The sequence below is a fragment of the Rhipicephalus microplus genome, chromosome 3 (genome assembly GCF_043290135.1).
Source record: "Rhipicephalus microplus isolate Deutch F79 chromosome 3, USDA_Rmic, whole genome shotgun sequence".
NCBI classification, from domain to species: Eukaryota; Metazoa; Arthropoda; class Arachnida; order Ixodida; family Ixodidae; genus Rhipicephalus; species Rhipicephalus microplus.
Genome location: NC_134702.1, coordinates 257,673,231 through 258,645,730, shown reverse-complemented (window position 1 = coordinate 258,645,730; position 972,500 = coordinate 257,673,231). Strand labels below are relative to the sequence as shown.

General features: G+C 46.4%; 1 protein-coding gene and 1 long non-coding RNA gene across 5 annotated transcripts; one reads left to right on the top strand and one right to left on the bottom strand.

Annotated features, from left to right (window-relative positions):
- The first annotated feature begins 113,560 nt into the window (after positions 1–113,560).
- LOC119168526 (focadhesin) lies at positions 113,561–791,209 on the top strand. Of its 4 annotated transcripts, XM_037419929.2 has the most exons (36): positions 113,561–113,953; positions 127,307–127,384; positions 130,503–130,654; positions 150,347–150,445; positions 188,323–188,418; positions 188,484–188,643; positions 196,770–196,949; positions 210,595–210,703; positions 230,304–230,533; positions 235,697–235,864; positions 262,214–262,318; positions 308,568–308,785; positions 327,409–327,535; positions 340,773–340,831; positions 355,297–355,513; positions 365,355–365,493; positions 416,836–417,024; positions 454,366–454,466; positions 474,184–474,335; positions 479,452–479,493; positions 482,725–482,944; positions 506,903–507,136; positions 525,406–525,479; positions 536,186–536,336; positions 548,699–548,815; positions 576,779–576,901; positions 587,893–587,982; positions 607,751–607,907; positions 618,796–618,876; positions 639,837–639,956; positions 652,276–652,391; positions 683,971–684,102; positions 692,939–693,246; positions 729,223–729,361; positions 769,534–769,719; positions 791,034–791,209. In XM_037419929.2, the coding sequence occupies exons 1-36, from the start codon at positions 113,900–113,902 to the stop codon at positions 791,175–791,177; spliced, it is 5,067 nt and encodes a 1,688-aa protein (XP_037275826.2). In that variant the 5' UTR covers positions 113,561–113,899; the 3' UTR covers positions 791,178–791,209. The 4 variants fall into 4 exon arrangements, with proteins under 4 accessions (XP_037275826.2, XP_075747044.1, XP_075747045.1 ...); XM_075890929.1 differs by lacking the exon at positions 188,323–188,418; XM_075890930.1 differs by lacking the exon at positions 196,770–196,949 and having other exon boundaries at positions 113,562–113,953.
- Positions 791,210–800,493: 9,284 nt separating this feature from the next.
- Positions 800,494–807,970, bottom strand: LOC142804227 (uncharacterized). The gene is made up of 2 exons (XR_012894530.1): positions 807,596–807,970; positions 800,494–807,505 (listed from the first exon to the last, which is right to left on the bottom strand). It is a non-coding gene; the product is annotated as an uncharacterized LOC142804227 (long non-coding RNA).
- Positions 807,971–972,500: the final 164,530 nt, after the last annotated feature.

Below are 972,500 nucleotides of genomic sequence, written 5' to 3'. Positions count from 1 at the left end.
GTGCGTACGCGTGTGTGTGCACGTGCACGTGTGTGTGTGCGCTTGCGCGTGTGTGTGTGTTTGTGTATGTTTGTATGTATGTGTGCGTGGGTGTGTCTTTATGTATGTGTGTGTCTGTATGTATGGATGTATGTTTGTATGGGTGTATGTTTGTATGTGTGCATATATGTGTGTGTGTATGTGTGTGCATGTATGTATGTGTATGTGTGCATGTGTGTGTATGTGTGTATGTATTTGTGTGTGTATGAATGTATGTGTATGTGTGTGTATGGTTCTGTCTGTATGTATGTGCGTGTATGTGCGTGTATGCATGTGTGTGCATATATATGTGTGTGTATGTATGTATGTGCATATGTGTGTGTCTGTGTGTAAGTGTGTGTGTATGTATGTGTGTGTGAGTATGTGTGTGTATGTATGTATGTAAGTATGTATGTATGTTTGTGTGTACGTATGTGTGTATGTATGTATGTGTGTATATATGTACGTATGTATATATGTGTGTATGTATGTATATGTATATGTGTGTATGTGTGAGTGGATGTGTGTGTGTAATTGTATGTGTTTGTGTATGCACGTGTATGTGTGTGTATGTAAGTGTGTATGTGTGTGTGTGTGTTTGTGTTATAATGGGGCGTTTTAGAGTGGCACTCTTTTATAGACAGGAGAGCGCTCACGACACGTCAAGTGCTAATGGTGGAACCAGTCTGAGTACCCAGCCAACCAAACGTCGACTTCTTCACCGACTTAGTCATACCCCCTGCCTTTCTGAGTAGCACTCATCTTCTTCACTACATTTTCCTCCCCTCCGGAAAAGAGCCATCCTGGCAACTCATGGGCAGGAGACAATAGAGGGATCATAATACGGTTTTAGGCGGTCTATGTGGACGGTCTCACGTCCACGGCGTCGTTGATCATGGGGCTGCTCTAGCGGCTCGACGATGTAATTGACGGGTGAAGTTTGCTTAACCGCACGGTAAGGGCCGTCATATTTGTACGCCAGTTTCGTTGAGAGACCAGGGCTGGTTGAAGGGATGCGAAGCCAGACAAGGTCATCTGATGCATAAGAAGCTGGAGGCGTCAGGCTATCGCGGTGGTGTTTCTGGCGCTGCTGTTCAGCACTTGTGAAGGAGCGGGAAAGCTGACGACACTCTTCCGCGTATTTAGCAGCTTGTGACATCGTCGTCGACTCAGCAAGATCCGGGTGGTAAGGAAGGATGGTGTCTAGCGTGCAAGAGGGCTCGCGACCATAAAGGAGGAAGTATGGAGAGAAACCAGTGGTTGTCTGGACAGCAGTATTATGCGTGTATGTTACAAAAGGGAGAATACTGTCCCAGTTGGTGTGATCGGTTGCGACGTACATTGACAGCATATCGCCTAATGTACGGTTGAATCGTTCTGTAATGCCATTAATTTGAGGATGATACGCGGTGGTGGTAGGACGAATGACTTGGTATTCCTTGAGAAAAGATTCGAAGGCGGACAAAAACACACGCCCTCGGTCACTCAGGAGTTCACGTGGTGCACCGTGACGTAAAATGATCTGATGCAATATGAAACGACCGACGTCACTGGCTGACGCAGAAGAGAGTGGCGAAGTTTCTGCGTAGCGCGTAAGGTGATCGATCGCGACGATTACCCAGCGATTTCCAGCCGGTGTAATCGGAAGAGGTCCATACAGATCGATACCAACACGGTCAAACGGTCAGGCAGGACAAGGTAAGGGTTGTAGGGGAGCTGGAGAAGTTGGAGTGGGATTCTTCCGGCGTTGGCAAGCGAGACAGGAACGTACGTATACACGAACGAAGCGATACATTCCACGCCAGTAGTAGCGGTAGGACAGGCGGGTGTAGGTTTTTAACACTCCAGCATGAGCGCATTGCGGGTCGACGTGAAAGGAGGCGCATATGTCTGAGCGGAGACGACTGGGAATGACTAGGAGCCATTGGCGTCCTTTGGAGAGATAATTCCGTCTGTATAGCAAATAATCTCTGATAACGAAGTGCTGTATTTGACGGCGCATACCTCTAGGGATATTTTGCAAGGGAGCTCGACTCAACAAGTTGACAAGTGAAGCGATACAAGGATCTTTTCGTTGCTCCTGTAGCATGTCGCTGACACTAAGTGCAGATACGTCGGGGGCAGGCGAAGACGGCGACTTGTGACTACATCGTAGAAGTGATCGGGACAAAGCATCTGCGTCGGAATGTTTTCGGCCAGATCGGTAAACGACGTGAATGTCGTACTATTGTAGCCGAAGCGCCCAACGGGTGAGCCGGCTGGTGGGATCTTTTAACGAGGAGAGCCAACATAATGCGTGATGATCTGTAACCACGCTGAATGGGCGCCCGTAAAGATAAGGTAGAAACTTGCCTATGGCCCATATGATGGCTAGACACTCTTTTTCGGTGATTGAATAGTTGACTTCTGCTTTTATGAGTGCACGGCTGTCGTGAGAGACGACGTACTCATCAAATCCAGGTTTACGCTGGGCGAGCACCACACCAAAGTCAACTCCGCTAGCGTCCGTGTGTATTTCCGTCGGGGCAAGAGGGTCAAAATGTCGCAGTATTGGAGGTGACGTGAGAAGTTGGCGGAGTGTGGCATATGCGTCATCACAAGCTGACGACCAACTAGAAAGGTCGTTGTTGCCGGCAACAAGGTCAGTCGAGGGCGATATGATGGAGGCGAAGTTGCGAATAAAACGACGAAAATATGAACATAAACCGAGGAAGCTGCGAAGTTCTTTTAAGGTCTTCGGCTTCGGAAATTCGGCAACGGCGCGTAGTTTCGTCGGATTCGGAAGAGTTCCATCTCTAGATACAACATGGCCCAAAATTAGGAGTTTTCGAGCGCCGAAGCAGCACTTCTTCAAGTTGAGCTGTAGACCGGTGGTGGTGAAGCAAGTAAGCACTGTCTCGAGCCGCTGAAGATGCGTTAAAAAGTCGCTTGAAAATATCACGACATCTTCTAAATAACACAGACATGTCTGCCATTTAAGGCCACGGAGTATGTTGTCGATCATGCGCTCGAAAGTGGCAGGCGCATTGCAGAGCCCGAATGGTATGACGTTAAACTCGTATAAGCTATCAGGGGTAACAAAAGCCGTCTTGGGGCGATCAGCCTCTGTCATGGGAACCTGCCAATAACCTGAACGCAGATCTACTGACGAGAAGAACTCCGCGCCTTGTAAGCAGTCAAGGGCATCGTCTATGCGAGGTAGCGGGTAAACATCTTTGCGCGTGATCTTATTCAACTGGCAGTAGTCGACGCAGAATCTTATTGAGCCCTTCCTTTTCTTGACAAGAACAACAGGGGATGCCCACGGGCTGTTAGAGGGCTCAATAACACCTCGCTTCAACATGTCGTCAACTTGTTCCGCGATTATGCGACGCTCAGATGCCGATACTCGATACGGACGCTGACGTAAAGGAGCGTAAAGGCCAGTGTCGATTTCATGAGATACTGTGGAAGCACGGCCCAAAGTTAGTTGCTGGTGGTCGAAGCTGGCGCGAAAGCGCTCGAGGAGGGTGATGATGTCGGTGCGCTGCTGGGCCGTAAGGTTTGTGTCGATGGAGCGCGAAATTGCGTCGGTGAATGATGGGGAAGAGAATGACGCGCAGCAATCAACAGCGTCAATAGGTAGCGTAGTCGAGTGGTCAGGAACTACACGTGCACTCGAGGGATCAATGTCATCGGCAAAGCCCAAGCGCTCTCCGCACAGTAACTTGGAAGGCGAGGGAAACGGATTTGAAACATCGATTGCACTTGATGCGTCGTGAACATTCAGAACGGCGAAAAGAATCAGGAAGCACTTGCGGCGAACAGCGCTTTCAGAAGGCGTAAAAAGAACAGTTGAGCCACTAGAGACGTCACAGGAAAGCGGAACTAGGGCGGATGAAAACGGGGGTATCAAAGTGTCGGCGGCAACGAACTTTTGCAGGGGAAAGGGACGAGTCTAGTGAAGCAGTGTCGCATAACGGCGCGAACTCTACTTCGGCGCGAGCACAGTCTAAGGCGGCATGATGAGTGCAAAGAAAGTCCCAGCCTAATATAATGTCATGGGAACACTGCGGGAGCACTACAAACTCGACGACATAAATATTGTCAGCAATAGCGACACGTGCTGTGCATGCAGAAAAAGGGCGAATTCGTTGCACGCTCTCAGTGCTCAAAACGAAGTCGTGAAGAGGCACTGTGACTTTTCTTAGTCGACGGCAAAGTTTTTCAGTCATTACAGACACTGCGGCGCCAGTATCGACCAATGCAAAAACAGGTATGCTTTCAACGGAGGCAGCAACGACGTTGGACAGCGAAAAACAAGGTCTTGTGGAGTTCGAAAGATCCGCAGTTCTTGCCCCCGGAACTGCGGCTCCTAGTTTTCCTCAGAGACAGGGCGAGGTCGACGTAGCATAGGGGAAAGGGAACGACGGTGAGGTGAAGGCGACCGGTGTCTGTTAATGTTCCGGCGAGGTGAAAATGTGTCCATGGTTGCAGTCTCGCCAGATACAGTAGGCTCTGGTTGTTGTGGGAAATCATAATTGTTGGGCCTGACGTCGTCACGCAGCAAAACCTCACGCCGTCGACAAAATCGTGCCACGTCATCCGCAATTCCACAGGCGAAGCATGTGGGGCGGTTGTCTTGAGTGCGCCAAGGGTTCTGAAAGCGCGGAGGTGGTGGTCGGGAGAAAGGACGGGCAGCCTGGTACATAGGCTCAGTCGGTACGACAAAGGGGCGCGTGGACGTAGGCGTTCGCGACAAAGAAACGTGGCTGTTCACGACAGGCGGACGTCGGGTTCCGTTCAGTGCTTCGGCATATGTCAATGGAGCAGCAACAGATGGTGCGTGAGCTGTTGGTAGCCCCTCGGACACTTGCTCCTGGACTACTCGCTGTATTGATGGCGCTAAAGTAGATGGGGCACCTTCGGAGGTATATGGCACGAGGGACAACTGGCGTGCGACCTCCTCTCGTACAAATTGCTTGATCTCGAGAAGCAAAGTGGTAAGGTCTATAGCAGTGCCAGCCGACGTTAAAGCGGAGACTGTTGCACATGGCGCGCTGGCACGACGAGTGGTGTCACGCTGTTTCCAGAGCTCATCATAGCTCTGACAAAGTTGGATCACTTCGGCTACCGTTTGAGGGCTTTTAGCGACAAGCATATGAAATGCGTCGTCAGTCACGCCTTTCAAGATGTGCTTGATCTTCTCGGCTTCTGTCATGGCCGAGTTGACACGCCGGCAAAGGTCGACCACATCTTCGATATAATTGGTGTAATTCTCACCATTCTGCTGAGCCCTAGTACGCAAGCGCTGTTCGGCCCGTAGTTTACGAAGCGCTGGACGGCCAAACAAGTCCGCGAACGCCGTTCGGAAGGCCGACCAGGTGGGGAGGTCTCTCTATCATGATTACGGCACCACAGACTGGTGACGTCGGTCAAATAAAATTGGACGACAGTAAGCTTGTGTGCATCGTCCCACTTGTTGTGTTTGCTCAGCCAGTCGTATTCGTCGAGCCAGTCTTCCACGTCTTTGTCATCGGTTCCACTGAAGGTAGGCGGATCGCGCTGCCGAAAGGAGCCGAGACAGACAGGAGATGCAGTAGTTGGAGCCGAGGCGGCCGCCTGCTGATCGTCGTCCGTGGACATTGTAGCAACTGGAGGCAACGTACGGTTTCGCAATTCCAGGATTAGACGTTACCCCGCACCTCCACCAATTATAATGGGGCGTTTTAGAGTGGCACTCTTTTATAGACAGGAGAGCGGTAACCACACGTCGAGTGGTAATGGCGGAACCAGTCTGAGTACCCAGCCAACTAAACGTCGTCTTCTTCACCGACTGAGTCATACCCCCTGGCTTTCTGAGTAGCACTCATCTTCGTCACTACAGTGTATGTATTTGTGTACGTATATGTGTGTATGCATGTGTGTGTATGTATGTATGTATGTATGTGTGTATGTATGTGATATGTGTGCGTAAGTGTATGTATGTGTATGTATTTGCGTGTATGTATGTGTGTGCATGTGTGTGTGTATATGTGCGGGTGTATGTATGTGTGTGTGTATATGTGTATGTGTGTGTGTATGCGTGTGCGTGCGCGTGCATGTGCGTGTGTGTGGGTGTATGTATGTGTGTATGTATGTTTGTATGTATATATATGTGTGTGTATGTGTGTATATGTATATGTATGTGTGTATGTGTGTTTGTGTATGTGTGTATGAATGTGTGTGTATGTGCGTGAGCGTGCGCGTGCATGTGCGTGTGTGCGTGCGTGTTCATGCACGTGCGTTTGCGTGTGTGTGCGTACGCGTTCGTGCGCGTGTGTGCGAGCGCGTGTGTTAGCGTGCACGTGTGCGTGTGCGTGTATGTGTGTGTATTTGTGTATGTTTGTATGTATGTGTGCATGTGAATGCGTCTGTATGTATAGTGTGTGTGTCTGTATGTATGTGTGCGTGTGTGTGTATGTATGTGTGCATATATGTTATTGTGTGCGTGTGTGCGTAAGTGTGCGTGCGCGTGTGCGTGTGTGCGTGCGTGTGCGTGCGTGCGTGTATGTGCGTGTGTGTGCGTGCGTGTGTGTGAGCATGCGTGTGCGTGTGTGTGCGTCCGTATGTGATCGTGTGTGTGCGTCTGTATGTATGCGTGTGTGTGTCTGTATGTAATTGTGCACGTGTGTATGTGCGTGTGTGTGTGAGTGTGTGTATGTATGTGTGTATAAGCATATATGTATGTATATGTGCGTTTGTATGTGTGTAAGTGTGTGTATGTATGTAAGTGTATGTAGTGTGTGTATATCTGTGTGCATTTATATGTATGTATGTATGTGTATGTGTGTGTATGTGTGTATATGTATAAGTGTGTGTATGTGTGTGTATGTATGTATGTATGTGTGTATGTGTGTGTATGTATGTATGTATGTGTGTCTGCATATGTGTGTGTCTGTGTGTGGGTGTGTGTTCGTGTGTGTGTGTGTTCGTGTGTGTGCGTGTGTGCGTGCGTGTGTGTGTGCGTAAGCGTGCATGCGTGTGTACGTGGGCGTGTGTGTGCGTGCGTGTGCGTGCACGTGTGTGTGCATGCGCCTGTGTGCGCGTGGTGTGCGTGTGTGTGCGTGTGTGTGTCTGTGTGTATGTGTTCGTGTGTGTGTCTGTGTGTATGTGTGCGTGTGTGTGTGTCTGTATGTATGTGTGCGTGTGTGTGTGTCTGTATGCATATGTGCATGTATGTGTCTGTATATATGTGTGCATGTATGTATGTTTGTATGTATGTATGTATGTATGTATGTATGTATGTATGTGTGCATGTATGTATGTGTGTGTATGTGTGTGCATGTATGTGTGTATATGTGTGAATGTATTTGTGTGTGTTTGTATGTGTGTGTATGTATGTGTGTATCTGTGTGTACGCATTTGTGTATGTATGTATGTATGTATGTATGTATGTATTTATGTGTGTCTGTATATGTGTATGTGTGTGTGTATGTGTGTATGTATGTGTGTGTCTGTGAGTGTGTGTCGCGTGTGTGTGTCCGCGTGTGTGTGTTTATCTGTGCGCGTGCGTGTGTGTGTGCATGCGCGTGCGTGTGTGTGCTCATGTGTGTCTGTATGTATGTGTGCGTGTATGTATGTATGTATGTATGTATGTATGTATGTATGTATGTATGTATGTATGTATGTATGTATGTATGTATGTATGTATGTATATATGCGTGTGTACGTATGTATGTGTGTATATGTGTGTGTGTATGTGTGTGTATATATGTGTGTATGCATGTATATGTGTATGTGAGTATGTATGCATGTATGTATGTATGTAAGTATGTATGTATGTATGTATGTATGTATGTATGTATGTGTGAATGTATGTGCGTGTGTGTATGTATGTGTGTATGTATGTATGTGTGTGTGTGCATTTGTGTGTAAGTGTGTATGTATGTAAGTGTGTGTATGTGCGTGCATGTATGTGTGTGTGTCTGTATTTGTGTATGTGTGTGTACGTGTGCGTGCATGTGTGTGTGTGTGCGCGTGCGTGCGCATTCGTGTGCGCACGCGTGCGTGTGCGTGCACGTGTTCGTGTATGCGCGTGTGTGCGCGCGCACGTGTGTGTGTGCATACGCGTGTGTGTGCACAGGCGCGTGTGTGTGCGTACGCGTGTATGTGTGTGTACGCGTGTGTGTGTGCACGTGCACGTGTGTGTGTGCGCTTGCGTGTGTGTGAGTGTGTTTGTGTATGTCTGTATGTGTGCATGTGTGTGTCTTTATGTATGTTTGTGTCTGTATGTATGTGTGCATGTGTTAGTGTCTGTATGTATGGGGGTTTATTTGTATGTGTGCACGTATGTATGTGTGTATGTGTGTGCACGTATGTATGTGTATGTGTGCATGTGTGTGTATGTGTATATGTATTTGTGTGTGTATATATATGTGTGTGTATGCATTTGGGTGTATGTGTATATGAATGTGTGTGCATTTGTGTATGTGTGTGTATGTATGTATGTGCGTGTATGGATGTGTGTGTATGTATGTGCGTATATATGTGTGCATGTGTGTATGTATGTATATATGTATGTGTTGTATGTGTGTGTATGTATGTATGTATGTATGTATGTATGTATGTATGTGTGTGTGTGTGTATGCATATGTGTGTATGTAAGTGAGTGTATGTATGTGTGTATGTATGTGTATGCATGGATGTGTGAGTATGTGTGTGTATGAATGCATGTATGTTTGTATATATGTCTGTGTGTGTATGTAGGTGTGTATGTATATGTATGTATGTGCATGTGTGTGTATGTGTGTAAGTGTGTGTGTATGTATGTGTATGTATGTGTGTGTGTATGTATGTGTGAGTGTATGTGTGTATGTATGTGTTTATTTATGTATGTATGTATATGTGTGTATGTGTGAGTTTATGTGTGTATGTTTTTGTATGCGTTTGTATGCACGTGTAGTGTTTGTATGTAAGTGTGTAAGTGTGTGTATGTTTGTTTGCGTATGTATGTGTGTACATATGTGTGTATGTATGTGTTTGTATGTATATATGTGTGTATGTATTTGATATGTGTGCGTATGTGTATGTGTATGTATTTGCGTGTATGTGTATGTGTGCGGGTGTATGTATGTATGTGGGTGTGTATGTTTGTATGTATGTGTGTGTATGTGTGTTTGTGTATGTGTGTATGTATGTGCGTGTGTGTATGTGTGTGTGCGTGCGCGTGTATGTGCGTGTGTGCGTGCGTGTTCATGCACGTGCGTTTGCGTGTGTGTGCGTACGCGTTTGTGCGCGTGTTTTTGCGTAAGCGTGTGTGTGTGCGTGCGCGTGTGCGTATATATATATATATATATATATATATATATATATTGTAGAGAAGCCGACGAACACTGAAGTGGGTCAAACTCTCAAGTGTTCTCTAGTGGGTCTACCCAAAAAAGGACGCCGCTCGCGCTGGGGGTCCGTGCTTGGCCGTTACTGTCGCCATTGTGTATACTCGCTGTCTGCCCGCTAATAAACGCCATAACAAATTGGTGGAGAGTGCTTCGATCCCCTTTGATGCCCTGGGAACTGCGTTCACGTACCCTGCAATCTACAATGTCCCACGACGCCTCTCAGCAAACGCCTCCTCCCATGCCACCCCCTTGTCCCGGTGTCCCCAGGATCCGAGATCCACCCATCTTCACGGGCGCCGACGGCACTGACGTGGAGGACTGGCTCGCCATTTACGAGCGCGTGAGCGTCCCCAACAAATGGGACGAAGACGGCAAGTTGACAAATTTGGTGTTCTACCTTGCGGGCGTTGCAAGCTTGTGGTACAACAACCACGTGTCCGATTTCGCAACCTGGTCCGATTTCAAGACCGCTATTACCAACGTTTTTGGCCGCCCTGCCGTCCGTAAGCTGCAAGCCGAGCAGCGCTTACGCGAACGCGCTCAGCAGGCCGGTGAATCATTCACCAGTTACATAGAAGATGTGCTGGACCTTTGCAAGAAATCCAACGACAGCATGTCCGAATCAGACAAGATCCGGAACGTCATGAAGGGCATTGACGATGATGCCTTCACGATGCTGCTTGCCAAAAACCCAGGCACAGTAGCTGAGGTCATCACGCTGTGCCAGAGCTACGAGGAGCTCCGCCGGCAGCGTTCGATGACCCGTCGCTCTACACCGCGAGATGCAGGGCTTGCAGGCTTGGAGGCGAGCTGTGATCAGGTGGCACTGCTGGCAGACCTCAAGTCTTTCATACGTGAGGAAATCGCGCGGCAGTTTTCTCTCCTGCCCTTTGCCCACCCACCGGCTGCTCAACAATCGGCCACTACCATTCTTTCACCCATCCGCCGAGCAATTGAGCAGGAAATAGCGGAGGTCATGCCGGCGTACCAACCACAACAGCTTCCGGCCCCTGCGCCCCCAAGTTACGCCCAAGTCGTCACCAGGCCGCCTCCAGTCGTTCAACCGCCCGCCCCACTGACTTACGCCGAAGCTGCCGCACGACCTCCATCCTTTACAGCGGCTATGCCGGCTACGTATGTTGACGTGACCTCTCAGACTCAGCTCCAGCCCCCTCTTCAGCCTTTCCAACCACAGTTCCGTCCATCGGCTCTTACGTCATGGACAAGACCTACCCCAGCGAACCGATGGCGCACACCCGACAACCGGCCCATCTGCTTTGCCTGCGGTTACGCCGGTCACGTAGCCCGTTATTGTCATCGTGTACAGCCGGCTCCAATTTCTTCGCCTATTGCTGACCACCTCAGCCGTCCCTATCACGATGAACCACCGTCTATGCCACCGCCGTCCCGCCCAGGTCCATCTCCTCGAAGGTCGCCGTCTCCACGACGTCGTTCCCTGTCCCCCATGAGGCCAAGTTCGGCTACTCATGAGCGGGAAAACTAGTCGTCGCAGTCCCCGAGGCAAGGACTGCGATGCTATTGCGATGTGAAAGCCCTCAGAGCCACCCATCTAATGTCATCGACGTGCTTGTGGACGGTGTTCATGCGTCTGCTCTTATTGACACTGGAGCTGCAGTATCCGTTATGGACGAAAACGTTTGCCGCTTGCTTCGAAAAGTGACGATGCCGATTTCTGGGTTGTCCCTTCGTACTGCCGGTTCACATCGTATCCATCCTTCAGCAGAGTGCACAGCTCGCGTTGTCGTTCAGGACGTTATGTACGTCGGCCAATTCATCATCATTCCTGCATGCTCTCATGACGTCATCCTGGGGTGGGATTTTCTTTCCCGCAATGACGCCGTCATTCATTGTGCCAATGCCGAAATTGAACTCTCACCCTTCTCGCATTTGACGCCGGAAGACAGTCCCTCGAACTTGAGTAAGATTCTCGTGAAAGACGACACATTAGTGCCTCCAAGCTCGGCGATGGGTGTACCTGTCTACTGCGCTGGACTCTCCGACACAATTGCGCTCGTTTCGCCATCCGACCGTGCTTGCCGAAGGAAAGGGTTGCTAGTACCTTTCGCGACCGTGCAAATCACCCAGAGCAAAGCCGCTATTTTTGTGACCAACCCATCCCCGTACACTGTTACCTTGGTTCGAGGGGAATGTCTCGGCAGAGTGGAACCAGTGGATAACGCACAAGTCCTGGACGTACCTGATGACTCGCGTTGTCCCAGTTCGTGTACCGTCAGCGCTATTTCCACTTATGATTCATCATCTCCTGATGTATTTGGCCCCTACATTGATGACAATCTTACGTCGGTACAGCGTTCCCAGCTTCTGGACCTGCTGCGAGAATATCATTCTTCTTTCGATGTCGGGCGAAGTTCTCTCGGTCGCACGTCCGCTGTTACACATCGTATCGACACTGGTGCCCATCCACCATTACGGCAACGTCCCTACCGCGTGTCGCCTGCTGAACGTCGGGAAATTAACGAGCAGGTTGATGATATGCTCAGACGTGACGTTATTCGGCCCTCGGACAGTCCCTGGGCGTCTCCTGTTGTTCTTGTCGCGAAGAAAGATGGTTCTGTGCGGTTCTGTGTGGACTACAGACGGCTCAATAAGATCACGCGCAAGGATGTTTACCCACTGCCACGCATCGATGACGCAATTGACAGCCTTCACGGAGCCGAATTTTTTCTTCTCTCGATCTGCGCTCGGGGTACTGGCAAGTACCCATGGCTGATGACGCTCGACCGAAGACTGCGTTCATCACACCCGACGGCTTGTACGAATTCAACGTCATGCCGTTTGGTCTATGTAATGCTCCTGCGACCTTTGAGCGCATGATGGACACCGTGCTGCGCAACTTGAAATGGCACACGTGCTTGTGTTACCTCGATGACGTTGTTGTGTTCACCCCAGATTTCTCCACGCATCTCCAACGTCTGAAAGAAGTTTTCGCACGTGTGAGCAATGCCGGCTTGCAACTAAATCTGCAGAAGTGCCGCTTTGCAGCACGGCAACTCACCATCCTAGGGTACGTCGTGTCTAAGGATGGCATTCTTCCTGACCCAGCCAAGCTTCGGGCCGTGGCTGAATTCCCCAAACCTGCGTCCGTCAAAGAACTGCGTAGTTTCGTTGGCCTGTGCTCATACTTCCGACGCTTCATACGAAACTTTGCTACGATTATATCACTTCTGACGAAGCTCCTTGGAAGTAACGGGCCCCTCAATTCGTGGTCGTCTGAGTGCGACGACGCGTTCGCGAAGCTCCGCCATTTGCTGACGTCTCCTCCCATTCTACGCCACTACGACCCTACGGCCCCGACGGAGGTGCACACAGACGCCAGTGGTGTAGGCCTCGGCGCTGTCCTGGCGCAGCGCAAACCCGGATTCCCTGAATATGTCGTAGCATATGCAAGCCGTACGCTCACGAGAGCCGAGACAAACTACACCGTCACGGAGAAAGAGTGCCTGGCGATCGTCTGGGCCCTTACAAAGTTTCGACCTTATTTGTATGGTCGCCCATTCGATGTCGTCACCGACCATCATGCACTATGCTGGCTTTCATCATTGAAGGCCGTCTCGCCCGTTGGGCTCTTCGTTTACAAGACTACGACATCCGCGTGCTTTACCGCAACGGACGCCAGCATGCTGACGCCGACGCCCTCTCGCGCTCCCCTATGCCTGAAGGTGATGTGCTCTGCTCAGTATCCTCGACTGCAGTTTCTGCCATTGATGTTGACATCATCGCTACCGAACAGCGAAAGGATAATTCGATCGGCCCGCTCATCGACTTGCTCGCTGATCCATCCGCAACGCCATCCACGCGTGCCTTGCGTCGTCAAGCTCGCCATTTCGCCATCCGTGACGGCCTTCTACACCGACGCAATTACGACGCCGATGGCCGGCAGTGGTTACTCGTGATACCCCGCAGTCTGCGGTCAGAGATCTGTGAATCCTTCCACTCTGATCCGCAATGCGCGCACTCTGGGGTATTCAAAACCTACCGTCGCATTCGACAACGCTACTTCTGGCGCGGGATGTACCGCTACGTGCAGCAGTTCGTTCGCTCCTGCCTCGCTTGCCAACGCCGCAAACCGTCAGCACACATGTCGCCAGCCAGTCTTCAACCATTACCTTGCCCTGAGCGTCCGTTTGGGCGCATAGGTATCGATTTGTATGGCCCGCTTCCTCTGACGTCGGCTGGTAACCGCTGGGCCATCGTCGCCGTAGATCATTTAACGCGATACGCCGAAACCGCCGCTATCCCTGCGGCTACAGCGCGTGATGTTGCGTCCTTCCTGCTGCACCGATTTATACTGCGCCATGGTCCACCTCAGGAGCTTCTCAGCGATCGAGGCCGTGTCTTCCTGTCAGAAGTCGTCGAAGCCATTCTCATGGAGTGCCATTCTGTCCACCGCAAAACAACTGCTTACCACCCGCAGACGAATGGCCTAACCGAACGCTTTAACCGCACCCTCGGCGACATGCTTTCGATGTACGTCGCCGCCAACCATACGAATTGGGATACTATACTGCCCTTTGTCACCTATGCCTACAACACCGCCCCTCAGAGCACGACCGGTTTTTCACCTTTCTTCTTGCTGTACGGAAGGCACCCGTCACACACCATCGACACTATACTCCCGTACACGCCGGATCCATCTGAGTGTGCACCTATTTCCGAGACAGCCAGGCTTGCTGAAGAGTGTCGCGAGCTGGCCAAGACATTTACGACGCATGAGCAAGAGCAGCAGAAGAGTATTCGTGATGGCTCCGCCGCTTCTGAACCCACGTTCCTTCCTGGTTCCCTTGTATGGCTCTCAATCCCGACCTCTGTAGCTGGCCTTTCTTCCAAACTACTCCCGAAATATGAAGGTCCCTATCGTGTTATCGAGCGCACATCTCCGGTCAACTATCTTATCGAGCCAATTGAACAATCTTCGGACATGCGCCGCCGCGGGCGCGACATAGTCAACGTGGAGCGCCTGAAGGCTTACTATGACCCACTCGTAGTGACAAGCTGCTAGGTCGCAAGGCGGCTCCCTCTTCGACCCCGGGGTGATTGTAGAGAAGCCGACGAACACTGAAGTGGGTCAAACTCTCAAGTGTTCTCTAGTGGGTCTACCCAAAAAAGGACGCCGCTCGCGCTGGGGGTCCGTGCTTGGCCGTTACTGTCGCCATTGTGTATACTCGCTGTCTGCCCGCTAATAAACGCCATAACAATATATATATATATATATATATGTGTGTGTGTGTGTGTGTGTGTATGTATGTGTCTGTATGTATGTATGTGAGTGCGTGTGCGTGCATATGCGTGTGTGCGCGCGTGTGCGTGTGCATGCACGTGTATGTGCGCGTGTGTGTGGGTGAGCGTGTGTGCGTGTGTGTGTCTGTATGTATGAGTGCGTGTGATTGAGTGTCAATATGTGCGTGTGTGTGTCTGTATGTATGTGTGCACGTATGTATGTGTGTATGTTTGTGTGTGTGCATGTATGTATGTGTGTGTATGTATGTGTGTGTATGTGAGTAAGTGTATGTGTGTATGTGTGTGTATGTATGTGTTTATGTGTGTTTGTGTGTGTATGTGTTTGTATGTGTGTAAGTGTGCATGTATGTGTGTAGGTGTGTATGTGTGTGTATGTATGTGTATATGCATGTGTGTGTATGTGTGTTTGTGTATGTGTGTATGGTTGTGTGTGTGTTTGTGAGTGTGCGTGCGCGTACATGTGCGTGTGTGCATATGTGTTCGTGCACGTGTGTGTGCGTGCGTGTGTGTGTGTGTGTGCGTGCGTGCGCGTGTGCGTGAGTGTGTGTGCATGTGTGTGTCTGTATGTTCTGTATGTATCTGTGCGTCTATGTGTTTCATGCATGTGTGTGTACGTGTGTATATATGTGTGTATGTGTGTGTGTATGTATGTGTGTATGTATGTGTGTATGTATGTGTGTATGTATGTATATATGTGTATGTATGTATGTGTGTATGTATGTGTATGTGTGCGTGTATGTGTGTATATATATATGTGTGTATTTGTGTATATGTGTGCATGTGTGTATGTATATGTGTGTGTTTATGTGTGTGTTGTGTGTGTGTGCGTGCGTGTGCATGCGTGTGTGTGTGTGCGTGCGCTTGAGAGAGCGTGCATGCGCGTGTGCTTCTGTGTCTGTATATGTGCGTGTGTGTGTATTTATGTGTGCACGTATGTATGTTTGTATGTATGTGTGCAAGTATGTATGTGTGTGTGCATGTATGTGTGTGTAGGCATGTATGTGTGGGTACATATGTATGTATATGTGTATATATGTATGTATATATGTGTTTTTATGTGTGTGTATCTATGTGTGTATATGTGTATATGCATGTGTGTGTATGTATGTGTGTATGTATGTGTGTGTATGTATGTATATATGTATGTGTGTGTATGTATTATGTGTGTGTATGTGTGTATATGTGTGTATGTATGTGTATGTGTGTGTGTATGTATGTATGTATGTATGTATGTATGTGTGTGTGTCTGTATGTGTGTGTGTGTATGTGCGAGTGTGTGCACTCGTGTGTGTGCATGTGTGTTTGTGTATGTGTGCTTGTGTGTGTTCATGTGCATGTAAGCGTGCGCGTGCGCGTGCTTGCGTGCGCGTGCGTGTTCGTGCGCGTGTGTGTGAGTGTGTTTGTATGTGTGTGCGTGTGTGTGTCTGTATGTATGTGTGCGTGTATGTGTGTGTATGTATGTGTGTGTATGTGTGTATGTATTTGTAGGCGTGTGTATGTATATGTGTATGTGTGAGTATGTACGTTGGTGTGCGTGTATGTATGTGTGTTTATGTGTGTGCGTGCGCTTGCGTGTGCGTGCACATGTGTATGTGTGCGTGTGTCTGTGCGTGTGCGTGTGTGCGCGTGTGCGTGAGTGTGTGAGCGTGTGTGTGTCTGTATGTACCTGTGCGTTTATGTGTTTTTTTGCGTGTGAGTGTGTATGTGTGTATATGTGTTTATGTGTGTGTGTATGTATGTATGTACGTTTGTTTGTTTGTATGTATGTATGTATGTATGTATGTATGTATGTATGTATGTATGTATGTATGTATGTATGTATGTATGTATGTATGTATGTATGTATGTATGTATGTATGTATGTATGTATGTATGTATGTGCGCATATGTGTGCTTGTATGTGTGTGTATATGTGTGTGTATGTATGTGTGTATGTGTGTGTATGTATGTGTGTATGTGTGCGTGTGTGTATGTATGTATGCGTGTATGTGTGTGTGTATCTGTGTATGTATGTGTGTGTGTTTGTGTGTGTGTGTGCGTGTGTGTGCGTGTATGTGCGTGCGTGTGCGTGTGTGTGTATGTGTGCATGTGGGTGTATGCATGTATGTCGGCGGGTGTGTATTTGTATGTATGTGTATGAATTGAAATATTTAATATTATATTATATGAATTGAATGTTATTGCAGTTTTCTGTTAGTTTTTTGTGCTCATCGGTACACCTTGAATATCTTATTTTTCTATCCTTACAGTAATAATGCTTGATATTGTACAGAGTGAATGTTACTGCAGTTTCGTGTTAGTTTTTGCATGCTTAGCTGTACATTTTTATAACTAACGTTTTCTATTTCGTGCTTATCTGTACATTTTGTATACCTTAAATTTTCTTTCCTTACCACTCTTTACTACTGCGTTGTATCTCTCATGTATGATTTTATAGGTTTGACACACAGTCTCGCGACTTTGAGACCTCCTTATGTATTTGTACATAACACATGCACTTGTATCACTTGTATTACAATTTTGAATAAACTGATAAACAGTATGTGTGCGTGTGTCTGTATATGTGCGTGTGTGTGTCTGTATGTATGTGTGCACGTATGTAGGTCTGTATATATGTCTGCATGTATGTATGTGTGTGTGTGCATGTATGTATGTATGTATGTATGTATGTATGTATGTATGTATGTTGGTATGTATGTATGTATGTATGTATGTTTATATATGTATGTATGTGTGTATATGCATGTGTGTGTATGTTTGTATGTGTATGTATGTGTTTGTATGTATGTGTGTATGTATGTATGTGTGCATATGTGTATATATATGTGTATGTATGTATGTATGTATGTATGTATGTATGTATGTATGCATGTATGTATGTGTGTGTATGTGTGTATGTATGTATGTGTGTGTATATGTGTGTATGTGTGTGTATGGATGTATATGTGTGTTTGTATGTGTGTGTATTTGTGTATGTATGTATGTATGTATGTGTATGTGTGTATGTATGTGTGTATGTATGTGTGTGTGCATGTATGTGTGTTTGTGTCTGTATGTGTGTGTGCATGTGCGTGTGTGTGTGCGCGTGTGTGTGTATGCGTGCGCGTGTGTGTGCGAGTGCGTTTGGGTGCGTGCGCGTGTGTGCGCGTGTGTGTGAGTGTGTGTGCGTGTGTGTGTCTGTATGTATGTGTGCGTGTGTGTGTGTATGTATGTATGTATGTATGTATGTATGTATGTATGTATGCATGTATGTATGTATGTATGTATGTATGTATGTATGTATGTGTGTATGTGTGTATGTGTGTGCGTATGTATATGTGTATGTATGCGTGTCTGTATTTGTTTGTGCGTGTGTGTGTTTGCCTGTGTGTGTGAGCGTGTGTGTGTGTGTGCATGCACGTGGGTGCGTGTGTGCGTGTGCGTTGTGTGTGCGCGCGTACTGGTGTGTGTGCATGTGCTTGTGTATTCGTGCGTGTGTGTGTGTGTGTGCGTGTGTGCGTGTGGGTGCGTGCGCGTGTGTGTGCCCTTGCGTGTGCGTGTATGTATGAGTGTTTGTGTATGTAAGTAAGTATTAGTGTGTGTGTGTGTGTGTGTGTGTCTGTATGTATGTGTGCGTGTATGTGTTTCTGTATGTATGTGTGCATGTATGTATGTGTGCATTTATGTAGGTCTCTATGTATGTTTGCATGTATGTATGTGTGTGTATTTGTGTGCGTGTATGTATGTGTATGTGTGTATGTGTGTGTCTGTGTGTATGTATTTGTGTGTGTATGTATTTGTGTGTGTGTGTGTATGTGTGTATGTATGTATGTATGTATGTATGTATGTATGTATGTATGTATGTATGCATGTATGTATGTATGTATTTATGTATGTATTTGTGTATGTGTGTATATATGTATGTGTGTATGTGTGTGTGGGTGCATGTATATGCGTGTGTGTGTGTATGTATGTGTATATGTGTGCGTATGTTTGTGTATGTATGTGTGTGTCTTTGTATGTGTGTATAGGTATGTCTGTATGTATGTATGCGTGTGTATGTATGTATGTATGTATTTATGTATGTATGTGTGTATGTATGTATGTATGTATGTATGTATGTATGTGTATGCGTGTGTTTGTATGTGTGTGCATGTGTGTGAATATATGTTTATGTGTATGTATGCGTGCCTGTATTTGTCTGTGCGTGCGTGTGTTTGCATGTGTGTGTGAGCGTGTGCGTGTGTGTGCCTAATACTTCTTAATGTCACAGATATCGTTCATACGACTGCCACTGAACCCTGTTTTGAAGGCTTTTGATTATGTGTGTATTATAAATATCCTCTAATACAAGAAAGCACACCTGGATCCGAATTATGCAAGATATAAAGGTCATAATATAGGAACCAAGCACTGTGTAGAATGCTTTTGGTCATAGACTGTAGTCGAAACATGCTCTAACGTAACTAACTACATGCGCCTGACACTTCCTCTTGTGACAGATATTACTCAAAAGTCTGCAACTGAATGTTGTATGAAAGACTTCTGGACGTTCTTTGTAGTCAAAATATTCTCTAAAAACATATATCGCACAAAACACTTCATGAAGTCACAGATATCCATTATAAGATTGCGACTGAACCCTCTATGGAATGCTCTTGGTTGTCAGTAGTCGAAATATTCTCTAAAGCGACAAACCGCACCCAATACTTCTTGATGTCATCGTTCATGCGACTGCAACTGAACCCTGTATGGAAGGCTTTTGATTGTGTGTTTATTAGAAATAACGTCTAATCTAAGAAAGCACACCTGGCTCCCAATGATTCAACAAATATTAACATAAGATAGGAACCAAGCACTGCGTAGAATGCGTTTGGGCCTTGTCTGTAGTAAAAATATGCTCTAATGCAACTAACTAACCCTGAAATTTCATGATGTGAGAGATATTGCTTAAAATACTGCCACTGAGTCTTGTGTGGAAGACTTCTCGTCGTTGTCTGTAGTCAAAATATTCTCTAAAAATACAAATCACACACAAAACTTCATGAGGTCACAGATATTGGTCATAAGATTGCAACTGAACCCTGTGCGGAAGGCTTTTGAACGTTGGCTGCAGCCAAAATGTTCTCCAATGCAATAAACCACACCCTACACTTCGTGATGAAACATATATCAGCCAGGAAATTGGAACCGAGCACTACGTGGTACCCTTTTGGATGATATATTTATTTATTTTCAAATACTGCAGCCCAATGCATAGCTACAGCAGGAGTGATGCACATAAATACAAAGCGAAAACATTGAAACAGTAGTATCACAATAAATGTGCCAACGTAAACAAATATCACTACAATCTAAGAGGATCCCGGTAAAAAACAAGAGAAATAGAAAAATGAGAGAAATAGAACAAGTGCCTACAAAAAGTCAGACACACTGGTATCACGAACCAAACCAAGTAGATCATTCCAGTGTTTGATAACTTTATTTCAATGTGTTAGAGAGCACTTCAAATGTATGTGCGTGAGCGTGCGCGTGCATGTGCGTGTGTGCGTGCGTGTTCATGCACGTGCGTTTGCGTGTGTGTGCGTACGCGTTCGTGCGCGTGTGTGCGAGCGCGTGTGTTAGCGTGCACGTGTGCGTGTGCGTGTATGTGTGTGTATTTGTGTATGTTTGTATGTATGTGTGCATGTGAATGCGTCTGTATGTATAGTGTGTGTGTCTGTATGTATGTGTGCGTGTGTGTGTATGTATGTGTGCATATATGTTATTGTGTGCGTGTGTGCGTAAGTGTGCGTGCGCGTGTGCGTGTGTGCGTGCGTGTGCGTGCGTGCGTGTATGTGCGTGTGTGTGCGTGCGTGTGTGTGAGCATGCGTGTGCGTGTGTGTGCGTCCGTATGTGATCGTGTGTGTGCGTCTGTATGTATGCGTGTGTGTGTCTGTATGTAATTGTGCACGTGTGTATGTGCGTGTGTGTGTGAGTGTGTGTATGTATGTGTGTATAAGCATATATGTATGTATATGTGCGTTTGTATGTGTGTAAGTGTGTGTATGTATGTAAGTGTATGTAGTGTGTGTATATCTGTGTGCATTTATATGTATGTATGTATGTGTATGTGTGTGTATGTGTGTATATGTATAAGTGTGTGTATGTGTGTGTATGTATGTATGTATGTGTGTATGTGTGTGTATGTATGTATGTATGTGTGTCTGCATATGTGTGTGTCTGTGTGTGGGTGTGTGTTCGTGTGTGTGTGTGTTCGTGTGTGTGCGTGTGTGCGTGCGTGTGTGTGTGCGTAAGCGTGCATGCGTGTGTACGTGGGCGTGTGTGTGCGTGCGTGTGCGTGCACGTGTGTGTGCATGCGCCTGTGTGCGCGTGGTGTGCGTGTGTGTGCGTGTGTGTGTCTGTGTGTATGTGTTCGTGTGTGTGTCTGTGTGTATGTGTGCGTGTGTGTGTGTCTGTATGTATGTGTGCGTGTGTGTGTGTCTGTATGCATATGTGCATGTATGTGTCTGTATATATGTGTGCATGTATGTATGTTTGTATGTATGTATGTATGTATGTATGTATGTATGTATGTGTGCATGTATGTATGTGTGTGTATGTGTGTGCATGTATGTGTGTATATGTGTGAATGTATTTGTGTGTGTTTGTATGTGTGTGTATGTATGTGTGTATCTGTGTGTACGCATTTGTGTATGTATGTATGTATGTATGTATGTATGTATTTATGTGTGTCTGTATATGTGTATGTGTGTGTGTATGTGTGTATGTATGTGTGTGTCTGTGAGTGTGTGTCGCGTGTGTGTGTCCGCGTGTGTGTGTTTATCTGTGCGCGTGCGTGTGTGTGTGCATGCGCGTGCGTGTGTGTGCTCATGTGTGTCTGTATGTATGTGTGCGTGTATGTATGTATGTATGTATGTATGTATGTATGTATGTATGTATGTATGTATGTATGTATGTATGTATGTATGTATGTATGTATATATGCGTGTGTACGTATGTATGTGTGTATATGTGTGTGTGTATGTGTGTGTATATATGTGTGTATGCATGTATATGTGTATGTGAGTATGTATGCATGTATGTATGTATGTAAGTATGTATGTATGTATGTATGTATGTATGTATGTATGTGTGAATGTATGTGCGTGTGTGTATGTATGTGTGTATGTATGTATGTGTGTGTGTGCATTTGTGTGTAAGTGTGTATGTATGTAAGTGTGTGTATGTGCGTGCATGTATGTGTGTGTGTCTGTATTTGTGTATGTGTGTGTACGTGTGCGTGCATGTGTGTGTGTGTGCGCGTGCGTGCGCATTCGTGTGCGCACGCGTGCGTGTGCGTGCACGTGTTCGTGTATGCGCGTGTGTGCGCGCGCACGTGTGTGTGTGCATACGCGTGTGTGTGCACAGGCGCGTGTGTGTGCGTACGCGTGTATGTGTGTGTACGCGTGTGTGTGTGCACGTGCACGTGTGTGTGTGCGCTTGCGTGTGTGTGAGTGTGTTTGTGTATGTCTGTATGTGTGCATGTGTGTGTCTTTATGTATGTTTGTGTCTGTATGTATGTGTGCATGTGTTAGTGTCTGTATGTATGGGGGTTTATTTGTATGTGTGCACGTATGTATGTGTGTATGTGTGTGCACGTATGTATGTGTATGTGTGCATGTGTGTGTATGTGTATATGTATTTGTGTGTGTATATATATGTGTGTGTATGCATTTGGGTGTATGTGTATATGAATGTGTGTGCATTTGTGTATGTGTGTGTATGTATGTATGTGCGTGTATGGATGTGTGTGTATGTATGTGCGTATATATGTGTGCATGTGTGTATGTATGTATATATGTATGTGTTGTATGTGTGTGTATGTATGTATGTATGTATGTATGTATGTATGTATGTGTGTGTGTGTGTATGCATATGTGTGTATGTAAGTGAGTGTATGTATGTGTGTATGTATGTGTATGCATGGATGTGTGAGTATGTGTGTGTATGAATGCATGTATGTTTGTATATATGTCTGTGTGTGTATGTAGGTGTGTATGTATATGTATGTATGTGCATGTGTGTGTATGTGTGTAAGTGTGTGTGTATGTATGTGTATGTATGTGTGTGTGTATGTATGTGTGAGTGTATGTGTGTATGTATGTGTTTATTTATGTATGTATGTATATGTGTGTATGTGTGAGTTTATGTGTGTATGTTTTTGTATGCGTTTGTATGCACGTGTAGTGTTTGTATGTAAGTGTGTAAGTGTGTGTATGTTTGTTTGCGTATGTATGTGTGTACATATGTGTGTATGTATGTGTTTGTATGTATATATGTGTGTATGTATTTGATATGTGTGCGTATGTGTATGTGTATGTATTTGCGTGTATGTGTATGTGTGCGGGTGTATGTATGTATGTGGGTGTGTATGTTTGTATGTATGTGTGTGTATGTGTGTTTGTGTATGTGTGTATGTATGTGCGTGTGTGTATGTGTGTGTGCGTGCGCGTGTATGTGCGTGTGTGCGTGCGTGTTCATGCACGTGCGTTTGCGTGTGTGTGCGTACGCGTTTGTGCGCGTGTTTTTGCGTAAGCGTGTGTGTGTGCGTGCGCGTGTGCGTATATATATATATATATATATATATATATATATATTGTAGAGAAGCCGACGAACACTGAAGTGGGTCAAACTCTCAAGTGTTCTCTAGTGGGTCTACCCAAAAAAGGACGCCGCTCGCGCTGGGGGTCCGTGCTTGGCCGTTACTGTCGCCATTGTGTATACTCGCTGTCTGCCCGCTAATAAACGCCATAACAAATTGGTGGAGAGTGCTTCGATCCCCTTTGATGCCCTGGGAACTGCGTTCACGTACCCTGCAATCTACAATGTCCCACGACGCCTCTCAGCAAACGCCTCCTCCCATGCCACCCCCTTGTCCCGGTGTCCCCAGGATCCGAGATCCACCCATCTTCACGGGCGCCGACGGCACTGACGTGGAGGACTGGCTCGCCATTTACGAGCGCGTGAGCGTCCCCAACAAATGGGACGAAGACGGCAAGTTGACAAATTTGGTGTTCTACCTTGCGGGCGTTGCAAGCTTGTGGTACAACAACCACGTGTCCGATTTCGCAACCTGGTCCGATTTCAAGACCGCTATTACCAACGTTTTTGGCCGCCCTGCCGTCCGTAAGCTGCAAGCCGAGCAGCGCTTACGCGAACGCGCTCAGCAGGCCGGTGAATCATTCACCAGTTACATAGAAGATGTGCTGGACCTTTGCAAGAAATCCAACGACAGCATGTCCGAATCAGACAAGATCCGGAACGTCATGAAGGGCATTGACGATGATGCCTTCACGATGCTGCTTGCCAAAAACCCAGGCACAGTAGCTGAGGTCATCACGCTGTGCCAGAGCTACGAGGAGCTCCGCCGGCAGCGTTCGATGACCCGTCGCTCTACACCGCGAGATGCAGGGCTTGCAGGCTTGGAGGCGAGCTGTGATCAGGTGGCACTGCTGGCAGACCTCAAGTCTTTCATACGTGAGGAAATCGCGCGGCAGTTTTCTCTCCTGCCCTTTGCCCACCCACCGGCTGCTCAACAATCGGCCACTACCATTCTTTCACCCATCCGCCGAGCAATTGAGCAGGAAATAGCGGAGGTCATGCCGGCGTACCAACCACAACAGCTTCCGGCCCCTGCGCCCCCAAGTTACGCCCAAGTCGTCACCAGGCCGCCTCCAGTCGTTCAACCGCCCGCCCCACTGACTTACGCCGAAGCTGCCGCACGACCTCCATCCTTTACAGCGGCTATGCCGGCTACGTATGTTGACGTGACCTCTCAGACTCAGCTCCAGCCCCCTCTTCAGCCTTTCCAACCACAGTTCCGTCCATCGGCTCTTACGTCATGGACAAGACCTACCCCAGCGAACCGATGGCGCACACCCGACAACCGGCCCATCTGCTTTGCCTGCGGTTACGCCGGTCACGTAGCCCGTTATTGTCATCGTGTACAGCCGGCTCCAATTTCTTCGCCTATTGCTGACCACCTCAGCCGTCCCTATCACGATGAACCACCGTCTATGCCACCGCCGTCCCGCCCAGGTCCATCTCCTCGAAGGTCGCCGTCTCCACGACGTCGTTCCCTGTCCCCCATGAGGCCAAGTTCGGCTACTCATGAGCGGGAAAACTAGTCGTCGCAGTCCCCGAGGCAAGGACTGCGATGCTATTGCGATGTGAAAGCCCTCAGAGCCACCCATCTAATGTCATCGACGTGCTTGTGGACGGTGTTCATGCGTCTGCTCTTATTGACACTGGAGCTGCAGTATCCGTTATGGACGAAAACGTTTGCCGCTTGCTTCGAAAAGTGACGATGCCGATTTCTGGGTTGTCCCTTCGTACTGCCGGTTCACATCGTATCCATCCTTCAGCAGAGTGCACAGCTCGCGTTGTCGTTCAGGACGTTATGTACGTCGGCCAATTCATCATCATTCCTGCATGCTCTCATGACGTCATCCTGGGGTGGGATTTTCTTTCCCGCAATGACGCCGTCATTCATTGTGCCAATGCCGAAATTGAACTCTCACCCTTCTCGCATTTGACGCCGGAAGACAGTCCCTCGAACTTGAGTAAGATTCTCGTGAAAGACGACACATTAGTGCCTCCAAGCTCGGCGATGGGTGTACCTGTCTACTGCGCTGGACTCTCCGACACAATTGCGCTCGTTTCGCCATCCGACCGTGCTTGCCGAAGGAAAGGGTTGCTAGTACCTTTCGCGACCGTGCAAATCACCCAGAGCAAAGCCGCTATTTTTGTGACCAACCCATCCCCGTACACTGTTACCTTGGTTCGAGGGGAATGTCTCGGCAGAGTGGAACCAGTGGATAACGCACAAGTCCTGGACGTACCTGATGACTCGCGTTGTCCCAGTTCGTGTACCGTCAGCGCTATTTCCACTTATGATTCATCATCTCCTGATGTATTTGGCCCCTACATTGATGACAATCTTACGTCGGTACAGCGTTCCCAGCTTCTGGACCTGCTGCGAGAATATCATTCTTCTTTCGATGTCGGGCGAAGTTCTCTCGGTCGCACGTCCGCTGTTACACATCGTATCGACACTGGTGCCCATCCACCATTACGGCAACGTCCCTACCGCGTGTCGCCTGCTGAACGTCGGGAAATTAACGAGCAGGTTGATGATATGCTCAGACGTGACGTTATTCGGCCCTCGGACAGTCCCTGGGCGTCTCCTGTTGTTCTTGTCGCGAAGAAAGATGGTTCTGTGCGGTTCTGTGTGGACTACAGACGGCTCAATAAGATCACGCGCAAGGATGTTTACCCACTGCCACGCATCGATGACGCAATTGACAGCCTTCACGGAGCCGAATTTTTTCTTCTCTCGATCTGCGCTCGGGGTACTGGCAAGTACCCATGGCTGATGACGCTCGACCGAAGACTGCGTTCATCACACCCGACGGCTTGTACGAATTCAACGTCATGCCGTTTGGTCTATGTAATGCTCCTGCGACCTTTGAGCGCATGATGGACACCGTGCTGCGCAACTTGAAATGGCACACGTGCTTGTGTTACCTCGATGACGTTGTTGTGTTCACCCCAGATTTCTCCACGCATCTCCAACGTCTGAAAGAAGTTTTCGCACGTGTGAGCAATGCCGGCTTGCAACTAAATCTGCAGAAGTGCCGCTTTGCAGCACGGCAACTCACCATCCTAGGGTACGTCGTGTCTAAGGATGGCATTCTTCCTGACCCAGCCAAGCTTCGGGCCGTGGCTGAATTCCCCAAACCTGCGTCCGTCAAAGAACTGCGTAGTTTCGTTGGCCTGTGCTCATACTTCCGACGCTTCATACGAAACTTTGCTACGATTATATCACTTCTGACGAAGCTCCTTGGAAGTAACGGGCCCCTCAATTCGTGGTCGTCTGAGTGCGACGACGCGTTCGCGAAGCTCCGCCATTTGCTGACGTCTCCTCCCATTCTACGCCACTACGACCCTACGGCCCCGACGGAGGTGCACACAGACGCCAGTGGTGTAGGCCTCGGCGCTGTCCTGGCGCAGCGCAAACCCGGATTCCCTGAATATGTCGTAGCATATGCAAGCCGTACGCTCACGAGAGCCGAGACAAACTACACCGTCACGGAGAAAGAGTGCCTGGCGATCGTCTGGGCCCTTACAAAGTTTCGACCTTATTTGTATGGTCGCCCATTCGATGTCGTCACCGACCATCATGCACTATGCTGGCTTTCATCATTGAAGGCCGTCTCGCCCGTTGGGCTCTTCGTTTACAAGACTACGACATCCGCGTGCTTTACCGCAACGGACGCCAGCATGCTGACGCCGACGCCCTCTCGCGCTCCCCTATGCCTGAAGGTGATGTGCTCTGCTCAGTATCCTCGACTGCAGTTTCTGCCATTGATGTTGACATCATCGCTACCGAACAGCGAAAGGATAATTCGATCGGCCCGCTCATCGACTTGCTCGCTGATCCATCCGCAACGCCATCCACGCGTGCCTTGCGTCGTCAAGCTCGCCATTTCGCCATCCGTGACGGCCTTCTACACCGACGCAATTACGACGCCGATGGCCGGCAGTGGTTACTCGTGATACCCCGCAGTCTGCGGTCAGAGATCTGTGAATCCTTCCACTCTGATCCGCAATGCGCGCACTCTGGGGTATTCAAAACCTACCGTCGCATTCGACAACGCTACTTCTGGCGCGGGATGTACCGCTACGTGCAGCAGTTCGTTCGCTCCTGCCTCGCTTGCCAACGCCGCAAACCGTCAGCACACATGTCGCCAGCCAGTCTTCAACCATTACCTTGCCCTGAGCGTCCGTTTGGGCGCATAGGTATCGATTTGTATGGCCCGCTTCCTCTGACGTCGGCTGGTAACCGCTGGGCCATCGTCGCCGTAGATCATTTAACGCGATACGCCGAAACCGCCGCTATCCCTGCGGCTACAGCGCGTGATGTTGCGTCCTTCCTGCTGCACCGATTTATACTGCGCCATGGTCCACCTCAGGAGCTTCTCAGCGATCGAGGCCGTGTCTTCCTGTCAGAAGTCGTCGAAGCCATTCTCATGGAGTGCCATTCTGTCCACCGCAAAACAACTGCTTACCACCCGCAGACGAATGGCCTAACCGAACGCTTTAACCGCACCCTCGGCGACATGCTTTCGATGTACGTCGCCGCCAACCATACGAATTGGGATACTATACTGCCCTTTGTCACCTATGCCTACAACACCGCCCCTCAGAGCACGACCGGTTTTTCACCTTTCTTCTTGCTGTACGGAAGGCACCCGTCACACACCATCGACACTATACTCCCGTACACGCCGGATCCATCTGAGTGTGCACCTATTTCCGAGACAGCCAGGCTTGCTGAAGAGTGTCGCGAGCTGGCCAAGACATTTACGACGCATGAGCAAGAGCAGCAGAAGAGTATTCGTGATGGCTCCGCCGCTTCTGAACCCACGTTCCTTCCTGGTTCCCTTGTATGGCTCTCAATCCCGACCTCTGTAGCTGGCCTTTCTTCCAAACTACTCCCGAAATATGAAGGTCCCTATCGTGTTATCGAGCGCACATCTCCGGTCAACTATCTTATCGAGCCAATTGAACAATCTTCGGACATGCGCCGCCGCGGGCGCGACATAGTCAACGTGGAGCGCCTGAAGGCTTACTATGACCCACTCGTAGTGACAAGCTGCTAGGTCGCAAGGCGGCTCCCTCTTCGACCCCGGGGTGATTGTAGAGAAGCCGACGAACACTGAAGTGGGTCAAACTCTCAAGTGTTCTCTAGTGGGTCTACCCAAAAAAGGACGCCGCTCGCGCTGGGGGTCCGTGCTTGGCCGTTACTGTCGCCATTGTGTATACTCGCTGTCTGCCCGCTAATAAACGCCATAACAATATATATATATATATATATATGTGTGTGTGTGTGTGTGTGTGTATGTATGTGTCTGTATGTATGTATGTGAGTGCGTGTGCGTGCATATGCGTGTGTGCGCGCGTGTGCGTGTGCATGCACGTGTATGTGCGCGTGTGTGTGGGTGAGCGTGTGTGCGTGTGTGTGTCTGTATGTATGAGTGCGTGTGATTGAGTGTCAATATGTGCGTGTGTGTGTCTGTATGTATGTGTGCACGTATGTATGTGTGTATGTTTGTGTGTGTGCATGTATGTATGTGTGTGTATGTATGTGTGTGTATGTGAGTAAGTGTATGTGTGTATGTGTGTGTATGTATGTGTTTATGTGTGTTTGTGTGTGTATGTGTTTGTATGTGTGTAAGTGTGCATGTATGTGTGTAGGTGTGTATGTGTGTGTATGTATGTGTATATGCATGTGTGTGTATGTGTGTTTGTGTATGTGTGTATGGTTGTGTGTGTGTTTGTGAGTGTGCGTGCGCGTACATGTGCGTGTGTGCATATGTGTTCGTGCACGTGTGTGTGCGTGCGTGTGTGTGTGTGTGTGCGTGCGTGCGCGTGTGCGTGAGTGTGTGTGCATGTGTGTGTCTGTATGTTCTGTATGTATCTGTGCGTCTATGTGTTTCATGCATGTGTGTGTACGTGTGTATATATGTGTGTATGTGTGTGTGTATGTATGTGTGTATGTATGTGTGTATGTATGTGTGTATGTATGTATATATGTGTATGTATGTATGTGTGTATGTATGTGTATGTGTGCGTGTATGTGTGTATATATATATGTGTGTATTTGTGTATATGTGTGCATGTGTGTATGTATATGTGTGTGTTTATGTGTGTGTTGTGTGTGTGTGCGTGCGTGTGCATGCGTGTGTGTGTGTGCGTGCGCTTGAGAGAGCGTGCATGCGCGTGTGCTTCTGTGTCTGTATATGTGCGTGTGTGTGTATTTATGTGTGCACGTATGTATGTTTGTATGTATGTGTGCAAGTATGTATGTGTGTGTGCATGTATGTGTGTGTAGGCATGTATGTGTGGGTACATATGTATGTATATGTGTATATATGTATGTATATATGTGTTTTTATGTGTGTGTATCTATGTGTGTATATGTGTATATGCATGTGTGTGTATGTATGTGTGTATGTATGTGTGTGTATGTATGTATATATGTATGTGTGTGTATGTATTATGTGTGTGTATGTGTGTATATGTGTGTATGTATGTGTATGTGTGTGTGTATGTATGTATGTATGTATGTATGTATGTGTGTGTGTCTGTATGTGTGTGTGTGTATGTGCGAGTGTGTGCACTCGTGTGTGTGCATGTGTGTTTGTGTATGTGTGCTTGTGTGTGTTCATGTGCATGTAAGCGTGCGCGTGCGCGTGCTTGCGTGCGCGTGCGTGTTCGTGCGCGTGTGTGTGAGTGTGTTTGTATGTGTGTGCGTGTGTGTGTCTGTATGTATGTGTGCGTGTATGTGTGTGTATGTATGTGTGTGTATGTGTGTATGTATTTGTAGGCGTGTGTATGTATATGTGTATGTGTGAGTATGTACGTTGGTGTGCGTGTATGTATGTGTGTTTATGTGTGTGCGTGCGCTTGCGTGTGCGTGCACATGTGTATGTGTGCGTGTGTCTGTGCGTGTGCGTGTGTGCGCGTGTGCGTGAGTGTGTGAGCGTGTGTGTGTCTGTATGTACCTGTGCGTTTATGTGTTTTTTTGCGTGTGAGTGTGTATGTGTGTATATGTGTTTATGTGTGTGTGTATGTATGTATGTACGTTTGTTTGTTTGTATGTATGTATGTATGTATGTATGTATGTATGTATGTATGTATGTATGTATGTATGTATGTATGTATGTATGTATGTATGTATGTATGTATGTATGTATGTATGTATGTATGTATGTATGTGCGCATATGTGTGCTTGTATGTGTGTGTATATGTGTGTGTATGTATGTGTGTATGTGTGTGTATGTATGTGTGTATGTGTGCGTGTGTGTATGTATGTATGCGTGTATGTGTGTGTGTATCTGTGTATGTATGTGTGTGTGTTTGTGTGTGTGTGTGCGTGTGTGTGCGTGTATGTGCGTGCGTGTGCGTGTGTGTGTATGTGTGCATGTGGGTGTATGCATGTATGTCGGCGGGTGTGTATTTGTATGTATGTGTATGAATTGAAATATTTAATATTATATTATATGAATTGAATGTTATTGCAGTTTTCTGTTAGTTTTTTGTGCTCATCGGTACACCTTGAATATCTTATTTTTCTATCCTTACAGTAATAATGCTTGATATTGTACAGAGTGAATGTTACTGCAGTTTCGTGTTAGTTTTTGCATGCTTAGCTGTACATTTTTATAACTAACGTTTTCTATTTCGTGCTTATCTGTACATTTTGTATACCTTAAATTTTCTTTCCTTACCACTCTTTACTACTGCGTTGTATCTCTCATGTATGATTTTATAGGTTTGACACACAGTCTCGCGACTTTGAGACCTCCTTATGTATTTGTACATAACACATGCACTTGTATCACTTGTATTACAATTTTGAATAAACTGATAAACAGTATGTGTGCGTGTGTCTGTATATGTGCGTGTGTGTGTCTGTATGTATGTGTGCACGTATGTAGGTCTGTATATATGTCTGCATGTATGTATGTGTGTGTGTGCATGTATGTATGTATGTATGTATGTATGTATGTATGTATGTATGTTGGTATGTATGTATGTATGTATGTATGTTTATATATGTATGTATGTGTGTATATGCATGTGTGTGTATGTTTGTATGTGTATGTATGTGTTTGTATGTATGTGTGTATGTATGTATGTGTGCATATGTGTATATATATGTGTATGTATGTATGTATGTATGTATGTATGTATGTATGTATGCATGTATGTATGTGTGTGTATGTGTGTATGTATGTATGTGTGTGTATATGTGTGTATGTGTGTGTATGGATGTATATGTGTGTTTGTATGTGTGTGTATTTGTGTATGTATGTATGTATGTATGTGTATGTGTGTATGTATGTGTGTATGTATGTGTGTGTGCATGTATGTGTGTTTGTGTCTGTATGTGTGTGTGCATGTGCGTGTGTGTGTGCGCGTGTGTGTGTATGCGTGCGCGTGTGTGTGCGAGTGCGTTTGGGTGCGTGCGCGTGTGTGCGCGTGTGTGTGAGTGTGTGTGCGTGTGTGTGTCTGTATGTATGTGTGCGTGTGTGTGTGTATGTATGTATGTATGTATGTATGTATGTATGTATGTATGCATGTATGTATGTATGTATGTATGTATGTATGTATGTATGTGTGTATGTGTGTATGTGTGTGCGTATGTATATGTGTATGTATGCGTGTCTGTATTTGTTTGTGCGTGTGTGTGTTTGCCTGTGTGTGTGAGCGTGTGTGTGTGTGTGCATGCACGTGGGTGCGTGTGTGCGTGTGCGTTGTGTGTGCGCGCGTACTGGTGTGTGTGCATGTGCTTGTGTATTCGTGCGTGTGTGTGTGTGTGTGCGTGTGTGCGTGTGGGTGCGTGCGCGTGTGTGTGCCCTTGCGTGTGCGTGTATGTATGAGTGTTTGTGTATGTAAGTAAGTATTAGTGTGTGTGTGTGTGTGTGTGTGTCTGTATGTATGTGTGCGTGTATGTGTTTCTGTATGTATGTGTGCATGTATGTATGTGTGCATTTATGTAGGTCTCTATGTATGTTTGCATGTATGTATGTGTGTGTATTTGTGTGCGTGTATGTATGTGTATGTGTGTATGTGTGTGTCTGTGTGTATGTATTTGTGTGTGTATGTATTTGTGTGTGTGTGTGTATGTGTGTATGTATGTATGTATGTATGTATGTATGTATGTATGTATGTATGTATGCATGTATGTATGTATGTATTTATGTATGTATTTGTGTATGTGTGTATATATGTATGTGTGTATGTGTGTGTGGGTGCATGTATATGCGTGTGTGTGTGTATGTATGTGTATATGTGTGCGTATGTTTGTGTATGTATGTGTGTGTCTTTGTATGTGTGTATAGGTATGTCTGTATGTATGTATGCGTGTGTATGTATGTATGTATGTATTTATGTATGTATGTGTGTATGTATGTATGTATGTATGTATGTATGTATGTGTATGCGTGTGTTTGTATGTGTGTGCATGTGTGTGAATATATGTTTATGTGTATGTATGCGTGCCTGTATTTGTCTGTGCGTGCGTGTGTTTGCATGTGTGTGTGAGCGTGTGCGTGTGTGTGCCTAATACTTCTTAATGTCACAGATATCGTTCATACGACTGCCACTGAACCCTGTTTTGAAGGCTTTTGATTATGTGTGTATTATAAATATCCTCTAATACAAGAAAGCACACCTGGATCCGAATTATGCAAGATATAAAGGTCATAATATAGGAACCAAGCACTGTGTAGAATGCTTTTGGTCATAGACTGTAGTCGAAACATGCTCTAACGTAACTAACTACATGCGCCTGACACTTCCTCTTGTGACAGATATTACTCAAAAGTCTGCAACTGAATGTTGTATGAAAGACTTCTGGACGTTCTTTGTAGTCAAAATATTCTCTAAAAACATATATCGCACAAAACACTTCATGAAGTCACAGATATCCATTATAAGATTGCGACTGAACCCTCTATGGAATGCTCTTGGTTGTCAGTAGTCGAAATATTCTCTAAAGCGACAAACCGCACCCAATACTTCTTGATGTCATCGTTCATGCGACTGCAACTGAACCCTGTATGGAAGGCTTTTGATTGTGTGTTTATTAGAAATAACGTCTAATCTAAGAAAGCACACCTGGCTCCCAATGATTCAACAAATATTAACATAAGATAGGAACCAAGCACTGCGTAGAATGCGTTTGGGCCTTGTCTGTAGTAAAAATATGCTCTAATGCAACTAACTAACCCTGAAATTTCATGATGTGAGAGATATTGCTTAAAATACTGCCACTGAGTCTTGTGTGGAAGACTTCTCGTCGTTGTCTGTAGTCAAAATATTCTCTAAAAATACAAATCACACACAAAACTTCATGAGGTCACAGATATTGGTCATAAGATTGCAACTGAACCCTGTGCGGAAGGCTTTTGAACGTTGGCTGCAGCCAAAATGTTCTCCAATGCAATAAACCACACCCTACACTTCGTGATGAAACATATATCAGCCAGGAAATTGGAACCGAGCACTACGTGGTACCCTTTTGGATGATATATTTATTTATTTTCAAATACTGCAGCCCAATGCATAGCTACAGCAGGAGTGATGCACATAAATACAAAGCGAAAACATTGAAACAGTAGTATCACAATAAATGTGCCAACGTAAACAAATATCACTACAATCTAAGAGGATCCCGGTAAAAAACAAGAGAAATAGAAAAATGAGAGAAATAGAACAAGTGCCTACAAAAAGTCAGACACACTGGTATCACGAACCAAACCAAGTAGATCATTCCAGTGTTTGATAACTTTATTTCAATGTGTTAGAGAGCACTTCAAATGACTTCTAAGCTGGATGGTGATTGTAGATAAGTGCTGTGTTGAAGTCTTTAGCATTTCGCTGGTAGTTTAAATATCCTTTAGCATTACAAAGTGCACCTGACACTTCTTGATGAGACAGATATTGGTTCTGAGATTGCAGCCAAGCACGGCGTAGAAGGCTTTCACATGTTATCAGTGGTCGAAATACCCTATAATGCAATAAAGTGTACGCAAAATCTTCGATGCGACAGATTGCGGCCATAGCATTGCACCAGGCCCCGGAAACTTCCAAGTTCCCACGATGGCCGTAGAGGGCGAAAAAATCGACCGCGGCGAGTTTCGTCAATTGCGCGTATAGTGGAACTACTAACTCCTCCTTTAGCGGTCGGATAAGTTGGTGTGCATTTTCTCTGCTAGGGGCCCTCAACGAGGCTGAAATTTGTATTTCAGAATGTATCAAAACACCATTAAAAAGTAGTTATACTACGTTGTTTTTTATAAAAAATCGAATAAAATATTTTTGTTTTGCTTTTACTAATAATACAAGAGCGGTGTTTGTTTTAGTTCAAGTACTGAGATCATCCTGAAGCTCGAAAAGCAGCAGCCATTGCGTTTTTGTCAGTTATTTTGTTCAAATTGTCCGCGGTTAGCCGGCACTTTTTGCCGATCGGCGTGGCGAAGCTCCGTTTTAATTCAGCTTTAATATATCAATGCGAGCTTGTGTGTCAGACTTTACGGGCCGCTACCACAAAGCGAACGTGTCTAGAGGTTGTGAACGATGTAAGCTGCTGTGTTTCACCGACTTCCGGCTGCGCAGCCTCCAGCGTGAAAATTCAACGCCGGCAAATCACTCGGAGACTGCCTACGAAGACGGAATAATCTTGCACGGTGTGGGCGTGTTCGCCGGTGAGTGAAAATGCACTGCTTTGCATCTGAATATGGCCCTTTTATTTTGCATGCGCTACAGTTTTTGTCCTTTCATAATGTTTTTCGACTTGTACTGCTAATGAGATGCACACCTTGTGAATGTTTGCGATTGTTTACTTCGTTGTCACATTCGCTGGAAATATTTTTACTGCTAAAATTTGTAGCATCTGCTCAAAATGAGTCTGCTGCAATATATGCCCATAAATTCAATACATAGTAGAGCCAAGTGAACCTTTAGTACACATACGCATTTGTACATTTTTCGTAAATGTAATATGAAGCATATTACATTTGCATGAACCATATAGTCCATCCAGTGGGGGAATTACCTAGCTTTGTCCTCTGAAGAGCGTCACTAAAACAAATTTATTATAATGCCATCCACAAGACAAATTTACAAAAACAGCAATGTCATGTCCACACTACCTTTCTTATATGCAATGTTCCCATATACATTTTTCTCAGTCATGCATCACCACTCTGTCCACGCTTCTACCAGAGTAACCAGGACTGTTTTTTTTTTCTGACAACCCAACCGCAGCCTCCAAGAAACTGCTCATATCAGTGTACGCTTGGATGCCTCATCATTCTGAACCTACATCAAATCAGCGGAGATTGTGTCATCACTGAAAGCAGGCTCATGGGCCTAAGCCCTCCAAGGTATGGTTAAAGTCACTTTATTTATTGAATTTAATTTTTTCAACTATTTCTGTCTTACCCTGCTCATGAGTCTGTTTTTTTATTCTCAGAAAACTGCACTAAAGAGCGACCATTGATTTCATAGCTACCCACATGAAGTCGTAAGAAACTGTACCGTTGCCATAGTGACAACCCCGTGCGCCATTAATACGCCAGGCGGATAAATGGAAGCCTTATACCGAAAAGCCGTGATAGCGTACGGTATGTTCAAGCTGTAGAAAACTGGGTGCACAGATTGTTGTTTCTTGCTTTATAACTTACTCAGTTTAGCGGAAATGTGCAGGCTTCAAAATCCTTGGACAGTGCATGTCATGGGGTGTACATACTGTACTTCAGGCTACATGTCAAATTTTGCATAGAGTATTACATATAACCAGGTAAAAAATGGGCTTGTAGTAGGTCATATTTAGCAGCACTTCTTTTTCACATTGTATATAGATTGCTGTGAATGTAAGGACTGTTGCAAGGCAGTAGTAGGTACAGCTATTGCAATGTTGAAATAGTTGCTGATACCGCGTGCATGTTGGGAGTCACACTATCAAAGTACTAAAAAACTGCGCAAGAACTCGTGCCTTCATTAAGCAAGACATGTCCTGCGGAGGTAGCAATCGTGGAGCCGAACCATGACAGTAAAATACCTAGAAGAATAAGAAAAATAATAATGGGTGGATCGCCTTCGGCAAGCATTCTCAAATTATGAATGATAATCTGTCACTAACTCTCAAGAGTAACATATGTAACAGCTGCGTCTTGCCCGTACTTACGTACAGAGGCTTACAAAGAGGGTTCAGCTTACATTGAGGACGACACAGCGAGCGATGAAAAGGACAATGATAGGTGTAACGTTAAGACACAAGAAGTGAGCAGAGTTGGTCAGGGAACAAATCGGTGTTAAGGATATCGTAGTTTAAATCAAGAAGAAGAAATGAACATAGGCTGGGTACGTAGTACGCAGGCAGAATAACCGCTGGTCATTAAGGGTAACTGACTAGATTCACAGAGAATGAAAACGCATGAAATGAAGACAGAAGGTTAGGTGGGCGAATGATATTAAAAACTTTGTACGTATTACGTGGCAGTAGCAAGCACAGGACCAAGTCGATTGGCCGATCATGAGAGAGGCCTTTGTCCTACAATGGGTGTAATCAGGCTGATTATAAGCCAAAAACAAGCACAGATTGCAGCAAAAAGTGAGCCCTAATGTTGAAACGTATGCCAGCACTTATGCTTCAAAAACATGTTTGCTTACATGACAGAGTTAACGCAATCAAAATGAAACAAAATAATCAGTAATTTGTATTCGCTTGTATTTATTCCACTGTGACTCCATGACTGTCATTTCTAGCTTCTCCAAGGGCTCCATTTATGCATCCGAAATCTCATCTGCTCAGAAATGCTGCTTCTCAGTTTGTCCTTCCTCTAGTTAATTTAGTTTGGTTCCTGTTTGCAAAATGTTGTGATCACTCTGGACAGACTTCTGCGGGCAGCAACGATAACAATGGGTTCCCAGTTTTCATTAGCTGTTGTCGATAAAAATGTGTTCGAATTGTCGAAAGATTTTCCCCAATAGAAATACATAGGGCTGTGCGCTTTTACTTAACCGAGTGTTCAAATAACGACCTTTTACTGTAATATTATTTGTTTTATACAAAATACCCGAGGCATGACAAGGCATTTTAAAGGTATGTCAATTTTTAACGGAACAATGACTGAGTGCACTCAGTAGGTATAATCAAAGTTGACCAGTGTTTGTACATGTTGATAATTCGAACGTCTACTAACAGCAATTTCCTTGATATTGCTGTGAAATATGTAGCCAAAAGCGCTAGTTTGGTATGATACCCGTGTTAAAAGTGAGGCAGACAGTTAGAAAATAGTGAAGAATAAAAATGTGATATCAGCTTCTGCCGTTGTTCATTGTTTGAGCAGTATCTTTGATGACTATGCACCATTGGCACAAAAAAATAAAAAACTAACTTATTCATCTGCCAATGCAAAGCATAAAAACTTTGAAGGTCATTTAAAAAGTAAGGGTCATTTGGTTCCAAGCAAGTAAATATTCATTAGCAAAAATTTCTATTGGTGGGCTTAGTTTAACAAAAACCTACTTCACTTTTCTACAAAATCACATCTAACTTCTTAGTGCTTCTCGTACCATTGCAGTAGTTACTTTAGTCAATCTAAATAAAAGATCACCGCTTGGTGATTGAACCTCTTGTGAACGGTGATCTTAAATTTCTCACTCTCTTCAAATCGTACCCCGAGCCACTGTTTCGAGTGAAAGAACAGGAAACAATTGCACGGTGCTGGCACAAGGCAGCAGGGCGAGTAATTATTGTTCCCTACCAGAACATTCGATCTTCCCATCGGTTCTGATTGTAGTGTAAGGATGCATGTTGTCATGTAGGAGGCCGATTCTGGATGAGAATTAGTGACGTAATCAATGTTCATTGTTCTTATTACTGTGGTTAGGGTTTCACAGTATATGTCAGCTGTACGTGTGGCCCACATTTTTAAGAAATTAAACACTAAAAATTCTCTTTTTGACTTGAAAATTGGTAGCCGTCATTTTCTAACAGGAGTAAGCAAACTGCTTGAATTGTTTTCGGTTTTTGTGAAAAGAAGTGGTAACACCACTGTGTGTTTTCTGCAATTGCGTACACTATGAAGCGTCGTCACCTGTGCAACAGTGTGCGAAAACAAATCATCCCCGTTTTATCAACAGCAGTCCAAAAACGCTCATCCACTTGATGTCCTTTAGTGTTTGAGTTGGTCGGTAAGCATTTTTAGAACCTAGTTTTGTGATATAAGGGCATATCGGCTACCCTTGTGCAAATTGTAGTGAGGCCAACAAGGAAAACTTTGCCTTACAGACCAGTAAGTGTTAGTCCTAAATCTATTGCAATATCCTGTCCACTTGAACAGTTTGGTTGGTCTGGATGCTTGGCGTGGTGCTCCACTCTTTTTCGTACGCATTTATGTCTCAACAATGTGTTTCGACACTTGGTTCACTCCTCACATTTGGTCCATGAACTGTGCACAACTCCTCGTAAGATGGAAAAGCTAGTGATTATTTTGCATGCAAAAATGTAAATACCGTGTGCACCCCACGATAGGCGGGAGCAACATTATTCGCCAACATTGGTGTCTGCGTTCCCCGTCGAGCAAATTATTTCTGAGCCAGAACAATCACCTTAGTACTTTCGCATAGAAGTGACAGATTGTGCTGTGCACATAACTGTTTAGTCTGATGTGCAAATACTTAAAGATTAAGAAATGGTCCTTGCTTTGTGAATAAACATCATAGAAAATTTCATTATGCAGATTTGACTGCAACGTTTATTCACTGCCTATTTTCCTAACATTGCTACCATGACACTCAGAACTTCTCAGCTGTCTAGTGGTACTAGCGTTCCAGATGTCTCTATTGTATGTGTATATGTCATGGGCAGTGTATTCCGAGTGCTATTCACTGGTGTGTAATTTCTTTTTTACGAATGAGTGTTTTTGGGAGCACCAACAGGCATCCTCCATCTCGTGTGTCAGCTGATCTACAGTAGGCGAGCAAGGGCAAGGGTAGCTAATTCTCTTGTCTTCCGTGACAACTTTGACAGGAATGTTGACTTGCTGAAATATTTTGACTCAGGTTTTCATTATTCGCCAACTGTTATTCAATTAAAGTGCCTGTCACTGCAACCATTTTACCTCTTTTGAAGCGTAAACCAAGTTTTCTTTTCAACATGAGCCTGTAAATGTTGTTTTTTCAAGATGCACTTGCTTACCACAACTGTAAGTTGATCTAGTTAGTCATAAAAAGATCTCACGCGCAGGTAAAAACAGAAGAATGTTATGTGCACGGATACCTAGAACAACAGCGTGGGGTCATTTCTTTTTATTCAACGCGATGTGCTTCTCACCATTGCGTTGTCAAATATCATATTGGGGCTCAGGCTAATCGTACTGACACTGCTTTTTGAGAGCATGCGTGCTGAGAAAGCCAATGGGCAGCACAGTACCAAGCACCGTGCAATGGGTGTCCAGTGTAAATATCGTTGTCTGACTGAACGAGCCAAGACACAAAGCTGAACAATTTCAGCGAGTAATTTCATTGAACAGATGGCTATCACTGTTTTTTTTTCATGTATTGCTCAACTCTGTGAGAGACAGTGTTCTTTGTTTACATGTATACTGCTGCATTCACGATTGTCAATAAACAATGTAAGTTTACTTCCTTGGCGTGTTTTTCGCCAGTTGAGAACTCTAGGTCACATAGCGGCATAGCAGAAATATTTATAGTTAGGCTATGGTGCCTTGTGCACGAATACCACTCCGCAATAGCAGCGAATAAACGCCCATAAACCTGTGGGCACGCACCGTGACCCCCCGCACCCACTACCAAAGCAGCCGTTATATTGCTTTAGCGCAATGATGATGATAGGCCAATCAGCGCCGTCTCTAAGTCGGATAAGTTAGTACACAACGCCACCGCTATCCATATTTTCGTTGCACTGTCAAAGGTACAGTTTCCCTTCTATAAATGGTAGTGTATATGTGTTCTGTGATTGCACCAGAGCACTGCACAGAAGTTTTGGCAAGTTTTCTAACATAGCTAAACTGAATATCTTGATATTTTGAATATGCCTAAGTGTATGAATATATAGTCCAAATTAATACATATACTAAAATAATGAACAGAAATGAAGCAGTCCTTGGACACACATACAAAGATTCAACGTTTGAAATCATCTCATAATATCTTCAGCTCATTACAGTCTGGAGGAAGAGATAAATGCATGTACAGTTCTGAATGGTCTCATGAGTCACACGAGGCAGTTATTGCAGTTGTTCTAAACAAAGTGCAATACAGTAATAATACAACTTCATTTATTCTGTGGTCATATGGGGACCTTCTCTTCCTACTATCGTGTCATCGTGCAGCTGATTCCAAAAGAGGGGCTTCGCACTTACAAGGTTTTTCAGTTATCTGTCCTGCTGTAAACAAGACGCGTGTTATGTTATAGTAAACTGTAAAACGACGGAAAAACGTCATTGCGTGCCTATAGCTATGAGTATCAGAATGAACTAGAAATTAAGAGAGTGTGTGTGTGAATGCTGTCAAACAACGTATGTGCTACTGAGCATGACAGAGAAGCGGAACAAGCGAGAAAAGAAATAGCAGGCAATACCGGCAGCACTTAACCATGCAACGTTTTTTTTGATCATCATAGCAACACACGTTCGAGTTTCCATCTTGTACATGAATGGAAATGAGACTGCTCACAGCTGAATTTGTCAGCGTAGCTGGTACCCGTCACGCAGTCACACCACACTGCTACCAACCAGCGCACACTTGTTATTACCTTGGCAGCACACGAAAACGATTTTCACCGAAACCAACGAATGTTTGAGCGTCGTACAATACGTGCATACACTCATATAAATACGAATGTTTTCACAAAACCGAAATGTCTTTGGTAGTGCGAGGTTCGCTTTCAGCGATGATGAATACCGATGTTGAAAACACAGTGCAGGTAAAAACTTCGCATGCAATACGCGATGTTTCGGGCGTCGTATATAGTGTCTATGTTGGGAAGTGATTTAGACTCCAACCAAAAATTTTGAAGAAACCCGATGTTTCGGAACCAACTTGGTTCCTTCCTCAGGAGTGACTGCGGAGGCTATGTAGCAGCGGCGTTTTCAAAACACTCGCGGGGTGGCTAATGACCCCCCCCCCCCTTTCTCTCTCGCTTTGCCGTAGAGCGCAGTCCGTGTGAATACACTGGGGGAAGGGTTCCGAGAGAGCGGTTGATATTATGGGCTGTCCTCTGTATGTGCCATGACTCGAGTAACAACCTTCTCCTTTAACTAAGGTTGCAAGGCGGGCTTGTTGGTTATTCATGTTGTTCGAGGTATAGCGCATCCAGGACGGGACAGAGAAGAAAACACAGAACACATGCACGGCGCTACTTTCAACAATGCGGTTTAATCCAAGAAACAGCAATACTTATACCCAAACATGGCGCGCCACAACCACGTGCTAGAACCAGAAAACTGATCTACTGCAACTCATGCGACATTCAAATAATGCAATTCTTTCAATGATAATGATATCGATGAACTGCTTATACACGCGTCTCCAAACTTAGCAATGAATTTCGCTTCTATGATGAGCCTTGTCATTTGGTTAGTGCTTCTTCCGATTATGTTGGTGCGATTAAAGAGGGGTTGGCAACCGCATTCTTTGCAGTGAATTGCAAGAAAACCCTTAGGCTGTGCCTTAGCCACGTTGTTCTTGTGTTCATTCAGCCTATCATTGATGCATCTACCAGTTTGGCCTATATAGCATGCATCAAACGTTAATTGGATCCGGTAGATGACTCCTGTGATCCACGCGACAAACCTAATACGGTGGTTCTTTTCGCACAGACCTTTCTCCGGGCGCTCCGGTTTCGTCTTTCGGAAAAGACTGCTTAGCTTGATAGGTGCCGAGAAAAATACTCGCACGTTGCAATTTTCTGCTAATTTTTTCAGGTTATGTGAAACACCATGAATATATGGGATTACAGCTAATCCTTTCCTTGCAGACGTAGCACGCGTTTCTGCAGCTCTGTCGGAGCGGATTCGCCTCAGAAGGCTTTCCGCGACAGATGTCAGGGCGTGTTGTGGGCACCCCGAGTCAGCTAAACGTTTTGTTTGCTCTCTCATGCTTAAAGGCAAACAATGCTGTCAGGACTTCTTCAAGGTGTTAGTAAGGCACATCTTAACAATCCCTCGCTTGACGAGCTTGGAGTGCGCCGAGTTATATGGCAGTATAGGTTTGTTAGCACGAGGGTGATAATACCAGCGTGTCTGGTCATCATTAAAAACAAATAGGACATCTAAAAACCGAATCACATTGTCACATGGCATTTCAAAGGACACTTCAAGGGGTTCAAGGCTCCTTTGAACAGCGACTTGAGTACTGGAACACACTTCCTCAAACTGTTCGGTTGAGCTGTCAACAAATCAAATGAAATCGTCTACCAAACGAAAAATTTTTAGAACATTTTACCCTTGTAGTACATCGTTGAGGTCTCTGTCTAACTTAGCTAAGTACAAATTGCTTAAAACCAGAGCGAGACAGGAACCAATACACACACCACTATTCTGAAGATATGCTGATCCTTTCCAAGTAATGAAAGTAGACGACAGGTAAAAACTAAGAAGCTCAATGAAGCTCGCTGCTGAAACACCTACTTCATTCTGAAATTCGACAGTTCCAAATTCTTCAACGGATTCGTGAATGCACGTCATTACTTGGGAGTGGGGCAGGGAATAATAAAGGTCCTTTATATCTGCCGAGAAAGCTTGCATTTCTTTATCAGCATGCTGACCAACAAATTCTAATATCTGTTCAGAATTTACAACAAGAAAACGGTCGTTGATAGGAAGAATGTTAAGCTTATCCATTAAAAACGATGCCATGCACTTTTGCCAAGTACCCATTTCTGATATGATAACTCTTAACGGGACGTCAACTTTATGCGTCTTCGCGCTAAAAAACACGTCGAGGCTAAGCTTCTTTGTCTTTTCAACGCTTTTTTGCAAGCCTGTTAAGTTCATCTGCTTGCATAACTTAATATCCTTTGCTCGAACCTTATTGAGCGAAACACGAGAATGTTCACTGAAAACTGATTTGATGGCGTCACTTGCCTTTTTGTCAAATGATTGGTGTGAAAGAACAGTAAAACCACCTTCATTGTCTGCGGGAACAACACATAACGAATTGTCACGTAAAAAACCGACAGCACGATTCACAGGAAGTTTAGAACCAGGGGGTTTACAACGCGTTAACACATCCACGCCCACAGAATTCATTCTAGAAGCTTCGTCCTCAGGTGTTCGTTGAGAAACTTGACGTACAATGGATAGCAGCTCACATTTGTTCCTCCTGGCATCGACGGCGAACTTTGGTCCTAAACCAAGGAGATGCTGTACATCGTCAGGTAGATGAACACCGTCAGGATTGTGGAGGACACAAGAAGTCATCTGATGCGTCATCAGATGACTCTTGTGTTCTCTGATGCGTCACAAGAAGTCACGCATCAGAGAAACTACAGTCTATCAGAGAAACTACAGTCTATCAGCTGTAGTTTTGAGTTTTGCGATCGTTTGTCTCATGACTGATTCCAGCTTGAACACCCCTACTGCAACCCTGTTGTCACTTCTTACTCTCTCTTTGATGGATTCTGTGCATCGATTTGAATTCGTGTCCCCGGCGATTATCACATACTGTGACTTTTCAGCTGGACCGTCCTGCACCTGGGGGTTACTTGCACCTGTGACGCCGGCTGCTTTGTCCCCTCCCAGCCCCACCACTACTTCGCTGAAGCTGGGCCTTGCGACAATTGAACCGGCTGAACCTGTTTTTTTTCAAATTTGCTTGATCTTTCTTCTCGGCCATTCTGGTTGCCTGTTCCCTACTGTTCTTTCCGTAGGCCGCTCCTCTGTTCATCTTGGCTAGTACTTCCTCGGCGGACTTCAGCCTTTCTCCCATAGCCCTCGTTTTCTTTTGCGCTGTCGCTAACGCAGTCTCGAGCTCGGTGATTCTCATCAGCAGGTCACTCTGGGTAACCATCATTTTCTCCATTTTTTCCTCGACCTCACATTGCCTACACTTCGCGTCAGCCTCTTCTCCTTCCGCTTATACACTTGGTTCCATTTTCAAACCAACCACACATCCTGAACACTTTACAGTCTTTTAACCATGTCTTTCCGACACCGATTGTCCCTATGACTTGTCTCGCTCGATAGTTACAAAGCTCGAGCCCTACCTTACGAAAAAGAGAAAGTCTAAGCTCTACTACAAAAATTTGCGTGTCCAATGAACGTGCACCTCCCCACGGGGTGGCAAAAGAAAAAAACAAAAAACCAAACACACACATACGCACAAGCTAATAAATACCTGGTGGCTGACCCCCGAAAAAGCCGTACAATAAAATAAGTGCTACATGGAGTTTAACTGCTGCCTTATAATTATAAAGACAAGCTCAAAACATGCTAAACAACTTATCTGTGCAGTCAATCGGGAGCGCTCAAAAAACACGTCCATCAGCCGTGACAGTCCAAACCGAACCGCCGTTACAGCAGCGCTGCATGCGAGAAACGTCCTTTAGCAGACGACAATTTCCAGCGTACTGTTTGTACTGGTTCAGTGGCTAGAATAGTGCAACGTTTCATTTGCCAAGCTTTGTTATCGTCCCAAAACACTACAAAATTCTCAGCGCTAACCACGCCCACAGTCTTGAGAAGCTTCCGGACTGTAGTAGATCATTTCGATAAGATCACGCCTACACTGCGAACTGTAAAGAATATTCTGGAACCTACGCCACTGCCAGCAATAACGCTAGAACGGCAAGAGTATAAATGCCGACGCGCTTCGCCGCTTGTAAGTAGTTGATCGATGGCCAACGCTCCGTTCACTGATATCTGTGCAAGACTGCTACTGTAATCTAACTTTCCGTTTACCGGGCACAGGTTCGCCCACATAAACAGTTAAATCCCAACATAAAGTCTCCTTTCTTCGGCCACGTCATGATCCCGTGACATCTAGTGGAGGTGCCGCTTCATGCACCGGACGCCCCCGTCAAGCCGTGAACCCAGCCCACGTCGCGGAGAAGACACTGACGCCAACCAAGAGCAGCGAACAAGCCGCCGACAGCAAGGGCTACCACCGGAGTGCGGACTTCTAAGGACAAGGCGCGGAAGACCAAGGCCATGACCGCGACTGCAGCGACAATGACAACCGCAGCGTCCCAGCCAACGATGGTCATGCATCAACCGAGAACCACCAATTTTCCATTGGTCATCGTTCGAAGACCCAGATTCCTGGCTAGAAACATACGACCGTGTGACCGCCCTCAACCACTGGGACCATGACAAAAAGCTCCGTCGTGTGTTCTTCTGTTTGGAAGACACCGCAAAGACCTGGCTCGAAAATCGGGAGTCCACGCTCCGAACGTGGGATGTTTTCTGCGGCGCAGTCCGGCGAACGTTCGCAAGCGTCACTCGCAAAGAGAGAGCCGCTGCTTTATTAGAGACCCGGGTTCAGCTACTAAATGAAAATGTCGCCATTTTCACAAAAGAAATGACCCGCCTATTCCGTCACGCTGACCCAGACATGCCTGAGGAGAAAAAAGTTCGTTTCCTCATGCGAGGGGTCAAACAGGAGCTTTTTGTGGGACTGATGAGAAATCTAGCGAACACCATCCAAGAATTTGTAGCCGAAGCGACCACTATCGAAAAGACCCTGGACATGCAAAACCGACAGTATAACCGTCGCCTGACTGCAGAATGCGCTGCTGCTCAAGCCAGTAACTCCGAAGACCAGCGTGAAACAATTCGAGTGATTTTGCGGGAAGAGCTGCGCAAGCTGTTGCCTTCGGCGCAGCCTCAAGTGGATTCGATAACCGACATTGTGCGAGAAGAAGTTCGGCAATCACTTCGAATTCCCCAAGCACCGCTGCCCGAGCCGGAAGCTATGAGCTACGCCGCTGCAGTGCGCCACAACGCTCCTCCCCGTCAACGCCAAAACGCCGCGCCTTCGCACTTTCGTCGACAGACGCCACCGCCGCCACAACCCCCACAAATGTCATACCGCTCGCCAGCGGCCCAGCGCAGTGCACCGAGGAAGACTGACGTCTGGCGCACCCCTGACCACAGCCCGCTCTGCTACCACTGTGGTGAGGCCGGACACACATACCGCCATTGCCAGCACCGACAGATCGGACTGCGTGGCTTCGCCGTCAATGCACCACGTCCGCAGCCAGGGGAACGGCCACGTGACATTGCCGACTACCTGACACGAACTCAGTGGACACCACGAAGTCCTTCGCGTTCGCCGTCGCCCAACCGCCGCACGTAACCGCACCACTGGAGAACTCTGGACGAACGCGGGGCCGCCCTCTTAGCCCGTATCCGGGAAACTAAGCGCAGCAACCGATGGAGGTGCGGTTGCTGTACGACGAACTACCGAAGATCCTCCGACGACGACGCCGCCGCAACGGAGCTTTCCGAACACAACGCCAACCAGGCAAAGCCCTGACGGCGAAACCTCATTTACCAAAGGTGACCGAAAGACGCAACATGGAAGCAGCGGAACAAGCCGACGCAGCCGTGACCCGACGCCACGCTTTAACTGTGATGCGAGACGGCGAACTAGCGAACTCGACGTTCTTATCGAGGGCCACGGTGTGACCACTCTCGCCGATACTGGAGCTGACTACTCCGTCATCAGTGGGTCGTTCGCCGCGAAGTTAAAGAAAGTTAGGACAGCTTGGGAAGGCCCTGAAATCCGCACAGCTGGAGGTCATCTCGTAACGCCTGCAGGAATCTGCACAGCGAGAGTCACCATTAACGGCCGTATTTATCCTACAGACTTCGCAGGCCTACAGCATTGCTCGAGAGATGTCATCCTTGGCATGGACTTCTTATGCCTCCATGGTGCTGTCATCAACCTAAAAACAAAGTCGATAACGTTATCCACAAAAGAAGCACTACCGCCGGGCACGCCGTCAGGAAACCATGCCTTGAATGTGCTGGAAGAACAAGTCACCATTCCGCCTCGCTCAAGCGTCATTATTTCAGTCGGCGCTCCTAAATCACCTGACTTGGAAGGCGTCGTTGAAGGCAGTCAGCATCTGTTGGTCACCCGAAATATTTGCGTCGCAAAAAGAATTGCAGAGCTTCGGGGAGGCAAAGAAATGGTTATGCTCACGAATTTCAGCAATGAGTACAAACATGTGAACAGAAAAACAACGGTCACCTAAATCGAAGAAATTGACGAAGCCACCAGTGCTTTCGCCCTCGCCGATCCCGCGGAATCTGCTCCGAGGAACCAAGCCCCTCACATAGCTTTTGATGTCAATCCCAGACTTCCAAACCATCAGCAAGAACAGCTCAAGGCCCTGCTCCTGCAATACGAAGACTTCTTTTCGTCGTCATCAAACATTCGGCAGACCCCAATCACAAAAAATCGCATCATAACCGAAGAAAATGCTAGACCACTCCGTGAAAGTCCGTATAGGGTTTCAACGCGAGAACGTGAGACCATGAAAAGACAAGTTGATGAAATGCTGCGGGACGACATTATCCAGCCGTCCAAGAGTCCATGGGCATCCCTCGTGGTGTTAGTGAAGAAAAAGGATGAGACCCTACGTTTCTGCGTCAATTATCGCCGCCTGAACAAAATCACAAGAAAGGACGTGTATCCTCTCCCACGAATAGACAACGCACTTGATCGGCTCCATAACACCAGGTACTTTTCGTCAATAAACCTCAAGACTGGATATTGGCAAATCAAAGTCGACGAAAGAGACCGAGAGAAGACGGCGTTTATAACACCGGACGGCCTCTTCGAGTTTAAGGTGATGCCCTTCGGTCTTTGCTCAGCGCCTGCAACTTTTCAACTCGTTATGGATACAGTACTGGCAGGATTGAAGTGGCAGACTTGCCTTGTGTACTTGGACGACGTTGTCGTGTTTTCGTCGAGTTTCGACGAGCATCTTCGGTGCCTTGAAGCTGTACTTCAAGCCATCAAGACGTCCGGGCTCACACTGAAGCTAGAAAAGTGCAGATTTGCGTACGAGGAGCTCTTGTTTCTGAGGCACGTTATTAGCAAGTCTGGAGTTCGTTCCGATACATGGAAAACAGCCGCCATCGCCGTCTTCCTGCCACCCTCTGACAAGAAGGCGGTGCGCCGATTTCTGGGCCTGTGCGCCTAGTATAGGCGGTTCGTTAAAAACTTCACCCGCACCGCCGATCCTCTCACTAACCTTACCAAGGCCAACGTGGAGTTCAAGTGGGAAACGCCGCAGGAACACGCTTTCCAGGAGCTTAAACATCGCCTACAGACGCCTCCGTTACTTGCCCATTTCGACGAATTCGCCGAGACAGAAATACACACTGACGCAAGCAGCATAGGTCTTCGCGCCGTTCTTGTGCGGAAGGCTGACGGATTTAAAAGGGTTATTAGTTACGCCAGCCGATCCTTATCCAAAGCAGAAGCCAATTATTCCACAACAGAAAAGGAGTGCCTCGCCATCATCTGGGCTACGTCGAAATTTCGCCCCTACCTCTATGGCAGGCCCTTCAAAGTTGTGGGCGACCACCACGCCTTGTCTTGGCTAGCCACCTTGAAGGACCCTTCAAGTCGCCTCGCACGATGGAGCCTGAGACTTCAAGAATGTGACATTACTGTCATTACAAGTCCGGCAAGAAACACTCCGACGCCGACTGTCTCTCTCGTGCGCCTGTCGACCAACCACCACCCGACGACCCGGATGACGACTACTTCTTAGGAAACATAACTACCGTCGACTTCGCTGAACGACAGCGGGCTGACCCGGAACTTAAGGCCTTAATAGAATACCTCGAAGCCAGGACCGCCGAGGTTCCGGAGGTATTCAAGCGCGCACTTGCGTCGTTCTTCCTGCGAAACGGTCTTCTACAAAAGAAAAACTTTTCACCGCTTCGAGCTAAGTACCTCCTTGTGGTGCCTTCAGCTTCGCGACCAGAACTCCTGCAGACCCTGCCCGACGATCCGACGGCAGGGCACCTCGGTGTTTCTCGCATGCTCGAGAGGATACAAGAAAGGTACTACTGGCCACGTCTTACTACCAACGTCACTCGTTATGTGAGGACATGCCGGGACTGTCAGCGCCGCAAGGCACCGCCGACAAGGCCAGCCGGACTTGTGCAGCAAATCGAACCACCTTGCCGACCTTTCCAGCAGGTTGGTATGGACCTACTGGGGCCGTTCCCGACATCTGCTTTCGGAAACAAGTGGATCGTGGTAGCTACCGACTACCTCACCCGCTACGCCGAGAAAAAAGCCCTCCCCAAAGGCAGTGCATCCGAGGTAGCTAAGTTCTTCGTCGAAAATATCGTCCAACGTCACAGCGCCCCGGGGGTCCTTATCACCGACCGAGGAACGGCATTTACTGCCGACCTAACTTAAGCGTTCTACGCAAACAGCCAGACAAACCACCGCCGGACGACGGCGTACCACCCACAGACCAACGGCCTCACCGAGCCGCTTAACAAGACGATCGCCGACATGCTGGCAATGTACATCGATGTCGAACACAAGACGTGGGACGCCATTCTTCCATACGTGACCTTCGCATACAACACGGCGGTGCTGCAGACCACGCAGATATCTCCATACAAATTGGTCTACGGAATGAGCCCAGCAAGGACGCTCGATGCCATGTTACCCAACGTCACCGACGAAGAAAACCTCGATGTGAGTGAGCACCTTCAACGCGCCGAAGAAGCCCGACAACTCGCGCGTCTCCGTATCAAGAATCAACAAACGACCGACAGCCACCGTTACAAACTTCGACGACGCTTCTTGGAATACCAACCCGGTGAACGTGTTTGGGTGTGGACGCCGATACGCCGACGTGGACTAAGTGAAAAGCTTCTGCGACGGTACTTCGTACCTTACAGGGTGGTTCGACGTCTCGGCCCACTTGATTACGAGGTTGTCCCCGACGGCATCACGAACTCTCAACGACGCCGATCGCGACCTGAAGTCGTCCATGTCGCGCGCCTCAAGCCGTTTCATGCGCGTTGACAAACTGAAACAGTGTTTTTTTTGTATGATTATTGTATCGTAATTTATTCATTGTACTTTCTTGCATTATTGTTGTACCTTCATCTTTAGCTAAAACATCAGGACGATGCCTTTTTCAGAGGAGGGCAATGCCACGTTCCATTTCCCAAGTTTTGTTATCGTCCCAAAACACTACACAATTCTCAGCGCAAACCGCGCCTGCAGTTTTCGAGAAGCTTCCGCACTGTAGTAGATCATTTCCATAAGATCACACTTACTCTGTGAACTGTACAGATTATTCTGGAACCTACACCACCACCAGCGATAACGCTAAAACATTCGACGGCAAGAGTATAAATGCCGACGGGCTTCGCCGCTTGTCAGTAGTTGATCGACGGCCGACGCTCCGTTCACGGCTATCTGTGCACGACTGCTACTGTAATCGAACTTTCCGTTTACAGAGCACAGGTTCGCCCAACTAAACAGTTAAATCCTAACATAAAGTCTCCTGTCTTCGGCCACGTCACGATCCCGTGACAATATAGAAGTGTGATGAGCGGCAAACGGCGCTTACGGAGTGCACTGAAGCCTTTGAGGAGCAGCTGCCCAATCTTTTGAAGTAGGGAAAGTCAGCAGTCATAATTTTTAATGATAACGAAGGTAGTGAGCTTAGAATACAGGAGGTCACGCCAGAGATAACAGATAAGTACAAATATCTGGGCGTATTGATAAGCAATGGGACCGAGTACCTAAGGAAACACGAAATATACGTGACGACAAAAGGTAACAGGAATGCAGCAGTGATGAAAATTAGGGCACTGTGGAATTACAATAGGTATGATGTTGTGAGAGGAATATGGAAAGGGGTCATGGTTCCTGGGCTGACGTTCGGCAGTGTGGTATTGTGCATGAGATCAGAAGTTCAAGCAAGATTAGAAATTAAGCAACGTGGAATAAGTAGGCTTGCTTTAGGAGCTCACGGGAATACACCAAATCAGGGAGTACAAGGTGATATGGGATGGACATCATTTGAGGGCAGGGAAGCTAGCAGCAAGATAATATTTGAGAAGCGATAAAGAGAAACGGGGGAGGAACGTTGGGCTAGGAAGGCATTCAACTACTTGTACATGAAAAATGTCGAGGCAAAATGGAGGAAGCGAACCAGTGAACTGACTGGTAAATACTTGAAAAACAGCAGCGGGCCAAACCAAAAAGAAATATTGGTTAATAAGAAAGTGAAGGAAACGGAGACTGACATGTGGAGAATTGGCATGATTAAGAAGTCTGCACTAGAGATCTATCAAACTTTTAAGCAGGAAATTGCCAAGGAAATGATATATGATAATGCTTGGGGTAGTTCTCTACTGTTTGAGGCCAGGATGGGAGTATTGCAAACCAAGACATATCGGGCCAAATACGAAGGGGTAGACACAGTGTGCAGTGCGTGTGGAGAGGAAGAAGAAACTGCCGAACACTTGATAATGTTCTTTAAAGGGCTTCACGCTGTAGTTCAGGATGATGGCGCAGAGTTTTTCAAAGCACTGGGGTTTAGGGACAGGGAGGGCAAAATAGACTTTAAGCGGGTAGAAATAACTAGAAGGAGGTTATCTGACTGGTGGCTAAAGTCAAGGCACGAGTGAAAATTAAACCCTTCACTACAAAGTACGAATCCTCAACCTCACTATTTAATAGAAAAAAAGATAAATCTAATGGTTAGTTCACTAAGTATTACGGCTAGGTGGCGTTAGCCGCCGCCCGATCTAAAGGAAACAGCCACATCCATTCATCCATCCATCCATCCATCCATCTATCCATCCATCCATCCATCCATCCATCCATCCATCCATCCATCCATCCATCCATCCATCACTCCTAACAAGCCGATACCAAGTGAGTGGCTGAAGAGACAGCACCAACGCTGACGCATAGGGGTACCGACTGCGGACGAGAGGTGGCAGCAGTGCCTGCGCCCGCTTATCATGCTAGACAACCGAGACCGCATGGGAAACACACGAAAAGATCGTCACAGCCTAGATGAGATCGGGGACTGTCAAGGTCCGGTGACACCTTAGGGGAGCAGCGCTCGATTTCGCCACACTGACAGCGAGGCATGAGCAGCCAGGGACACCACGACGACCAATCTCGCAGCCCACTGACACAGAGGTGTCAGTGCGACTATCAACTATATGTGGCGCCGGCGATAAGGCAGTGGCTACACAAGTGTGATAGAGGGTTGGTGTGATGTAAACATGACCCCAGCTGCTCACGGCGCCGGGTTGGTGATTAGGACCATGTCTGAACTCCGTGTGTCGGACCTACGGAGCGAACTTGATAAGAGAGGTTTAGACAAAACGGGTTCGAAAGCTCCGCTCATCGATCGACTCTCGCAAGCGATGCGGAATGAAGGCGAGAACACAGAGACTTGCCAATTCGCAGTACAAGTAGAACCAACATCAATAACCCCCGGGACTGCAGAAAAAGCAGCAGTAAACACACGCTGAGGATTGTGGAGAACAGCTGGCGAAGAAAGCGAAAAACACTCGCAAGACTTTACCAGAAGAAGAGCCTATCGCCAGATGGGTGATGTGCAATGAATGCGAAATGTGGATCTAGCTCGAACACACGCCCTTCGACAACTGATGAGGTGGAGGAAGCCGAGACCTATTGGTGGAAGCGCTGTGAAAGTTTCAGGATCCTGAAGTACGAGTTCTTGCTGATCACGGGAGAGATGGACAAGGGATGGTGACTGGCCATGCTGAACATTGCAACACGACTGACAGAACACATCGACAACACAGCGAAAGAGAGGCGTGCAGTAAGAGAAGAGCTTGCTGAGGAGAGAAACTGGAGGACAGCTCATGTGTGCAGAGGTTGAAGTGCTTCGTAAAGCTCCTCTGTATGCACGCTCAGAGGCAGCAGATCAAAACTTAGCCCAGGACAGCGCTGCAGCAGAGGAGAATGCGAAGCGGGTATCTGGATGCACAACAACAGGCGACAACACCGAATGCCAACCTAAGAGTAGCCTGGAGTCAGGCAAGAGAGACAAGATGTCAGAAAGTGATCAGAATGTGGGAACAGAACGTCCGCAAAGAGGACAAGCATAGAAAGTTGCCTTAAGCAAGAAAGGCAAGAAGAAGAAGAAGAAGAAGAAGAAGAAGAAGAAGAAGAAGAAGAAGAAGAAGAAGAAGAAGAAGAAGAAGAAGAAGAAGAAGAAGAAGAAGAAGAAGAAGAAGAAGAAGAAGAAGAAGAAGAAGAAGAAGAAGAAGAAGAAGAAGAAGAAGAAGAAGAAGAAGAAGAAGAAGAAGAAGAAGAAGAAGAAGAAAACCACAACAGATACAAGACTTCACAACACCAGGAGGCTCCCCAGCTGCCACTCCACGCGCGCAAGAACACCTAAAGGACAGCACGGGTGTCAAGAAGAAAGAGCGACATGCATTCATCTATGGAGATGAGAGTCCCGCCAGGATGAAACACACAGTCCTCCGCATGGTAAAATGGAACAAGCTGGTTCACTACCGGGTGAGTGATGGTGCCTCTATCCAAGAAATCAGCGCACAAGTGGATTTTGCAGCAAATATTTGGAATATACCTGAAGCCATGGTTGTCCGACACACGGGTCTCACCAACCTGCCGAAAGATGAGGTGCCAGAGGAGGTGGCCCAAACCTTAAAGGCCAACATGCTGGCCTGGAAAACGAGAGGTAGTGGCCACTTCTTTGTTATGTACGGGATGCCAGAAACTCTACAAGGACAAGCAAGAGATGTGGCACAGCGTAAAGGGTGGAACCAATGTCTCGATCGAATGTTTGCTGAACTGGGAACAAGAATGGAGCTTGTTATTCCATGGGGAAGGAGACCTGAAGGTGATCCACAGCAACCCTATAGACCACAGGAAGCAGGTAGTCTTCTAGGCCGCACACTTTGCTCCTTTTTAGGGCACTGAACAGCAGCCCCGAGTGGGACGCGTCTGACAAGCAACGCTACCACCCCGATAATGGCTACCACAGGGAAGGCACTCCTTCAGATGGCCAGAAAGCAGCAACCTCCCATGCACAAAGTACGCTCACTAGACTCAAGCCAGTGAGAGTGCATGCGGGAGGCAGACACCGACATCGCACGAGAGTTACTTCCACAAAAGTAGGCTTCCTAAACATGCATGGAGCAAGAAAGCTAAGCAGGTGGGAGGAGCTCTACAGGATGTTGGATTCTGAGGCCATAGAGCTTTACGCGGTAGCAGAGACGCATCTTCGTGAGCTAGAGGAGCCACCAGTTAATTCACAGTGGCAGTGGACCGCTAACAACCGTGAAGTAGAAGCGCGCAAGGGTGGCGGAATAGGCTTCTTAAGGCGGAATGAACAAGTGTGGGAAAAATAAAGTGCCAGTGTAGTAAACACATGTGGATCCGTGGAAAAATCTTAGGGATTCCTACAATAGCGTGTATACTGTATCTCACGGTCACGAGTGGACAACACGACGGTAACGTCAGAACTGTGCAGTGCATCAGTAATAACATCCAGCGGTGGGGGATGGGGAGTGAAGTGCTGATTCTGGGAGACTTCATTGGCCACATCCAAGAAACTGATGAATTCCTAGACTTCAATAGTGTCCTCATGCAGCAGTGTACAAGAAGGCACAACCTAGAAGTGGCCAACTTCTGGCCAGATTGCGAAAGAGAATTTACATGGTTTGCCAGAAACAGTCGTACATGTATTGACTATGTATTTGTCTCATCCCAACTGGCACGTCAGGTCAACAACGTCAACATTGATGAGAGGAGGTGGACTTCAGCATCGGGAGTGACCACAACAGGATCAGCCTAACAATCTGCTCCTCCGCGTGGTTTTAAAGAAGCGAGAATGCCGCAAGTCTGCGCAACAATTCCTGCCTGAAGCGGCCTACGAAGACATTGCCCAGGAGTTCTAGAACAGCCTGCAGACCTCTAAACCTCTCAATTATAAAGAGTTTATGGAGGAACTGCGACACTTAATGCGGGAACACGAAGTCCACTCCAGTTTACGAGGAGGGGTGCGACGAAAACGATGATGGGATCAAGAAGTGCGGAAAGCCTTGGACGAGCGCAAAGAGGCAAACCGCCGGCACAGGAAAGCAGTGAAAGCGCTTGCCACCCTTTCTGCAAGTTGCACTCTCCAAGCACGGCAGGAATACCTAAACTGCAAACAGGCTATGCAGACAATAGTCCAAAGCAAAATCGCTGAACACAACAGCCAACAAACAACTCCAATCTTTCACAGCAGACGGACGCAATGGCGCCAGGAAGTTTTGGACCTACGTGTCGTCTCTGAGTGGGAAAGCCAAGGTACCCCAAACTCCGCATGAGGATACAGAACTGCCAGTATCGGACATGCATAAGCACCTAGCAGACCACATGTGTAAACTGTAAGATTTCAGCAATGGCGATCCAGAGATCATAATAACTGATAATAACCCCATCAATGAATACTGCCTGACCAACAAGTCGAAATGAGAAGTGACCCGTCCGGCCCTGAACAGAGCGATTAAACGCATAGGAGCATACACCACCCGAGGGCTGGACGGCATATTTGCGGGGCTGCTCAAATGGTTAGGAGACGAGGCCAGGCAGAAGCTGGCAAATATCTTTTCGGGCATCATGGCAGGAGAACCAATACCAGAAAATTGGCGATGTGACCAAGTGATCCTGGTGCCGAAGAGAGGAGGAGATGCAGGGTTGCTACGTGAGTACAAACCCCTCACAGTAACCAGCGTGCTATAGCGAACTTCCGCACAAATCTTAAAGACGTTGATGGGTGGCTGGACAGAACATGACAACAAATTGACGGAGCTGCAGAATTGTTTCCGTCGCACAAGGTGGCTCGAGGACAATGTATTTGTGCTCACCCAGGCTATCGAGATAGCACGAAAGGAGAACAGAGGACTGTACACTTGTTTTGTCGACATCGCGAAGGCATATGAAAGCGTACCGCATGGACCTTTGTTTCACTGCATCATGCAGATTGGCATACCGAGGACATGGGTTCGTCTGATGCGTCGGCTGTACACGGACAATACGGTGGTGGCGTGTTTTGCCGAAACCCAAGCCAAAACAGTCACGGTAAAGTGGGGTCTCAAACAGGGATGTCTATTGTCGCCGCTGCTGTATATGCTGTATACAGCCAGCCTCGAGAGGGCGCTGCTGACTGATGGAGGTGAATTCTCTCTTGCCCACTCATATGGCTAGGCACCAGTGCCCCGGATGCTTCCGGGCTTGGTATACGCGGATGATATTGTTCTGATGGATGACAGTCTGGGTGACCTGCAGCACCTCGTTTCATTATCGGCAAATCACCTAAACAAATTTAGACTCTGCTCAATGCCAAGAAATCAGCGGTGCTGGTGTTCGCAGACACAAATATAACTGCGGCAGTGTTGCTGCTGGAGGGTGGGCAGATTCCATTTAAGGAAGGGTACAGATACCTCAGTGTCTAACTTAGTACATCAGGGCATGTTCTAGACATTCACGCGGAAAACATCCGCCAAACATCACGCAAAGGGGCGAACGTCATGCGCAAAACGAAGTCTTCGGTGCTGTAACCGATTTCTGCTCGTTCGGGAAATGTGGAAGTGGGTGCATGTCCCATGCTTGTGGTTTGCCAATGCTGTACTAACCTTCGAACCAGGAAGCAGACAGTGGCTGGAACGAGGGCAGCGGGAGGTTGGTCGACTGGCCTTGGGATGCAATGGACGAGTTGCTATAGAGGCCATTCAAGGAGACGTTGGATGGTCTTCGTATGAGGCCCGAAAAGCCAGGAACAAGATAGCCTACGAGGGCCGCCTGTGTCTCATGAATGACAACAGGTGGACAAGAGGCTTGTTCCGATGCACCAGCCTGACTGGAATAACGACACAGTGAACTGTGCGGGTGTATACCCTGCGCCGAAAATTTGGTTTCTTCGCGAAGCCCGTAAATGAAGCATAGAGCGCTGATGGGCCCATGTCGTCCAGGAATAGGTACGGGGGGAAGAGAACGAGTAGTGGTCGAGGGCGATGCGTTCCAAGGCAACCTTGACGGTATATCAAAGTTGCAAAAATGAAATAGAAAAGGAGCGCATGTACGACAACAATAGCGGTAGGGACCTTCTGTTCGAAGCGCGGGCTGGGGCACTACGAAACCTTGAGTACCATCGCCAATTAGACGAGAATACCGATGACACGAGTGCGGTGTGCTGGGTGTGCGGGCAGGAAATAGAAACCATCCCCCATCTAGTGCTAAGCTGTACGTGTTTGGACCCACACCAATGAAATGGCACCACACTGCCCGAGGCTCTGGGGTTTGTTCACAAAAATGACCCGGGGCCACCCGCAGGCGATGGAGCGGCTGGTACAGTGAACTATGCGGCAGTACGCACCACCAAAACAAGGCTGGTGCAGTGGTGGCGCGCGACGCAGCGGTAATGATTTATGGGGACAAAATTGAAGGCGTGCAGATGCGGGTGTGTACGCCTGCGAAGTGTTTTGTTTATTTACTTTTTAAGTGTTTTTTCTGTCTGACTAAAACAGATTGATTTGGCCCGCCCGATACAAAGGGATCAGCCTCAAATCATCATCAACATTATCATCATCATCATCACGTAAATATACTGTATATGCTTCCTAAAGGTAGCATATACAGTGTATTTATTTGTACGTTGGTTTCACGTTTCCGACAGTTTCGTCGGGCGCATACGTCCTCATTTTTTTATTGCGGTGGCACTCTCACACCAATGCTTGTGTATATACTCTCATGGTGCGAAAAAAAGCCATTCCTTCGTCCCGGGGTGCACTACAGGCTACAAGTCAGGTTGTTCGACGTTCCAAAAAACGAAGCTCTGCGCAGTGGCGAATAGCGATCCCGTGCACTAACAAGCTGCTTCAAAAAACTTGGCTGTGTGCGAGCGGTACATCTTCGACGAGAGGTAAATCTCCCGGCACTTCAAGCTCACGGTGAACGGCGAAATTGTCCGCATTGAAAGGGGTAGGCCATAGGCGTGCTTGCGCTCAGGAAGGGGGAGGGTGAAGTATCATTGCAGGGCGCTCCCTCTCTATTAATTCAGTGTATCAGGCAGATTTCGCGCCCCCTTTTAGATGACTAAAAGAGTGCCCCGCCACCTAGTAAATGTTTGAATGGATGGATGGATTGATATGGCTGTTCCCTTTAGATCGGGCGGCGGCTAACGCCACCTAGACGTACTACTTAGTGAACCACCAACTAGATTTACCTTTTTTTTCTATGAATAGTGAAGTATAGGACTGGTACTTGGCAGTGAATGGTTTAATTTTCACTCTTGCCTTGACTTTAGCCACCAATCAGATAACCTCTTTCGGGTTAGTTCTGCCCGCTTAAAGTCTAGTTTGCCCGCCCTGTCTGTAAACCCCAGTGCTTTAAAAACTCTCCGCCATCATCCTGAACTATAGGGTGAAGCCCTTTACAGCACATTATCAAGTGTTCGGCAGTTTCCACTTCCTCTCCACACGCACTGCATACCGTGTCTACCCCTTTGTATTTGGCCCGATATGTCTGGGTTCACAATACTCTCGTCCTGGCCTCAAACAGTAGAGAACTACCCCGAGTGTTATCATAGATCATTTCCTTGGCAATTTTCGGCTTAAAAGTTCGATAGATCTGTAATGCAGACTTCTTAATCATTCCAATTCTCCACATATTAGTCTCAGCTTCCTGTACCTTCTTCTTAACCAATAATTCTTTTTGGTTTGGCCCGCTGCTGTTTTCTAAGTATTTACCAGTCAATTTTCTGGTTCGCTTCCTCCATTTTGTATCGACATTTTTCATGTACAAGTAGCTGAAGACCTTCCTAGCCCAACGCTCCTCCCCCATTCCTCTCAAGTGCTTCTCAAACTTTATCTTGCTGCTAGCTTCCCTAGCCTCAAACAATGTCCATCCCATATCACCTTGTACTCCGTGATTTAATGTATTCCCGTGAGCTCTTAAGGCAGGCCTGCCTATTCCACGTTGCTTAATTTCTTATCTTGCTTGAACTTCTGATCTCCTGCAGAGAAGATCAGATTGTATAGAGCATATTTAGCGCCCCCCTCCCAGGTGACAGAGGGGGGGGGGGGGGAGTGCCCGCTCCTTCTGCCTCCCTCGTGCGGACGCCTATGGGTAGGCCTTTTGGAGAAGCTCTTCGCATTCGTAGACGCCCTTAAAATCTTTTTAGGGTGTTTTAGTTAAAACGAGCGTCACAGTGACAACTTGCAATAGCTTGTTTCCTGACTGAAAAAAGAAATATCATACTGGGCTGCACACAACAAGGTCCAAGCCTCACCAATCAAGTGCACATCTATTTTATGCTCACCCATTTGCGTCTTTACACAAAGGCACTCCACAAGGAGCGAGCATCGTCTCGGAGTAGTTGAAGCTCAGCGCATCACCTAGACTCTCAGCCCAAGAGAAACAATGTTCTGTGGGGCGTTTGTGGACTATACAACTTTTTTGGGGTGGTTGGGGGATAAAAAAAAGATGCTTGACCAATTATTGAGAATGCATTGTTGCAAGTAGATAGTGAGTCACTACTCCGAAATGCGTTGTATAACCAGTGTGCAGAGAATAAAAGGTTTTCTTGCAGACAACGCTTGTGATTCCAGTCTCTGACTTTGGCGTTACGAATGATGGGGCTTTATTTAAGATTAGTGCTTGAAGAAATGATGGTTCGCCATTGAAAAAGTTGGAAGCAAAGGCCCACAACTTAGTTTATTGTTCCACTCGTCTACCACTTCATATCGATAAAGTTTTTCAGTGTCGTCACACGCTCACTTTCGGCACCCGCGTAGGCATCCTGTAATTCTAGAAGCTAATTACCATATTTTATCGGTTGCCATTTAAATCCATGCAGGAGCAACAAAATATATTTTAAATGTTTCACACATCCCGTGTGCGTGGTTGATTCCCGTCTCTGCGCAGCGCATCGCCGGCTTGTGTGACGTGATGGATGTGGGTGGATGTATCCGGCTGTGCACTTTAGATTAAGGGGTGGCTCATGCCACCTAGCTATAAAGTTAAGTACTATCACTGTGTGTTTAAGGATGGAATTTCACTCGCGCCTCAATTGTAGCCACCGATCAGTTTAGCCTCTTCCTAGTTATTTCTACCCATTTTAAGTCTATTTTGCCCTCACTGTCCCTAAACCCCAATGCTTTGAAACATTCGGCGCCATTATCTTCGACTGTAGGATGTAGCCCTTTAAAGAACATTATCAAATGTTCATCTGTGCCTCCTCTTCTCCAAACGCACTACATACCGTGTCTGTGACTTCGTATTTTGCTTAGTACGTCTTGGTCAGCAATACTCCCGTTTTGGCCTCGAAGAGCAGAGAACTACCCTTGAAATTATCGTAGATCTTTTCCTTTGCGATTTCCTGCTTAAAATTTTGGTAGGTCTCCAGTGATGATTTTGTAAACATTCCCATCTTCCACATGTCCATCTCTCTTTCCTTCACCTTCTACTTTAGCGATGTTTCCTTTTGGCTCGGTATTCTGCTGTTGTCTAAATACATGCTTGAAAATTTTCGTGTTCGATTCATCCGTTTAGTATCAACATTCTTCATGTAAAAGTAGCTGAATACCTTCCTAGCCCAACGCTCTTCCCCGATTTCTCTCAATCGCTTCTCAAATTTTATCTTGCTGCTAGCTTCCCTGCCCTCAAATGATGTCCATCCCTTATCACCTTGTGCTCCCTTATTTGATGTATTCCCGCGTGCTCCCAACGCGAGTCTATCTATTCCACGTTGTTTAATTTCCAATTTTGCTTAAGCTTCTGATTTCATGCCCAAGACCGCATTGCCGAACGTCAAACCCAGAACCATGACATCTTTCCAAATCCCTCTCACAACGTCATACCTATTGTTTTTCCACAGTGCCCTGTTTTTCATCACCGCTGCCTTCCTGGTGCCCTTGGTCATTACGTATCTTTCATGCTCCTTTAGATACTCAGCCCCATTATTTATCTATATGCCAAAATATTTGTATTTATCTACTATTTCTGAAGTACTTGACTTTCTGTATCGTATGCTCACTGCCTTTCTTATAATTTATAAATCACGATTGCCGATTTTTCCCTGCTGAACTTCAAATTTAACCTATCTCCCTGATTACCACAGATGTCTATCAATCTCTGCAGACCTTCCTTGTGGTCGGCTATTAATACTATATCATCTGCATACATCAATGCTGGTAATGACGGTTCAATGTGTTTTCTTTGCTGGGAGAAATAGAGGCTGAATCCGAGTCGATGCCCCTCTATTTTTGCTTCTAGTCTTTTGAGACACACCATAAATAACAAAGGTGACGAGGGACATCGCTGCAGAAGCCTTCGTTGTATCTCTATAGGTTCAGATACCTGTTCTTCCCATTTTATAACAACCTGGTTACTTTTATAGATATCCTTTAGAAGATTAGTTATTCCATCTTCCACATATAGTGTGTCCAGTATTCCTCACAAGTCTTCTTGAATCACGCTATCGTAAGCTCCATTGTTATCTGGAAATTCCAGCCACAGGAGCCTGTGTTCTTTTTCCGTTATTTCAATACACTTCATCAATGAAAACAGATTGCCCTCTATCTCCATTTACGAAACCCAATTCGTAGTTCTTCCTGCATGCCCTATTTCTCCACCCATGTTTGTAGTCTTTCTTTTACTATCGGCATCGCCAGCCTGTAAACTACTGATGTCACTGTTATTGGATGGAAGCTGTTTATATCAGCTTTGTCCTCCTTTACTCTATAGATTTTGCTCATCTTGCTTAGTTTCTACCCATCGGGGGCTTTAACATGCATTATTGTTCTGGTCGCTGCCTCTCCTAATGTTTACTTAGGGTTTGTTCCTAGTTTCTTTATTGGCATAGTTGGAATGCCATCAGGGCCTGTTGATGTGCCATTAGGAGCTCTTTTTCTCTGCCCTTTCCCACTCTCGTTGTCCCAGTGGAGCAGCTAATTGGTCCATCCTTATCTGGTAGGGTGCATGCAGCGCTTTCATGGTGTTTAAATTTTTCTGTCATCACTGTTTTTATATATTGTATTGCCTCATTCCCTTCTAGTCTGACCCCTTGAACTATATATAGTTATAAAACTCTGTTTCATGCTTGTCTTATTACTCAGACAATTGAGATGGTTTCATAACTTTGCAGCTGACTTTGTATCCTTCTTGTTTACTTCCGCCATTCATTGGGTCCACTTTCTTATAATCTTGTCATTGATCAAATCGGACGCTTCTTTTCTGAAGCTCAATAAGTTATCCTTTTTTTACATCACCTTCCAGTTGTCCCCTCTGTTTAGCATACCTTTTTCCCTAAGCTTCCTGACGTCTCACTATGACTCTCTGAACTTCCTCATCCCACGAACGCTTGAGTTTGTGTCTGATTTTCCCGGTTGATTTGACTAGTACCTTAGCAATCTCTAACACAAACAATCGAGTTAGATTTGTGTACGTCCACTCTGTTTCAGTATCCTCGGCGATCATTTTCTCAGTTGAAATTTCTACTTTCCTTTCTGAATAAATATTACCATGTGGTTGCTCGTAATGCTGCCTTTGCTATTTTATTTCTCTTCCAAAACTCAGCTTGGTACATTTGTGATCTCTACCTAAGCTTCTGGATCCATATTCATTTATGTTCATCACCCTTAGCCGATAATACATCCTATGTGATATTCTTGCGTAATATATCGTAAACTGCACCCTTCCCACTTCCCATGTTATCTGCCTTTCGCATTTGTTGGTGCTGTTGCAAATGATTAAATCATGCCTTGCACACATATCCATTAGTAGGCTGCCTGTTGGGTCAGTATATCCATCCATATCTTCTATGTGCGCATTCAGATCTCGTAATATAATTACCTCGCACTCTTCTCCTAGTTCGTCGATGTCAATTCCTATGCACTGCACCATTTGTTGATTTTCCTCTCTGGCTTTTGCTCCTCTCCACAAGTATGCAAAACCCAGCAGCGTCATTTGCCCTATCACTTTCCCTTTTAGCCATAAATTTTCCTTGTACTCCTGCTTGCTCCTTTGCCAGTCAGCACTTTTATGTATGAATGCCCCAATACCACACCCTTTTCTGCTGCTTTCTGTTCTATTACAATATTGCCATACGTAGTCCGGATGGTTAGGAGGTTGTTCCATGTCCCTAGGATGTGTTTCTACAAAACCATATACCACCGGCCTCTCTTCCCTTAGTTGTTCTCCTATCTCTTTCCACTTCAGCCTATTCCTGCCACGCTGCATGTTAATATACCCTACATTTGAATTGGCTAGGCCTTCGTGGTTACGTCAATTTCTGCTCAAGACTCTACGTGTCTTAGATATTGGTGCCACTTTGGAAACGTATCTGTCTATACCACCTGTCAAAGAGTCCCCCTGGTCGTTTTCCTCGTTACTGGCTATCCTGCACCCCGAAAGGTCCGCGTGCTCCCAAAAAAGATACTGCACGTCCTGCAAGTCACCAACCCACCTCCCGACCTAGCCTCCCATCGAAGTGAATTCTGTCTCGTTGAAAACCACCGTACCTATGCACCTCCCTGTTTATTTCCACCACCTCAAAATCTTTCTCTCGACTCATCCACCATATATTTTGCTTTGCGTTGACAACCGCTCTTGCAGGTTGCCGTCACCTCCGGCAATTGAAGGCCTGCTGACACATGCACTGCCCAGTCTTTCTATTTCTATGGCCTTTCTATAGGCCTTCGATTGCTCTATCACAAAAAGAAATAGATTTTCTTCAGAACGTTGGCACACGTTTTGTTCATGGTGCGTTATCACGATGATTACTCGGCTGTCAGGTGGATTGTGTTTTCTTTGTTTTGTATTTTTCTTTCTCTTTTTGTCACATACTGCTCAAGTATATATTGTGAAGTTCTCGCAAATAAACCTTGTTGTAAGTCAGTGCCGCTGTCTGTCTCCTTCTTTTCTTGTCCCTCGTTATTGGCGCTGTTTTGTATGTGAATCACGTCGTACCAAATCACCCAAGCAACCACGTTAGCTGATCCACCCAAATACTCCAATTGGATTACCTTTTTATCCCCAGTTCAAACATTGCTTTTTGTTTATTTTTCGCCGGGCCTAATACTTTTTGCGCCTGTTTTTCTGCGCAGTGAGCAATAAATAGCGCAGAAAAGAACACGCGAAAAGTAGTTAGCCACCTATGTGTAACTAATTTCGCAGTCACGGCAACAACGAAAGCCAAAAATGAGACATCGAAATCTTTTATTTTTTACATAGACAAAGTTTCTCCATTCTTTTAAGTGAATTCATGGTGAAGTGTACAAGTCCAGTCTCGTTGTCAAATCTTGTTCACTCCTTGTGGAGCTCCTCTAACGGAAGCGATAGATGACAGGCATTGGACGCCAGTTCACACAGCCTTCTGCCTGTTATGTTCCCACAGCTGCACGTGCAATAATATAGTAAAAATAGTTAGACACACCTGACAGAAGATGAATATGCACTCATGACAAGTACGTGCACGTTAATATAAAAACTTGCGTGTAAAATATGACACACAATTAACCTTACCTTCACATCTCACAAAGTCCTTCTGAAGCTGCTCTGACGAAAGAAATTGACAGGCATCGCAGACACCAGCGCACACAGTCTTCAGCACGTGAGATACGACATGCTAATAATTTCACCAGGATGTCACAGATCGTCAAAACTGATTTCGATCCCCGTAGCACAACAGCTTAGGAGCGGGGGCCGCAGCCACAACTCCGCGAACCACCGTGCCGCTAACAAGTCGGCGAGTCCTAAGCGAGCGACATCGTTCAGCTCGAGCAAGCGAACGCGAGACCAAACACGGCGCTGCACGCGGAGTGTCTGCTGCCAGCGAACTTCGAACAGGAGAGCGAGCGTACGCTTGGCCGCCGCCACGAACGGCGCCGAGCTGGTTTGGAGCTAGCGCCGAAGAAATTGACGGTAATGCGGCCCTTTTTCACAAACTCGAGCGAGTGCAGCGCGCAAACGCGAGTCCGCCGCCGCGGCCAACGGACGGCGCCAAGCTGCTTGTGACCAACTGACGGGAAAACCAACTGTAATGGCGACCAATTTTCACTGAGTTCGGACGCTAGCTAAAGCTCCACCAGCCCGTGTTGGTGCGCTTACAGCACGCGACATACTACAGCCAAGCTCGTTACGAGAAGCCGCCACGTGTTTTCGATGACTCCCAACGCAGCGACGAGGTCTCAGCACAATGTCGTCACCCCGGAGCTCATCGCAGCAGCGAAGACAGGCGAGCACTCGATGAGTGAGCGTACGGGAGGCCGACGGCAATGGCGGCCAATTTCCAGGCGGTCGCAAAGCACAGGTGAACTACAAACGCCCAAGTTGACCTTCGCGGTGCACTTTGAGCGTGCGATATACAACACGACCGAGCCTGTTGCCAGCAAGCGCGATCCGTATCGCACACGCGACGAGTAGAATAAAGAATAATAACCTACTTGCGAAAGAATCCAGCGCCAATTTCTGCCCTGAGTCGGACTGAAGTATATATCCAATAGGACTGCTGTCTTTTCGGCCACCATGTTGGCCTTCCCAACTGTTGCTTTCGTGTGTTGGTCGTGACTACCTTGAAGCCAGAGATATACAGCACAGTGTGGTGACGTGTTGAGACTTGCTCCAGTCTTCATGGGTGCAGCGAAACGTAAAAGCAGCAGTCCATGCTCATCCAAGCGCACACAAGCACCACATCGTAATTCCTAGATCGTCGAATCCAGGCGGCCGTGGTCGAGCACTCTGAGCGCGACGCAACGCGAACCGTCGCCAGCAAAATACCGGGAAAGACTGAGCCAGGAGAGGAGGAGGACGGATGGTGACCTTGGCAACGCTTTGTGCTCTGCCAGCAATCCCCGGGCGGTTTATCCCTTTGGAGCGTGTTTGGAGAGTAAGTGGTTTGCGCGCGGCACGCTTCCCTCTGTGGTTGCTCCTCAACGGTCGATCCGTTCATCGCGCGTGCCTATTGGGCTCCGTTACTCTTTTTTGGGTAATTTTGTCTTAGAGTGTAGAGATAGAAATCCCGCTAGCCCACAACAACGGCAACCCGGGCAAGATGAAGAAAAACAGAATAGTGAAATGGAACGCATTCAGAAAATTCGACCTAGGGAATGTCACCGGCGTCGAAGAATGGTCCAAGAGACTGCGCGCAGCCGCGGACGAAGCAACGGAAGTGATGGAGGCCGCCGAGAACTTTGAAACGATGTACTCAAGGCTCGCTCATCTCCTAGATGCCAGAAGAGCATTACAGCGAAGATGGCGATCACAGCGACATAACAGGAAGCTCCACAAGAAAATTGCCGAGCTCGGCAGAGAGATCGAAAGGCACAGAAAACATCTATGTAACCAGCAATGGCTCGCCCTGTGTAATCATGTCGACGGACAACTTCATCGCAGCGGCCCATGGAAGATCCTCAAACAGCTCATGAATGAAACCAAGAGCAGAGAGTTCCACCACACCCGCATGGCTCAGATCCTTCATACCACGGCGCGACGGCTGGGGGAAGAAGAAATGCACAAACAACTCAACGACCAATAACTCCCGGATACGAAGCGGGAGAGTCATCGAAACTACGAGGGGCAACACAACGCCCATCTAGACAAAGACATTGAGAAATGGGAAGTCCGCCTGGCAACGCGGAACCTTGACGGCCGATCTGCCGCCGGGCCAGACAAGATCTCTAACAAGACGCTCCGCAACCTAAGCGATTCATCAATTGCGGCGCTAACGAGATACTTCATTGAGTGCTGGAGAAGCGTCACCCTACCGAAAGCGTGGAGAACATCCAAGACGATTCTCCTGCCCAAACCCAACAAGCCACCGGGCATAGAGTGCCTGCGTCCTATCTCACTCACGTTGTGCGTGGGCAAGGGCTGGACCACGTCCTCAACGCCCAGTGGAACTACTACATAGAGCGACATGGCATCTACCCAGACTCAATGCTCGGATTCCGGGCACGCCTGGGCACCCAGGACGCCATGTTGCTGATCCAACGAGAGATCCTCGACCCCCCGGGAGGGCTGCCTACGAGAGACAACCGGGCCATTCCGGGCCTGGACCTCCAGGGGGCCTTCGACAACGTGAAACACTTTGTAATCCTGGAGCAGATCTCTCGCCTGAGCATGGGCGAGAGGTCTTACAACTACGTTCGAGTGTTCCTGTCGGACCATACAGCCCGGCTGGAGCTGGGCGACAAGAAGCTTGAGGAGAGGTGGCTGGGTAGCGTCGGGACCTTGCATGGCTTGGTGCTCTCGCCGTTCCTCTTTCCCATAATGTAGTGGGGAATTCGCAAGCGCTAGGCAATGATCAGTGGGACCATCTCTGAATGCGAAGCGCGAGCGTGTGCACGAGCTGTAGACGCTGGACTGCTCCAGCATTTTGTGTCCGTAAGCTGTCTGCCTACTACCTGGCGTCGCTATTAGACTCCCTTGCAAAGTGGTGGAGGTGCTGGGTATGACTAGCAGTCATTTACGCCCCGCCACTGGATAGTTGCGACGGTACAGCAGGCCATCCCGTATGGCGAAATGCGTTGCTTGCCGGCGAAGACCACGCGGGTAACCGGAAGTTGATGTGTTAGAAAGCATATTCAAGAGCGATACAATACAGGGGTCCTTCCGCTGTTCGGATGGCATGTCTGTGACGCTGGCGGCAGAGAGGGGAAAGTCAAGGGCTGATATTTCCGTATCATCAGATTTCACATGTGATCGTGAAAGCGCAACTGCGTCAGAGTGCTTTCACCCCGATCGGTAGACGACACGTATGTCGAATTCCTGGAGGCGTAGTGTACAACGTCCGCGGCAACCAGAAGGATCTTTCAGTGTAGCCAACCAACAGAGCGCGTGATGGTCAGTTACCGCATCAAAAGTTTAGCCGTACAAATAGTGGCGAAACTTGTTTATTGGCCGCACAATCGCGAGGCACTCTTTTTCCGTAACAGAATAGTTGGCTTTTGCCTTAGTGAGGGCGCGGCTGGCATAGGCAACCACATACTCCGTAAAACCTGGTTTGCGTTGCGCGAGTACCGAGTACTGCACCAAGGCCGACGCCACTTGCATCCGTGTGTACTTCGGTCGGCGCAGTAGGGTCGTAATGGCGCAGTACGGGTGGTGAGGTAAGGAGTTGGCACAGTGTTGCAAAGGATTCGTCACAGGCTGCTATCCAATTCGAATGATCTGCAGGGCCAACAAGTAGTTTGGTGAGCGGGGCGATGATGGAAGCAAAGTTCCGGACAAACCGACGAAAATAGGAGCACAGGCTCACAAAGCTTTGTTGTTCCTTAACTGTAGTCGGCTTGAGAAATTCAGCAAGAGCACGAAGTTTGTGAGGGTCGGGAAGGATGCCAGCTTTCGAGACGACATGACCTAGTATGCTGAGTTATTTAGCCCCGAAGTGACATTTCTGCAGGTTAAGCTGAAGCCAGGCGTTTGTAAGGCACAGTAGAATCTTACGCAAACGGGTGATATGCGAAGTGAAATCGGGGGAAAAGACCACAACGTTGTCAAGATAGCACAAGCATATGTTCCATTTAAGACCGCGTAAAATGTTGTCCATCATTTGCTCGAATGTGGCGGGCGCATTGCAGAGTCAGAATGGCATTACGGTAAATTCATAGAGGCCATGTGGTGTGATGAAGGCCGTTTTCGGACGATCAGACTCGGCCATTGGGACATTCCAATAACCTGAGCGAAGGTCAAGCGAGGAAAAACACTCTGCACCTTGGAGAGAATCGAGAGCGTCGTCTATGCGGGGAAAGGGGTAAACATCTTTCCTCGTAATGTTGTTTAGGCGCCTGTAGTCTACGCAGAATCGGATCGACCCTTCTTTTTTTTTTGACGAGCACAACTGTTGAAGACCAAGGACTACAAGAAGGATTGATGACTCCACGCTGTAGCATGTCGTCTACATGTTCTGCAATTACGCGATGCTCCGCAGGAGACACACGATAGGGGCGCTGGCGCAAATGTGTACTCTTCCCTGTGTCAATTGTGTGCACAGCGGTGTTCGTTCTTCCTAGCACTGCTTGTGGAACATCAAACGAACGCCTGGATTCGTGCAATAGCATAACAAGCTGCTCACGTTGAGCCGAGGCGAGATGGCTGTCAATGGAACGGTGAAATGCATCGGAAGACATGCTGTCCGAGGCAAGGTGAGGAACCAACGCGTTCAGCTCCATATTCGGCTTGGTGTCGCAGAAATCGGCATGCACGATAGTACCTCCATCGATAGGCGGAATGTGGTCGATCGTCTCGTTGCGGCGCAAACTGAGGGGGCACGATTTGGGATTGGAAATAAATATTCCGGTAGTGTCTTGACAAAGCGCAAGAACAGCGAATGGCAGCGATGTGTGGTGGTGGCTACCGAAGATGTCAGATGGAGTGAATATGGCGGTAGCGTCAGAAAGTGAAGCACAGCAGGCAGGGACAAACTGGGCGCTGAAAGGAGGAAGGTCAATGTCCTTCGCGATGACAAGGTTAGCCACACTAGATACGGCCGCATCAACAGAAGGCGCATCACGAAACAGTAACAGCTCCATTTCGGCCTGAGCGCAGTCCACGATGGCGTGATGACATGATAAGAAATCCCAACCTAGGATGACATCGTGGAAACATGAAGCCAACACGCAAAATTCAATAGTGAACAACACGTCTCGAATTACCACGTTTGCTGTACATGCCGCAACGGGCTCAATTCGTTGGGCACTCGCAGTGCTAAGAGAAACCACTGGAGAAAGCATCGTCACTTCACGAAGAGAGCGGCAGAGTCTTTGACTTATCACGGATATCGCAGCACCGGTATCGATGAGTGCAAGTGTTCGTACACCTTCGACAATTACATCGATAAGTTTGGCGGGAGACAGGCGAGGACTTATTTAGACGATGACGCTGCTCGCGCCTCCGGAGCTGTGGCAGTTAGTTTTCCGTCTCAATGGATCAGGGTCGTCAGCGCAGAGGCGATAAAGAACGACGATTTCTTGAAGGGGAAGGCGAGCGGGAAGTAGGACGTCGAGAAGTGTATGTTCGGGTGCCGGAAGCAGCTTGGACGTCACGTCCGTGGACTTCAGGTGGCACGTGCAGTGCGGGGTATGAAGACCGAAACGAGTAGTCAGAGTATTTTGGTGCATTAACTGCGAAGCGCCGATCACATAGACGTGCAACGTGGCCTGGAATTCTGCAAAATTAACATATGGGCCGGTTGTCAGCAGTGCGCCAAGAATTTCTGGCGTGCTGCTGTGTAGCTGGAAACGGCGCGGCAGACGGTCACACAGGTTGTGGCGTATACAATGGCAGTCGAGGCGGAGGCATTGCCTTGACGGCCGCATAAGTCAGTGGCGCGGCAGCAGGCAGTCAGTGGCGCGGCAGCAGACAACCAATCTTCCACATCTTGATCCTCGGTGCCTCTGAAGAAGGGGGATATTGTTGGCACAGGGTGGTAGGTACGATGATCAGTTGAGATTGGGCCATGCTTTGCAGGGTGGCGCTTTGCTCGGTCGTCTAATCAGGCATTGCTGATGCAGTGGAAAGCTTCCGGCTTCGAAGTTCCAGATTTGCGTACCCAGCACACTTCCACAACTTTGCAAGTCGCTAGTAAACTCCCTTGCAATAGTAATTATCGAGGCAGTCAAACGCTCGAAGCACTGAGACCGGGGGTCCGGCACTGCCTATACGCTGACGATGTCACCATTGGGTCGCCGGCAGCAGCGACGGGGAGATCGAGTCGAACCTCCATAATGCGGTGTGCGCCGTGGAGGCCGCGCTCTTGGGCACGGGCCTGCGGTGCTCGCCGCAAAAGACTCAGCTCATGATCCTGCTACCACCGGAGCGGTTCCGGAAAGCGGCCAGCCAGGCCGCGGCCGAAAACATCGTGGTCCGGACGGGCGACGCGGTGCCTATCCCGCACGTCTCCGCGCTGAGAATCCTGGGGATGTTCGTGGACGGCATCCAGACGAACATAACGACGATGAAGAACATCGTAACGAAGATCAGAATCGCCACCCGCCTCGGGAAGTGAGTGTCGACGAGGTACCAAGGCATGAACGAGAGCGGGCTCCTGCGGCTATTGCAGGTCTTCGTCATCAGCCAGGCAGCATACGCGGGAGCCTTTCACCGCTGAACCAGAGCAGAGGAGGAGAAGATCGACGCCGCCATCAGGAAGGCCTACAGGAACGCCCTGGATCTACTGCCAGGCACGAGAACGTCAGCCTTTCTGGCTCTGGGGGTGCACAACAAACCCTCAGAAATCGGCGAAGCCCAACGAACGGCACAGCTTGCTCGACTAAACAGCACGAAGACAGACAGAAGCACCCTGGAGAGAGTGGGAATCAACCCGCCCGCTCATGGATGTGCGGAAGACGACGAACTGGAGAGCCAGGTCCCCCTGAGGGACGGAGCGGCAAGGAGCATCATAGTGTTCCCGTTGCCAAAGAACGTGAACCCAGAGGAGGACTGGGAAAGACGCAAGGTGAGAGCAGCGGCCCTGGCCAAGCAGTACAAGAGGGACGAGAATGCCGTGTTCGTCGACGTGACTGAACATTCATTGAGAAGATGCGTGTACGCGATGGCAGTCATCCGGGAGTCAACGGGTGAGCTGAACAAGGCGGGTACGATCAAAGCAAAGACACCGTGAACAGCAGAAAGGCAGCAATCGGCCTGGCGATGGGTGTACTGGGCGTGCGGACGATCCTGAGTGACTCCAAAACAGCGGTCAGGAACTACGCTAGGAGCATGGTCTGGAGCGAGGCGGAGCGGATTGTGGGACTCGCCACAGCCTCGCGAACCTCGGAACGTCACCCGACCGGGTCAAACACCAACATAAAGTGGTTCCCAGCCCACATGGGGGACCTACCGAACGTGGACAACCACAACGAAGATGCAGACGCAGCGGCCTGAGAACTCATCAGGTGCCGGGACGACAGCGAGAGCATCCCCGCAGTTGTCGGCGATGAACAAGACCCCGAACCCCTAATCGACTATGGCGCGATACTCAGGAGGCACAGGAAAGGAAGAAGAGAATACCCGGCCCCGCATCGAGAACTTTCCCGAGCAGAGTCGGTGTTGCTTCGTGACCTACAAGTGAAGTGCGCGTTGACCCCGGCAATGGCGCATCACATATGTACCTAGATGTTCGCAAGCCCGGTGTACAGTATATGCGAACAAGAACTGGTGACACTGAGATATTGAGGTGTGACAGTGCAGCAATACCGGGTGGTGGTTCGTGCGACGGTGCCGACGGTGATGTGTGCAGCAGAGCTGGGGAATTTCATCATCATCATCAGCCTGACTACGTCCACTGCAGGACAAAGGCCTCTCCCATGTTCCGCCAGTTAACCCGGTCCTGTGCTTGCTGCTGCCAATTTATACCCGCAAACTTCTTAATCTCATCTGCCCACCTAACCTTCTGTCTCCCCCTAACCCGCTTCCCTTCTCTGGGAACCCAGTCAGTTACCCTTAATGACCAGCGGTTATCCTGTCTACGCGCTACATGCCCTGCCCATGTCCATTTCTTCTTCTTGATTTCAGCTATGATATCCTTAACCCCCGTTTGTTCCCTAATCCAATCTGCTCTCTTCTTGTCTCTTAAGGTTACGCCTACCATTTTTCTTTCCACTGCTCGCTGCGTCGTCCTCAATTTAAGCTGAACCCTCTTTGTAAGTCTCCAGGTTTCTGCTCCGTAGCTAAGTACCGGCAAGATACAGCTGTTATATACCTTCCTCTTGAGTATCATTACGGAGTGTGCAGTGGAAGTTGGAGGCAGGGTAGTTAGACAGGACACTGGCAAGCTTTCCCAGGAAACGAAGAACCTAATTAGGAAGCGTCAGATCATGAAAGTGTATAGTACAACAGACAAAATAGAACTGGCAGAGCTTTCGAAGTTGATTAATAGACGTAAGGTATGCGATGTAAGAAGGTATAACATGGAGAGAATTGAACACGCTCTGAAGAGCGGAGGAAGTGTCAAAGCATTGAAGAGGAAACTTGGGATAGGCAAAAGTCGGATGTATGCACTAAGGGACAAAGAAGGCAAAATAACTACCAATATGGATAGGATAGTTAAAATAGCGGAGGAGTTTTACAGAGATCTGTACAGTAGCCGAGACAACCACGACCTTAATACTATAAGAACTAGCAGTAACCCAGATTACACCCCACCAGTAATGATAGAAGAAGTCAGAAAAGCTTTGAAGAGCATGCAAAGGGGCAAGGCTGCTGGTGAGGATCAGGTAACATCAGATCTGCTGAAAGATGGAGGACAGATTGTGTTAGAAAAACTAGCCACCCTGTTTACGAGGTGTCTCCTGACGGGAAGGGTACCAGAGTCTTGGAAGAACGCTAACATCATCTTAATACATAAGAAAGGAGATGACAAGGACTTGAAGAATTACAGGCCGATCAGCTTGCTCTCTGTAGTATATAAGCTATTTACAAAGGTAATTGCTAACAGAGTAAAGAAAACATTAGAATTCAATCAACCAAAGGAACAAGCAGGATTTCGAACAGGCTACTCAACAATTGACCACATTCATACTATCAATCAGGTAATAGAGAAATGCTCAGAGTACAACCAACCCCTATACATAGCCTTCATAGATTACGAGAAGGCGTTTGATTCAGTAGAAATATCAGCCGTCATGCAAACACTGCGGAATCAGGGCGTAGATGAAGTATATATAAACATTCTGGAAGAAATCTACAGGGGATCAACTGCTACCATAGTGCTTCATAAAGAAAGCAACAGAATACCAATCAAGAAGGGTGTAAGGCAGGGGGACACAATTTCCCCAATGCTATTTACCGCGTGCTTACAGGAGGTTTTCAGAAGCCTAGAATGGGAACAGTTAGGGATAAGAGTCAATGGAGAATACCTTAGTAACCTGCGCTTCGCCGATGACATTGCATTGGGGAATTTCATGGTGGAGTAATTCTGGTGACTACCCGCCAAGAGCTGCCAGCGCAGATGTAGCGGTGGATCCGCTCGGTGGACTGCCAATCTCAGAAATGGGCAATCCAGGGGCTCGAGGGGGCCCTGGCCAGTAAGAGGAGAACAGGAACTCGTGACCCGCAAGCGTGGGAACCCAAGTATCTTCTGTCGGGTCAGGTTCAACCCTCGAATTCTTGGCCCAGTGTTTCTAGGACTGCATAGACCAGAACATTAGAAGGGTAAACCGCGCCCTGCGAGGCCGGCACCTACCTCGCGCAGTATCCTGTGAGTAAAGTCTTTTCTCTCTCTCTCTCTCTCGAATCCGCTACAGCAGTGCTGTTAGAGTAGCGCCAGTAGCGCTGTATGCGAGGGACGCTATTTAGCAGACGGCAATTTGCAGCGTCCTGTTTGTACTGGTAATAAGACGGCAAAAATCGGAAAATAAAACAATGGCAGAACCTTGATTGACATGTGGGCTTTAACGTCCCAAAACCACCATATGATTATGAGAGACGCCGTAGTGGGGGACTCCGAAAATTTCGACCACCTGGGGTTCTTAACGTGCGCCCAAATCTGAGCACACGGACATTCAATTAGCAGAAGTGGTCTCTTACAATGTGCTTTACTTTTATAGCTGTGTCAGGCGTATAGTCTTCTATGCAGCCCCCTAGAATAGGTTTAATTGAATGACTCATTGAAGAAGAGATACAAGCTGGTTTTCTTTTTGTACGAGCACCAAATAGCACATCGGCACTACTGCCGCGTGCTCCACATAGCACCACTCAGTTAATAGGCAAACGCCATGATGAAAAATAGCAATAGGCAAAGTGCATGGTTTAACCCAACACCTTCAAGACTAGAGGGTTTCGTTACACTGGCCGTACAGACAATAGCCTAAAGACTTTTACTTGCCATCTTCGCGCTCGCGATGATCAAGAGTTGCAATATGCAACATCTGTGCACTGGGCCCAGTGCATAAACCAGGTTTTCAGCAAAAATTTGTCGCTTCTTTTAATCAAAATATGCGAGAGGGAAAATGCCTGGTGATGCTTGGTAGTCTGTAGAAAATTCTGTCACTGCGTTGATATGGCTTATTGTACACCATTCTATAGAAGCGGCAGCGGGGCTTAACACTCATGAACCATGGAAAAGCGCAGACAGAGAACAAGTACTCCCACGTGCGAACTTAGTTTTAAAAAAATGTTGGAGCGATTTCCTTATTCTTGGAGCATCATTTCCAGAAGTCGTGCGCGGCGAATAAATATTTGTAGAACTTTTACTCAAATATATGCGACTAACAACCACCTCATAACTCGGCTATATAATGAAAATATACTAGAATTACAAGATTTTCAAAGAGAAGAAGCTATCGCATATACTGCACGCCTTTTTATAGCAGATGCACGTTACGTACGTCATTGCGACCACAACCAATTTCCTCTCGGAGTGAAACTGTGCGTGCTTGTGTGCATGTGTTTGTAGAAGATGTTAACATCGGCCTCCCTGGCTCGGCGGCGCTTGGACGCGGGGGACGATTGCAGCTAAGCCTACCCTGATTTGTTCCGGGTCAACACTGTCGAGGTGCGCCAAAAGCGGCGACAACACTAAAGTCATACTTCGAATTATTTAGGGCGGTTGGCTCCCTTCGTCAAAAACTCTTTGGACACGCCTGACTGACTGACAGCCTAGGAAGAGCTGTTGGAAATCGAGGCTGCTTGATTTGTTCGACGTGCCACGAGACGCGCTGAACAATTAGCCGAGAGCTTGGGATCCGTCGTCAGGTATGCTTCCCACACTCTGTGGTGCTTTCCAGTCTTCCATTCCCACAGGCCCTAGCCTGCCTAGCGCTACAAAACCTATTCTGCACGTGCGATGCAATGTCATTGCACTGTGCTTTGTCGTGCGTATTATTGCACTGTGACCTACGTTGTGTTTCTCTATCGCCGTGTGACGAACTGAACGTGTATTCTCTCTCTTTCCTGGGTTGAAAAGAAGGCAGTGTTTGACTTTCTCTCTTTCTCCCTCTCTCGTTTTTTTTTATCCTTATTCGCTGCGCCCTGCACTCTCTGCTGGGCTGCAGAAATTAGGCGCCTTCTTCTAACCACTATCCCCCCCCCCTTTGGCGGACGGAGATGAAGACGACAATTTCTTTGGACTGCCCTGAACTGAATGGACATGCAGTCTGTCAGTTTCCAGTGATCTGCAAGGCGGCTTTCCTGTAAGGTTTGTTTTCCAACCAAAAACTCTCGTTCACAGACTGCTTTTCTATCTCATTTTGAGCACGCGAGTGCAACAAAATGTCACCTCTCCAAATTCCAGCGAAGGCACGCGAGCACAACAAGATCTCAAAAAGGGGAATTGCAAAAACGAAATGAGCGAGAAAAGCAGTCTGTGAACAAAAGTTCTTGGTTGAAAAACTAACCTTACAGAAAAGCTGCCTTGCAGATTATCGCAAACTGTCCATTGTTCATCCTGCAGAGAATTTTAGGAAGACCAGGGCTTAAAACGCGAGCCCCGAGACGCTCTGAACCAGCTCTCAGAAGCTCCCGTCAAGCTTCCATGGTGCTACCATCAACATATAGTATTACGCTAAATTTAGTGCGTAAATAGTGTATGTAAACGTTCCTCTTATCAGCCCCGGCTACTCTGCTCGACTTCTACACGAGACTTGGCTAGCTCCTTCGAATACATCACGAGCAAGCAAAAGGGCACGGAGTTGTACAGGCGAATATGTGCGACATCATATCGCTTTTGTTATGTGACATATTCCTTCTCCGCTGCATTCGCCCGCTTGTGTCCACAGATAACGTTCCAGTTTTTATAGCGACGACACACTGTGGATTGCGGTCACGTCATCGAATATCAATTAAACAGAGGTTACATTATTTGTTTGCAAATCACTTCGCCATAAAGTACGGTGAAGTAATTTATTACTTGGCCACCTGAGGAGCTTTCTAACTTGACTAACTTTTTTATCAAGACCTGAATATAATGTTAAGATTTATTTGGTTGATTTTGAGCATTACCTTCGCAATAGAAGTACATCACCACTGTCCGCAACAATTATTATTCATCTCTCCCAGAGCCAGTAGGTCCGTTCAAGTTACGTGATGAAAACCTGTTTGCTGGACTACGTCATATATGACATATGTCGCTCAAGTGTTTGTCTCCGCATTATTGACGAATCCAGCTATCTTTTGTAAACTTTCTGCTGGCAAGTTTTTTTTAATTTTATTTTGTTCTTTTTACGACTGGTGGCCTCAGACAAGATATTACACCCCTGCTCACCACTGGATAGCATTGTTACGCGCGGCGCCTGGGCCGACGGGGGAGAGCGGCGTTCTTTGTTCATCAAACAAGTCACCGAAGGGCTGCCAGCCTGCTATCCGCCGTGTTTTGTCCCTCTTAGCCGGGAAGTGAGGTGTCATTCCGACACCATAAGACGTTCGACGAGACGACCACAATGGTTTCTTGGTGTCACAGGTGCAGTGTGATGGCCACGCCCCAATCAAAGACGTTGACTTGAGCGCGTGTGAGCGGCACCGTCAGAAATGGTGTGTGTGTCCTGTAATTCAACAGCGCATTCTGTACCCATTCCTTGATTTAGTCAAAACGCACACTTTATAATGAGCCATCCAGCTCATTCGCAAGAGATCTCTCGCCCTGTCTGTACAGAATGTAATAAATCCTCTGTTAAGTTTGCCATCCTACTCCTGAGTGCATATGCGTCTTTTCTGTCTCTCTACTCCCCCTTTCTTGCCCCTATTTCTCCACCCCCAGTGCTGGGCAGCAAACTGGATACGAAGATCTGGTTCATCCCCCAGCCCTCCTTTATCTCTCTTTCCATCTTACTGCCTTGGCATCTTCCTCCCGAATATCCAATGCCTGAAAAGGCCGGTACCAACGGAGGTTAAAGAGTAAAACAGATGGTGAATATTTTCTGCAGCATGTTGAGACGCTGCATATAACTGGTTATCCTCGAAAATTATCAACTTTAACACCACAGACAGGTTATTATATACACTGAGTAGGTTCGAGCATGTATTATGCCTCGACGCTTTTAATCTCCATTAAACTTCTCCCTTTCGATTTCATCCTTCGGGGCTTTGTGTAGTTTTTCATCTAACGCGCTGCATTCGTGCTGCACTGCTAGCACTTAATTTCTTCTTATGTACGCCCTGTTTCGGGCCCGATCATAGGCTGCCATCTTGGACTGATAATGATGCCGTTTTGCATCCGCATGAATATTCAAATAGTGCTACGGTGAACTCGCACGCACCAACACGCTGGGCTAGTACATTCAACGTCGTATGACCATAATCATTGCTAATTACGACATAGAAAACCAGCAAAAATTGCTTTTACGTCTAAGATGGCAGCGTCTATGGTTTACTGTAACTGTTACATTTATTTTTTGTCTACTTGGCCAATATGTCATTTCATGCAGCGGCCACCGAACTTGTGCCACTGTTCATAGCGGTACTCTTGGTCTGTGAAGCTGGTTGAAGATAACTAAGAAGCCTGGTTTTTACTGGATGCATAAAATGTGAAACGAAGCTATAAATCAATATGAAAAAGAAAAAAAGATAAATATGTGAAAAGTCAGTACTGGCGCATAAATGGCGCGCCGATTGCGCCGATGAAAAACTATAGTGTACTAGAATATGGGGTAGTGTGTTCAGGCCAACATTTCTAGAACTAGGTAAGTTGCAAAACTGAGCGATGTTGCGCGTCACCGCCGCTGCCAGCGACAAATGTGGCGCTGCTGTCGCATCCGGATTCACTCACTGCATGCTCGCTCGTGTCACTCCCGTAACCTCCATCGCCTGTGCATGTTGCAGTGCGTCGATATCTGTGGAGGCTTCATTCTGCGTAAACGGTTTTGTGCTTCAGCACGCCCTGTTCTGCTTTGTATGTGTTGCGTGTTTTCATCATGCCTAGATGCTGCGTTCCCGGCTTTAGAGTAGCTACAGGAAATGAGAGACACCACGGCATTTCTTTTGTGCCCACGTGTACCTGAGCAGTGAGAGGTATGGGACCACGCTATTCCTCGTGCGGATAAGAAACTGCTTAGCACCTCACGTGTGTATGATATGCACTTTCGTGAGAAGGACATCCTGAAGATTTTCACTCAAATCATTTGGTAAGAAGGTACAAATCGCAAGAGGAAAGTGGGATCTCGTCGAAGGATGCATTGCACGAATATTCCCGAATTTGCCCGCTTACCTTTGTCGCGAGGCTCGCGACAAAGAAGCGAAAGCTGCCCGATTAGGATTGGGTTACTTTGCAGAATATCATCAGCGAAAAAGAATAGACTATCTCCGAACACTGAGCTCGAAGACAGTGAATTAAGTCCCGACATGCCATCAACTAGTGGCGTAATTTCGCTTCAAGACATAGAAAACGTTTGTTTGCTTGCTGGCGGAAAGTTGTTGGGAATGGCGAGACAAGATGTCTTGTGGTGTTTATAGGGCTCAAAAAAAGAGAGCACAATTTGTGGAGAAATGCATTGTAGATCGCAGAAGACATGACAGTCACCATTAGCAGCCGTCACCATCGCTTGGCCAAGTCGCCCGGCAATGCAAATACCATTACCCGATTGGCTGCACTTCTGGAGGACATAGAAAAGCTTAAAGTGTGTTCATGTTGTCCCAGTGCGTCAGCAGGCACACTCGTGAGTAATGACTATGAAGTGTTCACTGATACCACAAAGTGCGCTCTCTGCTCGAAGCTTTAACTGCAGCTGTGTTAACAGGTTTCAATAGAGGAACTCCAGAAGAAGCAGAGGGAAGACATGCTCAAGAAAATGGCCTCACGCGTAGCTTTTCGACGATCTAAGTTGCTAAAGAATGTGACTGACATGAAAAAAACTACATAACCAGACAAAGGCCACGAAATTGCGCCACATAGTTGTAATTTATTTTCAAGCCCGAAATACACAGCCACAAAAGATGATGCAATACATTGTAATTGGTTTTTTCGCGTCTAAAAATCTATTGCGAACGTACACCAACTAGCAACTAACCGACAGACTCGTATGTTATGCTATATATATTAAGTATACATTGTTTCTTGTGGGCAGTTCAGAAAACCATAAATATACTTTATTTGCCTTACACCGCTAAATATTATCAGTTTTAGGTTTCTGTGCCAGCACAACAAATCTCGATAATATACTGTTGGCAAAGCTCTTTCAGAACGGCCGCCACGGTGTCTTGCCCCGACAACTACGCGTTTTCGTCTGCTAGCAGAAGCTTGTTGCGCCGCCAGTGCCACCATACCGGAAGCATTCCCGGCGCCGTGTGACGAGTATTCTGACGCGGGGAGTTTTGCAACTTACCTAGTCTAGAAACGTTGGTTCAGGCTATAGTGAACTAGAACATTTTCTGGTGGTGCGACAGGCGGCGGCTGCGGCCGGCTCGGGTGAAGCAAGATGACACTGACGGCCGGCGAAGGCGCCACTGCGCCTTTTCCTAGCCTCCGGCTGCTCCAGCGCGCTCGTTGGCAGTTGGTGGCACATGGCTGGGAGGGTTGTGGTTTTGCTCGTTGTGTGCGCGCAGTGTTACTCGGATAACTTGACATTATCTTGCGTATCTTGGCGTTAAGTAGTCAATGCAGTGAGCGGGATCTATATTGTACCAGCGACTGGGAATTTTGCGATGACATGGCGAAAAGAAGAACAGATCCCCACTGTTTTGCACCAGGCTGCCGCACCGGCTATCCGGGCGCGCCTAAAGCATCGCTGTTCGCCGCACCAAGAGACGACTCGCTTCGAAGTAAATGGGAGCGAAACCTAAGAAGAGGAGACAAGAGCCTGACGCAATCATCAGCTGTGTGTGAACATCATTTCGAAGCGCATTACATATTGCGCGATTACGTTCATGTGGTCGATGGCGTAGAAGTGCGCATTCCGAGAGGCAAGCCGTCTTTAGCTCCCGATGCCATTCCTACGCAGTTGCCTCAGTGCCCAGCCTACCTCTCCGTTAAAACCCCGCAACAGAGAACGGAAAGGAAGACCTGCACGTTCAGTTCCACTTCGAGGAAAGAAGCTGCGCCAGGATGTCAGAAGCGCTGACTACACTAACAACGAACATAAGGTGCTTGAAGAACCTGAATCTGCAGAATCCTCGCCTTTCAAGTTTCAGACCCTACGTTCACTAGCACCATCGCCGAGGTGGTGCCGCATTGAAGATGATAGCGTCGGCTTGGTTTTCGCGACGTCTTCGTTGAAGAAGCAAAGAAGGCTTGTAGTTTGTCATGAGCGAGCTGTCATTTTCAAGAAGTCCTTAGGAGACGAAGTTTGTGCTGCTATTTATTGTCAAGGCGTTCTGTGCTCAGAAAAAACAATCGCCTCCGTTGGTGACGCTGCAGCTGTACTGGATGATGCCATGGCAATGTGTGTTTGCAAGGGAGCAATGTCGGACAACGAATTCAGGCAAATGTTGCCAGTTTTGACGGTGAAGCAGCAACATACACCAACGGACTCTACGTCTTCAGTGCCAAGTGCTCCGGGAAGGTCTTGTCCGATGGTAAGTGCGTTCAAGTACTTTGATCTACAAGCGCCGCATGTATTTATTGTTCGGGTATTTAAACAATTGTTTTTCTTTCGTGTACAGGGCTTATTTTCCCAGAGTGCAAGTCGCATCGAAAGCTATTATTGACCAGAAAGTCGTGCCAAAAAGCTCATGTGCCTAAGAAAGGAGCCCTTGCTCAGCGCCTGAAGCTTCAGAGACAAAAAACCAGGGGTTTGAAGAATATCGCCACTGCTTTGAAAAATTAACTGAAAGCGATGTCAGCTAAAAACAAAGCCATCAATGAGGAGGAATTTACTTCTAGGATAGAAGCCCTTCCTCTGAAACAGCGTGAAGCAACACTTCACATGTTTAAATCAGCATCACGAAAAAGCGCAAAAGGCATGAGATATTCCAAGGAATGTCTCATGCCTTTGGAATGTTGGAATGTCTTATAATGAAAATGAAGAGCGCCAAGCTTTATGAGCACCTGAGGAAAGAAAATAGTCTGTCACTGCCAAGTAAAACAACATTGCGCAAATATTTGAAGTCGTACAGAACAGGATTTGGCTTCTGCCCAATGATTTTCAATGTGGTGAGTGAAAAGACAGCCACAATGGAGGAATACGCATGCCACGGTGGAATTATTGTAGACCAAATGCACCTTTCTGAGCATCTTTCTGTAACAACAACCGGCCACATAGATGGTTTTGTGGATCTAGGTAGCTTTACGTCTCCTAAATATAAGCACACACCTTGTGACCATGGAATGGTTTTAATTTTTGTACCGTTCATTGGGAAATGGACTCAAATTCTGGCAGCGTTTGCAACAAGAGGAAACGTCAATGGAGGTACCCTGACCAAGATCATGCTTGAAGTCATAATCATGAAGTCATGAAGAAAAGAATGATGCTGATCAGCCTCTTGGTGAACAAGTGGCAAAGGGCATCTTGGAAGACATAATTCAGGTGCCAAATGTCGCCATCGAGCGCATTCATAGGATTGGCAAGCCAGTGGCAAACAAGTGCCGGCCAGTCATTCTTAAGCTAGTTGACGGAAGAGACAAAACTAGGATTCTAAAGAACTGCGGTAATCTAAAAGGCACAGGGTACAGCATTTCGGAGGATTTTTCGCCTCGAGTGCAACAAATACGAAAAAAGCTATTGGCGAGCGCACGAGAAGAACGGAGTAGTGGAGCAAAAGTTGCTTTGATCTTTGACAAGATCAAAGTCAACGGTAAGCTTTATCGGTGGGATGACTCACTGAACTCAAGGGTTCCGGTAGTTGTGCAGTGACACAGCAGCAATCTGGAGCCTCAACGAGCGCTACCGGCTCCACTTTCTCACGCGGTCCCGTCAACATTTTCTGTAATAAACATAAACGTTTGAAGTGTCGTCAACAAATCGGTCGATCTAGAAAGCGTCCTCATTGCTTATGATCCCGACGTCACAATCCTTACTGAAACATGGCTTCAAAATGACATTCCCGACTCGGCAGTAATTCCTAGCTCTCATGAAATCGTTCGTCACGACCGAGGTTCAAAGGGGGGCGGAGTAGCGATAGTACTGAAAAAGGGCATGGATTTTAAGGTTTTGTCGCACGGGACGTGCGTCGAAATGACTTGGATAGTTCTTCGGCATAAAAATTTGAGCATGCTCATTGACGCTGTCTACAGGCCGCCCAATTCCGATATAGCGGTACTCGAAGCTTTGCAAGATTTTTTGCTCGAACAAAGCAAACGTTATACCCACATTCTTGTAGGAGGTGATTTAAATCTGCCAAAAATAAACTGGGATAACTTTTGCGTTACAACACCCTGCCAGCACTCCGAATTGCTACTTGATATAGCGTTTTCCTGTAGCATGACGCAACTTGTAAAGACTCCTACGCGTGTCACTGCAGGCACAAGTTCGATTCTGGACCTTATTTTTGTTTCCGAGTCTATTTGCAAGTTTAACAACACAATTGAAGTTGTACCAGGCATATCGGACCACGAACTAGTATTATTTAAAACCAACATGTTGTGTACTCTCTCGGTCACCCAAGTATCTAGATTCCTCGATTTTAATACTGCCTCGGACGAAAGCATTTTGGACCTCCTAGAGGAGGAGTACGACAAAATTACTAACAAACATTTTCATAATCGCTGTGACGTTAACCAGCTATGGTCGCACTTTAAGACAACCGTTCACAAATGTATAAGTTCGTTCGTTCCGGAGAAAGTGAAAAAAAATACATGGCCGTAGTCCTTGGATTACGCGCGACATACTCCATCTAAAAAGCAAGATAAAACGCCTGTCATGCTCAAAAACACAACCACGTAGTGCTGCTCTGACGAGCCTCCGCGCCGAACTGCGCAACAAGATTAGAAGCTCCAAATTTCATTTCTTCAACGTAAAAATGCACAACTTTCTCACAACCAATCCAAGAAAATTTTGGATGCACCTCTCCGACAAAAAAGTGAAAGTGACAAAAATTAAAATCAAGGACGCGGACGTGACTGATGCCAGCTGCATAGCAACAGCATTTAACGACTACTTCTCTTCTGTTTTTTTGCGAACGGGTGACACCCCTCCTGATTTCCACGCAAACAATCTCGAACTGCCAGACTTGATTATAACAGATGAAGGCATCTTGTCAGCTCTACTTCACCTAGACACAAAAAAATCAGCTGGGCCAGATGAAATACCTAATGCTTTTCTTTATCGGTACGCCGAGTGGTGTTCCAAATACTTAGGCTTAATATTTAGGGAAAGCCTGTTACAAGGCGAAGATCCAGTAGATTGGAAGAAGGGTAAATTGGTACCCATTCATAAATCAGGTGATAAATATGACGTGAAAAACTACCGCCCTATTTCATTGTTATGTACAGCCGGCAAGGTTATGGAACACTTCCTTTTCAAACACTTAAGTTCATTTCTGGAGAGTAACCATTTTTTTTCCCCAAATCAACACGGTTTCCGGCAAGGCTTTTCAACCACCACACAGTTAATTCACACTACTGATGACTTTCTAAAAACACTTGACAAAGGCGGACAAATAGATGCGATTTTTTTAGACTTTGAAAAAGCTTTCGACCGAGTTTCCCATTCCCATTTGATGTTTAAAATTCGCCGAATCATAACCAACGAAAGAATTCTTCGATGGCTTGATTGTTATCTATCCCACCGACACCAATACGTTCGGATAGCAGATAAAAATTCTTCTTCCGCTCCCGTGCATTCTGGGGTACCACAGGGCTCTGTCCTAGGACCACTTTTATTTTTAGTTTATCTAAATGACATGTCATCCGAATCTACTGTGCAGTGTCGTTTTTTCGCGGACGACTGCGTTGCGTACCTGCCCATTCAATCAAGAACAGATCACGCCACCCTAAATGAATACTTATCGGTTGTTACAGCATGGTGTAACTCCTGGAAAATGAGCCTCAACATAGCAAAGTGCGTCAAGATGACCATAACACGTAAAAAAAATCCCTCGGAATTCACTTACATGTTAAACAACACTGCTATAACAACCGTTAACCAGTACAAATACCTTGGTCTGACAATCACTTCTAATTTGATCTGGAAAACTCATATTGAAGGTATAACATCAGCAGCACTGCGGCGATTGTGGTTCTTAAAGCATCGCATGAGGCACTGCACCAGCAAAACAAAACTAGTTGCTTACACTACATTGGTACGCCCATTGTTGGAATATGCTGACGTTGTATGGGATCCACACACACAAACTGAAATATACTTACTAGAACGAGTCCAAAATAAATCCCTTCGGTTTATTTACCACGCGTATAGTAGACACTGTTCAGTCACTGAACTCCGTAATAGATCCGCCCTTCCCACATTGGAGTCGCGTAGAAAGCTACATCGCTTAAAATTCCTTTATAACATAGTCAACGGACACTCAGGACTCGCTTTTAACACTTACATGCAGTACAATACATCGCGGAAAACTCGGAACAAGCATGATCACACCATAGTGGTGCCACTTACAAAAACAAATTCTCGGCGATATTCCTTCTTTCCACGAACAATTTCCGACTGGAATTAACTACCTCATGACGTCACCAGCATCGCAGCGCCCGACGCATTCTTATCAGCTGCCACTGCCTGTCTGTAGTAAAAGCTGTCTGGTCGTATGTGCAGATTTCAATTCTTTTTATGATGTTTTTTCACTTCGTGTTAGGAACAAAATTTGGATTGTATTTTTGATACCGCTCTTGTGTTGCTCCTGTAACCCGAGTATTCATGTTCCACGCAAACCTGTTATGTGGTGATTTTATTTCTGCGCCGTGAAGAATAGTGTTACAAGTGACTGCAAGTATGAAAGTTTGTATCACTCCTGCCTTGGCCACCAAGAGGTGGCTGGCAGTATGCAATAAATAATTTTGGCCAAAAAAGCAGGCCAGAAAGTGGACTTCATTTCATCAGACGGTGCAAGTTGGAACAGGCGCATGTGGACGCTAATGGGTGTCAAGGCCTCCTTGAATGAGATCAAGTGCAGTGCACCACATCCAGTAGACGAGCACCGTCAGCTCTACTTTACATCAGATTTCCCTCATCTCCTCAAGTGCCTTCGAAACCGGCTGGTATGCTTGGATTTTCAAAAACCGAAGGGTCAAGTAAGTACCTTAATCAATCCAAATAACGTGCTATTTAACCTACCACAAGTTTTCTTCCAGTCGCTCTAACTTTCAGTGGATTATCACTGTTTTGGTTGTATGCAGGTGACTATGCGAGCTATTCTCAAGGCTTTGGAACTGGATGGCAGCAAAGTTACCCTGCAGGCTATACATGGCATCACATCCAGCCATACAAACCCTAACAATTTCGAAAAAATGCGAGTTGGCTTGGCAGTCCAGCTGTTCAGTGAAAAAGTAACACATGGGCTTCAGCTGCACAAACCCAGGCTGGAACAACAATTCACTTTTTTGAGTAAGCATTGCAAAATTTTATATTTACCTAATTTTGTGCTACTGTAACTCTTTGCAGCTTTCTTAGCTGCGCATAAAGCTCACTGAAACATTCTTTTGCAGGACCATACAAGGTGTTATAGATGTCATGACATCGCGCTTTCCAGCTCAAGCACTCCGCCCCAACTCTCGATCAGCTGAGAAGCTAAACTCTTTTCTAACCTTTTTGTCAGAGTGGGAACGCCACACAAATGGGCAAAGGGGCTTTCTCAGTCAGTCCACAGCAACTGGACTGCGAGTAACACTATCAAGTGTCTTGTCGCTGTTGAAGTATTTGACTGAAAATGTAGGTTTCAAGTATTTGATGACGAGCAGGTTGAGCCAGGACCCTGTCCAACATCTCTCTGGCATTGTTAGACAGTCGTCGGGGTGAAATACCCACCCGACACCTCAGCAGTTCATTGCTACAGTGAACTGTCTCAACTTCAGCAATCTTGCGCACTCTGTTTCAAGGGGGAACTGTGAGCCTGCTGTTCTCAGTTCACTCTTGAATGCAGATGCTTGTGAGCAGAACACTTGCACTGGGAGGCAGAAGCTGATTGACAGGTTTCTCGATGATGGAAACCTAGATGCAGCCGATGCCTTACTCACTAAGGCTGCGCCAGATCATTCTCCTGTTGTTGTGGCATTAAGCGACTGCAGACTAATCTTTTACATTGCCGGTTATGTCGCAAGAAAGCGCTTTCTCAAAACTGGTTGCGAAGAGTGCTATAACCTTCTTTTGCTCACCAAGGAGGCAGCTGATGATTTGAATATGGCTGAGCTTGTCCGTTTGAAGGACAATGGCGGGTTACTTTATCCTGCAGGCAAGCTGTGCAAATTTGTGGCCGACCTCGAGGAGTCATTCACAACCTGCTTTAGCCTTTTAGACCTGCACTCTGAAAGCGTGCTTGATGTGTTAGACATTGTCAAAAAAAAAGCAGCAAACTACGCTTGGATGCCCAGAACATGCTGAAGCCATAGCTGCATACGTAACTGCATTTTACTTAATGACAAGCCTGCATTTCTTTACGAAAAGTATCAATCGAGCTAACGACAAAAGGCGGCAGGCATCAAAGCATTTGAAGTTGAGCAGGTGCTAAATGAGTGTGTACACGAAAGCTGTTGATCATCACGGTCAAGATGTTTCCTGTTACTAGTTTTGTAGTGAAGTAAGTTGTCAATAAATTCTTGAAGTGTGGTTTCTTATGAACATGGCTGTGGTGTCATTTTTCCTGATTACGCCTACATAAAACCGCCATAATCGTCAAAAACTTTCGTGGCCTTAACCGTGTCGTTTAAACAATGATGGAAAAGGTTCGACTGAGTAAAAGTATGGGGAAAACTTTGCGCCCATTAGATCATTAGCGGCGGCAGGGGGGACTCGTGCGCACGCTTATGGTCATGCGAACAGTTAGCTTTGTACATCATCACAATGGTACGTCCTTGTTTGGTGGCATTTATAACAAAAAAATTGGTCTCGAAGTCAAAGTTTCACTGACAGCACGAACATCGGAATGCGGTATTCTTCGCGCTTAATAGTGACGTGGCCTTCGTGCACGTCTTTTAAATGTTTAACAACGCTAGCCATCAAAACATGTGGGCTTTCACCGGTGAGAAGGATGCATTCTTCGAATGGAGTCGATAAATGAGCTGAAAAACGCGAAATAACAAGCAAAATTCTAAAAAATGCCGCGAGATCTTGTCCTGTGGATGGATGGATGGATGGATGGATGGATGGATGGATGGATGGATGGATGGATGGATGGACGGATGGATGGATGGATGGATGGATGGATGGATGGATGGATGGATGGATGGATGGATGGATGGATGGACGGATGGACGGATGGACGGATGGACGGATGGACGGATGGATGGATGGATGGATGGATGGATGGATGGATGGATGGATGGATGGATGGATGGATGGATATGGCTGTACCCTTTAGATCGGGCGGTGGCTAGCGCCACCAAGCCGTAATACTTAATGAACCAAAAACTGTATTTATTTTTTTCCTTAAAAAGTGAGTTTGAGGATTCGTACTTTCCAGTGAAGAGTTTAATTTTCACTCGTGCCTTGACTTTAGCCACCAATCAGATAACCTCCTTCTAGTTAAGTCTACCCACTTAAAGTCTATTTTGCCCTCCCGGTCCCTAAACCCCAGTGCTTTGAAAAACTCTGCGCCATCATCCTGAACTAAAGGGTGAAGCCCTTTACAGAACATTATCAAGTGTTCGGCAGTTTCTTCTTCCTCTCCACACGCACTGCATACTGTGTCTACCCCTTCGTATTTGGCACGATATGTCTTGGTTGGCAGTACTCCCGTCCTAGCCCCAAACAGAAGAAAACTACCCCGAGTATTATCATAGATCCTTTCCTTGGCAATTTCCTGCTTAAAAGTTCGATAGATCTCTAGTGCGGACTTCTTAATCATGGCCATTCTCCACATGTCAGTCTCCGTTTCCTTCACTTTCTTCTTAACCGATAGTTCTTTTTTGGTTTGGCCACCTGCTGTTTTCTAAGTATTTATCAGTCAACTTCCTGGTTCGATACCTCCATTTTGTATCGACATTCTTCATGTACAAGTAGCTGAAAACCTTCCTAGCCCAACGCTCCTCGCCCATTTCTCTCAATCGCTTCTAAAGTTTTATCTTTTTATCTTGCTGCTAGCTTCCCTGCCCTCAAATGATGTCCATCCCATATCACTTTGTACTCCCTGATTTCGTGTATTCCCGTGAGCTCCTGAAGCAAGCCTACCTATTCCACGTTGCTTAATTTCTACTGTTGCTTTAACTTCTGATCTCATGCACAAGACCGCATTGCCGAACGTCAGCCCAGGAACCATGACCCCTTTTCATATTTCTCTCACAACATCATACCTATTGTAATTCCACAGTGCCCTATTTTTCATGACTGCTGCATTCCTGTTACTTTTAGTCGCCACGTATATTTCGTGTTCCCTCAGATACTCGGTCCCATTGCTTATTCATACGCCCAGATATATGTATTTATCTGTTATTTCTAGTGTGACCTCCTGTATTCTAAGCTCACTACCTTCGTTGTCATTGAAAATCATGACTGCTGATTTTTTCTTACTGAATCTAAAATCTAACCTATCTCCCTCATTACCCCAGATGTCCATCAATCTCTGCAAATCTTCCTTGTTGTTGGCCATTAGCACTATATCATCTGCGTACATTAATGCTGGTAGTGCCTGATCAATAAGTTTTCCTTGTTTGACTAAAGAGAGGTTGAAGCCCAGTCCACTTCCCTCTAATTTTGCCTCTAATCCTTGTAGGTACATCATGAATAATAAGGGTGACAGGGGGCACCCATGCCTAAGCCCCCGTTTTACCTCTGCAGGCTTGGATACTTGTTTTTCCCACTTTATAACTACCTTGTTACCTTTATAGATACCCTTTAAAAGATTAGTGACTACATGTTCCACGCCTAGTGTGTCCAGTATTCCCCACAATTCCTCTTGAACTACGCTATCGTACGCTCCCCTGATATCCGAAAATGCTAGCCACAGGGGCCTGTGTTCCTTTTCTGCTATTTCGATGCACTGCGTCAGTGAGAACAGATTGTCTTCCAACCTCCTGTGTTTCAGAAACCCATTCTGCAGTTCCCCCAGCACCACCTCATCCTCTATCCATGCCTGCAGTCTTTCCTTTATAATCTGCATCGCCAGCCTGTAGACCACTGATGTCACTGTTATAGGACGGTAGTTGTTTATGTCACCTTTGTCCCCCTTTCCTTTATAGATCATGCTCATCCTGCTAAGTTTCCATCTATCAGGAACTTCACCATCGGTTATTATTGTGCTCACTGCCTCTCTCAAAGCCTGCTTAGACTTCGGACCTAATGTTTTTATCAGCTTAATTGGAATGCCATCTGGACCTGTTGATGTACTACTAGGAACCCTTTTCTCACCCCTTTCTCACTCACGTTGTGAAAATGGAGCCATTCCACCACTTGATTCGTCCTTGTCTATTATGGTGCATAAAGTACTTCTTTGTTGAAATTTTTCTGTCACCCTTGTTCTTATATATTCAATAGCTTCGTCCCCTTCTAGCCTAGCACAATGGGCTGTAGTTATAAAACTCTGCTCTAGGCTCGTCTCATTTCTTAGGAAGTTTAGATGGTTCCAAAATTTTGCAGCTGTTTTTCTATCTTTTTTGTGTACTTCTGCCAGCCACTGAGCTCCCTTTCTTCTAATCTTTTCATTGATCAGAAGGGATGCATCCCTTCTACAGCTTAGAAAGGTTTCCCATTTTCTTTCAACATCATCTGTCGGTTCACCCCACTGCTTAGCATGTCTGTGTTCCCTAGAGGCTTCCTGAGGTTTTGCTATGGCTCTCTTAACTTCCTCCTCCCATCAACTTTTGGATTTGTGTCTTCTTTTCCGGGGTGACTTGTCACGCGTCTTAGCAAGCTCTAGCTCAAAGAGTCTAATTAGATTCGTGTATGTCCACACTGTCTTATTATCCTCCCTGATTACTTTCTCAATTTGTTTAGTGGCTATTTCAATTTGCCTTTCTGAATGAAAATTTTCCTGTAGTTGCTCATCTTGTCTCCTCCCCACTTTCACTGCGCTTCCAAAACTTAGCTTGATACGTTTGTGATCACTACCCAGAATTCTGGAGCCACCTTCATCTATGGGCATTCCCCTGAACTTATCATACATCCTATGTGACATCAGTGCATATTCTATCGTCGACTGCAGCCTTCCTACCTCCCATGTGTTTTGCCCTTCACACTTCTCGGTACTGTTGCAAATGATCAAATCAAGCCTTTCACACATATCCATGATCATTTTGCCTGTCGGGTCGGTATACCCAGCTATATCTTCTATATGCGCATTCATGTCTCCTAGTATAATTATCTTGCACTCTCTTCCTAACTCCTGAATGCCCTTTGATATACACTCTACCATTGCCTGGTTTTCCTCTCTGGCCTTTGCTCCCGTCCACAAGTACACGAAACCAAGGAGTGTCATCTGACCTGCCACTTTCCCTTTCAGCCATAAATGTTTCTTGCACTCCTGCTTGACCTTTTGCCAGTCTGTACTTTTATGAATGAATGCCCCAATACCACCCCCCTTTCTGCTGCCTTCTGTTCTATCACAATATTCCCACACGTAGTCCGGATTGTTCGGAGGTTGTTCCATGTCCCTGAGATGTGTTTCTACAAAACCGTATACCATCGGCCTCTCTTCCCTTAGCTGTTTTTATCTCTTCTTACTTCAGCCTGTTCCTACCACCCTGCATGTTAATATACCCTATGTCTGAATTGGCTCGGCGCTCGTGGCTACGTCTATTTATGCCCCGGACTCTACCTATCTTAGATACTGGTGCCACTTTGGAATCGTGTCTGTCCATACCACCTGTCGAAGAGTCTCCCTGGTTGTTTTCCTCGTTACTAGCTATCCTGCACCCCGAAGGGCTTGCTTGCCCCCCAAAATAGCTACAGCGCGTCCTGCAAGTCACCAACCCACCTCATGACCTAGCCGCCCATCGAAGTGAATTCTCTCTCGTTGAAAACCACCCCACCTATGCACCTCTCTGTTTATATCCACCACTTCAAAGCCTTTCTCTCGACTCATCCGCCATACTTCTTGGTTTGCGTTGACAACCGCTCTTTGCAGGTTGCTATCAGGCACCGGTACCTCCGGTATCGTGCATATCACTACCTGTACCTTAGGAGAAGTGGCGCGCATGTCATCGACGCCTTTCGCCAGTGCGGCTGCTAGTCCTGCTGTATCTTCATTTAAGACATCGTTTAAACCACCTGAAATTATCACGAAGTTTCGTCTATCAGCTGTTGTTTTGAATTTTGCGCTCGCTTGCCTCATGACTGCTTCAAGCTTGCGTCCTGGGAACGCCCCTACTGCAACCGTCTTGTCACTGCTTACCCTCTCTTTGACGGCTTCTGTGCATCGATTTAAATTCGAGTCCCCAGCGATTATCACATGCTGTGACTTTTCAGCTGGAGCGTCCTGCACCTGGGGGCTACTTGCACTTGCGCTTTGTTCCCTCCCAGCCCCACCACTACCTCGCTGTAGCTGGGCCTTGCGACAGTTGAACCGGCTAAACCTGTTTTTTTCCAAACTTGCTTGCTCTTCCTTCTCCACCGTTCTGGTTGCCGGTTTCCTACTTTTCTCTCCGGAGGCCGCTTTTTTGTTCAGCTTCGCTAGTGCTTCCTTGGCGGACTTCAGTCTTTCTCCCATTGCCCTCGTTTTCTCTTGCTCTGTCGCCAACGCAGTCTCGAGCTCGGTGATTCTCATCAGCAGTTCACTCTGGGCAACCATCATTTTCTCCATTTTTTCCTCAACCTCACATTGCCTACATTTCGCGTCAGCCTCTTCTCCATCCGCTTCTACACTTCGGTCCACTTTCAAACCCACTCCACATCCTGAACACTTTACAGTCTTTTTAACAATGTCTTTCTGACACCAATTGTCCCTATACTCGATAACTAATAAACTCGAGCCCTGCACTACGAAAAAAAGTCTAAGTTCTACTACAAAAATTTGCGTGTTCAATGTACGCGCACCTCCCCCACGGGATGGCAAAAAGAAAAAAAAACAAAAAAATTCATACAGACACACACCCGCACTAACTAATAAATACCTGGTGACTGGCCCCCGAAAAAGCCGTACCATAAAATAAGTGCTACGATGATTTCAACCGCTGCCTTATAATTATAAACACAAGCTCAAAACAAGCAAAAACACTTATCTGCGCAGTCGATCTGGAGTGCTCAAAAAACACGTCCATCCACCGTGACAGCCCGAACTATGCTAAGGTTGCGTCATCTCGTGGCTGTCGAAACCAAATGCGTCAGCCACGGCTCCTCCCTGAACATACTACCCCATATTCCAGTATAAAAAACGTCAGCGACGGCGGCGGCGCGCCGATCAGTTCGCGTCGGCGGCGCGCTGACCAGTCGGCGCACACCTTTAGTCGAGAACTTGACTTACTCTACTGCTGACCTTTCCAGAGAGCTCTCTACACACGGAGGAAGGAAAAAGAATTTCAGGAAACTCTACTATGCTCTTCAGCGTCCACGTTCTAGTTCATACCTTCTGCCGCTAGGGCTCTAACTAAAAGCGGCGTTCGCTGACTTCATCTTCAGCATTTGTGGTCATATTTTGACCAAAAGAGCACTTATAGTACGTAATTACTATGCACAAATAAAACATTATTCAGGAGTAAGTATACTAAAGGTCATTCAGAATTTTTCAGCATTTAAAAGGGCGCGACACCACATAGGCTATCCCTCATCATGCAAGTCTACGGGTTCCCACGTTTGTCAACAAATGTGCAATAAATAGTTAAGTGCACAAAACAGCTTACTTGACCGGCCATCTAAGTGAAGAAATTGTCACATATATGCCATCAGTTCACCACAAAACGCAGGCATTCTTACACCAGCGCCGAAAAACAACCATAAATAGCAGACGAATAAGCAATAGGTCGCGCCACTAATGGTGTGCGGTTGAACGAGAGCGGGGACATGCGCTTCTATCTGGGCAGATCTGAGTACAGTAGGTCGTGGTCCAGAGGGCCCGGGCCGTCGCCGAAAGACTACCGGTCCTGACCTGGATGGAGCCGCCTAATTGATTGGCGAGTCTTTCGGCACCGCCTTCTTTCTTCTCAGGACCTCAATAAAGTTCATACTCACTCACTCCCTGCTGCACGCGCGGCTGCTCAAAGCCGGCACCGTCAGCGTAAGAGGTGCAGAAAAATCATGAACCAGTGCTGCACCTCTTCTGCACCTTTCAGGTGGCTGGCGAGCTCCAACACCCAGTCCCCACATGGGCGGAGCCACCGGGCTGGCCCCCGTAAGGGGTGCCCTGTCCCCTTCAGGACCTTTATTAACGTTAATTCTCTCTCTCTTTCTTCAGCACCTTTCAAAATGAATCACAGGGTTCAGAAGTCATCAATGCTGCACCGCAATAACGAATGACAAGGTTCTGCACCTTGTCAACTGGTTCACGTGGTGCAGGCGAATCGAACGGATCTGTGGTAGTATTGTGACGTCGCCGTGTGCAACGCCTCCTCTAAACAATGCCAGGGGAATGGCTCACGTTCCCAGCGGAGTTGGCCTGCCTTCAGTTTTGAGCAAGCGCCGCGCGGTGGCGCTCGCGACCAAGACTGGCGCTCGCGACCAAGTCCTTGGTTTCGTGTACTTGTGGACGGGAGCAAAGGCCAGAGAGGAAAACCAGGCAATGGTAGAGTGTATACCAAAGGACATTCAGGAGTTAGGAAGACAGTGCGAGATAATTATACTACGAGACATGAATGCGCACATAGAAGATATAGATGGGTATACCGACCCGACAGGCAAAATGATCATGGATATGTGTGAAAGGCTTGATTTGATCATTTGCAACAGTACCGAGAAGTGTGAAGGGCAAATAACATGGGAGGTAGGAAGGCTTCAGTCGACGATAAATTATGCACTGATGTCACATAGAATGTATAAGCTCAGGGGAATGCACATAGATGAAGGTGGCTCCAGAAGTCTGGGTAGCGATCACAAACTTATCAAGCTAAGTTTTGGAAGAGCAGTGAAAGTGGAGAGGAGACAAGATGAGCAACTACAGGAAAATTTTTATACAGAAAGGCAAATTGAAATAGCCACTAAACAAATTGAGAAAGTAATCACGGAGGTTAATAAGACAGTGTGGACATACACGAATCTAATTAGACTCTGAGCTAGAGCTTGCTAAGACGCGTGACAATTCACCCCGAAAAAGAAGACAGAAACCCAAAAATTGGTGGGATGAGGAAGTTAAGAGAGCCATAGCAAAACGTCAGGAAGCCTCTAGGGAACACAGACATTCTAAGCAGCGGGGTGAACCGACAGATCATGTTGAAAGAAAATGGGCAACCTTTCTAAGCTGTAGAAGGGATGCATACCTTCTCATCAATGAAAAGATTAGAACGAAGGGAGCTCTGTGGCTGGCAGAAGTACATAAAAAAGATAGAAAGGCAGCTGCGAAGTTTTGGAACCATCTAAACTCCCTAAGAAATGAGACGAGCCTAGAGCAGAGTTTTATAACTACAGCCCAATGTGCTAGGCTAGAAGGGGACGAAGCTATTGAATATATAAGAACAAGGGTGACAGAAAAATTTCAACAAAGAAGTACTTTATGCACCATAATAGACAAGGACGAATCAAGTGGTGCAATGGCTCCATTTTCACAACCAGAGTGGGAAAGGGCTGAGAAAAGGGTTCCTAGAGTACATCAACAGGAATAGATGGCATTCCAATTAGGCTGATAAAGACATTAGGTCCGAAGTCTAAGCAGGCTTTGAGAGAGGCAGTGAGCACAATAATGATCGATGGTGAAGTTCCCGATGGATGGAAACTTAGCAGGATGAGCATGATCTATAAAGGAAAGGGGGACAAAGCTGACATAAACAACTACCGTCCTATAACAGTGACATCAGTGGTCTACAGGCTGGCGATCCAGATTATAAACGAAAGACTGCAGGCGTGGATAGAGGATGAGGGGGTGCTGCGGGAACTGCAGAATGGGTTTCGGAAACACAGGAGGTTGGAAGACAATCTGTTCTCACTGACGCAGTGCATCGAAATAGCAGAAAAGGAACACAGGCCCCTGTGGCTAGCATTTTTTGATATCAAGGGAGCGTACGATAGCATGGTTCAAGAGAAATTGTGGGGAATACTGGACACACTAGGCGTGGAACATGTAGTCACTAATCTTTTAAAGGGTATATATAAAGGTAACAAGGTAGTTATAAAGTGGGAAAAACACGTATCCAAGCCTGCAGAGGTAAAACGGGGGCTTAGGCAGGGTTGCCCCCTGTCACCCTTATTATTCATGATGTACCTACATGGATTAGAGGCAAAATTAGAGGGAAGTGGACTGGGCTTCAAACTCTCTTTAGTCAAACAAGGATAACTTATTGATCAGGCACTACCAGCATTAATGTACGCAGATGATATAGTGCTAATGGCCAACAAAAAGGAAGATTTGCAGAGATTAATGGACATCTGCGGTAATGAGGGAGATAGGTTAGATTTTAGATTCAGTAAAGAAAAATCAGCAGTCATTATTTTCAATGACCACGAAGGTAGTGAGCTTAGAATACAGGAGGTCACGCTAGAGATAACAGATAAATACAAATATCTGGGCGTATGGATAAGCAATGGGACCGAGTATCTGAGGGAACACGAAATATACGTAACGACTAAAGGTAACACGAATGCAGCAGTCATGAAAAATAGGGCACTGTGGAATTACAATAGGTATGATGTTGTGAGAGGAATATGGAAAGGGGTCATGGTTCCTGGGCTGACGTTCGGCAATGCGGTCTTGTGCATGACATCAGAAATTCAAGCAAGATTAGAAATTGAGCAACGGGGAATAGGTAGGCTATCTTTAGGAGCTCACGGGAATACACCAAATCAGGGAGTACAAGGTGATATGGGATGGACATCATTTGAGGGCAGGGAAGCTAGCAGCAAGACAAAATTTGAGAAACGATTGATATAAATGGGGGAAGAGCGTTGGGCTAGGAAGGTTTTCAGCTACTTGTGCATGAAGAATGTCGATACAAAATGGAGGAAGCGAACCAGGAAGTTGACTGGTAAATACTTAGAAAACAGCTGGAGGCCAAACCAAAAAGAATTATCGGTTAACAAGAAGGTGAAGGAAACGGAGACCGACATGTAGAGAATCGGCATGATTAAGAAGTCCGCACTAGAGGTCTATCCAACATTTAGGCAGGAAATTGCCAAGGAAAGGATCTATGATAATATTCGGGGTACTTCTCTACTGTTTGAGGCCAGGGCGGGAGTACTGTGAACCAAGACATATCGGGCCAAATACGAAGGGGTAGACACAGTATGCAGTGTGTGTGGAGAGGAAGAAGAAACTGCCGAACACTTGATAATGTTCATTAAAGGGCTTCACCCTGTAGTTCAGGATGATGGCGCAGAGTTTTTCAAAGCACTGGGGTTTAGGGACCGGGAGGGCAAAATAGACTTTAAGCGGGTAGACTTAACTAGAAGGAGGTTATCTGATTGGTGGCTAAAGTCAAGGCACGAGTGAAAATTAAACTCTTCACTGCAAAGTACGAATCCTCAAACTCACTTTTTAAGGGAAAAAAATAAATATAGTTTTTGGTTCATTAGGTATTACGGCTTGGTGGCGCTAGCCACCACCCAATCTAAAGGGTACAGCCATATCCATCCATCCATCCATTATGCGGTCTTGTGCATGAGATCAGAAGTTCAAGCAAGATTAGAAATTGAGCGACGTGGAATAGGTAGGCTTGCTTTAGGAGCTCACGGGAATACACGAAATCAGGGAGTACAAAGTGATATGGGATGGACATCATTTGAGGGCAGGGAAGCTAGCAGCAAGATAAAGCTTTAGAAGCGATTGAGAGAAATTGGCGAGGAGCGTTGGGCTAGGAAGGTTTTCAGTTACTTGTACATGAAGAATGTCGATACAAAATTGAGGTATCGAACCAGGAAGTTGACTGGTAAATACTTAGAAAACAGCAGGTGGCCAAACCAAAAAAGAACTATCGGTTAAGAAGAAAGTGAAGCAAATGGAGACTGACATGTGGAGAATAGGCATGATTAAGAAGTCCACACTAGAGATCTGTCGAACTTTTAAGCAGGAAATTGCCAAGGAAAGGATCTATGATAATACTCGGGGTAGTTCTCTACTGTTTGAGGCCAGGACGGGAGTACTGCGAACCAAGACATATCGGGCCAAATACGAAGGGGTAGACACAGTATGCAGTGCGTGTGGAGAGGAAGAAGAAACTGCCGAACACTTGATAATGTTCTGTAAAGGGCTTCACCCTTTAGTTCAGGATGATGGTGCAGAGTTTTTCAAAGCATTGGGGTTTAGGGACCGGGACGGAAAAATACACTTTAAGCGGGTAGACTTAACTAGAAGGAGGTTATGTGATTGGTGGCTAAAGTCAAGGCACGAGTGAAAATTAAACTCTTCATTGCAAAGTACGAATCCTCAAACTCACTTTTTAAGGAAAAAAAAATATAGTTTTTGGTTCATTAAGTATTACGGCTTGGTGGCGCGAGCCACCGCCCGATCTAAAGGGTACAGCCATATCCATCCATATACTCATCCATTATTATCATGGCAGCGGTCGGTACCACCGTACCAGCCAACGTTTCTAGACTAGGTAAGTTGCAAAACTGAGCGATGTTGCGCGTCACCGCCGCTGCCAGCGACAAATGTGGCGCTGCTGTCGCATCCGGATTCACTCACTGCATGCTCGCTCGTGTCACTCCCGTAACGTCCATCGCTGTGTATGTTGCAGTGCGTCGATATCTGTGGAGGCTTCTTTCTGCGTGAACATTTTTGTGCTTCAGAGCGCCCTGTTCTGCTTTGTATGTGTTGCGTGTTTTCATCATGCCCAGATGTTGCGTTCTTGGCTGTAGAGTAGCTACGGGAAATAACAGACACCACGACATTTCTTTTGTGCCCACGTGTACCTGAGCAGCGAGAGGTATGGGACCACGTTATTCCTCGTGCGGATAAGAAACTACCCAGCACCTCACATGTGTGTGATATGCACTTTCATGAGAAGGGCATCCTGAAGACTTTCACTCACGTCATATGGTAAGAAGGTACAAATCGCAAGAGGAAAGTGGGACCTCGTCGAAGGATGCGTTCCACGAATACTCCCGAATTTGCCCGCTTACCTTGCTCGCTTACCTTTGTCGAGGGGCCCGCGACATAGAAGGGAAAGCTGCCCGATAGGAGAGGGGTATTTTCCAGAATATCATCGGCGAAAAAGAATAGGCTATCTCCGAGCACTGAGCTCGAAGACAGTGAAATAAGTCTCGACATGCCGTCAACTACAGTGTCACCCAAGATAAGCCTTCGGGTAGTCGCAATGGACCCGCCTTTAGTACTCGTAACCGCAAAATGAATGCGAATTCTACTCACTTCAGTCGTCCTCACAAGTAACAATTAGCCGGAGGTAGGAATGATGACGTGACTGCTCTTTTCAATGTCCCTGTTCTTTTTTCCAACATAAGGAGCATTATGAAACACAGGATTCAGCTTAATTCTATTATTTCCTCAATGGAGGCAAAATTAGTAATATTAACCGAGACATGGCTCAACTCAACGGTGGAAAATACAGAAATTTTCCAGACTGACGTCACATATGATGTGTATCGGTGCGATAGAGAAGATAGACAGGGTGGTGGTGTATTGATAGCCGTATCGCATACAATTTCCTCTTTTCAAGTAGAAGTTGTGTCCTCTCTGGAAACAGTCTGGGTTGGTATTTCAAGTAAGCACACAAAGATTATATTAGGCGTATGCTATCGTCCCCCAAACTATACATCGTCATTCGTCGATCAATTGCATGACGTTCTCAGCTATGTCGTCACTCGGTATCCTTCGTCACCAATTTTTCTTTTTGGTGACATGAATTTTCCTAACATTACCTGGCACGCTGGTGTTCCTCTACTCGACCCCTTTTCAACACAATCCCAACAGTTCCTAGATTTTTGTAATTGTTTCAACTTTACCCAGGTTGTAACGAAACCAACAAGGGTAACTAATGAATCGTCTAATACATTAGACCTAGTTTTGTCAACTCATCCAGACTTCATATCCCCAATTATCTATCTTCCTGGTCTGAGCGACCATTTGGTGTTACATTTCGACATCACCATGTCTTTTTCACGTGGAACTGAAAAAGACAAGTACATCCGGGACTACCGCAATGCAGATTTTGACGCCATTAACCAAGATATGTGCGCGTACTTAGACACATTTTGTTGCAATTTTGAAGAGAGAAGTGTACAAGAGAACTGGGACCTTTTCAAAAACTTAGTTACTAATGTCACCAATGCGCACATTCCCCTTCGACGCATACGGAACAACACAAAAAGACCGTGGTATAACACGCATCTAAAACGTTTGTCTAATAGAAAAAAGCGCTATTTCCGCACAGCCAAGTTGCAAAATACTAGTGACTGCTGGGTAGCGTATCAAAATGCTGAGGCAGAATACGTGGAAGCTGTGCGTGCTGCTAAGAATCGTTTCCAAACGCATACGTTGCCTGAATTGTTATCAAGGAACCCCCGGCAATTTTGGAACGTTATCAATTCTAGCCAAAATGCGGATTTATCAATTAACGATGACTCTGGTGAGCCGCTACCACCATCTGAATGTGCCGCGTTATTTAACAATATTTTTTCAGCCAATTTCTCGGGAAATACTGCTGCGCCTGTTGACGCAGTTGTGTGCCGTGACTACCGCTCAATGTTTCCTATCATTTTTGATTCTGCAGGAATTTTGAAGTTAATTGACACCTTAAAAACATCCTCATCATGTGGGACTGACGGTATCAACTCAAAATTTCTCAAACAAACAAGCGCATATTCGTCTCTCTTCTTGTGTAAGATTTTCCAGCAGTCACTTGACCAAGCAACTTTGCCGCTGGACTGGAAGGTCGGTAAGGTTGTGCCGATACACAAGTCTGGTGATAAACACTCCGCTCTTAACTATCGGCCCATTTCACTAACAAGCATTCCGTGTAAACTAATGGAACATGTACTGCATTCACATATTGCGAAACTTTTAGAATCGAATTCATTTTTTACATCGGCCCAACACGGTTTTAGGCGTACGTTTTCCTGTGAAACCCAGTTGCTTCTTTTCACTCATCACCTGCATACCATTCTTGATAAACAATCTCTAATTGACTGCATTTTCCTGGATTTTGCAAAAGCATTTGAAAAAGTCAATCACGCTTTACTAATGCATAAGCTCTCCTCTCTCAACCTTGACTCGAATGTACTGGCATGGCTCAACTACTTTCTAACAAACCGTCTTCAGTACGTCACTGTTAACGGTCATGACTCGCCGGAAATAAGTGTAACATCGGGTGTCCCGCAAGGCTCAGTTCTGGGACCTCTGCTGTTTTTAATATATATTAATGATCTCCCTGACTGCGTTTCTTCATCCGTTCATTTATATGCCGATGACTGTGTGCTTTACAGGGAAATACGTACCGATGATGATAGGAACATCTTGCAGACAGACTTAAATAACATTAGGAATTGGTGCGATAAATGGCTTATGAAATTAAATCCCAAAAAATGCAAGCTAATGACAGTCTCCCGCCAGCCTAATAACTCCTCAACATACAAACTGGGTGATGTTTATCTTGACCAAGTGTCGTCATACCGGTACTTAGGCGTCACCATTTCTTTCAATCTAACATGGAATGCCCATATTAACGTCATCACGAACAATGCTAACCGTACATTGGGATACATACGTCGAAATTTCAGCAACGCCCCACTTTCCTTGAAGATGCTTCTTTATAAAACCCTCGTGCGCTCGAAATTGGAGTACGCTGCTGCAATCTGGAACCCTCACCACGAAAACTTGATTAGGCACCTTGAGCTAATTCAAAATAACGCTGCACGTTTTATTCTATCAGATTATCACCGTACATCAAGCGTAACAGCAATGAAGCACCACTTGTCACTGCCACCTCTATCACTGCGTCGCAAGTACTTCCGCCTTTGCCTTTTCCATAAGACCTACCATCATCCATCACTGCGTAATGAGCTCATTACGCCTCCCACATATCACTCCTCTCGGATCGACCATGAACACAAGGTTAAAGGTACTTTCTGCTACACAAACACATTTTCTTGCTCCTTCATACCGGTCACATCAAACGATTGGAATCGGCTACCAGGTGACATCGTTTCCATCTCTGATCACTCCCTCTTTCGTCATTCTTTATCAGCTCACCTATTTCGCGATAGCTCTCCTTAGTCATCCGATCTATTCCCCTCCTTACGAAGTTCTGTCTCCACGTGTCAAGATGCCAGCGTTTTCCAGTGGATTCTTGATTTTTTGTGTGTGCGTGTCATTTCCCTTACTTTTACACTTTTTTGCTAGTACTGTATAATTTTACTACATTCACTATTTGCTCATTGTGATTTCCTTATTTTTACGTTTCACTTTTGTTGCGCCTCATTGAGTAGAGTTTTTTTTTTTTTTTTTTTTTTAGTTTTGTTCATGTATAAAATAGCACGTATATTTTTCATGTTGTAACCCACTCCCCTCTGTAAAGCTTCGGCGATTGAGGGTAACAAAATAAATAAATAAATAAACTAGTGGCGTCATTTCGCTTCAAGACATAGAAAACGTTTTTTTTTTTGCATGCTGCCGGAACGTTGTTGAGAATGGCGAGACAAGACGTCTTGTGGTGTTTCTAGGGCTCAAAGAAAAAAAAAGAGCGCTATTTGTGGAGAAATGCGTTGTCGTCGCAGAAGACATGACAGTCACCATTAGCAGCCGTCACTATCGCCTGGCAAAGCAGATACCATCATCCAATGGGCAGAACTTCTGGAGGACATAGAAAAGCTGCAAGTGTGTTCGTGTTGTCCCACTGCGTCAGCAGGTAGACTCGTGAGTAATGACTACGAAGTGCTTACCGATACCCTAAGTGCGGTCTCTGCTTGAAGCTTTGGCTGCAGCTGTGTTAACAGGTTTCATTAGAGGAACTTCATAAGAAGCAGAGGGAAGACTTGCTCAAGAAAATGGCCACACGCGTAGCTTTTCGACGGTCTAAGTTGCTAAAGAATGTGACTGACATGAAAAAAAAAAGAAAAGCTGACTACTGAACCAGACAAAAGCCACAAGATTGTGCCACATAGTTGTAATTTATTTTCAAGCCCGAAAAACACAGCCACAAAAGAAGATGCCAGACATTGTAATTGGGTTTTTCGCGTCTAAAAATCTATTGCGAACGTACATCAACTAGCAACTAACCGAAAGGCTCGTGTATGTTATGCTATATATATATCAAGCATTGTTTATTGTGGGCAGTTCAGAAAACCATAATTATACTGTATTTGCCTTACACCACTAAATATTACGCAGTATTAAGTTTCTGCGGCAGCACAACAAATCTCGATAATATACATTTGGCAAAGTTGTTTCAGAACGGCCGCCACCGCGTCTTGCCACGACGATTACGCGTTTTCGTCTGCTAGCAGAAGCTTGTTGCGCCGCCAGTGCCACTAAACCGGAAGCGGTCCCGGCGCCGTGTGTCGAGCAAGGAGGATATAAAAACCTGCTGGAGTGGAAGCCGCCTATGCTTACCCATGGGAGGGGGTGAAGCCGCGCCGAGCCGCCGGCGGCCATCTTGGCAGAGGCAAGAAACAGCCGAGTACAGCTGCGCTCGCGCGTATCTAAGCAGCAGGTGCAGTTTCTCGCGTCTTCAAAGCAATAAAAACAGTTGTGTCAGGTTGTAAGCATTTATTCTTTGCTTTTTGGTGGCGAAATGGCCTACGATAACGCTTTGAGAAACTCGAAAATGGCAGAAAAAACACAATCACGCAAACATTAAAAATATATGCGAACAGTATAGCCGAAACGAGCAGTGCGGGGAGACTCACTGATGTTTGAAAATGATCATTCTTGAAAGAACTGGCCTGACCCTGTCCTTGATGATCTCGCGGTTTCTTTCTTTTGTCATATGGTGGATGCGGATTTTCACATACAGCTCCGCAACTTTTTTGCACAAGCTGTAGATATGATTGTCGAGGGGATCAAGGTCAAGAATGTGCTGCTCTAGCTTCTGAAACCATTTTTTCTCTACAGACAGTCGTAGCACTTCCAAAACGAGATGCTTTGACTGGGAGTTAACTGCTTGAAGTGTTCCACACTCAATCTAGCCGTCGCAGCCCCTTTTCAACGGCTTCACACAAGCCAATGACATCCTTGGACGGGGACACAAGCCCACCTCTGTTTTTCTGCTCAACTAGGGGAACTAGCTCATCTGAGTACAGGGCTGCAATGCACTCTTCGCATGTTGTTGTCTTGCACACTTGGCGTACAACGAAGCCTGCGATATAAGGCACCACCGCAACAACTACGGCAGAAAGGTTTTCAGGGTGCGTGTAGTCGTGGTCATCGTGAGGCTCCAAGATCGAGGACCTGCGCATGTCTGTGAGCGCACTTGTTGCGTCTACCTGGGCGACAACAGTAGTGGCATTCAGGATGGAAACCATGTCTTTGGTGCAGTTTCCCGAGCTAGAAGACGTCACTTCTGTTTGCACCAGCAAACGCTTGTATGCTGCCATGAACTGAGCAGCGGTTGGGTTGTTGTTATACCCACCTCGGCCACAAATAGATCCGAAGAAGTTCTCAGCGTGATCCTGACTCAGTTTGTGCGTCAACAAGTACTTCAGCTTACCCTGGCCAACAAGCTCGTCGAACATTTTTTCAGTGCTCGCCATGCAGATCAAGAAGCCCACAAAACCAGTTTTTTTCAAGCCTTCTAAAACTGGCCGCCCAGCCGGATCTCTCAATCCCTTTATATACGCTTGGGTGTAGGCAAAGAATGGCTTCCAGCAGGCTTCATTCTGCTTCCGCAGAGGAGCCTTGTACGACCTTGCAAAAGGGTTCCTAGAATTAAAAAGGTCGAACAGGTGATCGAAGACCCTCACGAACTTCGATGTTGCACTGGCGCCCCGGAACTGGGGTAGCTTCAGCACATTTTCACAGAAGTTCAAGGCGTCGGCCACAGAGGAACTCAATGCTTGCGCAGCATATCGCACCTTCATCTTTTGTTTTTCCCATTGCACGTGGACTTTCGTGAATTTGTTGCCCAGCCGCAGCCCTTCGGAACGCTGCAATGCCTCCAATGCCACTATGTAGGCCCACTTTATGTGCTTTCCTTCAGCATCAACAATGTAGCTTAAGTTCGCCAAGGAATTGCGGATAAGCTTAATCATGTGGCAGGCGTCTAGGATAATGTAAACATTCTTAGCATCGTCAGCTGGGTTCACAAAGCTTAAAGAAATTTGCTCACAGTCAACACAAAGTTGAGCACCTAAACACCTGGCCATAGTGAAATTCGACGAGGCTCCGTCAAATGTGAGAGAGACTACTTCAGCCTTCACCAACGCAAGCTTCTCAATGCACTGTTTGGCCAGCTCGGCCCTCTCTGCTCCTGTGAGTGAGTCTATTAAGAAGTATCCAACTGGCATCTTAAATCTGACGTTGATTCCAACGATCATGAAGACACACGCATTTGCAGCTTCAGGAAGACCGTCATCGTCAAGCCCAGTTCCAAAGTCAACATACCCTACTACCTTATCTCCAACTAGCTCTACGTGTTTCCTGATGGCCATGTCGTCTACAATTAGAGCGCAGTAGAAGGGTTCATCACGTGCTTCCGCAAACTTCTCAAGGAAAGCAAATGCTTCGGCTGTGAAGCCAGGAGCTCCTTGAATCGACTTGTACCAGCCCCATAGTGTTCGCTGGGATGGGAGGGCTTCGTTGAACTTGGATCGTACATACTCGTACGCGGCTGGACTGTAAAAATGCAAAGTCAGTGCAAATGCTCGCAGCTCAGGTGGGTACTTGCCCTTCTGCGCATTGCCCACCCTGCAAAGTAGTTGCTGAATGTCATCCGAGAAAACAGATGAAAACACATGTGAGCCTTCTTCTGACAAGAGTTTTTGCTCTCTGATTTCTTTGATGATTTCTTGGGCGCTTTCATTTCTCTTGACCAGCCTTCGTTTAGTTTGTTGCAGTGTTTTGACCTTCTTCTTCAACTGGGTTATCTCTTCTTGTGAGGAAAGGACCTTGTCTTTGTAGAACTGTTTGGTTGGCGAGTCTTCAGGAAAATTTTCAGCTCCAGGCAGGTCGCACAACCCAGAACACTCAGGACCAGGCGGGGCCGGGAAATCTCGAGACTTGGGGTCGGGACGCTTCCGTTTGACCTGGGTTTGAAAGCATACGTTTTCTCAGACGAGCTAAAAAGGCAGCAAGCGCAAAAACTAAATGAAACCTCACACGTATAATGTGGGTACAATTAAGCTACACATTTTCTTTGAAGAAATAATAAATGTATTAAGTAACAAGCTTTTTCATAATCGTGCACGAGACATTGTATGCCAGCAAAAAGGACATGCACCCGCTCTGGTAATACTTTCCATTCGCCGGATGTGCCTTTAAGTATTGAATTGTAACCACAGTCAGTATGCTGTGGATGTCAATAATGTTTTTGTAGTAAACATTGCTGCATGCCCATTCCTGCTTAAGACCTGGTAAACAGGTCAGCAGTAATAAATAAATAAATATGTATCTTGATCACCAGTTAGGGCGAAGGTGAAGCAGTTACCATTACCGGTAACTTCACCTTCGCCGGCTGCGTCCGGTAATGCGGTAAACGGTAACGCAAACACGGTAACGATATGCTAAAACTACAGCTACTCTTCCACAGTACCGCCAATTCTCGGCACGCAATAAATGCCACGTATACTCGCAACAACATTTCGTGGAACAAGTATTATGTAGCGGCCGTAACGCCACAAGCGTTATGCACGCTAAACATTACGCTTCTCGTCCAACGATGGCAGTAATACTCACAGGTTTCTGCAGATGAGGCGGAAAAGCTGGAAACGACGTGGGCACACTTCCCACCCGCAGTCGCGTCGTTTGCCCAGTGCGGTCAAAGCACTCAGGACTGAAATGTACAGAGCACAGGCGGTCTCCATCCTTAGCGCGCCACTCTTCACGGCGAACTGCCCGCTCCCAAAGACTCCGAACTTCTGCATTCTTTGGAAACCTGTCAAGAAATATACGACAATCAACTGCGACACACGTACACACAATGCCATTTTGCTGCTCTTTCATGCGCGGGCCTGCAAGCAACTACAATGCGGCTGAAATGACCGCGAGTAGAACACGCTAAATTTCATGTACTTACAGGTGAAATGTGAGGCCAGAACCTTTCTTCAGCCTGTTTGTGCATCCGTAGGCAACGCAGGAGGTAACCATTATCCAAGAGCAAGACTTGCACTCATTGAAACTTTGAAGAGAACAGCGTGCACCAGCAACGAAGCGTGGAGGCGACACACTGGGGCAAGGTTCTATTTGGCGTTGCATAAATGGTTGCCAGATTGGAAGGGTGGTTGTTGCCAGACTGCCGCTAAATATGGCAGAAAAGTTTTTTTGTAGTTGTGGCTTCTTTGCAGGAGTTTGGTGCTATCCGCGGTGCACTTCGGTGCGGAGCCTAGCAGAAGTCGAGCGCGGTGCTGCTGTGCAATTATGAGGCCGTTTCAATTCCGTTTTAATTAACGGAAGGAACCGAGCCTAGCAGAGTCGAGCGCGGCGCTGCTGCGCAATTAAGAGGCCGTTTTAATTAACGAAATAAACCTCCCATTACAGAAGTCGAGGCGCGTTCTCTTGCTGTGTACGCAGCTGTGCGATTAAGATATCGCGTCTCAGTATTAGGGATTACGGGAAAAACTGATTAGAGTCGCAGGAGGGGATGCGCTGCCTCCCTTCGCCTTTACTTTTCTTTTTTTTTCTCTCTCAGCTGATCGTGTCGCGTCGACCGCGCGCTACGACGGGGGACGCTACGCTTCCGCGGATAGCACCAAACTCTTACAAAAAAGCCACAACTACAGGAGAAAAATTTTCTGCCAAATTTAGCGGCAGCCTGGCAACAACCACCCCAAAGTCTGGCAACAAACTTATGCTACGCCAAATGGAACCTTGCCCACACCGGCAGCGCGCTTTCTGCCTCCGGCAAGATGGCTGCCGCTGGCGTCACCTGACGGGCGTCGCTTCCACTCCAGCAAGTTTTTATATCCTCCTTGGTGTCGAGTAGTCAGACGCGGGGAGTTTTGCAACTTACCTAGTCTAGAAACGTTGGTACCAGCTAAGCGTTTTTCATCTGCGGCCCATAGGGGCGCGTCAGTCGAGAGATGTTCGAGACCTGCAATTGTACACTGCTACTTCGGAGGCTATGCAAAGTGTTGCGTGTTTGCACCGTCCGCCACAGATGACGCTAGCGACCGAGAACATTCTCGACTGACTATCCGCGGTGCACTTTGGTGTGGTGTATTTAACGGTGGCTAGTGGACCACATGACGGTAACGACAAAGTCCTACAGTGTATCATTGAAGATGTGAAACGGTGGGGTGCAGACCGCGAGGTGTTGTTGATGGGAGACTTTAACGGACACATCCCGGCCACTGACGGGTACTTGGATTACAATGGGAAGCTGTTGTTGCAATGTGCGGAGCAGCTCTCTTTGGAAATCGTTAACCTTCGCACTGACTGTGAGGGATGCTTCACATGGTGCGCTCGTACCAGCCGCTCTACCATAGACTATGCTCTGGTGACTGCAAAACTGGCCGCTCGCATAGCACAAGTGCATATTGATGAAGAGGGCCAGTTCAGCCTTGGAAGTGACCATAATCGCATACGGCTGTTGTTCTCTAAGGGCGGCTTTCGAACAGGCTGCATGTCACCTCCACCCAGGCGTGGCATGTACTTGCCGAGCAAGTCCGTGGAGAGGGTCGCCAAGGATTTTGAAAGTAGTCCTCAACGGCGGGAATCCCGCTCGTACAGTGAGTTCATGCGCGCACTGGACGCTGTAATGCGTACCCAGATGGTCCAGGAGAGGCCGGGACGCAGGCCACAGAACCCATGGTGGGACAAAGAAGTGGAGGTGGCGTGGAAGGAGCGCCGCCAAGCAAATCGGGAACATCGAAGATTTGTCAAAGGCCTTGACACTGAGGTATGTGCAGAGAAGTGGGCTGTGTATCTGGACCGTAAACACAAGGTACAGACCCTGATTCAGTGCAAGATAGCAGACTACAACCTTAGGCTGATCCAGTCCATCAGACAGGAAGGAAGATCTGCAGCACACAAATTTTGGACATACATTAGGTCCTTGGACAGAGCCGCCCCCCCGCCACCTCCTCTCATAGATGCGGCAACGGGGCAACCAGTCGGAGAGCCCTGTGAATACATTGCACAGCACTTCTCCCGGATTTTCGGGACCTCAGACTTGAATACAGACACCACCCTTAGTAAAGAGGAGGCAATCAGTCCTAATACCGAACGCCCCCCAAGCCAAACAGAACCACCCTGGGCCCTCTCAAGGTTCACAGTTGAACGGGCGTTGAAGCGGATTAGGGCTGGAACGGCCACTGGTCTGGACGGCATGCCAGCGCGCGTACTAAAGTGCTTGGGAGAAGACTCGAGGGAACAGCTCGCAGAGATCCTCACGGCCATCATCGAAGGCGAGCCCATCCCTAAAGAATGGCATGAAGGGAAGGTGATTCTTATCCCCAAAAGGGGCGGAGATGCGAGGAACATAGAGGACTACAGACCAATAACGGTCACCAGTGTTATGTATCGCTTGTTCGCGGGGGTCATCAAAGCATGGATGAGTGGCTGGGCGGAAACCAAGGGACTACTGACCGAGCTTCAGAATGGCTTCAGGCCAGGCAGACGTCTGGATGACAATCTGTTCGTCGTCACACAGTGTGCAGAAATAGCTCGCAGGGAAGGGAGAACGCTGTTGTGCTGCTTCCTCGATGTTGAAAAAGCGTACGATAGCGTGCCGCACGGTCCTCTCTTTGCATGCCTGTCTGACCTTGGACTGCCCCGGCTGCTAATCTCCACTATACAACGGTTGTACAGTGACAATGTAGTGAGTGTGCAGTTGGGTGCCATAACTACTGGCCCAATTCATGTAAATAAGGGTCTGAGGCAGGGCTGCCCACTGTCACCATTGCTGTACATTCTATACGCATCCAGAATAGAGCGGGCCTTGTTGAACTCCAACCTCGGATTCAGCATGCGTTTCAGCACAACTAGTGCTGAAGAGAACTTCCACCTGCCTGGTTTGGCATTTGCAGATGATCTGGTGGTTATGGCAGAGAGTAACCAGGAGTTGCAATCCCTCCTCGACATCTGCCAGACGGAACTCGCGAGTCTTGGACTTCGATTCAACACTAAGAAATCGGCGGTTGTCCGTCTAACTGGAGGGAGTACTGATGCAGCAGCGTTGACTTTAGGAGGAGAACTGCTGGCCACACGCAACGATTACAGATACCTGGGCGTCACCCTGTGTGTGGATGCAGCAAAATATAGTCTACACGAGACTGTGATTCGACAGACTGCGTTGCAGGCTCAACGAATCCTTCGTCGCCGATGCCTATGGGGTTGCAACCGATTTCAGATGATCCGGGACCTGTGGAAGATGGTTCACGTGCCGGGCCTGACGTTTGGAAACGCGGTAGTGTGCATATCGCCAACGACACGGGAGTGGTTGGAGCGTCAGCAGAGAGAGGTCGGCCGTGCAGCGCTCGGTTGCCATTATCGAGTGGCCAACGAGGCGATTCAGGGAGACGTCGGATGGTCCAGCTTTGAAGCTCGGGAAGCCGCCAGCAAGATTGCCTATCGGGGTCGTCTCACGCTCATGCGACGCACTCGATGGGCGCGCCGCGTGTTCGAGTACCTTTCGGCAACATGCATGAGGACTGACTGGACACGACGACTCTACCAGCTGGAGAAGAAGTATGGCTTCTTTGCAGAAGCCAGTCCTATTGAAACAGCAGCCAAGTGGACGGTCGAGGTCCGCATGCGAGTCAGAGAAGCAGAAGAAACCCGATGGCGAGAAGCTATGGAGGCGAAGTCCACTCTCGAGTGCTACAGGAAACACCAGGACAGCATCTGTGGGTCGCGCCTCTATGACAATAGCATTGGCAGCAGCCTCCTGTTCGAGGCGAGAGCTGGGGCTCTTCGCACTCTGGAGTACCGCAGAAAGTTTGATGCCACTGTGGTCAGCAACCTGTGCAGAGTTTGCGGCGTAGCGAGTGAGACACAGGAGCATCTCGTCCTTCACTGCAGGAGTCTCCCAACTTCTCAGGTGGAGGGTGCAACCCTCCCACAGGCGCTCGGGTTTCAAAGGCTTGATGAAGATGGAAGCAGCGACAATGGGGGGGGACGGTACGCGGTCGCAGCCACGAAAAGGCGGCTTACTGAGTGGTGGGCAACTATACGGCGGACTTAGGACCTAGACCACTGTGTGCGCGTCTCTTGCCTGTGTCGTTCAAGAGTGTGGATCCTTTTCTTGGTCCTTTCTTCTTTTTTCTCTGTGCTTTTTGTTTTTCTTTTCCCACTTTTCTTTTTGAGGCCAGGACACTGAGTGTGTTCCCCCGTTGCAAAGGGGCCGGCCGCCATCACATCATCATCATCATCATCATTCTCGGATAGAGGATGAGGGGGTGTTGGGAGAACTGCAGAATGGGTTTCGGAAACACAGGAGGTTGGAAGACAATCTGTTCTCACTGACGCAGTGCATCGAAATAGCAGAAAAGGAACACAGGCCCCTGTGGCTAGCATTTTCGGATATCAGGGGAGCGTACGATAGCGTAGTTCAAGAGGAATTGTGGGGAATACTGGACACACTAGGCGTGGAACATGTAGTCACTAATCTTTTAAAGGGTATCTATAAAGGTAACAAGGTAGTTATAAAGTGGGAAAAACAAGTATCCAAGCCTGCAGAGGTAAAACGGGGGCTTAGGCATGGGTGCCCCCTGTCACCCTTATTATTCATGATGTACCTACAAGGATTAGAGGCAAAATTAGAGGGAAGTGGACTGGGCTTCAACCTCTCTTTAGTCAAACAAGGAAAACTTATTGATCAGGCACTACCAGCATTAATGTACGCAGATGATATAGTGCTAATGGCCAACAACAAGGAAGATTTGCAGAGATTGATGGACATCTGCGGTAATGAGGGAGATAGGTTAGATTTTAGATTCAGTAAGGAAAAATTAGCAGTCATGATTTTCAATGACAACGAACGTAGTGAGCTTAGAGAATACAGGAGGTCACGCTAGAGATAACAGATAAATACAAATATCTGGGCGTATGGATAAGCAATGGGACCGAGTATCTGAGGGAACACGAAATATACGTGACGACTAAAGGTAACAGGAATGCAGCAGTCATGAAAAATAGGGCACTGTGGAATTACAATAGGTATGATGTTGTGAGAGGAATATGGAAAGGGGTCATGGTTCCTGGGGTGACGTTCGGCAATGCGGTCTTGTGCATGAGATCAGAAGTTCAAGCAAGATTAGAAATTAAGCAACGTGGAATAGGTAGGCTTGCTTTAGGAGCTCACGGGAATACACGAAATCAGGGAGTACAAAGTGATATGGGATGGACATCATTTGAGGGCAGGGAAGCTAGCAGCAAGATAAAACTTTAGAAGCGATTGAGAAAAATGGGCGAGGAGCGTTGGGCTAGGAAGGTTTTCAGCTACTTGTACATGAAGAATGTCGATACAAAATGGAGGTATCGAACCAGGAAGTTGACTGGTAAATACTCAGAAAGCAGCAGGAGGCCAAACCAAAAAGAATTATCGGTTAACAAGAAGGTGAAGGAAACGGAGACTGACATGTAGAGAATTGGCATGATTAAGAAGTCCGCACTAGAGGTCTATCCAACATTCAGGCAGGAAATTGCCAAGGAAAGGATCTATGATAATACTCGGGGTAGTTCTCTACTGTTTGAGGCCAGGACGGGAGTACTGCGAACCAAGACATATCGGGCCAAATACGAAGGGGTAGACACAGTATGCAGTGCGTGTGGAGAGGAAGAAGAAACTGCCGAACACTCGATAATGTTCTGTAAAGGGCTTCACCCTTTAGTTCAGGATGATGGCGCAGAGTTTTTCAAAGCACTGGGGTTTAGAGACCGGGAGGGCAAAATAGACTTTAAGCGGGTATACTTAACTAGAAGGAGGTTATCTGATTGGTGGCTAAAGTCAAGGCACGAGTGAAAATTAAACTCTTCACTGCAAAGTACGAATCCTCAGACTCACTTTTTAAGGAAAAAAAAAATAAGTATAGTTTTTAGTTCATTAGGTCGTACGGCTTGGTGGCGCTAGCCACCACCCAATCTAAAGGGTACAGTCTTAGTCATTCATCCATCTATCCATTCTAAAATAAAGAAGAGAAAGGGTGGGGCAGCCGTTTTTCTTCTCATGCGGCAGGCATCTTCTAGAGGAGGCGTTGCCTTGTGGTGCAGTCAAACGTGTGACACCGCGTAGTGCACGCAAAATGACACCGGTGCCGCCACCGAACATGCCATTACTATAACCTATCTGGCGGAAAAGGCATGAAGGGGTTTTAGGCGGCCCATCCGAAAGCAGTAGTGGTTCTAGTACCCTGCAGTAGTGGGGATAGGAGGCGCCGAAAATATCACTTGTCAGCCCGAGCACGTGTGGTGTAGTCTCCCACTTTTCAAGGCACCTAATGAATGAACGCCATCGTACGCCTGCGACTCTAGCCACACATCTGCCTCTCCGTTGTAATTGCTGCTGCCTCGTGGTCTGCGGCAGCTCGCGATGGACGACGTACGGGCCATGCTAAGTTTCGACGCCTCGTGTGTGCAGCGCAAGGTGAGCTCGTCTAATGTCGTCCGCTGGCTGACGCTGTTCAAAACTTCGTCGTTGATTTGGCCGTGATAGAGTAGCAGCCCTTGCAGTCGGCGTTTCTTGGGGTGCCGCGACAGTCAGCCGTGGAGCCCGTTCACGATTCGTCGATGCTGGCGATCAGTAGCGGCAGATTTTGCGTGTTGTGTCGCATTCTTTCTCCCTGTCATGCATGGTATTGTTGACCCTAAGAGGATAGTTATAGCGCGAGAACAAAACGAAGACACAGAGACTAGAAGAACACGAAAGACACGAGCGCTATTTTGTTCTCGCGCTATAACTATCGTCATGCCATACCAACTAGCCCAAGCTGACACACTTCTAAATTCACCCTAAGGTTTTATTTTTGTCCCCTCAATTTTGGGGCTAATATGCTTCATTCGATGGCGTCTCAAAAATAATTACTGATAACTTCAATTTCTGCGGCAGGCACTAAACAACACTTTATTTTACTTGTGTACGCTTTAGCAAGTAACAAGGAAAAGTGGCGTACTATCTGCAACAGTGTGAAAATTAGACTCACCATCCCAGGGGAAAATATTCCAACTGGGACCAGTTCAAGTGGTTGATGGTCAAATTCCCAGTGGGGACCAGTCGCTAGTGGGTTTCAGCTGGGACCCATTGGCCAGTGATCCCCGCTGGGAATTTGACCATAAACCATTTCCAACTGGTCCCTGTTGAAACCACTGGCAACTGGTCCCCACTGGGAATTAGACCATAGACCATTTGAACTGGTCCTGATTGTTTCCAGTTGCCAGTGGACCCCTGCGGTTCATATAGACAAGAAAGCTTGGCGTTAAAATTGGACTTCATTTATTAAAAACTTTGCACATTGAGTGTACAGGGGCTGTGAAGCATCTTAATCGTTTCTTTGAATAAGTTGCAGACGCTCGCTAATTTAGAGATCTCATGCGTACGGACCCATCTGAAAGAAATATATACACTGTTAGTGAAACTGTAATTACTCTTTCCTCATGCAATACTATCAGAAATTAAATTTGATCTTATTAGAAAATTGTAGAGCCGATATTGCTATCAACGAAAACACAAGTATTATAGTCGCGATTACGAACGGCTCCTGTAAGCAGAAACAGTGGCTCTTAATTCACACCTCTTAATATGTGACTCCATCAATGACTATACCATTGCAAGATATTTTCATGAAGCAATCATAAGTGAGGTTCTACTCAATTGTGCCTTTCAACATGTGATTGCAGTTGACTACAAATATTTTCACCATACCGTCAACGTTTATGAATAAATAGGCACACCCTTATTGTACATATCAGTAAAATGTACAGATACACCACAGTATAATTTACTACCTTGCTCAGCAATTAACAACACAATTCACTCGTGATGTATAATTTGAAATTTCGATTCCCTTGAGAATTCTCATAGATGTCACTGTACTGTCGGCATCAAATGAAACGCGAACAGCGGAGCGCATGGCACAAGCCTTATCAATGACATAGTGCGTGCCGTCGACCAGTCATTGGCACAGACAGGCCCGCACATTCGGTGTGGCAGCACTGTGCGATCTCCCTATAACGCAATATTTCTGCTTGTGTTCCAGGTATGGTATTTGAAAGGAATAAAATAAAAAAAAAACAGAGGTTAAACTATTGCAGCCGAAGGCGAGTATTGTAGCACGGATTCTCATCACAGAGTCCATCATGGAATTCCCGGCTAATTCTAGTTATAGTAGACAAAAGTCGGTTCATAATGCTGGCACTTTCATGCTGTTTCACTTTGTTCCGGTAAAGCGAAACAATTTGCGCTCTCTCTTCCGAAGAAACGGCAGATGCCGTTAAAGTGAAGCCTTTTCCGGTCGGTCTCTGAAAGAAGGTTGCAGGTGAAGCAGCGCTGGCGAACGAGATACAACGATCGTTTAAAAATCAACCGGAAACCGATTATATTTCTCTTTTGGTTTTATTGTGCCATGTCACCGATTGCACGTCGACGCTGAAGTAAAAGCAAGGGATTGTGAGTGATACAATCAAAAGTGCTTGACATGCCCTCGATGGCCACCATTACCACCATTCTAAAACTAGAGCAGAAACGGAGATAATGCACTGTAGGAGGATCGCGCAGTGCTGCCGAACCGGATGTGCACGCTTGTCAATAGGGATGACTGGACGGCCAACACTATACTGTTTCTAATGCTTGAAACACGCGCTCCGCTGTTCAGGTTTCATTTGACGCCAATAGTACATTAATTTAACGCTAGCTGTAAAGCTCACGTCTTGGTCTATTCCGATTTTTAAACCGTGAAGCTTATCTCTGTGGCAAAACAAAGAAAGGCATTGGACAGTAAAGCCGAAGCTGACACACAGACAGCAGGTTTGGGGATATTTAATTACCGAGCAAATACGAGCCCTTTTCTAGTACTTTGGATAGAAGTGTGCATGAGTATACTTCATATTTATTTAGCATGCTGTTGAACACAAGTATTGTGCAATCGACACTCATATTTTATCACGTTCCAAAACAAATGGCAGCGAATCTGCAGAGTTTAAAGCATTGTTTGCAAGGCAACATTTTATCGTCTCCACTCTCAGAACATTCTGTATTGGATTATAATATATCTGCACCTTCACTTACTCGAAGAAGAAGAGAATTATTACCTTTAAACAGCTGTATTTCAGACAAGGCAGCCAGCGCAGAATTACAAACATGATGGATCCACATATCCGTCTTGTCACAAGCTAACACACTCAGTTGACGATCGCCTGAAGTCGTAAAGTCTTCCAGAGGTGAAACTGTCGAGCACTAATCAAAGTACCTAAATTGTGCGTGCCATGACTCTTCGTTCCTCATCAAGAACAACACAACTGCGCCGCGCTAGCCTTCGCCACATGTGCTGTATGAAACTGCTCGTCACTATATTAAAAACTTTTCTGCCTGTGCGCGTCTTTCATTGAAAATTGCAAAACCTGTGCTTAATATATATCATTTCAGTTTATTTCATATTTAAGTCAGATTATACTTTACTGTTTTATTCAGTATTTGAGCTTAAGATTAGATATGCAACTACAGTGATGGTTGCCGGTCATTCAGGCAGAATGGGAGAGAGTAGTAGATGTTCGTGGTAAAACACCGTATGTGGTGTTGTACGATGCACGTTAGCGCTGGAGTTTGCAGAATCATAGGATATCGGCAGTCTCAGCCGTGGAAGCTACAGGCTTGTCACTGTTTTTTTTTTGTTGTTGTTTTGGAAGTAATGCTCCTGTGCAGCATACAGTCTTCAAGCAGGCATACTCGCTGTGGAATAATTCGGCAATATTACAGCCTGACGTCAATTGGGACCACTTTGGCTGCATATTGTCACCATGATGGACGTCAAAATATTAGCAACAGCTACAGTTGAAATTCCTGAAGCTGAAACAAGCGTACATTTGAATGCAATTTGTTTGTGCACTTGTGCAACTGAATATTCTGTGATAATATTATTTTAATTGAGTCAGTGAGATGAAAACAATGCGCAGATGACGAGGAAGAAAAATATAATATATTCGCAAATCATGAGGCACTAATTTTCTTATCCTCCTATATGTCCTACTAGGCTGGTGGTCTGGTAAGCTTTCGTGTGCATAAAAAAAAAAAGCTTGGATAAAGAGCATTTGTTGAGGTGCAACAATTCTACGTCATACACAATCGAGTTCAACTTCTTTTCATCTTTCTCTGTGAAGAAGCGTCCAGAATGAAGAGCGTGCGACCAGAACATGTCGCACTTCCAGTTAGAACATAACTGTGACCAACAGCTTCCAATTCAACCGGCGATGGTCCCCGTTGGTGGCCAGTTGAGGTGTAACTGGGACCAGCTACTAGCTGAAACCACTTGCAACTGGGACCAATTGTTCTCATTGATTCCCAGTTGAAAGCGGCTGAGCTGTAACTGGGACCAGCTACTAACGGGAACCACTTCCGATTGGGACCTACTGTTCCCAACGGAAACCAGTTGACCTGCAATTGGGACCAGTTGATCCCAGTTAATGCCCGTTGAAACTATTTAGATTCCCAGTTGGATATTTTCACCTGGGTTTTTAGCTATTTGCTAGCAAAGCAGATGTGCGCGTTGTTAGCCGGGTGTGTGGAAATACGCCTATGCTAAAATGGAACGTTATGCGCGTGTTAATAAAAATCATGAGGTAGTGAAGCCAAGGTTAATTTACTGTTTTAAGTGTATTGTAGTATTTGCTGTATAGATCTGAAGAAAGTAAAGGGAACGAAAAGCCAACTGCAACTGCACCTTTTGGATTACACTACCCACCTTATCCACTTTGTTGGGTATCTCAGTGTCTGCAAACTTGGGGGTGCTTCTGAAGGGTGCTAGTAACCATGACAACAAGTGTGGTACGCTTTTTCTTGCCTGTAGCCATCACGTAGCAAGTGCTCTTTTAATAAGCCGACTGCTGACCAATACGCCCTCACATACTACCTGAAGGCATGAAGTCTGCCAGAACAGGATCCTCGCTGTAAAGAGAATAAATAATTTTTGAAGGAATGAAGGCTTTTCTTCTTCTTTCATGCATGTACTGAATGCTGCTAGTATTTACTTACGGTTTCTGAGCTGCACCTGCAAAAGCTTCAGTCTTGGATTCAGGGTGTTAGGAGGTAGTGGTGTGCACATGTGTGATTTAAATGCGCACTGCAATGATTGCTAGCTAGCACCTCCATTAGGAACAATGAAAAAAGGGAAGGGCAGATGTACGATGAACAGCAGCGCACTCCAGGTTAAGATGCAAACACGAAAAGGACGTCAGAACCGCTTGTGTCGTCCTTTTCATGTTTTGTGTTTGCGTTGCGCCTTAACCCAGTGTATGCTGCTGTTTATCGTGAATATGACCAACCAACTAGCCCACAAGTACATCTGAAGGGCAAATGCTGTTTGTAAAGGAGGCATTTAACCAACACTCATGGGTTCGTATTCACTGAAGAGACATTGGCACAGGCTGATGGAAAGGATGTGAGCTGCTTACACTCTACCAGGATCCTGGCCACTTTGCGAAATTCTGTCAGCATGGAGGAAGGTGTCTGTCAATGATTGTGGATGTTCACCGGCTTAGATTGGGAATCAACATATGATCGTGCTATGACGTCCCCGCAAACACGGACTGAACCCCGGTCCTTTCAAGATGTTTACGCTCGTTTCTTAAACCCACGCAAAAAAAAAAAGGAAAAGAAAACCTACGGTGTAACGAATGGGCATTCCGGAGTGGAGTACCTGGAAGGATTATTTCTACTGTTCTCGCGGGCCCCCCCGCGCAAACACGAGGACCGGGCGGCGCCTTGTTGTCTACAGACAGTGTACGGTGGCAATAATCCGCGCGCAGCCTTCAGATTTGTGGCATGGGGGAGCAGCAGAGCACCTTTTGTTAGTTCGGGGAATGTGACCCTGCCGCAGCGCCTGTGCCGGGTCCGGCCTGTGTTTTCGTCAGCCTCCGTAGCTCCAGGGCTTATTACTGCGTTCTGTGCGGATGGCCTCCGCGGCGTTGAATGATGAAGCGGCAGCTACGGAGAATTTCGCGGGAGACACCGAGGTGCATGGAAACGTAGAGACTTAGTCTGGACATCGGCTCATCAAGTACCAGAAACCGGGGCAATTGGTTCGTCCGAAAACATTTCGGCACAACACTGCAAACTCCGGACGCTGGCCATTACAGACGACGCACTTTGTCGAAAGCATCGGGACCATTATTCGCCCGTAATTAAAGTGTCTTGGGACAGCTCGCCCATCTCTCTCTCTGAGGCTTGAGTTTGTACATTGTTACTTGCTCGGCTTTGTTTGGGAGAGGGTCTTCCACTGGTGTGGGCCGCAGGGGCGGCCGTCGAAGATGATACACTCCGACTAACAAGAAACGTGTCGTGTCAACAGTGGCAATTGGTTAGGTGCCACGGAGGGGCGGAGTCGGGTCCTACAAAAAGGGAGTGTAGCTTCTGTATCACTCCGTGGCGTAACTACAGCGTAACCACGCTACACTAACATGCCGCAACATGCATATGCCACTCTGGCTGAATTGGATTGGGGCTCTGTGCATTTATAGTATGCATAATGCTTAAAAGATGGTGCCAGGCGGTTCTGTGCTATCATCATCAGCGGTTGGAGGGAGCAGACAACATAACTGCATTAATTTTGGGGTGTGTGATTATTATGCGCGAGGAAAAAAAATTATAATTTTGGTGGGCACTGAGAGGGGTGCGAGATTTATGCAAGTAGGAGGATTATGTGAGTAAATATGGTAATCCTTCTGGTTCAGTGAACACTGCGAAATGGTAGCTATGCTCTGCTTGAAGTATGTTTGCCATGTAGCATATGCCGTCTGGTTGGTGTCATGCTTGTAAACTAGTAGCGAAATGGGTGTTGGTTTTGATAGTCCTTTGCACTGAGCATATTAAAACAGGGATGCATGTAACTGCATATTGCTGGAGATGTAAGCTAACATCTTGAGCTTTTGGAAGTGTCAAGTTTTCTTGAAGTTGGCATGCATATTTCTTTTCTTTTCCACATTTAACTATAGTGCCAAGAATGGTAGTAAAATGTTCACAGCTTCTATTTAGAATTTAATGGTGTTTATGGTATACCAATTTCAGTGTGCTTGCACAAGAAAAACGATTTGTAAAATGTAATGCTTCTAATTAAGCTGTTACTAAATATTGCTCTTTACTGTGTGTAACATGGCAGATTAATTTAAAAAGTGTGTTGATAATTGGTGGTTGCTTTGAAACCACCAATGTCTTTGCATATAAAGGAGCATCCTGAACTGGACTGAACTCCGGTCCTTTCAAGATGTTTACGCTCGTTTCTTAAACCCACGCATAAAAAAAAGGAAAAGAAAACCTTCGGTGTAACGAATGGGCATTCCGGAGTGGAGTACCTGGAAGGATTATTTCTACTGTTCTCGCGGGCTGCCCCACGCAAACACGAGGACCGGGCGGCGCCTTGTTGTCTACAGACAGTGTACGGTGGCAACAATTCGCGCGCACCCTTCAGATTTGTGGCATGGGGGAGCAGCAGAGCACCTTTTGTTGGTTCAGGGAATGCGACCCTGCCGCAGCGCCTGTGCCGGGTCCGGCCTGACTTTTCTTTAGCCTCCGTGGCTCCAGGGCTCATTACTACGTTCTGCGCGAATGGCCACCCGCGGCGTTGAATGACGAAGAAGCGGCGGCTAAGGAGAATTTCACGGGAGACACCGAGCTGCATGGAAACGTTGAGACTTGGTCTGGACATCGGCTCATCAAGTACCAGAAACCGGGGCAATTGGTTCGGCCGAAAACATTTCGGCACAACACTGCAAACTCCGGACGCTGGCCATTACAGACGACGTACTTTGTCGGAAGCATCGGGACCATTGTTCGCCCGTAATTAAAGTGTCTTGGGACAGCTCGCCCATCTCTGTCTCTGAGGCTTGAGTTTGTACATTGTTACTTTGTCACGGACTGCCATTTTTGCGACTTGGCGTCACGGCAATTAACGGGCGCCGTACTCCTCCGCTGACCGTGGGAACGGCGGGCGCATGAAAGAGAGCCGGGAAGTGCAGAATGGGGTGCTCTCCTTTGAACGTCGCCGTTGACGTTTGATCCTTTGTACCTGCGGCGGCGTTTGCAGGGTCGTGGAAGGCCGCGATGTACCCCGAACAAGGATTAGGCTACGGGACGCATTGGCTGAGAGCCAAACAGTCTGACCGTTCCCACAGGAAAACCGTGGAAAAACATCTGGTGGCCAAGCCGTATGACAGCACCCCAATAGGTTGTCACTCTCGCTAGTTGAAGGCCCTCTCCTCATTGAAAAAGGGTGGGGTCAATATATTTTTTTGGCGGAGTTTCCATCAATGAAACGTGCATGATTGGACCCATGTAGAGGTTTCTTGTCCCCAAGGAAGAGAGCGAGGGGACACGAGGGGGATTCAAGCGCAGGATTTTGCCCTGCTAGGCAGTCTAGTCGCTGACCAACATGGTTTAGAAACAGATCAAGTATCTCTTCTAGAAGTTTTTAGTGTGGCTATGTATCGGCTGGCCACCTAAACTTAGCCGTTTGTCTAGTTGTGACGCGATATTAACGTCTGCAACGTAGACATCGGGACTTTGCCTCCAGTTAGCTCAACCTGCCCGAGGTCACCTGCAAGCACTAGCCTCCCGGAGCCACCAGCGTTGCAACACTGCCGGTCATCACACGTATGCCTTCACCTGTTTATATCTTCGAACTTTCTCCTCCGTAGTTCTATTGTTGTTAGTTTGTGTAGTTTGTAATAGTTCTCTCTCATAAGCTGATTTATTGTTTTTTATATGTATTTTTTTAGTTGTATCAAGTGTTGATGTATTTTGTTAGTTGTAATGAATTGTTGTACTAGATCCCGTGTGCTGAAATATCACTAGAGTAAAGTTTGTTTTGTTTTCTCACGTCTCTGATCTCTTCACTGTCTCTGCTTGCGTACGGAACGAACTAACCTGCTGTCATTCCTGTCGCCGACCTCGCGCTGGCGACGCTAGAGTGGCAGCTTGTAACATACTTGCTCGACTTTGTTTGGGAGAGGGTTTTCTACTGGTGTGGGCCGCGGGGGCGGTCGTCGAAGATGATACACTCCGACTGACAAGAAATGTGTCGTGTCAACAGTGGCAATTGGTTAGGTGCCACGGAGGGGTGGAGTCGGGTCCTACAAAAAACTACGAGACGATACGAGGGGAGTCAGAGATACGATACGATGAGCTCGAGATGGTAGAGAGACGGGATGGAAAAGGAAGATAACGGTGCGAAGAGATAGCGATGAGAGGTGATGAGATGATGACTGGGGCAAGGTTGGTACGATGAGAAATGAAAGTTAGGGATAAAAGCCGAGTGAATGAAACGTTATGAGAGAAGGCTAAGATGGAAATCACTGAGAGGCATGACGAAGGCGACGATGACGAAGACGATGAAGCCGCTGACGAATTGGACAATGACCCCAGGAAGAAGCCCTGAGCCCCGACTCGAACAGCCAGCTCCGAGGCCCCCGTCAACATGGACTTTTCGTGAGACAGACTTTATGCACCTTATTTAGATTAGCTTTGCGGGAAGGGAGGTGGCGTGTTGAGACATTGCGGGTTTTGGTAACTGATAACTTCGTGTTTGTGTCGTCATGCGTTTACTTTGTATCGTCGCACCAATGTATTGTCAAAGTTATTTCCTTTATGTATCCTACGTCGCGAGTGTGTAAATCATGTGTTATAATTTTGTGTAGTGGTTAATGTACGCGGATATACGATGTTTGCAGTTAGTAATAAATTAAATGAATCAGTAAACAGAAACAGGTCGTAGCGTCTCTTACTTCCCGGCCCCAGCACGAATCCCTGTATGTGAGAAGTGATTGAGACACATAGCCAAGAGGGAACCGGATAGACAAGGGGTTGAGTGGTCTTCCCTCTCTTCGGAAATCGGTGGCGTAGCGGGAGACGTCTCAGTGCTATACTGCAGCTGCTGCCATTATGGTAAATTGTGCCATCGATGTAGCAATAAATCGAGGCGAAAGTCACGGTGAGGACACTAAAAAGATGAAGGTTTATAAAGAAGACAAGTTGTGTAACAATATTCAGTCATTTGCAGCTAAAACAACAGGACAATTGTTAAATAGTGTCTTGCCGAGTGGTTTTGCTGGATTTGTCACTCTCACTTCAATAAAAGTTTTATGTGCACTTTAGGATTGTGGGGAGGCCAACAAATGTTTCCGAGAATAGGGTTGGTGGACTTGATAAGCAAATTGAAAACATGGTTCTTAAAGAAGGAAAAAACAGAAAGGCGCTAGCACAGTGAGGATGGGAATGAATTGAAGAAACAAACTGACAGACATGGTTGCCAACTTCCAGCTGTTTATTAACAGAAACAATGCTTATTTTTATAGGCTGTCAAACAAAGTAATATTATTACAGAAACACACACAAGGCGAAACAAGCTAATCATCATGAGCCACGGAAACACAGTCGGGGCATGTGCCAGAAACTGTATTGAACCGAGCCCTAAAGCCATGCCAGCACAAGTGAACAAGTGTGCACTTGTGGCACTTGTGCAAATGGGCAGCGCACAATGTAAACTTAATTTGTAAACTAAAAAAGATAACTTCTTTCTCACTCAAATCCAATGATGGGGCACTAAAAGTACTGTCAACCTGCCCTTTTTCTTCAGTTGTTTCCCTGTCAGTGTGGCAGTACCAGTTCACTGGGCCCTAAAGTCAGAATGCCAAGGCTTGAGACCTGGATGTCGGAGCACAGTTCTCAATCTTCTATTGCCTGGAGCTCGACTCTAAGACCTCGGGGTCATTCACACCGAAAGATGCGCGCTTTCTAGAGCAGGCCTAGAAAACTAAAAAGCCGAAAACGGGCCCTGACGACAGCGCTGTTACGGGAGTTCCAAGCATCTTCTTACACAACAGCCACTCCCTTTTCGTACACACAGCACTACTTTCCTTCCAATATGGAAACGACTTCAGCAATGGAATGACAGAGGACTGCTTAAAAACCTCAACAACGTTCAAGAGCGTTCACACAGACATTCATCAAAAGTGCTGTGTGTACAGGATATACACTTAAAGGGACACTAAAGGCAGATATTAAGTCATTGCTTGTTCAAATTGCAGGCCAGGAACTTTGTAGTGTTACTTTTCTGCCAAGGAAGTGCTTATTCTGAAATAAAATAGCATTTTAGCGCCCGCATCGCGTTAGCGCACTTCAAATCACCTGCATGAAAGCAGTCTTTCTGATGTCCCCGTTTCCGTGCTCAATATTGTCCGCCTTTACTGCACGGCTGCAGACAGTAGCAGGGCAAAAGTAGCGGGAGCCACAGCAGCAACAATGACTAGTGAACAATTTTCTGCTTGCTTGGTTCGACTGGGCCCTGCTAGATGGCAATCGTCACGTGGTCGTGACGATTGGCACAAAGGCAGCAGTCTGTATGTCAAAGATAAACTGTTTATTTGGCTATACTTGTGGTCGTTAAATGTAAAGGCAGATTACAGCAACACACTGGCACTGATTGCGAGAAACAGAGCATCGGCTGTTGATCTACTGACAAGGGGCAAAACGCATTGGCAATTGGCATTTATACAGAAGTCGTCACGCAATCTCTGGAATAATCTTGAGTGTGCAGGTCTTGTGGGCAATCTGAACAGAACGATCTACAATAATCGCAAACCTTCTTGAACAATGAGGCACAGTTTGCGCTGAGCAGTCCTGATAGGCTTTGTGGGCAAAAACCAAATGAAAGAAAAGTGAAAATAAGAAACGTGCGTGGCAGTATGTACGAGCACCCACACTTGGTCAAGCTGGCAAGCTTGGATGAACTATATATTGAGAGTTGGGTACATAACATTAAACTCGTCGCTTTGATAAAAATTTGGAACATTGAATTTAAGAGGTGATGTGGAGGGGACGGGGACACCTGCTATCCATCTCCCACCGGACCTACGGTATTTATTAGTGTAATCCTCACCCTTTCTTTTGCCCAAAACAAATAAAAAGCAGGGGTGGAGGTCAGAATTACACGAGGAGAGTTTTCTACAAAAACGTATGGAGCGGAAAAAAAATTAAATGAAGTGGCTGCGAATCGGGATTATTCCACTAGCAGCTACCTACAAGCTTTGAGACGTACTAATCAGCATTTACCTTAACAATAAAACCACAGATTATACACAAGGCAATATTTATTTGAGACACAAAAGCCGCAAGCAAATAGTAGAGCTTTAGAATACGATATGCGAAGCTTGCGGGCATAGCGTGAGCATTCCTAACTCAACAGGAGCCCACAAAAGATTATCAGTCGATGCCAACCTTGGGCTGATGGCCATCTAACCCGCAATCGTTCTCAGTTACCTTCTGACGAAATAAAGTTCATGGGAGACCATGGGCGTCGGCAGGGGTGTGCAAAAGGGGCACTTGTCCCCTTCATGCCTCTCTAGCACTTGCCCTCACCCAAGCTACACCATTGCTTTCCCCATCTCCCAGTCTCGGTGATTTGCATCCCTCAAAAAAAAAAAAAAGTCCTGCTGACAACCATGAGGAAGACCCAGTGTGTCTTGCGGTTTTCAGCTGCTTTTGCTGCCGTCACCTGTAGCAAACACAAAACCTGTCAACTCTAAAGTGCCTTTTGGCGGCCCTGTTGCCGTTGTTTAGTGCACGATCAATTACTATCAACTGGAAAGCAGCCGTGTAGCTTCTGTATCACTCCATGGCGTAACTACAGGGTAACCACGCTACACTAACATGCCGCAACCTGCATTGGCCACTCTGGCTGAATTGGATTGGGGCTCTGTGCATAATGCTTAAGAGATGGCGCCAAGCTATTCTGTGCTATCATCATCGGCGGTTGGAGGGAGCAGACAACATTACTGCATTAATTTTTGGGGGTCTGATTATTATGCGCGAGGAAAAAAAATTATAATTTTGGTGGGCACTGAGAGGGGTGCGAGATTTATGCAAGTGGGAGGATTACATGAGTAAATATGGTAATCCTTCTGGTTCAGTGAACACTGCGAAATGGTAGCTATGCTCTGCTTGAAGTATGTTTGCCTTGTAGCATATGCCGTCTGGTTGGTGTCATGCTTGTAAACTAGTAGCGAAATGGGTGTTGGTTTTGATAGTCCTTTGCACTGAGCATATTAAAACAGGGATGCATGTAACTGCATATTGCTGGAGATGTAAGCTAACATCTTGAGCTTTTGGAAGTGTCAAGTTTTCTTGAAGTTGACATGCATATTTTTTTTCTTCTCCACATTTAACTATGGTGCCAAGAATGGTAGTAAAATGTTCACAGCTTCTATTTAGAATGCAATGGTGTTTATAGTACACTGATTTCAGTGCGCTTGCACAAGAAAAAAGATTTGTAATATGTAATGCTTCTAATTAAGCTGTTACGGAATATTGCTCTTTACTGTTTGTAACATGGCAGATTAATTTAAAAGGTGTTTTGATAATTGGTGGTTGCTTTGAAACCACCAATGTCTTTCCATATAAAGGAGCGTCCTGATTGGAGAATCAGTCTTCTGGTAATTAGGTTGGTGTATTTCTTCTTTAAGGCCTAAACCCTTAAAAGCCTGATGGGGGCCACATTGATGCTTTATTTTATGTCAGCATCAGTGTAGATGCATCAATAATAATGTCGAGCCTGTAAGCACAAAGCAAGATTGTGATGACGCTTCAAAGAACTGGAGAAGAATAATAAGAGGTGTAGTTTGCAAATGATAAAACAAAAATGGGCAACGTAAATATTGTGAAACAAAAAAAAATTGTAACTATCACAGTGAATGGCGTGAAGCTGGTTGTCGCATGTGTCTAATAGATGGGAATTGGGTGCAGGCAGTGAACAAGCTGCTGCAGCAGGTTGTCCACCAGCTGAAGCCAGATGACCTTCCCTTGTCAGCTGATGCTGCAAAGGTAAAACAGTGCATGATGAACTTTTCGAAAGCTGCAAAATTTTTCAAATTTAAGGACATTAAGAGAAGCGACATTTTGCAGTGAGTGTATTTGGAAAAACAAAGGCAGCAGTTATAATTACATAATTGCAGTTTTTTTGTTATAAGGCTGTTGCAGTTTTCAAGATCGAACTCACTGTATGTGCTTTGGAGGACTGAAGGTGCTGGGGAGCTTGCATTGCAAACCTTCTCTTTGCAGATGGTCGTTCATCCACTTCGTGATGCAGATTGCTGGCAGGGAACACTAAGCTTTATAAACTTTTAGTAAATCTTTTAGGAAGGAAGTCCCCAGTGGCTTTCTTATCTATTAAAATTCTTGAGTAGTAAATATTGAAGTTGAACCAACCTGGTAGTGGACACCGGCTCACTTCTCAAATCAGTTAACTGAACCACGTTTTGTGCTGTGCAGTGCTGGCAGAGGCTGTTTCAAACTCTATCGAGGTCTGTAGGATGTCTGGACAGGAGTGAGAGTTTGTGTCTCAGCAATACATTGTGCCAAAAGAAGTGGACAGGCTCCCTGGACAGCCTTGCTACTACTCGTAGTTTAAAAGCACTTGTGGAAGTAAAGAATTACACATATTTTATCAAAGCTGCTATTTATGGCTATGTGCTTTGTATTTATGTACTTGGCTCTGTAAACTGCATTGTGCTTTTACCTGATATCTATTCTGTTCATTCTGTTAAGTGAACTATTGATGGAAGTTCACAGAAATTAAACTTCACTGTACGCATTTTTGTGAACAGATAGATTTTTCAAACTGGGGGACAAAACAAAGCTTAGCTTGATTACCATAAAATAATTAATCTTTTTTACTACAAATAAAAAAGCTTTTTCTGGTTACAAAAATCTTTCAATACTTTGTTTTACTCAGAAACAAAACTCTGCAGTTGTATCGGTGGGGATTTGTGGCAATGCTAATGGAACAGCATTTTGCTAGATATGTTGTTTTATTGAAGTGGAATACCACAAAATCTTGGTATGCACACTTGGTGAATGTGAATAACTTATTGGCCAAAACATGTTGCAGTGCGTAGTATACGCACATGGCTTGTCAATGAAAAATACTGAAAGTGGAGCAACGTCTGTAAGCCATTGAATATTGTACTGGGGTCGTGACATCGACGAAGGTTGCAGTCGGCGTGTCCAAGTAGAAACTATTTATTTGTCCCAACTTGTGGCTGGGAAACCAAAAGTCAAACTACAGCAAGCAATGCACACTGCGCACTGATACACTGGTAGCGGTGAACAAAGCATCGGCTGTTCATAAACTGATCTGGGATGAGGCGCATTTGGCGTTTGTACATATAGCAGTGAACTTTCGAGCATTGTCACTGGTAGCCGGTTTTTCTGGAGAATAAACTCTGCTGTTCGCGTTTGCATTCTCAAGCCTACTAGATAATCCTCAAAGAATTTGGAATGCTCTCATCTGGACGGCATCTGGCAGAGTTTGTGTAAGGCAATATCAGCACGTACAAAAGGCTGGCAATGTAAACATGGAAAGAAAAGTCTGTGAGCCATCGTCCCCCCCCCTGAAAAAGCATCGTCCCAATGCTTTAACAAAATATGTGAATTCAATAGTAAAGCAAGAAAGTACAAGCGATTGATACAAGCATGAAAGTATGGAAGTGCAATAATAAAAAAGAAATGACAGTCCTCAGGCTTGTTAACACTAATAAAACGGCTTGAGGCACAAGACTTGGATAGCGTCAGGTCGCGCTTGGTGCTGTTGAGAAGTTGTAATGCTGTCTGGAATAACCTCATAGTTCAGGGTGCGGAAATGTCAAAGAACCTTGTATAGCCTGAAGTGTCGCCGAAAAAGTTTTTCAATCAGTCCATGTTGGCGTATCGGAGTCCACACCCAGACACAGTCGTCGGGTTGCTTTTCCATGAAGTATCATCAAAGATCATAACGGTGGCTGTGGGTTATTTGCTTTGATGCTTAGGCATGTGAGCTGTCAGGCTTCTCCAGTGCACTGTAGGTAGACAGTGACGTTGTTTTTCTCATAAGAGACATTTGGTAACATGGTGTCAAATGTTGCCAGGTTCAATCTGTAGACCAACTTGTGCGGCCTCATCTGCGTCGATTTTTGCACAGCGGTGTTGTATGCAAAGGTCATGGCAGAAGGACGGCATCCCATGTCTTGTGTACGATGTTGATGTACATGGCCAACATGTCGACGATGGTCTTGTTTAGTTGCTTGATGAAGTCAGTGGTCTGTGGGTGGTAGGCAACGATCTGGCGGTGGCTTGTTTGGCTGTGTCCCAAGATAACCTCAGTGCACACCGCTGTAAAGGTTGTGCCTCTGTTGGTAATGAGGACCTTTGGGGCGCCATGACGCAAGACGATGTTCTCAATGAAGAACTTTGCTACCTTCGTGGCACTGCCTTTGAGCAGGGCCTTTGTTTCAGCGTAGTGGGTGATTTCAGAAGCTACTCTACAATGATAGACTTGTTTCTGACTGCCGACATCTGGAACAGCCCCATTAGGTTCATACTGATTTGCTGGAATGGCTGGTGAGGGTAGTTTGATAGGCTACAAAAGTCCCGCTAGCCTTGGTGGTGTTCTGCATCGTCGGCAGTCCCAGCATGTCCTCATGTTTTGAGTGCTGTCAACGGTAAGGCGTGGCCTGTAGTACTCTTGTTGCATCCTCGCGAGCATGCGAAGGTGCAAGAGCATGCGAACTTGCATATTCCATGCAAGTTCTCATTTTTTTCTCTTGTTTTGTGCAGTGATGTGATGGACATCACCAAAATCAGCTGCTTTAGTTACCCCACAAGAATGTTGGCTGCAAAGTTGTCACAGGGAAAGTGTGATAAAATTTGTGGGGAGCCATTATCTTATCGTTTGGTGTTGCGGGTAGCTATTTGTGTTATTTTGGGGTCAAACTTGCTTATGCAGCTTTTTAAGTCGGTGGGGAAAATCTAAAGGAGACTTTGGTCCACCTTAGTATTACCACAGGGCTTTAAGGTTAGAAAAAAAAAAAAAGAAACTTATGGAAGGCTTTGCCATATTGGCAGACGGGGAGTGAAAGCATGCCATAATACTTGTTGGCAATGGAAGCTGCTGTTTTCTCTGCAGAGGATCCCTGAACTGGAGCTTCTGGTGGAACAGTGTGGTGGACAGCCGGAGTGTTGTGAGGCGCTAGTCTCCCTGGTGGTGGGCGGACAGCTGGAGTGGCGCTTTGGCCTTGGCCAGCTACTTGGTGCATGCACTGCTCAGGCTGCTGACCGGTCAGTAGCTCATGCCTGTTGGTTACTTGTCTATAAGCCAACGCAGTACTGCCCGTCATATTGGAGGAGGATCATTCCAAGTGAAACGTCCCAGCCCAGAATGGACCACCAGCGATTCTATTGAAAAAAATTTGAGCTACACGGCGACCGTGTACGACTGATTTTAGCCAAATATTTTCGTTCAAAAAAAATAATTGAATGTTGACGTCGCCACCATTTGAATGTTCTGGTGGAAAAGAGAATTCAGGTTTGAATAAATGCTTGTTCAGCCTTGAAATTCGGTACAATGACACATTGTGTTTTAAAATTGTATTGGGATTGTTCTTTCACATGACGACTCAAGCAAAACTGTAAGCTTAGTGAAGGAGCAGGAAGACATGCTAACTTGGACATTTTTTTAGTGTTGTAAAAACAACAGCAATGTTGGGGACACTAAAATTTCTGGCCTTTCTTTTTTAGCAGTGGACATACTATTTTCTAATAATATTTTCGTCGTTTAAAAGCCGACTTTCATGAAGAAAAAAAAATCCTTTCAACATGACAAAAAAGTTAATCACTCGTAAATTAAGCATTGAGGCCCTCACGATGAAAGTATATACTAGGGCTCATTATATGCCCAAAAATCTTCCCTTTTGTTGTGGAAACTTTCGTTCTTGTAAATTTTGTTTCAAAGAGAAAAATCAAGCTTTAATGTCCACAGCCAATGCTACTGGTTGGCATTAGCAAATAAAGCATTTTTTATGGTTTTAAGTAAAATATTGTGATATATCCTTACTTATTTTTCAAGTTTGTCCTATTGTGGACCTTGTTAGTTTGTTTGCATATGTTTTGAGCATTGTTAGCCTTGTGTTAGACCTGAATTGACGGCTGCATGACCTTATAACATGAGACAATGAATGTATGACAAGCCGGGCTTTTAGAGGGCTGTGCACTTAAAACAAAAAAAGGTTTTTGAAAGTTTACTATTACGCAAAATACCTATCAGTAATGTAGAACTTCTTTTCCACTTCACATGATGAGACACCACAGTATTATTCTGTATGGACAAAAAGTAATGTAAGTAGAGTTAAAATAATTTTGGTGCAGCACTCCAAAATTCAAGGAAAGAGAACCCAGCCCTCTCAGAGATTTGGCATTGCGATCGCCTCAAAGTGTCCAAAGCACTGCACCATTTCACACCATCTACTGTTTAAACACTTCATGTGGGGATTACATTATTCTCGAACACTAAGTTGAATGGAGAGAGCAGGAGTGAATGACCACGTGGCCGGCCATCGTTGTAGCAGACGACGCACTTGTCTCCACCATAGAGTTAATATACAGACTATACACTCTATGCATGGCGACTGGCAAGTCGCCCCGCTGCTGTCAGAACAAACGGCCGTTGAGAGCTCTTAGCCTAGCTGCACAAGCGGTGAGGCCATGATCATGATGAGCGAGGATGATGCCGCGGCAATTTCAAGCAAAACAATTCGCGAGACTCGGTGACAGACCGTGGCACAAGGCCGCAACAAATGAGCATGACTCTCCATAATTTCCATGTTGAAAGGCTGTGGAACCATCGATATTTCTAAATGCTCCAAGTATTTTGCAAGTACGGGGGTAGTGGGCACTCAACAATAATAATAGAAGTGTGAAAAAATGACAGCTTATACTCGCCAGTTATGTACTAATCATCTTGCATTGCACACACCTGGCACATGCATTTGTCGTCAGTACTGACGACGGGCACCAAAGCGGTCACTAACGGGGAAAACGTGGCCACTTTTATGCAGGTTTTCCCATTTATTCATAGTAGCATTGCAGCGGAATGTCTTTGTATGATATTTTAAAGCCCTGCTTGAAGAACCAACGCGCAGGCCACGAGTGCTTTTGACACCATAGCTGTCAAAGCAATGAGAAGCGGTGGTTTGCTATACGATTCGCAACGTTTGCGTGTTCGCTGCACCACAAGTGGCACTGCACGTGGCTTTCAAAGCACCCTCTATAGGTCCCAATCGGAGTGTATAAGCTCCTCAAGTTTATTGGCCATTTACTGCTGATAAGACCTTTTAAAGAAATCGTAAATTGCCAGCTGCTATATTGCTAGAGCTTCATTGCTAGAACTTCATGCCGGAGCTTTGTGCCTTTAGCACAAAGCTCTCTATACCAGTTGCGAAACATCACAGTTTGCCATGCGTGTGCTCCATTTAAAATATTTGTATACTAGCAATACCTTTTTCCTTAAAGGCCTGAGGTGCTTATTTTTTCACTTTTAAACTGTTAGGTATATATGAGCATGCAAATTTTCAAATAGTAGTTGGAAAGCAGCAGATATTTCTTGGTATTAAATCACAAAAAGTATGAATTAGCTGAATGATGGAGTTTGAATTAAGAGGCTTTTTTTAAATAACTTGAAAAAAATAGTGGAACATCCAAAACATTGAGTTTTATTTGAATTAATCAAAAGTACGAATTAAACTATCAAAGTTTGAATTATCGTGCGTCTACTGTACGACATTTTGCCTCTTGCATGAACCCTTCGTACTGCTTTAGTTTTGTGCTCAAACCTTCTTTAAGGAGGAGAAACGAGTCTTAGAAGGCTGTAAGTCGTGAAAAAAATCGACTTTTTGAAACTGGCATTCTGAGAATCTGTACCTATTTTTGCACTTATGCGATAAGTTTCTAGCTTCTCGTACCTATAATTTTGCCGCAAAATGAATTTTAACACACATATGAGACTATTATGAGTGCAAATAGGTGATGAAAGTGCGTGTTTTTTGTGTCAAACTGTTGCCATCACACTTGAGATATCTTGGCCATCTTGGTCTCGTTTGGAAAAGTCATTTCTTCATCTTCAGTTTCCCGCCATTGCTGGCTCACCTTGCTGATAGGTTTTTCAGCAAAAAGGCGTCATTGAGAAGCACCAGCACGCTATTTTATTGACTGCTTGGGGCACATGACAAGATTTAGGCATTTGATAGGTCATGTGGCGTTTTGGGCGTCTGTGGAGCTATTTTCGTGTGTTCACCTTTAGTGGACACAACGATTTCAGCCTTCACTGATTGGCTGGAGCTCGGCAAGCAGCGCACTGCTTCTTTTCAGTCTTTCTTTCGCAACGTTATTTTGATGCCATGCAGCTTTCACTACCCTTGATGCAAACGAGAAAGACCGAATGCATTTCGCTGCAACGAATGGGGCCCCCAGAGATCTGCTACTTGATGCACATCTCGGAGGCCGTGCATGAACCCTAATCACGTTAATCCTTGAATTAGGCTTACCGCAGCCGCCCGCCTGATGCGCCTGTAAGGTAGGTACGCATTTCCTGTATTATTCTTCAAAAATCTCAACACATTCATACGCAAGTGCACAATGTCCACTTTCTTGTGATGCTGGGAGTGTGCTGGTGGGTTTGGTGCGTCGACATGGTCAAGAGCACCGTGACAGCACGACTAACTGCATTTTTGCGTAACTGAACGTGCTCTGACGAAGTGAACATGAGCCAGGGGCATGCTCGGCCGTTCTGCAGGCTCACTCCTTTCCTTACGCATGGGGGGCTGTTGCTACCAGCTTGGCAGGGGCGCTCAGAGCCAACTCAATGCTGGAAGTGGTGAATGCGCGGTTTTGAACTTACCGTGGCCCTTTCTGAAGTAACATCATAGCACCAATGCCATGAAACATGATGGTGGCAAGCATATAGGATAACTGGTGATTGACACAAGGCACACGCTGCTGATCTGCCTGTTTCTGTTGCTTGGAAAAGCATAGCCGTGGTTAATACAAATTTTTTATTATTATATTATCATCATTATCATCATCAGGCTGACTACGTCCACTGCAGGACAAAGGCCTCTCCCATGTTCCGCCAGTTAAACCGGTCCTGTGCTTGCTGCTGCCAATTTATACCCGCAAACTTCTTAATCTCATCTGCCCACCTAACCTTCTGTCTCCCCTTAACCCACTTACCTTCTCTGGGATTCCAGTTAGTTACCCTTAACGACCAGCGGTTATCCTGTCTACGCGCTACATGCCCGGCCCATGTCCATTTCTTCTTCTTGATTTCAGCTATGATATCCTTAACCCCCGTTTGTTCCCTACTCCACTCTGCTCTCTTCTTGTCTCTTAAGATTACACCTACCATTTTTCTTTCCATTGCTCTCTGCATCGTCCTCAAATTAAGCTGAACCCGCTTTGTAAGTCTCCAGGTTTCTGCTCCGTAGCTAAGTACCGGCAAGATACAGCTGTTATATACCTTCTTCTTGAGGGATAGTGGGAATCTACCTGTCATAATTTAAGAGTGCTTGCCAAATGTGCTCCACCCCATTCTTATTCTTCTAGTTACTTCAATCTCGTGGTTCGGCTCCGCGGTTATTACCTGCCCTAAGTAGACATAGTCTTTTATAACTTCTAGTGCACCATTACCTATCTCGAAGCGCTGTTCTCTTCCGAAGTTATTGTACATTACTTCGTTTTTTGTGGAATAATTTTAAGACCTACCTCTCTGCTCTCCTTGTCTAACTTGATAATTATGAGTTGCAATTCGTCCCCTGAGTTACTCAGCAATGCAATGTCATCGGCGAAGCGCAGGTTACTAAGGTACTCTCCATTAACTCTTATCCCTAACTGTTCCCATTTTAGGCTTCTGAAAACCTCCTGTAAGCACGCGGTAAATAGCATTGGGGAGATTGTGTCCCCCTGCCTTACACCCTTCTTGATCGGTATTCTGTTGCTTTCTTTATGAAGCACTATGGTAGCAGTTGATCTCCCGTAGATTTCTTCCAGGATGTTTATATATACTTCATCGACACCCTGATTCTGCAGTGTCTGCATGACTGCTGATATTTCTACTGAATCAAATGCCGTCTCGTAATCTATGAAGGGTATGTATAGTGGTTGGTTATATTCTGAGCATTTCTCTATTACCTGATTGATAGTATGAATGTGGTCGATTGTTGAGTAGCCTGTTCGAAATCCTGCTTGTTCCTTTGGTTGATTGAATTCTAATGTTTTCTCTACTCTATTAGCAATCACCTTTGTAAATAGCTTGTATACTACAGAGAGCAAGCTAAACGGCCTGTAATTCTTCAAGTCCTTGTCATCTCCTTTCTTATGTATTAAGATGATGTTAGCGTTCTTCCAAGACTCTGGTACTTTTCCCGTCAGGAGACACCTCGTAAACAGGGTGGCTAGTTTTTCTAACACAATCTGTCCTCCATCTTTCAGTAGATCTGATGTTACCTGATCCTCACCAGCAGCTTTGCCTCTTTGCATGCTCTCTAAAGCTTTTCTGACTTCTTCTATCATTACTGGTGGGGTGTCATCTGGGATCTGGGTTTCTGCTAGTTCTTATAGTATTAAAGTCGTGGTTGTCCTTGCTACTGTACAGATCTCTCTAAAACTCCTCCGCTATTTTAACTATCCTATCCATATTGGTAGTTATTTTGCCTTCTTTGTCCCTTAGTGCATACATCCGATTTTTGCCTATTCCAAGTTTCCTCTTCACTGCTTTGACGCTTCCTCCATTTTTCAGAGCGTGTTAAGTTCTCTCCATCTTATACCTTCTTATATCGGATACCTTACGCCTATCGAAAGCTCTGCCAGTTCTTTTTTGTCTGCTGTACTTGAGACTTTCATGATTTGATGCTTGTTAATGAGATTCTTCGTTTCCTGGTTAAGCTTGCCAGTGTCCTGTCTAACTACCCTGCCTCCAACTTCTACTGCACACTCCGTAATGATACTCGTCGGATTATCATTCATTGTATCTATGCTAAGGTTGGTTTCCTCACTAAGAGCAGAGTACCTGTTCTGAAGCGAGACTCTGAATTCCTATACTTTCCCTCTCAGTGCTAGCTCATTGATTGGCTTCTTGCGTATCAGTTTCTGTCGTTCCTTTCTCAAGTCTAGGCGAATTCGAGACCGTACCATTCTATGGTCACTGCATCGTACCTTGCCAACCACTTCCACATCCTGCACGATGCCTGGGTGTGCACTCATTATAAAGTCTATTTCGTTCTTATTTTCGCCATTAGGGCTCCTCCATGTCCACTTGCAGTTTCCTCATTTTCGGTAGAAGGTATTCAAAATCCATAAATTATTGCGCTCTGCGAATTCTACTAGTAGCTCATCTCTGGCATTTCTAGTACCGATGCCATAATCTCCTACTGCCTGGTCTCCAGCATGCTTCTTTCCTACCTTTGCATTAATGTCTCCCATTAGTATTGTATACTGTGTTTTTACCTTACTCATTGCAGATTCCACATCTTCATAGAAGCTTTGAACTGAAGCATCATCATGGCTGGATGTAGGCGCGTAAGCCTGTACCACCTTTATCTTGTATCTCTTATTCAGTTTAATTACGATACCTACTACCCTTCCATTAATGCTATAGTATTCCTCTATGTTGCCAGCTATGTTTCTGTGAATTAGGAACCCCACTCTCAGTTCTCTTCTGTCAGCCAAGCCTCGATAGCAAAGGACGTGCCCATTCTATAGCACCGTATAGGCCTCATCTGTCCTCCTAACCTCACTGAGCCCTATTATATCCCATTTAACACCCTCTAGCTCCTCGAATAGTACAGCTAGACTTCCCTCACTAGATAAGGTTTTAGCGTTAAACGTTGCCAAGCTCAGGTTCTAAAGGCGGCCTGTCCGGATCCAGAGATTCTTAGCACCCTCTGCTGCGTTGCAGATCTGACCGCCGCCGTGGTCAGTTGCTTCGCAGCTGCTGGGGACTGAGGGCCGTGAGTTATTTGATGTATGCATGTGGGACGTAGTGGCCAGATGCTGCACCAGGGTGGCCAATCCTTCTCTGGTGAGGGAGTGCGTTCTTGGCGGTAGTTACTGGTGAGGCCCCACCCCAGGCCTCGTAATTTAGTTCCATCACCACGCGGATTTTTTTTTTATCTGGTTGGGAACTGTGCGGCACCGGGATTTGAACCACAGACCTTTTGCATGTGAGGCGGATGCTCTAACCACTACGCCATCGCTGCATTATTATATAGCGTTGAGAAATGAGTAGGAGACTGTTGCGATGCACGCTCTTGTGTGATTGTATCACTCAGAAGGCATGATCACCGATTGGCAGAAAAAAGTTCACATAATTTATTCTTTAGTAGTAAACTGATTTGGGAAAGATCAGTTTCGGCTGGTGCTGCACCTGAAGGTAATACATTTTGTGCTTTATTTGTTGAAGGCTGTGCAATTCGTGCTTTTTTTATAGATATGTACTTCAAGATGTTGAAAGTCCTTGCATCATGAGGATGGCCACACTTTTTCACTCTTAGCTCCAAGTCAGAATCACAGTAGCAGGACTAATAATAATGCAGATAAACTAGCCTATAACGAACCTCCATATAAAAAATTTGTTAATATTACAACGCTTTTCTTGTTCCCCCTGTTGCTCTATAGAAGAACATGTATTTGCGACCTCAATATAACATAGCAACAGCTGAATTCCAAAAAATGTCAGGAAAGAGAAAGATGAAAGCTGACACTCGCCATCATGGCTAATAGTGGTGCTGGCTGACACTTCCTCATTTACAGTAGACTCCTCTTAAATGGAACTCGAAGGGGATCTTGTTAAACTGTTCCATTTATTAGAAGTTTCATTTAGGCAAAGTACACATGTTAAGTGAACCAAGACCTTTATTCAAATTGCACAACCCTCACCTTACTCATGAGGATGAGTAGGGAAAAAAAAAAGGAGTGAAGAGTGGTTTGTTTGGCAAGCTTGAGTTGTTTTTTCACAACGTATGCACCCATGCCTGACAAACCAGCTAGAAATTCTGGACAAGCCTCATGCTCAAAATAGCACTGCAAAAGTTCAACAGCCTCTTTAGCTGATCGGCCTGGTGGCACCACTGCACTGGCAGTATCATGACATTAATCGCTGAAAGGTGCACTTCGGCGAGCATTTCCTCGGCAGTCTCTTAATGACAGGTACGAACATTTTCATCAATTGATTCGTAGTCCTGTAGCGAGAAAGGGGCAGAGGGCACGACCTGACTGAATACTGTCTCAATGTCAGCATCAGCAGGGCTTTCTTCTTCATCAGGTACTGCTTTTTTGCGCTTGAAAGCAAGCATGGTGAAAGCATCTGTGTATTGTTGTTGCCTTCACTTGCTCCCAGGCACAAGCCAAAATGTAGTTGGCTGCCAATAAATCTATGATGTAGAATTTCCTGCTGCCTGCTCTAAGCAGCATTTGATAGAGCAATTGTCTGCGGTAATGAACTTTATTGTTCTGAATAGCCCCTTGATCCATCGGCTGGATCACTGCCGTTGCATTGGCTGGCAAGAACTCCAGAGTGATGGCTTGAAGTCCTTGAACCTGACCGTAGGCTGGGAAATTATCCACAATGAAGACGTCCTTCCTGCCTTGCCTCGTAAATCTTTTGTCTTCCTCCCGAAGCCAGTTTTCGAAAATGGCCGTGGTCATTCATGCTCTTCCGTTCCCATGGTACGCAATGGCAAAGTGTCGAACGCCTTTGAAGCAACGTGGGTGCCTTCATTTTCCTATTACCAACAGCTTCAATTGCTCATCTCCTGCCATGTTTGCACCCACCAGCACAGTGATGCGATCGTTACTGCGTTTTCCTACAGGCTTCGCCTGTCAAGGTGAGAGTTTTTGATAGAAGCAGCTTATAAAAAAGACCCATCTCGTCGACGGTGAAGACGTCTCGTAGCTCAAAGATCATCACAATTTCCTTAAGCCGCCCCTGTTGCCAGTCGGTGCAAATGTCCCTGTTGACTGCACTACTCTCACCTGAGATTGCTTTGAAGACTAGGCCATGGCGTGTTTTGAAGCGGCTGGGCCATTCCTCGCTTAGGACAAAGTTCATTTGCATGGCGATCTCTCGAGCTTTCTGTTCGATAATTGGTCCGCTTATGGGAAAAGTGGAACTCTGGGCACGCCTGAACCACAGAAAAAGAACTTTTTCTAGTTGTTCATAAGGTGCCGTCCGCATCCGCATTCGTTTAGATGTAAAGGTCCCGTTGTTAACAGTGCCTTCAATCATTTCTCTGTCTCTCCAGATCCGCGACAGCGTCGATTTCGGGATGTATTTTTTCACCACCGCCATCTTGGGCAGGCTGCTTTGATCGAGCTCCGGAAGAATTTGCAGTTTTTCTTAATGCGAGAGTGCATGGTGTGGCCACTTCCTTTCCAACGACGGGCTAAAATAACACCGTGATCTACCACACTTAGCCGCACAAGTAGGCCTAACGCACAATTGACTCGCTGACTCTGCTCCCACAGCCACAAGCGAGAATCGCTACTGGATTGGCTCGTCTCGATCGCGAGGTGTTGCCATGGTTGTGAGACTACTTTTGGCATGATCGAGTCTACGCTGTGTTTAGAGTTAGTGCCCTTTAACCGTAGGTGACCAATAAGCAGTGTTTCGATTAACCGATGAATTTTGCTGCGCAACACATAGAAATCCAGCCATATGAGCCCGTTCAGTTACATTAATAAGGCATTTTCGTTTAAGCGAGTTTTGTTTATTGAGAGTCCACTCTATTGCACAAATATGATACCCCATAAAGTGGACGGGGGGACAGCCGCTATGGTAGCTCAGTTGGTATAGCTTTGGACGTGTTATTCGGCGGTCGCAGCTTCGGTCCCTTCCCACAGCAGGTCATCTCTTTGTCCACTTTTATTTCTTCACATTTACATTACATTTACTTCTAATAATATCCCCTATATTTCACTTGACATGATTGTTTGCTAGGTTGCATTAATATTGTGTCTAACATAGAAAATGCACCCTTAAATCTACACTTCTCTCTGAGAACTGCTAGGATTGTTGTGACATATGCATCTCAAAGCTTCTTGATGGTTTTTGCCCTTGTGGTCTGGTGGTGAAAGTCCCATTTATGAAGCTGGAATAGAGTGCTTCATTTTTATTTGTTGGCGCCTGCCTTGAAGTGCGAAGGCGAGCCTTTGTGCTTTACCTTTACACGGTATTGAAGGTTTTCACCCTCTCTTGACATGACAGCACCTGTGGCTACTGTTGTGTTGGCTGCTGCAGTCACATTAATAGGTACATCGTATGTACCCTATAATTTGTGCCCTCGCATAATTTGCACACCACTGTTACATTTAGCCAGCTTTACTAAAAACATTTTTTCTTCCAGTTATGTTTTGTGCTCTCCTGTCCTATGTATCCAAAGCATCTTCGTGCGCCAGCTCGCCGACGCACGCACTAGGAGACTTCATTGGATCTGCGCGCTGGGGGTGCGCCTCACCGAGAAAGCGAGCCCAGTCATACATAAAACAGACTGTAAGTGTGAAGTCCCTTCTGTTTCAGAAGGACGAGAGAGACCGCAGAACCGATACGCCTTCGGTTTATTGTTGACAGAACGAGAATAAAGAATATACAGAGCGTGCGCCTGGCCACTTCTTCTTCCTCGCATCCGAGCTCCATCTTCAATCTGTTTTCTACATCTTCCCGCCGGCCAGATTCAACCGAAGCAACCTTCGAGTGAATACAACAGTTGAATCGGCCTCTTGACTAATTTGCCTTCAGGTGTACGAAGCAAACATGTTTTCACTAGTCCATCCTTGCCTGGGAAAATCTTTTCGATCTTGCAGAGTTTCTACTGTGTTCTTTTTCGCGCTTCTCCAAGCAGAAGTACATCTCATTCTTGTATATTTGCGTGACCATCTATTTCTCTGCTGGAATGCTTAAGCTCCCTCGAATACTCCTTTTTTCATCTGGTCTACCATGTTATTATTGCCTGTTTTCTTGCACTCCACTAATTCAGCAAACTGTATTCTCCGAGTCTGTTTTCTTCCTTCTTGTTCATTGCTTGCCTGCCTCCTATAATGTCCGCCGGTGTAATAGCTTGTGGCTCGTTAGGATCGTCATACACATAAGAGGCCGGTTGTTCATTACTCCTTCTACTTCAACAACCACAGTCCGTAGTTCTTCTTCATCCAAAAGTCGAGCACCTATAGTTTTTGCCATGGACGTCTTAAAGCTTCTGATCAGTCTTTCTTAAAATCATCCACACCATGGAGCTAACTCTACAATAAACTTCCATTTTATTTTCAGGTTACTGGTGTACTGTTGCACCCTTTCAACTTCCATCTTTGATATCTTGTTCTTCTCTTTCTCAGATTTCTTGAATGCTCTTGCATTATCACTGTAGGTAGTTGTACACAATCCTCTTCTAGCTACGAATCTTCGGAATGCTTGTATAAACGCTTCTGATGACATCCTCTTGGCCAACTCCAGCTGCATGGCTATTGTTACTGCACACGTAAATATCACAATGTAAAACTTTGTAATTTTGTCGCCTTTCTCCTCTCGAGCATTTAGCGGTCCAGCAAAGTCTATACCAACTGTGTTGAATGGCCTCGTCTGTGTTATCCTGTCAGCTGGTAGTGGTGAAATTTCTTGTGCCATTGGTCTAGAATTAAATCTCCTACATGTGGTGCATTTCTTTACCACATGTTTCACCATCTGTCGGGCACGCACAATCCAAAACTTGGTTCTTGGATGTGTCAATGTTGCCGCAACGCCACCGTGCATTGTCACTTGATGCGCGTTCAGAACTAGGAGCTCTGAAAAGTGACTTTCTCTTGGTAAAAGAATAGGATGCTTGTCATCAAAGCTCAAATCACTCCACTGAAGCCTCTCTTTTACTCTTGGGACACCTTGATCATCTTCAAAAATGTTCGTGCCGTACAGATTCATGTTGTCATATCTTCGTGTCACTGCATTTTGTAACGTTTTCTGCTCCTGCTTTATCAGCACAAACTCTGCCTTGTACAATTCTTCTCCTGTGAGCGAACCTGTTTTCCTTTCTTTGCGTTGGTTTCCTATATAACACATCACCCACGAGGTAACTCGTAACGCTTTCTTGTATGATCCAAACCTGTTCCCATCAATTATCTTTTCTTGACTCGTGGTGGTAGTTAAGCATGCCAGGGTCTTTTGTTCGTCTTTGGTGTCATCACTGTCCGATTCTCGCGTGATGTCATAATCAGGCCTTTGTTTTTCATTCTTGATCCACGTGCGGCCTTTCCACCATAATTCACTGTTCAGCAAAGGTTTCATATTCATCCCCTTTGTCATCAAATCCGTAGGATTTTCATCACTTTTAGCATAACCCCATTGACTCTCGTTGGACTTGCTCTTGATTTCTGCTGCGCGGTTGTGAACAAACACATCTTTCGTCTTGTTTGACTTTATCCAGCACAATACATTTTGAGAGTCAGTCCAAAATTTCACACTATTTAGTTTCCTGATGAAATTCTCAGTTATATGACTGGCCAATCTGACTGATATTGTGGCAGCCAACAACTCCAGTCTTGCTAGTGTAATCTTTTTGATTGGAGCGACTCTACCTTTTGCAATAATTAAATTGGCTGCATTGCATCCATTGGAGTATTCTGTTACAATGTATGCTGCTGCTGCATACGCCATTGGACATTGGAGAACACGTGTAGAGTCGATACTTTCACATCAGCTTACCTGTTGTCACAGCATCTGTTAACGGTGAAGTCATCTAAGTGCTGTAGCTCCTCCGACCAGTCCTTCCAAGCTGATCGATGCTGGCTTGGTAACGGGTTGTCCCATTTCAGTTTATCCATCCAAATTTTTTGCAGCAATATTTTTGCTCTAACTAAAAATGGTGTCAAAAAACCTAGAGGGTCATATAGCCTTGCCGTGGCTTGCAAAACTTGTCTTTTTGAGAGTTGTCTCATGTCCTTGTCATTTCGCCTGTCGGGAAAAGCTCAACACGTCGTCTACAAAATTCAATTTCAGTCCCAAAATTTTTATATGTCCCTCTTTTCTTATCCCTCGATCCAGATCATCTCCTTCTTCATCAAATAGTTTTCTTAGTTTGGCGTCATTTGAAATCCATTTTCTTAAGTTCATTCCTGCATTACGAAAAATATCTCGTGCTTCTTTGTATGTCTTTGTCGGTGTCGAGTATTCGTAGGCTCCTAGTAAAACGTCATCGACGTAGATTCTTTTCCGGAGTCGCGCCACAACTGCAGGATATTTCTTTTCGTATTTATTCAAATGTCGATGAATTGTGGCCGCTAAAAGGAAGCTACTTGGTGTAGTTCCGAAACTAACCCTCGTCATGCTCCACATTTTTATCTTCGAGGTTGGTATATCTAAGTTGGGTATTATTTCCCACCACATAAATCGCAGTGCGTCGTGGTCATTTTCATGTATCTTGATCTGCAAAATTGCTTTTTCCACGTCGGCTGACATAGCGATCTTGTGATGTCAAAAGTTCATCAGCAAGCTTGTGATGTCAGGGTTTAGGTTTGGAACATTTTCCAAGTTCTCATTCAAGGATTCACCTGGATTCTGGCTTGACGATGCGTCAAAGACGATCCGTACTTTTGTCGTTGTTCGGTCCTTCTCAATAACCGCTTCATGCGGCATATAGTATACAAATTTGTTCTGTATATCTGTTCCAGCATCTTCTTCGATGTTTTCTGCTATTTCTTGCTCGAAGTACTCTAGTATAGCTTTGTCATAGGCTAGGAGCTCATCTTTATCCTTGTATAATTTCTTTGTCACCTGGATAAACCTCTTCTCTGCTATGGTGTTGTTGTCGCCCAGTGTTACGTTTTCCTTCCATGGTAACTGCACTTGGTATCTTCCTGCCTTGAACTCCATTGTTTGTCGGACGTACTCTAGCACATGTTCAGCGCTCATCTTTGTTGCTGGTTTTTCCTTGATGCCCAAGTTTTTCAAGTCCCAGAATCGCTGCAGTTCGTCCAGTCGTGTCCGACTTGGCACTGACCTTGAGTACCTTAACAGTTGATGATTTAATTGGCACACAATGAAGTTCTACAGGACCTTGGACCGTTCATCCGAACATTGTTTCTATTGCCATTACTTTTGAATGGATCTCACGAATGCGACCAGTGACTACGGTCCAGTAATAATCTGCTCCTATTAATATCGAAGTTTACATATTTTTTTCTTTGTCCGTCTTCTCACTGTCATCAGTCAAGCGAATTCCCATCTATCTTGCTCTTTCATGTATTGTCAACAGTGGCGATGGTAGCAGGTCACAGGATATAACTTCTATTTCCAGCGCCTCAATCCTGACTGGCTTTGATGTGGGGTCCTTCCTCATGCTGATTTCGACGACTTTCATGTCTAGTTCTATCTCTCTTCCTCCAAATGATCCTACGGTAATCCTTTCGGATCTTTTTACCTTGCACGCTAGTATTCTTGACAGTCTTTTGAGGATGAATGTCCTCTGGCTCTTATTGTCCAGCAGAATCCGTGTGTAGCATCCGCTGTCTTCTTCCTCCGTCCACGGAAAGGCTGTCTGCAGTAGTATGCACTTGTGTTCACCAGACTGCTGTGCGTGCATGTTGCAGGACTTGCTGGTGTCTAACCGGTCAGGTTGCACGCTTTTACGCACTTGCTCAACATCATCACCGCTTTGCTGCTGTGCTGACTTTCCTGCAGGTGTGCGTGGTCGACACATGGATGTCGCATGCCTTACCTTGCATGTTTTGCAGCGTATGTTAGCGGGGCATATTTGCGACGTGTGGTGTGGTCTGGTGCACCTGAAGCATCTTCGCTCCGCTTGCAAAGCTTCTTTCTTCTGTTGCATAGTAATGCTTCTTTTGCAATCTTTCGTGTAGTGTCCAGTCATCTCACAGAAGATGCATTTTTTCATCGAGGTGCTTTGAAGTGTATATGTTCTAGTCCGCCTCATACTGTGCGGTGACTGGGTCACGTATTTTCCCTCTCTAGTTTCTTTTCTGCTGCATATATATATATATATTTAAAAACTCCATAAGTTCTTTCAAACTGCTCGTGCTGTCTCTTGACGCTGAGTTCGATTCCGTGGTTACTGGTCTGTTGTCACCTTTCTCTATCTCCTTCATATTCATCTCAATCCTCATATCCACCGGTAGCGCAGATTTTATAACAGGAGCTATCACTGTGGCATAACTATCCATTTCCACTCCTAATGACTGGAATGCTCGTGTGTTCACTTGCAACTTTTGGAAGAGTTTCTTCAACCCATCTACATCTTTAGGACTCTTCACTGCTTCCACGTTTACTAGCTCTTTTATGTAGGTCTCTCTTAAATTATCTTGTCGTCCGAATGTTTCTTTCAAAAGAGCGACTGCATGCTCGTAATACTGATAAGAAAACTGCAAACCTTCTATGAGAGACGCAGCCTCACTGCTCAGAGACGCCAGAAGGTAATTAAATTTTTAATTCATGGCATGTTCACTCTGTTATGCACCGATGTCTCGAACTGATGCCAATACCTTGGCCATGCTGTTTTTTTCCATCAAACTTTATCATCTCAAGATGTGACAACTTAACAAGCTCTTGCGTCTCCGAGATTTTGTTAGTACCTTGCACTGAGCTAGCCTGTTCTGTGACTATTCTCGTAGTCAGTTGCGTCGCTTGTTCTAACTCGCGTAATTGCTCCTCTATTTTTGTCGTTGCGGTGATGATCCTCATCTCATACTGCAAAGCTCTTTCGAATTCTGCCTCTGCGTCGTCTTCTTCAATGAACGGTTCAATCTGTTCGTTAACTTGTCTTAGCATCTGTAACACGCTCTTCATCTGGTTTATAAGCGACATAAGTTGCGCCGACGGTTCGTTCTTGAGCAAGACGCCGCTGCTTCGTTCAACCAGCTGTTGTGAATGGGGTGACAACATGACATGTCACAGTCAAGGCACCGATAAATTTCGACATGACGCGATGCGTGTGCTCGCCGGAATTCATTTCATCGCGCCACAGGCACCACTCCTGTCATATACTCGCAGGCGCGCGCCGCGCTGCGTTGCTTTGACGCATGCGCATTTTAGCACGTCCGGTGTCCCTCTGTCATCAAAAGGAGGAGACGCAGTGTTGTCTGGGTAACGCATCGGCACGAAATGCAGCATGTTGCATTTCGCGCCTGTTGCCGTCGAACTGCGGCGACGGACGCTGGTCACGCGTGGCGTCAGACTATAGAGTGCTCGCGTTTTGCTAACGTAGTGCTGCTGTGCCCAGCGTGCGCTCACGTCAACGCTACATTTGAGTATATTGGGCCCTTCATGATGCATTCGTGGCCGTTTTGCTTGCTGCACATATACCAAATTTGGTGTGACGTGACGTCAATGGATGACGAAATATATGGCTGGTAAAAACATAATCCTGACATGCATGTCATGTAAAAACATGACAACATACCATGCTCATAGCGTTCTCGTGGACGTTGCGCTAGCTCCACATATACTAAATTTGGTATCACGTGACGTGAATAGATGACAAAGGTGAACGACACATCCAAACATGATAATCATGACTCGGAAGTAATGCACAGCATAATTTACCTCCACCTCGTAATGTTGTGCTTATTTTAAAGTGAAATATCAACCATTCTTATTCGTGCTTCGCATATCATCTATTCCCACTGTACATGGGATCTGCCAATTGTTTTTTTTTGTAAAAAAGTGCGTGACACTGGGTTTTTTTCTGTCACCTAATGAGTAATTGTAACGTCGTATGTAACAGCACTGCGCCATATTCAGACGGCATCGCTACCGCGTCTGTCACTTTTCGTGTAGCGTTGGATGACCGCGAGAAGGTTATATCATAAAAAAACACCAAAATTACGATCACAATAACAACCGCCACCAGATAATATTTCAATTACACACCTAAAGCTCCCAGGAGAAGCCAGCTTCCCAGATAGTGAAGGGACCTTCCAGTAGCTTAACAAGTGCCCGCATTAGAGAGCAGAGATGCGTCGTCCAGCCTTTTTAATGGAGGCCAGTGTAATCTCCCCATCTTTTCAACCTTGACAGTGCATACTCACATCACAGCACGGACAATTTGCTGGATTGGTGTGTGAGGGCCTCTCGCGCCAACTGTTCCCATCATTCTCTGCGTCTGAGCTTCAATGCACACTTGGCTGATTTCGTAAGTTTAGGTTTCGCCATCCGTCCGTCACGTTTTTACTGTTCTCTTGCTATGGGCTACAATAATCACATGTACAACAATATTCAAGCTTGCTGTGTAAAGTTTTCCAAATAAAAAAAGGGAACCCTGTCATTGCCAAACGTTTTCAGCGTGAAGTTCTTCAACACGTGTACTTTGATATTGGAGAAAGCTGAAGATTGCGCGCTTGCTAATGCACAAGTTTGCTGCTGTTGAAATAGACATTTTCAACTGTATGCGAAAGGTTAGGTCCTTTGGTATCACAGTGTGGTGTGACCTAGTTTCTGTCGAGAAGAGCTTAAAAAATGGGGCATTTCAACTCGCTCAATGGCATTGAGTACGACATGTTTTTAGAGGGCGGTGACAGCGGCTGTGATGACTATTCCCAATGGGACCTCTCGACTAGTAATTCCGACTAGAGTGTGTGTGACTGGATCTGGCTGTTGAATGATGAAGTACACTTTGTTTGTGCTCCAATTTATCTTAATTTTAAAAAGAATTGTACCCTATTTACTCGCATATTGAACGCACTTCTTTTCTCGAAAAGTCAGAGCAAAGTTGGGGGTGCGTTTACTATGCGGGGAAAATTTTATGAAATCTTTTTCGGGATTAGCAAAAATTAAGGTAATGTAAAAAAGAAAAAGCCTTTTGCGATTGACCTACATTTATACTGTTTGGAAATACTAGCTTCTTTGTTGAACTTTACATCTTCTGCAAGCTGTCCCCGCGTTGCCCGCGCACGCCATGAAACTGTTTAGTGGCCATCTTTTCTTGCAATCTTTGAACCGCAACAGTGGTATCTGCCGTGACCTCAAAGGGCGCGCAGAAGCCTGCGCTACGACGCTACAACGCACTTTGCCAACTTCGTGGCAACCTCGCACGACGGCCGCGGCGACACCGTTGTCATTGTTGCAAGTACCCAACATTGCAGCAAGCTACCCCCGAAACATCAAAACAAACCGTCGATAACAAGATTAACGACAAAATACGGCCGCCGCCTCACTTCCACAAGAGAAGTTCCTCTACGCGGGGCGAACAAGAGAAGAGAGAATTGGGGGTGCTACCATTTTGCGGAAATCACGATCATTTCTAGGTGACAAGTGATTTTTTTCTGGTTTTCCAGAAACCTGCAGCCTTTTTGGTTTTCCAGAAATTCGATAGCGACGAATGAACCTTCGCAACAGATACTCCTGTATTTGTCGCTTTAAAGTCGTGTGCACATTGTAGGGCCTTAATGTTTCGTATTTGCAGGAAGCGACTGTCGATTAGCGCGGGCAGTTTCGTGACCTTCGCTCGCTGTGTGCTTATCAGCTGCGACGTCTCTACACTCGCACCGTTCATCAACCCCGTTGTGGGGAACAGATAAAAAAAGACAGGGGACGTGCCGCGTACAGATTGGAAGAAAAACACTACAGCATGCGGTAACGGGCAAAGGGGGAGGGAGGGAGCGAGGCAAGGGAGCCGAGGGGGGTCGGCATAATAATAAAGAACGGAAGAGATCCAACGGGTAAGAAGGCGCCAGGTGTCAGTTAGCGGGACTGCAGCGGATGATTGTAGAAGGTGCGTTTACTGGGCAGGAAAAAAAAAAAAAAAAGAAATTCAAATTTTGAATACTGAAGTTGGGGGTGGGTTTATTATGCAAGTGCGTTCATTACGGGAGTAAATACAGTTTACTGTGTGTATTAGGACTATATACTATTGGACGTTATTTTGAATGCATTCGTGGAATCTGTGCTTAATTGGCGCATTCCCTTTTCAGGTTTCCAAAAAAAGTGCACAAATCATGGTAGTAAACACGGTACATTCAATTGTGTGTTCATGCAATTTGTGGGGTAAGCAATAGTCTTATATTGATTATGTTGTACTTGCAGCAAGAGGAAAGCTGGGCTAATTGGTTTCAGTTATATTGAAACAGTTCAAGAGACGGACACAGAAAGACTTGACAAGGCAAATGCTGACTTATAACTATTCAAACAAAGCAGAAAAAGAAAGGGAAGAAGGAAGAACAGAATGTACACATGCAACCTGTGCACATGACAAGACTAGACTTGTAACATTATTATGTCATATTTAATAAAATAAAGTTGCAATCAAGTAATGCAATGCTAACACACGTGTCGCCATTTTTCATATAGGGAAGGTTTCGGCTATTTCTCTTGTGCGAGAATGGTGTCCGAAAATGGTGGTCGTCCAGGGTGCAATATAAGGCGGCACAGTGGGCAGACAAATGCGAAAATGGCACACCCTTAGAAAAACTATGGTGCTCACGCAGGCACTTATAGAGGCAGCGTCCTGTTTGCCCCAGATAATTTTTACTGTATGACAGTTGAACGAAATAAACAGCATTGGTTTTGCAAGGGACAAAGGGCATGTGGTGCTCTGCTGTACACGTTCTGCTAGACATATTCACATTTATCACTTCATGTGCACAGACTTGATTGAAAGACTTGGAGACTCAGTGCTTGTGTTGTCAAGTCTGTGTCCTCCGTCTTGTGCACTGTTTCAAAATGAACATCATACGTACTAAGTATTTCACAATGAAAACAAAATGGAGGCAGCACTAAAACGAATGCAAAGCACAAAATGAAGACGGGACTAGGGCTGTGCTCCCAACTGAAGTGTTTATTGAAAAATGCCTCTTATGGTATGCAGCCAGCATCGTCACACAAATTTTCACTGAGGGTGCACTTTAACTTTATTCTGAACCCAAACCAATTCACCCACCTGTCTATGATTCTGCTAAGTATTTCTTGTTTGGCCATGTTTCGTGTTGCAGACAGCCGAGTGGTGCTGTTGCAGCTGTGGGTCGTCTGCTGACCTTGCACATGCGTGGAGTGCTCCAAGCTGATGCCTACCGGTGCCCCTTTGCACTCAGGTACGTGTTGTACACCGAAATTTTATAATCAACTTTTGCAACCAGGGGAAAATCGGTTATTTTTGGGTAGTCCAGGAAACTTTTTTTTTGTGATTTGTGATATGAATTGATTTATACTAAAGTGTAAAATATTGAATGATATAGAAAACGTTGGTCTTTCTAACGGTGTTAATTTAAAACATATTTATTTCAAGTATCAGGCAATCTTACAATTAAATCTCAGTATCAAATATCAAGCACTCCTCAAAAAGAAACGAAAAAAAAAAGGGAGGGGGGAACTCCTAAGCTACGTCTTTAAGAGTTGAACGCGATAGCGATATCCTGTCCCTAGTGCATACGAGTTCAAAATGGCTTGTGTAGGTGAAGCTTCAGCATAAAGCTGCATTCTGTGGAATAGGTAGCATGCTTTAAACCACGGGCAATCGTGCACGTGAAATCTTTTCGAGCTTGCTATGCACTCACTTCGTGGCCATAAGGGAAAAGGCCCAGTAACATCTGTGCCTTTTGTAGTGGGTGGCCTGTTTTAAACCATGAAGTCGTGATAATCGCATGTTTTGATGCCCGATCGCAATGTACACTTGTACCATGCATTATTTATGTGATATTACATGTTACAGTGTGAAGCATGTATACAAGATGCGTGCGTTTGCAAAGCATTCAAGTTAGTTTAATTGCATTTCTAAGCAGAAGAAGTTAATTTCACTGTATTTTTAAGCGGGCGCGCGGCTCTGTGGTAGAACACCCGCTTGCCACCCAAACAACCCGGGTTCGACCCCCACTCACACCAAGAATTTGTATTATTCATTTTATTTGGATCATTCTCAATTTTTAAGTCGCGTAGAGATGATGATTTTTCACTCAGAACCACCAACAGTGGCACCGGAATTTTTTCAAAACGAGCTCGCGTTAAAAATGTAAACAAAATACACATTCATAAAAACATCAATGGTGCTAACTTGCAGGTCATGGGATCGAATCCGAGCCGCGTAGGGTGCATTTTCGATGGAGGCGAAAATGCTTGAGGTTTGTGTTTTAGATTTAGGTCCACATTAAAGAACCCAGGTGGTCAAAATTTCTGGAGCCCTCCACAATGGTGTCTCTCATAATCATAAGAGGTTTTGGGACGTTAAACCTCAAAAATTTATTTTTATTTTAAAAACATCAATGGTACTTTGCACAAAGGTGGCAAAAATGAAAAGTAGCCGAAGTGCTATTTGAATACAAGGCACTTATGAACAGTATGAGCTCTGTAAGTGCAGTAGTTATTTACATACACATAAAAATATAGGCACTTGTGCCTATTGTGCCATTGTGCAAAGCAGTTTATTGACATGATGAAGCAAATGTTGGCTGTGCATGTTTTGCCGAAAAAGTTTTTTTTTCTGCTCGACTTACCTCTCTTCGTAGCATAGTTGACAGTTCTTGTACTTTATGATTTTTTGGGGGTTGGTGCTGAGGGCTCTGACGTGCCTTCTCATATATACATTGAACTGAACAATGTACTCCATTTTACAATTTGCTAAAACCCATCATTTGTATTAGTAGGAGGGACAGTCGGGCGAGTTTGTTGTTATTCATTTTTGAAAAAAAGTGCTTAAGAAATAACAACAGCAAAGGGAATGGGACCAAATTTTTTTGTTTTAGACAACCTTCACTCAAAGAGAGAAAGTGCCTCTGATGAAGACCCTTGGTTGTCGTTTGTTGGAAAAAGAGCACCCATGCTTTACTATGGAATGCATGCGTGCACTGAAGAAAACGGCAGCCTCCAGCTGAAAGCAAAAGCATGTAAGAAAATTGGTGAACTATGGTATTAGGAATAACTTGTGGTTTCTTTCCTCAGACAAGGAAAATTGCCTTGTTATTTTACCTGTTTGTTTCAGTTCAGAAAAATTTTGTTCTTGTTAAAGAAAAAAGCTAGGAAAGTTAGGGACAAGGCTGTCGTATTACTGTTGAACCACGATCTTGAACAGCTTGCTTTTGCTATGGAACGCTTGGGAAAACTTGCACCTTGAGCTGTTTTTCGCAGCCAAAACATATAAGCCTGATGCTCCGTTTATGTCTATTGTGTCAAAGAAATTCTTGGCAACTTGAGGTTTCTACATGTCTTAAAGAACAGCTTGTTACCTTGATGGTTTTAACTCTTTCTGTGTACCAAACGCAAACACCAAATGCAGATATCTTGGTTGCCTCTTTGACAACCTCAAGCCCTGGTAATTGCAATATTTTGGCATTGGTGTCCGGTACTTGTATTACAGCATTCCACATAGTTCCTTAATGTCGGTTGTAAAACAGAGCCTTACTGAACATAATGAAATGGGATTTGCCAACAAATGTGGCTTGTCGGTAGGCTTGTTCCTTGAAACACTGTTTTTTTTACACGTGATCCACCTTTATTGAATGGAATGGGGAATCGTACGTACAAAGACCTGGTATATGCATATGTTCAAAGGTGACTCCGATACTAAATTAGCCCAATTTTCTTGGAATATGCGAGCGAGAATATTGAAGCCAAATATTGAAGCCAGCAAATGGCCTTGCAAAAACATCGTTCAATATGCTGACAATCACCGTATCTACTTGGGTAATGGGTGCACTCGCATAATGCGACACACCGCCAACTTCAGTCATCAAAATTAGGATTGTTTTTCTTCCACATTTGAAACGCATCTCTACATCTATATTCTGCCTCTTATCCGCAGCATCCCGCTGCCTGTGGCCGCATGCAATTCTTTGCTTTTCTTTCTACATGTGCGCGGCACGTCCCATTTTTACCAGCCAAGGGATGGTAAATTTAAGTTCTTAGATTTGTTATCACGTACGCCAAACCATGTTTGCTTTTTATACAGACTGCGATCAGAGAAAAGCCCCTGCTTAGCTACTCTTCCGTGCAGGGGTGATGCCAGGACTACTTTTCTAGAGGGGCACTGACGACAATAGACCTCTCCCTGTTTGCAAACATTGTGAAGTCAATCACTGCAACAGGGTTCATGCGGGTCCTTGAAACCCTTGAAAGTCCTTGAATATGAAAAGTTTGCTTTTCAGTCCTTGAAAGTACTGGAATTTTCGAAAGCCCTGGAAAATCCTTGAATTTCTTTTTATTTTCAATTATCATTGTTGCACATTTCGCAGTCTATTACTTGCGATGCTGTAAATGTAGCAGGTGGTGTGTGCAATGTGCCCCTCGTAACAGAATTGGGAACATCAATAGCTTCTTCAAGGAACTAATGCTGCACATTTATAATTATAATAATATTGGGGGTTTTACGTCTGCAAACTGAGAGATTATTATGAGAGACCGTAGTGGAAGGCTCCGGAAATTTTGACCATCTCACATACCCCGACATCGCACACTACATGAGCCTTTACTATTTCGCCTCTATCGAAATGTGTCCCGCAGGGGCGTCTGCGCAAGCAGACGTTTGGTGTGTAGCGACACCACGGACCCAAGCTAATGGGGGGGGTTTCGACCCCCTCCCACGCCTAGCCGTGCGTGGCTTTGCCGTGTCCGGGGAAAAGAGGATCCTGGGGGTTGAGCTGACGCTGGGTGATTGGACCTTTAAGGCCCCCCGGCAGAGGCAACACACCTCTTTGGCCCCGGCTTCATGTAGATGGCACCCCTGGGCTGACCCACCCAGGGGAAATTGGTAGTCGCCTTTTCCTGTCTCTCTGTCTCCCCTGATCTTCGTCTCTTTATCTATTTCAATCTTTCCTGTCATCTCCTCACTCCATCCTCCAGGCGGCAAGGGTTAACCTTGTGTAGTTACCCAACCTTGGGTAGTTATATTCGGTTACAGCGGCGATGCATGGCTGGCGTCTCCAAGCGTTTACTATTCAACCTTGTAGCGTCCTCTTGTTGGGCTCGGTGGTGGGTGGCCACCATTGCCGCCGAACTTTAAACAATCTGTATGGCTAACTTTTTCCCCCCTCTCCCTGATCGTCGCTCGAAAAGGTGGCGCACCGAAGACCCGTTCCTCCTTTCAAAACCAAAGCAGTCTTTCCCCAAGTTTCATGTCATACATAGCCAGAAAGAAAACAAAACAGTCCGAGCAATCTCACCCTTTCTTGTCTCAAAAACACTCACAGAAGCAATCGGGCCAGGATATCGTGTAACCAAGTTGGGAAGTGGCGACCTCCTTTTGGAGGTTCGCGACAAGCTGCAATATGACAATTTACCTAAACTGGTAGCATTTGGGGATGTCCCAGTTTCCGTAGGCCCCCACAGGTCCTTGAACACAGTCCGCGGTGTCATCTCTGATGACGACCTTCTTGGATTATCAGAGAGTGAATTATTGGAAGGCTGGCAAGACCAAAATGTAGTGAAGGTTCGAAGAATAGTAATACGATGAGACAAAAAAGAAACACCAATGAAACATATAATTATCACCTTTGGTACTAGCGATTTACCCGATTCAATCGAAACCGGCTACTGCAAGCTTGGATTCAGGCCCTACATACCAAATCCTCGTAGGTGTTTCAAATGGCAGCGCTTTGGACACGGTTCGCAAAGCTGCAAAGGGCGTGCGACTTGCGCAAACTGTAGCTTCAACGAACACCCATCGGACAATTGTACGGCTGCAGCTCGCTGTGCGAATTATGGAGACCATCCCGCCTACTCACCAACGTGCCCATCCTCGAAAAAGGAAAAACAAATTCTTCAACTCAAAGTTAAATTCAATCTGTCTTTTCAAGAGGCGCGCCAGCGCTTCTCCCTCCATAACAAGCGCTCTCCTTCTTTTGCAGATGTGACGCGCCAGGGTGCTGTGCCACATCTTTCCGTATCTGCGAATGTCACACGAAGTGTGACTACGGTCGCGGCATCTGCGCCCAAGGCTGGAGTAGCCTGTGCTGCTCCGCCTCCTGCCAAACAGGTTCAGCAGACTTCAGAATCTGCCGGACCCCGGACCACTGCACCTGCAGTTGCATCCGAAACTTCTGTGAATGTGCCTGCTCATCAGGCACCATCCGCCATCTCGTAGGAGGTGATGGATACAAGTCCCACTCCTCCGGCGCCTCAGACGCCGAAGGATAGGTGCAACTCTTTGGAGCGAGCCCATAAAGAAAAACGTCGAATTACGGGGCCCCAAAAGGCCCTGTAGCCTGAAGTGACTCTTCTTGTACACACAGCACCACACATCTTTAAAATGACACATATAATACAGTGGCACGTGAGAGGCCTACTGAGGAACCTCGACGATATCCAAGAACTTCTACACAAACATACACCAAAAGTGCTGTGTGTGCAAGAAACACACTTAAAATCAAGACACACTACCTTTCTTCGAAATTACGTTATCTTTCGAAAAGACCGAGATGATGCTGTCGCCTCATCCGGTGGTGTTGTCATAATTGTTGATCAAGGAACAGCCTGTACACGTTTACCCCTTCAGACATCCCTGGAAGCAGTAGCTGTCCGAGCTGTCATCTTCAACAAATTGGTAACAATTTGCAGTATATACATACCGCCACACCATCAACTGACTAAACACGAGTTTCAGTCGCTGATGGCAGAACTTCCAGAACCGTATCTCGTCCTAGGGGACTTTAATGCTCATAGTAGCTTATGGGGTGACCCTCGCTGCGATGTGCGAGGTCGCCTGATTGAACAGTTTCTTTTTTCTTCCGGTGCCTGCCTTCTGAATCGGAAGGAGTCAACATATTACAACATCGCTAACAATACGTACTCAGCCATAGACCTCAGCATAACATCTCCATCTCTCCTGCCTCTACTTAAATGGAAGGTCATTAATAATCCATACGGCAGTGACCATTTTCCTATTGTTATCAGCTCATCAATGACAAATATATGTCCTGCACAGGTTCCCAAATGGCTCACCGACAAAGCCGATTGGGAACAGTATCAAAAAATGACTCTCCTAACTTTGACTGACATGGAGGGGTTAAGCGTAGAGGCTGCTGTGAGCTACCTGACAGCATTTTTGATTGATGCTGCAACGAAATGTATACCACAAATATGTGGACCGTCAGGCAAACGACGAGTCCCATGGTGGAATAATGAGTGCCGTAATGCGCGCAAAGAACAAAATAAGGAATGGAAGTTGCTTAGAGACTCGCCTACAGCCGAGAATCTTATAAGCTTTAAGATATCAAGTCGCAAGGAAGGAGGGTGCACCCACAGGCGAGAAGAGAAAGTTGGCATAAATTCTTATCAGGCAATAATTCATACACAGATGAGGCGAGAGCCTGGAACATGGTTAGTAAGGTAGCAAGAAGACAAGTACACACACTTCCTCTAGTGAACACGCAAAGGGAGAGCTTGGAAGACCAGGCAAACACTCTTGGGGCACACTTCCAGCAGGTCTCCAGCTCATCACATTATAGTAAAGCGTTCCAACGATACAAAACCAGAATAGAAAAACAGATTAGAGCGCAAACCCACAACACATGGGACATACAATGAACATTTCTGTTTGGCTGAACTACAAGCCTCACTTACCTGCTGCAATAAATCTACCCCAGGCCCGGACCGTGTGGCATATGAAATGTTAAAACACTTGCCACTGAAATCCAGAAAGGTCTCCTTTCTCTGTACAATGCGATATGGTCTTCTGGCGAGCTACCCTCAGCCTGGAAGGAAGCTATCGTTATCCCAATTTTAAAGCAAGGCAAGGACCCAGCCTCAGTTTCCAGCTACAGGCCAATAGCATTAACCAGCTGTCTTTGCAAGGTCTTTGAGAAAATGATTAAGAGGCGCCTGATGCACTTCCTTGAAATTAATGACCTACTAGACCCATACCAGTGTGGGTTTCGAGAGGCTCGGTCCACCACTGACCACCTTGTTTGTATCGAGGCACAGATTCGCGACGCTTTTGTTCATAAACAATTTTTTCTTTGTGTGTTCCTCGATATAGAAAAGGCATATGACACTACATGGCGCTTTGGCATATTGCGAGACCTGTCACATTTAGGTGTGCGGGATAGAATGCTGACAATTATCGAAAGCTACCTGTCCAACCGTACATTCCGTGTGCGAGTTGGCACTGTCCTATCTCGAGTATTTGTCCAAGAAACAGGAGTGCCACAAGGAGGCGTATTGAGCTGCACACTTTTCATAGTTAAAATGAATTCCTTGCACCTGTCTCTCCCACATAATATTTTTTACTGCATATATGCCGATGATGTGCAGATTGGTTACAAATCGTGCAACATCTCAATGTGCCAACGTCAAGTTCAACAAGTGTTGAACAAGATATCTCAATGGGCAAATGAGAATGGTTTTATACTCAACGCGCAAAAGAGCACTTGTGTCTTGTTCAGCCGAAAGAGGGGCCTCCATCCTGACCCCGACATTGACCTGCATGGTCAACCTCTGTCAGTGAAGACCGAGCACAAGTTTCTTGGTCTCATATTAGACACTAAGCTAACCTTCATCCCACACATCAAGTATTTAAGGGACAGGTGCTTAAAAACAATGAACATTTTGAAAGTGTTGTCACACACTACATGGGGTAGTGACAGGAAATGTCTAATGAATTTATATAAAAGCCTTATACGCACACGCCTAGATTACGGTGCTATAATCTATCAGTCGGCAACACCATCAGCCTTGAAGATTCTCGACCCCGTCCGCCATCTAGGCATTCGCCTCTCTACGGGTGCTTTCCGAACTAGCCCTGTGGAGAGCTTGTACGTGGATTCGAATGAATGGTCGCTCCACCTACAAAGATGTTTCTTGTCTTTTTTGTACTTTCTGAAGGTGAAGGCAGACAAGAAACACCCTTCCCATTTCACAATTAATGATTTGTCTTGTTCTGGCTTGTTCGAGAACCGTCCTTCGTTTAGGCAGCCCTACGCGCTCCGTGTAAGGGGCCTGGCCGAAAAAACAGGTGTGCCTCTTTTCAAACACAGTTTGATGGCTCCTGCAACATATCTGTCACCATGGCAGTGGCAGCTTATAGACTGTGATGTCTCTTTTGTTAAAGTCACAAAGCACGCACCACTTGCACACATACATACATACTTCCTAGAACTACAACACAAATACACATTTCCTGAGTTCTTTACCGACGCGTCAAAGTCAAACACTTCTGTGTCATATGCTGCGGTAGGCCAATCCTTTTCCGAGGCCAGCGCTCTTAATCCTGATGCAAGCATTTTCACAGGAGAAGCTTATGCAATACTGGCGGTCGTAAAACACATCAAACAGATAAAATACAAAAGGCGGTAATATACACAGATTGCCTAAGCGTGGTCAAAGCCCTGAAAACTCCTAAAAAACACAAGAAACCCGTGCTGGTGTTACTTTACTCACTTCTGTGCACACTGTACACATCAAAACAGCGCGTCATTGTCTGCTTGGATCCAGGGCACCGTGAAATACAAGGGAACGTATTGGTCGACAAGCTGGCTGCTTCCGCCAACGACGCCACTCCCAATGCATCAATACCAATCCCTGCACTTGACCTAAAACCTTTTCTAAAACGAAAGCTCAGGGGGTATTGGCAGAGCACGTGGGATAAGCACACAGACAATAAACTCCATGCTATTAAGGTTATTGGCCACCACTATCAAAATCACGACACACAGAAGTAACACTAACAAGGCTTAGAATAGGACATACATACTCTACACATTCATATCTGTCTACCGGCAATCCACCATATTGTGAGAGATGTGGAGAACCACTTACGGTTCTCCACATTCTCGTCCAGTGCAATGAGCTTGATGCTCTAAGGAAAAAGCATTTTTTACTGCCCTACCGACAGCAGCTCCCACTACACACTGGGATGCTCGTGGCTGCAATGACTACATCTCCTCCATGATATTAATATCATGACATTTCCATTCACTTTCACAGCACATATTTCACACCACTGCCATGCTTTTATTACTTCCATGTTTTAACCCGCGTTAGCGCGAGAAATTTTAAGGCCCCTTTACAGCCACACATCATATCATTGTTCATATCTCTAGACTATTGAAATGACCCTCTTCGGCCATCAATTGGTCCTTGCGCCATTAAAAAGCACTCATCATCATCATCTATCGAAATGTGACCCACGCAGCCAGGATTGAACTCGCAACCTACAGCCGAGCGCTGTAACGACTACCCCACCATGGCGGACAACACTGTGCATGTTTGGAAACTCACACGACACAGTAGCAGTAGGGTGAAATATAGAAATGTTGCATTGATGAGGAGATCGAAATGCTTACAAAAAAAAAGAAACTAGAGGCCGCTGTTAAGAAAGAAAGGACTTAACAGCTACAGTCGAGCCCACATATAACGGCCCCACTTAAAACGAACTTTCGCTTAAAACGAACAATGTCCGCATGACCGTGAAAATATACATTGGTTCAATGGCACAAAATCGCACTTATAAGGAACGTCTCTTATAACAAACGTTCACTGATCGGTTACAGTGAACCTTCGAAGTCAGCGGTCTGCCGACTTCTTGGGAAACCAATTTCGACCACCGATTAGGCATCGGCGAGTTGCCCATATATTCTTATTGTTAGTGCCGGCCCTGCCTCCGCGACCCTCTAGTTGCCACTCTCCCCAACCCATGGAGGAAGGAAAGCTGTTTCCTTCCTCCATGCCCCGACTGCTTGTCGTTACGCACCCCTCCGTCCTTTGTCCCCCGCTACTCTGAGCACCTCGCATTGCCAGACGAGGCCGGTGCTTTCACACTGCCACTGATCTTTCGAAGGCCGGTCGGCCATCTACCCCGTTTTTGATCGCTGGTACTGTCGTTGGCGTCGCCAGCCTGGAGTGACCAGACTATTTGCCAACATCGTCGGCCAGCGGCTGTATCCGATAGTCTCCGTATAGTGCACGCGCGTACGCTACCCCATTGACTCTGATAATTTGCAATTCGTTTCATGTTTAGAACTGGCTCTCACTCACTTCGCACTCAGCTCAGCATCCCTTTCGTGCAGGTGCGGAAGCGCGAAAATGGCTGTTAATTTGCGCGGAACGAATCGTGAAATATCGAAGTTCGTGATGCCAAGCAAACCCGCCAGGGCAACAAAACAATTTTTTGACTACGGCCGCCGATTCTTCGAACACCGCCGCGTGCACTGATCCAGGCGGCCATGCTTTGACTTCCGCGCGCGCAGGCACTCTTTCCAAGTTTTTCTATGTGCCAGTTTCGTGGACTTTTCAAATAAGCTACCCAGCCTTCCTCCTTCCCGTGTGTTTTGGTTTTCAAGGTTCCCCTCCCGCCGCATCCTCTTCTCTCTTTATAGTAACTCTTTGCCCTTCTCTCGCAAGTCTGCTCTCTTCTCTTGATCACAACCCCTTCGCCCGTCTCCTCCGCTCTGCGACGCCCGCCATGCTGGCTCGAATTAGTTTCGTTTTCCTACTGAAAACGGCCCAGAGCTGTTCGACGCGTTCTGGCATGTGTGTTGCGTGCGCGCGTCTTGCTCGCTCTTGGTGTGCGTGTGTGGTCATGACGGCCGACGGGAGGACTAGCATGCTTTTTCCTGCCGCTCAACAAACGTTGAAAGTGTGACCGCTTGGCTTAAGCGTAATCCGCGCGTTACCGTATTTACTCGATTCTACCGCGCCCTCGATTGTAACGCACACCCGGTTTCCACGACGAAAAAAAAAAGTAAGTCATTGATTGTAACGCGCACCCATTTTTCTCGTTGGCCCGCAAGATCACATTACTCGGAAAAACGACTCCTTTCGGGAGTGTCTTCTATTTAAATATGAGGTACGGGGGAAGCTTGTGCCCATCTGACGTGCAACAGAGCATTGCCGTCACTCTAGTTTTTTCGTGGCCCGATGTCAGCACGCGAACTTGCTTCGCCCCCTTTTTCTCAGCGGTTGTGGTGCCAGGCGTGTCGAAGTAAAGAGGCATCTGATTGGCATTCCTGATTTGCCCAAGCAGGTAGCTGTTGTTGTGCCGCAAGTTGAGGACGAACCTCTCAAAACTGTGAAGCTTTTCTTCGTACTCCTCTGGAAACTATTCGCATATGCCCGTTTGCCTTCAAAGGGAAAAGCCTTTCCTTTTCCTGAAGTTAGTTAGCCAGCACCTGCTCGCTTTGAACTGGCTCCGCGTTAGCCCTTTTCCTAAAGCTAATTGCATAGCCCGCACTTGGAGCAGTTCTGTCGTCACGGGCCGCTGTGCCGCTCGCTGTTCAAGCACATACTCGGTGAGCAGCTCTACAATTTGCGGAAACGAACCCTACAGTGGTTCACTGAAGCCTTTTCAAGAAGCTTTGCTGTCGACAATCTTCTGCTTTTGTTTCCGCCAGTCCCGCACACACGTTTCGAGAACTCCGAACGACTGCGATGCGGCCCGATTTCCGTCCGTTTCTGGACACACGATGCCTTTTCTTTTAAAAGTGGCATCGTGGTGCGCTCGTCGAGTTTTTGGAGTCGGCCCTTCCATGCCGTCGATGCTAATGCACTACAAGATGACGAACTCCTCAGCACATGTACGAAGTGCCGCACATGGGAAACACTGGCAGAAATGGCCGACGCGCCATGCTGACGCACGTAGGGGGCAGCCATTTGGGAAATGCCAATGGCAATAGAATGACCGTATTCATTTTTTTTCGAACTCGATTCCAACGCGCATGCGATTTATGAACTGGCTTAACTGGAAAAAAGGTGCACGTAAGATTCGAGTAATTACGGTTGGTGCCCCGTTGCGGAGCGCTTGCTTATACAGTCGAACCTCGATATATCGAACGGCGCGGCAATCGCGAAATAGTTCGATATATCCAGAATTCGATATAAAAAAATCACGAAAAAAATGCGTCAACAGCTTGCTGAAAACAACCAACGAACCGTTCAAGCGTGGTGCAGTAAATACTCACTTGAAGATTCAAACATAGTATTTATTGTGTTGGTTTAAAATATTGAAAAAGAGTAGCCTGCTTTTTGTTGGCCATGGCGTGTTTGATGACTGCGTCCTCAATATAGTCCAGGCGATCCATAAGTGATAGGCCGGTGCCTTCAATCACGCCGCAGTGGCGGCGCACAAGGGCCAAGGCAGCTACGACCTCAGCTGATGTCGGGAGCGGGGCACCATCAGCGCTTGAGGGATCCACCTCGGCAGAGTCTTCATTTGGCTGCTCAGCAGTAGCTTCGGCGACAATCTCCACATCCGTGAGCTCTGCCGTTCGGAGTCAGGCCTGTCGCGCGCTGTGGTGCGCGACAGGCCTAACTCCGAACGCAAGAACACTGCGAGCACAACGACCGATGCCTGCCGATGCTACGGGGGAGCAGCTTGCAACAAGTGGTGGTGGTAGTGGTTGTAAGGAAGAGGAAAAAGGCACCTAATTTCTGTCTGCCTTCAGGCGACACGACGCAGTGCCTTATAGGGGTGGGGTGAAGGAGGGATAAAAAGAATAGAAGGAAATAGATGAAGAAATAGACAGGCAAGCCACGGAAAAAAGAAGGGGATAGGAAAGTGGGGATCCGGTCGAAGCAGTCCAAGGGCGGGGCGCCACAATGCGAGAGCTGCACGGCGTCAGGAGACCGCGGAGGGCGAACCAGTCGGCGGGAGCTACGCTGGCGTCGGAGATCGCGAGGGCACAACCGTCCAGCTTGAAATCCTGCGAGCGAATCCTCCCAACAAGTGCGCAGTGTGCCGTTGACACCATAGAGACTGCAACGACTGCAAGCTGCAAGGCTGCGGTGCGCGTACGGCGCTACCTTAAAAGTGGTGCTCTCGGCGCCATCGATGTGTGCAGCATTCGTAAACGCCCGCCGCTCTACCGCTACTTTCGAGAGTTGCGGGAAAGCTCGCCGCCTGTCAATGGAGCGCGGGCGGTTTGGGGTGGCTGAGTTCGATATATCCATTATATGTCAAACTTTGTTCAAAATAAAAATCAATAATGCATGCGTTTTCCCGCGTGATATAGGAACCGTTCAATATGGGCAATAAATCGATATATCCGTGTTCGATATACATTGAGGTTTGACTGTAGCTGTTGACCACCTCGCAGCCAACTTGCCGCTTCGGGCATCCCGGTATGGAGATGGTGAATATTTCGTGGGCGGCGCTGACGGCTACATGAGCGTGAAACTGTTTTTGAGAGGCCGACTTCATTAACGTCGGGCCCGATCCCGAGCGTGAAGCTTCCGAACAGGACCACTGTGGCAGCGATTTGTGGCAGCGCGTCGTCGACTCCGACCTGAAAGAGCGGGTGGGACATCTGTTATGATGGTTTAATTATGGCCGATGATGATGCCGACACTGCGGAACCGTGCATGGATTGGGGCATTGTGAATGAAGTACGTGGCAAGAGCGATTTTGAGGAATCGGATTGTGAGAACGAATGAAACTTTGGAGCCAGTGCCTCATGCAGCTTACGCCACGGGCCTCCGCGAACGAGCACCCTGCCATTTTAAATGAACTCGAGCCCGCCCTTATCGCTTCTGCTATTCGAAACACGTGCATCACGGACTTTTTGGGGCAAAAAAGTTTGTGTTTTCACTTGCAACTTTTTTTTAAAAGCTGTGTTTCATTTATTATGAACTTTGGGATACAGCGAACAAATGCCGCGTCACGCTCAGGTTTGTTATAAGCGGGCTGGACTGTACAACAGACTCATATGCAGACAAGGCAGAGACAATTAGCGACCTGACATGCATCATCATGTGAAACAGCCTTGGGAATACTGCCAAGACAAAGCAGCAAGAGACAGTGGGTAATGATATGAAAATTCAGAAAAGGCAACTAGGTGTTGTCTAATAACTGGTCCTTAGTTTTTCATATCTGAATAAAAGTTTGCATCTTGTTTCATACTGAAAGCGATTATCTATGCAACTCTAAGAAACTATGATTGAAAGTTGTCTCGAAAGAGAGTGTAATTGGAGCCATGTTATTGATCTGTTCTCTAGCGATGTTATCCTTTTTTAATGTTATTTCAAGCCTCCATTCTCCCCTGAAGATGCCATTCCACTCCATTCTGTAGTAGGAAAGCAAAAAAATAAAGGAGATATGAAGAAGCATTAACTAATGTGGATGCTCTTGTGTTCGTAGGAAAGCCGTCTGTGTTGTTTGACTAGACGAATCAAGACTGTGCACCATCTCTACGATTCGGCTACATCTTCAAGCATGCAGGCGCTGCACGACATGAGCGCGCGATAACAGCGTCGCGAAAAGTGGCGAGCGGCGCCTTGCCGCTCGCCACACAGGCCGATGCATTTTGATGAAGTTAAATGTGGATCGCTCTTGATGACGGTCCGCATGCAGTGACAACCTTCGGTACTCCTCAAAGCACACATACTACATACATTCCTCAATGTTCATACAAAGCAAACACGGACAGTCAAGGGTATGTGTGATCGAAAAATGGGCTGCCGCGCAAGCATCTCACTGCACTCGCATGAGAACTCTGTGCACACATTAGGTAGTCTTTCTCGATTCAGCAGCATTTGGGCATTGTTTTTTGATCTCCTTGCGCTGGCGAGTGGGTCATTTTGATAAACCGGTCATCAAATTTACGGTCGCAAAGCTCCTTTGCAGACAGTCTTGCTGCCCAGCCGCTGGTAAAGAAGTCATGCAATTCATTGACTTGTACATCTTTATTTTGCCTGGGGTAACCAAGTGTAACGAGCTGTATAGAGAGACAAAGCTCTAGACGAGACGCTCGTGTTTCTGTACGGAAACCTGCAATGACTCAATCGTCATCGGGCAGTAACGAGGCCGTTTATGCACTCACACAAAAAAATGTATTTACAAAAGACATGAAAGGTCTAATAATAAATGAAGTAAGGGACAAAATTTAACATGCTTGGAATGCTGGTGTGAGAATCACAAGGGCATAAAAACAGAAAGAGTTCACCGGAGAGGAAGGCGGTGGTCAAGTCCTGGCGGCAAACTCAACGCTGGGAAGGGACGGCTGACGCTTGGGTAGCCTGGTAAGTCCAATGACAGCCGCGGCCAAGAACGCGGCTCACTGCGGAGGTCGTTGACCTGGAGCACGCATGGCGTTTGCCATGCCTATCTCGAACGCTGGCTGGCGCTCGCTGCCGTAGGTGCCGGACTCGCCTGGCGGAAACGTCCTGGCGACGTTTCGCCCACGCCAGGCCCGAACTGCAAGGACGGCTGGTATGGCCCCAGGTGGGAGCCTGCTGAGACCTCGGGTCCGCAACCCGACGGGTCACTGCTCCCACGCCCTGGTTCTTCAACCTTGCTTCTTCCTTCCAGCCACGTCTGCCTCCCTCCTTCTTCTTTGCACCACCACCTGCTCTGATTTTCCTGCGTCGTCTTCTTCGACTGTCTCTGTGGCGCGCACTTCAAACACAATTCTATCTTCACGATCACGCACGGCCACTTCACTCATCACACATGCCCCTCCTTCTGAAAAAGTTTTTTCTTTCTAAAAAAAAAAAAAAAAAAAACTTTCTAGCCACGTTTTAGTCGCAATCACCACGTGTCCGCACAAGACCACTGCACCGCACCAGTGAATAGAGGTGACATATGTCCACAATAAATGTTCACACACTCTCACACATAAAAAAAAAAGGAAAAAAAAACATGTAGTCAGCCATGGCAAGATGACTGTTTTCTTCTGGTGAATAAACCACGTGGTTCAGAAATATACATTGTAGACAAACTGTAAATTAGTTGCAATACACTTCCGTGAAAGCTTAGGTTACAGCCTACTTATGAAATCGGCACCTGAATTATCTGAGCCTCTAATATGTTGAATAACAAAAGAATACTCTTGTAATGCCAGACTCCATCTCAGTACTCTGCTGTTCAGGTGTTTGGCCTTAGCTAGATATTGTAATGGTTGGTGATCAGTTTGCACAACAAACTGCGTTCCGTACACAAAGATGTGAAACTTTTCTATTGCCCCCACTAGTGCCAGACATTCTTGTTCTATGGTGGAGTAATTCTGTTCTCGCGGCAATAGCTGTCGGCTGGCGTATGACACTGGATGTAACACACCATCGTGGTCCTGCATGAGAACTGCCCCGATACAGGTGTCAGACGCATCCGAACGCAGTCCGAATGTGCGTTTCGGATCAGGAGCTCGGATCAGGTCCTGATGAGATGGCTTGCTTCAGTGTCTCAAAAGCCGTTTCTCTTTCTTGGTTCCAGCAGATCTTGTTCTTCTCCCTTTTCTTGGTTAATTCCGTTAAAGGCTGGGCCTTTTCGGCATATCGAGGTATTAAATCGTGGTAGTATCCTGCTAATCCCAGGAACGATCGCAGCTGCCTCTTGGTCTCGGGTCGAGTTGCGTTAGCATTCTTCACCACAGTACTTTCTACTGGTTGAATAGTTCCGCCTCCCAACCGATGACCCAAGAAGATGATGGATTACACGGCGATTTCACATTTCTGAGGCTTGATGGTTAGTCCTGCTTCACGGACTCGCTGCAACAAGTGCTGTAAAGTCTCCAAGTGCTCCTCCCAGGTCGCTGTAGCTACGAGAACGTCGTCAATGTAATGGACTACGTTTTCCACACCCTGAAGAAGAGTCCTCATTAATCTCGTGAACACTGCGGAAGCCGTCTTGATGCCGAAAGGCATATATATGAATTGGTAATATCCTGACTGCGTCGAGAAGGCAGTGACTGGTCTTGAAGCCCGATGGAGTGGGAATTGCCAATAGCCTTTCGTCAGATCGAACTTGGAAAAATATCTCTTGGTGCCGACCTCGGTGATCATTATGTCCGTTCGTGGTATGGGTTCGGCATCGGAGATTAGAATCTCATTGATACGCCGAAAGCCCACACATACGATAAGTGTTATCCGGCTTCTTGACGACAACCAGTGGTGAATTATAAGGAGAATTCGATCTCTCGATGACGCCAAGCTTCAGCATGTCTTGAACTTCCTTCTCGACGACTTCCTTCATTGCTATCAGCAAAGGGCACTGTGGAGTGTTAATAGGTTCAGATGTTGTCAACTGAAGGCGGCACTCCAAAATGTTTGTCTTTCCGGGGATGTCGGAAAAGACATAGTCATAAGCGGCTACAATCTTTTCAAGCGCAACACGCTTCTCTTCTTCCAGTCCCTCGGCTATAGGAATTGCTTCCACGCCAACGCTTCGGGTAGTCTTGCAGACTAGTAATGGCGTGTCTGTCTCGTCCTCTTCCATGACCACGAAAGATGCTGTTTGAGGGGTTGTCCTCGGCTGCCGATTTTCATAGCGCTTCAGCATATTTATGTGGAACAGTTTGTTGCCATGTCCCAGGTCCAATAAATAGTCGTGGTTATCTTTCTTTCCAACGGCTGGAAAAGGTCCTTTCCATTGCATCAATAACTTATTCTCCGTGGTAGGGAGTAAGATCAAAGCAAGATCTCCCATTTCTAACAGACGGTTCTTGCTTCCCCGATCATAGTACTGCTTTTGAGTTTTTCTCGCTTGTGACAAGTTCTCATGGGCTAGTTGCAACGTCTTCTCAAGACGATCTCGAAGATCCAAGACGTAGCCATACGTTGTTTTTACTTAATCACTGATGTGTTCTCCCGTCCATATCTCCTTCAATATACCGAGAGGGCCTCTAACATATCTCCCATAGATAAGTTCAAACGGCAAGAATCCCATGCTGGTTTGGGGTACCTCTCGGTATGCAAAAAGGAGTGGAGCGAGCAGCCGGTCCCATGATTTCGGATCCTCTTGACATAGTTTTCGCAGCATCTGTTTCAGCCTGCCATTAAAGCGTTCAACCATCTTGTTGCACATAGGGTGGTAGGGTGTCGAAATTAGATGTTTGATGGATAACAATGCATTGACTTCTCTCATCAACTCGGACATGAAGCAAGATGCCTGATCGCACAGAATCTCACGGGGAAATCCAGTGCGTGAAAACATTTCCAACAGGCCCTCTGTCACAGTCGCCGAATCAATCGCGGGCAGGGCCACTGCGTCCGGATAACGTGTCGCAAAGTCAACCATTGTCAGAATGTATCGGTTACCCTTGTTAGAGACTGGTTTCAAGGGTCCGATAATGTGAACTGCCACTCGCTCGAATGGTGTCTCAATCAACGGCATTTGGCCAAGTGGTGCTTTGCCTACTTTGCTTTTCGGGTACGTTCTTTGGCACGTATCACAAGATCGAACATATCTTTTAGCTTCTTCCTGTACTCCAGGCCAATAGAACGATCCTAGTACCCGATCAATGGTTCTTTTCGTACCTTGATGTCCTGACATCAGACTTTCGTGCGCCATCTCAAAGACTTGGCTGCGCAATTTGCAGGGAACTACCACCTGTTTTATCATTTTGCCAGAGGATAACCAGTAATGGCGGTAGACTATCCCCCTTTCTATGGTAAACGAATAATGGGTTGATCCCCTTCCATAATATAGTTGTCCGACTTTGTTTCTGCAGTTATCCAAGGTCTTGTCTTCTGCTTGCGCAGTTTCGAGATCCTTTTTGGTCATTTTCAAACTGTCGACCTTGAGTGTGGCTGAATCCGGCTTAGACCTTGTGCTCTTGATGCCGCTCAGCAAGTGGTTCAAGTGATAACTTTCCTCCTTGTATCGTTTACGTGCTACGCTGTCCGTCTCTAATTTCGGTACAGCAAGCTTCTCTTTCCATGTTGTATCAGGGTCGTGAGCCTGACGTGATCCCGGCACATTTCCCACGATAATGTCGTATAACGGGGAAATTATGCATTTTACGATGCATACGCCTGAAAAGTATGGTGAAAAAATTTCCACCTTTGCCTCTGGAACCTTAATTCTACTTCCATCCGCCAAGAACAATGTTGCCGTCGTTCCCGTAAGTGCTCCGCCTGGCACGAGGGAACGCCGCACGACCATCGTATTACTTCCTGTGTCCCGTAATACTGAGGCAGTCTTGCCGAAGATCACGCCCTGCAACACGGGCATCTGATGCTTCGTCACCCTTGGTTCGGTATTCACTGCACTAGCCATACTCTCTTCGCTTTTTTCGTCCTCCACCTGCTCGGCTTCGTTAAGGTTCTTCCTTTGCGACCATATACATGAGGCTTTCCGGGTAGTGCTGGGTATCTTGGTACACGCTTGGGTGTCGTGCCCAGTTTTACGACAATACCCACAGTATGGTTGCCTTGTCCGAGCGCGGCATTCTGCAGCTCTGTGACCAATCTTGTCACACACAAAACATCATGTGGAAGCCTTTGAAGTTGAATTACCGCCTTTTCCTGCAGGAGTGTTCTCCCATTTGTCACGGAAAACAAGCAAGTTTGACTGTCGCTGACCTTCTAAGAAGTTGTCGGCCGCTTCCGCCATCTCTTCAAGCTTACGGCAGTTTCTCTCTCGCAAAAATAACGCCACCTTATCATGACAGTTGTTTATAGATAGCTCCGCTACTATGAGATTCCGAACTGATGAGTATTCCTTTTCCGTTTTCGACATCTCAACCCATCTGTCGAAGAAGCTTGTTAGCCTCGTTGCGTACTGCACGCCCGTTTCACCATCTTGTGGCTTGCTGTGTCGGAATTTTTTACGGTAGTCCTCCGCCGTGAAACGAAATCGTTGCAGTAGCGCCAACTTGGTTTTGTCATAATCGAGAGCCTCTTCTGGCGACAGACGACCAAAGACCTTGAGAGCCTTCCCGCTCAAACACAAACTTAGGGCCGTGGTTCACTTGTCTTTTGGCCATTCTTGATCGGTAGCAACATTCTCAAACCTTTTTAGGTATGCGTCTAAGTCGTCCCGGTTCTCGTTAAACCCTGGCATGAAATTGTGAGGATTAATGGTAGGAGATGCTCGAACTGGTTGGCCTTGGTCAGCCACCACTGACTCTCTAACGCCTTCAGCCTGAGCGAGTTGAAGACGCAACTGTATAGTCATCTGGCATTCCTTCTGAAGTCGCCGTTCTAACTCCATCCGCTCCATCTTCTCTTTCCTTGCTTCACGTTCTGCAGCCCTCTCTTCTCGGGCTCGAGACTCCCGTTCTTCTACCCAAGCCCTTAACTCAGCTCCCTCTAGCCCCATGCGCAACGCCAGTGCCATTAAATTTGAACTCATCTTTGATCTCTCTTTTTTTTTTCTAGCAAAATGTAACCAGGGAACAGTAACTATTAATGCAATAAACGGCTTCGTCCTGTCGCCTTGGACGCCAATGTAACGAGCTGTATAGAGAGACAAAGCTCTAGACGAGACGCTCGTGTTTCTGTACGGAAACCTGCGATGACTCAATCGTCATCGGGCAGTAACGAGGCCGTTTATGCACTCACACAAAAAAATGTATTTACAAAAGACATGAAAAGGCTAATAATAAATGAAGTAAGGGAAAAAAATAGAACATGCTTGGAATGCTGGTGTGAGAGTCACAAGGGCATAAAAACACAAAGAGTTCACCGGAGAGGAAGGCGGTGGTCAAGTCCCGGCGGCAAACTCAACTCTGGGAAGGGATGGCCGATGCTTGGGTAGCCTGGTAAGTCCAATGACAGCCGCGGCCAAGAACGCGGCTCACTGCGGAGGTCGTTGACCTGGAGCACGCATGGCGTTTGCCATGCCTATCTCGAACGCTGGCTGTCGCTCGCTGCCGTAGGTGCCGGACTCGCCTGGCGGAAACGTCCTGGCGACGTTTCGCCCACGCCAGGCCCGAACTGCAAGGACGGCTGGTATGGCCCCAGGTGGGAGCCTGCTGAGACCTCGAGTCCGCAACCCGACGGCTCACAGCTCCCACGCCCTGGTTCTTCAACCTTGCTTCTTCCTTCCAGCCACGTCTGCCTCCCTCCTTCTTCTTTGCACCACCACCTGCTCTGATTTTCCTGCGTCGTCTTCTTCGACTGTCTCTGTGGCGCGCACTTCAAACACAATTCTATCTTCACGATCACGCACGGCCACTTCATTCATCACACGAAGTGAGGGCTGAAAACCAAATAAGTCATGATTTTTTCGTGCGACACTTCATAGAAGGTGGAGATGTTCGAAGTCGTGTCCGCAGTGTTTGTTTTGAGTCGAAGCACATAGGGATTCACTTTATTGCAAAACCGCATCTTTTCTCGCAGTGAGAATATCCTTGCCTTATCAGTTCCGAATAGTATGCTGAATTTAACAGCTGCCTTGTGCTAACCGGAGGCATGATGTGCCTGACACTGCTCATGAAAAAGAAAGTGACTGTGGCGATGCGGCTCTGTCAGCTGTGTCGTACTGAATACTTTTGTAGTACGGCTGTTACGTACGGTCGTTTGAGCACCTCACGGGTGTACCTGTTCACCAATATGGCTACCGCAACAGGACAGCAGCAATGGTGACGTCACATGCAAGCCATGTATTGATGTCGTGAGCAGAGCTAGTTAGGCTTAGCCACGACTCCGAGCAGTGAGCTCAGCTGCAATGCCCGACGATTAAAAAAAACATCGTGCTTGTTCACATGTACAGAGTGTTTCCGCTATGATCTTCGTGAGGAAGTCCGACCTGTTGATAAGCAGAACCTACAAGCGCAATGTACCGAGATGCCTGTCTGCGATTACCTCATAATTGAGCTTCCACTTGCGGTGGCTTAGCCAGTTTAGCTTGCAGTGTTTTTTTATGCAATGATTGCTTACAGAATGAGTGTGCAGGTACCACAAGATGGCGTAGTTCTCGACAGCCGTGATTGTGTGACTATAGAGTTTCCTATAAATACACTAGAGGAAATTCTGGCGCTAGTGTCTATAAGAGTTCCAATGTGTGAGTTAGCATGGGAATGATAGGTAGTACACATATCTGTCTAATCTGCATTCTTTCGGCTCTATTTGGCCTAGCATGGCTTGGAGCTTGCTGGTCACGAAACAAAAATCAGCAAATGTTGAGCAGTTCTACTTCCTCGCCTTAACCTTTTAGGCTCACTAATTCAAATCTTCCCACAAAGTTCACAACGGTCCGTTGTATTGTTAGAAACTAAACCAAAACACGAACATAAACAGTCGCACGTACGTGGGAACTAGGCGAATTTTGTGACCCATTTGGCATGAAAGAGTCAAGGCTTGGAAGGAAAGGAAGACGCTTATCTTGTGACCCATCATTGCCGTAGTTTCTGAACAATCGCAGTGCCATAGTCCCCTCTAGGTAATTCTAAGTACTTGCGACATGCAAAGGCACAAGCAGCAGACTATGCCCTTCCATTTCGGCCAATGGCGAGTCCTGCTAGAGTAGAGTAACATGGTAGACTCAGCCAATTGGAGGCTTCGAAATAACCTTCAAATATTTGCTTTTTGTGCAGTTGTTCATGAGGGGTGAAGCTGGCAGAGGTGAGGAATTTGAACTCCAACGATCTTGAGTCATTGTAGTCAAGTAGTACTCTTTGCTGGGCTAGTTTGTTCGTATTGCTGTACAGACCACAAAGATATGGCTGACTTTGCCCAGCGAGAAATGGAGGGAAGAGGTCAAGGAAAGCACAGACTTTAGACTGTTTATTCATCATATTCTGCATCAGAATTTGTAGGCCCAGACATGAGCAGCAAGCCATTCATCCATTGATTGGGGACCACCCTAATCACAACCTACGAACTAAAAACTTGCTTTCCGCCTGGGAGAGAAGCACTGACGTATTTCTGACAAAAGCATGAGGATGTTGTCAGCCTCTGTCGGCATGTGGATGAGAGTATAACGGGGACTGACAGAATAAAGCATATACTAATGAAGAGCATTGATGATGATACTTTTCATATGCTTGTGCCCAATAACCCTCAGACCATAACTGAAGTGATTCAGCTCCGTCAAAGTTTTGATGAGCTGCTTAACCAGCAAATTTATACACATCGCACTAGCGCGCAAACTTTTTGGCTCTGGGCTCAAGAAGTTGATGCTGACTATACCGCACTGATGGCTCAAACTCAGCATAACTCAGCACGTAGCATGAAAAATATGAGACACAGGACAAGAGAAAGGACGAAAGGGAGTGTTTACTTCTAACAAGATTTATTTCGAAGAGCGTACACATATATTCTCTCAAAATGCGAAAAAACAAGCAAAACAGTCAAGCCTACAACTTCCCTGCGAAAATCTTACAATCTCAAGGAGAACAATTCTTTTTGGCAACGCCCGAAAGAGGGGTTGCTGGCGCAGTTCAGCCAACACCCTCTAAAAATTTTTCAGCCCTCTTTACATCTTTCTTTCCCCCTGTGCTACATCATGCCAACAGTTCGTGCTCCACAACAGTCCGTGCTCCACATTTGTGTTTTGGTTCTGTGTGTTCATGCTCAATTCGGTGCTCTTCGTGTCTGTGGGACGGTTCTTTTTTCGGTGTACACGTGTTAATGCATGATGAAACGTCTGGCGCAAATTGCATAGTCTCACAATGACTGCAAGTTCGTGCAACATGGGCCTGTGTTGTGTTCTTGGCTGCCATGGAAACTATGAGAGTAGACTAAAAGTACACGTATTGATTCTCAAGTTATGACACACAGAAAAAGTGGCGTCAAGCTATCCCTCAGAAGGATTTCACGGCAACAGTGCGTTAGAAGGTTAAGAATTGTATTATTGCTTCATCAAGCGCATGAGTCTTCTTCCTTAGCTGCAACAGCTGTAATTGTCGAAAGGGACTACTCTTTCTGTACATAATTAGAATACTTCAACACAAAGATGAACAATCTTGCATTTCTTGTGAATATTCTTATAGGGAGAAAAGGCGTCGTAGAGTATTTGTACTAGGTTTTACTATTTACTACTTACTAAATAGGTAACGCCACACATACAAGTCAGAGCCAAGTCCACGCGGATATCAGCGAGCGCTGTCTTTCTCTTTGCTGTCATCCTCTTCATCTCCAACAGCGCTTTGTAGCATCACCCCCGGCAGCGAAGGCATCGACCCAGTGCTTGGCTGGTCGGAGTGGAATGGCTTTAGTCGTGTGACGTGAACGATGTCAGATGATCACGCTGTGGTGACCTCCAGAGGTTCGATTTTGTACGTGGCGTCAGTGACTTGGTGCAAGACTCGGTATGGACCAGAGTATAGAGAAGTCAACTTCTCGCAAAGACCAACTCGCCGTGAGGGTGTCCAAAGAAGGACCATGTCACCAGGATTAAAGTGGATATACCGGTGGCAAACGTCATAGATTAGTCGTTGCTGTTCTTGCGAAGTGTTAAGCCGAAAGCAGGCAACTTCGCATGCCTCCTCAGCTCTAGCGATTGCATCACAATCGTATTGCTGATGTATCATGAACGGGCGGAAGGAGCGTGCCGAAAAGCAGCGTGTGTTTTTGTCCGTACAAGAAAAAAAATGGAGGGAAACCTGTAGAGTCATGTCGAGACATATTGTACGCAAATGTTACGAACCTAAAAAATTTGTCCCAGTCACGATGATCCGGCGAAACATACATGGCGAGCATGTCCATAAGCGTTCTGTTGAACTGCTCGCTTCAGCCGTTGGTCTGCGGGTGATACGCAGTGGTGAACTTGTGTTTTGTAGTGCAAGCATGCAGAATGTCTTGGTTTACCTTTGATAGAAAGTATTGACACCAGTCTATAATGAGCTGTCGAGGAGCGCCATGGCGAAGCATGACGTCCTCGAGCAGAAAGTCTGTAACCTTGGTTGCATGACTGGTAAGGATAGTATGTGTGATTGCATACCGAGTCGTGTAGTCGGTGGCAATAGCTATTCACTTGTTTCCTCTCATGGATAGAGGAAAAGGGCCAAGGAGATCAAGACCAACTTTCTAAAATGTTTGAGATGGTATCTTTATGGGTTGAAGGCGTCCTGCTGGAAGGGTGGCCGGTGTTTTGCGTTGCTGACACGATTTGCACGAAGCTACGCAACGATGAACAGAGCAGTAAATACCGGGCCAAAAGAAGCGGCATCGAACATGGTCATATGTCCTTGAGACGCCCAGGTGACCAGCAGTAGGAATGTCATGCAACTGCGCGAGAACAGTCTGACGCATATGTGTAGGTATGACCAGCAGCAAGTCAGGACCGTCAGGATGCATGTTGTAACGGTATAGAACACCATTATGTAGCACAAACATACGAAGAGTTGGAGGCGTAGTGGGGTCACTAAATCGGTTGATGATCTCTCAAGTGAGGATCACGTTGTTGCTCCTCTCCGATATTTGCCAATGTGGAAAGCGCCAGGATGCAAGTGGATTTGCTGCTCACGGGAAGATCTGGTGTATCTACTGGGTGACGAGACAAACAATCAGCGTCCTTGTGTTGTCGGCGCGTTTTATAGACGGTAAATGTGTACTCTTGTAGCTGCAACGCCCACTGTCCCAGCCGTCTGGTAGGGTCTTTGAATGATGACAGCAAGCATAAGGCATGTTGGTCCGGGACAACAGTGAATGGCTGTCCATACAAATATAGGCGAAATTTGCCTACGGCCCAAACGAGCACAAGACATTCGCGTTTGGTGATGGAATAATTGCGCTCCACTGGTGATAAAAGACGGCTAGCGTATGCAATGACGTGGTCACTACCATGCTGTTGCTGTGCCAAAACAGCGCCAATGCCATGGCCGCTGGCGTCGGTTCGCACTTCTGTTGGAGCGAATATATCAAAGTGGCCAAGAATCGGTGGCAACGTTAGGCGTATGGTCAGTTCAGGAAATGCAGTGGCTTGTTCAGGACCCCAGACAAAAACCACATTCTTCTTCAGTAGGTTTGTTAGAGGGCGTGCAATGTCGGCTAAATTGCGTACAAATTTTTGAAAGTAGGAGCAGAGGCCTACAAAGCTTTGAACGTCATTCACACAGGTCGGCACTGGAAAATCCTTGACTGCGTGCACTTTGTCGGGATCAGGACGAACATATGAAGAATCGACAAGATGTCTGAGGACAATAAGCTGCCGACGGCCGAAGCGACACTTCGACAAGTTGAGCTGGAGGCCTGCCTTTCGGAAAACGAAAGAAACTGTTGAGAGGCGCTCGAGGTGTGTCACAAAAGTCGGCGAAAAAACAAGGCAGCATAAGCCTATTGACCACTTGAAACCGTGTAGTAAAGCGTCCATCATTCGTTCGAACGTAGCTGGGGCATTGCATAACCCGAATGGCACTACTTTAAACCAATAAAGGCCGTCAGGTGTAATAAATGCGGTCTTTTCACAGTCCATGTGATCAACTGTAATCTGCCAGTACCTTAACGAAGGTCTATTGAAGAGAAATATTTCACACGATTGAGACACTCAAGGGCGTCATCTATGCGTGGTAGGGGGAACACGTCTTTTTTTTGTTACCTTGTTGAGATTTCGGTAATCGATGCAAAAGTGCCAGCTGATGTCCTTCTTTCTGACGAGCGTGACAGGGGAAGACCAAGGGCTTGAAAAAAGGTCTATGATGTCCTGGGCAAGCATTTTGTCAACTTCTTTTTGTATGATTTGAGGCTCAGTCGAAGAAACACGATAGAGTCGCCGGTGTATCAGGTTGGCATCGCCAATTTTGATCCGATGCTTCACAATGGTTGTCTAGCCAAGTGGTCAGTTGTTGAGGTGACATACGTCTTGGTATGAAGCGAAAAGGACACGAAGAGCGTGCACATGTTCAGCTGAAAGGTCTGATGCGATCATTTTTGTGATCCTTTTGAAAGCAGTTTGACCGAAATCAATGCTTGTGGGTGATGGGTTATCCACTGTTAAAACGGAAATGTGGTAGTCGCAGGCCGGGGCAAGGGACGCAAGGGACATACCATGGGGCGGGATTTGTGAGCATAGTCCTAAATTGAGGAGAGGGAGACATGTGGCATTGTCCTTTATACTGATGACCGTGTGCGGGAACGTGACGTTTTGTGAGCAGAGGACGGCAGGGTTGGGTGACACGACCTAATCACCATCAGGAACGGGTGGATCAGGAGATACCACAATATACATAACGGATAGAGAAGGAGCGTGAACGTAATCGCAGGAATGTAGCGTCCTTGGTTCAGCATCACTAGGCTCAACAGCATATGGTAGAGCAAGTTGGACGACACCCGTAGCACAGTCAATGAGAGATGAATGGGAGGATAGAAAATCAAGTCCTAAGATCAGCTCATGCGGGCATTGCTCCAATACATAAAACAAAGCAGAGGTGTGGCGTCCGGCAACAGTGACCCGAGCAGTACACATCCCACTGATAACTGTAGTCGTACCATCGGCTACACAGAGTACAGTGATCGGAGCTAGAGTGAAAACCTTCCGTAGTTTTGCACGGAAGTTCAAGTTTATAACTGACACGTAAGCGCCGGTGTCAACTAGTGCTATGACAGATGTGCCGTTGACACCTACTTCGATTAGGTTGTTGTGTCCAGGTAGTGTTAGCAGAGGAATTTGGGGTCCGGTTGTCACGGCAGGCTCATCTCTAGGAGCTGCGCCCATTAGTTTTTCGAGGAGCGGCGGTAGGAGGAAGGGGAAGGAGAACGAAGAGTTGAGAACGAGAAAGGCGACTTGACGGTGAAGGAGAGCGGTGCAGTCGGGGAGGCATCGATGGTATTGCAGCATCGTCTTCGTGGTTGGGCAGTCGGGAACTAACAGGAGAACGCCTATTGTTGGAATAGTTGGACCAGGGTTGAGAGTTTCAGGAACTATGGCAGTGGCGGGAAATGTGGCCGACGGGTTCACAACAGAAGCAAATGGGCCTGTCGTCAGGAGTTCGCCATTCCGCTGGGTTCCCCTACAGAGGACGGGTGTACGGGTTTTGGGGCAGATCAGAAGGACAGAGTGGATGGTAGTCAGATCTGTTCACGGGGCAGAGCGTCTGGAGTCCAACGTTAGCGAGCTCCTGTGGTACGATGGTCTGTATTGAAGAAATCGTGTAGGAATCGTCGGGGCCACAACTTTGCATGGGGACTGGAACTGCAGCTTCGATTTCACGGCGGACGAGGTGTACAATGTTCTCACCTGCAGCAGGAGCAGGTGGCGGATGGATATCCTTGCAAGTAGACGTCGCCGCTGTGCTGGGAAGGTGTGAAAAAATTAGGAGCTATGTGATGACTTTTTGCTTCTTCATAGCGCAGACATTCGCTAACAACGTTGTCGACTGTCGACGAGTTGCGGAACACGAGGAGAGTGAAGGCATTATCTGCGATTCCCTTAAAGATGTGCGCGACCTTTTTGGATTCCGGCATCTTTTCATCAATCGTGCGGCAGAGGGCGAGCACATCCTGAATGTAAGTCGCGTATGACTCCGTGCAGGACTGTAGTCAACACGCGAGTTCTTTCTGCGCCGAACGAGGACGCCCAATAGTCTTGCCGAAGAGGTCGATGAGTTTGTGTTTGCATAGGTCCCAACTGGTGATCTTTTCTTCGTGATTGGAAAACCAAACTTTCGCCATGCCATCAAGGTAAAATAGAAAATTGCCCAACATGAGCCTCGGATCCCAGTTGTATAGTGTGCTCACCAGTTCGTATAGCTAAAGTCATTCCTCGACATTTTTGTTGTCAGTGCTGGAAAAGGTGCCCGGGTCGTGTGGTTGGGTCAGGACGATGGGACGGTTAGCGGAAGTTTGTTGCGGCGTGGCAGGCCCGGCTGGCCGAGGCACGGTTGGAGTCGTTTCTGATGCATCTTCGTATTCCTCTTCAGTAGACATAGCAGAGGCAGTCAACTGGCGTCTGCTACGGAGAATAGTCGTGATGGTGAAAGGGAGAACTCGCACTCTTCACCAAAATGTTATGGGGAGAAAAGGCATTGTAGAGTATACTTACAAAGTGTGTTTAACATGTAACGCCAGACATACAAGGCAAAGCCAAGTCCACATGGATGTCAGCGAGCGTTGTCTTTCTCTTTGCTGTCTTCTTCATTTCCGACAGTGCTTCGTAGAAATATTCACTGAGCAGTGGGGTGCATTTTTAAATAAAGAGTGATAAGAAGGATAGCTTTCTCACAGTATAGTTTAAGGAAGTTCTATTTTGCTTGTACTGCCATAAACTACGCCTTGTTTGTTATCGGTGCTTTGTTTTCTGCATGTTGATGTTTGCAACCATCTCCGATGCCAAGCGTGTAATGTAGGAAGTTATTTTGACAATAAAAATGTCATTCTCATGATGGGATGCAAGAAATAAAACATAAGTCGACAAAAACAATAATTTGATTTTCTTTCATTGCAGTTGTAAAAACCAGCTTCCGAAAGTGATTTTCTTTTTTTTTTCCTTTCTTGCTGTCTTTATTTTGTTAATGGAGAATCGTTGGTGCAGTATTTGCCCGGCCCAAAGATCTAAAGAAACTTCATGGTGTCGTGTTAAAAAAAAAGCTACGTTTGATGGCTATGTTATGCATACCACTGTGGCGCTCTTTTTTTCTTTAATTTTTTAATGACTTCGTGTGTATACCACAGCTAAATAATTATGAAGGAACAGCTATTCGCAGGTTATTACTACGTGTAGTGTATTTCATATGTAGCGTGTTTACAACAGCGATCTTTTTTCTTTTTTTTTCATGCGCAGGTGTAATGCTTATGTGTTTTTTTTTCTTACGAGAGTAAAACTACGTGAAGGATGCTTCGCTTGTGCCCGAGAAAGCTTTTCCATGACATGACATGGTACTTTGCACCCAACACAGAGTCTTACAACACCAGTAGAAGTGAGTGGGACACTCCGGAATACCGAAATGTAGCGCCCGCGCGTACTCATCGCGTGACGTCATGCTACCATCGAAAAGGTCTTTGGAATCTAGGGGTTGTTGATTCAGCCCTAATCTACAAATCTTCTCTGCCTCGATACTTTTTCTTGTCGTTTTATGTCTGTTTCTTCCTACAACTATGGTGTCGTGCAGAAGTGTTTGGCAGCCACACATGCTGCAATACAATGCCAAAAAACCATCACGACTATTCCTGATGTTAGAAGCGTGTTGACAAAGCCGGTCAATAAAGGGACACTGAAGAGGTTCTAAATTTGGGTATTGATTGTGAATTCGGTATCCGCAATCTCTTACAACATGCTTATGAACGTTTTTTTCCGCGAGGTTCGACTAGACAACGACGCTTTAAGCGGGCAAACTTTGACCAAGAAAACGCTCGCCCCGGCACGCTCATGCACAGAGGTGGAGCATGGGAAAGAGAGGCACTTGGGGGAGGTGACGTCACTGTTAAGGTTGAGCCGCCGCCCGGCGGGCTATTTTGCGCCGGGCCGCCTGCGTTGCTCAGTCCGCTCAGCTTGTTTACTTCGCGGTTGTGCCTTCTTTCTGCTGTGATCTGCTGCCTGGCGAAACATCAGTTCTGCCAGTTCGTAGGAATTTTTTGCCATTGCACCGTTCTCTTCTTTTGATTAGAGATTTTCGCCATCTGACATTCACTAGTTCTGTTTGTGCAAGGTTTAAGTGGACTTGCAATGCCGAGCCACTGTGCGGCATATGGCTGCTGCAGCACTTGCGGTTGCGATGAGGTCGCTTTTCACAAGTTTCCCAGGATCAGAAGATGGCTGCAAAATGCAGTTAAAAGAAAATACTTTAAACCTACGAGATGAAACGCGCTGTGGTGGTTGGGAATCTGCCGAAATTTTTTAAGTGTGAATACACTTTATAAGCGACCCCAAACCATCCCCCGCCGTCCGAGGCAGCAGCAGCACTCCTCCTCTTTCCCTATTTGCATGCATTGGGTGCATGAGCACGTGTGGCAAAAGTATGTGTACAAAGATATCAGTAGACATAATCGAAATCGGCAATTCTACACAACAGTTGCATGCTTCTAGCGCAGCTAATATACCTTTTGCATTTTAACACATCATCACTGTAGTACTAGACAGAATTTAGAAAAAGCAACAGTGTTATGAAAAAAACAGAAGTGCAATGTATGAGCCAAACCAGTCTTGTACAATTTTCAGCGCAGTTCAGAGCAAATATGACCACTGCCGCAAGAGTGGCACTTGTCTGGCTCTTTTTTTTCGCAGTAGCATACTGATTTATTGCATGTACCTTGGCCGCTGCGAAGTACGATACTGACTGCATTAATAACGCTGCACTCTGAGCTGTGAAATCACCAACAGCTGATGTTTTTGCATGTTGCCCGCACGTAGAGCGGACCGTGCCAATAGGGTAAAAGCGAGTGCCAATGCTGCTGTTTCTTGTCGAATTTGATATCCACTGATAAGCATATAGTTTGTAACAGTTTACTACAGTGAAATTAACCACTGGCATGCATCTTATACGTACCAGTCTGTTTACGACGCGGGTGAAGGTGGCTAGTTAAGACTCTCTTTTCTGCGTCACTTCAGTCGCCACCCTCAAGGTGACGACCGGCTCGAACGTGTACGAATGTAGAGCGAACTCAATCTGACTTTCATAGTTTGCCATGCTAATATCAACTACCTGATTTCAACAGATAAACACTGCATTGACTGCCGGCGAGTGCACTCATCTGTATTCACCTTCCTGACAGTGACGTCACGGAGCTTCGACCAATCACAGCGGCGGCGAGACTCGCGATGGCGGCCGCGGCGTCTGTTGCTTGTTTTTGACAAAATAAAATTATTTGTAATGGTTTATACAAGTTTTCGACTTGATTTACGAGTTTGCCACATAAAATCACATATCATGACATAATCTCGTTCTTTTTTTAAGTGTTTCAGTGTCCCTTTAAGTCGCCAGGTTGACTCCTTTTTAAACGGGGAGTAATTGTGCTTGTGCATGGTGCTGCCAGCACTGTGCCAGCGTGAAAGAAAACTTTGATGCGTTTGTGATTTGTGCTTGCTGGGTAATCACTCTGAACCAGCTTGGTTGACTGACACATTGTAAAGAATAATGACAAGCGTTTGTAGGGCAACACAATTCGTGTAGTATGTATGTATGTTAGTGTAGTGACAATAGAACAGAAAGAAAAAAAGCATTAAGGTCTTCTGAATCAATTTTTGAAAGAGTTTTAAATAGTAAGACTACTTATCTTGAGTTTTCTGTCTACTTGTGAGTTGCGCGCCCCTGTTTCGAGAACTTATCGGTTATATTTATGTGGTCATCGCGTTGAGCATTCATAATTGCTATATAGTAGGCTGGCTGTACTAATCTATTATGGAGAAGTTATAAAAACTTTTCATGCTTAGTTTTTACGAGCCAAAATTCTACTCTCTCAAGATGGATGTTCAACATTCAAACTACGTAAACGTAGCTGATTAAAGTTGACTCTTGTTAATATAGACTTGAAGGAAGCTCGGGATTTAGTTTGAATTATCAAGAAGTTTGAATTATCAAAAGTTTTCAGATATATGACTCTTGGTGAGGTGCGACTACACATTATGATTAGGCATTGATTTTGTCACATTTAAAAAATTTTTCAAGTGTTTTTAAATTTTAACTGCTTGCAATGAGCAGAAAGCAGAAGTGTAATGTCCACAAGTTTATTGACTATTTACTGCTGATCAGACCTTTTAAAGAAATTGTGAATTACCAACTGCTTCATTGCTATATGTGCCATCAGCACAAAGCTCCTTATACCAGTTGAGAAGTATCACAGTTTACCATGCATGTGCTTCGTTTCAAACATTTTACGAGCAAAGCCTTCTTTTTTGAAGGCCTGAGGTGCTTATAGACTGTTGAGATTATATAATCACACAAATTTTTAATTAGCAGGGAAGCAGCAGGTTTTTTCTAGTATGGAACTGCAAAAAGTACGAATTAACGGATTGATGGAGTTTGAATTGAGAGGTTTTTAAACACATTGCAAGAATAGAGGGCCAACCAACAAATTGAATATTGTTTGAATTAACCAAAAGTATAAATTATCAGAGTTAGAATTATCCCGACCCTACTGCAGTTCTCTAAATAACAGCGCATAACTCACAAGTCGCAGACAGGGAACGCCAGATCAGGAGTGCTACCACTCAAATTGGCAAAACCTCGTTCTTGTGTACAATTTGAAGTCAAAATTATCAAAACTGAGAAACTCTGAAGTTATCTGGCGCTGTCTTTGCATTGTGTACGAGTGTTTTTCTGTATTGAAAATATTGTTGTGTGGCGATGTTGAGAGTAACCCTGGTCCAGATATCCAGAAATCTTTAGATAAGATTATAAAATCCCAGGAGTCAATGCAGAACGATATATCCAAAATGAAAGCCTTGCAATGCAAGCTTGATGCTTCGCTTTGCAGTGTAATGGCTAGACTTGAACAGATCGAAAAACATGTGACAGGTTTTCAAACTTCCCTGCAGCCTATAGCACCAATCGAACAACATCTGCAGTCGCTCCATAAGTGGGTTATTTCGCAACAGCAAAAGGTAGTGAATCTCGAAGATTACAGCCGGCGGTCAAATTTGCTTGTTTTTGGTGTACCCGAGGCTAAATCAGAATCTGAAAATGAACTGAAGGAGAAGGTTATTGGCAACATCTTTGATAAACGACTTGGTGTGAAGGTTGCATCCGTTGGGCGTATCCACAGACTGGGAAAACGCATCAAGGAGACCGGTAACAGTGAAAATGATAGCGGTAGAGGCGAGCAAAAAACCCGACCAGTAATCTTGTACTTCCAAGACTTCAGTGAGAAGATGGCTGGCTGTTTTCAGTAACGTTAAGAAGCTGAAAGGCTCGAAAATTTACATTCAGAATGATTATTCCAAAGAAACTCTCCGCAAGCGAAAACTTCTCTGGGAATCGGCACGCAAGGATAAGGATGAAGGGCTGTATCCAAAACTTTATGACGATAAACTTAAAATTAATGACGAAACATATGTTTGGGATGATTTAACAGGTAGACGAGTGAAGCTCATTTTGTCCCCCGCGCAGTCGCAGTCGAAGTGACATGATCCCGGCAGCGATTCTTATCGCAACAGGCTCATTGTATTGAATATGAATGCCCAAAGTGTTGTCAATAAATCCCAATCCCTGGAAATTGCATTACTTGCGCACAACCCCGACGTAGCAGTAATAACTGAGACTTGGTTAACCAGCGATATCACTGACGACTGCGTCTTTCCTTTATTGTTTTCGGTCTTCAGATGCGACCGTGGGTCACGAGGGGGGGGGTGTGGCTGTTCTGTTAAAGAAAAATGTGAAAGCTGTAGTTTTAAATCAAATAGAAGACCACGAAAGCCTGCTTCTCAAGATAACATTTTCTAGTTTCACTTTCGTCCTATGTGCGCTGTACAGACCTCCCAGTTCTGATTCTTCTTATTGCGAAAGCTCCAAGATCATTTGTTTAGTTTCCGCAAAACCAGGCTTATGCTTGTTGGCGATATCAATCTACCAGGTATTGATTGGCCTACTGGATGTGTCGGAGCCGCAGAGCACTCTGATATTCTATCCGACATTATGCTAACTCATAATTTAAACCAGGTTGTTCTTGAGCCCACTAGAATTTGCGGTACAGCTAGGTCCGTACTCGATCTTGTGTTCTTAGATCGCAGTTTTTCTGATTATTCATTACATGTAAGTGACGGGATTTCTGATCACAAGGTTGTAGTTACCAATGTCTTTTTAGAACCTAAAAAACGTTTGGCGGGAGTTAAGCATACATATGTCAAAGACTACTCCAGGGCGAGGGACGAGTCTGTTTTGGATTACCTTGACATAGCTTACGAAAGCTTTCAAGGTAATGATGTGCGGCATTTGTGGGAAATGTTTAAAGAGCATTGCAAATTTTGTTTAAAGTCTTTTATACCTGATAAGAAAAAACGAACCAAAAGGGTCAATCCATGGATTAACCGAGATATTATTCACCTAAAACGGCGAATTAAACGTATCAAGAAGACTCGCAGTCCCGATTGTGATGTCTTAAATAGGTTAGTCTCCAAACTTTCGAGCAGCGTAAAATCCGCAAGGAAACGGTATTTTTGCGAAAGTTTGCCTCAGTTCATTTTAAACGATCCAGGAAAGTTCTGGAATCACATCCGTAGTGCACGTAAATCGGTCGATCAATTATTGGTTGATGGCAAGCTCGTCTCTCCATTGCTAATGCTTTCAATTCCTTTTTTCATTCTGTGTTTTCAAACGATCAAGGTGATGAATTTTAAATGGAGGCTCATTCGGAACAGATCGAGCTTGTTTCTTTTGAAGGAGTTTTTGAAATGCTTTTGCGATTAGATCCTAAGTGCACTACTGGCCCGGATGAAATCCCGAACGCCTTTCTGCGTCGCTATGCAGAATCTTTAGCTCGGTTTTTGACAGTCATTTTTCGTGAATCTTTTCGGACGTCCGTGCTGCCCCATGATTGGCTTATGGCTAGGGTAATTCCAGTTTTTAAAAATGGAGACCGTTTCCATGTTGACAATTATCGACCAATTTCCTTAACGTGCTGTTGTTGCAAGATGATAGAACATATTGTAGCTAACCATATTCTTAATGTACTGGAAAATAATAAAACATTGAGTCCCTTCCAACATGGTTTTAGAAAGGGATTTTCTACCGTTACGCAGTTGGTTACCGCCGTTCATAGTTTTAGTTCAATCTTAGATCACTCCGGGCAAATTGATCTTTTGTTTTTAGACTTAAGCAAGGCATTCGACAGGGTTCCTCACGGTAGCCTTCTTTTAAAACTTAAACAAGCAGGAATTCCTTCTACACTTGTAAATTGGGTTAATTCATATTTGAAAGATCGAACGCAATTTGTAGACATCGATGGTACTTGTTCCTCTTCTCTAACAGTGACATCAGGTGTGCCCCAGGGAAGTGTGCTGGGGCCCCTGCTTTTTTTGTTGTATGTTAATGATTTAGTGTCTGTGGTTGGTGATACTGTGAATATTGGAATGTTCGCGGATGATATCATGATTTATACTGAAGTGCAGTCTGCTTCTGATCAACATCGGCTAGATAGGGCTTTATGTGACATATCATCTTGGTGTGACAAATGGGGCATGAAAATTAGCACTACAAAAACAGTTCTTTTACGTATAACCAGGAAACGAAACCCCATAACTTTCCGGTACAAAATTAAAAACACCTTAATCGAGGAGGTTAGTAAGTTTAAATACCTAGGTATCGTATTGAACTCCAGATTAGATTGGAACGACTACGTTCAGCAGGTAACTTCTTCAGCGCTAAAAAAAACTTGGTCTTTTACGGCATAAACTTCGAGGTACATCTAGTAACGTTAAGCTTTTAGCGTATAATTCCATAATTAGGCCTAAACTGGAGTATGCAGCGGTTGTTTGGGACCCGCACACGAACAAAAACATTAACGAATTGGAGAAGGTTCAGAGGAGGGCTGTTCGTTTTATTTATAATAAATATAAAGGAAGTGATTCTCCGTCAGGTATCATGGCACTCAATAAAATCCAACCACTACACATTAGACACCAAATTTCCCGCTTAGCTTTTATGGAATCCCTAATTAAGTGTAAGACTGGATTATCACCCACTCCATTCATTAGTCCGTCCACCATGAGGAAAACACGACACACACATAGCCACAGTTTATCCCCATTCTTTGCCCGAACAAATACCTTTAAGTTTTCATATTTTCCACGCACGGTAGATGACTGGAATAAATTGCCAGAAAGAATTTTTAGTGGAAATTTTATGACAGCCCTACACGATCATTTTAGAAACTTTTAATTACTGACGTTCGGGTTTTTAGCAATGTTTCTTGAAGTTGTGCGTGATTTTCTAGTTTTATTTGGATTGAAACCCTGCTATGTTTGTGCGAAAAGTCGGTTTCACCGTGGCTTGTTTATTTTGTAGTTCCAAGTGAATTCTGCGTTTTGTTGCTTCATTATTTTTGTTACATTGCATTGCATTGTATGTGCGTGAACATTCTTTTTTTCTGCTCGTCCTGCTTGGACCATTAAATTGGTCTGCAGTATTGTATAAATAAAATAAATAAATATGAATGTCAGAGTAAACACACTAGGAGGATAGTTATTCAAAGCCTTCAGCTAGGCTCTTTTAGTCTATTGCTGACATAGTCACGAGTTGGAATTCACGTTCTTTTTCTAGCACACATACGCATGCACGTATACAGGGTGTTTTCTTTTTTCAAGCAATGCAGATTTTTCCTTGAAAAAACTATAATAGGTAGGCACTTGTTGTCTTCAGAGCCAATTTCTAGGCCGAGGCTGAAAGATTTTGCCACTGATTTGATCGCTTAGAAATAATTAAATAGTAAGAAATGAATTAACTTTTTTATTATCAATTTTAGAGTGGTTTATATGTTGAAGTTGATTTATGTCCCAAATTATGGCAAGCCTAGTTTTAAAAAAAATGAAAATATCACGTGTGCATTTATCGTCGAATTTCAAGACCGCAAAGCTGAAGAAATTGACACTAATGCACCGAGTGTGCCTCAACTAACAGAGTATGTCAAACTAACGCACTCAGGACATTAGTTTCACTTTAAACCTAATACAAGAGGTTGGAGTTCATGATAAGAGTTTTATGTGATTAGAGTTCATGTGTGGCTTCCATTATGTACGTTCAAAATTTTTTGATCGGCATTCGTTGGGGAGAAATGCATTTTGTCTCTTTGGTTTGAGTCAATAGTTGTGAAAACTTTGTGATGTTAAACGATGTTGCGGAAAAAGGAGCGGTAACAGCGTGTACTGCTCGGTGAGCCCCAGCTAATCAGTTCAAGCTGAAATGGTTAGTCTACAATGTGGATGCATCGAGAGTCGTGCCCCTCATCTCGATGCTCAATGCTGCCTGCTGATTGCATTGGACTCTCTTCCTACCACTGGTTGCTCCAGTTGCTAGTGCTGTCTCATTGCACTTAAACACCTGGGGCCATTTTAAAACCAGGCATACTATTGACTGTAAAGACGTGTTCGTTCCATATCTACTCTGCCACCCACTCCAGTCTAGCCATGCCTGACTTGACTCTGCTGTTGGCGTAATATTCGACACAGCGGCTCATCGTCTCGTCGACAGCCTTCAGCTGTCACAGGGCAAAGCTTTACAAATCTTGTGTAGGGCAGTGGAGGACTGCGTAGTGTGTTTAAGCATAAGTGATTCGAGAATGGTGTGTCGTGTGTGTAGTCATGGCAGTTCTTTGTTCCCATTCAGCGCTCCAACTTTCCAGCTTCACCATCATTTTTTGTAGGTTAAAGGCATTGTTATTCCAGTTGTAAATGTCTTCATTAGCCTCGGCAAAAATATTTCAGTTGCCGTGATTACTCTAACCCTTCCTCACATTGGCCATTTTGTCACAGAAATTCACTGTAGGCAACAATCATTATGTCTGTTAGCAAGAGCTGCTGTCTTTTGTGCAGGAGCCACCCGCTGGTGTTAGTGCTTCGGGAGCGGCCAGACTGTTGGGATGCTGTTCAGCAGACTGTCCAGGAAGCGCTTGATGAGTGCAGCATAGGGTATAAGTAAGGATCTGTCGAGCGACAGCACAGTCAGTGGTCTTTTTTTCATTGTGCAACTGCAGTCAAGAGGAGGCCCTGCTGGAGATGCTGCGTCCACTGCTGCTCCACTGCTTGGTTGGACCCATTCAACCGACTGAACACCAACCGCTTCGGTTGTGGCTGTGGCTAGCGCTGGCTCAACACTGGCCCCGTTATCTTGGTGCTCTACTTCCCTGGATGCCCGTGAGTAATGTCTTAAATATGGGTGGCCACGTGGTTGAGGATCTTCGCACTAATTTTCCCATGCTAGTTTCAAGGCAAGCCATCTTTCAAGACCAAATGTTTGCTAAATGTAGGTCATGTGCTTGCTACTCAATACATGTCAAAATACTGGTGTTTAAATACAATGTTAAATGAAAAATTGGAGCATAACTTGAGATGCTTTTTATAGGTTACTCTTTTCGCTACTCTTTCTTGGTTTGTACCATATGGGACTGGAACACCCTGCCATCTGAAACTGTCTGTATTTGTTCAAATGATATTTTTTTTCTATGCTTTATGAATGTGTTATCATCATAATGTGCTTACTTATATGTTATGTACTATCAGCCTCAAATGAAACCCAAACAGCGGCAAGACTTCGCGATGCTATAGTGCACGCCGTCTACTTATCACCACAAACAGGCACGCATATATGCGGAAAGCTGCCGAACAGGATGCGCGCGCCTGTCAATCATGATGATTGGACGGCATGCACTAGACTGTCGCAAAGGCTTGCTGCTGTTCAGGTTTCGTTTGACGCTGATAGTACCTTCCCTGCTGTAATGCCTCTTGGCGAAGCTGGTACCTAATAAAAAATGAATAATGGTGCAAAAACTGCAAAACAGCACAGTTGGTGACCTGCTCCTTCTCGTTTCCCTCACCTTTTCATCACTTGCCCTCACTTCTTTTTCCCACTTTTTTCTATTGTACGAAATGCTTTATCCTCATCCTTCCTTCTATTCACCTCATCCTGTTCTCATTCGCACCCTTTGCTATAACTTCACCCAGTGATCCCACTCTTGTGCCAACTGCGCTAAAGTGCGCGAAATCAGATTTACTGTGCCATCCTGATAATATCAAGGAAAATTGCGCCAAACTGCGCCAAAGTCGAATTTGGTAGCGTCTTTCGGCACGTGAATACACGTGCATCTTGTTCTCGGGGCTACCAATGTCACAATCACGTACCTATTTTATTACACTGAATAAACAGCAGTCACGCGTCCGTTCTAAAATCCACGATGCAATGTTTGGTGCCGACGCAACTTTGTTGTGCAAGTCCGCTTAACGGCGAAACAAGCTCTCCGCAGGGCCTTGTGACGCCTAATCCAATCGGTAGCGTGAAACTGTGGCGGTGATTCTTCGGCGGATGTCGTCCGTTCCAGGAACGCTGCTGATAGTTCCTTTGGAGAGTTGCGTGGCATGTAGTAGAGCAATTTTCACTAATAACTGCATGCGTGCCGCCAGAATATCTGTCACATCTATGTCTAGACATTGCCATATAATTTTTCATGCTTCGCGTCTGGAGTAAACACATAAATGGTGAGAATGGGTTGACGCTTTTTCTCTAATATACTTCATCCATGGATCATCATACAGAAGAGCTGTTTGGTGATTCCTTCCATCAGCACATCCGTGTTTTCAGTCGCTGTGGCGGTAAAAGCCCCTAAAAGACCCTTTCGAACTCGAGCTTGCTAGGGTTCGAATTGAAAATTCTCGCATGCTTTCTTTTTAATGTCATCTCATTATTAAAAGCATGCTCCCTGGTCAGAGCAGCAGTAATTCAGTTTTAATACACGCAGCTTTCAATATCGCTGGCGGCTCTGAGGTAGGAAGGCCCACGGTGAAGCAGCTACGCCTTGTTACACGCCCACCTCTCGCTTTCAAAGGTTAATAGCTGATGGTTAAAAAAAAATTAAACATCACGTCATTGCAATCATTGCTTCGTTTTTTTTTCTCTTTTTGGGGTGAGATGGAGAAGGGGCGTAAGCTGCGTCACTTGAAGGGGGCATTCGCGAGCACGCTATTTCGAAGCCTAATGAACATGGTCATAAACTTTCAGTGCTACTATACATATGCTTCGCGTTTATATAACTGACATTCAGCAATTGGAGTGATCATTGTCTCTTTAACCAGTGTTCATCTGAGTTATGCGACATAGTGTCCAAAAGATACCATTTGTTATTTTCTCTTAGGCTCTTAGCAATGAATGCGATACCAACCTTCTGTTCGCATTGAGAGTACAAGTTTGAAGGGTATAACAGCGGTCTTTAATGCCTGCCGAATCAGCGCGAGTGCCAGTGATAACACCCAAAGTTCATAACCATGCCCCCCCCACCACCATCGTGCGTTCCTAGTTTTTTTCTGCTTTTTGAAGATGGGTGGTGCGTTTCTCTCTGCTTTAGTAACAATCGATGGCAGGCCTGGCACACAGGTTGATGCTATCGCGTTTGCACTCCGTGCAAAGGAGGTAGGTCGGCTCTTTTATTGCGATAGCAATAATATGGACAGTCTCGGCTGATTTTTTTGCTGTCGCTGCCGCCACTGTCTTTCACCGTTTGTGTGTACGTGTCTATATATATATGAAAACTCAAGAAACCCATTCTCGGCGCCCAGCTCGTCACAATGCGCCGACATGTACTTATCTTCCTCGCATACTTAGCCCCGCGAATGGGGGGTTGGAGTAGATGCTTGTGTCCCTCGCTTATTATTCGGTGGGGAAAATCGCGTGCCTTTGGCTTTTGCCGGAACGATCGTGTTAGTTCGTTAGTTGCTGGGTCGAACACAAAGGTCACTTCACTGGCTGGTTTGCGAAAAAGTGTAGTATAACTGGGACAATTGTTAGTTTGCACTCATCTGTATTTGTGCTACATCTCGTGCGTTGTTTTGTTTAAACAGCGCGTTAAGTGTCGAGCGGTAAACATTGTTAGTTCGCTCTCGTCCTGTGCATGTTGTTTTTGTGCGTCATTTGTGTCTATAACCACATCGCTCGAAATTAGAAAAAAAAAAAAAAACGTAGCACTAGCGACACAGCAGGGCTAGAACCCGGGTCTGCTGGGTGCCTGCCCAGTATTTTACCACTGAGCCACGCGGGGGCTTGGGACTTGTCTTAGTCCAGGAAAACTTGCCTTAGGCAGGCTTGATGTGGGGAAAGCAATCGCGTTAATAGGGCTTATGAAGCGTTTTAAAACAGCAAAAAAAGAACCAGTCGTCGCACAATGCGAATAGCGTAGTGAGTAGGTCGTCCAATGCTCAAACTCATTACAAAAGCTTGTTCTTGTTCACCTATTGACTGTGGTGCATGCCCACTTCAGTCATACTTCCTCATTGTCGTCAGCCACTGCACGAACAATTGACACAAAGTTCCTTGCAAATGTTTAGCGGATACCACGCCTCTCAGAAGAATGACGAAAAAGAGCATAGAGAGTGCCGGCCTACTGCCCTAAGAATTTTAATAATAATGCTATAGTGGGTATCAAGCAAGTGTGCTTGCAGTAGTTACCCAATGAGTGTTTCAAAGGACTCTGAAAGGCCGCTCTTCTAGCTTTCACTTGGACTGTGCTGCATCTTCTGCACAAGCCTGGCGTTTTTAAATTTCTGGCGACAACCCTGGGAACGGCAAAAACCAGTCAAGAATGTTCATATAATTGCTATTCTATTAAAGACAAAATGAATTTTGCCTTTGAGTTGTCTTAGGCATAAGCATAAGGTACCCTGTGAGGTTTTTTTTTTTAATGCACGGCTTTCTAGAGGACATGGTAGGGGATGTTCGTAGTATATACAAAATGCCTTAGCAACATAAACTATTGCTGCGAAAGGAAAATGAAGTCAAAGTGTGTAGTTTCAGCACAGAGATGAGTGCCGAAGGTGGTTGGCTTTCTGAGACTAGCTGGAAGACGTCATATTATGCCCAGAAGTTTAATCAGTCGTGAAGAAAAAGAACCCTTTTTATTCTTGAAGTCATCTTAGGGAAGTGCACTTGGGACTGTGGCAGTCTCTAGCATTGTACGTCACAGTGTTTGTCTACCATATCTGCTAATAACCACATTGGTGCATTCAGAATGTTATTTCATGAAGTAATATTTTATTCAACCAGTATTCTGTTTATTTACTGCGAAAATAATCACTGAACAAGTAAGTTTTTCCAGAATGTTCAACAGCATGGCACCATTATTCTTGCATCATCAACTGAAATAGGGAGTGTTCCTAAGATAATTGGCTCAATGAAATTCGATAAGAAATCTAAATATTTCTTGGGTTTTCACAAGAGCCTCAGTATAATTTTTCATGTCCTTGAATGTTAATGAAATTCGCTTTTCCTCCAGGATTTTAATTTAGCTACTCCAGATTGCTTTAAAATGGAAATTTTTGCTGCTCCAAATGGAAAGTTTTGCTGCTCCAAAGTGCTCTAAAATAAAAATTTTCCTTCTCCGAAAATTGCTCCAAATTCGAAGACCTCGGTGACATCACTGCGAAACCCACAAAAAATGTTTAATTAAAATGTAAAGAGATGAAAATCCCCACGCAATCAAACACCTAATAAAAAGATCATTGGACATATTAAGACACTTCTATATTAATGAACAAGAGTTCGTAGCCTTCAACTAAATCTAAAGTTCGAATGGGAGTGAGTGGTAGAGTAGGGTCAGATATCAGGGCAGTGTCACCAACTCGTTGAGGTTCGGTGCCGATGTGCTAATCGGAATGCGGTAGTTCCGGTTTAGGACATGAGTTGACTGGTGATGAGAGAAAGCTGGGTGCTGGTGACACGTCGAAAAACCAGGGTCAACCTGGCCAGGCAGCTGGGAGCACAGCTCGGGCCCGTAGCAGGACGGCTGTTGCTCGTTTGTCGGCACCGAAGTCCACAGGCCCTGTGCTGGAGTTCAGGACTGGATGGCCACGGTTCTTTCAAGCGGGGACACGGCGGCAAGAGGCCCTGGCTAGTTGAAGTCTTCGAGGCTCAGGTCCGACACCCGATGGCCCATCTTCAGCGCCCAGTTTGGTGACAACCATTCGCTCGCCATGTTCTCTTCAACTCCCTTGCTCTTTTCTGTCTCAGGATCTCTCTCGAACTCCGGCCCACTTGTTTCAATTTAATCGGCGATGCTGAAGTTTAGGGGCCATGCGTTCTCGTGTTCGACGCTACTTTGACATCGTTGTTCCCGTTAGAGCAGAAGCTTGTGTGCTCTCCATCAGGTCTTGCTCTTTGTGACGCACACTTTTCAAAGGCACGCACTCCAACTGCGCACTCCACGTATCAGACCCTGTCACCTATGAGATCATCCCCATCTGCCCATCATCATCTCGTACAGTACAGTGATGTTCACGGATTCTGGCTCAACCCCAATGAGAGTGCGTCTGATAACGACCTTTAAAGCTCTGGGAAGGTGCGTTTGCCCTCGGGGGTCATGCTACGTACCAGAGACATCGAATTAAAGAGGACAAAGAAGATAAACTGGTGCGAGCTAATCTAGATCGCTGGTGCTGCTCACCTGATCAGCTGTACAGATGTATCTGTGTCTACCCTTCCGAGTCTCTGCTTCTCGTAACAATATACAGACGAGAGTCTCGAAGCCAGTGACTGCAAAAGGGCCCCTCTAGAGAAAAAAGCGTGCAAACGTAGACATTCCCATGCTTGACTGCATGCCTTTTAGCTTTTTTCTTTAGTGCGAAGCATTTCTGAGTGAACTTCGGCAACTTTGAGCGTATCTATCTATCTAGTCGCTTACGCTTGGGTGCTCTCGTGATCACCCCCTTAACTTGGCGTGAACCAAAATTAGCATGGTAGGGTAAGATTGTTCGACGAATATGACGCGCTGGTCAAGACATGAATAATGTGACAATCCTGTTAAATATGTCGTCAGACACTTCTCTTTAGACAGTGGCACATACCCACGGCCCGGTATGTGCCACTGGTGTGCAGGTATGTGCCACAGCTGATGGACACTTAGTCAATCAACTGCAGGTGATTGACACCCAGGAACGACGAGAACGCACATGGGCAATTTTAATGTGCGAGCGTTAAGAAATGCTCGACATCAGTAGCGTCGACCCAACGATTGCCAAGAATAAATGTCAGTGTCCAAGCCGGAATTGAACCCAAGCATTCTGCGTGGCAATGAAGCATTGTACCACAGAGCTACACCAGGTCTCAAAACTCTTTCTAAAATAGACGGTAATCTTCGTGAAACGTCAATAGCGATTGCAGTGCTGCCTGCCCAATTTTTATAAACATTACATATGTACTACTTTGATGCAGCTGTCACATCGGGTTAAAGTCAATTGTGGTTAGTTGTCATGCGCTGAAGTTGATTGATATAGCAGTGTCCAGGGCCAGCATCCTCGCGAGCATGGCGTTTCATTTCAGCTTCTGGTGTTGCTAATACACATATTCCAGTTGGCATCGTTGTGCAAGTGCAAACATCTGGTTATATAAACACCTGACTCTTCAACATTTGTCTGTGTGTGCAACATTCGTACATATATTTAGCGTTATTTCATGACGTGTCGCTCAGTAAAAAAATTGCAACATGGTCACCTTCCCTTCGCATGCTTCGCATAATGTTAATTCTCCGGTACATGGGATCTGCCGATTTCTCCCTTTTTATTGGTGTCAAAACTGATTTTTCAAAATGTTTGCGCATAACGGAGTTCTTTTTTGATAAAGCAGGCATAGAAGACTTTAGCCATGACTCCTTGTGACCGCCGAGCACCTGGACGCCAGATACAGAACAAAGCCTAGAAGTACATCAATACATAAATATAGTTTCAAGACGAATCCTGAGTACAAATAAACAGAGTCGAAAGCCAAAGAACTTAACTTATGCAGAACACGATGTATTTAAATAATTTTCAACCAGAAAGCACATTGTCATAAAAACCTGTGGACAACGGTGGTAGTTGAGTAATCTGTCCTGTAGCAAAATATAAAAACAAAGCTATTAGACAACTCAGCAACAACACCAACTATTGATTAGCATTGGACCCGACTCAAGAATGTAGCAATAGCGCACATCATAACAGATTTTCTAGCCAGGGAATTGATCATATCCTCCGAGCACTGGTTTCTCATGCCCAAAAACAAGCAAGCAAGTAGTTTTTGCCTCCTTCCAAAGATTCATAAGGTTTCTATAAACGAACTACTTAATGCAGAAATTACAGGCAGACTATAGTGTCCAGCAACAATACACCAACAGAATCACTATCAAAGTTTTTAAATCGTCATCTATCTAACATACCCTGCCACGGCGGTCTAGTGGCAAAGGTACTCGGCTACTGACCCGCAGGTCGTGGGATCGAATCCCATCTGCGGCGGCTGCATTTTTGATGGAGGCGGATATGCTGTGGGCTCGTGTACTCAGATTTGGCTGCACGGTAAAGAACCTTAGGTGGTTGAAATTTCCGGAGCCCTCCACTACGGCGTCTCTCATAATCATGTGGTGGTTTTGGGACGTCAAACCTCAGATATGATCATCTTCATCTATCTAACATGCCATCGACCCTACCATCCTTTGCTGAGGATATACCTCATTTCCTCCGAATAATAGGTAACATAATGAAACACAAAAACTTTTGCATCTGGCCATTTTGGTAACATTAGATGTATGCTCTTTGTATACGAATATATCTATAACCGAAGGCATTGAAGCAGTGTCAGTCACCCATAGAAGGCAAGCAGACACATAATGCTGAAGTTTGTCTCGTTACAATAATTAGCCCTTACACTTAATTATTTTGAATTTGATTCGTTCTATTGTCTACAAATTTATGGCACTAGTATGGGAACCCTTTTTGCACCAACATTTTATGGGACACTAAGAATCGGAACTGTTAAGATCACCTCCAGGTAAAGCCTTCTGCTTATCTCTGCTACATAGACTACATATTTATTATATGGGAACATGGGATGAGTGCACTAAACGCATTCATTGATCACTGTAACAAGTTTCACACTAGTATTAAATAGTATTAAATCGGACCTACGACTATTCTTTGGCTACAGGTCTGACAAGTGTTTGTTATTTTTGTATATAAATGAAAACAATGCTGCTTCTTCTTGTTTGCAATTCAAGCAAAGTGCTGGTTGAAACTGGCACTCCTGCGGTTTGTGTCCTTTACTCCATAATGGGTGCACTAATAGTTCATGGCTGGGCTCTTGGGTGGTATGCCTAGCTAGCCTACCTTTGTATGTAGCCTGTTATCTCTTGAATTTATTCCACCGGTTTGACCCTTTTTCCTGCGTGGGGTGCTTTCCTTTTCACACTGAGAAGTTTACGTTTGAGTGAGATGGACCACCACAATGTGGACCACCACAATGTCCTCTGTTGCAGCTTTGCGTTGTGGGTGTGCGGTGGCAGCTGCAGGTATTTGAGCAGCTCCTTGGGAGGGTGGCGCCACCCAGCGATGGCTACTGTGCTTTGCAATCGCTGGCTGCTTGCCTGCTGGCCTTGGACATAAATCTCAACTGCAGAGTAGTGCTTCAGGCCCTGCTGAAATGTCTGCATTCCCAGGTGGGCTGTTTTGTGAACAGTACTGAGTTTTCTTACTTAGTCACAGTTGTTTGTAGGCAAAGCATCTTCCCATTAAATTGGGCCTAGTCAGTAATTTGTAGGCAGGTGCAAATTGTAAATTTTAAGATGTGAAAAAGTCATTTGGTCAAATAATTTTGTGTTGAATTTGACTAGTATGTATCATGTCGGTGTCACAAATAAAAATGATCATATTTGTCCTGCACAATATTTTTTTTTGATTGAAACAAGGCATTCTTTCTGGTTCAAAGGGAAGTGGAAGCAACTTTGAATAGTAGCTGGACTTGACTTTCGGTACAATGCAAATGATAGTCTGTAAAGCAAGTTATATTTTAAAATTTACTGTATTTGGAGCATCTAAGCCAGTATAACGCATTCACACTTTAAGAAATGATGAATTTATGTAAAGTTGTTTTGTTCATTTAGCCTTGAAATGAGGCGCCACGACAGTGCAGATTGGCCTTGGATAGGTGTATTTTGCAGTGTAGCACTGCCTTACTGCAGCGAAACCACTTTCACAGGGGATTGCATGCAGTTTAATATGTCTATTCCTTCATTTCGAATAATTTTAAATTTGCCATTCATGCAAGCAGCACCCTTTGGCTGACTCACCCTAGGGAAATTGGCTGTAGGCTGTAGCCTTTCCTATCCTTATCTCTATGCAACTTTGTCTTTCACTTTCACTCTATATCTTTCTCGTCTACTTGTATACTACTCTCTTCTGTTTACTTCTGTTTCTGTGCGGCGAGGGTCAACCTTGTGTATATGGTCTTCCTTGGGCATCTTATATTAAGTTATAGTGACCATGTGCAACTGGCATCTGTGCTCTCATAAGATGTCGCAGCGTCTGCATGTTGGGCTAGGTGGTAGGCAGCTGGCATGACCACCGTAAATAGTCATAGATTTATGGCCTTCAATGTCATTCCCAAACTTCCTGAATGCGCTCGCGCAAAAACACAGTTTTATCGCTAAGCCAAAAAAAAGTTTCTCTCATTTTCATGTGATCGACTGCACAGAGACTCAGAAGATCGTCAGAACCTTTTCTCCATTTGTTGTTGCGAAGTGTCTTGCTGACACAATAGGGCTGGTTTACAAGGCCACTAAAATAATCAGTGACTACACGCTGCATGAAGTACGAGATATTGCACAGTACGAGAAGCTCATGCCATTCCGCACTGTTCCAATCACAGTGATTGGTCAATGAACACCATCCAAGGAGTGATCACTGATGACGGTCTTCTAAACTTGAGTGAAGAAGAGCTTCTTAAAGGAAGGAAAGACCAGAATGTGGCGTGATAACTTGAAAAATTTCGAAGAAATATCTTATCGTAACTTTTACTTGACAGTCTTGCCTCTGTCCCTCTAAACTGGTTACACAAAAAGAAGCATCACACCCTACATCCCAAATCCATGCAGGTGTTTCAAGTGCCTACATCTTGGTCATGATTCACAGAGTTGTAGAGGCTGACTGACCTGTGCCAAATCCGGGAATCACAAACACTGCTCTGATACATGTCAGTCTGCTCCACTGTTCAAACTGTGATGGTGAGCACGCATCATACTTGAGAGCCTGTTATACATAGAAAAAGGAAAAAGATTTAATTACACTAAGATAAAAAAATATTTTACTCAAGGAGGTACGAACACTGCGTTCACCGTTTCACGGCACATTCTATGCTGATGTGTTGCACCGGGGAGCAGCGCCGCACTGGTCCTCACCACGAGCCCAGCCCTCGCGAAGCAAGCTGTTGGCTGTGGCTCCTGCCCCTGCGGTGGAAGCATTTAGGTCTGCTCCATCCACCCAGCGAGAAAGTCTCGCTACCTTAGTGTCGCTGGCACTAATACAGTCGAATCTCGATAATTCGAACTCGAAGGGGCCCGAAAATTCGTTCGAATGAACAGAAATTTGTAATAATGAAAGCTAAATGAATGGAGGGCTCACCTTCCAGTGGCCCACGTGCATTGAGCTAACACACCAGGGGAAGTTTTAGAAGACTTTAGAAGACTTACATTTATTCATAAATCACAGGACACTCATCATTAATTGAAGTAATCGAGGAGGCGTGTCTGCACACGTTTGCCTTGCAGGGAGTCAATCAATTTCGCACGTAGTTTGCAAAGCGTTTATACTTCGGCTTTAGCATTCTCCTGGCAAGAAAAGTTGTGCGCGGCCATGTCCAGCACCGACACTCTCTAAAGACGGCAACAATGACTGCGTCTTCGCTGCTACCCTCTGAGCCGGGGGAAGAGGGAAGGGTGATTTCTTGGGGAAAAAAAAAAAGGCGGAAAGATAAGGAAATGGGGTGTGGATTGCACGATAACTGTCTCTCATGTGAGGACACCTCTACCGTTACACTCACGGGGGAACGGGGAATGAAGAGGACAGAGTGCAGAAAAGAAAGTAGGCTGAAAGGAAATGGGGGGGGGGGGGTGAAATCAATGAGGAGAGAAAAAAAAAAAAAAAACTGGCCCTCTGTGCCACAGCCGCAGAATAGCCAGAAGGTGACGAGAAAGGAGGAGCGTCTTTATGCGGAGAGAAGAACCAACACCCCACGGCAGCTTTTTTTTTTCTCTCTTTTCTCCGGGCTTCATTGAAAGGAGAAGGGTCTCTACGTGTGTTGCACTGGCACATCGCAGATTAGCATTTGAAAGAGAGCCAACGCTCTGCCACAGCTTTCCTTTTGCTCTGTTTCTTCGCGCGCATCGTTAAATGGAGAAGGGGCAGGGATGGGAAAGGAAGAAGTGTAGCACGGGCGCATCAGAGAGAGCAAACATTTCACCACAGCCTTTTCTTTTCTTTCCTTCTTCGTGCGCAGCGTTGAGGTGTCGGAGGTGTCGCCGTGGGATCGGGCGTTGTGCTGAGAGCATTTTCGGAGCGTGGTGTGTTTGATTTAACCGCCACAAGTGCTTGCGCGTTCGAATTACAAGGCGTTTTCGCCCATTAGAATACATATAGCTTTGACGGGACCACAGTGTCAGTTCTAATTAACCGGAAATTGGAATTAAGCATGTTTGAATTAATGAGATTCGACTGTACCAGTTGCAAAAGCACCAGCCAAGGCTGCCTCACACTCTTCGGCCTCAGCTGGCGCTGCCTGGATCCAAACACAAAAATCTCATTTTTTGGGGTGAGGTTGTCATGCGAGACTTCTGGCTCGTACGAATGCTTGTCCACTGCCTCGCCGGATGCAGTGGACACTGCTCCTATCGTAACGGCGCATCACATGCCTATGCAGCAGTGAACATCCCTTGACCTCTACAAGAACGATGAGATCTACGTTGAAGGGCCTGGAAAGGGCTCTGTAACTTAAGCGAATACCTTTCGTTTGCACGCACACCACTACTTCACACATAACCGAGACAGAAATTTTACATTTGACAATCAGGGGACTGCTCAGAAACCTCAATGGTTTCCAAGAACTTTGACACGAAAATTTACCAGAAGAGCTGTGTATACAAGGAACACACTGTGGGGGTCTTGGAATGGGAGCCTGCTGTCAGAGCGAACGGACTCGGCAGATGCGGTCAAACGAAACCAAACAAAACATCTATTGAGGATAATGTCTTCAGCCATATCACATACATCATTGTTGATCAACAGGCTAAACACCTTATACAATGTTTTAATACACTCGATGAACATAACAAACACAAGGTAACACTAAAGTGGCATTGCTGATGTTCGACTCGTCACTAGAAAACCACGGGAGACGGCCCGTGGTCCCCGCATCTCGTGGGATTCCGGCAGAAGACAACCTTCCACGCCAACTTTCACACACACCAAAGAGACTAGCGAAAGAGTCTGGCCACCTAGCCTCGCCACCAGGGGTCACTGCAGGCACTACCACGCTAATCCGAGTGGTGATGATTGTGAACCTTGCGCCACCTACTGTTCGATAGTTTTACTTTTTATTTGCAAAATATTCTAGCTTAAAAAGGCTGTAAGCAGTAGTGGGGCTACAAAGATAAAGAAAACGTACATACTATGCAAAAGAAAGCTATAGCAAAAGCAATAATGGTATGCTCCTCTCTAAGTATTCCTCAGCCGCTCTGTTATCATTACTTATATTGATAATCAAAGCAGTGGAGAACTGCATTTATTTATTTATTTATTTGACAATACTGCTAACTCCTGGTGGAGTCGCCGCAGAGTGGGGTTACAATAAAAAATGAAGACAATACATAGCAAAGAACCAACACAATTAGTTAAACAAAACAGGCGCACAATGTGTAATGTGCAGGCGCACAATGTAAACAGGCGCACAATGTATAAAGAAAAAACCAGAAACAAAAACGAAAACGGACACCCATTCAGGCCGAAATATAAGGCGAAAGGCAAGCAATGCATAAGAAAGGAACTGCACACAATCAACCGGCAAGCAATGAATCGAACAATTCCACACTGCTGGCCTCAACGGTGGGTGCATCCAGGGCGTTCCACTCATCGATCGTTCGCGGAAAAAAAGAATACTTAAAAACATTATTAGTCGTTTGATATGGAGTGATTGAAAAACAATGTCGCATTCTGGTATCATAACCTGTTGAAAAATGCACATAATTGGATATACTGCCGTTGAGATGACCTTTAACTATTTTAAACATAAAACGTAATCGTGCGATTTTATTCCTCGCCGAAGTGTGCTTCAGATTAGCCTTAGCAACTAAGCCTGAGACCGAGACCCTATCGTAGCGATTGAAAATAAATCTTACGGCTTTGTTTTGGACTCTTTCTAGCTTATTAATATTAGATTGTGTAAAGGGGTCCCAAACAATATTAGCGTATTCTAGAATAGGTAAGACAAGTGTTTTAAATGCTATAAGCTTAGTATCACAAGAAGAATGACGAAGGGAGCGTTTTAAGTAATGCAGTTTCGACATTCCTTTGTTAGTGATCTCTGTTATATGATCATTCCAGCGCAGGTCGCTACGAATGTGAAGACCAAGGTACTTGTAGTGCTCGACGCGAGATAGGATGGTACCGTCAATTGTGTAGTCAAATGAGTGTATATGTGTTTTATTTGCGATAGACATGACAACACTTTTCTTAAGATTTACTGACATTTGCCATGTATTGCACCATTGAAAAAGCTGATGAAGTTCCCTGTTCAGTTGCAGTTGATCATTAATAGAGTTAATAACGGAGTAAATTACACAGTCGTCCGCGTACAACCTAATTTTTACATTACAATTGTCAGCAATATCATTGATGTAGAGTAAGAATAATAATGGTCCTAACACCGATCCTTGGGGTACTCCCGAAGAAACCGGAAGCATGGTTGAAGTAGCTTGATTAAACGAGACACACTGTTTTCTAGAAGTTAAGTAAGACTCTATCCAGTTACAAATTGTACTATTCTTTAAGATGTGCGAAACTTTAAGTAGTAGTTTTGGGTGCGACAGTTTATCGAACGCCTTGGTGAAATCCAGAAAAATAGCGTCAATTTGAGTGTGATTGTTGATCGCCGAAGCAAAGTCATGAATTACCTCAACTAGTTGTGTGACGGTAGAGAACCCATGCCTGAAACCATGCTGTGCAGGTGATAAAACTGAGTTGGCTTCCAAGAATTTCATAACATGCTTGTAAATTACGTGCTCCAATAGTTTACAGCATGTACAGGTGAGGGCTATTGGTCTGTAATTGGCTATCAGGTGTTTATCGCCTTGCTTATGTAGGGGTTTAACTATCGACGTCTTCCAGTCATCAGGTAAAAGACCAGTGGACAGAGATAAGTTATAAATTAATGTAAGATACTTGGCGCACCATAACGCGTACCGCTTTAAAAACGCATTGGGTATTTTATCTGGACCAGGACTTTTTTTTATATTCAGGTCTAACAATAAATTAAGTACCCCAGATTCTGATACATCTAAATTTTCTATAGGGGGCAGATCACTAAATTTTTTATAAAGAGGGGAGCTTCCATCATCTGTGACAAATACAGATTTGAAGTAATCATTAAATTCACTGGCAATTACAGTAGCATCAGAGGTAGAAGCATTATTTACAATGAAGGTATCACAGTTTGAGATCACCGGTTTTATGAACCTCCAAAAAGAGGCGGGGGACTCTTTTATCATTTTACTCAGCCTAACATTGTAAAAATTATGTTTCTCTTCTCGCATCTTAATTTTAAGTTCTTTAGATACGCTCAAGATTTGATTATGAATATTTGTGTTATGGTGGAGCTTTTTTTTAGCTTTCTTCAAACGCTTAACCTTCCTTTTTAAATGAATAATGTCCCGTGTAATCCAAGGATTGGATACGTTAGTTTTTTTAGTTCTAAGGGGTACAAAAAGTTGTATGCAAGCATGGACCATGTTTCTAAATTTTACCCACAAAGCGTTAACATCACATGTGTGAACACTGCGAAAGAAATCGTCGAAAGATGATTCCAACATTTCCAAAATAGATACATCATCAGCTCTTGCAAAGTCATGAAAACTTATAACCTTAACATGTTTCGTCGCCTTTAAAGAAGGAAACTGTACAAGCACCGCATGATGGTCGGAGATGCCATCAACTACATCACACTCAATAGTTCCCGGAATGTTGCTTCGGACAAAAACGAGATCCAGAATGGATTTAGACTCACCGTGAACACGTGTACAATCCTTAACTATTTGTCTTAGATCAAAGCGAAACGCAATGTCGATAAGTTCTTCACCACACACTATATCATTATTAGTAGCTGAAAATGTATTCCAGTCGATTCCCGGTAAATTAAAATCACCGCAAAAAATGAGCTTTGTGTTTTGCGATATAAGGGAAGCTATAAATGCTTTCAGCTCTTCCAGGACTTTTACATCTTCGCCGGGTGGTCTGTAAACTACTCCAATTACTAGGCATTCGTTTTCAAAAAACAATTTGCAAAACATAGCTTCAGCTCCAGGTGGCTCGGACAAGCGTACTACTTTTAAGCCTTTTCGAAACAGAAGTGCCACTCCCCCACCCCTGAAATTCCTATCTCTCCTATGAGCGCAAAACTGAGGGGGCGTGAATTCGCTATCGAAGACACCGTTGTGAAGCCATGTTTCGGTTAAGGCGATTACGTCAGGATCGTGAATTGAAGTTAAGTGCTCTAAATCGAGGCCCTTGCGCACAATACTTCGACAGTTTGCGTTGAGCAGTTTCAACGAAAAGGGAGGGTGCTGGGGTCATTGTTTTGCGTTTCTAGAAACTGCAACCTTATCGTTAGATGCTTCATCCCAGGTATACAGAGTTCCATTGACAGACACCTTGTCGAAGGAAAGTTTAACCCGATCCCCGCGTTCTCTGTGTACACTGGTACAATCCCACAACCTTTTTCTTATGTTCCGTACTTTTTCTGAGTAATCTTCGGTCACATACATACCAGAATTTTTTAGTTTGCCACAGTTCTTTAGAATTGATTGTTTTTCTCTATAATCAAGTAATTTAATAACGATTGGTCTCGTTTTGTTTGGGCGTTTTGATCCAATCCGGTGACATCTTTCCATACCATTTATAGAAAGCTGAAGCTTTTCTTGAAAAAAATCCCTAGAAACACATTCACACAGAGATGACAATGTTTCATCTGCGGGTTCACGAAAACCGTGAATAATAATGTTATTGCGCCTGCTGCGATTTTCGAGATCGTCAACTTTATCAGCAATAGAGGCAATGCTTTTATCTATGCTCTGCATGTGGGATTTCATAGAAGCAAATTGCTCCTGAGCATTGGCAATCGGTATGACCGATGCCTCCAAGGAATCTAGCCTGTCTTTGAGCTGAACTAAGGTGTCCTGTAAAGAAGTCTGCGCCGTGCTATAATCGTTCATACGGCGAATTATTTCCTTTTGGCCTTCAAGAACGTGAAGTAGTAATTCATGATCACTTTCAGAGTCTACTTTTGAGCTGCGCAGTTGGCGTGATACCTTATCATCATTAGGCCCTGGGTTTTGCTCAACGTCACCGCACAGTAATAGCACATCAAAAAAGAAAGAACTTAACGAACATAGTAGACTACAAAATGCACATTTTCGCTTCTGTGGGCAAGGCAGCAGGACAAGAAAAGGATCATTGCTTCGAAAACATTTAGCACCGCTAAGGTAACTGACCTGCACAAGGAAAAAGACGTGCTTGTTCAGCATAGTTGCAGGCACGCTGCCGCCTCGCCCACTGAAGATGCACAGGGGTGGCGGCAAGTATATAAGTCCTGGGCCGGATGACGTCACGTGAAAGGAGGTGAAGGCATGGCTCGCAAGTGCACACGAGGCGCCTGGTTGTTCGATGAAACTGCAGTAGTTCATAAATGTTGAATTTCCGTGTACTTCGCCAGATAGGGCACGAGAAACGTCGGCTGGGCAGAAATCCTGATCGGGTGCCGGCATAGGGCTGGACGAAATGGCGACCAGCATCTGCACAAGGAAAAAGACGTGCTTGTTCAGCATAGTTGCAGGCACGCTGCCGCCTCGCCCACTGAAGATGCACAGGGGTGGCGGCAAGTATATAAGTCCTGGGCCGGATGACGTCACGTGAAAGGAGGTGAAGGCATGGCTCGCAAGTGCACACGAGGCGCCTGGTTGTTCGATGAAACTGCAGTAGTTCATAAATGTTGAATTTCCGTGTACTTCGCCAGATAGGGCACGAGAAACGTCGGCTGGGCAGAAATCCTGATCGGGTGCCGGCATAGGGCTGGACGAAATGGCGACCAGCATCTGCACAAGGAAAAAGACGTGCTTGTTCAGCATAGTTGCAGGCACGCTGCCGCCTCGCCCACTGAAGATGCACAGGGGTGGCGGCAAGTATATAAGTCCTGGGCCGGATGACGTCACGTGAAAGGAGGTGAAGGCATGGCTCGCAAGTGCACACGAGGCGCCTGGTTGTTCGATGAAACTGCAGTAGTTCATAAATGTTGAATTTCCGTGTACTTCGCCAGATAGGGCACGAGAAACGTCGGCTGGGCAGAAATCCTGATCGGGTGCCGGCATAGGGCTGGACGAAATGGCGACCAGCATCTGCACAAGGAAAAAGACGTGCTTGTTCAGCATAGTTGCAGGCACGCTGCCGCCTCGCCCACTCGCATGGTAACCATTATGGTAACTCGCATGGTAACCATGCCGCCTCGCATGGTAACCATTATATTCTAAATACTAAATATACATACATATAATGAAAGAATATATGCATCTCCCTATATATAAGGTGACCAATACCTAAATTATGTGCCATCAAAAGAAAAAAATAAACAGAAAAAGATATACAGGTATAAATGTACAAGTGAACATAGACAAAATATATTAGTAAACTGGCACATTTATACAGTCTTCAAATGAGCCCGGAGTGTCAAAATTAAATCTGCTTTGGTTGTGCATTCCACGACATCGGCTGGAAGCTCGTTCCATTTTCTTATCATTCAAGGCAAAAATGTATTGTGAAATACAATCATTGGCAGTTATAGTATTTGTAGTTTTTTCGAGTGATGAGAGCGTGTGATTCGTTACTTACAGGTTGAATGAAATGATTCTTTTCTATTTTTATTTTGTTGTGATAAATTTTGTATAGGTACCCTGTATAGTCTTTCTGTCTGACGTCGCAATTCCAGGGGTTCCAGTTCAGCCATTAGCGTGCTTGCGGATGATTGCCAGCTGTGAATATAAAAAATAAAACGTACCGATTTTCTTTAAACACTTTTCAAGTTGACAATGTTCCTTTTCATGCAAGTGTCCCATACTCTTAATGCATATTCGATAAAAACGATGGAGGAAGGTCACTCACATCTGATAGATGAGCTGGAAAAGCGACACTTTTGAGCTGATTATGAGCAAACGTGCTGTCCCATACTCTTAATGCATATTCGATAAAAACGAAAGGTGGGCATGCTCTGGCGGCCCACGCATATGCAACGCAGCAGGCGGTACTGTCACTCACATCTGATAGATGAGCTGGAAAAGCGACACTTTTGAGCTGATTATGAGCAAACGTGCTGTCCCATACTCTTAATGCATATTCGATAAAAACGATGGAGGAAGGAATATACCGAGGAGAGGCCATTACGTCACATTTTGTGAAGCGGGAAGTAGAAAAGAGTAAAAGAATCATCCTCAGAAAGGTGGGCATGCTCTGGCGGCCCACGCATATGCAACGCGGCAGGCGGTACTGTCACTCACATCTGATAGATGAGCTGGAAAAGCGACACTTTTGAGCTGATTATGAGCAAACGTGCTGCAATACTCACTTGTATGGCACCTGTGTGCCATTCGCAGCCTGATTACGTTTCATATTGTGAATCTACAATACACTTGCAGCTTTGAACTTCATGTTTAATCCGCCAAATTCAAGAGAGCAACGGCGCCAATCAGCAGGATAATCGCCATGACAGGCCGTTTTCTTCTGCATATACGGTAATTTCGGGTTATGAGACATGATTTAACAGTAAAATAATATTTAATTTGTTTTGCTATTTAGCCAGATGAAGCATCTTAGAATCATTATTTGCCATGTGTGTCACTATACGTGCGCACAAGTACCGTTCGCAGCAGCGCAGGTTGGCCGACTGCAACCATATTGCAAAAAGCTTGGCCAAAGATGAGGTTGATGCGTGCCAAATGTGAACAGAAAGCGATAAATCAAACAAAATGCAAAAATTTGGGGACGCTTAAGCTTCCCCTTTAAGAGTTGAATGATATAGCGAAATCCGACCCCTAATGCGCCCTTCAACCGCTAAGCGCATACTTATTCATATGTTTTGTTACATACACGAGCACACACACAAACACGCACACAGTAGATAGTACAAGCGCGCGCGAATGGTACATACAGGTTTTTGATCTAAAGCAAGAGTCGCATGGCCTCCAAGATACACGCTGTGCGTTTATCATCTCGGAGGCCATGAAGAGTCTCACAATGGCTCACAGATGGCAGCACATTTTCTAGCGTTTGCTGTTTGCTTGATCAACGCCTCTGAAAAGGCATGATATGTTCTCCACTAGATGGACTTAGTTGTCTATTTTTAGAGCTGTTTGAAAGTATTTGTGTGTTTTTAGCGGTGATGGCTGCACTATCTCGGCCTTTTTCGACGTAGTTTGAGGCCTCTCAAGTGCGCCTACAAATCGCTGAATGGGCTCATTTTCGTCGTAACACCTGTCAAACAAAATGCAATAAAGGGACCCTGAAACACTTTTTCAAGTAAGCCTAGAATGAATTCACTAGAATAGCTTATTGCCTCACGAATTCAACACCGGAATTCAACACTGTGAAAATTCTAAGAATGCGTTCAGTGCGAGCGGAGTTAAGGTTTGTAACATGCTGCAAACGAAAGTGCTGGAAGCTAAGCAGGGAGGGGTGGAAGGAGCAAAGAAACTACGTCACCCGTTCCTCATGACCTTGAGCACTTTTCTTTTTTTCTCTTCGAATGCACAGCTTTTTCAGTGTGATTGCGTGCGCATACGTGGACAAGTAGCGGCCTCCTGCGGCGATCTCTGTAATGAGCTTTTTCGCTCACGGACGATTTTTCACTCACACCAAACGGTGCCAACACGGACAACAGAATTTCTGCGACACGAGCTTTTTAACGCTATCTCGTTAAAAATCACCTTACTGTGTCAGGCAAGTCGAATTCTTGACTTGGCAAGCTCCGGTGGGAACAGTGGGTCACGTACTGCTTTCCAAAAGTTGTGACCACTGTGCACTAGAACGACTCACCGCCGCTTCTCGCATTAAGAACCGTAGGCACTGCGGTTCTCGTCTAGGAATTTCAGGCTGCCTTCGCTGAGGCACGCAACAGCACAGTGCCAAAGAAAAACAACGAAGCTGTGGGGCCAACCATTTTCGGAGAAGTGGCCGCGAGCTTCAAGAACAACTACTTTCGACCTCAAGCGATATAAACTAAACTTGCAACCGTGAAGACCAACGCTCACTGTAGACTTCTAACACATTGTATCATCTTTGAAGTGTAACAGCTGCGTAAAAATGCACATTCAGAACTCTAGCCGGTTATCAAGAACGCGGTAGTACGGGTGGTGATGCAGACGCTACGAGACGCTGGCGTGCCCACCTATTCCTATAACCCCCCTGGAAAAGCACATAACTTGTGCCACACTTTTTGCTTTGCAGCTCGCATTGCGGGAACCTCTGTTTAGCTTTCCTTCCTTCATAATGAAAACTCTAAATGCAGCTAACTCGCAGGATACGTGTGCACCACGTTGTGCAAACGACTTTACAGGGGCTGATAGCACTTCCACATCACCCCAACCTTAATTCAAACTATATTGAAAAAAAAATATAATTAAAGAGGGCAGAAATCAGCTACACATGTGTTAATAAAAGACTACACATGTTGTCAAAGAATGTCAGTGCACCACGACCCCACCGCCGGTCGACACCGCTGCACTGTCTGGCTCGATGACTTCACCTCTGTGCCGGTCGACCCCACTGCACTGTCCGGCTTGGTGACTTTACCTTTGTGCCGGTCGTGCAGCGGCAACGTTGCCATCTGTGTTAGGAAGTGTCACTCGTGCAGACACGTCTTTTGGTTGGGAGCAGCACTCATGAGAGTGCTGTACTGCAGACAGTTGCGCAAGTCCCAGGAATGTTCATTGCCCGATGTCGCGACCGTATTACTGCCCAGTGGCACAGACTATATGCAGAAAACAGCCAGCCGTGGGTTACATCACTCCCACTGCGTAAATGCAAAACGTTCCATAGAACGATACCGTAGGGAAAAGGGAAAGGAGCCTTGGGCGCAATGCTCATGTGGTACGATGGTCAGTACTGCTAGGACATACATTGGCGGTAACCAAGACGCCCTGCTCAATCAAAACAACAATCGCTTTTCTTAACTCGGCCATCGCAAGATGAAATGAAAGAAGCAGAGTCCAACACCTCAATGCCACTATTCACCTAGTTATGTCTCACTTATCACAGCAGGTACCCTCAACTTCAAATTTACCTTGTCATACTGATGCTTGTATTTGCCTTAAATTAATGTTTGATGCTTCGACAAAGGTATATATGAAACTCTATTCGTTTGGTTTTAAGAACCATTCACAAGTTTTCGGCACATTAGGCTTAGCAGGCAGGGCTGAATGAACAGCTGGCTTTGCAAATAAAGACAGTATGTAGCGGATGCTTTGTCCTTACTTTGAGATGGATAGTTTGATTTCACCATTCATTTGTTGCTGCCAGCGCAGTGGCCGAGTAGTACGTGCAAGTTTGGACTAAAGCGGGTGTTCGCATCTGCATGAGCCAGTGCTTCCAGGTTGATTTTTACCCACATTTACTAGTGGTTACTGATACTGCAGATGAAAAAATGCCAAGAAAAATTTACATAGCATGATCAGTGGGACCTAACATGGGTCAAACAAGCACGAATATCTCAACCCTGCCAATCGTAAGATAATTAAATTAAGAATTGTGTTCTGCTGTGCAAGCGTACAGCTTGCTTACACCCCGTAGTATTGGTAGTGCTGAAAGATAGTGGTGAGATGGAGTATAACACCTGTCCTAAGTCATAGTTCTGTGCCTGCATGATCTAGTGACTTGTGGTCGTTGCAGAGCCCTTGGGAAGGGACTGCATTTGAATATGCTTCTCTACCATTCTTAATGTGGCAACACTGCACAACTCGGGGAAAATGTGTGGATGTTTATAGCATCTTGCTCTGTGTTCAGACCAGGAAAGATGTGGATGCACCACTGGTGTGGGACGCCTGCCTGGTACTGGTGGCCATGCTTCTCACTCGAGCTCCCACTTCCTGCCTGGCTGTGCTTCTAGATGTCTGTGAGTGAACCCATCTTCTCATCACAGTGAACTGCCAAACTCGGTTATCACTTAAGTTTGACTTAGCTGCTTGCATTTTAGGCCTGAGTATTTGTATCTTGAGAGACAGTACCCAGCACGAAGAAGAGAATGCTCAGTTGACAGAGAAATCGGCAGGAAAGACCAGGACAGTAAGGGCACACATTCAATAACACCTAGTGCTGACTAGCAAATGACGTTTATTGCGGCAAAAAATGTGAATTAATACATATCAGCCGTCATCATTATTAAAAAGAACTGACAAAACAAGCAAAAACGTATATAAAAGGACACAGATGTAAGAATCATTAAGTGCATGACACACATGATTTGCCTGCAGCTTCACTGCGGCAATGATTTTTGACACTGGCAGCTTGATCACATTGTCTCTGATTGATAAAGTACCCATATCTTTTCAGGAGGAAAGTTGGATGGAGAGCTCTTTTCTTTGTTACATGGGAGCTGTGCACTGATGCTGGCATGTTATTACTGCTCTTGACTCTAGCAGTGTAATGAATTCCAAATATATATTTTCCCAATACTGACAAGTAAAACATGGCCTTCATTCATTTGATTATATTCATTGAGTCATTTGACTTCACAAATGTCACGCCAATAATTGTTAAAACCTGAAATGTCATTGTCAGACTCATTAAAGGCAATGGAAAGTGTGTTCTTTTCACTTGAAGAACAGCAATCCTTTAGCAAAAGTCTCCTAGTTTTTGGATGGGTTGTGGTGACACTCTTGACTGTGCTGCACTCCTTTTTTAAGTCTGTCTTGCCAACATCTGTGAATTCATGTTCAATTGTATGTACTTCCCGGTGTACATGTAAGGACATTTGTCTTACCTTTTATGTTTCTTTTTGCCCTGTGTATAGTGGTGCAGAAGTAGAATACAGAGGAATGAGACAGTCCTTCCGTTAACTCACCTGTCCTGTTTCTTCCAAACTACGTTTTCTAAAGTGAACAACGTTCAGTGGCTAACAGTCCAAATACTCAAATATTTTCATGAAAAGTATACAGCCCTGATGCGTGCCCCGCCGCGGTGGTCTAGTGTCTAAGGTACTCGGCTGCTGACCCGCAGGTCGCGGGATCGAATCCCGGCTGCGGCGGCTGCATTTCCGATGGAGGCGGAAATGTTGTAGGCCCGTGTGCTCAGATTTGGGTGCACGTTAAAGAACCCCAGGTTGTCGAAATTTCCGGAGCCCTCCACTACGGCGTCTCTCATAATCATATAGTGGTTTTGGGACGTTAAACCCTACAAATTAATCATCAGCCCTGAAAAATATTTGTGTTAGCATCCACAAAGGGGTAGAAATTTGAGAGCGTTACAGTTGCAATAGCAGAAACTTACTGTTGACTCGTGGAAAAAGACAATTTCCAGTTACAGAAAGCTCCGTTCACCAAAGACATCCATCATTACGTTTATGTAATCGGTCTGTTAGCATCATTTTATGAGAAGTTGGCTAATGTCTTTGAAGTATCTCTAGGAGAGATAGACACGCTGTCCCATTCCTCCAACTGTCTTAAATCTCGCGACTAGGCTTGTGCGAATTGCGAATTTCAGGCTCGAAGGAAATTTGAAGGGAATATTGATATTGGTCGAATAATTCAAAATGTATTTGATTTGTATATCACATGTTCTAAAAGAAAAAGGGCATACTTGGCATGATATAATTAACCTGCAGAATATCTATATTTTTAAATTGTAACAAGGCTTGTGCAATAGCCATTATTTTTGGTTCAAAAGGAAGTGAAAGCCCTTTTGAATAGTCGCAGAATGTTACTTTTCATAAAAGGCAAAATGATAACCTGCAAAATATGTTACGATTTAACGTTTGCATACTTTGAGCATATAAGCAGGTATAACAAGCTTTTAAATGCAATAAATGATGAAACGGTGTTAGGGTGATACGATCATATAAACTTGAAGTGGGACTTTGCGGCAGTGCAGATTTCCAATAAGTTGGTGTTTTCACAGCTCAGAATCGCTTCACTGCAGTGAAACCACCTTTACAGAAAGTTACATGTAGAGTTGTACGTCGGTACGAAAATCGGTGGCGGCGACGTGCCGGTGTTTCCAACTACGCCGGCAGCTCGTCAACGGCATGGGGCTCATTGAATTGGTGGCAACACGGCACATGGGGGGGGGGGGGGGGGGGTAGATTGCAGAATTATTCACGATAAAAATTTGTGCTTAGAATTAAAAAGAAAATCTGGTTTCCTGAAAGGGTGAAGCAGTTGACATGATAGAGTGATTGCCCCGCCGCCGCCGCGGTGGTCTAGTGGCTAAGGTACTCGGCTGCTGACCCACAGGTCGCGGGTTCGAATCCCGGCTGTGGCGACTGCATTTCCGATGGAGGCCGAAATGTTGTAGGCCCGTGGGCTTAGATTTGGGTGCAAGTTAAAGAACCCCAGGTGGTCGAAACTTCCGGAGCCCGGTGTCTCTCATAATCATATGGTGGTTTTGGTACGTTAAAGCTTGCATATCAATCAATCAATCAATCAATCAATCAATCAATCAATCAATCAATCAATCAATCAATCAATCAATGATAGCAGTATCCCACTCCTGTGCCAACTGCGCCAAATCAGATTTACTGCACCATCCTGATAATATCAATGGAAATAAGGCCAAACTGCGCCGAAGTCGAATTTGGAAGAGTCTATCACCGGCAATAGCCACGCTGGCGCGTCAATATATGTGCAGTGTCAATTTTTATGAAAGGGAACACGGTGACACATGGCCTGCGCGCTCCGGCGGCTGGTGGCAGCACGTTCAAGCAGGAGTTAGAGCAAGCACAGCCTCTGTTCGTGTCATCTCGTGGCGAGCAAAGCAAACATTCATTGGTGATATGGAACCAGCGGCAAGATTGCAGCTCCCTTCCCTTCAAATCTATTACCGGCCTCTTGCCTAATCTTCTGTAAGGGGGAGGGAGTTGTAATCTGGTCGCTGGTTCCATATCACCAGTGATTACTTGCTGCGCTTGCCGTGAGATGACAGGAAAAGAGGCTGTGCTTGCTTTTGCTCCCGCCCGAACAAGCTGGCAGCAGCCATTTTGAAGAGAGATATTTTTCAAGCACTTTTTGCACAGTCTGGTTTTTTTATTTACATCATACTGCAGAACCAGTAAGGGTCCAGGCAGGAACAGAAAAGTACAATGCAAACAGATATAAAAGAAAATGAAAGGAAAGAAACAATAAGCTTAGACAATTAGCACAATCATTTGACAGGATGAAAAAATATATTGCAGAAATGAACAATTTGAAGCAGAAATCACAAAATAATTTGGAAGCACAACAATACTATAAATACGAATATTTTATTAGGAGAATAACAAAGTATGCGCTAAGAGCAAAGACAAATTCTACAACTTATAGCATCAATAGCACCAGTGCTGTATAAAAACTAGCTATGGATAATTTGTTCTAATCAGCTATGCTACTGTTGTGTCGGCTTGTGCTCCATTGATAAGAGCACTCTGCGAAGTGCGCATGCGCCACTAGGTGTTGAAAGCAGAGTGCCACTTGCTAGCGCGCCTCTTCTTGCCCGAGCCACGAACCCACAAGCATGGGTCTATAAACGTCATTCACCCGGAACTTGTCTGGTCATTTCGGCACGTCTGTTGCAAAAAAGTAACACTTGGCGACGAGGATGGGATCATGAAGAGTAGCACAACGTCAAGGAAGGCAAGTGTTCTCGGCATTCAGCCTCTGTTCAGTATCGACGATTGAAGAGTGCTGCAATTTTGTTGTCGCTGACAGATATGAACGAAGAAGCGAGTGCAGGTTCGACGCAGTTTGCTGCTCAGCTTGGCCAGATGGAACCATTCGACGTTTCCACGAATGACTGGGCGTCGTACGAAGAGCGGCTAACGTCGTTTCTAATCGTCAACCGTGTTCCTGAAGGTGACCGAGTACATGCATTCCTGAGTATGATTAGTCCCAGAACCTACAGTCTTCTAAAATCACTGGTCGCCCCGGAGCTGCCTTCAACGAAAAGCTTCGAGGTACTGAAGAAGATCTGGGGGACCATCTGTCGCCAAAACCTTCGGTCATAGGCGAGCGAGCGAAGTTCCACAGCAGACAGCAAGTCGAAGGCGAGTCTATTTCTGATTATGTTGCCGAGCTACGGAAGCTAGCACGAACCTGTGATTTTGGAGGCTCGTTAGACGAATCCCTCTGGGATCGCTTCGTGTGCGGTTTGCTAAGAGAGGATATGCAGCGAGTGTTGTTCACTAAGGACAGCAAGCTCACGTTTCAGAGAGCGGTAGAGCACGCTCTGTCTATGGAGGTGGCAACTAAAAGCACTGCTGAAGCCCGCACGGGTGTGCCTGCCGCCAACTCCATGCATAAAGTAGAGGCGGCTTCGAGTGTCCAGTCGCAGGCATGTTTTCGCTGCAGGTCGCCGAAACATTTCGGCAAAGCGTGTCCCCACTTAAATGACAAATGCTATAAGTGCAGCAAAAGGGGGCACCTTCAACGTGTCTGCCGTAGCGCCTCCGGCACGTCGCGTGGGAAACGCCCCATCAAGAGCGCTGTAAAAACATTAGCGGTGGTATCCTACTCAGAAGTGGTAGCCGTAAAGGGTGTATCTGCTCCCAGTATGGAGCCTATCATGGTACCGATGAAGGTAAATGATGTGGCAGTCTCTATGGAGCTAGACACTGGTGCAGCCGTCAGTCATGCCTTTCAAACAATACCGCCAATTTTTTTCATCAACCAGACTCGAGCTGACAGAAGTCAAGTTGCGCACCTGTGCACCTACACAGGAGCCCTGGTGATCCCAAAAGGTGTCCTACAGGTCAAGGTGCAGCACGGCGGCAGCTTGGCGAGCCTGCCTTTATACGTCCTCGACCAGGAGGGACTGCCATTGCTAGGTCGGGAATGGCTTCAGGCAATCAGGCTGGAGTGGAGCAAAATATGAAACGTCCACCATCTGCCAAGGTCAGAGCTGCACATTTCTTGTTGATGAGAAGGAAGGCTGCACGCTTTGATTACAGAGTACGACTCTCTTTTTAAAGATGAGCTAGGCATGATTACCGAAGAAAAGGCCGAGTTGCATTTCAAGCCTAATCAGGCACCGACGTTTCTCAAAGCAAGAAACAAGGCCGTTCGCGCTGCAAAAGGCGGTTGAGGCTGAGCTTTCCAAGATGGAAATAATGGGCGTCATAACAGCCGTGGCCACATCAGATTATGCCACGCCAGTCATACCCGTTATCAAAAAAGACGGTGGCATATGCATCTGTGGCGATTACAAGGTGACAGTGAATCCGTGCCTTGACGTCGCCCGTTATCTGCTGCCGAAGGTCGATGACTTGTTCGCGGCTCTTTTCGGAGGCACGCATTTTTCAAAAATCGACCTGAACCGCGCTTACCAGCAAGTGGTGATGTCTGATGCCTCAAAGCAATTCCTAACCTTGAATACGCATAAGGGATTGTTCGTTGTCAACAGATTACCTTTTAAAATCGCTTCCGCACCGGGGATTTTCCAAAAGATAATGGACACTATGTTGAAGGGCCTCAGGGGTGTTTGCTGCTACCTAGATGATATTTTGGTAACGGGAAAACAACAGAGGACTACTTAGCCAATCTTGAAGCGCTGCTAGAGCGTCTTCAAAACCGAGGCGTCAGGGTAAAGAAAGAGAAGTGCTCGTTTTTCCAAAGTGAACTTCACTACCTTGGTCACAAAATCAGCGCTGAAGGCATTGCCCCATTGTCAGATAAAGTAGGCTCACTTCTTCGGGCACCAAAGCCGAAGTCAAAGAAGCAGCTTCAATCTTTGTTGGGCGTTATCAACTGTTACAGCAAGTTCGTCCCCCAGTTAGCTACGATAGCTAAACCATTTTACAGGCTTCTGCAGGAAAAGGTAGCTTGGCACTGGGATGAGCATGCTCGAAAAGCGTTCAACCAAGTGAAAACTATACTGGCGCAACCACCTACGCTCGCACACTATGATCCCGAAAGACAACTTAAGCTGTCATGCGACGCGTCACAGTATGGTGTAGGAGCCGTCCTATTTCATGTCTACGATGACGGCAGGGCACGACCCATTTTTACGCTTCCAGAATGCTATCCGAAGCGGAAAAGAAATACAGCCAACTGGAGAAGGAAGTGTTAGCCATCATTTTTGGTGTAAAGAAGTTTCACTTCTATCTGTATGGGCACTCATTCACCTTGGTCACAGACCATAAGCCTCTTAAAACATTATTAGGCCCGACAGCTGGAATTCCCACCATCGCGGCTGCTCGGTTGCAACGCTGGACCGTAACGTTGGCAGCGTACTCGTACAATCTTATCTTGAAGAAATCAAGCGAGAACGCGGAAACCGATTTCTGCTCGCGTCTGCCGCTGCCAGATCTTGAAGCGGAAACCGAAGAAACAGAAGAAGTGTTTTATTCGTTGCGATGGACTCGTTGCCCGTTTCCAGTCGAGATGTCGCAGTTGCCACGAGTAAAGACCAAATTCTTTGTCAAGTTAAGGAATTCACCAATGTTGGATGGCCCACGTCAATCACGGATGAGCTCTTGAAGCCTTTTTTTTCGCAGGTGCAACGAGCTGACGGTGAATCAGGGATACGTCATGCGTCATGCTAGGCACAAGTGTAGTCGTCCCTGCAAAGCTGCAAGGGTTCGTTCTGGACGAACTCCATGACGGCCATCCTGGCATCGTGCACAGCAAAGAGCTAGCGCGCAGCTACAAGTGGTGGCCAACGCTTGAGGTGGACCTCGAACATTGCATCAAAAGCTGCGCTAGTTGTCAAGAGCAACGTAACGCGCCAATCAGCGCACCTCTTCACTCGTGGTCATGGCTGACTTCACCGTGGCAGCGTGTTCACGTAGACTTCGCAGGACCGTTTCAGAATACCATGCTTTTAGTGGTGGTCGACACACATTCCAAATGGCCAGAGCTTTTCGAAATGCGCTTGACAACTGCAGAAAGCCCGATTCGTTGTTTGACCGAGCTCTGCACACGTTTTGGTTTGCCTGAAACAATTGTTTCTGATAATGGACCTCAATTTGTTTCGCAGGAGTTCAAGCACTTCGTGCAGGCAATGGGGGCACGGCACGTCCTCACGGCTCCCTACCACCCCAGCTCCAATGGGCTGGCACAGTGTTTCATTCAGACCTTAAAGAACGCCCTCCGCAAAGACAGCACCGGAGAGGCTTTGCAGGTAAAGCTGCATAAATTCTTGCTGTTATATCGCAACACGCCGCATGCGACGACTCGTGAATCACCAGTGGCATTGCTCCTGGAACGGTGCTTACGAAGTCCACTAGATGCCGTTAAGCCCTTCGGGACGGAAAGAGTAGCCCACAGACAATGCACTCAAGCACTAAGTGGTCCGTATCGCGACCGGTATTTCTTGGTAGGCGACAACGTGTGAGCACGTAATTATTCTGGAAAACCAAAGTGGACTCCCGCTGTGATTGTTGCTCAAACAGGTCCTGTCTCTTTCCAAGTGCGTGCAACCACACAAAGGGGCACCTTCACCTCGCGTCGCCACCAGGATCAGCTGCTGCACAGACCTGCAGAGAACGTTACCCCTATGCATGGAACAGCTGGCGAAGCTACTTTCAGTGAGTTCCTGGTTTTTCCTGAGACTGGCGACACACCAGTTCCTCCCACGCCACAACCATCGAGGGCAACTTCAATTTCGCCACAGGCAACACCCGCCGAAGCAAGACGCTACCCCCTGCGAAATCGTCGCCCACCAGATCGATTCCAAGCGACTCTGACTGACTGTGTGTGTTATTAATAAACAAGGGGAGGTGGTGTTGTGTCGGCTTGCACTACATTGATAAGAGCACTCTGAGAAGTGCGCATGCGCCACTAGGTTAAATAATACCTGGTCGTCTGTGAGCAGCCGAATCTGCATGAGTGATTTAATTACATCAACGATGTCGTTTATATAGATTAGAAATAATAAAGGTCTTAAAACGCTGCCCTGTGGGACTCCTGAGGTTACAGGAAGCTCACCTGAGAAGTTATTGTCAATTTCAATGAACTGTTTACAGTCAGTCAAGTGAGCAGTAATCCCCTTAATAAGGTACGATGGTAGCTGAATCGTTTAAACTTTTTGACTAGTTGAGCGTGGGAAACAAGATCGAAAGACTTTCTGAAATCTAGAAAAACTACATCAATTTGTCCAGACTTATCTAGCACACCTGCATGCGAACTCGCGAATTATTGTAGTTAATTGGGTAACAGCAGACAGGCCTTCAAGAAAGTCGCGCTGCTAGTCAGACAGACTTTTATCAGCGAGAAATTTATTGATTTTTTTTACAATAACATATTCTAGTAGTAGATTTCAACAAAACGACATTAGAGAAATCGGACGATGGTAAGTGCAGCATCGCCCTTTTTAGGTGTAGGTACTACACGTGCCTTAGGCCAGTCACTAAGAAGGACTGCAAAAGATAACGATGCGTAAGGAATAACTACTATAAATTCAGTTAACTTTTCCGCATATCTGTGAAGTAAAGCATTTGGAATACTATCTAGTCCAGGTGTGGATTTAGTTTTCAACTTAAGCAAGAAAGAGACTATACCAGGTTTTGAAATCATATCGCGTGGTGAAACAGCAAGTGAATGGCTCAAACATGGCGGGACAGATTGACAGGAAAAAAAACGCTATGAAAATACTTGTTGAAATGCACTGCAATACTTCTTGACTACTAGGCAGCCCTGGTGTACAATTTGGTCAATAGGTCTTGCTTGTTCTTTCAAGAACCCCCAAAATTTTCCTGGAGCACCTAAGATCAAGTTTGTCTAAAGTACCTTTTTTTTGCATTTGACACCAACTGATTTAGTGTAGGCTGTAATATTTGCATACACTCAAACCTCGTTATAACGAAGTTGAAGGGGAGCCACAATTCTTTTGTTATATGCATTATTTCGTTCTATTGATTATAACAGTTTGGCAATGTATGCTCAGATGGGCGCACACCTATAAGCATGCAGAGAAGGAAACTGCCTCGCGGCCCGGTGTGCCGCTACACGACCACGCGTGCCATGCAAAATAAACTCGGTCGAATCTCATTAATTCCAACTTTTGGGTAATTCGAACTCACGCTGAGCTCCCGTTAAAGCTATGTGTATTCCAGTGGGCGAAAATGCCCTGCAATTCGAACACGCAAGCACTTGCGACGGTTAATTCGAACATACCGCGCTCCGAAAATGCTCTCAGCACCATGCCCGATCCCGCTGCGGCACCTCTCAACGCTGCACGCGAAGAAGAAAAAGAAGACAAAAAAAAAAAAAAAAAGACTGTGGCGGATTGTGGCGGATTGTTTGCTTTCTCTAAAATGCCACTGTGCGACGTGCCTATGCCACGCTTCTCTCTTTTCCGTCTCTGCACGCAGAGACCCTTCTCCTTTCAAGGCCGCACGCGGAGGGAGAGAGAGAGAGAGAGAAAAAAAAAAGAAAGCTGTCGCGGAGAGTCCTTTTTTTTGGTGCAGAAGGTAGCAGCCATGGTAGCAGCGGAGACGCAGTCATTGCCGTCAGGAGAGGGAAATCGCTTTGCACCACAGTGCTGCTTCTCAGTCATGTGAACTTTGAGAACTTTCTCAATCCTATCTGCTGGCTGTGTGAGAAGAACGGCTTTCTTGGCCGCACGGGGCTTGGCTCTAAGGTCGGCGCTGAAGTTTTGAAAACGCCGCGCCGAACGAGCGTCAAACTCCGCAGAAAACGATATACTTAACACACTACGGTCGATTTTTTTTTTGATAGATTATTTGATAGACTAATTTAGTTCGTTATACCCATATACTGGTCAATTTTACGAAGTTTAAAATGCATGGTTTTCAATGGAGTTTTCAAGGGGAACTCTATTTACTTCGTTATATCCAGTTACATTATAACGAGATTTGGGTATTATTACGAGAGGCACCCTGTCGCGTTAAGCGCTTAATTTTTATTTTAAGCTGCAGTGCTTCTTGGGTTATCCAGAGTTTTTTTAGCTGTTTTCTTTGTTTTATTAGGAACGAAATTAATAATACAATGCATGCATATGTTCTTAAACCTCGTAGTTTTCGTGTCATCACTACCACGAAAACTACTTTTACAAAAGTCTAAGTAGTCTTAAACGCTTTCGTCTATGGCGCATGAAAAAGCTTTGACGGTTGCCTTTTTAGATCGATTATTGCTACTTGACTGTAGCTAACAACAAAAGAATGCACGAGGTGATGATCCGAAATTCCTGGTTCAACAGATACAGAAAAGTTGTCAGAGGTTTTGCTAATTAAGACAAGATCAAGCACAGTCGTCAATGTGACTTGAACACGTGTCTGTTGACTGACGATTTGTTGCAAGTTGTGGCACAAAACAATATCACCTAAGCAATCTGCATTTGAATTTGGATCTTGATCAAAGAATTCATGCTCCCGCTGAATCTCTAGAAGATAGAAATCTCTGACAAGAAACATTTTGTCATGAGGAAACGAGGCCATGTGCTCGCGCAGGTCATGAAAAAACTGCGGAGGTGAGTCAGGAGGGCGGTAGATGCCAAACAGCAATAACAACATGTGAGCTTTAAAGTAATACATTCTATATTTTCTGCCTGATGCAAGAATCTGACAGGAATGTGTTCTCTGATCAACATAGCCACACCCCCTTCCATTGTACGTCTCTCACGACAAAAGACACAGTAAGAAGGTGGAAAAATGCTCAATTTGACAATATAGTCATTTAACCAGCTTTCTGTGATCACAACTACGTGAGGGTAGTATCTTATAATAATCGCCCCTAATGTGTCACTTTTGCTAACGATGCTGCGCACATTTATATTGATGATTCTCATTTGTTTGCAACCTTTAGGGCTAAGTCAGTTGCTTTTAGAGGCAGCTTCGTGGTTCCGAACATTAATCCTCATGCTCTGGACGTCATCCCAGATAAACAATTTATCATCTATACGCAGTTTATCATCTTTCAAGCTGACCTTCTTTCCCTGCTGTTTCCCCGTCTTCGCACTATCCCACAGAAGCTTGCGCTTTTTTAGGGTGACACGAGAGTAGTCATTCTGTGCAGATGTTCAAAAACCTTTTAATCTGTAGGGATTCTTTAGAATTTGCTCTTTTTCAATGAAGTCCTGAAAATAAATAATTACTGGTCTAACTTTACTTGGTTTACCAAGACGTTGAATTCTGCCTATTGATTTGCGTGTAATGTCAAGTTTTGTCAAGAACACATCCTATACAACTTTAGATCGCAGATTAGACTCCTATTCATCTGCTTTCTCGGGAATACTGAAAACAACATTTTTGGAACGCTACTTTTGTCCTCGAAATCAGTCAACTTTGTTTCGGAGGACTTAACTGTATGCTCCAGAACATCAATACGAGCGATTAGTTTTCCCATATCCGAAAATCTAGCAACCCAATCCGCCGTCAGTTTTTCCATACCATTTTGTTGCGCTCGAAGTGCCGTCGCGTCATCAGCCAACTTTTGTTGCCTGGAAAAAAGCTCTTTCGGCATTATTTCACTAGTAGACATCATGTACAACATCATGTACATCATGTACAATGCTAGCCAGTGCTACAATGTACAATGCTGAAAACGTCATGTACAATGCTAGCCAACCGTTGGGGTCACTGTAGGGCCAAAAGACCGTGACGATCACTTCGAATTGAGCTGTAGTAGCTACTAACCTGCACTAGACAGAAGAATGGCTTATAAGGCCACATGCTCGTCGTCGCTCCACTGTGCCCACTGAAAGGGTAGCCGCCCCGTCAGTGATGCCTTATAAGTTGGTTCGCAGAGGTCACATGATGAGGACGATGCGTGTGAGCATGGACACCCAGAAACGCATGTATCACCCAGAAACACAGATATCAACTGCCTTGTGCGATGCGGCGCAAGGCAGTTGACGCATGCCAGCGACAGTTTGCTGCAGCTATAGTCCTGCTTCTATAGAGATACGCTTGTGCTGATTTGTTAATCTGGTAAAGCCGAAGACAAGAACCTGTACTAGACAGAAGAATAGCTTACAGAAAAAACGCCGTAAAGTTTTGAAGCTCTGAGGACTGCCAAACAGTGCATGGTGTATACCACTGTGCCACGGAGCATGCTCGACAATGCACACTCGGTGGCATAGTGGTTAGTAGCGCCGTGCACTGGAAATCAAGAGGTTGCTGGGAGGGTTCGATTCCACGCAACAAATGCTTGCCTTCTGGTTTTTTCTTTGCAGTTTCTTAGGATATATTTTTCAACGTCACTGCTGCAATGGAAGTACGTCAGCAGAGCTGTGGTGAACCCTGGCATAAAGCACTTTCATGTTAAAAAAACAAAACAGACAAAATTTACTGAAGGCCCAACAAGATGATTCGTTTCATTGTGAGTGGAGCCATGGTCTTAGGGAGATGAAGCGCCGAGACACTGCTGGTAGTGTGGCGGCTGCAGAGGAATGGGAACCAGCTTGTGTTGCTGGGTCCTGTGCGGATACATATTTTCTGGACCATGACAGGCTCTTGCCGAAATCCATAGGCATCGATAGGGAGTCCGGGGACCCATTTAAGGTGGTTTGCTGGAAAGTCTGAGAGGCGCACTGTTGGGAGTCTATCACGCCGAGCCCATGGCAAGTCACTTGAGTGGCTCCACAGTTCTTGCAAAACTGAGCAAGATTGTGACTTGGCATGAAGCGTGACATTTTTCGCTATGGCCATTTCTGCGTCGTCTGTCAAGTGGTGAAATCGGTGGCTTGATGAAACAGATTGTTAGCGAGCATCCGTGACAAGTGACCACCTGCAATATTGTCACGTTATATTGCAATACAATGCAATACATGATTCCATATTACATTATTTTTCATACAATAGGGACGTTCCCCAGGGGTTAGCAGGGGTTCATACATCTGATGATGGTCGTCGATAATATCTTAAGTGGGTGGAATTGTTTCCGCTGTGGAAGGTAACGGTACGAGCGGTGTTAGAGAGGCTACAGGAAGTGTTTGGTCACTACGGCTTTTCAAAAAGATAGATCGTGGACAAAGCGTCCTATTTCACTACTTGGGTGTTTGGTGATACGTGCCGTTCCTTAGGAATTGATCACTGCACCACTTCGACCTACCATCTCTAGTCCAATTTGACGAAGTGAACTGATTGTACGCTCAAACTGATGTTGGCGGCCTCTGCAGAGAGTCAAAAGGACTGGGCAGACCATTTTAGTGAGCTCGCGTTCGCAATCCGAACGTTCGAGAATCTGTCTACTGGTTTCTCTTCAGCTTTTCTCAACTTCTGAAGGGAGTTGGCAAATCTGGTTACTAGTATCATGCAATGCTAGCTCAGAAACGAGGAAGCACCGGCACTGTTCTGCTTACGCTTCAACACTTCGAGACAGGCTTTGTAAAGCTCTCGGTAGAGCAAGGCAGAATTAGGGTTTGGCCAGGGTCGAGCAGAAGGCCCAGTATGACCGGAAACATCACTACTTTTTATTTAAAGTAGGTGATCGTGTCCTGAAGCACAGCCACGCTCTTACTGATGTGAGCAATGAGTTGTCAGCCTCGCTCGCTCCCAAATGGCTTGGTTCATACTGAGTCCATACTTAAGCTTGCGCTCGAGTACTTGCTGAAAGACTTGCTTTTGCTAAAACTCGGCTGTGCCCATATCGCAGACCTGAACATTGAGGTCTGACTAGCCTGTGCCAGCGTCCTCACGGCAGGGCGGACCACATTCTGACCACGCACCGGTATAATCTGAGAAAGTGTTCACCTTAGTGTTTCTATAATGTACTGCACGAAAAGCGGACGGAAACATAAAGTAGAGAAAAAGGACAGAAAAGTGCAGACCTCGAATGACGGACTTATTACCGCAGCTGAAGGCCTTCACTTTATGTCCACCCTCAGTAAGCTAACGTCTTTATGGTCAGTGCTCACAAAGAAGTCGGCCCCGTCGGCTGGTGTTGATTTCTTATTTGAGTCCATGTTTTCTTGAAGGTCTTTTTCTCTCTTTTTTGGATGTTTATTTTTCTATTTTTTCGCCCGCAAGAGGGGTCGTGATACGTTGCTTTTGCGTGGGAAGAGACAAAGGACAATCTGTGCATTTTTTCGGGTGACACGTTGAAAGAGGCCCCATCTTTGGCAGTGTGTGTGCGTGTGTTTATGGGCGTGGTGGCAACAACAAAATAGGACGCCACTGACCCCTATAGCACCTTGGACTCTGGATGTGTTCAGGGATTCATTGTTGTCAGGCAGCCTGTTTTCGGCCGTCGCTGCAGAGAATCCTTGCTGCCCTTTTCATCACGGCTCCTGCATGAGGCCAGCTGTCGCAAAAACTGTGCCCGATTCTCTACCAATGCCAGGACGCCTCGCAGCCAATTTGGTTCGGCGACATAATTCCAGCAGAAAGGCCAACTGGTCCCAGTGAGCTCTTCCATTCGTACCACCACCGAGGCGGACTTCGTCGGACTTGTGGGTTTATCGTCGATAATGATTAGCCTAAAGGGAGCTCGTTATCCCCTGAGGATCTTGACCAGTCTTCTCGCCTTGCACCGCGGCATCCACCAGTTCGCCCAGCCAAAACCTCATGGGTCGTCTCCCCTCCGCGTAGTTGACGCTTTCTCGGGTGGGCATCACGGATTCGCCTTCATCACATTTACCCCCTTCTGCATATTTCAGGTGTGTAGTTTTTATCGTTTTATTTAAGTTCTTTTCTTTATGCAGCAGTTGCAGGGCTAGGCTGACGCTAGCTGTTGCCCATTGTATGACTTTTTGCATGCATGGACGACGACCGGCTGTCTTTGCAGATTGGTATATAAAGTGAAAGGAGAATGGGAGGATCTGGGGCTCGCCCGCAGCCATTTCGCGAGAATTCTCGCCATATTGCTGGCCCCTTGCTTCCTCTCGTGACCTTGTGACGGCGCGCGGCGATAGATAGCTTTGCACATGGGCTTGGCATGTGTTCTTGGGCTGCAAGAGTCGGCGAGTTCAAATTACTGGTGTGCCGGGGGGACGCTTTTTCTCTCTCTTTTTGAACTGTCATCCGTGTCCCCTTTGGAAATCGCCGTAGTGTAGCCTGCCTGGGTGCTTCAGCATTTTCTGCGGGCGTGCTTACATGCTAGCTTTGATTCCATATGATAAGCTGAACAGCGGTGCCTAGAACTCAAGCATGGTTTTACTATGCAGAGCCGCACTTGCCGGAAGCTTAAGCATACAAGATTCGCCCTAGCTCTCATGACCAGGCCCAGCGGTCGTTGCAGGTGTGCACAAAATAACTGCGAGGGATCTCAAGCGTCGTGTTAAGGCTTGCCATTTCCAGCTGCGACGTGCTCGCGTTTTTCCTGTTCGGTGTACATTCTTGTGCGGGAGCCCTTTGCTCCCTGCAGCCTTGGAGCGGTCGTTGTGCTGTGTTCGGGGTGCTGCCAAAGGCAATAAAGTGAAACTCGCTTCAACAAACTCTGCTACAGTGAAATATCTGCTTCAGCGAATGTTTTTTGATTCCCCGCCCGTATTCCATAGGTTCTAATGTATTAAAACTTCCTCCACAATGAAACACTTTTTTATTAATCTCTTGTTTTATTGTAATTTTCTTGAGACACAAGTTACTCGCCCTGCCTCAAATCGAATCCTGCTAACTAGTAAATTGAAGAAACAACACTTTTTATGCTCAAAAAGGCATGAAAAAGAAGCATGCACGACAGTGGCTGTTCTTGCATTTATTTATTATTTTTCTTGGTGCTGTCTTTTACTGGAAATTCTTATTAGCTGGGCCGCATTCAGAGCATGCATTAAACATTTTCTTGGTTATTTGACAGCTAAAAAGATCATAAACACCCCAAACTTGACTTGAGTCCTCATAACTGGCCAAATGCTGCAAAACCACTATGGGGGATGCCATCGTTTGCTGTTGATGATGATGCTCCACAGCATTCCATGAAGCATAGGGTTATGCCCTGAAAGCTTGCGAGCTTAGCCAGCCAAAGCTGAGCGGAGTCTACATGTTGGGTATTGGATGCTGGCTCGTCTTTTTTTTTAATGACGATAGTCTTTCTTGAAGACCTTCGACGCCAAAATTTTGGTCTGTTTTTGTGTCTGTCTGTACATTTGTCTGTTTGTCCGCGTTAATGATCTTTCTAACGGCACCAAACGATATCTCAAATGGCCAACCTCATCCACAGCGCCCATCAATGTTGCTCAAGTTTCAGCGTTCATACTTGTGCGATTGTCAATTAAAAAGCAATTATTGCCCATATCTGAGGCACCATAACAACACGTCAGTGTTTTGTATGTCTGCCTTTCTACTAGAGAAGGCACATACAAGTAATTCTAAGAAATTACTTTTGTGTACTTGTGAACACAAGTAATTCTAAGGAAGTTTGTGTGAATTGCTTGTACACTGCGCTGACAGCGCAACGTAATGCTCAAAAAGGCAAGTGTCACCAACGCTTCGCTAAGACGACACGGTATTGGCACCTGCCCGTCGTTTTGCGTTCTACACTTTATCGCCTCTAAGACAGGCATGCATCTTTCTCCGCGGGTGCGCACGCTTTCCTTCGTTTTTGAAGATAACTTCCAGATGGCGCTCGTATCTAACGTGCCTCGATGCGCTCGTTTGCCTTCGCTGCACGGATCAAAACTCTATAACGCAGCGCTTCCAAAATACAATTCACCGATGTTCTCGCGCCGAACATGAAATAAACGTTTTGTTCACCCTCTCGACACGCAAGATCATCTTTCGATGACATTGGCAGTGAAACATGCAGATATGGAGCCAATATTTTTTCTTTTTTTTCATGTGTTCTGTGGCGTTAGCAGTGCTAGTCCTGGTTAGTCTCTGCTTCAGGCCTTGTCTCGTCAGGTCAGTAGATCAGTAGTCCAGTGCCTTGTTATCTCCGACTTATGTATTTTTTTTTCCTTGGTTTACGGCAGCAAGGGCTTTTGGCAGTGCCACAGAGTAATAAGCGAAAGTTTTTTTCGCTAGAGAAGAAGGCGGAAATAATTGCCGTAGTAGCAGCAGGATGAGAAAAAGTGATGTATCGCTGAGGAATACGGTATGGCATCGAGCTCGCTGTCGGTGATGCTGAAGTCCGAAGTGAGCATTTTAAATGCACTAGCGTCAGGCACATCTACCTAACGAAAGAAGGCGACCCAGCCAGCCCTTGAAAAACTTGGCAATGCAGTGCATATTTGTGAAACAAGCGCCAAGAAAATTGAAACAATGCTGCTGAAACTTTTCACTTTTACTTTCCATGCACTCCAACCGCCCGCGACGTATGCGCTCAACATAACGGGAAGATACCGATGAGCGGTAGCCTAATTCAGCAGACAGCACTGATCTACGCCTGCATTTTAGGCATCAACAAAGACTTTAATGCAAGGAGCGCCATGATATTTTCAGGAAGGTGCTGTGCAGAGAGTCTGCTTCTGCGGACTGCGACGGTGCACCATTGTGGATAAATGCGAAAGCTGCTGACATCGCCAAGAAGTATGCTGTGTCTGACGTGTACAATGGGGATGAGGCCGGGCTCTTCTGTTAAATGCTACCAGCAAAGACACTTGACTTCAAAGGCAAACAGTTCCACGGAGGCAAACAGAGCAAAAAGCGAGTCACGGTGTTGCTCTGTGCAAATATAGACGGGTCCGACAAACTGCCCCTTTTAGTTATCGGCAAGAGCACCAAACTGCGGTGCTTGAAGGGCATGAAAAACCTGCCAGTGAAGTATGTTGCTAACAGCCATTCATGGATGACGAGGGCCATTCTCACCGACTGGATCGTTGCGTTCGACAATGATATAAAAAAGCAAGACAGCAGTTTTTGCTTGCTGCTGGTATTGCTCTGCACATCGCCTAGGCAGCAACGTCAAGCTGGCGAACGTTGCGGTGAAGTTTTTTCCACCAAACTGCACGTCGCTGGTTCAGCCTTTATATCTAGGTGTCATCAACAGCTTAATGCACACACATCAGGATTGTCTGATACAATCAATAGAAAAGCTTCATGATCAGGCTGCACTATTTGTCTTTAGTCACTACGATCCTTTTCAAGTGTCACTGAATCAAAAACATTACAGTGATGGGAAAGTTTAGCAGCTAGAAGAAAAAACCTTAGGGTCAAATTTTTCCACCATATTTTTTTATAATTAAACAGGCATTGACAGTCGCACCTACCTGTCAGAACCATCCTATGTTTCCTTTAGGCCCAACCACTCCAAGAAAGTACACGCGTTTAGTTGCAACGCAAATACTTTTTCCAGGTCTTTTTTCCCACAAACTGTATGAGATTGGAACGTGCTACCGAAAAACTATGTTTCTGTATATGGTAATCATAATTTTTTTTCACTTTTGTGTTCATTATAATGTATAATTGTACTTTTTTTTTTAGTTTTCAGTTCATTTTCAACATGCTAATTTACTGTTTACCTTGATGGTGGCCTTGTTTCACATCTTTTTGTTGCTTGTCACTGCGAAATATGTAGAATGTGCTACTAAACGTGTCTTTCCTGCGATAATGCCTTTGAGGCATCCCAGGTATACTGTAAATAAATACCAATCAAGTCTTCTTTAATGAATTGTGTTGAGCACGGAGCATGGCCACGACAACAAGGCCGACTTAGTTATGACTGTGCAAATTTTGGCTGCCGCATGAGTGTCAAGAAATGTATTGCGCATGAGGGGTTTCGGCCGGCAGAGATGAACTTGGCCAGCTCAAGTGACGATGTATAAGCTGCCAACGGTGTTGAACCGGGACAAGACAGGAAAACTTCTGCAGCATGGGCAGCTCTCGAGGATGCTGTCATTGTACACAAGAGTGTAACTGAACGATTAGGTTAATGCCAACGCGGATGTGATCGTGTACGAGGAGCTGAGTGATGCTGAAATCCTCAAGAGTGCTTGCACAGCTATCGCCACTGCGGATTCATCGGACGATGACGAAGCCGCGCATGGTGTTCAGGTGGCCTCTAAATCAGGGACCGTGTTGCAGGTCATGGACTCCTTGGACATCCTGCATCATTTTCTTGATGCCTATGACAACGATGTCGTCGTGAAGCTCCTCACAGAATGTGAGCAGCACATTCTGTTGTTGCTCGTGTAAAAGTGCAAGCAGTAAAAAATAAGCGATCTTTGTAAGTTTTAGAAATAAACTGATCCCCTGAGTGTCGTGCATATCAATTTTTTTTATTTACCACTTTTTCTGCTCCCACCAAATTTCTGCTCCAATGAAATTTTTCGCGATCCCCGTGAATTTCGTTGTAGCCTAGTTTGATTGTAAAGTGTTTGTGTGTGTTGTTAGATTGAATACTTGGCCTTTTTAAGGTCTGCAGTATTCCTGAATAAATAATATAACTACATTAAAAGAATTCACATTGACGTTTACCGTTCTATAAGCATGCATAGCTTGAATGGTTCATCATCCTCTTCTTATTTTAAGCTATTTAACGGTCATTTCAAAGAAGAATGATTACCAAGTTGATTTTTCTGGGAGCATAACCTTCTGAAGTCTAACTGGTTGCTATTCATCTTGGAAACCATGCTTTCAAGCTTTAGGGCATTATTTCGTGTTTTCAAAGAATCCAGTAGCTCTTGTGTGAATTTTTAAAAGCCTCGTCTTTCTTGAGTTCATTGTTAAGGGAAAATGAAATGATGATGTGCAGGTGATGCTCTTCTGGGAGCATGTTCGCAAGGTATGGTGCGCTGCTTGGTGCTGCCTCTGTGCCAGCTTCCGCAGGGATTGCAGGGACGGGCAGCTGCCCTGCTGGCTCGCCTGACCACCCCTCTCAGCGAGGAGGGCTCCCCATGCACTGCCCCGTGTGCACTGCCGTCCAGCCACCCCCTAGTGGCCGGGGCCCTGTTTTCTGCGCAATGTCTGCGTGTATCGCCTGCCGTAAGAGGCTTGGAAGCTTTTATTGACACGTTCTGACAAAGACGCCTGCTGTACAGAAGCCCAAATTTTTTAACTCTTTTGCACAATCGGCAGATTTTTTTTGTGCAGTATACAGTTGAGCCCGCCTATAACGAACCTGAGCGTGACGCGGCATCCGTTCGCTGTATCCCGAAGTACGTAGTAAATGAAACACAGCTTTTAAAAAAAGTTGCGAGTGCAAGCTCAAACTTTTTGCCCCAAAAAGTCTATGATGCACGTGTTTCGAAGAGCAGGAGCGATAAGGGCGGTCTCGAGTTCATTTAAAACGGCAGGGTGCTCGTTCGCCGAGGCCCGTAGCATAAGCTGCATGCATCACTGGCTCCAAAGTTTCGTTCGTTCTCGCAATCCAATTCCTCAAAATCGCTCTTGTCACGTACTTCATTCACAATGCCCCAATTCATGCACGGTTCCGCAGTGTCGGCATCATCAATGTTCATAATTAAACCATCACAACAGATGTCCCACCCGCTCTCCCAGGTCGAAGTTGACGACGCGCTGCCACAAATCGCTGCCGCAGTGGTCTTGTTCGGAAGCTTCAGGCTCGGCATGGGGCCCGACGTTGACGAAGTCGGCCTGTCAAAAACAGTTTCGCGCTCATGTAGCCGTCAGCACCGCCCACTAAATATTCACCATCTCCATGCCGGGATGCCCGAAGCGGCAAGTTGGCTGCCAGGTGGTCAACAGCTATAAGCAAGCACTCCGCAACGCGGCATCTCTAACGCGTGGATTACGGTCAAGCCAAGCGGTTACACTTCGGACGTTTTGTTGAGCGGCAGGGGAAAGCGTGCTAGTCCTCTCGTAGGCCATCATGACTACACACGCATACCAAGAGCGAGCAAGACGCGCACATGCGACACACATGCCAGAAAGCATCGAACGGCTCTGGGCTCGTTTTCAGTCGGAAAATGAAACTCATTCGAGCCAGCATGGCGGGCGTCGCAGAGCGGAGGAGACGCGCGAAGGGGTGGTGATTAAGAGGGGAGAGCAGACTTGCGAGAGAAGAGCAAAGAGTTGTGATAAAGAGAGGGAAGGATGCGGCGGGAGGGCGACCTTGAAACTCAAAACACACGGGAAGGAGGCAGGTTGGGTAGCTTGCTTGGAAGGTACGCGAAACTCGCACATAGAAAAACTTGGAAAGAGTGCCTGCGCGCACAAGTCAAAGCATGTCCGCCTGGACCGGTGCGCGCGGCGGTGTTCAAAGAATTGGCTGCCGTGGTCAAGAAATTGCTTTGTTCCCTCGGAGAGCTTGCGTGGCGTCACAAACTTCGATATTTCGGGATTTGTTCCGTGCAAATTAACAGCCGTTTTCGCGCTCCCGCACGCGCGCGGAAGGCATGCTGAGTTGAGTGCGAAGTGAGCGAGAACAAGTCCTAAACACAAAACGAATCGCGAATTATCAGACTCGGTGGGGTAGTGTACGTGCGTGCACTAGACGCAGACTATCGGATACAGACGGTGGCGGACGATGTTGGCAAATGGTCTGGTCACACCAGGCCGGCGACGCCAACCACAGTACTAGCGATCAAAAACAGGGTAGATGGCTGACCGGTCTTCAAAAGATCGGTGGCAGTGTGAAAACACGAGCTTCGTCTGGCGATGAGGGATGCTCAGAGTAGCGGGGGGACAAGGGACGGAGGGGTGCTTAACAGAAAGCAGTCGGGGCATGGAGGAAGGAAACAGCTTTCCTTCCTTCATCGGTTGGGGAGAGCGGAAACTAGAGGGTCGCGGAGGCAGGGCCGGCGTTTAACAATAAGAATGTATGGGCAACTCGCCGATGCCTAATCGGTGGTCGAAATTGGTTTCCCAAGAAGTCAAGAGACCGCTGACTCCATTCACTGTAACCGATCAGTGGCGTTCAGAGATGTTCGTTGTTAGTGCGACTTTGTGCCATTGAACCAATGTATATTTTCACAGTCACACGGATATTGTTCGTTTTAAGCGTAAGTTCGTTTTAAGTGGAGCCATTGTATGTGGGCTCGACTGTAATGGGATTATGTTCCAAAAAGGGTGAGGACAAGTGCATGCCCACGAGGCACTTGCTTGCAAAACGATTTGTTGCAATTTTGTTTTTACATATGCAGGGGTGCATCAGCTGCGCCAATAATGACAATTTGATACAGTTACCAGTTTTTTGCTCCGAGCTGCACCAAAACCACGAAATTGGCTGAAAATATTTCATGCTGCGTCAACATGCCTGACTGGCCTCAAAATTTTCTAAATTACGCTAATTTCAGCGAGAAATGGAGGCCACGTTGGCCACTTGCAATTTGAGTCAACAATGAGTCCAGGTCGGCAGACTCTAACACTGCATTGCGGTGTAAGATATATGCACATTAACTAAGGACACTCGCAAGACGCAATCCACCAGATAAAGTAACAGCGCTACATGCCTCCCCCCCCCCCCCCGGTTTGATTACCACAGCGGATACCTATCGGCCGGATGACCCTACTTCAAGAGAAAAAGGTGTTGCCATAGTCACCAATGCTTCTTTGGAAACATAAATTTCCTATTCAGCAAGTGTGGCAATGGCAGGTTAGCAACTGGAAATGTGTGCCGCGTTTTCTGCACACGAATGAGCTCAACAGGCTGTGAACATTGGTGTTGCCGTTGACTACGTTGAGTGCGATAGCAAAGGGATATAAATAATTTTTCTGTCATAAAGCTGCATCGTCCCAGCGATAGATATATCTATCGCTGAGATGACGCAACCTCAAAACATCCAGTGCCTTTGCCGGACTCAGTGGGTGTGCGGCATCGTTACTTTGTCTGGTTCAACACACCTTGCAATCAAGATGAGAACTTGTGCCCTAAACCCAACCCCTTCATTAAAGGAAAAAATAAAGGGGGTTGAAGGGTGTAGCGGTGTCCAAAAATTCTTTGGCTTTGTTCTAACTCGTGCAGAACACTGTTAAGCGACCTTAGCCGCAGTACACTGGTATGGAAAAGTGTCTTAAGATTTATAAGGGGCTGGGTTACGGGACACAGCACAATTTGTTCAATTATTCATACGTGTATATGCCACATAATTGTGAGTATTAGTATAATGGCTGAAGTAAGTAAAATACTGGCAATCATTTGGAGCATTGTATGATATTTCTGCTGCCCTTAAACTGTGAGCCAGTTTTTTTTTATACCTACACCTCTGTTTTACTAATCCGCCGAATTTCAAGGTCGCCAGCTTGGCAGATCCACATTGGAATTTGAAAGGTCTGTCAAAGGATTTGACAGACGCGGCAAGTGCTAATGCGAACTTAATCATTTTTTTGCTCTGTGGGGTTGTTCAAATAATACCTTTATTAAAATAGCAGTGCTCATGCTCACTCCTCACGATTTAGGTGATGTTGAGTTGTTTGTACATAAAGAGGAACACCAATTATACGACTTTCAGGGGACCACGCCAAACCGTCGTATTATCCGGGCGTCGTATAATCAAAGATCTAAGATCTTGAGCCTTACCCAAAAAATGGTTACAGACTGCCTGAATAAGCCCACGACATGACCTTTTGCCTCCACCAGGAAGATAGATTAAATTATTCTTGCCAGTGGCAGCTAATGGTAGCCTTACTTAGTTGAAAGAGGTGTGAGCGAATCTTTATTCTCGATCTTTAAAAATTTGCACCCAACATGCACTTTTCTATCGAATAATGGAGTCTGAAAATTGCCTGCGCGTGGAAACGAAACCGAAACCATGTAGCCAACCGCCTCCTGTCATAAGAGTTGGACACAGTGTCATTGCTATCACATAATGGCGACAGACCACGAGTGTAGTGCTTAAGTTATACTGGCTAGTGTGCTGAGCGGAGGGGTTCACAATAAGAGGAAATGTCACGACTGGCGATGCCTTCGAACTTTGGCTGTCAGGTGGCGCTGCTTGTCGCTAAAGTGCAGCCAGTGCAGCTCGTGCACTGCCAGTGCGTATACGTGTTGCCAGTGTTGCCTTTGCGGAATTGTCAGTTCTCTGTGTCTTGTGTTGTCAGAAGATGTATTAGAGACGTGTGTGTTGTTTAATTGCGATAGCAATTATATGGACAGTCTCGGCTGCTTTTTGCCACCGCCATCATTAACGTATGTATATATACAGGAAAGGATGTGCTTGCCCCCTCTTTCTGCGGAGCGAACACCGCCTTTCCAATTGGGGTCGTCTGCGGACACGCTTATCTCGTGAGTGAACAAGGAATGGGGAGGGCGCTTATGGTTGCTACGCTATCGCAGCAGCAATCAGCGCGTGGCTTGTGCCTCTATAGCAGGTGGGAGCTTCTACGGTCTGTGCTCTCAACTCGAAAAAACCCTGCCAAAATTGTACCTGGAGGGGCCGTGTTCTCTTACACCAGCGTTTTGTAGAGCTATGCGAGAACGGATCTAAGCGAGTTGACTGCCAGCCTCACTTCGTATGACATTGTAATTTGTCGCTATGGCTGCGCTGCAGGAAGCTTGTTTACTTAGCAAGCGCATGTTTACTACAATTAATATTGCTCCTAAAAATGCTAGTCTTGCTCCGTAAAACATTTGATAAAACTGGTATCACAGTCATTGCATTGCTCTTTAGGCAAAACTGTGACTTTTTAACGTGTTTGCGCTGTTCTTTGTGTCACTGAGGGCCACAAACACGTGATGCAATGAAAGAGGCATCAGGGCAGGCTTAAAACGTGCGCGTAGGTCAAGTTGTCCTTTGCTCAAGGCAGCAATTACATTGTAATTGGGTGGTAATACGAAACTAGATAGGAGCTTGTGTGGGAATATATAAGATCATACTTTATAAATGTCTATGTCATGCTAATTGAGGCTTAAATATCACAAGGAGGACTGAATAGTTGTGAATGTTGATTGATTTAAGTTTTTAACGTAGAAAAGTTGAGTTTTATAGTGTGGGCTGTGTCAGTTTTCATTGAAATTGAATCATGATGTCATCACCTGAGTTTTGTTACCATTGTATTTTATTGCTGGACGGTCTGAGAGTTTTTATTAGTGGGGCATATAATTCTTTTGCATAAAAATAAGAATGATTGCATACTTTAAGAAAATCGCACTAGCTTCTGAAAAAAGCCTACCTGTTTAATATTTCATGAGGAAAATTGATGCTGTCTGTGGAATAAGAGAGTGACATCCAGGTGCATTGTACGCAGGCTTGCCTGGAGCGTTGGCGTTGCCTTCGGTGTGTGCTGCCTGGTCGTGATGGAGCCCTGTTCAGTCTACTTGTGGCATCCTCGACCCTTGTCAGCAGCAGAACACCAAGCGAGGCTCAGCTGTCTCTGGAATTACTTCGACAGGAGGTCGATGCATGTGCCGAGCTGGTGGGTCTGCCACATTTTATGCAAACTGGTGCTTACTGTAGCATGAGTTATTCACCATGCTGTCCAGGGCAAATAATGTTTATGTGTATCAGGGCAAATAATGTTTTGTGGCAGAGCTCTTATGGTACACAGTGGATTGAATAGTCCTGAAAATATTGTTGCGAATCTTCTATCCACTGACTGTTGCAGCTCAGCTATACGTAAGGCTGCTATTGAACAAAACGTGAAGGGACCTGAAAAATGTGCAACAGGAGTTTCATATACTGATAGATGAACAGGGGTGCAGTTTTAAACTACGAAACTACTCATTCAGAGGCAGTGGCAGGGAGGAAAAACTCCGTATGCCTTCCGTAGGATGGGCACTCTCATAGCGATAAGTGGCCGCAGCGCAGCCTTCGCCACTGGCGCCCTGCTGGGTATTCCACTAGAAATAATCCACCGACACTATTCTTTCATGACGTCACTGGTAAGGTCAGCAAAAAGAGGGAAAGGGTGTAAACTGGTGAAAGGAGGGTTGTGTGAAAGCCCTCCTTTCCCACTTCGCACGCAAGCGTAAATGTGTTCGTACTGTCTTGCGACGTCCTCTGGCTGCTCGGGTAACACTGCCATTCGTTAAATTTAGTGAACCAATTTTAAATGTTGTGAAGTGGACAAACAAAAAACAGACCAATTTCGTGGACAAAACTGGATAAACACAAGTTAAATTAGTTCTTTTTTATACACACTTGTCGTACTAAAAACAAACAGACACATAGTGTGAAGAGTTAGTAGCTTTATTTCACAACCTAAATATGTACATAATGAGCTAACACTGATCTAAGAATATCTGAACCCGTTAAAAAATGGTTAAGATTCATAAGCAGGTCTTGTCGTACTTGACTGAATTTCGTTTATTATGGCACCTAACATCAGGGTTCATGAGAGTCCTTGAAACCCCTTCAATGTCAAAAGTTCATTTTCAATGTCCTGAAAGTTCTTGAATTTTCTTTTTCTTTTTATTTTTACTAAATACTTTCTAACCTTTCACCAACCAATATTCGTGATGCTGTAAATGAAGCAGGTGGCATATGTAATGTGCCGATCATAAAAAAAATTGAGAACATAACTAGCTTCTGCAAGGAACCAGCACCAAACATTTTTAATAATCATATTTAGTGTTTCACGTCCCCAAACCAGTAGAATATGAAAGATGCCGTATTAGAAGGCTCCAAAAATTTTGATCGTCTGGGGTTCTTTAATATGCACTGACATCGCACACTGCACGGGCCTCTATCGTTTTTCCTCCATTGAAATGTAACTACCGCGATTGGGATCGAACCTGCGACCGTCGTGTCTGCAGCCGAGCATCGTAATGACTGCTCCACCGCGGCGGATAACACTGTGCTTTAGGAAACTAGCAAGAAACAGGAGCAGGGGGATTAGAAAAAAAAAAAAAAAAAACGTTGCAATGAGGAGGAGGTTGAAACGCTTACAAAATCGAAAAAGAAATTAGAAGTCACTGTTACAGAATTAGCAGCTACAGCAGACTTATATGCAGGAAAGGAAGAGGCACCTAGCTACCTGACGTGCATTATCAAGTCAAATAGCCTCAGGAAGACTGCCAACACCAAGCAGCAGGAGATAGTGGACATTGATATGAAAATTCAGGAGAAGCAGCCAGGAGTAGCATTATAATTGTTCCTGAGCTTTGCTTATCTGAATGAAACTTTGTATCTAGTGTCATACTGAAAGCATTGATCTATGCGCCTCTAAAAAATTTATATCGGAGCCATGCTTTCGGTGTTTGCTCCAATGATATAACCCTTTTTTGTTGAATTCTAGTTATTTCAAGCCTACATCCTCTTCTGAAGATGTGTCACTGGGGTTTCTAACAAAGTAATCCTTGAAAATTCACACATGTAGCCTTGAATTTCTGTCACGTCAACGAGTATGAACCGTATAACATATATTCTTTCAGAGCTTGAGTAACCAAACGAGACAGAAGGTCGGGGGAAGATAGAGGCATAAAGTGATGAAACAGTTAAACATGAAATGCCATAACAGAATGTTTTCACTAGCTGACTTCTTTTCATCAACGCATTTCCTTTAGGAAGACTTGTCAATACGATGGTGCCAGCAACATTCCCTGTTCAACTATTTCTCGAAGCATCAGTGGGCCCATTACACGTATCTCATGGACAGTATTAGAAGCAAAAACCCACAAAGTTTCTAATTGGCTATATGCATTTCCATGAATAGGAAGGAGTCTATAATTGCTTCACATCATTTCAACTACATGCCAAAAGTAAACAATGAATAAATTATGTAGTAGCCGAGTCAACACATATTCAAGCTTTTTAGAAAACATTTATGAGCTGCAGATATGGCAAATCGGTCTGGCGACATTTTGCTTATGTCAGTGCAGTCAGGCCTGCAGAGAGCCGGGTTTACTCATGCAAAACTAATACCTGCTCAAATAACGGAATCAAGTAATTGTGCTCTCCCGTTGTCATTTGGAAACCTCAAATACCTTTGCGGAACTGGAATTTACTAGGTTAAGGGGGGACGTGGCAATGGGAATTGTAAATTTCGTCAAAATCAGTTAATTTTCTTCTGTAATCCTTTGACCATGTTTTACATCATACAGTGAAATCTTGGTATAGCGAACTTCGGGGGGCTGCAGCAATTCGTTCATTATTTTGGGAGGTCGTTATATTGAAAGCCCAAAAATTAATCATAAATACCTATTTTATACTGACCAAAACGACTTACCTTTACAACGGTGGGTCCTTGAACTTGTTTTTCACACACACACACAAAAAAAAAAACGCACAAGTGAACACTAAAGAATGCACGTGTACTTTAAAGAAGTCTGTGATATTTTTTTTTTGACGCGTGCAGCAGAAACTTTGCAATGTGAAGGCCTCCAGCTCATCCACATTCCTGTCGAGCGATTCAATTCTTTGGTCACAACAGCCTGCTTTTTGTCTTCCAGTTGCCGAATAATATCCACTTTCTCGCTTAGCGAAAACTGCTTCCGCTTCTTTGTTGCAAGCAGAGATGAACTTATTTTTAGTAGCACCGTGGCGCGAACGCAGACTTGCTTTGCGGGCGCGATAAGTAATCACCGAAAAGTAGGCTTGTGCAAATAGTGATTTTGATAGAATAATTTCGAATCAAATTCGAATGGTATGTATGACATATAAAAAAAGGAAATATTCATCATTACCCAACTAACCTGCTCAATATTATTTCTTTTGAATAGAAATAGAAAATCTATGCAAATGCCATTTTCTTTTTCATCCAAAGGAAGTCGAAACAACCTTGAGTAGTAGTTTTAATAGGATGCGAGTGATAACCTGTAAGATACCGAATGTTTTAAAATTTATTATACTTGGATCATGTAAGCCATCATAACAAACTTAATAAAATGAAGAATTGATTTGAGGGTAACATGTTCCTTTAAAGGAGCCCGGCAACACTTTTTCGATTAGCCATGGAGCCAGTAAACATGCTTGTTGCCTCACAAATTTACCGCCGCAAAGTTTCTAGAATCGGTCCAGTACGAGCGGAGTTCCAAAAATTTGCCGCACGCTGCAATTGCATTCTCTCTTCTCGTCCGGACAAAGTAGCTGGAAGCTAAGTAGGGTGGAATGGCACGGCGAATGAAAATACGTTCCACGCACCTCGTGACATTGAGCATCTTTTTTTTTTTCTTCGAATACGCAGCTGCTTTTCAGTGCGACCGTTCAAGTACTTACTTGTGGACAAGCGGCGGCCTCCCGTGGTGGCTTCGGTAACGATGAGCGCGCCATACTCAAATCAACCAATGGCTGTGACCAGAGCCGTATATTCCTTCTTGGCTGCGACTAGCGATTTTTTAGCTTGTAGTGTCACTTGCCGAGAAAAGAAAGCAATTTTTAACTTTGAAAATTTATTGTTAATTACAGGCGGTGTGCTGCGCTATAATATTTGCCTCACGGAATCTCGGTAGCCTCGACTATCGATCGGCAGCGTTTTCTGACCATGCTCAGTAAGTGTTGCAGGGCACCTTTAAATTTGAAAAGGGCTTCGCGGCAAAGTGAATTTTTTCTTGATAGGTGCTTTTACGGTTTAGCACTTCTACATTGCAGCGAAACCATCTTTACAGGCTGTTACATGCGGACTAATATACATTCATTCGTTACTTGCGAATACTTTGAAAATATTCAATAATTTAAATTCGAATCGAAGTGAATTCGAATACTCAACTATTTGCTCGAATATTCGAAGCATTTGAATATTCGCACAAGCCTACCGAACAGAGATGAACACGACTGACAAACAAGGCCTTCTAGAGCACATGTAGTAGTGACAAAGAAAGGACAACTTGAAATGTCGCGGCTGTCATCGCCTCTTCTGAAGAAAAAAAAAGTTCTAAAAAACAAAATTCCTCGCGTTTCATCTTCTGCTCTCTTGCTGTCTCAGTTTTTCCACGCCCATGCTTCTTGCTCCGCAACTCCCACTCTGCTCTCGGCCTCGCTGACCTTGCCCTCCCATGTTACCATCACCCCTCACGTCTGAGCTTTTAAACCTGCAGCGGCAGCTTTTCAACAGAAAGAAAGTTGCCCTTTCGTTTTTTTTTTCCTCCACACCGTCACGCGTCTTCCGAAAAGCAAGGCATCCCTTTGCATTGTCGTCTGATTGCAAAACCGCTCCGGTGGTCGCGACGGATTTCAGAACATGCGTTCGTAGTACTGAGGGGTTGTTAATATAACACGGAACTAAATTAACGCTCGTTATTCCAGAAGTTTGGTATTCTGAAGTACGTAGCAGTGAAATAATTTTACATTGAAACTATTGGCAGTCGGCGCGGAACTTCTGAAAAGTTCGTTAATCTGAAAAGTTCGTTAATGTGGGGTTCGTTCTACCGAAATTTCACTGTAGTGTGATTTTAGATCAAAATAAGTAGTAGAAGTTGAGAAACAAGCATTTTAGTGGTGGGCTGTTGTCAAAAGCCATGAGAAAATTTGGTATAGCAAAATGCATATGTGCTGCTTTCCTTTGGCAAAGTGCTACCATATTGGCATCATCATAAAGAGGACAAATTGGAGCTCAAGATAGCCACAAAGATGCATTTCTTCAATGAAAAATAAAGCCAGCTTCCTTCCGAGTTCCATTTTATCAGCTTCTAGCTCCAATTTCTTTGAGGTCCATTTTCTCAGGTTTCATTTTTTGAGCAGTTGCTGTCAGTCATCCCTGTGCCATTTCACAACAAATTAAGCTATAGCCATTTCGTTTCCTGCACTTGGATCCTGCGACATTGCAGAGTGCCGTAAAGCTGTCTATATTTGTGTGCACATCATACAGACTTTTGTAATTGTTTTTTTGTAAAAGTTGTTGGCAAGACAATATGTCAAGGACATTCCAGAAAAAAGTTTTGTGTGCCTACTTAAATATTTAAAGTAAACCAATAGCATTAGGGCACAAAATGGACGCTTGTAAATATCTTTATGCAAAAATTTTGACGAACTTGTGTCTAATTAGCTAATTAAGTTTGAAGTGACAATGAGAGTATATCAAGTGTTGTAACTCAAAAGTTATATTAGATAGCTCAAAGCCGGTTTCAATTTGACATCTGCATGCCAAATTTCATCCCTTTAGCTTCATAAATAACAAAGATAATTTTCATTGCCACGTCCCCCCTTATGTTAGCCAGGACATAGCCAGCCTCACTACTACAGTAGCGGCTCTCGATAGTAGGTTAAATGCTGTAGAGGCAAGGACAGCTGCGGCTGCGGACCTGGTTCCTCGATTGAACGTGCTCGAAAGCACTGTGAGGGACCTAAAAAACACGGTTAAAATTCTTGACCACCGTAACGACGACTTGGAAAATCGCCTTCGCAGGAACAACCTGATCATTTACGGATTGACGGAAATGGAGAAAGAGACTCCGAATCAGCTACTGGAAACTGTGCATGAACTCATAAATGTCAAATTAGGCGTCAAGTGTGAAAACATTGAGCGGTGGCACAGGCTAGGAACGCAAAGAAAGAACGATCTGGTATTATTAAGCTCATTGATTTTCGTACCAAGACACAAATTTTAGGAAACACAAGAAAACTTAAAGGATCAAAAATATACATAAATGAAGACTTCTCGGCACGTGTTCGACAAATACGCAAGTCCTAGTGGCAGCACTCGGTTGACATCAGAAAAAATGTAGATAAAGTCCGACTTCGCCACGATGCTCTTATCGTGGACAGCGTCCGTTACAGCTGGGATGAAGCCAGCGGCACCCTTGTCAAACATTTTCAACACGCGCCTGAGCGGCCGCTCGCGCATGCGCCTTTACATTCAAGTCAACCACGACTTCCAGAGTGACTGCATATTGATCAAAATTTGGTCATTTTGAATATTAATGCACGTAGCTTAGCAAACAAGATTGATAGCTTCAATTGGCTCATTGAGTGTCACCAGCCCTCAATTATTTGCGTCACCGAAAGCTGGTTAAATGATTCGGTTTAGGTGCTGAAATCTTGCCCCCGGGTTATGTACTTTTACGCAAAGACAGACTAAGTGGTCGTGGAGGGGGTGTAGCACTTTATATCAAAAATCACGTTGACTTTTCTTTGCTTCCTGATCTGCCAAACACAGAATCTATCTGGTGCAAGTTAAAAAGTTCTGGCCAGGCTATTGCTGTAGGAGCTATTTATCGCCCTCCAAACGAAACTTCTGACGTTTTTTCTGATATTACCAACTATATTTTACATCGCAAGCTTCACCTAGGCAAATTAATTTTGACTGGCAATTTCAATGCCCCGTGCATTGACTGGAACAATTTTGCATCCTACGGTCGTGACAAAAAGCTTTGTGACTCGCTCGTAAACATGGCACTGTCATTTGACCTCACTCAAATTGTCACTTCCCCTACCCGTGAAAATTCAATACTTGACCTTGTCTTCATAAGCGACGAATTTTGCAAAAAGGGATACCACAGTGAGGTTGTCACAGGTTTGTCTGATCACAATGCTGTAATTGCGTGCCTCAACATAGTGTGCCCACCAAAACGACCTGAATTTAAGCGTGTGCTTGATTTTAGTCGTGCCGATGACAACTCTATTATCGATACGCTGGCATCTAGTTTTAAAGATTTTTTTCCTAGCAGTGAACACAGTGACGTAAGTGTACTCCTTGGTCATTTTCATGGTATTGTGCAGGAGTGCATATCAAAGTTTGTGCCTCAAAAGTGCATTAAACGCAATCCAAAACATCCGTGGTACACACGGGAAATTATTCAACTAACTCGCCGTATAAAGCGACTTCGCAAAGGTCGTCCTCTTTTGTCAGTTGCGCGATCACCACTGCTAAATTCTTTGAAGTGTACTTTGAAGGCGAAAATGCAGGAAGCGAAAAATTTCTATTTCAACAATACATTGTCACGGTTTATGGTAGAAAACCCGACCAAATTCTGGAAGTCTATTAACCCAAAGTCATCTGTTCAGTCTTGCTTCCTTATAAAGGACCAATCATGCTCCGATTCTAACACTATTGCAGAAAGCTTCAACAACTATTTCAAGTCCGTTTTCTCTCGTGATGATGGCACTATCCCAGATTATGCTTGCAACTTTGTTCAGTCTACAATTCCAGACATCACAATCTCTTGTTCAGGTGTTCACAATTTGATACTAAAATTAGACGTGACTAAAAGTTCCGGTCCTGATGGCATTCCTAATACGTTCTTGATGCGGTACTCCGAATGGTGCGCTCGTTACTTGACTGTCATTTTTAATAAATCGTTTGCGTCAGCCACTGTTCCCATACTTTGGAAGACAGCTAATGTTGTCCCGTTATTTAAATCTGGCAATAAGCAGCTCATTCCAAATTATAGGCCAACTTCCCTAATTTCAACAAGCTGTAAACTACTGGAACATATCATTCATAAACATATTGTTGAGTATTTGGACGCAAACAACCTTCTGTCCCGGTGTCAGCATGGCTTCCGAGCTGGATTTTCTACAACAACGCAGCTCCTAGAATTCACCCATTGCATTGCCACATCACTTAATAAAAGGGGTCAGACAGACGCAATTTTCATAGACTACTTGAAAGCTTTCGACAACGTATGCCATAAAAAAACTTCTTCTAAAACTTAGTTCCTTTCTTAAAGATTCTAAATTACTCGGTTGGATTGCGGATTACTTGCGTTCTCGATCTCAGTTCGTTACTTTCAACCAGCTGCAGTCATCCCCTGTTGAAATCACATCCTGTGTGCCGCAAGGCTCTGTGCTAGGGCCTCTCTTGTTTATTATATTTATTAATGATTTTGTTAATGTCATCTCTGGAACCCCTGTAAACATACGTCTGTATGCCGATGATTGTGTACTGTATAACTGCATTACTACCTTTTAAGACCAGTCATTCCTCAACAACGTATTCTTGTTATTCTGTGATTGGAGCTCAACGTGGCAAATGCCCATAAATTACAAGAAAACTGTAGCTCTGACTTTCTCAAATAAAAAACAGCCTCTCAGTCTCAGTTATAACTACAATGGGTCCACCCTTGCACATGTGAGTGAATTCAAATACCTAGGTATCACCTTTACACATGACCTTAAATGGGGCAAACATGTTGATCAGATAACTTGTCAAGCTCTAAGGAAACTTGGTTACTTAAAGCGAAGATTGAAAAACTCGACAAAAGATTGTAAGTCAACTGCCTACAAGACACTAGTGAGACCGATGCTCGAGTACGCCTCTGTGGTTTGGTCGCCTCATCTTGAGCAAGATAAAAACAGGTTAGAATCTGTGCAGAATAAGGCTATACGGTTCGTTTTTAACTGTTATGATCGGGACTTCTCCCCGTATACACATGCTCATTTGTTGTCACTTCATTCACTGGAACACCGCCGTACACGTGAGAGTATTATCTTGTTGCACAAGATTGTACATAAAATGACCCGCGTTCACGCGCCCTTATCTTTCTCTGATATACCAGCGCGTACAACACGTAGTACAGACGCTTTGAACCTTGTACCCTTCAGGTCTCGTTTGGATTGTTTCAAATTCTCTTTTTTTCCGCGTGTGGTGGAAATTTGGAACAAGCTTGATAGTGCATTGCATAGACTGAACACTGTAGAGTTCGGGAAAAATTTTATGTGTTAGTCACATAAATTTGTGCGCACTATTGTTTGTTTCTGTGCTTTCGTTGATTTTTCTGTACCCGCTCCTGCAATGTCCCAGGCATGGGACAGCAGTACTTGTAAATAAATAAATAAAGTAAACACACTGCAGATCCATGCAAAACATGCTTTGCCTCGATTGAGCCTTCTTTACCTAATGCATGGTTAACCTGATTCACCAGGCCTACTGCGGCTTCTGTTCGTGCCACAGCACAATGAACAGCTTATCCTCCGTATTCATACTTGGCACGCTAACTGGGCGAGAGAACCGAGCATGGTGATGTCGCTGAACAAATGGCAAGGGGGACCAGAGCCAAGTGCTAAACTCAGATGTTTCTGCACTGCACTCGATTCAATATTCACAAAATAAGCAATAAAAAAAGACAGAAAACAAAAGATTTGTTCTTTAATGTTCAGTCAAGTTTCTTTAATTGTAAAAGTTGATTAAAGCTGATCGTTGAATGCCCAGTAACCACTACGAGTGCACGTTTCCTGATACTCAAACTAGCGCTGAGTTTCTGCCGCCTGGCAGTTAGTTCCATACAAGCAGCAATTTTGTTTATGGGAGTTTTGTTTACTGAGAGTCTACTGCATTTTCTAAAGGTCACAGAAGTACCAAAATGTTGAATGGATCACCTGTGCTCATTACAAGACTTTGTCATGTGACAATATTATCATGTGGTTGTGACATCGCCGAAGACAACAGTCGGCGTGTCAAAGAAGGAGCTCTTTACTTGGGGCCGGGAAACTGAAGGTATTACGCTGGCTCTGTACCAGTGAACTGCCATCGATAATCTGACAAGGGGTGATGCACATTGGCAATTACACATGTGCCGTCGAATATTCCAGCTTCAGCGGCCACACAAGCTCTACATTAAAATGTACTTGTGAGCTAGTTGGGCATATTTACCATAGCCGGTTGGTCATATTTACGGTATGTCATATTTATGACATAGCACTTGTGTCATTCTTTTCGTGTTTCGTGTTTACATCTTAACCTGGTGTGTGCTGCCGTTTTATCGTAAATACATTATAGAAGAATCTCTAATGATAGTGTTATGCACATAATCTCATCGGAAGGTTCTAAGATTATCATGATGGATCTTGGTCAACCGGCACAGTTTGCTCAAAGCAATTCATTTACATGTGTAATGTGGCGATAAATAAATTTGAGAAAGAGGTGTAGCATTGCCCTCTCTCAAAAAGGCGTCCCAATGCTTTAACAGAATATGAAAATTTAATAATGATGTAGTAATGTACAAGCAATAAATTGCAATAATAGAGCACAACAACAATAAAAAATACAGTCCTTAGGTTCGTCAATGCACATGAAACGACTTGAAGCGAATGGTATGGATGACTTCAGGTCGCGCACTGTGCCATAGAGATTTCAGGAGGCCGTTGGGCACAACCTCCTATATGAGTGGGCCAAGACGTCGACCTACCCTGTACGGTCCGAACTATCGTTGCGAACGTTTTTCATTATGTCCATGTTGGCATATTGGCGTCCACACCCAAACACAATCACCAGGTTGGTATTTCACGAAGCATCGTTGAAGATTGTTGCGGTGTCTGTCAATCATCTGTTGGTTCTTGATGCGGAGGTGAGCAAGTTGTCGGGCTTCTTCGGCGTGCTGATGATAGACAATCATGTCGAGGTTTTCTTCATCGATAATGTTGGGTAACGTAGCGTCAAGCGTCATTGCCGATGTCCTTTTGTAGACCAACCTGTACAGTGTCATCTGTGTCGTTTCTTCTATGGCTATGTTGTAGTCACATACAGAAGGATTGCATTCCACGTCTTGTGCTTGATGTTGACATACATAGCCATCATATCGGTGGTGGTCTTATTCAGACACTCTGTCTGTGGGTGATAAGCAATAGTCCAGCAGTGAATTGAATGGCTGTACCTCAAAATAGCCTCAGTATGGTCAGCAGTTACGACCGTACCTCTGTCGGTAATGAGGACGTGTGGAGCTTGGTGACGCAGGACGATGTTCTCAACAGAGAATTTGGCTACCTTAGTGTAACTGACTTTGAGCAGAGCCCTTTTCTCAGCGTAGCAGGTGAGGTAGTCAGTAGGTTCAATGATGCGTTTGTTTCCTGAATTTGACATTGGGAAGGGCCCTAGGAAGCCCATGCTGGTTTGCTGGAATGGCTGACGACATGGATCGATGGACTGCAGAATAGAGGCGTGCGCGAGCTTCAGGTAGCCCGAAAGTCTGAGCTCAGTCCGGCTAGCGGGCCGGTCTTGGGAAGCGTGACGTCGTATTATTGAGATGCTGTGAGCAGGAACCGAACCTTACCTTTTCATCCACTTTTATTTCTTTACGTTTACAATACAATTACTTCCAATAACTTCCCCTATACTTTCCTTGGAATTATCTTTCCTTGGGATTGTCTGTTGGATGTCATAAGCATAGGTCGGCACTTTGAGGGACTACTCACTCATACTCACTCACCACAATTTTTTCAGCCTTCACCCTCACTCACGTTCATACTCACGTCTACTCCCACTCATAGGCCCTCACTCACGTTCATACTCACGCCTACTCGCACTCACGAGTACTCACTAACGTTCATACTCCCTCCTTGTCACACTCAGAGTACTCACTCACGTTCATACTCCCTCCTTGTCACACTCAGAGTACTCACTCACATTCATACTCACTCCTTCTCACACTCAAAGTACTCACTCACGTTCATACTCACGCCTACTCACACTCACTCCTACTTACTCACATTCATACTCACTCCTTCTCACACTCAAAGTACTCACGTTCATACTCACTCCTACTCTCATGAGTGCTCACTGACGTTCAAACTCCCTACTACTCACACTGAAAGTACTCATTCACGTTCATACTCACTCTTACTCATACTCAAGAGTACTCACGTTCATTCTCACTTACACTCATACTCAGAGTATTCACTCACGTTCATACTCACTCCTACTCACACTCATAAGTACTCACTCACGTTCAAACTTACGCCAACTCACACTCTAGGCCCTCACTCACGCTCATACGACTACTCACATTGATGAGTACTCACTCATTTCATACTCACGACTACTCAAACTTGTGAGTACTCACTCACGTTCACACTCACGCCAGCTAGCACTCATAGGCCCTCACTCACGTCCATACTCACGACTGCTCACACTGATGAGTACTCACTCATGTTTATACTCACGCCTTCTCACAGTCACTCACGCTCATACTCATGCCTACTCAAGTGTTCATGGCTCACGCTCATACTCACGACTACTCACACTCTTAGAGAAACATGGACTGCTGGGCGAGTTGGTAATTCATATTAACTGAGGTGCGCGAAAAATTGAAGTACAAAAGGAAGACACCTCGAGACGGCGCACCGTGTCCTGGTGTCTCCTTTTTGTTCTTCAATTTTTCGTGCACCTCAATTAAGACTCATAGTTACTCACTCACCTTCATACTCACACCTGCTCACGATCATAGACCCTCACTCACCTCCGCACTCACATAAGAATTCACCTTCATACGCCTACCCATACTCAGGCGCACTCACCCACGTACTTTTACATTCACATACTCATCATCACAGCAGGACAAAGGCCTCTCCCCTGTTCTGCCAGTCAACTCGGTCCTTTGCTTGCTGTTGCCACTTCATACCCGCAAAACTTCCTAATCTGATCTGCCCACCAAACTTTGTCTCCCCTTTTCCCGCTTTCCTTCTCTTGGAATCTACAAAATAACCGACAGAAAACGAAAGTAATGAACAACAACCTCGAAAGAAAACAGCGCTTCGAGATAGGTGGCAGTGCACTTGAACTTGGAAAAGGTATATACGTCTACTTAGGACAGGTAGTACCTGCGGAGCCGAGCCACGAGGCTGAAGTAACTAGAAAAATAAGAGTGGGGTGGAGAAGATTCGGCAAGCACTCTCAGCTCATGGCTGGTAGATTGTCAATATCCCCTCAAAACGAAGGTATATAACAGCTGCATCTTGCCGGTACTTACCTACAGAGCAGAAACCTGGAGGCTTACAAAAAGGGTTCAGCTTAAATAGAGGACGAAGCAGAGAGCGATGGAAAGGAAAATAGTAGTTGTAGCCTTAAGAGTCAAGAAGAGAGCAGAGTGGATCAGAACAGACCGGGGTTAAGGGTATCATAGTTGAAATCAAGAAGAAGAAATGGACATGGGCCAAGCATGTAGCGCGTAGGCAGGATAACAGCTGGTCATTAAGCATAACTGACCGGATTTCCAGAGAAAGCAAACGGGTTAGGGGGAGACAGTAAGTTAGGTGGGCAGATGATATTAGGAAGTTTGCGGGTACATAATGGCAGCAGCAAGCACAGGACCGAGTTGAGTGGCGGATCATGGGAGAGGCCTTTGTCCTGCAGTGGAAGTTGTCAGGCCGATAATGAATATTAACAATGAGGTGGCGTTACGTGTACTCAGGTTACTCAAGAAACAGTCAAGCTGAACTGGAGCTGAACGATTGTCGCTTTCTTTTAGGGTCGGTAGGCTCCACAAACAGGCAATGACTCAGCGCAATCACGACGCACCTGTACATTCATTTGTGTGCCATGACGCGTAGGAGACGCTGAGACATCGTTTAGAATCTCAGTAATGTGTTACAAGCACTCAAAACGCGCTTTCGTAGGCTACGAAGCACGCGCGCGAAATAGAGACGCTCTCGACAGCTGCAGTATACCACACGGCTGCCACTATGATTACCCGCCAGAACCCAAGACGTTGCGATGCCATCCGGCTCGGCCGCTTCGTTCGTTCCACTGCCCCTAGCCCCTTCTGACTGCACTAGCGGGACTAACGGGCGCTGGGACCTCGCCGCCACATCGGCGCCGCGGCCATCCCGGCCGCCCCGCCACTGGTAGGTGTTCTGTGGCCCGGCGCGACCGTCGAGACGGTGCGTCCCCTCTCTACCTTGCCTTCAGATGGAATGCGTTGCGTACGGCAGTTTTGCATTCGAGAAATTGTGCGCATATTCGGAGATGTTTTCCTTCCTCTGTAGGTCGCGCTCATGCGGAGACTTTGTTGGCTCCGTGCCCGCACTGACGATTGCAGGGGTTCTTATTTATGGATCTGCAGACGCGGTAAACGTTTATTGGCAGTGTGCGTACACAGGGTTATTGCGCACAGCCGAATGAAACGGTAATTAACGAGTTGCGTTATGTGTGTTTTTGTACTAGCCCGCGTTATGTGAATGATAGAATAAATTATCAAGGGTGATTGGGTGCTTATTGCACATTGTGTCTGCACTATTAAAGTCATAATAAGCCGCCGAAAAGTGAAGCGAGGGTAGAGATTGAAACGGCGATGCGAACAGGGTCCGATTACGCTATCGCATACTATACAATTGACGGCGAAGCTCAACCGTCCTCCAACCTTTCCTTTTTTTTTCTTAATGGGGCATTGAGAAGGCGTAGTTTGCACACAGCTTCACGCTTGAGAGGTCATGAGATCACTTAAGGTTTTCGTTCAAGGCAACCTTCACTTGAGGAATAGCGCAGAGATAGAAACTGCAAAATCGCTGCGCACAGTGTGCGTAGCGCACACAATGTGCTTTCTCTCGCGGGCCATTTCAGCATTTTTTTTTTGTCGCTAGCGCAGTGCATTCCTTTTCTCTGTACCGGCTCGCGCGGCGATTTTCGTTAAAGGGCTTCTCAAAACCTTGTTGTTTTACTTGTATTATCAGCGCGTTGCGTAGACTGAAGGCGCAAGAGGTAAGTGCAGCAAGAACGGTAACTATAGGGACAGGCAGTTCAAAGTTATTCAGCCTAGAAAATTCAAATTACAATAAAATGGACGGCTACCCTCAACTCGAGTGCCCCCCCCCCCCCATTTGATTTAAGATGGCTCCCCCAGTTTCCAAATTAACTGAAGGCTTTTACGTACAGGAAGCTTGCATGCCATAGTGCCCGTTATTTCCAACGTATTGAGGACGCTGTTGCGATGGTTACAAATATTTATCACACTCATAGTACCTCACTCATGTTCCTACTCGTTGCTACTCACACTCACAGCAACTCATTCACCCTCACAGTCAAGTCTACTCACACTCATGAGTACTCACCCACGTTCGTACTTACTCCTACTCACATTCATGAGCTCTCACTCACTCCTAATTGCACTCATGAATACTCACTCACGTTCATACTAACAAATACACTCATTAGTACTCACTAATGTTCAAACTCCTACTCACACTCATGAGTACTCACTAACGTTCATACTCTCTCCTTCTCACACTCAGAGTACTCACTCACATTCATACTCACTCCTACTCACACTCACAAGCTCTCACTCATTCCTACTCACACTGATGAATACTCACTGATGTTCATACGGATACTCACACTGATGAGTACTCGCTCACGTTCAAATTCACATCTACTCTCACTCATGAGTACTCACTCACGTTCATACTCACTCATACTCATGCTCAAAGTACTCACTCACGTTCATACTCACTCTTACTCACACTCACAATACTCACTCACGTTCATACTCAATTCTACTCACGCTCAGAGTACTCACTCACATTCATACTCACTTATACTCACACTCAGAGTAGTCACTCACATTCATACTCACGTTCATACTCACTCCTATTCACACTCAGAATACTCATTCATGTTCATACAACCTTCATACCTTTAGAGATCAAAAATAGATCCCTCGAAATGTTTAAAAAAGGCTTGCATTTGCACCTATTAAATTCTTAATGCATGATATTATATGAACTGAATGTTATCGCATTTTTCTGTTAGTTTTTTGTGCTCATCGGTACACCTTGTATAACTTAGTTCGCTATTTCGTGTTTATCTGTACAATTTGTGTATCTTAATTTTTCTATCCATACCGTAATAATGCTTGATATTATACAGAGTGAATGTTATTGCATTTTCGTGTTAGTTTTTACATGCTTAGCTGTACATTTTTTATAACTTACGTTCGCTATTTTGTGCTTATCTGTACATTTTGTATACCTTCAGTTTTCTTTCCTTACCACTCTTTACTATTACGTTGTATCTTGTCATGATATGCGCGGTAGGTTCATCTGGTGCGCGATGTTTGTGAGTTTGTGCTGTGCCGTACGCCGACGAAGATGACGATGAGACAAGGAAAAGGCGGAATCGTGTCGTCAAAGTCAAGCCAAGCCATGGGGAGAGAGAAGAAGAAGACGACGACGGGGCGTTCGTGAAGAAGGATCGGAACAAAACAGTGGCAGGCTGAAGCGCTCGTCGGGTCGTGGTCCCGAAGCCTACCTGTGCCTGTGGTCCGCACGAGCCTGGCTCCCTTCTACCGTGTGATCCAGCAGCCGGCGCCGGTCCGTTGTACTCGGATCCGGGCGTTTTCCAGACCTGGGCCTACTACTGGCTGTCCGGGACGTGCGTGCCACACATCGACTCTGCCTCACGCTCCGCTCCGACCATGCCTGAGGCATCGCTGATGTCGGCGTAAGACGCAACGCAACGCATCGACTCATCTGCCTTCGACGTCACACGGTGAAGTGTTTCAAACCTTGTGTAGTGCAGTGGGGGACTACGCTAAGCGTCAGACCTTGTCTTTCGAGAACGTTTGTCGTGCTCGTACGTAAGGCAGTTCTTCGCTGTTGCCATGTAACACGCTAAGCTTCTTTATCGTTGTTTTCTTTTTTTTTTCGTGGCATTAAAGCCTTATAACTCAAGTTGCAAATGTCTTCGTCAGTCTCGACAACGATTATTTAAGTTGCCGTGATTGCCCGAACCTTATCCCTCACAATCTTCATGTATGATTTTATAGGAGGTCTCACTCACAGTCTCACGACTTTGAGACCTCCTTCTGTATTTGTACATAACACATGCACTTGTATCACTTGTATTTCAATTCTGAATAAATAAATAAATGAATAATAAATACTCACTCCTACTCACACTCATGAGCACCCACTCACGTCCATACTCACTCTTACTTATACTCATGAGTACTCACTCACGTTCTACTCACTCCTACTCATACTCATCAGTACTCACTCGTACTCATACTCACCATGTTCAAATGAGTATGAATGAGTCTGAGTGAGTGTACTCATGAGTGAGTAAGCCGAACTATGATCATAAGTACTGTGTCAAACAAGAAAAACAAGTCCTTAAGTATACATTTCGTTCCTTCAATCATTAGCGAGGGTCTCGTTCTGGCAGACTTGTTGCTTTTAGGTTGTACGAGGTATTATTGGTCAGATGCCAGCTTGTAATAAGTTCACATGCTACGTGACGCCAAACAGCCTTATTAAGAATGTTCCACACTCACCGTCATGACTACTGGGGGCATTGACTGACTCTTTCACATTCAATTCACATACAGTATAGACCGCTTATAACGTAAGTCGCAGTCGCAGTAGCCGAACACCGTGACCACCGGAGTGCTACTGAACAATCATGAACAGCAGCGAGTATGTGATGCACATGTTGGCTTAAACACACTTGGCACACCTCTAACACAAGCGCGTGTGCAGTGAGACCTAAAAACAAAAAAAAAAACAAATGCCCAGAAAATAAAAACGACCTACTGGCTATTAATAAGGATAATAAGGCTAACTGAAAAAGAAAAGTTCTGCCATTTCGCTAGCTGAAGAAGATCAGACATGGTCTCTTCAACTGCTAAATTGTGCGCGCTTCTGATTTGGAGGCCACACAACTAGCCACTGTGATCCAAACTCGACCAAGCCAACAAAATATCCGACATGGAGCTTTCGAAATCAAGCAGAGATCAAGTGGCATAGCTCAAAACAGACGATTTAGCCCGGCAAATCAAACTTTGGAACATAAATTCGTCTGAAAATTGGTCCCAAAAGTGCGTTAGCGCAGTGGGATTCTTGACGGCACATTTGCGAAGTCTGAAATATTCGACAAGTCCAAATTTTTGAAGTCCGAAAAATATGTCCGCAACTGTATTTGGATGCACTTAGCATGTTAGCATTTCTTTTTCGGAGGCACTTATGATAAGCTGAACTCCTTTTAAGACAAAAAAAAATGACCATAACCTGTTCAAGTTCGTCTTAATGGGAGTATACTGGTTCCTTAACTTGTGAAGAGTGCATTTATCTTTTTGAAAACTTGATATTGCCTTTATAATTGTTATGAACCTAAAGTAAGCAATTCGTATGGGCCGAGGATTTCAAGAATTTTCACACTGAAATTTTTATTGCCTAATAAAATGTCTTTTACACACTTTCATGATAGTTATTTGCAATTTACAGGTAATGTAAACCAATAGAAGCTATTAATAGATCAAAATGATAAAATGTTTAGTCGCAGAAAAAAATTTCTCCAAGACAAACTCTACTTTACACATATTGTCTAAATACATATTTAAAATCACCATAAAAGTATTTATATACAGCAATAATTGTGCTTTCTTAGATTAATGCTATTATTTATTTTTGGAATGGCGTCTCCCCTTATAATGTGCGCATTATGTTTGTCTAAGGACAAAAAAAAAAAAAATAAAACGGCACGTGTGACTTGTGCAAATAATAAACTTCAGGTATGAAGGGAATAAGGATTTGGTTAGATAATTTCAAATGACATTTATATATCACATATTATAAATGGGCATATTTATCAGGGCCCTACTAACGTGTTCAATATTTTTAAAAACTAAGGCCTCTGCAAATGCCTTTCATTTTGGTTCAAAGGAAGTAAAATTAACTTTGAATGGTAGCAGGATTCGACTCGTGATAGAATGCATGTAATAACCTATAATATGTTTGAAGTGATTTAGCACAGATTTTTTTGAAATGGGACAAGATGAAAAGGACACACACTGGCACTTTTGGAAGAATATTGCACTAGACACTTTAATATGTCGTACCAACCAGTTTCAAACACTTTCTGTTCGAAAATATCCGTGCTAAATTACTTTAAATATGTGGGGGGGATGAAAAACAAGGGAGAAGGCAGGGAGGTTAACCAGGCACATGCCCGGTTTGCTACCCTATGCTGGGGAAATGGCAAGGGGGCATAAAGATGAGAGAGGGGAAAGAGAAGAGAAAGAGAGAGAAAAAAAAAAGAGGATTGTCAGTCAATAGGCTGGCGTGTATGCAGCGGTGGCACTACGCAAAGTTAAAGGTTGTCACGTAGGCCTTAGTCCTCAAAAAGCACAAGACAGCTTTGACTACTTTCTGAGCCGACGAAAGGCGAGGACGGTGTTCCAGTAGCATCTGCATAGAGAGTGGCCGATCGTCTAATTGTCGTAATGCGTCCGAAAGCTTCTGCCTTTCGGAGGCTAATCGAGGGCAATGGCATATCAGATGGTCCATGTCTTCTTTGGCGCAGTAGACGCCGCATTCCACATTGTCAGTCAATCCGATGAAGGTTCGATACGCTTTTGTGAAGGCAACCCCCAACCAAAGGCGACAAAGAAGCGAAGCTTCACGTCGACGAAGTCCGGATGGATGTCGAAGTTCCAGTCGAGGGTGTATTTGGTAGAGTCTCGTATGTCTTATGCTTGGGGTGTTCCACTCCTGCAGACACAGACTACGTGCCAGGTGACAAAGTTGCTTTGCAGCGTCAGTCCTTGACAAAGGAATCGGAAGGATGTGCTCTTCTTGGTGCGATGTGCGAGCTGCGTTGTCTGCAGAATCATTGCCACTGATCCAACAATGGCCAGGAAGCCACTGAAACTTGACATCGTGGCCTGCTTCTGTGACGTGGTGAAGAAGCTTGACAACTCAATAAGTTAACTGTTCGTGGCAACCTCGTCGAAGGACTGACTGCATGCTATGTAGGGCCGGTTTCGAGTCGGAAAACACAGCCCATTTACTCGGTCTCTGAGATTTGATGTACTCTAGGGCGCCACGCAAAGCCGCAAGTTCTGCCGCCGTAGACGTAGTGGCGTGTGACAGCTTGATTCACAGAGTGATTCCTCTAGCTGGAATCACCACCGCACCGCCAGAACCATACGCTGTGGTTGAGCCATCGGTGTATATGTGCACGTGGTTATTGTACATTTCGTGCAAAAGGTTCAAGCTTAGTTGATTTAGGGCTGATGAAGGCAAATTTGATTTTTTCTGTATTCCTGAAATTGAAACGCGTACTTGCGGAAGTGTCAGGCATCATGGAGGATACGCCAGTTTCTCAGCAGGCGTAAAACCTGACGTAAACGACGCACGATGTGCACAGACAATTGCACTAAATTTCGTGCAGGGCCTCTCAGTAGCGAGGGTTGCCAAGTGGTGGGAAGGATTCCTAGCATGTTGCCTGAGGTACGTACGCATCGTTTCTGTGGTGATGTGCGTCATGATCAAGTAGTCCTGTGCAATGGCAATTGTTTCAGCTGTCGATGCGCAGCGGGGTAAACCAAGGCATATCCTAAGCGCCTGTGCTCGAATATTTTGGATTGTGCGCAGGCTCGTTTTGCATGTGTTAGATATAACAGGTAGGCTATACCGCAGAAATCCAATAAATAATACCTTGTACAGCTGTAACATAGACACGACCGACATTCCCCAACTTTTCCTGGCAAGAAACCTAAATAAGTGACAATTGGCCGTCAGCCACTTTTTCACGTAGTTTACGTGGGATGTCCAAGACAGGTTTCGGTCGATTACAACTCCTAAGAACCTGTGACTCTGGCTGCATGACACCAACTGCCCGTTAATTGATATGCCGTAAGCAGACATTGGTTTTCCGATAAAAGCCACGACTGCACACTTTCCACTTGCGATTTCGAGCCCTTGTTCGCGTAAGTGGTGCGATGTCACTGATGCTGCCTTCTGAAGTCGAGCACGAAGTTGAAGTCGAGTCACACCTGATGTCCACACACAGATGTCATCAGCATAAATGGAAAGTCGTACACTGCTTGGTTGCTTGCCAACTAGTCCAATGAGTGTTAGGTTGGACAGCGTTGGGCTTAGCACTCTACCTTGCGGGACTCTTCGGCTGCAGTAATACTCGGGTGTCGGGCCATTCTCTGTCTGCACGTGAAATGATCTATTCTGTAGGTAGCTCTGAACCCACATATATATCCTGCCATTGAGTCCCACTCCTTCTAGTGCGCTGAGAATGGCTTCGTGGGTGACATTGTCGTATGCCCCTTTAACGTCAAGAAACAGAGCAGCAGATAATCATTTGCAGGCCTTCTGGTGTTTTACATATGTCACCAAGTCAACTACATTGTCAATTGATGAGCGGCCTCGTCTGAACTTGGACATGGCATCTGGATATATTTCGTAGAACTCTAAGTACCATTCCAGACGCGTTAAAATCATCCTTTCCATAACTTTTCCCACACAGCTCGCGAGGGCAATCGGGCGGTAAGAGGAAATGTCCAAAGGTGACTTGCCGAGTTTGAGAAGTGGAATCAGGCAACTTGACTTCCATTCCTGTAGAACCATGCCAGTTTGCCAGGAGTCGTTGTACAGCAGCAAGAGTGCCTTCCGAGCTTGATCTCCTAGGTGACACAGAGCGCAGTAAATGATGCCGTCAGGTCCTGGCACTGAAGAACTTCTACACAAAGCGAGCGCAGCCTTTAGTTCGTCTATTGAAAACGAAATCTCCATTCGGGAATCACGTGTGGATACAGAAAAGTCAGGCGTCTTCGTCTCAGTTGAATTTGACCCGCAGGCAATCCTTCGACAGAAAGAATCTGCGGAATCAATCTCTTCGCAGCGTAAGTGAAGTGCCAGGGATTTTAATGGGTAGCGCTGAGTAATGGTTGTACGAAGACCCCGGACAGTTCTCCAGATTAGTGACAGAGGCTTTCTGGGATCCAAAAACTCGCAAAAATATACCCATCTGTAATCTCAATAAGGCCAAAGGCCAGCTTTTGTTGTGAATCATGTTGCATTTCAAGATTTACTACAGTCGATGTCCGATTTCCTGGACCCTCAAGAGACCGCGAGTGTCCGGAAAATCAGGCAGTCGGGAAAAACGATTGCAAGCGAAAACACACTTTGTATTAGGTATTTTTCCTTGACGGAGTGGTTCACGGCAGGAGTACAAGGTTCTCATTGCACTTCAGCAAATGTATTGTTTAGGTGGCTCTGAAAAGATCCGGAAAAAAGAAAAGAAAAAAATTCGATCTGGCTGGCGCTATGGGTTTTGTAAACACATAGGCGCAAAAAAAAAAAGGTTTATTTTAGTTTGCATGGCGTTCCACTTGCCCAGGATGACGTCTGCCTCAATTTCAGTTAACGTCATGCTTTCGCTGTACAACGTTGACAGTGTCAGTGCTCGCGTCATTTCTGAGCTTGTTGGCTGTGTAGGCGGTGCCTCTTTGATCTCAGTGTCGGAGTTGTTGGAATCCTCTGTAACTTGACGAATAATTTCTTTATCAGTGAAGTCCGCAGACAGCTAGAGGTCTGTGTCAACATCGACGAAGCCCTCAAGGGTTATCCCGGCTGGAATCGACACACCGGCAATGTGCAGATCGTCGAAGGTAACGTCCGTGGGTGGAAGTTCGTCGCACACGCTGTCCATTCCAGGCAAGACGGCCATCTTGGTGTCTAGTATGAAGCTCATGGGGCAAAAACAGTTCCGGAGAGTCTTTTGCGTAACCGCCCTCCACGAGTCTACAAGAATGCAGGCGAGAGACCATAGGTCAACAGCGTAGCTTTCTCGCTGCCGGTGCAGAAGCTGCACAACACCACGCAGCCTAGCTACAGCTGGCAGCGGATTGGGGCATGCTGGATTACGGTATTTTGGTTTTGAGGTTATGGCAGCCGTGGCGCGGTGGGCTCAAGGGTCTGAAAACCAGAAAAATAGTGGCGTCGATGGTGACTTTAGAGTCTGCGGTTAGCGGTAAAAAGTTCGGAAAAATTTGATGGCTTTTAATACATTGACTCTATGGGGAACTTGACGGTAGCACAGATGAATCCTGAAAAATCAGGCATGTACGGAATTTCAGACATCCGAAAAATAAGACGTCCGCTGTATACTTAAAACACATAAGCCGGTGTTACAAGCCTTCAACACTTTCCTGTCCACGCCTTTTCTCATCGACAGTATGTTGTCGATGGTTTTAGTTAAAATTTTATCACGTTCGCAGCGCTTACAGACAAGTGCATAAAAGGAGAACTCTTTTTCTAGTTTCGCTTTTGTGTGTCTTTTTTCGCTGCAGGGGGATGTTTAAAGCACCTTTTAATCGCGCTTGACGAGCGCTTCTAGTTTCCAACATGGCTTCTGCATTGCGCGCAGCTTTCACTCAGAAACGGCAAACTCCAATGGATTCTGGTGACTCTGCATTAGAATTTTGTGATGGTGGTAGCAGCATAGGCTCAGGAGATGACTTTTATTCATCAGACCTTAGTAGAATGGCAAAAGTTCATCAAGTAGCCCTGCAAAATCGACATGTATCTGCCGGTAAGTTTCATTTTTTATTCCGAACAATTTCATCGTGGCAAAGATCAAATCTAAAGATATCCGCCATGTTCTAAAGGTTGCGGTTCTTATCTGCGGAGTATTTCCGGAGCCCTCCACTACAGCGTCTCTCATAATCATATGGTGGTTTTGGGACGTTAAAGCCCACAAATCAATCAATATCTGCGGAGTGTGTCCATGTTGTTACGACAGGATCACCTGTCGGAGTCGCAAGAAAGCCGGGTGTTGCCTTCGGCATTGCGTTCCGCAGGGCTGCGCGCCGTTTCATAAGAGCTGTGTACTTCTTTTTGTTGTTCTCCACAACAGAAGTAATTGCAGATATATAATTGCATATTTTGGAGAAGCACTCATACGGCGAGAAAGACAGATCGCGGAAGGGAGTGGACGAGGTAAAATTTAACAGTACTATTTTCATTTATACGAGTATTGTGCAAGTGTCACGCTTGCACTGCTATTGAGACGTGCACAACTTTTTTTTCTAATACCACCTTCGGTAATTCCAAGAAATTCATTCAAAGCACTACTTGCATTTCTTAGTCTGTCCGACTATCAGAAGACAACTGTTGCATCCAGTGGCAAGCTGCATTGAGTATCTACACTGCCGAAGCACATCAACGTTTGATCCGCTCAATGTTTCTGACCTGATCGGAGCCTCTCTGTTGACGAGAGAATGGTAAAATTCAAAGGTAGATCTGGAATTCAGCAGTACATGTCGGACAAAGTTGGGGATATAAATTCTATGTTTTGGCGGACTCCAAATTGAGTTGTACTGTTCAGTTCAGTGAATATACAAGGAAGCGCGAAGCGCCAAGCGCACGTGGGCTCACATCCGATGTTGGGACTTGACTGGCAAAGAGATACCTGGATCAGGGCTAAATAACTTATTTCGACAACACTTACACGTCGACATGCTTGTTTGTGCTGGAGCGCAAGATGCTTGCTTGTGACGCAATGCACAAGGACTGCCAGGGCTTTCTAATCAAGCTGAAAGACACTTAGTGGGAGAAAAAAAAAAGAAATCAAAGAGAGGAGTTGTTCGGTGGCTATGGGATCAGGATGTTCTATTTTTACAGAGGAAAGTCAAGCGTGTTGTTCACATGATGACAATAGCCCTTATAGCCAACAAATTCGTGCTTGCGAAGCGCACAACAAAAGTAAACGATAAATGGCAAGAAGTATCCGTGAAAAAAGGTCATACTGATTGACAAGTACTGTGTGGGCATGCTCTGGTTCGACAAATCAGACCAACAAATTGGGACCTACAATGTTTTCTAGAGTATATAAATTGCTGTTATAAACGTTTTATTTTGATGAGCACCGTCCGCAACATTCCTAGAGGCTTAATTATAGAGGGGTTCACGCTTCGATCAGTTCGCGTTTAGGCCAGAAATAATGGAGGAGCTCCTAGGACTTGATGAGCAAGAACATTCTCGTTCCAAGGCTTCTGCGGCTGTTCCTGCTACAAGTGTCTTTAAGGATGAACAGCACAAGCCTTAGAAGCTACTAAGATGCAGGAACTGATGCAACGCTTTCTGGGAGACATGCTTCACAAACTTGTGCTTCACCATATCTTGCAACTGCTTTGTGAGGTGGCATGAAAGCCACTATGGTTAACATTTTTTTTTGTACAAAATTAACTTTTACAGATAGATAGTTCATATTTGCCGTAATGTTGTATGCATTCTTCTTCTTTGAAATTTATATGGGAAATTTTTTTAGGTTGTATTCATGCAAAGCAACATCAATGTTTTACGAACTTTTCTTATGTTCTGTTACAAATTTTTTTATTAGGTATTTTTCTTCAGAACATTTTTAATAAATGTTTGCTTGCAAATAATACCATTTTCTAGCACAATTCTTTTACTGCAAATTCGTACTATTTATTGTAATATAATGCATTTGGTGTAGCAGTAAAAAAAATTGCTTATAAGACCACCCGAAAACTGCCTATTTTCCTGCAGACAAGTGAGTGTTGAATTTTTAAAAAAAATTATGAATTGATGTGAAGGTAATATGTTCATTTACTTCAAGAAAATATGTGTAGCAGTTTTTCTGTCATTTCCATTTCCTGTGTTCATTCTTTTTTTGTCTAGATATATTTTCTTGTTGCAATGCACCAACTAGCCCAAAAACGTGTGCTATTAGAAGTTCATATACCTTGGAGGGGGGTCATGTAGATTTCTCTTGAATAGGTGTTTTCACGGTTTAGCAACCCTTTAATTAAACCATTTTACAGAAGATTACACGCTTAATAGCATACATTTCATTTGTTGCTTTCCCAGCTTAGCACACCTATACTGCAGTGAAACCACTGTTACAAGGGGTTACATGCGGACTGTACACCTGTTCGTTCATTTTGAATACTTCAGAATTTTGAATAATTTAATTCTCTATTGAAGCAAATTCAAATACTGTAATATTTGTTTGTATGTTTGAAGCATTCGAATGTGTGTGCACACTTTCTTTATTTACATTGCTGTTAGCACTACAGGGATGGCTAACCACCATATTAAAGAAAATGACATTGCTCTTTGGTAGCAAGAATATTTGGTGTGTCACCAAATGGAATGCCTGTATTTCTTCATTTGACCGTTGCGACAAGTCTCCAAGATTGCTTTTTACTGCTTCATCACTCTCCAAACATAAAGGGGAACAAGGTAAGAAATGAGTTTCAATTAAGTACTGTCTATAGTCTCCAGTTCTGCCACAATGTCTCCTCACGAGGACCTTGCCCATGTTAGTCACTGTGAGTGCAGAGAGTGGTCGTTTTCACTGTCAGGTCAGCGGCCTCTGGTAGAGTTTCACTGATAATTGTGCATACAATGTGCAATGCAAATGCAGAGTCCCAGTGTGCTGCCACTGCTGCTGTACGTGGTTGGCCGGAGCCACTGTCCAGCCACTCTGACCCTGCTGCTGCACTCACTCGCCGTGACGGCTTGCCACAAGGTGAGGCCACAAATGGACCTTTTTTTTGTCCGTAGTACCAACCTTTTGTCTTACGCTTTAGTAAACATCTGATGCTTATGTCAACCCATTCTGAACACTTATTTGAAGTATTTCTATCCAAAATTTCCTGCACTTGTTGCCACTTGCTATGAATTTTCTATAAACTGGAAAATGTATGTGTGAAACCCGCAAAACAATTTTCAGCATGTCTTTTTCTTTCGCTCCGCTCCGCATTGTGAAGCAGGTCAAACTGGGTAAATTGAAAGGGGGAAAACGAATGAAGGCTGCCACGTAAGAGCAGCAAGTGGCTCAGAATACAATGATCTAACAAGTTCATTTAATATGTTTACACATGAGTGTAAAGACACTCATGGTTAAAACGTAGTTGCGATGAATCTCCAACAGAGTCTCGCAGACTAGTGTATTTGGTTCGTCTTATGCCTACCGGTCTTATGCATATCAGCTGGGCACCGTGATAATTTTTTCTGCCATAGAAGTTCACTGCGCTGCTGAACTTTCGACGCGGCAACGTGCCGCAAATAGTTTTTAATCGTTTTGAGAAGCACAGAGATAGGCCAGTCAGTTATTCCAACTTCTGCGTGATTTGAGTGGTGCTTTCATGGGTAATCATCGGGAAAGAAAGAAGGCTGGGTGGCGACCACCCACAAATGTGCTGGTATGACTTATCGTCGACAGAAAGCCTTATCACTAGAGCTGTGCGAATAGCAAAGCTTTGAATGTGAAGCAAGTCCGCGTACTTTTCTAGTATTTCTCAAATATTTTTCAGTTTCAAAAAAAATTGTTAGGGAAAAAAAGTTAGTGAAAATTTCTAAGCATATTATTGAAGTATAGCAACATAAAAGTGCTTGTTTCCCTAGGTTAATGAAGCACTGGCAGGGTGGTATTGCATAGTTTTCTTATCAAGAATGAGGTAATCCAGAGGCCGAATCATATTATTACATAATATTGCCACGTTCCATTTCCCAAGTTTTTGTTATCGTCCGAAAACACCGCACGATTCTCAGCGCAAACCGCGCCTGCAGTTTTCTAGAAGGTTCCGGACTGTAGTAGATCATTTCGATAAGATCACGCCCACTGTGCGAACGGTACAGATTGTTCTGGAAGCTACGCCACCGCCAGCGATAACGCTAGAACATTCGACGGCAAGAGTATAAATGCCGACGCGCTTCGCCGCTTGTCAGTTGTTGATCGAAGGCCGACGCTCCGTTCGCCGCTATCAGTCCGAGACTGCTATCTGTGCGAGACTGCTGCTGTAATTGGACTTTCAGTTTACCGGGCACAGGTTCGCCCAAATAAACAGTTAAATCCTAACACGAAGTCTCCTGTCTTCGGCCACGTCACGACCCCGTGACATCTGGTGGAGGTGCTGCTTCGTTCATGTACCGGACGCCCCCGTCAAGCCGTGAACCCAGCCCACGTCGCGGAGAAGACACCGACACCAACCAGGAGCAGCGAACAAGCCGCCGACAGCAAGGGCTACCACCGGACTACGGACTTCTACCAGACAAGGCGCGGAAGACGAAGGCCATGACCGCGACTGCAGCGACAGTGACAACCGCAGCGTCCCAGCCCACGATGGTCATGCATCAACCCAGGGAACCACCAATTTTCCTTGGGTCATCGTTCGAAGACCCGGAGTCCTGGCTCGAGACATACGACCATGTGGCCGCCCTCAACCACTGGGACCATGACGAAAAGCTGCGTCGTGTGTTCTTCTATTTGGAAGACACCGCAAGGACTTGGCTTGAAAATCGGGAGTCCACGCTCCGAACGTGGGATGTTTTCTGCGGCGCATTCCTTCAAACGTTCGCGAGCGTCGCTCGCAAAGAGAGGGCCGCTGCTTTATTAGAGACTCGGGTTCAGCTACCAAATGAAAATGTCGCCATTTTCACAGAAGAAATGACTCGACTATTCCGTCACGCTGATCCAGACATGCCTGAGGAGAAAAAAGTTCGTTTCCTCATGCGAGGGGTCAAACAGGAGCTCTTCGCGGGACTGATGAGAAACCCACCGATAACCGTCCAAGAATTTGTAGCAGAAGCGACCACTATCGAAAAGACCCTGGACATGCGCACCAGACAGTATAATCGTCGCCTGACTGCAGACTGCGCTGCTGCTCAAGCCAGTAACTCCGGAGACCTGCGTGAAACGATCCGAGCGATCGTGCGGGAAGAGCTGCGCAAGCTGTTGCCTTCGGCCCAGCCTCAAGTGGATTCAATTGCCGACATTGTGCGAGAAGAAGTTCGGCAATCGCTTCAAATTCCCCACGCACCGCTGCCCGAGCCGGAAGCTATGAGCTACGCCGCTGCACTGCGCCACAACGCTCCTCCCCGTCCACGCCAAAACGCCGCCCCATCGCACTTCCGTCGACAGACGCCACCGCCGCCACCACCCCCACCGACGTCATACCGTTCGCCAGCGGCCCAGCGCAGTGCACCGAGGAAGACTGACGTCTGGCGCACCCCTGACCATCGCCCGCTCTGCTACCACTGCGGCGAGGCCGGACACACATACCGCCGTTGCCAGTACCGACAGATGGGACTGCGTGGCTTCGCCGTCAATGCACCGCGTCTACAGCCAGGAGAACGACCACGTGACATCGCCGACTACCTGACAGGAACTCGGTGGACACCACGAAGCCCTTCGCGTTCGCCGTCGCCCAGCCGCCGCACGTCACCGCACTACCGGCAGTACTCTGGCCCAACGCGGGGCCGGTCTCCTAGCCCGTATCCGGGAAACTAAGGGCAGCAACCGGTGGAGGTGCGGTTGCTGTGCGACGAACTACCGAAGATCCTCCGACGACGACGACGCCGCGACGGAGCTTTCCGAACACAACGCCAGCCAGGCAAAGCCCTGATGGCGAAAGCTCATTTACCGAAGGTGGCCTGACGACGCAGCATGGAAGCAGCGGAACAAGCCGACGCAGCCGTGACCCGACGCCACGCCCTAACTGTAATGCGAGACGGCGAACTAGCGACCTCGACGTTCTTATCGACGGCCACAGTGTGACTGCTCTCGTCGATACTGGAGCCGACTATTCTGTCATCAGTGGGTCGTTCGCCGCGAAGTTAAAGAAAGTTAGGACAGCTTGGAAAGGCCCTGAAATCCGCACAGCCGGAGGTCATCTCATAACGCCTGCAGGAATCTGCACAGCGAGAGTCACCATTAACGGCCGTATTTATCCTACAGACTTCGTAGTCCTACAGCGTTGCTCGAGAGATGTAATCCTTGGCATGGACTTCTTATGCCTCCATGGTGCTGTCATCAACATAAAAACAAAGTCGATAACGTTATCCACAGAAGAAGCACTACCGCCGCGCACGCCGTCAGGACACCATGCCTTGAATGTGCTGGAAGAACAAGTCACCATTCCGCCTCGCTCAAGCGTCATTATTTCAGTCGGCGCTCCTAAATCACCTGACTTGGAAGGCGTCGTTGAAGGCAGTCAGCATCTGCTGGTCACCCGAAATATTTGCGTCGCAAGAGGAATTGCAGAGCTGCGGGGAGGCAAAGCAACGGTTTTGCTCACGAATTTCAGCAATGAGTACAAACATGTGAACAAAGGAACAACGGTCGCATACATCGAAGAAATTGTCGAAGCCACCAGTGCTTTCGCCCTCGCCGATTCTGCGGAACCTGCTCAGAGGAACCAAGCCCCTCCCATAGCTTTCGACGTCAATCCCAGACTTCCGAACGATAAGCAAGAACAGCTCAAGGCCGTGCTCCTGCAATACGAAGATTGCTTTTCGTCGTCATCGAAAATTCGGCAGACCCCAATCACGAAACATCGCATCATAACCGAAGAAAATGCCAGACCACTCCGTCAGAGTCCGTACAGGGTTTCGACGCGGGAACGTGAGGCCATGAAGAGACAAGTTGATGAAATGCTGCGGGATGACATTATCCAGCCGTCCAAGAGTCCATGGGCATCCCCCGTGGTGTTAGTGAAGAAAAAGGATGGGACCCTACGTTTCTGCGTCGATTATCGCCGCCTGAACAAAATCACAAGAAAGGACGTGTATCCCCTCCCACGAATAGACGACGCACTTGATCGGCTCCATAACGCCAAGTACTTTTCGTCAATGGACCTTAAGACTGGCTATTGGCAAATCGAAGTCGACGAAAGAGACCGAGAGAAGACGGCGTTCATAACACCGGACGGCCTCTTCGAGTTTAAGGTGATGCCCTTCGGCCTTTGCTCAGCGCCTGCAACGTTTCAACGCGTTATGGATACAGTACTGGCAGGATTGAAGTGGCAGACTTGCCTTGTGTACTTGGACGACGTCGTCGTGTTTTCCTCGAGTTTCGATGAGCATCTTCGGCGCCTTGAAGCTGTACTTCAAGCCATCAAGACTTCCGGACTCACACTGAAGCCAGAAAAGTGCAGATTTGCGTATGAGGAGCTCTTGTTTCTGGGGCACGTTATCAGCAAGTCTGGAGTTCGTCCCGATCCACGGAAAACAGCCGCCATCGCCGACTTCCCGCCGCCCACTGACAAGAAAGCCGTACGCCGATTTCTGGGCCTGTGCGCCTATTATAGGCGGTTCGTGAAAAACTTCGCCCGCATCGCCGATCCTCTCACTAACCTTACCAAGGCCGACGTGGAGTTTAAGTGGGAAACGCCGCAGGAACACGCTTTCCAGGAGCTTAAACATCGCCTCCAGACGCCTCCGTTACTTGCCCATTTCGACGAATTCGCCGAGACAGAAATACATACTGACGCAAGCAGCGTAGGTCTTGGCGCCGTTCTTGTGCAGAGGGCTGACGGACTTGAAAGGGTTATTAGTTACGCCAGCCGATCGCTATCCAAAGCAGAAGCAAATTATTCCACAACAGAAAAGGAGTGCCTCGCCATCATCTGGGCTACGTCGAAATTTCGCCCCTACCTCTACGGCAGGCCCTTCAAAGTTGTGAGCGACCACCACGCATTGTGTTGGCTAGCCACCTTGAAGGACCCCTCAGGTCGCCTCGCACGATGGAGCCTGAGACTTCAAGAATATGACATTACTGTCATTTACAAGTCCGGCAAAAAACACTCCGACGCCGACTGTCTCTCTCGTGCGCCTGTCGACCAACCGCTACCCGACGACCCGGATGACGACTACTTCTTAGGAACGATAACTACCGACGACTTCGCTGAACGACAGAGGGCCGACCCGGAACTTAAGGCCCTAATAGAATACCTCGAAGGCAGGACCGCCGAAGTCCCGAAGATATTCAAGCGCGCACTTGCGTCGTTCTTTCTACGAAACGGTCTTCTACAAAAGAAAAACTTTTCACCGCTTCGAGCTAAGTACCTTCTTGTGGTGCCATCAGCTCTGCGACCAGAACTCCTGCAGGCCCTTCACGACGATCCGACGGCAGGGCACCTCGGTGTTTCTCGCACGCTTGCGAGGATACAAGAAAGATACTACTGGCCACGTCTTACCACCGACGTCACTCGTTATGTGAGAACATGCCGGGACTGTCAGCGACGCAAGACACCACCGACAAGGCCAGCGGGACTTCTGCAGCCAATTGATCCACCTTGCCGACCTTTCCAGCAGATTGGTATGGACCTACTGGGGCCGTTCCCGACGTCGGCTTTCGGAAACAAGTGGATCGTGGTAGCTACCGACTACCTCACCCGCTACGCCGAGACAAAAGCCCTGCCAAAAGGCAGTGCATCCGAAGTAGCTAAATTCTTCGTCGAAAATATCGTCCTACGTCATGGCGCCCCAGAGGTCCTTATCACCGACAGAGGAACGGCATTCACTGCCGACTTAACTCAAGCAATCTTGGCATACAGCCAAACAAACCACCGCCGGACGACAGCGTACCACCCACAGACCAACGGCCTCACCGAGCGGCTTAACAAGACGATCGCCGACAGGCTGTCAATGTACGTCGATGTCGAACACAAGACGTGGGACGCCATTCTTCCGTATGTGACCTTCGCATACAACACAGCGGTGCAGGAGACGACGCAGATATCGCCATACAAATTGGTCTACGGAAGGAGCCCGGCAACGACGCTCGATGCCATGTTACCCAACGTCACCGACGAAGAAAACCTCGATGTGAGCGAGTACCTTCAACGCGCCGAAGAAGCCCGACAACTTGCGCGTCTCCGTATCAAGAATCAACAGACGACCGACAGCCACCGTTACAACCTTCGACGACGCTTCGTGGAATACCAGCCCGGTGAACGTGTTTGGGTGTGGACGCCGATACGCCGACGTGGACTAAGTGAAAAGCTTCTGTGACGGTACTTCGGACCGTACAGGGTGGTTCGACGGCTCGGCCCACTTGATTACGAGGTTGTCCCCGACGGCATCACGAACTCTCAACGACGCCGATCGCGACCTGAAGTCGTCCATGTCGCGCGCCTCAAGCCGTTTCATGCGCGTTAACAAACTGAACTAGTGTTTTTTTTGTATTATTGTTGTATCGTAATTTATTCATTGTACTTTCTTGCATTATTATTGTACTTTCATCTTTAGTTAAAGCATCGGGACGATGCCTTTTTTTTCAGAGGGGGGCAATGCCACGTTCCATTTCCCAAGTTTTTGTTATCGTCCGAAAACACCGCACGATTCTCAGCGCAAACCGCGCCTGCAGTTTTCTAGAAGGTTCCGGACTGTAGTAGATCATTTCGATAAGATCACGCCCACTGTGCGAACGGTACAGATTGTTCTGGAAGCTACGCCACCGCCAGCGATAACGCTAGAACATTCGACGGCAAGAGTATAAATGCCGACGCGCTTCGCCGCTTGTCAGTTGTTGATCGAAGGCCGACGCTCCGTTCGCCGCTATCAGTCCGAGACTGCTATCTGTGCGAGACTGCTGCTGTAATTGGACTTTCAGTTTACCGGGCACAGGTTCGCCCAAATAAACAGTTAAATCCTAACACGAAGTCTCCTGTCTTCGGCCACGTCACGACCCCGTGACAATATGATGCAATCAAGGAGTTGCAGACAACACTTTACAGGTGAAAGGCAAAGATGCTACTTCCTCAGCCTCCTCTCTTCTTTAAGCCTCTGCGAAAGCCCAAATTGTTTGGCAGACCAGGTTGGTCTTCCATCGATTTAGGAGTTCCAAATCTGCCTGGTATATATCGACATACTAAAATATTTCAAATATTGGATGCTAAAAATTTCTGGAATTCTATTTTTCAGACTTCCTTAAAGTTCAGGTTCAAAATAGGATTAGTTTAGCACTCACCTCTGCAACATCTATTATCTCCATGTAGGAACCAGTGTTCTTATGGACCAATTCGCAACTGGAGAAAATTCTCTGTCTGCTGGCAACACTGGCCGAAAAAACGAAAATGGCTTCGCCTAACAGAATAAACGTGGCACTTCCGCTTGGAGCTTCGCTGAAGTTTCTTAATTGGGGTGTCGGATCGCGATGCTTCGTCAAAGGCTATAGACTGCCTCATTTTTATCTGCATAAATGATTTCACTGGCGAAACAACTGACATAGTTGTGCTGTGCGCACAAACATCAAGCCTTCTTGGTGAACCGCATCAGATTTACTTCAAGTTAAAGAACTTGTCTTGCGAGCCTGAGGTTGAAGAAGGCAACTGCTCATGTGTGAAGAGCCTCTCTGAAAGGTGCTAGCACTTTTGTATGGAGTTGCTACACTGATACAGGCAAGGCTTTAACAGTTTCAAGGTAACTATGCTGCGACTCGTGCTGCCGATCGCATGTATCTCATTGAGCTCTTTTGTCTTGTCAAAAGCAGAATATGCATGCTGTTTACTTGATTACAGAACAGCGCTATGCCTGGGGCAGTCTATCTTGAGATAAGGCATATCGTCGTTTTGATATATTAGAAGTGCTCCTTTCTTTTCTTTCACTGATTCATGTTACAGTGTAGACCACTTATAAAGTAACCGCTTATAGTGCAGAAGCGCTTACAATGCGGTCCAACATAACATAATATCTTCAAGACAAAATATTGTTACTAGGGTTCCACAAGGCTCAGTATTAGGTCCTCTTCTTTTTTTTTTTGTATATAAATCACCGACTACAAATAATCAACTGTGCAGAAATATTGATGTATGCATATGACACATGCATTATGGTAACTGCTGATAATATTACAGAACTTAATCAGAAGGTAAATTTAGAGTTAAAAAGTATATCGGACTGGTTCCAAGGTAACAAATTAACAATCAATAAAAAAACAAAAACAAAATATTTAGTCTTTCAGTCATGTTTTCAAGATAGTAGATACTGCACCTTTAAACATACCGATAAATAACATTTCGTTAGAACAGGCTGACTTTTACAAATACCTTGGAGGGATTTTTGACAAACACTTTCAATGGGAAGAACACATGAACAGCGTATGCTCTAGATTAGCGTGTGGTTGTTATGGTTTAAGATTAGCCCGTGAGTACTTTGAAATACCAGTATTGGGAGTTATGTATTTTGCTTTTATTGAAAGTCATTTGAGATATTGTATCGATTTGTGGGGATGGGCATATAAAACCTTATTGATTTCGGTTGTCAAACTCCAAAAACATGCAATTAGAATTATGTCTCATTCAAGGTATTTCGATCAAGCGGCCCCATTGTTCAACCAATATGGCATATTACCATTTGAGAGCTTGCAACAGCTGAGCATATTAATGTGCATTTATAAGGTCATGAGATTCAATCATCTATTCAGCTCATCCATATTTTTTTCATCGTCGCGCTGTACTAGAAGTGTAACTGCAGGTCATTTTAATCTTGCGCCATGTACCAATGTATACGGAGAACTACAGTTCACAGAAATAAAGACCTGGAACACACTCACAACGGTTGTAATTAATTCGGCAAACTTCCCCAAAGTCCTGAAACAATATTTTCTTTGTTGCAGACAGAGTAAATTATAGAAGCTTTGTTAGTATTGTACAACACTGTAAATTATATACATAAATGGCTACTGGTATTTCTGTGAAATCATTGATATGCAAGTGTTATTTAATTAGATGACATATGATGAGGTTTCTGTAGTTGTTCTCATACAGTACGTATTTTTCAGGTCATCTTCAGTCATTTTTTTTTTTGCTACTAACTCAAATATAATAGATTTTTGTATTTTATAGCTTCTTGATCAATGGCATTGTATCTTTTCATTTTTGCTGTATATAGTACGTATACTTTCTTCTTATAGGTACTCTATTGTATGATGCCTGTTAGTTGATATGATTATTTACAATTGATATAATCAACTGATCTTGATTTTTTTGGTGTATTTGAAATATTATCATATTGAGTTTTACTTTTTTCCTGATGTGTTAGGATATCCCTATAGGTATTCTTTTATCAGACCTTCAACTAGCCTTTCGCTATATGTCTGACAAGTGTTTGTTACCTGTAAATAGATTATGAAATAAACATTCATTCATTCATTCAAAGGTATACCTGTCAACACCAACAACTTGTTTAACGGCGTTGTGCGCAGCATTGACGCGAGCACCGGGGAAGAAGAGCTTGTAGAAAATCTTCGTGTCTGCACGCACGGAGTTCACATCGTGCGGGCCTGCATGCTCGGACAATCACAGACAGCGCTGCTACACTTTTAGGGCCTCAAATTACCTCAATTGGTGTACTTTCATGGAGGGGAGATGCCCTGTCAATACCAGCCAACAAGGCAGTTCTGCCTTATCTGTCAAACTGCCAGACACAGACCAGATGTCTGCCCCAATCCAACAGCTCAAGCATGCAATGTCTGCAACACCTTCGAATTCGAGCAGCCGGTCACACCTGTGTTTCGAAGTGCGCCCTGTGCGGAGGGCCCCATCTCACAGTTGCAACAGAATGTGAAAACAAACTGAAGCGCATTCAAGCTTGGGGAAAACCTACCTCCATCACCACCTGCAAAACACAGCCTCATCTGGTCACCCAGTCGATGAAGACGGCTGCCTCTTACCAGCGATTGTTCAGCTCTGAGCAGCAGGAAAACCTCAACCCCGAAATTACTATAAATCCGCTAAGTGACCACAGATCTCTGCTAGCTTCCAGTTTGAGATCTAAGTCCCACTTACGCGTACAAGACAGGCATCAATCCCAGTCACCCAAATGACTATTAAGGTCAGGGCCCCTGCACCTGGCAGCAACCACCGCAGCACCCAATCACTACGGGTTCCCGCAGCACCAATAGAACAGGAAAGCCTCCCTCACGGAGACCATAACCAACGAAGGCAGGGTAAGCTGGACAGCAGTAGCCTCGCACTAGCATTAAATCAACAGCCTCCACCATCCACAAAATTTGAGCAGAAACTCGTGAGCATATGCACACACATACAAACACTCCCACAAGGAAACAAACAAACAGAAAGGTGAACAGGAAGAGAACTGTCTCATTCAATATGTGCGGCCTTGTTACATTATTTGGCAGAGCCAGCAAAAGGAACCAGCACGTGGGTGAATTTTTTTTGTGCGCAACACTAGCAACTTTGTGGTATTTCAAGAAGTACTAACTGAAGGTTAAAGCCATCATGGCAATTCCTGAGTATGGAACAGATGAGTTTTTGAACCTCATTTTTATTGAAGCCTCCTTGTCTTCAAAAGCACTTTCAAAGCGTAGTTCCCTGACAGTATATCAAGCAGCCTATTTTCAACAAACTGGTGTCGACACTGCTAAACCGCATTTATGTGACACATCAAGCATCATCGGAGCAGTTACCAACAGTGATGTGAGCCACTACATTTCATAGTAGAATATTTCACAGCCAAAACAGGTTAGATACTGACAGAAAAGGGTCACAGCGCTGAAAAGGAAGGAACATAGAAAGGAAACATTGACTCATCAAAACTGTGCGCATGTGCACAAGTACTACAACACAACATGATTCATGTCTTGTCTAAGACAGTTATATTCTTCATCTGAAAGAGTGATACATGGATGACTTATGCACTTGTTATTCAATCTAATGAAAAATGCTATAGCTTTTCACGTGTGCTCTGATCGACATGTCTGTATTAGCTCTTTTCTGTGAGTGGGGCACACACTCACATGATTTACAACGAGCTGTGATTGTAGCACCTGATAGCATCAGCTCATGCTCTTGTAGGCGCTCGTTTATGCAACGCTCCGTTTGGCCTACGTATTCACAGCGGCAAGACAATGGGAATGGCATAAAACACATTTGTTCCCTTTCCCTGACTGCTGGGATAACTCTCTAGCCACCAAAGCACACACACTATGGATTTTGTTACGAGCTAAGAAGAACATGTTTACGCCACAACGAGCACCGATGTTTTTCAAACCATGCACAGTTGTGTAACTGTGGGATATTACCGCGTGCCTCATTTTCTTGCTAACTTCTGGGCCACTATACACATGGCGATGAAACCTCTTGAGCTTTGATATAAGTTTTTCTGACACGGAGCAAAATTACGTCGCTCAGAAAGCCAGAATTTGGTTGGAACAACTTGCGCATCAAATGTGCATCCACTAACTTGCCCGATTTGCAATTCTGCCACTACATCTTAGCAGCAGCAAATTTCGTGATGAAGCATTGTTAGTGAGACTATAGATATTGCATTGATAGTAGCAAATTATTCATCATGAATATACATTCAGACAGATTCGATGACGCCTCCGGCCATCTTGAAAGGTAGCTAAATATTGTAGTTTTGGGACGTGGAAACTCAGATATTACTGGTGGATAGCTTTCATGTATAAGCTGTGAAAAACAATGGATTGCTATCAAATAAAGACTCAGTCATGATTATATCATGACTGAGGAAAAAGAAAAAACACGCGGAAGCTGCCTCAGAAACAGCCCGTGTAACGAGAACGACGAACGTACCCGGCGACCAAACAAAAAAGGGAGCCACTACTCGTCGTGCTGCAAAATAGGCGAACTAACACTTCTCACAGTGAATGCTAGAAGCGTAATTAATAAGCCTGAACCTCTTGAAAATTTGATCATCGATTATGAGCCTCACTTAGCAGCCGTCACAGAAACGTGGCTCACGCCTGATGTTTTAGATCATGAATTTACACCACCCAACTATTCCGTGATCCGAAAAGATCGCCCCACACGTGGTGGTGGGGTGGCAATATTGATAAGAAAAGGCCTCTCTTTCGTGGCCCTTCCAGAGGTACAAAATGCTGAAGTGGTTTTTTGTAAACTACTTTGTGACGGTACCAGCATACTGTTAGGGTGTGTTTATCGAAGCCCAAACTCGGGTGACGATTCTATCAGTGCAATTCATGATTACATGCAACGTCATGCTTACGGTTCACGTGTTGTACTCATGGGTGATTTTAATCTTCCAGACATTAACTGGGATAGTATGTGCTATACGTCATCAGCTTCGGATGTGCTATTTGACCTCATGCTAACCTTCAGTCTTCATCAGGTCGTTTTGCAGCCTACTCGCTTGCAGGGAGTAACTGAGAACATACTTGATCTAATTTTTTTCAGCAACCATTTCGACATAAACCGCATAAGAATTGATGTAAGCCGCGGAATATCTGACCACGACGTACCAGTGTGCGTAGTTCCTCTTGGTGGCACCATGACCACTCATTCTTCTGTATCCGTTGTAACAAACTTCGAAAATGCTGATGATGATAGCATACTAACTCATCTCGCTCATGAATTCCTGTATTTCTCAGAAATGGGGTTGAATACATCAGTAGATGTCGATTCCCTTTGGCTTCACTTCAAATCTGTCGTACGTTTTTGTATCGCTCACCACATATCTACAAAAGTCAAACGGCCGCCAAAAAATAATCCATGGATCACGCGCGAAGTTATTCAGGCGAAGCGACGTTTGAAAAGGTTACGTAGAGCAATAAAAACAAAAGGCGGGGGAGAATCCAGAATTCGAAAGCTACCGGATGCCATCACGGAATTTAAGCACAAAGCTAAACTTGCTAAACAACGCTATTTTGACGAGACACTACCTACGTTCCTTCTAAATAATCCCTGCAGGTTCTGGAATCACTTTCGCGCCACTAAAACAGCAGCATCGCATCTCCTTCCAGAAGAAAAAACTGTTAAGGCCAACGCAAATAACGATTTTTTTCGATCGGTGTTTACCGTTGATGATAACGTTATTCCGCCAATAGAAGAGCAACATTGTACGAAAGTCGACCTATTAGACATCGCTGATGCTGGGATTTTCAACCTGCTACTTAAGCTCGACACCAAAAAAAGTAGTGGACCAGACGATATACCGAACAGTTTCCTGAAAAGATATGCAGAATGGTGTAGCAAATATCTTGGTCTCATTTTTCGAAAATCACTCACGACTTCACAACTACCTAACGATTGGAAGATTGCAAAGGTGATACCGATCCATAAAGGAGGAGACGCAGCACAATTTTCAAATTTCAGACCTATTTCATTGACCAGCACATCATGTAAACTACTCGAACACATAATCTTAAAACACATGACAGTATTTCTAGAGCACATAAATTTCTTCTCCCCTAACCAACATGGTTTTCGAAGTGGTTTAGCGACGGTAACTCAACACACTGAACTAGTTCACGACCTTGCCATTACAGTTAATAAAATAAGGTCAAACTGACTTAATTCTACTTGACCTATCTAAGGCTTTTGACTGTGTATGCCACAGCAAACTAACAGCTAAAGTAGAAAATGTTTTTGGAATAAAAGAACTTTCTGCTTGGATAAAAGCTTTCTTATTTAACAGGTCACAATTTGTAGTCTATGAACAGATGTCTTCTAACACAGTAGCAGTAACATCCGGCGTTCCCCAAGGCTCGGTACTTGGGCCATTGCTTTTCTTGCTCTATATTAATGATATCACTGCTAACATCACTTGCAACATCAAGCTATTTGCGGACGACTGTGTGATCTATAGAGAAATTAATCATTACAACGATCACATTATGCTTAATGATTCTCTAGCTGTCGTGGCTAATTGGTGCTCTAAATGGCAGATGAAAATAAACACACAAAAATCAGGGATAATGACCGTAAGCAGAAAAACAAAACCACCAACTTCCCATACACCATTAATAACACACTTCTTAATAAAGTTGATGAATATAAATATCTAGGAGTTATACTGACTTCTGATCTCAAATAGGACAAACACATCGCTAATATAACTTCGAAGGCGCTACGCAAACTATTCTTCTTAAAACGAACTCTAGCGCTCTCAACAACGCCAACGAAGCTGCTAGCTTACACATCATTCGTAATACCAGTTTTAGAATATGCAAACACTGTCTGGTTTCCGTATTCGCTCACTAATATAACCAAACTAGAAGCAATACAAAGGAAAGCTGTAAAATTTATTTACAACAAATATAGACGCACAGATTCCCCAACACATCTTTTAACTCAGTCAGGTTTACAAACGCTGTGCACAAGAGCGAAACATGCTCCCTTAAAATTACTTTTCCAGCTAGTAAAAAATAACTACAAGATAGATTCATCCAAATACCTTTCATTTTCACAGGCTCGGCAAACTCGCAATAAACATGCGCGCACGATGTCAGAATACGCATGTAGGAACGACACGTTTAGGTACTCATTCTTCCAGTGCGCGATAGCGGAATGGGACCAACTTGATGCCACTATCACAAACTGCCAATCGCTATCAGAATTTATTGCACAGATAGAAAAAACTGGGCGCGCATAACAGTTTATACGCATGCGGGTGCACCGGTAAAGATCTGCTGTTCGTTAGTTAAAGCAACACCTTTTTCAATGTTCCTTTCACAGTAGTATAGCTGTTTTTGAAGTATGCTTTCAGGGCTTGCTATTCCTGTCACAACTGTTCCATTTATGTTTTTCCTCACGATACCAATGTTAACATAAGTTCCTTTTTTCAATCATGTATTTTATTTCTATCGCCTTTTGGCATGGTTTCAGCTCTGTATAATGGCTATAACTTGCTTTGTATCTTGTGATTATTGTATACATTGTGTATTAATAACATAATTAATGTTTAACTTCTGTACTGCTCAATGGTTATATGATCCTCATGTCCTGTTATTATGCTTGCATGTTTTTATGTCTACATCCTTTTTTGTGTGTGTGAAAAATTACTGTATTGCCCAACTGCCACGCTCTCGAAGGAGAGTAGCAGTATTGTAAATAAATAAATAAATAAATAAATAAATAAATAAATAAATAAATAAATAAATAAATATGAAAGATTTTTAGCAGGATACTAAAAAAAAGTGGCAGGAGTGGAAAATTAAGGAACAAAAATATTTATTTATTCATTTTTATTTATAGATACTGCAATCCCTGATAGGGATTTTAGCAGGTGGGTTACAGTACATAAAAAGGATACATGGTTTACAACAACTGTACAATTCAACACAGATGAAATGGCTCTTCTTCTCGGGTACAAAAAGTTGTTACAAATAATACAACAACAACAGAGGATTGGTATACAATGCTAATTAAGGTGGGACTCAAACAAACTTAGAGAAGGCTGTAGAACTTGTGAATTCTGAAGTTTATTTCTATCGGAAATAGTTCTGGGAAAGAAGGAATACTTATAACAGTTAGTACGTGTGCGATGGGGGGTGACTGTTAGTTGGTGTCTTTGTCTGGTCGCGTACCCAGCTGAAAATGAAATCACATCTGAAAAATCTATTTTATAATGCCCCTTGATTATTTGATAGAAACACTTCAGTCGCGTTAAAAGATTCTTGTGTGCTAACGACGGTAAGTCGGCTCGTCGTAGAAGTTCGGTAACTGAAGTGCGCCCAAATTTGTTAAATATGTAGCGCGCAGCCTTCTTTTGTACGTTTTTCAGCCTGCTGATGTTTGTCTTTGTGTATGGATCCCAGATAACGACGCAATATTCTAATGCTGGTAGAACTACTGATTTGTACGCAAGTAAACGAACATCAGGAGTGGAAAGTATCAGCGCTCGTCTAAGAAAGAAAAGCTTTCTATTCGCGGCAGCAATCACAAAATCAATGTGCTTATTCCAATTAAGATTATTAGTTATCCATAAACCAAGGTACTTATATTGAGTTACTTCTCTCAGAGTGATTGCGTTCACAGAGTAGTTAAAAGACAAAAGGATTCTTTTTCTGGGTAATTCTCATGACTACAGTTTTATCGAAGTTTACAGCCATCTGCCATTGGTCACACCACGTGATAACTTTTTGAAGGGCATCGTTTAGAAGAAATTGATCTGACATGCTGCTTATTTCAGAGTAAATTACCCAATCATCTGCAAAAAGTTTCATTTTCACAGGAATATTGTCAACTATATCATTAATATATACCAGAAAGAGGATGGGACCAAGCACCAAACCCTGGGGAACACCAGAGCTAACCGTTAGCCTACAGGAGCTGCTGTTTTTAAAATTAACAAACTGTTCCCGGTCTGATAGGTATGCCAAGATCCATTTAAGTAATTGGTTGTTCCTGAAATTTTTGTCTAGTTTGAAAAGTAATTTTTGGTGTGAAACTGTATCGAAGGCTTTGAAGAAATCCATGAAAATGGCGTCTGTTTGATTGCCGTTATTAATAGAGATAGCAAAGTCATGCACTGTCTGTACCAGCTGGGTGCAGGTAGAGTATCCCTTCTGGAACCCATGTTGAAAGTTGGTTAGTACACTATGTGTTTCCGGAAATTCAGATATGTGATTGTGTATAATGTGTTCTAGTAATTTGCAGCAAGTTGATGTTAAAGAAATTGGACGGTAGTTACTAATCATATGCTTGGGTCTTGTCTTATGTAATGGCTTCACTCTGGCGGTTCTCCAGTCACTCGGCAATTCTCCCTCATGTAAAGATCTCGAAAACAAGACATGTAAATATTTTGAAGTCCATTCTGCGTAAGGCTGTAAGAACATGTTCGGGATATTGTCTGGTCCTGGCGACATTTTTACATCAAGATTTAGAAGCATATTAAGAATACCTTCTTCACTTATTACTACGTCTGACATGGGGGGAAAATTCGCTTCAAATATCGGAAGTGAACCATTGTCTTGTACAAAGACAGATTTAAAGTGCTTGTTAAATGCATTAGAAATAATAGATTCATCGCTTACTCGCACACCGTCAATATCGAACACGTCACAGACTGAAGATGTTGGACTGATTGTCTGCCAAAATTTGTCAGGGGTTGTAGCTATAGACCTTGGGAGAGACTCACTATAATAGCGGTTTTTATCTTCAGTCAGCAGAATTTCGAGCTTGCAACTAATTTCAGATATTTTGTTTTTCTACAAGAAGTGCATTTGCGTGACTGTTGCTTTTGTGCCTTTTTAATTGCCTTTTCAAACGTGATGTATCCCGAGTGATCCAGGGATTTTTCTTTGGCATTCTTTTTGTGATGCGCGGTACAAATCGCTCGACACATTCGTTAACAATATCTTTAAAGAAATTCCAAATACTTTCAACGTCAAGATTACTGTGTGAAAAGGCATCAAAGGTAAAAGACGGCATATCTATGATTGATATGTCGTCTGCGCGAGAGAAATTTGGGAAAGTTTTAGTTTTTAAGTTCTTGTTTAGGGAAACATCTGATAGTTCCAAGAGCACAGCCTTGTGATCCGATATTCCGGGATAAGCACTGCAAGCTGTCTTGGAAGAAATTGACCCGCTAACAAAAAAAAAGATCAAGGATTGCCGAAGAGCTACCTTGTACTCTGGTAAAGTCATCGACAATCTGTAATAAATCAAACGTAAAGGCAATATCTAACATTTCTTCGCCAAATGAATTATTACGGGTTTTAAGCGAGAAGGCTTTCCATTCAACATCAAGCAAATTAAAATCCCCACTCAAAATAATGCGATCACCGATCTGTACATGTTTGTCGAGGTATGTCCGCAGCTCTTCCAATACTGTAATAGTGGAGCTGGGGGGCCTCTAGATACCTCCAATGATGAATTTTGTGCTGCCATGAAAGGCCTTGCAAAAAACACCTTCAACATTAGGTATATCAGGCATTCTTATGACGTTTAAAGAATTTTTATATATCAGAGCAACTCCTCCCCCTTTACTGCCCCGATCTTTCTGATATATGCTGTAGCCAGCTGGTGCAAATTCGCTATCGTATATGTCTTTGTGTAACCAGGTTTCGGTTAGAACAGCGATATGGGGATCATACGTGAGCAACAAGGCCTCTAACTCAGTTATCTTATTTACAACACTTCTACAGTTCACGTTGACAACTTTCTCTAATGCAAATGAAAAGCTCTAATGCAAATGAAAAGAAGGTTTCCAAATGACTTTTTGCAAAAATCTAGTTGAGAGGTGGCATGACTCAGCATTCTACAGCTTGTGGTTCAGGACTCCAATCAAGTGCTTTTTTGAGAAACGGTGCCTTCTTCCCCTCGTTGAAGCTCGATAGTCGGTCTCATCCCCTATTTCGCTTAACCATGCTCCCTGGCTTACATAAAAATTTGCAGCGACATGTTTTAATACACTGTCCACAAATGCTTCACACACTTCTGGAGATAGTGAAGTCGCATCTCTCAGCTGAATGAGGCTTCCAAGCAAGGCAACATGTTTTAGGGATGCCGAGCATCATTCACATAAATAAAAGGCGTTCGGTGGAGTGTGGCAGCGTCAGGTCTGATTTCAGTCACAGCACAACCCTCGCACAGAAACACAAGGCATTCAACAGATGAAAACCACTTATGAAGCTAAGAATAATTGAAAACATGTCAAAATAATGAAAGAGACCAACCAACAATTAACTGGGTGCCACTATGGAAAACACCAAAGCATAGCAAGACTCGTAAAATCTTTTGACATCCATTCAGTGCATGTGTTCCTGGTGCTGGCTGGTCCTTTTAAAGCATTTATATGACCATGCCACGTGATGACTAACAAATAAATATTGGGTCCAGCAGTTCGAGGCATGGATCTGCGCCTAAAGGGCAGCCAGTAGCCCTTACAATATGGCGGGGTTTTTGGCCGGCTGGATGCCCCAGAGTTGCTCTTCTGGATCCGAGCTTAGCAGCATGGCCTCCCACTGCTTATCATTGTCTATTTTGCGACGTGTAGAGACGTCTAGAGCCTAGAGAATGGGCTCAGGTCTGCCCGGTGGCTGCATACCTGACATTCGCCATCCTATTTGTCTGGGTAATGATTGCCATAGGCCACCGGATTCAAATAAGTGTTGGTTTGGAAAAGGCGCCAGGCCACCATCTACAGTTTAATGGGTTCTATGTGGGCAGGAGAAACCGAGACTGGTTTTGTAGCCTATGAATCCTCAAGACCTTAAGGGAAGAAAGAGGAAGATAAAATTTGGTGGGCAAATGGTTGTCGCGGCAGTCGATCAGGCATTTGGAGCTTCACACCTCGTGTGCTAGGCCAGTCGAGCTATGTGGGTGCCACCGGGCCCACAAGGCATCTCGCAGATTTCAAAACACGCAAGGCGCGGGATAACATGCAGCAAATGCATCAAACGGGGACATTTCCAACGTGTATGTCGAAGCAGCATGCCAGAGGAGCGGGCGCTTGCTGTCCGAGAGGTTGATACCTGCAATTCATCCGAATACCCCAACGTGTTCATTTCAATGCCCCAACGTCTCCTCATAGAAACAGGCTCCGCTGTCTCGATTCTGTCAGCTGTCACTTATTCGAGGTTGAAATGCCTCCTTGTGCAGCCGACCTCAGCGGCACTGTACGAGTTTTCTCGCCGCAGAGTAAGCATTAAAGAGGTTTTACGGATGCTATCGAAGCCCTGCGGCTGCGCATCAATGGTATATCACTGCGATAGACTAACAGTATATAAGCGCCACAAGGCCTTGATCCTGAACTTTTCAGCGGATTTTTGAACTTGTTTAGGAAAGTCAGGACTAGCAGGTAATTTCATTCATATGGTCAAACTAAGACAAGGGGTCTCGCCTGTCGCTGCTAAGATATGCCATTTGCCATTTTCAGTGCGACACTTGGTTGGTGAAGAGCTGCAGCGCCTTGAGCAGAGTGATGTGATAGAAAAGGTGGATGCGTCAGAATGGGGATCACCAATTGTAGTAGTAGCAAAGAAAAATAGCAAGATGAGAATTCGCTTTGATCTACGCGAACCAAACAAAGCGGTTGTCATCGACAAGTTTACGTTGCCTCATACAGAACTGCTGCACAAAATTTGCGGTGCAAAGTATTTTTCCAAGATTGATTTGGGAGCTGCGTACCACCGAGTCTTGCCGTGTCCTGAAAGTAGAGAATTGACTACCTTCATAACCTCCCACATGCATGCGTCAATTAACTCACGGCCCTCAGTGCTCAGCGGCTGCGAAGCAACTGACAATGGCGGCGGTCAGATCTGCAATGCAGCAGAGGGTGCTAAGAATCTCTGGAACCAGACAAGCCGCCATTGGAACCTGAACTTGGCAACGTTTAACGCTAGAACGTTATCTAGTGAGGCAAGTCTAGCTGTACTATTTGAGGAGGTAGAGAGCATTAAATGGGATGTATTAGAGCTCAGCGAGGTTAAGAGGACAGGTGAGGCCTATACAGTGCTACAGAACGGGCACGTCCTTTGCTATCGGGGCTTGGCTGACAGAAGAGAACCGGGAGTAGGGTTCCTTATCCACAGAAACATAGCTGGCAACATAGAGGAATACTATAGCATTAATGAAAGGGTGGTAGGTATGGTAATTAAACTCAATAAGAAATATAAGATGAAGGTGGTACTGGCTTATACGCCTTGTCTAGCCGTGATGACGAGTCAGTTGAAAACTTCTATGAAGACATGGAATCGGCGATGAGTAAGGTAAAAACACAGTATACTGTACTGATGGGAGACTTCAATGCCAAGGTAGGGAAGAAGTAGGCTAGAGACCAGGCAGTAGGAAATTACGGCATCGGTACTAGAAATGCCAGAGGGGAGCTATTAGTGGAATTCGCAGAACACAATAATTTACGGATTTTGAATACCTTTTACCGAAAATGAGGAAACCGCAAGTGGACCTGGAGGAGCCGTAATGGCGAAAATAAGAACGAAATAGACTTTATAATGAGCGCACACCCAGGCATCGTGCAGGATGTGGAAGTGGTTGGCAAGGTACGATGCAGTGACCATAGAATGGTACGGTCTCAAATTCGCCTAGAAAGGAACGACAGAAACTGATACGCAAGAAGCAAGTCAATGAGCTAGCACTGAGAGGAAAAGTACAGGAATTCAGAGTCTTGCTTCAGAACAGGTACTCGGCTCTTAGTGAGGAAATCAACCTTAGCATAGATACAATGAATGATGATCCGATGAGAATCATTACGGAGTGTGCAGTGGAAGTTGGCGGTATGGAAGTTAGACAGTACATTGGCAAGCTGTCCCAGGAAGCAAAGAACCTCATTAAGAAGTGTCAAAGCGTGAAAGCCTGAAGTACAACAAAGTAGAGTGGGCAGAGTTTTCGAAGTTGATTAATAGGCTTAAGGTATCTGATGTGACAAGGTACAACATGGAGAGAATCGAACACGCTCTGAAGAACGAAGAAAGCGTGTCAAAGCAGTGGGGAAGAAACTTGGGCTCGGCAAAAACCAGATGTATGCACTGAGGGATAAGGAAGGCAAAGTAACTACCAATACGGATAGGATAGTTAAAATAGCAGACGAGTTTCACAGAGATCTGTACAGTAGCCGGCACAACCACGATCTTGATATAAGAACTAGCAGTAACCCGGATGGCATTCCACCAGCCTTGGAGAGCATGCAAAGAAGCAAAGCTGCTGGTGAGGATCAGGTAACATCATATCTGTTGAAAGATGGAGGAAAGATTGTCTTAGAAAAACTAGCGACCCTGTTTACAAGGTGTCTCCTGATGGGAAGAGTACAGAATCTTGGAAGAATGCTAACATCCTCCTAATACATAAGAAAGGAGATGGCAAGGACTTGAAGTACAGGCCGATCAGCTTGCTCTCCGCAGTATACTAATTATTTACAAAGGTAATTGCTAACAGAATTAAGACATTAGAATTCAATCAACCAGAGGAACAAGCAGAATTTCGAACAGGCTACTCAACAATCAACCACACTCATACTATCAATCAGGTAATAGAGAAGTGCTCAGAATATAGCCAACCACTATACGTAGCCTTCATAGATTTTGAGAAGGCGTTTGATTCAGTAGAAACATCAGCAGTCATGCAGACACTGCGGAATCAGGGCGTCGATGAAATATATATAAACATCCTGGAAGAAATCTACAGAGGATCAACTGCTACCATAGTGCTTCATAAAGAAAGCAACAGAATACCAATCAAGAAGGGTGTAAGACAAGGGGATACAAGCGCCTTAATGTTATTTACTGCTTGCTTACAGGAGATTTTCAGAGGCCTAGAATGGTAACAATTAGGGATAAGAGCCAATGAAGTAACCTGCGCTTCGCCAATGACATTGCATTGCTGAGTAACTCAGGGGATGAATTGCAACTCATGATTACAGAGTTAGACAAAAAGAGCAGAAAAGTAGGTCTTAAAATTAATCTGCAGAAAACTAAAGTAATGTACAACAACCTTGGAAAAGAACAGCGCTTCAAGATAATAATAGTGCACTTGAAGTTGTAAAAGACTATGTCTACTTAAAATAGGTAATAACCGTGGAGCCGAACCACGAGACTGAAGTAACTAGAAGAATAAGAATGGGGTGGAGCACATTTGGCAAGCACTCTCAAATCATGACTGGTAGATTGCCACTATCCCTCAAGAGGAAGGTATACAACAGCTGCATCTTGCCGGTACTTAGCTATGAAGCAGAAACCTTGAGACTTACAAAGAGGGTTCAGCTTAAATTGAGGATGATGCAGCGAGCAATGGAAAGGAAAATGCTAGGTGTCACCTTAAGAGACAAGAGAGCAGAGTGTATTAGGGAACAAACCAGGGTTAAGTGTGTCATAGTTAAAATCAAGAACAGGGAATGGACATGGGCCGGGCATGTAGCACGTAGACAGGATAACCACTGGTCGTTAAGGGTAACTAACTGGATTCCTAGAGAAGGCAAACGGGTCACGGGGAGACAGAAGGTTAGGTGGGCAGATGAGATTAAGAAGCTTGCTGGTATAAACTGTCAGCAGCAAGCACAGGACAGAGTTGACTTGCGGAAAATGGGAGAGGCATTTGTCCTGCAGTGGACGTAGTCAGGCTTAAGATGATGTTGATAAGTGATAGTGAATTCTACTTTAAAAGTGTCTGTTTTGGCTTTGCACCGGCACCGTCTGCTTTACAGGAATTATTGGCCACCATCCTGAAAAATTGCAAAGATAGTTTGTGCTACATAGATGATGCGATTGTGCTTGGTAGCACGTTTGAGGAGCATTTCAACAACCTGAAGCTAGTCTTGCACTAGAATGTGATGTCCATATTGAAGCTGAATGATGAATGTATTTTCAATCTTCAAGAAATAGAATTCTTAGGGCACATAATAAGTCACCAGTGTATACGGCCACTACAAAGCAACATTGACTCCATCAAGGCTGTGCCAACACCGACGAAAATCGGTACTGTGCCCTCGTTCTTAGGCATGGTTGGCTATTACGCAAAGTTCGTACCTGGCTATGCAGTATTTGTTGAGCCTCTTCGTGAGCTCTTACATAAGAATTCGACGTTCACTTGGAATCCTGCAAGACAAGCTTGTTTCTAGCAGCTGAAAAGTACCTTGTCCACAAGATGTTCACAGCTTTTTGACCCTGCGGGGGACATTATTGTTACTATGAATGCCTCATCCATCGGGTAGAAGCAGTGTTGCAACAGACAAGAAATTATGAGCTTGTAATGATTTCATTTGCTTCTCGCAGGCTTACCCCACAGAAACAGAAGTACTCCGTTGGGGAACTGGAAGCCCTTGCATGCTTGTGGGCATGCGAACACTGGAGAGTCTACCTTTGGGGCCGTTCATTCACTCGGCTCATTAACCTCCGGGCTCTGACTACACTCCTAAGTCACGGTCTGTTTTGAATAGCAAGATGGCACGCAAGACTACTGGCATACAACTTGTGGGGATCTGAGGCGCGCCTGCGACCATTTCGCGGGCATTCCGCCACACGGCCACACCCTTTCGCTTTCCTGCTCTGTTAACACCACGTGGCGATAGATGGCGCCACGTGCGGGCACGGCGCGCGCCACTGCGCGCGCCGAGGGAGCGCTCTCTTCTCCGTTGGTCGGCGCCGGGTAAGCACGTGTTTTCCTTCGTCCGCGTCCCCTTTGGGAATCGCCGGACTGCAGCCTGCCTGGGGTGGCCTTGGGCACCTCGGCAGGCGTGTTTACTTGAGTGCTAGCTTCGGTAGCGTACGCTAAGCCCACAGCGGTGCCTAGTGCTTGAAGTGGTCGTACCACAACGAGCCGCACTTGCCGTAGGCCCAGCGCGTACGAGGTTTGCCCTAACACTCGCGACCAGGCCCAGTGGCCATCGTGAGAGTGCGCAGCATAGCCGTGAGGGACCTTTTCCCGACCGGCGTGTCAAAGCTCGCCATTGCCAGCTGCGACGTGCTCGCGGTTTTCCCCTTATTGTGAACGTCCGCGTGCGGGTGCCTTTGCTACCCGCGTCCCGGGAGCGGACGTTGTACTGTTGTTCGGGGTGCCGCCAGAGGCAATAAAGTGTTGTGTACTTTTACATTAGAACACTGTCTGTTTGCCGCGCCGCGCTAAACGCCTTATCAGTTGAGCGCGCGCGGAGCGGTGCGCTACACGCGAGTAAACGGAGTAGCGGCCCTGTGGCTCGCTAAGCGTGAACCCGCGGTGATCGTCCGCTGCAGTTAGAGCGGGGACACCATACTGGCGCCCAACGCGGTATCAAAGGCTCATTAAGCCTTTGATTAGTCTTAGCCGAGTCGGCCGCCTTTGCGAATCAGGCTCGCCGCGTTTACCCGCGTTATGTCTGCTCCGCGTGAGTTCTGTCCGCTGACGCATTTAGCAGATACCGCATTGCTCGAGAACAGGGCCAGTGCCCCCTTGAGCATCACAATCGCGCACCCTCACTTGTCACAAGCCCCAGTCGGGATGACACGAGGCGCTACGTATCAGCTCCCACTGGAGAGGTAGCGTGTTTTGGGTCCGGGGCCATAGCCCAACCCGAACAGTGCACAAGGGCAAATTGGACTACTACTGCTCCCTTTGGAATGCATGGCAGTTCCATGTCACAGCGCTCCGAAACGGCTCTCAGTGGAGCTTCCGGGGCGCAGATCGGCACCGCGGCCTCAGCCGTTGCCGAATTTTGCCCGCTGGCTGCTGTGCAACCTAGCAGCCTGGTACCCAACGCGGTATCAAGGGCTCATTAAGCCTTTGGTTAGCCTTAGCGAGCCAGTTCGCCTGCGCGATTCGGGCTCGTCGCAACATGTCTGCTCCGTGGCATGCCGCGTTGCACAAAGAGGCCACTGCCTCTATCGACGGGCGCCCTTCGGCGCTCGCCTGTGTCGTCACCCCTTTTTGTGGTGAATACACTCCAACGTGGTAGCTGACGCGCTATCTCGTGCCCCTGTTGTCTGCCGAGAACCTGGCTTCCGGTGCGACGGCCGCTCGCGGTGCCTTAGCACTGGCAAGCGTCGGGGGCGAAACAGCGGCGAAAAGGGGGAGTCCCCTTGAGGACGACCTTGGCTGCTATCCAGGAAGCGGCGCACTGCGTAGCGGCCGAGCGGGGGGAACTTTCCGAAGGCCACCGTGCCGAGAGCGAACCCGTGACGCCGTGCACGCGGCGGTTGCTGCGGTCCTGAGGGGGCGCGATACCAGACTCCCCCATTTGGGAGAATGGGAGTTGCTTTCGGCAGCGAAGAGCTACTGAAGGCTCAGCAGAGTGATTCCGTTTCGAGCCTCGGAGGGACGGAGCGCCGTATACGCTGCTTGCTTTGCGGCGGGCGCCGTTAAACCGTCTTAAGAGGCGCGCCGTTATGCTGCTTGTTCTGCGGCGGGCGCGATTAGGGGGCTGAAACAGCGTGTGTCGCTGAGTCCCCGGCGGATTCATTTTGCTGGACCATGACGGGCTCCTGCTGAAGTATATAGTCACTTACGACGAGTCCATAGACCCGTTTAAGGTGGTTGTGCCCAAAAGTCTGAGAGGCGCACTGTTGCGAGCCTCTCACGACGAGCCCATTGCCGGTCACCTGAGTGGCTCTAAAGTTTTGCGAAACTGAGCAAGGTTGTGACTTGGCTTGGCGTGCCCATATCGCAGACCTGAAAGCCTTTGCGTCGAGGTCTGACGAGCCTGCGCCAGCGCCCAGTGGCTCTTCGCGCAAGCAACGGCGCACACCCGGCGCGGCGGACCGCATTCGGACCACGCACCGGTATAATCTGAGGAAGCGGTCACCTTAGTGATTTCGTGCCGGACGGCGGGCTTATTTCCGCAACCGAAGGCCCTCATTTTTACTTTCTAGTCTCAGTTAGCTAACTTCTTTACAGCCAGTGCTTGCAAAGAAGTCTGTTCCGCCCAGTTACTGCTGCTGATTGTCATTTGAGTGTTGTTGTTTACTTGATGTTTTTCAGTGTTTTCTTTTTTTTTCTTCTCGCTGGAGGAGGGGATTTGAATTGGTGCTTTAGCGTGGGGAGAGGGACAAATGACACTCTGCGCTTCCCTTGCGGTGCGCGTTTGGAGAGACCCGACCATCGGAGGTGTGTGTGCGTGTGTGTGTGTGCGTGTGGCGACAACTTAGGAAGTCACCGACCCCTACACCACTTTGGACTCTGGAGGTGTTCGGAGACCTGCACGAGGCCATCTGTCGCAGACGCTCTGCACGACTCGACCGACGCCGAAGCCAGTATATTTGGCGACCATTATTCCAACAGAAGGGCCGGCTGTCGCAGCGAGGTCCATCCGAACCTCCACCAAGGCGGCATTCGTCGGACTCTCAGGGCTGTCGTCAACATCGACGAGACGAAGGTGAGCCCGTTCCTCGCATGAGGGCCTCAACCAGGACCCTCCCCTTGAACTCTCGCATCCACGCAATCACCCAAGTCAGACATTACGTGACGCTGCCCCTCCGAGCCGTGAACGCGCTCTTGCGTGAGCATCATGAACTCCCGTTACCCCTCTTCCGCGGAGCCCTTGTATTTGTCAAGTGTATTCTTGTGTTGTTTATTTTTTTTCTTCAGCAGCAGTTGCAGAGCGAGGCTGAGGCTAGCTGTTGCCCATTGCATGACGCCTTTGCATGCATGGGCGACGACCGGCTGCCTTTGCAGACCGGTATATAGGGTGAATTAAGGAGAGGAGGATGTGGGGATCTGAGGCGCGCCTGCGACCATTTCACGGGCATTCCGCCACACGGCCACACCCTTTCGCTTTCCTGCTCTGTTAACACCACGTGGCGATAGATGGCGCCACGTGCGGGCACGGCGCGCGCCACTGCGCGCGCCGAGGGAGCGCTCTCTTCTCCGTTGGTCGGCGCCGGGTAAGCACGTGTTTTCCTTCGTCCGCGTCCCCTTTGGGAATCGCCGGACTGCAGCCTGCCTGGGGTGGCCTTGGGCACCTCGGCAGGCGTGTTTACTTGAGTGCTAGCTTCGGTAGCGTACGCTAAGCCCACAGCGGTGCCTAGTGCTTGAAGTGGTCGTACCACAACGAGCCGCACTTGCCGTAGGCCCAGCGCGTACGAGGTTTGCCCTAACACTCGCGACCAGGCCCAGTGGCCATCGTGAGAGTGCGCAGCATAGCCGTGAGGGACCTTTTCCCGACCGGCGTGTCAAAGCTCGCCATTGCCAGCTGCGACGTGCTCGCAGTTTTCCCCTTATTGTGAACGTCCGCGTGCGGGTGCCTTTGCTACCCGCGTCCCGGGAGCGGACGTTGTACTGTTGTTCGGGGTGCCGCCAGAGGCAATAAAGTGTTGTGTACTTTTACATTAGAACACTGTCTGTTTGCCGCGCCGCGCTAAACGCCTTATCAGTTGAGCGCGCGCGGAGCGGTGCGCTACACGCGAGTAAACGGAGTAGCGGCCCTGTGGCTCGCTAAGCGTGAACCCGCGGTGATCGTCCGCTGCAGTTAGAGCGGGGTCACCATAAACTTCACAATTGAACTGCAAAAGGGTGACAAGAATGCGGTTGCTGATGCTCTTTCAAGGATGCCTCTCCAAGTTCAGGTGGAGGAGGAAAAGACTGGGGAGACCGTTTGTTTAGCCTCATTATGCGTTACCCATGGGGAGTTTGTCGCTGAAACAATGCAAGATCAGCGGCTGCAGCAAGTCATGAAGTGCGTGGCTTCAACATGGCCTGCGGCTAAGACGTTGCCTACCGATGTAGTTCTATTCCGCAGGGTGCGGACTGAGCTCTCAGTGGTTGGAGACTTCCTACATCGTGGAGACAAGTTCCTTGCACCTTCATCAAGGTGCAACGTGGGCTCGTGGGCTGCGTCAAGTAGGACGACTACTTGACGCAGCCCAAGAGCCTCGCCCAGGAACAGCAAGGACAAAACAGCGAGTACGTGAGCAATACTTGTGGCCTGCTATGTGCAAACAAGTAGAGCAGATGATTGCATCTTGTGGTGTATGCCAATCAGTTGACAAGTCTGTAAAACCAGTGACACCACCATTGCAGCCAGTTACATTTCCGTCGGCACCGTGGCAGAAGCTGAGAACTGATATTGTGGGTTGTTTTGAAAACGTGCCTGCAGATTGTCGCTTTGCGATTACGGCTATTGATTACTTCAGCAAGTGGCCAGAGTGACTGCTACAACAATTATTTCCTTAATACAAAGCATTTTGAGCAGGGAAGGATACCCAGACAAGATTGTGAGTGACCATGGTCCTCAGTTTACAGCCTGCGAGTTTCACAGTTTTCTCCAGGAATGCAGCATCAACCATACGTATTCGGCAGTCTAACATCCGTAAAGGAACAAGCAGATGGAAAGATTCAACAGGGTCCTTTTAAAGAGTATGTTCAGGTGGGCATGCGTCAACGTCGGCCACTCAAGGAAGCCATCACCGACTATCAAGGTGTTTACCGTTATACGCCGCATGCCACTACAGGAGTGAAGCTTTCTGTTCTCCTGCACGTTCGTCATCCTAGAACTAAACTGGATTTAGTAGAAGTGCCAGGTAAACAGTTTTTCAAGACCCACATGCAGTAATAGAGGCCGCCTGCAGCAGGGTAAAGCGAAAGTAAAAAGCAAGTAAGACCTACACCGACCATCGACGAACTACAAAGCTTAACAGTACGTTATGTTGGGCTAGTTGGTACATATTAAGTTGAAATACGTGGTGCAGGGTTGTCAATGAGAAAAACGAGAAGAGACAGAAAGAGCGCCAACTCACAACTAAGTTTATTTTTATGAAGCATTCACAATATATAGGCTCTTGGAGGACATGCGCAGAACATTTCATTCACTGCAAGTGCAGGCATGAACATTCTGATGCGGTAATAAACGATTATTGCAATCATGATATCTGAGAACCAGCAACAAACAGATATGCCTGATGTAAAGATGTCGAAAAAAACCAAATACACCCAAGCCTGCGCAGAAAAATGCGAGGAAAACCAGCAAAAAAGGACCGACAGATGCTTCGTAGCAACCATCTAAAGTACATTTACATCCAACAGTTGGAATTCATAACAGTGCCGTGGGCACTGTTTATGAAATTTCCCTGAGCTGTGGCAAGGTCTATATAGGCCAGACAGGGCGCTGTACAAATGACCATTTAAGGGAGCATTCTTTATCAATTAAGAATAGAACATGGTCTCATTTGCCCTTCCACTGTGCTTCGTGTGGCTGCACGCCGCAGTTCGATCACACGCGACTACTTGGAAGGAGCCGAGATGAGCTGGCGCCGGAGTTACTCGAAGCCTTTCACATAAGGAAGAAAGGTGACTCGTGCATCGGCGTGCCTTCAGTTTTGCTTCATAATAGTGAATTCCAACTGTTGGATCTAGATGTACTTTAGATGGTTGCTACGAAGTGTCTGTCAGTCCTTTTTGCTGTTTTATCCTCACATTTTTTTTTGCGCAGGCTTGGGTGTGTTTGGTATTTTTCGACGTCTTTACATCAGGCATATCTATTTGTTGCTCGTTCTCAGATATCATGATTGCAATAATCGTTTATTACATCATCAAAATGTTCATGCCTGCACGTGCGGTGAATAAAATGTTCTGCGCATGTCCTCCAAGAGCCTATATATTATGAATGCTTTATTAAAATAAACTTAGTTGTGAGTTGGTGCTTTTTCTGTCTCTTCTTGTTCTTCTCATTGGCAACCTTGCCCCACGTATTTCAACTGAACTGCAAAGCATTCTCCATTAACAACAGGTCAAACGGTACGAATTAGGCTGCCAGACCATGTGCCTAAGGCAGGGTGTCTACTTACCTGGAAAACCTGGAGAAGTCGTGGAATTGGTACCTTTCTGGAAAAATCAGGGAACTTCTGAAAAACCTGGTCTGGTCATAAAAACTGATGGCAGCCTGTGTGATCATCACAAAAATGAACATTACCATTGATCAAAGCTTAAAAAGCCACTCTTTCGGCTGTAACTACAGTAAACGACAAGAAGATGCATGAAAAAGAAATAGCAAAATAAAAACCAGTGCGTATTTGTTGATTCTCAGTGTAGACGCAAAAGGATACACCCACCAAAGGAATATAAAAATTACTGATGTTTCAGCACCCGCTACGGGAGACTTGTTCACAATAATAGCCATAAGAAAGACACAGGGTATTCAAGTACACCTAAGTACGTGGCGTAAGCACTGTGACTACATTGTCCGAATCGTCCCATAACTCCTGTTCAGGGTAAGTGCAGTTGCCTGTATGTGCTGGTATTCCAGGTGCAGGCAGATGCAAGGTTTTCTATAGCCTGAACACGTGGCAGTTAGTTTGGTGGCCTGTAGATTTAACGTCAAGGAGGTCACACATTGTTTCCTGGCATCATATTCATGTTGTTTAACTATTTTTTTTTAAATCTGCGGTCTCACCGATGTACTGGTCATCACAATTGTGGTGGCCTAAAGCATAAAAAAAGATCTTGAAAATTTTCGCATGGCAACTTGTCCTTCACACTGTCTAAAGCATTCCTTAGCTTCTATATTGGTACATTCACTATTTTGAAATCTGTTGCTCGCCCCGCCACGGGGGTCTAGTGGCTAAGGTACTAGGCTGCTGATCCGCAGGTTGGGGGATCGAATCCTGGCTGTGGCGGCTGCATTTTCGATAATGGAGGCAAAAATGCTGTAGGCCCATGTGCTCAGACTTGAGTGCACGTTAAAAAATCCTAGGTGGTCAAAATTTCCGGAGCCCTCCACTATGGCGTCTCTCATAATCATATGGTGGTTTTGGGATGTTAAACCCCATATATCAATGAATCAGTCGATGGTCGTTGCTTCTACATATCGCACAGCATATCTTATGATACCCCTGTCTCACAGGCACCTGCGAAAAACAATTAACTCCCTTGCCTTAGGACCAGTCAGATGTGGTACGTGTCACATGGCCGCCCTTCCGCAACTGAAGGTAAATGGGGCATTTTGCAAAGATAGTTCAGTGATGTCCCTTTGCAGTGGAACGAAGTATTCATTCGTCCCCGATAATCTGCACGTCGGGAAAAAATTTTGAGGGCTAAATTCCCGCAGTGAGAACAATAATACCATTTGGCTATATTAAATGTTCTTTTGTTGCAGTACTCATTCACAACGTATGTTTCTTCGCATATCTATATACTCCCGCCAGAGTGCAGCTACTCTCCACACCGATGTTTTCCCCACCGTTCCTCGCGAGCCGGGACAGGATGTATCGTCTGTGCGTGCTGCTGTTGTCGTCGCCGTGTTTGCGTTGGCCCGTGAGAGGGATGATTGACATCGCTGCATCATCGTCACCTGCTGAAGACTCAGCACAGTATACAGAAGACATAATGTGCGCTCACGAGGCTAGGAAACAAAAGAACTTTTGTACACAAACTAGCCGAGCATGGCACAATTGTAAACAAACATAGCATTAGGCACAAGGTGGCCATTGTTGCTGCCAGCATCGCTACATGTAGCATATGGGTTCTCATTTAAAATAATATTTAATGCTTTGTTTGCTTCAGACCTACCTAATAGTGTGTTTATCTAAAAACTGCATAATGAAGATTCACAGAAAAAGCAGCTATAGAGATGAAATAGGGATACTTCTTCGAAAAGCAAACAGTGCCGGCTGAGCCCCTCGCGGCAACTATTACGACCTTGTCGTTGGCGTGTGACACTGCCACATCTCCATCTCCCTCAAAATTCTCTGGGAGTTTTACATGCACGGTGTTTGATGGAGTTTGGTGGTGGTCGTGTGACAGGGGTATGACTTCCCAACCACAACATTACACACGTCGGTAAATTTGTGCATTTTTGTCTTGACCATGATTTCGGCTCGGCTTGCAGGCCTTCCGGTTCGGATAGAACTGCCATTAGCAGAGGTTTGCTGGGCTGTGTGATGTCTTTTATTATTAATACTATCAATATTAATATTCGCGATGCAACAGCAAACGACCTCAGCTATGCGCTTATTGCTGGTAGCTTGCGTTTTAAGGATAGAGTTGGGTAAATTCATCTAAATTTCTCGTTTCAGTTTCTTGAGATGGTATTGTTAAATCTGTGATTAGTTTTAGCATTACATCTATAGAAGAATACACAAACGAAGGTAACCCACCGGCATCTGTAATAAATCTTTGGAATCGAGAGAGCTGCTGCGAGCAGACAGATTCCTTCTCTTCGGCACATATTGAAACGTCATTGCTTTAAATGCTACCCCTAGCTTTTCATTGCAGACATCGGAGGACTTTGTCGAACTCTAAGCGTCAAAGCCCAGAGAAATAAAACAATAAAACATCAACATGCATGTGCTCATTATAGAAAAAAAGAAAAAGGAAAGAAAAGTATGCAGTGCGGCTTCGTTCTTGCGGCGTTGTTGGTCATTGTCAACCCATGGTGCACATAATAAACGAGTAGTATTTAGTTATTATTTTTTTGCTGATAAGTATATATTAGAGGTGTACAATTCAGGTGAGGATGGAAATGAATAGTAAATACAGCAATCCAGGTCCCCACAGATACAACCAAATCAACATTCTAAATAGTATTGTCAGTAAATAGAGATCGATCTAATTCAATCTAATCCACATCCTAAGTGGCCTGGGCTGTAACCATTATAGTGAACTAGAATATACTCCAGTGGCAGAACCGGGCAGGCTTGGGCGTCCTCCTTTTACACCGATGCCACGAGATGGTGCCACTCCTATATTTCCTAGCTGCTTGGACTGCGTTGTTGGACTATCGGGGCCTCCTTCAAACTTTCAGCTGTGGTTAATTTTAACTCGTGTGTTTGCATTCTGCCAAAAAGCCAACTTGCTGATTTTCTGGCTCGGAGGTATCATTTCGGCCAGGTATACGTATTTTTTTATATTTAATGCACACGCTCAAAACATTCTGCGCACTTGCAATACAGTTGTTTACTTATTTTATAAGATTGCCTTTGTTTTTTTACCACTCGTTAGTCTGTTTCCAGTACCCTGAGTTTTTCAAGCGGACATAACAGTCGTAGAATTTGCTTTAAATTATCATGAAAAACCTGGAAAAGTCAGGGAATTTTAAGAAACACCGGGCCTGCACGGAAGGCGCATCACAACCACAGCGTAAGCTGGAAGAGCGGCCTTACATACCTTTTTCTAAACACTCATTGGGTAACTGTTGCAAGCACACTTGCTGGGTACCCACTGTGGCATTAAATATAATAATTTCTGGGTAGTAGACCAGCATTCGCTATGCTATTTTTCGTCATTCTTCTGGGAAGCGCTGTATCCGCAAAACACTTGCAAGGAATTTGTGCCAATTGTTCATGCAGTACCTGACGACGATGAGGAATTTTGCCTGAAGTGGGTATGCGCCACAGTTAATAGGTGATCAAAAACAAGCTTTTGTAATGGGTTGGAGCTTTGGACGGCCCACTCTTCCTTTAGGGGTGAAGCTCCTTATGGCGTGGCTTGTGCATCCCTCATAGTATGTAACCACCAGTGGCACATACCCGAAATAGCGATCCTTACAATTTCTGCTGGATGGGGGCACTTGTATATGATGAATACATGATGAAAAGATGTGAGATGGCTGTGCTTGGAGTTTTCTCTAGACATATGGACGGACGAACGGACTGACACACGCACGGACGGACAGGCAGAGGGGCACACGGACGAATGGACAGACAGAGGGATGGCCGCAAAAAGAGATGGACGGACAGACAGACGAATGTACAAACGGACGGATGCACCAAGGATCACACAGATAGGTGGACGCAAGAACGAATGGACAGACAGACTGACGAACGCTGTGCCCCACCAATCATCATTCACTCCGTGGATATGCTGTGATCTTTTTTTGTTTTAAAATGCTTTATTACTCGTATTAACGCGACAATTCCTTTCCGGACATCAAGCCTGTCTTAGGAAAGTTTGCGAACAAGTCCCAAGCACCGGCGTGGCTCAGTGGTAGAATACTGGGCTGGCACGCAGGAGACCCGGGTTCGAGCCATATCGTGTCCTTGGTACTAGTTTTTTGCTATTAGTTTGCGATAGTGGTTACGGACATCGGCGGTGGCGAACAAATACGGCGCTACACGTGACTCGAGTTTTGATCTCATAATAGCTTTCGCTGTAAAGAGCGAACTGGTAGACACCCTGCTAAGGGTCCTGTGAGCTACCCAAGCCCGTTCACAATCATTGACCAATATGGTCAGGACACTGAACTAAGTGGTGGTCGCACCTGGAATCGGAATTGGCTAGTACCCTGTCTTCGGCCTGCTACACCTGTACAATCTTCATATTGTGACCCGCCAAACAATTCTGATGATGCACCCCAGCCGTCAAATGTTGGGGCCTCAGTTTCAAGGGACCTTCCAGAACTGAGGCGGCTGACTAGACAAAGAAGACAACCGATGTGGCTAAGAGACCATGAACGACATTGAGTGCTATGTAGTGTCTACTTATTGTTATTCTTTCTGGGTGATTGTCCGAGTTTTGAGGGAAGGCAGAATGTTGTATTCAGCATGTGCATTATAATCTATGTAGCGCTATGCATGTACACGTGCCTTATCATGTCAGCTGACATCTGTGTATACTAACCATCACGCACTAAGAATAAACAGAGTTGTTCAATATACTGAGTCGGTGCAGTCACTTTTCGGTCCTGCTGTTCTCCGACGTAGTTCGGAAGGGCATGGCGGCAGATACGAATTAACAGGAAATAGTTTTCAAAGGAATAGAAAATACAAAAAGTAGGATGCAAGGAACTTGAAAATTTTCAAAGAATAGTCGGGGCTGGTTGTTTGGTGTGCTGGCTGGTTTGCGGCTCCGAGGGTTATGTTTTACAGCAATACAAGGTCACAGTTCTGCCGCAAAGAAGGGGGAACGCCTAGCCTCACTGCTGCAATCACAAAAAGAAAAAGAAAAACAAGAAAAATAACACCTCCACTACGACACAGTATTGACACGCGGCCAGCGTGTCACCTGCTCTTTTGTTGCACCAGCACGTTATGATGCGGATATTCGCCCATTCTTTCTAGTAAAATAAAGAATTTCATAGTAGACAGTGTGATGACGAAATCACAATGTTTTGGATGGGAACTAGTATCATAGAAGCTTTCGAACCGAGCTTCCGAAGTAGTAGTAGCAAACAAGATCTCTGCCAGCGCTGTAAGTACGCAAATTACTGAAGCAACCGGCACTTCGAGCTTCTCATACATTGTGAATTCCACCAGACTGGCCTTTATTCAATTTCTTTATATTGCCAAAAAGAATGGGTAAATCATGACTCGTCGACGTTGCGAGAAGCATGCGAGATGCTGCCTGCGCGTCAGCGCTGTGTTGCAGTGAAGCATATCTTGTTTTTCGCAGATGCACATTTCAGTTGATCATTAGATTGTTTTTTCATTACAATTTTATTTTTCGTGCTGAAAGCATAGAGAAAACTAATGTGTGTAGCACATGCATCTGAAGAAGGTTCACAGGCATCGACCACATGCGCATCTTTAATCGGGTAATAGCAAGATATATGCGAGTGAATTAAAAACTACAAGCACATCACATATTAGCAGGGCTTATATGTCCAATGAGACGTACAGAACTGCTGTAACAAGTGGCCTTATTTGTGGCGTGCAAGTCAGCAAGTTTGCTGTGTCTTGCTGTGGTAATGTCTGCATAAAAGAAAATTGGGCTCGTGCCTCGTTTTGGTGTTCCTTGTGTAAAGTCATCCTTTGTAACTTTACATGTTGGTGCTGATATTCACGCAGGCATACTTGAAAAAAAAAAATTGCCCATTCTGTCACTTGGAGACCAGCTCAACGTGTGTGCGACGTGACACGAACATCCTCCTTTCCCGTTTTCCTTCCCTCACTGCGCGTTGCTGGTCAAGCGAGTTTCAGGACAATAGGCACAATGGCACGTTTTCTCTGAACACACCCAGTGATTGATAACTAGTGTCATGTAATAACGAGCCCAAGCCCTATACCAAGCACTCCATATTTATTCCACTACTCATGCCTGAACCTCTTTTTTCTCCTCTTCAATGTCTCCCTCTTGTTGCTGCGCGTCCGCATCCGCAATTATGAGCAACATATTCCCCAGGGGCCAAGGCGATCACTTGGCAGTTGACTCTCGTTGATTTGGTTCCAAAATATATACCTTTTGAACTAGTCAGTTCATTGTTTGTCGAGAAGCTTGTCGCAGGGTACCATCCATGTCGTGGGATACCATCCTTTCCCAGGTGCACTGAAAGAACTTTGCCCAGCTCTCACTGTAGCGAATGTGCGCTTTTGTCGTGCACGAGCACCGTGTCACCTTCACGTAGCCTAGGTAGTTTACTTACAGGCCCGTTGTGCGCGGATCGCAATAAAGGATGGTAGGACGGCTTCCACCCGACCCATAGCTATGCAGCGAGGGATGGAAAGGAAAATGATAGGTGTAACCTTAAGAGACAAGAAGAGAGCAGTGTAGATCAGGGAACAAACCGGGAGAAAGGGTATCATATTTCAAACCGAGAAGAGGAATGGCATGTAGCACGTAGGCGGGATAACCGCTGGTCATTAAAGGCAACTAACTGTATTCCCACAGAAATCATGCGGGTTAGGGGGAGAGAGAAAGTTGGGGGGGGGGGGGGGCAGATGAGATTAAGAAGTTTGCGGGTATAAAGTGGCTGCAGTAAGAAGACGACCGAGTTGACTGGCGGAACATGGGAGAGGCCTTTGTCTTACAATGGACGTAGTCAGGTTGTTGATGACGATAATTTTGAAACTGAAACAGCAGGGCAAACCGAATTGGCCAGCATGAATCCCTACGCCGTTAATCGTTATGTTTTCGTAAGAGCTGCGGATGAAACGATCTCGAGCTGCATGTATTCTGCGATGCAAGCCCCAGAGCTTGTGGTACCCTCATATACGTACATCCGCACTCGCTGACTGGAACTTGCAACTCGCTGCTCCTCATAAGCAGGAACCGGGGCGCTCCACTGAAACGTGTTTCACTGCAGCGTCTAGAGCTGCTAGCATGTGTCGTCGGCGCAAGATTGTGCGCATATATCAAGGCAGTGACATTGCTACGCTATCTTCACTTTAGGACTGACTAACTTGTAGCCTTGCATTGGATTCGGAGCACGCCCACAAAAAGATACCTGTTTGTACATGATAGAGTCTCCGATATTCACAGTCTAACCTTAACGATGCAGTGGCATCATTGTGCCGGAGAAGATAACCCAGCTGACTTGGTCACACGAGAGGTGTCATCACATCATTTTTTTGCATCAACACAGTCTCATTTCATTACAACTAGTACGACGATAACGTTCAAGGATCCTGAGGAACTGCAGGGCACCGCTTGTTGAGAAGTGTCGAGGCTGGTGCATGAAAGTTTGCCTACATGATGACCGCTATGACGCACTCGATCTTTATTTTCGTCTCAATTTACATGTGATAATAATACTAAACATGTTGCTTAAGACATACATTACATATATTGAACCAACCAGATTGCCTTGTTACTCACGGGAGCAAAATTATTGGCATTTGGATCAAGTTTGCATGCCAAAATCAGCATAAATTTCATAGTATCATTTTAATCTAATTTTACATGTCACATGTGCTTTTGCACACCTATATATATTTTTACTACATTCTGGTTTTACAATAAATGATCCACAAATATACATGTACATATCTTTGGTATGTCGCTAAATGGACAGCTAGTGAATGTTCAAAACTGAATGTCGGATCAGACACCCAGTTTGGACATCCAGAAAACAGTCACACGGGACATGGATTTTCCCAGTACATTCATTGGCCATCCGTGTTTGATATCCGAACGGCCGGACATTTGTATTCATAATGGGCAGTCAGTGGTTATCCGTAGTTACTTGGGGTAGGGATACGTCGACAGTTTTCCTCAAATTTACTTTATCCATGGATTTTCACATCTTTTCTTCTAATTCCTTCCACGAGTACATCCTAGTTCGTATTCACTCTTGTAGTTAACGCTCCTAAAAAAACAGCCTTTCGAGCACTCATGTTGCATCGTCTTGGGGAGGGGGGCGGGGAGAAAGCACCTAAAGGGGCATTGTTCATTTAACTCTTTCGTTACCGTGCGAAAATGGTTGTTTTGCATATGTCTTGAGAAGATTGTTTTTGCCTGTTGGAAAAGTACTCCAGCACCCAATGCAGCACTCCAAACTTTGCACAACGAAATGCTTTTTCAAAAAATGTATGTTGTAGAGCAACAAAAATGTCTTAGAATGAATAAAAAAGTGAGAAGTGCAGGATTTTTGGTCACAAGCTGGTAGACAGTGCAATAAAAACACTATATAGGCATAAATATTCAAACTGTAGAGAAGCCGCCGAACACTGGAATGGGTCGAACTCTCAACTGCTTTCTAGTGGGTCTACCCAAAAAGAACGCCGCTCGCGCGGAGAGTCCGTGCTTGGCCGTTACTGTCGTCACTGTGTATACTCGCTGTGTGCCGGCTAATAAACGCCATAACAAGTCGGTGCAGAGTGCTACGATCTCCTTCGATGCCCTTGGAGCTACGCTCACGTACCCTGCAATCTACCATGTCCCACGACGCCTCTCAGCAAACGCCTCCTCCCATGCCACCCCCTTGTCCCGGTGTCCTTAGGATCCGCGATCCACCCATCTTTACTGGCGCTGATGGCACTAACGTGGAGGACTGGCTCGCCATTTACGAGCGCGTGAGCGTCCCCAACAAATGGGACGAGGACGGCAAGCTGACCAACTTGGTATTCTACCTTACGGGTGTTGCCAGTTTGTGGTACAACAACCACGCGTCCGATTTCGCCACCTGATCCGATTTTAAAACCGCAATCATCAACGTCTTCAGCCGCCCTGCTGTTCGCAAGCTGCAAGCCGAGTAGCGCTTACGTGAACGTGCTGAGAAGGCTGGTGAGTCATTCACCAGCTATATTGAAGCCGTCCTGGACCTATGCAACAAATCTAATCACACCATGTCCGAGTCTGACAAGATCCGGAACATCATGAAAGGCATTGACGATCATGCCTTCACGATGCTGCTCGCCGAAAACCCCGGCACAGTGGCTGAGGTCATCACACTGTGCCAGAGCTACAAGGAGCTCCGCCGGCAGCGTTCAATGACCCAACGCTCTCCACAACGAGCTGCAACGCTTGCTGGCTTAGAGGCCAGTTGTGACCAAGTGGCGTTGATGGCAGACATAAAGTCCTTCATTCGTGAGGAAATCGCACGTCAGTTCTCGCTGCTGCCCTTTGCCCACCAACCAGCTGTTCAACAATCGGCTACTACCCTTCTCCCTCCCATCCGTCGAGCGATTGAACAGGAAATAGCGGAGGTAATGCCTGCGTACCACCCCCCACAGCTTCCGGCTCCTGCGCCCCTGAGTTATGCGCAAGATGTCGCCAGGCCGCCCCAAGTCGTTCCAGCACCCGCTCCTCTGACCTACACCGAAGCTGCCGCTCGACCTCCGTCCTTTGCAGCGAGTATGCCTGCTACGTATGTTGACGTAACCCCTCAGCCTCAGCTTCAGTCCACCATGCAGCCACCGTTTCGTCCATCGGCCCTTGCAACATGGGTGAGACCTACCCCAGTGAACAGATGGCGCACACCCGACAACCGGCCCATCTGCTTTGCGTGCGGTTACGCCGGTCACGTGGCCCGTTATTGCCATCACGTACAGCCGGCTCCAATTTCTTCACCTGTTGCTGGCCAACTCAGCCGCCCTTATCGCGAAGAACTGCCATCTATGTTACCTCGGTCTCGCCCAGGTCCATATCGAAGATCGCCGTCTCCACGACGTCATTTCCTGTCCCCCATGCGGCCAAGTTCGGCTGCTCATGAGCGGGAAAACTAGTCGTCGCAGCCCCAGAGGCAAGGACTGCGACGCTATCGCATTGTGAAAGCCCTCAGAGCCACCCACCTAATGTCATTGACGTGCTTGTGGACGGTGTTCATGCATCTGGTTTTATTGAAACTGGAGCTGCGGTATCAGTTATGAACGAAAACCTTTGCCTCTTGCTTAGAAAAGTGGCGACGCCGATTTCTGGGTTGTTCTTTCGTACCACTAGCTCACATCGTATTCATGCTACAGCAGGCTGCAGAGCTTGCGTTGTCGTTCAGGACGTTCTGTGTGTCGCCCAATTCATCATCATTCCTGCATGCTCTCATGACGTCATCCTGGGATGGGATTTTCTCTCCCGCAACGACGGCGTCATTCATTGTGTCGCCGCCGAAATTGAACTCTCGCCTTTCTCGCATTTGACGCCAGAAGACGGTCCCTCGACACTAAGCAAGTTTCTCGTGAAAGACGATACTATAGTGCCTCCAAGCTCGACGATGGGTGTATCGGTCCACTGCACCGGTCTCTCCGATACAATTGCGCTCGTTTCGCCATCCGACCGTGCTTCCAGAAGGGAAGGGTTACTAGTATCTTTCGTGACCGTGCAAATCACCTAGGGCAACGCCGCTATTTTCTTGTCCAACCCATCCCTGTACAGTGTTAACTTGGTTCGAGGGGAATGTCTCGGCAGAGTGGAACCAGTCGACGACGCACAAGTCCTTGACGTACCCGAAGATTCGCGTTGTCCCGATTCGCATACCATCAGTGCTGTTTCTACTTCTGACCCATCATCTCCTGATGTATTTGGCCCATACATTGATAACAACCTTACGTCAGTACAGCGTTCCCAGCTTCTAGACCTGTTGCAAGAATACCGTTCTTCTTTCAATGTCAGGCGAAGTTCTCTTGGTCGCGCGTCCACTGTTACGCATCGTATCGACACTGGTGCCCATCCACCATCACGGCAACGTCCATACCGCGTGTCGCCTGCTGAACGCCGGGAAATTAACGAGCAGGTTGACGATATGCTCCGACGCGACGTCAATCGGCCGTCGGACAGTCCATGGGCGTCTCCCGTTGTCCTTGTTGCGAAGAAAGATGGTTCTGTGCGGTTTTGTGTAGACCACAGACGGCTCAATAAGATCACTCGCAAGGATGTCTATCCACTGCCACACATCGACGACGCAATCGACAGCCTTCACGGAGCCCAATTTTTTTCTTCTCTCGATCTGCGCTCGGGGTACTGGCAAGTACCCCTGGCTGATGACGCTCGACCGAAGACTGCTTTCATCACACCCGACGGCTTGTACGAATTCAACGTCATGCCGTTTGGTCTGTGTAATGCACCTGTGACATTTGAGCGCATGATGGACACCGTTCTACTCAACTTGAAATGGCACACGTGCTTGTGTTACCTCGATGACATTGTTGTCTTCGCTCCAGATCTCCCCGGCACCTCCACCAACTTGTTATGGCGTTTATTAGCCGACACACAGCGAGTATACACAATGGCGACAGTAATGGCCAAGCACGGACTCTCCGCGCAAGCGGCGTTCTTTTTGGGTAGACCCACTAGAAAGCACTTGAGAGCTCGACCCATTTCAGTGTTCGGGGGCTTCTCTACAAAACAAAGAAAATTCAAAATATACATTTTGTATATAAATGACCCAGGAATAGTATAAAAATAATAAATGTTGTACAAAAATGTTTCTCTTCATATAGACAAAGAAAATAAGAATCGGGGTGCTGCTTCGTTGCTCGTTCCATGCGATGAAGCATGGCATGTTTTTTTTTTGTGAGACAAAAGTGTACTTGTACACTTTTTCTCAGTAAATTTTTGTTGTGTTGCGATAAGAGTCTCCTGGTGCTCCAATAGAGGTAGATGGATGCCCGTAATGTGAATAATCCCCCTATAAACGAGATGCCCAATGAACTTCGCTATTTCGTCTAGCGTTACCTCTTTCCATGACCCACCTTACAGCGCATAGGTTGGCGTTCCAATATGTGCATCCAAGCATAATTTTTTATTTTCACGCATATCATAATAAAAAAAAGACAACATCGCCGCAGTTCTGAAACGTTTTTGCACTGCTCCGTGGTCAGGGCCAAGATGTGCTCCCGGGGCCTTCTAGTTTTAGGAGGAGCTCTACAGCCAGCACCAGCGCACTGCGCCCCAGCGAAGTGTAGACCACGCACGTAACCAGAGTAGCTATAAGATTGTGTGCAAAAGTCAGCAACTATACGCACTTGCGGCAGAGGAAACTACTTGAGGATGTAAACAAAACAAACCCATAAATGGCTGTGGATGTATCAGGCTGACGCAGAACATCTGCATCATAAAATTTGAAGCTGAGGTGCTGTCATCCTCGAACGCTAAGCTCGTTGTAACTCAATTCAGGGGTGAGGTTGCAAGACAGTTTCGAGCAGCGCATGTGTTTTTCAGCACTGATGCACACCCATGAGCACATGATGACGACATCATAGGAGTGACTAGTGACACTAGATGTGTCCCTGTGTCTGATATAAAGATGCAAGCAAAACGAAAGCTGCTAGAAACTGTTATAGAAGGTCACCTCAACACTTTGAACACGCGGCGGACCTTCGGAAATATTTTTTGTAGAACAAATTTTTTCTGACTCCTAGGAACAGCTTTCTATGAAATATATGGCATAAATGTCTGGCTATCATTACTGCTCAACATAGTCAAATTGCAAAGCTGACACTTTAATTCAATGTTTGGCTTCCAAAGGTTCTTTTCATTACAGAACTTCGATGTTACTGTACCATAATCACGAGTTGCACACACTTTTGTCAAGTTCACCAGCCTAGTGCACTTTTCCAACAATACACGCATATTGGTTCCCACAAAGGTCTGTCAAAAATCACTGTGTTTCCAAAACGGGCAAATTCAAATAGATTATGAAAGTTCAATGCATGGATTAATTACTAGAAAGTGCTGTGTGCACGAGAAACAAATTTAACGTGCCGAAATCGACGATCCCATAGCGTCAATCACCAGTAATCGATTTGAACAGGTATGGTAGCGAAAGAGTTTAGCTGCGCCCTGTTGTATTGTAAGATATTTAGCGCAACCTTGGCTCTCACAAACGATCACACATCCACCCGAGTAACACACATGACATTCAGCGTGTGTGTGTTACTCGGGTGGATGTGTGAGTGTATGAGAAATAAAATATGAGGAATTACCAACTAGCCCCAAAAACAAGTTTTATTGAGCGTCCTGTTGAGTTACGTGATACCGGGTCCAAAAGAAGCACTTTGACATATGTCAAGAGCACTAGTGGTTGTGCCATTTTGAAGGTGCACGCACTCATTCCATGCGTAGAAGGCTTGCTGCATGCACTGTGTTTGTTATTCGTACAGAGGCTTGGATTAGTAGAAGCCCTGACACCATCTTTTACCTGCCGGTGCATGTACAGTGCGAACAGTGCAAATGAATAGGCTTCTAAAATGGTGCAACATCCTTGCAATCAACACTCAGTGCATACTCCCTATGTGGCTGCTCGAGGAGGCGAAGCACTTTTCGCACAGTCTGCTTGTGTTGAAATTACAATACGTAAAACAGCATTCAAGCCGTCTGTAATACCTGCCGAAATAGTGACACTTCCAGCGATCGTGACTTCGCTTTTAATGTGAAAGATCACAGTTGCTGCTCCAGAGCCACAACGAACACCCTGCCCCCTTGCATTTATTCATGCTCTTTGAAGACGGGTGAGGCGTCCCTCTCAGCTTAAGTAGCAATCGACATCAGGCTTGGCACATGGGGTGATGTTATCACATGTGCCCCCTGTGCAACTGTCATAGGTCGGCTCCTTTTATGTCATAGGACGGCTCCTTTCATGTTAACTAAAAGCCTACTGCGGGTCTCTGTGTCCAATCGGAGTCTTTTGTCTCTCATTGCCCGTTAGCAGCAATTCGCATGTTCCAGTAGGAAACACCGTTCTATCACTGCGTGTTTTGTGCCTCCCCAGGATTCTGCGCAATGCCACGATTAGCGCCAGCATCAATTTCGCGGCCAGTGTAAGTGTTAGCTAGGGCCTGCTGCTTCGGGTCTAAACATGGTTCCCTTTAGTGGGAAATGGTTAGTCTATTTTTCTTTTCATTTTTGCACTGCTTCCTAGAGGATATTGAAGGCCAAACCTCATAAGCGCGAAAATGCACGCGACAGCGACAAGCGACGCGACGTAGATCGGCTTCGCGCGATCAGTCGCTAATGCAGGCAAACCTCATTCACGCGACGGCTTCGGCGAGCGAATTCCACTGTTGCTGGCATGAGGCCGTCTACTCGCACCAAGAAAACCGCGTAGCGAGCGGTATGCAATTTAAAAATAAGATATATTGTTGTGTAATGAAACGGAAAGTGTTTATTATTGCCTTGCAGCACTTTTTTATATGCACATGCGTAATGAACATTGCGTTATTTTTTGTTGCGCATACGTGACTCGGGCAGGGTCACGTGCACCTATGTAGTCTTTGTCTTTTCCGGTATTTCGCTATTGGCTGCTTGAGCCCAGCACTTCCGGGCGATGAGCGATGGTTTCCAAATCTGGAGAACCGAGCGATCGCGCGAAAACGAGCATGCGACACGTCGCGCGAACGCCCTGTTTCGTCGCTCGTCGCTGTCGCGTGCATTTTCGCGCTTATGAGGTTTGGCCGTGAAGGTTTTTGGTGTGCAAACAGAAGGCCCTAGCTATATAAAACTTGTTGCAAAAGGGAAAACGAAGTTAAATCATGTAGTCCCAGCACAGAGAAACCTGAAGAGATGGAAGTGTTGGGAGAGGTTGACTTTATGGGGCTAGCTAAGTGATGTCATGTTACACCGAGCAATACGATCGAGAGTGTTTAAAAAGAACCCCTATTTTTCTTTGGAATCTTCTTAGGAGAATACATTTGAGACAGTGTGAGTCTCTAGTGTTGTACACCACACCTTTTGTCTACCACGTCTGCTAATAACCACATAGGTGTACATAGAATGTTATTTCATGAAATACAATCTTAATGAATCAGTATTCTGTTCATTTGCTACGAAAGTAATGGCTGATAAAGTTGGATGCTGTGTGCACGAGGGGGAAAGGGGGCAGCTGCCCCTTCTAGTTACCTAAGCTGGGGTAAGGGGGTGCGTGAAACCTGCCCGATGCATTAAAAAAATGGGGTCACGGGCACTGCAGAGAACTCTGGCCTGCCCTGCGCATGCCTGTGCTCAACAGTAATCTGCATCAAGTGAAATAGGGAGTTCTCTTAAGATTACTGGCTCCATGAGATTTGCAAAGAATCGAAATATTTTCAGCTCTTCATAAGAGCCCCAAAATAATTCTGTTTGGCTTTGAATATAAATGCAACTCAATTTTGCAGTGTAATCTGGGATGTGAAGTTAGCTGTTCTGGGGTGCTCCCAGATTTAAAACTATGTGCTTTAAAGTGCTCCAGAATGAAAAACTTTCCTACTCCAAAGTGCTCCGAAATAAAAATATTTCTGCTTCAAAAATCGCTCCGAAGCAGAAGACCTTGTTAGCATCACTGAGTTGGAGCTTAGCTGGACGATGCCTCATAGTTCACGTTATAAAAGAAATTTGAAATTGTGGCATGCAAAGAGGACAAAACTTCTCCTGAAAAGTTTAGATGTAGTGACACTTCATCTCTTCAATGCTTCCCCTGAACCTTACTTGCTATGTGTGTTTTATATATGTGTGACCTGGTGCAGTGCTGCACATGTATGAGATTTGTCATCATCTGCGCTCAAAAAAGTTACTGAAATGGGGCAGACATAAATTCTGGGAAGGTGTTTACCTCAATGAGAATGTCATGAGAATGAGTGAGTTTACATGCAAGTTCCCTATATTGGGATGATAACAGTAATGTACTAAACATTCAGTCCTCGGGTTGACAAGGATCCTTAACGGTTTTTGAATCGCTTGTTGTTGTTCTTTTTGATTGCACAGTATACTTGTTTTACAGTGAAGTAGCAGCAATATTCTGCTCTACCCTCAGTGCTTGAAATCGTGGTGCTTGCTGTCTTCTGTGCGCAAATGCAGTATGCCCTGGGCCCGTTGTGGAGTAGCATTCGTGCCCTCTCGGCCCACCACCCAGTCATGGCATCTATGCTGTTGCCCAGTCTGGCGACCCTGTGTGTGAGGCAACCGCAGGCTCTTCCTCTGCTGCTGCAAATGCTGGAGGATTCACCTGCAGATACGGCTGACTACAGCCTGGCTCTAGCCAAGGCACAAGCCATCGATGTTCTCCTTCAGCACAGGTGCTCTCGTGGTTATTATTATCAGTGAACTGTCGTTAGTCTGATTTCATTAGATTAAGTTAGTGTCAAATAATTGACGGTACAATGGAGTTTCTTTAAAATAAAGCTGCACAGTGGTGGATCTGCTTCATGATGACAAATTCGGGGTCACTAACCGATGAAGATAGCAATTGGAACTGCGTCGCATTGTTCCGGTTGTCTGCGAATGCAGTCTACGGTTTCTTGCATTGTACGTTTGTGATGCTTTGCACTTGGTGCTATCCAGGAATCATCCAAATTAACTGGGTTGTGGTCAATTTAGCGAGAGCCTCATGCTATCAACCAATATATAATAAATTACTCAAAGAACCACGTTTTTCTATTCCCCACTTTTGCTCCATAGAAGCACATGTATTTGCGACCTCTATGTAACAAAGTAATAGGAGGAGACAACCTTGACATAATGAACTTTCTGCACAAGCAATCTGGCATTTTTGAATTTTGGTACGAGCATGCATCTTTCGCATGTACCCCGCCACCGACGAAGCGCGAAGCGGTGGCGGTGCGCATGAGGGTTTGTTATTGCACATGGGTGAGCGCTAGGTGGCAGGCGGGCCTGCGCCCCAGGAGCCGGAGTTGCCGCCATTCTTGCTGCCACGGAAGCATGCTCAGGTGTGCCTGCCCTCCTCCAAACAAAAAGAAAATACTTTTGCGTTGGCAGTGCAGCGCTTTTATTGGCATCACATATGTGAGGCGGCGCTGCATATGGAGGGCTCTTTACTGAATAGTTTTCCGTGGTATCCGTGTCTGTGTCTAAATCGATTGCTCTTTGTTTTCGACGCCGTGCACACGTGCGTGGTTTCACTGTGCGCGCATGTTGTGGCTCTGAATGAAGGCTACCGTCCTCGGATAAACACATAAGCTAAATAGCAGCACTTTATTCTGACAGAAAACTCCAGAAGGATTCTGCAGTCCCACATTTCCTCTAGCTATTTAGTGAAGGAAAACCTTGACTCAGGCAATCGGCGTCACTGTTCTTTTTGCCTTTGTGGTATTTCAGATCAAAGTTGTACTCCTGCAAGTCTGAACTCCAACGCAGGAGCCTCCCATTTTTGGATGGCACACTACGCAGCCTTGTTAAAGGACAATGATCTGTCTGGACCACGAAATAGGATTCAGCCAGATAGTTGTGTAGTTTCTGGATTGACCATACGAGGCATGCGCAGTCTTATTCTGACACACTGTACATCTGCTCACGAATCGTAAGTTTTCTGCTGACAAATACCATAGGGTGTTCGCTCCCATCAGCGTCGTTTTGACTGAGCACGGCCCCCATTTATCGATCACTAGCATCACACTGCAGCACAAACGGGCGCTCAAAATCGGGTGCCTTCAGCACATGCCGACTGGATAAAGCAGATTTCAGGGCCAGAAATGCACGTGCTTTCTTTTCGCTTCACTGCACTTTCATGGGTTTGTTTTTTTTCTAGCCATCTCAGAGTGGGCTAGCAATCTCCAAAAAGTTGTCTATGTACTGCTGGTGCTACCCATTCAATCCAAGAAAAGAACGAACGTCAGTTTTACTTGTAGGTCTGGCGTAATAAGCTGTTGCTGCAATTTTAACCTCTAGTGGCCGCTGGCAACCTTGACCAACCTTATGGCCAAGGTAGCTGACCTCGCCCCTTGCTAACCGTCATTTCTCTACCTAAATGGTCAGTCCCGCTATATTCAAGCGCGTTAATACTTGGTGCAAATGCAAGATGGGCTCCTCCCAGCTACTAGAAAAAATCGTATTATCATCAAAATATGACAAGGCGTATTCCTGCATTTCTTCGAGAATGAGATCCATCAGTCTAGAGAAACAAAATGGTGCATTCTTCAGCCTAAAGTCAAAGACTAAGGGACGGAAAGTTCCAAAAGGAGAAATAAACGCAGCATAGTGACTTGCCCGTTCACTGTGCAGAACCTGCCAGTTGTCTCTGGTCAGGACGAGTGTCGATATATGCCTTGCATGGCTTATGGATTCTGTTCTTTCCCTTAAGTTAGGGATCGGGTAGGTTTGGTCCTGAGTTACTGCAATTAACTGGCTATAATCAATGTCAGTCTAGGCTTTTTACCTGGAGCTTCCACGAAAAATATTGGTGAGGTGTACTCGCTATCCGCTGAAACAACCCAACCGAGCTCCTGCATGCGTTTAATTTCGCTTTCCAAGATTTATTCACAAATCACAAGACATCTGTCATTGTAGTAATCAGGGATGCGCGTCTACATATATTTGCCTATCAACAAGTCAATTTCATACGGAGCTTGCAAAGCATTTCTACTTCGGCTTCAGCGTTCTCCTGGCAAGAAAAGTTGTGCGAGGCAATGTTCAGCGCCGACACTCTCTAAAGACGTCGACAACAACGACTGCGCCTCCGCTTCACAGCCGCAGCGTGGCCAGCACGTGACGAGAAAGGAGGAGCGTCTCCAAGCGAAGAAAAGCAGATCGGCATTTGAGGGAGAACCAACTCTCCATGGCAGCTTTTTTTTTTTTTGCTCTCTTTGCACTCGTCGTTGTGAGGAGAACGGTCTACGTGGCAGGGACGGAAAAGGGGGAAGTGTGGCACCAACACTTGAGAGAGAGTCAACACTCCGTGAGAGCTCCCTTTTTTTCCCTCTCTCTCTTCGTGCACGGCGTTGAAAGGAGAAGCGCCTTTATGTGGCAGGGGGGAAAAGGGAAAAGCGTGGCACAGGCGATTGAGATCAGCATTGGAGAGAGAGCAAACATTCCACCGCAGTCTTTTTTTTCGCCTTCACTCTTCACGTGCAGCGTTGAGGTGTCGGAGGTGCCGCTACGGGATTGGCCATGGTGCTGAGAGAATTGTCAGAGCGCGGTATGTTCAAATTAACCGTTGCAAGTGCTTGCGCGTTCGAATTACAGGGCATTTTCGCCCGTTGGAATACACATAGCTTCGACAAGACGTTAGCTTGAGTTCGAATTAACCGGAAGTTCGAATTAAATTTGACTGTAGTATTGTGAGTTGGCTGGTTAATTACTTGGAAAAAATTGAAGTCTAATGAGAGGTTTATGAGCTTTGTTGCATTGTGCCAAGAAGACGACAATTGAGACCAATCTATTTGCGGAAAGTTAAAGCCACCGACCTGGTAAATGATGTCAGCAGGGTATTTGCGGACGGCCAAAATAGTGGAACTCCAGAGTTCGTCAACGAAAGAACTATTGGCATCTGGGGGGACAGTAGGAGACACCAACCAGTTTCTTCGCTGTTGATGTAGTAGAGGCGGCCCGCACTATTTCAATGCAAGAGTGTATTCACCAGAAACAAAGCTAATTATATTTTTATAGCTATAAGAACACCACCACCATTTTTAGTGGTGCGGTCATGTCTAAATAAGCTATATTTATTTGGATTGGCAAAGATTTCTTTGTCCATTACATCAGAATGCAGTCATGTTTCCCTGAGTGCAATGGTATCGCTAACAGCATCTTCCAAGAAGGAATACAGATCATGACGCTTAGGAAGAAGGCTTCAAATATCAGTAAAGAGTAATGATTGAGAACTATTGCGGCTAAGTCTATGTAATGCCCAAGCTTTATTTTTCTGGTCTAGCTATCTAGAGATGCTATAACAGAGTCCGTTGTTCTATCAAACTCATACACTTGTTTATCTATCTGGAGTTTATCAAAAGCCAGCTTGCTTCTTTTATCCAGCATCCTGTCAAATTCAAGCGGCTTTTGCCTTCCTAATCTGGTTGCAGCAGAAAAGTCTTCTCTAATATAAGTCAAGCCTTTGAGCTCATGTGTAGATGCAAGAATTCGCTGCTTATCTTTGAAGAATTTAAGTGTGGGGACAATTGGTCTGTTTTATTCGCGGCAAATTTTTCTAGTTGAACTCCCTTAAGCTGGCTCTCAGTGATAATAACGCTCATCTGTTGGGAGCAGAAGGTAATAATTTTCTGCTCGGAATCATCCCATGTTTCTTTCTCATCATCCTTGAGCTCAAAGAAAAGCAACTTCGACCGGCACAACTTGTTCTCAGTGTTGTCACATATTTCTGTAACTTTATTTAGTTTTGCATCTAGGTACACAAGGAAGGATCAAAGGCACTGAAATTAAGTATACTATACTACTAAGCGACACTTTGGTTTCTTCCAGCGCCGAGACACGACCAGCCAGCTGCATAATTGCCATATCTGTAGCATGTTACTTTTCTTTGATGCTCTTCAGCTCATTATGTGTTACTGTTTGACTGGACTTGAGCCTACGTATTGTGTCTAGTACCAATGAAAGCACACCCTCCCGTGTTGTTTGCCCAGGGTAAGACCAGGATCTGTATCTATGTCTCTCACCATTATTAGTAGCTAGGACAAAGCAGTGGAACAACATCGCAACACTGAACAAATCAAGCGCTTCATCGCAGTACCGTGCTTTGGTGGTCATGACACCGCAAACAAAAAACAGTAGTCTGTACCTTTAAGACCAACAGCACCATCTAGGTAACTAACAAACCTGCACAATTGGGACAAGTAAAGAATGCATGTATGATGTGCTGTTATGACCAAATCAGCCGGTTGCTCGGTAGCTTTTATGTCCTGGGCCAGCTGTGATGTGGATCATTAATGAAAAGCTTTGTAGCCAGAGAGAAGCACTGATGTCTCCCTGTATTAGTGTAGCTGGTGATCAAGGTCATGACCATGCTCCTGCTGGGCCAGCACACTGCACCGCAAAAGAGAGCACCCTGCACAATAAGCACGGGCAGATGATTCATGTCTGATGCGATGAAAAAGCATTCCAGTGGAATGAAATACAGTAAAATCTCGTTATTTTGAAGCCACTAAAATCGTAACAAATCCTCCAATCAAGTGGGTTTTCTAATTAACAGAACATACAAAAAGTGGGATGCAAGGAACTTGAAAATATTCAAATTAATTGGGGCTGATAGTTTGCTGTGCTGACTAGTTTGTTGCTCCAAGGGTTATGTTTTTCAGCAATACCTGGTCACACTTCTGCCGCAAACAAGGAAGAATTCCGGGCTTAATTGCTGTCACCGCAAGAAAAAAAAAACGTGATCAACTAAAATGAGCGCCTGTGAAAAACAAGACATCTTCACCGTAGCACAGTAGTGACACGCGAGCAGCATCTCACCTCCTTCTTGCTGCGTCAGCACGTCATGATTCGCCCATTCGCCCATTCTTTCTTGTAAAATAAAGAATTTAATAATGGACAGTGTGACGAGACTCGCGATGTGTATTTGCTGGAAAACATCACCATTGAAGCTTTCGATCCGAGTTTTCGAAGTAGGCGTTGCAGGCGAGAACTTTGCCAGCTGTGCAAGTGCTCGAATTGCTGGAGCAAGTGGCATTCAGGGCTTTGCATACATCGCGTATTTCTCCAGACTGTCTATTTTTAATTTCTTGAAATTTCCAGAAAGAATAGATGAATCATAATGGGCTGACGTTGCGAGAAGCATGTAACATGCTGCCCACACATCACTGCTGTATTGCAGTTGATCACGAGACCGTTTTTTTTATTGCGATAGCAATTATATGGACACTCTCGGCTGGAGTTTGCCGCCGGCGTTGACGTCGCCTTCACTCACCGTATATGCATTTGTATCTATATATATGAAAGAGCAAAAAAGAAAAATAATCCAAAAAAAGATTGGCACGCGGAATTGTAGGTAGGACTTCTGAATTGTGAGTGTTAGGTGTGAGCCACTGAGCCACTAAGGAGCACCTTTTTCAACGATCAAATGGCAAGCTATTTATATCTACCACTTACTTCTGTTGACTGGCATCTCGGGCAAAATTATCGTGTTTGCAGCATTACTAGAAAGATGGCTCAATGAGCGCACGTCACCACATCGTCAGGACGCCGTGGCACGTGCTCTCATTTCTCATGCGTACTTTGTCCTGTGGAGAGGGGGCAGGGTAGACATGCGCTTATCTTGCGATGAGGACAATTGTACCTCTTCACTTGACTTGGGCTTTCGCCGGAACGATTCTGTTGTATCGTATAAACCGGAATATAAGTCGAGATATTTTCAATAAAACAACGAACTAATGTCGCCCCTTGTCTTACATAGCGGTGTCTAGCCGACAGTGCACCGCTGTCTGGCAACATGTGGCGTGCATGTGCATGAGATGCTGGACACGGCCATATTCATATTCAAATCCAATAGCAGATTCTTTTTTTTTTCTCTCTTGTCTGTTTTTTTTGCGTTCGTGATTCGCCTCCGATCTTTTCTAAGTTCTCGCTCCGCTTGACATTGTGTTTCATTTTTAGTGGTCTTTTTTTGGTTCACTGAATATGAGTAGCGGTACGAGAAGGCAGTACTTTGCTGCGTTTAAACTAGAGGTTGTTGAGTTCGCAGAACCGAATGGGAATATGGCTGCTCAGCGCCACTTTGGTGTATCAGAAAAAAGCGTGTGCTATTGGAGGGTGCAGAAAGGGAAGCTGCAGATGTGCACTCTTCGGAAAATGACATTTCGTGGGCGAAGTGCGGTTCATCCGCAGCTGGAGAATACGCTAGGGAACTTTGTGTGAGAAGTTCATGCGTGCTCGCTGCCAGTGACTATGGATGCCATTCGCAAGAAAGCTGTGGAAATCGCTCGAGAAGCTGGGCTCACGGGAGAAGAGTTTCGTGCACCAAACTCTTGGGTGCGTCGATTCATAAGACGGAAAGGATTTTCTTTCCGGTGGCGCACATTCATCTGTCAGAAGTTTCCAGACGAGTTCGAGGACAAGCTTATAAACTTTCAGGGCTTCGTGAACCGGCTTCGGGAGCAGGACTACATGATGGGGAGATTGACGATGCCGTTGAGGGGAGATTGACGATGCCGTTGAGACCCCCGTGTGGTTTAACATGCCTTCATTGACCATGATCATGCAGCGTGGCGCCAAGGATATGAAGCTGTTGTCTTGGTAACGAGCACTCGCGCTTCACCATCATGCTGGCATGCATGGCAGATAGTAGAAAGCTTCCGCCCTTCATCATTTCCAAACGTAAGACAATGCCGAAGGGTGTGTTCCCGCCTGGTGTTGTCATTCTCGTCAACAAAGAGGGATACATGGACGAGGCCATGATGCTAAAATGGATACGAGTAGTCTGGAACCGTCAGCCAGGTGCACTACTGCGTCTTTGCTGCATGCTGGTGTTAGATGCGTTTTGTGGTCACTTAACCAACGCTGTGAAGTGCGCACTGGGTGATGGAAAAACGGACCTCGCCTTGATACCAGGTGGTATGACGTCCACCCTCCAACCGATCGACGTTGTGCTAAACAAGCCGTTCAAGGACCGAGTGCAGCTGGAGTATCAAAAGTGGATGTCCAGCGACGACCCAAAGACACCGACGGGCCGCCTACACAGGCCTCTGCTTGCGACTATTTGTGGCTGGGTGCTTTCCGCCTGGCATTCATTGCCAGATTCCATGATAGAAAGTGCTTTTAAAAAATGTTCCATCAGCAACTTGCTGTATGGCACGGAAGACAACGCACTGTGGGAGGCGGCCAGCTACAAACTCTCGTCTTCAGAAGACAGTGGTGCTTCGTCTGACGAATAGGAACAGTTGCGATGGTGGTTGAGGGGAGCCCCGATGATCGGGGTGTGGTGTGCCCAATTCGCAAATAAATGTCGTTCGGCAATTTTGGGTTGTTTTCCTTTTTTTATCTTTTTCGGTAATCTGAACTTGGGGGGTCGACCTATAATATCACTCGACCTATAACGGTTTATATGGTAGTTTCCAGGTGCACTAAGGTCACTGTGATCGTTGCACAATCTCCGTTTGCGAAAACAGCGTGCTTTTCAGACTCGGCAAAATAACCATTGAGACGCTTATTCGCGTTCATCTGTACCCGTGAGTACGTTTTGTGCGTCATTTGTGCGTGAGAAATGCGGAGCAGGTTTCGATCTGCTTGCCATTCTGCGCGTGACTTTGCAATTTGTTGCTATCGCGTTCATTGCTTCCTTTTTGTGGCAAAGCTGTGACGTTTATATATGTAACGTAAGAAGGCAGGGATGGTTAGGAGAAATAGATAAGGAAGAAGTGCTTAATGGAATAAACATGCCGTATGAGCCAGGCCATGTCTCCCACATCTAGTGTCACACAAGTCGACAGTATGAAGACCTCGTAACCACTTCATCAACCGGCCATCATCATCGAAGACTTCAGCGAGACGCAGTGACAGAACGCGGACCACAAAAAGTGCATTGCCAATGGACACCATTGCAACCATCATGACGGAACCATCGACTGACCTTCCCATCCCCAAGTACACCGGAGCAGCGGACGATGGACCCGTGCAGGACTGGTTCTACCTGTACGAGCTTCACGCTACCGCTGCATTATGGTCGGAATGTGAGATGATCACCAACTTTACTGACTACATCTCCGGTGAGGCATTTAAGTTTTACCTCACTTACATCTTTGAGAACGACGAGTTATGGCAAAAGATCAAAAAAAAAAATGATCACCCGTTTTAATGACTATGACCAAGACCTACTTATTGTCAACCATCAGGAGACAGCCGCACTACATCGTCAATTTCCTAAGCAGTCTTCAAGCATTCAAAAGGCCCAGTGCGAGTCGACAACTGCCAACAGACGAAGTGGCACATGAGTTCACTGACAGGCGATCATGCGCATTTCGGGAAAAACTCAACCATCGAGCGCTCCTCTCTTCTGCACAAAAGTCGGCATTTCCAAAGCCGTCGCATCAACATGTGACACGAGACGTCGCTTACCCTACTGATGCTTTTCATGCTTCGGCTCGCATACATGGTCCACCACCTGTTTTTCTACGTCGCAGTTTTTCAAAGGCTCCTATTGGTCTCTATTCGTGTCATAAGGATGCCTTGTTCATGGTAGACCAGCTGACGCATAGGGAAAATACCGAGCAACGCCATGACGACTCGGAGAGTGAAAATACTGGTTTTCCATTGCTTGGCTCTTTCGGCGCTCACAACGCTCACCTCTCGCCTCACACGCCCACTACAGTCGGGATAGAGCTGCAGAACTTGGGAAATACTCAACCATGCCCTGCGGCTTCTACCCAGATTTATTCGTCAGAACAGCTCAGCTCGTTAGTTGCACGGAAAGACAGGCATTCACAACTCAAATCTGACTAAACCACGCCTTTTGTGGTGTTGCAGTCCAGTGCACAGCCACCTAAAACTCCAAACACAGAAGGCTCAGGCGCATCGAACGTCGCATATATAAATTTATTTTTCATGCTAGAAGTAACGAGGCAGAAGTGCTTCATGTACCACTCATTAGTATTATTTAAGTACACTGCCTAGTGGCTGTTAAGGGCTTTTGTTTCCGCAGATCGGGATTGCGAATCGGCACACCTAATCTGAAGTTTTCAAATTAACCGGACTTGTCCTGATCGCCGCTTCAAATTATGTTCTCAAAACCTACATTGCAAAATACGGGACCACGGAACTATTTTGAATTCAGTGTGATTTCGAAATAACCGAGTTTGAATTAACGAGGTTTCACTGTATAACAATGCATTGCTTGAAGCATTTTGTTTTGTTTCACAAACTCCCTTGCTACAGTGTTAGAGGTATCGTATTAAATTTGATCCGCAGTTACTTATCTGACAGGGTACAATTCACTAGTCTAAATGGCTACTCTTCTCAATCTCAGCCAATAAAATATGGCATTCCGCAAGGTTCCATTCTGGGACCTTTATTCTTTCTCCTTTACATAAATGATATTGTGAACATACCGCGAACTCCTGACATAATTCTCTATGCAGACGACACGAGTACTTTTTTTTCAGGTAAACATCTACTTGAACTTCAAAATGTAGCTAATAGATGGCTAACTGAACTTTCACACTGGTTGCATCTAAACCAACTTCAACTTAATGTAAACAAAACTAAATATATTATTTTCAAGAGCCGTAATAAGCCTGACGATCATAATGCCTGTATAATATTTCAAAACTGCGCTATCGAACAGATTCCTAGTTATAAATTTCTAGGTGTTGTTTTTGAAGAGAATATGAGCTGGACACCTCACGTAAACAAGATTCATGCAAATATGTGCAGGTCAATTTCAATACTGTACAAAGTTAGCTCCTTGGTGCCTAAATGGTTGAAACTGCAGTTATATTACGCCCTCGTTCACTCTCATTTGCAATACTGTCTCCTAATCTGGGGTACCACTACTCAAACAAATTTTGATAGATTAATAATTTTACAAAAAAGAGCTGTCCGTTGCATTGAAAATCTTAAGCGAAATGACCACACAGCGCCATCCTTTTCAAAGCTTAATATACTCAGAATAGATCAGCTATTCCAACTAAGACTTGCAATGCATACACACAGGCAAATTTTGCATGACCGCCAAATCCTGTCCTCATCATCGTTATCTGTACATTCGCAATATCACCTAAGGCAAAATAGACTCAGAACACCTATGTTCCGAACTAAATATGGTACTCAGACACTAGCCTATTTAATGCCACAGTTTCTGAATAATAATCGAGAAATCGCCGATATTATCCAAGACAACTGTTCGACATACAGCCTACAGAAAAAAGTTAAAGATTACCTCTTGTTTAGCTCCTAATCTTCTCTTTATATTGTGCATTTTCTGTCTTTTGATTTTTTCCTATTTTGTTCTATACTGTTTTGTAACTTTGATCATCATCAAGGCTTCTATAAACATTCTCATGTCACGCATCATTAGTGTGTATCGAAGGGCACTATTCTACCGATTGTGTTTTGATCGCCTGTGCGCATGTTCTTTTTTGTTTTGTTTTTTTTTTTTGCCTTATGTTGTTACCTGTATTTGCGCATGTACCGCGGCTTTTCACCCCTGAGAAATGTATGGGTAGGGGGGCCTTTGTCAGGCAGTTGCATCTGCCTTTAGCCCCTTCATCCCAGACCATGACTGTCTGAATAAACTTCTTATCTATCTATCTATTATTGCAATCACCTCATCACAACCAAATTTTTGCAAGGTTGGCTCGGTAGTCTTGCTAGGTACTATTGTCACTGTTTGCTCCTGCACAATTCTCTGCTCTCTTTGCTCTGGTGCTAGCCAAAAAGAGTCTGCGTAAGCACTTAACCTCAAATGACGTTGGCAGTTTTGGGATAGTACATTTGCTAGCATCCAAAAAAGGTCATGTGACTTTCGTATCATGCTGCTTGACCAGCAAAAGCTCACATTCAAGCAGAGATGAGGTCTAATGTGCTTGACCAAGACAAGAGCTGCCGTCACAACAATTAATTTGCGTAGTTTTGGCCTTTGACAACCACTGCGTATCTTACTTTCGATATATTCATTAATTTGTAGTTGCCATCCGCTCCATCAGCAATGTTTGCAGTCATGGCCAAGTATGATTATGAAGAACGACCCCGGTGTGTGACATGGGCGCATATTAGGCTAGTGAAGCAAAGGAAGAGAAATACTAGATAAGAACAGCTGGCCCAGGATCGGGTGCTGTCTCTTGTTGGTGTTCTCTACAATACACTCAAACCTCATTATAACAGTTTCACCCTACATGGAGGTAAGTTCGTAATATCTGAAAATTCGTTATAAAAGTATTATGCCTTACAATATATCTGTTGCAAGACTATTTTTCATTGAATTTGTTATAATCAATATTTCATTAGATCCTGTTTCGTTTATTGAGATTTGAGTGTAGATACAAAATTTTAACGACCCTAGTGTTTTTGTGCTGCACTGAAAATGGGATGCTATGCTCAAAAAGCCCTCTAATGACGATATGTTCCTGCCTCCTGGTGGGATGGAAATGGTACGAGAACAGCATTACAGGTGGCTGCAGGTAAAATCAGGACTCGTATAGTATGGCCAGCACAAGAATATTATCTTTGGACGATTTTTGCAGGGAAGTATGCAGATGCACAGCCAATTTTTAAAATTTAAAAGTTTCTTATGCCAGCTAATGCCCCTGACACACGGGGGCACCCTGAAGTCCTTTAGACAAGGGGACATCTTTCGGAAAGGCGTTCGGGCACAGTGACACACGACAAAGGAGTAACTGCTTTCCGGCAAAGATCCTTTTCGCAAAAGCAGATCCCGCATCTACTTTTCTGGCAGGAAGGGAGTACTCTCGCATACAGTGTGCATAATTTATCAATAGACGAAAACGTGTCGCAACACTGCGGTGCCCTGTCAGTATTTTTTTGCGCTGAGAAAATGCTTTAATTTTCGGCAGCAGTGCGATTTGTTCAAAAGTGAAGGCTATAGCCTGTCCATACTCCCAAACGCCTGCATTACGTCACTAGCGGGATCATGTTAGGGTTGGCAGCGGCAGTTGGTGTGTCGGGCTCACTCGAAAACACTGCTTAAAGTGGCCGTCGCCTAATAACGGCAATGTGTCTTCGAACCAGCGTTCGTTGCGCACATAGGCCCAACTTTCGCGGTTGATGGCTCGGGGGGACAGTGCGGAAGCAGTCAGAATGAAGCTGTTCATGACGAGTCTTTGTTTGAGGCTCATCACTCTTGCCTTCGCAGCGTTTAGCTCATCTTCGATGGAGCCAAGGGCGACAAGAGTCAGGCCCACCTCAACTGTTGCTTTATCTCTGTCTCTGCGCTGAGACATCGCAGGACCACGATGAAACGCGGCCCGCCGTCACTGACCTGGCTGGACGCAGCCATGTAAAAAGCACGACAAAAAACAAAAACAGCAAAACACTGACTCTTCATAGTTGCCAGACGAACTTAAGTTGCTGCTAAAAACGCAAAAAAGCAAAAGAAAATTACAGGTATGCGCATTATAAGCCACCAGACAATAAAAAAAAAACGGTTTTACGCTTCGGCGTCGCTGAATGTGATGTACATGCGCAGATTCTTTTTAATATTTCCAATCTTGCTGTTTCCACAAACAGCGCCATTTTTTCTGCAGCGTTTTTCTGAGGCTCCGCCTAAAGCAGTAGTCCAGTGCCGTGTGTCATCAGCGCCACTCCTTTCAGCAAATGGTCCCCTTAGGCGACAAAAGGGGTTTACTTCAAAGTACTTTACTTTTGCCCGTGTGTCACGGGTATTATAGGCTCTAAGTATGGGCTTTAGGTCGGCGTTGCTGAACCGCCATGAAGTGCTTGCTGGTTCACTCACAAGAACGGCGGTGAAAACAAGAGCAGATGCAACAGCTCCGCGGCCTATGAAGAAAGACCTTGGTCGCACTACTGTTGCGTAGTGCATTTCATAGACGTACAGGACGTCAAATTTACTGATTGCCGTAGGTGTCGCGAAGTAGAGCGGCGAGAGCACTCGATACGGGCCGTTGCGAACATGTTGGGTAAACGAATTACTCGCATTTTCCACAATCGGTCACATGAGAAAGTGTGATAATGTAAGCCTCCTGTTATTGTTTTGAGCAACTTTGATGAAGAACCATAGTAACTTTGATTATGAAGCTTAACAGAGCCTCTGATCGCGGTGCGCGCCGTGTTAAATGCAGACTGGTGACATGATTTAAAACATCGCAAAAGCCACGACCACTGATAATCTGATCTGGTCGCCACCACACAGCATGGAGCACATATGTGCTTTGAATGCTGTAAGTTCGGGCTTTGACAAATGCTAATATTTACATTATACAGGTAAATCGTAAAGTGTTGGTCGTGACCACAATAAGTTTTTTTTTTTGCCATTAGTTTCAGCGATTGTCAGAGTTATCTTGGAGGCCTCAGTTTTGCCTTTGATTGTACACCGAGAAAGTGGAGAAGCATGCCTCTCCATTTGCAGTAAAAGGAAGGCAATCATCAACATAACTATCTAGGATGCGTAATAAAATAGTTCAATGCACAGAAAGCGAGAGATGGGTGGAGAATGCAACTGCAAAGGCGAAAATGGCCGGGGCCATCTGATGAAGCGACTTCACTGATCGTAAGATGCATTGCTCGCATATGTACTTTATCACTTGAGCATTATGCGTGTGCCTGAATTTAACGCACTTAGGCATTACAGGACGCATGTCGGAGTGAGTGCTTGCCTTAAACTCGATGTCACGCAACACTCGCTTGCACCTAAGTTGCCAGTTGCAGCACGCACAAATAAACTGAAACATTTTTGGCTTTGTACCTGCAGTTCACTTAATGAGCTTCCTGCATTTATGAAGCGATGTTGGATTGACGTTAGAAGCTTGTGAGGTCCTTCATTATCAGGAAATCGTGCCTCAACACCAACAAAAGAGGGGGGGGCCTATGCACGTTCGCTTGCAGGCGACTCTCTTTGCACTACTCAATTATGGCTAGTGCGGCAATGGGGGCGCTGGTGGAGGCCTTTTTTGCAGCGCCGCTTAAGCAGAGTTTCACGTCTATTCACAGCACGTACTTCAAGGGTTACCGCAAGCGTATAGATGAAATGGTCGCCAAAATTGCCATTGTTGTTTGCATGAAGAACTTCCCTGGCACATTTGTTAAATGGAAAGATTTACCGTAACGATTTGTAACAACCTATTTTTAATACATGCATTTGTGTACCTTACCTAAGTGCCTCTAAAGTCGCTGAACTGGGTTGGTTGATTTAGCGTGCCACCTACAGGTGTGATCTAGACTGCCGCAGCGATCATGACATTTCCCAAATTAGTCGCATTCACACCCGGAAGATACCTAAGGTTTGACAAGGTTCTCAGAGCTAGAGCTCCATGTCAGCATGGCTGATACAGTCGTATCACGATAATTCGAACACGAAGGGGCCCAAAAGTTTGTTTGAAATAAAAGAAGTTCGAAGTGATCAAAGCTTAGTAAACGGAGGGCTCCCTATGCAGTGGCGCATGTATATTGAGCTAACACATGAAGGGGAAGTTTCAGAAGACTTACATTTATTCCAAATCACAGGACATCTGTCATTAATTGAAGTTATCGGTGATGCACGTCTGCACACGTTTGTCTTGCAGCGTGTCAATCGATTTCGTAGTCTCTTTGCGCGCAGTGTTGGAATGAAAAGGGTCTTTACGTGGCAGGGGCGGAAAAGGGAGAAGCGTGGCACAGGCGCGTCACAGATCGGCATTTGAGCGAGCGGAAACATTCCAACGCAGCCTTTTCTTTCCTTTTCCTTTCCTTTGCGCGCAGCGTAGAGGTGTCGGAGGTGCTGCCGCGGGATTGGGCGGGGTGCTGAGAGCAGTTTTGGAGTGCGGTATGTTCGAATGAACCGTTGCAAGTGCTCGTGCGTTTGTATTACTGGGCATTTTTGCCCATTGGAATACACATAGCTTTGACGGGACCTCATTGTGAGTTCAAGTTAACTGGAAGTTCAAGTTAAGCTTGTTTGAATTAATGAGATTTGACTGTATGTTCTTTTTAGAGTCCTTCTTACAGCCACTCAACTTCCTTTGTTGCAGCTGCTGCTTGTAAACAAGCGGGAAGCGCCCCGACACGTGGTGCTCGAAGGCAGCTTTAGCACCTGCTGCACCAGTTGTCACGTGATCATAGAGCCCGGCAGCGAGCTTTGGCTGGCAGGGCTGGGTGGAGCCAACGCACGTCAACATTGTTGTATGTCGACAGCGCCTATCGCTGTCTACAAACATGAAATAGGTCTATACGGTTGAATCTCAGTGATATGATTGCTGTTGATGCGAATTTTGCGATGATTTGAATTTATAGTTGCATCGAATGGACTACATTATATAAAATATGCCCTGATTCGGTGTTACGGTGAATGAAGGGTTTCTCCAGCAACCACGAATGATAAGAAAACACGATTGACTACAGCACACGAGTAGCGCAACGCGGCTTGTCTGTGGGAGGAAGGCCCGTTCACTTTTGGCCTTGAAGCGAGGGAATGCGGCAAAACTCACCGAAATTTTCTTCTCTTGGCTGCCGGAAAAGTGGCTGGAAAGTCTTGCTGAGAGGTTGACGCCAAAAAAATTGGTGCGAGGCCGATTTTACCGCCACGCGATAGCGTGTCGCCTTTCTGTTACAACTTTGGCTACACCGGCTGAGAACTCAAGCCAAGAATGGTTAACAACCAGCCGTACATTGAACATGGTGGCGAAGGCCTCGACGGGAGTCGCGTTGGCATAATCACGAACTACCTGTGCAGCACAACAAAACTCAAGGCTTTAATAAGGACATGTTCATAGAGAGCCTGGTTTCAATAACGATCGTGGAGAACACTGGAAGTAGAAGACAACGCAGCAGCAGTGAGCCGACATGCCCTAACGTGTCTTGCTTTTGCACTGCTTGGTGAATCTGTCGTCTCTGCTGCCGATGTGTTCACTCGTGTCGTTTGTTTTGGCTTATCTCTAGAAACAACTTTTGTAAATGTGCAAACTCTTTTTTTTTAGTGCTTTGCATGCATCACTAGAATTCAGTATCGGTGTTATTGCCCAGAAACGAATCGCCAGGCCGCGATGGCGGCATTTACACTAGGGGCAAAACAAATGAGGAAAGAACGTGAACATTCCCGAGGGGCGTGGACGTGTTTTTGAAGCCACTTTGGCATTTTTGCTTGAATTCTCCAGGACTGAGTCTTTTCCTGTCGACTTCGCGGCGCATCTTTTCGGCGGGTAAACGGACAAGGGATTAAATTTCCAATAAGTATTGCCACTTTCGCTGCCATTGACGCCAAGTGGGAATGTGCTTTATAGCGCCAGCAGCACGAGTGAAGAAACCGTGGCACTTTATTGAAAGGTGGTGAAAGAAAGAAAGTTCTTGTTCCCAATAAAGTTCTTGTTCATCTTCATGATCAGCTTTAACTTGTTTTTTGTTCATACAAATTCGAGATGATATGAAAATTTTGCATGCTCCCTTCAAATTCATATCATTGAGATTCTAGTGTAGTAAATTTTAAAACAAAACGTATTTTACAGGTTGTCACTTGCATTTTACTGCTAGTCAAATCCTGCTACTATTTGATGTTGTTTCCACTCCCTTTGAATTAAAAATATTGACAGTCGCACATGCTTTGTTTCATATTGAAAAAAATATATACCGTATTTATTTGCGTAATGAACGCACTGGCATAATAAACGCACTCTCAACTGCAGTTGTCAAAATTTAGGCTTCTTTTTCAAGCATAATAAACGCGCCCCCTGTATTCATCCGCTATAGTCTCGCTAACCGACACCTTACCTGTTGGATTTCTTTTGTTTTATTACCCACCTTGGCTCGCTCCCTTTCCTCCTTCGCCGGGTGCCGCGCGCCATATTGTTCTTCTTTATATCTGCGCACAGCAGATTCGCTGTCCTTTTTTTATTATTCGTTTGCCACAGTGGGGTTCACGAATAGTCCGAGTGTAGAGACATCGCAGCTGATAAGCACACAGTGGGCGAAGATCATGAAACTGCCTGCGCCAACCGATGGACTCTTCCTGCAAATACGAAACTTTAAGGCACAAGGACGTGAACGCAATGTTCGAGCGACAACGACAGGATTTGCTGTCGCAAAGCGTCATTCGTTGCTGTTTCGTCGCAGGTTTCTGGAAAAGCAGAAAAAATCGCTTGTCGCCCAGAAAAGATTTTGATGAATTCCGCAACATGGTAGCACCCTCGATCACCGTTTCGCTTGTTCTTTGCGCATATAGGAACTTCACCAGTGGAAGCGAGGGGGCGGCCATATTTTGCCGTTAATCTTGTTATCGACAGTTTGTTTTGATGCTTCGGGAGTAGCTAGCTGCAATGTTGGTTACTTGCTACAATGTGAACGGTGTCACTGCGGTCGTCGTGCAAGGTTGCCACAAAGTTAGCAAAGTGCGTTGTACCGTCGTAGCGCACCCTTCTGGGTGCCCCTCGAGATCACAGCAGATACCACTGTTGCGGTTAAAAGATTGCAAGAAAAGATAGCCACAAAAGGCTTTTATGACATACGCGGGGACAGCTGGCAGAAGATGAGTAAAGTGCAACAAAGAAGCTGTTTCCAAACAGTGTAAACGTATGTTAATTGCGAAAGGCTAAGTGACCTAACTTTTTTTCTGCATTACCGTATTTTTTGCTCACGCGGAAAAAGTTTTCATAAAATTTGGCCAGCATAATAAGCGCACCCCAACTTTGCTTCGATTCTTTTAGAAAAAAGTACGTTCATTATGCAAGTAAATGTGATATATATTGTGCAGGTTAGTTAGGTCATGACAAACATGCTAATTTTTCTTTATATGTGATAATAGCATTTGAATTAGATTTAAAATATTTAAGCCAAATCTCAATTTGCTTTGAAACTTAAGTTGATTATTTGTGCAAGGCTATTGGAGCTGTCTTTTTTTCCCGGGCTTCTCCACTTGGTGCATGGGTGGGGCTCAAGTGTAGAACAGTTATGTGTAAAATTTGTCTGGAGCATCTTGAGGGTCATAGACAAATCTCAATCCTAACCTCTATTTCATGCACTGCCTGTTCCGAAGGGACTTTAGCTCACAGGGTCCTTGCTGGAGTGCAACCTCATAGAACAAAATTTGAGCTTGGCCCTCAAGAACTCCAAGTATTAACATCAAATTCGGGCTGGCCACAAAGCCTGTGATGAGGCAGCTAGCCTAGGTCTGACTGTCCCCACGTGGGAGCGCCCCGCATTGTCACCCTGAGGGTTGGCTCTTTTCAGAATTCTCTAAAAAAGTTCTTCAGATGTATGCGTAAAATTTAGAAAATATCTGGATGAGAGTTTCGTGAAGCTTGACAATTTAGTCCTTATCTTGAACATTATGAGCACACATTATCGGGGTGTATTTGTGCAGTGCTTCTCAACATGGGGCCAACCTGCTGAATCCCCTGGTTTCCCTGGTGGCCACTTGTCGTACTGAACGACAGGGCGCGGCAGTGGTGCTGGCACTACGATGCCTCCAGCAACTCTGCACAGCCGAGGTATTTAGTGCAATTTCTTGTGAGTTTATTTTTTCTTCCCTATAGCTGCATCATTAAACAAATTTCAGAAAGGTACATATTCGGGCTAGTTAGTTTATGATTTCCATAAAAAAAAAAACTATAGAAGGCAAAAAAAAGAGAGGACATAAACCATGGCACTAACTACCAAATGTGTTTCATTCTGAGATATGTGTCTGTCGCATATACCGTATTTACTCACGTAATGAACGCACTCGCATAATAAACGCAACCCCAACTTCAGTCTGCAAAATTTGGATTTTTTTCCCCTGCATAATAAACCCTCCCCCTACATTCATACGCTGCAGTCACGCTTACCGACACCTGGTGCCTCCTAGCTCATCGAATCTCTTTCATTTTTTATTGTTATGTTAACGCACCTCGCCCACCTTGATTCGCTTCCTCTCCTCTTCACCCGCTGCCGCACGTCGTATTGTTTTTCTATTTGTGCGTCGCACGTCGCCAGTCTATCCGTGCTCCACGACAAGGTTCCCGAACAGTGAGAGGGCAGAGGCATCGCAGCTGAGCACGCAGCAAGCGAAGTTTGCGAATGTGCCCGTGCCAACTAACGGTCGCTTCCTGCTAATACAAAACTCAACCACAAGCATGCAATTTTTGAGTGGTGACAACAGGATTTGCTGTCGCCATGACTGTCGCGAAGGGCCATTCGTCGCCATCGCGTCACTGGTTTCTGAAAAAGGAGAAAAAAAAAAAAATTGCATGTCACCCCGAAAAGATCGTGACTATTTCCACGACAGAGTAGCACCCCTGATTCTCGCTTCGGTCGCGACTTGCTCTTCGTGCATGTTATCCACGCGTACTTCAAGAAATGCAAGATATCGGCTACCTTTTCTACTTCTAGTAACTTCTTATGTGGACAGCAAGGCGGGGGCCTTATTTTGTCATTAATTGCCATATTTTGTCGTTAATCTTGTTATCGACCGTTTGTTTCGATGCTTTGGTGGTGGCTTGCTGCAATGTTGGTTATTTGCTACAATGCCAAGGTGTCATAGTGGTTGTCAAATGAGGTTGTCGCAAAGTTGGCAAAGTGAGTTGTAGTGCACGCCTCTGGGCACCCCTTGAGATCACAGCAAATACCACTTTTGCGGTTAGCTGATAGTGAGAAAAAATAACCGCAAAATTTTTTACGGTTTCGCGGGTGGAGTGGAGACAGCTTGCGGAAGACAGCCCCGCCAAACACCGAAGGTGAGTGAGGTTCAGCAGAGAAACTGTTTCCAAACAGTCTAGGCATATGTCATTTGTGAAATGCTAAACTTGTTGTGCATTACCATATATTTTGCTCATCACAAAAAGTTCTCATGAAATTTGCTCTGTACAATAAATGCAGCCCCAATTTCGCTACAATTTTTTGAGAAAAAAAGGTGCGTTCATTACACGAGTAAATGCGATATATCCACCACAACAATTTCAAGGAAACAGTAAAGCAAAAAGTCAGCCTGTGCAGGGGCAATGGACATGCTTAATAGCACACAAATGTAAGCTCCTTCAGAAGCGGAGAAATCGAGGAGAGGCTTACATATGGTCTGCTGCTAATATACAAATGAGACACACGCGTTCGTCATGGTACAGTTAAACCTGCACATAACTAACCTTCATATAACAAATTCTTTGATATAAGGAAGTTTTTCAATTCTCTGCTGTTGCTTCATAGAGGCACGTGTATTTTCGACCTCTATTTAACAAAGTAACAATGGGCGAAAACCTTGACATAACGAATTTTCCCCACGGAAAATCTAGAAATATTGCTCCGCGTTTTGGCATTTTGGTATGAGAATGCATGTTTCGCGGCTGCCCAGCCACTCACAAAGTGCAAAGCGGGGGCGGCGGGCACGGCGCACAAAGCGAAAGCAAACGCTCGTTATTACGTGCGGGTGAGCGCGAGGTGGGCAGGCGAGCCTGCACCCCATGAGCCGGCGTTGCCGCCGTTCTCACTGCTGCAGGTGAATGCGCGGGTGTGTCTCCCCTCTCCAAACCTAAATAAAAAGAAAAAAAGAAAACTACTTTTGCGCGTTGGCAGTGTCACATATTTAGTTAGCGTCGCACATTGTGGGGCCGTGCTGCATATGGAAAGTGCTTTACCGAATAGTTTTCTGCGGTATCCGTGTTTGTGTCGTTCGCTCTTCGGTTTCGACGCCATGCGAGCGGGCATAGTTTCACTGTGCGCGCATAGTGTGGCCCCCTACGACTGTCAGCTTTGCTTCTTTTTATTGCGCAATTATATGGACAGTCTCGACTGGTTTTTTGCCGTCGCAGCCACCTCCATCATTCACCGTATATGTATATATATATATATATATGAAAACTCAAGAAAGAAAAAAAAAAGTTGTCTGCGTTTCGCGCCCAGCTCGTCACGCGTACTTTGCCCCTCCTGAATGCGGGGAGGGGGGTTAGATGCTTGTGCGCACACTTCCTTCGGTGGAGAGAATCACGCGCCTTCGACTTTGACCGGAACAATTGCGTTTAGTTGCCGGGTGCAGAAAGATCACTTCGCTTGCTGGACAGGCATCGTTTACGAAAAGAGTGCGCTTTTCAAACACAGCGAAGTAACAACTGGGGCACTTCTTAGTTCGCACTCATATCTGTAGCTGTAGTGATATTTCGTGCCTCGTTGTTGTTTAAACAACAAACAACAGCGTTGAGTGTTGAGGTGCAAACGTTGTTAGTTCACTCTTGTCCTGCGTATGTTGCTTTCGTGTGTGTTATTTATGTGTGAGGAGCGCGCTTCATGTTTCGATCTGGTTGCCATTCTCTGTGTTACATTCCAAGTTGTTATTATTGCATTAATTGCTTCACCCTGGCGGCAAAACTGTGATTTTTTTTTTTAATTTCGGACTACCGTGTTGTCATCACAGAGGGGATGGCAGATTAGGCGCTGATGGAAACTCTTCGAGACCACGGTGACAATGGATATTCGGAGGTTGACTCTTCACGCGTTTCTGTTTTGCGCCACGCCGCGAGTTCGCAGGCTGGTAGCTTTCGCGATTAGCCGATAAGTTTTGGCAACACGACAGCGCATTGAATGCAATGCAATGAATGTGTGTGGGATCCCCCTGGGGAGAGTGCCACGCTCTTGGAGTGAACAGACACAGCAGACCCGGTTCGAAGGAACCAACCAAACACACATTTATTCAACTGCTTTTAGATCGACAATATCATCAGCTGAATATTATACTCATCAATTGTGATCAACATGCTATAAGATCATTACACCATCTTCTACAACACTCAAACGCAAAACAAAATCAAGGCCGGATCGCCAACGCCTGACTCACCAGGAGGGCTCCCGGCAAACGACTCGCGGTGCCATGCACAGGGAACCCACCACAAGAAACAACTGTTCGCGCCAACCGCCACGCACAAAAAAGAGCCGCTGCTCTCTCCTGTGCCGCCATCAAGGCTTGCCGCCAGGCGTCACTGCTAGTGCCACCGTTCTAACCATGATGGTGATGGTGGTGATACACGCTTGCGAACACAACACCACCTACCACTCGATAGCTGTGATCCCTGGATACGGCCTCTGCGCGAGACACATGCGCCCCGAAGCGCGAACAACTTTAGGGGTGTTGGCAACCCCACACACGATAGCCAAAAATTGTAATGTTATAAGTAAGGCTGGCAGCCAACTCTTTTGGATTCAATTTTTCGGAACTCGTACAAAACGCTGATGTGAGCAAAGACGGCCGCTCCAGGGAGAAGTGCTTTTTTCGCAGAGTCCCCTCGCTTTGAAACCGCACTAATACTTACCAAGATGGCAAGTGCGCCAGTGATCCCGACCGCCCTTAAAATCGAAGTTTATGATTCCTACTCGAGTGATTCCCTCCTTCCTCTCCTTGTAGATTCATGCTCCTTCAAGACTGTTTGAGCATTTGACGGCTGTTATAAAACGAGGCAGATGTTCTCTTATGCACTTTCGAGGCAGTATGGATGAGCCGACTCATTTGATCCCTAATTTAGCAGCGCTCGCGCTCTTTTACCATCTCGTAGAAGTTATGCGTGGGGCATGTTATCAATTTGGACCTGTTACGAAACATGGCGGTGACAGCAAAAGCCCGCCGAGAGTATCCATATAATTGCTATCGCAATAATAATGCAGCTTGTTAATGTAAAATAAGTGTTTTGGGTTATGTCTGCCTTCAGTCCCTCTTTTGTTTAATTTCTGCATTTATTTTTCGAATTTTCGTACTGGACCTGCATATAACTAAATTCTTTTTATGAAGAACTTTTCCTGGAATTTGTCAATGTCATTATATCCAGATTTACCTGTATTATGGCATGAAAGTCAAATCTTTAAATGATGGCTGGCAGTTGCAATCATTACAATTGTGGGGATCTGAGGCATGCCCGTGACCATTTCGCGGGCATTCCGCCGCACGGCCACACCCTTTTGCTTTTTCTGCTCTGATAACGACGCGTGGCGATAGATGGCGCCACGTGCGGGCGCGGCACGCGGTATGCGCACGCCGAGGGAGCGCTCTCTCCTCCGCGGTCGGCACCGGGTAAGCACATGTTTTTCTTCGTCCGCGTCCCCTTTGGGAATTGCCGGACTGTAGCCTGCCTGGGGTGGCCTTTGGCACCTCGGCAGGCGTGTTTACTTGAGTGCTAGCATCGGTAGCGTACGCTAAGCCCACAGCAGTGCCTAGTGCTTGAAGTGGTCGTACCACACCGAGCCGCACTTGCCGTAGGCCTACGCGTACGAGGTTTGCCTTAACACTCGCGACCAGGCCCAGTGGCCATCGTGAGAGTGCGCAGCATAGCCGCTTGGGACCTTTTCCCTACCGGCGTGTCAAAGTTCGCTATTGCCAGCTGCGACGTGCTCGCGGCTCCCCCTTATTGTGTACGTCCGCGTGCGGGTGCCTTTGCTCCCTGCGTCGTGGGAGCGGACGTTGTACTGTTGTTCGGGGTGCCGCCAAAGGCAATAAAGTGTTGTATGTTTTGTATTAGAACACTGTCTGTTTTGCCGCGCCTTGCTAAACGCCTTATTAGTTGAGCGCGCGCGGAGTGGTGCGCTACACGCGAGTAGGTGACGGAGGCGCGACCCTGTGGCTTGCCAAGCGTAAACCCGCGGTGATTATTCGCTACGGTGAGTAGCAGGGACATCATACTGGCGCCCAACGCGGTATCAAAGGCTCATTAAGCCTTTGATTAGTCTTAGCCGAGTCAGCCCGCCTTTGCGAATCAGGCTCGCCGCGTTTACCCGCGTTATGTCTGCTCCGCGTGAGTTCTGTCCGCTGACGCTTTTAGCAGATACCAGATTGCTTGAGAACAGGGCCAGTGCCCCCTTTGAGCATCACAATCGCGCACCCTCAGTTGCCACAAGCCTCAAGCGGGATGACACGAGGCGCTACGTAACAGCTCCCACTGGAGAGGTAGCGTGTTTTGGGTCCGGGGCCATAGCCCAACCCGAACAGTGCACGCGTGTGAATTGGATTGCTACTGCTCCTTTGGAATGCATGGCAGTTCCATGTCACAGCGCTCCGAAACGGCTCTCAGTGGAGCTTCCCGGGCGCAGATCGACACCGCGGCCTCAGCCGTTGCCGAATTTTGCTTGCTGGCTGCTACGAAACCTAGCAGCCAAGCTCATTTCGAGCACGTGCCTCTACCGCTAGCCGCAAGCGACCTAGCAATTTCACGTGAAGCTGCCCCAAGAATCAGCTGTGAACAACAGGCGCTCCCCAATGTCGCAACGGCCAATATCAACTTTGAAACCGCGCCGCTTATCGAGCTTGGATACAGTTCCCCATCGCTCGCCCGCGCCGCTAATGCACCGAGTTTCCTTTGAAGCGGGCGCACAGATGCTGCTGCAAAATGCCGCCCAAATGATTCAGGCACTCACGGGGGCAGTCCAAGCGCTTTCGGCTGTTCTGAAACGCGCTCATCCCGTTGTCACGTTGGCCGTTCCGACCTACAGCGGTTATGGTGATCTGCAAAGTGCGAGAGATTACCTGGACTCCCTCACACGTTATCAGAGAGCCATAGGTCTAGACGACCAGGATGTGCTCGGACGCGTCGTCCCGGCTGCACTGACTGACACGGCGGCCAGGTGGCAACGGCTTTCCGGGCACCAAGCAGCAACCCTCGATGAGTTCCGCACGGCCTTCGTGCGCGAATTCTTACCCGCTGACTATAAGAGTAGGATGTGGCGCGAGCTCCGCACACAAGCTCCTGATGAGTCACTTCAGGAGTACGTACGCGCGATGAAAGTCTTTTTTTCTATCGCTGAGCCCAGAGCCTCGAACGAGGAGCGCGTCCAACAGGTGATCAGGCAGGCACACCCGACTTTTTCGGCGTACCTGCGCGGCAGCCGCTTCCGTGATTTGGAAGAATTGGCCATCGAGGCAAAGCACATTCAAGGCGACATTCTCGCCGCGCGTGCCTATCGTCCATTACCGCCAGCCAGCGAGGCCATTGAACCGCGCTGCGCATGGGGAAGGGCCATGACCCTTCCTTAACGGCAACAGCCTGCCAGAGCTGCCTTTGCGGCAACTGCTACTGATAGGCGCACGTGGGAGATAAGCGATCGAACTTTAGATCCCTACACGTACGGGAGGCATGCAGCCGGTGCTGCTTCGCAACTCGACGCGCTCAAGCAGGAACAAAATCCAACCCAGCGCATCACCGGGGGTGACGGTCGTCAGAGCGGTTCCTTTGATCACACGGCGAACCGACCCCCGCAGCTCGAAGCTGCTCCGTCTCGGGAAAGAGACCGCGATGGAGTGCGCTGCTTCCGCTGCCGTCAATGAGGGCACATAGTTGAGGGAGTGCTCCGCATTTGTGCCTCCTGTGAGGCAGGGAAACGGGAGTGCAGGCCGTTTGTGAAGGCACGAGCGGCCGAAGCCTTGCTTCTCCCCTCTGCGTACCGGGCAAGCAGTCTTGCTGGTGCACACACGCTGTTTATTTTGGTCACCATTGTCGGTCGCAAATTCTCGGTGTTGCTGGACACGGGCGCAAGCGCTTCGTTGTTTGGCGAACAGGTGTTGTCCCACTTGCAGAAGTGCTCGGTGCGCTTGCGGGACAGCTGAACGATATTCACCCTCGCAAAAGGCATGGCCCAGTCGGCGGGCGTCATGAGGTTGACTGTCAGATGGGGAGGCCGAATGAGACGCGCGCGTTTCGTTCATCTTCCAGGGCTCAGTGTTCCTGTGGTTCTCGGTCGGGACTTTCTCCTAAAAACCGGTATCGTAGTGGACATTGCGAATGGAGGCTATCGCGATGGACCTTTTTCTGAGCTGAAGCCGTTCCTCAGCCCACCGGCGCTTTCTGTTGCCTGTGCACTAGAAGCGTCGAAACCGTGTCACGCGCAAACTTCAGGGGCAGGCCCCTGCGCTATGCACTCGTTGGCTCAAAATCCTCATCGGGATCGACCGGCACGACACGAAAAGGCTCCGCATCCTTTCATCACTTGAGCGACTCAATTGGACGATACACAAAAGGCTCGTCTGTTGGCATTGCTACGAGAATACGATGAGCTCTTCACTGATCAACCCGGCTGTACGAATTTGGTGAGCCATTAAATCGAAACTGGCGACGCGTTTCCTTTGAAGTGTAACCCTAGGCCCGTCAGCCAGGCCAAGAGGCAGGTAATTGATGGCTTGCTGGACGAGATGCTCTCAGCTGGCATTGTTCGCCATTGGTCCAGCGCCTGGGCGTCTCCAATTATGTTGGTGCCTAAGAAAGATGGCCTGCGGTCATTAGGCAACCCGGTTGTGCCCTGCTCCCGACTTTCGCTGATAAGCTCTGCGGGCCTTTTTATCATGGCTCCTGCACGAGGCCAGCTGTTGCAGACGCTGTGCATGACTCGACCGTCGCCACAGGACACCTCGCAGATTTGGCGACCATGATTCCAGCAGAAGAGTCGGCTGTCGCAGCGAGGTTAATCCGAACCTCTACCGAGACGGCGTTCGTCGGACTCGCAGGGCTGTCGTCAACATCGACGAGACGAAGGTGAGCCCGTTCCTCGCATTAGGGCCTCAACCAGAACCCTCGCCTTGCACTCTCGCATCCACGCAGTCACCCAAGTCAAACATTACGTGACGCTGCCCCTCCGAGCCGTGGACACGCTCTTACGTGAGCATCATGAACTCCCGTTATCCCTTTTCCGCGGCACCATTGTATTTCTCAAGTGTATTCTTGTGTTGTTTTATTTTTTTTTCTTCAGCAGTTGCAGAGCGAGGCTGAGGTAGCTGTTGCATATTGCATGACGCCTTTGTATGCATGGGCGACTACCGGCTGCCTTTGCAGACCGGTATATAGGGTGAATTAAGGAGAGGAGGATGTGGGGATATGAGGCGCGCCCGCGACCATTTCGTGGGCATTCCGCCGCACGGCCACACCCTTTTGCTTTTTCTGCTTTGATAACGACGCGTGGCGATAGATGGCGCCACGTGCGGGCACGGCGCGCGATATGCGCACGCCGAGGGAGCGCTCTGTCCTCCGTGGTCGGCGCCGGGTAAGCACATGTTTTTCTTCGTCCGCGTCCCCTTTGGGAATTGCCGGACTGTAGCCTGCCTGGGGTGGCCTTTGGCACCTCGGCAGGCGTGTTTACTTGAGTGCTAGCATCGGTAGCGTACGCTAAGCCCACAGCAGTGCCTAGTGCTTGAAGTGGTCGTACCACACCGAGCCGCACTTGCCGTAGGCCTACGCGTACGAGGTTTGCCTTAACACTCGCGACCAGGCCCAGTGGCCATCGTGAGAGTGCGCAGCATTGCCGCGAGGGACCTTTTCCCGACTGGCGTGTCAAAGCTCGCCATTGCCAGCTGCGACGTGCTCGCGGTTTCCCCCTTATTGTGAACGTCCGCGTGCGGGTGCCTTTGCTCCCTGTGTCCCGGTAGTGGACGTTGTACTGTTGTTCGGGGTGCCGCCAAAGGCAATAAAGTGTTGTGTATTTTGTATTAGAACACTGTCTGTTTTGCCGCGCCGTGATAAACGCCTTATTAGGTTACCATGAACCCGCGGGGATCATCCGCTACCGTGAGTAGCGGGGACACCATACAATGAAGATAAAGTTAACTATCTCTAGCTTGTTTATGGACTTCGTTCGCTTGCTTGCACATGCGGTCATTAGTGCACTGCCTAATTAGACAAAAATATCACCCACATAAAAGAGAAATCTTGTACACAACACCATCACAACATTAAACAAACCTGTTGATTATTCTTACATCTTCCCATTTTGCTCTCTCAAATTACTTGCCGAGACAGAGCTATTGGACATCCTCTCGGTGGCTTATTTCTGCCAGAAAACAACAACCTAACACGTGCCCCCGGACCACTTTCGTGAGATAGTGCCACCTTGCGTATATTAGAGATGACTGCAACGGTTAGCTGCAGATGTGTCACTGATTGAACAACTGAGAACTTCTTTTTAAAGTCAGGTCCAAGCCTTCCTGCGATAGTGGTCAAAAGTTTTTCTAGGAAACCTGCCAACTTCAGACGTGCTGCTTGAGAACAAAAACTTGTTTCAACTTGGTAATTACAAGACCTTTCAAGCGTCCCATTCAGGCAAAGTCTGGCGCTTAACAGTCTTCAGGTGAGCCGAAGAAAACAAAAAGGTGACACCTACAGACATGGCTGTTTGAGAATGAGTGTTCGAAGTCTAAGCATAGCACATAGTCTCAAGACTGCTAAGTGCTCAATTCAAAAGGACTTAAATACTTGAGGAATACAACAAATAATAATATATTTGAATTTGTTTTGGTTCGAATTGAAAAATCAGAAATCTGAAAGTATTTTAAATATAGGTATAGGTGTTCAGTAAAACCTTGCTAGTTTGAAGTCACTTGTTACGCACTTCCCATACCTCTTGATACTTTTTAATAAACCCCTTTTTTCTGTGTAGGGCAGCATACCAGTCCTTCCAGTCTGGTTAACATCCCTGCCTTTCCTTCATTCATTCCTATCATTTTGTATGTAATACATGTTTTTCTTAGTACGGTAACGAAAAAGTAACTTTTAATGGTAACTGTAACTGTAACAGAGTTACTTTTTTGGCTTAGGGAACTGTAACTGTAATACTGTTACATTTTATTGGTGACGTGCCCATGACTGGATGCAAGGAACTTTGAATTTTTGAGTGTAGGTGGTCATTTTCTGTGCTGGCTCGTTCGCAGCTTCAAGGGTTATGGTTTCCTGCAATACCTGGGCCCAATTTTGCTGCAAACACAGGTGAAAAGCGGGCACCGCTGCTGCCAGCGAAAGAGAGAGATAAAAAAATATCATGGTAAACTAAAATGTGCACCTGCGGAAAAGAGGGCGTTTGTCGCTGCCAGACAGTGGTGACATGCGGGCAGCATTTCACCTGCTTCTCACAGCGTGGGCGCGTCATGATGCAACCATTTGTCCATTCTTTTACGTAAAATAAATAATTTTGTAATGGCCAGTGTGGCAGAATTGGCCATGTGTTTCGACTGGAAACCGTGGTCATTTAAGTTTTTGAACTCAGTTTAAAGTAGGCGTTGCACGCAGAAATTCTTCTACTACAGCAAGTGCAATAATTGCTGGAGCAGCGGCCAATCGGAACTTCGCATACATCGCGAATCGCATCAGACTCATCATTACGGTGTTGTAGGTGAAGATGAGGGAAATGAGAAGCGGTGTCCCAGTTTTTGTGGTTTTGCCATCCACGAAGGCCTGCATGCAAACAAGTTGCTGACAGTACTCACGGACTCCAAGCAGGCAAGGCAGAATTTATGGGCCTGCTGCACATGTCTTGGCACAAATACCAAAGGAAGACAAGGAAGACTACTAAGTATGGATCATCGTACGGATACCAGGACGCTCTGGCATCGCAGGTAAGCTGCACGCCGACCGGGCAGATCGAGGCATCATACACAGCCGAGCACCCCTTATGTTGACTGCAGTGGACCCGGAGCAAGTTGACCTCCAGTATGCCGCTATATTGAATTACCAGACAGGGCAAGGCCTACGGTATCCACCACCTCGCCAAAAAGCTTACGACGGGAGAGGCGACTGACTAGCGTAGTCTCCAAACCGCAACCTACAAAAATCCACACACACTTCAGTCAAATTCCGCTACAACTAAATTGACGGGACGTGTGAGCAAATTTGTTGTCATGAAATTTTTATTAGTGAAATTTTATCTGTAGAACACAAAATTTGGTAAATTCTGATGATTATGACTCGTTCTTTTGTCCCTGCAAGCACAGGAATTGAACTCTCAATAACTCCGATGTACCTGGCCGAACAATGAGTGAACGTATTTTCTCACGTATAACGCAACCAAAATATACAGAAAATTTGTAGCTGAAGTCGGGGTGCGGGTTATACGATAATTTTGGCACACAAGTTGGCTTCGCGATACGGTTTCATGGCTATGCAAAGAAAGTGGCTTTGTATCAATACAATTTTTTTCTTTCCCGCAGTTTGCAGCCGGGGTGCCGGTTATATGCAGGGGTGGGTTATACAGATGAAAATACAATATTCAGATCACTTTTGGAGCTTGCCAAGTGCACAGCACCGCGAACAAGCGTGCCAAAGCTTCACTAGAGGCCTACTGATAATTGCAACGTAAAGTGACAAAGCTTTGCGCTACCGTGACCATAGGTAAATGACAGGAATGCCGTAACGCTTCATGTCATTTTATAGCTTTATTGCCTTTAATTTACAACTATAGCGACTATAACAGTTGCTGTTTCCTGTAGAGGAGTTGTAGAGCGGTTGCGGCAAAAGAAAGTTTTGTTTTTAATCTGTGCTCGCTGCACTGGCCATGCGCCCGACTTAAGAACTGTGTCGTTGCTATCTTTGTTCTCATCGTTACGGTAAGAAATATTGGGTTGAGTCGATGGACGTTGACTGCGCGCGCACTTTTGTAGTCGCCTATTATAGCATTCGACACGATCGCATTTGTGTTTGCAGTGCTTGTGGCAGAATGCAGTTATGCTGGCATTAGGTGCGCTCTGCTCGTGTGTGCGCCATCACGACGTCTGGTCGATCCTCGATCTCAGGGCTAGTGATGACGAGCGATAATTTTGTTATGAGCGCAACGCCAAAAACATATGGCGGGGATTCTTGATGGTGGCGATTCTGCAACGGTCTGCGTGTGCATCAAGTTCACTGACAGCATCATGGCAATTTGGGTGCACTGTCACCGAGCATCTCAATGGCAATAAATTTAGCGTGATGTGCCTTTGGTGGCTGAAAGCGTGTATCCGATGAAAACACGATTGTTGTGATATGGGCATGCGCTCTAGATGTCACGAGCCATCGAGAATTGGTGGAGCTGGTATGGAAATTTTGCGGCAATCTGAACCGAATTTCTTTTTCTTATGGGGTAGTACTCGCGAAAACTTCGTTAAAGTGGAAATATCCAGGAAAAGTATTCATTGTCACAAGACATTCTTCACCTTGTTTTCTAGCGATGGATGACGGGGAATCGTAAATCATTTGTTGTGGCGAAAATTTTATTGTAGTGGAATTCGCTACGGTGCGGGGTGACACTTATCCTGTGCCACTACAAGGTTTGCAGTGTACAAGTGTACACTACAAACCTTGAAGACGACAACATGAACACTGCGAGTGAGTGATGGGAGGCACTGCTCTCCAGCTCGACCCACGACGACCAGATCAGGCTCACCCAGAGAGCAGAGCAAATGGCAAGAATCAGTGGATCTCTGGACTGTGGGCCCCCACCATCAGCAAAGCCCCTTTGGAGCAACCTACAGTAGATTCCTTTGCCTGCACTTAAGTAAAGTTTATCATCATCATCAGGCTCTACATTACGTCATTTTTTTATTGATAGATATGAAACATCAGCCGGCCAACGCTTCATCATCCTAACTAAAAGAAACACTTTCATGTTGCTATTTTATTCCACTATGCTTAGGAATTCTTTCCTAAGTTTTGTTTTTTGCTATTTCACTTCCAAGTAATTGAGAGGTATGTAGAATTATTCGAGAAATATTCAATTCGCACTCACACTACAATATTTGAATTCGTGTGGAACTTGAAATTTTGCAAATGACACAGCTCTAGTTAAAGGAGCTATGGTTTTTTAATAAACCTCTTTTATTCTGTTTTACCACTCTTGGCAACAAGCTGAGGACAGCTGCTGAAAATCACCATTTTTGTTATGCTAAAAAGTATAGACCAAAATGCCCTTGGTCAATTCCATCACAGCGTTTTATTCTCAAACAAATGGTAGTGCCATATCCTAAAAGAGATTGAAGTTTTTGTCATTCCGCAGGTGGTGAATGTGAGGACAACACTCTCCTCTGTTGTGCCCAAGTTGTGGAAAGACGACCGGTATGTTCTTCTTGTTGCATATTGCATTCTCAAGCAGAATACTCTAGCCTAAACAAAGGTCATTAGGAAGATAATTATTGTTTAGAAATAGAGTAGAGCCTCAGTAAACGGAACTTCTGCCTAAATGGACTAAGTGCTTCTGGTAAGATCGTGCTTGTATTCTGCATCCCTGTTCATCTCTCAGTAAACGGAACTCCTGTAAAATGGAACATATATTTCTGGTCCTTTGAGGTTTCATTCAATGAGAGTCTACTTTGATTGAATTAACAGGTTATGATGCCACTATTTGCATTTAATCATGCTCGTGGTACAGAAGGGAAAGTGGCGGGTTCGATTCCCGGCTGCGGCGGCTGCATTTCCGATGGAGGCGGAAATGTTGTAGGCCCGTGTGCTCAGATTTGGGCGCACGTTAAAGAACCCTAGGTGGTCGAAATTTCCGGAGCCCTCCACTATGGCGTCTCTCATAATCATATGGTGGTTTTGGGACGTTAAACCCCACAAATCAATCAATCAGGAGGGAAAGTGCTGTGACAATTGTGCCCTGCTGCATCAATTTGACTTGCTGCACCGTAACGGCAATTTGCACATGTAATGCAAAATTTAGTCGAGAGTTTTATCATCAACCGAGCAACATGAGTGGTCTACACAAAGGACACAACCACATCCATATAAAGTTCTGTGTTGCCCTGCCTCGGTGGTTTAGTGGCTAAGGCACTCGGCTGCTGACCCGCATGTCACAGGGTCGGATTCTGGTGGAGGTCACTGCATTTTCGATGGAGACGAAAATGCAGGGCTGCGGGAACGTCCATATCAAACATCATTTTTCTGATCATACATGAATCTTGGGCCACATGAACACAGTGCGTGATTCTTGTTAAGGTGGCATTTGTGTGCATACCTCATTATGCTATACAGTAAAAGCTCGTTTATTCGGATTTCATGGGACCGGAAAAACTGTCCGAATTAGCCGAATGCCGAATTAACGAATGAACAGGGAAAACATTTAAAATCAAGCTGCAGAAGCATACCTTTATTTGTTGAAGTATTTTGTAATTGTCGTCTGCGTTTTCGCGCAAATTCCGGCTGACATCACAATTTTTCTGAACTGTTCCAAATGGCCAACAGCACGCAAGCTGTCGGGAGTGTTCACGCTAGCGTCCTCTAATATTAACCCTTTGCAGTCCATTGTCGGGCCTCGCCCGACAACACAACACGGCCGCAGCGGTCGGCTGTCGGGCACTGCCCGACACGCTTTCTCCTGATTGAATTGCGCGCGCATTTTTTTTTACTGTGCATGTTGCGCCACCTCTTATAAAAGGCAAGAACTGCCTTGATTTCAGCTTTGATTTTTTCACCAGATGGGGCAGTTTACGCAGTTGAACTCTTCGATTGTTCAAGTGGCGCGCAGCTCAGATTCGGCGCCGCTTGCATCGAAATAGCCGCTTTTTCACCGGGTGCCTTCTACGGCGATAATTCTGAAGCTTTTAGCGAAAGAGAAGACGATTTTAGGGACGAAGACAACTATGTGGCTCCATCGGATACCGAAGAAAGTGATTCTACAGAAGCCAGCGAGGAAGAAAACGAGGACGGTAGAGACGGTGGAAACAACCAGAACAACACAGGACCACGTGGAACCGACTGGACAGCCTACTTGGATAATTTACCAGATTTTGACCCTCTTCCCTTTACTGTCCCGAACCCGGGATCTTAAGTAAGCTCTTCCAATGTAAAGTGCGAGTTGGACTACTTTCAGTTGTTCTTCACCGACCAGCTGATTGAGCAAATAGTGTGCGAAACAAACCGCTACGCCCGTGATAAAATCTCGAGTGCCGGTGTTCTTCAGCAGTACTCGATTTGGAATGACTGGGAAGATGTGCACGTGGAAGAATTCAAAGCCTTCCTAGGGGTTATAGTGAACATAACGTTGAACCCCCAACCGGAGCTGAAGGAATACTTTAGCAACGACCTCATCAAGAAGATGCCTTTTTTTCCACAGGTTTTCAAACGAAAAAGGTTTCTTCAAATATTTTGGATGCTGCACGTTGCACCAAGCCCACATACCTCTTCAGGTCCACCAACTCGTGGAAGCAAGATCAGGGATGTTGTGACCTACATAGATGCTAAATGCAGAGAGCATTTCAACGCCGGCCTTAAAATTTGCGTAGATGAAAGTACTGTCGGCTTCAAAGGCCGAGTCTCATTCAAGTGCTACAATCCCCAGAAGCCAACAAAATGGGGCATGCGCGTTTATGCGCTGGCTGACTGCCAAACAGGCTACATTTCAGCCTTTGAACCATACTACGGCAGCACAACTGATAGCCTCTGCCGTCCCGAGCTTCCCTTAACATGCAGGATTGTGCTCCACCTGCTGGAGAAAGTGGAGCAAGCTACACCGGGCAGTGGCTATCATCTGTATACGGACAGATTTTATACGTCCCCAATGCGTGCGGAAGAGTTACTTTCGCACAGTATTTTGCTAACTGGGACTGTGGTGACAAATCGAAAACAAATGCCGCAGCAGCTCAAAAAAAAGATGAAAAAAGGTGAAGTGACGGCTTATCGCAGAGGAAACTCGTACATGGCACTTGCCTGGCGGGATAAGCGTCAAGTGACAATGCTAAGCTCAGCCCACAATGCGTCTATGAAAGAAGTGCCAAGGAAGATAGCTGGAGGAAAAACACTGACACTGAAGAAGTCTGTGGTGATATGGGACTACACTGAAAACATGGGTGCAGTGGACAGGGCCGATCATTACTGTGAAAGTTATGCATTTTCCCGGAAGTCAATGAAATGGTGGAGGAAGCTTTTTTTTTGGCTTTTGGAAGTTTCGATAGTGAACAGCTTCATTTTGATGAGACTGCAGCTCCTGAAGCAGGGAGAGAAAGAGCAGCGACACCTCCAGTACCGGAGGAACCTGATAGAGCAGCTGGTTGGTGACGTAAGGGCTCGCGCTGGGAAGCGGGGCCCATCTACAAGATTGGATTGCGAACAAAGGCTGGATGGAAAGCCCCATTTCATCTACAAGCTCCCTGGCCGAAGCAGCAAGGACTGCGCTGTTTGCAGTGACCGGAGAACAAAAGGGGGCTGGAGGGAAACAGTGTTCTTCTGCAAAACCTGCAGAAATAATTCCGGACTGCACCCAGGAGAGTGCTTTGAACGCTTCCACACACTGCCCAAGTATCGCTAAATAACTTGGGGACAAAGAGGAACTGACGAAATAAACAACCACCAAGTTAATTTCCCACAGTTGTCGTTTTCTTTCATGGTGCCTCAAGCTAGTGAAATAGTTTCGGACCGGAACGACCGGAAAGTGGGTAAAAGTTTGGGACCGCAAGGGTTAACAGCGCCTCCGAGACTTCCCGTGAGGTGCGATGAGGTCGCGGCTGTATCTCCTCGCATGATTCTTCGTCGGAATCGTGGTCTTCATGGGCGCCTGTGACATCATTAATAATCTCGTGATCGGTCAGGAGACCACTCGTGGCGACACCATGATCAATCGCGATGTAGTCCTGAAAGGTCACATCTGTGGGACGGACAGCATCGAAAGTCGGGCAGTCATCGTTGGTGGACTCAGCTGACACCTCCTCGATGCCATCGTCAGCTACTGCTGCATGCTCGGGCCTCACAAAACCGCTGTGCCGAAAATAGTTGGCGATGACTTGCGGCGGAGTGTTTTTCCACACGTGGGCGATGACGTGCACTGCGCCGAGTAAGTCCACTTGATACAACTTTCCAGCTTCTGAGCATAGGATCATTCGCTCTAGCAGGTGCTTGCGGTACTTCGACTTCACGTAGTGAATGATACCCTGGTCCATCGGCTGAAGAGCAGGCGTAGTGTTGGGCAGCAAAGAAACTACTTTGATGCTCTTCAGTTCGACTGTACAGTTATGGGCACTGCAGTTTTCAACAACCATAATTATCTTGCGGTCCTTCGACGTGAAGTGCCGGTCCAACTGCTGCAGCCAGCCGCAAAAAAATGTCCGATGTCATCCATGCCTTCCTGTTCGCTGTGTACTCGACAGGAAGGCTTTTGACGTTCTTAAAACAACGTGGCTTAAGCGCCTTTCCGACGACAAGTAGTGGCAAGCGCTCCGTGCCAGTCATATTGGCGGCAAGAAGCACAGTTATCTTTTGCTTGCACTTCTTGCCATCAATGCACGCGTCCCCTTTGAAAGTCACCGTCTTGTCGGGCAGAGCTCTGAAAAATAGAGCAGTTTCGTCTGCATTGAACACGTCACGTGGTTCATATGCGGCGATGTGCTCCAGCAGCTTCACATTTCTCCACTCGGTGTTCACGCTTTCGTCAACACTGGCCTTTTCGCCGCACACACTCCTGAAGACAAGTTTGTGTCTCTCTCGAAACCTCGCAAACCACCCTTCTGACGCTTTGAACGATTCAATGTTCATCATTGCAGCGTACTTCTCACCTTGCGTCATGATGAGAGGTCCGCTCAAAGGCAGATGCACGTTGCGACAGTCAGTAATCCACCGGAGCAAAGCTTCTTCGAGCTGGGGATGAGCTGCGATTCGCAACCGCTTTCTAGAGGCATGAAACTTCTCGCTTTCGAAGGCTTGTCGAATCTGTTGTTCATTTTACACGTACGTTCCCAACGTGCTCCGCTTTGCGTTGTACTTGGTCATAACCTGCTGTCGCGATTCGCCGTTCTTCAGTGCTTCCAAAATTTACACTTTAGTCGCCAAGTTCTTCGCGTCGTAGTTCTGCCGCTTTTTTGGCGTTGCCATCGCTGTAGCGCACGATGGTGGTGGCATGCAAATACGGTCACAATGGAAGAAAAAGAGAACTCCGCAAGAAGTGGTTCCGACACGACAACACAAGAAAAAATGGCGTCGGAGGCGCTGAGTGGAGAAAAAACACGCCGACATTTGGTGACGCTGCGATTGCCCCCACTAGTTGATGATGATGGCGATGCCACTCAGGTTTCGGTTTCACTCCAGTGGTGCCAGCACTGCTTTATCACACTTTTGTGTAGCAGCAGCCGTCAGTATTTGTCCGAATTAAGCGGTGCGGAGCCGAATTCTGACGAAATAACGAAGGTTTGGTCCCATAGATTAACATGCACTTTGGCCGGGACCAATAGAGCCGTCCGAATTATCCGAATGTCCGAATTAACGGGTGTCGAATTAACGAGTTTTTACTGTATATGTTTTAATAGCAAAGCTGTTAGGCAAACCATAAAAACGGCAGTGCTGTTGCAAAAAACTCACCGCATTGTTGCCGAGCAACTACTGAGCGTGTGCTGTGCTCGCTGGTTGCTCGGCAATCGTGCGGCAATTTTTTTTCCATATGAACTGAAAAAAATAATTATTGTTGCCGGGGTAGCTATGACTGAAATAACAATAATTGGTAATGTTGTAATGGTGATGTCGCACTTGCTTCTTTCATCCTATTTTGTTACCACGCCATTATGCGTGTAATGCTGCCTTGCGCAAACCGCACCCGAATGACTAGATAATCTTAGAACATTCTGATGAGAATACGTGCACTTCGCATGCATTACAATTTGTTCTGGAGCTTACGCGGCCGCTAGCAATAACGTTGGAATCTTTTATGACGCATGTATAAATGCTACCGCATCTTGCTCCGTGACGGATTATAAATGGCAGGTGCTCTATGTTCGCTGCTATCAGTGTACAGCGTGTATTGTTCGTAGAGTGACGCTTAGTTTTCCGGGCACAGGTTAGCCCAAATAAGGAGTTCACATTAAAACAGAGGCTGCTGCCTTCGTTGACTTCACGACCCCGGGGCAATATGAAGGCTGACAGCTAACTTTTTTGGATCCGACATTGAGTTACTCACAACTATAAACGCTGGTGTAAGAGAATAAGTGCATCCGCTCCAGGTGCACCACATAGAACAGTTCACAAATCATGTGCTGATGCTTGCCGATATCGCGTGCACCAGCTATCGTAACCATACCCATGATTAGAATCTAAGTTCACGGCTGCTGCTCGAGCGACCCTCTTTTACTCTAGCCTTTTCATGCTCGTTCAAGAGGGCGGCGTCTCTCCTTTCTGCTTGAGCGTTCGACCGCAGTTCTAACATGGGGTGGAATGCTAACGCGTGCGCCGTCCGAGCAAATGATGTGCAATTTTACATGCGGGTCAAACATACGATTTGCGGTGAATGGTACCAACGTACAGTTTACACTGAACATGGCAGTAACAGCAAATACTCGTCGAGTGTCCATGTTATTCCTATCATAATAAAAAATTTTTACTTAATTGCTTAGCAACGACACAAGGAGCGCACCTAAGTTTCCATGTGGTTCTCATGTCAGCTGTCACACTTTAATGACCGGAACATTAAGTTTTTAGATTTATTTTTATATAGCCCTAAGGGCTTAGTATGGAGGTAACTTTTATTATACAGTTGCTCATGGTCTTGAGTTGCTATTTATGTAAGATGCAGCATTTTAATCACATTTTGAACATTGCAACATTTTATCATGAACTTTTTTTGTTCGTTTGAGGCCTAGTAGCTGTTTAGAGTGACGCTTATGTGCTGCTCCGCTTTCACCATTGATGTTGTAAGGCTTAATGTATATGAATTTCGGGTAAGTCTGATTGCTTGATTGGCATTGCATGCTTAGTAAAAACCACTGAAATGTCTTGTGTTTACCAGAAAGTAAAAATGCTTATTAACAATGATTTGTGGCCCAAGAAATCTGCTTCAAAACGAAATTTCAATGCTCTGAAACACACTTTTTGCTGCTCCAGAGCTGCCCCAAAACTTCTTTTTTACTGCTCCAAAGCTGCTACAAAACTGCATTATTCCTGCTCTCAAAGCTGCTCCAAAAGACTGAAGCCCGCTTCCACCCCAGATGGTATCTATTTGAATTTCTTAGAGAGGTCTACTTGATATGTTGTTCTACTTGTACGACCACATGCTATTGTACTTACTTGCAATTAACTCAGTCTGCTTCGTTATTTTATATCTTTCCAAAGGGTGTGTGTGACTATGGAGAACTCTCCGTTATGCCTACTAAAGCTATGGCAGGCAATATGATGTGTGTACTTGAGATTAATCAGTAAATTTGCCAATTGTGACTGTGAAGCAAGAGTATCAGGGGGTGATGGTAAGCACCAATAAACTGGCACAGCAGTAAACGCTCAGACAGTTGCAATAACCCATTCGTGAAAGCACTGCAGTGAAAGCTCATTAATGTGAATGTTGCCTTCTTAAAGCCTCTACTGTGGTTTTGCCTCAGAAGATACAGCACCTAAAAAAACTTTTTGTTTGGCTAGTTTGTACATTCTTCCTGAAGTACAAAAAGATGCATGCCATCGAAGAAGAAAATTTAGGACAGACCAGAAACGACGTCACTTGCAACTAACTTTATTCTCAGAAAATGAGCGATATATATATAACTGTAACAACCATGCGCTTGCACATGGCCTCACATGCCAGTAAAAAAACACTCGAGAAGATTGACAGCAACAAGAATGGTGACAAAAAAAGCCAATAAACGAAAAAAGATTCGAAGAGCTTACATTCACTACCATGCAGAGCAACAGATGTGTCACTAACACAAGTATGTCCTTTCTTTACTTTAATGTGGTATGCTTCCATAATTTCACGTGCAAAGGTATCATTACTCTTTCCCAGGACGGATGCACTGGAAAACCTAGGCTCACACCTGCAGGAACCACAATGTACAGGCAAACATGCTGAAAGCTCATTTTTTAGAGACAATCCATGCTCCATAATTCTGTCATTTATGCACCTGCCTGTTTGGCCCATGTATACCCTGTCGCAGCTAAGTGAGATCTTGTACACCACGCCAACCGAGCAGGCGTCATACGACCTTGTGTGCCTCTTCCCACACGGGTAGGGCCTCGGTGCAGTAGAAATTTGTGGGCACAGATTAGCCAACTTGCAGGGCGCTGATAACACCAAAGGCAGCTTGTACAGGTTGAAGGGAAGTGAAGTTTATTTCCCTTCACTTAAGCTTGTGAGCAACCTTGTATACGTATGGCATAATCATGGGCCTTTTTCTCATAGGCTGCCTGTTTCTTCTCGATCCCTTCAGTTTCTGAAAGAGTGTCAAAAGGGTCAGAAAACTTGACTAGAAAGAAAGGGTCAGAAAACTCGACTTGCTGCGCAAGCTGAAGGAAAACAAGGGAGACAGGAAAGAGTGCTTTCTCGTTTACCTTCAGCATGCGCAGCAAGTTTCAAGTATGAACTAACTAATCCGAGCTGTGAACCAAGTATGAATCAACTAGTAAAGAAGCGGAGCTGTTAAGACAGATTGGGTTCCTTCAAGACTGTTTGCGTTTCAAATGCTTTGAATTGGATACCAGTTGGTTTGGTCTCTGTAGGTTAAAGGCGTGCCAGCAAGTTATAGCACTGACTGCGGAATTTTGGTGGAGATGTATGCTCAATCATCTTTTAAAGAGGAACAAGAAGTGAACCAGTCAGGTTACCCAGCTACACGTTTTAGGCAGCATAGGCCTCCCCGAGGGAATTTCCAAGACTCTGAAGAAAGGTCCGAAGTTTTCTGTGCAACGATGTCTCTGGGTCCACAAGTTGCTGGCCTTGAATCAATGTGGAGCCAACTGTGCGGAAGAGGTAGATCGTGATAGATGTCTTTAGGAGGCTGTGGATTGCCTAATGAAGACTGGACAACGTACACATCTTCGTCCCAAATTCACCACTGGGCAAATGGCTACCTAATTTAGGACTAATAACCTCCAACTTTTGTAGTCTGATGAGGTGGGTGGCTTCGTTGTCCTGTTGACCGAAGCCTTTTGTGAAAAAGCAGCGCAAGCATTAGACAAGAGCTTTGCCCAAGTGAAGACACAGCTGAACAAGGTAAAAGCTAAGGAGATTTTGTTGTGCATGGACTTGGGGCTTCAGAAACTTTCAAAAGCTATCAGTTCCTCAAAGCGAGCTGCACTGTCTGTGTTTTATAGTGTAAACACTTATTAGGTTGGCATTCCATTTAGGTGCATTATTAGTTAACGGGAATCGTGGCAACAAAATGTGAGCAAATATTTATTGAAACCTTCTAATGTGTTTGTTATTATTATAATTTTTTTTACCCTAAAGGTGCAAGGTACATTACTGAGGGGAGGGTCTATTATATATGAATATATAACAGGCAAAAATTAATATTGAACTTGACAAGGGCTACGCAACATATAACATAAATAGCACGTGAGTACAATAATATACACGGTAAATATACAAAGTGAGTTGCAGAAGTACAAAAAAAAAATTTCACAAAGGCTAAATGTAGGTATTTAGTTTGTTAAAAAGACATTTTTAAAATGTATGGGGTCTTGAAGGCTTGTCATAGAGCCAGGAAGCTGGTTCTATTCCCTAAAAGTTTTGGGTAAAAATGACAATGAATGGGCAATTTTGTTACTCTTGGGCACCTGAACTTTCTCACGATGATTGAAGTGCGCTGATATGAAAGATAGGGCATGTATCAACAATGAAGATATGTGTGAGTTATGATAGTAAATTTTATGATAAAGACATAGGCTAGAATGTTTCCTGAAAACAGCAAGGAAAGGAAGTTGTAAACAGCAAGGAAAGGAAGTTGTAAAGCCTGAGTAAAATCAAGGAACACACTGTCAGTAGGAAAGCCCAAGTCGACATTGTTATGCAAATCATTAGTGAACAGTAGAAGCTGAGTGTCATATGAATTTTTTTATTGCGATTATGGACGCTCTTGGCTGGATTTTGCCGCTGGCATTGGCGTCGGCGTCACTCATCGTATATGTATATGTATTTATATATATGAAAAGGCAAGAAATAAAATAATCCAGAAAAAGACTCCGGCGCTCGTGAATTAAACTTGAGACCTCTGAAACGTGAGTCCAAGGCATTAACTACTGAGCCACGAAAAGGCGCGTCCTTCAACGTTCAAAACAGCAAGCTATTTATATCTACCACTTACTGCTATTTACGGACATCTCAAAGGGAACTAGCACATCGTCACGACATGGCGGCATGCGCTCTCACCTCCCACGCTTATTTTGCCCCGCGGAGAGGAGAGGGTTCGACGCTCGCTCGCGCACCCTTATCTCACGGTGAAGAGGATCATACAATTCTTGGCGGGAATTGGGATTTCACTGGAACAATTCTGTTGTAGTTACCGGGTGCACAAAGGTCACTGCAATCGTTGCACAGTCTCCGTTAGCGAAAAGGGTGAACTTTTCAGACACAGCGAAGTAAGATTGATTGATATGTTGGGTTTAACGTCCCAAAACCACTATATGATTATGAGAGACGCAAGCGAAGTAACAACTGAAACGCTTATTCGCATTCATTTGTACCTGTGAGTACGTTTCTGTGTTATTTGTGCATGAGAAACACAGGGCACGTTTCGATCTGCTTGCTATTCTGCGCGTGACCTTCCAATTTGTTGCTATTGCGTTTATTGCTTCGCTAGGAGCAAAGCTATCTTTTTTTATAAAAGTCATGCTGAAATAGAGTAAAAAAATTGTTAATGTCAAGAAAACGTGCAAGGTGTGAGTACATGCAGGGTTTGTAGCGGTCCTTGAAACCCTTAAAAACCCTTTAATTTCGAAATGGCATTTTCAAGGCCTTGAAAACCGTTAAATTTGTTTGAGGTCCTTAGAAGTCCTTGACTTTTGTCAATCAAACTTTCTCAAGCCATAATTTAATGAATATTTTTTTTCTTGCCAGGCAGCTACGTGCTCTCAAGCCAACAAACCATTCATTTCAGTTTGTTTTTCTAGCCATAGCGCAGTGTTGTAGTACAGTGTACTCTTCTAGTACACTGTAGTTGTGGTATAGCACTTGTATGGTTACAGCAGCAATGGAGCTAAGCCTGGCTTTTTTGGGGAGACTGTGCGTGGATATCCTCAGTCGCATGCCAGGCAACTATGCCGGGCAAGTGCAAATTCCAGCCGTCTTGGTCATAGAGAGTGGATTGCAATGGATACGTTAAACTATCATCAGACAAAGTCTTCTCAAGTAGGAAAAGTTTCGACGTGTCGTCAATGGAGGAGTCTGCTTTTAAAAGTCGCATGAAGAGTACGAAACACATTGAGAACACAAATCCGACTACAGTCTGGGGTAACTTGAGTGCGTTCATGGTGTAAACTGTACAAATAAGTGGAAGTACAAATTTTTATGCTGTAAAGAGTGGTGTTGCCATTTCCTGTAGTTTCAAGCGTTATTTTCAGTCCTTGAAAAGTACTTAAGTCCTTAAAAGTCCTTGAACTCCTTTGAATTTTGTTTCACTTAGGTGCTATAAACCCTGATATCACATGTTCCATTATTATACATGATACTGATGTTAGCATATTGGTCTATAATTACGCAGGTTTGAATATCACCAGAATCATGAATCGGGATGACTTTTAGTTTTCCGATCCACTGGTAGTAATCCTGTATTAAGTGACTGAATGAAAGTGTGCTCTACCGTATTTACTCGCATAATCCTCGCACTCGCATAATTCTCGCACCCCCCACATCGCCCCCAAAAAATACGATTTTTTTTTTTCCTCGTGTAATTATCGCACCCCCGAAAACTGCCGCAATAATGTCGTCTGCTCGTTCCAGCCATTGATGATGATAGCGCGCACTTCTGGCGCCATCTCTTAAGCATCAAACGTACTGCACGGAGATCCAATCAAATCCAAGCCAGCCGAAGTGGCCAGTGCGCGTTGCGGCGTGTTTTGTGTGTTGTGTCGGTAATCTTGGCACGTTATGGGGCGATACTGAAGCCACACGGCTGCTTCCAGTTGCAAGTGATGGATCATGCGCTAAACAACGGCCACAGGGCCGCTGGTAGGCCCTTCGGAGCCTACGAGTTTTGTGTTCGCTACTGGTGACGGCAGCTGAAAGCCACTAAGACGCGTTGGGCCTGCCGTGTGCCTAAAACTGGGATTGGTGGTAAACTTTATTTCTTCAGAAGGGAACTGCGGACGATTCTGTTAAATAGCCATCAGCCCAATACTGACGTCCTACACTTACCTTTTGAGGGCTCCTGTTGAGCGCCGACCGTTACCTCTACGCCCGCAACGCCCACAAGCTTCGCGTATGGTATTCTAATTCTCGACTATTTGCTTCCATTTTTGTGTCTCAAATAAATATTGCCTTGTGTTGAACCTCTGCTTTTATTGTTGAGGTAAGTTATAATTAGTACTTCTTAAAGCTTGCTGTAAGGTGCTTTTGTGAGAATTCCGATTTGCAGCCACTTCGTTTTCTTTTTCGCTCTCCGAGTTTTCGAAGAAAGTTTTCTCCGAGTAATTCTTGCACCCCCCAACTTTGCATCCGTTTTCTGGCAAAAAAAGTGCGAGGGTTATGCGAGTAAATACGGTACTATGATAGAAGAGTATTCCTTTGCGTTCTTGAGAAATTTAGAGTTTATTTCGTTGATGCCACAAGAAGAAGAGAGTGTTAACTTGTTGATTATTGCGCGAATACCAGAAGAATCAAATGTAATGGGTTTCATCAAAGAGTGAATATAATGGCGAAGGAGGGGATAATCATGAATTAATGTGTGTGAGAAGGTATTTACGAGAATTTCATTTAATGTAGCTGCGCAGTCATTATCAGCGCTGAAGCACCAGATGGTGTAGTAAGCAATATTTTGTTTCCATCTCTTTGCCTAATTGTATTGCAAAATCGTTTCGGGTTTGTTTTTAAGTATGTTAAAAAGAGTCGTGTTATAAAATGTGAATTTGGTTCTTTGTACGGACAAGTAATGTGCAACAGCTTCTTTGTGCAAAAACCAGCGGTCCGGAGAGTTAATTTTTTAGCATTATGGTATAGTCGCTTTTTCTGGTTATTTAGGTGATTAAGCTGAATAATAAACCACGGTGCGGGTGCACACCAACGCGGTAAAAATACAGGGAAAGTGTTAATGCCACATCATCTCAATGCAACAGCTCGTTGTTTTCAAAAATAGTTGAAGAGCCCAAAATAAAGGTGCTTAAGGGATCCTGAAACAGTGTTCTTGAAGTTTTGTCAACATTTAGGCTAAAGCATCATCAAACCATTCACACCACAAATTTGGTGACAAGCGGTGTATCAAGACTGCTATGAAAAATTATATCATACCCTCCTTCTCACCTCTGCCTGGCCTCCTCAACTCATGAGGCACAATGGCATTGCAGAGCTCTCATCAGTGCACTAAACAATTTGAGATTTTACCAGTCTAGACCTCGAAAATGGAGCGATGACAGGCTGCGCGCAGCCACAGTGGCCATCACATAGTGCACCTGGCAGCACGCATGCTGTCTGGCAACAAAGAGTATCGTGAAGTGGTTCATATCTGCTCCGACAGGTGCCACCACCCTACCAGCTGACCTTACTTCCGTGCATTCTACAGCCCAGGATAGCCAGTCGGATCAGTAGCCACATTATCGTGGCTGCTGACGTGCTCTGGCCTCATCAAGTGGCTAGAGTACGTCACTCTGTGAATGGGCGGTTTAAAACACATTTGGCTGAGTCGCAACTATTTGCACCGATTCACTGCTTTAAAGCATTGTAATAAATTACACAGTTTATGCAGAGAGCTTAAATTGGTCTCTGGTTTAAATAATCTTTGGCATTTGATCTATTGGGCGCAATGTATTTCTACAAGGTCGCCAAAACCGTTTCAGGGTCGTTTAAGCATAATTACTAGAATCCCTCAAAAGCAGAACGACGACAGCTTTCGCTAATGGCAAGAAAAGCAGCTGGCAGCATCGCTATCTATTCTCAGCATTGCTGGATGAAAGGTATTTAGAGCCTTTCAGATAAAAAAATACTGCTTGTAAAATAGCTACATGCTTTTGGGATTAACTCCTGCAGCTACAAACTCTGTGAAGAGTGCGCTTTCTGTCGTGCCATAAAGAAATGTGTCTTGGAAAATGAGTTGTCAGTGCCTTTAAGTAGTACTGGCATGTTTCTTGGTGGCTAAAATTGCAGTTCCATGCATCTTGGGCTCTTGTCACCAGACTTGGGCTCATCATCAGCTAACTTGTTCTGTAACTGACAAAAAGCAGCAGCTATATTGTAACGAATTGTGGCACCAGCCGCTCTGTGAGTTGAATAGCACGGTCAATCTGACAACATCTAATCACATTGTGCACTTACAGTCAGGCTCTATGAAGACTTGATGGGGGACTGCTCACAACTATGTAATAGCATTAATATTGATGCATAATAACAAGATAATAGTGCATGTGTGAATTACTGAGGTAATTCCCAAGTGGGAAGTTCCCGCTTGAATATTTTTGTGTATGTGGTGTTAGGGCACACTTGCAGTGTCACATCAATCTCCTGTGGCCCGTCTTGCATGGGCACGCTCTGCAGGGAAAGCATGCAATCTATGAACGACCCTTTCATTAACAATAAATAAAACAGAAATAAATAAAACACTTAGGTGGGCATGAGTTAACCGGAGTAACTGCAGTAATTCAGCCATCACAGTTATCACGATGCCATTCATGGCACTGTCATGCTTTGTCCCCCACAGGCCCCTGGTTGTGCAGGCTGTGTGTGAATTGATGTCTGTGGTGCCCATGGTGTCAGTGCCTACGGTGGAGTACGAACGCTACGAACAGGACACAGCGGGCCGCCTCTGGCGACTGGCCATGACACCAGAGGCTGCTGCGGTGGTGCGGGGAGGGGCCTTCCGTGCCCTTGCAGCTTTTCCAGCCAACTGCCACTCTCTCAAGCATATGCCTGCTGAGGTGAGGCCTAACCTAACCTCTGCATGTGCTTTACGTGAGCTAACTGGCCCACTGTCCTGTCTGTCTGTAACCACCTTTGTGTTATTACAGTTAAACTTCAATGTAACAGTCTTCAGTTTATGTCAATATATTAGAGCTTTGTAAATCTAAAATTTAACCTTTTATTTCAGGTGAATTTTTAAAGGCCACATTTTTACGAAAAAAGTGATGCAGGAATGTTCAAATAATATGGCAATATGAAAATAACCAATTTCATTAACATCAGCTTACTCAACTTGATATCCGGCAGTAAGATTTCTTGTTGTGCTAGTAAAGTCACGATTAAAGCTGAAAGAAAGGCAGTTTGAAGGCACTACAGTAAAATACCTAAGGCAAAACTGTCATACCTGTTCTGTAACTATAAATGTGTTTTACATGAAATCAACTGCCAGCTCATAAGATCACGTGCTACGTGATCTTCGTTCTCGGTGTCGGAGTCATCGGAATCCTCCGTAACATGACGAATGATTTCATCATCGGTCAAGTCCACACAAAGCTCGAGGTCTTTGTCAGCGTTGGCGAAGCCCTCAAAAATTATGCCGGCTGGAATCAACAGGCCGGCAGCACGCAGATCGTCGAAGGCAACATTAGTGTATGGCAGTTCATCTTGCACGTTGTCCACTTAGGGGGAGACGGCCGTCTCAGCGTCGAGCATGAAGCCCGCGTGGCGAAAACAGTTCCGTAGATTCTCTTGCATAACCGCCTTCCACGATTCCGTTAGCATGCCGACGGTAGATGTGAGGTCAACAGCGTAGCTTTTCCCTTGGTCGAAGCAGAGCACCATGTGGCTGAGCCTGCATGATTTGTATTGATGCTTCAAGTTCCAAATCACGCCTTGCCCCATCGGCTGCAGGATTGCTATGGTGTTCGGCAGCAGAAATTGAATCTGTGTAGCCATTAGCTCCTTGATGTGGCCATGCACAGCACAGTTATTCACAAACAGCAGAACTCTTCGATTTTGCTGCTAGAACCTTCTGTCCAGCTTGTGCATGTACGCTTCGAATAACTGCTGCATTACCCACGCCTTTTGTTAGCTTCATAGAAAACAGGCAGAGTCACAGTCCCCTTGAAACATCTTGGAAGCTTCGACTTGCCTATTACTAGTAACGGGAGCTTCTCGCTGCCTGACATGTCGCTGCCAACGAGGACATTGAGCCGCTCCTTGCTGTGCTTGCCACTGTGGCTGGGGTCACGAGCAAATGCAAGCATTTTTTCTGGCAGCAGCTTGTAGAACAGTCCACTTTCGTCGCAGTTGAAAATATCGTTACATCTGAAGTAAGGACTGCAGCTTTTCATCCTGATATCCGGTGACAACGGAATCGTTGACGGCGCTGCTTTCCCCGCACATCGTCTTGAACTTCAAGTCATTGTGGCCCTTGAAATTGCTAAGCCATCTATTGCTGAACTTGAAATCCTTCATGCCCATCTGAAGCGCGACAACCTCCGCCTTCTGCTTCAGGATGTCGCCTGACACCGCGATTTTCTTAGCGATCATGGCACTGAGTCACACGACGAGCGCTTCTTTGAGCTTTGGGTAAACACATTGGCTCGCATTCTCCTTTCCAGCCCTGGTTGATTTGGCAGCCACTTACAAGATCTTCGCCTTGTTTTTGATAAAGTTCGAAACAGTTTGCTTCGAAATTTTGAAGTCCCTCCCCACCTCTGCCTGCAGCCAACCACGTTGTACCTGTTCAATGATGGTGGCTTTTTTGATGATGCCCGGTTGACGCATTCGCGGGCTGCGGTGTGTGCCGCTTCATTTCCCTCGAGACCTTCATGACCCGGAATCCACACGATGCATGTGTAGGGAGGAGGATTGTCCATGCGCTTTAGTAGCCTAATCGCCACCGTGGAGACCCTGCCTTTCAGGTAGTTCCGTGTCTCTGTTTGTGAGTTCGTAAAGACCACGATGGGATTCTCACTTGTCTGGGTGGCGATTAATAGCAGCCTCTTCAGCTGTTTCCGCACGTTTGGCGAGGATAGTTGCCGATGCCAGTACCGCGCCCTTGTAATCTGCGATGGTAATCGCAAAGGCATTACGTCCCGGATATTTGGCTGCGTCCACGTATCACGCCTGCGGGTCATTGCCATGCTTTTTCCGGATCATGTTAACTTTGGCGAGCCGCCTTTCTCGGTGATGTTAAGGATGCATGTTCCGAGTGATCTGCTGAATTTTAAGGCTTTCTCGCAGCTGTGACGGTATTTTGCCTTTGCGTTCTTCGTTGGGTTCTAGGGTGGTCTGGTATCCTGTGCGTCGAAGGACGGCTTGCCCTGTGAGTGACAGCTTGAGTCTCGACCTGGTTGATGAGGTGTGCTTCGGTGAGTTCTTCCCACATACCGCATTTACTCGATTCTACCGCGCCATCGATTGTAACGCGCACCCGATTTCCACCGCGAAAAAAAAAAAAAAAAACGTAAGACATCGATTGCAACGCGCACCCATTTTTCTCGCTGGCCCAAACGATCACACCACTCGAAAAAACGACTCCTTTCGTGAGCGTCTTCCATTTAAATATGAGGTACGGGCAAAGCTTGTGCTCATCTGACGTGTAACAGAGCATTGCCGTCACTGTAGTTTTACCGTGGACCGATGTCAGCACATGAACTTGCTTCGCCCCCTTCTTCTCGACGGTTGTGGTGCCAGGCATGTCGAAGTAAAGAGGTTTCTGATCGGCATTCCCGATTTGCCCAAGCAGGTAGCCGCTGTTGCGCCGCAAGTTTAGGACGAACCTCTGCAAAGTGTGAAGCTTTTCATCGTATTCCTCCGCAAAACTTTTCGCATATGCATGTTCCCCTTCGGAGGAAAAAGCCTTTCCTATTCATAAAGTTAGTTAGCCAGCACCTGCTTGCTTTAAACTGGCTCTGCATTAGACTTTTTTCTAAGACTAATTGCATAGCCCGCACTTGGAGCAGTTCTAATGTCACGGGCCGCTGTGCCGCTCGCTGCTCAAGCACATACTCGCCGAGCAGCTCTTTAATTTGCGGAAACCGACCCTGCTGTGGTCCACTGAAGCCTTTGCGGGAAGCTTTGCTGTCCACAATCTTCTGCTTTTGTTTCCGCCAGTCCCGCACGCACGTTTCGGGAACTCTGAACGACCGCGATGCGGCCCGATTTCCGTCCGTTTCTGCACACGCGATGACTTTTCTTTTAAAAGCGGCATCGTGGTGCACTCGAGTTTTTGGAGTCAGCCCTTCCATGCCGTCGATGCTAATGCACTACAAGATGACGAACTCCTCAGCACACGTACGAAGTGTCGCACATGGGAAACACATAGGCAGAAATGGCCGACGCGCCATGCCGACACACGTAGGGGGCGGCCATTTTGGATTTGCCGATGGCAATAGATTGACCGTAATTTTTTTGTTCGTACTCGATTCTAACGCGCATGCGATTTATGAACCCGCTTAACCGGAAAAAAGGTGCGCGTTAGATTCGAGTAATTACGGTATTATGAACTCCCATGCGAAACAGTCGGTCAGTGGAGGCGGCTGGCGGCAGTCCTAGGGCAAGCTTTGTAGCCTTTCGTATCAGCAGATTAAGTTTTTATTTCTCTGCTGTCTTCAGGTTTAGGTAGGGAGTTCTGTACGTTACGCCGTTGTAAAGGAGAGCTTGTACCATTTTTAGGGTGTCATGCTCTTTGAAGCCACTGTGGCGATTAGCCACCCTTCGGATTAGGTGGGTGAGCTGTGTCACAGTGTTCTGTAGCCGGGGTAGGGCAGCGGAGCCAGACCCATCTTTATGTATGTGTAGTCCGAGGACTCGAAGAGTGTCAACTTGGGGTATTTGGACTCCCTGTAGAAAGACTTGTGGGTCAGGAGTGTTGTAGCTTGGTGGTCTACCCCGAGTGCGTGCCGCAAGTACTAACAGTTGCGACTTTTCCGGAGCACATTGGAGGCCGCAGGTCTTGAGATATCCTTCAGTGATGTTAACCGCCTCTTGAAGTCGGTCCTCCTGTTCACCCGTGCTTGAACCTCTTGTCCACATAGTGATATCATCGGCGTATAACGCGTGATGTATCCCAGGGACAGCGTCCAAGAGACGTGGGAGCTTAAGGAGGGCCAAGTTGAAAAGCACTGGTGATATCACTGAGCCCTGCGGCGTGCCTTTGTTAGGGAGTTGAAAAAGGTCGCTCCTGATATTGGCGATTCCTACAGTGGCAGTGCGGTTGGTGAGGAAAGCCAGCATATAGGTGTATGTCTTGGCACCGCAGCCGACATCTTCCAGGCTACGTTTTTTTTTCTGGAAGAAATGATTTTTTTATGGTTTTCCAGATACCTGTGACGCAGTGGTGATGAATGGCCCTTCGCAACTGCCATGACAACAGCAAATTCTGTCGTCGTCGTTCAAAAATTGCCTGCATGTGATTGGGCCTTAAGTTTCGTATTTGCATGATGCGACCGTCAGCTGGCGCGGGCAGTTTCATGACCTTCACTTGCTGTGTGCTTATCAGCTGTGATGTCTACACTCGCACCGTTTATGAGCCGTATTGTGGTGCATAGGTAATTTAAAATAATTGGGGACGTGCCGCGCACAGATAAAAAGAAAAGCAATGCACCGCATGGCAGCTGTCGAAGGGAAAGAGGAAGCAAGCCGAGAAGAGTCGGCATAATAAAAAAAAAATGCCAGGCCTGCGCGGAAAGCGCAGCACAGTCACAGCGAAAGCTAGAAGAGTGGCCTTTCAGAGCCTTTTCTCAAAACACTCATTGGCTAACTACTGCAAGCACACTTGCTTGATACTCACTAGAGCATTAATAATAAACTTTTGGGTAGTAGGCCGGCATTCGCTATGCTATTTTTCGTCATTCTTCTGAAAAGTGTGGTATCCGTTAAACACTTGCAGGGAATTTCGTGCCAATTGTTCATGCAGTGGCTGACAATGATAAGGAATTATGGCTGAAGTGGGTATGCGCCACCGTTAATAGGGGAACAAGAACGAGCTTTTGTAATGGATTGGAGCATTGGACGGCCCACTTGTTAGGCTATTCACATTGTGAGAGGAGTGGTTGTTCTTTGGCTGTTTCGAAATGTTTGATAAGTTGTATTAACGCGATTGCTTTCCTGACATCAAGCATGCCTAAGGCGAGTTTGCCAACAATTCACAAGCACCAATGTAGCTCAGTAGTAGAATACTGGGCTGGCACCCAGCAGACCCGGGTTTTGAGCCCCACTGTGTCTTTGGTGCTAGGTATTTTTTCTAATTTCGCGCGATGTGATAATGGACATCGGTGGCGGCGGTGGCAGACAACTGCGCGTGACTCAAGTTGTGATCGCATTACAGATCTCGCTGTAAAACGGAAGAGATCGAAAGGGGAAGGAAGCGCCATGTGTCGGTTGGCAGGGCTACAGTAGATAAATGTAGGGGGTGCGTTTAATAAGCGGGGAAAAAAAATCAGAATTTCGACGACTGAAGTTGGGGGTGCATTTAGTATGCGAGTAAATATGGTCTATTTTTTGAGCCAATAGAAACTGATCTCCCCAAGATCGTTTGAAACTAAAGAATAGTCTTGCATTGACAATGTTCTGCATGACATTTATCCGCCGAGCCTCTTTCGTGCAATGAGGACTATTGACGTGAAGCTGTCCAAGGAGTTGACCGATGAACAGCTTTTTCGGACATGGTTTAAAGATTGTGTTCAGAAAATTGTTCAAAGAATATGTGATAATGTGATTTTTTCAATAGGGTATCACTCCCATTTACTAAACAGTCTATAACACCCGTGCACAATTGAGTGTTGTGTATACACTAGGTGTTTTGTTATACATGGACATTTATACCCGCTTCGTGCCGTGTGGTGTCGTTGAGACGGACAAATGGACCCCTAGTGACTTCTGCACAACTCACTGAAGCAGTATTGCCAGCTCAAAAGCCTCCGAGAATTAAAGGCATCTCACTTCTATACGGCAAGGGGAAAGGTGCTCGTTCCGTGTGTCTCCCCTCCTGCCACTATATAATACAATCTCATGGGGTGGGGGGAAGCCTGCCCGATTCTTGGTTGCACACCAATGACTTATCGCAGACGTCGTGTTGCTTTGTCGAAATGGGCAGAGTCACGACGATGAGCTATGCCTTGCCAGAAAATGGCAGTGACCGGCCGTGCAAACATTTGAGGCCAGCTGAATTGGATGCTCTAACCCCTGTAAGTTCCTTATTGTAACACGTATTTGCGAAATTCTTGCGGCAGCGTGTTTACCCACCAAAAGCGTGCATATTTCTTTTCATTAAAATTTTTGTACCTCGGGGTTGTTTATTGGCCCTTTAAACATACCGTATTTACTCGCATAACCCTCGCACTTTTTTTTGCCGGAAAACCGATGCAAAGTTGGGGGGTGCGAGAATTACGCGGGGAAAGCTTTCTACGAAAACGTACAGAGTGAAAAAGAAAACGAAGTGGCCGCAAGTCAAGATTCTCACACCAGCAACTAACAGCAAGCTTCAAGAAGTACTAATTAAAACTTACCTCAACAATAAAAGCAGAGGTTCAATACAAGGCAAGATTTATTTGAGACACAAAAAGTGGAAGCAAAAAGTCGAGAACTAGAATACCATACGCAAAGCTTGTGGGCGTTGCGGGCGTAGCGGTGGTGTTTCTCGCTCAACAGGAGTCCTCAAAAGGTAAGCGTAGGTTGTCAGTATTGGGCTGATGGCTATTTAACAGAATCGCCCGCAGTTTCCTTCTGAAGAAATAAAGTTTACCATCAATCCCAGTTTTAGGCACACGGCAGGCCCAACGCGTCTTAGTGGCTTTCAGCTGCCGTCACCAGTAGCGAACAGAAAACTTGTAGGCCCCGAAGGGCCTACCCGCGACACTGTTGCCATTGTTTAGCGCATGATCTATCACTTGCAACTTGAAGCAGCCGTGTAGCTTCAGTATCGCCCAATAACATGCCAAGATTACCGACACAACATACAAAACACGCCGCAACGCGCACTGGCCACTTCGGCTTGGCTTGGATTGGATTGAATCTCTGTGCAATAGTACTCTTAATGCTTAAGAGATGGCGCGAGATGGCGTACACTATCATCATCAGTGGCTGGAACGAGCAGACAACATTATTGCGTCAGTTGTCGGGGGTGCGATAATTACTCGAGGAAAAAAAGACATCGTATCTTTGTTGGGCAATGTGGGGGGTGCGACAATTATGCGAGTGCGATGATTATGTGAGTAAATACGGTATTTTTCAGAATCCTTCAGGTCAAGTTCAATGAAAGTTTAATTACTGAATCAAGCTATTTAAATATAATAAAGTATGGTGTACAAACTATTTTGCCATCCAGTAGCTGCTGTTTTTGCATATATTATAAACTGCAATGAAAAGTACTTGTGCTACAATGGGCAGCTTGAAACCTTATCTACTGTCTACATGCCATACTGCTGACAACCAGAATTCAGCAAAACTTGTAACCCCACCGCACCACCTCTTTTCTTTTTGAGGGTTTTTGCTTGCCCAACTTGTCACCGTGATTTCTCCTTCTCCCCCAGCTCTGCTCTCGCACTTGCCTTCTCCACTTTCTTTGCTTGAGAAGGTACGGCGCATATACACATGAGCGCTAAAGAAATTATACACAGCCTTGCAAAGGCCAGTTCCCTTGGAAGATTTTGTAACATTTCAGATTTACTCCGCGATTCTTGCGGAGACTTGAAGACATGTTTAAATTGCTCGAGAAGACAACACATTGCACACGTAGAACACGGACATACAAAGCTCAGACTACCAACTGTGTTTTTTTCGTGAAGATGCAATTAATAATTGGTCACGGAGCAGTTGCACTGATAGCCTTACATTCTGCAAAAATGTGGGAATACAACATGCATGTTACAATTTTGGCAAGAACCTTCTATGATAGAGAGGGCTTGGCAGTGCAGGGGAATAGACAAGATAAAGTGCTAAACTGCCAATAATTGATTTCTTACGAAAGTGTTCACTTTTATACAGTCACCAGTTGCATCAGTCATGCGCAAAAAACAATAACATTGCTCAAGAACCTCACAAAGCCAAACAGAGGAACAACTTTTCTTTATGGGTGAGTGCAACAGAAGGGGTGCTAACAGAATTATTTTTTAATACCCATACCTTTTTTGCCTCTATGATCTCGCATGTCATGCACTCCCTACATGTTGCAACTATAATGCAATCTGAAAGCCTTGGCCTGCACTCACACGTGCTGCAATGAACAGTCAGCTACCCTTGTTTATAGCGATCAACATTGTACAGATGTTCATTTGGCACGCTCTATATGTTACTAACATGCCCAATCCCACTGTCTCTTAACCTTGTATGCCCATCAAAAAAATCTTTCTTTTTTGCATGTTAAAGATAATGAGGGTGAACTAACACATGTGTCACCTCTTTTTTCATGCAGAATGCCTGGGCGATCTCTTTCTGTTCTTGTTCTTGCCTTGGAAAGGAGTTTTGTTTCTAGCTATGAAAAACTGCTGTGCAGTTCTTGCAGTGTAAGGGAAAATTAGTGCTTGTGCCAATGCGCATGGATGATTTATGTTATTACATGCGTTCATTGAAGCAGCGTCCAGTCTGACAAATATACGATTGGCCACAGAACGGAATTTCATAATTGAAATTTGATACTCTTTTAGTGTACTCAGACTTATGGTTCTTTTTGCACTCGCCAAGCCCATCTTTTTCTTTAGTTAGCATAGGCCAGACTTTCTTAAGCTTACGTGATGTGAAAACATGACACCAATCCCGTGCCTCTCCACTAGTTTCTTGGTGTTGTGTGATAGATAATGAAAATATGGCACTGCAAAAGAAAGTTGTTGATTCGAGAGTTGCTGTTTCTTTTCAGTTGACTTTATTTTCTGAAGTGTGCTTTCAGAAGCACTGTGGATTAAGTGATCCAAATACTCAGGAAACAACGGACATTTAACCTGACTATTGAAACTGGTGACAACTGAGGGTGCACAGGATTTCAGTACGGCTGAGAAGACACCAGACATGACGATGCCTCGTTTGGAGTGTACGCTCATGTAAGGCAAAAGCTTTGTTTGACCTTGGGTTGTATGACCAGCAAACGTGAATGTCGGTGAAATGCAGTTTAAGGTCTTAAAACTGGAGGTGGTTATTCTTGGTCAGTTCATGGGTGAAGATTGAGCCTTGCCTCTCAAAGAAGAAAGTATTGGGTGTTGTTGACATAGGTGAGGACATTGGTGCATCAATACTGTCAATGTCATTACTAAAAGGTTTATTTCAAATAATTGAAACTATTAACCCACTTCTGACACCATGTATGGGCCCAGAGATCAGCGTGACAGCAGGTGCGTGCGTCAGGCAGCTAGTGCTGCTCCGTTTATTCAGTCCTTCGCATTTATAATACACTCTGGGCAACGCCCCTTTGATCAACACGCGATAGCATCAAGATTGGGCGAAGCCCCTTGAGCTTATCGTGCGTAGCGCATGAGTGAGGCGCGATACGATACAATTACTAAAAGATTTATTTCAAATAATTGAAAACACATCACAGTAGAAAACATTCAGCACTACGTCAACATCTTCTGCTCATATCTGGTTTGGTGTTGTGTGGACATTATGTTCTGGTGTGGTACAGTATGCACACATCTGCACATTTCATGCATCACACCACAAGTACATGAGGTATTTAAGATGTGACTGTCTTAAATGTAGCTCCTTGGCATATGCTTGCAGATTTTAAAAGAAATTGATTAGTGAGGCTTTCTAGCATGACATTTTGGCAGATAAAACATCCCTCATCTGTGCTACTGACAGACACTTACCAACCTGTGCCTGCCAAGTAACTTGTAGTTTTTTTTTTTATGTATGCTGCAGGCCAAGGTGAACTTGAAGGTTCCTGCCTCCAAGACTCCCATGGATCTGGGTCGCTCACCCGAGGAACTATTAACCTACACCCCAGGACACTGCTTCCTCGACCTGCTGGTTGCCATTGAGGACGACCAAGTTTTGCATGGTATGTACCTCTCTGTATAATACAGGCAGCTACTCCTAGAAAAGCCAGCATGAGCAAATAGCATATTCTACATGTAGCTGTTCATGGCTATGTTTGCGGAGAAGGAGATAACGGTGATTGAGCCAATTTGGGTGTTTTGTAGTTGCCAACTCTCGACTGGCACAGTAATGAATTTCTCAAAAAAAAATTACAACAGTGGTTTCTGAAAATTTGTGTCCTTAGTCTGTTAAATTCCCTCAAAGTGCCATAGATATTTTTCCAAATATTTCAAGTAAGCACGCACATACATCGTGCTCATAATGTAGTCACAATCACCGATGCCACACGTGGCAGTACCATAAGCCGACGATGCGCTGCTAGTTCCAAGAAACAATTGCTTCTCCTCTCTTGGCCTTCTCAGTCTCGCCAGTGTCGCATACGTCAGCATGTCAAATCAGTGATGCTTTATACAAACTATCTGTAATTGTTTGAACAAGAACCTTCCGATTCCACTTAGTCTGCAAGCAGCTGCCCATGCTTCTTGCTGCTCGTTATTTTCCCAGTGAATGCGTATTTGTGGATCAGCATCTACTAGGCCTGCGTTGACTATGCAGTTAGTGCAAGACGGGCAACCATTGCAGAATGACAGTGTGGGTTGGCATGATAGGTCAGCAAAAATTGTGAAGCTCGCTCAGACTCACTCATGGAATATATTTTCTTGTGGGCTCACTTAGGCTAACAAAATTTTTCCAGAGCCAGACTCACACGGACTAACCCTCACAAAGATATTGTCACATCTAAGAATGAGGTGTATTGAGATGGGACGCAGCTGTAGTCTTAGTGCCCTTGAGTTTGAACCAAGGTTGTCGCTATCGCAAGGCACGTCTCATTCCTCTTTACCTCTTTCAACCCCAGACCCACTGCACACAAGTGCACATACTCAAGCTATGATTACAACATCTTCCTTCAGGCAGACGAAGCCCACTGGGTGAGTCAGTCAATCTCTCTAGGAATGAATCGTTTTAAACAAACAATATGTGTAAGTTCAGCCTTTGCAGAACGTTCGCCATTGGCGTGAAGGCAAGCGATGCAGTAAGTCATTTCGCTAATTCGGTTGATAACAACATTGTTCTGACGTAGTGTGCCAGCAGTTTTTCACATAATTCTCGTTTTTCACTGGAGTTCAAAGGCACACCAAGTCACCGTGTTCATATCTGATATGACAGGGTCATCAGTCGAATCGTATCTTCAAGCATTCTTGCAAAGCAAGAGTGCTAAATGAGTGAAATATTAGGCCTCTTCTGCACGGCACATAGTCTCATATATGCAGACATTGTCTTGGTATAAAAGTGGGAAAATCATGTTGAGTGTACAGCGTGGCGGTCTAGCGTAAAAACGAAAGAAGGGACTGTGGCTGGCAATTTCATGATGTGCAGTGTTAAGGCAATAAGTAATGAAGGCTGAACATCATCCCAGTTTTTGATTAGATGAGACATTTATGGACAGCATGTTTGTAATAGTTCTGTTTATGCATTAAGCAAGACCGTTTGTTTCACAGGGTCAAGGCGTAGAGTGTCGAAAAATAAAGGGCATGGACGAAGCATCTCTTCGACCACATCTCCCGTAAACAGGCATCCATGGCCACTAAAAAGTCACAGCTTTGCCTCAAAGATGAAGCAATGAATGCAAAAGCAACAATTTGGAATGTCATGCGCAGAATGGAAAGCAGATCAAAACGTGCTCCAAGTTTTTCGCGAAAAAATTACGCTCGAAACGTACTCACATGTACGGATGCACGCCATTAAGTGTCTCATTTGTTACTTTGCTGAGTTTGAAAAGCGCGTGCTTTTCGCGAACGGAGACTACAATGATTGCAGTGACCTTTGTGCACCTGGTAACTACAGCAGAATCGATCGACTTAAAGCCCGAGGCCAGCCAAGACGTACGGTCCTTGCCTCCTCGCAACCACGAAATAAGGGCACTCGAGGGAGCGTCGCTTCCCTTCTTTAAGCCGGGCAAAGTATGCCTAGGAGATTAGAGCGGGCGCTGCGGCGCGATGTGGCGTCGTGCGCTCATTGCGCCATCCTTCTGATAATGCCAAAAATACAGCAGCGGTAAGTGTGTTACAAGCTGCCACTCTAGCGTCGCCAGCGCGAAGTCGGCGACGGGAATGACAGCAGGTTGGTTCGTTCCGTACGCAAGCAGAGACAGTGAAGAGATCAGAGACGTGAGAAAACAAAACAACTTTACTCTAGTAATATTGCAGCACAAGGGATCTAATACAACACTTCAATACAACTAACAAATTACATCAACACTTGATACAACTAAAGAAATATATAACAGAAACAATAAATCAGCTTACGAGAGAGAACTATTACAAACTACACAAACTAACAAGAATAGAACGACGGAGTAGAAAGTTCGAAGATATAAACAGGTGAAGGCATACGTGTGATGACCGGCAGCGTTGTGTCCCCGACGATCGGATGCGAGAAGTCGAAGAGAGTTCTGGCACGACTGCGATGTCGGCGGTGTTGCAACGCTGGTGGCTCCGGGAGGCTAGTGCTTGCAGGTGACTTCGAGCAGGTTGAGCTAACTCGAGGCGAAGTCCCGATGTCTACGTTGCAGACGTATCGCGTCACAACTAGACGAACGGCTAAGTTTAGGTGGCCAGCCGATACAGAGCCACACTAAAAACTTCTATAAGAGATGCTTGTTGATCTGTTTCTACACCATCTTGGTCAGCGACTAGTCTGCCTAGCAGGGCAAAATCCTGCGCTTAAATCCCCCTCGTGTCTCTTCGCTCTCTTCCTTGGGGACAAGAGACCTCTACCTGGGTCCAATCATGCGCGTTTAATTGAGGGGAAACTCCGCCCCAAGAATATTTTGACCCCACCCCTTTTTAATAGGAAGAGGGCCCGCAACTAGCGAGAGTGACAACCTGCCGGGTTGTTGTCATACGGCTTGGCCACCAGAGCGTTTCCCACGCTTTTCTCCGTGGGAACGGTCAACCACTTAGCTCTCAGCCGGGCGTCTTGTAGTCTAATCCTTGTACGGGGTATACCGCGGCCTTCTACGACCTTGCAGACGTCGCCACGGTTACAAAAGGATTAACTGTCGGCGGCGACGTTCTAAGGAGAGCACCCCCATTTTGCACTTATCGGTTCCCTTTCATGTGCCGCCGTTTCTCACGGTCAGTCGGGGAGTACGGCGCCCGTTAATTGCCGTGACGCGGTGTCGCCGAAAATAGCCGTCCGTGACATTGCCCCCCACTTTCAGAATGTTATTCATAACATTTGTTCGCACGGAGGGGAATTTTTTCGACAACAAGGAACAAAACACCACCAACAAGGAAGGCATGAGGACTGTCCCTCTCATACACAACATAGATAGGCAGAGTGCACCAAAGTAACAACAAAAGGCAAAGCAAACAATTGTTAGAGTACCAGCTTCATTTACACGCAATAATATCAAGGCGCCATACAAACAAGAAGAAGAAATAGCCGTGTACGGCAGCCATCAATACAGAATACACTGCACGAATGTATACTACAAAATAAAACGGAACAGGTGCGCTCCTCAACTGTAGTGCAATCTTTCAATGTGCATTACACAAGTAAAACAACCAATGCACCAAGCAAAAAGAAAATAACTCAAAATACACTTCTTATACAATGAAATACGCACATACAAACGGAAAACAACCGACGAAAGGAAAAAAAAATAACATGCTCATAGACCTCAATTCTCAATGCGCGCAACAACAACTCCACTGTGTTGCGCCAAACTTAACCATTTTACGAAATCATCTGGTCTATATTAATATCTTCTTCCTTAAATGCCAATTCACGCCACATCCACATGACAGTAAAGGCATACGATATCAAACTAAACCTTTGAAACACTAAAAAAAAAACAGAACAATTTTTTAGTTTTTACCTTCTCGGTATATTCGTACAAATGATTACCGGACTTCAATTTTCAACCTTTAGTTCGGCGGTTTTCCTTTTCAAAAATTTACTCCGCATCATGTAACTTACAAAATTAAAATGACTCAAATTTGCATTTCCAATGCAACACTCAGTAACAATATTTAACATGCCTGTGCAAAAGTTACTCATACTGAACGTGAACCCTCTTCTCATCGTGCTTTTAATCGCACACGATGGGGTCGCGGTCCCGGCGGTTGTCGAGCACACCAGAGGCTACAAAATGCACAAACTCCAAGCAGTGCACTTCCGTGACACCTCATTTTCCACTTTGGCCTGTTCCCCTCAGGAATTTGAAAGTGACGCCAGTAGCTCGGAGGGAGCCTGTGCCATTTTCTCTTTGCATTCACCCCTGAGCGGTATTCAGCCACTCTGCCCTTTCGACTCTTACCCTTCGGCAAAGGCCGCTTTCCCGAAGTTGTCGAACTGAACCGCCCGCTGCGTTGGGGTGGCGTACCTCGTTTCCTCCCTCTACACCTGGCTCGCCACTTGTGCCTCCATGAACGCCACCATTGACGTTTCTTGAAACGGATTAACGGCCTACCCTCTCGTCTTTCTTGCGACTGAGTGGGACCTGTCCTAGGCTTGCGCAGCGCAGTGCGCTTCCGCCTCTTTCGTTTTCGGCGATGTTTGCTTGCCCCCTTTCTCTCGATGCCATCATCATGCCGCGTCGGGAACTGAGTGGTTGGGAAGCTCGTTGGAGCTTGTGCTACATTTTGCCCCACGCTCAAACATTTTGAACTCGGTGTCACGATGGACTGCCGGGCCAAATTATCTTTGTTAATGCTGATGAAACCATTAACTGGGCCCTCTCCGATGGCATAGCTGCACTCCTGAAGCGTCGCGTTCTCGCTGTGTTTAGCCACTGTGCTAACCCTATCTGCATGTGACGATCTCGAGGCGTCCTCTCGAGGCATGAGGATGGTTTCCAGCTTCTTACTGAGTCCATTAGGGCGGCTGGCACACACCTCATCCTCGCTAGGACCGTTTTTTGATACTGTCTCTACCTCGATACCGGCCGAGGCCTCGTTCTCTACATCATTTATATGGATGCATTCGAGAATATGCGGGTCCTTTTCTAGCGCGATTTCTGGTTCTGGCGTTTCATGACGCGCTTCAATGTCCAACGCTTTCCGACGCGCCTTGCTTCCAGACTCTTGTCTTTCTGCTTCGCGCTTTCTTTCAGACTCTTGTCTGAGCTGCTCTTCTTTTGTCCAGACAGAAGTTCCGAACATCCGGAGCATCTCTGCCTTAACTACCTCGTAGTTGTTCGCATTCTGCTGACTGAGTCGCGCAACAGCTTCATTTGCCTCGCAAGGCAGAACCGTGAGTAGCCCTTGACACCATGTGTCTCGCTCAAATGCCAGTTCCTCGCCGGCATCGCCGTGCTCACTGCTGGATCGGCTCACCCTGCTACCCTCACTGAGGCGAATCTTTAATTGCAGTAACTGCACCTCCCGTTCTCCGGCTTCCCTTGCCGCTTTCCTTGCTGCTTCTCGTTCTTTCGCCCTTTTTTTGCGCTCTCTCTCCTTTTCTTGGCGCTCTCTCTCCCTTTCTTTTTCCTTTTCTTGGCGCTCTCTCTCCCTTTCTTTTTCCTTTTCCTCCCGTTCTCTCTCCCTTTCTTTTTCCTCCCGGGCCAGTGCCCGCTCTTCTCTGGCTAACGCCTGCGCCTGTTCCTGCTGCTCCTTAGCCCATTGTCTCAGTTCGGTGCCCTCGAGGCCTAACTGTTTACCGTACGCGATCCACTTATCAAGATCCATACACTCCATACTGCAAGTGTCACTATAATGCCACTATAAAAACAGCGCAATCATTGCAGGATGCAACTGCTTCAACTGTGCGGCTCTATCACCACGCTGTCCGCGCGGTTCTCGTTCACCCCTCACTGTCTTACTCTTGTACGGAACGTCCTGTCTCGCGGACGCCAGTTTTGTTACAAGCTGCCACTCTAGCGTCGCCAGCGCGAAGTCGGCGACGGGAATGACAGCAGGTTGGTTCGTTCCGTACGCAAGCAGAGACAGTGAAGAGATCAGAGACGTGAGAAAACAAAACAACTTTACTCTAGTAATATTGCAGCACAAGGGATCTAATACAACACTTCAATACAACTAACAAATTACATCAACACTTGATACAACTAAAGAAATATATAACAGAAACAATAAATCAGCTTACGAGAGAGAACTATTACAAACTACACAAACTAACAAGAATAGAACGACGGAGTAGAAAGTTCGAAGATATAAACAGGTGAAGGCATACGTGTGATGACCGGCAGCGTTGTGTCCCCGACGATCGGATGCGAGAAGTCGAAGAGAGTTCTGGCACGACTGCGATGTCGGCGGTGTTGCAACGCTGGTGGCTCCGGGAGGCTAGTGCTTGCAGGTGACTTCGAGCAGGTTGAGCTAACTCGAGGCGAAGTCCCGATGTCTACGTTGCAGACGTATCGCGTCACAACTAGACGAACGGCTAAGTTTAGGTGGCCAGCCGATACAGAGCCACACTAAAAACTTCTAGAAGAGATGCTTGTTGATCTGTTTCTACACCATCTTGGTCAGCGATTAGTCTGCCTAGCAGGGCAAAATCCTGCGCTTAAATCCCCCTCGTGTCTCCTCGCTCTCTTCCTTGGGGACAAGAGACCTCTACCTGGGTCCAATCATGCGCGTTTAATTGAGGGGAAACTCCGCCCCAAAAATATTTTGACCCCACCCCTTTTTAATAGGGAGAGGGCCCGCAACTAGCGAGAGTGACAACCTGTCGGGTTGTTGTAATACGGCTTGGCCACCAGAGCGTTTCCCACGCTTTTCTCCGTGGGAACGGTCAACCACTTAGCTCTCAGCCGGGCGTCTTGTAGTCTAATCCTTGTACGGGGTATACCGCGGCCTTCTACGACCTTGCAGACGTCGCCACGGTTACAAAAGGATTAACTGTCGGCGGCGACGTTCTAAGGAGAGCACCCCCATTTTGCACTTATCGGTTCCCTTTCATGTGCCGCCGTTTCTCACGGTCAGTCGGGGAGTACGGCGCCCGTTAATTGCCGTGACGCGGTGTCGCCGAAAATAGCCGTCCGTGACAAAGTGGTAGATATAAATAGCGTGCTGTTTGATCGGTGAAGAATTCTCCGGGATGGCTCAGTGGTTAACGCCTCGCTTTCACGACGCAGAGGTCCCACATTCGATTTTGCGCGTCGGAGAGCTTTTTTCTTAATTTTTTTCTTTCTTGCATTTTCATGCACATAAATACACATACATACACGATGCATGACGCCGACGTTGACGCCGGCGGCAAAATCCAGCCGAAAGTGTCCATATAATTGCTATCGCAATAAAATGACTTGGAGATTCATGTGTGACAATCACAGAGCACGGCATGAAGGGGCACACATTGCATGCAGTAGCCGATGATATAGCTGCCTTCTCGCAGTATCAGGTCAGATGATCGGCACACGACAATTCAATGATTTCTATTGGAGGACCATGGAAAGGGCCCAAGGAGGTCATTTCCAACTTGCTCAAATGGAGTTCTTGGAGAAGGCACAGGATTTAGTCGACCAAGAGGCATACTTGTAGGACGCTTGTGAGGTTCACATCCATTGCAGCTAGACACATATTGTGTAGTAGACTGGTGCATCTTGGGTGAGTAATATTTTTCTTGAAGGCGGTAGACAGTCCTCGTTGCTCTTAAATGGCCGGATGTTGATTTTCATGTATGGCTCTCAAAATGATATGCGGAAACTCTTGCAGACTACTAGAAGATATCTCGAACCTGCAGTACAATAGTTGTTCTTATATATTAGCACGTCGCATATGCAAAAACGAGCCACCGTTGAATTTCGTCCGCTAGCAAGAAGTTGCTGTAGAGTACTGTCCTTTTGCTACTCAGGCCTAAATGCATTCTTGTCAGGAAATTTTGGCTTCAGTGATGCAATGTACCTGTCGAAGTTGTCCATGTCACAGTCCGTCGTGGGAAGCGGCAGCCGCTTCCCACGAGGTCGCGTCAGCGTGCCGGCGTCAGCGTGCCGGCGACCACTTCTATATGCAACCTTAAAGTTGTACTTCTGTAGATGCAGTGTCAATGTGCAAGTTGACCAAATGGATCATGCAGATTGACAATCCAGTACAGAGAATGGTGGTCTGTCACAATGATAAAGGTTCGCATGTAAAGGTATGACCAGAAGCATTGTACTAAAAAGGCCACTGCAAGACACTCCTCTTCCGTGACGGTGTAGTTATGCTCAGACTTGCTTAGGAAGCGACTGGCATATGCCATGGCATGTTGTTTGGTCTTAAGCAAAACAGCACCGACATCAATGCCCCTAGCGTCCGACTGCTCTTTTGTGGGAGCCATAGGGATGAAATGTCGGAGAATCAAATGGCATGTCAACCAGAACTTCAGTTAACGAAAAGTGGATGCACATCCTGGGGTCTTTTCGAACTGTATGCCTTTTTGAAGCAGGCATGTGAGTGGCTGCACAATATTAGCAAACGCAGAAATAAAGCAATGGAAGTACGAACATAGTCCCAGAAAGCACCGTAGTTCATTTGCTGAGCTAGGCTGGTTGAAGGTTTCTACTGCAGCCGTCTTTGCTGGATCAGGTAATATCCCCTCCTTGTCCACTACGTGGCCTAAAATGAGTGTTTGACGCTCTCCAAAATGGCATTTTTTCGAGTTCAACACCAAACACGCTTTGCTTAGACAATTTAGCACAAGATCGAGACACGCGTTGTGCTCACAAAATGTGCGTTCAAAGACCACTTTATCCAAAAACACATGCACACTTTCCATTTCAAACCATGCAAGATGTTGTCCATGGAGTGCTCAAACGTGGCTTGTACATTACACAGCCCGAATGGCATCACATTAAATTAGAAAGGTCTGTCTGGTATTACGAATGCCATCTTTTTTTCTTATCTTCCTTGTGCATCGTCATTTGCCAATATCTTGACCTCAGATTGACAGATGAAAAGTAGGAGGTCGATGAAAGGCAATCGATAGCAGTATCGATTCATGGAAGAGGATACAGTTGAACCCCTTTATAAAAGACACTGATATAACAAACGGGTATGAAAGACACCAGTATGTCTACAGTAAAATATGAGTTGATATAAAAGTGCATATGAGGTACCTTGCTTATAAGAGGCAGCTTGTATCAGACAAGAATTGCTGCCCAGAGCATGCCTCTTATAAAGGGGTTTAGCTGTATACGTCGTTTTGGCGATAGCGTTGAGGCGACGATAATCAGTGCTGAAATGTCATGAGCCATCTTTCTTTTTAACCAAGATTACAGGGACAAAGATGATTGTAACAATTTTTTTCCAACAGACTTACTCGTACTCAACCTCTCCAAAATAATATTCACCCGTACCCATTCAGACACACAGGTCGATTTGAGTTTGTGTGAGCCAGAGCTAGTCAACTCGTGAATTCGTAAGTTTAGAATTAGCTTGTTGAACTATGGTGTCAATGCTCTTTGACATGAAATTTCATGTAATCAGTGCTCCTCTTAACACCTTTTGATATTGCTATGATACTGAGGGGACACGTGGAAGAAGAGGCGAATGTGGTTGGCATGAGCGGTGATCTGCCAGATCCCTGGACTCTCGCATTTATCATCTCTTGTAAATAAAGGCATCTCACCGTAACAAGATTTGTGGAAGGTGCGGGGTACAACGGAGCGATCCCAAGCGAAGGATCACGGAAGCACTACCTCAAGAACTACGCCAAAGCCGCCGACTGGCTGGTCTTCCACTGCTTTCTATGGATCCGATTGCTGACGGCAACACCACGCACTCTTTGTCTGGCGCTACGTGACCCGACACATGGTACCATGAAGCTTCTCTGGGAGAGTCGGAGAAGATGTCGACGAATGGCTGAAACACTTCAACCGTGTGAGTAAGTACAATTGTTGGGATGCATCCTCCCGGTTGTCCAACGTCGGATTGTTTCTTCAAGGGATGGCGTTGGTGTGGTTTGAAAACCACGAAGAAACAGTAACAACCTGGGAAGCGTTTGAGAAAGAAATAGCGAGCTGCTTCGGGGACCCATTGATGAACAAAAAGCGCGCTGAGCAAAACTTGTTGCAGCGTGCTCAAGTCCCTGGTGAAACATGCACAAGGTATATTGAAGAGATTCTGAAATTGTGCAAGTCTGTAGACCCATGCATGAAAGAAGATGACAAGGTTCGGCATCTCCTCAAACGGGTTGCTGAGGATGTCTACAATTTCCTCATCCGCAAGGACACCTTGGCGTCTGTAGTGGACGTTTGCCAACACTGCCGCACGTTTGAGACCCTGAAGGCTAGGCGCATCACTCTGAAATTTGGTAGACTTGCCAACATCACCACCGTTGCAAGTGTTGACGTCCCTCCAACATCCTCCTGTGATCTTGCCTTAATGATCAGGCAAATCGTACGCGAAGAACTTGGACGACGTGATGCTGTCAGCCCGCCGAAGGCACATGCTAGCAACGCCTGCCCGCCATACAAAGCAATGTGTGCTGCCATTGATGCCGCGCTATATGATGTGCCCCAATCAAGAGCACCAGAGCACCTAACTGACAACCTACATCATCGCCGCGGTTTCCAAAACGCCTCCCGCCAACCACCTACAATGGCGTCTTCGTGGGTCGATCATGGGTACATGGCGCCTTGTGGAAGGTTTGGCGACATGCGTGAGGCCCCTGTGTGCTATAACTGCGGTTTCCGTGGACATGTGGCTCGATTCTGTGGTCAGAGGCGTCGCCCCCAGCAGCGCTACTACGAGGGATCATCAGCTTCTTCTTGACAAAACCGCTGGCGCGGTGGTATGTGCTCGATGCGGGACGTGTACGTTGGGGACGGCTTCCAGCAAACCACCGACAGTGATACACATGTAGGGCACAATTTCCACCGGAATTTAGGCAACCACTCGCCTTCCTCCGTGCGAAGCTTGATGCCCCCCGCAACCGTTCTCCATCTCCTGGTCGACAAGTCACCTCCCCGCCTCCAGGAAACTAGGTAGTGCGGCCAATGGAGGTGAGGTCGCTGAACATTTTTCACTACATCCACCTGTGCCTCCACACGTTTTTATGACGCAAAATAAGGTCCTCATGCTTATTGATAGACTTCCTACGATGGCTTTGATAGATACTGGAGCAGCTGTTTCAGTGATGAGCAGCTGTTTCAGTGATGAGTCTTAACCTCAAATTGCAGCTAGGACATAAAGTGATGTTCGGCTGGGACAGTTGTGCATCATTTCGTGCAATGAGCGGGGAGACGCTGTGCTCGATCGGTGTGTGTGTTGTTAGTGTCACTTTAGGCGACAAGGTCTTGAGGCTAAATTCGCTGTCCTGACCAGCTCCACCCATGACATCATCTTGGGGGATCGATTTTTTATGCGAGTGCTGTGCTACTGTAGATTGCGGTGCTGGCGAGATTATGTTATCGGCATTTACTGATGATCCCAGGCTCTGTCAAGGATCTATCACCGTCATTGAGGATGTTGTTTTGTCGCCTAACTCGATGAAGAACGTACGCGTTGACGCCTCTGCCTCGGACGCCAGTAGATTGATGTTCTTCTGGAGCCCATTTCTCTCAATTGCGCCAAGAAAAATGTGCTCGTTCCACATTGTGTTCTGTCGTCAGTGATAGACGATCGGCCTTATGGGTGTCGAACTATTCAAATGAACCTGTCATGCTACCCTGCGGATTGCGACTCGCCCACTTCGAACAAAATGCAAACATGTTTATTGCATCTTTAAGCGGCGAAAGCGTAGATCCTGTTTGTGAAACGTACCATACAGAAGCCAACTTTCTGAGTATGGTAAACAGGTCGCTATCATCAGAAAAACGTCAAGCTTTGGTCGAAGTCCTTGCGAAACACGCTACTATATTTGACTTTGTGCATAATGAAAAGCAAATAAGTGTACCTGCGTTGTGTACTTGCCACAGAACTTACGCAGAATCCGCTCACCCTATCCAGCAGAAACCATACCGTGTCTCATCTGCCGAGCGCAAGGTCATTGCTCAACAGGTAGAACAGATGTTAAAGAAAAGGGTCATCCAAGAGTCGTGTAGCCCTTGGGCTGCCCCTGTGATTCTAGTCCGAAAGAAGGATGGTACATGGTGATTCTGCATGGACTACAGACGGCTCAACTCTGTTACTAAAAAGGATGTCTACCCGCTTCCCAGGATTGATGATGTCATCGATTGTTTACATTCGACACCGTACTTCTCCTCCGTGGATTTGAGATCTGGTTATTGGCAAATACCCATGCACCCGTATGACAAAGAGAAAACGGCCTTCATAACCCCCAGATGGACTATTTGAATGCACTGTAATGCCTTTTGGCCTATGCAACGCTCCAGCAACGTTTGAACGCTTCATGGTCTCAATATTACGTGGACTAAAGTGGGAAGTTTGTCTTTTCTACCCGGATGACATTATAATTTTTGGCCGTACATTCGATGAGCACAACTATTGTCTAGACATTGTTCTCACCTGCCTTGAGAGAGCTAACCTCTCCCTGAACTCTAAGAAGTGTCACTTCGGCAGCCGTCAGACTCTTGTTCTCGGTCACCTGGTGGACAAGCATGGCGTTCGACCTGACCCCCAGAAAGTCGCTGCAAGTCAGCAGTTTCAAACAGCCTCAGTCGGTACGAGAGTTGCGAAGCTTTTTGGACCTATGCTCGTATTTCCGTCGCTTCGTGCCCAAGTTTGCCGACCTCGCTTACCCTTTGACGTCCCTACTGAACAAGAACGCACCTTGTCGGTGGTAAGCGGAATGCGAGTCGTCTTTTTCGCAACTCAAGTTTGTTCTTACGTCAGGACCCGTAATTCGCCACTATGACCTATCTGCTGCCACAGAAGTTCATACTGACGTTACTAGTGTAGGTATTGGCGCCGTCTTTGTCCAACGCCATGGAGCTGGTGAACACGTCGTTGCCTATGCCAGTCGCTGTTCAAGTAAACCGGAGCGAAACTATACTGTCACAGAGCAGGAATGTCTCGTGGTCATATTCACCGTGCACAAGTTTCGTCTTTATATCTATGGACGCTGATTCTTGATTATCACGGACCACCATTCTTTATGTTGGCTCACTGGAATACGGGACCCATCTGGTCGTTTTGCTCGTTGGGCGTTACGATTGCAAGAACACGACTTTGAAGTCTGTTACAAGAGTGGTCGCCGTCATGCCGATGCCGATTGCCTTTCACGGCTTCCCCTTCCGACAACCGAGTGTGACGCTGACAACTTTGATGAATATTTGGAAGTAGCGGATACTCCGTTTCCTGACCTTTTCGAGCAGAGCAATGCAGTGACAACAGTCTCGCTTCTTTCTTTATTTCTGGAACGAATGGTCAACGTAGTTTCATCGCTAAAGGATGGCGTTTTTTAGAAAAAGAAATATTCCGGCGTAGGCCCTTGCCTACTTCTAGTTGTGCCTACAAGTCTGCGACAACACGTACTTCGAGCGATGCACGACGACCCAACATTTGGCCATATGGGTTTTTCTAGGACATTTTATCGCATGTAAGAGCGCTTCTTCTGGCCGAAGATACGTAAAAGTGTGACTGCATACGTTGCGAGCTGTGAGCAATGTCAACGCAACAAGCGTCCTACAACTCCGCCAGCCGGACTACTTCATCCTATAGCACCCCCGGGTTCACCATTTGACGTCAACGGTGTTGACCTGGTCGGCCCTTTTCCGCGATCAACGAACGGCAACCGATGGATTATTGGGGGGGGGGTTGACCACCTCACACGCTACGCCGAAACTGCGGCGATTCCTGCGGCAACGGCCACTCAAGTTTCACATTTCATGCTGTCGCACGTTATATTACTCCATGGATCCCCCGTGTCATCATTAGTGATCGCGGGTGGCAATTTGTTGCCGATGTAGTTGAAGACCTTCTTCGTCTTGCTTCGTGCCATTTTCGTTGCACTACCCCATATCACACGCAGGCTAATGGTTTGACGAAACGAACTAATAGGACTCTCGTCAAAATGGTTTCCATGTATCTTGATTCCGGACACAAAACATGGGACGCGATCTTGCCATTTATAACTTTCACCTACAACACTGCACAGCACGAAACAACGAGATACAGTCCATTTTATCTGCTCTACGCACGCCAACCCCGCGCAGGTCTTGACACTATTCTTCCTTTTTCCGAGACTGATCAACGTACTCTCGCTGAAACCATTTGCCGCGCAGAAGAGGTCCGGCGCATCGCCTGTCTTCGAACTTTCGTCTCCCAGAAATGCTCTAAAAACCGTTACAACAGAAGTCACCGGCACATATTGTTTGAGAAAGGGGATTTGGTGTGGCTTTGGATGCCGCTTCGCAAGCGCGGCCTCTGCCAAAAGTTTCTGGTCAACTACGATGGTCCGTTTGTTGTCCGGGAACATCTCAGCGAAGTCACGTACGTGATATCTCAGCTGTTGTCAACTGGCCGCCACTCAAGCAAGACCAACGTCGTTCATGTTGCCTGTTTAAAACGCTATCATCATCGCAACGAAGCCTAACTCGCCTGGTGGGCATCGTCTGCAAAGGGGGAATTACTGAGGGGACGCGTGGAAGAAGAGGAGAACAAGGTTGGCACGAGCGGTGATCTGCCAGATCCCTGGACTCTTGCATTCATCATCTCTCGTAAATAAAGGCATCTCACCGTAACAGGATAATACCTTGGAATACAAGTTATGAGTGGTTGAAAATGAGTAAGAATATTTTTCTTAAATGAGATTGATTGATTTGTGGGGTTTAATGTCCTAAAACCACCAAATGATTATGAGAGACGTCGTAGTGGAGGGCTCCGAAAATTCCGACTACCTGGGGTTCTTTAACATGCGCCCAAATCTGAGTACACGGGCCTACAACATTTCCGGCTCCATCGGAAATGCAGCCGCCACAGCCGGGATTTGATCCCGTGACCCGCGGGTCACCCTAGCCACTAAACCATCGTGGCGGGGCTTTTCTTAAATGAGATGAAAACATAAGGTATGAGTGATCCCAATTCTGCGCCAACTGCGCCAAAGTGTGCCAAATCAAATTTACTGTGCCACATCATGATAATATCGACGGAAATTGCGCCAAACTGCACCAAAGTTGGAGGTGGAAGCATCTATCAGCAATATTCACGCCGGCACATTAAACAGTATGCTTCTTTTTCTCGGGGCCAACAAAGTCACCATCATGTACCTAAATGTTTTCCGCTAAACAAACAGCGGTCATGCGTGTTTCCTAAATAGTACACGATGCTATGTTTGGTGCCGACGCAATGCTTGTTGTGCAATCTGCTTAATGGAAAAACGTGCTCTTCGCTGGGGCTCGTGACGTCTAATGCAATCGGTAGCGTGAAATGTGGCGGTGATTCATCCATGGATGTTGTCTGTTCTGGGAATGCTGCTGATAGCTTGTTTGAAGAGCTGTGCGGCACATAATTGAAGGGATTTTCACTAAAAACTTTAGGCGAGCCGTCAGAATATATGTCACGTTTACTTCTGGACAGGGCGATCTAATTTTCTGTGCTTCCCGTCTACAGAAGAACACGTAAATGATGGGAATGCGTTGACACTTTTCTTCTAATATGCTTTATTCTGAAATTCATTTAGAAGAGCTTTTTCATAATGCCTTCCTGCAGCCCATCCGCTTTTGTAACCGCCATTGCGGTAAAAACCCTCAAAAGACCCTGTCTTTTCATACTCCATATTACTAGGGTCCGAATACAAAATTTCCTAGTGCTTTCTTTAAATGTTATCCCAATAAAGAAAGCATGCCTGCTGGTCGGAGCAGCCGTAATTTGGTTTTAATGTGCACAGCTTTCAGTAGTGGGGCCATTGCTGAAAGCTCTGGTGTTGGAAAGCCCATCGTGAAGCGGCTACGCCATATTACACGTATGCTTCTTGCTTTCCATGGTCAGTAGTGTACGGTTAACAACAAAGAAACTGAGCATCACAGCATCGCATTTATTGCTTAATTTTTTTAGAGGTGGGGGTGGAAAGGCTGCATCGCTCAAAGGGCGCAGTCGCTGACACACGCAATATCTCCATCGAAGCATAGTTAGACTGCCCGTAAACTTTCTGTGCTACTAACCTCTGCTTCACGTTTTTGGATAACTGACAGCACGAAAACCGCTGCGGCAACTGGAGTGACCATTGTTCCTTTAGTAAGCGTTCTATTGACTTACAGGATATCGGGTCCAAAAGATACAATTTGTTACTATCACATAAGCTCTTAGCAATGAATGCGATACCAACAAATTGTATTTTTATACCAAGTAATAAGGCCTGACGTCATTCACGAGGAGCACTAGCGGCGGGGTTGCCATTACAGAGGTCCGCGCACTCGCTGCACGCGCAGAAATCTTTCTACAGGCGCGGTGTTCGATATCCGTAAAGCGACTTCTATGACTAGAGACCTCCAGAACACCTCTTGCATGCCTATGCACGTACAAATAGAATCAAACTTGTCTGGAGTCCTTCATCCATATACCATATACCTTCACCATATACAGTTCCTCGTTCTGTCATCGTGTACTAATGCGCTTATTTTGGGGTGGGACTTTCTCTCTTCAGCTTCAGCCGTGATATCTTGCCGTCAGAGGATCATTCGTATGTCAGATACTGCGCTTTCGTCCGATAAAGAAGCTCATAGCCAGCATTTCATCACCGCTGATGACTGTTTTATTCCTGCAGGCAATGAGCATATTCTGACCCTGACATCAGATAAGATCAGTACTGGGGATGTGTTCTTGGCACCGTGTGGACGCTACATCTCTGGTGGGCTTACCATCGCTCCTAGCCTGGTGCGCTTTCACGATGGCAGAGCATTAGTTACGGCAGTTAACCCTACTTCTTTGGCTGTTGCACTGCCCCAGGGCACCAGTGTGGTTTGCTTCACAGACACCGAACCACTTACTCTGTTGCCCCTTCACGCAGACCTTTCTCTAGAGTACTGATGACGATGCTACGACGGCTGCTTTAACAGCCACAATAAATCCCAATCTCACGTCAGCGCAAAAGCAAGAACTTTTGGGTATCCTTCAAAAACACAGTGCTTCATTTGATGTAAATTCCAAGCTTTTGGGTCGCACTTCCGTCGCCGTACATCGAATTGAAACGGAAGGCAATACAATTGTACACCGCCGCCCATATCGTTTGTCATCCGCAGAGCGGAAAATCATCGAGAACAATGTTGCTGATATGCTCAAACGAGATGTTATCGGGCCTTCGTCCAGCTCGTGGTCATCCCCTGTAGTGCTAGTCCGAAAGAAGGACGGTTCGGTGCGATTCTGCGTCGATTATCGAGCACTTAATAAGATCACGTGAAAAGACGTGTACCCGATCCCACAAGTCGACGACGCACTTGACTGTCTGCAAGGCGCTGAATTTTTATCCAGCCTGGATTTACGGTCTGGTTATTGGCAAATACCTATGCACGAAGTGGACAAAGAAAAAACTACATTTGCAACACCAGACGGGCTGTATGAATTCGATGTGATGCCATTCGGTTTATGTAATGCTCCTGCCACGTTTGAGCGCATGATTGACACAGTTCTACGGGGTCTAAAATGGAAAACATGTCTTTGTTATCTAGATGACATCGTCATTTTCTCCACTTCTTTTCTTCAGCACCTTGATCGTTTAGACGAAGTTTTGACGTGTATTTCAAATGCTGGACTTCAGCTAAACACAAAGAAATGCCATTTCGCCAACAAGAACATCAAGGTGTTGGGCCACCTTGTCAGCAAAGATGGCGTTCGCCTGGATCCTGACAAGCTTGCTGCCGTGATACGCTTCCCTCGGCCAGAAAATCAGAAACACCTACGAAGTTTCCTGGGCCTGGCGTCTTACTTCCGCCGCTTCATCAGCCATTTTGCTACCATCGCGTCGCCACTGCATAAGCTGCTGACATCTGGATCAACTTTCGCTTGGAACGACGACTGTGAGCGTGCCTTTCAAGCCCTAAAGCATGCTTTAACATCCGACCCTGTTTTGTGCCATTTCGACGAGAACGCACCTACATGCCTCCACACCGACGCGAGTGGCCATGGCATTGGTGCAATTCTTCTACAGCGGGATGCCACTTCACGGGAAAGAGTTATTGCATATGCTAGTCGTGCTCTTACGGCTGCTGAACAGAACTACTCCATAACTAAGCATGAGTGCCTTGCTGTCGTTTGCAGGCAGCTGCAAAAAGTAGGCAGCTGGCGCAGCTAAACGGCTGCGCCAGCTGCCTACTTTTTTCATTTTATTTTTCAGAAATATGGAAAGAGAGATGCCTTAATGACACCAAACATGGCCATACTGCCTGTAAGGTCCATGTGCTATAATGTAAGCGTGAACGAAAAGCCTGTAGCCAATGTGAGATTGATGCCACGGCCAACACTAGTGTCAACAGGCACGGGCTCTGCTGCTCTAGATAAGTGTGTTTCTATGAACGGCAAACGGTGCGTACGAATGGCCCTTCAAGATGACGCAACTATGGTGTGGCCGCCTTGCTATCAAGGCTGTGGGGGAGCGTGTGCACCCAGCCTCCCTTTACCTTTTATGGCAGCGTGACAGCTTAGTTGCAGGGACATGACTGTTTCTTCGAGAGTCGATAAAGCTTCTTGTGATGAGATGAAACACCCCCACGGTCGGAGCTCGCGATCCCCCTTTCCCGGTGCATGGAACGGGTTCCTCTCCCTCAGTGAGGGAACGTATTCTCCTCAGGGAAGGGAAACGAGGACGGTGAAGAAAACCAGCGTGCCGACACCGGACGCTCCCTCTGGCACCGCCGACGAAAGAAGAAGGTCGAACCCGGAACCTCCTGCGAGCCAAGGACGACAACGACCAATGTGTAAGCGTCAACACTTTTGTCATCCGAAGTCTCTCTATGCAACATTTACACATTATTGCTAACATGTAGCAATAAAGTGTTGTTGACCTAGCCTGTTGCCTTATTCGCCCGAACCCGTGTAGCTGGAATGAGACAAGCTACGGATAGGGGACGTTAATCGTGCACAGTACGACTGTGCAGCTGGAACATTAGTTATAAGCTTCTGCGTCAGCCGTACATAGAACAGACCCCCTACATCTGGCGCCCAACGTAACAAATTCGGCAATGCGGCAAGCTTCGTGGACGCGAGTGACTACGGTACTCCACCAAACGTAGGACAACAGGCATGTGGTAATTCCAAGATTTGTTAATGTCGTCTAATGTCGCGTCGCAGTGTGGCGATCCTTTGGCTAACGTGACGGCACTGTTAGGACTTTCTGACAGCTTAGACTTGGTCGTTTCATGCGGGACGACCAGGAGGGTGCAGAGACCGCATTAGCTGAGATTAGGTCTACAACGGAAAGCATCACGCGTGGCGCTCCGTCACCTCACGATGCGAACAGAGAAGCGCCACCACAAGTTGCTCCGACACATGCCGCAACTGTAGGCGAGTCTGCAGGCAACAGTTTGCCTTCGAGCTTGGTACTCTTACAGAATGCGCTGTCAGTTATGGATAGCCTGGCGAGCGCCCTGCAGAACACAGTCACTGTGCAGGCCCCCGTGCAGATTGTGCGACCACCTGTCAAGGTAAACATGCCTACCTACAAGGGTTACCATGACTGCAAGAGTGCCAACGGGTATTTCGACCGGTTGCTCCACCATCAGCAGGCAACAAGGCTTTCTGATGCCGAACCTCTCGAGCGCGTGGTCCCGGTGTCTCTCACGGAGCAAGTGGCTCGATGGTTTCGAATAATCCGACATCACACCCGCACGGTAGAAGAGTTCTGCGGCGAATTCCTACCAGCTAATTATGAGTGTCGTTTGCAGAGAGGGTTGGAGCTACGCATCCAGCATCCAGACGAATCCTTGCTAAAGTATGTATGGGCGATGGACGAACTTTATTGTCTCTCTAACCCTCACGCTACCAACGCAGAAAAAGTTGAGCGCGTTACGCGGCATGCGCACCCGACTTTTGCAGTGAACTTCAGGGGATACAAAATCACAGACCTAGAAGAGCTTGCCACCGAGGCGAAGCGCATACAAGGGGACATCCTCGCTGCACGATCGTATCGCCCACCTCCACCCACAGCACATTCGATTGAGCCTCGCTGTGCGTGGAATGGCAGCACAATCGCCCCAGAAGCATTTAGGGGTAGTGTGTCAGCATCATTTGCTGATGAGCACATACTACGCGGTTGGGAGCTGTCAGATTGCACTTTAGAACCCTACGCTTACGCACTCTGTACGGCCCTGCTCATGACATTCCATGGCAGGAGGGCATGGTCGACACGAGGCCTAACGAGCGGCTCAACCCGGAGCGAAAACCACCTGATTAAGGCGACTTACGATTGAGCCAGCATGGTTTCCGTGGTCCTTGCTATCGGTGCGGCGTGCCGGGGCACATTGCCCGCGAATGTGACCGGACATTGGGTCAGAAGCAATGGTGCCGTTCGAGAAATGGACGGCACTACCGGTGAACAACATCGGATACCGTGCGGCAATCAGTAATTCCACCGATGCGTTCAGATCACTGGCGTCCTCAGTTTATAGCGCAAGTGATGCCGTAGACTCGCCCGCATCGCTAATCGAGTTAACAATATCTTGAAAGAAGTTCTTAACACTTTTGGATACTGGGGCAAGCGCTTCTTTATTCGGCGATGATGTGTTGCACCATGTCCGCGAGAACAATATCTGCTTTAGATGAAGCAGCACCATTTTCCATCTTGCTTTGGGCACAGCACAATCAAGTGGCGGGGTCAGGCTAGTGATCCGCTGATACAGACGCGTGAGGCGACAAGGTTTCGTGCATCTTCCTGGGCTGTCAATGTCTCTAATCCTGGGGCGAGACTTCCTCACCAAGTCGGGTATTGCCATTGACATTGCAAACGATAGTTACCGAGAGCGCAACGGGGATGCACTAGAGCTTTTCTCGAAGGCTCCCGCATTAACAAAGACATGCTAATCGCAAGAAGAGACGCGAGAAGGAAAGGGCACTGAGAAAGCGAGTAACCACCCTGCCACAACAATGTGCTGCACTACAGGGAAGGTCAGTACACCCGCTTTTGGTAGAGTCACAGAGCTTGCCAGAACGGGAAAGAACGCAGCTGTCGTTGCTGTTGTACGAGTACGACGTGATGTTCACTGACCAACCCAGCTGTACTACGCTGGTCAAGCGTCAAGCACAGAATATACACGGAGGATGCACGACCCTGGAAATGCAATCCCCCGACCGATCTGCTTGGCTAAGCGGAAGGCACTTGACGCCGCCTTAGACGAACTCATCGACACAGGCGTAGTGAGAGGTGAAACAGCTCATGGGGTTTTTCGGTAGTTCTAATTCCAAAAAAAGATGATACGTGTCAGCTTTGTATAGACTACCGCAGGCTGAATGAGGTTACGAAGAAGGACGTGTACCCTCGAAGAAGGATGTGTACCCTCTTCCCTCCATTTCTTCGTTAGTATCCAACCTAGGCTGAGCGAAGTACTTAACTACGCTTGATGCTAGCCGTGGATATTTTCAGGTTGAGATGGATGAGCAGGATAAAGAGAAATCGCCTTTCACATGCCACAGAGGACTTTTCCAATTCAGGAGAATGTCGTTTGGCTTGGTGGGCGCTCCCACTACGTATTAGAGGCTAATGGACCATGTTTTGGGAGATGCAAAGTGACTGCATGCACTTGCATATCTAGACGACATAGTGGTTTACTTGAAAATGTTCGAGAAGCACTTGGGCCACTTATGAGACGTTCTAGAAAGGCTGATGTCCGCGGCCATCACTCCGAACCCAAACAAAGCTCAGATAGTGTCGACCCGAATAACATCATTGGGATTCACGGTTGACGATGGTCGCATTTTGCCAGATAAGCGTCAGCTTGGGGCGATAGTCATCTATCCATCGCTAAACAATATCGGTGAGCTGAGGCGCCCTCTGGGGACAGTGAACTTTTATCGCCAGTTTATTCCAGACTGGGTGGCAGCGCAGGCGCTTTTGACGAAGCTCTTGAGGAATGCTGAGCGTTGGGCTTGGAGCCAAGAGCAAGAGGTCGCACTGCGTCGCCTCACAAAGTTGCTGACCTACACCGCTCAGCTGCAGCTACTCGATTCACATAGACGCAAGTGACCTGGGCTTACGAGTAATTCTGCTTCAGGAGCATGGAGGTTCCCTCCGACCAATTGCATTCGTGAGCCGTTCATTGACGCCGGCAGAGCGAAATTACTCGGTAACTGAAAAAGAGTGTCTTGCAATAATTTTCGCTCTCCATAAGTTTGACTTTTACATCGATGGAGTTGTGTTCGTGATTGAGACTGACCACATGGCGCTCATGTAGTTGAGGTGCTTGAATGAACCAAGTGGCCGTCTGGTGCGTTAGGCATTTATGCTGCGGCGTTACGACTTCACTGTTCGCTACCGCAAGGGTAAAAACAATACGGCAGTCGACACACTATCGCATGCTCCAGTCCGACACGAGACAAGTCACGCGACTATCTCAAAGCGGACTGAGAGCAAGTCACTCGCGCTAATGGAAATAGCGGAGCAAACGTTAGTTCAAGGCAAAAGCTTGAGCCATGTAGAGGCTGTCGTTAGCGCAGGGATTGTGTTCAGCAGAAAGGAACTGTTAGATTCTGAGCAGAAAGATCCATTTTTTCAAAATATGTTCGACAGGCTCCGGGAGCCCGGTGGCAGTGAGGCCACCGTGCACATCGGGGCAGCTCGTGGTGCTCTTGGTGTGGAGCGCTCGGCAACAGCCATTAGTGCTGTGAGCGCGCTGGGTTGTGACGGCATCCTGCTGAGGTACATCCCACTCGACGATGACACAAGTAAGTCATTCAAAGTCGTGATACCGTACACGTTGAGAGGAGCACTTTTTCGCTGCTTTTATCACTAGAGCATTGCTGGGCATGCGAGCTGCCCTGAGACTTGCGCCAAGTTGTGTCGCCTCGCTACCTGGCCAGGCATGAAGTGGGATGTAATTCGCCTTGCCCGTTCATGTCGTGTGTGCTAAAGCGTCAAGCCGCAAGGTGGACGTCCGCCCAGCCTCATGCTGCTGGTTAACAGCCAGACTCCCTGGGAAATCGCGGCATGTGACGTAATGGGCCCATACCCCACAACTTCGAGCAGAAACAAGTTCTTGCTGGTGATCACGGATCACTTCACTTAATGGGTGGAACTTTTTTTCCTTAGAAGTTGACGGCTCAAGTGATCGTAGAGAAGTTGATGGACGTTTTCACCAGGTTTGGGTTCCCTGAGCAGTTGATTACAAACAGTGCGTCTTATTTCACTGCAAAGATATTTGTTGACACATGCGCCGCATTCAGCGTTGAGCACAAGAAAACAACCACCTATCATCGAACCCCACGAAACGAGTCAATCGCAACTTCAAGCACATGCTTGTTTCGTTCTCTGAAAGACCCTATATAGGGACTGGGATACTTACCTTTCAGAGATTCGTTTTCCATTGTGATTGACCGTGAACCCATCGACTTGGTATGCGCCTTTTTCTCTGAACCTGGGGAGAGACTGGGGAGACTGTCCTCGCGGATCACAGTGGAGTGCCAGTGGCGACATAAGCACTCCCTGAATACGCAACGCAGCTGCGCGAGAAGCTAGTGGAAGCTTTACATAAAACTCGGCATAATCGCAGCACTGCTACGGCACTGCTACGGCACTGCAGAAGGCACAGTACAACCGCACGCATCGGAACATCCACTACGAAGCGGGGAATCTGGTGCTGCGGTGCCATCATGTTCTCAGCGATGTTAGCAAACAGTTTGCTGCCTCGCTGGCATCAAAATGGTCCGGGCTGTACCGAGTTCGAGAGAAAGTTTCCTGACTCGTTTATCGACTTGTCAATATGAAAGACAAAGCAAGCGGAAGATTGGTGCACATATGTTACTTGAAACGCTATGTGTCAAGGGAGGAGCACGGAGACTACAGCCAGTCGCTCTCCAGGCCACAGGTGGCCGGTGAGAACGCTCGACACCGAATGAGGAGCCCAGAATCGCATTACTTCCTGCGTAACTGGCGGAGACAACTCTCCACGGCAGGCCGCGTTTGATAAGTTCAATGCGAAGTGCAAGGGTTCGCGCACAACGTATGTACGATTGTTAACCTGTCCTTTTTTCTGTGTCGACTTTCATGAAGCAGATTGAGAGTTGAAAGGGAAGGAGGTGCCGCTTGTGGGGGTCTCGAATTGGCGAGCGAACGCCACGTCACGCTCTTAGAGTGAACGAACACATAGACGCAGTCGGTACAAACCGACAAGCACATACACATTTATTTAACTAATTTTAGAAGGAAAATATCATCCGCCAAATCAATACATTAATTGTAATTAACATGCTACCATACAAACAACATTACACAGTAACACACCAAACACACAATAACATACCCAAGGCGGCGTCGCCAATGCTTGACTTACCACGTGGGGCCCCCGGAGCGCAGGCCGCGGTACCACGTGCCGAGGACCCACGCTAGAGACGACCATTCGCGGCAACCGCCATGCGCAGAAGAGACTCGCTCTACTCTTGCCCGCCACCAAGGCTCGCTTCCGCCAGGGGTCACTACCGGCACTACTCCATGATGATAACGATAGTGGTGCTCAACGCGAATACAACGCCACTTATCGCCCGGCAGTCGTCACTCGAAATGCGGCTTTGCGGTGAGACACGTGCGCCACACAGTGCAAACAATTTCACAGGGGGTGTCAGCACCCCCACATGCTGGAACAGATCGGGGACGAAACTGCTCCTCCTGCCAGGTCACCCCCAAGACCATCCATGTCGGCATCGTGGCCCCGCCCAACCAAGCAACGTCATTTCCAACCTACCTCATCACCCTCGTCATCAGGCCTTTACGCAAGAGGCTACAGGGTGACCAGCTGCCAGTCCAGCCGGGAGAGCCAGCTACCTTGGAGCCGCTGTTGCAAGGACAAGCCTACCTAGCCGACCCATGGTTGTCCGGGCACCCTTATGGCCTCTGCTACCTCGATGCCATGACGTGGTACGCCGAAGATGAGACTCCTGAGCCTGCCAGACTGGAGGAGCCGTGACGCGATGCTGCAGCCCAAACATTGCTGGAGAGGGCGGCCTGGGCCAGTGCTGAACGAGACCCGTCACCAACTGGCTACTCTCAGCCGCCACCAACAACCTGAGTGGCGGGGGTCATGAGGGCTTGGTCGGGGCCAGAAAGTACTACCGGAGCCGGATCTACGGCGACAGTAACGGCGGCGAAAGTGACAGCAGTGGCAGTAATGGCGGCGAGATGACAGTGGTGATGACTGGCCATGACGCAAGTGGGCATGGCAGCAGTTGTGGTTGGTTACTTTGGATGCAGCAGCGATGAGTGGGGGCACCGACGACACTTATGGCAGAGGGCCAACCACAGGAGGGCACAGACTGGGACCCACCATCCTAGCCTTCCTTGATGATGAATAACAAAATATTTTCATGTTTCAGTCTTTGTCGTTCGGGAGCCATCTTAAGGCAGGGAGGAAGTAGGGGAGCACGTGCGCCTAGTCTCCCTTCCCTGTTTATGGCAGCGCGACAGCCTAGTTGCAGGGACTTGACTGTCCCTTCGAGAGTCTATAAAGCCTCTTGCGAAGGGATGGAACACCCCCGCAGCTGGCGCTCGCGATCCCCCTTTCCCGGCGCTTGGAACTGGTTTCCCCTACTTGAGCGAGGGAACGTATTCTCGTCAGGAAACGGAAACCGTGACAGCGAAGAAAACCAGCGTGCCAACAGCCGGACGCTCTCTGTGGCACTGGCGACGAAAGAAGAAGGTCGGAACTGAAACCCTTTGCGAGCCAAGGACGACAACGACCGAAGTTAGGCATCACCACTTTTGTCATATCAAGTCTCTCTACGCGACATTTACGTGTTATTGCTAACGTATAACAATAAAGTGCTGTTGTTGACCTAGCCTGTTGCCTTATTCGCCCAAACCCGTGTTGCTGAAATGAGACCAGCTACAGATGGGGACGTTAATTGTGAACGGTACGAGCGACACGCGTTATTGCTAACATATAGCAATAAAGTGTTGTTGTTGACCTAGCCTGTTGCCTTATTCACCCGAACCCGTGTAGCTGAAATGATACAAGCTACAAATGGGGACGTTAATCATGCACGGTGCGAGCGACATCTTTGCGTAATTGCTAACGTATAGCAATAAAGTGTTGTTGTTGACCTAACCTGTTGCCTTATTCGCCCGAACATGTGTAGCTGCAATGAGACAAGCTATGGATAGGGGACGTTAATCGTGCACGGTACTACTGTGTGCGGCTGGAACATTAGCTATAAGCTTCTGCGTCAGCCGCACATAGGACGAACCCCCTACAAGGCTCAGTGCACACACCTATATGGCCGCTGTAGAAAGCAAAGCACTTTCGCGCAGTCACTTTGCATTGAGAATACAAGGTACCCCCCTTTCCTTCTTGCGATCACAGTTCCATCCTACTCCTTGAAAACAAGCGGATTGTTCCTCTCTGCTTGAGCAACAATCAATGGCAGGCCTCACATGCGGGGTGGTTGTTATCACATTTGTCCTCGTGCAAAGGAGATAGGTCAGCTCTTTTATCTCTGCTTTAGCCACATTCGTCGCCCCGCTCGCACGCTTTTACACACTTTTAAGCATGATGCCCGGGAGGATGTAATTATTTGGACAGTACTCAAAACATGACGGGGATGGCGAGGTGCGTAACCAGGGAGGGAAGACATCGGAAACGTCTCTCCTCCGAAATTTTTTTTTGCCATCACATATATCGTGCAAAATGACCATTTCCCTGCATGCCCCTCTTCAAATCAAGGTGCCCCCTCTTTAAAAGAAAAATAAATTTTCCTACGCTCCTGGCCACGGCAAAAATCTAGTTGAGAATGTCGATATAATTGTTATCACCATAAAAACAATATGGCTCTCGCCTTCGAGTTGTCTTAGTCGAATGCCTAAGATGAAAATTTAAAAACAAAAAACAAAAAAGAAGCACAAAGCTCGGCCATCGAGGGCCAACTCCGATAAGCTAAGCAACTTGCGCCGACAGTTCAAAATTGGTATATCTAAAGCAAAAGACCACTATCAAAATGTTTCACTCAAAAACTTTCTTCTGTCATCTCTGGATAAGTTTTGGCGATACTTATTTTCAAAACAGACCCACGTGTCTGATATTTGTGTTGACGGCACCATACTAACCGACAATCTTTTAATTGCAAATGCTTTAAACGAGTATTTCTGCTCCGTATTCACGGATGACAATGGCGAGACACCACCCATAGCTATTCTTGATGAGATTGCACCCATACGTCCTCTTGATGTGAATCAAGTGGGAGTGCTGTGCATACTTCTTGACATTGATTTAAAAAATCGCAGGGTGTCGATAAAGTACCGAATGTCTTCCTACTGAGATTCGCCGAATGGTGCACCAAATGTGTATTTATTTTTTTTATTTACAGAATACTGTCAATCCTCCCATGGGGATTATTACAGGGGTGAGCATCACTGTCACAACTTTCGACGTTTAAATCAAGAAAAAGCAGAATAATAAAGAACACATAATCACTGAACTCAGCAGTTTGGTATAGAACAATCATACATAGTTATTTGAACGATAACTAAGTACGAAGTACACCAGTGGTACACCAACAAAAAACAGGAGTCGAGAAGAAACGAAGCACAGAAATAAGAAAACACAGATCGAGTATTGTTATCAAGGAACCGTAGTAAACGATAAATATATGCAGACAAGTGTTTTAATATGACAATTGGAAACAGGAAGGACTGCGTGAAGAAAAACAGGTGATCACTGTACATGCTAACTAGGTTAGAATAGATCAGTGCCTTCAATTAGTTTCATAAAGTTCTCCAATGTTGGCTGCTGTGTAATGACTGGATTCAGTGTGTTCCATTCTCGAATTACGCACGGGAAAAACGAATAGGAAAAATTATTATTACTAAATGAGTATTCTTCGAGTTCCCATGCATGGCTTTGCCTCGTCGGTCTGGTATCTCGAAAGCTCAAGTAAAGATCTGGGTTCATGCAGAATGATCTGTGTAAAAGTAGATAAAGAAATTTGAGCCGGAAAACCTTTGCACGGCTGTCAAGGGTGGCTAGACCAGCATGATGTAGTGTAGTAGAGCAGTAGGTGAGTCGTTGTGCCCGTATTTGTTGAAGATAAAGCGCACTGCTTTCCGCTGAACCCTTTCCAGTATAGCGTACTACTCACAGTGTGAGGGAACCACACAATATTAGCACATTCTAAGACCGGGCGGACAAATGTGACGTAAGCAAGAAGCTTCGTTTCATGTGTGGAGAATGACAGGGCCCTTTTAATAAAAAATAATTTGCTCATCGCTTTTTTGGACACTTGATGCACATGCTCTGTTCAACTAAGATCAGATGAAATTGTGATACCAAGGTATTTGTACTGGTTAACCCTTCGTAGTGGCACATTATTAAAATGGTATTGAACATTAAACTTAGACACCTTGTTGATAATGGACATAAATACAGTTTTGTCAATGTTTATAGTCATTTGCCAATCAGCGCACCACTGAGCTACTTTGTTTATTGAATTACTCAACTTCGCCTGATCATTGTGATGACGTATTTTTTTGTAGAGCATACAGTCGTCTTCAAAGAGTCTGAGTTTAACATCAGCGTAGTTAGTTATATCATTTATATATATTAGGAACAACACTGGAGCTAGTACAGACCCCTGCGGGACGCCTGACAACACCGGAGCTAGGTCAGAAGTGTGAATGCCATGCTGTACGTGTTGCTGGCGGTCAGTTAAGTAATTAGTTATTCATTGGAAGATGGGGCCATCGCCTAACAAGTGATTAAGCTCAAGTAGTAGTTTAGGGTGTGAGACGCGGTCGAATGTCTTAGAGAAGTTGAGAAAAATTACATCAGTTTGAATACGTTCATTTATGCCGAGAGACAGGTCATGAAGTGTTTTGACGAGCTGTGTAACTGTAGATAGTCCTGATCTAAAGCCATGCTGGTTGGAATGCAGAATGTTGTTTGATTCAATAAAGTTAATTAGAAATTTTAACGCAATATGGTAAAGAATTTCGCTACTAGTGCAGGTGATCGAAATAGGCCTATAATTAGAAGGACTAGCAGCATTACCTGATTTAAATATTGGAGTAATTTTGGCAATTTTCCATTCAGCTGGGATGCAGCCATCTGCCAGTGATTTGGAGTATATTAAATAAAGATATTTACTGACTGGTTCTGCATATCGTTTAAGGAAGCCACTTGGAATTCCGTCTGGACCGCTACTTTTTTTTTTATTGATGCCTAGAAGCTGCGACATAATGCCAGCCTCTGATAAAGAAGGCATGCCTAATAATTGGATATCTTGATAATAAAAAGATGCATTCATGTTCACAGTGCCATTATCGACTGTAAAAACCGAACGAAAGTAACAGTTGAAATCGTCAGCTCTTGCTTTGTCTTGATTGTCTGATGCCCCGCCGTGGTGGTCTAGTGGCTAAGGTACTCGGCTGCTGACCCGCAGATCGCGGGTTCAAATCCCGGCTGCGGTGGCTGTATTTCCGATGGAGGCGGAAACGTTGTAGGCCCGTGTGCTCAGATTTCGGTACACGTTAAAGAACCCCAGGTGGTCGAAATTTCCGGAACCCTCCACTACGGCATCTCTCATAATCATATAGTGGTTTTGGGACGTTAAACCCTGCATATCTTCATTGTCTGATGAAGGTCAATTAGTCAGTTTTGTGTTCATATATTTCCAGAATTTGTGGGGAGAGTTTTTAATAAACTCATTCAATGTGGACCCGCAGAACTTCTGTTTCGCGTTACGCACCTGGTCCTTAAGTGATCTAGTAAGTGAGTTTAGTATAGAACGGTAGCCTGGTACATTCCGGTTTTTTGTTAGTTTTACGCAACCTCTTGATTTTGCGTTTAGTATGGTTTATTTCACCTGTGATCCACGGATTGTGTTTTTGAGTTGATTTAAAAACTATTGGGACAAAGTTCCGCATACAATGCATGACATGAAATTTGAATTTCAGCCAGACCGCATCAATGCTAAAGCAAGCATCAGAACAAAGGTAAAAAAATTCAGTGTACTCGTGTACAAGGTATGTCATTATGGCCGCATCATTGGCCTTGTTTAATGCGGGTATTTCTTTTAATTGAGCACGTAATTTCGGTGGGCTAATAAAGGGCAATGTGCATAATACCATTCTGTGATTGGATAACCCATCAAATACGTCTACTCGAGATTCATTTGTAGTCGCGAAATTTCCGGAGCCTTCCACTACGGCGTCTCTCATAATCATATGGTGGTTTTGGGACGTTAAACCCCACATATCTATCAAATCGATTCATTTGTAGGAGGGCTGTTTTTTGTAAAAACAAGGTCCAAGATCGAGGATGACGCCCCCTGTACTCGAGTTGGGACTGAAACAATCTGCTGGAGATTGAAGTCAAACATGAGATCTAATAGGATGCTTTGAGGTTTAGATTCAGGTACAAAAGAACACCAGTCAATGTCGGGAAGATTAATGTCCCCGGCCAGTACAATCAAGCCCCCGTGCAAATTCGAATGCATGTAATCAAAAAGAGATTCAAGATATGTACAATCGGCATTGGGGGGCTGGTATAACATGCCCACTTTAGCGATCCTGTGTAGTAGGTGCACATTGCACCACAAAGCTTCAACATTTTCAACGTCTGGCATAGTTGAAAAATGGACACCTTCCTTGAAAAGAAGCGCAACACCCCCACCACGTGATTCCCTGTCTTTGCGCACTATCACATATCCGGGAGGCACAATTTCCTTATTGGTAATGCCAGAATGTAGCCACGTTTCTGTGATAGCGACAATATCAGGGGAATGGGCGAGGAGTATTGCTTTAAGCTGATGATTGACGATACTGCAGGCATTCAAGTTTATAAATGTTGCCGACTGCGGCTTCCCGTTGCAAGTGCTTCGTTTGGTGCTTGTTTTTGCGTTACAGTCTTCTTGTTGTTTTTTGAGATGGCTCCCATTTTATTGCTGGCTTCGCTGCGGGCTTTGCTTGGTACTTTTTTTTGCGTTATCGTCTCTTTGTTTTTTGGGATAGCTACCATTTTATTGCAACTTTCGTCCCATGAAAACAGTCTGCCCTCTACTTTAACCTTATCATATACAAGGTAAACCTTCTCTTTCTGGTCTCAATTCTCCTTTGTGTGTGCCCATAGCTTCCTTCGAATTTCACGGACAGGCTGGGAGAAGTCTTCACTGACTGATATTGAGGAGCCTTTCAATTTGGAGCAGTTTTTCAAAATGTTGGCTTTGTCTCAATAGTCAACAAGCTAGGTTTTGGCTCGTCACCCTGTTTTGCCCTACCAAGACGATAAATACGTTCAGCGCCTGATATTTTGACATCAAGCACATCATTGAAAACTTCCTTGTCTACAGCCGTTTCAAGTTTTTCAGTCGGCTCGTGTTCTTGTTCCTTGACACCGTACACAATCAAGTTAGAGCGCCGACTTCTGTTTTCCAGGTCGTTGAGTTTCTTAGCCATAACTGCCATACTGCATTCAAGGTCAGCTATTCTGTTAACGCAGTCAGTTACCTTGATCTCAAGGTTAGCAATTTTCTCAAGCTTTTTATCAATTGCACTTAGCTTTTTGTTAGTTTCAGCTGCTCAACCAACTCGTCGAATTCGGGACCAGGATTGGACTCTACATCTCCAGCCATAAGCAGCAAGAACCTCAAAGTTGCACAGACATTGCAAACCAGGTCGCACAATGGCCGTGGGCACGGCAGCAAAATAAGAAATACATTATTACTGCGGAAGCATTTTCCGAAATGTTTTCTCACCTGCATAAAGAATTGAAGCGGATTGTTAGGTGGCATTCTGACGCTGCCGCCGTGCCCACTGCCGAGCAATCCGTGGTGCGTCAGCTTTTTGCCGAGCAGACGTACTGACGCTGGTAGCATAGTCATATCTTCCAGGGGAGAGGCTGAGGCGGTCTGGGCGCTACCAATGACGGTTTCAAAGGCCGAGAAGTCGGTTGCAACTTCACGAGCTGCGCCGTCAATGTCCGGAAGCCATATCTGTTGCGCATCTGTGATCGGTAGAACCGTCAGTTCTGTTCTTCGAAGCAGCAGAATCAGGAGCGTCTGCATAAAGAATTGAGCGGATTGTTAGGTGGCATTCTGACATATCTTTGCATTATCTTCAAAAAATTGCTTTCACGCGCAAAAATACCTCATGACTGGAAGCATAAGAAAATTATACCTATTCCGAAATCAACAGACCATTCACTGCTTGCCTCTTACCATCCCATTTCGTTACTTTGCACCTTATCAAAACTCATGGAACTCATTATGTTAAGCACATTTCAGGCTTTATTGATAATAATGGCCTGTGTGATACCCGGCAGTACGGCTTTCGCCGCGCAAAATTAACTGTAACCTAACTACTGAAAACTGTACACGAAATTGCGGCAACACTAGACAACTAAGGTCAGATCGATATAATATTCTCAGATTTTGAGAAGGCCTTCGACCGTGTATCCCATCAAAATTTGTTATCAACACTAAAAGCAATTCTGAAAAATGATTGCCTTTTTCGTTGGATAGAGGCGTTTTTGACTGGTATGCAGCAGACAATTGTTGAAGACGCTAAGTCTGTCTCATCCAATGTGCAGTCTGGTGTACCACAAGGATCAGTCTTAGGTCCGCTATTTTTTCTACTGTTTATTAATGACATAGTAAAAAACATGCAAGCTAAAATTTGGCTGTTTTCAGACGACTGCATACTTTATCAAGAAATTCGCAGCGATGTAGGTCAGGCTCTACTGAATTAATCTTTATCCGTAATAGCTACATGGTGCTTAGAATGGAAGATGAACCTTTACCTGAAAAAAACAGTTTCAATTGTCATAACGTTTCAAACAAACATAACAGTTTCAATTGCTTACTGAGCTGAGCGCTGAGTAAGCAAGTGCTGTTTTGCACATTCTTGTCACGTTCTTCATTTTGTTCATTCCTTTGTCGGAACTTTTTTTAGTTACGGTTTGTTTCTTTTGTTCTGTTGTTTTTTTTATCCATGTATTTGGTTGCCGGCATTTTTACCTGCAATACTATGCATTTTTTTTATAATATACTTTTTCCAGTATTTCACATGCTGTAAATACTGTTCAAAACAGATCTCCAAACTTTTTTTTCTTCTTCCAAACGCATTTTCACAGTTCGTTACTTTTGTTTCTTTTAGCTTTTTGTACAACCCACTCCTGTTTATGGCTTCCAAAGCAAGCTGGCAGAAATAAATAAATAAATAAGGTGCCTCTTGAGGTTTTTTTTCTTCTTGTACTGCTTTCTAAAAAACACTATAGGGGGTTTTCGGAGTATGACAGAACGCCCTAGTCACATAAAACACCACTGTAAAAAAAAATAAACTTTGTTGAATCGTTCAGTTTCAGCACAGAGAGACGAGTGCGGGAGGAGATCAGTTTCATGAGACCAGCTAAATTATGTCATGTTACTCCCAGCAATAAAATCAGTTGTGAAGAAAAAGAACCTTTTTTATCTTTGAATTCATCTTAGAGAAATGCATTTGTGACTGTGAGAGTCTCTAGCGTTTGTCTACCAAATATGCTGATAACCACATGGATGCGTTCAGAATGTCATTTTATAAAGTATTATTTTATTCAACCAGCATTCTGTTTATTTGCTATGAAAATAATTACTGAACAAGTTTTTCTGGAATTCTCTACAGCATGGTGACATTACTTTTGCATCATTGACCGAAGTAGGATGTGCTCTTAGGATGTCTGGCGTCACAAGGTTTTCGATTAATCAAAATGTTTCTAGCTTTTCACAAGAGGCTCGAATTGAGTATTCATGTCCTTGAATGTAATTGCAACTTGTTTCTCCTTCAGGATGCTAAGTTAGCTGCTCCAGATTGCTCCAAAATGAATGATTTTTTGCTCCAAAGTTCTCCAGAATAGAAAATTTTCCTGCTTCAAAGTGCTCCAAAATGCAAATTTTGATGCTCCAAAGTTCTCCAAATGGCAAATTTTCCTGCTCTGAAAATTGTTTAATATCACCAGACCTCGGTGGCATCACTGAGATACTTTTCATTAATTAGCGGGGGGGGGGTGGGGGTGGAAAGTACAAAGCACAGCATTACGTAATTTGGATCTCTGATCAATAAATATTCAAATGGTGTATGAACTTTATTGAAATACGCGTGAATAGATGGGAGTAGAAACATGAATTTTAGTAAGGCAGGATAGTAATGCTGAAAATCAACACAGGTGTGACTATAGAAACTTCATCTAAACTTCTTTTTGTGTGGGTTAGTTCATTTAGAGCACGGGGATGATAGGGCAAAAACACACCCACGAGCGAGAAGACACGGACACGCAGGCATTGGCTTACAACTGATCTTTGATGGCAGAGTGAAACACTTTTTATATGCTAGAGTGAAGCATGAAAAAAAAAAGGAGGGGTGCCTTTCAAGGTGTTTTCAATGTGCAGAGCCAACAACACAAAAAGCCAGCCAGGGAATAATCGCAACAAACATGTGAACTTTGAGATTTTCTTTTTAAATCTTAGACTCCATAGCTGCATCCAGCAGATAAAATTCAAAGGGGGCAAGAGATGCAGCACTAACGCTCTTGTTGTCAAGTTTATGAATATGATATGCTTCTAAAATGATATGTGCAGCCTTGCCATTACTTCTACCAAGAATTGTCGTCTTTTCAAACTGAGTCACCAGCTTGTGCACCTAATAACATGCGCTATCAAATATGTGTACTTGTAGTCTTTCTTTTCCAATTTCCAAGCTAGCTATATTACTCACTTGGACACTCTCAGACTTACGGCTCGATCTGAGTCTGAATGAGTTCAAGTGAGCCGACTCAGGAGCAAGTTCGCCAACTTATGCTTGGCACCCACATTATCTGCCACGTTCAGGAGAAAGCTGCGATGGCGGCTCCTCCCTTTGTGTAGAGGTGCCCTGGCAAGTTGTGGCACCATACGAGTGCATTGTGTTGGCACTCCTTTGGTGGTGTACACACAACACAGGGTTCATACCACCACAATCATAAGGAGCACGGGCTTGTACGGCAACAACAGCGGTGAGCCAAGTAGCACGGAGTTGGTGGAGTCGGGACTACTCTGTTTTGCACGCTGTTTTGAAGGGCGCATCAGCGATGATTTCAGATTGGGAGGGGCACTTTGCAAGAAGGGCAAAGCAGCCTTGTGAGAGGAGACCAGCCCATGAACAAAGGATAGTTGAGGAAATAGCCAAATGATGTTTCGATTATCAAACACTTGCAACTCCACTATTACAGCACTGCTTTGAATAATTCTCATCACTATGTGTTCATTGTGAACTCATGCACAACTTGGACATATTTTAACACAGCGCATGACTATGGGGACATTTCAACCAAATTCTTCTGAACCAGGAGAATTCATATCTTCAGTGTCACCGTAAGACATTGAAGGTATCGGATCCTTTCAGTCTGCCAAACTCTGAGGCGTTAGTTTCGTATTTAAGCACACATAACCCAGGAAAACGCTATTTCTTCAGCGTAGACATACAAGATATGTATTACAGCATCCCGCATGGTCCGCTATTGTCGAGTGTAAAGCAATGTATAACAGAAGAAAACGATGAGTTAGAGTTTGTAAATAAGTGTGGTGTATCGGTGGATGCCTTTCTTGAATTGTTAACCTTTTACCTTAGGTCGACATTTGTTATGTGGAACAAGGCTATGTACCGACAAAAATCCGGTATCACAATAGGCTCGAAAGTAGCCCCGGTTTTAAGCACATTTTATTTAGCAAAAATGGACAAGGCAATAGATTTAAACCTTAAAGGGCTTGCACTCAAAGTGTTTCGGTTTGTAGATGACTTTTTGGTTTTTATTGAATCGGATGGTCGGGATAAAATGGTCGCAGAAGTTTTGAAAGTCTTCAAGAAAAATAGTAGAGGGCTTGAATTTACTCATGAATTACCAGTCAATGACAAACTGCAGTTTTTGGATATTGAGTTAGATGCCTCAGCAGAACATGTATGCTGGTCATACAATCCGCGAACGGAAAAACCCTTACTTAGCTACCGATCGGCACATTCTAAAGTTGTAAAGAGTGGCATAGCCTTTTCATGTTTGAGAGCAGCCTTAACAAAGTCATGTCCAGAAAAAACTAGCGAAAGCTTCAACCAACAAATTATCAGGCTAAAAAATGCTGGGTACGAAAAACACGTGTTTTGTAGATCAGCTAACAAGCTGATTAGTCACGTACGCAACAACTTTCATAAAAAAATGACAAGTCATGAAAACAGGAAGAAGATAGTGTCAGTTCCATATGCACACAAGATTGCCCATAACTTAAAAAACGTAGGTAATCGCTATGGCCTAGAATTAGTTTTTTCGGCACCCAACAAGCTTAGTAAAATATGTTCCAAACTAGACCGTAAAGTTTTCATAGCAGTAAACACTAATGCTGGTAGTTGTACGGTAAATCACACAACAAAGTTTGTTAAGTGTAGCCTATCAGTCGTGTATTGCTTGCCGCTAACGTGTGGAAAGGTATACAACGGACAGACGGGTCGTTGTTTGAACACCCGACTTTTAGAACACAAGCGATCATTAGGAACTGACATTCATTCTCACATAAAGAGACACTGTTCCCAGTGTGGCTGCACACCACTGTACAGTGACACAACCGTAGTCTTCCGTCATGGAAACCAACTAACCAGAGAAATTGTCGAAGCCTTTCACATTAAAAAAAGAAAAGAAGGATGCATTAGTCAGTCATCGGTTTCGTTAAGTAACCGAGAAGCCAGCTACCTCGAAGGACTTAATTGAGGTCAGTGTTTGCATGTGTCATACTCTCCTTCTTGTCGTTTCAAAAATTTTGTTTCAAACACGTGTGAATTCCCGCATAATCTTTTGTTTTTTTTGTTTTTTTGATTTGATGTTACCCAGGGCTGTTTTAGTTATGTCATCTAAAAGTGTCTAAGCTTAACTGCCGTGTACTATCGCTTGAGTCTGCGCAAAAGCTTCTGTTGGCAATGATTCAGTGTTCGTAGTTCTTTTATGTGTCGCTAGGGTTTTGGGTTATATATGAAGTGCTGCTTCTGAAATAAAAATTAGTTGCGAGTGTAGCGAGTGTCGTGTCTTCTTGTCCTCTTCGTCCCCGTCAAATTTGCGCTACTACACCATAGGGTTAAATGATGTCTCACCAACTAGCCCAGCTCTCAACCCTACTGATCTTCTGAACCAAATTGTGCAAGGACAAGGGGACTAAAAAATACAACACAAAGACGCGTAAAATCTGACAACTGGTTTATTTTTTTCCTCCAATCTGTGCAATCTAGACAACTCATCAACAATGCACATAGCACTCCTTACCATCACAAGCCTTAATGAAAGAAGTGAGATTTCTTTCCCAAACGATGCAAGTGAAAGAGGGTAAATCTAATCTGAAAGGTCATCTTAGAATACATTTAGTAATGTATTGTAATGGGTGCTCGTGCACACCCCATGTTTTAGTAGCACCATCGTTTAATTCAGCCACTGCATACATCCATACTTCCATCCACAAGGATGATATCGGACACCTTCTGCATTGAGAAGCGAAAAGGCAATATCATTAGCCACCCTTCTGTTGCATTGCTTCAGAAAGACATTTCGCCTGGTTCACAACCTGCTTATAACAAACCTTCATATAATGAGTTCCTTGATATAACGAAGTTTTTCTATTTTCGCCATCGCTCCAAAGATGCACGTGTATTTGCGACTTCTGCATAACAAAGGAGCAGCAGGAGATAACCTTGATATAACGAGTTTTCCCGATGTACAATCTAAGAATTTTGCTCTGCATTTTGGCATTTTGGTACGAGAATGCATCTTCCGCGGCTGCCCGGCCACCGACAAAGCCCGAAGTGGCGAGGGCGCACACGCCAGTGCCTCTTATGGCGCACCAAGTGAGAGCTTGCACTTGTTATGCGTGCCAGTGAGTGCGAAGCGAGCAGACGGGCCTGCGCCCTATGAGCTGGCGTTGCCGCAGTTGTTGCCGCCGCGGACGCATGCGTGGTCCCCCCCCCGCCACTCGGTACCAAAATAAAAAAAGAAAACAACTTTTGCGCTTTTTGTACCATGCTTTTTTTAGCGTCATGTATGTGGGGTCGTGCTGCATATGAAGGGCGCTTTACCCAATACTTTTCCGCGGTATCCGTGTCTGTGTCCCTATCGTTCGCTCTTTCTTTTCGACGCCATGCGCGCATGCATAGTTTCACTGCGACCACATGGTGTGGGCCCAGACGACGTTCAGCTTTTTTTTTTTATTGCGAAAGCAGTTATATGGACAGGCTCAACTGGTTTTTTGCCACCACCGTCATTCACCGTATATGTATACGTATCTATATACATGAAAACTCAAGAAAAAAAGTGACCCACGCTCGGTGCCCAGCTCATCACGAAGAGCCGACGGGCGCTTATCAACGCCTACTTTGCCCCGCGATTGGGAGAGGGGGTTAGAGGCTTGTGCGCGTGTGCTTATCCTTGGGTGGGGAGAATCGCGCACCTTTGACTTTGATTGGATCGATTGCGTTTAGTTGCCGGGTGCACAAAGATCACTTGACTTCGCTCGCTGAACAGGTGCCGTTTGCAAAAAGAGTGCTCTTTTTAAACACAGCGAAGTAACTAGGGCACTTGTTCGCACTCATATCTGTACCTACTGCAATTAGGTTTCTGGCCTCGTTTTTGTTTAAACAGCACATTAAGTGTCAAGCGGTAAACATTGTTAGTTCGCTCTCGTCCTATGTATGTGGTTTCCTGCGTCATTTGTTCAGGAGCAGTGCGCTGCACGTTTCGATCTGCTGCCCATTTTCGGTGTTACATTACAAGTTGTTGCTATCGCATTCATTGCTTTGCCCTTGCAACGAGACTGTTGACTTTTTTTTTAATTTTGGACTACTGTGTTGTCATTATCGAGGGAATGTCAGATTAGGCGCTGCTGGAAACTCTCCCGAGACCACGGTGACTAATGGATCTTCGGAGGTCGACTCGTCACGCACTTCCGTCTAGCGCCGTGCCGCAATTTTGCAGGCTGGCAGCTTTTGCGATTAGCAGATTAGTTCTGGCAACACGACGGCGTGTTGAATGCAATGTAATGAACGCGATAGCAAAAAAAGTTGTAATGTCGTAAGAAGTAAGGCTGGTAGCCAACTCTTTTGGATTCGATATTGCAGAAGTTCTACAAAATGCTGGTGTGAGCAAATATGGCCGCTCCAGGCAAAAGTGCTCGTTTCACACAGTTCTTTAGGGTTGAAACTGCACTGGTACTCGCCGAGACAGCAAGCGTGCCAGCGATCGCGATCGCCTCTAAAATTCAAGTTCATTATTGCCACTTGAGCAATTCCCACCCTCTCCCCACGTTGTTTCATGCTCGTTCAAGGCGGGTCAGTTACTTTCTGTTTGAGCACTCAATGGCAGTTCTAATTTGCGGGAGATGTTATCTTATGCACTTTCCAGGCGGTAGAAATGGGCTGACTCATTTGACCTCCACTTCAGACGCGCTCGTGCGCTTTTGCCTACTCGTGAAAGTTACTGTAGTGCCATCATCACCATCATCATTTCTCAATCACCGCGTCGCGCCTCTCGCGCAGCTGATGCTAGCTCGAGCTACGCGAGGATTAGAACGAGCTCACGCACCTGGCGCGTCGGACGGGGACAGCTACTGCGGCTCGGCTTCGGGCGTGGAATAAAGTGGCGCGATCGGCACGGCCCTGTCGGCTGCCTATGACGCCGTCTCACGTCTCTCTTCTCTCGGCGCTACATTGGTGACCCGGAGAACACGCCCTTCGCCGAGCGGCCCGCGGCCATGGTCCCGCAACTCTGCCCGCCAGTGCCGCCATTCCAATCGACCTACCCCAAGGTATGGTTCATGCAGCTCGATGCCGTTCTTGCGCTGAATGGCATCACGGACCAGCCGCTGATGCACGCCATTCTTCATGACGCCCTTCTGGTAGAGTTGCGTCATAACTCTGCCACTTCAACCTCCAGCCAGCAGCCTTACGATGACCTCTGCTCGGCGGTGCTTGCCAGCTATGGCCTCACCTACCACCCGCTGCCGTTCACCCGCGACTTACAGGTTTCGTCTGCGTCGCAGCGTGCGGTACCCTCCGGCCCGAAAGTCTTCACTGACCGGGACCTAACTTCCCCGACTACGTCTCCTACAACATCTCGTCCGGCCACTATCAACGCGAGTCCCGCGTACGAATGCCCATCTGACGAGGTTCAGAACATTCGTGCTGCACGCGACCAGTCAGCCACGAAATCCGACGAGCTTCTTCAATACGTTCCTGTAGCCAACGACCGGGTCGCCACGAGGTGCATTTTTTCGAAGTCCTCGGCTGATTGTCCCTCGGGCACTCTGGCCACCCGCATGTCTTCTCCGGCCTACACAGACCACGATTTCTCAGACATGTCAGACTCCACGACGGCTTCATCGCCGCATGCCCCGGAGTCTGCCAAGACTACGGATATCCTCACGCTCACTATTCGCCCCTTGGTCGCGGAGACTTCAGCGTCGACGATGTCCGAAGGCGCCTCCCCACCCACTTCGACGCTCTCTGGGTCCTGCCAGCAGCGACCATCTTCAGCCCCGCAGTCTCCCGCATCCGAAGTTAAAGTCATAAGCCGTCAACCACAGCCAAACTTCCGAGAGGCTGCGACTATGACTGACGCAGCTGAGGACGACGTACCTGGCGCGCCTATGGCACTGCAGACTACATATGCCACACATGCTGTAGAGGTTGTCATCGATCATGCAGACCTGCACACCAACCCTCATGCGCGGAGAACCGATGGTCTTTCAGGTGTGCCACCCGATCCTCCATCAAAGCTCACGTCTTCTGAGCTTCACAACTATTCCCCAGAGCATTTGGCGCCAGATACAGTCCGCCACACAGGCTCGTTGGTAACAACAGCGACGACGTGCGGTCCAACTGCATATCTGCCGCCCTTGATAGTATGCCAACGAAATCGTCACGTTTGGCATAGTACAGAGAGGCCCTTTTTCAAGCTTCTTGCTAAACAGTCATGTGTTGCAGCCTTGGTCTTCAAGATGGCGCAAACACCTACGAGGTTTTCCCGGCGCAAGGGCCAACCACTTGCCGTGCACATGACTAGCCGCAATGCACGGCGTTTCCGCATCCGTCGACTCGGCCACACGCCCCGGCATGCCGGTCGCAGTGCTACGCGGAGGCCGGTGTTTCATCGACAGAGACGTCCGCACCAGCACGACCGCGACGCTGCTCCTTGTCGACAGCAGGCTCGGCACCCTGTGCGCTGTCCGAGACCCCGCTGTGGCTGTGAAACTTCAGTGCTCGGTCATCATGGGTGCGTTCCGATCCTTCACACTATTTCGCCCACATTGCTGGCGGGAGCTCTTCAGCACCTGTGCACAGTTCCAGCTGTGGGCACGTTTGTCAGTCGCGTCTACTCGAAACCGCGGGTGCGCATTCGAATGGTCCCGCCGCGTAATTGTGGGATGGACGTGTCTATGAACACAGCGACCCGGCACTTCCTTCTTCGTTCCTTGCGCTTCTCCCAGAGTCGCCCACCGGAGACACACTGCCTACTGATGGCCCATAAACGTTGACAACGTGGACTTGCCAAATGAACACTTTATGGATTGCCGTTCATGTATATAGCATTTGTCGCTCTCTTTCTTTTTCATATGCCTTCAAATCGCGCAAAGCGCTAGGGGGGGAGCCCTGTAGTGCCATCATCACCATCATCATTTCTCAATCACCGCGCCGCGCCTCTCGCGCAGCTGATGCTAGCTCGAGCTGCGCGAGGATTAGAACGAGCTCACGCACCTGGCGCGTCGAACGGGGACAGCTACCGCGGCTCGGCTTCGGGCGTAGAATAAAGTGGCGCGATCGGCACGGCCCCGTCGGCTGCCTACGACGCCGTCTCACGTCTCTCTTCTCTCGCCGCTACATTACGATGCACGGAGGCATGTTATCAATTTAGGCTTGTTACGGAACATGGCGGCGACGGCAAAAACCTGCTGAGAGTGTCCATATAATTGCTATCGCAATAAAGAAAACAATAACGCAATAATATCGTAGTTTTTTACTGTAAAATAAGTATAATAAGTATTTTGGGTTAGATCTGCCTTCAGTCTCTCTTTTGTTTAGTTTGCATGTACCGAGCCTGCATATAACGAAATCCTCTTTATAGCAAACTTTTCCAGCAACTCATCAATTTTTTTATATTCTGGCCTAACTTAGTTACATTAAAGCATCTGATCATAAGGCATGCTATGTGCACTGCTGATGAGTTATTTTTAGGCTTGTGCGAGTAGCAACTTTTAGGTTAGAAATGAATTCTTATGAGTAGCAATATGATCAAATAATTTCAAATTGAACACAAACAGTAAGTATCTTACCACTTATTAAAAAGCGAAATGGGCATATTTGTACTGATCAAGATGCACAATATTTTTTTTAATGGAAACAAGGCATGTACAGATGTTATTCTATTTGGTTCGAAGCAACTTTGTTAGAGGTAGGATTCGACTTTTGGTAGAACGCAAGTATAACCTGTAAAATACGTTGTGTTACAAAACTTGCTATACTTGAAGCATATAAACTGGTATAACAAGCATCTAAGCTGAAAAAATTATGAATTGACGCTAGGATAATAAAGTATAAACCTCTTATAACGTAAGTCGTAAGAGTTGCAGATATTTGCAATAAAGTGATAGCGCACTATAATCAAAAAAGCCTTTTTCAGGGGCCGCAGTTGCGCAAAACGTGTTGATCATGCAGCTTTGTATCTCAAAAATCGAATCATGTGATGTGTGATGCTTAGATCTATTCAAATTTTCTAATGTTAGCAAAAAAATTAGCAACCAAAGAACCACGTTGCCAAACAAATGAACGCCAAAGGGGGGAGGGGGTCCAATAAAAAAAAGCAATATAGCAGAAATTCGCTGACTATTTCTTAGCCCACCTTGATTAGGCACATTACACATAAACCATGTCAAATCATGTCCAGAATTTTATGCATTGAATGATGCCAATCTTTTGATTTCACGTGCCGGCCCCTGATTTCAAGACATTCAATCGAATTGCTACCCACCATTGGAGTGCTACACGTGGCACTCTCATTATCATTATTGATATGTATTCGTTCTCTTCAAGTGCAGCCACTGCAAGGAGTTTCGTTACACACGACCGCCACCAAAATGCAAACAACGCCGATAAAGCCTAGCCTGCTATTTAGTATGCTGTCGTTGGAAGTTTGTCCAGGACATGGAGATCGGACGTCGAAAACATTGAACTCCAGTACTGAATCATGAAGAGTGTGCGTGATGCGAAGTTTGCATTCATGGCTGGGACATCTATGACGAAAATCTACCAAGCTTGTGTAAGACCGCGCACTTGTAGCCAAGGCAAAAGCTTGAGTGATAAATAAGCTTTCAAATTTATGGGCCTCAGAGCTAATGCGATATCTGTAGCAAGGTCAACAACGATCAAGCTTTTCCCCACAGAAAACTCTTTAAGTGCAGTTGATAAGCAGAGATTGCACGTGCCATGTTGAGCCGCGCAGCCAGCAGCAAGTCGCCGAGCCCCGCTGGCGATGCTACTTCACTGTAGCCACTTCTTCGGTGAGTGAGCGTGCACAGCATGGCGCGTTTTTTTTTCTTTTTCATCCTTCTGCCCTTCGTTTGTTTATTCAGTATCCCCTCCTCCTTAACGATCTCATTGCTTGATCCCCTGTGGTTTACCCAGCACACTTCCTTTGAACACTTGCTACAGCATTCTATTGTGATAGCAATTATCTGGGCACTCTCAGCTGGATTTTGCCACCGTCCTCGACGTCAGCGTTGGTGACCACTATTATTCACTGTATATGTATATGTATCTATATATATGAAAATGGAAGAAACAAGAATAATCTAGAAAAAGACTCCAGCATGCGGAATCAAACGTCCGGTCTCTTGCTTGTGAGTGCGTGGTGTTAGCCACTGAGCCACGAAGGAGCACCTCCTTGAACATTGGAATGGCAAGCTATTTATATTTATCACTTACAGCTGCCGATGGCGATCTCGGGGAACTATCGTGTTTTCAGCATTACCAGGGAGATGGCGCAGTGAGTGCACGTCGCCAGATCGTCACAATGCAGCAACGTGCCCTGATGCGTCCATCTCCCACGCTTACTTTGCCCGCGGAAAGGAGGTGGGGGGTAGACGTTCACACGTGCACGCTTATCTCATAGTGGGGAGAATGTAGGCCTTGGGCTTTCACTGGAACAATTCTGTTGTGGTCACAGGACGCACAAAGGTCACTGCACTCACTGCTCAGTCTCTGTTTGCGATGAAGGCATGCATTTCAGAAACAGCTATGTAACAACTGAGACACTTATTCACTTTCATTCGTACCTGTGAGTAAGTTTCGTGCGCCATTTTCACGTGAGCAATAAGGGACGCGTTTAGATCTGCTTGTCATTTTTCGCTGACATTCCAATTCTTTGCTGTTGCTTTCTATACTTCGCTTTTGTGGCAAAGCTGGGCCTTTTTTTTTTTTTGTCCGAAAGATTTTCCCGCAACCGCATTATAACTGGCATATTTCATGTTGAAGGACTGCACAGTAAGCGATATGCATATACATGGGGTTCTATGGGAGGGTAATTGGAAGTCGAACAGGATCGCATTGTAACCGGTCCTGCACTATAAGCGGTTACGTTATAAGTAGTGTGCACTTTATTAACATGTTCATATAAGCTTGATAGAAGTCTTTGTGGCAGTGTGGATTTCTCCTGGATTGCTGTGTTCATGGTATAGCGCCCTTTCAACGCTATGAGAGCCCCTATTGGGGCAAGGGGAGGGGTACATGCAGGCTAATACACACCTATACTTTAGTTTCGAATACCTTGCAATTTCTTTTTTGAAATAGAGTGAATTTGAACACTCTATTATTAGTTCGAATATTTGAAGTGCTTGAGTATTCATACAAGCTTATTTATTTTGTACAGATTGCGCAGATGAGATCGTTGTTATGTAGGATTGTGGGAATACAGAAACTTTTGAATATTTTTCGAATAAGGTTTTTGTTCAATTTGATTCGCACCGGAATCTGACTTCTGGTATTTCAGATTCCGGGTCTGGGACCACAAGATCGTATTTATTGTGAGCGCGACAAGCGAATGACTCTTCATTCTCTTTAGATATCATCATCACCTGTACATCTTCATCATCTGTAAATACCATCACCAGTGTGATTTAGCTCGAGCCTGGCTGAATAAACCGGTTCCTCGCAAGATGTGGACGGTGCTTTTCATTCCCTCAAGTCCTCTTGCCCGTTCTCGCTGGAGCTCCACTTGGGTCGCCGCATACAACCCCCAGCCATGGCAGCCCAAAAAAACCCTGGCCCATCCAGCGTTGCCGTCCTACTGCAGCCACCGCCACCCGTTCCGCCCAACAACATTCGCCTGCGTGATCCACCTGTGTTTTCCGGTCTCCGAGGCGATGATGTCGAATACTGGATCAAGAACTATGACCTCATCAGCGATTTGAACAGGAGGGTCGATCAACAGAAGTTGCGCAGCGTCCCATTTTACTTGTCCGATGTTGGGAAAACTTGGTTCTGGAACCACTACCCGGATCTTCCCGACTGGGACACTTTCAAGGAGCAAATTCGTAAAACATTTGGTGCCCCTACAGTTCGCTCTGAGGCAGCAAAGAAGAAGTTCGCTGAACGCACGTAGCTGCCGGGTGAATCTTATACCTCTTATATTGAGGATGTCTTTGCACTATGCAAGCGCGTTAACACCGGCATGTCTTAGAACGACCAAATATACCACATTATTAAAGGCATTAACACCGTCACCTTTAACACCCTCGCCACACAAAATCTTGCCACCACCCAGGACGTGACAACCATCTTCCAGCGACTTGACGAGCTTCAGTCTCTTCGCCTCTGCTACGATTCCACCGACATTCGTTCGCCTGCACCCCTCGACTTGCGAGCGCTTATTCGCGACATCGTTTGTGAAGAGCTTCACGGGCGCTGCTCGTTCTGCGCTGCGGAAGTTACTCTCCCTCCTGAAAAATATAGCTTGCAAGACCTGATTAAACAAGAGATCGCGGTTGCATTGCGTCCGACATGTTCCAGCGGTCTCTGCGTGTGCCAGACGCGCACGTACGTTGAAGTTGCCGTGCTCTCTGCTGCACCCACCGTTTCTGTGCCTACAACAGCAGACCATACGCCTGTGGCTTCGTTATCACTGCCAGTGCGTGCACCACCTTACTACGCACCTCAGCGCCCACCTCGACCAATCTGTTACTACTGCGGCTATCAAGGACATATCTCTCGGTTTCGTCGAAGGTGCCAACAAGACGAGCAACGCACCTACGCTCCTGAAGAACATCGAAGCTTCCGTCCGACCATGAACTACCTACGACCATCCTCCCGATCGTCCTATTACCTACCATGCTGACATTCCTGGGAATTCCCGCACGTCTCGACGCAAGTCGCCTTTGCCAGCTTGCCGTTCAGTTTCGCCTCTGCGGCTTGCCTCCCATTCTACGAATGCCCACGCAGAAAACTCCCCAATGCAGTTTTAGGAGGGGAAACTGCATCGACCGGGCAGCTAACAATTCCTCCAGAGCGGCCATCGAATTGGATAGTAGTGTTTGTAGCAGGTGTACGCGTTGAGTCTCTTGTAGACACTGGCACTGCCGTTTCGATAATTCGTGCTGATTTTTGTTCCCGCCTTCGAAAAGTCACCACGCCTTATGGCGGCCCACCTCTCCGTGCAACGACCAACGCTCTCATTCGTCCACTTGCACAGTGTACCATTCGTGTCTGCATCGAAGGCGTTCGTTACACATAGTTTTCGCGGTATTTCCAGAGTGCACCCACGCTCTCTTTCTGGGGTGGGATTTCTTGTCTTCTGCGTCCGCTTTCATATCTTGTCATCAGCGCCTTGTGCATCTAAATGCCACTGACTCTTCTCCGCTTGAACACGATGGACGCATCTGCCTTGTCACCACGTCAGATTTTGTACTTCGGCAATACATCGAAGAAATTATAAGTGTTAATTGCACCGTCATTGTGGATGGTGACGTGCTAATTCTCCCTTAAGGCCATACCCTACGTAGGGGCATTGGGATCACACCAGGGCTTATTCACTTTTTCGATGGGTCTACCTACCTAACCACCATAAATCAAACACCCGAGTGTGTACTGCTCCCCTGTGGCTCAACAGTATCTTGCGTGGTCGACAGTGAGCCTGTTGCGATTGTTACTCTTTCGAACAACAACCACAACGATGTCCCAAAGTCACAATCACTGCCATTCAATGCCTCTTCCACACCTGTGTCGGCAACCATAAGCACTGGCTTAACACCTGATCAAACTGAAGATTTGCTCGCCCTGTTGAATGGACATCGTTCTCTATTTGACGTGAACTCGCCCGCCCTCAGCATGATTACCACCGCTACTCACACCATCCAGACTGACGGCTCTCGTATTGTACATCGCCGTCCATTACGGGTGTCTCAGGCAGAATGCAAGATCATCGAGGAAAACGTCTCAGACATGCTACGATACAACATCATACGTCCTTCCTCGAGTCCCTGGTCATCCTCCGTTGTTCTCGTTCAAAAGAAAGATAGGACAGTGCGTTTATGCGTCGAGTACCGTGCGCTAAACAAAAATAACGCGCAAGAATGTTTGTTCTCTCCCTCGGATCGACGATGCACTGGATTCATTACAGGGCGCAGAGTATTTCTCTAGCCTCGGCTTTAGGTCAGGCTACTGGCAGATACCAATGTCGGACTCTGATAAAGTGAAGACCGCCTTTTCAATGCCAGTTGGGTTGTACGAGTTTAATGTGATGTCTTTTGGAATCTGTAATGCGCCCGCCACCTTCGAATGCATGATAGACGGCATATTGCGTGGTTTGAAATGGAAAATGTGTCTGTGCTATCTCGATGACATAGTAATGTTTTCATCCACGTTCTCGCAGCATCTACATCTTGACGAAGTCCTCATATGCCTTGAAAAAGCCGGTCTACAGCTTAACACCAAGAAATGTACCTTTGCTAACAAGACAATCAAGGTTCTCGGCCACCTCGTCAGCAAAGAAAGAATTCGGCCGGACCCCGAGAAGCTTGCCGTCGTTCTTGATTTTTCTCGTCCACTACGTCAAAAGGACCTGCGCAGCTTTCTTGGGTTATCTTCTTACTTCCGGCGCTTCATACGTGGCTTCGCGGAACTTGCGTCTCCGCTCCATCAACTCTTCGCAAAGAACGTCTCCTTCATTTGGTCCGAAGACTTCGAAAGCGCTTTCACGGCATTGAAGCAAGCCCTCACGTCGGATCCGGTGCTGTGCCACTTCGATTCCACCGCACCCACTATCCTTTACACCGACGCCAGTAATTGTGGTCTAGGTGCGGTACTCTTGCAGCGTGACAAAAACTCACGCGAACGCGTCGTTGCTTACGCAAGTCGCGCTCTTACTCTCCAGAAAAGAACTACACTATCACCGAGCAGGAGTGCCTTGCTGTTGTTTAGGCAGTACAAAGATTCCGACCATATCTTAAAGGCCGTCATTTTACCGTCGTTACCGATCATAACGCCCAATGCTGTCTTTCATCGCTGAAAAACTTATCGGGTCGCCTCGGTCGCTGGGCGCTTTGTTTGCAGGAGTATGATTTCGATGTCGCCTACAGATCTGGGAAGAAGCATCGGGATGCTGATGATCTATCGCGCTGTCCTTTGCCCAGTGGAAGCCACTCATCATCAATACTCCAAAACGACAGCACCTCTCCAATCACAGCGCTAAGTTCATCACCTGCCACCCTATTCGTCCTTGTTTCACAACAACGTGTCGACCCATACTGCCGCACCATTGTTGACCGCTTGACCGGCTCTACTACTCCTCCAAACGCCAGACTCCGTCGACAACTTAAACAATTTAAGCTTGTCGGTGGTGCTTTATACCGCTACATTTACCACATCGATGGCAACAAGTGGGCACCTGTCATCCCACGTTCTCTGCATCGTGAAGTACTGGAAGCCTTTCATGATGATCCAACCGCTGCTCATCTAGGCTACCACAAGACTTACCACAAAATACGAAGTCGTTGTTTTTGGCCTGGCCTTTCTTCAGCCATCGCTAAGTACGTTGCCTCATTCGTCCATTGCCAACGGCGAACGATGAACAACTGCTCCGGCAGGCTTACCGCAACCTCTTCCCTGTCCCGCCTCGCCTTTTCAAGTTGCTGGAATCGACTTGTATGGCCCTCTTCCTATATCATCCAATGGGAATCACTGGATTGTCACAGTCATCGACCACCTTACCCGCTACGCAGAAACAGCTTCTATACCATCTGGGACTGCCACTGAGGTCGCCGATTTCTTTCTTCCCCACATCTTTTTGCGTCATGGAGCTCCTTGCATTCTCCCGAGTGACCGTGGCAAAGTCTTTCTCTCTTCTATTGTCGAGCAAGTTTTGCATGTCTCGAACACTGTTCACAAGACCACTTCTAGCTACCACCCACAGACCAACAGATTGACTGAACGATTTCATCGGACCCTGTCGAACATGATCGCTATGTACATTCACCCCAACCACACGAACTGGGATGCAATTCTACCCTTCGGGACATTCGTCTATAGTACGGCTGTTCAACGCGCTACCGTCTCTTTCCTTTCGGCCTCTGCACCCTCGACGGCTTTTTTCTCTGAAGAATTTTTACCTCGTCCCGCACACTGCCGTCACCAGGCCCGTGTTAACACTGGTCTCTCTCAAGACACTCGAAAATCTCGCTACGACTCGTCTCGCCGTGTTGTGAGTTTTTCCCTTGGTGACGAAGTTCTTCTATGGACTCCACTACGTGTCCCGGGCTTATGCGAAAAATTCATCAGTCGCTTCATTGGGCCGTACACGGTGGTCGAACAGACATCTCCTGTCAATTACCGCGTTTCTCCTCTTAGCGCTAATTCTGATCGTCGTTGCCGAGGAACAGAGATAGTGCACGTATCTCGTTTAAAGCCTTATGCGCGACGCATTTCATAATGCTGTCAAGCGACCAGGCGGCCGCTTTCACCGCGCGGGGGAATCAGTGTGAGCACGGCAAGCGAATGACTCTTCATTCTCTTCAGATATCATCATCACCTGTACATCTTCATCATCTGTAAATATCATCACCAGTGTGATTTAGCTCGATCCTGGCTGAATAAACTGGTTCCTCACATTATTTATTGATTTTATTTGTTTTCAAACACTGAAGGGGCTATTGTTGGAGTGGGGTACACTTTCATAATTAAACATACTGTTAACAAGGTTGACATTTGAGTAAAAACAAAGAAGCAATGATTTATCGTTACAGTGTATCTACGAAATCCGGCAACGATAGTCCATGAATACTAGTGGGTAATTTGGTCCACCTTCCAATAACTCTATAATAATAACTGTTCTAGAAAATGGTAATGTGCCTAAAGAAAGGCTTCAAGTTGAAGCTGTGGTAATGTCTAGTTGAAAATGTATTAGCATATCAGATGTAATTGTCTGAAGATAGTAGATGAGATGAGTGAAAATATGAGTGCAATAGCTTCTAGGAATCTGTATCTCGTCTGGTGGATAGGAGAGGGAATTTCGAAAAATTCATTACCGAGGAAAGTGAAAAGTTACGATCGTAGCGATGGCAAATGAAACGAACTGTCTTCCTTTGTACAGATTCAATTTTGTTGACACCTAATGTTATATACAGATTCCAGACATATGATGCGTACTCTAGTATAGGGCCTATAACCATTTTATACAATAGTAACTTGGTGCATTTCGGAGATTTGGAGGATGTACAGCGCAGACATTCTACTTTTTTCTTCATCATCTAAAAAAAATCAAGCAGTTTGAAAATACTATGTAAGGTGTGAGTATGCGTGGGCTATTCGGCATTCTATTTCAAAACTGATTGCAGCCAATGGGGAGCTTTGAAATGCGCTCGTCTTCATTGGTCTCTTTGTACCTTGCCATTGCTAGCGCTGTTTTGACGCAGAAAAACGAAATCATGCTTTATTATTTTGCTCAAGTGGCCAAACGGCCACAGCCACGTCTGAAATGCAATGTGGACATAGACACGTTCTCTAAGGAGACATGTCTATTACAGTTACTGACCTTAACCAAAGGAAGTTTTGCAACTTTACAGGTGTCTTTATTGGATTGTTTTCTTTTTTTTCGTGCTGCGATCACTCGTGGATGTGTCTATGCTCTTCAACCTGTCATTAAAGTGCATGGACTGCCTTAGCAATCAGTTCTTGGCTCGAGTAATTCAATTATAGCACTTCACAAATTGTGATGCTGTGGGTGTGATCCAATTAAAGCAGCCCAGGAGATGTATTGCTGATGCAGACTATGGGCAGCTGCTGTCATCGCTGGTAAAGCACGAGGTGTCACAGTTTCCACGCTCAGTGTACACAACATCCCGGGTGGCCCCATCTTCAAGCAGCAGTGATGCGTCTGCACACGCCAACATCGGAGTCCAACTGTGCACCTTGTATGAGGCCAACCGTTTCCCAGCCATCCAGGGAAGCCTCGCAGGTCAGTGCGTGAGCCATACTTGGCTGGTGATGTGATGTTCATTTTACATATAGACGTGCCTTCTTGAGTGTGGTGTTCGTAGAGGGTGATCTCACGCTCTAAATTCACATTCGGCTTATCGTGTGAAGCTTTGTCTACCACAACCAAAATAAGTGTGCACTTTGCTTGAAGAGTGGTTGGACTAGCAACTTAAACGTATTTGAACTCAGTGCGCGACTATGCGGGCTCAAGAGAAGAAGGTACAAACTGCTGGGCTGACTCGGAAGTAAATTTTTGTTAGAAAACGTGAATGAAAAAGAAATGTCAGACTAACAATTTGCTGCTGCAATTTGTGATACTTTCAAACTTTGTTTTAACTTGAAATCTGTATTCTGTTAAGCACTCTGCAAAAGAAAATGACTTGACACCTTTATTGCATGGCTATGCACAGATAAGTTTTCTGTCTTTTTTTTCTCTTTTGCTGTAGTGCGTCTTTTCAGTTAGCGTACATGTATTTAGTGTGGTGTCATGACTTCTTTCTTGTGTCCATGCCCTGTCTTTGACTTAGCAAATAGCTCAGCTCTCTTATTTTAAACACATTTAGATTTACTGCTAGGGTTTGACTATTTGGACTTTGACATGCCTAAGACCGGCTATTGAAGAACAACATAACATTTATAACATAACATTTATGACATAACTGGTAAGTGTTCAGGACCAGCTATTATGTGTTTTTTTTCCTTACTTCTGTTTACCCCCCTTTAGTACTCCATGTACGATGAAGCGACGGCCGTCCTTGAAAGCGAGCCGAACTGGAGGAGAAGGTTATTACTCGAGTCCTGGCACATACAAAGGACAGCCCATAACATCAACCGCTCTCTCAGAACTCTTCCCCCACTGTATACACATGGACTGCGCAAAGCGAGAGAGAGAAAGAGGGAGGGTCATTATTCGCCCTGCAAGTGCTTTGAAGACCCCGCTGCTATGCCGGCAGTCACCCCTAAAAAAGGAATCAAGTCTATTTCGAAATGTCGGGTTTCTTTAAAACTTTTTGTTGGAGTCTAAATCGTCTCCCACGAAGAAAACAGCACCGACCAAAGTAAAAAATACATTCTTAGAAAGACGTTTTGCACAACGGGAACCTTATTCAATTCGTTTATTTATTTAGTCGTGTTACCCACCAGGTCCCGAGAAGCATTGGGTACGGGGCTGTTACAGAAAAATCACAGTAAATGAGGCATCAAAAAAAACTTCATTTATGACTTATAAAGAAATGTACAATAGAAAAGAGAAGAACACAGACAATAAGCAAATACAGCAGAAAGCAAAGTCGAAAAGTGAAAAACATCTTAATACAAAATCAAGGATACATATAAACTTGCAATTGAGCACGGAATTTGGCAGGATCTCTTAAAGAAACAATTTCATCTTGAAAGTCATATTAAATTGAAATGGCGCATGGCAAAGTTGAAGTCGACTAGGTGGGAGCAAGGGAACTTGAAATGAGAGACGACTTGTCCATGAGTTGTAGTAGTACTTTTGGAAGAGACATAGAAAAGTGACAGAACAGTTGGAATACAAGTTAGTAAAGGCAATATCGCATTAGACTTAAGTGATGCTAGAATGGTAGGCTTGTGCGAATACTCGAACAAATAATAGAGTACAGTTAAACCTGCTTATAATGAACCTTCATATAACGAATTCCTCGATATAACAAAGTTTTTCTATTCCCCGCCTTTGCTCCATAGAAGCACAAGTATTTGCGACCTCTATGTAACGAAATAACAGCAGGAGACAACCTTGATGAATCGAATTTTCTTCACGGACAATCTAGGAATTTCGCTCCGCATTTTGTTACGAGCATGCATCTTCTGCGGCTGGCCCGCTGCCAGCAAAGCGAGAAGCGATGCGGCGCACACGACGCACGGCGAGAGCAAGCGCTAGTTATTGCGCGCGGGTGAGCGCGAGGCGGGGGGGCGGGCCTGCACTCCACTAGCTGGCGTTGCTGCCGTTCTCGCCGCCGCGGGCGCATGCGCAAAAGTGTGTCCCCCCCACTCCAAACCAAGATAAAAAAAAGAAAAAAAAACTACTTTTGCGTGTTGGCAGTGTCACGTCTTTAGTTAGCGTCACATATGTGGGGCCGTGCTGCGTATGGAGAGTGCTTTACGGAATAGTTTTTCGTGGTGTCTGTGTCTGTGTCCATGTCGTTCGCTCTTTATTTTCAATGCAGTGGGCGCGTGCATAGTTTTACTGCGTGTGCTTGGTGTCGCCCCTGACGACGTTCAGCTTTGCTTTTTTTTTATTACCATAGCATTTATGCTGAGAGTCCCAGCTGGTTTATTGCCGTCACCGCCGCAGCTGTCATTCATTGTATATGTACGTATCCAATATGAAAACTTGAAAAGAAAAATATGAAAAGAAAAAAAAGCTGCCTGTGCTCCGCAGGCAGCTCGTCACGATGCGCCGACTCGTGCTTATCTTCCACGCGTACTTTGCCCTGCGAATAGAGGGGGGGGGAAAGGTTAGATGCCAGTGCGCGTGCGCTTGTCCTTCGATCGGGAAAATAACGCCTTCGACTTTGACCGGAACGATTGCGTTTAGTTGCCGGGCGCACGAAGATTTCTTTCCTCGCTGGACAGGCGTCCTTTGCGAAAAGAGTGCGCTTTTCAACAACTGCGAACTAACAAGTGCCCCAGTTCGCTCTCATATCTGCACCTGTGATTACGTTTCTGGCCTCGTTTTTGTTTAAACAACGCGTTTCGTGTCGAGCGGTAAACTTAGTTAGTGTGCTCTCGTCCTGTCAATTACTTTCCTGCATCATTTGTGCGTGAGCAGAGCGTTGCACGTTTCGATCTGCTTGCCGTTCTTAGCGTTACATTCAAAGTTGTTGCTTTTGCAATCATTAATTGCCTCGCCATTGTGATGAAACTGTGACTTTTCTTAATTTCTGACAACCGTGTCGTCGTCATCGAGGTGATGTCAGTTGAGGCGTGGATGGAAACTCTCAAAGAACACGGTGATGGCAGCTCTTCGGAGGTCGACTCGTCATGCGCTTCCGTCTTGTGCCACACCGTGAGTTCGCAGCTTTTGTGATTAGCTGATTAGTTCTGGCAACTTGATGGCGCATTGAATGCAATGCAATAAACGTGAGAGCAAAAAATTGTATTGGTATATGAAGTAAGGCTGCAGCCAAATCTTTTGGATCGGATATCGCGGAACTCCTACAAAATGCTGGTGTCAACAAATACGGCCTCTCCAGGGAGAAGGGCTCTTTTCACACAGTCACTTCCCATTTAAATTGCACTGATACTTGCCGGGATAGCAATTGTGCCAACGATCGTTACCGCCCTTAAAATCCAAGTTAATTAATGCTACTCAATCGATTCCCCCGCACTCCCGGTGTTGTTTCATGCTCATTCAAAACGGGTGTTTTACTCTGTGTTTTAGCATTCCACGGCAATTTCAACATGCAGGAGGTGTTATCTTATGCACTTCCAGGTGATAGGAATGGGCCGACTGATTTGATCTCTGCTTCAGCAGCGCTCGCGCGCTTTTACTCGCTGGTGAAAGTTACGATGTGCTCGGGCATCCTATCAATTTGGACTTGTTACGGAACGTGGTGGCGACGAAAAAAGCCCGCTGAGTGTATCCATGTTATTATTGTCATTATTGTTATGTTATTATTGCTATCGCAATACCGCAGTATTAACACAGTTTTCTTACTGTAAAATAAGTGTTTTGGGTTAGCTCTTTTTCAGTATCTCTTTTGTTTAATTTGCATGTTTATTTTACAAATTTTTGTGCCGAACCTTCATACAACGAAATCCTCTTTGTAACAAATATTTCCAGAACTTCATTAATTTTGTTATGTCCAGGTTTAACTGTATTCGAATTCGCTTTGATTTGAATTTAAATTAGTCTTGTGTGCGCTGCACCAACCAAGATGAAATCATACCAACTCACTCAAGTTTTCATTCTTACAAAGGTTTGATTCTTCGGTTCAGAGCTGCTGAGTTAAAGTGATTATTTGGCAATTATACAGTTGAATCATATTAATTTGAACTTCCGGTTCATTCGAACTCACGATGATGTCTCGTCAAAGCTATGTGTATTCCAATGGGCGAAAACACCTGGTAATTCGAACGTGCAAGCACTTGGGACGGTTAATTTGAACTTACCGCGCTCCGAAAATGCTCTCAGCGTCCCACCCAACCCCGTAGTGGCACCTGCGACACCTCAACACTGCGTGCGAAGAAAATGAGAAGGAAAGAAAAGGCTGTGGTGGAATGTTTGCTCTCTCACAAATGCCGATCTGCGACGTGCCCATGTCATACTTCTCCCTCTTCTGTCCCTGCCACGTAAAGACCCTTCTCCTTCCAAAGCCGCGCCATGTGGCCACGCGCGAAGAGAGGAAAAAAAAAAAGAAGGCTGTCGCTGTGTTGATTGAATGTGGGGTTGAAGGGAAGGAAAAAGGCACTATCTTCTGGAGCCCTTGCCCCTTGCGGGAGCACGGCTCTGGGCCTTGAGGGGGGGGGGTCTCTCACGCGCTGATGCCACGTTTCCCCTTTCTCGTCCCTGCCTCGTAACCCTTCTCTTTTCAACGACACGTGCGAAGAGAGCAAAAAAAAAAAAGCCGTCGTGGAGTGTTGGTTTTATCTTGAATGCTGATCTGCTTCTCTTCGCATGGAGGCGCTCCTCCTTTCTCGTCACGTGCTGGCCATGCAGCGACTGCTACGCAGTTCTTGCTGTCGGCGCTGGACATTTCCGCGTGCAACTTCTCTTGCCAGAAAAATGCTGAAGCCAAAATAGAAATGCTTTGCAAGCTGTGTTCGTACTCACAGCGCCTGGCCTGTGGCACGAATGTATTCCGCGGGTCCCTCTTCATCCCCAGCGTGCCGAAGGTGCAATGATGACGAAACGCTGCAGCATATTATTTGCTCCTGCCTTGACCTGGCCACAGAGCGTTGCGTACTGGTGAGCCGCTATCGTCTGCTTAGACTACTTGCCACAACGATGGAAGGCATACTTTTTCTCGCGTGCTCGAAGACGCAAGCCCTCCGAGCTTTCTTCGACTTTTGTGCGTGTGCGGACCTCGCCGCCTTACAGAAGAATGTTTTAACTCTGCACTACTGACTGTGCTGACAAGATTTTCTCTTGTCATGCCCTTCGCTTTTTCCTTCTCTCCTCTCTTCTTCCTATCATCTTTACTTCCCCTTCCCCATCCCTTAAGACATGAGCCGTGTCCCCGCGACGGGAGGCAGAAAATAGGGTCCTTTTTATTTTTTCCTCTATCATTAACCTCGCTCTCAATGTGCGAAATTTATTGACTCGCTGCAAGGCAAACGTGTGCAGACGTGCATCACCGATTACTTCAATGATTAACGTATGTCCTGTGATTTGTGAATAAATGTAAGTCTTCTCAAACTTCCGCCTCGTGTGTTAGCTCAATGCACATGCGCCACTGCATGGAGAGCCCTCCGTTTATTTAGATTTCATCAATTCGAACTTATTTTAATTCGAACAAATTTTCGGGACCTTCGAGTTTGATTTATCGAGATTCGACTGTACTTTTGAAATTCTACTTTATAAGGTATTGTTGCTGAGGAGACCAGATCGATTATGCGTATTCCAACTTAGGGCTTACAAATATTTGATAGGCCTCTTACTGAATAGTAGATGGAAAATGGTGCAGATTTTGGTGCAGCAATTCTACTGTTCTGTTTGCTTTCATATACATCTTCTCAATGTGAGTACACCAGGCAAGATTAGTACAAAAATAAACACCAAGGTACAGTGTAGGCCGCTCAGAATTTAAGTCTAGGAGTTGAAAAAATCTGCGCGATAACCATAACCAAAGCATGCTTTTTTCGGTCTTTGCCTATGCCAAGAAGAAAACCCACCTTTAAAATAAATTTTTTTACAGTTTTCACTCGTAATGGTGTTAAGCACCATTAGCAAACAGTCACACAACTGGTTTATTAGGTCAAGGTCATTTCATCAACTACCGTGTTCTTCTTCACAGGTAATAGTTCTTTAAACTGTGCAGTCTATAGACAAACTGAGGAAAAAAATGTTGCAAGGCAAATCATTAATATAGGTCAGAAAAAAAAAAAACTGGCTGATCTTCTTATATAGGAATCGGTATAATGCTAAAGTGAAATGTGTCTTTACACATGTGGTTGAGTGTTTATTGTCTGTTGTTTCAGAAACAGCAACAAATTGCAAAGTCACGTTAGGAATGATAAGCAGTTAAAATCTTGCTGCACACACCTCAAGCAGAAAGCATGCCTGAAATTTGAATACACAGGATAAGCGCGGACTAACAACGGTCGCAGCTCGACACTCAAAGCGCGCTGTTCAGACGGACAAAAACACTCACGAAATGAGTGCGCAAGTACCGTATTTACTTGCAAATGAAGGCACTTGCATAATAAACGCACCCCAGATTTTTTTGCCTGCGTAGTAAACGCAACCTGCCCCCTCAATTCGTACTACTCCCTACATTTATCCACTGCAGTCCCTATAACACACACCTGGCACCTCCTCACCCATTGGATCTCTTCCGTTTTTTATTTTGCCGACCCCTTTTGGCCACCTCGGCTCGCTCCCTCCCCCCCTTCGCCCGTTGCCGTGTGCCGTATAGTTTTTCTTTCTATCTGTCCGTGGCACGTCCCCCGTCTTATCTGTGCACCACAGTGGTTCACAAATGAAGCGAGTGTAGAGTAGAGACTTCGCAGCTGATAAACTCACGGTGAGCGAAGGTCAGGAAACTGGTCGCACCAACGGGCGGTCGCTTCCTGCAAATACGAAAAAGTCCAACCATGTGCACTTGATTTTCGTGCGACAAAGACAAGATTTGCTGTCCCGAAGGTTCATTCGTCACTATCGCGTCGCAGGTTTGTGCAAAACCAGAAAAAATCGCTTGTCAGCCAGAAAAGATCATAACGATCTTTGCAACATGGTAGCACCTCCAATTCTCGCTTCACTTGTTATTCATGCGTAGAGGAACTTCTTATGTAGAAGCGAGGCGGCAGCTGTATTTTGTCGTTAATCTTGTTATTGACAGGTTTTTTTTATGCTTCGGGGGTAGCTTACTGCAATGTTCGTTACTTGCTGCAATGTTAACTGCATTGTGCGAGGTTGCGGCGAAGTTGGCTAAGTGCATCGTAGTGTCGTAGCGCATGCTTTAGGGTGCCCCTCGACATCACAGCAGATACCATTGTTGCAGTTAAACTATTGCGAGAAAAGATAGCTGCAAAACGCTTTTATGGTATGCACAGATGGCCTGGCGACAGCTTGCAGAAGATAGCATCATCAACCTCCAAAAGATGAGTAATGTGCAACAAACAAGCTGTTTCCAAACTGTGTACGTGTATGTCAATTGCGAAAGGCTAAGTTACTTAACTTTTTTTGCATTACTGCAATTATTGCTCTTCCCCAAAATGTTTTCATAAAATCTAACCTGAGTAATAAACACACCCCCCAACTTTGGTTTGATTTTTCAATAAAAAAGTATGTTCTTCATGCGAGTAAATACAATATACACAGGACAAATGTGAACAATGTCCTAATTTTTCCTATGTCATGTGTCAGTAGCCCGCTCCTTTCCTAAATGCAGCCACGGCAGCGTTAAAAGTGACTTTCGTTCTCTCCTGAATTACGAGTCTGATTAGCGCTCATACAGGAGACCGTGCAGGCTCCGTGGAGGTGGCGCTTGTTGGAGACGACAACTTTTAAAGCGTGCTTGACGCAAGACTGTCGCATAATCTTGTCACTGTTAACTAAAACACGCTAAAGTTTCCAAGCTCTGAGGACTGCAAAATGGTGCATTGTGTATAAGTGACGTGCTGTTACTACTCCACGCTATGAACGCTTCGTGGCTCAGTGGTTAGCGCCGTGTGCTGAGAATTGAGAGGTTGCTGGTTCGCTTTTGTCACGATGCAAGAATTTTTAGGTGAGCGAACGATGCGGAGAGAGCGCTTTGTGGCAAGAAACAGATTGTGTACTTCTTCTCAGTGCCGAGAGGTGGCGCGCCAAACTCAAGCCTGTAGGACCGGTTCGCCTGCCGCAGCAAATTTCTTGACGCTGCATGGGCAATGTGGAGCACGTTCATTTGCTGCTGTGCTGGTGCTGCATTTTTTCGTGCTGGTCCTGCTCCTAGTGTTTGTGTGAAGTGGAATAATGAGCAAGTGTTTTGTGCCCTTTTGCAACAGCGGCTACAAATCCTGCAATGAGAAGTACGCTCTTTTTACTCTGCCAGCGAATGAAGAAAGACTTCAAGCGTGGAGGCGTGCGATACCTCAAAAACACCGCGTGTTGCAAAGGACAGACCATGTGTGTGAAAGGCATTTCGCTCCCCATTTCGTGCTGAAGACGTTGTGCTCAGAATTTCATGGACATGTTTTAATGTCCGGGAAGAGGAGAGCCGGGCTCACCATGATGCTGTACCCTCTATTTTCGATGGTGCTCCTGGCTTCCTGTCAAAAAAGATTAAGAGCCCTCGAAAGAAGATAATACAGTATACACGTGGCGAGCTGACCCGCACTTCTACCCGCTGTAAATGCTGTGAAGAGACCACGGAGCTAAAGAGCCACCCTCGTTCGCTCGCAGAAAAAGCAGTGCTGAAGCAAAATACTTGTGCAAACGAAGTTGGCGATGCCACCAAAGCCTCAATTGTGCATTCTAACCACGTTTCTACCCTATCTGTGTTTTATCGACTGTTTGCGTCAGCTGTAAGCATATGCCTTGCCTCGTCATCGTGGGCTGTCCATCAAATTGACAGCGACGGGTTTAAGGACGTCCTGTTCAATGACGCTTCCGTGCCTCACAACAGCAGTGATGGACCTGGTGTGCTGTTCAACAGAAAGTCTATGCACATTAGAAGCGACATGACTGCGCAATCGTTTATATTTGGCAAGCCTATTCAACCCAGTGATGTTGGCATAAGTTCACTTGCTACATCAGTGTTTGAAGTCGGAGAGATGGTATGAGCCATGGCAAATTTAGATGTTTACTCTGGAGGGCCAATCTTGAAAGATTTTCTGAATGTCTCTTGGCAATGCACGTGCATCGATTGTGAAAGGAAATGGCGGTACAACAAATGTCCACTTGTGTCACCTGGTAATGCCATTTGTCGGTCATGCAGAGCCTTATTTGAGACTTTGAGAATACATAATGATTAGTGGATCGCAAGAGCTCAACAGAGGCAACCACCTAAGCACATCAGGATCTCTGTACTGCCTGATCAGAAGGAGAAGCTGGATGCTTTGCGGAAAGCAAAGCCTGCATTGGGACGATCACGCGCACGACTGGTGAAGCGCAATCAACTGCTTGCGAGGCAGCTTCAAAACACCAGACAAGAAATATTGAAGTTGCAGGATGAAGAAATCAGAGAAAAGCTTCGAGGGCTTCACATTCCACCAATGCAGCTTGTTCTCCTGGAAGAATGTATCTCTGCTGCTAGAGCAACAAGCTCGAAGAACAAAAGGTACTCCGACGACTGGCGGCTGCTGTGCCTTTTGATGCATATTAGAAGCCCTGCATCCTACTTCTTTCTTAGAAATAATGAAGTACTACCTTTGCCATGTGTCTCCACGATCAGAAAATATATAAACATGGTGGGATTAAAGTGTGGCTTTGATGATGAGTTTTTCGAAGCCATAAAGGTTATCATCTCCAGTAAGGCAGCCTTCCAGCACAGAGGAATGCTCATCCTTGATAAAATGTGTGTAAACTCAAAAACCATGACTTATGCTGGCCTTGTCGATCATGGTGAGAGTATCGTCCAGAAAGACGAGTTGGCTGATCATGGGTTGGTGTTCGGGTTTGCACCATTTGATGAGCACTACTTGCAGCCACTAGCTGTGTTCGCTTCCAAAAGACCAACGAAAGGGACACTTTGAGCCCAGTTATGGCTTCAGTGCATTGTACGTTAGGAGCAGGCTGGCGTTATTATTGATGGCATTGTTTGTGATGGTGCATCCACAAATAGGGCGATGTTGAAGACATTAGGTGTCTGTGGTGCCAAAGGGCATGTGGTAAATTCATTTGAGCATCCATCAAATCCATCAAGAAGAGTATATGTGGTCGCGGATGCGCGAATGTGCCCCACCTTTTAAAGTGCATTTGGAACCGTTTGCATGACGAGAAAATTCTAAAGAGAAAGGCAAACTTATACAAGAGTCCTGCTATGATGCTCTGTTTGTAGCAGACTCAAAAAATGCTGGAAAGCTTCGAGTGTGGCCAAAAGTTTCGTACAATCATGTGAATCCCTCAAATATGCTGCACATGAGAGTTAAGCTAGGTACTCAAATTTCCAGCAGGACTGTTGCGAAGGGGCTGCAGTTTTACGCGTGTCGAGGAGCAACGTGATTGTATGATGTGGAACACACCGTGGAATTTACATTTCTGTTAAATGATATGTTTGATGCCCTCAACAGACGCTTTCCTGCTGAAAGATTAACACCAGGGTGCAAAGATTTTGACGTCCTCATCAAGGCTTCTGAATGACTTGATGATTGGGAGGAAGAAGACATACTCAAAGACCTCTTTCTTACACAGTCTACAACCAATGGGTTACGGGTTACATTAAAATTAGTAAGGGAATTGTCACTGTACCTCCTGGAGCATTTTGACTTTAAGTATGTGCTTACAGGTAAAATGAACGAGGACCCTTTAGAGTGCTTCTTCGGCATCATCAGACAAGTGGGTGGCCAAAATGAGCATCCCACTTTCCCTTTTTTCTTGCAACTCTACCGCACGCTGTGACTCTATTCGCTGCTAAAACCACCACAGTTTAGAAACTGTGTTGCACCAGAAGAGGGACAGTCTGCCTTTATTACTCTTGCTGACTTTAGGGAAATATTTAAGTCTTCCTCAGCACAGCGCGCTGGAAAGCTTGAAGAGCTGAAGCAGAAGCTTGATGGCTTAGTAAGCACTGTAAAGTGGGAGTGTGACAAGGTATTCGAGCATGATTATTCAAATGCCACTGTTGTTCAGTGCATCATCTATTAGGGTATGTTACATGATTTGTCACACGGAAGCTGAGCAGGAAAGTATCCTGTGCTACTTGCAAACAAGCTGTCGAAGGGAAAACTGGCATTTGTGGTGCTCCTGAGGCAGACCTTGTGAACTGCTTGACAAGAGGTAACCTTAAGCACCCAAACATCCGCCTTTATCATCTCTTCAAGGAAGCTCAGGAACATTTTTCAAAGTATGCCAGCTATAGAGATGACAGATGCAGATGACAGATGCAGTAAAATCAGGTTCTCTTCTTCTCGATGTAGAAGAAACCACTTCTCCCCACTCGGCGCCCGAGGCGCACCACCCGCGGTGGTGTAGCAAAGTGGGAGAAGAAACGTACCCCGCTATCCCAATAGCGGCTATTGGCCTGCTGGTCGCTTGACGATGAAGCAGAAGCAACGCTGAAGAAGTTCTAGATGGCTGAGAAAAACTTGTATTTACAGATTTTACAAAACAATGGACATCAATGTTACAAAAAAAAAAGAAAAGAAAAGAAAAACAACTTGGAAATGAACCGACTTCTGTAGGGCGACCCTATGGGGTTTGGCGGAGCCGATGGTGCCTAACACCGCAAGCTCGGTTCAGAACACTTGGCGGAGCCACGGGGCCTCTTCTTATCCCTTCCTGGCGCTCCGCCCTTACCACACTCTCGGCACACAATCACCTGCTTGTCCTTTGATTGGACAGTACCTTAGGTAGATAAAAAAAAAAAAAACGCCATGAGGATCCCGCCTTCGTGCACGTGGGACTCATGCACTCTCCCCAAACAACACAACAACCAAAACGTAAATAAAACAAAACTAGAAAAAGCATAGAGGCCAGGGCCAGCTTCGCGGCGCACAATTATCTAGACAGAGCTAGCCGTACTCGGTATTGCGGCCGTAGGGCGATTTCCCTCTACCATGTCAATTTCTTGACGACGGGGCTATAATCCTCTTGCCTCTGGGCGCCGTAAGAGGAACCGCTCGCTGACCGCGCATGTTTCTGCTTACGAGCCCATTTGCCCGGATAAACGGGGACGCAGTCGAAGACATGCCCGATTCAACAATAGGCAACCCAAGCGTCGAACGGGCGGCCGTCACCATTTCCCGTGTCGCGAGCCCGCTTCTGAGAGTTACTGGACCAAAGCCGGCCCGGCAGAAAAGGTCGTCGGTGACTTCAGGGTTTTCGCAACGCGCGCTGCCGATTCTGCAGGCGCGCAAACAGTACGTGGCCGGGCCATACGCGGAACCGATGCGAGGAGTCACCGCGGTACGCAGGGTCTCGGAAGAGGCCCGTTGGTGCGCCGACTGCCAGTTCCGAGAGGCAATTAGGGGGTCGTCACAATGACGTTTATAATCTCACCGCTTTTGTTGCCCCGGTTGGTTCCCTTTTCCTAGAGTTAATGGTAACTCGAAATGCTCGACCATCTCTGGCGTTGAACAAAGCAGGGTAATATGCTGGCGCCGTGTGTTTGCGCTCGCGGCAAAACCGGTTAGTCGCGCTTCGACCGCTTGTCACTCAAGCAACGCTGGCTGCCCGCGGCTGACATGCCGTCCCAAGCTTACGCCGCAAAGCAAATAAAAGCACACAAAAATTGCCGCGCTACCGATTCTTACCGCGGCCCTACACCCCCCATCCAAGACTTCGCAACAACTTGCCTACAGTGTTGCCGAAGTAAACCCACACAAAAAAAAAACGGACCGCGCTCAACCAGTGGGTGTACGGCGGGTTAACAGCTGCAGCCAACGGCTGGGGTGTCCCACCCACTACGCAGTGGTCGCGCTGCACCTAGCAGGCAGCAGCATGCGCAAATTCTCTCCTGCAAAGGAAGCGCGCAAAGAGCCCCACTTGGTCTCGGTGCTCAAAAAAAAACAATGAAACAAACCAGTCTCCAGCGCCAGCTGACATGACAAAGCTACCTAGTGAGCTGCCCTGCTCTCTTAATATAGCGAGCCTATTCAAAACATCATGTGGCTGAAACGCGGTATCTAGTAGACCCGACCAAACATGCCAGAGCTGCTCGCTCCGCACGCCTTTCCACCAAACGCTTATGATGCATGCAACATCTGACATTCCCTGCCATGGGCAATTCCTTGAACACTCTGCAAGAGTTTTCATTAACATGACACACACTGCAACACATGCCCCAGAACAATCGGGCGCTGTTGCCCCACCCAACATAATAAAAAAATGCAACAAAAAATATTGGCACGTAAAAGCAAACAGACACCACACGCAGTTCACACCACTACACTTGGTAATTGTCACACACTGTTGTATGATGTTCAAAAGTTCCATCACCATTCTGAAGTGTTATTGCCATGTTTGCACCATAAATCCATCACTTAGTCCCGTGGCACATAACACTCGTTCCCCCTCCTTCACTGATCGCCGCTGCGGGGCTCTCAGGCTACTGCACCTCCTCCCAGCATTGGTTTGTCAGCCGGGAAAGCGCGTCGGCATTAGCATGTGCTGTACCCTTTCTGTGTTGCACTACCACGTCGTAGCGCTGCAAAGCCTATGCCCAACGTATCAATTTGGCCCCTTGTGGCGAAGCTTGAGTGAGGTACGCGAGTGGATTGTGGTCAGAGACGACAAAGATTTTGGCCCCGAATACCCAGGTGTCGAACTTTTTGAGTCCCCAAATGACACCAAACGCCTCGCACTCTATCGTAGACCATTTCATCTGAGCAGGCGTGAAGCGATGACTGGCAAAAGCAATCGGGCACTCGGTACCGTCATCGGCCATTTGGGCCAAACAAGCTCCCACAGCGATAGCGGAAGCGTCCGTAAAAAGCCAAAACGGCTTGTGAATGTCTGGAGTGGTTAATTCAACAGCGCTGCACAGGGCACCCTTGAGTTTTGCAAATGCCTCGTCGGCCTCGGGCGTCCAAGGGATGTGGTTAGGAACATGTTTAGCCGTCAATTGGGTAAGGGGCTTTACAATGGGAGCAAAATTGGGTACGTAACCCCGGTAATACCCGCACAGACCTAGAACACTCCTTAACTCTTTTTTATTCTGGAGTACTTGCAGCCCCTCAATAGCCGCGAGCTTGCTGGGGTCTGGACCGTGCTTTCCCGATCCCACAATATGTCTTAGGTAGCGGATAGATGCGCACGCCACCTGACATTTTTTCATGTTAGCTACTAGACCTACAGACGTTAGGGCGGAGAACACAGCGTGGAGGTGCCGGACGTGCTCCTGTAAGGACCTGCTGAAAACCGCAATGTCATCCAAGTAGGCACAGGCATACGCCTCGTGGGGTGCTAACAGCTGGTTCATACTCTGCTGAAAGCTGGCTGCCGCGTTCCTGAGCCCAAACGGCATTACCCTCCAAGCAAACTGACCTAGGTGCGACACGAACGCGGTCATGCGCTGTGACCCCTCCGCTAAGGGAACTTGCCAGTAGCCTCGTCGGAGATCAATGAGAGTTATATAACTAGCCTGACCTACATTCATGATCAATTCTTGCGGGAATCTCATCGGGAATGCGTCTGGTTCGGTTATGGCATTTAAGCTTCTGTAATCGACACACAGGCGCACCGTGCCATCTTTCTTTGGGACGCACACAAGGGGGTGAGCAAATAGACTTTCGCACCGGTATATTAAACCAAGCTCGAGCAGTTCCGCTATCTGTTTTGAAACCTCGTCCTTCAAGGCCACTGGCATGCGGTAAGGGCGGCACGTTTCGGCGTGGCCCCTTGCATAAGCCTTATCTTATGTTCGCCGACTTGCGCGATCCCCACTTCTCTGCTAAATAAGGCCGCATGGCGTTCAAACACCTCCTGTACTAACACTCTCTCAGGGGGCTGCAAATGAGCCAAGCTACCCGCCGGTAGGATAGATGCTCTGTCGTGCGAGGTGACAGGACGCGGCACGTATTCTACCTCCCCGAACTCGTGGTCGTCATGGAATATGACACCTATGCCAGCGACACGGCACGTGTACGGGCACAGGTGGTTGGCATGCACTAGCATACGCTTACCCGCCAGCGTCTCTAAGTAACAGGAGTGTTGGCGGTACTTTCCTGTCATCCTGCACGGACCCACCCATTTCGGTTGCATCTTACTGGAAGGGTTGCTATCAAAAACAAGCACCTGCTCCCCAAGTTGAAACTCCTTTTCTTTCGCACGACGGTTGTATTGCGTCGCGTACGCCCGCTGCTGTTTAGTTGCGGTCACGTTAGCGGCTTCCGCGGCTATCTCCAACTGTTGCTTCAGTTTTCGCATATACTCTGCTGGCTTGTCTGCCACTGTCGCGGGCATTTCCTGTTCTCCCGACCAAGCCCTCTGTAGGATCGCGAGCGGACCGACGGGTTTTCTGCTGTACATCATCTGGAACGGGGACACGCCCGTAGTGTCGTGAGGAACTTCTCTATATGCCCACAGTAGAAGTGGCACGAACTTGTCCCATTGTCGCCCCTGTTCAGATATCACATGAAATAGCATGTTTTTGAATACTCTGTTCCACCGTTCGACCGCTCCGTTGCTTTCCGGGTGGTCCGGTGTCGAAAACCGAGCGGAACAGCCGAGACATATGACCTCGGGCCAGTGGGTGCAGAGATCTATCATGCACAACGCGTAGCGGTGGCCGCGAGTTGTCGGCGGCTCAATTGGTCCTATGACGTCGATACTGACTTTCTGAAAGGGGTATCGGGGCCTTACGAGGGGCGCTATGGGAACTCTGTCTGTCTGCCTCCTGTCAGCCCTGATCTGGCACGCGTGACAACAATTGCAGTAGTCTCGGACGTCCTTTTCTATACCTGGCCAAAAAAAACTAAGTTTAATTCTCGCTTTCGTCTTACGAAACCCCAGGTGTCTGCCCCAATACGACTCATGCGCCAGGCTGAGCACATCAGCCCGCCGGGTGGTCGGCAAAACTAACTGCTTGATCGGTTGACCCAATACCTGTTCTCGGTGATACAGCAACCCGTCAATCACCAGCATTCCACCTCGCCCTTCCGCGGCATCTCTCCGTGCCCGGTCCAACGTTTCGTCACTCTTTTGTTCCTCACGCAACGCCTCGAAATCGCCCTTCTCGCCACTTGCGCCACCTTGCGACACGCAACTTGCCTCGTTCTCGGCGGTGTGTGGTGTCTTCTCTCTAGCGTTACGCTCTCCTTCCGGCCCTGATTCTCCCTCCTCTACCTCCACGGCTGTAACCACTTCTTCCTCCCGGGTGCGTTCGACCTCGTTGGGCTGTAGTACGCTTCTCTCCGCTGACCGCGGATAATCCGGAGTCGGTCTACTCTGCTCTACTACTCTCCCATCTAGTTTTGCGGCTGCCTCTCGTTCGTCGGAGAAGTTTCGGGGGGATAGTGTCGTGTCCTGTTTGTTGTATTCACACTGACCCTGTTGCAACGTGGTCCAATCGCTCGCCGAGAGCAGGCATTCACTCACGCTTAGTTTGTCTGTGACCGCACACAAGACCGGTGTGGCCTGTGAAACTTCGGCGAACACCGGTTGCCCCTGTTTCAGCGTTAGCGGGAGCTCTACTAGTTTGGCCTCGACTCGTTCACCAAATGCTGCCCGGAGGCTTACGCGGCCATGGGCCTGGATAAATTCTTCAGGAACCACGCTTTCCTGCACTACCGTAATCTCGGCGCCCGTGTCTACTATTGCATTCAAAGTTTTATCTTTGCAATTCAGAGTTACCTTCCACAAGCGGTCGGCAGGCGTTACCTTATCTAGGCAGACTCGAGCAGTGAGTTTGTCATTTCCCTCCGAAGCGCTAGGATTCGGCGCCACCCTTTCAAGATAGTGCGGGCAGTTGAGTCTAATATGAGTGTTCGATCCACACTCAAAACATCCCGTTTTCCTCGGTTACCTACTTGAATTATACGAACCCTTCGTTCGGTCTCGTGTTCGAACCCTGACTCGGACCCGATGGGCTGCTACTCTGGTGGTCGGTCGTCTTTTCTACCCCTTTACTGCTGGCGTTACGCGGCTGTCCTTTCTGCGCTTCCGCACTGCCGTTCGCGTCTTCAAAGGTGTGCAAGAGCCTTGCAATTTCTGTGCTTTTGTACCATGCTGCCCCCTCACGTAACCTCAAGTATTTTAATGCCTCTTCAGACAACACGGTTTTCAATCGGTGCACTACCAGTAGTTCCAAAAGCTCCGCGAAGGTGGACACGTCTCTTGACGCCACATAAAAATTTAAGTAGCTGCCCAACCTTGTTGTAAAACCTTTTCACGTCTCTGTTTTTCGCTTACGTGCCCCTGTGAATTTCTTTTGGTATTCTAAGGGAGACAGCTTCAGTTCATCAAGCGCTACTTCCTTCACGGTCTCATAGTCCCGATGTTGGGCGGGTGTGAGCCGAGTTGATAAATACTCTATGCGCTCAGCCACGAGTGGAAAGACTATTTGTCCCCAATAACTTCGAGGTACCTCATATGCCTCCAGAGTGTGCTCCACTGACTCGAACCAAATTGGGACCTCCGCGTCTGCAGGAAATTTCGGGAAAGCGCCCACTAACAATTTGGCGTATTTGCACCACGCAGTGTTGGAGCAGCGCTCAAATGTTCTGCCAGCATCACTCACGCTACCTGATGGGCTTGCCGGACGTAATTTAGCGAGCTCTAACTCCAACTCCATTTGCCGGCTTCGTTCCCGAGCCATCTTAAAATTATGATCTGCTTGGTCTCGTGCCGTCCAAGGGACGTCACCACTCCCATCCTCACTCGCCCCATCGCCACCCTCCATCCTGCTGAATGCGGTGCTAGCCTGTGTGCCCCGCAACAGCAATACAGCATTGAGAAAGGGAACTCACGTTAGCTCGGTCCCGTTGTCGTGGCGTCGCTCTGGCTTGCTGCTGCAGGCTTCTGGTCGATGCCCCACCTCGTCGTGGACGCGCCTTTTGGGTGTCGAGAGCTCGTTCGAGGACCGTTATGACCCAGTCACTCCCTCGGTGTCTTCCGGGAACACCAGGCTATCTGCAGCTTCCAGCTGCCGCAGCTACTTGCTGCAGTGTCTGTCCGTTGGTCTGGTGCCGATTGGCGTCTTCATCTGTACTTCGTCTTTCCTCTCAGCCAGCTTCTTCCTTCTTCCACTCCGTCCACAGCAAGCCAATCCTGCTCGTCTGCGCCAGTAAAATCAGGTTCTCTTCTTCTCGATGCAGAAGAAACCACTTCTCCCCACTCGGCGCCCGAGGCGCATCACCCGCGGTGGTGTAGCAAAGTGGGAGGAGAAACGTACACCGCTATCCCAATAGTGGCTATTGGCCTGCTGGTCGCTTGACGACGAAGCAGAAGCAACGCTGAAGAAGTTCTAGATGGCTGAGAAAAACTTGTATTTACAGATTTTACAAAACAATGGACATCAATGTTACAAAAAAAGAAAAGAAAAGAAAAACAACTTGGAAATGAACCGACTTCTGTAGGGCGACCCTACGGGGTTCGGCGGAGCCGATGGTGCCTAACACCGCAAGCTCGGTTCAGAACACTTGGCGGAGCCACGGGGCCTCTTCTTATCCCTTCCTGGCGCTCCGCCCTTACCACACTCTCGGCACATAATCACCTGCTTGTCCTTTGATTGGACAGTACCTTAGGTAGATAAAAAAAAAAACGCCACGAGGATCCCGCCTTCGTGCACGTGGGACTCATGCACTCTCCCCAAACAACACAACCAAAACGTAAATAAAACAAAACTAGAAAAAGCATAGAGGCCAGGGCCAGCTTCGCGGCGCACAATTATCTAGACAGAGCTAGCCGTACTCGGTATTGCGGCCGTAGGGCGATTTCCCTCTACCATGTCAATTTCTTGACGACGGGGCTATAATCCTCTTGCTTCTGGGCGCCGTAAGAGGAACCGCTCGCTGACCGCGCATGTTTCTGCTTACGAGCCCATTTGCCCGGATAAACGGGGACGCAGTCGAAGACATGCCCGATTCAACAATAGGCAACCCAGGCGTCGAACGGGCGGCCGTCACCATTTCCCGTGTCGCGAGCCCGCTTCTGAGAGTTACTGGACCAAAGCCGGCCTGGCAGAAAAGGTCGTCGGTGACTTCAGAGTTTTCGCAACGCGCGCTGGCGATTCTGCAGGCGCGCAAACAGTACGTGGCCGGGCCATACGCAGAACCGATGCGAGCAGTCACCGCGCTGCGCAGGGTCTCGGAAGAGGCCCATTGATGTGCCGACTGCCAGTTCCGAGAGGCAATTTGGGGGCCTTCACAATGACGTTTATAATCTCACCCCTTTTGTTGCCCCGGTTGGTTCCCTTTTCCTAGAGTTAATGGTAACTCGAAATGCTCGACCATCTCTGGCGTTGAACAAAGCAGGGTAATATGCTGGCGCCGTGTGTCTGCGCTCGCGGCAAAACCGGTTAGTCGTGCTTCGACCGCTTGTCACTCAAGCAACGCTGGCTGCCCGCGGCTGACATGCCGTCCCAAGCTTACGCTGCAAAGCAAATAAAAGCACACGAAAATTGCCGCGCTACCGATTCTTACCGCGGTCCTACAGATGCTGTTCTGGAAAACTTTAATTTCATGTTTCCGTGTGCTCTCCACAGAGAGGATATGCCAGCCAAGCTGCTGCGTTATTACACATGCCTCCGCATGCGACAGTATTGCCAACAACTCAAGAATAACCAAGCCAAGAAAAGCCAGGATTTGCGGAAGATGTCAAAGCTTGTGTGAGAGCTTTGTGACTCAATGAACATTTCAAATCGTAACTTTTGTTCAATTTGTGTTATTCATTACATGAATAACACAAATTTTCTGCACATCCCTATTTGTGTTTGGAAATTTCGGTGCCCTTTTGAACGCTTGTTCTCTATAATAAATTTTCGTGATGTCACTAAGCTTTCAGGTACTTGTTTACTGAATACAATTCATCAGGCAGTGATGTATCACCCACCATCCACATGAATCTGTAATCTAGTTAGCGCAATCTTCGTTGCACTCGTTGAAAAAATTCAGATTTATTTTCTCTGGTATAAACAAGCACTGTGTGGAACCGATATGCTTGAGGTGAAACCAATATCTAGGCGCAGTGGGTAAATTTAAATTACAAGGTTTAAGGTAATAAAATTCCAAATTTGTAGGTGTCTTACTGTGGGTTTCTGAATTGATTGCGGTCACTTGTGATTCTTGCAAAGGTAAGGTGTCGAAAGAAACAGTCGTTTTAGTATGCCACTTCTTTCGGAACGCACTCGCTGCACATGCGAGCGCCTGACAAGGAGAAGTCCTTTGCTTCAGCGATCGTACTAAGTGGCTAAACGTGATAACAGCGTGATATGTCTTGTGCGAAATAGTTAAGGCACTGTTGCATTTAAAGTATTATCCATTTGCATACATATGAGCGAGCAGAGTTTCAAGTGAACTCCAGGCCGCGATGCTTCCGCCCCCCTGCCGAAGCGGCCGGGGCATCGTTGACCGGGCAGTAGTTGGTAGCGCCGTCTGTGGAGGCTATTGAGAAAGAGAACTATACGGGGACGGGGAAAGCGGCGCAGTTCTCTCACCTAAGTATTCTGGCACCGTGGCTTTTGTGTAACAAATTCTTGCCTTCTGGTTTACTTGTTTGGTCGTAATTACAAACACTACAATAACTAACATTTTAGATTAACGAACTTTTGAAAGATCCCATGCCGACTGGCCTTAGTTTTAATGTAAAATTATTTCATTACTACAAACTTCAGAATAACGAATATTTTAGAATAACGATTGTTGTTTCATTCCTGTGTCATTTTAACAACACCTCAGTACCACGAACTCATAATGTGAAATGTGAGGATTCTTAGATTTCAGTGTATCGGTCAGAGCTGCAAGGTAGCCGACGACAAATGTCTTTCCGCCACTCAGAGGTTCCACGTTCGATTGCCAGAGTTTCTTTCAGGATTTTTTTCTTTCTTGCATTTTCATATATATAGATACGTATACAAATACGGTGAGCGACATCGACCATGATGTCAACTCTGACGCTGGCAACAAAATCCAGTTGAGAGTGTCCGTATGATTGCTATAAAATAAAAAAAGCGCGTGTTTGCCTCGTCGCTCTTGTTTTCTGAAGCTCGCATGTCGCAGCGCCACCCACGAAACTGCGGCTAATGTGTGTACCAACAACGAACGTTATCTCGACCTGCTCTCTGTCGAGGCAGGTGGAGAGTGTCCACATATGAATTTTTTTTACGTCGTGACTTGTGTCAGGAGTTTCCATCTTGTTTTAAGGGCGAAACTTTTCTGAGCCGAACTTTGTCACTCGTCATGCGTAACCGATAGTGTCTTCCGTATAGTCCAATTTCTCTTTTCGTGTCATTTTCTAGACGATGTTACTCTTCCGCTACTCTCCGAAGTGCCACTACTCTTCGTTTGGCTGCTGCACGTGCTTTGCTTGAGTGCACGGGGACTCAGTGCCTCTCTCTCTCTCTCGGTCTCTGGATCGTCGCCGTATGTGGCGGATTGTTGGTGGGTCATGGACAAAGCAGAGTGGTGGGCACGTTGAAGACACTTGCGCTCGGCTGCCTTGGCTCGCATCTCGTCGGAGTTACCTGTGCATCGTCTGCATTCTTGAACGCGATCGGACGCATGGATGCATGCATGGAAGGACGCACCAATGGATAGACGGACGAACACACGCACGAATGGACAGACACACAGACAGACGAATGAAGAAACAGACATATGGACAGACTGAAGCACAGCCAGACAGACGATGCTCATGCAGACGGACAAACGCACAAACACACGCATAGATGGACTCATGCACGGACATATAAAGCACGGACAGACAGAAGCACGGATGGACGTATGAATGCTTCGCCCCATTCATCATCATTCACTCCGTGGATGCGCTGCGATTTTTTTTTGTTCTGCGAATTTTATTGTGTTGAAAGTGCATGCGGTCATTTGTGTTGCCATGAGTTCAACAGTTCCTACTTCTTCGAAGAAGGAGAAGCAGTTTTCTTTGAGAGAGAAAGTAAATATTTCAAAGATAAGGTACTATTCGTATCATGGCCGACACCCTGTGGCCGATCCCGCAGGACTTTGAGGAACAATCAAACAAACAACCAACCATTACTGTTTACGAAATAGAAGACGAGAAGAAACAAGTCGTCGTGACTAAAGAACGTGGAATGGTGCGGTCGACTATTGCCACGATTTTCAAAGGTAAGAAAGGATTTTCAAGCACCAGCACGAATATCAGCTTGCCCCTTCAAAGAAGGGACTGCGGCTCAGTGATTTTCAGAACACACGCAGCAGTGCTCGCTTGGTTTAAAGACGTGAGAGCACAGAGCGTTCCTGTGTCAGGCCCAATGCTGGAGGAAAAGGCGCTGCAGTTCGCTAAAAATCTTGAGGTCACCGTCTTCAAAGCATCTTCTGGCTGGCTCCACCATTTTGACTAATGAAATGGCGTAATTTGGCAGACTGTGTCTGGTGAGGAGAATGCAGCTGATCAGCAGCATTCTCAGCAGAGGTGACCGAGGAGCTGGACGTCGATCCCTCAGCCACATTTGATGACTATGTCGAGTGTGACACCGTGGCGTGGACATCAGCGGAGCTGACAACTGATGACATTCTGAAGAGTGTCCAGAACACAGAGTCTCGGGATGAGGATTGTAGTGATGACATGGATGGTGATGCTCCGGTAGCATTTGAAGATTATGAGGAGTCAGTGTTGGCCAGAGATGCGTTGGACTATCTGAGAAAACTCCTGATATTCGTAGAAAAAACCGGCATAGTTACTGAAGCGGTGCATGAAAATGTGGGCAAGCTAGGATTATCCATGGTGCAGAGTTTGTGCTGCACCCGTAAAAAAACAAACACAGACTATTTCAAAGAAACATGCCTTTGTGTGATGTTTACGTGTTTATTGTTGTTAGGAACAAGCTCACGGATGTACGGCTGCAAAAGTAGGACATTTGCATTACTGTAATGCTATAGCTATGGTAATGTTTAGGCTTTCGTTATAACAACCTTTCGGAATAACAAGAATTTTTCACGGTCCCCTCAAGTTTGTTATATGGAGATTTTACTGTATATCTTTCAACATAACTTCCGGGACGGAAGTAGGCCAGCGGAGCTGTGATAGACCTCGGCACAAATCACTTCAGTGTTAAGGGGGGACGCGGCCCTTGAAAACCGAAAAATCGCGAAAAAGTTGGTTTTTGAAAAACCACATTTTTGGGTTGTATGTCTCATAAACTACCTATTCTGTAATTATCAGCACCTAATTCAACCGCAAAGTGCAAAAAAAATACTATTTTCGAGGCCGCCGCGGCGTCCAAAACAGGCGCAAATCCCGAAATCAAACCAAACTTCGCGCGCGCGCCATTCCTGGACCACGCGGTCGTCCCGCGCCATCTTGGTGTTGTTTTGACCGTGAATTCTTTCTCTCTCGTTCGCTGCCTTGCAAAATGGCGTTGGCAGCACAGTTGAGACGCTACTGGCGTTTTCCCGCGATGCGATGCAGAGCGCTGATTGGCTAGAGCAGCGCATTCATATCTCGCGGGAGAAAGCGTGCCCGCCATTGGCTGCTGTGCAACAGCGGGGGCGGTCGCTCCTCTCGATGGCGCGTCCAGCGCGCTCGCTTCGTTGTTGCTCTCTGCTCCGTCCGCCTCGACAGACGTCTGCTTACGAGCCGCTCTTCGCCTTGTGCTATCTTTTCGATCATTTTCTCTCGTTTTTTTTTCTTTTTGCACTAGTTCTGTGCCTTTCGTCTTTGTTGTTGCGGGCGATGCCGGCAACGAAGCCGAAGTCAGTGCGGAAGTCCGGTGCGCGGAGGCGCGCTATGCGGCTTGTACGATCATCGAAATTCCGCTATTCTGCTGCGGGTGCCGACTGCGTAGACGCTTGCAGTGACGGAACTGTGTTGTCGGTTGTCGCCAGTCGAGAATCCGACACATCGAGTGTGGCTGGAGCCGCAAATGCACCGAGTGTTTCCGAGATCGCCGGGCTCGGCACGTGCTCCGAATCGATGCCATCCAGTGTGACACCGAGTGCTTCTGATATCGCCGGACCCAGCACTTCGTCTGAATCGGTGCCATCGAGTGTAACACCGAGTGCTTCTGATATTGCCGGACCCAGCACTTCGTCTGAATCGGTGCCGCCATCGAGCGTGAGTGGACCGTCGCTTCATCTGCGGACGCGTTTCCTAACGAAGGAAGAAATCGATGCGAATGCGAAACGTCGCGACGCCGTTCGCGCTGAACTCGAGTCTACGCCGGCGACGCAGAAGAAATTTCAACTGATGTAGCCGGCTCTTGCACCTGCAGTGACAAGTGAGGGCGAACATTTTCCGCTCGTTCAAATGAACATCTTTAACGTCGTGCTCAGCCGCACAGTGTGCAAAGAATGTTTGAAAGGTGCTATGACTGTCCGAGAGAGCACCAAGCTTGGACTTGCAACAAAACTTGAAGTCGTGTGCGCCTCTTGTGGCACCGTCGATAAATTATCAACATCACCCGCAAAAAGGACACACAGGCCTTCGATGTAAATGTCCGCACCATAACGGCTATAAAGCAAATAGGCAAGGGGCAAACAGGTCTTAATGACTTTTGGGCTGCCATGAACGTCTCTTACAGAGGTCTTCACCACAAGACGTTTCAAAAGCACTTGAAAGAGACGTTCAGGAAGCCAGAGGCCACCGCTTTGGAGAAGTTTTATGCTGATTCTGCCACAGCAGTGATCAAAACATATAAAGAAATGGACCCCAGCTTCTGCAAGGACATCACTGTAGTGTACGATGGCACATGGCATAAGCGGGGTCACACATCACACATCGGAGTGGGATCGGTAATTGACTTCTTTACAGGTCTCATCTTGGATGCTGTAGTTCTTTCAAACCACTGCCTTGGATGCAAAACAGGGCCTAAACCTGGAGATGCAGCATACGAAAGGTGGCAGGAGCACCACATTTGCCAGAAAAACACAGACGCAAAATCGGGAAGCATGGAAGTGGAGGCAGGCTTGACTCTCTTTGGGCAGTCTGTATCCAAGCATGGCCTGCGGTACACCACTCTTGTGTCCGACGGAGACAGCCGTACCTTCGCTGCCCTCACAGAAGAGAATGGGTACGGGCTAGTGCCAATTGTAAAAAAAGAATGTCTGAACCATGTTCAGAAAAGGATTAGAAGTTCTCTTCGAAACATTGTGCAGAAAAGTGATAAGCCACTGAGTGGGAAGGGGAAGCTGACTAAAGCCCTCATTGAAAAGCTGACAGGATATTATGGTTGGGCCCTGAGAAACAATTCAACTGACCTAACAGCCATGCAGCGTGCAGTGATGGCAACATATCACCACGTCACGTCGACTGACCAGGACCCTCACCATGAACTTTGCCCAGAGGGGGCTCAATCGTGGTGCCGCCATAGAGCTGCAGAGGCAAAGCGTGAGCCACAGCCAAAACATAAACACAGCCTACCGGACTATGTCGCTGCAGCTATGCTGCCCATCTACGAAAGACTGTCACAAAAGTCGCTTCTTCAGCGCTGCCTGGGAGCGAAGACGCAAAATGCATCAGAATCATTCCACTCCATTCTGTGGTCTCTGATGCCGAAGGAACAATACTCATCCTTGATCGCGGTAGAAACAGCACTGCATGAAGCAGTGCTGCGCTACAATGCCGGCTGCTGCAAAGCAACCCAAGTGATATCGGACTCCATTGCACTTCAACCAGGTCATCTGGCCATCCAGCGAGCTCGTGAAAAAGACGCTTTACGCCTAAAAAAGAATTCTAAAAGACACCAAGAGAAGATGGAGGCCAGGCAAAAGAAGAAAAGAGTGCACCAGGACACTTCTAGCTACTGTGCTGGAGCTTTTTGAAGAAAACACGTGTTTTGAACTTTCTCGGCCTGTTTTCTCAGAACGGATTTTTTTGCTAGTTGTGGTGCTGAGGAAAGCAAGAACTTAAAAACCGTTCATCAGATTTGTGTGCCGTTTTTTTTTTATTCTGTTCCTGAATGACCTTGCAAGGGCGTAACAAGCTTCTTTTTTTGAAAATTGGTGCTGTTAATTTATAATAAACAATTAATTTTTGATGAATCTGGTCATTACTGGTTACATCAAATTCAAAGTTGCGTGAAAATTTTCGGGGGGGGGGGGGGAAATTAAAAAAAACGGCTTTGTAGCGCCCTGGGATAGCTATTAAGGAATGACCACAATGAATTTAAGCTTTCTACTATGTCCTGGGATTTCTCACGACTCTTCCTCAGGCACCCATGTGAAGCACCCAGTTAAACCTCAATAACTCTGGAACTAAGAAACACAGCTTCGTGAAACTTAGCAGTTGTGCTAGTTTTATTGTAGTGAACAACCCCTGAAAGTTTCATCCAGATATCTTAAAAAATAAAAAAGTTCGGTCTCCAGGGTAGCCTCCCCCCTTAAAAGAATAGGGCCTAAAACACATCCCTTGGGTACACCTGATGACACAAAGTAGACAAGTTGTAAAGCTATTGACAAATGTAAAGTGCTGTTGGTTGAATAAAAAATTATTAAGCCGAGATAATGTTCATGAGTCAACTCTAAGTGTTTATAGTTTAGGTATTAGATGACTATGGGCAACTGTGTCAAATGGTTTTGCATAGTATAGTAAGATTCAGTCAATAACTTCCATTATTCATGCCATTGTGTAGATCAGATGTAAATTTTAAGAATTGAGTACTGTATCACAAGATATCACTTTCCGAATACCATGCTTATTTAGGAAGTTAATTGACACAAGATATCTGTATATATGGGAGGCATGTCCAAGCGGCTTGCAAATGATGCATGTTAACAAAACGGGGTAGTTACCGTGTATTTGTCACCATCTTCAAATACCAGAATAATCATTGCTTTTTTTTAGTCAGTGGGAAGCTGACTGGTAGATGAAGGTTGTTGAAAAACGTAGCATAACTTCAAATACCAGAATAATCATTGCTTTTTTTCAGTCAGTGGAAAGCTGACTGGTAGATGAAGATTGTTGAAAAACGTAGCATAACATTTTCCTGCTAGAAACAGATGTGTTTGTAGCCTGGAATCAATATTGTCAACACGAGGTGATGTAGCCGTCTTGAGACCATGTCTCAGTTTAGATATCCCTTGAACAGTAACAATGATAGGAGACATGAAGCACAACTTAAGATCGGAAACATAGGGAACAGAACAAGAGTCTTCATTAGTAAAAAAGAAAAAAAAGTAAAGGTTGAAGCACACTCAGATCTGGAGACTGGAACATTATCAGTGTGAAGTAACATAAGAGCCTCATTGCCATAGTCAGGTAAAATGGCACACCAGAACTTCTTAGGGTCAGATTGCAAAAGGGACTTCTTTGGGTCAATGTTCAAAAGTGAAGATATGTCAGCAACAAAATATTGCTTTTTCCATTTGCTAATTGTAAGGCAGTTAGATTTTAAGCAGTTTTTATACCTGGACCATGACTTAATGATAACATTTTAGCAGAAAGATTTCACCTATTCTTTTCACTGTTGAGTGATCTAAGTGATTTGTTAAACTATGGGTTGGACTGATTTGTAAAAGATTGTTATTAATGGTACATATTAGTCTATGAAGAGTACCGTAATGTTTCTAAAGGAAACATTCCCAGTTATATTGAGCAGATCTGTTAGTGAATGAGGAAAGGAATGTATCATGTAGAAAGATATCAAGCTCAGCATTTATTAGATCATGATTTGCCTTGCTATAGTCTCTAATTACTGGATGCCGGAGTTATACGCACTAAACAACTGGGTTTTAGGTGTCAAAAATAGGCGACCAAATCTCTGTTTTAGGCCCCCGAAATTGCAAATATAGGCACAATAAACTTTGGCAAAATTCAAATTTTCAAAGAAATACGTGTGGTATCTGTGTCCATCACAGGAAAGCAAACAGAAGTGTTTCAGTGTATGATGGTAGAAAGGTGCCAATAGTTTAGCACGGGGATGCCATTTTTTTTCTGCAGAGTCTGCAGAATACGGTCTCTTTTTTTCATCCAGCATGGTGAATTAATTGTCCACCGTTGAATAAACATGCTCCTGGTTCTCTCTTTTTGGTATGGTGGAAAAGGACAACACAGGATCAAATAGCCTGAGCGCTATTAGTCTAGAAGGGTCTTTGTGCCTTGTATTAACTTAGCGTAACCACACAGAGTCAATTTCTCTTCTGTCTGTGAACAAATCTAAAGGGCCCTTCTCTAGGCTACAGAATTTTGATGAGGCATGCATTGGGTGCTCACGATCTCATCTGCCAAGATTTGCAATGCTACATGCCGCGAAAAGAGATGAAATGTCAGACAATGCCGCTTGACCTTTATTTCATGGGTGCGCGCCCCGGCGTGGTGTGAGAAAATGGCCCTGCATACGTCAAAGTAGTACGTGACACGGCGAGAATTAATCGAGGCGACATGTCTATTTTGTGCAATCTGCTGCCTGATTAGAAGTGTGAAGGTTGTTGGAAATATTAAAACATACAAACAGAACCTATGCGTTATCTTTTTTTTAACTTTATTTCGAGCGACAGGCAAGACTAAGCTGCCTACATTTGGTTTGGGCTGGTGTACTCGCCGTTCTCCCATCGTGCCGGTGCCAGCATTCACAATGCTTGGCATGTTTTTGGTGCATCGTCCCTTAAAGCAGTTCCAGCGGTGCGACGCTGTGTATTGTGGTAAGGATACATGTTCCATGCCAGTCTCTACAAATGTGCGTGTGTAGAGGGATCCATTCCACAGAAACAGGCAGTACAATACAAACAACTTCGAAACGACACACACCGCTTGCGTGCACGAGCTGGCATGGGCATATCATGGTAATGTATCCTTGCGTTCCCTTGACGTGTTGAAGCGTCTGCGTCGTGTGATCTTCCGGCTAGTTCCTCTGATACCGAAGAGGGCAGGTAAGGAGTCAGGCTCGGGAAGTCTACAAAGGTCATGTGAAATGGGTTTCAAACTCCTCGCATTATGCTTTTGCGACTTGTAATGCGGCAATTAAAAATTGTAGTTGTGCAAAGCTTTTCTTTGGGTGCACAACATCTTACAGTGTTTAGAGTAAATTTCTTTTTATAATAGCTAGGGATGAGCCGTTTAAGATGTAAATGACAAACAAAACAAAAACCACACTGACATCTTTTTTTTTATCTTCACCCTACTTTTGTCTGATGACACACCCCACGGTTTTGCATTCGTTCTCCATCGTCCTTTGGCTGCACAGAAGCACCTCCTGTTCTCTATGCATGCGAGCCGGCATCGAGGGAATTTTGCGCAGACGACGCGACAACAATGAATCCGTGTGGAGGCTAATCAGCTTTCGTGCTGGCTAAAGGGCCTTGTGGCCTTGACAGTGCTAAAAGGAACTTCTGAGATGGAGTTTGGGTTGCACCTCATGGAGTTCCGAAAGCTCAATTTTTCCTGGTAACATGAATGCCGGTCTCCATTTGTACTCGAAAGCAAAACTTGATGTTAAATAGATTTCACATTGGCATCGATTTTGAAAATAGGCATTAATAGAAACTTATAGTAATTTAGGCACGAATTTCAAACATAGGCATTAACAGGCACTATTAGAACACTATAAAAGCCTTTCTTAGCCTCTAATTCATGCTCATATACCAAAGTGGTACGATAAGTACGCAAGAAACAAAATAGGCATTTTCAAATAATCTGGTTTCTGTTAATTACGTTACGCTGAACACCCAAAAATTGTAGCGGAATAAAAATTGAAGGACCCTTAGGCTTCGTCTTTAAAGGGCCACTCACCAGGCCCCATAACAGAGTTTAGTTAGTCTATGGAAGTTGTTGAGCGTCATATGCCCCAAATTTTTTTGAATCCGTTCATTATGAGCTGACAAAACTTTTTTTTGAAGCGGCGCAAAACACGAGAATGAAAGGAGGCGAGCTTGAAACCCTTGCCACTCCCCCACATAGCTTTTACAAGCCAAATCACTTCTATACTCTCTCCAGCATCCGACCAAAAAGTCACGTGCGCTTGACGTGCACGAACAAGCCCAATCCTCGAGCACGCGAGTAGCATTGTTTGGTTGACCAGCGCTATTTTGTGGTCTACTACCTGTTTCTGCAGGATGGTTTGAAAACGCTGGCCTAGACGTGACAGAATAAATGAGCATAATGAGTGCTCGAAGGCAAAGGATGGAAAATCTGGTTTCCAAGACAGGCATCTGCTTGATGCGATAACCGCGGTGACAGGAACACATGCAAAACGCAGGCACATTAGCGCCGCATCTCGTTGCAACTCACGGAGAAAGTGGAAAAGAAGCACACATTTCCTTATTGCGTCTCATTATTTATGTCAAGTTTTATTAATCTATTCAAGCAACATATTACATAAACTACACATGTCATGTCAAATAATTTTTGCTATGTCAGGTGCTACTGTTGCGAACGTTGGAGTGCAGTCGTCTACGTAGAGGATCAACATTAAAGCACTGCCGTCTACATAGGGCGATTCTTACGTGTACGTCATGCTCTCATTCTCTAGGCACGTGCCCATAAAAAGAACAGCAGTGTTCATCGTTAAATTTGACCCATTTCCGCAACGTGTAGCTTTAGAAATTTTTGCAGATGTGATCGTGAACGCCCCATGTACACATTGAGCTTGTCAGCTCAAAATTGTCAAACCTGGTGAGTGGCTCTTTGAGGGTTGAACATGGCAGCGATATTCTGTTCCTAGTGCATACCTTGAACACTGGTGTATGAAATCTTTTCGAACTTGCTATGCACCCGTTAAGTGTGAAGCAGCGTGTGTGCCTTTTGTAGTGAGTGACTGGCTTTTTAAAATATGTAGTCATTATGATAATACCATGTTCTGACATCCGATTGCAATGTACGCCTGTAGCACGAATTATTACGGCAGTATTTCATGCTGTATTGTGAAGCATGTATACGGGATGTGTGTGTGAAGCACAAAGGTTACTTTCTCTGCATTTCCAAGCCGATGAAGGTATTTTCACCACATTCACAAGCATAGACGTGGCTGTGTGGTATAATACCTGCTTGCTATGCAAACGACGCAGGTTTGATCTCCACTCATACCCAGATTTATTTATAATTTATTTTATTTACATCTTTTCAATTTTTTGATCATGCAGAGATGATGATTTTTCACTCAAAACCAATGACACCGACGCAAATGCTGGAACTTTTGGGAAACAAGTTCTTTAACACTATTGTGTTAATAATGGAAAACTATAAAAGATTGGGATCACTAAAACAGTCTAATTGCACAACGAGAACTATGGTATGTGCCTCGGTTGTCAAACTAAGGTCTAAAATATCAGTATCGCGAGTGGGCTCTGAAACAAGCTGGGTCAAGGCATAGCTCAATGAATTCACTTGATGCACTGCTCGAGGAAGACATGACTAATTATTACGAGGAAAACTGAAATCGCCAAATAAGTAACTTTTTCTAGCAAAACTGAAATCACCAAATACGTATTTTTTTCTGGTGGGAGACAGATTCAGAGCCCTGGAAATATTTTTGTGAAACTCGCACACAAAAAATATGCAGATCTCACGTACAGTAGGAATCGATGATATGCGAAGCAGGAATGAAGCGGGTTAATATGTTATGCTGTACATGACTTTCATGTCATGATTATCATGCTTGCGCCTGGCATTTGTGCTCATTGTCCATTCATGTCATATAACACCAAACTTGGTATACATAAAGCTACCGAAGCGGCCACGAGTGCATCATGCACATGGCATGTAGTCATGTTCTTAGATGACACGAATACTATGATTATCATGCTTGGACGTGTCATTTACCTTCGTCATCCATTCATGTGATGATGTAATACCAAATTTGGGATATGTGAAGCCGGCGAAACAACCACGAGCGCCTGATGAGCGTGGCATGTAGTCATGTTTTTACACGACACGCATGTCATGATTATCATGTTTACACCAGTCCTATACCTTCGTCATCCATTTATGTCAGGTAATACCAAATTCGGTATATGTGAAGCTAACGAAACCACCGCAAGCGTACCATGAGCGTGGCTTGTAGTCATGTTCTCACATTACACGAATACCATGATTATCATGCTTGGACGTGTCATTTACCTTGATCCATTCATGTGATGTAATACCAAATTTGGGATATGTGAAGCCGGCGAAACAACCACGAGCGCCTGTTGAGCGTGGCATGTAGTCATGTTCCTAAATGACACGCATGTCATCATTATGATGTTTGCACCTGTGATATACCTTCATCATCCATTCACGCCACATAATACCAAATTTAGCACATGTGAAGCTAGCGAAACGACCGTGAGTACATCATGAGCGAGGCATGTGGTCATGTTCTTACATGACACGCATGTCCTGATTATCATGTTTGCACCAGTCGTATACCTTCGTCATCCATCCGTATCAAGTAATACCAAATTCGATATATGTGAAGCTAACAAAACCACCGCGAGCGCACCATGAGCGTGGCGTGTAGTCGTGACTTACATGAGGTGCATGTCATGATTTCCACGTTAGGGCCTGTCACTTATGTTCGCCATGCCATCATGTCATACTATACCAGTTTTGCAAAATCATGTGAATGAAACCACTGCAAGAGCAGCAAGACCATGACATGTATATTATGACATTCATGGCATACATGTCATGATTTTCATGTCATGAGCAGTCACTTATGCTCGTCATACAGTTATCTTATGCCTTGCCAATTTTTGTGTCTGGTACATTAAAGAAGCAGCTCCTCCACCAGATATCACGAGGACGTGACGTCGACGAAAGGAGCAGACAGTACTTTGAAGAAGAAACTGTTTGCGGGGCCGAACTTGTGGCCACGTAAAAGAAAAGTAAGATTACAGCGCGACACTGGCACTGATAGTGGCGAACAGAGCGTCTGTCGTCGATCAATTGGCTTGCGGTGAAGCGTGTCGGCATTTATAGCCGTGCCGTCAGATGTTGTAGAGCTATCGCTAGCAGCCACGAAGGTTCCAGAATGATCTATAATGTTCGCGAAGTGGGCATAATCTTAACAAAACGGTCTACTACAGCCGCGAAGCTTCTCGAACACCATAAGCGCGGTTGGCGCTGACCATAGTGTAACGGGGCGATAACGAATCTGAGGAAAGAATGTGGCATTATTGTGCTGTCCGCTGTACTCGACCAGAAGCTCGGCTTGCCCCTTCATTTCTCTTTAGGTTAATCCTAGATGGGTGAGCAGAGGAGGATTCACTAGCTGCTTTCATAAGTCTTTCAATACTAAAGATACAGCGATTCATGTGTCTACTTGCATCTGCATGTGCTTCCTCCCGAACATGGATTTTAGAAAGATATATTATAGAACCTCTAGAGTGGCAATCCCGGCCACTGCCAACGGGAGCAAGTGAAGCTTCCAGTGGCCATATTGCTAGAGGAAAAACAGGGCGGAACCACCATAGACCGCAACCGAATACGTGCGCTGCGCGCGTCAGTTTGCAGTTCTATGATAAAAAAAAAATGAGATAGAAACCACATTTAGGTTACACCAATGAATAAATGCCTCTTCTTGTTTATGAAACAAATTATTTCATGCACCCATTGTCAGCTGCACGCTTTCAGAGCAATCTGTCGTCGAGGGATGCTTTGCATATCGAGCTTGCTGGCGCACTATTGCGGTACAAAAGGGTTGTAGTGTATATTGGGTGTTTTAAGAAGTGTGCCTGCAGATACTGAAGATCAAGAGGAACGCGACATTTGCTCGTCTCTTTCATATATGTGATTGTGTGTGTGTCGGCAGATTACCAGAGAATATATATAAGGAAGTTGAAATAATTAAAGCTAAAGTTAGAAAAGAGAGGTAATTAAATAAACTGAGAGTCGCCAGTAATTTTTTTAGAGTTATCGAATTCTAACCAATTTACAGGCGGAACCAAAACCGAAGCACCGATGTCGCGTGCAATCAGCAAACTTCAAGAAACGTACCTCAAATGAACCGTTTATAAGAATGATTGCAGTGGCGTTAGTTATGCATAATATTTATCAACTTCCGTTGGCGACGTGTGTTGTCATGGCAAGCACATTCTTCAGAGCCTAGAAACGAGGTAGCTAGATGTTTGATATAACGCCATTCACTCATTTTGACAACTTCGTCTATCGGCGTTTTGGTTTCAGTTTCGTCGGCAAGATAGAACGGATTTCGAAGGTGTCTCATCTTGTTTTAGACGTAATTGCTTAGTTTTGTGACTACATTTTATTGAAGCTAGGTCAAAGAGATAGAAACTAACAGGTCTTTGCAGATTTTTTTTTTCAGATTTTTTTTTTCAGATTTTTTATTGATACGAATACAAGAATGTGACATGTGTTTGGTATACAAAAGGAGGTCCCAAAGTCAAAGATTATATCGGGACCTCCTGTTAAGGGCAAATTGAGGTAAAACACTGTTAGAGGCAACATAAACGATAATCAAAAGCAGGAAAAATCGAAGGTACACTGCCAAGCCGCAGTCTGGTTGTCTGCCCCATTCTGTCGAAGCAGCATTTTTTGAAGTAAATAGAACAGAGGTGGTCACCGTTTGTAGCTCCCCAACTATTTCTTCGAACAGCACGTTCCCAGGCAGAACGCAGCGCACTGTATTTCGGAAACCTGTAACATGGATAATCACGGCATAGAATTGTTCTCTACATTTGCGAATTCCTCGATAAACATGCACTAAATTTGATATTCACTCGCCAAAAAACCATGCATGCACGCCGTCAGTCTTGCCTTGTAAGACAACACCAGAAAACTTGGAATTCAAAGGGCATTCAGACGTCCTACTCGTTCCAATGTTTAATACGTGCAGCCACAGACTGCAAGTCCTTCGTCCATAAACTTAAAACTCGGGGACAACGTCGTGTCAGCGAGCATTTAACGCTTCAAGTTACCTTCTATACAGCTATACACATGTATTACATGCATGCACTCCTTTGATATTTTTTGTAATTTTACAAAATACGCGAAAAAACAGGCGATCGTCAGTGAACGAAGCGAGAATACTTACTGGTGAAAAGTGATCCCAGGCGTCATTTTGATGCAATTTGTGCAGCCATAAGTGACGCACGAAGTCACCATGGCCTTGTAAATTTTTCAAGTGCTTTATAAAAGCATGTCACTGTCTCCAAAGGCCACTGCGAGGGCGGAGCTACGAAGCGCACTTTGCCGTCTGCTTTCGAGCCTTTCTTTTTTCAATATGGCGGCGACCGGCGTCACTTATCGGGGTGCACCTCCACTCTAGAAGCCATAGTATAGCCTCCTTGGGATTTGACCTGATATGGCTGCTTTACAAGGCCGACTGAATTTACACCGTAGAGAATCATTATCTTCTTGCTGGTCGGCAATGGCATGAATTTATCCTTTCTTTGGTAGTGTTCTCCGCATACTCGAGCCAAGTTACTTGTGTGTTTGCAGCTGTAACACGTTGCTTTTTGAAAACGACCAGACGTAGTACCGTGACACAATGTCTTGGTTGCCTCGTATTGCTTGCCTGTCATTACCACAAATGCCACATTCCTGCAGGTTTTCTTTCTCGCATGATTGTCGGCTTCTGTTCTACTGCCAGGTAGAAGGCCCATTGACTCCTGTTCCGCCATTTCAATGCTTTTGACAAAGTCGCAAGTAGATTCAAACGACAGCTCCTTCCTTTTTAGTAGACCTATTTGAATGGCAGGGTTTCACAGTCCTGTGACGAATCAATCCCATAGTGCGTCATCAAGGGTTGTGCCGTGCTTGCATTTAGTGGACATGTGCTTAAGTCTAACTGGCAACTTCAACACTGTTTCACCTTCCGCTTGGTACTGCCTGTTGAATTTGAATTGCTCTGCGTTGATTCAGCTTGCAGGCTTGTAATGGTCACTCAGTACATTGACCAGGTCTACAAGACTCTTTTCTGCAGGAGTCACCAGTAGAAGCAAATCCTTGAGCATCTTGTATGCATTCTTGTCAATGGCCATTATGAAGGTTGTCTTCTTTGAGCTTCTCCTTTTGTACGTTGGCTACTTCACGGTAGTGTTCGAATCTTTCCACATACGAAGCAATGTCTTTACCGCCGCCTTCCAGGAATGTATGGAGTTATAATATCTTGGTCATGCTGTGCTCTTCCTTGGCTCAGTCCTTCGTAGGATCCGCCCCTTCTCATCGTAGACTCGTTTCATAATCTTTGTCACCAGTTGTAGCTCGTTAACAAGAAAGCAGCAGTGACACATTTCGTGCCGTACAGTTTAATCTGATAACCCAGCATCTTGCTTGGCAATATACTCACACAAGTTGCATTGCGTCAGTAGTGGCATCACCGCTCTTTGTCTTTTCATTAGATACAACAGTTTGTAGTTACCACTGTTTTTGGCATCATGCTCACACACATAAACTCGGAAGAGTACATTTTATGTATAGTTCCTGCACAGTGCGGATTTGCAGCGAAGTTCACACAAATAGAGAGGTCGTAAATGTTAGTCAGCAATACTGCTACATTTTTTCATGTTTATCATGTCAGCACTGCAGAGGTTAATTGCATGTTTAAGCGCTCTCAAACTTACACTCCAGTTGCATGCCTTTATTGTCGAAATGACCCACCGTCTTGTTGGTTCAGTTGTTCTCTTGTGGAGCCACTGAAAAATTTTGTTTCAGTTATTGCGCAATACTGCTTATAGTGTAGATATTCTAGACTTCCGCAACTTATATTATATGCCATCTAGGCTGTACTGTGCGTGTTGATCTTGTTGAATGAAATTGCGAAACACTGTATGGTATTTTAAACTTCTATGTTCTCTATAAATTGGCTCTATACATTGTAAAATGTGACAGTTTTGCAGGTAGTTGGGTATCTTCACAAGACCTTATAAGGGCACTGGCGAGGCACCAGAACAGTACTGTTTAACAGCTGTGCTGCTTGGAGCAGGCAAAAGTATGCTGCTTTGAGCAAGCATTGAGCCGCCTAATGGCACTTTGACTCACAGAAAGTGGACGTAGCAAATGTTCACATCTTAAATTTATTTCGTTGACTGTTAAGTTTCTTGAGTGTTCTGAGTGTTGGTATTGGAATCAAACAAATAACATAATTTTCTGCATGCAAAGTTGGTCTAGGTGATTGAGCAACTATATTGAAAAACCAGTTTATCAACAAAATGACTTGGTCATATCGACTTCAGTGACACTATTTCTGCTGTTTTTCTTGAACAATAGCATATTGTGAAATTCAACTTCTGGAAATTGGGGATATTTGTAGCAGCTTTGTAAAACCATGAGATAGTGGTGTGTGTATGTGTGTGTCTTATTTTATTAAATCGAAATGTGTGGCCTACTGCACAAGATCAGTCTGGGTGCCACTTTTTGGCAAAGAAAGGAACCTATGATGGCACCTAATAACTCAATTTTTTTTCTAAGATGTGCAGGCACATTTTCTAGAGCTAGATTTGGGGATGTTTTCATAAAAATGTGATTTTTTTTTCGCCTTGCATGCAGTGGGTACATTGCTGACGTATGAGCCTCCTGCCACATCGAGAGGGAAACCTGGCTGTGCTCTGCATGAAGGCTACATGCGCTTGCTGCCATCCCTGCTTCAGGTGTGCAGCCTCCTCAGTTTGGCTGTGTCAATTTCATGTGCCCGACTCCCCATTCGTCCACTGATTTTAAGACTTTGTAGGTTTGCACGAATATTCGAGCACTTGAAATATTCAGGAGCGGAACAGTTCCACCATTTGTGCCATTGTGTGCCAAGCTCACTTACCTGCACCATTTTGCGCCGAACCACCCCTGCTGCGCCAAACTTGCCTATCAGCACTGTACTGTGTTGCAGCACCGAAATTCAGCCACAAATGATGAAAGCCATCAAGCGTCGTGCCTGGAAGTATGACTGAAACATTGTCTTTTGGTTTGGTCGAAACTATTATATATCCTGTTTCATAAAGGTTGTGATCGCTCTAGGAGCAGCTGTGAACTTTGACCTTAAGGGCGTGGTCGCTATCCCTGAGTGAGCACTATCACAGCAGGCATCGGCGCGAATAGCTTGTAAACCCTTCCACGTGTCGCGCCTCATACCCCTGTCACACGGGCACTTAAAAGTCTTTTAAGTAAGCGGTCTTTTTCTGAAAAGGAGTTCCTGACAGCAGACACACGGCACAGAGCGAACTCCTTTTCAAAAGCGGTCTTTTTCGTAAACGGAGTTCGTCGATCTCTTTTACGGATCCGAATGAGTAGCCTCGAAACCAGTGGGCGCCAGCAATTTTCGAGTGGTGGGAAAAAAAAGAGCGAATGCTTATTTTTCTGTCACCGAAACTCTTTGTAAAAACAAATTTCATATCCTGCAAAAGGTGTAATGAACTCTTTTAATGGTTATTTCCTTTTCTACTCTCGTAAGCAGCTACAACGCGTTGGCAATATCACGGGATGACGCTCGATCTCGCGCCGCGCCATTTTGCACAAGCGAGGAAAGCGTAGCAGTCGTGTGTTTGCCCGTCATTCAAGTGGTCAAGCTTGTATAGGGCAATGCCGACTCGCTTCTCAGGAGTGATGGTTTCACACATGCTGCTGCACTGTCTTTCAAGCTCACTGCGCAAGCTCTCCACAATGAAACGAAAGGTGGACGGGTACACTTGAAAAGATTGCTTGAAGTTCTGCTCACCGAGGTGAGGTACAGTTCCCTCGAACCACCTCTCGTTTTGTCTGAAGGCCCAGATCGATCGATCGATCGCAGGCCTTCTCCGACAGCTCCAGTGCGCACAGCAAGGAATTGCTGAACAGCAGTTGCTGCTTGATCCTCTCCTTGGCGGCTTTTGCAGCGTCTGCCTCGCTTTCCAGAGCGAGAAGGCAGGCCGTGAGGCTTGCGATCCTTGCTTTTTCTTCCGTATGGTTAGGGTGGCTAGAATGAGGAGGTGTGAAAAGCGGCCGCTGAAACCGGTCCCCAAAGCGCGCTGACGCCGCTTGGAGCGCTGCACGCAGAGGCGCGGGTACCCTTGCGCAGGCGACATACGAATGAGCGTGCGCTGCTCTTCGCGAAAATCTCTCTCATGCAGTTAGACGCAGGCCCGTAGCCGGGGAGGGGGGGGCGAGGAGCTAGGGGCCCCTTCCCCCCTAGTTTTTAGCAAGTGCCCCTCCCCCTTGAAAAGAATTTCTGGCTACGGGCCTGCTCTCACGCTATAAGGCGGTCACCTATTTTCAGTGAAAACCTTTTTTATTGAGTCAACGTACGACAATACTTAAGATGCTTAAGCCCCGTGATGTCTTACGTGGCTTAAGTATCTCTATATTTTTTCGCCTCTGAAAACAATGCTCGAGAAGGCATATGAGCGAGACCCGACACCAACTTTTGTGGATTTCGTAATATTGCGGTTACTCACGGTAGAACTGCAGGTTTGTTACGAGATGTTGCGATTACTGGAAGGCTTCATATTACTTAGAGCATGTTAAGTTTCTTCATTCACGAGCACAAACGTCGGTACAAGAGCCTCGTTTTGCTGCTCCACCGCGAACGCACAATCTTGTGCGAGTCGCAGCTTAAATTTTCACTTGGCATTCAATTATCGGTTTCCGAACGTAGAAGTTTTAACAGCCTACAATTGCTCATTAATTTAGACAAGTAACGAATTAAGAGTGCTAAAACCTACGTATCTCGCGAAGCCTCTGACTCGAGAATCGTCCCCAGCAGCAGAAATAGAGGAGACACTTTTTTAACAAAAACATAAATTTATTTTCATGCATGCCGAGGTATTCGTGCTCTGCCACTAGAGTACACATGGCTTAACTCTCCGCCCTTTCTTTTCGTCTTCTTTTTGGTTCATGCCTTTAAAAAAAAAAGTGGACACGAGTGAGGCAATAAAATCGCACCACACTTTTGGTCAAGCGAGCACCATGCTTTGGGCAGCCAATTTGTTGTGTCTCGCCAATCCCCTTCAGCATCTCTATGGCCGACTTGGCGTGAAGACATGCTGAGCTCAATAAAAGAGTGATTTTGTCCTCAAGGTTCAGGATGAGGGTATAAAGGGAATTCGACGGATGCAAAAGTCCGCCCAGATCCCACAGCTTGCTTGCCTGCGCTGGGAGATTTCCTGGCACATTTTCTCTCGAAACAAGACAGGCGTTCTTGCACTTATCACAATTATTGCTAAGTATACGCTTTCTCGGAACGTAGCCAGCGACATAATATACAAGGCGGGAGTCACTTGCACAATCTATCAACGATCTATTATGCACGATCTATCGATGCACGATCTATCGACACTATCAGCACCCAGGCACAAAGCACCAACACTGGGTCTTTTTTTTACCATTGACATCCTCGGGCATTTCAGAGGGACCTAGCACAAACACTGACTGATGGCATACTTACAATGTAGCGACTGCTTATGAAGAAAATCCCAGCGCACCTGCAGCAAACACAGGAAAGTGCGCCGCGCCCTACCCGCGCTGCTGCCATCAGCGCCCCTTGCGGCATTGGCGCGCCGAGTGACCCTCTCCGACAAGCGAAAAGCGCTCCGCTCATCACACCTCCCCATTCCAGCCACCCTAGTACAGTGGCCCATAACGTGTCGAGAGCAGCGAAAAACAAATACGGTAAATAAAAGCCCAGTGGTGCCAGACGGACTTGTGCATGCCGCTAGTTATGGGAATGCTTCCTTAACTAGTGCAACAAACTTTCACATTGGTGTTTCTTCATCTCTTATTCTTAAATTTATTTGAAGAAACGAGCAGTGCAACAAGTCTTTAATTTGTACATCGTGATACATCGTTTAATTTTCATTGCTTCTCTTTTAACTGCTAGCGCCACGCTTTCGTTAGCGTCTTCGAACGAAAACACTAAAAGGAGATCGTTGCTGCCGTGTGTCTGCGCCGCAACAGCTCTTTGTTAAAAGTCTTTCAACTTCGTAAAGACCGCTTAATTAAAAGACTTTTTGTGCGCCCGTGTGACACAAGTATTAAACGTGAAGAGACAGCAAGAAGAGCATCTCTCCCTGTTTTGTAGAGTTACAGATACGATATGGAAATTAAAAGAGTTGGCTACCAACCTTACAGTTTGTTGCAATAGGATTCGTTGCCTCGCCATTGTAGTGAAACTTTTTTTATAACATGATGGCAGTGTTCGGAAAAGAAATCAAAGATGGCAGTAACGGCGCACAAAAAAAGAAAAGAATGGTGGTGTCCGTTTCCTGGAAGGAACAGCCCAGCAAGGACAGGTGCACCGTGCACATGACCTCTCATCGAGCGTAAGCGTGTATTCTCGTTCATTTGGCCACTGTGCTTCGCACTTATTTACTCATTCATTGACAATTAGGCATTCAGGTAAAAAACAAAAAATGAACATGGGCGGCTGTACATAACTATAGTCGCCATTGCACTTCAAGTGTGGAGCAATGAATGCGATAGTAGCAAATTGTAAGGTTGCACGAAGTGAGACTGGCAGCTAACTCATTTTGATGCGATCTCATGTAACTGTACAAAATGCTGGTGTACGACATTACGACAACTTCAAGGAGAGCAACACTTCTTGCACATTCTCTTTGTGATGAGAGTGCAGCACGTAGAAGTGTATTCGAGTCGCCTGCTGATGACTTCTGAGCTAGGAAGTGCACCAGAGATCGCGACCACGCCCTTACAAGCAAAGTTCATAGCTGTTGCTCGAGCGACATCGGTGCCCCCCCTCTTTCCCCTCGCTCGTTTTTTTTTTTTTTGTGTTCTTCCAAGACAGGCAAAGTGCTTCCTCTCTACTTTGACTGCAGGCCTCTTTGGTGGGGGTATCTGATGCTATCGCACGCGGCCTCCGATCGGTGGAGATGGGCTGCATCGTTTGACTTCTTGAGCCGCATTCATCGCCCCCGATGGAGCGCTTTTACTTGCAGATAGAGCATACTATGCGTAACAGTATGTTATCAATTTGGAGTTTACACTGGACATGATGGCAACTGCAAAAACCCGTCGGTAGCGTGTGCATTATTTTTATCGCAATAATGAGGCTATTGCACAATTTATCTGAGTGTTTCAAAAAAATGCAGAATTGAGCAAATTCAGCTTCACAAGTGCTTTGAATGGAGCTAAATCTGTTCTAAATTTACTCAAAAAGGCCCTTAAGTCTGCTCCAAGCCTGTGCCAAAACGTCTTTCTGGCTGCTCTAAGCCTGTTAAAAAAGCACTTTTGACGGCTCCCAGTACAGCTCCCAAACCTATGTACCCTGTTCCACCCCTGAATATTCAGACAAATACACTCAAACCTCGTTTCAACGAAGTTGAAGGGGAGCCACAAATATTTTGTTATATTCATTATTTCATTATATCGATTATAACAGTTTGTGGTAATGTATGCTCAGATGGGCGCACAGCTATAAGCGTGCAAAGAAGAAAACCGTCTCGTGGCCCAATGTACCGCCACGCGACCACGCATGCCACGAAAAATAAACTCTCGAACTTCATTGATTCGAATATGCTTAATTCGAACTTCCGAATAATTCGAACTCACACTGATATCCCGTCAAAGCTATGTGTATTCCAACTGGTGAAAATGCCCTGTAATACGAACGTGCAAGCACTTGCGGCGGTTAATTCGAACATACCGCGCTCTAAAAATGCTCTCAGCATCATGCACAATCACACGGTGGCACATCTCAACGCTGCGCGCAAAGAAAGAAAAGAAAAAAAGGAAAGAAAAGACTGTGGCGGATTGTTTGCTCTCTCTCAAATGCCGATCTGCGACGGGCCTGTGCCACGCTTCTCCCTTTTTCGTTTCTGCACGTAGAGAGCCTTCTCCTTTCAAGGCCGCGCATGAAGAGAGAGGAAAAAGAAAAAAAGAAAACTGTCACGGAGAGTCCGCCTTTCTCGGTGCAGAGGGTAGCAGCCATGGTAGCAGCAGAGACGCAGTCATTGCCGTCTTGAGAAAGAAATCTCTTCACCGCGGTGCCGCTTCTCAGTCATGTGACCCACTGAGCGATTCCTCAATCCTCTCCACTGGCTGTGTGAGGAGGACGGCTCTCTCGGCTGTGCGGGGTGTGGCTGTAAGGTCGGCGCAGGAGTTTTAATAGAGCCTCGCCGAACAAGCGTAAAACTCCGCAGAAAACGATATGCTTAACACACTACTGTGGTTTTCTTTATAGACTATTTGATAGACTAACTTAGTTCGTTCTATTCATTTACCGGTCAATTTACTTTGTTACAATGAGGTTTAAAACGCATATTTCTCAATAGAGCTTTCAAGGGGAATTTCATTTACTGCATTATATCCATTATTTCGTTATATCCCGTTACGTTATAATGAGGTTTGAGTGTAATAGTGTATTCAAATTTGAATTATTGAAAATTTCAAAGTATTCGAAGGGAATGTTTAAGCATATAAACCACATGCATTTTAATGTAATGATGGTTCTGTTGTGTATTGTAATATATTTTGTTCTCTTGTGGGGCCCCAGGGTGTTCCATCAAGATATAAAACACCCTGGGGTCTCTCGCTTACCCTCGCTTCAGCTGAGCTTGAGTTTGGTGGGGTGTGGAACTTGTGTACTTGTTTTATTTCAGAACGCTACCAGTGCTCGGTTCCTTCCTCCTTTCGTAAACACAACAGTGGTGCAGTCAACATGCTTCCTAAATGCCATCTATCTTTCGCCGCTCACCAACTGAAATTGGCAGCTATGAAGCAAATCACCGACATCAGATTTAGCGATACCTGTTCGGTTCACTTGCATCGCAGGGAGCAAAGCCAACTGCCGAAATGGCCCTCGCTCTGAGTGCATCTCAGCTTTCTGCATCACACATAGCCAGCCACCGCCTCCCGGAAGCCCAGTGATTCTCTAGGTGACAGCACTGCCACACAGATCAGACATGGCCGACCTGATTGGAAAGCTGCCCATGTTTTGGAACCATCTGAGAATGCCGACAGCACCAAGAGCACGATGGCGTCAAAATTTTGTACGGCTGGCAGCGAAAGTTTTCCCACAGAAAGCAAAGCCGCATCGCTTAAAATGCTGCTTGGAACTGAAGGTCAGAGACAAGCATGGATTGCACTTGCCACGGCATCAGAAACGCCAGATTCAGTTAAAGATGACTAATCTGTATTGGTGAAGCCGCTAATGGCGGAGTTCATCCTTCTAATGTTGTAGTCACAGCCAGACTCTTGTTTTGGAACCTGGTGCAAGGCGAGTCTTCTGCCCAAAGATTTTCTCCTTAAACTGCAAGGTACAGCTAACTAATGCGACTTTGGTTAATTGAAGGACCAGCGGCTGCTTGAGCAATTACCAAATTTACTCGTGTAATGACCCACCCCCACCTTATTGGTTCTTGAATACAGAAAAAATAAAGTTTTTGTGATGTATCTGTTCTTTTCATTTCCGTGTGCTAACCAGTGCAGTTGATGATCGAAACAATGTTAAATGAAGCCATGATATCACCCCCCAAAAAAAACGATGCAATAAAAGTCGAAGCACAGTTTCGCAACCATGCTAAACAGTTGCGAGCAGTGCGTACTTGTGAGACCTTAATCAAAATTTAAAAGTCGCGTGTACATCTGCAATGCCGGGCGAGACATGAAGACGGACACAGTAGTCAACTGCTTCTGCAAGGCAGGCTTGGAGATGGAGGAACTTGCGGAAATCGGTGAAGAAGACAACGAGCACATAGACGACGCGTTTAGAAAGTTATGATGTCCCATTTATGAATGTCCCATTAATGATGGAATAGTCGGCTCCGGTGTCGACGAAAGCTGTGACGCTGTGGCCGTCGATGAGGACGTCAAGGTCACTAGTTCGTCTCTTCGCCCTGCAGTTAGATTGTGGCGTTAGGTCGCAGCGTCAGATCTCGGCAATGACGGTTTGTACCGCTGCTTCGACTTTGCGTCATGAAGTCGTCTTAAGGGCCGGAAGTTTTCATGTCAGGGCAACGTTCATGTTGCAGTGGGTTCTTGAGGTTTCATCGCGTCGTCGCTGTCAGCAGAGAATCTTCAGTAGTTTGTTGTACAGCAACCGCACCTCCAGCGGTTGCTGCCCTTAGTTTACTGGAGAAAAGCTAGGAGACCGACCCCGGGTGAGACCAGTGCATGGCCGGCGAAGAGGCGACATGTAGCGGTCAGGTGACAGCGAACGAGAAGATCCTCAGGGTGTCCACTGCGCTGCTGCAAGGTTGTTGGTGATGTCGCGGGGTCTTTCCCCCTCGCTGTGGACATGTTCATCTACAGCAAAACCACGCAGTCCCATTTGAGGGTACTGGCAGCGGCAGTAGGTATGGCCAGCTTCTTCACAATGGTAGCAGAGAGGTCGGTGGTCGGGGGCACGCACACGTCGGTTTTCCTCGGAGTGTTGCGCTGACCGGCAAATGGACGGTATGGTGTCGGCGGCGGCGGTGAAACTGCGACAGTGCGGCCTCTTGACGTGGGCGTGAAGGGAGAGCGTAGCGTCGGATTGCAGCAGCATAGCTTATCGCTTGCGGCTGAAGCTGCGGAGCTTCAGACATTTCAAGCGATTTCCGAACTTCTTCGCGGACAACGCCGGCGGTCGAGCCCACTTGAGGCTGCGCTGAGAGTAACAGCTTGCGCAGCTCCTCCCGAACGATCGCTCGGATAGCCTCGCGCAGGCCATCAGAGCAGAGTGCTTGCGTTTCTGCGTACTCTGGCGTAGAGTGGCGATTGAATTGTTAGGTGCGCCTCTCCAGCGTCTTTTCAATTGTCACTTCGAAGATGAATGCCTCGGCAGTGCACAATGGGTTTCACATCAGACACGCGGACAGCTCCAGCTATACTCCTCACATGAGGCAGTGAACTTTTTTGTCTTCAGGCACATCGGGGTCAGCGTGCCGGAAGAGTTAGGCCATCTCTTCCGTGAAGAGCGTCATATTTTCGTTTGGAAGCTGTGAACGGGTTTCAAGCAGCGTTTCAGCTCTCGAACGGAAGAAGCCATAAATGTCAGAAGCGATAACTTTTTGCTGCATAAACGTTCACTGCAATGCTCAACTCGCCGACACAGCAGTGTGTGCAAAAGGCCTTCCATCTTTCGATAATTGCAGAGGCCGGTTGATCAATAATGATTTTCGGGCACTTGCGGCGGTGCCTTAGCGAATAAGCATAAAAAAAAAGAGTGAAGGCTAAAGGGCAGGTGGCTATGAATGTGCCATTTTGACTCACCATCGACATCTTTATCGCAGTCATTTGCAGGTATCTCCTCAGCTGTGCACGTTTAAATGGCATGGAATGATGGCTGTACAAGCTTGTCATGCTGCTGTTTGCAAGTTCACTGCTACCGGGCCGTGTAAGGCCACTTGCACATTGCTTCCAGAATGGATGTATTTATCGCATTAAGGCACGTCCCCCGATGAGTCGTCTGCCGACGAAGTTACCAGACCAGCTGATCATTCTAGGCCGACGACGACTCCTCAAAAGACAGCATGTCGTTGTAGTGTAACTGATGGCCGACCAAAAACTCCAGCCAAACACATCGGCAGACCTGTCGTCGGGAGATCTGCAGCTGAGCTAAAATTTGCCTATGTCTTTGCTTCAAACGACTCAGGGTATATAACGAGGCCCCGCACAAGGTTTCCGCAGCGTTTGGATAGGCATCTCGCGCACCCCACAATAGTCTTCTCTTCGCTTCCCTTTTGTGTTTTCCACCCCCATTCTTTGGTGCCGTGGGGTATGGCGGAGGCTGCTTCTTGTAGCCAGAGAGGGACAATGGCAGAGCAGGGAGCATGGCTGATAATGAGGAGCAGGTGTGCAAGTTTAGTAGGTGTTGCCCTTTGTGCCGAGCTGTACAAGGCGCGGACCGAGTCTTCAAGAGACCATCGGCGAACTGTTTGTGTCGTTGAAGTGTAAATAAGACAACGACAAGACAAAAGACACCCCTAAAGACAGTCAGCAGACCAAAATGTGTCATGTCTCTCTATTGTAAACACGCCATTAAATGAGCAGGCTACTCGCAGCACCCGGGCACGCACTGGAGTGAAGTATTCCTGAAGAATGCACAAACATGTGCATGTATTGCACTGCAAACCGCCTAGCATGCAACGGCGATAGCCGAGTAAGTGACATGCTGCACACAGCTAACCAGGAATGATTGGTTTCACGTGGTGGTACAATGCTTCACTATAACGACTCGAGTTCGTTGCGAACATGGTTTAATTCACTTGTGAGCAAGCAGGTGCTTCATAACATTTGAAAAGACCTAACTTGTTAGCAGAGGGCGGGTTGTTAGCTCGTTTCAATAAAAATACTCCCAATAAATAAATGGTTTGACCACTAAGTGGACGTTTTTTATGGGCGAGTTTATATACAACGAACTACTGATATAGTGTAACTTCGTTACTACAGATGTGCTTACAACAGACATTTGGATTCTACACACTAATTTGTGGAATTGTCGATTGGGCGAGTTGGGGATTCATCACGGTTTGAAACACGAGTGCGATACGTAGACAGGTCTCTGTCTTTCCTGTCTCTGTCTACGTATAACGCTCGTATTTCAAACCATGACTAATTCATGGAATTATGTCGACCTCCCTATTTGTTCCATTGATTGAACTTCATTTAATATGGATTCTGGTACAACGGACATTCGAATATAATTGACTAAATGTGAGGCCAGTGAGGCTTACTGGCCTCAAATGTGAGGACAGTAAAGTGGTCAGGACTTTTTTACAGTGGACTTTTCTACCGCAGACATCTAAATTTCAATAATTTCTGACTTCAAACGTCGCTTGACATACTTTCAGGACGGATATAGCGCTCTGGATAACAACGTACCAATTTAAGAATGAAGACCGCCTATCTCCAGTCTGTTAATGATTTCATGCCTAGCTACGCCGTGAAAAAATCGGCGTGCAGTGTGCTTGATTTCGCTTGTTAGGGCGCTGACGCTGCACCGCTATTCCGAGCGGTTGGTGCATGGCAAGCATGGCCAGGGTGAGCTACCGATGTGCAAAATGCCTATTCGCTGTTCTAAGCAGCCAGCGGCTGATATGATTCGTTACTTTTGATGAAGCACATTATGGTTTCTTTGCTTTCTCATATCTGCTGCACAACGGTTTTGCCCGCAAAGTTTGAGGCGAATTTAGGCCTAGCAATGATTTCGGGCCAGAAGCACAGCTGCGATGTGCATGGCCGCGGTGGTTTGAAAGTATGATATGCTCGATCGAGTACAAAGATCTCTTCTGCAGTGGTCTTTGTCATGAGGTCAGAAGGGCTGATAAGCAGAACCTCCCCGCCAATGAGTCAATTAAGCTATGACAATCAATTCTAGATGCACGTGTGCAATGTTTGCAAGGAGTACAGCACGCGATCATAATCTGAAGACTGAAATGCCTCTTGCAGCTGCCTTAACAACCTGAGAACACAGAACGAGTGCGAAAATGTCACTCAGTAGCGCAATTTTAGACAGCTGCGACCTCGTGACACACAAGAAGCAGATCACGTCCTGAAGGCATATTCGGAACGAGCATCAGACTAGCGAGGTATACTGAAGCAACACGGCAGAAGCAGCTGATCGGAAGCATTGAAATGAATTCCAGACATCTGCCTTTTTAAACTCGGGATGCTCTCTACGAAATACCTTCACGACGAGCTCAGAATGGTGGTGGGCAGTTATGCCATCCCAAAGCACTAAATTTTTTGAAAAATGCCGCTTTTTTTGTGTGTGACTTCCAGGATGATTTTCACCTCCAGGGCAGGTGCAAAAAAACTTTTTTATAGCACTTTTGCGCAGTCTTTCACGAAATTATTTTGAAATCAGATAGAAAAAGGGCTACAGATACAGAAGATGTGATTTCCAAAAAATCAGTTTTTTATGCCCCATTGAGAATAAATTCGTATATGACTTGTGATTCTCGCCGATTATAACAGACCCATTCAGTGTCTTTATAGAAGTTTTCTGTAACAGTACTTGGATTTTACATACCCCTTTTACAACAGACCAAAATCCTTTTCACTATAAAGGTCTCTTGTAATTATGTTTACACTTTATAACAATGACTTATTGTAGCACTTCCGACTTTGTTATAAATGGGTTTGACTGTGCAACTTTAATGCGTACCTTTAGGCATGTCGTGAATTCACAACATATTACAAAAGTGAGCATCCCCAGTTGTGGTGGTCTAGTGGCTAAGGTACTCGGCTACTAACCCGCAGGTCGCGGGTTTGAATCCCGGCTGCGGCGGCTGCATTTTCGATGGAGGCGAAAATTCTGTAGGCCCGTGTGCTCAGATTTGTGTGCACGTTAAAAAACCCCAGGTGGTCGAAATTTTCGGAGCCCTACACTACGGCATCTCTCATCATATGGTGGTTTTGGGGCGTCAAACCTCGCATATCAATCAATAAATCAATCAGAAGCGAGCATCTTGCAACAGAACACTTACTTCAGAACTATACATGTTGTGTGCCACCTTTTTGGTGTGTACAAGTGGGGAAAAAAAAATAAAAGATCATATTGTAGAAAATTGGACTTGCTTTACTCAGGCGAGAAAAAACGAAGAAATGAGAGCTGTTGCACTTGTTTCGCGCTCTCCACCATCAACTTGCACAACTCTGGTTTCTAGCTTAAAACACATTACACGAAACTTTACTAGATGTTTCATGCTGAAAGCTATGTTCCCTGTGGGCACTTGGCAGCCAGCAGTAAAGTGGTACACATTTTGTGACTTGCTCGCTTGGAGTTTGTCTGTCAGTATGTCGCGAATTCGCGACACTCTGAAGTAAAAGATTGAAGCTCAGGCGCTCTCTTTCATATTGCGAGGACCAGTCAAACGGGAAATACAGAACTTATTACAGCGCATCTTGCAAGACTTCTTTTTAAGTATCGAAGAACTCTTCAGAAACATGGAAAGTTCCTGTTGCAGCTGCTGTTGTGTTACCAAATCAAATCGCGCCTAGTACATATTGAAGTTCATCCATTATTGTTGCATGTATACAAAGAAAAGGTTGCATACTGCATACAGAATCGGGAGGTCCCAAAGTACGAGACTGTCAGGAGGATCTCCTGTAATTAGTGGCTTACATGAAAGGGAACAGCAGCAAGAAGAGCAAACAAATTAAAAATGCAATCAAAACAGACTGATGTATACTAAAAAATAAAAAGATATATTTATCATAGCTATATTATACAAAACCTAAATATACCCATACAAAACATTGAGGTGATGATGAAAATAAATTTATTATATATGAACGAAAGGTTCATTTACCAATAAGTTTTTCATGTTTTGTTTAAAAGATTGCAGTGACCGCGATGATTTAGTACGAAGAGGTATGTGGGTCCAAAGGTGAATACTACAGAATCGAGCGGTAGATCTGCTATAGTTCGATCTTATTTTGGGTAAAAGAAAGTTATCGTTCTCTGAAAACCTGGTATTGTTGTTGTTGACAAGGACATGGTGAGAAATACTATGTAATGATATTTCGCAACGAATGAGACAGTATGTGATGAAAGAAAATCTGTGATAAAACAACTCTTGAATGAGCAGCTGTCAATAGATAGGTAGAGAATGGGAACACAATGGGCTACACATTAATTTTATCACCAGGTTTTGAAGTCGCTAAAGCAGTATAAATGTCTGTTAATATAAGCATCATAATGCGAGAAAAGAATATGAGGTTGAAAAAATGCAGGCATTTTAATGATAATGCGTATACCATATGAAACCTTTTTGATGAGTGAGTTGGCATGGATATTGTACTTAAGGTGTTTATCCAGAGTAATACCAAGAACTTTAACATTATCAGATGCCAATATATAATAATTGTGAAGGAATCAGCGTTTGTGGGCTGTGAAAAAGCACGAAAGTTGTTTAGTAGAAATAATTTTATGTTGGTTTTTCATACACCACGAGTGAACACTTTTAAGATCTGTAGAAAGTTAGTCTTGAAGTGTAGTGATTCATTTATGTGGTGAATAAATTGTCCTGTCATCAGCATAAAGCAAGCAGTTAGGAGAGGTTAGCATATTTAGTAAGCCAATATTGCATAGAAGAAACAACAAAGGGCCTAATAAAGAGGCTTGGATAATGCCACAGCTAATTAATTTAGTTGATTGATTATAGCCTGTGTAGGCATCTATTATGCGCTTCATCCTCATCTGAACAGCAGTCAGTCATCATCATATGTTCTGGCTGACAATCATCATCTGCTTGGCACGAGCGCTTCTTTGTCGAGTCCGTTGCGCTTGTTCGTTCCCGAGTTCACGGCCAATAAACCTCGCTACAACCGAGTCGTCATACGTGGTGGAGGTGGATTGACGTTCCCAGTACCTCTACTTACAACGCCTACTCGCTGGAGCTCCGTTCAGGCCGCCGCTTGGACCCTCAGTCCGCCAACATGTCTCGGAGTGAGTGGGTGGATGCCCTTTCGGCTCCCGTCTCTGCGCCGCAAGCCGTCACTGCGCCGCAAGCCCCTCCTCTTTACATCGTAAACCACCAGCGTGACCCTCCGATCTTCGCTGGTCTCCGCGGCAAAGATGTGGAGGACTGGCTCGATAACTATGAGCAGGTAAGCGCAACTAATCACTGGGACGACTCTAACAAGCTCCGCCGAGTATCGCTTTATCTCACGGGCGTTGCCAAGACATGGTTCTTGAACCATGAGATCGACCTCACCGACTGGCCTGCCTTCAAGCAGCAGCTTCGGCAAGTATTCGGCACGCCAGCCGTTCGATCCGCTCTAGCGAGGAGGGCCCTAGATACTCGCTAACAACATCCCGGCGAGTCATACACATCTTATATCGAGGATGTCCTTGCGCTTTGCCGGCGCGTCAATTCTTCGATGTCCGAGTCGGACAAACTGCGCCACATCCTGAAGGGCATCGGAAGCATTGCCTACAATGCCCTTGTTGCCCAGAATCCTTCTACTGTCACGGACGTCGTCTCTACGTGTCAGCGTCTCGACGAACTTGATTCTGTTCGCCTTCAGTCGGGCAATAGTGAGCACCGTACCGCAGACCGGGACCTACGTGACATGATACGGGAGATCATACGAGAAGAACTTCAATCAGTGGGCATCTCACAACCTTCTCCATCTGTCACACAGCCTTCAAGCATGGCCCTCCGTGACATCGTAAGGGAGGAACTAACATCATTCACCGGTCCAGCCTACGTCCAGCCACCTCCGTCTAGCCCTCCAACGTACGCGCAAGTTGCGGCCGCGCCTCCTCGCAACGTAAACTCTACTTCACCGCTGCCATCATTCGCGCCGGTTGCTGCTGCACCACCGGTCCACTTCCGGCCAATCCCACCCGACCCTCCGTCAGTCCACTTGGACGCTCGTGGACGCTTTGGTGGACACCGGTGCTACAGTTTCTGTGATTAGGTATGATTTGTGCAAACGCCTGAAGAAAGTAATGACACCTTATAATGGACCCAATCTAGTCGAAGCCCAGGGGAACGCTATCCGCCCTTTTGCTCTTTGTACTGCTCGTGTGTTTATTGATGACATTTTGCATTACATCGAGTTCACTGTGCTTACCCGGTGCTCTCACCAGCTAATTCTAGGGTGGGACTTCCTATCTTCTTCTTCAGCCGCTATATGTTGTGGTGAACGGATTCTGCACCTAACTAATACAGACTCCATGTTCGACGAAGGCGTCTACAAGCCTCTATGCCTGTTCGCTCGCGAAGATCTCGAACTACCGCCACATCAAGAACGAATTGTGACCCTGATCTCTAAGGACATCGACCACGGTGACGTCTTGGTGTCTCCTTCGTCGACTTGCGTCGCAAAAGACATAGCCCTTGCATCAGGTGTCGTACGCTTTCACCATGGCTCCGCGCTCGTCATTGCTACGAATGAAACGCCAGAGAAAGTTCTCCTGCCAGAGGGCACTGCAGTAGCCTGTGTTGTGGATGCTGAGCCTGTCAGCGTCACGCCACTTAACCCTGCCTCTACCAACGACCGTTCTATGAGTAAGCCTGCCTCATCCTCTCCCTTCACAGCTCTTATCAGTGATGACTTAACAGCTATGCAGGCGCAGCAGTTGCTTGCGTTATTAACGAAACACGCCGATTCTTTCGACACCTGCTCCTCAACGTTGGGCCGAACTACCACTGCAGCGCATCGCATGCAGACGGAGGGAACATCTATTGTACATCGCCGCCCGTACCGCGTGTCTCTCGCTGAGCGAAAAATCATCGAGGAAAACGTCGCTGACATGCTCCAACGAGAAATAATTCGTCCATCAACTAGCCCTTGGTCATCCCCTGTTGTTTTGGTACGAAAAAAAGATGGCTCCATGCGCTTTTGCGTTGATTACCGGGCACTTAACAACATCACACGCAAGGACGTATACCCCATGCCACGCATCGACGACGCCCTTGATTCACTGCAAGGCGCCGAATACTTTTCAAGCCTTGATTTGCGTTCGGGATATTGGCAAATTCCCATGCACGATGACGACAAAGAAAAAACGGCATTTGCAACCCCCGATGGCCTATACGAATTTAACGTGATGCCTTTCGGGCTCTGCAATGCACCCGCGACGTTTGAACGCATGATCGACACCGTCCTGCGTGGTCTGAAATGGAAGACGTGTCTCTGCTACCTTGATGACATTATCATCTTTTCGTCAACGTTTTCTCAGCACCTGAGCCGCTTGGATGACGTCCTAACATGCCTCGCCGGTGCGGGTCTGCAGCTCAACACTAAGAAGTGCCGTTTCGCCACCAAATCCATCAAGGTTCTTGGTCATGTCGTCAGCAAGGACGGTATTCGCCCTGACCCCGAAAAGATCGCTGCCGTCCTTCGATTTCCATGCCCCACAAGACTTAAGGATTTGCGAAGTTTTCTTGGCCTCGCATCATATTTTCGTCGCTTCATACAAAATTTTCTTCAATAGCTGCGCCACTTCACAAACTACTTGCATCTAATGCACCCTTTGTGTGGTCCGAGGAATGTCAGTCGGCGTTTCACCTATACTCCTGCATACCGACGCCAGCGGCTGCGGTATAGGTGCTGGGTGCTGTTCTCCTCCAACGCGATAACTCTGGACGGGAAAGGGTCATCGCATATGCTAGCCGAGTGCTAACTTCTACCGAAAAAAACTATACCATCACTGAGCAGGAGTGCCTCGCTGTGGTTTGGTCCATACAAAAGTTCCGTCCTTATCTGTACGGCCGTCAATTCACCATCGTAACGGACCACCACGCCTTATGCTGGCTTTCTACAATGAAGAACTTGTCCGGACGCTTGGGTCGTTGGATTTTACGCCTACAGGAGTATCAGTTTGAGATTATTTTTAAATCGGGCAAAAAACATCAAGACGCCGACGCTCTTTCTCGTTGCCCACTACCTACAGCGTCGTTCGACACTCCAGCTGCCACCTCCAACGACACCAGTGCGGACGTGACTCCCACTTCTGTTGCCGTGCTCGCCTCGCTGTACCAACCGCCAATCGACGATGAACAACCCTTCAGTTCTCACCAGCAGGCTGACCCGTATTGTCGGCGCATTATGGACCACCTTTCAGGAGCTACGCGTCCACCCAATGCACGCCTTCGTTGACAACTCGAGCACTTCAAGTTTCAGGACGGTGTGCTGTATCGTCACATATATCATCCTGACGGCACACGCTGGGTACTTGTTCTGCCACGCGCTCTTCAACATCATGTACTTAACGCCTTTCATGACGATTTGACTGCTGGACACCTAGGCTTTCACAAAACCTACGACCGCATTCGAAGCCGCTTTTATTGACCTGGGATTTCTACCAGCGTAGCAAAGTACGTGGGTTCCTGCTCTCCATGCCAACTGCGCAAACTTCCGACATCTCCCCCAGCTGGTCAGTTACAGCCAATGACGTGCCCTACAACACCTTTCGAGGTCGTCGGTGTCGATCTTTATGGACCCCTTCCTGTTACTGGTGCTGGAAATAGATGGATAGTAACCGCCGTAGACCATATGACACGCTACGCCGAGACAACTTCAGTAGCTACTGGTTCAGCATCGGAAGTTGCTGACTTCGTCCTTCAGGCCATTATACTACGTCATGGTGCACCTCGTGTACTTCTGAGTGACCGTGGAAAGGTGTTCTTATCACAGCTTTTAGGTGAAGTTCTTCGCGTTTCTGGTACCACACACAAGATGGCGTCTAGCTACCATCCTCAAACAAATGGTCTGACCGAGAGATTTCATCGAACCCTTGCCGACATGATCGCCGTATACATTCAACCGGATCACAGAAACTGGGATAAACTTCTACCGTTCCTCACTTTCGCCTACAACACCGCTGTTCAGCGCACAACAGGCTACTCACCGTTTTATCTCGTTTACGGACGTTCACCTACTTTCTTTATGGATGTTTCCTTCTTCACCAGCAATGGCCCTACATCACCATCTTCTTGCGAAGAATATATTTCTCGCCTTGCCCAGTGCCGCCAGCGCGCTCGTATGAACACGGAAGCTACGCGACAAGCAAGGAAGGCCGTCTACGACACCTCTCATCGTGTGGTATCATTCCGACCGGGTGACGAGGTGCTGCTATTGACACCAATTCGCACACCTGGTCTCTGCGACAAGTTCCAGCCTCGATTCATCGGCCCATATGTTGTTTTAGAGCAGACTTCACCTGTCAACTATCGTGTGACGCCTCTTGTCGTGCCAACTGACCGCCGTTACCGCAGCACCGAAATTGTACACGTTTCCCGCATGAAGCTTTTCACACGACGTTCCTCGTCACCTTGACTACCCGCCCGCAGCGGCCAGGCTGGTCGCTTCCACGGGGGGGGGGGGGGGGGGGGGAATCAGTGTAGGCATCTATTATGCGCTTCATCCTCATCTGAACAGCAGTCAGTCATCATCATATGTTCTGGCTGACAATCATCATCTGCTTGGCACGAGCGCTTCTTTGTCGAGGCCGTTGCGCTTGTTCGTTCCCGAGTTCACGGCCAATAAACCTCGCTACAACCGAGTCGTCATACCTGTTTTTTCAAATAACCATTCTTTAAACCAGACTGCCGTCGAGAGTGAAGATTAAATTTGTTTAGCTAGTTCATTAAACAAATGTACAGAAGCTTTTCAATGACTTTACTGAAAAAATGGCAAAATACAAATTGAGCGGTAGTTGTTAGTGCTATCACGACACCCGCTTTTTTATGCCTATGTCTTTTCCTCCTTGCATGCAGGGGAAAAGTGGGAACATGCTCATCCCCAGTGACTCCATCTGGGTCCCGCAATTTCGAAGAACAATTGCTTCCAAGAACTGTAGCAGCAACGCCTCGTTTATTTCATTCAATGTCAGTGCAAACACGTGCTCCTCAAAGGGAGCTGTTGCTTCACACTAGTTCAGGGGAAGGGTTGTGGTGCGATGTCACGTACAGTGTAGGGCTGCTTGTGTCACATGTGCATCCAAGTGCTTTTTCATGAAGATGTGATAGATTTATTTCCTTCTCCTGTATCATACTTCTGTTAGGTTTGTTCCTTTGTGCTCTTTCTCTGTGGCTCGCAGCAATGCTGCTGCAGCCTCAGAGCTTTCTTAAAGTAAGCGCATGCAGCAGTGTTGCAGTGACTCTTCCTCTTTCGTTGCCTGCTTAGCGTTGCGAACGGTGACGTGCTATCTCAAAACACCGTATTCATTACAGAGCCAGCGTTACCGCCAACATTGTGAACACAAGGAATGCAAGACAGTGCCCCTCGGATCTCTACACAGCTGAACAATAAAATTACTTCATATGATTTTCGCTCTGAGCCACCACAAAAAGGGTTTCTCTCACCCATGACCGCAAAGTGCATGCAAAGGCTAGGCGATGGGTAAGAGCAAGAAAGGGCTAGAGGAGAGGTGGTGAACGGCTGGATCGGGCGCATCTGGCAGCAGTAGCCATGGTCTCTTGTATACCACCATCCAAACTGCTGCAGGTGAACTTGAGTGGCATCTGAATGAAGTTTGTCTGTGCCAGAGCACAGCCTCAGTGAAAAAGCCCACTACGAAACAAGAAATAGCACCAGCATGGGAAACAGCGTATTTGCCTCCTGAAGAACCAGCGCTGCCACAAACCCATCTTTTTGAAGGCTACCCAGTCCTGGAATTACGACAATCTCAGCGGATCAAGAAACCAGTTGACCCAACCTTAAGGTTGGACGATTTTTGTAGTCTGATGTTGTTAGTGTGCAATCTTTGTATAGTGACGCTACCTCACTCCTTTCTAAATAGACGCTACCAGGCTCACCTTATGAATTCTTCAGTATCTTGAGGATCTGCATGCTGTCGTTATTGTGCGTTATGTCATTATTATATAACTCCCTGTAATGTTGGTAAAATAGCAGAGCCTTTCGTTGTGCTGTTGCATAGTGCATGGCCTTTCTATTGGTGGTTTGCTTTTCAAGTACCACTTCCTTGTGTGCTGAGGTGTGCAGGACATACCACTAGATGGGGCTGACTGGGCGCGGTGCCTGGTTGTGACCCCTGCATGGGGTGCCTGGGTGCGGCGTGCCTTTCGTGCAGCTGAGGAAACCCGCCGACGTGAGCTCAAAGATGAAGCTGAAGCTGAGGCCACCTCCTGGCTCTGGTGAGTACTGCAACTGCTTTTAATTACAAATTAAGTCCAATCAGTTGAATGCATTTTTTCATAGGTTATGGCACGCTTTTTTTGGATGATGTAATGATTTTTATATCGCAGGCTGATCTGGAAACACAAAGAGAGTATTTGGAAAGCACATTTCACAAAACAAGTCGGTTAAGTATAAAACAGAAACATAAACAGACTGCCAGTAACAGATAGAGTGACATCGCCGCCATAATAAATTGGGGACAGAATGCAGTGCATTTTTAAAGCTAGTCGACTGAAGCTCATTTCGAGCTCAACTATAGTCCATCTGTGCCAAATTGATTTTGAGTGAAATAGAAATGGCAACGTAGAAATGGCAACGTGTTCCTTTCATTATGCAAACTCCTATGAAAATAAGTAATTTTGCATTCTGAGGACATGACTTTCATAATATCTCGAGCAAACCCTCCACCCCCATTCCCCACGGTGAAAGATAATCCAATAAAATTTGGAGGGCTCTTGGTTGATCATGGAACGAAACTCAAGATGGTGAAGGAAGAGCTACTAAGAATAAAAAATATGCACTGGTGTTTCTAATGAAAGGCTTGATGGAGTATGCATGTATTCATCATTTCTATTATAGTGAATGAAACAATGAAGAAAAAGGGTTCAGGGGAGGGTGGGGGTTCCTTGTTCTCTCATTTGCGATTATTGCAAATCTCCCAAAAAAAAGAGGGGCAAACACATGGTTTATGGCATTTTGTATACTGAAACGTGTGTCCATGATTGGCGCTACTTTGGTGCGCAGAATGGTAGGTACAGAAATGCCGATACGTTTGATGTCTCCAAGTCATCCGTGTCTCTGAGGTTGAAAAGGGTTCTTGACTTTCTATTTATTTCTATTTAGCATCTGTGATGAAGTGATTGCTTGGCCCAGTGATCAAGAGGGGGGAATATCAAAGCAGTCTTTGCTGCTAGTAGCGACGGTAAAGGTCTGACAAACACTATTGGGTGTATGATGGTTGCCACATAGAGATTCCACACCAGGATGAATTACCAGCATCCTCTCATTACAGTGGAAAAAGATTTCCTTCAGTCAATATTCTAGGAATCTGTAATGCAAGCAGCTATTTCACGGACATTTTTGTTGGTTACCCTGGCAGCGTGCACGACACATGTGTGCTGAGAGCTTCTTCTACGTTACTGCACAATTTAAGTGCGCCTGTGATGATTTACTAGGGGACGCAGTGTACCCGCTCCTTTCATGGCTAATGCTCCCAGACAAGAACAACATGGCCACGTTTGAGTGCTAGAAGCGAAAGTTTAATAAGAGGCTCAGCCAGCCAGACGTAGCTATAGAACATGCCATTGGCATTTGAAAACAGCATTTTAAACAGTTATATCTTGTGAATGCAGACACCATTGATCAGTGTTGCCTCATTGTCACAGCGGCATGTGTGCTACACAATCTATGTAGCAGAGGTCGCGGCACACAGAGCAACTTCAAGGATTTACGAAGGGAAGACAATATTGAAAATGATAAAGATAAAGCTGTTGGAAAGATGTGTAAATGCTGATGCAAGAACATTGCCGAAATGCAGTGCTGAGACATCAGATTAAATGTTTTACATGCTTATTTTTTGTGTGAACTACTTTGCAAGAACATTGCTGACGCACAGTGCTGAGGCAAGTGGGACTGTCGAGGCCAGCCACTGGTGCAGTACTGAACCAGCAGACTGCACTAGCCATCGTTGGCTTGGGCTTGGAGCAGGCGCTCGAGCTGTGAAGAGCCGATGTCTGGCAAGGAGTGGACGACTTATTGAGCAAAGAGCTCGACCTCATTCACCTAGTTGGATAAAGTAGAATCCGGCGATAAATGCCAAAGCATATCCACAGTTGCTAACAGCTTCCTTGGTACATAGAGTACTTCGTACTGGAAGCGCATGAGCTTCAAGTGAAACCGCTGGATCAGTGATGGCAGTAGATCAACATCCATCGAAACCAGGAGTGCCACTAGCGATCGATGGTCCGCCTTCAGGAAGAAGTTAAGTCCGCCAAGTATTCTTTGAATTTTTACTCTGCCCAGCTGGCTGCCAAGGCTTCTTTTCCGGTTTGGCTATATGGCCGTTCCGTGGGTGTTAGAAAGCGTGATGCAAAAGCGACTGCTCGACGTTCACTAGACGGCATTTTTTTAAGTTGCATGGCTCAACGACTTCTTTCAATCAATCGCTTTTGCCGATCCGTATTGCTGATTTCCGATGGAGGCGGAAATGTTGTAGGCCCGTGTGCTCAGATTTGGGCGCACGTTAAAGAACCCCGGGTGGTCGAAATTTCCGGAGCCCTCCACTACGGCGTCTCTCATAATCATAATCATATGGTGGTTTTGGGACGTTAAACCCCACAAATCAATCAAATCAATCATCGATCCGTATTGCTGAGTGGGAAATATCACCATATAGTGTCACCAAGCGTAACGCTGTATATTGTGTTCTTAACTCTATATATATCAGTGTTTTTAAGCACTTGGTCACTGATTGCCTCACATTGTAATATTGATTGAGATTTTAGACTGTTTTTTGTTTTTGCATCACAGCAATGTTTCATTTCTCTGAGAAGTGTGTTTGAAATATGTGACCTGATAAGTTAGATCCCTAAATTTCTGTGTTACCCCCCCCCCCCCCCCCCCTTTGTCTTATACCCTAACTGGGGCCTGTAAGGAAAAAAAAGTACGGCCCCAAGACCGTAGGAGCTGACATCGGCCGAGATTGTGGTCTTTTATGTGGTGCTGTACCGAACTACACAGAGATCGGAGCTCAGTCGCTTCTTTAGTTCGAAGAAGGTAGACTGCTGTGCCAGGCCCAAAGTTCAGGCAGAGTTATTGAGCAACAATGCTCTGATTGGTGCAGTCACCTCTGAAACGTGTGGCATGAAGCGTCTGATGTGGTTCACAAGGCCTAGGAGACGATGAACCCCTACGACATCTTCTGGGGATTCGCGGCTTGAATCGGCGCAAACTTGTTTGGGTCAAAAGAAATGACTTTTGCCTTCACCATGGTGCCCAGGAACTTGACCTTAGAAGTGGCAAGCCAACATTTTGCATGGTTGAGCGTGGCTCCTGCCTTTGATAGCCGGTTCATGACCTGACAGAGATGGCGGTCATGCTCGGATCCGAAGACAGCGTGTCTTCTCGAAGACAAGCATGTCGTGAATCATGTTCACCACACTCACTTTGCCTTCCAGGATCTGAGACATCTGCCACTAGGAGCACTCCAGTGCAGACATGATCCCAAAGGGCAGCCAGAGAAAACATTAGCATCAAAACGTTGTCAATTCATGGGACACAGGGACAGCTTGACCTGATGGAAGCATGACGTAGCGTCAAACTTTGAGAAAACTGTTGCCTCTCCAAGCAATCCAAGGCAGTGTTTCACTGATGGGAGCTCGTGACGCTCTCAAAGAATAACTTTGTTGAGACGAGTCAACTCCATGCACAGTCGATAACCGCCCGAGACTTTGAGGACAACAACCAGTCCAGCACACCAGTCAGTGGGTGTGTCCACTCGACAAATCATGCCCTCCGCTTCCAGCTTATCTGGCTCAGTCTTGGCAACGTCACGGAGAGGGAGTGGAATGCACCAGGGCACGCTCAAGGAGAAAGACGTAGCATTGGTTTGTAGTCTGATACTGTAGGCTTCAGGGAGCGTCCCAAGTCCTTTGAAGAGATTGGTATTGAGGCACAAGTCACCCGAGGGCTGTGAAGTCCTCATGACTATGTCAACAAATGTGCAGACACCAAGGCCTTGAATTGTCGGGAAGCCTAGCAGCGGCACCGTCTTGGTTGCTAGGACATAAAGAAGCTGCTTGGTTGACTTGCTGTGCTATGACAGGGCAGCGACATAATTACCTATGACTAGTAGCATGTTGTTGCCAGGGCCTTTCAGCTCGCTCTTGGGGTTTTGAAACTTTGAGTGGACACTGGAAAATGTACTAGGTTCAACAGAAACTTCAGTGCCAGAGTCAACATTGAAATGGGTGCACATCAACGAGTATTTCGACAAAGTTTGCATTGGTGCACTCTCCCGCAACTGCATGCAACTCAGTGGAGCTAGTCGAAGGTGTCTGCGTGTGCTTCTTGCTTGCTCGCTTCTGTTTGTGGCACACGTTCTTGAAATGACCAGTCTTGTGGCTAAACTTGCAGGACGCTCGATGAACCGGACAGTTGGCGGGAGAGTATGAGGCTCGCCCGCAGAGTGGGCACAGTTGTTGCATTGTGTTATCAGCTGGCACTCGCTTTCCCTTGCGAGTGGCGTCGACGGCAAACGATGATGCCTCTGATGTGTCACGAGCTCTGTGCTTGTTATCTACGTCTTTGTGTTGTTGGATGAGTGTCGATGCTTCTTGCAACGTCATTTTCGGGTTCTGACAGCATTTGTCTTAGAGCTTGGGGTTGAGCAAGTCCATAAAAAACTGTCTCGGACAAGTTGCTTGTCGTGTTACGGGAAGTTGCAGGACTTGACCATTGTCCGGAGTACAGTAAAAATGTGTCGGCTGCTTGACCTGATTACTGCATATTGCAGTGAAAGTGTGCGGACTCATACACACCCCCACAACCTCAAATTTCCTATTCGCACAAGCCTAGTGACAGGGGATATCATAGAGTGCGTCATATTAGCTGACAATGAGGACTGCTGCTAAGAACGAGGTCAAGCAAGGCACCGTTTTGCACCTTTTTCTCGTGGGCTTTGGTGATGGGTGACAACTAAGTGTGCGTCATCTTAGCTGACAATGACATCCGCTGCATCAGTGCATTTTGCTACTTGTTATGTTAACATTTATTATGATTTGTAAATGCTGTTTGGAGAGCTGTAATTTATTATATAAGCCCTAAATATGATGTTTCTCATATCGAGTTATCGATATATAGAATGATTTCACGATCTCCTTCTAGTTTGATATATCAGAGATTGACTGTATTCGTGTTCGAGTGTACTTACTTTATAGGTGTTTCAATACTTTGTATAGTAAAACTTCAGTGCTAATTGAATCATATAGCAAGCACCATACAAAAAATATTCTAAAGCAGGAATATTTTTGCATGCCTTCTTTCAGCAGTGTTTGATTAATTCACATTGTGCAGGGCCCGGGACACTCTCACGGATGCAATCAAGGCGAACTGCACGTGAGTAAAGTCTTATACACATGTGCAATACTGTTACCTTTCATGGCATGCAAAAAAAAAGTCATGTACAAGAAAAGTGCGTGCATCCAGTGCGCATGTTTTCAGCAGCATTTGGCTCTCATAAGGTTTCTGGTATCAAGCCAGCTACAAGAGACATGGTTACAAGAAACTGGGTTAAAGCTGTGCAGAGATTTAACTTTCACTTTCACTTTTATTCCTTAAAGACCCCACCAGGGGGTATTACATAAGGAGTGGGTTGCAATGTGTGCAACAGGTTGAACACTTTATTATATGGTATAATGTGATGTGATCACTTCAATGAAGGCAGTGGGGCTTGAGTTAGCGATTTCTTGTGTAAGGTCGTTCCAGTACTTGGCTGCTCGAGGAAAGAAAGAAGATGCAAAGGTGACTGTGCGAGCTTGAGGACGGGCAACGTTTAAGGGGTGACCAATACGATAGGATATGCGTGATGGTGGCAAAATATACGGTTTTTGATTTAGCACACTGTGGTAGAATTTATGAAATAATAATAAACTAACAATGTGGCGTCGATTAGAAAGTGTTTGTAAACCGGATTCCAATTTCAAGGATGTTAAGCTGATATCGTATGAAAAGGCGGAATGAATGAAACGTAATGGCACGATTCTGAAAAGTCTCAAAGGTGTTTGTGAGGAATATCTGGCGAGGATTCCAAATGGCTGATGCGTATTCTAGTTTGGGCCGTATTAGTGTTTTATAAGCTAGTAACTTGACATACTGTAGAGCGCTTTGTAAATGACGTCGTAAAAACTCAAATGTTTTCTTAGATGATGCAATAACGTTGTTCAGATTAGTATACTAGTTTCCTGATAATAGATCAAATCTCGTATTGTGGATGTGGCACTGCACGCCCTGCCCCAGAAAAACGAGCACCAATATTCTAAAGAAGAGTTTTCTAAACTGGATCGAAAAATTGATGGTAGGCTACCCAAATACGTAAATAACTCATCAGTGCTCGTTGCTAAGCTAGTTCTGTACACATGTTATGTCATTTTTTACATATGCTTCAAAATCTCACACCGGTGTGTCATATGCAGCTGTTGGACCATCTTTTTTAGATTCTGGTGTTCTGCACTCCCAAATCAGCATCTTCACCACAGAAGTTCATTTGATATCTGTGACCTTTAAACATGTAAAGGAATCACAACAGCAGCACGTGGTTATATACACAGATACTCTTCGCATCATAAAAGGTTTGAAAACGCTGAAAAACATAAAAGCCCAGCCCTTGATGTCCTCTCTTTAATGCATGATCTAAGCTCTCAAATAACATATTGTAGTGTGCTGAGTGCCAGGGCACCGTTAGATCAGTGGAAACATTTTGGCGAATCAACTAGCTGCCTCCATCCATGACAATGTCTCCACCAATACATCTGGGTATATATACATTTAGCTATAGCTGTCCCTGCACTTGACCGAGCTGGAACCTTTACTTCATTGAGAGCTAGATCAGGGCGTGCCGGCAGCACGTATGGGATAGGCAAATTCAGAAAATAAACTACATGTTGTCAAGTCAGAGCTTGAAAATTGGCCAACACTATCAAGGTCATGCTACACACTTTTACCAATTACCAATAGGATATACACACAGCACGTATGAATATTTGCAGTCTGGTAGACCCTCTATGTGAAACATGGAGAACCACTTACGGTTTTCCACATGGTCATCCAGCGCAAGGAGTTAGAGGCCCCAAGAAAAAAGCACTTTTTATTACCGTTCTGACAGCAGCTTCCACTACATCCTGTCATGTTCATCTGTAGAGATGTGCTTTTTAAACTTCAATCACTATTCACATTTTTGAAAGATGCGCATAGTTTGCAGTCCATATACCAAGGTGATCTGTAGCCGGTACAGAGGTCGCGTCTGTGGTGGCCACATTCAAGACAGCACATGCCTCGCGGCTTTCTGGCTTAAGGGCATGCATTGACAAGGCATTCGTGCTAATACCATATCTCCCTGCTCTAGTTTTGATACCACGAACACTGTTATTTATTCCCACTAGGCGGATTTCTCGTCACCCCCATTATTTCTCATCACCCTTATATATATATATATATTTTGCAGACCGCGAAAAAACTGTATCACGAGCAGTTGATTGTGTCCATTTTTTCGCTGTTCCACGCTGCGAATCCGGGACCCCGCTGTAGTTTCGAAATGCTCATCGGCATTGCCACCGCATGCTATCGGGCGGTTGTGCGAGAGTCAGAAACTTTTCTCTACTTTGGCAAAAAAAAGAAATGGCATTGCCGTGGGCATTTTAGGCAATATTTCCCGGTGGCACCGAGTTTCTTCCTTTGTTGGTGGCGATGGGGCATGTCAGGAAATGCAAGTTTGTGGCTGATGGTTAATGTGTAGTACGTTTATGCGTAGTTATGCTGAAGTTCTCGGCAGGTACGTATTGACGGGTTTTTACGTACCCTGTTTGGAAACAGCTTCTAACTGCACTTCACTTATTTTCGGTAGTTGATTGTGCTATCTTCTGCAAGCTGTCTCCGCACCGTTCGCGCACGCTGTAATAGCATTTCATGGCTATCTTTTCTTGCAATCGTTTAACTGCAACATTAGTATGTGCTGTAATCTCGAGGGGCGCCAAGAAGCGTGCATTACGACACTTTGGCAACTTTGCAGCAACCTCTCACGACCCCCATGACAACGCCGTTGACATTGTAGCAAGTAACTAACATTGCAGCAAGCTGCCACCGAAGCATCAAAACAAACCGTCGATGACAATATTAACAACGAAATATGGCTGCCACCTCGCTTTCCACATGAGAAGTTACTATAGAAAAGGTAGCCTAAATCTTGTGTTGCTTGAAGTACGCACGGATAACAAGCGCGAAGAGCGAATTGCATCTGGACGAGGATCGGGAGTGCTAACATGTTGTGGAAATAGTTACGATCTTTCCTGGGCGACAAGCGCGATTTCTTGCTGGCATGCCAGCAATGCAGCAGCACACTTAGCACGTTGGAACTTAGCCCGAATTCGCACTGTGGAACCTTACTTAAACTGGAACTTTGCCCAGAATTGAACCTCAACCCAAACTGATATTTTTGAGTCTGCCGGAACTTAAATTTTTATCAATCTCAGTTTCAGTTGGACACTGTGATTGCAAGTAGTTCTGTCACACTGCTAAGTATGACACAGCTGTGGCACTTGTTGGATTGAGGAATGCATGGTGCATATCTTGCAGAGGCCGTGCTTCGCAGCAGGGAAATGCCCTGCTGGCTCTTTGTGCCTTGCTGGAGGCCACCACTGAGCATCTACAGTGCTTGGACATGGGGGCACGACGGCAGGCTGCACGCAACCACACTGCATGGGCGCATGCTTTGCTCAACTTGGTGTTGCAGTGTTGTGGCCTGTCTCGAGAGGAGCCACCAGACCAAATGCACTACTTCCAATGGCTGCTCAAGGTGGCATTCTTGTTTCTTTAAGCTGTGATGGATTTAAAATGAAATTAGTGCTGGACTTAATTTACCCTTTACCTAAAGATCATCGTGTGGGTTTGCTGGGCTTTCATTTGAAAGCCTGTGTAAACTGGGCGTTTTGTTAAAGAGGCCCTGTAACAATTTTTCAAATAACCATCGAATGACATCATCAAAAAAGAACATTGCCTCATGAATCGACCGCCGCAAAAATTTAGCATCTGTCATGTACAAGCGTAGCTACAAAAACTTGTCGCATGCTGTAAATGCTTCATATCTTTCCTCGTTTTAACGAACGTGCTGAAAGCTAAGCATGAAGAGGTGGCATGGGAGAAAGGCATTAACCGCAGGTTATTGCTTTCAACCTTGGCCACATTTTTCAATGGCGAGGATCCTTAGGGTCAACCCATGTTTGCCGTTGTCTCTCGATGATGATAGTGCTGATGATTATGAAAAACAAGCACGTTCCAGACTACACATTTCCTTTCTGCCATCATGGCATAGCACATGCAAGGTAACCACTGTCCCACTCTAAATAACAACGATGATGTTGAAACACCTACTATGCCACTGTAATTGTGAAAACTGACAGACATTTATGTCAAAGAAAGTGTGGGGGATGTTGTTAGAACTAATTGGAATGTAATTGTGAAGAAAGAAAAGTGGACGAAAAGGCAACTTGTCGTGGGCAGGTACCGAACTTGTGAGCTAGGAATAACGCGTCTGGTGCTCTACCCCTACTGTGGTGATCTAGCGGCGCCGATTGCGCCATTTTGCTATAATTCCATATCATTGCGCCTTGCTGCACACATTTGAGTACAGCTTACGCCTACTGTGCCAAAGTTCACTAGTCCGCCTTTTTACACAGCATCGTACAAAAATTGACAGATCAAAACTGACGGATCGTGGTGGCTAGCCAGTGCACATGGAAATTGAGCCGCGAAGTTAGCAACAAATAAAGAACAAGTGCTCTCACCCCTCATTAACGTCGTAAGAAGAGCCGGCGTTGTCGTCAGTCGACAAAAAAAAAAGTCAGTTTCATCGTAAGCATGAAGCAATGAATGTGATAGCACCAAATTGCAATGTTATGCGAAGTGAGGCTGGCAGCTCACTTTTCAGTAACTGATCTCACTAAGATCTACAATATGCTGGTTTAAAAGAGAGTGCGGCCACTGCAGGAATACTCTTTGCACATTCTCTTTGCATTGACGGCTGCTCAGATAGCTAAATAAAGTGCACCAATGACTGTGCTCAAATCAAAGGTCGCAATTGCTGCAAGAGGGACCCCTTTTTTCCCCTCACTTCTTTTTGCACTAGTTAAAGACGGGTGGGGCGTCTTCTCTCTGTTGAGCATTTGATGGCAGGTCTAAAAGATTGGGTAGATCTTATCTTATGCGCCTTTGAAGCAAAGGAGATGGGGCGACATGATGGTAGTGACAGAAGCCTGTTGAAACTGTCCATAAATTTGCAACTGTTGTCACACTTAAGGGGGGACGTGCCTTTGAGAATGAACTTTCTTGTTTCTGGTCGGATGACGATGAAAATCGGCACAGACACTAAGAATGGCCTCACCGTGCATCCATAAAAATTTCGAGGCGATAGCACAAACACTTAATGAGAGACAAATTATTTTTCAATTGAACCTCGTGGAGGGGCTGGAGGATTTATAAAATGACAAAAATGGTTGGTAATTGCTGTATCCACAGCCAAACGTATGTTGAAGGGGGCTGCGTTCTCAAAATAACTTATTTGCAACACTAAAACTTGTAGTTTACGTTTTCTCCAGCGACACTGCAATGAGCACACTTGCACTACAAACAAGAAACTCTATAAAAAATTCTTTAAGGAGTACAATGAAAAACTAAGATTGCAGCCCCCTGAAGCACAAATCAAGGAGCATTACAAAATAAACGGAATCAAAATCCGTACAGTGGTTGCCCAGATATCTGCTCGACGAGCTGAGTATAATGCCAAAAAAACAGTATTGAGAAAACTGCGTTTAAAGTTTCAACTTCTTTTTACGTCTCTAAAACGCCTAAAGATTGTGATCTTAGGTTTGTCTTGTGATATTTGACTTTTCAGGTATCTGGTCTCTGACCAGTGTGCCTTGGTTGCCCCCTTTTTTCCCCCCCATAATTTCTTTTTCATGTTTTACAAAGAACAAGTATGGATTTCAAACCAAGTTCTTTGTATGAAGGAGTGGTGTGATAGGCATGACAGAAAAGATTGTAATTGAATGAGACCATATACTGAATTGATTACACATATTTCTTGTGCCGAAGTTGTAATTAGCGTAACTAGGTTCTTGATTATAAGTATTCACTGAACATTTCTTTATTTAGAGAGAGGTTTATTGCATCAGAGAAATGAATCACACCATGACAGCCTATGCCCTCTTTCCAAATAACAAAGTTATGGGCAGAAAACTGGTGGCACAGGAATTTTTAGCAGTATATTTAATGACGTAAAACGGGCATATAAAAATTTTTGCCCCTGATTCATACGTGCTCTTTTGCTGCTCTAGCTGCGAAACGCATCATCATACAGCCGGTCGCGGAAACTCTAATCTACAGCAATTCATTAAGCTCTAAACGTTCATAGACATTCGTGGCGATATTAAGCACGGCTCCAAGCACATCTGAATCGCATCACAAAAGCTTATTGACAGCACTCCATATGACCGTGGGGTGCGCGGACAGTGCAGCCGGCGCGTAATGCACTTGCCGGCGGCGTTCGATGACGATGTGCGAAATGTGTAACTACGAAGACAAAAAATCGGCACGCACTGCACTTGGCATCGCATTTTCGAATGACGACGGGCGAAACTGCTAGCCGCTGTTCCGAGCAATCCATGGCAGTGAGGGGGGGGGGGGGGGGGCTGACGACTTTGACTGTGTTCTCCGCTGCCGATGCGTAAAATGCCCGTACGTCATTCAGAGGAGCTAGCGAGTGTTGTGGTACATAACTTGCAAAGAAGCACGTCGCCAAGAGTGCGCTTGCGCGTCGCCCCTGCTCGGAGTCTCGCTGTCAGCGGAGTTAGGCCTAAAGCCGACTCTGATGACGCGCCGCACTCGTAGACCGCCGCGCGCCCGCTCGTAGTAATCTGATCGTGCATCCTGTGCGGCCACTCGTAGCAATCAGATCGTGCCGCCGCTTTCAGCTTCATTGCTTGCAAAGAAGCACGTCGCCACGAATGCGCTAGCGCGTCGTTCCTGCCCGCAGTCTCGCTGTCGGCGGAGTTAGGGCTAAAGACGACTCCGATGACGCGCGGCGCTCGTAGACTGCGCTCCCGCTCGTAGTAACCTGATCACGCATCCGCTTAGTGCTCGTAACTAAAGCGTAGTTATATATTAAGTGATTATCAAGCCGTGAACACGTCACGAAGTGGCGATTTTCGAGAGCCATGTCCTTGCGACGCACAAGCAGCAGACGACGATCTCCCAGAGCGAGCATTGGGCCAATGGCGAGGCGAGCTGAGGCAACATGGCGGCCACAGCCAATCAAAGGCCTCAAAACGACCTTCAAACATTTGCTTTTTGCTCGCTTGTTGTTAAAGGGAGGAGCCAGCTGAGGCGAGAAAGTTAAACGCGAAGAAATGCTCTTTCCGATGAGCCCAAGAAGTCGGCTCTCGGCATAAGCATCGCAAAGCTATAATTTTTTGAAAATCGCCGTTTTCTTGCCATTTCTAAAAAAAGTTTTGCTACCTAGGTGGGTGAAACGAATTTTCCGAAGCACTTCTGCGCGGTTTTCAGTGTAGATATTTTGGAACCAGATAAAAAAAGGGTTCCAGAAACTGAAAACTTGAGTTTCAAAAAATCTATTTTTTTGCCATTTTTCGCGATCCCAAAGCCGCGTCCCCCCTTAAGGCAAAGTAAGTCTCCGCTGCTTGATTATATTCCCAACTCATTCCCTCACACTTGTTAAGAACCATGCTTGCGAGCGGGCTCAGCCCTGCTGCTGTTTGTTTGGAAGTCGCACATTGACATTCTCCTCTCCCTGCCCCCTAAATAAAAGTAAAAAAAAAATGGTTGCACTCCTCCTACCTAACACGTCAGTTGCAGTCTGTCATGTCATCTTGCCTGTTTGCAGAATTCCTTAGTTAATATTCCCCAGCCGTGTCAGTAGCACAAGGCTCATACCCATCCATTGAACCTTGACAGTCTATTTAGGTGAATAATTCGTGAACACATGGTATCCTTAAAGCCAACATTCTGAGAAATGGACTTGCTTCTCTCATGGCTGCCTTGAATAAATGCACCCGCCTCTCCCTTCAAGCAGCTTTTTTTAATGCTAGTTTCAGTTTTAGACTTCCTTTTTTTTTCTTCCTAAATCTGGTAAACAGCTAGCAAGTGATGAGCCCTCTATACTGAAAAGAAAATTTTATTCAGTGTTTACATTCATAGCAATTATTCAGTAGAGCAGAGTTGCACATTGCACAAAAAAAAAGGCCGAGTATCTGCATGGTACATTGCAAATGTCGTCGAAGATAGTCTTGCATCTGGAGAGAGTGAAAAAAAACATTTATTTGATGTTCTGCACAAGAAAATCGGTGAATGCTATTCTGGAGGCGCTGCGTTGGAGTGCCTCGAGCGTGCAGCGGAGGCAAATAAACTGGGGAGGTGCTGACACCCCCTGTAAAGTTGTTTGCACCGTGTGGCGCACGTGCCTCGTCCAAAAGCCGCATTTTGAGTTACAACAACTGGGTGGTACATAATCATGGTTGTGACAGTGGTAGCGCCAGCAGTGACCCCTGGCGGAAGCGAGCCTTGGTAGCGGGCGAGAATTGAGAGAGTCTCTTCTGCGCATGGCGGCTGCTGCGAACGGTTGTCTCTAGCGTGGGTCCTCAGCGCGTGGCACCGCGAGTCTGCGCGCCGGGAGGGCCCACGTGGTAAGTCAAGCGTTGGCGACGCCGTCTTGGGTGTGTTTGTCGTGTTGCTTGTTTGTCGTGTTATTGTGTAACGATGTCCTAGCGTACTACAATAACAATTATGTATCATTCTGTGGACGATATTGTCGTTATGAATTAGCTAAATAAATGTATGTATGTTGTTTGGTTGGTGTAGTGTTGTGCGTTTACACCAGATGGCCTTCCGAGTCATTGGACTCGCAATAGATGGCGCCACTGCGCTCGTGTGTATATAAACGATACTCGCTGATTAAACTGGGTTATTGTCATGGATCGTACTGTGGTGTAGCGTGGTTACTTTCACATGTCGCCGTGCCGGCTACACGACATTCTGGCGACGAGGATGGCTTCCACGGGCCTTTTGCCACCTCCTCCTTTTCTAGCCACCCCCGGCACGCCCGATGTGCCATGGGCCCGATGGTTACGACTGTTTGAAAGGTTTCTGCTGGCGTCCGGAGCGAACGAGCTACCCGCACCCCGTCGCCGAGCCCTCCTGCTGCACTGTCTTGGGACAGAAGGACAGCGCATTTTCGACGCGCTTCCACCTAGTACGACGCAAACCAAGGCAGAGACAACGAGTGCTGCACCCGGTGTCACAGCCACGCCAGATGCCGCCGCTGGAATCATCGGAACCACTGCACCTACTGGAACGCAAGACATGACCACGGAAGCCCTACGCCCACCCGATGAGTACGAAGTAGCCGTTGAGATGCTTTCGAAGCATTTCGCCGCCCCTTGCAACGTCCGCCTTCAACGCCATCGATTCCGGGAGCGTCGTCAACTGCAGGGTGAGCCCATCACTGATTTCGCCGTAGCGCTTCGGGAGTTAGCAGCTCTTTGCAATTTCGCCACTCAAGCGGACGAAAACCTGTGTGAACAGTTCGTAGCAGGCGTCACGAGCCCGCGGCTACGAGAGCATTGCTGCTGGAGGGCGATAACCTTACGTTCGATCATGCTGTCGAGGTAGCACAGCTTCGTTAGCAAACCCAGCGTGAATCCGAAGCCTTCGCCAATCCTGTGCAGCGCATTCAGCAGCAGTTGCGAGACAGCTCAGCCAGGCACGATCGACGAGATAACGGCGATAATGGCACACGCCTCCCGGGCCGTCGCCACTTCAGCTGCTCACGCGCGTACAGCGCACCTTCACCTGATATGAATGCCGCCGCCGCTGCTGTCCGCGGGCCTAGAAATGTAAATGCCTGCGGAAACTGCGGCGCAGCACGGTGTTCGCCTACGGAATGTCCCACGCGCGGTCGCACATGTTTTGCCTGCGGACGCCGCGGCCATTTTAAGAGAGCATGTCGCAGCTACCGTTGCGGCCGAGAAGGGTATTCTGCAGAGGTCCAGGAAATCGTTCCGGAAGAGGATGCTACCAGTGTCATTAGCATCTTGGCGGTCCGTACTGATAAGAGCACAGGCGTCTACGTGGATGTCAATGTCGCGTCAGTTACCGCGACGACACGGGTGCATATCATGAACTTTTTGGTGGACACTGGCTCGGCCGTGTCTATTATGGGTGAGCACCAATTCCAAGGCTTGTTCGCAAACGCAGTACAACTGACAAGTTCCCATCTTACATTGCTGGATTTTTCGCGCAGGAAGATTCCCGTTCTCGGGTCATTTCAAGCCATAGTCACATACAAGGGGAAAGAAGCCATTGTAACTTTTCATGTTACGCCATGTGGTACATCTCTCCTTGGCCTGGATGCTGTTCAAGCACTTGGCCTTCGCATCATGGGAGAGGAATTGCGCTGCCTGCAAATGTCCACGCAGGAATGCCGAGAGCTTCCAGCGATGAGTTCAAGCCTTCCCCAAAGCCCCAGGCATGAAAAATCCCTTGGCCCTCCCAAGTTTGGAATGCCGCCAAAACTGTGGACCAAGTTTGGCCACTTGTTTTTGCCTGGCCTGGGACTTGTAAGAGGTGTGCAGCACAAAGTTAAGATGAAAACTTCCATCGTGCCAGTCGCACAGAAGCTGAGACCCCTACCATTTTCAGTCCGCCAGCCGGTATTTGACGCGATTGAGAAGCTACTTGCTGCTGATGTCATTGAGAGAGTCAATGCTTCCGAGTGGGTATCTCCTATTGTAGTAGCCCGCAAAGCAGATGGTAGCATTCGACTGTGTGTCGATCTCCGGGAACCCAACAAAGCTATAGTAGCAGACAACTTCCCTTTGCCCCATATGGAGGAGCTGCTTCATGCCCTCAATGGAGCCCGCTGCTTTTCCAAGGTGGACCTGGCATCGGCCTACTACCAGGTTGTGCTGCACCCAGACAGCAGGGACTTAACTTCATTTATAACTCACGATGGCCTCTTTAGATTCAAGAGGGTCTGCTTCGGGTTGGCATCGGCACCAGCTGCGTTTCAGCAGATCATGACGAAAATTCTTGGAGGTTGCAAAGGGGTCTTATGCTACTTGGATGACATAATCATTTTTGGCAAGACAGAGAGCGAACACAGGCAAAACCTGGAGCAAGTGCTGGAACGAATAGCAGAAGCTGGGCTCAAGCTCAACGAAAAATGCGTCTTCAACACGTCGGAGCTGTCGTTCTTAGGACATCGCGTCAGCGCAGAGGGTATAGCACCGCTCCAGACCAAGATTGATGCAATCATCAATGCTCCTGCGCCTAGAGATGCAGCCACGCTACGCTCCTTTTTGGGGCTAGTTGAATACTATTCCAAATTCGTGCCGCGACTGGCAGAGCAAGTAGAGCCAATGCGTCGTCTACTTCGCAAAGACGTGCACTTCGACTGGGATGACGCTGCGAAAGAGAGCTTTGCGGGAGTAAAAAGACTTCTAGCATCCCACAAGGTCCTCCGAATGTTTGACCCGACGCTACCTGTTATTGTCGCAACAGATGCCTCTGCGTACGGTCTCGGTGCGTACTGCAGCAAGTGGAGGGGTCCCATGTGCGTACTGTGGCATTTGCATCGCGGACATCAACAGAGACAGAACGAAAATACTCGGCTGGAGAGCGCGAGGCCCTTGCCTGTCTGTGGGCCTGCGAGAAGTGGCACGTTTACCTCTGGGGCAGATCATTTACTCTACTGACGGATCACCAGGCTTTGGTGGCACTGCTCTCATCCCGTAGCACAGGACAGCGGCCACTTCGTATTGCAAGGTGGACCGCACGACTGCTGCGCTACAACTTCAAAATACAGTACCGCAGCGGAGCCCACAACCAGGTAGCAGATGCCTTGTCCAGACTGCCCGTGCCAGACACAGAAGGGGGCTTCCATGTTGATGAAGAGGTTGTGTCCTTGGTTACATCGTCTGTACATTGGGAGAATCTTCTGGTTGCTACCGCGGAGGATGACATACTACGGCAGGTAATGCAATTTATCCAGTCATCATGGCCAACAAGGAAAAGACTTGCCGCAGAACTGACTCCGTACTACGAAATACGAGACGAGCTCTCGGTAGTAGATGGGTTGCTTCTGCGCACGGAACGCGTTGTAGTACCTGCCAAGCTAAGGGATACATTCATCCAGTTAGCTCATGAGTCACACCCGGGAATTGTGAAGACTAAGCAGCGCATCAGGGAGAAGTACTGGTGGCCTTGCCTTGACAAGCATGTGGAGGCCGCCGTCCGGAGTTGCAGCACCTGTCAAGCCTCGGACAAGAGTGTCAGAAACTGGCAAGCCCCACTACAGCCTGTCCCGCTTCCCGACAGGCCTTGGGACAAAATATCAATAGACATCATGGGCCCCTTTGAACGTGCACCGGCCGACTGTCGATTTGTCATCGTGGTAGTGGACTACTTCTCTAGATGGCCAGAGATTGCGTTCTGCAGTGACATCACTTCTCGCACGGTGATCAACTTTCTGCTTGCTGTCTTTGCGCGAGAGGGTTACCCGACTGAACTAGTCTCAGATCATGGCCGACAGTTCACGTCGAGTGAATTCGAGTGCTTCCTTGCAGACAGGGGCATCAAGCATTTCTTCTCGGCAGTTTACCACCCTCAAGCCAATGGCTTAGTGGAAAGATTCAACAGGGTCTTGAAATCGTATATACAACTAGCTCTCCTAGAGCAGCGACCAATCAAGAGCACAGTTACAGAGTACCTGGGTATTTATCGAGCCACACCCCACAGCGCCACTGGCATCTCCCCAGCAGTGTTGCTTCATGGCCGCCACATGAGGACATTATTAGATGTTGTTGGCCAGCCATCAGCGGATTTCGACACCCATCCCGCACGTGAACTGCGTAGACTTCGGCGTCGTGTCTGCGAATACCAACAAAGAAATAAGGCGTATGCAGACAAGCGAAGAGCAGCCCGGGAGCCCAAATTTAAAATGGGGGGCTACGTGCGGGTGAAAAGCCCGGTACCTGGAATAAAAGGCACCCCTAGTTTTGGGGCTCCACTCAAAATACTGAGGCGGGTAGGACGATGGTCATTCCACTTGGAGGACGGCCGTACCTGGAATGCCTCCCAACTGTCGGCTGTACCCCATGAAGCTGTTCACGAAGAAACGGGGGCAAGACAAGAACCGCTGTGGGCGGACATGGAGACAGACGGGTCGGCAGGAAACGCCACAGCACGAAAACCGTCCTCGAAGGCAAAGAGCCACTCGACCCAAAATATCCCAATACAGGAAGCTGCACAGTCTCCGGGGGGGTCAGCACTGCCTCCTCATACGCCAAGCCCACCACGGCCTCCACCAACGGGGAACACGACCGCAGGACTGGGTGCTGATCGTTCCGACGAACCAGAGGTCGTCCATCAGCCAGAAGAGCAGCCGGTGCCCCTCCGTCGCTCTACACAGGAGCGAAGACCACCAGAGAGACTCGGGGACTATGTGCAGTGACAGTGTTTACAGTGAAGACTTATTATAGTTTTCTGTCACGGGTAGTGACTGTTTCTTTTCTATGCACATAATCTGTGTTCTATTATCAAGGGAGGGGGTAGATGTAGTGTTGTGCGTTTACACCAGATGGCCTTCTGAGTCATTGGACTCGCAATAGATGGCGCCACTGCGCTCGTGTGTATATAAACGATACTCGCTGATTAAACTGGGTTATTGTCATGGATCGTACTGTGGTGTAGCGTGGTTACTTTCACGTGTCGCCGTGCCGGCTACACGACAGTTGGTACTGACCGCATCTGCTGTGTCCGTTCACTCCAAGAGCGTGGCGTGGTGCTCGCTCGCCACATTGAGACCCCACAGAGCGCATCAAGTCACATCACACGGGAGACATGAGCGCTATTTGGCAGTTATTCTCGAAAACGGGGCGGCGCTGTGAGCGCCTGTCTTTGAGGTGATAAAGTGTAGAACTCAAGGTGATGGGTAGGTGCCACCACCGTGTCGTCTTAGCAAAGCGTTGGAAACACTTGCCGTTGCGTGCAAGCGTTGCATATCCAGCAGAGTGTTATAAAGGCTACGGCCCTTAAAATTACTTTTGTATGCCTTTTCTAGTAAAAAATACACATACATAATATTGATGTGGTGTTATGGTGCCTCAGATATGCTCAATAATTGCTTTTTAATTGAAAATGGCACAAGTATGAGCGCTAAACCTTGAGCAATATTGGTGGGCACTGCGAATGTGGTCTGCTGTTTGGAGTATCGTTTCGCCACTTCAATGCCATTTAGGGTACCGTTAAGGGTGAACAAACAGACATATGTACAGGCAGACAGACAAATTTTTGTGTCGAAGGTCCTCAAGAAAGACTATCGTCTTTAATAATTGCATGCACTAGACTCACAAATAATGTAACTAATTGGGATAAGAAAAGGGGGCTTTAATAAACAGAAGTTTTGTGTACAGGGAGATGAACATGAGTGCAACGTTTAAGCATGAAGGCGATCATATCAGAGGCAGTTGTTTTATTTAGCAATAGTTCCCTTCAAGATATTTTCATTTACGAAGAGTGTATTGTACTTGAAATAACTACATAAACACCACTTGAGCAAGTTTCATCAATATCAGTGAATAATATTGAAAGGGGAGGGTCACCTTTTTTGTAGGCTCACATACATCACCTATATGTGCACTCTCGTACATTCCATAATAAGCAAACAATTCAGCCTCACAGATTCTGCATGATGGTAGCCAGAGATTTACTATGGAGGTGTGATAGAACAGCCCTTGATGGTCGCAAGCTTCTAGAAAGGAGGCTACAATATAGTTAAAACTATAAGCACGTGGCTATATGACTCTAAACTCAAGGTGCTCTCCAACACATAGGCACATAAATGCTCACTTTTTCATAGGTGCAAGTTTAACTGGCCCTGTAAGTCTAGTGATGCCTAGCTGAGTTGCCGGTATCCAAAAACACTCACCTGACTGCCTTCACTGTCACTGCTACAAACAGTGCTTTATGTGACTTCAAAATGAGGCTTATTGACTCAGCTTTTGGTTAAAATAATATCAACTGAAATTCCCAATTAACGACTGTACATTTTTATGGGACCAAGATACTTTATTTTGTTCCTCAAGTGCCAAATAATTCGAGCTTTGCTTCTCATCTTATGTGCGCCCCAATCCCCAGTTGTGATTGCAATAGAGGCTACATTTGCAGCAGTGGATGTCTTAGCATTGCTTTGGCCAGGGGTTCCTATATGTAACAAAAGTACATAGTCTCTTCATTTCTTTCCTCGTGTACTCTGCAGGCGTGTCACTGGTATCGAAGGGGCCCTGCAACTCTCTTTCAAGTAGCCGTGAAATGAATTCACTAATGAAGCTTATTGCCCTATGAATTCACTGCCGCTGAAATTTTTCTAATTCGTTCAGTACGAGCCGAGTTATAAAGATTTGTCGCACGCTGTGATTGCATTCTGTATTCTTTTGGCCTGAAGGAAGCGCTGGAAGCTAAGCTGGGGTCACAGGGTAAAAAAATATGTCACATACGCCTTGTGACCTACAGCACTTTCTTGCTTTTTAAGTGCGAAGCATTTTCTAGTGAACTTCGACGACTTTGACCATTTCTGTTTATTTAACCTCCGACTTTTAGCTTTCCTGGCCGTTTACATTATAGTATATATACCAAAATTGGTATGGCATAACATGGCTGACTGTTTGAGGAGCATGACTGACTAGTCATAACATTAAAAACATGACATGTATGTCATTAATGTCATGATTTACATATCGTGGTCTTGCTGCTCTTGCGGTGGTTTCGTTTGCATGACATATTGCAAAACTGGTATGGTATGACATGACTGCATACCAAGCATAAGTGACAGGCCCTTACGTAGAAATCATGACGTCCATTTCATGTGTGTCGTGACTACACTCCACACTCATGATGCACTCGCGGTTATTTCGCTAGCTACACATTAATCAAATTTGGTATTACGGTACATAAATAGATGACGAAGGTATATGACTGGTGCAAACATGATAATTATGAGATACGTGTCATGTAAGAACATGACTACATCCCACGCTCATGATGCGCTTGCGGCCGTTTTGCTAGCTTAACATATACCAAATTTGGTATTTCGTGACACGAATGGTCGATGAAGGTAAATGACACATCTAAACATGATAATCATGACATGCATGTTATGTAAAGCATGACTACATGCTGCACTCACAGTGCGCTCGCGGCCGTTCTGTTAGCTTTACATATTGACCTAATGTGACTTCAAGTTACACACGCTAGCCGATACTTATGCCCTCTGAGAGGTTTACGGCACACGGGCCTGCGGGACTCAGCTGTGCTGGAAACAAAAAGAGAACGCGGAGAAAAAAGAAAAAAAAAGAAATGAGTTCTCAGGACTGCTAGGAGATTTCGCTCTAGCTGTTTTATTATTCTTGGGCACAAGTTCGTCCTACCTACATTGATCTGTGTTTTTTGAACTGTGTGTTACAAATTAAGTGAAAGTGCCAGGTGCGATGCCAAGCCCCTCTCAAGTGATGGAACACAGTATAGAATCACAGCGACTTGAATCCAATGAGCTGATGCCTGTTCATCAGCACTGCAGTTCATGCCTTCATGGCAAGGGTCCCCAATTTTCACCTTTGTTGACTTCCCTTCGAACCTCAATGATTGTGAACGGGTACGCAACTTATACGACAGCTCAGGCCACTCCAGGTAACATTGTAGTGAACCAGCCAATGCTACCAAAGTCTTTTCACGACCACAGCTACGAGGGCGCAAAGGACTGGCTTGAACACTTTGAACATGTCGCAATGGCCAACGAATATGGGGAAGATCGCAAATTTGAAAGTGGTTACTTCGCTCTAGAAGATAGCTCACGAACGTGGTATGAAAACCATGAAGCTGCCTTCCGGTCGTGAAATGACTTTCGACGGGAGCTGCTCGCTGCATTCCCAAATACAGACTCCAAAGAGAGAGCCGAAGCTGCACTCTAGACAAGCAATCAGCGCAATTACGAAAGTGTGGCCACCCATGTGCAAGACATGTCTTTGCCTATTCTGCCGAGTGGATCCAAATATGAGTGAAGACGGGAAGCTGTGCCATCTGATGCAAGGCGTGAAGCGAAAACTGTTTGCCGAACTAATTATTCGGAGCCCGCCACCCACCTTCGCAGAGTTCCATTCCGAGGTGACTACGATTGGAAGGAGGCTACAACAGCGAGCAAGAATATACAACCGGGGTACGATCATCACTTCCCTGGACCTATTGCGCCAGTCTTCAGACACAGCATGGAAGCACTACGCGAGCTAGTACAGTCTTTTGTGCGAGAAGAGCTCCAGAAGCAGTGCCTTGACCAGAAGGTTTCAATGTTTTCGTCTCTGGTCGACGTGATCGGTGAGGAGGTCAGGCAGGTGGTATGCGAACCTTCAAGCAACGTGCAGCCAGAACCGCCGTTACAACAGCAGACGAGAATCACGTATGTGGATGTGCTACTGAGAGGATCTCCAGGACGTGCAGACGCCGCAGCAGCTACACCTATGCAGTACCCGATGCCGCCGAGCACCCTGCAGCCACTGCTTGAGGAGAGACTCAGGAAGAGCGATGTGTGGCGCACCCCCGACAGGATACCCCTTTGTCACTACTGTGGGGAGGCTACTGAACGTGCCACTACCGGCAGGCAGGACTTTGTGGTTTTTTGTCAGCGCACTTCGACCACGAAATGGTGAGCGCCCCTTCAAAATCGAAGAATACCTGTCGAGTCGTCAAATCTCAAGTGGATTTCAAGGACACCAACCTCGAGCGATGACCATGGAGAGATATAGGTCGCCTAGCCCCCAACCTTTACCAAGCTCTTCAAGATCTCGTTCTCCAAACCCGCGTCGGGAAAACTAGAGTGAGTTACTTGTGGAGGCAAGGCCGCTGCCGACGCTAATGCAGAAAAACCTCCATCGCTGACTCTGAACGACGACCGACTCAGAAACCGGTGCTTCGATAGTGGCGTTGCTTCAGATTTACGTGTGTTTGTTGACGGCTATGAAGTCATCGCACCAGTAGATACAGGCACAGATTATTCAGTGATAAGTAGCAGACTTTCTGAAATACTGAAGAAAGTGCTGACTCCTTAGAAGGGACCACAAATTCGCACAGCAGAAGGGTATCTCATCGACCTAACTAGAATATCACAGCAAGAGTCAGAATACAGGTTTTCACATACGTCACCAGCTTTATGTGCTGCAGGAATGCTCAAAAGACTTAATGATTGGCGTGGATTTCTTACAAGCTAACGATGCTGTAGTCAACTTGCGAGAATCTTTCATCTCATTCTCGACTAGGCACGCTATTGCTACCTTTCTAACCGAAGAAAACGTATATGTTGTTTTATTGCAGATGATGACATCATGGTGCCGCCAAGGTTGAGCATATCTGTTGCAGTAACCAACGAAGCATTCAGTGAATTGGAAGAATTTGCTGACAAGACTTCCTTAATACTTCAAGAAAGGATCTGCATGGCACAGGCCTTCTTAAGTTATGTGAAGGATGTACGAATGTTTTGCTTACAAACTTTGGAAATGAGGTGCAGCACATTGCAAAGGGAATCGTCATCGCCAGTCTGAATGATTTCGCTCAGGTTACGGAGCTACGCACTTTCAAAACCAAGGAGCCAGATTTGCAAGACGTGGAGTCTGTCCTTGCAGCCATCAACATCGAGCCTGGGCTACTACCAAGCCAAGAAGAGCAAATAGAGGGCCTTGTAAGGAAATTCACTATCTAAAGTTCGACACATTCCTATCGCCAAACATCGCATCATTGTCGAAGAGTCGGTGAGGCCAAGATACCAGCATCCATACCGAATATCACCAAGAAAAAGAGAATCTATTTGTAATCAGGTTAAGGAGATGCTTAAGGAGGATGAAATCCAGCCTTCATTAAGTTTATGTGCCTCATCGGTAGTCCTTGTGAAGAAAAAAAACAAACCTTACGTTTCTGCATTGATTACCGGATGCTCAACGCTGTCACCAAATGGGATGTTTATCCCCTTTCAAGAATTGATGACACTCAGGACAGGCTGCGAAATGCCAGGTATTTTTTCTCACTGGATCCTAAAAATCGATATTGGCAGATGGAAGTTGACGAAAAAGATCACAAAAAGACAGCATTTGTGACATCGGATGGTTTATATGAGTTCAAGGTACTTTCCTTTGGTCTTTGCTCAGCACCCGCCGCCTTCCAACAGATGATGGACACAGTGATTTCCTATGTGAAATGGCAATTGTGCCTGGTTTATCTCGACGATGTTGTAGTCTTCTCTGCTACTTTTGAGCAACATTTCGACAGGCTCCGGGCTGTGCTCACTGCTATCAAGTCAGCGGACTTGACGATAAAACTGCAGACATGTTATTTGGGCATCTGTGAGCTCCTTTTTTTTGGCCATGTCATCAGTGTAGAAGGCATCTGCCCAGACACTGAAAAAACAGAGGCCGTAGCAAAATTTCTGAAGCCAACAGACAAAAACGCTGTTAAGCGATTTTTAGGTCTCTGCATTTATTTTTAAGTATTTTAAGCTGAGAGAAGCTACTCAGCAACCGAGAAAGAATGCCTCGCTGCGATATGGGCTATCAGCAAGTTTGAACAACATATTTATATGGCAGGTCTTTTTGAGCTATAAGCGACCGTCATTCGCTATGCTGGCTGGCTAATCTCAAAGACCCATGTGGACGGTTTGCAGATGGAGCCTGCGATTACAGGAGTACCATATCATGCTTGTGTATAAGTCAGGTTGCAGGCACAGTGATGTGGATTGCTTGTCACATGCTTCGATTCAACCTGCTTCTTCTGCTGGACAGTGAAGATTTTGCTTTCGTGGGAGCTGTGACATCATCAGAGACAGCACATCATCAGCAATCCGACCCTGAGCTACTCCTGTTGATCAAGTACCTACAAGGACGGTCTGTCGTTTCACGAGCTATGGCCCGCAGCTTGTCAGCGTTCGTCCTACAAAACCACATTCTGTATAAAAGGAACTTCGACAACAATACAGCGGTATTCCTGCTTGTCGTCCCTTCACTACTGTGACCATAGATGTTGGAGGCTTGCCACGACGATCCATCAGCTACATTTAGGAGTAAACAAAACGTTAGCACACATATGCACTAAATACTACTGACCGAAGTTGCTCAGCTCTATATGACACAATGTCAGAACTTGCCGGGACTGCCAAAGACTTAATACCCCACCGCTAAAACCAGCACGTCTCGTTCAGCTGGTAGAACCACCAGAGGTCTCCATTCACACAAGTGGGGATGTACACGCTGGGCCCATTTCTGATGTCGTCGTCGGGGAAACGGAGGATAATAGTTCCAACTGACTGACTAACCTGATATGATGAGACAGCGACTCTTGTTAGAGGATCAGCCGTTGAAGTAGCCGAATTCTTCGTCTCCAACATCGTACTGTGGCATGGAGCTTTAAGATCGTTAATCACAAACCTAGGAACTGCATCAACGACCGACCTGACAAAATCTGTTATGAAGTTGATGCACACCCGTCATAAGAAAACGACGGCATATCATCCTCAAGCGAATGGTCTTACCGAACAACTGAACAGAACGCTGGCTGATATGTTGTCGATGTATGTGTATATAAAGCACCGTACTTGGGATAAAATATTACACTATGCAACATTCACCTATAACACCGCGATGCAAGAGACAACACGAATGACGCCATTCTAACGTGTTTTTGACCGGACAGTAACGACACCTTTAGATGCTGTGTTATCCACCATATAAACCGGACTATAGGTCGAGTAGGAATATAGCTCGACCCCCCAAGTTCAGGTTACCAAAAAAGAAAAAAAAAGGAAAACAGCCCAAAATTGACAAACCACGTTTATTTGCAGATCGGGCGCACCGCACCCCGATTGTCGGAGCTCCCCTCAACTACCATCGCAACTGCTCCTATTCGTTCGACGAAGCACCACTGTCTTCTGAAGACGAGAGTTTGTCGCTGACCGCCTCCCACAGTGCGTCGTCTTCAGTGCCTTCCAGGGAGTTGCTGATGCAACATTTCTTGAAAGCATTTTCTATAATGGAATCCGGCAAGGAACGCCAGGCGGAAAGCACCCAGCCACAAACAGTCGCAAGCGGAGGACTCTGTAGACGGCCCATCGGTGTCTTTGGGTTGTCGCCGGACATCCACTCTTGGTATTCCAGCCGCACTCGGTCCTTGAACCACTTGTTTAGCACAACGTTGAGCGGCTGGAGGGTGGACGTCATACCACCTGGTATCACGGCGAGGTCCGTTTTCCCGTAGCCGAGTGCACGTTTCACTGTGTCGGTTAAGTGGCCACGAAACGCACCCAACACCAGCATGCTGCGAAGACGCAGCAGTACACCTGGCTGACGGTTCCACACCACTCTTATCCATTCCAGCATCATGGCCTCGTCCATGTATCCCTTCTTGTTGACGAAAACAACAACACTGGGTGGGAACACTTTTTTAGGCATTGTCTTGCATTTAAAAATGAAGGGCAGAAGCTTTCTACCATCTGCCGTGCATGCCAGCATGACGGTGAAGCGCGAGTGCTCGTTGCCAGTGGACAACAGCTTCACATCCTTGGCGCCGTGCTGCGTGATCGTGGTCGATGAAGGCATGTCAAACCACATGGGGGTCTCATCGGCGTTGCCATTCTGCCCCATCATGTACTAGTCGTTCTGCTCCCGAAGCCGGTTCACGAAGCACTGAAAGTTTATGAGCTTGACCTCGAACTCCTCAGGCAACTTTTGCCACATGGATGTGCGCCGCCGGTGAGAAAATCTTTTGCGTCGCATAAATCGACGCACCCAAGAGTTTGGTGCAGGAAACTCTTCTCTTGTGAATCCAGCTTCTCGAGCGAGTTCCACGGCTTTCTTGCGAACGGTATCCACGGTCACTGGCAGCAAGCGCGTACGAATATCCCGCAGAGAGTCCGCTAGCTTATCTTCCAGCTGCGGATGAACGGCACTTCGTCCATGAAACGACATTTTTCAAAGATTGCACATCTGCAGCTTCCCTTTTTGCACCCTTTAATAGCGCACGCTTTTTTCCAATACACCAAAGCGGCGCTGAGCAGCCATATTTCCGTCAACAACATCTAGTTTAAACGCAGCTAAGTACTGCCTCCTCGCACTGCTACTCATATTCAGTAAACGAAAAAAAAAGACCACTAAAAATGCAGTGCAATGTCGAGCGGAGCGATAACTCGGAACAGATCGAAAGCAAATCACGAACACAAAGAAAACAGACGGAAAGAAAAAAAAAACAGCCTGCGATTGGATTTAGATGCGGATATGGCCGCGTCTGGCTTCTCAAGCACATGCAAGCCACATGTTGCCAGACAGCGGTGCGCTTTTGGCTAGACACCACTATATAAGAAGAGGGGCGACTTTAGCTCATTATTTTAGTGAAAATATCTCGACTTATACTCCGGTTTATACGATATTGATGAAACCTCTGAGAATGACTATGATGTTTACGACTACATATAAAGAACAGAAGAAACCAGACAGCTGGCATGATATCGTATTCTCAACAGCAGAAAACTGACACGCTTCGATACAATCTGTGACGAAGGGATGTCCAGTACGCATCAGGACACAGAGTATGGGTGTGGATACCCGTACGAATACGTGGCCTATCATAAAAAGTGCTGTGCCGCTATTTCAGTCCGTACAGAGTACTCTATCGCGTCGTTTTGCTCAACTCTGAAGTTATGCCAAAGGGACAGGATATTTCATCACGACGACTTCGCACAAAAACTGTGCATGTCGTCAGGATGAAACTGTATTACGACAAACAATGCAACGTCGAGGACACAATATTGTTCGACTTTACCTGCATCCACAATGAGGTGTTATAAATCACATCACATCACTTTATTTCCTTAAAGACCCCTCAAGGGGGTATTACATAAGGGTGGGTATACAGTGTAGCCAGGTGACTTCACTCGGTAAGAAAGTTTGTTGCTTTGTCCAAGAAGTTTGATGAATTAGTAATGGCGGCAATGGTGTGGGAAAGGCCATTCTAATCTTTTGCTGCTCGAGGGGAAAATGACTGCCATCCAACTAGTTTGGCACAAGCATTGGGACCATGCACTCGGAAAAGGGGGCAATGACACAATGTGACTTCAAGTTACGGGCGCTAGCTGATACCTATGTCCTCCGGATAATATGCGGCGCACAGGCCTGTAGGACCCAGCTGCACGTGACCGGAGCTAGACACAAAAAAAAGAACAGGGAGAAAAAAAGAAGAACTGAGTCTTTGGCTGTTAAGAGATTTCGTTCTAGCTGTTCTCCTATTCTCGGGCACAAGTTCCCCCTACCTACGTTAGTCTATTAAAAAGTGTTCTTTGAACTGTGCGTTGCAATATACCAAATTTAGGGTTATGTGCATGAATGGATGACGAATGTGTTTGCATGGTGCAAACATGATGATCATGACATGTATGTCATGTCATGATTATCATAATACAGTACATGACTATATACCATGCTCATTTCCTTATTCGCAGCCATTTTGCTAGCTTCTTTTTTGCCAAATTTGGTATTATGTGACAAGAATGTTGTGTCGGGGTTAGCTGGCCAGGACGCCGGGAGAAGGACGTAGAACGAAGAGCTGCAGCACACCGACGCTGTCGGCGCAGCCACCCACGATTTCGGAGCGAAGCACTGAGAGAAAACGCACATTCGTCCACAACAGGAGTCTGTGACAAAGTGATTTATTTACACATATATACATATCGTACACAACACTGCCACACTAGGCCTAACATAACATTTAAAACAGAAACTGAAACTGGAAACGAAACTAAACAACAGCACAACACAACATCATTCCCCCTTGAAAAAAAGACATAATAAAGTACAATAGAACAGTATGCACAGCACATCGAAGAATACAATGCACATAGGAGAACAAGCACAGCAGAACACTTAGTACACTTTGTACAAGAACTCATAATCAGTCCAGGCATTGAAGAACAGGCGGCACACTAAAATAAGAAAGAAATAAGAAGTAAAGCACACTTAAAAATGTACACGTAACACAGTGCAGAATGAAGTATTAGAAAATGTATAACATGGACAACAATACAACAGCAAGGCAACTACGACATTGCGTCATCTTCTCCCCAGAAAGAGAATTTCCGCGCAGTCACTGGCATGTTTGAGTGTGTGGCGCCGACGCCTGTACCGGTGCCATTTTCATGAAAGGTCTCAGGTGCAGGCGCCGACAGCGCTCTGGTGGAACGAAAGAATGGGCTCATTAACGTTCGGTCCAACACCTTCGGCACAGGGAGGGCCGAAAGTGCACCGGCATGGTCAGCGCAACCTCGACCGGCGGAAGCACCTCTGGCGAACGTAGAACATCAACAGCTATCTCGAAGTCATCACCGGTTGTAGGAAGTACAGCCGAAGCGGGAGCAGGAACGGGCAGAAGGAGAGTAACTGGCTCAACTGAAGTATGGTCAGAAGCAGCAGACACAATCGGAATATTCATTCTAGCAGCGGAAGCCTTCCAGTCGAAGAAGGCAGAGCCAGGGTATGCTCAACTGCAGGCAGCACTGCAGGAGCAGGCGCATCAGGAGCACAGGACAGTTCTGTCGAAATCTGCTCACGGAGCAGAACAGGAAGGAGTCGAAGCTCAGCATAAACTGGACACACATCAGGTAGATGCACCACTTCAGGCATGACGTCGCGCACTTAACCAAGTTCACTGGTGAACAGTGGATGGAATTCGCTGGGTGTGGAGCAGGAGAAGAAAGCTCAGACGTTGTGTGGCAACCGGTCACATTTAAAAGGGTGACGATATTTACTTGGTCGCTAATCAAAGTAAGAGAAGAGACTACATCTTGAAATGGAGCAGAATTGCAGATGGCCTCATATTGTCCGAGCTTACCGCACGAGAGACAAGTTTGGTTCTGAGCGGGACACTGAGAAAAATTCGCTAAGTGGTGAACCAACCCACAACGGAAGCAAAAGGCAGGCTGTGACTGTGCCGAAGAATGTTTGAAAGAACTAGGAGCTCGCTACTGGCCTTGAAAAGGCGAAGTCGAATGTGCGGACGCGCTCTTTCGGTGGCATCCACGCCCTAGCGAGGTGGAAGGGCAATCATGTTGCCTGTTGCATTGAAAGTGGGATGAATGGGAGCCATCTTGGCTTTCCAGCCGAAACGAAGAAAGAGGGTGTGACCCGCGAAACAAGTGGGTGCCATGAGGCCCTGCAGCGGAAAGTTGCTGCTCCAAACGCGGAGCTAAGTGCTTTAACTGCACGTGTACAAGTTCATCCTCTTGTGTAATTGAGAGGGCTTCTGAGGGGGTGATAAACGAGTCTTTTTGTTTATCCTCATTATCAGATGCAACGCCAATAAAGAGTCGCTGCCTGATCATGTCGTTTTCAAGCGCGCTGATCCCGCCGGACGCGGTGAGCGTCTGGAGACTAGCTATGAAGTCTACAACGGGCTCACTGGGGAGCTGATGACGCTCATGGAAACAGGTGCGCGACATAATTGCAGGACGCATCTTTGAAATGGTCGACGAACATAGCGACTGCGGCTTGAAATACGTGAGACGATGCAAGCGTCTCTGACACGTTGGCGGATCTCAACGACTGATAGAGTTTAAGGTCGGCATGGCCCAATGCGTTGAGCAGCAGGGCCTTCCGCCCCTCCGGCTTGTGGGCGTCCTTCCCAACTGCATCCATGTAAAGGAGAAATGTTAACACGAAAAGAAAAAAAAAACAAAGTTCGCAGAGTCGAAGGCAGGAACAAACGATGTGACGCGGCCGCCGAGCAGAACAAAGAAGTGATGGTGGGAAAGCACAGAATTAGGGTTGCAGCAGAACTGAGAAAACGAGGCGGACAGAAGAAATGAGCCTACGAAAGAAGCTGTCCGTGCTTCACCTCGTCGCCATTGTCGTGTCGGGGTCGGCTGGCCGGTACGCCGGGATAAGAACGTAGAACGAAGAGCCGCAGTATGCCGACACTGCCGGCGCAGCCACCCACGACATCGGCGCGAGCCCCTTTAAACTTTGTTATCATACGTGGCACTCTCGTAGTTCAGTATAGTAGATTGTGATGTGATGAAAACAAGTATATAGTGTGGCTTGGACAGCTTGCATGTCCTTCCAAGTGCTCGCAACCGACGGTAGCTATGGTGTCACAGTGACCCCTTCCTACCAGCAAATAACTACTTGCAGTTGTCAACAGCAAAAAACAACCCTTGTGCCTGGCTTATCTCATGCTCTCTCTTATCAACCAGGCCCATTGTCAGAAACGATTCGCCCAGCCGTGCACCGAGTCTGCCCGTCGCATGAGCTGAGCTCGAGCAACAAAATCAGGGAGGAGCAAGCATGTAGAAAAGGGCATTTCAGGTCCGCTAAGAAACCTTAAGGGGTGAAGGATGCTGTCCGCTTTTACTGAATGCGCATGCTGCAAATTTTCGTTATTCAACTACACACAAGAAAAATTTTCCACCGGAACTAAATTGCAGGTCAAGATTCAGGGCCTTTATATACAGAGTGGCCGGTATATATAGAATGGCTCTGCAACGTGTTGTCCCATAGGCAAGGGTTTTCGTAGTCACCACGTGCTGTTTGCTTTCTCTTGACACTTCGCAAATGCAGGAACGATCGTGAGCGAGAGCGAACCCTCTCTTGTCAAGAAAAGGTGGTCCTTTTCTTGCGCTCAACCACATAAATCATCACTACAGCAACAAGCGATGCAAGCTAACATGCTTAGAACCTAAGTATTTGACCTCCTGCCCCCCCCCCCCCTTCCCCCAGAAAAAAACTTTTTACGTCTGGAATTGTGTTAGACCTTTATATTAGAGCTGTGTGAATAGCTAAATTTTTGGAGGCCAAGTGAATTCGAATATTGAAGTTTGAGTGTGAATTGAATCGAATATTTTTTTAATACTATAATGTGAATTCGCGGAAAAAAAGTTACACAGAATCTCTAAGCATATTCTAATGAAATAGTTACATGGAAATGCTTCCTTTTGCTAGGTTGGTCTAGTGCTGTATGTATGGTGTTCCCTAGTTGTTTTATCAAGGAAGAGGCAACGTAGAGACCAGATTGTATTTACAAGATTTGGTGCAACAAAAATTTGAAGGGGCCACTTTCAATCGGATGACTGCATTTGCCTTTGAAAAATTTGACCATGCTGGAGCCTGAAAGGCAGCTATGCCACAATGTATGAAATAGATGAGGTGAGGTATATCAAAGATTTCAGAGGGTAACTTCTAATCGTACGTTGACTGCATTTGTCTTTGGCAAGTTCGAATAGTAAGAATTCAGTGCATGTCAAATTGAATAGCTAACACTATTCAAAAATATTCGTAAGTTTTACTATTTGCACACCCCTAGTTTGTATTGTGTGAAAGGAAGATGTGAAAGAAAAGGCACCCAAGGGTTCTGCGTAGTTCTACATACCAGAATCAATTTTTTGTAGTGAGGAACCTGTGTCTGTTTCTCGCACAGTTTAGTGCAACAGTCCACTTGGCTAAATATCCGGCATTAATTTGCTTTCATTGTCATGTAATTCTTTTGCAGTCTTAAATTCATCTGGGGATAATTATTATCAAAATGATTACAGTGAACATCGAGAAGAATAGTATGACTAAGTGCTTACTTTTCATATCACTTATGCATTATGTAAATGTCAAAGTAATCATTGCAGGCATCAAGTGGAATGCTCATACGTGGCTGTGCGTCTATGGCTGTCGGAGGGTTGTTGGGTCTGCTGCACCGACGTGACCCCCACTGTGTGGTGCCCTTGCTAGAGGCCCTGACTGAGCGTCTGCTGGCAGCTGAAGGCGGCCCTACGGGGCAGCTACTCACGGGGGCTGGACTGGCTGCAAGCGTCTCCGCTGCAGTGCGCCTAGGCCTCGTAGATGCTGCATCAGATTCCGGAGTGAGTGTTTCAACGTTTTTGAAGAGTAGTTTGATCAAGAAGGTGGCTGTTACAGTGCTGGGAATGCTGCTCCATGCTGCTTCAAAATGCAATATTTGCTAGTAACTGCTCCAAACCTGCTCTGAAAGGGTGTTGGCAAACTAAAAAAAGTGATGTTGAACCAAGGGATCATCCCGTGAGCCTAAGTGAAACCAAGACAAGCTGTATATACTATGATCCTCATGTGCTAGTGGCATACCTCCAGAAAAATCTCAAGGGGTGACACATATCAGGCCATGGTGCCCAACTCGTATTTTTAATGTGGGTTGTATTTTTATTTATATAGGAATTCAAACATACTTTCAAATAAAATTTAAAAAAACAAGCATGGGGTCCAAGCTCTAGCAATTGCGTGATTATATTCAGACTCGTTTTTTTGCTTTTTTTTCAATTTCCATAGTTCACACAGCTGAGGGGCATTTAACATAGATACAGGTAAAAAGCCTTTTAAAAAGTTGATTGCGCTATACTTAACTGTTGACTCAATTATATCACGTTTTAAAGCTAAATCTCAAGTTGGACACTTGTAAGGAATGTCCTCTCTAGCCTGAACACAAGAAAAGTCCGGATTCTCTTGACCCTCCACTCCCCATGATTTATGCCAACTATACTGCTTGTACACTAGCTGCATACTAGCATATAACATGTTTAATAATAAATATAAATACTTATTAGATGCTTAAGTGATGTTTTAGACTTCAGAAGCCATTAGCAACATGCATCTTTTCTGAAAACACTGATAGCGACCCTGAGCTATAGCATTTTTTCTGCTTCGAAGACACTTAGGGCTGCTCTAACGCACCATTTTTTTTGCTCCAGAATCTGCTCCAAAAAGCAAAATGTCACTTTCATCACTGCTGTTATTCTCTGTGCTGTTGTACATCCATGAGCGATACTCCACAAATGCAAAACTATACCACTGCTACCGTCTAATCAGCTGTGTGAAATACAACTAGGCACAGCGCCATGCTCAGAAATACCCTATCAAGTTTAGGGGCAAGTGCCTTCAGTCATAGATCACATTGTAAGAGCAACAGGCTCATGATTCGAAGGTTCTGGGTTCAGATTCCATCAATAGAAAGGTAATTTTTTTCATTCGCTTTATTTCATTATAGTTTATGTCATAATTACTACATTACAGCAAGAGACCTAACTGCGAGTTGGATTCATTTGGTTTTGTTCAGCAATAAAATGAACCGCCTTAAAAAAATTGCTTTTCTTTCATTGAGCTCAGTCTTAGCTAGTGCACTGTGCAGCCTTTGCATGTTACAAAATAAAGTGAATTTATGTGCCATGTTCATGGACCGCTGATATGCAAGGGTTGTGTTGCCAGCCCTACGTAAACCAAGTGAGAATGATTTTGGGTCTGTTTTTTGTCAGTAACAACCACCTAATATGCGTAAGCTCATTAGGCTTGCGAGCTTTCTTGATGATTTCATTTCAGTTATTGTGCCCCCAAAGCAAAAGCACTACAAAATGTAGTGTTCATAACAAAATGAAAAGCATTTTTTTGAAAGATGCACCAATAAAAGAGACTATACGGTCAAATTCCTTTGTAAGATACTGATGTAAAAGAAAGATCAAATGAAAGGCACCAGGGTGCCTACAGTGAAATAGGTGTTACAAAGAAAATATGTATGTGTTACCTTGCTTATAAGAGACACCTTTGTAAATGTGTAGGTGTAGGAATGCTTCTTGTATAAAGGGGTTCAACTGTATAGTGCACCAGTATAGTGCAGATACAATACACAAAATGAAAAATCATATGAGCACACAAAGAAGAAGGAAGGAAGCACTTGACAGGAAAGACACTCAGGTGCTTGTCTATGCACTGCAAGGATTGTGGGTGCATGCCGCAATTGAGCAGCATGAGGATTTTGAGAAAATCTAAACTCAGATTTACCAGAGAAAGCTCAGAAGCCGGACAGATAAGGGTGAATGCAAGCACATGTATCAGTCTTCTCTTGGATGTGCTAAGTGGTAAAAAAGTGTGCTTTTTAGGTAGTTGAAGGATAGAAACAAACCTTGGGTTGGGTTGGTTTTTTATTGCGATAGTAGTTATATGGACACTCTCGGCTAGATTTTCCTGTCGGCGTCGCTGTAACTCACCGTATGTGTATACATATATATATTTATGAAAACTCTGAGGCGCAGAATTGAACTTGAAACCTCTGGGTCGTGAATGCGACGTGTTAACCACTGAGCCGCCGAGGAACACGTCCTTCGACGTGCAAATCGAAAGCTATTTATATCTACCATTTATCGCTGGTGATGGGCATCTTGGAGGGGAACTATTGTGTTTTCAGCATTAACAGCAAGATGGCGCAATGAGCGCGCGGCGGCGTGTGCCCTCATCTCCCTTGAGTACTTTGTCTCACAAAGAGAAATGGGTGGTCGTAAAACCCCTGAATGCACACTCGGGCACCCTTATCTCGTGGTTGGGAGCATCTTATGTCTTAGCTGTCCAAGCTTCCACAGAAATAATTCTGTTGTAGTTACCGGGCGCACAAAGGTCACTGATATCGTTGCACAGTCTCCGTTTGCGACAAGAGCAGGCTTTTCAGACACAGCGAAGTAACAACTGAGACACTTATTCGCGTTCATCTGTACCTGTGAGTATGTTTTGTGCATTATTATTGCGTAAAAAACGCAGAGCACGTTTCCATTTGCTTGCCATTCTGCGCATGACCTTTCAATTTGTTGCTATCACGTTCTTTGCTTTGTCTTTGCGGCAAAGCTGTCACTTGTTTTTTAAGGGTGATGTTTTTTGGTAATAATTGATTGCACCTGCATGTTTCAATGTTTTCAGACGATGAATTCATCTAATAAATCTGGAGTGTAATTTGAGCATCTTTACTGTCAAGTGCTTCCTTCCTTCTATCTTGCTCGTTTATTTATTTCCACTTTATGTTGCATGAACTGGGCCAGCATTCCACTATTTTAAGGTTAATACAGTTGAACCTGGATATAATGAAATCTATAAGTTCCCGAAAAAAAATTTTAACGAACACTATTTTTATTATATTCTCTTTCGGCATAAAGATTCACAAAAGAATAAGAAAATAAACAAAAAGACAACTGAAGACGCTGTTCACCCAGAACATTTATTTAGCAGTAAAAAAAAAAAACGTTATTATTGAGATAGCAATTATTCGGTCACCACCATGTACCATAAAGGCACAAAGTGGTAACATGCCCCTTTGCATCGTAACTTCTATTTGCGGGTAAAAGCACGCAATAGCTCCTGAAGCAGAGATCAAATCAGCGGGCCTGTCTCTATTGTGCCTGGAGGGTGAATGCGATAATAACCCCCGGCATGTTATATCTGCAGTCGATTGCTCAAGCAGAGGGGAAACACCGTACTCATCTTGGGCGAGCATGAAGATATGTGAAGCTCTCAACACAAAGAGACTGTGTATGTAGGGCGCTTCTTCTTAAAGCAAGCGTATTTTCTTTCACTAGCATTTTTTGAAGTTATACAATATCAGATGCAAAGGTATAGCTGTGGGCCTTAGTTCGTAAAACATTACTGTTATGTCGGGACATTAGAGCCCCATGACGCAGAGACCACATGATACGGCGGCTGGCAGGAAACCGTTTAATAACTCTTAGAAGTTAACGCAGGAGGTGGAACAGGATCGCATGATCCAGCATCATTTGTGCATGAGCATGTTGGTTGCACCTGCAAGTGATGCGCAAAATTTGGAATGACTGTGTGTCTGTTGGTGTGAGCATACACGACATCATATCTCTTACCTCTTAGACGGGGTCGCCGTATGGCTCAGGTTGGACGCTGATCACATTGCGCCTCCGCACAGCTTAGTGCTGCGCAAAGCCGCTGAATCGGTCATCGGTAGCTTGCGTTGCACAATTGTTCGGCCTGACTTGTCTGGCACAACTGTCCGGCCTCTCTATGTTCAGAGTCGGGCGTCATGGGTAGATAATGCCGCGACGGTGCTTCCTCTGGCATTGCGATCACATATGGAGCCGGCACTGTGCCTTGTTCACTCGCTTCTGGTCCTTTCGTTTGATCATTCCACAGCAAATATTCTGTCGGGTAGGCCTCTACACCTTTTTTTATTAATTAGGGTGCCGACGAACCACTCCGCTTCTTGACTTGATTAGCCAAGATGGATGTCCGAGTCTCTTCTGTATGGTACCTTTAACCCAAACAATGCTTCCTGTGAAGTTACGCAAAAAAAGCCAATTGTCCAATGGCGGCAAGCTTTCTTCACAATTTAGTGAGGCAGTGGTCAGTGGTCATTCTTTCAGTCCGAATTCCCGGTCGTCGCGGACAATCTGCAATTCTTCGTTGCATGCCTTGCACTTTGCAAATGCCAACAAAGCGCTGTTCACTGTGTCCAAATCTATAATTGTGAATGCGGTTCCATCAGGTGGCCGACCTGCTTCGTCTTCACCGTCAACCGTGTATGCGCGTTTCCGCTCCGTTGCTGCAGTGGATGACAACTCCGATAACTTATCTTCAGCTTTAGCTCGCTCCTTTTCCAATTCAGATTGCTGCCGATAGATAGTATCTAGACGCACGCGACCGCTGCTCGAAGGCTCCGCGAATGACGGACTTTGCACAGGCTCCGTGACAACTGATGCGGTAGCTAGGCCTTCTGTAGTACCGTCGATGACTTCGCCATGGGACGCGAAGAGTGTAGCATCTCGGGGGTTTCGTTGTATCACAGAGCGCTTCTTGAAATTCGCAACTAGCGTCCTTCACACCTTTTTCGCACCAAACTTGTGCCGCGTGTGGAATTTGCGCTCAGGATTTGACATTGTGAAACTTCTCTGCTGACACTGAGGCAAAATGGCGGGCATGGACGTGCGCCTCAATAAATACCCAGAGCAGACGAAGCCAGGAGCCTCTACCAATAGGGAAACAAGCTCAAGTCACGTGGGCGAATAGGAAGGCGCTCTGATACTTCTTTTTGCCACTCATTTCACAAGCTGCCAATGGTTGAATTGGACCCATTCTGGCGGGAATTTGAAGGCCAAAAACGGCTCTCTCAAATGACACCAAGCGGGCCGCGCTGGCACACATGAAAGGGCAGGGGCGCGTCACGAAAAATGTGCGATTTCTACGTTGCTTACAGCTAAGATTTAGCTAGAAAGCACCATGTAAAGGGTCTTAGCAGCTAAAATAATGATATTATAGGCATGACATTCACGGTATAAGTGCACTAGTAGCTGTAGATTTCAAAAACTCAATAAAAAAACGAGTTTTTTCGCGATTTCTTGGTCTCCAGAACCCGTGTCCCTCCTTAACCATAAGTACGCCTAATGCGGGTTAAGGAGGTCTGACTGTAATGTAAAAGAAAAAGTTGGGTCGCTTAGCCTTTGCTACACTGTTTGGAAGCAGTTTACACTGTTTGGAAACAGTTTAGACTGTTTGGAAACAGTTTCTTTGTTTACTCATTTTCAGTGCTTGATGTCGCTATCTTCTCCAAGCTGTCCCTGCGTCGTCCGCACACGTCACAAAAGCGTTTTGCCGCAATCTTTTCTCGTAATAGTTCAACCGCAACCATGGTATCTGCTGCAATCTCGAGGAGCACCCAGAAGCATGGGCAAATTTATTTTATGAAAACTTTTTCAAGACTTGCAAAAAAATGTGGTAATGAAAAAAGTTAGGTCGCTTTGTCTTTTGCAATTCACATGCACATACACTGTTTGGAAACAGTTTCTTTGTGGCACTTTACTCATCTTCAATACTTGATGGTGCTATCTTCTGCAAGCTGTTCCTGCATCGCCCGCACATGCCACAAAAGTGTTTTGCGGCTATTTTTTCTTGTAATCGTTTCACTCCAACCATGTTATCTGCTGTGATCTCTAGGGGCGCCCAGAAGATTGCACTGTGGCGCTCTGACACACTTTGCCAACTTCGCAGCAACCTTGCACAAGGATTGTGATGACATCGCTCACATTGTAGTAAGTAACCAACATTGCTGCAAGGTATCCCCAAACCATCAAAACAAACCATCAATAGCAAGATTAACAACAAAATACGGCCGCCACCTCGCTTCCGCATAAGAATTTCCTGTACGTGCGGAGAACAAGTGAAGTGAGAATGGGGAGTGCTACCATGTTACAGAAATCGTCACTATCTTTTCTGGGCGACAAGTGATTTTTTCTGGTTGTCCGGAAACCTGCGGACGCATAGCAACAAATGACCCTTCCCGACAGAAGATCCTGTATTCGTCACTCTAAAGTTGCGTGCATGTCATTAGCCTTAAAGTTTTGTATTGGTAGGAAGGTGTGTGTGAGGCAGCGGCCAGGCGCGACGTTTATAGATACTTTTTCAGTTCTCGAACTCCTCCTTTCGAGGCGAGTGCGATTTGCTCCTAGAAAGCGTGGGGGCGCTGCAGTCCAACTTAGTTTCAAGTAACTGGATGCTCTCCGCTGGCTTCACTGCCGCTGCTATTTCGTGCGTTTCGTGCCAGTGTTCGGTGGCACCTTTTTTTCTGTGTGTATGTCCCGTCGCTTTCTGTACATTTCGCATGCTTGCAGGGTCTTCTGAAGACAATTCGAGCCCTACAGTCACGAAGACAGTCGGACATCTACGACGTAAGAAACTCCAATTGTTGACGTCGCGAACACAATCTAAGCATTGACACGTTTGACTAGACATCGTAACTATATATTTTATGCCCAAGCACACCAACGGGTACAGGAAAAGCTCCAAAAAACGCCACTTTCACTTCTCTCCGCTGTCCAAGCCACTGTTACTGCAGAAGGGGGAAAGATCCATGGGAAAGTTTGGGAAAGACGGAAAAGGTGGATCATGTTCACTTTCAAGAAAGCGACACCTTCAAGACATATAGCATATCCTAAATGGAGAAGTCGAAATCGACTATGGTGGATGCAGTTCCTGTTCATTTCGAAACCTCCCAGTGTATTTTTGATGAAGCCGCGAAAGAAAGAGCACCTGCACAATAACCATCTACTGCTGCTTTGCGATCTGCTAGAGGAATCCTGGCAAGAGGTACACGCTTCTACTGAGGACTCCAGTTTTTTTGAGCGATTTAAGCTTACTTCCCTGAAACTAGAGTTCAACAGTTCCTGGGGAGGCGGAAAACCTCCAGTAACAGTCTTCTAGAATGCATGATTGAAAGAATACATCTACTGGCACAGCAAAAGGAGAAAGTGCGTCGCTAAGAAATATTCATTACAAGAACAGAGGTATATGTGTCGTGTCGTTTTAGCTAGAATACTGGAGAAAAAAAGACAAAATGACAAAAACACTCAGAAAGAAGGTGCAGATTGCAACCAGTTATTTAGGGAAGTGCTTGATCTGTGCCACCGCCGCTCGAGAATGAAGAAAACTTATAATATGCCGGCTGAGTGGAAAAAAAAGGAAGACTGCATCCCCAGCGACTCTCAATGATTTAGTGTAACATTTACCTAAGTGCAGAACATTTCCATTCATTGTACATCCATCGTGCAACAAGAGGCAAAATCAACGAATGGGTATAGGTACACAACAGATTGGCTCATGCTTTATTTATTGCTTACAAGCCCGAATCATTACAGGAGTTCAGCTATGCGCTTGATCGAAAATCGAATTTTAGGGGCGAAGCTCCTTAGGTCGTGGGCTGTGCGTCCCCTGTAGCCTGTATGTAGCCACCTCTAGTTTAGTTCTTGCAGTGTTCACTAGATGGCGGTACCGTCCCCTGTATGTAGCCACCTCCAGTTTAGTTCTTGCAGTGTTCACTAGATGGCGGTACCGTTTCCTGTATGTAGCCACCTCTCGTTTAGTTCTTGTAGTGTTTACTAGATGGTGGTACTTGTAGCTGATGATGAAAAGATGCAAGATGTTATAAACTAGAAAGCGGTACTTGTAGTTGATGAAAGACGCGAGATCTTATAAAATAGGAATGATGTCACATATGGCGCGTGTCATTGGTTGAAGGCAATCGTTCGATTTAGTGCGGCGACGTACGCTAGGGGGAGCGATGTAATAAAATCGAGTGGGCAAAATGTACAGAGGATTCATGGTTTACCAGGTTTACCTCCGGAGCTTCGCCCACTCATCATCATTCACTTCGTGGATATGGCGGAATTTTTTTGTGACTAGTGTGTGATCGTGGCAAGTGTTGTTGTGTAAATGCTCTGATGTTTTCTTCTTTTCAGAAAGTTTGCATTTTTTTAGCGATTCCAAGTATTATTCATTGATATACACCCCTTAATCTGAATACTGCACTGGTTTGTACCAGCTGAAGAGAAAAATAGTGTCATTTCAGTTGGATTCCAAGTGTGACCTACACCTTACAGCAATTTATTTATTTCAGAAGTACTGCCAGCCTCACACATGAGGCCTTAGGCAGGAGTGGGTGATACAAAAAAGGAAACAAATATGAAGATACAGCAGGAAAGGAAACACGTCACGTAGAGCTACACCATCAAGAACTAGTGCATCAAAGTAAAACGCCAGTACTTACACAATTGTAATGGTTTACGCGTACACGTACAAAAAAAAACCATGATGACAAACATCTGCTCATACAAAACTAAGAAACAAACATCATATAACGGTTCAAAAATCGGCAACATTTCAAAAATACAACGCATTGATAGGAAAAAAGTGATAGAAACTGGAACGTAAATGGAAGCCTGTTCAGGATGTGCGGTAGAATAATAGAGGGTGAAGCGCAAAGAAAGATCAAAGTCAATAGGGTTGTTGGTGTTTAAGTTTTTCCGTGAACAACTGAACGGTTTTGCAGTTCACCAGATCGGCAGAAAGAGCATTCCAATTAGTGACAGTGCGCCATGTTTCATTCCTTTAGGGTACGGAAACTGAGGCACTTATCGCTGGGCAAATTAATGTGGACAGCGCCGCAAATACCTATTATAAGACTTAAATATAGCTTCTAAACAACCAAGCTGGAACCAGATGAGTCGCAGTTTTTATCGAGGCTTCGTTGAAGCGTAGCTAATATATTCAGCTCCAGATTTTTTTCTACGATCTGGAAAAAGAAGTTACTGAGCAACAACATGGCTTTTTAATCAACAAACGCTCGCCTTTCCGGGTACTTAGTAAATATAATAGCTCGCCTACGTGAGGTAATTTCTTTACCAAGGACGCATCTGGGCCTGATGTTCTACTCTGTGTGCGAAATCAAGAATATGTGATGTGCTGCTCTTAACATTAAATTGTTGGGTACACGCTGCTCACCGGCTACATTACACCTAGCTGTAGCAGACGACCCTCATTTGCCTGGCGCAAAGTTCGACTGCATCGTCCAGTGGCAGAAACTGCAGCCGCCCGCCTGCTTTCTATAGATGATGTGGTAAGTTCCTAAATTGAAAAAGTATCTGTAAACGTTGGGCAGGCAGGCCGGCACCCCACAAGCTGCTGTTTTTCCCGTCGTGGGCACATGCGTGGATGTGCCCTCCCCCTTGAAACTAAGAACACCTACAAAAAAAAAAAGGAACTACTTTTTCGGTGGCAGTGTCACGCTTTTAGTCAGTGTCACATATGTGGGGCCGCGCTGGATATGGAGGGCGCTTTACCGAATAGTTTTTCGCGGTATTCGTGTCGCTTTTGATGCCATGCACATGTACATGGCTCCCTGGATACGCATGGTGTGCCCCCGACGACGTTGAGCTATGATTTTTTTTCATGCGAATGGCCGTGTCCTCACTACCGAGGGAATGTCAAATGAAGCGCTGATGGAAACTCTCCGAGACCATAGTGTCAACGACAGATCTTCAGAGGTCAACTTGTCACGCGTTCTTGTTAGCGCCATGACTTCGGCCATAGCCTTAGCGACTAGCTCTGGCAACAACATGATGGCGTGTTAAATGCAATGTAATGAATGCGATAGCAACACATTCTAATTTTATACCACATAAGGCTGGCAACGAAGCCAACTTTATTAGATCCGATATCGTGGAAATTCCACAAAATGCTGGTGTAAGCAAATACGGCCGCTGTAGTGAGAACTGCTCTTTTTACACAGTCTCTTCAGGTTTGTAGTGGACTGATGCTTGCAGAGAAAGCATGCGCACGAGCGACCGTGCCGTTAAAATCATGGGCAACATTGTTGCTCGAGCGACCCACCCCACCCTCGTGTTCTTTCATGCTCATTTGAGACGGGTTGTTTTCTTTCTGTTTGAGCATTCGACGGCAGTTCTAACATGCCGGGAAATGTTATCGTATGCACCCTCCAGGTGATAGAGATGTGTCAGTGCATTTAGTTTCTGCTTCAGCAGCGCTCGAGCGCTTTTATCCCCTCGTACAAGTTACGATGCGGGGGGGGGGGGGGGCGCATGTTATCAATTTGGACTTGTTACGGAACATTGCAGCGACAGCAAAAACTCGCTAAGAGTGTCCATATAATTGTTATCGCAATAATAATGCAGTTTATTTCTAAACAATTGTTTTGGGTTAGCTCTGCTGCCTTAAGTCTCCCCTTTTTCATTTGTGCGTTCATTTTTTAATTTTTGTACTGAACCTGCAAATACAGTGAAACCTCGTTAAGGGGAGTTGTAATTACTTCGTTATAACCATTAGTCTGTTATAGCCAGTATCATTTCTATCAACATTTAGCCAGCAAGAGAGAATGTACTCATCTACAAATATCACAGCAGCCGGCCGCGCAGAGAAAAACAGCCGTTGGAAGGCAATAAATAGCAAAATAACAAAGAATAATGCACTTTATTTCTGTCAAATTCAGCACACCAGCCGGCAGATCACTTCGAAGAAAAATAGAGCTTAATACACTTTTGCTGACTCATCCTCATGCGGATGACTTCTTTTTCAGCTGCAGCACATATTTCAAGTCTGTCTTCGACGTCATTGTAAGCACCAATGAAGCAGCATAGCAGGTCTGCCGCATGCAGCACTTGCGTGGGCATCGGGTTCGCCAACATTAGGCTCCGGAGTGTCGACACATTCGTCACTGTCGTCATGCACGCCCGTCACCGCGGGCACAATTTCCACATCTGACAACTCTTCGGTTGTCACCACGTCAGCATCGGTACCGAAGTACATGCAGAAAGTGTCGCAGTCAGGCACAACGTAGAATCAAGGATAGCATCCCATGACGTCTGTGCCTGGTCGCCTGCGGCACCCAGGCGGGATATCGTCAAATTCTTCAGCCATTTTTTTTTTCTTGGCGCCAGACTAAACGGCTTTCAACATTGCCGACTTCTGCTCGATTGTTATATTTTTTCAGTTACGTTTGCCGCAGCCGTTGTTCATCTCTTGTGTAGCGTCAGAAACTGATAGAGGTGATGTTGCTCTTCTCAGCGAACGAAAGTCATAATCTCCCCAGCGCGGAAAGTTGTAGGTGTTCTCTGGTGCGGAGCTGAAGGGGAGAAGGAAGCCAGATGCGCAGGCGGGTCAACGACTTTCACAAAAGAGAGGAGGCCGGCTGACGCGCACGCTCGCGCGAATCGCTGTGCGGGCGAATTCATTAGTTCCTGAAAAAAGGGGAGGCAGGGAGACTTGCTCCTACATGTGTGTTGGCAGGCGGCTCCCGAGGAGCACAAGGCGTGAGAAGCACCGTCGTGCTATGAAATAATGAATTTACGTATACCAAAATGATCAGTAAATGCTCATTGTGGACGAAAAATGGTTTGTTATATTCATTGTGAGGAAATTTTCGCTTCCTTAAAACGAGGTTTTAAATCCATGAGCAACTATGGGAATTTCTAGGGGAATTACAATTGCTTCTTTATATTCATTAGTTCATTTTATCCCACTTTGTTAATACAAGGTTTGTTACAATTCTCCTTATAATGAACCTTTCCAGGTATTTGTCAATTTTGTTATAACCAGGTTTAAGTGCATATCTTTTAAGGTTTCAACAACATGTGTTTTTAGGCCACTTTTCAGCAGTGGTGTAAACCTCTTTTTGGCCGAATCAGGACGACACTTCCCAAAAGTCGCAAATTTTTTTCTGAGTATTTTGCTCTTGACTTCATAAAGCATGTGAAGAGACTAGTTTTGGTTTAAACAATATTTTAAATAAATTTCTGTTGTGGCAAATGAAGCAAGATAGCGCTACGACCTCCTGGCTACTCCACTGTGAACTGGTGAGCAGCTGTAGTCTACCAGTTGGCGGAAAATCCTGAGCCATTCAATTGAGCCACTTTGCCCAACTGGAACAGAAGGAGTGCTCGAAATGGCCAGAAGCAGCTTGATCCTGTATGCTTTGTCCTCATTTAGGGAAGCTCGTTCCGAGCATTCCACTGTTCTCACAGTTTCGTACTTTTCTATGTGTGTTTTAGAACACTCTACCCCAAATTTCGAAAGTCCCCAAAGAAGTTACTAAGACTCAAAAGATATAACATTGTCACTAGCAAAACTGAAAAGACGCTAAATTTAGCCACTTTCTTGATAAGTTAACATGAATGCTTTTTAGCCACATTGCACCATATTATCGTAAGTCATTAGTAGAGATCGGATTATAGGCAAGTGCCTATTTTGTTCCTTGCGTTTCTATCGTGCCATTTTGATATATGAGCATGACTTAGAGGTTAAGAAGGGCTTTTATAGTGTTGTTATAATGACTATATGTGCCTATAAATGCCTGTTTTCTAAATTAGTGCCTATATGAACGCTATTTAAGGCCAAATTTTGTTCGAACGTGTGAAACCGTTATTCAGGTAAAATTGATATTTCCAAGCACTATAAGGTTCAACGAAGGCAAAGCTGACATACTGTGAGCAATTGGAGTATGAGGAGTGCAAAGGACACTATTTCTGCAGCCCTAAGTGGAAGCACGTCTCAGCGCCTTCAGGGGAAGGAGGAGAGAGAATTAAAGATGGGGTAAGAAAATAAAAACGACGTCTATGGCTGAGGAAGTGGCGACCGCCTTCTACAGGCAGCTATTCAGTGTCCTGAAGGAATTGAAGAACCACCTTGAAAACCTGGATGTTGCAGTGGGAAAGGAAGAGCAGGTTTTTCTGGGCAGATGCAAGTAGCTGGAAAACAAATGAAAAACCATGGAGGCCACTCATGGAATGCTCTTGTTGATTCAGTGGTTGTGAAGGCCACCAAATTGTTCTATTTATACTGTGAAGCCTAAGACAAGCGCCCGCATGTTTGCAGTCAATGGTGTATTTAGCATACATTCACCATATGCCTGAATACGCTTGTTCTGTATGAGATCCCTTGGCATATGTCTTCACGTGAGAAACATGAAAAAATATAGAACAGGGCTGCAAGGTTGTCCTAAGCCATTACTCAAAAAATGACAGCTGTAGCAATATGAAAAATGAACTAGGATTAGAATTACTCTCATGGCATTGAATTAATTTGCGGTCAAAGCTCCTATGTCAAGCATTTCATGTTAGCACTCGCATTACAAAATGAATGTACCAAAACAGTCCTCTTCGTGCAATTGCCCCGCCGCGGTGGTCTAGTGGCTAAGGTACTCGGCTGCTGATCCGCACGTCGCGGGACCGAATCCCGGCTGCAGCGGCTGCATTTCCGATGGAGGCGGAAATGTTGTAGGCCCGTGTGCCCAGATTTGGGTGCACGTTAAAGAACCTCAGATGGTGGAAATTGGCAGAGCCCTCCATTACGGCGTCTCTCATAGTGAAATGGTGGTTTTGGGGCGTTAAACCCCACATATCAATCAATCATCAATCATCAAATGTCTTTGTGCAGTGGTAATTAAGATTTTAGAATGTCACATCAGATATATAATTTTTCTATTTATTTCTTGTTACTTTGTTGACAGAATGAAATGGCTTATAAAGAGAACAAAGTGTGTTGTGTCAATGAAGATGTGTTTTCTTCGACATTGTAACCCATCTGGTGCAGCACCTTTGGGTAAAAAATGTGATGTGCACGCAGCTTTTGTTTTGTTTGTAATTTAATTTTTAAGCATCTCTCTCTACATAATAAGTTGGACACTAGAAGTTCTTGCGTGCCCAATGGAAGGCGTTCTACCACGGTGATTTTTCAAATTTGGTTCGCTACAAGCCACTAAAGCATGATGCGAAAAAGCAAGCTTGAATCCTTTGCTTCTCAGCCATCGCGAGCCTCATTCCTTCCCTGTTTTATTTGGTACCGGGGCTTCAGAATCACATGATGCATATGCACCAAGCGCAACACGCGTAAGCAAGGTGACGCGCGCACGATGTGCCTCAGCCTACTTGTGCACATACACCATCGATGTTGTGTCGCCTCGGCGTTCTCTGTTGTGTATTACCAGTTTCTGTGGGATGGATCAGTCAATGCGTGTACTTTAAGAGAGGTTGGCAAAGATCATGTATTGTGATCGCTATACACCACGTCACTCCGCTGAAACTGCATTCAGAGACGACGCACCAAACACGAGTTAAGCATTGTCTCGGTTAGTGAAGGCACGGTCCAGGAACGAGAAGAAGACGAATGCAAGCGAAATGAAATATTAGTAGTACTAATAGTAGTAGTAGTATGTAGTACAGTCGAGCCCGCTTATAACAAACTTGAGCGTGACGCGGCATCTGTTCGCTGTATCCCGAAGTTCGTAGTAAATGAAACACAGTTTTAAAAAAAGTTGCGAGTGAAAACGCAAACTTTTTTAGCCCCAAAAAGTCCGTGATGCATGTGTTTCGAAGAGCGGAAGCGATAAGAGCGATCTCAAGTTCATTTAAAACGGCAGGGTGCTCATTCGCCCAGGCCCGTGGCATAAGCTGCATGAGGCACTCACTCCAAAGTTTCACTGTTCTCGCAGTCCGATTCCTCCAAATCGCTCTCGCCACGTACTTCATTCACAATGCCCTAATCCGTGCACGGTTACGCAGTGTCAGCACCATCATCTGTCGTTATTAAACCATCGCAACAGATGTCCCACACGCTCTCTCAGGTCGGAGTTGACAACGCGCTGCCACAAATTGCCGCCGCAGTTCGAAGCTTCAGGCTCGGCATCGGGCCCGACATCGACGAAGAGTTTCGGGCACGCGTAGCCGTCACCACCACGCACGAAATATTCACCATCTCCACAGCTTAATAACGGGACGCCCGAAGCGGCAAGTTGGCTGCCAGGTGGTCAATAGCTATGAGCAAGCGCTCCGCAATGCGGCACCTAACGCGCGAATTACTTTCAAGCCAAGTGGTCACACTTTCGACGTTTTGTTGAGCAGCAGAAAAAAGCGTGCAAGTCCTCCTGTCTGCCATCCTGACCACACAAGGACACCAAGAGCGAGCAAGATGCACACACGCGACACATATGCCAGAACGCGTGGAACAGCTCTAAGCCTGTTTCCAGCCAGAAAACGAAACTAATTCGAGCCAGCATGGCGGGTGTCGCGGAGCGGTAAATACAGGCGAAGTGGTTGGGACCAAGAGAGTAGAGGAGACTTGCAGGAGAAGGGGGTGTCGCAGAGCGGTGAATACAGGCGAAGTGGTTGTTTGATTGATTGATATGTGGGGTTTAACGTCCCAAAACCACCATATGATTATGAGAGATGCCGTAGTGGAGGGCTCCGGAAATTTTGACCACCTGGGGTTCTTTAACGTGCACCCAAATCTGAGCACACGGGCCTACAACATTTCCGCCTCCATCGGAAATGCAGCCGCCGCAGCCGGGATTTGAACCCGCGACCTGCGGGTCAGCAGCCGAGTACCTTAGCCACTAGACCACCGCGGCGGGGCAGTGAAGTGGTTGTGATCAGAGAGGAGAGCAGACTTGCAAGAGAAGGGCAAGGAGTTGCGATAATGAGAGGGGAGGATGCGGGGGGAAGGCGACCTTACAAACCAAAACACAAGGAAAGAAGGCAGGTTGGGAAGCTTGCTTGAAAGGTCCGCGAAAGGCGAAACTCGCACATAGAAAAACTTGGAAAGAGTGCATAGCCGCCTGAATCAGTGCGCGCGGCGGTGTTCGAAGAAACAGCGGCTGTGGTCAAAAAATCGATTCGTTCCGTGCAAATTAACAGCGGTTTTTGCGCTTCCGCACGCGCGCAGAAGGCATGCTGAGTTGAGTGTGAAGTGAGCGAGAACAGGTCCTAAACACGAATCGGATCGCAAATTATCAGAGTCGGTGGGGCAGCGTACGCGCGTGCACTAGACGGCTATTGTATGCAATCGGTGGCCAAAGATGTTCGCAAATGGTCTGGTCACTCCAGGTCGGCGACGTCAACGACAATACCAGCGATCAAAAACGGGGTAGATGGCCGACCGGTCTTCAAAAAATTGGTGGCAGTGGGAAAACATGGGCCTCGTCTGGCAAATCTTAACAGGAATGATCCAGAGTGTCCAGTGCACCATTACGCTTGTCAGCTCGAAATGCCCAAAACCAGGGGAGAAATTGGTCCTACACGATTAGACTTAGCATCCCTCTTCTCTGGGGTATCAGTGGTCCGGTTATTTGCTCCTGAGCTACCCTTCCCAGCCACAACGAAACAAGAGAGAGCCAGTAGAGTGTTTATTGAATAGTGGACACTTGGTGCACAATGCTAGACAATAAAATGAAAGACCACATACTGCGAATCGTGCGGGAAATGCATGTCAATGTTCAATTGTTCGTACTTGCTGCTATCTTAAACAGCATCATTTTTCTTGCTTCTTGTCGTAGATACAAGTCACCAACGTCATTGTTTTGGGATATGTGAATTTTTGGAGAATTTTATTGTGCTTATAATTATTATTTTGAGGGCCTAGAATATTATTTTACCTGCCTGTCTTTGGTGCCTAAAACACACTTTACGAGTGCCTAAAAATCCAGCCTCTAGTCATTAGTCATGGTGAGCACTACACTATCACTCAAGGTGTTAAAAACCATATAACAAATCATCTTTTGAATTAAGCGTTCAAGACTCTGTCACTCTAGTTATTATGAAGAATGTTTTTCCGTCCACTTTTGGGCGTATTTCTGTTCGTGTAATCTCCAAGATTGTTAGCCAGCACAATTCAAGTATGACTGAAATGTAGTGTGACTGAAAGTATGAAGCACTCTTTTTACCAAAGGACACCACGCAGCATATGATCTCTGCATGAAGGGCCAGCTAACTAATAAACTATTGCATCGACTTAGGGCAAAGAGTCTGTTGGAACAGGACCTTTGCTATAAAACTCACATGGAGTCGTGTCACTTGAGCTCCCTAACGAGTAAATGATCGAAAGCTGCCAACCCATTACAAAGGGCTCAAATATATCCATTATCATTTTCATCAATGACAGCATCAACAAAACGTATGTAAAATGAGTTCCCTTCCTGCCAGGATCGAATTAATTGGTCTGCAGTATGTTATAAGAAATTAAGGAAAAACAAAGTGCAGAAATATTTAGGTGCACATATTGTCTTACAGGTGTGCAGCATGCGTAGTTCACAACTGTGCTTGCAGTAGGCACTCTAGGAGAGTTTATGATGGCAGTGCCATGTGCAAAGACATCCTAATTGCCTGAAGCATGGACTGTTGAGCTGGTGATCGAGAAGCAGTTGTAATGATTTTTTGTGTTTTACATGCCAGAGCCTTGATATGATAGTAAGAAGTGCTGTTGTGGAGGGCTCCCAAAATTTTGATGGTGTGGTGTTCGCTAACATGCTTCAGTAAAGACGCCATGGCGGATCGGATCAAGACTGTGTCCATCACATTAGCAGCCGAGAAGCACTATCACTACTTCAAGGGCAGACACCAAGAAGTAAAGCACGACGAGTAAACGGAAATGGTACCCGATATCATTATCATATTGCACTCTCAAATACAGAGCTCGAGCTTTCCAAGCTTTCGTCAAACAAGCTGCGAACAATCAAGTAAAAAGGATTCAAGCTATGCAAGTGGTTGGGATTATGAGTTTAGTTAATATGGCGCATATGAAAACAATTGTCATTTGAAAAACTTTAAAGTATGCAGTGAGCAAAATGCACATATGAGGATAGCACAAATGTAGTAGGGAAAGCATAAAAGTGAGGATTTGCACTATTGCAAAAGCGTGTTGTGCAAGCGAAAAACATCTTCAGTTAAAGCTGAAATTTGGGCTAGTTGGTATTGACTTGAATAGCCACATAATATAGAGGAACAAAATAAAGACGCTGATAGACACACACCAGACGATCTCTAAATTATTCAACTAAAATTTTTACTTCGCCCATGTGACATAGTGCATAGTGTCCGTCAGTGGTTCACCTTTTGTCATCCTTGTTTTGTTTTGCTAGAGTATTATTAAGTCTTATAAAAAACATGTTTATTTAAAAAAAAAAGACAAGATTTGAAAATAAAACATGATCATTGATTTTGAATGGAATGTATCCCAGTGTACAAGCTATGCTGTGAACACTTCTGTCCAGGTGCGTGCAGTGGTGCTCCGCTTGGTTAAGCAGCTACTTTACTTCTGCCTGGGGAACACAGTTAGTGAGCCAAAGTAAGATACTTTTATTTTTCGAAGTAATTGCTTGTGAAACTTGTTGTTGGCTTAGTTGGTGTATGTTGCAAGAAAATTATATGACGCAGAAGAAAAAGGAAAGGACGACGCTGTTTTCTTTTGTCTATTCTTCCCTGGTCGACTTCAAGGTGACAGTGTTTTTTGTTTAAATAAATCTAAAAGTAATAAATATTGAGTACAGTGAAAGTGCCCAAAAAAGAAAAAGCGAGAAGAGCCATACTAGGATTTCACAGGCAACGTTCAAACAAATTGAGCTTTAACTGTCCATCCTTTCATTGAATGGATGGAGGGGATTTGACTGTGGTAGCCCTAATGCCATGACCAAGTCTATAATGAGTAGGCTTGTGCGAATATTGAAATGCTTTGAATATTCGAACGAATAGTTCAGTATTCGAATTCACCTCGATTTGAATTGAAATTATCAAATACTTTCAAAGTATTTGCAATGAACGTATAGGTGTATATTAATCCGCATGTCACTGTCTGTAAAAGTGTTTTCACTGCAATGTTAGAGTACTAAACCATGAAAGCATCTTTATAGGGGAAATTAGCTTTGTTGCGAAGTCCTCCTTTAAATTTAAAGGGGCTCTGCAACACTTATTGAACATGGTCAAAAAATGCTGCCGATTGGTAATCAAGGCTACCGAGAATACGTGAGGCAAATATTGTAGCGCAGCACGTGGCCTGTAATTCACAATAAATCTTCAAATCTAAAAATTGCTTTCTCCCCTCACCAAATGACACTACAAGCTCAAAAAGCACTTGTCACAGTCATTGGCTGATTTGAGCATGACGCGCTCATCGTTACCAGAGCCGCTGCGGAAGGTCGCCACTTGTCCACGAGTACGTGCGCGATCACACTGAAAAGCCACGTATTCGAAGAAAAAAAAAAGAGGTGCTCAAGGTCACAAGCTGCGTGTGACTTATTTTCTTTCACCACGGCATTCCTCTCGGCTTACAGCTATTTCATCAAGACAAAAAATGGCAGCATATCCACAGAGTGAATGATGGAGGGTGGGGCGAAGCATCCATGCGTCCATCCGCCCATCTGTTCGTGCGTCCGTCCCTGCATCCGTTCATGCATCCGCCCCTGCATCCGTTCATGCGTCTATCCATGCATCTGTCTGTGTGTCCGTTTGTTCATCTATTCAACACTTAAAGTACCACCATTTCGCATCTTTTCATCATATATTCCCCATATAGAAGCACCGCCATCCAGCGGAAATTCCAAAGACTAAACGAGAGGTGGCACACGCACACTTTCTTACCGCTTGCGCTTCGGGTCTGCTTCCCACCTTTAACCACCTCGAGTTCATGGTATACTAAATCACTGTATTCATGGCACTGTGGCCCAATGCTCGCTAAACCTTTCTAAAACCAAGGAAGTTACGCCCAGAGAGTATAACGTAACAACCTTTTCCTGTCAGATAGTGCTCAATGTACATGCCGATAGCTGCTAATGGGAAACGGAAGACAGGAGAATTCGGCTTTTACTTTCTTACGGCTTGCGCTTCGTATCTACTTCCCACCTTTAACCACCTCGAGTTCATGGTATATACTTGTTCATTGTATTCATGGCACTGCGGCTCAATGCTCGCTAAACCTTTCTAAAACTAAGTAGGTTACACCCAGCGAGTATAACATAGCAACCCTTTCTTGTCAGATAGTGCTAAATGTACATGCCAATGGCTGCTAATGGGGAATGAGAGACAGGAGCATATGGGGTTTAGTTAACCCGCATGCCGCAAACTTTTTATTGTTCAACAAAGCACAGGAGAAATCACCCACCAGCACCACCTTGCAGGTCAAAATGTAACACTGGTTACACACTACGTCTACGACTACGAGGGACGAACGGGTGCCGCTTTAAGGAGCTTCGCCCCTAAAAACAGAGAATGCAATTGCAGCGTGCGACAAATTTTTGGAACTCCGCTCGTACTGGACTGATTCTAGAAACTTTGTGGCAGTAAATTTGTGAGGCAACAAACATGTTTACTGGCTTCATGGCTACTTGAAAAAGTGTTGCAGGGCCCCTTTCAAGAAACATGTTACCCTCAAATAATTCATTTTATTAAGCTTATTATGACTGCTTATATGATCCAAGTATAATAAATTTCAAAACTTTAAGTATCTTACAGATTATCACTCGCATCCTACTAAAAATACTACTGAAGGTTATTTCGACATTCTTTGAACGAAAAAACAAATGGCATTTGCATAGAGCCCCTATTTCAAAAGAAATATTGTGCAGGTTAGTTGAGTCATGATAAATATTCCCCCCTTTTTTTTTATGTCATACATACCATTCGAATTTCATTTGAAATTATTCGATAAAAATCACTATTTGCTTCGAACTTACTTCGAATTGAAAATTCACTATTCGCACAAGCCTGCTAAATACAGTATAACCTCGTTACAATGGATCCGCTTACAACAGACATTCGGTTACTACATTCTAATTTGTGGCGTTATGCCGACCTGCTCACTTTTTTCATTGATTGAGCTTCGTTTACTACAGATTCTGGTACAACAGACATTCGGATATAATTGACTAAAATGCTACGCTTTAAGGTGGTTAGAACTCCTTTACAGCAGATTGGACATCCCAAATTCAATAACTTCTGACTTCACCGACATTGCTTGGCATATTTCCTAGACGAGAAAAAGCCCGTGGATATTGACATATTGATTTAAGAATGAAGGCCGCATGTCTTTGGCCTGTTAATGATTAGTTAAGGCTAGCTATGGTGACGGCATGCAGCATGCTTTATTTCGCGTGTTGGGGCGTTGACGCGCAACATTGCCAGCCACTGCGACCGGTGTTCCGAGCAGTCGATGCGTGGCGAGCATGGCTAGGGTTCGTTACCGATGCGCAATATACGCGGTTTTAAGGAACCAGCGACCGATGGGATTTATTGCTTGTAGTAGTAGTAGTAGTAGTAGTAGTAGTAGTAGTAGTAGTAGTAGTAGTAGTAGTAGTAGTAGTAGTAGTAGGATTTTTATTTACAGTAGGCCGGATACAGAGCTCACTGCAGGGGCAAAGGGCTAAAGGCGAACAGCCTGACAAAAGCCCTTGTCCCTCCGCAGTCCGTGACAGTGCAAAGCTTAAACAATATATATATTCAATACATTGGTTTCAAGCAACCTGAAATTGTAAACACAAAATTCAAATATAAATAGCATAAGAAGTTTACATAACACATTTTAAGAATTAGAGGTCACTCTCGTTATAATTCACAACTAAACAATATCAATGAAACAACATCGAAAACAGACACAAAATGCATGCGGATACAATGAATTCCACTGTATACACTTGTATAATTGACATAGAAGTTTAGGAACAATTTAAGCATTTGCAGAGGCATGAGACTCCATTACGTAGTTTCGATAGTGTAGACCGGTGGTTATGAATAAGTTCTTTATTTGTTTCTTGAAAGTCGCACTACTAGCCCTAAAGTTCAATTTATCTGCAAGGGTATTTAAAACCTGGGGTACCTGGTAAGCAATACTTTGTTTTCCATACTTGGTTCTTGTTCTAGGAGCTCGTTTCTTTTGTTCTCGCATACTGTAGTGTGGTCTTTCGGTGCAACTTTCTTCATATAGCTTAGTCTTTTGTATTAACTGAAGTAATTTAAAATGATATAATTGATCAATTCTGAGTATGGAATGTTTAATGAATAGTGGAGCAGTGCGCAAGTCTTGTAGATTCCCCCTGTAATTTTCAAAGCAGCGCAATATTTTCTTTTGTATAGTTATTAACTTATGGTAATTCCCTTGTGATGTCATTCCCCAGACTAACATCCCATAACTTACTTTAGAATGGAAGAGTGCATAGTACATACTTATTTTTAACCTCAATGGGATTAAGTGCATTGTTCTAAAAAAACAACCAACTATTCGCGCTAATGCGGTGATCAGATGATTTACATGTGTATTCCAGTTTAATTCCTCCTGAAACCATACACCAAGAAACTTTTGTTCCCTAACATGTGCGATGCAATTTCCTTCGAATTTTACAGCTATGTTACTAATAGGTTTGTTTATAGGTCGGAATATCATATAGGTTGTTTTTTTTTGCATTCAAGCGCAGTCCATTTTGCCTTAACCAATTTGAAAGATTGCTTAGATATATATTTACACTGACCTCAAGTGATATTAGATTGTCTGATGTAAAGAAAACATTCGTATCGTCAGCGTACATTATAAGTTCAGGAGAATGAGGTATATCGACAATATCATTTATATAGACAAGGAACAATAATGGCCCCAGTATAGACCCTTGGGGGACTCCTTGGTTCAACTTTATCTTTGCAGAAATAGTGTTATTCAGTTCTACATATTGATAACGATCTTCTAGGTAACTTTTAAACAGTTGTAGTGCAACTCCACGCACCCCATAACTTGATAATTTATGAATCAATGATTTGAATTGTATGGAGTCAAATGCCTTTTGAAGATCGAGGAAGAGCCCAAGAGTATATATTTTGTTTTCCATATTTTCGATTATCTTATCCTTGATATACAGTAGAGCTTGTTCTGTTGATTTATTTTTTTGAAAACCATACTGACTTTTTGTTATTATTTGGTGCTTATCAAAAAAGGATGCAAGTCTATCATAAATAACACCTTCAAATATTTTTGATATTGTTGGAAGCACAGATATAGGTCGATAGTTCGCTAAAGTATTGATATCACCACCTTTATGTACTGCAGTGACTTTTGCTACTTTTAGCTGCTCTGGAAATACACCGTTAGTGAGGGTGAGGTTGATAATATTGGCCAAGACATTAGATATCAATGGTGACACCATTTTTAACTCAACAGAACCTATCTCATCAATCCCTGATGCAACATTGTTTTTAAGTTTTCTAATTAATCTTTCTACTTCAACCGGATCTGTGGGTGCGAGAAAAATAGAATACGGCAAAGGAGATTTATCAGGAGTTGGAGCATTATCTCGCTTTTCATCCGTTAAAATAAAGGAACCCGCATTTATGAAATGTTCATTCATGACATTGGCCAACCTTTCACCACTGAAAATCTGACCATTAATTGTTAGGTCCTGTGTCCTATTACAACCCTTTTTTCTGTTCGTAAGCCCATTTATGACCTCCCATAGCTTCCTCTGGTCATTGTAAATGCTTTCAAATAATTTTTCATAGTAGTTCTGTTTAGCCTTCCGCACTTCTGAATTTAAAACGTTTCTGTATTTCTTGTACTCAGCTAAGGCGTCTGTGTTCCGCGAACGGATGAAATCATGATACAATTTATTCTTTATTTTTATGCACCGGTAAAGATCACGATTTATCCAAGGCTTTCTGCATTTCTTATTTCTGCCACATGAGCGCTTCTGAAGTGGAAATGCCGCATCATAGCTAGTACTCAATAACGTCATGAATGTGTTATAAGCATCATCAGGATTTTCTTGTCTATAAACAGTGGTCCAATCTATGTTCTGAACTAGCTGAAAAAAATGTTCCCGAGTTTTGCTGTTTTTAATTCGGTGGAAAGATGTCTCTGTTTTCTGACCAATTTGAGAAGTAACTCGTGCAAAAAAGAAGATGGGCATATGATCGTTGTGACGAAACACATTACAGCTACTTGCTTTCACACGCGCTAGCACAATGGTCTTAGTTAAGCCTAGCCACGACTTTGAGCCGACAGCGGGGCTGCGATGTGCTTGGTCGTGGTGCCCGATGTTTCTAAGTACGACATGCTCGATCGCGAGTACAAAGATCAGTCCTGCAGTGATCTTTGTCGCAAGTTCCAAAGTTCTGATAAGCAGAACCTTCTCCCCAAAGAGTCAACACTTTGACAATCGGTTCAAGACGTGGGTGTGCGATGTTCGCGATGAGTATGATGCGGGATCGTAAATCTGAAGACAACTTCTACTTGCAGCTGCCTTAACAACCCGTGAACACTGAACAAGCACGATAATGTTACTAAGATGTGCGATTTTTAGACAGCCCGCGACCTCATGACGCACAAGAAGCAGATGACACTATCCTGGAGGTGTATGCGGAACGAGCATTGTAAAGCTCCTGAATCTGACTAGCAAAGCAGCCAATGGGAATCCTCCAAATGAATTGCAAACATCTGCTTTTTGAACACGGAACAGAATGCTCTTTACAAAATGCTTTTATGATGAGCCCAAAGTGGTAGTGGGTAGTTGTGCCATCGTGAAGTTATAAATTTTTGAAAACTCTATTTATTTTTTTGCGACTTCCACGATGATTTTCACCACTTCAACAGGCACAAAAATCTTTTTACATCACTTCTGTTTGGTTTTTAGTGAATATATAAGAGCTATCCATTTGTTTCCCAATGTTGATGTGGGCAAAAGACCAAGCAGGTCTAACCCAACACGGTAAAATGGTTCCGCGGGTATGTCAATTGGTTGAAGATGGCCAGCGAGTAGCAGCGGCGGTGTTTAACGACGTTGACAAAGGTCACACGTGGCAACGTATCGGCGTACCGAACGAGCAAGGCCTGGCCAGAAAAAACGGTGCCCGACGCGCTCGTACGTGCGGGATACGTCAAGGTGTCCAGCCGTGGGAGCGTCGTGAAGTTCGGTGAGAACACAGCGGCACAAATGCTTAGGCACAACAATGAGAAGGTCGGGCCCGTCTGGTCAGAAATTGCGACGGTATAGCACACCCTTTTGAATGACAAAGTAGCGGACGGAAGCATTATTTGTGGAGGATTCCATATGGCTGAGGATGTCAAGCAGCTCTGGATCACGCTTCGGTTCTTCCCCAATATTAAGGAAGTCAGACACTGACAAGATAGAGTTCTCCGTGGGCTCGTCAGTGTCCTCAGGATCGTCAACAGGGTACAGGGAGAGGCAATCGGCATCATGGGGTAGGTGGCCATATTTGTAGATTACCGAATAGGAAAACTCTTGCAGGCACAAAGCCCAGCGACCAAGGCGGCCTGATGGATCTTTCAGAGAGTTGAGCCAGCAGAGTGCGTGGTGGTTGGTAACTACCGAAAATGGGCGTCCGTATAGATAAAATCGAAATTTCGCCACCGCCCATACAAGAGCTCACTTTGGATACCTCACTTTGGATGATGTGACGCTCGGCCGCCAACACCCGATATAGATGCCTATAAATAGGATGCTCATTACCAGTGTTTATGCGGTGGCTCATACCGGTAGCTTTCTCCAACGTACGGCCGCTGATGTCAAAAACGTCGATGTAGGACAGCAGAACCCAGTGGAGCTCATCAGTCTGCTGCGGCGTTAAGTTGGAAGCAATCATCGAAGTAATAGCGCGGTCAGAGCAAGTGGCAGATGATGTTGAGCGTGGGGGTCAAAAGGGGCGGCCATCGCGAAAACATCTACCGCATTGTCTTCTAAGGTGCAGAGCGACGCCAAAGTAAGAGATCCCTTGTGGCAAAACTTGAGGTGTCAAGCTAAAGTTGACAACTGGGAGGCACGTAGAATTTCCTGCGACGGACAGAATGGTGTGCGGTAATGTAATGTCACGGCTTATGAGGACATCAGTGATAGGGGTCAGAACATAGTCACCGTCGGGAACTGGTAGTATTGAGACAACCTCTATGTAGGTCAGTGTCTGTGGAGGGAGGCGCGCGTGTCCCGTTGTGCAGAGGCGACTCGGCCGTTGTGTAAGAGGTTCTGTTGCAGGCAAGTGTAGACGGAGCGTACTGGTCGAACAGTCTATGAGGGCAGAATGCGCGGACAGGAAGTCAAGGCCTAAGATTACGTCGTGGGGGCATTTATCAAGGACGGTGAAGATAACAACTGTGTGTCGATCTGCAATGCTCACACGAGCGGAGCACATTCCAACGATAGATGCTATTCCACCATCCGCAACACGGACGAACTGAGTGGTCGCAGGTGTGAGAGCCTTCTTGAGCTTGCGGCGAAAATCACTCGTCATCACGGAAAGTTGGGCGCCGGTGTCGACAAGAGCAGTGACATGTACGCCGTCTACTTGTACGTCTATGAGGTTTCGTTTTGTCGGTATCGTCAAAAGAGGATTTTCGGTCAGTCCGAGCGATGCAGCGCCACCTCCGGGGACTGCAACGCTTAGTTTTCCGTCGGGGAACCTCGTGGGAAGGCGGGGGAAGATGGTCGGTGGGGCTGTGGAGACAAGACTGGCAACGTTGGGGGGATGGAGAGCGGGAGTAGCGGTGTTCAGAAGCAGGTTCGGGGGCAAAATGGTCGCGGCTGGTCTCATGGCGATAGGCACGACGTGCATAGAAGGGACGAGAGGCAGTTGTGCAGGAGGACCCCAGCGACTTCTGAAATGGCGAGAAATGTGCCCGATTCTGTGACACGAGAAGCATATCGGCTTGTCATCGTGTGTTCGCCACGCGGACGGATTACGGAACGTTGAGGGAGAGCCGGTCGGGAAGGGACGTGCAAGCGTGTATTGGGGCTGGTAGTCGGTGCGGGGAGGCGGTGAGATAGAGTGAATTCCCAAGCTGGCGAATTCCTGCCAGACGACTGCTTGAATGAGAGGCAACGGGATTGGCGGAGAGGGGTCAGGGGACATTGGTCCCACCTTAGCTGGAGCAGCCGCTTCAAGCTCCCGCCTGACGATTCGCGTCAAGTTGTCACAGGTGTCTGGTGGATGATATGTGTCGAGACACGAGGACATCGCAGTGGTGTTCGGGAGGCCCTGTAACTGATGGGATATGCATCTGCTTTTAGCTTGTTGGAACCGGCGGCATTCTTGAATGATCGCATCAACAGATGACACATTGTTGAATACCAACAAGTTGAACGCATCGTCGGCGATACCCTTTAATATATGCGCAACTTTTTCAGGTTCAGACATATTTTCTTCAGCTTGGCGGCATAGTGAAAGGACAGCCTGAATATAACCGATGTAGGGCTCCGTAGAAGATTGTGTGCGAGTAGACGACTCATTTTTTGCAGCTTCACGACGACCAGAGATGTTGCCAAAAAGCTCACGGATCTTTGCCTTGAAGCTGTCCCAGCTTGTTATGTCATGCTCGTCATTATCAATCCAAACACGACGGGTTCCGTCGAGATAAAATATGACGTTTGCGAGCATAAGAGTGGGATCCCACCTGTAAGTGGCGCTGATGCGTTCGTAGAGGCATAACCACTGGTCGACGTTGGAACCCTCGCTGCCCGAGAACACGCCGGGGTCTTCGAGTGCGGGAAGCGTCACGAAAGTTGTTTCGGGCGCTGGGTTGACAGGTCGGGCAGAAGGGGGAGCGGCCGGAGAGGATGTAGCCGAGTCTTGAGTGGTCATGTTGTAAGCTGCGAGGGAGCGTCCGCTTCGGAGTTCCGCGGCGAGGACGGGGATCGCACAACTCCACCAAATATGTTATGGGAAGGAGACTGACTCAGAGGGGTAGTCACCGATGTATTTACAGCCGGTTAGGCGAGCAGCGCCAGCCACACAGATTAGCTCGCGCCAGTCTATCTGCTTTGTCTTCTTCAGCTTCATGCACAGGCACGTAGCAATATTTCGGAATCAGATAGAAAAAAAGCTACAAACACTGAAAATTCTTTTTCAAAAAACCCACTTTTTTTATGTCCCATTGAGAATAAATTCGACATGACTCGTGCTTCTCTCCGGTTATAACAGACCCATTCAGTGTTCTTATAAAAGTCTGTTGTAACAGTACTTGGATTTTACATACCCCTTTTACAACATGCCAAGATCCTCTTCACAATAGAGGTCTGATGTAAATGCAAGAAAGAAAAATAATCTAGCATAAAGACACCAGCGCGCGATATGCAACATGGAACTTCTGAGTCGTGAATGCGAGGCATTAACCACTGAGCCACGAAGGAGCTCCTCCTTCAACGTTGAAACAGCAAGCTATTTATATCTAACACTTACCGCTGCTGATTGCGATCTCGGGGGAACTCGTGTTTGCAGCATTACCAGCGAGATGGCACAATGAGTGCGCATCGCCAGATTGTCACGATGTGGCGACACGTGCTGATGCGTTCATCTCCCACGCGTGTTGTGCTCTTAGGAGGAGAAGGGGTAAAGGGTCACGTGTGTGCACTGATCTCGCGGAGGAGAGAATGTAGGCTTTGGGCTTTCACCAGAACAATTCTGTTGTAGTTACGGGCACAAAGGTCACTGCACTTGCTGCACTGTCTCCATTTGTGAGAAGAGTTTGTGTTACTTCGCTGTGTCTCAGACACAACGAAGTAACAACTGAGACACCTATTCGAGTTCATCTGTATCTGTTAGTATGTTTCGTGCATCATTTGTGCATAAGCAATGAGGGGCACGTTTTGATCTGCTTGCCATTTTTGAAGTGACATTTCAATTTGTTGTATTGCATTCATTGCTCTGCCTTTGCGGCAAATCTGTGACTTTCCTAGTTAAGTGATCTACCATAGGCATTCAGTGAAAGGTCAAGGCTGTGCTAGCCGGTTTGGAGTATGTACTTGAAGGAAAAAGCCAGGTGGCAGTGGGAGCATTTGGTGGAAGTTGTAAATGACACACAGACAGAGAATTACAGTGTGTTATTCTTTTTTTATGTGATTCTTGAAGAAGTGTATAAATATTTTTGGTGTGATGCTCTCATGCAACTGCATGTTTTGTATTTCTTGAAGTGCAGAGTCAGTAACTGTTATGGGAGCTCAATGGATAGTAACTGCAGCTTTACTCACTAGTGCCAGTCAGCTAGAGTGCTTTTGTGGTTGTTTTTCATGACAGGCCTGGACAGTTGCTTTGCCTGGCTCTGTGCTTGGGCTCCCTGGTTCCAATAGCACGAGGCGATCAGGAGCTGTGGCAAATGGTGATTGACAGTTGCACTCGCTTCTGCCAAGACCTCCGTGCAGCTGATCCAGACACCTGCTCCTTTGAGGTGGGCATCCTTATCTACTGTCAATATGCATTTGTTGATATGCGAGGTTGTGTTGAGCCATGTGAAAGTTTGAGAGTTTCCTAAAATTCGCAAGTTGCGGGATCAAATCCCAGCTGCAGTGGCGGCATTTTTAATGGAGGGGAAAATGCTTTAGGCCAGTGTGCTCAGATTTTGGTGCACGTTAAAGAACACCAGGTGGTAGAAATTGCCAGAGGCCTCCACTGCGCTGTCTCTCCTAATCATACGGTAATTTTTAGACGTTAAACCCCACATAATCAATCAATCACTTAATCAGTCAATCAGAGTTTCCTAAAATAATTGACTCGGGCGCTGGGATTGTTCAGCAATCATGGGAATGATGGGTAGTACACAGATTTGTCTAGTCTTCGTATTTGCGGGTGGCGAATCGCACTTGTGGCTTTGTTTATTGCTGTGTTTTGAAGGAAAGAACCAACCTTTTTGAACTTGGAGGCGCGATTTGATATTGTAAGCCTAAAAGAATAAGGTGGTAGTCCCTCTATCGCCCGGCGCGTTTTGTTTGACGAAACGGGACTGGTGCAAGAAGGGTGACACGGCGCGATGAAGAAGGACACTTCATTACACTTAACGACACAAGGAACAAAAACACGCATAAATATGCACTCACAGGATAGAAATAACTAGTCCTAGCAAGGCTAATTTGTACGTGCATCCTTATAGTCACAGTCAGTAACTCACATCGGCCGGTGACACCCGAGCATCGCTCACCGTGTCGTTCCATGCTGTGAAAAGGCACTCCCTCAACAAGGCGACGCATGCGATGTCTTTCCCATTCGGTGAGGGAACTTGTGGTGCTGGCAGGAACTTCAGGCACCTCCCAGACCCTTCCGACCTGTGCGCCGTTGATGTGACAGATAGGTGTATGCGAGCCCGGGCTCGTTGAAGGTTGGCAGCGTGATGCTCACCTGTTCTAGCCATTTGATGCACCAACACTTCACCGTATGAACGTGCACCATACTTCATCATCATCATCATCAGCCTGACTACATCCACTGCAGGACGAAGGCCTCTTCCATGTTCCGCCAGTTAACCCGGTCCTGTGCTTGCTGCTGCTAATTTATACCTGCAAACTTCTTAATCTCATCTGACCACCTAACCTTCTGTCTCCCCGTAACCCGCTTGCCTTCTCTGGGAATCCAGTTAGTTACCCTTAATTACCAGCGGTTATCCTGTTTTCGCGCTACATTCCCGGCCCATGTCCATTTCCTCTTCTTGATTTCAGCTATGGTGTCCTTAACCCCTGTTTGTTCCCTAATCCACTCAGCTCTCTTCTTGTCTCTTACGGTTACACCTACCATTTCTACCATTTTTTTCCATTGCTCACTGCGTCTTCCTCAACTTAAGCTGAACCCTCTTTGTAAGTCTCCAGGTTTCTGCTCCATAGCCAAGTACCGGCAAGATACAGCTGTTATATACCTTCTTCTTGAGGGATAGTGTCAATCTACCTGTCATAATTTGAGAGTGCTTGCCAAATGTGCTCCACCCCATTCTTATTCTTCTAGTTACTTCAATCTCGTGATTCGGCTCCGCGGTTATTACCTGCCCTAAGTAGACATAGTCTTTTACAATTTGAAGTGCACTATTACCTATCTCGAAGCGCTACTCTCTTCCGAGGTTGTTGTACATTACTTTCATTTTCTGCCGAATAATTTTAAGACCCACCTTTCTGCTCTCCTTGTCTAACTCCGTAATCATGAATTGCAATTCGTCCCCTGAGTTACTCAGCAATGCAATGTCATCGGTGAAGTGCAGGTTACTAAGGTACTCTCCAGTAACTCTTATCCCCAACTGTTCCCATTCTAGGCTTCTGAAAACCTCCTGTAAGCATGCGGTAAATAGCATTGGGGAGATTGTGTCCCCCTATCTTACACCCTTCTTGATTGGTATTCTATTGCTTTCTTTATGAAGCACTATGGTAGCAGTTGATCCCCCGTAGATTTTTTCCAGGATGTTTATATATACTTCATTGATACCCTGATTCTGCAGTGTCTGCATGACGGCTGATGTTTCTACTGAATCAAGTGCCTTCTCGTAATCTATGAAGGCTATGTATAGTGGTTGGTTATATTCTGAGCATTTCTCTATTACCTGATTGATAGTATGAATGTGGTTGATTGTTGAGTAGCCTGTTCGAAATCCTGCTTGTTCCTTTGGTTGATTGAATTGTAATGTTTTCTTTACTCTGTTAGTAATTACCTTTGTAAATAGCTTGTATACTACAGAGATCAAGCTGATCGGCCTGTTACTCTTCAAGTCCTTGTCATCTCCTTTCTTATGTATTAAGATGATGTTAGCATTCTTCCAAGACTTTGGTACTCTTCCTTTCAGGAGACACCTCGTAAACAGGGTGGCTAGTTTTTCTAACATAATCTGTCCTCCATTTTTCAGCATATCTGATGTAACATGATCCTCACCAGCAGCTTTGCCTCTTTGCATGCTCTCCAAAGCTTTTCTGACTTCTTCTATCATTACTGGTGGGGTGTCATCTGGGTTACTGCTAGTTTTTATAGTATTAAGGTCGTGGTTGTCCTGGCTACTGTACAGATCTCTGTAAAACTCTTCCGCTATTTTAACTATCCTATCCATATTAGTAGGTATTTTGCCTTCTTTGCCCCTTAGTGCATACATCTGATTTTTACCTATCCCAAGTTTCCTCCTCACTGCTTTGAAGCTTCCTCCGTTTTTCAGAGCGTGTTCAATTCTCTCCATATTATGCCTTCTTACATCACATACTTTACGTCTATTAAACAACTTCGAAAGCTCTGCCAGTTCTATTTTGTCTGTTGTACTTGAGACTTTCATGATTTGACGCTTCCTAATGAGATTATTTGTTTTCTGGGAAAGCTTGCCAGTGTCCTGTCAAACTACCCTGCCTCCAACTTCCACGGCACACTCTATAAAGATACTCGTCATATTATCATTCATTCTATCTACGCTAAGGCTGGTTTCCTCACTAAGAGCCGAGTACCTGTTCTGAAGCGAGACTCTGAATTCCCGTACTTTCCCTCTCAGTGCTAGCGGATTGATTGGCTTCTTGCGTATCAGTTTCTGTTGTTTCTTCTTCAAGTTTAGGCGATTCGAGACCGTACCATTCTATGGTCACTGCATTGTACCTTGCCAACTACTTCCACATCCTGCACGATGCCTAGGTGTGCACTCATTATAAAGTCTATTTTGTTCTTATTTTCGCCATTAGGGCTCCTCCATGTCCACTTGCAGTTTGCTCGTTTTCGGTAGAAGGTATTCAAGATCCGTAAATTATTGCGTTCTGCGAATTCTACTAGTAGCTCTCCTCTGGCGTTCCTAGTGCCGATACCATAATCTCCTACTGCCTGGTCTCCAGCCTGCTTTTTCCCTACCTTTGCAATAAAGTCTCCCATCAGTATAGTATACTGCATTTTTACCTTACTCATTGCCGATTCCACGTCTTCATGGAAGCTTTCAACTGAAGCGTCATCATAGCTGGATATAGGCGCGTAAGCCTGTACCACCTTCATCTTGTATCTTTTATTCAGTTTAGTTACGATACCTACCACCCTTTCATTAATGCTATAGTACTCCTTCATCTTGCCAGCTATGTTTCTGTGAATTAGGAACCCCACTCCCAGTTCTCTTCTGTCAGCCAAGCCCCGATAGCAAAAGACGTGCCCATTCTGTAGCATTGTATATGCCTCATCTGTCCTCCTAACCTCACTGAGGCCTATTATATCCCAATTAATACCCTCTAGCTCCTCGAATAGTACAGATACACTTCCCTCACTAGATAAGGTTCCAGCGTTAAACGTTGCCAAGTTCAGGTTCCAATGGCGGCCTGTCCGGATCCAGAGATTCTTAGCAGCCTCTGCTGCGTTGCAGATCTGACCGCCGCTGTGGTCAGTTGCTTCGCAGCTGCTGGGAACTGAGGGCCGTGAGTTATTTGACGTATGCATGTGGGAGGTAGTGGCTAGATACTGCACCAGGGTGGCCAATCCTTCTCTGGTGGGGGAGTGCGTTCCCGGCGGTGGTTACCGGTGAGGCCTCACCACAGGCCTCTTAATGCAGTTCCATCTTCCATCACCACGCAGATTTTTGTTTTCAGTCCGGTTGGGAGCTGCGCGGCACCGGGATTCGAACCACGGACCTTTTGCATGCGAGGCGGATGCTCTAACCACTACGCCATCACTGCATCGACGCACCATACTTCAATGTCCATTTATTGTTGTAACCCGTGAATGTCACAGAAACAGTGAATGAGCATGCAATACTATACCAACTGTAATTTCACCGAACAGCACATTAGAAAAAAAATAGATGGCTTAAACATTTATAACCTGTATATATCTATTCTCCAAAGTCGTAAGCCATAAACAATGACCGATCATTTGACTCAAGGCTTATGTTATGGCATCCCAAACCAAGCGATTTCGGGTTGTCGCTCGCTGACAAAGCCCGTACACCAAAGATGCACTGAAGCCTGTTTGGTTCAACACGTCTCTAAAACACTGCATGTGACCAACCAGACGCTCAGTGGAGTTTGTGCGGCAAGGGCTCCATCTAAACATTTGTCATTGCCTTCCTGCACACTGAGACAGGTGCAGGTGCATAGGAACGATATCCGTTTGCACGAGATCATCTTTCCTTGCCTTATCATATTTAAAGAGACGCATACTTTTAGATGAAGAGCCCTCGACAACCTGAGCTGCCACAGCAAACATATCTGGCTCTTGACTAGAATTTCTCTTGCCATCTCCTGCCATTGCCTCTCTGAGAACTCATCTCTAACGTAACGCCGTGACAAGGTTCAAGACTAAGTTTACAAAGACATTGGGGCTCAGTCTCGCAAAAAGCGCTTGCGGAATGCACATGTGTGTCTGGTTTCCACTCCTTGTTATCACACTGCATAGCTTTATCTTTTGCTAGTAAAGGGGTACTGACACAAAATTTTGCAGCCGAAATAGCCTGCGGGGTGGATTTCCCTGAACATTTGTATATCATCTGCAAAATATCGACTGCAAATAGAAGGTATCTCAAATATAATTTCGATGTTTGCGTGAGACCTTGACTCTATGGTGCCATTGACACCCTCGAAGGGGCTCCCTACTTTCTTTTTGTCGCCACAGTGCAGTCAATAAAACAAGTTATGATGACATCATAGCCATCTTTTTTATTTTGCCGTGTTTGTTCCCGCAGTCTATACTTCCCTGTGGCTGGTTGCAACTGCATGGCCGTGGCATACGCTTAGGCAGTTTTGTGTTCGGCAATAATGCAGTTCCGTTTGTTCTTCGAAAAAAAATTCTTGATGCGGACCGTGCAAAAGTGTGTGGCAGTTTTGTGTGCTGACGTGGTCAGGAGCTGCACACGCTAGGTGGTGATATTTGCACCCGGTTTTGGAGCTCTCTCAAACTGAAACTGAAACTGGTCGATAATGAGGACCCTGTAGTTAATTATCCATCACGTGCGGCAGCAAACGGTGTGTCATGTCATGACTAACAGGTCCACAGCAACACATTGCAGCAGAAAAACGCGAGGCCAAAGACCTAAATTTACACTTGTCAGCTTTGTGTCCCCTGTTTTGGCATAGCTGACAAATTACAGGTGATCCCTGTTGCCTGCAGTTTATGGCTATATGCCATAAATGATTGTATAAGAAACACCACAGTTGTGCTCTCGCCTTACTTTTTGGAGCTTCGCTTGTGCATTCTCCTTCCTCAAGGTTGTCGCACGCCACTTTTTTGAGATTCCTTGGCCCTTGAGCCTCAAAAAACTGGACAGTCTGCCTTCCCATTTCCTCCACTGTGCCCACTTTTCTTTCCTTCAAAAATATCGCCAGCTTATTGCTCAAACGGTTGAGGAATAGCTTGCCAACTATTTCATTGCAGACTCCTTCGTATGTTTTTTTCTGTGTCTGAGAGCTCCATCCAGGATCAAAGTATAGTTGGTGAGACGGCACACAAACTGTTTACCCGTTTCGAAATTCTCGGCTTTACACAGTAAAAACTTCTCGTGAAACCCTTCAGCCTTCAATCAAAAATGCTCCGACAAAGTTTTCTTTTCTTTTTTAGTCCACCAATTATTCTTCTTGCACGCGGCCGAACACGCTCTATGCCTTTCGCACATTACACAAACTCAAAGCATTGGCCATTCGCTCCTCTTCCAACCTTGTCCAAATAAATAAATAAATAATCGCGTTCTGCTCAAAACGAAGCAGGTAAGCATTGAGGTCGTCCCTTCTCTTTTTTGTCGAGGCCTGGGAGCAGGCAAGCTGGCCGACGGCGACAGGGGAGTACTGGCGTTACTCGGATCGTTATGTGAACAAGCTTTTATCACAGCTATGTAATCTAGCCTTCGGTTCGAGAATTTTCTTTTTGCGTTCGTGCTGTTCACTGCGCTTTCTCTTGTTCAACTCACGTTGCATTCTAAGTCCATAACCACAGCTGCCAACTTCTCCCAATCTATCCCTGCAACCTCCGAAGATAACGTGACTGGGCCAAAAGATGGAAGATCCTGGAAGTGGTCATCGCCACCCACGAAATATTCATCGTCTCCACAGCTGAATACCGGGACACCCGAAACGGCAAGCTGGCTGCCAGGGGGTCAACAGCTATGAGCAAGCGTTCCGCAACGCGGCACCTAACATGCAGATTACGCTCAAGCCAAGCGGTCACACTTTCAAGGTTTTGTTGAGTGGCAGGAAAAAGCTTCCTAGTACTCTTGTCGGCCATCATGACCACACATGCACACCTAGAGCGAGCAAGACGCGCACACGCGACACACATGCCAGAACGCGTGGAACAGCTCTGGGCCCGTTTCCAGTCAGAAAACGAAACTAGTTCGAGCCAGCGTGGCGGGCGTCGTGGAGCGGTGGAGACGGGCGAAGGGGTTGTGATCAAGAGAAGAGAGTAGACTTGCGAGAGAAGGGCAAGGAGTTGTAATAAAAGGAGGGGAGGATGCGTCGGCAGGCCGGCCTTGAAAACCAAAACACGCGGGAAGGAGGCAGGTTGGGTAGCTTGCTTGAAAGGTCCGCGAAACTCGTACGTAGAAAACCTTGGAAAGAGTGCATGGCCGCCTGAATTTGTGCGCGCGGCGGTGTTCGAAGAATCGGCGGCCATGGTCAAAAAATCGTTTTGTTGCGCCAGAAGGTTCGCGTGGCCTCACGAACTTTGATATTTCGTGATTCGTTCCACGCAAATTAACAGCCGTTTTCCCGCTTCCGCACCCACGTGGAAGGCATGCTGAGTTGATTGCAAAGTGAGCGAGAACAAGACATAAACACGAAACGAATCGCAAATTATCAGAGTCGGTGGGGTAGCGTACGCTCGTGCACTAGACCCAGACTATCGGATGTAGTCTGTGGCTGGCGATGTTGGCAAATGGTCTGGTCACTCCAGGCCGGTGACATCAACGACAGTACCAGCGATCGAAAACGGGGTAGATGGCCGACCGGTCTTCGAAAGATCTGTGGCAGTGTGAAAACATGGGCCTCATCTGGCGATTCGGGGTGCTCAGAGTAGTGGGGGGACGAAGGACGAAGGACGGAGGGGTGAGTGACAAAAGCGGTCGGGGAGAGTGGCAACTAGAGGGGCGCGGAGGTAGGGTCGGCGTTTAACAATAAGAATGTATGGGCACCTCACCGATGCCTGATCGGTGGTCGAAATTGGTTTCTCGGGAAGTCGGCAGACCGCTGACTCCGTTCGCTGTAACCGATCAGCGGCGCTCGGAGACGTTCTTTGTAAGTGCGATTTTGTGCCATTGAACCAATGTATATTTTCACGGTCACGCGGATATTGTTCATTTTAAGCGAAAGTTCGTTTTAAGTGGGGCGGTTATATGTGAGCTCGACTGTAGTTTTAATGATATCCTAAGTGAGGCTAGCAGCCAACTGTTTTGGATCCTATCTCATGTAACTCTATGAAATGCTGCTGTTGGAAAATATAGCCATGTCAGGGAGAGCAACGTCTTTCGCGCAGTCTCTTCACAATGAGAGCACAGCACGTCAAGTGTGTGGGGGCCACCCACTGATATGGCTGGCGAGCTAGGGTGCATGCCAGTGTTCTCGTCTGCTACCTTAGAAGCAAAGCTCACAGGTGCCGCTCGAGCGACACATCCCCCCCCCCCCCCCCCCCATAATATTGTGCTTGTTTACGATGGACATGGTGTTTTATCTCCACTTTGACGGGAGGCCTCTGAGTGCAGTGTTGTTATTGCATATGCCCTCCTCCAGGCTTGTTTGATACGTGCTTTAGCCGCGTTCATCGCCCTGCCTGCACTCTTATACCCACAGGTAAAACACTCTATGCGCAGGGGTATGTTATCAATTTCGACTTTATACGGGACATAACGGTGACGGCGAAAATTTGTTGATATTGTCTGCATAATTGCTATTTCAATAATAGGGCTATTGCACAATTTAGCTTGGTGTTTGAGAAATGCCACATTGGACAAAAGTTGCTTCACAAGTGCTGTGAAACACAGCTGCATCTGATCTGAACGTGCTCTCTGACTGCTTCAAACTTGTTAGGAAAGTCCTTTCTGGCTTCTTCGAATCTACTTCAAAATGTCATTCTGGTTGCTGTGAGCCAGTTACAAAAGCACTTTTGTGTACTTGGATGACCGCTCTCAAGCCCATGTATGTTGTTTCACCCCTGAACCTGGTAACACAGCATTTAACACATTCATTACGTTGTGAATCACTGGTTGGTCACGGCTTAAGTTCCCTTATTGCAGCTGTGAAATTATGTGCACTTACATGCTTTGATAACTTTATTGCACTTGAACACAGAGGTATGATTTTAGTTGCAGGAGGACACGCACGCTCTGCAGAATACTTGTCTGATGTTAAAGGCTATGACTCACCGCTGACCCTCAACGTACTCAGTTAAAACTTGTTTGTGCTCCTTGCTGCGGGACTCACTTGTGACTGACGCATGAGAGCTCTCCATCTTGTGCTACCGCCTGAATTCCAAAATTGCAATTAATATATACTGTCTGTTGCGCCAGACGCAAGATGGCACGATTATTTTAAGGAACCGAGTGACAGCACGTTCCTTTATTGTGTTGCTTGCGAACTCATATACGTGTTACGGCATACGTGTTATTGAACTAAGTGTCGAAGTTTTTTCTGCTGCTACAAAACTTTTCAGCACGCCTAATAGAGGCTAGTGCTTTCTACGGTCACAAAAGAAAGTACAGCAACGAGGAAATAAACTGAGTTAATACAGAAATTGACTTCATGTGTGTTTTCAGGTCAAGCACTTTGTATTGAAACATAGAGTCACATGTAAAACTACCAGAAAACAGCTTTGTACAGTAGACTCTCAGTAAACGGAACCTGAAGGGACCGGGAAAATATGTTTCATTTAACAGGAGTTCCGTTTACTGAGAGATGAACATGGGTGCAGAATACAAGCCCAAAACCAAGTATTGCAAAGGCGATAGTTCAGTTTAAGGCAGTGGTTCTCAGCCATAGATGTGTCAAGGGACCCCTTCTGGACTGGTGTAAGAGATGGGGACCCCTTGCAGTGGAGGGGACAGGAAGGAGGAGGGGTACGTAGGTAATTAACATAACTGCAGCATGAAACTGGTGCCTTTTATTAGGCTTGTACGAATAGTGCATTTTAGGTTCAAAGCAAATTTGAGCGAGTAGTGATTTTGGTCGAACAATTTTGAATCAAATTTGGATAGTGGAAATGACATCCAAAGAAAAACAGCATATTTATCATGACCTAGCTAACCTGCACAATATATTTTTACATTGAAATAAGGCCTCTATGCTAATGTCTTCTTTTTTTTTTTTTTAATTCACAGGAAGTCGAAACAACTTAAGTAGTTGCAGGATATGAGTTTCAGTAGTATGCCTGTGATAACCGGTAAACTATGTAACATTTTAAGTTTTATTATACTTAGAGCATATAAGCTGTCATAACAAGCTTTTAAGCTTAATAAAATGATGAATTGATTTGAGAGTAACATGTTCATTTAAAAGGGCCCTGCAACACTTTTCAAGGAGCCATGGTGCCGCTAAAGAAGCTTGTTGCCTCGCGAATTTGCCGCCGCAATTTTTTCACAATCATTCCAGTACAAGCGGCAGATATCCAAAAAATTTGTTGCACGCTGCAGTTGAATTCGCTCTTCTGCGAAATAGCTGAAAGCTAAGCAGGAAGGAATGGCACGGCGAAAGAGAATTCATCACACGCACCTCGTGACCTTGAGCACCTTTTTTTCTATTACAATACACGACCTATCAGTGTGATCGTGCGTGCACGCGTGGACACTTCGCAGCCTCCCGCTGCGGCTCCAGCGACGACCGACGCGCCATGTTCAAATCAGCCAATAGCTGATGCAATAGCTGTGACCAGTGATTTTTGAGCTTGTGGGGCCATTTGCCGAGAGACGAGAGCAATTTTCAGCTGGCTTTGAGAATTTACTGTGAATCGCAGGACACGTACTGCGCTATAATATTTGGCTACCGTGTTCTCGGAAGCCTCGACTACCGATCGGGAGTGTTTTCTGATCATGCTCAAAAAGTGTTGCAGGGCCCCTTTAAATTTGCAGCAAAGCTTCACGACAGAGTGAATTTTTCTTGGATGGGTGTTTTCATAGCTTAGCACTCCGATACTGCTGTAAAGCTATCTTTACAAGCGGTTACATGCGGATTAATATACACCTATTCGTTGATTGCGAATACTTTGAAATTTTCAATAATTTAAATTTGAATCGAAGCGAATTTGAATACTCTACTATTCATTCGAATATTTGCACAAGTCTACCTTTTATTGCTACCAAAAACATCAAACAAATGTGCCACATTACTTCATTTTGGTCAGTTCATCAATACGTGGCACAGTCACGCTTAAAGAAAAATGCCGGTGAGGGTTTCGCCAATCACAAAAATGGCTTCGCGGAACCCCGGGGTTAGAGAATTACTAGTTTAAGCAGCAGTTTCATGTAACAGATTTTCGTTTACTGAGAGTCTACTGTATCTCTAAAATAAGCACACCAAACACCCACCGCAAACATGGCAGCGCCATCCTATTAGTCATGTTTTTACTAAATTTTAACTTTTATATACCTAAGAAATATTTCTGTCGTAGAAACTAACTTCGTATGTTTTGTTGTGACAAGCACTTTGTATTTAAACATAGAAGAAGGTGAAAAACAACTATGCATCTTTCAAATAAATGGGCCAAAAGCTGTCTAAAAAGGTGACAGTGCCATCTCGTTAGAAAAGAAAATGGAGGCATAGCTGCCTATTCCACCAGTGGGAAATGACGCATCTGGGTGATATACCCAATGGCCCTCTGGTAGTTCACTCCACACCTTAAACCAGGCCAACAAAAAAGCATGCAAGGTGTTAATGGTGTATGTGGCAATGGCAATGGTTATTTGGTCACAACCTTGAATTTTCCAAGAAATTTTTTTTCTGCGATCTTGAGGCTATTTTTACATCATGGTGAAGTATTAGAGCAAAAAAAAGGAGTAGAAGGCGGGGAAAAGGAGGATTTGATTGGGGGGCTTTCACCAAACACAATGAGAACATTGGGCTTTATAGAAAATGCAAATTTGCAGCTTTTCCTTGGCACAATTACAGCTTATCAGCATGATCGTAAAGAGGACAGACGGGCACTCAAAGCTGCATTTCTCCAATGAAAAATAAAACAAGCTTCCTCCAGAATTCAACTTTCTTAGCTTTTTCCTTCTCTTTGAGCTTCATTTTCTCTGCTTTAAATTTTTGAGAAGTTGCTGTCAACTACCCCTGTGCCATTTCACAGTAAGTAAAGATATGATTATTCAGTTTTCTTCACTTACATTCTGAGACATTAGCGAGAGGCGTAAAACTGTAAATAATTGTCTGCAAATCATACAGATATTTATGATTGACTTTTAAAAACGTTGTTAGTAGGAGTATATGTGCAGGTCATTCAAAAAATTTTGTTTGCTTACTTGAATAATAAAAAAATCAATCGCTTTACGGCATAGAATTGGTCCTTGTGAATATGCTTATGCAAAAATCTTCGCAAACTTAGTCTGATTTGTTGTTAATTAGTTTTGGGATGACAACAAGAGTATATGAATAGTTGTAACTCACATGCTGCAACAGATAGCTCAATACCAGGTTTTGTAAATGATATTTACACAATTCACACCTTGATGCCGAATTTCATAACTGTATCTCTGTAAATGACAAAAATTGTTGTCTTTTCCACATTCCGATATGGAATAAAGAGTGATTGTGCTTTCCACACACAGTGTTGTTCGTGAATTTTTTTCAATATTTTGGTGAATTTAGGTTGCAAATTTTCTTGGATTGAAGGTTTTTCACTTTCTTTTTTGATGTAATGTTGCAGGTGCGTTGTGTGAGCACCACTCTTGTGGTGTGCAGTGCCGCTCAGGAGCTGCTCTCGCTGTCTAGTGTGGAAGAACTGCTGCTATGGTTTGAAAAGAGGCGCCAGGAGGATCCTCAAGTGAGCTGTTGACATTCATCTATGATTGTGGACATCAGCCTTCTTATGTTGACAGAGTCTTTCCCTCACCCAAGCTGTGCCTGATTTTTATTGAACTTAAAGCTTCAATTTGTACTGCAGTCTGTTAGTACAGCTGTTGAACTTAAAGCTTCAATTTGTACTGCAGTGTGTTAGACAGCTGTTGCTATAGCAGTTTTTTTTCTTATTCCTCACAATTTCTTGTTATGTGGAAAAATGTCAATCTTGTTTCCTTTTTGGTCAAGTTAAGCTTCAAATTGCTTGAAAAAAGGAGCTTGCCTTCGTTAAAACATCTCTAGAAGTGACAGGGCTGTATTTATGAAATAAATGAAACAGCACTTATCTACTAGAGAGCAGGTGACAGCTTGCCTTTTAGGTGCATATTTACTATATTCAGCCTAACGAAGTAATCAAAAGTAGTTGGGTAGCTTTCACAGATACTGCAAAAGAGTGGCTTGTTGGGCCAGCATTATAGTGAAAATCAGCTCAAAAAACAGGGACGAAGAAGAAACCACATGAACACAGCACTAACTATCAGCTGAGTATTATCAAAGAACATTCACATATAAGTAGTGTAAATAGTGACATGATAAGAATATAAGCGGCAAAAAACAAGATTAGATTTAGTTGCTGGCATTCAAATCTATTTCAGTGGAATGAATAGATGACCTTGCTATGCATGTCTCACGAGATCTGCTAATAAAAATTGGGGGACTCTTACTTAAACGACAGCTTCAAGAGATGAATCTGATAACAATATTCTGTACCTAGTGCATACTTCAAACACCTAATGCATATTTTTTATTGTGTCATGTTACTGGAGAAGTTTCAATTGTGGATGACTACAATGTAATCTATAAAGTTAAAGTGGCTCTTATCAGTGAAGCTTTCACATATGGCTGCATTCTGTATAATGGGTAGTATGCTTTAAATCATGAGCAATTATGCCCGTAAATTGTTTTCAAACTTGCTAGGCACCCAATACATGGTCTTAACGGATTACGCAGCAACGTGTGCACCTTCTGTAATGGGTTTCTAGAAACTATCAAGTTCTTATCATAATCGCATGTTATGACGTCGGCTGGTGGCTACCCAGGCAACAGAAACACATCTTCAGTGCTTTTTTGAAATGTTTTCGTGAGGACGTTTAAACGTCTCAAGAGCATGCTCAACTAGTCCAGGTAGAGTCCAAGAAAGATCCTATTGTCCGGCCTCAGCACGTTTTCTGAAAATCCACAAATGGTTCACCAGAGCACTTCTGGTACTATTTCAGGATTTATAGAGTACTGAAACATGCTCAAATTAGTGCACCAGGACATTTTGTGTAACAACTGTGCTACCCATTAGGACATTTATGGGACAGTTTGCGTACCGAGTGGGCTACCCATGAGGACATATCTAGGACATTTTGCACACCGACTGCGCTACCCACCAGGATAGGCTGTATGTTGAATTGCTGTATTTTACATGTAATTTTATGTGAAGACAACATTAGAGCAGGGTTGTGTTTTAATAGTATAGAAATGCGTCAGTGGCAATGCAAACCATGCCCATGCAGGGTATGTGGCTGCACGCCACCCTCTGATACGAGCAGAAAAACAGCCAGTTTCTGAAATACTTTATTCTGATGCCCGGTCATCAAAGCCAACAACAAAATCCTTCAAATGATGAGGGGGATGAGGCACTCAGTAGTCTTCATTTGTCAGAATAATCAAAGTGTACTTCCACTGATCCTAAAAGAAAATCAAAATACTTTTGTGAGGACAATGGTTAAAGATACTATAAATATTTCGCAAGCACAGCATTGAGCCACTCTTATGATCAGTGTGGACAGTGTTTTAGAAAGTCAGCAAACAAATGCTTTCTGCAGTATATGTGCCTCACACAGCAAAATTTGTGCAGAATAAATAGCCTGTGTAGCTCCCGATATATAGGACAAAGGTTTCGGCAGATGCATCGTAAACTATGCTGTGCAGCTTCACAGTAATTGACTCACCATTAAGCAGAAAACTCTCAGCAAACAGTCACTTATTTCTTCCAAAAAGTGCTACAAAAGTGCATTCGCCTGTCGTAGTTTGGGGATGCTAAAAAAACTTAGAACAAAAGTCTCGGTTTTTCTAATTCCGTATGTGACCAAAGATTGCCCTCGGATTCTTGGCTTGTGGCAAATCGTCAATATTCAAACATAGGCTGAGCTTGTGGGGGAGCACGTGTGCCCAGCCTCCCTTTCCCTTTTATGGCAGCGCAAAAGGCTAGTTGCGGGAACACCCCCACAGCTGGCACTCGCAATCCCCTTTTCCCTGTGCGGGAAATGGGTTTCCCTTTTCTCAGCGAGAAAAGGTATTATTTTCGTCACAGAAAGGGAAACAGGGTAAGAGAACAAAACTAGCGTGCAGACGGCCACACGCTCTCTCTGACACTGGCCTAGGAACAAGGAGGTTGAAGCCGCAACCCCATACGAGCCAAGGACGACAACGACCGAGGTGTAAGCGTCAATACCTTTATTATCTGTCTCTCTATGCGACATTTACGTGTTATTGCTAACATATAGCAATAAAGTGTGTTGTTGACCTAGCCTGTCGCCCTACTTGCCCTAACTCACGTAGCTGTAATGAGGCGAGCTACAGAAAGGGTACGTTAATCGTGCACGGTACGACTGTGTGCGGCTGAAACATTAGCTATAGGCTTCTGCGTCAGCCGTACATAGGACAAATCCCTTACATCTGGCGCCCAACTTAATGAATTTGGTAACACGGCTAGTTTAGTCGACGTGAGCAACTACCGACGCTCTTCCACGCTTAGGACAACAGGCATGTCGGAACTCCTGGATTTGTCAATGTTGTGTGATATCTCGTAGCAGAGTGTCGATCCTTTGGTTAACACAAGGGCAATGTCAGGACTTTCCGACAGCGTAGATTTTGGTCGTTTCAGGCAGGACAATCAGCAGGGTGCAGACACCGCGTTAGCAGAGATTAGGCCTACGACAGAGAGCGCCATGCCAGGCACTCTGTCACCTGAGGATGCGAACAGAAAGGTGCTGCCACAAGTTGCTCCGACACACGGCGCAACTGTAGGCAAGTCTGCGGGCAACAATTTGCTCTCGAGCAAGGTACTCTTACAGAATGCGCTGTCAGTTATGCAAAGCCTCGCAAGCGCCCTGCAGAACACAGCGCAGGCCCCCGTGTAGACTGTGCGGCCTCGTGTCAAGGTAGACATACCTACCTACACGGGTTACCACGACTACAGGAGCGCCAATGAGTATCTCAACCGGTTGCTCCACTATCAGCAGGCGACAAGACTTTCTAACGCCCAACTTCTCGAGGGCGTGGTCTCAGTGTCGCTCACGGAGCAAGCAGCTCGATGGTTGGACATTGCGCCTGCACGATAGAAGAGTTCTGCAACAGCTTCCGTGGCAAATTCCTACTGGCTAATTATGAGTGGCGTTTGCAGAGGGAAGGGGAGCTACGCAGCCAGCATCCGGACGAATCCTTGCTGGAGTATGTACGGGCGATGTACGAACTGTATTGTGTCGCTAACCTTCACACCACCAGCACAGAAAAAGTCTAGCGCGTTACGCGACAAGTGCACCCGACTTTTGCGGCGCACTTCAGGGGATGCAAGTTTGCAAATCTAGAAGAGCTCGCCACCGAGGTAAAGTGCATACAAGGGGACATCCTTGCTGCGCGATCGTATCGACCTCGGCCAGCAGCGCGCCCAATCGAGCCTCGCTGTGCGCGGAATGGCGGCGCGGTAGTTTCAGAAGCGTTTAGGGGTACACTTTAGCATCGTTCGCTGATGAGCACGTACCATGCGGTTGGGAGCTGCCAGACCGCGCTTTGGACCCCTACGCTTACGCGCTCTGTACGGCTCACGCCACCCTCGCGCGTAATAGTCCAAGATAGGAGTACGTGGTCGACACGAGGCGTAACGAGCGGCGCAACCCAGAGCGAGGACCACCTGATTGAGGCGTCTTACAATTGAGCCGGCGTGGTGTCTGTGGTCCTTGCTATCTGTGTGGCACACCGGGGCACATTGCCGCGAATATCACTGCACACTGAGTCAGAAGCAAACGCGCGGTCGAGAAACGGACAGGGCGGCCAGTGATCCACATCGGCCCCCGTGCGGCGATCACCAATCCCACTGATGCGTTCAGATCACTTGCACCCTCAGTCTGTCGCACAAGTGATGCAGTATGCTCGCCTGCTCCGCTAATCGAGTCAACGATAGCTTGAAAGAAGCTCGTAGCACTTTTCGATACTGGGGCAAGCGCTTTTTTATTCGGTGACAACGTGTTACATCATCTCTGCAAGAACAGTATCTGCTTGAGACAAAGTAACATCTTCCGCCTTGCCACGGGCACAGTACAATCGAGCGGCGCGGCTAGGCTAGTGATCCACTCAGACATACATGTGAGGTGATAACGTTTCGTGGGTCTTCCTGGGCTGTCAATGTCTCTAATCCTGGGGTGAGACTTCCTCGCCAAGTTGGGTATTGTCATTGACATTTCAAATGGCGGTTACCACGAGCACGGCGTAAATGCGCTGAGGCTTTTCTCGAAGGCCCCCGCATTGACATTGGCATGCCAATCGCAGGGAGAGGCGCGAGTACGCGAGGAGGAAAGCGCGCCTAGAAAGCGAGTAACTACCCCGCCGGAACAATGTGTCGCGCTGGAGGGAAGGTCAGTGCACCCGCTTTTGGTAGAAGCACAGCGCCTACTAGAAGGGGAACGAGCGCAGCTGTCGTCGCTGTGGTACGAGTAGGTCGCAATGTTTACTGACCGTCCCGGCCGCACTACGCTGGTCAAGCATAGAGTTGACTTGGGTGATGCACTACCTTAAAAATACAATCCCTGAACGTTCATCTTGGCTAAGCGGAAAGCACTTGACGCCGCCTTGGACGAACCTATCGACACAGGCGTAGTTGAGAGGTCAAGCAGCCCATGAGGTTTCCCGGTAGTTCAAGTTCCAAAGAAAGTTGATACATATCGCCTTTGTGTAGACTACCGCAGGCTGAATGAGGTTACAAAGAAGGACGCATACCCTCTTTTCCCTCCATTTCATCGTCAGTATCCAACCTAGGAGGGGCGAAGTACTTCACTATGCTCGATGCTAGCAGTTTATATTTTCAGGTTGAGATAGACGAGCGGGATAAAGAGAGGTCGGCTTTCACATGCCACAGAGGACCTTTCCAATCCAGGAGAATGTCTTTTGGCTTGGTGGGAGCTCCCGCTACGTATAAGAGGCTAATGAACCATGTTTTGGGAGATGCAAAGTGGCAGCACGCACTCGCATATCTAGACGACATATTGGTTTACTCGAAAACGTTCGATGAACACTTGCGCCACTTGAGAGACGTTCTAGAAAAGCTGAGGTCTGTGGGCATCACTCTGAACGAAAACAAAGCTCAGATAGCGGAGACCCAAAAACATATTGGGATTTACGCTTGATGAGAGTCGCATTTTCTTTCCCGCAGGGGTGCCTGCGCAAGTAGGCGTTTGATGTGTAGCGACACCACGGACCCGAGCTAACGGGGGAGTTTCTACTCCCTCCCACGCCTAGCCGTGCGTGGCTTTGCCGTGCCCGGGGAAAAGGGGATCCTGGGGGTTGAGCTGACGCTGGGTGATTGGACCTTTAAGGCCCCCCAGCAGAGGCAACACACCTCTTTGGCCCCGGCTTCACGTAGACGGCACCCCTGGGCTGACCCACCCAGGGGAAATCGGCAGTCGCCTTTTCCTATCTCTCTCTCCCTACATCTTCGTCTTTCTTACTTTTTTAGCTTTCCTGTCTACTTCTCTCTTCTGTTTACTTCCAATTTTCCTGGCGGCAAGGGTTAACCCTGTGCAAATAGCCTACCTTGGTCTAGGCGCATTGGGTTATGGCAGTGTTGTACGGCTGACGTCTGCAAGCTTTCAGCACCTGCAAACTTGCAGCGTCCCCTTGTTGGGCTCCGTGGTGGGTGGCCGCCAACGCTGCTGAACAAAAATAAGACCGGCATGCATGGAGCATTCCCTCAACTGTCTGATCGTACTGGCCTAAAGCGGGTACGCACCGACGACATAAATTTCTTCAACCAGCCAATAGAAACTTTTCCCCACTACCACGTCATTCACTGTGAAAAAACCGGAAAGCAAGCCAGGACCGTATCTCCTTTCGTAGTTGCCAGGTGTCTTACTGAAACTCTCGGGGCTGGATACAAAGTAACAAAGATGGCTAGCGGAGATCTTCTCCTAGAAATTCGGGACAAAGCACAATTTGTAAAGCTAGACAGCCTCTCAACGTTTGGTGACGTACCGATCACCGTAACACCACACAGATCCATGAACATCACTCGCGGAGTGGTATCTGATGCAGACCTACTTGAACTCACCGAAACTGAACTTTTGGAAGGGTGGAAGAGCCAAAATGTCACTAGTGTACAGAGAATTATCATCAGAAGAGATAATAAGGAAATACCGACGAAACACTTAATACTCACGTTTGCATCCAGTAAACTACCAGATTCCATTCAAACAGGGTACACCAAGACATCTATCAGGCCGTATATACCAAACCCTCGTCGTTGCTTCCAATGCCAGAGGTATGGCCATGGCTCTGAAACCTGTCGTGGTCGCCAGACCTGTGCACAATGTGGAGTCCTAGGCCACGTGTCTGAGAACTGCAAACAACCGCCACACTGTGCAAACTGCGAAGGAAACCATGCCGCATATTCACGCTCCTGCACATATTGGAAAAAAGAAAAAGAAATAATCACATTAAAGGTAAAGGAGAACATAACATTTAAGGGAGCACGGCGAAGAGTCGCTCCATTCTATAGACCTACATACGCTGATGCGGCGCGTCAGGGGGAACCGCCGCACCAGCCTTCGCCACTCCTTCGGCCCGCGCATACCGAGCCGACGGTTGTGGCACCTGCCCCCAAGGCGGCTGTAGCCCAGGCTACACCGCCTACTCCCAAACAGAGACCGGAGACTCCAGAGTCCTCGGGTCTCAAGGCCTCCCCTCACCAGGCGAGGCCCGTAATCCGAACTAACAGCTTGCATGTGCGGGCATCCAGTGCCTCCGAGGAGGCAATGGATACGTCGGCGCCCTTGGTGCCGAAAGAGCGGCGTGGCTCCTTAGAGCGCGCCAAGAAAACGAAAAAGCAAATAACAGGGCCCGGTGACGGCCCTGTTAAGTGAACTCAAATTCCTTGTCTAAACAGCCACTCACTTTTCGTACACACAGCACTATTTTACATTCACCATGAACACTCAAATTATACAATGGAACGTCAGGGGCCTCCTCAGGAACCTCGACGACATCCAAGAACTCTTACATGAACACTCGCCAAAAGTGCTGTGTGTACAAGAAACACACCTTAATTCAAAACACACAAATTTTCTTCGTAAATACGTTATTTTTCGAAAGGACCGAGATGATGCCATGACATCATCCGGAGGTGTTGCCATCATAGTAAATCAAGGAATTGCATGCGCACACTTACAACTCCAAACATCCCTTGAGGCAGTGGCTGTTCGAGCGGTTCTTTTTGATAAACTGATCACAATCTGCAGTATTTACATTCCTCCTAGCTATCAGCTGCAAAAACGTGATTTATACTCTTTAATTGATGAACTTCCGGAGCCCTATGTTCTCCTTGGAGACTTCAATGCGCATAGCAGGCTATGGGGTGATTCTCGGTATGACGCGCGAGGTCGACTGATCGAACAGTTCCTTCTCTCGTCGAGCGCGTGTCTCCTGAATCGAAAAGAACCAACCTATTATAATCTCGCTAATAACACCTACTCCTCCATAGACCTAAGCATAGCATCTCCATCTCTTGTGCCTCTGCTCCAGTGGAAAGTTGTCAGTAATCTGTACGGAAGTGACCACTTTCCCGTAGTTTTGAGCACAACTACAGCAACTGAGTGTACACCCCGTGTTCCCAAATGGCTCATAAACAGAGCCGACTGGGAACGGTTTCTTACCCTCGCTCGTATAGATTGGAGTGACATATGTACTTTAAGCATTGATGTTGCTGTCGACTACTTCACAGCTTTTTTGATTGATGCTGCAACAAAATGCATCCCACAAACAAATGGGCACCCAGAAAAACGGCGTGTGCCATGGTGGAACTCTGAATGCCGAAATGCGCGCAAACAGCAAAACAGAGCTTGGAGGCTGCTTCGGAACTCACCGACAGCCGAAAATCTTGAAACCTTCAAGAAAATAAAGTCTCAAGGCAGGAGAACGCGTCGGCAGGCCAGAAGAGAAAGCTGGCAGAAGTTTTTGTCAGGGATCAATTCATACACACAGGAGGCTAAAGTCTGGAACATGGTCGGTAGGATAGCAGGAAAACAAGTACACACACTTCCACTCGTGGACACTCGGGGTGATACCTTGGAAGATCAGGCAAACTTCCTCGGTGCACACTTCGAACAGGTGTCCAGCTTATCCCACTATACTGACACTTTCCAAAAATACAGAGCAAGAATAGAAAAGCAGAAACTTGAACACAAATGCACTAGATCCGAGGCATATAACCAAGCTTTCAGTCTAGCTGAGCTGCAAATGTCTAAACTCCTGCAGTACTTCTGCCCCAGGTTCTGACCGTGTGGTGTATGAAATGTTAAAAAACCTACCAATCGAAACACGAAAAACCTTACTTTGTTTGTACAATGCTATCTGGTTTTCTGGCGCTATCCCTGCCTCCTGGAAAGAGGCTATTATTATTCCCATTTTGAAAGAGGGCAAAGACCCTTCTTTACCCTCGAGTTATAGGCCTATAGCACTTACAAGCTGCTTGTGCAAAGTCTTCGAAAAAATGATAAACTGCCGACTTGTACATTTCCTTGAAACAAATAATTTGCTCGACCCATTTCAGTGCGGGTTTCGAGAAGGTAGATCCACCACAGACCACCTTGTTCGTATCGAGGCACAGATCAGAGACGCCTTCGTCCATAAACAATATTTTCTCTCTGTGTTCCTCGATATCGAAAAGGCTTATGATACAACATGGCGTTTCGGCATTCTAAGAGACCTTTCCCACCTTGGCGTGCGCGGAAGAATGTTTCACATTATCAAAAGTTACCTGTCAAACCGGACATTCCGTGTGCGATTGGGCACTGTTCTTTCCCAAACATTTGTTCAAGAAACAGGCGTGCCACAAGGTGGTGTACTTAGCTGCACACTTTTTCTTATAAAAATGAATTCCTTGCGCTTGTCCATCCCTCGCAATATGTTTTATTGCACATATGTCGATGACGTCCAGCTTGGCTTTAGGTCTTGCAATTTGCTATTGTGTGAGCGGCAGGTTCAGTTAGGTTTAAACAAGCTCTCCAAATGGGCAGAGGAAAACGGATTCCGACTGAACCCACAAAAAAGCACGTGTGTTTTGTTCTCTCGAAAGAGAGGCATGCACTCGGAACCTGACATTCGACTGAACGGGCAACATCTGTCCGTCAAAGCCGAACATAAATTCTTAGGCCTAATCTTGGACAACAAGTTGTCCTTCGTGCCGTATATCAAGTATCTAAAAACAAAATGTTTAAAAGCCATGAATGTTTTAAAAGTGTTGTCACGCACTACTTGGGGTAGTGATAGGCAATGCCTCATGAACCTCTATAGAAGCCTCATTCGCACCCGCTTAGATTATGGGGGCGTTGTTTATCAGTCAGCGACTCAAAGTGCCTTGAAGATGCTGGACCCCGTACACCATTTGGGCATCCGCCTTTCTACGGGTGCTTTTCGCACCAGCCCCGTAGAAAGCCTTTATGTTGAGTCAAATGAGTGGTCGCTTCATCTGCAAAGAACCTACATGTCCTTTGTATATTTCCTGAAGGTGAAAGCAGACAAGAGGCACCCCTCATATTCTACTATTAATGACTTGTCGAGCTCCATTCTTTTTCAAAACAGGCCTTCAATGAGGCAGCCCTTCTCAGTTCGCCTGAAGGGTCTAGCTGAGGACACTGGAGTGTCACTCGAACACAGTTTAATGGCTCCTCTAGCATACCCGCCACCGTGGCAGTGGCAGACTATAGATTGCGATGTGTCTTTTTTAGAAGTTACTAAACATGCGCCTATTGCCCATATTCGAACATACTTCTTGGAACTTCAACACAAATACACACGTCCTGAGTTTTTTACAGATGCCTCTAAGTCTAACTCCTCTGTGTCCTACGCTGCTGTTGGCCCTTCCTTTTCGGATGCTGGCCCTCTACATTCACGCACAAGTATCTTCACAGCGGAAGTTTACGCGATACTTGTGGCAGCTAAACACATAAAGCAATTACAAATACAAAAAGCAGTAATTTATACAGACTCCCTCAGTGTAGTAACGGCTCTGCACACTCTTAAAAAACACAAAAACCCAGTCCTTGTCTCACTTTACTCCATTTTATGCACCCTCTCCGCACTCAACAGACATGTTGTTGTGTGCTGGGTGCCAGGGCACCGTGAGATTCAAGGCAACGTGATGGCGGATCAGCTTGCTGCATCCGCCCACGAAAGCACCGCCATTACACCGACATCAATCCCGGCCCTTGATCTTAAGCCGTCTCTCAAACGAAAACTCAGGGACTACTGGCAGAGCAAGTGGGATACACACACACAAAACGAACTACACATTATCAAGCCACACCTTGGTCATTGGCTGCCAGTATCGAAATCGCGTCATACAGAGGTAATACTAACGAGACTCAGGATAGGACACACATACACGACACACACACATCTTTTTTCCGGTGGTGATCCACCATTGTGTGATAAATGTGGTGAGGCATTAACAGTTCTTCACGTTTTAATTGAATGTAAACATTTAGACACTCTAAGAAGACAACACTTCCCACTATGCTACCGACAACATATACCTTTACACCCTGCAATGTTCGTCGGTAGGGAACCGCTTTTTAGTCACAAATCATTATTAGCATTTTTAAAGGAAATTCATAATTTTTATATCATATACCCAAGCATACCGTAGCACGACCTCTCTAGAGAGGTTTTTGCTGCGGTGGCTACACAGGAAAGCACTTGCCTCACGGCCCTTGCACGCAAGGGTACTAACGTGTGAGGTACTTGTGCTAAAGCCATACATGTCCACCATCGTTTTTCATTATCACGAACTTTTGTCACCTATTCACACTATGCACACCTTTCACGGCATAGTCATGATTTTATTACTTGTATGTTTTTACCCGCTTTACTGCGAGGAATTTTATGGCCCTTATACAGTCGCTAATCACAATCATTGTCCACGTTGCTGTCTCATGAACTGGCGCTCTTTGGCCATCAAATGGCCCTTGCGCCAAAAAACACCATATATCATCAGAGTCGCATTTTGCCGAATAATGGTAAGCTTGAAGCGATAGTCAGCTATATCCATTGTCGAACAATATTGCCATGTTCCATTTCCCAAGTTTTTGTTATCGTCCCAAAACACCACACAATTCTCAGTGCAAACCGCGCCTGCAGTTTTCGAGAAGGTTCCGGACTGTAGTAGATCATTTCGATAAGATCAGGCCCACTGTGCGAACAGTACAGATTGTTCTAAAACCTACGCCACCGCCAGCGATAACGCTAGAACATTCGACGGCAAGAGTATAAATGCCGACGCGCTTCGCCGCTTGTTAGTTGTTGATCGAAGGCCGACACTCCGTTCGCCGCTATCAGTGCGCGATTGCTATCTGTGCAAGACTGCTGCTGTAATTGGACTTTCCGTTTACCGGGCACAGGTTCGCCCAAATAAACATTTAAATCCCAACACGAAGTCTCCTGTCTTCGGCCACTTCACGACCCCGTGAGATCTGGTGGAGGTGCTGTTTCTTCCATGTACCGGACGCCTCCGTCAAGCCGTGAACCCAGCCCACGCCGCGGAGACACCGACGCCAGCAACGAGCAGCGAGTTAGCCGCAGGCAACAAGGTCTGCCACCGGAGTACGGGCTTTTACTGTACAAGGCTCGGAAAACCAAGACGTTCACGTCGACAACGGCGACCATGTCAACGCCGGTTCTACCTGCACCACTCCTGCTCCGGCAACCCAAAGAGCCGCCAACTTTCCGCAGTTCGCCACTGGAAGACGCGGAAAGCTGAATCGAAAGGTTCGACCGCGTCGCCACCTTCAATGACTGGACAGACGAAGACAAGCTACGGCATGTGTATTTCGCCTTAGAAGATGCTGCTCGTACCTGGTTCGAGAATCAAGAGCGAAGCCTCACAACGGGGGACGCCTTTCGCACCAGGTTCCTCACCACTTTCGCAAGTGTGGTGCGCAAGGAGAAGGCCGCAGCTCTCCTCAAAACCCGCATGCAGATGCCAAATGAAAACGTGCCGATATTCACGGAAGATATTATTAAACTCTTCCGCCACGCTGACTCCGACATGTCCGAGGAGAAGAAGGTGCGTCTACTTATGCGAGGAGTAAAGCAGGAACTCTTCGCCGAGCTGATAAGAAACCCGCCTAAGACGGTCGCCGAATTCATTTCCGAAGCATCTACGATAGAGAAGACGCTCGAGATGCGCACACGGCAATATAACCGTAGCTTCTCGCCTACAAGCTACGCCGACAATCAAGCGCTCGGAACCACTGACTTGGGTGAGACGATCCGAGCGATCGTGCAAGAGGAGCTACGAAAATTACTTCCTTCAGTGCAGCCTCACGTGGAATCCATCGCGGACGTCGTACGCCAGGAGATCCAGCAGTCGCTGGGCGTTCCTCAGCCTAAAGAGCCGCAGCTGCAAGTCATGAGCTATGCTGCTGCAGCATGCCGCCACGCCCCTCCTCCACGCGCACGCCAAAACGCCGCGCCATCGCACTTCCGTCGCCAGACACCACCGCCGCCACCACCCCCACCGACGACCTACCGTTCGCCAGCGGGCCAGCGCAGTGCGCCGAGAAAAACCGACGTTTGGTGCACCCCTGACCACCGCCCACTGTGCTACCACTGCGGCGAGGCCGGGCACACTTACCACCGTTGCCAGTACCGACAGATGGGACTGCGTGGTTTCGCCGTTGATGCACCACGTCCGCAGCCAGGGGAACGGGCACGTGACATCGCCGACTAACTGACAGGAACTCAATGGACACCCCGAAGTCCTTCCCGTTCGCCGTCGCCCAGCCGCCGCATGTCACCGCACCCCCGGCAGTACTCCGGCCCAATGCGGGGCCGGTCTCCTAGCCCGTATCCGGGAAACTAAGGGCAGCAACCGGTGGAGGTGCGGTTGCTGTGCGACGAACTACCGCAGATCCGACGACGACGACGCGACGGAGCTTTCCGAACACAGCACCAACCAGGCAAAGCCCTGACGGCGAAAGCTCACTTACCGAAGGTGGCCTGACGACGCAGCATGGAAGCAGCGGAACAAGCCGACGCAGCCGTGACCCGACGCCACACCCTAACTGTAATGCGAGACGGCGAACTAGCGACCTCGACATTCTTATCGACGGCCACAGTGTGACCGCTCTCATCGATACTGGAGCCGACTATTCTGTCATCAGTGGGTCGTTCTCCGCGAAGTTAAAGAAAGTTAGAACAGCTTGGAAAGGCCCTGAAATCCGCACAGACGGAGGTCATCTCGTAACGCCTGCAGGAATCTGCACAGCGAGAGTCACCATTAACGGCCGTATTTATCCTACAGACTTCCTAGTCCTACAGCGTTGCTGGAGAGATGTCATCCTTGGCATGGACTTTTTTTGCCTCCATAATGCTGTCATCAACCTAAAAACAAAGTCGATAACGTTATCCACAGAAGAAGCACTACCACCGCGCACGCCGTCAGGACACCATGCCTTGAATGTGCTGGCAGAACAAGTCACCATTCCGCCTCGCTCAAGCGTCAATATTTCAGTCGGCGCTCCTAAATCACCTGACTTGGAAGGCGTCGTTGAAGGCAGTCAGCATCTGTTGGTCACCCGAAATATTTGCGTCGCAACAGGAATTGCAGAGCTGCGGGGAGGCAAAGCAACGGTTATGCTCACGAATTTCAGCAATGAGTACAAACATGTGAACAAAGGAAAAACGGTCGCATACATCGAAAAAATTGTCGAAGCCACCAGTGCTTTCACCCTCGCCGATTCTGCGGAACCTGCTCAGAGGAACCAAGCCCCTCCCATAGCTTTCGACGTCAATCCCAGACTTCCGAACGATAAGCAAGAACAGCTCAAGGCCCTGCTGCTGCAATACGAAGATTGCTTTTCGTCGTCATCGAAAATTCGGCAGACCCCAATCACGAAACATCACATCATAATCGAAGAAAATGCCAGACCACTCCGTCAGAGTCCGTACAGGGTTTCGACGCGAGAACGTGAGGCCATGAAGAGACAGGTTGATGAAATGCTGCGGGATGACATTATCCAGCCGTCCAAGAGTCCATGGGCATCCCCCGTGGTGTTAGTGAAGAAAAAGGATGGGACCCTACGTTTCTGCGTGGATTATCGCCGCCTGAACAAAATCACAAGAAAGGACGTGTATGCTCTCCCACGAATAGACGACGTACTTGATCGGCTCCATAACGCCAAGTACTTTTCGTCAATAGACCTCAAGACTGGCTATTGGCAAATCGAAGTCGACGAAAGAGACCGAGAGAAGATGGCGTTTATAACACCTGACGGCCTCTTCGAGTTTAAGGTGATGCCCTTCGGCCTTTGCTCAGCACCTGCAACTTTTCAACGCGTTATGGATACAGTACTGGCAGGATTGAAGTGGCAGACTTGCCTTCTGTACTTGGATGACGTTGTTGTGTTTTCCTCGAGTTTCGACGAGCATCTTCGGCGCCTTGGAGCTGTACTTCAAACCATCAAGACGTCTTGACTCACACTGAAGCCAGAAAAGTGCAGATTTGCGCATGAGGAGCTTTTGTTTCTGGGGCACGTTATCAGCAAGTCTGCAGTTTGTCCCGATCCACGGAAAACAGCCGCCATGGCCGACTTCCCGCCGCCCACTGACAAGAAGGTCGTGCGCCGATTTCTGGGCCTGTGCGCCTAGTATAGGCGGTTCGTGAAAAACTTCACCCACATCGCCGATCCTCTCACTAACCTTACCAAGGCCGACGTGGAGTTCAAGTGGGAAATGCCACAAGAACATGCTTTCCAGGAGCTTAAACATCACCTCCAGAAGCCTTCGTTACTTGCCCATTTCGACGAATTCGCCGAGACAGAAATATATACTGACGCAAGCAGCGTAGGTCTTGGCGCGGTTCTTGTGCAGAGGGCTGACGGACTTGAAAGGGTTATTAGTTACGCCAGCCGATCGCTATCCAAAGCAAAAGCAAATTATTCCACAACAGAAAAGGAGTGCCTCACCATCATCTGGGCTACGTCGAAATTTCGCCCCTATCTCTACGGCAGGCCCTTCAAAGTTGTGAGCGACCACCACGCCTTGTGTTGGCTAGCCACCTTGAAGGACCCTTCAGGTCGCCTCGCATGATAGAGCCTGAGACTTCAAGAATATGACATTACTGTCATTTACAAGTCCGGTAAAAAACACTTTGACGCCGACTGTCTCTCTCGTGCGCCTGTCGACCAACCGCTACCCGACGACCGGATGATGACTACTTCTTGGGAACGATAACTACCGACGACTTCGCTGAACGACAGCGGGCCGACCCGGAACTTAAGGCCCTAATAGAATACCTCGAAGGCAGGACCGCCGAAGTCCCGAAGGTATTGAAGCGCGCACTAGCGTCATTCTTTCTACAAAAGGGTCTTCTACAAAAGAAAAACTTTTCACCGCTTTGAGCTAAGTACCTCCTTGTGGTGCCTTCAGCTCTGCGACCAGAACTCCTGCAGGCCCTGCACGACGATCCGACGGCAGGGCACCTCGGTGTTTCTCGCACGCTCTCGAGGATACAAGAAAGGTACTACTGGCCACATCTTACCACCGACGTCACTCGTTATGTGAGGACATGCCGGGACTGTCAGCGATGCAAGACACCGCCGACAAGGCCAGCGGGACTTCTGCAGCCAATTGATCCACCTTGCCGACCTTTCCAGTAGATTGGTATGGACCTACTAGGGCCGTTCCCGACGTCGGCTTTCGGAAACAAGTGGATCGTGGTAGCTACCCACTACCTCACCCGCTTCGCCGAGACAAAAGCCCTGCCAAAAGGCAGTGCATTCGAGGTTGCTAAGTTCTTCGTTGAAAATATCGTCTTACGTCACGGCGCCCCGGAGGTCCTTATCACCGACAGAGGAACGGCATTCACTGCCAACTTAACTCAAGCGATCTTGGCATACAGCCAAACAAACCACCACCGGACGACAGCGTACCACCCACAGACCAACGGCCTCACCGAGCGGCTTAACAAGACGATCGCCGACATGCTGTCAATGTACGTCGATGTCGAACACAAGACGTGGGACGCCACTCTTTCGTATGTGACCTTCGCATACAACACGGCGGTGCAGGAGACGACGCAAATATCTCCATACGAATTGGTCTACGGAAGGAGCCCGGCAGCGACGCTCGATGCCATGTTACCCAACGTCACCGACAAAGAAAACCTCGATGTGAGCGAGTATCTTCAGCGCGCCGAAGAAGCCCGACAACTTGCGCGTCTCCGTATCAAGAATCAACAGACAACCGACAGCCACCGTTACAACCTTCGACGACGCTTCGTTGAATACCAGCCCGGTGAACGTGTTTGGGTGTGGACGCCAATACGCCGGCGTGGACTAAGTGAAAAGCTTCTGCGACGGCACTTCGGACCATACAGGGTGGTTCGACGTTTCGGCCCACTTGATTACGAGGTTGTCCCCGACGGCATCACGAACTCTCAACGACGCCGATCGCGACCTGAAGTCGTCCATGTCGCGTGCCTCAAGCCGTTTCATGCGCGTTAACAAACTGAAACAGCGTTTTTTTTATTATTGTTGTATCGTAATTTATTCATTGTACTTTCTTGCATTATTATTGTACCTTCATATTTAGTTAAAGCATCGGGACGATGCCTTTTTTCAGAGGGGGGCAATGCCACGTTCCATTTCCCAAGTTTTTGTTATCGTCCCAAAACACCACACGATTCTCAGCGCAATCCGCGCCTGCAGTTTTTGAGAAGGTTCCGGACTGTAGTAGATCCATAGTAATAAGGGCTGCAGCGCGAGCACGAATGTGCTAGAAGAAACAGACAAAGTCGAGGTACGGAAGGTAAAAGAGGACAACACAAGCGCTGACTACCAACTGAATTTTATTCACAGCACACATGATAATATATACAACAGGAAACCAGCACACGTGAGCAACGTGACATATTCTGGGGCATGTTCTGATAAAAAGAAGGTACTGAAACTAGCTAACCTTTATCTAAAAGTGCGAACTCTTTATCATGCAAGGCCACTGAAGGTTGGCTTACGCATCCGTCACCATTTTTTCTAATAAAAAACGCTTCAGCTATTTCCCGAGTTAACTTGTCCATGTGGCGTGCTAGCACACTCACGCCCGAAAAACGAGGCTGGCACCTGCAGCTTTTGCAGTGCAAAACAAGGTTTGAACTGATACCTTTGCATATGTCATTCATGTGTTCTCCTAACCTTTTATTAATGCACCGCCCAGTTTGGCCTATATAACAACGACCGCACGTTAAAGGAAGCATGTAAACAACACCAACAACGCATTCTACAAATTTATTTATGTGTTTTACGGCGCATGTCCAACTTTTTTTAGTGATTCCACTAAGTCGCTCATCCGTCATTCTGCAGATCTGGCTTACTTTGCACGGAGCTGATAAAACTACATCCACACCATATCTCGAGCCTACCTTCTTCAAACCATGAGATATATTGTGAAAGTATGGGATGACTGCAACTCTTTTTCGCTCTTTATTTCCTCCTGCATTTTCTTGTTTTTGTTTGATTTTTCGCAACAAGGCTTCGCACACTGAAGAAATTACAGATTTTGGAAATCCTGCTGACACAAGTCTGGTAATTTGCATTGTTACACTATCAGTCATCTTGTGTGGGCATGACTTGGATAAGCCAGCACTTACAGCCGACGAAGCAATAGCTCTCTTGACCAGTTTTGTGTGGCAGGAGGCATAGTTTAACAAGGGTTTTACACTTCGCGGCTGGTATTCCCAGCATACGTGATTTGGAAACAATATAATATTAATATCTAAATACCTCAGTGAACCCTGTTGGGGAACTTCGCAAGTGAAGTCTAGCCCACCTCCATATGTTTTAAAAGCACTCAATACAAGTTCAGCCGGGTCTTTTCTGTTAGTTACGGAGGGCAGCAGAAAAATTAAATAGTCGTCCATATATCTGAAAGCGGTTTGCACCAAATCCACAAGTTTTTCATTGAGGATGGTGTCAATCTTGGCAAGAAAAATGTCACTCAGAACCGGGGCGACCCTTGACCCAATGCAAACTCCCTTACGTTGTCTATAAAGAGACCCTCCCCACGACACAAAGGTGGAGTTCAAGTAGAAAAGCAAAAGTTCCATGAAAGAATTAACACTGACGCCACAAACATTAATGAACAATTATTAATGAACAAACATTAATGAACAAACCAGCACACGTTGCTCACGTGTGCTGGTTTCCTGTTGTATATATTATCATGTGTGCTGTGAATAAAATTCAGTTGGTAGTCAGCGCTTGTGTTGTCCTCTTTTACCTTCCGTACCTCGACTTTGTCTGTTTCTTCTAGCACATTCGTGCTCGCGCTGCAGCCCTTATTACTATGAATTCAAACCAACTAGCCCAAATCGCCATTCTTCTTCACCTGTAGTAGATCATTTCGATAAGATCACGCCTACTGTGCGAACGGTACAGATTGTTCTGGAACCTACGCCACCACCAGTGATAACGCTAAAACATTCGACGGCAAGAGTATAAATGCCGACACGCTTCGCCGCTTGTTAGTTGTTGATCGAAGGCCGACACTCCGTTCGCCACTATCAGTCCGAGACTGCTATCTGTGCAAGACTGCTGCTGTAATTGGACTTTCCGTTTACTGGCCACAGGTTCGCCCAAATAAACAGTTAAATCCCAACACGAAGTCTCCTCTCTTCGGCCACGTCACGACACCGTGACAATATTGGTGAGCTGAGGCGCTTTGTGGGGATGGTGAACATTTATCGCCAGTTCATTCCAGACTGCGTGGTAGTGCAGGTGCCTTTGACGAAGCTCTTGCGGAATGGTGGCGTTGGTCTTGGAGCCTATAGCAGGAGGCTGCGTTGCATCGCCTCACTAAGTTGCTGGCCAACATGGCTCCGCTGCAGCTTCCCGATTTGAATAGGAAGTTTGTGATTCACACAGATGCAAGCGACCTGGGCTTATGAGCAATTCTGCTTGAGGAGCATGAAGTTCCCTTCGACCAATTGTATTTGTGAGTCGTACGTTGACGCCGGCGAAGAGGAACTACTCGGTAACCATATAAGATTGTTTTGTGATAGCTTTCGCTCTCCGTAAGTTTGACTTCTACATATACGGAGTTGCGTTCGTGATTGAGACTGACCACATGGCTCTCACGTGGTTGAAGCACTTGAATGAACCAAGTGGCCGCCTGGTGCGTTGGACATTGCTGCTGCAGCATTACGTTTTCACCATTCGCTACCGCAAGGGAAGAACAATGCCGCAGCCGACGCACTGTCCTGTGCTCCAGTTCGACACGAGGCAAGTCACGCGACTAACTCGGAATGAACAGAGAGCGAGACACTCGCGCTAACAGAAACAGCGGAGCGAACGATAGTTCGAGGCAAAAGCGTGAACCACGTAGAAGCTGTCGTTAGTGCAGGGATTGTGTTCTGCAGAAAGAAACTGTTAGAAGCTCAGCAGAAAGATCCATTTTGTTGAAAGGTGTTCGACGGGCTCTGGGAGCCAGGTGGTAGTGCGGCCACCACTTACATGGGGGGCAGCTGGTATTGCTGTCGGTGTGGAGCACTTAACAACTGCTGGTTGTGCTGTAAGTGCGCTGGATTCATATCTGCTGGATTCTGACGATGTCCTGCTGAGGTACATCCCGACAATGACACGAATGAGTCATTCAAGGTCGTGATACCGCGCACGTTGAGAGGAGCAATTCTTCGCTACTTTCATGACTCGTGCATACCGGGCATGGCAGCGGCCCTAAGACTTGTGCTAAGTTGTGTCGCCTCGCTACCTGGCCAAGCATGAAGTGGGATGTAATTCGCTGCACCCGTTGATGTCGTGTGTGCCAAAGCATCAAGCCACGAGGCTGATGTCCACCCGGCCTCATACAACCGATTAACAGTCAGACTCCCTGGCAAGTCGCGGCATGTGACATAATGGGCCCGTACCCCACAACTCCTAGCAGAAACAAGTTCTTGCTAGTGATCTCGGATCACTTCATGAAATGGGTGGAGCTTTTCCCCCTTAGGAAGTTGACGGCTCGAGTGATCTTAGAGAAGTTGATGTAGGTTTTGACCAGGTTCAGGTTCCCTGAGCAGTTGATTACATGCAACGCATCTTATTTCACTTCGAAGGTGTTTGTTGACACGTGCACCACGTTGGGCATTAAGCACAACAAAACAACCACCTACCATGCTCAACCGAACCCCATGGAGCGAGTCACTCGCAATCGAATGCTTGTTGCATTCTCTGAAAGACATAGGTACTGGGATACCTACCTTCCAGAGATCGGTTTCGCATTGCGATCGACGGTGAAGCGATCGACTGGGTATCCGCATTCTTTTCTGAACCTGGGGAGAGAACTGCCGAAAACTGATAGAGGCCGCCCTCGTGGATCGCAGTGGAGTGCCAGTGGCGACATCAGCACATGCTGAATATGCAACGAAGCTGCGCGAGGCGCTAGCGGAAGCTTTACATAAGGGTTGGCATGATCTTAGCACTGCTAGGGCACAGCAGAAGGCGCAGTACGACCGCACGGAACATACGTTACGAAGTGGGCGATCTGGTGCAGTGGTGCCATCATGTTTTCAGTGATGCTAGGAAACAGTTTGCTGCCTCGCTGGCGCCGAAATGGTTTGGGTCGTACCAAGTGCGAGGGAAAATTTCCTCGCTCTTTTATCAGCTCGCGAACATAAAAGGCAAACTGAGCGGCGGACAAGTGCATGTATGTGACTTGAAGTGCTACTTGTCACGGAAGGAGCCTGAGGACTACAGCCAGTCCCCTCCAAGCCCTGCATGGCGGGTGAGATCGCTCGACACCGAGTGAGGAGCCCAGAACCGCGATACTTCCTGCGCAACAGGTGGAGACAACTATGCACGGTAGGCGGCGTTTGATGTATTGGACGCGAGGTGGAAGGGTTCGTGCGTAACACATGTGGGATTATAACCTGTCCTTTTTTTCTGTGTCGACTTTCATTGAACAGATGGAGAGTCGAAAGAAAAAGAGGTGCCGCCGGAACAGCTCGGAGAGGAAACCGCTCTTCTCGCAGGATCACCCCCAACAACATCCATGTCGTCATCGCGGCCCCACCCAACCAAGCAATGGCACTTCCAATCTACCCCATTGCCCTCATCATTGGGCCTTTACGCAAGAGGCGCAAGGGTGACCAGCCGCCAGACCAGTCGAGAAAGCAAGCTGCGTCGGAGCCAGTCACAAGGACAAGCCCATCTGGCCTACACATGGTTATCCGGGCAATTTACGGATTCTGTTACTTTGAGGACATGGCACAACACAGCAAAGATGAAACTCCCGAGCCCACCAGACCAGGGGAGTCGTCACCCGATGCGGCAACTTTGACCATGCTGTAGAGGGTGGCCTGAGGCAGTGCTGAACGAGACCCGTCACCAATTGCAAACTCTCAGTCACTACCAACGACCTGAGTGTCGGGGGTCGACAAGGTGCGGTCCGGACCAGAGTTCTACCGGCACCAGATCCATGGTGGCAGTAACAGCGGCGGAAGTGACAGCAGTGGCAATGACTGGCCATGGTGCAAGTGGGCATGGCAGCAGTGGTAGTGGCTACTTTGGATGCAGTGGTGACAAGTGGGAGCACCGGCGGCACCTGTGGCAGAGGGCCAACCGCAGGAGGGCACGGATTGGGACTCGCAGACGTAGCCTTTCTCGAATTACAAAATATTCTCATGTGGCAGTCTCTGTCGTACGGGGGTCTTTTTACGGGGGGAGGATTTGGAATAGCACGTGCGCCCAGCCTCCCTTTCCTTTTTACGGCAGTGCGAAAGCCTAGTTGCGGGAAAACCCCCACGGCCGGTTTTCCCGATCTCCCTTTCTAGGCGCGTGGAACGGGTCTCCCCTCCTTTAGCGAGAAAAGGTATTATTTTCATCGGGGAAAAGGAAACCGGGCCAGGGAACAAAACTAGCGTGCAGACGATCGCACGCTCTCTCAGACATCGGCCTAGGAAAAAGTTTTTTAACCCATTCACACCAAAAATTTAGTGACATGCCATGTGACACCAAGGACGCTACGGACAATTATATTTTGCCCTCCTTCTCACCTCTGCCTGGCCTCCTCAACTCATGAGGCATGTTGGCATTACTGGCGATCGCAGAGCTCTCATGAGCACACTCGACCATTTGACCTTTATCTAGACCTCCAAAATCGCATGCCGACAGGTTGTGCACAGTCTCGGAGACTATCACATAGTGCGCCTGCCAGCATGTACACCATCTGGTAACATAGACACAGATTGTGGAGTAGTTCATATCTGCTCCAACAGGCGCCACCACTCTACCAGTCAATCTTCCGCACATTCTACAGCCCATGACAGCCAATCAGATCAGGAGTCATGGTGACATGGCCACTGACATGCTCTGGCCGTTTGAATCGGTGGTTGAAAACATGTTTGGCCAAGATGCAACGATCTGCACAGATCTGCAGCAATTTGCAACTTTAAAGCTTTGTAATGTGGCGACGCAAAGCGGTGCTTCTGTGTGCGGTGCAGAGAGCGCATGCGCCCGCACGAGAAAGTTATCTTCGAGAGGAAGGGTGATAACAAAAGTCAGTTGTTGTTTGGGACGCGAGTTGTTCACTTGCGCAGCTCTGCCGAGCGACGCGTCTCAACATTGGTGACCCGGACTCGGAATACAGACACAGCGACCGGAGTGTCGAACCAGCCGCAATATGGATTCAACGTCCACGACCGACGCCCCTCCGACAGTCTCCTCAGTCGACGGTAAGCTGCCCCCTTTTTGGACTGCGGACCCTGCACTTTGGTTCATACAAGTGGAATCTCAGTTCGCAGTCAGACGAATCACCGCAGACCTTACGAAATACCACTACGTAGTCAGCAGTCTGCCGCCCACCATAGCCAGTGAAATCAGGGATCTGTTGCTCACACCACCTGTCCAAAAGGCATATGCAACGCTAAAAGAAACCCTTATTCGTCGAGTTATGCTCTCCGAACCACAACGACTGCAGCAATTGCTTCGCGGCACGGAACTCCTAGTCAGCTCCTAGGTACTCCTAGTCAGCTTTTGCGGCACATGCAACAGTTGCTTGGCGGAACATCAAACACGTTAGTTGGAATATTGCTCCGAGAACTTTTTTTGCAAAAGTTGCCTTCAGGCGTCCGCATGGTCATCGCGGTCTCAGAGCACAAGGATTTAATCGCAGCCGCCGAACTTGCTGACAAACTGGTGGCAATGACACCGCCCACACCCATGGCTGCCGTGCAAGCGCAACAGCCTCTTAACGAACTTCAAGAGATGTGTGAGGAGATTGCTTGACTTGCCGAAACAGTATCAGCTTTGCACGCTAGCAGGAGGGCGCAAACGATATTCGAGCCTAACACGCTGCTATCGCAAGAGCAGCACGAGCATATCTGCTGGTATCATTGGAGGTTCGGAAGTAGTGCGCGTAAATGTGTCCCACCGTGCGCGCACTCGAGAAACAGCCGCGGCAGGCACTGAGGGTGACCAGTGCCACTACGTTGCCTCCAAGTCGTCTCTCGGTATTTTTTTATTACCGACCGCAACAACGGAGTACGTTTCTTAGTGGACACAGGCGCCGAGGTGAGCGTTATACCGGCGTCACAAGCTGAAAGAAAGAAACCTAATACATCGCCCTTGCAAGCTGTCAATAACACGGTGATAACAACATATGGCCATCGTTCACTGTCGCTGAACTTCGGGTTCGGCAGAACGTTTAGCTGGGTGTTCATAGCTGCTGATGTGAAATTCGCCATACTAGGCGCAGACTTTCTCCAGTTCTTCGGTCTGTTGGTCGACGTCCGCAACAAACGGCTTCAAGATCCAGTTTCTCAGGGAGCGGTACAAGGCACGCCGTGTTGGCACCCCTCTATCAGCCCGGCCTTGCTTAGTCCGGCTGGAGAAGCGTACTTCACCGCAATACTACAAGAGTTCCCAGAGCTGACACGACAGCCACAGGCATTTCCAGAAGTAAAGCACGGCGTCCTGCATCACATCGAAACCAGAGGCCCATGTCTACAGGCAAGGCCCGACCGTTCGTCCCCTCGAACCTCCGTCGCAGCATTTTTGACTTGCTGCACAGCCTGGCGCATCCCGGGATTCGAGCCACGCAACGGCTATGCACAGCGAGGTTCGTGTGGCCAGGAATAAACCGGGATGTCCGATACTGGACACGAGAGTGCATCGCATGCCAGCGCTCCAAAGTTCAGCGACATACTGTGACCCCCTTGGGATCCTTCCCTCTGCCGGACTGTCGATTTGCCCATGTGCATGTTGCCATTGTGGGACCACTGCCGTTGTGCCAGGGGCAAAGCTACTTGCTAACCTGCATCGATGGCTTCACGCGATGGCCGGAGGCCGTGCCCATTCCAGACATGACTGCCGATACCGTCACCCGCGCGTTTATCTTCCACTGGGTGGCCCGCTTCAGAGTGCTGGCAACCGTGACTACGGATTGCGGAACACAGTTTGAGTCCGCCCTGTTCGCAAGCGTCACCCGGCTCTTGGGTACTCACCCAAGAGCCGGGTGAAAATGATACAGCTGACAGTATAGCTACAGAATTTACTGCCTTGAGCTTGTGTGGGAGAGGTGTTAACTGTGTTTGGTTTTTGCGAGCCCAAGACTCATTAGACTACGATCTGGTAAAGAAAACTTTATTACAAAGATTCTGGCTGACCACCAAAGGTTTTCACGAGAAATTGCGAATGTGTAGACCTGAGAACTTCAAAACTGACAAGCAGTTTGCCTGCCGCCTTGCGAACTACTTTGATTGGTGGATCGAGCTGTCAGAGACAGGAAAAACATAAGAAGGGGTCTGTGATCGGATAGTAGCCGAACAGTTCCTGTACCCTTGCAGCAGCAAGTTAAAACTGTCTTTCTGAAAGAGAAGAAGCTGCACATGATAGCGCAGGTAGATCAGTTTCTCGAGGCTCAAGGGTTCAGAAATCTGGAGAAAGGGGACAGTGACAACCCCGAGGAAAAGGCTAGGAATGAGACGCCAAAGAGTAAAGCAAGGGCACAGCAACGGTGTTTGCCGTGTGATCTACCAGGACACATAGCAGTGAACTGCTGAACGAGCAATAATAGACAAGAAACACCAGTAGTGGGGGTAAACTGCAGTGTGCAAATACAGATGACACAGAAAATAAGAGACAGGGACAAGTGCAACCCTGAATTGTGAACCAACTCGCCCAACTACAAGTTTTACTGAACCAGTAGTATGCCATTTATGCTGGAAGAGGGGGCATGAAGTAGGCGAGTGTAGGAATTCGCAGTTTCTCTAAGTTTCGGTGGTTTCCTTTTGCACTTTAATGCTGCTAATTTTGACAAGTGTGCAGGAATATTCGGAAAAACTCGTGGAACAGCACTGGGCTTAGGTTTCCACATACCTTATGGAATTTTGACGTTTCCGCCTACGATGTGCTCATAGCAAGTGATTAGGTCCTCGGATTTCTAAAGTAAGTGTTGGTCTTGGCTGGCAACTGGAAGGCTTTTCCTGGAATAGCTGCTGTCTAGGCTTTGAGAACTCCAGGGTAATTTGGTGGTTTGAAAAAGTGCCGTCGATTGCATGTGTTAGCAGTTTACCATAGTAAGTATGCCGACCTGCAGTGCGCCGAGCTGTCAAAGTAGCCATACTTCTGAGGAAGTGGCTATCCCTCAGAGGCAATGCCACTTCGACAGCCCGGGGCGCTGCAGGTCGGCATGTTTACTGTGTTAAACTGTTAGTTCACTCAAGCATGCATGATTGTCGTGTCACATGTGAGGTACAGGAAGAAAGGAAGAATTGATGGGGGGGGGGGAGGGTGATACGTTTATTGAATGTTGATGTGGGGCTTCACACCAGTGCTCCACAGCAGGGAAACCACTTTTGCAGGGGGTTACATGCAAAATAATATACACTTTATTTTTCATTTTGAATACTTGAAAATTTGCAATAACTTAAATTGAAGCAAATTTAAATATGCTAATATTCATTCAAATATTTGAAGTTCTGAAATATTTGTACAAGCCTCGGTAGCTTGTATGCCCACATGGACGTTTGTTTTACAAGCTGGTTCGGTCCCAGAATGCTGCGATTACATGAGAAAACTATTGAACAAGGACCACCCAAGTGTCGTTTTGCAAATGTCTTGATTCCGGCTTCTGCATAAACACATTGCTTGTGCTCTCTCTACCATATCTCTACCTTGAACTCGGTTGGTTTACAGGAGGTCCTAATCACAGGTGAAGATGTGTAAAAATAAAATATCCAAATATTACTGCAGGTTCAGTAGACTTTAACTGTACCATGTAGTATGTACTCGTAATTTTTTAAGCGGCAGGACTATGAACAGTTCCATTCACACTGAAGATCAGTGCTGTGTCTTTTGTGCAGGCTATCGACCTTCAAAACATGAACTGTACTGTTAGTCAAGAACCTGGTGAGATAAGCATGTGGCAATGTCTCACACTTATGACGCATGTTGTATAAAATGGGTAAGCTAAAGACATTGCTCGGGCTTCGCCACAGTGGTCTAGTGGCTAAGGTACTCGGCTGTTGACCTGCGAGTCGCGGGATTAAATCCCGGCTGTGGCGGCTGCATTTCCAATGGAGGTAGAAATGTTGTAGGCCTCTGTACTCAGATTTGGGTGCACGGTAAAGAATCCCAGGTGGTCAAAATTTCCGGAGCCCTCCACTACGGTGTGTCTCATAATTATATAATGGTTTTGAGACGTTAAACCCCACGAATCAACTAATCATACATTGCTCGGAAGAATGGAATTGAGGCGAAACTGGACGGCCTGTGACTTCGAAGCCACTAAACAAATGAAGGAGAAAAAAACAAAGTTGCAGAGTGACTGCTCGTGATAGAGATCTGTTTTGGGTACAGAAAGCTTGCATGTCAGTGTCTTAGTATGTTTCCAGCAGTGCCTTCAAACACTCGTATGGTGCAGTTGTACTCGCTGCATTTTGACAAATGACAGTGTACTTAAAAGAATTATATATGGTTGTTATAGCTGAGACCTATGTTTATTTGGCTTTTAGTCCCAACTCCTCTGGTGGTGTGGCTTTTTGAATTATATTTACACTGCTTGTTTATTGTGGTAACAAGCCAAGCTCAGGTATGCGGTGTTTCACCACATGATCAAACGTGGCAGTGACCACGTAAGCATAGTAATGTACTCTAATGTACTCTTCAGTGAAATATACGAAAATTGTGTGTGAATTGACTGATGAATTTATGTGCAAAGCATTTAGTATTACTACAATATATGTAATCTGCAGTGCTAGACAAGAATGGAAGCATTGTTAAAGTGTAATAAACAGCCACCTTTGTGGGAATGCATTGCAAGGTGGGACTGTTAGCAGAACCTGACCACTGACATGTCCCCCACACTGTCTAAAAAGGACAGTGATGCTCACAATTCTTTCTTTATTTTTCATTTAGTTTTCTTTTGTATTATTTTTACCCTGGAAAGTGGTGGTTGCATCACATTCGAGTAAATATAGTAAATGGCCACTGGTATGCACCAGAAGCTTTGCAAACAGTTCTACATGTTTTATAATAGGGGGCCATCTCTAACCAGAGCTATCTGGCATCGTGAAAAGCAGTCCTACTTTTTTTTTTTTTTTTCTTTTGAGGAATTGGTGTTTAGAGTGTCCTGATGTGTGCAGTGTCAGGGCATGGCCCTGTCAGTGGGTCTGCTGGTGCGCACCCTGGTGGAAAAGAAGCACCCCAAGGGGCCCTTGCTGTGGTCATCACTGCTGCCCCACTGGGTGGAAACCATGCTTGCACAGGTTGGTCTTTGCATTGTGTGCAAGCCAAAGTTTCTTGCGTCATGACAGATATGTCGAGTGCACAGGGTTGCGGTTGCCACATTGTAACTTGCATTGTACTCATGCATTGTGTTTGAGTTCACCGCAAAGGTGCCAATATCCTATAGCATGTATATATTGAGTAGGACTAGGTTCTACACAAATCTGCAGCAATTCAGTGTACAATTTCAAGGCCACTGAGTGTAATTGCATGTTTTAAAGATAAACATATTTGACAAGAATCCATCTCACTGAGTGAAACTATCAGAATAAAAGGACTCCCCATCCAAGTTTAGTTTTTAGTCTATAATTTTAAAAACTGGGCCTGCATCTAGAGAACCGTTCGGTCTCTTCTTCAGGTGGTCGCTGTCCAGCCAGTTCTGAACTTATTATAGTGGTTGTCTCTCTCTCCGTCGTTGTTCTCCTCCCTGCTCTTGTCAATGCGTTGGTCTTCTGGCAGGAGTGACGGAGACAACGGTGGTGAAGAGGGAGGTCGGTCAACCCCATGAAGAAGCGAAGGAACTATTCTCGAAACATAAAGCCAGTTTTTCATAAAATTGAAAGCTAAAAACCAAACTTGTATGAAGAGCCTTTCTACTCCTATAATGGGATGCTTTTCACTCTCTTGCTAAGGATGACAGCACAAACTTATCTTTTGGTCATTGGTAGCCCTTTAACCTAGTTTGAGCGTTGTTGAGTCTTGAGCATTTCTGTCACTTTTTTACTGCAACCCTATAGACCAGAACACTGCAAGTTCAGTATGTGCTGCCATAATTAGGCAGCGCATCGCGCTGTCTGTCGCAAGCATGAGAAGCAACATCTTGAACTGCCATGCTAGCAGACGCTTCGCAAATCAAACGCAAAGCTTTCCACCTCAAGTGGGGCCGTAAGCATGTTGTGCACTTTTCTTCTCCTAGAAGTTTGTGCTTTTTTTATGCGAAACCTCGCAAAGACCTTCCTGGACAGTTCAGAATGTCTACAGCACGTGCATTGCAGACTGCGGAAGCAACATTCATCAGGTACATGTTATTGAGATGAAAACAAAGCCAAACATTGAAAAGCGTGCCTTTTATCTCAGTCGAACTGCAACATACCTTGACTATTGAGTAAAACTGGCGCTTTCAGCCAGTGTCACCATAGGACTGTAATCCGGCTCCAACTTGCGCTTATGCATCACATGTGAATTTACCAGTCAAGCTTGGCATTCGAAGCACACGCATAGTTCCAAAGTGCTAGCCAGGACAAGATTTTATAGGGCTATGGCAACGCCGGCCACTTGCTCTGTTCGTGCCCATAACGCATTTGCTCTGGACGTGACACACTTGCTCTGGTCGTGCCGGGGCTTAGAGCCTTGGCACAACCAGAGCAAGTGTGTCAAGTGTGTCATTTGCCCCAGTGCCAGGGCAAATGTGCCTTCGCTATCAAGGAATAACTGGTCACTGTCCTGGTCCCGCTTCGGACTTACAAAGGTGGACAAGACCTTTTCTCTATTTCTTGTTAAACTTTATGAATGAGTGCAACTTGTTTGCTTATGTCTCATGAGCGTCTGTTTTTATCTATGCTTGTTATGCCGAAGGGCAGTCTTTCAAAAGAAAATAATGTGTCAAATATACACCAAGATATTTATATTCTTACACTTGAGATAAAGCAACATTTCCTAAAGTGTACTGAAAGAATGTATATTCTTCTCCTTTGTAAATGACATAAAAACAGTCTTATTTAGATTTGAAGTCGTATTCCACTTACGGCACCAGTGACTGATGAGTTTCAGATCATTTTGCAAAACGCAACAATCATCTGCACTAGTAATAGGCCTATACAAAACACAGTCATCACTGCACCTACTTAGATCGGCTGCTAGTCTGTTTATGTGTTCATTCCAGAAACGGTGTTCCTGGACCACACGCACGAGAATTTTTGTACCTTTACTTGTTCTAAAGACTGAGTCTCAAAGGAGACAGTTAAGGCTTATATCTCGTGGCTTATTGATAGACGCAAACAACACTGATTTAGTTTTACTAACAATTAGCCGCAACTTGTTTAGTTTAAGCCAGCAAGACAGCTTACTTATATATGTGTTTACAGTGCTTTCAAGTTCAGAAATTGAGTAACCAGCAAAAAAAAAATATTGGTGTCATCAGCATACATGATTAATTAGAAGAAGCCAGAATATCACACAAGTCATTGACATAAACTATAAACAAGAGAGGGCCAAGTATCGATCTTTGTGGCACACCTTTGTTAACCTTGGCACGCCGAGATATCTCTTGATTGATATAAACATACTGTTAGTGGTCTGTTAAGTAGTTTCGTAGTAACCTACCGTACTTTCTCGCGTTATGAACACTTTTTTTTTTCTCGAAAAATTGGAGCAAAGTTGGGGTGTGCTTATTACGCAGGGTAAATTTTATGAGAATTTTTTTGGGAGAAGAAAAGAATGGGGTAATGTAGGGGGGGGGGGGGGCAAAAAAAAAAAGTCGGGTCACTTAGCCTTTTGCAATTTACATACCCGTACGCTGTTTGGAAACAGCTTCTTTGTTGCACTTTACTCATTTTTGGTGGTTGATGGCGCTACCTTTTGCAAGTTGTCCCTGGGCCGCCCACGTAAGCCATAAAAACACTTTGCAACTATATATCTCGCAATCCTTTAACAACGACAGTGGTATCTGCTTGTGATCTTGAGGGGCGCCTAAAAGCGTGCACTCATTGGGTAACGGGGAATGAAGGGACAGTTAGAGTGAAGAAAAAAGAAAGTAGGCTAAAAAAGAAGAGGGGAAGGGGGTTCGCAGGAAGCGACCTATGTTGGTTGGCACGGGCAATTTGGTGACCATCGTGCTTATCAGCTATGATGTCTCTACACTCGCAACACTCGTGAACCCCAACCCTGCTGTGGTGCACAGATAAGATGGGGGACATGCGGCGCACAGAAAGAAAGAAAAGCAATAGGCACGCCGCAATGGGCGAAGGGGGTGGGGAGCGAACCGAGGTGGTTTAGGAGGGTTGGCGGCAAAGTAATAAAAAATTTGCACAACCCACGTACAGTGGGAATCGATGATATGCGAAGCACGAATGAGAAATGTTGATATGTCAGTTTGAAATCAGCCCAACGTTACGAGGTGGAGGTAAATGATGCCGTACATGACTTCTGTGTCATGATTATCATGTTTGGATGTGTCGCTTACATTCCTCATCTATTCACGTCATCTGATACCAAGTTTAGTAAATGTGAAGCTAGCGAAACGGCCGCGAGCACGCTATGAGCGTGGTATGTTATCATGTTCTTACATAACACGCGTGTCAGGATTATCATGTTTGCACCAGTCATATATTTCGTCTTCTATTGATGTCACGTAACAACCAAATGGTATATGTGGAGCTAGCAAAACGGCTGAGAGTGCATTATGAAGAGCCCAATATACTCCAATGTAGCGTTGACGTGCGCCCACGCTAAGCGAAGCTATGTTAGCAAAACGCGAGCACTTTATAGTCTGACGCCAGGTGCAACCAGCGTCTGTCAGCGTGGACCGAAAGCAACTGGCGCGAAAGGCAATATGGTGTATTTCTCGCCAATGCGTTACCAAGACAACACTGCGTCTCCCTCTTTTTGTGACGGAGGGATGCCGGATGCACTGTAACGTGGATGCATCAAAACAATGCAGCACGGCGTGCGCCTGCGAGTCTATGGCAGGACCGGTGCCTGGCGTGGCAACGCCGGCGTGTCACATCAAAATGTTTTGGCGCCTTGACTGTGGCATGTAGTAATGTTCTCACAAGACACGCATCTCATGATTATCATGTTTGCACCAGTCACATACCTTCGTCATTCATGGACGTCACATAATACTAAATTCGGCATATGTGAAGCTAGCGACACTGCTATGAGCGCATCATCAGTGTGGCATGCAGTCGTGTTGTTACATGACATGCATCTCATGTTTATCAAGTTTGCACCAGTATCATACCTTCGTCATTCATTCACGTTCCATAATACCAAATTCGGTAATGGTTCAGTCAAGTGGCTGTCACTGTTTTGGCATCGCCACCGTTTTTTTTACCAAAGCGCTAGTCTTTATTAAGCCTCTGTTTTGATAACAGCGCACGAAATGGTAGATCCACCAATGGTATTTGCTGCGCCATATGCGGTCGTCTGTGCATCTTGCAGTCGGTCATGGGTTAGTTGGCTTTTCTAGTGGGTGGCTGCTTCAACGGCTCAAGTTACCCATTTCTCTGTTTGGCAACATGGCTTCTGCTTCTGCAGCGTTGCAGTTTTGGGGATTCTTGGTGTTCTTAAGACCACGCTTAGCAAGACCGCGCTTCATGGAACTGCGACAGCCCCATCCGGAGCCATTGTAAGAGGACGAGACTTGCACTGTGCAGGCAGGTCTTTGCTCAAAATGACAGGAGACATGTCAGAAACCTTGTTGTCTTATCAAAAAGTGTATTTTCGCAAGGCGGAAATACTCGCACATTCAGTTAGTGAATCATTTAAAGCGTATAGATCTACATCCGTCTGGTCACCAATAAGCATGGTGAAATCCACACACACGTGTGTTTTATGACGTGGTAGAACGTCCAGTAAGATGGAGGCTGGCGCCTTAGTCTCCACCGAACGGCCTGACGATTCCAAGTCCACCAGATGGCCTTCGTTGAGACCTGTGACAGGGCGTTTCCCAAAGCTTGCCGTGAGGGACCCACTGGACACAGGTGCACCATCGGGCTGCTGTTCCTCAGGAGCTCGAATTACGACAGTGGAAATGTCTGTAGAAGGCACTGTGACCCTGTGGTGATAGTGCCCTTGACCTCAATCACGGAGGGATAGCAGGATAGTAGTAGTCGGATTTGAACCCTTGAGATCGTCAATAATACGGAAAGATGGGCTGGTTAGTTTCAGATTGGCCTTGTCCTGGGTTTCATCTTCAGGAGAAGTGGAGTTGCAAAGGCATGAAGCACATGGAATCAAACCGAAAGTAGCTATGAGCTTGGAGCTCCACTCTGCCCATGACTGCTGCTCCAAGCCTTCATACCGATGCCACGCCGCTGCATCTTCCTGAAGATGGTCTACAGCCACGGACCATTTTTGAGGCTCCGTCCAGGCCTCACGCACTGCTATTGCGTTGACAGTCACCACCCAGTCGTCAGTGTCGTTCTCAAAGACATGGCACTCCTGTATTTGGGCGACGATTTGCGACAATGGGATGGCAAGTGAAAATGCAGAGAGGGCCAACGCGAAGCCGCTCGGCTGGTTCGAGAGCTGCATGAGGGCATTCCAGAGCTCTCTGCGTTGCTAGGGTGGGCGCTGGCCTCCAGGTCATGTGAGGCAACTATGTCGAGCATGGCTTCGGTGGCGCTCAATGTCAGCAGGACGGTAGGCAACAGGGCAGAGTGCGACACACTTAAGGCATTGACCATGGAGCAGAGTCGGGCGATGGTATGCCGCAGCTGCACGGCACTGTACAATGAACCGCATGTGGAGATGTGGAGCCGGTGGCAATGCTGGTCAAGGAAGAGCTGATGCTGGGCTCACTGCGACGAGATCATCGTCAAAGGCAGCTTGAACGGCACCCCTTCTGAACAGCTCAGGTGCCGATAAAGTTCTGAGCGAGAGCTTGTCGCCACAGGAAGCGGAAACAGCATCCCCGGGAAGCAGCAGGCTGTGCCCTATCTTCACAGCTCTGGAGCACGCCAAGGACCGCGTCCCTTGCATGCTCAATCGTTGGGAGAATCTTGCGCACCGTTCTATGTGAACGGAAATGTACGCCACATTTCTGGATGGCAGGGGCCTGTGCACTTTTTCAGACGTGGGTGCTAGCAAGGTTCGTGGGAAAGTGTACGTCGTAACCATGGAGGAGGCATTCACGTCGTCCGCGGAGGATTTGTTGGGTAGCCGCAGCTGCGGTCGGATGATGAAGTCCACGACCGAGGAAACGGGGTCTGGGTTCATGGATGGAAAGACCCTATATGCCGAAGACCCGCGCGGTACAGGTGGCTTCAGCTGCACAATTCACTCGTCGAGCTGCGCCATTGTGAGGAATAAACGAGACAGAGACAGCACCCTTGCTTTGGGCCGGCTGTTTTAATCTGAGCCTCTTTTTTCTCCTCCACCTCTCTCAGCTAGCTCCTCGGGCGCTAGAGCGCCCGAGGAGCTAGCTGAGATATATATATATTGTAACGGGGTTTATTTGCAGAGCAGAATGCAGAAGGCGAAGCAGTCAGCAGCGTCCGGCCAAGCGCAGCAAGCACGAGCTTATGCTGATGGCGATGCCCCTGAGGCGCCGAGAAATGCAGCTGAGGCCCCTCTTCTTCACTATAATCGCCCTCCGCAGAAAAAGACGCCATCCTGGTGGATTAGGGAGAAGAAACGACTAATGGGTCATAATATGGCTTGAGGCGAGAGACGTGGACAGTGTCGCGACAGCGGTAGCGTAGGTTTGTGGATGGGATGATGGGCTCCACAATATAGTTGACGAGTGACGTTTGCTCTACAATGCGGTAGGGCCCGATGTATTTGGGAAGAAGTTTTACGGAGCGGCCAGGTGCGGTAGCAGGTGCCCGAAGCCATACCAATGAACCAGGTGGGAAGTTTGGAGCCGAACGGTCCCCAGTCTGGCGGGATCGCTGCTGCCACTGGTCCTCAGTAGAAAAAGAGCGGGCAAGCTGGCGAGCAGCTTGCCCGCTCTTCAGCATGTCGAGCAGCTTCAAACAGAGTTGTACTTTTGGACTCATAAGGTTTATATGGGAGAATAGTGTCTACTGTATTTGAAGGTTCTTGTCCGTACACAAGATAGTATGGTGAAAACCCAGTAGTAGCTTGTACGGCAGTATTATACGCGTAGGTGACCAACGGGAGAACTTGGTCCCAATTTGAATGATCAGAGGCGACGTACATCGACAGCATATTGCCAAGAGTACGGTTGAAGTGCTCCGTCATGCCATTCGTTTGAGGGTGGTAAGCTGTACTTGTGCGGTGCACGATTCGGCATTCGTTGAGTAATGCCTTCAAGGCGTCAGAAAGGAAGGCACGGCCTCTGTCACTTAAAAGCTCGCAAAGGGCACCATGACGCAGAATGAAACGTTGCAACAGAAACGTTCCAACGTTACGGGCTGTGGCAGTCGGCAGCGCGGCTGTTTTGGCATAGCGTGTCAGATGGTCTATCGCAACAATAATCCAGCGATTACCAGCTAGAGTTGATGGTAGTGGTCCGTAAATGTCAATGTCAACGCGATCAAAGGGTCGACTAGGACAAGGAAGAGGTTGTGACGGGTAGACTTGCCCGGGAGGTAACTTTTGTCGTTGGCACTGAGCACGCGAGCGAATGAATTTCCGCACATAGTTATACATGCCACGCCAATGAAATGTGAGTCCACGCCAATAAAATCTGAGTCGAAGCCTAGCGTATGTCTTGAAGAGGCTTGCGTGGGCGCACTGTGGGTGTGCGTGAAAAGCTTCGCAGATAGCAGCTCTAAGATGGCGGGGTATCACTAGGAGACACTTTCGACCATCAGAAAGGTAGTTGCGTCGATAACGAAGATCATCCCTTAGGAAAAAGTTGCTAGCCTGACGGCGGAGAGCGCGACACGGCGAAGAAGTGAGAGGATCAGAAAGAATGCTTATGAGGCCACTGATCCAGGGATCCTTTCGTTGTTCCACGGTCATGTTGCACAAGGCGGATAACTCAAGTGCAGGCTCGAGGGAAGAGAGGCAAACACCTTCATCCGATATGGGTGAGCGAGAAAGGGCGTCGGCGTCTGTGTGCTTACGACCGGATTTGTGAATAATGCGGATGTCGGATTCCTGAAGTTTGAGCGCCCAGCGAGCAAGTCGTCCGAAAGGGTCTTTAAGTGTGGATAGCCAACAAACGGCGTGGTGGTGGTGGTCAGTGACGACGTCGAATGCGTGACCATACAGGTAGGGGCGAAATTTTCCAAGGGCCCAAATAATAGCTAAACACTCTTTCTCGGTCACGAAGTAGTTTGCCTCGGTTTTCGTCAAAGTTCGGCTTGCGTAGGCGACGACATATTCATCAAACCCTGCCTTTCGTTGCGCGAGCACAGCGCCAAGTCCAACACCGCTGGCATCAGTATGAATCTCCGTGGGAGCGGTAGGATCGTAGTGGGGGAGGATGGGTGGTGAAGTTGGCATAAGCTCGCAGCAAGTGCGAGCTTATGCTGATGGCGATGCCCCTGAGGCGCCGAGAAATGCCGCTGAGGCCCCTCTTCTTCACTACAATATGTATATATATATATGTATATATATATATATTTTAAGTAGAAAGTGTCCTTGGATTCAGTGGAAGCAATATTGCGAAGTAGAAGACATGTTGAACGAAAACTTTATATTTTCTTACATTTCAGCCGAAGACTGGCCTTCCTCAGGGAAAACACAATACAAAAATGCTTTCTTCGTAATTAGACACAGCATACAAGGGGCCCCTAACACCTGTACCATCACTATTATACACTATCTACTGCAGTTTGGCAAACGGTAAAAAGAGCCTGTTACTGCAAGGTTATGGAAATACATGAATGGTGCTTTCATGAAGTAGATCACATCAATAGCAGTTTGACAACCATGACTAAATCATTGTCGCAAACATATATAGAAAGTCACACATAAAAAAGAATGGAAATGCATGAATGGTGCTTCTATGAAGTACATCACATGGATAGCATTTTGACAAATCATATCATTCTTGCAAACAAATATAGAAAATCGCACAAAAAAATTATACAGTTACAGTTAAATCTGCTTACAATGAACCTCCATATAACAAATCCTTTGATATAACAAAGTTTTTCTATTCCCGTCATTGCTCCATAAAGGAACATGTATTTGGGACCTCTATGTATCAAAGTAACAGTCGGAGACAACCTTGACATAACGAATTTTCTCCACAGACAATTCAGGAATTTCGCTCAGCGTTTCGGTATGAGCATGCATCTTGTACAGCTGCCCCGCCGCTGAAGAAGCGCGAAGCAGCGGTGGCCCGCATGGCGCATCAGGCGAGAGCGAGCGCTCATTATTCGGCACGGGTGAGCGCGAGGCGAGGAGGCGGGCCTGCACCCCACGAGCCGGCATCGTCGCCCTTTTCTCCGCCGTAGGCTAATTCGTGTGGCGCATTTCCCCCCCCCCCTCCAAAAAAAAAAAAAGAAAACTACTTTTGCGTGTTGGCAGTGCCTCGCTTTTAGTTAGCGTCACGTAGGTGGGGCCACGCTGCATATATAGGGCACTTTAGGGAATAGTTTTCCGTGGTGTCTGTGTCCGTGTCAATCGCTCTTCATTTTCTACGACATGAGCGCGTGCCTAGTTTTACTGCGCGCGCATAGTGTGGCCCCCGATGACGTTCAGCTTTGCTTTTTTCTGAAGAACCAGCTGAGACTGTAAGATGTTTGTACACGCGGTTATCTCCCTCGGTGGGGAGAATCGCGCGCCTTCGACTTTGACCGAAACGATTGCATTTCGTTGCAGGGCGCTAAAGAAAACTTCGCTCGCTTGACAGGCGCCATTTGCGAAAAAAAGTGCGTTTTTCAAGCAAACGGAAACAACTGGGGTACTTGTTAGTTCGCACTCATATCTGTATCTGTGATTACTTTTCGTGCCTCGTTTTGTTAAAACCGTGTTAAGTACGTGTCGAGCAGTGAACGTTGTTAGTTCCCCCTTGTCTTGTGTATGTTGTTTTCGTGTGCCATTTGTGCGTGAGCAGCGCAATGCACGTTTGATCTGCTTGCCATTTTCAGTGTTACATTCCAAGTTGTTGCTGTCGCATTCATTACTTCGCCCTTGCGGCAAAACTGTGACTTCTTTCTTGATTTCGGACACCTGTGTCGTCGGCACCAAGGGGATGTCAGATTAGGCACTGATGGAAACTCACCAAGACCACGGGGACAAGGGATCTTCGGACGTTGGCTCGTCACGCGCTTACGTCTTGCTCCGCACCGCGAGTTCATCAGGCTGGCAGCCTTCATGATTAGCCGATTAGTTCTGGCAACATGACCGCGCATTGAATGCAATGCAATGAATGCTATAGCAAAAATATGTAATGTTATAAGAAGTAAGGCTGGTAGCCAAATCTCGGATCCTATATCGTGGAACTGCTACAAAACGCTGGTGTTAGCAAATACGGCCGCTCTAGGGAAAAGTACTCTTTTCACACAGTCCCTTCACGTTGAAACCGCACTGGAACTCGCCGAGATAGCAAACGTGCCAGCGATCATTACCTCCATTAACATCCAAGTTCATTATTGCTACTCAAGCGAACCCTTTCCCCCCTCCTTTCCGCGTTACATGCTCGTTCAAGACAGGTGGCTTTTTTTCCGTTGTAGCAATTGACGACAGTTCTAACACGCGAGAGATGTTATCTTATGCACTTTCCAGGCGATAGTAATGGGCCGACTCATTTTATTTCTGCTTCAGCACGGCTCGCGTGCTTTTACCCGCTCATGAAAGTTACGATGCGCGGGGGCATGTTATCAATGTGGACTTGTTGCGAAACATGGCGGTGACGGGTAAATCCCGCCGATAGTGTTCATATAATTGCTAGCGCAATAGTAAAGCAGTACAGTCATTTCTTAAAAAAAAATGTATTCTCATTTATGCCTTGCAGTTGTGATGTAGTGCACTGGCATCCTGCCAGCACGGCAAAAGCACCGGGATTTTTTTATTTTCCAATGTCAAATGTTAGACACTTGTCACTCTCCTCTATGTTTGTGCAAAAAAACATGGTCAAACTTGGCCTGCTGTTTTAGGCCACCCCTGGACATATTTTTCTTTCTGAATAGGAACACCTCAAAGAATAGCCCTGTTTCATCGCCATTGTACACTTTTGAAATCTGCAACACTACTAAGGCCTGCCAGTGATGTGGTACAAATGCGAAATTTAATGGCAAATATTTTTCATTACGTTTCACATCCTCTGTTTGGTGTAGAACTTTTGAATATTGTAGGTACTATGTGTAACCCTGTCGATTTGTTGCAGAACCAACCAACACTGGGGCGGCTGGCAGCCCTGCGGGGACTTTGCATGGCGCTGGGGGGGGCCAACAACATGTTGATAATGGGAATCGAGGTAAGTGGCTATGCAGTGAAGCTCCAAATGCGAGTGAAGTGCTTTGGCATAGTGAATCATGGGAAGAAACAAGAACTAAAAATGATTAAAGGGTCTTGTTTTTATCATGCAAAATAGAATCTTGTCTTATAGCTCTTGACTGGGACAGTTAAAAAAAAAACGTGAGAGTGGAAATATGTGAGAGCCATAAAATGTAAAGAGATATTCAAACATAAAAGTAGGTGTCTGCGAATATTTGAATTTTGAATTCAAATTGAATGTTACTTAATCAAATAATTTCATTCAGCTTCTCGACTTTGTTGCTTCTGTATTCAAAATGAATATATTTGAACTTTGATACAGAGAATATCAATACAATGACATTCTCAATATAGTGAAGTATTTGAATTTTCACTACCGGTCGTTCATTGAGCACCATGTCTTTTTTTTCCTCATATAACAATTTTTACTGCCAGCACAAAGGAAACATAGGCAATTAATGGAAAATAATAATGAAGGCACCCGTGGTGATATAGTTGACCTGCATGAGATTTTTGTAACCACGCTTTTTAAACCGCATGTTGCATGATGAGAAGAGGTTTCCGAAATAGTGCAATGTGTTTTTTTGGCAGTGGCGGCTGAGAAAAGACACATTTTACTGCTGCCTTCAGAGTAGAGAAGGGGATTAGCATGCAACTGGTGCATGGCACATAATATTTCGCACTGTCCATGCATGGGCAGTGCGTTGATGCCACTTTGGCACTCCTGTTGTCGCCATCTGTAGAACCCATATATCACAGTACAGTAGACTCCCATTATAACAAACTCTAAGAGGCCTGGAAAGTTTGTTTTATGTATAAAGAGTTAGGGTTATCAGAAGTGCCCCCAAAAAATAGGACATATGCTAACATGCCAAGTGCATTCAAATGTGTTACTTGAAAACACCGAATAAAGTGAATTTACATTGGGGAAAAATTATAAGAAAAGGCATGCTTGATTAGTTCATTTTGATAAAAATATGTCATAAACCTAACAAGCACTCCATGGTATGGGCTCAAAATACAAATGCCCATGGATTTATTGCTACCAGATATTGAAGGGGTGGTGCCACCATAATTATGGCTTGCATGTTTTTGCTAAAAGCCTTTCCTATAGCTCAAGAAGCCTGCCACATGCATGACTCGTGTATTCTGGCTAGATAATTGAATATCACCTCATTTATGTGGACATGTTTCAGTTTCTGAGAGCCGAGTTGGGCAGTGATATAGAAGCAGTGTAGGTGGTTTGGTCACGTAACCACCCAAAGCTGTGACGCACATCGTGCTGAGTATTGTCTGTTCTTGCACACACGTGCCACACAAGTACTTGCAAAATAAATGCACCGACAAGCACTTCGAAAACAAATGCCCCGACAAGCACCTGCGAAACAGACGCACTGCTAGCTGCAGCAGCCGTGATGCTTTGCTGATATGTACATGGCAGAGGTCTGAAGGTCATTCATCTCATTACAAATATGGTGTGACATCACTACAACTTTCGTTGCCTTTCCTATAAATGATTTTCTGCAGCTGGTTTGGTCATTCAGGACTATATTGACACCACAACACCGCGACCGTCTCCCTACCCTGGCCATCTTTCTGCTGTGGCCTTCTGCTGCACTGCACCACATATGCGTTTTGTCGCCTGCTTGGCATCCCCATAGCATATGCGGCGCGAAGCAGACACTCTAGGGACGCTAAGCGAAGCAGATGAACACACTGGTAAGTAAAAGGGAAGCAGACGAACATGCAGGAAAAGTCAACATAGTGGCATTTATGGGTGCAGTTTTCTTCCGCCTCGATATTAACATGTCGTCGTCCAGAGCTGTGTGACTTGTGAATTCACAGCACATGCATTAATTTATTTATGTTTACATTCTGAACCTTCGAGAGCAATGTATTCGTTAATATTTTGCAGTGTTTTCAAGATTCATTTACAAGTTCGCAGATACTAGGCTTAGTAAGCATGGCTAAATAAACACAGCAAATTTCTCTAATAAATACAGAACATACCTAATGCTGTGTCCCCAAGATGAGATGACACGAAGCGGTAGCTGATTTCATCACTTATTTGTTGCTGTGACGACAGCGGGCAAGTAGCAGCACGAGTTTGGATCAGAGCGAGTGGTTACGTCTGCATGGGTGCTGTCATGTTGGCTTCTAAAAATGATAGACGTGCGGCCACGGCTGTTTCGCTGGCCCATTGCGTTGGCTGGGGCACGGCCGGGCTAGACCGCACCTGCGGGCTATCTTCTTGCAACCTTCGCATTGAGTGTCATACATGCCTCTCGTCACTGCTTTGAGAGGGGTGCTGCGACCCTGATCCTCCTCCACCGCTCCGTGCAGCATGCCCAATGCCAGCACATGAGTTCGGGCGCGCTTCTTCATTCACCGCGCGTTCAAAAACAAGTTGCTTATTAATGAAGATTCAGAAATGGTTTGTTTTGATTTCTTATTTGAGCAATGTGCATCAAGCTTGAGTTTATCGAAAAACGTATAAATGCAAGAGCAGGGACACGTAATCAACTACATGAAGACTGACCGATTTCTCGGAGTCATAGTTGATTGCGACCTCTCGTGGAGCTCTCACATCGTCTAAGTGAAAACGACACTCATCATGATCACCCGTATACTGAGATTTCTTGCTGGAAAAATGTGGGATACATCGGTACGAGCGATGCTTCAACTCAGCGCTGTTCTGTTCCTTGGTTTTTTCCACTATAGCTTATTCCTGCGTTGCAGGATCTAAAGAAAAACATTCTCGTCCTCCAGTCGATTCAAGCCCAAGCACTGCGAATATGCCTTGGCTTTCCGCGATGCACATCTACAGTAGCGACAGTCGTCATCGCTCGTGATTATCCAGTCAACACATACATCCGCATTGACGCTTTCAGGACTTGAGACATTTCGCTCGTGTTCCATTGCATCATCTCGCCTCACTTCGAACTTCTATGTCCCACTCAGCGTTCAGTGCAACTGTAGCTCAGCAGTGCACCGTGCTTTTATTGAATTTCGCGTATGCAGCACAGTCACCATTAATACTGTGGTGCCAACACCCACTCAAAGACCTTCTTACCATTCTTGGCATCCAAAATACGAAACAGTCGTCGCATCTAGCCTTGAAACAGGCCACATTACTGTTCCTGCATGATAAACAACAACAAACTCCTTCACATTTACACAGATGGCTTTGTTTCTTTAGTAAGCTCAGCAGGAGCATTGGTTATTGCTGCAAAGTACATCACAAATTAATTTATGACATCGCATTTGACATTATCGACAGCTGCAAAACTCACCGCCATACGTGCAGCTCTGGAGTTTATAGTTGAATAACCTTCGAAAACTTGGTTCATGTTCTTGAATTCGATGGTACCGTATTTACACGATTGTAAGACGACCCTTTTTTTCAAATTTGACAATCCAATGTTGGGGGGTCGTCTTAGAATCGAAACCCATGTATTGTCATCTCGAATAGTTTCCCGCTCAACCCAAAGTGCATAGTTTTCCGCGTGCTTATACAAAAGCTTTTCTTTTTTTAGCATCTACTGCGCGCATTACGAGTGCCTTTATGACGAGCGCACGGCTCTTGAGGGAGCACCGGTAATCGATGGAAAAGCCGCCGTAGGGGGGTATTGATAGTTGACGGAAGAGCTCCTCTTTGTGATACAATTTTCTAAGCGGGCGCGTCGCCGCGTGCTCCTGTCGCTTGTGTCCACGACCGGCTCTCTCGAGTCACTTCTGTCTGACATGAGTGCCGTGACATGAGGACGAAAGTTCGGTATCGGTGAATGTGTGGTGCGGAAGTGGGGGCTTCAGCGCGAGGAAATTTTCTCGTGCGACTCCAAGCGCCGTGGCTTTCGCGGGCTGAAGCCTGGCCGCTTTCCGGAACTAGAGGCGAAGCTTGCGGCCTACGTGAGTTTTTTTTTTTTTTTTTTTTTTTTTTGAGATGCGATTTTGGGGGGGGTCGTCTTACATTCGAGTCGTCTTACAATCGTGTAAATACGGTAGCTTTTCAATGTCTCGTGTCATCGTTTTTCCATGAACCTAATGAACACTTAGTAGCTTATATAAAGATTTTTCACCACCAAGCAATCGAGAAACAACACAGCATAGCGTATCAGTGGATACTAAGTCATCGCGGTATATTGGCAACGACCGCGCAGATGAGGCCGCTTAGTCTGCACATGATGGTACACAATGCACAGCCATCCCATTCTCGAGAACCGACGCAGCTACAAGACTTCGTTCGCTTGCACATGACCTTACACTGATACAGTGGAACTCGACGGAATTCACAAATGCTTGCTTGCATAACTTTGATCTGGATCTCAAGCTTCGTAATCCCTAAGGAATATCTCGAGCTGAGGAGACTCTTCTGGGCTGCCTGTGGCTTAGCGTGGCCTTCACGAACGCATACTCTTTTCTTATTGGAATGGCCAGCTCCTCTACATGCATTTACTGCAGCTGCAAAGAAACAGTTGCCCATCTTCTGTGTATGTGTATTCATTTCAATGTTCCAAGACAAGAACTTACCGAAGCTCTAGATAGAATAGATGATCAGCCTTTGTAGGTACAAAGGATTCTGGGTCATTGACTGAGTCCATCCTCAGCCCAGAAGGTTTTGAAAGCTTGAAAGACAAGACGGAAGGCTTGAAAAGGTAGAAGGCTTGAAAGACAACTGGCTTTATAGACAGATTTTAGTGTCGTATTCTCTTTGATTTTGCTTTCCATTTTTTGCTATTTTTTGGCTTTTCTCTCTCTCTCTTTGTGACATCTCTATTATATAATCTTTTATTTCCTTCACCCCTTTCCCTAGCACAGGGTAGCCAGCCGGTCTAAGAACTGGCTAACCTTCCTGTCCTTCAGCTTATTTCTTTCCTCCTCCTCCTCCTCATTGGGGCCTGGTTGAAAGTTATGGCCCAACATGGCCAGGGGTGATTCAGTTCTAGAGGTACAAGAAAAAAGCCAATTTGAAAACCTGAACTTCCTTGCAATATTTGGCGACACACCAATCAGTGTTACATTACACAGGTCTATAAGCACAGAAATGTGGCAGCTTGGGCTAATTGGTATGGCATGATGATATTTATAGCGCGAGAACAAAACGACGACACAGAAACAAGAAGACAACGAAAGACACGAGCCCTAACTTTCAACTGAGTTTATTGGGCAGAGCACGAAAATATATAGAGGAGACAGTAACCATGTGATAAAAACCATAGGGCACAAAGAGCAGAACATGGCTGAGAGAAAAACAAAAATAAAAAAAACAAAAGCACAGAAAAACGGCAGAGAAAAATCTATAAGAAAACAAAACAGAAAAGTAAAAATAATACAACTGCTTGCGCGCACCGAAACCTTCGAGGAAGCTGAGTTCCTTCTCGGACAGAGCCACGGAGGGCTCGCTAATACAAGGCACCTAGTATTCACGTGCCATCTGCGCGGCCTCGACGATAACTCGGGTGCGCTTATCTCTGTGCTTCAGATAAGGAGGGTGGTTTCGCCGTTCTTCCTAATTGCTTGTACTTAGAAAAGGCGGTCACAGCTATTGACTCTGTTTTCAAATGTTGTACCAACATTAGTCTAGATAGAGTAAAAACGCAGGCCAAGGAAATGTGTCGTAAACTAGAGTTAAAACAGTTAGCAGAGCATATTAGCAAAAGTGACAAAAATGGGCTTAGCATGTTTTTATCTGCCAAAACACATAAGGTTGACGTGCCCTTCCGTGTCATTGTGACAAAGTGGTACGTGGCAAAAGCAACTTGGCTTGTTTATTCAGACCCATCTAAGGTGTCTATAAAGATTGATGACCCATTTTTTATGAAAAACTCGCAGGCTCTGATATAATTTTTCAAACAGTCAAATCAATCTAATCTTTTCAGTTTTTCAATTGACATAAAGGACGTATACTACTCTCTGCCTCACAATGAGGTATTAGAGTGTATAAGGGATAACATAGAAATTTTCGGGGAATTGAAATTCTAATTAAAAACTGGCATCAGTGCGCCAGATTTTCTTTACCTGGTTTTACCGTACCTTACCTCCACTTTCGTTCTATGTGTAGGGAACTATGCGAACGACGATGAAGCAGCAAGAAACGGGAAGCCACAGCGTTGGTGCACACACGCGACCCGAGCTTGCGCTTGCTTTGTGTTTACGGCCTGTTGACGTTCCTCGCTCTTCTGGCGTTCCTTGGCCTTCCAGTAGGTCTATGCATAAATAAATTACGTGACATCTGGTGGAGGTGCTGGGTACTCCCGTACAAACCTGGAACTTCGCTCCCGTATGCTTCCCCCTTTATGTGACACGAACATGGCCACCTAGACGCCTCTCCAGGTGGGACCTTCGACCGTCCACGTCACTTGCGGCGCCGTGTATCCTGAACGAGACCCACCTATCTTCATGGGCTCCACTGAGTCGGACGTCGAAGATTGGTTGGCGAGGTACGACAAAGTCGGTGCAAGTAACAAATGGGACGAGTCAAGTAAGCTGGGCTACGTCACGTTCTACCTTGCGGACACTGCGCAACTGTGGTTTAACAACCACGCAGCTGACATTCCTACGTGGTCTGCATTCAAGACTGCTATTACGGACGTCTTTGGACGACCTGCGGCACGCAAGCTTCAAGCCGAGCACCGTTTACGTCACCGTGCGCAGCAACCAGGCGAGACCTACACGGGCTACATTGAAGATGTGTTGCATTTATGCAACCGCGTCAACTCTACCATGCCCGAGGAAGAAAAATTCAGGCACATTTTGAAAGCAATTGACAACGGCGCCTTTCAGATGTTGCTCGCGAGAAATCCCCCCACAATTGCTGTGCTTGTTTCTCTCTGTCAGAGCTTCGATGAATTGCGTAAGCAGCGCGCAATTTCTCGTCAAGCCCTCACGACGCCAGACATGCTCGCAAGCTTGCACCTAGCTGCTTATCCTACCGATCAGCAGCCGCTGCTTTCGACAATCAAGGACTTTGTCCGCGAAGAGGTAGCGTGCCAGCTGTCACTGCTGCAACGGACACATGAGTCCGCGCAAGCTTTGGCATCGGACCTCCAACACGCCATTCGAACCCAAGTTGCTGAGGCCCTTCCACCGATGCACCAGCAACCACCTGTCACTACGCCTCTCACGTACGCTGCCGTCGCTGCTCGGCCTACGCAACAGCGTATGCCGTATGCTCAACCTGCCACGCCGCCCTATGTCGTGCCTACAACCCCAATTGCTACACCGTATCCCTACGCGAGATCTCCAGCTTCATTTTACCATCGCGCAGATGCTTAGAGGACGCCGGATAATAGGCCCATCTGTTTCGTTCGTGGTATCGCTGGACACGTCCCCGCCACTGTCGCCGAGATCCCCCTCCAGTTGACATCGTGGGCAGGCCAATTGCGTCGTCTAGGACACCATCAAGGTACACCACTGATGGTCATTGACCCTACGCAAACCATTGGTCACCATCGCCCCGACGACGCTCCCTGTCACCTATTTGTCGCCGACCTGCTACGGAAGAGGGAAACTGATCGCTGCAGCTTCGGAGGCAACAGCTGCATACCATTCGAACTGGTTAAGGCCTCCATCTTTCTCGCCGCAAAACGTTATCGACGTCAATGTTCAGGGGACCACCGCACAAGCGCTTATCGACACAGGAGCCGCCGTTTCCATAATCTGTGAGACCTTATGCCGCAAGTTGAAAAATGTGACGACGCCTCTTTCGGGCCTGATGCTCCGCACGGCCAACTCGCAGTGCATAGAACCTACAGCTGTGTGCACTGCACGTGTCATTATCCAAGGTGAACTTTATGCCATTGAATTTTTTGTGCTGGCATCATGCTCCCACGAAGTCATTCTTGGATGGGACTTTCTTTCGCGTCATCGGGCCATCATAGATTGCTCACGTGTAGAAGTTGCCCTTACACCGCTGCCAACCTTTTGCTTGGTAGATTCTCTTTCTGAAGCTTACAAACTTGTCGTTGTTGCAGACACGGAAATAGCACCGAGAACGTCCACCCTTGTAGCCCTGACCTGTACGGCCGCTCCTGCCGGAACTGTTTTGTTCACTCCGTCTGACGTATTTACCCGCCGCCGTAGCCTACACCTGTCCTTTGCCATACTCACCGTGGAATTCGGTGCTACCACCATGCTCGTTGCGAACTCGCTATCGTCGCCAGTTACCTTACTTCGCGGAGAATGTTTGGGTAACATACAAGACGTTGACCTCTTGCGCCCTCTGGAGTTTGCCGGACACCCACCTCACCTCCAGCTCAATGCTATAACGCCACCTGTGGCCACACTGCCCGCGCCAGACTCATTCCAGCCCTCTGTTACCGCTGAGCTATTGCCGACACAAAGACGCGAACTCTTGTCCCTTCTTCGAGAGTTCCATTCTGCATTCGATTGCGCTGAACCATCTTTGGGCTGCACAGCGAACATCATGCACCACATTGACACCGGTACTCATGCTCCCTTACGCCAACGACCATATGGAGTTTCAGCGAAAGAGCGCCGTATAATCAATGAACAAGTCGACGATATGCTCAAGCATGGCGTCATCCAGCCATCGCAGAGCCCCCTGTTGTACTTGTATGCGAAAAGGATGGGTCTATCCGATTCAGTGTCGCCTACCGCTGGCTCAATAAGATAACTCGGAAAGATGTGTACCCATTGCCACGCATCGACGATGCTCTCGATTGCTTGCAAGGAGCAGAATATTTCTCCTCTTTAGATTTACGCTCAGGATATTGGCAAGTTCCAATGGCTGATCCTGACCGATCGAAGACTGCATTTGTAACACCTGATGGGCTGTACGAGTTTAACGTCATGCCGTTTAGACTCTGCAATGCCCCAGTTACCTTCGAACGGATGATGGACAGCATCCTTCGCGGCTACAAGTGGAACACGTGCCTCTGCTACCTAGACGACATCGCCGTTTTTTCTCGCGACTTTTCGACTCACCTTGTTCGTTTTCGTGATATTCTCACGTGTCTCATCTCTGTTGGCCTTCAACTTAACATCAAGAAGTGCCATTTTGCTGCACGTCAGCTCAGTATGCTGGGTCACGTCGTCTGCAAAGGGGGTGTTCTCCCGGATCCGGCGAAACTCCGCGCCGTGGCCGACTATTCAAAGCCCAATTTCATCAAGACGCTTCGAAGTTTTATCGGCCTTTGCTCATACTTTGGTCGATTTGTGCAGAACTTCTCTTCTGTCATCGCGCCTCTTACCAACCTGTTGACAACTTCCAAAGGCATTTCTGCTTGGTCAAAAGAGTGCGACGAATCCTTCACCGCGCTTCGGCGCTTATTATTATCACCTCCAATACTACGTCATTTTGACCCCGATGCTCCTATGGAGGTCCACATTGACGCCAGTGGTGTCGGTCTTGGTGCTGTATTGGCTCAACGAAAACCAGGATACCAAGAATATGTGGTCGCTTACGCGAGTCGAACCCTCAAGACAGCCGATTGTAATTATTCCGTCACGGAGAAAGAGTGCCTCGCAATTGTCTGGGCTTTGACGAAGTTCCGCCCATACCTTTATGGCCGCCCTTTCGAAGTCGTTATGGACCACCACGCTCTATGCTGGCTATCATCACTCAACGACCCGTCGGGGCATCTTGGTCGTTGGGCGCTTCGCCTAGAGGAATACGACATTCGTGTTGTATGCCGATCGGGCCGCAAGCACTCCGATGCTGATGCGCTATCCCGCTCGCCGCTACCGGCTGACCCGACCTCCTTGTCACCTTCTTCAGCTGTCATAACACCAATCGACTTCACAGACATCGCATCAGAACAACGCAAAGATATGTGGATTTCCCAACTCCTCGCCTTTCTGACTGATCCGTCAGCTAATTTGGTCTCAAGAACTATCCGCCGTCAAGCCACACTTTTCGCTATTCGAGACGACCTCCTCTATCGGCGGAATTACACGTCTGAAGGTCGGAGGTGGCTGTTAGTGATACCCAACCACATGTGCTCGGAAATCTGTACAGCTTTCCACAACGACCCGCAAAGCGCTCACGCCGGCGCTCTCAAAACGTACAACCGTCTACGTCAGCGGTACTACTGGCGCGGCATGTACACATTTGTTCGCAAGTACGTACGTGCTTGTACTGCACGCCAGCGACGTAAAGCACCACCTCAATGCCCTGCCGGTACACTTCAGCCTCTGCCTTGTCCAGCGCGTCCATTTGACCATGTCGTTATCGACTTATACGGACCACTTCCCACGTCGTCTTCTGGAAATCGGTGGATAATTGTAGGCGTGGAGCACCTCACATGTTACGCGGAGACGGCAGCACTACCCGCAGCAACCGCGAGGGAAGTTGCGTTTTTCGTCTTGCGCAACTTCGTTCTTCGCCATGGTGCTCCCCGCGAACTTTTGAGCGACCAGGGGCGTGTTTTCTTGTCTGACGCCATTCAAGCCTTGCTCGCTCAGTGCAACATGGTTCATCGCATGACGACAGCATATCACCCGCAGACGAATGGCCTCACAGAACGGTTTAATCGCACTCTCGGTGATATGTTGACAATGTACACAGCTTCAGACCAGACCAATTGGGACACTGTCCTTCCATTCGTCACGTATGCGTATAACATCGCTACACACACGACAACAGGGTTTTCCCTTTTCTTGCTGTTGTACGGACGCGAACCATCGTGCACGTTGGACACTATCCCCCCATACACGCCCGACTCCTCTGAGTAGACTGCAATTTTTGATGTTGCCAGGTACGCAGAAGATTGCAGATGATTGGCCCGTTCACTGACAACCGAGGACTAAGGCCACCAGAAGCTACGGCATGACACCGACTGACATCTCTCTACTTACACGACTGGTGCTTTCGTTTGGCTCTGGATTCCACCGAGTACTCCTGGCCTTTCCTCGAAATTACTGGCACGATACCATGGGCCCTACCGCATTCTCGCCCGTACGTCACCAGTCAATTATGAGATTGAGCCTTTGACACAGTCTCATGACTTACGCCGCCGTGGCTGAGAAATTGTGCATGTGAGTCGCCTGAAGCCTTATTACGACCCCGCTATAGTGATTACACCTTAAGTCGCCAGGTTGGCTACGCTATTCACCGGGGGCCAATGTAGGGAACTATGCGAGCGACGACGAAGCAGCAAGAAACGGGAAGCCATAGCGTTGGTGCACACGCGCGACCCGAGCTTGCGCTTGCTTTGTATTTTCGGCCTGTTGACGTTCCTTGCTCTTTTGGCATTCCTTGGCCTTCCAGTAAGTCTATACGTAAATAAGTTACGTGACATATGGAATGATTGTATTTATCTGGAGAAAGAGGGTGTTTCAGTAGGCTCATGCATAGCACCTCTACTCAGTGATCTTCTATTGGCAAAAATGAGCAAAAACCTGCAGGAAAAGTTGGAAGGCTCGCATGTCATCAAAGTATTCAGATACGTGGATGATTTCTCGGTTCTTCTAAATTGTAATTTTTCTATGTTCCACTCGTTTGCGACTCAAACGATAGGTGTGTTCGAAGATTGTCCAAAGCCTCTTGTGTTGACACATGAAATGCCCGAGAATGACAAGTTACGCTTTTTGGATTTAAGACTGGTTTTTAACTCACAGCAGATCTGTTGGTGTTATGAACCACGTGCGCAGAAACCTCTACTTCCTTTTTCTTCCGCTCACAGCAAGTTAGTTAAGCGAGGCATAGCACGAACCTGTCTTGACAATGCCTTAAATAGGTCGTGCACCCACAATATCTCTGCGAGCTTCAAAGCTCAAGTTTCCCGGCTTAAGGCTTCGGGTTTCCCCGAGGCGTTTATCACTTCCGTTGCTGAGGCTATCCTGCGGACTAATAAGGCAGAGCAGAGGCAGCGACAGAATCCGAGCAACACGAATACAGAACGTGAAAGGATAGCCGTGATTCCATACAAACACCAGATATCACACACGCTCAAGAAAATCGGAAAACGTGTTGGAGTTCGTGTCTTGTTCTCGGCACCGTTCAATTTAATCAGCCTCACCAAATCTACAAACCTTCTGAAAACGCAGTCAGCAACGGAATGCGGAGTTCAACATAGAAACAGGTATGCGGCCTGCTTCCGCGAAGTTGTCTATAGGACCCCCCTTTAATGCGGTGCTTGTTATGTCGGACCGACCGGAAGGTGTCTGAACGATCGGCTGAGAGAACACGCTAACAATGTTAGAAACGGGAAAGATGGTTTTCTTGCTCAGCACTGCACTGAATGCAATTGTGTAGCCCTTTTCAAGGACACAGCGACGCTGTACAAGCACAGAGATGAGCGTACCCGAGTTATCTACGAGGCCGCACCAATGGCACGCAAACAGGTGCCTTGTATTAGCAAGCCCTCCATGGCTCTGTCCGAGAAGGAACTCAGGTTCCTCGAAGGTCTCGGTGCGCGCAAGTAGTTATATCATCTTTTCTTTTTCTGTTTCGTTTTCTTATAGCTTTTTCTTTGCCGTTTTTCAGTGCTTTTGTTTTTGTTTTGTTTTTTCTCTCACTCATGTTCTGCTCTTTGTGCCATATGGTTTTTATCACATGGTTACTGTCTCCTCTATATATTTTTGTGCTCTGCACAATAAACTCAGTTGGAATTTAGTGCTCGTGTCTTTCGTGTCCTTCTTGTCTCTCTGTCGTCATTTTGTTCTCGCGCTATAACTATCGTCATGCTATAAGCACAGCTTGTGGGTTGGTATCAGATACAGCTTTGCTTGACCTGACCGAAACTGAACTTCTGGAAGAATGGAAGAGCCAGAATGTGAGTAAAATACAGTGTATCAAGACCAGAAAAGACAATAACAAAATACCAACAAAACACCTAATACTGACCTTTTCTTCGAGCGATCTGCCGAAAAGCACTCAAACCGGGTATACAAAGGCTACTGTCAGGCCATACATACCTAACCCCTGTCGTTGCCTCCAATGTCAGAGGTATGGCCACGGCTCGGAAAGCTGTCGTATGCCCCCAAGGCGGCGATAGTTCAGTTTACTTCGCCTACCAGCGAACAGAGATCGGAGACTCCAGGGTCATCAGGTTTCAAGGCCTCCCCTCACCAGGCGAGGCCCGAAATTTGAACCACCAGCTTGCATGTGCGGGCATCCAGTGCCTCCAAGGAGGCAATGTACATGGCGGTACCTTTAGTGCCGAAAGATCGGCATAGCTCCTTGGAGCGCGCCAAGAAAACCAAAAAGCAGATAATGGGGCCTAATGACAGCCCTGTTACTTCAATTCCAACTGCCCACGTATACAGTGACTAGCTTTTAGTACACACAGCACTACATTACTTTCGTCATGAACACACAAATTATGCAGTGGAGCGTCTGGGGCCTTCTCAAGAACCTTGACAATGTCCAAGAACGTTTTTATGAACATTCACCAAAAGTGCTGTGTGTACAAGAACCACACTTAAGTCCAAAACACACCAACTTTCTACATCGCTACGTTATTTTCCGAAAGGACTGTGATGATGCCATGACATCATCCGGAGGTGTCGCCATTATAGCTAATCAAGGGATCGCATGCGCACACAACTCTAAACGTCCCTTAAGGCAGTGGCTGTTCAAGCTGTAGCTGTTCTTTTCGAGAAACTTATCACAATTTGCACTATTTACATTCCTCTGAGCTATCAGCTACTGAAACATAATTTCTAGTCTTTAACTGGTGAACTTTCGGAACGATACCTTCTTCTTGAATAATTGAATGCACATAGCAGGCTATGGGGTGACTCTTGCTGCGACGCGCGAAGTCGGCTGATTGAGCAGTTCTTTCTCTCTTCTGGCGTGTGTCTCTATAATCGAAAAAACCAACCTATGTTAATCTTGCTAACGATACTTATTCCTCTATAGACCTAAGCATCTGAAAAGTCATCAGTAATTCCAATGGAAGTCACCATCTTCCTGTAGCTTTGAGCACACCTACATCAACTGAATGCCCACCACAGGTTCCCAAATGGCTCACAAGCAAAGCCGACTGGGAGCAGGTTTATTACATTACGCGTTTTAGTTGTACTGGCCTGTGTGGATTATTACATGAAGCGGTACATTACTTCACAGCTTTTCTTACTGACACAGCAACCAAAAGTATCCCACAATCATCTGGACTGCTCGGTAAGCAACATGTCTCATGGACGAAAACTGTCGTAATGCACAAAAACAGCAAAACAAGGCATTGACGCTATTTCGAGACTCATCGACAGCCGAGAATCTTGACAGCTTTAAGAAAATAAAGTACCAAGGCAGAAGAACGCATTGGCAGGCCAGAAGGGAAAGTTGGCACGAGTTTTTATCAGGGATCAATTCGCATACACAGGAGGCTGAAGTCTAGAACGTGGTTAGTAGGATAGCAGAAAGACAAGTACACTTACTGCCACACATGGTGACAGCTTGGAAGATCAGGTTAACTTCCTCGGCACATTGTTCGAACAGGTGTCCAATAATGAAGGTTTTCGAAAATACAAAACAATAATAGAAAATCGGAAACTACAACACAAATGTACACAATACGAAGCGTACAACCAACCTTTCAGCTTAGCTGGTCTACAAACATCACTAAACTCTTGCAGTAATTCTGCCCCAGGTTTCAACCGTGTGGTGTATGAAATGTTGAAAAACCAACCCATCGAAACGCTGAAAACTGTACTTTTCTTTCACAGTGCTATCTGCTTTTCTGGCACTATCCCTGCTTCCTGGAAAGGGGCCATTGTTATTCCGATTCTAAAGCAAGGCAAGGATCCATCTTCCATTAGAAGTTATAGGCCTATCACGTGTACAAGTTGCATGTGTAAACTTTTTGAAAAGGTGATAAACTGCCGACCTGTACATTTCTTTGAAACAAGCAATTTTCTTGACCAAGTTCAGTGCGAGTTTCGAGAAAATAGATCTACCACTGACTATCTGGTACGTATCAAGGCACAGATCCAAGACGCCTTCATCCACAAACAATACATCCTTTCTGTGTTCCTCAATATCAAAAAGGCTTGCGATACAAAATGGTGCTTTAGAATATTGAGAAACCTGTCCCACCTTGGTGTGCTGGCTAAAATGTTTACAATCAAAAGTACTTGCCCAATCTGACATACTGTGTACGAGTGGGCAGCATTCTTTCCCACACATTTGTCCAAGAAACAGAAATGCCGCAAGGTGGTGTATTTAGTTGTACACTTTTTATTGTCAAAATGAATTCCTTGCACCTGTCCATCCCCTCCAATATGTTTTACTGCACATATGTCGATGATGTCCTACACGGTTTTAAGTCTTGTAATCTGGCAGTGTGTGAGCAACGGATTCAGCTTTGTTTAAACAAGGTCTCCAGTTCGGCAGAAGAAAACGGGTTTCAACTGAATTCACAAAAAGCGCGTTTGTCTTGTTCTCCAAGAAGAAAGGCATTCATTTCGAACCTGACATTCAACTCCATGGGGAACATCTCTCTGTTGATTCTGGACATAATTTCGTAGGCATAATCTCGGACGCCAAGCTTGCCTTCATACCGCACATCTAGTATCTAAAAAAGAAGCACACAAAAGACATAAATGTTCTAAAAGTGTTCTTATGCACTACGTTGGAAAGTGACAAGAAGTGCCTGATGAACTTGTATAAAAGCCTTATATGCACTCGCTTAGACTATGGGTTAATAACCTATCAGTCTTTGACAAGTACTATCCTAAAGATGCTTTATCCTGTTGCTTGAATCTAAATGCTTGAATCTACACATTCGCCTCTCTACGAAAGCTTTTCGCAACTGGGGAAAGCCTGTACGTCGAATTGAACGAATGGTCACTCCTTCTGCAGAGATACTACACGTCTTTTAATTATTATCTTAAAGTGAACACAGACAAGAAATGCCCTTCATATTCTACAATTAATGACATGTTCTTGTCTGTTTAAAAAGTGGCCTTATATTAGACAACTCTACTCGCTTCGTGTGAGGGGCTTAGCTGAGAAAACCGGTGTGCCACTTGAGCACCATTTGATGGCTCCTGCAGTGTGCCTTCCACCATGGCAGTGACAGACAATAGTTTGTGACGTGTCTTAGTGGTTACGAAGCCTGTGCCCATTGCACATATCCGAACATACTTTCTGCAACATAAATACACATGTCCCAAGTTCTTTACAAATGCCTCAAAGCTGAACACTCCTGTGTCGTACGCAGCTGTCAACCCATTCTTTTCGGAAGCCGTTCTGCATTCTAATACAAACAATTTCACAGGCTGAGCTTATGTGATACCTGTGACCAATAAACACATTAAACACATGAAACTACAAAAGGCGGTAATTTACACAGATTTTCAAAGCATAGTAAAAGCATTACAAACTTTTAAAAAACACAAAAACTTCCTCCCTATGTTGCTTCACTCACATTTATGCACAATTTACACATCCAAACAGCATGTCGTAGTCTGCTGGGTGCCTGGGCACTGTGAGATATATAAGGTAACGTTTTGGTGGACCAGCCAGCTTCATCTGGCAACGAAACCTCTGCCAACATATCGATACCAATTCCTGCACTTGACTTGAAGCTTTCTCTAAAATGAAAGCTCAGGGCCTATTGGCAGACACATGAGACAGATACACATATAGTAAACTGCATGTTATCAAGCCGCAAATTGGTCATTGGCCGCCAGTATCAAAATGACGCCACACAGAAGTAATACTTACTAGGCTAAGAACAGGACATACACACACTGCACATTCATTCCTTTTGCCTGCCAGCAATCCGTCTTAGTATGACAGATGTGGAGAAGCACTCAGTGTACTTCAAATTTCTAATCTAGTGTAAACAGTTAGACACGCTAAGAAGACAACCACTTTCCCTTACCCTACCGACAACAGATACCACTTCACCCTGGCCCCGCCACGGTGGTCTAGTGGCTAAGGTACTCGGCTGCTGACCCGCAGGTGGCGGGATCAAATCCCGGCTGTGGCGGCTGCATTTCCGATGGAGGCGGAAATGTTGTAGGCCCGTGTACTCAGATTTGGGTGCACGTTAAAGAACCCCAGGTGGTCGAAATTTCCGGAGCCCTCCACTACGGCGTCTCTCGTAATCATATAGTGGTTTTGGGACGTTAAACCCCACAAATCAACCACTTCACCCTGCAATGTTCATCGGTCGGAAACCACTTTTCACTCATAAATCAGTATTGGCATTATTGAGAGACGTTCATGTTATATACCCAGGCATTCCAGCAGCACGACCTCTCAGGAACTTTTGCCATCCATTCACACTACACACATTTCTTGTCATGGTCATGATTTTAATACTTCCTTGTTTTTACCCGCCTTAGCGTGAGAAATACAATGATATCTCGGTAGAAAGAACCCCACATTGACGAACTTTTCAGATTAATGAACTTTTAAAAATCCCGCGCTGACTGCAAATAGTTTCAGTGTAAAATTATTTCTCTACTACGTACTTCAGAATACCGAGCTTTTCAGAATAATGAGCGTTAATTTAGTTCCGCGTTATATTAACAACGCCTCAGTACTACGAACTTATGTTCTGAAGTCCGTCGCGAGTACCAGAGCGGTACACAAGCAGACAACAAAGCGAATGGACGCCTTGCTTCTCAAAATACACGTGATTGTGGGGAGAAAAAAAACAACGAAATAGTTAATTTCTTTTCTTTCTTTTTTTTGTTGAAGCACCGACGCTGCAGGTTTAGAAGCGAGCGCAGAGGCGAGGGCAAAACGGGAGGGCAAGGTCAGCAAGGCAGAGTGGGAGTTCCGGAATAGGAAGCATGGGCGTAAAAACCTGGAACAGCGAGAGAGCAGAAAACAAACGCGAGGAATTTTCTTCTTTAGCACTTTTTTTTCTTCAGGCGATGGCAGTTGTGACGCTTTGGGTTTTTCCTTGGAGGCCTTGTTTTTTTCAGTCGTGTTCATCTCTTTTTGGTGATTACTTATCGCGTCCGCAAAGCAAGTCAATGTTCCGCTGCGGTGATACTACAAATGAGTTCATCTCTGCTTGCGACGAAAAAGCGGAAGCAGTTTTTGCTAACCGAGACAATGGATATTCTTCGGCAACTGGAAGGTAAAGAGCAGGCTGTTGTGACCAAAGAACCGAGTCACACCACAGGAATGTGTATAAGCTGGAGGCCTTCGCGCTGCAAAGTTTGTGCTGCTCGCGTAAAAAAAAAATCACAGACTTCTTTAAAGTAAACGTGCATTTTTTGGTGTTTACTTGTGCATTTGTTTTTTGCTCGTGAAAAACGAGTTCAAGGATCTACCATTGTAAAGGTAAGTCATTTTGGTCGGTAAAAAATAAGTATTTATGATTCATTTTTGAGTTTTCACTATAATGACCTTTCAAAATAACGAATGAATATCCGTGGTCCCCTGAAATTCGTTATACTACCGAGATTTCACTGTATTAAGGTCCTTATACAGTCATTTATTATATTTATTGTTCATATCTCTAGTCCCTAATATCTGCACCTGGTACTCTTTGGCCATCAATTGGCCCTTACACCACAAGACATCAAACATTAATCTTCTCCCGGGTAATGAACCCTTCCCCCCAGATTGGCGTCAGTTTCCCTGAAAAAAAAAGGGGGGGGCTCATTATGTGAATAAATACGGTAAGTACAGAAGAAGCCCTGGATTATCTCCTGCATACACAAGCTGTGCCAGGGCTTAAAAAACATTGCAAATAGGTATGATTTAGAGGGTAGTATTTTCAGCCCCAGACAAGCAAATCAAGTTATGTAGCTGAATAGATAAAAACTATCCCAACACGCAAAAGGCTAAAGACAACTAGGATGCTGCGTGAATCACAGACAGTCATATGTAAAGCGTGAAATAGGTGTTGTTTATTTGGTTTCATTGTCCTGTGGTTATTTGGTTCCAGCGTCCTGTGTTCCATTATCTACATAAACCAAGAAATGCAAGTGAGTTCTGCAAATCCTGCAAGGTGGAGGAAGGGTTAAGAAAGGGAAAATAGACAACGGTCCGTTTTGTAGATTGAAACCATAAAGGAATCCGTACGGATTTCTCAGAAAAAAAAAAAAAGCCTCTTACGTAGTTGCCAAAAACTTCGTCGTGGTCCAGGGTTCGAACCCAGGACCAACACTTTTCCAGGGTGGTTGCTCTACCAAGCTTACCAGGAAGCTAGCAATTGGCAACGTGAGGGCAAATTCATCAACTCGAAGCCGATGTATGCAAGTAATGCAAATGAGTTCTGCAGAATTTCATAATGTGCTGAGAGGGTTAATAATGAGAAAATAGACACCCACCGGTTCTGTACATTGAAGCCACAAGGAAATTCATCTTTCTATATACAAAACAGGTGGCTGTCCCTTTCTTACATTTTCCCTTTCTTACATAGGCCAAATGGAAAGATTTATTAATTTCAGGTTGTAGAAACACAGAAGATCGTTGGATACAAAATACAGCTCGCACATGCCCCCACATTGTATCTCATGGGATTGCATTCCTGTTTTTTTTTTTTTTTCATGCTATCATTCTTTCAAAACACCCAGATCAGATCACCAGAAAGTTGGAAGATGTGAGGTGAAATGTGTAAGCACATCCTCCAACTGTATATGAATTTCTAAATCTCATCATCACTCATAGGGTCTGATCTTGAGCCACAAGCCGCATGTGTGTCTTTTTCTTTTCACTAGCCAGGTCATGCAACATAAGTGATATATATATATGTACTAGATTTTCTTTCCAATAAGCTGTAGTTGCTGATAGGTGCCCATTTTTTCCTTCTTGTGCCCGTGTCTGTGTGCACCTTATCCAGCTAACCACAAGCTTTGGTCTCTTGGCACAGGCAGCGGACGAGCATCAGTCAGAGCGGCGACAGGTGCAGGAGCAGCTGGTGCGACTGCTGTCGCGCTCTTCGGCACGAGATGTTGCCCTGGCTGGTTGTGCCGCTTGGACTGTGGGACAGCTGAGTGCTGGGAGCCATGCTAGAAGTGCCTCATCTGGTCAGTTTGATGACATCTTTGTTCAGTGAACTTGCAGCACGAGAACACCCACAAGAGGCTGAGAAGAGGCACACATGTGTCTCTTGTGTGTGTTCCCACGCTCTAAGTTCAAATATGAACTACCCACTAGCCCACTTTTCTATCCTCTTGCTGATGACATCTACTTGCGACTAGGTTACTCGACAAATATCAGAGAAATACAGATGTAGACAGAATGGAGTGGGAGGACAGTTTAATCTCAAATGTAAATTTTCTATCACTTCTTTTTGAAAAGAATATATTTATTTATTTATTGCATACTGCCAGCCACCTCTTGGTGGCCAAGGCAGGAGTGATACAAACTTTCATACTTGCAGCCACATATAACACTACACTTCACGGCGCAGAAATGAAATCACCACATAACAGGTTTGCGTGGAACATGAATACTCGGGTTACAGGAGCAACACAAGAGCGGTATCGAAAATACAATCCAAATTTTTGTTCCTAACACGAAGTGTAAAAACATCATTAGAAGAATTAAAATCTGCACATACGACCAGACAGCTTTTGCTACAAACAGGCAGTGGCAGCTGATAAGAATGCGTCGGGCGCTGCGATGCTGGTGACGTCATGAGGTAGTTCATTCCAGTCGGAAATTGTTTGTGGAAATTGTTCGTGGAAAGTAGGTGCAAATATAAGTGAGAACTAACAGCTCTGTTAGTTCTCACTTATATTTTGTCTAACAAAGACATGTGAGGCCATGTCGCGCACAGCCATAAAATCGATTGAGAAGGAGCATGGCTTCTGTCTTTGAGTCATCTTGGGGGAATACATTAGCGACAGTACTAGATTTCAGCACTGACACACTGTTGTATATCGCGGTGTTTGTCTAGCTGATAACCACATGAATGTAAATTTAGAATGTTTTTTCATAATGTACAATTTTTAGTATCCTGTAATCTATTTAATTGTTAGTTAAAAATATTGTTGAGGAAACTATTCGAGAACTAGGCTTGTGCGAATGGTGAATTTTAAATTCTAAGTGAATGCAAAGGAAATAGTGATTTTGGTTGAATAATTTCGAATCGAATTTGAATACTATACTATGTCATGACCTAACTGATCGGCACAATAATTTTTTAAATTTGAAACGAGGCCTGTGTGTTTTTTTTTCCATAGAAAGTGGGAACAACTTTGAATAGGATTTGACTTACAGGAGTATGCAAGTCATGACCTGTAAAATATGTTGCGTTTTAAAATGTACTACACTTGAGCATATAAGCCTATTTAACAACATTTTAAACTTAAAAAATGATTAATCGATGTGAGGGTAGTACGTTCATTTAGCCTTGAAGTAAACCTTCGCGGCAGTCGAATTTTTTTTGGGTAGATGTTTTCATGGCTTAGCAGTTTTTTACTGTTGTGAAATCACATTTACAGAGGCTTGAGTATTTTTAGGTGTTTTCACGGCTCAGCAACGCTTTACTGCAATGAAACCAGCTTTACATGGGCTGTTATACAGTTTTTAATTTATTGGATTCCGTGGCCGGCACTCCGCCGGCCAGGTCGGCGAAGCTAAAAGCACTTTGAGCAGCGAAGCCCCGGCCGCCTAGAAAATGTTTATTTTTTACATTGTTTCATAGATGGCAGAACAGTACTTTGTGTTTGCTTTCTTCTTGGTAAATTATCCGCTGATATGGACATAGTTTTCCAGGTTCTTTAGCTGTTTTAAAGCGTTTTTTTTTCTTCAGTGGTGAAGGGTGCACTATTGCTGCTTTTTCGAAACATGGCGTGACGGAAGAAACGCGGTTTGACGGATGAAGAAATACTGATTATTGTGTTCGACAGTGACCAAGAAAATGTTGTTTGTGATGAAGACGATGCTTTGTTAGACAAAAGGGGACTGCCAAACAAATGAAAGTGGTAGTGATGAAGAAGCGAATCTGTGTTCAGTGGACGCCTCTATGGATGCTTCGCAGAGATTTCCAAAGAAGTGCAGGATTGAAAACTGGCGATGTGAAGAAGAGGACAGTGTTGAAAAAATTGTCGAGCACCCTTTAAGGGGCCAACCAGGTGTCAAAAGATCTATAGAGCTTCAAGTAGGTACAAATCCGGGTGCTCTCGGAATGTTCAACGCACCTCATGTAGAAGAGATTTGGAGGGTAATTGCTTTGCACATGAACGCCTTCGCAAGTGAGAAGCAGATCTCGCATCCTGACCCCTCATGGCATGAAACAACGCCAGGTGAAATGAAAGCTTATTTCGCCATGTGCATGTTGATGAGCCAAGTGAAAAGAGCAGCATTCAGTCCGAGAGCTGTCATCAGCACACCATTTTTTGCCACTTTTATGCCAAGACATCGCTTTTGGGCACTGTCATGCTATCTGCATTTTTGCGACAACAGTATTCTCCAAAATAAAGATAGGCTGTGGAAGATACGGCCTGTTCTTGATCACATACTAAATCCATTGGTGCAGCTTATCATCCCGATGAAGATTTTGCGGCCGGCTGTCTTACCTCAGTTCAATCCTTCGAAACGAGCAAGATTTGGATTGAAATTCTACAAACTGTGCGAGTAATCTAATGGTTACTGCCTGAATTTCTCAACTTATACTGGAAAAAGTGACAAAACACTAGCAACTGATGGGCTATTGTGCAGTGAGGCTGTTGTTCTTGACCTCGTTAAAAAACACTTACCTGATGGCCACACGATATATATGGACAACTGGTATTCTTCACTGATACTGTTTCGTCGCCTTAAAGAATCTGGTTCGAATGCAGTGGTTACAGTTCGTCTACACCGTAAGAACATGCCAGATGAATTCAAGAAACTCAAGATAAAAAAAGGTGAATGCAAAGCCCTCTTTGCACGAGGCATCATGGCTCTGACATGGCAAGATAGAAAGCAAGTAGCTATGCTTTCTATCTTGCACAATGCAGCTAACGTAACCGATTCAGGAAAGAAGGGTCGCCAAAAATGGCTTGCCAGTTTTAAAACTGCAAGTTGTACTTGATTACAACTAAGGCATGGGAGGAGTTGATCGTGAGGACCAACAACTCGCTTCCCTTCCCATTATGAGCAGATATGCGAAAGGCTACAAGAAAATCTTCTTTTACATTATAGACATCACATTTTATAACATCTATGCTCTATTTTTCAAAGCACCTGGCAAGTGGCTCCACTACGCTCATTGGAAGATTGGAAGGTTGATCTCGCTGAGGCCATTTTTAAAGAGACGAGTCTGCCCCTCCATCATGATCGAAGAAACGCGCCTGTAGCGGCCTCACCAATGTGCCTAAAAGCTGCCGAATGGGTTCTTTTTCCTCGCCACATAGTGCCAAAGTCAAGCAAATGCCATCAAGACTCTGCTGAGTTTTAAGGCACACGGCAAAACGTCCGAGAGCTGATGGGAGTGTGAAATAAATGTGAAGTTTCTCTTCACATGCCCGTGTGCTTTAAACTTTTTCACACACGAAAGTCATACTGAAGCACCTGATGCAGTCAAGTATTGTTAAGCAAATAAAACAAAGTTTGTTATTCTATGACTTTTGTTGCGGATTTTATTGCAGTTTAGGTGCACCTGCCCAAGCCGCCGGCAGGTGCGAAAATTTTTCTGCGAAATACCAGGCGGGAACGGCCACGAGGTGTGCGAAAGCCAATGAGTTAATGCGGGCTGATATACAGCTATTTGTTCATCTCGAATACTTTAAAAGTTTTAATAATATAAATACGAAATGAAGCAAACTTGGATACTGTAATATTCGTTCCAATATTCAAAGCATTTGAATATTCGCACAAGCCTGTTGAAAACACTCAACTGCATGGTGCTCTTATTTTTGCCTTATTGAGTGAAATATAGATTGCTTGTGAGATAATTTTTTCGTGAGATTGGCAATATGAATAAAAATATTTCTAGGTCTTCGTAAAAGTCTGTAACAAAGTATAACAAGGTGCTTGATTGTAAATGCAACTAGCTTCTCTATGTTATGCTAGGATGTGAGAATAGCTGCTCCAGAGTGCCCCATGATGCAAAATTAGCTGCTCCAAAGGGCTCCCAAATGGAATTTTTGGCTGCTACAAAGTGCTACACACTGAAAATTTTTCTGCGACAAAAACTTTTCCAATTCAGAAGTCCGCGGTAACATCACTGCAACAAGGATGGTCTCTCGAACATCGTCGTCTTGCATGGCCGCTACTCTTTGTGCCAGCCCTAGCTGCTGCTTTTTCTTTTTTCTCGGCCGCCACCACCACATGCTATTTTTTTGTCCGCAACATGCCGCCTTTCTTGCGGCTGTCTTCATCATCTTTTCCTTTTTGCCGCAATAAAAAATTGCTAACATGAGGCTCCCGTTGTAATCTTTCTTTATATTGTCTGTACGGCAGAATCGAATTATACCACAGTTTTGTACTAGCATAGGAATGATGAAATGCGTCTGATGATTAAGGCATGGCACATCGGCAATACGTAGTGGTAGCACTTGCGTTAGCCAACAGTCAATTAACCTCATAAACGGGCAGTCAAATGCCTTTAGTTATTGTTGAGGTCTACCACGACGCATGCCAGATTGATATGTTTGCATGTTGCATGGGCATGCACAGATACATTTTCGTGCCTTCTTTTTTTTTTCGGCCATTGTGTGCATCTTCAGTTGTGATGCATACAAACCTCATTATAACAAACTATCTTCTGCCACAAAAATATTTTACTATAGCCAAAAATTTGTTAAAAAATTATTTGTAACACTATATTTATGGTAAAGTTATTGGTCACTTACTTTGTTATAATCAACAATTCGTTATATGGAGGTTTCAGTGTGGTGGGTATTTGTTGTGTCCTGACTTCCTTCTTTTATGTCTGTACTTGCACAGAATGAATTGCTGGCGTCTTTAAAGATTGTGTGTGGTGCAGTAGTGTGCCTTAATTCCACTGTCTGTTGGTGGCAGAAATTCCTTTCGACCTTCTTCAGCTGCTCCACATTAGTAAAGACACTTCTCATTGCACACTCCATGCATGTTTAAAAGCAATCATGAATGCTAGTATAATCAAACCTGCTTACCGTATTTACTCGCGTAATGATCGCACCCCTGAATTTTGTCGTCTATATTCGGCTTTCTTTTTCCCCGCGTAATTATCGCACTCAGAACTTGCCGCATCGACATGTCATGTGCCAAGTCTAACTGAACACGCCTATCATTGTTTCTGTGATCTGAAAGCGGGCGTCACTATGCTAATGCCGTAAATTTACTGATTTAAATGGAAGCGTTCCTCATTTAGATGGAAGAAACTGTTCTGACGTGCGTGACGTACTCACAACCTCCATAACCGAGGCAAAGAAAAAGAAAGTGCAGTGGCTTCGCTCCACGGAGTGCTTCGCTCCGTAAACCTCCATGTTTGTTTTCACATCCCGCAATGTTACAGTGGCGGCCGCCTGTTGGTCGACCTGTGTTCATCCCGCAGCAATGTTTTTTTTTTCCTGGGACCATGTTTTTTTGTGTGTGTGTGTGCTTTGTGATCGTCTGTTGAAGTGCCGGTTCACCATAGGGCGGTATGCGAGTTTTACTGCCTTGTTCAAGCTGAAGGCGCTTGACTACGTGCTAGAGCATGGCAACCGCGCTTCCGGTAGACATTTCGTTTTGACAAAATCCGGATCCCATATTGGAAAAAACAGCGCGACATGGTCATGGCTACTAACAGCATGCGAAGGGCTTTCCGCAGACCCAAATCTGGCAAGCTCCCTGACATTCAAAAGGTAGTCCTCGATTACGTGAAGGACATGCGCAAGGACGGTTAGGCAGTGTCATTAGACATGATACGGATTCAAGCGTGCATAGTTTCCCGGAGGCTAGGAATAGCCACAAAGGACTCCTGGGCCAGTTCGGGCTGGACGACACGCTTCATGCGGCGGAATGGACTGTCGCTGGCATTTCCAACGCGCTCAATGGAACGAAAGATGACCCTCTGTGGGACATTGCCGGTTCTGACAGGGAATCGTGCAGCGGCAACACTGACGCCAGTGATGCTTTGGAGTCTGTATGAACGTTAGGGGGTCATAGAGGTAAAAAATAAAAGGGCAGTGTGCCATGCATGTAGCTCCTGCGTAATGCGTGCATTTTATTACAAAGGTAAGCCTTAATTTACTTCTATTTTTGGTTATGTTCATGATAGCTACCGTGAGTATTCTGATTAGTGACTTTTTTGCGTTTTCGTTGCTCAGAATGTTTTTTCAAGGAAAATTTACCCTGCGTAATGAATGCATCCCAAAGTCGGAGTCCATTTTTGTGAAAAAAAAAGTGCGATCATTATGTGAGTATATACGGCGGCAGGCAGGCAAGCAGGCCTGCACCCCACGAGCAGGCGTTGCCCCTGTTCTCGCCGCCAGGGTCGCATGCGTGGGTGTGCCCCCCCCCCCCCCCCCACTCAAAGCAAAAATACTTTTGCACGCTGGCAGTGCCACGTCTTTAGTTAGCATCACATATGTGGGGCCGCGCTGCATAGGAGGGCGCTTTACCTAATAGTTTTCCGCGATATCCGTGTCTGTCTCTGCGTTGTTCACATTTCATTTTCGATGCCATGCGCGCATGCATAGTTTCACTGCGTGCGCATGTTGTGTGTGTGTGTGTGTGTGTGTGTGTGTGCGTGTGTGTGTGTGTGTGTGTGTGTGTGTGTGTGTGTGTGTGTGTGTGTGTGTGCATGCGTGCATGTGTGGTGTGTGAGTGTGTGTGTGTCCCGACGATGTTCAGCTTTGCTTTTTTTTATTGTGGTAGCAATTATGTATACAGTCAGTCTCGGCTATTATTTATTTATTTTTTTTGCCGCCGTCGCCGCTACAGTGTACTAGAAGGGGGCAGTGAAGGGAACGAGGCGGCCGCGCCGTGTCTCGGCTGATTCTCTGGCAGGTGAGAGTAGCGGCGGCGCTGTCGTCTCATGGTACTGAAGATCTCAAAAACGTCTGCATTGGGAGCGCGCGCGCCCGAGCTTGCGAAAGCGTGTATTGGCTCGTTTTTAGCACGTTTAATGCGTTTGTGAGCCTTTATCACTGGACGCACCTGCTACGTGCCATGGTGCACGAGTGAATATCCAGGCACGCTGAAATTGTGTCGAGACATTGACTGTTTCAAAAGCCTGCCGACCCAGAAAAAAAAAAATGTCAATCGGAATTAGCACAGATCCGCCTAGCTTCTTACTCAATCAGTGCTTTGAGCTGTGTTACATCATAAATGGCTGCTGGCAAACTAGAAAGAGAGGAGAAGTATCAAAACTGTGATTAAATCATACGCTTGTTTTGTCGGCAGCCTCTACGATATCCAGAGCAGAGTGTCCCTCATATGAGCCTACATGCGCTCGATTGTTTCACAAGAAACCCGAGTATAACTAACGTCACAACATTAATCGGTGATGACTCTGTTTTATCATGCCATTTTTGCAGAAGATAATAACTATTGCTTTCCGAAAGGCTTAATACATATTAAACTTATTAAAACAACACACAAACATATTAAAAAGTGGCAAATGTGTATATAGCTTGTCTGTTACTCTGCGTAAATTCATTCTAACGAGTTCTCGTTTTGTATCGGCAGCTTAAATTGGGCTGCTTTCCGAATATTCTATTGGCGTAACTTCATTGCAAGCTAGCAAATTTATGACGATGTTTTGTAGTATAAGCTTAGTTTTATTATTATTATCATCAAAACTGTAGGCAGGCAGTGGTGCATCTTGTTTTTGAGAAATTTACCTTTCTTTTATATGTACACAGCAAAACCCCTCATATATATATATATATATATATATATATATATATATATATATATATATATATATATATATATATATATATATATATATATATATATATATATATATATATATATATAGTGGGAGTAATAATTCAATGGGCCAGTTAGTCTTCGAGAAGGTATGGGATATGGCACAACGGGAGCATTGTCAACAAGGATAAATATATTTATTTCCCAACAGTTTCGGGAGGGGTCCTCCCTTCATCAGGGGATGAGTTTGGAAGTTCATGTCAGTATAACTCATCCCCTGATGAAAGGAGGACCCCTCCCGAAACTGTTGGGAAATAAATATATTTATCCTTGTTGACAACGCTCCCTTTGTGCCATATCCCATACCTATATATATATATATATATATATATATATATATATTCATGCAATGCTCCTTAGCAAAGCTACTATATTTAGGCATTGCATTTCTCATCCGACTACATTAGACTTGAACTAGTTTTGAGACCTCACAATGTCGGAAAGGTGAAATCTACAGTGGACACTTGTAGAGACATGCTATATTCAGCTTCTCCAACAGTAAACTATTAGCACAGGACTACCCATGGCAGATTTTTTTTTTTTTTTTGAGGGGGTGGGGTGTGCAGCAGGACGCCTAACTTTGGCACTTCGTGGTTGCTGTGAATGCATGTAAATATTTTAGTATACCCTGAAAAGTTGAATTACGAAAACATTTCGTGGTGTTGGGGTTTCAGATTCCCTTCCTCTCTCCTCTTTACTTATGGCTCTCTGTTTCTGCGTGTGTGTTACACAGTATATGGTTTTTAATCGCACAGCTTTCTGAGGACAGCTAACTTCCAATAAATCGGCTCAGTTATTCTCAATATTGTAGACGCCTAACCAACGCACAAAGAGATGAAAGAAAAAAATTCAGTATAACGCAGACCCTTTCTGAATGATTTTCGATCTCTCACAAGGGCTTTTATGGAGCTCAAATTCGGCAGATTGGCGTGTCATACTTCAAGGGCTATGGCATCATGTGCTAGACATGAATGGTGGGCAGGTAGGAAGTAATATGCACCAAGAAAGCTCGACGGAGGAGCCGAAGCGCATAGCAGTTCCTGCATGCGGCGCGTGGCTCTTTCAGTACTATTCGACTGCAGCGCCGCCGGTGCAGACAACGCGGAAAGAATAGGGCAATGAGGCGTGGTCACGCCACTCATCACTTTTAGCACACTCTATCGCCGCCTTCATTAACCCTATATGTATATAAATGAAAACTCAAGAAAGAAAAAAAAAGGTAGGCCTTGCTCGGCGCCCAGTTCGCCATGATGCGCCGACGCGCGCTTATCTCCCACGCCTACTTTGCCCCACGAATGCGGGGGGGGGGGGGGGGGGGGGTAGATGCTTGTGTGCGCGCGCTTAGCCTTCGGTTGAAAGAATCCCGTGCCTTCGGCTTTGACTCTTTTACCAGAGTGATTGAGTTTGCCGGGCGCACTTGATCACTTCGCTCTTTTCACACAGTCCCTTCGCATTGAAATTGCATTGATACTCGACGAGATAGCAAGCGCGCCAGCGATCGCACTGCCCTTAAAATCCAAATTCATTATTGCTACTTGAGCGATCCCTCCCCCTTCTCGTGTTTTTACATGGTCGTTTAAAACGGGTGGTTTACTTTCTGTTTGAGTATATGACGGCAGTTCTAACGCGCAGGAAATGTTATGCACTTTCCATTCGAAAGGGGCGGGCTGACTCATTTGATCTCTGCTTCAGCAGCGCTCCCGCGCTTTTACTTGCTCTGGAAAGTTACGATGTGTGGGGGCATGTTTTCAATTTGGACTTGTTATGGAACACGTCAGCGACAGCAAAAACCTGCCAAGAGTGTCCATATAATTGCTATCGCAGTAGTAATGCAGTTTTTTAATGTAATATATGTGTTTTGGGTTAGCTCTGCCTTCAGTCCCCCTTTTGTTTAATTTGCTCTTTTATTTTCTGAATTTTCGTACCTAACCTACATATAACGAAATCCCCTTTATAACAAATTTTTCCGGGCATTTATCAGTTGTGTTATATGCAGGTTTAACTGTAGTACAGCCATTTGGCGTAGTTTGAAATGATTTATAAGGATGAATGAGGTGCGAAGACAAAGACACAGGACTGCTTCAGCACGAAGAAAACACAGGGACAAAAAAGAGATATACACAGGACGGCATTTATCTTGTCCCTGTGTTTCCGTCACACTGAAGGGCTAGGTCCGACTTATTTTTTACACACCGCGAACAAGCTTGTACAGTAGACTGTGGCGATAACTTTTTTGAAATAAAGTAGACTCACAGTAAACGGAATCTCAAAGGACCGGAAAAATATGTTCCATTTACCAGGAGTTTCATTTACTCAGAGGTGAACATGGGTGCAGAATACAAGCCCAAAACCAAGCATTGCAGAGGCAATATTTCTGTTTAAGCAGTGGTTCTGTTTAACAGATTTTCATTTACTGGGAATCTACTTTACTACAGCACTGTGCAGACTCTCCATTTTGTCATTTTTTTACTTCAGGTACCTTATAATCACTCAATAATAGCTGTTAGCTGTCATGTTGTAGAAGAGCACTTTTTCTAATAACAATGATTCTGCATGAAGTGTTTGTTGTAACTATAGAAGGGTCTCAAAAATATTCACTATATGTGGTCGCAATTTCTATGGGATGCATGGGAAAGCCCTAAGGGGGCTGAAAGTGGTCATAAAAACTGATAGATCATTATATCTGGAATCGTTATCAGTGGCCTCAAGTGTAAGAAGTGTCTCGAATTCTTCACAGATTGCCAGCAAAGCCTTATTAACAAGGCCACATAGTTTACCAGGCATGTTCATCTAAACCAGCACACATATTTGCTTTTGTACTTTTGGTACAGCAGATGCACATTCTTTTCTATGTGTAAAGTGAGAAAATAAAAAACTTTAACTTTTTGTTAGCATTGCACTGTGTGCAAGGAAGTGGGGCAAGAAGCTGTCGTATAAGGTGCTTTGATAAATTACAGTAAAAGACCTATACTATTCTGCTTGATAGTTCGAAATGGCCTGATGCTGAAAGTCTTTACCATGAGTGTTTGAATTTTTAGGGAAGTGGCGTTTTTTCTGTTATTCTTGAATTTCCTTGTGCAGTGCCTTTAAACTACTCGTACCTTGGAGAGGCCAGTGTCCTGAGACCCCTGGTGGATTTCCTGAGTGCATCTGTCAAAGCAGGTAAATGCAGTTGGCCTTTTCCTAACTACATGGCTCAGCTATCATTCAGAAATGCTTGCTAACACAATGCCTAAAGTGCCGATTGACGTGGCAGCCGACCAACTCCATCAGCAAACTCTGATGTGGACCAAAACTGATGTGGACCATAATCCAAAACTCACACTGCCAAAACTTGCTTAAGGATAGATGTGATTTAAAAAAAAAAGTTTCGCTAATTTGTAGTTTAGGGCAATAAAGTTTTTTTACTGTAGCACAGTCGACTCTCGTTATTTCAAACTCGAAGAGACCTCTGAATTTTGTTTGAATTATGAAGAAGTTTGAATTATCAGAAGTTCTCAGATATATGACTGTGAGTGAGGTAACATCGCAAATTATAATTAGGCATTGATTTTACCAGGTTTAAAAATTTTTTAAGTGATTTTAAAACCTAACTGCACGCAATGAACAGAAAGCTGAGGTGTAACGTCCAAAAGTTTATTGGCCATTCACTGCTAAATAAACTTTTCAAAGAAATCGTGAATTGCCAACTGCTTCATTGCTATAATGTGCCTTCAGCACAAAGCTCTCTATACCAGTTGAGAAGCATCATGTTTTACCATGTGTGTGCTTTGTTTCAAACGTTCATTTACTGGCAAAGCCTTTTTATTTGAAGGCCTTAGGTGCTTATTTTGCATTTTTACACTGTTAGGATTATATAAGCATACAGTTTTTTTTAATTAGTAGTGGGAAAGCAGCAGATATTTTCTGGTATGGAACTGCAAAATGTATGATATAATTGAATGATGGAGTTTGATTTGAGAGGCTTTTAAATATATTTAAACAATAGAGGGCAAATAAAAAAAATTGAATTTTGTTTGAATTAACCAAAAGCATGAAATATTAATGTTTGAATTATCACGAGTCTACCCTGTAGGTTTTTATGCTGGTTTCAAATATGTAATTAGCTTTAGACTAAACTGTACAGTTTTCATTTTGTGCCATCACAATGTGTAATGTGTAGTTCATTTTGGACAAACCTTTTTTGCCTCTAAATTTATCTGATACAGTAAAACCTCCTCATAACGAATTGAGATGAAACAAAGTAATGGATATAACGAAGCAATTGTAATTCCCCTTGAAATTCCCATAGATGCCGATGTACTTAAAACCTTATTCTAACGAAGCAAAAATTTGCCCTCAATGGGTACGACGAACCATTCCTTGTTCACAATGAGCATTTACTGATCATTTTGATATACGTCATTTCTCAATATATTATAGCGCACGATGGTTTACGTCTTATAACGGCCACGGTGGTTCAAAACTCGCGCCTTGCGCTTCCCAGGAGCCGCTTGCCAACACGCGTGTGGGAGCGAGTCTCCCCGCTTCTCTTCTCCTCTAGAATTATTGAATTTGCCCGCGCAGCAACACGCATGAGCGTGCGCGTCAGCCAGCCTCCCCTCTCCTGTAGACCTCGTTGACCCGCCCACGCATTCAGCCTCCTTCTCCCCTTCAGCTCTGCGTTGGAGCCTCGCACGCTTTCTTCTTTCTCGTTCGCTGTGGAAGACCAACACCACCTCTATCAGTTTCTGCCGCTAAACACGAGATGGACAACGGCAGTGGCAAACACAAGCGCAAAAATATAACAATCGAGCTGAAGTTGGCAGTGTTGAAAGCTCTTGAGTTTGGCATCAAGAAAAAAAAAAAAGAAAGTGGCCGAAGATTTCGGCGATGCGGGGGTGCCGCGGTCGACAAGGCCCAGACGTTGTGGGAGGCTCTCTTTGACGCCGGTGTTGTGCCTGACTGCAGCACTTTCTGCATGTACATTAGTGCCGATGCTGACGCAGTGACAACCGAAGAGTTGTCAAATGCAGAAATTGTGCCTACAGTGACTGGCGTGCATGATGACAGTGACGAATGTGTCAACACACCGGAGCCTAATGGCGGCGAACTCCACATACCGACGTCCGAGCAAGTGCTGGATGCCACAGACCTGCTGTGCTGCTTCTTTGGTGCTTACAATGACAGTGAGGACAGACTCTAAATAGCTACTGCAACTGAAATAGCAGTCATCCGCGTGAGAAAGGGTCAGCAAAAGTCTATTGAAAAATATTTTTCTTCAAAGTGATCTGTCAGCAGGTGTGCTGAAATTTGTGGAAATAAAGTGCATTGTTCTTCATTATTTTGCTCGTTTCTTGCCTTCCGACGGCCGATTTAATCTGAGCGAAGGGGAGCTGTGATAATCGTTGCCGAGTACATTCTCTCTTGCTGACTAATTTTCTGTAGAAATGGATATTGGCTATAACAAACTAATGGTTAAAACAAAGTAATTGCAACCCCCTTTGATTATAACGAGGTTTGATTGTACTAAGCCATTAACGGCTCATATTGCTGCACATCAAGAAAGTTTGTATAAAACATAATATTGGACAAGAAAATTGTAACGTGAAAATTCTTAGAAAGGTCAGTTCATACTAATTGTTTGCTTCATGTTTGTAATAATTAGACGGGTGGTATAAAGTGTTCAAGTAGATACTTGCACCCTTCACGTGTTAAAGAATATGTGGGAAATTTAATCTTGATCTGGCTATTAGAAGTACTGAAAACTTTGTCTGAACTCAAGAAGTATCCGGAAAAAGAATCTTGAAAAAATGCATTCTGAAAATGTGTCATCTATTGGGCAAAGATATCTTTTTAAAATGATTTCTTCTATTATAAAGGCTCAGTAATTATTGTTATTTTCAACATATGAATTTAGTGAACTTCTCATGCAATTATAATTACTTGCAATAAAGTGAGCAGAGCGATCTCGCATTGTTTTAATTGTTTGCAATAATGTAGAGCTATGTGGGTAGGCGGAAAAAAGGCATCGACGAAGCATATATCAACATCCTGGAAGAAATCTATCGGGGATCAACTGCTACCATAGTGCTTCACAAAGAAAGCAACAGAATACCTATCAAGAAGGTTGCAAGGCACGGGAATACAATCTCCCCAATGCTATTTGCCGCATGCTTACAGGAGGTTTTCACAGGCCTAGAGTGGAAATACTTAGGAATAAGAGCTATGTTGCCATCGGCAAATCCAAAATGGCCGCCCTCTACGTGCATCGGCACCTTTCCTTCCTCCGTGTGCGTCGGCATGGGGCGTCGGCCATTTCTGTCTATGTGTTTCCCATGTGCGGCACTTCGTACGTGTGCTGAGGAGTTCGTCATCTAGTAGTGCATTAGCATCGACGGCGTGGAAGGGCCGACTCCAAAAACTCGAGTGCACCACGATGCCGCTTTTAAAAGAAAAGTCATCGCGTGTGCGGAAACGGACAAAAATCGGGCCGCATCGCGGTCGTTCAGAGTTCCTGAAACGTGCATGCGGGACCGGCGGAAACAAAAGCAGAAGATTGTCGACAGCAAAGCTTCACGCAAAGGCTTCAGTGGACCACAGCAGGGTCGGTTTCTGCAAATTAAAGAGCTGCTCGGCGAGTATGTGCTTGAGCAGCGAGCGGCACAGCGGCCCGTGACGACAGAACTGCTCCAAGTGCGGGCTATGCAATTAGTCTTAGAAAAAGGTCTAATGAGGAGCCAGTTTAAAGCTAGCAGTGCTGGCTAACTAACTTTGTGAAGAGGAAAGGCTTTTCCCTCCGAAGGGGAACATGCATATGCGAAAAGTTTTGCGGAAGAGTACGATGAAAAGCTTCACAGTTTTCAGAGGTTCGTCTTAAACTTGCGGCGCAACAACGGCCACCTGCTTGGGCAAATCGGGAATGCCGATCAGACGCCTATTTACTTCGACATGCCTGGCACCACAACCGTCGAGAAGAAGGGGGCGAAGCAAGTTCGCGTGCTGGCATCGGTCCACGGTAAAACTACAGTGACGGCAATGCTCTGTTACACGTCAGATGGGAACAAGCTTCGCCCGTACTTCATATTTAAATGGAAGATGCTCCCGAAAGGAGTAGTTTTTTCGAGTGGTGTGATCGTGCGGGCCAGAGAGAAAAATGGGTGCGCATTGCAATCGATGTCTTAAGTTTTTTTTTTTTCCCGGTGGAAATCGGGTGCGCGTTACAATCGAGGGCGCGGTAGAATCGAGTAAATACGGTAATTGGGATCAAGGATATCATAGTTGAAATCATGAAGAAGAAACAGACATGGGCCGGGCATGTAGCGCAGAGACAGGATAACCGCTGGTCATTAAGGGAACTGACTGGATTCCCAGAGAAGGCAAGCGGGTTAGGGGGAGACAAAAGGTTAGGTGAGCAGTTGTGATTAAGAAGTTTGTGGGTATAAAGTGGCAGTAGCAAGCACAGGACCGAGTTCACTGGCGGATCATGGGAGAGGCTTTTGTCCTGCCTTGGATGTAGTCAGACTGACAATGTTGATAATGACTTAAAATACAGTGGGGCTCGAACCCGGGTCTGCTGCATGCTAGACCACTGAGCCAAGCTGGTGCTTGAGACTTGTTTGCAAACTTGCCTTAGGCAGGCTTGATGTCGGGAAAAAAATCACGTTAGTATGAGTAATAAAGCGTTTTGGAACAGCAAAAGGACACTGAGCCGTCACACAATGCGAATAGCATAACGAGTGGGTCATCCAATGCTCTAGCCCAAGGAAGCTTATTTTTGATCACCCATTTACTGTGGCGCATACCCACTTCAGGCATAATTCTTCATTGTCGTCAGCTACTGCATGAACAATTGGCACAATATTCCTTGCAAGTTTTTGGCGGGTACAATGCTTCTCAGAAGAATGACGAAAAATGGCATAATGAATGCTAGTCCCAGAAATTATTATTATTAATGCCACAGTGGGAACCCAGCAAGTGTGCTTGCAGCAGTTGCCCAATGGGTGTTTAGAAAAGGCTTTCAAAGGCCGCTCTTCGAGCTTTCGCTGTGACTGTGCTGCGCCTTCTGTGCAGGCCTGGCGTTTTTTTATTTGTTTCACTATATAGCAATAATTTATTGTGGCAAAGCCAACTGTCAGATATTACTGTGACGCCGAATGAATTTTAAAAGCGCTCGTTTAAATCTACGAGGTCATAGACGTGGCAGAGGTAGGGAGTTTAGGTGATGCTTTGTCATGCCTAGAATGTTGGTTGAAAGGCCAAAAAAAAACGGATGTCAAATAGTTTCAGTGTCGAAAATTTTAAACGTTCTAATACATAGACATCCATAGGGCTTGTGTTGGGGTCGCAAAATCATCTGAATTCGCAAGCATGTCTGAAAAATATGACGTCCGAAAAATCAGCAGTCAATTGGTTTTCAGTCACGTTATAATGAAGGGCTATGCTTTTAAATTTTATCATTGACTTTGTCTACTAAATATGGTCAGGTTATCTGTACGTGATATAATTTTCTTTTCTTTTTTTACTTTATTAGCCCTGAATAGCATGCAGCAAGTTGTGATTTTATCATTCGTGCATCATGAACAGAGTATTCAAAAAACGACAGGAAGGATTAGATGGAAGCTTACGATGAAAAAAAATTCATAAAGAGGGGTTGTGTCGGGCCGATGTTTGGACAAGTAGACTTGTATTTTTCCCAGGGGGGATTCCGCGAGAGATCGACACGGGTCCAAAAGTTGATATTTTAGATTTTATTGAGTATTTTATATTTCATGCACCTCTCACAAGATAGCTCGAAAGTCAACTTCGTTTTATGAATAACGGCATAACTTAGGAGGAAAAAAATATCAAACTTCACCAACACGGAGACACCAATTTCGTCACCTGTCATTTTCGAAAATTGCAGATGCTATAAAAAGACAAATATTTTTGTTTCAAGGAAGATATTTTTTACCTGAAATGCATGCCTAATGAAAAATGAAATCTTACGGTTTCAAGTTTGTAGAGCTTAAGAAAATAGCTTTTGAAAATGTCTAATTTTGCGACAGTTTAAAATAAGTTACGTATTCCTCATTTTTTTTTCTCCGAAAGTAATGCAAGCAGCGTTTTCAAACTTGACACGTTTTAAGGATATAGTGTGTTTATTCGGTACATAAATTATTGCTGCCGTAGGGCAAATGTAAATTTTTATATATTACCTCAAAGTTCTCATATTGGCAAAAGTGTACTCCACTGAAATTTGAATAATAAAAAAACCCCATCTTCGATTTTTTTTAAAATCTCGTAAATAGACAACCGAAGGCTATCATACAGTAATATAGAAAAACATGTTGCATTATTTTGTTTTTAGCGACAATATTCGTGGTACAAATCAGAGCTCATGGTACAAATCAGATACTTGCGTACTGTGGATACTTGTGCGCAAGTATCCACGGTGTGAATGCAAAACTGAAGTATAGTACGTTAAAATAAATTTCACAATGTTTTTTTTCGATAAAATTATGGGAGGCGTAATCTTTGTCCCTACTTCGAACCATATGATCTAAAGCATTGCCTCCGAAATGCGGCGCACAGCAATTCATCTGTAGAGCAGACGACGGATGACAACTTGCCCTAAAGCGTGTTCTTCAGTCTAATGCGGCAGTCTTCGTGCCCCAATGATAAAAATTTGTTATGAATTGTTTATGAACTCATTCAGCATTCAATTCTCTTACCCAACGTGTTGCAAACACATGGCCCTCACAGCAGCTCCATCTGTGTGTCATTAATGGAGAGGCACCACATATTAGAAGTCTCAGTGCTCTACGTATAAGAGTGAATTCAGATACTGTAGAATACCGTGTTCAAAATAGTTACTCCTATCTGCTCAAACAGCCTTTCTTCACCAAATGCGGTCACGTTTACTCGCGTTTGAAGCTTATTGCCGCTTTTCCATTCCGATTTCTAGATTTCTCAACTTATCAGCGCATTCTCGAAAAGCTCTGATTTGTACCACGAATATTGTCTCTAAAAACAAAATAATGCAACATGTTTCTCTATATAACTGTATGATGGCCTTCGGTTGTCTATTTACGAGATTTTAAGAAAAATCAAAGATGGGGTTTTTTTATTATTCAAATTTCAGTGGAGTACACTTTTGTCAATATGAGAACTTTGAGGCAATATATAAAAATTTACATTTGCCCTACGGCAGCAATAATTTATGTACCTAATGAACACACTATATCCTTAAAACGTGTGAAGTTTGAAAACGCTGCTTGCATTACTTTCGGAGAAAAAAAATGGGGAATATGTAACTTATTTTAAACTGTCACAAAATTAGACATTTTTAAAAGCTATTTTCTTAAGGTCTGCAAACTTGAAACCGTATGAATTCATTCTTTATTAGACTTACATTTCAGGTAAAAAATATCTTCCTTGAAACAAAAATATTTGTCTTTTTATAGCATCGGCAATTTTTGAAAATAACAGGTGACGAAATTGGTGCCTCCGTGTTGGTGAAGTTTGATATTTTTTTTCTCGTAAGTTATGCGGTTAATCATTAAACAAAGTTGACTTTCGGGCTACAACTTTTGGACCCGTGTCGATCTCTCGTGAAATCACCCCCAGTTTTTTTCTGAGCAAGAAAGACAAATCCGCTTGTTGGAATTACTTGAGTAAATCTGATATGAACCTAATAAAAAAAAAAGTTCAAGTGCACGAGCAAACAATAAGATAACAAAATATGCATGCATGTAGCAATATAATGAAAAGAAAAGAAAGAAATGACAGAGTTTTACAATTCTAGGTCATGTTCACAAAATCATGTTTGAAAAATATTAGATATGTATGGTGACTATATTTGATGGTATATCATTCCAATCGACAAGGGTTTTGGTTAGAAATGATTGTGCACATGTGACAGTGTTAGAAAATGAGACCTTGAATTTATGACAACGATCACTTATGAAGATGTGATGTGAATGGTGGTGGAAGAACCATCGGAGAGTGGCATTGTGATAATGTATTTTATGAAAAAGTGAAATGTGAGCTTGCTTTCGGTGAATGGCAAGTAGTGAGATGATAAGAATAGCTTTCATTTCTGTTATGCTTTCTGTACGGTGATAGCTCGTTAGTATAAAATGGACAGAGTGATTTTGTATTGCTTCAGTTATACCAATCAATATGTGTTGATACAGATTCAAATCTTGGACCGATGATGCATACTCTAGTTATAGACGTATGTACGTGGTGTATAGCAGTAATTTCAGTGAAGAATAAACAAGAAAATAATTTTTTTATGTTTCCCAAAGTATGGCTACTTTTGGATATTATGTGTTTGTGATGTTTTCATGAAAAGTCATTAGTTATATATGTGAATGCCAAGGTAATAGTATGTCAAACAATGCAAGCAAAGAAGGTTTTAATTTTGTTATATTTCTAGAGACCTAAAATTTCCAAGGAATGTTTGAACAAAAAATGGTCGTCAATGTTAAGTATCCCATGTCTTTCTTGTAATGAAACTGCTAACATACAAGATTTGCCATGATCCTGTTTCTGAAACTATTACTGTAAAGAGCACTCACAATTGTGTTAAGGTTGTGCAAATATGCAAATATTTTTTAATAATAATTTCTATTCTATTAGATTCGCACTGGTATTTTGGCTGTGAGAAGTATTCGAACTTCGCAAATGCAAATACAGCCAACATCCAATTGACAGTGGCCCCTACAGATTTTTAGTGTGTTTCACCCTGTTCCATGCTTGTCCAGCGGCGAAGCTGCTTTTCATATTTTGTGACTGTAGCAAATGTATTCACTCGAGAAAACGTTGGCTCTAACATGGAGATGCACTGCGCCATTAAAATGACCTCTTTATATTTTTAGTCTGTTTCACCGCATTACATTTTGGTATTGTGGCAAATCTGCACATGTATAAGCGGGTTTACTCATGAAAGTGCTGGTTGGAAACTGCATGGCAGTGGTGGTGGCTTTTCAGACTGAAAAGTGCAAAAAAAATGGGGCTAAGATTTTCAGCATTCAAAATTTCTTCTTGCCGGAAGTTCTGATTTGTCAGCGTGGTCGCAGGCGTGTGATGATGCATTTCAGGAACTCCGACGGCTCCTCATCACGCCTCCCATACTCCGACATTTCGATCCCTCTGCTCCAACGGAGCTTCATACGGACGCTAGTGATGTCGGGCTAGGGGCCATACTGGCCCAACGCAAGGAGGGCTTTGACGAGTACGTCGTTGCCTATGCCAGCCGCACCCTCAGTAAAGCCGAGAAGAATTACAGTGTAACTGAAAAGGAGTGCCTCGCCATTATTTGGGCAATCGGAAAATTTCGGCCTTATTTATATGGACGTCCGTTTGATATTGTAACAGACCACCATGCGCTTTGCTGGTTATCTTCACTAAAAGATCCTAATGGTCGGCTCGCTCGTTGGGCATTGCGGTTACAGGAGTTTGATATCCGTGTTATCTACCGTTCTGGCCGGAAGCATTCCGACGCCGATGCCCTGTCACGTTCGCCCTTGGCTTCAGAGCATGTTGGCTCGCCTATCTCCACTAGTGCTGCCTTGGCCATCAGCATTTCGGACATGCCTTCCAAGCAACGCAAAGATGCTTGGATTTCTTCTTTTTTGGACTTTCTGTCAAACCGGACGCCCGCTCCAGTTTCCAGGACGCTTCGCCGTCAAGCAGGACACTTCGCTATTCGGGATAACCTGCTTTACCGCCGAAACTACAGCTCGATCGGCCGTAAGTGGTTGCTCATCATCCCCCGACATCTGCGCTCTGACATCTGTGCCACGTTTCACGATGATCCGCAATGTGGCCGCGCTGGTGTGTTAAAAACATACACCCGCTTGCAGCTGCGGTACTACTGGCGCGGTATGTACCGTTTCGTTCGCCGTTACGTAAGGTCTTGCCTTACGTGCCAGCGATGCAAAATGCCCACTCAACATGCCACAGGTCTCTTGCAGCCCTTGCCAAGTCCAGCACGAGCTTTCGATCGTGTCGGAATCGACCTTTACGGTCCGCTTCCCTATACTTCGAGTAGCAACCGCTGGGTCATTGTCGCTATCGACCACCTTACGCGGTACGCTGAAACAGCTGCGTTACCTTCTGCTACCGCAAAAGACGTTGCGTGTTTTATACTGCAAAACCTGGTTTTAAGGCATGAAGCATCTCGGGAGTTACTAAGCGACCGTGACCGCGTTTTTCTCTCTAATGCCATCAAAGCGTTGTTGAGCAAGTGTCGCATCATACACCGCACTACCAGAGCCTATCACCCGCAAACTAATGAGATGACAGAGCGTTTTAATCGTACACTTGGGGATATGCTGGCCAAGTACGCTTCATCCAACCAGTCAAATTGGGATAGCATACTCCCTTTTGTAACATATGCTTAAAACACTGCAACGCGAAGCACCACTGGATTTTCGCCTTTCTTCCTTCTTTATGGACGCGAGCCATCATCAACAATGGATACCATTCTTCCTTATCGACCGGACCCTTCAGAGATGACTACCGTTTCTCGAGCAGCAGCACACGCTGAAGAATGTCGGAAGCTTGCTCGTGCGTTCACGTCACATGACCAGACGCGCCAAAAACATCGCCACGACGCGTCAACCACGCATATGAGCTTTGCTCCGAACTCACTGGTGTGGTTATGGATTCCTTCTACTCCTCCAGGACTCTCCCACAAGCTTTCGTTCAAGTAGCATGGCCCTTAGTGAGTTGTACGCCAAACATCCCCTGTCAACTACCTTGTCGAGCCGCTGGATGCATCTCCGGACAAGCGCCGTCGGGGAAAAGAAATTGTACACATCTCTCGGCTCAAGCCATACCATGACCCTTCTGTGTACACCTGTCCTTAGGTCGCCAGGATGGCTCCCTCATCGGCTGGGGGTGATTGTAACGAGGGCAGTGGGCATGGAGCTCGAGTATAGAAAAGGAAGAAGACTTGCTGTGATCGCAGGCTTGCGTTCAGTTAGCCCTTGCGCTAAATAAAGCTCTCCTTTGCCGAGTCAACTCCTGCTTGGTCAACAACCCGTTTCATTTTAAATGTTTTTGAACATTGACATGTATAAGCAAGATTAGCGGCTACAAATGCAGAGAGAGCATGACCTTCTCTACCAAATCTCCTGGGCCTCCCCAGAACTTGAAGAGGGGAAAGGTAGAGGAAAAAGAATTTTCTTTTCACATGTACGATGCTGTTGACACCACATTCGTTGCACCGAATCATGTAAATAAATATTATTCGGTCTCTGCATTGCCTCATCCTTGATAAAACAACTGGGGAACACCATTCCTGCAGCACTTCACCAACCTAGTAAAAAAAAAAACACTTCCGTGTTTCCATATCATAAGAAGGTGCTTAGGGATCCTGTGCAATATTTGTTTTGCAATTTCACCCTACTTTGCAGCATTTTAAAAATATCAAGCAAATGATAAATCTTTGGGCTAGTTGGTATTGATCAAATATTTGGCAACTCTTCGAAAAATAAACATTTGTGTTTCCACAGCTCTGGCTCGTGTCATTGCACTAAACATGATTTGAAGGCTATCAGCCTCCTCATCGTCAATTTGATGGAACAGTCTACTATTTTGCAGAAATGTTTTTTTGCTTGTGTTGCCTTCCTAACTGACACATCGTAACACGGCGTTTGCAGAGCAGGTGTTTTTGTTTGATGCCTTCCTCGACGACCACAAAGCTTCTTTCCTTATTTGTTGGCAGAACACACAGATGCTTCTGCTTTAAGATCGATGCTACATGGTTAACAGACACTTGTGAAACATTGGTATTTTTCTGCAAGACCACATCTACCACTTGTGACACACATCAATTTGCTTCCTCTTCGACGGCACACTTTTACACACATCGCAAAAAGCTAACAAGTTTCGGCAGACTGAACTTTGGCTCTATGGCGAACTTGGACCTTGGTGAATTTAAGCCTGCAGATAATTTTGCGCCCTAAGGAAACTGGCGTGTTCCTTTTTAAGGGAAAGAAGGCGGGGTCATTTCACTCACTGACGGCAGCAGCTCAGCTTTTCTTCTGCGGTGCGCACTCAAGGGGAGAGTGGTTTCCCACCAAGGGAAGAACCACGAGTTCACGAAAAGTCGAGAAGGGTCGGATTTCGTAGGGGGGCCGGTGTTGTGTTTGCATGGAATTCCCGCTGTGTTTGGGTGCTGTCCGGGCAGTTGTGTTGGCTGCATCCCAAGTAACCACTGACATCCACTGGCTGTTCATTATTAATATAAATGTTTGGCCGTTTGGATATCCATCAAGGATAGCCAATGGACATACTGTGAAAATTAATTTCCTGTGTGGCTCCTTTCGGACGTCCGAACTGAATGTCCGACTGGGCATTCAGTTTTGACCGTTGACTGGCTGTGCATGTAAGGACATGCCAAGGATATGTGCATTTGCGTATCATTTATTGAATATTTAGAATGTAGTGAAAATATAGATTGGTGGAATTCCAGGTGACAGTCATGTAAAATTTGTGAAGAATGCTACTATAAAATATAGTAGAATTTTGACACGCGCATTTCATCGTAATATGCCAAATAATTTTGCCTCCTGAGGCAAAACAATCTGATGATTCAATATTTACTCGAGTATTTACTCGCGTATTGAATCCACCTTTTTTCAGAAACGTTCATACCAATTTGGGGGGAGGGTTCATTACGCGGAAAAAAAAAATCATGCGAGTTACAACAGCGAAATTTTTGCATGACGGCTTTGCTTGTTTGGGCTCATGAAATGCGGGACAAATCTTTTTTGCAGCCTGGAGCTCTTTTTGTTTCGTAACGAAAGCGCACAGATTAACGCCAAAGTGTTGTCCAGCCGCTATGTTCTGACTTTTATTGAGTGGCTATTTTGTGATATAATCGCTTGATTTAAGCCTATTTCAATCGTCAATGTCACTGGCTATTATACCAAAATAAAATTAGCAGATACATTTCAAAAAAGTCTTTTTTTCTCTTTTTTTTTCTCTTTTTTTTTTTAAGGCGAAGGGGGGGGGGGGGGTTTACTATGTAAGTGGGTTCATTACGTGAGTAAATACGATATCGTATCTCATAAAAACAGTGCATTTATTATTATTGTTGGTATTCTTATTACTATTACTTGTGAACTGATGGTTACATGTGAACCGAAGGCAACCGATTGTTAGTGCAGCTGCTATTGAGTCCAGCGCAGCCACAATGCCAAGAAAGACGTCGCGCTTTCCAGTTTCCAGCCATAACTGGGGCCTCAGCGTTCGCCTTCTTCGGGACGCACAATCTCACTATCATATACGGGATGAACCGACACACTACGCCAGAGAAGATGATGCTCGATTCATGGAAGAACAATCGGTGTTTCGACCTCTCCCAGTCTGTCCCAGGACTTATCTCGCAATTCCGCGACCGTCGACGCGTAGCCCCACAGTATTGCCCACCACCATACTTTACGTGACCGTCTGGACAACCTCATGACGACCTGCGAGCAACACACTATGGCCAACTACAATACACGATCATCTGAACGACTGCACAAGGACCTGCAAGAAACACACTTCCCGCCTGACGACGACTACTAGACACGCAGCCTGCGGAATCACTCCCCTACATTGGACAGGAGTGTGACACTTCTATCCTGATCGCATGGTGCCTGTTCTCTCTCACCGCAGTGTCACAACACTTCTCCTTGGCCACCGTAAAAGTAGCAAGCGCGGCCAATGGAGGTGAGGTCGCTAAAGATGTGCTAATGTCGAAAATACCTCCTGTGTTAACGCTCAAGAACAAAGTGCGTGTTTTTGTTGACGATGTGCTTGTGAGGGCTGTGGTGGACACGGAGACAACAATTTCTGTCATTAGTGCGTGTTTTAAAGATGCGCTGGGACAGAAGGTTTTATTTAGGTGGGATCAATCTTTGAAGTTTTCCGGATTGAGTGTTGAGCCGTTGCAGCCTGTGGTGTGTGAAGTGCAGACCTGTTTCTCGGAGACTACGTTATTATGACAGGTTTCATGATTATTTCACAGGTGACATGTGATGTCATTTTGGATATAAACTTTCTGCGGAAGTGTGGGGTGACTCGAGTGCCGCACAGGGACGATATTCTTAAGTATTCGCGTTCCGCCAGCACTCTTGAAAAGGTTTGGGGATGGTGAGACGGCATTGTTGTGACACTATTATACCTCCATCATCAAGAATTCATGTGCCTGTTGGTTGCTGCAAGAGTGATTCTGCCAACTTAGATGTCAGCATAGAACCGGTGCACATCAGTTATATGAAAGAGAATTGTGTTGTGTCGATCAGAGGTGGTCGTGCTGGGTTATGGAGTGTCGATTGCTTCACAGAGCCAGTGATGCTATTAGATGGTTTAAAGTTAGCCATCGTCGGTGGACAACATGAGGCGTTATTGGTGACCGAGCTTACAGATGTGCCGGAAGAGCATTGTAGTCAGAGTTCGGAAACGACTCTTTTGTCAATGGGGAATGAGTCACTAAGCACGAGTGAAAGCTTAACATTCATGAACGTTTTACGAAGCACGTCTCTGCATTTGACTTTGCGCGGAGGAAAAAAACACCCTTAATCTCTGTTTCTCGGACACATCTAACACGAGCTTGGCCAGTCCGATCAGGCAAAAGCCATGCCGCATTTCACCATCCGATCTCCAGATAATTAACGAGCAGGTGGACTAAATGATGCAAAATGGAGTCATTGTGAGTCGGCGAGTCCATGGGCAGCTCGAGTGATTCTCAATAAAGAGAAAGACGGATCTTGAAGATTTTGTGTCAATTATCACCCATTTAATGCTGTAACAAAAAAAGGACGTATACCCGCTTCCATATATGGATGATGCCATCGACTGTCTCCACTCGCCTCTTACTTTTACTCTGTAGACTTAAGATCCGGCCACTGGCGAATTCTCATGCATCCTGAAGGTGAAGAAAGAACACCTTTGTAACCCTTGACGGTCTTTTTTGAATTCCTTGTAATGCCATTTCGAACTGTGCAACACCCCAGCGACTTTCGAGCGATTCATGAACACTGTTCTTCGTGGCCTGAAGTGAAACATTTGCATGTGGTACAGTCACACAGTCAAGACGTCGTTGACGAGTTAGGCATAGCCTAACAGAGCCGGAGAATATGATGAAGACCGGACTCAACCGGCAATGAGGTTGACTGGCTTGTACGACGACAGTTTCCAGGACGACTTCTACGACCAGATCACTTTGTCGTAGCTCCAGGGGTGGCATCACAACAGTAAGAATATTCTACTATTGCAAGAGCGCATAGGGACAGTTTGAGGTTTAAGACTGAACTGGACACGGATTCAAGTTAGTTTCAGTTTAGTTGTATAGCAGATTATAATGTACATGCATGTCTTTTTTTGGGACTAACTTCTGAGTGTCATTACTGTTTGCCCTTTTGTTCGGTCTGATACAGTGTGTTTGTTTTGCCACACACTCACGTCTTTCTCTCAATCCAACCCTTCTATAGCGCTCCCAAGATAAAGTTCGTGACAACGATGTCGTCATCTTTGGCCACACCCTCACAATTCACGTCTGGAACACATTCACGTCTGGATGTTGCACTGAATCGCATCAAAAATGCTGGCCTTGATCTGAACTCAAAGAAATGCCGCTCCGGTGACCACTAAACCCTTGTGCATTACACTTTCCTTGGCATGATTGTCTGTTATATCTCAGTAATACTGTGTCTAACAAAGAAAATGAGCCCTTAAATGCACACTTCCTTCTTTAATTCTTACGTATTCAATTTATGCAATGAGAGGGGAAATTATATCTTTATAGTACCAAGGGTGTCATAGGTTCCATTTAAACTATTTTTGAGGCACATACTTTTATGGGCCTTCACGAATAATGTCACAAAAATTAGAAAAGAGTGCATGTACATTGTGAAATTCGCTACCACATTCAAATTCCGCAAAAGCTTATGCTAAAGTGTCCAATACGGAAGTGCAATCAATTGTAAGGAAGCTCAAAACGTTTATGATTTTATTTTATTTATTTAGAAATATTGCAGGCCAATACTTTGGCCCAAGCATGAGAGGCATTACAACAAGAGAGGAAACAGAACAAAATAAAATAGAAAATATACATGCAAATACAATGCAACACGAAATGAGCATAATGCATAAAAAAGAAGCAGCAATCACCCCTTGACTTCAACAAAAAATTCACAAGAAACAATGGTGTGCCAAAGGCAGCCATGAAATCGTTCAACTCATGAACTTTAATAGGTATGGAATTCCAATCACTCACTGTGTTAAATATTGTGTGAACAATGAAGGTAGTCACTATCTTCATCAGGGGATTATACCAGCTGTTCGGAATAAAGATAATGTCGACGGTTGGGCTTCGCCATGGGCACGGCGGCTAGTTCCTTTCCTCAATACACTGTTCAGGGAAAAAAATTGTACTTGTGAGCATTTGTTCTGGCAAAAATCAGCGCCAGCAAATGTTCATGGCTGTGTCTGGTTTTCCTTGTAGTGGGTCTGCAAACCGAAGAGGGCAATGCCCTACTATTTTTTGCTGCATAAGTAATGTGTAGTAGTACAAAACAATTAAAATTCCTGCATGTTTTTTATGTCTGTATTCAGTTTTGCGACAACAGTGATGATGGGAAATCATGCGTGGCGTATTTACCGTATAAAAATCTCCCAGATTTTCTCTGAACTTGCACATGTTTCAGGTCTTTCAGATCTCAAGTGTTTGAGGAGAACATGCTAGGTGTGAAATGACTTTTGTCAGTTTTTTTGTCAGAAAGCCCTTCGATGACTGCACATTTTACACCCTGAAATAGGAGCACGCAGCCGCATAACCAACTTAAGCTGCAGGTAACTCTTTTTCATCTGATTTGATGAAACTGCAGAACGTTAGTATATGGGAATGTGGTCACCGGGAAAAGAGCAGTGAGTGTGCTGTGATATCATAGCGCGTAGTAGGGTACATGAGCCGTTCCCTGATGCCTGTTGAAATAGCGCACGCTAGCACTCGCGACAATGCGTACTTCGAATCAAAGTTAACAGGTGCGGATCAAGCCACGCAGCCTCCTACCTGACTACCTATTCATACTTCCTTGTTTAGCAAAAGACAGACAGCGCTTGCTCAGCATTTAAGGAGCAATCGACGGCAGGCATCACACGTGTAGGGATGTTATCGCATGCCCACTTCGTGCTATGGAGATTGGCAGCTTGTTTTTACTATGCTTCAGAAGTGTTCCTTGCTAGCACTCATGAGATTTTATCCGTGAGAACAGCATAGTGTGTGAATACAAAAGTTAATTGGTTTCGACGTATACAGAACATGACAGAAAGAATAAAAGCCTGTAGAGAGTTTCCATATAATTTTTTCCAAAATGATAAAATATACAAGAACTATCTAAGCGGGCTGGCCTTTTAATGAACTGCATTGTCTTCGCTATCAAGAGTTCACCCGTTGGTTGAATGAAATTATGATGAAACAAGCGCTAAAAATACACACACTCAGAGAGGACACAGACAAGCGCTTAGAGAGGACACAGACAAGCGCTTGTCTGTGTCCTCTCTGAGTGTGTGTATATTTAGCGCTTGTTTCATCATGAACCTTTACCAACATTCCCAACTGGCAGTCATCCTGAATGAAATTATCCGGAGCCTCTTAGGTTTTGTTCTCTATCACACTCTACTACACTTCATGCTTTATAATTCTTACAGCAAATATCTCTCCATTTATGCCTTTATGAATTACTGGGGCAATGTGAGCATTGAGCTTATCAAGATTTCGAGCTTGTGGGCTACACTCTAGTATTTTCACTTGGGCAATCAGAAATTTAAAACATGCAGCGAAATCACAAGTTCATTGCACGTAATAATCATGCACGACGCGAGACAGACTTGGAAGGGGGGGGGGGGGGGGACTGTATGGCAAAGGAGGGTAGAAAACAATTTTCAATTGATATTTATCTTATATAGAACCTTCGAGAGTATGTGCCCTAATCAGGTCGCATGAATCATCATTCTGGCATCATGAAGAGTGCCAAAAAACGAGAAATGCTGAGAGAGAATAACACGCTTGATGTTGTATTTTCAAACGCTATTGTTAGGGCCCCATATGTAGGCAGTACATGCGAACGCGAACACAGAAGAGCAGTCGAAACACCACAAACACCACTCTGAAAGAAAAAAATTTTAAGGCAGCAGAAAGTACTGTGAAGTGATGTATCTTATGCTCCCATTCCCCACTCGGGTTAAAATAAGACAAACAGAGGTGCGTCGCAATTATCGTGTGGTGGCAGCATAGTCTCCTCGAAACTTTGGCAATGGCGGGAACGGTGTGAGCAAGAACGGGTGGCAGCGGTGGTGCACAGCTCTATTCAGAAGCAGGGTGTCTGTATTGGCTTCGGTTTGGTACCTATACTGAGTGACATTTTTCCGTGCCACTATAACAAGAATCTGGCTTGTGTCTAGTCGAAGTACAGGTTGTCAAATTCATCAGATACCTGAACGATTACTTCATACTGTAGCCGGAAGCACACATATCAGTAGATGAGCTTAAAAATGCTTTTTTTTGCTAATTTTAGCCCAATCACAATAATGGTTGAAGAGCCGTATGATAACAAGCTGCGGTATTTATATAGAGAGCTTGAATTCACGGACAGCATACATTTTGGGTATATAAGTTCAGAGCTAATAAGCCCCTGTTGCCATATCAATCCCTCACTCGGAGTATTACCAATCTTTGTTTTGTAAACATGTTGTAAAAGCCCTGCCACCATAAGATCTATGAAAGTCATTGAATCAGTCACAAAGGTTATCGGCAGCAGGTTATCCAGTGTTGGTTTAAGCATCTCTTGTTGAGGGTCTGCAAAAGAAATGCTGCTTGGACAATAGTCCTAGGGATGGGGCCATCCAATAGGTGCAAAATAGGAGCAGAGTGGCTGTAGTTCATTATCTGCAGGAAATGGCCCACAGTCTAAAAACAATGGCCAGTGATGTGTGCATCAGAGTAGAGTTGTTTTCAGCACCAGATAAACCTGGCAGGATATGTGGCTTAACGAACCATCACCAGAAGCCAGCTGTTGGTTCATCCAATGAATCATTGCAACTTTTTTGTGGATTGTGTACAAGAGGTAGTTTACAAGCTCCCACTGACTTGTGGAATTAAGTACCTGTATTGTTCAGATGCCTTAACAATTATCTACCCAAACATAGCTTAAATGCTACAAATAAGAATAATTATGGTTACTTGTCTGTAAATTGTCTGGAGCGCACCTGTACATCAACTTCTCTTTTTGAATAAAAGAATTTCCACTTATCCATCAATGTACAGTTCTTGCACTGTTCTGGTAAAGCACTAAGATTAAGATGTGAGAAAGATTATGGACACCCAAGTTATCTCTCGCAATAGTGACACGAATGTGGGTGCCCCATCAATTGACCTCTCACATAGAGAGAGAGCATTTTTTGTTTGCTTGTGTATTGTGGAGGTGCTGACACCCTCTGTAAAGTTGTTTGCACTGCGTGGCGCACGTGTCTCGTTCAAAAGTCGTATTTTAAGTTACAATCACCGGGCGGTAGGTGGTGTTGTGTTCGCAAGAGTTGACCACCACTATCGTCATCACCATCATGGTGTAGCGCTGGGGGTGACCACTGGCGGAAAACAAGCCTTGGTGGCAGGCGAGAGTTGAGCGAGTATTTTTTGCGCGTGGCGGTTGTCGCGAACGGTTGTCTCTAGCGTGGGTCCTTGGCGCGTGGCACCGCGGGCCTGCGCGTTGGGGGCCCTCGTGGTAAGTCAAGGGTTGGCGACACCGCCTTTGGTGTGTTATTGTGTTTGTCGTGTTATTGTGTTTGTCATGGAGTGTATGGTAATAGTGTGTACGGATGTCCTAGTGTGTTAATTACGATTGATGTATCGATTTGGTGGACGATATCATTGTTATAAATTAGTTAAATAAAAGTATGTGTTTTTTTTTGTACGGACCGTGTCCACTGTGTCCGTTCACTCCAAAAACGTGGCGTGGTGCTCGCGCGCCTCGTCGAGACCCCACAGTATGGACTGGTGATGCCACTGTGCACAGATAAATATTCTGTTGTTTCTTGGATAAAGCGCTCTGAAGTTAGTGCATTGTGGTGCGGTCTAGTATACTATATAGTATAGTTTATTATATATATATATATATATGAAAATGGGCATTTCTGTCATCACCTGATTTCGTCATCATTTTTTGTGCTTGCACTGAATATGTTTTCAAGTTCTAATTACCAACACATCCAAAAATTGGCAATTCTATGTTCTATTTACTCGTGTAATGAACCCACTTGCATAACCAACCCACCCCCCACGTGGGTCCATGAAAAAAAGAAATCTGCTTATTAATGCATCTGTTCATTTTATTTCAGTTTGATAGGCAGTGCCATAGATGATTGAAGCAACATTATGATACATCGAGCCTTTTGCAGCAGAGTGACATCTGTTTGGAAAAGAAACCTCTTTGCTTGTACTAGTGCAATGGAACTAGAGAGGTGCAAAAACAAAGTGCAATTGCACGGTGCAACGTGCATTTGCAACATGCGTGCGCCGCCATCTGACGCTGTGTTTTTACTGTCGGATTTGTTGTAGTGAACTTTGTTGGACACCTGCTGTGCAAGGCACTTTTGGCCGATTTCGAACTTAAAGTTAGTAGCTAAAGGATGCTCTGGAGCATGGGAACCGAGTGGCTGGTTGATACGTCATTGTTGATCAGTGTGTGTTTATTAGTGGAGGAAACAAGAAGAGCTTTGAGCTACAAAAAAATTTATCGCACATTTCATAGTGGAAAACGAGGATAGTTTCCTCTTGTGGAGAGAGAAGCTTTGAAATAGGTTTGGAAGCTCTGAAGTCCTGCCAATGAATTGAAGGCCAGCAGTGGTCGGAGAGCAAGTTTGATAATATCATCATGCGAAATTTTTGCTGTTATGACACCTGTGACTTCTTTCCTCCCGTGAAATGAACCCTCCTCCCAAATCGGTGTCAACTTTTCTGCAAAACGAAAAGGTGTGTTCATTAGCTCAGTAAAAACTGTGGCTGTATTTTGATTTGCTGTCATGTAGTTATCTTGGATCATCTAGTGTTTCCAGCACAGCTGGCATTTGTGGGCCTTGACCCCACCCCTGTGTTACTGCAGGCTCTTGGAATTGCCACACGAAAGCTTGCCTCGAGGCCCTGAATCGAGACTTTGGCCGGGCCCTGCCACCGCTCAACTGGACAGCACTGCTGGTTCCTATTCTTCGAGACTGCCCCTCAGGTGACTGACTGCAGCATGTGTCATGCTTTGTGTCATCAGCTCACATTTTTTTAATCCAGTCCAGAAGAGATTGGCATGGAAAAGGGGTGTAATGATGAAGTGGTGAGAAGGCTTGTGCTGGGAGATATTCCTTCACGACAAAGGATGTGTTTCAACTAGGCCTGTGTGAGCAGTAAATTTTAGATTCGTAGTGAATTCAAAGCAAATACTAGTGATTCAAATAATTTCGAATCACATTTGAACAATATGTATCACAATTTATATAGAAAAATTTGCATAATTTTATAACCAATGATCCTGTGCAATTTTTTTTTATTGGTACAAGGCAATGTCATTCTTTTTGGTTCTAAAGAAGTGGAAGCAACTTTAAATAAGATTTGACTTTTGGTAGAATGCGAATGGAAACATGCTATATTTTCAAATTTACTTCACTTGGAGCATGTAGGCTGGCATAACAAGCTTTTAAACTTGAAAAAAAAAAAAAAGAATTGATAAAGAATTGATATGAGTATATTATGTTCATTTAAAAAGACCGGCCAACAATTTTAACGGTACATATTTTCTTTAGCGCAACGGTCAGCTTACAGATTGGAATGTTTAATTACAGAGTGGTTTTGTAAAAACACCGGAAGACATTTTTAAACTGAATTTTTCTATTTATGGTGAATATGAAGTTGTGCACGCATGCGACCAGCTCCAAACATTCAGCATGAGAGCAGTTTGTGTTCCAGCGCAGTAGTGCACTGCACAAGCAGGCTACCTACGCACATGCACTGCCACTTGACATGGTCCAGTGGCTTCTCACAATAAAACCCCTTTTACCTCATAAGCAGCACAGAATAGAGCAGCAGCAGACACTAATATACGTCCTTTAATTTTGAGGACTAATTATGGCATGCATTACAGCATCAGACTACGTAATTACTAGGTATGTGCGAGTAGTGAAATTCAGATTCAGATTGATATGTGAGGTTTAACGTCCCAAAACCAGCATATGATTATGAGGCACTCCTTAGTGAAGGGCTCGCTAAATTTCCACCTTCTGGGGTTCTTTAACGTGCACCCAAATCTGAGCACACAGGCCTACAACATTTTCACCTGCTTCAAAAATGCAGCCGCCACAGCTGGGATTCGATCCCACGACTTGAGGGTGCACTCAAGCCTCATTATGAAAAAGTTGCACGTTACATGGCAATCAGTTCATTATATCTGAAAATTCATTATAAAGGTATATTCCTAACACTATATTTACTACAAAACTATTTTTGTTTTTACTGATATGCCATTGTAATCAGGTTCATTATATAGAGGTTTGTGTGTAATAGTTTTAGTAGAATAATCTTGAGTCGAATTATAATAGTATATATCATACCTTGTAAAGGGAAGTGGACATGTCTGTCCTCACCCAACTAACCTGCACAATATTTTGGCAGAAATAAAGCACGGCCTGTGCAAATGCCCTTTTTTTGGTTCAAAAGAAGTGGAAACAACTTTGAATAGTAGCAGGATTTGACTTTCGATAGAATGTAAGTCATAACCTGCAAAACATGCTGCATTTATAATTTACTACACTTCGAGCATATAAGCTGATATAAGCCTTAACGTTAGCATTCTATAACAAGCTCTCAGACTTTAAAAATGATGAATCGATGTGAGGGTAATATGTTAATTTAACCTCGAAGTCTGGCCTCGCAGCAGTGCGAATTTTTCTTGGATAGATGTTTTCGTGGCTTATCAGCCCTTTGATATAGTGAAACAACCTTTATAGCGGGCTACATGCGGGTTGATCAACACTTCAATAAGTGGTTTGATGGCTTAGTACCTCTCTACTGTCGTGAAACCAGCTTTACAGCGGGTTACATGTAAGTTGATAAACACTTGATTAAGTGCATTTTATGGCTTATTGCATTTTTACTGCAGCGGAAGCACCTTTAAAGCTGATTACATTGCGGAATAATATACATCTGTTTGTTCTTTTCGAATCATTCGAACTTTTCTAAATTTGTAGAAGCCTACTGACTACCTACAGCAGAGTTATGGACTCCATAACCCAGCTTCAAGACTCTTCTTCTAGGTTGTGCAATGTATGGTTTTTTGTTACTTTAAAACACAACTTAAAAATGTAAATCCTACATGCAACACGAAAAGGAGGCTGGAGTTTTTTGCTATATTTAACAGACATATCTTTGCTATGATGATCTAATTCCACGCTCTGGCCTGTTGTCAGTCTCTTTAACCTTGAAGTAAGGCTTCGTGGCAGTGCAAATTTGCCTTGACAAGATGCGTTCATGGTAAAGCACTTCTTTACTGCAGTGAAAATTATTTTACAGGCGGTTTTACGTGGTTAAATAAATCTGTTCGATCATTTCAAGTACTTTAGAATTTCCAATAATATAAATTTGAATTGATGTGAATTCAAGTAAGTTCAAGCAAATATTCTAATGCTTTGAGTATTCATTCGAATATTCAAAGCGTTAAAATATTTGCACGAGCCTAGTCGGAACAACCTGTACGTTTGCAGTGCTTGAAGAAAAATTAAGAATGAATTATAGTAATAAGAACATGCAAGCCTGCAACTTAATCTACTGCATAGAAGGTACAGTATTCAGCGGCCAGGTACCAACAGGCGGTGGAGCGCGCATTGCGGCTCATACATTTGAATCCTGCTACAACAAAAGAGACGGGGCCCATAAGAAAAGGTGCACATAGGACGCACGTGTGGTGCAACCCTCACAATGTATGAGGCACCTTTTTGATCGTACTTTTAAAGTATCGCTTGTTTGTTAGGAAAGCTCGGGTATTGCTCAGTTATAAAAGAGCAAGCTCACACGGCTCCCCATGTATGCATTCACGCTCTACAAAAACACAGACAAACGATAGTGCAATTTCGACAGAAAACGACTGTTCACTAACCTACCTGGCCACGTAGGGAGTGTTACAGGCATTGTAGGCCATCGTTGGTCCCTTGACTCGCCCTGACTGCTTTACCATGTATTTTTCTGAATAGCTTGCATCTTTCAGAAAGATTAAGATTTGTCTTCTCATGGAGGCTGTGGTTTGTGCACATAACATGCAAAGCTTGTGGGGTCTCGACGAGGCGAGTGCCTCGGCATGCTCTTCGAGTGAACGGACACAGCAGACACAGTCGGTACAAACCAAACAACATACATTTATTTAACTAATTTACAACGACGATATTGTCTGCCGAGTGATACATCAGTCGTTATCAACACGCTGAGACATCCTTACACACAATTTCCATACACTCCAAAACATGGCAAACACAAAATAACACACCCAAGGCGGCGTCGCCAACGCTTGACTTACCACGTGGGACCGCCCTGGCGCGCAGACCCGCGGAACCACGCGCCGAGGACCCACGCTAGACAACCGTTCGCGGTAACCGCCAGGCGCAGAAGAGACTCGCTCAACTCTCGCCCGCCACCAAGGCCTACCTTCCGCCAGGGGTCACCGCCGGCGCTACCACTCCACCAACAGTGGTACTCGATGCGAACACAACGCCATCTATCGCCTGGTAGTCGTCACTCAAAATGCGGCCTTGGGGCGAGACACGTGTGCCACACGGCGCAAACAACTTTACAGGGGGTGTCAGTACCCCCACATTTCCTCAACTTTAAATCAAACCATATCCCAAAAACAAAGATCAGCTACACAAGCTTTAACAAAAAAAAAAAGAATCGCATGTTCATAATGTCCTTGCACCACGACACCGCCGCTGGTCGACACTGCTGCACTGTCCAGCTCGACTTCACCTCAGTACCGGCCCCGCAACAGCAACGTTGCCAACGGTGCGACGAACCGTCTTTAGCACCGACACGTCTTCCAGTTGCGACCAGCACTCACGAGGGCGCCGGACTGCAGGCAGTTGCTCAGGTCCCAGGCATCTCCATCGCCTGACTTCATGACCGCATTTCTGGCCAATAACGCTGACGATGTGCAGAAGACAGCCAGCCGTGGATGACATCCCTCCCGCTTAAAACATAAAAAAAATACTCGAAAGAACAATGGAGCAGGGCCTAGGAAAGGGAGCTTCGAGCTTTTCGCCCGCGTGGTACGATGGTCAGTATGGCCAGCTAATACATTGGCGGTGGCCGAGACGCCCATCCAAATAAAACAAAAATCACTTTTCCTAACTCGTGCATCGCAAGATAAAAAAAAGTGAGGGAAGCAGAGTGCAAAACCTCAACGCCACAATCCACCTCCTAGTTGTGCCACGTGCGACAGGCGGCTGCGCAGAGCCTTAGGCCTAATGAGTCGCTCGACAACAACCGGCATCCACCCAGCACCCAGCCTAGGTGCAGAAGAGGCAGCGGCGAGGAGACATCCACTCTCTGAGGTGGCCCTATCGCTCGCCGCACACAGCAGCTTACCGAGCGATCGGCGTCCACCACCCCGACGGTATCACGACGCCCCGGCGTCGAGCCGCAACACAAGTCAGCAACGACACCCCGCTTCCTGAGCCCAAAGGGATAGAAGAAGCTATTTACAGTAAATCGGACCACCCACGAGGCTTCCGTACTCACTCGCTTCTGGCCTTGCCTACAAACCACGTGCTCTAGGCCTTGCTCACCCCAGGATGCTGATCGCATGGCTCTCGTCCCAATTTAACAATGGTGTTGAAAACTAACACCAACAAAAAAGAACAACACTTGCGAGCAAAAAAAAAATAAAAACTCAACATGCCGACAAACTCAAACATGTTACAAAACCAATCTCCTCGATCTCAAGAGAGCAAACCGCCGAGGCTAGCAAAGAAGTCCCCCTAGGCCTTCTCTACCCTGGCTCTAACAAAAGCTTATACCGAACCGCAAAAACTGTCGTCCAATACTTTAAGAGCTCCACATTGGGCAGCCAGTGTGGGGTCTCGACAAGGCAAGCGAGCGCCACCACCACGCTCTTAGAGTGAACGGACACAGCAGACGCGGTCAGTACAAACCAAACAACATACATTTATTTAACTAATTTACAACGACGATATCATCTGCCGAGTGATACATCAGTCATTATCAACACGCTAAGACATCCGTACACACAATTTCCATACACTCCAAAACGTGGCAAACACAAAATAACACACCCAAGCTGGCGTCGCTAACGCTTGACTTACCACGTGAGCCCCCCCCCCCCGGCGCGCAGGCCCGCGGATCCACGCGCCGAGGACCCACGCTAGACAACCGTTCGCGGCAGTTGCCACGTGCAAAAGAGACTCGCTCAACTCTCGCCCGCCACCAAGGCCTACCTTCCGCCAGGGGTCATCGCCGGCGCTACCACTCTACCAACAGTGGTACTCAATGCGAACACAACGCCATCTATCACCTGGCGGTTGGCACCCGAAATGCGACCTTGGGGCGAGACACGTGCGCCACACGGCGCAAACAACTTTACAGGGGGTGTCAGCACCCCCACAAGCTATTGTTTATTTCTTGCTAACGCATTATCAATTAGTGTTGTGATTGGAACGCTTGCCTGAAAGACACAAGATGTTTGCTCACAAAGCAGCAGCTAGACGCAATCAACCCACGAGATGCAATTTCGAAGACTGTCCCCTGACAGCCAAAATTCGAACAACATACAAAAGTGCTCTGACACCGCACGTCTAGCATTTTATAGGAAAAAACAGGAAAAGCCACACTTTGGCCTGGTGTTAGATGGCCGCAGAGCCAAGGGGGTCAATAGAGGAGGGCCAGGCTGAAGCTCGCATCAGGCATGCAGAGATGAAGCGGCCCACAACTATGCGCAAGGCCAAGGATTGGTATCCCCAACTCTGTTGGTCACAGCCATCGTTAACAATAATTGGGAGTTGCAAACCACAATTTGAAAGCTGCTGGGCAATGGACATTGGACATCACTACATTGTGTCGGTGATGGACGATAATCTGTGGGCTATTCATTTGTATGCGCTGTCATATACTTTAAATTGAGTTGAGGACTCAAACGATGTCCATCCCATGTCACCCTGTACCGCCTGATTTTGGGTGTTCACGTGTGCTCCCAAGGCAAGTCTACCTATGCCACGTTGTTTAATTTCCAATCTTGTTTGAACTCCTGATTTCATGCACAAGGCTGCATTGCTAAACCTCAAACCTGGGACCATGACACCTTTTCAAATCCCTCTCACAACGTCATATCTGTTGTATTTTCACAGTGCCCTATCTTTCATTACAGCTGCATTCCTGGTGCCCTTAGTCATTACGTATCTTTCGTCGTCCCTTAGATACTCAGCCTCGTTATTTATCCATACGATCAAATATTTGTATTTATCTACTATTTCCAGCGTGACTTCCTGTATCTTATGCTGACTGCCTTTGTTATCATTTAATGTCATGATTGCCAATTTTTCTCTGCTGAATTGCAAATTTAACCTATCTCCATCATTAACACACATATCTATCAATCCCTTCAGATCTTGCTTGTTGTAGGCTATTAATACTATATCATCTGCATACATCAATGCTGGTAATGACTGTTCAATGTGTTTTCCTTGCTTGGCAAAAGAGAGGCTGAAGCCCAGTCGACTCCTCTCTAATTTGGCTTCTAGTCCCTGTAGATACAGCATAAATAACAAGGGTGACAAGGGACACTCCTGTCGAAGCCCGCGTTGTACCTCTATAGGTTCAGATCTTTGTTCTTCCCATTTTATAACTACCTTGTTACTTAGGTATCCTTTAGAAGATTAGTTATTCCATCTTCCACATCTAGTGTGTCCAGCATTCGCTACAAGTCTTCTTCACACTATTGTAAGCTCCCTTGATATCTAGAAATTCCAGCCACAGGGGCCTGTGTTCTTTTTCCGCTATTTCAATACGCTGCATTAATGAACAGATTGTCTTTCAACCTCCTTCATTTACAGAACCCATTTTGTAGTTTTCCCAGTACCCCCGCACTCTCCACCCATGTCTGTAGTATTTCCGTTACTATCTGCATCACCAGCCTGTAAACTACTGCTGTCACTGTTATAGGACGGTAGTAGTTTATATTGGCTTTGCCCCCGTTCCTTAGTAGATCATGCTCACCCTGCTTAGTTTCCATCGATTGGGAGCTTCGCCGTCCATTATTGCTTTGTTCGCTGCCTCTCTTGATGTTTGCTTAGAGTTTGGCCCTAGTTTCCTTATTAGCATCATTGGGATGCCGTCAGGGCATGTTGATGTGCTATTAGGAACCCTTTTCTCTGCCCTTTCCCACTCTCGCTGTCCCAGTGGCGCCACTGAACTAATTGGTCCATTCTCATCTGGTACGGTGCGTGCAGCGCTTTCTTGGTGTTTAAATTTTTCTGTCATTGTTTTTATATATTTTATTGCCTCATCCCCTTCTAGTTTCACTCCTTGAACTGTAGTTATAAACCTCTGTTTCATGCTTGCTTTATTACTCAGAGAATTAGGATGGTTCCAAAACTTTGTAGCTGCCTTTCTATTCTTTTTGTTTACTTCTGCTGTTCATTGGGCCCCCTTTCTTCTAATATTTCCACTGATCAAATTAGACGTTTCCCTTCTGCAGCTCAAAAAGTATCCCATTTTCTTTTGACATCATCTTCTGGTTCACCCCTCTGTTTAGCATACCTGTGTTCCCTGGAGGCTTCGTGACGACTTACTATGGCCCCCTTAACTACCTCATCCCACCACCTCTTGAGTTTGTGTCTGCTTTTCCCAGTTGATTTTACTCATACTTTAGCAAGCTCTAACTCAAACAATGGAGTTATATTTGTGCACGTCCACTCTGTTTTAGTATCCTCGGTGATTATTTTCTCAATCTCTTTACTGCTATTTCTATTTACCTTTCTGAATAAATATTACCGTGTGGTTGCTCGTAATGCCGCCTTCCTAATTTTGTTCCAAAACTCAGCTTGATAAGTTTGTGATCACTACCTAAGCGTCTGGAATCATATTTATCCATGTTCATTATCCTTAGCCGATCATACATTCTATGTGACATTATTGTGTAATCTATCGTTGACTGCAGCCTTCTCACCTCCCTTGTCATTTGCCTTTCCCATTTTTCGGTGCTGTTGCAAATGATTAAATCATGCCTTACACACATATCCATTAGCATTCTCCTTAAATCATGCCTTACACACATATCCATTAGCATTCTGCCTGTTGGGTCAGTATATCCATCCATATCTTGTATGTGCTCATTCATATCTCCGAATATAATTACCTTGTACTCTTCTCGTAGTTCGCCAACGTCATTTTCTATACACTGCACGATTTGTTGGTTTCCCTCTCTGGCTTTTGCCCCTGTCCACAAGCATACAAAACCCAAGAGCATCATTTGCCTTGCCACTTTCCCATTTAGCCATAAATGTTCCTTGCACTGCTGCTTCACCCTTTGCTTGTCTCTACTTTTATGAATGAATGCCCCAACACCACTCCACTTCTGCTGCCTTCTGTTCTATTACAATATTCCCATGCGTAGTCTGGATTGTTAGGTGATTGTTCCATGTCCTTTAGATGTGTTTCTACAAACCCATATACCATAAGCCTCTTCTACCTTAGCTATTATTCTATCTCTTCCCACTTCAGCCTATTCCTGCCATCCTGCATGTTTCATACTCTACGTCTGAATTGGCTCGGACCTCTTTTGTACCTGGATTTCTTCCCCGGACTCTACGTGTCTTACATATTGGTGCCGCTGTGTTATCGTAGCTGTCTATACCACCTGTCAGAGTCTCCCTGGTTGTTTTCTTCGCTAGTAGCTGTCCTGGATCCTGAAGGGCCTACGTGCCCCTCAAAAAAGCTACTGCGTGTCCTGCAAGTCGCCAACTCACCTCATGACCTAGCCTCCCATCGAAGTGAATTCTGTCTCGTTGAAAACCACCCTACCTATGCACCTCTTTGTTTATTTCCACCACCTCAAAGCCTTTCTCTCTATTGATCCGCCATATCTCTTGGTTTGTGTTAACAACCACTCTTTGAAGGTTGTTATCACGCACTAATACCTCCGGTATTGTGCGTATCACTACCTGTACCTGAGAAGAGGGCTCAGTGAGGTTAGGAGGACAGATGAGGCCTATACGGTGCTACAGAATGGGCACGTCTTTTGCTACAGGGGCTTGGCAGACACAAGAGAACTGGGAGTGGGGTTCCTAATTCACAGAAACATAGCTGGCAACATAGAGGAATACTATAGCATTAATGAAAGGGTGGTAGGTATCGTAATTAAACTGAATAAAAGATACAAGATGAAGGTAGTATAGGCTTACGCGCCTACATCCAGCCATGATGACGCTTCAGTTGAAAGCTTCTATGAAGACGTGGAATCGGCAATGAGTAAGATAAAAACACAGTATACTATAGTGATGGGCGACTTTAATGCAAAGGTAGGGAAGAAGCAGGCTGGAGGCGAGGCAGTAGGAGATTATGGCATCGGTACTAGAAACGCCAGAGGAGAGCTACTAGTAGAATTCGCAGAACGCAATAATTTACGGATTTTGAATACCTTCTACCGAAAACAAGAAAACCGCAAGTGGACATGGAGGAGCCCTAATGGCGAAAATAAGAACGAAATAGACTTTATAATGAGTGCACACCCTGGAATCGTGCAGGATGTGGAAGTGATTGGCAAGGTACGATGCAGTGACCATAGAATGGTACGGTCTCGAATTCACCTAGACTTGAAGAAGGAACGACAGAAACTGATGCGCAAGAAGCCAATCAATAAGCTAGCACTGAGAGGCAAAGTACAGGAATTCAGAGTGTCGCTGCAGAACAGGTACTCGGCTCTTAGTGAGGAAACCAACCTTAGCGTAGATACAATGAATGATAATCTGACGAGTATCATTACGGAGTGTGCAGTAGAAGTTGGAGGCAGGGTAGTTAGACAGGACACTGGCAAGCTTTCCCAGGAAACGAAGAACCTAATTAAGAAGCGTCAAATCATGAAAGTGTCAAGTACAACAGACAAAATAGAACTGGCAGAGCTTTCGAAGTTGATTAATAGACGTAAGGTATGCGATGTAAGAAGGTATAACATGGAGAGAATTGAACACGCTCTGAAAAACGGAGGAAGCGTCAAAGCATTGAAGAGGAAACTTGGGATAGGCAAAAGTCGGATGTATGCACCAAGGGACAAAGAAGGCAAAATAACTACGAATATGGATAGGATAGTTAAAATAGCGGAGGAGTTTTACAGAGATCTGTACAGTAGCCTAGACAACCACGACCTTAATACTATAAGAACTAGCAGTAACCCAGATTACACCCCACCAGTAATGATAGAAGAAGTCGGAAAAGCTTTGGAGAGCATGCAAAGGGGCAAAGCTGCTGGTGAGGATCAGGTAACATCAGATCTGCTGAAAGATGGAGGACAGATTGTGTTAGAAAAACTAGCCACCCTGTTTACGAGGTGTCCTCTGACGGGAAAAGTACCAGAGTCTTGGAAGAACGCTAACATCATTTTAATACATAAGAAATCTACAGGGGATCAACTGCTATTATAGTTCTTCATAAAGAAAGCAACAGAATACCAATCAAGAAGGGTGTAAGGCAGGGGGACACAATTTCCTCAATGCTATTTACCGCGTGCTTACAGGAGGTTTTCAGAAGCCTAGAATGGGAACAGTTAGGGATAAGAGTCAATGGAGAATACCTTAGTAACCTGCGCTTCGCCGATGACATTGCATTGCTGAGTAACTCGGGGGACGAATTGCAACTCATGATTACGGAGTTAGACAAGGAGAGCAGAAAGGTGGGTCTTAAAATTAATCTGCAGAAAACGAAAGTAATCTACAACAACCTCGGCAAGGAGCAGCGCTTCGAGATAGGTAATAGTGCACTTGAAGTTGTAAAAGACTATGTCTACTTAGGGCAGGTAATAACCGCAGAGCCGAACCACGAGATTGAAGTAACTAGAAGAATAAGAATGGGGTGGAGCACATTCGGCAAGCACTCTCAAATTATGACAGGTAGATTGCCACTATCCCTCAAGAGGAAGGTATATAACAGCTGTCTCTTGCCGGTACTTAGCTATGGAGCAGAAACCTGGAGACTTACAAAGAGGGTTCAGCTTAAATTGAGGACGACGCAGCGAGCAATGGAAAGAAAAATGGTAGGTGTAACCTTAAGAGACAAGAAGAGAGCAGAGTGGATTAGGGAACGAACGGGGGTTAAGGATATCATAGCTGAAATCAAGAAGAAGAAATGGACATGGGCAGGGCATGTAGCGCGTAGACAGGATAACCGCTGGTCATTAAGGGTAACTGACTGGATTCCCAGAGAAGGGAAGCGGGTTAGGGGGAGACAGAAGGTTAGGTGGGCAGATGAGATTAAGAAGTTTGCGGGTATAAATTGGCAGCAGCAAGCACAGGACCGGGTTAACTGGCGGAACATGGGAGAGGCCTTTGTCCTGCAGTGGACGTAGTCAGGCTGATGATGATGATGATGATGACCTGAGGAGAAATGGCACGCATGTCATCGACCCCTTTCGCCAGTGTGTTGCTAGTCCTGCTGTATCTTCATTTAAGACATCGTTTAAATGGCCTGCAATTATCACGAGGTTTCATCCATCAGCTGTAGTTTAGAGTTTCGCGCTCACTTGCCTCATGACTGCTTCCAGCTTGCATCCTAGGAATGTCCATACTGCAACCCTCTTGTCACCTCTTACTCTCTCTTTTATTGCTTCTGTGCATCGATTTAAATACGAGTCCTCAGCGATTATCACGTGGTGTGACTTTTTAGCCGAAGCATCCTGCACCTGGGGGCGATTTGCACCTGTGACACCGGCTGCTTTGTCCCCTCCCAGTCCCACTACTACTTCGCTGAAGCTGGGTCTTGCGACCATTGAACCGGTTGAACCTGTTTTTTTTTTTTTTCTTTTTTGAAGTACCGCCATCTAGTGGACACATACCAGTAGCGCCATCTAGTGGACATTCCAAGAACTAAACTCCCCTGTAGCATATACCCGAGAGATGTGGTTACTACAGAGGACGATAGGGTGACGCCTTAAGGAGCTTCTACCCTAAAAAGTGCATGGACATATGCCAGGTTTCTTTAGGTTGTTTTCAAATGAACAAAAGGGCGCAACAACTTCGGGGTTTCAACATGTGTGTAAATGCATTGAAGACAAAGACAGATGAATTTAAGAAATGATTAAGCTGTGAGCCTAAAATATGCGCATTTATTGGAAATGAGCAACTGCTGGTTTTACACTACCCAAGGTGAAGCTCAAGCAAGTCATACAATATTTAGTGCTACTAAATGTTAGCATTTGAAGATATAAGTGCTCAAATTACTCTGTGAATTTATCTGCATAAGTTATAGCATTGAAATAAAAGTTGCCTTTGGGATTCACCTCTCATGTGTAGAGACGGGACTGCCAGATTTGGTGTTGGGTGTGGCACTGCGGAGCGCATCCTCATCACCAGCCATGGCCACTTTCCTTGCGACATGTGCTGCACCACCTCTGCTTTATTCCCTACCGGTGAGCACTGCTTGACGCTTTTTTTTTCTTGGCAAGCATTTGCATGGTGACATTGTTTTTGTTATCCTAAGAGTAGTTTGGAGTAGATTTACATGCATAATAGACACATGATGGGAAATAACAAGTTCCGACCAATTGTTACAATAAAAAAAAACTATGGACCACCTCTCTGAACGAAACCCTGATGGGATGCGAAGCAGCAGCGGTGCGCACAGCATCGACCTGGTTGAAATGGGCGTGACACGGGTGCTGGAAGAGCAGTTTGAAGCGAAAATCGGTGTGAAGTTTACTCAAGTAAATGTTTGTTTAAAATGCAAAAGACATGGGAGGCAGGCCACCTTGAAGACGCTTAATTGCGCTCGGCTTCTTTGGCTCGCATCTCATCGGTGTTTACCATGCACCATCTGTATTTTCGAGCACGATCAGTGTTCTTGACTCGCACCTCGTCGGTGTCGCTGGTCTTCCACGGCCAATGCTTGTGTTCGGCTTTCCTGGCTCGGGCCCCATTGATGTTGACGTCGTCATTCGCGAACGTGATCGGCTTCGCTAACCCTCACAACGCCAGCTACAGCCGCGTAAGGTATGCGCACACTAGCGGGAAGCATGCTGCGACGGCGGCCCGCTCGTCGGATCGATTGCATGGCAAGCAGCGGGGCGCTGTCCACAATGTTGGCGTCACGAGATTCTCAAGGGGCTCTTAGCATGCCGAACCGCCTGCTCCTGGCGTCTTCACGCCGACAGATGGAGAGAAGTGCCACAGGTGAGATGATGCCCACGTGAGAAGTGGTCTCGAGCGTTGCAAGCGGTGGAGAGGATGAAGCAAGAGGAAGCTGACACGCGGCTAGCGTACGGCAGGCAAGTGAGAGAGACGTCACCACGCACTACGAGAAGGGCGTGAGCTATTTGCCACCGCTCTAATGCCTGCGAGAAGGGGAGCAATGTGAACGGAGGGACAGCGTTACACAGGCTAGTCAAAGAGCTGCTTCGCATCTGAAAGACGAAGGCTGCCTAAGCCTTCGAAGTGGCATCAAATGTCACGATTTATCTCGGGAGTGCTTGCAGCGGATAGAGTTAGGAGAAAGACGGGAGTCGGAGGTTACACTGCAAACACATTTCAATATTACCCATAATGGTAAAACATGAACAAACTCTCCAACATCCCCCCAAAAGGAAACATGTACAGAATAATTGGCTATACAACGAAACCGTAACTAATTTCAATCCAAGGCAAATTCGATCCTTAGCCCTATTTGTCTTTAGCCAAGATGACGTCTGGGTGGCTACTCTCGTGCGCTTCTACAATAGTTGAACATTCCTATTGTCAGATGCACCCTCGGAACTACGACGAATTGGTACTCTCACCGAAGTCGTCCTGGAAGACGTCGCTGAACTAGCCGCTGGTCTTCTTCTCCGATATCTCGGTCTTATTCGTCATCCTCGGCCCGCTTGCTCATCTTCGGCCTGCTTGTTCAAACCCAACTCATCAATGGCCTCATAGATGATGCACTGTGATGGGCTGGTGTGGGCCGCATTCATTCTGGCTCGTAGTGGAAGAGCTGTAGTCCCCCCAAGATCTGCTGTGACAGGTTGGGGCAAGTCCAGGTAGCCTCAGTCGGAACCTCCAAGGTCGAGAGCCACTTCCCTGGTCGCTTGACCCGGCATCTGTCAGAACCACGCGGCTCTACAGCTTCCGTCGCTGTAGCGACGCTGGCCTTCCTTATCTTCGCAGTTCGAAGTTCCAGCTCAGGGCAAGCTCATCCTCTGTGTTTTTTCATCACAGCTTGGGTCGCATGTCAGGAGCCTTTCTCTTACTAATTCCATTCATGAATGTGGTGCGTATGCGCACCATCGGGGTCTCGTGCAGCAACGCCGCATTCCAGCGCCCGACACACGCATCGCGTCCTCTTACTCATGACATTGGCCCCCTTTTAAAAGTATTTTTCTCAAAACTGCTCTTGTCCTTCCTTCGTATGGTTTTGGCCTTCTGTTCTGTCGGTGTCATCAGCTATGGTCAAATGTGCTCGGGCTGGCATGTCACCTTTCATCGCGGCACATTTTCACTGATATTTACTTGGCACAACACTATATTATCACACACTTTCACCAACATGCATCAAACACTACACCCGTTCGTTCAAATGTCCACAGGTTCCTCATCTATTACTATACGGCTACACTTACAAGAATAACTACACGCCATACTTTACACTCATAACTAAAAAAAATCTGTACAATCTTATTTCTAAGGAATCCCACTACGTATAATGTTATAGATCAGTTTACCCAAAACATTTTTCATTGCATGGAACTTTATTACTTTGGAGGATCAGGTCCTAGTTTGGTACAGCATGCTTCAACGTGTGTTTCTTTACATTCTGAGTCTTTTTCAATTTCTTCCTGCGCCGAACGACTGTCTCGACCACTCGCTCCAGTTTATGTTTACTCGATGCCTCTTCAAACCACTTTTCCCAGGCTGCCTCTTATCTTTCACCACCCTCTCTGCTTACCAATACGTACGACCTATTTTAGTCGTTTTCACAACATTCTCTCCTTTTGGTTTTGCACATCTACTACTCACAACTTTAGCAATCTTTCTTGCGTCCTGAGGATTGCCTCGACGTCTCAGTACTTTTCGAGCTGTCTGCATCTCTTTTGCTTTTATGCGTTTACCGCAATGCATCTCAGACACTATATTTATTCTGCTATCTCCTGGTGTTTTATCTCGTGACTGTTGAACGCTCTCTGTATCTATCCCCCTGTATCTAAACCTGCATCTAAACCACGCACGAGGCAGGATAACAACAACAATGGGTTTATTAACCCAAGGTGCAGCACAGTGCGACACTTACGCGCTTGCAGGCCGTATAGAGAACTCCGCAAGACCGAGCAAGTACGCTTGCCTAGGGCGCGACGACTCCCGCACAAGGCCCGAAGCCAAACGCACGAATGAGAAGTCGCCTGCTTAGCAGCGCGTCAACCCCTCGTGAAGGCCTGAGAGCATCTTCTGCGACGAGCGAATCGTCGGGCGCATTATAGCTCGTAGAAGAGGAGGATGTCACGCGCGGCCCAAAGGGAAATGGTACTGCATTGTGACGTAGGCCCGAGCAGCGCGCCAGGGTGGCGTGCCTGGACACTCCAGCGCGGGAAGGAGCCGACGGTTGACTGGCCCAGACGAAGAGGCGCCCTGGCAGCCATCTTGGCGGATGCCGGTGCTTATGCGCGCCCGGTCTACGCTGTCGGCGCGCGCGGCAGCTGGGGAACGAGGCGCTAGGTAGGAGGGCGCTCTCGATTCCCACGTCCCCCCTCCTAAGACCGAGGCCGCCCTGAAGACGCCGTAATAACAGCATCCACCGACACCGAAAAAACTGAGGTCCAGCTCTGTGTCGTCCACGAGATCGACGGGGTCCCGGTGTCTTCGTTCGGCGGCGTCTCAGCAAGAACCTGGGGTCACGGGAGGGCGGCAGACACCGCAGCAGTGATGGCCGACTTGAATGAAGAGTCCGTGACGAGCACCGCCACGACCGCCTGAACAGAGTCGGTCGACAGGGCAAGTTGAAGGCGCGGGCCAGGCGGCACCGCCGGAGCGGACAGGACCGCAGGGGCACCGTCTGACTTCGCTCCGTAAACCCGCGAATGGAGGTTGGTAGCCTTGTGCACCAGCAGGACACCACAAGCGTCGCAGTAGGAGGCCTCAGGAACAGGCAGCATGAAGGCACCACCGGAAGCGTCTAGAAGGTCTGAAAGAGTGCGTCCACGAAAAGGACGCGGGACGGACTCGGGGTCTACCCCCACCCAGACTTTGCGTTGCTTGTATCGGCGACGAGTCGACACGAAGGCGACTGGGGCTTCAGTGCCTTGTTGGAACGTCCACGTAGTGACTTCACGACGAGGCCGTGTCTTGTTGGCCGGGTCCAGGGAAGCATTCGACGGAGGCAGCATGGACGTGGCCGGTGCCTGCGGAACGATCGAGCGCGCGGCTGGTCTCCCGGGCTTTTTCTTGAAGGAGCAAGCCATCGAGGAGGACATCACGAATGCTGAGGTGTCGGTGAAAAGCAGAAACGCAACTGAAGGTGCGGCACCGGAGGCGCGACAGGCTGGCCCAATAAAGAGAGCCTACTCCGTCGGGTTGAAGGTTGCATGAGCCAATAGGGCGCACGCTTCCCTTTTCCCGCCGACTACGCGGAAGATGCCCAGTGAGAAAGTGAGCCACCAAGGAAAGGGCCTTTCTCTCTCCAGCAGCCGGGAGCACTGGGAACTGGGTGGATTTTTCACGCGCAGCGCGTGTGATGGTGTTCCCAGGGAAAAAGCTCGCTAGGTAGCCGTTACTGTTGCGGCTGGATGAGCTCTCCCACAGCAGCTATGAATCTCCGCTCCCTTACATGGAGGGGATAACGTCCCGCTACATGCTGGAGGCGAAAATCAGCCTAAGTGCGTTTTCGCAGGTTGTACCAGTGGCCTTGTTTGGAACCAGCCTTATCCCGGTTTCCCTGCGGTTCGGTGACCGCCTCTCCCTCCTCGAAGAACGTTGCTGCGGGCAACGAAAGGTTTGAGGTCGGAGACGTTAACTGGACCGCCGACTGGTCTCCCTTGGGAGTCAGCCAGCTTGTATACCAGGGGCGACACTTTGGTGTGCACTCGGTATGGGCCCAACCACTTGGCCGAAAGGGAAGCCGAGATGCCTTTGGCAGCGTCACTCAAGACATGGTTGCGCCTGAGGACGAGATCACCGACATCGTAACGGACATCCCTATGCGACCGGTCGTATTGAGCCTTCTGACCAGCTCGCGCTTTTGCCAGATTGGAACGCGTCAGGTCGAGGGCCCCGTCCATCCGTGAGCGCAGTTCCACCGCGTAGCTGACAGCAATACCAGCTGTCTGTTCACGCCCGGCGGCTTGACCGCCACGCTCCGCTTGGGAGCTCTGCTCTTTGAGCTCGTCAACGATGTGTTGACAAAACTGATCGTCCTGCTGTGCTTTGAGCAGCTCCTCTCTGCTAAAGACAATACCGACGGACGTGACAAGGCCTACCAGGTATGCGTCCTCACCCGAGGCTGTCGACTCGAAAGTCACTTCGCCTTCGGGGTTCGCGCCTTTCGACCCTTTGGAGCCAGAGGGCTCGGGGTATACTTGATGTGACTGCTTTCGGGAGTGACGGACGCCAAAACAGGGGCACGCGTCAAGGCGTCAGCCACGAAGTTCGAACTCCCTTTCCAGTAGCGCACAACAAAGTTGTACCGCTGCAAGGTCAATGCCCAGCGCTTGAGGCGGCTCGAGGGCTTGCGCAAGGGCTTGAGCAAGGTGAGTGCCATGTGGTCCATTCCCACCACCAATGGCATGCCGTCAACATACCAGTCGAACTTCCAGAAAGCAAAAACTATAGCGAGACATTCCCTTTCTGCGACGCTATATAGTTACGCTCGGCAGCGTTAAGTGACCGGCTCGCAAAGGCGACTGGCCGGAGGATGCCGTCGTGCTCCTGAAGCAGTACCGCGCCGAGACCCAGGTCGCTCGCGTCCGCTTGGACAACGAACTCCCTGTTCAGGTCGGGCAGCTTTAACTCGGCTGTGGCTGCTGCAGCTTCGGAGAGCGCCTTGAAGGCTCGCTCTTGTTCTGGCCCCCAGCTCCATCGTGCCGACTTTTTCAAGAGTTCAGTCAAGGGCGCTTGGAAGGCCGCACAGTTTGGGATGAACTGTCGATTGTAGTTCACCATGCCCAAAAAGCGCCTCAGGCCCTGAATGTTTGCCGGCGTCGGGTACTCCATAATGGCACGTACCTTCTCCCCACATGGCAGAACACGACCGCTCTGAATGGTAAAGCCTAATAGTGAGATGCGAGTCTCAGCTATTTGAGCTTTCTTCGGGTTCAAAGTCAACCGGGCGGCACGCAAACTCCTGAGGACATCCTCCAAGTGGTGAAGGTGTTCCTCAAACGTTCGAGAGAAGATGACGATGTCGTCGAGGTACGCCATGGTGTGTTGCCATTTATCGTACCCTAGAACGCGGTCTATCAATCTCTGGAACGTAACTGAAGCTCCAGAACAGCCAAACGGCATGCGGGTAAAGTCGTACAAACCTCTGTGATAGGTGCACACAGTTTTCTCCGCGTCAGCTTGCTCCATCTGAACCTGTAGGTAACCGCAGCTAGCATCCAAGGTGCTGAAGTAGCAAGCACCACCTAGAGCAGCCACGATCAAGTCAACGTTAGGCATAGGATTAGCATTATTCCTCGTGACCTCGCTAAGCCGGCAATAGTCCACACAGAGCCGGTGAGATCTGTCTCTTTTGGGGACCATTACCACCGGGGCGAGGATTGCATTTTCATGGCTGAGCGTCCCCTGTGTCAGTACGGTGCCTCACCAGAGAGGTGCAACCCGGGGCCTACAGGAACGTATCGCTGAAACGTGTCAATAGCGACGGCGTGCTTTTTCGCGTTTTGACAAGCTGTCCGGCAAAGGCGGCAGCGAGCCATCCTAATTGCTTCTTAGCAGGGGGGTCACAGGCATAGTCGAGACCTCGCTCACCGCGGCAGCATTATGCTCGAGGGAAAGCTGTACGCACGGACCGTTTTCCGCCGTGCCGGTCAAAGGACCAGTCTTGGCGTCAGAGGGGGTGACGTGGGCAGCGGGGGCAACAATTGGTCTCCTTTCCTCCTTTTTCCTCGTGGCGTCCGGCGACTTACTGGCAGCTGAGACCCTGGGAGGTACAGCGAAAGGCCGTAGAGCGCAGGAAGGGCCGTCCCTGTAGCCTCCGCTTGCGATGTCAATCACGATACCTGTGCACGGGAGAAAGTCGCGACCGAGAATTACATGCACGAAAAGACCAGGGAGATGCACAAAGCGCTGTCGGCGTGCACGATTCTCCCAACGCACAACCAACTGCGCAGCACCGCACGAGGTGGCGGTACTGATAACGAGGTGGCGGTACTGATAACGAGGTGGAAGACAGTGTCGCAAGCTCGAATGCGGACAGACGGGTCGCGCAAATGAGCCCTAACCTCTTCGCCCAACAGCGAAGTCGAAGTTCACTATCAAGCAACGCCGCAAACGCTCGACCAGCAATTGTAAGGGCGTTGAACAGCGCCAGCATGGCTAGAATGTCATGTCCAGCACGGCACGCCATCGGTGCCAAAGGTTGTGTTACACTCCCGTGCTCCCTTACTGCTGCAGCCGCCGGCAAGGGAGAGCTCACCGACGGCTCACCCCATTTCCCGACGGGCGAGCAGGCCCTTGTGTCTGTTGGGGCGTGTTGCACTCGCGCGGTGTGACCACGTTCACGGCAACGAAAGCAGACGCCTTTTCCTCCAACAGGGGGGGATTTTGGCGATCCTTTAGAGCTACGAGGTGTCCATTCGCTAGCCACAGTGGAGGCTTTGTGATCGGATATTCCCTCGTGCACTGGAGCACGGGGTTTCCGTCCTTGTTCACGCTGGCGGGCAACGGTGGCCGCCCGGGCGTACGAGTACGGGTCTAGAGCGCGGTCTGACACGTCGAGCGCGTCTCTGTCTCTCACAACAGAGGCCGCCTCATGGTTCGGGGAACCCCAGTGTGACGAGTCACGACCAGCCCACGCGCAACGAGGCTCGAGAGACGCGGAGGGAGGTGGCGGCAAGCGATAGGCTCACGCCGCCAGAATGTCGCCCTGAATACGCTTCGCATCGGATGCCAGCTCGTTAAGGTCACGATAACGGGCGCTCCGAAGGTTAGTGGCGAAGGTTGGATGAGCCTGACATATGGCTCGCTCAACCTTCTCGGCGTCTGATGCCGTAGGATCGGCAAGGAGGTAGAGCTCCTGCAAAGCCCGAACGTACTCGAGAAGAGATTCGTCGGGATGCTGTGTGCAAAGCTCTCACTCGCGATGCATGCGACGCTCGTATTCAGGAGGAAGGAATTCGCTCCGGAGGAGTGCCTTAAGGGGGGACGTTTGAAAATGAACTTTTTTGTTTCTGGTCGGATGATGATGAAAATCGGCACAGACACTAAGAATGGCCTCACCGTGCATCCACACACATTTCGAGGCGATAGCACAAATACTTAATGAGAGGCAAATTATTTTTCAATTGAACCTCGTGGAGGGGCTGGAGGATTTATAAAATGACAAAAATGGTTGGTAATTGCTGTATCCACAGCCAAATGTATGTTGAAGGGGACTGCGCTCTCAAAATAACTTATTTGCAACACTAAAACTTGTAGTTTACGTTTTCTCCAGCGACCCTGCAATGAGCACACTTGCACTACAAACAAAAAACTCTATAAAAAAATTCTTTAAGGAGTACAATGAAAAACTAAGATCGCAGCCCCCTGAAGCACAGTTCAAGCAGCATTACAAAATAAACGGAATCAAAATCCGTACAGTGGTTGCCCAGATATCTGCTCCACGAGCTGAGTATAATGCCAAAAAAACAGTATTGAGAAAACTGCGTTTAAAGTTTCAACTTCTTTTTACGTTTCTAAAACACCTATAGATTGGGATCTTAGGCTTGCCTTGTGATATTTGACTTTTCAGGTATTCGGTCTCTGACCAGTGTGCCTTGGTTGCCCTTTTTCCCCCCCCCCCCATAATTTCCTTTTCATGTTTTACAAAGAACAAGTATAGATTTCAAACCAAGTTCTTTGTATGAAGGAGTGGTGTGATAGGCATGACAGAAATGATTGTAATTGAATGAGACCATATACTGCATTGATTACACATATTTCTTGTGTCAAAGTTGTGATTAGCGTAATTACGTTCTTGATTATAAGTATTCACTGAACATGTCTTTATTTAGAGAGAGGTTTATTGCATCAGAAAAATGGATCACACCATGACCGCCTATGCCTTCTTTCCAAAGAACAAAGTTATGGGCAGAAACCTGGTGGCACAGGAATTTTTAGCAGTATATTTAATGACGTAAAACGGGCATATAAAAATTCTTGCCCCTGATTCATACGTGCTCTTTTGCCGCTCTAGCCGTCAAATGTATCATCATACAGCCGGTCGCAGAAACGCTAATTTACGAGGCTTTCATTGCCTCAGAACATTCATAGACGTTCGTGGCGTTACCAAGCACGGCTCCAAGCAATTATAAATCACATCACACATGTCTAAATCGCATCACAAAAGCTTATTAACAGCACTCCATATGACCGTGGGGTGCGCGGCCGCGTGGACAGTGCAGCCGGCGCGTAATGCACTTGCCGGCGGCGTTCGATGACGATGCGCGAAATGTGTAACTACGAAGACAAAAAATCGACACGCACTGCACTTGGCATCGAATTTTCGAATGACGACGCGCGAAACTGCTAGCCGCTGTTCCGAGCGATCCTTGGCAGTGAAGGGGGGGGGGGGGGTGACGAGCTTGACTGTGTTGTCTGCTGCCGATGCGTAAAATGCCCTTACGAGATTCAGAGGAGCTAGCGAGTGATGTGGTACATTCCTTGCGAAGAAGCACGTCGCCAAGAGTGCGCTTGCGCGTCGTTCCTGCTCGCAGTCTCGCTGTCAGTGGGGTTAGGCCTAAAGCCGACTCCGATGACGCGCCGCACTCGTAGACCGCCGCGCGCCCGCTCGCAGTAATCTGATCGCGCATTCGGTGCGGCCACTCGTAGTAATCAGATCGTGCCGCCGCTTACAGCTTCGTTGCTTGCGAAAAAGCACGTCGTCACGAATGCGCTAGCGCGTCGTTCCTGCCTCACGCCTACCTCACGCGACTGGCAAACGGGTCGACAACGGAGCACAGTGGCCAACGTTCGTCGAAAGCGTTGCCTCTGCGAGTCTCAGGCCAGCAAGCGTCGGTGAACGCGGCAACGTTGTCGGTTAAGTGAGCAGGCTCGCGAACGACATCGTCAACCCTTTGCGCTCGCGACCACGGCGGGTCAGTAAGCGCGTTCCCGCCAACACCTGAGTGCCCCCGGTAGGAAGGACTGGGTGCGGGGATTTGAGCTGTCAACCGTGCTGCTGACGGGGAAGGCCAGCGAGCGGAGACTGCGCCGGGGACGGGCCTGTAAGCGCGTGAGTCTCGAACAGCTGATACAGCCCGTTACTGGCTTGGCTAGGACTGTGGTCCTCGTTCAAGCGACTCGCATCACCGTAGGAAGCCCCCAAAAAAGGGATCTCTCCAGGTGAACGAAAGCAGAGTGTCGCCGAGAGGGCCGTACCTTGTGCTGTTGCACCCGTCCGCCTCGAACGAGATCAAGTTCGTCGCCACAAGATCGAACAGGAACGAGCGCCTCGAAGGGGTCTGCTCTGAAGCCATGCCGAAACCAAGTTGGGCGCAACTTATGTGGAGATAGGTTTACACTAGGCTTACCTACTAAGCGCAACCGTATAGGGATGCGACGTTCTTCACTGCCGCTGCATGCCACGACGCTGCGGCCGGGTTCGTCGTTTTCTCCGACACGGCGCAGAAACCACGCACGAGGCAGGAAAACAAGAACAACGGGTTTATTAACCCAGGATGCAGCACAGTGCGACACTCAGGGGCTTGCAGGTCGTGTAGGGAACTCCACAAGTAAGCTTGCCTAGGGCGCGACGACTCCCGCACAAGGGCCGAAGTCAAACGCACGAAAGAGAAGCCATCTGCTGAGCAACGCGTCAACCCATCGTGGAGGCCTGAGAGCATCTGCCGCGACGAGCAAGTCGTCGGGCGCAACATAGCTTGTAGGAGAGGAGAATGTCAAGCGTGGCTCAAAGGGAAATGGCCCTGCGTTGTGAAGTAGATCCGCGAAGCGCGCCATGAAGTGTAGCGTGCCCGGACATGCCAGCACGAGACGGAGCCGATGCTTGACTTGCCAAGACCAAGAGGCGCCCTGACAGCCATCTTGGCGAATGTCGGTGATTATATGCGCCCGGGCTACGCGGTCGGCATGCGCGCGACAGCTGGGGAACGAAGTGCCTGGTAGGGGGGCGCTCTCGATTCCCACAAACTACAGCAATCGTCCGGCCATATAAGTACGGGCGAAACTTGACAAGTGCCCAAAGTATGGCTAAGCACTCTTTTTCGGTAGCAGTGCAGTTTAACTCAGCTTTGGTGAGCAATCTGCTGGCATAGGCGATGACATACTCAGGGGACCTGGGCTCTCGTTGAGTTAGAACTGCACCGAGACCAACACCGCTAGCGTCTGTATGAATCTCAGTTGCAGCCATGGGATTGTAGTGGCTTATTATAGGTGGTGATGTCGGTAGACGGCAAAAAGTGGTGAATGCGTGATGACACTCGAAAGACCATGACGAGGTGTTGTTGGTGCTTCTTCAAAGTTGAGTCAAAGGCGCATTTATGAAGGCGAAGTTTCACAGAAACCGACGAAAGTAGGAGCATAATTCTACGAAGTTTATAAACTGCGCCCAGTTTAGCCTGGTTAGGAAGAACGCCGTCCTTTGATACAACGTGGCCAAAAATGGTGAGCTTCCACGCAGTGAAGTGGCATTTCTTGAGATTCATTGGGAGCTGAGCATTCTTCAGACACATGAGGACATGTTTGAGGCATACAAGGTGTGTTGAGAAATTGGGTGCAAACACGACGCTATCGTCAAGGTAGCAGAGGCATATTTTCCATTTCAAATGCCACAGAACAGAGTCCATTCCATCATGCGCTCAAATGTAGCCGGCATATTGCCACGACATAGTGCCTGCATTCAAATAACGTGCCCATCACCACGCGCACAGAGACATACATGGGCGCCGTCTAGTGTTGCGCAGAGACGATGATAATAGCACGAGAACCCAGCTGGCCCCTGCTGATGTGTGCCACGCGCTTGGGACTCTTCTTGAAGAAGTAGAAGAGGAAGACATCTTGCCGTTCTGCTCGTGCTACGACCATAGTCCCTTTGAGTTGTGGGCACAGGTTCGCCCTTTACTAAATACGTTTTGTTATACCCCGAGTCCTTCAACATCGTTACATTTCTGGTGGACGTGCTGGGTAATGAATCAAAGCTCTACGAACGCAAGACAGCGTAGCCCCGACCACCAGCCAGTTGATACTGCGGAGCCAACACCTGTGCATCAGAGGACCAGTCGCCGTCTTCGAGGTGATTCACCAGAATTCAGCCCACTCCACTTTACGCCAAGGGGAACTCAGTCAATGGACGCCGCCACCATGACAAGTCATGTAACACCAGCCCAAGTGGTGATAAATCAGCCTCACCAGCCACCAGTATTTCATGGCGACTCGTATGAAGACGTAGAAGATTGGCTGAACCTATTTGAGAGAGTGGCACGTTTGAACGGTTGGGACGCGAGAGAGAAGCTCCGCCGCGTATACTTTGCTTTGGAGAACTTTGCAAAGACGTGGTATGAAAACCATGAAACCTCCTTTACGACCTGGGATGAATTTCGGCGACAAGCTCTGGCGACTTATGCCAGCGCGGATCGCAAAGAAAAGGCGCAGGCTACGCTCGAATCCAGGAACCAACTCACCAACGAAAGTGTCGCAATGTATATCGAGGACATGATCCGCCTGTTCAAGCGCGCAGATACCCATATGACCGAAGACAAGAAGCTACGCCACCTCATGCGTGGGGTGAAGCAAGAGCTATTCGCTGTTCTCGTCCGCAACCCACCACGAACAGTTGCGGAGTTTCATACGGAAGCGACAGCCATAGAGAAAACGCTAGAACAGCGGGCTTGACAGTACAATCGAGACATAAACTATGCACCTGCCAATGTCTTCTCTGGACGCCAGCGAAGTGACATGGACGCTCTGCGAGAACTCATCAGGTCGGTGATCAGGGAAGAGCTCAGCAAGTTGCAAGCACCTCACACTACAGCAACACTGTCTGTAGTCGACGTAGTACGAGATGAACTGAGGCAGATGATACGTGAGCCGGAGCGTGCGCCACAGCCGATCCAACGCATACCAACGTACTCTGAAGTACTCAGACAACCCGCGGCACACACCAATGCAGCAGTTACGATGGCCTCTCCTTGCCCACAAACGGTACGCAGCGCACCTCGTCCACTGGAACCGACAGCTACCTACCTGCCACGAGCCCGTGGTGTAGCTCGCTACGTGGATCAAAGGCCCCGGAAAAGTGACATCTGGCGTGACCATGAGCGCAGGCCTTTGTGTTTCCATTGTGGGGAAGCAGGTCACCTGTATAGGTTCTGCCCTTACCGACAGGCAGGATTAAGGGGCTTTCCGTTGTACGCACCATGCCCTCGAAACGGTGAACGGCCAACCGAGATCGAAGAGTACTTGTCCGCGCGCCAGAGCCCACTCACTCCACGCCAACATCAGCCAAGATCGCCGTCGCAAGGTGACGAGATCGCAAGGTGACGATGCTATGTTTACAGAGGATAAGCGCAGCAGTGCGAAGATTACTTCAGATTTGCGGTTGAAAATAGATGGATACGAGCTGAATGCTTTAGTTGACACCGGCGCTGATTATTCGGTAATGAGTCACAAATTGGCAAAGAAACTGAAAAAGGTTGTAACAAAATGGAGTGGGGCACAGATACGCACGGCAGGTGGCCACACTATTACACCGTTCGGCAGATGCACCTCAAGGCTCGAAATAAGAGGCTTTACTTACGTTGCTGACTTCATCGTGCTGCCGGACTGTTCAAGGGAGCTTATACTAGGAATGGATTTTCTGCAAGCCAATGGAGCCATAATTAATCTGCGCAGATCCAGTGTAACGTTTTCGACAGAACAAGCTATGTCGGTGGAGGAATCGGAAAAGCGACGTCTTACTGCTCTGCGCGTTGTTGATGATGACGTCACAGTGCCACCTCGCTGTAGTGTAATGGTGCTTGTTCAAAATAAGGCATTTTGTGACCACGAAGGAATAGCGGATGGAAACGTAGAGCTATTTTTAAACAAAGGAATTTGCGTGGCAAGGGGTTTTGTTCACTTAACGAATGGCCGCTCAGTTGTCCTCCTTACGAATTTTGGGAATGAATGTCAGCACATCGCGCAAGGTATGGCTATCGCCTATTTCCACGAGTTCTGCGTGGCGACTGAACTATGCAGTTTAGCGACAACGCCAACCACTCCACAAGAGACCTGCAACGTCGACGCATCAGTTAACGTCAACCATAGGCTCCCAGAATATCAAAAGAAACGATTGTTTGCCCTTATAAAAGAGTTTTCGGACTGCTTTTCAACGTCCTCTAAAGTGCGACGAACGGCTATTGCAAAACACAGGATTATAACGGAAGAAGCCACGAGACCGATTTACCAACACCCATATCGAGTATCGCAAAAGGAAAGAGACGTCATCAAGAAACAAGTGGAGGAGATGCTTTCAGATGACGTGATCCAGCCTTCCAGCAGTCCATGGGCGTCTCCCGTAGTGCTTGTTAAAAAGAAAGATAACAGCCTTCGATTCTGCGTCGACTATCGGAAACTGAACAGCGTAACGAAGCGGGATGTATACCCTCTGCCGCGTATCGATGATACACTCGATCGACTACGGAGTGCGAAATACTTCTCCTCCCTTGATCTCAAGAGCGGATATTGGCAAATTGAGGTGGATGAGCGCGACCGTGAAAAGACGGCATTCATAACCCCAGACGGACTCTACGAATTTAAAGCGCTTCCATTCGGCCTGTGCACAGCGCCAGCTACGTTTCAGAGAATGATCGACGCTGTCCTCGCGGGACTGAAATGGCAGTCCTGCTTGGTGTACTTGGATGACGTTGTCGTATTTTCCGCTACATTCGACCAACATCTAGAGCGACTCCGCACAGTATTAGAAGCCATTCGTTCAGCAGACTTGACCATCAAGCCAGAAAAATGCCACTTCGCTTTTGAAGAGCTTCGATTCCTCGGACACGTTGTCAGCTCCGACGGCGTTCGGCCAGATCCCGAAAGGACAGCTGCCATCGCGAAGTTCTCGACACCCAAAGACAAGAAGTCACTACGTCGCTTCCTGGGTTTATGCGCGTACTATCGGCGATTTGTGGAAAATTTTTCGAACATTGCTGAACCACTTACTAATCTGACAAAAGACGAGGTGCCCTTTAGGTGGGAAACTGAACAACAGGAAGCATTTGATGAGTTAAGAACACGCCTGCAAGCCTCTCCAATCCTCGCCCACTTCGATGATACTGCCGAAACTGAAGTTCACACTGATGCGAGTAACGTCGGCCTCGGAGCCATTCTAGTCCAGCGGCAAAACGGCCAAGAAAAAGTGCTAGCGTATGCCAGCCGCAAGCTTTCGAAAGCTGAGACAAATTACTCTGCAACCGAAAAAGAGTGTCTCGCGGTCATTTGGGCCATAAGTAAATTTCGGCCGTACCTCTACGGTAGACCATTCCGAGCAGTAAGTGACCACCATTGCCTGTGTTGGCTGGCGAATCTTAAGGATCCCTCTGGCCGACTAGCAAGATGGAGCCTTAGGCTACAAGAGTGCGATGTTACTGTGGTATACAAATCTGGGAAAAAGCACAGCGATGCCGACTGCCTGTCGCGCGCACCAGTGGAGACGAGTGAGCCGGAGGAAGAAGACTTCCCGTTTCTAGGCATCGTCCAGGCATCAGAAATCGCTGAACAACAACAAAATGACCCCGATTTGCTGCCGCTTATACAGCATCTCCAAGGACTCAACGTTAAAGTCCCGCGCACTTTATCCAGAGGGCTCCCTTCGTTTTGTCTTCGGGAAGGGGTCCTTTACAAGAGGAACTTCAAGCCTCATGGTGACAAGTTTTTACTCGTTGTACCTGCACCTTTACGAAACGAGATTCTGCACGCATGTCATGATGAGCCAACATCTGGGCACATGGGTGTCAGCCGTACATTCGCCAGAATTCACCTAAAATACTACTGGCCAAAACTGTTATCATCAGTTCAGCGCTATGTGAAAACTTGCCGTGAGTGTCAAAGACGCAAAACTCCATCCGTGAAACCTGCAGGCTTCCTCCAGCCAATAGAACCACCGCATGCCCCATTCCAACAAGTTGGTATGGATCTCCTAGGCCCGTTTCCGACATCGACTGCACACAAGAAGTGGATAGTCGTAGCCACAGACTATCTCACTCGCTATGCTGAGACTGACTCGCTGCACACTGCAACATCTCTTGAAGTTGCCAAGTTCTTCATCAACAACATAGTCCTCAGACATGGTGCACCCAGCGTGGTAATTACAGATCGTGGCCCAGCTTTTACTGCAGACCTAACGAAATGTCTGATGCGAATGACCCACACAGACCAGAGAAGAACAACAGCATACCATCCTCAAACAAATGGCCTAACGGAGCGCTTGAACAGAACTCTAACTGATATGCTTTCAATGTATATCGACGTCGAACATAAAGTGGGATGAAATATTGCCCTACATCACGTTCGCATATAATACAGCCGTTCAAGAAACAACGCGAGTGACACCATTTGAACTTGTATTCGGCCGAAGAGTCACCACTCCACTGGATGCCATGTTACCACTGAATGATGAAAGCAGCAATCCACCTGGCCTAGACGACTTCCTGCAAAGAGCCGAGGAAGCACGACAGATGGCGAGATACAGAATACGCCGCCAACAACGTATCGACTCCTATCGGCACAATCAGCGTCGTACCGAAGCGCATTTTCAACCAGGTGACAAAGTATGGATATGGACCCCAGTGCGTCGCCGCGGACTTTCTGAAAAACTTTTTAGCCACTACTTCGGGCCTTACGAAGTACTCCATCGTGTAAGCGATGTAACTTACCAAGTCAGATCCGCTATACACGGGAGCTCAAAACGCCACAACCCTACAGAGATTGTACATGTAGTCCGGATGAAGCCGTACTATGAGAGATCACCGGAAGACCAGTGACGCCTACGCCTACCACGAATCTATTCATTGCCTGACGCATCGGGACGATGCGTGTGAGGAGGGGGATTATGCCACGACATAGTGCCTGCATTCAAATAACGCGCCCATCACCACGCGCACAGAGACATACATGGGCGCCATCTAGTGTTGCGCAGAGACGATGATGATAGCACGAGAACCCAGCTGGCCCCTGCTGATGTGTGCCACGCGCTTGGGACTCTTCTTGAAGAAGTAGAAGAGGAAGACATCTTGCCGTTCTGCTGTAACGTGCTACGACCATAGTCCCTTTGAGTTGTGGGCACAGGTTCGCCCTTTACTAAATATGTTTTGTTATACCCCGAGTCCTTCAACATCGTTATAATATTGCAGCGCGCGCCGTTGTTACTTTATTTGGCCGAACATGCCTTGTAGGCGAGCCAAGAAGTTGTGCCCTAAACGTAATCCCATCATAAAAAAAGAAAGAAAGCGGGGTGGGAGGTGAGCGTAGCTGTGTTTTCAACTTGTTCCAACTCGTGCAGAATGCTAAATTTCCGGAGCCCTCCACTACGGCGTCTCTCATAATCATATGGTGGTTTTGGGACGTTAAACCCCACAAATCAATCAATCAATCGTGCAGAATGCTGCTTAGTCCACCTTCAGTGCAGTACAATGGTGCCCTGCAAAAAAGCGTGTTATAATTTTGAAGGGGCTTGTTAGCACAAGCACAAGAGACAGCATGTTATGTTCAATTAATCGTGCATGTATACGGCGCATAATTGCGAGCACTTATAGTAGGAAGTTTCTGGCAATCATTTGGAGCAATGTATGACATTTCTGTCGCCCCCCCCCCCCCCCCCAAAAAAAAAAAAAAAACTGGGAGTTGCTGGAAATCATTTGGAGCAGGGTATGACATTTCTAGCACCCCCTCCCTCCCCCCCAAAAGAAACTGTGTTCTAGTTTCTTGTGCCCTATGGCCTGCGAAAGAGTACGGCAATGATTTAGTGCGGCATGCATATTACTGCTTCACAGTGAAACAGCTGGCGTCACACTTGAATACACACAGTAAGTGTACTTACCTAGCAGAGAAAGAAAATAGGTTACAACAGGCAGCTAGCACCATAGGAAGCGTATGCAAGGATACGGGGTCTTCAGTGTTCAGCCGAAAAGTCAGAGCTCATTCGCTTCACGAAGAGAAAAGCACGGAGGATTGACCCGAATCTAAAGCTGGAAGTCAAGCTGGATGGAAATATCATTCCGGAGAAAGATACCGTACGAATACTAGGAATGTGGCTTCAAGCTAATCACAGATGTCTGTACACACTAAATCAACTCAAAACATCAGTACAGCAGATCTCACGCATGATCTCGCGAATAACAAACAATCGTAAAAACATGAGAGAACAAGATACCCTAAAATTGGTCAAAAGCTTCGTCATCATTCGCATTACATACTCGCTTCCTTATCAAATTATAAACAGGGAATAGAAAGAAAAAGCAAATCAAATAATAAGAATGGCCTACAAGACAGCCCTATGATTACCGCGGAAAACTTCAAACGACAAGCTATTGGCGCTTGGTCTTCATAACACAATTGAAGAATTATCCGAGGCCCAGCTACTAGCGCAACAAAATCACCTTCTCGAGACCCCAAGGGGCAGAGCAGTCCTAACAAAACTAGGGCACAATACATTATTACAAAAACACCAAGAAACTAAAGAAGTACCAAGCGAACTTAGAGAATGGTACACCGCATTGCCAATACCAAGCAACATGGATCCTACTCTGCATGCTGGGAGAAGAAAGGCAAGGGCTGACTGCATTGACAAAATGACAAGATTTTTGAACACGGTCAAATTCACTGACACCGTGCCTTATCAGACCAATGCAAAGAGATCTGTGTGTGTAGTCACTAACCGTAGAGGGAAAATTACAGCCTGGGCTTCAATAGATCAGGCGTCGACAACACAAGCAGAAAAGGTTGCCATAGCACTCGCAATAAAAGAGGGATGGACGCAAAATGCTCCATTAACAATCATTACAGATTTGCAAAAAGCTTGCAGAAACTATCTAAAAGGCAAAATTGGAGCACAGGCCCTCCGGGTATTGGTTAGGACAGGATGGGACCCCACAATAAAATACGTACAGGCTGTGACTTGGGCACCGGGGCACGAGGGCATGACAGGGAACCTGCAAGCGGACGAGGCGACTCGAGGCGTCACAAATCACCGAGCCACTCAAGACAATGCAATAGATGACCCTACACCCATAGACCCTTGTTTCACAATGATTCTAAAATACTACAGGGAAAATAGGCAGCTCTATTCACGTCTTCATAGCAAGCTTATCGCTGCGGAGGCAACAGCACTAAGAAGAATACAGACTAACACTTACATAAATCTGCACACTCTTCACCTGATCTACCCCACGGCGTACAGAGATATATGCCCGTGGTGTGACGCCACCCCAACCATCTTTTTACATAAATCTGCACACTCTTCACCTGATCTACCCCACGGCGTACAGAGATATAAGCCCGTGGTGTGCTGCCACCCCAACACTCTTTAACATCACGTGGGAGTGTGCAGAGCATGACGAAGAACATGACACCAATGGAACATGGGAGGAATGGGAGGCGCTGCTGTTTAGCCCAGCCCTAGTGAATCAGCTGCGACTGATCTATAGAGCTGAACGGATGGCTCGCGCCAGTGAGGCCCTAAAATAGGGGCACCACCCTGCCGGACAGACTTCGCTCTTCACCCTGTATATTCCTCGGGGCATTGGAGTTCTAGCCTGTCTTGATTATGTACGTAATAAAGTTTTCTACTACTACTACCACTGGCACACATTCCAAAAACTCACGGAGTGGTCAGGCTGGCCGATACCAAAACTATACATTTATTCACACACTTAATCATCTCATCCGCTTTATTCTAAAACTCCCTAATCGGAGATGTCCTCCCACAGCTCATCATCTTCAGTGCCATCAAGGGCATTTGACATCGCACTTGAAGGCATGACGAACAAGCGCCTCGGGAATGCAGACCCAAGCTTCGGCGATCGCCGAAGCTTGGATACAGCACTGTCAGTGAGGCCTGTTTTAACCATCCGCCGGCTTTGCTTTCTTTTTTTTTCCCCACCATGGTCTTTAGATGGTTTATTTAGGCTCACATCAAGTAGCTGCAGCTGGGACGTCGTGGCAGGGCAAAGAGAACTTCGGCACACAAGAGTCGTGCAGCAGTTGCTTTACGGAAGTGACACCAAAATGCGTCACGCACGAGCATGCAAAAGTATTGATGGAAGCCCCAGCGGCCCATCATTGCTCCCAAATGAAGTGATGGGCAACATTGGGCAAGAACCTGCCACGTTAGAGTGTACTGGAAAAGGGCAGCGTAAGGAACGAGGCAGCGGCGCTGTAGTCACTTTGTGCTGAAGATGTCAAGAGCATTTGCCTTTGGAGTGTGCACGTCGTAGCCTGTGAAAGCGTGTAATTTTTCGTTTTAGGATGTTTCATGCATTGCTGAGCCTTTATCAGTATATGCACACCTGTTAAGCAACATGGTGCACCAGCATATACGCAGGTGTGCCAAAATTGCGACGACGCATTCCCTTTTTCAGGAGTCAGTTGACCCGCAAAAAAAAAAAAAAAAAGACGGCGTTGTACAGAAGTAGAGTGAATTCGCCTAGCTGCTCATTCAATGTTGTGCGGTTTGAAAGCAGCACATTGAGCCGCGCTACATCATAAGTAGCTACTGTGGAACTACAAAGAGTGGAGAAGTATCAAAACCGCGGTGAAAGCATTCTCTCCTTTTGCCTACAGTCCTTACAATATCCAGGGCACTGATCCTCGTATGAGTCCATATATGCTCAATTGTTTGAGGAGAAACTTACAAGTAACTTTGTCACAACATTTATATCAGTGACGAGTCTGTTTTATCGTGCCAGTTTTGCGGAGGGTTGTAATGATTTCTGAAAGTTTTATCTTGTTTTAATCGCTGTGGAATAAACACTGCCACTGACCAAGTCTGATGATGATCTGACATTTTGGAACCACATAGATTCCTTGTTAACTGAGCTGGACCACAAGTCGCCGTCAATTATCTTCTTGTCCAGCTCAGTGAATGAAGAACACGTATGCAGTTCCGAAACATCATGTCATCATCAGACTTGGCCAGTGACCATGTTTCATCTCATTCTATGCATGACCAGATAAACTTTCGTTGAACTCTTGACTACGTTATTAACCACTGTGTTGGTGTGGAAAGCACCCGGCTTGTTTTGCCTGAGTCACTGCGATTGACACATGAAGCAGACACGGAATGACTCAAACACACACTACATTTTACTCAACAACCAATTGGACACTCGCAGGACAGTATAAATAACTAGTAATGACTAGTTCCTCGAAACAAAATTATGGGCACGTTCTATAATGGCCACGTTCCACCCGTGTCTTTTGTCTCAAGTCAGCACGCGTTAATACGACAAGCAGGATTGAGGGCGTTGGTCTTTTAATGATGAATATCGGTTGCGCTGACACACGATCGTCACACACCACATCTGTTGCCGCTGGTGCCGAGCGTCACTTCACGCATGATGCGAGGTGCTCGCGTGCCATTCCCCTTGGCAAACTAGTGAAAACAGGGGCTCCTGGCATGCCCCAGAACACCTTCTGTGCACTGTTGTAGGGCAGATGAGCAACTGCGAGCCCGGGCTCGTTGAAGGTCGACGGCGCAAGCGCTGACTCATCCCGGCAGCTCACTGCAGAGCTGGACAACTGGGGGCTGTAAGTGGATGACAGCTCAGCGAGGCTGGAACTCGGCCAACTCCCCAGGCTTGGCACTACTGCGGCAGGACCCAGGCTGTCCAGACCATCTGTCGTCTTTTCTGCAATCCTGGCCAACATTCTCTACTGTGCGCTCGTTCAATATTAAGTGCCTGCACAGATCTCTTACTTTCTTTTGCTTTTCTTCATGTTTTGCTAGCATACTACACACTTCCTCTCAAGTCCTTTTCTTCTTCCATTTCTCTTCCCCACAGGTGCATTTGTGCAAGCGGGTGTTTGGTGTGTAGTGGCACTACAGACTTGAGCTGACAGGGAGTTTCGACCTCTCTCATGCCTAGCCGGGCGTGGCTGAGCCGTATTCGGGGAAAAGGAGATCCTGAGGGTTGAGCCGACGCTGGGTGATTGGACCTTTAAGGCCCCCTGGCAGAGGCAACACACGCCTTTGGCCCCGGCTTCATGTATGGCCCCCCTGGACTGACCCACCCAGGGAAAAGCGGCAGTCGCCTTTTTCTCTCTCTTGCTCTCCTTACATCTTCATCTTTTTCTCTCTTTATCTCTTCACTGTCTTTTCCTCTCTTCTGGTTACTTCCATTTTCTTGGCGGCAAAGGTTAACCATGTGTGGTCATCCTACCTTTGGTACACCATATTAGGTTACAGTGGTAGTGTACCACTGGCGTCGTGCAGAGTTTTCCATAAATCTCTGCCGCATCTTCTCGTAGGGCTCTGTGGTGGGCGGTCGGCTCTGCCGCCGAACAACAAACCTCTTTTTATGGCATGTCAGGCATCTATTTTTCTCTATCGGCCTCCCAAAAGAAACCGCACCGAAGCAACCTTCCACTTTTCTATTCAACTCAGAACTACCTATACCAAGTACCACGCGATACATTCAGAGTCTATACCAGCCAGCAAACGTTCATCATTTTTAGTGGCCAATGCCTATAGGTAAACATCGGGCTAAAATACAGTCGAATCTCATTAATTCGAACATGCTCAATTTTAGCTTCTATTGATCTTACACTGTGGTCCCGTGAAAGCTATGTGTGTTTCACTGGGGTAAAACTCCTTGTAATTAGAGCGCGCAAGCGCTTGTGACGTTTAATTCGAGCATGCCCCCTTTCGAAAATGCTCTCGGCACCACGTCTAATCCCGGGGCAGCACCTCTACACCTCAACGCTGCGCGCGAAGGAAAATAAAAGAAAAGGCTGCAGTGGAATGTTTGCCCTCCCTCAAATGACAATCTGCGATGCGCCTGTGCCACGCTTCTTCCTTTTCTGTCCCTGCCACATTAAGACCCTTCTCCTTCTAACGACGCGCGCGAAGAGAGCAAGAAAAAAAAAAGCTGCCGTGGAGTGTTCTCACTAAAATGCCGGTCTGCTTCTCTTTGTGTGGAGACACTCCTCCTTTCACGTCACGTGCTGGCCACACTGTGGCTGCAGCGCAGAGACACAGCCGTTGTCGTCGTCTTTAGAGAGTGTCAGCGCTGGACATTGCAGCAGGCAACTTCTCTTGCCAGGAGAATGCTGAAGTCGAAGTAGAAATGCTTTGCCAGCTGCGTGCGAAATTGATTGACTCGCTGCAAAGCAAAGGTGTGCAGACGCACATTATTGATTACTTCAAGTAATGACAGATGTCCTGTGATTTGTGAATAAATGCAAGCTTTCTGAAACTCTCCCTCGTGTGTTAGTTAAATGCACATGCTTCACTGCATGGTGAGCCTTCCGTTTATTTAGCTTTGATTGACTCGAACTTCTTTAGTTCGAACAAATTTTCGGTCTCCTTTGACTTCGAATTATCGAGATTTAATTGTATTTGCCACTACCCAAGTCAATTCAAGACGACACAAATCATGGTAATTATTAGGTAGTTTTCAGTCCCAGAAATTATACCAATTTGGGTCACATTATCTCTTGTTGTCAATCAAGTTGGTATTTAATTTTTCCATAAAAAATAAGAATCATCTACATGAGTTGTAAACTTATTGTTAATTTTGTTGTCATTGCTTCGATCCCACCTACGCCAATTATAACGAGAAAAGTTTCCAAAACGCTTCCTTGTTGCCCGTCGCATTTAGGTTTTTTTGGACTGACCATTTCATTTACAAACTGTAATCTGAGTTAAACATTGAAAATAGAATGATTACTGAGAACGTTTCATATCTAAATTGCCTTAAAGCTTTAAATTTTCGCTTTCTAAACTAATCATGTAACTGACTAAGCATTTTCAAGAAATGTAAATAAACTGCATGCTAATAATTAACTGTAAAAGTCCACTGGTACAGCAAAAGCTTGTTAATTCGACACACGTTATTTTCGGAAATTGGATAATTGTCTGGCCAGGCCGGCGTATGTATTGTTTAATGGCACCAGAACTCTCATTGATTTGGTGAAGTTTGGACGCAACCAAGTTAATTCCGACATTCCTCCAAGCGCACCGAGCGTGAAGCATTCGAGTATGAGGCGCAAAGGTTGGAAAATAAGTTTAATGGACAGCTGAAATCGACACGGCCTTTCACAAAGCGGTGGTCACCATTCACAATCACATTGCTTCTATGTAACAAGGTATTATAGTTAAACCTCGTTATAGCGAGATGGGTTATAATGAAGTATTGGATATAATTAGCAAATCTTAATTCCTCTTGAAAGTCCCCATAAAAACCAATGTATTAAAAACCTCGTTTTAACATGTTAAAATCTGCCAGTTATGGGGTATAACGAACAAATATTCTTAGGAAATAAAATTCTGAGGCGACATCACGATAGTGCAAAGTGCGAATTTGAGATGGTGTGCAACGCGACAACTGCAGCAGTTCAAAACTCCCGCCACATATATCCCCTAGAAACGCGCGCAAAGCTGAGGTGCGCGCATGCTGTTTCTGGAGAAGAGGGTGTTGCACTGGCATTGCACTTGCACCGCTTGGCTACTGACGACAGCCGAGGACTCCACAACTTTGCGAACGTCTTGCACTTTTTGTTTCTTTCTGTTGTGTCTTCTTTTTATTCTCCCTCTCCGCTTCTTCACGGCGCTGAGTCGTGCTCCCTAACAAGCTCTCTCTCTCTCTCTCTGCGTCTGCAAGCCAACTCGCAACTTCCCCGCTTCCCCTCAGTAAGCATGGCCGCGACACGCCTGCCTGCAACCACTGCAAGTGTTGTCACTCGCCGACGTTAGCCGCGTGGTTTTTGCGTGCATGTTTTTTTTTTTTATTTAGTGGTCCTGCCCTATCTTTATCATGCTGTGCTCATAATTCCAGCAATAAGAATGCGCCAGGGAAGAAACAAAAGCGCATAACGCTAGATCAGAAGCTGGCTATGATAAAAGCCGTTGAGGCGGGAACAAAGAAAAGCAAAGCAGCAAAAGATTTTGACGTGTCGCCGAGTACACTGTACAAGCTTTTGAGCAAGCAGGAGTCCATCATCGACGTTGTTGCACGTAGCGTGAAAGGAAACGTTAAGAGGGTGAGGACTGCTGCCTTTGAAGCGGTTGAAAGGGCCATTTTTAAGTGGTTTTTGGACACGTGGGCCGTGAATCTGGCGGTAAGCGGTGCCATCCTACAAACAAAAGCAAGGGACTTCGCCTGCATTATGGGCTATGACAACTTCATTGCAAGTTCGGGTTGGCTCGAAGGCTTCAAGGAGGGCCACGACATCGTCGGGAGAGTAGTCTGCGGCGAATCACAATCTGTCGACGAAGCAGAGACTATGAAGTGGGCGAAAGATAACATTGCGCAGCTGCTGGAAAAATACAGCGCGGAGGACATCTTTAGCATAGATGAATGCTCTCTTTCTTAAGATGTTTGCCGCAAGAGACTTTTAGACCTCAAAGGTGAGCAATGCCACGGCGGCAAACAAAGTAAGCTACGGATCACCGTGCAATTTCGTGCCAACATGATTGGTTCTGAGAAGCTGCCAATTTTCATAATTGGCCAAAGTACATCCCCCCCGCTGTTTTAAGGGGAAGAAGAAACTCCCAGTCAAGTACACGGCCAGTCGCAAAGCCTAGATGACCACAGAGATTTTTGCAAAATGGCTTTTAGAATGGGACGAGAAGCTGGCACAAGGGAACCGCAATGTGTGCCTTGTTTTAGATTACTGCACCGCCTACCACATTGCTGACATGCTCCATATCATCGAGCTGCTGTTCCTCCCTACCAACTACACAATAAAAATACAGCTGCTTGACCAAGGCTTGATTATTTCGCTGAAGGCAGGTTACCGCAAGCGCGTGATTGACAGGCTTCTGTTCAACATAAGGTTGAAGCGGACACTGATGTTGACTTGTACGCTGCTTTCGAAATGCTTTGAGCAGCGTGGATGAGTGTGACGGCGACTATGATTGCAAATTGCTTTCGACACGCTTCGTCTGCCACCCCACCAGATGCCAGTGATGAGCCATCATTAGACGAGCTCACTGCACTGGACGGTTTCACCACATCGAACGAAGTCTCAGCATCATGGACGGCACTTCATGAAGCTGGTGTCGTGCCCGACAGCGAGTCGTTCAGCAAGTATGTGAGTGTGAACTCAGAAGTGGTGGCTACGGAACAGATCCCCAATGATGACATTGTGCGCGCTGTCAACAATCTGGATGAGACCAGCGACGATGGCTCTGTCGATGAACGGGAGACCACGGTGCAGGAGATCAACGTGCCGTCAACGTCGGAGGCATTAGACGCAGTGGACGTGCTGCGCTGCTACTTCGGCCTTCACGAGGGTGGAGAAGATGGCTTGAACATTGCGGCCGCAGCTGAGCGAGCTATCATTCGCATTAGGAAGATGCACCAGCGTCCGATTGCGAACTTCTATGCAACTAAGTCTGTTTAAAGTGCAATAAAATAAGTGCGTGACATTTTCTTTTTATTTGCGGAATGTGTTTATTTTGTTGCGCACCACCGTGAGGCGACATGCTCTTATGCCCATTATTTGTTTTGGGTAAGTACAGTGCATAATGTTTGCAGTAAATGTCCCCTGCGGCTATAACGAAATATTGATTATAATGAGCAAATTATGGTGGCCCTCCAATTTCATTATAACGAGTTTTAACTGTAAATCAGAGGACACTTCGGAATAAAACACAAGGGTTTTGAGCCGTGTTCACATTGTGAACGAAGTCACAAATTATGAAAATTGTGGCTTTTGCAGTGTTCTTATGCAGCAGCAACAAAAAAAGCTACTTTGCAGGTATACTGGTGCCAAGCCTGAAGAAAGTGCGGACTTGGGCAGCCTTCTTTGTATCTTTTGTCTTGTCTTTGTTTTTCTGTATTTACGCTTTTGCTGTTGTTTTTCTCTATTTTCATTCATCTCTTCATCTTTATTTCTCTTTCTTGCTCTCTATTTTTCTTCCCACTTTTTTCATTTCTCTCTTTGCTTCGCGTTTGCTTAACTTCTGACACGCACTGCATTCCCGGATGAAAGATAAGGTTTGAAGAATTTGAAGAATTCGAAAAAGCGTATCTCATTCACGAAGCAAGTAATTCTTTCATAGCGAAACCTGCCGTCACCTTACTTGCCACGGACTTGTACTTCTCTGTAGCACCCTTGAACTCATCTTTGTTTCATCATGGCTTGTTAACAGGCACTTACTTAACCACACATATATGTTTTAATTTTTCAACAAATTCTCAATCGATAGCTTGCACCTTGTCCACGTTACATTCTCGTGAGTTATTTATCTTTTTCGCGCGAATAGCGCGAAGTTTTTCGCATTGCCTAACTAAGATGAAACACTGGTAAAGGGCAGACTAAAGGGGGGAGGCTATCCTGGAGACCGAACTTTTTTATTTTTTAAAATATCTGGATGAAACTTTCAGGGGTTGTTCACTACAATAAAACTAGCACAACTGCTAAGTTTCACGAAGCTGTGTTTCTTAGTTCCAGAGTTATTGAGGTTTAACTGGGTGCTTCACATGGGTGCCTGAGGAAGAGTCGTGAGAAATCCCAGGACATAGTAGAAAGCTGAAATTCATTGTGGTCATTCCTTGATAGCTATCCCAGGGCGTTACAAAGCCGTTTTTTTTAATTTCCCCCCCCCCCCCAAAAATTTTCACGCAACTTTGAATTTGATGTAACCAGTAATGACCAGATTTATCAAAAATTAATTGTTTATTATGAATTAACAGCACCAATTTTCAAAAAAAGAAGCTTGTTACGCCCTTGCAAGGTCATTCAGGAACAGAATAAAAAAAACGGCACACAAATCTGATGAACGGTTTTCGAGTTCTTGCTTTCCGCAGCACCACAACTAGCAAAAAAATCCGTTCTGAGAAAACAGGCCGAGAAAGTTCAAAACACGTGTTTTCTTCAAAAACTCCAGCACAGTAGCTAGAAGTGTCCTGGCGCACTCTTTTCTTCTTTTGCCTGGCCTCCATCTTCTCTTGGTGTCTTTTAGAATTCTTTTTTAGGCGTAAAGCGTCTTTTCCTGAGCTCGCTGGATGGCCAGATGACCTGGTTGAAGTCCAATGGAGTCCGATATCACTTGGGTTGCTTTGCAGCAGCCGGCATTGTAGCGCAGCACTGCTTCATGCAGTGCTGTTTTTACCGCGATCAAGGATGAGTGTTGTTCCTTCGGCATCAGAGACCACAGAATGGAGTGGAATGATTCTGATGCATTTTGCGTCTTCGCTCCCGTGCAGCGCTGAAGAAGCAACTTTTGTGACAGTCTTTCGTAGATGGGCAGCATAGCTGCAGCGACATAGTCCGGTAGGCTGTGTTTATGTTTTGGCTGTGGCTCACGCTTTGCCTCTGCAGCTCTATGGCGGCACCACGATTGAGCCCCCTATGGGCAAAGTTCATGGTGAGGGTCCTGGTCAGTCGATGTGACGTGGTGATATGTTGCCATCACTGCACGCTGCATGGCTGTTAGGTCAGTTGAATTGTTTCTCAGGGCCCAACCATAATATCCTGTCAGCTTTTCAATGAGGGCTTTTGTCAGCTTCTCCTTCCCACTCAGTGGCTTATCACTTTTCTGCACAATGTTTCGAAGAGCACTTCCAATCCTTTTCTGAACATGGTTCAGACATTCTTTTTTTACAATTGGCACTAGCCCGTACACATTCTCTTCTGTGAGGGCAGCGAAGATACGGCTGTCTCCATCGGACACAAAAGTGGTGTACCGCAGGCCATGCTTGGATACAGACTGCCCAAAGAGAGTCAAGCCTGCCTCCACTTCCATGCTTCCCGATTTTGCGTCTGTGTTTTTCTGGCAAATGTGGTGCTTCTGCCACCTTTCGTATGCTGCATTTCGTATGCTGGTTTGGGCCCTGTTTGGCATCCAAGGCAGTGGTTTGAAAGAACTACAGCATCCAAGATGAGACCTGTAAAGAAGTCAATTACCGATCCCACTCCGATGTGTGATGTGTGCTTATGCCATGTGCCATCGTACACTACGGTGATGTTCTTGCAGAAGCTGGGGTCCATTTCTTTATATGTTTTGATCACTGCTGTGGCAGAATCAGCATAAAACTTCTCCAAAGCGGTGGCCTCTGGCTTCCTGAACGTCTCTTTCAAGTGCTTTTGAAACGTCTTGTGGTGAAGACCTCTGTAAGAGACGTTCATGGCAGCCCAAAAGTCATTAAGACCTGTTTGCCCCTTGCCTATTTGCTTTATAGCCATTATGGCGCGGACATTTACATCGAAGGCCTGCGTGTCCTTTTTGCGGGTGATGTCCGTAATTTATCGACGGTGCCACAAGAGGCGCACACGACTTCAAGTTTTGTTGCAAGTCCAAGCTTGGTGCTCTCTCGGACAGTCATAGCACCTTTCAAACATTCTTTGCACACTGTGCGGCTGAGCACGACGTTAGAGATGTTCATTTGAACGAGCGAAAAATGTTCGCCCTCACTTGTCACTGCAGGTGCAAGAGCCGGCTGCATCAGTTGAAATTTCTTCTGCGTCGCCGGCGTAGACTCGAGTTCAGCGCGAACGGCGTCGCGACGTTTTGCATTCGCATCGATTTCTTCCTTCGTTAGGAAACGCGTCCGCAGATGAAGCGACGGTCCACTCACGCTTGATGGCGGCACCGATTCACATGAAGTGCTGGGTCCGGCGATATCAGAAGCACTCGGTGTCACACTGGATAGCATCGATTCGGAGCACGTGTCGAGCTCGGCGATCTCGGAAACACTCGGTGCATTTGCGGCTCCAGCCACACTCGATGTGTCGGATTCTCGACTGGCGACAGCCGACAACACAGTTTCGTCGCTGCAAGCGTCTACGCAGTCAGCACCCGCAGCAGAATAGCGGAATTTCGATGATCGTACAAGCCGCATAGCGCGCCTCCGCGCACCGGACTTCCGCACTGACTTCGGCTTCGCCCGCAACAACAAAGACGAAAGGCACAGAACTAGTGCAAAAAGAAAAAAAACGAGAGAAAATGATCGAAAAGATAGCACAAGGCGAAGAGCGGCTCGTAAGCAGACGTCTGTCGAGGCGGACGGAGCAGAGAGCAACAACGAAGCGAGCGCGCTGGACGCGCCATCGAGAGGAGCGACCGCCCCCGCTGCTGCACAGCAGCCAATGGCGGGCACGCTTTCTCCCGCGAGATATGAGTGCGCTGCTCTAGCCAATCAGCGCTCCGCATCGCATCGCGGGAAAACGCCAATAGCGTCTCAACTGTGCTGCCGACGCCATTTTGCAAGGCGGGGAACGAGAGAGAAAGAATTCACGGTCAAAACAACACCAAGATGGCGCGGGACGACCGCATGGTCCGGGAATGGCGCGCGCGCGAAGTTTGGTTTGATTTCGGGATTTGCGCCTGTTTTGGACGCCGCGGCGGCCTCTAAAATAGTATTTTTTTTGCACTTTGCAGTTGAATTAGGTGCTGATAATTACAGAATAGGTAGTTTATGAGACATACAACCCAAAAATGTGGTTTTTCAAAAACCGACTTTTTCGCGATTTTTCGGTTTTAAGGGCCGCGTCCCCCCTAAAGTGCAATCTGTTTTAGTTCTCCCATCTCAGGCCCCTTCAAAAACAGTTCTACACCTTCGTTGAATCATGGCAGCCAAAATAGAGAGCAGCCGCTTTTGAGTTGGTTTCCTAAGTTAGATATTGATTTTTTAAAGATGAGGACATCATGCCATTAGTCCATAAAGTGTTTCCTATTTTGCTCCCGCCTGCACCTACGTCACCTGTGATATAAATTTCAGGTCAAGCAAGCCCCAGTAAAGGCATGGCAGGGTGGTATAACGTTCTAGAGCTCCTACTGAGCAGCAGTTTTCTTTGCAATATTCAAGTGCAATGCGTGGAAGCGTTGCATAAGTGGCCCGCAACGCAAAAAGCCTACAGTTCTTGGTCGTGAAATACGAAAAAAATAAGCCTTTCTAGTAGAAAACTAGGAAAAATATGCTATGAAATATTATATGTAATTACGTGACTGCTGCATTGAATAAAAATTTTCCCTCAGTTCGTTTTCTCAGTTGGCGGCCGACAATCACCACTGCCAAAACTGGGGGGGGGGAGGGGGGGGGGGCTCAGCTTCCTACTATTCTCAGGGGGGGGGGGAGCGCCACCTTTCTTGTCCCCCACCTCCCGGGTGATATACCTATGGTACAAGATACCTGTAAGCTGCAGCATGTTGTACGTTCGACAAACAAGACGTATTAATCACAGATGAAAGGAGGAGCATGCTGACAGCATAGGTAAGGGAGATTATGTGCATCTTTCTACACTAATGCCTGCGAACGAGAATTATGCCTTGTGCAAGCTCAGATTATCTACACAAACAGCAAATAAATGGCTACAAAGTTGTTCAGAGCATTCTTAGGAAATGTCTGATTGTGTCAGTGACAGATCTACAAGTTTGTATTCAATGAAAATGCGCTTCCTCGATAATATGTTGTCTTGGCTATGTCGCTGCACGTCATGTGTTGGCTATTCATGCATGAGTGGGAACGTCTTCTTTTTTCGTGTACGCGTCCAAGGCTGTCATTAAGCAGTTGGTAGTTCAGCACTTCACTGTATTCTTTCGGTTTACCTTTTTTTATGACATATGTATTTTGCGCCACAGCCAAGTGTGCTTAAGTATTGTGCTTCCTTGGCTAGTTAGGTCATAACTTCTTGCAAGTGAGCTGTGTTTTTTCACCGGTTTGTGTGCAGAGTCCTTCTCTGGAGCGGCTGCTGTGTGGGCTGCCTACAGTTGTGAAATCTGCCCCAAGCAGCAAGTTGGTGCCTTTCCTGGAGCTGGCCGCTGACCGTGCCTTTAAGCCAGGGGGTCTAACGATTCTCCAGGTGGGTGAAGCATGCACAGAGATGATAAAAACATTTTAATATGCAAATTAAAAAAAAGTACACGGTTCCTATTCCGGGACACCTAGAGTTTAGTGAAAGTGTCACACCAGCTTTCGTCTTGCCACATTTATTTGAATATAGGTCCACCTTTTTCTTCTTCAGTAAGTATTACCAATAATTAGCTATCGATCTTCGTGTTCCTGAGCAAAGTCGGTAAATGTACCAAGATCAGAGTTTGCCTGCCATTTTAGGGGCGAAACTTCTCAAGGCATAGGATTGTCCGCCGTAGTAGTTGTCTGTCGTTACCACCCCCAGTGTGCGATGTGTCCACCAGTGACGATTACGACCCATCCAAGGACTGTTATCCCTCCACTTCACGGATCATAAAGCTGTCATTATGAAGAGGCAACGGAAGACATGTCTAGCTACCACTTATGAATAAAATGAAAATTTACCTTACCTCACGTAACAATATATATATATACCTATACACACCGTGTTCGTCACGTCTTTGATGATGTACTAAAAGAGATATTAACCATCTAGAGAAAATCCAAAGGTTAGACGTCCACTTTATATTGAACCGATTTCGCCGATCTGATTCCCCAACTGAACTAATGCATGATAACAAAATTCAAACTCTAGAATGTCGCAGGAAAACTGCAAGACTAAAACTTCTTTTCTATCTATCCACCGAGAAAAGTGTACTTAAGCTATCAAATATTCTTTCTCCGTTATCTTCGCGTCCAACTAGACGATATCATTCACAAAACTTCACTCTTATCTTTAATCGAACTACCAATTTCAAATACTCTTTCTTTCCTCGCACATTAACAGAATGGAACGAACTACCACATCACATTTTTGAATCTGGAAACGTGTTAAGGTGTATTGAAACTTTTTTTGATGTAACTTAGATCTTGTACCATAATGTGTTGTATATTTACCTGTTAGTTTGTGCCTCCTGTATTGTTGCTTTTTTGGTCATATTCTCATATTGTACCAACCCCACTCCTGTCTGGGCTATTCTTAGCCTGCAGTATATTCTAAATAAATGAATAAATAAATAAATGTACTGGGCAAGATTCACGGAAGATACACGGTTTACCAATAAACCTCCAGAGTTTTGCCCACTCATTATCATTAACTTCGTGGATATTGCCACGTGCCATTCCTCAAGCTTTGTTATCGCCCCAATACACTACACAATTCTCAGCGCAAACTGCGCCTGCAGTTTACAAGAAGCTTCGGGACTGTAGTAGATCATTTCGGTAAGATCATGCCCACTCCGCGAACTGTACAGATTATTCTGGAACACTCGTCACGGCCACCGATATCGCTAGAACATTCAATGACAAGAATATAAATGCCGACGCACTTTGTCGTTTGTCAGTAGTTGATCGACGGCCGATGCTACGTTCGCCGCTATCAGTCCAAGACCGCTACTGTAATCGGACTTTTTGTTTACCGGGCACAGGTTCGCCCAAATAAACAGTTCAATTCTAACGCAAAGTCTCCTGTCTTCGGCCACGTCACGACCCCGTGACGTCTGGTGGAGGTGCTGCTTTTTTGATGTTTCGAACGGAACACTGCCCCATCGCACTTCCGTCTGGTGACGGTAGTGCAATGGGGCAGTGTTTTAGCGTGCGCGTGGAGGAGGGGCGTGTCGGTGGGCTGCAGCAACATAGCTCATGGCTTGCAGCTGAGGCTCTTGAGGCTGAGAAACGCCCAGCGATTGCTGGATCTCCTGGCATACGACGTCGCGATGCATTCCACGTGAGGCTGCGCTGAAGGAAGTAGTTTTCGCAGCTCTTCTTGCACGATCGCTCGGATCGTCTCATGAAAGTCAGTGGTTCCAAGCGCTTGAATGCCGGCGTAGCTTGTAGACGAGAAGCTACGGTTATATTGCCGCGTGTGCATCTCGAGCGTCTTCTCTATCGTAGACGCTTTTGAAATGAATTTGGCGACCGTCTTTGGTGGGTTTCTTAGCAGACGGACCCCTTTCTCCTCGGACATGTCGTAGTCAGCGTGGCGGAAAAGCTTAATCATATCTTCTGTGAATAGCGCCACGTTTTCGTTTGGCATCTGCATGCGAGTTTCGAGAAGAGCTGCGGCCTTCTCCTTGCGCACCACACTTGCAAAAGTAGTGAGGAACCTGGCGCGAAAGACGTTCCATGTTGTAAGGCTTCACTCTTGATTCTCGAACCAGGTCCGAGCAGCATCTTCTAAGGCGAAATACACATGCCGAAGCTTGTCATCGTCTGTCCAGTCATTGAAGGCAGCAACGCGGTCGAACCTTAATTTTGATCCAGCTTTCCAGGTCTTCCAGTGGCGAACCGCGGAAAGTTGGCAGCTCTTTGGGTTGCCGGAGCAGGAGTGGTGCAGGCTGCACGGTGCGGTCATGGTTGCAGTAGTTGATGTCCGGATCCAGGTCTGCCTGGCTGCTTCAGGAAAGGGCCTGTACTCTGGTTGTAGTCCCCTCTGCCTGCGGCTTGTTCGCTGTTCAGGGTTAGCGTCCATGTCTTCTTTGCCGCTTGGGCTGGGGTCGCGGCGTGAAGAGGGCAGGGCGTCTGTATCGACGGCCACAGTATGACCGCTCTCGTCGATACTGGAGCCGACTACTCCGTCATCAGTGGGTCGTTCGCCGCGAAGTTAAAGAAAGCTAGGACAGCTTGGGAAGGCCCTGAAATCCGCACAGCCGGAGGTCATCTCGTAACGCCTGCAGGAATCTGCACAGCGAGAGTCACCATTAACGGCCAAATTTATCCTACAGACTTCGTAGTCTTACAGCGTTGCTCGAGAGATGTCATCCTTGGCATGGACTTCTTATGCCTCCATGGTGCTGTCATCAACCTAAGAACAAAGTCGATAACGTTATCCACAGAAGGAGCACTACCGCCATGCACGCCGTCAATAAACCATGCCTTGAATGTGTTAAAAGAACAAGTTACCATTCCGCCTCGCTCCAGCGTCATTATTTCAGTCGGCGCCCCTAAATCACCTGACTTGGAAGGCGTCTTTGAAGGCAGTCAGCATCTGTTGGTCACCCGCAATATTTGCGTCACAAGAGGAATTGCAGAGCTGCGGGGAGGCAAAGCAACGGTTATGCTCACAAATTTCAGCAATCAATACAAACATGTGAACAAAGGAATGACGGTCGCATACATCAAATAAATCGTAGAAGCCACCAGTGCTTTCGCCCTCGCCGATTCTGCAGAACCTGCTCAGAGAAACCAAGCCCCTCCCACAGCTTTCGAAGTCAATCCCAGACTTCCGAACCATAAGCACAAACAGCTCAAGGCCCTGCTCCTGCAATACGAAGATTCCTTTTCATCGTCATCAAAAATTCGGCAGACCCCAATCACGAAACATCGCATCATAACCGAAGAAAATGCCAAACCACTCCATCAGAGTCTGTACAGGGTTTCGACGCGAGAACGTGAGGCCATGAAAAGACAAGTTGATGAAATGCTGCGGGATGACATCATCCAGCCGTCCAAGAGTCCATGGGCGTCCCCTGTGGTGTTAGTGAAGAAAAAGGATGGGACCCTACGTTTCTGCGTCGATTATCGCCGCCTGAACAAAATCACAAGAAAGGACGTGTATCCTCTCCCACGAATAGATGTCGCATTCGATCGGCTCCATAACGCCAAGTACTTTTCGTCAATGGACCTCAAGACTGGCTATTGGCAAATCGAAGTCGACGAAAGAGGCTGAGAGAAGACGGCGTTTATAACACCGGATGGCCTCTTTGAGTTTAAGGAGATGCCCTTCGGTCTTTGCTTAGCGCCTGCAAGTTTTCAACGCGTTGTGGATACGGTACTGGCAGGATTGAAGTGGCAGACTTGCCTTGTGTACTTGGATATCGTCGTCGTGTTTTTCCCGAGTTTCGAGGAGCATCTTCGGCGCCTTGAAGCTGTACTTTAAGCCATCAAGACGTCCGGACTCTCACTGAAGCCAAGAAAAGTGCAGATTTGCGTACGAAGAGCTCTTGTTCCTGGGGCACATGATTAACAAGTCTGGAGTTCGTCCCGATCCACGCAAAACAGCCGCCATCGCCGACTTCCCGCCGCCCACTGACAAGAAGTCGGTCCGCCGATTTCTGGGCCTGTGCGCCTATTATAGGCGGTTCTTGGAAAACTTCGCCCGCATCGCCAATCCACTCACTAACCTTACCAAGGCCGACGTAAAGTTCAAGTGGGAAACGCCGCAGGAACACGCTTTCCAGGAGCTTAAACATCGCCTTCAGACGCCTCCGTTACTTGCCAATTTCGACGAATTCGCCGAGACAGAAATACACACTGACGCAAGCAGCGTAGGTCTCGGCGCCGTTCTTGTGCAGAGGGCTGACGGACTCGAAAGGGTTATTAGTTACGCCAGCCGATCGCTATCCAAAGCAGAAGCCAATTATTCCACAACAGAAAAAGAATGCCTCGCCATCATCTGGGCTACATCGAAATTTCGCCCCTACCTCTACGGCAGGCCCTTCAAAGTTGTGAGGGACCACCACGCCTTGTGTTGGCTAGCTACCTTGAAGGACCCTTCAGGTCGTCTGGCACGATGGAGCCTGAGACTTGAAGAATATAACATTACCGTCGTTTACAAGTCCGGCTAGAAACCCTTCGACGCCGACTGTCTCTCTCGTGCGCCTGTCGACCAAAAACCACCCGACGACCTGGATGACAACTACTTCTTCGGAACAATAACTACCGACGACTTCGCTGAACGACAGCGGGCCAACCCGGAACTTAAGGCCCTAATAGAATACCTCGAAGGCAGGACCGCCGAAGTCCCGAAGGTATTCAAGCACGCACTTGCGTCGGTCTTCCTGCGAAACGGTCTTCTACAAAAGAAAAACTTTTCACCGCTTCGAGCTAAGTAGCTCCTTGTGGTGCCTTCAGCTCTGCGACCAGAACTCCTGCAGGCTCTGCACGACGATCCGACGGCAGGGCACCTCAGTGTTTCTTGCACGCTCGCAAGGATACAAGAAAGGTATTACTGGCCACTTCTTACCACCGACGTCACTCGTTATGTGAGGCCATGCGGGGACTTTCAGTGGCGCAAGACACCGCCGACAAGACCAGCGGGACTTCTGCAGGCAATTGAACTACCTTGCCGACCGTTCCAGCAGATTGGTATGGACCTACTGGGGCCGTTCCCGACGTCGGCTTTTGGAAACAAGTGGATCGTGGTAGCTACCGACTACCTCACCCGCTACGCCGAGACGAAAGCCCTTCCCAAAGGCCGAGGTAGCTAAGTTCTTCGTCGAAAGTATCGTCCTACGTCATGGCGCCCCGGAGGTCCTTATCACCGACAGAGGAACGGCATTTACTGCCGACTTAACTCAAGCGATCTTGGCATACAGCCAGACTAATCACCGCCGGACGATAGCGTACCACCCACAGACCAACGGCCTCACCGAGCGGCTTAACAAGACGATCGCTGACATGCTGGCAATGTACGTCGATGTCGAACACAAGACGTGGGACGCCATTCTTCTGTACGTGACCTTCGCATATAACACGACGGTGCAGGAGACGATGCAGATATCTCCATGCAAATTGGTCTACGGAAGGAGCCCGGCAATGACGCTAGATGCCATGTTACCCAACGTCACCAATGAAGAAAACCTCGATGTGAGTGAGTACCTTCAACGCGCCGAAGAAGCCCAACAACTCGCGCGTTTCCGCATCAAGAATCAACAGGTGAACGACAGCCGCCGTTACAATCTTCGACGACGCTTCGTGGAATACCAGCCCGGTGAACGTGTTTGGGTGTGAACGCCAATACGCCGACGTGGACTCAGTGAAAAGCTTCTGCAACGGTACTTCAGACCATACAGGGTGGTTTGAAGTCTCGGCCCACTTGATTACGAGGTTGTCCCCGACGGCATCACGAACTCTCAACGACGCTGATCGCGACCTGAAGTCGTCCATGTCGCGCGACTCAAGCCGTTTCATGCGCGTTAACAAACTGAAACAGTGTTTTTTGTATTATTGCTGTATCGTAGCTTATTCATTCTACTTTCTTGCATAAGTGTTGTACCTTCATCTTTAGGTAAAGCATCGGGACGATGCCTTTTTCAGAGGGGGGCAATGCCACATGCCATTCCTCAAGCTTTGTTATCGCTCCAATACACTACACAATTTTCAGCGCAAACCGCACCTGCAGTTTTCGAGAAGCTTCGGGACTGTAGTAGATCATTTTGATAAGATCATGCCCACTCCACGAACTGTACAGATTATTCTGAAACACTCGTCACTGCCAGCGATAACGCTAGAATATTCGATGGCAAGAGTATAAATGCCGACGCACTTCGTCGCTTGTCAGTAGTTGATCGACGGCCGATGCTCCATTTGCTGCTATCAGTCCAAGACTGCTACTGTAATCGGACTTACTGTTTACCGGGCACAGGTTCGCCCAAATAAACAGTTAAATTCCAACGCAAAGTCTCCTGTCTTCGGGCGCGTCACGACCCCGTGACAATATGCTGGGATTTTTTTCAAAGAGCACCAGCTACACTGCTAAATTACATATGTTTATTTGCAGTAAGCTTATACACTGCAGAAATAAATTGCAAAAATGGAATTACAAGTATAGTGAGCTAATAGTTGGTATGCGTTAATGTTAAAAGACTGGACATGCAACACAGACACAAGAGAGAAGTTAAAGCACCACAACCGCCGTATAACTATTAAAAAGATGCAGCGTGGCTGAAAAGCATTCAAGTAGAACCCTTTGCAGACCACCATGAATGCTGCCTACAGTTCAGACGTACCCACCATAGCTGAAGAAGCACTTGTCACTCGAGTACAATCGCGTTCAACCTGTGATTTAGGAGCCACGAAGGCGTAACGCTTTTGAGTCTTTGATCAATGAGATATCTATGCTAGCAGTAGTGCAGTGAACACAGATAGAAACCTCTTTTTGTAGTGGGAGCAGCGGGAATTAAGAACATATGTTCATTAACAAAAGAGGGTGTTTTGTTAAGTACATTAGCCTATGTACATTTGCTTGCAAATGGCTCGGTTTGCACTACCCGGTTAGGACCAGGGCTGTGATGAGAGTGCTGGTGTTTTTCGCAGTGCCACCACAGCAGAGTCCGATGTCTTCGCGACCTATTTATTTAGCGGTCACTCACAGAGGTGACATTAACGGCGGCACAGTGCAGCACGTGGCCCCTACGTTAGGCCTACTGAGCACAACTGAGCACGTCTGAAGATGCTATCAGAAGGATTGCCAGCATGCAATTAAAGAGCCCCTGACACCAATTTGGAAATTTGATATGCTTGTGTGTTTTTAGGGACTTACACTTACAAGGGATGCTTGTGTTGTTTTAGGGCCCTACATGTGGGGCACTTCTGACCCAATATGTGACAAGCGCTGTTACCAATTAGATATGTTAATTCGGTTTTGATGTAGTGTCAAGTGCCCATATGAGTTATCACCACAATTTGACTGACATCTTATGTGGTTCAACGTAGACAGAGCGCCTGCGTGACATTTTGCGAATATTGTCAATATCTGAAAACATTTGCAGGGCACTCACAATTAAAACCCAGCCGGAAACCACCAAGAATGATTTTTCGTCACCCTATAGCTCTTGCTTCGAATTTGTTGTCAGGCTGCTTAAGCCAGGTATACTTTTCTTAGAGGAACACACTCAAAGCACCCCCATTGTTTCATTCGTACGATAGTATGTGGGACAAACTCAGTCATAACAGCTATAATGGCATCGACGCTGCTGTTTCCCTCGACACTAGACTTCGTTTAGACTTCAAGTCCTGTCAAACTTGTGCCAAGCTTGCACTTGGCATAAAGCTCTGCTAGATGGAAGGAAAAGGCTGCACTGCAAAGTTGAAGACGAAAAACTAGACTGACACAGGGAAAGCGCTTTCTCTGTGCTAGTACAGTTTTTCGTCCTCAACTTTGCAGTGCAGTCTTTTTCTGCAGTATGTTGCAACTAGCTCCCTCACAAGCTTTTCTGCTAGATGGAGCGGAAGAAGTTTTGCAAGTTTGTCATGGCCCTGTTTGGGAGCGAAATGTCTGAGAGGAGTCGGCTCGAGAGAGTTGTGAGGGACGAACTTATAGTGCTGGCGCATTTTAGTGGCATTGGTCTCTACAAGAAGAATTGTTCTTTTTTATGTGCAAATTTCATCACATTCAATGTTCAGCATCTTTCATAAATAAACATTGCAATGACATCTTTTATAAATAAGCACATTACAACATTAAAACTCCGTTTTCTCAAAATTCAAGTTTTGCCTTTTTTTTTAATATGCCTCTTCTTTTCTAGTACTTCTGGTGCTCAGATCTGCATGAAATTTTGCCCAATTTTTTTTTTCAAGTATGAGCAATGCAGTTAACTTGTTTAAGTCTCAAGATTTTTGTTATATAATACATAAATTCCATATGAATATTTACTGGGCTAAAAAAATAAGGACTTCTCACATTACAATTTTTCACATCTAGTATTACATATTTTATATGCACTTCCTCATTAGTTTTCTACATCTACACTTTATTTGAAACATTATGAACTATCAATAGTAAAAAAATTATGGAACCTTAGTGATAGAAATTAAGAGAGGGGCAAATGGCTTAAGATTTTCACTTTGTCATGTGGCAGAACTAAAAGTATATAACTTGCAAAAAAAACAAATTATATATTCTAAATCAGCATTAAAAGTACTATAACCATCTCAAGCTTCATTGCTGCTGGGTGAACTATCAAAAAGAATCTGTGTTGCATATTAATTCATGACTTTCAGGGGTAAAAAGGCTTTATTAATAAAGCTGTCATTTCTAATTAAGTACACCTCGTTGACACATGCAGGGTGTTGAGACAGTCTTGGGTGACCATGGCTCTGAGCTGCCCCCTGGTGCCAGGGGTGCCCTATGTGAGCTGCTTACAGCAGTGGCACGAAGATGCCAGGATGATGTGTGGGATGCCCAGGAAAGGGCTCTGCTGCCTGCACTGGGGCGCTGCGCAGTGCGACTCACACTGGACTCCAGGGTGGCTCTGCTGGATGCTCTCACAGACTTGCCTCTGCTCCTTGCCCTGCAGTGCCACCTAGCCGCGGCAGGGAAAGCACCATCTGGATGCAACATTTTCTCTATGGCCACCAGTCTCAGTGGGGAAAGGTGAGCATGCAGTTTCAAAGTAGGGAATGTCACGCATAGTCGAAAGAAGTGAGGCCCACACTCACTGCGAACACAAAACACCTGTTTATTGCCTTCCAGAAACAGCTCCAGCCCTGTTCTCATCACTCTGCTTTCCTCTCGCAGCAGTAGGGGGTGCTAGTAGCTGGTGCCACTACGGTAGGTGCAGCACAGCAGTATGGATTGTCGCACTCCTCCCCCTTTAATTCTTGTATTTGAGAATACCAGTTCACAAGAGGTCTTGTTTGGCCACTTTTTTGCAGTGGAAGTTATAGATAAATTAAATAACTAAATAAAAATTGAAAGTGTTGCCAGGTTCCGCAAACTGGGCTACAGAAAAAAATGTTGGCATTAACTTGAGTGAGTTGGTAATGTGGCTATATTTTGACTACTAAAAATTGCCGATTCGGCTTTGTGTGGCTTTAATGCCGTGTTGATCAACTCTCCATAGGTGGCTTTCACTGATAATTGCGCTAGATTATTACGATCAGACCGACATTAATCACCAAATTATTGATGTTCTCCCACAGAAATGAGGGAAAGTGGAAACGATACAGTCCTCCCAAAAACAGGTATGACGACTTTGCCCCACTTTTAAACGAGGCAGCTCGAGCCGTTGACACTAGAGATCAATTAATGGTGGTGGGCGACTTGAATACTTCCAAGCGCCGTTTGGGGCTACGTCCGGGATACACCCAAGGGCGTGTTATTAGGAAACACCATGTCCAAATTAGGTTTTACCCCTGTTACTCGGCCAACAGCACCCACCAGGCTCAGTAATAGCTCTAGCAGGGACACGTACCCTGATTTGACCTTCACCTTAAACATTGAAAATGCCACATGGTCAAACCTCGATAAAAATCTTGGTAGTGACCATTATATTCTTAGCACCTTTATAGCGTCACCAAAGGTCCGTCGTGTAGCTGGTGATGTTGTGATGACAGACTGGGTGACCTTTCGAAAGGGCCCTCTGCTGGAGCAAACGCCCTGTGATGTCAGTGGGTGGGTTGTTTTCACTCACGCAACGCATGATACAGTGAAACCTCGTTAAACCGTAGTTGGCCGGAGCTCGGAAAAAGTACGTACTAAACCTTAGTACCGCTTAACCGAAATAGTGTCAGGTCGCTCACTTACCTGTCAAAAAAAGAAACCTTCAGGGAGTGCGATGAAAGAACAAAAAACGTGCAGTAATATATTAACTTCGCGTGACAAAGTCTGTAATCTTCATTTGACGACGCGGAGGCCTAGCAGCAACGACAGCGGCCTCAAACTCACTTATGCTGTGAGCCAGATTTTCCGCCAGCCCCCTCTTTTCGGCAAATACCCGCATGACGCTGACTTAATGCGCAGCTTCGGCCACTGTCGGACCTGAATCACCCGTGTTGTCGCTATTCATGTCGTCCTCATCACTATCATTTGTTGACATTTCGACAACCGAGGCAACAATGGCTTCGTCGGACATGTTGAGAGATGTCTGCACATCGCTGTCTGCGTCTCTGAAGTCAGGGAAGGAAATGCCTTCCGTAACGCCCTGCCGCTCCAGCACTTCAGCCAGCAGAGTTCTGCAAGCTTTGTCTACGATATCCGAATTTTTTTCATGCCACTTTCAATAGCACGAATTATGTCCAACTTCTCCTCTATTTTCAGCACTCGATGCTTTTGTCCCAGCTTCGGCATGACGCAAGTACGAAGCAGCACAAGCACACATACACAACACGTGAAAAACGACGCGAGAGCTGTACGGCACGGATCAACCAGAGAACACCTATGCACGGCGCCAAAGGAACAAAGAAAGCAAAGCAAGCGCACACCGTGTTTGCGTGTTTGTGCAAAGCACAATCGCGTGAACAACACCAGAAGCCTAGCGGGCCAAGTGCTTCTTGTTACAGAAAAATCCAAGAGATGGCGCTCACCAACACATTCTAGTAATACATCAACAGGCCCAGATGGCATTCCAATTATGCTGATAAAGACATTAGGTTCGAAGTCTAAGCAGGCTTTGAGAGAGGTAGTGAACAAAATAATAACCGATGGAGAAGTTCCCGATGGATGGAAACTTAGCAGGATGAGCATGATCTATAAAGGAAAGGGGGACAAAGCTGACATAAACAGCTACCGTCCTATAACAGTGACATCAGTGGTCTACAGGCTGGCGATGCAGATTATAAAGGAAAGACTGCAGGCATAGATAGATGATGATGGGGGGCTGGGGAAACTGCAGAATGGGTTTCGGAAACACAGGAGGTTGGAAGGCAATCTGTTCTCACTAACGCAGTGCATCAAAATAGCAGAAAAGAAACACAGGCCCCTGTGGCTAGCATTTTTGGATATCAAGGGAGCGTACGATAGCGTGGTTCAAGAGGAATTGTGTGGAATACTGGACACACTAGGCGTGGAAGATGTAGTCACTAATCTTTTGAAGAATATCTATAAACGTAACAAGGTAATTATAAAGTGGGAAAAACAGGTATCCAAGCCTGCAGAGGTAAAACAGGGGCTTAGGCAGGGGTGTCCCCTGTCGCCCTTATTATTCATGATGTACCTACAAGGATTAGAGGCCAAATCAGAGAGAAGTAGACTGGGTTTCAACCTCTCTTTCGTGAAACAAGGAAAACTCATTGAACAGGCACTACCAGCATTGATGTACGCAGATGATATAGTGCTAAGGGCCGACAACAAGGAAGACTTGCAGAGATTGGTGGACATCTGCAGTAATGAGGGAGATAGGTTAGATTTCAGATTCAGTAAGGAAAAATCAGCAGTCATGATTTTTAATGACAATGAAGGTAGTGAACTTAGAATACAGGAGTTCATGCTAGAGATAACAGATAAATACAAATATCTGGGCGTATGGATAAGCAATGGGGCCGAGTACCTAAGCGAACACGAAACATACGTGACGACTAAAGGTAACAGGAATGCAGCGGTAATGAAAAACAGGGCACTGTGGAATTACAATAGGTATGATGTTATGAGAGGAATATAGAAAGGGGTCATGGTTCCTGGTCCGATGCTCGGCAATGCGATCTTGTGCATGAGATCGGAAGTTCAAGCAAGATTAGAAATTAAGCAACAAGGAATAGGTGGGCTTGCCTTAGGAGCTCACGGGAATACACCAAATCAGGAAGTACAAGGTGATATTGGATGGACATCATTTGAGGGCAGGGAAGCTAGCAGCAAGATAAAATTTGAGAAGCGATTAAGAGAAATGGGGGAGGAGCGTTGGGCTAGGAAGGTATTCAGCTACTTGTACATGAAAAATGTCGATACAAAATGAATGAAGCAAACCAGAAAATTGACTGGTAAATACTTAGACAACAGCAGTGAGCCAAACCAAAAAAAATTATCGGTTAAGAAGAAGGTGAAGGAAGCTGAGACCGATATGTAGAGAATTGGCATGATTAAGAAGTCCGCAGTAGAGATCTATTGAACTTTTAAGCAGGAAATTGCCAAGGAAAGGATCTATGATAATACTCGGGGTAGTTCTCTACTGTTTGAGGCCAGAACGGGAGTATTGCGAACCAAGACATATCGGGCCAAATACGAAGGGGTAGACACGGTATGCAGTGCGTGTGGAGAGGAAGAAGAAACTGCCGAACACTTGATAATGTTTTGTAAAGGGCTTCACCCTATAGTTCAAGATGATGGTGCAGAGTTTTTCAAAGCACTTGGGTTTAGGGACAGGGAGGGCAAAATTGACTTTAAGCGGGTAGAATTAACTAGGAGGAGGTTATCTGATTGGTGGCTAAAGTCAAGGCACGAGTGAAAATTAAACCCTTCACTGCAAAGTATGAATCCTCAACCTCACTATTTAAAGGAATAAAATATTAATCTAGTTTCTGGTTCATTAAGTATTACAGCTTGGTGGCGCTAGCCACCGCCCGATCTAAAGGGTACAGCCATATCCATCCATCCATTCATCCATTCATCATCATCAACACAAACAAGCGATGCGTGTTTCGATCTCTGGGGCTTACTGTTCTGTCGGGACGCCCAGTGGGGGACGACATGCCGCGGCGAGTGCGGAATAAAAATTGTAAAACTACTTATTAACCGATACATATGCGATAAGCTGGTACGGCTTATGCGGATACAAAATGCATTATGTTCAATGGCCACCGAGTCGGGGATTTGACTTCACTACATTTAAAACGAAACTACTGTTTACCCGGGTGCGGTTTAACGAGGTTTCACTGTACCACCTCTAAAAAAATAATGCGCACGAATGAGGCGCCTGCGATAGACCTGCACCTATTGTGCATGTGGGATAGTAGGTGACACCTGGTCAAGAGGTAGAAAAAAGAATGCCTAAACCGCTCCCTCTACCGGCGAATCGCTGCTCTGTCGGAGGACAGAGCAGGTGGACAGAACGTGTCGCTGGTGGTCAAAACGCGTCAGTTCCCATGAACTGTGTTGCAGTTCCTTATCTGCATAACGTGTCGCAGCGGCTGAAAAAAATCGGTAAACTCGCTGGTGCCTCTGTTGTATTTTCTGCCCCAGAAAAGCTTTCAAAGCTTTGTAAGCTGGTGAATAATTCAGCTGCTATTAAAGGAAGATGCACTGTGAAACACGGAACGCGCTTTGTACCTTGTATTTTAGGGGTCGTATATCTTATTCCGCTATTGTGCGAAATGGTATACATAGGGCAAACCAGAAGGTGCCCTATTGACCGTTTAAGAGAGCACAATAATAATGTGCACAATGTAGTTCAAGGACACCTCGGAACTCACTGCCGAGATTGCGGCTGTGTGCCAGTTTTTGAGCGTTGCGAGGTATTAAGCAAGCACAACCCACAGGCCACACGTGAGATAATTGAAGCTTATCAAATAAATAAGTTTGACGGTAAATGTGTAAGTTGCCAATCGGTTGCATTGTTGCAAAAAGAGATTGCGTACTTCGATCTTTTTTAAGCTACATGTGTATTTCTTTCAGCTCGTTCAAGAAGAGACAAAAGTTATGCTGACATTGTATTGCAGATGTTGTTCCTGCACCCTTCTACGCATGCCCAATTTTCTCCCTTTTTTGCCTATATATGTACACCACTCCGATATTAAATCTTTGTTGAAAGTCAGGGCTCTTTTCTGTCCTTGTTTTTTTGCTTCTGTAGTTACGAAGTAACTACAGGTTGCGCTGTTCCTACATTCAGAATGAAACTGGCTTCAAAATGTCATCCCGACGTTGTAGCAGCACTGCTGCTATACTCACACTACTGGCATCTGTTTCAACTATGAATGGTGCATTGAGGTTTGGCAAGCTGAGAACTGCATCCCTTGCCAGCATTGCACGGAGAGTTGAAAATGACCTTCTTCAATGCTCATCCACTGCCATTGGTGTTGCTGCTTCAGCAAGTTCGTCAATAGCTTAGCAGTGAGAGAAAATTGTGGAAAAAAGTTTTTGTAGAATTTGGCTGAGCCCAAAGATGCCTGCAGTTGCTTCCTGTTAGAAGGTCGTGAGCTCTGTGCCACTGCATGCGCCTTATCTAGGTCTGGCCGGCACTCTCTTGGAGAAACAACATGACCGAGAAAGGTGAGGGATTGGGTGCCCTGTTGCAGTTTGATGGGATTAATTGTAAGTCCTGCATTCATGATGCATTGGAGAACTTCACGGACATGTACCAGGTGGTCTTCTGTTGTTGGAGAGTAGACCAAGACATCATCCAGGAATGCCATGGCAAATTTGTGGTTAATGCCCTCAAGAACCCTGTCCATCAAAAGCTTCAAATGTGGCCGGGCCTCCTGCCAATCCAAACGGCATTCTCATGAACTCAAAGGTGCCCTTATGATATATGAATGCAGTATTGTCAACATGTTGTTCCCGTAGTGGAATTTGGAAACACCCTTGGGACAGGTCAAAGCTTGTGAACCACTGACATTATCTAGTTGTGCCAAGAGCCAGTCAGTGCGAGGCATCGGGTACACTGGTACCTTCGTGCAGGAATTCAAAGGTCTGTAGTCAACAGGCACATGGTAGCCTCTGGATTTTTTTCCCACCAAGACTCGTGCACTTGTCCAGCTACTCGTGCTGCGCCTGATCAGGCCTCCTTCCAGCATCTCGTCCAAACAGGCATCCATGATGTGTTGTTTCGTTGTATTGGCTGGGTGCAGCTTTGTGCACACTGGTGTGCTGTCACCTGTGTCGATACAGTGCTCAATGAGGGTAGTACAACCAGTCAACTTTGTGAACAGTGCCTTGTACTTTCCCAACAGGACCTCGATCTCATTCAATACCTCTGCCCGTTGTCCTGAGCCACTAATAGTGTTGCATGCCACAATTTCTGGATGTTGCTCAAACAGACCTTCAAGATAATTTGCATCATCCACTGGATCTGGGACAATCTTTTTGTTAGGTTTGGCAAAGGACACAACAAGCTGTGGTTCCATGCCCAGAGTCCATCCTCCCAAGACTACGTGCAAGGACATTCCAGTGGCTCTAAGGAAGTCCCTTCCAAGAACCACAACTTGGCACAGGTCGGACAGACAAAGAAATTTTTGAACTTGAGAGCCGCCATTCCACTCTATCTTGCATTTCGTAGACACGGAGCTTTGGGACCAACCTGATGTCAGATGAATTGTTCGAATATCGCATTTCCTTCCCCCCCCCCCTCTCCCTGAGGAGCACATAGTTCTGCCAATTCGAACGTCCAAGAGTGGCTCCTTTCCTTCTCTGGCAGCAGATGCAACTTGCATACTAAAATTGCTGTAGGCACTCGCCGAACCAGTGCCTATTGGCGCCCGTTTCCCGAGCACTGCACCTGGAAGTGCCCTGGTTGGCCGCACTAAAAGCAAACGACTTTGTCTTGGTGTGGTCTACTCGCACAGTTGCGTGCAATGTGGCCCGCACTGCCACATCGTCGGCAAACAACCTGGTTCAGTGTCTGCTGAGGTCGATGTCCTGCTGGTGGTCATAACATTGGCACGCCAACAGGTTGGGCCTGCATGATTGGCCACTAGTCCCGATGATACGATGGTTGCACTGCTGCGAGGTAGAGGGGTCACACGCACCCAGGTGTCCAATTGGCATTTGGTGCGGAGACGACCACCGTAGAGTGCTGGGGCACTGCCATTGTGTCAGGCATGCCGTGCACCGAATATGCCAAGTCACACGCGACTTGGTTTGTTGTGGGTGGCGGAGGCCGGTGTTGTAGTTGGCGCCGCGCTCGCTCTATCAGACCATCAGCCACATCTGCCAAAGCCTTCAAACTTGAGAAAGTAGACCCTGCTACCAAGTCTTCCAGCTGGGGGTGCATCTGGCGCAGCACTCCGTTGACCTTGACGTCATCGGCAACCTCCTCTCCGATTCAGTCATAAAACTCCGAGATAACATATATGAATTCTTTCAAGTTTTCCTCGGGGTGCTTGGTGCGGGCCTCCAATTAATTCTTCAGACGCTTCTTTTCATTGACCGACGCAAATCCCTGACGGAAAGCTGGGACACAGTCATCCCACGAGCTGAAGGGTCCGGCGAAGCGATACCACAACTTCGCGCTGCCGTCAAGAGCTGCGGCAACGACGCGGCGTACTTTGTCTTCCGTGGGTATGCCATTAATCAGACAAAAATTGTCCACCTTGCTGAGGAATTCCTTCGTTGTGTGTACATCCCTAAACGCCGCGAACCTCGGCAGTGTGGTCGCAATGGGCGATGTCACCATCATTAGGGTAGCCAGCGCCGGCGGTCGAACAAAGGCCGGTTGGCGTTCGTCGCTCACAGATATCATGGGAGCATCCATCAGCGCTTGCCGCAGCTTGGCTGCAAGGCGTTCGCATTTCATTGCAGATTCATTAGTCTGTCTCAGTATAAACTGCTCGAATTTGTCATGGATTTCAGTTGGCTCAATTCCGGATGAGCCGCCAGTTGTCATGTTCGTTAGGCCTCACTCCCCAGTCCCCACGACTCGAACGTCTTATCACCTCACCGTCCGCACACACACTGCCCACACAGGACTGATGTCTGTTGTTGCCACCTCATTCAGGGGGCGCCGCATACCCTCCTTTCAATACTGATGCATGTCCTCTCAGTCTTAAGGTTTCAGGAGTGTACAAGAAAATCATGAGTTATTCTATCCGACTCCCAGGAGGCTTTCGGCTCTTTTTAACTGGCTGCCTTCTTGCAATGGGGCTGAGGCTGCAAGGACCAAAATTCACTCACCACCATTGCTTGATCTGGTGCCCAGGTCACGCAGAGTTCGAAGGCAATGAAAAGGCGGACGCTCTAGCTCATGCGTTTTGTAACCGAGTGGAGGATTGATCTCTTTCGTTGACCACGCCAATTTTACCTAGGAAAATTCTAGCTCACCAGCGCTTCACGAAGCAAAAATGTGGAACACCTCACAGATCTCTTAACGGGGAAGAGGCCGCCGACCTTTAACAAATTCAGACGAATACATTTCCACTTCCGCACCTACTGAAGCTACACGCGATACATCCCACTTTTTATCCGGCTGTGTGCCCATGCTGTAGCGGTGGGCCGACTTTTTACCACATATCGTAAGGGTGCGATCGTAAACTGAGCGACATATCCAATTTTCTCTGCAAACCTCTAAGAGCTAATATAGAGCAATGGGAGGCACAACTCGCTAGCTCAGACCCAGGAGTGCAGCTCTCGCTAGTAAATCAAGTTAGGTAGGCGGCTAAGGCCATTGGAGCCCTGGACATAAGGCCCCAACCGTATAGACTCTAAAACTCCCCTTTTCTTTTTCTCTTGAAGAAAGTTCTACTCTCTCTCTCTCTCACTGAGCAAAAACACATTTGTAAATGCGCACTTAAACTTAGCCTTGAACTAGCCGAAAGTGAGAAATTTGCTGGAAATTCGCTTGATTCATCACCAAAGTAAGTGCAAAACCATGCAACGCTCACCATCGGTCTATTATCATTTTCACTCTGGCAGCAGTGGAACGCCTCTCTTGAAGCCTTGCTTTGGCGAAAATAGTAGATCCGGGGTATACAAACTCGAATATATTGAAATATTGCCTATATCCAGTTGGCTATGCACCACTAACTTCACAGTACTGATATTTGGTAGTTTCGCCAAGATGGGATAGTATGCAGATCACCAAACCAGGCATGTGTGTACGATCTTTTGAAATGCTCGACATTTGGATTGATGCAAGTGAATGCGTCCCTCCAAACCTTACGTGCATACTAAGGGCATAGTTGCTAGTTAGAGCACTGCAGAGATACTCGAGAAGCTTTCTATTGCTGATGTGATAGCTATTCATCGGTACGACAAAGTAGTCGATAACAGACACATTCTGACTGAGCTAGTGATCACCACATTTGCCAGCACATCATGCCCTTTAGAAATCAAAGTGTGGCCTTTGATTTTTAGAGTATATCTATTTGGTTCACATCCATTACAATTTCACAACTGCCAGCGTTTTGGCCATAGTGTTGCAGATCTGCCTCGCGTTGTACTTCTGGAGGGATTCACACTGCGATCGACTGCTCTACTCAGTTGCTCAAGTGCTGCCTGTGTGGAGGTGCCCACAAGCCTATAACCCTACCTGCCCGGCTAGAACTCAAGAACTTCAAATTTTAGAGATAGTGGACAAAAGGCAGTGGTCACGCAGAGAGGCATTATTGCCGGTATGGAAAAAAGAACACGCTAATGTAAATGCACGGCACCAGACAATGACTCAGGCTAATATTTTGCAAGCGATCACAGAATCTGTCAAGAAAGTTATGGTGAAATTGATAGAGATTGTGTCCACATGCCTTAATGGGTTATTAGCATTACAATTGGGCTAATGCCACAAGCTGGTAGTAGGCTATTCATGCAGTGGTTCGCAGATGAAAAAAATGTTCCCTCACAAGTAAACGATGTAGAAACAATGTCCTTGCATGAGGGCTTTAGTTTCATCTTTTCTGGAAAAAGTGATAGCTCCTCAGACTCTCAAGCCTGCACGGCAGATTTACAGGAATGTGCAAGCATGGATATTGACACGCATGCGCAGAAATGAAGGGGTTCCCCTACAAGCTATAAACCAAAGAAAGTTGTTACGCAGGTCATAGTAATATTTTAGAAGAGCTGGTAGCCTCTTTGGTGCTTTCATCACCGGAAGGTGAATGAGAGTGCTGCAGTGGAATTGTCGATCAGTATGTGCTGCTTCATATGGATGTTATCATACTGCAAGAAACTTGGTTATCTCATTACGAATTCCTTAGTTTGCATAATTCCCCACATTATTTTTTTTTTTTTGAGGTGAGGTATTCTTTATTTATTTATTTATCGTGAATACATTGAAAGGCTGACCACAAAAGCTGCATACAAGCAGCTTGACAGGCCCGTCAGCCCAATTCAAACGTCAGCAGCAGACGGCAGATATGCATGCTGTAGAAATTTACAGTAATAGACACAACACAACAAAGTATCGCAATTCTATTGCGATAACAAAAATATGCAAGTAAAAAATATATACACGCTAACAACTAAACTAAACAAAGAAAGGATATTGTATTCGAAAAACATGGGAACTCTACAAACAAGAAAAAGAGAAACGACGAGGCAATACTGAAACATACAAAAGTGCAAATAGAGTCAATTTACAAAAAGAGATGCACCGGTAAAAGAAAGACTGATAATAAAAAGTATACATATGAGCTACTGCACACAACAGAACAGGATTAAGCACTTCAAAAAAAAAAAATGGTTACACCAATCAGGGTATCACCCACACTGAGATGCATATGCACTAAAATGTTACACATAGTAAAACCAACGGCTAGTAATTGAAGGCCCGAAAAATTGGATGCATAATGCATTAAAACGGTACACACAGGAAAAAAAGTAATGTTTGTTGTTGAAGGCGCGAAAAATTTGAGTAGCAAAGAAAAGGAGTAAAAAGAAGGTCTGCCGATAACAAAATGGGCGACGTAAAAAAACCCTTACCAGGATGACGCTATCAATCTACGCACTTCCTTTTTGTAAGTACGCGTCATATCTGTGTTTCTTGCTTCCAGTTTGTTCAGTAAGCGCGGCAAAGTATTAGATAATGTTTGCAGACCGTCCGCCCAGCAGAGGTGTTTTGCTTACTTTTGTACCTAATAGATTCTGTCATAAAGCAAAAATATAATTTCATATAAGGTCTACAAAAAGTGAAATTTCGGCAGTAGAACTTGCTCTTCCAAAAGATCTCACATTTTCTTTCGTCAACACTGAGGCTAGTACAGCCAAACAAGGGAGCGTCTGCCTACTGATAATTCTTGAGAGGACACTCCTGAATTCCTCTTGGTAGTGTGAGAGCCTATGAACATTGCAAATACTAGCAATAAAACAACATTGTATATGCTGTACATATGTGTTGTCACTTATTTGTATGTTGAAGGAGGCAATGTACGGCGGCAATTCACGGTTACCTGAATGATGCCCCGAAGCTTTGCTCACTCATCATCATTCACTTTGTGGATATGCTGTAGTTTTTACTTTTTCTGCTTCGATAATAAAACATTTGTTGGAAGTTAGCACTGTCTTCACGTCAAACCTTTGTGTTCCTGTCTGTTCTGTGCACTATAGGCGTTAACATTCTTGGTAATTTTACGGACAGCCACCTGAGACAACTACAGTTAAACCCCTTTATAAAAGACATGCTATGGGCAGCAGATGTCTCTTATAAGATGTCTCTTACATGAGATGTCTCTTATAAGCGAGATACCTCGTAGGAATTTTTTTATTAACCCGTATTTTTCTGTCTGTACACTGGTATCTCTTATAGCCATTCGTTCCTGCAGGGTCATTTGGGCAAGTAGGCGTTTAGTGCGTAGTGACACCACAGACCCTAGCTAACAGGGGGTTTAGACTGCCTTCCACGCCTAGCTGTGTGTGGCTTTGCCGTGTCTGGGGAAAGGGGGATATTAGGGGTTGAGCCCATGCTGGTGATTGGACCTTTAAGGCCCCGCAGAGGCAACACACCCTTTTGCCCCCGCCTTATCTTAGACGGCACCCCAGAACTGACCTACCCAAGTGATATTGGCAGTCGCTTTTTTATATCTCTTTCTCTCTACATCTTCATCTTTATCTCTCACTTTTTATCGGTCCTGTCTACTTCTCTCTTCTGGTTACTTCCCATTCATCCCAGCGGCAAGGGTTAACCTCGTGTGCTTACCCCACGTTGGAATGCACCACATAAGGTTATAGTGGGGGTGCACAGCTGGTGTATGCAAGCAACTTCATCACGACTTGCAGCGTCTCCTTGTTGGGCTCGGTGGTGGGTGGCTGCCACCACTACTGAACACAAACTATAGTTTATGGCCAAAAATATCCAACTCTTTTTTGATCGCTCCCTGAAGGGGGGCGCACTGAAACAACTTTTCAACCTTTTCAACAAAACAAGGACTACTTTACACACTACCATGTTATTCATAGTGACACACTTGCAAAACCAGTACGAAAACTCTCCCCATTCTTAATTTCAAGATGCCTGATAAACACACTTGGAGCAGGTTTCAAAGCAATGAAAATGGCCAGTGGAGACCTCCTCATTGAAATTCGGGACAAAGAGCATTATGAAAAACTATCCAACTTGAAAACCTTTGGTGGTGTCCCCAGTGAATGAACACTGACCAAGGAGCTGTAATGGAAGATGACCTAGTTGACCTGACAGATGCTGAACTTGACTGCTAGATAGATGAGAATGTAGTCAATGTCCAGAGAATCATTATGAAGCGAGATGGCAAAGATATTCGAACTAAACACATCATCATTACGTTTGGCTCCAGCATTCTTCCTGAGACAGTTGTAACTGGGTACACAAAGCTCAGTGTTCGCCCATACATTTCGAACCCTCGCCATTGCTTTTAATGTCAGAAGTATGGCCACACCTTGCAGAGCTGTCGTGGTCGGCAAATTTGTGCTCAATGTGGAGTTTCTGTCCTCACGTCCGAATACTGCAAAGAACCAGCGCACTGTGTGAACTGTGACGGAAGTCATGCTGAATAGTCATGGTCCTGTCTATTCTGGAAAAAAGAAAAAGAGATCATCACGTTCAATGTTAGGGAAAATATTTCGATTAAAGAAGCGAGAAAAAGAGTTTTGCCATTTTATAGACCAACCTATGCTCATGCAACGTATCGGGGGGCAGCGTCGCACCAGCCCGCGCCATTTCTTCGACCTACGCAGAGCGAGCCATCGGCTGTGATGCCTGCCCCCAAGGCGGCAGTAGTTCAGCCTACTCCGCCTGCTCATTGACAGAGAATGAAGACCCCAAGGTTGTGAGGTCTCAAGGTCTCACCTCGCCAGGTGAAGTCTAAACTTCAAACAACCAGTTTGCACATGCGGGCATTCAGTGCCTCCGAGGTGGCAATGGACACAACGGCACCTCTGGTGCGGAAAGAGTGGCGTGGCTTGTTGAAGCACGCCAAGAAAACAAAAAAGCAAATAACAGGGCCGGGTGGCGGCACTGTCCCTTGAATTCCAGCTTTCCACCTAAACAGCCACTCGCTTCTCATACACTCAGCACTACATTACTTTCATCATGGACACAAAAATTATGCAGTGGAGCATCAGGAGCCTTCTCAAGAGCCTTGACGATGTCCAAGAACGTTTACACGAACACTCACCAAAAGTGCTGTGTGTACAAGAAACACACTCAAGTCCAAAACGAACCAACTTTCTATGCAAATACAATATTTTTTTAAAGGACCGGGATGATGCCGTGACATCATCTGGAGGTGTTGCCATTATAGTGAATCAAGGGATTGCATGCATACACCTTCAACTCCAGACATCCCTTGAGGCAGTGGCTGTTCGAGCTGTGCTTTTTGACAAACTACCGCAATTTGTACTCTTTACGTACCTTCGAGCCATCACCTACAAAAACATGACTTTCAGTTTTCAATAGATAAACTTCCTGAACCTTAAGTTCTCCTTGGAGACTTGAATGTGCATAGCAGGCTATGGGGTGCCTCTCGTTGCGACACCTGGGGTCGACTTATTGAACAGTTTCTTCTCTCTCCCTGCACGTATCTCCTGAATCGAAAAGAACTACATATTGCCGCAGGCATGGAACGAGGTTTAGCCATGCCAATGCGAGTATGTGCCATGGTGTGAAAGAAGAAGAGGACCGTTGGTGTGCTCGTGCTCTAACGTTCGGTTCGGCTCGACGTCCAGTGCTGCTCCTGTGAACAGACGTTGTGGTCGTTCTGTAATCACGTGACATTTTCTGGTGGAGGTGCTGGGTAGTGTTGTATGCACTGCAATCAGCAGCAAGGTCCCGACACTAGTCGCGACTTGGAAGAACCAGCTGACTTACGTCGTAGCAGGCAACAACTAGGCCTACCTTCTGAATTCGGACCATTTCCACAACTCGGCAGTACTATGGCTAGTGCGAGAACGCAAACCCAAGAAACATCAACGCAGCCTCCTCCATGGTTCTTCAACGTCCCCCGAACTCCGAAGCCGTTCCACAGTGAGTCTTACGAGGACGTCGACGACTGGCTTGACGACTACAACCGTTGTAGCAGCATCAACGAGTGGAACGAGCAGCAAAAGCTTCGGTATGTCTACTTTTATCTCGAGGACTCTGCGCGCACGTGGTTCGAAAACCATGGAGCCACTATGACAACCTGGCCAGAGTTTTGCAACCAGTTGTAAAATACCTTCCGAAGCTCTGACCGAAAGGAGAAAGCGGAACGGCTCCTCAATTCCCGAAACCAGCGTGCGAACGAGAGTGTTGCCATGTTCGTTGAGTACATGTCGCGGCTGTTCAGGCGAGCCGACTCCTCAATGACGGAAGAGAAGAAGGTGCGCCTCCTAATGCGGGAAGTGAAAGAGCAGCTGTTCGCGGGACTAGTGCGGAACCCTCCCAGCACTGTAGAGGATTTCCTCCGCGAAGCCACGACAATGGAGAGAATGCTAAGGCAGCGTTCGTACCAGTATGAGCGTCCTGGCAGTCTTTCGTCAGTGTCGTCGGCCCTGCCAACACCTGATGTCACGACTGTAAAAGACCTGGCGGAGCTCGTGCGCAGTATTGTGCGCGAGGAGCTGCAAAAGCTGCACGTGGTGTCTTCTCCGCCTCATGTTGCTGCTCTAACGGATGTCGTTCGCGAAGAGGTCCGGCAGCTGGTGCACCCCATGACGACTCTGCGTGCAGCCGAAGTCCAACCCATGATGGCCCCGCGTCCAGCCGAAGCTTCGCTATTAACGTACGCGGAAGCACTACGTACTCCTGCACCGGCTGTTGGCTATCCGTCCCGTCCGTCCACCCTGCAGACGGCACCGTCGTTCTACTCGGGACCACGTACGGCAACCCACCCCTTACACGGAAGTCCAGTGTATGGCGTGCTCCCGACAACCGGCCTCTATGTTATCACTGTGGTGAACCAGGTCACATCTACCGTGAGTGCGCCTACAGGCACATGGGTCTTACTGGCTTTCGTCCGGATGCTCGTCGACCCAGAGATGGTGAGCGGCCCCGTGCTATCGCCGAATACTTGGCAAGCCAACGATCCTCAACCCTTCTGCGTCGCCGATCCCGCTCACCATCTCCACGGCGTTCCACGTCACCTGGCCAACAATTGACCTTTGCGGACGTCCTTGCAGGAAGATCGCCTAGATCCACAAGCCCGCGCCGGGGAAACTAAGAACAGCGACCTCTGGGGGTGAGGCCGCTGTTGATCGACCGTTACAAGACCCTCCCCCGATTTGCCTGCCGACATCCGACGACATTCTTTCACCGACGTGTGTCATCGACGACAAACGGGTCTCTGCTCGTATCTCTGTCCTTGTTGACAACGACCCGCTGGCCGCTCTGGTAGATACGGGTGCCGATTATTCTGTTATAAGCGCTGACCTCGCTGCACAGCTAAGAAAGGTAACGACACCTTGGGGACATGGAACCAACCTCCGGACTGCGGGAGGTCACCTATTGACACTGCTAGGAATGTGCACTGCCCGCCTCCGAATTCGTGAGTCGACGTACATTGTTTCCTTCGTTGTATTGCGCGAATGTTCCCAAAACCTGATTCTCGGAATGGATTTTCTCCGCGAGCATGGAGCCATTATTAACCTTCGCGACCTGCTCATAACATTATCTAACGACCATACAGCCCTACAAAAGGATGCAGTTGTGCCGACCACAACACTTCGAATTGCTGACGACACCATCGCACTGCCGCTGCGAGCCTGTATGTTGGTAACTGTGGAGAGCAACTGTGACAACAAGAGTAGTGGCATCGCGGAAACTAACCTCTCGGTGCTCTTGGCTCGGCAGATTTGCGTTGCGCGTGCTATCGTGAAACTGAAACATCGGAGGACTCAGCTTCTGATCACGAATTTCGGCGGCCAGTACCAACACTTGGCAAAGCGAACAGCGATCGCGAACTTTGAAGCCATTGATGACGAAGAATGTTTCACTATCGCTCCGATTGCCACTGCTGCCAAAGGTAACATTGCATTATCCAGTACAGTTGACGTCAATTGCCAGCTATCCTGTGCGCAGCAACAGCAGATACGCATGATTTTACGTACGTATAGTGATTGCTTTGTGCCCACCTCCAAAATCAAGCAGACCCCAACCGCGAAGCACCGCATTATAACGGACCCTATCGAACGGCCTGTACGACAGCACACCTACCGCGTGTCGCAAAAAAGAACAAGAGGCAATACGTTTTCAAGTGAAACAGATGCTCGACGACAGCGTCATCTAACCCTCGAACAGTCCATGGGCGTCACCCGTTGTACTTGTTAAAAAGAAAGACGGCACTCTTCGATTTTGCGTCGATTACCAGAAGCTCAACAAAGTGACGAAGAGAGACGTCTACCCTCTCCCACGCATAGATGATTCACTGGACCGACTTCGACATGCCCGATATTTTTCCTCAATGGATTTACGCAGCGGCTACTGGCAGATTGCGGTTGATGAACGTGACAGGGAAAAAACAGCATTCATAACTCCCGATGGCCTTTACCAATTCAAAGTGTTACCATTTGGATTGTGCTCTGCACCGGCAACGTTCCAAAGGATGATGGACACCGTCCTGTCCGGTCTGAAGTGGAAATCCTGCCTCGTGTATTTAGACGACGTCGTTTTTTCCAAAACATTTGAGCAACATTTACAACGACTTCGGTCCGTCTTCGTCGCTATTCGATCTGCAGGCCTATCGCTAAAACCGGAGAAGTGTCATTTCGGCTACGAAGAACTAAAGTTCCTCGGCCACCTTATCAGTCACGATGGCATTAGACCAGACCCAGAAAAGACCATGGCTGTTGCTGCATTTCCTCCACCTTCGAATAAACGGGATTTGCGCCGATTTTTGGGTCTCTGCGCCTACTACAGGCGCTTTGTCCAGAGCTTTGCCAACATCGCTGAACCCCTTACCCGTTTAACGAAGGAGGATACTCCTTTTGTGTGGGGTCCAGAGCAGAGAGCCGCTTTTTCCCAGCTTCAGCAGTGCCTTCAGAGTGAACTCTTACTAGGGCACTTTGATGAAGATGCCGCCACCGAACTTCACACTGACGCAAGCAACATCGGGCTTGGTGCAGTCCTCGTCCAGTGGCGAGACGGCGCTGAATGCCCCATCGCTTATGCTAGCCGCATTTCGTCATCTGCGGAAACTAACTACTCGGCTACGGAGAAGGAATGTCTTGCTGTTATTTGGGCGATAACAAAGTTCCGACCGTATTTGTATGGCCGTCCATTCAGAGTAGTTACGGACCATCATGCCCTCTGTTGGCTGGCCAATCTCAAGGACCCTTCAGGGCGCCTCACAAGGTAGAGCTTACGCCTTCAAGAATTTGAGGTTACAGTCGTCTACAAGTCGGGCCGCAGGCACACTGATGCCGATTGCCTTTCGCGCGCACCCCTCGCTACGACATCGAGGGACGATGATACCAATGGCCATTTTCTTTGTGCAGTCAGTGAATCTGACTTGGCCCAGCAACAGTGGAATGATTCAGAGATCCAACAACTTATCAAATACCTTCAAGGTCGCAGCTCGAGTCCATCATCGGCATTCGCACGTTCAGGGTCATTTTGTCTCCGCAACGACATCGTCTACAAAAAGAACTTCGAACCTTATGCGACTGAGTACCTACCCGTCGTTCCACCAGGGCTACGTGCTGACATTTTATCTGCCAGCCCAACGAGCCTTCCTCCGGCCACCTAGGATTCGCACGTACCCTTGCCCGGATTCGGACTCGCTACTACTGGCCAAAGCTCACCCAGGATGTCAAGCATTACGTTAAAACGTGTAATCATTGCTAGCGCCGTAAAGCCCCACCTGTGCGCCCTGCTGGTTTATTGCAGCCTGTTGCACCCCCGTCACAACCGTTTGAACGAATCGGCATGGACTTGCTTGGGCCCTTCCCGAAGTCACATGATGGCAACCGCTGGATCGTAGTCGCTACTGACTATTTAACGAGGTACTGCGAAACGAAAGCCCTACAATGAGGCACCGCCAATGAGGTTGCGTATTTTTTCATCAACAACATCGTCCTCCGCCATGGAGCGCCAACAGTTCTTATCACTGACCGTGGAACAGCCTTTACAGCCCAACTGATGCAAGACGTCACGAGCCTTAGTGGAACAGCTCATCGCAAAACAACCACATACCATCCACAAACCAACGGTCTGACGGAGAGATTAAACAAGACGCTCGCTGACATGCTATCTATGTACCTCGATTGTGATCACAAAAACTGGGATGCAATTTTGCCATATGTAACGTTCGCTTACAACACTGCGGTTCAAGAGACTACGGGTTTCACTCCCTTTCGGTTGCTTCACGGCCAAGAAGCAATTACGATGCTTGATGCCATGTTGTTGCCTGACACGACCGATATTACTACTGGTGCGAACGACTTTATCCGGCTCGCCGACGCGGCCCGCCATCTTGCACTCGAGCGGATCCGAAAACAACAACGAATCGACTCGCAGAGGTACAACTCCCGTCATCGCCATGTTATTTACCAACCCGGTGATCTGGTCTGGCTGTGGATCCCCGTTCGCCAAAGGGGCCGCTCGGAAAAGTTACTTCACCGCTACTTCGGTCCCTATAGAGTACTACGACGCCTCACAGATGTCAACTACGAAATTCTGCTTGAAGACACAGCTCAGCGATCTCGACGTTCCCAACAGGCCGATAATGTTCATGTGTCGCGGATGAAGCCACGCTACCCCCGAGCCACATGACACTGCTTCATCATTCGCCTTTGTGCGTGTACGCGATTACTTTAACTTTTAATCGGCATTGGTCATCGGGGTGGTACTTTTTTTTTCGAAGGGGGGGGGGTAATGCCGCAGGCATAGAAGGAGGTTTAGCCATGCCAATGCGAGTATGTGCCACGGTGTGAAAGAAGAAGAGGACCGCCGGTCGTTCGTGCTCTAACGTTCGGTTCGGCTCGACGTCCAGTGCTGCTCCTGTGAACAGACGTTGTCGTCGTTCTGTAATCACGTGACAGTATTATAACCTCCATAACAATACCTATTCCTCCATAGATCTAAGCATAGCATCTCTAACACTTGTGGCTCTACTCCACTGGAAATTCATCACTAATCCCTATGGAAGTGACCATTTTCCCGTAGTTTTGAGCACACCTACATCAGCTGAATGCCCGCCATAGGTTCCCAACTGGCTGATAAGCAAAGCCAACTGGGAACAGTATCATGCCATTACTCCTTTAAGTTGGATTGACATATTGTTACGAGTGACTGTGTTCATTTAAAGATGAGGTGAAATGGCGTTGTGAAAGAACAGTGTACTTCTGAGACAGGCCTAGAACGCTTCACCCAACCACACAGTTCACGCGCCGCTCCACTACTCTTCTTCTTCCGCGCCCCGTAGGCTCGCGCACCTTCGTTTCATTTCCCCCGGCGGCAGACAAAGCTCGCCGAGCGAGTTAAATAGGCTTATGATGGTACTGTTTGAGGCGGGCTACGTGAACAATTTGCGTAGTGCGCGAATGCCGGTTATTGGCTGTGACTCGGGCGACAACGTAATTCACGTCACTGAGACGAGTGACTATCACGAATGGGCCGGAATATTTTGCTAGAAACTTCCGGTACAATCCTTTTTACGAACAGGAGTCCACAGCCACACGTAGTCACCAGGAGAAAACTCTACGGGGATATGCTTGGCATCTTAGCGACTCTTGCTGTGTTCTTGCGAAGACAATGTTCGAAGGCGGCGCGCTAGTTGACATAGCTTCTTTAGCGGGACACAATGTCTGAGCGATGGACAGATCTTCCTGATGCGAGAAAGGTAATAGAGTGTCCAGAAAACTCTGTGGGTTTCGTGCGTAAAGCAGAAAGAAGGGCGAATGTCCAGTCACTTCATGCTTGGCAGTGTTATACGCGTAAGTAACAAACGGTAAGACGGCGTCCCAGTTCCTGTGGTCAGCATCAACGTACATCGATTGCATATTCGTGAGAGTTCGATTTGTTCTCTCAGTGAGACCGTTAGTTTGCGAATGGTAAGGGGTGGAGTGGCGATACGAGGAGCCACAGAGGCGCAAAATTTCTTCAACCACATCGGCGATAAATTGTCGTACACGGTCAGTGATGACAACCCGTGGAGCACCGTGACGCAGTATGACTCGTTGTAACAGAAAAGAATAAACAGCGGCTGCTGTGGCCGATGTCAGTGCGTCTCTTTCCGTATAACGCGCTAAATAATCCACGCACACTATAACATATCGGTGGCCCGATGGGGTCTTAGGAAGGGGTCCAAGCAAGTCGATGCCGACTTTTTCCAAAGGGGATGTCGGTGGAGGGATGGGCTGCAAATTACCTGCCGGGAAAGTGGTGGATCGCTTGTGGCGCTGACATATAGCGCAGCTGGCGACGTACTGTTTTGTGGTCTTCGACATTTTCGGCCAGTAGAACATCTCACGTAGTCGATGTCGCGTACGTGTGAAACCGAGATGACCGGATGATATGTCATCGTGCACAGAACGAAGGACGACCTGGCGCAGGCTTTCTGGCAACACTAGAAGCAACGGGAGGCCATCAGCTGAATAGTTTCTTTTATACAGCAAGCCATTTGAAATTTTAAAGTGCTTGTCGACAGAGTTATGTGCAGCTTTGAGCAAAGCTTTCAGAGTAGGGTCGCACTGCTGCTCACGTTTCAAGCTGCTGGTATCTCGGAAGTCGGACGAGACAGAAACTAAATAGTCATCAATGTCATTGTCGTCAGCGTTGGTGTGTACTGAAGGAAGGCGGGATAAGCAGTCGGCATTTGTGTGACATCGTCCGCTCTTATAAATAACAGAAAAGCTGTACTCTTGGAGGCGCAACGCCCAACGAGCCAGCCGGCCAGACGGGTCACGAAGTCCCACAAGCCAGCATAGTGAGTGGTAATCGGTCACTATTGTGAACTCGTGGCCATGTAGATACGGTCGGAACTTCTGAATGGCGAAGACGACTGCTAAGCACTCGAGCTCGGTGACGGTGTAGTTCTTCTCTGCTTGGGTCAGTGTCCGACTGGCATATGCTACGACGTGCTGACGGCTGTTGCAGAGTTGGACCAGCACAGCACCAACACCTAGCCCACTAGCATCAGTATGAAGTTCAGTCAAAGCTTCTGGATCAAAATGCTTTAGAATGGGTCCTGAAGTCAATAAAAACTTCAGCTGTTGAAATGCAGCCTCACATTTATAATGCCACAAGTACGTGTCTTTATGAAGAAGGGACGTCAGTGGGGAGGCAAGTTGTGCGAAGTTCTTAATAAATCGGCGAAAATATGAGCACAGACCCAGAAAACTTCGCAGGTCCTTCACTGTTCGTGGTGGTTCAAAGTTGCGAACCACTGCGGTCTTCTGTGGGTCTGGTCGCACGCCTTCTTTATCCACGAGAAAGCCTAATACGAGGGCTTGACGTCCTCTACAATGACACTTCTTTGAGTTTAAAACAAGGCCAGCTTCGCGTAAGCATTCAAACACAAGCGACAGCGGTGGTTATGCGCTTGAAAAGTCTTGCCGTAGATAATCACGTCATCTAAATAGCACATGCAAATTTCCCATTTTAGTCCACGGAGTACTGTATCCATAAATCTCCCGAATATCGCTGGAGCATTGCACAAAACAAAGGGCATAACGTTAAACTCAAAGAGACCGTCTGGTGTTACAGAGACTGTCTTCTCTTTACCTGAGGGATGCATCGGAATTTGCCAATACCCAGAACGCAAGTCAACAGAAGAAAAATAGGAGGCAGAATGCACGCAGTCCACGGCGTCATCTATACGCGGCAAAGGGTTGACGTATTACTTTGTGATGGCATTTAGGCAACGATAGTCTATGCAGAATCTCCATGAATTATCCTTTTTCCTGACTAGAATAACAGGAGCTGCCCATGGACTACACGATTCTTTTATGATGCCCTTCTTTAGCATGTCTTCATCTTGCTCAGCGATGGCTTTCTTTTCAGAAGGCGATACACGATAGGGCTTCTGGCGTATTGGTGGTGCTTGGCCTGTATAGATGCGGTGTTGCGTACGTGAAGACGGTGGCGTAACGGTAGACGTCTCGTCTTGGGCAAAGTCAAAGACTGGGGCGTAGCGTGCAATCACCTCCTGCAGCAGCGACCATTCAGTTGATGGAAGTGACTTGTTAATCATACGGTCAATGCTGGCAGAATAGTCGGGGTACGAGTTGGCGTGGGGTTTCTTGACATCCACCGACAGTTGGAGTGACCGTATGGTAAGAGTACTTTGCTCTTGAAAGCTTGCCAATTTAAGTCCTGCAGGCAGATATATGGGCTGCGCGGAAACGTTCACAGTCCACAAATCGGCACAACCATCAACAGTGAGCTCGAGGCAACGAGGCACAATAACGTTTTTCTTGAGTGCGATACTGAAGTTCGGCTCAGCTAAACCGTAGTAAGAACCCGCACAAGAACGCGAAGAGCTTACATGCACAAACATTGCGGTATACGGGCCCAAGCAGACGTCTTAAGACACGGAAAACACTTCCAAGCAGTCATCAACGGTATCTTTCGTCAATGGAGACGGTTTTTTTTTGCACAGGACGAAAAATAATCCCACCACTACCACAAGCTAGAGTTGCACCACATTCCCGCAAAAAATCTATACTTGGAATAACGTTGTGGGTTGCTCGTGCAAGCACCGTTAGTTCAGCTCGAAACGTTTGATTTCCTACAGAAAGTAAAACAGAACGAACTCCAACCGGGCTCAACGTTTCTCCCCCTACGTCGCGGAACGTAGCACTTTGATTCCAAGTAAACATTACTTTCGTCCCAAGGCGATTTTTAAAGGACATGCTCATTATGGAAACGGCAGCACCGGTATCAACTAGTGCAACAGTACTCACATTGTCTACAAAAACACTTACTTTGTTCTCCACCATTACAACACAAGGGGGTCTTGGGGAAGATGATTTTGCGGCCTCGCCCCCATTGGTCGCACCAGTTAGTTTCCCAGTGGTGGTGGCGTCCCCGAGCGGCGACGCGGAGACGGGGATCGTTGTTGGCGTGCGGGTGGTGGGGTAACGCTGCGGTCGGAGCAAGGCGAGTCAGCACGTGCTGCGTGTTGCCGTTGGAAAGAGCCTTGAAATTGTCGAGACTTGCCAGCAGGTACATAGGGGGTGTACACGTTAAATCCTGGAGCTCGCTGCTGGTGACGGTAGCAGTACCTAGCGATGTGTCCAGGTAGCCCGCAGTTTTAGCAAGTACGGGTGTCGCGTCTAGTCGTCCCCAGCGAAGTAGACCTCATCGGTTGATAAAAGCCGGGCGATGGTGGCCGAGGAGTAAATCGCTGTGATGCAGCTTGCCTGCGTTCCTGGTTTTCGAGTGGTCATTCACTTCTTCGTTCGAACCGATCGGTGTAATTCGGGTGAGGCTCGAAGTAGCTCTGTCGCATCCGAGGTACCAGTGGTTCACGGGGCCGTTGGTCGAATGCACACTGATGGCAGACACCAGCGGTGTCCACAGCTTGCAGTTGAGCAAGTTCTTCCTTAACCACTCGTCTTTTTAGAGAAGAGATGTCATCCTGCGATGGAAGGTGGACATTTGCAATCGTGGGCACATTCTCAAGACGTCCAAATTTCGGTAGGACTCTCCTCCTCTTTAGCGCTTCAAACGCTTGGTAGTGTCTCCTTAGGTCGGAAGGTGTGAGTAAGTCTTCCTTAGTGATAAGAAAATTGTAGACGTCTTCCGCGATTCCCTTGAGCAGATGACCTACCTTATCTTCGTCACACATGGTCGCACTCACGATTCCGCAAAGCTTCAAGACGGCCTCGATGTAGGTGGTGCATGTTTCGCCAGGTAACTGAGCTCTGCGTGAAAGCGTTTGCTCCGCCTGCTTGACCTTAGCTGTTGAATCACCAAAACACCTCTTCAGCTCGTCCACGAAAATGTCCCATGTGGTCAATGCACTCTCATGGTTGTCGAACCAAAGAGACGCGGAGCCGACGAGAAAAAACACCACGTTCTCGAGCTGCTTAGCAGTGCTCCAGCGGTTGCTGCGACTCACTCTTTGGTAGTGCTTGAGCCAGTCGTCAACATCGTCATCCGGCTGCCCCGAAAAGGTCCTCGGCTGATGTTCCGGCATGCCGCAGCGAGCTTGTCCTGGCAGGTGAGCGTGTTGCTCATCAGCAACGAGGTTGTTATGGCCTGCTTCCGCGTCCTCCATGTCTGGTAGCTGTGGTGGCAAGCCTGCCAAGCGTCTGCTCCGTCGCAAAATCGGTAGAGCTAGGTCGTCCAGATCGATGTACCCGGCACCTTCCACCAAACTGTTACGAGTGACTGTGTTTATTTAAAGATGAGGTGAAATGGCGTTGTGAAAGAACAGCGTACTTCTGAGACAGGCCTAGAACGCTTCACCCAACCACACAGTCCAAGCGCCGCTCCACTACTCTTCTTCTTCTTCCGCGCCCCGTAGGCTCGCACCTCTTCGTTTCAATATTGTCACGTTTCTTAAGACAAACTTGGTTTACTGGGTTCGTTGAGTCGACTAGCCAAGCAGCAGCTCAGACAGATCGTCTTTGTCTTCTTCCACTCCCGGATCTCACCCAAGCATATCAGGTGGCATTAGTCCCCCCTTTGAAAGCATCGACTCGATGCTCGTAACGAAAAAAAAGTGAAGGCATACACACGCAGATACAGAGAACCAAAATAGGGAGAGTGCCAGTACTCGCAGCGCAAATGAGGAAATTTCGCCAATGCTTGCGCCAAGCGCAAAAACAAAAGGCATAAAAAACACAGGAGAACACGAACAGCAGCAGCAGCAGCACAATGTCACGGCATGTCGCAACACGTGAACCACAAGGGCTACTGTGTGAAGTAGGGCTTCAGCCTAACGACATGCACGGTTTCGGGCCGAAGCTGTCGACGAGAAGACGCTGCGCCGTCCGGAAATACCTCGCAGGTAAGATCGGTGACACGTCTAAGAACCTTGTACGGTCCAAAATAACGGCTTAAGAGTTTTTCGGATAAGCCTGGTCGCCGGACAGGGGTCCATACCCACATTCGGTCCCCAGGGTGGTAGGTGACGTTTCGATGGCGGAGGTTGTAACGTCGTGCGTCTTCATCTTGTTGGCAACTGGTGTTTATGCAAGCTAGCTGACGAGCTTCTTCGGCGTATTGAGTGTATTCCTCAGCGTCTGGAGCGATTTCATTGCTTTGGTCACACGGAAGCATAGCATCGAGCATGGTTCGCACGTTGTGTCCGTAAACGAGTCGGAAAGGCGGAAATCGCGTTGTTTCTTGCGTTGCCGTATTGTATGCAAACGTGATGTATGAAGAATTTCGTCCCAGGTTTTGTGTTGTACGTCAACGTACATTGACAGCATGTCCGCTATGGTCTTGTTAAGCCTCTCTGTCAGTCCATTCGATTGCGGGTGATAAGCCGTCGTTTTTCGATGAGTTGTGCAGCTCAATTTAAAAATGTCCTCCATCATTCGTGCTGTAAATGACGTCCCTCTGTCCGTAATCACGCATGACGGGGCACCATGCCGTAGGAGGATTTGGTGCACGAAGAACTGCGCGACTTCAGAGGATGTGCCACGGGGTAACGCTTTTGTTTCAGCATACCGAGTGAGATAATCTGTCGCAACTATAATCCATTTGTTCCCAGAGGACGACAAAGGGAAGGGTCCAAGAAGGTCCATTCCCACGAGGTCAAACGGTGTCTGTGGTGGTGCGATCGGCTGGAGCAGGCCTGCGGGTCTCACAGGCGGAGTCTTGCGACGCTTGCACTCACGGCAGCCTTTCACGTATCGATGTACACTTGTTGATAGTCGCGGCCAGTAATACTGTTGGCGTACTCTGGCGAGAGTTCGCGAATAGCCCAAATGTCCTGACGTGGGCTCGTCGTGACACGCAAGGAGCATCTCGTCCCGCATTTCGGTAGGAACAACGAGTAGGAAGGCTTTGTCGCTACCACGGGCGTTTTTCTTGTAAAGAATGCCTCTTCTTAGACAAAAAGAGGACAGTTCGCGAGCAATGTGTCGAGGGACCTGAGAGTTCCGGCCTTCCAGGGAATCAATAGCTGGGCGTAATTCGACGTCTGCCCGCTGTTTTGACATAAATTCGGAATCGCTGACTGCTCCGAGAAAGGCATCTTCATCCTCGGAGCCCCTCACAGCGTGCCCAACAGGCGCTCGAGAAAGCGCGTCGGCATCTTCATGTTTGCGCCCTGACCTGTACACAATCGTAATATCGAACTCCTGCAAACGCAAACTCCACCGAGCGAGACGGCCGGATGGATCTCTGAGATTTGCCAGCCAGCAGAGCGAGTGGTGGTCAGTCACCACTTTGAAGGGACGACCGTAGAGGTAAGGCCGAAACTTGGTCGTCGCCCACACGACTGCGAGGCATTCTTTTTCCGATGTAGAATAGTTGGTCTCGGCTCGAGAAAGGGTACGACTGGCGTAAGCTATTACATGTTCAACGCCACCGTGTCGTTGTACAAGGACAGCGCCAAGTCCGACGTTGCTGGCATCTGTATGAATTTCTGTAGCAGCGTCCTCATCAAAATGGGCAAGAACAGGGGCTGTTTGCATTCTCCGCCGTAGCTCTGTGAACGCTGCATCTTGTTCTGCGCTCCAAGTAAAAGGCACGTCATCCCGAGTGAGTCGCGTAAGAGGTTCAGCTATCTTCGAGAAGTTGGCGATAAATCGGCGATAATACGCGCACAAGCTGAGGAAACGGCGTACTGCTCTTTTATCTGATGGAACAGGGAAGGCGGCGACAGCAGCAGTTTTGTCTGGATCAGGTCGCACTCCATCCGCACTAATGACATGCCCCAGAAATTTCAGCTCTTCGTAGCCGAAATGGCATTTTTGGGGTTTCAGCGTGAATTTAGCTGTGCGAATGGCGTCCAGAACCTTTCTCAGACGCTTCAGATGTTCTTCGAAGCTCTCGGAAAAGATGACCACATCATCGAGGTAGACAAGGCAGCTTTGCCACTTCAAGCCAGCGAGAACTGTGTCCATCATCCTCTGAAAAGTGGCTGGGGCAGAACAGAGGCCGAAGGGAAGAACACAGAATTTGTAAAGTCCGTCTGGAGTCACAAACGCAGTTTTTTCTCGGTCCCGTTCATCCACTTCAATTAGCCAATAGCCACTCTTTAGATCGATGGACGAAAAATACTTCGCGCGTCGTAATCTGTCGAGAGAGTCGTCGACCCGTGGAAGCGGGTAAACGTCTTTTTTCGTGACGCTATTAAGCTTCCTGTAGTCAATACAAAATCGCAGCGTTCCGTTTTTTTTCTTCACTAGAACGACTGGCGAGGACCAAGGGCTGCTGGATGGTTGAATAATCCCGTCATCGAGCATATCTTTCACTTGTGTCTGAATAGCCGCACGTTCTTTGGAAGAAACGCGATAAGGCTGCTGCCGGATGGGGCGGACGTCATCGTCGGTAATAATTCGATGCTTGGCGAGGTGTGTTTGATGGACTTTGGAAGAAGAGGCGAAGCAAGACCGAAACTCCTTTAAAAGGTCATGAAGTGCAGCCTTTCTCTTGTCTGACAGCGTCGAATTAATGTCGATGTGGTCTAGGAATTCTTCATCCTCATGCGTTTCCTCGGACGCGAAGCACTCCGTGACGTCGGCAACAGGGTCTCCATAGGCTACGGTGGTTCCGCGGAAAAGATGCCGGTGCTCGTAGTTGGAGTTCGTAACTAGTATTTGTGACTGTCCGTTACGGACATGCACAACACTTCGGGCAGCACATACACCTTGGAGTAGCAGAAGTGATAGGTTGCTTTCAGCCACCACGTCACCGTCCCGGAGGTCTTCACAAATGACTTCTATGGGAACAGTCGCTCGGGGCGGCAGCGTCACACTGTCGTCAGCAACACGCAGCGCAGGTCTACGGCAGTTATCAGCGTCTCGATCTGTTGCGCCTTTAGTCGAGAAGGTCACGATGCGTTCACGGAGATTTATGATGGCACCGTATTCCCTAAGGAAGTCCATGCCGATAATCAGCTGACGTGAACAGTCGCGCAGAACGAGGCAGCTGAGCACAAACGTTGACGCAGTACAGCGACCCAGTGGTGTTACAACGTGTCCTCTAGCAGTTCGAATTCGCGTTTCATTCCACGGCGTAATCACTTTCCGGAGATCTTTTGCTAGCCTCCCGCTGATAATCGAATAGTCTGCACCAGTGTCTCTCAATGCATTGACCTGAAAACCGTCAATCAGCACAGGTATGTCAAGTGACACGTGGTCACTGGGTTCAGATGTGGATTTCGGCGTTTCTTCGGTACTGCGATTATTCTCTGGTTGAATGTCTTCCGTGTTGCGTGCAAGCGTCGATGGGAGGTCTTCCGCACTTTGAGTCCCAGCGACCTTGCCCCCGAAGGCCGCTGCCTTCAGTTTTCCCGACGGGGGCTTGGAGAGCGTTCCCGTGCCGTCACATTGAAACGTGACCCAGTGGCTGCGGGTCTCCTCGGAGATGGTGACCGCGATTGCCGTCGTGTAAAGGGTGCCCGCTGTTGCGCGAGATATTCTTCGATGTCCCTCGGCCTTTGACCAATTTGGGGCCGAGGTGAATTGACGGAAAATCCACGCAGGCCAAGTTGCCGATATGGGCATTCGCGGTAAATGTGACCAGCCTCACCGCAATGATAGCAGAGGGGTTGTCTGTCCGGCGTACGCCAGAGATCAGACTTGCGCGTCGGTGCACGGCGACCATCGATGTCCAAACCAGCGTGCGCCGACTGAATCGCGACTGACGGCATCATTGTCTGGATCGGGACGTATGGAACTGTCTGAAGCGGAACGTGCGGCACTGTCTGGATCGGGACGTGCGGCACTGGCTGGGTCGGGACCCCTTGACCAGAACGAGGCGTGGCAGATCGCAAGGCTTCCGCGTACGTACGACGGCGACTGTCAGTAGACACAGGAGCCGTTTCCGGATCAACCGACATCAGCGGAAAACGATGGGCGTGCAACACCTGTTGGACCTCGTCACGGATGACACTGGTGACAGAACCAACATCGATTGGTCTTGTCCCGTACATCTTTTCCATTTCTTCCCGGACGACAGATCGGTGATCTCGCGAATCCATTCGGGGCTCTTGCTCCCAGGGGTGGCGAAAATTTCGGGGGTTGAGGCAGCATTCACTTGACGGTCAAACAGGGCAGACCGTTGGTGCAATACTTGCTCCATTGTTGCCGCTTCAGTAAGGAACTCAGCAACACTCTTAGGGGGACTACGCACCAAACCAGCAAAAAGTTGTTCCTTCACACCACGCATGAGGTGGCGCAACTTTTTTTCTTCTGCCATAGCAGGATCCGCTCGCTTGAAAAGCCGTGTCATGTCCTCAACGTACATCGAGACGGTCTCGTTTGGCATCTGGATGCGTGATTGTAGCGCACGCTCCGCTCGTTCGCGGCAGTCGGGACTCCTGTAGGTCTCCAGAAGGCGACGCTGGAACTCGCGCCAAGATGTCAGAACATCATCCCTGTTCAAAAACCACGTCTTGGCACCATCCTTCAAGCAAGTGTACACGTTCCGGAGCTTCGCGGCATCATCCCAGTAATTGATCGCTGCGACACGTTCGAACTCACTCAGCCAGTCGTCAACATCTTCATGCTGCTCTCCATGAAAGGGGCTAGGCATGAGCGGGTTCTGGACGGTGCAGTAGATCGGCGTGGAAGGTGTCGGAGCTTGCACGGGATCTTGTATCGAAGTCATAGCCGCTGCGTCAGTGGTTGGTGTCTCAGGTGGTAGGCCTCGTTGGCGGCGGCTTACTCTGTGAACAGGAGTGTCCACGGGTGCAGGGCTTGTGTTCCGGCTGCTGGACGGGGTCTTGGGCATCGGGTGGATCGTGAGACGTTGTACCCAGCACCTCCACCAGTCTTGTCACGTTTTTTAAGACAAACTTGGTTTATTGGGTTCGTTGAGTCGACTAGCCAAGCAGCAGCTCAGACAGATCGTCTTTGTCTTCTTCCACTCCCGGATCTCACCCAAGCATATCAGGTGGCAATATGTACTAAGCATTGATGCTGCGGCCAACTACTTCACAGCGTTTTTGATTGATGCAGCAACAAAATGCATCCCAGAAACAAATGGACACCCTGGAAAACGACTTGTGTAATGATGGAACTGTCAGTGCCAAAATGCGCGCAAGCAGCAAAACAAAGCATGGAGGCTGCTTCGGGAGTCACCGACTGCTGGGATAGTTGAAACCATTAAGAAAATCAAATCTCAAGGCAGGAGAACAGGCCGGCAGGCCAGGAGAGGAAACTTGCAGATATATTTATCAAGGATCAATTCATATACACAGGAGGCTAAAGTCCGGAACATGGTTAGCAGAGTAACAGGAAGACAAGTATACTCACTCCCACCCATAAACACACAGGGTGACTGCTTGGAAGATGAGGCGAACTTTCTTGGTGCACACTTCGAACAGGTGTCCAGCTCATCGCACTATACTGGAGCTTTTCAACAGTACAAAATAAAAATAGAAAAACAGAAATAGAGCAAAAATCCACAAGACACAAGGCATATGATGAACCATTTCGTTTAGCAAAGCTACTGGCATCGTTAGATTGCTGCAACAAATCCGTTTCAGAGTCCGACGGAGGTGTGTATGTTGTCTTCGACCTCGTAATAAAAAAAATAGTTCACTGACACCTAATAAAACGCACACCACACAGGCTCGACGTGTGACTAGGTTCATTTGGAAAACGGGTTCACGTGTCTTTTGGGGGTTGCAGCAGGCGCGACTACTGGTTCGTGTTCACTCGAGGCGTCGTCTGTTTCCACCACGGTTCTTCTGGTCGAGAGCAGACGATGGCCTGTCGCATGAACTCTGGAGCCATGGTTGACAAAGGTACGATGGAAATGTACCTCGAAGTCCTCCCACGATCCGATTTGAGAGCTCCTCAAATGGTACCAGTCATTGGCAGCTCCAACCAGTTGGGCCTTGGCAGTTTCCAGGCAGCTGACCACCCATGAAGTGTTGACATTCAACTAACATTTTCAATCCACTCGCACGCTGAAGGAGCATCTTCCGAGCCGTAAAAGGGGCTGATGTTGCGGCTAAAGTTGGTGATCATCAGGAACGTTGGCGCTGGTTGTGGCTGCGCTGCGGCAGCCAAAATCAGTCGTTCCAGCACGGTCAATATCAGTCTGTACTTCTCTTGAAGGACTCGTAGCAGTTCACGGGCTGTGATAGTGTCTCCGTGGTTGGAATACGCGTCTCCACCGCCAGTCAGGTTGACTCGATCGTCGGTGCATCCCATTCCAGGGTTAGGGTTACCAGTTTCATGCACTAGTAAACCTCACATTCACTCATTCGTTGACGACTAGATTGCTATCCCACTTCTGAAGTGTTGTCTTCGACCTCGTAATAAAAAGCATAGTTTACTGACACATCATAAAACACATGCCACACAGGCTACACTCAAACACCATACAGGCTACTATACGCCACACAGGCCAAACTTCACGAGCGGCACTCAATCTACTTACGTAGTCATCGTCTTTCACACTGTCCACAACAGGGCACGTGCATCACGTGGACGGGCTAGTAATTTGCCAACATGTAGGAAACGCTAAAACATCTGCCCTCTGAAACTCAAAATGCCCTCCTTTCTCTGTACAACGCTGTTTGATTTTCGGCAAGATCCCAATTGCTTGGAAAGAAGTCATTATTATTCCAATTCAAAAACAAGACAAAGACCCATTCATAGTTTCTGTTTGCAGACCTATCGCCCTTACCAGTTGTCTAAGGTCTTCGAAAAGATCATAAATAGAAGACTCATACATTTTCTCGAAACAAACGGTCTGCTTGACCCACACCAGTGCGGGTTTAGAGAAGGAAAATCTACGGCAGACCGCCTTATTCGTATCGAGGCACAAATCCGTGACACTTTCGTTCATAACCAATTTTTTCATACTGTGTTCCTCGATACAGAAGAGGCTTATCACACTACATGGCACTTTGGCATACTTAGAGACCTGTCCCACTTGGGTGTGTGGGGTAGAATGTTTTTCATGATTGAAAGTTATCTATTCGGTCGGACATTCTGTGTTAGAGTGGGCCTCAAACATTTGTTTAGGAGACAGGAGTGCCACAAGGAGGTGTATCGAGTTGTGCACTTTTTATAGTCCAAATGAATTACCTGCACCTCGTTATCCCACGATTTGTTTTATTGCACATATATCGATGATGTACAGATCGGATTTAAATCATGCAACTTTACAATGTGTGGGCTACAGGTTCAATAGGGTTAGAACAAAGTTTTGGAATGGACAGACAAAAACGGGTTTGTATTTAACACACTAAAAAGCACTTGCATCTGATTTTCCAAAAATTGATTGATTGATATGTGGTGTTTCACGTCCCAGAACTACCATATGATTATGAGAGATGCCATAGTGAAGGGCTCCAGAAATTTCAACTCTCTGGGGTTCTTTAACGTGCACCCAAATCTGAGCACACCGGCCTACAGCGTTTCCGTCTCCATCGAAAATGCAGCCGCCGCAGCCGGGATTCGATCCCACGACCTGCGGTTCAGCAGCCAAGTACCTTAGCCACTAGATCACTGCGGCAGGGCTATTTTCTAGAAAGAGAGGCATTTTTTCTGATCCAGGCATTCATCTGCATGGTCAAGGTCTGTCTGTAAAAAGTGAGCATGAATTTATGGTCCTAATATTAGACGCCAAACTATCATTCATACCACATAGCAAATACATAAAAAAAAAGTGCCTAAAAACCTTCAAAGTATTGTCACGCACTTCATGGGGTAGTGACAAGAAGTGTCTCATGAATTTATACAAAAGTTTGATACGAACGTGCCTTGACTACGGTGTAATAATATACCAGTCTGCAACACCAACTGCCCTAAAGATCGTGGACCCTGTTCACCATCTTGGAATTCGTCTTTCTACAGGTGCTTTTCGAACCAGCCCCGTAGAAAGCCTGTACGTTGAATCGAACGAGTGGTCACTACATCTCCAGGATTTTACCTATCCTTTCTATACTTTCTTAAAATAAACGCGAACAACGAACATCCTGTACACTCCACCATCAATGACTTGTCTAGTTCTGTCCTTTTTGACAACCACCCAGCCATGAGACAGCCCTACACACTTCGTGTGAGCAGTCTAGCTGAAGAGATGGGTGTGCCACTTTGTGAACACTGTTTGGCTGCTCCCGCTGTATATGTCCCGCCATGGGAGTGGCAGATCATAGATTGTGATCTGTGCTTCGTTGAAGTTACTAAAACACACCTATTGCACATAATCACACACTTCCTTGAACTCATCATAAATATTCATGTCTGGAATTTTTCACTGATGCTTCAAAAACTTGTACTTCTGTGTCTTATGCACCGGTCAGTCTATCTTTTTCCGATGTAGGTGTTCTGCACCACAATACGGGCATCTGCTCTGCAGAGGCATACGCAATATTATTATTGGTAATACAGCACATCAAAGAATCAGAACTGTCAAAAAGCGGGGATATTTACTGATTCCCTAAGCGTGATAACATCTCCGACAACCTTTAAAAAACACACGAACCCTGTCCTTGTCTCTGTGTACTCACTTTTATGCATGATCTATGCACAGAAACAGTATGTCGTAGTCTTCTGGGTGCCAGGACACCGTGTGATTCAAGGAAACGTGTTAGCAGATCAACTTGCTGTTTCTTCCCACTAGAATGCCACCACCAATACATCTATAGCTCTCCCTGCGCTTGACCTCAAACCCTTCCTTGAACAAAAGATGTGGGATCACTGGCAGCATTTATGGGATAGGCAAGCACAAAATAAACTCCACCCCATCAAGCCGCATCTCACGAATTGGTCGCCAATATCGAAGTCGTGCTACACAGAAGTAACACTTACCAGATTAAGGATAGGACATATGCACAGTACACAATCACACCTTTTGTCTGGTGGCGGCCCACCTGCATGTGATAAGTTCGGTTAATCAATGATGCAGTGCAAGGAATTAGATACAATTCAATAAAAACACTTTCCATTTCCCTTTTGCCATTGCCCTTGCACCCATTAATGGCCATAGGTAGGAAACCGCTTTTTAGTTACCAGTCATTGTTTGCATTTTTAAAGGATGTAAATAGTTTTCATGTCATATATCCAGGCATCCTCGTAGCACTACCTTTTTGAGTAGACGTTGCTGTTGCTCTGGAACATTAAAACAGCACCTGCCTCGCGACACAATGGCTGTCGATGAGGCATTTCTGTTTAGGCCATATACCCCATTTCACATTCAAGGATCACTGTCATTCATTTTCATTACACTCATTTCATATCACTCTCATTATTTTAAATATTTATATGTTTTGCCGGCCGTAGAGCGTGGAGTTTTAGGCCTCTATGCAGCCACATAACAGCACCATAGTCAGATCATTAATATGTCATCGCATACCACGCATCATTGCTATTTATTTAATGTATTTTTTATGGTGCTCTTTGGCCATGTATGGCCCTTGCACCAATAAAAACCACATGTCATCATTTTAAACCCATTTGTCTCTTATATCATTGTCTTACATGGGATAGCTAAACATGGAAAAGGGCAATTGGGAGAATGTATTGTGCCGCTGCCTTAAAGGGAAGCGCCCGAGCACTCTTCCGTAAATACACTTAGCTACAGCCTCTTGTCCGAGTCTCTTCATCTGGCACTATTAATATTGCCACATAGTTTGCTTATTGAAAAAAATAAGTGAAGGTTAAAGATTATCGTCACAATTTCACACCAAAATGCCAGCATGGGATCGTCAGTCTGATGTCACAAATTTGTCTTTCTTCATATTTTTGCTACATTGGAATAACGGAATTTTCTCAAACTAGCTGTGTTGAAACCTTCCAACTCTTTGAACACCTTGTAGATCATTTTCTGTCTCATAAGAATATGTTCCAGATGCCATCAAATGGTGTCATCGCTAGCTGGTAGGGAACCTCATTTGTATCACTTTACTTCAAAGCAGCGTTGTTGCGTGTTTTTTTTTTTTTTTCATGGTTTGGGTTACCCACTTCTCGTAATAGGAGTGGTGATTTCATCATTGTGAAATTGTAATGTGCAGTAAAATCTCGAGCCAGTGCACTTCTTTCCCCGAGGTAAGGAATATAATGTGACAAGATTTGGAGGGGAGGTCCTTGCTCAATTGTGGATCAAAATTTAGGATAGCAGTGTAATAGTTACCAAGAATGCACACTTGTGCGTCTAATTAAATGCTCTATTAAATATGCATGCATTCACTGTTATTATTTGCTCTTCTTGGGTGGGCGAACAGAAACATTAAATAATATAGTGAAAAAGGTGGCAGGGGAGAAGGGGCTGCATATTCGAAATTTCCCAAAGAAGGGAGGGGGGCACTTACTTGGGTAGGTGCACTTGCTTGGGATATTAGAGTAGTGTCTTTTTAACAAGACAGAGAGAACAGATGGTAGGAAAAAGGAAGAAGCATCAGCCAAAGAACTGTGCAGTGTCATCTAGTGGTTAGGCATCACATTCCCAATACCACTTGAGACATACTTTGGCTTTGCAGGCTGGTTAAATAGTACGAAAGTATTCGTTGTTTTATTTTGCAGTGATAGACAAGTGCTGTGGCTGCTGAGCCAGTGCTTGTGCTTCCCCGAGCCAGTTGCGGAGGAGGTTGGCCGGCAAATGAGTTGGTTTGCCGATTGCCTTGTGGCCATCAAGGCCGGTGCCATGCAGCAAGAGCCGAAGGTGAGCACCACAGTTACATCACACACTCTCTGATGACCATACGGTTGCCACGACTCAAGGGGCAACAGGAAAGGTGGACTTCTGCCTTGCATTCATGAACCAGTGTTTTAATCTCTTCCCAGAAACATGCCACCTTGGCATTCTCTCTCCAAAGTGAGTGGCAAAAAAGTGCCTACGTATACAGTAAAAAGAGAGAACCTGGAGAAGACGGTTGTTCTTATCCTACTTCGTTATCTTGTCTTCATCATCATCCGACAGCTCTGGAGGCACTCCTTGTGGCGCATTAAGTGTCGGATTCATTGTGGGCATCCTCACTAAAGATGGCATGTCAACGGACTGCTCCGTTAGCAACGACGTAACATTTCTGCACTTGTCTCAAAGAACCTTCTTGCGCAACAAAGGTTCATTGCAAACTGTGTATTCCAGTGGGTCGGCAAGCACGGCAATAGATTTGATGGTTTCTTTGGGAGCCTGTACTCGAGGCGTGCCAAGCACAACAGGAGCCGACATCTGTGCGTGTCCCTGCATGGCGAACCAGCCATGCAGCGAAAGCATGGCACACCTACGATGGCGTCAGAAAACAAACCTGCACTGAATGATGTGCCAAATTTTCGTATGCAGAGGTCAAAGAGTAGGTGCTTAAGGAGCTGAAGATAACTCCGACCGAGTACCGCAGACTGTTTCTAGATACGCATTGCAATAGGATGGAAAGGTGGGCTAGTTGGTAATTCATGATGGTTCAGCGAACTGGGAGCGCGGGGGTAAACACAGACACAAAGCAAAGCGGAGGCACACAGCACGAGCGCTCAACTAAGAACTGGTTTATTCTCACGTTCGAAGGACATATAAGTACACAAGGGTGCACATGTCAACAAGAATAAGATGACTGTGTGAGCAGCAAGCGTGGCCATTCGAAGCACTCGTCTACAAATTATCAGTATAGTTAAACTCACAGTCAAGCTTAACTATATTGATAATTTCTAGACAAGTGCTTCGAATGAACGGCGCGCTTGCTGCTCACACTATCATCTTATTCCTGTTGACATGCGCACCCTTGTGTACTTATATGTCCATCGAAGGTGAGAATAAACCAGTTGTTAGTTGAGCGCTCGTTTTGCTTTGTGTCTGTGTTTACCCCCACGCTCCCAGTTCGCTGAACCATCATGTTTCTACATTTAAAGAAGGAGGCAAGAGAGCCATGGGGTCAGTTAGCTGAAAGATTAAAGATTATGTTTATCTATGATTTAAGCAGCAGAGAAGTTGATCATTGGAACAGTTCTCGAGGAGCGTATGATGAGGGGCTAGCAGGTAAAACATTTAGGAAAATTATAACTAGGCTAAATACGATACACGAGAATGAAGTCGACAGGACGATTGCAGACTAACAACTGGTTTATTGAAAAAGTACACCACCATTTTTGAAAGAAACTCAACACATGTACAATGAAAAACATGACCATGTGACAAGTTCCAAGACTTCTATCTACTAAAAATGAAATCCGGCTCTTTGCTGGACAGATACACAGATGAGTTTCTGACACACTTATCAGGCCTGTGTCTGGCTATCCAAAATTCCTCCAAGATCTCCCTTGCTCCTTGGCTCTTTGCACGCCCTAACACCTTGGCACCGCTGAAGATGGGCTTGCATCCCTGCACGAAACGTCAGTGGGAGGCATCTGCCAGTTCATTGTGGTGCATGCAGTGCTTGAGCTGCTAGTTATTTGGTTGACAACAATTTAAGAGTGGTTCAAGTGGACAAAGAGGTTTTTTGGTTATTCTACCGGAGACTTTATACGTAGAAAAAGCCTCTGCAGGGATGCAAAAGTGCTCGAAAGAATGTCAAATGAGTGTAGAAAGCGTAAAAAAGAAGGCTGTCGAGTTATGAAAGAAATGTAGCCTAGAAAGACTTGCTTCTGATGTTGCGAATTTAGAAAAAAAGAAATGGAAGGTGTTTTTCACAGCAAAAACCCACAAGAGGTTCCTTTCAGGTTTATTATTTCAGGAAAATGGGCGTGGCAGTGCCTCGTTGCAAGGTATCTGTAAGAAATATTGAATTTCTTGGAAGTAAATGACCCTTTTTTGCTGCGTAGGGCCTCACGGGATTTTTAACATCAGATACCAGAAGAAACAGTTAGGGTATCAACATAGACACTCAAAATCTATATTACTCATTGCCGCATGCACCTTTAATGCACTGTGTTCAAGAGTCCATAACAGAAAATAATGATGTGACGTTTTGCAACACATGCGGTAAGCCGGTCGAGCCTTTCCTTGAGCTTCTCCACTTTTATTTAGAGAACAATCACGTGGGACTTAAGGAAAAACGTTGATCCAGGCAAAGGGAGTATGCTTCGGATCGAAGATAGTGGCTGTCCTTAGCGACATATTCGAGGGCATCATAGATACTTGGCATTTTGCCTACAAAGTTTAATCTACAAAGTCTTCAGATATGTTGATGACTACTTAATTTTGGGGTGCGATGTGCACAAAGAGGACTTCAGAGTAACGGTATTAATCGCTCATAATTCTCTAGGAAAGGGATTAACATTTACATCGGAAGTACTGGTTGAAAACAAACTAAAGTTTTTTGGATCTGAAGCTAGAATTTTTGGCAGATCATGTGTGTTGCACCTTTCCACCTATGGCCAGAAAGCCGCTCATGAATTCCTCTTTGAATCATTCTAAGCTGGTCAAGAATGGAATCATCACAAATTGTTTTTGGTCTGCATTGTTAAAATATTGTTTTCACACTGCTCCTATATCGTTTCATGAACAGGCATCCAGACTCCAGGATGCAGAGTACTCGTTCTCTGTGATGTTGGCTGCAGGTATCAGTGTTGTGTATTCCTATTGGTTCTGCGACCCCACCAGAGATGGCGCTGTGATCTATGTACATGTTTGTCGTGTATATAAGTCCACCGTACAATAAACACCGGCAGTCGTCGGTAGCCCATGGCGGCAGTCATGAGTGCGAGTTCCTCTCTTCCGTGATAGCGGCTCACCACGCCGCAATACCACATTGGCGACGAGGATGGCCACCGGTATATCTTCCCCGCCGCCGTTCCTCGAGACTCCGAGTACGCCAGCGATTCCTTGGCACCACTGGTTCCGGTTGTTCCAGAACTTCGTGCTCGCGTCCGGCGCCGACGAGTGGCCAGCAACCCGCCGTCGCGCGCTCCTGCTTCACTGCCTGGGCCCCGAGGGCCAACGGATTTTCGACGCCTTGCCGGCACCGCCCCCACCCCAGCCGCCACTTTCAACTGAAGCCACGGTCAGCGAATCGACGGTAAAACAGACGTCCGCGCACACCGCTGCCGCAAGCCCTCCGGACCCATACGATGTTGCCGTCGACACACTGGCACACTACTTCACCGCCACCGTCAACGTCCGAGTGGAACGTCATCATTTTCGTGAACGTCGACAGCTTTCCGGTGAGTCGGTTGCCGAATTTGCTTTGGCGCTCCGGGAACTGGCAGCCCCGTGTAATTTCGCCGCTACCGTGGATGATAACTTGTGCGAACAGTTCGTTGCCGGAGTAACTTGCCCGCAACTCAGAGAACGACTGCTCCTCGAAGGCGACGCATTGACATTCGACCGAGCGGTAGATATTGCCAAACTTCGCGAACAAACCCGCCAAGAAGCTGAAGCCTTCGCGAACCCGATTCGCCGCATCACGCAGCGCCAACGCGGACGCAACCCGGCTAGGCATGATAGCCCCCGATTTCGCTTCAACGGGTCCCGCCCCCTAGTCAGCATCATCGTAGCTCGTCGCGCACTCGCCAAAACTACAAGCCCAAGCTGGAAACTGCCGCTGCCGACCCCCTGCACGCCGTATCTCGTGATAACTGCGGTGCAACAGGATGCGAACGGTTGCGCTGTCCCGCCCGCGGCCGCACCTGTTATGGTTGTGGATGCCGCGGACAATTCCAGAGTGTTTGTCGTAGCTCGCGTCGCGGCCAACCACGAAGGCCTGCACCAGTCCGCGAACTCCTCTGCGACGATGACGCTGAGAGCGGTCACAGTATTTTGACCATCTGCACAAACAAACGCAGAGGCCTGTATGTTGACGTCGACGTGTCGGTGATTAACCCGAAGCCGCTCACGCGCAAAGTCTCTTTTCTCATCGGCACAAGCTCTGCAGTGTCAATAATTGGGGAAGGTCACTTTCGAAACCTTTTTCAAGATAAAGTACAACTCAGGACCTTCAGCATTACTCTGGCTTTTCACGCCAGAAGATCCCTGTGCTTGGCCTGTTTGAAGCAACGCTGTCGTACAAGGCACGAACAGCCGTCGTACCGCTTTACGTAACGCGCAGTGGGACCTCTCTTTTGGAATCAGATGCTGTGCAAGCCCTGAATTTTCAAATTTCCGGGAAGGAGCTACGTTGCCTGCACACGGTCGTTCAGCAAACGTCCGCCTCCGCGACCTCAACGTTGCCTGCAACGAGCTCAGACGCACAAGGGCGCATTCCATCGCAAGGCGCTATCGTAGAGCAACCGCAGAGTGAGCCAAAGTTTGGCATGCCTGCATTGCTGTGGGCCAGGTTTTCTCACCTGTTTACCCCAGGTTCGGGCCTTGTCAGAGGTTTTCAGCACAAGGTGAAGATGAAACAGGCAGTCTCCCCAGTCGCCCAAAATTGAGGCGCCTCCCATTCTCAGTACGCCAACCAGTAAGCGACCAACTACAGACCCTGCTCTCTGCCGACATCATCGAAAGGATCGATGCCTCCGAATGGGTTTCTCCCATCGTCGCAGTCCAGAAGGAAGATGGAAGCATCCGTCTTTGTGTTGACCTAAGGGAGCCAAACAAAGCCATTGTGGTCGACAACTTCCCGCTGCCTCACACTGAGGAACTGCTGCATGCCTTAAACGGAGCCCGCCACTTCTCAAAGCTAGACCTCGCCTCTGCGTACCACCAAGTCCTGCTGCACCCGGACAGCAGGGATCTCACAGCGTTTGTTACGCACGAGGGTCTTTTTAGGTTTAAAAGGGTCTGCTTTGATTGGCGTCAGCCCCAGCAGCCTTTCAGCAGCTCATGACAAGAATCCTGCAAGGCTGTCATGGTGTTCTTTGTTACATAGACGACATCATCGTCTTTGGGAAGACTGAGAAAGAACATGCGAAGAACCTGGAAGAAGTTCTGCATCGCAATGCGAAAGCAGGTCTGAAACTTAACGAAAAATGTGTTTTCAATGCAACATAACTCTCTTTCCTTGGACATCGTGTCAGTGCGGAAGGCATAGCACCCCTTCAAGCCAAAGTCGATGCAATCGTCCACGCCCCCACGCCAGCAGAACCCGGCACACTCCGTTCATTCTTAGGACTTGTCGAATACTACGCAAAGTTCATTCCTAGGCTAGCCGAGGAGGTCGAGCCTATGCGTCGACTGCTGCGCAAAGACATACCTTTTGAGTGGGACACAGCCGCCCAAGCAAGTTTTGAGAGAGTGAAGACTCTTCTGGCCTCCCACAAGGTGTTGCACATGTTTGACCCAGCTCTTCCAGTGACTGTCGCAACTGATGCTTCTGCATACGGGCTAGGTGCTGTTTTGCAGCAAGTGGACGGTCAGAAAACCCTGACCATTGCGTTTGCTTCGCGCACTTTAATCAATGCAGAAAGGAAGTACTCCGCCAGCGAGCGTGAAGCATTGGCTTGCATGTGGGCATGCGAAAAGTGGCATGTTTATTTGTGGGGACCGCCTTTCACTCTTCAGACGAATCACCAGGCATTGGTAGCGTTGCTGTCTAACAAGGGAACAGGGCGACGTCCCTTTTGCATTGCAAGTCTACGCTACAACTACACCGTCGAATACCGCAAGGGCTCGGAGAACAAGGTAGCAGACGCGCTGTCACGTCTTCCAGCGGAAGGTAAGCCGGAATGCACACACCTCAACCTGAAGACGACTCTACAGAAGTTGTGTTCCTAGTCGAGCCGCTGTGCATCGCTAAGGACCAGTTCGAGCAGTCCACCAGTGACGACGCCACTCTGGCAAAAGTCAAGGAATACGTTACTTCGTCATGGCCTCCGAACAAGCTCGTCCCAAGCCATCTGCTGCCGTACTTCATGCTACGCAACGAGTTGTCAGTGGTAAACAACTTACTTCTTCGTGGGGAGCGACTTGTAGTTCCACAGTCCCTTACGCATCAGGTAATCTCCACAGCGCATGAAGCTCATCCCGGCATCGTCAGGACGAAAGCGCGACTTCGAGAACGGGGCCGGGTATGGACCGGCAAACAGAAGTCGCAATACAAAACTGCAGCGTCTGTCAGAAGGCCAACAAGAGTGCGAAAACGGCACCTGCTCCACTGCAACCTGTTTCATTTCCAGAGCGCCCTTGGCAAAAAGTCGCCATAGACATTGTTGGCCCTCTGGAAAGAGCTCCTCAAGATTGTAGGTTCGCCATCACACTGGTTGACTATTTTTCTGAGTGGCCCGAAGTACAATTCTCCAACGAGGTATCTACAAGAACAATCACCAACTTCTTGCTGTCAATTTTTTCTCGAGAGGGATACCCTGATGAGATAGTCACTGACAACGGGCCCCAATTCTCTTCACGAGAATTTTCGCAATTCTTGGATGAGCGTGGTATCCGACTGACACATTATTCGGTGTATTACCCTCAAGCCAACGGACTTGTCGAAACATTTATCGTGTTTTTAAGGACTTTGTACAGGTTGCTGCGTTAGAACATTGCCCTCTTCGACAAGCGGCACTGGAGTACTTGGGTGTTTACCGGTGCACACCTAACGCAACCACGGGTGTAGCACCAGCCTTGCTCTTACATGGACGACTGCCCCGAACACGACTGGACATCATTGGGCACCCATCCCCATCATTCTTCACAGACCCTGCCAAAGAACTTGGCCAGCTTCGGAAGAGAGCCACACAGAAGCAAAAATACAGCAAGATGTACACAGACTTCCGCCGTGCAGCCAAGAAACCAAACATAGCAGTTGGAGACATGGTCCGTGTGAAGAAGCCGGCAGTCTCTTTTAAAGGAGACCTCTCGTTCAGTCGTTCTCTGAAGGTGGTGGAGCAACGAGGGCCAGCCTCTTTCTGCCTAGACGATGGGCGAACATGGAACTCCTCCTAGTTGAGCAAGGTTCCTGCACAGGCCGCCCAGACTCACCCAGTCATCCAAAGGCCAGATGTTCACGCTCACCCAGCACAGCCTTCAAGCCCGTCACCTGTGCCTTGTGACAGTGGGCGATCAGCAGTGCCACTCGGTACCCCCCCTCAGTACAGTGCCTAGTGTTCTGTGCAGCCCTTGTGTAGCATCGCAAGAGACACAACACGCTGTCTCTTCTCCACCCTCTCCACAACCGCCTTCTCGTCGGGAGCTACCCGCGAGGACAAGACGACCGCCTCGAAGATTTATGGATTACGTTTAGAGTGGTTCCAGTGACATGAACGCGTGTGCTTGTTGCAATTGAGTGTATATTTTGGTGTAAAGTTTTTGGCATTTTGAGTGTACAGTTGTGTAAATATTCCATGCTTATTGTATATACCGTATTTTCCGGTTTATAGGTCGCACCCTTGTATAAGTCGCACTCCCCTCAAAATAGCAGTTTTTCTGAAAAAAAAACATATATAAGTCGCACCGGTGCATAAGTCGCACCGGTGTAGAAGACGCACTTGCTGATCCGACCACCGACATTTAAGTATCTCGTCGTGACAATGCATTGCAAAAATGCATGCTTGCGACGGCCAACGCTTTTGCACGTTTCTAGCTATCGGCAGTCACGCGTGCGAGCGCTTTTAAACACACATAAAAACAATACTTTCAGAAGTACCTTTATTATTCCGATAGCTTGGTGACGTTTATTCAAAGCCATCGAAGTCGTCTTCCTCCGAGTCGCTCACGAACAATGCAGCTACTTCTGGTTGCAGTACTGCTGGCACATCACTGTCGTCCTCCGACTCGCTCGAATCGGATTCTTCAACGTCGCCATCGGCCGCGCAGGGGATCAAACCGGCCTTGCGAAAGCCCGCCACAATGGTCTTCGCAGAAATTGACTCCCAAGCGTCACTCACCCATTTCGCCACTTCGACGAACTCTGCGCGTCTCATGCGCCCCGTTTTTGTAAAGCTGTGTTCTCCCTCCGACATCCACGTTTCCCACGAACGTCGCAGAACTGCCTTGAAGCTGCGGTTGACAGAAATGTCAAGCGGCTGAAGCATCTTCGTCATGCCGCCGGGAATAATCACTGGCATACAGTTCTTTGAACTGATCTTTTTCTTGACAATATCGGTGATGTGTGCCCGCATACTGTTCATTACCAGCATTCCTGGCTTCACGTGGAAGAATCCGTCTGGTCGACGGGAAAAACAGCGGTCAAGCCACACACTCATCATTCCCACGTCCATCCAACCTTTCGTGTTCGCCTGAATCACCACTGTAGGAGGGAAATCATCCTTCGGCAAGGTTTTCCGCTTAAATATTAGCATGGGAGGCAGCTTTGTGCCGTCCGCGCAGCAGGCGAGCACAACGGTGAAGTGGGACTTCTCGTGGCCTGTTGTCCTCGCCGTGACAGTTTTCTGGCCTTTTTCGGCGATGCTTCTCCCAAGCGGGATGTCGAATGTCAGCGGCACTTCATCCATGTTAACGATGTGGCTCGCGCTGACATTCTTCTTCGCAACTTCCTCCCTCACGAATGAGCTGAAGTTGTCCAGTTGCGCCTGAAAGTCGTCGGGCAGCTTCTGGCACACTGTCGTCCGGGCTCTCATAACCAGCTGATTCCGTCGCATAAAGCGGAAACACCAGGACGGACCACCATTGAATTCCGTAACATTGCTCTCCGCTGCCAGAGCCTTCGCCTTCAGGCGCAGCTGCACTGTTGACAGCCCTCTTCCTTCGGCTCGTTGTTGCAGTACCCACGTGCGCAGGCTACGCTCGAGGTCCGGCCAGCGCGCCTTCTTGCCGCGGTTGGCCTTCTTTGTCGACTTCATCGTCCGGAGGACGCTGTGGGCCTTGCGCCAGTCACGGATTATTTTTTCACTGACGTCGAATTGCCTCCCTGCTTCTCTGTTCCCGTGGTTTTCGGCAAATTCAACAGCGCGCAGCTTGAACTTGGCGTCATAGCTTCGCCGACTTTGCTTTCCAAGCGGCGCCATGGTTCGCGAGGTTCTACGGCGCTACCGGCTCTATGCTACGACGCACAACACAACACACGAGACGCGCGCAGCAACAGCGACACAGCGAGTGCAATGAAGACGTTATGGCGGACAGAAGTGACGGTAAAGGAAGTGGCTCTGAAATCCAAACTTGCTTTTCATAATTTATAATTTAAAAAATACCTCCACATTTTCACTCCTCTGATTATTTTTTTCTGCAAAACTACATAGCTGCGTTACCTTAAAGGTGTTCACTTACCGTTAATCTTACTTTCTTTTTAAATGTGGTTTCTGTGCATCGCAGAAGGCCGCGGAAGAAGGAAAAAGGTAGCGGTGAAGCGCCGTAGACGCCATTTTGATAGATAGATGGATGGATGTGGCTGTACCCTTTCGATTGGCCGGCGGCTAACGCCACCTAGCCGTAATACTTAGTGAACTAATCATTACATTTATCTTTTTTTTTTCTTTAAATAATGAAGTTGAGGATTCGTATTTCACAGTGAAGGGTTTAATTTTCACTCGTGCCTTGACTTTAGCCACCAATAAGATAACCTCTGCTTGACGTAAACAGCGCCACCCAAGACGTAGCATCCAACTCGATTTTGAATGTATATAAGTCGCATCGTTGTATAAGACGCACCCACGAAAAATTCAGAAAAAAACCGCGACTTATACACCGAAAAATACGGTAGATGAAATGCCTCTCCACTAACACGTACTAACAATTACTAATCAACTAAAAAAAAAAAATAAGAGAGGGAATATGTTGTGTATTCGTATTGGTTCTGCGACGCCACCAAAGATGGCGCTGTGATCTATGTACCTGTTTGTCGTCTATATAAGTCCACCGTACAGTAAACACCGGCAGTCGTCGGTAGCCCATGGCGGCAGTCATGTGTACGAGTTCCTCTCTTCCGTGATAGCGGCTCACCACGCCGCAATACCACAATCAAGCTATTAAAGAAGCTCAAACATGAAACAGGACCATTTTTGAAAATTTGTGGGCTGACTGGTTCTAGTTCTAAGTTGGTAGCAATCCCTTATGTATTCAGGCTTTCGCACAGAATAAAAAAAGGTGGCTGGAAGGTACGATGTGAAGGTGGTGTTTTCGGCCAAAAACAAAATCAGAAGAGTGTGCACATTGGTCAACCATAAATGTGACAAAGTGACCAGTGCACATAAATAAGGCAGCATAAAACACAAGCTCAAGTTTGTTGAAAGTGCACACAATGAGGTGTACTTTATACCTCTGATGTGTGGTTGTGTATATTGTCACGAGTAAAACAAGACCTACAGCCAGGAGTTCACCTGAACCAGAGCAACGAAAAAGTTCTCTTCTTCTTCGCAGCCTCGAAACGCGTATGAGCCACGTTCATCAATGGTGGCATTAACCCCTCTCCCAAAAACCATCGTCTCAATGCTGTACATGAAGGCAAAAAAAAAAAAATGAGACGAAAATTACCATGCAAGCAAAATGAATGGCATAAGGCAGAATAACGTAGTTGGTTGTGGAGTCAAGAGTCAAATGAGAAATAAGAAAAATAGGAAAGAATGTAAGGAAAAAACGAAACAAAAAGAAAGACGCGAAGTTACCAATTATGTCAGTCACTCACTGGTGATTCACAGCGCGAAAAGTATGGTTTGAGCCGTGAAACGGGAATGACTTAGTTTGCGGGGTGAAACAGGAACGTCTCTAAGTGCCTTCTGGGAGAACCTCGTAAGTGACGTCGCTGAAACGTCGTACGACCTTGTAAGGGCCGAAGTAGCAGCGAAGAAGCTTTTCTGAATGGCCATGCTGTCGGATAGGGGTCCACACCCAGGCTTCATCACCAGGCTTGAAAATAACTTCACGGTGACGAAGATTGTAGCGGCACGCGTCTGCGGTTTGGTGATGTTGAATACGGTGACGAGCAAGTTGACGGACCTCTTCTGTGCACTGCTCAAGTTTGGCGCCATCCGTGTGGTACATTCCTGAGTTGTCAGGCAGGAGCATGGCGTTGAGCATCGTCATGACCTCGCGACCGTGAACTAAGCGAAAAGGTGTGAAACCGGTACTTTTTTGAACAGCAGTGTTATACGCAAAAGTTATGTAAGGAAGTATTGCGTCCCAGTTCTTGTGATCGATGTCCACATACATTGACAGCATGCCTGCAATTGTCTTATTGAGTGGCTCAGTCAGCCGGTTTGCTTGCGGGTGGTAAGCCGTAGTTTTACGATGATATGTGCCACTTAATCGAAAGACTTCCTGCAGCATCTCTGGGGTGAAAGCTATCCCACGATCAGTTATGACGACAGCTGGCGCACGGTGACGTAAGACGATGCTCTTAACGAAAAATTGGGCGACGTCTGCTGCGGTGGCTTTTGGAAGTGCCTTTGTTTCACAATAGCGTGTTAAGTAGCCAGTAGCGACCACAATCCACCGGTTTTCAGACGAAGATGTGGGGAATGACCCCAGCAAGTCCATGCCAATCTGATGAAAGGGCGTCTTTGGTGAGCCTATTGCTTGCAGTAGTCCCGCTGGTTGTAAAGTGGAATCTTGCGTCGCTGAGAGTCACGACATGTGCGAACGTAGTGCTTCACAGTCTTTGCAAGACGTGGCCAGTAGTAGGAGCGTTGAATCCGTTGCAGCGTGCGCGTATAGCCGAGGTGTCCGGACGATAGCTCATCATGACATGCACGTAAAATGTCACCACGAAGCGTAGTTGGCACAACAAGCAAATACATAGCTTGTGTAAGATGAAAGTTCTTTCTATAAAGCACTCCATCGCGGAAACAAAAGGAGGGTAGCGAGCGTTCAAAGCTTCGAGAAGGGTGGGAATTGCGTCCTTCCAGGTAGTCTATGAGCGAGATGAGCTCGGAGTCATGACGCTGTTGCTCAGCCAAGTGGGTTGCTGATATGGCAGAAAGAAAAGTGTCGTCATCTTCAAGGTCAGTGTTGGCATTTTCGACCGGTGCACGTGAGAGACAGTCGGCGTAGCTGTGTTTCCGCCCAGATTTGTAGACGATAGTGACATCAAAATCTTGTAGCCGAAGGCTCTATCGTGCTAGACGACCTGAGGGATCTTTCAGATTCGCGAGCCAAGAAAGGGAATGGTAGTCGCTAACTACCCTCAATGGGCGGCCATACAAGTATGGGCGGAACTTTGTTATGGCCCAGACAACAGCGAGGCATTCCTTTTCGGTTGCAGAATAGTTTTTCTCCGCTGAGGATAACGTTCTGCTCGCATAAGAAATCACGCGCTCTACGCCATTATGCCACTGAACTAATACCGCTCATAGTCCAACATTGCTGGCGTCAGTGTGTAATTCCGTGTCAGTGCTTTCGTCAAAATGACCCAGTACAGGCGGAGCCTGTAGGAGGTTTCGGAGGGTGTCGAACGCATGGCACTAGTGCGATCGGGACCCCAAACAAACGAGACACCGTCTTTTGTAAGCTTGTTGAGGGGTTCAGCAATCTTCTAAAAGTTTTTGACAAAGCGCCCGTAATATGCACAGAGCCCCAGAAATCGGCGTAGGTTGCACTTATTTATGGGCACGGGAAAAGCAGCAACGGCGCGGGTTTTCTCCGGATCTGGGAGGATGCCGGCATGACTCACAGCGTGACCAAGGAACTTCAGTTCTTCATATTCAAAATGACATTTCTCGGGTTTGAGAGAACTATTCTGATCGCCTGAAAAAACTGCCTGAAGGCATTGGACGTATTGTTCGAACGTATCGTTCGAACGTGTCTGCATAGACCAGGACATCATCAAGATAAACAAGACATGATTGCCATTTGAGCCCTGTGAGAACCGTATCCATCATTCTTTGGCAAGTAGCTGGCGCTGAGCCTAGACCGAAAGGCTACACTTTAAACTCGTACAGGCCGTTGGGAGTAATAAATGCCGTCTTTTTGCGGTCGCGCTCATCCACTGCGATTTGCCAGTAGCCACTACGCAAATCCATGGAGGAAAAATATTTAGCGTTGCGTATACGGTCTGAGTCATTCATCCGAGGTAGAGGATAAACGTGACCTTTTGGTGACCTTGTTCAGTTTACGGTAATCAATGCAAAAGTGCAACGTACCGTCTTTCTTCTTTACTAGCACAACTGGCGAAGCCCAGGGACTGGTCGATGGCTGGATGACATCGTCCTGAAGCATCTGCTGGACTTGGTCACGTATAGCGTCTTGCTCTTTTTGCGACACCCTATAGGCGTGTTGTCAGATGGGTCTCTCGGTGGGTTCCGTGATGATACGGTGCTGAGCAAGTGGTGTCTGTTTAACCTTTGACGTAGTGGCAAAGCAGTCTTGAAATGAGCCGAGTAAACGCAAAAGACTTTCTCGTTGAGCCGAAGGTAGTCTCTCGTTTACGTCGAAAATGCTCGCGAAGGCCTCGTCAAGGTGGCCTTTCGTTGAAAATAAAGCTAACGTGGGCGAACCATTGGCATTGGCAAGTTCTTCACAATATGCAATGGCAGTGTGTCTCGTTAGGTGGCGATATTCGTCGCTGAAGTTCGTGACCAGCAGGTGAACATGCCTATTGCTAGGCTGAATGATTCCTCGGGCAACACAGATTTGTCGTGAAATAAGGAGAGACAAATTGACCTCTGCAATTACCGCGTCAGACATGTCCTGTCCCAATTCTACTTTGACAAAGAGGCTGCTTCGAGGTGGGAGAGTCAGAAAATCGGGGGTAACATGGAGCGCTCTTTTCCGGAATTGCGTACTGTCAGTTGCAGCACAAAAAGGATTCTCAAACGACACAAGTAATTCACGCAGGTCGATGACGGCGCCGTATTCACGAAGGAAGTCCATTCCTAGAATGACTGGCCAAGAGCACACGCGCAATACGTGGAAAGAGCCCACAAATGTCAACGTACGTATTCGAATGCGTGCCGTGCACATACCAGTAGGCATCACCAGATGGCCACCTGCCGTGCGCAACTAGGGTCCTTGCCATGGCATGGTATCCTTCCTCAGTTCAGATGCCAGTGTGGCGCTCATTACCGAATAGTCGGCGCTGGTGTCGACGAGGGCCTTGACAGCATGATTGTCGACGAAGATGGCGATTTCGGCTGAAATGATCTTTCTGCTGTCGGAGAACACTGCAAAACCCGAATGGTCCTCGTCCCGTCGTTGCATCGAAGGAGGGTCTTTTACAGTTCGCCGGGCCGCGACTTTATCCCCAGAAGTCGCCGTTCCTAGTTTCCCCTGCGGGGACATGGTGACTGGCTCCTGAAAGGAGCGGAAGACGATGAGGACAAACTGGGTGACGTAGACCGGCGAGGCGATGGTGATTTCGACTGGTGGTGCTGAATAGTCAAGGGAGTTTGCTGGCCCGTGAGATAGGCTTCGATTTCGCGGGGGCGCTCATCGTAGCGCGGGCATCGAGCATCAGGGTGGAAGCCGCGGAGACCTAGTTGCCAGTATTGACAGTTCCTATATACGCGACCCGCTTTGCCGCAGTGATAGCAGAGCGGACGGTTATCCGAGGTGCACCACGTGCTTGCCTTGCTACCACTTCGTCTTGAGGCAGACGGCAGATAGGTGGGTGTGCTCCGAAACCTTGAGCCGAGAGGTGGGCTCGAAGCAGTATCGTGGAATGGTTGCATAACCTGGTACCTCGGCCGCAAAGCAGGATCTGTAGCCGGTGGCGCAGGGGATCGCAATGCCGCTGCATATGTTAGGACTGGGGCCTCGGGAATCGGTGGTGCGATTGGAGAAAGGGGTGTGACGGCCTGCCGGACGTCTTGTCTGATTACATTTGCAAAAGCTGACACAGGTGGATAGGATCCCACTGCCTGAAGCAGTCGTAATTCGTCCCAAGCGATACTTCGTATGAAGTCTGCGAGGGCCTGTCTCTCGCTGTCAGAGCTGATAGAGCATGTGGTGGGCGGGATCTGACGTTCGTATTGTGGCAACCGCTGATGCAGAGTACGTTCTATTGTGGTTGCCTCACTGATGAACTGGGCGACTGTCGTCGGTGGATTGCGTACGAGCCCAGCGAAAAGCTGTTCTTTTACTCCTCGCATCAAATGCCGCACCTTCTTTTCCTCCGGCATGGCAGGGTCCACGCGCTTGAAGAGCCAAAGCATGTTCTCGACAAACATGGATACTCATTCGTTCTGCAGCTGGTTTCTGCAGGATAAGGCTTGTTCAGCCCTTTCCTTCCTCTCGGTGTTGTGATAGGCGTCACGGAGCTGTCGGCTAAACTCTTGCAAGGTCGCAAAGGAGCCCTTGTGGTACTCGTACCACGTCTTCGCAGAATCCTCCAAGTATAGAAGTAAACTCGGCGCAGCTTGTGAATATCGTCCCATTCGTTGATACTGGCAACCCGATCAAAGTGGTCGAGCCAGTCATCAACATCCTCGAAGATGTCTCCATGGAACGGCTTTGGTGTCTGTGGTGCTTGAAAAACATTGATTGATATGTGGGGTTTAACGTCCCAAAACCACCAGCATGAAAAACTTGCGTGGGAAGAAAACCATGGGCACCGCTTGTTTGGAGCGCCTGGCTTGTCATCAGGGTTGCCATCTTTCTGGGTGCCAATGCCAAGGGACCAAATTCAGGGGGTAACCCATGCAGGTTGCGGCTGCTTCTTGCTTTGGGAGATGTAGCTGTCTCCAAGATGGCCAACACAGCCGAAGTACACGTACCCAGCGTCTCCACCAGTACTGTCATGAGTAAAACAAGACCTACAGCCAGCAGTTCACCTGAACCAGAGCAACGAAAATGTTCTCTTCTTTTTCGCAGCCTCGAAACGTGTATGAGCCACAGCGGCTCGTTCATCAATGGTGGAAATATATAGGGCAGACTGGCAGGTGCATCAATATCAGGCTAAGGGAGCATATGTCAAGTCTGGAAGGTAGGTTGCTCCAACACATATTTAGGAATGCATTGCAATAAGTGTGCATGCTCTCCTTGTTTGAACAACACTTCCTTGGTATATACGAATCAAAACAGGACCTCAAGAGAAATAATGAAAGCCTATCTCATAGACAAGCAGAAAGATAAGTGTGTTAGCCACCCTTCGGTAGCCTTGCTGGCGAAAGAAAATTCGCTCCTGTCTCTTGTTCAATGAACTTATGAACTTCAAAAAAAAGTAGAATTAAACCTTCTGTCTCTGTCAGTGTTTGAACGTTATAATAGTGTTGCTGGCAGTCAGTGCCGGCAGGATGGTAGGAAACAGCACAGAACTCATCATTGTCACGGCGTTAACCGTGACGCGAGTCGTGCTATAGTGCGCCGCAGTTGTGCTGCGCTGTCCGATGATTTGCCTGTGGAGCTAGCAGCAAGGTCCGTGGAGTGGGATGTGTAGGTTGCGCTCACGGTATCAGGTTTGCCAGAGGTGCTTGAACGGCACGCCTCGGCAGTTCAGGAGCTGATGAAGGCCTCAGCGAGAGGTTGTCACCGCGGGAAGCGTGAGCAGCATTGCCGGGAACCCAGAGGCCGCTCACTGTCATGGCGACGCCAGAGTACGCCAAGGAAGCCTTAAGTGGCGTCTCTTGGATGTGTATGGGTTGCTTTAAGAGGAACCATCGAAGAGGCATTTACGCCATTCACGGTTGATTCGGTGGGCAGCTACAGCAGCGATCGGCTCCCGAAGCGCCTGGTCGATGAAGTGTGGATGGCCTCTCCTACGATGGAGAGACCGCGCTTCCGACGACCCACGAGGCTACGAACAGATAGCTTGAGTCGCAAGGTTCGAACAGATGGCTTGAGTCACAAGGTTCAATAGTCGAGCTGCGCCACTGTAAGGAAGCAGACAGAGACAGTACCGGATCCTAGGCCAGCTGTTCTATTTTGTATCCTTGCACCACCGTTATTTCGAACGTGCAGACTACCTCTCTTCATGCCCTTCGTATGGTGTGGGGTATAATGCCTAGCTTGCGAAGTGAAATTACTGCCCCACGTTCAGGGCCTGAAAGTCGACTGAACAAGACGCACATCCAAACAACATGAAGCATTCTACTAGTCCCACAATGGGGCCTGTGGTATAGTGTACTAGAAGCCCTCTAGTACACCCTACCCGTGCCATTATTTCTTCCAAGGAAGCCATGTTCCAGGTCCTGTGATGAGCTCAAGTTGTACATATGGGCCTGGATGCTTTTGTTGCAGTTCACGGGAGCTAACTTCCTGCAGGCGCCTGCAATCTGTGGGTGCTTCGACAGTATGGAAGGACAGCTGCTTCCGAATCAGCTGCTTCTTACCGTATTTTGGCTCTTGCGTTCTTTCACATCTTTTGCTTGTTCTTTATTTGAATGGTTTCTTTTAATTTGTTTTTTCTACACAGCTGCGTGATACATCTTACTGTGTACTTGTAAATAACCTTTTACCTCTGGCTACTACAGTTGCATGTGGTCACTGTCTTTAACTTTTACACTAGCATATATTACATACTCTAGAGACTTTGTGCATGCCCGATTTTTTTTTTTTTTTTGAATCTGGTAAATAAGTCCCCATCTTTTCTCCGTATTTCGTGGAAGATTTCCTGCGGTCAAGTGACACTAAACATTTTCTGTATCTTAGAGTACTCACACCGTCATTTCAAATGGCACAAACCAAATATATTACATCACACAACTGATACTCATATGGCAAACGAAAAAATATGTGCCATTTGGGTGGTCAGTGTCCTTCTTTGCTCACCAAAAAACTAACACGCTGGAATTTCTGCTGAAAAGTAATTCCATAAGCAAAAATAAAAAAAAAACATCCCCAAGAAACAAATGATTTGGGCTACTTTTGGGCTACTTCAAATTTACGCATTTGGCTATGATTGGGCTACTACGAATTCTAGTTGGCTGTTTGAGGTTGATGCCATTTAGTAACGCTGTTTGCCTTCCTACCGGTTGCCGTGGCTCAATCGTTGCAGTCAGCGCAGTGTACCAGTTTTAAATGCACAGCATCTTATAGTCGCACCTAATCACAAATGCGGCGTCGGCGGCGCCGTCTACACCCCGACTGTGCACTCTCGCATCTCGTACCAACTGCCGCTCCCCCCCCCCTTTCGTCGCGCAAGGCTGATGCAAGCAGCGTCTGCTAGTAAAAACCGACTGCTCGCACTGCGCAACCGTTCACTGACCACTCCATATATGTAGGAACTAGATCGCGTATTCGGAATTCAGTCAAGGGCTTTTTGGCTTTCGCTCGACGTTAAAGGCAATGCTTCTGTTTTAATCAATAAATATTAATGAAAATGAAATAACAATTAAGCATTCCCAAATCATACCAATATACACAATATTCACGCGATACCCCCAGCATTTAGCGACGCATTTACTCGAGTCCCCTCTGTGGGAACATGTGGGCGGCTTTTTTCTTAATTTTTGCGTCAGGTTGTGTTCTACCGCGTCTTCTGGGTAGCTTAGGTCTGTGGAGATAGGTTTGCACTAGGCTTACCTACTATGCGCAACCGTGTAGAGATGCGACATCCTCCACTGCCGCTGCGTGCGAAGACGTTGCGGCCGGGTTCGTCGTTTTCTCCGGCACGGCGTAGAAACCACGCACGAGGCAGGATAACAACAACAATGGGTTTATTAACCCAAGGTGCAGCACAGTGCGACACTTACGCGCTTGCAGGCCGTATAGGGAACTCCGCAAGACCGAGAAAATACGCTTGCCTAGGGTGCTACGACTCCTGCACAAGGGCCGAAGTCGTACGCACGAACGAGAAGCCGCCTGCTGAGCAGGGCGTCAACCTCTCGTGGAGGCCTGAGAGCATCTGCCGCGACGAGCGAATCGTTGAGCGCATTATAGCTCGTAGGAAAGGAGGATGTCACGCGCAGCCCAAAGGGAAATGGTACTGCATTGTGACGTAAGCCCGCGCAGCGCACCAGCGTAGCATGCCCGGACACTCCAGCGCGGGAAGGAGCCGACGGTTGACTGCCCAGACCAAGAGGCGTCCTGGCAGCCATCTTGGCGGATGCCGGTGCTTATGCGCGCCCAGTCTACGCTGTCGGCGCGCGCGGCAGCTGGGGAACGAGGCGCTAGGTAGGAGGGCGCTCTCGATTCCCACATCCCCCCTCCTAAGACCGAGGCCGCCCTGAAGACGCCGTAATAACAGCATCCACCGACACCGAAAAAAGTGAGGTCCAGCTCTGTGTCGTCCACGAGATCGACGGGGTCCCGGTGTCTTCGTTCGGCGGCGTCTCAGCAAGAACCTGGGGCCACGGGAGGGCGGCAGACACCGCAGCAGTGATGGCCGACTTGAATGAAGAGTCCGTGACGAGCACCGCCACGACCGCCTGAACAGAGTCGGTCGACAGGGCAAGTTGAAGGCGCGGGCCAGGCGGCACCGCCGGAGCGGACAGGACCGCAGGGGCACCGTCTGACTTCGCTCCGTAAACCCGCGAACGGAGGTTGGTAGCCTCGTGCACCAGCAGGACACCACAAGCGTCGCAGTAGGAGGCCTCAGGAACAGGCGGCATGAAGGCACCACCGGAAGCGTCTAGAAGGTCTGAAAGAGTGCGTCCACGAAAAGGACGCGGGACGGACTCGGGGTCTACCCCCACCCAGAGTTTGCGTTGCTTGTATCGGCGACGAGTCGACACGGAGGTGACTGGGGCTTCGGTGCCTTGTTGGAACGTCCACGTAGCGACTTCACGACGAGGCCGTGTCTTGTTGGCCGGGTCCAGGGAAGCATTCGACGGAGGCAGCATGGACGTGGCCGGTGCCTGCGCAACGATCGAGCGCGCGGCTGGTCTCCCGGGCTTTTTCTTGAAGGAGCGGGCCATCGAGGAGGACATCACGAATGCTGAGGTGTCGGTGAAAAGCAGAAACGCAACTGAAGGTGCGGCACCGGAGGCGCGACAGGCTGGCCCAATAAAGAGAGCCTACTCCGTCGGGTTGAAGGTTGCATGAGCCAATAGGGCGCACGCTTCCCTTTTCCTGCCGACTACGCGGAAGATGCCCAGTGAGAAAGTGAGCCACCAAGGAAAGGGCTTTTCTCTCTCCAGCAGCCGGGAGCACTGGGAACTGGGTGGATTTTTCACGCGCAGCGCGTGTGATGGTGTTCCCAGGGAAAAAGCTCGCCAGGTAGTCGTTACTGTTGCGGCTGGATGAGCTCTCGCACAGCAGCTATGAATCTCCGCTCCCTTACATGGAGGGGATAACGTCCCGCTACATGCTGGAGGCGAAAATCAGCCTAAGTGCGTTTTCGCAGGTTGTACCAGTGGCCTTGTTTGGAACCAGCCTTATCCCGGTTTCCCTGCGGTTCGGTGACCGCCTCCCCCTCCTCGAAGTAGTTGCTGCGGGCAACGAAAGGTTTGAAGTCAGAGACGTTAACTGGACCGCCGACTGGTCTCCCTTAGGAGTCAGCCAGCTTGTATACCAGGGGCGACACTTTGGTGTGCACTCGGTATGGGCCCAACCACTTGGCCGAAAGGGAAGCCGAGATGCCTTTAACAGTGTCACTCAAGACGTGATTGGGCCTGAAGACGAGATCGCCGACATCGTAACGGACATCCCAATGCGACCGGTCGTATTGAGCCTTCTGACCAGCTCGCGCTTTTGCCAGCTTGGAACGTGCCAGGTCGAGGGCCACATCCATCCGTGAGCGCAGTTCCGTCGTGTAGCCAGCCAGGCTGACTTTCACGGCACTTGCCCCGCCGCTGCCCCGTAGGACGCGGTCTATGGGGTTAGGCAGCTCTTTTTTAGTAAGGCGGGCGTGTACCCTGTCGAGCGATTGACCGTAGACCGCAAGGAGAAGCCTATCTCATTGAGGCAGACATCCCAATCCCTGTGTTGCTGCGCAAAGGCTGTCAGCAAGGGCTTGAGGTTCCGATTAATCCGCTCGGTCGGGTTGGCCTGTGGGTGATACGTGGTTGTTTTATGGTGCTTAATGCCAAAGGCAGCACACGCATCCACAAACACCTTGGCCGTGAAATAGGACGCATTGTCCATGATCAACTCCGCCGGAAAGCAAAGAGGCTAGAGACCTCCGTCAACTTGTCCCAGATTACGCGTGCCGTTAACTTCCAAAGGGAAAATAGTTCGACCCACTTCGTGAAGTGATCTGTGACAGCCAGGAAAAAAACATGGCCTCTCCGGCTTTTTGGGAAAGGTCCCATAATGTCACAGGCCGCGACCTGCCAAGGTTGTTGGCTGTCGATCGGCTGCATGAGCCCGGGAGGCTCTCCCCGCGAGGCTCCACGCATTGGCACACGCGGCATGATTGGCGTAGTGAAGGGCGTCGCGCTTCATGCCAGGCCAGGTAGGGGAGCGGCACAACTTTTGAAGTCTTAAGGCCGTTCGCGTGTCCAGCCAACCGCGAGTCGTGGAAATAACCTAGGGTGGCTTTCCTTAGACTGCGGGGTATCACCACCTTGAAAGACTCCCGGGAGCTTCTTCAGATGGGATGTAGCCCAGGAGAACGCTGTCGGCATCAAGCAGGTACGAGTCCAACGTGCCCGCAGCAATAGCAGCCTGCGTACAGCACTCGGCGCGGACAGCAATACCAGCTGTCTGTTCGCGCCCGGCGGCTTGACCGCCACGCTCCGCGGAGGAGCTCAGCTCTTTGAGCGTCAACGATGTGTTGACAAAACGGATCATCCTGCTGTGTCTTGAGCAGCTCCTCTCTGCTAACGATTCCGGTGGACGTGACAAGGTACCGGTGGACGTGAGAGGGTCTACCAGGTATGTGTCCTCACCCAAGGCTGTCGACTCGAAAGTCACTTCGCTATCGGGATTCGCGCCTTTGGACCCTTTGGAGCCAGAGGGCCTGGGTCTACTTGATGAATTGCTCTCGGGATTGGCGGACACAAGTGCCGGACGCCAAAACGGGGGCACGCGACAAAGCGTCAGCCACGACGTTCGAACTCTCTTTCCGGTAGCACACAACAAAGTTGTACCGCTGCAAGGTGTACGCCCAGCACGCGAGGTGGCCCAGTGCTCGCGCAAGCGCTTAAGCCAGGTGAGTGCCATGTGGTCCGTTTCCACCACGAATGGCACGCCTTTGACATAGCAGTCGAATTTCCGGAGAGCAAAAACTATAGCGAGACATTCCCTTTCTGTGACGCTATAGTTACGCTCGGCAGCGTCAAGTGACCGGCTCGCAAAAGCGACTGGCCGGAGGACTCCGTCGTGCTCTTGAAGCAGTACCACGCCGAGACCCAGGTCGCTCGCGTCCGCTTGGACAACGAACTCCCTGTTCAGGTCGGGCAGCTTTAACTCGGCAGGGCCACTAGAGCTTCGGAACGCACCTTGAAGGCTCGCTCATGTTCTGGCCCCCAGCTCCATCGTGCCGACTTTTGCAAGAGTGCAGTCAAGGGCGCTTGGAGGGCCGCACAGTTTAGGATGAACTGTCGATAGTAGTTCACCATGCCCAAAAAGCGCCTCAGGCCCTGAATGTTTGCCGGCGTCGGGTACTCCATAATGGCACGTACCTTCTCCCCGCATGGCAGAACACGACCGCTCTGAATGGTAAAGCCTAATAGTGAGATGCCAGTCTCTGCTATTTGAGCTTTCTTCGGGTTCAAAGTCAACCATGCGGCACGCAACCTCCCAAGGACATCCTCCAAGTGGTGAAGTTCTTCCTCGAACGTTCAAAAGAAGATGACAATGTCGTCGAGGTACGCCATGGCGTGTTGCCATCTAGCGTCCCTTAGAACGCGGTCTATCAATCTCTGGAACGTAGCTGCAGCTCCAGAACAGCCAAACGGCATGCGGGTAAACTCGTACAAACCTCTGTGAAAGGTGAACGCAGTTTTCTTCGCGTCAGCCTGCTCCATCTCAACCTGTAGATAACCGTGGCTAGCATCCAAGGTGCTGAAGTAGCAAGCATGGCCTAGAACAGCCACGATCAAGTCAACGTTAGGCATAGGATTAGCATTATTCCTCGTGACCTCGCTAAGCCGGCAATAGTCCACACAGAGCCGGTGAGATCCGTCTCTTTTGGGGACCATTACCACCGGTGATCCCCAAGGACTGTTTGAGCGTTGGAGAACTCTGGTCTCAATCAACTCATCCAGTGCATGGTCAATTGCTTTCCTCTTTGCCGCACTAACGGGGCGAGGATTGAATTTCCACGGTTGTGCGTTGCCTGTGTCAGTCCGGTGCCTCACCAGAGAGGTGCGACCCGGGCGTTCCGTGAATGTGTCGCTGAAACGTTTTAACAGCGACGACGGGCGTGCTTTCTCGCGTTTCGACAAGCTGTCCGGCAAGGGCAGCAGCGAGCCATTCGAGTTGCTGCTTAGCAGGGGGGGTCACCGGCATAGCCGAGACCTCGTTCACCACGGCAGCATTATGCTCAAGGGAAAGCTGTACACATGGACCGTTTTCAGCTGCGCCGGCCAAAGGACCAGTCTTGGCGTCGAAAGGGGAGACGCGAGCCGCGGGGGAACCACTTGGTCTTCTTTTCTCCTTTCTCCTTGTGGCGTCCGGCGACTGCAGCCAAAGGCCCTAGGGCGCCGGAAGAGCTCTCCCTGTAGCCTCCACTTGCGACGTCAATCACGATACCTGTGCGCACGAGAATCACAGGCACGGAAAAACGAGGGAGACGCACAAAGCGCTGTCGGCGTGCGCGATTCTCCCAACGCACAACCAACCGCGCGCCGCCGCACGAGGTGGCGGTACCGCTGGCAAGGTGGAAGGCAATGTCGCAAGCTCGAATGCGGACAGAGCGGTCGTGCAAATGAGTTCTAACCTGTTAGCCGAACAGCAAGATCGAAGCCCCGCTATCCAGCAACGCCGCAAACTCTCGACCAGCGATCATAAGGGCAATGAACGGCGCCGGTGTGGCTGGAATGTAATGTCCAGCGCGACATGCCATCGGTGCCAAAGGTTGTGTTACACTCCCGTGCTCTCTTACTGCTGCAGCCGCCGGCAAGGGGGAGCTCACCGGCGGCTCACCTCGTTTCCCGACGGGCGAGCAGGCCTTTGTGTCGATTGGGGTGCGTTGCACTCACGCGTGGTGTTACCACGCTCACGGCAGCTAAAGCAGACGCCTTCTCCTCCAACAGGAGGAGATTACGGCGAGCCTTTAGAGCTACGAGGTGTTCGTTCGCTAGCCGCAGTGGGGGCTCCGCAATCGGATATCCCCTCGTGCACTTGAACACGGGGTTTCCGTTCTTGTTCACGCTGCCGGGCAACGGTGGCCGCCCGGGCGTACGAGTACGGGTCCAGAGCGCAGTCCAACGCGTAGCATGCCTCAGTCTTTCGCGGCAGAGGCCGCCTCATGGTTCGGGGAACCCCACTGTGACGAGTCTCGACCAGCCCACGCGCAACGAGGCTCGAGAGACGCGGACGGCGGTGGCGGCGGGCGATAGGCTCGCGCCGCCAGAATGTCGCCCTGAATACGCTTCGCATCGGATTCCAGCTCGTTTAGGTCACGATATCGGGCACTGCGAAGGTAAGCAGCAAAGGTTGGATGAGCCTGATGTATGGCTCGCTCCACCTACTCGACGTCTGATGCCGTAGGATCGGCAAGGAGGTAGAAGAGCTCCTGCAAAGCCCGAACGTACTCGGGAAGAGATTCGTCGGTATGCTGTGTGTGAAGCTCTAACTCGCGAAGCATGTGGCGCTCGTATTCAGGAGCAAGGAATTCGCTACGGAAGAGCGCCCTAAACTTCTTCATCGAGCGAGCTTGGTGGCCGACGAGCCGGTATTACCTCGTTGCTTGGGCTGTCAGCGACACGGGCGAAAACAGAGCCTAGCATAATGCTGTCGCTCAGCCGCGCAGCCTGTTGATAGCGGTGCAGCGCATCGAGGTACTCTGTGGCATTGATGCGGTCCGAATAACTGCTGTACTCAAGCATAGGTACCCCTTAGCTACTCGGAACGCTTGGCTGAGGGGACTCGGGGTCTCCCTTTAAAGCACAAGGCTGCGAGCGCACCGCTTCCAACAGAACGTTTAGGAGTTGCCCCGAAGTTGCGTGCAGCGGTAACTGCTTCGACACGGGCGCGGCCGTAACAGGTGCGCGCGCCTGTTCCCCAACATGCGCATCCGACCGAAAAGGGCCAGTACACGGCATGGAGGAGGCTAGGGTTCGCGCTCCGACTGGTGCTTGAGACCTCACGCGACTGGCAAACGGGTCGACAACGGAGCACGGTGCCCCACGTCCGTCGAAAGCGTCGCCAACGCGAGTCTCAGGTCAGCGAGCGTCGGTGAACGTGGCGACGTTGTCGGTTAAGCGAGCAGGCTCGCAAATGACATCGTCAACCCTTTGCGCTCGCGACCATGACGGGTCAGTAAGCGCGTTCCCGCCAACACCTCAGTGCCCCTAGTAGGAAGGAATGGGTGCGGCGATTTAAGCTGTCAACCGTGTTGCTGACTGGGAAAGGCCAGCGAGTGGAGACTGCGCCGGGGACGGGCTCGTAAGCGCGTGAGTCTCGAACAGCTGATACAACCCGTTACTGGCTTAGCTAGGACTGGTCCTCGTTCAAGCGACTCGCATCACCGTAGGCGGCCTCGAAAAAGGGATCTCTCCCGGTGAACGAAAGGAGAGGGTCACCGAGAGGGCCGTACCCCGTGCTGTTGCAGCCGTCCGCCTCAAATGAGATCAAGTCCATCGCCATAGGATCGAACAGGAACGAGCGCCTCAAAGGGGTCTGCTCTGAAGCCATGCCGAAACAAAGTTGGGCGCCAGTTATATGGAGATAGGTTCGCACTAGGCTTACCTACTATGCGCAACCGTGTAGGGATGCAACGTCCTCCACTGCCGCTGCGTGCGAAGACGTTGCGGCCAGTTTCGACGTTTTCTCCGGGACGGCGCAGAAACCACGCAGGAGGCAGAATAACAACAACAACGGGTTTATTAACCCAAGAAGCAGCACAGTGCGACACTCACAGGCCTGCAGGTCGTATAGGGAACTCCGCAAGACCGGGCAAGTACGCTTGTCTAGGGTGCTACGACTCCCGCACAAAGGCCGAAGTCGTACGCACGAGCGAGAAGCCGCCTGCTGAGCAGCGCATCAATCTCTCGTGGAGGCCTGAGAGCATCTGCCGCGACGAGCGAATTGTCGGGCGCAACATAGCTCGTAGGAGAGGAGGATGTCACGCGCGGCCCAAAGGGAAATGGCACCGCGTTGTGACGTAGGCTCGCGCAGGGCGCCAGCGCAGCGTGCCCGGACATGCCAGCGCGGGAAGAAGCCGACGGTTGACTGGCCCAGACCAAGAGGCGCCCTGGCAGCCATCTTGGCGGATGCCGGTGCTTATGCGCGCCCGGGCTATGCTGTCGGCGCGCGCGGCCGCTGGGGAACGAGGCGCCAGGTAGAAGGGCGGTCTCGATTCCCACAGGTCTCACTATGCCAACCTAGTGCATTGTCAGACAAAGCGGCTCAACTTATTACAGTGCAAACAAGGTTCGCTTTCACAAGCTGCCCAGCGAGCCACAATGCAGAGCAGTATGGCTTCGGACTATCAATCGCGATGGGCACACACATGGTTGGGGCCTTTCGCAGGCAGAGGTTCTGCGACGCAGTCTCGATACGAGTGCTTCTAGGACGCAGGCTTCTTCGCCATTGTGGCTCTCGCCGCTGTTTTGCTCTGACAATGGCCGATCACGCACTCACACGGGTATGCGGCGTACGGCCCAATGCCCAAGAGTCAACTCCGCTCTGGAAGATGACGCTGCTGTTCGGGAAGATCGGCCATCTTACGCTGTGTGTCCATGAGGTTTGATGGCACTGCATAGAACAGTATTATGCTACGAACCACAGTCAACAAAAGCTCAGAAACATTGCTGCGCCACCATGCTTTGTCGACAACAGGGGCAGAATGTCCTCTCAATTTACCTCCACTGCCTAAACTGGTTCACATAGTGCCGCACTCGACCGTTTGTTTTTGTAGTGCAAAGTGGTGCCCTCTGAACTGAGCAATACTTTGTGTACAGCAATGCTCTTGTGAACAGCAATACTCTGTGTACTGAGTGTATATGTTTTATACACTGCCTTACTTCTCCACACACCAACACGGCGATGAAACATGGCAGACACTAGATGGCGCTGCAACAACGAGTGTCGGTCATTTCGGGCTGTCACGGTGGATGGAAGTGTTTTTCAAGAGCTCCCGATCGACTGCGCAGATAAGTGTTTTTGCATGTTTTGAGCTTGCCTTTATAATTATAGGGCAGCAGTTGAAATGTTCGTAGCACTTATTTTATGGTACGGCTTTTTCGGGGGCCAGCCACCAGGTATTTATTAGTTAGTGCGTGTGTGTGTGTTTGAATTTTTTGTTGTTTTTTTATTTTGCCACCCCGTGGGGGAAGTGCGCGTACGTTGAACACGAAAATTTTTGTATTGGAGCTTACACCTTTTTTTTTTTTCGTAGGGCAGGGCTCGAGTTTAGTGATTATTGAGTATATGGACAATTGGTGTCAGAAAGACATGGTTAAAAAGACTGTAAAGTGTTCATGATGTAGAGTGGGTTTAAAAGTGGACCCAAGTGTAGAAGCGGATGTAGAAGAGGCTGACGTGAAGTGTAGGCAATGTGAGGTCTAGGAAAAAATGAAGAAAATGATGGTTGCCTAGAGTGAACTGCTGATGAGTATCGCCGAGCTCGAGACTGCGTTGGTGACAGAGCAAGAGAAAACAAGAGCAATGAGAGAAAGGCTGAAGTCCGCCGAGGAAGCACTAGCCAAGGTGAACACAGGAGCGGTCTACGGAGAGAACAGTAGGGAACTGGCAACCAGAATGGCGGAAAAGAAAGAGCAAGCAAGTCTGGAAAAAACAGGTTCAGCCGGTTCAATTGTCGCAAGGCCCAGATTCAGCGAAGTAGTGGTGGGGCTTGGAGGAGACAAAGCAGCCGGCGTCACAGGTGCAAGTAGCCCCCAGGTGCAGGACGCTCCAGCTGAAAAGTCTCAGCTTGTGATAATCGCCAGGGACTCGAATTTAAATCCATGTACCGAAGCCATCAAAGAGAGGGTAGAAGGTGACAAGAGGGTTGCAGTAGGGGCGTTCGCAGGACACAAGCTGGAAGCAGTCATGAGGCAAGCGAGCACAAAACTCAAAACTACAGCTGATAGGCCAAACCTCGTGATGATTTCAGGTGGTTTAAACGATGTCTTAAGTGAAGATACAGCGGGACTAGCAACCACACTGGCGAAAGGCATCGATAACATGCACGCCACTTCTCCTCATGTACAGGTAGTTATATGCACGATACCGGAGGTACCGATGCGTGATGGCAACCTGCAAAGAGCGGTTGTCAGCGCAAACCAAGAGATATGGCGGATGAGTCGAGAGAAAGGCTTTGAGGTGGTGGATATAAACAGAGAGGTGCATAGGTGGGGTGGTTTTCAACGAGACAGAATTCACTTCGATGGGCGGCTAGGTCATGAGGTGGGTTGGCGACTTGCAGGACGCGCAGTAGCTTTTTTGGGGGGCAAGCGGACCCTTCGGGGTACAGGATAGCTAATAACGAGGAAAACAACCAGGGAGACTCTTTGACAGGTCATATGGACAGATACGATTCCAAATTGGCACCAGTATCTAAGATAGGTAGAGTCCGGGGCAGAGATAGACGTAGCCACGACCACCGAGCCAATTCAGACAAAGGGTATCTTAACATGCAGGGTGGTAGGAACAGGCTGAAGTGGGAAGAGATAGAAGAACAGCTAAGGGAAGAGAGGGCGATGGTATACGGTTTTGTAGAAACACACCTCAGGGACATGGAACAGCCTCCGAACGATCCGGACTACGCGTGGGAATATTGTAATAGAACAGAAGGCAGCAGAAAGGGGGTGGTATTGGGGCATTTATTCATAAAAGTACAGACTGGCAAAGGGTCAAGCAGGAGTGCACGGAACATTTATAGCTAAAAGGGAAAGTGGCAGGTCAAATGACACTCCTTGGTTTCGTGTACTTGTGGACGAGAGCAAAGGCCAGAGGGGAAAACCAGGCAATGGTAGAGTGTATATCAAAGGACATTCAGGAGTTAGGAAGAGAGTGCGAGATAATTATACTAGGAGATATGGATGCGCAAATAGAAGATATAGATGGGTATACCGACCCGACAGGCAAAATGATCATGGATATGTGTGAAAGGCTTGATTTGATCATTTGCAACAGTACCGAGAAGTGTGAAGGGCAAATAACATGGGAGGTAGGAAGGCTGCAGTCGACGATAGATTATGCACTGATGTCACATAGAATGTATGATAAGCTCAGGGGAACGCACATAGATGAAGGTGGCTCCAGAAGTCTGGGTAGTGATCACAAACGTATCAAGCTAAGTTTTGGAAGAGCAGTGAAAGTGGGAAGGAGACAAGATGAGCAACTACAGGAAAATTTTTATCCAGAAAGGAAAATTGAAATAGCCACTAAACAAATTGAGAAAGTAATCACGGAGGATAATAAAACAGTGTGTACATACACGAATCTAATTAGACTGTTTGAGCTAGAGCTTGCTAAGACGTGTGACAAGTCACCCCGGAAAACAGGACACAAACCCAGAAGTTGGTGGGATGAGGAAGTTAAGAGAGCCATAGCAAAACGTCAGGAAGCCTCTAGGGAACACGGATATACTAAGAAGCGGGGTGAATCGACAGATGATGTTGAAAGAAAATGTGAAACCTTTCTAAGCTGTAGAAGGGATGCATCCCTTCTGATCAGTGAAAAGATTAGAAGAAAGGGAGCTCAGTGACTGGCAGAAGTACATAAGAAAGATAGAAAGGCAGCTGCGAAATTTTGGAACCATCTAAACTCCCTAAAAAATGAGACGAGCCTAGAGCAGAGGTTTGTAACTTGTCACGCGTATATGCTGAGACCTGGTTCGCTCGTCGGGTGTTGCGAAATGAACCATAGAGGCTGATGGTACCAAACGAAAACTCCCACTTCATTAACATACAAATCACAAAACGAAACAACAATAAAAACACGCACACATTGTAAAACAAAGAAAAGGAGATGTCTTAATGACGCGCTTTTCACCGTCCGATTCCTTTTGCGTTCTCTAGTTTTCACGCTTACAGTTGTGGCGTGGCCTCCGGTTCGCTGGGAGTCCCTCTCAGGCGTGATGACACGCCATATCGATGCCCAACGGTGGCGACGATGTTGAAGAACCACTACAGCGGTAGCTCCAGTGGTTTCTCGTTGAGGCAGGTGCTCGGGCGGGATACACTGCAGACCAGGGTCGGTGGTGGTTCCAGGGCTACTCACCGAGGTCGGTGCTCGGGCGGGAAACTGCAGCCCAGGATCAGCGGTTGCTCTGTGCGCTGCTCGCCGAGTCAGGTGCTCGTGTGAGAACCATTACCGTCCAGGAACACCGGCACTTCCTTGCGCTGCTCGCCGAGTCAGGTGCTCGGGCGGGAGCCTGGGGCGAGACCCAGTCCAAACTTCAGCAGCCCTTGGCCTCTCGAACGCCACGTCCTAGCTCTCGCGTTCCTCACTCGCCCCGCGCCCTTTTCTTTTTTCTCTTCTTCTCCCTCATTCCAGCATTTTCAATTACCTATTCAAGACAACTTCTTTCTCTTCTTTTCTTCATCTTGTGATTTTTGACAATGGCCCCCAATTTTTTTAGTTTTCGCTCCAAGAAAACTGTCATCTCCACTAGCACCATACACTTCACTGTACCACACAACACTTCCCTACACGACACAGCACTTCGCTTCACGGCACATCTCGGCACTTCCCTTCACTGCACAACACTTCACTTCACGGCACATCACGTCACTGCACGGCATACTTAAATCCACTGTGGCACCACTAGACTTGCCTACACTAACACGCACATCCATCTTCGTGAGTCACAGTCACACTTCGCTGTCACCCACATCAGCAATGAAACAACGATACTAGGTATGTGTCTGCACGGAGTTTCCTACTTCATCATTCTACTCATAAAATCTGCACCAACATTGTCTCTCCCTTTTATGTACTGGACCGAGAAACTGTACTCCTGTAAGATAAGGCTCCACCGCATGAATTTAGCGTTATTATGCTTCACCCAGTTGAGGTACTCTATTAGCTGGTGATCCATTTGCACCACAAACTGTGTTCCATACAAATAAATGTGAAATCGTTTAACAGCCCATATTAAAGCATAACATTCCTTCTTTACCGTAGCTTAGTTTCTTTCCCGGTCATTCAGCTTCCGACTTGCGTACAAAACTGGATGCAAGGTCCCATCAGATTCCTGCAACAGTACCGCTCCTACACCCCGTCCTGATACATCCATTTGCAAAACAAACGTCCTACTGAGATCTGGTGCCATAAGGACCGGGGGTTCAGCCATACACTTCTTGAGTTGCTCAAATGCCTGCTCATGACTTTCCGACCAAGGCAATCTGTTAGGCGCGTTCTTTTTGGTGAAATCGGTAAGGGGACTCACCATATCCGCGTAATGAGCGATAAATTCTTTATAGTAGCCTGTAAGGCCCAAGAAGGATCTCAACTGCTTCTTGTTCAATGGCCTCGGCGCCGACTATATCTTCTCAATTGTGTCAGGATGAGTTGCAATGTGTCCCATTCCCAGGGTGTGTCCAAGGAAGGTAATCGCTTGAAACTTGAAATTGGCTTGAAATCCAATTTGGCATTTTGTCGGTTTCACTGTTATCGCCGCCCCTTGGAGCCTACGAAACACTTCCTGTAATGACTTCACATGTTACGGCCAAGAATTTGTCGCCACTAGGATATCGTCGATATAATGCTCCACGTTTTGGAGTCCATGCAGCACTATTTGCATCAGCGTAGTGAAAGTTTGCGCCGCAGTTTTCAGTTCAAAGGGCATGAATCTGAATTGAAATAACTCTCGTGCACATGAGAAGGCCGTTTTCGCCTTTGATGCTTCATCCAAGGGTATCTGCCAGTACCCTTTAGTTATATCCAGCTTTGAAAAATGCTTTCTTCCCGCGACCTTCGCAAATACTGCGTCAACTCGCTGTATGGGCTCTGCGTCATCAACCACTATCTTATTTAGATGCTGAAAATCCGCAAAGACTCTGTTAGACCCGTCAGACTTCTTTACCACCACAAGAGGCGAGTTGTACGCAGATGTGGAACGCTCAATAATCCCCAGGTCCAACATCTGTTTGATTTCCATATCTATGTCTTTCTGTACAGCTAGTGGCAGAGGATACTGTTTCACATGAACTGGCCTCTCCGTGGTTAATCGCATACTGCACTTGAGCAACGTCGTCTTGCCTGGGAGGTCTGAGAAGATTTCGTCGAACTCTTGTAACACTTTTTCCACTTCTTTCCTCCGCACCTCATTGAGATCTGGGTTTATAACCACCTTCTCTCGACCCATTGTTTTGGTTATGCTGCATGTGGGTATTTCTTTTCGTATGGATCTCCCAACTCCGTCTCCGTAACAACCATGCCTGCGACGTCCTCTGCTTTATTGGGTTGCCTGTCCTCGTATCTTTTCAGCATGTTGACATGCAGTACCTTTCGCCTTTCTCCGATTTCAAGCTCATAGTCGACATCAGTCACTTTCTTCTTCACCTCAAAAGGTCCCTTCCAACTCATTGTGAGCTTGTTGTTGTCACTTGGTATTAGTACCAATGCCTTGTCCCCAATCTGCAAGCCCGTTTTTCGGCTTCTTCTATCATATTACTTCTTCTATGATGCCTGGGCCTCGGCGAGGCTCTCCCGTGCGATGCGACAAGTTTCTTCCAGCTTGTCTCGAAGTTCTAATAAATACACGTACGAGGACTTTTGCTCTTCTTTCAACTCAGAATTCGACCAGACTTCCCTCAGAATCATTAGTGGTCCTCTAATCGCTCTTTCATAAATCAACTCGAACGGCGAAAAGCCGCTGCTTGCCAGCAGCACTTCCCTATATGCAAACAAGAGTGCCGGTAGGTATCGATCCCATTCCTTGGGTTTCTCCTGGCACACCTTGCGCAACATATTCTTGAGCGTGCCATTGAACCTTTTAACCAAGCCGTTGCACATGGGGTGATATGGTGTCATCAAGAGGTGTCGCATAGACAGCAGTCTACAAATCTCCCTCATCAATTCCGAGGTGAAATAGGTTCCTCTATCCGTTAGTATCTCTCTCGGAACCCCATATACCTCGTAAACATTTCCACCAAGGCCTCCACTATTGTTACCGTATCCGTGGCTTTCATCGGAACCGCATCCGGGTACCGAGTAGCCACATCCACCATTGTGAGTATGTACTTATTTCCTCTGTGGGATACTGGTTTTATAGGTCCTACGATGTCCACTGCGACTCTTTGAAAAGGTTGCTCAATAATAGGCATAGTTCTCAAAGGTACCTTCGAGACCAAACCTTTTGGTGTGGTTCTCTGACATGTGTCACAAGATCGCACAAACCTTTTAATGTCGCTTTGCATGCAGGCAAAAAAAAAAAAACTCTTCAGCGACTCTGCTAGTTGTCTTTCTTACTCCCTGACGGCCAGCCATAATAGTGTCATGTGCCAAGTCTAGAACAGCCCTTCGTAAACTCACCGGCACTGCTAACTGTTTTTTTTCCCCTCCTTCATGGGTCTTGACTATTCTGTACAGCAGCCCTAAAAGCTTCTCAAACTTATGCACGACCCGACTCCCCTTACAATAAATCCATTTGCCCTGAATCTCAAAACACCGTCGCAGGGTACTGTCCGCTTCCTGCATTTTCCCCATTTCTGCTGCAGTTATGTCCACGGCTGCTACAGAGTTGTTCTCCTTGATGCCCTTCTTTTCCTTATCACTCTTGTTCCTCGTAGCTTTCTCCACGGCATAGGCGGAATCTTCTCTGGTATGCTGATCACATCTCTCATCACGTTTATCCATAACCTAATGAGGTTGGAACTCCGTACCCTCAGCCCGCGTTGCAGTAGGCAATCTCCAGAGGGGATCCAAATCGTCAACTCCTCTGACCCCTGGCATATTACCGAGAATTACGTCATAAAGAGGGTCTTTGACACATCGGGCTTCAGTCCTACCGCAGTAATACGGCCACAAAATCAGTACCCTAGCAACTGGCATCCACCGTACTGTTCCATCAGCCAACCCAACCGGCTTTTCTGTACCCTTGATATTCGTTTCTGGCACCATGGATTCTCTTACAAGTACAATGTTGGAGCCCGTGTCTCGAAGTACCGACACTTTACGTCCGTGCAACATCCCCACGACCACTGGCATAGCATCTTCGGCTTCTCCCGCCTTGACAGAAGTCGTAACAGCACTTGTCTTATTCTTTGTCCTCCTGGTCACGTTGCTTTTCCCTGTCAGCATCAGCAGAGCTTTCATCTGCAACCATGCATGCCGTTTTATTTCCTGGCCGATCACGACAGGTTTCTGTTGTATGCCCACTCTTTCCGCACCAGTCGCATTTCGACGATGAACAATGAGTGCGACCCGCGGCATAATTTGCTGCTCTATGCCCAGTCTTGTCACAGAGGTAGCATTTGATTGCACTCTGGGTTTGCTTTTTCTTCTCCAAACCTTTCTCATCTCGGGCTTTCCCTAGATTCTTTTGACCTTGAGCTTCCAAATAACGGTCGGCGTGTTCGGACAGCTCAGCCACCGTCTTCAAGTTCCGCTCCTTCAGGAATATTGCCACTCCCTTGTGACATGATGCCAGCAATTGTTCGGCAATCATGCTATCTCTTAGATCCTCAAACGATCTCTCTATGTTAGCCATCTCCAACCACCGATCGAAGTAATTGGAGATTTGAGCAGCGAACTGCTGGCCTGTCTCATTTTTCTGTCGTTTCGAACTCCGGAATTTCTCTCGGAAACCCTCGACAGTTAATCTGAAGCGTTGGAGCACAGCCCTTTTGACCTTGTCGTAATCTAGCGCATCCGCTGCTGGCATCCGGCTAAAAACAGCCAATGCCCCTCCCGCAAGGCACATGCTCAATCCAGTCGCCCAATCACTCCTCTGCCAGCGTTGTCCTATCACTATTCCTTAGGACCGCTGTATATAAGCGTCGAGGTCATCTCGCCTTTCGTCAAAAGGTGCGATTAACTTACGTGGACTCACTATTGGTGGCTGGGGTACCATCTCTGACCTATCTGGTACTTCCAGACTAGTGCTTGCGCGCAACTGCAATTTTTTTTCAGTGAGCTCCTTTTCCAGCATTAAGTTTTTATAAGTTCGCTCGTCTGCAGCTTTCGCTCTCTCTTCAGCGGCTTTCGCTCGCTCTTCATCTTTTTTCGCGGCCTCTCGTGCCTCTGCACGCTCTTCACGTAATATTTTCTGTTCCTCATGATAGAGCGTCATTATAGCCTCAGCCGATAATCCCGCAGCACTACCGGCTGCCATCAAGCGTTCCAGATCCATTACACGGCTCCCGACAGAACTAGGCGTGTGACAAAGTTACATGGATTCTGGCAGGCTCGCCATTGTCACGCGTATATGCTGAGGCCTGGGTCGCTCGTCGGGCGTTGCGAAATGAACTATAGAGGCTGATGGTACCAAACGAAAACTCCCACTTCATCACCATAAAAATCACAAAACGAAACAACAACAAAAACACGCACACGTTGAAGAACAAAGAAAAGGAGATGCCTTAATGACGCGCATTTCACCGTCCGATTCCGTTTGCGTTCTCTAGTTTTCGCGCTTACAGTTGTGGCGTGGCCTCCGGTCCGCTGGGAGTCCCTCTCAGGCGTGATGACACGCCATATCGATGCCCAACGGTGGCGACGATGTTGAAGAACCACTACAGCGGTAGCTCCAGTGGTTTCTCGCCGAGCCAGGTGCTCGGGCGGGATACACTGCAGACCAAGGTCGGCGGTGGTTCCGGGGCTGCTCGCCGAGGTTGGTGCTCGGGCGGGAAACTCCAGCCCAGGATCAGCGGTTGCTCTGTGCGCTTCTCGCCGAGTCAGGTGCTCGGGCGGGAGCCTGGGGTGAGACCCAGTCCGAACTTCCGCAGCCCTTGGCCCCTCGAACGCCACGTCCCGGCTTTGACGTTCCTCACTTGCCCCGTGCCCTCTTTTTTTTTCTCTATTTCTTCCTCATTCCAGCATTTTAAATTACCTATTCAAGACAACTTCTTCCTCTTCTTCTTTTTCTTCATCTTGTCATTTTTGACATAACTACAGCCCAAGGTGCTATGCTAGAAAGGGACCAAGCTATTGAATATATAAGAATAAGGGTGACAGAAACGTTTCAACAAAGAAGTGCTTTATGCACCACAATAGACAAGGATGAATCAAGTGGTGCAATGTCTCCATTTTCACAACGAGAGTGGGAAAGGGCTGAGAAAAGGGTTCTTAGTAGTACATCAACAGGCCCAGATGGCATTCCAATTATGCTGATAAAGACGTTAGGTCCGAAGTCTAAATAGGCTTTGAGAGAGGGAGTGAGCAAACTAATAATCGATCGTGAAGTTCTCGATGGATGGAAACTTAGCAGGATGAGCTTAATCTATAAAGGAAAGGGGACAAAGCTGACATAAACAACTACCGTCCTATAACAGTGACATCAGTGGTCTACAGGCTGGCGATGCAGATTATAAAGGAAAGACTGCAGGCATGGATAGAGGATGAGGGGGTGCTGGGGGAACTGCAGAATTGGTTTCGGAAACACAGGAGGTTGGAAGACAATCTGTTCTCACTGACGCAGTGCATCGAAATATCAGAAAAGGAACACAGGCCCCTGTGGCTAGCATTTTTGGATATCAAGGGAGTATACGATAGCGTGGTTCAAGAGGAATTGTGGGGAATACTGGACACACTAGGCGTGGAAGATGTAGTCACTAATCTTTTAAAGTATATCTATAAAGCTAACAAGGTAATTATAAAGTGAAAAAAACGGGTATCCAAGCCTGCAGAGGAATAACAGGGGCTTAGGCAGGGATGTCCTCTGTCACCTTTATTATTCATGATGTACCTACAAGGATTAGAGGCCAAATTAGAGGGAAGTGGACTGGGCTTCAACCTCTCTTCCGCCAAACAAGGAAAACTCATTGAACAGACACTACCAGCATTGATGTACGCAGATGATATAGTGCTAATGGCCGACAACAAGGAAGATTTGCTGATATTGGTGGACATCTGCGGTAGTGAGGGAGATAAGTTAGATTTCAGATTCAGTAAGGAAAAATCAGCAGTCATGATTTTTAATGACAATGAAGGTAGTGAGCTTAGAATACAGGAGTTCACGCCAGAGATAACAGATAAATACAAATATCTGGGCATATGGATAAGCAGTGGGGCCGAGTACCTAAAGGAACACGAAATATACGTAACGACTAAAGGTAACAGGAATGCAGCGGTAATGAAAAACAGGGCACTGTGGAATTACATTAGGTATGATGTTGTGAGAGGAATATGGAAAGGGGTCATGGTTCCTGGTCTGACGTTCGGCAACGCAGTCTTCTGCATGAGATCAGAAGTTCAAGCAAGATTAGAAATTAAGCAACGTGGAATAGCTAGGCTTGCCTTAGGAGCTCACGGGAATACACCAAATCAGGGAGTACGAGGTGATATGGGATGGACATCATTTGAGGACAGGGAAGCTGGCAGCAAGATAAAATTTGAGAAGGGATTGAGAGAAATGGGGGAGGAGTGTTGGGCTAGGAAGGTATTCAGCTACTTGTACATGAAGAATGTCGATCCAAGATGGCGGAAGCGAACCAGAAAATTGACTGGTATATACTTGGAAAACAGCAGGGGGCCAAACCAAAAAGAATTATCGGTTAAGAAGAAGGTGAAGGAAGCTGAGACCGATATGTGGATAATTGGCATGAATAAGAAGTCCGCACTAGAGATCTACCGAACTATTAAGCAGGAAATTGCCAAGGAAAGGATCTATGATAATACTCGGGGTAGTTCTCTACTGTTTGAGGCCAGGATGGGAGTATTGCGAACCAAGACATATCAGGCCAAACACGAAGGGGTAGACACGGTATGCAGTGCGTGTGGAGAGGAAGAAGAAACTGCCGAACAATTGATAATGTTTTGTAAAGGGCTTCACCCTATAGTTCAGGATGATGGCGCAGAGTTTTTCAAAGCACTGGGGTTTAGGGACAGTGAGGGCAAAATAGACTTTAAGCTGGTAGAATTAACTAGAAGGAGGTTATCTGATTGGTGGCTAAAGTCAAGGCACGAGTGAAAATTAAACCCTTCACTGCAAAGTACGAATCCTCAACCTCACTATTTAAGGGAAAAGATTAAATCTAGTTTTTGGTTCATTAAGTATTACGGCTTGGTGGCGCTAGCCACCGCCTGATCTAAAGGGTACAGCCACATCCATCCATCCATCCATCCATCCATCCGTCCGTCCGTCCATCCATCCATCCATCCATCCATCTATCCATCCGTGCATCCATCCATCCATCCATCCATCCATACAGCCAGCCGAATGAGGCTGTAAGGGGGGATTTGGAATGAACAGGCTTCGAAGTAAGGGAAGCTCAGAGCAATATGAGATTGGAGAAAGGCAAAAGGAAAGTTAATGAGAGTAGATGGGCCGGAAAAGTGTTCAGAAGCGTGGACACAGTGTGGAGAAAAAGAACTAGGAGGCTCACCAGTAAATATACGGCTGGTAATGTGGGCGATATGGTAACAAGGAGCATTAAGCGATAAGTCAGAGAGGAGAGGATTTATTGGATGACAGCGATGGAAAAGAAGCCGGCTCTCAGTAACTAACGAAAGGGCAAGTACGAAATAAGGCGGGAGAGGTTTTATGATAATTCAAGGGGAAGCGCTTTACTGTTCGAAACAAAATTGTGTTGCCTTAGAAGACGTAGTCATAAAGCGAGGTTCAATAAAAAAGAACAATGTACATGCTGTGGGGGAGCTAAGGAAACGATGAAACATGTTCTGGTTTAATGCGACGATATCTACCCAGATATATGTGTGGGTACAAGCTTATATGAGGCTTTGCGCTTAGGGATAAACATGGAAAGCCGGACACGTCTGCGATAGAAGCAAGTAAGAGACGATGAGAGCATAGGTGGCAGAAAAGTCGGGATAAATAATAGAAATAGTGGTAAAAATGAGGTCATTCTGTCTGAATGGGCAGAGATAAAACTTAAATTTACATTTTTCTTTGTTATATTAGGATCGGTTTAATCAAAGTAGATAAGGCATTGTGCTAACATAAAAAGAAAGTTCTTTTTTTTTTTCTGCGAGCCTGGTGGCACACATGTCACCGCCCCATTATAAAGGGGACAGTCATAGCCTCCATCCACCTATCATTGCTGCCTTCTTGTGAAAAGGGTCTATATGCAGCGTGGGCACTCAGTACACAGAGTATTGCTGTTTTTCGCAGTACAGAGTCAAAACAGAAACGTTTCACGATGTAAAAGCACTAATAAGTAATTGGTAAGCTGTCTGCTTCGGAAGGCTGGAAGAGAAAGCAGCGGTGACCCATGAGACATTCCCGCAGAGGCGGGTGTGAGTGGGGATCGAACCTGAGTTGTTTGTGTGGCAAGCGATTGTTCTACCACACAGCCACCCCTCTGTTTGTGAATACAGCGAAAATAACTTTCTCTGCTTGGAGATGCAGTGAAAGTATGCTTTACAAACACACGCGTCCTGTATAGACGCTTCACAATACGACATGAAATATTGCTGTAGTAATAAGTGGTACAAGCCTACATTACCATGGGGCATCAGAACATGGGATTATTATAATGACTTCATAGTAAAAGCAGGTCACCCACTACAGAAGGCACACAAGCTACTGTACCCTCAAAGTCACGTAGGGGGTGCATAAAAAGTTCGAAAAGATTTCATACACAGTAGTGTTTGAAGTACACATTAGGAACAGAATATCGCTATCGCTTTCAGCTTTTCAAGGTGAAGCTTAAGTGTTCCCCAAGCTTTTTGTGTGCAAGATACCTCCAAGCATCTGGCAATGCAACGTAGCCCAGGCTACGTGGGCACTTGTAGACAGTACTATATGGCTCCTAAAGCTAGGAATTGATGGAAGCCGTGGTGGCTGCCATTTCCAGAAAGTATGAAAGATATGAAAACAAGAGAACAAACACCGAAAGCTATGTTGTGTGGCAACATAACTTTGGGGTCGCACCTTTGCTACCTGCCACTACTGTTTCCCCGATTGCACTCATAGTGACAAAAGTTAAAAAAAAGTCACTCAATGTTTTTGTTGTGCCCTTTCACATTTCAGTGAATCCAGTAATTGACTGAAATGCAGACCTTGCTCATGTACTAGGCAATATGATTTCCTTGCCCTTGCTGAACTGAACTAATTCTCTGAATGTTTCTCTCTGCAGCTTCTCCGCTTCCAACTGCGCGTGTTGTCTCTCATCACACTAGTGCTGTCAAGAGTACAACTACCTGTATCATCTCAGCTTGCTGCTTGCAGCCACCTCGAGCTAGATCTGTGGTCTTTGCTGCCTGAGGCTCTGGCCACTCTGTTGCTGGGCTCGCAGTCATGCTGGCGGGATGTGATCAACATGGTAGGTTTGCCACTCACCTGTTTCTGCTTGCCTTACAATATTACCTCTCTTTATTACATTACCATAAAGCTTTTTATGTTAGGCATGCTTTTTTACAGCATCTAAAAAGCCTACATGATTAGCATGATTAGCATACCAAAATAATAGAAACACCAAGGCCGCCTGGATAGGTGCACGGAGTGTTGAAGCGTAATTGCAAAAAGTGGCATAAGTGCTCTGTCCGCCACATGGCGATGCGCACCTACTACCCTTCCTTTCCTTTGCTGCCTATGCAGGGTGTTTTGCGTAGCTTTGCCGCTTGATAGAAACCGCAGACCATGGGTTAGCTATGCACCTTTCTTTTCTCACACTCCAACCGTATCAAATAAAACAAATAGAGAAATTGATGGCGATTGGCGCTATATTTTTTCTTTTTCTACGTGGTTTTCTTTTTCTTCTCCTGTCGTGGTGATAGTGACCGAAGCGAACACATCTGTGAGCCAGTTTTCAAGAAATTTTTGGTGCCGTTCTGTGCAGCACATGAGTACAAAGTACAGAAGAGAGCGAACTCACCCGATTGATTAATAAATTTTTTTCTCTTCACCGCTTTCAGATGAGGGAAACAATCCGGAGGATAGCTGAGCTGCATCGTGGAGGTTCGCGGAGATATTTTGGGTTACTGAGGCCTTCACTGCGCAAGCTTACCTGCTTTACTCACAGAAAACCTTTCTCGGCAATGAAGGGACACACTCACACACAGAAGAGCACACACACATCCTCATTCACTCACACACAAACATGTGCACACAGATGAGTGCACTCACATACACATGCACACATTCGTACAGAAGAGCACACACGAAAGTGCACGTGCGCCCACACACACATTAGCACGCACAAAAAACATGCGTGAGTGCATGCACTCGCCCACACACACACATAGACTGATGAGTGCATGCGCGCACATACACACACTTTCATACACCCTCACGAACGTAAGAACATACACGGAGCGTATGCTCTAGACTCAACATAAAAGTGCACACACACACTCACCCACACATGCATACACACACACACACACCCACACACGGGAGAACACGCACAATCGCCTCCTGAATTGCTAGCACGAACCCCTCACTTCTCGGCAGAGACCTACACTTTACCGTAAAGAAGGCCAAAGTACAAACACCATGTTCATTGCATCTACCTCGAGTTTTCGCTCACGGCCAACCCAGCTTTTCTGCTCTCACATAGATGCTGACGACATAAGTTCTGAGAACCAAGCTGTTTAATTATGTCGCGCTTTAAAACAACAAGCTTCACCTAAGCGAAAGAAAGTACTTAGATCATGGGATGACCGATTCCTGGCGGCAGGCGACTGGCGTCGCCCATCATTTTCACGATCGTATTCGCCTACATGCGGCCTGCGCTTAGATAAGAACGTCGCACTTGCATCACTGTCGAACCGTGGCAACTTCAAAATTCGGAGTGTCGTACCCACAACATTTTGCCGATCATCATGCAGGTGAAAACGTTTGTAGCATTACCAGTACTGCTGTTTAGTTTTCCACCTATGTGATGCCGTGAAGACACAGCTGTGCTGCATAACATAGCTATGTAGGATCGACAACGATGAAATGGATTCCTTTTAAAAAAACAAGGCCGCCTAAATTGACGCGCACCGATCCAGGCAGCAGTGAGAGAGATGATCGCTAAAACAAAGAATGAAAAGCACGGCAGACCACGTAGTCAGCTCAACACATGCGTCACGGAGATGAAATTTGCGAACAGCTGCGCTACACGAACTTGCTTCACGCTGCTTGGCTCTGTCTTGATCATAGCATGCTACAGAGAACAACACTCACTGTGTCAAGCCCGATGAAGAATACATATTAGCGTACCTTGATTCCAATCACCCCGTGAACGACGACCAATGTGCATTTCTCCAAGCATGTCTATGGCGCAGCGTCGTCTGCAGGGGAGTGGGAGAAGAGCATCACGGCCCGCAGCGGAGCTTCTCTAATTACATTTTTTCAATGGGGCGCGCGCCTAATAGAACAGCCGGAGAAACACCACCACCCGCGCCGATCCAGGCGACTGTGGAAGCACAATGCACTTATTTTCTTTTGTTGTACGTGGGTTTTGCTCCGCTGTTGTTTATGTGTAACAGTGGTGTTTTGTGTGCTTTGCTGTGTTGGACTTTATCTTTGTGGCTTACCCACTATGGTAGCTTCTTAGCACACAGCTTGTTCCTCTGCTAAGCTCAAGGGGGCTGGTTTTGCTCCCAGCCACAGCAACTGCCTTTCGATGAGGGTGAAATGTGAGAGCGACCTGTGTATTTGGATTAAGGTCCACGTTAACTCTTTCGTTACCATGCGAAAATTGTTATTTTCAGAGGGGAAACAGCTGGGTCAATTGTACCAATTTGACACAATACCCGATTGCTGCACCAAAACCGTGAAATTTGCTGAAATGGTGTCCCGCTGCGCCAAAATGCCCAGCCAGCCTCAAAATTTTTTTTAGCTGCGCTAATTTCGACAAGAAATGCAGGTCAGCCACCTGCAGCTTGCACCATCAGTCAAACCGCACAGACCCAAACTATAGTGTCTAGAATATACTTAAAATATTCTAGCCACCTGCTCTACGGTTTCGAGACGCAATCGACCAGATAAAGTAACAACGCTGCGTGCCCATCGGTACGCTGCCCGCAGTGGATACCTATTGGCGGGACAACAAAATTTCAAGACAACAATGCACTCTTGTAGCCACCTACGCTTCGCGGCCCCGCAGGGGCGCCTGGGCAAGTAGGCATTTGGTGTGTAGCGACACCATGAACCCGAGCTAACGGCGGAGTTTCTACTCCCTCCCACGCCTAGTCGTGCATGGCTTTGCCGTGTCCGGGGAAAAGGGGATCCTGGGGGTTGAGCCGACGCTGGGTGCTTGGACCTTTAAGGCCCCCCGGCAGAGGCAACACACCCCTTTGGCCCTGGCTTCACGTAGACGGCACCCCCGGATTGACCCGCCTGGGGGGGAATCGGCAGTCGCCTTTTCCTGTCTCCCCCTCACATCTTCGTCTTTTCTCTTACTTCAAATCTTTCCTGTCCTCTACTCTTTTCTGTTGACTTCCGTGTTTCCTGGCGGCAAGGGTTAACCCCGTGTGGCTATCCTACCTTGGATACACCATATTCAGTTATAGTGGTGGTGTACAGCTGGCGTCTGCACGTCCTGTGCTTACAGACCCTGCAGCGTCCCCTAGTAGGACTCCATGGTGGGTGGCTGGCGCCGCTGCCGAAAAGAAACCTTTTCTTATGGCTAGTTCCTTCTCCCCACTCCCTGATCGCCCTCAGAAAAGAGGGCGCACTGATGAAGTATTCCAGTTTTTTGGTCACCAGAGAGTATCCTTTCCCCGATTCCACGTTATCCACGCTGACACACCCGGCAAACCAGTGAGAACAGTTTCACCTTTTCTTGTTTCGAAGTCTTTGACAGAAATCTTTGGCCCAGGATATAAAGCATAAAGGATGGCAAGTGGTCACCTCCTGTTGGAGCTCCACCACCAGAAACAGTATGAAAAATTGTCTAATCTAATGAAATTTGGAGATACCAAATTAATAATAAGCCCACACCGAACCATGAACACCACCCGTGGTGTTGTTTCAGATGATGATCTGTTAGGGCTTACGGAGGCTGAACTCCTGGAGGGTTTCAGCGAACAGAATGTCATCAACGTGAAGCGAATTAGGATAAGGCGTGATGGAAAAGAAGTCCACACTAAGCACCTAATACTTACCTTCAATTCAAGTGTACTGCCTGACTCCGTTGAGGCTGGGTATATCAAGCTTCGAGTGAAGCCATATATACCAAACCCTCTCCGATGTTTCAAATGCCAGCGGTTCGGCCACAGTTCACAGAACTGCCGAGGCCGTCTAACTTGCACCAAATGCAGTGCTGAAGAACACACATCTGAAGCCTGTGAAAACTCTCTTCACTGTGCGAACTGTAATGGGGAGCATGCCGCATACTCACGGTCATGCCCATGCTGGAAAAAAGAAAAGGAAATTGTCACAATTAAAGTAAAACAAAACATTTCCGTTAAGGAGGCATGAAGGCAGGTGTCCTACCTAACAGAAACCAGCTTTGCCGAAGTGGCACGTCTGGGGGCAGCGCCACGACGGCCTCCGGCGGCTGTGTGGCACACGCGTAGTGAGCCGGCGGTGACGCCATCCGCCCCCTCGGCGGTTGCAGCCAGTGCTGCTCCGCCATCGAAGAAGGACCCACCAACCTCCGGGCTGGGGGCCGTGAAGGCCTTGTCTTTAGAGGCGAGGCCCTCAAAACAACTGCAGCGCTCGCAAGAGCGCTTGTCCAGTGCCTCGCTAGAGGCAATGGACACAACTTCGAGCGTGAGGGCGCAGCAAGCGCCTAAGGATCGGCGCGACTCCGTCGACCGATCCAAAAAAGAAAAATCTCGTGTCACGGCCCCTGGAAAGGGTCCGTGAGCTAATTTTCCATCCTTGAGCACGCAGCACAAAATACATCTAAAATGGACACGCAGATTTTACAGTGGAATGTGAGAGGACTTCTCCATAACCTCGATGATATTAGAGAACTCCTTAATAAACATACTCCAAAGGTGCTGTGTGTTCAGGAAACACATCTCAAGTCCACACAAACAAACTTTCTAAAGCAATGTGCCATCTTCCGCAAAGACCGTGACGACGCTGCCGTCTCGTCAGGCGGTGTCGCTATAATAGTTGATAAAGGTGTTGCCTGTAAGCAATTAAACCTCCGAACTTCTCTTGAGACAGTTGCTGTCCGAGCAGTGCTGTTCGGGAAGCTACTAACAATTACTTCTATTTACATTCCTCCGTGCTATCAGCTTTCGAAGACAGAATTTCAAAGCTTCATTGATGAACTTCCTCCGCCATATATAGTCGTTGGTGATCTAAATGCACATAATCCTCTATGGGGCGACTCCCGTTTGGATGCACGAGGACGCCTAATAGAACACTTTCTGTTTTCATCAGGTGCATGTTTACTTAACAAAAAAGAATCAACATATTATAGCACTACGCACAACACATACTCTTCTATAGACTTGAGTATTGTCTCGAGTACACTAATTTCTTATCTGGAGTGGTATGTTCTCAAGAACCCCTTTGGGAGTGACCACTTCCCGATAATGTTGAAGCTAACTAAAGAAGATACATGCTCGCCTGACTTTCCTCGTTGGAACACCAAGTCAGCCAACTGGGAACTGTTCCGAGAAAACACATTTTTAGATGGAGAGAACATTGCTGATTTTTATATAGACGATGCTGTGGCATACCTAACAGATTTTATTATTGATGCTGCAGCGAAATGTATTAAGCAAACTAACAGAATGACTAATGAGCGTCGCATCCCATGGTGGAATGACGATTGTCGGAAAGCGCGAAATAGTCAAAATAAAGCTTGGAGATTACTCCGAAATTACCCAACGGCTGAAAACCTCGTCAATTTCAAACAGGTGAAGTCACAAGTTAGAAGAACGCGTCGTCTTGCAAAGAAAGAAAGTTGGAATAGGTACATCTCTGGTATCAATTCTTACACCGATGAAACAAAGGTTTGGAATAGGTTAAACAAGTTAATGGGTCGGGAGTCGCACCCCCTACCCTTGGTAAATAGCCGAGGTGAGAGCCTAGAGGAGCAGGCGGACTGCCTAGGCGAACACTTTGAATACGTCTCAAGTGCATCAAACTATACAGAAACGTTCTTAAAATTCAAAGAACGCGAAGAGCGGCAGCCCCTTAAATGTAAACGTCCATTCAGTGAGACTTACAACTGCCCATTTACATTAGCTGAACTTAAGGCATCTCTTGTGTGCTGCAACAACTCGGCGCCAGGTGTCGATCGTATAACATACGAAATGGTCAAGTACCTTCACCCCCGAAGCACTAAAAACACTCCTAACTCTCTTCAATATCATGTGGGCAGCTGGGTATATTCCATTGTCATGGAAAGAAGCTATAATCATCCCAGTACTTAAACAAGGCAAAGATCCGTCCTTGGCCGCCACCTACAGGCCAATAGCGCTAACAAGCTGTCTATGCAAACTATATGAGAAAATGATGAACTAGCGCTTAATCCACTTTTTTAGAAAGTAACAGTATACTAGATCCCCTCCAGTGTGGTTTCAGAGAGGGGAGGTCGACAACAGACCACCTTGTTCGCATAGAGACATACATCAGAGATGCATTTATTCATAGGCAGTTTGTACTTTCGGTATTCCTAGACTTAGAGAACACGTACGACACCACATGGCGATTCGGGATTCTCCGCGATCTTGTCACCATGGGCATCCGTGGGAACATGCTAAACACAATTAAAAGTTATCTGTCTAACCGAACCTTTCGCGTAAAAGTGGGAAATGCTCTCTCTAGAACTTTTACCCAAGAGACTGGTGTTCCGCAAGGGGGCGTGCTTAGTTGCACACTCTTTCTTGTAAAAATGAACTCCCTGCAGTCAGTCATTTCAAGCGCGATGTTTTATTCCGTGTATGTTGATGATGTGCAGATGAGTTTCAAATCATGCAATATGTGTATCTGCGAACGACAAGTGCAGCTTGGAATGAATAAATTCTCTAAATGGGCGGATGAAAATGGTTTTAAAATAAACACGAAGAAAAGTACTTGCATACTTTTCTCCAACAAACGAGGGGTAATGCCACTACCAAATGTTGCAATCAAGGGAGACCAACTCTCTGTGAGCAGCGCGTATAAATTCCTGCGAACCACTTTAGATTCTAAGCTGACGTTTATTCCCCATATTAAATATGTCAAAATGAAATGTTTGAAAGCGATGAACGTCCTAAAACTCCTGTCACGTACAACATGGGGTGGTGATCAAAAGTGCCTCTTGAAGTTATACAAAAGCCTTGTCGTGTCGCGCCTTGATTATGCCTCTATAATTTATCATTCCGCAACACCAAGTGCATTACAAATTCTAGACACCGTTCACCATCTGGGTATCCGACTTGCAACCGGTGCTTTTAGGACAAGTCTGATCCAGAGCCTCTATGTAGAGTCGAATCAGTGGTCACTTCACCTGCAGCTATTCTATAGCAGTTTCACATATTTTATAAAGGTACGCACAAACATCAAGCATCCATCTTATTCAACTATAAACGATATGACCGCTGCCACCCTCTTCAATAATCGACCCACAGTGAGAAAGCCGTTCTCTTTGCGTGTGAGAAACTTAAGTAAGGAAATGGGTGTTCCGCTGCTAGAACTTTGTCCTACGCCCACAGCGATACTTTTACTGCCGTGGAAGTGGCAGCTTATACACTGTGACACCTCATTTGTCGAGATCACTAAACACGCACCAGAAGCACATATTAAAATGCATTTCCGAGAACTCCAGTACAACTACTCATGCGTAGAGTTTTATACCGACGCTTCTAAGTCGCATGCAGGGGTGGCTTATGCAGCCGTCGGACCAACCTTCTCGGAATCCGGTGTGCTGCACCCGGAAACAAGTATATTTACGGCTGAGGGTTATGCACTATTGTCGGCTGTGAAACATATACGAAAATCAAACATACAAAAATCAATTATATTTACAGACTCATTAAGCATCGTAAATGCATTAAGATCACTTTTTAGATTAAGAAATCCGGTAATAATTGAGTTGTATTCCGTCCTATGTACTGCGTACATGTCCAACCAGCATGTTACTATTTGCTGGGTACCTGGCCATAGAAGTATCGAGGGCAATGTGTTAGCTGACCAAATGGCCACGTCAATTAAATTGAGGGCCCTACTGCTACTGTCCCTGCAACAGACCTAAAACCCTTCCTACGTAAGAAACTGTGTCGCCACTCGCAACGCTTGTGGGACACAGAAATAAATAATAAGCTTCACTTGATTAAGCCGCAGTTAGGTTACTGGCGCTCCGCTACGAGAACACGGCGAACTGATGTCCTATTTTGTCGTCTCAGAATAAGACACACTTATGGTACCCATAGCTTTCTGCTGACTGGCGATGAACTTCCTACTTGTGGTAGATGTGGCGACAGGGTAACCGTCCTCCACGTCCTCCTGGAGTGTGCGGAAGCTGAAAGGGAGAGAAAGAAATATTTTGCTTTAGCATACCGCTATAATCTTCCTTTATATCCGACTATGTTTCTCGGTGAAGAGCCGCTTTTTGATGCAAAATCAGTTTTAAGCTTTTTAAAGGATGTAGTATTGAATGTTTTTAGCCCAACATTGAATGTTTTTAGCCCAACAGGTTCATAGCGCATCCTCTGTTCAGAGGATGCCGCTGTGATAGCAGCTTTCAACAAGCCCACGCCTCCATGCTCTTGTTTTCAGGACTCTGTCGAGGCACTGGTGCTCCATGCCAAGTTTTTATTTCGCATACTTATCACTTTTAAACCATTTTATGTCTCCATAGTTCACGTCATTTGTCATTGCCATAATTTTACTATATGTATATTTTTACGTACCTACAGCGACTGTTTTTTAGGCCCATTTACAGCCACGTCACATCTCTTTTATCTACACTGCAGATCCCACAGTTCATTCTCATCGCTCTGGCGCTCCTTAGCCATATCTGGCCCTTGCGCCAATAAACTCCACTAAACAATCAATCAACGCTTCGCGGAAAATGTAAATTTTCTAGCCTGAAAATGTGGCTACGGCTTGTTAAGAACTAAAGCTGGAAGTGTATGCCGCTTTTCTTTCACGCGAACAGGCTCGACATGCTGCGAACGTCAGCGTTACCATTGACCACATTGAATGCCTAAGTAGTGGCACATAAAATATTTATTTTTGTCTTCTAGTTTTGTCATCTCTGCGACGATCCTGGCGATAAGTATCCAATACCATTTACCATTGCTGGGCCTGCGGGCACGCGCCGTTGTTACTTTACCAGGTTGAATGCGCCTTCCAAGGGAGCCGAAGCAGCACCTAACCCCACTGAAAGAAAAAGACGGTAGGAAGTGGTAGGAGGGTGTAGCGGTTAAAAAATGCAATGGTCTCCTTATGAGATCGACAGTATTGCTAAATAAAATAAATGAATAAATAAAATTTCTTAACTTTAAATTTAATGCTGCTTGAGCCACCTTTGCCGCAATACACCAGTGTCCTGTGGAAAAGCGTATTGAGATTTAGAAGGAGATGTTAGCACTAGTGAGACACTATACAATTTGCACAGTTACTAATGCGTCTGTACGCCACACAGTTCTGAGAACCAGCATAATTACTGATGTCTAAATAAGCTAAACTGTGTGCCAGTCTTCTTAGCTAGCGCTAGTCCTCCGGTTTACTACACTACCAAATTTCGAGGTCACGAGCTCGGCAGATTGATATTTACATTCCCATAGTTTGTTAACTGATTTGACAGGCGCAGCAAATGCTAATATGGACTTCATCATTGTTTACTCAGCGGGGTGGTTGAAAATACTATTTTCGTTGAAATGGCAGTGCGGATGTTCACACTGCATGATTGTTGAACGATTTATACATGTTTTTTTTTTTCTAAATGTAAGCCTTCTTTTCTATGCCGCTCTAAATTTCGTATTTCATGATAAAAAAATGCATGTTTTTTTTCCCGTAACCTGCTCAAAATTTGAAATCTATTGCTTCAAAAGTAACATTTTGCTGCTCCAAAAATTGCTCCAAATTGTATTTCAGCTGTTGCACCCTTGCTATTTTGCATATGTCTTGGGAAGATTGTTCTTGCCAGTTTGAAAAGTACTCCTGCATGCAGTGCAGCATACCAAAATTCGCACATTAAAATGCTCTTTCTAAAAATATTTGTTTTAGAGCAACAAAAATAATTTGGAATGAATAAAAGGTGGTAGATAGCTGGTAAAAAGTGCAATAAAAAACACTATATGTGCAAAAATATTCAAAGTGAGGGAAAATAAGTATATACATTTTGAAGATAAATGCCCATGAACAGTGTTAAAAATATTAAATGCTGTTCAAACACTTTCTATGCAAATAGATAAAGATAAAAAGAACCGGGGTGCTACTTAATTTCTTGTGCCATACAGTGAGGCTTTGCTTGGTTTTTCGAGAGACATTTGTGAACTCATGCACTTAGTAATTTTTTTTAGGGGTGTGGGACAAGAGCCTGCAGGTGTTCAATATATAGATGGATGCACATGATGTGAATAACTGTTCTGAAATCAGGTGTACAACTGTGTCTAGCGTCATCAACACTTATGGTGAATCGTGGATGCTCTCTCCGTGATGCCTGTGCGATCGACCGCATTCCTTATCTTGGGTTTTGACGAGATATTTTTGACAACACTGAAGACGTGCTGTATTGACGCAACAACATGATTTACCATGAGACAGCCTGCAAATAGAAGAAAATCAATAAATACAGGAAAAATCACGATGAGATCAGGCAAGAAGGCTTAGAAGCACCATTCCAAGAATTATTAGAAAAGTTGACATGCTTCCAAGCTACTATAAGTATGACAGAAAGAGATAGAGGCTCATTTTTTTCCCAAAACCAATTAAACCAACAGACAATCTAGCCAAGCAATACAAAGGTGAACCTATTTCCATATTTCCATTTTTTGATTGGTCGTAAAATTGGACTTTCTGTCAGTGGGATTACAACCCACCAACCTATAAGATACGTGCCTGATGCTCTACAATCCATAAGCAACAGAACTCTCAATTCAGTGACACAGCAGATAAAGCAATAGTTTCAGCCTAAAAATTATGAAAGCAGTTTTATAGCATGCAAAAAGGCAAAGTGATCACTCATTCAAAGGCAGTGTCCAAATTTAGCTTTGTGTGCAGTGGTACAAGTTTTGCAAACTATGGCATGCTATTGCTGTAACTCGAATAGTGTAGCAATGTACTCAGATAGTGCGACACAAGTACTGTGCTTCTCTTTTGAGCACCCCACGAGGTTGGTGTCAGGGTGTCGATAATCACACTGCAGTTCAATCGAATGCGGCTCTGTATTAAGTCAGAGCGTTATACGACCAAGCTTGCACCTCTCAATAAAAGCAAATGGAACCAAAGCATGGCCAGAATATTGTATCCTTTCTTGTTAAGAAAGATTTTTTCTACATGCCTTTCTTTAAGCCTTAAAAATGTAATCCGCACATGATTGCTGCACGAAAGTGCGTATTAGCGCAGGTGGGAGAACTTCGTAGGGGGTTACAGATGTTTAACAGTGTTCAAAAACACGACATTGTGCTTTCTGTGTCGTTTTAGTGTTCTTTTTATGAAGAATCGGGGCATACATACTCACAGAACATGGAACCATGCTGTTCGCAAGTTGTCTCTTGTCAAATAAGCCGTCCAAGTGGTTGCGGCTGCCACCACTATTCTACAGATGCGTATCTTCATCCAGGCCGTAGTTGCGCATTTTAAACAATGCAATAGAAATTAAATTTATAATTGTGGAACAATTATGTAACCTCTCCTTGGCAGGGTTTTTTTTAATTTATGTGTAAGAGTAAATTTTGGTTGGAATATTGCACCTTAGACTGACCTCATGTGTATGCACATATATTGCAGTTACACTGAAAATAATGTCATTGCCCATACAGCTAAATCTGGATATTACGAAATTGATAAATTCTCGTACAAATTCGTTATAAAGAGTATTCTGTTATATGCAGGTTTGGTACGAAAATTCGAAAAATAAACGCTCAAATTAAACAAATGGGGGACTGAAAACACAGCTAACCCAAAACACCTATTTTACAATAAAAACTGCATTATTATTGTGATAGCAATTGTGTAGACACTCTAGGTGGGTTTTCGTCGTCGCGGCCATGTTCCGTAACAAGTCCAAATTGATAACATGCCCCCACGCATCGTAACTTGCATGAGCGGGCAAAAGTGCGTGGGTGCTGCTAAAGCAGAGATCAAATGAGTGGGCCCATCCTTATCGCCTGGCAAGTGCACAAGATAACATATCCCGCCGTTGAATGCTCAAACAGAAAGTAAACCACCCGTCTTGAACGAGCATGAAACAACGCTGAGAGTTGGGGGGAATCGCTTGAGTAGCAATAATGAACGTGGCTTTTAAGAGCCGTCGCCATCGCTGGTGTGCTTGCGATCTCGGCGCGTATCAGGGTGGTTTCAACATGAAGGAACTGTGTGAAAAAAGCACTTCTCCCTGGAGCGGCCGTATTTGCTCAAACCAGTGTTTTGTAGGAGTTCTGTGATATTGGATCCAAAGAGTTGGCTGCCAGCCTTACTTCTTATGACATTACCATGTTTTGCTATCGCATTTATTGCATTGCATTCAATGCGCCGTCGTGTTGCCAGAACTAAATCGGCTAATTGCGAAAGCTACCAGCCTGTAAACTCGCGGCTCAGTGCAAGATGAAATCGCGGGGTGCTTCGACCTTTAAAGATCCGTCGTCACCGTGGTCCCGGAGAGTTTCCATCAGCGCCTAATCTGACATCCCCTCAGTGGTGACGACAGGGTTGTCCGAAATTAGGAAAAGTCAATGTTTCGTCACAAGGATGAAGCAATGTATGCGATAAGCAACAACTTAGAATGTAAGGCTGAAAAAAGCAAGCAGATCGAAATGTGCAACGCGCTGGTCACGCACAAATGATGCACGAAAACAACATACACTGGTCGAGAGTGAACAAACAACATTTACCACTCTACACTTAACGTGCTGTTTAAACAAAAACGAGACACGAAATGTAATCACAGGTACAGATATGATGCGAACTAACAAGTGCCACAGTTGTTACTTCGCTGTGTTTGAAAAGCACACTCTTTTCGCAAACGGCACCTGTTCAGCGAGCGAAGTGATCTTTGTGCAACCGGTGACTAAACGCAATCGTTCTGGACAAAGTCGAAGGTGTGAGATTCTCGCTATCGAAGGATAAGGGTACGCGCACAAGCGTCTAACCCCCCCCCCCCATTTGCGGGGCAAAGTACGCTTAGGAGATAAGTGGGCGTCGGTGTATCGTGATGAGATGGGCACTGAGAGCGGGCGGCTTTTTTTTTTTTTTCCTTGGGTTTTTATGTATATATAGATACGTATACATATATGACAGTGGTGACAGTAAAAACCAGTCGAGACTGTCGATATAATTGGTATCACTATAAAAAAAAAAAAGGCAAAGAAGCTGAACGGCAGCCACACCATGCGCGCAGTGAAACTATGCAGCACGCACAGCATCGAAAACGAAGAGTGAACGACACAGACTGAGACATGGATACTGCGGAAAATTCTTCGGTAAAGCACCCTTCATAAGCAGTGCGGCCCCACATATGTGATGCTAACTAAAAGCGTAGCACTGGCAATGCACAAAAGTAGTCTTTTTTTTTTATTTTGGTTTGGTGTGTGGAGGGGGAAGGTACACCCGCGCATGCTTCCGTGGCGGCGAGAATGGCAGCAACGCAGGCTCTTAGGGTGCAGGCCCGCCTGCCTCGTGCTCACCTGCGTGCAATACGAGCGCTCGCTCTCGCCTGATGCGCCTTGCGCTCCACTGCTGCTTTGCGCTTAGTCAGGCGCAGGGCAGTCGGGGAAGATGCATGCTCGTACCAAAATGTGGAGTGAAATTCTTAGATTGTCCAGGGGGGGAATTCCTTATATCAAGGTTTCCTCCCGCAGCTACTTTGTTATATAGAGGTTGCAAGTACATGTACTACTATGGAGCGAAGGCGGGGTATATAAAAACTTCGTTATATTGAGCAATTCATTATATGGAGGTTCGTTATAAGCAGGTTTAACTGTATTTCATAAAAAAATGCAGTATAGACGTGCCTTTCTGCTTACATGACGGGCAAATTGACAAGAGTGATCACCCGCGCTTGCATTTATCATCGGTCTAAAAAAGAGTTCGGCCCAAGGTAAACCTGCGATGCCGAGCCAAGTGAACTGGCCAATCTACTGCCGACCTGGCAAAATGGCATTGGCCAATGGTAAACTTACGACGTGGGGCCAAGCACGGTGGCCGACCTACTGCCGACCTGGCCAAGTGGCATTGGCCGATGTTAAATCTACGACGTCGGGCCAAGCGCAGTGGCTGACCTACTGCCGACCTGGCCAAGTGGCGTTGGCAAATAGTAAACCTACAATGTCTGGCCAAGCATGCTGGCTGACCTACAGCCGACCTGGTCAATGGCCAGCCACGAGCCGACCACTTTTTTTGGTTGTCTTGCCGACTAACCTGGCCACCGGCTGATTGCCGACCCTTAGCCAACCGTTGCCCACAACTGGCAATGTCCCCCTTGGCAGTAACACTAGATGCAGCCCTAAGTCTGATATAAAAATACAAGCGAAACCAAAACGGCTGGAAACTGGCTGAGAAGGCCGTCTACACACTTTATACATGCGGCAGACCTCCGGAAATATTTTTTGCAGAATAAATTTTCCCTGTCTCCAAACAGCAGTTTTTTCTACTGAATAGCTGGCATAAAATTCTGGCAATTATTACTGTTGAACACTGTCAGATTACAAAGCTGACACCTTAGTTTTATTTTGGCTTCGTGACGAGCGATAGCAGACGATGCTCGGTGCGTGTCTCGCGCCTTTGTGCGAGGAAAACAAAGTAAATCGGCACCGCGCTCGCGGGCGCTCGAGGAACATGAAATAAAAAAAAAGGTTCTGGCAGCCACTTCCTGATCTTGAATGAGTGTGGACGTCCTTCTTAGGCCGCCTCAGAACCCAGCATATCTGACGGCCACAACGGCACATCACAATTGGGGCCCAATGGCTCGAGGTGAACTAAGAAGACATTTACATCTTGTATGTGGGGACGTCGCTACCTACGCGCTCCTTTGGCTCAGCCACTGACGTTTGGACAGTGTCCGCTCCTTGATCCCAAGATGGCAACGGCCCCGTGGTCTGTCGACGTGTTCGAGCAGCTGGATGACGCAGCCCGGGTGGAAGCCTACAGGTCAGCTGTGTCCGAAGCCTGCACTTGCAGTGCACTTGCAAAGGATCCGTTGGGCTAGCTCTGGAGCAAATTGAAAGAACTAAAACTGATGATTCTCAAAGAGCACGACGCCGCCAAAGACGCCGCTGCACCGAAACCGCCTCTTAACTCACAGATGAAGGCAAGTCACGACCTCTTGTGTAACTTGCTTGCTCCTCTAGTAGAGCGCATCGAGCGTCTAGAGTTAAAAACGCACAAAAACTCTGACGCCGAATCAAGCACGAGTGCAGGAGAGAGCAGTGCGTCGATGAATCTTAAACGCGGCTCGAGAAAGCAGCAAAGACAAGCCAGAAGCGATACTCCCGTGTGCATGTCTAACAATGAATACGCTCGCGACTGACTTTCGAGTTTCGTGGCATGCTTCTTACCGCATCTCGAGAAAGATCTAAACGTCTGGCTTCACCAAGTTGACTATTGGTTTAGAACCTTCTGCGTTCCTGATGAGGTCTCCATACCATTCATTATTTCAAGGCTTCCAGCTAAAGACTTTACATGGATGTGTCACCACACAAAGGTGGCTAGTATCAGTACTTAGGCTGACATGAAGGCAGCGTTTCGCCAACGTTATAACATGGACTGCAATGTAACATCTAAGCAGCGAATGTTCGGCGCGAACGCAATGTGCAGGCGAGTCACGTACAGACTTTGTATACCGAAAGCTCGACCTGATGGAGCAGTGCAACTATCCTGTACTACAACAGGAAAAGTGCCAAGTTATCATGGCTACTCTGTCACCCAAGGCAAAGAAGCACTTTTTTGATAAAACATTTAAGCGGCTAGACGATATAAGCTTTTTTCTGCGTTTTGACTAGATCAGGGACTTAGAGGACAGCATTAAAATTTTGGCTGCGGAAGAATGCGGAACGCCATCCATAACGCCATCTGCCGAATGTTGTGTTATGGCAAAGCGTTCGCCTTGGACGCCTATGCGCCATCGTCAACGTGCGGACAGCATAGAGTCTAGCGGTTCGTCAGATGAGGAAGTAGCTGAGTGAAAGGTGAAAGGGGATACGAAAGCCAAGCCGTCACCGTCGCGGCAATCGACTCATTCCCCAATGCGTGTTTTTCAAAGGTTGCAAGAAAATGCCTTGAGAGTTCGTAAACTGTGCTTGAGCTGCTCCAGAAATGGCCATTTTGTCATGCAGTGTCATCTACCACAAACTGCAGAATTTTTTAATTGGCAGGAAAATTTCGAATCTTCCAGCTCACAACAGCGAAGAAACGAACAGCTGGTGATGCTGATGCCCTCGAGCATTCGCCAGTAATTGAGCAGGTGTCATGTGTCGCTGAAGCGGGTACTTTTTCTGTTCCTGTCGCCATTAACGGACAAACGATTGAAGGTATCTTGGATTCTGGAGGTGTCAAAAGCTTGATCATGGCACCAATAGGTGGCAAACTTGAATTAAGCATTAGGCCTTCGTCCCTACGTTTGGTAGGAGCAAGCGGCCATCAGCTGCAAAGTTTAGGTCATGTCAGTGCTGTGGTGACATTGGATGACCAAACACCGCAGCATGACTTTGTTATTGTTCCTCAGTTACCTCACGAAGAAATACAGCTAGACGATGACTTCTTGCGGGCTTCAAGAGCTGTCATCGACTGGGGCTCAAAGAGCTTCGCAGTATCGGTCCCCTAAAGGCTACGCAAGCCCATGGTAACAGCTGCATCGGAAAATACAACGAAGGTTTTGTTCACGAACTGCTCTTCTCAAGCCGTCTTGTTTCCCCATCAGATGACAATTGGCCTCATTGAAGAAGCAAGCGGAATTAGGGATATTGAACTTTCTGGAGAGGACTGCCAACAGATCCTCCAAATTTCATGCCTTCCTTCTCCTGTGGACCTTGATGCGCCACCAACTCATATGGTCGTCGATCCGCAGCACCATTCAATCGCAATAGGAGACGTCAGCTTTAACATTGGAACAATGTTATCTTCCAATGAGCGGCAGGTCATGAAGGATTTGTTGGTGCAAATGCGGTTTGCTTTGCACAGTCAAGTACAGGTGTCAGCTCCTGCACAGTTGAGCGACATTGGATTCCAACTGGAAACGCAAAGCCAATATCTCAACGTCCTCACAGATTGTCACCAGCACAGCGTGATCTCGTCAAAAGTATGATCAAGGACCTCATTGATGCCAATATAGTGCGACCTTCTCGGAGTCCTTGGGCGTCACCCCTTGTCCTTGTAGCAAAGAAATACGGGACAACGCACATGTGCATTGATTATCGATGTCAACGCCGTCACTGAGGACATTTTGTACCCTTTCCCAAGAATTGAAGATGTGCTGCAGGCATTCATTGTAAGCAAGTACTTTTCTGTTATGGACTTGGTGTCTGTATTTTATCAGATCGCCATGCATTTAGATGACATACAGAAGACTGCCTTCGTCACGCTGTTGGGGTTTTTACGAATTCCTCTGGATGCCATTTGGCCTTAAAGATGCCCCATTCACATGTCAGTGAGCCGTGGATACGATCATTGATGATATTAAATACGACAATGCCCTTGTGTATATGCATGACTGCGTAGTCTTCAGCCGGACAATTGAAGAACACATTTCGCACCTTCAGAACATATCTACAGGGTTCGAAATAGCAGCATTGAAGTTCAAGCCACAGAAGTGTTTTTTTTTTTGTACTGCCATCAATTACCTTGGGCATGTTGTCACAACAGACGGTGTATCTCCTGACCCATGGAAACTGGCAGCGGTGCAGGCCTTCCTCGAAATGTGCAGGAACTACAATCACTCATCAGGCTCACATCGTACTTCAGGAAGTTTATCCTGAATTAGAGCGTTATCGCAGCTCGTATTCGATCACTCCTAAAGAAAAGTGCTACTTTTTTTTGGAAAGAACACCAGCAAGTGGCATTTGAGACATTAAAGCGTGCGTTGTGCCAGGTGCCTGTCCTTAAGCTATTTTTCGAAAAACCAGAATTTGGTGTCCAAGTGGACACAGATGCATCTCGGCTCGGCTTTCGAGGTCTATTACTGCAAGAAGATGAAAAGCAACGATATTGTTCAGTGCTATACTTGAGTCGATCTTTCAAAGGTGCAGAGTTTAATTATTCTTTGACAAAACTGGAAGCTCTTGCAGTAAAATGGGCATTAGAAGAGCTACGATCATACCTGATTGGCCGAAAATTTCAAGTTGTCAGCGACCACCATGCACTGTGCTGGGTCTTGCGCTACAAGGAAGGAAACCAACGCCTTCTTTGTTGGTCACTGATTCTGCAGGAATTTGACTTTGTGCCATTTATAAATCAGGAATTCTACACAGCGCACCAGATTGTCTTTTTAGGAATCCCCCCATTGTGGATGATGCTGAACCAATTCTTGCAGTATCATATCCATCACTGCGATTCAGTGACAACATGGGTGAGGAGCAGCGTCAGGATGCATTTCGCGCTAAAGTGCTGGATATGCTTAGGGGTGCGCTGGGCACGAAAAAGCAACAGAAACGCATGCAAAAGAAGTTTATCACGCATAACGACGTGTTGTACAAGAGACCAAGGCCCAGTCAGCAGTCGATTTCTTCTCTGCCTTTTTGCACAACAACAAGCTGAGGCACTCCATGAAATGCATGAAAGACGATACGGTGGCCACATGGGATTCACGCAAACGTTCGATGCTCTTAGGTCTAAGTATTACTGGCCAAAGCTCTATGCAGATGTCAGACGGTACGTGCATCACTGTGACCTTTGTCAGAGGATGAACATGTCGACATCGGTGCCTTACGGTCTGTTACAGCCAATAGAAGTCCACAGCCCATTTCACACAGCTGGGATGGACATAATAGGGCCATTCAAAACTTCAAGAGGTTACAAGTACATCATTGTAGCCATTGATTGCCTCACAAAGTTTGTGGAGGCAAAACCACTCCGAAACATAGAGGCTGCAACCGTCCAGAAGTTTGTTGAACGACGGACCATCTTAAAACACATATGCCTAGCCACAATTATCACAGATCGCGGTACTTAAATCATGGCGCGCTCTACTGAAGCATACCTAAAAAATTGGGGCATCAGACATGCTGCCACTACTGCATATCACACCGCAGCAAACGGCTTGTGCGAAAGAGCCAATAAGACAATCAAACAGATGGTTGCCATGACTACCACCGGGGAAGAAAAATGAGCCGATGTCCTCCCTTATATTGTATTCTATTACAACACCAGGTACCAAGACACAGTTCAACAAACTTCTTCTTCCTGGTCTACGGTAGGGATCCGGTGCTACCATTAGATGTTGCATACAGCCGCCGAGAGCTTGAAGAGCTCAAAGAAGAATCAAACTATTTCACGGTAGTGCGTGAACGACTACGAAAAGCCAGGGAGCTCGCAGCCACGCACATCCGACTGGCTCAAGAAAAAACAGAAGCCACGCTTTGACAAGCACCACAAGGATGTTTTGTTTGAAAGAGGACAACTGGTACTCCTCAAGGTTGCAACGTCCGGTGTGAAGACAACTACTTCGTGCACCGGACCTCAGAATATAGTGAACAAACTCTCACCTGTGAACTACGAGATCGAACTCACGGACAACATGGGAAGTGACATTGTGCATGTTGAAAAATTAAGACCATATCTGTGCCTCATTGCTCACATTGAGCAACCCAATGCTTCATACTAAGATGTACATGGGTGCTGTGCAGTGTAAATAGTTGTAAGTGCTTGTATATAGTTTTGTGTGCCTGAAAGTGGATAGACAATGTTCTGTCGACTTTTGTAAATAGTTGCAGATAAGACTGTTTAAGTTACTTTAGTATGTCTGTCAGTGTTTTGTGCATGAAGTCGGGACGACTAGTCTGCGAACCCGGGCATGTGACGAGCGATAGCAGATGATAATCGGTGCGTGTCTTGCGCCTTTGCACGAGAGAAATGAAGTAGATCGGCGCCAAGCTTGCGGGCGCTCGTGGAAAGTGAAATAAATAAAAGGGTCTGGCAGTCTCTTCCGTATCTTGAAAGAGTGCGGATGTCTTTCTTAGGCTGCCTCGGAACCCAGTATATCCGACGGCCACAACGGCACGTCACAAGCTTGCAAAGGTTCTTTTGACGACAGAACCAAACGACGAATGAGATAAATAGAGTTCGGTGGTGGCCGTTTGACAGGGGTTTAATACAAGGCATCCCTCCCCTTCAGTGGCCTGGCTATACCTTATTTTGTGCTTCTCTTCTCAGCCACGAACAAAAGAAAATGACTCAGGGGTGTGTTGATTCGACAATGCTGATTTAATTCACCATGCTGGACAATCGAAAAAAAGACTATGTTCTATGAACCATGTGCGAAATTTATTGCAGTGTTCAACCATTGGTGCCTTTCTGTTATCATAAAAAATAACATTTCTTGCTTCCTGTCATAAATACAAGTAGCACATATCTATCTTTCTTTGTTTGACATCATTTCAGTTTCTGTAAGGATTTATTGTGCCTATATTTGCAAATTAGGAGGCCTAAAATAATGTGTTATTTGCCTATTTTGGTGCTTAAAATGCACTTTCTTAGTGCCTAAAAATCGGGCCTCTAATCTGTGGGTACGTGACTGACTGTACAATACCCGAGCATTGCGTCACATAATATAAAGTGAATGACAAAGTGTACATAAAAACCTAAATTTATTTCGCCTTCTAGTTGTCTTAGGCAATGCATGGAGAATTTGGAAAATTGCTGAAGTGGAGGACATGCCTTGAAAGTGAATCCTAGATCCATTATTTTACCGGTGGCGGATAAAATTATAATGTGGGTAATTTGTCGTCACGTATAGTGTTTAATGTGTGCCTTTGTGTTACAGGTTTGCTTCAGAAGCTTCAACATCTGAGCACGTTTTAATCAACTCATCAATACTCTTATTGATAGGTTATTTTGGGTGCCACAATTTCTAGATGTGAAGTGACGTGGGCACATGGTTACCATTAAAAATAACTAACTACACGCCTTCATTGAATACCAAAAATGAGGTTGTAAGTTTGTGCTTCTATCTCTAGCACTTATTTCTGTTAAGAAGAAATGCAAGTTAAGAAATGAAGTGGTGTCTACACAGACATCGGCAACGTAACATTTCACCAGCCACAACCTCATCGATGCAGAAGCAATAACTGAGCAAGGCTCTTTCCACTTGTTGGTCGTGCCAGTCTATCGCAGATGCTTGAATGTGGATTTACTTGAGGATGAGTTGTGGGTACTTCGCTGATTCACAAGCATCCTCCAAGTTTTTTAGTGCTGTGTATGATTTTAGTTTGTCATTTCATTCTGGTACCCAACCACAAAGTTTCGCCGATCACCTGTGCACAACTGTTGCTGCAGCTGTTTAGTGATACGCATTCAGCTTCAACAGATGGCGTGATAAAATATAGTTTCACGTTCTGAGGCTCTAAATGGTAGCAGTTTGCCCATGTAACTTCTGGTCTGCAGGTACTGGAGTGGCTGTCTGAGATGTTGGCATTGGAGGTGCCGACTGATGTGCATCAGCTGCTACTGTCCTGTGCCTGCCGTCTACGCTTCACACCTGAATATGGAAGTATCTGGACACAACTGCTCCCTGGCCCGCTTGCCTAAAAGCTGCCTTAAATAAATTGTGCCTTGCCATATTTTCTGCCATTTATGGTGAACACTAGCCTGCCTAGGTGGCTGCCTTGGTCCACACAAGCAATAGTTTATGATTTGAACCGTCATGACAGCATGTTGGACATTTTAATGCTACATTTCTGGTGCCGCTACGTATTGCCAAGTGTGCAACTGGTGGTTGCAATACTTCCAAAGGTCATGAGTGGAACCACTATGCAGTGATTGATGTAAAGTTTAGTCATTGTGGTAGCCGATGAGTGAAGGAAAAAGCAATAAAGATATATCTGCTATTGAGGTAAATCCCACCTATGTCACATGGGATGTTGCCAGGAGGGGTGTTTTCGCATTAGAATAAGCCTCTGCATCGGAGGGCAATTTTGACTCTGGACGACGCTAAAAATGCTGTTTCTTATTGGAAAAGGTGCTGGAGCACACCGTGAGACACTGGGCAGCACTGCATTTTCTCTGACATGCACTAGGTAACGCTGTGTTGCTGGGCTCCCTGGGCACAGCTGGCATTCCACTGCACTCCCTGAGTTTGACGCTGCATGCTAAGACAGTGTGCAATGCACCGCACTAGATGTTGTTACTGCACTCTGCACTGACAACAGCGCACTGATACTGGCTGCGCTTGCCCTTCGGATGGAATACTTACGCTTTGATCTGTACAGGAATAATGGCACAGTCTACAACACCTTACACTTGGCAGCGAATAAGCCAACATGCTACAATAAAGTAAAACATCATAACATTAGTTTGTGGTATATGCTATGAGCCCGCCACTCACTGGAAGCGTATGTTAAAAGCATGGTTAACAGTCTGCGACTGCGCCCCATCATGCACGGCTATAACTGGAGCCTGTCAGCATCAATACTTCTTTGACTTGGGCAAGTTGGTACATACTCCATTAGGCTTCAGGGCGAATTTGACGAAGACAAAGGAGATGCACAGAACACAGACAAGTGCTGACTTACAATTGAGTTAATTCACACGTCAGCAAGCCTTTTTATGGGCCAAAACTTGCCTGTATCAGCGAATACACGGAAGGGCAAGATGAAAGACGACAAAAACGGAACCCAAGATTTGTATTCAAGAAAAAAAATTCAAATGATTGCAGCGAGATGAAATATCAAAGATAATGCATGCCTATATCACACATGACAAAGTGATATTTGAAACCAATACTTTGCACCTCCGTGTATTCGTTAATACAGGCAGGTTTGGGCACATAAAAAAGCTTGTTGATGTGCAGATAAACTCAATTATAAGTCAACGGTCGTCTGTGTTCTGTGTGTCTGCTTTGTCTTCGTCAAATTCGCACTGAAGCCTATCCGGGCCTGCCTGCACCCTTCTCCCCAGTCTCATCGAAGCTTTAGCATCTCGCTTCCCAAGAGAACAGTAAATAAAACTTGGTTATTGTTTGGGGTTTGTGGCTTTTGGGTAAATTGGTTGCCTGTACAAGCGTCCTATAGTCATCGTACAACAGGCTGTTCGAAGGGCTCAGCCACTCCAGCAAGCAATTTACTATGGACATCCGTGGTCGACGTGAGGTGATCTCCACAGACCCTGTGAAATTCGCCCATATTGTGAACTCGGTTCAAGCATTTCCGGGGGTTTGGGTACCTCCCGGAGCAACGGTAGTACTTTATCCCGAACGACGCATTGTGGGAAGCGCATATCATGTGACCAGGCTGCCTAGACCTTTAAAACTCACTTTCGCCAACCCGCCTAAAAGAGATATAGTGTTATCACTATATCCCTTTTCAATAAGTTGGCGAACTGAGTTGCTTATAGCGTGCACTACATATGTAGTGCACACTGTGAGCGCGCCACTCAGTGCAGCTCCGGAGGTAGTATGTGTTTAGATTCTGTGGCTGCACGCAAGCGTCCTCTTTCTCAGGCTCATCAGTACTCCAGCATCTCCCTCTTTCTCTGTCTGAGAGAACAGAAAATAAAGCTCAGTTATCATTCGGAATTCATGCTTTCGGTGAATCGATCCTTGCTGGCGCTAGCGTATCACAAGTTCATTTTTCCAAAAAAATTCTGTCAAATTGTTTTACAGACCAGAACGCCTTCATATATCGTCCAGCTGATTTAGCCGGGCTTTCTGCTCCTTCCTTATGTTGTGTCACTATAAATGACCATAAGCGTGACATGCTTGCATGACGTAGCATCTAAAATCCAGAAAACGAGTAGCTTCTTTGTTGCAGAGGGTGTAGCAGTAGGTCAGTGTTTAGTTAACTACTCGAGTCAAGTTAAAGCCAAGTCAAGCTAAAGCCAAGTAACGACGCCCCAGACTGCATTCCAAACACGCGCTCCACCGCTTATGTACACACCAACCGTGTTCAAAGGAGACAAAACGAGGCACAAGACGTGCCGAGCAAGCACAGTGTGGTTGTGGACGGTGCCGCCGCTGATGCCGAAGCACGACATCGTGAGACTAAGAAATGCTCCGCATTTGATGAAAAACTTCATTACATCTATTGAGGAATTGGTGGAGTCCTTAGTCCGGGACCCCACTAGCTTGCACCCCGGTCCGTGCGCGGGCCACTAGGGCCTCTGGAACCCCCTGGTCTGGGCTGGACAGGGCCGTCTCGCACCCATCTCTACTGAAATCTATAGACATCTGTTTTAGATGTGTTTCTCTGGCACTTCCATGCTATATGACTGAGTGTAGCTAGATTAGTGTTGCATAGCCTACACGTAGATGATCGGTATTTGTCATGGTCGATTTTGGGGAGTACGTGTGGGTTGGGATACGATAACATTTGTAAGCGACACCAGGCTACCTGTGCGGCTTTACTTAGGATGCGGTGGGGGATATATTTTCCGAACAAGCCTTGGATTTTGTAATGGTTCAGTGTTTGTGGTCTGGTAGGCCGTGTGATCTGGAAGGGCTGGAAGCCGTGCATGCAAGTTAGAGTCTTGAGGTAAGAAAGCTCAGGTGGAGGCATGAGCCAGCTCGTTGCCTCTGAGTACACAGTGGCCAGGTATCCATATACTTTGTTTCCAGTCTGCCTCAGGACGACCGTCTCCTGCTTGTGAAAGTATTCTGCATGCTAGAGGACTGATTAGGCTGCCATTGAGTCCGTAAGGACGAAGGTGGACATGTAGTTTCTAAGCGCGAGGGCGATAGCTACCTCCTTTATACTTGTGACATCATCCTGTATAGTAGATATGCAGTCAACACATTGCCCCTGGCTTATTACTGCCATCGTGCATTCTCCTGTATGTGACCGGGCGGCATCCACGAAAAAGGCACTCTCGTCGTCGGAGAATTTATCATGGGCTTTGGCTCTGGCTTCGCGCCTGTCTGCATGGAATATGGAGTTCATATTCCGGGGAAGAAGGCTTTATGGTCATGCTTTTCCGCCAAGCCTCCGGCACCCTGTGTTTGTTCCTGACATGCTTTGGTGGTGTGATGATGTTCAGTTTAGCAAGCACCGTCATACCAGTTCTGAAGCGGGCTAGCCTGATTATTTGATTTTGGAGGTGAGCTTTGAATAACTCTGCTGTGGTGTTGTGAATTCCCAGTTGTTGGAGTCATTTTATGGATGTCCATCGAGGAAGGTTCAGTGCCTCTTTAAGTATATGACGCAGTATGGCGTCGATTTTTAGTTCATATGTTTTGGTTATTCAAAGGTAGGGATAGCTGTATGTTACCAGGCTGACCACAAAAGCTTGAAAGAGGCGCAAAAGGTCTTGTTCCTTCTAGGTGAAAATGACTCCTATTCCCAGCTGGATTATGGAACCTGGAAATTTTTCCAGACTCGCATGTTTAGCTGGCAATAGAAAATTTTTCTAGCCTAGCAAAATTTGCAGGTTTCATAATTCAGCAGGGAATAGAAATATTCTCAGCTGGGAATGAAAAAATTTCCAGCCCGGACAAATTTCCAGGTTCCATAATCCAGCAGGAAATGTAAACATTTCCCATTAGGAATTAAAAATTTTTAAGCTTGGAAATATTTGTAGGTTGTATAATGCAGCTGGAAATGGATATATTCTCAGTTGAGAATGGAAACATTTTAAGCAGGAAATGGCTTGTTGCAAGCCTTTAAAGAATGTCTAGATTTTCACCTCACTATTGCATATTAGCATATAGTTCCTACAGAACCTGCTCATTTAAATCACTTAACACAGAAGAATAAAATTGTTTTCAAACGTGAAAACATTTATTTGAACGCTTGTAGCAAGTACTGGAACGTATCTAGAGATGTCTAATCTGTTGCTTACTTCTTTGTACACCACCTGAAAAATACATTCATGCATAGTGAGTGTACATTGAAACCACAATGACATTAAAACGCTATTGTACCAAAACTATAACTTGATTATTCTACATGAACAGCATTATTACAGCTTTGCAAAGCAGCATTCATCCTTTATCATCTTTATCATGCACACAAAACAGCTGCGTGTAAAGCCAAGGTTCCTTTTAGGAAAGATCTGATGGGCATTACGGTCAGGTGCTAAGCAACAATTCTTTTTTATCGACCTTAAACTATTTCGAATGAACATCAAATTATTTACGCACACTTATGTATTATGTAATTACTGGCGTTAGTTGCAAAGACGCATGCACGGCATTGGCACAAACATTGAATGGCATATGGATGTTGGTGACAGTCTTTTTTGCTCAAAGCAGCCTATAATGCATTTCGTGCGTGCAGAAACATTGCATACAATCGTTTGGGACAAACGTGCATTTACATTTGAAATATATAAGTGAAAAACTTTCTTCCAAACGGTACAGTCACAGTTGACACAATCCATGTCCCTCGATCGGCGCACAATCCAACACATTGCACACAGTACAGCAGTCAAAACCACTCGAAGATACTGTCATCACTCGTAGCACTTTCCAGAAATAAAACAACTATTTTATACAATAGCCACACGGGTATTCCTCAAGGAAAATCACTAGAATAGCATACACCAAGCGCACACATGTGCAACTTGCCCTACAGCAAGCCGCCATTTGTTGTATGAAACAGCGGTCATGCCGCGGTGGCTAATAATAATTTTATTCAGTGTGCTGGACCACTGTCGTTAATGATGTTACCTTTAAAAAAGAAAGATTACTTTTCTTATGTAGTATAAGTAATAAAAAGCAGGCTATTATTTAAAAATAGCATTTGAAGAATGCGGCAATGTCTCCTGTCACACCCGGTAACATGAGCATAGGTGTTGAATGTAAACATTCGACAGATGTCTGTCTGGTTGGGTATGAAAACTTGGAAATTATCTAAACTCCAACGAAAAGTCTGTGAAAAAAGCCTAAGTTTCAGAACCGAGTTGCTTTTTCACTCGGGGGAAACTGAGACTATGTAGCAGGTGGCGTCTTCAAAGCATTCGCAAGGCGGTTAATGAGTTCTCTCTCTCTTGTTTTGCCATGGAGTGCAGTCTGTGTGTTTACACTAGAAGAAGGGATCCAAGAGAGCGGTTGATGTTTTGGGCTGTTCGCTGTATATGCCACGACTCGAGTAGTAACCTTTTCCTCCAGTTAGTCTCGCTTTCAAGAATGGTCGTTGCTTCGAAATTTATTTGAAATTTATCCGGCGGTCCAACGTCTCAGCATGCTAGGCGACTGTGCTGCGCTCTTTGTTTCTTCTCCTGTTACTTTGTTACAGCGCAGTCGCCAAGCATGCTAAGACATTGGACCACTGGATAAATTTCAAAGCAACGACCGTCCTTGAAAGCGAGACTAACTGGAGGAAAATGTTACTACTTGAGTCGTGGCATAGAGATGTCAGACTCTGGAGTTTTGTGGACACGCAGCGCCACCTGTCGACGCAGTTTTGGGTAGTGCAAAGCCCGACTTTAATGCACAGTTTGCTGTGCAACCAGGTGAAACTACAGCGTACAAAACAACAGTTGAGCTAAATATTAGGTGTTTTTGCACATTGAACACTAAGAAAAAGATCTACGAATTTTTATCTGCTAGTCGGACGCATCACCAAACCGCCATGAAGTGCTCGCTGGTTCACTCGTCTGAACGACGGCGAAAACAAGAGGAGACGCAAAATCTCCGCACTCTACAAAAAAAGACCCCAGTCTGCGCTACTGTTGCGTTGTGAATTGCCACGGACAAAAAACGACTAGAGTTTTACTGATTTACGCTGCTTTCGCAAAGCAGAATGGAGAGTGCTAAATACAGGCCGTTGCGAACGTGTTGGGTAAGCGTATTACTCGCGTTCTCCACAGCCATTCGCTTGAGTAAGTGTGATAATGTAGGTCTTCTGTTATTGTTATGCAGATGGTAAAGTAAAGACTGCAAGCATGGATAGAGGATGAGGGAGTGCTGGGCGAACAGCAGAATGGGTTTCGGAAGCAAAGGAGCTTGGAAGACAGTCTGTTTTCACTGATGCAATATATTGAAATAGCAGAAAAGGAACACAGGCTTCTGTGGATAGCACTTATGGATATCAAGGCAGCATACGATAGTGTGGTTCAAGAGGACATGTGGGGAATACTGGACACACTAGGTGTGGAGGATGGAGTCACTAAGCTCTTAAAGGATATCTACAAAAGTAACCAGGTAGTTATAAAATGGGAAAAACAGGTATCCGAGCTACAGAAATAAAATTGGGGCTTAGGCAAGGGTGTCCTCTGTCACCCTTGTTATTCATGATGTACCTACAAGGATTAGGGCCAAATTAGAAGGGAGTGGACTTGGCTTCAACCTCTCTTCCGTCAAACAAGGAAAACTTATTGAACAGGCACTACGAGCATTGATGTACGCAGATTATGTAGTGCTAATGGCCGACAACAAGAATGATTTGCAGAGATTGATGGACATTTGTGGTAATGAGGGAGATGGGTTAGATTTCAGAATCAGTAAGGAAAAATCAGCCGTAATGATTTTTAATGATAATGAAGGTAGTGAGCTTAGAATACAGGAGGTCACGCTAGAGATAACAGATAAATACAAATATGTGGGCGTATGGATAAGCAATGGGACCAAGTACCTAAGGGAACACGAAATATACGCGACGACTAAAGGTAACAGTAATGAAGCGGTGATGAAAAACGGGGCACTGTGGAATTACAACAGATATGATGTTGTGAGAGGAATTTGGAAAAATGTCATGGTTTCTGGTCCGATGTTCAGCAATGCGGTCTTGTGCATGAAATCAGAGGTTCAAGCAAGACTAGAAATTAAGCAATGTGGAAGGGGTAGGCTTGCTTTAGGAGCTCACTGGAATACACCGAATCAGGGAGTACAAGGGATATGGGATGGACATCATTCGAGGGCAGGGAAGCTAGCAGCAAGATAAAAGTTGAGGAGCGATGGACAGGAATGGGGGAGGAGCGTTGGGCAAAGAAGGTTTTCAGCTATTTGTACATGGATAATGTCAATACAAAATGAAGGAAGAAAACCAGAAAATCGACGGGTAAATACTTAGAAAAGAGCAGGGGGCCTAATAAATAAACTATCAGTTAAGAAGAAGGTGAAGTAAACGGAGACTGACATGTGCAGAATAGGCATGATTAAGAAATCGGCACTAGAGATCTATCGAACTTATAAGCAGGAAATTGCCAAGGAAAGGACCTATGATAATACTCGGGGTAGTTCTCTACTGTTTGAGGCCAAGACGGGAGTATTGCGAACCAAGACATATCGGGCCAAATATGAATGGGTAGACACGGTATGCAGTGCATGTGAAGAGGAAGAGGAAACTGCCGAACACTTGATAATGTTCTGTATAGGGCTTCACCCTATAGTTCAGGATGATGGAGCAGAGTTTTTCAAAGCACTGGGGTTTAGGGACAGGGAGGGCAAAATAGACTTTAAGGGGGTAGAATTAACTAGAAGGAGGTTATTCGATTGGGGCTACAATCAAGGCATCAGTGAAAATTAAAAAATTAAAACTCTTCACTGCAAAGTGCCAGTGCTTAACTTCATCATTTAAAAAAAAAGATAAATTTAGTTTTCGTTCACTAAGTATTATGGCTATGTGGCATTAGCCACCACCCGATCTAAAGGGTACAGCCATATTAATCCATCCATCCAATCTACACATTAAAGCTTTTTTTTTTTTTTTTTTGACGGGTTAGGGTGTGGAGTTTTTCAGTAGCTTGCTAGAAACTCTATGGCGGTTACATCTGTTACAGTGTGCTGTGGTGCTTTTTTTTCTCCGTGGTGGCTGTTGGTTTTGACCATGAGCTGTTTGCAATAGCGAGAACTGCCTCTGCTCGTGGGGACGTTGTCGCGTTGCGTAATAAAGTATTATAGAAAGTGATTCAAGTGCAAGTCGATGCCACTTTTGTTCCTGCGAAGTCGCAGTGTTTACACGCTGATGAGCGAACGGAACTTCACCGCGGTGCTCAGTAGATAACACTAAATATCTCTATGTGTTTGTCGCCAAATCTATAAGCATTGGTAACGAGCTGTACGAGCATGAATTAAAGACCATATGTGTTATGTGATTTGTGAATACCTGTTTCATGCACAACTATGGTACTGTGGCGTACGTACTAATTGGACATGTGCTACTTGTGTTGCTTATGGTCGATCGGTATCATTTGGACTGTCATTTGGGTGAATTACTGAAGCTTTGTATTGCAGAAGTGTGCGAAATTGATAGGGTATGTGCAAGGTGGAAGCGATGGGATATGATCAGGAGTTTAACCGACGCTATTGTTCAAGTAACAATTATATTGTTGCTGATCATGACAATCGGTTTTTTAGGCAGTCTCGGTTTAGGTAGGTGCACAGATATAAAAAAGAAAACGAAAATTTATTGCTGGGACTATTGTCTCACTTAAATCGCCAAAACCCAAACGCCCTTTTTAAAATTAGTCAACATTGCCGCAATGCAGTCATGTTATGCGGCGAAGTGCATGCAGTGTATTGAGGTAAAGCATGCACATGCACGCTTGTGTGTGTAAAATGGAAATGTAGTGCTGTCATTAGGCCTCATGTGTGCGCCTTAATTATACATACACCGTCTCCTGTCTCATTAATGGCGATACAATGAACAGCAGTGCCATGGCTTCAGCCTTTGTAACAAGCCCATATCAATTTACCCTGGAAAAACATTTTGCGACAAGCAGTTTGCAAGGCAATGAACTTCTAGTTTATTGCAAAATGGATTAAAGATTCTGGCATGGTATCTCTCAAGAAGTGCTACAAAGCTCAGCTGACTCCAGCGGTACTTCCCATTACCTGCCATCACATATATGTTCCAAATAGAAAATGATTATTAAGCAAATACGTGTTGTATCGCCGCCGGGGCACTATCCAACAGAAACAATGGGCACGTTAGCGCCGGAGCGCTGTGAAGAACGTCACGCTAGGCTGAGAACCAGGATGGGACTGTTTATTCAGAGAGTACGCATTGGCGCGTAACAATGGTTACCAATATAGCCCTTGTGTGGCGCCATGCGACACATCCCAACGAAAGCGAAACTGATCGAAGGTCCATGAAATTCCTGACACCACATCATCTCTCCCTAGAAAGGAGACGTAAACTCTTGCATAATTGTACAAGAGAACGCGGATGAATTTTACAGGGCCAGTACCACAGTATGCATACAATTGTTTAGAACATTATACAGCAGCAAGGCACTGAAACTTCAACATACACTTGATAAACATACAGTAACATTCGTAAGATCGACTAGTAAAAGTGTAATGAATATTTGGTGCACATGACAATTTGGCATAACAGTTGAAAATATCTTGTAGCAAATCACAAAATAAAACAGCCTTATACAGTAGTTATCAGATGTAGAAATGGAGGGGTATGATCAAGGAACGTAATCCTTGTAACGCGCAGTTTTTATGGCATCGCTTGGGACGACGGTATGCCAGAGGATGAGGTGAAGAATTCAGCCATAGAGCCTTATCCATCTCAGAAGATTTTTAGCCTTGGGGCTCACCTACATGCTCATCATCGCTGAGCGGTACCGATTCTGGAGTGTCCGTACATGACATATCTGTACCTGAGAAATCTTTCGCCTCTTCGAAACAATCCGCACTGGGGTTGGGCACATCAGCCGTTTCTTGTGAAGGTGCCTGTAAGGTGGTTTGTGGAAGAGTCACTAACTAGGGAGTTGTAGAAGAACATGGAGGTGGGGAGTAATTCTGTTGCATGAATTGAAGAATTTGGCAGAGGAAGTGAATTCTGCTGTGAATTTCAGTTTTGCTGTGCATGAACCAGCACGAGCTTTGAAGCATTCCGTACATTGCCATCACTTAGGCGGAATGAATTAAGTCCAAGTTGACTGGTAATTGTATATGGACCCTTGTACTTAATCTGCTTGCCCGGAAGGCGCACCTTAATTCTGTGGCCCACCTGTAGCTTAGGAGGCTCTGCTCCACGCTTTGAATCAATGTGTTGCTTAGTTGCTAGTTGCTTATGGAATACTCGTGTTCTCACAAGATCCAACGTTGGCAAAGGCGCAGAAGACTTTGAATGTAACCCTGCATTGTCTATTGCAGAATGCGGTTGGAAATTATGCAAAAGTTGCGCAGGTGAAAAGTCTGTAGTAGTAGCTTGAGGCGTAAAGCGATAGATGCCTAAGTACTTTGTAACAGCATGTTTCATAGGGCGGCATTCAAATTGAGCGAGCTGAATTCGCTCTTTCAGAACTCTGTTGAAACATTCAACTTGGCTGTTGGCTTGTGGATACTTTGTTCCATGAGCAAAGATGCTGAATGCCTCTTTCTGAGAAGAAAGTTTCAAATAGTTGTGACGTAAACTGAGGGCCGTTGTCCATAACAATTGCCTCAAGGAAGCCTTCCCTACTGAGGAGTGCTGTCAAGAATGTAATTACCCCTTCGGAAGTGACTGCCTGAGTAAAACAAACTTCCGGCCACTTGGAGTGGTATTCAACTATGTAATTGCAAATCTCCAGTCATATGAAGCACATTTGAGTGGACCGACAATGTCCATGTCTCGCTTTTCTCACGGTTTGCCTGGCCACCAGAGAGGCTGGAGGGGTGCAAAAACAGGTTTAGTAGATTTATCAGCTGTTTGACATACAATCCAGTTGCGAACAGCACGTTCAACTTGACTATCCACGCTAGGCAACCAGTATCTTTCTATAAGCTGTTGATTCATCCTGACAATTCCTGGGTGGCTTTCATGAGCCCATTGCACAAGTATGTCGCACACTGATGTCGGAATGATGACTCTATCTGTGTGAAAAACTAAGTTGTCTATGCAGGGCAGCTCAAATCTGACTGAAAAGTAGGGCAGTAGTCCTGATGGCAGAGATTATTCATCTGGCCAGCCATTAGCAATGAATGCAAGCACATGCTGCAATGTAGCATCTTCAGCAGTTGCTGCCTGTAGGTCAGCTTTGCTTATGCAAGGAGTAACGAGAGAGGTTATCTCTTTTTCCAGCTCTGGACAGACTAGAAGCAGTAAAGGCAAACAAGAAAGTGCATCTGCCACAACGTTATGTGAACCTCTGCAGTACTGTACAGTAAAGTTATAGTATAACAGTCTGGCACACCAGCGTAAAATGTGTAATGGGCGTCGGCCCCCTGATCCAGCAAAAAGTAATGTAACAAGAGCTTGATGATCAGCGCATAATGTAAAATTTCTACCAATAAGCACACATGCCATTTCTCACAAGCAAAGAGGCAGGCTAGAGCTTCACGCTCACCAGCAGGGTATCTGTGTTAGGCAAGAGACTAAGTTCTCAAAGCAAAAGCAATTGTAAATAACTGGTCATCTTTGAGTTGCTGAAACACAGCACCCAATCTTATGTTGGACGTATCAGTCGTAATAACTATAGAAAGCTTATCGTCAAAGAGTTGAATGACAGGGTTTATAGCTAGTACTTCTTTGATATTGTTAAAAGCCAAATTAGCTTCCTTGGACTAATTGAATGTTTGGTCTTTACCAAACATGAAATGCAGTAGTTCAACAACATTAGTACAATGTGGAATAAACTTTGAGTAATTAATAGCTAGTGAGACCAAGAAATGAATGCAAGGTTTTACAATCTGTAGGTGCATCAACGATAGCATGCACTTTAGATTCAGGGGGAAACAATCCTCTGACATCGACATTTTGTCCTAAAAATTGAATTTGCTTGACAGTAAAGGCACATTTTTCATTCAGTTTCATTCCTGTGTTGGTTATGCATATTAGTACAACCTGTAAATTAGCATCATGCTCAGCACGCTTTCGACCCTAAACCAAAATGTCATCCAAGTAGCACAGTACTGCAAAGAGATCTTTCAAAATGTCTGACATCATTTTTTGAAAAACAGTGGGGGCAGATGCAAGCCCGAAACAAACTCTACGGAATCTGAATAAACCACCATGTGTTACAAAGGTAGTTAAGTCTCTACTTGATTATGACAAGTTGACCTGATGGTACGCTGATGCAAGATCTAGCTTTGAAAAGATAACAGCAGCTGTAAGCTGCTGGAGAAGTTCTTCGATGTTGGGTCGGGGAAACTCATCAACCACGATAGCTTTGTTTGGTTCATGCAAGTCCATGCAAAGTCTTAAGGGACCATCCTTTTTCTTCACCACGACCAGTGGAGAGACCTGATCTGATGCTGAAACTCGTTCGATGATGCCTACTTTTTCAAGACAAGAAAGTTCATCAAAGACTTGTTGTCTAAGCAGGAATGGCAATCTGGGAAGTTTGGCAGCGACTGACTGCTCACCTGGACGGCATTTCACTTCATGCATGTAGCCTTTCATCAGTCCGCGTTCCTGGGCAAAGAGGTGGTGAAATTCAGGAGCATTGGCAGGAATTCTTGAGGTTTCTGAACTTGAAACTTGTGAGCAGGACAATGTAGCACCGTCGATGCAATGATACGGTCGCTCCGGAGTTGACAAGGAAAGGAATGTTGACTTGACCAACTTGAACAATAATCTTCAGCGGCGAAGGACGGCAGAGCGTTCATCAATGTTTAGGATTGTAACTGTGTTTGTTACAGCAGTATCTTGTACTTCAGTTACGTTCTCTTGAGGCGTGCTGACATTTGATAAGCAGCGTACAGCTCGGTAGTAGCCAACGTTTTTAGATACTTGGCAGTGACCTCGTTTTCCGCAGGCAGAACAAGTGCGGTTGCGGGCTGGAAAATTAGGAAAATTCGTGTAGTGTTGATCCCAAGCAACCTTGGCCAGCTGGCGACGATTGGCGGATGGCTGGCGCGTAGTCGGCAGCTAACTTCACTGACCCCCAAACATTCTAAAAGGGTCGGCCTGAGGTGCGCTGCCGGCTACGTCGGCCCTTAGTCGGCGGCGTGGTACAGGCCAGCGTCGGTGGCCGAGTGAATGCTGAGCGTGCCAAACACTTGTCGGGGTGAGCAGTCCGCAACACATCGGGCCAGCCTTAGTGGCGGAATGAGGATTATAAAACAATGTATATTTATTTAGGGTGGTATAAAATATATTGTCGCGTGATTGTAACTAATATTCTCGTGTGTACGTATCAATGTAAATGCCAGTGTGTTTTCTTTAATGTTCAGAAACATTACCGGACCGACAATGCGAGACAATATATCTGTGGTCTTAAGCTTGATTACTTTAATTGGCAGAGGGTACTTGTGCGACAATCTGATTATATTATTGACTAAATAACAAAAAATATCATACAGTAATTTAATTTTTACATGCTTTTGCCAGGTGAGCATATCCAATTTGATAAATTTGATGGCAACATCATTTGCCAAGAGGGCAATAATATATATATATATAGATATGGGCATTCAAGTATGGTTTTATTTTTCTTCAATATAACAGCAGATTATTATCAGTGGCTAAAAAATGATTTCCTGCCTCAAATATTTCATGACGTAAATATCATATTCTCGCTACCGTAAGATTTAATTCCATGGGTGAATAGTGCAAAATTGAAGCCTACATACAGTTCATCAGTTGCAGAATGTATTCGCGGCGAGATCAGGCATTAGGTGGCAGCACAGTCCCCGCCCAAGTGTGAATAGGCGGTCAGCAGCGCGTATACAAACACGCGCAGCAGCGCTTCGTTGAGTGTAATCCAAGCTGATTGTCGGCGGATAAAATGAGTTGCCTACAGTTTACTTTTACTATCTACGCTCTTCTCTACTGAATCGGTGCACGACGCCTATGCACCGTTAACATTACCCGTGAGTAAAGTGCATTCTGCCTTTCATAGATTGATCTCCCTGGGTGACTCTCTTCACACTAAATCACGCCATTGCTGCGTTGTTTGACGTGGTTAGCTTGTGCTCTGCCTGGTACGCACTTCTGTAGCCTGCCTGAACTACTTATTTACATCTTTGTCAACTGCATACTACAAAAGAAAAAGAAAGACCGTAGATCGTAGAAAGCCTGCATATCTGTGCGATTCGTTTAGAACCGCCATTTGCACCTTCGGGCTCTTAAAAGCATTCTTAAATCTAAGCACATGATTGTGCATGGTAACTCTATTTTAAGTACAGCATAATTACCGAAGTCTCACAGTTTATGTGATAGTAATAGTTTCATGTAGTGGTACCACGACCAGATGAACACAACCAGGACTCCTCGCGTGATCAATAAACTACGGTGCTCTAGTTGTACACCTACCAACAGCATGCAAGTGCATGGCCTAGATCCTGTGTTTTTTTTTTACAACCAAGTCGCTATAAAACGCTGTGTTCATACAGCATTTGATAGCCCAGACAACACAAACACAACCTCGGGACGTCCTCAGTGTGCCTCCGTGAGGACAATATGACGCCCTCAGAATGTCCTCTTACGGTTCTAGAATGGCACCAATCCCGTCCCCTTGTCCATACACATAACAACCTCAGCACATCCTCAAAACAACACTTCAGGACTTTTTCAGTATCTTTTCAGAACGATTGCGTAAACTTACTTACAGCGCAACACCAGAAAAAATACAGGACAAGGAAGGAGCAAAAGAGAAAAAAAAGACGGCGCTGTCCTGTATTTTTTCTGGTGTTGCGCTTTAAGTAAGCTCACGATGGATCCTAACCAACTGGCCCAACTTACCGTCTTACGATTGCGTGGCCGGTTCGGTACTGTGGGCAGTGATACTACTTAGGATTTACTTGTTTTCATGATATTTCCATACATCAAAAGAAAAGCACCTGCGAGGTCTTGTGTATATACACTGTATTAATCAACAGTGAGGTGATACAACAAACAAAGCTTGTTGACTGAAATTTATTTAACAGTAATTAATCTCAACTGACAGCTTTGTCAGGTATTCGAGTCGGCATATAGTCTGAAAAAAGAAAAGCAGTATCAAGGCAGTCAACACAGCTCAATCAACCACATTTGTAATCTTCCTCAAAAGTTTAACACAGTGTCCTCATCACCACATGTATCGTGCCCAATGCACTCACTAGTGCTAGAGTCTCCGCTATAGCAGCCTACCAGTACACTCGACATGGGCTTTGATTTGAGTTGTACGAGGTCGGGCCATGAGTCAGATGCAGAAGTCGATCCTTTCACGTTGGGACCAGGCTGCTTCGAAGCACAATTGATCGCGATTGGCTGGTGTTCCAGGCTGCTTCGAACCACATCTAGCCACGGTCGGCTGGTGACAATACATCCATGATAAGTCTGAACGTTGAGCATCCCAGTGCACCCATCAGCACGGCAATTTACCTTCCGTCATCACCTACGATTTACACTCTCGCACATATCTAACTTTTAACTATGCGCACAAACAACAAAGGACACTAACCTTCACTAGTACACAGCTCTTTCTCTAACAGACCCCATTTGGATAGTCAGTTGGCTTGGAATGGCTTGGCTACTTGACTATCCAGAATGGTGCCGCATGGTCAATGGTTGCCAGCTGCTAGTTTGTCATTACGCGCTACAGCAGCGTATAATGACAAATTTAAGGTTGTGACATTTAAGAACACACTGTTTCAAATGTAAATTTCGCAATACCAGGTTCGATACCCAAGCCAATTATTACGCGTGTCTTATTAAGCAGAACGCGCAATTTAAAAATTTCTTGCCAAAAAGAAACAAACGAGGCGAAAATATACAATACCTATATCACTGTATTAAACGAATGTGTGGAGAAAGTTTTCACATATAAAATGCATCTACTTGGTGCGCAAAGGTTTTGAGGAAATATGTCTAAGATTTCAGTGCAATGCTTTTGTCATCCCCAAGAGATCCTTGACAGGACCTTTTCCGGACCAGTTGTTGTCCTCAGAAAGCACTCGAAAAGGTGTTTCCGAGTCAAGCCAGCTTGTGTCGTCCTCAGTAAGTACTAAGGTCAATGAGAACTGTGTGAGGACGATTGTACCATATGAGGACGACCTCAGGACATCGAGTGTTGTTTGGGAGTCCTCATGTTTGAGTGGATGACAAGACCATCTTGCGATGGGCCTAAAATAGAAAGCGGCACCCACTCTGACATTATTCTGGTGAATAGAGGACACGACGACAATAAACAGCACTCTGCAAAGTTGCACTCACCGATCTTATTACAACGCATTAGCAGCAGGGCAAGACCAAATGCCTTCGTACGTCGTTTCAGGCATACGTAGAAACAGTTACACTCACGCTGACATGACGGAACAAGCCACACTTGGAGAACGTGCATGACGTACGCGCGCATAGAAACACGACGTGGCTAGCAGATGACACAAGGAGCAATCGACACTTCACCATTCTGGCCAGTTGCCACCTGGCGGCAACTCTGCTCGCTCTCGCGGCCGATACCGAGGTGTAATTAATTTGAAGGTCATAACTTAACGTCGTTGACTTTTCATGCAAGTAACGTCCATCACTTGGAGTGAATTTGACTCACTCAATGTATTTATGTCGTTTCTCAGCTAAATTAACACCATAAAAAAAGGATTCTGTATCACCTTAAAAAAGCATTATCAATATTCATACAACGTCACTCATGAAGATTTTTCAGTGCTACTCGGGCAGCACTACACCACGAAACCCTGGTCTATACAGTTACAGGTACGCAACTTTTTGTTATAGAAGCTAGTTATTAGTGTACAAGTAATGCATACTTCGCTGACTGCTAGATATGAAAATGGTGATGTCATATGTGGAAAAAAAAAACTCCTCGAAAGGCGTTGTAGTGTTCCTACGACTCGATGGCTTGAGACTTGATGGCTCAAGAGCCGAAAAGCCGCGCCGTTCAGGATGCATTGAAGCCAAGTCGACTGACTAGGCCTGATACCTAGGCCTGCTGCGAAAAACGCCATGCCAAAGATTACTGCACTCCATTTGGTAAGTTTTTGTTGATTCTCAGCATGCAGATATTAAAAGCCCGTTTCCGATACTGTCGTTTTAAATAAGGCTACGAACTGTGCTCGGGCAGCAAGGACAGCTGTTTAGTGGCCATACATGCGTGTGATCGTAAAAGCCTCAAAAGCCTGCGGGCTAACTTAGTCATGCATCACTACCACACTCGCGAAGCTAAAAGAAGAGCACGCAGCCTCAAAACATTGCCTTTAGTCGAACAAATTTAAGACGAGAGAATTGAACCTATTAAAGAGCTCTTCGCAAATATTTTTTTTTCATGGCTTCCCTGCAATATGACCCCATGTTTAGGTGAAGACAAGTTAGACTCGCACTTATCCTTGCCCGTTTGTGCTTGTCGCTTTCTTTTCGGCTCCTGTGTGTTGTTTGATCTGAAAATATTGTGCCACCCTTCTCTATGAAACTGTCGAGTGCACTCAATACGGCTCTATTTTGAATCATGTCTCCACTGAGACGCTTTGTTGCAATAAAGGAATGTATTAGGGCAAAGCCTACTAAAATCGCAGCTGCTAACTGTTGTAACCACCATACCCATGTAAAAATAAATATTAAATACATGAAATAACAATTTATTAACATGAAAACTGTCCCATGAGAGAACGCTGAACGTAATTACAGGACAATGGCACAAAGATAAAACTATATGCCTCACGCATAGACTTACGTGAATGTATACAATGGTGAGTTCATGTATGAACAGTCGTGGTAATAACTTTGAAAAGCTAAAGGAAAACTCGGCTCACAGTACAAGCTGAAAGAAAAACGAGAAGGGAAACAGGAAAGAGTGCCAGTCCATCATACGCTCAAATGTTGCTGGAACATTACACAACCCAAAGGGCATGACAAACTCCCAATCATTTTCATCGACAGCTATTAGCCAATAGCTTGAACGAAGGTCGATGGACGAAAAGTACCGTGCGCCAAAAGGGAACCAAGGGCGTTGTCTCTTCGCGGTAAATGGTAGAAGTATTTCTTGGTGATCTTGTTGAGGTGCAGGTGAAATGTCGGCAGTCAATGCAGAACCGCCAGGCGTTGTCCTTGTTCTTTACAAGTACCACGGGCGACGCTCAAGGGCTCGAAGATGGCTCCATGGTGTCTTTAGCGAGTATCTTGTCTACTTCCGTTTGAATGACGCTGCGCTCGGTCGCCGAGATGCACTAAGGACGTCGATGAATGGGTCTTGCGTCCGCGCTGTCAATTATATGTGTCACCAGATATGTTTGTCCAAGTTTGAGTGAAGCGAAATCGAATTTCGCGATATGACGGAGAAAAGGCGTAGGTTCTGGCTTTGAGAAGGGTCAGAGTCCGGGGCAATCATGTTTTCGAAGGTGTCATCAAGTGTCGGGCAAGCTGCAGGCCTGCCTGGAGGCAGCTGTGGGGTATCATTGGCCAGGGCAACAGGGTCGCTTGCGTGTAAAGGTGATATCATGTCCAGCATGATACCTTCAGGAAGCAGTTGGGCGCAGCCTCCAAAGTTCAGGAGAGGTATGCAGAAGTTGTTCGCAGAAACAGCCACAAGAGAGTAAGGAAGACCTAATCTTCATGTCACAACAACGTCCAAGGAGCAACGTCCAGAACAGCAAAGAGAACTGAGGTGTTGTGGTCATCAAAGCTCACACACGCAAAGCAGATTCAAAGGACGGTAGGTGTACGACCATTGGCTATGCAAACAACAGGTGATGAGGCGAGTGTAACTGACTTTACGGAGACGACGAGAAAGGTGAGCACTCATGAAGGATAATTGGACACTTGTGTCGATGAGCACTGAAACAGGCATGCCATCTACTTCTACACCCAAAAAGTTTTGTCAAGTTGCCAGAGTTAACAGAGGATTTCCGAGTTGATAGGTCAATGCAGCATCACCTTCCGGGAGCTTCAATGGTCAGTGTACCCGAGGAAGGACGGCGAGGGGGAGCGACGAGACATAGGTAAAACCGAGAACTTAGTTGGGTCTGGGGGGACGGCGACGGGTCGTAACGTGGTGTCGATATTCGGGCATTAGTGTTCAGTGGGTTCTCATGGCCGTGCAAAGGGGATGATCGAGTGTCGTCTCGACTGTATGGTGCATGAGGTGACAATGGCCGACGATAGCGACAATAGAAGGAAATATTGTAAATGAATAAATGTGGTCGACGCCATTGCAGTTGAAGCATACCGACCTATTATCACACGTGCGCCACTGGTTCGGATCATGGTACAGTCGAATCTCATTAATTCTAACACGCTTAATTCAAACTTCCGGTTAATTCGAACTCACGATGAGGTCCCGTCAAAGCTATTTATATTTCAATGGGCGAAAACGCCCGGTAATTCGAACGCGCAAGCACTTGCGACGGTTAATTCGATCATACCACGCTCGGAAAATGCTCTCACCACCCCGCCCAATCCCGCAGCGGTACTCCGACGCCTCAATGCTGCGCGAAAAAGGAAAATAAAAGGAAAGAAAAGGCTGCGGTGGAAGTTTTTCTCTGTCTCAAATACCGATCTGTGACGCGCCTTCGGCACGCTTTTCCCTTTTCTGCCCCTGCCACGTAAAGACTCTTCTTCTTCCAACGCCGTGCACAAAGAGGGAAAAAAAAGCTGTCGGGGAGTGTGTCTCTTTCTCACGTGCCTGTACCACGCTTCCCCCTTTCTCGTCCCTGCTCAAAGCCACCTTGCTCTGCCCTGTAACCCTTCTCCTTTTAACGACGCACGCGATGAGAGCAAAAAAAAAAAAAAAAAAAAGCTGCTGTGGAGTGTTGATTTATCTCAAATGCCGTTTGCTTCTCTCCGCGTGGAGACGCTTCTTTCTTGTCACGTGCTGGCCACGCTGCGGCTTTGGCGCAGAGAGTAGTAGCGGAGATGCAGTCGTTGTCGTCTTTAGAGAGTGTCGGCGCTGGTAATTGCCGTGCGCAACTTCTCTTGCCAAGAGAGTGCTAAAGCCGAAGTAGACATGGTTTGCAAGCTGCGTGCAAAATCGATTGACTCGCTGCAAGGCAAACGTGTGCAGACGCGCATCACCGATTACTTCAAATAATGATGGATGTCCTGCGATTTGTGAATAAATGGAAGTTTTCTGAGACTTTTCCCTCGTGTCTTAGCTCAATGCACATGCGCCACTGCATGGGGAGCCCTCCGTTTAATAAGCTTTCCTTAATTCGAACTTCTTTCAATTCGAACAAATTTTCCGACCCCTTCGAGTTCGAATTATCGAGATTCGACTTACCTAGAACAAGTCAGTTGTGGCCGGTAGTATGAAACAGGGCTGACTGTGGGACAACTTTGGGCACATACAGGCTGTACGCCTGCATTTGCCAGTTCTTTGCGCACAACGGCCTAGATTAGTGACACTGTCGGGCAAGCCTCGTCGTATAAGAACGAGCCTGGGGAGCAGATGCAGTTTTTGCCTCGATCTTGCGCCACACAAGACCCAGGAAGTTTTCGGTACTGGGCAGCGGCTGGATCTAGACATCTTCACACGACGACATGGCAGCAGTGTTAGGGAGCTGAATAAATTGCTGCGTGGCATGTCGGCTCTTTGCTTCTTTGAACCTTCAGCACTCCCTGATAATGTCGTAAATGGTAGAGCAGTCTTTGTACACCAGCTAGTGAAAGGCGTCGTCAGTGATGCCTTTAAGAATGTGGGTGACTGTCGTCTTCGGTCATTTGGCTAACAACTTGCCGGCACAAGGCTAAGACATTTTGTATCTAAACCATGTACGGCTCCATTCAGCTTTGGGCACGGCACGAGAGTTCTTTCTGGTGGTGCGCAATAAATGGGCTTTCCGAAAAAGTGTTTCATTTTTTTTTGTTTACATACGTCTCAGCTCCTACTTGTGCATGTCGGACCACACACTGGCCATACCCCTGAGGTAGTAGCTGACATTTACAAGCATCAAAGTTGGATACCAGCGATTGGTCTTAATGGTGCACTCTTAGTTGGCCAGCCACTCCTCCACGTGCACGTTATGAGTCCCGCAGAAGGGGCCAGGGTCTCAGAGGTGGGTCACAACAACGTGGCTTGGTGCCTACGACATAGCGGGGGCTAGATCGACGGAATAGCCTGCCGGCATGATGAACTGTCCAAAAATACAGAATACACCCGCTGCGAAGTTCCGTGGTGTGCTCCTGATGTACCCAGCACCTCCACCAAAGATGTAACAGAGAGATGACAGAAAACGGGTGTATTTACAGTATTTACAGTAACAGCACTGCGGGTAAAAACAACCAAGATGGCCAAGGCAGGAACCACCTAGTCTTCTCGCTTCTTCATTTTCTAGATAAGCGGCACTTAACAATATGTGTCAGTGTCGTGGTTTTGGGACATTAAACACCAACAAAAAAGGCAATTGAAGACTTCATAACTCCTGACGGTAAGGCATAACAAAAGTCACTCATGGTGGAATAGCACAATGTTACTGCACAAGATTGATGAGTATCTGATTGTGACTTGTAAGAGCCACACCTGGTCGATCCAAGAGACTAGTGGTATCAGTGGGCATCATTTTTCAACATCAGCTTTGACATGGCTGTATGCAGGATACTGAGGTAAAAGTGCAGAGCCAAATGCTTTCGCCTGTGGCTAAGGTCACCAATCAAGTGCAAAGCCAAATCCTTTCGCCTGTGGCTAAGGTCACCAATTGTAAGGCTATGATATTACAGCTAATGCGAGGAGTCGCTCTCGCTTTGGTTGAATGAAAGATGAAGCATTAAGTGCAGCAGTGGCGATGAGCTGCTTCTTCGCTTAGATTTAGGTGCACATTAAAGCATCCCACATGGCCTAACTTGATCCGAAGTCACCCACTGCGGGCCCCGCCGCGGTAGTTTAGTGGCTAAGGTGACTGCTGCTGACCCGCAGGTCGCAGGATCGTATCCCACCTGCAGCAGCTGCATTTTCGATGGAGGCGAAAATGTTGTAGGTCCGTGCGCTCAGATTTGGGTGCACGTTAAAGAACCCCAGGTAGTCGAAATTTCCAGATCCCTCCACTACGGCATCTCGCATAATCATATTGTGGTTTGGGGACATTAAACCCCACATATTATCAGTCACTCACTGCAGCGTGCCTCACAATCATATCACGGTTTTTCCGCGTGAAATCCTAGAAACTATGTTTGAAACGAAGTTGGCTCTGTGCCTAGAACTGTCATGCACCCTGTTGGTGGAAGGCAGCAGCCGTTCAGTGCAGCCTTGCATCAGGCACATTTTGTTCGATGTTGTGACTCAAAGAATGGGGCCTCTTTTTTTTTGCTTTCTTGGCAGCTGGCTCAACAGCTGGGCACACTGTAGGGACCTTCTTGGGCCCCCTTGTGAACCCTGGTCTACACCTATCAGTGCTGGCCAGCTGCACCCTTATATTGCCACAATGCAGACACAGCAGCAGTCGAATACAGGGAACTCACTTTAATTGTACCAGAACACTGGCAAACTGATCGGAAGAGAACGTCGTCTTCTTCTCTCGCTGCGCGTGTTCTTCGTTGTTCTCTTGGTGCTGCATATTAAATGTGGCATTTGCCCCCCTCCAGAGAGCAGCGTCCTGATGCTCTTCTACAAAAGACGGTGTAGTAGATGTATGGTGTAAATCAGTCCGAAAAGTAGGGCTTCATTCGCACAACGTGCACGATTTCTGGTTTTTGCTGGCGAGTTGTCGAGGGGCTGTCAGGAACGACCACGTAATTAACGTCGCTCAGGCGTTGTAAAACTGTGTAGGGGCCAAAATACTTCTTCAGCAATTTTTCAGACAGTCCTTGGCGGCGAATAGGACTCCATACCCAGACTTTGTCACCAGCCCGATAGACGACATGTCGGTGTCGCAGATTAAAACGTTGGGCGTCGTAATTTTGCTGCTGGGTGATTCGGACGCGCGCAAGCTGTCTCGCTTCTTCTGCTCGTTGGGTAAAAGATACAGCGTCCAAATCGATGTCTGTGCAGTCATGCAGTAACATGGCGTCAAGCATCGTCGCCACTTCACGGCCATGAATCAGACTGAACGGCGCTCATCGTGTCGTTTCTTGCTGCGCTGTATTATAGGCGAACGTGATGTACGGTAGAATGTCGTCCCAGTTCTTGTGATCCACGTCAACGTACATACTCAACATGTCGGCAATAGTCTTGTTGAGGCGTTCTGTTAAGCCGTTGGTTTGTGGATGATAGGAAGTGGTTTTCCGATGGGCTGTTCCACTGAGCTCAAGCACTGTCTTCAGGAGCGCGGCCGTGAAAGCGGCACCTCGATCCGTTATTATGATTGTTGGAGCACCGTGCCTCAGGACGATATTTTCTACGAAGAACCGTGCGGTTTCAACGGTGGTGCCACTTGACAAAGCCTTTGTTTCCGCGTAGCGCGTAAGATAATCAGTGGCGACTATTACCCACTTGTTGCCAGCATGGGAAGTCGGATATGGTCCAAGCCCCGCCGCGGTGGTCTAGTGGCTAAGGTACTCGGCTGCTGACCCGCAGGGCGCGGGTTCGAATCCCGGCTGCGGCGGCTGCATTTCCGATGGAGGCGGAAATGTTGTAGGCCCGTGTGCTCAGATTTGGGTGCACGTTAAAGAACCCCAGGTGGTCTAAATTTCCGAAGCCCTCCACTACGGCGTCTCTCATAATCATATAGTGGTTTTGGGACGTTAAACCCCACATATCAATCAATCAGTCGGATATGGTCCAAGGATATTCATTCCAATTTGCGCAAAAGGTACCGTGGACACTTGAATTGGTTGTAATAGCCCAGCTGGTTTTAACGGTGGCGATTTTCGTCGTTGGCAATCGAGGCACGTGCGCACGTAATGCTTCACAATAGCTGGAAGTCTTGGCCAGTAGTATTTCTGTTGGATTCTGGCCAATGTGCGTGTGTATCCGAGATGACCAGACGTTCGCTCATCGTGGCAAGCACAAAGTATCTCCTCACTGAGTGACGTCGGAACGACCAGTAGGTAGGTGCTTCCTCTGGGAGAAAAGTTCTTATAGAGAACACCACTACGTAAGCAGAATGACGGCAGGCTCCTTTCAAATCTTCTAGGGACGGTTGTTGTCCGGCCATTCAAAAATTCAATAAGGGGTAGCAACTCACTGTCTTCTTTCTGCTTGCACGAAATCGTAGGGGTGTCAACGACTCCTACAAACGCCATGCTGTCATCTTCTAGGTCATCGTCGCGCTTTATCGGTGACCTTGATAAGCAATCGGTGTCGGCGTGCTGGCGTCCGGACTTATACACGACCGTCATATCAAACTCTTGAATGCATAAGCTCCACCGTGCGAGACGACCAGACGGGTCTTTCAAGTTGGTCAGCCAGCAGAGGGAATGATGGTCGCTGACTACGTGGAAGGAACGACCATAGAGGTACGGACGATGTTTCATAACCGCCCATACGACAGCACGACACTCTTTTTCCGTTGTAGAGTAGTTGGACTCGGCGCGGGAAAGCGTCCTACTAGCATATGCGATCACACGCTCGGCTGAGTCTTGCCACTGGACGAGTACAGCGCCTAAACCCACGTTGCTGGCATCTGTATGGACCATGGTAGGGGCATCCTCATCGAAGTGAGCAAGCACAGGCGGAGTCTGCAGGCGTTGTCGGAGATCGTCAAATGCCACCTGTTGATCGTCGCCCCGTGTCAACGAAACGTCTTCTCTTGTGAGTCGTGTTAACGGCGAGGCTAGGTGGGAGAAATTGGCAATAAACCTTCGGTAGTATGCGCATAGGCCAAGGAAACGCCTGACTGCTTTCTTGTCTTTTGGTACCGGAAATTTTCTGACGGCCGCAATCTTATCGGGATCAGGTCGAACACCTTCATGTCTCACCACATGGCCTAAAAATTGGAGCTCCTTGAAACCGAAATGACACTGCTCGGGTTTCAGTGTCAGGCCGGCAGACCTTATGGCCCTGAATACCGATAGCAGCCTGCTCAGGTGTTCCTCAAATGTTTTTGAAAAAACAATGACGTCGTTCAGATAGACCAGACATGTCTGCCACTTAAGGCCTGACAGAACGGTATCCATCAGTCTCTGAAATGTTGCGGGGGCTGAGCACAATCCGAATGGCAAGACTTTATATTCATAAAGCCCGTCAGGCGTTACAAAAGCCGTTTTTTCTCTATCTCGTTCGTCGACCTCAATTTGCCAATACCCACTTTTGAGTTCCATTGACAAAAAGTAGCGTGCATACCTCAGCCTGTCGAGTGAATGATCGATGCGCGGTAACGGGTATACGTCTTTCTTTGTCACGCGGTTCAGCTTGCGGTAGTCGACACAAAATCGCAAGCTTCCGTGTTTCTTTTTAACCAGCACTACCGGCGATGCCCAAGGACTTCTTGACGGCTGGATGACGTCCTCATCGAGAATTTTCTTCACTTGTTCCTGAATCGCTTCAGGCTCTTTCGGTGCTACGCGGTATGGGTTCTGTCGTATTGGCCTTGCCGTCTCCTCCGTTATTATCCGATGCTTCGTCAGTGGCATTTGACTGACCCTCGAGGTCGATGAAAAACAGTCTTTGAACTGGTGAAGAAGATCTACTAGACGCTATCTCTGCGCTGGTGACAAATCCGTGCTTACGTCAATAGGTGGTGGGGCTGACGTGGCTTTCGGCTCGTCCTGTTGTACTACACAGCACTCGCGGATTTCGGTGATCTCGTCGAAGTAGGCAACTGTAGTGCCTTGTGTAATGTGCCGTCGCTCGTTGGTACAATTCGTCAACAGAACCTCTGCTTCACCGCAAACAACATTGACGATACTTCTGGCAATTGCAACACCGCGAGAGTGTAGGAGCGTCAATACTTTCTCAGCGATTCCTTCTCCAGTATTCTGCTCGCTGCACGTGACTGAAACAAGGCGGCACGATAATGGAGGTACAGTCACATCGTCAATGACTCGTAGGTATTTTCGGTGTAGCGCTGCGCTTTGATCCGCTGAAAAGGTCAGTACACCGTCCGGAATATTGATGATGGCACCATATTAATGCAAGAAATCCGTCCCCAAGATTGCCTGTTTGCAACACTCAGAAAGGATAACAAAAGTTGCGACGAAGGATGCATCCCCTATCTTCATTCTTGCGGTGCACTTTCCGGCAGGTGTGAGTAGCTGCCCTCCAGCTCCTCTAATTTGCGGTCCTGTCCATTCCCTTCTAACCTTCCTGAGCGTGTCTGCCAGACTTTCACTCATTATTGAGAAGTCCGCGCCAGTGTCGACCAATGCCATGACGTCATGTCCGTCAATCGTAATTGCAACTTCGGCACTAACAACCCCATCTTTCGTTGATTCATTGAAAATGTGCCTCTCTTCGCTCGGCAGTATTGGGGGATTTTCAGCACTTCGATGATTCGCTACCTTCCCCCCTGAGGTCACTGCTTTTAGTTTCCCTGGCGTGAACTAGGAGATCTCCCTCTTGGCATGTCAGTGGTGCTCCGTCTAGAGGATCGAGTATAACGCCCAGGAGAGGGTGAGCGTGACCGAAACCCAGGAGAAACATCCCGTGGGGTCATGACACTAGTGTCGACGTCAGGTGTTCCGTTGAAATGGCGCCGAGGAACCGTGGAAGGAAACCCTTGGTACCCTGCGGCGCGATACGGGCAATAACGAACGATGTGGCCTGCTTCCCCACAGTGAAAGCACAGGGGCCTATGATCAGGGGTACGCCAGATGTCAGCTGTGCGAAGTGGTGGCCGCCTCGGCATCGAAGTTTCTCTGTAGTACCAAGGCGCTGTCGGCGGATGTTGCTGGTGGTACTGAAGTGGTGTCGGCACGTTCGCTGGCTGTCGGCGGACTACGTCTGCATAACTTGCCCTGGGAGTGCTCGTGTTCAGCTCAGGAAGCGAGAGCGCTTGCCTGATCTCCTGGCGTACAACTTCAGTTACTGAGGTGATCGCGCAGTCATTCGGTTTGGCGGCGAGCTTCTTGACCTCTTCTTGTACGATTTCTCGTATTAGTTGGCGCAAAGAACCTTCGTCGGGTGTTGTTGCTGTGGTAGTGGCTGCCACGCTGATCGGTGCACTGTGGGTTGGGTGGTCATACTGGCGATAACGTAGATGCAGTGCGCGTTCGATAGGTGTCGCCTCCTTGGAGAATTCATCGACACTTGTAGGCGGGTTTTGTACGAGACCAGCGAAGAGCTGCTCCTTAAAGCCCCGCATGAGGTGGCTAACCATTTTGGCTTCGGGCATATTAGGATCTGCTCGATGAAATAGCCGCGCCATGTCCTCAACAAACATCATAACGGATTCATTTGGTTTCTGAATCTGTGACTCGAGGAAACGCTGTGCGATTTCTCGTCTTTCAGTGCTCGCGAACATGTCGAGGAACTTCTGCCGGAACTCGTCCCAAGACGACCACACGCGATTCGTGAACAATGTTCGGGCTCTGTCTTGAAGTGGAAAATAAACGTAGCCCAATTCCTGTGTGGTGTTCCAACCGTTAACATTCGCTGTGTGTTCAAATTCCTCGAGCCAGTCATGTGCATCCTCATATGCGTTTCCGTGGAAGTCAACCGGAAGTTGAGAGTTCAAAACAGTCACCTGTGTCGTGCTTGGACTGGACATGTTGGGGCCAGTGCTTCCAGGCGCCGTCATGCTTTCTGGCACAGTCACGCTTTCCGGCAATTGACCAAACTCCGGGCTGAGGCCTAACAGGCGCCGGCTGCTGCGGTGAACGGGGCTGTCAATGCGCGGAAGTCTTTCTGGACTAGATGCGGGGCTGTTGTCAGGCGTCCCGAACATGTACCCAGCGCCTCCACTAGTGTCACAATGCAGACACAGCAGCAGTCGAATACAGGAAACTCACTTTAATTGTACCAGAACACTGGCAAACTGATCGAAGAGAACCTCGTCTTCTTCTCTCGCTGCGCGTGTTCTTCGTTGTTCTCTTGGTGCTGCATATTCAATGTGGCAATATGACGGGCCCGGTGATGTCTTGCTGCAGCGGTAGCCTTGAGTGCCAGCATCAGTCCTGTCTCATCGCTGCTGTTCTGAACGTGAACAAGCTCCTTTCCAAGGCCCTTCACGATGTCGAGGTACGCTGGATTGTGTGCATTCATGGAATGCACACACTGCGACATGGCCTCCACGAACTAGTAGGCATGTTCTTGGGCCTGCACCAAAATCGGTGAAAGACGTATACTTAACGTGTACAGCACACCAACAAGAACTGCACATTTATTTTGCTTTTCTCTAACTGCAGACAACGGCTCAAGAATAAATTTTAAGCTGGGGAGTCAGCTTAAGCTAAGTTTTTCCTGTCACCTGTTATGACTATTCTGCTACTGGAAGTGCTGCCAATACTAACAATTGGTGACCCGTGGTACCAAACATAGAACAACACGACATTGTAGCGTTGAAATCATGAAGTCACCCTCACAACCATGCCATCCGACATTATGAAACTAAAGTGTAAATTCCTTTGTGCATAGAACAGCCTACAGGAATAAAAGAAGATTACTGTCCAGTAGCATTCCCTATGGTTTATTAAGAAGTGTTTCAGGGCCCTTTCAAGGAGCTTGTCCTACCTAGGCAAGTTGGGCTTCATCAGGCACTGGTGGTACAGGTGGGGTGTGTGTGACCTCTTGCGTGCTGGTGCCTTGCACTGGTTGGAGTTCGTCTGGCTCCTCCTGCTGGGCACTGGTACCTTCCATGGTTCTCGCACTACTGCTGGGTTCCTCCTCTTCGAAGGGTTCGAAAAATATCCTGGGGGACACTTCTCGCTCAGGGCCAGCTATCCCAGTTGGTAGTGGTCGTGAGTACTCAGTGCCGAAGCATTAGGAAACAGTCCTCTGTACTTTTTCTGCACCAAAGCCTGGCGCTTGCAAAATGCACCTTGTTTTCCAAAAGGACACATGCATAATTCAATGTCGGCAAAGACTTCGTAAATGGAGCTGGGCTGGGTGGCACTAGGCACAACGTACTGTCCCTGGCCTACCACTTGAATGGCTTGGCTGCGTTTTTTGGGATTCTCGACAGCAGCCGCTTGTACAGCAGTTAATGGGCTGCAACACGACTGCAGGCGTGGTGGAGGATATGGCTCTCAAAGTATTTCTCCCACACTAGAGCCAACGAGATTACGAGTGCTACTACATTAAACACTTCAACTCTGTCCAGTATAATGTCTTTGAGTACGCGTATGGTGGCTTCCGCGAAATTTTTGGTGTTGTGAATCCTTGTCAACATGTCCAAACGCTAGAGCTGCACCCACCCTTCTTGTTGGCGCAAGAATGTCTCAACTCTGGACATAAAGGCTTCGTGTTGTAGGGCCTTCAGTTCGGCAGTGGCAGCATCAAGTTTCTCGGCTGTGTCTGCATACATGCAGCAGGAAATTTTTCAATGAGGTGCTGGTATTTACATATTTTCACTTTTTTTAAACTGCACCATAATGCAGATTCATTAGCCTGCTTCAGTGTCTGCATTGAAGACGTTTTGCGATCTGCACATGCTTGCCCCAGTTTAAAGGGCCAGTAAACAACCCTAACGTCCAATAATCAAAAATATGTGCACTTTTGCTTGGTGAACACGCTGTCGCAAGAATTTCGCGAATGCTTTATTAAGGATGTTGCAGGAATTAGAACATTAATTTCAGCTGGTTTGAAATTTTCGCATGGTCTCAGCACCTTTCTTAGAGAGCGGTCCTGGCAGCCGTACTTCACCTCTGCTAAACTGTTGATTTGCGTCGTTTCAGGCAACTTTGGACGAGCCCTAGTTGAACGAGTGTCCGTCTCGGCCTGTATGCTACTAGGTGAAGCGAATATTACTTCGAGGGTTGGCACGAGCCAGCAGGCCTTCATCGGACGCATGCGCATCCTGGTAGACACCGTACTCAACGAACAAGCAAGAATACGTCACCGTTCCGGAGATCATCGAGGGGTGGCATCTCTGTCGCCAATATAAGAAACCACGCAGCTGGATTGTGCACTTCAGAGTGGTCCTGGCAGCCGTACTTCACGTCTGCTAAACGGTTGATTTGCGTCGTTTCAGGTAGGCAAGTACGCATTTACACTATTGATTAATTTCTCTAATTTTGTAGGTGCAGGGTCGCTCTGAAAGACGCATTTGTTCACTGTCTTTGTTGTACAATCATGTCGTGTGCAACAGCTGATGTGTCTGACTTTGCAAAGTCCCTAGCCGTCAAACCCTCTGGCAGCATCAAGGAAGTCACAAAGGTTTTAAGGGAAATGACTGCGCAGTTTGTTAAGGCTATGTCTGACCTTACTGCTACAATTAAGAATCAGGACCCATCCATCAATGCAATGAAGGCCGAATTGATAGCTGTCAGAAAGTCAATAGGGCACATAAATGAGGGCTTTGAAGACCTTAGAAACGATATGAAAAGCATGCGCTCCGAACTTTCGGAGGCAAAGACACGCAGCATAGAGTGTCAAAAGGAAATTTCAGTGCTAAATGAGGAAATGAAGGAAACAAAGAACCAACTAATTGAGCTTAAACAGTACAGTCGAAAGGAAAATATTGAACTGAAGGGAATCCCACAGGTACCTTATGAGGACCTATCTCTGATTATCAACAAAATTGCGTTGTCGCTGGGTGTAAGGCTTGATCAGAACGCACTTGATGCTGTTCATTGTGTTCCAATGCGTGGTAGTGGCCCTCCAAACGTGGTGGTGAAGTTTTTGTCTTGGTCGACACGAGGCAGGATCTTGAAGGCAGCCAAAAAACACAGACCGAACAGATCGACCCTTGGTTTCGAGGGAAATGAGCCGGTGTTCGTAAACGAACATCTGTGCCCCGAGTACAAGGTTCTACTTGGGAAGGCAATACAGCTAAAGCGAGAAAAAAAACTGGATGTTTGTGTGGGTGGTTGACGGCAGGATCCTGATGCGTAAAAATGAAAATTCGCGCGTGTTTCAAGTGACATGCGAAGACGACCTTGGCAGCGTGACATAAGTGGTTCTCTTGGGCCTATACCCAGTGCACGTACCGAGTTCAAACAAAATGTCTGGCCTAAATCAACAAGACTCGCAGATGCATGTCGATATTTCACAGCAACATTCGCAGCATAACAAAAAATCTTAATCAGCTTCTAGCATTTATGGCCCAGCAGCCACAACGCCCTGACGTAATCGCCGTCACTGAAATTTGGCTAAAAAGGAATGAAAACATTGTTATTCCTGATTACACAATGCTATCGCAACCACGTGACTCTCGTTCTCGAGGGGGCGGTGTTGCTCTCTTTGTAAAAAATGAGCACTCATATACAATTCTTCCTTCACTATCATGCAGCACACGTGTCATTGAATCACTATTCATCAGGTTGGAATCTCCAGTTACAGTGGGCGTAGTTTATCGTCCCCCCAACGCGTGTTTTCTCCCCTTTCTTGAAATGCTTGAAATGATCCTGAGTCAACTAACAAACAATGTCAAACAATCTGCTGTTATTGTTGGTGATATGAACATTGATACCTGTAATCCAGTGAACGATGATGCTAAAATCTCTTGCATCTACTTGCTAAAATCGTATCACTTTTGCAACGTCTTCACTACACCAACTGGAATAACAGCAACGTCTGCTACATTGATCGATCATGCACTGACAAATTCCGAGAAATATATTAGTGCCGGAGTGTATGACAAGCCTATCACTGATCATTTCCCAATATTTGTCTCTGTTGATTGCCTAAAGAATAAAAAAACATGACGGACCGAGGTTTGTAACAAAAATAGACTACTTTGCTTTAGGAATATTCTTCTTGTTTTGGGACGTTAAACCCCACAAATCGAATATTCTTCTTGGATCTAGCGTTAATCAAATATACCAAGATGACGTTAATATCGAATTTTCGAACTTGATTACTCTTCTTAAAAACGCGATCAAAGGAAGCAGCAGAAAAGTTTCAGTTCATTCACGGGAAACGCCAATATGTCCCTGGATGAATAAAGAAATCTTGGAAGTCATAAGAAGCAAACATTACTGGCATGACAAATGGAAACGGTGCAAGCATAACGAGTTTTATTTGCGCCAGTTTATAACAATGAGTAACAAATCAGTTGCCTTGATGAGGATGAGTAAAAAGGATTATTATGCACGACAAATAGAGCAGGCGAATGGTGATTCGGTAAAACTTTGGCAAATTGTAAATGACGTTGGAAACCCTCCCTCTTCTAAGGTGCTTCCTGATGTCATCGACTCCAATACGGTTGAATCGTTTAAGACTTATTGTGCCTCCATTGGTCCTACACTAGCTAAACAATTCAAGGAACCCAACCAAGAACATGGTCTCGCAGATTCCAATCCCAATTCTTTTGTCATGTAGGACATCGACGTTGAGGAAATCATCTAAATTCTGTCAGGAATGCCATTGAATATATCGCCAGGCCTTGATGGGATAACTGTAAGGCTTCTAAAAAAATTTAGACGTCCTCGGACCGGTTTTATGTCGACTATTTAACCATTCTGTGAGAGCAGCCATGTACCCTTCTTGTTTAAAAATTGCATAAGTTATTCCGATACATAAAAGTGGCGATCACTCTCAACCGTCAAACTACCGACCAATCTCAGTTTTGAGCATAATTAACAATATCTTCGAAAACATTCTTGCCAATCATTTCTATAAATTCATTGCGAAATATAACTTGCTCTCCCATCAGCAACACGGATTTAGACCAAATTATTCTACCTCCACCGCCGTTATGACCCTTACTCAAGCAATAAACACTACATTGAATGAAAATAAATTAGTAACAGTTATCTTCCTGGACCTCAAAAAAGCCTTTGACACCGTAGACCACAGAATACTGCTAAGTAAATTACCACAATATGGTTTCCTTGGGACCATATTTTAACTTATTTCAGATTACCTGAAAGATCGTCAACAAGCTGTATTAATTAACGATTTCATGTCTTCTATGAGCCACTTGAGTACTGCTGTTCCCCAGGGCTCGGTGCTGGGACCATTTCTCTTCTCCTTGTATATTAATGACCCTCCGCAGATATTACAGCCTTCTAACATACTGATGTATGCTGACGATACTTGTGTCATAGTAACAGGTAAAAATCTAACTGATCTTGAATCGAAGTCTAATATGGAACTGGAAAAGGTCGCTCATTGGTTATCGAATAATAAACTATCTATAAATACCGATAAGGCTAAATTCATCACATTTCGCTCTCGGTTAAATTCATTAATGCTAATGACATACACATAAAAATTGACGATTCCGTGATCGAGCAAGTAACCACAATTAAATATCTGGGTGTCACTATAGATAACAACTTACATTGGCAGATGCAGATTCAAAATGTGGGTTCCAAATTAGCCTCAGGGTGTCATGCAGTTACTCAGGCTCGTCAATATTTTATTACCACTACTCTACGAATGCTTTATTGTGCTTTTATTCATTGTCATATCTCATATTGCATTGAGTTTTGGGGCGGCACGTACACAACTTACCTGGACCCAGTTAGACGACTTCAAAAACGGGCTGTAAGAATCATTACTAATTCCAGGAATAACGACCCCAGCAAACCTTTGTTTTTCAGATTACTTAATTTGCCTTTCGACAAGCTATGGAAATTAAAACTAGCCAGATGCGTAAACACAGTTATTAAATACAGCCACCCTTTTCATGTGTCGATGTTTTCCGCCCCTTCTCGTTCTACTAGACAACTAACCTTTGGTAAATAGAATATTCCACGAACTAACAACGTGTATAGTGAACGACTTTTACAGTTTGTTGGTATTAAAATCTGGAATGTTATTCTTTTTGAAATAAACATGTGTTCAAATTTCACTAAGGCACCACAAAAACACTAATTAGAAGAATGTACTGATTTATTAATGTCCTATCATATTTAGTCTGATTACTGTCTTGATTTCAATACGTAAGTAAGTGTTTATTCCGTTTTCGTTCTCTCGTGCATTGTAATGGTTTAGTGCGGTTATTTCATGCACTGTAATGTTTCTTTACCGATTATTTAATACATTAGATTGTAAAAACTTTAGTTAATTCTTTATTGATATTGTATAACTTTTTTAGTTACACTTTTCTGAAGTGCCTTTATAAAATCTTTCTTTTTTGGACCCAAACTAGCCTATGACTATGGGTTCACGCAGTGTGTGCAAATTTTTTGTAAAAAGTGAGACCAATAAAATTCAATTCAATTCAATTTCTTGCAGGGAGGAGAAAGCGTAGCCTGCCATCATGACTGGTTTAGCCCAATCGACGAGCTGCATGTTACGTCGAGTAGCCGATCGGCGAATTTGTGTCGCTGCGCGTGAAAGGAGGATTGGTGAGGTGTAAGAAAGGAGCGCGGGAATCGTTTCTCGAAATGGAGGCTGCGCACGGTGCGCAGCTCTGTAATAATCTGGAAATTGATTGCCGCGGTCCACTCTACGAATTGTCAAGCGGTGGTTCATAAAAGTTGATGCTGCTGAAATTTTCTGTAGGCTGGTGCGAACAGTGAATTTTAGATTAGGAAATTCGAAGCGAATACAGTCAACCCCCTCTACAATGAACGCCGCTTCAACAAATTTTGGCTACAACGAAAAGTTCACGGTTCCCCATTAGCAGTCTGTAAAAGTCAATGCATAATTACTGTCACCACAACGAACCTTTTTTTCTACCGTCCCATTTTAACGAAATTTCACGATGCTATTTCAGGCTCGGATAGTAATTGCTATACAGGAAATCCAATCTTCAACATTTTGACGCATTTTCAGAACCTGAAAATACGTCTCCTCGCATTAGAAACCGCCGCTGTTCTGCAAACATGGGTGTCGCCATTGCTCGATAGCGATAGCAATGAGACTACCCTGCTTTTGCCACTGGCTTGCTTTTGAGCCATAGCTTGCTTTCGAGTTGCAGAAGATCCGAAGCTGAAGTTCAGTCGCTCAGTTTATGGTTTCCTTCACACAGCTGCAGGGTGCCACCTCCGAGCGATGCCTTTTCCAATTCCAATGCTCATCATTTTATTCACCCTTGGTCAGTGTGATACCTAATCAGAGTGGCTGTTCGTCTGCATCATCAACTAAATCAACTAGCCGTGAGTGATGGATGATTGGAATGGCATAAAATAAGGCAAAAGTCACCATTCCGTGAAACCCTGCCACCATCTCGGTGTTGTCGGATACATTTTGACAGCGGACAGCTGCTGGTGTTAACGTCTTGATGCAACTGTTTGGTATGTTCATGAAAGGGGTTGTAGGCCTTGTTTCAGCGTGCTTTTCACCATGGCCTCGCTATGCACGACTGAGAATCGTGTCGTGACGCTGCTGGGAAAGAATAGTAAGCAGCAGACACTTTTTTTTAATTTTAGGAATAAACAATCCTTTGTTTTGCTAGGTCAGATCAGCTATGTTTTTTCGATTTCACTACAACGAAATTTTAGCTTCAACAAAATATTTTCCGCGCCCCGTGAGTTTCGTTGTAGCGGGGTTCAACTGTTGTAACTTTGATCGAATAATTTCGAATCGAATAGTATATATATATATATATATATATATATATATATATATATATATATATATATATATATATATATATATGTGACGCTACGATGACTGGGTGACGTGGCCTGGCTCATACGCCATGTTTATTCCAATCTCTGACTTCTTCCTTCTCTACCTCTACTAACCATCACTTGATACGTTACACGATTCCCCCTCCCCCCGAAAGATGGCACCGTTTATAACCTAGAAAAATTTGAAGAAGCCAATAAACAGACAACGTCCAAATTCTCAGTATCACGTCCCGACGGAGTTCCACAGTCTCTTTAAATCTTCAAGCCCGAGGGAGCAGTCCGGTGAACTCTATAACAACTCTGGTGGGCGAGGCTGACTGTTGCGTTCTGGACAAAGCGGGATACACGTGGATACTGACAGTACTGCTAGAACTCTTGTTCGGGCTGACCAAGTTTGAAACGCTTTGTTGCATCGGCAGCTCGGATGTCGTCGGGGTTGTATTTTTCGCCGTGAATGGTGCAATTCCGGTGCTTCTTGCTTTCGTGCTTTTTGACCGACTGTGACGAAGTGCCTGAGTGCTTGCGGTGTGCAAGCAGTGCTTTTGCGTCTTTCTCGGCGTTTTTTGTGGTGGTGCAGTCGGTGTAATAGCAGGTGCAGGGAGTGTTTCTGGTGACTTTTCTTTGTGCGAAATTGCCTGACGTCTTGAATCGGTCTTTGGTTAAGAGATCTTATTTTCCGATGTTCTTTTATTGGTGAGTGCGCTTCCGTTGAATTTCGCGTTCGTCGATGCCCTCGTTGCAGTTTCTCTTGTTGTAGCATGGATTTATGAACTTGGCTTTGCTTGCTTTGCTGAGGCTGCTCAAGAGATGGCTGTAGTGGCGCCCCTTCCGGAATGGGGCATTCATTTTCTTCGATGTTTGACGTGTCCTGTCGAGCTGATGCTTGGTGAATTGGTGTCTTGCTTGTCGGGCATGGTTGGTAATGCATCATCATTGCTAGCAGGCTCTTCAGAGGCTTCGGTGACGTGGTTCGTTACGCACGCTTCCAAAAGGCAATTGTGTACGATGTTTGATGTATCATGTACTTCTGAATTTGTTCGATTCATGAATTGGTGAGCTCTGCATGTGGGCACGACAGGTGACATGGCATTACTAGGTTTGAACTGCCAATTTTGGCAATTCTGCGGTGCCGTAGAAACGACAGGGAGCTCTTCAGGGGCTTCTTTTTCGCTGTTCACTGCGAGTGGTCCTTGCGCCTGGTAGCGTGCGACGTTCGATGCATCTGAGCGTTCTGTTTTGTTTGGACTGTCGAGGGTGTGTGCACCGGACGGTGATGCATGAGCCCGTGCGAAAGGAGCATGGCTCGACTGGGTATTTTCTCGGTGCGTGAACTCGTCTATCGTGAACATGGTTTCCTTATGAGGCAAACGGTGAGCGTCAGGAGCACTTGAAGAGCCGCGTGATGGAAAACCGCGTGGTTGACCACGTATGCAAGACGAAAAATTAAGAGCATCAGGTCGGTGGGCAACGTCTCGCGTCATAGGCTGAAGTGAGGACTTTCGAAATGCCGGCTTTTGTGCAGAAGGGAGGCGTGCTTGATGGTTAGGCTTTTTCCAAAACACGCATGGTCGTCTGAAAGTAAACTCATGTGCCACTTCGTCTTGAGGCACTTGTCGATTCGCGCTGGACTTTCGAATGCTTGATGACTGCATAGGAAATCGACGATAGTGTGCAGTTGTCTCTAGATGGTTGGCAATGAGTAAGTCTTGGTCATAGTCATTAAAACGGGTAATCATCTCTTCTTTGATTTTTTGCCATGACTCGTCATTCTCGAATATGTGAATTAGGTAAAACTTGAATGCCTCACCGGTGACGTAATCGCTGAAGTTCGTAACCATCTCCCGTTCCGACCAAGATGCAGCGGTAGCGTGGAGTTCGAACAGGTTGAACCAGTCCTGTACGGGTCCGTCGTCCGCTGATCCGGTGTACTTGGGGATGTCGAGGTCAGCCGATGGTTCTGTCATGTTGCTGGTCGTTGTCCTCCTAGGCGATGATTCGGTAGTCAATGTACGGTCAGGGCGTCTTCTGGGGAACTGCGTCGATGATGAGTGACTGATGAAGGGGCAGGCAGGTCTCCATCCTGTCGACTTGTGTGACGCTACGATGACTGGGTGACGTGGCCTGGCTCATACGCCATGTTTATTCCAATCTCTGACTTCTTCCTTCTCTACCTCTACTAACCATCACTTGATACGTTACATATATATATATATATATATATATATATATAACTGCTCACAGTTGGTAATTTCTTCATCCACTTTTCTTTCTTCTTTCTTCTTATTTACATTCCATTAGTTCTAATAACTTCCCCTGTACATTCCTTGGCATTACTGTCTGTTATATCTCATTAATATTGTGTTAAAACACGGAAAAACGAGCCCTTAGGTATACACTTCTTTCCCTTATTATATATATATATATATATATATATATAAAGAAAATACCGAACAACGCCATGACTACTCGAAGAGTGAAAATCCTGGTTTTACATCACTTGACTCTTTCATCGCTCACAACGCTCACCTTACGCCTCACTCGCCCACTACGGTTGGGATAGAGCTGCGGAACTCCGAATATACTCAGCCAAGCCCAGAGCCGTATTTGATAACCCTGGATTGCTGCCCTCTCATGTGAAGTGTGTGCGATCTTACTGAACTTCAATGTGATGTAGAACTACAGCCCATTTAGACATTTTTTTTGTGTTCCAGGATTGCATGTTCATCATGTATTATTATGCTATTATGTAACGCGAGCATTATTTCGGGGGGAGGGGGAATCTGTAACGTAAGAAGGTAGCGATAGTTGGTAGAAGTAGATGATGAGGAAGAAGTGCAGAACGGAATAAACATGGCGTATGAGCCAGGCCACGTCGCCCAGTCATCGATAGCGTCACACGAGTCGACGGGATGAAGACCTGCCTGCCCCTTCATCAGTCACTCATCATCGACGCAGTTCCCCAGAAGACGCCCTCACCGTACATAATTGACTACCGAATCATCGCCTAGGAGGACAACGACCAGCACCATGACAGAACCATCGGCTGACCTCGACATCCCCAAGTACACCGGATCAGCGGACGACGGACCCGTACAGGACTGGTTCAACCTGTTCGAACTCCACGCTACCGCTGCATCTTGGTCGGAACGGGAGATGGTTACGAATTTCAGTGACTACGTCACCGGTGAGGCATTTAAATTTTACCTTATTCACATATTCGAGAACGACAAGTCATGGCAAAAAATCAAAGAGGAGATTATTACCCGTTTTAATGACTATGACCAAGACTTACTCATTGCCAACCATCTAGAGACAACTGCACACTATCGTCAATTTCCTAAGCAGTCCTCAAGCATTCGAAAGTCCAACGCGAATCGACAAGTGCCTCAAAACGAAGTGGCACATGCGTTTACTTACAGAAGGCCATGCATACATTGGGAAAAACCCAACCGTCAAGCGCGTCTCCCTTGTACACGAAAGTCGGCATTTCCGAAGTCATCGCTTCAGCATATGACACGAGACGTTGCTGAACCACCTGATGTCCTGCACTCTTCGTCTCGCATACGGGGTCCACCACCTGGGTTTTCGTCACGTGGTTTTTCAAGCGCTCCTATCGCTCACCATTCGCCTCATAAGGACGCCGCAACCTCGGTAGACGACATAACGCTTCACGAAAATACCCTGTCAAGCCATGCTCTTTCCGGACATGTTCATTCATCACCATGCGATGCACACACAATGGACAGTCGAGGCAAAGCAGAAGGCTCAGACTCATCGAACGTCGCACGCTACCAGGCGCAAGAACTACTCGCAGTGAACAGCGAAAAAGAAGCGCCTGAAGAGCTTCGTATCATTTCTACGGCAACGCAGACTCGCCAAAATCTGCAGTTCAAACCTAGTAATGCCAAGTCACCTGTGGTGCCCACATGCAGAGCTCACCAATTCATGAATCGAACAAATTCAGAAGTGCATGATACATCAAACCTCGTACACAGTTGTCTTTCGCAAGCGCTCTTAATGAACCCCGTCACCGAAGCCTCTGAAGACCATGCTAGCAATGATGACGCATTGCCAACTATGCCCGACAAGCAAGACACCAGTTCACCATTCATCAGCTGTCTACAGGACGCGTCAAACACCGAACGAAATGAATGCACCATTCCGGAACGGGTGCCACTACAGCCATCTCATGAGCAGCACCAGCAAAGCAAGCAAAACGAAGTTCACAAACTCGGAAAACAACGAGAGAGACTGCAACGAGGGCATCGGCGAACGCCAAATTCAATGGAAGCGCGTTCCCCAGTTGAAGAACATTGAAAAATAAGATCTTCAAACCAACAAAACGTCAGACACTTTCGGACAAAGAAAAGTCGCCAGAAACGCTCCCAGCGCCTGCTATTCCGCCGACTGCCACACCACAGGAAGCGCCGAGAAAGACGCGGAAGCACTGCTTGCAAACCGCAAGCACTCAGGCACTCCATCACAGTCTGTCGAGAAGCACGCAAGCAAGAAGCATCAGGATTGCACCATTCACGGCGAAAATACAACCCCGACGACATCCGAGCTGCCAATGCAACAAGGCGTTCCAACCTTGGTCAGCCCGAACAGGAGTTCTAGCAGTACTGTCAGTATCCACGTGTATCCCGCTCTGTCCGGAACGCAACAGTCAGCCTCGCCCACCAGAATTGTTATAGAGTTCACCAGACTGCTCCCTCGGGCTTGAAGATTTAAAGAGACTGTAGAACTCCGTCGGGACGTGATACAGCGATTTTGGACATTGTCTGTTTATTGGCTTCTTCAATTTTTTGTAGGTTATAAACAGTGCCATCTTTCGGGGGGAGGGGGAACCGTGTGACGTAAGAAGGCAGGGATGGTTAGGAGAAGTAGATGAGGAAGAAGTGCAGAACGGAATAAACATGGCGTACGAGCCAGGCCACGTCGCCCAGTCATCGATAGCGTCACACACACACACACACACACACACACACACACACACACACACACACACACACACACACACACACACACACACACACACACACACACACACACACACACACACACACACACACACACACACACACACACACACACACACACACACACACACACACACACACACACACACACACACACACACACACACACACACACACACATATATATATATATATATATATATATATATATATATATATATATATATTGTGAAGAAGAAAACGCATCGTTGGCAAGCAACATCGCCTCCGCTTGGGTACTGGGTCCTGGGCTTCGCTCGCTCGGCTCATGCTGATCATCGCTGGAATCTGCTTGACCGTTGCTCTTTCCCGATCGTGTTTCACCGTAGGACCACCGTCGCAACAGTCGCCAATAAACCCTTTTTCAATTGGTTGGAGGGTGCTGCCATTCGCCGTCGCCTAAACCTGGAGCTGCGCAACCGAACGCTACCTCCCATCATGGCTTCCAACAACGCGCAACCTGGCTCTTCCACTCCATCCCCCAGCAACCCCGGCATTCTTCGTTTGCGAGAGCCCAAGGTCTTTAGCGGAGCTGATGAGACCGACGTGGAAGACTGGTTCGCTAACTACGAACTGGTGAGCGCCAACAACAAGTGGGATGACGCGGACAAATTGACTAACGTCATCTTTTAGCTCACTGACGTGGCAGAAATGTGGTATAACAACCACAAAAACGATATTACGACGTGGTTCATCTTTAAAACGTTGTTTGCTGACGTTTTTGGCCGACCCGCTGTCCGCAAGTCCAGAGCCGAACAACGCTTGCGGACTCGCGCACAAAAGCCAACGGAATCTTTCACCAGCTACATCGAAGACATTATTGGTCTTTGCAACCGTGTGAGCACCACCATGCCCGAGTCGGAGAAGATTCAACACATCCTCAAAGGGATAAATGACGGTGCATATCAGCTGCTCCTGGCCCGTAATCCTGCCACCGTTGCGGAACTTGTCACTTTGTGTCAAAGTTTCAACGAGTTGGGCAAGCAGCGCGCCCTGACTCGACCTTTTCCTCACACGCCGACTCGCCCTCCAGTCTCACTTCCGTTCCCGACCACTCACCAACCCTGCAAGAGATTAAAGACTTCGTGCGTGAAGAAGTAGCTCGGCAACTGTCGTTGATTCCCTTCACGCAGCAGCCGCCGTCCTCTCGTCTGCCCTCACCACTCCGCGACGTTATTGCCGAAGAGGTAGCTCAGGCTGTTCCCGTCGCTGCCCACCAGCAGCATGTGGCCATGCCTGTTGCCCATGCGCCGGCTATGCAGCCCGTGGCCGCGCCTCTTACGTATGCCCAGGTGGTACGCAGCAGACCCCGCCAGCAGTATTTGCCACCCATTTCTTCAGTTGCTCACCACTCCGCCCCTTTTTCGACACCTTGGGCCGCACCACGAGTCAGCAATTCCTGGCGCACTCCTGACAATCGACCGATCTGCTACGCCTGCGGTACTCCAGGACACGTGGCACGATATTGTCGCCGTCGCTTCCAACAACTCCACGACGCTACTCGGCCGTTACCGTATGACCCACAGCCCATGCACATACCTGCTCCCTATCCCTCAGCCCATGCACATACCTGCTCCCTATCCCTCACCGCAGTATGGATACACTAACCTTCCTGAGTCTCGGTCACCCCAGCCCTCACCTCAGACTCACTCTCCCCGCTCCCCATCTCCTCGCAGGCGATCACTGTCCCCAATGCGTCCTAGACCCGCTTCCTCCAACCGGGAAAACTGAACGCCGCAGTTCCAGAGGCAAGAACTGCACCGTCGTCGAAATGCTCAAGTCCTTGCACTTCACCAGATAACGTCGTCGCCATATCTGTCGATGGTGTTTCTACCTTTGCCCTCGTCGACACAGGTGCTGCCGTTTCTGTTATAGCCGCCCAGCTCTGCCGCTCCCTACGCAAAGTGACCACGCCGCTCTCGGGACTATCGCTTCGTTCAGCTAACGCACAACCAGTTCGACCTCGCGGCACCTGTACGGCCCGCGTATTCATCCAAGGCTCTATGTACGTTGTCGAGTTCAGCGTCCTTTCGGTGTGCTCGCATGACGTTATCCTCGGGTGGGACTTTCTGTCAGATCATCATGCCATCATCGACTGTGCACGCGCTGAAGTTCAATTTTCGCACCTGTGTGACGAACCTTTGCACGAAACCCTTGAGCGGTCGCCAAAGCTTGTCGTGCGTGAGGACACTGAAATTCCGCCAGCCTCTTTTGCCGTTGTCCCGGTTTGCTGCGATGACTATAACGATGCTACGGTAATGTTTACACCTTCCGACGTTTTCATGAGCCGCAGAGCCGTTTCTTTGCCTTTCGCTACACTTGACGTCACTGCTGGCCGAAGCAATATTTTCGTCCACAACCCCCTTTCTGCACCGCTTACCCTACTTGCCGGCGAATGTCTCGGTCGAGTGGATTACCTTGATTTTTCTTTATTCCTTAACATGCCAGACGAATCGTGCAGTAGCACCTCTACCGAACTTCATGCCCTTTCTCCACTGGAATGCTCGTCGAGTGACACCTTCTCGAGTTCCATTGCCGACACCTTAACTGCTCAAGAACGTGCCGAGCTTCTTAATCTCCTCCAGCACTTCGCGAATTCATTCGACGTTTCTCAGCCGCAATTGGGTCGTACTTCGGCAGTGCACCACTACATTGACACCGGTTCACACCAGCCATTGCGTCAAAGACCGTACTGTGTCTCTGCTGCAGAACGTCACGTCATCAATGACCAGGTCAAAGAGATGCTACGTCGTCGCGTTATTCAACCATCGCACAGTCCCTGGGCATCTCCTGTCGTTCTAGTTCGAAAGAAGGATGGATCGATTCGATTTTGCGTCGACTACCGGCGATTAAACAAGGTGACGCAGAAAGACGTCTATCCATTACCGCGCATTAACGACGCCCTTGACAGCCTCCAAGGAGCCGAATTCTTCTCCTCCTTATACTTACGATCTGGATACTGGCAGGTCCCTATGGCAGAAGCTGATCGCCAGAAAACTGCGTTCATTACACCAGATGGCCTGTATGAATTTAACGTAATGCCTTTTGGGCTTTGTAATGCCCCTGCCACGTTTGAACGACTCGTGGACAACACACTGCGTGGACTGAAGTGGTCTGTGTGTCTATGCTACCTCGACGACATTGTCGTTTTCTGTCCCGATTTTCCTACACATCTGCTTCGGCTCCAACTGGTTCTGACATGTTTAACGAACGCTGGGCTCCAACTGAACCTCAAAAAGCGCCGCTTCGCTGCGCGAGAGCTGTCCATCTTGGGGCACATCGTGTCCAAGCATGGTGTTCTACCCGACCTTGCAAAACTGCGAGCAGTCGCCGAGTTCCCGAAACCTACTACACTGAAAGAAGTACGCAGTTTCATCGGACTATGCTCGTACTTCCGGCGCTTCTTTCGAAATTTTGCGCCGATCATGTCACCACTGACCAACCTCCAACGCGGTGACGCAGACCTTTCATCCTGGTCTCCTGACTGCGACGTCGCGTTCACCACGCTCCGTAGTCTGCTAACATCTCCTCCCATTCTACGGCATTTCGACCCAACAGCTGCAACGGAAGTTCACACAGGCGCTAGCGGGGTTGGTCTTGGCGCTGTCCTCGCCCAGCGCAAGCCGGGCTACTCCGAATACGTCATCGCTTATGCGAGTGGCACGCTCACTAAAGCTGAGGCCAACTACAGCGTCACTGAAAGAGTGCTTAGTGCTAGTATGGGCGCTTCGCCAGTTCCGCCTTTATTTGTACGGTCGCCCATTCGACCTGGTAACGGACCACCATGCACTTTGTTGGCTCGCCACATTGAAAGATCCTTCTGGCCGCCTAGCTCGGTGGGCACTGCAAATCCAGGAGTACGACATTCGCGTGATCTATCGCAGCGGACGCAAGCATTCTGACGCCGACGCCCTATCCCGTTCGCCTTCACCTCCCGACTCGGCCTGCGGAACCACTGGTACCAACTCCGTCTCATCTCTCGACCTCGACTTGTTTGCCAATGAACAACACAAGGACCCATGGATCGCTTCCCTTTTTGACTGTCTCTCTGAATCGTAAGCCACTGCGGTATCACGATCTCTCCGACGTCAAGCTGCTCATTTCTCCATTCGTGATCGGCTGATACACCGACGCAACTACGCCCCTGAAGGTCGTAAGTGGCTCTTGGTTGTCCCCCACAGCTTGCGATCACAAATATGCACCACCTTTCACGACGATCCCCAATGTGGCCATGCTGGAGTTTTCAAAACTTACGAACGCATTCCCTGTCGCTTTTTCTGGCGTGGAATGTATAATTTTGTTCGAAAATTCGTTATGGGCTGCCCTGACTGTCAACGCCGCAAATCACCGCCTTTTCACTCGTCCGGTGCACTTCAACCGCTTCCGTGCCCTGCCAAACCTTTCGATGGAATCGGAATTGATCTCTATGGCCCTCTACCGACAACATCAGATGAAAATCGGTGGATCATAGTCGCTGTGGATTATTTAACACGCTACGCAGAGACCGCCGCCCTTCCAAGTGCCACTGCGCGGGACGTAGCGTCCTTCGTCCTCCATCGATTCATCCTACGACATGGTGCTCCTCGAGAACTACTAAGCGACCGAGGTCGAGCCTTCCTATCAGAAGTCTTCACGGCTCTGCTTTCTGAATGCCATGTTGTTCATCGCAAGACCACAGCATAGCATCCGCAGACTAACGGGCTCACGGAGAGATTTAACCGCACACTCGGCGATATGCTCGCGATGTATGTGACATCTGATCATACTAACTGGGATCGCATTCTTCCATTCATCACGTTCGAATACAACACCGCGGCACAGTCCACCACTGGATTTTCACCTTTCTTTCTCCTTTATGGACGCGAACCATCCCACACCATCGACACTCTCCTTCCATACCGTCCTGACGCATCCGAATGCCCATCTGTGTCCGAAGCTGCCCGAAAATCGGAAGAGTGCCGTGAACTCGCACGCACCTTTACGTCACAAGAACAGCAGCGCTAGAAAGAAAACAACGCCGCCTCTTCACGAAGCCACAGCTATTCCCCGGGATCATTTGTATGGCTGGCTGTTCCTTACCAAACCCCCGGCCTTTCCTCAATACTAGTCCCGAAGTACGAGGGTCCTTACCGCGTTTTGGAGCAAACCTCACTGGTGAATTTTCTCATTGAGCCACTTTCCCCATCTGACGACATGCGCCGGCGTGGACATGACATCGTCCACGTCGCCCGCCTTAAGCCATATCATAGCCCTCTGCCTCAAGACTCTTAGGTCGCCAGGATGGCTCTTTTTCGGCGGGGAAAAATTGTGAAGAAGAAAACGCATCGTTGGCAAGCAACATCGCCTCCGCTTGGGTACTGGGTCCTGGGCTTCGCTCGCTCGGCTCGTGCTGATCATCGCCGACATCTGCTGGACCGTTGCTCTTTCCCAATCGTGTTTCATCGTAGGACCACCGTCGTCGCAACAGTCGCCAATAAACCCCTTTTCAATATATATATATATATATATATATATATATATATATATATATATATATATATATATATATATATATATATATATATATATATATATATATATATATATATTGTAGCGAGGTTTATTGGCCGTGAACTCGGGAACGAACAAGCGCAACGGACCCGACAAAGAAGCGCTCGTGCCAAGCAGATGATGATTGTCAGCCAGAACATATGATGATGATTGACTGCTGTTCAGATGAGGATGAAGCGCATAATAGATGCCTACACTGATTCCCCCCCGTGGAAGCGGCCAGCCTGGCCGCTGCGGGCGGGTAGTCAAGGTGACGAGGAACGTCGTGTGAAAAGCTTCATGCGGGAAACGTGTACAATTTCGGTGCTGCGGTAACGGCGGTCAGTTGGCACGACAAGAGGCGTCACACGATAGTTGACAGGTGAAGTCTGCTCTAAAACATCATATGGGCCGATGAATCGAGGCTGGAACTTGTCGCAGAGACCAGGTGTGCGAAGTGGTGTCAATAGCAGCACCTCGTCACCCGGTCGGAATGATACCACACGATGAGAGGTGTCGTAGACGGCCTTCCTTGCTTGTTGCGCAGCTTCCGTGTTCATACGAGCGCGCTGGCGGCACTGGGCAAGGAGAGAAATATATTCTTCGCAAGAAGATGGTGATGTAGGGCCATTGCTGGTGAAGAAGGAAACATCGATAAAGAAAGTAGGTGAACGTCCGTAAACGAGATAAAACGGTGAGTAGCCTGTTGTGCGCTGAACAGCGGTGTTGTAGGCGAAAGTGAGGAACGGTAGAAGTTTATCCCAGTTTCTGTGATCTGGTTGAATGTATACGGCGATCATGTCGGCTAGGGTTCGATGAAATCTCTCGGTCAGACCATTTGTTTGAGGATGGTAGCTAGACGCCATCTTGTGTGTGGTACCAGAAACGCGAAGAACTTCACCTAAAAGCTGTGATAAGAACACCTTTCCACGGTCACTCAGAAGTACACGAGGTGCACCATGACGTAGTAATATGGCCCGAAGGACGAAGTCAGCAACTTCCGATGCTGAACCAGTAGCTACTGAAGTTGTCTCAGCGTAGCGTGTCATATGGTCTACGGCGGTGACTATCCATCTATTTCCAGCACCAGTAACAGGAAGGGGTCCATAAAGATCGACATCGACGACCTCGAAAGGTGTTGTAGGGCACGTCATTGGCTGTAACTGACCAGCTGGGGGAGATGTCGGAAGTTTGCGAAGTTGGCATGGAGAGCAGGAACCCACGTACTTTGCTACGCTGGTAGAAATCCCAGGCCAATAAAAGCGGCTTCGAATGCGGTCGTAGGTTTTGTGAAAGCCTACGTGGCCAGCAGTCAAATCGTCATGAAAGGCGTTAGGTACATGATGTTGAAGAGACCCAGCGTGTGCCGTCAGGATGATATATGTGACGATACAGCACACCGTCCTGAAACTTGAAGTGCTCGAGTTGTCGACGAAGGCGTGCATTGGGTGGACGCGTAGCTCCTGAAAGGTGGTCTATAATGCGCCGACAATACGGGTCAGCCTGCTGGTGAGAACTGAAGGGTTGTTCATCGTCGATTGGCGGTTGGTACAGCGAGGCGAGCAAGGCAACAGAAGTGGGAGTCACGTCCGCACTGGTGTCGTTAGAGGTGGCAGCTGGAGTGTCGAACGACGCTGTAGGTAGTGGGCAACGAGAAAGAGCGTCGGCGTCTTGATGTTTTTTGCCCGATTTATAAATAATGTCAAACTGATACTCCTGTAGGCGTAAAATCCAACGACCCAAGCGTCCGGACAAGTTCTTCATTGTAGAAAGCCAGCATAAGGCGTGGTGGTCCGTTACGATGGTGAATTGACGGCCGTACAGATAAGGACGGAACTTTTGTATGGACCAAACCACAGCGAGGCACTCCTGCTCAGTGATGGTATAGTTTTTTTCGGTAGAAGTTAGCACTCGGCTAGCATATGCGATGACCCTTTCCCGTCCAGAGTTATCGCGTTGGAGGAGAACAGCACCTATACCGCAGCCGCTGGCGTCGGTATGCAGGAGTGTTGGGGCGGTGTCATCAAAATGGCAGAGTACAGGTTCTGACGTCAAAGCTTTCTTCAATAGGTGAAATGCCGACTGACATTCCTCGGACCACACAAAGGGTGCATTAGATGCAAGTAGTTTGTGAAGTGGCGCAGCTATTGAAGCGAAATTTTGTATGAAGCGACGAAAATATGATGCGAGGCCAAGAAAACTTCGCAAATCCTTAAGTCTTGTGGGGCATGGAAATCGAAGGACAGCAGCGATCTTTTCGGGGTCAGGGCGAATACCGTCCTTGCTGACGACATGACCGAGAACCTTGATGGATTTGGTGGCGAAACGGCACTTCTTAGTGTTGAGCAGCAGACCCGCACCGGCGAGGCATGTTAGGACGTCATCCAAGCGGCTCAGGTGCTGAGAAAACGTTGATGAAAAGATGATAATGTCATCAAGGTAGCAGAGACACGTCTTCCATTTCAGACCACGCAGGACGGTGTCTATCATGCGTTCAAACGTCGCGGGCGCATTGCAGAGCCCGAAAGGCATCACGTTAAATTCGTATAGGCCATCGGGGGTTGCAAATGCCGTTTTTTCTTTGTCGTCATCGTGCATGGGAATTTGCCAATATCCCGAACGCAAATCAAGGCTTGAAAAGTATTCGGCGCCTTGCAGTGAATCAAGGGCGTCGTCGATGCGTGGCATGGGGTATACGTCCTTGCGTGTGATGTTGTTAAGTGCCCGGTAATCAACGCAAAAGCGCACGGAGCCATCTTTTTTCCGTACCAAAACAACAGGGGATGACCAAGGGCTAGTTGATGGACGAATTATTTCTCGTTGGAGCATGTCAGCAACGTTGTCCTCGATGATTTTCCGCTCAGCGAGAGACACGCGGTACGGGCGGCGATGTACAATAGATGTTCCCTCCGTCTGAATGCGATGCGCTGCAGTGGTAGTTCGGCCCAACGTTGAAGAGCAGGTGTCGAAAGAATCGGCGTGTTTCGTTAATAACTCAAGCAACTGCTGCGCCTGCATAGCTGTTAAGTCATCACTGATAAGAGCTGTGAAGGGAGAGGATGAGGCAGGCTTACTCATAGAACGGTCGTTGGTAGAGGCAGGGTTAAGTGGCGTGACGCTGATAGGCTCAGCATCCACAACACAGGCTACTGCAGTGCCCTCTGGCCGGAGAACTTTCTCTGGCGTTTCATTCGTAGCAATGACGAGCGCGGAGCCATGATGAAAGCGTACGACACCTGATGCAAGGGCTATACCTTTTGCGACGCAAGTCGACGAAGGGGACACCAAGACGTCACCGTGGTCGATGTCCTTAGAGATCAGGGTCAGAATTCATTCTCGGTGTGGCGGTAGTTCGAGATCTTCACGAGCAAACAGGCGTAGAGGCTTGTAGACGCCTTCTTCGAACATGGAGTCCGTATTAGTTAGGTGCATAATCCGTTCACCACAACATATAGCGGCTGAAGAAGAAGATAGGAAGTCCCACCCTAGAATTAGCTGGTGAGAGCACCGGGTAAGCACAGTGAACTCGATGTAATGCAAAATGTCATCAATAAACACACGAGCAGTACAAAGAGCAAAAGGGCGGATAGCGTTCCCCTGGGCTTCGACTAGATTGGGTCCATTATAAGGTGTCATTACTTTCTTCAGGCGTTTGCACAAATCATACCTAATCACAGAAACTGTAGCACCGGTGTCCACCAAAGCGTCCACGAGAACTCTTTCCACCGTAACAGAAACCATGTTGAACGGGTGTGCTGGAGGAATATGAGTCCTACTGTTACATGCAGTTTCTCCTCCGAAAACTGCATCATTTAGTTTTCCGACCGGTTATCAGTAGTAAACGAGGCTGGCCGAAGAGGAGAGGAGGAGCGACGGAAGGGCGAAGGTGATCGGCGTCGGCTTGAACGGTAAGTGTTCCGCGTCTCAGTCGACGCGGGCGGAGATGGAGACCGCTGCTGTCCAGATGAATAACGCCGAGCGTAAGAATCCCCTCTGGAAAAGTCCCGTTCGCGCATGTCGTACCCGCGACGCTCTTCCTGCTGGCGCTTGCGGCAGAAGCGCGATATATGGCCACGATATCCACAGTAAAAGCATGTTGGGCGAGACGGGCGCCAAGGCGGGTAGTAGAGGTCGTTCGGCACACCGGGAGATAGCGCACTCAAGTGGACTGACGGAGGGTCGGGTGGGATTGGCCGGAAGTGGACCGGTGGTGCAGCAGCAACCGGCGTGAATGATGGCAGCGGTGAAGTAGAGTTTACGTTGCGAGGAGGCGCGGCCGCAACTTGCGCGTACGTTGGAGGGCTAGACGGAGGTGGCTGGACGTAGGCTGGACCGGTGAATGATGTTAGTTCCTCCCTTACGATGTCACGGAGGGCCATGCTTGAAGGCTGTGTGACAGATCGAGAAGGTTGTGAGATGCCCATTGATTGAAGTTCTTCTCGTATGATCTCCCGTATCATGTCACGCAGGTCCCGGTCTGTGGTACGGTGTTCACTATTGCCCGACTGAAGGCGAACAGAATCAAGTTCGTCGAGACGCTGACACGTAGAGACGACGTCCGTGACAGTAGAAGGATTCTGGGCAACAAGGGCATTGTAGGCAATGCTTCCGATGCCCTTCAGGATGTGGCGCAGTTTGTCCGACTCGGACATCGAAGAATTGACGCGCCGGCAAAGTGCAAGGACATCCTCGATATAAGATGTGTATGACTCGCCGGGATGTTGTTGGCGAGTATCTAGGGACCTCCTCGCTAGAGCGGATCGAACGGCTGGCGTGCCGAATACTTGGCGAAGCTGCTGCTTGAAGGCAGGCCAGTCGGTGAGGTCGATCTTATGGTTCAAGAACCATGTCTTGGCAACGCCCGTGAGATAAAGCGATACTCGGCGGAGCTTGTTAGAGTCGTCCCAGTGATTAGTTGCGCTTACCTGCTCATAGTTATCGAGCCAGTCCTCCACATCTTTGCCGCGGAGACCAGCGAAGATCGGAGGGTCACGCTGGTGGTTTACGATGTAAAGAGGAGGGGCTTGCGGCGCAGTGACGGCTTGCGGCGCAGAGACGGGAGCCGAAAGGGCATCCACCCACTCACTCTGAGACATGTTGGCGGACTGAGGGTCCAAGCGGCGGCCTGAACGGAGCTCCAGCGAGTAGGCGTTGTAAGTAGAGGTACTGGGAACGTCAATCCACCTCCACCACCTATGACGATTCGGTTGTAGCGAGGTTTATTGGCCGTGAACTCGGGAACAAACAAGCGCAACGGACCCGACAAAGAAGCGCTCGTGCCAAGCAGATGATGATTGTCAGCCAGAACATATGATGATGATTGACTGCTGTTCAGATGAGGATGAAGCGCATAATAGATGCCTACAATATATATATATATATATATTGTCACGCAGCAAAGGACGACGCAGTTGTCTATCAAGTTTATTGGAGCGAACCTGTGCTCCCCTAACAAGTGAAAAAAATACACAGGCGGCGAAGCAGCGGTCAGCAAAACGACGGGCACGCTAGTGAGTGTCGGCGATCGAATGACGCGGCATCGGCTGTGCGGGAATTTTTATCTCTCGGCGCGAGGGTTTCTCGAATAGTCGAATTGTATCGAGAACGCCGTGATAGCGTTTGTTAGAAACGCTGTTCGAATGAACAGCGTTTCTAACAAACAACGCTTGAAGCGTTGTTTCTATCGAACAACGCCTGAAGCGTTGTTCGATAGCGTTTGTTCGGAACGCTGTGGTAGCGTTTGTTCGAAACGCTGTGAAAACGGCGATAGCACAGGCCGGCGCAGCCAGGCCGAAAAAACAAAACACAAATAAACGAACCCAATGCATGGTTCGCGGCAATATATATATAGCATATTATGAATGAAAAATAGCATATTTGTCATGACTAAACTAACTTGCACCGATCTTTAAAAATTGAAACAAGGCCTGTGCAAAGGCCTTTTTTTTTGTCAAGGGAATTGGTTACACTTTTTAATTGTAGTAGGATTTGACATTTGGTACAGTACAAGTGATAGCTAGTAAAATACGCTGCGTATTAAGTTTTTTTTGTACTTAGAGCACACAAGTCTGTGTAACAAGCTTTTAAACTAAAAATGAAATAATCAAAAAGACAGAATCGACGTCAGGGTAATTCTTCATTAAAACCTAGACGTGGGGCTTTGCTGCAGCGCGAATTTTTCTCAATTACGTGTTTTGACTGCTTGGCCGGCTTTCGCTCCTCGTGTTCACCGTGCGTTAAAGTTGCGCGTCCGTGGCTATCGCAGCTTTTGCGCGCCCGGTCGCAGAGAGGAGTACGCAACCTCGACCGCACTTTCCCTGCAGGCTTCCTTCCGATTCGAAGTCCTGCGGCGGTCTCAACAAGGTGCCACATCCTCAATGCAGCCGGTCGCCCCCGTTTCGGTTGGGCTCCGGCACGACGGTCGCCACCGTCTCGCCCTTGAGTGGCCGCTGTTGGCGCTCGCTGTGCAGCGTTCAGCGTGCTGTCTCCCTCCCAGTAGTCTCCCTCCCAGTACTTGGGAGGGAGACTGCTTAGCACCACCTCACTGCAGTGAAACCACTTTTACTTGTACAATAATATGCTGGGGTATGTGCTTTCTTGGTTAAGCATTCCTTCACTGCAATGAAACCACCTTTACAGAGTGCTACATATGGACTAATATGCATCTCTTCGTTCGATTAAGAATACTAATTCAAAGTTTTCAACAATTCAACTTCGATTCGAAGTGAATTTGAATACCCCATTATTAGTTCAAATATTCGAAGCATTTTATTATTCGCACAAGCTTAATTTTATGTCATTTGCAATCATTTGAACGTACCAGATGTTCACTGGTGTACTTGTTAAATGTCATTAAAATTAACAGAAATGCTGTCAGCATTGTCATCTGCATATTTGGGCATCTTATGTGGCACACACTCCATAGTATATCACGATAAAGTGCAGGTAATTTATGAAATAGCCTTGCATGACAGCTGTGCTTTTTATACGTATATGCTGCAATGCCCGTGCCATCATGTTGGAAACACAAAATGAATGCCAGACCGTGCGAATATGTTCACTAAGTGTAGATGCAAAAAATTAACTCCTTATCTTAGAGCAACAGTTACAACTAGATATTTAAAAAACTTGCCAGCTGGAAGACAAACCTGAATCGTTGCCTCTGGTCTTTGTCAACACAGTTGCGAGATGCCGTCAGCCAGCGCCATTTCGCTTGTGCCACATGAAAATGGCACAAAAGCTGCCTTGCTGCTTTTGCCATGTCTGCTGCAGGGCAGCCTTCTCAGCACTTGAATTGTCGCTCATGAATACCTGCGGGGCCTGGCAGACAATGCAATAAAATTGAAGGCTGTCCATAGTTATATAGGCATAGAAAAGTCATGGATGTTGTGAGAACATTTTTCGTGGGTTAATCTAAAAATATAAGTAGCGTTGGCTAATAATCTTGTATTGAATTTGAGTTTGCTATTTGATTTATTAAATTATAGGGAGCAGTAACATTTATGGTAAATTTCAAGGTTAAAGACAAGTGGAAGTTTGCGTATGTTATGAGTATTTCGAAAAGAGGAGAGTGTGTGGTCGGCGAACTCACTCATGAGCCAACTCACTCAGACTCACATTATGAGTCTGGGTAAGTAATATTTTTGTGTGTGCGAGTGGGTTCGTTTGAAAAAAAAAATTTAGTGAGTGTGAGTTCGAGTGAGTCTAAAGCGCAAAATATATTTCTGAGTGAGTTCCACTTTCTTTTGCCGACTTGAGGTTCCACCTAGACATTTTCAGCATTACTCTCAGCCTTACCTAGACTCAAACTTAAACTCACGTCTACTCACAGGTATTCCAAAGCAGTGTTGCTCATACACCATTTCAATATTTATTAATTAGATGTGTGAATTACGGGGGAGAGACTTGACCGTCTATAACTAACTCTTCCTGGGGATTTCTCAAATTATTATATTCTATCTAGTCATCTCTTCCAAAAACAATGACTTTACTAATTTGGAAGCACTCAGAACTCGTTTTCGAAGATGCTGTGCGCAGCGGCACCAAGCAGAGCACCAAATTACATCAGACTGTTGTTAAAGAGCATTGAAACCACGATCAATGAAGGTAATTCTAGGCTGATGAACTCATGAGTTGACTCGGTAGCGCTCACTCAGACTCAGGTCCAGCCGTGAGTCTGGGGTTGAGTGTGGGCGGTCGAGTAATGTTTTGGTGAATTGAAGTCTGAGTGAGTTTGGCTCAGAAAATTTTTCGCGAGTCTGAGTACATAAGTCCAAAGCTCAAATGGTAAGCTGCATTTGATTTACCTGCACCAATCGGGACCATTTCACAGCTGTCATGTGAAGTTCAGAAATTGTGAAGCGCATGTTCAGTGGTGCAGGCACAGTGCGACACCCAAAACTAATAACGATGTGCTGATGCAGGCTTTATTTCTGTTGGCTTAGTTAACACTGTTAAGCTAATACTGACCAATGGCAAACCGATTATGCGTACAGTTTATGAGGCGCAAATATCTTTGCAAAAAATACATCGTGTTAGTGGAGGCACGTATGGCACCTACGCCAAAGTGTCGTGTCATCTACTCAGCTGCACGTGCAGCTGTACCAAGCCGGCACCATCAGCTTGGGAGGGGCAAGAGAATCGTAAAGCAGTGCTGCACTTTTGCACCTTTAGAAATGAATGGCAGGGTTCAGAAGTTGTCAACGCTGCACCGCTGAAACGAATGGCAAGGTACAGAACCCCGCGAACTGGTTCACATGGTGCAGGCGAGTCGAACGGACCGATGTATTTCATGAATGAGCCTGAGTGAGTTCCACAAGTTATGCTGCCCTATGATGTGGGCACATGTTTTAGCTGGAGAAACGCTTATCTAGCCTAAGTACAATGCACTGAACAGGCACACTTTACCCACAATGATGGTGTCACATGGGAAAGATTAGAATTCAAAGCCAAATGTATGATGATGATTATGAGAGCATGTAGGTGATTTCTATAAATGCCCACAAGAACCACAAAGGCGCTCTCCTGTGGCTTAGTTTGTGCAGTAATACTCAATTTTTTTCTGCCACAAATAATTTCTGTCCTGGTACAAACTTCTTTTTTTTTCAAATCCAGCTTAACTGTGGTATTTCCTAATGTGCCATTACTTACACTATCCAAATTCAGAAATGTCTTGAAAAGTAGTTTCAGAAGTTCCGTAGGATTTCGTTTCCTTTGAAACTTTCATTGCAAAACTAGCTCGGATGCTGTATTATACTCAAGCCATGCATTGAGCACTGGCCTATACATTTTCTTCATTAGTTGCGCTTGTAAGTTTGTGTTAACAATGCTGCTGTAGAGCATTGGGATGGCATTAATACATAGCAATTCACTGTGCACAAAATTTACAATTTTGTGCCTACACCCTTACTCACTGGTTAGCCTCCAAAGCAGAGAGAATGGGCTTTCTTGAGGAGCTTGAAAGCCGCCAGATAGCCATCGGTGCTCTGCTCCTTGCGAATTAGTACTGCGAGTGGGACAACACCAGCCTTGGTCGCAGTCAGCACCACTGCTATTGTGTATCTGGTGATGTCGCATGAGGCAGTCGAATCGACGAAGGCGATCTCCCTTGCCAGCTCGAGGCTATGAGCTCGTCGCATGATGGAGGTAACCACGACCACTGCCCAGCAGGTACTGCTGCCGCCACGGGTCACACTTATGTGAGTGCCTGGAAAGTTATGTGGAATGTCAGGTGGTCTTCTAACAACAATTTTTGACCACTTCAGGCGCATGACTTTGACAATTTCGCTCTCTGTACAGTGCAAGGTGTTTCTGCAAAATAATTATTAGTTCTCCCTTCACCTTGCCCTTTAAAAATGTCCTACAACAATTTTTCAAGCAGTCATCGCACTACCTCAATGTTGGAGTTTGTTGCCTCACAAATCAACGGCAGCAAAAATATTTGGAGTCCTTGAAGTAGGAGTGCAGTTCAGGTTTCTTTCAAGCTTTACGTACTACATTTATTTATTCTCCACGAGCACACTGTCAGCTGCATAGCAATGAATTATAAAGGGTAAGAAGCTACATCAGTGAGCATTGTTACATATTAGTGTCAGATAGACCGAAGCAGGTGCCTCGATTCCCTTATAAATGTGAAGAATTTCTTTCCTTACTGCATGCACGTTTGGTATCTATCTAACTATCTGTCTGTCTGTCGATCTATCTGTCTATCTACCTATCTATCTATTTGTCCAAGCCCCGCCGCTGTGGTCTAGTGGCTAAGGTATTCGGCTGTTGACCTACAGGGTACAGGATCGAATTCCGTCTGTAGCGCCCGCCTGCCTGCCCACCTGCCTTCCTGCCTGCCTGCTTGTTCTGACCAATGGCAAACCATTGTGTGACATATGATGAAAGGCATTTCCGACGACGCCTTTCAAATGCTGCTCTCGAAGAACCCTGTCACTGTGTCTGAGGCAGGCGGGTGGGTGGGCGGCAGGCGGGCACGCTTGCCTGCCTGCCTGTTCGCTTATGTCTGGGTGCTCTCGGGATCACATCCTTAACTTGGCGCGAACATAACTTACTATGGGAGGGTTTCATGATGACACGCTGGTCAAGACATTTATGTCGCAACCCCGTTGCATACACTTCTTGTTAAACAGTGGCTTATACCGGCGGGTCGGTATGTGCCACAACTGATTGGCAATTAGTATCTACCCAAAAACAACGAGAACACACATGGGCAATTGTAATGCGTGAACGTTAAAAGGACCCTTAAACACTTTTTCAAGTAACCATGGAATGCATTCACTAAATGAGCTTATTGCCTCACAAATTCAACGCTGCAAGAATTTTAAGAATCCGTCCGGTATGAGCCGACTTATAAAGATTTGTCACGCTGCAATCGCATTCGCTCTGCTCTCATCCCGGCGAAAGCTCTGATAGCTAAGCCGGGAGGTTTGGCATGGGCAGAGAAAATAAGTCACACGTGCCTTCTGTCATTGACAATTTTTCTTTGTTTCTTTTTTTTCACATTGAATACGTGGTTGTTTCAGTGTGATCGCGAGCGCACGCGTGAACAAGTCGCGATTTCTCGTGGCGATCCCTGTAAGGACAGAGCGCGCCATGTTCAAATCAGCGAATGGCTGATATATGGCCTCCTTTGAATGATTTTTCAGCCTCCTCCATCTATTGTAGAGACAAGAGAAAGGTATTTTCAGATGACTGTGATAGTTTATTAATTGCAAATTCCAAGCCGCGTGCTGCGCTATAATATTTGTCTCGCATGTTCTCGGGAGCCTGTAATACCGATTGGCAACATTTTCTGATCATGCTCAAAAAGTGTTGCAGGGCCCCTTAAAGACAAAACTGACAGCAGCAGCGTTGACTAGACAAACCCAAAGAAACATGTCAGAGTGCCAGCACGAATCAAAACCAAGTATTCTGCGTGGCAATCAAGCATTATACCACAGAGCCACGCTAGATCTTGTAACTATTTTTTAAGTAGACCGTAATGTTCCTGAAACGTCAATTGTGGTTGTAGTGCTGGCTATCCAATCTCATAAAGATGACATATTTACTCCTATGATACAGCCGTTATGATGAGTAAACGTCCACTGTAGTTAGGTGCCATGCGCAGAAGTGGATTTATGTAGCAGTGTCCAGGGTCCTCGCAAGCACGAGCCCTTCATATCAGCTTATCGCTTCTGGTGTTGCTAATACCCATGTTCCTGTTGGCACTGTTGCACGAGTGCAAACAACTGGTTATATAAACATCCGAAACTGTTCAATATGCGTCTGTTCATGCAACATGTGTACTGTAGTGAAGAGGAATGCCCACTACTGCAGCGACATCGACACGTTGGCGCGAGACACGAGCTAAGACTGCCTGGTTGCGGCTGCGACGCTGCCCGTACGCCCGGCCAGCTCTTGCTGCTTCTGTACTGACGCTGATACCGCTTTTGACCTTGCATTTACATTATATTTTGGTGTATAGTGCTGCGGTCTTCCCCAGTCCTGGAACTGCGTAGCCGAAAGCTGCCGTCCGTCATGCCTGACGACGCTGTCTTCACACTTCCACCAGCTTCGCCACGCAGGAGCTGTCCCGTTGCCCAGCTCTTGCGAGAACCCGACATCTTCAGCGGCACCGACGAGAAAGACGTTGAGGATTGGCTGGAATCTTATGAACGAGCCAGCGCTACTAACAAATGGAATGATGCCATGATACTCGGTACCGTGATGTTTTATTTAACAGATGTTGCCAAGCTGTGGTACAGAAACCATGAGGCGGATATCCCCACTTCGAAGACCTTCAAAACCTGCATCGCAGATGTTTTTGGGTGCCCTGGTGCGCGCAAACTTCGTGCAGAACAACGCCTACGAGGCCGGTCCCAACAAACTGGTGAGACATTCACCAGCTACATAAAGGACATCCTCGACCTCTGCCGGCGTGTCGACCCGTTGATGGCAGAAACTAACAAGGTGCGACATACCATGAAAGACATTTCCGACGACGCCTTTCAAATGCTGCTCTCGAAGAACCCTGTCACTGTGTCTGAGGTCATCGAGTTGTGTCAGAGTTTTGACGAGCTGCCATGACAGCGTCTTCTCACGCGACGCCCTAACGTCCCGGATGACACCCTCTCAAGCCTGACCACCACATCTGACCTTCAGTCGCTGCTATCGCAGATCAAGGAGTTTGTTGGTGCTGAGGTCGCTCGTCAGGTATCCCTGCTATCAACAGCCAGCCAACCACCGTCACCTCTGCCAGCAAACATTCGCCGGGTCATCTAGGAGCAAGTTTGCACGGCTCTGCCATCTGCCCGTGACACTTCACCATTGCCGAGCCCTGTTGCCTGTGCCGAGGTTTGGTTTGGTTTGGTTTGGTTTTTGTGGTACATAGGCATCTTAGGCCATCATGCACCAAACGCATGGTATGATTTTTTTAAAATGTTGGGATGCCTCGCCGAGTCCTTGCCTAAGCAAGGGCCTTGAGGATAACAACCAGGTTAAAAAAAAACCTCGATCGTCTTCTCAAAAAAGGGAAGCCCTACGAGGTGTTCCTGTGCGATACGATGTTCCTGGTGATACGATGCAGTGTATAAGTTTACAGTTTGTCTAAAAATCCTGCTTTTTTTTAGGAAGCTAAAAACTTCTGAGTTACCAACAAGCGCGTCTTCACTTAAAAGCAGTGCAAGATGAAAAGGTATATGTTGATTGTAAAATACGATAAAATGTTTTTTCCGTAATTCTTCTAGTTTAGTGCATGATATTAAAATATGATTTACTGATAGCTCGCCTCCGCATTTCGGACACGGAGGTTTGTCCTCTTCTGCTAGTAAGTAATTGTGGGTGAGGTGTGTGTGTCCAATGCGTAAACGACATAAAACTACTTCTATGAACCGTTCTTGGTGTGAGCAGGACTTCCATTCTTCCAAGGTGGGTTTCACTAGGTGGAGCTTGTTTTCTGTTTCTGATTGCCATCTAGCCTGCCATGCATTTCTGAGTTTGTGGTGTACTGATTTTACGACATCTTTGTAGGGAATGCTGACGTTCTTTATTTCTGTACATCGTGCTTTTGCTGCACATTTATCTGCTTTCTCGTCTCCACAGACTTCGACGTGGCTCGGTACCCAGCAAAGTTTTATGCCGTGTCTCTGTTCTATAACTGTTATTATGTTGTGTAGAATGTCGCCTATCATTGGTACACACGCATTTCTCGGATGAAGGGCTCTTAGTACACTTAGTGAGTCTGTGTATATTATACTTTTCTCGATGTTTTCATTTTTGATTTTTTTCACCGCTATTGATACAGCGTAGCATTCTGCAGTAAATACGGATGCACATTGGGGTAACCGAACTGTATGTTCTCAGTGATTGTGTATTACCGCACTTCCAACATATCGTGTCGATTTGGAACCATCGGTGTAAAATTCTGTGTGTCTCGCATATTTTGCCTGAATTGCTAGAAATTCTTGTAGTATATGCTCATGCGGGGTTTCCTTTTTTTGAAATTGAGTCAGCGTGAAGTCGCACACAGAGGGGAGGCAGTACCAAGGAGGGAGTGCATTGGGTCTCTGAGCAATCATCGGCAACGTGTCCTTTATATATAAGTCTCGGCACGTCTCTTCAAATCTGAGTAGGAGCGGCCTAATTGCTTGGGGTTTGTCAATAAATAGTGTTCTGAATGGGCATTGAGTTACTATAGCGTTACCAAGGTGGTTGGGCATTGATCGAATCTTTAGAACGTATGAGCATGTGAGCATGATTATTCTGTCTCCCAGTGGCGGTTCATTTGTTTCTACATACAGACTTTTTATAGGTGACGTCCTAAATGCACCGGTTGCGAGGCACAGACCTTGATTGTGAACCGGATCCAGCTGTTTCAGATACAATTTTCTCGCTGATCCATATACTATACCACCATAATCTAGACAGGATCGTACAACAGAGCGGTAAATTTGTAGTAGGCCTGTCTGATCTGAACCCCAGCGTTTTCGTGACAGAACCTTCAGTATGTTCAGAGATTAGAATGCTTTTTTCTTTAACCCTTTTATGTGTGGAAGGAATGTAAGCCATTTATCAAATACTATACCCCAAAACTTATGTTCTTTCTTTACTGGTAATTCCATTTGATTTAGGTGCAAGGTAGGGTCTGTCTGTATGCCTCGTTTGAGAGAGAAGATAATGGCCACCGTTTTTGTGCAGAAAAGCGGAAACCAAGCGGAAAAGCACCTCTAAGCTATGCTGAAGTGGCAGCTCGACCACCTCTTCAGACTTTTATGTCACTACCTTCAGCCATGCCGCTGCCACCCAATCCTCGGTTCGCTGAGCCAAGGTCTGTCCAGAGTAGTGGACAATAGCGAACACTCGACAATCGCCCAATATGCTTTGTCTGTGGGCTACCTGGCCACATAGCGCGATACTGCCGTCGGCGCGTTCCTGTCTACCGATAGAGCTACGACCAGACCTTCGAACCTGCCCTTTATGTGCCACCGCGCCGTTCGTTCACAGGCTCTCAGCCACCCGACCATATGTCATCGTACGCCGACCACCGCCCTCCTGTTAACCGCCGCTCTCCATCACCTCGACGCCGCTCGCCATCGCCGGTGCGTCGTCGTCCTTCATCGCTGGAGCGGGAAAGCTAATTGCCGCAGTTCCAGAGGCAGGAACTGCGTCGCCAGCGAAAAGACCAAGGCCTCTCACTTCACCAACGAATGTTCTGGACGTACATGTGGACGGCGTCGCTGCACTCGCTCTTGTCGACACTGGTGCCGCAGTTTCAGTGATAAGTGCTAGACTCTGCCGCTTGCTCAAAAAAGTTATGACGCCACTAGCTAGTATATCACTTCGTACAGCCAGTGCAGATCACGTCACACCGGCCGCTGCTTGTACTGCTCGCATCGCGATTGATGGCCTCATTTATGTCGTTGAATTGCTAGTGTTGGATTCCTGCTCCCATGACCTCATTTTGGGCTGGGATTTTCTCTCCGTTAATAAGGCCGTCATCGACTGCTCTCGCGCTGAGGTGGCATTTGAAGTATTTGGCGACGCTCCATTATGTGATGCTCATGAAATTGGGACAAACTATTTGTTGCTGAAGACGTCATCATACCGCCGCACTTTTTGCGCTTACCACGGTGTCTTGCAACTCGCTCCCCGAGTCTAGTACCCTTTTCACACCATCTGCTCTTTTCGTTCGTCGCAAGTGTTCGCCGCTGCCTTATTTCCTTCTAGAACTTCATGACGGCGTCAGCAGACTGCTCATGTCGAACCTCTTGTCATGTCCTGTATCACTACTTAGAGGTGAGTGCGTCTGGCGTGTTTACAGTCTCGACCCTTCAGTAATTGTCGACATGCCGACTGGTCCTTCCACCGAACACAAAGTCGCCAGCATACTCCCCTCGGCCGCACGTCAGCTGTGTCACCGCATCAACACGGGTACCAATGCGCCATTGCGTCAAAGACCCTATCGCGTGTCCGCAGCCGAGCGCCAGGTTATCGATGACCAAGTAGCTGACATGCTCAAGTGTGGCGTCATCCAGCCTTCGAATAGCCCCTGTGACATGGCGTCTGAGCAACGCAAGGATGACTGGATCAGCTCTCTTCTGCGATTCCTTTTAGATCCGTCGACTTCTCCATCTTCTCGAACGTTGCTCCGTCAAGCGGCTCACTTTGAGGTGCGTGATGGCCTCCTTTATCACAGGAATTACAAGTCTGACAGCTGAAAGTGGTTACTGGTCATACCTCGCCATCTTCGTGCTGCAATATGTTCACCTTTCCACGCTGACTCTCAGTGCGCACATGTGGGCATCTTCAAAACATACGCTCGGATTTCATCCCGGTTTCATTGGCGAGGCATGTATACCTTTTTGCGCAAGTACATTTAGTCATGCCCGCAGAGCCAACGACGGAAAGCTCTGCCTCATCACACCTATGGTCCGATCCAGCCAATCCCTTGCCCAGCCAGGCTTTTTGACCGCATTGGGATTGATCTGTACGATCCCAATGCGGTCCCGGTCTCCATCAGAGATCAGGGTTTGCGAACAAGTCCTTGTTCGCAAACCCTGATGGAGACCGGGACACCGGTCGAAACCGTTGGTAATAAAATTAAGACAACTGCTAAGTTGTGTTTCTTATATATATATATATATATATATATATATATATATATATATATATATATATATATATATATATATATATATATATATATATATATATAGTGTGTGTGTGTGTGTGTGTGTGTGTGTGTGTGTGTGTATCCACAAGTACATACATTTAGGTTACTTTGAGTCAAACGCCACCGCCACCTTAGCAATATCCATGCAATGCCCCTTAGCATAGCTGCTATTTTTAGTTGGTGCATTTCTGGTCCGACTACGTTAGACTTGAGCTAGTTTTAGGACGTCATACTGTCGAAAAGGTACAATTTACAGTGCGCATTCGTACAGAGACACGCTTTATTCAGCTTCGCCAACTGTAAACCTTCGGCGCAAAGCTAGCACCCAGACTTTTTTGAAGGGGGGGGGGGGTAAAGCAGAACCACTAGCTTTTGCAATTGGTGGTCGCTGTGAATGCGTGTAAATATTTTAGTATACCCTAAAAAGTTAAATTTACGAAAACATTTCATGGTATAGGGGCTCCAGAATCCCTCCCTCTCCCCTCTCTACTAACTGCCTCCTGGTTCTGCGTGCGTTTGAAACGGTATTATCTTTTAACTTCATAGCTTTCTGAGCGCAGCTAACTTCGAATATATCGGGTCAGTTATTTTGTATGTTGTAGACGCTTAACCAGCGAAGAAAGAGTTAAGACAGAATAAATTATTATAAGGCACCCTCTTTCTGAATTATTTTCAATCTCTACAAAGGCTCTTATGGAGCTCAAGTTCAGCTGATTGGCCTGTCATACTTCAAGGACTATGGCAAATGTGCTAGACAAGAATGATGGGCGGGTACAAAGAAATCTGAATTAAGAAAGCGTGACCGAGGGGCCGAAACACATAGCAGTTCCTGGACGCGGTGCGCGGCTCTCTCAGTGGATGGATGGATGGATGGATGGATGGATGGATGGATTGATGGATATGGCTGTACCCTTTAGATCGGGCGGTGGCTAGCGCCACCAAGCCGCAATACTTAATGAACCAAAAACTAGATTTATTTTTTTCCCTTAAATAGTGAGGTTGAGGATTCTTACTTTGCAGTGAAGGGTTTAATTTTCACTAGTGCCTTGACTTTAGCCACCAAACAGATAACCTCCTTCTAGTTAATTCTACCAGCTTAAAGTCTATTTGCCCTCCTGGTCCCTAAACACCAGTGCTTTGAAAAACTCTGCGCTATCATCCTGAACTATAGGGTGAAGGCCTTTACAGAACATTATCAAGTGTTCGGCAGTTTCTTCTTCCTCTCCACACGCACTGCATACACTGTCTACCACTTCGTATTTGGCCCGATGTGTCTTGGTTCTCAATACTCCCTTCCTGGCCTCAAACAGTAGAGAACTACCCCGAGTATTATCATAGATCCTTTCCTTGACAATTTCCTGCTCAAAAGTTTGATAAATCTCTAGTGCGGACTTCTTAATCATGCCCATTTTCTACATGTCAGTCTCCGTTTACTTCACTTTCTTCTTAACCGATAGTTCTTTTTGGTTTGGCCACCTGCTGTTTTCTAAGTATTTACCAGTCAATTTCCTGGTTCGCTTCCTACATTTCGTATCGACATTCTTCATGTACAAGTCGCTGAAAACCTTCATAGTCCAACGCTCCTCCCCCATTTTTCCCAATCATTTCTCAAATTTTATCTTGCTGCTAGCTTCCCTGCCCTCAAAGGATGTACATCCCATATCACCTTGTACTCCCTGATTTGGTGTATTCCCGTGAGCTCCTAAAGCAAGCCTACCTATTCCACGTTGCTTAATTTCTAATCTTGCTTGAACTTGTGATCTCATGCACAAGACCGCACTGCCGAACGTCAGCCCAGGAACCATGACCCCTTTCCATACTCCTCTCTCAACAGCATACCTATTGTAATTCCACAGTGCCCTATTTTTCATCACTGCTGCATTCCTGTTACCTTTAGTCGTCACGTATATTTTGTGTTCGCTCAGGTACTTGGTCCCATTGCTTATCCATACGCCCAGATATTTGTATTTATCTGTTATCTCTAGCGTGACCTGCTGTATTCTAAGCTCACTACCTTCGTTGTCATTGAAAATCATGACTGCTGATTTTTACTTACTGAATCTAAAATCTAACCTATCTCCCTCATTACCGCAGATGTCCATCAATCTCTGCAAATATTCCTTGTTGTTGGCCATCAGCAGTATATCATCTGCGTACATTAATGCTGGTAGTGCCTGATCAATAAGTTTTCCTTGTTTGACCAAAGAGAGGTTGAAGCCCAGTCCACTTCTCTCTAATTTGGCCTCTAATCCTTGTAGGTACATTAAAAATAATAAGCGTGACAGGGGACACCCCTGCCTAAGCCCCCGTTTTACCTCTGCAGGCTTGGATACCTGTTTCTCCCACTTTATGACTACCTTGTTACCTTTATAGATACTCTTTAAAAGATTAGTGACTACATGTTCCACGCCTAGTGTGTCCAGTATTCCCCACAATTCTTCTTGAACCACGCTATCGCTATCGTACGCTCCCGTGATTATCAAATATGCTAGCCACAGGGGCCTGTGTTCCTTTTCTGCTATTTCGATGCACTGCGTCAGTGAGAACAGATTGTGTTCCAACCTCCTTGTGTGATTGTGTTTCCGAAACCCATTCGGCAGTTCCCCCAGCACCCCCTCATCCTCTATCCATGCCTGCAGTATTTCCTTTATAATCTGCATCGCCAGCCTGTAGACCACTTATGTCACTGTTATAGGACGGTAGTTAATTATGTCAGCTTTGTCCCCCTTTCCTTTATATATCATGCTCATCCTGCTAAGTTTCCATCAATCTGGAACTTCACCATCGACTTATTTTGCTCACTGCCTCTCTAAAAGCCTGCTTAGACTTCGGACCTAATGTATTTATCAGCATAATTGGAATGCCATCTGTGCCTGTATGTACTACTAGGAACCCTTTTCTCAGCCCTTTTCCACTCTCGTTATGAAAATAGAGCCATTGCGCCACTTGACTCCTCCTTGTCTATTGTGGTGCATGAAGTACTTCTTTGTTGAATATTTTCTGTCACCCTTGTTCTTATATATTCAATCATTTCGTCCCCTTCCAGCCTAGCACCTTGGGCTGTAGTTATAAAACTCTGCTCTAGGCTCGTCTCATTTCTTAGGGAGTTTAGATGGTTCCAAAATTTCGCAGCTGGCATTCTGTCTTTTTTATGTACATTTGCCAGCCACTGAGCTCCCTTTCTTCTAGTCTTTTCATTGATCAGAAGGGATGCATCCCTTGTACAGGTTAGAAAGTTTTCCCGTTTTCTTTCAACATCATCTGTCGGTTCACCCCGCTGCTTAGCATGTCTGTGTTCCCTAGAGGCTTCCTGACGTTTTGCTATGGCTCTCTTAACTTCCACATCCCACCAACTTTTGGGTTGGTGTGTTCTTTTCCGGGGTGACTTGTCACGCGTCTTAGCAAGCTCTAGCTCAAAGAGTCTAATTAGATTCGTGTATGTCCACACTGTCTTATTATCTTCCGTGATTACTTTCTCAATTTGTTTAGTTGCTATTTCAATTTGCCTTTCTCGATAAAAATTTTCCTGTAGTTGCTCATCTTGTCTCCTTCCCACTTTCACTGCTCTTCCAAAACTTAGCTTGATACGTATGTGATCACTACCCAGACATCTGGAGCCACCTTCATATATGTGCATTCCCCTGAGCTTATCATACATCCTCTGTGACATCAGCGCATAATCTATCGTCGACTGCAACCTTCTTGCCTCCCATGTTATTTGCCCTTGACACTTCTCGGTACTGTTGCAAATGATCAAATCAAGCCTTTCACACATATCCATGATAATTTTGCCTCTCGGGTCGGTATACCCATCTATATCTACGTGTGCATTCATGTCTCCTAGTATAATTATCTCGCACTCTCTTCCTAACTCCTGAATGTCCTTTGATATACACTCCACCATTGCCTGGTTTTCCTCTGTGGCCTTTGCTCCCGTCCACAAGTACACGAAACTAAGGAGTGTCATTAGACCTGTCAGTTTCCCTTTTAGCCATAAATGTTCCTTGCCCTCCTGCTTGACCCTTTGCCAGTCTGTACTTTTATGAATGAATGCCCCAATACCACCCCCCTTTCTGCTGCCTTCTGTTCTATTACAATATTCTCACGCATAGTCTGGATTTTTCGGAGGTTGTTCCATGCCCATGAGATGTGTTTTTACAAAACCGTATACCATTGGCCTCTCTTCCCTTAGCTGTTCTTCTATCTCTTCCCACTTCAGCCTGTTCCTACCACCCTGCATGTTAATATACCCTATGTCTGAATTGGCTCGGCGCTCGTGGCAACGTCTATTTCTGCCCCGGACTCTACCTATCTTAGATATTGGTGCCACTTTGGAATCGTATCTGTCCATACCACCTGTGGAAGAGTCTCCCTGGTTGTTTTCCTTGTTACTAGCTATCCTGCACCCCGAAGGGCTCGCTTGCCCCCCAAAAAGCTTCTGCGCGTCCTGCAAGTCGCCAACCCACCTCATGACCTAGCCGCCCATCGAAGTGAATTCTATCTCGTTGAAAAGTACTACTCGACTGCAGCGCCGCCGCTACGGACAACGCGGAAGGGATCAGGCGGCGAGGCGCGGTCTAGCGTGGCTGCACTCCGAGGGGCGCCAGCGCTAATGGTGCGGCCACACATCGAAGCTTATCGACGCAGGCGCACGAAAGCATGGAGGTGGGGCTCGTTTCGATTAAAAGCGCGGGAGCGGTGTGCCTGTTTTACCGGGACGCAAATCTAAAGCCCCTGAGAAACCACAAGCGTTGCAGGAAAGCGGGCTTAACTCAGCACAACGTGTTGTGTAGTTACGGTATTTGAGACATTGGCGCCCCAATGGGGGGGGGAGAGGTTAAGAAGTTGTGACCCCCCCCCCCCCCCCACAGAGGCAGACCTAACCCCACTCTTAGATGCCCCCATGTCCTTGTCCCCGAGTCACATACGTCAGTGGTGCACCGAAAAGTGCGGGAATCAGGGGTGCAATTCCCCCCACCAGAGATCAACCCCCTCCCCGTAAGTGCAGCCTAGTTTTCAAGTTGTCGTTTAAATCCAAAAAGCGGCTTGAGGGTGAAATTGCCAGATTTATAGTAATAATATGTCATATTCACGTATCTATTTCTACACTGAAAGAGCAGACACTGCATGCTCTGCGGCTCGAGCTGCGTTCACATCCAGTGATCGAAGCAGCTTTGTGCAAAAAAAAAAAGGTGCTTTCACGAGTCGTCAGTCTGACCGTTCTTATTCTATTCTTAGTGGAAGAGGGACTGTGTGCAATGAAAATGCCCTGCGTGACTTAATTGGCTTCGGTGCACAGTGCATGTCACTTCAAGATGTATTACATCTAGCAGCTCAACCAGCTATGTATGCAGTGCTACATACATGTATGTTGCAAATAAGCAACATTTGCAACATACATTTATAATACTTGTGTCCATGTGTTTCGAGTTGTCGATAAGTACGCCCTCGAGCTGTCAAATGCTAGCTTCATGGTTAGCTAAATTGGCAGAGCGACTGCCCCGGAAAGATGTTGGTCCTGCAGTTAGAACCACGTACTAGGACGAAATTTTCGGCGACTAAGAGGCTTTCTTTCTAAGAAATATGTATGAATTTCCTTGTGGCGTCGTTCTACAAATGGGTGGTTGTCTGCTTTCTCTTTCATACATGTATGTTCAGAACAAGAGTTTGCAGTGTTGTTCACCGTTTATAACATAATCCAGTTCACACGGGCAAATCTGCTGTACTGACTTGCATACATGCAAATACCTGACAAAGTTGGACGCTTCTAATGCAATTAGAGATTAAGAACTCAAGTGCCCAGATACCACTAAATTATCGGCCTCACAAGGCCTGATTTAATGACTCTAAGGTTGTGATGTGACGAAGCTGCAAAGTAATAACATTACGCTCAGGTTGATTTAATTGTGCAACTTTTTTCAAATAAAAAAGTCATAAAGCTAATATTATAGAAATAACACGTAAGTTCATTCAATGACCTTACTCGCTATAGAAGTGAAACACGTGGTGTACATTTCAAGTTTTGAAGCCGGTGGAAGTATCGTTACTTTTTCCCAAATATTTCACATTACGGAGACACTGCCGGGCAACGCAACGCTGCGGATGCGCTTCACGTCGGCTCAGCCTTTTATGAATGTGTTCCGTAGTTTTATCAAGTCAAATACCTGGCACTCGACCACCACCGGATAGAGCGGGTCCATCCGAACGCTTCAACACCAAAAACCTAGGTGAAAGACTCTTTTTGAAGCTTTTTTGATGTGAAAAACCACCCGAGTTACAAGTGTGCTCAGCTAAGCCTACACCAACAAGGCTGACACCGGTCTCGGGAAGGGTGATCAACGGTGCCGTGTTGTAAGCCAAAGGATCGGACGCACCTCCGAAATGGACGTAGATGATGCAGAAGTGGGGGAAACTTCAAGTAATGATTCCGGAGAGGACGATAGCGATCCAACGAGACGAGACACTGACGGCGACGTGGAGGGCTGGATCGAAGTCACAGTATAAAAGTATAAAAGGAAGGGCCGTGCGAGCTCTGACGAAAAGACAACACAGAAAGGCACCCGCTCAAGAAGTCCGATGCGCAGAGGTGTAAAGAGCATCGTGAGCAAAATTTTACAAGCAAGCAAGATGCCAAGGCTACCTGCAGATGACATCGAGATAATCGTCAGACCAAGAGACGGGCTGAGCATTAGACACACTTGCAGAGCCAGCCTTGACGAAACTATACGGCAAGAAGCAGGGGTGAGCAACGACGAAGCAACGATGAGACCAAATTTGCAGGGCTAAATTTAAGACGTCATACTTCATAAAGCAACGAAGGTGGGCTGCGAAGAGAAACGCGGAAGAACTCCAGCGGAAAGCTGACTCACCAGACCAGGATACTTGGGGAAGCAGCAACACACAACCAGTCTGTCAACCCACATCAAGGTCCAGATCCAGATCCAAGTCCAAGCTGGGAGCCTGGGGACTACGTCGCTTGGGGTCAAGGTCCAGAAGCAGACCCAGGACCAGGTGCGGGCGGAGATCCACCTCGTGGGGAAGGACGCCCGAAGCGACAACGAAGCATCAAGGAGAACAGAAGACGCCAGACAAGGTGGGCTGGTCAGACGTAGTGGCCAATTGCGATTCGGCAAGGTCCCACAATAATATTAACACTAGGAATAATTACAGAGACATAGAGAAACACGTAGAGAAATACAGAATGGAAAACAAGCTACTCAGACAGGAGCTAGAAAAAGCAAAAAAGCAAAACAGTGAATCAGCTAAAAAATTGATGAACTACAGCAAACACTTAATGAAATACTCATGAAAATGCAGATATAGACGTCGCCTCCATCGACCGCCATCGCGGCCTTCTCCACGCCAGCGACTAAAACCACAGGGGAGATTGAGAATGAGGAGGTAGAAATGGTAGCAGTGAAAACGCAGCAACCAGCCGCCAAGCGAAAAATCCCGCTGACGAAGACCAAAGCGCAAAATGACTCAAAAAAGAGGTCAACAGGCCCCGTTCTAGCACGAAAAAAACAGACGTCCTCGAGGACATGATAAACAAACTGTCGGACAAAATGGAGAAAATGTTCGAGATGCTGGTCGTGCGACTTAGCGACAGTGAGGCGGAGAGTAAGGCGGTGGCACTAAAATACGACAAGTGGCTCGAAGAGCTAGATAAGAACATATCTTAGACATGGCGGGCTCCAAAATGAGAAAACTCTTCATCTGGCAGTGGAACTGCCGTGGCTTTTCTAATAAAAAAGCATCAATGGCGCAACTAATAAATCACCACAAAAAGAAAAAAACCTGACGTGATCATTTTGCAAGAGACATTCGACCCCGCCGAAATTGCCGGGTATGCCACCCACAAACAATGCACAGAAGGAAAGGGGAGAAACATAGTCGTGACCACATTAGTGAAGAAGGGGCTAGTTGCTATCCCACACATTACGAAGCAAGTCACGGATATCAGCCACATTCTTATAGAAGTCGTGCCACGCAGCAAAAAAGAGAGCAGCTTTTTTGTCCTAAACGTATACAGCAGCCCGTCTAAAAAGGGCCTAAAGCTTAATTTAGAAGAACTAATTAACGATGAACATCGCAGGTGACAAGCGACTTGTTATTGGAGGAGATTTGAACGCTCAACACACGCAGTGGGGATATGGGCAGTCGTTGGAGAAAGGAAAAAACCTTGCTGACCTCATCAAAAAGGCCGAACTAGCCATTCTGAATGAGCCAGGCTCGCACACCAGAATTGGTGTAGGTACTCACAGGGACAGCACGCCGGACCTAACCCTCTGCAAGAACGCCGGGCGAATCACGTGGGAAAACACCTTTGAAGACCTGGGAATTAAGTGATCACTGGATCCTCAGCATCGCCCTAGGCAACAATCCTACCAAAAATTGCAAACGGATAATCAGGCGCTTAGATTTGGACGAATTCCGCAAAAGCAGAAACGAGAAAGAAAAGGGACCCATCGAAAACAGAAGAATGGAGCAGGGAACTTTTACGAGACGTAGAAAAAGCCACAACCGAAATGGAGTGGGATGACTGGTTGGCTCGACGAGGAGAGGAAGATGAGTGTGGCGGAACCTTCTCAATGCGGATAGACAGCAGGCTCGCACACCTTGTCGAAGCAAAAATCTATTCAGAAATGGCTGCATAGGCAAAAACACAGTCGAAATTTAAGGAGAAAACTCGCCGAGCTAAACAAGCACATCGAAACACACTGTATTCAGCTATGCCATCAGGAATGGGATGAAGTGTGCGACGCCATGGACGGCAAAATAAACACAGGCGAGACATGGAAAATCCTCGAGCACCTGCTGAACCTGTCGGCCACCTAAACGGCGGTGAAAGCGGAAATGACCAAGTTAAGACACAGGTATAAAGGGAACATTCATCAGATGGGTGATGAAATCGTCAAGCTCTACCTCGGCAGACCCCTGGCAGTCGAACACCAGGAATACTCGGGAAGATCTTGACAGAGACTTTTCACAGCAAAAAATCAGGGCAGTCCTGCAGACTATCAAGACCAAGTCAGCTCCAGTTCCCGACAAAGTGTCCAACAAGATGCTCCGGAGCCTGGACGCCCAGGGAACGAGCCGTTTGACAAACTTCATCAACGAGTGCTGGAGAAACGGGAAGATATCCGACGAATGGAAGAAATTCGACGTGATCCTCATTCCTAAGCCGGGTAAATCCCTAAAATCCAGAACATGCGGCCCATCTCCCTGACTTCTTGCGTCGGTAAAGTAATGGAGCATGCTCGCCTGAACAGGGTTAACGGCTACCTTGAGTCTAACAACGTATACCGAAGCAACATGATCGGCTTCAGAAGAAGGCTCTCCACACAAGATGCCATGATACAACTAAAGGAGCAAGTCATAGACCCCATTGGACGAGGCATGAGGGCAATAATCGAACTAGATCTAAGGAAAGCCTTCGACATGGTCGAGCACGCAGCCATTCTAAAACGAATCGCGCAACTCGGCCTAGGCGAGCGCACGTACAAGTACCTCAGAAATTTCCTTACGGGAAGAACTGCCATGGTTAGACTAGACGAGGAAGAGAGCATCCAAGTGGACATGGGCAGCGCTGGCACACCGCAAGGGTCCGCCGTGTCACCAATGCTGTTTAACCTCGTCATGATGGGATTATCAGAAAAAAGTAGAGTGAATCGAAGGCATCAATCACACAATTTATGCAGATGACATTACGATTTGGACTACGCAAGACACCAGTGAAGGCGAGATGAAGAATAGACTTCAAGAGGCGGTGGATGCAGTCGAGAGTCATCCGGATGGCACCGGATTAGAATGCTCGCCAGCCAAATCAGAACTGCTACTATACCACCCCCAAAGACTTGGCATACATTGCAGAACGTAGCAGAATTACACAAAAGAATCAAGATAACCACTAGAAATGGCACGGCGATACCTTTGGTTCAGAAGATCAGAGTCCTGGGTCTCTGGGCCAGGGAAACCAATGGTGAAAGTATAACGCGCCTGAAAAAGAAAGTCATAGCGGCCGTTAGGCTAATACAAAGAGTATCCAATAAACGAAGGGGCGTTAAAGAAGAAAACGTTGTACGACCCGTCCAGGTCTTCGCGATCAGTCATGTCGCGTACGTAGCAGCGTTCGTCCACTGGAACAAAGCCAAGAAAGACAAAGTCGATGCACTGATTAGAAAAACGTACAGAGCTGCGCTGGGTCTACCGCAATACACAAAGAATGAAAGGCTGCTACAACACTGAGTACCCAACACCGTGGACAAGATCGCTGAAGCACAAAGGATAGCGCAACTCGAACGATTGCCTGGAACCATGGCGGGTAGAGAAATCATGGAAAATATCTCCGTTAATTACAGCGGAATGAAAAGTCCCAAGACGCAGATTCACCCGGACGTCCGGTCCGCGATAATTACGGAAAACACCCCAAAAAGTATGCGTCCTGCACACAACGTTGAGAGACAAAAAAAGCCGCACGAAAATGATTATTAAAAACCACGGCACGCGGGAGGGTGTGCTTTTTTGTAGACGCCGCCCGGTATTCCCGAAATAAAGATATCAGTAATAGGGTTGTGCATGGCTCCTTCTTCGCAATAGCGGTCATAGACACAAAAGGGAAGACCTTGACCGCGGGCTCCGTAAGGACCAGATCGTCGGAGGCAGCGGAAGAAATGGCCATTGCACTGGCCGTAGTCAATGATCGAAAACACGACACATTAATAATCAGTGACTCCAAGATGGCCATTAGAAATTTCACAAAGGGATGGGTCTCCACCAGAGAAGCCAAAATTCTTAACCGCAGAGCAGAAGACTTCCGGAACGGCAAAACTGTCCCCAAATACCTCAAGTGAATCCCGGCACACATGGGGGAATTAAACATCGAAGACACAACCATCCCTCGAATCCTCAACGAGAAGGCCCACCGAACCGTGCGAGAACTAACCCACCACGACTCGGTTAGCGACGGCCCGGCCCCCCGCACCCACCACAGAAGGGGGGACGACTCCGGTGGAGGCGATGGGGACGATGAAGGTGATGACAATAATGAATATGCAATACAAGACAACAGAGACAGACTGGTCACGTATCATGACATATTGGCACATTATAAGCGACAACGAGAAGAATATCCGCCACCACACAAACAGCTAGACAGATCTCAAGAGACAGATTGGCGAAGATTGCAAACCAGAACCTTTTCAAATCCAGTACACCTGAACAGAGTAAATTCAAGACAATACCCACAAACAAGCTGTACCCTCTGTAAGCACGAACACGCAGATATGGCACATATTCTATGACAATGCACACAAGTCACAGTAATAAACCGAGAGGACAATATAAAACCAGACCTTCTCGAGGAGCGTTGGCTAAGTGCGTTGACTAGCTCAGATCTGCACGACCAACTGTGGGCAATCCAGCGGGCCCGGACAGCGGTGGAAAGGCTACGCCTCACCGCAAAAAACGTCAGGGTGGCCTGAGCCCGGGCCGGTAACCCTGCAGGGTTTCCTTATTCTAAATAAAGTTTTGCCGTCCGTCCATCTTACATTACAGTGAACATGAATTGTGTCCGTCATGTAGCTTGTTTTCATATAAATAGTCAGCAGTAAGTACACTACTTGCCGAAAAACATTATTTTTGCATGGTAAAGGAGCTCCTTAATGCACGAAGTAAGAACGGAGGCACATATTTGACGGCAAACGTGTGTAGCGGCTACAATGCTCTTTAAGTGTAAAGTATTTCCAATTAGCTTCACTGTTGACGTGCAAGCGGTGTATATTTCAAATTGGCAGGATGAAATCAAGTTAGCTATTGATCCTGTGAAACGAAAAAAAAAGGAAAAAGTAATTCAGACACCCTTAACTGCCTTTCCAGATACATTGTGTGACTCTTCTTTTTCTTGCCTCATCACAATGCATTCAGTTTGTTAACTTTACAAGCTTTCTCATGAACTATGAGCCCTTGTCTGCATGTCGCCGTGACAAATAGAACCATGAAACACGCCAAGAAACATGCTATTACTCCATTCCAACCGCAGCCATATCTTCTCAAGGACCAGATTCATCTGAAGGACTGTCGTTTCATGAGATTCTAAGTCGCGTTTATTCTTTATTCTAAATTTATTGAACAAGTATTCAGTTCCTCTTGAAACAGAGGCGCATTGTCGCTTCTGGATTTCTCGCAACCTGGAAATAAAACTGCAAACACACCTACCCTAACTAATATCTTATATTCACTTCAGACCACCCGAAAATTCGCGATGCATCAGTAGTAAAGACAGTAATGCGAAGAGCCGCAATTCAGTGCAGCACACAACGAAAAAAGACAGAAAAAAACGTCATATATTTAGCAATCTCGCCAAGAACGTTTACCCAAGATTGTTTATTCAAACCAAAAACCTAACGATGCAATCTTAGAAAGGCAGCAGCAGTATTCCCCCTATCAACACCACGACAGAAACATATCACTCTCCGTTGTCCGAGGCGCCAGCGAAACCATCGCCCGTTTGAAGCAAACTCGGGCGACGTGCCATTCGTGGAAGGCTGACTGGGGTGATAGTAAGTTAGAAGTGTGGCAGCTTGGGCTGGTTGGTATGACATGACGATAGTTATAGCGCGAGAACAAAACGTCAACACAGAGACAAGAAGGACACGCTCATGCCCTTCGTGTCCTTCTTGTCTCTGTGTCGTCGTTTTTGTTCTCGCGCTATAACTATCGCCATGCCATACCAACTAGCCCAAGCTGCCACACTTCTAAGTTACGCTATAACTATCGTCGTGATAGTAAGAACGCGAGAGGCCCGTCCACTTTCGCTGCGGCCGCACACACCCGAACTCCGGAAACGATGCTGCACACGCGTCTTCAAAGTGAAACCACTTGTTTGAAAAAGTCCTAGCGTACTCAGCTTCTGAAAAAAAAGCAGAAAATCTGGCCAAATTCTCACACTCCGAATGTGTTGCCCGATGCCGAGGATGGGGACGGGTGCTTCGTGCCTCCCCTCATTGAACTCTAAAGAGGGGCCGTATTCATTCCGAAACGTTATGACAATGCCCACTCATGACGATAGTTATAGCGCGAGAACAAAACGACGACACAGAGACAAGAAGGACACGAAAGACACGAGTGCTAACTTCCAACTGAGTTTATTGCGCAGAGCATGAAAATATATAGAGGAGACAGTAACCATGTGATAAAAACCATATGGCACAAAGAGCAGAACATCAGTAAGAGAAAAACAAAGACAAAAACACAAAAACAAAAGCACAGAAAAACGGCAAAGAAAATGTATGAGAAAACGAAACAGAAAGGTAAAGATTATATAACTACCTGCGCGCACCGAAACCTTCGAGGAACCTGAGTTCCTTCTCGGACAGAGCCACGGAGGGCTTGCTAATACAAGGCACCTGTTCGCGTGCCATCTGCGCGGCCTCGACAATGACTCGGGTGCGCTCATCTCTGTGATTGTAAAGCGTCGCTGTGTCCTTGAAGAGGGGAACACAATTGCACTCAGTGCAGTGCTGAGCAAGGAAACCATCTTTCCCGTTTCTAACGTTGTTAGCGTGTTCTCTCAGCCGATCGTTCAGACACCTTCCGGTAGTTCCGACATAAGCACCACATGAAGAAGCACCGGTAGCTTTACCTTACTGTTTCGTTTTCTCATAGATTTTTCTTTGCCGTTTTTCTGTGCTTTTGTTTTTGCGTTTTTTGTCTTTGTTTTTCTCTTACTCATGGTCTGCTCTTTGTGCCATATGGTTTTTATCACATGGTTACTGTCTCCTCTATATATTTTCGTGCTCTGCGCAATAAACTCAGTTGGAAGTTAGCGCTCGTGTCTTTCGTGTTCTTCTTGTCTTTGTGTCGTCGTTTTGTTCTCGCGCTATAACTATCGTCATGCCAGACCAACTAGCCCAAGCTGCCCCACTTCCCACTTCCCAAGTTGTAAAGTTAAGAAGGCGCTTAGAAACACGTGTTTTCTTTTTTCTTCGGGACTCGCGTCTGCAAATGGTGTCTCTAAAAGGGTGGTCGTGCATTTTCTCCTAAACAGCGGACGTACAATGGGCACTGGAGTGGCGAGAAGAAAGTGCGCGGCTCGTTCGTCAAAGCGTCCGCAAACCGCGGAGGTTCCGCAGCAGTAGCACATGGCGATGTTAGTTTAAGCACATACGTACGCTGTGGGTCCTGCATTTCTGAGCAAGCCTTATAGCGTGTGTGCCGCCAGCATGGTCGACAGCCACCCCGCACCGCACACATGCAAGTACCCCAAGCAAGCACGACTGCCCTGCGAAACCTACAGTTGCGAAGAAGGGAGCAGTAAGACGCCGTGGTATAATGAGGAAAAATGGCTTTAGGAACTTGCGAAAGGTATATTGGTGGAGTTCACCTTTTCTTGCTTTTTTTGCGGAAGCTATGTGTCACGCTCTCTTTTTTTACCCCTTTTTTCTTGCACGCAGTACATAGGACGAAAGCCACCCATGCATGCATACGTTCAGTTCGCTCGCTACAACTTGTGCTCTGCGTATGCCGCGCGAAGGTGCATCGGTAGTGCGCTTCCGAACAAACCTCAGAAGTCGCTGAAGTGCCAGTCGAACACTATCCTCACCGAACTCCCGAAAAAGATTCCGCATTGAGATTCCAGACACGCAGCAAGAGCACCAAGATCCTCGAGTACAGCCAAAAAAAGAAGTGATTACTCCGCACATACCGCCGTCAAATGCGTTCATCGATTAGTCATCACTGAGGATGCTTCAGTCGCCAAACTTGAGCACCCGAATGACATTGCGAATCGGTAAGCGTAGTTTCAATGCAGTTGATCCATAAGCTGAGAATTTTACTACACGTGCGCTGCGTTGAGCCGTACATACTCTTTATAATCAATACTGCGAGGGGGGGGGGCGTTATGTTATAAGAAGGAAAAGAAGAGAAAAGCGAGCCCCGTGACTGTCTGCATCAGGGTGCGACACCTCAACAGTAGCTCACAAGGAATGGGGGCGAGGAGAGATTAAAAGAATATGAATAAAGGTGTAGGGAGAGAGAGAAAGAGAGATGAGCTAAGCCAGCGAGCGAGGAGATATCTAGGAGATACGAGAGATAGGAAAGATGGAAACACGGTCACAGAAGTCCGAGGACGGGGCACCACTCGCGAGAGCTCTTCTTGGCGTCAGGACATGGCGTAGAGCAAGTCCAGTAGGTCAGAGCTACACTGTCGTCGGAGATCGGCGTCAGGAGATGACGTAGGGCGAGTCCAGTCGGCGAGAGCTACGCTGGCGTCGGATATCGCGATGGCACAACCGGTCGGCACGGAATCCATACTGTGAAGCGTTTAATCAATATTCACGGCGCACTTTCATACTTGTAGTCTGACGGGGCTCAAAGGAAGGTAAATATATACGATTCGCGTTATCCAGAAAGTCCTCAGTTGCAGTTCTTTAACTGCTAAAGTTGCCAATGAGATTTGTTTGTATCGCATTTACTGATTACTCAGGTAAAAAGACGAACTACAGAATAACTGGGGCACAAGAAAGGCACACTGAGCCAGGTGTCGCCGTGTGTCTTTCTTGCGTTTTTTTATCTATCTTAGAAGTCATATTCTTTTTGAACGGCATTGTTTGGCGGCCAGCCAGCCGACACGTCAGCACCGCAATCACTAAACGGAGCAGGAAAGTGAGAAAAAAAATAAGTATTTGGCAGGCATCTCTGTTGAGAACTATGCTACGCCTTGTTTTATTCGATTTCTCGTTTATTTTGTACGTGCACTGCTTCATTGAATGGTTTCTTGGCCTTCTCAAGATTTTTCAAGGTCTCCCAGTAAAAACAGTTAGAGTTAGTTGTGATCGTCGTGTCACTGTATATAATAATAATAATAATAATAATAATAATAATAATAATAATAATAATAATAATAATAATAATAATAATAATAATAATAATAATAATAATAATAATAATAATAATAATAATAATAATAATAATAATAATAATGATAATAATAATAATAATATAATAATAATAATAATAATATAATTTTGCCGGAAATATAGGCCATAATAAATATTTAGTATGTGGTACTTTAGTTTTATCTCAAGTTTCAACCCTCCCCCCCCCCACAGAGAAATCCTGGGTGCTCAATGATTTGAGACGTGAGTGATCCCTCTTGTTTCAGTACCAGAATACCAGTTTAATGTCTACAATGTTGCAAACTCTAGAGTATTGGTTTTGTTTGCTTTATGGTGTTTTAGTGTGTGAAATAATTCCGCTGCTGAGTGGTGCTCTGAGAAGTTTCTACTACTGCGAAATATTTACCGTGGCCTGAAATTACGTGCGCAAGCGTGTTTCTGCTTTTCTCCCACTTTTTAACACGACACGTGCTGCCGTCATCAAACTTGTGTCTCCAGACTAATTTTAGCTGAGCTTTCGACCACTAAACCTCCGCAGCGGGGCATTCTAACGTCTCTAGACACTCTGCAAATATCGAGATTCATAAATCTTAAGACATTTGTTTTTGCTTTCTTTTCTGAAACATTAGAGTGCTCTATAGTTCAGCGTGCGTAAAGAAGTTTGCAGACACTTGGATTCCAAGTTGTGTGCTGTGTTTCCCAAAGTTAGCAACTGTCAGTATCGAGCAGGTTCCACTCCAGCTCCAATTCATTCTATTGGGGAGGCTGCTGTATATGGGCCGACAAAGGTTGTTGTTGGCCCTGATTTGCTCCCACTCCTCTTGGACAATGGCCCAAAGCGCGTCCGCTGAGACAGCTCGTAGTTGTCAGCATGCCAGCGCAAGCTACATGTTTCCGCACACATTTTCCGGCTTCGCTTGACTGGCGTCCAGTCGCAGCTGTGAACACGACGCACAAAATCTACCCACGCTTGTCTCACCGCTGGGTCTTTCGGGAAACTGTGCATAATAACGTCGCCCCCGGTCTTGGAATCACAACCTTTGACTGCACAAGGAGTGGGTGGCATCGCGAAACAGGGATGCGGTGATCGGAAAAACAATGAAATTATACTCGCATCCTTTCCCATACATTAAAGGTGTCTCAGCGCTCGACCACTGTCGATACAGTGGCTATAATAAGAAAGTGTACGGGGGAAGGAAAGATTGGAGAGGGCATGCCTAGCCGGCGCACTACGTGAAAGGTGTGGAGGAAATGACATCATGGAGGCCATATTCACTGGGCACAATGGCGGCGTTGCTATGGTTACCTTACAGTGTACTAGAAGGGAGCAGTGGGCTCGCTCTCCAGCGGAGGGTATGCAGAGGGGTGTCTCCGGAAATGTCGCACGTTTGTGGTTCTCTGGTTGCACAAGCGGCGGCGCTGGCATCGCCATCAATGGAAGAATTTTGGGAGGGACGTTGCAGCTGAGCCGGTTGTGAGCCGGTCAAGTCCTGCAGAGCAACAGAGTTTGAGCCACGTTGTGTGGCTGTGGACATTGTTGCGCCGAGTTTTCCCCATCAGCTTTGAGCGTTACGCACCACGCAAGATGACAGTACGCTTTACAGTGCATACTGTAACCATGCCGCGACAACGGCAAAACCACTGTTAGGCGCTTGGGTGCCTAACAGGCAACGTGTTCGTGAAGAGTAAGAAGGACCTGTCATTGTTTGGCGTCCGGAAGGATGAAAACAGGCCGAAAAAATGCGAGGAGAGCCAGCACAGAGCGAACAAGCTTCTGGAAGACACCAACGCAGTTTGCGAACTCCACTTGCAACCACGTCTGTGCATATTATCGATGAAAAAAAGTGCGCATAACTCACCCATTATCCACGCCGAGGCTGTTTTCAACTTGTTCGGCTGACCAACTTTTGTGACCGAGGAGGCCTCCTTCATCCCTCAAGTCAGCTGTACAGCTTCATAAAAAACTCGAGGATATTTTCACAGAATATTTTTGCCAGAGTAGGCTGCACTCTGACAGCATTATGGACATACTGGCGACTGTTCAGCGCAGACTCTCGATTGAAGTTAGTTGCAGTGTGCATGCAGCTACCCTCAAAGCGAAAGTAATTACTTTTTACGTTGTCATACGTATTCATTCAATTTGAAAGGGCTGAACACTGACAATTAGACAGGGAAGCGGCAGAGGGCCAAGCAGCTGAAGATGAGCCGTCACACATGAAGTGAATAAGGTGTGTAAATCAGTGGCTAGATGGTTTACTTCAGTTCTTGCAAATAAGAGCTTCATGTCAGGAGCAGAAGCTTCTTGTGTATCTTTATTTAGTTTTTCACTATGTCGCTCTACATATGTCTAACATACGTGTATGTGCATTATTATGATTATTAATAACTCCCAGAAAACCATTGTGCCATGGTCTACAACTGAAGCAGAACAAAAATTATTTAAGCACTACAATTTCACTTTATAATAAAGGCGCAAACCTAACCAACACGCCTACATGTTAAAACTTCTCTTGGAAGTGAACGTGCACTGTTTTCTAATTATGTCGTGAAAGGTGGGCATAATCTTGTTGCGAATTCTTTTTGGGTTTGGTCTACACAGCATGAACCGTATGTTTGGTCACTGTATCAAAACATATAATTTGTGGGACACATCATCCTTTTCGACGATGTGTTATATTCGAGGAAACACGATCTGGCCTGAACAATTATAGTGCTTATCAGGAATACTCTACTAACTCAAGCACACACCCTCCAACACCCCCCCCCCCCCCCCCCACACACACAAAAAAGCGTTAGCTGCGTCGCACTATAAAGGAGAATGCACAGACTGCACCGGCTGCCATCGGCGAGCAGCTTCTGCAGGTGAAGCTTCCATTGAAGATGCCTGTGGCGCCATATCTCTTATGTGATGTCAAAAGCGTCAGAGTAGCTGTGGAGTAAGCCCACGTACTGCCCTCTTCTAGTACACTGTAGTTACGTGTTGCACAGTGGAGCTGATCTAGCAGTGAGCGGCCGTGGCTGGGAGTGGCATGTGTGCCTCCCCAGGTTTCGTGCTGAGCCGTGGCGGACAATCCGTTCTCTACGCCGCGTTATTGGTTACGCAGCGTTTTCCTGGCAGTTAGTGTACTCTTAGCAACGTTTTCAAATGCTTTTGTCCATCACGGGGTTTCAACAATGCGTAGAACGAGTGCATATCCATAAGTCGCATGGTGGATGGCGCAGATGAAGCAATTAGTGTTCAGCGAAATCGCGTTGGGCACCATGATGAAGCAGAACGGCGACGAACGACTTGTAGGTCAGTGACGGTTAGGCAGTGCTCCTGCTTGTCACAACGAACGACGCTGTTGAGCCCAGCAAGACGCAATGAGGACCATGAGCACATACGTAGTTTCGTGTTCTGTGTGTACAGTAACAACTTGCATGTGCGTATTAAGACACCTTTTCTATTCAGCTTTTCTATTCAGCTTAAACAAAAGTACTTGCTCTTTTTTTGTAGACTCATTTTAAAATTTAGGCAAACAGAGGTCTAGCATCTGCGTTAAACATATCGCACTCGTTATTTGAAAGCGCAGCAAAGAAGTGCCCCCTGAGGCGCTAGACCCTAGCGGTACAGTGAACTAGATAGGGGTAGTGGGACGAGGCTGATACTCTCAGTGAGGCCGTTTTCACGGAAACCAATAGGCTGCGCTGCTGCGCCTTTCTCCTGAAATTTGGTGGGATGAGGAAGTTAAGAGAGCCATAGCAAAACGTCAGGAAGCCTCTAGGAAACGCAGACATGCTAAGCAGTGGGGTGAACCAACAGATGATGTTGAAATGGATTGTGAAATCTTTCCAAGCTGTAGAATGGATGCATCCCTTCTGATCAATAAGAAGATTAGAAGAAAGGGATCTCAGGGGCTGGCAGAAGTACATAAACAGATAGAAAAGCAGCTGCGAAATTTTGGAACCATCTATACTCCCTAAGAAATGAGACGAGCCTAGAGCAGGGGTTTATAACTACAGCTTGAGGTGCTAGGCTAGAAGGGGACGAAGCTATTGAAGATATAGGAACAAGGGTGGCAGAAAAATTTCAACAAAGGGGCTTTTATGCACCACAATAGACAAGGATCGATCAAGTGGCACAACGGCTTCATTTTAACAACTAGAGTGGGAAATGGCTAAGAAGAGGGTACCAAGTGGTACATCAACAGGCCCAGATGGCATTCTAATTATGCTGATAAAGACATTGGGTCCGAAGTCTAAACAGACTTTGAGAGAGGCTGTCAGCAGAACAATAGTCGATGGTGAAGTCCCCGATAAATGGAAGCTTAGCAGGATGAGCTTGATCTGTAAAGGAAAGTAGGACAAAGCTGACATAAACAGCTACCGTCCTATAACGGTGACATCGGTGGTCTACAGGCTGGCGATGCAGATTATAAAGGAAAGACTGCAGGCCTGAATATGTCAGAAAAGGTAGTTTCCAACCATTTCTGGAGTTGTTCGTGCACATGGGCACGCAACAGCCAGTCATTTTACTAAAAAAAGAAGTGACTTAGCGGCCACAGCCCCTTCTTCGTTCCCGTCGCGAGATCTGAAATGGCGGTGGTCGTTGGGAAACACCGGTGAGGGAGTGCTGGGCAAACTGCAAAATGGGTTTCGGAAACACGGGAGGTTGCAAGACAATCTGTTTTCACTGACGCAGTGCATTGAAATAGCAGAAAAGGAACTCAGGCCCTTGTGCCTAGCATTTTTGGATATCAAGGGAGTGTATGATAGCATGGTTTAAGAGGACTTGTGAGGAATACTGAACACACTAGGTGGGGAAGATGGAGTCAGTAATCGTTTGAAGGAAATCTATAAAACTAACAATGTAGTTATAAAGTGGGAAAAACAGGTATCCAAGCCCACAGAGCTGAAACGGGGGCTTAGACCAGGGTGTCCTTTTTCACCATTGTTATTGATGATGTATGTACAAGGATTAAAGGCCAAATTAGAGGTAAGCGGACTTGGCTTCAACGTTTCTTTCGTCAAACAAGGAAAACTCATTGATCAGGCACTACCAGCATTAATGTACGCAGATAATATACTGCTAATGACTGACAACAAGGAAGATTTGCTGTGATAGATGGACACATATGGTAGTGAGGGAGATAGGTTAGATTTCAGATTCAGTAAGAAAAAATCAGCAGTCATGATATTTATTGATAAAGAAGATTGTGAGATTAGGATACAGGAAGTCACGCTAGAGATTACAAATAAATACAAATATCTGGGCGTATGGATAAGCAATGGGAGCGAGTACCTAAGGGAATACGAAATATACGTGACGACGAAAGGCAACAGGAATGCAGCAGTGATGAAAAATAGGGCACTGTGGAATTACAATAGGTATGATGTTGTGAGAGGATTATGAAAAGTGGTCATGGTTCCTGGTCTAACTTTCGGCAATGTGTTCTTGTGCATGAGATCAGAAGTTCAAGCAAGATTAGAATATAAGTAATGTGAAATAGGTAGGCTTGCTTTAGGAGCTCACGGGAATACACCAAATCAAGGAGTACAAGGCGATATGGGATGAACATCATTTGAGGACAGGGAAGCTAGCAGCAAGACGAAATTTGAGAAGCGATTGATAGAAATGTGGGAGGAGCGTTGGGCTAGGAAGGATCTCAGCTACTTGTACATGAAGAATGTCGATACAAAATGAAGGAAGCGAACCAGGAAATTGACGAGTAAATACATAACAAACAGCAGGGGGCCAAACCAAAAAATATCATTTAAGAAGAAGGTGAACGAAATGGAGACTGACATGTCGAGAATTGGCATGATTAAGAAGTCCGCACTAAAGGTCTTTTAAACAGGAAATTGCCAAGGAAAGGATCTATGACTATACTCGGGGTAGTTCTCTACTGTTTGAGGCCAGGACTGGAGTATTGTGAACCAAGACATATCGGGCCAAATACAAAGGGGTAGACATGGTATGCAGTGCATGTGGAAAGGATAAGGAAACTGCCGAACACTTGATAATGTTCTGTAAAAGGCTTCACCCTATATGGCGCAGTGTTTTTGAATGCACTGGGGTTTAGGGACAGGGAGGGCAAAGTAGACTTCAAGCGGGTAGAATTAGCTAGAAGAAGGTTATCTGATTGGTGGCTAAAGTCAAGGCACGAGCGAAAATTAAACCCTTCACTGCAAAGTACCAGTCCTCAATTTCACTATTTAAAGATAAAAAAGATAGATCTAGTAGTTAGTTCACTAAATATTACGACTAGGTGGCGTTAGCCACCACCCGATTCAAAGAGTACAGCCACGTCTATCCATCCATCCATCCATGCATCATGTATTGGGAGACGGCTTTGGTGCTGTGTCGTGCCAACTCCTAGTTCTAGGTGGTGTTGGTCGTGCCCACGGAAAAAGCAAATGCAAGAGAGCGCATGCCGAGCCGGCGCGTGGCGTGAAAAGTGTGGCGGAAATGACATCACGGCGGCCATAATTACTGGGCACAATAACGGCCTTGCTATGGTTACGTGTTGCGCAGTGGAGCTGGTCTAGCAGTGAGCGGCCGCGGCTGGCGGCGGCATGTGTGCCTCCCCAGGTCTCGTGCTGAGCAGTGGCGGACCATATCCGTGCTCTGTGCCACGTTATTGGTTACGCAGTGTTCTCCTGGCAGTTACTGTACTCTTAGCAACGTTTACAAATCCCTTTGTTCATCACGGGGTATCAACAGTGCGCAGAGCGAGTGCATATCCATGTGTCGTGTGGCGGTTGACGCAGATGAAGCAGTTAGTGTTCAGCGAAATTGCGTTGGGCACCATGACGATGCTGAACGACGACGAACGCCTTGCAGCTCAGTGACGGTTGAGCAGTGCTCCTGCTTGTGACAACGGACGACGCTGTTGAGCCCAGCAAGACGCCATGAGAACTTGTGCACATACGTAGTTTCATGTTTTGCGTGTTTACAGTAACGCCTTGCATGTGCGCATTAAAACACCTTTTCTTTCCGCTTCGTACACTCTTCACCAGCATTGCATGTAATCTCAACGTAACAGCAACCACGTTCAAGTGTCACTTGCACCGTGATAAAAGTTACCACGGTCGCAGCATGCTGACGCTGGTGAGTTTCACGCGGAACACGGACACAGTGGCCGGACGCTGCGTCGGCTACGTGGTGGAATGCAACCGTAGAAGGCACACGACCGATCGTGTTGTCTGTACAGTTGCTGAAGTAATGACGTGGAAGCACTCGCCATTGTCAGTGCATCTAGCGTGCGTTCTCTTGTAGTCGCTTCGTTTTCGGCGAGCCGTTACTCCCTGTTATTACTCGGATGAAATGATTCCGCCGAAGGTGTCCCGCTGGCTCAGAGTGATGAGCCCCGTTCCATTACGGTTTCGGATCGTCACGACGCACGCGCTGCGCAGCCCACGTGCTTTTCGAGCTGGAGAGAGAGTCGCGCCTTCTGCTTTACATTCGGATGTAAAAAAGAGAGGAGAATTTGCCCAGTCTATATGGCCGACTTCCGGCTTCATCGCGGCTTCACAACAAGTGACGTCAGGGCCTCTCCTACCTTTCCTTCCTCCGTGGTCGTGGCTGTGGAAATGCGGACAAGACAATTGCGCATCATGTGATTGAGTGCGGACAGATCGGACTCCCGCGCACAGAGTCATTGCGCTCTACGCTGGACTTTGCGGAGGAAGATGGAGAGACTGATTTGTAGGCAGCCAGAGTGTCGATGCGACGCCTTGAATGCTGAAGGGCAGTGGTTGTGGCACACTGGTCGAGAACACAAGGTGGCGCAGTGTAATGACTAGATAGAGGCAGTGCAGTGTCAAAGCGCGGTTGTGTTGGCAAACACAAACTGAGCGCGCCTTTGTGCTTTCATCTAATTTCCCCACCCCTTTCTCTTTGTTTGGTTTTCTTCCCTCTTTCTGGGCACGTCTGTTGTTTTCTTTGTTTCTTATTTTTTCTTACTCTTTATTTTTTCTTTCTTTTTTTACATCTGTGTGCTAGGGTGTCTTTACATATTGTAGGTACACGTGCCCGTTAAAAAGGGAACAGCAGCAAACCTTCATCATCATCATTGGGACGGACAGTTTTGGAGGTCGTGTGTGGGGAAAAGGGGGGTTCGGCGTGGTTGTGGGGAGTGGCAAGACGATGCGGTGTGTTGTGCATGATTTAGGGTTAGCGCGTGACAAGTGTGGGCTCGTCCGGGATGATTTCAGGCCCGACAACAGCAGCGGACGACATGATTAGGCTCCAAGGTGTCATTGACTGTGAGCATGGACTGTGATCGCTAACACTGGCGCGGTCCATCGGGCCACCGACGACTCTGCACCCGGCTCACCGCTGCGCACCTCCCCCGGTACTCAGGTGTTAGAGCTTGCAGTCGCCGGAGGAGTTTCTTGAACGCCTGTAAAACTTCTGCCTCGTGACAGGGGTTGCCGCCGATAAGCGACTGACTCAGGTGGTACCGGCTGCCATCGAGGGCGGCGCGAAGTTGTGGTGGCGGTTCATGCGCAGGTTTGACTCATGGGAGCAATTCACTGCCACCTTCCGCTACGAGTTCTCGTTGATTGACGCCAAGCGTCGCCTGAAGGCGGAGCTCGAACAGCGCACGCAGCACCCGGAAGAGGATTTGAAGGAGATTATTTATGTGATCGCTACGTTTTACGAGCGCATCGGTGAAGAGGTCTCCGAAGCCGAGAAGGTGCAGCGCGTACTGAGGCAGATGCACCCTCAGCTGCAAGATTTGGTAGAGAGGCATGCCTACAACGACCTCGCCGAGTTGGTGGAGGCAGCCGACGGCTTAATGGAGAGGGCTTGGCGTCGCCTCCAGTACAGAACACCACCACTTCCGAGCAACGAAGTAGCCAGAGATCTGGCGTTCTGCCCTAGCCTGGCCCTCAACCATCGCTCACTGCCGGAGCCGAACACTATGGCGACAGCGTCATTCGTTTCGTTTGCTGCTGCCCCACGCGTGCCGCCGACTTATCACTGGCCACTGCATCCAGCAGTGCTGGACCCGTCGTACTGCCGGGACCGGCAGTACTCATGCGACACAGCGCCTCCGTTCTCACCCTGCCGGCCGGGACCGACGCTGCGGCAGGAACCCACGAGTGGAGCGATGCGTGTGCAGTTCCATCACTGTGGTGGATGCGGCCCCATTTCTCGTAACTGTTCCACGGGTCGATGAATGGGCCACCCCTTTGCTTCCGCTGCCAGTGATCGGGTCACCTGCGAGCACAGTGCCCGGGAAACCAGTGGCGGTAGGTGCTGCCACGGTGGGCACCTACGGCAGTGCGCACCAAGTAGTGACCACACCCTATGGCAAAGAGCCCCTTATGGACGTTCGTATCGGGCTGCCAACGTTCAAGGCCATGCTAGACACAGGCTCAAGTATAAGCTTCTTCGGACTGCACGCCGTGGCAGCGACCCAAGCTTCTGGAGCCAAACCCAAGGCGGACGTACGCGTGCTGAGTTTGGCGTCTGGCTGGTCGCAGTCAACCATGTCTCTAAAGTGTCAGATCGAGTGGGCTGCCAGTTGCCACAGACAGCAGTTTTTGTGCGTTCCTGACCTGTGTCATGACGTTGTCCTTGGTAGGGATTTTCCGACGGTGAGTGGCATCTCTCTGCACGTGTCACTTGGTGGCTGGACTGTCGGCACAGAACCACAAATAATTGTGCCCTTTGTCAAGACCGTCAAGAAACAGACAGAGGCAGTGGATGGTTTTGGAGAAAATCTGCGCTGCATTTTTGCTGAGGGCCATGCCAGTGTGTATGCCAGTGTGCCGGAGGTGACTGCAGCCTGCAATGTGATCATTCCCGGCTACTCGTCGGACCTAGACACACGCATGAAACACGTTTTAGAAGAGTTTAGTGAAATCTCCAACACCACTCCAGGCTGCAAAACCCCGGCAGAGCAGCGCATAAACACGGGAGACAACCCACCTGTTCGATGGAAACTGCGACCAGTGAATGCCATGAAGTAGGCTGCTCAAGGAAAAAGTGCGTGCGGTGCTGGACTACCCTCAACCAACAACACTCAAACAGCTGCATGCATTCCTGGGCCTAGCAGGCTATTATAGAGGGTTTACACCTCACTTTTCCATCACTGCGCTTCCACTCACAGAACTACTTAAGAAAAACCTACGTTGGCGGTGGGACCTGCAGCAAGAGCAATCCTTTAGAGCAATTAAGCAGTTCCTGGCCGATGATGTTGTTGTAAACCTGCCGGACCTCAACAGACCATTCGTGGTGAAAACGGACGCCAGTGGAGTCGGCATTGCAGTGGTGCTTCTGCAGGCAGCCGAGAATGATGCTCCACTGCGTCCAATAAGCTTCATTAGCAGGGTCCTCACTGAGGCAGAGCAGCGCTATACAGTGCAAGAATGGCAGTGTCTGGCTGTAGTGTGGGCAGTGGAAAAGTTCTGACCATACCTTGATTTCACCGAGTTTGAGATACACTGTGATCACTCCTCACTGTCCTGGATGTTCACCACAGACCAGGCCTCATCACGTGTAAAGCGTTGGGTTTTGCGGCTGCAAGGTTTCAACTGCAGGATCAAGCACGGGCGGGGTCTTGCAAATGTACATACGGACGCTTTGAGCAGAGCTCCCCTTCAGCACCAGGAAGTTTGAGGCCCGAGTCTACACGAGGCGCTGTTTCCTATAGCTGTTCTAGAGCCCAGCTCACAAATCAGCTTTGAGGCAGCTGCTGTAGCATCTGAAGTGGACGACACTACTGTCTTGATTGATGCAGGGCTACTCGCCCTGGAACAAGAGCAGGACCCCATACCGTCAAAACTACGAACAGCGATGAAGGGAGGGAAGCTTCTGCTCTCTGACAGCGATCAAACTTTGATCAAAGACCTGGCGGAGACCACCGAGCTGGAAGAAAGTCGGTTGCTTGTACAGCACTGAGGAAACAGGAAAGTACCTTGGCTACCAAACCATCTCTGCAACTTGGTCCTGCGACTGTCCCGTGACCACCCGATTAGGGGCCACTCCGGCTTTTTAAGACCCTCTAATGCATTTCTCCGAACTTCGTGTGGCTGGGTATGAGCTCGGACATATCCAAGTATGTGCGATGCTGCGAGGTGTGTCAGCGCACCAAAGCCCACTGCCAGAAGCCAGAAGGGCTGATGAGCAGCCAATGGGCCACTGCTCCTATGAAACAGCTCAGCGTGGACTTAATTGGGCCCTTGCCTATGACGCCTCGACGCCACAAGTACCTTCTCGGGGTGATTTACAAGTTCACCAAGTTCATTGAACTTTTTTCATTATGGGCAGCCAACAGCAAGAGTGTGGTGGCCTGCCAGATTGAGGTTTTTTGCAAGCATGGCACACCTGTCTCTATTTCAAGTGATAATGGAAAGCCCTTTGTAGGCAGGTTGTGGAAGGGCCTCCTTGAACACTGGGGCATACAAGACCGACACACTGTTCCATGCCGCCCTGCCGGGCAAATGGTGGAGTGCCACAATGGCACTATCAAGCAGTGCCTTCGGGCTTATTGTTCCAACCACAAATACTGGGACCAGTACATCCCTGAAATTGCCCTGGCCATGCCCATGGCTGAAAGCGTTGTTACGGGCTACACGCCTGCTTTCTTCTGTTATGGCTGGGAGCTGAGAGCCCCATGGACACAGGCTGAAGCCAAAGACGACGCGGAGCCTCCCGCGGAGCCTCCTTAGTGCATTTGCTACTAAGGTCTCCATGTGTCTGCAGGAGGTGCTTGACTTCTCCAAGGCACACCTGAACCACATGTGGCACGCCCAGAAGACTCGCTACGACCAGCACAGGTGGCCGTGACAATACAGGTGGGTGATCTTGTTTTGCTCGAAAGCCACTCCCTCAGTCTCCCTCAGTGATGCCACCAAGGGCTTCTCCTCGAAGCTCGCTTCCCGGCGTTCCGGTCCCTTTCGGGCACTGAAACGTGTAGGACAGAATGACTTTCTTCTTGTGGACCCCAAAACGGGTCGTCGCCACGGTGTGAGACACGCAGATCAGCTGACACTTTACCATGAAGCTGCAGATTATGTGTAAGAGTGGCTTCACAATTCGAGGCGGGGGACCTGTGAGGGTGGCCGAGAGAGGGCTTTACGTGACGGCATCATCATCATCATCATCATCATCATCATCGTCATCGGGACTTGGGTGAGAGAGGGCACTACATGATGGCACCGTCACCATCATTGGGACGGAGAGTTGGGGGGTTAATGGCATGATTTGGCCGCAAAAGAGACACACACAAGAAAAGGAACACTCAAGCGACAAGGGGTTGCGTGTGTGGGAAAAAGGGGCGTTGGCGTGGTTGTGGGGAGTTGCAAGAAGAAGCGGTGTGTTGTGCGCGAGACAATAATGTATTCCTAACATTAGGTCGCGCGTCATTTTTTTATTCTTAAGAAAACGTTTTATAATTCACAAGCACCCCAGAGAACATTGGGCTGCAACCTGGTGATGCGCCCGAGCTTAAGGTACTTCTTTTCACGGAAAGATGCTAGCTCTTTGTGTGGTACCTTTGTGCAAAAAGGCAAATGGGTGGGTAAAAAAAACTTGGTCACTTGATTGGTGAGGCTCACACCATGTGCGCAGCCCAGTGTGACATTTTTTTTACTAATCAGGAAACAAGCGCTTCCAAGCTGTCACTGTGAATCTCGCTGTAGCAAAACCACTTTGAAGAAGTGATATCAAGGGCGTCTACAAATGCGAAGAACTTCTTCGAAAGGCCATAGGCGTCCGCATGAGGGGGGCAAAGGGGAATGGCCACCTGGGAGGAGGGCGCTAAATCTGTTCCATACATTGACTAGGCAGCGGGGCATTCTTTTAGTCGTCTAAAAGGGGGGCGTAAAATCTGCCTCATACACTGATTTATCAGGGAGGGGGCGCCTTGCAATAAATCTTCGCCCCCCCCTAACGGCAAGCACGCCTATGGGCCTACCCATTTCAATGCGGACAGTTTCACTATTCAGAGTGTGCTCGAAGTGCCGGGTGATGAACCTCTCGCCGAAGTACAGCTCGCCCACAGTCGAGTTTTCTTGAAGCAGCTTGTCAGTGCGCGGTATCGCTATCCGCCACTACACTAACAGAGCTTCGTCCTTTCAAACGGCGAACAACGGATGCTTCTTTTTAGCTGACTTGTAGCCTGTACTGAACCCCGGGTTGAAGCAATGACTTTGTTTTCGTTCCATGAGAGAGCATGCAGAAGCATTGGTGTCAGAGTGCCACCGCAATTAAAAAAACGTGGACGAACGCGCGGACGAACCTGTCGGGAACGTGAAAAACACGTTGGATGGCTGGATGGATCGATGTGGCTGTACCCTTTAGATCGGGTGGCGGCTAACGCCACCTAGCCGTAATACTTAGTGAACCAACAACTAGATTTATCTTTTTCTTTAAATAGTGAAGTACAGGACTGGTACTTTACAGTGAATGATTTAATTTTCACTCGTGCCGTGACTTTAGCCACTAATCAGATGACCTTCTTCTTGTTGATTTTATCCGCTTTAAGTCTATTTCGCCCTCTTTCTTTCAAAATCCCAGTGCTTTGAAAAACTCTGCGCCATCATCCTAAACTATAGGGTGAAGCCCGTTAAAGAACATTATCAAGTGTTCGGCACTTTCCTCATCCTCTCCACATGCTCAGCATATCATGTACCCCTTCATATTTGGCCCGATATGTCTTGGTTCGCAATCCTCCGGTCCTGGCCTCAAACATTAGAGAACTACTCTGAGTATTATCATAGATACTTTCCTTGGCGATTTCCTGCTTAAAACTTCGATAGATCTCTAGTGTGGACTTCTTAATCATGCCCATTCTTCAAATGTCAGTCTCCGTTTCCTTCACCTTTTTCTTAACCGATAGTTCTTTTTGGTTTGGCCCCCTGCTGTTTTCTAATATTTACCCGTCAATTTTCCAGTTCGCTTCCTCCATGTTGTATCGACATTGTTAATGTACAAGTAGCTCCAAACCTTCCTAGCCCAACGCTCCTCCCCATTTCTATCAATCGCTTCTCAAATTTTATCTTGCTGCTAGCTTCCCTGCCCTCAAATTATGTCCATCCCATATCACCTTGTACTCCCCGATTTGGTGTATTCCCGTGAGCTTTTAAAGCAAGCCTACCTATTCCACGCTGCTTAATTTCTAATCTTGCTTGAACATCTGATATCATGCATAAGACCACATTGCCGAACGTTAGACCAGGAACCATGACCGGTTTTCATATTCCTCTCCAAAAATCAGACCTATTGTAATTCCACAGTGCCCTATTATTCATCACTGCTGCATTCCTGTTCCATTTAGTCATCACGTATATTTCGTGTTCCCTTAGGTACTTGGTCCCATTGCTTATCCATACGCCCAGATATTTGTATTTATCTGTTATCTCTAGTGTGACCTCCCGTATCCTACCTTCATTACCATTAAAAATCATGACGGCTGATTTTTCCTTACTGAATCTGAAATCTAACCTATCTCCCGCATTACCGCAGTTGTCCATCAATTTCTGGAAATCTTCCTTGTTGTCGGCCATTAGCACTATATCATCTGCGTACATATGCTGGTAGTGCCTGTTCAATGAGTTTTCCTTGTTTGACGAAAGAGAGGTTGAAGCCAAGTCCATTTCCCTCTAATTTGGCCTCTAATCCATGCAGTTACATCATGAATAACAAGCGTGACGGAGGACACCCCTGCCTAAGCCCCCGTTTTACCTCTGTGGGCTTGGATACCTGTTTTTACCACTTTATAACTACCTAGTTACTTTTACAGATATTCTTTAAATGACTAGTGACTCAATCTTCCACACCTAGTGTGTCCAATATTCCCCACAAGTTCTCTTGAACCACGCTATCGTACGCTCCCTTCTTATCAAAAAATGCTAGCCACAGGGGCATGTGTACCTTTTCTGCTGTTTCGATGCACTGCTTCAGGGAGAACAGATTATCTTCCAACTTCCTGTGTTTCTGAAACCCATTCTGTAGTTCCCCCAGCACTCCCTCATCCTCTATCCATGCCTGCATTCTTTCCTTCATAATCTGCATCGCCATCTTGTCGACAATTGATGTCACTGTTATAGGAAGGTAGTTGTTTATGTCAGCTTTGTCCCCCTTTTTATAGATCATACTCATCCTGCTAAGTTTCCATAGTTTCCATCCATCGGAGACTTCACCATCGATTATTGTTTTCTTCACTGCCTCTCTCAAAGTCTGTTCAGACTTCGGACCCAATGTCTTTATCAGATTAATTGGAATGCCATCTGGGCCTGTTGATGCACTACTAGAGACCCTCTTATCAGCCCTTTCCCACTCACGTTGTGAAAATAGAATCATTGCGCCACTTGATCCATCGTTGTCTATTGTGGTGCTTAAGGCACTTCTTGGTTGAAATTTTTCTGTCACCCTTGTTCTTATATATTCAACAGCTTCGTCCCCTTCTAGCCTAGCACCTTGAGCTGTATTTATAAAACTTCGCTCTACGCTTGTCTCATTTCTTAGGGAGCTCAGATGGTTCCAAATATTCGCAGCTGCCTTTCTATCCTTTTTATTTACTTCTGCCAGCCACTGAGCCCCCTTTCTTCTAATCTTTTCATAGATCAGAAGAAACGCTTCCCTTCTACAGCTTAGAAATATGTCCCGTTTTCTTTTAACATCATCTGTCAGTTCACTCCACTGTTTAGCATGTCTTATTGCCTAGAGGCTTCCTGACGTTTTTCTATGGCTCCCTTTCTCATCCCACCAACTCTTGGGTTTGTGTCTTCTTTTCCGGTGTTACTTGTCAAGTGCCTTAGCAAGCTCTAGCTCAAACCGTCTAATTACATTCGTGTATGTCCACACTGTTTTACCATCCACAGTGATTACTTTTTCCATTTGTTTAGTAGTCATTTCTATTTGCCTTTCCCAATAAAAATTTTCCTGTAGTTGTTGGTCTTGTCTTCTTCCCACTTTCACTGCTCTTCCAAAACTTAGCTTGATACATTTGTGATCACTACCCAGACTTCTGAAGCCACATTCATTTATGTGCGTTCTCTGAGGTTATCATACATCTTATGTGAAATCAGTGCATAATCTATTGTCGACTCCAACCTTCCTAGCTCCGATGTTATTTACCCTTCACACTTTTCGGTACTGTTGCAAATGATCAAATCATGCCTTACACACATATTCATGATCATTTTGCCTGTTGGGTCAGTATACCCATCTATACCTTCTATGTGGGCATTCATATCTCCTAGTATAACTATCTCGCACTCTCCCAATTCCTTAATGTCTTTAGATATGCACTGCACCATTGTCTGCTTTTCCTTTCTGGCCTTTGTTCCTGTCCACAAGTACACCAAACCAAGGAGTGTCATCTGGCCAGCTACTTTTCATTTTAAGCATAAATGTTCCATGCATTCCTGCTTGACTATTTGCCAACCCACACTTTTATGTATGAATGCACTGATTCTTCCGCCCATCCCCCTTTTCTGCTGGCTTCTGTTCTTTTGCAATATTCCCATACGTAGTCCGGATTGCAAGATGGTGTCTCTATGTCCCGAAGATCTGTCCATACACCATCAGCTACTCCTGCTTCAACTGCTGTTCCATCGCTTCCTGCCTTTACCTAATCCTGCCACCCTGCATGTTAATATAGCCTATGTCTGACTTAGCTCGGCCCTTGTGCTTACGTCGATTTATTCTCCCACGGGCTCCGTGTGGCTTAAATATTTGGGCTCCTTTAGAACCGTCTTTGGCTACACTGTTGTCTTCAGGGCTCTGGGTCTTTCTAAAAAAGTTGTGGCTTGACGATTCATACTATTACCGACCCTCCTGCCCGTCTCACCGCTGCAGTGAATGTCATCCTGCGCAAAGAGGCGAGCGCCGGGCTCGCACACGTCTTGGTTCACTTCCATTACGCTGTATCCAAGTTGCTGCCTCATACCCTTGATCACACAGTTGGCCTCCACTACCCTGCTTTCAATCCCACGAAACTGCCCCCAGACCTCTGGAACTTTGCATGTGGTCACATGCACATTCCCAGAGGCTTCTCGGAGCTTATGCATTCCATCCTCTGTCTGTGAAGGTTCTGATCTTTGCCCTTCAACGCATCATTGAGCCCAGCATGAATAATGACGAGATTTTCTCCCTCAATGCTGTCCTCTACAACCTCCAGAACTTTGGCCAGTGCATTCACCATGCTCCTTCCTGACTGGGCCTCCACCCTCACTCTCCCACCTTCCTTCACTGTCGGGACGACGTCATCCCTAACCTTGGCCACGTTAGAGCCCCCACTACTAGGACCCTTCTACGCTCCGATTGCTGGCTTCCTGTTTGTGATGGCGCCCCTGTTTGCTTGACCTGTTTCTTTCTCTGCCGTCTGTCCCGTGTTCCTGCCCTGCTCAAAGACTGCCGTGCCACCGAGCTAAAAAGTACTAGAAGGTGGCAGTGGAGCGAACGAGGTGGCCGCGCCATATCCCGGCTGATTCTCCGGCAGGTGACAGTAGCGGCGGCGCTGGAGTCGCATGGTACTGAAGATCTCAAAAGTGTCTGCATTGGGAGCGCGTGCGAGTAGCCCGCGAAAGCGTGTATTTGCTTGTTTTTAGCGCGTTTAATGCGTTTCAGAGCCTTTATGATTCTATGCACACCTGCTAAGTGCAATAGTGCACGAGTAAATATGCAGACCTGCAGAAATTGCGTCGGGACATTCACTGTTTCAAGAGCCTGCCCACAAAAAAAAGAAAACATGTAGTACAATCAGAATTTTACTAGCCACACTACCACTTATTATTTAGCTGATACACTGCAATGATTAAACTTTCAGTAGAATTTCATATAACGATTCCACCTCAGATATTCAACAAATTCTATTATTTCTCTCCCCCCCTTTTTTTCGTTGCGCCAAATTAATTTCACAGTCAAAACACAGTAATCATATTCCCCTAGTCTAGAAAATGTATACGTATTGAGTTGCATTAACCAACGGCTTCTTGGCCAATCCCCCTTAGTGGGTGAGAGCCACAAAAGAAAGGAGCAAGCAAGCAAGCAAGAATTTGCAGAGATACGCCTAGCTTTTCACTCAAGGAGCGCTTTGAGCTGCGCTACATCATAAGTGGCTACTGGCGAGTTACAAAGAGGGAAGTATCAAAACCGCAAATAAATCGTACGCTCATTTTGTCAGCATGTATCGATATCCAGAGCACTCTTCCTCATATAAGTCCGCATGCCCTCGATTGTGTTTTGAGAAACGCGATTTTAAGTAAAGTTGTCACCACATTTATGTCGGTGATGACTTAGTTTTATCACGCCAGTTTTGCGGAAGATAATAATAATAATGCTTTCTGAAAGGTTTTCTTGTTTTAACCGCGTGCTATCACACTCCCTTTGCTTCTTTTATGCAAGCTCCAAGAGGCCGAGCTAAGGAGCCGAGCTGAATGAACGCCTGTACCTCCTAGTCAAAAACTCCATGCGAAAGGGGTTATATTGAACATATTAAAGGGTGCCAGTTGTATAGTATACATAGCCTGTCTGTTACTCTGCGTAAATTCACTGTAACCAGTTCTCATTTTGTATCGACAGCCAAAATGTACTGCTTTCCTAATATTATATTGGCGTAATGCCGTTGTGAGCGAGAAAGTTTATGACGATGTTTTGTATTATAGGTGTAGTTCTTTCATTAAGTGTCAAAAGTGTACGCAGTCGTTGGTGCTTTTTTTAGAAATATAACTTGCATATTATGTACACAGTAATCACGCGCAAAAACGTATATATATATATATATATATATATATATATATATATATATATATATATATTATATGACGCTAGAGACGTGATGGCTGTACGATGAACCATTTATTTGTCTTCGTCTTCCTCCTTCTCTATCATTCCACTACACCATTCTCGTGTGGTTCTTCACACGCTTCCCCCCTCCCGCGAGAGAGACGTAGATGCAGGGGTGGATAATATCGTTTAACTCTCCCGACATGAACGATGTCAGTCTGGCGACCAAGTGGAGCCACGCTGTGGTCGATCTCGTAGTTAACTGCCGAAATCTTGCGTATGATCGTATAGGGTCCTTCCATGATTGCGCTGAGTTTGCCGCGGTTCGGGTGCCAGGGTGTTTCATATAGAACAAAGTCTCCCACTTGAAGCTCTAATGGAAGGAACTTCTTGTCATATATGATCTTTTTTTTTTCTCGTGATATGCTACTGAATCGCGGACTGCGTTTGTACGAGCTTCCTGCAGATTTTCGGTAACGCCTGAAAGAAGATAGGGATATGATTGTGTTATACATAAGAAAGCAGGGTGGGTAGCCTGTGACTTCGTGAGGTGTTCTATTGTACTCGTCGACAACGTCCGAGAGGAGACGCGGCCACGATTTTCGGGGTTCACTGTTGATCTTGCATCGGAGGCGAGTAACGATCGTCTGATTAGTGCGCTCGTTTAGGCCATTACACTGCGGGCGTTGTGAGCTTGTTAAAAGCTCATGAATATTGTTGTGCTTGAGGAACTGTTTAAATTTGCCGGCAGTGAATCCTGTGCCGTGGTCGGAAAGAAACTTCCGCGGCTTTCCAGCAGCGAAAATACTCCTCAGGCAGGAGATGTACGCGTCGCAAGTCTCATTCTTGTGTGCGAAAGCTCAGACATAACGGGTGGCATGATCAACGGCTAAGTGAATGAATCTTTTGGATGAGCCGTAGTTGCCAAAACCTCTGAGTGTCCCTGGCCAGAAGATCGAATGGTTGTTCCGCTGGTGGCAAAGACTCCAAGGAACCAAATCGTTTGGTCTTCGGTTTCTTGCAGCGCTGGCAGGTATCGCAGTGGCGTATGTACTCGCTCACGTCGGTGATGATGTCGGGCCAATAGTACTGTGGGGAGAGAAGCCGCAACGTATTCTTTACCCCGACATGACCGAAAGCGTCATGAGCTTTTCGGAAAAGAGAAGACCGGAGGGCAAAAGGCACGTAGACTTTTCGTATTCCTCTGCGTGTCACTATACTCAGTCCGTTTTCAATGGTATGCTTTCCGGGTGCTTTGTCGTTCTGATGCTCTCGTAGTTTCTCAGCAGATAGGAGTTGAACTACCGGGCTTCGAGATAGTGCATCAGCTTCAATGCTGTCAATGCCCTTTTGGTGTTTGATGTTCCCGTCGTACATGGAGAGTTTAAAGGACCACCGGAAAAGTCGGCCTCGGGGATTCTTGATGCTTTCAAGCCATTGCAACGCTGCGTGATCTGTGATCACAGTGAAAGGTGTCCCGTGTAGATAGCAGTGCCATTTATCGATGGCGTCAATAATGGCCAAACATTCGAGTTCTGTGATGGCGTAATTAATTTCGTGTTTTAGTAACTTCCGTGAATGGTATGCAATGGGTGTTCTCTACCTTCATCATCAGCCTGCTTCAAGACGGCGCCGATACCTCTGTTGGATGCATCGCAGTATAGCACACAAGGCTTAGTGGCATCGTAGATGTTAAGGATTGGCACTTCTGTCACGCATTCCTTGAGCTGAGTGAAAGCCATTTCACACCCTGCATCCCAGTTCCAGGTGGCGTCTTTGCTGAGCAGGCGGGTCAGTGGGTGAGCGATTTGACTAAAGTGGTCGATGTGTCGCTGGTAAACATTGACAGTGCCGAGAAAACGCTGCAACTCTTTAGGGCGTGATGGTGTCGGAAACCATAAATTTGCGTCCACGTTGCTTTACTTTGGAGAGACGGTGCTATGCGAAACCTTGTGTCCCAAGTACTCAATGGAGGTTCCACCGAAGTGACATTTCTTTAGTTTCAGCTTGACGCCTTCGCTTTTGAAAGCTTTCAAAACGCCCTCCACATGCCTCAGATGGTCTGAAAACGTGTCAGAGCAGACAACAATGTCATCGAAGTAATTCGTGACGTTCTACAAACGGTGTTTTGCCAATATGAATTTGACAGCCCGTTCGAAGGTGGCCGGAGCATTCCGAAGGCCAAAAGGCACCACGAACCACTCGTAGTGACCGGTACGTGTGACAAACGCCATTTTCGGAATGTCATCAGGGTGAATCTTCACGGGCCAGTAACCTGACGTTATGTCTAATGTCGAGAAGTATGTAGATTTCCCCAGAGAATCGAGAACGTCATCAATGCGAGGGATGGGCTGATAATCAGGCACCGTCAATTCGTTCAGCTTGTGGTAGTCGATGCAGAAGCGCGTACGTACTTCCCCTTTTTTCTCTGCCAGAAGTGCTGGCACAGCGTATGGGGAGGTAGATAGTCGTATGACACCTTGCTTGAGAAGCTCGTTGATTTGTCTGTCCATTTCAACGCTGTCAGTTTCTGAGCATCGATAGGGAGCTCTACGAATGGGAACATTGTTGGTGAGATGATTGCGATGGATTTCGCCGTTGATGCACCCACTGTCTGTCTGTGACTTGGAAAAAATGTCATCGTACTTGTGGATAAGCTGCTTCAATGCCACCTGTTGAGTTTTATTTAGATGTAGTACATCGCAAACTTCAACACATTGCAAAGACGTGCCAATGTTAGCCGTGGTGTGGTTTTGTGTACGAGAATGGAGGATGTATTTTCCTTGGCATAGAGTCATGGTGTCAAGGTCCAGCGACAAGTTCAAGAGGCAAGCACTATCCAAGCCAAGAAGTAAGTTGCTCTTTATGCCTTGTAGAACATGAGCCGGAATTTCTCTTGTCACTTTTCCTATCTGTGCCTTTAGATTAACGCAACCGAAAGTTTTGGTAGATGATGAGACTTGTTGAACTGAGATGCATGAATTCCTCATTATTTGCAGGTGAAGTGCCTTCAGCACTGCTTCGCTGATACAGGTAATCGTAGCTCTGGTATCAAGTGTAGCGCTGACAGGGTGCCCGTTAATGAGGGCATCAAACGGAATTACATGAACTCTGGGTCGCCCTCGTCGTTTCCCTGGTTGTTGGAGAGAGCGGAAATGCTTGCGCGTCGTGGGCATTCATTATGCCAGTGCATCTGTTGGAGTAAGCCATCCATCGCGCAGTGTTTGCACTCACGCACGGGTGTTCGTACCGGGGAATTACGTGGACGCTGACTAGTTCTGTCACTTGTTACGTTAATCTGTGTATTCCGAGATGGTGGAAAGCGATGTAACTTCACTCTCTTCATGGTTGACTCAACGCGAAGTGCAGCTGTAAGCCATGCCTCTGGTGTAGACAAGGTAAGCCCAGCAAGCGCCATCTCCATATGCGCAGGAAGGCCGTCGATGAGCCCTGATATAAGGTGCGTGTCCTTTAGGTCGGCGAGGCGTCCGAGAGACATTTTTTCATTATAGTATTCCTTCAAGCTCTGACCTGTTCGCAACCGGCAATGAATGAATCGGCGAAAAGGATCCGCGACGCCGCGCGTAAAGAGTTCCTTCATGCGTTCACATAAGCTCTCCCAAGACGCGTCTGTGTCGAAAACCTCGGTGAGAAACCATCGGAAAGCCTCACCTTCAAAGTAATCGGAGAAGTAGCACAGCTTGTCTCGCTCCGTCCATGCTGCAGCCGCAGTCCTCACCTCAAAGAGCCGGAGCCACTTGTCAAAGAGGACGTCCGTAGATGCTCCCGTGTACTTCGGGATGTTGATGACTTTCTTGGATGTGGCCATGATGAAGGGCACGGTAGATCCTGTCGACTAGTGTGAGGCTAGAGACGTGATGGCTGTACGATGAACCATTTATTTGTCTTTGTCTTCCTCCTTCTCTACCATTCCACCACACCGTTCTCGTGTGGTTCGTCACACACACACACACACACACACACACACACACACACACACACACACACACACACACACACACACACACACACACACACACACACACACACACACACACACACACACACACACACACACACACACACACACACACACATACACACACACACACACATACATATATATATATAAATATATATATATATATATATATATATATATATATATATATATATATATATATATATATATATATATATATATATCACGAGTTCGAGCCGCTGCTGCACGCTCCACGCTCGATGCTGCTGCCTCTGCGCTGGAGTACTTCCTTTTCTTTACAATATATATATATATATATATATATATATATATATATATATGTACAAGTACACGCATTTAGATGACACGTCACTTTAGAACAGCCGCTATTCTTACGCCATACATTTTTTTCCAACTACGTTAGGGTTGAACTAGTTTTGAGACCTCATACTGTCGAAACGGTAAAATTTACGATGCGCATTAGTACAGAAGCACGCTATATTCAGCTTCGCCAACTGTAAGCGTTTGGTGCAGGGCTACCCAGGATTTTCTCTTTGAGGGGAGGGGAAGTGCAGCAGAATGACTAACTTTGGAAATCGGTGGTCGCTTGAATACGTGTAAATATTTTAGTATACCCTGAAAAGTTAAATTACGAACATTTTTGTGGTGTAGGGGTTTCAGATTCTCTTCCTCACCCCTCTACTTACGGCCTACTGGTTCTGCGTGCGTTTGACACGGTATTTTTTTTTCATCCCGCAGCTTTCTGTGCGCAGCTTACTTCCAATAAATTGACTCAGTTTTTCTTAATATTGTAGACACCTGCTCAACGAAGAGAGAGTTGATAGAAGAAATCAGCATGAGACACGCCCTTTCTAAATAATTGTGTATTTTTCACAAGGACTTTTATGGAGCTCAAATTCAGTAGATATCCGTGTCATACTTCAAGGGTTATGACATCATGTGCTAGACATGAATGATGGGCAGGTACGAAGAAATCTGTATCAAAAAAGCGCACCGGAGAAGCCGGAGCGCATAGCAGTTCCTGCGCGTGGCGCGCAGCTCTTTTAGTACTATTCGACTGGAGCGCCGCCGCTACTGGCAACGCGGAAGGCATCAGGTGGCGAGGCGCGCTCACGCCACTCAGCACTTCTAGTACACTCTAACGGAGCTGTATGTTCTCGGAGCCTCCGTGCTGTGGCCAGACGCTGCAGCCCCCTGACCCCCCTTCTCGCCTGTTCCTTCCCGCCTGTCGCCTTCCCCGCTACCCACGCCTTTCGTCTGACACGGCTCGCGGCTGGGGCAAAGCGCCATTAGCTCCTTTATCCGCTGCTCGAACTCGGTCCATCCTTCCCGTTCTTTTCGAAGGTCGCCCTTCATTTGCTTTAATAGGCTGGCGGTAGCCTCTTCCCGCTGACGCGACGCTCCGAGCTGTTTTTGGAGTTCTATACTCTGCTCCCGTTCCGCCCTAAGCTCACCCTGAAGCCCCTCGATGCTGGCCTCCATGCACTGCACGGCCGCCTTCAGTGACTCGCTCATCCTGCAAACAAAGCTCGCTTTCTGCGGATCAGCCAAACTCGGGAATTCTGTCTCGTCCAAGTAGCATTAGCGCTTGCATTATTCGCACTGCACCAGCTCACTCTTGCCCGTGGTTTTCCTGTTGCCTCCTTAGCCACCGCCCGCCCGAACATTGGACTGAGCACTCGACAGACCTAAGTTCAACCGAAATCCCGTTATCCAACCGCCTCCGCTAACTCTCCTACCTCAACATCTCTTAGAAGCTGGCGCCTACACCGCACACACACGTGTTTAATAGGTGACCAGTAAAAGAGCGAGGGATCAAGGGATGCGTCATCTGCTGCCGGCGTCCGGTTCGAGAACAGCAGACGACGGTGAACCGCTTCGCCTCCAGCCTCAGATTATTCGGGATTCGCGCGCGTGGTCACCCATTTATCTTCGTCCTGATAAACCATGGTCGGTTGTTCAGTCGTTGGCTGCTCCAACTCGAGCGTGACAGGCAAACACATGCATTGATTCCCATGAAACGAAGAAAGCAAAATGAGGTGGGCCGCGGCTGTGAAGAGAGCCACAGCGACAAGTAGGCTTTGGGTACCGAACATTTAGGTTAGAGTAGGCGAAGACCATTTTATCACAGGTACGAATGTATTACGCACTAATGAAAACATACGCATGAATTTGCTACGATGTTATATGGAGAAATAAACTGTCGTGCAGGTGCACCTAGCAAAAATATTATGGAAACACACGGGCGAAATCTACCTGCCATACGAGATGAGTGCCGGCAATTGCACCCATGTAATATATGACAAAAAACGCGAAAGGTTCACTCAAGAGTAAGTTTACACGAAGTGCTGGATGAGTTCATTTGCGTTTATCTTGGGTAAACTGTGCGCCAGGACGGCACACAAAGTAAGAACTGCGTCAAACAAGCGCAGGGTTTCAATTATTCAGCGCCGTATATGTCTGGTTATATTGTTTATGTGCCGCTGTGCCTCGTAGGTTGATCAAGATTAGCGTTCTAATATGTATCTGGCTGCGACTAAGAAATAGGTGGTCAAAATTTCCGGAGCCCTCCGCTACGGCGTCTCTCATAATCATATGGTGGTTTTGGTACGTTAAATCCCACGTATGAATCAATCAATCAATCAATCAATCAATCGACTAAAATGCATCCTATAGCGCGCTGAAGGCTAGAAAAAAGGATATCTCAATGCGCTCAATAAGTACTGCGCTTCATGCCGATAGACTGACGATGTTGGCCAGAGCAGCGATCCTGAAATGAACTTTTAGCACACTGCTACAGTCATCCCCATCTCCTGATATCTATAAAATGGCGATTTTTATCTGCAGTAACGTATCATACAATGAAAACTGTCTTCTGTATCGAGTGATCTGCTAGCGAAACTGACAGTATACCCCGATCTACATAAGAGCATTGCAGATCATTAGAATGCGGTAAAATTTTTTCTTATCGTTCATAGCTTTCGTGGCTGGTCATCGTCACAGTCACGATTAGAAGAAACAAAAAAAAACAACTTCTAAAGCACTGACAATGCACAGAAAGATGCTTTTTTTCAACGGAGTGGTATGAAAATGCACGCGTGCCGCTGCTAACCCGCATGGTGCGTCGAACCGGAAGCCATGGTATCCCACAGTTCCCTGCGATTGCCCATATTACTGGTCACCTATTTTGCTAGTAGCCTTTCATTAGGTATCTTCGTGTTTGGCTCTAGCTGTTTAACAACTAACCGGGTGCCCCGAACTTCTTCAAAACAGCCGCCTACTCTGTTCACGTGGTCAACGTCACTGCAACGTTGCCCGCGTCCCACACTTACAGTACTCGCAACGCAAGTTATTAATTAGAAGAGAAAAAATAATAATAGTATTCACAAACACAAATAAATAAAGCAAAACTTATCTCTCGTTGCGCACTGCTTCTGCACCAACCGACCTGCTCAACCTTGCTCCCTGCACCTAGAGGTGTGCGCCGAGGCGATTTTGACCGGCGGCGGCGTGGGGGTCGTACAGAGTCGGCGGTGGCGGCGTTGTCGGCGCACGCCGGTTTTTTCATCGGCGGCGGTGTGCGGCCAATTTTCGTCGTCGGCGGCGGCGTCGGCAGCGCAGAAACCGAAACTGAAATTTCAAAAGGCTCTTGCGCCACAGGTTACTGAATTAGTTCAAATTCGGGAATTTTAATCCAAATAGCATAAATGACACTACACAGATGTGTCGACATCCCGATGAATGCAAAGCGTTTTGTAAAATAGTTTTTATTTCGCTTTCATGAAAAAATAACGCGTATTTCAATCTATGTCCATGTTCTACGGTAAATGTGCAGCACTTTGCTTTTTTTAATTTAAGATGTTGTTTTAAGTTGTTGTTGTTGTTGGCAACGTCATACTTCATGAAACCTTTTTTTCATTGAACAATGAGCAAGCAGTGACGCACGTCACTCATTTCGCTTTTTCCGGATCTGATCTTACTTTTACATTGTACGCTGCACAAAAGAAGAAGCACCTCTGCTTCGAGTTTTCTTATTACGATTGCATGAAACCGCTTTTCTGAGTATCTGTCTTGCTTTGAATGTAACTTTCCTTCAAACGAATCAAAATACCTACTTTTCGCAATGTGAGAATTTTTTATGCAGCGGTATAGGATGCGGAAGGAAACAAATCTGCGCATTTATTCAACTAGTTCTCAGCGCGGTGTTCAATGAATGAAGTGTAGACATGGGCGTGGGCGAGGCGGGTGGTGCAAAAAAGACATTTCAAGCTCCACTAGCACTTGCTACCCACTCTAGCGACACCAACACGACCTACTCCTTCAGTCGTGATGCAAGTTGAAAGAAGGGTTTGCATCCCACCAAGACAAAAACCTGTCGATTGTCATATGTGCAGATGAGAGCAAATGCAATATTTGCTCAGATAGACAGCCCATACTGGTCACGAGCTGGGCGTCCGTTGACCACGCCTGCAGAGAACGTTGACTCCCCGACCCCTTGGTGTTTGTTCAGGGGAGGGGAACACCCCTTGCTAGTGGGCCCCATTAAAATTTCTCTTAAAAACGTCCCAAATAAGAATGCTTGATAAGTATGTATAAAACATTCAACTTTTCAATGCTTTTTTGTAGCGTGTTCACGTGCTCAATACCCATCAGATGTGTGAGAAATCGAAATAGCAACTGCCACTCTCGACTTGTTCCGGAAAAGACACAATAGAACAATGCAATTACGAGTGCTGGGAACCTTTGTTCTTTTGTATATTTGATTTCTAGGCATGATTTGAATTCTTATATAAACAAAAATAAAACCTACAACATATTAAAAAAAGGCTGCTATTGCAAGATGTGTGTTGCAAGACGTGATTTTTCTAGACTTAAGTCTCTGCAAGGCACATCTGGTGTCACAAACTTGTAAGTGTCCCCCCTTTTCCCCACGACATCTCCCGATCCCCCCCCCCCCCTCTAATAAAAAGGCACCAATGTAGGCCTCCGTGATTGCCTACTGGCGCGCGGCGGGCCAATCCGGTGGCTAGATCCAACAGTGGCGATTTCGACTTGCTTTATTGGAGGTGCTGAAGGATCAAGAAAAGGCCGATAGTTGTAAATTTCTTGAGAGTTCAGTGATAGTTTCTTCATGAATACCGTGGATTATTGGACCTCACTTTGTGTATAATGCTCCAATGAAAAAAAAATGGTTTCATCCTGTGTCACTGCAGAGTCAGAAGCCATCACATGTGCAGGCATCAATAAGCTTCTATATGACATTGCTAAGGTTCAGTACATTTGTACAAATAATTCTCGTTAATTGAACATTTTGAGTATAATCCCTGCTTGGGTTAGTATGTGTGAAACATAAATTTGAGATTTAAAATTATCATTGTGTGTTTCTGCAGCAAAGACACATTGATTAAAACTGATGACTCCGGAGCTATAGAGGTAACATTCGTTCTGTTTTTTTCGGTTACGGTAACGGTAATGCGTTACCTTTTTATGTATCTATATAACGTGGAGCCATGAAACGTTCCCCTTTTTCTTATTTGAGTAACTAGTGAGGTATTTAGTTACTTTTTACTGTAACGGATACATCACTAAATAGACTTACAGGAGTGATGTCGGCCCACACCGTTAGTTGTTGCGGTCTACAGGCTGGCTGTAAACATTAAATGAATATATTCCTTTCATCCAGAAGGGTTGCTCGACCATTGATGATCTTGACCTTTGAGAAATACACAACAGCTTCTTAATGATATGCATATCATCCCACCGAAGCATGCACTTAGTTTCGTTAATATTTACAGTCAACGTGAGTGCTGTCGTCACGCCGTATGTTTTAGGTAGAAATTTAGCCTACTCAAAATACCCAAAGACGTCGATCCACCGTGCAACGCGTGGCCACCCGATGACGGTTCTGTATGAAAATGGCATCCACAGTGAAACATGTTGCATCTGCTGAAATTTTATCGCAATATTATTATACTGCCACGCTCGCTTGTATTTTTATGTCACAGTCTTGCGCAAAGGCACAGCCGTAGTGGTTCAGTAGCTAAGGTACTCGGCTGCTGACCCGCAGGTCGCGGGATCAAGTCCCACCTGCGGCTGCTTTATTTTCGATAGAGGCGAAAATGCTGTAGGCCTATGTGCTGCGATTTGGGTGCATGTTAAAGAAACCCAGGTTGTCAAAATTTCTGGAGTCCTCCACTACGGCATCTCTCATAATCATGTGGTGGTTTTGAAACGTTAAACACCACATATTAATCAGTTGCCTTGCGCAAAGGACGCTTGGCTGTCTGCGAACACTCTAGATTATTTTAGAATTTTCTGATAAGCTTGAGACACCTCCGATATGGATGCTACGTGTATAAATGGCGACGTACCTTCGCGCATTTCATATTACCAACGACCAATGCTCTGATTACCGCTATCTGTGTAAAGCGCGAATTTCGAGCACTTTGCACTTTCCTATGCACATGTTCACTCAATAAAAAGTGTCGTCTTGAGCAACCCACGTACCATCTTCTTTGACGTCGCAACCACGCGGCAATACTGTAAGTGAAATGAGAACGGTGAAATTATTGATACAAAACAGTGACATGGGGCGTAAGTGCATGGCCAAGTTTTGTTTAAGATGCGTATACCACAAGCTATTTTCTTCTATAGAACCAATATGATGCGGATTTGTTAAAATACTGTGAAGTTGAATGTCAAGAAAGGAAGAACATGAACTTAGAAAGAGACAGTGGAGACGAAAAGTGATAGGTATCCACGTAAAGTTTGATCGGTCGTTTCCCGCCAAACGTCCTAAACGTTTTGTCGACTATCTCAGGTGTATTCGAAAAAAAAAGTCGCGCTGATTTACTCCATTGAAATCAGTCTATCGCGAAAATTCTTTCGAGAGAAAAATATTTTTGGAGGCCTATATGTCACTGAAATTTCAGCTATAGGCTGGGCTCTATATTGAGTCCTAAGATAAAAGCCTATTTACTGAGAGAGTCTATGTATAGGCTCTATTTATTTTGCCGACCTATGGTTTCGAATATTTAAAACCTCCCATTATGGCGTGCCTTGGTGTCGTATTGACGTTCTGGCTTGTAAAGCCGAAAATTTTATTTTTCAAATTAAAAACTGTTCATGTCTTCCCCCCCTCTCCTCCCCGGCACTCGTTCTAGGGTTGGTCCTTTGATAAACACCAGTCACATATTTTAAAAAAAATGCTTGGGTATCAACTATTCATAACTCTCATTTAAGGTTGTGGAAATGAAATGACATCACTAAATTACCGATGAGGTGACATATTAACTTTAAAAGCACAGTAAACGTGACTAAAAAGCTAATTCAACGCTAAAACAATGTAACCTTAACTAATAATGTCACCACACTTCTAAAAGCTCATGCAATGTATATTGCATACCTGCAAGGTGCAGTTATTCAAGCGCTTTTTGCAGTGAAATTTGGCCATGGAGTTAATCTCGTTCATGGCAGTGCTATTTCTAAATTTGACGTTTGAATATCTAATGAGGTTTACGAGTTTCTTTCGGTGAAATCCACGTTTTTTTTTGGCGATGTAATTGAGCATTTTATGCATTGTGCTGGCACGAAGTTTATTGTAGATGATGCGTTTATAGAGTACACCGTTCAACGACTGTGGTGAAATAGAAACAGCAATTTATGTTCATTCATGCTACACAACTCTCGTGATATGCTCCCAGAGAACAGAAAAACGCATAACGAAGTACATTACTAACGAACGGAAGAATTAAATATTTCTCGGCCTTTTCATGTTGTTTCTGTAGTCCAATCTACAAACGTTCGTATTAAACGAGCATGACGGTACGAAGGTATAGAATTGGGTTTTGCAGCATGTTGTGACACATGTGCCACTCCAGGTCACCTTTAATACATGACATCGGAATCCACACTGAGCTTGATCTATGATTATGTACCTAATCAACGGAGAATAAGAGCTAAGCTCCGGATTCATTAATAATGTCGCTTCAAAGACGAGAAAGCAGCACGATTCGCGAGCAATCGAGCGCCCGTTCTCTCTCTCTATTTCGTTGAACTGCTTGCGCCCTGAGATGCTACTTCAATTTCTTTTTGAATAAATGTGGCCATCTGGAAAGTTGTGAGCGCCAAACAAGGCGCTAACAAGAATGAGAGAGACAGGACGGGTGCTTGTGAACGTCGCGTGGAGGCATTAGTTAGCGCTCGAAATTTCCCGATAGCAAAGCGCCATCTGGCAGGATTTCAAGTTTTGTTAAAATGTAGCGATGACACAGATCATGGGTTTTGTCATGTCATTTGCTACCAATTAAACAGTGGCTGCGTAATTTAGGTTACCATGAAAATTGTCGCGGCCATATTTCAAGAAGGAAGGAGGCAGAAACGCAGCGTTCATGCCATACGTGATCCTTCATCACTCGTGGAAATCAATTTATTCAAGCTGTAACGTGATTGAAGAATTCTGTTACTTCTAGGCAATCAGTGAGGCTTTTAATTCTCCAGTCTCTTTATGAGATATTGCTGCCATCTTTTTCCAACAGGCTTGCAGTTCTGTTGCACGGACATAGCAACACCCATGTTTTTGATGATTTTTTTTTCATTCCCATTCAAAAACTTTTCCATTCATAGTCATTTCTGAAGCGCATAAGAACTGAATTCCTGTCGTTCGTCACCCGTCGCTACGTTCGTCCAGTACACACTGCAAAAGGCTTGATGGCAAAGTCGTTTTCTATGTTCATGTTCCTTGTACCCAACCTTTCGCGCTCTTTGTGCACTTCAAGGAATTCAGAAAGACTACAATACAACCCAACCAGCTGTACACCGTGCCGTCGGGACTGGTATGCATGACGCAAATATGTTGCGAGTGGTCTCGTAGTGTTCTGCCATTGTGGTTCGTTCCCTGTTCCGTGAGCTCAAGTTTGGTCGCGCCATTGGTGTCGTGTTTCCCGTGTCTTTTCTTATACACAGTGTTCTACGAAGAAATGCCTCTGTGTAGCCGCTGCTGCCGAGGTCGCGGATTACGTTTTTGATTCTTTCCTTCCGCAGCTGTGGTGACAATTGGTGGTTAGATTATCGGTTATTTCTTTACTTATTTTAGTTTTCTCGTTTAGCTAGTTTTCTGTATTCTAGCCCAAGAAAGGTGATCCAGATTTTTTTTCTCTCGTGGGAATGACCATAGGTATCTGCGTACATGGTTGTAACTCCACATTTCCAAGTTGTAAGACTCGGAGTGCCCTGCCGACGGCCCCTATTCTCTTTCTGCTCTAGCAGCCATGACCGTCACGTTCTTCCAAACCTTCTCCTCCTACCTACTTCTAAACTATTCTCTCCACTCTCCCTTTTCCTTTCAAGAGACTGAGCCGTGGTCTAGCAAGGAAAGATAGTGTCTTTTTCTTTTTCTTCAACCACACATTCATCCATTCAGGGGAAGCTTGCATGCAGTAACTGGTTTGGAAAGCAGGTAAGGTTCGCGGAAAGTCACCTCACCTACCCTGATTTGTTCCGGGTCTACGCTCTCGAGGTGCGCCAAAAGAAGCGACAACACGAAAGTCATACTTCGAATTCTTTAGGGCTGTTGGCTCCCCTCGTCAAAAACTCTTTGGACACGCCTTGCTGACTGACGGCCTAGGAAGAGCTGTCGGAAATCGAGGCAGCTTGATTTGTTCGACGTGCCACGAGACGCAATTAGCCGAGAGGTTGGTATTCATCGTCAGGTATGTTTCCCACACTTTGTGGTGCTTTCAAGTCTTGCACTCCCCCAGGCTCTAGCCTGCCTAGCGCTGCAGGCCCTACTCTGCACGTGCGATGCAACGTTATTGCACTGTGCTGTGTTGTGCGTATTATTGCATTATGACCTACGTTGTGTTTCTCTCTCGCCGTGTGGCGAACTGAACGTGCATCCTTTCTATTTCCTGGGTAGAAAAGAAGGCAGTGTTTGACTTTCTCTCTCTTTCTCCTTCTCGTTTTTTTTATCTTTATTCGCTGCGCCGTGCTCCCTGCTGGGCTGCAGAAATTAGGCGCCTTCTTCTAACCACTACCCCCACCATTTGGGGGACGGAGATGAAGACGACAATCTATTTGGACTGCCCTGATGAGCCAAGATCTCCTAGGAGACAAGACAAGACAAGACTGCCCTGGACTGAATGGACATGCAGTCTGCCCATTTACAGTGATCTGCAAGGCGGCCTTCCTGTAAGGTTTATTTTCTAGCCAAAAACTATCGTTCACAGACTGCTTTTCTCCCTCATTGTGCCTTTACCTTTTCGAATTCCAGCGAGTGCACGCGAGCACGCGAGCACGCGAGTACAACAAAATGTCACCTCTCCGAATTCCAGCAAAGGCACGCGAGCACAAGATTTCAAAAAGGTGAATGGCAAAAACAAAATGAGCGAGAAAAGCCGTCTGTGAACGAGAGTTTATGGTTGAAAAACTAACCTTACAGAAAAGCTGCCTTGCAGATTATTGCAAACTGTCTATTGTTTTCTCCTGCAGAAAATTTTAGGAAGACCACGGCTTAAAATGCGAGCACCAAGACGCTCTGAATCAGCTCTCAGAAGCTCTCATCAAGCTTCCATGATGCTACCTTTAGTGTGTAAATAGTGAACATAAACGTTGCTCTTATCAGCCCCGGCTACTCTGCTTGACTTCCACCTAAGACTTGGCTATCTATAGCTCCTTCGAACACATCACGAGCAAGCAAAAGGGCACGGAGTTGTAAAGATGAAAATGTGCAACATCACATCGCTTTTATTACGTGACATATTCGTTCTCCGCCGCATTCGCCCGATCGTGTCCACATATAACTTTCCCGTTTTATAGCGATGACACACCGTTGATTGCGGTCACGTCATTGAATGTCATTTAAACAGCGGTTGCATTATTTATTTGCAAATTACTTCTTCATAAAGTATGGTGAAGTAATTTATTATTTGGCCACCTGAGGAGCTTTCTAACTTGACTTATTTTTTATCAAGACTTGAATATAATGTTAAGTTTCATTTGGTTGACTCTGAGCATTACCTTCGCAACAGAAGTACATCTGTCAGCGACAATCATTCTTAACCTTTTTCAGTGCCAGTAGGTCCGTTCAAGTTATGTGATGAAAACCAGTTTGCTGAACTATGTCATATATGACATGTCGCTCAGATGTCGGTCTCTGCATTTTTGATGAATCCAGTCGTCTTTCGTAAATTGTCTACTGGCAAGTTTTTTAAAATTTTGTTTTGTTCTTTTTAAAACTGGTAGTCTCAGACAAGCTTATTACGCCTCTTCTCACCACTGGATAGCCGTTGTTACGCGCGGCGCCTGGGCCGACGGGGGAGGGCCGCGTTCTTTGTTCATCAAACAAGTCACCGAAGGGCTGCCAGCCTGCTGTCCGCCGTGTACTCTCCATCTTAGCCGGGAAGTGAGGTGGCATTCCAACACCATAAGACGTTCGACGAGACGACCACAATGGTTTCTTGGTGTCACAGGTGCAGTGTGGTGGCCACGCCCCAATCAAAGACCTTGACTTGAGCGAGTGTGAGCGGCACCGTCAGAAATGGTGTGTGTGTCTCGTGATTCAACAGCGCATTCTGGACCCATTCCCTGATTAAGTCAAAACGTACACTTTATAGTGAGCCACCCAGCTCATTCGCAAGAGACCTCTCGCCCTGTCTGTACAGAATGTAATAAATACTCTGTTAAGTTTGCCATCTTACTCCTGAGTGCACATGCGTTTTATTTTCTGTCTCTCTACACGCCCTTTCTTGCCCCCATTTCTCAACCCTCGGTGCTAGGCAGCAAACCGGATGCCAAGATATGGTTAATCCCCCAGCCTTCCTTTCTCTCTCTTGCCATCTTACTGCCTTGGCATCTTCATCCCGGGTATCCAATGTCCTAAAAGGCCGGTACAAACAGACAAGTTAAAAAATAAAACAGATGGTGAATATTTTCTGCAGCATGTTCAGACGCTGCGTATAAGTGGTCATCCTCGAAAATTATCAACTTTAACACCGCGGACAGGTGCTGATATACCCTGAGTAGGTTCGAGCATGTATTATGCCTCAACGCTTTTAATCTTCATTAAACTTCTCTCTTTTGATTTCATCCTTCGGGGTTTGGTGTAGTTCTTCATCTAACGCCTAACCTCCATGTCATTCCTCAATTATTCCTCCTCCTCCCTTCATCTAACGCGCTGTATTCGTGCTGCACTGCTACCACTTCATTTCTTCTTTATGTACGCCCTGTTTCTGGCACAATTATAGGCTGCCATCTTGGACTGATGATGATGCCGTTTTCCATCCGTATGAATATTCGAATTGTGCTATGGCGAGCTCGCACGCATCAAAACACTGGGCCATTACATTCAACGTCGTATCACCATAATTATAGCTAATTACGACACAAAAAAACAGATAAATTGCTTCTAAGCCTAAGATGGCAGTGTCTATGCTTTACTATAACTGTTACATTTATTTTTTTCAATTTGTTCAATATGTCATTTCATGCAGCGGCCGCCGAACTCGTTCCGCTGTTCATAGTGGTACTCTCGGTCTCTGAAGCTGGATGAAGATAACCAAGAAGCCTGGTTTTTACTGGCTATATAAAATGTGAAACGAAGCTATAAATCACGATGAAAAAGAAGACAAATCTGTGAAAAGTCAGTACTGGCGCATAAATGGCGCGCCGATTGTGCCGATGAAAAACGTCGGCGGTGGCGGCGGCGGCGCGCCGATCAGTTCGCGTCGGCGGCGGCGGCGCAGCGAAAACTATTGGCGGCGGCGCGCCGACCAGTCGGCGCACACCTCTACCTGCACCTGGACGAGTGGATGGATGGATGTGGCTGTACCCTTCAGATTGGGCGGTGGCTAGCGCCACCTAGCCATAATACTTAGTGAACCAACAACCTGATGATGGTGATAGGTGGCTGTTTCCTTCTGATCGGGTGGTCACAGGTAGTGTGACCTAGACGATAAAAAAAAAAGAAAAAAGAAGGCGAGAGATAGCAAGACTCGGAAGAGACAGTGGGGCACACACTTCTCACATGTCTTTTTGCACTATAGAAGTGCCGTGTCTGTCCTGTCAGTCCCTATCGCACCGTAGTCTTCCATCACACTTGTAGACGAGCTTTTGTTGTGGCCACGGCAGTGGCGTCGTTGGCGTGGTGATATTCTGCTTCAAATCCGAGCGCTTGTAGCAGAGTGGTGCGTTCTGCTGGCCGTGGAGAAAGATGGGCACAATCCCGAATCAGGTGTTCAGCCGTCTCGTTCATTTCGGCGCAGCAGCGACAGTTAGCAGCTTGAACCTGTGGGTCCTGAACGAAACGACGATGGTACGAGAGCGTACGCAACGCTCCTGCACGTGCCTCAAACAGGAGAGCACTGCCTACGCTCTTGTCATGGAGTTTTTTCCTGCCTAGTTCAGCCTTGTGTTTGCCATACATTCGCAGGGTAGACTTACGCAGCACTCTTGATCACCATTGGGCGCTTTCCACCTCTCGGACTTGAGTGCGCACCGAATGTACTGTGAGGCCCTTGGGTGAGCCACTGTCCATTTCGCCTAAGAAGCCGAATTTCGCGCGCAGCCGGTGAACTCTATTCGACCACTGGGTCTGAACACCCTTGAGGGAGAGGTACCAGAAAATGCGCCTGGCCTACCGCGAGTCGCTCAGACACCGGAGGCAGGCCTCAAACGCTATTTCGCTGCACGCCTCCCTCGCCTCGAACGATGACCAGCCGATGTCTGCCTGGACTGCCTCCGTGGCCACCCTTCCAAGACAGCCGAGGGTCATGCGGCCCACCTCTTTCTGCGCACGCTCAAGCCATTCGCGGGTGTTCGTCGATAGGCAGAGGACAGCATTCGCAAAAGTGAGGCAAGGGACATGTACCGTCTTCTATAGCTCGCGTAGAATTACATACCGATTGCAATCCCACAGGCAGCACTTCCGTAGGGTGCCGATCGCTCGTTGTGACGACTGCCTCATCTTGGCCTCGTGGACGTCGTAACACTCTCTATCACGAAGTGTCACCACGAGCTTTCGGTACTCGGTGCTGCGAGGGATCGGCTGGTCATTCGGTAGCACCAGCTCGCGTTCGTCTGCTGGCCCAGAAAAACACAGCACCGCCGATTTTTTTTTCGCATTGAACGTCAGTTTCAGTGACGCCAGGTGGTGGGCGGATAAGTCTATGAGGTTCTGCAGCTGATCGGTGTTTTTCGCTAAGAGGACCTGTTCATCCGCGAAGACCAGTCCTGGTAGTGTCCATACCTGTGGCGACCCGGCAACTTATAACCGACTGCACGCGCCCCCACGCGGCTTCTCCTCGGAGGCTTCAGTGCGCTCCGTAGGCGCCCCTTGCCGCTCATCACACTTTCCTATTTTAGCCACTGTACTATCGATGTTAAGGTCCCTAGATGAAACAAGGTAGCGTCACTCATTGTTCTCGAGCCGTCCTCCTCACTCTCTCGATTACTCCTGTTTTTTTTCTCTGCCATCCGCGTCCGTAATTGGTGCATTACTTGCACGTGATCTTGCAAATGGCTGGTGGTGTTATTTATTATTATGCAAAAGCTTCAAAACGAGTACGCATGCGCATATGGCTCCAGCCGGATTCTCGCCGTGACCAAAGACAAAATCGTAGCCAGAACATAAACTGAAGAGGAGGAGCGTTTCGGTGTGCGCTAAGTCGACCAAGATTGTTTCGCCATGCTCGTTCAATGCAACATCTGCGTTTTTCAGCAATGCTGCGTTGCCGTAAACAACAGAAAATGGTTTCGCTCTCTTCAACTTACCTCGTGCTTTCCGAGATGAAGCGTACCATCAAGTGCAACTATGAACCATTTCACGCGAATGCTTTCGTGCAACTCCGTCAACGTATGTCGACGCGGATCTGCGAAGCGAGTTCACTTTTCGGTTTTTATTGAAACGCCAGGCGCGCGTCTAATGCGTGTCAAGTGCATGCCAGTTCGTACAAATACATGTGGGTTTGCACGTATACAGAACAGCTGTAGGTTGTAATCAACGCACCTTCAGAAACATTTCACTCTTGACCCGTTCCCGCTTGAGCCGAAACGCGCTGCTTCGAGACACCTCACCAGTAGAACTCTCACTTTTCAGGAAGTTCTCAGCACCGCATCAAAATCACTTGGCATCACGATTTTCCAAGTGGGCACATTTTAAAAAAAAACGTCATCACAGTGCTGCTGGACGAGTGTTCGTACCAGTTTGGTCGTAGTTTTTTTTCTTGCGTGTGTACAAGCCGGTTGTAATCAATCGTCACAACGTTACGCCCTGTGGCCACTTACAGGATCCAGCAAGAAGCACGTTCACTGTGTCACAGCACGAACATAACACAATCGGTGAAGTGGATTAGTTAGAACTGGACGAAATACCGCGGCCGTGGAACTAAAATGTACTACGCGAGACGCCATGGCTAGTGGTGTAAAGTATAGAATTGCCCAACGTTGCCGGTTGAGTAACGCACACCCCGCTTGCCCTTGTGTTGTGCCGTTTATGTTCATAAAGGTAACTGTTTATTCTACGTCTTATTTCGTTCCATTTTGTTTCATTCACATCTATTCACCGTAGCAACAAAACCCAAACATTCGCTTTTGGATGAAAGTTTTAAACCTTCTAGGGGGCGCTTCAGGCAAATAAGCGAGGAAGAAAAGGGAGGGTGTCGCTACCTTGTTTCATCTAGGGACCTTAATCGATGTGACCACGAAGCGCCGCAGGAGAATGGACAGCGCACAGAACAACCAAAAAATAAGGTCCCTAGATAAAACAAGTTTCCTAGGAACCTTATCACAGAATACCTATATACTACAACTTAGAGAAGGGAAACTGTACCTTTGACAGTGCAATGAAAATAAGGGTAGCGGTAGCGTTGTGAACTAACTGAAGATGGCACTGCTAAGACTATCATCATCATTGCGCTGGGCAATAAGGCGGCTGTTTTGGTAGCGGGTGCGGGCGGTCGCGCTACGCACCCGTAGGTTTTGGGCGTTTTTTTTTGTGCTGCTGTTGGGGAGTGATATTCGCGCGCACGGCAGCCTAACGTTACCATAAATGTCTCCGCTATGTGGCCAGGTGACCGAGAGGCCTCAACTGGCAAAAAACACACCAAGCAAGTGTGCTACATTGTTTCTTGAAAGTCGTGAATGCAGCAGTATACATGTAAACAAGAAATACTGTCTCTTACAGAGTTGAACCATACATGCAAAAAAAAAAAACAACAACAGTAATAGCCATCTGTTTAATAATTTTATCCGCTGAAATTGTGCAACCTTCCCTCTTGTCTCGTATATTTACACTAGACACCCTTTGCACAGTACCTAGTACTAAGCTACCCGTTGTCTTTCTCACCACACATGCCCTCAAAAAGTGCAGTGTCAGTACAATAACATAAGCCGCAATATGGTATTTGACAACACACTGGTGAGAGGCACATTGCGTTGAACATAAATAAATGACCCCAGGCTGTTGTACTAGGAATTTCTGCATATAACATTGTTCACGATATTGTGTTTAATTTCTGTGGTCTTGCTTGCGCGTCCGATATTTTTACGACTAACTGGGTTAACTTGTAGTTGTGCTAAGCGCGTGAATCCGAGGAAAACAACATTTACAGGATCATGTTGCAAAGGAAACCTAGTTTACGTTTCAAGAGAGGTAAAAAGGTTGCAGTGACAGACACTTTAATTGAGTTACGGCTGGTTAATAATGAATGCCTGAGTCAAACATTTCAGCAAGACAATAGTCTTGTGAAAGTTGTCACGGATGACAAGTTCAGAGAATGAGCCACCCTTACCCTTGCTTGCCCACTGTTGATCAACTGACACATGAGATAAGTAATGCCTGTTCGTATACTCCGAAAAACACTCATTTGTGAAAAAAAAATTATGCAGCAGTGTTCAGCACTAGCACTACACTGCACGTGGCATATTTATTTATTTATTTGTAATTACTCGAGGGCCCCATTCAAGGGGTGTTACATGAGGGGGCAGACAGTTCACAAACAGATGATTTGTTCTACTTTGAAATGGATGATGCTGGAGTGGAGCACGACGTCAGCAGGAAGATCGTTCCATTCTAATGATGTTTGCACAAAAAATGAAGAGTGATGGGCAGTGGTATGCACCCGGGGTGGGTAAACCGCTTTCGAATGGCTGATACGGCATGAAAGACGATAAGCTGGAACGATAACATGGTTTACGTGCAATGCATGACAAAATGTATGATACAAACACAGTCTTGAAACTTTGCGGCGTGAAGCTAAGTTAACCATGTTAGCTAGAGATTTTAGCTCGGTCACGCTACTGTGATAGGAGTAGTCTGAATGAATGAATCTGGCTGCGCGATTTGGGATGGATTCAAGTGTTTTAATAAGGGTGATTTGATGGGGATCTCAGATGGCACATGCGTATTCAAGGTTCGGGCGAACTAGTGTTAGATAGGTAAAAAGTTTAACAGAAGGCGGGGCTAGACGTAAGTTTCTTCGGAGATAGCCAAGAACGTGGTTTGAGTCATCAGTGATGTTCATTATGTGGGATGACCAGGTGAGATGTGACGTTAGAGTGACCCCGTGGTATTTACATGAATTAGCTGCTGTAATTTCAGAATCAGACAGGAAATATTTTTTGGAGGAAAAGATTGTTTGTGATAGAAAGAAATGGCACAGGCTTTCTTTGTGTTAAGGGACACCAGCCAGTTTTCTCACCGTGATTGAATAAAAGAAAGATCAGATTGTAGGATGACGGTGTCACTTTGATTGTGAACAGGACGATAAATGGCACAGTCATCTGCGAATAGACGAATGTTAGAAGCTAAGTTATTGGGGAGGTCGTTAATATAGATTAGGAATAGCAGAGGACCAAGGAAGGTGCTTGAGGTATGCCGGAGGTTACAGCGGATAGGGAAGAGCGATGATTGTTGCACAAATGAACTGCTTACGGTTAGTCAAGAAGTCACATATCAAATCAAAACACGACAATTAAGGTTAAGACGCGAACGCTTCAAAAAATAATCTATTGTGGGGAACTTTGTCGAAGGCTTTTTCGAAATCAATGAAAAGGGCATCCACAGGTATGCTAATACCCAGGCTAGAACTTAGGTCGTTAACGAACAGGGCGAGTTGAGCGTCACATGAAAGTTCTTTTTAAAAACCGTCTTGGTTAGAATGAAAGAAATGTACTGAACGTAAGAAATGTAATCTGTGGGGATAAATTATGTGTTCCAATAACTTAGAGCATACACTTGTGATCGAAATGGGGCGATAAATACTCGGTGAAGATGAAGGACCTTTTTTTGGGCGGGAACGATTTTACCAAGTTTCCAGTCCTCCGGCACCATTCTGCATGAAATGAACTGCTGAAATATGTATGAAAGGATAATACTTGTCATAGGCTTAGTGTTTTTCAGTATTTTGGAATTAATGGCGTCCATTCCCGTGGATGACGTCAGTTTCAATTCGTCGATTAGTTTGGCGATTCCGCATGAATCGAATGTAATGACTGGCATGACAGGCTAATGAAGGAATGGGGAATCTGGAAGCAGGTTGCAAGATTCAGAAGTAAATACGGAAGAGAAGACAGAATTTAATACTTGAGGGATAATATGATCTGGAATCGGATCACCGTGTTCATCGAGTAATGAGAATGGTTTTTTAAGATTGGGGTTAATGACTCTCCAAAATTATTTAGGATTATTGCGTAGCTTAATAGGCAATGTAGAAGAGAAAAAACGCTTAGCCTTCGCAGCAAGCGAATGAAATTTCTTTGCTGTTCTGCGGTACCTATTCCAAGTGCTCGCGGTGTTGGACCGTTTAGCCGAGCGATATATTCGCTTTTTCTCATTTTTAAGACGCTTAAGAGATGTGTTAAACTAAGGAGAAGATGCCCGTTTTGTTATTGTAATTGTGGGTATAAACCTATTGATCAAATCATGAATTTTGCACTTGAACAAAGACCAGTTAGTTTCAAGAGGGCGTTGTAAGAATTCGTTTGAATACTAATCGCAAAATATGGATAGTTCATTGTTAAAGGCGGCATAGTTACCCTTATCCTTGAGTGTGATGGTTTTCTTGCAATGTCTTGGGCCTGGTAGTTGATTAGAAAACGAAGCGTGAAGTACAGCGTGATCACTTATCTAGGAAAGAGGAACTAGCGATACAAGATTCCCAGGGAGTGACGTGAGAATGAGGTCAAGAATATTTGAAGAGTGCTCAGTAACTCACGTTGGGAAGTAAACAAGTTGAGATGAACCAAATGTTAGGCACGCGTTAAAAAAATCGTTTTCCACGGTGTGTTTAGATATCTTGAGCGCGGGTTAGACCTGGTTATACCTGGGAAGTTAAAGTCACCCATTAAAATAACTGGTATGTTGGGATGAGAGGCATTCAGGAAGTTAAGAGTACCATGGAAATTTGCGATAAATGACGCATCTGTGTCAGGGGGGCGGTAACAAACTCCAATAATAACCGGAGGATATGCGTTTCTACAGAAGATAAACAATAATTCAAGGCTAGAAGGTGCGACCACTGGGGAGCAATTTAATCGACTGCGAGCAGCTACAAGAATCCAACCACAACGCTTACCATCACGATCTCGTCGAAAAATTGTAAAGCCTGGAAAGCATGGCGTTAATCCGGAATCGCATATTGAAGGGTTTAGCCACGTTTTAGTTAAGAGAACAAAGTTGCATTCAGTCATGCAGATAAGATTAAAAACTGAGTCACGTTTCGGCAAGAGGCTTCTAATGTTAGCATGTACAATTGACAAAAGTTCAGGGTTTAATTTGAGACTTGCTGGGCTAGGAAGTGGTAGCTATGGGCTGAGGGGGATTACTTTTTCAGATGAGCGATCGAAAACGGTAGTAGGGCCATCAATGATTAGCTTGTTGTGCCGAAATTTATACGTCTTGCGAGATGCTTTACCAAATTCAATGAGGTACCTACGGGCCTTGCGTGGGTAGGGGTAAAGATCTTCACTAATGCTGTAATTGGAGTCTTTTAGTTTTTTAGCGTTGGACAGCACTAAATCTCGTTCCTTGAAATGGCAGAACCGGATAATGATGGGCCTGTTTTTGTTTGGTTGAAAACGCCCTATGCGATGAGCGCGTTCGATGTCTCTAGGTTGGACTGAAACCTCAAGATTGGCAAGACATAGATCGATGACGCGCTTCTCAGACTGTGCCCAAGGCTCGTCACAGACATCTTGAAAACCGTAAAAGACAAGGTTCGACCGTCACTGTCTGTCCTCAGAGTCGTCCATCCTGGCGACAAGGCTAGCGAGATCACTGCACTTTTGCTCAGTTAGTGTCTGCAAGCCGTCGACCTTTTCTTTTACTGTGGCTATTATAGAGCAGTTGTCTTCAATTTTAGAGAGTCTTTTAGTAACTTCTTCAAATTTCTCCTCGTGTTGCAGCAGTGTAGAACGAATAGATTTCATTTCTTTAGGGATGGCTGCCTGCCCGAACTGGATTTCGCTGAGGACAGACATAATGTCGCTAGAGGTTTCAGCGTTTCAGCATTAGCGAACCAAGTTGCTGGGCCTAAGTTAGTCTCAATGTCGCCACTTAATAGCAACAACACTCGCAGGTCACGAATACAACTAAAAACAATCTCTAAGCAACAGTTGGGGCTCGGCAGCACTAGCAAAGAAGCGTATTTGGTACGCTTGGGAAACAGGAAACAGGGATTTTTTACCTGCACATAAAGCAGGCATTGCAAGTGAGTGCGGGCCATCGCTGGGGCACTGCCGAGCCCACTGAATAGCACGCGGCCTTTGGTGAAGCTTTTTTCTTAGCGGTGTGACGTCAGTACTGCTTCCGTGCCTTGCGACCTTGATGGGAAGGGCAGCAGCAGTGACGGAGGCACAGGCGGAAACATCGAAGGGCATTCGTGCGGTGCGGGTGGCAGAGTATCCACGGCACAAGGCAGACGGTGAATCCTGGCTGATGGGTCCAAAGCGTGCAGCGGGTGCTCAGCCTGGGGGGCCAAGCTCCAATGTGCAGCGTACTGCGGAGCACCGGGAAAGAATTGAAGAGTGGCCGCGAAGAATATCTGCACAAAAAGCAGGCGTCGCAAGTGAGTGCGGACCATCGCTGGGGTGCTGCCGAGCCCACACTGTATACAAGAGGAACATATTGTTACCGTGAGATGCCTTTATTTACGAGAGATGATGAATGCGAGAGTCCAGGGATCTGGTAGATCACCGCTCGTGCCAACCTCGTTCTACTCTTCTTCCACGCGTCCCCTCAGTATCGTAGCAATTACCCTTTTGCAGACGATGCCCACCGGGCGAGTTAGGCTTCGTTGCGACGATAGCGTTTTAAACGGGTGAGATGTACGACGTTGGTCTTGCTTAAGCGGCGGCCAGTTGACAACAGCTGAGATATCACGTACGTGACATCGCTGAGACGTTACCGGACAACAAACGGACCAATGTAGTTGGCCAGAAACTTGGCAGAGCCCGCGCTTGCGAAGCTGTGCCCAAAGCCACACCAAACCCCCTTTCTCAAACAATACGTGCCGGTGACTTCTGTCGTAACGGTTTTTAGAGCGTTTCTGGAAGACGAAAGTTCGAAGACAGGTGATGTGCTGGGCTTCTTCTGCGCGGCAACTGGTTTCGGCGAGAGTAGGTTGATCAGTCTCGGAAAAGTGAAGAATAGTGTCGAGAGCAGTGCGGGGTTGGCGTGCATAGAGCAGATAAAATGGATTGTATCTCATTGTTTCGTGCTGGGCAGTGTTGTAGGCGAAAGTTATAAATGACGAAATCGCGTCCCATGTTTTGTGTCCGGAATCAACATACATGGAAACCATGTTGACGAGAGTCCAATTAGTTCGTTCCGTCAAACCATTAGCCTGCGGGTGATACTGAGTAGTGTGGTGGAAATGGCACGAAGCGAGACGCAGGAGGTCTTCAACTACATCGGCGACAAATTGCCGCCCGCGATCACTGATGATGACACGGGGGGTTCATGGCGTAGTATAACGTGCGACAGCATGAACTGTGAAACTTGAGTGGCCGTTGCCGCAGGCATCGCCGCAGTTTCGGCGTAGCGTGTGAGGTGGTCAACGCCCATAATAATTCATCGGTTGCCGTTCGTTGATCGCGGAAAAGGGCCGAGCAGGTCAACACCAACGACGTCAAATGGTGAACCCGGGGGCGCTATGTGATGAAGTAGTCCGGCTGGCGGAGTTGTAGGACGCTTGTGGCGTTGACGTTGCTCACAGCTCGCAACATATGCAGTCACACTTTTACGCATCTTCGGCCAGAAGAAGCGTTCTTGCGTGCGATATAATGTCCTGGAAAAAGCCATATGGCCAGATGTTAAGTCGTCGTGCATTGCTCGAAGTACGTGTTGTCGCAGACTGGTACGCACAACAAGAAGTAGGCGAGGACCTACACCGGAATAATTCTTTTTGTAAAGAATGTCATCCTTTACGACAAAACCACGTTGACCGTCGTTCCGGAAATAAAGACAGCAGCAAGACTGTTATCACTGCCTTGCTCTGCTCGAAATGTTGTTAGGTCAGGAAACGGAGTATCCACTACTGCCAAATATTCATCAAAGTTGTCAGCGTCACACACGGTTGTCGGAAGGGGAAGCCGTGAAAGGCAATCGGCGTCGGCTCTTGTAACAGAATTCAAAGTCGTGTTCGTGCAATCGTAACGCCCAACGAGCAAGACGACCAGATGGGTTCCGTAGTCCAGAGAGGCAACATAAAGAATGGTGGTCTGTGATAACCGAGAATCGGCGTTCATAGATATAAGGGCGAAACTTGTGCACGGCGAATATGACCGCGAGACATTCCTGCTCTGTGACAGTATAGTTTCGCTCCGGTTTACTTAAACAGCGACTGGCATAGGCAACGACGTGTTCAGCAGCTCCATGGCGTTGGACCAAGACCGCGCCGATACCTACACCACTGGCGTCGGTATAAACTTCTGTGGCAGCAGACGGGTCATAGTGGCGAAGTACGGGCCCTGACGTAAGAACAAACTTGAGTTGCGAAAAAGACGACTCGCATTCCGCTGACCACCGAAACGGTGCGTTCTTGTTGAGTAGGGACGTCAAAAGGTAAGCGAGGTCGGCGAACTTGGGCACGAAGCGACGGAAGTACGAGCATAGGCCCAAAAAGCTTCGCAACTCTCGTACCGACTGAGGTTGTTTGAAGCTGCTGACTGCAGCGACTTTCTGGGGGTCGGGTCGAACGCCATGCTTGTCCACCAGGTGACCGAAAACGAGAGTCTCACGGCTGCCGAAGTGACACTTCTTAGAGTTCAGGGTGAGCTTAGCTCTCTCAAGGCAGTTGAGAACAATGTCTAGACGATGGTTGTGCTCATCAAATGTACGGCTAAAAATTATAATGTCATCCAGGAAGCAAAGACAAACTACCCACGCTAGTCCACGTAATATTGAGTCCGCGAAGCGCTTAAACGTGGCTGGAGCATTGCATAGGCCAAAAGGTATTACACTGAAATCAAGTAGACCATATGGGGTTATGAAGGTCGTTTTCTCTTTGTCATTCGGGTGCATGGGGATTCGCCAACAACCAGATCTCAAATCCACCGAGGAGAAGTACGAAGCCGATTGTAAACAATCGATGACGTCATCAATCCTGGGAAGCGGGCAGACATCCTTTTTAGTAACAGAGTTGAGCCATCTGTAGTTCACGCAGAATCGCCATGTACCATCCTTCTTTCGGACAAGAATCACAGGGGCAGCCCAAGGGCTACACGACTCTTGTATGACCCTTTTCTTTAACATATCTTCTACCTGTTGAGCAATGACCTTGCGCTCCGCAGATGAGACACGGTATAGTTTCTGCCGGATAGGGTGAGTGGATCCTGTGTCAATCCCGCGGCAAGTACGCGACTCGGGTACTTTTCTTTGCTCTTCATTCTGCGCAAAGTCAAATATAGTAGCGTGCTTCGCAAGGATTTCAACCAAAGCTTGACGTTTTTCTGATGATAGCGGCTTGTTTACCATACTCAGAAAGTTGGCTTCTTTATAGTGCGTTGCACGAATAGGGTCTACGCTCTCATAAATTAAGGATGCTATACTCAGAAATTTGGCTTCTGTATAGTGCGTTGCACGAATAGGATCTACGCTCTCATAATTTAAAGATGCTATAAAACTGTTCGCATTTTGTTCGAAGGAGGCGAGTCGCAATCCGCAGGGTAGCATGACAGGTTCATTTGAATAGTTTGACACCCATAAGGCCAATCGCCTAACACTGATCGACAGAACACAATGTGGAACGAGCACATTTTTCTTGGCGCAATTGAGAGAAACGGGCTCCACAACAACATCTAACGTGTCGGCGTCCGAGGCAGAGGCGTCCACGCGCACGTTCTTCATCGAGTAGGGTGGCAAGACAACATCCTCAATGACGGTGATATATCCTTGACAGCGCCTGGGATCATCAGTAAATGCCGATAGCATAATCTCGACAGCATCGCAATCTACAGTAGCCCCGCACTCGCGTAGAAAATCGATCCCCAAGATGATGTCATGGGTGGAGCTGGTCAGGACAGCGAATTCAGCCTCGAACACCTTGTCGCCCAAAGTGACACTAACAACACACACACCGATCGGACACAGCGTCTCCCCGCTCACTGTACGAAATGATGCACAACTGTCCCAGCGAAACATCACTTTATGTCCTAGCCGCAATTTGAAGTTAAGACTCATCACTGAAACAGCAGCTCCAGTATCTATCCAAGCCATCGTATGAAGTCCATCAATAAGCACGGGGACCATGTTTTGCGCCATAAAAACGGGTGGAGGCATAGGTGGATGTAGTGAAAAATGTTCGGCAACCTCACCTTCATCGGTCGCACCACCTAGTTTCCCGGAGGCGGAGAGGTGACACGTTGACCAGGAGACGGGCAATCAATCCGGCGTGTTGCGGGGGGAGTCAAGCTTCACTCGGAGGAAGGCGAGTCGTTGCGTAAATTCTGGTGAAATATGCGTCCCACATGTGTATCACTGTGGGTGGTTTGCTGGAAGCCGTCTCCAACGTACGCGTCCCGCATTGAGCGCCTACCACCATGCCAGCGATTTTGTCAAGAAGCTGATGATCCCTCGTAGTAGCGCTGCTGGGGGCGACGCCTCTGACCACAGAATCGAGCCACATGTCCACGGAAACCGCAGTTATAGCACATAGGAGCCTCAAGCACGTCACCAAGCCTTCCACGAGGCGCCATGTACTCATGATCGTCCCACGAAGACACCATTGTAGGTGGTTAGCGGGAGGCGTTCTGAAAACCACGGCGATGACGTAAGTTGTTGGTTGGGGGCTCTGGTGCTTTTGATTGGAGCACATCATATAGCGTGGCATCAACGGCAGCACACATTGCATCGTATGCCGGAGGGGGGGGGGCCGTTGCTAACATGTGCCCTCGGCGGGTTGACAACATTCCGTCGTCCAAGTTCTTCGCGTAAGATTTGCCTGATCATCGAGGCAAGATCACAGGATGATGTTGGAGGGACGTCGACACTCGCAACGGTGGTGACGTTGACAAGTCTACCAAATTTGGGAGTGATGCGCCTAGCCTTCAGGGTCTCAAACGTGCGGCAGTGTTGCATTACGTCCGCTACAGACGCCAAGGTGTCCTTGCGGATGAGGATATTGTAGACATCCTCAGCAACCCGTTTGAGGAGATGCCGAACCTTGTCATGTTCTTTCATGCGTGGGTCTACAGACTTGCACAATTTCAGTCTCTTCAATATACGTTGTGCATGTTTCACCGAGAACTTGAGCACGCTGCATCAAAGTTTGCTCAGCGCGCTTCTTCTTCATCAATGGGTCCCCGAAGCAGCTCGCTATTTCTTTCCCAAACGCTTCCCAGGTCGTTATTGTTTCTTCGTGGTTTTCAAACCACACCAACGCCATCCCTTGAAGAAACAATCCGATGTTGGACAACCGGGAGGCCGCATCCCAACAATTGTACTTACTCACACAGTTGAAGTATTTCAGCCATTTGCCGACATCTTCTCCTAGCCTCCCAGAGAAGCTTCGTGGTACCATGTGTCGGAGCCACGTAGCGCCAGAAGAAGAGTGCGTGGTGTCCCCGTCAGCAACCGGATCTATAGAGAGCGGTGGTAGACCAGCCAGTCGGCGGCTTCGGCGTAGTTCTTGAGGTCGCGCTTCCGTGATCGTTTGCCTGGGATCGCTCCACTGTACCCCGCACCTTCCACCAATCTTGTTACGGTGAGATACCTTTATTTACGAGAGATGATGACTGCAAGAGTCCAGGGATGATGATGATCCTTGATACTCTGGCGCACACCCACAAAGGGGGATCGGCCAAGAACCGGGCGGTGGGATCTTAAGTAAAATGCTTATGGTTTTTGAAACACAGCGTAATTTTGGGCTGCAAAATTATAGAAAGAAAAGCCAAAAATCTAAAAAGTTTAATATTGTTACGGGGAAGATTTATTCACCGAGAGGTGGTCTTGCTAGCGGCTTAAAGAGCGCACAGTCATGCAGGCCAACGGGAGAAGCTCGAGAGACCAACCCACAACAACCACGTTGTCGTCTTCTTCATTTGGGTGCCAATTCAGCTGTGTCGGGGCGACAGTTCGATACGTATCATCACCCCGGCCCGTAAGGCACCGTCGGTGCCTGTTAAATGAGCGAGTCAGCGTTGTAGGGCTTGAGACGAGAAACGTGGACTACTTCCGTTCTGGGTGCAGCAGCTGATGAGTTTGTGGTAGCGGTAATCTCGTAGGTCACAGGTGTGACCTGACGCATGACTCGGTAGGGCCCTGCGTATCGCGCTAGTAGTTTCTCGCAGAGGCCAACACGTCGAGATGGGAGCCACAGGAGAACAAGAGGTCCCGCAAAAAACACGGAATCTCTATGTCGACGGTCATAGACTTCTGTGCTGTCTGCGACGACGATAACCGAGCACGCGCTACGGCGCGTGCCGTGAGGGCACGGGTGATCGCATCCTGAGCGTACGAAGTGGAAGATGGGTGGTCTGATGAAAGCAATGTGTCGAAGGGCAGTAAGGGATGACGTCCGAAGAGTAGATAAAAAGGAGAGTAGCCCGCTGTTTCATGACGCGATGAGTTATAGGCGAAAGTTGCGAACGGAAGAGCTATGTCCCAATCAGTGTGGTCAGTAGATACGTACATGGAAAGCATGTCCGTCAATGTGCGGTTTAGGCGCTCCGTAAGGCCGTTAGTCTGAGGGTGGTAAGATGTGGTGAAGTTGTGACGGGTAGCACAAGATCGGAGTAGATCATCAACCACACGAGATAGAAAGTAGCGACCACGGTCTGTGAGCAGGTGAGTCGGAGCGCCATGCTGGAGAATAATGTCGTACAGCAGGAAGTCGTCAACGTTGGTTGCGCAGCTGGTTGGTAGCGCTCGAGTGATTGCATACCGAGTGGCATAGTCTGTGGCCACTGCAATCCATTTATTTCCAGTTGTAGAAGTAGGAAAGGGACCTAGCAAGTCCAACTCCGCACGATAAAATGGCTCGGCTGGAACTTCAATAGGTTGAAGAAGACCGGCAGGGGGAGTCGTAGGCTTCTTTCGGCGCTGGCAGAGGTCGCAAGATGCGACGTAACGGCGAACAGAGCGCTACAGACCCTTCCAGAATACTCGTCGTCGAATGCGGTCGTAAGTTCTGAAGACTCCTAGATGTCCAGAAGTTGGAGCTTCGTGGAATTGTAGCAGAACATCCTTTCGCAGGTGATGTGGTACGACGAGTAAAAGTTGCGCGCCGTCGGGGTGTAAGTTGCGGCGGTACAAAACGTTGTCTTGAAGCAGGTATCTGCTAAGGGAAGGGTCAGCATAACGCGATTGAAGGCGGTCAATGATGGTGAGCAGCGATGGATCTTGGCGCTGTTTGTCAGCCACGTTCAGAAAGTCAGTGATGGCTAAAACGCAGGCATCGGATTCCAAATCAGTGGAGCTAGGTGGATCAACGGGGTAGCGGGATAAGCAGTCAGCGTCGCTGTGCAGCTTTCCAGATTTGTAAACAACCTAGAACGTGTACTCCTGTAATCGAAGTGCCCATCGGCCGAGTCTTCCTCTAGGGTCCTTAAGCGTCGACAGCCAGCAAAGCGCATGATTGTCCGTGATGACTGCGAACGGACGTCCGTATAAGTATGGACGGAATTTCGCAATAGCCCAAACGAGGGCTAAGCATTCCCGCTCAGTGATGAAATAATTTTGTTCCGCTTGCGACACAAGGCGGCTAGCGTAGGCTATCACACGGTTGGTGCCATTCTGTATCTGAGCGAGTAGAGCACCAATGCCATGGCCGCTTGCATCGGTGCAAAGCTCTGTTCGAGCCGCTGGATCAAAATGAGCCATCACAGGTGGTGATGTGAGGGCGGTAATTAGCGACGCGAAGGAATGTTCTTGGTTCTTTCCCCAAGAAAAGGCCACATTCTTTTTGAGGAGATCCGTGAGGAGCCTAGAAATATCCGCGAAGTTGAAGACAAAGCGGCGGAAGTATGAGCAGAGCCCAATAAAACTGCGAACTTCATGTGTGGAACACGGAACCGGGAATTCTCGGACTGCACGAACTTTGTCAGGGTTGGGTTGAACACCAGTGGCGTCAACAAGGTGGCCGAGTAGTTTAATGTGCCGACGTCCAAATGAGCATTTCAACGAATTCAGTTGAAGACCAGCACAACGAAAAACGTCAAGAATTGCCGAGAGTCGAGACATGTGGCTTTCGAAGGAGGGAGAGAAAACTATTACATCATCCAGGTAGCAAAGGCAGGTCGACCATTTGAAACCGCGGAGAAGAGAGTCCATCATACGTTCAAAAGTATCCGGGGCATTGCACAACTCAAAAGGCATGACCTTGAATTGGTAAAGGCCGTCGGGCGTGATGAATTCTGCCTTACCGCGGTCGTGGTCGTCGACCGAAATTTGCCAGTATCCGCATCGAAGGTCGAGGGACGAGAAATAGTTGGCGCCGTGGAGGCAGTCGAGCGCATCATCGATTCGGGGTAAAGGATAAACTTCCTTCTTGGTGATCCAATTCAGGGGGCGATAGTCGACGCAAAAGCGCCAGGAGTTGTCCTTCTTTTTAACTAACACCACAGGAGAGGCCCAAGGACTCGATGAAGGCTCAATGACGTCTTGACTCAGCATTTTCTCGACCTCCGTCTGTATAACTTGGCGCTCAGCATGTGACACGCGATAAGGGCGTTTGTGGAGTGGACTGGCGTCGCCGGTGTCGACGCGGTGAGTTACGGCACTTGTGCGGCCCAGAGGACAGTCGTCGACGTCAAAGATATCCAGGTAAGAAAATAGAACACCCCGGAGCGCCGCAACTTGGGAAGGTAAGAGGTCGCTGGACCCGGAGTGCCGCAACTTGGGAGGGTAAGAGATCGCTGGATAGCATTTTGTCGAGGAACGCCTTATTTTGTGACGTGATGACAGGTTTCACCATGGTCTTAGTCAGTGGCGTAACTAGATAGGACGGCGCCCAGGGCAAATATATTTCCGCGCCCCTCATTATGCCCGTGATAATTTCCGCGCCCCCCCCCATTAAAAGCGCTAATGTAGGCTTCCGCGATTGCCTACTGGCGCGCGGCGGGCCATTTCGGAGGCCAAGGGCCACCAGTTCTGATTTCGATGAGCTACGCCCGCGTTTTTGTATAGTATTTTTCTTTTTTTATTCAAACTTCCGGAAGTCCCTTACCCGTCATTGTTCTCTTCCAGTCCACACTGCAAAAATCTTGACGGCACGGGCGCTTCCCAGGCCCAAGTTTCTCGTACCTAAGCTTTCGCGCTATTTGTGCATCCCAAGGAATGCAGGGTGAGTACAAAACAAAGCAACCAGCTAGACACCGCGCCCTCGGGTCTGGTATGGGGGTTAAACTGGTCGGAGTGTTCTGCCGTTTCGCTCCGTTCGCTGTTCCATTGATGGAGGTCATCCTTGTGCGGCCGCATTCTTTCAGGGAAGTTCTTGGTTTCTCCAACGTACGAAGCGGGGCAGTCGGCACATGCTGTCGGGTACACTACGCTCTGCGCTTTTTTCGCAGGTGCGTGTTCTTTGGGCCAAAGGATGAACCTGCCCATGGCGGTGGATGGCATGTGGGAAACGTTGACCCCCGCCCTTCTATTGCTTTGCTGGCGCCCGCGATGCAGGGAATCAACAAACGTCGCCGTCGTGTCACGCTTTCTCCGTCTTTCCTCCAGAGAACTCTGCGAATAAACGCCTTTGTTTAGCCTTTGGTGCCGAGGTCACGGATTATATTCGCCCTTCCTTCCGCCGCTGCGTGGACGATTAGTCGTTGGACGATCGGCTATTTCGTTGGAGTTTTCTGTTCTTACTCAAAAAAGGTGCATTCGAACTTTTTTATTTTATTTTGTTTACGTACGTGGTTGGTTTCAGGGAAGCTTTCAGTAAGTGGTTTGGGAGGCTGGTGGGGTTCGCTGAAACTCATCTAACCCAGTGCTGCGGAGCACAAAACAAAGCTTAGCCGAGGGTCATGGGAAGGCACGGAGGTAGCGCAGCAAAATGAAAATAGAGGATCCTTTTCCCGATGCAAAAGCCATTGCGGCAACCCTTTCCTTCACCACCATCCCCACTTCCAGTCGTACATTACAACCTCGCCCCTCCCCCCTTCCAGGCGGTTTTACGGAAAAAAACATTGACAACCTTTCCAGGGGGCGCCAACCCGAGGACTCGGCTTGGCGCCCCCTCCCTAGTGGCGCCCGGGGCACTTGTACCCCCTTGCCCCCCCCTAGTTACGCCACTGGTCTTAGTGTCAGGTGTAAAAGAACAAATTGAACATTCATCAAGGGTGGAAAGATCGGCTAAAGTGATGCCTTGGGGAAGAACTTGGGTCGACGTAGAAAAGTTCAGGACTGGAAGTAGCACCGTGTTGTTAGCAACAACCGTTATAGTATGTGTTAGTGCGATGTGGTGCGTAAGGGTCAAATCAATGAGAAGAGCTACCAGATAGTCTCCATCAGAAACGGACAGGAAGGGCGACAGAGGAATGTACATAGCAGCCTGGGGCGGTAGCCATAGGGACTCCACGGATTGTAGCCGAGTTTGACTTGGAGGAGTGAAATCGGAGCACAAAGGCTATTCGAGCCGTAAGATACCGGTAGAACAATCGATGCGGGCAGAGTGGGCGGTTAAGAAGTCAATTCCAAGGATGACGTCGTGTGGGCAAGCATCGAGGACTGCGAAGAGAACGGAAGTGTGGTGACCAGCAACAGTAACGCGGGCAGTGCACATACCAAGCACCGATGTTTGACTTCCGTTGGCAACTCGAAAAGTTGAAAACATAGCTGGTGTGAGAACCTTTTCCAGGCGAGATCGAAGTGTAGAACTCATAACAGATACTTGGGCACCAGTGTCAATTAGAGCAGTAACGGTGTGGCCATTAACGAACACCTGAAGTAAGTTGCGTCTTGAATTTGTAGCTGGTTGAGGGTTTTCGTTCCGAGTCGTCAACGCAGCGCCACCTCCAGGAGCTGCACTCGTCAGCTTCCCGGGGAACGGCCAGAATAAGCCGGTGATGGAGAGCGGCGGCGTTGAGGGGAGCGTGACGGCCGACCCTGAGGTGACGGCGAGCGGCTAGGCCAGTTTCTTTAGGCGACGACGTCAGCGTAGGACGGTTCGGAGCGTGGAGATGAACGGCGAGCTGAAGGGTCCTGAATATGGACATCCGGAAAACCGGGTTGCAAATAGTGTCCATGGTCCTGACGGTGGTCGACATTACGAAAGCTTGGCCGGAAGCGCACCACCTGTTGCGGCAATGGCGGAAGATGTGCCCAACTCGAGAGCAAGAAAAGCAGATGGGTCGATCATCGTGCGCGCGCCACTCAGATGGATTTCGGTAGCATGGTGGAAACCAAGGAGTCGCAGCTGCCGCCGCGACAAGTGGAGCAGAGTGGTTGTCAGCGTTGTGGACGAGAGTGCTCATGGGCTGCGGCATAAGTCTGGCGGGCTGGGGAACCTGGACGCCGAGGTTAGCAAACTCCTGACGTACGACAGCTTGAATCAGCGAGACTGTTGCCCAGTTGTCTTGCGCAGGAGGCTGATAGGAAGCGGGTGCCATGGCTTCCAGGTCCTGGCGAACAATCCTTGCGATATTGGCAGGAGGCGCAATTGAACGGGGCGCTGCAGAATCCTCGCAAGACGAAGTCGCAGCAGTGTTTAGTAGTCTCGCCATGTGGTGGGTGATTCGCCTGCTTTTAGCTTGTTCAAATCGTTGGCATTCAGATATGATGGAGTCGACAGTGGCGCAGTTCTTGCACATTAGTATGTTGAAAGCATCATCAGCAATGCCTTTCAACACGTTGCTGATCTAGTCCGCCTCAGACATGTTTTTGTCAGTCCTCCGACACAGTGCCAGTACGTCTTGGATGTACGTGACATACGACTCCGTCGGTTATTGAACACGCGACGCGAGTTCCTGCCTGGCTGCCATCTGACGAGCAACTGACCGACCGAACAAATCGCGAAGCTTTTGCTTGCATGTGTCCCAGCTGGTTAACTCTTCTTCATGCGTCTCATACCAGGCGCGTGCCGTACCCCGTAGGTAGAATAGAATATTTGCCAGCATAAGCGTTTCGTCCCACCTGTAGTGCTTGGTGACGCGCTCGAATAATGCGAGCCATTCTTCGACGTCCGTGCTGTCCGTCCCGGAAAACGTGCCAGGGTCGAGAAGATGGGGGGGGGGGGGGGAATCGCAGGTGATGGAGCTGGCGCGGATGGCGAGGCCTGAGTGCCAGTTTCAGGCATCGCGGCTGGACAAAGCTGGCGTCCACTGCGGAGTTCCAGAGCCGGGTTGTGTGAAGACCCAGCACCTCCACCAAAAGATGTTACGGGGAAGATTTATTCACCGAGAGCTGGTTTTGCTAACGGCTTAAAGAACGCACAGTCATTCAGGCCAACGGGAGAAGCTCGAGAGACCAACCCACAACAATCACGTTGTCGTCTTCTTCATTTGGGTGCCAATTCAGCTGTGTCGGGGCGACAGTTTCATACACGTATCAATATCTGAGCAGGGAGCGATGCAGGTTATCAGATGCGATTTGAGACAGAGGTATTGATATATATATATATATATATATATATATATATATATATATATATATATATATATATATATATATATATATATATATATATATATATATATATATATATATATATATATATATATATATATATATATATATATATATATATATCTTGTAGAACACCGCTCGTGCCAACTTAGTTCTCCTCTTCTTCTACGCGTCAGTATCTTCTACGCGTCAGTAGTACATATTGCTACAGTATCATGGCAATATGTATACAAGAGGAATATATGGAACATTATAGTGACACTAGACAGTTGAGAAGTGCTGGAAGTCCCGGCAGAATTATGTTGAAAAAATCGGCAGTGAGTAATCATTTGAGTCAAGTCTGTGTAATGTAAATTTTCTACGACGGTTATTCATAAAGTAAGGGCATTTCATAATCTTTCGATATTTGCACGTCTGACTCAGGTGATTGTTCTGGCTCAATAGTGGTCTCGTTGTCAGAGAACGCAGACAACAATGTTGGCGAATATTGTTGCTCCCACCTGTTGTGAGGTGGACACTGTAATTACATTTTTGCACACAAAAAATAATCACTAGCTTTTCCAATCTACATGGAGTTGTGCCTTGTTTATAGACCCATTGTGAGGATTGAAACAAGTGTCAGAAGACGGTGTTGAGACTTCCGAAATGGCTACACAAATGTGTACGACAAAGAGTGAAGCGCCAAGCCAAGCATCCAGACGAACGAAATTGTTCAAGTGGGCTGGATATTGCAATATATCGACGACTAACAGATAGTGGTCTGTAAGACTAAATTCCTCTTGTTGGCCTCACTACAATTTGCATAATTGTAGCTGATATGCCAAGGTTTCACAAAGCTTGCTCACGCTGTGTTTCAAAAAATGCTTACCAACCAACTAAAACACCAAAGGACGTCAAGTGGACAAGCGTTTTTGGACTGCTACCAATAAGACAGAAATGATTTGTTTTGACGATGCATGATAGTGTACGCAATTTCAGAAACAACACAGTGGTGCCACCGCTCTTTTTCACAAAAACCTAAAAAAATTCAAGCAATCAGCCTACTCCAGTTAGAAAATTATGGCTACCATTTTCCTAGCCGAAAAGGGCATTCTTAGTGTTTACTTTCATAAAATATGCGTCACAGTTACAGCTGATCGTATACTGTGAAACACTCACCACAGTAAAGAGTACGCTAAACGTTGATGACACCACAAATTCTCATCCAGAATTGTCCTCCTACATGACAACGTGCATCCTTCCACCACCGTCAGAACCAATAGGAACATAAAATATTTTAGTTGGGAACACTAATTGCTTGCCCTACTGCCCTGAGCCAGCACTATGCGATTATTTCATCTTTTTTCACTTGAAACAGTGGATCGGGGTATGATTTGAAGGCAGTGAGAAATTCAAGATCACCGTTTTGATACGGGTTCAATTACCAGATGGCAATCATTTATGCAGATGGACTAATAAAACTACTACGATGGTACGAAAAATGCTTAGAAGTTAACAGTGATTCTGTGGAAAAGTGAAGTTGCTTTTTCGTAAGCTAAGTCCACCAATCAAAACTTTTGCTAATGAATATTTACTTGTTTGGAACCAAAAGACCCTCACTTTTTGAATGAACTTTTTCATGCTTTGCATTGGCAGATGGATAAATGAGCTTTTTTGCATCAATGGCGCATAGTCATCAAAGACACTGCTCAAACAATGGACAACAACAGAAGCTGAATTCACATTTTCATTTTTCACTACTTTCTAACTGTCTGCCTCACTCTTAACATGGGTGTCTTGCAATACTATAGTCCTTTTGGCTACGTAGTTGACAGCAATATCAAGGATATAGCTTTTACTACACATTCGAATCATCAACCTGTACGAGCACTGGCCAACTCTGATTATACCTACTGAGGGTACTCAGTCATTGTTCTGTTAAAATTACCATACCTTTAAAATATCTTGTCATGCGTCCAGTCCTTTACATAGAACAAATATATTTAATATAATTATAGTGAATAGTCATTATTTGAACTCTGTTAAGTAAAAGTGCACAGCTCTGTCTATTTATAAGGGGGGAAATCTCTCAATAATTTGAACCCATTGGCATCCACAACGGTTAACTAAAGCTGGAAGCCCCTTGTTTTCGTTGCTGCTCACACAAGTCTGTCTTGATTAATCACAGCATTTTGCGAAAACAAACCAAACTAAATTTACTAAAAAAGAAAAACAACCGAACAGCAGCATTTCTCACCAGATGAGATATCGGATGCTGAACTGGAGCCTTTGGACAAGCTACGATTGATGATCATGGAGTCACAGTGGAAAAAATGCAAGCGCATACAAATTACTGATTACTTCTCATTGTGATTGCGTTAACTCTGTGATGTAAACAAACATTTTTGAATCGTAAATATTGGCATATGTTTCCAAATTAAGGCTAACTGCTAGCATGAATGTGAGTGCTTGTTTATGGTGTATCGTCATCATCAGCCTGATTACACGCACTGCAGGGCAAAGCCCTCTCCCACGATCCACCAATCAACTTTGTCTTGTGCTTTCTGCTGCTACGTTATACCTGCGAACTTTTTAATCTCATCGCTTTACCTGCCCCGCCACGGTGGTATAGTGGCTAAGGTACTCGGCTGCTGACCCGCAGGTGTGCGGGATCGAATCCCGGCTCTTGCGGCTGCATTTCTGATGGAGGTGGAAATGCTATAGGCCCGTGTACTCAGATTTGGGTGCACGTTAAAGAACCCCAGGTGGTCGAAATTTCTGGAGCCCTCCACTACGGCGTCTCTCATAATCATATGGTGGTTTTGGGACGTTAAATCCCACAGAGCAATGAATCAAAATCATCATCACCTTACCTAACTTTGTCTCTCTTTTGCACATTTGCCTTCTTTGTGAATCCAGTCAGTTACTTTCAATAACCAGCGGTTATCCTGCCTACGTGCTACTTGCTCAACCTATGTCCATTTCTTCTTTTCGATTTGTGATATGATATCCTTAACCCCAGTTTGTTTCCTGAGCCACTCTGCTCTCTTCTTGTCTCTTAAGGTTATACCTATCATTTTTCTTTCTATTGCTCGCCGCATCATCCTCAAATTAGGCTGAACCCTGTTTGTAAGCTTATAGATTTCTGCTCAGTAGTTAAGTACAAGCAAGGTGCAGCTGTTATATACCTCCCTCTTGAAGGTTAGTGATAGATTTTCATTCATGATTTGAGAATGCTTGCCGAATGTGATCCATCCATCCTTATTGTTCTAGTAATTTCACTCTCATGGTTCGACTTCACGGTTGCTACTTCTGTAAGACATGTCTCGCTTAATGAAGAGATCAGTTCTTGCACAGTTTTTTTTTTCTTTTACAACTTTGACAGTGTCACTACCAACACACACGTGGTATCAGTAGCTTTGTTTCAGTGCTACTGTAGCTGTACCTACCGCTTCCTTGCAGCTGTCTTTAAATTCACAGATATCTATACTCAATGTGACAAAGAAGTTCTGCTCAATATGCATTACTATACAAGCCCATTTGTTACCTAGCTATATGTCATACTCTATGCAAAGTTTGTCAGGTAGAGTACATTATGTGCACCCCATCACATGCACTTTCCAAAAAATTTGAAACCTACACATTTCCTGTAAACTCAATAATTCATAAAGCAAGCAGCAACAATCTGTTCAGCTTATTTCATACAGCTTGAACATACCGTACACTATCCCTGATTGATTGATTTGATTGATTGATATGTGGGGTTTAACGTCCCAAAACCACCATATGATTATGAGAGACGCCGTAGTGGAGGGCTCCGGAAATTTCGTCCACCTGGGGTTCTTTAACGTGCACCCAAATCTGAGCACACGGGCCTACAACATTTCCGCCTCCATCGGAAATGCAGCCGCCGCAGCCGGGATTCGAATCCGCGACCTGCGGGTTAGCAGCCGAGTACCTTAGCCACTAGACCGCCGCGGCGGGGCCGTACACTATCCCTGCTTTCCGTATAAGGCTTCCATTTGTCCGTTTATTGGTGGCGCATGGGGTTGTCACTCTGACAACTTTTGAGCTTCTTACGACTGGATGTCGGTGGCTTGGAAATGAATGGTCTCTCATTTGTCCAGTTTTATGAGAAGACAAAAAAACAGAGTCATGAGGACGGCCAGACAAAAATTGTTGAGAACAAAATATGTTGAATAAATAAAGTGTCTTCAACCATACCTTGCGAGGATTTTGGCCCTTGAGCTTGCTTTCAGTGATGACACATTCTCGGTTGACTTGAGGTACGTTCAGCTGTGAATCATCCAAGCGTACACTGATATGAATAGTTTCTTGGAGGCTGAATTTGGGTTGTAAGGAAAAACAACAGTCGTGGTTACTCAAGAGAAGCGTCAATTAATTTGCCATGCATGATTAAGAGAAATGTGTATGACGACACTGCATATAAGAAAAGTAATGTGCACATATAACATTGATATTTTTTTGAATTTGTCTTGTGGGTGATATTTTAATGAATTTGTGTTAGTGACATTCTTCAGAGGACAAAGCTAGCTGTTTGCACAACTATAAAGGCTATATGGTTCATGCAAAAATAATACGCTTGATTGTAAACGTACAAAAATTGTACAAAGGCGTGTATGTACTCAATTTCACTTGACAATTCTATGCATTCAATTTATGACCATGTATTGCAACAGACTCATTTAGAGCAGGCACAGGTAAAACTTATGCTGTGATGATGTGATCTGTGTTACAAAGATTTTCAGTGAATGTGACAACGAAGTAAACAATCTCAAACATTCACAAGGTGTGCGTCTCATTAGCTGTACAAGTGGAAAAGTTTTATGAATTGACAAAAAACGGTAGCACATGCAAAATGAAGGGGCCATGTTTAGATGTAAATCAGCACATTTTCACTCACCGGCGAGCACACCCACATTGTGCGTGATCATTTCGTTTTCATAGGCAGTGTCCGGGCGATTTGTCGGCGTTGAATTTTCATGCTGGGTGCTGCGCAGTTGGACGTCGGTGAAGCACAGCAGCTGACATGGTTCACAGGCTTTAGACTCGTTCGCTTCGTTGTAGTAGCAGGTAAACTCTGACACACAAGCTCGCATTAATATATAAAAGCTGAACTAAAACGGAGCTTCGTAAAGCCGATCGATAAAAACTATCGTGGCTAACCGCGGTATAATTTGAACAAATTAACCGACAGAAACGGAATCGATGCCAATGGGCTGCTTTTCGAGCATCAAGATAATCTCAATAGTTGGAACTGAAACAGCCACCGCTCTTCTATTATAGTAAAAGTATTAGAAAAATATTCTCTTGAGTTTTTATGAAAAGCGATGTGGGAAGTATTCTGTTAACGGTCTTTTGATACATTTTGAAATAAAATTTTCAGCTGCGCTGAGCGCCCCCAACAGGAAAAAGGCACAGTTACTTATGCGACCGCTAAAGAAGAGTTAGTAGTTCCACTATTCGCGCACATGACGAAACTCACGATGGATGGATGGATGGATGAATGGATTAATATGGCTATACCCTTTAGATCGGCCGGTGGCTAACGCCACCAAGCCGTGATACTTAGTAAAACCAAAAACTCGATTTATTTTTTTCTTTAAATAGTGAGGTTGTGGTATCGTACTTTGAGGTTGAGGACTCGTCTAAAGCCCACTGTAGGTGTCTGCCGTGAAACGACTTTCGGTTCTGAGAAGGGGTCCAGGCTTTGAGCGGTAATGACGTGTTGTTAGGCCAGCCAGTCAAAATACTCTCGGTAAGACAATTGATTGTGACCGCAGTCAATTATTTTTTGCCCTCTACGGCCATCGCTGGAGCTTGAGAGCTTCCGGGGCCAGGCACAACTACTAATGACGCTGGTCGGCAGCGCACAGCTAGACAGGCAGTCGAGAAGGTGCGCCGGTCGCACTTTCTGCCATTTTATTTTTGTCATTACCCCGAAGTGCGCACATTTACATGACGTCACAATTTTCTGTGCACCTGACTTGAAACGTCAAGCGCTGTGCCTAACGGTGGAGCTGCCTTGCAGGAAGCGGGAGATAAAAATTTTAAAATTAAATAAAATGTTTTATACGTGTTTCCTGGTTCTGGTGTGGGGAGAACGTTAACAGTACATTCCAAGGAAATGAAAAATGTCCGTTTTACCACACCTCAAAATCGTGTCAGTACTCCTTTAGGTCAGGCGACTGTGGAGGCCACTCAAGAACTGCCACGTTACGACTCTCTAAATAGTGAGCAACGTTTTTAATTGGTTTATGGGGAGTTATGATGCTGCAGGATGAAATCGTTCCATGGAAATGGTCCCCCAACGAGATATGTTAACAGCACGGCGTCTAAAGTCACCGTAGGTGTCTGCCGTGAAACAACTTTCGGTTCTGACAAGGGGTTCCAGCCTTTGAGCGGTAATGGCGTGTTGTTAGGCCAGCCAGTCAAAATACTCTGAGAAAAACAATTTATTGGGACTTGAGCGTATACAGCTTTTTGATCGGACAGACGGAGCAGATAACTTGAAAATCATGTGCAACCCTGTATTCTTATCACCGGAAGATAAGATTGAGTGATATCCGTTCTACACGAACCACAACAGACCCGCTCAGAGCGATCTCACCGAGGTTATTTTTTGTGCGTGTACACACGATCAAGGTGAAAAAAAAGTGAAGCAGACATTGCATCTGCTAGCACCATGAATATCCCTTTTGGTGTTCCTATGAGTGACTTGGGTTTTGTTAACATGCACGTGGGTGAGACGGCAGGCTACTTCAGTAGGGGCCCCAAAAATATTGTAGGATATGGTCCAAACATAGGCTGAGGTTAAACTATTGGTGAAGTCACGTAAGGCAGTCTCCCCCAAAAGAACCCACATATACATGCACTCTCTGTGCCATGTGCGCCTTGTCAGCTCAGTGTACGGAAGAATGAAATAAATCAGAAGTATTGCTAAAGTACGAAAGAGGAGGTGAAGAACGTCAAGGCTCTGGCATAGCACTCAGGATTCTATCACATCTTGAGAACTTATTATTTGTTGCATTCCTTGCGTTTGGCTAGAGCGTAGGAAAAAGAAGACTCTGCAAGATGTGAACCTAAAAAAAACAGAGAAGCTGTTTTCAAACAGTCAGGCGTTTAAGTAGTGACTACAGCATCATTACGCGCACAGGTATATTTCAATACATTACGTGTTTAAGCCGAAGGATGGACACGTACACGGTGGTGAAAAAGAGTGGGGCGCCTGTTTCCCAATAAAAACCTAGACGGTTGGAGATTATGAAGTTATTTGTATAACAAGACAGAAGAAAGAAGAGGTTCAATGCAGATCTGCGGAGAGTAGGGCAATTGTGCCTGAATGCGACTATGAACGCCCCGGTGTAACGTGATATTCATACTTTCCAAAAAATAAAAATGACTTCAACACCTACGTCACGGGATCAATTTGCACCTGGTGTTGCTATATTTCTTGAATAAAAATGAAACAGTGCCCACACGCACGTAAATTTAGGTCACAGTAAATATTTTGAAGTAGTACAAACTTCTCGGAGCACCGCTCAGTGGTGAAATTTTTCACAGATTAAAAAACCATAAATCAAACAAAACCAATACTCTAGAGTTTGCAACAATGCATACATTAAACTGGTATTCTGGTACAGAAACAAGAGGGATCACCCACGTCTCAAATACCGTAACTACACAACACGTTGTGGTGAGCTAAGCCCGCTTTCCTGCAACGTTCGTGGTTTCTCAGGTGCTTTAAGTTTGCTTCACGACAAAACAGCCCGCGCTTTTAATCGAAACCAAGACCCGCCATGTTCTTGTGCGCCTGCGTCGAGAAGCTTCGGTGCTCGGCCACACCGCTAACGCTGCCGCCCCGTGGAGCGCAGCCATAAAGCCCTATCCAAAATCAAGGGCCTTTACGCACCCACACGGCGCGGTGTTCGTACTAAGAGTGGACGACCCTGTATGGTTTCGCGATGTCAATCGTAGAGGGTTTTTCTTTTCTTGATCACATCGTCCCAGTGCCCACTTGCGTCATGAACGAGCTGGCTTTCGGCTGCGAAAGATGGGCGCATATGATTTCTTCGCGAGTATCCAACTCAACTCTGTGCAGGTCCATATGCCGTGGAAGGGCTCCCTTCGCGAGCAAGGCCCCCGTTGGCTGAAGCGGCCTTCGGCAACGCTATGTCAAAGTGCGGGAACTGAGAGTTTGCCCGATACATTTAGGCCGGCGAAAATGCATAGCCTCAAGAGCGGCGCGACGTGGTGCATTGTGGGGCAGGGGGGGAGGGGGGTCTATCTACTCGCTTTTGTAAACTCGGCACCCGGGCTGCAGAAATTAAGTGCCTTCTTCTTCTAACCACTACCACCACCATTGCAAATGGCTTGAAGACTGCGTCCGGCTGCTGAGAAAGCGTGACTAAACCTGTCTAATGAAAACAACTGAAAGGAGGAAAGGAATGTGTTCGCTACGGAGTTGCTGAAACCAGTTGGCGCGATGCATGTGTCGGGCTTTTCGTTTTTTTCTCTCCAACTTTTTTTTTCGTTAGGAAGGAGACAACGCAATTTTGTTTCGAGGACTTGCTGAAGCACTGCTATACAGTGACGCACATGCATCGAGCAGCATTTCCTTGGCCATGTCCCTAGAGGCAGCCACGTCCCTCCGCCGAGGATTGAATACGTACTTGTAAGTGGCATTTTGTTTCTTGACGCACTGCCAGTTTTCTCTGTTGACAAAATTCACTTTGGTCTGCGCAACTGCTGTTTGAATTCAATAGTCTCTTCTAGTTGATGGATAAGAATGGGTACGTGTAAGGCTCTTGTATCAGCCATCGTTGATCGTTTACGGGTAAATATATGGTTTTCGTGTTTTTGTTCATTCGTTTATATTGAAACAGCATGAAAATATTGCTATTGTTTCCTTAGGAAGCACTGCAACAAGGACTGCAATAGGTGTACGTGGTAGCGTGATGCACTGGTCTCGCCGTACTGAAAGGAAGCCTGGTAAGATGCATTCTTGGTTGCTAAAGTCCTACGCAATTTTTTTCACATAACATTAGGTCGAAAATGGGCTGCAAACGCCAACTGGAAAAATATCTGCCTGGCCTGCTTTGAGGGTAAGGTGTTTTTGCCTTAATTTATTTGTTGTACTCTTTGTTTTCCAGCGACATATTACGAAGACAATGTGTGGTCTGGAGCTTCAAGCACGTTTCAGAATCTCAGCGCACTGACATATAATTATTGTAAGAGCACAGTTTTTTTTATTCGTGTATATACCGACAAAAATGCTTTGCCAAATTGTGCTAATTGAGCTTACTGAGCATGTGACTGTGCAACTATACTCAAATAAAATAAATCAAATATTTATTTTCCTTTTCCATTGAAGGATGGAGCGGACGCAAAAAGCTACTGTGATAAATTGCTTCACAAGGTGGACGCCCCTGAATTGACAGCTTTGGAAAACACACCAAAGAATTACAGAGTCATCAATGGCACTAAATAAACAGAAATAGCAGTACTGTGTGCCGAGATGATCGCGAATGACCCACGAAAATACCAAAATATCAATACCACCAAGAAACACTGATACCTACAAACAAAACGTCGTCTCAAATGAGACAGTTCATGGACAAATTCATTACAAAAGTGTACATCAACACAAATAATAACGATATACGGATCGCACACAATTAGAAATACCATAGTCAGGCGGCAGAAAATACGCTTACTAAACGGTTGTTTGGTGGGCGACATATATCAAATTTCAGGAATAATTTAGTTGGGCGTCAAAAATACGCTTTGCAAACGGTTATTTGGCAGGCGATATATATCAATAGCGTTATCTGTAGATTTATACAATAGATGGGGCAATGTATAAGTTATCGATTGAGAAGCATAGTTATTCCGCGGCGTTCGAACAGACCACGTTTCTGAGAAACGTGTATCGTGCCACTGAGATTTCCTTTGTAGCATCAATAGGTCATTATAAGATGAGTTATTCTTCTTATTTGCCACGCTGTAAGACAGCGTCAAGTGGTAGTTGTAAAGATGATTTACAGCCATTACTCAGTACCGATCAAACATGATTTGAATGATTTGTGGGGTTTCACGTTCCAAAACCACCATATGATTATGACAGACGCCGTAGTGGAGGGCTCCTGAAATTTTGACCACATGGGTTTTTTTAACGTGCACCCAAATCTGAGCACATGGACCTACAAGATATCCGCCTTCATCGAAAATGCAGCTGCCGCAGCCGAGATTCGATCCCGCGACCTGCGGTTCAGCAGCCGAGTACCTTAGCCACTAGACCACCGCGGCGGGCCAGTACCGATCAAACAATTCCTTGGTGTGAGAATAAAAAGAAGCATTTGCTACCACTCTCAATGCGCTGTGAATAGTCATGTAAATACTCTGCCTTTCTTCAAGTATTATCCGTTCTGTTGGTTCTTTTCAGCTTTTACCAGAAACAGAACGATACAAGCCTCACATATCGGTGGTAAAATGCTGTACACCGAATTCCTTTTCACGGCCAAGATCACGAGAATAAATCTAGCAGGAATAGCACTCCATCCACTGTAATATTGGGTTGCACAAGGCCAACTGCAGATCGTTCTATGTGAACAATGCTTCACGATAACATAGCGCATTTTGCAACTTCACATTAAACATATAAAGCGGGGATGAGCTTACACAAAAATATCCCCTTTATTGCGTGTTACGTACTTACACACTAACAAGTGCATACTTTAGAGGCGTTTAGTTTTGTCGTAAATGTGCACCGTGCTATTGTCACGTGCACAAAATACAAAAAAAAAGAAAAGCACAGCAAGTAACGTTGCCAACCGACCTGCAGACGTGGGTAAATCGACGCTTAAGGTCCGTCCATGGTCAACTCGCGTGCTGCACGCACTCGGGCTTGTCGGCCAACGTGGTCGGCCCTACGTTGTGTGTCGACGTCGGCCGGCGTAAGGCCAATGTAAATCCCAAAGAACGGCCCTACGTTAGTTGCCGAGGTCGGGTCAACCACTTCGCAGTAAGTCACAGGCCTCTCACCGACGTCTTGCCGAGAACAAATTGTTGCCTCGGATGAGATCCGCATCTGTAGCAGACACCTGATTCAGATTGGTGTGGTGCATCCTGGCGGCTTGAAAAATTTTATGTAGTAGGACGGAAATCGTGATGCCCGCAGCCATGTTGGCTTCCTGCCGAATGCTGTCGAGGAAGCCGTGGGTCATGCTATTGTTTTTGGCGGCAATCTTGATCTTGCGGACCTAGATGTAATCCGATCTTCGCAACTTGTGCGCTTGCGAATTCCTGCATTTCGAGTTTGGTAGGCTCCTCTTCCTTGGCAATTCGAATTACTTGCTGTAAAGCATAGGACCCAACTTCAAGAGTCTTCTTCCCACACTTTGTTCTGTTATTCCGCTGAACAGCTGATCGCGGATCAGGGAATTGGCGAAGGCGCCGAAGTTGTGTTTGCTCGCCATGGCCTGTAAGGCAGAAACGCAGTGAGTATTATAACTGATTCCTCTGGTATTCCCTTGCGAATTTTGAACTAGTGGCGCTCTAGGACTTCATTGCTTGGAGCCTTGAAATGGTTCTCTATTAGAGTGAGTGCTGCGATGCATTCATCCTGCATGCCTTCGACCAGAGTCCCGTGTCCGCTTTCCGACTAGTGCTGTGCATTTCGCAGTGTCCAGTCGACATCAAGGCCCTCACCTGCGAGTGCGTTAAGTAATAGACTGTTCTTGAGAGAGGGCCGGGCGGTGTCTCCGGTGGTGACGTCGACGTACGCCTGAAAGACACGGTGCTATTTTGCCCAAGGCATGGGAGGAGTGCCCGGAGTTTGCAAGAACGGTGGAGGAGCAATGCCGGAAGTCATGCTGGAACGTTTAGGCACTGAGGAGTCTTAGTCGCCGGTATGCGTTGGCGAGTCACTGGTGCCGGTAAGCATTGGCTAAACATGCAAGGGTGGCCGTAGTAGCTCAGTATGCCTAATGCATTTGCAGCGTGCAACTAGAGTGGTGCCCTGTAAATGTGTGCCTGAAAAGGTGGCAATCCGAGTAGGACATCGACGGAGGATGCCGACGAAGTACAGAGCCGTCCACTTCCATCACACTGAACACCACACCGTTTGGCTGGATGAATATATGGATGTATCGGGCTGTATTCTTTAGATCGGGCGATGACTCACGCCACCTAGCCATAAAGTTGAGTACTATCACTATGTGTTTAAGAATTGAATTTCACTTGCGCCTTGATTGTAGCCACCTATGAGTTAGCCTCCTCCTGGTTATTTCTACCCGTGTAAAGATTATTTTAATTTCGCTGTCTCTGAACCCCAAATGCTTTGAAAAATTCCGCGTCATTAGCCTTTTACAGAACATCATCAAATGTTCAGCCGTTTCCTCCTCCTGTCCACACGCACGACATACCGTCTTTGTGCCTTCGTATTTGGCTCGGGATGTCTTGGTCCGCAATATTCCCGTTATGGCCTAGAACAGCAGAGAACTACCCCGAGAATTATCGTAGATTCATCTTTTGTAATTTCCTGCTTGAAAGTTCGGTAGGTCTCCAGTGATAATTTTGTAAACATTCAAATTTTCCACATGTCCCTTTCTGTTTCCTTCGCCTTCTTCTAAACCGATCTTTCCTTTTGGCTTGGTATTCTGCTCTTGTCTAAATACTTGCTTGACAATTTTCGAATTCACTTCCTTCATTTAGTATCTGTAGTATGAACATTCTTCTCGTAAAAGTAGATTAAAATTTACCTAGCCCAACGCTCCTCTCCCATTTTTCTCATTCGCTCCTCAAATTATATGTTGCTGCTAGCTTCCATGCACTCAAACGATGCCCATCTCATGTCACACTGTACGCCCTGATTTGGGGCATTCCCGTGTGCTCCTAAAGCAAGTCTACTTACACCACGTTGTTTAATTTCCAAGCTTGCTTGAACCTGTGATTTCATGCACAAGACCACATTGCCGAACGTCAAGCCTGGGACCATGACGCCTTTCCAAATCCTCCTAACGTCATACCTATTGTAGTTCCACAGTGTCCTATCTTTCATTACAGCTGCATTCTTGTTACACTTAGTCATTGCGTATCTTTCGTTCTCCTTTAAGTACTTAGCCCTGTTGTTTATCCATATGCCCAATTATTTGTATTTATTCAGTATTTTTAGTGTGACTTCTTGTATCTTGTACACACTGCCATTGTTATTATTGAAAATTATGTTTGCCAATTTTTCCAGCTGAACTTCAAAGTTAACCTATCACCATAGATGTCTATCGATCCCTGCAGATTTTTCTTGTTGTAGGTTATTATTACTATATCATACGCATACAGCAAAGCTGGCAATGACTGTTCAATGTGTTTTCCTTGGCATAAAAGAGGCTGAGGCGAGTCAACTCCCCTATACAATTCCTTGTAAATACAGCATAAATAACAAAGGTGACATTGGACTTCCCTGTCGAAGCCCGCGTAGTACCTCTGTAGGTTCAGATACCTGTTCTTCCCATTTCCTAAGTATACGTTGTTACCTTTATAGATATACTTTAGATGATTAGTTATTCCACATCTTCCACATCTAGTGTATCCAGTATTCCCCACAAGTCTTCTTGAATCACACTATCGTAAGCTGCGTTGTTATTTAGAAATGCCAGCCACAGGGGCTTGTGTTCTTTTCCCGCTATTTCATACACTGTATCAATGAAAACAGATTGTCCTCAAAGCTCCTTTGTTTACAGAACCCATTTTGTAGTTCTCCCAGCACCCCTTCATTCTCCAATCATGTCTAATTTTTTTTTTACTGTCTGCATCAGCAGCCTGTAAACTACTGATGTCACTGTTATAGGAAGATAGTTGTTTATACCAACTTTTTCCCAATTTCCTTTAGAGATAATGCTCATCCTGTTTAGTTTCCATCCGTAAATGGGGGCTTCACCATCCAAATCACCCGGCCAGCGCTCCGTGGAGTGCCTCTGCCGTGTGCTTCGAAAACTAGCGCGCCAGCGCAATCCCGAACGACAATTTGTCCTCGGCAAGAGGTCTTTGACTGACTGCGAAGCCGTTGGCCCGACCTTGGCAACCAACGTAGTGCCGGTCTTGGGGATTGGCATGGGACTCACGCCAGCCGACGTCGGAGCGTACCGTAGGCCCGACCACGTTGGCCGATGAGCCCGAGTGGGTGCCGCAAGTGTGCTGACCATAGCCCGATCTTACATAAGCGTCAGTTTACCGCCGGCTGCAGGTTCATTGACAACTTTCCTCGCTCTGATTTTTTTTGTATTTTGTGCACATGCTATTGGCTCAGTGCACATGCAAGACGAAATTAAACGTTTTTAAAGTATGCACTTGTTAGCATGTAAGTACGTAGCACGCAATAAAAGAAAGACGAACGTAAGCTTTTTCATTTAACATCCTTATTCCATAGTTGTATAAATGCAATATGTTTTCATGCAACATTGTTCGCATAGAACGCTTTGCAGCTGGCCTAGTGAGACCGAACAGTCGATGGATTAGTGAGACCGTACAGTCGATGGATTAGTATTACTGCTAGATCAGTTCTTTCTTTCGGTGAATTTTCGTGTTCTTCGTCGTCAATGCGTATTCGGTGTGCGACGTTTTACCACCAAGATGAGAGGCTTGTATCGTACTGTTAATTGCTGGGAAGAGCTGAAAAAAACAAACAGAACAGATAATACTTAGAAAAAGGCAGACTATTTACATGACTATTTCCACAGTCGCATGCGTTTATAAGCTCGATTCGCAAAATTCAGCAAAACATTTTGTGGGTATATATACACAAATAAAAACTGTGTACTTCGAATAATTGAGATTCTGAAACGTGCTTGAAGCATCAGAGCACAGAGTTTTCTCGTAATATATCGCTAGAAAACAAACAGTACGACAAATAAATTAAGGACAACACATCTTACCTTCATGGTGGGCTACGCAGATATTTTACAGCCAGAGTTTACAGCCAATTTGCGACCAGTAATGTGAAAAAAAATGTGTGGGACTTTAGCAACCAAGCACGCATCTTACCAGACTTCTTTTCAGTACGGCGAGACCAGTGCATCCCGCAATCTACACTTTTTGCAGGCCTTGTTGCATTGCTCCCTGAAGGAAAAAAAAGCAATATTTGTCACGCTCTTTCAATATAAACACATGAACAAAGAAACACCAAAGGCGTATCTTTACCCATTTCTCTCTAAACGATCAACGACGACTGATACAACAGCGCCCCGCCATGGTGGTCTAGTGGCTAAGGTACTCAGCTGCTGACCCGCAGGTTGCGGGATCGAATGCTGGTGGCGGTGGCTGCATTTTCGATGGAGGCGGAAATGTTATAGGCCTGTGTGCTTCAATTTAGGTGCACGTTAAAGAACCCCAGGTGGTCGGAATTTCCGGAACCCTCCACTATGGCGTCTCTCATGATCATATGGTGGTTTTGGGACGTTAAACCCCACATATCAATCAACTGATACAACATCTGTTCACCTGAACCATTCTTATCCGTCAGCTAGAAGGGACTACCGGATTGACACATTAGTTGCGCAGATCATTGTCAAGAGAGAAAACTGACAATGCGCCAGGAATGAAAATGCCACTCACGAGTACGCATGAAATTCTCGGTGGAGGGATGCGGCTGCCTCTAGGAACATAGCAAAGGAAATGCTGCTCAATGATAGCGCGTCAGTGTATAGCAGTGTTTCAGCAAGTCCTTGAAACGAAGTGGCGTTGTCTCCTTCATAACAAAAAAAAAAGAAGGGAGAAAGAGAAAAGCCCGATGCACGCGTATTCCTTTTTCCTTTCATGTGTTGTCAATAGAAAGATTTATTCACACGTCCGCAGCAGCCGGCGCTGCCTGCATGACTCGGGGACAAATTTCTGTGGCAATGCAGTCAAGGCTACAGAGCCGAACCACGCCATTTCGTCAGTGTTGCTGCGCAGTCTGAAGTAGTTCCGCAAAAAAAAGTTTTTAGTGCATAACCTAATCATTAAAAAATGCACAGTTACAACCCTTAGCTGCTAATTGATTAAAAGTATAAGTGATAACATGTGAAATTGCGTTATATTGTATGTTTTTCAGGACTTTTTAGTTGCCGCGTTCGCCACTGCCATCGTATTGGCTGTCTTTTTTTCACCAACGCCTCCTCTATTTAGATGCCTGCCGCGTGAGAACAAAAACAGCGGCCAAACCCTTTCCCTCCTTCATTTTCGATTAGCCTCGGTCTCAAGCGTCACCTGTGGCAGACAGTGCAACAATTCGACATTTTACATGACCTCCAAATTAGTCGTGTATAGTTGCAGATCTCGAACAACTCTCGAGTGACGCGCCCCTAGGAGCCACAAGTAAAAAACGCCGTGATAATTAATGGATGGATTGATGTCGCTGTACCCTTTAGATCGGGCGGCGGCTAACGCCACCTTGCCGTAATACTTAGTGAACCAACAACTAGATTTATCTTTTCTTCCCTTTAAATAGTGAAGTATAGGACTGGCACTTTGCAGTGAATGGTTTAATTTTCACTCGTGCCTTGACTGTAGCCACCAATCAGATAACCTCATTCTAGTTAATTCTACCAGCTTAAAGTGTATTTTGTCCTCTTGGTCTAAACCCCAGTCTTTTGAAAAACTCTGCGCCATCATCCTGAACTATAGGGTGAAGCCCTTTACAGAACATTATCAAGTGCTCCGCAGTTTCCTCCTCCTCTCCGCATGCACTGCATACCGTGTCTACCGCTTCGTATTTAGCCTGATATGTCTTGGTTCGCAATACTCCTGTCCTGGCCTCAAACATTAGAGAACTACTCTGAGTATTATCATGGATCCTTTCCTTGGCAATTTCCTGCTTAAAAATTCGATAGATTTCTAGTGTAGACTTCTTAATCATGCCCATTCTCCACATGTCAGTCTCCGTTTCCTTCACCTTCTTCTTAGCCGATAGTTCTTTCTGGTTTGGCCCCTTACGGTTTTGTAAGTATTTACCCGTCAATTCTCTGGTTCGCTTCCTTCATTTTGTTTCGACATTCATGATGTACAAGTAGCTGCAAACCTTCATAGCCTAACGCTCATCCCTGATTTCTCTCAATCGCTTCTCAAATTTTATCTTGCTGATAGCTTCTCTGCCCTCAAATGATGTCCATGCCATATCACTTTGTACTCCCTGATTTGGTGAATTCCCGTGAGCTCATAAAGCAAGACTACATAATCTACGCTGCTTAATTTCTAATCTCGCTTGAACTTCTGATCTCATGCACAAGACAACAATGCCGAACGTCAGACCAGGAACAATGACCCCTTTCGATATCCCTCTCACAATATCATACCTATTGTAATTACACAGTGCCCTCTTTTTCATCACTGCTGAATTCTATATACCTTTAGTCATTACGTATATTTCTTGTTCCCTTAGGTACTCGGTCTCATTGCTTATCCATACTTCCAGATATTTGTATTTACCTGTTATCTCTAGCGTGATATCCTGTATCCTGATCTCACTACGTTCGGTATCATTAAAAGTCATGACTGCAGATTTTTTCTTCCCGAATCGGAAATCTAACCCATCTCCCTCAATACCGCAGATGTTCATCGATCTTTCCGCAGGTCGCGGGTTAGGATCCCGGCTGCGGCAGCTGCATTTCCGATGGAGGCGCAAATGTTGTAGGCCCGTGTGCTCAGTTTTGGGGGCACGTTAAACAACCCCAGGTGGTCGAAATTTCCGGAGCCCTCCATTACGGCGTCTCTCATAATCAAATGGTGGTTTATGGACGTTAAACCCCACATATCAATCAATCTATCAAATCCATCGATCTTTGCAAATCTCCCTTGTTGTTGGCTATTAGCACTATATTATCTGTGTACAAATGCTAGTAGTGCCTGTTCAATGAGTTTTCCTTGTTTGACCAAAAGGGAGGTTGAAGCCGAGTTCACTTCCCTCTAATTTGGGCTCAAAGTTTTGTAGGTACATTATGAACATCAAGGGTGACAGAGGACACCTCTTCCTAAGCCCCCATTTTACCTCTGTGGGCTTGGATACCTATTTTTCTCAATTTATAACCACCTAGTTACTTTTATAGATATTCTTTAAAAGATTAGTGCCTCTTTTTTCACACCGAGTGTGTCCAGTATTTCCCACAAGTTTTCTTGAACCATGCTATAATAGTGTCGATCGCGAGCGCCACTGCGCGGCTCTTGCTCAAAACTGAAGGCAAGACGACTCCGCTGGCAACACGAGCCATCCTTCAGGCATCTTAATAACGGAAGCGTTGCCTTCACCATCTCCTTGTGAATCGAAAAGAACAGGAAGGGCGGACCGAGCTCAAGCAGCGGGTAAAGGAGCTAATGGCGCTTTGCCCCGCCCCGAGCGGTGCGAGACCAAAGGCGTGGGTAGTGGAGAAGGCTACAGGCGGGAAGAAATAGGCGAGAAGGGAGGTCAGAAACCGTATTGTCTGGCCTCAGCATGGAGGCTCCGAGAACATACAGCTTGGTGGCGTGGCAGTCTTCGAGCAGGACAGGGCCACAGGAGATACGGCAGATACAGAAACACGTGAAGCAAACAGGGGCACCATTACAAACAAGAAGCCAGCGATTGGGGCGTAGAAGTGTTCTAGTGGTGGGGGACTCTAATGTGGCCAGGTTAGGGATGGCGCCTCCATGACAGGGAAGGAAGATGGGAGAGTGAGGGTGGAGGCCCAGTTAGGGAAGAGCATGGTGGATGTACTGGCCAAAGCTCAGGAGGTTGTAAAGAACCACATGGAGGGCGAAAATCTCGTCATTATTCATGCTGGGCTCACTGATGTGTCGAAGGGCAAGGATCAGAACCCTAAGACAGAGAGAATGGGATGCGTAAGCTCCGAGAAGCCTCTGGGAGTGTGCATGTGACCATATGCACAGTCCCAGAGGTCTGGGGCCAGTCTCGTAGGATTGAAAGGAGGGTAGTGAAGGCCAACAGTGTGATCAAGGATATGAGCTGTCAACTCAGATACAGCATGATGGATGTGAACCAAGACGTGTACAAGCCCGGTGCTCGCCCCTTTGCACAGGATGGCATTCACTACAGTGATACGATGGGCAGAAAGGTTGATAGTAGGATGGGTCGTCAAGCCCCAGCTTTTTTAGGGGGACAAAAGGCCCTGAGGACAACAGTGTAGCCAAAGACGGTTCTAAAGGGGCTAAAATATTCATGCTACGTGGAGTCCATGGGAGAATATATCAACGTAAGCACAAGGACCAAGCTAAGGGAGACATAGGCTATATTAACATGCAGGGTGGCAGGAACAAGTTAAAGTGGGAAGAGATAGAAGAGCAGTTGAGGCAGGAGGAGCTGATGGTATATGGGGTTTTGGAGACAGATCTTCGGAACATGGAGCAACCACCTTGCAATCCGGACTACGTATGGGAATATTGCAATAGAACAGGAGGTAGCAAAAAGGGTGGTGGAATTTGTGCGTTCATACATCAAAGTATGGACTGGCAAAGAGTCAAGCAGGGATGCATGGAACATTTATGGTTAAGAGGGAAAGTGGCTGGGCAGATGACACTCCTTGGTTTGGTGTACTTGTGGACGGGAGCAAAAGCCATAGAGGAAAACCAGGCAATGGTAGAAAGTATACCAAAGGACGTTGAGGAATTAGGAGTAGAATGCAAAATAACTATACTGCGAGATATGTATGCGCACATAGAAGATATAGATGGGTATACTTACCCAACAGGCAAATTGATCATGCATATATGTGAAAGGCATGATTTGATCATTTGCAACAGTACCGAGAAGTGTCAAGGGCAAATAACATGGGAGGTAGGAAGGCTGCAGTCAACGATAGATTACGCACTGATGTTACATAGGATGTATGATAAGCTCAAGGGAATGTACATAGATGAAGGTGGCTCCAGAAGTCTGGGTAGTGATCACAAACGTATCAAGCTAAGTTTTGGAAGAACTATGAAAGTAGGAAGGAGGCAAGATGAGCAACTACAGGAAAATTTTGATTCAGAAAGTCAACTAGAAATAGTTACTAAACAAATTAAGAAAGTAATCACTGAGGATAATAAAAGAGTTTGGACATACACGAATCTAATTAAACTGTTTGAGCTAGAACTTGCTAAGGGACGTGATAAGTCACCCCGGAAAAGACAAACCCAAGGGTTGCTGACATGAGGAAGGTAAGAGAGCCATAGCCAAACGTCAGCGAGCCTCTAGAGAACACAGACATGCTAAGCAGCGGGGTGAAACGACAGATGATGGTGAAAGAATAGGGTACATTTTCTAAGCTGTAGAAGGAAAGAATCTCTTCTTATCAATAAAAAGATTAGAAGGAAGGGAGCTCAGTGGCTGGCAGAAGTAAATAAAACGAAAAGAAAGGCAGCTGGGAAATTTCGAACCATCTAAACTCCCTAAGAAATGAGACACGCCTGGAGCAGAGCTTTATAACTACAGCTCAAGGTGCTAGGCTAGAAAGGATGAAGCTATTGAGTATATTGTATTTATTATTTTTATTATTTTATTTATTGTACCCTCAATGCCCGAGGGCATTACAGAGGGGTGTGGTGAACGGAAAATTGTAGAAACTTGGGTAGTAAATAACAAAACAAGAACGTATTACAACAGTGCAATAAAACAAACGACTAGAAATAGCAGTACATACAATGTAGCAAGAAATTGATTCGCAATAATACAAACAAAGTAACATGACAATAATTCCTGTTTATGTTACTTTACAACAACAAAAAGGTGCCGTGAATTCCAAGTTAAACAATGTTAGCTATAGCCTTTCGAAAAAGTTTGTTATCAATAATGATGACTATGTTATTGGGAATGTGGTTCCATTGTCGAGATGCTCTAGGGAAAGATGAATGACCAAAGGTGTTGGTGTTTCCTGCTGGAATTCCGACTTTGAAGCAATGGTTTACACGGTGCGATAAGTAATGTGGCTGTGAAATTAAGCTAATATGAAGAAATGGGTGATGGCATATCTTATAAAACGGAGTTAAGCGAGCTATTTTTCTCTGTGATGCTAGTGATGGAAGACATAGGTTAGTTTACGTTGAAGATATGCTGGAAGTGCGGTTACAATTCGAATAAATGAAATGAACAGAATTGTTCTGAAGGAGTTCTAGAGAGAAGATGAGGTTTTCGTTGTGTGGGTCCCACACTGCTGCCGCGTATTCTAGTTTCGGGCGCACAAATGACTGATAATGTAGCAATTTCAAAAATGACGGGGCGTTAGAAAATTTGTGACGTAAGTAGCCAAACGTGCTGTTAGCTCTACTTGTTATGTATTCAATATGAAAAAACCAGGTTAGGTTTGAATTTATATGAACGCCTAAGTATTTATATGAATTCACAGGATCTAAAGGGATATTATTCATATGGTAGAATGGAAGGGTGGTAGAATTTTTATGAACACGTAACATTTTACATTTGTTAATATTTATTTGAATTCGCCAGGTAATACACCAATCACTTATAAGGTTTATATCTGATATAAGAGCAATCGAATCGTTAGTACTGATTATTTCACGGTAAATTACGCAATAGTGAGCAAATAAGTGAACATGAGATGTCAATATTGATGGCAAGTCGTTAATATAGATTAGAAAAAGAAGTGGTCCTAGTACTGATCCTTGAGGCACCTCGGAACGAACTTCAGTTACAGGTGAGTCGTGATTATTAGCAGTAACAAACCGATGGTGGTTACAAAGAAAATATTCAATCCATTTCAGTATGTTATTATCGAGGTTCAAAAGACTTAGTTTGAAAAGAAGTAGTTGATGGGAAACTTTGTCCTAAAGACTACATGTTTTACTCAAATCTAAAAACACACAGTCAGAAAATGAGGCGCGATTTAAAATACAGTTTAGTCTATTAGTAAATGAAATTACTTGCGTTTCGCATGAGTAAGTTTTACCGAAACCGTGTTGAGCTGTGGTGAAAAATGAGTTGGAGTTGAGGAAGTTAACCAGGTTGGTGAAAACTACGCGTTCAAGAAGTTTGCAACAGGTGCTGGTCAGTGAGATTGGGTGGTAATTCAAGGGTGAGTTTTTGCTGCCGGACGTGTGCAGAGGAACCACCTTCCCTATCTTCCAATGCGAAGGAAGAGTTGATGAGTCTATGGATTGTTGAAAGATTTCGGTGAATATGATGGAGTTGAATACGCTAGTGCTTTTTAAAAATTTACTGTTGATGCCGTTGAAGTCTGGAGCTGAGTTAAAGGGTAATTTATCAATAAGTTTAGCAATGCCAGATCAGTGTACACTTACAGGATGCATGATAAGATACTTGCATGCGGTGGTGTCCGGTAGGTGAATGTTGCTTGAAAGCGAGAAATTATTGCAAAATACGTCATTAAGAGTGATCGCGCAAGCGTTACTGGGGATTATGTTGCCTTTTGTGTCTTTTAGAATGGTTGTGCTATCGCAAGGGTGGTTATTCACGCGCCATAACTTGCGAATGTCTGTTTCGATCATGTCTGGTAGTGTGTGGGTTAGGTAATAAATTTTAGCTTCCTTTAGGGCAGATATATATGTACGATTAGCAGTTTCATAAGATTCCCAACGTGCGTGGTTAGAAGATGATTTAGCTGAACGATAAAGCCGTTTTTTTTTGTTAGATAGGCGCTGAGAAGAGGGTCCCTAGTAGTATATCAACAGGCCCAGATGGCATTCCAATTATGCTGATAAAGACATTGAGCTCAAAGTCTAAGCAGACGTTGAGAGAGGCAGTGAGCAAACCAATCAATGGTGAAGTCCCCGATGGATGAAAAGTTATCAGGATGAGCAAGATCTATAAAGGAAAGGGGGACAAAGCTGAAATAAACAACTACCGTCCTATAACAGTGACATCAGTAGTCTACAGGCTGGCGTTGCAGATTATAAAGGAAAGACTGCAGTCATAGATAGAAGATGAGGGGGTGCTGGGGGAACTGCGGAATGGGTTTCCGAAACAAAGGAGGTGTGAAGACAATCTGTTCTCAATGACGCAGTGCATCGAAATGGCAGAAAAGGATCACAGGCCCCTGTGGCTAGCGTTTTTGGATATGAAGGGAGCGTACCATAGCGTGGTTCAAGAGGACTTGTGGGAAATACTTGACACAGTAGGTGTGGAAGATGGAGTCACTAATCTTTTAAAGGACATCTGTAAAGTAACAAGGTAGCTATAAAGTGGGAAAAACAGGTATCCAAGCCCACAGAAGTTAAATGGGGGTTTAGGCAGGGGTGTCCTCTGTCACGCTTGTTATTCATGATGTACCTACAAGGATTAGAGGCCAAATTGGAGGGAAGTGAACTTGGCTTCAAACTCTTTCGTCAAACAAGAAAAACTCATTGAACAGGCACTACCAGCGTTGATGTACGCAGATGATGTAGTGCTATTGGCCGACAGCAAGGAAGATTTGCAGAAATTGATGGACATCTGCGGTAATGAGGGAGATCGGTTAGATTTCAGATTTAGTGAGGAAAACTGGCAGTCATTGTTTTTAATGATAATGAAGATAGTAGCTTAGGACACAGGAGGTCACGCTAGAGATAACCGATAAATACATATATCTGGACGTAAGGATAAACAATGAGACCGAGTACCTTAGGGAACACGAAATATACGTAACGTAAAGGTAACAGGAATGCAGGAGTGATAAAAAGTAGGGCACTGTAGAATTACAATAGGTATGATGTTGTGAGAGTAATATTGATAGGAATCATGGTTCCTGGTCTGACGTTCGGCAATGCGGTCTTGTGCATGAGATCAGAAGTTCAAGCAAGATTAGAAAGTAAGCAACGTGGAATAGGTACGCTTGCCTTAGGAGCTCACGGGAATACACCAAATTAGGTAGTACAAGGTAATATTGTATGGAAATCATTTGAGGGCAGGGCAGCTTGAAGCAAGATAAAAAATGAGCAGCGACTGAGAAAAATGGGGGAGCAGCGTTGAGCTATGAATGTTTTCAGCTACTTGTACATGAAGAATGTCGATACAAAATGAAGGAAGCGAACCAGAAAATTGACGGGTAAATACTTAGAAAACAGCAGGAGGCCAAAACAAAAAGAACTATCGGTTACGAAGAATGTGTAGGAAATTGAAACTGACATGTGTAGAATTCGCATGACTAAGAAGTCCGCCCTAGAGATATATCAAACTTTTAAGCAGAAAACTGCCAAAGAAAGGATCCATGATAATACTCGGGGTAGTTCTCTACTCTTTAAGGCCAGGACGGGAGTATTGCGAACCAAGACATATCGGGCCAAATACGAAGGGGTAGACAGGGTATGCAGTACACGTGGAGAGGAGGAGGAAACTGCCGAACACTTGATAATGTTTTGTAAAGGGCTTCAGCCTATAGTTCAGGATGATGGCGCAGAGTTTTTCAACGCACTGGGGTTTAGGGACAGGAAGGGCTAAATAGACTTTAAGCGGGTAGAATGAACTAGGAGGAGGTTATCTGATTGGTGGCTGAAGGGAAGACGCGAGTAAAAACTAAACCCTTCAATGCAAAGTACCAGTCCTTGACTTCACTATTTAAAGAAAAAAATAAATATAGTTGTTGATTCACTAATATTACGGCTAGGTGGCGTTTATCCATCCATCCATCCATCCATCCATCCATCCATCCATCCATCCATCCATCCATCCATCCATCCATCCATCCATCCATCCATCCATCCATTCATCCGTCCATCCGTCCATCCATCCATCCATCCATCCATCCATCCATCCATCCATCCATCCATCCATCCATCCATCCATCCATCCATCCATCCATCCATCCATCCATCCATCCATCCATCCATCCATACAAAAATATGTATTCATATGTATTATATGTAATACATACGGAAATGATATGTATTAGTGTCGCTAGGGCAATCTGTGGCCTATTATTGAATAAATATGGCAGAAGCTAGCTCGTTCTTCCATGGCCGGCTGCTTTACAAAAGCTTGCCATGCAGAATAGCCGCAATATTGGCTGCTCAGGGTGAAACAACAAAATACTAAGTGATTGTTTTAACGGTGCATGAGAACAGGCCTGTGGCTGCTGCTTTTTTTTTCGTCGCGACAAAGAGCAGGACAAATTGCTTTTGTGCAGCTGGGTATCACGTCTATGAGCACATGTCAGGCGCAATATCTTAGCTGTATCCCATATCTTACTTGCGCAGCCTACGCACCTCATTGTCGAATGGCGCAGATCGAGAGCGTCGTCTGCTCAAATGGTGCGCACCGTCCACTGAATTGGAGCTGAATGCATGAGAAAGCGCGCGGGCCTTGCACAACCACGCTGACAGAGTACGCTTTGTGAACTAAATGCCGACTCTTTAGCGACCGGAAGGAGCACGGAAGAAGGAAAGGTAGGAGAGGCTCTGACGTCAATCGTTGTGAAGCCGCGATGAAGCCGGAAGTCGGCCATATTGACTGGGCAAGTCCTCCTCTCTTGTTTACATCCGAATGTAAAGCAGAAGGCACGACTCTCTCCGGCTCGGAAAGAACATGAGCTGCGCAGCGCGCGTGTCGTGACGATTCGAATCTATTGAACGGGGCTCAACCCTCTGGGCCATCGCGACACCTTCAGCGAAATCATTTTGTCCGAGTATTGACAGCGAGTAACAGCTCACCGACAGTGAAGCAAGTACAAGAGAACGCGCGCTAGATGCACTGAAAACGGCTAGTGTCTTGACGTTTATAATTCAGCAATTGTACAGACAACACGATCGGTCGTGCGCCTTCTACGGTTGCATTCCGCCACGCGGCCGACACAGCGTCTGGCCACTGTGTCCATGTTCCGCGCTCTGTGACAGTGGTGACTTTGAGCACGGTGCAAGTGACACTTGAACGCGGTTGCTGTTAAGTTGAGAATTCATGCAATGCTGGTGGAAAGTATACGAAGCGGAAGAGAAAAGATATTTTAATACGCACATGCAAGCTGTTACTGTACACACACAACATGAACCTACGTATGTATGGTCCTCATTGCGTCTTGCTGGGCTCAACAGTGTCGTCCGTTGTCACAAGCAGGAGCACTGACAAATCGTCACTGACCTGCAAGGCGTTCGTCGTCTTTGCGCTTCGTCATTGTGCCCAACGCAATTTCGCTGAACACTAATTGCTTCATCCGCGTCGTCCACCGCATGGCACATGGATATGCACTCGTTCTGCGCACTGTTGCAACCCCGTGATGGACAAAAAGATTTGTAAACGTTGCTAAGAGTAGAGTAACTCCTAGGAGAACACTGCATGAACAATAACTTGGCGCAGAGCACGGATATTGTCCGCCACGGCTCAGCACGAGACCTGGGGAGGCACACATATGCCACCGCCAGCTACGGCCGCTAACTGCTAGACCAGCTCAACTGCGCAACATGTAACCATTGCAACGCTACCATTGTGCCCAGTGAAAATGGCCGCCATGATGTCATTTCCTCCACACTTTTCACGTAGCGCGCCGGCTGGGCATGTCCTCTCTTATATTTCCTTCCTCCGTGGGAAGGAGTAATCCTGCTCTGTAGGTGTTCTCTCCCACACTCTATACCACAAGCAACACCCTGGTTCCACGGACGCCCACGAGCGGCGGAACATGCACCGGCGGCCATACGCTGCGAGCACCCTGTTTCAATTCGTGAGTACTGTACATCAGTACTACATTTGCAACGAGGCGCCAACGGCAGAAAAGATCCTCAGCGAGGTAATCGGCGACACCGACTTGGGGCTCCCGAAGCAGCTGAGTATCAGAACGATGCGCAGGCTTCTGAATAACATTGGATTTTAATTGCGGACGCGAAAACGTAACAGTGCTCTGCTGGAAAGGGACGACATCATCATGTGGTGGCGGAAGTATCTGCTGACCATTCGAGGAATGCAAAAGAAGAAACGGTACGTACATGATGTTACGGCTTCGATTTGTTAGACAGAGTTATAGATGTCAACTATGTCAATTAAAACGCAAATGCCGCACGTAAAAGTTTAGAGTAGGAACAGGAAATAACGATGGAAGTTCTCGTACCGCTAAATACTTTATTTTTAATTCACCGGTCTTCATACATGCAGCCGTTCATCTTGATTTGTATTTTTTTCTATGGCTTGCTTGTGCATCTGCTGCTCCCATTTGTATTTTGCCTGCTATTCTGCTTAAGCAAGCGAAGGCACAAGTAGGTGTCGATGTGTTCTTATGAAGTATGGACTGATCTGAATGAAGGTATCTTGTTATTCATGTGACTAGGTATCTTTTGTATTTTGTTTATTTTTGTATTTTCTTGCACCACCAAAAACTACAAATATCTGCCTTCCCGGTTCAATGATATTAGATGCACATCATAAATTTCTTCTGTCTCACCTTATTCTTTCGGTTAAAACAGAAACCTGACACACATTTATCTTGATTTCGCAAGACTATATACTACTTCTACGAGACTAGGGTGAATGATTGACACCCCAAGTGAAGGTGTGGGAGGACACCACTGTGTGATCATGTGAGGACGCCTTTCGCAAGGGTCTCACCACTGGGCTTCGCACACCGAGCGACAAAGGTGGTGGTCTCATTGTCCTCCATGCTGGAAGCAAAAACGGCTTCGTGGATGGGACATCTCTGGGCGAAAAAGAGTGTTGCCAGTGACTACCACAGCCCATGCTGTGAGAGAAGGGTCAAAGAACAACTGTTGCCAAACATTGAGCCACGGAGTGTAATTGTCATGGACAATCGTTCGTACCATAGTGTTCAACTCGAACAGTGGCTCTCGACGTCATCGCGCAAGGCCGAAATTCAGTCTTGCTTGACCCACTCCCTCCCCCCTCAAAAAAAAACATCCCGTGGTTCAATGACCAGTAGAAGCCCGAGCTCTTTCAGCTGCTTAACCAAAATAAGCACCGTTTTTCTGGATACCTGATTGATGCCCTGGCCAACGTTGCTGGTCATGACATTGTTCAATTTCCTCCTTACCATTGCGAATTCAACACTCTTGAAGTGGTATGGAGCCAGGTCAAGGGGTATATTGCAGCCAACAACAGCTCGTTCACTCTTGCTGGCGTCGAAGCACTTCTGGACAAAGCCATTTCTCCTGTGACTCCAGAAAACTGGGCGCATGACTGCACTCATGTGGTGCGTCTTGAAGTGGAGGCCTGGGAGCAGGATGGTGAAATCGAAAGCTCGCTCGACAGCATTATAATTACTCTGGGATCTGACTCCAGCAGGTGCAGTGACAGTAGTGTCAATGAATTGAGTGGCATAGAGGAACTCTGATGAAACCGGTGTGTGCTGGCTAATGTGATGCTGATTGCTTGTGAGATGCTATTGTTACAGGGAAGATTTATTCACCGACAGTGGGTCTTGCTAACGACGCTTTAAAGAGACATGGTCAACACAGTTCCATACACGTATCATCACCCCGGCCGGTAAGGCACCGTCTCGGTGCCTGTGAAATGAGCGAGTCAGCGTTGAAGGCTTGAGACGAGAAACGTGGACCATTTTCGTTCTGGGAGCAGCAGCCGATGAGTTTGTGGTCGCGGTAACCTCGTATGTCACAGGTGTGACCTGACTAAGAACTCCGTAGGGCCAAGTGTATCGTGATAGTAGCTTCTCGCAGACGCTAACACGTCGAGATGGGAGCTACAGGAGAACAAGAGATCCCAGATACAGTTTTTCTATGTCGACGGTCGTAAAGAGATTTTTGTGCTGTCTGCGACGACGATAACCGAGCGCGGGTGACCACGCGTGCCGTGAGGGCACGGGTGACGGCATCCTGAGCGTGCGAAGTGGAGGATGGGTGGTCTGATGAAAGCAGTGTATCGAAGGGCAGTAAGGGATGACGTCCAAAGAGTAGATAAAATGGGGAGTAGCCCGCTGTTTCATGACGCGACGAGCTACAGGTGAAGGTGACAAACGGCAGTGCTATGTCCCAATCAGTGTGGTCGGTAGATACCCACAGGGAAAGCATGTCTGTCAATGTGCGGTTTAAGCGCTCCTTAAGGCCGTTAGTCTGACGGTGGTAAGATGTGGTGAAGTTGTGACAGGTAGCACAAGGTTGAAGTATATCATCAACAACACGAGATAGAAAGTAACGACCACGGTCTGTGAGCAGGTGAGACCGAGCGCCAAGCTGGAAAATAATGTTGTAGAGCAGGAAGTCGGCAACGTCAGTTGCGCAGCTGGTTGATAGCGCTCGAGTGATTGCATACCGAGTGGCATAATCTGTGCTCACTGCAATCCATTTATTTCCAGTCATGGAAGTAGGAAAGGGACCTAGCAAGTCCAACACCACTCGTTAAAACGGCTCGGCTGGAACTTCAATAGGATGAAGAAGATCGGCAGGGGGAGTCGTAGCTTTCTTCAGTCGCTGACAGAGGTCGCAAGATGCGACGTATAACGGCGAACGGAGCAGTAAAGACCTTTCCAGAACACTCGTCGTCGAGCGTGGTCGTGAGTTCTGGAGACGCCTAGTTGTCCAGAAGTTGGAGCGTCGTGAAATTGTCGCAGAACATCCTTTCCCAGGTGATGTGGTACGACAAGTAAAAGTTCCACGCCGTCGGGGTGTAAGTTGTGGCGGTACAAAACGCTGTCTTGAAGCAGGAATCTGCTAAGGGAAGAGTCAGTATGACGCGATTGAAGGCGGTATATGATGGTGAGCAGCGATGGATCTTGGCGCTGTTCGTCGGCCACGATCAGAAAGTCAGTGATGGCTAAAACGCAGGCATCGGATTCCAAATCGGTGGAGTTAGGTGGATCAACGGGGTGCCGGGATAAGCAGTCAGCATCGCTGTGCAGCTTTCCAGATTTGTACACAACCGAAAACGTGTACTCCTGTTCGAAGTGCCCATCAGCCGAGTCTTCCTGTAGGGTCCTTAAGCGTCGACAGCCAGCAAAGCACATGATGGTCCGTGATGACTGCGAACGGATGTCCGTATACGGACGGAATTTCGCAATGTCGCAAACGAGGCCTAAGCATTGCCGCTCAGTGATGGAATAATTTTTTCTGCTTGCGACAGGAGGTGACTAGCGTAGGCTATCACACGGTTGGTGCCATTCTGTGTCTGAGCGAGTATAGCAACAATGTCATGGCCGCTTGCATTGGTGCGAAGCTCTTTTCGAGTGGTTGGATCAAAATGAGCCAACACAGGTGGTGATGTGAGGGCGGTAATCAGTAACTCGAAGAAATGTTCCTGGTTCTTTCCCCCCAAAAAGGCCAAATTGATTTTGAGGAGATCCGTGAAGGGCCAAGCAATATCCGTGAAATTGAAGCCAAAGTGGCGGAAGTATGAGCAGCAATAAAACTGTGGACCTCTTGTGTGGAACGTGGAACCGGGGATTCTCGAACTGCACTGACTTTGTCAGGGTTGGGTTGAACACCAGTGGCGTCAACAAGGTGGCCGAGTAGTATAAATTGCCGGCGTCCAAATGTGCATTTCGACGAATTCAGTTGGAGATCGGCGCAACGAAAAACGTCTAGAATTGCCGAGAGACAAAACAGGTGGCTTTCGATGGAGGGTGAGAAAACGATTACATCGTCCAGATAGCAAAGGCAGGTTGACAATTTGAAACCACGGAGAAGAGATTCCATCATCCGTTCAAAAGAAGCCGGGGCATTGCACAACCCAAAAAGCATGACCTTAAAATGGTAAAGGCCGTCGGGTGTGATGAATGCTGTCTTCTCGCGGTCGTGGTCGTCGACCGAAATTTGCCAGTGTCCGGATCGAAGTTCAAGGGACCAGAAATAGTTGGCGCTATGGAGGCAGTCGAGCGCACCATCGATTCGGAGTAAAAGGTAAACGTCCTTCTTGGTGATCCAATTCAGGTGGCAATCGTCAACGCGAAATCGCCAAGTGTTGTCCTTCTTTTTAACTAAGACCACAGGGGATGCCCAAGGACTCGATGAAGGCTCAATGACGTCTTTGCTGAGCAATTTCTCGGCCTCCGTCTGTATAACTCAGCACGTGACACGCTGTAACAGCATTTGTGGAGTGAACGGGCGTCGCCGGTGTTGATGCGGTGGGCTACGGCACTTGTGCGGCCCAGGGGATGGTTGATTGATTGATTTGTGGGGTTTAACGTCTCAAAACCACGATATGATTATGAGAGACGCCGTAGTGGAGGGCTCCGGAAATTTAGACCACCTGGGGTTCTTTAACGTGAACCCAAATCTGAGCACACGGGCCTACAACATTTCCGCCTCTATCGGAAATGCAGCCGCCACAGCCGGGATTCGAACCCGCGCCCTGCGGGTCAGCAGCCGAGTACCTTAGCCACTAGACCACCGCGGCGGGGCCCAGGGGATGGTTGTCGACATCAAAGATATCCAGGTAAGCAAATAGAACACCCCGGGGCGCTGCAACTTGGGAAGGTAAGAGGTCACCGGATATCATTTTGTCGAGGAACGCCTTATATTGCGGGGTGATCACAGGTTCCGCCACGGTCTTAGTGTCAGGGGTGAAAGAACAAATCGAACATTCACCCAGGGTGGAAAGGTTGGCTAAAGTGATGCCTTGGGGAAGAACTTAGATGGACGTAGTAGTTCAGAACAGGAAGTAGCACCGTGTTGTTAGCAATAACCACTACAGTATGTGGTAGTGCGATGTGGTGCGTAAGGGTCAAATCAATGAGTGGGGCCACCAGGTAGTTTCCATCAGGAACGAATGAAATGTACATAGCAGCCTGGGGCGGTTGCCGTAGAGACCACGGATCGTAGTCGAGTGCGACCTCGAGAAGTGACATCAGTACACAAAGGCAATTCGTGCCGTAAGATGCCGGTAGAACAAGCGATGAGGGCGGAGTGGGTGGTTAAGAAATTAATTTCAAGGATGAAGTCGTGTGGACAAGCATTGAGGACAGCGAAGAGAACGGAAGTGCGGGGGCCGGCAACAGTAACGCGGGCAGTGCACATGCCAAGCAACGATGTTCGATTTCTGTTGGCCACTCGAACAGTAGAAAACACAGCAGCTGTGAGAACCTTTTTCAGGCGAGATCGAAGTGTAGAACTCACAACAGATACTTGGACAGCAGTGTTAATTAAAGCAGTAATGGCGAGGCCATCAAAAAACACTTGGAGTAACTTGCGTCTTGAATTTGTAGCCGGTTGAGGGTTTTCGTTCCGAGTCGTCAACGGAGCGCCACCTCCAGCAGCGGCACTCGTCAGTTTCCCGGTGGATGGCCAGAATAAGCCAGTGACGGAGAGCGGCGGCGTAGAGGGGAGCGTGACAGTCGACCCTGAGGTGACGGTGAGCGGCTAGACCAGCTTCCTTGGGCGACAACGTCAGCGTAGGACGCTTCGGAGCGTGGAGATTACCGGTGAGGTGAAGGGTCCTGCAGATGGTCATCCGGAAAAAAAGTTTTGCGAATAGTTTCTACGGTCCTGATGGCGGTTGACATTAAGAAAGCTTGGCCGGAAATACCACCTGTTGTGGCAATGGCAGGAGATGTGCCAACCTCGGAAGCAAGAAAAGCAGATGGGTCGATCATCGTGCGTGCGCCACTCAGATAGATTTCGGTAGCTTGGTGGAAACCGAGGAAGCGAAGCTGCCGCAGTGACAAGTGGAACAGAGTGGTGATCAGCGTTGTAGACGGGAGTGCTCATGGACTGCGGCATGTGCCTGGCGGGCTGGGAAACCTGGACGCCCAGGTTAGCAAACTCCAGACGTACGACGGCTTGAATAGGCGAGACTGTTGCCCAGTTGTCTTGTGCAGGGGGCTGATAGGAAGCGGGTGCTATGGCCTGCAGCTCCTGGGGAACAATCCTTGCGATATTGGCAGGAGGCGCAACTGAACGGAGAGTTGCAGAATCCTCTCAAGACGAAGTCGCAGTGGTGTTTGGTTGGCTTGTGAAGTGGTTGGTTATTCGCCTTTTTTTAGCCTGTTCAAATCGTTGGCATTCAGATTTGATGGAGTCGTCAGTGGTACACTTCTTGCACATTAGTATGTTGAAAGCATCGTCAGCAATGCGTTTGAACACGTTGCTGATTTTGTCCGCCTCGGACATGTCTTTGTCAGTCTTTCGGCACAGTGCCAGTACGTCTTGAATATACGTGACGTACGATTCCGCCGATGATTGAACACGCGACGCGAGTTCCTGCCTGGCTGCCATCTGACGAGCAACTGACCGACCGAACAAATCGCGAAGCTTTTGCTTGTATGTGTCCCAGCTGGTTAATTCTTCATGCGTCTCACACCAGGCGCGTGCTGTACCCCGTAGGTAGAATAGAATATTTGCCAGCATACGCGTCTCGTCCCACCTGTAGTGCTTGCTGACACGCTTGAATAATGTGAGCCATGCTTCAACATCTGTGCTGTCCGTCCCGCAAAAAACGTGCCAGGGTCAAGAAAATGGGGGGGGGGGGAATCACAGGTGATGGAGCCGGTGCTGATAGCGAGGCCTGAGTGCCCGTTTCAGGCATCGTGGCTGGACAAAGCTGGCGTCCACTGCGGAGCTCCAGAGCCAAGTTGTGTGAAGACCCCGCACCTTCCACAAAAAGATGATACGGGGAAGATTTATTCACCGACCGCGGGTCTTGCTAACGACGCCTTAAAGAGGCACAGTCATGTAGGCCAACGGGGGAAACTCGAAGGTCCGAACCACTACAACTACGTTGTTGTCGTCCTCCTTTTGGGTGCCATTTCAGTTGTGCTGGAGCGACAGTTCCATACACGTATCACTATGTATTCCTTTGTGATCCCCAACAGCTTGAAAGTATGCTCTTTCATTCTAAATAACAGGGCGTGCCAACAAGGACACAAGAAGAAAGTCAAGACACCACAAAAGTGGACTAACAAACGATGATTTGCACTATCCGTTTACGTGATTCTGGTTGAATACAGCACCAAGCGATCATTTATTATGTTTGTTGTCAGCCTGTGAATTAGTCTTTTGATTGTCTGTTGTGGGTGGCACTATTTCACACATAATACAGCAGCTGAGGAGAGCAAGCAGTGCTGAGTGGTGCATCACTTATCTTGTTTCACCCGAAAGAAATGGTAGGAAAATTTTGATTACAACAAGATACCGTAAACAGCCTTTTCAAATAGCTGTTACGAGTGGGCGAACTGACAAGACCGGAAGAATCATAGCTTAAGAGCTGCGAAATGAAGGTGGCTTCCAGAAATGCATTGTCTCATTATTTGCAACTGTTTCACTCATCTGGCAAAAAAATACCACCATCATTTTCACTACGTACGTAGGTAATCATGCTTTGTCTCTTTGACTGCCCATGTTAATTGCTCAAGTAAATCACGTTGAACACAAATACTTTTTCAGTTGCGTTTTTACAGGGCCAAATGACTATAGGTCTCAAGAGAATACGCGCAGTGATGTGTGCGTCTTCATGAAGTTTTTATTGTACATTGTAGTCAGGTACTTCATTAGGTGCTCACGGAGTCATAAATGTTTCGTTGAAAATGCGCGGCGGTCTGGCTTTGAAGTTGGCTGGAAAGAAGGGGACACAGTATTAAAGGTGTATTCCTGTGGCTGGTGTGTGTGTGTGTGTGTGTGTGCGTGTTTGTGTGTGTGTGTGTGTGTGTGCATTACTACTTGAGCGACTTTTAAATTTGAGCCAGCTGGTTACGCAGGAAATGTAAAACAGAACACCAATTGTTTTAGCTGCTGCAATTTATCACGTAGAACAATTTATTCCTCCTGAAAAATACTCGCTGTGTCCCGGTTTAAAACTATCTGCAACATTACCGGCGCCATGCAGTATCGTGAGAAATGACCGAATGCCCGTACGGTTTTAATGAAGGATACGGAAACGATCAGCTGTTGGAATTGAGCACAGGATTCGTCGGTTCTTCAACAGCGGGAGGTCACCGCCATACGTTTTCTGAGCTGTGGAGTGCGTGGGCAGTGGGCCGCCGATGCCTTTTGATGCCAGCGTAACTCAACACGATCCAAACTGAATTTCACTTCGTGCCGCATCATGGGCGAGCTTTTCCTCGGTATACCACGCCCGCACTATGTCAGCACGCTACACGCGTCAGTTTTCAGCTCTAGATGAGTTTACATATCTGTGCATGCCCTAAACACTGCCGCGCTGAAAATATTCACGTAATTTCTGAACGACACAGAATGACACAGACAAATTAAGCTTAGGGAACGAAACAGCAATATGCTTGCACGCTCGGTAATCGTGGTTCAACGCAACCAAGCGAGGAGCACAATCGAAGAAATGAACTGCAGGAAATACGCATCTGTCACGCCGAAACTGAAACCGAAACAAGTTTATCGGGAACTACTTTGACGCAGTAACACAGATCAGTTAGGTCCACCCCAGTAGCTTTTCCTTCATTGCCGCAGAAAGTTGTCCCCGAGTATAGCCATTTGAAATGGTGGTAGTAGTGGTTAGAAGAAGAAGGCGCCTGATTTCTGCAGACCGGGGAGCACTACGCAGCGCCTTTTGGAATGACAGGCCGCGTCTGCTGCGGGTGCGCAACTAAATCTACATATTCTTTCTGGGAGACGTGACGTGTGGTGTATTCCAAGGCCGAAACGAAAGATCCCCAACTATTTTTTTTTTCAAAAGAATACACGTTCTGCTCTGTGTAAGCAGCAAGCTCGATCGGCCGGGGTGGTAGAACCAGTAGTAAAAGTTTTTTTACACTTTTTCCTTTACTTGTTTTATGCTATCTGTAAAGCAGCACGCGATTCCTGTGTTGACCTTGGCTTGCCTGTGCTTTTTCGGCGCTTCTAACTCGTCTGTTCTGAGAAGTGGTTATAAGAGGGAAAAGAAGAGAAAAGTGAGCCCAGTCTGCATCAAGGTGTGACACTTCAACAGGAGCTCACAAGGGATGGGGGTGAGGAGGTATTAAAAGGATAGAATTAAAGGTATATAGAGAGAAAGAGATGTGCTGGGACAGCGAGCGAGGACATATGAGAGATTGGAAAGATAGGAAAGATTGAAACACGGTCACAGGAGTTCGAGGACAAGGCACCACTTGCGAGAGCTCTTGTCGGCGTTAGCAGATGGCGTAGGGCAAGTCCAGTAGGCCAGAGCTATGCTGTCGTCGGCGATCGGCGTCAGGTGATGACGTAGGGCCAGCCCAGTCAGCCAGAGCTACGCTGACGTCGGAGATCACGAGGGCACAAGACCGGTCAGTTCGGAATCCAGCGAGCAACCCGTCTGTTCTGAGAAGACTACAGATGTGTTCATCCTGTCAATCTTGAAGGAGTATTTCTAGTTTATATAGCTCGTGTGTCTCTACTAAAATCTTACATGAGGTCACGCCTGTCGTGGACAGCTTTTGGGGGGATTTCAAGTTCGAATCCGTGGCCTTGGACCATCGAAAGCGCACTCGACTCAACGGATATTGTTCTCGCCTCCGATGTGCACCATAAGACGGGGGACACGTCTGCCAGTGTTAGTGGTTGTTTTTGTGTGTGTTTACATATCTGTGGCGCAAAGAGGAGCGCCCATAAGACTCCCAAGGACATCAGTAGCAATTCGCCAGCGAACCATTTGAGCTGCGCGGACGTTTCCTTTATTGGTGGCATTAAATAGGTTCGTTTTGTTTTATTCGCTGGCTTTGTTTCACCCTTAGATATTTCACAACTTGAGTCATCGAGTGCTAGGGACTGTACAACTCCTTTTGCGTTTCTTTTCTCCCTACACAGCCCATATATGGCATCGCCGTTTTGATGTCTAGCAGTCAGCGAAATATGCATTACTCGTATGTACTACACTAATAACTAGCTTCTATAACAAAATGTTTCGTACCTGTATTTCTAGACTAGGGGTTCGTGGCATAGTGCTGCCGGTGCAGCACTGAAAAATCTTCACGAGAGATGTTGAATGAGTATCGATATGCTTTATTAAGCTGATACAGAATCATTTTTCTTATTAGTCGCATTATAGCTGTGAAATGACGTAAACGCATTGAGTGAATCAAATTTACTCCAAGTGGTGGACGTTATTTGCACAGAAAGTCGAGGATGTTAAGTTATGAGCTTCAAATTAAAACACCTTTGTATATATACTGCATCGTGTGAACTGTACGTAGGCTCCGATTTTGCAGTATTCACCCATGGAAATAAACCTTATGGTAGCAAGAATCTAATATTTAGGTCATCAAATACTTGAGGCGAAAATTCACCCTTTTTTTCAACCGTAATTTTTCATCGTCGCTAGCCACTGCATAAACAATTGGCACAAAATTCCTTCCAAGTGTTTAGCGGTGCATCGGCGGGAGTAGAGAATGACTTGAGACGACGTTCGAAGGCGGCTGACGGGGCCGTGCCAAACTTGCCACTTCGTCAGGGCTGAAGTGGAGCGACGCCGGCTGCCAGCGGCAGTCAGGCCAGGCATATGAACTCGTTCTGTTCTTGCGCAGCCTGAGCTATACATGAACTGCGCGAGGCTATGAAATGACGACGATGATGAGTGATGAAGGCGCTACAAGCGGATAACGCGCTTCTCAGAAGAATGAAAAAAATAGAATAGCGAATGCCAGCTACTACCCCCCAAAAATTTATGATTATTGTCCTGGTGAGTATCAAGCAAGTGTGCTTGCAGTAGTTACAAAATGAGTGTTTTGAAAAGTCTCTAAAAGGTCGCTTTCGCTGTGACACTGCTGCGCCTTCCGCGCAGGCCTGGCGTTTTTTTTTATTGCCTGGTTCGTAGCAGTGTGCAGAGCTAACATGATTCTTTTTCTTTGTAAAGGTGACCTTGTATGTGTATTTCACTGCTCCCCATTTTTGTACTGCCTCATCAAGGGCCCTTAACGGACAATAATTGACGATGACTATGATCTATCTATCTATCTATCTATCTATCTATCTATCTATCTATCTATCTATCTATCTATCTATCTATCTATCTATCTATCTATCTATCTATCTATCTATCTATCTATCTATCTGTCTATCTGTCTGTCTGTCTGTCTGTCTGTCTGTCTGTCTGTCTGTCTGTCTGTCTGTCTGTCTGTCTGTCTGTCTGTCTATCTATCTATCTATCTATCTATCTATCTATCTATCTATCTATCTATCTATCTATCTATCTATCTATCTATCTATCTATCTATCTATCTATCTATCTATCTATCTATCTATCTATCTATCTATCTATCTATCTATCTATCTATCCACCTACGGCTGTTAGTTCTGGCTGTTTCAATAATGGTATCTATACTAAGATTGGTATGGCATAGCATGACTGTATGACGAGCATGTGTGACTAGTCTTAACATAAAAATCATTCCTCTTGTGTCCTGATTTAGATTTCATGGTCTTGCTGCTATTGAAGGAGTGTCGTTCACATGACAGATTGCAAAACTGGTATTGTATGACATGACTGCATATCAAACATAAGTGACAGACCCTAACGTAGGAATCGTGACATGCATGTCATGTAAGGCATGACTACACGCCTCGCTCAGGGTGCGCTCGCAGTCGTTTCGCTAGCTTGACATGTACCGAATTCGGTTCTACAGGACGTGAGTAAATGACGAAGGTATATGACTGGTGCAAACATAACAATGGTGGGATGCGTGTCGTGTAAAACATGACAACCTCCTACGCTCATAGTGCACTTGCGGCCGTTTCGGTAGCTTCACACATACCATATTTGGCGTTACGGGACGGGAGTAGATTGGGAAGGTATGCGACTAGTGCAAACATAATAATCAGGAAATGTGTGTCATGTAAGAGCATGACAACACACCATGCACATGATGCGCTCGAGGTCCTTACGCTAGTTTCACATATACCAAATTTGGTATTATGTGACGCGAATGTACGACGAAGGTAAATGACACGTCAGAACATGATAATCATGACACGCGTGTTATGTAAAACATGATTACATGCTGCGCTCATCGCCCACTCGCGGCCGTTTCGTTAGAACCATATTGCCACGTTCCTTTCCTAAAGTTTTATCATCCCGCACTACGTCCAGCGCAAACCACGCATTCGATGTTCGATAAGCTTCGAGGCTGTAGTAGATCGTTTTGTTAAGATTACGCCCACTTCGTGAACATTACAGATTATTCTGAAATCTACGACACCACTAGCGATAACGCTAGAAAATTCCATGTCAAGGGTATAAATGCCGACGCGCTTCGCCGCTTGTCAGTTGATCGACGGCCGACGCTCTGCTCGCCGCCACCAGTGCCAGTGTCTTGCTGTAATTTGACTTTCCTCTTCGTGGCCGCAAGCTAGGCCCAAATAAACAGTTTTTTATCCGACCTGCAGTCTGCTCCCTTCGTCTACGTCTTGACCCCATGACATCTGGTGAAGGTGCTGGATACCGATCCCAGTACCTCTCGTACGCCAAGCGAGAGGTACTGGGATCGGTACCCCGCACATCTAAGGGGGCAATGCTACGTTCGTTTCCTCATGTTTTGTTATCACCCCGTTACACTACGTTCTGCGCAAACCACGCCTCTGATGTTCGAAAAGCTTCGAGGCTGTAATAAATTGTTTTGTTAAGATTGTGCCCACTTCATGAACATTACAGATTATTCTGAAAACTACAGCGCCACTAGCAATAATGCTAGAGCATTCCATGGCAAGTGTATGAATGCCGACGCGCTTCACCGCTTGTCAGTTGATCGACGGCCGAGGCTCTGCTCGCCGCTATTAGTGGCAGGGTCTTGCTGTAATTTGACTTTCCTTTGACGTGGCTGCAAGTTAGGCCCGAAAAAATAGTCGATTATCCGACCTGCAGTCTGCTCCCTGCGTCCACATGATGACCTCGTGGCAATATATGCCCAATTCAGTATTAAGTGACGTGAACAGACGTGAATGTAAATGACTATAGTCCAAACAAAATAATCATGCTATGCGTGTCATGTGAAACATCAGGCAGAGCCAGACAGAAAGACAGAATATCAGAAAGGTAGAGAGGTTAACTAAACTAAGTACAGTTTGCCACCAAGGGCGAGAGGGGAATGCGGAAGTAAAGGAGAGAGAGACAGGACTAGGAAATACACATTTCACATAACACGCACACAGCACACGCAGAGCACAGGGTTCACAGGTGGTCGCACAATGATGTTGCCCTTAAGAATTTTAAAAGGGTTCGTGTGGTTATTTGGGCTGATGTACTTGAAGGCCATGCACCCAAGATCTTCTTCAGTAAAAAGTTCCAATTATCCAGTCTTCTAAGGACACTGGAGAGTCCGAAAATCTTCAAAGTTTCAACAACGGCACAAGGCATGGTCGAGAGTTTCTACACAATGGCAGTTATCACAGTGGAGGTAGCCAGCCATACCAATGCGATAACTGAATGAATTAATCAAGGCAATACCAACCCACAACCAACAGAGCATCGTAGCGTCCTGCCGTGAAGGCTTAGACGGAAGCTGTAATGGACAAATGAAGCGAGGTTCTTTGGGCGCCGAGGGGAGTTCAGTGGAGGTTTCCAATGCATAAGTGTGGTATTTTGCGCGATGTGGCGAAGTTTTCTTGCGGCGTCATTCCTTGGCAGGGGTATGAGCAGTATGGGCGCTCCGTCGTGGGCACATCGGGCAGCGTTGTCAGTGAGGTGGTTACCGCCGATAGTTACCAGCGTCCGTACAAATATGAGTTTGGTTTGCATACGATATGTGTGCATATGCAATACATGACTACATGCTACGCTCATAGCGTGCTTGCGGCCGTTTCGCTAGCTACAGATAAACCGAATTTCGTCTTACGTGACGTGAATGAACGAAAAAGGTAAATGAGACGTCCAAACATAATAGTCATGATACGCGTGTCATGTCAAACGTGACTACCAAGTTTGGTATTATGAGACGTGAATGGAGGACAACCATGATTGTCGTGACCCAACGTGATAACCCAGGCTAACATGATACTCACGACAGGGAAGTTCTGTACGGCATAATTTACGTCCGTCTCGTATCGTTGTACCCATTTTAAAGGGACATATCAACTTTCCTCATTCGTGTTTTTCATATAATCAATTCCCACTGCACGTGGGATCTGAAAATTTTTTCTACACTTCAATCGTTAGGCGCCCGTTCCTGCGTTTAGCAGTATCGCCATCGATGCTACTGTTGGTTGTAACCAGGGTAGACATGAAAAAGTAACTGATACACAAAAAAATTGAGAAGAAAAAAAAAACATACTGGTACAGAATGAAAAGTGAACCCGGGCTTCCTCCATTACACTTGAGTGTTATACGACAGAGTCACGACGCTCCTTCGAAATCGTTTGCGAAACTATCCCATAGTGACGTCATGTGAGGCGAGGCTTCGCGTTAACCTACGTAATATACCTTGACAGAATAAACAACCACCCATCACAAAATAGCGGCTGCGCTATGAGCGGGTAATTTACAATCACTACGTGGTCATGTATTAACTACTTTGAAGAATGTTCAGTATGACAAGAATCAAACATAGCGGACAGTAAAATAAAAAAACAAAAACAACGCCGACTTCTCTCAAGTACTCTTATGCAAAGGAGAACGAAGGTAGGCTTTTCTTCAGTAATACACGACAAGGCAGGAATAGGTATTTACTCTTCTTAACTTGACTGGCCGTTTTCAGTAAGACTACCAGACTTCACACCGATTTTTGAAGCTTAACTTTTGGCAGTTGTTCTAGCACTACGAAAAATAATTTTGGACATCCACACTGCTATAATAATTACAGCCTCCTTGTCCGTATGTACGTCACTGACACCTTCGTCTCATTTAGATGCCTCAAGGACATTCCTTACGTTACTTCCTCCACAGCTGAAGCTCTTAAAATTATTATGAGTACCTGGACATTGCGGGTTAGAGTTATATGAAATGGCGGACTCGTTAGCTTGAATGGCATTAAATTGTCCAATACTTTTTGTGCTTGCGGTGCTGTCCAGTATAATGGCGATAAGATATAGAAAACTTTCACTCAAGGCTGATGCCATAGAATAAGTAACACCATGCACTGAATTTAGACATTTGAAATATCGATGGAAATCCGACTGGTGTCATACTAGACAACTGGACGTCAAGCTAACAAGACTGCGATGTCGTGTGCCCCCTATAAATCTATATTCACACAGGGCTCGTCTGGGAATACCTCTCCTATGCACGTTTTGTACAGATCTGGAATCAATAGACCATTATTTTTTGTCATGTCGCCATTACAGTCTATTAAGTAAACGTCTCCTTGTCATCCCACTTGCTAAACTTGGCCTGCCCTTCGCCACTGAGAGTATACTCTCATTTGGTGCTTCGGTTCTGGGCTGCTGCCACAGGAATGCCTTTGATGCCGTTTGCAGTTATCTTCATAAAAAAAAAACGAATGCGTCTCTAAATTCTTATTTGTATAATTGTTATTATAATATTACTAAGCATATTTTAAACATCAACTTTAAACGTGTTCGAAATTACTGCAATTTAAATTGAAGATATATATTATTCTGTCTTCTCGAAATGGCGAAAAAAATATTGCACTCCTTCTGTATTTATGTGTGCTTTATCCTTCTTCTGTTAGGATTAGGTATCATTTGAAAGGTTTTCAATTTCGTATTCTCAATTGTTGGCCAATCCCCCTGAGTGGGCAAGATCGATAGTAGAGACATCATCATCATCATCATCATCATCATCATCATCATCATCATCATCATCATCTTGCCGCAACCATACAGAATCTGAAGGCCTGAATTGCTAGAAGTATGACGATGAGCATATACTAAAGTGGAGCTATATTATGCAGCAATAATGATTTAGGAGTTTAGAAAATAATGGAGACAGGCATTCCTGATGCTGTGTCCGAAAGTGCAAAATTCGCTGTTTTGTGAAAAAAAAATGCGTTAGAATGTTTCAGCAACAATAGAGCTATCGATATACAAATATATGGAAAACGTCCGCCGGTTTTGAACTTCGTTCACGTCATAGAAGTGTGTTTCTATCATGGAGCGGCTGTCTTACAAAGCAGTATATAGAATTTGCTTCTTGATATTGAACGGTTGTCCTGTCTTCTTCTTGTGGTCCGTTCAAGAGCCTGAGAGTTTCCATGGACTCGCAGACAGTAGAGAATGAAAGCTGTTGCTTCAGTGCCGGCAGTTTTCGTCTCTCTCGAACGATTTTCAGTTCTCATGTATACTTTGTTTGCTAAACTATGCACGAGGCAATCAGCCCAACCCTTGCTTTGCCACTGAATATGAATGATGGTCCTTCGGGGATACTGAACGGTGTTTATGGGCTGCCACGCTTCCATCGTTTGTAGTGCATCATTTTGCAGCATTCTGGGCTCAATTTTGAATGCGCTGTGCCTAAAAAATCTAGTTCTGTTGATTTCACGTGATCTGCCTTCTTGTGTTTTCTTTTTTTGGAAGCTCTTTTGTTTGTTTTGTCTTATTCTCTTTTTACAAATGCCTTCTCATGCACCAGAAATGGCAGTGCATTTTGACTAAGTAAAACAATAAAAAAACTGAAGTGTTCTCTTGAATTTGATTTGCTATTGCGCTGTGGAAAAAAGTACACAGTAACTGTGCAGTGTTTCCATGAAAAATGAGAATCGCTTCATCTAACAAATGAATGACACGATCAGCGAAGAGTGAACCGTGGGGGAAACATTTATGGAATACGGATTCATTTCACTTAAGTTCATTCCCGCTGAAGTAGTTGGGACATTCGTAAGTACTCTGAAGTTATCAAGCAAAAAGCCTGAATAGCCGCTGTGAACAACCCGTGTGAAATGCTCCGGAGGTGCCACACATTTCCCTTCGGCCAGCTTAATTGAAATGCCAACTCCAGCGGCACTACGCAATTGCTGCGGCCGGCCGCAGTGAAATATCTGTTAAAAGTACTTCGGTCGCACCACCCAATTTTTCCAGCCACCTGGAGTAAAAAGCCGCCCGCATCTTTCCAGGGAGAAACTCGAGTAAATACGTCGCAGAGTGGTGGCGGTATCGCGTAATTTTTGGTTGCGTAATTGCGTATGGTTTGGGAATGCTTAATTGTTATTTCGTCTTTATTATTCTTATTTTTGTGATGAAGGAGAAGCGATGCCTTCAACGAGTGATAAGACGTGGATGTTGGATGGTGCGCCACTACTAGTTCAGGGTACTCTTGCTTTCGTCGCATCTACTCGAGTCAATCAAAGCGTCAAGTCAACCGAAAGCCAAGCAAAGCCGCCCTTCACTGAATTCCTAACGCACGATCTAGTGCCTACATATACGGGATGGCCAGTGAGTAGTTGTTCAGCGCGAGAAGTCGGCTTTCACTAGCAGACGCTGGGTGATATAGAGTTTAGTGAATCTACACTAGATAGAACTTAGGTGCTAACGTCTGCAAAGCATAGCACTTTAGCGAGTATTGGAATTATGAGTATGACATGGATTTGCCAAGTCTTCGTACTTTACGTTCGTTCTGGCTTCGCATGGCTTGAAGCGGCTTTGTCCCGAAACAACAGTCGGCAAATGTTCGGCATTTAGGCCTCACGAACTTCATAATTTAGGCTTACCACTACAAATCGGATTACTAAGTGAAAAACCGTTTGTTCTTTCCTTTAAAACAAAACCAACACAGCAATAAAACACAGCAATAAAAAGAAGCCACAAGTGCATTTGCCTCCCCCCCCCCCCAAGCACGAAGACTGGGCAGATCCATGTCACACCCATAATTCTCATGGTGGCTTAACCATCGCAGTGCCAGAGTCTCCTTAATTTTAGGAAACTCTATGCTGACTGCGTTGGCCTGGCGAGGGGAGAGAGAGGGGATGAATCGACAGTTGTCATGAGACGCGAGACGCGAGCATGCGCGGGGGGGGGGGGGGGGGAGGGGAGGGGTTAATGGCACTGTTAACGCCAGATTTGCGACTAGGTGCGACTATAAAATACTCCGCATATGAAAACCGGTTCGGCCCTTAAGAGTTTGGGCCTGGTCTGATACGACCCATCTCGTTTCATGCAACCGTTCATTTAGCATAAACCAGGCACCGTCCGATCTTCCGTTATTATGAATATGTCGGCAGCATTGAACGTATCTTCTAGAGTGTTTTGAAAACTTCTTTCAATGACATGACTTTCACTGGTCTGTGTGTACTTTCGCTTAATCACACCAGCAACAGTCTTGCGAAATCATTGCTGCGCAACATGAACTATCTTACAACAAAAGTTGTATATGGCTTGGACAACCGAAAAGCATTGGCCCCGTATCCACATGTTTTACTGCAAATGTCGTCGAAAGATGATGGTCTTGTGCCTGGAGAGAGTGAACAAAAAGTTTATTTGATGTTCTACGCGATGAAATTGGAGAATTGTATTCCGGAGGCGTTACGTATATAGTGCCTCGATTCGTACAGCGGAGGCGAACGAGCGCATCGAGGCACGTGAGACACGAGCGCTATCTGGCAGTTATTTTTGAAAATGAAGGATGGCGTGCGCGCCCGTTTCTGAGGCGATAAAGTGTAGAGCGCAAATCGAAGGGTAGGTGCCATCACCGCGTCGTCTTAGCAAAGCTTTGAAAACACTTGCCTTCTTTTTGTGTGCATAGCATTGCATTGTCGGGTCTGCATAATGATCCTTAGAATTACTGATGTATGCCTTCTGTAGTGTAAAGAGACACACTACAAAATATTGTCGTGTTGTTATTGTGCCTGAGAATTGCGCAGTAACTGCTTTTAGTTGATGATCGCACAAGCATCGCTGAAGTTGAGCAATATTGGTGGGCACTGCGGATGGGGTTGAATTTTGGCCGTTTCTGATATCGTTTCGGCGGACAAATGGACAGACAGACAGGCAAAAACTTTTGCGTCGAAGTACCCCAAGAAAGACTATCATCTTTTAAACCATTCAGCAGCGGTGTTACAAGCGGTCTCCATTAGATACATTATTGGTTACGTCGTTTGCCACGCCGCTGCAAAGCACGCGCACCATTGGCTGCGTTGGAAGTGACGTCGTCCATCCCGTCGCAGCTGCGGCGTTGAGCACGCGGCCACCAGTACAGTGATGCGAACCCTGGAAATTCATCTCTAGATCTAGGAATTTCGAACATCCTTCAGGAATAAGGGTTCTTTTTTGTTGAAGCTAGCGATTTCGCAGGAGGCTGGAAACATGACATTAGTCGGCCTAATTAGAGGCAATAATAATGCCTCTAACAGGCATTATAGGCTGAAAAGGCTGGAAAAATAAGCTGTAAAAATGATCATTTAGGCTATTTCAGGCTCTTTCTATATAATACTGTCTTGGTATTCTTACGAACCATGTGAAATAGATAGCAGTTTTATAACGCTAGATAGTTAAAGCCTGAATACTGCATAATAGTAAACTGTTAAGTCGTAAGAGTTAAGCTTGTGAATATCATGAGCTCGCTCAGTGATTGCTCTACTGTAAAACATAGTTTTTTTTCTTGTGCTGCACATAAACACGTTTCAAGATTACGCTCACAGCGTGTCTTCGCCGAGCAATCTATCTATGTTTAATCACCAGAAATATTACAGAAGAACAGAGTGAAAGTAGGACTCAACATTTGGTATGGTCGTACGGGTTCAATATTGCGGAAAAGGAGCAAAAAGACTGTTCGGGTGTTCATTTCTGTCATGTCCTTTATATGAGAGTAGAGAAGTGACAAATAGATTTGGCCAAACGGGGAGCTGACTGAAAGTACAGAGGGAAAACGTGGCTATGAGCCAGTATAAGAGTACCCACTTACTTAAACTAAAAATATTGCAACAGTGATTGCGAATGCGAGAAATAAACCACCAGCTGCCAAGTTGCAAGTACAAGACAGGCGCTCTAACAATGAGCGATGTACCTCTATCGATGAGCGATGCACGATGTCTAATAAATGAGCTGAGCTGTCAAGTGTCTATGGAAACGTGGTTTCAAATTGGCGCGGGAAAGTCTCAGTTATATAACATTGATGTCGATATAGAATTTCATATTCCGTTAAAAGTTAACAGATTGGT

Coding starts and splice junctions, on each gene's coding strand:
- LOC119168526 (XM_037419929.2), top strand. CDS start 113,900: ATGGACGACGTACGGGCCATGCTAAGTTTCGACGCCTCGTGTGTGCAG. Junction 127,385..130,502: donor TGTCAGCTGATGCTGCAAAG/GTAAAACAGTGC, acceptor TTTTCTCTGCAG/AGGATCCCTGAACTGGAGCT. Junction 639,957..652,275: donor TCTTCGAGACTGCCCCTCAG/GTGACTGACTGC, acceptor TCTCATGTGTAG/AGACGGGACTGCCAGATTTG.